The sequence below is a fragment of the Malaclemys terrapin genome, chromosome 3, assembly GCF_027887155.1.
Source record: "Malaclemys terrapin pileata isolate rMalTer1 chromosome 3, rMalTer1.hap1, whole genome shotgun sequence".
NCBI classification, from domain to species: Eukaryota; Metazoa; Chordata; order Testudines; family Emydidae; genus Malaclemys; species Malaclemys terrapin.
In genome coordinates this window covers 70771957-71693599 of record NC_071507.1, presented here as the reverse complement: position 1 = coordinate 71693599, position 921643 = coordinate 70771957, and the positions used below count along the sequence as shown (strand labels likewise).

Here is a 921643-nt window from a genome sequence, read left to right as displayed (position 1 = left end):
ACAGATTTTTTTTAAAAGACCAAAAATTCATCTAATGAATCTCATAATCTGAACTCAGATATTACCCTGCCAATATGATGAAGTGTTCAGATTACTTTAGAGCTATCAGTCAAGATTTTGGCTTTTCATGCTACCATCCCCACCCTCCCAGCTACTGGCATGGGAGAGTACCTGGGTTAAATCTGCACTCCAACTATTCTAAGATGCTGCGGCAGCCCTTTGGATCTCTGAGAAACTGAGCATATGTTAGAGCAGACTGAGATACATTAACTTTTGCCAGAGGCTGGACCAAAAGCCCTGAGCAGAAAATGTGGCATATCTTGCTTCCTCCTCAAAATCATCTTTAATTTCTCCCCACCCCCACTCCTCAAGATGCCCAAGTACAGTTTCAAATCTGGACTTTATTAATTTCCATCTTGCATCTTCAAATAACATTCAATAACAGGAGGGAGGGATAGCTCAGTGGTTTGAGCATTGGCCCACTAAACCCAGGGTTGTAAGTTCAATCCTTTAGGGGTCCACTTAGGGATCAGGGCAAAATCAGTAATTGGTCCTGCTAGTGAAGACAGGGGACTTGTTGACCTTTCAAGGTCCCTTCCAGTTCTAGGAGATTGGAGATATCCTATTAGTAGCAAAGACTATTGGGGTCAAATTCTGCCCTCCATTACATCTCTGTACCCCCAGTGGACCAATGAGATGATAATTGTGTAGCAAGGGTTTAACTGCGAGCAAAATTTGGCCTATATTTTTTAAATGAATCTGTAGCAAAGCTTCCTCTCAGAAACATTCAAACTCTTTAGGCTTGCATGAGAAGCACTGGCTCACTTTTCTAGTCACCAGTGAGGGCTGTGTCTATCTCAGCCTTGCTTCTTTGTGCTGAGTTTATCCAACCGGTTCAGCCCAGTGTAATAGACAGACTGCTGACAAGATCTGAGCACTGTGGTATGCTCCTGCTCTGAAGGGAGCAGCTAAAATTGTTTCAGAGGAGTGAAAGTCAGCCTAGAAAAAAAAAACACTGTAAGAGACAAGACTTTTTTTCAGTAAAGTATCTTTACTGGAACTGAAACCAGGGAGGGCAAGCGGGATCTATGTCAGTGCAGTGGGGAATCTCAGAGACAGAGGGAGATTTTAAATACATGTATAAATTATGACCCATAATACAGGACCTGTGCCCTACTGTCATATGATGTGAAGCGTAAAAAGGGAGGAGAGGCGCAAAAAACAAATGGCCTTGTATGGGTGATGTTCGGTAAACAAAGAAGATAAATAAAAACCTGTAACCAATCCAAGAAAAATAAAAAAGGTTCAGGAATCATTATTTGTAGCTGGTGGGGTCAAATGGGAAAGCATTTGTTTTAGAGGTCTCATTCTAAAAAGCCAGGCAAACCAAGATTCTCACTGTTATTTGGTGCACTGAGCTGGGATACAACATATTTCAAAAAGCAAACAACAGCTCAGAGAGATATTTTTTCTTTTTTTAAAAATAACCAACACTCTCTGACTCTATTATAAATTGGTCATTATTATTATTGTGCTGTAACTTATTTTAGCAAAATTAAAAATATTTGACCAAAAAGATTTTTAAAGAGCTTGCTCACCAAGTAGGTTTTTCTAAATAAGATCTTACTTCTGTAATATAAAAAAGTACATATTTTGAAATATCTGTAAGAGATCTTGATGCAGAAATATATGCACCACCAAACTGTCCGGCAGCACAGCCTACCTAATTTTATAGTTATAGAATACATTGAAAAACAAACAAGATCCCAAACTGACCTTCTGAAGTTGCTTCAAAACTACTAACTCAACAACACCTATCGGTAGGCTTAGTCATGCTTTTAGAATTTAGAGTATCTGGAGCTTTAACACAAACTGTTTTCTAATTAAAATAAAACTTATAAGGATAAGTTGTTCATCTTGATTTGTGCATTCCCATGTACTATATCACGATGACTTCAAACACTGTACACCTAAATATTTGTAAAAGTCAAGGCACCAGCTTCCAAAGAAGTGCTGGCAAAAATGTCACTGTTCATTTACTAGAATATTTCCATTCAGGAAAAGTAAACAAGCAACAATTTCCATCACAAAAGCTGTATCAGTTTTGTTCACCACAGAGACACTTCATGCTTTACAATAGGTGTCAGATTACTAATGTGACTGAGAACTACCCAAATAAAGAAGTTTATTGGTATGACAGGATTAAAGGAAGATGAAATGAGATTTAGTTTAACTGCTTTACACTCTTAGGCCTTGATCCAGAAAACACTTAAGAAAACAAGTAACTCAGACTATTGATGAGAGAGTCGCCAGATTTATATGGCCGTAAACACATGCTTAATTATGTAGCAGATTAGACTCTTAGCCCTCACTATGTTGTTCAGGGTTGTGAAAATTTGCCCCCGTTGAGTGCCATAGTTAGGTCAGCCTAACCTCAGTGTAGACATGTCTAGATCGACAGAAAAAAATCTTCCATCAATTTCCATCTTCCTCCATTAAAGATGCAGATTAAACTACATTGAGAGAAAAATCCTTCGTCAATGTAGGAAGTGTACACACACGATGGTGCAACTGAAGCACAGCTGCAGCGCCATAGGTTATGCTGCTGTAGTGCCCATAGTGTAGACTTGGCCTCAGATGGTATGTGGCTGATCCTTTGGGATTGGAAGAACCTTTTCTTTTATATGAGAGAGAAGATTTTCAGTAATCATCATCATATCTGACAGGTGTGTCTGGATGAAGGCCTGAGGCTGGGTACTTTAAGGGAACTGTGTTGTTTGAACTTCTAAGTAACCAGTGAGGTACTATAGAAGCTGTTCTGTCCTGGCTTGGTAAATCTAAGTATTGGAATATCCACCAGCTTTTGGGGTTTGTCTGACCCAATTTGTTTGAAGTTCACCCTGATTGAGTGACCTCAGCTGGCTCCCACAGGCAGCACCGTCACAGATCCCTTTACTTGTCTTTTGGTTTCTGCGCTTTTGAGGTGCATCTCAGTGAGGTTCTCAAGCTTTTCTATGACATGATGAGCGCTGGAAACTTACTTTGTTTTTAAATGAAAGTTGAGACTCTCACATAGTAATCCAAGAGCTGGGGCTTTAAGAAAAACACTCAATATCACAAAAGGCACGATAAAAATCACACAAATTGGCAATACCGAAGAAATAAGTTGCTCAAGCACTTTACCTCATTCATTTACTCCCGTTGGCTCACCTATGCTGGCTGCTGTATTAAGGGAGCAGAATTAAGACTCCAAAACATATCCTGCCAACCCATTTTCCACCCATCTGTGAGGATGCAGGCAGGACCGGTTCCAGGGTTTTGCTGCCCCAAGCAGGGGGGGGGGGAAAGAAGCCGCGATCGCAATTGCAATCGGCAGCACTCCGGCGGCAGCTCCACCGCGCCGCTTTCTTCTTCGGCGGGAATTGGTGGCAGGTGCTTCCCTTCAACAGGGACCCACCACCGAATTGCTGCGGAACAGCCCGACATGCCACCCCTACCCCTTGGCCACCCCAAGCACCTGCTTGCTGGGCTGGTGCCTGGAGCTGGCCCTGGGTGCAGGAGTCACAGCCTTAGAAATAGGAGTTATTTCACAACACAGATAAAAGTCCCCACAATCAGGGACAAATAAATGTATGGTAGTCTCTTTTTCTCCATCGCCCCTCTTTCCCCCCCTTCTAACATAAGATTATAATCTATGTCAGTGTTGATGTTTTCAAAATTCTCTGTTTAGTAAGCAAAATTTTTAAGAATATGCTTATGTGCTTTGCTGGATCAGGGCCAGAGTACACAGCACTTTGTAGGATTAAGCCTTATGTAAGTTTCTGAGGGCAGATAGTCTTAAGTGCCTGTAAACAGCCATGAACATCTGTGATGCAATTAAATATTTAATGCCTAGTGTATGCTTTTAATGGCACAGCCCTATGCTGGGATGGCGGGAAGCAGCCCTGTCCCATGGATAGCTTGGGGAGGTATTGTGCCTCATCAAGTCTCTGGTGCAGCACAGGAGAGGTATGCAGGCTGCAACATCTTTTAACATGTAAAGGGCAATCCCTCTATTCCCAGCTGGGTCAGCCACAATCTGTGTGTCATATGGCCATGTGTCGTGTGTGCTCCCAGTCAGTGGCAGAACCTCCTCTATACTGGCTAGATGTACAGCTAGCCCCATACGCCATAGTAAGGGAGTGCCTGCCAACTATAATGGCTCCCAAATAAGTTCACATATGCTACAAAAGTATGGCAGTATGCTGCTGGGTCAAATCTGCTTTATAAACAGATTATTCCTCTTGGAGTTGTGTGCACACATGGTGGCTATGGCTTGGACATGTGGGAAATTCAAATTAGCATGAGGAAAATATGTGTCTTGCACCAGTCTCTGATTCCTGTCATGGAGAGATAGCAGTGACTTAACCCTGCATTTTGGTGCACCTTCAGCTGGGAAGAAAATGTCTTCCTTACACTCCTTCTGCTGTGCTTGGGTTTTCTAGAAGGCATCTAAGCACAAAGCCCTACCAGAATTTTGCCTACATATACCCATCCACTTAGAGGCAGCAGAAGCATAGGGGAAGGGAAAAGGAGAGGCCCACCAGCCACTTTCCCCAGTAGCAACCAGCATGGAATGAGTGTGGAAGTAAGAGCATGGGTTGCAAAGGGGAAACGTTTTCAGAAGACACAAGGAAGTCAGTCTCTGTACAAATAGTTAAGAATGTTAAGCTGTAGTTGAAACCACTCTGTAAATAGTTGCTTTATTAAAAAGCTATTTTTAATTTAATAAGAATGGAGTCCTCTCATGTTATTATCCAGCATGTAGTACAGGAAAAATCCACCATCAGTTTTGTTTCTGCTCAGCTAAGTAACTGAGTAAATTTCATGGGCCAAGCACATTTCCCTTTAGTAAAATCCTCCTTACATGTAGCACAAGGGAACTCTTAATTTTCATGAAGAGGCCTTTTCTTGGCCTAATCTGAGTGTCTGAAAAAGTATGAATTCAAACTTCTAGGAAACTGGAAAACTTTTCATTTTTACTTTTTAAATTAGGTCTAATGTATCAGGACAAGTGATTAATTGCATTACCTGCTCTGCCTAATCCACTTTATTATAAAGAAAGAAAGATCACAACTTTCTTTGGAGGCAGAGCAGAATAAATACCCACATAATGAAATCCTAGTTAATAAACTTCTGCCAAAGCAGGTTATTGTTCATCAGGCATGCCTAGAAGTGCTTGTGGATGTTCATGATAAACTATAATATTCTTTTCTGAAAAACACTGTGGTACAGATGGTTTCTTTCTTTAATGCAGAGGTGAACTCAGATGAATCCGGGAGGTATGCATCAAGTAGTTCACTGATGCATAAACTTGATTTAAAGATCAGCATTTATGAGACAGGCATCTAATCTACATGTACCACTTTATCCAGGCAGTCAGACCTTTTCATTCAGAAAATATTTGCAGTTATGTTGGTCCTTGGGAAAAGGTAGATGTGGCTGATGCAGTAAAAAGGTATCATATAAGCTACATTGCCTACATTTCTCATCCCCACCCCACCCCCATGACTGTATTAGATCCGGTTTCTTTTCCATAAAATGTTTAATTCCTTTTTATTATGAAAATATGTTGCTATTGATATGTTCAGTATGTACAAAACAAGTGAAATTAACAATAGAACTCAGTAAACCTAAAGCAATCATGCTCTTTCTACAGTTCACCCACACTCAAAATGCCTTATCTGGCTTCAGCAGGAATTGTGTGTGTAAAGTTATTACAAATCTGGGTGCAAAAAATTTTGTAATGTTAAATACACAAGGCCAAATTCTTTACTGGGATAACTCCACTGAATCACAATCTAATTAATCCAGCAGAAAATTTGGACCATAAAACATCATTTTCTTTAAAATGGAATATATAAGAGCATATTGGAAATAGCACGGAAACAATATTGGAGCCCATACCAAATGGACAAGCTACTGATGGCTCTGGTACAATTATTATAGGTGGGTTTGATAACAACAGCAGCATCAAATTCTCAGGACTATGATGTGCCTGTGGTGCTGGGTAGAATGGACTTCCATCTTCAACAGTCCCTTGCAAGTCTTCTAACTTTAGCAAGAGTCAGTGTGGGAGGATTTAGGCTTCTTACCTCAATTGCTTCTTCCAACCTCATTCCTGGTCAGCCTTGTGCTCTATGTCCTTCAACCTCAGCTCTATAAACCTTCTGTAAATGCATATCACCTTCTTCACGTTCAATATGACCCCACCATTGCAGTTGTCTTGTTCTCAGCTCGTACTGTTTTGCTGTGATCATCTCATTTGTGAGGGAGGAACCACAAAAAAAAAAAAAAAAAAAAAAAAAATATCGAACAAATGGATGTTAAAAATATACTAACTTTTGGACACTGAAAACTGGTTAGTTTCCTCTCCTCAGCTGTTTTTAACAGCCAAATTTCTGCTCCATGTAACATGGTTGTCATCATTACTTTTTTTGAATAGTCAGATCTTTGCTGTCATACAGACATCCCACCACCAAAAACAGAGGCCTCTGAAGATGCTGACATGCCATTGCCACAAGACAGATCCAAGGTTTGACTTCTTCAGTTATAGAACCTCCTGCTGTCAGGGAAGTCAACAGACTGCCCAGATAGATAAAACTATTCACCCATTCAATGTCTTTCCATCTACATGCAGTGTTGTCAGACCATTCATTTCCATTTTTAAAAGAGGCATACATAGCTTTGGTTTTAGCATCACTGATCTTCAGCCCCATAGATTCTACAATTTTTCCACACATCTTCCAGCATTAGCTGTAGATGGTCAGTAGTCTCTCCAAATAAGACAATATGATCCAAATACTCAAGATCTTCTAAAGATGAATCTTTACGTTTCACAACTCCTACTTTGGCCTCAATCAGCTTTGTCATCAGATAGTCTATTAGAACATTAAATGATGTAAGGAGGAGAATGCATCCCTGATGTACTCCTGATTCTACTGAAAACCAGTCAGTAATACAATCATTGATCCTCACACAGCTAAAAATACCACAGTACAGTTCCTTCACTAGGTATACTAAATCCTCAGGCAACCCATACTGGCATAGCCATATCCGCACTGCTGATTGATGCACTGAGTCAAAAGTCTCAAAGTCTATAAACACACTTAACTTCTTTTTATCACTGTAATTGTTTTTCCAATAACATTCTGCTGAGCAGATATAGCATGGATTGTAGATCAACTTGTACAGAAACAACATAGGATGTTTCTCATTTCTGGGTTGAGACAGTGTTTTGGTTGGTTCATTAGTAGGATTGTAAACATCTTCCCTGGGACTGACAGCAATGTTATTCCCCTATAATTTGAGCAAGTCTATCAGTCCTTTTCTGAAAAGGGGGTGATACAGCCAATCTTTTGGAATGTGATTGGTTTCTCAAACTTAAGACAACTCTGTGAAACCAGTGAACCAAATCTGTGCCTCCACACGTTACCAATTCTAAAGAAATATTGTCAAGACCAGGTGTTTTATCATTTCATAATTTTTTATTCCAAGCATCACTTCCTCTAATGTCAATGCCCTGTTTTCTGCTAGGTTCATTTTTGGATTAAGTTGTACTTTACAGCTTGATGGGGATCTATTAATTAATTCACAAAAATAATTGAGTTGTGCATCAGTATCCTGGCTGTATTTTCCATTTTTGTCCTTAACTGGCGGAAGCCATGAGAATGGACATCCAGTTAGGACCTTCAAAGTCTCAAATACATATTTCTGGTCACGTCTTTCAGAGGTTACCTCAATACATTGCTCCTTACTGTTCCACCACCAAGAATGAGCATTCCAATAGGCCCTCTCAACCAAGGTGTTGGTAGTGTGGACTATTATTAAGGTTTACTGACGCTTCCCATGATAAGACTCTGTTTCCAGTTGCTTAAAATTTTGCCAAACTGTAAGCATTTCTGCCAAAGCAGAAATTTTTCCATGCTGAGTGTCTGCCTCTGAGTATTTTTGGAAACTTTCAGCCACAACAGTTGAGAACAAGGCTAGGGGAAAATATGTTGTGCCCATGTTAAAAAATCCTTATGACTATTTCTTTGAGACACTTTAGCACCACCATGCTTTACAGTGTTCTCCTACAGGTTTTTGTATATTGCCATTCCTAATATCTGACTTGAGTCCATTTATCCTTTTACGTAGTGACTGTCCAGTTTGGCTGATGTACATAGCAGAGGGGCATTGCTGGCACATGATGGCGTACATATCATAAAAGGATACATAAAAGGATAAATGGACACAAGTCAGATATTAGGAATGGCAATATACAAAAACCTGTAGGAGAACACTTCAACCTCCCTGGCCTCACAATAGCAGATGTAAAAGTAGCCATCTTATAGCAAAAATACTTCAGGACCAGACTTCAAAGATAAACTGCTGAGCTTCAGTTCATTTGCAAATTTGACACCATCAGATCAGGATTAAACAAAGACTGTGAATGGCTAGCCAACTACAAAAGCAGTTTATCCTCCCTTGGTGTTCACACCTCAACTGCTAGAAGAGGGCCTCATCCTCCCTGATTGAAACTAATCTTGTTATCTCCAGACTGATTCTTGCCTGCATATTTATACCTGCCTCTGGAAATTTCCATTACATGCGTCTGACGAAGTGGATATTCACCCACGAAAGCTTATGCTCCAATACATCTGTTGGTCTTTAAGGTGCCACAGGACTCTTGTTGCTTATTGCAAAGTCAAGCACTCAAAAAGTTAGGAAATGCCAGAATTAAGGTTGCCTGTGCAATCTTCTTTCCCACTCCCACCCCTTTCCCTCCCCCCCACTAATGTACATATGCATTATGATACAGTCTTTGTTTACATGATCATATGCTATTTATCCCTCACAGGACCTTTTCTTCATTCAGTGCACAGAATGGACTGTACTCTAGGAATGAATAGGGGTTGTGCAGTGAAGGAAACTGGGGTTTGCAGGAAGAGAAAGAACAGTCTCAGAGCGAAGGCAGTTGAATGCCGCCCTGGTCAATTGGATTCTATTCCTGACTCTGCCACCAAGTTTCTATGTGATGCTGGCAAGTCATTTCAACCAAAAAATTTTTACAGGTGGTCACTAATTGTGTGTTCCTCAAGTTCTGGGTACCTGATTTGAGACTGTTGGTCTGATGAAAGACGGACTGAGCACTTGCAACTGAAGCAAAGGGAACCATGATTTGAACATATACAGTGCTATATAAAGTTAAGTACTTTGAAAAATTAGGCCCTAGGTGTCTGAAATTGAGTACCCAAAATTACCGGACACTATTGACCTTTTCTCTGTACCACAGTTCCCTATCTGAAAGATGGGGATAACACCACCCCCACACTTGAAGACATCTTGGTGAGTGGGCAGCTGGCAGAGAGGTGTGGTGAGTGGCTCAGCCAGCAGGGTGGCTGGCAGAGAAGCATGGCAAGCAGCCAGCAGGGCAGCTGGTGGAGAGGGCCAGAGCAGAGCCCCACAGAGGCAATCAGCCAGCACGGTGGTGAGCGAGTGCCTGAGCTGCAGAGCGTGTAAGGTGCCTCCTTACCACCACCACCCCCTTTCACCCAGGTTGGGAGGTAAACTCTGCAGATAAACCTCTGAACTCTGGGGCTGCACTGACCAAGGACAGTAACTGTTAGTGGGGTGTAGAGAAGGGATTGTCACATTAAATGGACTTTTTGGTTGCTGGACTTAAGAACCTGAGGGGAAAAGAACACTGCCCAACTTACTTGGGGGTGGGTCTTTTGCTCAGGGTTTATGTTTATGAACCCTAGTTGCGGTGTTTTCCCAAATTAATGTGAGTTTCTCCCCTCCTTTTATTAAAAGTTTTTGCTACACTCAGACTCTGTGCTTGTGAAAGGGGAAGTATTGCCTCTTAGAGGCGTCCAGGGGGTATTGTATAATTGTCCCAGGTGACTGGGTGAGGGCTCGAACCAATTTTGCATTGTATTGTTGAAAAGGAACCCCTAGATACTGAACCTGGCCCTTGTTGCTGCCTGCTCTGACTGGCAGAAGGGTTACATAGATAGTATTGATTTAGCTCTATAGCAGGAGAGCACATTATATAAAAAAACAATTAAATATTGCCATCCAGTATACCAAGGTCCTATCACCTCTAGTGTTATGAGTTAGAGCTATTAATTGACACACCTCTCCTAAAAAAAACAAATCCCAAAGCTCACTTGTAAGCCTTCTTAAACAAATGTGTTTTACCCTTAATCCTGAAGGCTACCCCATGAGCTAAGTCACAGGACACTATTAAGTCAGAACACACCTGCTCTTTCTGCTTTATGTCCAGTGAGGGAAATCTGAGGGTAGTGGCAAGGATTCAGATGATAAAGCCAGAATCAACCATTATCATCTAATCGGACGTGCTATAACACGCAAGCCATGATGTGAATGGTGATTCATCTTAGCTTGCTGAAACAACACACATTACTCTGGCATCTGTGGTGAGCATGGAGATCTGAGCACAATCCAGAAACTGCCATTACCACTGAGAGTGACGGTGAAGAACCACGGTCGGGTAGTGTTAACAGAGCACTGCATGATCCAGAGCCAGCATTTGTAGGAGTTGATACAGCAGCAGCTAGTGAGCAGTTCTCAGGCGTAGCACCCCCAAAACATTTTTTCCTCAAAGAAAAAAGACTGCTAAAAAAAATACCTTCAAAGACTTAAAGGCCTGCAGAAAGAAATGGGAAAATAAAAAGGCAAGACAGACTAGGGAACAAGGGAAAGAACAGATAAAAGAATGGGGCCATAAAAGGAAAATAATGAGAAATATGACTGGATCAGAAACTGCTGCTCATCCAGCAAATTCAATTATGATGAATGGTCTTTACATGTTTCTGATATGCAGAGGGAGAATTAATTCTCAGCAGCTGTCTAATCAGAGCAGCACAATCCAACTACCAAGAAAGGAGTCAAAATGCATTTACTGGACCAAAATCATCCCCATGTAAATCTTTTGACATCAGTGAAGGTACATCAAGGATAAATTTGGCTCAATGTATCAGATCCCTAGACAATGGGGTTTACTAATTCTCCTTCTGACAGAACTCATGTGATAGCACCTTCCTTCCACTTTTAGTCAAATTACACAGAAAAGAACTATAAGAGTTCATTAGCACATTCAAGGTTTTCAGTTTGTTCCCAGAACACAGATACCAACCTTGTCCTGAAAAAGCTGGGTGAGTACTTGGGAAATGTCACAGAAATGAGCAGCCCAAGTGTCCCACTTTCTTTAGCCCTATCGGGACCAGCACTGCCATTTGCTCTGAAACAAGAGTCAGATCTGGGTATGGAGACTGCCCCTACCAAAATGCTCTTTTAATACAAAGCTATTTAATATAGTGTTTATGTCTGAAGCACAGAATCATAGAAGTTATAGATGGAAAAGCCTATTCAGTCTTCTCGGTACCCATTTGTCTACCAATGTTTCCTGCAATATATTCTCTATTGCTTTGAAACCAAAAAGAAATTTAAGTTTGAGCATGTCTAGGGTGCCATACAGCTCTCTTGTAAGCTGAAATCGCGAAAAGACTTTCCTAATTGTAGTTTCCATAGACAAAGCTTGGGGGAAGGAAGAGGGGGTAGAAGAGGAAGAAGGGAGTGCATAGTGTAAGATCAGAATTTGGCCCTATACCTTTACTGAGTGTCTGTTGTGCTAGGATATCAGTTCATAGATCTATTCTCAGGTCTCCCAAGAGACTTAGTGGAAGTTCAATTGCTCAAATATTTTTTGTTACTTATATTGTGCCATATATGTTCATGGCTCTGTACAATAGGTAAACAGTGCCAAATAAATAACAACACTGATCAAACCACTGAAAAACGTACAGCAGAAAATAATCCTGCACTATTGGGGGTGGGAGATGGACAATCTGGCCTATTAGGTGTTATCATCTGTAATATCTATTATTCATAGATCTGTTAAATGCTGTGTACTTAAAACCTGTCACGTAAGTGCTGCATCCCAGGGAACTGGCAATGATAACGGTTTTAAAATTAACTTTTAGGAGCAATAGAGTCTCAGCAGTTCATATTAACCAAAAAAAAAAAAAAAAAAAAAAAAAATTGGAATTTTTAATGATTTTTTTCTCTGTAGGGTTTGTCTGGTACTGATATAAACCTAGACATGGTTTTGTCTGGTATCATCATGAACGCAAAAGGATGTCATTTTGCACAGCACGCTGCTCCATGCCATGCGTGTGAGGTCACGGAGGCAGGGCAATGCACTCTGCAAAATGGCATCCTCCGGGCAGTGTGACTTGGTCACATTCATGTGGGGGTGGGGAGGTATGCAGACAGGGGCAGGTTACGCAGTTCCGGATGTTCTGCATGGTGTAGAAGTGGCCACCCTACTTAGGCCAAGCTTTGCAAGGGGGGCCTAGGGCAGTCTTCCACAGTACCTGTGCAGCGGGATCTTTTAGGGCTCCATTACCTAGTGTAAAGGAGCCAGAGAGGGGTAAGAACAGGGCCAGGCACCAGCTTGCCAAGCAGGTGCTTGCAGCAGCCACTCTGGAGAGGGGCAGCAGGTCCAGCTATTCGGCGGCAATTCGGCGGACGGTCCCTCACTCCTGCTCGGAGCGAAGGACCTCCCACCGAATTGCGGTCACGGCTTTTTTTTTTTTTTTTGGCGCGCCGCTTGGGGGCGGCCAAAACCCTGGAGCCAGCCCTGGGCAAGAAATCTCACTTCTCTAAATTTTCTTTTGTAGAAGACAGCAGCCTCTTTCAAAATATAGTTTTTGTAGCTTTTAGCTTCATCCTGAGAAATCAAAGGACAGAATTTTCTCTAGAAATTTATTTACTCTTCTAAACCTGCAACATAGTGAAGTTACGCTTTAATATTTATGAATAAATTAAATGAATCCACCTTGAACAATTTCTCATGGAATAATTTCTTCAGATACTAGGTTATTAATAATGAAACACTTGTATATCTAATAAAGCTGTCAACCTATACCTTTTTCCCCCCTTCATCCCACAAGTTGTTACACACTCCAGGACTGAGACAAAAAAAATATTTTAAGCAGCTAAAAATTGTGGAGGTATCAAATACACCTTAATTATTGCTATAATTATTAGCATGGTTATATTAATAATAATCACCACTTACAGCATGTTTCAGGTAGGCATGTCTAAGCACTTTTTAGAGAAGACTATTATTATGTCCCTCTCCCCATATTAAGCTGGATAAACAGAAGCACAGAAAGTAAAGGGATTTGCTAAACACACATGGGTGAGTGGCAGTGTTCTTAGTGCTATAGATTGTTCATTCCTTGATTGTTTTACGATCTCAACTACTATATTGTCCTTCTCTTCTGCTTTCTGTCTTCTCTAATACATCCAAAAGTCTGCAGCCAACATAGCCCTTTTTTTTTGCAACTTATATCCCTTCACTGGCTTTTATACACAATTTAAACTCAAGGGACCAAATTCATCTCTGGCATAATTTGGCAGGACTCCAGAGACTTCAGTAAATCCATTAAAACTTTGCAACTCCATTGGCAGTACCAGCTTACATCAGATGTGAATTTGACACCCGGTCTACATTTTCAAGGCTCAACACAGCTGTGTCCCGTGTTCTTATTCACACACCTTGTACCCTTTTTGCTTGGTCCACTCCTTTTCTCTTGTCCCTCTCCTGGTTTTGTTAAAGGCACTTATGGCTGGAATAACCTCCCTCTTCTCATTTACCAAGCAATCTCCTTCAATCCCCTCCCTCTGGAGGATTTTCAATCATTAATCTCTGCTTCAGTGCTACCTGCTCCTTCTCTCATACTGGACTATAGCACTTAAAACATCATTCATAATACATTAACAAAGAAGCAAGTAAGAATGATTCAATTGTATGAGAGTTTGATTGTCGATATCTTAAAGAGTACACCTATTACAATGATTTTGGTATGGAATGTTGAGTAATTAGTATGCAACAAAACCACAAAAAGAATAAAATCATAATGCTCAATACTGTTTTGTATTCACCTTCCCCATCAAGTTCAGTCTTTTGCAGAAAGTGACATTTTTCTAACATAGTATGAGCACCGTCAGGACTTCAAGGGGCACTGTAATGGCAATTCTTAGAGCAGGAACATTTCAGGTGAACTGACTATTTCTAGAAGACTGGCAACACTTACCAGGTCAATATTTGCCAACAGGTACCATCATTAATACCTATTCTAAGTATGGGGGCAGAAGGGGAGGGAAATGTATTACAAATACCACTTTTGGCTAATGATACATTTTAATGTTGACCAATTTGTTTAGGGCCCTAGACAAGCACTTCAAATTAAAAAAATATTTTCAAGAGAAGAGAGTCCTAGTCATTAAAAAATATGAAGATACCAGTTTTAATGTGTTAGGGATAACCTTTTATTCATTTGTTGACATCAGCTCCCATGGTCTTCAACATGCACAATAATTCTAGGGCACTTTGCCCAATTCAATAAATGTGGTTGATATCACATTGATTTTTGACAAGGGGAAGGATACAGGTAAAGTTATATTATCCTATTTCACCACCACTCAGTGTAGATTCTGAAATTGTGGTGGTTATTACTAATAGACCATCAGCCACCATGTCCAACCCAACTCCAGAGATTAATTTATAATGGATTTTATTTAGCATCAAAAATACTAAGTATTATTAAGCAGGTAATTAATATTTAAGGTCTGGTTATTTTTGTAAGCTCCAGAAATCCAGCCCAGTTACTCTGCCAAAATATCAGAAGTGCATTTGAGTATGTTGAACAACAGACGCCAACTAATGGCTTAGTCCTGAAGTATATGCATGGGCAAAACTCCCCATGAAGGAAATGGGAGATTTGTTTCCTGAACAAGGGCTGTGGGAACAGATTCTAAATGAAGACCTGCCGCATCATGTCTGGTGCATCCATTCCCAAACCTTCAAAATCTGTTTTTGGCCCAAATCTTGTTTGCCTTATTCCTTCAGACAGCACAACTATCTTCTCCCATGAGAAAGGTGAGCAGGATTTGGGGTGTTTGTAATTAGTTGGGAGCCAAATCCCACAGAAGATAGTGTAGTTTTTAATTGATTCTTGAAATCAATGGGTATCTGATTCATTATTACATTATTGCTAGCTCTGAACATTTTGAAGCTCACGATATATATATTTTTTTTAAACAGCTCCTGGAGTCATGTGAAAATTTTCACTTTAATTTCACGAGAGTACCCAGAAGTACAAAACCCAAAATTCAAATGGAAAGAAACCCAAAAGTATTATTTTTCAGTCTCATCTCATAATTTCTTGGCACCTGACTCATGATCTTTGCACACTTGAGGCTGGCAATACTATTATTTCCACAAGATTATTATCCTTATCCAGCCAAATAGACAAATATTGTAAGTTTCTTGTTTTTGTCTCAGTCAAGCCATTGATAGCAGCTCTAGTGATGAGCTTCAGCTCCATAGCATCTGCGTTGGAAGCAAGACTCACAGTATCAGAACTGTTTGTTATCAGGCCTCAGAACTCAACTAGGATGACCTTGACTATAATAGATAACGACAGCTCCCATGGTTTGGTGCAGAGTGACCAAAAAACAGTCATTTGCCACAAAGCAAGTCTCAAAAGCCCAACATTTGCCAATCTCCTACTTGATATTAATAGGAAAATTGGTATCACGGAGAACAATAAAGGATCAGCAAATACCACAAACAGCCTGTTTGTGAAGAGTGAAAGGAGCCAAGAAAAAGTCAAATTACTATGTATGATACCCTGGGAAATAAAAATGCAACTACTACATAAAAGACATTGGAAGTTATTGCTGCCCCAGGCAGCAGCAGCTTGCTACCAATATCGGTAAATGTAACTCTCATGCTTTTATGAAGTGGGATTTAAAAAAAAAAAAAAAGAGAAATTAAGAGCAGCATGAAGGCGGAGTCATGGGTTTTAGGGATCTGTGTTTCCGTACACGTGCTAAGAGCAGAACAGGAGACAGCTAGAAATGGCCAGAATAATCGAGAAGAAGGGTGTGGTAGCTATTTACAGAACCTACTTAGTAGTCCCCCTTGAAGTCAGTAGAGAGAGACATCATCATGGGCAGGAATCTCTCCGTGTCAGTCTGAGAGCTGAGTCAGAGCGCAAGGGGAAGTGTTATAAATATAGGAGCTACTAGGGTTCTTTGAATATTGCTTTCTGAAAGACAGGACTCTGGGTGTACATTAAACTGAGATGCTAGAAAGGGACCATAATCCTGCATATATAAGTGGCTCAGCGGTGCTAGCAGATATCTAAGCACACAGGTGCCATCTGAAAATGTTTTGGGTTCATGGGTTTTCAGTTACACTGCAAAGGGATTTTTAAGTCATTATTGTGTGTACATATAGCTAGACACCTATTGCTGCAGCACATGTGTAGGAGCACCGTGCTATGCAGGCACCCAAACCTGTTTCTCCAGGTTTTGGCTGTGCACAATGGGTTTCTGTAGCTGCACTTGTTATGCTTTACCACAACACGATTTTCTTATGAAACACATGGTGTACTACATTCTGTGGCACCATGTTACGGGCCAAATGCTTGTCCCTGCAGCACACCCAAGTAAACAGGCTTGGTACAGGGAAGTTGAAGGGACCAGAATTCTCCACAGCAATAAAAATCACTTGATGGAGATTTCTGCAGTTCTGCATTATTTTGGGGTATACAGTCTCTAATTCTTTCTCACGGTCCTGGTCTGGGGCCAGAGCATCAAAGCTTCCTTCTTGGAGACGCTGCCTTCTTTAAGAGCCCAACAGGGGCTTATCTCAGTACCCCCAGTTGGTGTCCTTTCAGCAGCACTTCCTGCTCTCAATTTTCAAACAGACCAACAGGGCCCATCACAGTACCCTTGCCTGGTCCAGCTAAGTTCTGGGCTCAGCCTGCCCTCACTGACCTTTCCACAGTCCTGCTGTTCTTCCAGCCAGCCAGGCACCCAGTGCTTCCTCTTCAAGCTCCAGGGAACAACTAACTGTTCTGCCACTGCTGCTTCCTTTTTATAGGGTCCTTCTGGTTCCTGATTGGCCTCTAAGGATCCTCTCTGATTGGTTGCTCCCCTGCAGCCACTCTAGGCTACCTGGAGGACTTCTCCTCTGCTCTTTTCTGGGGCAAGGGTAAGGTGAAGCCTCCAGAGCCAGCCAGTCTCAATAATAGAATACTGACACTCCTGCAGTGCAATGCAATTCTATTCCCTTCCTCTCTGTGTCCGTCTTCACTCCCTATCGAGTCAGAGGCCAGGAACTTTTTTTTTTCTGATAGTTTCTTTTTTCTGAAGGACATATGATAATTGGTTGAAGATTATGTCCACTGCCTGAGTCAAATAAGGTTAGGAATATTCTAACCAATCACTTCTAGATTAAAATAAATGAAACATTTGTTAAAGCAATAAAAAAACCCACAAAATTCAGGGTTATAACTAAATACAAAGAAAAATTACAGATGTTTCTCTTTAGTCTTCTGCTTCCACACGCATTTCTGTGCACATCAAAGTGCACATTGAAGCACTGCGCTGTAACTCCCCCATGGAGATGCTGTAGGCACAAATTTAAAGGTCCCTAGTTTGCACTAAAGTAGTCTACAGAGTAATGTAAATTATTTACAGAGTAAAAAATTACACCAGTTGGAAGAAAATATGAAAATCTCATTCTGCATCAAATATCCAAACTTCCCCCTTTTAATGTCGTATTTAGGTAAGTTGCACTCTTAACAATTTCCATAAAGCAGATATCCCTTCTGTAGAATTCGGGCATAATCGTGCTCCCATTGAAGTCAATAATACTGGTTTTTAAATATATCTCTCAGAATGTTCAAAGACGTGATTGATGAATGTCAGTTGCTTTCCACATTAGCAGAAAGTAATTTCTATAATAAAAAAAGAAAGTGATAGGAATACTGTTAAAATTAGTCTTTTCACTCAACTCTAAATGTTTTAAATGAACATACTGCCTTCTATATCTAAAAGGATAATTGACATTCTGGTAATAACGTCTCTTAAATTAGTTATGCACTACTGGACGGATGAGTCTAAATTCTCAATTAACTTCTGGATTTCATCATTAAGTAACATACATTTCAGAAGATGTGCTCTAAAAAAGGATTATCTACTCAACTTTCCTACTTTTGAGAACCCATTGGACCATTTCTTTGAACAACCTTGGAACTATTTCGGCTCAGCCATTTGATGACTTGCAAATTAATCATACCAACTGGGGAAAAAAAAAAAGATATAACCTTGTCTGAAGTAGACTTCATAGGATATTCATCTGAATAAGCCACTAACCTACTGCCGAGGTTTTTCTTCTATATGGCTAATTATATTAGTGTGTGTGTGTGTGTGTGTGTGTGTGTGTGTGTGTGTGTGTGTGTGTGTGTGTGTGTGTGTGTAATTTTCTAAAATACAGTGCGAGATCATGGCCCAAGCTGTGAGACTACACAGGGGCATAACTGACTAGGAGAAGCCCCACATACACATGTTCCCATGCAGACACCCCAGAAGTTGGGTCTGGGAAGAGGTAAGCAGGGTCTGCACACCTACTGCTTCCCTACACACATGTAGAATGGGAATGTGCAAAGACTTGTCTCCACCCCTACTTTACTGACAAACATAGCTGAACTGGCATGAGGGGAAAGGAGTTAGCTTCTGCAAAGGGCCAGTAGCAGATGTTTACCCCTGGAGCAAGGGGGAAGAAGGGAAGGTATTGTGCCTCTGTGAAGCAAGAATTCTTCCTGGCGCTGCTCCCTTGGTTGGAACAACTATACATCTCCCCATACACTGAGCATATTGTAAATCCAACCCACAACAACATTTATGAAGCAATAGAAATTAGAGGAGTGTTTGTCAGACGTACAATAACTTTTGTAGGTAGGAGCTAATGGCCTTAAGCCAACAAGATCAATTGATGGGGGTTAGGATAATTATTTTTGGTAATTATTTGTATATGGAAAAATCTCCTGCATGTCTTTGGTTTGTTGTAATCAAATACACATTCGCTCCTCCAACAAAGCAATATTGCTAAGATACATTCAAGTTAATCACTCAATTACGGTATATCAAAAACTTGTTTGAATTAATAAAGGGATGTCTGTACTCAATTTTCATATCCAGTTCCAGATCTCTGAATAGGTCTCCATTTACCTTTATTACCAAGTAAAAATAAAGAGCAAGAAGAAATTCAGTAAAGTGGAATAGTAGTTATTTTAGATGATGGCACTATTATCAATTGTCAGCACAGTACCTGTGTATTAACTCTGACTTGTAATAAACTTGATTCTAACCCTGACCAACAAGATTGGATTATTAGGATTCAGCAATAGAAAAGAATAAAATGGCTGGAAAACCTATTTTATGGGGACACACAAATGTCTTTACTTTAAATTAAAACTAGGTCCAACTTACCAAACGATTTAGATTTAGATTTATTTGGAACTGGGGAACCTTCTGTGAAAGGAGAAGACTATACAGGAAGGACGGGGTCCACTTAAACCAAAATGAAGAACAGGAGTACTTGTGGCACCTTAGAGACTAACAAATTTATTAGAGCATAAGCTTTCGCGGACTACAGCCCACGAAAGCTTATGCTCTAATAAATTTGTTAGTCTCTAAGGTGCCACAAGTACTCCTGTTTTTCTTTTTACGGATACAGACTAACACAGCTGTTACTCTTAAACCAAAATGAAACCAGACTGCTGGCATGTAAAATTAAAAAGGTTGTAGAGGAATTCTTAAACTAAAGGCTGGGGGAAAGCCCACTTATATGGAGGAGCACATAGTTCAGAAAGAGACATCCCTTTGGGGAGGATCTATTAATGGGGATTTTCTATATCCTAATAAAGAGCAGAGGATAGTAGTTGATAAAGTAGGTAGGAGCTGAAAAGAAATGATCGCATGTATACCTCACTAAGAAGGAAGCTCTGTAGTCAGTCCATATTTGGTACAGGAACATGACATGATGTCAAAAGAAAAGAAAACTAGTGCCAGAGGAGAACAGAAACAGAAGGACAACAGCAACAAAGGTTGCAGGATCTTATTAACATGCCAGTATTCAATGCCTCAGAGACCTTCAGCTTTGACAAACCTTCACAGTGGACAGGCTGGAAGCACTACTTTGCAAGATTTCACATTGCAGACAGCTCCACAAGTAAACTGGAGATATACACAGGTATCTTCTTTAATTTGTGCTATGGGAAGCAGGAAGAGCATATTTTTAAATCATTTGACTTTACTGAAGACAATCACAAATATGACCGTAAAAGGTTTCTGGCAGTGTGATGCACACTTTATGCCTCAGAGAAATGTAATGTATGAAAGAGTATTGTTTTCACCGGAGAATTCAAGAGCCAGGGTAAGTGTTGGAATGTTTTATAAGAGCTCTGCATACATTGGTGGAAAGCTGTGATTTTGGGAATGCAAAATATACAAATATCAGAGACAGGCTGGTTATTGGGTTAACAGATACAAGTCTTTCACAGCAACTTCAACGGAAGGCAAACTTAACTGTAGCCACAGTTTATACAGAAAGCAAAGCAGTCCGAACTAGTGAAACAGAACAAAAGGCAGGAGCAAGTTGAAAAACCTGAAATTAGCTTAGGACACATTTGAGTGTTAAAAGTCATTATCATAAAACCCCCGAGGCAAGGAAAGAACTCCCAAGCTAAGAGGGACAAATTCCAGCCTACACGCACAAGTCTGGACTGAAGCTAAACAAGGATGCATTTTCCACCTACCACAAATCAAGTTTTTGGACAGATGACAAACAAAGATGGAATCAGTCCTAGCTCCGAGACAGTAAAAGCAATTAGATAATTGAATACATCAACTAACGTATCAGAAATGAGACATGTTCTGAGGATGGTAAAGTACCCTGGTTGATACCTACAAGCTTTTCTACAGTGACAAAACCACTGAATGAAGAAATGTTAAAGTTCAACATATCTCGGCTATGGGGGCCAAATCAAGCAATTGTCTTCAAAAAGACAAAATAAATGATCCCACCACTCCAGTTCTCAAGTACTATGATCTGAACAAACCCATAATGGTCATTGTGTATGCAAGCAGCTATGGCCTGAGGGGTGTATTGTTGCAACAACAGTTGCATTTTGCTTTCACAGAAACAGAAAAACAATGTGCATTGATTGAAAAGGAGTGCCTGGCAAGCGTATGGGCCCATGAGAACTCTTACAGATATTTTTATTGATTGGATTCATTTAAACTCATAACAGACTTTACACCACTTGTAACCTTCATCAGTGGAAAAGACCTGGATCAAGCACCACTGAGATGCCCACATCCATTGATAAGGTTAATGTGATTTAACCTAATTGCTAAATATATTTCTGGGGAAAATCGGATAGTAGCAGACGCTCAGTCATGGAGCCCAACATTGCTTGACGATATTCTGGAGCTTGACAATGACATAAAGGCATATATGGCTGCTGTGAACACATACAGATCAGTGTCAGAAAAGAGACTACTCCAGCTACAAAAAGCAACCACGACAGACACACAACTTCAGGAAGTTCTAAGTTACATTAGGGGCGACTGGCCCAAGTATCTAAAAGACATTAAGGAAGTGACTATACTACTTCGTGATGTGTGGACAATTGAGTGAGTCAAATGGACTGCTAGTTAAAAGCAATTACATCATAATTCAAAATTAAATCAGAGGAGAAATCCTAAACCTCAACCGTGAAGGGACATCAAAGATTAATTAAATGCTGTGAAGGGGCCAACCAGTTATCATGGTGGCCAAGCATCAGTAAGGACATAAGAATAAAAAGTATTTGCATTTGAATATTGTAGAACTAGCAAACCAACACAACAAAGAACCTTTAATAACAACACCTCTACCAGACAAACCATTATAGAGACTAGCTGCAGATTTATGTGAATTCAAAGGACATCATTTTTAGTCATTGTGGATTATTTTTACAGGTATATAGAAATAATGTACTTAAAAAACATAGTGGGTTGCAGTGTTATCGATAAATTGAATTGATATTCCAGAACAACTAGTGGCAGACAACAGACCACAATTCACTGCAGCAGAATTTAAGTCATTCCAGAATAAATGATTTTGATCATATTACTAGCAGCCCACATTACTCACAAGAAAATGGAGAGGCCGAGAAAGCTGTAAACACAGCCAAGAAAATCCTACAGCAGGAAGATCCATTTCTTGCTTTTCTGAGCCTACAGACCAACAACAGCAGCAGCTTCTGGATATAGTCCAGCACAGCTCCTGATGGGAAGACAACTCAGAACCATGGTTCCAACTTTGGAAAATAACCTATTCTCCATAGTGGCCAAACTTGAAGAGAATAGCCGAAGTGGATAAAAAAGCTAAGCGAGCCTACGAACACTTTTACAACCGATGTCACTCAGTCAGGGAGCAGCTGGAGCTAGAATCTGTGACCATGTTTATGTCAAGCTGGATGGAAAACTCCAGCTGTCATAAAGAAAAAGAATTCAGCACCCAGTTCATGTGTGATTGAGACCAACAGCGAAGAGTTCAACAGAAACCAACATCATCTACAGTTTGTTCCTCAGAAAGATCAACAAAGCAAAGTCTATTCCTCAGAAAGAACAATCTATGGAGTAGTCTACAGATGGCAGATATAGATCAAGACGATGACAACTCAAGGATTCCAAACTGACCACAGCCAATTGTTGCAACTAATGGATATCGAGATGACCAAGTTGTTATGCATTGGAGTCAGGTAATTAGAAAGTCTGTATGATTCAAAGGCACTTAACAGACTGATCCATACTAAACTTCACAAAATGTACAGTATCACTCTCTTTGAACAGTAGGAATGTAGAACTTAAAGCAGGAAATGTAATGGAATACTAAAGTGTATTATGCCATTCAGCACTAAGTGGCGATACATGTAAAATACCTCATTAAGCTAACCTCAACCATACCTGGTAGAGCACATAAAAATGATCTCATGATGAACACATCTGGTGTGTACCTCGCTAAAAAGGAAGCTACAGAAACATGACACCCTGGTAGCCTTCCTCATGTCAAAAATCCAGAATTTAACTTGCAGGGGTTCTGTCCACCACTGAAGAGTGATTTTGTATTCGACTGTTAGAAGTACATTGGACAACAATGATTTGGTTCTTGAACTAGGTTACTGTAGAATATTGAGAAAACATAACTAAGGTGTCAATGTAATTCTTTGTTTAAAAGTCAGACAATACAATCATTACACCAAATCAAAAAGCTTTGTGTGTGTACATTTCCACATAGGCAAAGATCTGCAGGTGACATCTTGGGCAAAATTTAAAAAGGACATTTTTCGTGTCAAGCAATTTAAGAGGAGTAATAGACACTCAGTAAAGAAACTAAGAACAGATTAATAAATACTTTAGCAGAGACACATTGCTTTCTTGAATTCTTTGTCAGGTTTAAGTAATATTAAATACAGTATAAAAGCCATGGTGCCCTTGTATTATTGCCCACAGCTCCATCAGTCTAGTACTGTCATACCAGTCAAAGGATATGAAATATAATCATTTTGGAGATACAGTGGGAAGTGATTATTACGATTTTTAAAGATGCTACTAGTTTGAGAAATTCTCTCTGGGTTAGATTCTGGCATTTATGCTAGGGAGCAGAGCAGCACAATCTTTCTGGGGTTCCTTTCTGCACATGAAGGGTGAGCTATCTGCTCCATCCTAATGATTGCTCCCCTTGGACTCCAGCCACACTCTGCAGACTGGTGCAGATGCAGGTGGAGCCAAAGCCCTGTCTTCTCCCCTACCCCTTTTCTGTCCCCTATTCCACTAGGGAGAAGCAGGAGCAAGCAATAGGGTCTGCTATAGGGGAGACCCTTGAGCATTTACAAGAGTGGAGAAGTTTCCTGCATGGCTTTCTGCCCTTGTGCAGCCAAGGAAGTTCTTCTCACAATCTATGTGGCCCTATACAAATAGTGGGAATACCATTATAAACAGTAAAATAAGCATTAAAGCAGTGAGATCTTTTAAAATGCACTCAGTGAACTTTACAGGAAGCCTAAACCATTTTAAACGAGCATGTTGTCATTAAGCCAAGCTGATCAATATTGTTAGAGTCAGAGAAATAGCTTGAATCAGTTCAATAATGTGCATTTCTAAAGAATGCAACCATTTAATATTAACACTTAAATACTGCTCTCTGTGATAAAGGCTAAAAAGACAATACACCACTTTTCATCTCTGTTATAATGCCATTGACTTCAATGTAGTTGCAACAAGGATGAATATGGCCCAATAATTTTTGCTTGAACCGCAGGTACAGAGGCACATTATCAGAAGTGAATCTGTTTCAAAATATTCCTATTATTACTCCTCAAAGTTATAGTGGAACTGATTGATGTACGAGTGTACTGGGCAGCAATTAATGATGCCAAAAAGGTAATGAATGGATTTTTAATGTTTGCCCTTATCTTTTAAGTATGCACAGGAATCATTTTAATGTGAGCCAGTGAAATCTGGCCTACTGTTTACTTCACTTGCTATAACAGAAAAAATATCCTGAATTGACTTTCTACGCCTATCTGAAGTGATCTCCAACAGTTGTGCATGTAAGCAGCAAGAACAGTTTACAAAGACAGATGTTTCAATAATCTTCTATTTCAAGTTACATTTCTGGGAAAGATTCCATTTAGAAACTATTTGATTATTTTTCAACAAATAAGTCACTTTATAGCAATAACTGTAGTACATGCGTCAATCCAGCACATACAACAATAACCAGGGGGTCAGACTCTGGAAAAAGAATGGTAGCAATTCATCCCAGCTCCAGTTCCAGTCCTAACATAGCTGGATGATCCTGCCAAAAAGATCCACAGTGAAAGAGAGAATTTAAAGTAGCATCGTTAGTCTTCAGAGTTGGCACACACACGATGTATGAGGTACTTCAGTAGTCACAGATGTGTCTATTTTTTCTATCTGCAGGCTGAGCAAAAGAGCGGAATATTGTGAAGAAAGCCTTCTGAATATTAACTGACCAGAATAGGTGGAAAGTTGTGGGTTTATATGGAAGTATGAATTTTGTATAAGTTGCTGGGCTACAATTTGTATTGGCTCAGTTCAACAACTGGCAATAATCAGGCCTCGCAAATCTTACAAATATGTTTTTGTGTGTTCAGGTACCTCAAAAGATATCTGTATCTATTAAGCCATTAATATATTTTAAAGTAAAAACTCAAAGGACCCTGTAAAGGTGGGGACTCACCACCAGAGTGCCTCCTGTGGCCAGGCATAGCATAGCAGCTCTCTCCTGGTCTGCTGCTTCCTGTTGACAGCCTCTCTGGTCCTCTGATTGTCCATCTCTTCCTGTGACCCATCTCTCTGCTAGGTCACAATTTAAGTCTATCCCTTCCAGGGTAACAAAATGTCCAACAAACCAGTGTCCAAGATGTTTTATTAAGTCTTCAGCCCTGACTCTGGGCCCTGTGGTCCTCACCCCCTTTTCTCAGGATTCTCTGTTGTCATTGCCCCTTTCTCTGGCCTCATGCCACCAGATCAGTGGCTGGTAGAGGAACCCAGGGCCTCCGACTACACCAGATTCCAGCCTCCCCCCTCCCCCCCAAAAAAAAATCATCTATCACCAGCATCCAAGGTCTGCTCAGTCCAACTCCTTGCTGTTGCTGCCCTGGGCTTCTTCCTACTATGGCCTTTCTCAGGCCTTCTCTCCTACAAACTTTCTAGGTTCAACTTTCTCTCAGGCCTCTCCCTTGAAATCCCCCAACAAAATCCCAAACTAAAAGTGTAAACATAAACCCAACTCCTGCCCTCCCTGGGCTTGAATTTTTATCCCCTTTTAGTTTCCTCTTACTCTATATCCCTTTGAAAGGTCTCCCAGACTCTCCCCTGGAAATCCAGTTCCTGACCTTTTATCAGGGCTTAGCAATGTAGCTCGCTGCCTTCCTAGTTGCCGCTTCATTTCTCTCCTGGCCTCTTGCCAGACTTCTCTACTCAGGAAAGGATCCCAAAACCAACCTTCCTTCCCAGGCCTGCAATCACCTTCTGCTCTGAACTTCCTCTATTTATTGTCCTCTTCATTAAGCCAGACCACTTCTCAGATGCAGCCTGGTAACTGGCCTCTCAGGCCCACATTAATCCATTCAGAGCCTTTGTGGAGTACTCAACCCATCACAGACCCAGTCCTTCAACTCTTACATACAAAGTATTGCAAACTCCAAGAGGTCTAAAATCATGAATCAGGAATCCAAAAATCATGAGATTGTTTTTAAACAATATACTATGGTTCTTTTCATTTACCTTCTGGGTTTTGAACCTTTATGGTGGAGTTGGGTCATATTTTTAAGCTTTTCTCCACAATCATAGGCTAGAAATTTACATTATTTTTAATTAAAACTCAGTTTCTCATGTATTCACATGACTCCAGAAGCTGAAGCTGTAAGAAAATATATTCCAAATAGTTTGAGACACTATAAAATCAGAGTTTACAACACCACATATGTGAATAGTCATTGGATTAAGTAATAAGCAGTTTTAGCTTCTTCATCCTGTTCCTCTGGTGCCTGTGAGCTGGGATTTGCTGGTTTGGGGATGACTATTCCTTGGTTGTTTTGACCTCCTGATTTTCCAAATCAGGATGTAATCCTAGGTCTCCTAATATACGGAGATATACCTATCTCCTAGAACTGGAAGGGACCGTGAAAGGTCATCGAGTCCAGCCCCCTGCCTTCACTAGCAGGACCAAGTACTGATTTTGCCCCAGATTTTTAAGTGGCCCCCTCAAGGATTGAACTCATAACCCTGGGTTTAGTAGGCCAAACCACTGAGCTATCCCTCCCTTTTTCCTGAAAAGAAAGTCTACTGAATTAATTTATTGAATCACCCAAAGAGAAACTAAAAATTAATTTCCGCTCCTGAGCCTGCAAACCTACCTTAATTGCAGAGTCAGTAGAAATATTGACACTTTAAACTTATTGTTCTTTGTGTGCTTTGGAAGCAATAGGAGGAAGATAATTAAGGCTGTCTTATTACTATATTGGGAAAAGCTGCAGAAATATTACATACATCTTCTTGGCCTTTTGCCTATGGTCAAGTGTAGTGTAAGTGCAATATCGAACAAAGTCTGTCTGGGGGAGTATCTCCTGCTTTTGAAGAGGTCTCAGACTATGATTTAAAAAGCCTTTTCTTTCTTTAACTGCTTTGATCACTATAGCCATTCACATCTACAAAAGGTGCAAGGAGGAAAGCAGAGAAAACTGAAGAAAAAAAGTTATCAGTTCTCCTTATTAAAAGCTAAAAGATTCCATACAAGAGCAGTTGTTAAACTGCAGTTGTTATTCACAGAAAGGTAATTCTGAAAATGGCTCTTTGGGTTTACATATTTATTCTCTCAAATGATTTCCATATAGACTTATTTTTCAGTTGAAAAACTAAGGGTGAGAAGGGTTCATTCCCTTCATGCCTCATGAGAAAGGAGAGGGGAGAGAACTGGCCATGGTAACACAACGACAATGCAACACAGGTGAGATTGTGATGCATCTTTATAGTGTGACCATGGAGTTTGTAAATGAGCATTCCCCCTACCATCAGCCTTCCTGAAATAGTGAGCCTTTCAGTGAGCTCTGACTCTTCCTCCAGTGAGGCACATTCCTCGGTCAACTCTGGCTTGACCTTGGAGAACCCAAGATCAAATGTGCTGTAGCTGTTTGTAAAAGTGGAGAAGAAAAGCAGGATGCTGGAAGTGGGTTCCAAGTCAATACACTATGAATAGGTCCTCTAAAGGCAAAGCAACTCCTCTTTTGTCTCCACCTCCTTTCATCGGAGCTGTATTGAGTAGAAGACTGGATTTTGTTGGGGCAGAATCATCAGTGAATGAGACAAGTGTAAGAAGAAGAAAGGGAAACTAACAAAGTAGGTGATATGGAAAGGCATCTCGTACTCTTTTTTAAAAAAAAAAAAAAAAAAAAAAAAGACATTCACTGTATGGCAGCTTTTGTTCAGTCTATGGACATGCCTATTACTAAACACAGTATCTGAAGCTGCTGAAAATCTCCTCTCCTTGTGAAAAGCTTATTTGTCTGGAGGTACATAGCCCACACATATCAAGTATGGATCTTCAAGAGTTAGCACAGCCTGAACATGAAGTTCCTTGTGACACTGGAGGTTGCAGGTTATCAGTGCAGTGTATTCATTATAGAATTACTGCTAATGTCGATGCTAGAGGAAGAGTCTTTCTATGCATATGGCCAATTGATGCAGGAGTAATTATTTTGGAAGCTACAGACATGGACTTAAAATTCCATCCGTCCTGCAGGAATGCAGTGAGGGTTATTTTTATTCATTTGTTTTTGGGTTCTGCTTTGAGTTTCTTTCCCCACCCCATCCTCAGAAAAATCAGTGTAATTCAATAGAATTCACTCAGCAGGCCAGGAAATTGCATGGGACTCTATTCAAGCCTAGCATAGCTGAGCTAAGACTCTGCATTTACCAATTTTAATAGGTACTTGAATTGAACATCTACTTCCACTTCTAGAAGGGCCTCACCCCCATGAATCCTCCTGCTTAGTTTCTCAGCCTACTTCTTTTTCCTATGGTGTCCTGAGTGTTTAAGTAGTGCACATATGAAGCACTGGTGATTTTGTCTCTTTTGTAATTTATCAAGATGGAACTAATAAGACATGATATGGAGGGACTATTTGGGTGCCTCCGATAGGTCATTCAACATCAACCTAGCAACTACCTTAACAAAGCGGATCCTAAAGGCAAAGCATCACAAATACAATCTCAAGAAAATGAAAAAAGCAGAAGTAGGCTTAAGTTATAACTTATGTATTGGGTGCACAGGTGATAGGCAGCCCAGAGTCTCAATGACCTTGATGGTATCACAGGAAATCTTTACATAAAAAGTAATCTTCAATTGCTAAGGACTGAATAAGCGGGGGTTTTAACTGATACGGACTCTTTTGCCTTTATCACTGCTGCCACATCTTTAAAGTGTACATACGTTATTCTCTTAAAAAGTCAAAAGTCCAAATTCACCGTTGAAATCTGAGCTCAGACACAATCTTCCTTCTCCCCTAATTCATCGTACAGACCAGCAAACAGTAGGATATTTGGATGCTTTGGGTGACTATTATGCTGAAACCAAGCTACACACACTCCAACATAACAGAGGTACAGCATTAAAAAAGGGACCACATATCAGAACAAAAAAGTCAAAGAAGAGGAGAGGACAGAACAGCACCACAAAGATAGCGGAGTCACAGTGAGCACAATTACTACTAGGGCTTCCATTTTTCTTAACTCCATCATGAAAAGGGAAAATTACTGTGTGTTTTTCTTTTCAGGAGAGGGTGCACCAAGAAGGGAGGGAAGCTACTGATATGATAAAAACAGGAGTACTTGTGGCATCTTAGAGACTAACAAATTTATTAGAGCATAAGCTTTCGTGGGCTACAGCCCACTTCTGTTAGTCTCTAAGGTGCCACAAGTACTCCTGTTCTTTTTGCGGATACAGACTAACATGGCTGCTACTCTGAAAACTGATATGATAGAAATCTATAGGCAATAATGTACTGTACAGGTGCAATGTAGTAAGCATGTTGGGAAACCAAAAAGTTTCTTATCTGCTCATATCCCATCCTTCTCTTCATTTACATTGCCCTCTGGTTTTCACCTTTCGACTAGTGACTCATTTGTCTCTTTTTATTGCAACTAAACCGTGGCCTACTTCTTTCTTACAGCCTGTAGAAAGCCTCAGGGCAACAACATTTCTACCTTATTTTCTAGCTGTAAGAACTTTACATTAGCAAATAGTATTTTGAGGAAATATACTCAGGAACATTAATGCAATACCAATTTTTATCCAAGTATTGCTTCTTGTGCTTATGTTTCCCCTAAATCAAGATTGGCACATTTTTCACTCTAACACCCAGCACCATACTATAACTGCCACAAGGAATTATTCAGAACAGAAATAATGGGAAAATAGCATAACTTGGGCCAGCTCATGAATTAGCATTCAGGTTTAAATGCTTTCAAATGTTGGAACAAAATGCCAAGCCCCAAGCAATATGTTTGTGATGCTACATTATCAGTAACCTGAGATGACACATTTTAAAATGAGACCCAGACAAAGGGAAACAAAAATCCTTTGGATTAGAATCCACCTAAACTGCAGATTTTAGGGCCTGATTTTTATACAATTAGATGAGCAACAGCAGACATGATATGAGCGAGCAATGGTGCACCGTTATTTGTGAGGTTAAATCCATTAAATAATGTTTCCTATACAGAGAAAGAAGCGCATTCTGGGTTATATCATTCCATTTGCCTTGCAGGCAAAAGAGCAAGAACCTGACAAATCCAAGGGGACAGAGGGCATGGAAAAGGATACAGTACCCCTCTAAGGGCAGTATGGTTTACTCTACAAGAGGGAGAAGAAAGGGGCTATGGGGGAGTCAGTTGGCACTCTACGGTATCATAATGCCACAAACCCTAGCCAACTTTTTAAAAGTGTTAATGCTGACTTCATCGAGGGAAGAGGTTGTGGAGGCCTCCATTACTGCTCCCTGGATTCCCTTATCACAGGGTGGGAAAGGAAAAGGCTTTGTGGCTTCACTTAGACCCTTGTCTCATTGACCAAGGAGAAAGGTGTGACAGAACCATGCCACCAGTGCTTGGCACTTGTCTCCTTCAGGTTCCACCAGGCCCTATCATCCCTCTCGCTATTCCCGGCACATCATAAGTGCAATGAATTAATACTGGTCAACAACATTAAGAAGAACAGGAAAGGATTTACTAAAATCCAAAGATAGATAGTTAAGGTCATCAATGTTAAAACTCAGAAATAAGATACACATTTTTAATGGTGACAACGTTGGAACAGATCATCAGGAAATGTGGCAAAGTCTCTGTCATATGGATGTCTTTCTAAAAGATATACTAGAGCTCAAACAGAAGTCATGGAGCTAGATAATCCCTTCATGAAATTCAGACTGGAAATAAGGCATACATTTTTAACAGTGGGAATAATTAAATAGGGGAACAATTTACCAAGGATTGTGGATATGATTCTCAGTTCCCTCTGATCAGGGATTTTTTATTTATTTATTTTTACTATAATTCATTATTTTCTGACTGTACCTTTGTCCATAACTGTAGGAACTATTTAGCTCAGCAGAACCATATCCCTGGTAATATTTGGGCTCATTTATCATGTAAATTAAATGTTACATTGCTACCATCCCTACTAGCCCTACTGAAAGCTTTTGCTCTGATTTACAGAGGTATAGAGTGAGTACAAGCTTACACTGGCTTCATTTGGACCTGTAAACATCTCTGTGTTTGGGTATTGGACAATTCAGAGGGGATGAGCCAGCCTGACTGATAAACATCTTCCACATAAAACAATGGTGAATAAGTTTAGTGGTTGATCTTTAAATTTTTTTTTTAAATCATCAACTTTTCATTAGTCTTTGCAATACCAATAGACACAACATGACTACATAAGGGACTGAATTGTCTGATAGATGAAAACAAGATGTTATTCTTAAAGTCTTTCATGTATTGATTGTTAATACCAAAAATATTTAACCAATACAGACAAATCAGAATTTCATAAAGCATGAATCATACAGGGATCTGCAAAAGTGAACACTGACAAATTGACCAAAACAGAGTACAATGACTATGATTGACTGGACACCAAGCTGAGTTTTAACTGTTTGTGCTTTCTTTTCCCTTTTTGTTTTGGTGGTGAAGGAATATTATATTTCCTATACATATTTCACAACTTCAGACATGATAAATGAAATGAACTTCTGTACATTTGTGAAATTGAAGCATGTAGTGGTTCACTTTGTGAACTTCCATCCTGTATAGACTCCTATGTGGTTTGCACAGTTACTGTACAACCTCCAGCAAAGCAAAACTGCTTCCTTCCAGGCATGACTAACACTGGTGTAGTAGAGATGGGGCGGGGAAATCACTTCGGGTCAAATTCAGCGCTGGTCTAAGCATGCTGAATTCTACTTACGTCTACAGAGTTTTGCCTGCATACACTATGGCTATTTTTTGTATTACTGAAGCTGATCTTGGTACTGAATGTGCTATGAGCTATCCAAAGTTTATAGTATTGTTTTATTGTTCAGAGGTTTTATTGTTCAGGTTATGCTTGTTGTTTGACATTCACATAGCACCAATATAGAGTCAGAGTTGTTATATATTATGTATTATAGCATTTATAGAACAAGAAAAACGTTTTTCACAACCCAATCCTAACACACATGCTAGGTTCTCTGGAGCAACACGGAGCAATTTATAAATGCAGTTGCAGTCCATGTATGCCCGGGAGGACTGAATGCTGAGCAATGATTACATAGTTCCTATAATCTGAATGAACTTTAAGACCTAGCTGTGAATGTATTCACAACAGCAATATTAATTATGTATAATGTATTGTGCCTCCTTTTTTTCCCTCAATTAAAAGCATTGCTATATTAAAAAGTGTTAATTGGTAATTGCATGAATGGAAAATAGCTCATAGAAATTTTGAACAAAAGGATAACCTTAACAGAATTTTAATGCCTTTTGAAATATGATGAAACAGCAATTTAATCCATTCAGTTGCAGAGTTTTTGGTTGCATTCATGAAAATTTACAGGTGTTCTCATTAACCAGAGGTCTTTTCTATTGTTCAGTGACTGCAACAATATATGGAGAATTACATGGAAAAATAATTTGAAAATAAGGAATGCAGAGTCTGAACAAAGCGTGCCACCCTAGTTCATACCACAGTCTGTGTGCATACAGCATTCTCTGCAAATCAGCCTGAATTTACTATGTCTTGCATTTTCATAAAAGCCACAATCTAGCTATGATTTTGTGCCAACTGATTACAACAGGAGATTTGCCTAAGTGACTGCTGTAGCAAGTCTTTTCACCTTTCTCTGTTCATGTGGGTGTAGGTCACTTGCCATGCTCATCTAGGTATATCTCACTTATTTCCCTGCCATTGTGGGGACCTCGATCCCTCCTATTATCAGCCTGTGGCACATAATATAGTCTAGTAGGATTTCCAAATTTTGGCTGGAGATAATCCTGGAGATTTCATCACATGACAATCTTTAATTAAAGATTAATCTTTAATTCCTGGAGACTCTGGGACAATCCTGGAGGATTGCCAACTCTATAGTCTAGTCTCCTGTGGGCTATAACACTTCGGTCTAGTTTCAGTTGTTGAGTTTAGTTTTAGTTAGTTTAGGGTACTGGTGGTTTGTGATATAAAGGAAGTGAGACTAGATGATGGTCCCTTTTGGCCTTAAATGCTAGGACTCTATTGGGCCCCATTTTTGTCAGAAGCACAAAGACAGGATATGATATGATGTAAACTGTGCTACCTCATAGCATCCAGGGTTGCACCCACATTTCCAAGCTATCTGTGTTTTACTAAGAAAGATCAGACTGACCCCTAGGTTTACAGGCCCTTTGATAATGATGCCTTGCCTTTTCCTATTTACCCTCAAAGTACTGGTGTAATCCAACACCTCTGTCATCAAGAATGACCCTATTTCTCTAGATTTTTTTCTACAAGTTTACCCTTGTAGAAAAGATCACGCTGAAATGTGTTAATTGCCTCAATTACCTTAAGTAATGCATTACACTGTCACAACACTGACAGATTATGTTCTCTGGAGTTCATAAAATATCCAGTCTTGGTTGCTTTAATGTTCTTTTCCAACATCCATCAGATGCTATTCACACACACACTATAAAAAAAATGTGTATATCTATAGATTTGCAGATTCGGATGAAATCTAAAGGGCAACTGTTCACAATATGTGCCCTGAAACACAGGAGGTGCTGGTCTAATGTCTTAAATACTTTAAATAAACATCCTCCCTTTCAGATGCTAATTTAGACCTTTTCAGGATTCATTTCTAAACAATTGAAACAATTCTCTTAATAGACTATGGAGATTCATAGATTCCAAGACCAGAAGGGACCATTGTCATCATCCCGTCTGACCCCCCTTTTACAACACAGGCCATAGAACTCCCCCAAAACAATAATCCTAGAGTATACAGTTTAGCAAAAAATCTAATCTTGATTTTGAAATCGCCAGTGATGGAGAATCCACCACAACCTTTTGTAGATTAACCATTGGAACAATTACTCTCACTGTTAAAAATTTACACCTTATTTCCCATCTGACCCAGCCATTGGATTGTGTAATACCTTTCTCTGCTAGATTCGAGAGCACGTAATAGAGTAGTTGCTAATTCTGCTACTTGGTTGGCAATCCTCACAAATATTTGCTTTAATAAAATAATAATTGAAGGTCACACTAGTTTCTTCATCTAAAGATTACATCTAAAGAGTTGATTGAGCAGGAAGGGTGGGCACATGGTACCTAGAAAAAGGTGGCAGTTTAACTCAAAATTTGATATATTTATTCATCACTATTTTAATTCCCCATTAGGCACAAAAATAAGAATAAAACTAAGTTTTCTGGATGCCTATTGTATCAAAAGATTAATTTTTATGGCAAACAAAGAGATAATGAGAGTGATGCCCAATTCTCCCAAAACAGACTTTACCTCATTGTGACAGAAGCATAGCAGCAAGGCCTAGCACAGGATGTAGAGAACTGAGCGAAACCCTAACAGAAAAGTTAGACAACATTTAACAGACATTCATATGTTCCCTCAGAAACCATGTTTCTGATGTCCGTTTCCAAATGTCTTGCACAGAAAACGATCTACAGAAAGTGGCCATTGAAACAAAAGAAAAAGGGGAAAATCACTTCCATTACACTGAGAATGTAGTCTGGGAAACAGGTCAAGAAGGAACAATCTTTATATAGCACCACAAAAGGTTGGGAAGGTAAAAATATCATCCCTTTTCTTCAGAAAATGCTCCCAAGTCAGGCCCACTGCTGGTTTTTAAGTGCTTTGGCCATTTGTATTGCCTTACTGGTTGCCAGTGAAAAAATTTAATGCACTGGTGGGGGGGTGCACTCCCTGATCCCCCATCTTGAGAGTGAAGGGGGAGGAAAAGTTCAGTGGGGACTTTTCATTAGGTTATTCCTTTAAGAATTGGGCCTCCCTTGAAGGACTTTTTGGCTTCCTTCCCCTCCTTCCTGGCATACTCCAGGGTTGGCTGGACTCTTTAGCTGACATCTTGATAGGAGGAATGCCTGGGGGAGGGTTATTGTTGTGGGGCCACCTTCCCTGCCAGCTACTGTGGATTTGACAAGGGCCCTGAGCCACCTTCCTCCCTCGATGGACAGGGGTGAGGAGGTAGGGAAGGTGTGACATTACCCAGAGTACAATTCAGACAGCTAGACAGCGGTCCCCTCTCAATTCCCCAGCCTGGATTGCCTTTTACACCTCTTTTCTGTGACAGCAACCAGTCCTGGTCTGCTCTCACACAGCCTCCAACACGTAAATCACTCCCAGCTATACTGTATGAGTGCTATAGCCAGCCACTCAGGAATTGCTTTTCAAGGCAACAGCAGCAAACTCCCAGTCCCAGACTTTTCCCCAGAAATGTGAGTCTTCTACTGCCCAGCACCGTCCTGGACAATACAAGCTCATATAAAGTCCATCATTTATTAATTGATAATGATATTCATAAATCTTGCTATCCCAAATGGAGCTTCCCAAACACTTCAATCCAACACACTGGTTTAGGTAAAAACAACAAAACAAATTTATTAACTACAGAAAGATAGATTTTAAGTGATTACATGTAATGAGGCATACAAGTCAGAATCGGTCACAAGGAAATAAAAGGTAAAATGCAACTAACACCTAACTTGCAAGCAAAGTGAATACAAAATAAAGGTCTCACTCACCACATGTTCTAGCAGTCTTACTGGCTGAAACCCTTTCAGTCAGGATCTCTCCCCCAGGTCTAGTGCTGCTTCCTTTGTTCTTCGGGGGTTGATAATGCTATGGATAGAGAACAAGGAAGAGATGATTTGGTGCATCTGCATTCTCCTCCTTTCTCTTGCGCAATAATCATTTCCAGCTGATGTTCAGGAGACAGAAAATCTGTGCAGCCAGGAACCTTAAGCTGCTTCTTTGTCAAAGAAGAGATTGGACAAGATGACTTCTTGAAGTCCCTTCCAGTCCTATGATTCTATGAACATGTAGATTTTTTTGCCAGTACCCTCCTCTCCTGCGAAGAGTGGCCACTTAATCAGGTGGTGGTCCATCTGATCTCATTGTCACCTTGCTGAGGCATTGGCTACCCTTTTGTCTCTGGGGAACTTCTGTGTGACTGCCCTCCAAAACATGTTGGAACACGTCTTGTTAATATCATACAGTGGAATCTTATATATGTACATACAATGTTGCCATATTTTTCCAGAACATAATCAGCAAATCATGAGTTTTCAAAGGATACCTTACTTACACAGTATGCTTTGTACAAAATTTAACACAGTCTTACAAAAGGGGTAAACTTATGAGTACAGACTGCCACAAAAGGTAAAAGACAAAGAAGCTATGAACCACTCCCTCAACCTAACATTCACTGCCACCTGTATGAAGGGGGTGAAGGAGGTCAAAATGCCGATGCATGGGGAGGGGCAACTGAGAGGGGAAAAAAAGAAGGTCAGGCACGGGGTGGGGGCATGACCAGAGGCTGGTTTTTCCTCAGTCTTGGAGGTGGCAACCTTACCCCCCTGTTCTTTTCCCTCTGAGAGAGAGAGAGAGAGAGAGAGAGAGAGGTCTGTGAAAAAGGAAGGAACATATTAAGTGCAAGGCCAACATTTGAATGTCTGCACTTCAGGTGATAATAATAATACTTAGTTCTTATATACTTCTTTTCATGAACAGATCTCAAACTGTTGATAAGTTTTTGATAATGAACACAGCTTGAAAATGGGATCAAGATTTCTATCTTTCCAGTCTTTTCAGCAGAGCTCAGAGGGGAAAGGGGGCAGTATTTATGGGGCTGGAGCTGGTTCTGATTTTTGGTCTCAGATATCCAGCAATCTGCACCATGGATATGGCTTTTTTCTACCAAAACTTTTAAGACTCCAAATGAAGTGTAACAAGCGCATTCCAGAAACATAGTCCTGAATTAACCAGAAGCAATACAACGTGTGCCTCCCTAAATTAAACCCTGGTCAGGCAGTAAGAATTAAAATGGAGGACTGCCTTTAGTTTTGCTTGCTTTGTTTTCCCCTCAGTAGAAAAATGTTGCTGGTGACATTTTATGATATCGTATTTCTCATTTATGAATTAGAACAACAGCATTCCCCTAGTTAAATATGTTTGACAGATCGTTTGTAAATATAGTCATAACTATTTGGTCTTTATCCGGTGAGGTAAATGATTTAGTGTCCCACTTTTTTTTTGCGCAATTGGTGTTAATGTAAATGTTTATAACAAAATTTGGTAATAAAGTATTATTTCTTTGAAAACTTTTGGAAGAGCTAAATACTATAAATTTTTTTTTTTTTTTTTTTTTTAGGGAATGGTTAATTTTTATTAAAATGACTCCACCTGCATTTCTCAGACCTTTGAAAGCTGAGTCCCCATTCAGGAAAATGAAAGCAATCAGAATTCCCTCCTCCATTCCTTTACATCTTTGCCATATTGTCGTTAAAGGCAGACCTATCTTGCATGGCAGATACATCTTCCATGCTTCCCGCCCCCACAGGCAGTCCCTCAACTCCCTAGTAGCGTGGGGGGAGTGGGACTGTTCCACACTTTTGGAAACCCTGGGATAGACCATATATAATTGCTACACTTTCATTAAAGAATAATTAATTCATATTAGAATGTTTTACAAAGTTCTTCTGACTAGCCTTCATTCTGAAGTCTGTGTTTGTTTATGTATGGTAAGATGTTCCTAGATGTCTTGGGGGGAGAAAGAGGGTTGTTGGAATCACTGTTATCAAACACTCTGAATTCCTTTATGCTAAACTTTCTCTCTCTTTTTTGTTTCAAGATAAAATTATTTGTATCAAGATCGTATTCTTACTAAAACCTGTAGGGTCACAGGTATAATAGGGAGACCTAGCACAGATCAATAGATTTGTTATATGCAGTTACTTATGTTTTCAGAATAAATGGCCAATTCTAAGACCTCAATCCATATTACTCACAAAAGTATAATATTCATTAAAAATACCATTCCTGGAAAATTCATGCCTTAAAGAACCACCACAGAAAACAGAAGTTTTATGATCTCAAATTATGAAGTGTCAAAACTGCAATGCTGTAAGAAACACACCTGATGAATTTTTTAAAAAACTGAGTAGGATAGGCGAACCTTGCATCTTACTGGTTTAATTCATAAAATGGTACTATTCAATGTATGTAATCTTGGAATGATTCAGAGGACAGGTATATGATAACTAAAAAGGTACCATATAATCTAAACAATTCCTTTTGGGCACATGGCAAAATTCTGAGGTAGTCAAGAAAATTTCTCAAATTTTATCCCTGGAAAAAGATTTCCAAGTGTCACCAGTAGGGAGATGGAACTCGGTTGCAGATAAGGATTCAGGCAAATCCAAGGTTACAAGATCCAACAACAGCAGAGATCTTAGCCAGACCAAAGTTGTTAAGACATTTAACAATTTAAAAGGACATTTGATGACTCAATGACCATGTAAGTCTTATTAGTGAAATGTGCATCCATCATATTCAAGAACAGACTTATGTGGTTTGTGCTACATTCATAGTTCCTTCATGACTGAATGCCGAAATAGACTATTCATTAATTTCTGATCATACCCCAATCTTATTAACCTTAGAGACTACATACAAGAATTTCTAAATTTAAAATCTAAAACCTCTTATGAGGGATGCAGCTTTTTGTACTCAAATTGAAACAACTATACTTTGCTTTGTGAAGGAAAATGATGGTTCAGTTGAGTCTGGAGCTACCTGCAAGGAAGTTAGGAAAGCTACAATTTGGAAGGATGTATCCAGTTGCATGTTACAAGAAAAAGGAAAAGAGACAAAGACAACCCAACTAATAAAGAATTGCTGCAATTGCTTATCAACTCTAAATATAAATGCTGAATGCGTATTTAGCCAAATTGAATTTATTCTCAGAATTAAGCACAGTGCTATAAATGGAGAGATAAAGCAAGACAACAGATGAAATAGAATTAAAGAAAAACAAGCTGCCAACCCCCTAACTCCTGGGGATAACCAGATTTCTATAGATCCTGAAGATATCAATTCAGTTAGCTTTATCACTATCTTTATACTTCAGAAGGACACTTTGACTCAGCTGGTTTTGGCCTATTCATGACTCAGTTACTACCTTTCTGCCAGACCAGGCTCACATTATTTATAACCCAATAACAATTCAGGAATTAAAAAAGGCAGTTCATGACTTGGCACATGGCAAAGCCCTGAAACAGATGGGTTTCTCCCAACTGATTTTTTTATAAAATGTTTCAGAAACAGATAGCACTGATCCTGAAAAGAGATTTTTCAAAACAACGTTAGAAAGGTATCATGCCCCTACATCTGAGAACAGCCTTGAATAATGTAATACATTAAAAAGATAAGCTATATGCTTGTGAAGTCTGGCCCTATATCTTTGCTGAAAATAGAATGCAACATCTTAATATAATATTAATGACCTCAGACCTGTCCACATAAAGGTTAAATAGTGCTCATGAAAGGGATACTCACAGCAGACAATACTAGAGAAACTGTTCACCTTAGTCAAGCTCAAATGATGAATTACACTACAATTGATAGATGCACACCACTTGATAAGATTAAGTGACTTATCTAATTTTCTGTTTTGAATAGAATTGGTTTTGGATTAGCCTCACCCAACTGCATAAAATTTCTATTAATTCACTCTTATCTTCAGTATTAGCAAATATACTAATGTCTACTACATTCCAGTTTGGCAGAGGTACTTGCTATTTAATTTGTCATTGGAGTGTTTGATTATGCTTATTAGACAAAATCTTCATGTAGAAGATGTGACATTCCCCTCTGGTGTTGTCTGGACCGGTGATCTGCTAGGCCACTCCAATCCTTGACTCTGGGAGCCAGCCTTACCCTGCTCTGCTGTGAGAACCCCCACTCCTGGGCTGTTCCTGCACAGTCTCTGGCATGTAAGCTGCTCCCAGCTACTTGCAAGCAAATGACACTAGCCAATATCTCCGGTCCCAGACACAACCCCAGGAGCTTCTGTCTTGCAGTGTCCAGTTATGCCCGCTGGACGCTGCAAGCTTATACAAGTTTGTCAATTTAACAAATAAATTGATATGTACCAGGCTTGGTATCTTAAGGGGAGCCTGACACATTTCAAAAAGTCTTCATTGGTGAGTCTCTCCCAGTGAGGTTGAGCAATGCCCCTGGTGGGGCCTCATGCAGGTGAGTCATATATATATATGGAGATATACCTATCTCAGAACTGGAAGGGACCCTGAAAGGTCATCAAGTCCAGCCCCCTGCCTTCACTAGCAGGACCAAGTACTGATTTTTGCTCCAGATCCCTAAGTGTCCCCCTCAAGGATTGAACTCACAACCCTTGGTTTAGCAGGCCAATGCTCAAACCACTGAGCTATCCTTCCCCCCAGTCATTGCATTGTAGCTCCGTTGCTGGACAATGGCTGTTGATGGGCTGTTTTACACCCTGCCCCGATGTTGGTTACTTTCCTTACAGTTGCCTCTGGGGAATTAATATCTGGCTGATTCCCCCAACATACAACATGTTTTAGTGACAACCATACAACACAATTCTCATAACTCCATATGCATTAATGATATACATATATGGATAGAGAAATGACTTTCAGCAGATCATAACCTTTCCCCTGATACCATACAAGGCATGCTTTATATGTAAGATCACGATTATATGAAAATGAGGAATATAGGGGTTACAGCATGCTCCCCCAAGGTACAGAATGTCACAGAAGGTATAAATATTGGCAAGAAAACATAGTAAACAATTATTCTGATGATATATTGATGATCCTTAAGAACATGTCCACATCTGTGACTCTACTTTATGACGAAGTTTGGACACATCTGAAACCATGTCTTCTCACTTTTTCCAAGATGCACTGAAAAAAGTAATTGAAGAATAAAAGTTGTCCTGGTGCCTCTGAGTACTTCCAGTGCAATTGGCTCTCCTCCCAAAGAGTCAAATGGAAGTTATATTTTGCTTCTTACTGGTATTTTTAATATGCTGCTGCAAAGATCTGAGAGAGAACAGATTGTCTTACAGAGCTGCGCCAGGCACACCTGAACTAATACCCTGTGAAAAACATTACATATAATCTAGAGAAAAAAGTATGGTATCAGTGATTGTACCTCTTGGGAGAAAATATTTGCAAGCATCCTGGAGAAGCAAATTAAAGAATCTATGTGGGAGTATGACATGAGCCATTAGGCAACAGAAGACTAAAATAGTATCAGTCTCTCCACAGACACACCATAACCACTTTTTTAGCAAAATTTTGGCTTATAATACAAACAGCATGTATGATCTCCTGACCTCATATGAACTCCTCCCCCACAAAAAATTCTACCCTAGATATACAAATTATTTGCACTCTTGGGGTTTGTAATCGTCATCAATGATGTAGTTCTTTGCTAGTATTTTTTGTAGACATAAACCTTTCATGCTTCTGTGGCTGCCCTTCAGCTGTAGTAAATCCCCAGTCCCGGTCTTAAAATTAAATGTATTTTTGAATGCAAACACTGTGTTCCAAGCCTGCTTAGGGGCTAACTCCTGCACAACTTATTCAATGAGTAATTCCTTTGACTTCAACTGGGCTATTTGAGTGAACAGAACAGAATGTGGTCTTCCAATTTAAACAATTTTATTTCATAAGATTTTCTAAACATGTTATAGCAAACCAATATAGATTGAATACAGTCTCAGAAGACCAGTAAGGTAATATCTATCTTATGGAAAGAACCACAATATTTCATATACTGCAAAGCATTGGGCTGTTTCAGTGTTCAAGAATAACTAAATCAATTCAAAGGAAATTCATGAAACCCAGTGATTCTGTTGAAATCACTAGTGTTTAACAAAACCTCACGGTTGTCTGTTAAGATATGTCCTCACAGCCAGACGGGGTCAACACACTTGGCCTAACGGGGTTCACGCTAGCGCTCTAAAAACAGCTGCATAAACAGTACTTTGAAGTTGCAGCAGGTCAGGCTCTGAAATCCATCCCCCACCCTAGGCTTCAGAGCCTGAGCTGCAACTGCAAAGTGCTTTCTAGATAGCTATTTTTAGAAGTGTTAGCATGAGCCCTGCTAGCCCAAGTCTGCCCACCCAAGCAGGGAGACTCACTTCCACAGGCTGTGCAGACATATTAAAGTCAATCCTCTCTCTCCTTTAAGATTAGTAAAGGCAATTTTTATGTTTTTCCATATACAAAGAGCAAACATAAACCGACCTGCAGTCTATAATGACTTATATTAAGGAAAATAAGAAAGAACAAAACTTAAGTCTTCAACAGAGAACATAATGTCATCTCTATAAAAACCAGCTTCACAGAAAGGTAGACTTAGAAATGTAAAGGGCCAATACAGAGGAAACAGTCATAACAGTTACATAGCTACACATTCCACAAAACCAAAATAAATTACCATATAAAATTATATTAAACTCTTTAATGTAAGTGTCTGTGAAAAATCTGAAAACCTGGTTCTAAAGTGCACCTCTAGATCTCACTGGATGAGATTCTAAAGAAGCTCTGCTTTGGTTATTGAAAATGTAATGATTTAGTTATTCTCTTCATTTTAAAATAGTTGTAAATAGCTACAAGAAATGGAAGTTTTGTGCATTTTATTCTCTCTTTTTAAATGTTTATATAATGTAAGGATAACTGACCAAGAGAATATTGTTGTGTTTATTTTAAGTATGAAAGAAAGATAGCATGAACTGACAGAGGACTTGATAAAGGTCTGTTCAGAAACTAGTGCCAGTATCACCAGCTGAAGATCCCTCCAGTTGTATACAGAAGGCATAAACACATCCCACGTATGTGGTCAAGAGGAGTTCCATGGTTCAGGAACTGTAAAGTTATACTCATATCCAGAATGAAACAGAAAAGATAATTAAAGAAATTCTTAAGCAACAAGAAGGTTGAAACTGGAGCAGCCTGGTGGGGATAAATGGGCTTGATTTGGCTTCACAGAATTGATAGTTAATATTTTAACTAATTTCTAGTAATTACTTCCATTTTATTAAATTATTCTTTCCTGAGTGTCAGACTAATACTGTAAATATGTTAATGGTGGGAATTGTGCATTTCAAGATGAAAATATCTGTCTGGAACTCTAACACCTAGAAATCAATTAAAATTAAAAAAATTAAAGTTCAAGGTTAACATGCAGCACGCCTTGTGGACTTTGCTTTTATTATAAAAGGATTTCGATGAACCTCCAGAAAATCCTAAACCTAAGGGAAATAGGTAACAAATTGATAGTAGAGAGTCGTGATATTAGGATAAAGACAAAGTGTTAAAAGACATTGGGGCTGATCCCTTACAGAACTGTAAGCCAGCAATAACTCCACTGAAGCCAATGGATTTACAGTGGTATAAAAAAAGAGAATCAGGCCCATTAACTTGCTGTATACCATACAACCATAGGTATGGTATACCTGTATATCATACAACAGTCATCCTAGTATGTACACCTGTAGCAACAATATCACTTGTTGATTGAAAGCCCCCCACCCAGCAACACAAGAGTGGTCCAACATGTGGGGCACTAGAAAATAATATTGTAAGACTATCCTGCATTGTCATAAGGGTGGGATAGTAGGTAGAACTGAATGAATCCCGAAGGGTTTGGTAGTGTAATATACTCAATCTGCACCCTGCAAGGTCCAATTTACAGGGATTGGATATAAGCCATCTATGTGACAATATGCAAGGACTCTACCTAGTCCAAGGGTGGGCAAACTTTTTGGCCCGAGGGCCGCATCGGGTTTCATAAATTATATGGAGGGTCGGTTACGGGAGAGAGTCGTGGCCCAGCCCCCACCTCCTATCTGCTCCCTCCGGGACTCCTGCCCCATCCAACCCCACCTGTTCCCAAACAGCCCCTCTGGAACCAATGCCCCATCCACACACCCCAGCTCCCTGTCCCGTGACCGCCCTGGACCCTCGCTGCCCCATCCAACCCCTCCTCTCATTCCTAACGGCCCCCCTGGGACCCCTGTCCCCATTCAACCCCCTGTTCCGCCCCGACCACCCTGACCCCATCCACACCCCCCGTCCTCTGACCACCAACCCAAACTCCCCTGCTCTCTGCTCCCTTACTGCGCTGCTTGGAGCACAGGTGGCTGGCAGTGCAACAGCGGGGCCACACTGCCACTGCCACTACCACACAGCTCAGAGCACCGGGTCAGGCCCGGCTTTGCAGCTGTGCTGCCCCAGGAGCTCACAGCCCCACCGCCCAGAACATTGCACAGGAGCGAGCGAGCTGAGGCTGTGAGGGAGGGGGAACAGCAGGGGAGGGGCCAGGGGCGAGCCTCCCGGGCCAGGAGCTCGGGCAGGACATTCCCGCGGGCTGGATGTGGCCCACAGGCCGCAATTTGCCCACCTCTGACCTAGTCCCTGGAATATAAGGAGAAAGAAGGAGAATGTCTGGGAGAAGGAAGGGCTCCCTCCACATGCTCTGGCAGTTGGGAAGATAGAGTGGGAAGCTTTTGGCTTGTTACTCTTTTTTTGCTTATGTTACATTCTTTGGTCTGTGTGTATGAAGAGTCTCTCCTTCATAACACACCCATTTCTGCAGTACTGCTTCCTAGGTAGTCATTTACCATTTTGTATTTGTGCACTTGATTATTCCTTCCTATGTGTAATATTTTGCAATTGTCCTTATTGAATTTCATCCTATTTCATCAGTTTGTCAAGATCATTCTGAGATCCAATTCTGTACCCCAAAGCGCTTGCAACCCTTCCCAGCTTGATACTGTCTGCAAACTTTGTCTACTCTCTCTGTCATTATCCAAGTAATTTATGAAGATATTGAATAGAATCAGACTCAGGACAGATTCCTGTGGGATGCCCTTCCAGATGGATTGTGAACAATGGATAACTACTCTTTGGGTATGGTTTTCCAGCCAGTTGTGCACCCACGTAGGTTCATCTAGGCCAGTGGTCCCCAACGTTTTTCATCTGGTGGGTGCCAGATGACAAGCCATGGAGGACGAGCATCCGCCGAAATGCCGCGGACAAGCGGCAGCGTCAATAGGTGTCGCCACCGACAAGCAGTGTCATCCAGAGGCGTTGCTGCCAAAAATCGGCGGCGACACCTCTGGATGATGCTGCTTGTTGGTGGCATTTCGGCGGATGCTCTTCCGCCAGCCAGTACGCGGGTGCATTTAGACGCCATGGCACCCACGGGCACCACATTGGGGACCCCTGATCTAGGCTATATTTCTCTAGTTTGTTTATAAGAAGGTTATGAGAGACAGTATTAAAAGCTTTACTAAAGTCAAGATGCATCAGATCTCCTGCTTCCCCTTATCTACAAGGTTTATTATCCTGTCAAAGAAGAAAATTAGGTTGGTTTGACAGGATTTATTCTTGACAAATCCATGTGGACTGTTTCTTATTACCTATTTTCTTCCAGGTGCTTACAAATTGATTTTTTTTTTAATTATTTGCTTAGTTATCTTTCTGAATACTGTAGCTTAAGCTGATTTAATCATCCCGTACACTTAGCATGCTTGTAATTACTTTATTACCTCAGTACCGTCTAACTTTAATAAGATGAAAGCTATAGCTAGCTGTTCCTAGTTTTCATCTCATTATCAAAGTAAACGTTTTGGTATATAAGTAGTAATCAATAGTCTACAGGAGTTCAGTCAGCAGAGAAGCTTTCAATAATAACTGGTTATCCCTAGGGCTTAAGGTGAAAGGACCAGTGATAACATATAATGCTAAATTATATAGTGCCGGAGCCCCAGAGAAGCGATCTGAAGTTAGTAGTTCTAACACATGTGAGAATCTTCTAAATCTCTCATGTGTGATCTCACCATAAGAGAAAGCATCCATATTCAAAACCTAATACTTTACCAGAAAATTTTATCCAATTGAAAATCTGCACAACAGCAATAATGAGATTTCACACAATAATAATAAATACACATATAGTATCAACATAAAACATGTGTAATTCAGCTTTCATATGCCAAACTTTAAACTAAGTAGCAAGGCACATCCAAAGCATACATGTAGTTAATCAAAAGGCCATGGGGGGGCATGTAAAATACCATTTTTACAACATTAATATTCTCTGTAAACTTCAAATAAGCCATTTACGATTCCAAAAAGTATTTTATACTGGTTTTGAACTTTATTCATATTTTACAGCCACTTATTAACCTTCTAGGAAAAAGATTGGCACCAATGCATAAAATTTAATGAGGTTAGCTTGAAAAGAAGTGTGATTCTCAATTTGAAAACATGATGTGTCCGTGATAAGGGGATTTAGACTATAATAGTATTTTAAAAGGAAACAGTAAAAAGCTACTCACCCAAACAAAAGCACCACAACAGTTCCCACAGTGAGTCCATGATACTGCTCATAGTCAGTGTAGCCACTCTTGTTTTGGTATCCTCAGCTCAGTGGTGACTGCATAACCAAGTATTAACATAATTTGTGAGGTCCTAGTCTCGAAATGCAGGTCCATGCAGTTTTATAAACATAAGTGAAGATACCCAAGGAATCAGAAGTCATGACCATGTAGGAGCTATTATTAAGTTTGTATGGCAGAGCTGCCTAGTATTAATTTTGTATAGGTCAACAATGGTTTTAATTCTTGAAGGATTCAACATCCAACTTCATTGACATAATTGCTTGTAGGTAGTTATAATAGCAGTAGTTTGCAATTTAAACCATTTGCAGAGAGAGGTTACTTCTAACTCAACGTTAGAACCTTTCAATGAAGATGCCATGAATATGTGCAGAAGTAAATGCGGCAATACCATACCATGTCACCTTACTTCTGTGCTGCTGCTGGCAGTGCTGGGCAGTGGGAGAGTGGCAGCTGCTGGTCAAGTGTCCAGCTCTGAAGGCAATGCTGCCAGCAGCAGCACAGAAGTAAAGGTTGCATGGAATATACAACTGTATGAACACATCTGCGAAATTTGCTCTTTATGCTCTGACCAACCTGCAAAAAAAATGTGTGATTTCTCTGCAATTTAAGTAGACCCTTACTTATAACTTGGCCAACTCAGAAGGACTCACAGACTTTAGTGCCAGAAGGGACCATCATAATAATCTAATCTGACCTTCTGCACATTGCAGGCCACAAAACTACACCCACTCCTGTAAGAGACCCATAACCTCTGGCTGAATTACTAATGTCCTCAAATCACAATTTAAAGACTTCCAGTTACACAGAATCTATCATTTACTCTAGTTTAAACCTGGAAATGACCCATTCCCCATGCTGCAGAGGAAGACAAAAAAATCTCCAGGGTCTCTGCTAATCTGACCTGGGGGAAAATTCCTTTCCCGATGCAAATACGGTGGTCAGTTGGACTCTGAACACGTTGACAAGAGCCAACAGCCAGACACCTGAGAAAGAATTCTCTGTAGTAAGAGTCCTCCCCACTTAGTGTCCCATCATCAGCCGTTGTGGATATTTGCTACTTGTAGTCCCAGATCAGCTATATGCCATTGTAGGCAGTCTCATCATACCATCCCTTCCATAAGCTTATCAAGCTCACTCTCTGAAGCCAGTTAGGTTTTTTGCACCCACTGCTCTCCTTGGAACGCAGTTCCAGAACTCCACTCTTCTGACGGTTAGAAACCTTCCTCTAATTTCAAGCCTAAACATGTTGATGGCCACTTTATATCCATGGATTTAACTATTGCCAATGCTCATGATTTTAATCGCAAGTCTCACAATATTTGGTACTTTTCTTAAGAAACCCTAGCTGCTGGAATGAGAAGATTGTATGAGAATCTCAGCTTGCATTTTTTTTTTAAATAAGCTTTTAGATCTCAATTGTGGAGAAAAGCCTGAAAACATGAAGTGAATGCAACCAAATGGCTCAGAAACCAGAAGCAAAAAAAAAAAAAAAAAAAAAAAAAAAAAACACACACACCACACACCTCATGACTTAAGTCAATCTGATGATTTTTTGGACTTGACATATGACATCGGAATACTGGGAGTATGCAATCCTGGGACTTTCACTGGCATAAAAAAGGCACTTTTTGGACTCCTGACAAATTTCAAGTGGTGGTATGTAAATTTCTTCAAATTGGAAAAAGGTTGATAAAGCGTTAAACAACATAATTATTAGGGGTACACTACCAGCTCTGCCTAGAGTAAACTGATGGTCTCAAAGCTATACAATGACCAGACCTGCCAACTCAGTGATGTCTCTTTCTAGACTACTGGTTTTCAAACTCTGCCGTGGATCTAGAGGGTCAAATTTCTAAATATCTATCCTCTTTTTGGTGCTTCTCTTGTGTACATACATGGTGTGAAAGCTTTTCTATCATAAGGACAATTCAAACATTACCACAATTCCATAGGAGGAGGTATCATACATTTCCAATAATGTGGAATATAGACTCTAGCTGCTAACAATAAAAAAGTAATTAATTTGTCATCCTGTTTAAAATGCAGATCCTTTTCTTGAACAGCAAGTAAGCAGATCAGGGGATCTCTAGGAAGCTGGCATTTTGTCATAAGATGAATCTTTAATAGTTTCTTCTCAAAACTAACTCCTAGACACTAATTCTCACCACACGTACAAGTATTTTCCACTTTCTTCACAACCCTTCCAAAAGATCAATTCCCCAATAGCAAAAATATGATGGATTTTAACTGGAGTCAAGTGCTACCTACCAAGTAATTTATAAAAAAAATTCTTTATAAGCTACACAAATTGAAGGTGTCTATCCCCTTTCCCATATAGAGACTCACTTATGAAGATCAATTTCTTTGTCCAAATCCCTCTCCCATCGTTTCATCTCAGTTGTTTTTTTGTCAACATCTTTTTCAATCAAAATTGTGTATATATTAGAAATCAAACCTTTTGTTCCAGCTTACTCCCAAGATCAACTCCTCAAATGTGAATAAAGGTCTAGCTAGAACTGCTTCATATCCAGATTTCAGACTCAATCTATTTGCTAGAACCTTGGAATGAATTTTAGCATCCACATTAATTAAATAAATAGATTGGTCTGATGCACAATTGGTCAGATCATTTCCTTTTTTAGGAATGACCACAATTTTGCCTCTTTCCATGAATCTGGAATCTCATTCCCCTGCAATATACCATTAAACAATACTGTTAAACTACCAACACTTACTTTAAAGCTCTATAATTCCCCCCCACCCCAGAAAACCCACTGGGACCTGGAAGTTTTATTGAATTTTAATTCTTACTTATATCTTTAACATCCTCTGCAACAATTTGCCTATCAAGAGCTGCCACATCATCCACTGAGAGCTGAGGAAGTTCCATACTTCTCAAATTTCTATTTATCCTGGTCCTCACATTTTTAAGGCTCTGAATAATTTTGGCTTCCCCTCCTCCTCTGTTCTCATTCGCTCCTACTCCCTTTTTTATGTACCCTGCTCTTCCCAGTCCTTTCTCCAACTCTCTGCTTCCTGCTATCTTTCATACATCCTCTTACATCAGAAGCAACCCTCTTTTCCCTGTGCTCAGAGGCGGCTCTATGTATTTTGCCCCCCCAAGCATGGCAGTCAGTCAGTCTTCGATGGCATACCTGCGGGAGGGCCGCTGGTAACGCGGATTCTGCGGCATGCCCGCAGGACCAGCAGACTTCCCCCAGGCATGTCGCCAAAGGCAGCCTGACTGCCGCCCTCACGGCGACCGGCAGGCCGCTCCCCCGCGGCTTGCTGCCCCAGGCACACGCTTGGTGCGCTGGTGCCTGGAGCCACCCCTGCCTGTGCTCCAACCTCCACACTTTCCTTATTCAAATTCCACCTCAGATTGATTTCTTCCTGGAGTCCTTCCTATTGATTTTTACCAGCAGTGCCTCTCAATCTTCTGTATTCTGATGAATCACCTTGTAACTTGCTCAGGAATTTTTTTTTTTTTAATCTCACTAGATGAAGTGCCAGGCACATATCCTATACAGTGTGCTATAAATGTGATCATTCCCTCAGCACACCACTCTGGTATATTCCCTCTGGCCACAATCATGGTCTCCCAAGGCTTTAAACTGTCATTCATGGAGGACAGATTCTGCTCCTTTGCGATCTATATGAGAGGATCATACTCTTTGTTGGTATGTAGGCAGAGTTGTACACCCAGCTTGTGGCAGGAGAGGGGACTGGCTGGAGCGTTGGGTGACAGGCCTGGCTGGGGGAGGCTGGCCAGTTTGTGGAGGCTGAGAGGATTTCAGCAGCCTGAAGTCAGAGCCACAGAATGCCAATATACTGCTGGCAGGCAGAGGGGACACTCTGGCATCCAAACCCTGAGGTGACTGCCTCACCCCCATATCCAGAGCCTATATAACAACACTGAGATGAGTGGAAATCAGGTTTTTCCTGTTTTCAGCAAAATCATGATGGTTCTCTCCATTCATACCTAGAACATTCCCTGAAATTTTTGAATTGACCGGGGCAACAGGAGACAAAAACAGTCATTGAAGTTAATTCCTGCTGCCTAATGTCAGGGACGTCCCAACCATCCAAACTTGCAACCTCCCTGTTGTCTTTTACTTTCTGCTGTCCTGCCGCCTACACCCAGGCTCTCACTGACTCTTCTCTGTTCTCTAGCGCCATGCTACCTGACTGGGTTATTTTTCCTCAGTTGTGGATTAACTAAGCCACTTTCCTTGTGCCAACTCAGGAGATCCACAGCACAGCCAATTCCATGCTCCTGAAATCTCAAAGTCCCAGGCTTCATCATACAAGGTTCTCCATGTGTCATCATAATGTACCTCCACATACCTACGGCCATTCACCTGCAGGTGGCCTGAAAGAGATTCTTAGGAGAAGGATGTCATTTGAAAGACCTAATTCTACCCATTTCCAATGACAATTTATTATCAAAATTTCCACTAATCAGAGGACCTGGGAGGGCAGTGAGTTCCCCCTGTCAACCCACAGAGGGCAATACCACTGAAATGATTATTCTGTAGGATTTTATGAAGGAAATGACACCTCCCTTACCTTTCTATCGTTAATTTGCCCATGGAATTACACATGCTCCCAGAGTAAACTTTGCAAACACCCCCCACCCCCATTTTACAGAGGGACAAACTGAGCTGAAGAGACTCCTACTTTCCCTGCTCTAGCCACAAGACCACACTCCCCAAGGAGTGAATCCCAGTCCAGCACCTGAACTATAGGCCCACCCTTCCCATTATGTATTCAACACACTTTGCAAACATATTAGCTAATAAGTTCATCTCAGGTCTTGATTTAAACCCAAGATCCCTTTTTAGAAAATGATTTAAAGCTAATTAATTAAATTGAGCCCCTGGCTTATTAAGATCATCATAATAAGGACATGATTTTGATTAGTTTAATGCCTTTTTTAAAACTGTAATCCCCCAGATGGAGCAGTATCATTTGCTTGTTGGCTGAGATCACAGGCAATAAAACCCTGTATTGATTAGGGCTGCCTTCACCCTGTGGTTTGGCTTCAGCTGAGGCACAAATACAGCAGACTCCCAAATGCCTACTTCCAACTGGGCCCCCTGAGAACCTGTCTCTTTTGTCTCCACTTAAAAGCACCCCCACCAGGTCATCTCCTCCCTGTACTGCAGAGGAGACTAGGCTGCTTCAGTATTTAGATATCAATTAAGGATTCATTACTAGAATTGGTCTGATAACTGCTGAGCTGGGTGTGTGTGCAGGCATAGGTTCATTAGCATCTGGAGCAGAGATTCCCAGGATGCAGTGCTTCCCTGCTTTTTCTGGTCCCAGAATTCAGTGTGGTTCTCTGTTCTCCATTCTGTATGTAAGTTGAGATGTCTTAATCTTGTCACCCTTGTCAGGAGGGGTCTAGGTGTGTCTCCCAACACCCTTCACTGCTCTCTGCAAGTTTTCTTTCTGATGGGTTTTGGTTTAAGCAGAGGCTGGGGGGGGAGGAGAGGGGTGTCTTTCATGAGTCTGGCTGGATACTGCACCCTGGTTCCCGAGGAACACAGCGGTGTCTGGTATCACATGGGATACAGATATTACAAGTAATATTAATGCATGCAGCAACTTACAAGCATTTTATAGAGTCTAAACACATCTTTACAAATCTAACACGTATCTTGAATACTAGCATACTGGTGAGGTGGTCTGGTTTCCAGCTATGAATTTGTTAGTGCTCAGCTGACACCTAAAGCCTTGGTAAGAGCTAGCACATGGTGTACCAGCATCACACAGGTTAGAATAGTTGTACAGGAGACCAACACAACACCTGAAGAGGTGGAATTTTAAAAGGCAATTGAAAATGTTCACAAAGCATGAGAGTTTCACTTACTTCAGCTAACAGCTTGTTGGAAATTCACATTAATTATCTGACATTTGCTATTCAGAATTAATTATTGAATTAAAAAAATCCAGCTGGGGAACAGATACTCTATCATGTGACTTAAGGGACGAATCACGAACAACAAACAAGAAATAGTTACTTAGCTAGTTAAAGCAAACAGTTCATGTCCCACCCACCAGGTGAAATTTGTTCACTAAACTATTCAGCAAATACTTATGTATAACGAATACATTTGTGGAAATCTGATTTAGTTCATGAAAGAGTTGCAGACAGAAAAAAGGCTAATTCTAGCACCAATTGTATGCATCCAAAGAGGAAAAAGAGTAGGAAGAATATCTTTAAGAAAGTTTCCTTACTGTTTGTTTGTTCTCCCACATCAGTTATAAAGAACATTAGAGTTTCTGAGCCAAGTCTGTATCTGGGTTTTGCAAACTGGCATTTTCACTTCATTTCTAACAGTTACCGGCTATCCCTATCCTATTGCTTTAATCTTCTTATTTTTAAGTGAATTTATGGCTCACAAAAGTTGCCAGATTGAGCTTCAGGGCTGTCAAAGACAGATATTTATCCACAGAATAGATAGGACAGACAGCAGCAGAAGTTTCCCTACAGCATCCTGTACTTGAACTCAGCACAACAGATGAGATAATTTAGTTTTCACATCCACTTGATTCTTGGCATCTTTGCTGAGACTGCCAATATTCTTGCTAATTAGTGCCAACTGTGGTGCTGATTTTTATAATATGAACACCTGTCATTAGAAACTGGACTCAGACTATTAAGAAAATGGCCACTCTGACCTCTAGCAAACTCAGCTGATTTAACTGGTGACATATAGATGAAACTTCTATTATGAATCCCCTAAACAATCCAGTTTCCCTATTTAATCCTATTTCTCCCCAAAGGGGGAATGCAAATGAATGATGGTAGATCATTTAAAACTCCTGTCTCCCTACCTGTGTGGGCACCTGATATAGCCAAGTAACTCCAAATATGCTAGTGTTTAGTTAGCCCCATGAGAAATTAGTAAGCTTAAAGATACAGCAACAATGATTGAAGAAGTGGTGAGCAAATATAGCTGTGTTAAGAGATTTTCACTGGAAAGAGAATAAGCTCCTTCTGAAAGCACAAACACAACACAACAAGGTCACTATTCCCACCTCTGTGGAAATAACCCATGTAGGAAGTAGAAATTGAGTCGAACATGAAGTTTCCCTGGAATTCTATCTGTGGGTGCGGTTTGTCCTCCCACTTCCCCCAAGCCTTCAACAGAAGAGGCCAGAGGCTCTATCCCAAACCTATGGATCTCAGGGGATCCACAAAAAGCAAGGGATGACCTTTGCCTCTGCTCTGCCGCACAGCCCTCGTCTCCCCTGGGATCACTACTGCCTTTGGAGCCATGCTGCTGGGGCTCCCACAAGAAGTCCCTTCAAGAATGTTGGGGAGGGGAGTCCAGAAGGTGGATAGGAAGGAGCAATAAAAGTTAATGCAGATTTTGTCTGCAGTGGTTTACAACACCTTCCCCCATTGGTTTGCAGGGAGAATCTGGCAGAGACTAGCCTATTACCTTGCCCTACCATCTCCAGATCCTCAGAATATAAATATGCAGATCCCTAGCAGAGACAGCATGTTGTTAAAGTGGCTCCTCCTCTTTGATTGGGGAGGGGAGAGGGAGAGATCCACATATCTCCAGTGTGTAATCTGGCTATACACAGGAATCTGTGGAGGATGGCTCAAAACAGGTAACACAAGGGAGCTAAGAGTAAATACAATGGGATGTAATACTACCTTCTCGGCAAATATTACTCAATTAATGCATCATTAGGAGACGGAGAATACAGCCGGAGGCTTTTGGAAGTCACACGGCTGCTACTCTGAAATTGTTATTTCAGTCCCTTTGAGCTCTTCTGTTAACTCCTACTTCTGCTCTGCTAAATAGAGCATTGGGCTCTGATGGAGGATGAGGAGGTTTTGCTGTAGCTCTGCTAGTGGATAAAATATGAGCCCTGGAGATGGTTGCAATATTGGAGGAAAATCAAATTGAAAATGAAATTAGAGTAGCACTAAAGCACACTATGCCAGCCACAGAGTTTCATTCACTGAGAGACTTGATTCAGCCAGCTACTCGGGGTATTTCTAGTATAATCAAACTCAGAATGGCTCATCAGCAAGTCCGTGTTTGAAATATTAACATACTGTATTCACAATACAGTCTGTCTCATCTGTTCAGCTCTCAAGCCTAGAGCTAAAATAAAGTGGGAACATTGTATTGCTTATTAATGAACTAAAACCAAGCAGAAACCAGGTTTTAGGACACGAAGAAATAACATGAAAAAGAGGCAACGTAAATTACTGATTTCCTCTTTATTTCTTTCCTACTCTTAAGCAGAGAGACAAGTGTGTGTGTGTTGGGGGGAATTAACTAGCTGAGAATAGAGCTAACTGTAGTTTTGGGTCATATCCCCCAAGTGGGGTGTCAAGCTTTTTTCTAGGGGCATACAATTGTCTAAATAATCTATGCTTTCATTTAAAAACAGGGTTCTAGTCCTTCTGGTTGAGAGAAAAACCTTAATGATTTAATGGAATAGCATTGTTTAGTATATGTTATATCCTTTCCAATAATACGTTAATGTATCACATATTTTGGCATATTTTAAATTGTGAAATCATCATATTTTTATGTACTGAATGTAAATATCTTTTTCCCCTCAGTGGAGCAAGACACTCTAGCTGCCTATAAAGGGCCCTGCTGCACACATACAATCATAGCCTTTTTCAAACTCTGCATTTTTGTTTGAGTGTGTGAGGGAGCAGAGAAACTGCTGTCCGGCACAGCAAGGGTTAAAGAAAGAACGGGTTCAGCGAGCCCAGCCCTGCTATACCCGCAGCCAATGCCGGGCCTGGAGGGGGAGAAAAGAAGGGAGTCTGGCTCAGTTGGGGGCTGATTAGGGAGGAGCCAGGAGCTCTGTCGGTTTGCCTGCCTGCCCCAAGGGACGGATCACCGACCTGCCAGCCAACACAGCCACTAAGGCAAGTAGGGGCTCCCCTGCCAGTATTTTAATGGGTGGGGTCTTTTGTTGTTGTTTTTAACATTGAAACTAGGGTGACCAGATGTCCCGATTTTATAGGGACAGTCCCGATTTTTGGGTCTTTTTCTTATATAGGCACCTATTACCCACCCCCAGTCCCGATTTTTTACCACTTGCTATCTGGTCATCCTAATTGAAACAGCATAAAGGATCCTGAAGTAAACATGCAAAGTATTCTGGAATAGATCCTGGCAGGAAATAAAAGGTGCAATTTTAGTGGAGAAAGTTTGAGAATCCTTGTATGCAGAGAGTTCATTACCCATTACCTTTACCAGGATCAAAAAGATAAAGGGAGTCTGTATTCTAGGAATCCATTCCTTTTGCCAACCAGTTGGCTACAGTATATAAAATTCCACACACAGTTTCCAATATATGCCACAAAAAACCCTCCATTATAGTAGCATCATCAGTCTAGAACAATACAATGGTTTTCAATGCCTGCATTTTATTGAAAATACGAGTCCTCTGATCTCTATTCTTTGTGTGTTCTGTATCTTTCTCCCTTCCCTTCCTTTCTAACACTCTGTTCTTTATCTGCTGGTGTCTCCTCTTTTAGTTTCAGGTCAGCAGCTGCAGAAAACTAACACTGTACTCCGGCATTGAAGCACTTCACTGGACCTGCCTGCTGTGCAATTAAATATTATATACACACACACCACAAGACAATTTGTTTTAGTGTGACTTAAAATGACACGAACTAGAGAAGCATTGTATTATATTACAAGAATTTTATATAGAGACACACACAAAAGCACTGATCCTACGTTCTAGGCACCTTTGGCAATATGGACAATCAACCATAGTAAAATTCAGGCCTGACAATACTTCCCTCCCCGCACAAATCACACTCTCTTCCATTGACCTGTAGATGCTTCAGTAATACAAGTGTTTAATACCACCCTGCTCCTTATTTCCCCAAATTCCAGGTAAATAGGTGGGTAGAGCAGCATGCCCTGAAATCAACAAACCCAAGCTAATTCAGACCATTGAAGATGGGGAGAGGGAAGCTTGAAGTCCTTTCCTGGACAACGCAACGCTGGCTGCATTCTCTTTTATACCAAGGAGTCTTCAGATTATGTTGGTCTTCTGACCACAACTGCAACAATAGGATATGGGGAGAGGTATAATTTCAGGCAGGGCCCAAGTCATTGAGGCTTTACAGCTCAAAACCTATATCTTAAACTTCACCTGGGGGGAAAAATAGGCAGAACTGCAGATCCTGTAGCACAAGTTTTCTTTGGAAAACACCACACTGCTTAATTAGTAGGCTACCACATCCTGCACCACCCGGATGACTGAACCCCTTATCATTAAAGTACCCCAAGACGGAAGTTTTCGTTTCAACTATGCAGTTACTAAAGCTGGTTGGGAATTTTCCACCTCAGAGATTTTTCAGAGGAAAATCCAGTTTCTGCAAAATCTGACTGAGGCATGTGGTGTACCAGAGGCGCTGTAGTCTGGCCAACGAGCCTGGCATATATGGGAGAATGGGGGCAAGAGGCATCCAAACTACAACTCCCACGAGGCACCACAGACAGATGCTGTTTAATGTCAGACTGACTCATTACAATTCATTTTCGATTCCAAATGGAAATGCTTCCATTTCAAGAATGTCAAAACATTTCATTTCAGTCAAAAAAAAAATCTCAAAATAAAATGTATAAACATTTCTGAAATCAATATTTTTCATACTTTTCATCCTGAGAAATGTTGACATATCAGAATTTGCTCTGGAGCAGAAATTCCAATTTTCATTCAGCTTTGCAACAACTTTTCTTCAAAACATGACAAACAGAGAAATCAAACTGGATAGTGAGGAGAAAATTCTCTGTTATAATACTTTGCACTTATATTCTACTTTTCATCTACAGAAAGTTTTACAAACCTGGCTAAGTATCATGATCCTCATTTTACAGAGGAGTAACCCAACACCTAGAGGATAATGAGTTGCCCAAGACCATGTAGAATATAATTGGCAGAATTAGGGTTAAAACTCAAAAGTTCGGTCTCTCAGAATCCAATATAATATTCTTCCCTACTTCAACACAACTTAGTAAAGAGCAATATTTAGGCACCTACTTGCTTTTCGACTATGTAATTCAGGAATACACTCTTGGGTGCTCCTAAAATGGGCTCTTTACTCATTACAGATTTTTATCGATTTAAATCTGAAAGTCATCTGAATTTAAAAATCAGAAAAGAATCTTACAATAAAATTCAATTGTGTTTTTCTTTACCTCAAGTCTATTAAAGGAAAACAGAACAAAAAAAAAAAATCAAATACTTAAACACTGGTAAATAGAAAAAGGAATCCCTTGAGAATACACAGTTTTGGTTGCAAATTTATACTTATTCTCTGACAGCTCAGGTCTTACAAAAATAAGGTTTAAATATTCATAGAAGTAAGAAAAAATAATCCCTTGACAAAGAACATGACTATTTTGCTTGTAAACACACAGTGACTACCCTGACTGACTTCTTTAGATAATATCCTGAAAACAATACTTCTTAATAGAGTTAATTTGCAACATTGAGGAATGTGACTAGGGTCTCTCCCCTCTGCCTCCATCTATAAGCATGGTGTCTGGAGGAGGTGACATACCTCCCTTTCCTTCCTTTATAGGAGGATATATAGGAAGACCACTGGCTGACCACCCCATTACCCTAATTCACAACACCCCTTTCCCTGTCCATGCTATGATATCCCTGCTAGTCACTATCCAGCGTCCCTCAAATGGAATGATTCATAGACCAAAGACCAGATCCGGGTTCAAATCCAAGTTTGCAGTTCCAGTCTCCCTCTGTAATAAGCTGAATTCAAACAACCTACAATTTTGGAAAGTTTAGAGGATTTCAACACCCCTCCTCCCTTGTTTAAAAAAAGTTTAGGAGCATTCATAGGATTTTGGTTCAGTCCATCCAGAGATACAAACTTCAAACCCCTATAGAAATACAAAGGACAGGCTCAGTCCATGACAGAGCTCTGCAGTTCACATTTGGATCTGGGTGTCAGTTGAGACAGACTGGTGCCTATGAGAGATGGGCCTTATTTCACCAGACCAAAGACTGCCACAAGCTTCCTTTTGATATAATACGTCTAATGTACATTTCTTTTTCCAGTCTCAGTATTCATCTTTAAGTGGCATTAATAAGGTGTCTATTTCTATTTATTTAGGGGGTTGAGGTCAATACTTAAGAAAAAAAAAAAAAGACAGGGGAAGAACAGCAATCCAGTATGTAGAAGAGTATCAGAACATCTGAATGTCATACTGAGAGCGCGTGAATGCACTATGGCAAAGCAGGATCACAAAAGAAGAACTACAAACATGAAGAGTTATGTAATCACAATCCCTCTGTTATTTTTGCATGAAAATTTCATTGAGTTGAAAACTGGGTCAGAGTGTCTCTCTCCAAGAATAAGGTATATTCTGCTCTCCAGGCCACCCCAATCAAAAGTTCAGTCTGCCTCATATCAAATGATTAAGTTGTTACAGTGAGAAAACCACCCTAAATGAGGGATTAATTTTGCACCGAGAACCTTTAATGAAAAACAAAAAGGCTCTCTGATATTGTAGATAGGGAATACTTACTGAACTGATAAAATATTGATTTGGTCTGTGCCTTTGGTAATCTTTAGCTTCAAAGGCTGTGCCTCAGCACTGTCAGGGCCAGTGTTGGACTGAAAAGCTTGAAGCGTTAAGGCTTGATCAGCATTTAAAGAAGACGACAACGTATAAGCAGGGAACTTGATACTCAACACTGCAGAGTCACTGGAGTGCAATAGTTTTTTTTGTTGTTGTGTTTTTTTTAATATCTCTAAACTTCTAGTAAACAATGTGATCAGGTGTCTGGATGGATCACTGAGAACGCCTCACTCAGGGCAGACTTCAAGAAATAGAGCAGACTATCCCCAGAACTGGTCGTTTATTCTATACTTAGATTCACCCAGCCAAAACAGTTTCTGCAATACCAGACTGGTTAATAAGAAGCCAAACACAGACCCCTTTAGCATTCCAGCTCATGGTTCCCATCTGGGCAACCAAGTCTAATATAGTGAGGTGGTACCAAAAACTTGATTCACCATACTTGAGGTTCACCAATCCCAAAGGACCAGACACTTATCTCCAGGTCAATATGAGTCTCAGACCTTACCCAATAATCACACTGATGCCAATCCTCTAGTAACTAAAACTAAAGAGCTAATAATAAAAGGAAAAAGAAAGGAGAGTTGCAAATGGTTAAAAAGATCAATATACATACAAATGTGTAAAGTCTTTAGCAGAGTTTCATAGCAGAGATAGTGATGGTGATTTGTAAAAGTCTTTCTGGAATCAATTTAAAGGGTTATAGTCCAATAGGCAGTCCAGGCATAGAGTCTGTTCAAATTCTTCCATGAGAATTCCAGGGTAAACCTGGAGACTTGAGTTTTATGGCTTTGACCTTCCCTGTTAAACTTTAAGCAGGCCTGAGATGAAAAGATCAGGCCAGAGGCTTTCCATTATAACTCTCTAGGGACTGACAAGTCTCCTCATAGCAATTGTCACAGTAGGGCCTTCTCCCCAGAAAGAATAGGCAAATATAGATCTTTGAAGCTAATCTTCTATTTCCTATGCATATCCAGGTAAACTAGCTGCATTTATTCACATAAGGCAATTAGTTAAGCTGACGACAACGTAGATAATATTATTAGTGTCCTGCAGTATCTCTCACATCTTTGATCTTAAGGTTAACTGGACATAGTCACATATGTAATTAAGGCAATTAAGACATGAAAGGGAATTAGCATCTACAAGCTACATTGTGTTTACCTATATCCTGTTAGAAGTTTAACAAACAAATACACTTAGGATCTAGCCTTGAATTCTATTACTACAAATGAATGAGTTAAGGATTGCTGGTCTAGTACATCTCTTTGAAATTCACATGCAAGTAAATTGTCTTGATTACATTTCAATGCCTCTTCGTTAAGCTGTTTATGACCCATAACAAATTTGATCCGTTGTCTACAGCCAAGTTCTAAGATACAACTGCATTTGCTCCAACCCCTCAGATAGAGACAAACACCTAACAAGATCTTTATCAAGCATTCTTACAACTACAGTACCCACCTGCTGAAGTGAAGAAACATATTGACAGAGCCAGAAGAGTACCCAGAAGTCACCTACTACAGGACAGGCCCAACAAAGAAAGTAACAGAACACCACTAGCCATCATCTTCAGCCCCCAACTAAAACCTCTCCAGCACATAAAAGATCTACAACCTATCCTGAAAGATGATCCCTCACTCTCACAGATCTTGGGAGACAGGCCAGTTCTTGCTTACAGACAGCCCCCAAACCTGAAGCAAATAATCACACAACAAAACACTAACCCAGGAACCTATCCTTGCAATAAAGCCTGTTGCCAACTCTGTCCACATATCTATTCAGGGGACATCATCATAGGACACCATCATAGGACATAATCACATCAGCCACACTATCAGAGGCTCGTTCACCTGCACATCTACCAATGTGATATATGCCATCATGTGCCAGCAATGCCCCTCTGCCATGTACATTGGCCATACCGGACAGTCTCTACGCAAAAGAATAAATGGACACAAATCAGATGTCAAGAATTATAACATTCAAAAACCAGCCGGAGAACACTTCAACCTCCCTGGTCACTCAATTACAGATCTCAAAGTCGCAATACTCCAACAACAACAACAAAACCCCACAGACTCTACCAAGAAACTGCAGAATTGGAATTAATTTGCAAACTGGACACCATTAAATTAGGCTTGAATAAAGACTGGGAGTGGATGGGTCATTACATAAAGTAAAAACTATTTCCCCATTCTAATTATTTCCCCTACTGTTACTTGCACCTTCTTGTTAACTGCTGGAAATTGGCCATCCTGATTATCACTACAAATATTTTTTTTTCCTCCTGCTGATAATAGCCCACTTTAATTGATTATTCTCGTTACAGTTGGTATGGCAACACCCTTTTTTTCATGTTCTCTGTGTGTGTATATCTATATATAAAAAAAAACTTTCTACTGTATTTTCCACTGCATGCATCAGATGAAGTGGGTTTTAGCCATGAAAGCTTATGCTCAAATAAATTTGTTAGTCTCTAAGGTGCCACCAGTACTCGTCCTTCTTTTTACAAACAACTACATATTTTTCAACACACTGTACACCTCGACATTTCCAGCTGCATTTGTATTCATCATGTTTTTAAAAAGGAAATCAGATCCTGTGAAGGCTTGTAAAATAGTTGGATGGCAGCCTGGATGCACTCATAAATAGATAGAGTAAAAGTACACTTTGTAGTGTTTACCTGAAGAGAGACTATATAAAAATTTATCCTCCTTACTCAGCAGATATGCTCCCTATAAACATGTAGCGTCAGATCTTCTTAATTTAGTGACAAATATGCTTTTTATCCTTGTTCATTCTGCAGAGCTACAGTTTTAAAAAAATCTATACTCACTAATATTAAAATAAACTACATTTAAGGTCCTGAACTTACATTCTTTATTCAAGCACTAATTCCCATTCACATCTATATACCCAAATATTAGTAGCAAACAAACAACTTTTTTTTCTGTTTATATATAACACTTAGTAATTGAATTGGCTAGTTGGAAAAAGATATTGATAATGACAATATATATTGTATACATTATTATAGCTTTCGGTGCCTTGAGATACTTTTTGGGGAGTATTAACACATATTGTTACTTATCTCCTGAGGTGACTGAATATTTTGCCTCAGGGCCTGAAACTAAAGATGCTCAAGTATTCAAAGGAGATGCCCATTTTAAATGTCATCTATCAAAACAATCTATGTGGATCATACACATATTGAGATAATCTGGTTCTTTTGTACCTATAAGAGACATGGTTTCTCTCTAAGTGCTTTGCTAGCCTTAAAGTATGTGCTTACCTTTAAGCATGTGAAATCAGTGGAACTACTCATGTGATTAAAATTAAGCATGTGTTTAAATGATTTGGTGGATTGGGGCCTAAATCTTCAGTTTAAAGGTCAGCTTTGGAAACTATTCTGAAAATTCACGGCATGAACAATAAGAGAGTGTGGTTTCCATTCATTGAAATGAGAAGCTAAGGAAACTTCACTGTGGTTCTCTTTTTTGTCTCACATAGTTGCTGTAAAGTAGCATAACATGATGCACAATTATATAAAGCATATAAAGACACCATCAAGTATTTTTTTTTTTGGTAAACAAATACAATTATTGCTGGTTAATCTGTATACTGTACATCTGAACTTGCTCTCTGTGAAGTCAATTGACTTCAAAGGCCCCAGGATTGGGTCTACCAGTTTCTGAAGTAAAACTAAATGTGGCTTATTATTCATTGCTGCTACCCTGGAGTGTATGTCCCCTATTCTTAAAATGGATTTACATGAATAAGAACAAACACTCCTCTTTCTACTTCACAAGAAACAGAGATACTGCACTTTATGCTGTGTGACAAAGTTCCTCCTCTATCTTGGTGGGTCCTGCACTTATTGGTGGATTTTCTTGCCTCAGAGATTCACCATGTGGGTTGGGGAACAGCCCAGAGACCTTCCCCTCTGGAAGAACCCACAGTCCAGGTCAATTGGGAGGAACCTGGGCCCGCCCTCTACTCTGGGTTCCAGCCCAGGGCCCTGTGGACTGCAGCTGTCTATAGTGCCTCCTGTAACAGCTGCATGACAGCTACAACTCCCTGGGCTACTTCCCCATGGCCTCCTCCAAACACCTTCCTTATTCTCACCACAGGACCTTCCTCCTGGTGTCTGATAACACTTGTGCTCCTCAGTCCTCCAGCAGCACACCCTCTGACTCTCAGCTCCTTGCGCCTCTTGCTCCCAGCTCCTCACACTCACACCACAAACTGCAGTGAGCTCCTTTTTAAAACCCAGGTGCCCTGATTAGCCTGCCTTAATTGATTCTAGCAGCTTCTTCTTAATTGGCTCCAGGTGTCCTAATTAGCCTGCCTGCCTTAACTGGTTCTAGCAGGTTCCTGATTACTCTAGTGCAGCCCCTGCTCTGGTCACTCAGGGAACAGAAAGCTACTCATCCAGTGACCAATATATTTGCCCTCTACCAGACTCCTGTACCCCACTGGACTGGGTCTGTCATAGCTGTCACTGTACCAGTTTCTCTCACCCTGTTCTATTAAGATAATATCAGCAAAAGCCATCTTTATATTTTTGTACCTTGCTCTGTTTACTGTACCATAGCCTTTATAGCTGACAAATCCTTTCTGCAGTAAACACTGGAATTCAGCATTCTCTACACGTTAGAACCCCTGGAACAGTTTGAACTTTTCCCTTTTTAGCCACCATGTTTGATGTTAAAGAGAAAAGCACATGCATTATTTATTCCCCGAGTTAATACAGTGCTGACTAAAGAACACACCAATGGCTTCAATTTACACTTTACACTATCAAAAATGCTGAAAACAGGATTCATCTCAGTCACTCTGATTCACCATCAGACAGTTCCCACTGCAGCCATTTTATATAACAAAAGAGGTGCTTTATCTAACACTTCTTTTGCAGCTACCTTTTCCCTAGATTATTTTCTTTAGAGAGTGAGAGGGGGAAAAAACATGCAGTTTAAGAAGCATAAGGAGCGGTTTATTCCTAATGCAGCTTTATCGTGTCACTACTAGCACTGAATTACAAAAAAAATTAAAAATTTAACAATAATAGGTTTTACTAAAATATTTATAATCTTCAGCCTCCACGGCTGTCAATCAAGCCACTTTCACAAGTGCAAAATTCACTTTAAAAGTGTGTGTGTGTGTGTGTGTGTGTGTGTGTGAGTGAGAGAGAGAGCGCGCGCACGCAGGATTTTATAGTTGTACTATGATAATTAATGTATGATTTGATTTCATCCTGCCAGCCACTCTTTTTGAATAGCAGAAAGGAATGACTGACCAGAAAAAGCCTTATGACTGATTATGGTCACCCTTTTGTTTTAAGATAAGTTATAATGTCTACTATGGTTTCCTATATGTATTACAAATTAGGCACTCTAGTTAAATATACATTTCTTTGTTTTAAGGTTTAGAAAGTAAGAGACAGGATCTTGTATTGTGTCTATGTTAAGGAGATTACAGGAACGCTGAGGGCCTGAAGCCCCAATGTGAATTGTTTTAGTTATAAGATTTAGCAAGGCTTGATTTACAATGTATTCTGCTAAATATAAAATATTGCTGTCTGTATACCTTTGAAGGTTTCTGTAAGAGATTGTTTGTGTGAATGAGGAATGCATGCATCAGGAAAAGATAAGGTGTGAAAGCCATCACAAATGTCCAGATGGTCAAGAAAAAGTGAGAGATTTGGAAAGACCAGGAGACAATCAGAAAACATCCATTGTATCTGATGCTAAACATGTTAGCAGCATTGACAACCTCAGAGGTGAGGCAGGCACCCCCGAAGGCGAGACAACAAATAGGAGATAACGATGGGAAGCCCGACAATAACCATCAAATGATAACAGAAGAAAACCCCAAGATTAACACCACTTAAGGACAGGATGACATTGCAAAATGCATGGACTCAAATGGGAATTTATAATTATAAAGCTGGGGTGTTTTGCCATGGAACTTTGGGTTCAGTCCTGCAAAGCCTTGGAGCATCGGATCGCAACCGACAAGAGCCTAGCTCCTCAATCGTGCTCAATCTAACTGGCTATTAGATTGACTTCAGCTACAACAGACTGGTAACTATAAACATCAACTGGCAGGAGAGAGAGAGAGAGTGTGTGTGTGAGTGTGAGAGAGAGAGACTGAAAAGCATATGCTAACTATTGTATTTCCCCTGAAAAGATCCCGTGTGCTTTGTATAGCATAACATGTATATAATATAATATATAAAAAGAGCTAGTTGATAAAAAATTGTTACCTCACTCTAGGTAGAGCGTCAGACTAGAAATAGATCACAGGCTTTCATTTTTAAAATAGTTTCATGACATATGATGACTATCCTATAATGCTTTCAACTTTTAAACAACTTAAACATTTTCATACCTTTAAAATGTTTTAGTGTATGAACAATAACTTTTTGTACCAGGGAAGGGCAAGAACACCCCCCTCCATAACAAGCAAGCAACTAGTCTAAATTAACAACCAATCCGTTGTGTGTGGGGGAGGGGGAATAAATATATGATTTTAAAAAGGTTCTTCCTGACTGAGAAAGAGTATTAGCTCTGAAGGAGAAACCAAATATCTTTTTAATTTAAATTCCCTGCAGCTGCCCAACTTTCACTTTAATTCATTAATCAAGTTAATACCTTGTGTAACACTATTGACTTCAGAAGAGTTACAACAGAGATAGATTTAGCTCATTAATATGATTTAGTTCCAATGCCTCACCTTAGAAAGGCAGTCTACTCATTTACCTCTCTCTCAGTAAAATAATACCTCAAAGTTCATTGTATGTCATTATATGTTCTCTAATTCTGCGTTATGTAGTTTAGATCCATTCACTTAAAACAGATATAAGATCTAAATATTGCCATCCTTTCATTTGTAAGAATCTCCAGGACAGCTATAAATTTTCAGGTGGCATTTATTGGAATTAGTGATTTTATCTGAGGAAAATTTCTTTCACCCAGCTCATTTATTATAGTAAACACATCAGTCAGAATTTGGATGATTGTTATTCCCACTTCATTATACTTTCCAGCTGGCAGAGTAAATTTCATTAAACTTGATATTTACAGACGAAATACTATATGAAGCAGATGTAAGAAGTGTTAGGAAAACAGTATGCACTTCAGTCGGCTGTTTTCCCCAGAGATGCTTATTACTCTCCCTTTCACTGTAAAACATGCTAAAAGTCAGATTAGACTTTTGCTATTTGTCTCCCACACAGACACCTTACAATGTGACAAAGGTAACTTGGCAAATATTTGTAGCAACATTCCTGAAAACTGTTTGGATTGATGGAAAGTTTTCAAGTCACACTGTATACTATACTACCAGGTGTTGACAACTGCAGGTTGAAGGAAGAATATTTTTCTGTCATTTTTATCATTCCTTCCATCACAAGAAATAAATACAAAGGGAAAACAGCACACAAGATATTGCTCATGTACACAAAGATTTGAGGCCAAACTCTGCTCCCAGATACACCTGTGAAATTCTCACTATCAGAGTTTCACAGATGTAGCAGAGAGCAGAATTAGAGTATCAGGCAAAATGAATAGCCCAAACTAACCAAGAATAGCCACTGATTAATCCATAGTCTTTTCCCAAAAGGGCTCTTATTGCAGTAGTGTATATTCCAGTGTCTAATATACATGCATTATTTTTTAATATATTATTTAGTGTCAGATTTTCCCATTTCAGAGATACCAAGGATGAAATCATGGCCCTGTTGAAGTCCATGGCAAAACAAACCTAAATTTGTTGCTTATGCCACCAAAAAAACCCAAAACAACTAAATATATTAAGGGAGGTAAACAAACTATTAATAGTAGATAAGAGATCTCTGTAAGATACAGCTTCTCTTATCTATCCACACAGCTAAAGCTCTTATCCAAGCCCATCATCTCATCTCAATTACTGCAACATTCTCCTCTCTGGCCTTGACAAATGCCATCTTGCCCCACTCATATCTATCCTGAATGCTGCTGTGAACATCATTTTCCTAGCCTGTCATTTTGACCAGGTCATCCCTCTCTTTGAATCCCTCCACTCACTCCCCCTCTTCTTATTGTATCATACATAAGCTGCTTGTATTCAAACTCCTTTATAGTCAATCCCCACCCAGCCTAACATTTCTCAGTAGTTACAGGGCTGTCAATGCTTACCTCTACTGCCCACTTGTTAAATATTCTAACAAGCACTTTTGTGCTTTCTCCCTTGCTTCCCTACACCCTTGGAATGTGTTCTCCAAAAACATCTGCAAAGCTACCTAATTATCCACCTTCAAATCCCTCCTCAAAACTCTCCTTTGATGTGATGCCTACATAAAAACTTAACAGTTGGGCAGTGGCCTCTGCACACCAGCAACTTATTATGCTGTCCAGTACTTTCCTTGGACTCCCCAGTCTGTCTGTTTCCATCTATTGTCTCTTGTCTTATACTTAGATTGTAAGCTCCCGGGAGCAAGGACCACCTCTTTTGTTCTGTGCTTGTGCACTGCCCAGCACTCTGGGGTTCTGGCCCATAACTGGGACTCCTTGGCAGCACAGTAATACAAATAAATACGAAAAAGAAGAGTGTTCAGCTAATTGTGAGTGCGCCAAACCAGACTTCACCTCCAAAAACCTTACCACTATTTAAAATTAATGGAACAGAATGTGTGTATTATGCTGGTCATTTCTTCATTGAAATGCTCAAATTTTTCCAAATGTATATTTTTTGTCCTATAATTTGTATATTAAATGCTCCTGGGTAGCCATTTCAATCATGTCAATATACTATCCTGTTACAGTAAGTTATTCCAGATTCATAGAAGTAAAATGTTTGTATTGGCTAAGAAGAGCCATTTTCTAAATGTCTGAGTTCAGAGATCCTTGAAATCATCTCAGCATGCCTACATCTCCACCTAGCACACCTCAATTACAGAAAGCTCACCACTTTGTTGAGAATCCATAGGGTGCATATTAAACAAAGGGAAGATAAAAAACTTCCAATGAGCAGATAGCAAGTTGAAAAAACATTCTCTGATTCTAAACTTTGCACTGGGGACGAACTGCCAGATTTAACAGAGGAGCCAGTTCAATCTGAGGGAAATTGTCTGGTGCAGAGTGTTGATTTAATAGCATCTGACAATGGTAAGCACAGCGCCAGCTGGGAAAATAAACAGGCGTTGTCACGGCAGGAAAGAGCAAAGCACAGTGTTTTTAATATTGGTTACTGCCTCTGTTTCAGTCATTCTAAACTGACTTATGAAATTCCAGGAAGGGATGCTATAGTGATGAAGAAAATTTGCAAGTGACCGAGTGGCCAGGTTCCACTAATACCCTCAACTAGTTTTGAAAACCGTGGTTTATTCTAGTGTGTCCCATTAACAGAGAAGGATCCAAGATCAGCCAGGTAAGAGTGGCAATGGTGGTGGCTACTAAAAGGGAGTTAGAATAAAAACACACACCCCGGCCAACATCAGCTTCACTGACAAAAGTGCTGGTGCGGACAGTGCTATGTTGGCAGGAGAGGCTCTCCTGCTGACATAGCTAATGCTGCTCGTCGGGGGTGGTTTAATAATGCCGGCAGGAGAGCGGCACAGCTATGCTGCTGCAAGGTCCGTAGCATAGACATAGTGTTCATAATAAACACAGTGAAACAAAGGCAAGGACATGCAGTTAAACAAAGGATTACAACTCTGAAGAAAAGATACCACTCAAGCTGTGATCCAGAAGAAAACAGAAGGATGAAACCGATGTAGGAGACGCAGGGGGATTGTAAAGAGAGAAGGAGGCATCATTGAGAGGAAGCTTTTGTGCCAGCTCTGTAAAAAGTAGAACCAAATGCAATTAGGTAATCTATTAGGGCATTCTAAGATTCATTGGCTTCATTGACTAATGAGCACCACAGAAGTGAAAGAGAAGGAACAACGTAGCAGTGGTTCTCTATTACTGGCAGCGGCATGTGGCAGTACACTGTGTGGCCCCAGGGCTTATTTACTGCATACTAGTCAAACCCTGCTCTGAAGTCAGAATTATTAATTTCTTCCTGGGCCTTTCTGTGCCGCTCGTCACTACAGTGTATGAGCACTTTACAAATATTAATGATTTCATTTTCACAAGGCCGCTGTGAGATTATCTCCATTTTACAGCTGGGGAATGGAGGCACAGAGAGATTAAAGTCAAAAATATTCACTAATTTTGGGTGCCCAATTTGAGAGGCCCAGTACCACATCTTTCATGTTACTTAGCATTTTATGTCACTTTATCTGTTCAGAGCAGAGCTCCCATTGTCTTCAGCTGCAGCTGTGACTGCTCAGCACTTCTGCAAATCAGACCCCAGGGTTTCAAGTTGTGCACCCAGAAAATGAGGCACACACAGTGGTCACCTATGAAAATGTTGATTTACATAACTTGCCCAGCATCACATAGGAACTCTGTGGCAGGGACACGAATAGAATCCAATTTTCCAGGGCAGCATTCAACTGCCTTAAACTCGAGACCATCCTTCGTACAGTTCCCTGGCTCACCGTTCACCAAACACCTTCCAGCTTCTGCAACAAAGAGGGAGTTTTACAGACAACAATCTCATTCATTAGACAGCCCTGATTCATTCCCCAGATCAGGTACAGCCTGTGCAGAGAAGGAGGAAGAAGGGGTCTTGTGGAAAAAGGTATTATGTGATCATGTAATTAAAGAGTGTATCATAATGCACACACACAAGGAGGGGGCAAATTAAAGTTGTATAGACAATTAACTTTTAACTAACTTTTGAGTGCTTGACTTGGCAACCTTAAACTTTTAATGTCAATTTTTTTGTATGGAATTTCCTTAAAATTTACAAATTTTAAAATTGGAAACAAGAAATTCTGTCTGTAGTACCATACTGACACCCCATCCCACCCCACCAAGAGTCATCAGCTCTGCAGCACAACCCTCTACTAACTGTGTTAACAGTAATTGGTAGCAGTAGAAAGATGTTAACTTCTGTGTGGACCTTCCACTGTGGGAATAGACACACTTTACCAATGGGTTTCATAGCCATTTCTTGGGCAGCAAAACAATGTAGGTATAATGGGTTTATCTCCAAGTTCTGGAAGGAGTGTATTCTTGTCTCTACAAACCCTTCTGTTCCTATCGACCCTCTCCCGAGTTCCTGACTCTCTCCTCTAGCTGCTGCCCCCATTCCCATTCCTCTGCTCCTGTTCCCAGTTCCTGCCATTGTACCCTTCTTCCTGCTATTGCTCTTTCACCACCCATACTCCTATTCTTTCCCCTTCTATGGCTCCTGCCCTTCCCCTTGTGATGATTTGAGGAATCTGTCTGTACAACTTAAGAATTCTGTTTGATATTGGGGCCTCTTCATATGTATCAGTGTCGGACTGAAGGTTCCATTTTGGATGTGGGGTTCTTTACCTCCTCCATTGCCTCTTTACCTTCATGTTGGATTGAAATTCCAAAGGGTGGTAGTACAGGACTGGCACCCATAGGCAGCGGGTGAAAATATTCTTTGGGGAGGACTCAGTAAAACTTAATAGCTAGTATGGTCAGGAACATTATGTGGTATTCAGCATTGTGTAGTTCATAGTTACAGCAGTAGTTTTATCACCAATGGCATATATTAGCATATATATTCAAGCTGCACATTAAAGTAAGGGACCGCTACTAAATAATACAAAAAAAAAAGTATGATTTACTGCCTACAGTATTTGTCCATACCCTAGCTGTAATTTGTTTATTTTTTAGTCCACTTAAATCAGTAGTAAAACACATTCAGCTTGCAAGAATATGAATAATAAAAACCTTGCTCTTATATTCTTATTCCAATAAAAGTTGTCTGTTTGCCCTGGAAGCACAAATTTTCACAAATTCTGCACAATCAATGTCTTTGGTGATGTTATATTCAAAGATCAGAGTAGCCAAAGCCAAAAACCTTTCCTGGTTCAATGTTCTCAAGTGCATTTTAAATGAACGCATAGCTGCGAAGGACATTTTAGGCTTTTCTAAGCTAACAGGGAATATAAGTGCTAACCAGCTTAAAGAAACTGGGCTATTCCAAGGCTGCTCCATGTGGGATTTCAGATTTTCTAATGTTACATCATCTCTACAAGAGTCAATATCGGAACATGCAATCTGCATTTCAGATTTTGCTAAACTGGCATTGATTCCTATAATCTTCCCATAGATTTCCAGCACTTTGTCAGCTGTGACAGGGTCACAAGCCAGAACAGCATCTGCACTTTGGCAAGCACGAATGTTTCCTCAGAAAACCTTTTTTAATTTCCCTTGTTAATGCATTAATAACTGGGGGGGGGGGGGGAGGAATTGCTGGCACCACTTTTGCCTACAGTTAAGTGGCTCCTCTGGAAAGTGTTCTCTCCCTCCACACCTCATGTACAACACAAAGTTGCTCAGTTTTAAACTCTTTGTTGGCCACTAAACACTTTTGTCTTCCTCTCCCATGATCGAGTTTCCAACATTTTTGCCCTCTTGCAAGACAACGGTACAGATGCTGTTCCATAATTTTTTATTTCTCAGATTTTCAAAGTTGCAGTGGTTACTAACTACTTTTGCTGCTGAGGAGAGTGTGGCCCTTTTGGCTTGCAGTGCCTTGTGAGCAACTTGAATGACAGCAGATGATCAAAAACTACAAGTCATATAATAAAATCTACTTTTTGGCACTTGCTGCAGTAAACCATTTGCTTCAAAGCTTTGACTTCCTGGCTGGCCGAACTCATTTAAACACTGGACGAGGCTTTCAAGGTGGATTTGCATGCACTGACATTTCTTCATCTGCTTGCCCAATGTGGATCACTCAAAGTAGTCTACTGAACAGGCTTGATTCCTAGTGAATGCTGTATAGTCTGTGGAGCCCAGGCATGGAGAAATAGCAATACAGTGATCCCATAACACTGAAAAATCCCAACACAGTTCTGTTTATTTTACAAGCATATGCAAGAACAAGGTTAAGCTTGTAAGCCATACAATTGGCATAGATGGTGCAGGGGGAGGAAGGGTGATTTTTAATATTTTGCTGTATCCCATTAGTGTTGCCTGAGAACACTCACCCACTCAAACCTGAGCCACTCTAGGAATGGTGTATATTCCAACTGTTTCTATTCTTTCTTTGAGCCGGTTGTAAATTTCCTCTGCACTTCATGAGCCAGAGCAGTCTTTACACAGGAGAAACCTCTCATGTACATTTAAATCAGCACCTACATAACACACACACAGATTAAGCCTTGAAATAAAGTCTGGATGTCTTTCTAAAATGATATTATAGCTCAAACAAAGGTTATGGGTTTGATGCAGAAATTAATGAAGGAGGTTTTAGAACCTGTGTTTTGCCTAGGGCCCTACCAAATATCACAGCCATGAAATCTGGTCTTCCCCCATGAAATCTGTTTTTTTGTGTGTTTTTACCCTATACTATACAGATTTCAAGGGGGAGACCAGCGTTTCTCAAACTGAGGGTCCTGATCCAAAAGGGAGTTGCGGGAGGGGGAGATGGGGGGGGGGAAGGGGTGTCACAAGGTTATTTTAGGCGGTCACAGTATTGCCACCCTTACTTCTGCGGTGCCTTCAGAGCGGGTGGCTGGGCACCCAGCTCTGAAGGCATCGCCCTGCCAGCAACAGTGCAGAAGTAAGGATGGTGATACCATACCATGCCATCCTTACTTCTGTGCTGCTGCTAGTGGGGCTCTACCTTCACAGCTAGGCTCCCTGCCAGCAGCCACCACTGTCTAGCTGCCCTAGCTCTGAAGGCAGCGCCACTGCCAGCAGCAGTGCAGAAGTAAGGGTAGCAGTACTGCAACCCCCCACACACACACACAACCACCTTGCAACACTCCCCCCCCCACACACACACACACACATTCATTTCCTTTTTGGGTCAGGACCCCTACAATTACAACACTGTGAAATTTCAGATTTAAATAGCTGAAATCATGAAATTTACGATTTTTAAAATCTTATGACCATGACATTGACCAAAATGGACTGAATTTGGTAGGGCCCTAGTTATGCAGGAGATCAGAGTAGATAATCAAATTGGTCTTTCATGGCCTTAAGCATTTGTGAATCAAGTAATAATGCTAGAGTGAAGGGGCAAAGAACATTCTATTTTGTAGCAGAGAGATTGTGGAAACCCTCAATGCTCCTACTCCTCATTAATTCACATCTTTATACAGTGCCTTAGTTGTCCATAGTTTTTAAGAGAATAAAAGTGTCTGCTCTCAGGCACTTACAGGCTAAATAGCATCCTAAAAATGGTCTATATTTCACAAGAATCCATTGAGTTATGAGAAAAATCTTAAAAGGAAATATCAGAAAAAGGAGAAGCTCTGATTCAGGACACCCCAGTTATTTATATAGGTCTGTATAACAGTTCACAAACATAAGAAGAGATGGTTCTTGCCCCAAGAAAGTACAACCACCTTAAAAAAATCCTGCACACCTGACCATATCTTTCGATGGGGAGGTTTTTTTAAAGGAGCCTCCAGCTCCATAATATGTCCTAGGAATATTTACTACAAGTCTTGGTGTACTATTTTATTATTTCTACTTCCAGTCTCAGCCTAAAGCAACAACTGCAGAGGTTTAGACCAACTTTTATTTAATTCCAGTTTGAGCAAAGGTTCAGGGCAGTTTTTATATCTAAATTGGTTTGCCAAATAAAATCTATAAATAATGTGTTTTACTTCTTAAATTCTGTAGAGTATATATCATTAGTAGTTAATAAACTCCAAAGAATTGAATGGAGGAAGAAATTAAAATATTCAATACAGTTGTCTATATTCAGTCCTCGTATAATTGCATTGACTGCAATGGCGTTGTACCTATTGACACCAATTCACTGTGTCTGAATTTTGCCTATCACATCTCCCAGTTGAATTATTTGATTCCCAAAATATTTCATCAACAACATACAACACTGTCATGATGCTGCTGTGAAGAACAGACTGGAAGTTCGCAATGATATGGAATATAATGTCAGTGTTTAAAATCATGCACAGTTTTCATTCAATTGCATGTTTGCCATCCGTAGCTAATGAGCAAAGGCACTGCTAAAAGGTAGGGGTGATTATTGTTCTTTATTTACGGATCAGATTAGATCCATGTTGATCTACCTGAAACAGGTTCTGAAGACTTTCACGGATAATGTTTCTCTTTTCAAGATAGTGGACATTTTGCTACAGCCAATAGCTAACTTATCCATCTAAAAAACTCTGCCTTAGGAAGTTAATTAAAAAAGCTAATTACTAAGGAAAAGAATTTAAACAGAGAGAAGTTAAGTACTGAATAGGGTAAGCCCCCAGCCAGGACAATTTTTAATAAAAAAGACTTATGGAAAGTTTTTCAAGGCAAGCTCCCAATAATGTAGAATAAAAATAGCAGGCCAGGAGGCAAAATTCAGAAATGTGAAAATCTTGAAAGACATCCTGACATTATGCAACATCACTCTTAGATAATCTGGCAGAGCGAAATGAAAAAGCACAGTGACCAGTTTCCAACTCAGCTAATTATAGTTTACCTAATTTCTCCTTCAGTTTTCAATTGGATTATATTCATTTCCTGACCTAAACTGTTATATAATGTTGCGTGTGCTGTTAAAGAGTTGCCCCAATTCATCCCAGACATGGCCACAGAGGTGTGTGTATAGTTTTTACTGTTATTCTCCATTTGTAAAACACTTTGGGGGGTGCTAAGTTATTATATATAGTATGTCGAAGCTAGCTCCAGTATTTGTTAGATCTCCATAGCGCCAGCTACAGAACCTTAAATATAACCTGTTTTTCCTTAAGTCCAGCTAATGAAGATCATTCCATGAATGTATATACACACACACTCAGTATTCATGGTATAACATAAAGCTTTTTATATTTGTAGAAGAATGCAACTAAAGAATGAAGGTGACAGCAACTCTCCATAAAACCAAAACCTATCCTCCTAACCACTGGTAAGGTACATGGTAGAGGGTGAAGAGGTTTGGTTTTCTGCAACATTGGCCCACCTTCTAGGAGGAGTGGGGGCTGTCTAGTTTGGATGGCCTCAGCAGAAGGGGGACCAATCTCCTCTGGGACAGGCTGGCTAGGCTATTCAGGAGAGCATTAAACGAATAACAAAAGGGGAAAGTAAAAAGAAGGGAAGCTATGAACACTCCGTTAGCAGAAAATCAAGATGTTGAGAACAAAATTAACCAAAGGACATGGAGAGAGGAAATTCTTTAATTGCCAGTACACCAATACTATAAGCCTGGGTAACAAACAAGAGGAATTTGAATTGCTTATTTAGAAACATAAATTCAATCTAGTTGGTATTACTGAAACCTGGTGGGATGATTTGCATGATTGAAGTGCTAAAACTCAATGGTTATAACCTGTTTAGGAAGGCTCAAATGAGCAAAAGGGGTGGGGGAGTGGCACTCTTCATCAAAAATGACATAATCTGTTTCCGAGTAACTGATAACTCAGAAGAAAATGATTTTGAATGCTTATGGATCAATGTCCTAACAGAAAGCACAAGATGGAGTATTAGCTATTGTCTGCTACAGACAACCAAGTCACAATAAAAAATAGGTGCGTAAGGAGCTGGTCATCCTGTCTATAAAGTGTAGGGGGAAAAGCTGCATGATCATGGGGGATTTCAATTTGAGTGACATATGCCAGAGGTCTCTTGCGGACCGTATTAAAAACATCCTTGGCATTTCTAAATATTATGATGACAATTTCTTAAATCAAAAAGTATTGCATTCAGCACAGGGGAATTCTATATTAGACCTCATCTTGACAGATAAAGAGGAACTGATCACAGAACTAAAAGATAATGGTAGTTTAGGTACAAATGATCATGACTCAATGTGCAAACAGAATAAAGTCCAGACCAGCAATATATATACTTGGTGCTTTGAATGTGTAAATTACACAAAGCTGAAAACAATTACAAGCCAAATCAGCTGTGAGGAAGAATTTAATTAGAAAAATGTGAATGATAACTGGAAATTATTTAACACTTTACCAGATGCCCAAAAAGCCACAATCAAGGAAAGTGGTCATGTTGGTTTAAAAACCAACCAGGTTTGGAAGTGAAGTGGAGATAGATATACAAGTATCAGAGGGGTAGCCGTGTTAGTCTGTATCCACAAAAACAACGAGCCATTCGGTAGCATCTTAAAGACTAAAAGATTTATTTGGGCATAAGCTTTCATGGGTAAAAAACACCCACTTTTTCAGATGCATCTCCTTGTTTTTGACAGATATACAAAAATATATAAAACAAATGGCAAAAAGGGGAAGTTGGTAGTAATGAATATAAATCAGAAGCTAGGAATTGTAGAAAATTGGCAAGGGAAGCAAAGGCAACTGAGTTAAGGAGAATAAGGAGGAATTTTAAAAACATTAGGTACAAAAAAGAATCCTAACAATGATATTGGTCCATTAGCAAATGGAAATGGTAGAATTATCAATAATAATGCAAAAAAAGCACAAATGTTCAATAAATATTTTTGTTCTGTATCTGGGGAAAAACAGATAGTTGTCTGTCATAAGATCAGATGATGATAATACTCTTTCCACTCCACTAGTATCTCAGGAGGATGTTAAACATCAGCTACTAAAGTTAGACATTTTTAAATCAGCAGTACCAGATAATCTGTATCCAAGAATTTTAAACAAACTGGCTGAGAAGCTCACTGTACCATTAATGTTGCTTTTCAATAAGTCTGGGAACATTGGAGAAGTTCCAAAGGACTGGAAGAAAGCTAATGTTGTGCCAACATTTAAAATGGGTAAACAGACTGACTCAGGTAATTATAGGCCTGTCAGTGTGACATCGGTCCCTCAATTAATGATGAATTAAAATGGTAAAATTATCTGTTAGGGTTCAGTGCTTGTTAATAACATGAGATGTTGATTAACCAGGCTCAATCATTTTGATTAGTCAAAGACAAAACAGCACAACACGAAAAGAAGTCATACACTACCTTCTTTGGAAAGCAGTCTGCAGTGTTGTACCTCACACTGAAGACCTGTTTCCAAGGTTTGCATTCAAGCCTATTTATATTTATATTTAGAGAGAGTGGTTGTTTACGATTGATGGAACATTATCCAAGATTTAAACAAGAGTTCTTAACAATTCCTCACTTTATTTTCAACATGACAGTTTAGAAGCTAGAAAAAACATAGGGACATCTGCATCTTGGTACAGCCTCCATGATGGTCAAGCATCAACCAGATCATTTATTTTATCCTGGTATTTTTTGGTATATCTCTGCACTTACCACTGAAATTAAAACAATTCACATTTCCTCTTTGTTAAACAGCTTAACATAAATGAAAAGTATCCTGAGAAGAGCTATATTCAAATACAATTCATATTTATACAACATATGTAATAGCCAATATTAATATTGTATATTATATTGACTAACACTGTATAACCACACATCTTACAGAATTTCTCCTCTCTCTCCCTTCATTTGGCGAACAGGGGCTGCTAACAGGGAGTTTCGCAAGGGAGTTCTCCAGGTGAAGGAGGAGCAATACAGCAACCTTTTGGGGTAAGTGACTGTCTGTAGTGTGTGTTTGTTTGTGTTTGAGGGTTACTTGCTGTGTGCTGAGCTTGTGTTTGTCAGTCTGTTTGTTTGTTTTGGTTGTTTGAAGGACCGTGTGCTGTGGCTGGCAGTTGGAAGCTGTGAGCTTCAAAGGAAGGTTTGAAAGCTAGAAGCCTCTGGTAAGTGGCTGAGCCTTAATCAGTGGGCGGGGCATTCATACAGGCCAGGGCTTTATAAAGCAGCGCACAAGCGACCAGGGAGCTTTGCGACCAGGGGCTGCTAACAGGGAGTTTCGCAAGGGAGTTTGGAAGGGGAGCAGGAAGGGGGCGAGGGTCCCTTGCCGGTTCCATCTGTTTTCTCTTGATTCCCCTTAATACCTATAAAGCAACTACATTCTAACTGTTTGCTTAAACAACCCTTTCAGCTGACAGGGGGCTGCAGACGGGAGTTTGACAGAGGGAGGCTTACGATGGTTAGGAAGACCCGCAACACCTGTGCCAGCACTGCTACTGTCTCCTCCACCTGTGCCTGTAGCCAGACAGAGTGCCTAAGCATGGATGCCTCTACCCAGATCCTGGTGTGGTTTTGCAAAGACTGTAACTTGCAATTTCCACTTACGGATATCCAGGCTGGGGGGACCATCCAATGTGAAAGGTGCCTGCTGGTGGAATCTCTCAGGCAGCAGGTGAGAGAGCTACAGGAGGAGGTGGCTAGGTTGAGGAGCATCCGTATCCACGAGCAATTCCTCGACAGTGTCCATGTGGAGACAGCTGAGGTAGCTGTCCCAGTACACAGGACTGCTGATACACCACTGGTGGAGGAGGAGATGGCTCAGGGTGGACGCTGGCAGCTGGTTACTTCTGGCAGCAGGCAGTGCTCCACCCTTGCTCCGAACCCTCCTGCCGTGGTTATAGGTAACCGTTATGCTCTTCTTGATACAGGAAAGAAGGAATCACTCCCTACAGTAAAGGAGGAGAAGCCTCGTACCCCTAAGGCTGGAGAGTCTGCTGCCACCACTGCGAATAGGAAACGTAGGGTAGTGGTGGTCGGAGACTCTCTGCTGAGGGGGACGGAGGCGCCCATCTGTCGCCCTGACATTTCATCTCGAGAGGTATGCTGCCTGCCGGGGGCCCGTATCCGAGACGTTACGGAGGCATTGTCGAGGATTATCCGGCCCTCTGACTACTACCCCATGCTACTCATCCATGTGGGCACAAATGATACTGCGCAGTGTGACACTGAGCGGATCAAGAGTGACTACAGGGCTCTGGGAGCACGGGTGAAGGAGTTTGGAGCACAGGTGGTATTCTCTTCAATTCTTCCTGTTAAAGGTAGGGGCCCGGGCAGAGACAGATGCATCATGGAGGTGAATGCCTGGCTGCGAAGATGGTGTCGCCAGGAGGGCTTTGGCTTCCTAGACCACGGGATGCTATTCGAGGAAGGACTGCTAGGCAGAGATGGCGTTCACCTTTCGAGGAGAGGGAAGACCCTATTCGGACACAGACTGGCTAACCTAGTGAGGAGGGCTTTAAACTAGGTTCGACGGGGACAGGTGAGCAAAGCCCACAGGTAAGTGGGGAACATGGAGACCGGGGAAATGAGTCGGAAACAAGAGGGAGTGTGGGCTATATTGGCAGAGAGAAAGGAGAGTCAGGAAAAAACTGGGAGGAAAGATCAAACCAGTATTTTAGATGCCTATATACAAATGCGAGAAGTATGGGGAATAAGCAGGAAGAACTGGAAGTGCTAATAAATAAATACAACTATGACATTGTTGGCATCACTGAAACTTGGTGGGATAATACACATGATTGGAATGTTGGTGTGGATGGGTACAGCTTGCTCAGGAAGGATAGACAGGGGAAAAAGGGAGGAGGTGTTGCCTTATATATTAAAAATGTACACACTTGGACAGAGGTAGAGATGGACATAGGAGACGGAAGTGTTGAGAGTCTCTGGGTTAGGCTTAAAGGGGCAAAAAACAAGGGAGATGTCATGCTAGGCGTCTACTACAGGCCACCTAACCAGGTGGAAGAGGTGGATGAGGCTTTTTTCAAGCAACTAACAAAATCATCCAAAGCCCAAGACTTGGTGGTGATGGGGGACTTCAACTATCCGGATATATGTTGGGAAAATAACACAGCGGGGAACAGACTATCCAACAAATTCTTGGACTGCATTGGAGACAACTTTTTATTTCAGAAGGTTGAAAAAGCTACTAGGGGGGAAGCTGTTCTAGACTTGATTTTAACAAATAGGGAGGAACTCGTTGAGAATGTGAAAGTAGAAGGCAGCCTGGGTGAAAGTGATCATGAAATCATAGACTTTGCAATTCTAAGGAAGGGTAGAAGGGAGAACAGCAAAATAGAGACAATGGATTTCAGGAAGGCAGATTTTGGGAAGCTCAGAGAGCTGATAGGTAAGGTCCCATGGGAATCAAGACTGAGGGGAAAAACAACTGAGGAGAGTTGGCAGTTTTTCAAAGGGACACTATTAAGGGCCCAAAAGCAAGCTATTCCGCTGGTTAGGAAAGATAGAAAATGTGGCAAAAGACCACCTTGGCTTAACCACGAGATCTTGCACGATCTAAAAAATAAAAAGGAGTCATATAAAAAATGGAAACTAGGACAGATTACAAAGGATGAATATAGGCAAACAACACAGGAATGCAGGGGCAAGATTAGAAAGGCAAAGGCACAAAATGAGCTCAAACTAGCTACGGGAATAAAAGGAAACAAGAAGACTTTTTATCAATACATTAGAAGCAAGAGGAAGACCAAAGACAGGGTAGGCCCACTGCTTAGTGAAGAGGGAGAAACAGTAACAGGAAACTTGGAAATGGCAGAGATGCTTAATGACTTCTTTGTTTCGGTCTTCACCGAGAAGTCTGAAGGAATGCCTAACATAGTGAATGCTAATGGGAAGGGGGTAGGTTTAGCGGATAAAATAAAAAAAGAACAAGTTAAAAATCACTTAGAAAAGTTAGATGCCTGCAAGTCACCCGGGCCTGATGAAATGCATCCTAGAATACTCAAGGAGCTAATAGAGGAGGTATCTGAGCCTCTAGCTATTATCTTTGGAAAGTCATGGGAGACGGGAGAGATTCCAGAAGACTGGAAAAGGGCAAATATAGTGCCCATCTATAAAAAGGGAACTAAAAACAACCCAGGTAACTACAGACCAGTTAGTTTAACTTCTGTGCCAGGGAAGATAATGGAGCAAGTAATTAAGGAAATCATCTGCCAACACTTGGAAGGTGGTAAGGTGATAGGGAATAGCCAGCATGGATTTGTGAAGAACAAATCATGTCAAACCAATCTGATAGCTTTCTTTGATAGGATAACGAGCCTTGTGGATAAGGGTGAAGCGGTGGATGTGGTATACCTAGACTTTAGTAAGGCATTTGATACGGTCTCGCATGATATTCTTATCGATAAACTAGGCAAATACAAATTAGATGGGGCTACTATAAGGTGGGTGCATAACTGGCTGGATAATCGTACTCAGAGAGTTGTTATTAATGGTTCCCAATCCTGCTGGAAAGGCGTAACGAGTGGGGTACCGCAGGGGTCTGTTTTGGGACCGGCTCTGTTCAATATCTTCATCAACGACTTAGATATTGGCATAGAAAGTACGCTTATTAAGTTTGCGGATGATACCAAACTGGGAGGGATTGCAACTACTTTGGAGGACAGGGTCATAATTCAAAATGATCTGGACAAATTGGAGAAATGGTCTGAGTTAAACAGGATGAAGTTTAACAAAGACAAATGCAAAGTGCTCCACTTAGGAAGGAAAAATCAATTTCACACATACAGAATGGGAAAAGACTGTCTAGGAAGGAGTACGGCAGAAAGGGATCTAGGGGTTATAGTGGACCACAAGCTAAATATGAGTCAACAGTGTGATGCTGTTGCAAACAAAGCAAACATGATTCTGGGATGCATTAACAGGTGTGTTGTGAGCAAGACACGAGAAGTCATTCTTCCGCTCTACTCTGCTCTGGTTAGGCCTCAGCTGGAGTATTGTGTCCAGTTCTGGGCGCCGCATTTTAAAAAAGATGTGGAGAAACTGGAAAGGGTCCAAAGAAGAGCAACAAGAATGATTAAAGGTCTTGAGAACATGACCTATGAAGGAAGGCTGAAAGAATTGGGTTTGTTTAGTTTGGAAAAGAGAAGACTGAGAGGGGACATGATAGCAGTTTTCAGGTATATAAAAGGGTGTCATAAGGAGGAGGGAGAGAACTTGTTCACCTTAGCCTCTAAGGATAGAACCAGAAACAATGGGTTTAAACTGCAGCAAGGGAGGTCTAGATTGGACATTAGGAAAAAGTTCCTAACTGTCAGGGTGGTTAAACACTGGAACAAATTGCCTAGGGAGGTTGTGGAATCTCCGTCTCTGGAGATATTTAAGGGTAGGTTAGATAAATGTCTACTAGGGATGGTCTAGGCAGTATTTGGTCCTGCCATGCGGGCAGGGGACTGGACTCGATGACCTCTCGAGGTCCCTTCCAGTCCTAGAATCTATGAATCTATGAATCTATGTTTTGCAAAACACTGGGGAATCGTGCACTAACTAAGCCCTGTACCTGATAGACTGATTTCACAAGGCCCAACAGAATATCCATCTTATTTCCTGATAGATTTTACATATACAAACAGAGCTTCACATAACAGTTCATCTCCCAGTAAGTTTCCACAGCAAAATGTATAAAGAATTCTGAGAGTACAATCCATAGATATAAAAATATTCTATAGACTATATCTTGTTTACCCTTAGCTACTATCTTATTTTAATTGCACAATACACCTTCAAATCACACTTGTAGTTATAGCAATGAAGTAATTGTATACATTTTGGTTAATACATCTGTTTGCAAGAGCCAGTTTCACAGTTCTTAGTACAATTCCATTTCCTATATGATGAAACTGTCAGTGCTACATCAACACTATAGCTTCTCAGGCAAGGTTTTTCTACTTCACCTTTGGCTTATCCATAAAGCATTACTGGACTTTGGTTCAATTTGGTCAACAAATCAATACCAAAGCACCATGGGTTTATGGAAAATAGATCCTGTCAAATTAACTTGAGATTTTTCTTTTTTTTAAATGAGATAACAAGTCTGGTTGCTAAAAGTAATAGTGTTGCTGAAATGCAAATTGACATCTGTAAGGTGTTTGACTTGATAAAAACTAGAATGATATAAAATCCACTTGAGAGACAGGGTAGGTGAGAATATCCTTTATTGGACCAACTTTTGCTGGTGGGAGGGACAAGTGTTCAAACTTCACAGAGCTCTTCCTCAGGTCTGGAGAAGGCAACCAGAAAGTCCTAGCTAAATACGAGGTGGAACAAATTGTTAAGCATAAGGGGTTAACACCTGTTGCAGGAGACCTTTTAAAATAAACATGAAGGGGCAATTAACACCTCTGCAGTAGTAGGACAATGGAGAGTTAATAAACACATCCACTCATCCTCATCCATAACAAATGCTTTGTCCAAACCTTGGGAACAGCCGTGGGTACAAGGATAGCTAGCTCCCCAGTATGCCAACCTCTTCATGAGCCACCTAGAGGAAGAATTTTGGGGAAAATACACCATGAAGCTGTTACATTAATGATATTTTCGTCTTTTGGACAGAAACTAAACTCCCTCATCGATTTCCACCTCAACCCTGTTATCTACAGCCAGGCACTCAGATACCACAGGATATGCTCTAAAGGAAAAGTCTGGGATACACACCTTCACATACTTAAAACCTAAACGGGGAATCATCATTGAATGGGTGTGTTTCTAGTAGGGTTCCACAAAGATCAGTTCTTGGCCCTGTGTTAATTACATTTTTTGTCTATCACCTGGAAGAAAACATAAAATCACCACTGGTTAAGTTTGCAGATGACATAAAATTTGGAGGAGTGGTAAATAATGAATAGTCTGGGTCACTGATCTGGATCACTTGGTAAGCTGGGCGCAAGCAAACGATATATATTTTACTATGGCTACATGTAAATGTGTACATCTGGGAACAAAGAACGTAGTTAATACTTACAGGATAAGGGATTCTGTAAAATAGGGGGCACGGTGAATAATCAGCTGAACAGGATTTCCCAGTTCGATGCTGTGGCCTATGTATGTATAATAAGAGTAGAGAGGTTATTTTATCTCTTCACTTGGCACTGGTGCAGCTGCTGCCGGAATACTGCATCCAGTTCTGGCATTCACAATTCAAGAAGGATATTGATAAATTGGAGAGGGTTCAGGAAAGAGCTATGAAAATGATTAAAGGATTAGGAAACATGCCTTATACTGAAAGACTCAAGGAGCTCAATTATTCAGTTTAACAAAGAGAAGTTTAAGGGGTGACTTGATTATACTCAATAGGTACCTACTATTTGATGATCGCTCTTCAGTCTTGCAAAGATAGATAACATGAACCAGTGGCTGGAAGTTTGAAGCTAGACAAATTCAGATTAGAAATAAGGTGTACATTTTTAACAATGAGATTATGAGGGTGATTAACCATTGAAAATGGTTTCCATATAGGAAATGGAATTGTACTAAGAACTGTGAAACTGGCTCTTACAAACAGATGTCTTAACAGATTTTTTTTTATATGAAACAATTTACCAACTGTCATGGTGGATTCTTCATCACTGACCATTTTTAAATCAAGTTTGGATGTTTTTCTAAAAGATATGCCTAGGAATTATTTTGGGGAAGCTCTATGGCCTGTGTTAAGCAGGAGGTCAGTCTAGACCATCACAGTGCTCCCTTCTGGCCTTGAAATTTAGGAATCTCTGAATCCAGAGCTGTGTGTGATTATCACTGTTTACACATTTTACAATCACTGTGTAAAACTTACATTTGGAAACAGACTTTGAAGCTAGTAATATGAAACTCTATTTACTTGCTTCATTGTTAATATTCATGCCACAGGTATATTTTACAGCTACCATACTATCATAAAGTACTGTCTTTATACACACATATGGCATGCTAGTCAAATAAACGACAAATATCACTAGGTGATATTGTATCAGCATTTAAGCAAGGTCCCCATTGATTTCAAGTTCCACTTGAAGTCTGATGACACAATATGGTCTATTGATATAAAATGACATATGTTTACATTTAAATGGGGGAAAATGCCCTAAAACCCAAGTTTCTCCAGCCTGCTTTGTTAAACATTGGTTAAAATAGTTAAACTATAAAAAGGCTTCAAACATTTTCAAGTTAAAACAAAACAGTACATAAATACTGTATTACATTGAGCATGGAACTCATACATTCAACCATGTCAATTTCAATAGATGCTGGTGTTTGGAAGATCCTGAATGATCAAATCCATCTCTTGACACCCCTGAAGGACAGTGAGGATCACTCTGATATCACTCAAGCCATTCAAAACTTGGTAGTTTCAGGTCACCGGAGTTTGTGTGAACACTGTGTCTAGCTTTGGTTCATATGGATTTGCACCCCAATTTTTGGCATGAGTTCCAGGTTTAAATTAAAATCACTAAAAGTTTCAAAGTGAAACGCAGTTGGAGCTACCAAGTTTTTTGCTGGATTCCATGCCAAGAAAAAAAAAAAAAAAAAAAACCACACACCTCTCTCAGGACTACTGAATTTTACATTGAGGAGTGTGACCGGGATCCTGGGGAGCTAGGGTGACCAAATGTCCTGATTTTATAGGGACAGTCCTGATTTGGGGGGCTTTTTCTTATATAGGCGCCTATTACCCCCCACCCTTGTCCCGATTTTTTACACTTGCTGTCTGGTCACCCTATGGGGAGCCAACCAAGGTCACTCAATTAGGATGAACTGCAAAGAATGGTTTCATCCCCTAGCTATAAATGGGTCTATGTTTGTTTAAAATTTGATCTGAGGTTGCTCAGAATTTGGCCCACCTTCACCAAAAGCTTCACAAAGGTCAATGAGCCTTTTGAGAAATCTGACCTGTGTTTCAGATTTAGAATTAGCCCCTTGTTTGAGGGCGGTGTTGCCATAACACATACAGCTCTGATCATCATATGTGATTCCACCCTCCCCCCAAATAATAGTATAATTCAAAATGCAACATTTGCCAATAAGTATCACAAGTTGTACTCAAGCAATAGAGTGATATTATTGCCTATTTTAAGTAAAGGAGAAAACAATACTAATCTGTGGATCAAAATCAGAAGTGATGCCTCAGATGTTGTAAACTAGACTCCCTTTAATTTTAGGCCCTTAATTACAGTTGCCATGGCCTGATTCTCCATTGCCCTGAATCCTGTGTAGTCATTTGCACCAGTGCAGAGAAAGTAATGTATTAATGTATGTATTTTTAGACTCACCATGGTAAATGTGTTTAGCTTATCCAAAGGAAAGTGAAGAGCTGACTTGATCATGTTGTATAAGTACCTACATGAGTAGAAGCCATCTGATGGTAGAGTTGATCTTCAGTCTAGCAGACAAAGGCATAACAAGATCCAATTGCTACAAGCTGAAGCTAAACAAATTCAGACTAAAAGGTGTAACTTTTAAACAGTGAGTAATTAACCATTGGAACAACTTACTTAGGGATGTGGTGGATTCTCTGTCAGTCACTTGAAGATTAGATGGCTTTCTAAAAAGATACTGATGGTCTAGCTCAACCAGAAGCTATGGGCTTTAACATAGGAAGTCCTATAGCCTGTGTTATGCAGAAGGTCAGATTGTAATGATCTCTTATTGCCTTAAAAATCTAGGAATATATGAAAAGGAGTGTAAAATGAGTATGAAATGCAACCAGTCTGATATGAGAGTGTTCAACAGCCGTGCTATGTAAGAGCTGAGTATTACTATTATTTACACTGAGGTAAATGACTACATAAGGTGCAGAGCAATGAATACAGCCCAGATTCCCTTAGACTTTCATTCACTCCTTGGGACATTGTCTAACTCAGGGGTCGGCAACCTTTCAGAAGTGGTGTGCCGAGTCTTCATTTATTCACTCAGATTTAAGTTTTCGTATGCCAGTAATACATTAACGTTTTTAGGCAGTCTCTTTCTATAAGTCTATAATATAGAACTAAACTATTGTTGTATGTAAAGTAAATAAAGGTTTTTAAAATGTTTAAGAAGCTTCATTTAAAATTAAATTAAAATGCAGAACCCGCCGGACCGGTGGCCAAGACCCGGCCAGTGAGTGCCACTGAAAATCAGCTTGCGTGCCACAGATTGCCTACCCTGGTCTAATTCAAATATAACCATGCAAACTATTGTTGCTACCACTGTTATATAATTGCAATGAATCTTCTACAAAAAAATGTAACACATGGCCAGAAAGGATTAAGCATCCTGCAGGCTAAATGATCCAAAGCCAATTATTAAAGACATTAGCAAGTATGTGAATGGTAATTAGGGCCATTCCATGTTAGATAGGCTACAACTTTGAGGTGCAAACCTGTATGGTTAGAGAATTAGATGTGATGCTAATTGTGTGTCACTATAGCTATTGATCCAGAGATCAAAAGGGAATATTAACATTTAGATGAATCTCGATTGCAATAATGTCATTGTCTATATGTCTCTTTAAAGTTTGTGATAGACTGCCTAATAGATACGTTATTTTATGTTAATCCATGTAGTTAATTACCAGTGATGTTTGGGAAAGAGAAGGTTACATCAAAAGCCTATTGTTCACCCACGACTGTATGGTCAAGTGGGTGCTAGAAAACTATATAAAAGACCCATGAGTCCCAATCCTTTTTATTGCAGGTCTGCTTGAGGCTTCATGCAGGGGAAACCTAAGCCATAAGGACGGAGATCCCAGTCCTGACTAGACCACCCTGAATATAAACATTGGATTATAACCTTTGAACTATTTCTGAAAGAACTCTTTCATAGAATATGAGGGTTGGAAGGGACCTCAGGAGGTCATCTAGTCCAACCCCCTGCTCAAAGCAGGGCCTAATCCCAACTAAATCATCCCAGCCAGGGCTTTGTCAAGCCTGACCTTAAAAACCTCTAAGGAAGGAGATTCCTCCACCTCCCTAGGTAACCCATTCCAGTGCTTCACCACCCTCCTAGTGAAAAAGTTTCCTAATATCCAACCTAAACCTCCCCCACTGCAACTTGAGACCATTACACCTTGTTCTGTCATCTGCTACCACTGAGAACAGTCTAGATCCATCTGCTTTGGAACCCCCTTTCAGGTAGTTGAAAGCAGTTATCAAATCCCCCCTCATTCTTCTCTTCTGCAGACTAAACAATCCTAGTTCCCTCAGCCTCTCTTCATAAGTCATGTGTTCCAGCCCCCTAATCATTTTTGTTGCCCTCCACTGGACTCCTTCCAATTTTTCCACATCCTTCTTGTAGTGTGGGCCCCAAAACTGCACACAGTACTCCAGGTGAGGCCTCACCATTGTCGAATAGAGGGGAACGATCACGTCCCTCAATCTGCTGGCAATGCCCCAACTTATACAGCCCAAAATGCCGTTAGCCTTCTTGGCAACAAGGGCATACTGTTGACTCATATCCAGCTTCTCATCCACTGTAACCCCGAGGTCCTTTTCTGCAGAATTGCTGCCTAGCCACTTGGTCCTAGTCTGTAACAGTGAATGGGATTCTTCCATCCTAAGTGCAGGACTCTGCACTTATCCTTGTTGAACCTCATCAGGTTTCTGTTGGCCCAATCCTCTAATTTGTTTAGGTCCCGCTGTATCCTATCCCTACCCTCCAGCATATCTACCACTCCTTCCAGTTTAGTGTCATCTGCAAACTTGCTGAGAGTGCAGTCCACGCCATCCTCCAGATCATTAATGAAGATATTGAACAAAACCAGCCCCAGGACCAACCCTTGGGGCACTCGGCTGCCAACTAGACATGGAGCCATGGATCACTACCCGTTGAGCCCGACAATCTAGCCAGCTTTCTATCCACCTTATAGTCTTTGCAACAAAGCAGCTCACCATCTCTGCTATGAAACTAAATCTCAAGATTGTGCTCATGTCTGTATATATACATTGATGTTTTAACCAATATTCCCTCTTTTAATAAATTTTAATTTAGTTAATAAGAATTGGCTGTAAGCATGTATTTGGGTAAGATCTGAAATACTGATTAACCTGGGAGGTAATGTGTCCCATCCTTTGGGATTTGTAGAACTTTTTTATATGATGAATAAGACTTTCAGTAATCCTCATCATATTTGACTTGGGTGTCTGGATGGCAGCCTAAGGCTTGGTTACTTTAAGAGAATTGTGTGATTGGGTAACCAGTGAGGTATTATAGAAGCTGTTTTGTACTGGCTTGATAAATCTAACTATCGGAATATCCACTAGCTTTGGGGATAGTCTGCCCCATTCTTTGCAGTTCACCCTAATTGAGTGACCATGGTTGGCTCCCCAGGACCCCAGTCACACTCCTCTTATGAGTAAGGGAGTTCAAGTTGGTGTAATTTACATACAGAAGGTATGAGCAAGTACTACTTAAAGTAGGGTGGGGTATTGCCACGTCACTGGGTAAATGGATTTGGAGACATACAGTAGAAGCTTTTTTAAAAAACATACAAACAAAACACATTGCCAACTGTTACCCCAACAGTTCCCACATGCATCTGCTGTTTTAAACATAGGGGGTAAAAATGGTCACATTCAGATAGCACTCCCTGATGCCTTTTGGCAAATGTTTTTAATGGCCACCATTGTACTTCTCCATCTCCTCTGTTATTTCTTTTTCTGTTAACCTGTTTGATAAACAGTGCTGGAAACAGACATTTTCTGGGATGGGTTTGTGTGTACAAGTCTAGAGGGTCTAGCAAATGTTTATCTGAGGACCGCGAGAGCATGACAGTGAATAGCTAAGCATAAGTATAAAGCAAGGTAGGTATCTAAAAGTGCAACCTGACTGGTTATTTAATATAAGCATCAGTCAGCTTTTTGCTGAAGTTTGGGTGGCAATAATCATAGCTTTTCTTGCCTCCAGTTGATGGCGGAGGTCTCTTTCCTGTGTAATTCCTCAAACAGGAAGTGCCTTCAAGTTACTAAATGTGAAATTTGGCTTCTTATATAGTTTTACGTACATTAGTCTGTACCATGAAAACATCTTCCCATTCCAAAACAATGACATTTCTGTATAAAATTTCCTGTAATAGTACCTTAAAGATCTAATGAAAGAAATGTATTTTCAAACTATGATTATTGTCTGACTGACTTCTGCCCTACTTTTGCAACCTATTTTCAATTTTCATTTGCAGACAGAATAAGCCAGATAATATTTATATACAGGGCTCAGGTTATTCATTTTTATTGTCTCTAAATAGCTACAGTGCATAGAAATGACGACATCTGGTAGTATATAAACACCAGATATAAGATAAAAACTGGAAAATAAATACATTACACCAGTCAGGAAACCTATTAATTACCCAAACTGCCTCAATGCCTAAAGCAGAACAGAATTAAATATGTCAAAACGATTACCTGGGAAGATACTACAAAGCACCCGTATTTTGGCTCATGTTGTGATTCAGCTGGCAATGTTGTAGAATATCCAGTTTCAGAAACAAAGTTGTTTGAATAATTCAATGCAAATATTGGCCAATGTTTTCCAATGTGAGAGTCTAAGGTAACACACAAGCACCTGAATGCATATTTACTCAGTGGGCGCTGCAGAGAGTCAGCACCTCTGGAAAAAAGTCAGATCACACAGGTAGGATCCTAACTTGAGGAATCCACATTTATACATTTTGACCAATAGTCATTGTGAATTTTTACATTTTTCCACTGAAAAATATTTTCCATGATTTAGCCAGCTGTACAGCAAAACAAGGAATTCTCACTACTCGAGTTGTTCAGACGCTGGAATAGATATTCAGACACAGATGCTGCTGCAAGTTTCCAGGGAAGAGGGTGGGGCTAGAGGGTATGCTTTGCAGCATTCCCTAGCAAATGCTAGTGACTGTGCATCCTAGCTGCTATATAGCCTTAAGAAAGTCCATCTGGCTTTGCTGCCGAAGAATGGTGTACCTGCATTTATGTCAAGTATTCATGCATGTATGTTCTGCAGCTTGGGATATGGTGAGACCACACATGTTTCAAAGAGCCACTCATGAAAATCTGATAAAAGAGTAGGTGAACACTATATACATCTCCAATTTACCCCTTGACTTTTGTGCCTTTCATCTGTATTGATGTTGTAACATGTTCTGGCTGGGGTTGAACATAGTAAAGTACAACTCCTGCTGAAATGTCTGCAGCTTCCACCCACAAAAAGGATTTTACTTCCCCCTCTTATAAAAGCATGATTCAAGATCATGTATTTTAGGCACTATCCATTAAAAAGGTCATTAATTCTAAGAACAATCTCTTTGCTGCTGTTCTCATTCTCTGCTCAATTTAAAAAAATCCTTTGTTAAAATCCTTGAATTGCCTGGGGTTATTGTGAGGCTAAAATAAGTCTCTGAAATGGAAATTTCTTCATCCCTTGATGAAAAGTTACCTGAAAAATGTCCTGTTTTCAAAATGACCTCTTAGATATCATGGGTGCTTTCAGGAAGCTTTGTATGCTCCCACGTGAGGCAGGGGAGCAGGGAGAGCCAAAGTCATTTGTTTTGCAAAAGCTACTATGTATTAGGAATTCCAAACTCTGTCCCCTTTTAGATTTGAGTCATGCTTTCAAAAAACACCACAAACTCGCCTTGGACATCTTGCAAAGCAACCAGGACCCAGATTTACACACAGATTACATTTTCATAAAATCGCCATTGGTAATAAAGGGAGAATCGATTTAGGCCTCCAGGACCAATCTCAGCTAATTTTTCTTCCACAGTGGTGGAAATGGGCAAAAGAAAGTTCTACCAGAACTCACCTTCCATTGCATTGTTGAGTGGGTTTCTGTCCCCCACTCCCTACCAGCAGCTTCTCTCACTGAGACCAGGCAGTTGTTGAGCAGCTCTCTGCTTCCCCCAATCTGTATTATCACTGGGACAAGGAATTTCTTCAGACATTTTCCCCACTCTGGGAGAGTCTGTCCTCTTCCTTTCAGGCTCTTTTTGCCTCAGTAACTACCAGCTAATTGGGTTTCTTTTCTACTCCCTCAAACAGACCCAAACAGGGATAGGTCATGGAGACAGGATAGTAGACCTGGAAAGCAGACAAGGTCTCATTATCCCACCCACACTGAGGCACCTTCCGCTGATTGCTAGCAGGGACGGAGGGAGGTTATTAGCATAGCTGCAAAGGAGGACGGAGGAATGTGCAGGAGACTGCAACCAAAAACTGACCAATCACGGGTCAGAATGAGACACAGGAGGACACCTCATGCCAGCATATCCCATTGGGGTGCTCAGGCCTGACTAAGGGGGACCGGAGGAAGTATCAGGGCCCTGAGCTCCCTGGGTCCCCCCCAAAACATATGTAATGTCTGTAAATGAAGCGAAATGGGGGTAGGAACTGAACATGATGTACCAGGGCCCCTAGATTTCCCTCAACAGGCCTGCTGGTGTGTTCAGGTCTCAGATTTAAGTTCTATTACAGTTTCAACACTGTGCACACCACTATTAGAGCTATGGTCCTACATCCTTCCTTGCAAGTGTTGCCTGTGTAATCTTACCTGTGTGAAAGAATAGGCCCATAATAATGCAATAGGCATGTATTATGGCATCTCAAGGGTTCATATACGAACCTGGTATTTTTCTAGTGAAAACAATGGGTGATGGAGATTGCATGTGATATAAGCTACCAGTCAAATTTAATATTTCTGAAGATGTTTTAAAAATTACAATATTTTCACATATAAAATAGATGCTTTAAACTGTTTTCTGATCATATATGCTTGAGAGATCCCAACCAACTCTCAGATCTTTCCAGCTATGATAGAGCATTCCATTGTACTACAAGGACTAAAATGTTCCTTCTCTTTCCATTAGGAATTCCAGCTAGCACTGACAAAGCAAAGAGCAAGTACTACTCCATTTTTATGGTTTGAATCACAGTAAGAATAGAATAGATTTCTTTGGAAAGCTTATAATTAGGCTTGGAAGGATTAGATTTTTATTGGTAAATGTCAGTAAACCTCAATTTCACTGTACACACACAAACCAGCAAAAGATACTTCCATTGATAGTCAAAATTCACAGATTGGCAAAGTAAGAAAAATACTTCTTCAGAACTTATAAAAGTTTGGTTTAAGGATATTTACTAAGGATATTTAGTTTGACGTGATGTTGACTGTTTGTTTTGATGATTATAAGGCTTTAACTTTTTGAATCTCAACTTCTACTGTCATTAACAAAATTGTTTGACTCCCTATCTGGCCCTCCCAATAAGTTTCCCACAACTGTGAAAATTTAAATTAATAACATTTTTAAAATGCTTAAAAATCAACACCGATATTATCCATCAAAATTATGTAAAATAGAGCTCTGCCAAGCCTAACTATAATAAAAAAAAAAAACAAATGGTAAGTGAAACATGAGAAAGGTAGAATCAAAGTAACTACTTCTATTGTTTGGAATACAACACAAAGTCTTATGACGACAGCCCCTACAAGTAAATATAGCAATGGGAAACTGATTTCGAGCATATTGCTATTAACTGGCTGCCAGGGAGCCGCTGTTTTGAATAACTCCCTATTTCGAGGTGTTTGAAATATATCATGATGGATTTTTACCAAGATAATTACAACAGATATTAAGACTAAGAACTTCTAGGGTAGGGCTGAGTATGCTTATTGATCATGAATATATGAACCAAAAGTGGAAATGCATAAATCTAATCATAAAACCTCATTCTCTTGTCTGCCTGTTAATGTATCTGGTTTATATAAGATCTTCTGAGACAGGCAGGAAGCTCTCTGAAACCAAGTGCTGTTAGACTGATGTAAAAAAATGTCCTCAAAAAGAGAGCTTCAACTGTAAGTGAGCAAAAAACAGTTTATCTAGATGATTTTCTGGGTGTGTTAATGTACTAGATTTTTAACATTTTTACCTTATGGGAATATAGGGAGCATGAAGGGAAAAGACTAAACCCAAGTAAGAGGAATATTCAGAAATAGCTGGAGAGTGTTGTGAAGGTCACGGGAGATGCTCGCAATGTTTTGTGAATATTACGTGCTCATATTTGTTTATTATGTGGTTGTTTCCTATATTACAAACGGTTCAATCAGGCATGGGTTAAGGCTGCATGTAGATGGGAAAGAGGTCAAACATTTCTGGTCGCTTCTGTTTACCAATAATTAAAAGACAATGCTTACAACCAACTGCTTGCAAGTCCCTGACTTCCCCTTGCCCCCACAAGTGGGCTGCATAATCCAGTTTTACAAGGTCTAGGACACCCTGGGAAGACAAAGGGCTTTGGTATGGTGTCATGTTCTGAGGTTCAACGCAGATCAGAGAGAGGTTGTGTCCCTGCTCATCCTGTAACCCTGGGTGCCTTAACTGGTCTGCTGCTGTAACTCTCAACCTGGAAACCAGTGGCCAGCAGACAAGTATTCAGTTTCTTGAGTCTGTACAGCCCTGGTTCAGCACTCAGACCCCAGCAGCCTGCCTACAACAAAAAAGCCACCCTCTGGTCTCCACCAGCCTTATTTACCACTAGACAAGTGACCCTAACACAGCCCCAGTCCCTCTGCCCTGAAGTGTTCAGCCCTTAGTTGGAGCATTCAGAGGACTAATAAGGTCCATTGTTTCTTTAAAGAGACAAAAAGCACAGCAGCTTGTTGCCTTAACTGGTGTGAACAATCACTTTAATTCCAGCATGGCACTGGGTTGTTCAGATGAAAAGTAGAACAAGTTTATAAACAAAAGATACAGGATATTAACAAAAGTACAAGGGCTAAAGACAAAATGGTTACAAGCAAACAAAAGTATGTATGTTTTCTAGTGGCTAACACTTAACTTAACAAGCTACAGCCTTGGTTCAAGATAGATTTCTTACCAATCTTTTCCTTTACAGCCATGGCTGACTCTCCCAGTTAGGAGTTAATTTTCCAGTGATACCTTACATGACAACTTTTTAGATATAGATTATAACAGTGAGTTAGGTGTAGTGAGTGTATCAGGCCTGACAAGTTGCTGACACAATAGTAAACCACAGATGAATAAAAGGACAACTCTCAAAGAATATGAGAAAGAGAGAGCGAGATACAGACAGACTGCAGGGAGACAGATTGTCCCCACCATCCCAGATGCGGGGGTATCCAGAATAAGCTAGGCCTACCTTAGTTTATCAGATGTGTGTATAGATCATTAGTGGTGTTTGACTCCTTTTTTCTTGTTATGCTTTCTTCCTGCTGTTAAGATTAAACAATATTTTGTTTTGAAAAGGCTGTTTTGAGTCACCATATTCATATACTGGTCATAGTTCCCAAAGGGAAGATTGGCAGGTTGCCTGTGTAATCTTAGTTCTTCCCCCCCCGCGCAAAAAAAGTTGAAGGGGGGGAGAATGCATTAGAGTCTCTCTCTCTCTTTCTGTGTGTAAAAGTAATTTCCCAGGTTTTTAAAAAAGCAAACTGAAAAAACAGCAGTTCCATCATGTGGCATCACATTGATACCCACATGGATCATCAGCAGGGTTGGAACCTTGAGATCCACAGCCCAGACCTCTGCCACTTGAGCTAATGTAATAACTGATGGAAGTAATAGGTCATTTTCCTCTATGTTGTCCCACACTGGAGGGGAATGGAACAGATATTTGCTTAAATCAAAGGAATAGTGAGACTCGGGAATCTTGGGTTACATTCCAGACTCTGGAGGGGAGTGTGCGCTTTAGTGGGCACAGATACTTCTGCCCTGCCCCCGCAACCATGATTCCTTCTGCCCCATCCCCTCCAACCTGTCCTCCTCCTAGTCATGTCTCTTCCCTACCCTGGTTCCTCATTCTAGTCCCCTTCTTCTCACCTGGTCAGCCCCATTGTACCCTCCTCAGGTTTCTCATCCCAATTCCAGTCTCATTGCCAGACAAATCCTAGTTGCACCCCTCCAGTCTCCCCACCCAACCATTCCCAACCCACCCCCCTCCCATCCTTGCCCAGCTGGTCCCAGTTTCTCTCCTGCCAGCTCTTTGTCTGATCTGTCTGTCTCATCCTCTGGCCTCCAGTTGTCCCCATAGTTCCACAGGCCCCAAGTCCCAGTCTCCATCTCTGGCCTCATCTAATTTTAGGGTTCCCCCATTCATCCACTGACCCCAATCTGGGCTCCTTTCCAGCAGTGCTAGTCATTCCCCACAGCCCGGATCCTCACCAGTTCTGTCTCCACTCCCAACCCTGCCCAGCCAGTCCCAATCTCCATTCTCCCAGCTCCTCATCCAGTTTCAGTCTGCACTGCACCTAATCAGTGGCTCCCAGTCTCCCCTTCCTGCTTCCCTACCCAGCTCCTGGTTCCAGTCTTCTTGCCCAGCCAGTCCCAGCCCTCACTCCAAGTCCGTCCCCTACCTGCAGGTTTCTGGTCTTAATCTACTCTTCCCAACCCCTTACCACTCCCTCCCTCCCCACCTCCTCTACACACAGATCCGGCTCTGATCCCCTTTTTCATTAGAATCATGCAGCTTCCTCCTCCATGCTGCCTGTGCCCTATGGCAGGGGAGGAGGGTCATTGAGAGCATAGAAGAGAGGCTCCCTGCTCTTAGTTCCATGCCTGACCCCAGCAGCTTATAGCTGCGATTGCAGGAAGAGTCCTGCTCTGCCCCCTTGCAGCCCTAGATTGGACCATGGCCAGCATGGATGGACTCGTCAAGGAACTTATCTGAAGAGCTCTAGCCAGTCTTTTCAAAGATTTAAAACTTGGCCAGATTTGGGACAATTTTCACAAGGATGACAAAGGCCACCTACAGCCAAATTTTAAGTCCCGGCTTCAAAGGATAGTGCCCTAGAGCATCTCAAAAATATATACATACATAATTGCACCAGAATTTAACATGGACCAAACAACCTAGTATTCACCATCTCATTTTCAGTAATGGCTGAACCATTTTGGCTAAAAAAAATTTATATCTATCTCACACACACTTTCAGCATGAGGCAGACACCTGGCATGAAAATTTCAGCCCAAATTGTTAATGTCTGGCAAAGTTATATGCAACTGAAAACAGGGTCTTATAATGGGAAATGTCAGAAACCACCACCTATTAATAAGGTTATCAACCCATCCTATAATATGTAACCCATTCAGCATAGTGCTCTGTCCTTCTCTAGAGGTGCCAGGCCACAAATCGAGGTTGATGAGTTGGCTGAAGCTTTGGTAACAGAGGTGACTTTTCTAGCTCAAGCAGTAGTGGCTCATGTGTTAAGATCCCAAGATCACAGGTTCAGTGTCTGCTGCTTATAAACCCCCCCTCCCGCCAAGGGGCATGGCAGTACATATATAAAAACGAACCTGAGGTTACCACTGTGCTAATTTATGAATCCAACTTTGATCCAGTCTCCTATAATTTACTACCATCGTTGCTGGATATTAGCATTTCTGTAAAAAGTTTTTAAGTAAACCATGAAGGGATTGTAACTCATTCAAATTGCACTGACTCATTAATGAAAGATATAATGGCAAATAAACAGAAGCTAGAAGCTACCATTTAGTATTTATGTATTCATTTCGTCACAGCTGAGGGAAATATATTTTCAAGAAGTCTGTGACGGGTTGGGTCACAGAGACCCCTTGGGACTGCCACCTGATGTGCTGAGGCTACCTTTGAGCCTATTTTTTCCTGACAGTTTGGGCCTCCAGAACCCTGCCTTGTTGAGCCAGACACACCAGTCTGCTCCAACACAGACCCAGGGTCTGAACCTATGCCCCAAAACTGCAGAATTAACTGAAAACAGTTTAAGAAATGCTCCTGACTCTAGCACCCAGACACCCAGCTCCCAATGGGATCCAAACCCCAAAAAAATCTGTTTTACTCTGTATAAAGCTTATACAGGGTAAACTCAAATTGTCCGCCCTCTATAACACCGATAGAGAGATGCACAGCTGTTTGCTCTCCCAGGAATTACTTACTCTGGGTTAATTAATAAGCAAAAGTGATTTCATTACGTATAAAAAGTAGGATTTAAGTGGTTCCAAGTAATAACAGACAAAGTAAATTTCCAAGCAAAATAAAACAAAAACATGCAAGTCTAAGCCTAATACATTAAGAAACTGATTACAGATAAATCTCACCCTCAGAGATGTTTCAATAAGCTTCCTTCACTGACTAGACTCCCTTCTAGTCTGGGCCAAATCCTTTCCCCAGTACAGTCCTTGTTCCAGCTCAGGTGGTAGCTAGAGGATTTCTCATGACTGCAGCCTCCTTTGTTCTGTTCCACCCCCTTTTATAGCTTTGGCACAAGGCAGGAATCTTGTGTCTCTCTGGGTCCCCACCCCTCCTTCTAAATGGAAAAGCACCAGGTTTAAGATGGATTTCAGTACCAGGTGACATGGTCACATGTCCAGTGAGACCCAAACCTTCATTCTTCCTGGCCTGACTCACAGGAAGGCTTGCAAGTAAACAGAGCCATTTACAACCAATTGTCCTAGTTGATGGGCGCCATCAGGATTCCAAACCACCATTAATGGCCCACACTTTGCACAATTACAATAGGACCTCAGAGTTATACTTCATATTTCTAGCTTCAGATACAAGAATGATACATTCTACAATTAGGATGACCACACACAGTAGATAAGCCTTGTAATGATATTTTACAAGAGACCTTTTTCCTGAAGCATATTCCAGTTACATTATATTCATACTCATTAGCATATTTTCATAGAATCATATGGAGAGCAACGTCACAAAGTCTAATTAAGTCTTTAAATCAAGCATGGATGCCTTTCTAAAATATATCTCCTAGGCCTTGAGCTCAATTACTGGATGATGGGTATGGCCTTTGTTATGCAGGAGGTCAGACTAGATGATCAAAATAGCCCTCTTCTGGCCCGTCAAACAAAATATCAGATTCTACCATTACTTTTCCTTTGGCAACCTGCATGATTAACAAAGATAAACAGAATTAAAATTCTTCCACCATGGAGGACCAAACTTATTTCACAAACAGAAATGGGAGAAAGCCAACAATTTCCAACATTGTCCTACCCGAGCGCAAGTCAAAGCAGGATGTTCACAGTGGGTGTACTCCCACAGATGTGGAAGCACGTACGGCACAGAGTGGATTTAATGATTTGGTATGCATTTCCTATTAGGCCACACTCGCCCACCACTAGAGAGGAGTAATGTGACTGCTGTGCAGCAGTGCTCTCCTTCATGCAGAATCAAGTTCTTTTGTGGTCTCTTTTTAACTTGGGTTTATACATGCAGTGCTCCTCACCTGTGCTGTGCAGGGTCAAGCCCAAGATGAGGTGAAGTGGTCTCACAAATTCAAATTCAGACCTGCATTTTACCCCATCATTTTACCTTGCAGTTTGGTAGCAAGAGATCTCTTGCTCATACATACAACACAAACTTGCAATAGTATAAAATACAGAATACGAAATCTGTAGACATCTCTCTATTATGAGGATTAATACCGCCCCCCCAAAAAACACACCTTTCAAGATCCCTGGGTCCTACACGTGCCCATCACAACATGTGGTGTACCACATCCAGTGCACTAAATGCCCCAACAACAATTATAGGGGTGAACCCAGACCATCACTATGCTCTCAAATGAACTCACAGGAAAATGGTAAAAGACCAAAACACCATATCACTTGTGGACAAAAACACTTTTCACAAAGCCCTCTTTCCATATCGGACCTCTCAGTCCTTATCCTCAACACAAACCTGCACAACATCTTCAAAAGACAAGCCTGGGAACTTAAATCCATAACTTGCTAGACACTAAAAATCATGGACTCTGTATTGATACTGGATTTATGGCTTTACAACAATCTGTAACCACTAATTCTCTCCTTTTTTGTCCTACGACTGTAGATGTGTTAACTGCCCACTTCACCTTGAATGGTCTCATGCAATATCTTTTAACTACTTATGCTAAACCTTCTCTTCCAGCTTCTCTTTAGCAGTGACACTCAGGACCTGAAGAAGAGTTCTGGGTCAGCTTGAAAGCTTGTCTTTCTCAAAGCTATTACTTCACCCACATGGTCTCTCTAAACCTTGCAGATTACTCTGAAAATGTCAACCATAGATTGTGTGGATGTCTGTCCTTTTTTGCTTTTCTCCTTCCCACACCATTCCTTTTTATTCTTCCTCTTCCCCACAATTCCTTGCTGTCTCCCCCCCCACAAACATCATTCATCGCCAATCTTGCTGCTCCCCATCTGTTTGATGTACTGATGAGCCAGGCTGACAGCGGTCAGCCAGACTGAGGCAGCACCACCTGCAGTGAACGAAGCAGCACTGTGCCTAATTGACATCAGGCACCATGTTCAGCTAAGCCACTTTCACCTAGGCTCACTAGAACATCAACCAGACATGACAGGAAGAGTCAAGGACCAGCAAACAGGTCATTAAAAAAAGTGCTGCTACCAGCACCTGAGCTGCATTAGAAATCTGGAAGGGCTACATGCGGCCCACAGACTGGTGAATTTGGCCACTGGTGAATTATCTGAACTTTCCACCTGGCCATGGCAGGCTATTTTATTTGAACTGGCTTTATTTTCAGTATTCTTACTAAATCATCTTGGGTGGTTATGTAGCAGTTCATGCATTTTGAAAAAAGAAGAATATCCAGATGCAGGCTACCATGTTATAATTTAGAGTTTGCTTAAAACAATTCTGTATATTCAATCTGTTGGTTGATGAGCTTTATCTCCTTGATGAACAGTTCTGCTAAAAATAGCTATGGGAGGTGGTGGGAAATGATTCAGTGAAAACAAATGGAACTTTACAACATCTGTTCCACTCTGATCAGACAGATTTTATTACGGACTCTTGGTCACAGAGATTATACTGTAGGCAAAGCTCAAATGGGATAAATAAGAACAGCTCTCTAGATGATATTTAGAAAAATGATAAAGTGAGCTTCTTAAAAACCTGTAGTGTATCATTTTTCTAAACTTACATATAGAGGCATACATTCATCAGGCAAATGGAGTTTGGTTGCAGATATAACTGTAGTATACAGCAGGGATATCCTCTTGTGCTACCTTTGCTTTGAATATTATAACTTCACTACCCAGTGTCTTTTAATAAAATTGAATTAGTGCCAAGAAAGTGCAAATCGTTGCTATTTTAAAGCTTTTAGAGGAGCTGCAAGGCTTTGCCTATCTAACGCTGAGCTTTTAAAATTGTACTACTAGTGCACTATTGCAGTTTTCTTTAGCAACACATTATAACTAATAACAGCACTATTAGACATAGAAATTCAAATCATCATTATAGTGAACATCTTGAAAGCAAGGAGCCAGAAATGGACCTGAGTGGTAGACTTGCATCGTTTTAAAAACCCATGAATCCCGCTCCCCTTTTGGTGCTCTGTGCAATCACTGGATTTGAGTTCCATGTATTGCCAACCTGAAGGTTCAAAATGTTAGATCCCCAAAATCATTAAATTGGCCCAAAATTCATGAACTTTGTAAAACGATAAATATATTTTGGTCTTTGATTTTTGACCTTCTCATGCCCACCCTTAAGATGTACATGACAACAAATAGCTTAGAAGTAGCTCACTGTCTCACACACCTTGAATCTAGCTCACCTTGGGTCTCCAAAATATCTATCCAGATTTGCCAACCTTAAACAGTGAAAAATGAGTCAAGCCTCCCCAAGGGATAATTTAAAAAACACCACACACACCCACACCAGCAATGAGACGTTTCTTAAATGTTTCCTCTTTTTGACCCTTTAATGGATCATCTTTTTTATAGCTTTTCTCCATAACCATGAGGGCTAGAAACTTACTCCTTTTATAAATGAAACTGAGATCCTCACTTTCTTACATGTCTCTAGAAGCTGGGGCTTTAACAAAAACATCAAATATTGTAAAACTCAAAGAAAAGGAAAGGAAGGAAAAGCCACAAGAGCGAGCCATACTGCACATCAGCTGCAGCTTTCTAAATGCACCTTTTTCATTCTGATGGAGGCTTTATATCTTCCTTTAATTCTTTGTAACAAATTTGCTGGATTCTTCTATGGACCCACCCCATTAACAGGTATTGGAACCCTGTATGGAAATACTAACCACTTCCTGATAACTAACTGTGTTGCCTGTAGCTTGTTAAATCCACCCTGGATATAAGAAAGGTGGATGTAGCCATCTGAACAGAGGAATATAGGGTATAATAAGGGAAGAACTGTCAGAATAGGTAAATTTGGGTAGAAGGCTTGTGCTGGAGTTTGTTGTTTGTATTGTATTAACTTTTTAATAAAACCAAAGCCCAAGAAGGGGCTGAATTTTGAACCTAATTAGTGTGTTGACTAGATTTTGGAACCTAATATGGGATGCTTTGAGGCTCTGTTCAAGACATCTGTGACACTGGCAGACCAGCCAACCTGTGTATAACACAACAATGTAACAAGAACCATTACAATTGTATCAGGACAATTCACTTGTATGTGAATTTCAAAGAGATGTACAAGACCAGCAATCGTTAACCCATTCATTTGTAGGTATAGAAATCAAGGGTAGATGCTAAGTGTATTTGTCTGTGTTTACCTATATCCTGTTAGAAGTTGTCAATGTAACCAAATTAGCTTTTAGATGCTAAAGCCTTTTCATCTCTTAATTGCCTTACATTATGTATGGGACTGTGTCCAGTTAACCTTAAGATCGAAGATGTGAGATAATGTAGGAAGCTAACATTATCATCTACATGGTGTTCAGCTTCTCAATCTTTGTTATAATAGAGGACTGGCTAATTAGTTACTCATTTACATAAGGCAATTTACCTGTCCGTTCATGGGAACTAGAAGATTAACTTCAAAGCAAAGGTCAACAAATGACCTGCATGGCCTATTCTTTCTCAGGCTAGGTCTACACTACGGGGGGGGGGGGGGGGGTGTCGACCTAAGATACACAACTTCAGCTACGTGATTAGCGTAGCTGAAGTTGAGTATTTTAGGTCGACTTACCTGGCTGTGAGGATGGCTGCCATGCCGCCGTCGACTCCGCCTCCGCCTCTTGCCGTGGTGGATTTCCGGAGTCGACGGCAGAGTGATCAGGGATTGTTTTTATCGCGTCTTCACTAGACGCGATAAGTTGATCCCCAATAGATCTATTACTACCTGCCGATCCGGCGGGTAGTGAAGACGTGCCCTTAGAGGAAAACCCTGCTGTGTCAATTTCTGTGAGGAGGCTGGTCAGCCTGGTAAAGAGCTATACAAGTCAAACCTTGGGCCTGATCCTGCATCTCCAGTCTGCTGAACTTCAAACAGGAAAAGGTTTAAATCATGGGACTGAGATCTTCCAGATTGTTATTTGGAATATCCTAGAAAATACATGGAAAAACTATCAGATGTTACATCTAGCTTTGCAAAGGATGTGAACACCAAATGTGTCAAGCAGATGAGAATCAAAATCAGGAAGCTACCCACCAACGAGCCATGGAGCTGAAAGAGAAAGAGGACCTAGAAAAGCAGGAAGAGAGGAAGTATAATCTGGACAAAATGGCAAAACATGGACAGATCCCAGAGTAACCAGTCTCTCCCTCCATTCAAGGACTCTCAGCTTGGACAAGTTGTGCCCCTGCATACAAGGAAACATATTGCATTGAAGAATACCTTTTCCTGGTTTATCTTAAATCATTACCCAGACACTTCAATTTAAACACACTGGAGTAGATAAAACAGTAAAATGAGTTTATTAACAACCATTAGATAGATTGAGTACAAGTAATGAGGCATAAAAGGCTGAAATGGTTACAAGATAAAATGCTTACTAGTATCTACTTAAACTATCCTACTTGCAAAGCTCTCCAGGTCAGGACCTCTCCCCCTTCCCCCCCAAGTCCAACAGCGGTTTATTTTGTCTTCTCAGGTGCAAAGAATGAGATGGACAGGAAGAGAAAGAAAGGTGTCTTGGGGTGTTTGTCCCTCCCTCTTACAATTTCAGTCCCTCTCTAGAAAAACATTTCCAGCTGAGAACCAGGAAACAGAGTCTATGTGGCAGGATATTTCCTGCTGTTTTTTCCCCAGCTGTTTGAATTTCCTTCTCCCCGCCCCTCCCTGCTTGATGGCACTGCTTATTGCTTAAATACAAATTAAATCAAGCACATGTTCCTTCCTTTGTTTAGGATACACCTGACTTCTGCCCGGGCAAGAATATGGGGTTTGGAATGTGTGTTAACACCACCATACAGGGGACTCTTATAAATTCACATACAATGTGCCATGCATTTTATCAGGACAATACTGACTAGAAAATTGAGTTTTCAAATGATGCCTTATAAGGCATTCCTGGTACAAAGATTATTACCATAGCGTGTACGGTGTGAACACAGGGGTGTATTCCATCACAGTAACATCTTTTATGGGAACAACTTCTGTTGATGAAAGAGACAAGCCTTCGAGCACCACCAAGCTCTTCAGGTATGTCTGTCATCACTTTTTAAGAGGGAAAATTTCTCTTCTGTTGGTGATGGTATCATAGGTTTATTAATTTTTAAGTCATCCTTCCAAACTGCCTTATGGAGTTAAAATATATGCCTTTATTTTTCCAAAAGTGGCCTGTAACGGTGTTGGGACACACCACTGTGGCGCCTCCCGCTGGTCACTCTGGGAATTAGCTCAGTCCTTGGCAGGGCACCCACCGCTGGTGGTGTCCCATCCGCCCTCTGCTCCTTTGTTGTTGTCTGGATCCACATTGCTCCTCGCTCGGCGGCATCCTCTTCAGGCCACTGCCCTCTGGCAGCTCCCCCTAGTCCATCCTCACCCCCTTCCGGGGTGGGGGTTGTTCAGCAGTCCTTGCACTGGCCTCAGTGGCCAACCACAACCTCCAAAGTCTAGCCCCTTGTCTCTAGGGCCAGTTGCAGTTTGTCTCAGCCACCCTACTGCATGGCCAGGTGTAGTACAAGGGGGAAGTGGGGGGACCCAGGCCGACCCACTACTCTGGGTCCCAACCCAGGGACCCTCTAGTAGCAGCCTCCCTGCCCTCCTTCTCTCCCCTTGCCCCACTGTCCCTGGGCCACTTCCCCTCTGGCCCCTTGCACCCTCTAGGCCCTTTCTCTCAGGGCCCGCAGTCTGGCAGGTATTGGGCTAGAGCCTACTATGCTCCCCCTGAGCCTGCCCAGCACTGCTCTGGCCGAGGTGCTGGTCTCCTGCTCTGGAGACAGACCTTCCCCTATGAAGGTCTGGGACAGACTGCTTGCTGCTCTTCCGGGCAGCCTTTATATAGGGCCAAGCTGAGCCCCAATTGGCTGTCTCCAATCTCGGCCCTGATTGGCCCTCAGTAAGCCCTTTCCTGATTGGCTGCCGGACTGTGCAGCCTCTCTGGCCTACTCTAGCCCCCTCTCACATGGGGGTGGGGCACTCACCTCGCCACATGGCCCTATTCATTCCTTTCTGGTTTGGGTAGAAAAGGCCGGCCTGACAGTTTCATTATCTCAGATGGTTTGGAGGAGCGATAAATGCAAGCTCCTCAGGTGCAAGACTCCTCAGAAGCCACAGATAGCAGCCACCTCTGATGGGTCCCCCAAACAATGCTTCAGCTGTTTCTTCTACTGTATGCCCCTGGCTACCTCATATTAGGAACTGGGAAGGACCGGAGAGGCAGCTGCCACCTGGAGCTCTCAAGCTGTCCAGGTGTGTGTAGTAAATCCTCATGAGCTCCAAAGGTTATTGGATGAATTGATTTCTTTTTTAAAACATTTTTCTCAGTTTTGGGTGCAAATATATATTTTGTTTTCTCTTTTGGATGTTCTGTGACAGGCAGATGCATTTAGAGGCATTCCATAAGATGGTGCATTTTAGAATTCTCAATAAAAGTGAAGGCTACTCTATGATTTCATTGCTGCATAATTCCCAGTTTGCCACATAATTCAGAGTACAGCACTGCCACATAAATTGGGGATGTCAGGAGGGAAAAGGCTTTCTGCAATTTAGGGTCTGGCACACTAATGAACGCAGTGCCCTTCTGAGGACTGAAAAATTGTGATATGGACCTGATGGAAATAACTATTACAAAAAATATATTCTATCAAAGTAGGGAAAAGTAAGAGAATTAACAAAAACTCTACTTGTGAAATACAACTTATGATAAATATAGTAACAAACACCTCATGTAGCATTTTCATTCATACTTCTCAAAGCACTTGCAACAATGGGTATGAATCACCACCATTGAAGAAATTAAGGCACAAAGGGTGACCATACTTGACAGAGGTCATTGACAGAATCAGGAATACAACCCAACTCTCATCCACTAGATCAGTTTCCTCTATATATACCATTTATACTTGGCTAAGGAAACTACTGCTCCAGGGAGTTGTGCAAAATAAACAGAGTGCCTTCCAGGAAGAAATCCTCCTGACACTTTATCACTCCAGTTGCTCTTCATCTGACTGATTTGAAAAATCAAATCCACTTTTAACATCTACAAATCACCTGCTTTTGACTTATATTTCACACATCCAGATTGGATTGGGAGTGTAAGTGTGTTTCAGTGGACCTTTAAGTACTATTTGTTATTAAGATTGATAGTTATCCTCTCCTCACTCAAAGGCTAGGTCTACATTACCGCAGAAAGCCAACCTATGCTACGCAACTCCAGCTATGTGAATAATGTAGCTGGAGTCGACGTACCTTAGGTCGAGTTACTGTGGGGTCTACACCACTGGGGGTTGAGAGGAGAAATTCTCCCGAAGACTTACCTTACTCTTCTCATCGGGGGTAGAGTAGAGGGGTCAACTGGAGAGTGATCTGCAGTCGATTTGGTGGGTCTTTACTAGACCCGCTAAATTGGCTGCTGGTGGATCAATCTCAGAGCGTCGATCCTGGCTGTAGTATAGACCTGCCCAAAGATAATGATGTTCCAGTTTAATAAAAAAAATCTTAGACGGAGGAGACATTTCCTTTTGGTACTCAGATATTGTAAAATGTCATTTTACAAAGAACTACATGACCCCTTTATGTAAATGAAAAATGTAATCAGTGTTGAAGCTTGCAGAGTTTTAAATTTAATTGTATGATTCAGACTAAATCAATAGCTTCATGTTTTCAGATTTTTTTATCCTGAAAATGGTCAGCTTTTTGCTTTTGCTCCAGTTTCTTCTTTCCCCATCCTCTCTTTTCATTGGCAAAATGGAAAAAAAGGGAATAGATGGAAAAAAGGAAAAGAGAAAAAGGGTAGTTTAGGGTGTAAATCCCTAAAAGTGAACAGCCCCAAATTTTCTGGATTTTTTGGGGGGAGAGGGGAAAAAAAGTCAGTTAAATAAAGGTTGCTTGTTTTTTTAAAAATATGGAACAGGAATTATTTTTATTGTGTGTGAAAAGTCTTCCATTTTTCACCCAGTTCTAATATTTAATGGATTTTTAGGTCCGTTTTCAATTTGCAGTTTAGGAAGACAGTCAGTACTATGTGACTAGCCAACTTTCCACAGACCTAGCAAGTTCTCCACAGACCACTGGTAGTGCACATCTGCAGGTTGAGAACTGCTGCTTTAAGTAATCCCAAAGTAAAGCGAGATCAGGTTAATCTTCTAGGTGAGGAATAAAATGACTACTTCTTTCCAACCTTTGGCATTCTAGCAATGCCTTTTCCTTCAAGAGATTCAGAGCTGTGTAAGCATTCTAACACCTGTCCAAAACTGGTCAGAAAGAGGATAGCATGTGGAAAGTGTTCTGTGATTGGTCATCTCATTTGATAGATTAAAATGTATTCATCTCTCTGATTATAGTTCGTTATCTAGAGTTATAATAGTGAACCCTTGGGTATCAGTCATGCAGAGATACGTATAACATATGGTGCCTTCTAGTTCATGCCTGATTTAAAATTGAAGTTTTGTTGTACAGATTCAAGTATGTAGTCCTATATGTGGAATCATCTGGGACTGTCTTACCAGATCAGAGTTTTAATTAGCTATAATTTAATAGCCTAAAAACATCAGTTCTGGAACCCCTAAAATTAGTATTCTGAAAGAGACATTTTCCAACTAAAAAAGTGTTCATTTTAAAAAAAATTGACCATCTCTGTTAAATATTTCCTTCTACTTTTCCATGTAAGCAATTACTATAATTGGCACATAGACATCATATGATAAGCACCAGGAGTGGGATGGTCTGTGAGATGGCAATAGGGAAGAGAGGTGATTTAGAAATCATTATACTGAGATATAGGCTCCCGCTATGAAAAACTCCAAACTCCTCTGAATGAGGGTAAAGGAAATTAAGAGAAAATTTCTCCTGATTAGGTCTTATATTAACCAGAATCCTGCATGTGGACACCCCTGAACTTTGGGAAAGTTCAGATTCAGACCCAATCTTGTGATTAGACAAAAGTTCTATAACAGACTAAAACCAAAGTCTCTCCCTGCTTCGGGAAAGGTCAGATCACGACAGGCTGAGGCTTGGGCCTATCTTCAGCCACAGTGAAAAGATATAGAGAACTACAGTGTCCAACTGTTGTTTCAGATAGGTTTGCTGAGGTCAGTGTAGGAGTTTCACTCTTCTACACCTGCATCAGAAGTGGTGGACAAGATATTTATGTAGAAATAAAGTCTGCAAGCCCTATTTTTGGTACTAGAGGCACAAGGCCACCCAGAGAGAATCTCTGCTGTTTCCAGGCTCTTTATATTCCCACTCCCTCCTTGTGATGAGAGGCAAAGACTATTCCCATCTCCTATAGTAGTACCAGTGTTTAATCATGAATAATGTGACTGTAGCCTCCACTGGTGTCACTCTAGCCATGAGATGAGAAACTCCAGCCCTCATCCTATTTTTGGCCCTGCCAGGGAGAAAACCCTCTCTGATTGGCTGCCTGTCCTACCTCTTAGGGAAGAGCAGCCAATCAAAGCTGAGGCACAAGTCAGGCAGCACTCTTCCTCTCCCTCCTCCCCTCTACCACACCACCCCTCAGGAGTCTGAGCAGTTTTGGGGTAGAGGAAATGGAGCAGTGAGAGCCCAGCTCCCTGCTCCCCCACTTCCCATAAGCAATGGGTCAGTCTCCTCCCTGCTCCTCCTCTTTCAATCCCAGCAAAACCAGGCCTGGGAAGGGAAAAGGAGGGGAATAACTCTGGAATTCCAGCAGGGGGCAGAGAAGTAAGGGGATCCTGCTGCAGATCCTCACCCCCAGGCCTGAGGGAAGGGGAAAAGAACCCCTGAAGCTGGAGGAGGAGCAGAGGTGCACTGGGGGGAAGGGACAGATATGGGGCTGGAGCAGCAGAACTATTGTGCAAAGTTGATGTGGGGGGCACAATTTATTGGTGGGCTGGTGAGATGCAGAATTAATTGCGGAGCTGGAGGGTGAGCAAATGTGGGGCATGTAGAATGCAGAATTCATTCCTTCGACTATTGGGGTTTGGGAAAAGCTGGAAGTGCACCCCAAACTTGCACTTCTGGAAAGCTGATATGTGAATAGCTGTTTAATTTGGACCAGATTCTCCCTCATATATGTACATACAACACCTGCTTCCTTCAGTCTGTTTTTCCTAGACAGATGGAGGCTGTAAGCTCTAGTGCATTAAATACTGAAACAGTTAATTAAAAACTTAAGGACACCACTAGTCACTCGAAGCATAAGTGTAATTCTCAACAGCATGATTGGATGTTATGTGTGTACAGCAAGAGGAGAACAGAGCCCTTGAGGTGAGTCCTCACTTTCCATCATTTGTCTGATCAAACAGCATCACAGGCAGCATAGCCAGAGGTCAGCAAGTAGGGTCAACAATAAAAAAAATAAGTTATTGGCAAGAGTCCTTTGGTTCTATCTCCTGTCCACAGTATAATAAAACTGGTCAAATGAAATGTTAAATGTCAGACAATTTGGGTGAGTGTGAAAGTAGAGAAGTTCTATTTGTTGCAAGGACAGTAAATATGGTCTCTCTCTCAGACTGATAAAAGCCTTGCATCATAAAAACATATTTAACGGAAAAACAATGTGGACTAATCATGTCTGAAAGAAATCCAAGAAATATTCCATATTTCTTGTGACATTATTGTACCTCGTAAGCAGCTATTCGTATTTTCCTAACAAAACACCTAACCATTATATAACCAAAAGGAGAAAGATTTTAATTAGCTTCGAGCTCTTAACATTTGTCTAACAAGCACAGAGGCCAGCATCCTCCTCATTCCCATTAGCCATCCTGCTCTTCTGGACAGTTTTCTACTGACTAATGAAACATGGTACAGATAGTTTTTTGCAAAGTAATGTCCTATCATCTGGCTGTTTCCAGGCATTCTAGCTAATAGGAAACACCAGCTCACATGGATTCCTTCAAACTATCAGATATGATCACCGATCCTCAGCTACCCTGATGCCACCTCATGCTGCCCTCCCAGTGCAGTTTGGCCCTAAAAAGCCAAAGTGGCGTAGAGCTACTATATTAACCCACTCCTTACAGCTGACCTAATTTAAGCTGGGGCCACCCAAATGCCTGGGCAGCACCCCCATGCTGAAAGAACACTTTTATACCCCTATTCTGAAAAGAGCTGACCATACCAAAGCCAGGGATTAGGACAATTGACTGGCAACATGCAGTTGACCAGAAGCTTATTTTCGCTGCTTTATTGCTGGGGAACAGGCATGCAATCAGCTATGACTGATCAGCTCCAAAACTGAGTCTCTGCATCTGTGGGCTCAGAGACCTGTTTATAGCTTCTCACACTCTCTCTCTTTTGAAACTCACTCTCCAGGGATGAAATTCACCCCTGTTCAGAGAGCTAGCACCAGAACCAGACATAACGTAAAGCCCATTTAAGCCCAGTTTGAGGGCTTCAGTGAGGCTTAAATTACACCTGTGGCTTGTGTTTGTCTTTGGCCCTGGGTAACTATAATCCTAGAAGAACTTCTGATCTCATCTCAAGCTCTCATTTGAGTAGATGGGGAGAGGAATAGACCAGTACTATGTAGGTGCACAACATCTTGCATAATGTGGCCCTGTTTCTGGTTGGGTCCTCTGGACATCACCACAATAAAAATAGCTATAATAAATAATAATGGTAATTTCAAGATCAGCGATGACTCAAGCTCACTCTATCTAGCCCTCTTTGCCCTCAGATCCCTAGAATTAAATATTTTTCAGTGGGTATCAATCCAGCCATCAGGTTGCAATACCTAAGCCCAAAGTAGGAATGGTTAATCGGGCCCTCTGTTGCTTTTTACAGATTCAGACTAACACGGCTACCCCTCTGATACTTAAAAAAGTTAAAATTCAAATAGCTCTCACAGTTCAGCTGGTGACATAACTTTACTAACTTCAGGCATCAATTGACTATGTAAGTTCTCAGTTTAAAGAAGAGACCGACCTATAATTATAACTTAGCATCCTTGATTATAACAATTCCTCCAGCGGAATTGAGTAGAGAAAGAACTTCTTTAGAGATTATTTTCTTCCATCCTATGGAATTATACCCCTACTATAAGATTCTATATACATTCAAAAACTTAGAGAGTTTATCATTGTCTATTCAATACTATAGGTTTGTAGAGTAATTTCTGTAGAACTCTCTTCAATTTCTAAATAACCATATTCATTTCTATATGACTTTTCAATCAAGAAAAAGGAAAAATTAAGTCATATGTACATAAAAGTTAACTATAATCTGGTTTGTAACTTTGATAACAGCTGGTGTCTGTGCCGCACCCCAATATTACAGTCATAAACCTCTCCTGATTATGTTGGTTTTAATATTTTCTCCAAAACAGTGGAAGCAAATTCAGCCATATTCTACTGTAACTGGACAATTTTCTTATTTATACAGTGAAAAAATACCTTACATCAGCTAAATTTTAGGGACTTGAGTGTCACACACGAAAGGTGAGGGAAGACAAGTTTTCATACACATAAAACATGTCCAAACAATTTGTAACATAAAGAAAAAGAAGCAACCCCAACTCCCAATTCTTCCTGAGATGATATCTAACCTGGTGAGTTTCAGCCCAAAGTGAATGTTTATGCATGAGCTATGAAGCCTGGCTAAACCATTCAGAATGGAAGCTGTATAATCAACAATTTGTAATTCCTATGTTCTCATAGGTTACTCTGAGCCCTGCACTGTAACTGTAGTGCAGCATGGCTAGTCGTCGTCCTCTTTACTCTGAAAAGATGGAACTAGAACAGTAATCAGGGAGCTGCAGAGTAACTCATCCCTCCCACACACTTCCCCAAAGCATGTAACAGCAGCTGCTTTTTATACTCCTGCACAGAAGTAATGGCTTTCAGCAGAATTGGAAATGGATTTAAAAAACTTTTCTTGTACTATTGATAATGTACAAATTGGGACAGTGGGCATCTGAACATTCTCCTGCTCTCATTCCTGGCAACAAGAAACCAGGACTCCCCCTTCACATCCAACCCTCCACCAAATCCCAAATGACACTGTTCTACAGTAATGGGCCCACATACTGGAATGTTGCTGTTGCTAGCCACGGTTGTTTATTTTTAAAGTTTTCAAGCCTCTGTGGATATGTCTACATTGCAGCTGGGAGCTTTGATTCTCAGTACTGGAATCATAGGCACTGACTTGTTTTTGCCGGTGCGTGCTTTTGAAGAGGTGTGTGTGTGTTGAGGGGACACCCTCTGCCAGTTTTGGAGGGAGCCTATTTATACACTTCTTTCATATTTAGTTATTGCATGACAGTTATTGGAATCATTGCTATTTTAATAGTGGTTCAATTGTTATGAACTACATAATTACATTATCATGAATTACAGTATATTAAAATCATTGCAATCACCTACAAGCTGTCTTCACTAATGTCCCATTTTAATGACATGTCTGCTGATAGTTTCATCCAGAAAGCTACAGTGAATCTTATTTATATCTAGGTTCCCTGGTATTGTTTTGATATACATTAAGGACAGCTACATTATTCAATTGCATCCCATTGATAACTAGAGATAACTTAAGTTTTCTGAAGCTGGAGAAGGAGTTCAGAATGATACAGGAACACTGAGAAGGTGGAACAGGGTTCACTCACCACTCTGTCATCTCCTGCCAGTTGTCATGGGAATTAGCTCTGCATGTTAGTGTACCCCCATCAGGTGATACCTCACCACCATCACTCCTGCTCTAGGACCCACGTCTCTTTAAGCACCACAACATCCTCTTCAGCGACACAGTCCTCCAGCCGTGCTGCACACTGTGCTCCTCCTTGCTGGGGGACCTGCGGTCTGCTGTTCAGCCACTTCCCTTAGTGGCTACTACAGCAAATTGTCTGGCCACTTCCTTGTGGCCCAGCATCCTCTTTGCCCTGCCTACAAACCCCAGCAGCCAGCCAGGATCAGTCCCAGGTCCCTGCCAGCAGCACTGCTCTGTCCAGGGTGCTGATAGTTCTCACAGCATTCCAAAGACACAGTCCTTTCTCTCTAGGCACCCAGCAGAGAATAGCCCTTCTCTGCCCTGCAGCTTCCTTTTTAAATGGGCCTGCTTGGCCCTGATTGGCTGCTCCCTTCAGCCCTTCTCTGATTGGCTGCCTCCCATGCAGCCTACCTAGGGCTCTATTAACTCCTTAGAGCCCATTGTGGGGCAGGCGCCCCATCACATAAGGATTCTTATACATTTGCAGTACTCTGGAAACATAGTACTTCCAGAATACTGCAAATGACTCCAACATTTTCTTCATGGCTAACAACTAATTTAGGCACCACCATTTTGTATGTATAGTTGGGATTATATTTTGCCATGTGCACTACTTTGTATTTAACATTTAATTTCATCTGCCACTTTGTTGCCAAGTCACCCAGTTTTGTGAGATTTCCAGACCAGTACAAGCCCCTTGGGGGACAACACTATTTGATTCTCTCAATTCTGAAAATGGACCATTTATTCCTATGCTTTGTTTCCTGTCTTTTCACTGGAATACCTGGGAATGTTTTCAGGATCATGTAAGAAGCCTTAAGATAACAAAAGGCTTGTCATTAAATTAATCACGCTGGCTCTGTTTATAAACAAACCCCCGACCCCAAGGGCAGAAGTTGTTAGCAGCACAGAACTCATCACATTCCACATTCAAGCTCTGACTCCTGGGTACTGAGCACCCACTATACTTTTTCCAGAGCTTGAGCCCGGGAGCACCCATGGAGTCAGCGCCTATGACTGGTTGATAATCTCATACTAGCTCAGCTTGAGCTAATGCACTAAAAATAGAAGCACAAACATTGCTGCACAGGTGCTTGCTTGGGCTAGCCACCCAGGCTCCCCCCCAGGGAGCTAGCTAGGCTTGGACGAAGGCAGCTAGCCTGAGCTTCCACCTGTGCAGCTGTGATAAATGAAGAGAGAGAGTGAGTGTGTGTTTGGGGGGGGGGGGAGGTAGCTCCCTTTGATGGACAGGCATAAAATCCCTCTTGGTAGCTGTTCTCTGCTTGCTTTACCTATAAAGAGTTAAAAGTCCCCACACGTAAAGAAAAGGAAATGGGCACCTGACCTAAAGAGCCAATGGGAAAGTAAAACTTTTTAAAATTGGGAAAGAAACTTTCCCTTTGTCTGTTCTTCCCTCTGGGCTGCAGGGACACAGAGCAGCAATGCTGTAAGTAGCTTTAAGCCAGGTATGATTATAGATTATCAATTCATACCTCAAACCTACTTATCTGAAGCCTCAGATATGTAAGTAAAATTAGGGAATGTCTAAAAAGACACTATTAGGTTTATTTCTGTTTATTTTTTAAGACTTGTAGACTCCTCTGTGCTAACCCTGCATGCTTTTGTTTGCTTGTAACATTTAAGCTAACTCCCAAGAAAGCTATTTTGGGTGCTTAATTTTTGGAATTGCTCTTTTAAAATCTAGCAAAAGCCTAAGTTCCAGATGTATTTTCTTCCTTTTTGTTTTTAATAAAATTTACCTTTTTTAAGAACAGGATTGGATTTTTTGGTGTCCTAAGAAGTTTGTTTGATTAGCTGGTAGCAACAGCTAATTTCCTTGGTTTTCTTTCTCAGCTCTTCCCCCGAGGGAGGGGAGGGTTGGCAAAAGGGCTTGAGGGTACCCCACAGGGAGGAATCCCAAGTGCTCCATCCTGAGTCCAAGGTGTTTTTTTGCACTTGGGTGGTGGCAGCATTTATCAAGCCAAGGTGAGAGAAAAGCTGTAACCTTGGGAGTTTAATACAAGCCTGGAGTGGCAAGTATTAATTTTTTTAATCCTTGTGCCCCACCCCCACAGCTTCTGTACTCAAAGTGACAGAGTGAGGATTCAGCCTTGACAGCAGCAATATCCATATTACTACTTTTAGCATGTTAGCTCTAGATGAGCTGGTGCAAGTCTGTCTACCTACCCTGGTTGCAATGCAGACATACAGTGTAAGGCTTTTTTTCTGCTCTTCAATGAACAGGTGGATGATTTCTACTCTTTGCAACCAGTAGTAGTGTTTTGTTTCCATAAAATCCTAATATAAGCTAAGGGCCAAATATTGCTCCCACTAGAGCTAAAGGGAGCTTTACCATGGACTTCTATTGGAGCAGTATTGAACCCTATCAATGGGCAAAATTCTGCTTTTAATTCTTGTCAGTCTGGAGTAGCTCCCCTCAGCCAACGGACATTATTTCAGATCTCAACTGGTGTTACGGAGAGTAGAATTTGGCCCAGTGCCTTTTCAATAATAGCAGCTTTCTCTGTTTGTCAATGTTTGATTAGCTGTGAGGGTGTGTTTGGTTACCTGACCCCTGTCAGTCACTGGGAAGAAGTAAAGCTGCAGGAGTGTTACACTTTTAGATATTCAGTGAAATTTGCTACTGTGTGTGGGATTTATTTACAATTCAATGGGAAACTGCAGAGTTGTTTCTAAACTAGCATGGCATGTAGCAGGAAACCAATATATATTCATCCTTGCAGCGGTTGATGGCTCATATGTCTGCCCTGCCAGCTCTTATTCACAGTAGTCTAGCTTGGATTGGCTATCTTCTATACCAAGGTCATGGATTTGTCTTGCAGCTGTGCCCACTTCCCCTGAATACCCTGTTTAGCCCATCTAGATCTCATTGTGCATTATTTCCCAAAGCGTCAAATGATCAATGGCAAATACCAAAATCTTGGACCAAAAAGATGATGTGAAAGAGGCAGTCAAGCGCTGGCAAGAATTCACACAATTTCAATTATAATTCAGTCCTGCGCTGTAGAGGGGAATTGCTCTAGATTATCACTGGTCTTTCTTCTGGTGTTCCTGTGAACATGACAGGCTGGTAGACTGAACTATTTCCTCCCTCAGAGGGATTCAGAGTTTCTCTTCTGAGTAGACATCTGTGTAATTGGAAACTGGTGATATTGCCAGTCTCCATATATAAGGAGATATTTTGACATCAGCCACATTGCTGAATCATGTAGGTAACCAAATTCCCCCTCCCTCTTATTTGAATATATTAATATTATGAGCATATCCACCCAAAAGGAGCATGTGCTTTGGAGCCGGAACAAAACACCTAAATATCTCGGGCCAGATTCTCAGCTGCATCCAGTATTTCTTGGGTGAAGCTGAGGGGAAAATGAGCCACAAAGGAGCTAGTTGCTGTTACCAGCTTTTGGGGCTGCTTCTATATTGTCCCCAGGGCCGGCTCCAGGCACCAGCTTAACAAGCAGGTGCTTGGGGCAGCCAAGGGAGAGGGGTGGCACCTGCGGCAATTCAGGGGCAGCAGGTCCCTCACTCTAGGAGCAAAGGACCTGCCGCCGTCGATCGCGGCTTCTTCTTTTTTTTTTTTTCCAATTGCCGCTGCCGATTGCAGTTTTTTTTTTTTTTTTTTTTTGCTTGGGGCAGCAGAAATGCTGGAGCCGGCCCTGATTGTCCCAACCCCTAATATAGCTTAGAGCAGCTTTGGGGTTGCTACAAACTGTGTCATTATATCACCTAAGAATCATTGGACTGCCATATTGCTTCAGCTGCATCTAAGGCCTCCACTTTCTAATTGCTGGTAACTGGACCTCCAAGGCCCCGTCCCCAGCCCCACTTCTTCCAAGACCCCACTCCCATCATTTGCTCCTCTTCTCTCATTCCCCTGTCACTCACTGGATCGTCTCCACCTCCCTCCCCCCAAGTTGGGCTTCCTCTGCTCCAGGTCTGGGATGGGAGCTGCTGCAGCCTGAAAAAAGCCTGCCTGCAGGTAGGAAGCAGCCCCAGCTAAGCAGGGGCAGGCACAGGTTAATGATCCAGCACCTTCCCCCACCTCAAGGTCACCAGACTTTTGGTGTCTGGTCAGTACATCTGACCTGACACTGCCAGGTCCACTTTTTGACCAGACTTTTGACCAGAATTTCTGTTAAAAAAACAGGCACCTGGCAACCCTAAATGGCACTCTGACACAGAAGCCAAAAAACAGACTGTCTGGGTAAAACCCGGATGGGTAGTAACCCTAGCTGAATCTCCAGTATATCCCCTAGGTTGAGATTGTAGGGGATGGTGGTGTCAGAGACAGTTATGCTGGCTCAATGCAAGCTGGAGACTCCCCCAAGCTAGTTTGGGAAATCCAGCTGCTTTCTGGCCCCTTTGTATCACCAGAGCAGTGCAAAGTGAATGGATCACAGCAGAGGATCTTGCCTCCTGTGCGTCTCATCCATTTACAGATTGAAGCACCCCTATTAAAATTGATGATCCTTCCTTCAAGGACTTGTTGGCATGCCTTTGCTGTGACAGGATTTTCCCCAATATACAATAGTTCTGAAATATTTTTCACATCTGTAGCACAGACTTGAGCTCTTGTATTTTAAACTGGAAGAAGTAACTCTCCCTGACTACCGTCCATTAGAACCCTGTGTGGGACTATTTTTTTTAATCCTGTTCCCATCCCACCCCAAAATACCCACTCCTGCATTGTTTCTTACATTTGTATCCCACTCCCACCTGCAAAAACCTTAGATCCCACAAGAGACAAATTCCCCCCTGCTACTAAAAAAACAAAACACAAAACAGGAAAAGTCAGTTTGTGTTTATATTATATATAGAAATACACACCCATACATACAGAATTCAGACAATTTTTAACCACTAAAGGAGTAAAAGAAATCTTACTTTAACCATGTCAAATATTTTTACTATTATATAAAAGGAGTTCAATCTCTCTATCTCTTGCTTAAATTTAAGTATTAAAAGTTTTAAAGTGTTTTCCCGCAAATTACTGCAGTCTTTTTTTTTTTTTTGGTACACCCAATCCCACCTGCAACAAAGTACATTTTACTCACTTCCACTGTTATAGCAGGGGGTTCTGCAGGATCCCAGTCCCACTGCAGGGCTCTGCCTTCCATCTTAGACTCACTATTCTTTTTAGGATAACTGAGTCTCTTGAGAAAAACACAGCAGATTCCCCTCTGCAAAATACCAGTGGACACAGTGAAAAAGGGAAAGACATCATACCATTAAATCTTCATGTAGTAATGGTTACTTACACATCTCCCAAGACTGATGTAAGGACTAGCTTACATGTTTATGCATGTTTATGCATGCACATCACTTTGAAGATGTACATATCTATTGTGAAAAAGTCAGGACAGACCACTACAAGAGAGAGTAGGAAGGCAGATGTTAGTCCTAGAATGTTAAAGGCCCTCTTCCCTATATGAAGGGGTTACCTCAGGTCAATTAGGAACACCTGGATCCAGTTAAGGGCTGCCTGAGACCTTTTAAAACCAGGAGGGAGGGAGAGAAAGAGAGAGAGAAGTAGTTACCAGGCTAGTAGCAATAGGGAAATAAGCTACTCTAGGAGGGGAGGCATCTGCTAGGGGAAGGACTGACACCCTGGGGCAAACTACAGGGCAACACCCAGACCTAGCGAGGAGGTAGGGGAAGGTATCCCCCTTTGTTTTTGTGTTTATGGGACTATTCCCCTTTTGTTTGGTGGAGGATCACCCCGTAGGCCTATCCAGGAAATATGGCCAAAGGAGCACAGATGGGGGAAGGACATATGTTGCCCAGAGTGGGGTGGGGCTGATTTACCCCAAGCCTGCCATCACCAGAGGGGGAAGTGCTTGGTCTGGCGAGACTAAGGAGGTGCCTTGCCACACTATATACAATAGATGACTTTTTAAGATACACCTCTATCTCGATATAACGCTGTCCATGGGAACCAAAACATCTTACTGTGTTATAGGTTAAACCGCGTTATATCAAACTTGCTTTGATCCTCCGGAGTGTGCAGCCCCACCCCCCCAGAATGCTGCTTTACCACGTTATATCTGAATTTGTGTTATATCGGGTCATGTTACATTGGGGTAGAGGTGTACTTGTAAAAGCTTTAACTAAGACATAGCTATGTTTCTTTCTTCCTAATTCAGAGCTCCCACATGTACATTTATAAACCCTATGGGAGAGGCCAACTTATACCCTGGATGAATTTGGTCCAATTTGTCTCATTTAACTTGATTTTATAAAGCCACATTCTGCCATAACTCACAAAATCCAAGAAGTGCAAGTCAAGACCAGATGTCTCTCTTAAATAGCAGACTTCTTTTCTTACATGACTTTTCATAGCCATCACATCTTCAGATAGCTGTCATGTTCTTTTCACTCTCTTTAAAACTCAAGAAGGTTAAAGCAGGTATATTTGTTTCAGAGGAAGAGAAAGCTAGGTCTTGTTAAAAATACAAACCTATTCCTATCAACCACATGCTATTATACTCACAAATACAAGTACTCAAGAATAAATGCGTGGATTTAAAAGGTCTGCTCTTTTAAAACTTATGCAGACTGGAAATTCATCCTAGTCCTATGTACATAAAGCATTCAAGGGCAAGGCTAGAGTACAGTTCTAAGATGGGGAAAGAGAATCAAAATGCAATTTAAGCCATTTAATTGGTGAGTCCAATGATATCCACAAATAGCTGGTCTACTTCAGTCTGAGGCTAGTGATGCCAACTGTATGTTAGTGAACACTTCACTTGCAGCAATCACACAGAAATAGGTAGAATTTGTGTCTTTATTTGCCTCTAAAATGCATGCTGGCTGTACTTTGTTTTGATCTAAGCCTCCAGGGCATCTACTGTAACAACTTCTTTTAAGTGAAAGGCTAGATAGGTTTTCCAAATGGTGTAATGGGCTGATTTGCTACCTTAATTCAAAGTATTGTTTTTTAAGGGTTTTCCTGTCTTCAGAACAAACTCCCATAAAAGATTAACTTTAACCTTCAGTCAAATCAGAACTCGTAGCATTCTAGAGAGCTCTCAGCTGAAGACAAACAAATGTCTTCCAGATGATCTGAATAACTTTTCACCCCAGGTATGCTACATCATTTTATTCTGTATCACAGAGATTGATTGCCTATTATAGATACTCTATCTCTTCTTCCCTGAACAGAGCTGCAGTCTATTTCCAAAGCATGTGTTCTAACTTGTCCTCGGCATTCCTTCATTGTGTTGTTCTTTGTACAACAAAACAGCCACCAAACAACTAAGACCCACATTTTCCAAAGCAGGCAGAGATTTGGGATGCTTCCATTTTTAGAAGCCCAGCTTGAGACACCTTAGGCTTGGTGTACAGGTGCTGAATAGAAATAAGTGATTTTTTTGGCAAATATTTATTCCCCTTTCTGCCCCACCCCCCTGAAAAATGGAATTTTGGGTCAGCTGAAACCATTCACAAATTTGAGTTGAATGTAGCAAATAGTTTTGGCCAAATAAATATGGGGGGTGGGATCAAAATAGTCATAATGTTTCTTTAACTTTTTTCAGACTTCCTGTTTCGAAATGTTTTATTTAAAGGTTTATCAGGATTTAACTTTTTTTTAAAAAGGGTAAAAAAACTCCCCAAAACTAAGTTTACTTTCAGGTCAAATAAAATATTTTGTTGGACCCAAAACTAAATTTTCTTCAATTTTTTGCTTTGGCAAGACCAACCAGAAAATTTCTGGTTTTGGTTGATCAAAAAAAAAAAGTATCCAGAAAAGCGTTCATTTTGGGTTTGGCCACCACCCCAAAAAAATAAATTCTTAACCCAGCTCTAGTGTGAACAGAGCACACTAACTTCAACTAGAGTTATAGAAGCTCAATGCTGAAAAATTAGGACCAAAGTGTCTTGAACTGGGCATCCAAAACCAAAGGCACCCAAATCTGTGGTTACTTTTGAAAATGTTGGCATAGAGAAAGCAGCCCATATTTAGGTTAATTAGGCTTCTCTCTACTAAGAGATTTTAAAGAGCAGCTTTGTGTTATTATGAAACAAAGGCATAAATGGCCTATATGCACACTTGGTTTAACTCCATTGAACTCAATGGGATTACACCAAGTACTGTTCACTGAAGCCATGAACTGTGGGGAATGAGCTCTGTCTAATCCTAGCAAACATTTTAAGTTTAAAGTGTAGCTCTCTGAAAATAGGGAGATTATAATGGAAATACTCACTAAGGCTTATAACAAACAGTGATGCTATTACAGAAAAAGCAAAGATGTTAAAGAAATTAATCATTTAAAGTATGGTGGGTGGGAATCTGAGGCTTGCCCTGCTCTGGCACTCCAGCCGGGGAGCAGGGTTGGGGCTGCTCCACGCAGCTCTCGAAAGCTGCGGCATGGCCCCACTCTGGCTCCTATGCACTCCAGTGGGAGCTGCGGGGGCGGTGCCTGTGGATGGGGCAGTATGCAGAGCTGCCTGGCCGAGCCTGCACTCCAGAGGAGTGGGAACCAGAGAAGGGACACGCTGCTGCTTCTGGGAGCAGTTTGAGGTAAGCGCCGCCTGGAGCCTGCACTCCTGAGCCTCTCCCCAACCCCCTGCCCCAGCCCTGATCCCCTTCCTGCCCTCCGAACCCCTTGATCCCAGCCCAGAGTACCCTCCTGTACCCCAAACCCCTCATCCCTAGAGCCTGCACCCCCAGCTGGAGCCTGCACCCCTTCCTGCACCCCAACCCCCTGCCCCAGTCCTGATCCCCTTCTCACCCTCCAAACCACTCGGTCCCAGCCCAAAGCACCCTCCTACACCCCAAACTCCTCATCCCGAGCCCCACCCCTCCCCCAACTCTGTGAGCATTCATGGCCCTCATACAATCTCTATTCCCAGATGTGGCCCTCAGGCCAAAAAGTTTGCCCACCCCTGATTTAAATGGTAGAGTCAATAGACTCTGTGTGAATTTAAGTATCTTTAAGGTGAAATTATTTAAAATACTTCAAACAAACGTGTGAGGAAGTTGTGTAATCTTTAGTATATGTAGTTTCCAAAGCTATGCAAGCTTTCCTTATAAGGAGGCTGCAATTAATGTTCATTTTCCCTACAGTTGCTAGATGCACAGTGCCTGTAGGAAAGTAAATGTAAAGGCAAGTATCAGACTGGGGTTTGTACACTGTTATAATGTTTAAGTTATCCGGACTGTTACTGTCACAATGTTAACAGTAATTTGTGTTTGTGATCCTGGTGCCGGGTACTCCGCTTCACTTATTGTGCACACAAAAAAATTCTTTTGAACACATATGAAAACATAAAAATTAAAGCCAAGGTGGTTTTTTTGTTTTTGTTTTTTGTTTTTAAAGGGTTTAAGCTTCCTTATAACACTTATTTCTCTCTTAACGTTGCTGCTCACAGAGCATATTACCCCTCTACTTTACTGACTATCAGCCCCCATTGTCATTTCCAGGTGTGGTTTTTATGTAGTGTGATCAGAGATTCTACAGAGAACCCTAACAGATTGAGAGAATTCAATGTGTTGTCATTTGATTGGTAAAGCACTATGTGATTTAAGGCTGAGGTATCTTAGAAACTGTCTTTCTTCTTGAAATCGTCTGAGATGCTGTCACTGAGAGTGCCTAGATTCTTACATCTTTTAGGGAGATAGAGCTCTTAGAAGAGGTTTCTCCATTCCAGAGCTTACTTCTCCTGTTAGTCTGACAAACTTCAAATCTGTTGACCTCCAGAGCATGCTACAACGACTCAGGCTTGCAAGGCTCTCTATCTGAGGGGATAAATGTAAAAGAAACCTCTTGGAGAGGTTATTGAGCTCTCTTGAGTTGCCATTTTATCAGGTTTTTTTAGGTTGTAGTTCTTGATTTCAATGAGAGAAGGCCTGCCACAAAACCATCCTTCTCATTTGAATTAAACTATCCTTCTCACATGCATCCAAAGAAGTGGGCTGTAGCCCACGAAAGCTTATGCTCTAATAAATTTGTTAGTCTCTAAGGTGCCACAAGTACTCCTGTTCTTCTTTATCCTTCTCACAGTTAAATTTAATTCTCAGACAATAATTGTCAACATATTTCTCACGCACCAGGGACCAACTCTCACTTAGCTAGTTTAGAATGTTGCTTGTTAACAAGACTTTGAATCTTACTGCATTTCTTATCTGCTTGACCTTCTGAAGACCTTGTCTTAGGGTAAGGTTGTACTTCGTTAACTTTTCTGTTAATGTTTTTCTATAATCAATGCTGTTATAGATGAGTGAGTTCTTACACCGTGCATGAGCAACTGAGACAATGAAAGGAAGACTGAAGATTAGAGAGACAATTATGAAATAGGAACCAATTCAATTGTGAAATTGCAGTGAGGTACTAGCAACTACCATACAATACAGCATTATATGAGCCCGAAGGGGTGATGGTTTAGAATAGCAGTGAGTATATGCGCTTCCACTGACTTATGAGGAGCAGTGTGGGGGGCTGAGAGCCCAGACTCTTGGCTCCCTGCCTGTGGAGCCTCAGTGCATTCAGGCTCCCGTGGGAAATGGGGAGCCTGGGGAAGGGGTCTCTAGCTGGAGCCCCACACCTGCCCCGGCTTTCTTGTCAATTCCACCATTCAGCAGGGAGCCATGAAATTGACCAGAACGACAGCCAATGTAAGCAACCCGCAGGGTCTACACAGACACCCTATCACCTTTCATGGAGGTGGAGTTATTATGTCAGTGTAGTACAGCACTCACATCAGTGGGACCAAGGATGTAGCATGTACACTGTCCTCTCTCTGTAGCGTAGGCTAAGCCTAAGATGCATTCTTTCCCTCTTTCAAAAAACCACGGAGAAAAGCTGCTGCTGCTCTGAACCAATACCTCAGGCTAAATTGATTTCAAATACTCTATCAAGGACGGAGGATGAATACTATTGACTTCACCCAAGAAACCAGTTTCACACTCAGAATGCATAAGACACAGCTGCCTGATAAAGTCCATGGGTACTCATTGAGAAGGAAAGAAAGATGCAAAACAATTTTTAAACTGATGAACATTAACAAAACTCAGGTGAAGCACTGCTGGTTTCTGGATGCAATTTGAACACAATCTCTGGCTTATTTCCAATACTACTGGAGGTGCACTATCCATACACCTACTGTAGTTATCCCTGGTTCTGAATTACAAATCTTGAAGCCATAAAAATAGAGAGAGGAAGATTTTTGGGAAGTAATTAGATTGTGGCAGAAATTCACTTGTAACTGAATCTCAACATCCCTCCCTAGATTATAAATGCTTGTTAGGTCTCCCTTTCTGTATGCACTGTGTAACCGCCTCACAATTGAATTAGCTTGCAATACCTTTTTCCCTATATTTCCTTTCTATGAAACATGGCAGACTAACGTCAGACCCGAGGTACAGAAGGTTTCTATTTTAACCATAGTTCAGATAATACTTTTAACCAGTGGAATAAAGCAATAGTATAAACACATACAGTAAAATCTTGCCAAAACTTCAACTAAAATAAGGTGGGGGGGCAGGATGGACTTAACATTAAAGGCTGAAGCCAGAAACTTTCAATAGTAGAAGCAGGTGTATAAGTAGCCAATGCAGGACTGCTACACTGGGGGGGGGGGAGGAGAAGAGTCAAAGTCCCAACTGAAGCTGCCCCAGCCACCAGCACACATATCCCCAATCCCAGAATTGTGCAGAGGAAACCCACCACCACCACTTTGTGGACAATAGGACCCAGATGGTGCCCTCCCTAACCCTGCCAAGTGGTCTAGGGGGAAAACTGCAGTGAGGAGCCAGCGAGAGACTCCAGCCAGGAGGGGCAGAAGCAACAAAATCAGGGACCTCTGAACATGCAGAGAACTTTCTACACTCATTACTAGACAGTCTGTCCAATCTTGATTGGCTGTTTGCTCCAACCTTACCCTGCCATCACAGGATCATCAACTCAGCTTCACTCTACACCTTCCCCCCCCCTTACCTTCTTCCCTCACCTCTTCTCCCTTCCTTTTAGCAGAACCCTTCCTAAGTAACCCTTATCTACCCACCACCCATCTTCCCCTGTCCCTACTCTCTCTGTCTGGTCTAATCTGTAAGCTCTTTGGGGCAGGGACTGTCTACTACTCTGTTCGTACAGTGCCTCGCACAATGGAGCCTCATTATTGGCAGGCTTAATAAACATTATTATTAATAATCCCTGACACATTTCAGTGGCATAACAGCAAAGATTAATTAGCCCAAAATTATCATGCTATGGAAGAGATTGTTTCTCAAGAGCAAGATTCAATTGCCAGTTCTGCACAGGATTTCCTGTGTGACACTGGGCAAATTACCTTTTTTCTGTAGTTTATCTTTCTCGTCTGAAAAGTGAGAGTGATCATGAAAATTCATTAATATTTGCTAAGTACCCTGTGACACTTGAATGGAAAGTGCTACAAACATGTTAGCATTGGTTACCATCACCATGCTCTGCTGTGCTATAAGCAAACAGGGATGGGAGGAAGTGCAGAATTGGAAATTGGGAAGAGAAAAAGTTCTCAGTACTGAGAGTATAGATTTATTCTGTTCTTCCCATTTCACAACTTCTAACTGTGCAAGTTGATTGATGTGCATAACCGAATGAAAATTACGATAGACATCCTTCCTCTTAACTCTGTCATTCCTTCCAAAAAGAAACGTGCCCTCATTCTATACATCAAATTCATAGAGAGTGTCAGATTTCAAGTCCAGAGAAGTACATTCCACTGTAGCAATTAGCACAGTCCTCAGAAATTTTATGGGGTATTACTTATGTCTCTCTGTAGGGATGGTCTGTTTAGCACCTACAGCAGGGGAGGGGGTAAGAAACCCGATTAAAAGATGTGACTAAGAGGTGTTACATACTCCCACAAAGGATGCAGCATCACCATATGTGCCACAAAGCTCTAAATCAACTTTCTTCACATTAAAGGAAGTGTTTTAGAAGATTTGGGAATGAAGTTCATGACAGAATTTGGCAATAATTAGCTAATGATGCAAATATTCCTTCCTTATCCCCCTACTCAACTTTCTTTTCTGCTTTCATCCTCAAATTATTTCTCTATACATTTATTTCTGTGTTACAATACAATCTTCCTTATTTCCACAAACTTTGTAGAAAATTTGGAAAGACCAATATGTTGGGCCAGCTCCTGCTCTCATTGAAGATGTTCCAGGTTTAAATTTGCACAAACAATGGCAGAATCAGAACTATTGTGGGTGTTTTTCCACGTCATTTTCATTATAAACAGGTGCAACACCACCTCCATTATTAAGATTGGATTCACGTTTGAACTTTAAAGAAGGGATTCATCCTCTGTTTTCTGTGAAGTATAGATTATATCCTCCTCAAACTGACACCATGAAATCTGCATGTAGAAATGAATTTCCTGGGGATTTTCAACTATATCTATTAGTTTGAGTTGAAAGTATTTTTTAAACTAACTTTCAATGTACATTTGAAGAAATTTAGTAATTTTGCAAAGCTGCTAATTACTTTTCCTATTTTTCCCATTATATTCACAATTTTCCATTACTCAACCCTACTACCATTTCCCACAACATACAATGAGATGGAAGTTGCCCATTGGGATTGAAGCTGCTAATATCCTTTCTAAACATAATGGAGGAAATCCTGCCCCTACTGAAGTCAATAGGAGGTACACCTAATCGCTGCATCACTAGCAACAAGGATGCCCATAGTAAAGAGAGCCTCCATCTCCCATTGTTTCTGAGACTGAATGCTCAGGTTGCCCCTCATGGAAGATGTCCAAAATTTCACAAAAGTCTTCGTCTCATATCTCTCAATCTTTGTACCTCCCAATGTCTGACATAAGCCATGAAAATGTATGACAAATGACTGAAATGTGGCAAACCTTCACTTTGTTGTGTGGCTCACCATAATTGACAGATTATAAGGATTTCTCGCACACAAAAGTGTTAAGGATTTTTTCCTCTCACAGTGAGAATTAAATAAACCAGGATATTTTTTAAAAAGGAAAGAAAAAAATTGTTTTTCCAATTAAGTGCAACTCTAGGGACCCTTCAGTCATCAGCAGGGTTTGAGCCCTCGTCCTCTACCACATAAGGTATGGGAATAACAGCCTCTGTGAGGACCAGCCACTAGGGGAGAACACAATACATACCTTTTTCAGCTGGTCACACAACTATTTGCTATACAGCAGTAGACTGCTTCAAATCAGGAGTCCTGGGTTCTATTCCAGCTGTGGGAGGGGAGTGTCTCTAGTGGTTGGAACATTGTTTGTAGTTAACAATAGGATAGTTATGCATATAGATTTTGGAGCCTGTCTCTCAGAGGCAATATGGCTGACTGGATAAGACGAGCATCTGCCATATTAGAGACCTAAGTTATATTCACAGTTCTAGAAATAAGCAGGTGCAGCCTTCTTACCTTACTTATAAGACGGAGTGGTTGATACTGGATTGTAGCCAAACATAAGGACCTTGTTGCTCAACATCAAGGGCTATGAAGTACATGGAAATATCAACAGCAATTGATGGAAGAGAAAATATTTGAATTTATGATCTAGTGGCTCGTAGCTCAATGCATCTTCCCCTAGGTTACACAGTATTTTAATAGGGATTGCTCCCATTCACCTCACTCATAAAATAGGAGCCCAATTGAACTGAAATGTGTTGGTTGTTCTTCCCCTGCCAAAGTTAAAAATATGATTATAATGTTTTGGGACCCGCTTGCATCAGAGACTACCTGTCTCACTCTTCAACACCATGAAGGTTGGTATCAACTGAGGTAATTCTACTAACAGGTCTTATGTGCAGACGTTTGGATTGGAGGCTGTGGGCTTTTAGTTTGTAGTCCTGGTTTGTGGAATTTGCTCCCTTTGGAGCTTCCTCCCTCCCATGAGCATGGTGCTATGTAATGCCGACAGACCCCGGTTGTTGGCAGACGGGATTGAACCTGGGAATCTCTGAAGCCTGGCGTATGAGCCTCTACTGCATGAGCTAAAAGCCACATGGCTCCTAGCCAAGGCTGTAGCAGATTCAATCTCTAGATGGTTTAGGTGCCACTGGGGGAACAGACTGCCACACCAAGCAGGAATGTGTTACACATGACTCATCTTTTCAGCCAAATTTTTGACTTGAAAGAAGAGTCCAGACATGCCTCACTCACTTAGCTGTTTGCTGTCACTTGTCTCACAGTAGCAGCCAGAAACTCCAATCAGGATCAATGACCCACTGTGCTAGGTGCTGCAGAAAGACTTAACAGACAGTCCCTGAAAAGTTCAAAATCTAAGGACCTGATTCTGACCTGTTTTGCTTATGTTGACGTCATCCTTACTTTGTAATAAAACTCTCCTTTGCTAAACATTGGTGGGCAGACAATGCAGTTTTGCTGTACAGTTCTGGTAAAAATAAATATCTAAAATGTTGTTCCCTGTCTAGTAACAGGCTTATGTAGGGCTCTCAATCAATGTGCACTTTCACAAAGTGAAGGCAAGATTTTATTATGTCTTCAATTATTACTGTACATTAGTTGGGTTTATAAGAGTCCACACAGCTAACTGTATGCAGCTGATACCCTAAGCTGCGCATAGAGTTTACAATATCTACACTAAATACACTGGAGGTTTTAAGATACTAACTGGAATTGCTGTAATTTGAAGATTCCTGGCTCTGTTTGACTGGGAAGATGTAATGATTCCTTCTCAAGCTTCTTTACTGTTAGCACTCAGCAGGAATATTTATGACAGCAGCTAGAGGCAGAGCATGAAGGACATACCATGGTCATATCGCTGGATGGTATGTGTGATACACACTGGGAAATGTAATACAGTAGCATATTTATCACCTTCGGCTTTGCATATCCCATTTTTGCCTTATAAGGTAATAAAAAAGTCAGTATGCATCTTGAAAGCAGGGGTCCTACCAGCTTTAAGACATACAAAAATGGTGCAATTTAGTCAACTAGATCAGGGGTAATCAAGCTTTTTCTTGCTGAGGCCCCCTCAACATGCTATAAAAATTCCAGGGCCAAGTGGGAGGTGGGGGAGGAGGGAGAAGGACTCTGGGCTCCGGGCTGGGGAGGGACCCTGGGGCATAGGCATAGTTTGACTTCTATTTGCGGGGGTGGGGGGGCACAGCGGGGTCCATGGAGGGAGCGCCACCTCCACCCCCTGACTCACCTCAGCAGGCCACCCAGCCTGTCTGCGTTGTGCAGGGCCGCAACCGAAAAATAACTCAAAGGGGGGACTCATCTCAGAAAGTTTTAAAACTGCTCAGGGTTCAGGCAGGGGATATCTAGGGGCTGAGAAGTGATTGTGTAGCTCAGGGTGCAGGGAGGGGATAGCTAGAGGCTGTGTGCAGGGAGAGGGTAGCTCAGGGCAGGCAGGGGGTAGTTAGAGAACGCATGGACAGTGGGGTAGCTCAGGGTGCAGGCAGGGGGTAGCTAGGTGCTGTGTGCAGGATGGGGGGTAGCTCAGGTTGCAGGGAGAAGGATAGGTAGCAGCTGTGTGCCAGGAAGGCTCCTCCTGCAGTGGCTGCTCTCTGAGGACTCTGGCCCCAGAGCTTGGTCCCCCCACCCAGGCGGCTCTTACCAGCTGTGTGAGCAGTCAAAGAGGGCTGGGAGCAGCCACAACTGCGGGACCAGCAGCAGACGGGGGAAGCCACAGCTCCCCACTCCATGGCACCACCAGCCAGAGGAACAGCTGTCCTGCACTACCTGTCTCTGGCTTCCCACCTACAACCTGGCCAGAGGGCTGGTCCTGAGAGGCGCTGGGGGAGAGGAGGAGGTGGGGGGATGGCGCTGCCCCTGACTTCCCCACTCTGGGTAAGGCCCTGAAGTGCCCCAACACCCTTGTGCCCCCCCCAATTCTGCCCATGGGCTCAGGGCTTCTGCCTGTGGGGAGCACCGGGGCTCAGGGCTTCAGTCCTGCATGGCTCCTGGCTCCCCAAAGGCTTTCAAATATATTTTTTTAAAAAATACATAAACCCAAATCCTAGACATACTTTGAGCAATAGTGATCTAAAATATGGTCCTCGGGATAGAAAAATTACATTGATTTTGATATACTGATGTTCCAGAGAAAGGTTTTGGCATTATATCACAGTCTCAGACTTTTATGGCCCTTGGGTAATATATTACAGCTGGGACCGGACATTACATATAAACAGTATTTATTGTTCGTTGAGCCCTAGATGTTAGACATGGAAAATGACCTATGAGATCATCCAGTCCCTCTCCCTGAAAATGCAAATTCACTGACATCAGGATAAATAGTGTCAGTCTGGGTTTTATACCTTCCCTCACCTGAGGCCTGAGCCTCGTCCCAGTGAAGTCAATGGCAAAACTCCCACTGACTTCAATGGTGCAGAACTGGGGCCCTACTCGTTGTCTATAATGGGGTGGCCAATCTTAATGCCCCACTGAGTTGCATATGACAATCTTCACAAGTTCAAGAGCTGGGGCACACTGTCCGGGGCTCAGGGTTTCAGCCCCACTCCAGCTAAAGCCCTGAGCCCCGGCAGGTGCATCCTGTGGACCTGAAACCCACCTCCCCACTGGACACTTAATGAGGCACACATGGACCATCACAATATCATTTTGAGTCACTTTTCAGAGTAGAATAATACTTTTATAATTGAGCTTTTCTCTGAAAATCCCGCCATGTACCTGTGGGGACTTTTCCCCCCAAAACAAATCTTTCTTGCATTTAGAAGTTTTTAAAAAAAAAATAAAATCTATGTAATCTACTATCACAATGTGCATGCAGTGGTTTGTTTACTCTAAGCCTAAAAGTATGCAGTATGTGACTTTAAATGCGTTTTTTTAGAATCCAACATGAATTAATGAACACTACAAGCTATTGAAACAGAATTAAAATGACAAATATTGAACTAAAAGAAAATGTTATATACTGCACTACAGGATATAATGGCATATTCAATGTTCTGTGCATTAGAGAATTGTATAGCATGTGTTGGAAGTTAACACCTTTTGTGTTGGTGGTGTGTTAATCTTTCATGAGATTTAATGCTGGTGAAAATTATCACAACCCTGGTGACTAAAGTCCTGTGGGTATGTATTTATTCCTGTAAAATTAAGCATAAGTGAACCTACACACCATAAAAATCAGGCCCTAGGTATCCAAGGTTGATTTACTGATGCTTACACATTATGTTCATTCAGTTGGGACATTTTTGAAAGTGGGCCTTAATTTTGGCTGCCTTTATTTTGGTGTCTAACTAGAGACACCATAAAATGGAATTTGTCAAAGGTGCTGAGCACTCTAGTGAAATTCAATAATAGCTGTAGGTGTTCTACATGTCTGAAAATCAGGCCTAAGATATCTGAGGTTGGGCACTCAAAATACACTGTTTTGCTGAAACTGAAACATTTAGACATGAAGGTGGGGTGGAGGAGAGACTGTATTAGCTTGGTACCTAGGGCACCGTCTTGGGATGTAGGAGACTGGGGTTCAAGTCTCTGCTCTGCCTGAAGCAGAGGGATATGAACAAACTCTAACTTTGAATGGGGAAGAGCAAGGACTTGAACCAGTGTCCTAACCCCTAGGCAATAGAGAACACACACATGAACCTTTTCACTAAAATACTGGAATGAAAACAAATTTCAGAACCTCAAAAGTTGCCATACAACAGCTCTATCATCCTCCAGCCAGCTCTGCTTCTGTCAGGCTCCTGCCTTGTCCAGGTTACTCAGGGTCAATGTACACTGAAAACACAGCCCTAGAAAATGTATGCTGGATCAATGTGTGGACTCTCTTCTCTATGACGTTAAGTCCTTTTTGTGAGTCTTTAGTTCAGAGGTCTTAAGAGAGCCCATTTTCCACACTAGGATAACCTAGAGGAGATATCCTCTTCACAGTACTTCAGGCCTCTTCACTGGCTAATGTAAAAATATCATACACAGCAATCTTATGGCAATAGAACAGTTACCACAGGCAAAAAACACTCCCAACACTTAGGAATTGCTAGTCTCATGTATAAAGTGAGCAGGATTTGGCTCTAAAAAGAAGCTTGACTATGCAAACTTGTAAAGATTCCTGCTTGAAAATAATTTTTTGCCTTGAGTCCAGCTGTCCCAAGAAAATACAAAATAAAAAAAGCAGCTCAAAGTCAGAACTTGCCTTTTGCCAAAGCAAGTTATAATTCAAAACTTTTGAGGTTCTAATTTTTGAACTCTAGAACCAATCAAAAATTGTTGATTACAAATTTGCCAAAACAAATTCTCTTTATCCTCAGTCTAATTGTTTTGTGGCATTTTAAAAAACACTTCAAGTTACCTATGTGTCTCTTCAGCTGTTAAAATGTGCATGCTACTGATGCAATACAGTAACGGTGTATACTCAAAATGAGGGAAAGCCAAAAATAGGCAACAGATTGAAGATTAGAAATATGTAAAAACAAAAAATACCCCTTCGTGACTTCAGCTACTGTCTGTTTGCTTGTATCTAAATAAAGCATCAGCCTGTTTAGTGCGGGAGAGACTGTAATTGGAGTTTTGTATATATGACAACTACAAGACCAGAGCTGAGCCTTGGCTTCTTCCATTTAGTTTAAGGAGTTAAAACTTCCTTTCAGAGTGTCCTGTCTCTCATGCGTCCCCTACAAAATATTTGCCAGCTAAACTTGGGGAAGAGGTGCCAAAGTTTTGGTTTGGACCTATCATTTTTGGAACACTGGTAACAATTTGCTAATCCGAGCTGGGGAAACATAGTATGACAAACATTATTTGTAAATATTTTACTTACAATTCTTCACAAAAAAATGCATATACATATGCAGAAGCATTCACAAATGATTTGCCCAGATGCCTATCCTGGGTGAATAGTAGCAGCAAATCCTTGTAGAATAATTTCAATTAATTTTGTGATTTTAAATAAATAGTTTCAAAATGTATTATTTGACCAACTCCAGGCGTAACTCACTACAATAAATCAAAAAACTGGCTGTCCTCACAAGTGTAGCATTCACAGGATGTATCATTGTTTTCTTGTTATCTTAACCATTGCAGAAGCAATCTCATTCTAGAAAGCTATATACCACAGCAGAACTGACAGACTATACTGCTTATGAACCATTAACAATTTTCCTTTTATACTTTCTGGAGAAATGTACTACTGCTCTTAAGGGTTTATAGGTTGTTCACTCTCAGAAAATAGGCAGTAAAATATGGAGTCTAAGTTACTAGATGAGAAGCAGCAGCTGATGTGGGTTTCCTGGATTTGTGCCTAGGAGGGACTGTTCTTTTTGGTGTCTGTGCATAAGATATTGTAGAAAACAACCAGGGTGACTTGATCTGAAATGTTCAAATCCTTGTCACATCAAAATTTTTCACAGTTCATATATATAATGGACTCCTATTACTATTTAAGTTCATTGTTGTGTGAATCTCTTGTATACTGATGAGAGGATAGATCCCAACATACTAATACTTGATCACAACTGCTATCTTACAGGTACACAGGAGGATGTGGAAAAAGGGTGCAAAGAGCACAAAGAGAGTGTTGATGGGGTACAAGACCATGCCCCTCTCTCTCTCCTCTATACAACTAGCAGACTGTTGCTTGGAGTCTGGGGGAGAGAAGGAGGGGGTGTGGAAGAAGGAATGGCAGAGTGATCACGTTTCTGGAAGGATAGTAATGAGAATTGCCTCTGTCTCCTTCAACACCCTCAGAGGCATTCTGCCTGCCAGCATCCTGCACAAACAAAATGTTTCCAGACACCTGTACTGTAGCAGGGCCCCTCTGCATACCTAAATCCCTCTGCCACCGGTGCCTGTCCCTTGGAACGGTTCAGTTAATAGGGAAAATCAGCCCTTGTTGGAAAAGTGACATTTCTTGCAATAAAAACAGAAACTCCGTGTTAGACAAAGGGAACAGTTGCTCCAACATGGAATGAAAAGCCAGAGGAATGTAACTGTTAGGATGCAGTGTTACCATTAAATAAAGATGTGGGTACAGAAAAGCAACTGATTGGAGACCAGAAATAGAATGTTAGCAGCTAGGAACTGCAAAATTTATTCTGACATTATTAGAAGAAAAGGAATACATTGAGAGATGATCGTATTAAAGTATCGCCAATAAGTGGTGCTAGGAAGGGAGAGTTATTTGTTTGTGTAATTACAGTCCAATCTCTCTTTCTCTCTATTTAATCACTAAGGGCTAAATCCTTCCATCAGGTCTGCAGCACGGATGTAAGGTAAGAGACTGAAATGAAGGATTATCATCACTGCCGCCAGCACATAAATCTGCAGATTCAAAATAGAGATTTTTGCTGCTCTGTACTGGCACAAATGGAACTCTAGAAGGAGTTGGTTGCTCGAAAAGGGATGGTTTCAGCATAATAGGCTCATAAGTCAGATTCTAACATCCTGACGCATCTTACATAAAAGTCAGTTCCAAGACACAGATTTCTCTGCCCTTCAGTTGGAACAAAAAAATTGCTTCACTCTCCTCAAGTGTCACCACTAAGCGGACAGCGATAATTTATGTATTAATGCAAAGGCCCCCATGCTTAGGAACGTTCTGTGGATATGAGAAACCCAACACATATTTATTTGAAAGGCCTGGGGGACATAAACAACGGCTGGCTCACTAGCCAGGGTATAAGGAGTGTTTGGTGAGTCGCTTTTCCATCAAGGGCTCATTTTCCCTATTAACTGGGCCTTTTACAAGGGACTGGCAATATATAGGACAAGCAGTCAATCCAATACAACATAAAACTTTTATAGCATTCTCTGAGCTGATGAGCCAAAACCTATAATCAAGTTGCTAAAGTAGGCTTGATTTAAAATAACTGACAGTGCTCAAAAACCTCAACTGGGAAGAATTACAGCCATGTTGGGGAAGGGGATATAAATTTATAAGCTTTAAAGCCAAAAGGGTTGGGAAAGTAGATAAGAGCCACTTGAAGACAGTTAGGCAAATAGGGAATGAAGAGGTCATTCTGGGACTTGGCAGTCAGCTAGGATGGATATATTACCAGAGAGTTCCTACCATCCATCTATAAGACAGCCTTATTTGGTTATTTCTACACACTCTAAAGCTTTTTATGTTCCAGGAACACATTAAGGCAGCTGACTGTATAAATGAGGAGAAGTTTGAAAATGTGGTTTTTAAAAAAATAAATACAAAATTATATCAATTCTACCTGGAGAATTCAATAAAATAAGACTGGTTTCCCATTTTGCTCTGGAAAGCATGCTGTAAGTGAACATCTGCAATAACTGGGTCTTTGGCAGCAGACGTTAAAACTGGTAATATGCAGTTTCACATGGTCAGAGTTAAGGACAAATATAGAGGTTAGATCAATGGCTGCCAATAAGGCAACTAACATTGTCTCATTCTGCAATTACAACCTGTGAGTTGGTCAGGTGCCTAGAGAAACCATATGTGATGTCTAATGGTAACTGGCAGAACAGTAGTGAATACGTGTGATGCAAACTTGGGAACACTAAGGGACAACTGGAAGGATTCAGGAGATCGAAGATAAAGATAGTGAAACACTTATGTTTTTGTGGGGTTTAAGAAATAATCAGTTTGAACCAAACTGCTTTTATACTCCAGTTAGGAGATATAACCTTTGGTATAAATCAGTGTTAAATGGAATACAGAATTTTCCTGAAAGATCACCAGGAGAGAGAAAACTCAGCAATAAAGCCACATCAGGATCTCATTGTAAAATAGTATCTATTTTGCAAAACAGCAACAAGACTTCCAAAGGTGCTGCTGCTGAGAAGAGAATAGTAACACTTAATTCTTATAGGGTACTTTACACTTTTCACCCATCAATCAACATTCAGAATAGCCCTGCAAGGTAGATAAAGTACACATTATTCCTATTTTAAACAAAGAGAGAGAAGTTAAGTGACTTGCACTAATACTAACCTGAAGAAGAGCTCTGTGTAGCTCAAGAGCTTGTCTCTTTCACCAGCAGAAGTTGATCCAATCAAACCTATTACCTCACCCACCTTGCACCAATACCACAGTCATCCATCTCTCTCCAGTAAGGATTCAATGACATTTGGAGAAAAGCCAGCCACAATCCATCATTGCTTTCCAGGTAGCTGTACCAGAAAAGAAACCAGATGTATAGTCAACAACGTACTACCCCTGTACTCAATAAAGGACTATCATGCAAGAGGATTATGCTTCCTATTAGCTTCTGATGCATCAAAAGAAATGTCACCACCACCAATACATTCCATCTTTTCGTACAGTAATTTCCACAAGGATCAAGACACCCAGAAACAGCACCTTGATTTTTATGAAGATTACAGTGAAACAGATGTCAGTAGAGGAAAGTTTTCTTCAGCTTCACAAACAAGGAATGAGAATTTGTCCAGTTATGCATCAGTGAACACCTCAGGTCATGGAAAGCATGACATCATATGCCAACAAAGAGTTAACATTTATCAGTAGTCACCATAGCTGGGAGACCACAGTTGCTTCTAGAGCTAGGGAAAAAATAAACAATGTAATCAGAAAATATAACGTTTTCCTGTTTATGAGTTGCCTGAGCAAAGCAGTTACTAATCATTTCACTATTCAAAATTGTTTGATGAATGCTTTGTGCAATTGTATTTCAGCCTATGGAGTGCCCATAAAGCCCTGAATAGATAACTGCTTCCTTCTTAAACAAAATTTAATCATGGGTGAGGGGGGGACATGTAAATGGATTACCCAATCTCAGCAACAGGCCTGAAATTTGCTTTCCATTAACTTGTATGAGCAACAATTCTAAACAATCGCCACTAAAAGTGAATGAAAAGCAAAATTCTGCATAGAAGTTTGTTGTGAATATTTCTCCTACTATTCCCCTAGCTCTAGTAATTTCATATTCTAAGTATAGGGAAATACCGTGTTTTAACGAAGTAGTAACTGTTGGTAAATTTTAAGTTTTCCAAATGGTACCCACTGTATACTAATCCTCTGTCAGTCAATTTTGCTGCCCCGTGTCATTCTAACATGCTAAAAAAGGCCCTGGAGTATGCTAAGAGTGCACAGCAAGTTGTAGAAACTTGTGATTAAGGCACTGAACCAGACCCTGAGATCAATTCCCAGCTCTGCTACAGACTTTCTGTGTGACCTTGGACAAATCATTTCATGTCTCTATGCCTCAATTCATCTATAAAATGGGGATAATACTTCCTTTCCTCCCACACTTTGTCTTCCTCATTTAGATTGTAAGCTTTTGAGGGCAGGGACTATCTCATTATGTGTTTGCAGAGTACCTAGCACAATGGGGCTTCCATTTCATCTAAGGCTTCTGAGCTCTGCTATAAAAACAGTAATAAAAATAGGGCAAGTGTTTGAAATTTTAGTTTGAGAATGGAAGGAATACACACACAAATGTACTTTTTAAAAAAAAGGATATCCTTGTTGATTTCACGTTACCTAATTGGTTAGTTTAAACAACAATTTGCACTGGGACAAAGGAAAAGGTTTAAATTGACTTTCAAAATGAGTACTCTGCTAATAATCTAAATTAGTGGCTTGTTAAATCAAGCCAACAAAGCCTCCAATAAATCCTACAGTAGCATTTTAACATTATCAAAATCCTGAGCAGGTCCTTGTCTTCAAGCCAAAGGGCTTCCCTTCAGGCTTCTGTATGAAAGCCCATGATCAAACATAAATCTTTGAGTGCCAGTTCCAATATTTTTATTTGAGGCGCCAAAGGTGCCAGTATCCTTCAGTTAATATATATTGACAAGCAGTCAATACAATATAAAACTTTTATAGCATTCTCTGTTCCGATGAGCCAAAACCTATATCAAATTGCTAAAGTAGGTTTGATTTAAAATAACTGACAAACTCAGCAATACAAACCTCAAGTGGGAAGAATTACAGCCATGGTGTGGAAGGGGGTACAACATTTATAAACTATAAACCAAAAGGGGTTGGGAAAGTAGATAAGAGCCACTTGAAGACAATTAGACAAATAGGGAATAAAGAGGTCATTCTGGGACCTGGCAGTCAGCTAGGATGGATATACTACCAGAGAGATCCTACCATCCATCTGTAAGATAGCCTTATTTGGGTATTATTTCTACAAACTCTAAAGCTTTTTATGTTCCAGTAATACGTTAAGTCAGCTGACAGTATAACAGGGCAAATGAGAAGTTTGGAAGAGTTTCATCCTGCTGCACGCTTTAAAGAACAAGGGGAAGTGGTCCTTCCCCTCTCAAGCACCATTTCCCAATAGGACCATAATTAAGTCTTCCTGGAGGGGCTAGCTGCCAAATACCCTCGATGTAAAACTCGAGGCCCTCAGCACAAAAGTTGGATTGCCTACCGCTTACAGCTGAACACATTAACCTGCTGGGGTGACTCAGAAGAAATAAGGATTTGCTTCTACTGATTGTCATCACAACTGAAGACAGGTTACCACAAGAGAAAATATACATAATAGATTCCCCAACCTTAAGTTCACTCAGCAAAGGTAAGAAAAGGTGTTCCCCTTCTCTGCCTAAATTCCCCACTTCTGTCTCTCAAGTAGCCATCCTCAAAACTTTCCCCCAAGCACCTGTGCAAGGTGAGGAGTTAACTTCCTGGAACCAGGAAGATCCAGAAGCAAACCAGAATAGAAAGCACCATAGCTGTTACACTGCAAGACAGGGTAGATGCTGGAGGCATCTATAAGTAGACAGACTTGGCAAAAGAAGGATTCCTTCTTATTTTTTCAGTCCTCAGCCTAACAACAACAGGAAAGATAAACAGTAAAAGGATAAAAGGATATCAAAAAGGATTTTAATCACGCAGATGCTAGTGCAGAAATTCTCTACCCTGAAAAGCTCTGAGAAGCCGATAGAGATAGATATAGATATTTTGTAACCTAGAATCTGCAACATGCCTTTGATAGAAAATAAATACAGGAGAGAATCACAAAGCCTTGTAATAGGATCATGCTTGAATGGCAGTAAATGGCTGCCTCTCCATAGGGCCATGACTTTGTTTGGTATAAGTATCCTACAAGTCTATTAGTATAACTGCTTTAGTAAATATCCCTCAAAAATACTGTTTTAATTGTGGCATGAGAGGCTATCTAAGATTACTGGTTTATTTGCTCAGTGATAACATTTATTTGCCCATACTAAAGTAAAGGAAGCAGAATACCATGTCGTAGCTGTTGTTGCTATTCCTAAAATAGGATAGAAATAGATTGCAGTATCGTTTGAAAAAAATTGCTGGTTTTGCTATTTCCATTTTATAAGGTCAAGATGTTGCATAAATCCCTCACCCCACAGGAGACATACAAAATAAAATCCATACAAAATAAGCAACAGTCAGAGTTCCTTAGGACAACCTATGCTTTAAGAGACAATATCCATTCAACTAAGGGGAGAGACAGAAAACTTTATCCTGTTTGCTCATGCAGCAGCCAGTTACATACTGTTATAGGGTCTGTATTGAAAATAGTAGCTTTTTTAGAAGGTAATTCCAGCCAGAATGGACACAACATCCAAAGCTTTATATGCAAGAAGTAAAGTCTTATGAAATGGAAGACTGTAGAAACATTTGGCCACTAGAGCAATATGCTTTGAATATTGAGCAATTTTGAGAAGCTTTGCAACTGCATTTCATCTCTGTTGGAATCTGCATAATCTCTTATTAGGAAAGCTGAAGTCTACCACTGTAGTATAAATGTATCTGGTGGTCTCAAGGGCATAAATCGCCATTTTGAAATCAAACTAACAATGGCAGCAGCCAAGCACGAAAGTGTCTGTGGAACAACAAAGAGCTCCCAATCATTCATGGTCCTTGGAGATACCATAAAGCATCTGCAAGATTTAGGGTTGCTAATCTGGTGCCTTAAAACCATATTCTAATTCAAGTAATTGTATTCAGCCCATTTAAAACTATTCCATTCCCCCATCAGATGGAGAAATTGCTCTTCACTTCCCTAAGGTTGTGTATTGGCTGCCACTCACCTCTCCAGAGGTGGCTGTATCTCTGTGAGGAATAGGATTCCTATATATTCAGGCTAAACTTTTCAAGTCCATAGGTAAAGTTTTCAAAGTCAATTTAGGAAATTAAGAGACATATTTTAAAGGTATTTAGGCTCCTAACGAGTCACATATCTCATATGAAAATCCTACAAGGTGCCTATCTGCATCTTTAGTCACCTAAATACCTATAACAACCTGGCCATAATGTTTTGAAATGTTTTGTATGTGCCTAAAGTGAAGCTAATTAAATCAAAATTTAGGCACCTAAATATAGATGACCAGATTTTCAGAAGTGCTGAAAATCCACAATTACTATTTAAAAAAAAGACAGTAAGAGGAGTAAATCTTGCATTTCACCTCTAAATTCTTAATGTAGGCAGGTTTAACAATATAGTGAGATTGGTCATTTTCAGACATCACACGGTCATGTGAATCAGAGTGTAATTACAATGCCCAACCAGCATCTCTGTTGAGAAAGTCTCTTGAATCGTGTATTTATCTTTCTCAGACAATGAAAGCTGATAAGTGTAAACCAGCTGCCAGAGAGATGCTTGGTACAGATAGTATAGTAGAAGCTATATCTATCAGACATCACTGTAAAAGTTATGTTGGCTGACATTCAGAGGCTATTGCCGCCCAGTTGACTGAATGCTAGTTGTATAGTTAGTTGTGGAAAAAGTTACTGAAATTTATGTTCTAGTTCTACCAAGTTTCAAAAGTAAAGTCACAGTGAAATAAAGACCAACTTGCATGGACCACAAATACTACCCAGCATTTTGCTGCTACCCCAGTGCCAGTTCTGAATGCCATTCTGGGGAGAACACCTTTCTGCAACGACACTTCACTTTTCATACGCAGAGCGGTCGCAAAGTTCAAAAGGCAAGTGCATGTCTTGCCAGCTATAAACTGTGAATTCTAATTGAAAATCAAGTTTTGAATTCAAGTTGGCATTTTTGAGGCAGTTACTTTTGGCAGCCATCTTACTGAAGAGTGACACCAGAAGCTTGGGATCCTAATAAAAAGAAAACAGCAAATATTGTGCTTAACCTTTTGTAATGCTGGCTTTAGAAAGAGAAAATTTCATTAAGTTAAAAGTTTTACTGAATTTCTTTAAAGATAAAATAAGATTAATAGCAAGACTGAAACTGGCTCAATGCTACAGACAGATTATCAAAGGCAAGGCTGCCAACTGCATGTCAGAAACTATTAGTAAGAAAAAGAACAGAATCTGTTCTACTGACTTTAAGGAACAGGTGCAGGCTACGGTGAATGAAAGTATTATTAACCCTTAACTCAGACAGAGTTCTCCTGTTGTGGTGACAGATTTATTTAGATGTTACTTAAGAATTCTTTGGCTCAGCACAGTGTTCGGGTGATCTTAGGCTCATTTTCTCAATAACTACACATTATGTTAAGCCTTATGTTTCATTAGCTTAAATATGAAGAAAAATTGCAAGTGACAAAACCAGCTTTTTCCTCCCTAAATGATGTGCTGTTTCTAATGCTACAATGTCAACATTCTCAGCTTGCTTACAAAAGCTGCAAGTTTTGCCTAGTCCATTTCAGAGAGGTAAATAGTGGTCTCCTCCCCAGGGATCTGAACTAGGACCGTATTCATAAATGATCTGAAAAACGGGGTAAACTGTGAGCTGGCAAAGTTTGCCAGGTGATACAAAATTACTCAAGATAGTTAAGTTCAAAGCAAACTGCAAAGAGTTACAAAGGGATCTCACAAAAGTGGATGACTGGGTAACAAGGTTGCAGATGAAATTCAGTGCTGATAAATGCAAAGTAATGCATATTGGGAAACAATCCCAATTGTACATACAAAATAATGAGATTGATATTAGCTGTTACCACTCAAGAAAGAGATCTTGGAGTCATTGTAGATAGTTCTCTGAAACCATCTGCTCAATGTGCAGCGGCACTCAAAAAAGCTAACAATGTTAGGAACCATTAGGAAAGCAATAGATAATAAGGCAGAAAATATATTACCACTATATAAATCCATAGTACACCCATACCTTGAATACTGCATGCAGTTCTGGTCACTCCATCTCAAACAAGACATATTAGTATTGGAAAAGGTAGAGAGAAGGGCAACAAACATGATTACGGGTATGGAACAGCTTTCATATGGGGGAGAGATTAAAAAAAAGACAGACTTTTCAGCTTGGAAAAAAAGAGATGACTAAGGGGGATAGGATAGCATTCTGTAAAGTCATGAATGGTGTGTAGAAAGTGTTATTTAATGACATTAATAGGTAGCACATTTAAAACAAACATAAGGAAGTACTTCACACAATGCACAGTCAACCTGTGGAACTGGTTGCCAGGGGATGTTGTGAAGGCCAATAGTATAACTGGGTTCAAAAAGAATTGGATAAGTTCCTGGAGGATAGATCCATCAGAGGCTATTAGCCAAGGTGGTCAGGGATGCAACCCCATGCTCTGGGTGGCCATAACCTCTGACTACCAGAAGCTGGGAGTGGATGATAGGGGATGGATCACTTGATTACCTGTTCTGTTCATTCCCTCTGCAGCATCTGGCACTGGCCATTGTTGGAAGACAGGGCACTGGGCAAGAAAGACCATTCATATGACCTAATATGGCCATTCTTATGTTTTCCCCAAGCTAACATGACACACACAGGATTGAAAAAAAAAGAAAAAGAATACATGCTCCTTTTCTGGTCCAGTGGCATGTGGGTGGTGACTTGTCAGCTTCAGGCTGAAGTTTTGGCTCTTTCCTCAGGTAGGCAGTCTCTGATCCATCTGAAATCCCATAATGTGATGACATTTCCCCTACTCTCCCAGTGGCAGGAGCCAATAGAACCAGCATCTACTGAACAGGGAGAACTAAATCCTGGACCAGACACGATATGGTGGCTACACTGAAGAAACACCACAGCCTGAGCTTCAACAGTTTCAATAACCATAACCTAAAGGAAACTAAACCAAAGTAAAGAGACAAAACCAAAATCAGTGAAAACAAATATACAGAAGAGAAGATGAGCTGAGTCCCCTTTGAGAGATTTTTTAGGTTTAAACCTCTCATTTTAAACAACTGAATACTCTGGTTTATGGATAGGGGCTGTCCCTATAGATCTTTCCTATATGTGATATGCTGTGTGTGAAGGGGGAAAAAAACCTGTCTTATAAGAGGGTATTACCCATTTAAAAACCTACCTTCCACCTTCTGTGCTTCAAAAATCCTACTCCCACTGCAAAAAAAAAAAAAAAAAAAAAAAGCATTAGTTATGTGATTTTATACTCATGAGATCCTAAGTAGGGTGACCATCTGTCCCATTTGTCAAGGGACAGTCCCGTTTTGGGGACTTTTTCTTATATAGGCGCCTATTACTCCACACCTCCGTCCAGTTTTTTCACAGTTGCTATCTGGTAACCCTAATCCTAAGGAACAATTATACAACCCAGAGAAAAGACCAGACTACTACTGGAGTCAGAGTGGTTATACAAGGAATAAAATTTGGCATGAAAGGTTCTTTACCACATTCCAGAACCTCTCACACAAGTTTATGAACAAAAGGGATGTTTTGCATAAATCCACGAAGCAAGCAGGCAATAAGTGCAATTATTGGATTATAAGTCTTCCAGGTTGTAATTGAACTGTCTAGTGCAACAAATGAAGTGTAAAATAATATGCATTCTGTATGTTTTTGATTTTTCATCAAGTCAGGCTGCTTCTGAGTCACTTAATGTTACAGAAATCTACTTGTAAGCAGTTCTTTGACATCCATAAGTCTTCTATCCTAGCTTCATTTTCAAATGCTTAGCAATGTATCAGGTACACCATAGTATTCACTACAATGCTAGTCTAGGAATTAAAGTGTGTCTTTACATGACCATATTTTCAAAATCAATGAACATTACTGCAATGAGATTCATTAATCATGAAATAGTCATATAAAAGTACACTTAGAAATGTGCTGTGTCCATACTGACAGCTACAGACACAGCAGTGATGTGGTCATATTCTCACAGCTGAAGTTTTTTTTTTCCCTTAGAACTTAGTGTTCTGAATTTATTCATCATGAAACACTGAACAAGTATCATTAAATTTTGGTTTTAGCAAGAACAGCAGCTTTGATAGTATCTTGAATTACTTGACTTTTCACACCAAACATTGTTCATCACAATGAATACTTGTTCCACAGGACTGTTTGTTCCTGGCAAAACACAGAGCAAGTTCTATTTGGCATAGCCATATGTATTTAACAAAGATTTTTCTATGAAAAAAGATGTTTTGATTGTGAACATGAAAATACAAGATACGTCAGGTGTCCCAAGTAAGTAAGTTCTAAGGATGCCATACAAAAACTGACCGTTTCATTAGAACTGGGGTATAGGTTCACTTTAATCTGTGGCCATGATCCAAATCTCACTGAACTCAATGAGGAGCTTTCACGTTATTTCTGTGGGCTTTGGATCAAGCCTGTTAAATATAACTCAGTTTGTAGAGACTCATTTGGCAGTTTACAATAGTAACAACCCATCACATCTGATCTCGAGTTTGTGCGTCCATAGTGCACTATCAAATTCTCTGAACGTCCATAGTTCTAGTTCACTCCCCTAATTTTAACCCAAAATATTTCTGCCCCATCCAACCACCCCTCCCCCTAAAAAACCCAACTTGTAATAATATCGATGCAAAACCATTCTCCGCCATTTCTCTAAGTGAGCTTGACAATTTTTGATAATGTCCAGGGTTGTCAGCCATCCACTTACTAACAATCTCTACTTACAGAATAAAACACAGGGAGTTGCAGTGTGAGTTTCCTCGCCAGCGTGTCTCAGAACTGATCAAGCAGGCTCACTTCTTGGATGGAGGTGGAATATTCAGACACTGGTGCACAGGCTGGGGCTGCCAACCACCATTTAGGATGGTGACCTTTTGCCCATTTAAATAATGCATATCTAATAAAACAAAGTATCTTTAGTTTTAAACGTTTTCAGATGTTTTCGATAGTCTTTTGGGGGTATTGCTTAAGCTTTAATTGTTCTGATAATCTTGTGTGTGTAAATAACACATGAATATATTTTATGGCTTACACTTAAAAATGAAGGGCAAGCTTCCTGTGACCCTGGCAAGAATCATAGAATATCAGGGTTGGAAGGGACCTCAGGAGGTCATCTAGTCCTACCCCCTCCTCAAAGCAGGACCAATTCCCAACTTAATCATTCCAGCCAGGGCTTTGTCAAGCCGGGCCTTAAAAACCTCTATGGAAGGAGATTCCACCACCTCCCTAGGTAACCCATTCCAGTGCTTCACCACCCTCCTCATGAAAACGTTTTTCTTAATATGCAACCTAAACCTCCTCGACTACAACTTGAGACCATTACTCCTTGTTCTGTCATCTACTACCACTGAGAACAGTCTAGATCCATCCTCTTTGGAACCCCCTTTCAGGTAGTTGAAAGCAGCTATCAAATCCCCCCTCATTCTTCTCTTCTGCAGACTAAACAATCCCAGTTCCCTCAGCCTCTCCTCATAAGTCATGTGCTCCAGCCCTCTAATCATTTTTGTTGGACACTTTCCAATTTTTCCACATCCTTCTTGTAGTGTGGGGCCCAAAACTGGACACAGTACTCCAGATGAGGCCTCACCAATGTCGAATAGAGGGGAATGATCACGTCCCTCAATCTTCTGGCAATGCCCCTACTTATACAGCCCAAAATGCTGTTAGCCTTCTTGGCAACAAGGGCACACTGTTGACTCATATCCAGCTTCTCATCCACTGTAACCCCTAGGTCATTTTCTGCAGAATTGCTGCCTAGCCATTCGGTCCCTAGTCTGTAGCAGTGCATGGGATTCTTCCATCCTAAGTGTTGGACTCTGCACTTATCCTTGTTGAACCTCATCAGATTTCTTTTGGCCAAATCCTCTAATTTGTCTAGGTCCCTCTGTATCCTATTCCTACCCTACAGCGTATCTACCATTCCTCCCAGTTTAGTGTCATCTGCAAATTTGCTGAAGGTGCAGTCCACACCATCCTCCACATCATTAATGAAGATATTGAACAAAACCAGCCCCAGAACCGACCCTTGGGGCACTCCGCTTGATACCGGCTGCCAACTAGACATGGAGCCATTGATCACTACCTGTTGAGCCCAACGATCTAGCCAGCTTTCTATCCACCTTTAATCCATTCATCCAGCCCATACTTCTTTAACTTGCTGACAAGAATACTGTGGGAGACCGTATCAAAAGCTTTGCTAAAGTCAAGGAATAACACGTCCACTGCTTTCCCCTCATCCACAGAGCCAGTTATCTTGTCATAGAAGGCAATTCGGTTAGTCAGGCATGACTTGCCCTTGGTGAATCCATGCTGACTGTTCCTGATCACTTTCCTCTCCTCTAAGTGCTTCAGAATTGATTCCTTGAGAAGGACCGGCTCCAGGCACCAGCCGACCAAGCACGTGCTTGGGGCGGTACCTGGTAAGGGACAGCCAATCTTGGAGGGGGTAGGGGAGCGCTCATGTTTTTTTTTGGGGGGGGGGGTCGGTTGGGCGGTGCTGGGGGTGGGGTGGGTTGTTTTTGTTTCGGCAGCTGGGCGCGCATGGGGTGCTGGGGAGGGATTCGGCAGCGGCGCTCCATGGGGGGGAGGTTCGGCAGCGCAGCTCAGCAGTGGGGGTGTTTGGCGGCGCTCGGCGGGAGGTGTATGTGGCGGCGGGTGGGTTCGGCAGCGCGGCGCTCGGCAGGAGGCTGGGGGGTTCGGCGGCATGGCACTCTGCGGGGGGCTGGGAGGTTCGGCAGGGGGGGTTCGGCGGTTCCGCGCTCCGCGGGAGGTTGGGGGGGTTTGGCGGCACTCCGCGGGTGGATGGGGGTGGCGTCGCGGTGCTGAGGGTTTGTTATGGCGGTGCTATGGAGGGCGGCATTTTTTTTTTTTTTTGCTTGGGGCGGCAAAACAGTTAGAGCTGGCCCTGTCCTTGAGGACCTGCTCCATGATTTTTCCAGGGACTGAGGTGAGGCTGACTGGCCTGGAGTTCCCCAGATCCTCCTTCTTCCCTTTTTTAAAGATGGGCACTACATTAGCCTTTTTCTAGTGATCCAGGACCTCTCCCGATCGCCATGAGTTTTCAAAGGTAATGGCCAATGGTTCTGCAATCACATCCACCAACTCCTTTAGCACTCTCGGATGCAGTGCATCCGGCCCCAGGGACTTGTCATCCAGCTTTTCTAAATAGTCTTGAACCACCTCTTTCTCCACAGAGGGCTGGTCTCCTCCTCCCCATGCTGTGCTAGCCAGTGCAGTAGTCTGGGAGCTGACCTTGTTCGTGAAGACAGAGGCAAAAAAAGCATTGAGTACATTAGCTTTTTCCACATCCTCTGTCACTAGGTTGCCTCCCTAAGAAGCCCACACTTTCCTTGACTTTCTTCTGGTTGCTAACATACCTGAAGAAACCCTTCTTGTTACTCTTAACATCTCTTGCTAGCTGCAACTCCAAGTGTGATTTGGCCTTCCTGATTTCACTCCTGCATGCCTGAGCAATATTTTTATACTCCTCCCTGGTCATTTGTCTAATCTTCCAATTCTTGTAAGCATCTTCTTTTGTGTTTAAGATCAGCAAGGATTTCACTGTTAAGCCAACGTGATCACCTGCCATATTTACTATTCTTTCTACACATCGGGATGGTTTGTTCCTGCAACCTCAATAAGGATTTTTTAAAATACAGCTGGCTCTCCTGGACTCCTTTCCCCCTCATGTTATTCTACCAGGAGATCCTGCCCATCTGTTCCCTGAGGGAGTCAAAGTCTGCTTTTCTGAAGTCCAGGGTCCGTATTCTGCTGCTTTCCTTTCTTCCTTGTGTCAGGATCCTCAACTTGACTATCTCATGGTCACTGCCTCCCAGGTTCCCATCCACTTTTGCTTCCCCTACTAATTCTTCCCTGTTTGTGAACAGCAGGTCAAGAAGACCTCTGCCCTGTTGGTTCCTCCAGCACTTGCACCAGGAAATGCTCCCCTACACTTTCCAAAAACTTCCTGGATTGTCTGTGCACCACTGTATTGCTCTCCCAGCAGATATCAGGGTGATTGAAGACTCCCAGGAGAACCAGGGCCTGTGATCTAGTAACTTCTGTTAGTTGCTGGAAGAAAGCCTCGTCCACCTCATCCCTCTGGTCTGGTGGTCTATAGCAGACTCCCACCACAACATCATTCTCATTGCTCACACTTCTAAACTTAATCCAGAGACTCTCAGGTTTTTCTGCAGTTTCATACTAGAGCTCTGAGCAATCATACCACTCTCTTACATACAATGCAACTCCCCCACCTTTTCTGCCCTGCCTGTCCTTCCTGAACAGTTTATATTCATCCATGACAGTACTCAAGTCATGTGAGTTATCCCACCAAGTCTCTGTTATTCCAATCACATCATAATTCCTTGACTGTGCCAGGACTTCCAGTTCTCCCTGCTTGTTTCCCAGGCTTCTTGCATTTGCGTATAGGCACTTAAGATAACTCGTTGATCATCCTGCTTTCTCAGTATGAGGCAGTATTCACCACTGTCATGTAATTAGAATACGTTTTGTATGAAGTATGTCTTGTGAGGTATCATTCTAAAAGTCTTGATCTGCTAGACAGTAAGATCTTGTTGGATTGTAGGTGTTATCATCATATGTGAAGTTATGAAGTTTGGCTATGTATGTATTACTGAAACATGTGAGGTTGAAAACACCCACAAGCAGCCTTTCAAGTACAACAGTAAAAAGGCCAAACAACATTAATGGCTTATTGAGGAAATGCACACAAGCACGAGGATTACCCCAGGAACTGTGTACAATAGAAACCGCTCAGAGATAGCACCACACAATGGGAACTGTTTGACCCAGATCACAGCAAAAGAGCTTTCCAGCAAGTGGGAAGAAGACATAAAAGTGGAACAATGATATCATGATGGTGCCTCACTCTCCCTACAACAACACACCTGGAAACACCTGAGGGGCAAGGACTGAACTGTGGGAAGCGATGGCCCCAGACTAGAGGGATTTTTAGCCTGTGTATGAAAACCTGGGGAAGCCAAGGCAACTTTTGCCTTAAGAATCTGCCAGCCTGTTTATCACTCAGGGTGAGTATTTGCTAATTTATATCCTACCTTTCTAGTGTGTTACGGTCAGTTTGTGGTTTTGTTTATTTATCTGCTTTGATCTGTTTGCTCTCTCTTATAATCACTTAAAATCTATCTTTTGTAGTTAATAAACTTGTTTGTTTGGTCTAAAAACTAGTGCATGGAAATCCTAACTGGGGGGCAAAAAGCTGTTGCATATCTTCCTCCACATCGAGAGAGGGGGCAAATTTCATAAGCTTACGCTGCACAGTTCTCTGTGCAGTGCAAGATGGTATAATTTTGGGTTTACACTCCAGAGGTTGATGCATGCCTTAGTAACTGGGAGGTGCCTTAGCTGAGCCTTCCCATGCAGAACTGATCTCAGCATGTGTGTGTGAAGGGTGTGTCCCTACCTGTGTTTATGCTGTGAAAGAGCAAGCTTGGAGAGCTTGGCAACTTATCACAGCCCCACAGTGTGAAAGGGAGCCCAGGCTGGTGGGTCAGGCGGGCTCAGTGGTACCCCAGTTCCAAGTGGCACCCCTGGGGGAACCCGTCACACTTCCCGACTGCACAGGGAATATAGATACCAGTTTCCATTAATTTAAATGGAAACCAAATCCTCTAGGAAGCTTTGGAAAAATCTTAAACATCTGCTTGTGTGCTATAGGCCTGCAGACCACCACCACCACCACCCCCCATTTAACTCCACTAAGAGTTCCATGGGCAGAGGACTGGGACCAATATTTTGTTACTTTGGGTAAATGAAACTTGAGTGATGAGAACCTAGGACTTCTTGGTTAAGAGGCACAAGGATGAACAACATTGGGCTGATTCATGATTCTGGAAGTCTTCCTATTATGCTTTTCTCCTTTCATTTGTAGTAAAAAGAATATTTCATACAGCAGAATTGTTATGTCTTCAGACATGTGATTACTAAGAGACAATTGCAAGAAAAGAGCCACAACCCAAGGTCTGGAGAAAATACACAGTAAGAGACTTAAAGAGCACAATCTTATCTAAAGGAAGTTTGAGAGGTGACTTGATTAGAAGCCTGTAAGTATCTTCACAGGGAGAAAATACTGGGTACTAAAAGGGGTCTAATCTAGCAGAGAAAGGCATAACAAGGACCAATGGCCGGAAGCTGAAGCCACCCCAATTCAAATTAGAAATAAGGTTGTTGGTTTTTTTTTAAGTGAGCGGGATTAATCACTGAAACAGACTACCAAGGAAAATGGTCGATTCTCAGGGCTTGTCTACACTTACAGCCTGCAAAAGCGCAGCTTTGTTGCTGTAGCACTTAGCGAAGATGCTACCTATGCCAACAGGAGAGCTTCTCCCATTGACCTAGGTACTCCACCTCCCCAAGAGGCAGTACCTGTGTCAATGGGAGAAGCCTCCTGTCCACACAGCGCTGTCTACGTGGGGGTTAGGTCAGTATAACTACGCCACTATATCAACTAAGTATGTAGACCAAGCCTCAATCTCTTGCTCTCTACAAACAGACTTGATGCCTTTCTAGAAGGTCTGTTTGACTGTTGGAAGTAGGGTTGCCAATTTTGGTCGGCGGTATTCCTGGAGATTTCCTCACATGACATAATCTTTAATTAAAAAATAATCTTTAATTCCTGGAGACTTCCGGCCAATTCTGGAGAGTTGGCAACCCAAGTTGGGAGTCACCCAGTGTAGAGGCATCCTTTGGTGTTACAGCTCTTACCTCTTCCCCTTCTTACTACCAGCAAAAAGGGGTATAGCTAGAACTAAATGGGCATGGCTGGGACACTCATACAATCTGCTGATCCCCAGTTGTATCAGCCTCTCTGAGCTCTTGACAACTAGTGTATCTTAGAGCAGCCCTCTGGGAGCTGACCCGGCACACAGCAGGCTCAAGACTAGGAGAGCAAAAATTCAGCATTTGCATCCCCATTCTCAGCTGCACTGTGCACTCATTCCTTAGCTGGACCAAATTTCTTCTACATTATATTCATATATCTGTGTTAGGAAATGGCTAGCCATTTAGACAGACCAGTACAACAAAACCAAGGTTAGAGCCAATCCCAGGTCACTTTGAACCCAATAGGAGTCTTTCCACGAACTACTATCATAGTGGAGCACCAGCTATGCAATAGTTAAGGTTAAGAATGTGCCTTCACGTTGGAAGGTTGACTCTCACTCTAAGGGCATGTCTACACAGCCACACAGCTTAGATTAAGGAGTTGTGAACTGCAGGCTGTCCAGACATCTCCTTAGAGTGCATGCAAACCAAATAGGTTCCTACCTCATTAAGGCGAACTAGGAACCTTTCAGTTTGTGCTGGCAGCATCCAAACGGGGCAGTTATATAACAGCACATTGGTGTGCACAGCTATTCACACCTCTGTAATCCGAGCTGTGGGGCAGTGTAGAAACACCCTAAGTGCTCTAAATACACATGGTTATTCAGATTGCCTTGAAATTTAGTATGCCTCATAGCGGTGTTGGGTAGGGTTATACAAGTTTAGGGTCATTTCAGCAAGGGGTTCCTGAGATACAGCCTGCTGGAAAAAAGAATTTTTCTTAAAGTTAAAGTTTTGACTCACTTTGGTGTGCACACCTTGCTTCTAAAGAGCTAGTGGCTTAATGGGATGGGAAGGAGAGAAGGCACTAGAAATAGTGGTGGTGGTGGTGCAGGCTATCGGTTGCGGGGATGGCATGGAGGGGAGGAGAGAAACAATCCAGTCGTCTCTCAGGTGCTTAAAGTTAGTGTAATTGCCATGTAATAAAAATTGTCAAGTTTTGGAGACATGACCCATGTCTGAGATTTCTCTCACCAGCCCTGTTAGCCACTATATACTCCAAACAATTCAAAGCATGATTACCCCGATTCCATGCTAACCAAATATAATGGGGGAGGCACTTAGGAATGACATAGCAACCATGGACTTTATTCTGGGGTCTGCCACTGGCCTACTGGGTGACCTTGGCCTTCATCTCTTTGTGCCTCAATTTCCTCATGTACACAATCATGTTTCCCTCCTTGCTAAAGGTCTGAGATCTACTGATGAAAAGCACTGTGTAAGAGCACTGTATAAGACTACAGAAGCACCTCAACTGCAAATCCACATAAGTTACAACTGCCTAAATGGCCACCAACTCCTTCCAACCACATTTCTCTTTCTGTTAAAAAAAACCCACCATAGAAATTCACTAACTTAGTTAATGCAGAGTTAAGGTTACCTGGAAGTATCTTGTGCCCTTCCAGAACATAGTGTTCAGCAAAACACAAGCTTCTGACAACCAAGAAATGGAGAGTTACAGTAAACACCCACACAACCTTAACTCTGCCCTCCAGGTGCTAGCAATAGCCATTGGGACTATCTGCATGCACTCCAGCTGCATTCACAGCATTCGATATAGCTGCACTGAATGGTATAGGGATTAGTTGGAGCAGCTTGGCAGAGCTGTGCATGTGATAGGAGGTGATTGGGGGCTGTGTGACAGCCCTTCTCTTGATTCCCCACCACCACCACCCGTGTGCATGAGAGAGATCAAAATAAAAAGGTGCATGTGTACCTTGATAGAGCCAGTATGCCTCATTTCAGCACTGCATTGTGTAGGTTGGGTCATAGTTGGGTATGGGGATTGTCAGCAGTTAGCTGTGAGATGAGTGTGATCTATGTGTTTAATGAAGAGTAAGGGAAGGTATGGTATTAGAGGGAAGTGTGCCTATGGTTGTAAAAATTAGCAGATATGGTATCCTTTCTACGGAGTAGGTGAGTGAGTGCAGAGCAGGTAGCACCTGTTGAGTACACTGCAAAGGTAGAACAAAAGTGTGTTATGGACATATTGGGGCATGGCTGAGAAAGGGCAGAGTTGAGATTGCATGGATATTTACATTAACTCTTAATTTCCTGGTTTTCAAAAGCGTATGTTTTGCTTATGTTCTATGTTGTGGAAGGGCACAAGATAGAGATAAGGCTGCCTTGTGCTGTGTTAAAGTTTTTGTCAGTGACTAAAATGGAAGTTTGGAGCTCAGGGGCTTACTTGCCTCCCCCCACCCACAGAGTTCCAGTAAGCGGATTTATCAGCTCTCAGGGCTTGATCGTGAGCACCCTCACCTCTGCCTGAAGCCAGTAGTAGTGATGGCGCCCTCGGAGAGAGACCAAGTTAGCTCTAGTCATGACTTGTTGAAATTGATGGTTTAAAATATTCCTCCAGTGGCTATATCATATTTTTATAGGACTGAAGGGCCCAATATCTTCAGAATAACTTCCACTCAAATCAGTGGGAATGTGTTTGTATCAACTGTCTTTTTTCTTTAGAAAGCAGAGAAGCTCTCATCTAGAATTACATGCTAGAAAAGTGATAAACATCCTTGTAAGAGAGTCTGTACTGAGTAGTTCCATGCAACATAAAGGGAACCCACTGTGTAGCAGTCTGCACAGAGTCTCAATGGAAAGCTAGAAAAAATTGTTTACAGGAGAGAATCTAGCTAAGGGACACCTCCCTGCTGATCTGGAAGGCAATTACAAGGCAATGTTACTTATAAAATAACTGAAATAGAAAAGCTAAAAACTTCAAACAAAATAAGGTGTTTTATTTCACACACAGTTCTACATGCAATGAAGTTTCAGACTTCATGCTGTGTATTGTTTCAATTCTTTAACAAAGGGATGTTGATTAAATACTCAGTCCAAGCACTGTGCTCACCTATGACAGTCTAAACTATGCAACAAGAAACAGGCTTTAATGTAATAAGCCTCACTCCTACAACTGATTGTGTGTGGGTGCACTGTGGCACCCACACGGGACTCTGCTGTTTTCAATGGGACTCCACACAGCCCTCATAATCCACCCCTCTGCTAGCAGTTGCAAGATCACAGCCAGGTCCATGCAAACTCACCAAGGGAGATATGCATCCCCATAAATCAGATTCTCATAAGGGCTTCTGTACAACTTAGTCTCTATAAATAAGTCTACAACAGCAGCCGGGAGGGTACTTCCCAGTGTATGTAGGCAGCCACACACTAGCTTTGCTCGAACTACCACACTAAAAGTAGAAGTGTGGCACTCAGGCTTGCCACCTAGTATTTAACCAGGGGGTCAGGTGGGATAGTACCTGGACAGATAACCCAAGCTGCCCCCTGTGTCCCTGTCACCACACTGCTATTTTTAGCTCTCTAGCTTGAGCAGAGTTAGCGCATGTCTGTCTACCTGGGTTGGGAAACACCCTCCCAGCTGCTGTGCAGACTTACCCTAGGTTATGGGAACACCCCTCTTCCCCCCCCCCACCCCCTGTAGTAAATTGGGTTGTGCATATAGTTAATAGCACTTCTCCCCGCTCACCCCACCTAACTTGACTCAAGTTACTACTAGGACATGCAACTAGCATTCAGGTATGGATAGAACATGCACATGTAGACTTTAAAGGTGACCTTCATGAAAAAAAAAGTGGGTTTGTGCCATTTTTATTTTGTATTTCATAGAGAATCTTTTCTCCTCCTTGATTTTTCCATTAAAAGCCTACGTCTTGTCTAGTTTATAGATGGTACCCTGCAGAAAAAACAGTAGAGAACAAGGAGGTAATCGTTACCCTCATTTTGCAGTTAAGGAAACAGAGGCTCAGCAGTGAAGAGACTTGTCCAAGGTCACACAACAGGCCTGAGTGAGTCATCTTCTCTCTCTTTACTCAAAAGCAGTTGGGAGAAGAGTTTTACCACAGCCAGCTGGAGGGATTCAGATGTTCCACTTACCGCAGTCCTTGGAATGCTGAATACATTTTCACTGCTACATTGATTCTGCATTTTGGTCTCCTCTCTGTGGAGGAGGAGAAGAGCATTTACATTCCATCTAATTCATCTGTGGCTACCAGACACCAGCAGTCACTAATCAATCTAGAGCGCCTTCAAGGAGCTGTCCGGTAAATTTCATTCTTGTCACTAAATTAAAGGACACTAAGGTGCCCTGTTCAGTCATGTAATGAGAGATCAACAATTGCAGTACTGAATTACTGGTTAATTTTTAATGTGATCTATTAGAGATGTTCCAGTTATTATGACAATTTTACACATCTGTTGCCAGAGACAATAGTCAAAGAGAATACCTACTGTAGATAGCATATTACTCAAATGATTACACAAAGGAATCATGAGATGGCAAATTTGTTCATAAGAGGTTAAACTAAAATATGAATGTTACAAGAAAGCCTCAATACATGGGCAGCTAACGAGAATGGAAATGTTTCTTGTAAGATACCAATTATAGGGCATAGGGAAAAGACAGGTATGAATGATGGCTCAGCACACAGATATAATACACTAACACTCCTTTACAGTGTTTAGTCACCACAGACAAAAGACAGAGCCTTAGGATCACTGGTGACTTCAGTTTACCAACAGAGGGAGCTCCAAGTCAGGTACATTTGTTTTCCTAAGCACTTCTATAAAATGATGTTCAGTCTTCTATTTTTCCCCCTCATTAACCTTGCTTTAGGCTAGATTGCAAATACATTTTTATTTTACTTGCAGACATTGGTTGAACAAGATAGTACTTACCCAATACTTTTTCCAAGCACTGATTCAGGATGAGCTATATAGCTCTAACTATTACAGTGACTCATTTCTAATGCTAGCTATTTTCTGCCCATATTTACCTCTTACCCACCTGCCACCACAAAACAAACCCAAGCAGAAGATTAGTCATGAGATATGATGCCTCTCATCACTGGATCACTGGCTTAGGTCTGTTCCGTAACCTATGTGAAATGAGTTGGTCTTAGTCCAGTTTCTAATAGACAGGTATTCCCATCACATAAACAGTCCCATAATTGACATTGATTGGCCCCCACGTTGGCAAGCATAGAAGAGAGGCCAAGTATTGGAAGGGCATGGGCACTAAGATATACAGGGATTTTGGGAGGCTATCTATGTCATGGCAGATCGGTGGGGCAATGCAGGGAAAGTTTGCACTGCTTCTGCCCTTGCTGGTCTTGTTCTTGGGCAGTTCCAGGAGTACTAGGTGAGTCATTTATTTTTAAAGGAAGCGTATGTATCTTTCCACAAAGCAACAATAAATGTTGGTGTATGTAGGGTGACCAGATGTCCCAATTTTATAGGGACAGTCCCGATTTTTGGGTCTTTTTCTTATATAGGCTCCTATTACCCCCCATCCCCTGTCCCAATTTTTCACATTTGCTGTCTGGTCATCCTAGGTGTATGTTGCATATGAGCAAGTTACTATAAACTGTATGGATTGCCACCTAATCCTTCTGGAGATCGATGTCAAGTTACCAGATTTAGGAATGCACAATTGCATGTGTAGTGTGAAACCCCTGGGTGGGTTTGAAGCTGGGAACCTCGGAATCTAAAAACATGATCCTCTACTGACTGCACTAGAAGACCAATGTTAGCTCAAAGGCCACACAGACTCAAACCTGTGTGGCCCAGTGACTAGAGGAAGATTGTGTAAAACAGATTTACAGTGTGGCACTTGGATTCATTTGCATATGTCCAATCTATGCATATGCCTAGATCTGGTATTTGCACATGACTATGGCTAGCAGGCAGCTAACCGTCTTATACACATGCAGATACCTGATTTAGTGTCAGATAGTAGCTATCTGAGGGCATAAACACACACCCCAACACCCCACCTTGGAATATCTGGCCCCAAAAACCTCACTGCCAAGTTTTTTCTAGTCTCCTCATACCCCAGGTTTGCCATGCTGCATCTTAATTACAGTACTGTGAAATCATATGGCATTATGACCAAAGACTCAAATGAGTAAGTGAGCTCTGGTGAAGAAGGTCTCCAATCTCATATTAATACTAAGTAACAAGTACATAAAATTCACTCAGAAGAAATTGATATTCAATAAAGAGATGCATTATACACCACTGCTAGAAAGGCTACCTTGGGAAGAAGTCTGAATCAAGTATCTCATGAATATTTTCAGTCATTCATTGGTAAAACAGTCAAATCCAGATTGTTTTCCAATTTCCATTGCATCTCATTGTGTAGTACATTATATTATGTAGCAGGATCCATTTCTTAGCACCATGTGACAGAAGTATGAAGAGCCTAATAAAACTCAGCAAAAAACAGAGTCGTGCATTAGAAATCTGGAAATACTAAATTTAACACACTGGGATTCAAGTAAGATGTTTCTTCTGTCTAAGACCATGTAAAAGAAACAAAAGTCAAGCAACCCAACCCATATGAAGCCTCTTATCATTCACAGGAAAAAAAATTTGCAAAGAAAGTGTTCTTCTTATTCATATATTGTGAGAAGAATAAAAAAAGTCAGGTTATCCATGAGAATCAGGTACAATTCTTTGTTATATCAGCAATCCACTCAGTCATGCAGACATTTAAATCCTGGGGCAATACAGTGAATAATTTTATGCTCTGGCACAGGGATTATAGTAGAGTGGTAAATAGTCTCTCTGGCAAACCAGAAATGGGACTGCATCTGTCAAGACCCTCATTTGTATTCTGCTGTGAATAAATCCAGAGCCAGCCACTGGTCATTAAAAGCTGAAATCCCAGGCTTGGTAATTCTGTACAGTTCACCCCGATCACATTAACTCTCATATAAATTGCTGTAGGTTAATACAAGTATGGTGTCTCAAAGGCAAAAAATGTATCTGACATTTGGATCTGTTTAGTAACAGAGACAACATGCAACAGTGAGGCACTTTTAGAACACTATTTGCTATTTTTAAGGGTAAATAGTCTCTTGTGGCTTACAAACAAACAAACAAACATGCAGATGGAATGGAATATGCCTAAATTATTTACTGGTCCACCAGGAGTACCAGCAGACAAACAGCCTGGGCACAGTTTGGCAAAGCGGCAAGAAATACAGACAGCAGTTACCTATCCTCTAGTCAGGGATTTTGTCTTCCTTCAGTCTGACCTGGAAGATGCTGAAGATAACAAATAGATCAGCTTGCAGCTATGCCACCATGGGCTGTGATCTTCTCATCCCACAGATTTATCGAGGTCAGATTGGGTCAATACCTAGATGGGAGACTTCCAGGAAGTGGAGTGGGAAGTTCAGTAGATATTCATCCCTCTGAGTCAGCATTACACAAATAATGCTGGGAGTAGTGAGGTGCCTTTGTTGTTTGCAGAAAAGCTGGGCTGAAGTCAAGCATCCTTAACAGCACTTGTTAAACAGGAGAGAGTCACATTGTTGTTATCTGCAAATAAAAAGTATAAAATTCTTTTAACAATGGGCTCTCCTTGGGATTTGAAATGAATGACAATGCAAAGCTGGTCTTTACTTCTGCTGTGATGTGATTTCCCACACTCCTGATGAAACCAGTTACTTGATCTCCTCTAAAAGTGTGTGTCCAGGTAAAATTTAAGATGTACCTATAAATCAGTTAGAAAAGCTGCCAACACTAATTTCAGTCTTCTGAGAATGAGGAGGAGGATGGGATTTGTAAAACTAAGATGGGGAGCGAGGTTGACACATTGACAATGGCTAGGCAATTGGTATACTGAAATTGCTACTTACTATGAGAGTTACTGTTTACCTTGATCTGCCCTTTCCTTTTACTTTATCCACCTGTTGGATAGACTAGAAACTTTCTGGTACAGGGACTGTCTTAATTATGTGTATATACATATATACACACACTCACCCTTTAGGACAGTGTGGCACAGATTGAGGAATTAGAGGCTACTATAATATAAATAGCCACTCAGACTAAAACTCTGGAAAAATGTTAGGTCCTGAGTAGAGAAGTAGCTCAGAAGGGCCAGGAAAAGCAGAGGTTAATACTGCATTTGGTAAAAGCTTAGTCCTCATGCTTTGATTTTAAGTATAAAAACTCACTGAGCTTTCAGCAGCAGCAAAAAGCCCTACAGTCTCTTAGGAAAGTCTTAGAAGGATACTTGTAGATTTGTCAAGAGTAGTACATTGCTCCATCACAATGTTCCATTAAGGAAGATGAACCCCGGAGGGGAGGATCAGACACTGAAGGGTTAACCCACATGCGTAATAATGGTGGATACCCTCCTGACCCAATACAGACAGAGAAGACAGCTTCAGAGTACACACTACAGAGTTAGTCCCCTCTCTTTCTGCCCACCACTCTATAAGTGTGAGCGCACACTTACCTTTGGGAAGTGCTTCCCTAGTGTTCTTTGGCTGATTTAGATTCAGAAGCCAGCAGTTCCTGCTTACTAACTGGGGATCCTACTCTGGAGTCACAGGAGTGGTCCTGGGAATGTTGTGCTATATAGTCACACGCAGCACCATGTGGTAGCACAAAACTCCACATTCCCATTCACTGAGATGACAAAGATGCTATGCTTTAGTTTGAGGTGTTTTTGTTTGTTTGTTTGTTTTATTTTTTCCCCTGAACGAGCATTTCTGCTCTTTGGAGAAGTCTGGAAGTAAGTAGGGCTGAGCCAGAATCAGGCTGCCATCTAGAAACAGGTATAACGCTCCCAAATGTGCACATCCATGGTGCTTTTTCAACACACTGATATTCAGCCATGCTCAAGTCTAGATGATATCAGCCTTATGTACAGCCCAGGCAAGCATTTGACTCCTGCTAATCTAGGAAAGATTTGCATACAGTGCTGTGTGTAGAACCTGTGATGGCTTGGGATGAGTGGCACCTGTGGTCTTTTTCCCAGTCTCTCCCATGGACTTTTTCCACGTGACCGGCTTCTACTTGCATTCTTCCTACAGTGGAACTCCATGTTCCACCCCACTTTAGGCTGAGTCACCAGGCTACAACCAACCTCTAACCCCACCATGCTGCCATGGTTACAGGGCAGTCAATGCCATATACCCCCTTGCACTCCCTCACGGGGGCAGTCCTCAGGGGACAGATTCTGCTTCCTTTGCATATGAGTGGAGCCCCATGATTCTGCCACTGAGACCGGATCCTGGGATGGCACCCTCCTTACTGTGTAAGCATGACAGGCCTGACTGCAATTGATACTGAAAGACACTCCACTCTGGGTAACTCTGACCAGTGGCCAGTTCAAGTGACTCAGAACAGCTCCTTCCAAACAGACCTATTCGCTCGGGTACACAGCAAGCTGCGGAAAGGGTAAATCCCCCAAGATCCACACACTTCGGCCTTGTCTACAGCTCACCACTCCTCTCAAAGCTTAAGCAAGCCCAGCTGCCTCAGACACATCCCACACAGCCTCTGCCCTATTTCTCCAGCCATGTGTTACAGGCTCTGCCTAAGCCTGTGCAGGGAGAGGCACTTCACTCCTGCAGTTTCTCTGGGGGTAGAAGGCATAATATAAGCTTATAGCATTAAGAAGAATCACTAATGATGGCCATGTATTTTTTTTCTACGTTTGTGTATTTTAAAGTGTTTTTCAGCTCTACTCAGCAGCTGCATACGTAGCATGTCATGTACTGAACACCTGAAGTTGGCATAAAAATAGTAATTTTCATAAACATAAGATTCATTTGCCCTTAAAGCTTGTTATGTTTGTCAGAAAGTATCCCTGAGATGGATAGAGCAGTTATGCCACTAAATTCTGTAACATAAAAGGAAAAATGGAATGGTAAGAGTAGCTGACTATTGCAATATCTGCCTGATAAGGCTAGAGAATCTTATTCTATGCAGCAATAGAAATAGCTACAATATTTCACCATCAGCTTTGAGTGCCCTGAAAGCGATAGGCCACTAGTTCAAAGTTTTACCTGCCTGGAGCTATGAAGAACTTTTTTTAAAAAGTGGTCTGATTTAGTTATTCCTCAAATGCCTCATTTAAAGCTAATAAATAAACCTGCTTGGATCCTGAACCTGGATTAGCACATTGTTCTCTGTGCCTCAGGTCAAGTGTTTGGCTCATTGTCGGCCTGATTCAATAATGGCTACTGAAGCCAATAGACAAACTCCCATCTAGTATAAGAGGCATTGGATCAGGCACTAGAGGTCTCAGGCCAGAAAAGTGTGTATTGAAGATTAAATACTTCCAAGTTTAAAAGTGTATACAAATCAGTTACCTTAATATGGGCAGCTTTCCCTTTGTCCGATTATCATCTTGGTGCTGCATCATGGGCAGTAGCAAGAGGAAGCAACAGTAAACATAGGCAAGGGAAGGAAAGGAAGAGAGTGAACAAGTTGAAACAATCAGCATGTTTTAGAAAGTGATAGCAATTGTGCTCAGGTGAAGGGTGACCAGCCAGAGACTCCTGCTCGTAGGGGCAGCTGCAGAAGCAGCCAAAGCATGGGCCTTTGGAACTTTCTACTGTTTTGACTGACATTCTCTGCCCTGTGCTGACCGGCAGTTTGTTCAAGCGACCCGTGCCAGCCGATAGTGTGTGCGGCAGGGGGGGGGGGGCAGAATGAGGGCAGCAGCTTCAGCAGTGGTACTGAGCATGCTCAGTACAAGCCAAGCAGCAAATCTGTTCTTAACCTCTGCGGATAGGACGAGAAGCAATGGGCTTAAATTGCAACAAGGAAGATTTAGGTTGGACATAGGGAAAAAAATTCCTGTCAGGGTGGTTAAGTTGCCTAGGGAGGTTGTGGAATCTCCATCATTGGATTTTTAAGAGCAGGTTAGACAAACACTTGTCAGGGATGGTCTATATAATATTTAGTCCTGCCATGAGTGCCGGGGACTGGACTTGATGACCTCTCAAGGTCCCTTCCAGTCCTACAATTCTATGAAGAGGAGTGAGGAGTTGGTCTATGAGATACACTCTCTGAGATGTGGTCCACTCTATGGATGAGTACGAGAACCTTGCTATACTGAGCTCATCTTGGCCTAAGCGCTGATTCTTTCTGGTGAAATAATCTTACACTGTAGGTGATGGCCTAGTTACAATATGAGTGCTGAAGAGAGGAGTTGAATATTGCTGAGCTAACTGTTTTACTCCTTCAATAACAGAAGATTTGTCAGCCCTGGTAGTAGCAACCAGCTTAAAAAGACGATGACGACGGAGCAGCGTGCATTTTCCAAGTCAATTAACCATCTAGATTCCAATGAAATATTAGCCAAACTACTTAAGGATAGCAGTCAGAAAACAAATTAGATTTAAATTCAGACCACTGAGCCGCCCTCAAAGCTGCCGTCAGACAGCATCTTGCTGGAGAATCATCCATCAGCTATGAAGCTAGCTGCTGAATGCAAGAATGGTTAATATAACATTGTGAACATCACATTTTGACTGTACAGGAATAAGCCAACCTAAAAAGGTATTCTATATGTTGCAGGAGAAAGATGACTCTTCTTTATTATACAAACATGATACTCTTTCAGTAAAAAGGAATTGAGAGAGACCTTGAAATTCACTGCTAACAATCTTCTTTCCTGTTTCCCTCCCACCCCCCAAACACAGATGCCCAATTTTCCATTAATATCTCTGGATAGTATAGCCTGCAGGAATTTCTTCCAGTAAGCAGTACTATGAAAATAACTGTTTAGTAGTACTACAATAAGAACTAGTCAACGGTGTAAAATATTATGCACATGTTGATACTATAAGTTAGTAGATATTTTCACTTGTCAGGGAAAAGAAAAAGCTTCAGGCATTAGTCCTTCTAAGGCTTTTTCCTCAGGGCTTCCACAAAAACAAAACAAACTAACTGGAAAAACAAACAACATTGGGCAATAATTACCATAGGCATTCCGTGCTTTAACCAGCCAGAAGGGGAGAGAATACAACCTCTCCTTGAGTTCACCTTTGACCCAGCTTCCCCTTCCTTTTATACTCCACCCCAAGCAGCCACATGACAGGCCAGAGACCTGTCACCCCTTTGCAGACTATGGCACCTGGTATCTCATCACAGCTACATTATAGGTTTGTATTCTAATTATACAGTCTTATTTTATGGTGGCCATGATTTCAGATAACATGGCCAAGTTTTGCTGCCACTTGGACCCATAAACTGAAATGGGGCTGTACCAGTGCAAAGTGGTGAAATTGAAAGAATTATTTTTAGATGGTACATATTTGGAACTAAGTACTTTAAAGGCAAACACTCAGACAACATCCCCGACTCGAGACATTCTAAATAAACTTTTCCGTACTATCTTTACCTGATTACCCCCCACAGGGGTTAACCCACATATGGTTGTGCAGTATAGGTCAAACGAATGCATCCATGCTCCAATTTGTGTTCTGTATACCCTGCATGTCTGCTTCAAACTCAGGAGCAGATGAAGTGTGATGCAAGTGTGAACACGTGCAGACTGAACGAACTTGTACTGTAAAGCTGAAAGACTATTGAAAGTCTTTTTAAAAGGGGAAAAAAGAAATTGAGACTGAAGTGGAAGCAAGCTGGTGTTCCACCTGGTCTGAGAATGCCTTGCAGCTAAAGGAATTTTGGCTGACACTTCCTAGAGAGTTTGTACACCGAGTGAAATTATTCCTTTTGTAGGCAATTAGCACAAGACCTATGCAACACGTAAGTCCCACTTAACCTCAGTATAAGGCTCACCCTCTGCAACAAGTGTTAGTTTCTCCCACTTAATTTTAAGTTGGAAGAGATACTCTGGTCAAAAAAGCCTCCAAAACAAGACTGGAGAAAATAAAATTACACTTCAGGTTCCATAAATAGACAAAGATACAAAACAAAAGATGGTGGAAAGAGGGACTAGAGCTGTCAACCCAAGTGTGGAACAAATCAGCCAGAACTGGTTAGCTTTGGATCTCCATGCAGAGAATGACAGAAACAGCCCCCACAAGGAGTCGCTCTTCTCTGTAATTATTTGAATAACCACTTGCCTTGTTTTACACTTTCCATCTAATGAACAAAACCCAGAAGAAGCTATTACTGTCAGTGTCATAATGGGATAATAAAATCCTTTTCTTTTCAATCTTTGGCACTGGTGGTTACATAATCAATTGACGTTATTTTTTCAGGATTATGCTGATAGGAGAAATTGTTCCCACAGGGGAAAATCCAGACCTCAGGAGATAAGGAAAGGATTACCTAGCTTGTTGGAAGTTATTCTAAAGAAATAAGGAGCTTCCTGTCCACTGTGGGAAACAAAGGTGGCTCAGGTTTTCCCTTTTGCTACGGGCCTGGTTTTACTTCCCCATTTGGAAGAAATATTCCAAATAAAGTGTAAATATTAAAGTCAGAAAAAAATTCCTTACTTTGAATGTAAATGATAACTTATCTCAAGAACTCTCTTTGGAACTAGCCTGGAGAGGGCCCAATTCTATTGCAAGTCATGTCTCTATTCCTTTTTTATTCTAATCAACATCACTTTCATGGCTGCAGATGTCATAATGGAGGAGAATAATCTCACATAACCCAGATCCCTGTTACATGATGGGTCAGTATTCATTGACTATAGTGGGTATTGTATAAAGACACGCACGATCCACTAAGAAGTAATGATATTCCAGACAGAGTCCTAATACTCAAATTCCCACAAAACTCTGAGGTTTGCCAAGTACAATGGAGTAAAGATGGGAAGAAACAAAATATCTTAATTTTTTCCTATCATATCCTCACCAACAAGCCATCATTTCTCCCATGTTCCCTCCATCTACTATGCAATACCCAGAAAAAGTCCAATATCAGACATTTTAGCCAGTTAAGCTGTCTGGCATGCAGTCTCTGATCTGATTATTTTGGTTTTGCTAGCTGTAGGCTCATTTGCTATATATCATAGGAAGTATAGTGTTTGGCATTGCAAATCCTACGCTGATGCAGAGACCACTGCTAGTGCTGTTACATGAAATTTAGAAGTTAAACAGCAGTTTTTAAAAAGACATTTTAATGAGGTCCCCCCACTGTCCCTTCACTGTTAGGATTTCCTACAGTTCAGACACATGCCCATCTAGCCTATTTCAGTCTGGGTTGGCTTTAAAGAGGACCCTGTGTGCGATCAAGGGAACAACTGTGAAGTATTTGTTTCTGGTCTCCATCTTTTATGGCTTCCACCATTTAATTTCATTCATTCCTAACTGACTTAATGGAGTTCAACTGGAAAGTTCTTTAACTAGGAAATTGGATTGATCTGCTTTATAAACTCAGTTTTGTCCTGCAGCAAGGAACCCATTTTAAACTCTTTTCTATACATAAAGTGGCTACTTTTCCTACAAAATGTAGTTTTGATGGGGGAATTTTTTCCTCAGTCCTGTGCAAACTACCCCAGGCCATCTTCAATTAACCACCCATTTGAGGTTTTGATTGATATGCATCCCCAGAATTTAGTATTAATAGGACACAGTGAAAATCTTATTTCTGAGATTTTTCTGTGTACAATTCAGCTATTTTGTTCTGTTTTTTTCCTTATGGTTATTTCATGTGTGCCGTGACTCCATAATAAAGGAAACAGTGAACTGCAGTTGCACACTCACCTATAATGAAAAATAAAAAGGAGTCATATAAAAAATGGAAACTAGGACAGATTACAAAGGATGAATATAGGCAAACAACACAGGAATGCAGGGGCAAGATTAGAAAGGCAAAGGCACAAAATGAGCTCAAACCAGCTACGGGAATAAAAGGAAACAAGAAGACTTTTTATCAATACATTAGAAGCAAGAGGAAGACCAAAGACAGGGTAGGCCCACTGCTTAGTGAAGAGGGAGAAACAGTAACAGGAAACTTGGAAATGGCAGAGATGCTTAATGACTTCTTTGTTTCGGTCTTCACCGAGAAGTCTGAAGGAATGCCTAACATAGTGAATACTAATGGGAATGGGGTAGGTTTAGCGGATAAAATAAAAAAAGAACAAGTTAAAAATCACTTAGAAAAGTTAGATGCCTGCAAGTCACCAGGGCCTGATGAAATGCATCCTAGAATACTCAAGGAGCTAATAGAGGAGGTATCTGAGCCTCTAGCTATTATCTTTGGAAAGTCATGGGAGACGGGAGAGATTCCAGAAGACTGGAAAAGGGCAAATATAGTGCCCATCTATAAAAAGGGAAATAAAAACAACCCAGGTAACTACAGACCAGTTAGTTTAACTTCTGTGCCAGGGAAGATAATGGAGCAAGTAATTAAGGAAATCATCTGCAAACACTTGGAAGGTGGTAAGGTGATAGGGAACAGCCAGCATGGATTTGTGAAGAACAAATCATGTCAAACCAATCTGATAGCTTTCTTTGATAGGATAACGAGCCTTGTGGATAAGGGTGAAGCGGTGGATGTGGTATACCTAGACTTTAGTAAGGCATTTGATACGGTCTCGCATGATATTCTTATCGATAAACTAGGCAAATACAAATTAGATGGGGCTACTATAAGGTGGGTGCATAACTGGCTGGATAACCGTACTCAGAGAGTTGTTATTAATGGTTCCCAATCCTGCTGGAAAGGCGTAACGAGTGGGGTACTGCAGGGGTCTGTTTTGGGACCGGCTCTGTTCAATATCTTCATCAACGACTTAGATATTGGCATAGAAAGTACGCTTATTAAGTTTGCGGATGATACCAAACTGGGAGGGATTGCAACTACTTTGGAGGACAGGGTCATAATTCAAAATGATCTGGACAAATTGGAGAAATGGTCTGAGTTAAACAGGATGAAGTTTAACAAAGACAAATGCAAAGTGCTCCACTTAGGAAGGAAAAATCAATTTCACACATACAGAATGGGAAAAGACTGTCTAGGAAGGAGTACGGCAGAAAGGGATCTAGGGGTTATAGTGGACCACAAGCTAAATATGAGTCAACAGTGTGATGCTGTTGCAAAAAAAGCAAACATGATTCTGGGATGCATTAACAGGTGTGTTGTGAGCAAGACACGAGAAGTCATTCTTCCGCTCTACTCTGCTCTGGTTAGGCCTCAGCTGGAGTATTGTGTCCAGTTCTGGGCGCCGCATTTTAAAAAAGATGTGGAGAAATTGGAAAGGGTCCAAAGAAGAGCAACAAGAATGATTAAAGGTCTTGAGAACATGACCTATGAAGGAAGGCTGAAAGAACTGGGTTTGTTTAGTTTGGAAAAGAGAAGACTGAGAGGGGACATGATAGCAGTTTTCAGGTATCTAAAAGGGTGTCATAAGGAGGAGGGAGAGAACTTGTTCACCTTAGCCTCTAAGGATAGAACCAGAAACAATGGGTTTAAACTGCAGCAAGGGAGGTCTAGGTTGGACATTAGGAAAAAGTTCCTAACTGTCAGGGTGGTTAAACACTGGAACAAATTGCCTAGGGAGGTTGTGGAATCTCCGTCTCTGGAGATATTTAAGAGTAGGTTAGATAAATGTCTATCAGGGATGGTCTAGACAGTATTTGGTCCTGCCATGCGGGCAGGGGACTGGACTCGATGACCTCTCGAGGTCCCTTCCAGTCCTATAATCTATGAATCTATGAATCTATAAGCAATACCTTAACCAGCCTGGAGGGGAAATGCTTTTAGAAACACTTGGACTAATGGCCTATTTAAAATGACACAAGGAAACAAAAGTACCTATTCTCAGTGCAGAGAATTCCACCTTGATAAATATTTTATCGGGAATCTCTGAAAACAACTCAAAAGTTTTGGCCAAAGTCTTATTCCACAGAAACACTTGGAAATACAATAATGCAATGAAATACATAATGGAGGAATATACCCAGAGGCCATAATATATTAATTAGATCCCGTGCTTTTTAATAGTAGTGTTGGCAGGTAGAGGGGGTGAAATGGTTGTGACACAGTGAACAGCCAGTCTTGGGAGTAAGCATTCCCCTTATAGGAAAAGGATGCAAGTAAAATAATTTCAGATGGTGCTGCAATGGCATTTTATTTCACACACACACCCCCCCCATGTGTAAAGAGCACTGCTTACCCCAAGCACACATGTACTCAGATACTGATGTGCATGCCTGCAGAAATCCCCCCAATGGCTTTGTTGAGGCAAAGGCAGTGGAGTGATGAGACCAAAGATTGCTTACAGATTATTGCTGCTGAACCTTAGAGGTGGATTCTGTTGGAGCTGTAGCAGAACAGTTAAGTGTAAACCTAAGGAGAACACAGCTGATAGGAAGGGGACCTATAAATGAAGACCCATGTAGTCGTAATAAGAGGAATATTACTACAAATGAAATTAGGATGCAAGTGGGAGCAATTTAGAAGCACAAACAAGGACATAAGGAAAGGGCTACCCCTTAATCAATCTTTGTATAGCACTTTCAAGATGTAAAAGCCCTTAGTGCTAATATGTTGTATTGGCATATTATGTAGAGATGGCCTCAGAACAGAATCCCAAATCCAAACTCTCCTGAATTTTGGGAAAGTCTGGATTCTGATGAAAATCTCTGGCCCACACCAGAATCTTCAAACAGAATCCCTTTCTCCCTGAGGTCTGCAAAAGTGTGGGTCCAGACTTGGATCTGAATTTCTTGACTCAGGCCATCTGTTTTTATCAATTCCTCACCACTATGTCTTAAAATTGCTTTTAAATGCTCTGTAAAAAATTGTGCCATATTTACAGTCACTTTTCAAAGTAGAACCATGTTTTAAGTGCACGTTGATTTTCTTAAAACTATTTAAACTTCCTTTTTAAAAAAATGTGAGCTGCAGAAAACCCTGAGCTTGCACAAATCTGCTTTTGTTTGCAAGAGAAAGATTCTGCTTCTAAAATAACTCAATATATAGTGACATGCAGGCCACCTTTCACATCCCATTCCATTGCCACATGTGACATGTATCAATAATTCACCTGAGTTCTAAAAGCAAAGTGCTGAGCAACTTGCTTTCTGAATTAGGCTATATTATTTACAGATATTTCTCTGGGAAAGCAAAATTACCCTGTAAATCCACAGCAGCAATATAGACATCTAAAAGTCAGATTCCAGTAGTAATAATTATCATACTTTTCATTTGGATACCACTTTCCATGAGAGGGTCTCAAACTGCCTTACATACCTTAATGAATTAAGGTTCAACTAAGACTCAATTAAGCCGAGACAACCCAAAGAGAGCACTGGCAGGGAAGAGTGGGGAGGAGATGAAGACATTGTGCTGTCTCCACAACCCCACCAGCCTACAGAACTGGCCAGTTTAGGAACCAGGGGCACCGTGAGGCAAAGGGATGGACAAGGGTGCTTCCCCGCTCCCAATATGCTCAGTAAAAATTTGTCCCGCTTTTGTTTGTGCTGCTGCGGCCTCAGAGGCAGCACTCTGCTGAGCCAGCAGGCCTCCTCACCCTGCCCATAAAGAACTGCAGTGGCTGCTGCCGGCAGGTGGGGGCAGCATCACCTCTCCAGGACTCCCTACACACTGCCCCTGGAGGAAGAGGGGATGCCAAACCACTGGCTCTGGGGACACTAGTTTGGGGAGAGGCCAATGGTGGCATGGAGAATGATGTTGCCACACCAAGTTTTTTTTTTTTAAACCACTGTGCAGCCCCCACCCAGGAGCCTAAACTGCCACCATCAACTAGTAATGCTATAGGCAGTGCAGGTTGGGGCTGGGCTGGCTCAGTCCCAGGTATGTGGCCTGAGTGAAGGGCCCAGCCCAGCTGCCAGAGGGTGCTAGCACAGAGTGGGGGCGATGGCACAGAAGAGCACCAGCCCCACAGCACTTTAACTTTGTGACTCATGATCAGATCCGGTAAGGTGCATTCCCCACCCCCTTTAACCCACCCAACTCCAACTCCTAAACCCTACACTCCCGGGTGTCTACCTACACTAATACTTCTGTTAGTCTTAAAGGTGCCACAGGACCCTCTGTTGCTTTTTACCTACACTAAGTCAGCCAAGAAGAAGACAGTCGCAGACCCCTCCACTCTTGAAGCTACACTGACCAGTTGCAAAGCAGTACAGTCCAAGAAGAGGAGCTGAAGATAGTCTCCACTAAGGGGTAATAGATCCAGCTCATAGACCTGAATCCAGAAAGACTGCCTGAGAGACAAGCCACCTTTGCCTTTTTTCCCATCCAGAGTCCTCTCTCAAGGGAAAGAGGACCTCTCATCTGTTTGCTTAACTCAGAACCCCTCATATGCTACAAATGGAGGGAAATGACAGAAATGACTGGCAGTGGAGTCTGGAGGGGCTTTGAGGGACCCCTTACCCCCTCACACCATGAACCTTCTACTATATTTTTAGTTATTTAAAGAGTAAAGGAAGTTCAGTACAAAAGTCTTCTAGATCTCAGTACTTAATGTTTTAAACATTACAAATGCATAGATAAAAATCAAGTTGAGTATTTACATAAAAAGTAAAAGCATCCAATCTTTGGATAACCATTGGCAATTTGACAACAGCCAGAAGGGTACATTTACTTGGTAGACACAGAACACAGCCACCCTCATCTTCAATAAGGAGTTGCATCCCACAGAGACTACAAGTCACAGCATTCAATATCACCTACAGAAATGACGACATGTCTCTGCATACATTGTTCCATCTTGATCCAAAACAGCCTCCACATTGCATGCTGGACTCTAATCTGAGACTGCATCTTTATTAACATTGAAGGTGGCCACAGGATACGCTAAAACGCCACAGCCTTCACAAGTAATGCACTTTAGCTGACAAAGCAAGTGTGTAGCTCAGTTAAGAGTGGCTAATCTATACATGAGCTTAATTCGCATTCAAAATATTGGAGTATCGAGTCCAAAACATTACATTTGTGTTGACATAAGAGTAGTTACTTGTATCAATGCATATTTAACTCCTAACCTAGGGCTAGATCCTGCAATTCCTTACATGCAGAATTCCCACTGACTTCAGGATCAAGCCTTTAATATGCATCCTGTTTAAGTCTAGCAGTCATTACTTGATAAAGACAAGGGCCAGGAGGTGGTGTAAGTCAGCATAGCTTACCTACGGTTCACTTAGCTATGTTGATTTACAACAGCTGAGAATCTGGTCTACAGACTTTACATTTATTAAATACACACAGATTGCACAGAAGGGGCCATTATGGAATCTACTCTGACTTCATGTTTATAATTAAACAACCTGGGGTATTTGAGAGTGTTGGAAATGGGAAAAGTTAGAGATTATCAGGGTTCTGTGCATCCCAGAAAAATAGATGTAGTCCATGGTATATTTAAGCATTGTTTAATTTCTTATTTGTTAGATGGTCCAATTTCTTACCAAGTTTACAGGGACAAAATTCATTCTTGGTATTACTCTGTTAAAGCTAATGGAGGTACACTGGGGATTAAATTAGCCTCAATGCATCCACTGGGCACAGCACATTGTCCCAAAAGATTTTCCCCTGCCCCAAACATAAGGTCCAGATAAAATATTTTCCAGTTTTGACTATACATTTCACATTTTCCTTGGTAACCAAGTCAGCAGGCCATGCACTCTTAACAATGGCCTACCACAGGGATCAATCCTTGCACAATCCTTTTTAAATATCTACAACAGCAGCCTTCTCTGACAAGCATCATGACAATTTATTTGTGGTCTGATACACAGGCATGGGATTTACGTACTATTGAACAAAGACTAACCAAACACCTTAACTATGGAAGAATAGCTCTTATATTGGCAGCTAAAACCAAACCCAACTAGGACTGTTGTGTCAGCATTTCATCTAAAATGTAAGGGGGCTGTTGGCCCCTCACTGAAACTTGGGGGGGGAGAAGGGGAGGTTGGTTGGCCTTCTCCCAGCACCATGAGAATGGGGAAGGGCCAAAGAAGAATCAGGAACCTGATTCTGGCAGGTCCTCAGGACCAAACAGGGAGAGACCAGTACTCCATCAGCTGATAGGGCGGACAAGCAGGCCAGTGATGGGATTAATGGCCCAGGCCCCAGCCTCCATGAGAGTTGGGGCTGCCAGGGCAGAATAAGGCAGAGCCAGGGAAAGTGCAGCACCCAGAGCAGAAGGCCAGAGCCAAGAAGCCAGAGCAGAAGCGGTAGGCTGAGTCTCCCGCTCTTGCAGCAGGGTTATGTGACTGGTGTAGGGAGAGGGGGAAGAGAGACAGGCCCCTTTCCAAAGTCTGTTGAGGAGGTATTAAGTGCCAGACCGAGAGAGGGAAGTCACAGGTCAAGAGGGTGGAGAATGGGTTCTGTCAGAGTCCAAACCCATCCTGGGGGAGTTCCACACCAGTAGTGGATCATCTCCACATCCAGGACCACAAAGACGACACCGGACTTGTAAATTTGTTGTTACTGTGAAGTTTATTGCACTTTAAATACTGCTGCGTTGAACCTCACCCAAGCCACTTCCCTCACTGTGCTGATGCTGTGACATGTTCTTTGATCCCACAGAAAGTTTTGGTGTGAATAAATTGTATCTATGTTTAAGTGAATTGTAGTGATTACAGGTTAAAGGGTAACAAGTTAGGGGTATTGTGGAGTAGGTGCACCCTCGTCCGTACCCACAGTTGCCCATGGAGAGACTGAGCTAAACACCCAGGAACCCCTGGGCTCAGTCCTCCCTGTATGGTACAAATCAGGCTCACGCAGGGCTGGGAAGGAAAGTCAAGCTGTCCAGGTACCAACATGAGTGAACCAGGGCAGGGACTTTGGTCATTTTGTCCCTTGGTTCAGCCAGGGTACTGTGTATATACATATTCCTCTACTACAGCAGGACAAATCCCCTGCTACATAAACAGTCAAAAGTTTAGGGCAGTACTGCACATGGACTTGTGGCCAGCACACAAGACAATCCCACCCCAAAGTGCCTTGGTGTGACAGACCAGAATGTCACATACCACCAGCACCTGAAAAACATCCACAACAAAATAAAGGTGTGTGTAAATCTCATCCAGAAACTGGCAGAAATTACGGATGTGAAAAAACTCTAGACCTCCTCACTGGCCCTTGTCTATGCTACCATAGAACACTGGTTACCAACCTGGACGGAGAGCTCCCCACATGCCACTTGTCAGTGTTTAAACTTATCCTGGGGGATTATAGGCAGAGTAAAATTTAAAAAAATAAAAACCACAGTGCCACAACCGTGGCTTCCTGTACTGGCACACACATACCCACCCCATATTCATCTGGAGAATTCTTTGGCATCTGTATTCAGAGGAACAAGAAATTTCCAATACATGAAGACCTAAGTAATGTAATGGAGATTCTGACTCAAATCCAGAAAAATTTTGGCTTGCAGAGCAACAGCTCAGACTCATGGTTGTGCCCCGAAGATCAATGGCAAACAAGATGGAAGGACATCCATGTCCCAAACAATCACCTCATCAAGGACCCAACTGAAGATCCCAGTGGCTTTTCACTCCCAAGGAAAATAAGGTCCACTTTGAATTGCATCTGCATATCACATGACAGATGCACCTACCTCCTGCATAGATAGAGGCAGACTATTCTATTTGTGAGTGCAGAAACAGACTTTTAAAAGTGTGGAACACTTCATCAACCAATGTCCCAAATGATCATCTCAGTGGTGTATCTGCCTTCCACTCTACATCACCTGTCTCCAAGCAGTCAGTTGGACTGCCAACCTAGACCTGGACATCTACTGTTTAAGCCAATAAAAAAGAAGGTCCAACTATTGAGAAAGTGTTCTCTCACAGTTATGAGTCCCCCTGCTGGCTGACAGTTCCTTTGTTCAGATGGAAAGTAGCCATTGTATGAAGTCCTGGACATGGAGAAAGAGGTATTCTGTTCAGGCAGCTGTGATCAACAGCTGTACTGTTAAGCAGATGGGTGGCTGTGTTTTGTAGCAGTTGTAGTTTTTCCAGGACACCTGATTTCACTCCTATCTAGAATGAGTTGTAATCATCAAGCCTGGAGGCCATAAATACATGAACAACGTATTTGTTGTTGAATCTGTGTTCAAGAGGATAGGATCGAATGTTCTTACCAGTCAGAGCTGGAAATAGGCAGTATTGCTGCTCTGGGCTATTTGGGCATCCAAAGAGGCAAAGAAATCCAAAGGGACCACAAGGCTGTAGGCAGCAGATCTAACAATTTGAGGGCATCGGTCTTAAACGGGGGTGTTGGGAGGGGCTAGAGGGGGTGTTGAAGAGGAGGCTATTCTTCAAAGGTTTGTCATCCAATATGACTTTAGTCTTGCCTGAGTTCAGCTTTAGTCAGCTGCTCTTCACCCAACTGCTGATTTTGGCTAATCACGGAGAGAGCTAGGAGATGGTGCTGTTTATGTTTGACGTAAAGATGAGGTTATAAGGAGCTGGATGCTTTTCTGAATACTGCTGCCACAGTTGTCTCACCAGCTCTTCCTTTGGCTTCAGGGGATTGAATAATACAGGGGAGAAGACTGAACCGTAAGGAACTCACATCTCAGGGTGATTCCGTTCACCCAGTAAGGAGGCAGGAAAGGAGTATATAGTGAGCAACTGCATCAGATGCCCAGCGAGATCCAGCACAATTAACATAGAAGCTCTTTATTATGGGCAGAAAAAGGTTATCCACCAGGGAACTGCCGCCTTTGTACCATGGCCTGAAGCCCGACTGAGAGGAACATGGGATCCTGGCAGCTGACACTGGAGACTGTTTTTACTGAATTTCTCTATTAGATTGCTTCGAAAAAGGAAGATTAGACACTGGGTAATAGTTTGTAATATTTCTAGAGTCAAGCAATAGTTTCTTTAATACTGGTCAGATTATTGCAAGTGTGTGGGTGGACAGCAGATTCCCTCGGAGAATGATTGTGAGAAACACAAATTGCACCAGCTACATTTAGCTACATTCTGTGTGGGCTGATTCTGATGTTTTAGGATTATATTTTGGTCTACAGCTTCAGAAACTGACAGACATCCTAACAGTACTGCACCTAAGATAAAATATAGCTGTACTATGACAATCCAATTATTGACCTGTATTGCTATGAAGATTGAGTTGCTAGCATCTTGTATACCACTTAATTACATATCATAATTTGAACAGCTTCAGAACATGCAAAAGAGAAAGATTAGTGATCTGCACTGCTGAGGAAACAAGAAGTCTCTCTCAGGACATGCAGCTTTCTTTGGTGTTTAGAGCAGCTTTCATCTGTGACTGCAAGTCTATGTGGATTCCTAAGCCGCTGACCTTTCTTCCTTCTGCAGTCGTATTGAATTGATTTTATACACACTGCCTTCTGAATGAGTTAACCAACCATTTTGCTCAAAGCAGTGAGCCTCCAGCTATCATCTCAGTTTCTTTGCCAAAGCCCTTGTGAAAATAAAATCCAACAAACCACAATAAAATGTGTTTTCACGTAACATCTTTCACTTCCAGGTATCCCAAAGGCAACGAAAGAGATACTGGCAATGAAGTAACTTTGTAGGCAAATGTGGCAGCCATTATTGTTCATCAATAACTCACACACAGACTTGGACATGACATTAAGCCTGTGTTAGTAGGGAAGGAAAAGCAAGTTGGCCAAGACACTATAGTTATTCCCTTCTTTAGAATTTCTTAAACTATTGTGCATGGATCACCAGTGGTTCTCAGAGTCCTTCCTGACTGCCCACCTTGAGGGACCCATTCAAGGTGAAGTGGCCCGTTAATACCCCCTCACTCATACGAAGGAAAGGAAGGAGGGGAAAAGCAAGTGGGGGGGAGGTTGTTAGTGGGTTACAGATTGTTGTAATAAGCCACAAATCCAGTGGGTCTATTCAGTCCATGAGTTTTAGTGTCTTGAACGTAAGCTCTCAGCTCATCTTTTGAAAGTGTTGTGCAGGTTTCCTTTGAGGATGAGGACCGATTGATCACTCTATCTGCCCTCTTTGTGAAAAGTGTTCACCCACAGGTGATGTGGTATTAGTCTTATTTTCCTGAGCAAGTTCATTCAAGAGAGTGTAGTGATTGTCTGGTTTCCCCACAATAGTTGCTATCAGGGCATTTAGTGTGCTGGATGTGGTATACCACGTGTTGTGATAAGCATGTTTAGGACCCATGGATCTTGAAGGAGTGTTGGGGGGGGGTGTTGATCGTTGTAGTAGTGGAGATATGTCTGCAGATTTTGCATCTGTTGTTCTGGCAGGGTCTGATGCTGCGTTAGTTTGTGTTTTGGTCTGTGGGAAGCTTGCTTCTGATGATCAGCTTGTGGGGTTGTTTAAAAGGCCAGAAATGGGGGTTCAGGAAAGATTTCTTTCAGAACGGGGTCCCCATAGAGTATGAGTTGTAGATGTTTGATACCCTGCATGTATAGATTATTATAATAAGCCATAATCCTCTCAGCTCCATAGCTCTCTTGTGGGCCTCCTCTTTGGCTTTTTCTTCTTTTGTAGTCATTTTCCTGTTTTCTTGTGCTGGGACACCCCCTCTGCAGTTGACTGAAACTGGGAAGCTCTCAGCTCTGGCTGCTGCTGAGTTAACAGAGACTTTCTAACTAGCTACTCCCGAGGATGTAAAAAGAAAAAAAAAACAATTCAGCTTGTAAATTCCTTTTACCAGTCAAGTTTGTTTGCTTATTTGAACACTTCTCTTAACAAAGGACCTTGTTAAAAAAAACTTAACTCCTCTGCCTTCAGGCAAGGAGAGATAAGATATGCATCTATCTCCAGCTCTGCTTTCCAAGCAGCTAGAAGGAAAAAAAAATCTCACTGGCTTTTGGGTTTAAAATGATCCCACCGCTCTGCCACCATGTCAAGGCTGTATCCCCACTTTGAACTTTAGGGTACAAATGTAGGGGCCTGCATGAAAACTTGTAAGCTTAACTACCAGCTTAGCTCTGGTCCGCTGCCACCATCCCAAGGCTAATTTCCTTCCCTGGGTAGCCTTGAGAGACCTTCACCAATTCCCTGGTGAATACAGATCCAAACCCCTTGAATCTTAAAACAAGGAGAAATTAACTATCCCCCCTCCTTCCTCCCACCAACTCCTGGTGAATACAGATCCAACCCCCTTGGATCTAAAACAAGGAGAAATTAACCATTCCCCTTCTTCCTCCCACCAACTCCTGGTGAATCCAGATCCAACCCCCTTGGATCTAAAACAAGGAAAAATCAATCAGGTTCTAAAAAAGAAGGCTTTTAATTAAAGAAAAAAGTAAAAATCATCTCTGTAAAATCAGTATGGAAATTAACCTTACAGGGTAATCAAACTTAAAGAGCTCAGAGGACTCCCCTCTAGTCTCAGGTTCAAAGTACAGCAAACAAAGATAAACACTCTAGTAAAAGGTACATTTACAAGTTGAGAAAACAAAGGAAAACTAACACGCCTTGCCTGGCTATTTACTTACAAGTTTGAAATAGGAGAGACTTGTTTAGAAAGATGTGGAGAACCTGGATTGATGTCTGGTCCCTCTCAGTCCCGAGAACGAACACACTCCCAAACAAAGAACACAAACAAAAGTCTTCCCCCCCCCCCCCCAAGATTTGAAAGTATATTGTCCCCTTATTGGTCCTTTAGATCAAATGCCAGCCAGGTTACCTGAGCTTCTTAACCCTTTACAGGGAAAAGGATTTTGGAGTCTCTGGCCAGGAGGGATTTTATAGTACTGTACACAGGGCAGCTGTTACCCTTCCCTTTATAGTTATGACAGATACCCTGCATGTATAGATTATTATAATAAGCCATAATCCTCTCCCACCCTCCCCAACACTTCCTTTCCTCCCTATGACAGGAGGGATGTTAATAGGCCACTTCACCTTGAATGGGTCCCTCAAAATGTGTGTTAACTCCTTATGCTAAACCTTGTATTTAACTGTGACAATGAATACATTTCCCAGAACTAAAGAAGAGCTCTCTGTAAACTTGACAGCTTGTCTCTCTCACCAAAGAAAAGTTGGTCCAATAAAAGATATTACCTCACCCTCCTTGTATCTAATATCCTGGGGCAATACTGCATTCAACAGTAGATAGAAAAAAACGCAGTTTGATAAGCTAACAGTGCAAGATTGTGGTTTTAGGAGGTGAGGTGACATACAAGAGGATCTTCCTTTAATTAAATAGTCCATAGTAAAGTCAGAGAACCCCCAATAAATACTTACATTTTCACCTGAACAGCCACCAAAAATAGCTAGAAAGCCACTCTTAAAGTTTGGCAGCTCTAATGCTGTGCTGAACTAGCAGCAAGCCAGAATCCTGGTGTGGGATTTCTGAATCTCACAAGATTGTGCTCAGTTCATTGGCTAGGAGTTAAGATATGAGCAAAATATTCACTTGGGGCATGGAAATGAGATGGAACTGTAATTTGCACATAATTTGCACACGTAAGTGTAGTCTAATGGATGGGGAAGAATACAGGCCAAGTGAGGGATGCAGAAAGAAGAGAATATACATTTGACACCTACAGTTATCCAGCAGTGGTGTACATGGATGAAAGGTTCAGCAACCACAAAAAAATCTAGAGTACCCCCACCACCACCCAAGCTCTCAAATTTAACACTAGTGTAGTGGTGACTGCCATGCAGTATGTAGCATCTGTACTAACTCAGACACCAGGACCTGCAGCTGACTACATTAGAATACTGTTCTCTCAACAACCATGATACAAGCATGATATGGTTTAAGAAGATTTTTCTTAAAATAAACTGACAGTGTGCCCAGTAACCCCACATTAGGCAGAGAGGGACGCCACAAGTCCAGTGTAGTACCCTGCAAAACAATCCTATGTCTTTGAGCTTTCAAAATAAAAATCAAGCCTACTAACACACTGCTCTTGCACTGGTGTTTGTTCACTGGATCACACTGAGGAAACAGTCCCTGAGCACACTAGACAAATCAAGCCCCACACACTTCTATAAGCATCAGTGCTGTGCCTAGCTCATTTCACATAAGTCACATCAATGAATACCACTCACTGTGCAACCTTATTGCTATTTTGAGATGCATGTAGTCTTAATCTTTAGTCACCAGTTGCATGCCAGGCCCTGAATCTGGCCCATTTATTTAATTATTACTTAAATACCAGAAGTATGTACTAAAAGCTATAACAACTCATGCAATTTTAGATGACCACATGCACTGTATGTTTATGCATTGACATTTTTACAAAGGAGGTCACAGGTACATGAAGAAGTCTAGGATATTAGCATGCAAGCATCAGCAGACATGAAGGTACTGCATAGATTCATGGATTCCAAGGCTAGAAGAGACCACTGATCATCTAATCTGACCTCCTGTATAATACAGGCCATAGAACTTTATTGAAATTATTCTTAGAAAATATCTTTTAGAAAACATCTAATCTTGATTTTAAAATTGCCTGTAATGAAGAACCCATCACTACCATTGGTAAATTGTTCCTCCAAGGATTAATTACTCCCACTGTCTAAATTTGTCTAGCTTCAGCTTCGATCCATTGGATCATGTCATACCTTTCTCAGCTATATTGAAGAAGCCATTATTGAATATTTGTTCCACATGTAGGTATATACAGTCTAACCAAGTCCCCTGTTAACTCTTTGCTAAGAAATAGGCTGAAGAAAATTGGTATTCCATCACCTCGGGATCCTTTCCAAAGGGTTCAGTTTCTCTACATCAGTGTTTCCCACACTTGGGACGCCACTTGTGTAGGGAAAGCCCCTGGCGGGCTGGGCTGGTTTGTTTACCCGCCATGTCCGCAGGTCCAACCGATTGCGGCTCCCACTGGCCACGGTTCGCTGCTCCTGGCCAATGGGAGCTGCAGGAAGCGGCAGCCAGTACGTCCCTCGGCCTGCACCGCTTCCAGCAGCTCCAATTGTCCTGGAGCAGTGAACCACAGCCAGTGGGAACCATGATCGGCTGAACCTGCAGTCGCGGCAGATAAACAAACTGGCCCGGCCCGCCAGGGGCTTTCCCTACACAAGTGGCGTCCCAAGTTTGGGAAACACTGCTCTACATTCTTCCTTTACATTGGTGACCAAAATTGGACACAATTCTCCAGTGGAGGCCTAACCAGCGCCAAGTAGAGCAGTACCATCACCTCCCATGATTTGCATGTTATGCTTCAGTTAATGTAACCTAACATTGCATTTGCTTCTTTTTTTTTTTTTTTTTTTTTTTTGCAACAGCATTGCATTGCATTGTTGACTCGTGTTGAGGTTGTGATCCATCACAACTCCCAGATCCTTCTCAGCAGTGCTACTGCCAAACCAGTTATCCCCATTCTGTATTTGTGCATTTGGTTTTTCTTCCCTAAGTGCAACACCTTACATTTGTCTTTGTTGAATTTCATTTTGAGACCTATAGCCCAGTTCTTGGATTTATCAAGATCCCTTTGAATTTTAGCTTTGTCCTCCACAGTATTGGCAGCCTCCCCTAGCTTTGTGTCATCTGCAGATCTGATTAGTATGCTCTATATACCTACATCCAGGTCATTAATAGAGATGTTAACCTACACTGGACCCAGACAGATCCCTGTGGAACCCTACTTGAGACCTCCCTCCAATCTAACATAATTCCATTAATAGTTACTCTTCGTTTGTGATTGTTTAACCAATTATCTATCCACTTAGTAGTAGTTCTGCCAAGTCCACATTTTTCCAGCTTACTTATAGGAATGTCACGTGGGACTGTGTCAAAAACCTTGCTGAAGTCCAGGTATATTACGTCCACACTTTTTCCCTATCCTTCAAACCAGTTACTCTGTCAAAGAAGGAATTCAAGCTGGTTTGGCATGATTTGTTCTAAATAAATCCATGCTGGGTGCTAGTGATTACCCTGTGCGTCATGATTATGTTCTTTAGGCCAAGGACCTCTTAACAATTTTACTATCAGTACATTTCAATGACAAGATTTAGCAATGTTCAGAGACACAATTCACTTTGTTATAGAATATATTTCAACAAAGGTGGGAGTTTGGTTGAGTTAGGCATTTCAGTGTCATACTGAAACATTGAAATAGCTTTAGCAAGTACTTCAAAGAGGACTTAGTCTCACTTTGGACACCCTTGTTAGTTTCACAATTTTTTGAAGGAAGGAAAGAAAGAAGTCATTTGCCATCTAGATGCTTTTCTGTAAGAGTTAGAAAACATGTTCATCTGGTCACAGAGATTTTTGCTTGTTCATCACCAACAGCTACAGTTGTGCCACCCACTGCCAGCTCTCAATAAGAGGGAAAAGGAAGGGACGAAAAGAGAATATCACATGCCACTCAGGACAAGATTAGTGTTTCCTGTTTCCCTACAGAAAACAGAAACGGAACATGTTGAGAAGTCATGGCGGGGAAAGAAAACCTCACTCCCTTAGTATGATGCTTCCTTTTCTAAGGCCTTTTAAAGATTTGAAGACACCCAAAAAAGCAATCCATAGTCTTTCCACCATAAGAATGCTAGTTGTGACAGATACCCCTTCCACTCAAAAGCTCCCAACCAAAATTACTCCAATACACCTAAAAAGTTAATAAGATCTAAACAAACTGTTTTAAAAACCTCTACCCCAAATCAGAGTTTATTCCAAAAAGGGAGAAGTGCCAGAGACTACATAAAGTTCACCAATGATTTCACTATTACTGTTGATTTTAAAGTATTCAGATACTATGATGATGGATGGCAGCATAAGACCCTCAGATAGAGGCTGATCACACTAAGGCCTGGTATACACACTGTTGTATCAGTATTGTGGTGTATTAAGGACTGTGCTGGAATTACAAGCTATCACTTTAAGAGTGGGGATGTTTCTTGATCCTGCTTATGGGCTAGGAGGGTCTGCAGGGAAATGTGCTATCAGAGTCACTCTGGAAAGAACCAAACTGGAGCAACATAGGGTGAGTTGTGCCTTTCTACCTTATGAAACAGCCTGCTTTGTGTGTCTGTTTTTGGTTACTGTGTTTTATTGTTCTGGGTTCTAAGAATAAAAGGTGTTACACTGCAGCCTTCCAGAAAGTATTTTATATTTATCTTAACTCCTGTTTGCATGCTGTGAACATAATATATATAGAAGTACAAAATGATGGGGTCTAAACTAGTTGTTACCATTCAAGAAAGATCTTGGAGTCATTGTGGTTAGTTCTCTGAAAACACCAGCTCAATGTGCAGCAGCACTCCAAAAAAAAGCTAACAGGATATTAAGAACCATTAGGAAAGGGATAGATAATAAGACCAAAAATATAATCCCACTCTACAAATCTATGGTGTGACGTTGCACTCCATATGTTTTATGAAAATATGCTAATACTTGTGAATATAATGTAACTGGAATATGCTTCATGCAAAAGGTCTCTTGTAAGGTATCATTACAAAGCTTATAATGTACTGAGTGGGTTCATCCTATTTGTATGTATGTATCATTATTGTATCTAAAGTTAGAAATATGAAGTATTACTCTGAAGTCCTATTGTAACTATGCAAAGTGTGGGCCATTAATGGTGGCTTGGAATCTTAATTGCTCCCATTAACTAGAACAAATGTTTGTAAATGGCTTTGTTTACTTGTAAGCCTTCCTGTATAGCGGGTGCCAGCCAGTGAGTAATGAAGTCTCACAGGACATGTAAACATGTCACATGATGCTGGAATCCATCTTAAACTTGGTGCTTTTCCATTTAGAAGGAAGGGTGGGAACCCAGAGAGAGACAAAGGATTCCCTCCTTGTGCCAAAGATATAAAAAGGGGTGGGACAGAACAAAGGGTGCTGCCAGTCATGAGAAATCCCCGAGTTACCACCTGAGCTGGAACCAGCAAGAACTGTACCAGGGGAAAGGATTGGGCCCAAACTAAGAAGAAGTCTAGTCTGTAAAAGAAGCTTATTGGAACATCTCTGAGGGTAAGATTTACCTGTATTCAGTTTTTTAAATGTATTAGGCTTAGACTTGCATGTTTTGTTTGTTAACTAACTTTGTTCTGTCTGTTATTACTTGAAACCACTTCCATCCTACCTTTTATACTTAATTCAATCACTTTTGTTTATTAGTAAACCCAGAGTAAGTGTTTAATATCTGGGGGAGCAAACAGCTGTGCGTCTCTTGCTATCAGTGTTATAGAGGGCAGACAATTTAAGAGTTTACCCTGTATAAGCTTTATACAGAGTAAAACGGATTTATTTGGGGTTTGGATCCCATTGGGAACTGGGTGCTGGAGATAGGTGACTTGCTGAGCAGTTTTTGGGCCTGGGTTGCAGCAGACTAGCGTATCTGGCTCAACAAGACAGGGCTCTGGAGTCCCAAGCCATCAGAGAAAACTGGCTCAGGTAGTTTCAGCACATCAGGTGACAATCCCAAGGGGGTCTCTGTGACCGAACCCATCACACAGGGTATGCCCACACCTTGAATACTACATGCAGTTTTGGTCACTCCATCTCAAAGACGTTATTAGAACTGAAAAAGAATAGACAAGGGAAAACAAACATTAGGGGTATGGAGCAGCTTCCATGACTATAGATTAAAAAGACTGGATCTGTTCATCTTGGAAAAGAGATGACTGAGGGGGGATATGATAGACGTCTATAAAATCATGACTGGTGTGGAGAAAGTAAATAAGGAAGTATTATTTACATCTTCACATAATACATGAATCAGGGTCACCTGGTGAAATTAATAGGCAGCATGTTTAAAAACAAACAAAAGGAAGTACTTCAAACAATGCCATCAATGTGTGGAACTCGTCAGGCAATGTCATGAAGGCCAAAGTTCTAACTGTATTCAAAAAAAGAATTTGATAGTTCATTGGTAATAGGTCCATGAATGGCTGTTAGCCAAGATGGTCCAGGACACAACCCCATGCTCAAGGTGCCCCTAAACCAGGGCCGGCTCCAGGCACCAGCTTACCAAGCAGGTGCTTTGGGGCGGCCACTTCGGAGAGGGGTGGCACATCCAGATGTTCAGCGGCAATTCGGTGAACGGCCCCTCACTCCTGCTCAGAGCAAAGGACCTCCCGTCAAATTGCCGCCGCAGATCGCGCTCGCGGCTTTTTCTTTGTTTATTTGTTTGTTTGGCTGCTTGGGGCGGCCAAAACCCTGGAGCCGGCCCTGCCCTAAACCTCTGACTGCTAGAAGCTAGGAGTGTATGACAGGAGGGATCACTTAATAAAACAAATAGCAGTCCAACTCCTTATGTCTGGTGTCCAGTCCTCACCTCTGGGCTCCTGGTCCTCGCACCCTCCTCTCAGGGCTTTAAATTGCTCTTATCCCTTTACATCTTCCTCCCACCTTCCCATTAGAACCCTGTACACTGAATTCCAAGCCAGAGACCCCATCCTAGCAATAGTGGTGTTTGGTCTTTATAAAGGAAGAAGCTAAGGGAAATGACATAGGAGAGAGATATCTGAGAGGTTTTTTCCCCTGTGAGTTAAAGGTAAAAAACCTTTCAGATTTTACCTTTGGGTTTGACCACCAATTATGCCTAACACCACTCCAGGTGCCACCCAGTGGCCTAATTGGGCTTAAACTCTGTTAGCCCTTGGTTAATCAGTGTGAGGTTTATATATTGCATCACAAAGAGTTTTGCTTGATTGGGCCTATAAGGAGAAATAGAATCAGAAAATAGAATCCATTACCGACTAAACTAGGGCAGGAGGAAATTAGTGAAGCTAAAGGAGTGTATTCTAGAAAAACAAGCTGAAATCAATGATCCTTTAGATGATCTAGTTCAGAATTCCTTCCTTCCAGGGCTTAACTTTAATACTGAAAAAATCAATATTTTTATCCTTTCTCTCATTTTTATTTGTGGACAATTTGTATTAATATTGATTGCACTGTAGAAATATTTTGACCTACTTGTATGTTACATAGTATAGTAGTATAATGAGAGATTTCTTCACTTTGGTCCTTATTTCATAATTTATAATGATATTCTTGGCAATTTTAGATTTATAATTTTTCAGGAGAAGCACTTAAACCTTGTCTCTTGACTTTACATGTTTCATGTTTACATATTTCCATTTGTAATTTTGATTTGATTTTTATTTTATTGCCCAACTATATTGTATGTCATGGGCCAAGGTCAGAGCTGAGTCGAAGGGAGACTAAATCACTGTAACTGACACCTTCCACTGGCCCCTCAAGCTTAATCCTCCTTATATTCACTGGGCCAAACTCATCTTTACTGAAACTCCCCTGAAATAAATGGAGTTTATGCAAATTAAGTTGGCAGATTTAGTGCCAGATTCTTCTTAGCACTCAATGAATGCTGGGCGCAACTGAATAGGAAGCAAAAGGGAACTATGTGTGGCCTCACCTTTGATCCTGGGCAATATCTATCATAGTATCGTCTTTGATGAAGTTTAAAGCAATTCTCAGTGCAGTTCTAAATTATGCTAGCAGCCACTCCAGCAATCAGGGATTATCAGTATACCTGGATGTCCTGACCATGCCCCTACTACCCCCTTTTTAGCTTTGATCCGTCCCCCAAGGCTGGGAAGTAATTCGGTGAAGTAAGAACCACTATGGAAATGCCTCACCACCTAGGGAGTCCTCAACCTGAGGGTATCCTCCACCTCCCTGAACAATTACACTGAAGTCTGTTTTGTGCTACAAAGCCTGGCACAAAGCAGCCTTATTGGACCTTAGAACTAGGCCCAATGACTCACTCACAACCACTAACTGATACGAAGCTAATTTGGCCGTGTGTCTGAGCTTTATGCTGCAGTCGTTGCTGTGGAAAACTCCCTTTGAACTCAATGGCCTTATATTTATCTCTTCAACAATTGCACAAATGAAAATATTTTAATATTTTTTTAAATGTGAGCAGCCATTATTGCATCTTTATTCCTCCAAACGAGCACAGCAGCAGTGTTAGAAAGGGGCAGGAAAAGCAAGATAAAATACAGAGAAATAGAAATGGATGGATATAAACTGTTCAGGAAGGACAGGCAGGGCAGAAAAGGTGGGGGAGTTTCATTGTATGTAAGAGAGCGGTATGATTGCTCAGAGCTCCGGTATGAAACTGCAGAAAACCTGAGGGTCTCTGGATTAAGTTTAGAAGTGTGAGCAACAAGGGTGATGTCGTGAGTCTGCTATAGACCACCAGACCAGGGGGATGAGGTGGACGAGGCTTTCTTCCGGCAACTAACAGAAGTTACTAGATCACAGGCCCTGGTTCTCATGGGAGGCTTCAATCACCCTGATATCTGCTGGGAGAGCAATACAGTGGTGCACGGACAATCCAGGAAGTTTTTGGAAAGTGGAGCGGACAATTTCCTGGTGCAAGTGCTGGAGGAACTAACTAGATGCAGAGCTCTTCTTGACCTGCTGCTCACAAACAGGGAAGAATTAGTAGGGGAAGCAAAAGTGGATGGGAAGCTGGAAGGCAGTGACCATGAGATGGTCGAGTTCAGGATCCTGACACAAGAAAGAAAGGAGAGCAGCAGAATATGGACCCTGGACTTCAGAAAAGCAGACTTTGACTCCCTCGGGGAACTGACGGGCAGGATCCCCTGGGAGAATAACATGAGGGGGAAAGGAGTCCAGGAGAGCTGGCTGTATTTTAAAGAATCCTTATTGAGGTTGCAGGAACAAGCCATCCCGATGTGTACAAAGAATAGTAAATATGACAAGCAACCAGCTTGGCTTAACAGGGAAATCCTTGCTGATCTTAAACACAAAAAAAGACGATTACAAGAAGTGGAAGATTGGACAAATGACCAGGGAGGAGTATAAAAATATTGCTCAGGCATGCAGGAGTGAAATCAGGAAGGCCAAATCACACTTGGAGTTGCAGCTAGCAAGAGATGTTAAGAGTAACAAGAAGGGTTTCTTCAGGTATGTTAGCAACAAGAAGAAAGTCAAGGAAATGAATGAGGGAGGCAACCTAGTGACAGAGGATGTGGAAAAAGCTAATGTACTCCATGCTTTTTTTGCCTCTGTCTTCACAAAAAAGGTCAGCTCCCAGACTACTGCACTGGGCAGCACAGCATGGGGAAGAGGTGACCAGACCTCTGTGGAGAAAGAAGTGGTTCAGGACTATTTAGAAAAGCTGGACGAACACAACTCCATGGGGCCGGATGCGCTGCAACCGAGGGTGCTAAAGGAGTTGGTGGATGTGATTTCAGAACCATTGGCCATTATCTTTGAAAACTCATGGCGATCGGGGGAGGTCCCGGATGACTGGAAAAAGGTTAATGTAGTGCCCATCTTTAAAAAAGGGAAGGAGGAGGATCCGGGGAACTACAGGCCAGTCAGCCTCACCTCAGGTCCTGGAAAAATCATGCAGCAGGTCCTCAAGGAATCAATTCTGAAGCACTTAGCGGAGAGGAAAGTGATCAGGAACAGTCAGCATGGACTCACCAAGGGCAAGTCATGCCTGACTAACCTAATTGCCTTTTATGATGAGATAACTGGCTCTGTAGATGAGGGGAAAGCAGTGGACGTGTTATTTCTTGACTTTAGCAAAGCTTTTGATACGGTCTCCCACAGTATTCTTGTCAGCAAGTTAAAGAAGTATGGGCTGGGTGAATGGACTATGAGGTGGATAGGAAGCTGGCTAGATCGTCAGGCTCAACGGGTAGTGATCAATGGCTCCATGTCTAGTTGGCAGCCGGTATCAAGCGGAGTGCCCCAATGGTCGGTCCTGGGGCCGGTTTTGTTCAATATCTTCATTAACGATCTGGAGGACGATGTGGACTGCACCCTCAGCAAGTCTGCAGATGACACTAAACTGGGAGGAGTGGTAGATACGCTGTAGGGTAGGAATAGGATACAGAGGGATCTAGACAAATTAGAGGATTTGGCCAAAAGAAATCTGATGAGGTTCAACAAGGACAAGTGCTGAGTCCTGCACTTAGGATGGAAGAATCCCATGCACTGCTACAGACTGGGGACCGAATGGCTAGGCAGCAGTTCTGCAGAAAAGGACATAGGGGTTAGAGTGGACGAGAAGCTGGATATGAGTCAACAGTGCCCTTGTTGACAAGAAGGCTAACGGCATTTTGGGCTGTATAAGTAGGGGCATTGCCAACAGATCGAGGGACGTGATCATTCCCCTCTATTTGACATTGGTGAGGCCTCATCTGGAGTACTGTGTCCAGTTTTGGCCCCCACACTACAAGAAGGATGTGGAAAAATTGGAAAGAGTCCAGCGGAGAGCAACAAAAATGATGAGGGGGCTGGAGCACATGATTTATGAGGAGAGGCTTAGGGAACTGGGATTATTTAGTCTGCAGAAGAGAAGAATGAGGGGGGATTTGATAGCTGTTTTCAACTACCTGAAAGGGGGTTCCAAAGAGGATGGATCTAGACTGTTCTCAGTGGTAGCAGATGACAGAACAAGGAGTAATGGTCTCAAGTTGCAGTGGGGGAGGTTTAGGTTGGACATTAGGAAATCTTTTACACTAGGAGGGTGGTGACGCACTGGAATGGGTTACCTAGGGAGGTGGTGGAATCTCCTTCCTTAGAGGTTTTTAAGGTCAGGCTTGACAAAGCCCTGGCTGGGATGATTTAGTTGGGGATTGGTCCTGCTTTGAGCAGGGGGTTGGACTAGATGACCTCCTGAGGTCCCTTCCAACCCTGATATTCTATGATTCTATGAAAAGGATTTTTCCAGCTGAGGCAGCAAGAGCAGCCTCACTCCAAGCAGCCCACCTCACCCAGTACAGCACAGGGCATTCTTCCAGGAAACAGTCACTATGTAATAGACTGTTCTCGTATGGTGGTGACGCCACGCATGTTGTACCACAAATTAACATGATTTGCTATTATTACTGTGGAGCTCATCCTCTTGTGGCAAAATGTAGAAGTGTCCCAACTTTTAATGCAAACAGAAACTAATGCTCCTTCCTAGTAAAAAGGATGATGAATGAAAGTTCAGAATGCATAACAAAGTTACAGTTTCTTCATCCTTTATATCATCACTTATATTGGATTTTATTTATATAAATCCCCCTGAATTTCATTATATGGAAGGCTTAAATTACAATGGTGACATTTATATGAACTTTTAGAAATGTTACTTCTTGCATAAGCTGGATAACAAGAATGGCATATTAGTAAATGAAGTCAAATTCACTGAGACTTCTCTGTAGCAGATAGCAATTTTACCATTTGCCATTTAAAGACCTTTCTTATTTTCCAATAAATAGCTTCATTATTACCACAGAGGTGCTTATAATGCTTTATTTATGATGAATCTCTAGGTATGCTCAGATATTATGAAATTTTGATCCCAGTAAATCTCTTCTAAAGCCTAAATAGTAATTATTGTCAATATTCGGACAGGACAGCTTAGTAATGTTAACTTTTTCTGAATGATGTTATAAATCTAAATGGGACAATATTATTGCAGTCTATCAGTAGAAGATATATCAATTGTATTAGTACTCTCAGTGCTCATTAATTTAGAGTGCATTGCCTGCATCAGTATAGATCAATAGGAAACAATAGGATAAATTAATCCCTGCTGTAATTATTGGTTCGTTCACTTCTTATTGGACTTGATATGGGTTCAAGTGTCAGAGCTGGGTCATGGGCTGCCTGGGGGTACAGAGTGAGTGGCTCAGTATTGGGGCCAAAAGTCAGAGATCAATCCAGGACCAGGCCAAGTCAAAACCTCAGAATCAGAGTCCATTACCAAATGAGGTGAGAACAGGGCTTGGCAGGGCCAGGTCTTTCACCAGAATCAGCAATGGTCTTACGCCAGAGACAGTAAACCAGGATCAAGGTCAGGAGCTAAGCCTAAGCTGAGAGCCAGAAGTCTGAGATCAAGGCAAGTCACAGCAAAGAAAAGTAACTAAGGGTATGTCTACACTACAGGATTAATCCGAATTTATATAATTTGAATTTGGGAAACAGATTGTATAAAGTCGAATGTATGCAGCCACACTAAGCACATTAATTCGGCGGTATGCGTCCATGTACCGGGTCTAGCGTCGATTTCTGGAGCGTTGCACTGTGGGTAGCTATCCCATAGCTATCCCATAGTTCCCGCAGTCTCCCCCGCCCACTGGAATTCTGGGTTGAGATCCCAGTGCCTGATGGGACAAAAAACATTGTCACAGGTGGTTCTGGGTACAGCCTCACCCCTCCCTCCCTCCCTGCATGAAAGCAACGGATGGCAGACAACCATTTCGCACCTTTTTTCCTGGGTGAACACTGCAGACTCCATACCACGGCAAGCATGGAGCCCGCTCAGCTCAAGACAGCAGTCATGAACATTGTAAACACCTCTCGCGTTCTCGTGGAGTTTATGCTGAGCCAGGACCAGAAAAACGAGGTGAGGAGGCAGCAGCGGCAGCAGCGCAGCGACAAGCGTGATGAGGACTTGGACACGGACACGGACACAGAATTCTCTCAAATCGCGGGCCCCAGTGCTTTGGAGATCATGTTGTTAATGGGGCAGGTTCTATCCATGGAACGCTGATTCTGGGCAAGGGAAACAAGCACAGACTGGTGGGACCGCATAGTGTTGCAGGTGTAGGATGATTCCCAGTGGCTGTGGAACTTTCGCATGCGTAAGGGCACTTTCATGGAACTTTTTGACTTGCTTTCCCCTGCCCTGAAACGCCAGAATACCAAGATGAGAGCAGCCCTCACAGTTGAGAAGCGAGTGGCAATAGCCCTGTGGAAGCTTGCAACGCCAGACAGCTACCGGTCAATCGGGAATCAATTTGGAGTGGGCAAATCTACTCTGGGGGCTGCTGTGATGCAAGTAGCCAAAGCAATCACTTGGGTGCTGCTACGAAAGGTAGTGACTCTGGGAAATGTGCAGGTCATAGTGGATGGCTTTGCTGCAATGGGATTCCCTAACTGTGGTGGGGCGATAGATGGAACCCATATCTCTATCTTGGCACCGGAGCACCAAGGTACCCAGTACATAAACCGCAAGGGGTACTTTTCAATGGTGCTGCAAGCACTTGTGGATCACAAGGGACGTTTCACCAACATCAACATGGGCTGGCCGGGAAGGGTTCATGACGCTCGCATCTTCAGGAACACTACTCTGTTTAAAGGGCTGCAGCAAGGGACTTACTTTCCGGACCAGAAAATAACCGTTGGGGATGTTGAAATGCCAATAGTTATTCTTGGGGACCCAGCCTACCCCTTAATGCCATGGCTCATGAAGCCATACACAGGCAGCTTGGACAGGAGTCAGAAGCTGTTCAACTACAGGCTGAGCAAGTGCAGAATGGTGGTAGAATGTGCATTTGGCCGTTTAAAAGGTCATTGGCAATCGTTACTGACTCGCTCAGACTTCGGCCAAACCAATTTCCCCATTGTTATTTCTGCTTGCTGTGTGCTCCACAATCTCCGTGAAAGTAAGGGGGAGACCTTTATGGCGGGGTGGGAGGCAGAGGCAAATCGCCTGGCTGCTGATTACGCGCAGCCAGACACCAGGGCTATTAGAAGAGCACACTAGGAAGCGCTGTGCATCAGAGAAGCTTTGAAAACCAGTTTCATGTCTGGCCAGGCTACAGTGTGAAATCTCTGTTTGTTTCTCCTTCATGAAAACCCGCCCCCTTTATTGACTCATTCTCTGTAAGGAACCCACCCTCCCGCTTCCCCCAGCTTGCTTTCAAACCAAATAAAGTCACTATCATTTAAAAATCATTTATTCTTTATTAATAGATTATAAAAAGAGGGAGGGGACCCGGGTGGGGTTTGGGAGGAGGATCGGCAGGAAGGAAAAGGCCACTAAAAAAGGTCAAAAAAGTGACAGCCTTTTGCTTGGGCTGTCCACTGGGGTGGAATGGGAAGGTGTACGGAGCCTCCCCCCCCACGTTCTTACACGTCTGGGTGAGGAGGCTATGGAACATGGTGAGGGGGGTTATACAGGGGCTGTAGCGGCACTCTGTTATCCTGCTGCTGTTCCTGAAGCTCCACCAGACGCCGGAGCATGTCTGTTTGCTCACGCAGCAGCCCCAGCGTTGCACCCTGCCTCCTCTGATCTTCCTGCCGCCACCTCTCATCTCGAGTGTCCCTCCTGTCCTCACGTTGGTCCCTCCTGTCCTCATGTTCACTGGCTTCTTTCCTATACTTTGAAACTGTGTCCTTCCACTCATTCAGATGAGCTCTGTCACTGCGGGTGGATTCCATGATTTCTGCGAACATATCGTCTCGCGTCTTCTTTTTCTGACGCCTTATCTGTGATAGCCTTTGGGATGGAGGAGGGAGGCTTGAAGAATTTGCAGCTGCTGGAGGGAGGGAAAAAGGAGAGAATTTTTTAAAAAGATACATTTTGCAGAACAATGCTTATACTCTTTCACGGTGACCAACACTATTCACATTACATAGCACATGTGATTTCTGTGCAAGGTTGCATTTTGCCTCTGTGCCTGTGGCTTTGCTGCTAGAGATCACAGATGCAGGTCCAGGCAACAGAATTCGGCTTGCATGCGGCCATGGTAAGCCATTGTCTTTTGGCTTCTGCGCCCTCCTTTCCCACATACCAAGCAAAGCCCGTTGAGTGCTGCGGTTTTCCTGTTAACCTTCAGCAGCAGAAAACAAACTAACCACCCCCCCCATCCAATTCTCTCGGATGATCGCTTTACCCCTCCCCCCACTGCATGGCTGGTATCAGGGAAGATCCCTGCTAGCCAAACGCGAAAAGCTCTGGGCCAATTCCCCCCCCCCCCCCCCCCGCGTGCGCTTGGCTAACTGCAGGGAAGGATTTCTTTTCAGCCACAGGCAAACAGCCCAGTAGGAACGGCTACCTCTGTCCCCTTCATTAAATTCCCGTATTTCAGCCTGGTTACCATGAGCGATATCACTCTCCTGAGGATTACACAGCAAGATAAAGAACGGATGTTGCTTGAATGCCAGCAAACACCGGGACCATACGCTGCCAGGCTTTGTCATGCAATGATACCAGATTACTTGCTGCAAGCATGGCGCGATCAAGTGTCCTACCATGGAGGACGGAATAAGGCTGCACTGCCCAGAAACCTTGTGGCAAGGCTTTTGGAGTACCTCCAGGAGAGCTTCATGGAGATGTCCCTGGAGGATTTCCGCTCCATCCCCAGACACGTTAACAGACTTTTCCAGTAGCTGTACTGGCTGCGAATGCATCCCAAGTCCTCAGGGCAATGTAATCATTAAAAACCCTTGCTTTTAAAACAAGTTTTATATTTTAAAAGGTAAACTCACCTGAGGTCCCTTCCATGGGGTTGTGGTCTTGGATACTGGGTTGGGAGGGTACTTCAGTCAGGCTGAGAAAAAGATCCTGGCTGTTGGGGAGAATGGAGTGCTGGGTGCTCTCTGCAAGCTCCTCCTCCTCCTCCTCTTCCCTGTCCGCAGAATCCTCAGGTGTAGTTAATGAGATTATCCCGACCTCGGAATACACGGTCAAAGGTGGGGTAGTGGTGGCGGCCCCCCTAGAATGGCATGCAGCTCAGCGTAGAAGCGGCATGTCCGCGGCTCTGACCCAGAGCGACCGTTTGCCTCCTTTGTTTTTTGATAGGCTTGTCTGAGCTCCTTGACTTTCACGCAGCACTAATCTGAGTCCCTATTGTGGCCTCTCTCCATCATGCCCTTGGAGATTTTCTCAAAAGTTTTGGCATTTCGTCTTTTTGAACGAAGTTCTGCTAGCACTGAATCCTCTCCCCATATAGCGATCAGATCCAGTACCTCCCGTACGGTCCATGCTGGTGCTCTTTTTCGATTCTCGGACTGCATGGTTACCTGTGCTGATGAGCTATCTGTGGTCACCTGTGCTCTCCACGCTGGGCAAACAGGAAATGAAATTCAAATGTTCGCGGGGCTTTTCCTGTCTACCTGGCCAGTGCATCGGAATTCAGATTGCTGTCCAGAGCGGTCACAATGGTGCACTGTGGGATAGCTCCCGGAGGCCAATACCATCGAATTGCAGCCACACTAACCCTAATTCGAAATGACAAAATCGATTTTGGCGCTACTCTGCTCATCGGGGTGGATTACAGAAATTGATTTTAAGAGCCCTTTATTTCGAAATAAATGGCTTCGTTGTGTGGACGGGTGCAGGGTTAATTCGATTTAACGCTGCTAAATCCGAATTAAAGTCATAGTGTAGACCAGGCCTAAGGCATGGTAACTTGATTGCTCAGACAACTCCCAGAAAAGGCTTCCTGGCTTATATGGGACATGCCAGCCAATCAGGGAATCACAGATGGCTGTAAAAAGAACAGGAGTACTTGTGGCACCCTAGAGACTAACAGATTTATTAGAGCATAAACTTTCGTGGACTACAGCCCACTTCTTCGTCCATGAAAGCTTATGCTCTAATAAATCTGTTAGTCTCTAAGGTGCCTCAAGTACTCCTGTTCTTTTTGCGGATACAGACTAACACGGCTGCTACTCTGAAACAGATGGCTGTGTCTGTCCGTCACCCTGTCATCCAGACCTTATCCTTACAAAGCGTCAGTGTGTGCCTGTGTCATCTTTGGGGAGCGTGTTTACACCATAACCCTGTATCGGGGTATTCTGGCATGATCCTTCTGGAATGCAGATGTGTGTTTCTTGCAAAGCAGAGCAGAGCTAGGATGTCAATCGTGTTGTCACATATAATGCAAGCTAGGTAGTCACTTTTAGATTGGGACATACCTTCAACATTCAACTGGCAAATTCATAGAGCTGGGTCTCCAGTTCTCTTACTGTGGCTCTTAGAGGAGTTACTTTTTGCAGAGAACTATTTCCATTACTGTTCAATCTGGGACTTCTCTGAGGGATGTCTGGATGCCGATTTGATGGTATTTATGTTTGGAATAAACACACACTATTCCCTCGTCCTACCCCACAAATATCACTCTTGAAACAAATTAGGCCAAAATCTAAATTTGTTCAGATCAGTCACGTTTAGCAAGATCAAACATTTGGCAAGATCCACCATGCCAAAAATTTTGCTTATTTGCTTTCATTAAACCATTCCCTTCTACAGTGTATGTATTAACTGAGGCCACACGATATAAGCACTCTTATTATTCAGAAGTACATGCATATCCATTAATCACTTCATTGCTTTATGCAGGTGTTGAAAACATCATCCTCTGCATGGCCCTCTGATGAATTTGATGTAATAAGTTCATGTAAATCAACTCTAGGTTTGTTTTTGCTTTTTAAAAATCTTCCTATCACAAAAATTTCATTGGTTGTTAAGCCCTTTTAAGTTCCATTGGGAAACAACAGATCAGGGATCACATCGGAGTCTAATTACATATTCATATATTCATGATATTCTGGCTGGAGACTGGGTTTCTGATTGCTTAGCATCTCTGATTGCTCAGCACCTGAGCAGATGCTGAGGTGTCTGACATTGTTTTAGAAGAGCGAGCTCTCTGAACAGAAATAATGTCAGCCATTTACTTATTAAAAATACATTCATCTTTTTCTTTCAAAAATAATTTTGGGGGTGATTTTTGGTGTGTTTTATACCTAATTTGACAATTTTTACATTCATTTTATCCCTTTCCTGTCCAAATTTAAATCTTGTATTAATTTCCTGAGGACTTACTTTCTGATTTAAAAAAAAAGTATTTTGCACTTCTGCTCTGCCTGTAATTTGAAGACCTCAAAGTGCTTTACAAAAAGCAATTCATTCTCAGAACTTCTCTGTGAAGTGGGTAGGTACAAATTCCCCCCATTTACAGATGTGGAACCTGAGAACAAGGGGTAAAACGGGCTTAGTGGACTAGAAACTCTCAGTACCCACGCTTTAATCTCTAAACCAGCGATTCTCAGACCTCAGTGGTTCAAATTAGCAATCAGCATTATCCAAAAGAGCCACAGTACTGGGAATTCATTGTTTCATTTACTAGTGGGGGGGGATAGCTCAGTGGTTTGAGCATTGGCCTGCTAAACCCAGGGTGTTATGAGTTCAATCCTTGAGGGGGCCACTTAGGGATCTGGGGCAAAGTCAGTACTTGGTCCTGCTAGTGAAGGCAGGGGGCTGGACTCAATGACCTTTCAGGGTCCCTTCCAGTTCTAGGAGATAGGATATCTCCATATATTAAATATATATTATTCACACAGCAAAATGACAGACCAAGTATTATTATTTTATCAACTACAATTGGTTAATAGTAAAAGTATCCTGATTGGTTAATAACTTAGATTGGTTAATAATTAAATCACACTGTGTTTTAATATCATGCGCTGCAAAGAGCCGCAGGAGACACATTAAAGACCCGCTTGTGGGCGCGCAAGGCTCAGACTGAGTATCACCGCTCTAAATCATACCAGCTTGCTTAGTTGTGCTGTATGAACTGCTGATTTATTATGCTATGGTTAGTGTTTTGGAACAACACAAGTATTATATGAACCACAAAAGCAATGGTGTAGTGGAGCATATATGCAGGTGAATGGGGGGAGGGATAGCTCAGTGGTTTGAGCATTGGCCTGCTAAACCCAGGGTCATGAGCTCAATCCTTGAGGGGGCCACTTAAGGATCTGGGGCAAAATCAGTACTTGGTCCTGCTAGTGAAGGCAGGGGGCTGGACTCACTGACCTTTCAGGGTCCCTTCCAGTTCTAGGAGATAGGTATATCTCCATTAATAAAAAATAAATAGGTATGTGAGTATACCTATCTCTTGTTTCAAGAGTATGTTAACCTTTTGGCACCTGTGAAAGCTGAGCTGGGAAAGCTTACAAATACCGCACTCCAAGTAGCAGTCTCCAGATATTTGGACAGTGAAAGAAGCCTATTTATCAGCCTCATCTTCTAAGTTGCTTACATGGGTCCCTGTCTAGTGCTATAAAAAAAAAAAAAAATCCTTTGTGGAATCATATTCTTTCCCTCCCCATCACTCATGGTGAATGATAGCGATCACAGATGAGAGAAAGAATAGAAAGTAATGAGAAGACCTAAAAGGGAAAAAAGGAAGGAGAAAGATGTGGATAATATTATTTCCTTTTCTGAGCAGCAGCTGCAGAATTTTTATGAGAAGAGTGAAGGTTTCTGGAGAGGGGGCACCCAGTTGTCCACCTTCTCCCCCCCCTCTACACACACACTTTACATATCAGCTCTGAATATATAAAGGAGTATAAATTGGTAGACCCTCATCCCAAAGGGTCAGAAGAGAGGGGTTATGCAAAAAAGCCCAATTAATAGCAAGATATGCAAAAGTGTAAGTACATTAGAGCTGCCATACTAGGTCAGATCAATGGTCCATCTAGCCCAGGATCCTGTCTCTGACAATGGCCAGTACCAGAGCTGCAGAGGGAGAGTATAGAACAGGGCAGTTGGAGTGATCCACCCATGTCTTCCACTCCCAGCTTCTGGCAGTCAGGAGACTAGGGACACCCAGAGCATGGGGTTGAATCCCTGACCATTTTGGCTCATAGCCACTGATGGAACTATCCTCCATGAACTTATCCAGATCTTTTTTGAACCTAATTATACTTTTGGCCATCATAACATCCCCTGGTGATGAGTTTCACAGGTTAATTGTGTGGTATGTGTGTGAAAAAGTGCTTCCTCTTGTTTGTAATAAAGCTGTTTCCTACTAATTTCATCAGGTGGTCCCTGGTTTTTCTATTGCAGGAAAAGGTAAATAACACTTCTTCTTTGAATAGTGTCCTTATGAGTGCCCCACTTCAGGTGCATGTGCATCCCACGCACCTTTGGTGAGAAATTTTCATTAGCACAGTCCATTTGGCCTGCGCATGCACTGCTGATATCCATGTGCTCTGCCCCAAGGCTATATCAGGCTGCCCAGGCAAATTGCCCTCAGTTCCTTCTCAATTGCCTCAGCCTGAGACAGAGCTAAGTGCATCTGCATTGTGCATGCCACAACTACTTGCTGAGTTTGTTCTGCTTAGTTTAGTTAGTTAGTAGTAGTAGTTAGTTACTGGTTATTGAAGATTATTTTATTTCCACTGGGGAAATACTCCCTGTGGGGGGATTCCCTGGTTCACCAGAGTTTAAACGTTGCCTCATGTGTAGAGAGGCTATCCTGTTCAGCAATGGACCGTCTAAGCACGTTCACTACCTGGGAGAGTCACGCATCCCACAGAAGCGTAACTACTTCTTAGCCCTCAAACCCAGGGCACAAAAGAACCAGAAAATCAAACCACAACTGTAATGATGGAGCATTCCCTTCACCCTGCTTCAGAGCCTAGTCAGAAGAACCCCCACACCATACCTCAGTCCCCAGGATTCTGTAGCCCCACTTTGACCTCAGCTCAACACTCATATAGAAAGGGGAAAGCCTCAGAGACCTCCTCTTAAAGGTCCTAAGAAGAAGAACTCTAATTCCACTCTTAAGGAACCCACCTCAAGAAGACCTCACTCTCTGACCAGGTCAACAACCTCAGAGATTTTGTCCTCAAGTCTCACTACTGTAGAGACAAAGGTCTCTTCCAGTACCCATGAGATGAGAAAATCCCACAGCTCTAAGAGTAAACACGGCTCTGAGAAGGCTCCGGTACCTTCTAGTGGAGATGGTCAGAGCAAACACCCATTAACTATGTACATGCTATGCTATGGAAATGATTCTTGTATTAAATTAACACTGGTCACATGCTTTAGCCACTAAAAAGTGGGGATTAACCTGTCATCCTGGGCCCATGTGAAGAGAAGTGGCACAAGGAAACTTCCACTTCACACTATGTGCACTCATACACAAGGGTCAGGGACAACTGTAGTCCCTGGCCTTAAGGGAATTAAACAGTAGCTTGATGATCACAGAGTTAAAACTGAGAGAAAAAGAAATGAAGAATATTAATGAATTTATTTTTCCATCTGAAGAGCAGAAGGGTGGTGTCATAAACCAGTGAGATTAGGGTTGTGCCTCAGCATCACTTGTTCATAGGATACCTGTAAATGGAAGTGCTATGCCCTCAGCTCCTAGATGAAGCTTGAATCTCAGTTGCTCCATGTCATCACCTGTTGAACATGCAGGAGTTGTGTCTCTTTATCTTTGACAGGAGCTCATTTCATCCTTCCTGGCCAAATGTTCCATGAGGCATGTATGCAGGGAAAGAGACATTATACAGTGCAACATCTCATAAACCCAGTTTCTCTATAGCCACCTATTGCCTCCTGACAAAATACCCCTTCAATTTTGGTGCAAGAGACATGACAGGGCTGCTCTTCAACCCTTTGTGATTAGGGGTGTCACCAGCCATATGCATCCCTGGAAGAACAAATCTTCACTCCCAGCAAAAAAGCAGCTGCACCAAGATGTAGATTTGTGGATCCCTTCTTCCCCTTACTCCACAGGGTAATGGCATCTTCTCCTCTCCTCACAGGCTCAATTATAGCAGAGAGAGAGGATAATCTGTGTGGTGCATCTGAAGAAGTGTGGGGGGGGGAGGTTATCAACAAAAGCTTATGCCCAAATAAATCTGTTAGTCTTTAAGGTACCACCCAACTCCTCATTGTTTTTGTGGATACAGACTAACATGGTTACCTCTCTGATACTTTTGCTGATACAGGGGAATGAAGGGAATAATGCTGACACATGCTTAATACCTCACTAATAAAATAATAATAATAATATTTCATTAATGAGTAACAAAAATTGAACTGGTCTAAGCACTCATAGTCTGTATGTGCCCCAGCATTATTGAACAGAAGGATCCCATGAATGGGTAATCCCTTTGACCAAGGAAAAGACTTCACAGCAGAGACAAAGTTAACAAACCAGGTATGGAAGATCACAGCTTTTGTCCCGGCACTCCTTTGGGCTCTGTAAATCCCAAGAAGGGAGGTAAGATTAACATGCTTAAAACAGCAGGGGCTAGCAGATTTCCCGATGACCAGAAGAGGTAGTTTAGGTTCTCCTGTGGCATTAATACAGGCTAATAAGGTAGGTGCTCAGTGTTCTTTTTGGAGCCCGGCGCACAGGCATAACATTCATAGAAATAGGCCAATGTGTTTTCTAGGAGTAGGTACCAACAGCGCTAACAGGCACTAAGAGGCTAACTGAGAAACTATTAGTGAGTGATTAACCACACTGTGGATTCAGATAACTAGGATTTTTAGATAATTGGAATTTAAATAACTGGAATTATTCTGTGTACAGGGTGAAAAACCTACCACTGGATGTGGTTGGCCAATAACAGAACAAAAACCAAGTTACGGACCACAAAAGAAATATGAATTCCCATTTCTCTGTATCCTGCATTTTATCATTAGATTTCTTCTAGCACAAATGAACAGAATGAGTCTCTTTTCAATGGCATTAAGTGAGATTTCAAACTGCTTTCCACTTTAATAGCCAATCAGCTGAAAATGATCAGGCTCTCTCAGGACTATGGGAGTTTGTATGAATCAAATACTTATTGTATAAGTGAAGCTTTTCCACATTCCAGGCTTCCTGTCTCCTCCACCCTTTGTAATTGACACAGAGTACATTTCGATCCAGAACACTGTATTGTATTGCACTTATCACTGTTCTCTTATCAACTATCACAATGCTTGTCCTGAGGAGTTTTAAAAGGAGCAGTCTGTTAAGTAACAATCTCCATCTCTAGCAGAACCAATTCCAGTAATACAAGGAATGGTCTTTTGCAATTATAGTCAGTTTGGGCCACATTCATCCTTCCTACTCCACTGAAGTTATACCAGCAATGAATTTGGCCGGAAAAAAAAAATTCTGTAGTTCTCAGCTGGGCTGAGTGAAGGATATAATAGTCCTCAGAGGGCCAGGAGGCCTATTGGGTAGCATGCCCATTTTCTAGTCTCATGCCTCCCAGTGGAAAGGGCTTTCAATCCAATTCCTAAGCCTTGTATGTGTCTTACCTTCACCTCAAGGTTTTCAGCGTCCTTACCCTCTCTTTACTATGGAGGGTGGAGGTGGAAGTGAGGCGTATGCCCCCCCCCCCGCTGCAACAAGAGCAGTTGATAAAGGACCCTGGGCCCTCCCATTCTACTGGGCTCTGACCCAGGGCTCTAGGAGAAACAACAGTGTCCAGCACTCTGAAGTGGCCTTGGAACTGCATCCCTGGTTCACTTCCATTTCCCCCCATGTCTCCAAGTCCAATATAAGATAACAAAAGAAAAGACAACTAAACCTTCAGGCCCAACCAAGCTCAGCAGGCAGCCTCACATGGAGGCTTCTTCAGCAGCTTTGATCAGGAGCCCTCAGGGTAGGTCTGTCTTTCTCCCCAGCCTCTTTCTTCTGAGATGAGTTGCTACCTTTTAAGCTTCCTCTCCGACTGGAGCATGCAGGTCTGGACGGTTGGGGTTACCTGAGCCCATTGTCCTTTTACCCCTTTGGGCCCAGTATGGGGTCTGTACACCCCATCACAAAGGCAATATTTAGGTCTAAAGCAGATGGTCAACAATGGACAGATGTTTGCAGTACCCTGGCTTAGAAAATTAATGTGTATTCCTTGAATAAGTATTTAGTGTAGAATTCTGCAGACCTGTCACCAAAAGGAAATGTAGAGTGAAGAACTGTATTTTTACTGTTGAGTTTTATTATTTTATTCTTATCTTTATTACTGGGAAAACTGCATCTCTATCTTTTTTTAGAAACATACAGGAACTAGTCTATGAAATGGAACCTTTGGGCCATTGTTGATCCTAGTCTATGGAGCCCTGACTAAAGAAATCATGAGGGACTTCACCTAGAATTCTCCTCTTCCTGTAACTGGGCTCCCTCTCAGCCTTCACATACTCCTGACACTTCCTAGCCACCAATCACCTGATTCTGCAGCCCTTACTGATGAGGTTACAGCGTTACAAACCAAGCAAGTCCAGAGGCTGTGGGAATATAAATAGCCGGCTGATGATCTAGGAGAGATCTTAGAATTTGGGGATGGCCTACTAAACAAAATTTTCCAATTATCTGTCTACCTCGATCATGTGTCTGCTCATTGGTCTTGTTTTAGGATTATACAGTGGGCAAGCATGATGATTTTTGAAGCACTTTCCAAAATTAATTAATTTTATATAAAAAAAAGGGGAACTTCTGGCCACAAGCCTCCACCATTGTAGGAAAAGCAAGGTTCTGTTGCTTATGCCGGGGTCCATGAAAGATGCTGCTAATGCCCTCTTCCACCCAGGGCATGTGTCTGTAATTGTTGAATTTAGAACTTTTTCCATTTACCAAATCCAGAGTTTCTAGTAAAAGTAATGTATTACAAATCTTAAAGAGAGCAAAGCCAACTTACCAGATTTATTTACTTGGGCGGGGGGGGGGAGAGGGGGCGGGCGGAGGTAATTGAGAGAGAGAGCATCTGCCAGGGATAAATTAGAGTGGAAGTAACCCATGGAGATAGCTATTAAAATCTGGTACATTATGAAAAAGTTTTCAAAGCCCTTATATAATGTTTTAACCTTTAAAATGTATGGTTACCTTTCACCACTGGTATTAGATTAAAACATTTTCATCATTCCAACTATTTTTTGTCAGAAGATTGTTTTTTAATGACAAGACATAATTTTCACAAGAAGCATCTGCTTTCACCAGAAAATTTTGACTTTTTGTTGAAAGACCTGAAAACAGAGAAATTGCCAATTTCTAGCCAAACAATGAAAAAATGTTGTTGTTTTTTCTGACAAAGTCAAAATTTTCCACAGAAAATTTCAATGAAAACAGATTTTTTCCTCATTTTCATCAAAAATTTCCCCCTCCTGGGGAATATTTCTGAGCAGCTGTAGTAGGTAGTGATAGTGCTTACTGCATACATTTCCCCCCTGCATACTGTGCCTGGTTTTCTGTGTAATGGTTCCTCTAGTAGGGATGAGGAGCTCTCTGGCACCATCTGTAAAACTACGTCTTAGCTATATATCGTTCTAGTAAGAAATAAGCTCATGCAATTGAACAGATATTCTTACATATTCTCCTTCCCTCCTCCCATGTCCAAAGCAGACTATCCATCCCCCTAGCCAATTTCTCTTCCTTTTTTTTTAAATCATCGTTGTCTACTCTTTTATAATCACAATTCTCAACTCTTCTTTCACTAAAAAACAGAATATCTTCATTTTCTCCGCACCCTCTTTTGTCCACCTCTTGCTCTGTCCCACAATAAATTATCTCCTGCTCCTCTTCTTCTATTCTCTCTTTGTTCCTCAGATTATCTAATAACAATATGTAATACTTACAATGGGAACCCATAAATATCCTGTCAGTTATGCCCAAGATAAATAGATGCAATTACCTATCTGCAATATTAATCCTGGCAACTGTACAAATAATCAGGTTATTTAACTGCATGTATTAAATCAGTTATCCAAGCAACTGGGTAGATTTTTAACAGCCACCATTGTATAATATTTCACAAATATCAGCTAGTTAATTGTTATAATACCTCCTGTGAGATTCATAGATTCATTGTTCCAGTAGTTAATTAACCTCAGTCAAAAATTTAAACCTTATTTCCAGACTGAATTTCTCTAGCTTCAACTTCCAGCCATTGAATCATGTCATATCTTTCTCTGATAGATTGGGGGGAGGGATAGCTCAGTGGTTTGAGCATTGGCCTACTAAACCCAGGGTTGTGAGTTCAATCCTTAAGGGGGCCACTTAGGGATCTGGGGCAAAATCAGTACTTGGTCCTGCTAGTGTGAAGGCAGGGCTGGACTCAATGACCTTGCAAGGTCCCTTCCAGTTCTAGGAGATGGGATAGCTCCATTAATTTAATTTAATTTTTAATTTAAAAGCCCATAATCCAATATTTATTCCCCATGTAGGTATTTATAGACTGTAAACAAGTCACCCTTAACTTTCTCTTTGTTAGCTAAATGGGGTGCCTTATCTCTATAAGACATGTTTTCTAATCCTTAATCATTCTTGTGGCTCTTCTTTGAGCCCTCTCCAATTTATCAACATCCTTCTTGAACTGTAGACACCAAAGCTAGACACAGTATTCCAGCAGCAGTTAAACCAGTCCCAAACAGAGAGGTAAATTAGTTTCTCTACTTATACTGCTTGAGAGTCCCCTGGTTATACATCCAAGGATCGCATTAGCTCTTTTGGCCACAGTATCACACACACAGCTCATGTTCAGCTGATTATCCACCATGCCCCCAAATCTTTTTCAGAGTCACGGCTTCCCAGGAGAGAGACCCACAATGTGTAAGAATGGTCTTCATTCTTTGTTCTTAGATATAGACATTTATATTTAGCATATTAAAATGCATATTGTTTGCTTGCACCCAGCTTACCAAGTGATCCAGATCACTCTGTATCAGTGACCAGTCCTTTCCATTATTTACCACTCCCCCAATTTTGGATCATTTGAAAACTTTATCTGTGATGATTTTATGATTTCTTCCAGGTCATTCATAAAAGTGTTAACTAGCATAGGGCCAAGAATCAATTCCTGTGGTACCTCATGAGAAACATACCTGCTCAGTGATGTTTCCCCTTTTACAATTACATTGTGAGACATATCAGTTAGCCAGATTTTAATCCATTTAATGGATGCCGTGTTAATTTTACATTGTTCTAGTTTTTTCATCAAAATGCTGTGCAGTACCAAGTCACAGGCAAATATGTATTAGATCCTCACATTACAGACAGGGAAAGTAACACAGTACAGATGAATACATTACCAAAATACATAGAAGGAGTCTATATCACTAAAGGGGGTTATTACATTCTAGTGATTCATTTATATTTGTTGTTATGAAGAAACTTGCTAATGGCTGCCATCAGGGGTTCTTGGATCCAAAGACAATCACAATCATTAAATCCAATGTGTGCGCCAAGCACTCTTTTAGGGTCAACAGAAGGAGCAATCAATCCCCTTTTCATAGTAAAAACAGTTGCAGATAAAGGGGGCTACTGCCTAAGACACTAGGGTGCATGTCCTCAGGGGAGCTAAGCCTTATGGCTTAACAGAGGTTTCTCTGGGGTTACAAATGCAAGGACTAAGATACTAGTTTCAGCCTGCATGTGTGGGGAAAAAAGCAAGCAGAAGAAACTGCGAGTGCAACCCTGAAAAGAAAAAAAGATGCATAGCTTCTTGGGCACAGAGGCTGGTTGGAATGATGCATTTGGGGATTTCCAAGCGAGGAAACCAGCTGCTGCTTGTTTCCACTATGTTGAGGGAAACTGGATTTTGTGTGCATTTTTATGAATAAATAAGATTACAACAAAAAATATACCAGACTCATATCATCAGATTTCTCATCCCAACCAAACAGCTGAAATCAATTGGATGGAAGCAGGTGCTTAAAATTAAGCACATGATTAAGCAGTTTCTCAATTTAGAGCCTCTTTTTTTAAAAAAAAAATGAAAGGTTAAATTAGCCGTAGCATTTACATAAGTCCAGAAATCAGGCAGTCCCTGCATCCATCAGTTTCATGGGACCAAAACCCAGCTCTGATGTCTGTGGCCCCAATCCTGCACAAATTTATACATGTGTTTAATTTTATGCTTGTTATTCCTGTTGAAGACAGTAGGACTACTCATATAAAGTGAAGCACATGCATAAGTATTTGCAGGATCAGGGCTCATGAGAATACTATTTTTATCATATTTCTATTTTCCCCATTAAATAATTAGATAATTTAACATGTTATTTCCAATGTGAGTGATTCCAAGTAAGATTTAGCTCAACCTTTGTGTGTCAAACAAAGAAATGCATAAGACAGGCTAACATTTGTTTCAAGAAGACAGACTTTTCATGGTCACCAATGAATTAGCTGAAATAGTTATGTTGAGGTCCAGGTGCCGTTTGGAAATTCAAAAGCAAGAATTATTGCTATGTTCCTGATGTCAGGTTAAAAATAACTAATAAAAGCCTCTAGTGAAGCCAAATACATTCCTCTCAAGAATGGTTTTCTGGAAGATTAACACAGAGATATGGCCTTCGATTCTGCAAAGGCTCATATTTTTTCCAAACATTGTAGTATTTATGGGAACAAGCAGATGGGGTTTGAATTTGCTGAAATGAGATGAGAGTTTTGCTTAGAACTTTGCTTCCTTTGATACATCTGATACCATGCTCATACAAAAACACTGTAAATAAAAAGGAAGAAATATTTTAACTGTGCGTGCGCAGCAGTATGTGAAATTAATTAAGGAAGAATGTTACAAGGCAGGGGCTTAGTGTTTAGAAATTACACTGTAGCAAGTACATAAATTGCTACCAAAATCTACTGGTAAAAGTCTGCTTAGCACTTCTGTAGCACTCTGTACCTCAAAGTGTTGTACTTAAAGTACTGCACAGGATCTTTTCAGGGGGAATAAGGCAAAACGCCACATTTATTAGTAATACATGTATTCCTTAACACTGTATCATATGCATATAATATATTACACTTACACTCTCACACACAAGCACACTCCGTCTTGTTGTTACCAATTAGTTGCTCCCCTTAACTTCACTGGCCAGGTGAGTTAGAAGGGGGAGGGGGTGGAGCCGGGCTTCTGCCGATCCGGATCGATGCTCCCATGTTGACAAGATGAGACCCGGGGTCCTCTGCAAGACACCTTACTTTTATAGCAGCTTTCCTCTTATGCAAATCTATACCAGATTCAAACTCTGTGTCTGTGTCCATTGGTCCTTTGTGCTGCTTTCTTTTGAGTGTTGTCCCAATGCTGCAAAGAGGGTGTTTCCAAAAGAAGGTGCTTGCTTCTAACCCCCGAGGCCATCGGTATGTCTGCTTGTCTTTAATGAGCCCACTTGACACGTTTTATTGTCCTTGGGTCTGGCTCCCAGCCCCTCTCCAACAGTTGAGACTGTCTGGAGGTGCTGCCTTGCTCATCCATTCAACAGGGCAATTGATTAAGAGTGGAGGGGGGGAAGAGCTCTTGTTCTACTGCTAGCAAAAAGAAATTTTTCTTCTATCTTATTCTATCCTTAGGGGCTATAATATTATACCAAGGGCAATGCAAAGTTTTTAAATGAGGCTTTGATACAAAGTCCCATGAAAACATAGGTCACACGTGGGTAGACCCACCACAAGGTTATATGAAGAGGCACAATGTAAAGTCATATGAAAATTATCAGAGATTTATCTACAAAAGCAACACCCTGGAACCCCCATATCCAGCCCATCCTATAATTATGATATATTTCGTACAAAGCATGCCATGTAAGATATCATATGAAAGGTCATGATCTGCTGAAACCCCTTCTGTCAAAATACATACATCATTATTGTGTATCCAAGTTATGAGATTTTTCTGTATGGTTGTTACTGAAATACGTTGTAAGTTTGCTAGTGACATATAAAGAAGGCAAACTACTCCCAGAAGGGTGTTAAATGACCATTAATCAGCAGGGAAGCTGTAATCAAGGGATTTACAATTCAATGACAGTTGTGCAAGCACCAAACAATGGGGACAGCTCAACACTATGACTCTGTTGCACAAGACCATATCAGAGGGTTTGCTCAATTCTGTGACTCACAAAGCCCACCTGGACATGTCTGGGCTAGTATTTTCCAGGCACATGGACTGAGGGTATAAAATAAGGGACAGTGGCATCATGCCTTGGCCTTTCTCCTCCCCCACTTATGCTGAAAGCATCAAGAATGCTGGAAAGACAAAGACTTCAACTGAGGGGACTGGTCCCAGGCTTGAGAGAGAAGCCTATGTATTAAGAACTGCAACATCCAGTGGAGTGAGAAAACTGTTTGATCCAAATACTGCCTCCCTAGTCTAATAAGGTTTAAGATTTAGACTGTGTGCTTACCTTTTATTTTCTTTAGTAACTATCTCTGACCTTTTATGCCTACCACGTATAATCTGTTAAAATTTATTTTTCTGTAGTTAATAAATCTGTTTTATATTTTACCTAAAACAGTGTGTTTTGGTTGAAGTGCTTGGGAAATCTCAGCTCAGTTTACAAAGGCTTGTGTATGTCCTCTGCACATTGAGGGAGGGGAAACTGGTTTCTGACCAGGGCAAGACTGTATAGCTCTGGGGTACAAGGCTGGGGAGCTGGGGGGGGGAATTGGCCGGTGCCTTTCTCTGTGTAATTCGTGAGTGGCTCTGGGAGCAATTGGGTGTGAGGCTTCACATGCTGTTGTGCTGAGTGATAACAGTGCTTGGAGGGGGTTGCTGCTTGTCACTAGCAAAGCATTGAGAGCGACAGTCCAGGCTGGAGAGTTAAGGGGGAAGAGTGATACCCCAGTTCCAGGTTGCACTCCAGGGATCCAGTCACAACTTCTCAATATTCCACACAATGTCAGGGGAGCTGTGCGAACAATGCATATCAATAGGTTAAAAGCTTACCTTGAAAGGGAGATGGCGGTAAACATAACTTGTGCAGATGAGGAAACATCTCCACCTGTTTAATTGATTTAATCAAGGAAAGCAGGGAAGAAAAAACAATGCACATAACATCCCATTAATTTTATATAGTTTAAACACCCAGTATACTTATACATTTAACAATCACTTTGATCTATACTAATACACAAGTGAATTGGCCTGAATACACTCTGACATGACTTGGTCTGCCAGCATCACAGCATGTTGTGGTTAATATACAGATTTCAGAGAAAGCTGGTTAAATCACTGTTGTCCATCCATCTTTCCCCTTTCTTCATTCTATGTCTGTCCATCCACCTCTTTTTTATCCTTTTCAGTGTCTGTCCCTCCTTTTCTCCCTCTTTGGAGCAAAGTGCTGTGGCTTTGCACTGTAATGTTTTAACCACAGCCCCAACTTAATTTAATTAGGATTATGTTTCTGTTCTCCAGCCCTGCTTTTTAGTCTCCAGTTTCTGAGAAATATTGTTAAGGATCCTCTCCTGAGCTACCAGAGGGTCATGACTCTCCGTTTGAGAACTATGGCAACGGATACATTACCTATGCTAATAACATTCTCTATTTCCCCAGAGATCATATGAGGTCATCTTGCCAGTTCCCTGGCAACTTTATGTTTTATACTCTGACTTTCTCCTCCTCCGAATGGTACTATTTGTTAAATGTATACACTGTTAGCATCCCTCAAGTCAAGCTCTGCAAATGGTCATAGCAAACCAAAGCCTTTGTTCTCCTTATATGAATTTGGCAATAACCATTGCTTATCTCCAACTTTGCTAATTTCTTCTCCAACCACTCTAACCCGGCACAGAAGGTTATGACTTCAGGAGGGCAATAACCTGGAGGATTAGATGAACTCTTATGAAATGATCATCCTGCCTGCATATACAGGGTGTGTTTACAGTAATAAAGAATGAGGGAAGAGAGAGAAAATCAAACACGATATTGAAGCAGAGTTAGTTCTAGATTTAATGTCTGTCTTGGTTTTCCTGGGGGGGAAGCAGCAGGTGCTTTACCTAGGACTGACATAAGCAAACAATAGCCTCGCTCACAAAGATGGTTTATTATTTCAGTTGAACCATCACACCAAATAATGCAATTTTAACTCAAGAAAGCACCTTTCAAAAGGTAATGAACTCAAAAGAAGAAAAATGGCCACTGAAATCAAAGGGTTAGCTAAAGTCTATATACATCATAGGAAGAGATGAACAAAGCAACCACTGCTTTGATTTACTGCTTAACAGCTATGTTGTTGTACTGGGTACAACAGACCATAAGTGAGAAAAATCAGACTCTTGCTATAGCCTTTGGCCATATGGAGTGAGTGAAGCCAGAAAGCAAAGTGATAGCACACATCTCTAAAGCCCAATACAAACATGATCATCATTTAATGTACCCAGCTGATTAAGACTCTGAAACCCCATAATTTAGCAAGCAGTTGAAATTATTCCATCACTGAAGGCATGTAATGTAACCTAAATCAAAATGCATTGCCCCTGGATAAAAAATGATGCCCTTTAGATTTTTGGCTTCTCTGGAATTTAGGATTGAAGTAAGTAACAGAATCAGACTTTGGTGAACATGCAGTTTTGTAAGCCCACTGCTGATCACTCACTAACCTCATTCATCATCAGTTTTATATGGAGGCTTTTACTCTCGAGATGAACAGTGAAGACCCAATTAATCTTTGCCTTGAACTTTATGTTGTTATTTACACCAATGAAAAGTAAATGTTAAGTGCTTCTATTCTGATTTAATGGACTGGTGTAAATATCTAAGCAAGGGGCTGTATTCAGGCTTGAGAGTATAAACTTTGATTTTTCCTGTCAACTCTCCTGGTCACCAGGTTTTCCCTGTGTGTGCTTTACAAGCATTGGCATTGTTATAAAGAGGAGGGTGATACATTGTTCTCCTTATCCACTGAGGACAGGACAAGAAGTAAATTGCAGCAAGGGAGATTCAGGTTGGGCATTAGAACAAATTTCCTACCTGCAAGGACAGTTAAGCATTCGAACAAATTACCTAGGAAAGTTGTGGAATATCCATCACTGGAGATTTAAGAACAGGTTAGACAAACACCTGTCAGGAATGGTCTATAATACTTAGTCCTGCATTGATGCAGGGGACTGGACTGGAAAATCTATCAAGGTCCCTTCCAGCCCTACATTTCTATGATCCTATGTGAGTATCTCAGCTTTCATTTAAAAATAGTAATTTTCTAGCCTGTGTAGTTACTGACAAAAGCATCTATTGTAATACCCTGATTGTTTGCTGTATCCAGCTGTTGTTTCTTGACTTTTACTCATATTGTAAACTCTTTGGGATATGGACCATCTTTTTGTCATGTGTTTGTACAGTACCTAGCACAATGGGGCTCTAATACATGATTGGAGCCCCTAGGTGTTACTGCAATAAAATAAATACAATAATCTCAATAGCATGAAATAAAATGTATTGACTTGCAGTATCCAATCTGTTGCAGAGAATCTAAAGAAACTGCCAAGGAGCGCATTGCTAAAACTTTGGAAATTTCAATATTACAGTACCCCAAGCACAGCAGTTGCTGCACACAAACCTGCAGAATAAGTTCAAGGCATCATGCTTTTGTTCTCAAGTTGCCTCGGATGGGGGAAACACATATGTTAAGATTTTCAATGTCCGAGAGAGAGTGAAAGACAGGGTAGACGTACTGAGGATTGACCACCACAGAGCCCCCAGAGACAGCATTCTAGATGAACTTCAAAAACTCCTTTACAAAATTTCAAAACACGAAGTTCTTATGTGTTTAAAATGTTGATCCTGATGCACAGTTTCAGTGCCAAGATGCAGGGAGGGCAATAGTTGGGTTTGACACACACACTGCTTAATTTGTAATGAAAGATGTGTCAGGGCTCAAGTAATTAGGTGCCAGGGCTCAAGCAATTTTTTTTTACATTCATAACTGATGCAGCAAACCCAGAGGTGCTGGGGCTATGAACTGTCAAGCCTAGAGGTGCTGGGGCTCAGCCCTGGCAAGTCCTGTCACAAATTAAGCATTGTCCACACCCTCATTTCACATTGCTGCTAGTAGGGAAAAATGTGGGGGAAGATAGGTGGGAGGAGGAGCATAACATGGTTTTGTCCCTAATTGTGGCACTGCCCTGAAGTGATTCATCCTTTCTGTTATGCTTATAAGAAGCATACAGGATCTTTTTCAAGGGAAAAGGCAATATGCCGCATTTACTGGAATCACACACACACACACACTGTCCCGCCAGTCGATGTTATAGTTACCAGTCCAGAGTTCGGATCAATCTAGTGGCCAGCTAGGTTGATCACAGGTAGAGAGGAGCCAGGTTCTGTTGGTTGCAACACGGTGCTCGGGAAAGTCTTAGCAGGACAAACCCAAAGTATCATGGTAAAGCACCTTGTTTATATAGTGATCTTCCTTCATTGGCACCAATGATTTTTGCACCATTATGCTGTAATCAATTGCCGTTTGACAAGTGCTTGTTTTCTTAGATTGTTGTTCTCATCCTTTATCTTGTTCTTTCGTCAGTCTCTCAGGGAATTACCCCATGCTGGTTTTGATCACAGCTATCTTGTCCCCACTAATGGGTGCCTGTCTCATCTTTTAAAGTCATCAATCTGTCCTCCTCTGACATCTCAATAGGGGCGTGTTGCAATGTCCTGGTGCCTTTACGTCCATCCTCAATTCCTCCCTAGAACATCTGGTCCGGTGATGGCCTTCACACTTATCTTCTAACACACACATTCCTCATTCACACATAATACAGGATTGCTTTACACAGAGCATTTGAACAGGAACATCAAATTGCAATGCAGGAGAAAACAATCATGGCATTCTTTTACTTATTTCAAAATGTTAGACCTACAACAAAGTGGTGACCCTAAAGGTCTGTCACTGCCTTGAAATCAGCTTCAGACACAAGATTCTGGCTGATGCATCTTTACCGATGGCACACTAGGCCATTCCTTTCTGCTTTCAGAAAGGGTGACTGGCAGATGTGGTCAAATCAGACATCAATATATTTAATGCAGGCTACATTATTTTTTTCTCTTCATTCTAAAATATACAAAATACAAACATAAAATCCTACTACTACACTTCCTCCTGCACGTACGAACTTGAATAATCAAACCAAAACTACAAGAGAGTCCTGGAGGATGGAGCTGAATGTAAGTGTCCTTATCTCTTGGTGACATTTTACTACTTCTCACAGAGCCAGAAAGACTATAAAACACTGGCTGATTGTACAAGTTAGAATCCCTGCTCAGCCTTAGAAAGAAGACATTGTAGAAACTGAGGTGTTCAATCTCTCTGAAAACTAAGGGGTATTTCCTCTGAGCACGCTTCCCAGGGCGAATTCCAACACCACGTCTAAAAGGTATAAATCCAGAGTATCTTCATTGTCTTCAGAATCTGGGCCTGGAGAGTTTGAGTACTTACATAATGTTGTATTGTGGTGTCAAAATAACAAGCTTTCCAAAAATTGTGTACCTGATGCAGTTATTTCCCCAGCTGTTCCTAGAAACCCTATTGATTAATTAAATAACCCTGGGCGCTAAGCCCAGAATTATCCTTAATAAAAATGTTTTTCTACTATGATGATTTCCTTTACTCGAACTTAACATTGTTTTTATAACTGGACCCTTTGATTACATGTATTAATATGTATGGCTAAAAGAGAAAGGAACAGAATTTTAGACTGAGGCTGAGCAAGCCATTATTCTTAATTCCCCAAGCCAGTATTTGTATCAGAGTACAGAAGTCCTGGCTCCCCCTTAATAAGATACCAATAATTTTGCAATGCATAATGCGCTTTCAGCCTGACAATTAGCCATTCGTTCATTCAACCAGTATTATTCAAGATCTGCCACTGGACAAGAATGTTAACGTCACAGTTTGTTGATTGATATTCAACAAGAAGTGTAGCCTCTTGTGGGACTAATGAAAATGACATTACAAAGCACTCAAAACAACTCCAGCACATTGGCACTGCATTTCAGGAACAATTACTAGGTTTATTTTTTTTCCAGGCTAGACATTCCCAAACACAGAATTCGGAAGTGAAACCCCACACTGCTTGCTCTCAGAAAAACAAAGGATGTTCTTGTTCAAGCCAGCAAGTGACCCATGGCATGTGTTTAAGTTCCTTGCTGCATCGGAGCATAAGCCAGGTGTAACCAGTAAATTCAAGGTTTGCCATAGCAAACTCCATCGTAAAACTGCTTTGAGCAAAATCAGAATCCATTCAGGCATCTCTCTCTATCATATGCTGTTGAGATGCCTTAGATCAAGCAAAGTGGGTCCCAAATAATCATAACTGCCTCTGTATCTTGCACTATATTGCAGATATTTCCTATATGTTAATATTTATACTAATGATGACCCATTTGATAACCTTGTTACTAAATTAATATTCTAAGACTGATAGATATTTTAGTTGACTTGGTTAATCAGAATCTACTTCCATTAATAAAAGTGATCCAGGTGTCCAATGATATTCTGCTTGAGTGCCTGTGAAATCCCTCGCTTACTAGTTACTGAGTAAGCTTGTGATTTGCTTTGATACACGGTGCCATTACAATTTTCTTGATGTCTGCAACATAGACTAGTCTTGAGATCTGCTTCTTTCTGTAGTTTTATGAATATTAACCTTAGATATCCTATATCTGAAAACACACACACACACACACACACACACTGATTTTCAGAGGTGCCTTGGCTTCTGCTGGCCACTGGAAGGAGGATGAAGCCATGGTCCTATCTTTTCCCTGTCTTCTTGGGGGTGGCTAGTGCCCTGGAGGGAGTGGTGGGACTAACAGGGAGTAGGGCTTGTGCTCAAGGGCATGCAGGGACTGCAGTTGTACCTGATCAGTTTTGGGGGAGTGGCTGTCTCAAGTTATTGCCTTGTAAATTAGAGTTACCCTTCAGTTATCATGATAGTCTTGCAATTTTCAGTTGCAAGAGTTGCTTGGTTGAGAATTTGAACAGAGCCACGCCGTCATCAACAAACTTAATCATCACCAAATGGCTCTCAGCAATCAGTATGTCCAAAGCCATCTTATCAAATTACATGGTTAGGGTTAAGATAGCCATTGTTTTTTGTTACAGCCATAATCGCATTTGTTCAGTGAAGATTAATGGAATGTCGCTGTTATATAGACATCAATAAAATATTCATGGCTTATTTGTTGCTAAATGAGGATTAATGGGTTTTTTAATGCCACGTTCCTTAGTGTTAAAATACAAATCAGTTATTTCTTGATGCGATTGGTGCTAGCGTTTCACTAATATTCCCCAATGGAATTATGCAATCATTCACAGCAGTAGTCTGGCAACTCTCAGATGAATGTTAGCACCAAAATTTTCAGTTAATGGACTTTAATGTACTCCAGTTGCCAACGCCATTAAACAAACTTATATCAGCAGTGGCCTTATAATAACAGTGCACTTCTACACTCTGCTTTCATTTGATTTTCAACTGTGTGAAAAATATGGAATTTGTCTGAGCACAAAATTATTTTGTAATTTTAGGAGAATACATTCAAGCATTAGCCCACAGGAAGTCAGTCATTATCTGTGAATAATGACTGGCTGGTAGCAAACAGCCCAAAGCAAAGCCAAGATTAATTTTGTATCCAAACATCAGCAGTTAAAGTGTGGCCGAGCAGCTGTATTTGTAAATCAGCTGTCACCGAAAATGTCACAAAATGCAGGTCATATTGTGAAGCTGCAATTTTGTTTAACTGAGCATCAATAAATAATTGTAGCATAGTGCTAAACTTAAAATCTGGCTGGCCTTAGGGGACTTATTTCCCATTTGGGAATGAATAACCAGCCTACTGATGGAGAACCCATGCTGAAATAGGGTTTTTTCTGGACTCTGGATGGTATTTAGAACATTACATATTAATGAAAAGGAAACATAGAAACCTGTTAATGAAGATCTCTTCGGTATTTTACATCTTATTTTGTCAATGTGGAGTTAAATTGGGTATTCTTGCTGGCACAGCATATAGCACTTTTTCTAGATTCTTCCATTCTGTTTAAGTGGAGCAGCAGGGTGAATTTGATAAGATATCAAGCAACTAGCATTTCAGAGTTCTGGCCAGAATCATTTTTGTAATCCATTTCTTCATGCAGCAGAGAAGAGACAACCTGCTACTATGCTGGGAGCAGCAAAGAGAGAATTCCAAGATTCTGCATTTGGGTCTGTGAAGCTGGAGATTAAAGCACCACCATTCCCCACCCTCCTAAACCTTGTTGATGTCCCTTTGTGCATGCGCATAAGGGCCCATTACATTCAAGGCTGTTCTCAGTTGAGAAAGGAAGATACCAATTTTTGGCAGATGTGATGGAAGCTGAGGTTTCAGGAAGTCAACTCCGGCAGCCAACAATGTGGAAGGCTGCTTACCTACTGCTATTAAAGAGATTAGGAGAAGGTTCCCACTGCAGACTGTGTGTCCACTAAGAATCTATTTGTTTAGATTTATTCGTATATTAAAAAGCAAAATAAATCTATCCCAAGCATCTGCACTTTTAATATATCTTTAAAATCATATTAATTAATGTGAGACAGAGGGCTTGATTTTCCAGTCCTTTGCACCAGATTAAGATAGGAGTAAAACTTCTCAATCCAGTGGAGTTACATCAGTGAAAACAGATCTGAAAAAAGAATCAGGCCTAACAAGTCCATACCAAGAATAAGTAACTACAGTAAATCAGGTCTTGAAAATGCCTATATTACATTTGGATTTTATAACATTTGAGGAATAAACAATAACAAACATGTCTGCATCATGGTTTCTTAACATTCTACATAAAAACTCTAATATTTTGATATCTGTCAAACACACACATATGGCCCCCCCACTACCATAATCTCAGAGTACTTCACAATCTTTAACTAATTGATCCTTAAGTTACAACACCCCTAAGTGGCAAGGAAGTGCTATTATACCCATTTTACAGATGGGGACCTGAGGCACAGAGAGACAAGTGACTTGCCCAAGGTCACACAGGAAGTCTGGAGGAGCAGGGACTTGAACTTGAGTCACTGGCCAGAATTCTAATCACCGGGCCATCTTTCCTCTCTGTATTTTGTTGTCGATCAAAAGACATGTAAAAAGAAACTAACAAATGCTGTTCACAACCAGGGATGCTGGAAAATTTTTTATAGTGGGGGTGCTGATGATGGAAACCATGTATAAAGTGTTTGTTATTCTTCTTCAAGCCCGGGGGCATGGCAGCATCCCCAGTACCCCTAGTTCCAGCACCACTGTCCACATAAATATATGCTTAGTAATGTAATCAATGAGTTTAGATCATATTTTACCCTCCTCGTCGATGAACAGCTGATACAGGAATCCAGCATATCCCAGCCCAATGGGTTTGGAAGAGGGCATGGGAAAAAGATGTCTGCATGATATTCTTCCTCCACTTCTCTCCACCAGGCCTTAGCAAGGGCAGAGATTGTTAAAGATGCATAGTTGAGAAAGAGTGGATAAAGACAAGCCAGTGATGGGGCTAAAATGAATGGCTAGAGAGATGGCATGATACCCCCACCAAGCCAGAGAAACTCTGTGGGTAAGTTAATACTGATCCATGAGTCAGCATTAACCTACCCATCTCTATCATCTGAGAGAAAGGACTCACCCCTAGCAATACAACTTCCATAGAAATCAGCTTGAAAGAGGGCTAAAGAGGGACCTGGAACCCAGTGCCTCACTATATGTTTGTATAGTGTCAGAGCCAGGAATTCCTCTCTCTTGATATGCCCCAACATCACCAGCCCCAAGAGTTCACAAGTCATGGGTCAGACCTCCCACCTCCCCCACAAAGATTGCGTGATTGGAAAAGAATCATGGGATGTTTTATTTAAGAGATTAAATCATGATTTTTGGCCTGTCTCCTGAATTCTGAACTCCTCGGACCAGTGTTGCCAACTGTCACAAGTCTTTAGAAAGGTGATTTTGGCACTTGCTAGAGGGCCCAGCCAAGACTGGGGTCCCATTGCACTAGGCACCATACAAACACATAAGAGGTACCAAATCCATCCTGGAAAACTTAGAATCTGGTGCAAAATGTAGTGGTGAGTTTGTGACAGATCCACCAAACTCAGATACACGAGATACCAAATATCCATTAGATGGAACCAACCTTTAATCCTGCCCAGTTCAGCTGGTTTCCTGCAGCTGGAAGGCTCTCAAGCTCATCAGCACAGTCTTGGAGTATCCAGGCCCCATGAACACTAATGTTACATCTTTGAGAATTAGGCTTGTTTTCTGGAGATACAAAGTTTATTAAATCAATTCTGGCCTCTTTGGAGCTGACACATGCAGTCTTTCTAGTCTCGGGACACCTAGGCAAAATCCTCCAAACACATTCGCAGTCTGCCCCTGGTCTTAAAGGGGTAGCTGCCATTAACCAAAATGCAAACCTGAAAAATGCAACAGTAAAGCAAATATTAACAGTGTCCAAAATCACCTCTCAGTTCAATGTTTTGTGATTACAAAATTGTTTGAACAATTACTCTAGGGTTCTTATACGTACATACCGTACATATTTTTTTGCCCCCACATGGGTCAATCAGCAGCAGATCCACCATACAAACTTCTGCCACTTCGGTTATAGGACAAACCTCTACCAGGAGACACTGCACACACTTTGCTAGTGGGTTACACAAGTATTTGTGGGGCAGTAATGGAATGCTGGGCATCAAGAATCTTTGATTCATTTCCTGGCTCCAGGAGCAGATCGTAGTCTAGAAGCTACAGACATCAAATATAACTCCCCCATCTGGCTTGTTTGTGGGGATTCAACCTGTGACCTTTGGGGATTAAATGTGTATGAGTTACTACCACTGAAGCTAAACAACCTGATCCCTTATCATGTAAGAAGTGGCAATTATATGTGGTCTGTAATAGCCACTGGAGGGTGACCCAGCACCAGACTCTTAGTGTAAATCACAGCAGCACCTAATTTGAGCTGCTACTTGCAAAAAACAAACAAACAAACAAACAAAAACCCTGTGAGATAATGCAGATAAGAGTTGGCTTTAGTATATTAAAGACTGAGGTTCTATTCCCAGCTCTGTCTAAAGTGGCATCATGCCAGCTTTCAATTATCTTAGCTAGTGAATGGCTAGTCATCGTCATCCCCCTGAGATTGCAGTGTGAGGCCTTGCTTCATAATATTTCTTTGCTTAACAGCCCCTAACAACTGTCAGTGAAAGAGCTGGGACTAAAATTCATGGTTTCTGGGCTTTCAGTTTAATGCCTCTTCTGCCTAGATTCTCCCTCTCCCAAGTTGTGTGAAGGCTGGAATCTTTTGCAGCATTGCAAGATTGCCCACAGCAGGGACCACACCCATCATATCCTCTGCATCACAAGCTGTGGGGAGCTGTGAGGCGCTGCGTATGCCAGGTGGAAGAATCCCCAGTAGGGGATTTGTATCAGTCTCCACTTCCTTTGCGCCACCTGAACAGCACAGAAGGAGCGGAATAGGAGCGAAAATCTGCCCTGAAGTATTGATTGTGACCCTTTCACCTTTTGACATATTACGTTGGCTACTCAGACTGAGAAGGTTGGACGCAATTGATCCAAATCAAAAAGCAGCCTATAACTCATATAACTACGCAGCATTCCCAACCACAAGTGTTCAAAAAAATCAGGAGCCAGGCCCTAAAAAAAAAGTAATGATTTTTAGCTTAAGAATCCATGAGATGTTAAAGAAATTGGATTATTTTTATTTGCCTTCCCGATTGAGACTTCAGGGTGCTCTTGGGTCATGTTTTCAAGCTTTTCTCCGTAACACAAGGACTAACAAACTTATTTTTTAGAGAAACTACTAACTGAGAAACTCACCTTTTAACATATTTCCAGGAGCTGGAGAATATAATTGAGTGTGTTGGTAACAGTGAATATAGTACAGTGACGTGTGTTTTTGAAACAAATATGATTTATGCTCATGTTACCCAAACCAGAAAAAAGAGTTTACTACCAGCATAATACTTCCTGATGGGTGGATATTATACACTATAGTCTTACTCAAGCAGAACCATTTACCTTTACTGCCGATCAATAATTTTTCCATTACTATTGCAACAATATAAGTATTACTGGAGTGAAGCTATACAATTATTTCTACATCAGACTAATTCCCCAAAAGCAGTCAATATTTTAAAGTATCTCTAATAGATAGGGATTAGATCTTCCATAGGTCTGAACATGCAGATACTGTGTGAAATCAGAGTAAGAACTCTTCAGCCGTAAGTTTCTATAATGGCATTAGGTTTTTTTCTTTATTGTGCTTCTAGTTTTCTTCTTTCGTTCACATTTTCCAGGTTTGATTTCTATTTTTAAGGATGTAGGTTTCTGTTAAATATAATCCTGAGTTAAAATAGCCACTCTCTCCATAAATAATCTTCACTCCCAGAAAAAATATGTGCTGGATATCTTCATGGTATTTGAAAGAGTGCAGCTTAATGTCTTATCCTGGATCCCTTGCCCAAATCTCCCACTGATTTCAGTAAGAGATTGAGGAACACAAGAAATGCAAGACCGAAAAGGCAGATTACCTTTCCAGTGACAGTGGTGGATGCTGCCTCAGTTTACCCACTAAACAGTCTCCCTCAGGCTGGTCAGGTGATTTGTCCCACCAGCCAGATCAAACAGTCCAAATGAAACAGATGACTATGCTAAAAAAGAGACCTTAATCCTTCTTGGGCCACACCTGCTCTCCTAGGTCTATGCTATGTTCACCCCCCCCTTTTTTTTTTATCAGAAGAGTCATACAATACTTCACCCCCTTCCCCCAGGGTGCAGCTCCTCTGAGTGCTTGTCCTTGGTTGCAGGTCTTTCAACACCATAGGACAGCAAGTGCCCTCTCTCTACCATGGGTCATATCCCTAGAATTCTAGACCATGAGCCAGCTGTCCATTGCACTCAAAACAACACTGTTTCACTTTCCCCCAGTCCTTCCAGGGTTGTCAGAGCTCAAGAGCACAGTTAAACACAAGTGAACTCACATACGTTTGTGGTAGGACTCTTCCTCCAGGGAGTCTCCGGCAGGCTGTAGCCCTGTCAATTCCCAAAAGTAAGTTTTTATTACTAGTGTGAAAGCACTGGAGGGCTCCTTTCCCTCAGGAGAGGGGCCAATGGGCAGCAATCACCCAAGCAATTCCTATCTTGTACAAAGTCCTCCCCAGGAGCTGAGGACTGAAGCCCTGCTCTCTCCCTCCAGTTTGCCACCAACTGAGCTGGGCTTCTTCTTGTTACATCCTCCCTCCAGGCCTGACATGCCTTTCAGGGGCAACAGGGTTGGACTGCTCTCACCGGGAGCAGTTCCTTAATCCTTGTCTGGCAATTGTGTGGTTTGTACACTCTGTCACACTGTGGCTGCCCAAATATGGACCAGGCACTGTCTCAGCATACAACAGCCTCCTCACAGAATGAAGAAAAAGTATAACAAAAAAGAGAACAGAAAGGAAATGAGTGAGGAGGAGATTAGTGTTTCTCAACTGTGCTATTGAATGTCTCTTTCATGAATTTTCCTCACCAGGAATCAAATTGATGGGGGGTATGGTCATGGTACTCTTCTAAATTTCTCCCCCAAAATAAGATCGTAGGGCTTGGCTCTATCTTAATGGGGGGAGTGTGGAAATGAGTGGTGGTATCTCCCACACACCATCTATTTGTGGCACCAAAATAAGACCTCTCTCACACAGTGAGTTGTGTGGAACTGTGAGCCACACTCTCCATTCTTGAAATTTAACAAAGTTGGCATATATATTACCAACACTGGGCATCTGAGTTAACGCCTTGCTGAGATGAATGGGGCAGTTCACACTCTAAGACTTCTCATTCCAGGCTATCAGCCTACGTCTCTGTGTCAGTTAACCTCAAAATTCAAAACTGAGTGTTTCTTCACAACTGTAACAACTTGAGACTTCCTTTGTATTTTAATGAAATCTGAGATTCTGGAGCACCAGATAGTAGGTTCAACAAGGTACTGGGATATAGGCATATATCCTGCCCTTCACCTACTTCAAGTATAAGGACTCATAGTGTGGAACATTGGCACAGACATAGACAACTCTCTGTCTCTTCCATCTCCCTCCATATTAAATTTTTTTCTATAGCTTCCATCCCCACAGTATCTCAACACTGGACAATGCACTGTATTATACACAAGGAGCTACATTTTCAAAAAATACATGTATAGTTGTAGACCTAATTTTTGGACACAAGTCAATTACTATGACTGTACTCACAATTACAGTAATTACCTGAGCAAATGACCAGTTTCATGTGTAACTAACCATTTGCATGAGCAGTTTGACTGTGTGCAAAATCATGGTAAATGTGTGAACATTTTTTCTGAAAATTTAGACCAACATGCCACCTTGTGACAATGCAAGTGATCCTGGAAGCCAAGTACAGGAACTCCGGAGGATTTCCCACAATTTTAAACTGAATACTGAAAGTATTTTCTCTTGTCACCTGGGTGTACTTTTCAGTGAGACATGATCTCACTGCTTTTATTATGCAGGAAAGGCTTTGGAGTCTATGGCCATGTGTTTCACAATTTGACTGTCAGGTTCCTGAGAAGGGCAGTCAGGGCCAAGGGTCAGAGCAGAGTCAAACCTGAGGCTGAGTAGTGGAGAAGTTCCAGGCCAGTGTCAATACCAAAGATCAGAATCAAAGTCAGCTTTCAGATAAAGAGGAACTGATCACAGAACTAAAAATTAATGGTAGCTTAGGTACAAGTGATCATCTAATGTGCAAGTGGAATAAAGTCCAAACCAGTAATATATATACTTAGTGCTTTAGTAGGGCCAATTTTACAAAGCTGAAAACAATGATGAGCCAAATCAGCAGGAAGGAAGAAGTTAATCAGAAAAATGTGACTGATAAATGGAAATAACTTAATAACACCTCACTAGGAAGCCCAAAAAGCCACCATCCCACAATCAAGGGAAAAGGTTGTACTAGTTAAAAATCTGACCTGGTTTAGAGGGAAAATGAAGGCAGATTTTATATATATAACAAATGGAAGAAAGGGGAAGTTGATAGTAATGAATATAAATCAGATGTCAGGAATTATAGAAAATTGATAAAGGAAGTAAAGGGTGCAAGGAGAATCTATGGCCAGCAGAGTTAAGGAAAATAAGGAGGGTTGTTTTTTTTAAAAAAGATGTTATGAACAAAAGAAACCTGAAACAATTATATTAGTCCATTAGTAGATAGAAATGGTAGAATTATCACTAATAATGAACAAAAAGTAGAAGAGTTCAATACATATTTCTGTTCTATATTTGGGGGAAAACAGATGATATAGTCTCATCATATGGTGCTGATAATACACTTTTCATTCCACTAGTATCTCTGGAGGATATTAAACAGAAACTACTAAAGTTGGATCTTTTTTAAATCAGCAAACGTGCATACAAGAGTTTTTTCAAAAAGATGGCTGAAGAGCAAGCTGGAATATTAATGCTGATTTTCCGTAGGTCTTGGGGCACTGGGGAAGTTCCAGAAGACTGGATGAAAGCTAATGTTGTGCTAATTTTTCAAAAGGATAAACGGGATGACCTGGTAATTATCGGCCTGTCAGCCTGATATCAATCCCAGGCAAAATAATGGACCTGCTGATCTTGTACTTACTTAATAAAGAATTAAAGGAGGGTAATGTAATTAATACAAATCAACATAGGTTTATGGAAAATAGATCCTGTCAAATTTACTTGATTTATTTTTATGAGATTATAAATGTGGCTGACAAAGATTATAGTGTTGACGTAATAGACTTCTATTAGGCGTTTGACTTGATACCACACAACATTTTGATTAAAAAACTAGAATGATATAAAATTAACATGGCATCATTAAATTAATTCAAAACTGGCTGACCAGGATGACCTTTACAAATGTTTGTTGAAGGCTCAATGTAGGCTAATATTGATATTGTAGCTGAAACTGACTAGTTCAATTAAAACCCTTCAAAGCATAACATTTTGAATTGGTAACTGAAGTACAAACTTTCTCATTGTAAACAGGGAAATATCATCAAGCGGGTGTGTTTTCAGTGGAGTCCTGCAGGGATCGATTCTTGACCATATGCTATTTAACATTTTTATCAGTGACCTGGAAGAAAACATAATATTATCATTGATAAAGTTCGCAGATAACACAAAAATTGGGAGAATGATAAATAATGAAGAGGACACCTCACTGATTCAAAGCTATCTGAATCACCTGGTAAACTTGGCGCAAGCAAACAATATGTATTCCAATACAGTTAAAAGTAAACGTATACATCTAGGAACAAAGAATGTAGGCCATACTTATAGGATGGGGGACTTTCTCCTGGAAGGTAATGACTCTGAATAAGATTTGGGGGTTGTGGGAAATAATCTGCTGAACATGAGCTCCCAGCGTGATGCTGTGGCCAAAAGAGCTAATCCAATTCTAGGCTGCAAAAACAAGAATTGAGTAGGAGTAGAGAGGTTATTTTACTTCTGTATTTAGCACTGGTCCACCGTTGCTGACATACTGTGTCCAGTTCAAGAAGGATGTTGATAAAGTGGAGAGGGTTCAGAGATGAGCCAGAAGATTGATTAAAGAATTAGAAAACATGCCTTGTAGTGATCGAGTCAAGGAGCTCAATCTAGTTAGCTTAACAAAGAGACGGTTAAGGGGTGACTTGATTACAGTCTGTAATATCTACATTGAGAATATTTAGTAATGGGCTCTTCAGTCTAGCAGAGAAAGGTAAAACATGATCCAGTGTTTGGAAGACAAAGCTAGACAAATTCAGACTGGAACTAAGGCATACATTTTTAGCAGTGAGAGTTATTAACCACCGGAACAATCTACCAAGGGTCATGGTGGATTCTCCATCAGTGTCAATTTTTAAATCAAGATCGGATGTTTTTTCTAAAAGAGATGCTCTAAGAATTATTTTGTGGAAGTTCTATGGCTGTGTTATACAGGAGGTCAGACTAGGTGGTCACAATGGTCCCTTCTGGCCTTAGAATTTATAAATAGAGAGGAAAACAGCTGGAGCATTTGGAACAACATACAGCAAGTTCAACATACAGTTCAAACACTATACATATTTGCAATGCAAAAAAAATTCTCTCCACATTTCAAGCAGTACAAATGTTTAAGAGAATCTGGATTGATTTGATTGTATCTTCCCAACACAGAAGATTCTTATTTTGCCATCTGGTGATGTATAAAAGGTGAACAAAACAGAATTATTTGTGCAGAAATTAGATGGAAAAGTTTCTAGAAGAAAAAGCCTGTGCACAGCAGAAATAGACAGAGTCAAGGACAGAATTCTTGAGCATCTGTTACAATATTTTAAGGCTCGGCCTCTTGCAGCTTTGGGACACATCAGCAGTGCCGAGAATTGATGAGAGACAAGAAAATGTCTCTGCCAGGAATCAGGAGAACAAGAAAGCAATTGTCTAAGAGGCCATACACTGTAAATAGACCAGGATGACCTTTACAAATATTTGTACAAGGCTCAATACACATGTGGGCTTATATTGATACTACAGCTGCAATTGACAAGTTTAGTTCAAACCTTTCAGAGCATAACACTTTGAATTGGAAAACTGCAGCACAAGATCTGCATATCTAACAGGATTGGCCCAATTTTCAGTGGTGCTAATTACCTCCAGCACCTATTAAAGTCAGTGGGAGTTGTGGGTGCTCAGCACCTCTGAAAATGAGCCACCTTATAGCAAATATTTTTATACTCTTTGTAGATAGGGTACCAGATGTCCTGATTTTATAGGGATAGTCCCGATTTTTGGGTCTTTTTCCTATATAGGCTCTTATTACCTCCCACCCCCATCCCGATTTTTCACACTTGCTGTCTGGCCACTCTATTTGTAGATAACTTAGTGCTGGTGAAAGGTGAGTGACTGATAACCCAGCAGAATGATCTAAAAGAAACAAGCAACGCAATTGTCCAGCCAGGCAATGGATGTGGTTTAATTAGGCCGCAACTTTATTCACCTAAAATATCTGGGAGTCCCCAGCTATAAATTGTACAGTGCAGGTCATCATTATTTAATAATTATTTTCACATAATCTCCAATTTGGTCCCAGACATCCCATTGCTAGAATCTCAGCATCCTCCTCTTGCATGAGGCTAAAGGGGCTATAAAAGGGGTACCCTGAATCCCACTGCCTCTGCTCCCCTAAAGGGGGGCTAGTAAAAAGAGGACCGTCAGCTTCCTGCTGTACCAAATGTCGGAGCCTGAACCCCACTTCCTTTGCTCCCTTAAGAGGGAGGCTAGAAAAAAGAGTCATAGGAGCCTCAAAACCCCCTTCCTCAGCTGGCTTAAGGGATGCCATCCTGGAACTCCTTTTCCAATCCCTTTTATCCAATAACCATATTCCTGCCTTATCAGGTACTGCACTGGACATCTGCCATAAAGAGCGTGGAATTTAGCTTGGCTGCCACCGCTCACCCTGCACCACTGGGTTCCTAGATATTTATTGATTGCTTCCTTAATATAAGACAAAAATATATCTGCTTCACTGTCAGATAGGACTACTCCATCCTCCCTGAATAACTCAGGTGACCACTAACATATATCTAGATGAGGAATTACCAACCCCCCTTGGTTACATATGAATTTAGCCACCTCCCTATTCACCCCTCCTGATCATATTGACCAGTGGAGCCTTCACAGTCCCGTCACATCCCGTGCTGCAACATCAGATCAAATAACACAACTTGGAACAGTCTGTAATAAATCAACCAATTCAATTCTCAAAACAATAAATTCCAGCATGCATCATGTTCCGTCTTGATTTTATCCTGGCTCAGGATGGGCAGGTTTAAGGCAGCTGTAGTTCATTAGTCAATATGCCCACAGCCATTTTTATAGGCTTCTTCCACCAGTAGGCCAGATCCATCAGTCCCATTGTCAGGATAGCTGGTGATTGTATCTTACGGAGGAGAAAACCCTGTAATCCCTCAGTAACTAGCATTGCTAGTAATGAGTGAGCTGCAGTGGTCAGATAGTCAAATTTAGGTTTACAAAAACACGCTCTGGTTCAGATTTATCTGAGGTTTCAGCATGCAGGACATTTAAGCAGCGTTCACTTGGAACTCTTTTTCATGCACTAGCTTCATACTTCCTGCAATGGGATATGGTTGACTTCTGGATTTTCAAAATTGTGCCTAATTTACTAGCAAAACTGAAACATTGACTTGTTTGAGTCCTTAATGGCTTGTTCTTGACAGATGCCAAGCACCCACAGCATTGAGTGAAGTTGATAGGAATGGTGAGTGTTTTTAACCTCTCAGAGCCAGGCCTTACATGAGAACATTTAAGACACTTAACAACTGTGCCATGCACTATAGTGTTGAGATCAGATGTACTTATTTATAGGTGTGTATTAAGCTTGTCACAAACTAATTTAAATTAATTCTCCTTGGTAATTTCCCAACTAATAACCATTCTTTATTACTTGAATAATTGACATTCATGATGAGAGTCAGATTTGTTTTTTTAATTAACATTAATCTTAATGAGCTTTATGGAAACAATCATGCCTCTTGGTGAAAGTGACATATCTGGAAACCAGGAAAAATGCCAAACAACAGTTTCACAGCAAGCAGTTAACGTCTCAACAAAATTCAATTGTTTGATGTAACTATCTTATATTCTCTCGTCTTGCTGGTCCAGTTGTAAAGGCTTATGGAGAATTAGACGGAATGGGGTGTAACCACAGGCATGGAACGTCAAATCTGGAAAGTCCTTTTCTTTCTCATAGAGAATCAGGGAGAATCTGTAACTTTATCTACTTTGACATCAGTTGGTGAGCTGATAACGGAGCTGACTTGAACACCATGTGGGGGAAGGAGCCTTCTTGAGCAGCTCTGTTGTGTGCTTTATTGGAAGTAACTGCTTAAAATCCCACATGGAGAAGCTTGTCAACAGCAGCAGAGAAACTAGAAAACAGGATAATAAATTCCAGGACAACTAACAGCCTCAGTCCCCAATAAGAGCGTCAGACCAAGTGAGTCTAGAGAAGGAAGCCATGATAATTCCAAGAGGCCCATAGTTATCCTGTTTTTTCCCATCCCATTAGCCCACAGTATTGTCAATCCTAAGAGTAGTTCAAAGATCAGGAGTCACAGTCCAGAAAACAATTGAGATTGGCCTAGAAGTCATGAGATGTTATAAATAAAGAGTAAATTGTGGGTTTAGTCTGTCGTCTGGATTTTGTACATCCCCCTTCCCACGTGTGTGTGTGTGACAATTCAAACCTAAATGCATATGAACATGCACGTACAAATATGTAGCCCCCTGCTCCCTGACCCCATCCCGATCCCCTGTGTGTCTGTTCCCCAGCTCCCCCAACCCTAGCATTCCAGGCACCCTGGCTCTTCCCCAGCCTCTCCCCCATAACCCCACCTCAGCAGTCGCCCTCTTCCCCAGCCCCCTTTCCCTCCTGGAAGGCTCCTGTAGCTGCCACCTGTCTCCGGCCTGCAGAGACACGGGGGTTCCTGGACCATGGCAGGAGGGGCCAAGTCTGCTGATGATGAACTTGAAGAGGGGGCACCTCTAATGTGCTGCACTTTCTCTGTGGCTCTGCCCTGCTCAGAGTGTACAGGGGCACCCTGGTACTGAAGCACAAGTGCTAACAGCATCCTCTAGAGGCCAAAGTGGGGAAGTGCATCCCACTCATGCAAAATTCCTAGGGGTACGTCTACACTTACTTCCTGGTTCGGCGGCAGGCAATCGATCTTCTGGGATCGATTTATCGCGTCTTGTCTAGACACGATAAATCGATCCCGGATCGATCCCGGAAGTGCTCGCCGTCGACGCCGGTACTCCAGCTCGAGGAGTACGCAGCATCGACGGGGGAGCCTATCTGCCACGTCTGGACCCGCGGTAAGTTCGGACTAAGGTACTTCGAATTCAGCTACGTTATTACCGTAGCTGAATTTGCGTACCTTAGTCCGAAGTGGGGGGTTAGTGTGGACCAGGCCTAAGATGCCTGTAGTTGTTTGCAAGATTGTGGGCACCCCCAGAAATGGCCCAACATTGCAATACTCACAATAATATCACGAGTGTTGGCAACACAGAATTTCCAGGCTATTTTCCAGAAGAATTTCCATCAACATGGATAATTATTCCCAGAATAGGCTCTCTTCTTGCTCCCTCTGCTGGCATGAGCCTCCAGAAGTTAAAGGCTAATAAAGATATAACTATCATACAAGCTTTAATGATTTTCCTCTTTCTGCTTTTCTATACTAAATCTTCTTACAGAAGTGACATCAGAGTCAATGAGTTCTCCAACTTCCTGAGAAACCATAGTCCCCTTATTAATTTGGGGGGGGGGAGGGAGAAATAAAGCAGTTCCCTTCCTGTCAAATGTGTTTCTAAGCTTTAGGGTCTAGTCTTATAAGCTGCCGAGCACCCTAAGCTGCCAAGAAAGTCACTCAGAGTTGAGGTTCCCTTAGAACGTCACAGGAGGTGTTCAGCATATGCAGGGCTGGGCCCTTATATTGTACAAAACATTAATGATGCGACATGGGGAAATCGAGGCACTTTGTAGACTTCACAGAAAGGCTTCAGAGACTCTCTTTGGGAGATAGCACCACAGTTCAAGAACCTCGGAATTAAGTCAATTTCCATCTCAGTTCAGGGAAGAGATTTTATTTGTATTGGACTTCACTTTTGGAAGCCGCCCTTTAAAAAACAAAAAGGAAATATAAAAATCTTGTGACACCCAAAACACTGCTCAGTAATGATGGAAAATATAACTGAAGAATCATTACCATTCTAACTAGGAGTTCAAAAACCCCACAATCAAAGAGAACCAGCCAAGATGATCTTTGATGGCTCTTTCAGGATATATTCATTTAGTCGCTGTTATAGAATACTGTTATCTCCCACTGTTATAGAATACAGAAATCATTAACCATATACTTTTGACCAGTACAGTAAAGTCCCCAGTTTAAAGACATTGAACCAGATTCTGCTTCAGTTATCAACGTAAATCTGGAATAACTCCACTGATTTTAGTGGAGATACTCCATCTTTACACTAGTGTACCTGAGAGCAGAAATTTGGTCTCATCCACAATGTAATATCTGCACTATAAAGAGAAACCTGCAATTGTTACTATTGGTCACTAGAGTGAGTAAGTGCTTGATATTCTTCGATATTAAGTTGTGCAAATCATTCAGACTTATCCAGTGGAGATGTCAGATATAAAGCAACATCTTGTGTAGAAATCCTAATCAGTGTGATGTGCTGCATCACTTCTGAGAACCACAACACTGTTCTGTTATTAAAACTTTCACTAACTAAACACTACATGAAGTGGCAAAATAAGCTATTTTCCATGCTAGTATGATGTGATCAGAAATTATTGCTGTGTTGAGGTGCTATACAATGAGCCAGAACTAGTCAACTAACAACCCTGAACATGAGAGGGAGTTTCAGATCAACTATTTTTTCTTAAGCCTCTGACCAGTGTTTAGCAGGCAGATGGATACAAGCAGTTCTAGGTTACAAATAACAAGATTAAATGGATTACCTGACGGAGACTCAGCATTTCATGAATTTCTGTGGAGTCTCTAAATTGTGACAGACTTCTCCTATTCTATCCTAATAGGGAATTCATTAGTGTCACAATTCTCCCAGCCTCAACTTCCACAGCTACACTCTCAGTCTCTGGGACAGCCAAGCTGAAATTCTGTTCCCCTGGCACCTTCTCAGATGGTCCTTATATTCTTGTGTCAATACGACTGCCAGTCTGTGAGCACTAGTATCCATGTGAAATATGAAAGGGGTTTTGAAATACAAACAGGCTAAGAGAGGAGCAGTCACAAGGATCCCTTTCAGTTCTGTACATGCCAAATCACACTCTGTCGACCACTGAAATGGTTTTGGTTTCTCAGACTATGCAATGTTTCCCGATATTGGTGAACTCACAAATCAACTCTCTATAACAGCAGCAGAGCCCCACAAAACTCTGCCCATCTATGAGTGTCTGGGGAGATGGCCAGTTCTGCACAGCCTAATTTCCATTTTTTCACTTGAAATTCCTGCTTTTACCATTTGCTGTTTGTTAGAAACATTCAGTGAACAGACAGAAATCACAAGAACTTTACCAACTAAAATTCCCCTGAGACTCTGGGTCTCAAAGTGGGTTTCAACCATTCCTCATCTTTCCCTTGCTGGAAAGCTAAAACAGCAAGCAGCTGTTGTCCAGGAGGCAGGAGGATAATTTGTTCACTGCAAATCCATTGTCCAGAAATAATTTGTTTCACCTGGGCCACACTTTTTGTTTTGGCATTTCTTATGCAGTTATTAGCTATAATGGAATCCAAACCACTTATTAGCTCATTTGCTATCTTGGCTACCCAGACTTCTTGCCCAATTCCAGAGATCTACTTTTCAAACCCAGTTTTCTCCATTTTTGGACAGGTGCCTGTTCCTCAGTCCCTGTCTCTATTTGAGACCATTTAGGTCTTTTTAGCATTCAATAGCTAAACTCCTTTTACTGTTGTTTAACTGCCAAGATGTAAACAAAGACTATAGGGCTGATCCTTGTACCCTCAAGCTTTGCCCCTTCAGCTTGATGTTCCCTCATTTGTCAACTAGGACTTTCACTAGGCATTTGTGATTCTCTATACTGTCAAGAGCTGGCCAGCTCAGACTGATGGCTGGCTCCACACTGCATGTCAAGAGTTTGTACCAAATCTGAACAATACAGTCTGTTTTCTGGAGTAAATTCTGCAGCACCATCAGAGCTGGCCACTCAAGTTGGCTGCCAGAAAGCTGCCGCTCTCTTCATCTCTCCATCCATTCATTTAGGCTGTGATGTACAACTGAGCCAACTCCCCCCTTCCCCCAGGATTTCCCCCCTCAAAGATAATGGACATTTGTATTACTTGAGCTGGAACAAGCTGACCTCTCTGTGGGTTACAAATGGGGGGAAAAGTATTGTAAAGTGTTCTGTCTTAGCCAAGTTCTCTGGCTGCCCTGATTCCTCAGCCAGGAAGCTGACATCCACAGGGGTCTGCAACACTTTTAATTCCTTCCCTAGGTTACTTTTTTGTTCCTTACATCCAGACTGGGAATCTTCTAGCTGCTGCTCCAACAAAGTTTTATTATTGAAGACTGCTGGTTATTCCTCAGTCCTTCCTAGGAAACCTCCAAATGTTGCTTTAATTACTTTTGAAATGTCTCTAGCTCTTCCTTTAAGTCTTTTTAGGTCCTGCTGGGACCTCTCCAGCTTTTGTTTTCATTTCTTTTGGCCAACGTTAAATCCCAGTTTGCTGTTGATTTGCTTTGATTTCTGGGAGCACCCTTATTATCTGTTCCCATGGGGGTCAGCAGGAATACCAGCTCACAATTTCTCTCTTTGGAAGCTCTCTCCTGCGACTAACACCAGTGTTGCCTCATTGGCATGAGCAGTTAGCCAATATTCAGGGCCTTGCCAGGTTGTTTCCATTAGGATGAGAAATTGATTATATGAGATGGGTGATATTTTTCAGTGTAATTTTGTTTATTTACAGAAGTTTATACAAATTCCTGTATTCCTGAACACAGTAGAAATAAACAACTTCAGGCAGTTTTGTGGCTCAAAATTCCCCAAATCTGTCACTCCAACTGCTGTGCCCCAGAAGCACTGTCCATCTGCTTCCTCCCAGGGTCATATTCACAACTGCTTTTCCAGGCTCTCTCCTGGCTTTGTGTCCCTAGCACATAAACCAATATCCTAACCCTTGTGTTTGCAATCCAGGAAGCCCTTCAGTCTATGCAGTTTAGCTCTGACCAGCCATGTGCCTTGGACATTCTCTCCATTGTTTGTAGCTGTCTCTACTACATAAAGGGACTTAAATGCTCTTTCTGTAGAGGTTGAAAGAATGCTTGGCACACCCATTGACTTTAACTTGGCCTGTCATTGTCTTTGGAGCAAAGGCTTACCTGGTGGCAGCCTCTAGCACTTTTCATTACAACAGGGTAGATCCTCTAGGTCATCTTTTCATTTGTTAGCATGATGTTCTTCATCAGAGGTCCTTACAAGCATCTGGTATTCTGCAGATCTCATAGCTTGGCCATGGACAGTCCAGTCAATATCTCTCACCATAGGACCCCGGCATGACTGGATATGTGCACCAGTTCAAGGATTCTTCCACTTCTCAGTCTCAGGCAACATAGCTTATAATTTATAGGAGTTTGCCCTCGACTTCTATGAGTTATTAATTCACAGACATTTAGATAAAAAGAATCATGTCACTCTAAGTTTAACATTGTCCTCTACTGCTATCCACATGAAGCAAAGCTCTGGAGGGAAATCTTCTAATTTTAGTGCTTGCTGTGGTAGGGGGAAATTATTTCATGAATAGAAGGGAGCAAGGGGCTGTTTTTGTGGAGTTTGATCACGAGTGGTTTTATGAAGCCTCATCCCACAGCCTGCACTTGGCATGGTTTAGAGCCCTCATTGCTGCTTTCTTCATCTTGGGATTGCCTAAAATCAGGATAACAGAGTGCCAGGAGGGATAAGCAGCCATTACCACTATACAGAACCACATGAGAGAGAGACTGCTGTGGGCAAATATTTGTAATAAAAATAGCACTATTGCCACAAAATAAGAAATGTAGAAGAAAATGAAAGCAATCAGACCTTTAATTACACTGACATGAGCCTCAGTAATGGTGTCCCTGGAGATGTTTGTGTTTTTCCCCATCCTCTTGGTGTGTCTCCACAGAGAAGTGATTAACAGTACAGCAGGAACAACAAATATAAAGAAAGAAAAGAATATCCAAGCATGTACAAAATAACAAGAGCAGGAGATGAATTCATATTATGTCTACAGTCCACTCTGGTGTTTCCTGACAGATTATTTGTTGAATTGTTTATGTACTTTCTCTCTATGAAATTGACAAAAGGGAGACAGGTGACCAAGGAGACCAGCCAGGATCCCATGAGTAGTAGTGGCACAAGCCCTGATATTCTCCGCTTCAGCCAGAGGAAGAGAGGTTGGCTGAAGTTGGCGATCTTCACACAGTAGAAGACACTGAGCCAGGTAGCAAACCAGAGGCTGAGAATATTTAGATACATCCAAAAAATATAGAGGTTTCTCCGTATGTTACACAGTCCATTCATCACTGGAGATAATGCAAAGAGGATATTGTTAATGAACATTGTCCACTGTAGGAAAAATCTGGAGATGCCCAGGCTAGTCAGGATCATGTCACAACAGGTCAGTTTTCTGCTTCTGATCCACTCACTGCAATTCACAATGATCATCAATCCGTTTGCTATAATCCCTGTAATGAATTCAATTCCTAAAATGATCAAACAAATAATAATTACAGGAAGCATGGTTCTGCCTGTGGTCACTAATGCTTGTCCAGCTTCTGAAGCTCTCCACTCAAGTGCCAGGCTTCTGGTATCTTATCAGGGCCTGTGTTGTCCTGCCATTGTATCACAGCCGAAAGTGAGATGGGAGATGTTTTCAGCTATTGAACTTGGAATACTCACCTGTGTTTGTTGGGATGCAAATCTCAGAAAGATTCTATTACATTTGGGATGATCAACTCCTTTCTCCTGCCTTTTATTTGTATATCCACTTCCTCATTTCTGTGCATTGACTGTCTGTGACCAGCTTCACAGACTTTTTTCTATTGGTCTTCTCTCCTGATTTTTATTATTATTATTGATTTTAATTATTGCGCCTTCATTTTCAGATTGGACTACTGCTATTCATTCTATTTGAGGCAGCACAGAATACCAGTCATAAGTTGCTCCTATGGCACAATACAGCCATGGCTCTCTTTCTCTGGGTTCTAGTCATGGGAGATTTTATGGAGTCTCCTCTGTCAGCCTGCATTTGGCATGGTTTAGAGCCCTCATTGCTGCTTTCTTCATCTTGAGATTGCCTAAAATCAGGATAAGAGAGTGCCCAGAGGGATATGTAGCCATTATCACTCCACAGAACCATATCAATTAAAGGCTGCCGTCAGCAAATGTTTTTGATTAAAAAAAAATAGACCTCGTGACACAAAATAAACAATATAAAATAAAAGGAAAGAGCTCAGAGATGTAACAGCACTGTCGTGAGCCTCAGTGCTGACCTCCCTGGAGCTCCTTGCGTTTTTTTCCCATCCTCTTGATATGTTTGCACAGACAAGTGACTAACAATTGTATGGATGAATTAAAAAAATATAATGAAGTGTATGTATGTTCCAAGCATGGATGAAATAATGAGGCCAACGGAGGAAGTATCCTTGTATCTACATTCCACTATGGTGTTTCCTGGTAGTTTTTACTGAGCTGTGTAAATATTGGCTATATACACGCCCTGCTGAAGGGACAGAGTGATCAAGAGACCAGCAAGGAGACAGGCCCACCAACAGCAATTCCGAGCCCCAAAGCCAGGGCCGTCCCTAAGGGGGTGTGGGGCCTGAGGCAGAAGTGGCGAATCAGTCACTTCCAGGACTCACCTGTCAGTTCCGGGACCGACCACACTGGCCAATCACGCCGACCCGCAGGGCCCCCCAAAGCACAGGGCTCAGAGCCCCTGGGTAATTGCCCCTTCCCACCCCCCTTCAGTGGGCCTGCAAGGAGACCACGAGTAGCTCTATCAGTAGCTGATAGTCTTATCGTCAGCCAGAAGAAGAGGGGTCAGTTGAAGTTGGAAATCTTCATGCAGTAAAAGACACTGAGCCAGGTGACAACCCAGAGATTGGCAGTAGTTAGATACATCCAAACAGTGCCTTCAAATTTTTTTCCCCTCTCCAGTCTTGGTCCTTCTGTAACCTGTTGTTGTACTCCCCATTTTGAGATTCCTGGCCTGTTTTTTCCATCATAGATTCTCTTTAGCTTTCTGACTAATTTGTTCCTGAAATCCTTCAATTTTATTTCTTGTCTCCAGCCAATGGCAAGACAAGGAGGTATTTAAAATAATCACCTCTTCCATTTGTTGTTTTAACTCCTTGTTTTGCTCTTCTTTTTCTCTTTCCTCCAATTTTCTATCTGCCAGCAAGGAGTTGTTCTTGTGCAGCCTGGCTATTTAGGACCAAAAAGGTTAATATTTACTAACGAAATCATAAAGATGGCTCTCCATAATTCACACTCTGCACTCCTCACCATTTGATGTAATGTAAAGGGGAAACTATTGATCAATATTGCACAATGTAGGAAAAACTGAAGATGCTCAAGTTAGTCAAGATCATGTCACACAATGTTAATTTTCTGGTTTTGAGCCACTCAATGCAAGTCACACCTATTATCAACCCATTTGTTACAAACAATGCAATGAGTTCAGTTGCTGAAATAATCAAAAAGATTTCATCAAGTGCAGGAAATACATCTGAACCGATCGTCTGCTAACCCTGCCCCCCCTTGTGAAGCTCCAAGAGCAAAATGTCTCACTGTGACGCTGAGGCGCTGATATTTAAACAACCTTTTCTTCTGCCTGTATATCACAGCTGAAAAAAATTAGTGAAATGTTTAGCTGGGGATCATGTTAGGCCCAGCTGCATGCCCTGGGATGCAAATCTCAGAAAGATTCCATTACAGTAATAACCTGCTCCAGTCTCTTATTTATATTATATGGGGATGTGCCAATGTCACTAGCCGCTTTGCTGTGAACTTGCTGCCTGTGATCATGTTCAGTTTGGTTTTTTTTTATTTCTCCTTTTCCAGCTTTGAAAAAATAATTATTTTAATTATTTGCACTTTTGTTTTCACTCTGGATTGGGCAGTTCATGCTGTTTCAAGCAGCCCTTTAAATCTAATCAGATTGCAGCAATGGCTCAACCCAGAGTACGTGACTGCCACAGGCCTTTGCCCAGCTGAATCAGAACTTGCTCCACAAAACACACCGTTGGTCAAAAGGTTCACATCAGTTTTATTATTTAGAGATTTAAATTGTACATGACTAGACTCCGCTTATTGGTCTGATGAATGAATATTTATTTTATGGGTGACCCTCAGACGCCTCGTTGAGGATCAGAGCATTATTGAGCCAGATGCTATAAACTTATAAGAAGAGACATGCCCTAGTGCAAAGATCCTACACTCTAGGATGACCCATTTATAAAAGGTAGAGAGAATGAAACGATCAAATATATATGGTCCCTGTAGGGGAAGGGTGTCAAACATACCTCCATGACATATATATTTAGACATAATCAGGTTATGCAGCAGTTAAGCTTCATTTTGAAAAAAGTAAGTTTCTTGCTCACATGGCTTCAGAGAGAACTTTCCAAACGTGAACTGAGTGTAAACTGAGGTCATGATGTCTCCCTGAGTCTGCAAGACAGCCTGAAGCAATGGCTCAGACATATGGACTCCCCCTACCCTCTGTTAATCTCATTGGAGTGTCAGCTCTGAACACAAATGATGGCACATCAATGTCAACATTAACTATCCTAATGTGGATCATTTTAGTGGATGGAATAGGAAAGGGGTGGGAGTGAAGCCCTTGGTGGTAGGAATTGGTAGTTGCTGCAGGGAAGGAAATGCAGGGAGAACAACAGTGGAGAGGTGCAAAGACAGAAAAGGGAAGCCAGAGAAAGAAGAGGAACAAAGGGCAAAAGTAATGGCGGCCTAAATGGGGGTATGTTGTCACACAGGGATATTGAATCTGACAATTAACTGCTCAATAAATAACAAATACAAGTTCACTTACTACACATAAACAGCATTCTCCCCATTTTTCTCTGTACAAACACCCCCTGATCTCAGCGAGAGATCCTCTGTGGATTGAGGGGTGTGTGAAGTTCCGAATTGATATCCTGGCCCATACATCATTATTAAACATAGAATCCATCCCTCTCTTCCAAACGAGTTCAACACACTTGCTTTAGGGCCATGTGTTTTTAAAAGTCTCATTGTAGAACTTGAGATTAGTGGCACTTCCAGTATTGGAGATGACCGAGAAGGACATTCTGGTAAATCTTTAACTAAGACATGCCAGAGGGTTTCATAGAGCTTGGTTAGTGATGGCATTTTTGGGGCTTAACTCAATTCTCACTTTAATGTTCTTCTAAAGGGATCCTCTCTTATTAAGTTATTTGTACATATTTTTGGTGAGCCTACTTTTCAGAGGCAGCCTCTGTATTTTTGCAGGTGCAATCCATAACACTTGCCTAATTACCTAATTTGTGGGCACAACCCATAGATTTATGGGAAGTTAGTCAACTAAGTGCTTAGAAAATACCTGGAGTTTATCACGGGAGCAAAACGGTGCCCAGGACAGCAGTACAGAGCCTGTTTTGAGGGGCCCCTTTAAATGTCAGGGCCAATATTTACAAATAGGGCAGCATTTTTGTAACCCTCAGTTGTACATCATCTGTACACAACAAACAATCCAGATGAATTCTAGTACTAGAAACAGCTAAACATATACCATAATACACAGCCTTTCATTTAGGCATAGGTTGTTAGACTATTCTTTGATAGATCTCTCTTCCCGCCCTCTCATTTCTGCCTCCCTCAATACCCTTCCCACTGCTCTGGGGCACTTGGAGAGGGAAATTGATGGCCATTTCTCCCTGGCAAGAAATCTCATAAATGGAGCTGCACAGAAATTGGCAGCTGTTTTGCCATCCCTTTATCTTGTCACCTACAGCAGTGAGTGCTCTGTGGGAATAAGTGCAGAGCTGAACGCCAGCCAGTGCACAGCTGTCAGCTGTAACTGGTGTCCCTTGGACAATTTTCCTTCTCAGAAGAAGAAATGGTCAGCTTCAGGACTGCAGCCTGTGGGGGATGGACAAAGACTAACAAGACCCAGGAAAATTTTCCCCATTCACCAGCCCCCATGTCAGAGGGGAAACATCCAGTGCCATGAGCTCCCTCTCCCAATGCTATGGTTAGCAAAAGAACCCCCCCCGCCCCCGAGCCTTTTAGGGGTTTCACTGGATCTATCTCACACAGTCCCCATTCATCACAGGAATTGCGCCACCAAGGAAGGAAAGAACCTGGGGACCAGGAAAGAGTTGGAGAAGCGGGAGATGGGCAGATTGAAGGGAAGATATTTGGGTAATACGAGGAAAAGACAGAGGAAAGGAAGGACAAATAATTTACAAAGATGGGAGAGGCTTGACTAAGGGAAAGTAGATTGTAGTTACATAAAATTACCAAATGGAAAAACATTGAAGTGAAAAATATATGTAACACCGACAGACCCCAGTTGTCGGTGGGTGGGATTGAACCTGGGATCTCTGGAGCTTAGTGCATGAGCCTCTACTATATGAGCTAAAAGTCACACTGCCCTTAGCTAAGGCTGTAGCAGACTCATTAAGCTCTCTCTAAGTGGTCTCGGTGCCACCAGATGGGACAGAGCACCACACCCAGGAGGTGTGTGGGATACACATACAACCTGACAAGAGACAGAATTATAACTGGAAGAAGTATCTTCAATAGAAAAGGAGATGTGAAAATCTTACTTGAAGGAAAAAAATTAAAAGTAATAGAAGAGTTAGATTAAGGGATACAGACATACTGAAACAGAGGAAACCAAAGGAAAAAAACCGCTAAAATGGCGAGAAGACAAGGAACAGGGAAAACGAAGAATTAAAAAAAAATTAGTGGGGCATATTGAATTAAATTCATACCTAGGGTAAATTGGAGCTACGCCATTGAAGTCAAAGAAATGTACAGGTTATCTTTACATTTCTCTACACTCGAGAAAGTTTGACCACAAAATGTGATCAATAAAAAATGCACCACTATTTGCTTTTATGTATCAGGGCTATAAATTAGGGCCCTCAAATTATTTAAAAAATTAATCACGATTAATCGCACTGTTAAACAACAATAGCATACCTTTTATTTAAATATTTTTGGATGTTTTCTACATTTTCAAATATATTATTTCAATTACAACACAGAATACAAAGTGTACAGTTTTCACTTTATATTTATTTTTATTACAAATATTGGCACTGTAAAAACTTAAGGAAATAGGATTTTTCAATTCACCTAATACATGTACTGTAGCGCAATCTCTTTATCGTGAAAGTTGAACTTACAAATGTAGAATTATGTACAGAAAATAACTGCATTCAAAAATAAAACAATGTAAAACTTTAGAGTCTACAAGTCCACTCAGTCCTATTTCTTTTTCAGCCAGTCACTCAGACAAACAAGTTTGTTTACATTTGCAGGAGATAATGCTGCCCGCTTCCTGTTTACAATGTCACCTGAGTGAGAACAGGTGTTCACATGACACTGTTGTAGCCGGCATCGCAAGATATTTACATGCCAGATGTGCTGAAGATTCATCTTCAACCACCATTCCAGAGGATATACATCCATGCTGATGACGGGTTCTGCTCGATAACAGTCCAAAGCAGAATGGACAGACGCATGTTCATTTTCATCATCTGAGTCAGATGCCACCAGCAGAAGGTTGATTTTCTTTTTTGGTGATTCAGGTTCTGTAGTTTCCGCATCGGAGTGTTGCTCTTTGAAGACTTCTGAAAGTATGCTCCACACTTCATTCCTCTCAGATTTTGGAAGGCACTTCAAATTTTTTTCAGCTTTCTTTAGAAATCACACATTGGTACCTTCTTTGTGTTTTATTAAATCTGTAGCGAAAGCGTTCTTAAAATGAACAACATGTGCTGAGTCATCATCTGAGGCTACTATAACATGAAATATATGACAGAATGCGGGTAAAATGGAGCCAGAAACATACAATTCTCCCCCAAGGAGTTCAGTCACAAATTTAATTAACACATTTTTTTAACGAGCGTCATCAGCATGGAAGCATGTCCCCTGGAATGGTAGCCGAAGCATGAAGGGGCATATGAATTTTTATTATAACTGACACATAAATACCTTGCAATGCTGGCTACAAAAGTTCCATGCAAATGCCTGTTCTCACTTTCTGGTGACATTTTAACTAAGAAGCAGGCAGCATTATCTCCCGTAAATGTAAACAAACTTGTTTGTCTGAGTGATTGGCTGAACAAGAAGTAGGACTGAGTAGACTTGTAGGATCTAACATTTTGCATTGTTTTGTTTTTGAGTGCAGCTATGTAACAAAAAAAAATCTGCATTTGTAAGTTGCACCTTTCACGATAAAGAGATTGCACTACAGTACTTGTACGAGGTGAATTGAAAAATACTGTTTCTTTTATCACTTTTACAGTGCAAATATTTGTAATAAAATAATATAAAGTGAGCACTCTACACTTTGTATTCTGCATTGTAATTGAAATCAATATATTTGAAAATGTAGAAAAACATCCAAAAATATTTAATAAATTTCAATTGGTATTCTATTGTTTAACAGTGCGATTAAAATGCCAATTCATTTTTATGAGTTAATTGCGTGAGTTAACTGCGATTAATCGACAGCCCTAATATAAATTTGACATAGAAGAGGTGACTGAGAGACCTTTTTTTAATAGATGGAGTTTAATATTCCCATACGTGTATGGGGGGAGGATAAGCTGCCTTTATCCTTTAGGGTAAGAGCCATTAATTTGCATGAACACATATTTTATACATTGCTGCAATAGTGATGTGGGATTGTTTTTTAATTTGTTATGTGTCTTTTCCTCACTTTTGTTATGAACTATATGAACACTTTGGAATCCTATAGGTTTGATGGAACTAGGCCCCCATTTTATGCTCTGCTTCTAATCTAGGGCCATGTCTACACTATAAAGTTTGGGCAACACAATTTATATTGAAGTAAAGCCACTGCAGTTAGTATATCACTTGCGCACGTGCATACTTGTCTGCTTGTATCGGTCCTGTGTATACTCACCAGGAGTGCTTGTGTTGCTGTACCACTGCACAACTCACCATCATTTAGCACAGAGCTTTTCAGGCAATTTTCACACTGTGTTGTGGGATAGAAATGAGTTATGTGGGGTGACAAGGAGAAAAGGGTCAAGTTCCCATCATGCAACTTTTCCATCCCATAATGCCACCTATGTTGCAGAATTTTTGTACCTTTTTTTTAAAAAAGTCCCATGTGGCACTTTTGGTGCCTGGCATCTCTGACAGAAACACGGAGCCCACAGAGTCCTGCACTATGAATTTGTCACAAACATTGCAAATACAGGATGCATGATCTGCTGGTATTTGCAGAGGCTCAGGAAGAACTGCAACAACAGGGGACATGATGAGTTCTTCAAGCAAAGATTGCTTAGGGACATAAGGAAAACCAGTTCAAGGTTGTTGATGACATTCACGCAGTAGCTGCAGATGGTGGAGCGCTGCTTCTGGGCCTGAGAAACCAGCACTGACTGACTGACGAGCAGTGGCTGCAGAACTTTTGGATATGCAAGGCCACATTCCTGGATCTGTGTGCAGAGTTCACCCCAGCACTCCAGGGCAGGGATGCTGGAATGAGAGCTGCATCGACAGCTGAGAAGTGAGTGGCGATCACACTGTGGAAGCTTGCACTGATTGCTACTGCTCAGTGGGAAATCAGTTTGGGAGTTGGCAAATCCACCGTGAGGGCCATTTTTATACAAGTGTGTAGGGCCATTAATCATCTCCTGCTACACAGGCCTGTGACTTTTGGCAATGTGCAGGACATATTGGATGGCTTCGTAGCAATAGGGTTCCTGAAATGTGGTAGGGCAATAGACAGTACCCATAGCGCTACTTTGGCACCAGTCCACTTTACCACAGAGTACATCAATAGAAAGGGCTACTCATCTACAGATAGGCAAGCACTGGTGGTGGATCACTGAGGAAACTTCACTGACATCAGTGTGGACTGGTCAGGGAAGATGCTTCAAGAACACAGGATTGTTCAGAAAGTTGCAAGCAGGGACTTTCTTTCCCAACCTGCTAATTACCATTGGCAATATCAAAATGGCAATAGTGATCCTGAGTGAACCCAGTCTACTCTTTGCTCCCCTGGTTCATGAAACCATGCATCAAAAAAGACAGACTCAAATACCAACTCAGCAGGTTCAGAATGACAGTTGAATGTGGGAACCCTGGCATTGTTTATTCATAAGATTGGATCTCAGCATGAAAAATATCCCAACAGTTATAGCTGCCTATTATGTCCTGCAGAATACCTGTGAGGTAAAGGGGGAGAAACTGCCACTGGGGTAGAGATTAGGTTGACCAGACGTCCCGATTTTATCGGGACTGTCCCAATATTTGCTTGTTTGTCCCACGTTCTGACCGATGTTCGGTCGGGACACTGGACAAACAAGCAATTTTGCCCTCCGCTCCAGCTCACAGGTGGAGCCCGGAGGGGCTCTCACCCCCCCCTACCCCCTCACTGCCCCATTGGATCCCTCCCCAAATCCCCGCCCTGGCCCCGCCTCTTCCCCAACCACGCGGCATTCCTCCTCCCTCCCAGGCTTGCACACGGGCCATGGCTGGGGCCGGGAGTGCAGCGCGGAGGCTGCTCCAGCCCTGCAGCCCCCGGGGTAGCGTGGAGCAGGCAGGGCCCAGGTGGACGGAGACACGTGTGGAAAGGACACGCTCCTGCCGGGAGGGGCCGGGCGCAGCTGCCTGGTTCTCCCCCTGCCTGGGTGGGTCCCTGAGCTCCCCGCGGCCGGAGTGGGGCTGCCGGGGTGAGTGTCCCAGGTGGGACGGAGTGGAGCAGCCTTTGCTGCAGGGCCGGTGCGACGGAGCCCGGGAGCGGCTGGGCCGGGAGCTGCAGGAGGGGCCCACAGCTCGGAGCCCAGGCTGGGCCCGGGAGTGAGGGGATGGGAGAGCTGGGGGGGGGTATCAGGGGTCGGAGCTGAGAGTTGGCTGGAGACGGGGCTGTGCCACTGCCGCCTGGCAGCGGGGGGGGACGCTCCGGCATTTTTTTTTTTTTTGCTCCGCCCCCCGCGTCCCGATATTTCATCTTTGGCATCTGGTCACCCAGTAGAGATGCAGTGGGCTGTTTGCTGACTTTGAACAGCCAGACAAAAAGACCATTACAAGAATCAATGAGGAGCTATGTGGCTGAGAGAGACCTTGAAAGAACACTATATTGCTGTGATATGCTGGATTGTGCTCTGGCTGGCCCTTAAATTTTAGGGACTGTTAGAAATTATGTAGGGCTTTGTCTAGATTTATGACTATTACACTGTGTCTTTTATTGAACCTATGAATTATGTGGTTCTTGCTGTACATTTGTAATTATTATACTGTGTGTTTCACCGAACCTATGAATTCTGTGGTCTTGTATAATTACAAGTACTGGGTGATTAGAATAGTGCTAGTCAATCCACAGTATATGTTGTGAAGTAATAAAAATGAGGTTTTTTGTTTTAAATAGAAATTTATTGTATAACAAAAGCAGTGCAAAAAACCCCAATGTGCAATTGAAAAAACATAACACAAATTTCTAACATAAATTAATGGAACTGAACTTTAATGTTAGAAAGGCAGCAAACGTTCCTGTCCATTTTGGTTCCACATACACCAGCCGTGGCTCTCACAGATCAGTGTATGTGAAACTGTGGTTGTCCTTACTGTCCCCCGGCACAGGTGCAGCAGGTTTGTATAATTTTTGGTGGTTCCCAGGACGGGTCCAAGTACCCCCCCGAGACACCCCTGCCTTGTAAGCCAATATATATTTTTTAAAATAATGTAAAAAGTTTGGAGTTGGCAAATCCACAGTGAGGGCCATTTTCATGCAAGTGTGAAGTGTGTAGGGCCATTAATCATCTCCTGAAAACAGGGGCGGCTCCAGGCACCAGCATAGCAGGCGTGTGCCTGGGACGGCAAGCCGCGGGGGGCGGCCTTCCGGTCGCTGTGAGGGCAGCAGGCAGGCGGCTTTCGGCGGCACGCCTGTGGGAGGTCCGCCAGTCCCGTGGCTTTGGCAGCAATTTGGCGGCGGGGACGCCGATAGCGCGGCACTGGCGGATCTCCCGCAGGCATGCTGCTGAATCCACATGGCCAGCGGACCGCCCGCAGGCGCGCTGCCAAAAGCCGCCTGTCTGCCATGCTTGGGGTGGCAAAAAACAGAGCCGCCCCTGCCTGGAAACAGTAAGCGTTTAACAGATTCCCTGTATTGCACAATGTGGGGGGTGGGGAGGAATGAGCGCTCTGGCATGGGGATGAGGGGTTTGGGGTGTGGGAGAGGGCTCAGGGCTAGGGCAGAGGGTTGGGGTGCAGGGGGTGAGGACTCTGGCCGGGGCTGGGGATGAGGGATTCACGGTGCAGGAGGGGGCTCAGGGTGGGGCAGAGGGTTGAGATGAGGGCTCTGGATGGGGGTGCAGGATCTGGGGTGGGGCTGGCCTGGGGATGAGGAGTTTGGGGTGCAGGCAGACTGCCCCAGCACCATCACTGCATGTGCTCCTAGGGGCCAGGCACCTCTCAGGTCCAGGAAGCCCCCTCGCCTTCCCTGTGGTGGGTGCCGGTTTGGGGAGGGAGCTGCCATCACATGTGGCCTCCTCCCCTGCTGTAGCCTGCTGCCCCTCACTGTAGCCTCATGGGGGATGGGGCTGCCCCTTGCCCAGTGTGGGGCAGGAGTGGTGGCTGCGAGCAGTGGGGATGAGGGGGGGAGGGCGGATCACATGGTTGAACACTCACCCAAGCCCCAGCAGCTGCTCAGGTGAGGTCCAGACTCCGTCTCCTGGAAGCCCCGTGGGCGTCGCCTCCTGGTGGGTGCCGGGGTCAGTTGTCGACCTCGCTGGCCCTGTGATATGCCTGCCACAGTTCCTTTGCTTTCTTGTGGCATTGCTACTGGTCCCCGTTATATCCTTTTGCCTACATCTCCTGTGCATCTTTTCATAGATGCCACATTTCTACGACAGGTCTGAAGCTGTGCTGGCACAACCTTGTCTTGTCTCACTGCAGGCCCAGGAGATCCAACATCTCCTGTCTACTCCAGGCAGGAGCATGTCTAGAGCATGGAGTTGGCATGGTCAGCTGGGCAGTTGCTCACAACAAGGGACAACTGCTAGGTGTGCTCACCAACCTGGGCAATAAGGAAAAGACATTTCAAAAATATGTAGGGGTCTTGAAGGGCAGGGAAAAGGGGGTGTGGCTTCTGGTCTCCATGACTCCTGGGCAGCGGAGTTCACAATTGTGACAAGGCATTCAATGTTGATCATTGAAGGACAGCTGCTGGAGAACTGTTAGGGTTGACATTGGTCATGCAGTGTCTACACTCACTGTGTTGATCTCAGTACATCGACCATAGTTCACTGTCCTGGGGATTGTTTTACTATGTCGCCATAATGGCGCGCTTACATCAGCCAGAGACAAATTTGAGTGTAGACGCATAAACAAATAGATCAGCAGAAGTCAACTTGTGTGGACCTACTTTGTAGTGTAGACCAGGCCTAAGTGTAAGGGGCAACTCTGACTAAAGAAGCCCAGAGGTATATGAACTACCAAGTTTCAGAGTAGCAGCCGTGTTAGCCTGTATCCGCAAAAAGAACAGGAGTACTTGTGGCACCTTAGAGACTAACAAATTTATTAGAGCATAAGCTTTCGTGGACTATAGCCCACTTCTTCGGATGCATACAATGATTTATGCCCACCAACTATCTAACCCCAAGCACTATCATAGAGCAATACAGCATCCGAAGAAGTGGGCTATAGTCCACGAAAGCTTATGCTCTAATAAATTTGTTAGTCTCTAAGGTGCCACAAGTACTCCTGTTCTTTTTATGATCTACCAAAACGTTTGTACCCTTTTTACTTTAAATCAGCTCTTTAAAATCTCCGCAACGTCAGTGCATTTATGGCAAAGTATAAATAATTAGCAGACTGCTGCCTCTCCCTACTGCATTCACCTCACGGGGCCTGGTTTGACAAATAGCACCAGCTGAGGAGGACTCATCTGTTTGCTCAATCTGCACTGCCTTCCAGATAAAGTGCGTTTCAGATAAAACAGGGGGAATGGTTCTTCCACTTGTTGACGGCACACGGACCCAGCTGCAGTCATCGGGAGGCAAATCAGTACTGGATTCCATTACAGACACTCCATTTCACATTCACAACTTTGCATCTCCAGATGGATTGTTGTTTACAGTAAATGACAGGAAACAAATCACTGGTTAGGAATGTACTGATTTTTTAGGTTTCAGAGTAGCAGCCATGTTAGTCCGTATCCACAAAAAGAACAGGAGGACTTGTGGCACCTTAGAGACTAAAATTCATTTGAGCTTATGCCACAAGGTGCCACAAGTACTCCTGTTCTTTTTACTGATTTTTTAATATATTATTATTAATTTGCACACAAAAGGTTCAGTTGTGACTCTTCGGTGTTGCTGGGGGAGGAAGTGTAGCCACTTTGTTTGCAGTAGCTGGAGGCATTATGGATATAAGCCTAATAGGCAAGATCTCTCGATGATCCCACTCTAAAGTACTCTTCTGCATTGATTCCTTTGGACTTTTTTTTCTAGGGTTAGCTAATGTAGCTGCAGGTCATTGGCTAAAAACAAAAGTGAAAGAGAGTTTGTGTGCAAGTCTCTAGCAAAAGAAATGATTCTTTGGCTCAGCTACTATGAGTGTGGCTCCAAATCTAGGCATCAAAGAGCAAGTGATGCTAGTTTCCAAGTGGGTGAGATCCCTGCATTGGGAGCGCTCCACCCACACCTGAGTAGCAACTCATTCTAAGCACTAGTGAAGACCTGTCAAAATAGCTTCATTTCAAAGGGTTAATCTGTTTCAAAAGATCAGGTTGCCCAGACTGTCATACAACATAGTCAAATTTCAGTAACTATTTCAGGTAATAGTGTCTCAGCTCTTACAGAGGTCTACACAGACATACAGTTGGCTTCCTGTACCTGGTTCCGCATTGCTCAGGTACTCTTTCCTCTGCTGAGGCACTATGAGATAGCTGCCCAGAACAAACAAACATACATGGTTAGCTAGTGAGGCAAGTGTGGATGCCCAAACATGGGTGTGATAACAGAAATATGGATGTATGGACACATATTGAACTATGGCACTTGTAAACTGGTTAAGATGACTCTGCCTCTAATCTAGGTACAACATCACAGCTAAACACTGTAATATGTACAGGATGTTCTTTCACACTCCAAAAACAGGCCCAGGGCTGGATCATCAGTAGGTGTAATTTGGCACTTGTCCACTGAAGTGACAAGGGCAGCAGTGGCCAACCTGTGGCTCCGGAGCAACATGTGGCTCTTCAGAAGTTAATATGCAGCTCCTTGTATAGGCACCAACTCCGGGGCTGGAGCTACAGGCGCCAACTTTCCAGTGTGCCAGGGGCTGCTCACTGCGCAACCCCTGACTCTGCCCCCACTCCACCCCTTCCCGTGAGCCTGTTGTGATCCTCACTCCTCCCCATCCCCCACAGAGCCTCCTGCACACCACGAAACAGCTGATCAGGAGGTGTGGGGAGGGAGGGAGGGAGAGGTGCTGATCGGCAGGGCTGCCAGTGGATGGGAGGCGCTGGGAGCGGGGCAGAGAAGAGGGAGCTGATATGGGGCTGCTGACATATTACTGTGGCTTTTTGGCAATGTACATTGGTAAATTCTGGCTCCTTCTCAGGGTCAGATTGGCCAGTGCTACAATGATTTATGCCCACCAACTATCTAACCCCAAGCACTATCATAGAGCAATACAGCAGATTGACAAAGGTCCAGAAGTCTCTCTCAACCTAGCTCCCGCCTTTCTTGCAGGGACCAGACTAGCTATACACAGCTACAAGCTACACAACAGTGTATGATCTTTTATATGTTCCCAATCATCTTCTAGACAATAGAAACGGTACAGTTGCGCTCATGAAATTCACCTTAGACCTTCTGCATAAACTTTCAGATTATAAACCCCTAAATTACAAGGCTATAAATATACTACTGCCTTCAATGCCTAGCCTAATTGTGAAAAGCAACAGAGGGTCCTGTGGCACCTTTGAGACTAACAGAAGTACTGGGAGCATAAGCTTTCGTGGGTAAGAACCTCACTTCTTCAGATGCAAGCCTAATTGTGCTGCTGCATAACTGACTAATAATATGGTGCCTCTAGTTTACTGACGGAAAAGCCCAAGCTTTGATATAAATGACTAAACACTTTTTGCTAAAACTGTACTAGACATTTCCGGTCGATTTTTAATGGAAAGCTCTAAAAAAATGCAGCTATAGAATGTGAGCACTAGCCACAGGTTGAAACAAATCAATCTACCCAAGCCCATCAAAGAGATGGTTTGCATGGAGAACTTCAATAACTCAAGTGCATAAAACCTTTGTTAGCCCAGATAAAATGAGTAGACGTTATTGCATTCAACACAGTGTAACTGACAGGACATGGGGCAGTACCGAAAAATAAATTTTAAAAACAGCCAAGAAAACATTACCAAACACTTTTCACACACATACTGACGGATGAGGGACAAATCTGATTTACCAGAAAGATACATTTGACAGAGCCCCTGATCTCTATCAAGAATTCATGGATACCTTAGATGTTTAAAAGCATCAGCATTCATGGACCAAATGGCTTTTATTACCACCAGGATAGCTACCGTCACTTAATGAGTTTTTAATTTTTAGCAAGATCTGGTGTCAGCATTTTCTAGTAAGCTGTTTCACAAAGATCTTTGTGAGCTCCTTTCCCCCATCAGCATGGATAATAGTACTTCCCTACCTCCCAAGGGTTTTGAGAAACTGAAATAAGGATTGTAAAATGCTTTGAGAATCATAGAAGGAAGGCATCACCAAAGGGCAAACTTTTATTATTGTTTCCTTGGGATCATTACCTTAGACTGCAAAACCACAAACGATACGAATGCTCATAAAATAATTCTGTCCAATTTGAACCTCACTTTGTGGCAGCAGTGGTGCCCTCCCCTAGCAGAAAGCCTGAAGGAAGGGCCCAGGAACTAAAAGAACTCCACAAGTTCAACGCATTCCTCTAAATTCTTTCATCCGGGCCAGGATTCCTCACCCACCTCCAGCAGCTTTCAAATCACACTGATCTCCAGAGATCCATTTGCGTGGAGGAGGCCCTGTGCTTTTACCCTAGCTCTGGGAACTTCTGGCTCCACTGAATCCTTACAGCCAGGAAGCCTCCCAGGAACCTCCCCTAAGAGAGGGGAACACCCCTCTTGGATGCCCTTTGTAGATGTTCTGTGTGGGACTGGGAGTGACTATAGGAGGAATGACGTACATCCCTGCTCATTTATCCTGCTCTGAACTCCAGAAAGTGGAAACAGTGTTGAATTGATGTTGGGGGTTTCTCTGCTAGTTTAGCCTTAAAGTCTCCATTTTGACTCCTTGGAGGAAAAACATTAATTAGAAACATCCTTCTGACTATCTTATTTTTTTAATCATACGGATAGCTCCTCAGATCCATTCTTTTTCATGTGCACTATGGTCTCCAGTTTCAGCTTACTACAGCCTGAGCTAGCTAGACAGGTTTCAGTCCTGTAACTGCAATGCAGGTGTGGCGCTGTATCCCTCCTCCCCCAGGAATTTAAATAATTGATTTCAATCACATTGAGACTTTGGACAACTAATTTTTAAAAATTGTGCTATTGTGAATTTAGACTGAAATCAATAATGAACTAAATTATAAATGCTATTCGTAAACACCACAGCTGGTAGGGTCTGGTATTTGAATTTTACAAAACTACTAGAGGTGAAAAACAAAATATTGAAAATGAAGGCCCTGATCCTGCAGCCAGTTAAGCAGGTATGTTACTTTAATCACGTGAATAGTCCCATTGACTTCAATATGATCACTTGTGCCTAAAGGTAAGCATGTGCCATAAGTGTTTGCCGAATCAGGGGCTAAAACAGTATTTTTACTAAACACTTTTTTCTTAGTGGCATAAAATCTCTCCCCCTTCAAACCAAAATTGCTTCAGTGTTAACAATGAACGTGTTATTTAGATTTTCAGTGTATTAACGTTGTCAGGTACGTTTTCATATCAACAGGCCAAAATCTTGAAAATAGGAGCCTAAAGTTAGGTTCCTAAATATGGGTTTAGCAGCCTAAGGGTGGGATTTTCAAAAGTACCAGAGTGATTTAGGACCACAGGTCCCATTGACTTCAAACTGTAAACCCTGACAAGAGCAGTACAGCCTGGCTGAAGCATTTCCGGGTTCTTGACTTGGGGACGTTATATCAGAAGCTGGTGTTGGTTGAAAATTTAGCACCGGCCGTTGGCTCCTCAATTTTCTGTTTGATTCTGTGTTGTTCTCACAATAAGAAAGTTAATGAGGCCATGGGTGTATCTTTTTCAGAAAAGATTGGCATTTTAAATGTGAAACTTAGGGAAAAAAATCTATGTAAAATCTGAAATTCTACTAATAATCAGGAAACTAATTAAAGAAACAAATACAAAACATCCACCTTAGCCACCAGCATGGACAAAAAGCCAATACAAAAATGGATGCTGGTGGACAAGAGTTTTGTAGGAAAGAATTTGTCAGCTGCAAGAAATGGCAATAAGGGCCAGGAAAACAACACCAGCCAAGTTATTCTGACTTGTGCAATTATTTTTTATTCCACCGCTTGGCAAAAGGTCCCCATAAATCAATATTCTGCCACCATTAGAGAGTGATTGGTGAACATGAGTTATGCTGTGCACTAATGGTGTGGCTGGTAACATAGATTTCTTGAAGTACTGATGGATTATTGCAGGTATTGTCCCCAGAGCAGTTCATTTTTTACTTTAATCATGCATTTTTAAAGTTATTAGTGCCTGCCATGGAACTATGTCCCAGTTCCAATTAACAGTGATCTTGATATGAAAACTGTAGAAACCAAAGAACCACCTCTAAAATATAGTGAATTTGTGAACACCAGCAGTTTGAATGCTCTGGAGTATAGCAGACTTAGATTACATGACTGTTCATCAAAAATGAGCTACTTCAGTCCCCGAGTGAGAAAAGGGGGACCAGACCTCCAGCCTGCACCCACTTCCTGGGAAGATTCACTTTCATTTCAATGAACCTCAAAATGTCTAGTCTCCACTTAAGTCAGGGGATTACAACAATCTTGAGCAGCGCAACAGTCAGGAAAAGAGCCTGTTGTTCAGTGTTGTAACAGGGCATACAGACCCTTTCAGACTAGAGGGGGCCATTGCAGGGATGCTGGAATAAACAAAGGCCCTGGAAATGATCTTGTAGCCAGATGATAGAAAGTAGTCCTGGGGAATTAGTAGCTGGATGGGAAAAACCAGGGCCAGGAGCTCTGTAGTGCAGGGTGGGTCAGGGCTCCCTTTCCTCCCAACCAAACTGGGGGAAGCTCTCCAAAGAAGAGCAGTATATATGCTGCTTTCCCCCTCAGAACAGGGCATGCACTGACAGGGAGAAGGAAGACAGAGCCAGAAGGCTGAGCTCCAGCTAGCAAGGACAGGAGTGGTGGCTTCGTGAAGAATGGCGCAGGGCAGAGCTCCACGTGCAGCAGAAAATCCAGAGATGGGTATGAACTTTTATGTTGTTGTAATGGACTTTATTTGGGAACACTGATGACTAATTTGAACCTAATTTCAACTAATTTGAACCTAATTTAACCCAGCCCCAGACAGTGGTTGATGGCAGTCCTTAGAAAGACTGGGGGAAATTTCTATGGGGCTCTGAAATGTAGGAACAGAGCAAGGATGCTACAGAGGCACCTCTGGCCATGAAGGGGTGCTGAGTAAATAGCAACCTTGCTACAAGCATCAAGAATGCCCAGAAAGCCTGAGCAACACAAAGGTCACAGAGAGAATAATACATTATCTTAGGCATTCCTACGGTGCCCATCACTGTAATTTATTGAAGCACCTCCATTCTTTCCTAGCAGAGGGAAGGTCTCTATCTGCTACGAAGGGAGAATGGGTTATAGTTGGGGCATAAGACAAGACCACACCTCAGGGAGCACTACACTTCTGCAGCAACAGAAGGGGATGGGAAGTGCAGGTAGCCCTCCCCCTCCCATGGCGTGGAGAGCACCCACCTTCCTGTCTAGAAGGGAGGAGGGAGATTGGTGCCCCAGAAGAAGCAGATAGCAGCAGACGGGGCTAGGAAATGTACCTCCAAGATTTCTGCACGTCCCAATGAGATCAATCCTGCGGCCTCAGCATAATTCTCACTTGTGGTCTGCACCCAGTTACGCTCTTTTCACACTTATTCTAGGTCACCAATTAATGCATTGCCTTATAGTACATACTACCTTGGTCAGCTGCTTAGTATTCTCTCCTTACCTAATAACCATTTCTATTCATTATTATCCCTTCTGCAAATCTTCAATTCACCTAAATCAACTTCTGACTATAAAGTACTTGATTCCCTTGCATGTTTAAGTTTCATTTCTCATACTGTGAAAGATTAGTTTCATTATTAGCCTTCATTACTGTGCTTAGCTGATTTTTTAAAATGTACAATTCCCTATCCCCATCCCCAGTCACCACCTGAATTATCTGCTGTGAACTTTCTTTACTCCGGCATCCAAACCTGTCATTAATATCACAAGCTCAGCACTTTTCCTCTCTGTCGCCTCTTACCATGTCTTTTCTCTGCTTTATCTCCTTCCTGCTTTACTCTCTTTCGCTTAGAATAGCTGTTTCACAGATTGCATTATATTAATCAGTAATATAATTTCTTTGTATCGCTTATATTTAACTGTGTCTTCCCCTCCTTCCTGTGTGTCCAAGACTGGCTTCATATATGGAGAAACTCACAGTTTAGGAGTGTAGGAGCCTCATACTGTAGATATCCTTTATTCAAGCAGTATCTGCCATCAATTCAGCTTTTTCTGTCAAGAAGGACCAGCAGCATTTCCACTATAATTCAGCTGAAAAATAAGTAGTGTTTCTGTCAAATGGATAAAGCTGTTAAACTGGTTACTGTTTGTACAGTATAAAGACCTCTAGAATCCTGAAATGACTTTCACTCCAGAGGTTCACTACCTTTCTCATACAAGGCGAGAGAATCTAATAATTGTGAAAATATGTTTTAATATTTTTAATTTGGCTAAGAACGCTAACCTTGAGGAGCTAGTGGGTTTAGACTAATGCTTAATATGGGTATAATATTCATTTGTCCTTAAAGTTAGACTTTTTTAATATACATTTTCTAGCTTTGGTACCTTTTCTATATCCTTTTCTGGATGATGTAACAGGTAAAATTTCCAAAAGCAGCTAAGTGATTTAGGAGCCTAAATCTCATTTACAAAAGTGACTTGCCGTGAGACTTGGGTTTCTAAGTAACTTCTGAAAATAGGACTTAGGTTCTTCGGTTCAGGTAGATTCCTTTAAATTTTTTAACATACTTTCTTATCTGGGTGTCTGGAACTCAAGGACTGGAATTCCATCTTTTGACAGTGCTTTCTTCTGAGAACATAGACAACACAGTGCCTTCTTATGAGAAACATAGGCTTAGTCATACTATACTCCAACTGTGAAATGGGGATAATAAATATTTACCTGCCTCACAAGATTGGCTAATGTTTGTGAAATGCTCAGTGGAAAAAAACCTGGACAGTGGATTTCTTTTCTCTGAGTATTCAGGCTCACCATTCCTTTATTGTTTTACTTCTGCTCTGTGGATAAGGCTGCTGAACTGGGCCTGTCAATCATCAGATGGGAGTTGGACTGAAAAATAGCTTAACTTTAACTGTTAACACTTAATAGTTGACTTCCCCTGATTTAAAGTGTCTCCAGAGCACAGCAGCATAACTTGCTTACTGAACAGAACTTTGCCCTTCTACATTTAGGAGTGGGGGCAGAGAGTCAGCATGGGAGCATGGGTACTACTCAGAGAAGAGAAACATACAGGTTATCAATGGACTCTGCCTGTCGTCTTGGCTCACTATTTTTCTGTTGGGGTTTCACTCCCAAGAAAGTGCTTTGAATAACTCTTACCAAAATGAAAGCAAAAAGTTCTAGATTTATAGATGTATTGAAGTATTATAGCATGCAGTTTACTCCTAGCAATGGCAGAATCTGACAAAGCCTATATTGTTTAGTTTGTAGTGTCTGGCAAAAGCGTGACTAAACTATCAACCCTTCAATCCTGCATGCTTAACTTTAAGAAGCATCAGAGTCCTGTGGCACCTTTAAGACTAACAGATGTATTGGAGCATAAGCTTTCGTGGGTGAATGCCCACTTCGTCGGATGCATTTAAGAAGCATGTGAACACTTCCATTGACTTCTGAGTGATTATTCAGGAGAGTGAAATTAAGCATGTGCATGCTGACAGGATTGAGGCCCAGGTTTCTGCCTTGCATTTTTTTTTTTCTAGGATTCAAAGGACGTTTTGGCCCATGAGACAGGAAGTGCTCTTACTGGCTGAGCTTTGATCTCCCTCTTTTATTTTCCCCTTTAATATAATTTTAAGCCCTAGCAGTAGATATTACTTTGCCTTTAACAACTGGGTGTTACAGGAGAAATAACTGTAGATTTTCTATATGCCCAAGTTCTCACAAAGCAAATCACAACTGCCTTGAGAATGTTAATTATATGCTTGAGTTTTAGGTTGGATATTAAGGAGAGCCATTCTCCTGAGAGTGATGAAACACACTGTTGTCTTTTGATGCAAAGCAGCAGTTGAGGTAACCTTATCCTGAACAGGTTAATACTGAGATTCCATTGGCAATGTCCTTACTTCTCAGTTGTTCTGCATGCAGATGTGATGGCCACCAGAAATGCAACTTCGATGGATGTTCACAGATGGGCAGGGACCCATGCCTCCTGAAGTCAGCCAGTCAGAGCAGGCAATAGTCTGATTTCAAGTGGGAGCCATTTGAGACAAGTCTCTGAACAACCTCTATTTGAAGAATGGTGAGTAGAACATCTGAAGAGGGAGGCCACTGATGAACTGCCACCTTCTGGAGACAATCATGGATTGCTGCAGTGCTTACAGAGAGGGGGCTGTGTGTGTGAGGAATACAAGCAAGGAAAGGCATTCACTCCCAGCTGATGAAAGCATTGGCAGTTAGGGGAGGTACCTTTACAACAGTGGCAGCTGAGGTGGGGACCACCACAAGGTCCATCTAGAGCATAGGGGATGTCCCTACTGGGGTGTTAAGTGCTAGAGCCTTGCCTAATTGGAATCCATGGAGTCATTTGATCCTTGGGTCCTTCTGCTGGTCTGAAGTGGAGAGTTGTGGAACTGCTTCTGGAACCCCTGTCCAGTTTTGTGCCTGCTAGTCTGGAAGGGTTACTGAAGCAAGATCAGAGTTAGTCCCTTCTGTTGTGCTCTGTGCTGCACAGCCGAGTGCAGACACCAGAGCCCGAGCACCTTCTTCCATCGGTGCCATTTCTTGGACTGTCAGGTTGGGTTGAAGCAAGGCCAGAGATCTTATCCCCAGCCTCTGATGTGCACCACATCACTGAGTGCTGAAACCCGGGGTACCTGTGCCAGTGGTGGGGCTGATGGCTGAAGGTAGATGGTGGAACATGTTGACTGAGAATGTTTCTTAGAGCAAAATTTGTACATTAGGCTGCTGCACTCAATGGAGCACATTCACATTGCCCTGACTAGACAGGCTCCTGAAGAAAAGAACAGGCCAATTCCCAGCTGGGACAAGCAAAGACACCAATCTGGAACAAAATCAGAATGTTTAAAAAGGATTTCTTGTGCTTTGTAGCTCATGGAAAACAGGTCTGGAAACTACTATTTGCTGCTGCCAGAAGGCAGATCAAAATTCATTTGTTTTCATTTCTGAAGGTGGAGTTTACTTGGTGATTGACAGGTCTGATTTTGCCCCTCTAGCTGCACAAGCAGAAGTAAAAACCAGTGTGGAAATGGTGAGCCTGGATGTGGAAAACCAAGCAGTAGGTATTATTGTCAGAGCAGTGTATCTGATCTGGAAGAAACAACATACAATGTAACATCTTCCAGGAAAGGAAGACTATCTGGAAGTACATTTAGGAAAATGCCATTTCCTAACTGAGTAATTTAATGTAAGTTCCAACAAAGCAGAAACATCTGAACCTTCCTAGTTTCAAACCACTGAATTACATACATATATATATATATATATATATATACACACACACACACACATTATATAAAGTTCCAGAAACACTTTATTTAAAAATGGAGTTGTAAATGCATATAACAAAATAACATACATAATAATTGTAACAAAAATAAATAAGGAGAATATGTCCATACAAAATAACATAGTAAATGCAAAATGCTTCTTACAGAACAAAAGGGAGTAAATGCCTGAATGAACACAAACAAAATCTTGTGCGGAGAGCATACATTTTTAATTTTTTCTAAACCGTTTCCTATTTTTCATGTGTCTAGGGAAAAATTCTGTTCCCAAGGATTAAACAAAAGAAAGAATTGTGATGGTGGTTTTGGTGCACTAATTTTTCAACACCTGACCCTATTTTCAATTTATTTTTGCCCTTCTGCACCATTTTAAACATTTTCTATCGCCTCTGTAAACTAATGGAGTAGAATATTGAGTTGTACAAGAAGGATATTCTGTTTTCTTTTAAACTTTAAACAAATATGAAATCCATTATACCACAAATTATTGGTTTTTCTTACATCGCTACAAAAATGTTTTTGCATTTTTATTAACTGGTCTAACTTTTTAGTGACTTCTGAAATCCTGTACAATTTAAAAATGTACAGAAAGTATTTTAAACATATGTCATATAGGATTATTGCTGAACTACTAAAGACCATTTCATAAAAGCTGCAAAACTGTATGTGTAACATTAATATAAAGAGACTGACGCAAAAGCAGGGAAATTCCAGTCTATTAGTTACATTTAACAGAAATAAGATTCCTCCAAATTAGTGTTCTGGAAATACAAGGTCATTTACTTTTATTTTTATTATTTCCAAATGTTACGTTACTGGGACAACTTATATAGAAAATAGGTTTATGTAGGATATTTTAAATACACTTGCTTTTCAGTGGTATAAGCAAGAAATCTATATTAGCAGTCTTCTTTCAGAGTCCTTTTAAACGTATAAGACAGAGAGACAGACAGAAGCAATTTATTTGCTTGGGAGTGAGACTATTGATCAACCAAGTTATGACTACTATCTCCAAGTCTTCAGAAGAAAATTTTACACCTCATGATCATTCCAAGAAACACACATCGCTTTTGTAAACTTATGTTGCATTTGAATTGGCAACTTAGTATGAGAACCCATTTGCCTCACTATGCTTTTAAATGTCCCACACAGTTGTACGTGTAAACTTGTTTTATTGTTTCGACAAACATTTGGAGAGAAATGAGATATGAAATCCTTCTACTTTCATTCACATCAAAAAGACATTTTGAACAAGATCAAAAAGTGCCAAATTGTCCTTTCAGAAAGTGGATTAAAACACTGCTCTGTTGAAACAAGTACAGTATTATCAATTTTCTATGTACATCGAAAGACTGACTCCTATTGATATTGATATGTTCACTTACCACTCCCAGCAAATTCTTAGTGCAAACATAATAGCTGAACTTCGTAAACTCCAAGATAATTTACGCAGCAACAAGGTTATATAAATCACAGAACTATTTGAAAATTTCAGTATGAAAGAATGAATGCTTTGCAAAGTCTGTCTTATCTTATACAATAATGTGTTATTGTACTCAAAGGTAATGTATCCTATATAAATCCCCTTATTCAGCATCAAACATAACTGTTCAATAATTCTATACAAACTTTAATTGAAGAGGTCCATTTATAGAACAGGTTGGCACAGGTGACTTGGGGTTTCAGTAACATTGAATGTTAGTCTGCTTGCAGGTCACTTTAAAAGCATTGCTCTTAAAAAGAAAAATCTATGTATGGAAAGACTGCTGATAGAATTCTGTTTGCAAAGCACACAACCACAAAGGGCAAACCTGCCACAATCTGCTTTTCTATATTGGTATCAATGCTCATCTGTATGGTTTGAAGAGGATGTGAATGACAATCAAAGCATCACAGTTAAAGGAAACTGGCTTAAACTAACTGCAGTTTGAACATTTTTTGTGTGTATAAAAGCAACATTATGACTCTTCATTTATTTCTAGACATTCCATATTGAAGGTAATTATGACAACAATTAATAATGTCATTCACGCACACTGGGATCTTCCTCTTCCCCATCTGGGTTGAACCTGTTGAAATGTATGCTGAAGTCAGGCTTGGATTCAACATTGTCAAATGCAGTTGAAACAGAGATGACGGCAGGCCGAAGGGCCCTAGCTTCAGGTTGACAGTTTGGTTGTATCTGAGCGCGGGTACTGTGAGAAACAGGGCTGGTCTTATGTTTAGGTTGAGCAGGTAAGACAGGGCTTGTGAATCCCAAGTTACTCAGAGCATCCAAAGTACCATCAGGGTCAATCATAGCATTAATCACTAAACCACCAAGGAGTGGAGGGAGGGAGAGAAACAAAACAAAAACAAAGATTAGGGTTTTGTGCTTTGAGAAAAACAACTCTTAAACAAAGTCTCTATCATACTTTTCAGCATTTGAATTCATACACATCTTTGCTTCCCTCCCCTGGGTTAAGAGTCTGCAGTCAACCCATTAATATCAATAACTCAGCACTGTTCTGTTTCATTTTCAGAGTCTGAATGGAAATGATGATGCAAAGATTCGGTTCTATTGATTATTTCTATAATGCCAGAATATTGACAGAGATGCTGGCCTTTTGTCTGCTAGACATTACAAAATAATTACTCGAATACAAGAACATGATGATGACTGTAGCTTGGTATGTCACCTCTGGCAGAAGCCTTTTCATATACTAAGCCTCAATACTTCAGGGAAACTATACAAAACCTATACAATGCATGGTTTGGTTAGAAAAAAGAGAGGGTGAACAGTCTAAGACTAGCTGATGATCAGCTTGTATCTGGTATCATGAGGGCCCATAGCCCTTATACTGTAATGGCAGATGCAGTTCTTATTCACATACAAGGGTTTTTATTTTGTAATATTACTAAGATATTATACTTCCTTCAGTAATATCCTATAGTAGTAAATTCCATAAATTGATTAAATGCTGCATAAAACAGTAATTTCTTTTACCCCTTTTAACTGACTGCATTAGGAAGTGGGGAAAACTGAAGTACCTAATACAGCTTCACTGTACAATTAATAATTTGGTATGTTCAACGTATATTTTTCTGCTTTCCAAACAGAACTGATCTATGTTTCCATAAGGTCTAATTAGATTGTCTGAGCACCTAAATAACCACTGCTTTAATCTCTGATTAAATGTGTGCCCACTCGTACATTTTGTTACCCTTCTCAGGACCTCATATTTCTAATTTTTTTAAGGTAAAGTGACTTAACCCAAACACAGTAATCAACGTATATAAATATGTTTAATATTAAAATGTCCTTTATTACTCTTCATCCCTTAATACAAATATATCTTCGAATCAAATTAGCATTTTTGAGTTTGTGTACAGTGAGCAGATATCTTCAATGACCTGTCCAAGACGTCTAGATCTTTCTCCTGAAATTTTCTTTTTTTAAAAAACATACATTAATAGAGGGTTTAAAATCAAATTAGAATACAAACAAAATAGCAAATTACAATACAACATACAAAAAACCAAGACAACAAAACCCAATCTCACAAAGAAATATACATAAACATGGACCATTACTCCATCTCTCCCATCAAAACTATAATCTGCTCTTCACCTCACACAAACTTATGTGTGTACACATTTTATGTGTAGGTTCTCTTTAATGTAGTCAAACTCAGCTAATTAATCGTTTAAAGTTGCATTTTATTTATTTTATAAGTGCAATATACATGTGATGCACTCTTAGCCATGTCTGCATAGCAAACTTCTATAACTGAAGCATGTATCTCCACCCACCACACATCCTCATAATTAGTCTTGACACAGGAAAAAGCAATAGTTTAGCATTTATTTTGTATTTTGGTAGCTCAATGTATTATCAATAAATTATTCAGTACCCTGAAGTACAGAGGACAATGTAATTTTAAATATCCCTTTTATAGCATTAACCTGGAACTCCTTAATTTTTGGACATAATCAAATAACCTGTTTTAGACACTCCCTACAGGCTGCACTCCTACTATATTTTTCTTTCTTGTCCTTAATTGTTCTATACATGAAGATATTAGTGCCTTGGAGAGGTCTTGATTTATCCTATCTAACCAGTCTGAATCTCTGCTGCCATTCTGCAAAACTGTCCCTTGCCAAATACATACATAAATAAAAATACTGAATCTGTCAAGCCTTCCTGATGTAAGTCGCTTGTTTTCTTTTGGGAGCCTCTCTCCCTTTCATTTTAACTCTGGCCTTCTCTCTTCCATACAAAGTGCATAATCATTTCCCCTCATAGTTTTAAAATAATTTAGTAAAGCCTCTCTACTGAGATGTTAACATTCATATTATATTAATGTTTGATTACGGATTATCATTATTATAATTTATTAAAATAACATTTTGGTTTATTCTTTTTATATATACATTATGGAAGTCTTGTTTTAGCTTACATGGAGATCCTAATTACTTCAAACAGAATTAATATATAATACACTCGTTCAAACAATGACATGAAAAAAATTGTTTAAAGTTTCTTCTATGAACAGTAGGAAACTGGCCAATGGAGAAAATTTCAGTCTTCCCCTGAGTCATGTAGTTTAGCTCAGTTCACAATATCTTCTCCCAGCATTCATATTTAGTAAGATGTGAATAAGGTTTATATGGCTTTAATGGAAAATGTCTAACCCTGTACTCCAGGATGATTACTTTTACAAAGCAATGTACAATTATGCATGAAGGAGGTCAGGAAATTAGGGATTTTTACTCCACCTTTCAATCTTAGTTCCTTGAAATAGTGATGTACCATAACTGTTTAAACCAAAGACTTGAATTAAAACAAAATAAATCAATGTGAGCCATTTTGGAGAGCCTTAATATTACCTTACCCTGGTCAGTATTTATTAGGGGTTTCTGCAATGCATTTAGACATTATGCAGCAAAACTGTATAAAACATGAAATACCTTGCAACTGTTTTTCAACTCTTTTCAGCTCCTGCAAGATTGATGAAATCTCCTGGGGAAGAAACAAATATTCAAACTTCTAGTGCTACTTTTCACTAAGAAAAAGCAGATTTAATAATTCAATAGTAAACTTAAAAGAAATCCTCTCATTAGTTGTTTGGGTTGTATCTCCCTGCAGTAGGAATGGCTCTTGTTGGAGATGGTTGTTTGTGTGTGTGTTGGGGGGGGGGAGGGGGGAAATAACCAGGACCCCTGGCCAGATGGCCAGTTAGATCAGGCTGCATTGCTGTGGGATGCACAACTGGTTGCCCTATCAGAAACAAAGAATTCCTCTGACTGGCCAGTTGCCCACATCGATTCCTTAAATGGGGAGTTCCATGGGTATCAAGGCTCATTCCATTCCTTGCTCGTGGACCCGCAAAACCTATTCCCAACCATGAGCCAGACTGAATCCCCCCATGGCACCAGGGTTAGAAAGAACCATTTTGCCAAAACACTGAGGCAGCTAACCAGCAAGGCTTCGCAGAAAAGTTACAATATAAATTCATTTTTAGGGGATGTGAGGAAGATGCTTCATGTCTCATAACCTGATTTAGGGGTAATCAGGATAGCTTATACCACAGGACAAAAGGTATTCTAACTGGCAGAGGTTAGCTTGATGGTGGCTCTAATATAATATACAGGAGTTGAGCACCCAGCTAACATGGTGACCATGCCTAGAAAGTCTGAGCTGTACAGTCTAGGCACCACTCAAGAAAATTAGGTAACCATGATTATGACCAGATAGTTGTCCCACAGCCACAAGGGGTGCAGTCACTAATATATCAGTACTTACATTACTGATACATTAACACGAAACTGTAGCTATTAAGTCATTTCATTTTAATAATGTAAATTAAGCTGCCATGGGATAAAAGGGAAGGTCCTTTCATGGATTGAGAACTGGTTAAAAGACAGGGAACAAAGGGTAGGAATAAATGGTAAATTCTCAGAATGGAGAGGGGTAACTAGTGGTGTTCCCCAAGGGTCAGTCCTCGGACTGATCCTATTCAACTTATTCATAAATGATCTGGCGAAAGGGGTAAACAGTGAGGTGGCAAAGTTTGCAGATGATACTAAACTGCTAAAGATAGTTAAGTCCAAAGCAGACTGTGAAGAACTTCAAAAAGATCTTACAAAACTAAGTGATTGGGCAATAAAATGGCAAATGAAATTTAATGTGGATAAATGTAAAGTAATACACATTGGAAAAAATAACCCCAACTATACATACTCTATGATGGGGGCTAATTTAGCTCCAACAAGTCAGGAAAAAGATCTTGGAGTCATTGTGGCTAGTTCTCTGACAATGTCCACGCAGTGTGCAGAGGCGGCCAAAAAAGCAAAAAGGATGTTAGGAATCATTAAAAAGGGGATGGAGAATAAGACTGAGAAAATATTATTGCCCTTATATAAATCTATGGTACGCCCTCATCTCGAATACTGCATACAGATGTGGTGGTCTCATCTCAAAAAAGATGTACTGGCACTAGAAAAGGTTCAGAAAAGGGCAACTAAAATGATTAAGGGTTTGGAATGGGTCCCATATGAGGAGAGATTAAAGAGGCTAGGACTCTTCAGCTTGGAAAAGAGGAGACTAAGGGGGGATATGATAGAGGTATATAAAATCATGAGTGATGTGGAGAAAGTGGATAAGGAAAAGTTATTTACTTTTTCCCATACTACAAGAATTAGGGGTCATCAAATTAAATTAATAGGCAGCAGGTTTAAAACAAATAAAAGGAAGTTCTTCTTCACGCAGCGCACAGTCAACTTGTGGAACTCCTTACCTGAGAAGGTTGTGAAGGCTAGGACTATAACAGAGTTTAAAAGAGAACTGGATAAATTCATGGTGGTTAAGTCCATTAATGGCTATTAGCCAGGACGGGTAAGGAATGGTGTCCCTAGCCTCTGTCTGTCAGAGGATGGAGATGGATGGCAGGAGAGAGATCACTTGATCATTGCTTGTTAGGTTCACTCCCTCTGGGGCACCTGGCATTGGCCACTGTGGGTAGACAGGATACTGGGCTAGATGGACCTTTGGTCTGACCCGGTACGGCCTTGCTTATGTTCTTATGTGTTGTTGTGGAGTACCTGCAATAAGGTCAGTTTGGGTGCATCTATAATCCTGCCTCTGGAATACCAATTGGGCATGTTAGAACTATAAACTGAAGCAGCAAAGTTCTAATATTCATAATGCTTTGAAAAGAGCAATGAAGAAACATTCTTCTTTTAAAAGCTAAGAATTTTGCAAAATAGCAACTGACTTCCAGAATTCTTTTGAAAGACTTCTGTACTGATTAATCCAATTTATGGATTCTTGAAGGTGGCCATGAAACACTTGAGCCAATTATCTTGGGTTTGATTGGTTGAGGCGATATCTTTCAGCAGATTCCACATTCGAACATGACATCAGTGTTCCACAGACAATAGTCATGATAGTCCTTCGGCATTTTTTGAGAACATTTGATCTAGAACCAGTAAATACTGGAATTCTACAATCTGGTGCTAGACACTGACCAATAAACTGTTGATACCAAATACTAAATAGAAACTATAAATTTAGTAGATGGGACCAAAAAAATTTCGGACTTTAATGTTTTGCCATAGGAAAAACAGTGAAATTAAAATCAATCAAGTTAGGAACAAACACAAAAACTAAAAAACTTTGTTTAAAAATTTCTTCCTTCTATGAGAATCCTTAAATAACAAGTATATATAAATGAATTTTAGGATACAAACTTAGACTCCTTGGTAAAAGAAAGACCTGCATTGAAAAAGACTTGAGAATACCTCTCTTAAGTTACCATGTTTCTAATATTATAAGATACTTCAGAAGTTTTTATGAATTTATTTGCCAAATTTAAAAAAGAACTGTAAACGTACCCAATTCACAGCACTTTATCAGTAAAGTGGATCTGCCTTTGAAAAAATGAGTGTTCTATAGAAATTACAAGACCAATAACAAATGTTCAGTGATTTAAGAGAAAAATAAAGCTGGATTTAGATTATCAAATCTGATAAAGTTCTAAAATCTAGTGACTTAAGACTGAAAACTAAGGGTTAATCAGCTTGTGATTTAGCCCATTGCAAGGAACAGTGCATTGTTGTGCTGTGAGAACGTGACTAGTAAATTCAGTCTCCTTCCTGGTCTCCCCACTGCTCCAGGAAGGGAGTAGACTTGATGGTTGTGGACTCTCCGAATGCACTGGTGTGACTACATTTCCCATTCCTTTGGGCATGAGGAGGTGATGTAGTGGCTCTGCAGAGCATGTTTCCCTCTCCTTGCAGGAAGCAGTGGCAAAGTGCAATGGAGTAAGGGGGTAACTTACATGCTCAACTCCCTTGCATTGGTGCTCAAGATGGGCCACAATCTGGCCTTAAATAAGAAGGAATAACAAATTCTTACTTTCACATTTTATAATGTCAATTGAAAATCAGAAAACAAATGTGCTTAATTTTGAAGAGGGCTCTTTCTACAATATTTCCTAACTATTTTCATTCACCTACATCAAAGTACAACTATTTTTCTAAATAGTAAGAGCCAGTAATTAAATCGGTCTTCCTCAAGCATGTGAAATAATTCCAGTGAGAATTCCTCAAACATAATCCAGATTTTAAATTCTGAGGGTTACTAAATTATTCTTTGCTCAATTTAAAGGTATTTTAAGGAGTCGGTGTTTGTTTTGACTCTTTGATTTATTAAGCCATTCTTCAGAAAAAAACCTCAGGTTATTTCAGGCCATTTCTCACTGAGAGTGACATCTTCTGAATACACTAGCCTTTGGTTTATTATCCTAATGTAACATACCTAACAAAATGCATATAAACACAATGGTTGAACTATGCTTTGTAGTATTTTAAATGAACATTCTTAAGATGCTGAATTCTAGAGAATAGACTGTTTTTCTTGTCATTTTGTTCAATATCCATGAAGTATGAAAATTTTAACTAATTTAAGAGCTATTGAGGTAGAAAGTCTCCTAAATTCTCAAACTTTTTCTCAAGATTATTGCCTTGCCTCTTCCCCTTTAAAACATGCCCAATCATTTATGAATTAGAAACCAGGTGAAAATGAGTCTCGTTCCATCCCAAGAAGATACTTCTTCATACCATGCTTGAAGTTTTTACAATAGGAACTTCGCTTTCAGTTCGTAACTTGTTTTCAATTTCTTCCCAATTCCGGTCTTTGTCCTTAAATAATATTCTATAAACAAGAAATGCAAAAATTGTATTTTAAAAAGAGATACATTATCAAATACACTATCTTTCAAAGATCTACAGACCTATGATGTTAAAAACAAAACAAAAAACAACAACTTTGAAAACACTGACAAATTGGAATTTGAAATAGAGACAATTGCCACAGGCCTAGCATTAAGGATTATATTTTCAAATGCAATTTGTAGCTAACTCCTTGTATAACTGCTAGTGACCATAAAAATTGCAGTCACATCTAAATACCTGCATTATTTTGAAAATATGTATCTAAATATCACTGCTACTTTTTTACCACACAGAACTGATGTTTTTATAACAGGCAAAAAATCTTTTATTGATCTTGTATTTTACAACACTTGCAAATAGAAGTGAAAAAATAATGTTAATAGATCAAAAATGATGACTCATTTTCATTCTTTTAAATAAATTAATGGAAAATACAGCATGGTAGCAAAATAAAGAAAAAATATGAAGACAGTTGTGTTGTGCAGACTTTATAAACTCCTTTAGTAATGCTGATAGTTTTTTTGTTAATCAAACTTATTACAGCACATGGTTTCTGAGGGTGGGCTGAAGATCTTTTTTCTAGTGACCTAGAATCTTAGAAACCTCAACTGCATGTATATAAACTTAGTAACATGAGAGTTTTAGTACAGTGAAAACAAATTCCCCTTTATTGTTTATTTTAGAGCACCCATTATAGTAGGTGCTTCAAAGACAATTTCTTGTTTTATTATTTCCCTGCAGTATTGAACAGTTTTTATATTCTCTTGCTACATCACATAAATGTCATTTCAGGTTGTCAAAGTTTCACATCACAAAGAAAAGGGGATCTATGGGTATTTAATGTTTGCGTTACTGCACCTTTATTTTTAAGTAGTGAATAAAAGACATTAACTATCACACCATATGAGAGTATATCTCAAATTTGCCTTCTCCTGAATAATTTGATTAGTTATTAAACAAACGAAAATTCAGCTGCAATCGTTGCACCTGTTAGTGGTATTTCAGAACCAGAAGGAGTTTACCTATGTTTTTTCCATTCAGGGGATAGTGGCATCCATAAGTGTCCAGGCATGCAAATTAATTAATTTAAAGCACCATCAAAAGGCCACACACTTTAAACAGTCACCAAGTTAGTGGGGGCTCTCTCCGGAAATCATTTTTTATAAGTGAAATTGGTGTGATGTGTGGCATTTTACATCTCTTAAAGGCTGGGATTTTTAAAAGCGCCTAAGAGGGTTGTGTGTCCAAATTCCATTGAATTGCAGTTGGTGTTTGGCACCAGCTTCCTTAAGCTCTTTCAAAAATCTCAGCCTAAAAATTACCATCATGGTAGAAGTGTCTAATCTTTCAAAATTTGTGCCCCTTTATTATTAATACTTTAAATTTTGCAGGCAGCTCAAATTTGTCCTAATTGCTCCTCCTGACTTTGCCACCGATCTTCACGGTCACTGTTGTCTCAATATCAAACCATAAACATCATGAGTTTTTCTTGTCAAATGTTTCACTTCATTAAGAAGTGCTGTCTTAGGATATGTCTACACTGCAATCAGGAAGTGCGATTGCACCATGTGTAAACATATGTGAGCTAGCTTTGATTGGGCTAGATCAAAGCTAGCTTGCATAATAATAGCTGTGAAACGGTGGCAGCAGCAATGGGTGTGGCTAATATTTAGTCCTGCCATGAGTGCAGGGGACTGGAGTAGATGACCTCTCGAGGTCTCTTCCAGTCCTATGGTTCTACACAAGTATGTTACCAGGATCCTGGGCGAGCAGGCCTTGCGCATGAAGCCACTCACACTGTTGTGGCTTCACTGGTATTGTTACCCAAACTAGCTTTGATCAAAGCTACTTGGGTATGCCTACACATGCTGCAATCACACCTCCCCATTGTAGCATAGACATACACTCAGTGAAGCGGGAACAAGGCAAAGGACCAAAGGAAGAAGAGAATTAGTGCCTTAATAGACAAAGCCAGAGCAAGGATAGGCATTAATAAAACCTCTCTTTTCCAAGAAGACAGAATAAACCAGAAAATTATCAAGGGTATGGAGAAAGATGACACTCTTGTGAAGGAGCCCACCTCTTTAGGACTCAGTAGTTCTAGTGGGACAAAACCATTTGGTTACAGATATACTCAGAGAGATGGCAGGAAGATATTCAAGGTTTTCTGGCAGGGAGTGAAGATGTAAAACTCACCTTCAAAGTTATCAAACTGCAAGCCTGCAGACCTGAAAGTCAGACTAATTTTGAACCATTAGGACTTACCTGCAGGCTGATGAGCTACAAAAAGAGTAAAGCTAGTTAGGTCCTGTAATACTGGCGCAAATAACTCCTGGAGACATTTGGGAAACATTGTATAGAGAATCAGCTCTGGCTATATTTCCTGCATCTTCTACCGGCTTGTCTGTCATTCTGGACATCAGTATGAACACAGTTTCTTTAGTGCTTAAGAATTATTTACTGTTCCTTACTCCTTATCTGAAGTCATAATGCTCTGTTTTTGGCATCACACTTATTAGTTTCTGTGGAAATGATTGTGATGTGACAAACAAACACGGGATTAGTACTTCATGTAGGGAATATGCAGCTAGACCAGAAGAACACATTCCTGTTGAATGCAAATATCCTTAGTAAAAAGAAAAGTTCAGAAAATCTAAGACATATAAGCAGAATTGTTTCTAAATATTCTATTTTCCAAAATTCACCAGGAGGCACTCAATACTTTCCCAAGAAACTGCAGAAGGTATTGTGACACTCACTCAGATATGACACTTTTATCTTTCCCCCTTTTCCGTCATTTACCCTCTTATTATCAATTCTATTATTTCAAATTTTTCCAACCTTCAGGTCAGGTGATCAGATTCTTTTACTGGCTTCAGCCTGAGTGACTCCAGAGTTAATGCTGTTTGTTTCTCCATCTTTTCTATTTTTCTCGATCTTTAGCTCTCCTTATCTTTTAATTTCTCCCTTTCCCCATACTTATTTTATCTAGTCTCTTGTATTTTCTTTCTTTTTTGCTCAATAATCTATCAGTATTTTCCTTTTCTGTGCTGCCTTTCCCCTGATTTCTGCATATCTCCTCTCACCTCCTGTTAGGTCTAGATACAGACAGAAAAATTGACACTTCTATCTATCTACACATAGGCTTCTAACACCAGATTTCCAGGATTTAAAGGGCAAATTTCCCTTCTGTTTGCTGCTCAAGTCCATCACAACCACATTGAGCCAGCTAGAATTTAATCAAGGCCACATACCTGTGGCCACTAGCGCTTAACTTCATGTCCCAACACTGGTAACTGATGGATCTCAATTACCTAAAGCTGGTCAGGAAAAAACTTCCAATACATTTTAAAGTTGTTCCATTGTGTAGGGATCAAAATGGAACCAATTTTATTTTTAAAAATTGTGAATTTTTAAAAAGTGAAAATGGTTTAGAAAATATTTCTGCAACAATTTTTATGTTTTTTATTAGTTTTTGCAACTTTTATATCCAAATATTTATGGAAGTTTTCCTGATGTGCCTACAAGACTGCTGCCTTTCCTCCCATCCCTCTCCTTATGGTATTAAGTACACTTGCTTTACCTTCTCTCCAATACACTTAACTGACAGTGCAGCTCTCCATTTTACTTTCATCACACTAGACACTCTGCTCCAAATATAGGAGACTTGAAAAGCCTAGAAGTTAGCACGAACACAGAACTGCATGTTGGTTTTGCCCTCCCAAGATCACACTTAGCATATGTCTGGGGATGTGATCCCCAGCTCAAGGAGACTTATCTGTGTTAGCTGTCATCAAGTTAGCATGCTAAAAATAGAATGTAACTGCGTGAGGGGCTAGCTGCTTCAAGTATGTGCCTATGGTCTTAGATGGGTACATAACTGGTGCGACAGACACATTGTGCAGACCTTCTCTTCTCTGAGGAGTCACCACTATAAGTGACTTCCAAAAAGCTGGTGATAGGATGCTGGGCAAGTGAGCTGTGGAATTTTGGGGTTGTTTAGTGCAATCATTGAGATTCTTATCCACCATTGTCTATAGACAAATAGGGAAGAAGCCAGCAAAACAAAACGATTTATTTTTCTTTTTTCCCTCAGATTCATTTATTTCCTAAACACAGATGCATCTCAGCATATTTTTAATTTATAGCAAACATTCTTGTGAGGAACTGATGAAATATATGTACTTAAATTCAGAACCTAACTCAGCTAGTCTTTTGGGTTAAACTGCATATGGTATTGAAAATAAATAATACAGCAAAGAATAGCGCTCTCAATCCAAAATGTAAGAAATGTGTTTATTGGAAATGACAGATTTTACCTGTTTTAAAGAGATATAAGTTTATAGTACTCAGGACACAATTCATTAGCACAACTCCAGTTGCCTGCACTGCGTTTGTCTTGTAACAATCTCTCACTGGTGGCCGATAAAATTTGGGGGAAGATTTTTCAGACACAAAGGTCAGTTAGGTGCCCACCTCTAACTGGTGCCTTTGAAAAATTCCTCTTGATTTTCAAGTTGAAGCACTCTGTTATAGTGCAAGATTGATAGTTGTCAGTCTTTGCTGATTCTCACTATGTTACTATGGGCCAAATTCTCTGCTGATATTATTATAAATCATTTTATATTATGAATCTTTTATATAAACAAAGATTTAATCTACTCAATTTAGCAGGAGTGCACAACTGGCATATACTTATTCAAGTTTTCTACTAGTAAAATGAAAAATCTTTGATTGCCTCACTGGGAGAGGTACTGTAGGAAATACTATTGAAAACTTTTACACTGTATTTTACAGTATTATGCAAATGCATCATCCTGTTGTAAATGTACAGAGCATGCATAGTATGCCTAAATTTGGTTCATGCTATATACTGATTATATAATACCTAATTTACTTTCTAAATTTTCACATATATAAAACAAATCAAATATGACTCTACTTAATAACCTGCTTCCTTCAGAAGGAGTTAAAAGAACTGTTGAATATACAAAGACATTATACTGAACTCTAAATATAGTTTATGATGAATTGCAACTGGGTTGGCAACATTTTTTCATATCAAAAGGTATCAGGTTGCCCCCGGAGATGAGGGATTACAAAGGAATAAAAAGTGAAAAAATGTTTGAGTAATTTATTATTTCTGAGGCACTCCTGTGACAGGTATCATGCTGGGAAACATTCAAGAACAATTCAGCCAGTCAACAAGATTCCTACTTTAATGAAACAGATTACATTTAATTAGATAAAAAAATAAAAAATTCTGCATGTACATAACTGTAATTTCCTGGGGAGATTATGCTGAAATATAAACCTGAAGTATAAGAATATTTTGTTTCTAATTTCAACATTTTGAATTCCTTCTAAAAAAAACCATTTCAACATATGAACAAGTTCCAATATATTAAATTTTGTATGTGTCCAGATGTTAGCCTTTTACAGTCCACTATTAAACTAAATTACATCTTTCTTTGAGAAGTGATTAACCTTACACAGTTTATGAGTTCTGAGCATTTGCACTCTTCATTATAAAAAGTCTCATTCTTGCTAATTCTCCATAGCAATGTCCAATTCAAATAATCTGATGTGGATTAGTGGAGAGGCAAATAAATAGCACTTTTCTGTAAATCTGCATACCATGAAAAAATTTGGATCTACATTTTATAAAAAAATTTAAGAACTTTAATAACATTTTAATAAATTGTAGTATGCAAATCATCTTGAGAGTGGAAGAGGAAAAAAGGAGGAAGAAGAGAATGATTGGTTTATCTCTGATGTCATAATCCCACAACCCAATGATATGAACAGTGGTGAGCTGGAGCCGGTTCCCACCGGTTCGCAGGAACCAGTTGTAAAATTTAGAAGCCTTTTTAAAACCGGTTGTTCCGGGACAACCGGTTCTAAAAGGACTTTATTTAACAAAGGCTTGGGCAGCTGTCCACCCTGCCCCCGGCCCCAGCTCACGTCCCCCTCCTCCCCTGAACGCTCCGCTCCCCTTCTCCTCTCCCTCCCCTGCTTCCTGCAAATCAGATGTTTGCGGGAAGCCTGAAAGAAGCAGCAGGCAGGTAAGCTGGGACGTGAGGGTGGCTCCAGAGAGGCGCGGCAAGGCCCAACCCAGCCCGGCCGAACGGCTCCCTCCAGCCCGGCTCCAGCCTGGCTCCCCGCGGCCCTGGCTGAGCGCCCCAGCCCCATCCCGGTTCCGACTGAATGCTCCAGTCCCGTCCGAGCGCCCCAGCCCGGCCCCAGCTCGGGTCCCGTTGCCCCGGCCCTTGCCGAGTGGCTCCAGGCAGTGTGGGAAGGAGGCAGGAAGGGGGTGTTGGAAGAGGGCAGGGGAGTTCGGGGGGTTGTGGGGGGGTGGATAGGGGTTGGGGTGGTTAGAGGGCAGGAACAAGGGGATTGAATGGGGGCAGGGGTCCCGGGGGGGGGGCAGTCAGGAAGGAGCAGGGGTTGGATGAGGCGGTGGGGGGCAGTCGGGGCAGGGGTTCCAGGGGTAGTCGGGGACAGAGAGAAGGGGTTGTTGGATAGGGCAAGGGTCCCGGGGGGCCATCAGGAAAGAGAGGAGGGGTTGGATGGGGTGGCAAGGGGCAGTCAGGGGACAGGGAAGGGGGGTGGATGGGGCAGGGGTCCCGGGGGGGGGCGTCAAGGAACGTGGGGGGTCGGATGGGGCAGGAGTCCGGGGGGGGGGCACAACCCCCTCGTGGGATGAGGAGGAGGGAACCTGTTGTTAATATTTTGGCAGCTCATCACTGAATTATGATCAGAGAAATGGATGAATACCAATTCTGGAACAAAACTACCTGTTCATGAGAGTAATACCCTCCTAAATGTTGTTTATAGCTATCAATGTATTCTGTTATTTTTAATGCAGCAGTCAGGTTTGGTGGATAAGTCTTTAAAAAGATTTTACTTGATTCTCCACTGAGTCACACCACTTCTGCTAGAGAAGTGTTTCCCAAACTTGGGACGCCGCTTGTGTAGGGAAAGCCCCTGGCGGGCTGAGGGATGTGCTGGCCGCCGCTTCCAGCGGCTCCCATTGGCCTGGAGCAGCGAACCTCGGCCAGTGGGAGCCACGATCGGCTGGACCTGCAGATGCAGCAGGTAAACAAACTGGCCCAGCCCAACAGGGGCTATCCCTAAACAAGCAGCGTCCCAAGTTTGGGAAACACTGTGCCAGAGAATACAAGGAAAACAATATATATATATTGGTGTAACTGAATTCAATAGTGCTTTTACGCTTTCAAAAAGAATGTTATGTTTCTCTGTCTTTGTCTTTAAGCAAGCCTATTCACTATCACTACCACAATATCGTCCTCAGATATAGTAACACCTTCACTGCTGTTGCTAGCTGCATAATGCTGTGGATGAAATCTGTGTTTTGGCAATTAATTTCAGTCATACATCTAAAATTACATTATCCGAGACATACCAGTCAAATTCTATATTGCTTCTTCCATGCATTTTTAAATTGCTATATGATCAATCAGAAAATTTTACACAAAATTCCTACAAATTATTTTTACTGTACTTTTTAAATGCTACTAGTTAATTCTGAGTACAATTGAAGTGGGAAATTAAGTTATGGAACCCTGAAATCTACATTTAGTGTTTCCATTCCCCCATGCCAGCACAAAGTGCATTACCATACATAATACTGTACATCCATGCAGCAGTCAAAAGGGTGAAATGCATCTTGCAAGAGTGAAGATTATTTCTCATTTTTGACATTTGTACTTTCTGTTAACTGCTACAATATTTTATAAAGAAAGCTATCAATATACAAGTACCTTATTGTGTAGAAAACACTTAAGAGAATGAAAGCACATAGGGTGAGGAGCACCTCTTACCCAGAAAAAAAAAGCATCAAATGAAAGGCATTTGTAACTACCACCAAAAAGAGCTTAAATAAAAATTATTATTTGTATTGTGATAGCACCTAAGAGCCCCAGTCATGGAGCAGGTCCACATTGTGCTAGGCATTATACAAACACAGAACAAAAAGACCAGACCAAACAGTTTACAATCTAAGTATAAGACAAGAGACAACAGGTATATACATACAGAGATATGGGGGAGTATAAGGAGAAAATAATATTGGTCAGCATGATAGGCAGCAGTCTTAGCACACCAGCAGCTTAACCATGGTCAAGTTTTTTGTAGGTGTGAAGGCAAAGGAGAGATTTAAGCAGGAATTTGAATGAGGACATTGAGGTGGCTTTGAGGATGTTTATGGGGAATACCTCCAAAGTGTGAGGGATGGCATGGGAGAAAACAAGAAGGTGCTTGTCAAAAATGTGACAAGTGGGTGATGGAGGCTGGCATTATTGGCTGAATAGAAGCGGGAATGGACATTTTGATAGCGATGGAGAGATGAGAGGTTGGGTGGCAGTAGACCAAGAAGGGCCTTAAAAGTGAAGACAAGTAGCTGATGTTTTATGTGACAGAAAAGGGTAAGCCAGTGCAGAGTTGCAAAGAGAGGGGTGATGTGGTCTAAGTAATGGGCTAGGAAAATGATCTCTGCAGTAGCATTTAAGGGGGGCAAAACTGCATTTGTCAAAGCCAGAAAGCAGGTTGTAGTAGTTGAGACATGAGATGATGAGAGTCTGGACAAGAGTTTTAGTTGTGTGAATGGAAAGTCTGTATTTTAGAGATATTGTACAGAAAGAGTCGGCAAGATTTAAACACAGCATGGATGTGAGGTTCTAGAGAGGGAGGACTCAAAGATGACACCCAGATTATGGACCTGAATGACAGGGGAGAATGGTGGTGTTGTCCATAATGATTGAGAAAAGAGGGAGACGTTGCACTTCATATGCTTTATGAAAATATGCTTTGAATGTGAATATAATGTAACTGGAATATGCTTTATGCAAAAAGTCTCTTGTAAGATATCATTACAAAGCTTATAATCTACTGAGTGTGTTCGTCCTATTTATATGCATGTACCATTCTTGTATCTGAAGCTAGAAATATGAAGTATAACTCTGAGGTATTACTGTAATTATGCAAAGTGTGGGCCATTAATGGTGGTTTAGAATCCTGATGGCTCCCATTGACTAGAACAATTGGTTGTAGATGGTTTATTTACCTGCAAGCCTTCCTGTGTAGGAGTGGGCAAGCCTGTGGGTAATGAAGAATGAGATCTCACAGGACATGTGACCATGTCACATGATACTGGAATTCATCTTAAATCTGGTACTTTTCCATTTAGAAGGAGGGGTGGGGACCCAGAGAGACAAAAGATTCCTGCCTTGTGCTAAAGCTATAAAAGGGGGTGGAACAGAACGAAGGGGGCTGCCGTCATGAGAACACCCCTGCTTTCCACTTAAGATGTCTGCTGGAACTAACGAGGACTGTACCGGAGAAAGGATTGGGCCCAGATTAGGAAGGCGTCTAGTCTATGAAAGAAGCTTATTGGAACATCTCTGAGGGTGAGATTTTACCTGTAATCAGTTTCTTAATGTATTAGACTTAGACTTGCGTGTTTTTGCTTTATTTAGCTTCATGACTTACTTTGTTTTGTCTGTTATTACTTGAAACCTCTTAAATCCTACTTAATAAAACACTTTTGTTTATTAGTAAACCCAAAGTAAGTGATTAATACCTGGGGGAGCAAACAGCTGAGCATCTCTCTCTCAGTGTTATAGAGGATGGACAATTTAAGAGTTTACCCTGTATAAGCTTTATACAGAGTAAAACCGATTTATTTGGGGTTTGGATCCCATTGGGAACTGGATGTCTGGGTGCTGGAGATAGATGACCTGCTGAGCATTTTTTGGTTAAAGTCTGCAGCTCTGGGGGCGTGGACCACCAGACCTGGGTCTGTATTGCAGCAGGCTAGCATGTCTGGTTCAACAAGGCAGGGCTCTGGAGTCTCAAGCTGGCAGGGAAAATGGGCTCAGAGGTAACTTCAGCATGTCAGGTGACAGTCCTAAGCGGGTCTCTGTGGCCAAAGCCATCACAGAGGGCTTGGGGGAAAAATATTAGCAGTTATGTTTGGCCAGGTGGAGCTTAAGCTGATGGCTGGACATCCATGAAGAGATGTCAGAGAGACAGGCCAAGATATTAGTTTGGACAGAAGGAGACATATCAAAGTAGAGAGGCAGATTTGAGTCCGCGGCAACAGAGGATTAATTCACTTCAAAAGTCAAAATCTTTCTTGACCACCGAGAAGTTGAAGTAATAGTATCTTTTTAAGTAAATAAGTGTACCAATATACTTGATCTACCATGCATTCTGCATTTTACTGCTACTATCTGGAATGTGAATCTAAGAAAAACTTCTGAGTGAAGAAAAAAAAAATGTCCTACCTGATTTTGCCAGCTGTTTTGTCTATCGATTGCCTTATCTTCCGAGAAAACTGGAAGACTGAGGATAATAGCAAGCTGTCTCCCATGACCTGGAATAATTATTTAAAAATGGAAAAATTAGCAATGCACTGGGAATTAAATACTGCGATACAAACAATTTTGCACATTTTGAAATAAAGATTTTGTATTCCTCTTCCCACGTCACTTTGGCAAGAATTTGCCTATAAATGTACTATTAATTAACATTAGGAATTAATACATCGAGGTTGTACAGGGCCTACTGTAATCAAGCACTGTGCAGGTTTTTACACATAGCTCTTCCAGTGTACTTCACTTTTTACCTGAAACACTATTGTTGTTATTATTGTCCTCTTTAGAGCAACAACTGCCAATCATAGTGAACTGTGATGATTCAGTGATGTGTGCAAATAGAAATGAACTTGAGAACAAACTAATTTTCACTTGTAATCTATGGAAAAAAGTAAACCCATGCCTCTGAGTGAAATAATTCACTTATGCAACTCAATAGTCATTACTTTGTTTAATATCCAAGATAGACATCATCTAGACTTTATTCTGTTCCTATCACCCTGGTAGAAATGGTTACTCATCCTGTGCAATTACTGTGGTTCTTTCAGACATGTGTCCCTACCATGCTCAACTCTAGGTGCACTAATGCCCCCTTGTGTCTTTGGTTGGAGATTTCTCATAGCAGTGTCCATTAGGCCTGTGCATGAGTGTTAGTTAGTCTTGTGCCCCGTGACATTGTTCTATAGCATCACATGGGTGAGCCACCCTCAGTTCCTTCTCTACCGTAAAGCTCCATGGCAAAGAGCTAGTAGTGTAGCACCAGTAGGAACACGCATCTCGAAGAACCACAGTTACTGCACAGGGCAAGTAACCATTTCTTCTTCTTCGAGTAGCATCCCTGGTAGAAATGGTTACAGGTGCTCTGTTCTAGGTGACTATTGAGCAGTATCCTCTAAGGCGAAGGGGGCTTCTGAGTCAAGTCCAGTACGGAGGAAAGTACAGCAGAGCCGAACAGGGTATCAGAGGCAGAGTTAGGAATTATAACAGTGTTCAATGCACATATGTATAGACGCCCTAGTAGCAGCTTTACAGATTTCAGTAATCACCCCATTCTTGAAGAAGGTCATAGAAGTGACAATGGACTTTGCAGAATGAATACATTTATCTGAAGCTGGATGAATATTGTGAAACTCATAAAAAGAGCTAATACATCCTGATATGCACTTGGAAATGCACTCTGGTTAGGTCAAAAGGGCTGGCAGTCTCTATCTGCTAATGAGACGAATAACCTATGGGTCTCTCTGAAGGGCTTAGTCTTATCTAGATAGAAGGCCAAGGCTCTCCTGATGCCAAGGGAGTGTAGCAGTGCCTCCTGGTGATTTAGATGCAGTTTGGGGTGGAAAACAGGCAGGTGAATGGGCTGATTGATATGGAACTAGAAAGAAACTTTAGGTAAGAATTTCAGCTGGGGCCACAGCATGACCCTGTCCTTAAACAGTGTGGGGGAGGGGTATGCCATCAGAGCCCCTATTTCTCCAACCCACTGTGCCGAAGGGATGGCTATCAGGAATGCAGTATTCTCTGATAAATGAAGCAGTGCAGGTAGGCAGAGATTCAAAGGGAGATCTTGAGAGGCATTTAAGGACCACATTGAGGTCTCATACCAGAGTAGGGTGCTGGACTGATGGATAAAGCTTTCCCAGCCCTCCTCTAAGATATCTCACTGTGATCAGGTGGGAAAAACAGAACAGCCCTCTATTGGGGGGTGGAAAGCCGTGATGGCTGCCAGGTGGACTTTTATGGAGCTCATTGATAGCCCTGAGATTTTCAGAGTTAGGGTGTAGTCCAATATATCTGGAAATGATGCAGTCATTCATGAAACCTGTCTCAGGTCACACCAACTGGCAAACTGAATCCATTTTTGAAAATATGTGTACCAAACAGATTGTTTCCTGCTGTGAACAACACACTTTTTACATTCTCTGAGCAGGCTGTCTCTAGTCCCATGAGCCATCCATCAATCATGCTTTCAGATGAAGCATCGTGAAATTGGGAGGAAGAATCTTCCCGCCCTGCTGGGAGAGGAGATGGGGAGTGGTGTGAAGAGTATTCAGAGAATAAACAAGCCAGCTGTATAAGGTACAGAAACCATGTTTGCCTGGGCCAAGTCAGAACTATTAGAATGACTCTGGATCTGTCTTCTTTTATTTTGAGCATAACTTTGGCCATTAGAGGAGTTAGGAGGAATGTGTACACTAGGACTGATGCCCATTGAAGGTGGAAAGCATCCCCCAGGGACTGGTGACCCAGTCCACTCCTCACGCCAAAGTGGGTGCATTTCTTGTTTGACTCTGTGGCAAACTAGTCTGTCTGAGGGTGTCCCGTGTAATATGCTGGGGTCTATTTCCTATTTGTGGTCTTGGAAGAAGCGTCTGCTGAGTGCATCTGTGGTCATGTTGTGAACCCCCAGGAGACAGGCTGCTGTGATGGGGATCTGGTTGTGTATGCACCAATTCCAGAGAATACTAAGATATCTTTCCTGCGGAGTTGTGCCACTACTACCAACATGACTTTTGAAAAGACTCTTGGGGCAGATGATAGACGGAAGGGGATCACTTGGTTTTTAAAGTGGTCCTGGCTGACCGTGAAATGTAGGAATTGCTTTTGGAATGGTTGGATAACAAGGTGGAAATATGCGTCTTGAAGGTAGAGAGCTGAAAAGCAACCCCCTTGCGTTAGTGATGGAATTATCACTGCATCACCATTTTTAATTTTTGTGCCTTCATGTAGATCTTGAGTAGTCTCACGTCAAAGATGGATCTCCAACCTCCACTCTTTTTTTGTACCAGGAAGTACCTGGAATAAAACCCCTTCCCTCTGTGCTGCATGAGGACTGGTTCTACAGCTCCCAAGCGTAAGAGAGTGTCTATTTCTTGATGAAGCAAGCTCTCGTGAGAGGGGTCCCTGAAAAGGGACAGAAATGGGGGGGAGGGGGTTCACTGGTGGAAGTGAAGTAAAATGGATGGTGTATCCCATGGAGCTGATCTCCAAAACCCACTTGTCTGTAGCTATTGATTCCCAGGCTCACCTAAGGTGGTGAAGACAGTAGCCAAAGGGAGAAATTCTGGTGAACTGGTGCAGCTGAAGAGGATGAGGATGGTAATTCAAGCCCTCAAACAACCTGTAAAACATTGCTGCTTGGAGGTAGATGGGTGCAAAGCTTGAGGCTGAGGGTGGATGATTTCATTCTCTGAAATCTTAGCCTCTTTTGGTGTGACTCATAGGACCCCTGGGAGGTAAGGATTTGGATGGAGTGGGATCTCTGGGCCATTTGGACTTGCTGAGTTTTCTCTTGTAGGTGGGTGTGTAAAAACCAAGAGAATGCAAGGTAGCTCTAGAATCCTTCAATATTTGCAGAGACTTGACTGTGCTATCTGCAAAGAACTTAGACATCAAAAGAAAGGTCCTTTACTGTACTCTGGACCTTTTTTGGGAATTCAGAGAGTTGGAGCCAGGAAGCTCTTCTCATTACCACTGCTGTAGCAATCAAATGGATGGTGATATCAGCGGTGTCAAGGGAGGCTTGTAGGGTTGAGCTGGCAAGTACTTGGCCCGCCATAATAATTGCCTAGAACTGTTTCCTGTGTTCTGTCAGCAGATGGTCCACAAAAGAGTTCAGCTTGGTATAATTCATGTGATTGTACTTTGCTATTAACACTTGATAATTGGTGATTCTAAACTGTAAGGAAGCCAAGGAATAAGACTTCCTCCCCAGTTGGTTCAGACGCTTGTGATCTTTGTTATGAGGCGTGGTTTTAGCACGGTCCTACCTACCATGTTCATTCACTGCATCAACTACCAAGGAGTTAGGTGAGGGATGGGAAAATAAAAATTCTGAGTCCTTTGCCGGGATGTAATACCTCTTATCTGCTCTTTTGCATGTAGGTTGAATAGGAGTGTAGGGAGTGTGCCAGATGATCTTTGCTGGGTCCAGAAGTGCCTCATTACCAGGTAAGGCTATGCAGGACTATGAGGGTGAGTGGAGGATATCAAGCAGTTTATAATGAGGCTCTGTCACCTCCTTGATCATTACCCGCTCCTTAGTTTTTCAATCACTTTGCTGCTCTTTGACAATGCTCATGTCCAAGACAATTTCTATTATCTAATTTTTTAGTCAGACTAGGGAGACACTACCAAATAGTTTTTATTTAAGTTCAGATATTATATTTATTGATTTACATTATAATCATCATCAGTATCCAGGAGTTTTACAGGAAAACCCAATGAGAAAATATATAATTAGATATATAACTAACAATGCCTGGAAAAAATAAAAGTCTTAAATCTATTTTAAAGACAAAGAAAATCACTTAACCATATTTCAAAATGTAAGGCATTCAACCTAACAGGAGCTACAAGTAATTGCACATGATCCAAAAGATACCACAATGAGATACATGCCGAAATTACAAGCTCCAAGTGTGGAGAAAAGCAAACGAAATCAGATAACTATAAGGGAACTATCTACTTAAGAACTTTAAATACGAAACAACAACAAATCTAATCTTAAGGCTAATGGGTTATGGCAATAAGAACAGAAGAGCTGCCATACTGGGTCAGACGTAGGGTCCATCTAGCCCAGTATCCGGTCTTCTGACAGTGGCCAATGCCAGGTGCCCCAGAGGGAATGAACAGAACAGCTAATCATCAAGCGATCCATCCCCTGTAGCCCATTCCCAGGTTCTGGCAAACAGAGGCTAGGGACACCATCACTGCCCATCCTGGCTAATAGCCATTGATGGATCTATCCTCCATGAACTTATCTAGTTCTTTCATGAACCCTGTTATAGTCTTGGCCTTCACAACATCCTCTGGCAAAGAATTCCACTGACTGACTGTTTGCTGTGCGAAAAAATACTTCCTTTTGTTTGTTTTAAACGTGCTGCCTTTTAATTTCATGTGGTGGCTCCTAGTTCTTGTGTTATGAGAAGGAGTAAATACACTTCCTTATTTACTTTCTCCACACCAGTCATGATTTTATAGACCTCAATCATAGCCCCCCTTAGTTGTCTCTTTTCCAAGCTGAAAAGTCTGTCTTATTAATGTCTCCTCATACCACATCTGCATGCAGTATTCAAGATGTGGGCGTACCATGGATTTATATAGAGGTAATATGGTATTTTCTGTCTAATTATCTATCCCTTTCTTAATGATTCCCAACATTCTGTTCGCTTTTTTGACTGCTGCACACTGAGTGGATGTTTTCAGAGAACTATTCACAATGACTCCAAGATCTTTCTTGAGTGGTAACCACTAGTTTAGACCCCATCATTTTAGATGATTTTGTTGCCCAGTCACCCAGTTTTGAGAGATCCTTTTGTAGCTCTTGGCGGTCTGCCCAGGACTTAACTATCTTGAGTAGTTTTGTATCATCTGCAAATTTTGCCACTTCACTGTTTACCCCTTTTTCCAGATCATTTCAACAACATCCTCATGGAAAGACCTATGTGAGAAAAGCACATCCTCTAAGAAAGTAGATATAAAGATCTCAAGGTCCAATTCTCATACTGATCTAGTGAAAGAATATAATGTTATGAAGATTCTTGAGAAAGAGGGATATAGGAGTACGATGGTTCCTCACTGAAGCCCCTTCCAGGAAGATGCCAAACCACATATGTCTAAACAAAGGCAATTCAGTCTAGAAAAGAAAGGCCAGATAGGAACTAGCAGGGAGGATGTTAGGACTAGAGGGACACTGGAAGACAGTGTCATTTCACTAACAGGCTATGCACGCAACAAGAGGGAACCCACAAGGAAGCACTTACATGCAAATAGAACAAACAAATTAACAACAAATTCACTCAACTGTAAAAACACAGTCAAAATTGAGATATGGCTCCTGAATCCAGTGGGAAGATAGGAAAAACAGGAACAGTGGGGTAGGATCACAAGATCTTAAGTCCTTTCAGTTCAGCATGTGTTCATATTATTGTGGGAACCCATGAACAGAGACTTAAAGATGAAGATGATTTTTAGTAACAGGACAAACACTTTTGAAGGAAATGCCAATTTAAAATTATGCAGAGTGGATTCATAGGAATGTTAAAATATACATTTTTATGTGAGAAAAGCATCTCCTTGTTCATTGTGGAGCAAGAACAGCCTTGGGCTTCCCATGACAAATCAGATTAGCACGTCAATCATGTGCACTTGAGTATACAACAGAATCCTACAGTATGTCAGCCAGCAAGCAGAATTTGCCAACTTTTTTTTTTTTAAATAGGGTGGAGCAATTTATGTAAGCTACAAGAGAAAGAAAGGGATAATGTCTGTGTCTGATTCGGTAAAACGTAATTATGAAAATAAATAAGTCTATATGCACATATTATATGAAACTGCATTTCTCTATACATATTTTAAAATTAGGCTAGGAGTAGGTTAAGTTTATGATGTTTCATAACCAATTTTCATTAATTAAATAATCTCCCCTTTCTTATCTACCAAGCTGATCTCTGAAATGGCATTGAAATCAATGCTGATCGTTTATTATGTCTTTTTTAAGCACTCTGACAACACCAGACATTATGAGTCCCACTACATACATTCTCTGCCTAAGATGACAGTGAAATCACACACAATTCAAGCTTCCTGGTTGTACCTATAAAATAGATCGGTGCCATTACAACAAAGCTAGTGTGATTTCCTTAAAAAAATGAATGACTGATTTGAGTTTAAAATTTGTCATTGTGTTCATGTTCTAATTATTATTCTTTCCAAATAAATACAGTATTGAAAAATTCTAATAGCCTACCCAGGACACACGCAACACACTCTCTCTCTCTTTCTAGGTAATATAGTAATATTTCACTGTTTTCCCCCCCCATTATTGCAACCATATGGAAGTAGGTGGGCAAGTAAATTTTGTGCCTGCAATGGTAAAAAGTGATGACATTTTGGAGGGCTAGAGTAAGCATATTACTACACAGGAACATGGGTGCATACTCGCCTCATCTCTGCTCCACGTTCTCCTCCGTGTAATTGTTGGAGGATCAAGAGCATCTGTTAACTGAGGCTTAGCATCATTGGACCGACTGTTCCCCTCTGGTGGTTTGGCATGCACTAATGGAGGAATCTTTCTGAAGTTCAGACTTTCATCAAATACACGGTCAACCAGCTGAAAGAGCAAAATAAATAAATAAATAAATAAAAATACATTTAATGAAAAATAGGCAGTTTATGAAACCTTCTGGATACATACAGTACAAGGGCTTCAAGATGAGACTGAATTTTTTTCCTCTAAAGTAGATTTCCGTGATAAAATCAAATATTCTGTTTTCCTATATATTGTATGTTGTATTTGTATTATAGGATAGTCTGTCTAGTAAACAGATGGCTATTTTCCAAAATCAGAAATTCATGGCTATAAAATTAGATTGCCAGATGGAAAGGATTTCTCCTATATATAGATATCATGTAGTGAGCATAAAAAAATGAAATTCCAGTCACTTAAACTGGCAATGGTAAACCTTTTACTCATACTTTTACCAATGCTGACTGTAAGTGATTCGAGTAACTGTTTTTCTCTTCACAAAAGGTACTCCGTTCTCTTCACAAATTACATTTAATGGCAGATTTCTATGAAACTAATGAAAAGGAAGTTTTTTTGCAAGTCACTGAGTATTTTAGTCCTTTTCAGACAGATTAGTCACAATGTTACAGAGTCTACATCTACTTCAATGAGATACTGCCACCTACAGTATTATATTATATATTTACGGTACAATTTAATAATACTAAACAAAAAAGGAAAAGGGAAGCATACTTATTCAGTGAAATGTAAGACATGATTTAAATGTATCTGAGTAAATGCATATTTATGTTATGCTGATGTTTAGTTGGGGTTCTAAGAGACAATTACAACAATTAAATGGGTTTAGTCAATTACACTGCATACGCAAGGCATGTTTCTTGCTATTGTTTATATCCTTTTTCACGACAAAAGGACAGTCTCAGAATGAACACAGTTGATTAATGTGTAACCAAACCTGACACATACACAAAAACAATTAGACATGTTTTGAGGGGAACAAGACAAGAAAGAACAAAACCAAAAGTAAACATTTACAAAAAACTATCTGAATGGTAATATGGTAGAAGGTGAGTGATTTTTATGTCATCTTTAACATATTTACCAGCATTAGACCTGTAATGATGACTAAAACAAGTTAGTTAGTACAATTTAATACACAGCACTCCAGAGAAAGTCCAAGAAGAGAAAAATTAAATTGCAGCACAAAGCAAACCTAATTCAAGCTATTTTTTTTTATAATATATTGTGGATGGAGAGCTAAAATTATTATTAAGCCATGCTACTTACATATTTAAATGCTAACAGGAAAATGTCTATATCTTCTGTGAATACAAGGACTTTTCTATCTGTAATAGCTATACCATATGTATATAGTGCACACACCATATATTTGTGTATACACACTAAAATCTTTAAAAGTACTAATACTATTCACTGGCATCTAAGACTGTGGACAAGTAAAAAGTGAAAAGTACAATGTCTTGTGTTTAAATAGTGAAAACAGACACACAATATGAACAGTTTGGGTGATCACTTTAATGATCTGTGTTCATAGACTGATTTTTGTGCTTACTGATTTTTGTTAAAAGATTAAGGAATCTTAAATCAAAAGAAGAGAATGCTGAGATTCATGCAAACAGGCTGGGTGGGAATAACTAAAAAAGCTATGCAAAAGGCTAAAAGCAAAAGAAATAAAGAAAAGAAAGAACCTTATGCATTTCTCCATGAAGATCTCCTACCTCTTCTCTAGTGTCTATGGCAGAGCCAGGGGTGGTGGCAGCAGTGCTTACTGTGGTACTCGGAGCAGTGCCTGATGAAGTCACTGAATCTATCTCTCCTGCTACATCGTTGATTTCCCGTGCGATGAGAGCCAGGTCTTGACTGATCCTGGTAATAATTTTAAAGACAACATTACGTTCTCCCAATACCATATACCTAGAGCAGCAGTGTCCAACCTGTATCCTTGAGGTTCTAAGTTGTGGCTCTTGGGTGAAGCCATGCTAAGAGGAAAATATGTAACTGATTATGAAGTGAAAATATGTTTGCTAAGCTGTGCACTGCAATTTTTAAAGTGAAGTTTTTAAATCAAGCTTCTTGCTACAAGGAGGCAGAAGGGCATACTGCTTCCCAAAACGTCTCCCATTGCTTCACCTGCAGCCCCAAGAGCAGTTCTACTGTGTGATGGGAGTGCTCTGAACAGCTGCTGTCTTTTCTCTGCTGTAGCTGCTCTTCCACTGGACATCTGCTGCATCACAAGGAGCAGGGGAGAGAGTAGCTCTGGCTGCTCCATTGCCTGCTTACCTGCTAGATTGTGAGAGCACATGATAGGAGCCTGAGGAGCCTAATGGCACTCCTCTCAAAGGATTGCTCCCCTCCCCAACAGAGCAAGAGCAGTCCATAAGACAGGGAAAGGGGAAAAGCTGAGAGACAACCATCAGTTATGGCTCTCTGATTCTATGAGCCAGCCTAGATTAGAGTAGGAACTTGTGCCAGCTTTCAGCAGTCCTCTTAGGAAGCCAGGTTGGGATAGTTGTTCTGTGCACTTCAGTTAATCCCCTTCTTTTTCAGTGGCTGAGAGGAATGATGAATAAAAATCAGCTATGCTGGCTCTATGCCCAGGGATTCTCATTCCCTTTGCCAGGAAATGAACAGGGCAGAGAATCTGTCCCTAAATATTGATAGAGGACCACTAACTTTTTTGAAATATGTTTGCCCCTAAGGACGAAATGATGGGACACCACTGATCTAGAGGTAGAGAATTTAGCATTGATAACAGTAGTTAAAATAGAATGGCAAACATAATTAACACATTTCCAGTCAAATCGCAATATTGCAACATCATATTAGAGAGTTCACCATTGACAAGCACAATTCCAAGGAACAATGTAATTTTACAGGTTGCATGAATGAACAGAAAATGGATACAATGTGAGAGATACCCTGCTGAAAATATTCTTAAACACTCAAATCTCAAGTTATCATTTACTGTATTTACGCAGAAGTGTAAAGCTAAAGCAAAAATTAAGTTAATCCAAGAAATATGCTGAATTTTTTGCATGTAAATAAATGTTAACAGTGTTGAAAAGTGAAAAACATTCACTTACCAGATGCTCACCACAGCTTAGGTACTATGAGCATTCAGCACATATTTCTGGGATTAACTCACATTTATTTTTAGTTTTACAGTTCATATAAATATGTAAAAACATGTTTTTTAAAGGTAGAAAATAAAACTGCTATTATTCAGCAAATTCTCCAGGGGACAGCTACCACAAAAGTAAGGCCACTAGAAAATAGAATAATCCTGCCGAAGTCCTACTTCTCCACAGAAACATCCAAAAATCCAACAAACTGCTAAAATCGCAAGTGAATTCTTGCCAGACAGCCGTAATGGTACAGCGTCAGAAGCCATATGAAAATGAAGACAAATGATCTTGCAGGATTCATGGTGAAATTAGGCAATTCCAAAATGGATGCTACTTCACAGCAAGTAACAAATTATTAATTTCTCAAGCAGTCAATAAGGTCACAAATACCAGTGCAGCTGCAACATAGTTTCACTGGATTTGTAATTGTGACTTGGTATAAAAAGTCCGCTTCTTTGCATTTTGCTGTCAATTAATGAAACTGGGGGAAGTGAAGCTGAAGTTGGAGACTCCTTCGCTAGAAGGACAAAACACTAGTCTATTAACTTCTGCAACACCATTTTGGTTATTCAGTGCAGTAAGTTCATTAGGTTTCATATTCCCAACCTCACAAATATCATGCCACCTGGTATACTACTTAGTTCCTTTTTCAGGCTTGAACCTGTGCTTAATTTCACAACAAATTTCCTTCTACATTGTGAACAAAACAGCAGGGAAACAAATCTCAGCAGAGTTTGAATTTAAAACATACAAAATTTATTCGCTGTAGTTATTGTTATAAAAAGAGACCTTCAGATGATGGAGTGTGCAATTACTGTGAGATACTACATGCTTTGGGTTCTCAGACAGCTCCAAGGTCAAAGGCTAAGTTCCTCAAAAATCCAAGTAACGTGGTTCTGTCACAACAATTGCAAACCATCTTGTGCATTATTCTACTTATAATTGACTTTTTCAATTAAAAGAAATGTAATCAGGCTAAGTACGCAGGGCTCCATGAGCAACAGAAGTAGAGAATTTATTCCCTAATCAGTAGAAGGCAGTTTTCATTACAGCAGATGAAATGTGACACACACACACAACATTTTTCTTTTTAAATAACTGAGTTACTGTATTGCTATATTCTCAAAAACGCTCAGATTTTCGATCCTTTCTATCTGGACAGAAAAAGTTTAGAGCACTAAACAAAACACATTACAAAAAGCAAGGTGTAATGTCAACTTTTCCATGCCACCTTCCTTTTAGGATTGTTTTCAGATGGCATTATTCTTGGCTGCTTATCTTCATGAGAAAAGTTGCCAAAAAATTCTGCAGCCACTATTATTAGAGAAGAGGACTGCACAAATATATAGGTCCTGAATTACACCATGAAAGGGGGGAGACTAAAACTCATCATCCTTACTGAAGGAATATTTATGACAGATGGAAGAAACACACTAAATTAGGAACTATCTCCATGAATTTCTAATGCATCCACCATAATAGTGTTTAGATGCTAGATTCCTATTGAAAGATTTCATGTTTAGTCTACTATACTATGCTGCCTCAGTTAAATCAATGACTTTTCTAAAACAGTGCTTTGAAATCCTGAGATGAAAGGTGCTATCAAGTTGTTATTATAATAACTAACAGAAGGGCTGCAATCATCTGTCCTGACTATTAAACAGAAAGAGAACAAAATAATGAAGCAATTACTTGAAAAAATTGATCAATTTCACATAACGGAGTCTCATTACTCTGGAAAATCCCGCAACCAAAATTTTCCTTTGAATAATCTAGCATTTTGGAGAACCTGTAATTTCCCTTATTTCATCCTTTAATAATCTCTAACATTAAATATTTGACCTAATTCTTTCAGTATTTGACATCCTACCAGATACAAGATACATGGAATCCGTTTATTATCAGAATTGTGTGTGCTAGCAGAGTTATCAGAATTTTTACAGAATTTGGGAAAGTGTTCCATTTTTAATCAGCTCTCTCAAATTTCAACTAAACTAGTTATTTAAAACTAACAACTGAAAATAGTTCCAACAAAAATTTGCGTGAAAAGGCCAAAGCACGGCAGCCCTTTTATCCAATTTACTTTCATACCAGTAAATTAAACTTGTGAAAGTAGATATTGCTACTATCTGTTTTCCTAATTCAGTTGTGCATTTAACTGCTTTATCAAATACTTATAATTGCAGCTTCCTAAGCAGAGTAACTAGTCAAAGAATAACAGATCTTAATAAGATCAGACAAAAATAGGCATCAGGTCATCCAAAATCCATTTTCTTACTAACTTGAGAAAGCTTTTTACAAACACCGTAACTTTAAATTCTGATTAGGGAGATGTAAATTAGTATGGGATGGTTGGATGGGGGTGGAAAAAGAACAATGAAATCGCATATGTAGTGCTTAAGAAACCTCACAAAAATTACTCCATTATCCTTTCTGCCCCATGGATATTTTCATAATGCCAATATATACACTAGACCAATGGTTTTCAACTTTTTTTCATTTGTGAACCCCTAAAAAAATTTCAAATGGAAGTGTGTACCTCTTTGGAAATTCAATCTGTGGATGCCCTACAATAGAAGTCTTAGATTGAAAACTGACTGAACAAAATTCAACTATATATGTTGCACATGCTTGGCACAGCATTTGACACAGCAAGAGAAAGGGTGCTAAACTGTGGGCTTCTATGGTAACGACAACATTTCTGGGTTTTGACCTGTCGGTGGGGATATTCACATACTTTTGCTTGATCAGAAGAATGGAATGCCTTTTCTGGGATCTGAAACTTTATTTTAGTAGTCACCTTTTGCGGACCACTTAGAAATAATCTGCAGACCCCCAGGGATCCATGGACCACAAGCTGAAAACAACTGCACTAGATTTCTATTGACTATGTGCAGTAAAAAAAAGATACATTATCACAATGCTATGGCTGTGAATCTAAATTAAAAAAAAGTAAAGTTTTATTTCCCACAACAATTAAATGTCCCTTGGCACAGATAACCTTGTACATTACTGCCTATGATAAGTTTCATGACTTCATATCTACTAGTACAGTGGCTCTCAAACTTTCTTACTGGTGACCCCTTTCACATAGCAAGTCTCTGACTGTGACTCCCCCTTATACATTAAAAACACTTTTTTATACATTTAACACCATTATAAATGCTGGAGGCAAAGTGGGTTTTGGGGTGGAGGTTCACAGCTTGTGACCCCCCCCATGTAATAACCTTGCGACCCCCTGAGGGGTCCCGACCCCCAGTTTGAGAACCCCTGTACTACTATATGTGCAATATGGTTCACGTTACAGTACATGTGAACCATAACTTTGAACTTCCTTGCTTTTACATTCTCAACCCTATTATTTTATAGACTGACTGGGAACTACAGACCAGTCAGCCTCACTTCAGTCCCCGGCAAAATCGCGGAGCAGGTACTCAAGGAATCCATTTTGAAGCACTTGGAGGAGAGGAAGGTGATCAGGAACAGTCAACATGGATTCACCAAGGACAAGTCATGCCTGACCAACCGATTGCCTTCTATGATGAGATAACTAGCTCTGTGGATATGGGGAAAGCTCCCACAGTATTCTTGCCAGCAAGTTAAAAAAGTTAAAAAAGTATGGATTGGATGAATGGCTCGATGTCTAGTTGGCAGCTGGTATCAAGCAGAGTGTCCCCAGGGGTCGGTTTTGTTCAACATCTTTATTAATGATCTGGATGATGGGATTAATTGCACCCGCAGCAAGTTAGCAGATGACACTATGCTGGAGGGTAGGGATAGGGTCCAGAGTGACCTAGACAAATTGGAGGATTGGGCCAAAAGAAATCCGATGAGGTTCAACAAGGACAAGTGCCAAGTCCTGCACTTAGGAAGAAAGAATCCCATGCACTGCTACAGGCTAGGGACCGACTAGCTAAGCAGCAGTTCTGCAGAAAAGGACCTGGGGATTACAGTGGACGAGAAGCTGGTTATGAGTCAGCAGTGTGCCCTCGTTGCCAAGATGGCCAACGGCATATTGGGCTGTATTAGTAGGAGCATTGCCAGCAGATCGAGGGAAGTGATTATTCCCCTCTATTTGACACTGGTGAGGCCACACCTGGAGTATTGTGTCCAATTTTGGTCCTCCCACTACCAAACTGATGTGGACAAATTGGAGAGAGTCCAGCGGAGGGCAACGAAAATGATTAGGTGGCTGGGGCATATGACTTACGAGGAGAGGCTGAGGGAACTGGGATTTAGTCTGCAGAAGAGAAGAGTGAGGGGGGGATTTGATAGCAGCCTTCAACTACCTGAAGGGGGGTTCCAAAGAGGATGGAGCTAGTGGGGGAGGTTTAAGTTGGATATTACGAGACACTATTTCACTAAGAGGGCGGTGAAGCAGTGAAATGGGTTATATCTAGGGAGGTGGTGGAATCTCCATCCTTAGAGGTTTTAAGACCCGGCTTGACAAAGCCTTGGCTGGGATGATTTAGTTGGTGTTGCCCTGCTTTGAGCAGGGGATTGGACTAGATGGCCTCTTGAGATCTCTTCCAACCCTAATATTCTATGATTCTATTACATTAATGTCATTTTTAGCATTAACCTTTAAAAAACTGATTTATCATATGAATATGCTATGTTAGGGTAAAAACATGGGTCAGAGGTGGGGCTAGCAGTACTGCCTATTACTAAGATTTGTCCTATTAGAAGAGCTTATTTTCTGATGCTTATAACTTTATCAGATGTTAAGTGTTTGGGATAAAATTTTCCATGCTGGGTATATGCCGCAGGCTAAACATTTCTGAAATGGCTATGCCAAAATGGCTAGCCATTTCTGAGAACAAGGCTAGAGAAAAATACACTGTTTTACCTATATCAAAAAATTCTGGTGACCTTTTCTTTGAGAGGCTCTGAAACACCTCTGCTTGAAATTTAGCAGAGGTTGGGCCTTTGTGTTATGGATGTGCTTTTAGCTGTCCCCATGAAAATCCATGCACATTTTTCCAAATTATAAATCTTTCAAAAATCACAGCTTGCAAACAGTCGGTAGAGATTTGTTAGAAAAAGTCGGGAAAGATTCTGTCTCCAGTGGGAAAAGCTTTGTCTCTCACCAACAGAAGTTGGTCCAATAAAAGATATTACCTTACTCACCTTGTCTCTCTAATATCCTGGGACCGACATGGCTACAACTACACAGCATAAAGCTGGGAGCCTCTCTCTCTTGTGCTCTCAGGGTATGTCTCCACTGCAAGGTAAGCCCATGCTTGAGCCTGGCCCCAAGCCTAAACCCCCACTTGCATCTACACTGCAATTGTGCTAATCCAGGGCTCAGACCCAGGGTCCCATGACCCTGCAGGGATGGAGGGTCCAAGCTTGAGTTAAGCCAGGACCCAGAGTGTGAGCCCTATTGCTCTGCAATGTAGACACAGCCTTGCTTGTCTTGGGAGTCAGCAGGAAGTATCCCACAATTGGATGGGACAATTTCCTTAGTCCTCTCTACCCCAACAATCTGCAATCCACTCTACCGAAAAGGGAAGCCACACCTCCTGCCCCACCGCTTTGTGAATGGCAGCAGCTCAGGTCAGCGTTAGCCTATTCTGTTCTATTACGGATCTGCAAGCACACTATCAGAGAGCCTCCTGGGTTTTCAATGGAGAGCGAACTAAACAAGTCTTATGCAAAGTGAGCTGCTTCCTGATAACATGCAGGGCAGCCAGTAAAATTTTCCCACAGTGCACTTAGGTCCTAGGGCTAGAGTGGCTACATTTGGGGGCAGGTGACTCTGGGATATGGGGGCACAAGAGACTCTGGGATATGGCTACTTTGACTTGGGTCTGTGCACTGCAGTGAGGGCGCTAGAGCCCTACGTTTGAGCATGGGTTAGAAAAGTCTAAACACAAGGTTAAAATACAATGCAGAAGCTCAAGCCCAGGGTTCCCTAACATAAGTCACTTGACTTGAGTTCCACTAACCCTGGGCTCACATTGCAGTGTAGACAGAATCCATAACAGAATCATACCCTTAGTGTCTGATGTAAGCCAAGAACTTCCCTTACAAAATAGCAGGGCTGTCAACTGTGCAAAAAAAAAAGTGCAGGTATCATTCCCTCCTAAAACTTCCATGGAAGCGAAGGTTCAGCAGCAATGTTTAGGAGCAGGAAGAGATATGCTAAGTCTGAATAACTGAGTTTCACAGATCCCCCATATGTGTTTAGCTCCTATCTTAGTATGGATTCTCAGAAAGAAATCCATGGGTCAAGTATGTGAAGTTTTAAAAGTTCTTACTGGAAAATGCATATTTGAGCTTCATTCTAATAGTTCCCAAGATCATATCAGAGTCCCTTGATTTATTTATAATATTTATGTAGCTTATTTACATGTATCATAATCTATATAAATGTACAACAGATTTTTTAATACCAGGAATTGGAAAACAATATTTCATATGACCAAAATATAATATTTCATAGCTGTGATGTCACAGTATTAAAAATTGTTTTTAAAAAGGACATTGTTAGGTCATTTAGGCCTCAAATTTAAGTTCCGTAAAAAGTTTCACAAAACTGAATATTAATCAGTATTTTAATAACATTTACCTAAAAAGTTAAGTTTATTTAAAGTCTATATGAAATGTACACAACCTTGCCATTGCATCACTGTAGAATGTGTAACAGACTATGCTTTTCATTGTTGAAGTGCAGTGCAAATAGCAATAAGGGGGAAAGTACATTAGATTTTTTAAACCACTTTATTAATCTCAGGCACCAGCAACAATGGAAGTGATTTTTTGGACAAATATTTAATTTGACAATCTTCCTTCAATGCAGAGTAAAAACCAAGATGAACTAAAAATTAGAAGTGAAAACATGGTCTTTCATATGGTAAAAAAATATACCTCCAAATCTGCTTTGCATTTATCTGATTTTTTTTTTATTTGCTGATTTTAAGGCAGTATAAAACAGATCTAACTATTTCTTGAGGCAGAACAAAGTGTTAACAAAATACATTTGTAACTCTCACTAATGCAACTGGGAGATCATACAGAGGATATGTGTACCACAAGACATTACTACTGTTCTTCCTCCACAAGAGAGGTTTGCTGGTAGCACTACTTTGATAGTCTCTCCTTTACAAGGCTTCAAGATTTCTGTACACCTAGCCATGCAGAAATATTGCATATGTAGAATCACCCAGTGATTTAACTAGCTCATTTGTTCAGCACTACCAGTTAAGATAAAAGGCTTTGATATTTTAAAGGTATTTTTTAAAAACAAACCTTGCTATTTCTTCTCGATGAGCAGTCCAATCGCGAATGTAGTCCTCCTGTTCCTTGATCCTGTGTTTGAACGTATTGCTAGTTTGCATTGCTGTCCCAGAGCTCTGCAATCGAGGGGTTTTCAGGGCTGGAGAAGTACGTAGACGGGTATGTTTAGGGGAATTACGGTTTGATCCAAACTCATCTTCTGAGGTGGAAGCATAATCTGTAGGAAAGCGCCTCCATCTTGAATTTACTAAATTAGTTTGATTATTAAAAAAGAATTATTATTGTATCTTTTGTAAGAAACAATAAAATTATTTCAGAAACACCACAACAAAACACCACAACCGCTCAATATCAAACCCCAAGTACCTTACAATAGTGTTTACTACATCTTAAAAAGAAAGATACTAAATTTGTGTTAAATAATAAATGTTGATTAATAAAATGTGGAAAAAGATGCTCTTTGTATAATGGTGAGTTGATAAAAAGATGCAAATGCCATTATTCCTACATAACTAAAGCAAGATGTGTTACAAAATGATGGCCCAATTCATTAACATTTATAGAGTTTGATTGCACTTATTTTTGGGGGGCAAATTCCCCCCACTCCCATTAAATTTAAGGTATTGATTTTTAAACAGGACACACACAAGGAAGTGTAAAGATGTATGAGGGAACATTGAGGCTGGTACAAGGTCTCTCAACCTGGGCCAACATAAAGAAAGCACATAATTCCTATAGAAGAAATTATGCATTTATTGTTGGAAAAAATAACACTTTGTAATTCGGCATCTTGTTACAAAGTTCAGTGACACATCTACAACAGCATCTTCAGAGCAGACAGGACTTGTACTCATACTGAAAAAAAACACATTGCTGAAAATGGACAGAAGCAGTGGACAACTGAAACTGAGCATGAGGATCTTACTCAACAATCAGTCGTTAATGGCTATAAAATGGATTTCAGAATGGCCATCCTCACACTTTTTTAGATGATAGAGTGTTCATTATTATAACATGCCACACCCAATCAACCTCATGCCACAGAGCTTCACAACATATATATTATTTCTTTGTTAATCACTGGCTCTAAAAATCAATTCTCTTGGACTAAAGATTAATGTTAGGAAAATTCTTAATGCAATTTGTTAGTATTCAAATAACCTGACTTTAGGTTTGGTGCCCAAAAACTTAATTAAATTAGCTGGAAAATTTATAGACACCTTTATTGAGGTTGGTTAGGTGTGCTGACAATACTTTTGAAAACCAGTATATCCAAATGGATATACTTGTTCTTGTTAATTTATAAATCACAGATGCAAGATGTACTTAATGTGAATTACATAAAAATATAAGAAAATTAAAATTGATTTTTCCTTGAATTATTTATTAAAAGGATAGCAAATTAAACATAAATCAGATGTGAATATAGATACAGATATTTGCAATGTGAGTTTTTAGATGAGAACAGATTTGTATAATGCTCTGAAAGATTACAATATGTAGAGTGTGAAGCTGGAGTACAAGCTTAAGTCCCTTTCATTTAAACATTATCCTTTTAATTGTAAAAAGTAGAAATATGATTAACAGATTTTTTAAGGTGATTTAAAAGGAAGTATGGTTGCAAGCCTAATCCAAAGCACATTTAAAGCCCACTGAAGTCAATTAGGTTTTTTTTTTTTTTTACTGTCTGTTTTAATATTCTAAAATCAGCAAGAGGGGAAAAAAGGTCTATCTATTGACCCACCACCCCTTAACTTAAGGGATTCTAACTTGTTCTTATCAAGGAAAGCAGAACATAAGCAGAAAAAGTACTCCTTTACCCCTTCCCCTCAAAAAAGGCATCAAAAAGTGTGAGATTGCAGACAAAAGAATTTTAGGAGTTGGGCCCAAAGTTCATCAACAAAGTCCTTTAAAATAATTTTGTATTTTTAATTAAATCCATTGTTACAATTCTTATTTTTAAAAAAATCAAAACAAACATCAAATTTGCTTAAAAATTGTATCTCTGAAGTGTTTCTTAAAGAGCTAGTTCAATAACTCAGCACTGTACAATGAGCATAAGTAGTCAAATTTAAAAACTAAAGATTGAATGAATAGTGAAATATTAGAAAGAGATATGATTTCTAGTACTCTACCACTGTAAGTTTCAACAGCAGGATCTGGGTCTGGGAGAAGCTGGGATTTCTCTGTGTACAAAATATTGTTTTATCATGTTAATTCTTAATGAAAACATTCAAATTTGTAGCATTTGCTTAACAAAAATCTATTGCTGAAATTTAGTGTAAGCCTTTCTCTTCCTCAGTCTATGGTTTGGAGAAAAGCAAAAAGGTGTTGCAGATATTCTTAATTATAAATTATTTTAAAAGTAATTGATTCTGAAACAGTTTGAAAATTCGACAGAGAATTGCTATCCAAATCCAATCGCATTTATAACTAAAGGTAGATAGAGCCAAAAGCCTATTTAATGTTTGGAAAGATCATAAAGATCCAAGGCCAAAATGCGATTGTGTTGCTGTTTGGCCTACAGGTTTCTCATAGTAAATTGTGGGAAAAGTTATTGTGGAGTTAAGAGTAACAATATCACAAGTCATGTAAATCATGATATATATTAACAAAACTCAGCATGTTTTGCATTAACCTAGCTATCTCTTTACAGACATAGGATTTAAAAAAAAAACACCTTTTGATCTCAGGATGCGCAGCCCCTTGGGGCCAGATCAACCCAGTAATCCTAGACTTTGCTTCTGCTCTACTTTAACCCTCTGCTGCTTCTTTCACTCTCTCTGTCTGTTGGCTTACAATGAGTTCTCCTCCCTTAGGCCAGCTAACTAGTACAACTACTAATCATGTGACATGCAGCTGTTCCAAAATGTGACACTGCCCTTGCAGCTATCCTTGCTGCTAATGTTGCTGCTCACCCCTCGTGACCACCATCTTTCCCCATCAATCTCATAGACTCAGACTTTAAGGCTAGAAGGGACTATTGTGATTATCTAGTCTGACCTCCTGCACCCACCCACTCCTGTAATAGACACACAACCTCTGGCTGAGTTACTAAAGTCCTAAAATCATGATTTAAAAACTTCGAGTTACAGAGAATCCACCATTTCCTCAAATTTAAACCAGCAATGGGTCCATGATCCATGCTGCAGAGGAAGGCGAACTCCCCCCACCCCCCAGGGTCTCTGCCAGTCTGACCCAGAGGAAAATTCCTTCCCAACCACAAATATGGCAGTCAGTTGGACCCTGAGTATTTTGACAAGACCCAACAGCCAGACACCTGGAAAATAATTCTCTGTAGTAACTCAAAAGATCTCTCCATCTAGTAGTGTCCCATCACCAGCTGTCGAGGATATTTGTTACTAGCAGTTGCAGATCTGCTACATGACATTGTAGGCAGTTTGAACATATCATCCCCTCCATAAACTTTATCAAGCTCAGTCTTCAAACCAGTTAGTTTTTTTTGCACTCACTGCTCCCTTTGGAAAGCTGTTCCAGAACTTCACTCCTATCATGGTTAGAAACCTTCATCTCATTTCAAACCTAAACTTTTTGATGGCCAGTTTATATCCATTTGTTCTTCTGTCAATATTGGTGTTTAACTTAAAACAGGGCTTTGGAGCGGAGCCCCGAGCTGGAGCGTAGAGCAGCTCCGAAGCAGTGGAGCTGCAGGTTTTGGCCTGGAGTCGGAACGGAGTCGGAGCAGAGCTCCAAAAGCCCTGCTTAAATAACTCCTCTCCCTCCCTGATATTTATCCCTCTGATGTATGTATAGAGAGCAATCATATCTCCCCTCAGCCTTCATTTGGCTAGGTTAAACAAGCCAAGCTCTGAGTCTCTTCTCATAAGGTAGGTTTTCCATTCCTTTGATAATCCTAGTGGCCCTTTCCTGGACGTGTTCATTTGAATTCATCTATTTTAAACATGGGAGACCAGAACTGAACACAGTATTTCAGATGAGGTCTCACCAGTGCCTTGTATAATGGTACTAACACTTCCCTATCTCTACTGGAAATACTTCGCCTGATGCATCCTAGGATTGCATTAATCTTTTTCACATTGGCAGCTCACAGCCCTTGTGTGATCAACCAATACACTCAGGTTTTTCTCCACCTCTGTCACTTCCAACTAAGCCTCCATTTTATAGCAAAAATTCTTGTTGTTAGTCCCAAAGTGCACTTTACACTATTAAATTTCATCCATGTCTATTGCTCCAGTTTTCAAGGTCATCCAGATGATACTCCAGTCCTCCTCTGTATTGGCAATACCTCCCAACTTTATGTCAGCTTCAAATTTTGTCATATTCTCACTTTTTGTGCAAAGGCCATTAATGAAAATGTTAAATAAAATTGGTCTCAAGACCAGTCCCTGAGGAACCCCATTAGTAACCTCTTACCAGCCTCACAGTTCACCTTTACTATGACCCCTTTATAACCAGTTCCTTATCTACCTTTGAATTCGCATATTAGTCCCCATGTTCTCCAATTTAACAAATAATTTCCCATATGGAACTGTATCAAATATCTTACTGAACTCCAGTAGATTAGATCTACTGTGTTTTCTTTGTCTAAAAAATCAGTTATCTTCTCAAAGAAAGAGATAAGGTTGGTCTGGAACAATCTACCTTTTATAAAACCATGTTGTACTTAACCCAATTACCATTTACCACTATGTCCTTAACTACTTCATCTTTCAAAATTTGTTCCAAGACTTTGCATGCAATTGAGGTCAAACTAACAAGCCTGCATGCAGTTTCCTGGATCACTTCCCCACCACCCTTCTTAAAAATAGGTACCATTTTAGCAATTCTCCAGTCATAGGGTACGCCCCCTGTATTTATAGAATCATTAAAAATCCTTGCTATTGGGCTTGCAATTTCATGTATCAGTTTCTTTAATATTTTTGGATGGAGATTATCTGGATCCCCCAGTTTGGTCTCACTAAACTTCTTGAGAATTGTCTTCCACATCAGATGTAGTAATTTCTATCTCCATATCCTCATTTCCATTAGCCACCCTGCCACTACCCCAAAGCTCCTCAATACCCTTATTAAAACCTGAGGCAAAGTATTTGTTTGACTATAAAAGGGTTAAAAAAAACTAGATACGTTCATGGAGGATAGGTCCATCAATGGTTATTAGCTAGGATGGGCAGGGATGGTGTCCCTAGTCTCTATTTGCCAGAAGCTGGGAATGGGTGACAGGGAATGGATCACTTGATGATTACCGGTTCTGTTCATTCCCTCTGAAGCACCCGGTGTTGGCCATTGTCGTAAGACAGGATACTGGGCTAGATGGACCTTTGGTCTGACCCAATATGGTTGTTTTTATGTTCTTATGTTTAGGTGTTGGGCCATACCTAGATTATCTCTAATCTACACCCCAGCCTCAGAACTTAGTGGGCCCACTTCTTCTTTCCTTGTTTTCTCTTTTTATTTGTATGGCTATAGAACCTTTTATTATTGGATTTAATTTCCTTTGAAAGGTCCAATTCTGCTTGGCTTTTGGCAGTTCTCACTTTTTCCCTACACTTTCTGATCTCCAAGAGGTAGCTTTCCTTGCTGGTCCATCCCATCTTTCATTATTTATAAACTTTCTCTTAATAACCTGTTTGAGATGCTTGCTCATCCAACTTGCACTGCAACCCTTCCCTACAAATTTTTCCCCTTGCTTGGGATGCAGGATTCAGATAGTTTCTGTAACTGTGGCTTAAGATAAGTCCAAGGCTCCTTATATATAACTCTTTCCTCTAATGGTCTTTAAATGACTTTACAAATTAATAAAATAATGAACGAAGCGTCCTAGCAACCTGCTGAGATGAGCAACGATTGTCGCCATTTTAGAATGAGGCAAATAGAGGCACAGTGTGACTAGGGGTCTGTGTACATTAGTGACTGTTACACCAGTATAGCTACACAGTCACAAATTTCTGTAATGTACACATGCTCGTAGTAGCATGGCTATAAGTCACAAAGTTTGTGAAACAGCCACAAATGGAACCCAGAACTCCTAACTCCCAAGTAGCTTATATTCCTTATTGATATTCCATAGTGCCTGAAGAGTTCATTAGACCATATTTTCTCTCTGATATTGGCTTTGACTGTTTTGTTAACTATTTTTTTTAACACTTTACACTGAAACTTTTGTTTTCCATAAATGTTAGTGTTTATAAAGATGATGTTTTGTTTTTTTAAAGAGTAGTAGTCTTTCTACTGCAAATATTCCAAACAATGGTGATGTGCCCTTTTTATCTGTTTGGTTAGCTTGGGATAGATAGCTCATAAGGTGGCAAGCTTTTCAGCTTTTCCCTTTGAAACTGCAAATATTTTCTACAAAAACCGCAGTAGGTTTTGACCATGGAATGCAGTTAAATCAACAAGAACACTGCAGGAATGAGAGCTGTAACAGACTAAAGCATTCCCCATTGTTAAGGGAGCTGAACTATAACAGTAATATGGAAGTCAGTGAGCACACTGTAGTTCATATTTTCACAAAAAAACCCTACTCCTGACTCATACTTTTGTCGAAAACAGAAAACAATCATGAGACAAAACAAGAAATTTCTAGTGTTTACCTCTTCAAGGGTCAATATCACCAGGGTCTGGAATAATGATAGCTAACGTTAATTAAATCAACCTTGTAAATTAATTGCAAGCTCCTCAGAAGTAACTGTTTTGACTGAACTGATGTTACAGTCAGTCGACTGGACACACAAATCTTAGATACTGGTTGAACCATCAGTACTAAATGTGCCTGATATAAATACCCAGACAGATAATATGCTGAGAAAAATACCTACATCTCCCTTTTAAAGTATTAGGGTAGATGGCTTGGGGTATTTTTTTTTTTTTTTTTTTAGTTTCACTTGAATTCATGAGGATTACTGGCATTTCTGAAGACAACATTCAGAATGTAACAATACATGTGACTTCACATTTCAGGGAACATTAAGATTTATTGTTCAAGGAATAGATTTCTCTTAAATTAACCTGTGATTTAACCAGTATTTACCTCTCAAGGCAATAAATATTGATGAGCAGTACAACAGAAGTTACTAACTACTAAATATGCAAGTTATATATCAGCAATGGTTTTGCCAAAACAGCTTGGTTTATAGGCTCAAAACTATTAATTGTAATATTTTTTCATGTAAATATTAAATAATAAGGGAGATGTCAGAGAGGCTGAATCAACAATTTTGACAATAAGTGATCTGAGAAGAAGAAGAATTCTGGCCCCTGTAAATACAGATCCTCTCTTTTCACATAGGAATAAGTAACATAAATTGGTCTAGGACAGGCCTGAAGCCCTTGAGAGTGAAATAGATTTGGGTTAATACACAAGCCATTTAGTTTTGGAATATTTCATTCAGTATTTTTGTGTTTAGAAGTATATATATTTTTCTACTTGTTACTTCTTACTTTACTTATTGTTTTAATTAAATTACACTTTTGTATTTTTAGAAGCAAATCTTAAATTACCTTGCATTTATCTTGTTGATGCTCCTTGCCTTCCTCAGACTGCACTCATAGTTTTGCATACTTACAAACTTTCAAATACATTTCCTAGTTTTTAACTCATTGAACAGTGCTGCTGACCTAAACATTTAGAATTCTGACCCAAGCAAAAGAGGTTTCTAGTATATCTACATTTTTGTACTATGCCAATCACTGCAGCATTTGAGCACCTCAGATACTATAGTTAGTTGGAAGTTTCCAGTAAAAATCATAAACCAAATGGCTAAGGAATTAAAATCTCGTCCTTGTATTAAATTTAAAAATATCTGCAACGATAACTAATAGAACTCCTTTCTCAAAGAGGAGGACTGCTTCTACTAAAGTTTGAGTTAATGCTTCGTAATAAAGCATTATTAGTTTAACACTTATAAAAAGAGAAAAGCCCAAGAAAATAAACAAAATATCAAGTACTGAAAAGACTAAATCCAAATAATCTCACATACCTGATGGAGAATTATGGGCGGAGGTCAATGATTTGGATTTAGAATCAGAAAGTCGAGAAATGCTATTAGCTCTAGTTCTAGCAGAAACTTTACTACTATCTGCTGATGGTGTTAATCTTCCACCACTTCTAATGATAGCTTCTGCAGTACGAGATGAGGCAGTGCTTCTAGTTATTGTAGCTTCAGAGTCACTACGTGCTGATAAAGAACCGAGCCTAGTTCTGCGTGGTTGGGCAAGTAAGTCAATTCTGGAGATATTTCTCCTTCCTGAGGGAGGCTTTGATGTAGAACTTGTAGTGGACACTTCAGAAGCCACTGAAGCTTTATCTGCATCAGCAAGTTCGCTATCTGAGGCTTCACCAAGTCGTGCTCTGCGCAAGAGAGAAGTCCTTGTGGGACGAGGTCTTGGAAGAGTGATTGACTTACTGGATTGCCCAGTTGTAACAGGAGAGGTCTTTGATTTAGCTGACTTACTGCCTTCCATTTTGGAATGTAAGAGTTCATCTGCAGAGGTAAAATAACCCCTTCCATGTGATTTGCCAGAATAAGTTTCTTGGTCAGATGACAAGATATCAGATATGGCAGAATGTGGTACACTAGATGTTTGGTCATCATCTGTTAAATCTACTGAAGGTTGTCTCATTCTTCCACTGGGTTGCACAAGTTTACGACCCTCTGCTCTTGAACCAGCATCTGAAGATCGGCTTTTAGTTTTCTTTTCTATCTTTTCTCTAGCATTTGTTGCAGAAGATTTTAAAACATCCTTGGAAGGAGAACTAGTGGAACATCTATCTTTATACAGGGTAGTAAAGCTTTTTCGCTTTTGAGTGGTTTTTCTTTCAGTGTCACCAGTAACCAGACTGATTGTGCTAGCAGTGTCTACATCTGACTCGGGTGATATGGAATTATCTCTGTTATAGCTAGGAGTTTCAGGTCCTTCATCTGTTTTGTTTTCTTCTCGTAATTTAGCTTCAAGGAACGCCATTACTGCTTCTGTGTCTTTTAAAATAAGTGTTGTATCCAGACTAGAATCAGTGTCCACGGAATCACTTCTCTCACGTATTCTGTTTGTGGAGGTTAAAGCAAACGAAGGGGGAGTAGATCCAGTTTGTTTATTAATATGAGGAATAAGCTCTATAGGTATATTTGTACTAGGTTTATCTATAGTAAAGCTGCCTTGTCTCACTAACGGTTTTGAAGATTCTTTCTTCTCTCCTCCTAATCCTTTTGGAGTTTGGCCTTTTATAATTTCCTCAGTTTTTTTTCTTTTCCCTTCACTTTGGACAATCTTCATTTCTGCTTTACTTGTAGAATGTCCTGGGGCTTTTTCTTGATGATTATCCAACATTTTATGTGGAGTAGGAGTTTCCTCTCTACCTTTCTCAACTTGATTGGCAAGAAGTTTAGCTGAAGACACTTTAGTTGAAGTCCTATGTGCCTGCTCCTTTTGCTCTTGCTGTTGAATTTTAGCTAAAGCTTGCTTTACAACTGAAGTTTCCCTGACAATTTCACTTTTCTCTTTACTGGAAGAAGAGCAGCTAATGGGGTGAGAAGACACTTTGTTGTCTCCACCAGGTTTAGGAGAAAGGCCATTCATTGTCCTGTTTGCCTTAGCCATGCTTCTACTACCTGCATCTTGTGGCATTTCTTTTTGGGATGCATGAGTTGGAGTTTCTTTCTCTTGAAGTTCTGTGTCTTGTTTTTCACCTATCTCTGATCTCTGATGAGATGTAACCTTTGCTCTTAAACTTTCAGTAGCTTTTTCCTCTTTTGGAAGCTGTGGAAGTGTTCTCCTCTTTCGCTCGCCTTGGCTAGTCACAGAAGTGGCTGAGCTAGTACTTCTAACTGAAATACCAGATTCACTGATGTCCGTATCTAAAAATGGAATGAAAAAACCTTTTGGAAATCAGTGACTGAAGAGCAAATCTACCAATAGAAACATGCATTCTTAAGGTTACATAGAAGTAATTAAAGTACATTATTTCTATTGCACAGAGAAGAGAATTGGAACTTTATCTTTTGTGAAATGACATTTAAAAGTCCTCCTAAACCATGACACAATAGATTATGTAAACCAGTCAATTACTTTCACCAATCTATTAGTCACAGAACAGACATTTTAAGACACTGGAGAAAAATATTACCTATTAATAAAAATACTTTTATGCTACAGTATGGCACATGAAGGTTCTGATACAAACAAGGGAATATTACACACTGTGACAAGCACACATCAAAGCACTGGTATGAAATGAACATCTGTCCAAGTAATGGAATTCTTGTGCGTCAGCTGTGGTTTCTTACAGGGATCCCCTAACAACCAAATGCACAGAGCTATGCATTATCTTTAAGCGGCATCTTGCCTGGAATTTGGTGTGTTGCATGGTTGGGCAAAGGAAGGTGAAAAACTACAGTGGTAGCAGGGCAGGAATAAGAATAGAGAGAGCGATGATCTTCTCTCTTGTTCCTGGTATCTGCTTATTAACAAACAGACTTATTTTCCTCCCAGAACTGGTGAATTTTGGCTGTGACCAGACAATCACCCACTTGTGAACCACCTTGTATTCATGACCACAAGGTTTAAAATCTAAGACCAGAAAATTGGTTCTCAAACTGTTGAGTATGGGCCCCCAGTAACCCTCAGTCTTTCCTGACTGTATACACAACTAAACAATTTGAAATTCAAGCAGAGTAGGATTTGGGTAATGGGAAAGAAGGTGGGTCTACAGGAGAGACTCTTGGTGGAAATGGTCTGCAGAATAAAAAAGCTGGAGATCCACTGCGTCTAGATCAGGGAAGGGCAAACTATGGCCTGCAGGTCGGATCTGGCCCATCAGATCTTTCAATCTGGCCTGCGGGATTGCCCGCCCTGTGGCCAGTGTGGCTAAGACAGACTCCCTGCCTGCCCTGGACCCGCGACGCTCCTGGAAGTGGCCGGCACTAGGTCTCTGCGGCCCCTGGGGGAGGAGGAGAGCAAAGGGCTCTGTGCACTGCCCTTGCCTGCAAGCTCCGTCCCCCACAGCTCCCACTGGCCGGGAACGGGAAACCGTGGCCAATGGGAGCTTCAGGGTGATACCCAAAGGCGAGGGCAGCATGTGGCGGAGCCGCCTACTCCACTCCACCTTCAGGAGCCACTGCTGGACATGCTGGCCACTTCTAGGAGTGGCGCAGGGCCAGGGCAGGTAGGGAGCCTGCCTTAGCCCCGCTGTGCGCCGCTGCCACTCCGGAGCCACTTGAGGTAAGCGGCGCCGGGCCGGAGCCCACACCCCGAACCTCTCCTGCACCCCGCACCCCAACCCTCTGCCCTGAGCCTCCTAACCCCCTGCTTTGAACCCCCTGCCACACCCCAAGCCCCTGCCCTGAATCCCCTCCCACACTCTGCACCCCTTCCTGCACCCCAACCCCCTTCCCTGAACCCCCTGCCACACCCCGCACCCCTCCTGCACCCCAACCCCCTGTCAAGCCCCCTCCTGCACTCCGCACCCCCTGCTGCACCCCAAGCCCCTGCCCAGAGCCCCCTCCTGCACCCAACCCCCCTGCCACACCCCGCACTCCTCCTGCACCCCAACCTCCTGCCGAGCCCCCTCCCGCACTCCACACCCCCTGCTGCACCCCGCACCCCTGCCCAGGGACCCCTCCCACACCGTGCACTCCCTCCTGCACCCCAACCCCCTGCCCCAGCCCTACATTCATGGCCCTGCATACAATTTCCCCACCCAGATGTGGCCCTCGTGCCAAAAAGTTTGCCCACCCCTGGTCTAGATGATCTAATAGGTCTTTTCCATCTTTACAGTTCTAATTCTATGAAATGTTTAAGGACTTTTGTTTATGTTACTGGCACCCCGCAGGACCCAGATTCTTAATAGACTATAGAAGTTATTAGAGAGACAAGGTAGACCAACTTCTGTTGTGAATGGGACAAACTGCCAAACTATACGTAAGCTTATCTCTCTAATATGAGACTGACACAGCTACAATACTACAAACAACTACAGAAGTTCTGATATTGTGGCTGTTGTAAATGCACAGTAAATCTACTTTTCTCAGGACAATGATTAACTGTAAAGCTGCATTGCTGAAACAACCTGGTACATCTTGAGTCTAGTAACTTCAAAGGCCTGTTACCAAACTCCAAATTACTTAAGTTTAAACTGTGTGTGTGATGAAGTCTGCTACAGTCTTTAGGCTCATGCAGGATCACAAAGCTGGTAGCTCATGTTTTTAAAACTAAAGAGAAAAAATAGTAAGAAAAACAAAAAAGATTTACCCCTGTAAGTCTGAATAATGACAGGAAAGATGGGACCTACCACTCCAGTATTTTAATTGTGTGGACTTTCTGGGGTTTCCACTCCCTCCAGTCCTACATGCTATGCAAAATTGCTCTGCAGAAGATGGTCAAATTTCCACTTGTTTCCACTGCTTTTAGGCACAAAAAGTGAGCACGTCCAACACGGAAGTTCAATAGCTCACTAATATTGCTTTATTTTAATACTTTTGCTGACTTTACTTAATGCAAAAAGAAGCCATCAATGTCTCTAACCGTAGTGGCCTCATCAAGCTGATAAGACTGAATCTGCCCCAGATCCTTTCCCCTCAGCTTTGTGTAATAAAGAGATCCTCTATGACTCAATTGCTGGCTGGAATATGTACTTTGAGGGCTGTCTCTCATTTGGCCTTGCAGCCTGAACCACGTTGAAAAAATATTTTTTCTATGAAGCCCAGAGTCCTCAAAGTCCTGTTTCAGACATTGTTTAGTCCTCCATTAAACATCTTTCCCTGCCCGCCTGAGACTAAGAACCATCAGCACCTCACTTATGTAAGACTCCATTTATTGGGGATCCTCCCATGACCAACTAACATGTTTTTAAATGTCCTTGTCCACTCTGTGGACAAAATCATATTTAATGTTGTGCTATTTAATACGGTTTCTAATACAACACATTTGCCCAGGGTAGACAATTTCACACAGGAAGAAAAGGAGAGGGTGGTCAACTTGGAAAATACCAAGACAGCAAAGTGTTGCTGGCTAAAAGTTAACACGGAGTTAAATCAATCTTAGTTTTGGTCTGCTGGCACCCAAAGACAGTGGCTGTAGACAGTCCCAATTGCTGGCTCTCAAATAGACAATATAATGAATCCACTACTGAAGTCTGCCTCCATTCCAATCGGGGAGATTGACCAGGTTCAAGTGTCCCAGGACAGAGGGACTTTGAAATGGATAAAAGACTGTCTGTGATTGGGAAGAGATACTAACTGAAGGGTCAGACAAAGGTAGAGGCTGCAGGACCATAGTCTACCTTGTTCAGCTTCAATGCTGGGGCGGATGCCTTAGACAAGGGTAAGGTGGCCACTCACATATTTCTGGAATAGCAGACATTCCTGTACTTCTAGGAACAGCATGGGTCCGCATTCGCTGGCATGACCTTGCACACAGAGCATGCAAAGCCACGCTGCATAGGGGTCACTATTTTTAGGACCGCCCCATGCCAGCTGAGGTGGGTGGAGCAGCATGCTCTTAAAAATGGCATCCCCCATCCAATTTTGTCCCTGTACTGAACAGGGGACAAGCCTCTCAATACTGGACCAGTGGCCTCCCTAGCCAAGGGCATGGGGTGGCACAACCTAAACTTGCAAGATAAGGAAAAGGTTTAGGTAAGATAATATGCATATAGGTGTTTTGCTTTTTCATTGCCATTGTTGTTTCCTCTGTCGTTTTCCTGTGGACAAATAAGTAGCACTCTGTTTGGAACAAGCTGTTCTCTGTCAATGCGCTTTCATACTGCTCTCAGGCTCCTGGATGGAGTGGCCAAAATGGATTTGGACCTTCTGAGGATGCAGTTTTGAACAGGGGTGCCATGACCTGGGGACCCAGTCTAAAAGGATTCCATTCTGAGAAAAGTACAGGTGGTGCAGGCCTATCACTTGGAAAAGATGTGCATGGAGAAACTGAGTGAGGGATCAAAAGTACAGCTCACCCTGGAACAGTAACAGCCTACCATAAAGATTATTGGGGTGAAAAAAACAGTTAGTTACCTACCTTTCCATAACTGTTGTGCTTCGAGATGTCTTGCACATGACTATTCCAATTTAGGTGGGCACGTGCCCCATGCACAGATATCAAAGATTTTTTTCCCCTCAGTGGTAGCCACTGGGGTGGTTCACTGTCGCGATGCACCATTGCATGCTGGTATAAAAGCAGAGCTGCCCGATCCTCCCTCAGTTCCTTCATACCAGACAGACTCTGACAGAGAGGGGAAGGTGGGCGGGTCATGGAATGCACACGTGCAACACATCTCGAAGAACAGTTATAGAATGGTAGGTAACCCTTCTTTCTTTTCTGAGTGACTGAACATGTCCATTCCACTGTAGGTGACTCACAAGCAAATATACATGGAGGTGGGTTTGGAGCCTAACTGAAGAGTGATTGTAAGATGACCCATCCGAAACTGGACTGACAGGAAATGCCATAATGAGAAGCAAAAGTGTGGAGTGATGAATAGGTTGCTGCTTTACAAATGTCTGATCAGCACTTGCACCAAGAAAGCTGCAAAAGCTGCCTGCTTTCTAGTAGAATGTGTCAACACTCTAGCTGGCGGGATTGTATTAGTTAGTTGCTAGCATAAACAAATGCACTAAATGATCTGGGATGAGATTCTCTGAGTGGAATATGGTTGGCCCTTATGTCTGTCTACAACTGCTACAAACCACTGAATAGAAGATCTAATAAGATTTAGCCCACTCCAGGTAGAAAGCTAAAACCCTTCTCACAGCTGTGTGAAACTTTTCCTCATCCCTATGCGCATGGGGTTTTGGAAAGAATGCGGGCAAACAAATGGCTTGGTTAACATGAAAATTAAAGACTACTGTCATGAGAAATTTTGGGCGATGGTGGATATAAACTTTATCCTTATAGAAAACTGTACCAGAGTTCTCAACTTGCTCACCCTTTTGCCTGAGGTAATAGTCATGGAAAGTTGAAGAAGGGAAAAAATGGCCAGGGGCTCGAAGGGAGGTCCTTTCAATTTTGCTAAGAATAAGTTCAGATCCCGAGGGATGGGGTCTTGTATATGTGGCTATAATCAGACCAAGCCCTTTAGGAAACAGGTGACAATGGGGTTTGAGAAAAGGGATCTATTATCCATCAAGACGTGGAAGGCTGAAACAACTGACATATGCATCCTTATACATCTAATAGTCAAACTCTGTTTTAGATCTAGAAGATAGTCCAGGGGTGTCCACTTCTGGAGAAGTCCTTCCACTTAGCCAGGTAATTGTTCCTAGTTGACAGTTTTCAGGGGATGGCCTTGACAGACCTGGCACTGACAATCCTCTCTTGGGAGACACAGCATTCCAGCGAGGTCTCTCCCCTGAACACTTTGAGTGTCTACCTCTGTCTGGCTTCAGGACCGATTCAGTTCAACGAGGAACTGAACTTGAAAAAGGCCTAAGCCTTTTCTTCAGTATGAGGGAACGGCCCTGAGGATCAGCCGGCATCTCCAATGAAGCGCTCTGTATCGAAATTGATAAACTTGGGGCAATTTCTCCATGTGAGAATTCCAACAGGGGTCAAAGTGCTGCATCCTTAGGCAAGCACATAAGCCTCCCCACCCTGTTTTTTTCTGAGCAGGGCTTGAATCTTTGCAAATGTGACATTTGTTACTAGCATGGGATTTCCCCAAACATTTCAAGCAGGCCAGATATGGATCGCTGACTGGCATGGGCTTTGCACAGGTTCAGAAGGACTTAAATCTCACCAAATGAGGCATCGTTCTGGTACTGATATTGGTACCAAAAGATAAAAAGTTGTCAAAAAAAAAAAAAAAATCACAAAAACGGAAACCTAGCACTAAAATTGTCTGAACTAACTATAACTAAAACCACTAATCTACAACAAATAGGATCTTTATTCAGAAAGGAGAGGAAAACACTTGAATTAACAAGTCTGGATTGCTCTGACAACTGTCACTGGCGGTAAGAAGGACCTGAGGTGTGTCAGGGACAGCTCCGCTCCCTTTTACCAGCATGCAGTGTGGCGATAGAAGATGCTTGAGCCATCCCTATGGGTACCACTGAGGGGAAAAAAATCTCAGACATTTCTGCAGGTGCATAGTTTTGGAACCAGGGAGGTTTTCTCCCGAATGGCATACTAACGATAACTACTAAGCTAAAATATAAAACTATTTACAATGAGTTTACTTTACAGGTAATGCATGGAGTGAAGGAAGACATGATTCTGACTCAGGCCATGTGGAGGCAAGAAGGAACTGGATCCTCTTCTACCCTTGAAATATGAGGAAAGCTACTGTGTATATGTGGGTCAACGGATGCTGAAAAATTTCTGGACTCTAGGGAGCAGCACTCAAAGAATATATATTTAGACATTTCTACAATAAATATTAACTACAGTAAAAGTAGAGAGAAATATTCATTTTACTCAGCATTTCCAGCAACAGCTCTCTGCAAATGTGCTAGTTGCTGCTACTGTGTGTTGCGGAATGCCAGGTGCTAAATACTTCTATTTTTAATATGTTTCTGTAGTTATCTGAGACCAAAGAAGTTTTAACTTTGTATCATTGGTAAGAATTACAAAGTCAGCCATTTTTCACAATGAAGTCATGCACACCAACTCCTAAATTAACCCAGCAGAAAATTCCTCCAAGACATTATCCCTGCACTGCAGCCACCATGATTGCAAGAGAATACTGTGGCTTTAGGAAAGCAGCATTGCTTTAGGGTGGAATTTTGATATTACATTCATTTCAGAGTCATGAACAACAAAGTTGTCATGAATGACACACACACACACACAAAAAGGGACATGCCTGGGTTGCAGGACAGCAATATAAAGCACTGGAGTAGTAGCTCATGAGTTCCTAGTCAATTAATAGTATGCTCATTTCAAAAGTTGGAAAACTCAGTGAGACTATATCGTCCTGTGATTTCCAGTCCATTTTATAGTAATGCTTCAAGATGGAAACAGCTATATAAATATGTAATATTTACAGTAAGAATTTAAATACATCATTATCATCACAGCGTTTAAGAGCTGTAGTGATAGACGAGGACCCAATTGTGCTAGCACCATAAAACAAAGAACAAAATGAAACCTGGGGAGGATTTTAAATTTATAACCTTATAAACCTTGCACTAGAACCTTTGATTTTCAAGTATCTGTGTTTAAGTAATCAACCCTGTGTTCTGCATTGAACTTTTACAAATAAAGATGAAAAGAAGAGAAAAAATAAACAAAGGGATTACACCTCCTTCACAGTCAAATATATGTTTTAATGCACAACATAAAGAACAGCATATTCAAATAAACAAGCCTGGCAAAGTTGTTAATAAAAGAAGGAGGGAGCCTGAACACTTGCCACTCAGAAGAGACAGGATAATGTGGTTTGGCAACTGCATGGGGTTTTGATGATAGCACTATCAAATTATACTTAGAATGTTTATTTGGACCATACAGTTGAAGTTTCAGGTTGAGTGTTTACTGTTCAGTCCACTATAACTCAGTGGGAAGGGGTATATACAGGGGAATATGCCAATAAAAAGATTTGACAAGCTTACCCAAACTGAAGCTTACATGAATGTCTCCTTTTATATTTTCCCAATATAGGTTCCAATAACCTTTTTTCTATACTGTTTGGCCTAGTTTATCATTAATATAAAGCAGGACTGTCAAGCGATTAAAAAAATGTATTGCGATTAATCGCATTGTTAAATAGAATACCATTTATTTAAATATTTTTGGATATTTTCTACATTTTCAAATATATTGATTTCAATTACAACACAGAATACAAAGTATACAGTACTCAGGTTATATTTATTTTTGATTACAAATATTTGTGCTGTAAAAAAAAGTATTTTTCAATTTACCTCATACAAGTACTGTAATGCAATCTCTTTTTCATGAAAGTTGAACATACAAATGTAGAATTATGTACAAAAGAAATTGCATTAAAAAATAAAACAATGTAAAAGTTTAGAGACTACATGTGCACTCAGTCCTATTTCTTGTTCAGCTAATCACTCACACTCAGACAAACAAGTTTGTTTACATTTGCGGGAGACAATGCTGCCCACTTCTTGCTTACAATGTCAGCTGAAAGTGAGTATGGGTATTTGCACGGCACTGTTGTAGCCAGCGTCGCAAGATATTTACATGCTAGATTCGCTAAAGATTCATATGTCCCTTCATGCTTCAACCACCATTTCAGAGGACATGCTTCCATGCTGATGACAATTCTGCTTGATAATCCAAAATAGTGCGGTCCGACACATGTTCATTTTCATCATCTGAGTGAGATGCCACCAGCAGAAGGTTGATTTTCTTTTTTGGTGGTTCAGGTTCTGTAGTTTCTGCATTGGAGTGTTGCTCTTTTAAGACTTCTGAAAGCATGCTCCACACCTCGTCCCTCTCAGATTACAAAAGGCACTTCAGATTCTTAAACCTTGGCTGAGTGCTGTAGTTATCTTTAGAAATATCACATTGGTACCTTCTTTGCGTTTTGTCAAATCTGCAGTGAAAGTGTTCTTAAAACGAACAACGTGCTTGGTCAGCATCCGAGACTGCTATAATATGAAATACATGGCAGAATGCTGGTAAAACAGAGCAGGAGACATACTATTCTTCCCCAAGGAGTTCAGTCAAAGTTTAATTAACACATTTTTTTTTAAACGAGCGTCATCAGTATGGAAGCATGTCCTCTGGAATGGTGGCCAAAGCATGAAGGGGCATACGAATGTTTAGCATATCTGGCACATAAATACCTTGCAATGCTCGCTACAAAAGTGCCATGCGAACACCTGTTTTCACTTTCTGGTGACATTTGAAATAAGAAATGGGCAGCATTATTTCCCATAAATGTAAAGCAACTTGTTTGTCTTAGCAATTGGCTGAATAAGAAGTAGGACTGAGTGGACTTGTAGGCTCTAAAGTTTTACATTGTTTTGTTTTTGAGTGCAGTTATGTAACAAAAAAAATAACTGACATTTGTAAGTTGCACTTTCAAGATAAAGAGATTCCATTAAGGTACTTGTATGAGGTGAATTGAAAAATACTATTTCTTTTGTTTATCATTTTTACAGTACACATACAGTGTAATAAAAATATTATAAAGTGAGCACTGTACACTTTATAGTCGGTGTTGTAATTTAAATTGATATATTTGAAAATGTAGAAAAACATCCAAAAATAGTAAATAAATTTCAATTGGTATTCTACTGTTTAACAGTGCAATTAAAACTGCGATTAATCATGATTAATTTTTTTCAGTTAATCGCATGAGTTAACTGCGATTGATCGACAGCCCTTATATAACGACTAATTAAATATCAGACTAAAATATAATTATGAGGGTTTTTTTTTTAAAAAAGACTTAGCAGAAACGTAACTGATGATGAATCTATAGTACTGGTGATAACTAAACTATTTGTCTAGTTCTGTAACTAAGTCCTTCACTTCCATACACAATTTGCTACAGAAATTAAGATGACGACAACTTATCCTACCGTTTTCTAGAGGAGCAGGTGCAGATGACTCCAACCTCATGTCATCTTGGTCATGTCGGGTATGATTAGCAGCCAAACTAGCCCACTGGGACACCCAACGTTTACTTCCAGATGCAGCAGAGCCTTCCTGAGAAAAAAGAAATAAGACAAGAAACAGCAGATTTTGCTTAAAAGTATGTGATATAAAGTTGATAAACCGGTATATTATCAAAACACAGATGTGTCTGAAATCTTAATTATTTTCATGGAAAGTGCAAATATTAAAGGAACTAATTTTAATTTATTTTGGAGAATCCTAATGTTAATACTGGATTGACAGTCTTAAATCCTTTATTGCGCTAGACAGATGCAGAACAACTACAGGCTGGGCAGTGGTTCCCAACATTTTCCCACTGAGATGAATATTTAAACAATATATATTATGTGAAAGAATATATGCCTAGGTGAAACGAGATTATTTCATTCCTGAACTTAGAGGAAGTTGTTGACAAAGGTAGAGCTAGCAGGCTTTAACCACTCAAAAATTAATATATTTTTTCCAGGGGGAAAAAAAACCCCAAAAGGGCAAGGCAGATATTTTCTCCAGAGTAAAAGAGAAGCTATTAAATTGACCCTGACAGGAAGACTAGTTTAAGGATTGGAGAAGCCAGATAACTTGGAGTACTTCAAAAAATAATGGGTATTAGTAGCATATGTAAACATAATTGCCGGAAGATAAAGGTGTCTGGAACTGTATTTCTACATGAAAATGTGAAGTGACTGGAAAAGGTATCTGGCTTTGTAAATTATAAATAAACTGTATCGTTAAAGTCCAACAATATAGCTTCATGTATGAACCAAAAGACTGAATTGCATTTTTGTAGCCAAAACAAAGGAAGCTGAGGACATTTTTAGTTTAGATAAAAATTAAATGATTGGGTTTACAAGATAACCAGGATTGTCTTAGAGGTATCACTGTTGTCAATGTAAGGAACCAATGATCTGGAAAGAACAGGGTCATAAAAGATAGTATCCTGAGAGAAACTATGCTTGAATAGCTTTGATTTCTATTTACTTAGCTTTCCTTTTTAATCAAAGTTTAGACTTCTAAAATTAGGCTTATATACAGGACATGTCCTTATGTCTATGTGTTTAATATTATGACTCAATTTATTTTTACTGTTGTATAATTTAAGATTATACTGGAAAAGTTCTCTAAATATGCAAATATAATACTGCTATTATCATCTAACATACCGCAGCATCACTGTCTGTGCATCTCACTCATTCACATAGACAAACAAAAATCATATGTCCAAAGGCTCTACTGAAGTTAATGAAGACTAATAGGATGGATACAAGGGGGGAGGGGAGGGGAGGGGATTGTGTGCAGGGAATTCATCTTTAAGAGTCTAAAAAGAACAATTTTATTGACAATTTATATCTCCAGTGAAGATGGGTAATTCTAGCTAGACAACATAGATTAAGGTAGAGGAACTGAGACCCACAAATGTACCTCACGAAGAATCTGGATGAGCTACCTGCACTCTTGAGAGTTTAGCTGAATCTCCATTGTCCATTGAATTCTTCGCACTTCCAATCAGACTGCCAGTTAGGGTATATTGTGATGGTCATTTTCCCACTTGGAACTGGACTGAGATTCCTACATATTTCATCTAAATCATCTGACAGTCCTGAGACATTAGCAAATATCAGCAAACTATTTTACTGAGTGTCTAAAGTAAAAGGTTCTATATTCTACTGACAATTTTGAGTCAACCCCATCCACTCAATCCTTCTTTAAATGTTTAAAACCCCAAATCATTAATTTGTTTAGATTTCACACATAGAAATAATATATTTTAAAGAACAAAACAACTGAAAATCATTCTCTCATTTAATTGTCAAGATTTGAATTCATGGTACTGAATTGCCCCTGCTGATGCAGTTGACATCACTAACACAAAAGAGTGCAAAGAATGCTATGAATCTAGCTTCCAACACTATTTTAGGAATGTGAAATGCAGGAGGAACCCATCAACCTGATCTTTGCCGTTAGACAAACTTCAGCAATTTGAATTCATTTTTCAAAATCAAATGTTACAAGTTTCAGTTCTACTTATAGAAAATTAAGGCAATTTTTCATTCACTTTAAGTGTGTGTATTACTGGCCACAATGGAGAAGAAAACGATGGCAAGAAGAATGACAGATCTTTCTACAACAGTTCATATATTGTACGGAATTATATAAATAACTTGCAGTATTTAAAGACTAATGGAAGAAACTTTTGTTAACATCTAAAGTTCATCTTCCTTTTTGGTTTACCCTAAACTTTATTTACTTCATTTTCCCCTGTTCCCATTCACAGTATTGTTTTTATTACAACATAAACTCCTGCCAAAATATGATGTAGAGACCAATTAACCACCTGTGAACCATATGCTAAAGGGAAATATGAGTAGCTCAGCTTATACTACCCGTAAACCCAGGAACTTAATCACCTTTATCAGAAGTCTGAACTCTACCAGTTTGTGGAATAGGAGATTATGGCCAGCTTTCGCAGACCCAAAAATTAATGATAACAAAACGAGCTTTATATTTTACTTTCAGAAGACAATTAAATTAGTTACACTGCCAACATATAACTCCTACTTTTTATGTAGTATTCAGGGCCACAGGTTATGTTGCCAAACCTCTGCTATAGTATTGTGTTGTGAAGATAGTCACATTATTCAGCCTCCCTTCCTTCTTAAATTTCTACTACAATAATGAATAGCTTACCAAAAGTGATAAAGTTACAAAACAGTTTTATTTTTAAGTCTAACATACATCACCATGGTGGAAAACATCCAATAGGACACACACATATATCAAAAAAATAAAGTTACCAACCCTATAGTTATTCCTATAAGAAGTCGTACCAACAGCCTCTCAGACTTCCAAATCACCAGGGAGACATCCTCTGAGCATCATCTTATGTTGCATAAGGAGTTTCCAAATCCCCCCGTCTTTCAGACAGTTTCAGATTTAAATTTGAGACTTTGACTCTCAAGCTATTCACATTGACCCAACTTTCCCTTATTCACTCCTTTTACCTCCATCCCCAATGAACTGGAGCATCAAATAACCCCTTACTGTGACTTTTAGCTCTAAACTCCATAGAGAGCAGCATATCTTCAGGTAAGATTTATGGACTATACACCAAAGGGTTGCTACAGACAAGCTTCAGGTTTAAAGGACATGGCTGAAAAACTCCTACAGTACATAACATAGAACACCTTAAGTCACGCCAGAGCAGTTTTTTTAACCAAAGGGAAAAAAAGTAACTACCAGATATTCCAGGCTGAGTGCTTTGGCTATAGGAATGGATCAGAGAATTTACTGACATCCAAATGATTTGTTTTGAAGGGTCGAGTTAATGCAATGCAAGTATAAATGATAAAAATAAAACCTTTATGAAGCACAGTGATTCAACTATTCTACCTAATATGGGTGCAATATGCTAAGTAATCATACAGAATATATTTTCTCACACCTCAGAATATTTACTAGCTATGTACTACTACTATCACTTAAGCGAGCAGAAAAAGTGAACATAGAGCTATGCAAGACCATGATATCATCAAACTGGTGCATGTGAACCTGAAAGTAGAGTGCCAAAATTTTAACAAGACTGCTTCCATTTTGTGCAAAAAGTAAAAGAAAACCATGAAGTAAAAGAGCAGAGACAAATTTTATGATGTTAGTATCAAAGTAAAAGATTACAAAACTGTGGTTAGTCTGAAGTAATCTTACTGCTGAAAATTATGTGCAAACTGTGGGTGAAAGGGATAAATCCTAATCTCAAACTGGTTAAGTATTCACATTAATCAAATTCATAAAAAAATTTACCTTGTTAATTATCCCACCAAAAACTCTCTAAATGTGCTAACAAATTTCATTAGCTTTTTTCCTTAAATCATGCTGACCTCTGGTGGCAAGTGGCTGCTGTTTAATATAGAAAATACAAGTGTTTTAAAATATTTTTATTGAATGGTTGGAATCGGAAGCTGAGCAGGTCATTATTTATACAATAATTATTAACTAAGCTGCAATAGTTTTATGTTAAGTCAAAGAACTACATATAATCAATCGAAATCTTTTACTTACTCCATTCTATTTTATTTTGTTCTATTCCCTCCATCAATTTCAGCCAATCTCAGAATATTTAACCATTGCCATGTAATACAAGATTGCTAATCTCCTCAATGAAAGGTGCTAATTTCACTCCTTCATTTGGATGTATATCTTCTTCTTGATGTATTACAAGCATTTCAAACTTAACACATCTAAGACCAAAATTATCTTTCCACCCAAAAATCCTTCTGTATGACTATTGACACCACTTTCACCCTTCCAATCACCCAGACTTGCAACATGTATTATTTTTTATCCCTTTCTCCTTTTCATTCTACTCTCATATCCCTTGCCTCATCCTGCCTCTTCATCTGTGTCTCCAAAACTTATGATTATTTTTTTCTCTCTAATACGAAAACAGTTTTAGTATGTATTCTGGTAACTTTGTACTTTAAATACTGCAATCCTCTCTCTAGTTCATCCAAAAGGCTATTGCCATGATCATATTCCCATCCTCCAGATGCTTAAATTTGAATTAGCTTCTCTTTTTCTTTTGCTTAAATACAATCTACTTCTACTTTCAAAGCCTTCCTTAACTCCTTCCCCAACTACAACTGTCTTCATCTCTTCCTGAGTTCACTCTGACTCTATTCAGTATATCCAAGATGCTCTTATGACAATTCTCTTGGCATTCTTTATCCTCTCATGACTTTGCACCTTCTTTGATATCACCCTTTGTGGCTTGGAATAGCCTCATAAATAAAGCTGTGCCAAAAGCCCTCCATCTCCAAACATTTACAAACCTACTAGTTCTGCTAAGCATTCTGACTATAAAGAGACAATCTGATATTGCAAACTAAAGTACACCCAACTTTAAAACTCCAGCAGCATGTAGGGGATTTAAACCTGCCTTAAACAGGCAGATCAGGATTCCTGTGCAGGAGGAAATCCACAACTGGCATTTAGCAGTATAGGTGACTCTATACCAGCCACTCCTCACCACTCCAGCATAGATGGAGTGTGAACCTGTTCGGAATTACAGGGGGTGACACTGATCCCCAGCCAACATTATGGCCCCTAGAGGACAGTTATTAACTGGTACAGTTTGGAGCTGCTTTCAAGCTGCTCTAAACTATGCTGGGGATGGTAGACAACCCCAAGAGTATGCAACCATAAACAATTCCTTTGCAGCTCCTTATTCAGCTGTGCTCAACATTCCCTGGTCACAGCTGAGGATTCAGCCCACGGTAATCAACTCAAATGAACAGACATAATGGAGTCAGTTTAGGAGACAGTGTCAGTCTTCATTCTGTATCTTTTGGCATTGGTTAAAATCAGGTACATGTTATAATTGTGGCATAATCCCCTTTTACCTGCAAATAAACTAACACCAGCCTAGAAACTCAAGCACAAAGAACAATACACACACAGAGACACACACGCAACACTTGGCTATGTGTGCAGTTAAAGAAAGACAAAAAAAATCTTCCCCCTCTTTAGATAGTATTGGAAGATGGAGAGGACACAAGGGAGCTGAAAGCTGAAGAAAAGGAAACAGGAAAAAACACAATAAGTCAGTGGATTTACAGCTGAAAGTAATGGAGCAGGACAAAAGAACTTGTTTAACAAGTTTTGTATTTTGGTTTATAGCATAACTATTATGAAAATAATATTTTCACAGTCACTATTCAAGCATACATTTTAGATATACTACATATGTCAACATCATGATTGCACAGTAACTATCATACCACCAAACAAGATAGATTCTGCTATGGTAGTTTCTTAGCAACTAAAAACAACTTATTTGCACTAGCAGGTGGTAAGCACACAGACACGTGTCAAGGTCTTGATAAATAAGAACTTAATAAACTTCAACTGACCTCTTGCTGGACCATCTTTCACCATAAGTCCTGCCAAGGCAATTAAGAGATGCCCTTTCTTTAAGTCATGTAGAACATCATCCTGCATCAATCTGATTCTGTTCTATTTCTATTCTATTCAGCTTATCAGACTGTGCCCTTCAATCTGCTATCTGAATGCCATTCAGGAATCCAGTATTAGGTCTGACAAACATCTGTCACTTGGATATAACTGATTTATATATACAGGCTCAGAACTTCTAGTCCTTTGCCTAATTGACAAAACCACACTGCCTTTCAGACATCTAACATCAGTGCCTTCTCAAAGGCCAGGTCTCAATTGCAAGCTCCAACTCCGAAGATGTCCATCTGTATTTCCCTGTGACTGTTTTCAGAACTTATACTTTTTTTCTATGTGGGTCACTTAACTGCTCATGCTATATTTCCTATAACTGCACACAAGTACAAGCAGAAGGTAGCAAAGCTTAATGCCTTCAAGATTTAATTTAGCTACCTCTAACAGCAAAAGTTTTGATAAACTATAATACAATAAAACAGATAAGAAAAATCAAATTTTTAGAGACCTAAATTAATGCTTTGTATGCAAAGTCTTCTTTGGTAGATGCTTAACACTCACAGGTCAACTATTAGTGCCCTCTCTCTTTTATTGGAAGAAAAAAGAAGACCATCAAAAATTATATTCTACCTCTGTGTCAAGAAATCCAGTTGTACTCAGTGGTCTTTTTTCTTCCAGCACTACTGTAGCAGAATTTATAGCCCAATCTTTTACTAAATCTTTCTGGTTCTCGTTGATAACAGGCCTATTATAATCCTGGCTGTCATCCACTCCAAACACCTGAAAATGAAACAAATCATTATACATATTAACCCAATGCTTTCCCGATTCAATGTTCAATTTTAATGTATGGATGGTGTCAATATTGGCATAAGTAGTCAGATCCTTCATTTTAAAATGTTTTTACATGAATCTGACATCAACTAATTTGTTGTAAAGAACAGATTATAAGTTTTAGAAATAGAGCAGATATTTGTCAGTTTCCCAAAATTCAGGGAAATGGTAGTTGAAATGACCAGATATGAAACAATGATTCTTCTGATCAAAATAATTAAACGGCACAAAGATAGTGGCCAAATCAGTGGCAAAACAAGAACATTTTAAAAAGTATTTGCCAGGTATTTTTTTTATATATATATTTTCAAAAACAAGAAATACATGTACTTATATTTGCTACTGGTTCCCTCAGTGTGCTATTGTTCTAATTAAAGCAATATTTCTATGTTTTTGCTTTTTCTGAAGAGTTCCCATGTTATATATCAAGTGTTCGTCAATCTCATCATGTGACCCACATCTTGAAAAAAACTATTTCTTGGACCATCTTCTCTCCCGCTGATGTTTGCATGACCACCTTTCCCTAACTCTGGTGACAGAATAACATCTCTGCAGCAACTAAAGTAATTGCTTACTTAGAAAAATAATTCAGAAAATATTAAATGTGTTTTAGTTTCTTTTAATGCAACTTAGAAGGAGAAGAGTCAGCATAAAGGTACTAGTCATTTTTCCATGGACCACTGGTGGGTCATGGACAACAGTTTGAAAACCACTATTATAGATAGCTTGCAGTTATTTTCAAAAAAGAACTCTGTGGGGTTTGGGAAATAAATACTTTAAAGCCAAGAAACACATTATTTGGAAAATTCTGTTTAGAGAGATTTAAATTAACTTTATTACTACTCTGCTACGGGCTCCAACACTAAAACAGGATTTTTATGTTTTTCCCTCACTATAATTCTATGACATAATAATTGGCTCTTGCGATGTCCGAGGATTGTTTTGTCATAAGGAATAGGGAGCTATTTAAACAACTTCTCTGTTCTTATAAAAATGTCACTAGTAACAAAACACCACAAAAATAAGTAGATATTTTTTCTAAATGCAATATTTTTCATAGTTTTGCAGAAGGTTTCTATGGATCTTTTATAAATGCTTTGGCCAGTACTAATAGATAAATCAAGATGCATTGCTAACCAAAATTCTGAACAAGTTTCTTATTTTTAAAAGTCTATAAATCAGCCAATTCACCACTAGATGGCCACAATCCATAACACTTTTTCCATACCTAAGAAAACCAGCAGAAGCCCAAGTACTGTAAAGAGGCACGTTTGTTTGGGTTTTTTTGAGTGAAAAAGAGTTTTGCAGGATTCAGCCATACAAATTCCCATTTAAGCCAATTATGTAAATTTAGCCTCTATGAGTCCACATATATTAATATTTGTGTTTTGCCAACACTTGAGATTGAGAAACCATTTTCAAATTTGTTTTATATGTTTGCACAGTATTCTAGTGCAAAGAGTTAGCCTTCCACCTGATTCTATTATTTATAGATAGAACATGCCTAAAATTCAAAATTAATTGCTTTATTAATTTTACACTTTAATTATGTCTTGATAATCTCATACACGAGTTATTTTAGAAGCACTTGGTATATCTTTTGAACCCAAGACAGGCATGATACATGATGTGATATCCACTTCCCCTTCTCTCTCTCTCCATTCTGCCTTCTTTTCCTGCTGCTTTTGACTAGTGCGGGTAGATGGCAAGTTTTACAGATTCAAATAAAGTTAACTATCATGCTACCTCTTCTTTTCTTTTACTTGCTTTCTGCAGCTACTTCATCTTCCTCGTTTTATTTTCAAAGAATCCTTTTGATTAATGCTTTACAATTCTCTTTAGAAACTGAAAACAAATATGGATTATTTTATTGCATGAATGCCTGTAGAATAATGTGATTTGAATGATGCTTCACTCATACATACCTAATCAGAACTACAGGAGTAATTTGCTGCATATAAACTATTATTATCGGACAATATCTGTTTACTATGCCAATGAATCTCTTCACCACTCTGCAAACACTGGTGTTTAAAATAGCTTTCCCTTTCAACATTAGGTCTTGTGGACCTGAAGCCCCAATGAAATCATTCTGCTTCTTCTGTTATGGAAATCACTGATGTGACAGGTTGAACATTAAATTCTGCTTTGTTCTGTGAGGGTGTACTTGGGTTGGGGACAGGATGCAAGGAATATCTTCTCCTTCCACACAATGGTTCTGTGAGGAGCCATAGGTAAATGCTGCTAGTAGTGCTCCCTCAGCATGAGGAGTGGAGTACTCTATAGCCCTAGGGAAGTGTCCAGTTGGATTGGGGGTTAGTACTCAGAGACAGGAAAAGGGGGAGCATAAACTACGTCTTTTTTTCAGCAGCTCAGCACATTTCCCGTGTTCCAGAGGCTTGTTTTTCCTTTTTGTGTTTCTGCCCTACGTGGGCAAAATACCACATAATCCTACATCCTGAGTGTTAATACTTCTGTTCCCATCCTACCGCAGAGCTCCTCACTGGAGCAAGGATATGATCTAGCCCAATGAATGGTATTACAGGATGAAGAAAGAAGCAAGGAAAGTTCCTAAATTGTCTTAGTCTTGGATATCAGCATCTCAGTCTATTAAAAAATGAATTTCATAAAAACACTCAAAAGCATTTTTCAATAAGGATCATTTTAATGCCAAATTTCAACTTTATACAACCAACCATTTTGGCTATAAAACTGGTTTTTAAAAAAATGTTACCTGAATTCTTCTCTAATGGGAAAAACTTTTTTCCCCACACTTATATGATTAAACACTTTTTTTCCAAATTTAGAAAAAAGTAATCTTTGAGCAGAGACTTAGCCTGCATTTTGAAAGTTTCAGAAAATTATGAGTCAACTTCAAATAATTTACAAAGTTTTGAAAAGGACAATTGGTCAAATAAGTTGAATTTTTGGAAGTCTGCTAGACTGTCATCTACTGGAAGGTTGTACACACAGTTTGGTGAACTTCACAAACAATGATAATCACCACAACCCTCTCTCCCACATCTTCTGTCTTTCTGTGAGACAAGTAGGTGTTATCACTCACGTCACACTAAGACAGAAAGATTAAATGACTTGACCAAGGCTACAGAGGAATCTGGTGTCAGAAACAGAATTAGAATGCAGGCCCATGCTTCATCCACTAGAAAACACTATCATCACACCATTGTACTATTCCTCCAAAGTCACTGCCTGTTCAGCAAAGGAACCAGCTCATTTGCATGTAGTAAGCTATGAGGGAACATAGAAAGCTATGAGGGTCCTAGAACTCTCAGTGGTAGCCTACAATGCATTCTCCTTCCAGCTTTTCAGCTATGAGGTGACCTGAGAGCCTTCCAAATAATGCATTTTTGTTTGCATGATTCTCAAAGCAAAACTTTAGATGGCTATAATGGAAGGGTATAAAATCATAGTGGGTAAGCTTTCAACCTGAATGATCAGTTTACTTTGGTTTATGTTTCCAAGCCACCATCACAAGGCCTAGAAACTTACTTTTAAAAGTTTCTTTTTTACTTTCCTAGCTCTTGTTGGGCCTCAGACGGGTCCAAAGTTCAGCTCTGTGGTCACTGCTGCTTCTGCTTTATGGGAAACCTTGAGTGTGTCATTCTAATAGGGAAATGAAAATTCTGATTCAGTCAGATACCCTATCCAGGGTCAAGACAGGTGGAGGAAAGGGAAGTGCTTTGTTTTATGGAAGGCCAGTACTTTTTGTCTGATGTTTCATTCAGAGCTTGAGATCCTGCTATCAGAAGGATTTATACATTCTGATTTGTAAATCCACAGTTTATCAGATGAAGATTTCCCTCCTTTGGAGGGAGCAATTGAGTGAGTGTACTATAAAAGTATAGAATCAGGCATAGAGTTCTCATGTGCCTCCTACTGCCAGCATAATTTGCATTAAGACTTATTAATCAAATGGTCTAACTCAAGACAGAAGGCAGGTCACAATCACAGGCAGTCCTGAATCTTGCTGCTTATTCTTTTGGAGCTATCTATAGTTGCAAGAAAGACCACCAGTTCTCCTCAGCAGCAAACCACACAATACAGGACTCTTCCATTAGATAGCAAAGTATATAGCTGTACTGTATAGATAGCTGCCACTTTTCTCTGTGGTTATAGCTGGTATCATACCACCTACAAGAAAAACTATTACAGGAATTCATGGAAACAGGAGCCTCACCGCTGATGTAGCCCCAGGGAGGGCAGAAGGATGCCTGGGGAAAAAAATTAGTTTGAGAATTCCTTAATAAATCTAGAAGAAAACTAATCATTCTAAAATCAAACCCAAACTTCAGTTCATTTTTAGTTCCCAGAAGAAAGAAAAGCTTTACTGTATTTATTCTTCATTTGTGCTTATTCTAAAATGTATTCTAAGTTCTTCTGCTCATCTATAAAGAAAATAGAGACATTTCTAAATATTTTAAATTCCTCCCCCCGTCACTTATTTTACTAATATTTTCGTGTTTACAAGAAACTGAGAAACACCTATAAGTTAAAGAGCAGAAGAACATAAGGCCAGATTGTTAAAGGTGTTAGTGCCTAAAGATGTACATTGGCACATAGTATGATTTTCAAAACCACAATTTCAATAAGAGTTAGGTATCTAGGCACTTTTAAAAATCCCACTCAGCACCTATGGTCACAGTTCGTGGCAACTGTACCTGTATTTCCCCTCAGTGCCCCAGCAAGGGCACACATCTTGGTTTCCAGCTCCCCAGCTGTTGTCTCTCGTGGATGGAGATTGCCAATTTTGGTTGGACATATTTCTGGAGGTTTCATCACATGACAATCTTTAATTAAAAATTAATCTTTAATTCCTGGAGATTCCAGGACAATCCTGGAGGGTTGGCAACCCTAGTGAAGACTCACATCTCTCCCTTCTGACTAGGATATTCCCCTGCCTTCACTGTGTATTTCTCAGCACAGATAGGTTGCCCAAATACCCCTGCTTGCTTTCTCTTCAGAGAGCGATAGAGTGACAGTCAAGATATAAGTACCACACAAGTCTTTCTAAGCAAGCCTACTTTATTCTTAAGGTAAAAAGTATGACAGAGAAAACAAAAGAACCTAAACACATGCTAATAAACTTACCAGGAACCCGAACCCTAACATGGATTCTTGCAGAATAAATCCTTCAACCTGCCCCTTTCGGGAGTCCTTGTGGTTACTAGTTCACAGCTTCAGCTCAAAACAAGCACATGCATGACAAGCTTAGTCCACCCTTTTATACAGATCAGAGGTATTTGATCAGGAGTACCCAGAATAGGTAATTGGTATACATACAATGAGTCTCTCTCCCCAGGCGTATCTTCAAAAGGTTGGCTTCAGAGGGGGATTATTTACATTCCCTTCACCTCAAAGTAATTCCTAGGAAATCTACCTCTACCTCAGAACCTCCCTCATATACCTTTTAGAGAGCACATTAATCTTGTCTTCTTGCTAAAGAAGTTCTATAAGCTCTCACAATCGTACATAAACATTTGCATTTCTAATACAATATACCCCAAAGGTATTAACCCTAATTCAATCAGGTTTAACTTTACTGAACTAAGTTCATTCAGGATACTGTCAGGTCTGACACACCTATCTGCATCTTTAAGGCATCTAAATATCTTTAAAAATCTGATCCATAGTTCAGTGTATACCTCCTTCATAAAACATTCTATATGGACATGAACATTATCTGGTATAAATTACATTAGTGTCAGAATAATCATCTTCATAAGTTATCAGCATTACAGTAATAGCCAAAGATATCAATGAGGATTGGGGTCCTGTTGTGTCGCATGCTGTATAAATGGGTTAAAATTCTAAAAAGGCCCTAAGCAACTTTGGAGCCTTTGGATTTGTCTACACAGCAAAAGAAAAAAACCTTGTGGCTGGCCCATGCCAGTTGACTCAGACTCACCGGGCTCGGGCTGCAGCGCTGTTTCACTCAGGCTGCAGCCTGAGCCCTGGGACCGTCCCAGCCCACAGGGTCCTAGAATCTGGGCTCCAGCCTGAGACCAGAAGTCCACGTAGCAATGAAACACCCCACAACCGGAATCCCGTGAGTCCGAGTCAGGGGGCACAGACCAGCCACGGGTTTTTCTTTGCTATGCAGACATATCCTAAGTCTCATTTTCAAAAGGCACTTAAGGGACAAGAGAGTAACAAATAAGAGGAAGGAAGGGAATGGAGTAATAATAAAAGCAATGATAAGATCATTCAGTAACACAGATTAACTATAATACAACTCAGTGATTCTGAAAATGAGGATCTATGTAACCTATATATTCAAGAGTAATCACAGTTATCTCCACCTGTCCCAGCTAAGCTGTCAGTTACCATGCCATCAAAACTAGATCTTGAAGAGGGATCTGAACGAGGAGAGAGCAGTGGCTTTACAGATTAGTTCAGGCAGGGAGTTCCATGTGTAAGGAGATGCATGAGAGAATGCACAGAAGGGAGAAATGGACAAATGAGCATTCAAGGCTGACATCACTAATGAAATAGAAGTATAGTGAGGGAGTTCAATAAGGAGTGGGTGGCACATTGAAAAGTGCACTAAAAGCAATGGCAAAGCTAGTAGAAAACAAGGAGCCAGTGGAAGAATTTAAAAAAAAGTGGGTGACAGAGAAAGTAATAGGAAAGATAGATTATTTTAGCAGCTGTGTTTTACATGGACTTGGGCAAGGGTAGGTGGAGTGTTAGGGAACCCAGAGAGGTGAAGGTTACAGCAATCAAACTGTGAGAGAAGATTGTCCTGGATACAAGCTTTAGCTATAAGGACAGAGAGATACGGTTGAATTTTAGAAATATGTTACCAGGATGTGGACATAGCCTAGATGTGTAGGGCAAAAAAAGTATAAAGTCAAGAAGAATCTAACTTTACAGACCTGAGTGAGAGGAAGGATGGTGGGGATGTCCAGCAAAGCGTGGGGGAATGGGAAGGGTTTCAGAGGCAAGTCCTGGAGCTCACTATTGTCAGAGTTAAGGTTAAGCTCAAACTGAGCTCTTGTTCTTTTTCCACTAGTGATGGTAGCCCATGTGTTCATAACAGAATTTAAAACAGATCATTCTTAGAGGTCAAAACCACTGATCACATAGAAGAAACATTGATACAAGAACAGGAATATTCTTTCCTTTGAAAAAGAGTGATATACTATACTAGAGTAGAATTCTCATGCCCACTTCCCTATCTATACATGTGGCCCATATTTAAGTTGTTTTTCAAACTCAGATTCAATGGATTTTGCCCTTGATAGTCACCTTTGAAAAGCATTTTAAAATAATATCTTTTTAGCAATGTAACCCAGGAGAACAGGTCAATTGTATAGTGCAGACTGGCCTCATGAAATGATCTTAAACGTTCGCACAAATTCTATAAATCATTCCTATTACAAAGTAAACAAGTGAAATCAGAAAACACAATATAAAAAACACTTCCCCAAAATAAGAATTAAAACAGTAATTGAGAATTTGCTAGAGCAAAAGGGCATCTCAAGTAAGAAACCAAAGATATCAATGTGCCAAATCTAATATTCTCCCACGTTCTTTCAGAAACCAGTTACATATCCATGTGTGTGCATGTATTTTGTACTTGCTTGTCATAATGAAGTCTTCATTCTCCATAGGGTTTCAAAATTTAAAACAAAATAGTTGCCCCAAAATGTCCAAAGTTTAGCCAGATCTCTAAAAAGCAAATTCAACACTCACTTTCTGCAGTTCTTCCTTAACCAGGGTAATGACAAGTATCACTTCTTGAAAAATGGCAAAACAAAACAAAAAATCAGGATAGATTTCCTCAGCTGATTCACTGAGTGTTATTATTCCCAATGACCTTTCAATATATTAATTATTTATGAGTCCAGTTCTGTGACCGGGAGTATTTGTTGGGCTGATGTACTGTTCTTTCTGGCATGAATCATTAGAGCTATGAAAAAAGTAATTAAGCCACAGGGGTGTGCAAAATCCATCAGATTTGGAAGCCATTTTCTAAAGAGAAATGTCTGTCTTAATACCTTCAATTTTCTCTGGAACAACAATTTAAGTGTGTAGAGATTGTTCACTCTTGGTTTATTCTCCAGGGAAATCTACTATCTACAATGCTGCAAAAAGATTCCAAAATGTGCACTCAAATCTCTCTTTAGGACAGCACTGTAAAATTCCATTCACACACATTTTTAAACAAGTAAAATATAATTACTGTTTTAGTCAGTCATTATTATAAAGCGTTGGGTAAACAGATTTTGCAATATGATTGCTACACAATTTCTGACACTTCTGCGAGAATGCTTTATTTTATTATATGGATAATGTTATACGATTATATCTGCCAGTTAAAAAACACACAGGAAGGTTGAAAGGCTTTTTGTTAAAAATAATGGACACACCCCTCCCTGATTTACAGTTTTAATTCAAATCCTTACAATTACTGCTTAAATACAGATATTGTAAGGTTTAATGTAGTTCAACATTCACATTTACAAACTAGATTACTACAAATACAATGAGAGCATAATAAAATGCATATTAATATGTTCTTAAACAAAATAGCCCTGCTGTTCCAACAGTCATATAGTAACTGGTTATTAATCTTAAAATTACAGTGTAAAGTATTCCTGAATAAATCCTCTTCACATATAGGAATAATTTTATAGTTAATACTGATCTTGCTCCCTTACAGCAGCCAGAATATTGATATAGCTATTACTTAAGGACTTGCAAAAGAGAATATAAAACCAGTTAGCACAAGCTTTCTATGACAATGGAAAGTTTTTAGAAGTGTACAGCCAAAAACTGAGTTTTATTTCAAATGCACCTCTGCTCAGAAAAGCGACTATAAATGATGGCATTGTGAAGTTCTATATTTGTCTTCCACTGACCTCCTCACCAAAACTACTCAGTTCACATGTAAAAAGGATGTGAAATTCAAGTTGGTTCTTTTGGCTGGCACATAAACAAGAATCTTTCAGTAGCAAGCCCTAGAACCAACAAAGGAGAATCCACAGCAGCCCTTGAAGAACAAACTTAGGTTAGTAATAAACAGTATGAATGACTGCACACGAGGAGCTGGTCTAACTGAGTGAGGAGGTGCCATTTTAGTCACTTTTCAAAGCAGAAAAGCGGATGATAGAATACTGCAAGGTGAACATGTGAACCAAAGACCATGTGGCGGCCCTACAAATGTCCTGGATGCGGACGTGGGCCACGAAGGTAGCTGACGAGGCCTGCGCCTGAGTCGAGTGTGCCCTCACAATGGGTGGCTGGGGGACACCCACCAGCTCATAACAGGAACGGATGCACGAAGTGATCCAATTGGAAAGCCACTGACTGGAAATCGGCTGGCCTCTCGCGCGCTCTACCAAGGCGACGAACAGTTGCGAGGACTTTCTGAACAACTTAGTCCGCTCCAGGTAGAAAGCCAGTGCCCACTGCACATCAAGCATGTGGAGACAGTGCTCCTCACTGGATGCGTAAGGCTTGGGGCAGAGGACTGGTAGAAAAATGTCCTGACCCATATGGTAGGCAGAGACCACCTTCGGGAGGAACGCGGGGTGTGGGCGGAGATGGACCTTGTCCTTATGAAAGACCGTGTACGGCGGTTCGGAGGTCAGGGCCCTGAGCTCTAAGACTCGCCTGGCCGACATGATTGCAACCAGGAAGGCCACCTTCCATGAGAGGTGAGACCAGGAACACATGGCTAACGGTTCAAATGGGGGCCCCGTAAGTCAAGCCAGCACCAGGTTTAGGTCCCACTGTGGGACTGGGGGCCTAGAATACCGAAAAAGACGGTCCAAACCCTTAAGGAACCGGCCAGTCATAGCATGGAAAAATACCGTGTGCCCTTGCACCGGCGGATGGAAGGCCGATATGGCTGCCAGGTGCACCTTGACTGATGAAGGCACCAGAACCTGGGCTCTCAGGTGGAGGAAGTAATCAAGGATAAGCTGGATCGACGCGGTCCCTGCGGGGACGCCCTGGTCCGCCACCCACCTAGAAAACCAGAACCACTTCGCCAAATAAGCGCGGTGAGTGGAGGGCCGTCTACTTTCAAGGAGGATGCGCTGAACCCACTCTGAGCATGTCCTTTCCTCTCCACCTAACCACTGAGCAGCCACGCCGTGAGGTGAAGAGCCGCTAGGTTGGGATGGAAGAGGCGGCCCTGGTCCTGAGAGAGCAGGTCCGGGTGGAGCGGCAACGGCGGAGCTACCGCCAGGCCCGTGGCCCGTACCAAAGCTGCCTGGGCCATGCCATGGCAATAAGGAGGACCCAGGCTTTGTCCAACTTTATTTTCCGCAGGACCCTGCTGATTAGAAGGAACAGGAGAAAGGTGTAGAGAAGCCAGCCTGACCAGGACAGGAGAAAGGCATCGGAGATAGCGCCCCTCCCCAGGCTCCCCCTGGAGGAGAACCGGGGCATCGCCGGTTCTGCCGAGTTGCGAATAGGTCCACCTGGGGAGATTCCGACCTTCGGAAGAGTCGGTGGGCCACTTCCGGGAGGAGGGATCACTCGTGTTGCAAGGAAAAGTCCCTGCTGAAGCAATCTGCCCTCTCGTTCTGGGTGCCCGGTAGGTGGAAGGCCTTCAGGTGGATGTCGTGGGCTATACAAAAGTCCCACAGACTGAGGGCTTCGCGGCAGAGGATCGGGCCCTGCTTTGCCTGTTGATATAGAACATTGAGGCCGTGTTGTCCGTGAAGACCCTGAATACCTTGCCCTCCAGGTGCGAGCAGAAGGCCATACATGCCAGCCGCACCGCCCTGAGCTCCTTGACGTTTATATGTAGGGTTAGGTTTTGAGCCGACCACAGGCCTTGAGTCTGAAAGTTCCCCCACATGGGCCCCCCCAACCCAAGTCCGACGCATCGGACACCAGCTCCAATGACGGGGCCCCTGAATGGGACCCCTTGGAGTATGTTGTTTGGGGTGGAACACCACTGTAGGGAAGCGATCACAGAGTCTGGCACAGTGAGGACCTTGTCCTTCCTGTCCATGGCCTGGGAGAACTTTGAGGCCAACCAGAGCTGGAGGGGCCTCATACTGAGTCTGGCGTGATGGACCACGTACATGCTTGCTGACATGTGACCCAAGAGTTGCAGGCAAACCCTGGCAGTTGTCACCGGGAACCTTGTGACTGAGTCGATGAGACCTTTCAGGATCTCAAATCTGTCCGATGGGAGAGAGGCCCTGGCCGACGCTGCGTCCAGGAGCGCCCCAATAAACTCTATGCGTTGGACTGGGACTAACGTGGACGTGGTGTTGTTTTTTACCAAGAGGCCCAAGGCGGTGCATGTGGACAGGAGGAGTGCCACGTGATCCCTCACCTGCAACCGGGAAGTGCCCTTGAGAAGCCAATTGTCCCGATAGGGAAATATCTGGACCCCCCGCCGTCTGAGGTACGCCACTACTACTGACATGCATTTTGTAAACACCCTGGGGGCAGTGGACAGACCAAATGGGAGGACTGTGAATTGGTAATGATTCTGTCCCACCACAAAACAAAGGAAGTGCCTGTGCCCCTCGAATATGTGATGTGGAAGTACGCATCCTTTAGATCGAGGGCAGTGTACCAGTCCCCGGGATCCAGGGAGGGGATGATGGGATCCAGGGAGACCATGCGGAACTTGAGCTTCACCATGTACTGATTCACACCTCGGAGATCAAGGATGGGCCTGAGCCCCCCTTTGGCCTCTGGGATAAGGAAATAACAGAAGTAATATCCCTTGCCCATGAACTCCTCGGGCACTGCCTCTATCGCTCCTAGTCCTAGGAGCCACCCCACCTCCTGCTCGAGCAGATCTTTGTGAGAGGAGTCCCCCAAGAGGGACGGGGACAGGGGTGGTTGGGTGGGGAGGAAGTAAACTGGAGGGTGCAACCCCGGGAGATGGTGTTGAGGACCCATCGGTCTGAGGTTAGCCGTGACCATTCCAGGAGGAAACCACACAACTGGTTGGAGAAGGGAAGCTTTATTGGGGGTGGATCCCTGATGAGGATTGGTGGGGTGCGCCCGAGCGTCCCATCAAAAACGCCTTTTCCCAGCCTGCTTGCCCTTGGAGGACCCAGGCTGGGGGGCAGGCCGAGACTGCCTCTGAGGGCATCTCTTATAGTCCTGTTGCTTCTTATGGGCGGCCTTGTACTTCGGGAGGGCGGCCTGAGCGGGAGTCTGCTGCAGCTTGAACTTAGGTTTTGCTGGAGCCAGGACATAGAGGCCTAGAGTCTGGAGGGTCATGCGGGACTCTTTCATGCCATGCAGTCTTGTATCTGTTTCCTCCGCAAACAGAGCTTTCCCGCCAAACGGGAGATCCTGCATGGAAGACTGTGCCTCGATGGACAGCCCAGAGAGCAGGAGCCATGACGCCCGTCTCATGGACGCCGCAGAAGCCATTGATTGTGCGGCCATGTCCACAGCATCCGAGGCTGCCTGCAGAGATGCCCTGGCGGCCACTGCCCCTACCTCCAGTAGCCCCTGAACTCCTTCCTATCACGCTCCTGGAGGGAGTCCTCAAACTTGGGCAGGGAGCCCTACAGATTACATTTGTACCAGCCCAGGAGAGCCGATGGTTCACCACTCATAACTGGAAGCTCGAAAATGAATACATTTTCCTTCCGAAAGAGTCCAGTCTCCGAGAGTCTTTGTTCTTTGGGGTCAAGGCTGGCTGACCCTGCTGTTCCCTGTCGTTGACTGACTCGACCACCAGGGAGTTGGGCGCCGGGTGGGTATACAAGTACTCATGCCCTTTAGTGGGTACAAAGTACTTGCATTCCGCTTTTTCAGAGATGGGGACCAACGAGGTCGATGTTTGCCACAGGGCATTTGAAATCTTAGCCACCCCTTTATGGAGAGGCAAGGCCACCCTACCCGGTGCCGATGGGGACAATATGTTAAACAGGGAGTCCGAGGGCTCCTCCATCTCCTCTGCCTGGAAATGTAGGCTTGCTGCCACCCTCTTTAAGCGTTCTTGGTGGGCCCTGAAGTCCTCCTGCGGGACGGAGGGGGGCGGGGCCACAATCACCTCCTCTGGGTGGGGCGAAGAGGCCAGTGCGGTGCTCTGGGTGTTGGCCGGCACTGGAGGGTCCACCACCTGGTCGGACTCTGGGCGCGGTGCCGAGGAGTTACATCCCACCGACTCCTTTCTCGGGGGTCTGAAGAGGGGGGCCAATGGTGCTTTCGAAGCCCCAGCCAGCCAGTCTGGTCGGTGTCGAGGGCGATCCACCTGGACTCTGCCCCGAGTGGTCGCTGGGCTGTGATCGGCATCAGGAACGTTCCCTCGACTGAGACCAGTACTGGGCCAGAGGCGACTGTGGAGATCCCAGCGGCATCTTGCCTATGGAGCGCGAGGCTGACACTGGCAGTGCTCTGGGCACTGGCATGGACATGACGTCCCGGACCGCCTGGAGGGCTTCAGGCGTGGACGGCATCTGGACATACGGAGAGGCCTGTCCTGAAGGGGCTGGGCTACTCCACTCAACTTGAGTTGGAGGCCTTGGGGGGTCAAGGACTGCCCGACCTGGGCCTAGACTCTGTCCCAGACTTCCCTCCGTGCCGCTGCGAAGGAGGAGTCTTTTTGGCCCTCTTGGCATGCCCCGTGGATGGGGAGCAGTGCCGGCTGGTCGATGGCACTGGAGTGTTGCTGCGTACCGACGCTGCGGTGCCGCTTCGGAGAGGCGTGCCAGGGTCGGGGTCGACGCCAACTCCATTGAGATGGCCCGGAGCCTAATGTCCCTTTCTCTTTTGGTCTGAGGCTTAAACGACTTGCAAATCTTGCACCTTTTGCTGATATGGGTTTCTCCCAAGCAGCGCAAACAGTGCGGCTTACTCCTTGGCATAGAACGCCTACAAGAGCCGCACAACTTAAACCCTAGGGGGCGGGGCATGCCCCGGCCCGGGCTCACTGACTAACTAAACAGCTAACTAACTACAGGTACTAACGCTGAATGAACGAACAGTTCTGGGGATGAGCTATAGCAAAGCTGGAGCAGAGCAATTCCGACGCACCTTCACTGGCAGCAAGAAGGAACTGACGGTGGGGTGAATGCGCAGCTCTCCTTATACCGTGCCAGGCAGGCGCCACTCCAGGGACTGTGGGGGCGCTCCCCCCCTATGGGTACTGCTAGGGGAAAAACTTCCGGCACTAATGCACATGGCGAGCACGCACACCTATTGTGGAATATACATGAGCAATCACTCGAAGAACAACAGAATATAGTTAAATGATTATAATGAATTTCTCCATCTAGAAACTTTTCTAAGAATTTGATTTCTATGGGTTAGGCCTTAGTATGGCTATATGTAGGGAATAAAATGGTTTTGTTAGTGAAGAATGGAAATGTTTCATGTAAACACTTATCAGCAACCTTATCTTTCAACTTAAAACAATTGTGAAACCAAAATAATTTAAAAATATTTTCAGCTGAGCCTGATGTTCCCATAGTACCTGAACAATCATAGGACTCCATTTGCCCTGGCAAGATAGGATTAGGAGCTGTATTATGATACTGATATTATGATACTGATACAGTATTATGATACTGATTATGATTACAGCACATACATGCTCTAGAATGTGAAGGAACAGAACAGGAAAATGCAGACTAAATTCTCCTAAGCATAGTAACAAGCTTAATGCAGCATTTTACGGCCTTAAGAGATTCAGGAATGTCCTGCAATGCAGTTACTGTTGAGACAAACTGGACCTAGTTTAAATAAAGAATCATAGGACTGGAAGGGACCTCGAGAGGTCATCTAGTCCAGTCCCCTGCACTAATGCCAGGACTAAGCCCTGGATGGGATGATTTAGTTTGTGTTGGTCTTGTTTTGAGCAGGGGGTTGGACTAGATGACCTACTGAGGTCTCTTCCAACCCTAACCTTCTAAGTACTATTTAGACCATCCTGACAGGTGTTTGTCTAACCTGCTATTAAAAATCTCTGATGATGGAGATTCCTTAATCTCCCCAGGTAATTTATTGCAGTGCTTAACCACCATGACAGTTAGAAAGTTTTTCCTAATGTCCAATCTAAACCGCCCTTGCTGCAATTTAAGACCATTACTTCTTGTCCTATTCTAAGAGGTTAAAGAGAACAATTTTTCTTCCCCTTCCTTGTAACAACCTTTTGCGGGACTCCACTTGATAGGCTCTTTTAGCTCGACTGTGAACCACTGATAACTCCTCTCTGGGAACGGTTTTCCAACCAGTTATACACCCACCTTGTAGCTCCATCTAGGTTGTATTTCCCTAGTTTGTTTATGAGCAAATCATGAGAGACAGTATCAAAAGCCTTACTAAAGTCAAGATATACCACATCTACTGCTTCCCCACTATCCACAAGGCCTGCTACCCTGTCAAAGAAAGCTATTAGGTTGGTTTGACATGATTTGTTCTTGACAAATCCATGTTGACTATTACTTATCACCTTATTATCTTCTGGGTGATTGCAAATTGATTGCTTAATTATTTGCTCCATTATCTTTCCCGGTACTGAAGTTAAGCTAACTGGTCTGTAATTCCCTGGGTTGTCCTTATTTCCCTTTTTATAGATTGGTACTATATTTGCCCCTTTTCCAGTCCTTGGGAATCTCTCCCATCTTCCGTGACTTTTTGAAGATAATCACTAATGACTCAGATATCTCCACAGTCAACTCCTTGAGTATTCTAGGACCTGGTGACTTGAAGACATCTAACTTGTCTAAGTAATTTGTAACTTGTTCTTTCCATATTTTATCCTTTGATCCTACCTCATTTTCACTAGCATTCACTATGTCAGACATTCAATCGCTACTAACCTTTTTGGTGATGACTGAAACAAAAAAGTTACTTAGTATTTCTGTCGTTTCCACATTTTCTGTTATTGTTTCCACCCCTCCCCCAAACCCCCACCATTGAGTAACAGGCCTACCCTGTCCTTGGTCTTTCTCTTGTTTCTAATGTATTTGTAGAATGTTTGCTTGTTACCTTTTATGTCTCTAGCTAGTTTAATCTCATTTTGTGCCTTGGCCTTTCTAATTTTGTCCCTACATACTTGTGTTGTCTGTTTATATTCATCCTTTGTAATTTGACCTAGTTTCCACTTTTTGTAGGACTCTTTTTTGAGTTTCAGATCATTGACGATCTCCTGGTTAAGCAAGAGTTGTCTCTTGCCATACTTCCTATCTTTCCTATGCAGTGGGATAGTTTGCTCTTGTGCCCTTAATAATGTCTCTTTGAAAAACTGCCAACTCTCTTGAACTGTTTTCCCCCTTAAACTTACTTCCCATAGTATCTTACCTACCAACTTCTTGAGTTTGCTGAAGTCTGCCTTCTTGAAATCCATTATCTTTATTGTACTGTTTTCCATCCTTCCATTCCTTAGAATCATGAACTCTACCATTTCATGATCATTTTCACCTAAGCTGCCTTCCACTTTCAAATTCACAATCAGTTCCTCCCGATTTGTCAAAAGCAAATCTAGAACAGCCTTCCCCTAAGTAGCTTTCTCCACCTTCTGAAATAAAAAATTGTCTCCAATACATTCCAAGAGAACAAGACAACCCAGGAGAAATATGTAAGGCAAAGACAACATAACCCCATTTGAACCAGCCTCATAATTTCGGAGTCAATACTTCATATTGTTTCCAAGAGTCCCTGTTTAGGCTTAAAGTTGCTGCCTGCTCATTGCTATGCCATAAACATATGTAATACTTCCAAAATGCTCAGAACTGGTATCATATTCCTTTATGAATACAAGATACCTGCTGTGATCAATTTAACAGCATTATGAAATTTTCCAACACCTACAGAACATAAATAGTTTCTTTTATCTAGAAAGGGTAAATGGTTTATATAAATACCATTTTGAATTCCTCCTAACCATTGTTACAGATTTACATTTTCTAAGGTTCAGCAAGGCTTTCTAACCTTTGAAATATTTGGTATTAAATAGCATCTTTGAAAAAAACTTTTTTTCTGATAGAACCTCTCCAATGAATAAGTGGAGGGTAATTTTGAGGGATTTAGGGCAGGAAAAAAGTTTTGGATACATACAAAAGACACATGGAACACCTGCTGAAAGAGATCAGCAAGAGAGAAAAATACCATTTTTTCAGTTAGTGATCAAGAAAATTTGACATACTATAACATTAAAAATATGTTCTGGATCATATCAAGATCCTGAATAGAATTTTTGTTGTGTTCTGCACTCTGTTATCAGCTGGGGTGTTAAGAATATTACCCTGCTAGGAAGAGTCTTGCCTTTTTGAAACTACTTGTTTGGAAAAGAGCATATTTTCTTCCATTCAAGGTCTTCTCTGAAAAATTAAGCCAAATGAATTAAGAAATTAGGACAATGTATTTAAGTGTGACTTTTCTTTCCTTTACATTTGTCAAAGTAGCTTTGCATCTCTACAGAAAGACTCTTTGCATCATACAACTCGTCCTTCAGTCTATCACTCACGGGAATCCTGACATTTGCATCAATGCATGCATGAGGATTTAAGAACTGAACAATACAAGCAAAGGCTACCATATGAGGTTTAGTCATACCTTTTCCCTGCACAATTAATATGTTTAATTTTTCTCTTTGTTCTTTTCCCATCAAGGGAATTCACTAATATTGCTCTAAATATTAAAGTCATATTTGAGTAACAAAACTGCACTGAGTATTTGGATGCTGAAACATTGCTGGCTGATAAACTCACTTTCCAAAAGACATTTTACTTGCCATTTCAACATCAAGCACTTCAGAGAGAGTGTAGAAATAATACCATACAGTATTAATAGTAGATGAGTATAAACTATATAGGAAAGAGATATCATAGGAAATTGTGGGGAGTACTACTATAACTACAGGAGTCCAGATATTTTATGAAATACAAATTCTGAGTAGTAGAGGACCATGCAGTAAGTCCTGAACAGACAGAAATCCCTAGTCATAAGAATCAGGGCCAGCTCCAGGGTTTTTGCCGCCCCAAGCGGCGCAAAAAAAAAATCCGCGATCATGATCTGCGGCAGCAATTTGGCGGGAGGTCCTTCGCTCCAAGCAGGAGTGAGGGATCGTCCACCGAATTGCCGCCGAATAGCTGGACGTGCCGCCCCTCTCTGGAGTGGCCTCCCCAAGCACCTGCTTGGCAAGCTGGTGCCTGGAGCCAGCCCTATAAGAATGCAAGTATACCAGTGGGGGGTATACTACTGGCCTCTATATCATAATAGTGCAGTGTTGAGAGAGACTGTGATGTACTGAAACATATGTTAAAATTATAATCTATCACCTTAAATTCTCAGGGTATTTCCTGGTCCTAGCTTGTAGGCTAGAGGGCTCTGTAGGGAAGCATGTGATCTGGGTCTTTTAGCAGCTGCAAAGAGCCAGCTTATAGCAAGGTGGGGTGAGCTTTGCTTCTCTGCCTTAGGGAGCAGCCTGCTTTGTCTCTCTGATTTTGGTTCTTGTGTATTGAAGTTCTAGATTGTAAGAAATAAAGTAGTATTTTCCATTACAACTTTCAAGAAAGTTTTTTTTATGTTTTTATCTAACTTCTCTGTATGTCAGATCATTGAAGCCATAAAATTAAACTAAAACAGCAACAGAGGACTTCAATTACCCAAGTAATAATGGGTCAAAAGTCATAGTGAGCTGGAGGCTGAAGAAAGCTTCAATAATATATGCAATTACTTGGGAGTAACTGGTTCTGGAGCGCACGCGCACATAAAAGATTACTATTGACGGTCTTGGAGTAGCATAGGGGATTTGTTCAAGAAATAACCCTAGTAGTTGAGCAAGTAACAGTGACCATTACACTGGACTAAAGCTGAAGAACTGGAGGTTTGTAAACATAATTGGTTAGAAGATGAATTAAAATAAGACTTCAAATAAATCAATGATATTGGGAGGGGAGGGAAGGAGAGGAGAGAGAAAGACACAAACAGTTGCTTGGTGGATAAGAAGGGGAAAAATTAAAGACATCAATTGTAGAGGAAAGTGAGATGGATCTTTGGGTCATGTTTCAAATGGTGAGATGGCATGAAAAGCACAAAACTAACAGGAAAAAGAAGTAGAATGAGATGATTAGGAACAATAGGGAGAAAAGGAGGAAGCGAGAGCCACGTGAGACCTGAAAAAAGAAGTACCTTGGATGTCAATATCTGTCCTAGTGAGAGCTGAAAACATGTATACCCCTCATGGTGGACAGCCATATAGATATATATTGTTAGATGCCAGCTCTTGCCTAGGCTGCTGGCATAAGTTAAGAACTAAAACTCATAGCTGGAGACCAGACCAGTTCACCTGTATGTTAGTTTTTCTGAAAATAGCTATTTGTCTTATAAGAGGGTACAGTATTTAGTGTTTAGATTCCATGAAATGCTGGTAAGTTGCTGCATGCATTAATGTCACTTGTAATGCCTGTATTCCAGGCTATAAGAAATTATGTAAGTTTTGCTTTATAACTTTGAAGATGTTTGCTCTGAATTTGAGAGCTCAGGCATAAGAATTGTCCCCCTGTCCATCCAGAAGGACTATCAAATTCAGATGGGCCATCAACGAACATTGCAATACAAAGGATAGGTTAACAGCCCTATCACACCTTGGAAATGCTACCTGTAAGGAAGCTGGTCCTGTGGACTTGGAAGCTGAATGAAGGAAATAAAAACTAAGTCACAGGAAGATTTTTCCAGCTCTCTTCGCTGTTTGAATTCAGACAGGGCCAGAGACTTTAGACTCTAAAGTTTAGAGTCTAAAGTTTAGACTGAGGCAGAGATCTCCAGGGCTTACTCCTGGGTCTGCACTGAAAGACACTTTGAATTGACAGATCACTACAACTCTGTCACACTTAGGATTTAGATGGTAACTCATTTGTGTATATACGTTTGCTTGCTTTAACCTGTAAATAACTCTTATTTCTTTTTCCTAGTTAATACCTTTAGATAGTTTATTACAGGATTGGCTACAGGCATTGTTTTTGGTGTAAGAGCTAGAGTACCAGCTGATCTGGGGTAAGTGACTGGTCTCTTGGGACTGGAAGCAACCTGAAGACAGTATGATTTTTGGCACAAGTGATCATTTATCTCTAAGTCCAGTTTGTCTGGGTGGCAAGATAGACCGGAGAGTCTAAAGAGACTGTCTGTGACTTCATGGGAAGACTGTTATAGTGGAGTTGACATTTGTTACTGGCTTGGTGAAATCTAATAGAACACACCACCAGTTTGGGTCTGCCCTGTTTTTGAGATAGGCACTCATGGTCATGAGCCACTTTTGACAGCGTGAGATATATATATATGAGAGTGAGAGAAATCCTAATGGCTTGGGCATAAATAAATAAAAGGGGCCTCTGTTTAAAGTTTTATATGAAGAGATCTCTAATTGTATCGTTGGACTATTGGGTTGAATCCTTGGCTGGAGCCAGAGCCAATACTGAACTCAACCCAAACAGTCTCTTGTTCAAACTTAGTCTGATAAATTACAGAGCAGTAGACTTTCCAGTTCTAAATAACTACAGACAAGAGAACAATTCCAATTATCACTGAATTTTCAGTGTAAAGAAAAACTAATACAAATCTAATTAATTTTTTGGGACTGGTATAGAGGAAGTATAGCAGAAAATTTTAGTGGTAGGAAAAATTCTGTTTCTATTCATTTAAAAAAAAAAAACCATCTCAATCTGGGCTGCTGGGACTAAACAGTGCCCTAAGTACCAGGTAAGACAGTTACACGACAACTGCTTGAGGTACGCTCCCCAGACAAGAATTTAAGCGGACAATGACCCAACTAATAATATTTAACAAAATACTAAAGTCTATGTTGCTGCCTTACACATGGTCTAAATCAAGGCGCTTTTTAAAAACATATACAGTTGAAATAGAATGATTTTTAACTGAAGATATACATGCATTTCCAGCTTGCTTATAAACATCCCAGAGAGCTGAAACAATCCATATAAACATCAACACTGCAAAAAAAAAAAAATTATATTTCTTTTCAGAAGTAACAAAGTTAAACCATAAAACACAGAATAAGTAGGAGAGACCTTATCAAAATACCCACATATGACAGAATATGAACAGAAAAACATGTGTCAGAGGAAGATCATGACAATATTACAGCGGTTCTCAAACTGTGGGTCGGGACCTCAAAGTGCGTTGCGACCCTGTTTTAATGGGGTTGCCAGGGCCCAAGGGCTTCATCCCTGAGTGGTGGAGCTCAGGTTCTCTCTTGTCTTTGCAGAGCCAATATTGAAACTTTCTTCTTATGATTGCCTTACAGGTTTCCCTAATAAGATTGTTGCAGGTTTCTCCATTTTCATTGATTTTATAATGCATTTTGATTCCTTTCTTATAAACAGCTAAAATTCCTGAGTCTTTAAGCAATAAGTTATTCATCCTCCAAGATCTCTGTCTAACTTAAAATCACAGAGCACAGCAAAGACGGAGCATGCAAACCGAACTGCCCTATGATACTTATTCTCCTTTGTAAAACACTGAGATCTATGGATAATATAGGGTTACCATATTTTGTCCCTCCTAATGGAGGACACTCCCGGGGGCCCCGCCCACGCCCCCGCCCCAACCCCGCCCCCTCCCAAAGTCTCCGCCCCCTCCCCTGCTTCCCGCGAACATTTAATTCGCGGGAAGCCTGAAGCAGGTAAGGGGGTGTGTGGGGGGGAGGAGGCGCGGCCCAGCCCAGCTCAGCCCAGGCTGGCTCCCCCGGCTCCCAGCCCCGCGGGCCCGGCCCCCGGCCCCCCGAGCCCGGCCCGGCTCCCCGCCCCGCGGGCCCGGCCCCCAGCCCCCCGACCCCGGCCCGGCTCCCCGCCCCGCGGGCCCGGCCCCCCGATCCCGGCCCGGCCCCCCGGCCCCCCAGGCCCCCGACCCGCGGGCCCGGCCCGGCCCCCCGACCCGCGGGCCCGGCCCCCGGCCCGGCACCATGCCCCCGGCCCCGCACAAAGGGGCCCCGGCCGAACCTCCCGATTTTCCCGGACATGCACGGCTTTTGGGGATTTCCCCCTGGACGGGGATTTGAGCCCCCAAAAGCCGGACATGTCCGGGAAAATCCGGACGTATGGTAACCCTAGATAATATTGATAATAATACATAGTTCTTATATATTATTATAACAGTTTCTAACAGGGTGGATCTAAAAGCAGAGGAAATTATTATGTGATCAAGCCATCTGTTTAACTGGCAAGCATGAGAGAGTCTTTGGAGGGTAATCAAAGTTCCTTCCAAGTCTCAAGAATGCACAGCTCCTATAGCTTATTCTTTATATGTTGAGATCTATATGCTTCCTGTTTTTCCGCCCCCTCAGGACCACATTTGACTTTTTAGATTTTCCTTTTGTAAGTTTTCAACATATCTAATCTGAGTTCCAGATAATTTTCTGCCTTTTCTATTTATTTCTATTTTCGATCCATGTCTGTGACTGTTTTCATATGTTCACTTGAGATTGCTTTCATTCTGTTGATTCTTTTCGCTAATTCTTCTACTTAAGTTTTAAGATTTTAAATTGCTGCCTGAACGTCGCCTTTGATGTATTTTAGCTCAGAAACAATCTTCTTGATTGTCAAATTTTGTGGAAGAGGCAAGCTTGGTTTTATTGTTTTTTTTTTTTTAATTTGATTTACAGGCTGCTTTCTCTGAGTCAAATTCAGAGTTGGAGACAAACAACTCCAAAGTCAATAATTAATAAAAGTTTGTGACCACTAACACAAAATAAGTATACCCTGTTCTTTATTTTCACTTGTTCCACTGTGAAATGTTTTCTTTTCAATTTTTGTTAACTGCTTTAATACACAACAAAAGTAGCTTAGGTCTTTTGAGGACTCATAAGAAAGAAATTATCTGAATCATTTTATATTAACCAAAAATTGAATAAAACTATTCCATTAAATCCCTAAGTAAAATAGAAAGAACCTTAAAAATAATCTCCCATTTACCATATCAGTATTTTTTCCTAAAATCAAAGATTTAGTTTAATCTGTTTCTTTATATTTTTCTGTTTTTCATTAGCAAGAATTGCTGGTTAAATCTGTTTACTGGAATCTGAAAAAAGGCTTTAAACATGAAGAACTAAAGTGACTATCATGTAATTTTTGGGAACAAATAAGCAATACATTATCTGCATAGCATGCTGAATATGTATCACTGTGGGTCTAAACTGGAGACCACTGTCCTACAGAGATTAACATTCCTTAAATGGATTATTTAGGAAAGCAGAGAATTAGTAATAAAGAAAGTTCTGATTCAAAAGTGGCAAGTCAAATGTTTACAGTAAGTTATTCTTATCTTGATATTGGAGTCCAAACCCTTATTATAAAACTAAAGTTATCTTGGTAACTGAGCTGCAGTCTCCCTCAACAGGTGCCTATAAAAATAAATAAATAAATTATTGGAGATATCCTATCTCCTAGATATGGAAGGGACCTTGAAAGGTCATCAATTCCAGCCCCCTGCCTTCACTAGGCAGGACCAAGTGCTTATTTTGCTCCAGATCCTTAAGTGGCCCCCTCAAGGATTGAACTCACAACCCTGGGTTTAGCAGGCCAATGCTCAAACCACTGAGCTATCCCTCCCCCCTAGAACCATATGATCACTTGTTTGAGTACCAGTGAGTTTATATGTATAAAGGAGAGGTGAAAATATTCTTAATTCTATTCGATGGAGTATGACAGATGCTGAAATTTAGGACAAGTTACTGAAATACAAGCTATACATTGACTATACCACCTTTACAATTCTGGAAAACATGAGGTAGTGGTATAATTTGTTCATCTGAATTTGTTCTTTGTCACAACATTAATCAGTGTATGGAAAAACAGGAAGAGACGTGGAGTTTTTAAAACAGATCAGTATTTTCACAGGACTGTAGTAAATCCAAATTTAGTAACTTTGCTAAAAACACAGCAATTCTAAAATGTTCTCTAATTCAGACAGACAGGGAAGATTGAAACAACAGTAGTATCTAACCATTTTTAATACTGTGTAGAATATTGAGTAGAATACTGAGTAGTAAATAAAGAATAATAGCAATACCATCAAGAATGATTTGGAATGTTTAGGCAATACACTGGAAGCCCTCTTATGCCTTTTTCCATACACAAATATTAAAGTCTACTTTGAGAACCTGTATTTCATTATGATTAAAGTATCCTGGTAATTTTAGTAAGTAGCATGTATTTCCCATCAGAAAAAAATGAAATGCAGGTGTAATAGTGGTATGTATTTTAATTTCTTACCTTGTCAATCATTTTACGTGCTTCCATTTCCTCAGAATTGGGATTTTCCAACTCAATAGTGTAAGTACCTTTGTCACTTTGGTCATCATCATTGTCCTTTTCAGTAGCAGCAGAAACAAGCTGGCTTTTTAATTTTTTGTCCATCTCCTGGTTTTGGCTTGGTCTATGTCCAAGACTTCCTGAACTTCTTAACAATGCAGTTTGTAAGAAAGGTAATGCAACCGAGGGTTCTTCTGATTTTTGTTTTAATAGTTTTGCATGAACACCATGTGCTACCCTACTAGTCTGCAAAGGCAAAGAAACCCCTTTGATGTCTCCAGATGTACCTTTCACTTTCTCAGCTCTCACATGAGGTGCTGAAGAAGGAGTTTCTGAGCAAAGAGCTCCTACGTTCTGAGAAAAGGAATAAGATCGTCTCTTTCGAGGATGGTCTTCATCAAAAAACTCAATCATAAAGGCAGTCTGACTTATAGCAGCCTGCTCTTCATGCTTTTCTGTAGTATGGGCTTTCTGGTATGACTTTTTCTGTTCTAGATGTTGATGCCTTAAATGCTCATCAAGTGTTGCTCGCTTATTGTAATGCCTGCGTGCACCAGCATTTTCTGAATCACTCTGTGTCCCATCATCATGTTTATTCCCTTCAAACAAAAAAAAAAAAGGAAATATATTACTACAAAGTAAAAATATCACATGGACAGAAGCTGGCAAATTAAAATGTACATGGAAATTATACTTGTTTTTCTGTTGGTAACCCAATGTCCTTCAGTAACAGGCTCTGCAGACTTCCTACAGCTACACTAACACATTCAACTTGGTGCCAGTCAAACAATGAAGTCTTTTACAAGCTGATCAGTGACACAGATGCATTTGAATTGCCTTTTTTAAATCTGTAAATACTTAATCAACGGTTCACAGAACCAGATAATATTATACAGCTGTACCAGATCTTGGTCTCATTTCATCAAGCCACCCAATCAAATTGCCTTCTTTTATATAGTCGGCTGATTACAAATGACTCCTGCACCAAAAAGCTCCAGGAAGGGTTAAGAGGATGCAGAACATAGTTACGTAATAATTCACTGTTATTGGGAAACACCTGTAGAGAACTACAAATTTGGAACATTATTTATAAGTATTTTCAGAATAACTTTCCATCTAGTTAATCACTGTCGTTTCCAGAAAAGGGTGTCTAGTTAGCATCAGCACTAATCCTTTATCATACTCTCACACAAGTACAATGAATTTTCTACCCAGTCACTCCTGCCAGTCTGCTAAAGCACTTTGAGATCTATGGCTAAAGATCACTGTATGAGAACTTATTATTATTTAAAAGAAATTTAAATGGAAGGAACTACATAGCAACTGAAATTTTAAAAGCCAAACTTATTACAAAGCAGTCTTCTGTGAAATGAAACTATCCAAACACTGTAGAATAAGTTGCTATTCTCTCTCTTTAAATCATCTGGATTTTCTTCTTTTAGCCATAAGGCGTTTTTTTAAGTAATTTCTTTTTGTGCAAATGTCAAACTATGCAAGTAGTTAGTTATTAAAATGTTGACTTTTCCTCTGGGTCTCCTAGAGTGTTTAGATTGTCATTTAGATTGGAAGCTCTGCTAGTTTGTAACTGTTTTGATATGTCTCTTGTACAGCATCAAACACCACTGTTAGTGCTAAACCAATCAAAATAATCATAACAATTAATGGAAAACAACTAATATAGTAATTATAAAATTTAAATTTTAAATTCAGCTATTTTGTATGCTACAAAGATTATGAAGTGTTCATTTTTTGTTTCCTTTACCAGACAGAAGTATCAGCTAGATAATAATATGAAACAGTCATCCAGCTGGCTGTGTTGATAATGTTATGTTACATGAAAATAGAAGTTCATTTTCCACAGTTAATTTGGAATTTCTGGTACTCTGTTTAACCAAAATGGAGCATTGCAGAGGCAATGTAACAAAGAAAATAGAACAACTACAGCACTTATCTAGCAATCAGACATCATCTAGAGCAGGAGTGGGCAAACTACGGCCCGCGGGCCGGATGTAGCCCATCAGGGCTTTGGAACCAGCCCGCGGAATTGCCACCCCTGTGGCGCCATGGGGCTAAGGCAGGCTCCCTAGCTGCCCTGGCCCTGCGCCGCTTCTGGAAGCGGCCAGCACCACGTCCCTGTGACCTTTGGTGGAGGAGGGGAGCAAAGGACTCTGCACACTGCCCTCACCTGAGGGCACTGCCCCCCGCAGCTCCCATTGGCTGGGAACAGAGAGCCTGCCTTAGCCCCGCTGTGCACCGCTGCCACCCCAGAGCCGCTCAAGGTAAGCGGTGCTGGAGCCCGCACCCCAAACTCCTCCTGAACCCTGCACCTCAACCTCCTGCCCTGAGCCCCTTGACACACCCCTCCTGCACCCCAACCCCCTGCCACACTCCGTACCTCTTCCTGTGCCCCAACCCCTTGCCCTGAGCCTGCACACCACACCCCCTCCCACACCCTGCACTCCCTCCCATACCCCAACCCTGTGCCCCAGTCCTACATTCATGGCCCTGCATGCCATTTCCTCACCCAGATGTGGCTCTCAGGCCAAAAAGTTTGCCCACCCCTGATCTAGAGTCTTTGCTCTATCTATTAGAGGATGAAAATACAATATATCCACTAAAAAAAATAAAAATTGGGATTACCAAGTAGGGATGTGGAAGAAGCTCAGAACTGTGGTAATATTCCATGATTCATAGTAATATAATAATCAGACGCATATTTATACACAGTAGGTTGAAAAGACGGGCTTTTGCACTAGAACTTAATGAGCCAAAAAACCTTTAAAGATTTGATATTTTAGCTTTTCTGTTGCTGTTACCTCTAATATTAACACTAGGATAAAAGTGTACTTCTACATGGCTTGTTCTTATTATTGAAGTGATTATAATCTTCACATCACAACCTATTAAGACAACTAACTTAGATAGTAAGCACTCTGAAGCAGGAACCATCTTTTTATTATGTGTTTGCACAGTGCCGAGCACTGGCGGCCCTGGTCTAAAACTAGGAATCCTAGGTGCTATCGCAATATAGCAATAATAATACTGTTATGAAACTTATAGGTCACAGTTTTTTGCATCATGATTTCATTGCAGGTTTAGCTAGGAATAGAAGACAGACAGGGAGAAGATACCAATATGTTAAAAAGCTTCACTACAATGCTCAGAGTCAAGCTTTCAGAGTGGTTGTAGGTATTCCCTCACGAAGGGGGGAAGTGCAAGAGACCAGCTGTGATACAGTAGGTCACACAGCGCATTATCCAGAACAAATTCCTGTGGTACATCATACATTTTCAATTGAAAGAACTGTAAATGTGCATTTGTAACAGAAACATCTTCAAGTTTCTGCTACATAAAAGGGATGCAATTCTTGCATGCATATGCCTGCCCAGGCAATAGTTCTTCCCATTTTTCACAGTAACATGTCTGATAGTATAAAGAATATTTTAAGAGTCCAGTACAATCCAATGTCATGAACAGCAAAGCAGTAACTGTGACATTATGCACTAAAAACACTGCAATAATACTATGCTATTATTTCACTAATAGCACGGTGATATTGCTGTTTCTAAGACTTTTAAGCTTTCTAAGTGAGCTTTCAAGGCACATTTTTGATCAATAAAACAAAGAACATTTACTCAATCCCAACTGACTGAGCAGACAAGTATATTTAGGTTGCAAAGCTAAGAAATAAGGAACTGCACAGTTAAGTTTTCAGGATTTTTTAAAAATAAATAATTAGTAGACTTTTAAATATTTGTCATCAAGCTTTCTTTCTGAAAAGTTTGAATGTCAGTGGAATACTTATGAGTAAATAATCATAACAGAATTTTTCATTAATTCTGCTTAATGAAATCACCACATAGATTTTACTCCTTTGAAAAGCTATTACCCACTGCTGAATTCATTTTCATTTGAAATGTCATTGGATCTGTAGTCTGCAATAAATCAACATCTGAAATCAACTGGAACTTTGGTTGACAAAAATGTGTGTGTAAATATTTTACTGATGTATTACAAAACATTTTGGTTTATATCAGAGTATGGACTTAAAGTTGAATCCAGGGTCACAAATCAGTATGTTAAATAGAGTATCTGTGTATGCTGCGTATCTAGCCATTAATGTGCATCTTCTTTAGCTCTCATGAATGTGATTATAGCAAAAGGATTTTTTTATGTATCCAACAGAACATTTGCTGTTTTGATTATCAAGAGTGATTCAACTTTTGTAAACAAATGAATGTACAGTCTTATAAATTGTGTAACATTACCCAAGATGTTTTTTCTTTCAAAGAGCAAGCTTTTGGAACATATGAAGCCTTCAACTGTATAATAACGTAACACAACTGCAGTCAGTATACTTACTGTAGGATCATTTAAATTAATTGTTTTACTTTTTTAAGACTCCATCCTGCAAAGAAATGTGCTACCACACTCTCCTGTACAGATGCAACAATGACTTCAACTGGACTCCACAAGACTGCAGGGGTCCATCCATGACCTCTGTGAAAGATTGAAGCCTTAGGAAATAAATATAGCTGAAATTATTCACTTTACCTTTCAGCCTCTTCAAGTAAACTGGAACATCACTCTTAATACTTTTGGAATCCTCCTCTGTTGCTTCCCATATCATTCTAGGGGGATTGTTCTGTGCTAGCCAGTCAGCTACTTTGCTCTCAGCAGCCATCATCACAGTTTGAAGCCCAGAAAGGTCCTGTCCACCAGGAGAAGACTTCTTCGGCTTGTGGCGCTGATCTGAAGTGAATTTTGTCACATGATCTTTGATAGTTACTTTTCCTGGAGTGGTGTCATCAAATTCAATGGTAAATGAAGCATGCCCTGCACCTGTTGCATGTGAGGTTTGGGTGTCTTTTGTTGGGATTTCATGAATAGTGCTCTCTGCTATTTGTGAAGGTTGCTGGAATTCTTTTGTAGGAATTTCAAAGTAACTTGGCTCCCTACAGAAAGGATAAAGTTCTTCTTCATTTGCAGCTGAAGATTTCTCCTCAACTTGCTTGGCATCTGTGCTGCATCCTATTAAGAAAAATGAAAAATAGATTTCACAATACTAGGGAACTTCAGGGTCTTCAAGGAATTTCAGAATTCCTATAAAGGCCACTGTAGTAATTCCTGGAAAACAGCACAAGCCCATGCAGAAGACTGAACAAGGTACTTCTGGAACTGTAAGTTATTTTTGCTACGTGAAAAATGTCACTGAAGAGAGGACAGCCATGACTGTAAGCATGTCAAGCTGGCAGAAAGTTATCTTAGAATTTGTCAAAGAAAATTTGCACTCCAACAGATTTGTGGATGATGGAAGGAGATTCATATTAATAGCAACATTGCAAATAGTTCAAAAAATCATAAGAGCTAATATTTTGAAAAATAATATTGCTATTCAGAGCTACCTGGAAATCATCAAAAAGCAACTGACTAGATTTATGGAACAGGTGTCCTGAATTAGATGGGGTTGATATGACTTCATTTCCTAAGCAATACAGTCAGTATAATTTTTCATAGCAAGACTGTTCGGAAAAATAATTCAAATATGAATGCAAGATAAAAATGAGCTCCCATGTGAAAGTTAAAACAAAGAACAAGAATAGGCATTTGAGACTGTTTTATAATACAAACATGTTCTATATTTTTACAAAAGATAAAGCCGTGAATTATAAACTAAATTCCTAATGATACGCGCCCCTATTTCACTGAACACACTTTATAAAGCACAGGAAAAGCAGACTGGAAACTACATCAGCCAAAAGAATTCAGGAATTTAATAAATTTCATGCTTTTGAATGGAGCAAAGAAAACAGGGGGAGTGGGATTGGAAATAAGTGTCCCACTGCACATCCTGAATGAATGTTAAAGTAAAGTTTTCATGCGGCTGCTAGCAAAGCGATCAGTATCCTTTTAGGAAACTAGCCTTTACATGCATTTGGCAAAAAAAATATACCAGCCAAAATATCTGATATAAAGATGCACCATATGCAAGAGATATTCATCTAAAAGTTAATAGCAGCAAGCCAGACTCCAAACAGCATAATTCAAATGGTTCTCACACTTTTTACATGATTCATATTAAGATTTGTGGAAAAGGATTTTAGGACACAGAGTACTAAAAATCCTATTAATATATTCATCATGTGGCTGAAAATAGACAAATTGTATCCACCTAAGATAGTTAAATTTGTACCTGAAATCTGTTATTTAGCCAGTAATGTAGCAATGTAAATAAAGGAATGTACAAATGAATTATAAATATTTCCTGTTATTTTTCAGGAAAGATTTGCTTTTTTGAGAAGTCTTGATTTATTTTCAGCATCATGTGTCTTTAGAGAAAGATCAAAAAAATGATGAAACCACAGAAAATAGGATGGGTGCTTTGATCCTGGAAATATGGACTACTTTGAGAGTAACATAATGGTTGGAAAAGTTCAAGAATGAACAATGCTAAGGAAGGATGAGAGGATTAATGTACATCCTCCCCTTATTCTCACGCTTGGAATCTTACAGAATAAGATCTCTTAAAACAATTTGTATGCCTTGTACTAAGTTACTTTCTTTAGTAAGTAGCTTTTTGCAGTATATTTTTTTTAATCTATTTAAAAGTACAAACTAGATCAGATCAAAAGTAAAATTCTTCTCCTGACTTTCATATCAAGACACCATTTCTTGTATAAAGTGAGGTCTTTAAATAGCCCGAAAAAACCATATTGGAATACATAAAATGTGATCTGAATTCTTTAAGACTGGGAGTCAATCTAGTTCAAACCTAAATTATGACAAAGAATGAATTTATTTCAAATAATTTAGGTAAAGAAAAAGGTATGATGAGTAATTTTTAAAAAAATTCAAAATTTCCCCATACAAGCCAAGAAGTGATTTCTCATAAAACAGGTGCGAATATTTTTAAAGTAAGCACAAAAACAATTTAACTAAATATATTAGCTAAAAAATAGGAACTTTTTTCAAACTACAACATTTGCAATATTGTGTAGGAAGGTGAGATTTTCAATGATTAAGAAGTACAAGAAACAAAATGTAATATAGTTTTAATCTTCTATTTTCCACTGTAATATAAGCAAAAACAAAAAAGACCCAAGTGTCATGTTGATGGCGATCTCCTTTCGGGGAATGCTCAAACTATGTTATTGTTTTAAATTAAATTACTGGTATTATATTAGATTCGTAGAGAGTAAAATGAGTAAGTGTGTAAAATAGCCTCACCTTTGCCTTCAAAATACCATACAGTAATCCACACTGCCCAAGCAAGCTGTGCACCAGGAAAACGTACAGTACTGAAACGTAACTACATAAACACTTAACATTGAAGTGCTTCATCACAACAATTTCTGAGCTAAATAGGAACTACAAAAACGCATTTGTGAATGGATTATAAATCATCATTGTGATGGAGTGGTTGGGGAGAGGACAGCACCAGGCTGGTGTGGGGAGTGCAGGAAAAGGCAGAGGAAGGAAGCAATGTCCTGGTCTTGCATCAGAGGAGCACAAGGAAAAAAACAGTTGGTGCTTAGCGCTGGAGAGCAAGGCGAATGAGGCTGGATAGTGGGAGAAGTCAAGGCTGATGTCACATGAACTGCATGTGCAGGGAGCCCGGATGGGGAAAAAGCCTATCTTGGGAAGTAGAGTCTGAAGATGTGTGAGAGGGCAAGGAAGGTTGTGAGCGCGGGGAGAGGAGGGGTGGGGGAAGCAGGAGTTGAGAGCAAGTTTCTTGGTAGCAAAGGGGGCAGAGGATAAAGGGGTGTATATGGAGATGAAGAGCTTCCACCCTGCACAGTTCCTCAGCTAGGAAACAGAACGAGGCAGCAGCTTCTGGGAGGCAAACAGGGAAGCAAATAGCATTGCAATTGCCACAGGGATATTGTGTAATTGCAAATGGAATAGGGAGAGTTGGGAGCAGAAGTTGTGTGAGTGATCATGATTGGGCAGGAAGGCTGTCCACTAGACACTTGCTTCCCTAAGCAGTGGTGCACATTATAAAAGCGTTTGGAGAATACCTGGCCTAATACATTATCTCATTTGAAAACAAATGGATTCAGAAAATTATTTTACTGGAATGAACTCAAAATTTGGGTAAAAAAAAGCAGCAAAACTCACTTTGTGCCCTTACTGGCACCAAGTTTTACAGCTGTGTTGGTTTTTTTATTGTTTTCTTTTTTTGAACATACACAAATAATCATGGGGCCCTAAAATTCCATTTGTCCTGCAGGACAAGAATGTATGTATATGTACTCATGGTTATTAAATGCAATTCATTTGTTGGCCTGCAAGACTGGAGATTTTGTTAAGGCACTTGAACTGCACTTCTGAAAAACACGTAACAGTTTTAGGAAACTATTTCCACAATATTCAGGTTATTTATTATTTAAAAATTCTCTTCTGTACTTTGCATAGTGTGATTTAATATATTTTCCACCTTAACAACACAAAAAATGACCTGATATTGCATAGATTTTTCAAAAGAATATTTCAGCAAAAGTGGAACAAAGAAAGATCTGCAGTTACTGTCCTTTCTTCTATTTTAGCAGACTAGTTTGCTACTGGACAAAATAGTTACAAGACTATATATAAACTGATAGCTTTTCCATGTTCTCTTTTAAATGACAAAGTCACTCCATCAATCCAGATGCTAATGTTAGAGACAGATAAACCTAAAAGCATGAATTGGAGATCAGAACAACAGATTTACATGCCAGTAAAATAATCCAAAATGCTTGAAAAGTCTTGTTAGAGACTATTTGAAAACAAATGTAACACAATTTTTCAGAGACAGAATCTAAGGTGTGCCAATATTAGTACCTAATGGAATCCCATTCTTCTGATCTCTTATCCTGTTTTTCCCCTGATTTTTTTCCAGCCTATTGCTTTTTCTTTCATATTTCCTCTCTCCTTTCCTTTATTGGCCCTTTTGCTTTTCATAGGTCACAATTTTCTAGTGACTTTACTTTATGTCCTATATTTACCATGAGGTCCAGAAAAATCTATATAATAATTTATCGCTATTAAATACAAATATTTTCCCACATTTTAATGTTCTAGCAACTTGTCTTTTAGCAAATGTGTGAAGTTGCTCTCTAAACATTTTTTAAAATCTTTTGTACGTCATTTTTCACAAGTACTAAGTTAACTAAAAATTACAAAAAGAAAATTAGAAGCTATCTTTCATTGTCTAAATATTTTAGAAGGTTCCTGTTCTACAAAGTTCTGAATGCCTCCTGTGACATGCTGTGCATGTTCACTTCCATAGCCTTGCATAGGCCTACATAAGCATTACTCACACTTATTCTAGGCCCCTATACCTCAAAATATTTAAACAGTCACTTAAGTGTTTTGCTGAATTGAGGCCTTACTGTTTAATTTTCAGGATCACTCAGATGTCGTCTTAATTTATCTTTCAGGGATTTAATATTCTACTGTTGCCTTAGAATGGCAGTTTTTTGTTATCTGCAAAGAAATTTTACATATAAAAATACTTTAAAGTTACCCACTGTTGGAATTCAGAAATATTTAGTTCCCTATCATAAAAAGAATTGTATGAATAACTTAAATAATGTTCTTTTCAAAGCCTTAAACTGAATTTAAAAAATTAAGTTTTTGGTCCGCTATTCCTACACATTTAGAAATTCAGATTAGGAGAATTAGTGATGCCAAATTCTCCAGCAATTAATTAAACCACAAATAATTGTTTTTGGGGGGGAGATGGGGTGAACGGAGGAGGTGTGATGAAAAGAGTTAGATCCCAGTATACTTACCACTATCAGAGAAAGCTAGAGAAAATGAGTGTACTTTGAACTCAGCTCAAAAGTAGCAGTATTGGGTCACATATGAAGTCATACTGCATACACCATTTCATGGATCCATAGAGCATAAAATTACATCACCGTATTTCTCTAAACAAAAGCACAAGGATGTGCCTTTTTGGAATTGAGTCCACTGTGCTCTGTTTACTACAAAGATTTTCCATTAGAGTTTCCATTAAGGTTGAAAGACAGTAATACCAAAATAATCTCATTAACTTGAGACTTTAAAGGCTAATTTTACAGAGCTGGTTTAGCAGCGACAAATCTCCCATATCAATCTCCTCATTAAACCATGCTCCATCTATTGTAATGTATACTTTACCTTCTAGTCAACAGAGAACATTTTTTTTCAAATTGTTAAAGTCTGATGGAGACTCTTATTTAGATTAATTTATTAAAATGTTTGGGTGTGTGTTATTGAAACAAAAGTTTGAAGAATTATAAATATGAGAATCTATCATTTACTTGTTCTAGACCAGTGGTCCCCAAACTGTGGGCACATCCCCACAGAGGTGTGTGGAGTAATGTGTGTGGGTTGGGGGGCATGGCAGGGCCTGGGCCAGCCCCCATGAGGGGCGGGGAGGAAGTGCAATTCACCCCGCTCCGCCCATTGCTTTGCTCCTGGCCGCGCCCCTGCTCCCAGCACCCAACCTCGGCTCCCTACTGTGGCTCCCAGGGAGGAGGGACGGATCTGGTAAGGGGGGGTGCATGATCAAAAAAGTTTGGGGGCCACTGTTCTAGACAGTTTTGCATTAAGAAGGCTGTTTCAAAGATCTTTTATTTGTTTGTGTTAAATATCTGAGATAATGATTTACCATATACAAAAGCAAATTATATGTTACATCTACTATCTCAACTGGTCAGTGCTGGACTGCAGGTTAGGTCTAAAAGGTTGAAACAACGTTCAAGGAGATATGAAATTTCACAGAAGTTCCAGTTATAATAAATACAGAATGTTTCCATCACACATGGATTGTTTTTCCAATTTCTGCCTCAATGTACTTATGTCAAGACACTCAAAGAAATTATATGCAAGTCTGTTGAAAAGCAACAAAAAAACGTTTTAATGGAAGGATGAAAACTTTAGGGAGAGCAAGCCTAGGAAATTATGCACCAGTTAAGTGGTCCGAAAAAGGCTATGTAATAATTTATTTGGTATTAAAGTGTGTGAAAATATTTAGTAACTTTGGAACAGTTCCACAGCAAATACTAGTAAGACAGGAAAGCAGGTTTTCTGGGGGAGGGAAGCCCACTAAGGTATACCACATAAAACAAAATTGTTTGTTCTGCACATGTCAGAAGACAGACAGGATCCAAGGAATGTGATTTAATTAGGTAATACCTTTACTAAACTTAACTCATTAACTCAACCTATTCAGCAATAAATTGTACAGTGCAGATCATGGTTCCTTCTTTAATTGTTTCCACCTGGTAGAGGGCTGCCATTAGCTCCCCAGCCCTCCACAGTGGGTTCCCAGCCCACTGCTGGGAACCCACCACTCTCTCCTCACATGAGGGTTAAGTGTCTGGGGAAAGAGGGTTGGGCTCCTTGCAGAACCAAACTTTCGGAGCCCCTATTCTGTTCCTCAGCTTCTTTAGGAAGGTCTTGAAGGCTACTACAAATGCCAGTTTATCAGAGAACTGGACCTCTAAGGAGCAAATACCTGCACTGAACCGTGCCACCTGTTACATTACGACGGCTTGAAGCTTACCTCCTGACCAGGTCTCTGAGCTGTTGTGGGGATGCCAAAAAGCCCACCCCCCCATGCTAGCCAATCTGACAGTGATGGTAAAATTCGTTCCCAGTCACAAAAAGCAACTATCATAATGCCCACAGTAGACCAAAAAAACCCAATCCTACCCTAATTCCAGGTATGGGAGAGAGGGAGCAGTTAATCCAGAAATGAGATGGGATTCAGGCTGGAAGACCAGGGCTACACTCCCCCATGTGTGCAGGGGCCAATGGGCATCACCTGAGCTCTACCAGCCCACCCACCAGCTCAAGTGATGTCATCCGCCTCACCTGCCAGCCAACTCCCTCCCAACCTCAAAGGGAGAGAGAACACGTAAAGGAGCCACAGCTCATTTCTTCCTGCCAGTCCAGACGAAGCCCTCTGTCCCCTCAAGATGGCCTTCCACCTGACATGTCTACTCAGGCATTCTGCCAACACTAATAAACATTCTACATAAAGAGAAGTTGAAACACATGGAGACCGAGTTTGAAAGTCTTCTGATAACCTAAAGGGATTGAAAATAGTGATTTTATTTTCTTAGGTGGGATCTTAAAGTTCTATATCCATGCAATTTGAATCCTTTTAGAGAAAGGAACCAAATATTCACCAATATAGGGTTTGTGTTTTTTTGTTTTGTGGTTGTGTTTTTTTTTTTTTTTTTTTTTTTTTTTTTTTGGGGCTTTAATGCTCTTGTACAACTTTATTCACTTAAGTCTGTTGACTATATTCTTCTGTCACAAGCTGAATTCCATTTTTGTTAGAAGTAATAACCCTTCAATTTAAACAAAGAAGCTATTTGCACAAATATTTTTATTTAATCTCTCTTACAGTAATTCTGTTTGTAGAAGGTACCTTGAAAAGGTATTTCAAAGGTAACATGGAACTGTTTCACACAGTGAGATGATGCACATTATGTATTCTCCTGTGAGGCTACATGCCCAAATATTTTTTATAACCTTATATCAAAATTTTGTCTAACCTTGCCATTCTTCACTTTGTTTGTAAATTACCACAACTGAGCACATTAAACAAATCCTTTAGACTTCCATTCATTACTGAGTTCTTCTCTAGCACAGACAAACTTTTTCCTTCCATTCTACTGCTAAGGCAGGTTTTGATTTCGTTGACCAGTTGGTTTAATCAGATGTTGGCTTCTCTTATCTGCATTTCTTTGAATTCAGAGAGCACTGTAGAAGCTACTCCTCTCTTTCACAAAGTACTTATGCTAGTATGAAGAAAGCAATTTTAATGTATGAATAAAATAAGACAACAAATTGCACATCATTCTGGAGTACTTTCCTACCTTGGGTGCGATCTTCAGAAGTCACCCAAAGAGTGGTGTTATTTCAGCACAATATATATCCTGCAGAGATTCTTTTTAGTTTTATTTAAAAAAACAACACAGTCCTATATAAAAATTACAACAAAACCACAGAATTACACAATTTCACTTTTCAAAATGTGGCATTAAACTAACAAAAATGGATACAAGAATTTTTTTTAAATCCCTCTTAAAATTACCCTTCTTCATTTGACTTTTGTTTCCTTAGTTTTCTTTTAAGAAAACTATCCTCCCCCATGTTCACATACAATATGACTCCTCTGAATCAGAAGACCAGTCAGGATTAGTGACCTATGGAGTGAACAATGCCATAAATGTTGGCATCTGACCATGTGACAAAAAAGGAGGTGGCAGAGGTAACACCATGGAAGAGACAGAAAGATGGAAGATTTCATGACCAGTGTTTTACAATCCCCCAATTTTAAAAAGCAAGAAGGTGGACCGCCCTACCACTAAGACCATATACTTCATATTTTAAAGGTAGGCCCAATAGAGATGGAGAAGGTAAGAGCTCAGAGAGCTTGAGGGAGAAAAGTGCTATGATTCTAAACCTCACTGCTTTCCACTTGCCTTCACAGACAGCAACAGACATTTTTCCTTACCCAACCCCACAACACATGCAATTTTCCCTATGGAGAAAGGAATGGAGACAGAAACACATATGACAGCTGTTAGTCACTTGTTTCTCTTCAGAAGGCAGTCACTGATGACTGTTATGAGAACAGAGAACCTGAATAAAACTCTACCATCATTGTTACAGAACAAAACCCCCCAGAGTTCAGGGAATTCTACCTCTCCCTTGCTAGGGAACTGGGACCCAGGAGTGAGAATGCTGCACAAATGGTATCTTCAGAGAAATATTTTTTTTTAATTAACATGAAGTGCAGGATGGTGAACCTACAAATGAGTTATGTTACCTCAGACAAGTATTCACAAACCCTTTATATCATACCATCACGCATTTTATTTATTCCACATAAAGTACAGATGTTTTGTAGTGAAGTTTAAAGAGTTTCATGCAAATTATTGTGACTATTTCTGTATACCTATGCCTGTAAAACTAGGTGTCTTAGTCAAACCGTAGAAGACTCAAGAAAAGCCATAAAAACTTTAGAATGTGACAAAAAACTTTTTTTTACACATAAAAAAGTCATCACTTTAAAAGAAACCTTTGAAGGTCTTCACCCAGTCTCTACCCACTAATCCAAAGCCCTAATGGTGAAAGCTTTATTCCATTAGGGGGTGGAAATTCAAGGCTGCCAAACTCGCATATAGTCCCCAAAGGTCCTAAGATATTGGATCTTAAGTTCACTACATTTTTAAATTATTTTGGGTTATTTTAAGAGACATCTAAGGCTTGCTCCAACCCCTATCTGGTAGGAGAGATGATGTAAGGAAGGAAACAAAAACCATTCCAATTTAAAAAAAAAAAAAAAAAAAAAAAAAAAAAAAAAAAAAAACACCTTCAAACACAACCCCCCCCCCCCCACCCACCTGCAAAGTAAGGCTCCCAAATCCATGTATAGGAACCTAAATAAAAGTGGCTTGGATTTGCCTTGATTTAAATAGGATTTGTGAATGTTTAACAATTTCCAAAGTGAGTCCACTTTTATTTAAATGCCCTCATGATGGATTTAGGAGCCTAACTTTAGGTACCCAACTTTAGGTACCCATGTTTCTAAGTTTTGGCCATATATTTTACACACACTAACTTTTAACAGCATAACTAGTAGAAATGGAAAGTCCTAGATTAGACATCATGGAGGTGAATTTTCTTGCAAATTTAACATATAAATCAGACCATGCAAATATATATTTTTTTCATTAAATATGGACTAACATTAATGTTGATGAAACACTAAGGAATGACAGTAGGACAGAATGTTGCCAGAAGGAATCTTGTACTGCTGGCATCCACACAGCAAAACAAAAACAGAACCATTTATTTTCACGGTCAGAGATATTGATTTGGTGACAGTGTCCATTACAATGGCTTAATTTTTATTATACCAAATGACAGATGTCGATATCGGATCGATATTAGTTCAGAAGAATGACTTTACTCACTATATCCACTAGTAAGCTATTGTACAGTGTACAAAGTGATTTAGGTAACAAACTCTGTACTCAGAACAGTACAGTTCTGTTATTGTTGAACTGCTATTTATGAACAATTTTTTTTTTACTAGCCAAACTTATCCTAGCTTTTATCAGTGAATAACTGTCAGCAATCCAGAAACCTGGCTGGTTAACAAAATCTCATTTACTAGAATTTGGATTAAATGTGTAGTGGATATTATGTGGAATCAAATAATTAAATCTATGTCTGGGTTGAATTGGCAGGCATGCTGAAACAATGTGTATAGTGGGGGTGCTGAGAGCCATTGAACCAAACTGTAAACCCTGTATATGATGGAAACCACTTCAAACCAGGGGGTGCAGAAGCACCCCCAGATCCCCTAGTTCTAGCACCTATGTGAATTGATATTAAACAGAGTGAAGTTGAGAAATTTCTCAAGCAGTCAGAATCTCCAAAATGTATTTATATCCTTTTTGTTCATGTAAGCACAGCTTTATTAAATATTTGGAGAATAACTCTGTCCACTGCATCATGACAGGTTTCAGAGTAGCAGCCAGGTTAGTCTGTATCCGCAAAAAGAAGAACAGGAGTATTGTCATGCATCATGACAATAGTTGAGGAGAACTAAAGAAGGCATTCACAAAGGGCAAAATCCTAGCTCCATTAAAATTAATGGGAGTTTTTGCCTCTGACTTCAATAAGGCCAGGATTTCAGCCATAGACTCCAATATGATGAAAATCTGAAGTACTTTGCTGTCAAAAACAGTGACAAAAAACAGAAGGTCAACAGAGAAAGGCCACTCTGCAGCCTAAAGTTCAGATACTAGTGAAGCAACAGTATTTAACAGTTATAAAAGAACATACAAAAATGATTAATAAGTCATTAATTATTGAAAAACAGTCATCTTTCTTTTATACCTCCGTGGGGTCCCACATTTAAGAGCTACTTACTTACTAAAGAGTAAAAAAGATACTACAAATTGAAATGTTTTCTGAACAGTCTCACCTGAAGCTCCTGCTTCATGTATTTTTTCTTCATGTTTGACATCCTGTTTGCAACCATTTTTTTCATCAGCCTCATCCTCACCCCACCAGGATGGCTGTCCATACAAAGGTGTACCACGAGGCATGGCAGAAAGATCTATAAAAATATTCCAAAGCCAAAGAAATTACTTTTTTACTTCATGTAAGATATTTAGATACAAGCGACAAGGAGAAAGAGCAGTTCTGATGGATCTTGTATGTTGAAAGTTGAAACAGTTTGATTGCTTGTTTCCTCAAATACAAAACCAATTTAATGTCTGGACAAGTGACCTGCATGCTAAATATAAAAGCTTACTAATGATCTGACCAAAACTGCTTGCGTAGGAATTTATGCAAATACAAGTGACTTACATCTCGCTGCTACTGCATAGTATTTTTAAATATTATTTTCAGCTTTCATTTAAAGACAGATCATCTCACCATCAGCACATTATCAAAAGCTATCTGCTACCATTTCTGTGAAATGATTCTTTTACCCACATTGACCTTTCGCTGGAATACCTATCACATGGAAAACTGATCAAATTTTGTAATGCTGCCAAGGTTTCAAATAGCTGGCAGTTACTAAAGAACACCAATACGTACACACTTATATATTAGTTAGTTCGACTACGCTATTTTTAAAGCCATATTTAACTAAGAAAATATAACTATCAAAAAAGAACAAAATCTTATTATTTACTTATTATATACATAGTACAAGTATCTGAATAGGAAAGGGTTAAGTAAGAAATTAGATATGAACTAGTTATTCCACCTCCATGACTAACCAGTCAGTTGAGCTCTGACCTGCTCTCCATATTAAGAACAGTTCATATTTCTTAAGACAATATTGCACCCAATTAAGATGTGGCAATTTTAATATCATACAGATGTTCTAACTGAATATATCTTAACTTCTTTTATATTGTGTTTCAACACCAGATACCTCAGTGACTGTGTATATATGTGCCCTCTATGGTAAAAACAGCTCTGTTTCCTTTTCTGAAATCCCAAATCTCTATCATTTTATATCAGACATTTTTGTTTGGCGCACAAAATAGAGTATCTGAAAGTATTATATGTTTTGACAGTAATATGCACTATTTGCATGCTAAGAAATAAGGACTATTTGAGAACTTCTACCTTATTAGCAAATAATGGTTTGTTCAGTAGTGTTCAAAGAGTTAAATTTCACCCACAAATAAATGGATGGGTGCTTCAAATGTTTAATAAAATTTTAAATATCCATATATCTAATTATTTTTCTTCCAAAACAATGTTCTTCTACCTTAGAATATACTGTAGTTTAAAAAAACCCAGCAACAAACGATAGAGTGAATTTTAGTTATTTAACTGCATGAACAATAGCAAACACTTATGTATGTAACAAGTGGCTGAAGAGAAAATCAAGACCTCAATACACTTCTGAGTAGAGCTGGGAAATTTTTTTCAAATAGTTTATTCAATAAAATGAAAATGTTTTCAGGGTGCTTCAGATAAGAATGAGAGAATGTGTGCGCCCCTTTAGACCGATGGTTCGGACACTTGCTTGGCAGGTGGGAAAACCAGTCTTGAATTCCCATTCTAGAACAGGTATCTGAATTAAGATGTTCCCTTCCCAGGTGAGCATCCTAACCTCCAAACTATAGGCTATTCGGGGGTGTGATACTCTCAATCTCTCCTGTTGAATATGTTCCATTTTGTATAAATACTTAAATATTCATAGGAGCAGGGATTTGAACTCAAGTCTCTCCCTTAGCAGATGAGTGACCTAATCAGTAGGCTATAGGGTATTCTGCTCTCAATTGCTCATAATGAAGCTGTTCCAACTTTGCAAAAATATTCATGGGTGGGAGGGGGGGGGGAGAGAGAGAACAAAACTGTATAGCCTGTTGATTAAGACGCTCACCTGGGAGATAGGAGATGTGGATTCAAATCCATCTTCTGAATCAGACAGAGAGAAGATTTGAATCCATATCTCCTACCTCTCAGGTGAGTGTATGTTCTCTGGGACAAAGACTGTCCTTTTCTTCATTGTGCTCGGCGCGGTGCAAACACAGGTGTCCTGGTCCATTATCAGGGTCCCTAAGCGCTAGAGCAGGGGTCGGCAACGTTTGGCATGCGGCTTGCCAGGGTAAGCACCCTGGCAGGCTGGGGCAGTTTATTTACCAGCTGACGCGGCAGGTTCGGCCGATCGCGGCCCCCACTGGCCACGGTTCGCCGTCATGGCCAATGTGCCAAACGTTGCCGACCCCTGCGCTAGAGTAATACAAATAATATTAATATAACCAGAAAAAATAATCAATTATGCTATAATCTACTCAAACAGAAAAATATTACAGAAAAATACAATGAAGTAGAACTATCAAGAACGGAAGCGTACTAAAAAATATTACTGGTTAACTGAAAAGTCTCATTAGTGAATAAATTCAATGAAATGCCACTCTACCATGGCTAAGGTTCACAAAAGTTTGCACTGGGTGTGATGGCTGTGTGCAGGAGAAGAGCTGGAAATTCAGGAATCTCAGAGCAAAAAACGTATGCAAGTTTTTATATTCATGTCTGGATGCTGTGATAAAGAAAGCTAGAAATTCTGAAGGTTATTATTAAAACTTTTTAAAAAAAGAATATATATATATTTATTTATTTAAAAATCTCTTCTGCAATGTGTCTACAGTATCTGACAAAATATCTGAGGAAAGAAAAAACCTGCCTTCTCTAATTATACATTGTATTGCTACAAAAATTGATCTCACCCATAGATTTTTCTTCAGACTTCAATGCTTCTGTAGCTTTGTGATGCACTTCACCTGTGGTATCTGGTACCTTTGGCTCTGCACCTGTGGAGCTGACTGGCTTTGATCCTTCTGCCTCTGAGGATTTTTGGGATAACTGGAGTTGACTTGTAAATTTTTCATGCTAAACAACATTTAAGAAAAAAAGATAAAAATCTCACAACTAAAATAAATTGCACAAACTATAATTATACATATAAAGAGAAGGGCAGAATACATAAATAAAGGTGTGACAGACATGAAATTTGGGAAGTATGAGGACTTCAAAAGACTATTATATCGAAATGTGCCAGAGAGGCATGGACTTCTGTTATAATAGATGTTCAATGCCTTTTCAGTGTCCTGGCTTGGTGAGTTGGTTTCCTGGGGGACTGGGCGGTTAATACAAAATCCCCAGGGCCAGTTACGCAAAAACTCAGCCTTTGAAGCTTTGCCCCCTGAGGAGAAGAGCATTGACTAGTGTTACCTGTTACAGTCGGCCAGAGATCAAATGCCCAAACTCTATAAAGAAACAGCTAAACTGTCCCAGGGTGTTCTTACTCTTGATCTGAAACATGATGTGAAATTGTAAAACCAGGAGTGAAAACCCAGTGGAGGGATTTCAAAGACTGAAACCTACCGGAGCCAAATGCTGGAGGTGGAGTGACTTCTAGTAAGCTTTTAGCATACGTGTAGATCAGCTTGATGATGTGGGTGTGTTGTTTTGTTTTCTCTTTAATTTTAATGTTTTGTCTTTGATGCTTATGACTCAAGAGTAAATGTACTTTGCTTTGTGAATGCTGGTTGATAACTGGTCTGCACTGTTGTAGTCTAGCACCTGGAGAAAGAGTGAACCACGCTGGACCCACGTCAGATCTGCTGGAGAACTCACCTAAAACCTGGCCTGGAGGTCTGCCCGTGAGAAAGGTGACCGCTAAAAAACCTGAAACCTTAAGTGGTTGCCCATGAGAAGGCAAAGATGGGGGGAGGGGAGGCCAAAGGTGCAGTTAATCCTTAAACTGTGACAGTAGTGATTGCACGTTATTACCTTAAGGGCTTCTTCAGGGACCCTCATTTCGCCTCTGACTACAGTAAAAAGATTAGTATGTATGAAATGATAAGGAAAACAACCTGAAAAGTTTCATAGTTCCAAAAAAAAATTTACACTACAGACAGAAAGTCTTACTTTAAGATAAGCCGCAGCAAAAAATAGAGATTTTTTCTTTAAAATGGAATAAATGTAACTTAATAGGATGAAAATACCAAACAATATTAGAAATTTCATAAATTCTTACTTTGCTTACTTACAAAAGCTCTCTCAAAACCCCTGATAGTCTCATCCAGCTGCTAAAAGGTCTAGAAAATACTATAATGTAGTCTCATATTATTAAGACCACTGTTTTAAAAAAAAATTACACTTTTGACTAACATATTATGAAGTACATTTGCCAAAATAAACACATTGTGATTCATTACTTGTAATAAATATAGTACAATATGTACAATAGCTACAGTATGTACCTTGTAAATACAGTAGTACAAAAGTGACTAGTCCTTGCTGTGAAGAGTTTACAAATTAGGCATACAACAAGGAATGACAGTAAACAAAGGTTTGGGAGGACAAGGATTGACCATGAGAGATCATGAGATATACTTATGTATCAGTGTATGTGACCAACAGTTATGTCACCATCTTATTCTTTTTTCCCATTTAATATACACCTCTACCCCGATATAACGTGACCTGACAGAACACGAATTCGGATATAACGCGGTAAAGCAGCACTCCGGCAGATCAAAGCAAGTTCGATATAACGCGGTTTCACCTATAACATGGTAAGATTTTTTGGCTCCCGAGGACAGCGTTATATCGGGGTAGGAGTGTACCAACATTTAGCGTGGTGTCTACAATTGGAAAATGTATCTGTGCTTAATTGAAAGTTCTCTTTTTTTCCCCAAGTAGTGAGGTCCACAGGGTACCACAGTCTACTTGGAGTGTGGGGCTAAAACAAGAGTCAGTCTTTGTCTGCAAGGTAACGTCCTAGCCCCCTGAAGTTAGCTCCAGTTATAACATCTTCCATAGGCAGGATAAATCAATTGTACTTTCTTAAATTACAGATTGTGTTAACTATACTTAAAAGAAAAAGCACAATTTATACTACTGCAGAGCATGGGCAATGTCCCCTAATGAAACAAACCCAAAATCTTTGGATGTAAATTTCCATCTCTATTCTGGATTATCTATTTGTTTGCAGTACAGGCCAGATCTGTGGAACTTATTACTCAAAAAAAGGGCATTTCTGATAGGCACACATAAGTTTTTGTATTCTTCATCATGCTCAAGTCCACAGATCCATTACAACTGGATTTTCACAGGATTGCAGCTCCAGGGTAGGACGCAAACTCATCCTTTAAACATGGACATCTAAAATGAGGTATTTATTTACCCTCCTTCTTCATCTGACCACTACAGTGTGAAGAAGACTTTTTCCAAAAATGAAATTGACTAAAGACTGAATGACCAATATACTGAATTTACGGATGGCCATGAAGCTGCCCAGCAGATCTTAATACAGGTAACATGAGTACTCAGATTGTCAGTGCTCCTAACTACTGGATTTTGATGCTTAACAGAAGGAGGAAAATTTCTTCAATTTACTTTGGGAATGAATGAATTGTTAAGACTACCTGTCTGAATTAAAAATACAACACAGGGTTTCACTGGAGAAACATTTGGATTTCAAAACTCATCTGATTGGAGACACCAGCTATCCAGAGGTCTACTTTAATAGATAGGAAGTGAAATGATAGCTCCTGAAGGAGTTCAATCTGGGTAGTGCAGTAAGGAGCTGAATGAGAGATTCCAAGGTCGTGTGCTGACTTTTTGAGGCTGGAATATGGGTTGTTGCCCTAAGGAAGCATTTAATATTGGAATTTACACAAAACTTCCTTTTCTTGAACAGGCTATTAACATTACACTTATATCATTATACTATACCTCTATACATTAGAGAGATTTCACCCTTTTGCTGGGACATTCATACATCCACATTAAGGCCCTCCTGGAGGAACTCAAGGCTATGTTTCAGTTCTTTAACACTGAGTTTGCACCAGCCAAGAGAAGAAGTTTTCTATGTTAACTTCTGTTTCAGGTCCATGAGAGTGATGATAATCATTTCATTGAAGTGTCCATTTTGAAGCTGTCTGGTCCTGGACGAAGGAATGGTTTTTCCAGTAGCAAACCTTCTCTATGAGATAGAGACACTGGAAGGTCCATTGTTAGGTTAAGCAAACTCTTTAGCTAGAAAGACAAAGGGTAACATGACCGCTCTATTCTTCCTATCCTTTTGTATGGTTCTAGGGAGCATTGAAAAAGCTGAGAAGGCATGTAACAGATTCTTACAAAGCTGGGCAATGTGATTATTTACCACCTCCCATACTAGGTTCTGACACATGGAGATGCCAAAGGCTGTTATTGCGATTTCATTATACAAACTGGAAAACCACCAGCCCACCAAACTGACTTAAAATGAGGATATTTCTGGGTGTACATTTCACATTGCTTAATCTCACTTTTACCATATGTAAGTCTTGTTGTTCATCTCCCTCTTGATGGGCAACATACATAGAGACAGGAAATTTTGTTCCACTCAGTGTAGGAGAAGTTGATTTTCTCTCTGGAGTTGGGCTGATTATGTTCTTCCTAGTTCCTTTATGAAAACCTTACCAGAGACATTGACCGTAACAACCAGCACAAATTAATTCCATATTTCTCTTTGAATTAGAGTTTAAAGCATTTATATGAAATATAGTGCAAGTTACAAGGTATTTATCAGCATTCATTAAGTAACCAGCATTGTCTTCCTCAATGTGCATGTATAGCTGTTCGCTACTGATTCTTCACCTTCTCTATGTTACTGCTGCTGTTCACTAACATTTCACTGAAATGCATGGAGTATTATGAAGATGGGCATGGTACTTTCAGCAGCACAGCTAATATCTGATACTAGTGGGAACTTGTAACATTCAGCAACAATTTAGTTGTCTAAAGTTCTTAGGTTAGCCCTTGTTTTTCAGAGAACGTTCCTTAGTCCATTGATTTGCCACTGGGCATACTACTACTACTTCTAAAACTACTTCTAAAATTGGTTCTCGTCAATTCATATTTTCTTAATGGGCAAAGGAATATATGCTGCAGATTTACTTCTAATAAATACTAAAGAAATATGAAAAGCACGCAAATCAGATCACTTTATGATCAGTTAAACTAAGAAGAGCGAATATACTTTTACAATAAAAATGCATTGCAAATAGCTGTACATTTTTATAAGAAGGATATCATAGCCAAATCTCAATTTATCTTCAAGCTTCAGAGTAATGTATGTCTGTTCAGGAATCCTCACATCATTCACAAACGTCTACAAAATAAAAAGGAGAAAACAGATCTTGTTATACTTCAAAATGTAATAAAACTTCCAGTACCAATCTAATTTTGCATAAGAGGTTGCAGCACTACATAACTAACATTACTGGTTAATGATGCATGATCCTATTGGTGAATTAAACAATTGTGTAGAGCTATTACATGCCTAACAAAGTATTTCAAGAAGAAAGTGAAATATTAGAGCCAGCAAATCAGGGTGGTATAATCAGACTAACCTTGTAAAACTTATTACCATTTTAATCTTATTAGTAGTATGTACGGGAATTGTTCATTACTACAATATGCTGTTCCATCAAATATTTTTTTCCTGGTAGCCTTGTTTATCCAATCCATAGAGATGTTCAGTTTTGGAGTTATTTTAAGAATGTTAACTGACTCTTTTGTGAAAAAATTAAACGAGGACTGGACATGAAATGGCATGGGGTCAGAAGTACTCCATTGCTGTGGCACTGCTTGTCTAGTTCTGCAAAGACTAATCTTTAATCTCAGAAAGAAAGGCTTTCAGTGCCAGGAGAATTGTTTAATTGATTATGTCCATATGAAATCTAATTTCTTCTGATGTCCAGAGGCCTTATATTCAAAGATGGCTTGGATGACCACCATATTCTAAACTGGAGGCATCTATAATTACATGATTTTGTAATAGGATGGCACAACTTAAATGGATGCAAGCATCTTGGAGGTTGGGAGCCCCCACCTCCCAAAAAAACCACCCACAAAATTCTTGAACTATTAATGTATGCCCGGAATTTGAATCTTTAAATATTTGTTTTGTCCACTTAAATGTAATTTTGGATGAAACTTGCACTTTTCCTGAGAATACAGAAATGAAACTCCTTCCCCAAAATGTTAGTGGAACCTTTTCTGGCTGCCGGAATTAAGCAAAGAAGCCATTTCTCTGTCTAGTTTTTCATAAGATTGCATGTCAGCATGGTACTTGAGTGTCTTTCATGAGAAATGAACACAAAAATACCTGTTTTTGCCTGTCCTGGTGGCAAGAAAAAATGCTTACCTACCTTTCGTAACTGGTGTTCTTCGAGATGTGTTGCTCATGTCCATTCCATGTTAGGTGTGCGTGCACTGCATACAACGCTCCTGGAGATTTTTCCCCTAGTGGTATCCGTAGGATCAGCTCTGGCATCCTCTGGAGTGCTGTGCTCATGCACCGGTATATAAGGCACTGCTGGCCCTGCATGCTCTCAGTTCCTTCTTGACATCAACTCCAACGGTGGAGTAGGAAGGCGGGTCATGGAATGGACATGTGCAAAACATCTTGAACAACAGTTATGAAAGGTAGGTAACCATTTTTTCTTCTTCGAGTGCTTGCTCCTGCTGATTCCATATTAGGTGACTCACAAGCAGTATCCCTGGAGATGGGCTCAGTGTTCACAGGCTTGCGGCTTGCAACACTGCTCTACCAGAGCTTACATCATCCTTGGTTTGCTGGGTAACGGCGTAATGGGACGCGAAGGTGTGGATTGAAGACCAGGTCACGGCTCTGCAGATGTCCTGTATTAGTACCTGCACAAGGAAGACTGCTGACAAAGCTTGAGCTCTGTTGGAAAGGGTGGTCATGACAGCTGGCAGTGACACCCCTTCTTGCTCACAGGGGGGGCGCGGGAGGGATCATGACACACCTCTCGGACACCTCCACCAAAGTTGGATGGGAGAAATGTCTCAGGACCGCAGGGAACCCCCATGGATTCCAGCATTGCCACTGGACTGGCCATTGACTCAGGGGCCACAGGCCCATGGGCAGAACAGTGCCCACATCTGGTTGGTATGCCGGTGATGGTGCCTCTTTTGCAGGGGCGCAGTCTCGGAATCCAGTGAGGATTCCTTGTAGGAAGACTATGGGAGCGCACCCGAGGCACACTTCTAATGGCTATGACAGGCTGCTGGGGAGTGATGCTCCGGGGACTGGCTATGGGAGACTGGTGATCGGTGCCAGGAGTCCGGGGATCATCGTCGAGACTCTGGTGAGCGTCGTCTCTGCTCAGGAGATTGGTGCCACTCCGGGGACTAATATCTGGGTTCCGGCAACCAAAGTCTAGAGTTGGAAGCATGGTGCTAGGGCTCAGGTGATCGGCTCCTGGGGGACAGTGACCATTGCAAGCCAGCTGGGGAATGCTATCTTGAGGTTCAGGACGCACTCAGATATGGTAGCCGGTGCCATGTAGGGGAACACTTGGGGACACTAAAGCAGGTTTGCCCCACAAGACAACTATCTTAGCTGGCTTGGTAACTGACTACCGATTACAGGGTGTAGGCAGGACCAGCAAAGCCATGAGGTCCTTAGCTGTCTGGAAGGCCTCAGGCATGGACTGAGCCCTAAGATGTGGCACATCTTTGCCGGGTGCACGGGGCGGGTCCCAGACTGAGCTGGTGAGATTGCACACCTCTGCAGGACAGAGAGGCCTGATGCGGGTCACAACTCTCTTTCTAAGTCTTTCGTATTCCCCGTGGGCACCAGGGAGCACCCTATCTTGGTGCACTTCTTTTATCTATTTCTTGGTGCGGGGGATGTTGAATAGTGCCGAGGAGGACACAGTGCTGGAAGAGCACTGAGGCGGACATGTTCAGTGCCGAGTCTGGCCGACTTGGGTCGGACATCGATCTCAGAGCAGCTTTCATCAGGATGTCCCTTTCCTTTTGGGTTCGCAGGCAGAAGCCCCTGCAAATCGTGCACTTACCATGAACGTGGGCTTCCCCGAAACAGTTAAAGCAGCTGGAGTGAGGGTCGCTGACCGGCATGGGCTTAGCACACACCGCACATGGTTTGAATCCCGGGGCATGCCCCACCCCGGGAACAATGTCCCGTAAGGGGACTAACTAATAGTGAAAAACTATACAATACTTAACTGTAACGAAAACTACTAACAATTGTTTACAACAGGAATCAGAAGAAATCATTAGAGGTTTGCTGAAGCAAAAGCGCTGTTCCAGCAACCATCATGGGCAGTAAGAAGGAACTGAGACGGTGTAGGGCCGGCGGCGCCTCATGTACCGGTGCATGAATTGGCACTCCAGAGGGTGCCAGAGCCGAATCTATAGATACCACTAGGGGGAAAATCTCTGGCAGCAGTGCATATGGCACGCCCACACCTAACATGGAATTGACATGATCAAGCACTCTAAGAAGAACTTCATCTGTGAAGTAACTATAAAAGTAAAGCGAAAGCAAAAAAGTACTTCTTTTAAAGAGAAAAGGAGAAGGAGAAGTAGTAATAACTACACTAAAGATATGTTTACACTACCCTCCGGATCGCGGGTAGCGATCGATCTATCGGGGATCAATTGATCGCGTGTAGTGTAGACGCGATAAATCGATCCCCAATCGCTCTCCTGTCGACTGCTGAACTCCAGCTCGGCGAGAGGCGGAAGCAAAGTCGACGGGGGAGCCACGGCCGTCAATCCCGCGCCGCGAGGACGCAAAGTAAGTGATTCTAAGTCGATTTAAGATACGTCGACTTCAGCTACGCTATTCTCGTAGCTGAAGTTGCGTACCTTAGATTGATCCCACCCCCCTAGTGTAGACCAGGCCTAAAACTGACAGGTAAGGCACCATCTACTAAGATTCTGCAGATTCTGTCCCTGACCAAAGGCAGTAGATAAGGAACTGTGGGGTGGTCAGACTGCACAGCACTATATATACATCCCACTCACAGTGGGGGGAGGTAAGCATGTGCAGTCTGACAGGCACTGCTGATGAAGATCTTCGATCCCAGGTGCAGGGGGCGCAGCCGCACCTACAGTTGAGCACCCACAGGGACATCACTGGAAGAAGAACCTGCACTCTTATTGGAAATGTTTAAGCACAGGTATTCTCCACAAGCAAATGTACACAACTAAGCTATAAAGCACCTTTACCAGGAATACAGCCACTATTGACATGGATTTTGGAAATACTTGGGTAGCAGCAGACAGTTCAACGGGCAAGACTGCAAACTGATATGGGTGCTGTTGACTAGAAATCATGGGAAACTCCTGTGGCTTTGATTGACAGTCACATGAAAAGCCGAGGGTAACGTACCAGCCACGAGAATCCAGGGAGGGTATTATGGAGGCTAGAGTGACCATGAGAATCCTTATTTGCTTTACCTATGCAAATTTCAATGGTTTAGATGGGTTGGAGATATGGTTAAGGCCTTTGGATAAGGAAGTAACATGAATAGAAACATTTCTCTCAGCGGAAAGGGCCTTCTCTATAGATCCCAAACGGAGGAGAGACTGCTGGAGGAGGACAACCTTGTGAGAGTGCTTGTTGAAGAGAGACAGGGAAGGCAGGTGGGAGGGATGGAAATAAACTGCAGTGTTTTTCCCTGATCCAGAGTACTAAGAACCCATCAATCTGTGCTCATAAGGACCCAAACTCATGGAAGTAGGATAACCTACTGGGGAAGAAAACAGGGGAGAGAAACTGGCACGTAATGATCTAATACTCTGACCTCAACAAGAGAATCAAACAGGCTGCTTTGCAATTTCCAGACTGTGTTGAAAAATGCATCATGGAAGAAAACTGAGGAGGTGGAGTTATCCTGTATGCCCCCCTTCCCCACACTTTTCCTGAAGTGGTGAGGCTGCATAGGTGAGAAGAGCAGGTGTCTCTGGAGACTCTGAGGGTGAAACTGTTTTCTTTTAGGGAAAGGAGTGTAAATTCCCAATGATTTCAGCATGGCCCTCAAATCTTTGAGACTGAGGTGCTTTTCATCCATCTTCTGTGAGAAGAGGGAAGGATCTTCAAAGAGGAGATCCTGGATAATCTGCTGGACCTCCTGCAGGAGACCTGATGATTGAAGCCATGAGCACCTCTGCTTAGTTATTCCAGATGCCATGGCTCTGTCTACCAAATCTGTCCAATCTAAAACAGCTATCAGAGGTCTAGACACCAGTTTCCCACATTCCAAGATGGACTGGAATTTCTGCCAGGCATTCTCTGGCAACCTGTCTAAGAACCCCGTTGAACCCATTGTCACAGAGGGAGAAGTCCTATCTGGCCAGTAAGTCTTGTTGTTTAGAGATACAAAAATGTAGGGCAGCTATGACCAACTACCAAAAAGGTCTAGTCTCTTTGTGCCTTTGTCCTTTAGGATAAAAGGCCATCCCTGACGCTCTTTTATTCACTGTTGAAACAACTAAGGAATAGGACAAAGGGTGGGTGTAAAAATGTCCAAAGCCCTGCAAAGGGACCTGGGTACCTTCTTAGTCCTTTTAGTGGTTGGAGGCAGAGGATGGCATTTGCCACAAAGATTTTGTAGGTTCCACAGTGCCTTCATTTATAGGTAGATCCACTTGAAAAAAATCCTACCGAATACAGTATGTCCACCTGCCTATGGAAACTCTCCTGAACCACTTAAACCTGAATGCCAAGAGAGGTAGCTATTTTTGTTAGTAACTCCTGGTAAGCCCTGAGGCCCTGTAGTTGCCCTGGACAGGAGAACAATCCTCAGCACCATATCCTTGTCAGGTGATGATGAGACATGCAGAGAAAGTTGAGTATGAGCGTCTTGTACTGAGGTGGATTGAGATTCCAAAATCTGAGGCTCAAATTGAGGTTCCTACTTGGTACTGGCATCATCATCATTGGTTTCCTCCTGGGAACCAGCCCAATGTCTGTTGGGGATCTATATAAAGAATCAGGATATCTGGTAATGGGAGGCAAGCCCAATTGGTTCCAGTAAGGCAGTTGGTAAGGCACAGGACCCCAGCCACAACCACTCCAAGGACCTGAGATCAGATCAGAAATTCAGAAAATCTGATAGGTACCAGGAGTGGAATCCTCATTATGAAGGTGAGTATCATCTTCTATTGCAGATGTGAGGGTCATCAAAACTTACCTCAGACTCCGAGGAGGACCCTGAATCCCCTGACCATGGAGGAGCTGCACCAGTTAATGTCAAGGTGAGGTGGCATATCTCTGAAAATGTTGGTACCAGGGACAGCATGTTGGGTTTACCCTGTACTGTACTGAGCAAGGAAGTGCTGGACAGTCTGAAGACGTAGCGGCACATGGTACCTAGGGCTGAATTTCTCTTAAAAGTAAGTCTGTAGACAGCCTAAGCAGGAACCAGTACCAGCTGGTGTGTCTCCGGAGGTTCTCAGACTGAGATGCAGAGCTGGTCCTGTGTTGCTGTGTCCCCTCTGACATCATCAGTATCAAGATATTTCTGTGATGCTGCTATTGTTGCATCAAAGAGGTTGGCACTGCAGTGGGAGTTGGTCCAATGGCTCAGGTACTACTGCCGACAATTCCTGAAGAGAAGAAGTGGGTGGTCTTTCCAGGTAACATTTTACCTCCTCAGTGTTTATTAGTCGATGGTACTGGGGAACCTTCCAAAGTAGGTTGGCTCCTTCGAGGAAGGCCATTCCAATGCTTTGTGCTTCTTTCTTGGCACTGGAAAAAGGGTTAATTGATGACTTTCTGGTACAATGTCTGGAGAGGCACTCCTATTCAAGGGGAAAGTATTTGGTACCTGCCTTGAGTGGGAAGGTGCAGAAGGTGGATGCAGAGCAGTTTCCAGGAGGAAGTGACGCAGTCTCATCCCTCAATTCCTTTTTGTCCTTTTTCAATCCTCTGAAGACGTGGCACTCAAATGTGACCCACAAGGAGGCCCTTTAGGCATCTAGAATGAGGGTCACTCATTGGCACAGACTTTTTGCAGTAAGCAGAAGGTTTAATCCCAGAGACCAAAGTGTATCGTAGTACCAGACAACAGCACCCCTTGTATAGTGGGGATTCAACAGCCAAAGTTGTAACAGAAAATATATCCTAATTTACACAAACGAGAAATACAAATTATTTCCAGAAGGGAGATAAACTCAGATTATTGCATAATGCAGGGATGGCCAAACTTACTGACCCTTCAAGCCACATACTACAATCTTCAGAAGTTCGAGAGCCTGGGCTTGGGGCTTCAACCCTGCGGTGGGGTGGTGGGGTTAGGGGCTTCTGAAATGTGGCATTGTGGGGTCTCGGGGCTCCAGCCCCCTTGGGGCACACCTGTCGGTGCTCAGGGTTTCAACCCCTCTCTTGCTGATGCCCTAAAACCCCCACTCCCTGCTGGGCGGAAGCCCCTAGAACCCCACAACTCCACTGCAGGGCATAAGCCCCGAGCTCTCCCAAAGAGTCTGGTAGGTGGAGAATGGGGGAGGCATGGGAGGCTCCGAGAGATGCACTTTAACTGTAAAAGAGCCACGGTTTGGCCACCCCTGGCATAATGAGTAGAATCATAGAAGATAAGGGTTGGAAGTGACCTCAGGAGGTCATCTAGTCCAACCCCCTGCTCAAAGCAGGACCAACACCAACTAAATCATCCCAGCCAGGGCTTTATCAAACTGGGCCTTAAAAACCTTTAAGGATGGAGTAGTAACAGTCTGACCACATGTGGACATATCCAATATAGACAGCAAGTGCTGCTCTAACAGCGCCCATTATCATCTAACAGTGCTCAAGCCACCACCACTCAAGTGACCCTTCTGGTCAAGTTTTTGCACTCTGCTAGTTCAAGGTCAATATTTTCAGAAGCCCCTTACCTATGCAAGTCATCTTGCAAGTGGTTTCTCACCAGCACCTGCTTCTTTGTGATCACTGTTAAACTATTTTTGGAGCATGGCACAAAAGAAGCCATCATACTACTGAAGTACAATGAACTAATGAATATTTGTCTGACAATAAAATTGAGTGTCAGCTGAACTAATTTGGGAAACTTTTATCATCATTGGATGTCTAAATGCCTTGCTGACCAGGGTGTCACTGTCGAACTACGGAGATCACAGTAGAGTTACTGGCCAAGTATGTGAAGAAGGAAGACAGGGCAAATGGGGTGACCCCCAGCACAGCCTATGCTGTTTGTGTTAAGTTTACTGAACAGGGCTGTTTTTGCATGTCTGGAACCAAAGCAACAATTCTCTGTATTCATACGAACACAGTAATTCTCATGGTAAAGAGACCAATGAAGGCTCATGAGAGCAGAAGTCCCACAAACACCTCAGGCTCCACTACCAGAACAGAGGTGGCAGCCTCTTATCCATTCTGTTACCCACCCATTTGGGCTTGCATGGACACCATTGGGTTTGGCAAATCCCTCCTTAACTTTCCTCACACCTCAGCATGATCTCTCTACAGTAGACTACAAAGACTGTCATTTAAAATAGAATAAAAAACTGCACAGAAGTTGGTTGAGCTATGCCATCTGGGCTGACTAAAAAGGGGAGCCAAGCAAGGAATTACCCCCTTTTTAAAATAAAATAAAATAAAATAAAATAAAATAAAAAGACAAAACGACCTAAACATAAGTAAGGATCTGAAATTGTTCTAATTGGTCTTAAATTTCTCCTCCCATTCTATTTTGCTCACACTTGTTTTCAGCTTTAGGAAATTGACCCTTTTAAAGCATCCAGTATGTTACTAGCTGGGATCATTTTGTTAGCACATAAATGAAATTAGGTTGTGATGTGTGTACCAAGGCAATGTTCAATTTTTTAGTTCTGTGAAAGGTGTAAAGTTACTGTATATGCTGTCCAGCAACTTTTGTTGTTTGGCTGACGCATGACATTGTGATGTCAGCGAAAATTATGAGCTACGGGCATCAGGTTTAGCAGAAAACGGGCGAGGTTCAGAAGGAAGAGATGGGTAAAAATGTAAGGACTACATTCATATGACCTAATATTCTCTACCCTAACTTTGGGAAAACAAGGAATCCTTTGATATGTATCCTTTGCATGTTGGGTGAGCTATCACAGAATGTCTGAGGCATGATGCTGGGGAGATTAAAACAAAAAAATCAAACCAAAGACTATCAGTAAACACTTGGGCAATATTGATTTAGCTTGTCAAATATTACAGGAATTGAAGTGCAGTGAAGAGATGGCATTTTCACTAAGTACAGTCCCAGGAGTCACAGCTGAACACGTTTTTTTAAATATACAGTAGAACCTCAGAGTTGCGAACACCTGAGTTATGAACTGACCAGTCAACCACACACCTCATTTGGAACTGGAAATACATAATCAGGTATAGCAGAGACATAAAAAAAGAAAAGTAAATACAATATAGTATTGTGTTAAACGTAAACTACTAAAAAAAAAGGAAAAGTTTTAAAAAGATTTGACAAGGTAAGGTAACTGTTTCTGTGCTTGTTTCATTAAATTAAGATAGTTAAAAGAAGCATTTTTCTGCTGCATAGTAAAGTTTCAAAGCTGTATTAAGTCAATGTTCAGTTGTAAACTTTTGAAAGAACCGTAACGTTTTGTTCAGAGTTACGAACATTTCAGAGTTATGAACAATCTCCATTCCTGAGACGTATGTAACTGAGGTTCTACTGTAATATAAAACAGGTTTTATACTCCACATTCTTTAATTCAGTCACGACTACAGTCTATATAAAGTTAATATGGTAAAGTCTAAAAGGACTACTAAAATATGACAGTCGCTAAACTTTAAAATAAACTACTATGACGTACACGAATATATTCAACACACTTACAAAAAGGTGAAAGCTTACCCAGCAGGTTGCAAATGCAATCCCTAGAAGTGCCTTAAAACGTAAAAGATCATATGAAGCTTTTTATGAACAGTTCTGCTCTTGAGAACTTTATTGCCTCTTTACTATATTATAGATTTTCTATCCACTAACTTGACATTTATTACATGATATTCACAGATAAATTACAATGAAAAAAGAAGATATGCTAAAATAGCAAAGACAAATTACAAAAACTATGGGAAAATAATTTTATATGAAATCAACTACTGGATAACTTTTTCACATACGTGTATAACATATGCTTTTTTCCCAGAAAAAAAGAGGAAAAAGGATTCTAATGCACTATTAACACGCTAAACACAATTTCCTACAGTAAGTATCCTTTCCCCTGCACTAAAATTTTAGAGTGTGAGATACCACTTATTGGTGTGCTTATACACTGACCTATTCAACTAGAGATTTGTTGCTTCTGTATTTCTGAAATGCTACAGAAGTACTTTTATTATTTGTATTAACATAGTGCCTAAGAGCCCTAGTCATGGACCAGGAACCCACTGCGATATATGCTGTACAAATACTTACACCATTTTCATTTTTATTCTTCTGAAGTTCCTCTACTTCAACTTTAATTTAACACAATCATGCTCTCGTATTACTGTAACATTTGACTTTGCCCCTTTTAAATGTTCCATAGTAGCAGGGAATAAAAACATTTTCTTTAGCTGTTCTCCCTATTTGCATTACAAGAATTTCACAATTATTTGTTAATTATCTGTTTGTTTTCAAAGAAAAAGAAGATATATCCTACATGTCTGAGGAAGCCATCTTGGATTTGTTAACTTACCCCATTTAGGCTGCCCAAATCCTTCACCAAGTGTTCATCTGTAGAGGCATCATAGTTAACTACAGCGTGTTGCTTGTCCACACTACGTGACTGAAATATTAAAAAGATTAAAATTAATGCAAGGAGATAATAGGAAAGCTACAGATGAAAAGAGAAGAAGCTACAATCTTTTTCATGCTAACATAGGTACAGTTGACACGTTCTGACTAAGTTTATCAGAAGTAACTGAGTATGTTTGTGAGATTTATTTTCTCTTAGACAGGCTGGATACCAGATCATCTTTGTTTCATGGTCCTGAATTATATTTTCTAGAATTCTGTCACTAGAAACCTCCATAGTTTAGATTTACAACATTTCCAAGCATTTCCAAGCCCTTAATGAAATGTAAAACTACCACACTATTTCAGCTGGACTGGAAGTATATTCTGTTGTACCAGGTGTTCCCCAAGGATTGCTAGCAGAGAGATGGTTTTGTAACATGGATAAATAATGTGGAAACAACATGGACTAAAATCCTTATATTTGTGCCAAATACAGATGAACTTAAACCTTCAGCATCAACAGGCTAGAATATTAACCCATTACACTATTCACAACAATACACCATAAAAGCATTACTTTAAAAAAAGCTTAATAAAAATGTTTAAGATCAGGGAATGAATTTCCCCTCTGTATCATTTAGTATGCTAGAAAAACAATTTTAAGGTGATTATTCCAAGGACAATGTGTGTATCAAGTTTGGTTGTCTGACAAATATGATTGTCCCAAATATTTTGTGTACTAAAATGGATGGACGTTTGTTAAATTAAGTTGTATCCACCTCCCTGAATGATATTAGCTCACCAGCACTTGGTGTACTCACGGAACATCCATTTTGAAACTAAAAAGGAAACCTCATAAACGCTAACAAGCAGCAATGGACACAAATGCCACAAGAGAACACACATACATTTAGCCATATACTTGCCTCCCGAAGTGCAGAATGGGGGACATCATTCACTGAGCAAAACCACATGGTGAATTTAGGAGAACATTGGGACAGGTGGGTAAATCACCTTTCTGGAGTTAAATAGCATTTGCAAAGAAACAGAAGGAAGAGGCCATTTTTAATTTCCAGCTTCTGATTGGAAAGGGTCAGCATAACCAGATGGTTAGTGCTGGTTAGCAGAATGTCATTCAAATGTCATTTTCTGAACTGCAGTTGCCATTGTTCTGGGCTATATGGCAATATACGTTTTCCCCAGACTGCTGTTTTTGTATTAGTAGTAACATCAACTGTTAAAGAAGAAATCAAAATGCTAAACTCAAGTATTTTTGGCTACAATATTACAAATATATGTAGGTGAATAATGTATTTCTACAATTCACAAACGTATAACATTTTAAAAAGCAGGACACTGTTGACTACGTTTTTACTATCATATATGTGACTTGGACCTGTTATATTAACTAGGTTGTGTAATAAAAATCTGAGGTAAGTTATTTGATAGATATTTAGAGATTGGAGACTATGCCTGTTCTTAATACAAATTAATGTCTTACAGAAAACAAAAATCCAACTGACAACCAAAAAACATCTGTCTCATGGCTATGGTATAAACTAAGTAAAGGTGAAAAGCTCAATATACAGTATTCCATTATTGATTTCTTCCAAGCCATTCACTATGCCACAATTATTTATTAAAAGGAAATGTAGATCCTGCAGAAAATAAAGTGTTATGAAAAAAAATCTTTAAAATTTTTGTTTTCAGTGGTGTTGTAGGCATTTTGATGTTTCTTTAAAACTGGGAAATTTACATTTTTTTTTTACACTTGGGATTTTGTATTTACTTGTGCAGTATACTCTGAGCAAACACACATACCTGATACAGACTTATAAAATTACCCTTTTCACAGTCTGGTAATCTTACATTGTGAAGTCATCATGTAATGGTTCAAGCGATTTGATACATATGGTTATTATTATGCCTTTAAACTTGAGTGTACTGTAGTTTTGTATAATTAACAATGAGTATCTGTTACACCAGATAACTAAGCATTACCTTAGCCAGTAGCCCAGAACATCTACATACAACAAGGCTTAGACAAGTTGCTGGTTGCCTTCAATGTTCCAATTTAAAATCTCCAATGTACTTTCATATTTCCTCTGACCCAAAAGAGATAAGCATGTAAGGATTCCAGGCCAGAGTTAATCATGAAAAGGCTTTATTTTTATTATTTAAATATGTGACCAAGAATTAACCTTCAACAGATTCTTCAGAGGTAGAGATACTTAAACTAAGGATTCAGGATTCTCCAAAGACGACTTTCTCAGACAATTTAATGATATTTCCTGAATGTAATTAAGAGTGTGGAATTTCTCTTGCTTCCAATCTAATTAAATAGATCTTTAAATTAAGAGCTTGTTTTAATGACATAATCTGTTCTGTTTTCAGGTCCAGATTACTCATCATGCTTACCTCACAACTGCTTCCACTACCTTGTTCAAAATGTTAGCATTAAACCCAGATTCACAAAAAGAAACAGTCACTTATAAATCTGTTACTAATGTTGCTCTTCGAGTAACAGAAGAAATTTCATAATACATACTGACACAGTATATGTTAAGTGATACCTCAATTTACTACACTGGTTCCAGGTTTCAAGATTGGAAAAAAAAAAAAATCTGCTAAGGTACAAAGAAATAGGGAGGAACAATCAAGGGAAGGCACGGTATTTTTATTAAATCAAACATACTCAGTATGACACCACCAGTAAAGGTTCCACAGTTAAGGAGAGGCTAGCTTCCTGTCCCCCCTACCCTCCAATTCTAAGTTCTGTTTTCTATCCTCTCTAACTTTTGACTGGAGTAACTAATTTATTAGACATTGGTATGCTTAATATCAGGTATGAGAAGAATTTCTGACAAATTTGGAAAGTGTAGGATTAAAGATTTTATATGTTACTTACCATAAAATGGATTTTTAAATTAAAAAACACTTAAAAAAAAGATTCCCAGAGTCTTGGAATATTTTAGCACATATCTTCTCTGTATTGGTAGGACTAACATCTCTCTCAATCATTGCCGCTAGAATGGTAAGGTCTGGAATCTTTTCACCATTTTATGGTTGCCAATGTCATTCATCTCTCTCACTTTTTAATAGGCATATATATATATATATTTATTTATTTTTGCTGCTGTTGGTTTTAAGGACTCAAATGCTGCATGGATTCCAGATTGGGATTTTCTCTCTGGCATTACTTGTGATCTTCAGTTTAAACTTGCAGCCTATCACCTTTCTCTTCTCTATGAGATTTTATTGATAGCACTCATTTTTGAACAGAGGAACAAATTAGGATCAGGGCCAAACTGTGTTACAAGGAAGACAGTGCCTGCTCAAAAGAATGTATAATGTAGAACAGTGGTTCTCAACCTATTTACCATTGAGGTCTGCATGTGCAGCTCTTTCTGTGTTATGTGGGCCATATCCACACAATATATATACTTCCTGTATGGCCCTGCGGATGTCACAGGGGTGCAGATGTGTGCTGATTGGGATGCTGGTTGAGAACCACGGATCTACAAGGTCTTGAAAAGTCCAAAAAAAAAAAATCCAGTTCAATATTGATTAGTCTTAGAAATGTGGCTGTTTTGAGGGGGGTGAGGTGATGTCGGGGACTATGCCATTTGAAACTGACTTTTATAGTAATTTCAGAACTTCATCTAGGACCTTAAGTATATAGTAATTAAAACAGAACAGAGCTTGAGAAAATTCACAGACACCTACTAGCCATATGCAGGTATAGAAATAAGGGTAGGAAGCTTCAGTGACAACACAATGAGAAGTCCAACCCCTACTCAAACTACCAGCTGCTGGAAAAGGAGGCTCCATCTTTTGGATCTTCTAACAACTGTCTGAAATGTAAAGCTTTACCCTCTTAGCAGCTGGAAAGGAGAAAAATGGTTACTTACTGTAACTGTGGTTCTTTGAGATATGATGCAGCTGTGTATTCCATTTCGATGTGTGTGCGTCCAGCAAACCTGAGTTGGAGAAATTTGCCTCCCAGTACCTATAGAGGGGTGGCACTCGTGACTTGTGGCCATAGCCCCTCCACTGGCTACATGAGGCAGCCCTCCCTCAGTTCCTTGGCACCGAACACAAGATTCCAATGCAGAAGGGACAAAGGGTGGGTTGTGGAATACACGTCAGAATCACATCTCAAAGAGCCACAGTTACCATAAGCAACCGTTTCTTCTTCTTCGAGTTGTTGCAGGTGTGTTTTCCACTTAGGTGACTCACAAGCCGTACCCACCCTCAGGAGGCAAGGCTCTGAGTCTACATAAACAAGTACTGCAGGATCGCTCTACCAAAGCCTGCATCCACCCTGGAAGATGAGGTTAGAGTGTAATGGTTCATGAATGTAGTATCGACAACCACATAGCAGTCCTTCAAATGTCCAATACAGAAAAGAATACACTGAGAAATGATATGCATGTTCCTTGTGCCCTTGTAAAATGAGCTCGTACCCAGTGAGGCGGGGCATAGATGAGGCTATTTCATATGCCGTTTTGATGCAGGATGTTATCCATTTGGAGATAATCTGCAAATAAACAGTTTGACCATTCATGGGGGAGGGATAGCTCAGTGGTTTGAGCATTGGCCTGCTAAACCCAGAGTTGTGAGTTCAATCCTTGAGGGGGCCATTTAGGGATCTGGGGCAAAAATCTGTCTGGGGATTGATCCTGCTTTGAACAGGGGGTTGGATTAGATGACCTCCTTCCAACCCTAATATTCTATGAGGCCTGCATACAAGACAAACAATAAAGGCAAAACATGAAACTATTTAGTTCTGTCCAGATAAAAGGCCTGATATCTAAGATATGGAGCCAATGCTCCCCTGGAGATGAATGCAGCTTAGGAAAAAACAAATATAGCTCCTGGTTCAAATGAAACTAAGACAATTTTAGACACAAATTTTGGATGTGGTCATAAAGTCACCTTGTTTTTGGAGAACTGTTTATAAGGAAAGTCTGTCCTTAGATCCTGCAGCTCACACACACTCCTTTGCAGAGGTTATCGCTACCAGGAAAGCAGTTTTCTGGCACTACAGTGGAAAGGGGCAAGCTGCTAGCGGCTCAAGTGGAGGATGCATCAGAGCTGCCAGGACTGTGTTTAGGTTCCATTGGGGAAACGGCTGTTTGACCAGGAGATGTAGACAAAGAAGTCCTTTTAAGAACCTTGTTACCATGGCATCAGAGAAGACTAATCTTCCCTGAACAGAGGGATGAAATGACAATATCACTGCCAGATGCATTTCCAATGAACTAAGTGCAAGTACCAACATCTGAAGATGTAGCAGGTACTCCAAGATGTCCTGGATAGAAGCCAGTGTCGGTTGAATTCCACTGGCTAATGACTACACTGAAAACGGCTTTCATTTAGCTGAGTAGGCCATTCTGTTAGAGGACTTTCTACTGTTGAGCAGGACTTGCTGGACAGATGCCGAACACTGCTCTTCCTCTTCATTCAGCCATGAAGCAGCCATGCCATGAGATGCCGGGAGCTGAGTGTGCCACTGTGATTGTGACTAAGCACCTCAAGATGTAAATGAAACGATAAGGGAGACTGAACAGAGAGTGAGAAGGTTAGAGAACCAGCACCATCTTAGCCACGCCGGGGCAACAAGAATAAGTTTGTCCTGATCTGCCTGAAGTTTGAGGATGACCTGAGGGATGATCAGGATTGGGGGAAAGGTGTACAGGAGAGTTGACTGCCAACTGCGGTGGAATGCGTCTGACAGGGGGCCTGGACTGAGCTCCCCTTGAGAGCAGAACAGATGACGTTTCTTATTGTCTTCTGTAGTGAACAGGTTGATTGTCAGGATGCCCAAAACTGTGAAGATGACCTGGAGGACCCTTATTTTCAGGGACCATTTGTGACTTAGGGAAAAATACCTGCTGAGATGGTTCACAAAATGATTCTGATCCCAGGCAAGTGAATGGCTATCAGAGTAATGTTCTCCTCAGTGTAGAACTGTCACTGATTGCCTCCAGGCAGAGCAACCTTGTTTGTGTTTCTCCTTGTTTATTTACATAACACACTGTGGTGGTATTGTCATGTACTGGATATATTTGTGGAGGCCATGAAGGTCAAGGATAGGTCTTTCCCAAATCCAAGGTAGGGGTACCAGGAAGTACTGGGAGTAGAAGCCATGACCCCAGTGTTCAGGTAGAACCTCCTCCCCCATTCCCAAAACCAACAGAGCATGGACCTCCTCGAGGAGCATTATCTTGTGAGAGGGGTACCTAAAGAGGGATGGGGAGGGGAGGGGAGGGTGGTGAGGAGATGTGGAGAGGAACTGGATGAAGATGAGGAGGGAGAAGCAACAACTGGACTGAGATATCAAAATGGGCACTTGGAAGGAGACAGGGGAGGGCATGTGAACTGCTCAAACCCCAAGCCCAACTGCTTTCTCCTGTGGGATCTATTACTCTGCCTTGACCAGAGGAAATGGCTGGCCAAACATGCGCTGCAGATGGTATTGCTGCTGGCTGCTGTAGTGCTGCCTCTTCACTGCTGGCGTGTACACCACCAAGGACCGCTGGGTAGATAGAGAGTCCTTGTAGGAATGCAACATCTTGTCAGTTTTGTTCGAGAACAGCGTTTGGCCATTGAAGGGCAAATCTTCAATGGCTTGCCGGACATTGGGGACAACACCCTAATTCTGAAGCCAGGAAGCCCTCCTCATGGTGACCGCAGAGGCTGTCTCCCTGGCCGAACTGTCCATAATGCAGAGCATGGACTACAAGGATGTCTTAGCTCCTATGCACGAGGCCTTGGGCTGCTGATCTGAACTTTGACATAGCTATCCAGTTAAAGCCATACTTGGGCAACAAAGCTTGCTGGTTAGCAATATACATCTGCAAGGTAGATCTTCCTGCCCATTAGATATAATTGTTTAGGAGTCCCTATATTTGGAGGTGGACTTAAACCTGCCCTGCTCTCTCGCTCATTGCAGTTACAACTAGGGAATTTGGGGCCGGATGGGAGTAAAATCACTCAAATTGCTGCACGGGGATGAAACAGAGCTTTCATCCTGGGTACCAAAGTGGCATGCTCCAGAGGACTTAGTCAGTTCAAGGAGCGCATCATAGATAGGGAGGGCAATTTTCCCAGGGGCAGCTGGCTGTAAAATGTTCACCAGTTCATGGATGTTTTCCTGCAATATCTCCGTTTGGATACCGAGGGAAATAGCACTTTGCAAAAGGTCTTAGTAGTACTTAAAATCCTCCAGTAGGGGTGGAGAAGCCAGGCAGCACAGCATCATCCAGAGACAAAGATAAGGCTCTTAACTTAGCCAAAGCTGGATTCTGCTCCAGGGCTGACAGACCCAGATGGGATGACTCTGGAGGCTCCACACGGAGAAGGCTCACCGGTGACTGGGCCTGCGGCGGATTGATGGACACCACCGCAGGACTGGCTGGCAATCTCGCCTTTGAGCAAGACAAACAGCAGACCTCTGCAACCAAGGAGCATCCCCTGGATTCAATGGAGGCCACTGACATGGATAAAGCATTGGAGACCAGTAGGGGCTGGGCCAGGGACCTGACCATGAGATGCACGCCAGTCCCGGTAACCGGAACTGTCCGTCGACAGCCCTTGATGCTGGTTGGGTAATGGAGAGTGCGAGGATGATGACCCCAATTCAGACATAGAGAAGCCTAAGGATCCTGAGGTAAGAGTGGAGCAAGACCAGAAGGAATGAGTATGCAGTCAGTCTCATCCATCACCCAGAACGAGGATTGAGGAGGCACTGCTGATGGATCCTGTACTGTCAGTACGGAACATGCTGATGTGGGAAGCAGTGTAGGTCCCAAAGGGAACAGTGGTACTAGAGTATCTGATGGTACTGATGTCAAGGGCTGTAAAAGCCACCATGAAAACATTTGTGGTGCCGAATGCAGCAGTGCCGAGGAGATTCCTGGTACCAAGGTCCCCCATTCTGATTCCAGAACGAGCCCTATTTCCACAACCTGTGGAAGGGGAACATTGGGGTGGAGTGCAAACAGACCCGAGTGTTCGCTGGCTCATTCAATTGAAGGGGCTATAGTTGACACAGCCCTGGCAATGTCCTGCACCAAAAGAAAGGTCAGGACCAAAAGGCAGAGGAGGTCTATACCTGCTTAATACGCTGCTGATGTGGAAACAATTAGTACCCCAGCATCTCCCTCGTCAGTACCAGACTTAACAGATGACCAAAAGATAGAATTGACATCAATGGTACAGGGGAGTCAATGGTACAGGGTTTCTAACCTCCCTACTAGGTACTGTGGAAAGGTTAGAGGTACCCGCGCCATCCTATATGCCAGCACCAGCTCCATGCTCATTTTTCCTGGGAGAGGTGGAAGAGTCACCCCAAGACCGGGAGTGGCCTTGTATGGTCTTGTGCGACCTTTTTCTTGGTGCACTCAGCAGGGAACGGCTCCTCTCTTTCTTCAGGGAGGCATATGTTCTGGAATGTGAAGTGGCAGCACTCTGAGCCCAAAGGCGATATCTGATCCAATGAGGGTGTTTTACTGAAGCACACTGCCTGGCCTTTTTGAGCAGATGTTGCTTCAGGAGAAGCTCCTGAGCCACTTGAATCCGTTTCTTAAATGATCTGCATATCGTGCAATGCTCCTTGATGTGAGCCTTACTGAGACACAGCAAACACCACCTGTGGGGATCACTGTTGGGGCTCGCTCCCCCACACGAAGGACAATGTTTAAATCCCAGTGAGGGCATTGCCAAGGGAAACAAACTACTCTAACCCTAAGGGTACTACTACCTATATACACCACAAGAGAAAAAACTAACCAGGTGAGAGGTTGTGGGGTTGAGATCACACACAGCTCTTACTCCACTTGCAGGCGATAAGAAGTAACAGAGAAAGGGTTGGGATGGCGCCGCCTCATGAAGCCAGGGAAAGGGCTATAGCCACAAGGCATGAGCTCCACTTCTCTACTGGGCGCGCGTACACACACACACACACACACACACACACACACACACACACACACACACTCTCTCTCTGAATTGAAATACACAGCTGCATCTTCTCAATAAACAGCTTGCTTTGTCCTCTCCACCTTCCAAAGGCAAACAATCAATCTTGCAATTCAGTACTGTAATGGTTTGCAGTGGCAGCAAGTCAAACTGTGAGGCACACCAATATAGGAGTCAATTTCTCAACAGTGAGCACAAATACATTTTGTGACATAATGTTGTTTGCATTCTGCACTCTGGTGGTCCCCAGTGGGCATTAAACTCCTATTTCTTCTCTCCACCCTGTTCATCATGGGCGGAGGGTGAACCCTCCTTTGGGGAGGCTAACCCACTGGATCCAACCCCCACCTGAGCCTCGCCTCCCCCCCCCCCCCGGCCAGGAGGAGTCCCGAGTATATCCCCCATGGCCAGAGGAGCCCCGAATTGCCGACCGGCCAGCCCCTAGAGCACCAGCACCAGCCCCAGCACTGAGCATGGGCCTGAGCCTCAGGCCACCGGCTGGAGCTGAGCCCCCACCAGCCTCAGGGGAGGGGGGAGCAAAGGCGTGGCCTTGGGGAGGAACACAGGCCGGGCCACGGCCTGGGTTACGGGAGGCTTAGCCTCCCCTGGCCTATGATACCCACTGCACATGTTGTTCATTGAGAATGTGTGGAAGTAGGAACCAGCTACAACAGTTCTATGTCCTCCAACTTTCTGCTCTCCTTGCACCAGTTGAGGAGTACAAAGTGAGCAGAACAGAACATAGAATCTGCCCCAAAGTACTAACTGCAACCTCTGGATCCTTTCAGAATAACATGCAACAGAGGGTCCTGTGGCACCTTTAAGACTAACAGAAGTATTGGGAGCATAAGCTTTCGTGGGTAAGAACCTCACTTCTTCAGATGCAAGTAATGGAAATCTCCAGAGGCAGGTATAAATCAGTATGGATTTATCATACTGATTTATACCTGCCTCTGGAGATTTCCATTACTTGCATCTGAAGAAGTGAGGTTCTTACCCACGAAAGCTTATGCTCCCAATACTTCTGTTAGTCTTAAAGGTGCCACAGGACCCTCTGCTGCTTTTTACAGATTCAGACTAACACGGCTACCCCTCTGATACTCAGAATAACATGCGGCTCTCAGGCTGAAAAGGTAGGACTTTGTTGGTATATGGGAATTGAATTATCTTGTTTTATTTACATTTGTATGATATTCAGAAAAAAGGTCTATTCCATTTTTCTAGACATTAACCAGTATTCTAAGTGAACCTGAATTGGAAAGGAAGTGTTCAGGATGTAAAAGCTCCAGTTCCAGCAACATTTGCCCACAGAAAAGTGGTAAAAATTGGTACAAAATAAGAATGTGTACAAAGAAAAAAAATAAAAGTTATTTTTGGCTGGAATAATGGATCTGAAATATGAACACCAAAATTCTCTCATATGGACAGTAATCGCAACAATTCAGAATTTTTCACCTTCTGGGTGATAGTTTATTCTACGACCTGGAAACAATGGGTTCTCTCACTATGCTGGTTTATAAAAATAAATAAATATATATTTTTAAAAAAACATGCAGTATTTACACAGGAATAAAATTACGTACTGTAGTATTCAAGATTAGATTTATCTCAAATACAAAGTTATGAACACTAGTGCTTTGGTATACCTTACATAAAAATCCACTTTAGGGCAAGTCTGCATCCATAGACTTGAATAAAACATCTGTTAAAACAACAGTGATTAGGCATAGATCTAAAATTTAATCCTCTACTTTATTTCTTTGTTTTCCTTTTATAAAGTATTTTAGCAAGGCTTCTATAATATCCATGATCAGGTAACAGAGAAAATAAAGAAATTGGCATTTAATTGTGATTTTTATCGTGTTTTGCCCACAATCTTTGCATTTAGAGAATAATCGCACCATCACTGTAAAATGGAAGGACCTGCACGAAGAACTATATATGCACAACAAAAAGTCATTATTTTTTTACCCCTGGGCTATTATAGTCGTGCAAGAATGCAAGCCAGGTAAGTATACTAAATAGAACATGCTTCAAACCATGAGTGTCCTGGCTTCTGCTTGCTTGCACTACAAAGTAAATACATGGAAGATGAAATTTGTATAATAGTGGAATGCATTGCAAAATCCTAATTAAAAGTTGAAAATTACTTTTAGAAGGCATGAAAGTTTTGGCACATAGAACATGCAATGCTATAGGAGTGTGAAGCCCCAACTCCCATTCCTCCAAGTATTAAAACCTAAACTCACACCATGTACTCATCTGAAAACTGCAGAATTACAGAAGTGTGTATCAGGTCTGTAACCTGGTGTGAGATATAAGAATAAACACACCATGTGCAAGTGATAGCAGAAGCCAGGGACGATGAAATACTGTCTTGGTGGCACAACAGATTATAGCAATAACCAACAACCATCTCCCAACAGTTTAAATACTCCATTTGAGCAACTGGAGACAAAAAATTATATTTCAGACACAAAATTCAATTCACTCATTATGTTGGTTCAGAATACAGAAAGCCAAATATCTTACATATCAGATTGGAAAGAGACTGACAAAGGTAAACCCTTATTAATGCTTTACTTTCCGTGTATACCACCACAAACTATTATGAGGATTTTTGAAGACAGTGGACACTACACTGGGATTCCTGAAGGCATGGAATAGAAAAAATAGCAATTACAAGAAATTTTGCAACTTAAGGTATATAACTCTTGAGAATGAACATATCCACTGAGATTTGGGATGGCAGCAATAAGCTAACACACAATGCCACAATAAACTGAAACAAACAAGGGTTTGCCCATTGATGATTCACTACTCTGTGTCAGCAACTCCTGCCAGGGCTGACGTTCTCGCTACACCTAATATATTGTTGTCATGATACGTAACATACACAATAGGTGGCATGTCACATATCACTGAAATACTAAATTCACTGATCATTAATATTTCTTGCATGATAATACGTATGGGATGTGTACAAAGAGTTATGGAAACCTGCTAGAATTATATTATTGGAATGTGTTTGACAATGAATGCCTAAGTCCAGTCTGCCCTAAACAATGGAAAGTGTATTTGCTTGGCTGACCAGCCTGATTGTTAGGCAGAGACAATGAAGACACATTTACATAAAGAGTTAACAAACCATTCAACCTAGCAATGGGGGGTGGGAAGATAAGTCTCTTGCGTGGGTTCTGAATTTTAAATAAGTAAATCAAATCAACTGACTGTATACAATATTGCTTTATTATATGAGTGTATCAAATAAGGTTTTTTTTTAATGAAAGCCAGTGCACATTGGTGATTACTATCATTGTAAAATGTATGTATTAGAACCATATGAGGAATTACAAACAAACAATCACTGATATTATGCTTTCAAATCTGTGACCAAAGGAAGCTGATTAAACAGGTTTCAGAGTAGCAGCCGTGTTAGTCTGTATTCGCAAAAAGAAGAGGAGTACTTGTGGCACCTTAGAGACTAACAAATTTCTTTGAGCATAAGCTTTCGTGGGCTACAGCCCACTTCATCGGATGCACAGAATGGAACTTTTCATGTACACACACACACACACACACACACACATACAGAGAACATGAAAAGTTGGGAGTTGCATGTTCTCTGTATGTGTGTATATATCTCCTTACTATATGTTCCATTCTGTGCATCCGATGAAGTGGGCTGTAGCCCATGAAAGCTTATGCTCAAAGAAATTTGTTAGTCTTTAAGGTGCCACAAGTAATCCTGTTCTTTTTGCTGATTAAACAGGTTTCTTCACAGACAGGGGAAAGGCATCTATCTACCTGTCTTCAATTAAATTAATCAAGGCATGACCAAAACCAACTATTTTATGTAAAAGCCCTATTTACATGAAAATCAGCTGGGGGATGAGAAGTCCACAGCAATGGAAGAACAGCATGAGGTCATCCGGAGTCAGGGGACAAAAGTGAATATGGAAATTACAAGGAGACAGAGGAAGCCATCTTGTCATCCATCACTAGATAGACAAAGGGCATGCTGAGAAAGATGAGTCCTTCAAACAAGTGGGTTGAAGCCTTTGGGAACTGAATATAGGTGAGAAACCTGATTAGGCAAAGGTCTTTCACCTAAGATGACAAGGGAAACTGGCACCTTGTACTTCTGTGGGAGATCCCATCTGAGAGATAGCCAGCCATTTTGGACAAAGAATAATTGGTGGAGAGAAACCATCTTAAAGACCGAACCTGCTTGCTTGAGTTTTAGACTTCTAGATGAGTATTTTCATTTGTATGTGCTTGTAACTCTCCCTACCTTTATTTCTTGTACTTGGTACCACTTAACCTATGCCTTTTGTTAAAAACTTGCTTTATTTTTAAACTAAACCAACCCCGTGCTGTGTCTGAACAGAATTGTTAACTTCAGTTAAAGTGGCTAGCATCTGGGAATTGTCTCTCTGAAGGGTAAAATGAACCTTATTATTTCTCTGAATGGTTCAGGAGAGGACCAGACACTTCGGGACAGGTAGTTTTGGGGAAATTCTGGACTAGGAGTGTGTTGTGTCAATTGGATAGTAGTCTCCACCAGCCTTGGTTACCAGAGTGTGGCTGTGGTGTAACAACCAGGCTGCTCGAGTTAGAGCTGCTGCCTAACACACAGCAGCAAAACATTTTAGAGCATTCAGGGTTACAGGAGAAGCAGTGACATGACCCCTGGGCTGGTCTGGACTTCATCCAAAAACATGACAGAGTATTTTAAAGTTCAAGAGCCCTTGAGGAACTGAAAGTGGATGCCACTAGATTTCTCATTTTTTCAAGGTATCACTGTTGGAGCAAATTTTGCCTTTTTGTGCTTCAGTCTAAAAGGAACTATATGCTGAACTGTTGTGATTCTCCCTACTTTTCTTCACAGCTATGACTATCTCAGCATTTCCAACCCCAGGCATTACAAAAAACATGAGTCAGGCCCTAAAAAACAAAAAATTGGCATAAAAGTCATGAAAACTTTAAAAAATAAATTTTGGATTCTAATTTGTTGTTTGGTTTATGAGTCTTTAGGATGCCATTGGGTCACTTTTTCTAAGTTTTCCTCTGTAAATCTGAGGACTAAGACCACCTTTTTTTAAGATAAAGTTCTCATATAACTAGATTCCAAGAGCTGGAGCTATGAAAAACAGAAAACAAAAATATTGCAAGAGTCATGATAAAATCATGAGTTCACAACATTATTACTTATAATGGAAAAAATTATTTTATATGACACCTTAACGTCAGACGTTCATGAGTAATCAACCTATAAGGCCTTTGGAGGGGATGCCTACCTGTTTGAATCTGAGTTGCAATGCTTTAATGTACAGCCTGTTGAAGTACACCCAATTGCATTTATATATGTATACATAAACACACACACATGCATAAGTTATACAGTAGACGTTTGTTAGCAGCAACACCTTGGAAGAGCAACTGCTGCTTATGAGCAACATTTCCCCTGGGAACACTTCTCCCACTGTGAATTGTCCACTCGGTAACAGCAACATAGTCGCCGCATAAGAGCAACATTTGTAATGTTGTGACATCACATCTTCTGCTTACCTGCATCCTTTTTGTGTGGCAAAAACAGACAAAATGCCAAGAGGTCTGTTACTGAAAGAAACAATACAGATTATCCGAGACTGTCAAACTCCGGGGGCTACTCAAAACCAAACTGTAGTCAAATGGGAGTTGCACAGGTAGGTTGAATTCAGAATATGGAAGCAGAAGGATAAGTTTTTGGCTAAATATGAAGACAGACTATCAAATAGCTGCCGTAAGTGCAAGTGTGAAGGAAAAGCCCTTGATTTCAACCGGTCTCTCTTTATATGGTTCAAGGAGAAGAGAGTGCATGGAGCAACTGGCAATCAAGGAAAAAGCCCACCAGTTTGTCGCTTCACTTGGATTGAACGATTTTAAGGCAAGTGATGGTTGCTTTACCAAATGGAAGAAATGCTTCAGTGTCACTTACCAAAAAGAGCATAGCATTCACATTCTTGAGACGGTTTGACCGGCTGACATCTACAATGCTGACAAAACACGACTTTATTTGAAAGGGCTCTGTGACAGAGGACATGTAGAAAAAAAAGGAAAAGCTAGAAGGAAGGAAAGCTTTGAAGGACAGGGTATATGTGCTCATCTGTGCTAACACTGATGGCAGTGGCAAACGCCTGCTATTCATGATCAAGAAGTCAAAAAGACCCAGATGCTTTCCAAAGGATTTCAGTAAACTTCCTCTCAATTATGTCAGTTCAATGAATGCCTGGATGACGGGTAAGATTTTCATCAACTGGCTAAATGTGGGATCCTCAACTTCGCTTGCAGAGCTGTAAGATATACCTTTTATTGGATAACTGCTCTGCATACCCTCAAGGAGTGGTTCTCATTAACAGCCAGCTTGAATTTTTACCCCCAACATGGTATCTTTGATGCAACTATGGATCAAGGTGTGATTAAGAACATGAAGGGACATTACCGATGTATAAAATAATTGCAAACTGGATTATTGTTGCTCTTGATGTGGACCCTAACACACATGTTCAGACATTCCTGAAAACAGTAAATGTATTAGATTGCGTTTATCTTGTTGCTGAAGCATGGCAAGATGTAAAACCGACAATTTCCAACTGTTTCAGGAAAGACAAATATGCTGTACCAGTGGAAAGTGTGCAAGACGAGAATATTAAAGAGTTTGACAACCCCCCAAATGATGTTCCACTTCCAGTCAACAAGGAAAAAAGAGAACTCAGTAGCTGCTGTGGTTGAGGATTTGCTCATGTTTGGAGAGCTAATTGATGAGGAATTACTGAGCACTGCAACTGCTGCAAGGCCAGAGAAATGAGATTGTGTTGATGAAACATATCATAACAAAGATAGAGAGAATGATTTTGATGAAGTTCTCTCTCCAACAAACTGAGTTGTTGAAGGCTTTGAACACACTTTGGCATTATTCTCAGCTAGAGGAACTTGGTGACAGGGTCTACAGGTCTCTTTGGGACATTGAATACCATTTTCAGAACAAAACTGTGACTGAGAAGAAGCCGAGCAAATTAAGACTTCTGTCACCTGAAATTTGTCAGTTTATCCATTCTTTAATTAATTTACAAGTTGATACACACTGTATAAACAGAATACACTTTGACGTGGAATAATACTTCAATTTAGGTTACTACAGTATTATTATTATTGTTTGCTTAGCAGATATCCTAATCCAGGACAATTTACAGTGCGTACAAAGTATTACAGTTAAGTGCAAGTACAAAAAATGTTTACAAGTAAGAGCAAAAGGTGGCGTTTCTTGTCATGGTTGATGTTTGATTCTTCTTAAAATGTAAAAATAAAAATTGATACTTTTATAATGTTAACTCATTTAATACCGCTTTCTTGATACAGTCTTGATAATAGGCTACAAATGCAGAATAGAGCACATGTTTAAAAATGTACACTACATACACTAATGTAATACTGAAGCAATAATAATAAACAAACATACATCATATTGTTACAATTACAGATTGTTAGCATGTACTGTAGCTATTTTACATATTAGAAAAAGCAGGCTGCCTTTGGTCAGATGACACACCCCTTAACAGCAACTTAGGAGCAACATAGCAAAAGGGCATTGATATGATGCGTCTACTGTACATACTTGCAAGGATTTTTATGTCAATTTCTTCGAATTCTTGTTCATCTTCTTCTCTCCCTCCTCCCCAAGGCCTTGTCTACACTATGGGGAAAAATCAATCTAAGCTACGCAATTTGAGTTATGTGAATAGCTAACTAAAATCGATGTAGCTTAGATCTACTTACTGCAAGGTCCACACTAGGTGATGTCAACGGGAAACGCTCTCCGGTCAACTCCCCTTACTCTTCTCGATCTGGTGGAGTTCAAGTGTCAACGGGAGAATGATCTGTGGGTCTTCTCGACCACTGATGCATCGATTGCCTTGTGTCAATCCCCCGGTAAGTGTAGACAAGCTCTAAGTGGCTATAATCTCCTGTCCCTATGAACCATCTTCCATTTCTATGACTTTCTCTGTTCAATTCTCTATTCGCAGGAGAAGTGACTTTAAATTCCACACTGATGAACAGGCTGACTCCACTGCCTCCCACTTTCTTAAATGTATTTGACTTTCATCTCTGGTTTCATCCCCATATTCAACATCTATGTCACTACTGATCTGATCTTCACAAAGAACTGTTGTGTCTTCACTTTTGTTACTTCCAAGCTCCCCACTGTTCAAACCTCACCATTTCTTTTTCAACGTTGCTTGTGCTTTCACATTTTCTTTCCCCTAACCTTCCTCCCCATCTGAGTACTTGATGCTTGCCTTCAACTGGAACTTCTCTTCTACTGGATTTCTCCACTCTCTTCTGTTACTACAGTCTCTCTTCCTCATTCCTGGCTCTTCCCTATTTCAACATCTGCAGTCCTTGTCTTTCTCTGGAGGAGTCCTAGGAGTATTCAAATCTCAACTTTAAGTTTGTCTAACACTTCAGATCTGCTTCGTTTCCTAATGAATAATACTATTTCTCTTGACTAATTTCCTTGGGCTTCAACTGTGTGTTCTTTCAAACAATTCTAAAGATATTCTTTTATCATACAGTAAGCATAGAAAATATTGCATGAAAATAACCCATTACAATACTGCACAATCCATCTTTTCAGAGAAATAATTACTTTTCTAAACATGGAGGACCATTTTAGAAAATAGGCTTGTAAATATCTGTAGTGTCCTATGGTAACACTAAGTTTAGCACATGCTTAGAGAGGACTACAGAACTACAGGGTACATTATTAAATAACAGTTAATATTCAGTAAGTAGCTTTCTAAATAAATGGCAATATTGAAACAGTTTTATAAAAGGTTTGAAAAAGGTAGAAGTATCTCATTTTAGATAATAAGCACTGCATTTTTTAAAAAAGCTGGCAAGATAGAATTGGCTCTCTTTCCACTCTAAATCTCAATTTTCCTACATGCTAGACTGCACAAGATAGTGTGAAATATGTTAACTGTCTCCACAGCCCCTGAAGAAACAAGAGCACATCCAGCTACTCTGATAGTTAAGAAACGTCACACTCCCATGGCTTTGGGTTTCACACTTATCACTTTGCACATTGCTTTTTCAATGGGATTCTTAAACTTGCTATACACCTGAGAGCAGAACATACCACTGAATTAGCACAAATCTGATCATGAATTCTGAAGCAAAACCATGTTAATCCATTTTCTGCAACAGATATAATTCATGTCACATGACAAATAGCAAAAGAAGAAAACCTGACTGATATACAAGCACAAAAGCAGTAATAGTACAGAAACTGGCATCCATATATAAGTTACTGAATGGGTAATGAGGTAAAGCAGCAAGATATACAGTCAAAGTGGAGCAACAATTATAATATTGCCAAAAGAGGGAGAAAGAAAGGAAAGGACAGAAGTGCTCTGAGCTCCCATATCAAGTTTCACCGACTGTAACAAGACTTGATCATTGTTTCCAATCTCAGGACAAAAAAAAACCCACAGCTACAGTACTAGCCCACCATGTTTCCTGATGCAAAAATTAAATAAAGAAAATGTTTATTTCAAATCTTAAAGATTACAATTTTTCTGATCTACCGTCAACTCTTTTCCTCCTCTCCTCAGAAATTTTTAAAAAGTCAATTTTGCGCTCGAAAACATGCCACTCTGGAAAATCCTGGAGTCTAAAGCTCTTTATCTACAGAGTAAAATAGGCAGCATCAATTCAAGCTGCCTGGTATTGCTCCACCAATGTGCTTATATGTCATTTAGGGTAGTGGCTTGTGTTATATTTGAAGTTTTTTCACGAGGAAAGGGAATGGCTCCATCCAGACACTTCACAAAGTCTTCTAAGTAGTCAGATAATGACTTTATTACTACCCACATAGACTGGATTTCAACTAGCAACCTCTCAACAAAAGGCTCCATAACCCATCAATAATTCCCCTAGTTATAGTCTGGAAGCAACTACAGTTAACAGAGACCGGTATTTTTAAGTAAAAAGGAATTAAACTGTTCTGTACTGAATATTGATTGAACAAACAACCATACTCTTTGCAGAATTTTAACTAACATGCTCTGTGCAAAAATTTGTGCAAATTTTTTTTTAAATCAATTGTATTGAACACACTATTTTAGCCTATAAAATGTCACTGCAAAGATGAAGCAACCCTAAAACAGGTATGCAGCATTTATTGTTTATAATTCTAGTCTCCTAAAACAAGTAAAAAAAAAAAAATCAATGTTTTCCAGACAATCACTACCACTACTTCTCCTCTTAAATACAGAACAAAAAAAGTTAATAAAATATTTACAATTCTATGATCAAAGTATAGGCTGCTGACTGACAATCAAACTTGAGATTTAAGGTAGGCATTTTACATCTTTAATTTGTAAAATATAGAGAGCTGTGCAAATCCTACTAACTTAAAAATCTTATGAAACAAACAAAAAAACAAACAAAAAAAAAAAACAAAACAAACAAAAAAACAACCACCACCCTCCAATACATTAATGAAATGGAGGGACAGGGGAAGAGAGGTAAGGAGTAGACAACAGATAACAGTACTGCTCTTTTGTACTTGAAGGCATAATGGAATTTTCTTAGAATCAACTCTATGAACCAGTGGCTCTGACTGAAACCAAAGAAACACGATCTATTCAGAGGATTGCACAGCTACTTCAGACAATAAAGCTAAGATGTCTAATTATTGGTATATGCTACAGAGTTCAACTAGCAAAATATAAAAATATATGTACCTTAATATAATCTTGGCTAAAAAAGTTTCCTTGGAATGAAACCTCAGGCTGACCTAAGTCTAATGCTGTCATCAAGATAATTTATAAGCAGACTATCAAAATGAACTTTGAATGGTTAGTAGTTATAGCAACTGTTGCATTACACGTGCTGTCCATAGAGATGGACAAAGATACCTAGCAATAATAGAAGGTATACATAACAAGGAAAGTCAGCTCTAGAAGACAGACTGAAAATAATCAGTGACCATAAGGTTACTTTATATGGTTCTCATGCTGAAAAGTATTGGAGAACTCAGCACCTTGCAGGAGTGAGCTCCACCTCTCCTATTCATGTTTTAGAAATAACATTAAACATTCTCTCCTCATGTTTAGTCCTAAACAAAACTTTGAAATTTATAAATTAAGTGACCTTCTACTGTGCAATTAAAATAAAATATAGAGGTAGTGTAACGTGGTTTACTCACTATTATTCACAGTGATAAAAAACAAAATGAAAAAGCACAAACAGATGGATTTTAGTACAAAGTTACTAGAAATCAAACACTGGTCTCATTCGAGCAAGCTGCAACTCCATATTTTTCTTTGTTGGTAAGATGTATGACAAAGAACAAACATGGAACACTGCCCATGACAAGAGATAAAACAAACCAATTACCATTAGGTGTGTATAGCAGACAGACAATTATTTGAAGGACAGTGATATTTCTAAAAACCTTTCAGTATTTAGTTAGCCCACTTTTTTCAGCAAAACACTGATATGTAACACCTGAAAGTTCTCCCTTGCTTAAATACAATTTTCAGGAGACTAAAGAAAAACTGATGTGTGGGCAGAACTATTACAATATATGCAGGAATAACATTTACCATAGAAATTTTTCAAGTGCCTGGACAACGTAAGTTGGAAGGGGAAATTGTTAGTGACGAAAAATAGGGTTACCATATTTAAAAAATAAAAAAAGAGGACACTCCACAGGGCCCTGGCCCCGCCTCTTTCCCACCCCTGGCCCTGCCCCAACTCCGCCCCCTCCCCACCCATTCCTCAAAGTCCCCGCCCTAACTCCCCCTCCTCCCTCCCAGCCACGCGAAAAGGGCTGCCCAAGCACTACCGGCTTCACGGTTTGCCGGGCAGCCCCCAGACCCTGCGCCCCTGGCCGGCACTTCCCCAGCGCAGCTGGAGCCTGGGAGGGGAAGCGCCCAGCCGGGAGCGTAGGGTCTGGAGGCTGCCCAGCAAACCGTGAAGCCGGTAGCGCTCGGGCTTCGGGCAGCCCTCATGCCTCCGGACCCCAGCCGCGGCCGGGCACTTCCCCTCCCAGGCTCCAGCTGCTCTGCTCCTCCCGACTCTTCGGCTCTGTTTAAGAGCCAAGCTGCCCGAGCGCTACCGGCTTCGGGCAACCCCCATGCCTCCTGACCCTGCGCCACCAGAGCAGAGCAGCTGGAGCCCGGGAGGAGAAGTGCCCGGCCGGCGACTGGAATCCAGAGGCATGGGGGCTGCCCGAAGCCGGAGTGCTCGGGCAACTCAACTCTTAAACAGAGCCAAAGAGTCAGGGGAGGAGCAGAGCAGCCGCGGGAGGGGAAGTGCCCAGCCGGTATTTTTCCCGGACATGTTCGCCTTTTCGCAATTCCCCCCGGACGGGGGTTTGATTACCAAAAAGCCAGACATGTCCAGGAAAAACCGGACGTATGGTAACCCTACAAAAAATCATTTGACAGAGAGGAACTGTTTCAATGTCTTAACTGTTAATGTTCTTTTAAAATAGGTATAGGGCTACAAATGTTTCCACTGCAGTGAGCTTTGTATTAACCCTCCACTACAACATTCTGGAATGAAAATGTTTTTTGTATGGATTTCCAGATATAGATAATTCCATAAATCTCTAATTATATTTAAAATTAAACCAATCTCATGTAGCAAACTTGTTTTGAATTTTCACTGGTAGCAATTCACTCATAAAATAAGAATAAGAACAACTATATTATCTCACCATATAAATTAAGAATGACTAAACAAGTATTTTTGGAACATTAATGACAGAAAGCTTAAATACACTTCTACCCCGATAGAACGCGACCCGATAGAACATGAATTCAGATATAACGCAGTAAAGCAGTGCTCCGTGGGGGCGGGGCCGCATGCTCCAGCGGATCAAAGCAAATTTGATATAATGCGGTTTCACCTATAACGCAGTAAGATTTTTTGGCTCCCGAGGACAGCATTATATTGGGGCAGAGGTGTACTACACAATTCATAATGCAATTCAATAATGGTCCACCATAATAATCATCATCATACTTCAATGATCATTATTTCAGTGATCTAACATTTGGGAGAAAGGTGATATGAGAGAGTGAGAGAGAGAGAGCGCGCGCGCGCCGGTGCTCATATCTAAGGCTGCGAGTTTGTCATGGAGGTCACGGAAGTCATGGATTCCATGACTTTCCATGACTTCTGCAGCAGCCAGTGCGCCTGGCTCAGGGGCAGCTCAGGCAGCCCCTGCACCAGTCATACCAGCTGCTGCTGGAGCAGTCTTGGGCTACCGCACCCCTCCCCCCAGCAGAATTTGGCTGTCTGAGGGGAGCAGAGGGTTGGGGCACGCTCTGGGCAGCACTTACCTGGGGGTCTCTCCCAGAAGTGGCGACATCCCCCTCGCTCAGCTGCTAGGCAGAGGTGTGGCCAAGCAGCTCTGCGCACTGCCTCTGCCTGCAGGCAGCACGCCTGCAACTCCCACTGGCCGCGGTTCCTGGCCAATGGGAGCTCCGAAACCAGCGCTCTGGGAGGAGGCAGTGTGCAGAGCTGCCTGGCCACACCTCTGCCTAGCAGCTGAGCGAGGGGGGATGTCTGCCCAGAGCACACCTCACCCTGTCCTGTGCCCCAATCCCAGGCCCTCTCCCACACCCGAACTCTGCTGCTGCTTGGGGGGAGGCGCAGAGTCAGGTAGGGAGCCTGCTGGCGAACCCTCCTCCTCCCCAGCACCAGCGGGGGTCCCGGGCCACGTGCTGCCACCTATATCTCCCCCCCACGCAGCACTCGGGCTGCCCTCCACCAGCACCCATGACACGCCCGGGCAGTGCCGCCCCAAGTTTTAGTCACAGGTATTTTTAGTAAAAGTTATGGACAGGTCACGAGCTGCAAATTTTTGTTTACTGCCCGTGACCTGTCCGTGACTTTTATTAAAAATACCCGTGACTAAAACGTAGCCTTACTCATACCATCTTTCTCCCAAGTGTTAGAGAAAGACCCCCGCCTATCGTGGACACTCATGGAGAGAACCCTTTCAGCAGTTCCTCCTAGCTAAACCAGAAAAATCTGTGAAAGCACCTCTGGCTGAGCATAAATGTGGTAGTGATGTACTGGGAAGGAGGTGGTCTCTCATTCAGCCATGTTCTAAACTCAGTCAATAAACTGTGATCTGAGCATCTAAGTGTAGCTAAAAAAAACACTGAACAGGATCACCATTAAACAGCAAACCTGTGTTACAAATGGTAGACACACTTTCTTAATCTGTAATTCTGTAATAATCTCTGACAATATTTCCAGTTGCTTCTCCAAGTTGATTAGCATTTCTTCACTTTTACCTTGGTTGACCATCCGCCTCATTCAACCCCCAATTTCATTCAGACACTGGGTCATTCATATACTACTCTATCAGCTGTATAAAATTAAATAGCAAAGCAGTCAATTATCAGCACACTGAAGACACTGCATGCTTCAGCCTATATCTCCTTACTAATTTATTCTACTGTAAACACATTAGATTGTAAATTCTTCTGGGCAAGAATCTTGTCCTGTTACGTATCTCATAAATCACCCAGGGCCCTACCCTTTAAAATGTTCTAAATCCCCTCCCCGTCTCAAAAAAAAAAAACCTCTCTCTCTTCTTACAACAGCCTTTTATACAAGATAAAGTAGGGCACATATATCTGCCATTAGTGTACACAATGGGTTCTTTATGAGGTATGAAAAAGCCAGAACGTAACCTACTGGTAGTATTGTTCATAATGACTACACATACAAGATAGATTTTCAAAAGTGCTTTTTGCACTGGAGATTTTGATATGGCCATTAATGGCTGCATTAAAAACTATTGTTTTATTGAATAAATACAAATCTCAAATGCATTCAGTCTAAACCAAGTACATCCCTGTTGTAATAGCTAGCCTTGCCTTTTATTGTTTTTGGACAAAATGCAGTAGAGAGTTTAAGAGAGTAGTCATGATAAATAAAAAGTAATATCTCTGCTTTATATTTTAAAATTTTTCTTACTAACTCCCCTTTTAAATATTGTCAGGAAGATCAAGAAAGATACTCACAAAGTGCTTCAGGCCCAGATTCTGAAAACACATATATGTTTAAACTTTACTACCATGAGTAATCCCTCTGCAGCTAAGAAGACTATTTGTGGTAATAAAATTAAGCACATGCATGTTTGGAAGCTCAGGGACTAAGAGAAGAAGCTATTCAGGTAACAGTTACAACACCCCAAAAGAAGTGGCAGGAGTCCCTGGGGTGGCAGGGGTCCCCACTGCCGCCTGCAGCGCTGGCTGAAATCATGGAGGTCTTTGGAAGTCATGCATTTTGTGACTTCTGTTACCTCCGTGACTAAATCGCAGCCTTAACAATCACTATTCAGAAGCTACAACAAACAGCAGCACATTCATATTAACCATTTTCCTACATGAGGAATGCAAAAGATTAGATCAATTAAAACTGCTGGCAAGATCTAGAAATGGAGAGTCCAAAAAACTGAACAGTTGGCAAACTTAATTCTCAAAAGGAATATAAATCTAGTGTATTAAATCCAAATTTTGAACAGTTACACGTGGAAGGCTGATGCAATTACCTGCAACATCAGCTCACAGTCATCTCTTCCAACAAAAATCATCTCTCGTGGCAGCCTGTGGCGGGTGCCTCCACTGCTCACCAAAAACCAGGATGTTAAGCTCATTTTCTGCTTAGCTGCTAAGTCCTTGGCAAAGCTACGTCATCCTACAGCAAGACAGACAGAGAGAGGGAGAGAGAAATCCATTTTGTTATTTTTAGCTATAGCTCCTACTCAGTAAGTACTGTGAGCAGCATATATAAGGAATCTGAAAAAAGCAGTTCTCAAGAGCATGTATATTTCCCAGTGGATTGAATCCAGATGTCATGGGAAGTGACACAGACTACTGGATTTACATAAAATCTGAGGGCTTTGGTTCATGTAACTAGACACATTCAATTGAATAGGAAGGCCTATTCAAAATAAATCAGTAGCTAGTTAAATAAGCAATGCCTGAGTCACGTTTTCAGAAAGCTTTTAACATCTAACTGCTTATTACAAAGGAAATTAATACATTAATGTCACATTTGCACCATCAACAAAAGACAAGATTAGACACATTCTCTTTCAGAGGAGAAATGAATGTAAGTAGTTTTTATGAATCCATCTGTCTGAATATCAAACAGTACAGTTCATTTCCCCAAAAAACAAATTATAAAGAAAATTAAAAATGGAAAGAAACTGTAGGAATATTTAACTGTGCCCTTTCCCAGTAATCTGAAATTAAACAGTCCCAACAAAAATGTATTAGTTATTTGCTCTTCATTTGAGAAATTTAAAAGCAGCCATTACTAGAACACATCTTTCAAATGCAAGTTTAATTTATAATGAATCCTCAAGACACTTTATAAAAAGATAATTATTAAAAAAACAAATCAAACAAAAAATATTAAAAGCTTTAATAGTCCTGAAGCATGGTTACTAAAATATTTATATAGTCACTTGATACATCAATGGACAGTCTAGGATATAGGGCATTAAAAGTTTCTTCAGATGAAGAAAAATACAGCCTTTAAATACCTTGAGAGTTTGAAAATTAATACACAATTTAATGGGGAGGAGGGCACCAATGTGAGCAGCTACTGGATAATAGACAAAGATTTAATTAGGAGCACCCACAAAAAAGCCTTCAGTAGTTGAGTCTTGAAAAAGTATTTATCAAGCATTCCAAGTCTCTTGTTAAAAAAAAAAAAATGTAGCAGCCAGACAATATTCCAGAAATATTCTAGTTGATAGAATATCTAGTAAGATAGTCTAGTTGTGAAACCTGAGAATAAATCCACTGACAAAGATCTATGTCAATACAGCACCAACATTCCTTTCATTAGGAGAGGGTCTCAATAGGAGTTGCCAACCTAAGAGCCCCAACTCAACAATCAAACAACTGGCATTTTTGGTTTGGTTCTAGATTTCATAAAATTATGTGAAATTGATATCTGTATCACAGTTCAAAGTGGCAAACTCAACCCGACAAATGGATGGAGTTTGCAGCAGATCATGGCATCATCAACTTAAGAAAAATGCAGTGTAGAATGTAAAGACAAAGAGTAACATGTAAATGTAGAATAATAATACGGTCCCAGCAATGATCCAGGAGGCAAACTACAACACAAAGTAGAGACAGGTTTCAAAGTAGCAGCCGTGTTAGTCTGTATCCGCAAAAAGAACAGGAGTACTTGTGGCACCTTAGAGACTAACAAATTTATTTCAGCATAAGCTTTGTAGCCCACAAAAGCTTATGCTGAAATAAATTTGTTAGTCTCTAAGGTGCCACAAGTACTCCTGTTCTTTTTACGAAGCAGAGACAGACTTTGATCTGAATTGAGGCATGATAATCTCTGATGTTAATAGGAATGAAGCAAAGTCAAAGCTGTATTTGACAGCCCAACAACAGAGCATAAATGCGTTGAAGGGTAATCATGGCAGATGCTAAAAACTGAAAAAACTAGTCTGTGAGCTCTACATCTGGATTGGTAGTTTTTATACAAGTCAAATCGAACTAATTAGGAATTGGCTAAAATTTATACATACCTTCCATTGCTGTAGATTTCTTTAGCAAATAAGCTAAAGATGTTTTAATACAGTGAGTGTCTATACCAAGGTATTCTTGTATTCAGAGATGCAGGTCACAGAATATAGAATTAGCTTTCCATAGGTTCTACCATATCAGATATTTTTAAAACAAGAATGTTTCCAACTAATGTTCTCCCAGTGAATGCAAATAGTATGGGTAAATTTACCCTACAGAACAGAAAATACAAATAAAATTGTTTCAGTGTGACAAAACATATCAAACATCTACAGAGAAGAACATTTAATGAATAAAAACCTGCAGAAATCACATGTATTATGTTTTGGTTAGCAGTTCACTAAAATAACAGTTTATTTTTCTGAGAGAGAACTTAGTTAACCTGATTTTACTTTCTAGCTTTTAAATCTTACATTTTTGTTTGTTCCGACTGCAAATGTACTGCATTCATAATCATAAACTATCTAGTTCAATGTATTTCTTACTGCTTTTACTCTGCTCCTTTTAATCTTCCATCTGCTTACTGCTATAAAATTTGGGGGTTTGTTTTGTTGCTCTAATTTGAATATCCTGCTCAAACTGATACCCAATGAAGTTTTATTTAAAAAAGAAGTTTCAATCCAAATACCTTATTTGGCATATCTAGATTTTAACACCAATAAGAAAAGTAACACTTTTGATTTTTAGAATACAGACATTAACAATTAGGTCAGCAACAGCCATGTCACAAACAACCTAGCAAACTATAAATATTGACAGTGAACAGAATAAATTAAGGTAGCTGAAAAAGATCTTAAATATTTATCGTTCTGAGCTATCATAGCACTGCTTGGCAGCACATTTATAGTTAAGGGCCTGTCAGCATTACCATCAAACAATGCTAGTGTTGTTTCAAACAGCACTGGCTGAATTGTGACAAATCATCAATCCTGATGCATATTTTAATTTTAAAATATTCTTTAGAACAAACCAGTGTCTTTGATCAATGGGGCTATACCGACAAATCTAGCATTTCAAAACACATTGAAAATCTAGAAAGCAGCAGCAATAGGTTATGCTTTAATAACTTTAGAGCATTGATATGCCCTATATAGTTTTAATTTCATACTCAAATATTTTAAATTAAGCATATATATATTTTGCATACAATTAAATTATGTACAGCAGGCATCATGAAAGCTATCAGTATTTTTGAGTCCATTTTGTTCCTGTAATTTTACAACATTATATTAGGTAAATGCCTTGCCACTAGTACACAGACTATGATTTTAAAAGATCACAGGCCAAGAAAATGGGGTGGGCATTCCACCTTTAAATCACCCCATTGTTTCAGATATTACAGTTCTTCTGGTTCTTTATCAGAGGCCACAGTAAGCCTACTGTACATTCATAATGAGTTGCAGTATCTACCACTGTGGTCAGACTACAGGATAGAATGGTAATTGTAACTTTGGATTTCCTTGCTTTTGTAAATTTGTGTTAATTTCCAACGGGGAACTAAAAAACAACTACATTATATAATAATGCAAAATTGAATACAGATATGAATTAATTTTACTGAAATTCTTACAGATACTAAAGTGAACATTTCAAGTCTATGAAGAATGCAAACTGCACATGAATTTCAATTTTATTTGCATCTTACACTAAAGAAAACTCCACTTTGCTATAATAAAGCAAAATTGTTTTCAAGACCAGCAAACAAATTTTAAATAGTACATAAAATTCAATATATCCATTGATCTTGCATTATATTGCTTACTTTAAATAAGTTGGTGTACAATTCACCAATTCAATTGAAGACTTCCTGATGTTGGGAGGAAAATTTAATTCTGGGTAATTATAAAACTAATAAATTTCATCATAGCCAAGTTTTCAGACTTTTGTTGTAGTTATGAAATGTTTTCTCTGTCTGGAGAGGAAACAGTGTTTTGTAGTTCAAGAGCTATGAATTTTGGAAACTTATTCTGCAGTCTATAAGTATCAACAAATTTATTATACTCACAGTTGTGTCAAATAGATGATGTACCAGCTGGGAAAACTAGCTACATCATCTATATAATGTAATTAAATTCTAAGAACTGGAGCCCTGCATTCTGCAGCCAAGAGGTGGGTGTAACCCAATTCTGATATATCTACAGATGCCTTGCCAAGATGATGATTTTGATATGTTAAAATGACATCACTATAAGCAAAGCCTTAATTTTAATAATTAAGTATTAATATCAGACAGTTGAGCAATTAGCCTACATTTTTATAGTTGCCCATGGCTAGCAATAACCAACTGATTTATGCAATCAGATAAGTAGTGAATGTAAGATTGGGGCTCTGGGGAGCGAACACACACACCATGCAAGTAGTCCCACTCCATGATTGCTCATGTGCTTGAAATTAAAACACGTGACTAAATGTTTGCAGGATCAAGGCCTACAATTTCACTGGTCTTCTCATATAAGCTGAGTATCAGTAATACAATTTTGTAAATATTTTTTTAAAAGAAACTTCTTAGAAAATATACAACCAGTTACCACCACTAATGCATATGATTTAGGTGGTGCTGGTAATGCTGTCTATCCAACATTTCCCTCCTTTTAGACCCCATTTACAGTTGCTTATGACTTTGTCAAACTGAAATTTTCCATGTCATATGTTTGCCTAAGGCTCATTTTATTTATTTATTAAATTTCAGCAAAAGCTGTTCTGTCATTTCTGAAAGTGAGATTAGGGAAAAAACACATTGTATTGCTCATCTTAAAAAAAAAAAAAAAAAAAAAAAAAAATCTCACAACTGTTATAGTGAGCTCTAGCACCACCAGGCTTTGGAGCAGGGAACTAAAATTTGTCAGGGGATCATAGTGTTAGGGATTTGCCTTTTCCTATTCGTGTGAAAAACTGTCTAAACTTGGTCAAGTTATAAGCTCTTGAAAAATCTCAGCCTGCACATTCGCAGTAGATAGTTGTTTGACAGATAAATTCTTCACCGATTCTTTGCACTGATCATGCTCAAATTTAGGGCTGCTCTGGTTGATCAAGGCTATTCCTGCAATTGCTGCTCCTGGCTGCTGTGAGATGCTATGGCGCCAAGCACAGGAACTGAGAACAGGGAAACTGTCACTCCTGTGAACAAAGTGTCCACACTGCTGCAATTCAGGCAGCTTGAAGGAGGAAGTTGCCTGACTCGAATGCAGAGGGAACAAGAACCAGGCTGGAAATGAGCATCTCTCGAGAAGGATGGGTGGAAAATGAAATCAAGGAACTTGGGGGAGTGGAGATTGGGACAAGGAGCTGGGGGCAAGGAAAAAAACGGAGCTGGGATGGGGACAGAGTGGAAGTAACAGAGGAAGAAAGGATCAGGTGGATCTCACCACTAGAACACACTCCCCTCAGAACCTGGATTTGAACCCAATTCCTGAGTCTCAATATTCCTTTGCTGTCAGCAAACGTCTGTGACAACCACTGGAAAAGCATGTCTCCTCTCCCTGTATTGCCTGGTCCACACAAAGGATAACAATCTTCTACTGCTATCAGTTTCTCAGTTAGCTCAAGCAGCAGAAATCTGTGCTGGGCATATAAAGGTTCTAACCCTGCTGATGAGCCACATGGATGTCAATGTGACTCAACATGATGGATTCCCCCTCCCTCCCCACCCCCCGGTTCGTTTTTCTTTAGAAAAATCTAGGACATTATACACACAAAGCTTAGTTAAAAGATTGCTAAGTTTTTGCATATTAAGTTTGCAAAGTCAAGCACTCAAAAGTCAGGAATTGCCAGAATATGGTTTGCCTGTGCAATTGTAATTCAGCCCTGTGGTGTGAATGTATCAGGATACAGACTTTAATTACATGATCACATAATATTTTTCCACAAGAACTCTGGCTCATTTAATAACAAAAGACGCTCAATGAATGTGCATCTTTTCAATATTTTGTTTTCTCCTCATTCAATGTGTAGCTCCATGCTTCAGTTACTGGCCAGTACTCAAACCCTACTCTGGATACAGAATTATTAACTTCCTTATAGACTTTTTTATGGAGCTCATAACTACAGTGTCTGAGTGCTTTACAAATATTAATGAATTTACCTTCCCCTAGGATGTAGGAAATTCATGCCCTGCTCCAATGATAACTTATATATAAAAAGAGGAACAGCTTTCATAGGAGAGACTGAGAAAGACCCACCTAAGAATATCTTGTAGTTCAGTGGTTAGAGCATTCTCCTTCAATGTAAATTCAAATCCCTTCTCCACATCAAACAGAGGGGGAAAACAACCTATGCCTTCCACATCCCAAGTGTGTGCCCTAACCACTTAACTACAAGTCATAAGGATGGCATTACCTTCACCACCTCCTCCCCTTCCCATTTTTGGAAACTAGTCACCTGTTGCTTTTTTTAAAATGCCCAAAATCAAAATGAGAATTTTCAAGTCAGGCTGAACGAAACATTTTCTTTGACCCAACTCAAAATATTTCTGACTTTTATTTACTGAAAGTTTTGAAAAACAAATCGTTTTTGTTTGACCTGAAATGAAACTTTTTTTATTTTTCGGAATTGCCAGCAAAACTAAAATCCATTATTCACCCAGCTTAGTCTCAAGCACTCAGCACTTCTGCAAATCAGACTCTATGATCTCAAATCAGGCACCTAGAAAATGAGAAACATACCATTCATTGCTACCTGTGAAAAGTTTGGTTTAAGGGACTTGCTCAGCATCACACAGGAATTCTATTTATTTAGTGTTTGCATACTCGCTGAGCCAAGCAATAGTGTTCTTAGTGGCCAAGTGGAGCTCTTGGAGCCCACCGCTGAATTTGGTTAGTGGGCACTCCTTGACAAGATGTATCACTGTTTTATCTGCACTGCAGCTTGGATTGTCTCAAAGACCCCAATGGTGCTGGTTGGCTGCACAGTGGCCTTGCCCAGTACGGAATCAGTTAAAAAGGGTCCACTGATGACATGGCAGGTTGAAGCCGGGCAGGTATGCAGTAGGGTCTGTGACAAGGAACTGATTAATGGCTGATGTTAAGCACCAGTCTTCCCGCCACAGGGACTCAAGTGTCATGTCCTATCATGGCAGCCTTCACCACTGTGGTGTCATAATGAAAGGTGTGTAGCTGGTGGACTAAACAGATTGTTGAACAAGGGCAAGCTTGGGTTGGCATGCACCTTCTCAAGCAGCTTGCTAGCTGCAATCTCCTTCCTGATTTAAGGGGAGCAACGTGGCTCAGAAATGGAAGCCATGAAAGATGCGCTGGTTGAAGAGTTCCTATGATGATGCACATTGTTTAGTTGAGTTGCATGTCAAAAAGTTTGGTGTGTGCCGAGCAACTCCATATTGGTGCACAGTACTCTGCTACTGAATAAGAGATGGTAAGTTTGGAGCATCCGCTCCCCAAAAAGAACCTGACAGTTTGCTAAGAAGGTTGTTGCATGTCTTGTCCTTGGCTACTATCTTGCTCAGGTGGCTTTTGTATGTTTGGTCAAGGGTCACGCCTAAGTAAATTGGGTATACTTCAGCCTCCAACTATTTATTATGATGTTTAATTCCCTCTTAGTATTGACATGGTGGAGGTGGAATGTGTGGCAATGGATCAGCGTTCTTGTAGTGCCACGTGTCAGTATCCGGCACAGTCCAGGGAAGCTAATGATCCTCCTAGCACATCAAATTCCGCAAGCTCGTACTTGAAGAATCCCAGTATCGCCATCGGGATCACATTCCAACTCTTACAACTCAATCTTGAGGGTTTATCAACATCCAAGTGATATTTAATCAGGAACTCTATGACAGAGGCAGAGACAGAATCCAATTCTCCAGGGCAGCATTCAACTGACCTAAACATTACACTGGCCTTTCTGTTCCTGCAGTTTTCTCCCTCATTCACTCCATGTTTTTCAGCTTCTGCAACAAATGAGGCAGGTGTCCTACAGACAGCCTCCACAGCCCTGATTTATACCTAGAGCAGGTTCATCCTGTGCACTGAATAAGGAAGGGGTCCTGTGAAAAAAATAGTATGTGATCATGTAATTACAGACTGTCATAATGCACATGCACTGTGGGGAGGGGAGTGGAATTAAAAATGTACACGCAACCTAAATTAATTAATTTCCTAACTTTGGAGTCCTTGACTTTTCAAATTTAACAGTTTTTTAACATAGTTTTTGTGTGTGTACTATACTGTAAACATTTGAATGGGAAAAATTGTTCCTGAAGAGAAAATGAAGTAGACTAGGTGCACCAAGAAAAGAGAGAGAGAGATGGATTAATATCTCTATTAGATAGAACACTCCTGACCATTTCTGATGTTAAAAAAACAACAATTCATGAATTTTCTTTTTCTGGCCACCTCCCTTCTTCCCCCAGATAATTTGTTTTTAAAGCTGCAGCAGAAAAGTTAATTATGATCATGTTTCCAGTGTTTTAAATTTAAAATGTATTTTACAGTGTTGCTGTTTTGGAAGTATCCTGTATGTGCTTTCCTGAAACCAAAGTACCTTTGATCCCTCTTAGCCATAACAAGAGAATGTTAATGTTTCAGTTGGAGGGAAATTTCAATTTATTACATTGCTGCTAAAAATATTCTATTTTGTTTGAATGAAATACTTAAGGGTTTTCTTTCTGATGCCTCTATGACGTTACAGTCCCATTAGACCATTTGATCAGTTTTCAACAGACAGGAAATAGGAAATAGTTATAAAACTAGCTTATATTTAAGTCGAACAAAAAACATTGGTTACATACATACACAGATTTTTAAACAAAATTTTACCATATGCATATTACAAAAGGTAAAATGTATTCTACATATAACAGGAACATTTATATATAACTTCAAAAATCAACGAAAACAGATTACTTTTCCTTACCTAAGCCTATGTCTTACAAGGAGACTCACTAATAGCCTCTCACAGAGCCATAAGTCATCTAAGAGGCATCACTTGGTATACCTTCACACTCCTTGTGGAATTTGCAATGCTCCCTTTTAAGTCTTTCAGGTTATTTCACAATGAGAGACATAATTTGAGACTACAACCTCACTCAGATGATTCAGGAGCACCCGTTATCTCGTATTCACTCTTTAAAACACACAGAGTCAGAAAACCAAACATTTATTTGGGCTTCCAGTTCCCTACCTAGTTTGGGAGCATTCAGTCTTGATATAAACAGTTCACAAAACGTGCATCCATGTTTGTAGATGGAACAGAACATGCATCTACATTTGGACAGGCACAATAAACCATTCTTCAGGTTCTATGGTAACTGACTGGAATGATCTTATGTCACATACTGGCTATGAGGAAAAGTCTACAAAAGTTTTAGAGTAGGAGTTTCTCATCTGACAGTGCTGAGGAGCTGGCAGGAGATGAAAATGCCTCAGAAAAGCAAGTGACATTTTGGGCTAATGATTATGCACCCTAAAATAATGCACCTTGAGACAACAGTGCTCGGAGGGGAAATGCAGAACCTTTCACCTTAGCCCTTACGCACCAAGCAACTGAGGGCAGATCTACCCAAACACTGCAGCAGTGCCACTGTAGAGCTTCAATGAAGATGCTACCTGCACTGACCGGAAGGCTTCTCCCATCAGCGTAGATATTCCACTTCCGTGAGAGGCGGTAGCTATGTCAACGGGAGAAGCCCACCCATCAATACAGCACTGCCTACACAAAGGGTAGGTCAGTATAACTATGTTGCTCCAGGTATTGATTTTTCACAACAAAGAGTGATGTAGTTATACCGACACAAGTTTATAGTGTAGACCTGGCCTAAGAGTGCCCATAAAGGGTGATGAAGGATCCAAAATAATGGGGTGTAAAGTCTATTGCATTATAAAGCAAATAAGTTATGTTTGGAAAAAGCAAAATTCCTTTGTAGCATAGCACAAAAGAAAAAGTTACCCAGATGGAAAAAGTAATTAGAAGTTTTATACCAGACCAATTATTTGTCTTCATTCATAAACAGGACAACTCCTGCTGTTTGTTTTATCCTGTAGATTTTGTCTCTTGCAGATTTTACAATTTCTCATTTGCACCTGACTCAGTATGCAAATAGCCATACAGCGTGAAACATGCAATACCCAATGCACAAATGGCCAGACAGGAAGATAGGTGTCAGTTACCTTCTGCCTGAAAGGAAAATCTCTTAAATATGTCAACATCTGGTGACCTGCCTTAACTCTAAGACCTTTCGATACATAACTCCTTAAATACTATCCAAACTAAGATTTCACAATGATTATGACAACCAGTAGGCTACTGGCTCTCGGTAGAGACCTCACATGCCACCCTTGATGAACTATTATGCAGGTATCTGATGCAGGGGATCCCGATAAAACTCTATGCACACCCTGTGCCTTCTGCCAGTTGGCACCAAGGGGTCCCGGGGTCACAGGGTGCCACAGGGGCTGAGATAAACCAAAGACTATTCAGATTTCCCCAGCTCTTGGCTGTGACAGGGATGGATACCCTAAGTTTACTTACATTCTAAACTGGAGCAACATAGTTTAATTGAGAAGTGAATAATGCATACTTAACTTTTTTCCCCTCACTTTCAGGGCTGGTGTCAGTCAGTCTTTCCCTTGTACCCCCTTGCACCTGTGGATCTAATTCTACTCTATTAAGCCAGTGTAAATCTAATGTAATTCCAGAAACTTTAATGGAGTTTACTTTGGTGTAACCGAGAGAAAAATTGTTGCATCATATATTTTTATGAGAGCATCTTCCTGTTCAGGAATTTGCATGCCACTGCAATACTAGTTGAAGTCTATTTGGCTGAATGCTCCTGTCAGTTGAGTGTTCACTAATTTGCATGACAAAACAAACTCCCCTTTTAACCTGTAATCACAGCTAACTGAGTGATTTCTTGGAGTGCAAAGACACACATGGATTTTGAGTGAACAATAATCTAGTAGACAGGAGAATACCTCATTAATTAAATCTAGGCTCTAAAATGCATATTATGATTTTATTTTATATGTAACCCATTTATTTCCAATACTTCTGCCTGGCACTACTTGAATCTCTATGCTTTATTAAATAAATTAATACCTGATTTCACTACAAACAAATCTAAGTTCTGTGTGTTAAGCTGAGCGGTGATCTGAGATGGAATTGATAAACTGGGGTGTACTGTTGCTTTGACAGTAGTACATCTGTGAATACTGTGAATGTCCAGCAGACCAGGGACTGGACACTCCAGGGAGATGCTTGGAGTCCTCAGATGTGCCTATTGCTAACCTGCAGAGTGACAGTGGGTCCTGAGAAGCCTAGAACAGAGTGCTTGTTTTGCCAGTGAGGTTGAGGAGCTGATGCACAGCAGGCACAGACAAGGCTTCCTCATGCTAAGCGCGTGATAGCAAGGTGCTTCTCAACCCTGGGAACTCTGAGAAGCATTACCAGCCCCTAACTACACAAAAGTGTCAGGAATCCAAAGAATAAATGGAACAAACTCTTTGGTTTAATAGGCTACTTCTGAGAACATGTGCCCTGATGCAATCTCACAGCTCAGTAAGGTTGAAAACTCTCCAGATTTAGCCAGGGCTCCACAAAGGAGATCAAGCATGACTAGTCCTTCCTGTTAGTTCTACCAAAACATACTTCTTTCTTACCTGCACAATGTTTTTCTATCCATCTATCTCATTCAAAAACATAATATGGTTATTTTGAATTTAAGAAGGAAACCACACAGAATCAGAACTCTTTTTACTTACTATCCAGACCCACAAAAGAAAAAGGCAAAACGTCAACTTTTCTTCCTTTGAGTATAGGGCAGAGCCTGTGTTTTTAGTCTGTTAAGGACTGGAAACTGCTGAAAAAAACAGTTTATTTGTAGGATCCAAAAAATCCAGTATTAACAAAAGCAGCTTTTCTCCTTACCCCTAGAAAACAAAGAAATGTTGAAATGCAGTTTTACTCACTGAGGTAATTTTCATAGAAGTGAGAATCAGGACAAGTAAATAGCCAGTTATTTTCTTATATAATTTTGGGGTCCCCAGCTGAGGCCCTTCTTTTTGCCAGTGGAACCCTGCAGTAGACCTGTAGATCATCTCCAGGAACAAGGCCAGGTAGGATAGCAAAAGTTGCAGCAGCCCTAGGAAAAGACGGAAGGAGGAGGAGCAACTGACTCCCTGGGAGCTCTCTACCAGGGAGATTCACTCATCCAAGAATGAATAGAGGGCACAGGAAAGAACAGGACAAAGAGCCACATCTTCTTCCCTCCTTCCAGTGATGGATCCCTGGACTGCCTAGAGTGAGACGTTTGGCCAATCTACAGGTAGCATAAGGAGAAGCCTGTTCAGTGCTCAGGGACAGGTTATCAGACTCCCCCGTATCACTTTCCCCTTTCAACTTTTTGGCAGGGAATACTTCCCCCTATATTCCTATTACAGGGCTAACAAGAGTGCCTTTCTCAACCCTTCCAGCTGTCGTTCCATTCTCTGGTGGGTGTTTCTCCTGGAGCACAGTGGGTGCAGAAAATTCAAATGGAGAGAGGCTCAGGTGCTCTTTTTCAGCTCCCTCCATCATCCTTTTACTTTTGGCTGAAGTTCAGGGGGTGGAAGGCGTTTCTCCCCAGACCTCCCCCAAAACAACATTTGCGTGTGGGGAAAGGGATGGAGAAGGAATAAGGAAATGCTCCCAACAGGTGTTCCTTCCCCCCCCCCTAATTTTCTTAGGGTCTCTGCAGCCTCTACAGCTCCAGCTGGCCTCACCCCCCTTGCTGAAGATGTAAAAGTCTACCTGGAAAAGATTTCAGTCTGTAAACAGGAAGAAAAAAAAAAAAGACTATCTGTGACATCAGCGAAAAAGCATCAACTTGAAAATTTTACCTATTAATGATAATAAAACACTTGTACTATTAATGTAATTATCTACAATCAGAGTCCCTTTATGTGGACTGCTGTTGTATTCAGAAGTACTGAGGTAGTGAATGTGCTGTTCAATGTTTTTGTACTTAATTTTACATCTGGGCATTCAGAGAATTCTCAAACTATAAAATCCTACTCTAAAAACTGTTAAAAAGATAGTCAACTGTTAGTTACCATAGTTACCATAATAAAAGAAGGTTAAGGATTCATCAGAGGTTGGTTTTCTATTTTCTCCTTATCACAGACAATAAGACCATTTTGCAAATATTCAAGAATAAAAGTCAACAGCTAATTTTTACATTCATAATCTTAATGTTCATTAAAAAGGAATCAGTTCTCAGACTCCCTGCTAATATACCCTACATGAGGGAAAGGCTAAATGTAAATTTATTTTAGGCTACGTCTACACTACAACTTATGTCAGCAAAAGTTAAGTCGCTCAGGGGTGTGAATATTCCACCCCACCTGAGCGACATAAGCTACACCGACATAAGCATTCATGAGCTGATGCTGCTCACAGGTGGGTTTTTTTTTAAAACGGTACAGCTGCACCACTGCAGTGCTGTACATATAGACATACCCTTACTATGATCAACATTTTGATTTAGTCTAAATATTTTCAAAGTAATATTTTCAAACTAAAAGGTAAAAAAAATCAACTCGGCTTTCAAATGACATCAAGTACTGTTGCCTCACGAGACGACAAAATATGACCACTTGCTAATCTACTACTCTCTTTGAAGTTCAGGGAAGTGAATTAAGGGTAGAAAACTTTTGCAATTGTCCCATATTTCAATTCATCCAAACTAGGTTGTCTACACACTAAGTGACATAACAGTTTATTGAAAGTACCTACTTTGCACCTGGTTTTTAAGGAAATGTAATTTTTTAAAAGGTAAGATTTTAAGCGCCTTTCTTCTGATAAGTGGACATTGTGATTCTTGGTAATGATTATGCCCAGCAATTTAATTACCTGAGTGGGCACTAAGTCATCCTGTTTTAGTATAAAATGTAATCTTTGCCATGCAGAAATTACATAATAGATTTGGGGCCTAAATGAGTCACATTAATTCATTTAAATGGAATTATACAAACATAAAACTAGAATTACACAGTGGTGAATGAAATTAGATCCCTTTGGTGTCTTGGGCTGTGCTCTTCCCCACAAGAACCATAGTAAGTACTTCATCTAAGAATAGATTGACATGAGTATCCTTTTTCCTTAAAAATCCAGTGGAGATTATCATTATCTTGGTGTAGGTCTTCAGAGATGTCGAAAGATCAGAAGGATGAGCCTTGTTTTGTACTGCAGCATTTGGCAACTGAATCTCAGGAACCCTAAATGAGAGGGTGTGAGGAGAATATGGAGAAGAAGCTTTAGTGCATTGCTTCCATCTTGAATCTGAACTTCTTGGAGCAATTTTAGGTCCTGCACTGAAGAGATCTTTTTAGGTACTGTAAAGAATACAATCTACACCACAAAGTCTCTCTTGTTCAGGAACTGGTTATTAGCCCCTGTCCTTAAGAAGTGATACACAAATGAATCTGAGGAGACAACTTCTATGGATGTGGTTCCTGGGGTTCTGGGAAATAATCTTTTTCTACTAAATATCTTGCCCAAATTATTTACCCACTTGACCAACAGTTACTACATTATTTTATAACAAGCCAAGGTCTTCTCCAGAGGAGCATTTCAGCGATGGATGGGGAAGGTAGTGAAGGGAAGGAGTCAGAATGATACATTTTGCTGTCCTGTCCTTCCTCTCTTTCGTCTAGACCATCTTTTGCTGTAGCTCTCATATGGTATCTAGAAGAAATTAAGCTACGAAAAGACTGTCTTGGTCTTTACTAGGCCCTAAAGTTCCTTTTCAGTTGTTTCAGTGACCTTACAGATTCTCTCTTTTAGGATGCAGTATATCAAGTGACAGATGTCTTTTTGATACTATGTTAACTGCCACAATCATTGTTGCCAAACTCAGGAAGTTGAGAAGCATCCACTTCAAATGACAATGCTAAATAGACTTTTTGTAGAATAGGTCTAATCCTCTTGACCTCCATTGAGAACCTTTCATTTAAGTTGTTCATCTGTGCAAAAATGTCTATGCAAAAACACGTTGAGGTACTCAAGTGCTGATGGGATCTTTGTAGAACATCTCTGCCAAACTCTAACTAGTCAGTCATCAACGTAGTATTCTGATAGCTCCTAACAGTAATTAATGCATGAGTCTGATGTCTGGGCTATGCAAAGTGGGTTAATCACATGGTTCACTATGTAAAATAGTTCTCGTGGCTATGATATTGCTGCACTGATTGTGGAGGGGTAGAAGGATCATTTTGCTTCCTTTACTGCAGTGACATAATCTTGTAAGAGTTATTTGTGCTGCTGGCTAATGGATTCTGGATGTCTTTTGTACCACTGGTGCTCTACCTTTCTGCCTGTGCACTTCCACCAGCATCTATGCACCATGGTGATCATAGGGGAGTGAGCATCTTGGGGCCCTCGAGGTGTCAGTGATAGCAGACCTCAGGTCACTGTACTGACTATTCAGAGCCTTGGTTTTTATTAGCTGGCTTGTTCTCCTAGCTAAAATGTAAATTTTAGCTTTTAGCTTTAGTTTCTATTTCTATAAGATAGTCAAGATTGATTCCCTGCCTACTGTAAAGTGAATTATTTTTACCCCCAAAATATTGTACTGTCTTCTGTATTTTTATCTCTGTATTTTCTAGTTCTACCAGTGAAGGTGGAGTTAACTTTTTTATTGAAGACAAACATCTGGCTTTCTAGTGACACTGCCAATTGAAAGGTTGTGCTGAAAAAAATAGGCTGTGCTATAACTAGCATCATATTGCAGTTTGTAGAGCAGTCATCTGTTCAGCACATTCAATTTATTTGATGCATCAGAGATTTTGTAATACTAAAATAGCTTGAGCAAAAGCAAGCATCTGAATTGATTGACTCATTCTGCCTTCAAGCTTTTATTGTGGTAGAGTTAACCGGGGATTATACGGGATTTTCTGAATGGTGCCTATGTACATCAAATGCTCCAGATTATAAAACCTAGCAGTTGTGGCCTTTTGAGACACCTGTATAAAATGAGGCTTATGCGCGTATGTCTCCTTCACCATGGATATGCTGATGTATTCAAGTTGATAATCAGATAAACTGATTAATTACATACAGAATATTTTAACTACTGCGATATCATGTAATTTGACACATTCTACTGCTAGCGTCAAAGATGGTAGGTAATTCAGATATTGAGATGCATCTTTCACAATCAGTGATGCTGGGCAGAAAGGGGAAATGCTTTGAAGAATTTCTACCTCTTGACACAGTATAATACATGATTTTGTACATTTTGGAAGCAGCAGAAGTGAATAAGGACACTGCTGTTGCACACCTCATCAAAGTCCAGCCACTGACATAACACTATCACCCGAAAAGTGTATAAAATTAAAACTATTTGCTTATAAGAGGAGACCTATTAGCAGGCTCAGCACAAGGTGGACTTAATATAAAAAGTCTTCTCCTGTGTCCCTTATGGAATAATTTGGAACTTTTTACAGTTAATCATAACAGCCAAGTCCATAGATGTAATTTTTTTTTTTTTTAGATATACAAGATGTTTGTTCCAAGCACAAGTGGAGCAAGCCCTATGTTAAATATATATAATTACAACTGAATTATATATATTGCACAAAACCATTGGAGGCTCAAAACTTTACCTGTTAAAATAGCAAATTTGCCATAGCTAATGATTCTGCACTGGCACAAGTGGACTAGCTAAGCTACTATTTCTTTTCCATCACTAAATAGCCTCATAGATAATGACATGGTTGTTTTACAAGACACCCCTTTTGTACCAAACACTCATTTTTACATTTGAGCTCATGGCAAAACAAAACAAAACAAAAAAACAACCCAACTTGTAGAATATAAACATATGGCTATTTTAAAATCTTTAAAAAAAAAAACACTTGTATTGAACCAAGTGACATCTTTGAAGGGGATTTCATTTATATCAGAGTTGTCATACTCACTAAGTGGAGAGGGTGTAATTCCCATTTTAATTATGTTCCAGCCCAGGGCATAAATTTAGGGCTACACACTACCCTCAGTTCTCAGCAGAGCTCCCAGTGATGATATCAACAGGAGATTTGTACAAAGATAAAGATAAAAATGTATTGACTTGAAGTCCATATTCTATGTATTATGCTCTCAGAACTGTAGTCACAACCAGAATCACTCAGTGGGGGAAAACATCCTAGCTTTTTAGGAATACAACTAATTTCTGCCCTTTGTTTCTCTTCTTTCCCATTCTCTTTTCTCTGTTTCTCTCCTCCCTTCCTTGTCTATCCTCCTTTCATTCCACTGGCTTTCCTCCTCTGTGACATCTCTTTCTGCGGCATGAAACTGAAAGGTGGCAAATTCAAAAATGATAAGGAGAAACTCATTCACATGGTATGTGATTAGAGCGTGGAAATGACTGCCAAAGGATATCACGGAGACCAAGGATTTAGCAAGATTCAAATGGGATAGGACTTCTATATGAGTAACAAGTTTATCCAGAGAAAACAATAAATACTTTAAAAAAAATTAAAGTAGGAAATGATAAACCTCATGCTTCAGATTTTAAACTGATGTCCCAATTTCAAATTATTAGAGATTAGGAAATGTCTTCCCTGGGAGCAAATTATCCCTCATCCACTTACTGTATGGTTTTCTTGCACCTTCCCCTGAGGCACTGAGTGCTGGCCACTGTCAGAGGCAAGATATTAGATGAAATGGACTCTCGTCCTGATCCAGAATGGTAATTCCTATGTTCTATTTTCCATCCACTTTCCCATTCCATTGGCTAACAAGATCAAAGCAACAAATATTGACACGTAAGGTATCACCATAAACTTTTAGATTTAACATCTCAATAAGATTAATGGAGGGATTAGGAAGGGGGAAGTTCACCCCTCTGACAGTCTTAGTTTTCAGCTGTCCGCAGATTCAGGAAAACAATACTGCTTTGAGATAAGGGCATGTATACACATAGCGCTTTCTACATGGCGCATTAGTCTACACTACAGGAGTGTAGATTCTAGTGTGCAACATGCTAGTGCACACTAACTGGCTCATGTGGACCCTGGTGGCACACCCTAACAATTCCCTAATGCTGTTAATATGTCCTTAATGTGCACTAGGGAACCTTCAGTATACACGAGCAGCATCCACACGGGCCATTTAGTGTGCAATATGTTAGTATCCACTAGAATTTACACCCCTCTCATGGAAATTAATACATCATGTAGACAAGCCCAGAGATATTGCACCAATGTAACTAAATCAGTGTTCTATATCAATTCTGTTAAATTAGTGGAACACCCTTGTGTGGATGCTCAGATAAAATGGTCATAAGAGTGGCTAATATCAATTTAGCTTAATTTGGTTTGTTACAAAATTAACAATAGACCAAGTTTTCTTATGTGTTTCTGCGATACCTAATACAATGGGGCCTCAATCCTAAGTGGGACCTTTGGATACTACCAAAAATACACATCTCTCAAAAATGGCAGATCCTATGTTTTAATACTTATTATGGATTTGTGTTAAATAATTTGTGAATACCAACATAGTTTTAAAAACACAGTTAAATTATTCTGGACATAGAAAAGCCTATATATGTTTCCTTGTAAATTGTGTTCACAGGTACCTGTATAATTTTGGTCATCTTTAAAAAAAAAAAAAAAAAATGGATAGGGATGGAAAGGTTCAAAGTATGAAGCCCCTGACTTATACACACAGGATTTCAGATATGGACCCACACACTTAAAAAGGAAGTGGCAATATAACCTCAGCCTACAAAAGATCCCTCTGTATACATGCATCCTAGTATTGTATTATCCTTTTCAAAACTTAATTCAATTTATTATCCACTATCACACTAAGTCTGTCTTCATGAATCTTCTCTATGGAATACTCCCTTATTTTATATCTGTGTAATAATTTTAGACACTCTTACACTTTGGTCATTCTATATTATCTAGATTGCTCTTGACAGACACGTTCACTACCATTTCTTTGATGTGTTTCCCATACACTGGCAAGATCCTAGATCATATCAAGATCATGAATACATAGAAGAAAACTGGATCTCCACACTGTACCCATTATATACAAAGATGTAACATTATTAATAACTTTTTGTTTCCTATCTGTTAAACAAATGTTTGTTCATATAATAATTAATTGAAATCCAGGAAGTTTATCTCCATTTCTAAATGAATTTTGCTGCAGTCTGATCAATATCTTGCTACAATATACATATGTTTTATCTGCTTAATTCCCTTTCCCCACTTAGTATGTTACTGTGTCAAAAAAGGGACTGTGTTACTACTGGGGGAATTCTGTGCCACTGCGCAATGCAGAATTGTGTAGAAATTAACGTTGTGCGTGCAGAATTTCCTTTCCCCCATAGAAATGGGCTGCAGTGCTGCTAGCTGCCATTCAGGGCCGCTGGACTTTGCAAAGCCCAGCTCGCACATAGAGGACATTGCTTGGGGGAGGGAGCTTCTGGCAGCTGCAGTTCCCAGCATGCCCTGCGGGAAGGAGAGGACAGCACACAGGAAACTGTGCAAGCCTCGGACTCTGCATCAGGCTTTTTCTCCCTCTGGATCCCTGGGCTCTGCGGGGGAAGGGGCAGGTGTCTTGGCAAGATGGGTCCCTGGGCTCTAGAGGGCGGTGCAGGTATCTGGGCTGGGGGGCCCCCACGGCTGGGCTCTGGGGGGAGAGGGGTTGTGGGTGTCTGCCCGCCACCTCTGGCCGGGGGGAAGGGAGCAGTGAAACAGGAACTGGGTTGTCATAGGGGTTTCTTTTAACTCTTTACTCCTGGGGGAATTTGTGTGTGTGTCTGTATTGTTACAGACACTTGCTGACAGGTATTTTGAAATAAATTACCAAAATAATTGAAACTGGCATGTTTATGTAGTTATTTTGACAAAATAAAATTTGCAAAATTTTAAAATACTGTGTGCAGAATTTTTAATTTTTTGGTGCCGAATGCCCCCAGGAGTACTGTGTCAAAACAGGTAAATGAGATTACTCTGCCATAATCTGTATTGCTATGACAATCTCTCCTCCAGTTGCCCACAAATGTTTTCAGATATTTTACATGAGATGAAAACCAGGCTAATAGATCAGTAATTTATTAGGATGTAAACCTCCTTTCCCATAAAACAAACAAACAAAAAAAGATGAACAGTTTAGTTCCTCTATTCTTTGAACCTCATTGGGTTTCTAAGATCTGAAAATTATTATTGCCAATAATTCCTATGGTCTTTTTAGACAATTCCTTCTTGACTCTAGGAGGCATCTCATTTTGTGCTAAAGATTAATATATTTTGTAGTTTAATACATTCTCTTTTACCATCTCTTTATTGCAATTTAGTTCTAGATTTCCTATTTTATGTATTTATTTTTACTTTGGCTCTCACTGTGTTTCATTTCTCATGCCCTTCCTATTAAACAAATAATATTTATTTTGGAGTTCTGTCATCTACAAATCTAATATTATTTCCCATTCCCTAGTCCTCAGAGGCACTCCTTTTATTCTTCTTTCTCCCTTGATGTTTTTAAAAACGTGTTTCTCTTCATTCCTTTGAACAGGATTTCATTATCACTTACAAATCTTTAATAATATTGTTTTATTCACCCCTCCCTCCCACATTCTCTTTATGCTTCAATCCTTTTAGTGAAAATATGGATTTTTTCTACCATGTTTTGTTGTCTTATTTGGATTGTTTCCCGTTTGGATTACAAAAATCAATATTTTCACATTTGCCTTTTAAAATTCAAGAGTGTTACTTATATTCTTTTATGCATATTGTATACAATATTACAGAGGAAGGGAGAGAAGAAACCATATAATTTCCCTGCATTTAATCCACATCATAAACAGGATAAGAACTGTCCAATTTCTGAACGTATAAAAATAATTAACCAGATGATTAAGACAAATGGCACTGCGTTAAATGTAACGGATGAAACAAAAAGCATCTAACATCCAAAATTAAGGCCAGAAATATCAACCAATATATCTGCAAAAGCAAAACACTACAGTTAGAAGCAAGTGATCTTGGTCAGGCCATTGAACACTCTGAACAATCAGGTCATCTTGCAGATTTAAATTTTTCTTATATGACTTCAGTAATTCAAATAAACTTAACTGCTTTTCGGTCACATGTATCTAACAAACTATTAGCAGCTTACAATTTTGAGGAAACAACATTTGTGTCATCCTGGCTCCAAATTCTCCAGACATTCTATTTTAATTATAATGATTGTCTTCAAAATGGTTTTCTGGGTTACTTTAGAGAAAAACACATTTATTTTGAAACCCTTTCATAGTCTTCAGTGTCTGACAAAATACAAAATTCCAGCATATACACTGCCTCCAGGATTTTCAGTGACTCTCACATCCTGGTCTACCGGCAAAATCATACCAGTTTAAATGAAGGTCTAATTTTACACTGATTTAGTAACTCTGTATGTAACTCTGGATTTCTCCACACTACAGAGGCCTGATGTATACTGGAATTTGCCTTTTGTTGACCTGTTTGTGCACGTGTATATACTCAAATCTGTCTCCAGCTGACATAAGTGCCCCATTATAGTGATGCAGTAAAACCACCGCCCCAAATGGCGTGGAGCCATGCTCAACCGATCAATGTCAACACAGGGCAAGTGTAGTCAGGGGCAGCAGGTTTGTATAATTGTTGGTGGTGTTCAAAATAGGTCCAAGTCCTGCCCAACCCCCACCTGCCTTGTATGCCGATATATATTTTTAAAAATAATGTAAAAATGGATTGGAAACAGTAAACATTTAACAGTTTCTCTATATTGCACTGTGTGTGTGTGTGTGTGTGTGTGTGTAGGGGGTAATGAGGGCTCTGAGCTGGGGATGAGGGGTTGGGGTGAGGGAGGGGGCTCAGGGCTAGGGCAGAGGGTTGGGGTGCAGGGCAGCAGGGCTGAAGATGAGGGGGCTCAGGGCTGCAGAAGAGGGTTAGGGTGTGGGGGGGTGTGGGCTCTGGGGTGGGGCTGGTAATGAGGAGTTTGGGGAGCAGGCAGGCTGCCCCAGGGCACACAGGGTTGGGGAAGAGACCCGGCCCCTATCATTGGTGGAGCCATGCCCACCACGGGCCCATACAACTCGCCACCCCTGAGTGTAGACACTGTGTGACCTATGTCAACCCTAACAGTCCTCCAGCAGCTGTACCACAATGCCCCAATCCCTGTGATAGTGATCACTCTGGTCACAATTGTGAGCTCCACTGCCTGGGGTGTCAGACACTGGAAGCCATGCCCCCCCCCACACCCCTTTAAAACCCCATGCATTTTTTTCAAACAGCTTTTCCTGGTTGCACACAACAAAGGTGAGCTGCTAGGTGTGCTCATCAAGTGGACAACTGCCTAACCAATCATGCCAGCTCCACACAAAGAGAGGAACTAGAGGTGTTCCTGTCAGCAGCAGACAGGAAATACTGCACCTTCTGCTCCCCAACCCCAAGGGCACAAAACACGTTAGGTGGAAATGTTCCTGGCGAGGATGCGCACCACTGACCTAAGGAGGGTAGTGTGGACATGCACCACCACAGTAATTACTGCAGTAGCTGTAAGTTGACCTATTATATGTAGACATACCCTTAGATATACCACCAATGTCACTTGTTCTCTGGAAGAATGAATTCCTAAATTGTCTTATTAATATCATATGCAATCCTAATACAATCAGATACGAGATGAAATAGCCATTCCCTTAGATTAATTACTATAAGCAATAAAATCTTGAATTTTTATGGACAGACTGAATTCTACCCAGATAGCATAATTATCTTTTAATAGCTAAGGTATGTAATTTAGCTTTAGCTGGAGAAAAATGAGGTCTTGGAAAGAAAAACAGTAAATAAATACATTGATGTGAAAGTCTCACAATGCTTTTGTAATAAAATGGATGAGGTCTCATAATTACAGTGTTGGGAATGTGTAATGCTGTATGGAATCTGGGTAACACTTGAGGGTATTCTGAATATCAATATTGTAAAATTGTAATGAGTTATGCCAGATATGCCATGTAAGGTATCTGCAAAAATGTTATAATTTGCCAGATACAATAATCTCATTTATGTGTTTGTATCACCTTTGAATTATGAGCTATAGATATGTATGTCTGTATTTCAAACTTGTGCTATGCTTCTGGGTGTCACTCCCAGACAGTTTGGGCATCAGCTCTGCCTAGCCTGCTTGTTGGCCCATTAAGGGCCATCAGCTATACAACTGACCCATTGAGAGAAGGCAGCTTCACCTTATGACTCAGCAAGGCATGCAGGGTCATGCCTATGGACAGAACTCTAAGGCCTCCAATGCCATGTGCTGGGCAGCTTTTTGTTTGAAACAAAGGAAGCACAGGCTGCATGGCAGGAGACTATAAAAGGCAGCTGCATCTTCTCCATCTTCTGCTTCTTACCTCTGGAGGAACTTTGCTACAAACTGAAGCTCTGAACAAAGGACTGAATGACCCATTTCAAGCCAGCAAACTCACCGTTACTGCTAGGAAACTGATATATGGACTCTGAAGTCTTTGTATGTATGTGACTGTATTACCATTTAACATCTTGTTCTCTCTTTTTTCTTTATAATAAACCTTTAGTTTTAGACACTAAAGGATTGGCTGGCAGCGTGGTATTTCGGGTAAGATCCAAACTTATACTGACCTGGTAATGTGACTGACCCTTTGGGATCAGAAGAACATTTTGTATATGTGAGCAGAGTTTAAAATAATGTCTCATGTACTGGACCTAGGTGCTGATTGGGAGCCAGAGACTGGAATGCAATAAAGGGGGCTATGTAATTGATTTCCTTTCCTTTTTTTTTTTTTTTTTTTTTGTTGCTTCTTGATAACCAGTGTGGGGGATCAGAAGCACAATTTATGACCGATTGAGGAGATTAACTTCAGTGTTACTCACCAGTGTTGAGAGTATCTGCTCTCCCTTTTGCAGCCTGCCCTAACCTTGGAATTTCCAGTGAGGGCTGCCCCAGGCACAACCGGTCACAGAAGGTTTATCACCAACGCTTATAATTCACTTATACTACATGTTGAGGTGATTGCCACCAAGAATACCACCTTCATTAATGAGAGGTGAATTGGACAGCTTGATAGGGGTTCAAGAAGGGGTTCCATTAGAGAGGAAAACAGATTTAAATCCTATGTTAGAGCAATCTTTCATACAGAAGGAAAAATGCAAATTAGGCCCCTCAAAAATCTGCTTATTGATTGATGAGAGAAAATTAAATCTCCTTCTATAGGCTGACAAAATGCTGTCGCTCCCAAACGTAATTTAATTGAAACAGTAGATAGACCCGAGTGCTTCAAATACAACAATTAACCCAAGATTTATTGGAGAATAATACTGAAAAGGCGTATGCCCCTTTGATACTGCCAATAGTGAAAAATGCTTCCATTTTGTAGAATATGTAACGCTATAGAAAATTTCCTGCTCTGAAATAAGATAGAGGATGTTCTTCAGAAATACAGATTATCTAAAGAAGCCATCCAGCATAAAATGTAGTGATACTGGATTTGGCTAAGCTGTAATTCTGTGATGTGATAGGTTGTTCTGCAACAGAAGCATGATAAAATGGTGGTTGAACAATATCAGGAGATCCAAGAAACAGAACTGGCAAAGCCAAGTGGAGCAATCAGTATAACTCAATCTAGCAGAGAAAGGTATAACATGATCCAATGGCTGGAATTTGAAGCTAGACAAATTCAGATTGGAAATAAGGCATACATTTGTAATGGTGAGAGTAATTTTTAATTAATTGTCACAGGCACAGTGGATGAGACAGTTTTGTCGTGTGAAAGGAAGAAGAACAATGTGAATGTTCCTGGTGGATCAGTACCTCCTCATCACTAGAATTCCATTGCTCCTCTGTTTCCATAATCCAAGCAGGAGAATGAAATAATACCTGAGAAGTTGAATTATGTGATTTACATGTATATGCATGTTTTGTGAAGCTGCTGCAGCTTCTGTGTCTGGTGGAGCTGGGCCCGACATACTGCTCTGAGCTTTGCCATATTGAGTGCAGGGTCACACCACCATTCAGGTTTGACCCTCCTCTTTCCTTCTCCCCATCATGGCAAGAGAACAAACCTGAGCAGCGCTGCAATGGTGTGACAGGTCACAAAGCCAAGAGTATGGAGCTGGGCCCAGCCATGTGGGACAGGAGCTACCTTTGCAGGGTGACTCATGGACACATGAAAGTCATGGACAAATGGTAAAGCCATGCTACACATGCTTTATCCCCCCACTATGACAAACCTGCAGCCCTACATATGATACATAAGTTTATCATAATTGCAATAGATTTTTTTAAACCAGAGAGAAACACTTTTTTTTTTCTAGTTCACTTTTTACATTTTACAGCACCTTATGGATAGTCATTTTCACTGTTCCAGTCAATTTCTACATTCTTTGTACAGGTCTTTCAGAGCAATTGAGGAAAAAAACTTTTTAAAAAATAGGACAGTCAGGCCTGGTCTACACTAGGCGTTTATGTCGAAGTTAGCGCCATTACATCGAATTAACCCTGCACCCGTCCACACCGCGAAGGTATTTAGTTCGACATAGAGGTCTCTTTAATTCGACTTCTGTACTCCTCCCCGACGAGGGGAGTAGCGCTAAATTCGACATGGCCATGTCGAATTACGCTAGGTGTGGATGGAAATCGACGCTAATAGCTCCGGGAGCTATCCCACAGTGCACCACTCTGTTGACGCTCTGGACAGCAGTACGAGCTCGGATGCTCTGAACTGCCACACAGGAAAAGCCCCGGGAAAATTTGAATTCCTTTTCCTGTCTGGCCAGTTTGAATCTCATTTCCTGTCTGGACATCGTGGCGAGCTCAGCAGCACTGGCAACGATGCAGAGCTCTCCAGCAGTGATGGCCGTGCAATCTCAGAATAGAAAGAGGGCCCCAGCATGGACTGATCGGGAAGTCTTGGATCTCATCGCTGTGTGGGGCGATGAGTCCGTGCTTTCCGAGCTGCGATCCAAAAGACGGAATGCAAAGATCTACGAGAAGATCTCTAAAGACATGGCAGAGAGAGGATACAGCCGGGATGTAACGCAGTGCCGCGTGAAAATCAAGGAGCTGAGACAAGGCTACCAGAAGACCAAAGAGGCAAACGGACGCTCCGGATCCCATCCCCAGACATCCCGTTTCTACGAGGCACTGCATTCCATCCTCGGTGCGGCCGCCACCACTACCCCACCAGTGACCGTGGACTCTGAGGATGGGATAGTGTCCACGGCTGGATCCTCGGACATGTTAGCGGACGGGGAAGATGAGGAAGGAGATGAGGAGGACGAGGCAGTCGACAGCGCTCACAACGCTGATTTCCCCGACAGCCAGGATCTCTTCATCACCCTTACAGAGATCCCCTACCAACCCTCCCCAGCCGTTACCCCGGACACAGAATCTGGGGAAGGATCAGCCAGTAAGTGTTGTAAAAATCTAAACATTTATTTGTAACAGAACAGGAATATTAACAATTTAAAAAATGGGTTTCTCATGATTAGTTTGATTAGCTTAACGGTTCAGTCATGGGCAGTGCAACTATTGAAAAAAAATCTAGCAATGTCCGGTTTTGCATGATTGTCCTGCCCAAGCCGCTCTACTGGTTAGTCACTGCTACAGCAGCTACAGTAAAATGCGGTCTATATGTCCGGGGATGGAGCAGAAATCCTCCTGTGACATCTCGAGGAAGCTCTCCTGGAGGTAATTGGAAATCCGCTGCATTAGGTTCTTGGGGAGAGCGGCCTTATTGGGTCCTCCGTAGTAGGACACGTTGCCACGCCACGAGACTATCAAGTACTCTGGAATCATTGCTCTGCACAGCATGGCGGCATACGGCCCTGGTCTTTGCAGGCTTTCCCGGAGCATTCTCTCTTTCTCGCTGTCAGAGATCCTCATGAGGGTGATGTCGCTCATGATGACCTGCTTTGAATGAGGTAGGGGAATGTTAGTGTTGGGACTGCTTTGCCGTTCCTTTACAGAACTGTAACCGCTGGTTTGCAGCCACGCGGTGGAGGCGGGAGAGGGGCAGCCGAAAGGGATCGTTCCCGGGGACAGCCGCGAGGGTGTGGGACAGGAGCAGACTTCCTGCTTGCCGAATTGCTGGCAGCAGGGACCGACATTGATTTCAATGTGAAATGAGGCCATTGCTAATATTAAAGTTTTAAGCTGCCACAAGTCTACGGCTTACCATGTCTGCCTGCAACAGAAATTCCGTTGTCCTGAGAGGCTTCTCAAATGTGCTGTAGAAGACCCCAGGCACTGAATGCGAAGGCCGAGAATTCGACCTTGTGCTGAGTGCGCATGTGAGAGGTGCTGTGCATGGTCTTGTTAACAGAGAAAGACTATGTTCTTTGTTCACAACTACATTTATCTTTCTGAGGAATTCACTCCCTTTTTCCCATTCCCACAGCCCCATCTGCGACTGTCTCACAACCTAGCCTGTCATCACACTCCCAGAGGCTAGCGCGGATTAGGCATAAGAAGAAGAGGACACGGGAGGACATGTTCTCGGAGCTTATAGCCTGCTCCAGAGCCCAGGCAGCACAGCAGACCCAGTGGCGGGAGAACTTGACCCGAATGCACCAAGCCAACATGGATCGGGAGGAGAGGTGGCGTCAGGAAGACCAGCAGGCGACTCAAACCCTGCTTGGACTAATGAGGGAGCAAACGGACACGCTCCGGCGCCTTGTGGATGTTCTGCAGGAACGGAGGCAGGAGGACAGAGCCCCGCTGCAGTCCATCTCTAACCGCCCTCCCCCGCCACCAAGTCCCATACTCCCATCACCCAAAGTGCACAGAAGGAGAGGCGGCAGAGTCCCTGCTAACTCTCACTCCACCCCTGCAGAGAGCTCGAGCAGCAGAAGGCTCTCATTCCCCAAAATTTGACAAGTTCTTTCCTTCCCGCCTGACACAAGCCCCCGTCCAAGTTTCACTTTCCCAGTTCCATGTTTGGTTGATAATAAAAAATACGTTTCTGTTAACTACTGTTTCCATCATGTTCTTTTGCAGGAGGGGGGGATAGGGGGTTGGTAATTCGACAGGACAGTCACCTTTGGCAGGGTATATAGTCGGGGGCAGGCACAGCAGCAGGGCACATACATAGTGCAGTGATGCAGTGACTAGTTACCCTGGTTAGTCTGGGAGGTTGTTTTCATGTTATGTGGTGGGGGGTGGGTTGCTCTGTGACTTTGTGGCAGGGGAGGGCAGTTACAGATCTTAAGCGGCGGTCCTTAGGCAGGATCACAGAGCCACACAGCAGGGGATCTGTAACCGTCCTCCCCCTGCCACAAAGTCACATAGACCCCCCCATACACACAGTCCCTATCAGGAGGGGTGACAGGCTCCGTTGAAACAACCATCCCACCGCAGCGGAGCCTGTCAATCCTTGAGTTTAGAAGCTGCATTCGCGCCACTACAGTACACCCGCTCCGCACCACAGTCTGCGTCCCAGTTTTAAAAAATTCCCGCGAATACAGTATTAAAGAAAACGGTGTGCTTTAACAAAGTAGAACTATTTTTATTTTGAAACGTGTGTTGGAAGTGGGGTGAAGGGGGTATGTAACTGGATAGGATAGTCAACATTAACTGGGCAAAGAAATGGGGGCAGGTTTAGCTTCTCAATACACAAACTTTAAAGTCACAGGTTACCCTGCTCACTCAGGAACTTTGCTTTCAAAGCCTCCCGGATGCACAGCGCTTCCCGCTGGTCTCTTCTAATCGCCCGGCTGTCTGGCTGTGAGTAATCAGCAGCCAGGCTATTTTCCTCAACCTCCCACCCCGCCATAAAGGTCTCCCCCTTGCTCTCACAGAGATTGTGGAGCACACAGCAAGCTGCAATAACAATGGGGATATTGGTTTCGCTGAGATCACAGCGAGTCAGTAAGCTTCTCCATCTCCCCTTGAGACGGCCAAAAGCACACTCCACCACCATTCTGCACTTGCTCAGCCGGTAGTTGAAGAGTTCTTTTTCAGTGTCCAGGGCGCCAGTATAGGGCTTCATGAGCCAGGGCATTAGCGGGTAGGCTGGGTCCCCGAGGATGACTATAGGCATCTCCACATCCCCAAGAGTTATTTTGTGGTCCGGGAAGTAAATACCTTGCTGCAGCCGTCTAAACAGACCAGAGTTCCTGAAAACACGAGCGTCATGAACCTTGCCCGGCCATCCCACGTAGATGTTGGTAAAACGTCCCCTGTGGTCCACCAGTGCTTGCAGCACCATGGAAAAGTAGCCCTTTCTGTTAATGTACTGGCTGGCCTGGTGTTCCGGTGCCAGGATAGGGATGTGAGTTCCATCTATGGCCCCACCGCAGTTTGGGAATCCCATCGCTGCGAAGCCATCTATGATCGCCTCCACGTTTCCCAGGGTGACTACCTTTGGCAGCAGTACATCAACGATTGCCTTGGCTACTTGCATCACAACAACCCCCACGGTAGATTTGCCCACCCCAAACTGGTTCGCGACTGACCGGTAGCTGTCTGGCGTTGCAAGCTTCCACAGGGCTATGGCCACTCGCTTCTGGACAGTCAGGGCTGCTCGCATCCGGGTGTCATTGCGCTTCAGGGCAGGGGACAGCAACTCACAAAGTTCCAGGAAAGTTCCCTTCCGCATGCGAAAGTTTCGCAGCCACTGGGATTCATCCCAGACCTGCAGCACTATGCGGTCCCACCACTCAGTGCTTGTTTCCCGTGCCCAGAATCTCCTTTCGACGGCATCAACATGACCCATTGCCACCGTGATGTTCTCGGCGCTGGGTCCCCTGCTTTCTGAGAGTTCTGTGCTACTCTCAGACTTCAGGCCATCACCGCGTTGACGTAGCCTCCTCGCCTGACTTTTCTGCATCTGCCTCAGGGAAAGGTGTATGATAAGTTGCGAGGCGTTGAGAGCGGCCACAACTGCAGTGATGGTTGCAGCAGGCTCCATGCTCGCAGTGCTGTGGCGTCCGCGCTGTCACTGACTAGAAAAGTGCGCGAACTGATTTCCCGCCGGCGCTTTCAGGGAGGGAGGGCGGGAGTGATGGACGGATGACGACAGTTACCCAAAAGCACCCTGGACACCTTTTTTTTACCCAGAAGGCATTTGCGGCTCCACCCAGAATTCCAATGGGCAGCGGGGACTCCGGGAACTGTGGGATAGCTGACCACAGTGCACCACTTCCAATGTCGACGCTTTCCCCGTTAGTGTGGACTCACAAAGTCGAATTACTGTCCTTAGTGTGGACACACACGTTCGACTTTGCAATATCGATTCCAAAAATTCGATTTAAGTAAAATCGAACTACTCTCGTAGTGTAGACAAGGCCTCAGATTGTAAAAACAAAAACAAATTCTATGCACACTCAAGAGACAGGCATAATACCTAAAACTACTTTTACCTCATAGCTTGAAATTGACTAGATGTCAAATTGACAACCTCCCTTCCAGAAAAGGGGAGGGTGAAAAGCTGGAGAACTTAACATATTAGAGGCTTATAGCATGAAATAGTTAAAGCTACACTAGATAAATAACTAGGAAATATATTTGCTGTGCCACAAATTGTATTTGATAGCTTAGCTATCATCAGTCTCCTGCTCTATGCCCTATCATCATTACACTTGCCATCTTTTCCCCCTCTCCTTCCTCCATGTCTGACAATTTAGCTGAGCACAACAAATGAGAGTTATAGGTGGAAGCAAGAAATGTCTGATTTGCAAAGATGCTGTGCACCTGCAGCTTCTGCTGATATCAGAGAGATTTGAGGGTGCTCAACACTTGTGAAAAGCCAGATGAATTATCCTAATATAAAACACTTTTCTTTCAAATAAGCACAAAAATATAAATGCAATTGATACCAATAGTCTTTGTTATTTTGATGTCCATTAAAGTGACAAGAATTTTTTTTAAAGGAAAAAAAAAAAGGGACTTTTCAGACTGCAAATATTTCCACCCCAAGCAAACTGAACATGTAGAATGGAAATGACAGAAAATGAAGTTCAACTTCATGGCAGCAATACTAATAATCTTCTCTTATTTCAACTACCACTCTAGCTCTGTGGTTCCCAAAAAGTTTTTGGCTGATTCTACCCCGTGCTTGCCTGACCACCACTACGGCTCCCACTTACTTCAAGCTATGATATGCATTAGCCGCATCTCACCTGTCTTCTGGACACTTTGAATACCTGCTGTCTTTTTCCTTCTCTTATTTCTTATACATGTAGTTTCTTTATGCTGGTCTATTTTTTATTCTTACTTTGGATACCACATTACCTTGGTTATCTCCTAAGCCTCAGTTCTGTCCCAGTCATGTTCTTGCCCTCCCCGCACCAGTATTGCGCACCACTGCTCCCTGCAACTTGCCTGGTACAATGAAGACCAAAGGGAACAGAGTTGTGTAACTCCACCTAAAGAAACAGAAGTGCACGTCCCTCCCTCCCCCCCAGCAACCATGCTACAGAAAAGACCAAAGACAGCTACCCTTCTTTAGCTGGCACCCCTAAAAGTTAGGAACCCTAGCCTTAGACAGCTAAATGCTAGAAGATATGCTGATTTTATATTAACAATTTATATTTAAAATAATAATATAAATAAATTATAAACAGCGGTGTCTGTCATGCTTCTCCCATCTTCATTTTAAGACTTGAAGAATTTCCATCTTATTTTGAAATACCACATAGTATCCAAACTTGGTATGCAACTTAATTTTTCAAAATAGGATTGAACAGGAAACACTATGTATAGGATTTCTTGTAGAATGTTTGGATTGAAAGATTTAAAATAGATTGCAAGTTGTATTAAGAAGTTGGTTGATTAGTACTTACTACAGAAACTGCAACTCCATATGTAATAAAAACTTTAGTCTTAACAATAATATTTTAAATAAAATCCTATATACACAGTGTGACAGACTGCACCCTTATGTCATCACTTTTACAAGACTATGATAAATTCCATATGAAGTATGCCTTGTGAGGTATCATTTGAAAACTCAATCTACTGAACGTTATTGTCCTGGTAAAATGTGTGTAGCAACATTGTACATAAAGTTATATGATTCTACTTTAAAACATTGCTGTTTAGAAAAGCAGCCCAAACCAGTTCCTCAGAGTCAAAAGGTTAGCCAGCACCTCAGCCAGGTGTCAACATAATCAAGTGGACTATTATAGGGTTAAGTGGCCATTCTTTGGCAGGAAGAAGGATATGAGCAAAAAAATTACATCTTGGCAGACTGACTTGCTGTCACCTGAACCCCAGCTGGTAATGATTCTCAGAGAGGAGGGAAAGATATTAAAATGAGGAACAGAGGCCACAAATCACGTCTCTCTCCTCATCTCTATTCACGGCATCAATAGCGTTTGGAAAGACAAAAGAAGCATCACTGAACTGGGCGAGTGGTGCTGGGTGAGAGATTCAGCCAGACTGCTGTGAGCATGTGGTGATCTTTTTTTTTTTCAAGTTCACTTATTTGTTAAGTTAGGTACTAGTTTGTATTTTACCCTTTATTTCTTTGTAACCAATTCTGACTTTTATGCCTCAATACTTGTAATCACTTAAAATCTATCTTTCTGTAGTTAATAAACTTGTTTTATTGTTTTATCTGGACCAGTGTGTGTTTGGATTGCAGTGTTTGGGAAACCCTATTTGAGATAACAGGCTTTGTGCTTATTGTTTTCTATTAATGAAATGATGGACTTTCTTTGAGCTTGTACTGCACAGAAGGAAAGAGCTGGGCAGTACAAGATGCACATTTCTGGGGACAAGTCTGGGACTGGGAATTTGCGGGTGTCACTCTGCAGTAGAATTCAGGAATGGCTGGCTAGAAGTACTCATATAATTCAGCTGGGAGCAATTTTGCATGCTAGTGACTATGTCTAAACATATGAGGAGTTGTTCTCACTGCAAAGCAGTGTAAAAGGAACCTCAATTGGAGAGTTGACAGGACACAGCTGTCCAACAGTCCAGACTGTAACCTGGAGAATGTTACACACAGGTTTTAATGCTCCAGGACAAATTCTGATTGACTTACAGCCAATAAATTTCAGTGAGGTTGCAACAGGTGCAACTCAATGCAGAATTTAGCCATAATAAATGAATTACCTAATTATCTGCAATATGGTCTAGTAAAATAATTACAATGTGATATTTCAAAGGTTATTTTATTGCAGATAAAAAGTACTGCAGTATAATTATGAAAATATTCAAATGAACAACTGAAACAACATTTCACTTTTTTATGTCTATCATTGACAGCTGCAACATTTAGACAAACAGAAGTTAAACTGAACACAGAAGAGAATGACTTCTCATTAAAGTCGCGCCTCATTAATTATGATTCTGGCTAATACGTCATCCCAAAATAATAATTCTAAAGACCAAATTCTACCCCCATTTATACCTGAATAACGTCAGTGAAAACTATAGAACTGTACAAGTGTAACTGAGGGAGAGTTTGAACCAGTGGTTAGAATATCAGAATTCTGAAGATGTATGAGCAGGAATATAATCCAGCTCTCCCCTAGTTACACTTGTACAGTTCCATAGTGCTGCAGTGCTCTGCAGTGCTAACAGGAATAAAAAGTAGTAGAATATTATTTTAGTCACAAAAATGAGCAGATATATCTCTGAATACACATGGGAGCAGAGATTTGTAGAGTAAGAAGAGGCCATTTTTTACAGAAGCACTTTTCAGAGCATCCACAGTGAAGCGCTGATAAGGTGAGAGTAATAACCTTTCAACTACAGTAGGGAGCTCTAATGTTTTGTCAAATATATTCAGATACCATATCTGCAGAATAAAAGCTAGATTTTAAACACAGCTTCTTTAGTAACAGTCATCTTGTTTCTTCATCAGACATGGAAGTTACTGGAAAAAGCTTAAAATGACTAATGAAAAAAAGTATCCACTTATGTACTTCCCCTTTAGTAAATTAAGGTACTACACAACTACAATGATGCACATTCTTCAAACCCATACAACTCTTCAACTCTATTTGTCAGAATAATCATCCAGGTCATCCAAAGGTGAGAATGGATTTAAAAGAACCTCAGGGAAAATAAACAGTGGAGGAAACCTTAATGTCCTTTTGCAACCTGCAGGACTTTCCTCCTGAACATGGAAGATACTCAACAATAAAAATTTTAAGACCATAAAAACCAAATAGCCAGAACCAAACAGAGTTTTTGTTTAGAAACATACGAAACGATTTATATACTTTTCTGGCTGACTATTTCTATTTGTGGTGTCAGCTGGCAAGTCGGCTAAGAATTTGTGTAATTTTAATTAGATTTTCTTAATTCAAAAGTACATTAGGATTAATACATTAGTATTTAGGAGTCTTGGTGGATGACCAACTAACTATAAGCTCCAAGTGCGATGCTATGGCTAAGAAGGCTAATGCAATACTTGGATGTATAAACAGGGAAATATTAAGGAGCAGTAAGAAAGTGGTATCACTGAACATGGCACTGATAAAGATCATTACTGAACTACTTCTTTTCCTTCCAAAAGAAGGAAACTGAAAAATTAGAAAGAGCTCAGATGAGTTACAACAATTTGAGGTCTGGAAAACCTATCTATTTATCTTATCTAAGAGAAGGTTAAGAGATGGTTTGATCATAGTCTACAAGTACCTACATGATTCTGATAAAAGCTCTTTAATCTAGCAGAAAAAGGTATAACAAGATCTAATTGTTGGAAGCTGAAGCTATACAAATTCAGATTGGAAATAAGGTACATGTTTTTAAAAGTTAAAGTTATTAACCTTCGGAACCACTTACGAAATGAGGAGGATTCCTCCATCACTTAGAGACTTTAAATCTGGAGGTCAGATTAGATGATATAAGGGATCCTTCTGTTTCAAACTCCACAAATATATATTCTAAGAAAGAAAATAATATTTGGCTATCATGATGAAAGATAATATTTTTCTGCAACTCACATAAAAACCTAAATACCTAACTATAAGAGATTTAATTAACGTTTACAAATAAGTATTTACATTTATGGTTTCATTAACCCTGATTGCATATTTGTGATAATTTTCTGAGATTCTTACACAGTGATTTTCATCTTTACAGAGTTTTATAAATGTTAGCTACATTAGTGTATTCAAAAAAAAAACATTGCAAATCTGATATAATCAGTCTGACTAGCCTACAGGTCTTTAACCATATGAGAATTTGGCAAATGGCAAAAAAATTACAGTCACAAGAGCTAATTTAAATAAATCACAGTCTAATTTAGATTTTAATCTTAAACCCAACAGCTTCCCCTCTATTACGGTGTTGTGTTTATTTCTATTTTCCTATGCCCACAATATACTTATGGATATTACAGTGACAGGTGAATGAGAAATGTTCATCTTAACTGGAAGCTTTTTATGTATGTAAGAGCTTTCCTCTGTACAATAAGAATGCCCTGAAATTACTATGGAACAATCTAAACAGAGTAACTGGTGACAAAGGAGGACTTTCCCCAATGGAACATACATGGAAGAGATCTTTTAAAACAACAACAAAAAAGCCAGCATTTTTTCTCTATTTCCCCTACTATTATTGAAGATAAGCATACTACACAACTCATTTTCTACTGCTTGACCATGGGCACAAGTAATAATCCTGTGTTTATAACAAATGTCTGTTGAAGAAGTGATCAAGGTTACAAATTTAGCCTTGTGACCTCAGTACAGCAACAGAAAATGAGATGTTTAGGAGAAAGACTATTTAAACACCATCAGTATTTTTAAGCATTACCAAAAGAAGAAAGGTAGACATGTAGAAGGTAAATAGATTTGTTTTTAGCATGATATACTTGAATACAGGTCTAGAAGCAGGAATTGCTGGGTGAAATTTTATGGCCTGTGTTATGCAAGTAGTCAGACTCAATAGTAATAATGGTCCTCTTTTGGCTTTAAAAATCTCTGAATTTTTAGCCCCGTGTTAAAGTCACTCTTTAAAACATGATTGATATGCATCAATCATAATAATGATTCATTGACAAAACAGTAGAAGCATTTCTGATGAAGGTGTTCACTTAATATTTTTTCCAATACCCAAAATAGTTCAAAATAACCAAACCTGACTAAAGGGCAAAACTGGTTCAATCACAGGCTCTGTCAACATTTGGTAATCAATATCTCTATCATAAAGTATATTGTTTCAGACAAAAAAACTACTTACTAATATGTATTTTCAGGGTACAAGAACACTGTAGTACTTAAACAATTGTTTTTGACTTGTGTTTCTAAAGGTAATAGACATTTGAAATATGAAAAGTCACAGTTAAGGTAACCAAATAATATTAGTTGTGCCCCAGAGCAACACCCCCCTCCCACCTTTCACTCTTTGTTCTTTTAATATCTATTTTATAAAGATACATTTCTTTTTGGATCAAGGACTTATTCTAAGGGCTTTAGAGGTCCACAGCCTTGACCACACACACATCTCACATGTGGAGAAAATACTACAATTGGACTGCTTTTCAGGCCACATTCACTCTGATACCAGGTGTTATTTTCCACTGGGGACCGAATGTGCAGACACTAAAAAATTCCAGGCTTTCTTTGTGCTATTCTATTGCTATTGCTCCCAGGAGTGGCTCAGCTTTATGAAGATGTAAATTCAGCTGTATGTACATGCTCACCAGCATGAAATCATGTATATAACAACAGGTACCATAAGACTGAGCAATCTGGCCTGACTGCAAGTTCTGTCCAACATCATCCCTCTGAACATTAGGTGACAAGTCACCTTGCAGAATTTGTTCCTTAAGGTGAAAGACAAGCCACATGTACCCTGTTTAAAAATGTGTTTCAGCTGAGCCATTGTCTTAGCTCAAGGCAGCTCGTTTGGACAAATTTCCATAAGGAACCCATCATCATTGCCATTGGCAAGAACCAGCTTCAAACAAAGCGAATGCCTGTCTTGACAGATCCAACAGTCCAGACCCCTAGTTTTGATATCAGATGCCATCTTTGGGTAAAGCTCAATAGCTTCAGGTGTGGAATGATCAGATGTACTATAAATGAAAATAAGTGAGGCTTTTGTGACTCCTCCCTTTGTAACTATGGCCAATTAAAAGATGTAGCCCAAAATGCTTGTACAATGCTCCTCCCTCAGCTAGTCAATGGTTAAGATACTTAGACTAACACACTTAATTTGACTGTCTATGTAGATAGTATACATATTGCGATTGCAACTTCCTTAGTCATGTGACATCCTCTTAAAAGATAGTCTAAGCCTGACAGGATACTTTGACTTTACTAATCTTGCCAAAGATGCCTTTTCCAAGCTCAAAACTAATCCAGTTTGTAAGCCATTGCAGTATATTGAGACTAAACCGTATTAAGTTTTTAGGACAAGTTGCTTTCGACATAAGACATGACAAAAAAGAATTACATGAATTAAGGAAAAAAAAAACATGATTAACAACTGTTTTTCTTAAGTTTCATCGGTCAAAAACAATTTGTCCAAATCACCTCTAATTTGCATTAAAAAAGTATTTTCTAGCCACAGGCCATAGACGCAGATTTAAAGTGGAAATGGTCTTTTGAGGAGTTTTGAAGAGTAGGTGGGTGAATTTGAGTTTGTAATGGAAAATAAATCTTAACTCTACAAGTCTACTGTATGTTAACAATTACTTACACACACACAAACTACAATAAAAGAATATTAAGGATGCAAAGTGAAGCACTCAAAAGTTACAAAATATCAGAATTAAAGTTGTCTGGGCAACCTCAATTTGCCTCATTGTGCATGTGAATTCATAGAATCACGGAAATGTAGGAGTGGAAGGGACCCAGATAGGTCATCTAGTCCCAGCCATTGCACTGAGGCAGGACCAAGTATTAGCTAGACAATTTCTGACAGGTATTTGTCTAACTTGTTTTTAAAAACCTGCAATGACAGAGATTCCTCAACCTCCTTAGATAATTTGTTTCAGTGCTCTCCCTACAGTAAGAACATTTTTCCTAATGTCTAACCTGAATCTTCCTTGCTGTAATTTAAGCCCATTACTTCTTGTCCTGTCCTCAGTGGTTAAGAAGAACAATTTAGCAATCTCCTCTTTATAACTACCATTTATGTATCAAAGACTATTATGTCTCCTCTCAGTCTTCTCTTCTACGGACTAAACAACCCCATTTTTTTCTTCCAATCTTTCCTCGTACATCTTTCTAGACCTTTAATCATTCTTCTTACTCTTCTCTGGACTTTCTCCAGTCTGTCCACATCTTTCCTGAAGTATTGGACACAATACTCCAACTGAGGCCTTATCACTGCTGAGTAGAGTGGAAGAATTACTTCTTGTGTCTTGCTTACAACCCTCCTGCTAATACATTTAAGAATGATATTTGCTTTTTTTTTTTTTGCAACAATATTACATGAATGACTCATATTTAGTTTGTGATCCACTATAATCCCCAAATCCTTTTCTGCAGTATTCCTTCATAGGCAGTCATTTCGCATTTTATGTGTGCGCAACTGATTATGGAGGAATAATCAGTAGTACTTTGCATTTGTCCTTATTGAATTTCATCCTATTTAATTCAAACCATTTCTCCAGTTTGTCAAGACCACTCTGAATTCTAATCCTGCCCTCCAAAGCGCTTGCAACCCCTCACAGCTTGTTATTGTCCTCAAACTTTATAAGTATACTCTCTATGCCATTGTCTAAATCATTTATGAAGATATTGAATAGAATTGGACGCAGGACAGATCCCTAGACTGGACTCAGGACCCCACTCGATATGTCCTTGCACCTGAATTGTAAACCACTGATAACTACTCTAAGTACGGTTTTCCAGCCAGTTGTGCACCCATCGCATATTCGGTTCATCTAGGTTATATTTCACTGGTTTGTTTATGAGAAGGTCATATGAGACAGTATCAAAAGCCTTACTAAAGTCAAGATATAATACAGTCTTTAATTATGTGATCACATATTATTCCCTCCCACCCCCAGACACCTGCCTCATTCAGCTCTTCACTATGCTACAGTGATTCATTGGTAGGAGGCAACGGTCTATAAGATCCTTGCCTTATTTCAGGGGTTCTCAAACTGGGGGACAGGACCCCTCAGGGGGTTGCAAGGTTATTACATGGGGGGCACAAGCTGTCAGCCTCCACCCCAAACCCTGCTTTGCCCAGCATTTATAATGGTGTTAAATATATAAACAAGTTCTTTTAATGTATAAGCGGGGGTCACACTCAGAGGCTTGGTATGTGAAAGGGGTCAACAGTACAAAAGTCTGAGAACCCCTGCCTTATTTGTTGATGAAATGTATTGAATGAGGCAAAAAAAGAAATGCTGGTTAATACGGCTACAGGATGAGGGTGTGGTTTAAAAATGTACCAGAAACTTAATAGCCAGAGGCTAGTACAAAAGACAGAAAAAAGCTCTACAAGTAAATCAAGGGGCAAAGTTTGGCACATTGCTACAAAACCTTTGCTGCTAGGGAAAAGGAGGATGCTGGAATTCTTAGCAGTTGCTGTACTCTTAACATTTCTTGGGGGCTTCACCTTTATTATTTCCAGCTTCTGATTAACAAATCAGAAGCCTCAGGAAGAGATGAGGCTCTCTCTCTTCTCCCCATTCCTCAACAGTCTCCTGGTTGCTGGAATGCATGAGGGTTTCCACTGCTTCAGGCAACAGTTTCTGCAAAGGGGGATTCTCTGCTATTCTGTCCTTCTAACACCCCTATGGCTGTTGAGAAATAGAGATAAGGGATTCTGCAACTTTTCATTCTCCTAATTCATGAACAGCTGCAATGCCTGTCTTTGCTGTTAGTAGATTTCTCAATAGTAACACAGAGAGACAGATATAAATCTGGTCAGTTTTGTGGCTTCTAAGGGAATTCTGAACTACGGTGAAACTAATCATATTCACCTCAATTTCATTCTGCTTGCCAAAGCTAGAACGAACAAATGTGGCACTGGAACAATCTGTTTAGAGAATCAGGGATCCAGCACAGAATTAGTTAACCTTAAATAAGTTATATTTGCATCCATAAGGGCTAGAAACAATATTTTAAATGAAAGATCAAATTCTGCAAATGTTGATGGTTTAGGCCTTGTTCCAGTTACTAAGGGAAGTGTCCTACTTCCCAACCACAAGTGAGCAAGTAGACTTTTCTAGATCCAAGAGAGTGAAGTGGATTATTTTCTGGTTTATATATCATCAGAATGGATAGCTACATTCTAACTGCAGAATCTATTACTGATGATGAAGCACAAGAAAGAAAGAAATCCCATCTTGGCTTTCAGATCCCAGCCTGTGTGCGCAATGCTGGCAGCTTTAAAACAAAACAACTTGTAAATGCAGCATATTTGATACAAAAATCAGAGCCAAAGATGGAAATTGCAATAAAGTTTTTTACAGAGATGACTTACAGTTTAGCTAGCAACACTGTCTGAAAATATTTTACCTACTACCAAGGAACTTCTAGATAAATATATTTTTCTCTAATCTTTAAGTTATTTTTTCCAGCTTGATTATTTTGTACTTTTGACAACATTTTGTGCATATTCAGGATCACTATTTTCCCACTGGTTAGTCAGTTTACCCTGTTTCTCTGAGCCTTTCATGGAGCAACAAAGAAAAAAAAAGCATTTTTAAAAACAGGGAAGTGCAACTGCATAAACATAAATATTGGTAGAAAAACTCAAGAACACCTGTTTGTAAGTCATTTTTTAAAAGCAAACAAATTTTATGTTAATAGCGTCTCTTTTGGGAAAAGATATGTTTTCCAACACCGATGCACAATGAATACTTGGAAATTAGTCATGTGAAAACATGAGCGACAAAGTGGGTAAGGTAATATCTTTTACTGGACTAACTTGTGAAAGAGATGTGCTTTCAATCTCCACAGAGCTCTTCTTCAATCATGGGAAAATAGTTTTACTTAGTCATGAACTCTTAATTTTGTTTTTGCTCATATTCATTTGCTACAATTGTTGGCTCTGATTCTGCATACTGTTTTATATGGGCAAATCCTGAGCCAGCGCACAGTCCCATTCACTTGACTGGGACTCCATGAAGGTACATGATCAATGTAGTTGAATACCTTTAATTTCACTGTAACTGAGGAGAGCCTGGTTAACTCACAAGGAGTTTACATATTTGTGTATAGTCCCTATCACATCATCTTTTGACTATAGATCCAAAACAGGCATGTCATATGTTCAATTCATCTAAACCGTAAACACTCCTCAACCTTTTCCTGCTCCCCTTTAAATCCATACAGAATAGGTGGCCTGTTGTCAACTCATTACAAAAAATATTTAAGGCAGTGTCCAATAAGCTAACAACTATCTCATGCTCTCAACTACCTTTCACTGAGAGTCAGCTTCCTAATGTCCATACACATACTACTACACTGAATGGCTGTGGTGTGTGCTTCATGCATTTGGCATTTCCCTGATTGGATTCAGAGATGCAAGAGTAGCCCCGCCTGATGCCAATGAATAGACTGGATTTACTGAATACTAAATGTACCAGAATCCCTCCTCCTTCCCCCAGCCCTCACTGCAGAACCACTAGCATCCGGCTCCAAGCAGTGCATGGATGAGATCACAAAATAAAGCTCATCCATACAACTGTCATCTGCTTCTCAGTCGAGTCAGCTTCCTCTTCCACAGAACGCTTTATATTTGAAAAGCGCCATCAGCTTTGTGTTATATTAGTAACCCATTCATTTCCACTCCAACATTTTCTTTCACAAAAGGCAAATTATTTTACCTTTTCCTGATAAACATTTGTAAGAACCCATGTATATCAAATATTAGGGAAACAGGGATTTTGTTAACAATTAAGGAGACCTTATCAAAATACTCAAGATAGAGAGAAAGGAAATAGACAAATAAGAGGGGAAATAATGGGTTTTCTCATTTCCCTTTCCACATACATTAAAGGAAGAGTTTCATTTTTCTAATTATGGGGTGGCGGGGCTGCTGGACTCCAACTATGGGGGCGTTTTGAAACGGGGGAAGATTCAAAAATAAAAAAAACTCAATGAAACCACAAAATCCGTCAACGGAGGAGGAGATTTAAAAATAAGACGACCCTGGCTATAAACAATAACCCCCCACTGCAGGAGACTCGCCGTCCCAGGTGAGTGAGGACGGGAAGGGATGGCTGTGTCCGCGGGGGCAGCTGACTAGGGAAGTCTCCCTCCCCCCACCGCGGGGCACGTCTGTGTCGGGAAGGGAGAGGCAGAGGAAGAAAGCGATGTAGCGGCTCCATCTGCATCCAGCGTGGGCCGGTGGCTCGGGCTCGCCCGTGGCCAGCGCAGGCTGATGGGCGGGGAGCAGCAGGGAAGGCGGCGGCCGCCGCCGGGTGGGAACGGTGCAGAGCAGCCAGCAATCCGGGAGGAGTCGCTTGGAACAAGCCGCCCGTCCCCCGGCGGACAGCTCGGAGGCTGGGGCAGCGCCAGCCGCACACCCCCCAGCACGGCAGAGGGGGCGGCGGCCATGGAGGCGCAGGGACGGACGGTGCAACCCCCCGGCGCCCCAGCTCAGACCAGGGGGGGACTGGGGCAGGAGCATCATCACTTACCCCCCCGCGAAGGAGACTCGCTGGGCAGGGGTGTCCCTAGTGCCGCCGCTCACTGACCCGCCATCTCCTCGTCGCCAGGGGGCGGGACGCACCGGCACCGTCTCTGTTGGTCTCACGCTAGCAACCGTTCTAACGTTATTCCCTGCACATAGCGGCTAACGGCACAGAGCGGGGCGCAGGCACTGCGCAAGCGCCGCCCTAACACACATACACACACAATGTGCGGGGGGAGGGGCAAACGGAGCCCTGACTCCGAGAATTACTGCGCAGGCGCTCTGGCGATTGAGGGCGCCCCAGCAAACTCTCAATGCGCTTGCGCCACATCCAGACAATGGAGGCGCAAACTCCCCTCGGAAGCGGGCGCACATTACGCATATGCCAAGGGGCACAACGTGAAGGAGAAAAACATGGATTCCCTCTTGCCCGAGATTACTGCGCGTGCGCTTCACCCATACACTGCGGGGAAAGAAACATGTGCTGGAGCGGAACAGTTGCGCAGTGCGCAAGCGCGATCTGACCGCGTACAAAGGGAGAGAGCCGAATACAGCAGCTCTCTTCTACGCTCGGGGAGGTTGTAGTCCCAGGGACTACAATTCCCAGGGCTCAGAGGATGGCACGCTGCATGCTGGGAGATGTAGTCTTTGGAAGGACACAACGTGAGTGCGTGCCGCGTTACTGGGCGGAACTCTGAGGATGACTCGCTCAGCTGGGGGCATAGGAGATCGTTTCTTAGTTGGTTAGCAACAGGCTCCCAAACTGCTTGAGGTCAGGATGGAAGGTTGGTGCTGCATAGCCTTGTGGGAATTGTAGTTCTGCTAAGAGCCCCGGGCTGTTGGGTGGACCGGGACAGTGAACGATACGGAACTACAGCTCCCGAGTGTTGTTGGGGAGGACTCGGGAGCGGGAGGCTCGGGTCTGCTCCTCGCTCCCACGCTTCTCCGGGATACAGAGAAGGGGAGCAGAGGTTAGAGCCCGGAGTCTGAGCGGGCGTTGCCTCACGGTGTGAGACGCGGACTCTGCCCCTATGCGGGAGGCCCGGGAGGAGTCCGACCTGGAGCGGTATCAGAGAAGCCTTCGAGGTGAGCGGGGTCCCCGAGACAGTTACCGCCTCGCTGTCCCCCGTCCCGCCCGCGTCGACTCCGTCCCAGGGCCGCTCTCTATGCTGTCGCTTGTCCCTCTCTGTGCAGCACTGAGCCTGCCCCTACTGCTCCCTCAACCCCTTTTCCTGTCCTGGCAGTGCCCACTCCCCCGCTATCTGAGTCGGTGCCTGCCGAGGCCCACTGCCTCCCAGTGCTGGCTGCTCTCCACTACCTACCTGCTGGCAACATGGACCACTCCTGTGCGTGCTACCTCTTTTCCTGCCACTGCCCCCCACACTGTGCTACATGGTTTCTTTGCCTGGGGCTGCATGGCCTGCACCGCCTTCTCCACCTCACTGCTCACCGGTGTCTTCTCGAGTTTGAACTACAGTGGGGTAGAATTACCGGAGCTGATACCCCTTATATTGTCTTAACGATTCCAGCCAGTTGAATCAAGTGAACCAGACTAAGATCTCCGCTGTGCCTGGGCCCACTGCTTTCAGATAATTCTACATACTTCCCCACCGCTGTGGGGCTGAGTCAGTGCCAAACTTCCACCACATCCCCATTACACTCTCTCTCACTGGGGAAGAGGAGGTACAGCTCCAAATCAGCTGCTTCACCCCCCCCCCCTTCTTTAACACTCTGGAAGCTCCAGTAGCACCAACACCCCAGATCAAAACCACCGTTTATTGTAGATTCAGCTGTGCATTCTATCTATCCAGTGCTCAGAGCTTATCTACACTTACATTTTATAGCACTCTAACTTGCTGGCTCAGGGGGTGAAAAATCACCCCCCTGAGCGCAGCAAGTCTGAGCACTTTAAAGCGCTAGTGTAGACAGGCTCCGAGCTCATCCTCTTGTGGAGGTGGATTACCAGGAACGTTAGGAGAGCTCTCTCCCAGAGCTCCTGTGCAACCACACTCGCATTTCAAAGTGCTGCCACGGGAGCGTTCCCGCAGCAGTGCTTTGAAGTTTCCAGTGTAGAGGTACCCTTCTCGCTAAGGGGCTTCGACAACTTGAATTTCTGTACTGTAGAGGAGTGGAGTTTTTGAGCAGTCCAATCTACAATACAATTAGGGTTGGTTTGGGGGGAAAAGTGAAGATTTCAATTTTTTTCCTCCTAAAATGGGAAGTTTTGAAATTTGAAAAATTTCAACCAGCTCTAAATGTAATATATGCCACTGAAATTAAACACTTAATTGTATATAAGTTGCAACGTTAGGCCTTATTGTATACACACACAGGTTTTACTACTTTAGATAATTAAAGTGATGCAACTCCTCTAGTGTGGACACCATGATGCCATAAAAGCATTAGCAGAGGAATCACCTATGTAGGTGCACAGAGGCCCATGCAACTGAGAGGGCAGGGGTATGGTGCTGCTGGAGTGGTGGTGGTGGAGCATGTGTGTGCCTGGAGTGGCACCCTCCAGCACTTAGTGCACAGAGTCACAATGCCACTGAAATATGGCCCAGCTACCCCTCTATAGATGGAGGGGCAGCTGGGCCAAATTTCAGTGGCATTGTGACCTCATGTGCCAGGTCACAATGCCAGTCCAATTTGGCGTGCACACCAACATTCCCTGACCATACAACAGTGACTACCTCACACAGCTGGGACTTAAGCCAGCACCTGGGTCCTGCACCACCTGTCAAGTCCTCCTGCTCGATCCCATCAATTCCTCTCTGGGCCCTAGAAAGATCTGAGCCAAGGAACAAGACATGGGGTTGAGGGAGGCAGGGGCTCCTGTATGGAGGGAGTGTGGTTGGATCCCACTCTGCTTGTTATGCCTTCCTGCTGGAACCCACAGCAGCTCCTCTTGGTATGGGGGTAGACAGGAAGCCTCAAGTTGGCAGGGAGGAATAAGGAGAGAGTGTGGAAGCTGTTTGTGGTCCCACCTTCAGGTGCATGGAGCTGGCTGCGGAGAGGCTGGCCCCTTCCCCTAGCAGCATCAGCTAGGGTCTCGGGGTGCTGAAATGAACCCCCAACAGCCTGGACAGTGGGGAGCTGTGGCACAGTGCTGAGAGGGAGAGCCTTTGCTGCTGTTGGGGCAGTGTTGCCTGGTCCATGCATGCCAGGCTGCAAAGGCAACTTCCTCTCGGGGTGCAGGGCTAGATGTGGGAGATGGAGGGGGCAGGGTTGGATGTGGGGAACAAAAAGGGATTGGATTTGGAGACTCTTGTGCATGACTGAACAGTTGAATTGACATGTTTGATGTGTATACAGATTTTAATGCATGTAAGGGAGCCCAAAATAACCTTTCAATACAAATTAAGCACTGGGGTGAGGCAGCAGGGCATAGAGATTGGTGGGGGGGGGAAAGCTCAGAGAACCTGTGGGGCCAGAGGTGATTGGTGTGCGTGTGCCAAAATACAAGTTTGCCCAGGGCACCATTTTCCTTAAGGCCGGCCCTGCACACTGCATTGATGTTTATGAACTAGCCAAAGTGGTCAATCAGGCCTTGGAGTACCATGGAAAAATACTCCTTTCTGTTTATGAATTCTGAACCCTGTGAGCCTGGGTGACAAATAATAGACACATGGCTCCCATTAGTTGCCCTAATGTAGTTAGCATTTGACATGTGAGGTTAGCAATCAATAATCTCCTGAGCATTACCAAGATTTATAAGATGGTGTAACGGTACCTTTCCCATGACATTGCCCTGTGATGCTTTGCAGCGGTACGCATGGTTGTAAGGCACCTCACCACCTCTCGCCTGAGCGAGCTTGTTTTAGCTCCCTGAAACCACCGTTCTCTGGTAACACAAGCACTACCTTCCAGGCTTCCGTAGACTTTGCTGTCTCTGTGCAGGTTAATGATAGAATACTAAGGACTCGAGAGTTGGTGTGTACCTATGTGGCGTCCAGACCCTTATCCACTGAACACTCACAGACAGGCCTACTGTTTCCAAAGGAACAGTACACTGCAGCTTACTAACTATATTTTGGAACACGGCTCTTTTGAACACACAACACTTAGCTAGATTTATAATGAAAACAAGAATAAGTTTATTATCAAGGAACAAAGATTCAAGTGATAATGAGTAAGAATATTGGAAACACAGTTACATATTAAACAAGTTTATAGAGACTTAATTTAACTCACAATTTATCCTCCTGTCTAAAGAAGCTTATCTCACCCGAAGTTTTTTTTCCAGTATGTTCAACCAAGCTTGGTTGGGATCCCCCTTCCATGAAACAAACTCACTGTCCATTTACTTCTTAGGGCTAGCCTGTCCTCTTCCCTCCCCTCCCCAAACAAACCTTTGATGTACACCCTAAGATAGGGTTGCCCCCACCCTTCTGATTACCTCTTCCTGTTAGTTTCCTTCTGAAGTCCCTGCCAGCTCTTCATTAGCATTTGATTTAGAATGCTACTGGTTGCCCATTGTGAACCAGAGAATATTCAATTTATATATAAACAGATAAATGTTTCTTGTCTGAAAGCAAACCTGCTTTTCACCTTTGCTTGTGACCTGTCCCTAGACATAGACCTCAAGAACATAATTTTCAGTGTGTGTATATATAAACTTCTCACATACCATCTGTACATGCATTTCCCGGTGATACTGATCACCAGTGTGACATAAGCTTTTATTAGAGACCTCCCATGACACCCTTTGGTAAACTAGAATGTAAATACAAGACCCAGGGGGTTCCTGTAATCCAGGTGTGGCCAACCTGAACCTGAGAAGGCACCAGAATTTACCAATGTACATTGCCAAAGAGACACAGTAATATGTCAGCAGCGCCCCATCAGCTCCCTCCTCCCCACCCCGCTCCCAGCACCTCCTACCCACCGGCAGCCCCACCGATAAGCTCCTCCGCCTCCCTCCTGAGCAGCTGTTTCGTGGCATGCAGGAGGCTCAGAGGAGGGGGTGGGAAGGGGTGGAGTGGGGACAGGGCCTGTGGCAGAGCCAGGGATTGAGCAGTGAGCGCCCCCCGGTACATTGGAAAGTTGGCACCTGTAACTCCAGCCCCGGAGTCAGTGCCTATAGAAGGAGCCACAGATTAACTTCTAAAGAGCCGCATGTGGCTCCGGAGCCAAAGGTTGGCCACCCCTGCTGTAATCCTTATGCTCTCAGCCTTCTTGATGGCAACTTGCAATGTGCTTAGTATGCACCAAGCCACTGCCATGTGTACAAAATGATGCAAATTGAAAGAGGCATACCTGTCCTACATGCATACTATTAGTCTGGTTTATGTACTATGAGTTAAATGATAAATTGGATTGATTTGCTCTGCTACACTTCTTCAGCCGCTCCCCTGTGTAGACAGTCCCTAAGGTCTGGTCTGCACTGGGGGGGATCGACCTAAGATAGGCAACTTCAGCTACGAGAATAGCATAGCTGAAGTCGATGTATCTTAGGTCGACTTACCTCGCGTCCTCACAGTGTGGGGTCAACTGCCGCCGCTCTCCTGTCGACTCCGCTTCTGCCTCTTACCACGGTGGAGTACAGGAGTCGACGGCAGAGCGATTGGGGATTGATTTATTGCATCTACACTAGACACAATCGATCCCCGATCCGGCAGGTAGCATAGACATACCCTAGAGTGCCTTTGGGCTAAGCTAAACCGCACAAACGCACTCTTCGTGTGGAATAAGTTTGTCCACGCTGGGAGTTAGTGCTGAATAGCTGTTGTGCTTTATATTCAAACCCTAGCTTATTCTGCACTAATTTCCTTGTGTAGACGAGCCCTTAGACTAGGAATGCCTTCTCACAAAACCGATATTTAAGAGGAAGCATGTCCTTTCCAAACCCTCCAACAGACATTTGCCAAACATGTGACCTGTTCCTCCCCTCCTCTTTAGCCTTGTCTTGCCTTTATCAAGTCCTTGTGCTGCACACTGGTTTACCCTTGGCCATTATGCCTGGCTGCATCTTTGGTAAGGTTTTCAAAGTTTGAATGTGCCTTCCTTTGTTTACATGGATTACTTTTGCTAGCTTGTCTAAAAACATTACTGAAATCAACCATTTGGGAAGTAGTTGAAGCATGTTTTACAGGTTCTTATTCAGTGTTTTGGCTCAGAAGATTAGTACCGGTACATTATATCATATATTTTCCCCTTCTATTGAGTGTTTTTATTCTATTGTCTTTCTGAATAATTAAACTTTTACTTTTTCCAGTCTTTTGATCTGGTACTAAATAGTAGTTTCATATAAAACTCACCCAGCAGATATGGCAATTCAAACAACATGGTAGTCAATTCAAACAGTTTGGTTATCAGAAGTTAAGAGCATGAGCTCAGTTAACTTCAGCTGAACAATTAAGCAGTCTATTTTGTTTCTTTGAGGTGTGAGAAGTAATAAAGATTATCTAGGAAACCTAAAAGTCCTTTCCAAGGTGCTGCTCAAGAAAATAATTAAAAAAAAAGTTTTTTTTTTTTTTTTTTCAGGTTACACCTTGAAATAATAGTTAACTTTTTGAAATAAATTTCTGAAGTTCTGTTTTAATACAGACAAGATGTAGGTAATCATTATTTTTATGAAGCTGCATATCTCACATTTTCCAATGATAAATAGGCAATCAGACATTAAAAGTCCTAACCTGGTTGAATGGGTATTTTTGGTCTTACTATTTTACTTTTCTAATGGGTTTAGATGTACTGTTTGTCTGGCTGAAACAGTATACCAGAAGTACATTATGCACCATTTTGGCTGTCTACATGTAGCTCGAGTGAAGTTTGTGTATTTTTGCTCATTAAATCTTTCTTTAGCTGTCAGTTGTTTGTTTGTTTTGTTTGTTTTTGTTTCCCCCTCCTTGTTTTCAGTGAATGGGTTTAGATGGAAAAAGAGAATTTGTTTCCCTTATAGGCCAGTTACTTGTTGCATATGACTCACTTTCCTATGCTCCTGATTCTGATATGATTATGGTTCCAGTGCCTCCAACCTTCTAACAGACTTTTTTCCTATTAGGACTCAAGTGGCATCTGTGTATGTAAAGTGGGGCCATCCTTTGTATTTAAAGTCAATAACTGCCAGCAATTTTCCTGTAAAAGCTATTCAATCTAGGCCTTTGACCTCAGTTGTTATTAGTAATATATACCCATTTAGTATAAATGTGGTTCTTATTTTCCCTCAAATTATGTTGCTTAGCAACTATTTCCTCTTAAATTATCTCTTCCTCTGTCATTGTACTATTATCTTAAACTGTCTTCTGTGTCTTTTTGGGCAGCTCACCCTTTAACTTAGTCTTTATTGTGGTAAGTGATTATTTTGCTTTGCATCTCCACTAGTCCTCAAAGAACTCTTGTGGTATATCTGAGTTCATGAATGTGGTGGCTTCAGAGCCTCATTATAGAGGAGGGCCTTTCAGATTCTTGTACAAGAATCTGAAAAAACCCTCTCTTGTTTAGGCATTGCAAACATTGCTCAATACTTTCTCTCTTTTTTCACTTCAACAGCAAATTGTTATCCCAGTCATTTTTTTCTGTCAAAATTGATCACCATCACCTTTGAATTATAGTAAGTTCTTCAGCATCGTATTTTGCTTTGCAGGTTGCTGACTCCAACCTTTAACTTTCTTTTTTTATTAACAAGTTAAGTACATCAGTAAAATATCTCTACAGCAGGGCTGGCTCCAGGCACCAGCAAACCAAGCAGGTGCTTGGGGCAGCACATTTTCAGGGATGGCATTCCAGCCAGCCTTTTTTTTGCGCTTGGGCAGCAAAAGCCTAGAGCCAGCCCTGGCAGCAGCAGCGCGTCCCGCACTGGGGGTGCCCTGGGGCTAGGGCCGGCTCCAGGCACCAGCTTAACAAGCAGGTGCTTGGGGCAGCCAAGGGAGGGGGCGGCACGTGCGGCAATTCGGGGGCGGCAGGTCCCTCACTCCCTCTAGGAGCGAAGGACCTGCCGCCGAACTGCCGCCGCTGTTTGGTTTTTTTTTTTGGCTTTGGGCGGCAGAAATGCTGGAGCCGGCCCTGCCTGGGGCCGCTGCGGTTCATGTCAGGGAGCAGTGCCTGCACCTTACGGCTGGGCAGGCTCCGAGTACGGGACAGTCAGGCTGGGGCGGCCTCAGGGCACACGGAGCCGCCTGCAGGTGCCACAGGGCAGACGCCCCCTAGCGCTGCAGCCGGGGCACTGCTGTGCGGGGCCCACATCCTGCTCTGCAGGGCTCCGTTCCCTCTGGGGCTGCCTTGCCCCGGCTCCTCAGCCCCCTGCCAGGGCGGTACCCTGGCTCTGTCCTCTCCAGTCCCAGCCGGTCCTGGAGGCGGGAGCAGGGCCGACCCTGGCTTTTTTGCCGCCCCAGGCAAAAAAGCCTCCGGCCGCCCCGCCCCCCCCCCCCCCCCCCCAGTGCGGCAGGGGAGGGCGGCCGGAGCCCTGGGGGGAGGGCGGCGAGTCCCGATCGGGGCTCCGCTCTACCCGGCGGCGAGTCACGATCGGGGCTCCGCTCTACCCGGCGGCGAGTCCCGGTCGGGGCGCCGCTGTCCCCGGTGGCCAGAGCGCCAGGGGGAGGGCGGCGAGCCCGCCCGGGGCTCCGCTCTCGCCGGAGCCGGAGCACCGCACCGCCCCCCTCCAGGTGCCGCCCCAAGCACAAGCTTGGTGGGCTGGTGCCTGGAGCCGGCCCTGGGCGGGAGCCCCGGCTGGAGGGACCCTGGGCTGAGGCGTGGCCTAGGAGCCCCGCTGCTTACCCGACCCTGCCAGCGCTGGACCGGCTGGAGACGGGGGGGGGGGGGGAGTGGGCGGAGTTAGTGCTGGTCGGGGGAAGCCCAGCGCTGGGGCGGTGCGGGTGGGGTGGGGGAGAGAGCCCAGAGTTGGGATGGCAGGGAGTGAGGGTGGGGTGGGGGAGAGAGCCCAGCGCTGGAGTGTGGGGCAGCGAAAAAATTTTTTGCTTGGGGTGGCAAAAAACCTAGAGCTGGCCTTGCTCTACAGCACCAAATATTAAAAGGTGCCCAAGAATAACCCTTTTTATTAGGTTTACTCCAAATATCAAAAGTATAATCAATGTAGTATTCTGAAAAAGGACACCTTAATACATTTTTTAAACTAATGGGAGACTTCAGTTTGTTCTCCACTGGCACTCGCTAGGAAAAAAATTGCAAGGATAATCAAGCTTCACATCTCAGGGCATAAATTAATCTTTAGTTGGTATGTGGGAGACCTTTTTTTCCTATGCTGTTTAACTTTAAATTCCTTGGGGCTGGGCCCTGTTGATCTTTTCTGTCTAAAGCTCTATGCATAGCTATGAAGATAAATAATTTAAATAAGTCCAATATTGCATGTTTGGGTGCATTATGGCGCAGGGAAAGTGTGTATTCACATGTTCATACAGTGCCCTGCACAGTGTGATTCTGATTAGGATTTCTAGGTCTGACTCTCATTTAAATACTAAATAACATATACTTTTCTCTGAGACATCCAGTGTTGGCTGCTGTCTGCAGTAAGATACTGGAATAGATGCACCATTTGTTTATCCCATTATGGCAGTTGCTCTGCAACTATGATATTTGATCAGTGGATAATGGCAGTGTTTTTAAGGTGCAGTTACATATTTTCTTGTAATGTGCATAGTCAGGTTTGATAACCTTTGTGCCATTTTCAGTCATTGTGAGAGCTCCTATAAACATTGACAATCAAAGAGCTTTAATCTGGTTAGGTTATTTTTTTTGAAGGTCTTAATCCAATTTACTGTTGTACTGTAAGAATCAGATAGGTGGGAGTCTGATCTAACTAGACCGTTTAATTTGTCCCTCTGCTAGCAGCATCATCTATTAGAAAATGATGTATCAACATAATCTTATGCACCAGAAACATATGTTCAGATTGTTTGTTCATATTGTTTATAATATAAAAACAGAAGAATAAAGGACACAGATTTTATACATGAAAATTACAGTACTGCTTACAAGCAATTTTACCACATCATTCAGGAGATTTTTACTGAGGGCTAGATTCTGTAAGCCTTAATTAGAGGAGTAGTCTCACTGATGTCTCGTACAATTAGTCCCACTGACATGACAAACAGGATGAATAAAATTTTGTAGGATTAGGCACAAAACTAATATTATTTTTAATTACAATACAAAATTACCATATTATGTTTAGTAGCTCAAATGCCTAACTTGCCCTCCACAGAAATTTTCTGTTTCATCAGATTTAAAAAATGATTCCACTTTGGCAAAAGCAGTGGAAATATATCTAATCCTACTCCATGACATGTATCCTGTGACCCTAATGTCTTGAATTAGCTCTTCATCTCCATATTATCTAATTATACCCTTTTAGGGTTCCAATTGGAGTCATTCAGTCTAGCCCCTAGTTCTCAGTTTGCCAAGCCCTCAAGCTTTTCATGTATGGAAACAGTCACTGTAACTTGGAACTCAAGTGTTTAAGAAACTCTGGCATGGAAATGTCTGTTACAACACTATTGTTTCTAAAGCCTGCATTACCCCAGAGCCCTCCCCGCTACCTTCTGGGTGGCAGAAAAGACTAGCCAGAAAAGTGTGGACAGCCATTTGTATTGTTGTGCAGAGCCTTCGCTTCCATTAAATAAATGAAGACAAAACAAAAAAACTCTCTAGTTGTTATGGTTGTGAGGAAAACTTTCAAAATGTGAAGTGAGTGTAATTGATAGAGATGCTTGTAGAGAGCTTGAAACAATAGCTCTGAGGTGTGAACTATCATTCATTTCACTGGGTGCCAATGCAGGATGCTTTCTGCCCGATAGATCTTAAAATACGAGTCGGCCGTACACGATACAAAAGACAGACTGAATCACCACAAAACCAATGGTAAACTTAGAGAAAGCAGGTGAACAGATGTGAACTTGTATTACTGAAAGTGAAGCAATTTCTGGAGTTGTTAACTATGTTAGCCATTCATAAAACGCCTGAAGGATGATTACGGAGGGTTCTAACTACTGATCTCACATCAGTGTTTTAATTTGGCACGATGTGTGAGAAAATTGTTAGAAATACTTTCTTGCAGTCCTGCAAAAGTGTCAGTGACTCGATGGGGCAGAGCGCTAAATGAGAACACAGGCTGCTTGAAGGATCCATGTATCACTTTCTTAGACTATTTATGTAATAGGCACTGTGCAAACTCATGGTAAGAGACTGTCCGTGTCCCAAAGAGCTTACAATCTAAATAGACAAGGCAGACAAATTGAAGCAGATGAGACTTTCTCCTACTGTTTCCCAGGTATTAAAAGGGGGATGATGATATTTCCTAAATTGCTTGCCCAAGGCCACGTAGTCTATAGTAGAGCCGGCAACTAAACCCAGATCTCCCGAGTTCCACACTGGTTGTTTTAACTGGGTCATAGCTTGACTCTGGCTTGGACCCTGGGTCCAAGCCCTGGGTTAGCATGATTTGTGTATAGACTAAAAGGGCGTTAGGCTTGAGCCTGAACCGAGGCTTAAGTTGCAGTGTAGATATACCCTGATACAACACTATGTTTACTGAGTTCCATGGTAAAATAAGAAGCAATAACAATTAAAACTTTAGCTTTTCAGATGATACACACATACAAATCCCTAGGTTTTTGTGCAACTTTTTGTGGGATGGAGAGTGGTAGTATGTCTGTGGGTTTTATTTTTAACTAAAGCAGCATTAATACCCCAAACAGATTTTAATCTTTCATTCCTAAGCTCTTTTTGCTTACGTTTCCTTTTTCTAGCTCTCTAAAGCTGATCTTTCACTTTTATCACCTGATTGGGACACAATAGTTTATTTCTTTTGTTTTATTTCTTCAACAATAAATGTAACTTTCCGAAGAGGCATGCTCTACACATTAATGTCAACAGGATTAAACTCTACCTGAGGCACTCGTATACTTGTGTTTGTTGCGGACAGAGTCAAGTGGTTAACGCTGCTCCTTCCCTCTTCCTGTCAGGCTAGTAGTTTCACTCTATAAAAATAATGGCTGTCAGAGGCATGTCAACCCTTAATTTTCATCCTGCTTTACTAAAATGAAGGCACATCACAATGGCTTGGGTAAGGAAGTGCCATAACATTTTTATTTCCCATATACATTTTTTACATATATCCTTCCCCAAGTGTAGGTTGTGTTCCAACAAAGTTAAAAAGATACTGGGACCCAAGAAAAGAAAAGAAAAGCCATATTAATTAAAAAGGCCAGCTTTAGTTTGAGTGTAAGAAGCCAAATATTCTAGGATTTCTAATGTTGAGGCCTGTTCAGGTGTCCGCACTCAAGATGATATTACAATTTGAGTGTAATAAATTTATAATAGGGAATTTAAGAAGGCTTATAAGCCATCTGACTGCTTACATTAGTCAAAAGTCACACAAGTTTAGCTCCTTAGTGGATCGCTAGACAAAGTCATTCAACAGATTTGAAAAACCCACAACATACTTTCAGCACCAGCCATGCTATAATTTGCCGTTTGAAGTAGTGTGACCTTGGTTAAATGACTTGTTCTGAAGCACATTTGGGACCTTTTCAATTTAACTGATATTTTATAGGAAATATTTTTTTTATTAAAGTCGATCACTACTTCAAAGATTAACCGTTTCTTCCATTAATTACATTGAGTTTTCTTATTTTTTAATCAGTTTACTGTAGAGTTTATGGGCGAGACGTAATGGGGGTTAGCATTGTGAATTAACAGAGAAAGAAGATAAAATTCTAGTTAAATTTCTTTAGAGTTGAGTTAGCTATGTTGAAAAATGTTATATTTGGGGAATCCCAATGTCATTGCTTTTGGCTGTTGGTCTATAATAGTTTAACTGAAAAACATGGCATATTGAAAAGTTGAATAATGAATATACTTAATTGCAAGCATTGAATATGTGATGTTCATGGAAAGTCAATATCAATAATAATTTAAATAAACTGCTACTTATAAAGAAGTTCAGTGATGAAGATGAACTTCCCCTCCTGACTTATTTTAGACCACCTAATTATTAGTAAAGAAGCAGCATCAGATTTTTGGTGTGAGAAGTCTTAGAAAATATAATAAAATTGTATATCCAATGTGTTTAATTGTACAAGGTATCTGGAGCTTTGAATAGGTACTTAATAAATTTGAAGAAAAATGTCAGGATGAAAATTTGTTGATGAGGAAAATATTTCCCCCTCCACAAGTATATTACTACTTTCCCAAAGAAACCTAGAAAAAGTCTTAAGTTCCTGAATGATGAACGACTAGAATCCCACAGGATTATTACTACTATAACATTTGCAAACATCTGAAAAATAGGTTAAGTGAAAGGACTTGGATTTTCATCTATTAAAAGATGATAGACCCATTATGGATATATGTTCAGTCTGTGATACAGCACCTAATTTGCTGTTGAGTTGTAAGCCCTGATCCTGTAAGCTGCTCTGCATGGGTAGATGCTTTTTTCCACGTGGAGCTAAATTGATTTCAGTGGGAACACTTGCAGGATCAGTTACATACTGTATATACATGATCATAAGCCGGTTTGTTTATAAGCTGACCCCCCCCAAGATGGATAAGTAAAAATGGAAAATGTTTATGACCCATTCATAAGCCGACCCTATAATTCAGGGGTCAGCAAACTTTGGCTCCTGGGCCATCAGGATAAGCCGCTGGTGGGCCAAGATGGTTTGTTTACCTCGAGCGTCTGCAGGCACGGAGGTAAACCTAAGTAAGCAAAGTGTCCCGGTGCGCCAGCTGCTTACCCTGACGGGCCGGGACAGCAACTGGTGGAGAAATTTTTTTTTGGGGGGGGAGCTGGGGGTCAGGGGAGTAACCCCTGTGACCACCCCACACATGACCCCATCCCTTCCCACCTTATTTGGGGAGGGCCAGGGGAGGATGTCTCTGGCCTGGCTGGAGCTGCTCTGGCAGGCTGGCCAGCGTGGCCGCAGCCTGCTCTGGCAGGCCAGACCGGGCGGCGCGGCCACAGCCTGCTCTGAAGCGTGGGGCCGAGCGGCATGGCTGCAGCCTGCCAGCCCCAGAGCTGCAGCTGCTTCCGAGGCTGGAGGGAGAGAGACTCTGGCCCTGCCTCTTCTCTGCTGCCTCTCCTTGCTCCCTCTGTTGGGGGAGGGGCTGTGTCCCGCCTCTCTATACCTGTTCATAAGCTGACCCCCTTCTCTGGTGCTTCCCTTTTTTACTAAACAAATTCAGCTTATGATCCAGTATGTACAGTAGTTCAGTATTTTTGAAAGTTGCAGTGGAAAAAGACACTTCACTTCACCTGGTTTGAATGGGGTATAAATAGAGTTAATATAAGTTTGGAGAAATTTTACAGTTCTCTATGTCTTATCTGAAAATCTCAAAGGACTTTGCGAACAATTCTGTAAAGTAGGTAATAGTTATGGAGAAGTAACATCCCCATCAACTGAATTGCAGCAGCTGAACTTATTCACAGCCATAGTGTGCATCAGTTTAGCAGCAGAAGTGAAGATGAAAAATTCTATCCTTTTGAAAGTGTCGGAAGAATTAAAATAAGCAGCATGTAACTGCTTGAATTGAAATTTGTTCAGGACCTCGTGGGTTGACAGTTCTATATGTATAAACAGTGCTCTTGGTTTCTTTAATGACCACTAGTAGCCATTACCATTACCAAACAAAAGGCAATACATTAAACAGAGCCAGGATGGATTTGATTTAAATCAAATTGATTTAAATCACTAGTCAGGAAGACTCAATTTAATCATGGCTTTCTACATAAAAGTGCATTCTTGTTGGTTGTTATAACCTTAATACATTTTCTTCTCAACTCAGAGATAGATATAGGTTTCATTTTTAGAAGGTACACACTATATACATTTTTAAACAGTGATTTATTTTGAAAACTTTTCAGATTAGTTTTACAGCTATATCAGAAAATGAATGATTGTTTGGTTATTTCATTTACCAAAGGTAATTGAAGCAGATATTTATGAAGTCACTGGGAGGTGAACTATCTCCAGTTCAACAGGTTAATCATTAATATTTGGAGGATTTTCTTGCCATACTGTATTAGGAGGATAACCTCACCAGACAGACGTTTGAATTGTTTTATTTAACTGAAACAACAGCGTTAAGTATTCTGGATTTTTTCTTCAACAGCAAACATATAATATTTTAACAAAACAAGTATATGTCCCGCGCGTCTCACATGTATCTCCAGAGTTCTTCTCCTTGTCCAGATCTATTCTGCCCCCAACAATCTTCTATTCATTGAACTTTTTGAAACTTTGCACTTTTAGAGAGAGGTAAGGGATTAACTCTGTGTACACAAATTTGCAGAGGGACAATAGGGTTGAACTCTGTTGTTTAGCACCTCAATATATTATTTAGTTATTTAAAAACATTTATGCTGTTAACAAGCATGTTACCTCTGGGGAGACAAATGGATAGTTTGAGAATTGCAAAACTAAACATCTCTGATGGCATCTTCTAGACTGAGCATTAAGTCCCATTGAGTAGATAGAAAGATTAACCTAAATAATCTATCCAGAAGCCTGTGCAACCCCATAGATTGGGTCCCTAATCCATGAACTATTGGAACTCATTTACAAAACTTTTCTTAAACATTACATGAATATATTGTCTCGTACAATAGAATTAGAGTTTATAATCCCTATTCCATGATGAAATATTTTTGAGCTATAATGTATCTTAATTAAAACTATCTTTAGATAGATTTTTTCCCTCAAAAAGCATTTTATTAAAAAAATCCGATTTAAATTTAAAAAATCCGATTTTTTTTTTTTTTTTTAGTCCTCGATTTTTATTCACCCTGAACAGAGCTAAGGTACTATTGATAATTATATTTTTATTATTATATAGTGGAATGTAAAGTTTGCACTAACCATTCTAAACCTGTCAAACAGTTGAAAAGAAATTTCATAATTAAAACAAACGTAGGTAATATTTAAAGGCCTTGAAAACACAAAAGATCATATTTTTGAAATTGCCTTGAGTTTATCTGAAAACATTTATGGTAGGGTTAAGAAGTAGTGCTGCTGTTGTCAGTACTAGATACCTGGACATTTATTCCAGTCATGTCTTCTTCACATTTTTGGCCAAGTTAAAGAGACGTGGCTGTCAAACAAGCCCAGCTTAGCAAAAAGAAAAAAAAATAGGCATTGTACTAAAAAGTTACATTGAAAATGAAAGGAAAATATTGTTGTCACCATTGTGTAATTGGATTTGGTTAATTCTGGAAAGACTATAAAATATTAGAAATTGTTTTCCCATTTCTTCCCAAGCACTCAGTGGAAGTACCTGTTCTTAGTTAACTTCCAAGTCTGTTCAGAACTCCTGATACTTTTATTTAATTGCCATTGTAAATCAACAAACCCGTTTGCTGAGCTTTAAGATAATTTTTAACAGTTCTGTTGAATAATGCTTTATCTTGTGACTGTCATTAGAATCCCCAGCACTCCATTTAGGGATTGATCCTGCACATTGTATCAAGCATAGCTCTTAAGACTATGAGCAGTCTTGTTGAACTCAATGTGGTTGTTCATGGTAGTAAGTGTTTGCAGGTTCAAGTCCATAATTAGTAACTGAGGCCTCTTCTACCCTGGGGATTTCAGTCAGCAGCAAAACACTGGTGTATAGCTCAGTGGTTTGAGCATTGGCCTGCTAAACCCAGGGTTGTGAGTTCAGTCCTTGAGGGGGGCCATTTAGGGATCTGGGACAAAAATCTGTCTGGGGATTGGTCCTGCTTTGAGCAGAGGTTTGGACTAGATGACCTCCTGAGGTCCCTTCCAAGCCTGATATTCTATGATTCTATGAGTGCAGCTGCCTATTGTGGATAGCTACATTGCCATTTGCACTAGTGTGGTTAATGTCTGCCTGAAACAGGTAAACTGCATTACTGTAAATTGTGGTTTACAGTGGCTTTGCCTGTCTGTTAGGCAGTTCCTGGTAGCTACTCACCAAAGGTTAAAATGAGGTTAAATCCTTAGTTCAGGCAAAGCCTGAATATATGTCACCCTACTATCTTTTTGTACAGAGTTAAAATATAGTAAACTAATCTAGCTTTGGGTTGCTTTTTCATCAGAAAGGAAAGACACTCTGTTTTTGATGGCTAATACATGCTATTGTTCACAGACCGTGCTAGTAAAAGTATCCATCAACTGAAATATGTCTTGGTGGAAGGAGATCCCACAGTGGGAGAAAGTGAAGTTGCATTTGACCAGTCGTCCACAGGTAATGATGAGAGTGGGGAAACGGCCTGGCAGGAACTGCAACACAGTCATGCAGGTAAATGTTACTCTGGGACAGCTAGTCTCAGAACTGCAGAGCAAAATTATTGTATGATTTCCGTCAAGTCTGATTGTTAACCAGTAGTTTAATTTTGTTCCTTAGTTAATCAGCTTAAAGCTTTATTGCAAGAGCAAGAAGGACTAGAAAGTGAAGTATCTCCATCAAGGAGGAGGAAGATGTCACCCTCAGTATGTATTCACTGCTAATTTCTTCATGTAACTTTGAATGAGTAATAACTTGTCCCAACAGGCATATTATCTGCTATCCATGAAGAATAAAAGGCCCCAAATCTCCCTAATCATCCCATGGTTGGGGTTGGGGTGGGGCAGTTGACTACTTCTTAGTAGAGAGAGGGTATTTGTGAGTAATTCTCCTTTGTAAATCTCTTTGAGAACTAAAGATGGGAAAAGCCCTATATGAGCTATTAATTTATTATGACCACAGTAGAAGAGCCACAAATCTCTTCCTATGGAATCCAGGCCTTCACATCCCCTCGGCAGTACAGATGGCACCCATGTTTGTATGGCTCCCTCATCATGGCTGCTCCTTTCTCCACCAGAAGTTAGCACTTCGTTTTGGAAATGAAGCCTGTGTAGAGTGTTTTGCCAGTGAAGATGGTTCCATAAGGGCAGGTGATGAAGGGATCTTACTTTCCTCTGTGGCTACTTACTGCAGCCTGAAGGGTTCTGATGGTGGTGTACCCTTTGCCTTTTGTACAATTGTTCGTTGATCCGTGTAACAGCAAACCCTATAGCTTTGCACCAAAATTCTGCTGCTTAGGGACACAAGAGGTTTGCTGTGGCAATGAGCTTTTTGGTGTAGGAAGGTCATCCCCTGTGGAATCTCCTCACATCCATCCCTCCTGGAGTGGAACTGCACTCTGCACTGGGATATATGGAAAGCTTTTCACCTCCATGGGGCCAGTTCAGATCAGTTATTACTCTCTGATGCTTGTTCAGTATCAAAGATGAAATTAATTTGGTGATATTGCTCCAGTTCTACCCTGTGACAGCCAACAAAAAGAGAGGGGTTAAAACAAATAGAAAGAAATACAAAGGGGTGTTTTTAAAAACAAAACACTATTACAAGGAAGGGGGGAGTGACAGCAGGAGCCAGATGGTGTTTGGAGTTCATACATCCCAGATCATGTTGGAGTTCAAACACAGCCAATGGAGGTGGCAGTATCATCTGGGTTCCTCTCTTTCTGCCTGGTCTGATCAGGACATCTCTCAGGGAGAGGACGACAATGGCCCAATTGTGTCAGTGGATTCTGGGATCCCAGAAGATTATGGGTGTGGCAACCATGATGATGAAGCTCACTTCTTCCTGTTTTCCTATCTTTCAGTCAGCCCCTCATCCCCCAACCCCCAGGTCTGTTTTTAAGGACCCCAAAAGGGGAGTAATGGGCAAAATAGGCTATCCCCTTATTATTTTGTCCACCAATTAGTTTTAATTTCCAACTCATCAATTTTGCTCTATTGATTTCTGGTTTAATGACAGATCTATATGATGACAAAAGTATTACTCAAAGACCATTGCAGTGTAGCTAGAAATGGTTCTAATATTGTTAATAAGTTTTAAAAATGAATACATTTTAACAAGTAGCCTGTCATAAATTTTGTTACAATCTGAGTGTCAATTTTTAAATCTCAGAAATTGGGATTTTATTTGCTAGAGAGGTGAAAGAAAGTTATACTCACCAAAAGAACAAAAACCAACCCCCAAACTTAGAGGCCTTTTAAAAGTCATTATAACTTAGATTGATGAACAGATTTCTTTACATTCTCAGTTAATTTATACTGTACTCTTAAGAATAAGTGCTGTAATATTAGATTCACTGTAATAATGGAGCCGTAGGATGCATCAGGAGAGGTATTTCCAGTAGAGACAGGGAAGTGTTAGTACCATTATACAAGGCACTGGTGAGACCTCATCTGTAATACTGTGTGTAATTCTGGTCTCCCATGCTTAAGAAAGATTAATTCAAACTGGAGCAAGTGCAGAGTAGGGCTACTAGGATGATGGGAGTAAAGGAAAATCTACCTTATGAGAGGAGACTCAAAGAGCTTGGCTTGTTTAGCCTAACCAAAAGAAGGCTGGGAGGAGATATGATTGCTCTCTATAAATACATCAGAGGGATAAATACCAGTGAGGGAGAGGAGTTATTTAAGATAAGCACCAATGTGTACACAAGAACAAATGGATATAAATTGGCCATCAACAAGTTTAGGCTCGAAATTAGGCAAAGGTTTCTTACCATCAGAAGAGTGAAGTTCTGGAACAGCCTTCCAAGGGGAGCAGTGGGTGTAAAAAAACGCAACTGGCTTCAAGATTGAGCTTGATAAATTTATGAAGAGGGTGGTATGATGGGACCGCCTACAATGGCATGTGGTCCATTGGCAACTGCCAGGAGCAAAAATCCCCAACAGTTGGAAATGGGACACTAGATGGGGAGAGCTCTGAGTTACCATAGAGAATTCTTTCCCAGATGTCTGCCTGACTGGATCTTGCCCACATGCTCAGAGTCTAACTGATTGCCATATTTGGGATTGGGAAGGAATTTTCCTCTGGGTCAGATTGGCAGAGACCCGGGGGGGGGGGGGGGGGTTTGCCTTCTTCTGCAGCATGGATCACTTGCAGGTTTAAACAAGTGTTAATGGTGAATTCTCTGTAACTTGAAGTCTTTAAACCATGATTTGAGAACTTCCATAAATTCAGCCAGAGGTTATAGATCTATTACAGAAGGGGGTGGGTGAAGTTTTGTGGCCTGCAACGTGCAGGTCAGACTAGATGATCATGATTTCTCTTCTGGCCTTAAAGTCTGTTAGATATGTAATCCCTACTTTGTGCGGACTTCTCAAATGTAATTATCATGCGGTTATGATATTCCCATAATGTATATTATACTTGTTTGTTTGTATATTCATCCTTCAACAGTGTGTTGGTACACTACTGGATAGTACATAAGTGTGTATGTGTGATCATGTCTCCTTATAGTGAATATAGTATGTTGAGGATCAGCCCTAATATCTCTCTTAACCAACCACTCAAATTGGTTGCTCAGTGGAAGTGGTCTATTGTAAGGGTGGAACAGAATTGGGGATAATTTAGGATTGTCTCTTAAGACATTGGGTCCTTTAGTAAAGGTGGTCTCTAGTATAGGTTTCACTATATTACTACAATAACATGAATAGTACATCAATGTTTTTGTACAAGGTATTTTCTTTTTAACACTTTGCAAAAGTGTATTAAGTATGAATAGGATTCTGTGAATGGAAACAACTTTCTGTGATGCAAAAATTAGAACAGAAAAATTCTGATAATAAAATATTTATTATGCTTAATTTACTTATTTTTCCCCCCAGAGAACTTCAAAAGCTGCAGATCAGAGTTTGCCTACGCTTTGTGATCTTGTTCCTATCATTAATGATCAGTCCCAGTACATTCACCACTTAGAAGCTGAAGTGAAGTTTTGCAAGGTATGCAGCCTGCTTCACCCATTAAGATCCTGATCCCACAGGTGTCATACTCATGGAATTTCCATTGAGTTTTTAATAAGAGTTCTATATGGAAAGTGCTTACGGGCTCAGACCTTGAGATTCTAAATATTACACTAGTCAAAATTGAAGCAAATACAGTTCAGAATGTACAGTAACTCCTCATTTAACCTTGTCCCACTTAATGTTGTTTCAATGTTACGTCCCTGCTCAGTTAGGGAACATGCTCGTTGAAAGTTGCGCAGTGCTCCCTTATAACCTCGTTTGGCTGCCTGCTTGTAAGATTCTGTGGAAGAGCAGCGACTTTACAAGGGAGCATTGCACAAGTTCCGCTTCTCTGCCTCCTCCCCCTCCCTCCTAGTGCTTCCCCCGGCGCTTAGGACTTTCTGGGAGGGAAGGGGAGGAGCGGAGACGCAGGGTTTCCCCACTCTTGCCCCTCCCTCCCAGAAAGTCCTAAGCACGAAGTGCTGGGAGGGAGGGAGAGGAGCAGGGAAGCCCCACATCTCCACTCCTCCCCCTCCCTTCCAGAAAGTCCTAAGTGTTGCCAAACAGCTGTTTGGCGGTGCTTAGGACTTTGGGGGGAAAAGGGGGATGTGGTGTGCTCTGGAGAGGAGGTAGGGTGGGAAGAGGTGGGCCTGGAGTGGAGCGGGGACAGGAAGAGGTGGGCCTGGAGCATTCCTGGCAAAATCTGAGCCTGTTCTCTGGGGAAGATGCCGCTGCTGCTGCAAATGTGCTTCCTAGCGTCCTTGCCTGCAGCGGGCTGTGCCTGTGTGGAGTAAGCCAGGGGCACTTCCCAACCACAGTACAGTACTGTACAGTATAATGCCTTTTGTCTGCCACAAAAAAATTCCTTTGAACCTAATCCCCTGCATTTACATGAAATTTTATGGGACAATTGGATTCGTTTACAGTTGTTTCACTTAAAGTTCCATTTTTCAGGAACATAATTACGACGTTAAATGAGGCGTTACTGTACTGTCTCTTCACATACATCATCACATCTTTATAGTTCTTAAAATCCATCTTATCAGGAGACTTTTTTTTCTTGATAAAATGTGTTTGAAATAGACAGCTGTGTATCTACTTATTTAAATGAAACAGTTGTACAGGTCTGTCGCATCTTACACACATTTAACATGCACGATTTCAGCTTTCCGTGGTCGGGGGGAAAAAAAAACAACCCAAAAAAGAGAAAAACAACCATTTTAATACTGTACCTGTAGTGCGGGTGATTTCGCCCGCCATTGAACTCAATTTAATTTTGACTATACGCGGTTTTCGCTTTACGCGCTAACCACGGAACGGAACCACCGCATAAGATGAGACAGACCTGTATAACTTTTCCTACTCAAATAACAATCTAACCAGCATTAATGTGCAAATTAGACTATTACCCAACATGCTTATTGTGCCTGCAATGGGGTTAAAAAAGAATGAGAGTCTTTTACTAATCTCTTAAGAAACATATATATGCATGACTAGAGCTAGGTAAAAATTTTTACATGAAACTTTTTGTTACTGAAAAAGAGATTTGGAACAACCAAAACATTTCACAAATTTGTGGTGAATTGGTGAAACTGGTGAATTTTTTTGACCAAAATGGTAAAAATAATAATAATAATTAGAAATGTCAAAACAAACAGTTTTTTAACATTATCAAAACAAAACCATTTCAATTTTGGGTGGGCTACGTTCACCAGGGGATTTAGGCCACATTCACAAAAACAGATATGGAGGTGGTGTGTGGGGCCCCCACTGGTTAAGAGACACACATGTGAGGGAATTGACTCAAGTTAAAATTCCCACTCTATACAAAATGCTTGAATAGTCATTGGGTCAGAGAGAGTGAGAGAGACTCTATAGGCCAGTGGTTAGGGAATTCACCTGGGACACCTAGGATCCAGTCTCTGTTCTAATTAATATGTAAGTGTTTATACAAAGTAGAACAGCTTTGACAGGAGAGATTGAGAGAGGCCCACTCCAGAATAGTCCATAGTCTGGTTGTTCGTTTACTCGCTTGGAAAGAAGAAACCTGGGCTCAAGTCCCTTCTCCAGAGCAGCAATTCAAACCTGGGTTTTCCATGTCTCAGATGAGAACCCTCACCACTGGGCTATTAGGTATAAGAGGGGACGTTGCTGCCTCCTCTGGTTTTTGTGACTGTAACCCTTCATTTCCTTTGCTGTTATTAAAAATACCTGAAGCTTTTCATTTTGGGTTGAATGAAACATTTTGTTTGATCTGAAAAAGTATTTTGGTTCGACCCAAACTGAATCTTTTTCAGTTTTTGGAACTGCAAGTGAATCAAAAAATCAGTTATTTGTGCAACTGTGCCTGTGACATCAAGATGTATTTAAATGGTCATAACTTTATCTAGGAGCTATCTATGTACAGTATTTGTATTTGGTCTGATAGGAGGAGTTGTCTGGGATGAAAGATCGGATACGAGTAGTTGTGCTTGAAAATGAGAAACTCCATGAGGAACTGAAATCTCTAGCTGTAGAGCAGACGTTGAGAGAACAAACTCTTCTGGATGCTTCAGTAAGTTTGATTTTTTTTTTTTTTTTTTTATTAAGTGTTGGTGAACTGGTTCATTTAAATAACTGTCCAAACTGTCACTCTGTTCTCAAACTGAACCTTAACCAAACCTTTATGCAAATTTGCAAAATGCTGGATTAGAGATCCCAACATTACTATCCTCTTCCCAGAGGGCAACTACATTAAATTCTGCACAGATTCTTCCATTATTGAATGTTACTGTTAAAATCCACTATTTTTCTTTATTTAGCAATAGTTAATATTTTTACTTAAACAGCTATTGTGATTAAACTCTGAAGCATTACAATTGTATTTCAGGCAAATGTTCGGAACTCCTGGACTGTAGGAGCTGATGATTCTTATTTATGTCAACCTGCCAAGTCATCACCATCACATAATAAAGAACGGGTTTTGGCCACAACAGCCACTGCAGAAACAGAAAAATGGCAGCTAGAATTGGTTGGTATTGAAATAATTTCTTTGCGGTGTCATATCTCAGCTAAAGATTTTAGTGCTCCTCTTTCTTGGTGGCATTTTTTAGGATGATTAATTTCCTGAGAGTTTTGGGGGAGGAGATTTGATTGATTTAGCCCCTAGTCTTTGAGGTCAATATCTATCCCTTGAAGCTCATGTTCTTAGTGTCTTAAGATAATTAATTTTATTGTCCCTTTAGACAGTGGTTATAGGTAGGCTGTTTTGTGCAAATCTCAGCATGTCAAGGTGGAGCTGGGGTAGACGGCACATGTCTGGTATGGTGCTGCAATTTATAGCGCTGTGGAGATTCTAAACAATACTGATGCCTGCAGGCAGCTGAGAGCTGGCTACGCTAACTTAGGCAGCCATCCAGTACTGTGGGTCGCTGCAGTCTTCAGAGCAGCCCAGCATCCAGACGGTGCTAAAGTGGCGTCATCTCTTCTTAATCCCCATCCCTTGGGTTACAATTTCTGTATTGTGCCTCTCAGAGATGCAGCACAGAAGGCCCACAGTATCTTGGAGATACTCCATTTGGGAAAGTCCTTACTCTGTCATCTCAACTTGACCATGTATTTTTCACTTCCTAACCTAAACTGGTGGTGGTGTATTGCTGTCACTGCTACTTACTTGATTCTACTTAACAGTTGTCGTGAGTGAAGTATTGTAATCTGGTGTGTGTGTTTTTTGTGTGTGTGTGAGAACTATGTAGTTTTAAAGGACATTTGGGTGCTTCAAGATTATTATGCCTAATCACTCATTTATGCCAAGAAAATACTATACTGTATATAAAAGATTATTTTCATTGGTGCCTCTGTCTGCAGAGCCAGAAATCTTTGTGATGACATCTAAGCTCCCAGCATCTTAAACCCTGTGACAGTTCAAGTCTCCACAGTAGTTGCCTCTTTTCTTTCCTCTCATTTGTCCATGTATTGGTTGATCATTCATAGTGAAAGAAGCAACAGTGAGAGATTCTGTATAAGGGATTACTATAGCCCCACATCACCGTGCAGTTTAACCACTGCAGGTACATTTGAAGCTGTTTAACCACTGCAGGTACATGTCTTTCAGCAAGAAATATGACTAAACTATTGAATAATTCATGTTGTGGTAATGAGAGAGTTTGCCAGGTTCTTCATAATGGCCCCAAATCTTCTCTATTTAGGAGTATTTCTATTGACTTCTTTGGGAGCAAAGGCAGGCCTGTCATAGGGTGACTGACCCCTTTAAGAGAAAATGGGGCCTCAGCTCTAAACTTGACATGATCAGGTCACTTCCCCAGGTGGGTAATAATGGATGAGATCATATGATTAACTCAGGCCAGGCATGGTCAGCTAAGGTAAGAAGGGACAAACTTCTGGGGAAAGGCAGCTCAAGTGGGAGCTAAGATGGCTGGAAGTGTCCAAGACAGAAGCCTGGGAAGTTGTATCTGGCCTGAGATGAGTGCTTCAGGTAATTAAGGGACTGTTTGAACTGAACCCTGCTTCGCAGTCTCCTGAGTCAAGGAGAGACACTGAAATAGGGTTGGGGCCTGGAGGGCTAGTGTGTGGAAGGACTACAAAAATTTGACCTTAGAAGGGGAATGTTTTTAATTACCATTGGATTATGGCGTTTTTACAAGGCCCTGAATAGAAGGGGAAACTAAGGCAGGGTGCTGCCCCAGGCCACGAACAGGCACTTTGGCGGTGGCTCACCCTGTTATGAGACCCAATTGGTCAGATCATCAACTTGTATAAATCGTAGTAGCTCAACTGAAATCAATGGATCTGTGGCAATTTACACTAGCTAAGGATGTGGCTCGATGTGTAGAAATAAGTAAGTATCAGTGTGAGTTCTGTTAAGCTTTCTGAAAAGAAGAGTAAGGAAAGTTAGTTCTGGTTTGGGTTAAAGTTTTTTTGATTATCTTCAAGGGAAATTAGTGAATATAGCTAACTTTTGGATTTATCTATAAAGTGCTAAGAGCAGATAATTGTGAGGAAAGAGGAAAACGTATACAGTTTTCTTTCATCTTTTCCTAAAGGAGAAACTAAAACTTCTTTATCAAGAAAGGACTGATACACTTGAAGCTCAAGTACGGTCTCTAAGGTAAATTGAAATGGCCATTTGTTTTCTTTAAATAATTTGTAAAAAACACAAGTGTTTTCAGTGATTTGCACTATACTTTTTTAAATTTCATTTTCAACAAATCAGGCACATGTGACAATTAAACTTTTATGTTTTCTAAAATAAACAGTTCTTCCTGAAATATAATTAATAACACAATTTTAAAACAAGTTAATTACATGACATTTATGGAAAAGATTTGTCAAATTTAATAAGGATAAAGTCAATATTAAAAAATCATATAGAGATTTACTAGAGAATAGGAGCCTTTATTAGACTTTGACTTTTGTAGGATAGTTCTGTTGAAGAAATAAAACTCTGTTCAAATTTTGTAAGCTGATGGGGGGGGGGGGGGGGAGTGTAGAAAAGTTATAGAATTTCTGTTAAATTCGATTGGCCTATCCCATAATAGAAATCTTGTGCCAGAAGTTAATAGTACTTAGTACAGTACTATTAAATTTCATCACATTCTATTACTGCAGTCTTCCAGGAGTACTGGAGTAGTATTCATCCAATTCTTCCTGCTTCTGATCCTCCTCTATATTGATGATGCCTCCCAACTTTCCGTAATCAGCAAATTTAATTAGTACGTTCCTTCTTTCTGTGCCAAGGTAATTGACCTGATTTAAAATTTTCGATTAGTCCCAAAACTGATCCTTGAGGGAACTACACTAATAACATCCCTCCAGCCCAATAATTCTCCTTTTTAGCACAATCCTTTGTTATCTCTGCTTTAGCCAGTTCCTCGTTCACCTTAGAATTCTTGTACTAATCCCCATATTCTCCATCTTAAATGATGATTGAATAATAAACGTAACAGCTAGTTGCGCTAGTACAGTGAATGATCCTGAAGTGCAAAACATGCACAAACACCAGAGCCAAAGATAAATTGGAGTATTCAAATTCTTTGAAACCTTCAGCCAGTGGAGAGTGCAGCCACCTGCTTAATGATGTTTCTTATAGGGGACTTGATCTTTCAAGGTGCTGAGGACACTGACCCTGATCCATCAAAGCACACAAACATTTGCTTAACTGAATGTATATGAGTAGTTGCATTGAATTCAATGGGGCAATTCAAATGCTTAAAGTTAAGCATGAGCCTAAGTGCTTTGCTGGATCAGAGTCAGAGTACTTCGCACCTTGTGGCATCAGGTCCAGGGATCATATGGCACCTTGATCCTGTATTGGCACTGGTTGCAGATTAATTTCTAGGGGTCAGGCACAGGCAAGGAGGTGATGACCGCGCTACAGGGGAGAATGCAGAATAGCATATAGTCACTGGCCTTCAATGCAAGTGCGCGCAGATTGACTGGGTCCCCCTTCGCATGTTGGGATGTCCTTACTGTTGATGGGCTATGCACCTTGTCCCTCTAGTTAAAACAGCTTTCTAGTTATTAAAATAAATGTAGAAACATTTGTTTATTGCTTATAACAATATTTTTCTCTTAATTCCAGAAAAGATTTATCTGAATCTGAGAAGAATTGTGAAGATTTAAAAGGAAGATTAAAGCACCAAGATTCACTTATTGCAACAAGTAATTCCAACCGGGTTGGTGGTCTTTGTCTGAAATGCGCACAACACGAGGCTGTTCTTTCTCAGACTCATTCCAATGTCCACATGCAGACCATTGAAAGGTTAACAAAGTAGGTTCATGGACATTTGTGTTGTAATTAAAAGCTCGATAGCTTCTAATAGGGGAATGCTAATTTTACTAGTGTTTTTTCTTTTTCTTTTTCTTTTCTTTTTTTTTTTTTTAAACATTTAACACAAGAATACAGTGTTTCCCAAAAATTGTGTGGTGGTTGTTTTTTTTTTTTTTTCCCCCGTCTGTGTTCAGGTTGTAGTGCTGTAGGAAAATTCTGTTGGGAATTCTGCTTAAAAATCAGTGGCAAATATGGGGTCAAATTCTGACCCTACAGAAGTCCCTAGGAGTTTTGCCTTGGATTTCAATGGTATTTTGTAACTATGATGTACTATACCTGCAGACAGGGTTCCTTCAGGTGTTGTTTTAATACTCCATGCAACAATTCTTTTTGATCTGTTTACATGAATCTTTGGGAGCTGTAGAAAAGTTGAGCTACAAAAAACAAAGTATTTGCATGCCATTTTTTTTTTTGTCTTGTCTGTGTGAATATTATTTCAGGTCTGCTTTTTGCTGGTTTGTACCTTTAACCTGTGTCTGGTCCAGGACTTAATATTTTGCTTTCTGTGCCTCAAACTAGTGTACTTTTAAGGAAGTAATTCCATATGTGGGTAAAAAGAAGGCAACATTTTTGTGGCAGTCTTTAAAAGAACAATTGCAACTGTTCCTCTTTCTTTAATTAGGTTTAAATAATAAAAAATCTATACAAGATGCTAGGCACTCTAACATATCATTTATAATACCACAAAATACTTGTTCAAACTGGAACTCAGGTAGCTAACCAGTCATCTATCAAAATCTCCTTTCCTTCCCTCCATCAATCTGGGAAACATAAGCAGAATTATGTTTGACAAACATTATTGTCTTCCTGAGTTTGTGAATAGCTTGAAACAAGACATGTGGGCTGATCCATGCATCTCAATGGGTTGTTAGATCTGAAACTTAGAGGACCAGATTCTTAGGTGGTATAAATCGGCCTCATTCCTTTGAAATCTTATCCAACAAAATTGACTGTTGCACTGTTTTGCAGAAATATTTCAGCAGAAATATTTAGGCTAGGATTTTAAGGAACTGAAGGAAGCTTAAGTGCCTAAATCTCACTGAAAAAAATCAGTGAAATTTGAGCACCTAACTCTCTTAGGCACCTTTTGAAAAGATCACTATTTGCTACTATGATTATGCCACAATCCAAACTGCCTCCTAACCTTCCAAGGTGTCAGAAGAGCCAGCTGCCAAAACTTGTAGCTGCACCTAAGACAACTTCTATATATTAGCAATATAAAACTCTTATGCATATCAAAAACTGAAAATATGGAGATAACCTATATTTATTACTTTAAATAAAGAAGTGATGGTGATGCAGAATCCAGAAATCTTGTAGCAGAATTTAGGTCCAGTTTGCTGCAGAATACAAATGGCTTTAGATATATATTAGCTATCTCAGATACTAATATGATTCAGTGCAATTTTCCTTTAAATATAATGCAGAAAAATGTATTCTTAATTATTCATTATTGTCAGAATTGTCCCATTTTGCCTTGCCCTATGTTTTTTCTGAAGCTTGTCATTGACCTTGTATGTATGTATGTGTGTGTGTGTGTGTGTGTGTGTGTAATATATATATATATATATATATATATATATATATATATATATATTTTTTTTTTTAAACAAGGTCATACTTGTACTATTTAGCTTGGATAAATTCCTGACATGAACCCTGCCATCATTATTGGCAGCTTCACTAACAACCCACTGCTTTTAAGGGCAGGAGGTCATCCTACACATTATACTTTAGTATGGGGTGAGCTGGCGCTACTCTGTCTTTAAAACTTAATACATATTAATGCAGATTTTTGTCTTACTTTACTTATGACCCTGCTGTTTTCATTAATGTTTTATGTTTCTTGTCTCTGTATTTTTTTTTTTTTTTTTTTGCTGATGCAGAGAAAGAGATGACTTAATGGGTGCACTTGTTTCAGTAAGAAGGAACCTGAGTGAGATGCAGCAAAGGGAATCTAGTGCTTATGAACAAGTAAAACAAGCTGTGCAAATGACTGAAGAAGCCAATTTAGAAAAAATGAAGGTAAATTTAGTAAGAGGATGGTATAGTTCTTCAGTATTCTTAACTGTCTTAAGTGCTAATTAGATTTGTTTCCACATTAACAAGACAATAAGCCCTCCAGGCCGTAAAACACTATTTCATACCCAGATCACGTAGCTGTCTTGAAATAAAGGCTCATTTAAAATGTTTGATATTGTGTTGGTCTTCATAAGACTGTTTAAGAGAAGTAGCATGATTCTGGAGAGGAAACCTTCTTAGTGATCTGAACACAGAACTTGACTATTTTAGTTCTAATTCAGGTTCTTAGACTGATATGCATTGTGGCCTCAGGCAAATAACTGAATCTCTCTGGGTATGTCTACAGTGGAATAACATACCTGTGACTGGCCTGGGTCAGCTGACTTGGGCTCATGGAAATCAGGCTGCAGCACTAAAAAATTGCAGTATAGATGCTTGGTCTGGAGCCCAGGTTCTGAGACCTTGTGTTTGTGGGCATTAATTGTTTAAAATGCATATAACTGTGTGAAGATGTAAAATGATATATAAATGTGATGTATGTATTACGCTTTTTTGGGCGGTATAAAATGTTTATGGTAAAATCAAATTTCTGATCTAGTGCTTATATTAAAACTAATTACTTTGTATAGGTGTCAGCTTCAATTGATGTAGATTAAATTATTATCTTGATATGTAGTGCCATCTACTGTGTAATTAGTGAATTACTACTAAATCAGAACATTTTAATTAAATGACTTTGTTATTAAGGAAGAACAAGATTAACATAATGCTCCCACTGGGTATCAGTTGCTGTATTATTTATGGGACACTATAAAAGTGCATGTGTTCTTAAAAAAAGAATATTACCATAAAACTAGTTTCAGAGTTAATAAGGGGGAAATGATGATGAGAGAGGTATAGAGATATTTAAAGAAATAAAGCCCTCATTAACTAACAACATTAACTGTTAGTGACCAGGAGTCAGACTTCTAACGGTATCTACGTGCCTGAAGATGGAGTTAGGCCCAGGGTGCTTTTGAAAATTCCACTAGGTGGGTATCTGCATCTTTAGGTGCCTAAATACCTTAGTATCAGATTTTCAAAGTTGTAAATACATGTGTAGCAGGAATCAGTGACAGTCATTCATCAGTATGTGTAATACCCTACTAGAGACCTAAACTGTTTTTCAGTTTTGTTCCCTGCTCACAGAATTAAAATTTTACATGGATTATTGGTGTCCTTATTTGTGCATCTACAATATCATCTGTGATATTTTATTCTCAGAGTTGCAATTGCATGTCAGTGGTTCTCAAATTATGGAGTGGGCCTCCCAAGGGAGACGCAGGAATGCGTCAAGGGAGGCATGAGCTGTGTGTTTTAAGAGCTCTGGCTGTCAGCCCCAGGCAACTGATGCTCATAAGGAAGGGTCATGCACACCCAGAAGGTGGGGATAAAGGGGACAGCTGGAGCCCCGCCACCTGCACTCTCCTCCCACCCCCTCCTTCACCAGGAGGCAGCTGGGGCTCCGGCTCTCCTTCCACCTCACCCCCAATCCCTCACCTAGTGGTGGCAGGGTTCCAACTGTCAGCCCTGGGGTGGCAGCAGCAGCACAGAAGTAAGGGTGGTAATGGGGTGCTAAGTCTGCTGTGAAAAGTGATATTAATGAATATCACTTTTCACATTGCCACCCGTACTTCTGTGCTGCTGGTGGCATGGCACTGTCTTCAGAGCTGGGCACCTTCTCCACTCTGCCATCAGAGCTCGGTGGCGGCATATGTACGTGGGGGGAGGGGGGAGAAAAGGGGATGAATGACTACAGGCACAAAGAAGGGGGGCCCGATCAAATAAGTTTGAGAACCACTGATGTATGTTAGTCACCTGCTTCTGGCAAAGAGAGCGCAGAACATTGTTTTTGTTCAAGCCATATATAAAATGACAAAAGTCACTTTTTCTTTGGTTTTATTTTCTGTCTGAAAATTTGCTTTTTATTTTATTATAAGAAATACAGAAGATATTCTCCACCAGATCATATTCAATTTAACATAGGTCAGAAGTAGGGACTATTTTGGTTAGGCTGTCGATTAATTGCAGTTAACTCATGCGATTAACTTAAAAATTAATTGGGATTAAAAAAATTAGTCAGTTTTAATCACACTGTTAAACAATAGAATACCAATTGAAATTTATTAAATATTTTGAACATTTTTTCTACATTTTCATATATTGTATTCTGTGTTTATAATTTAAATCAAAGTTTATATTATATTTTCACTGTAAAAATTATAAAAGAAATAGTATTTTTCAATTCCTCATACAAGTACTGCAGTGCAGTCTTTGTCGCGAAAGTGCAATTTACAAATGTAGATTTCTTTTTGTTATAACTGCACTCAAAACCAAACAATGTAAAACTTCAGCACCTACAAGTCCACTCAGTCCTACTTCTTGTTTACATTTATAGGAGATAATACTGCCCTCTTATTTACAATGTCATCAGAAAGTGAGAACAGACGTTTGCATGGCACTTTTGTAGCCGGCATTGAAAGGTATTTATGTGCCAGATATGCTAAACATTCATATGCCCCTTCTATGCTTTGGCCACTATTCCAGAGGACATGCTGATGACGCTCGTTTAAAAAAATAATGCATTTAATTAAAGTTGTGACTGAACTCCGTGGGGGAGAACTGTATGTCCCCTGCTCTGTTTTACCTGCATTCTGTCATATATGTCATGTTATAGCAGTCTCGAATGATGACCCAGCACATCTTGTTCATTTTAAGAACACTTTCAGTGCAGATCTGACAAAATGCAAACAAGGTACCAATGTGAGATTTCTAAAGATAGCTACAGCACTCAACCCAAGGTTTAAGAATCTGAAGTGCCTTCCAAAATCTGAGGGGGCCGAGGCGTGGAGCATGCTTTCAGAAGTCTTAAAAGAGCAACACTCCGATGTGGAAACTACAGAATCCAAATCACCAAAAAAGAAAACCAACCTTCTGCTGGTGGAATCTGACTCAAATAATGAAAATGAGTATGCATCGGTCAGCACTGCTTTGGATTGTTATAGAGCAGAACCCATCATCAGCATAGACCCATCGCCTGGAACGGTGGTTAAAGCATCAAGGGACATGTGAATCTTTAGCGCATCTGGCATGTAAACATCTTGTGATGCTGGTTACAACAGTGCCATGAGAACACCTGTTCTCACTTTCAGGTGACGTAAACAAGAAGCGGACAGCATTATCTCCTTCCAATATAAACAAGCTTGTTTGTCTGAGCGATTGGCTGAACAAGAAGTAGGACTGAGTGGACTTGCATGCTCTAAAGTTTTACATTGTTTTATTTTTGAATGCAGGTTTTAAGTATTAAGGTAACTGTCAATTTGAGAAAGATACAGGTGTTAGGTTCTCAGTCTTTGGAAACATTTAGCATTTCTGTTGCTTATGGCCTCTTGCCCTGTTAGTTTTATTTATTCTTAACAGGGCAAAGATAATCTTTCTAGGTTGAAGCAAACCTGAGAGATGGATTTTAAACATAGAATTGAAGTGAGCTACTAATCTGATTAAGGGAAGCAGGGGATTTGTCAAGTACAAATTTCTTCTTGCAACATATTTTAGTCCCTTTTGTAAGGTTGTATTTTTATTTTGCTTCTATGTCCCTGTCTTGCTCAAATGGTGAAAAAGCTGTAGAGAAAGAAGTTTCTGATTCTTGAGATTTAGAGCTGAGCAAGTTCTTTGTTTTTTTCTGTGTATATAGTTAGTTAAAGTTTAGTATAGTATATTTGTTGGGGATTCCCCCCGGCCCGGCGCCAGGGCATGCAGTAGTCCCCAGGATTTAAGAACTGTGTGGTTTGCGCCAAGCGCATCCTAAGAGCGACCCACACTCGTCGTGTCTCAGGTGCCTGGGGGAGACCCATCAGAAAGATTGCTGTAAGATCTGCCATGAGTTCCGCCCGAGAACACTTAAAGAACAGGAACAGCGGCTGAAGGTGAGACTCAAGGAGGCTGCCTTGCGCCCCCCAATCCGACCTGGGCTCAAGAGACCTGATTCTGTCAGCGTCATCTGCAGAGCGCCCCAGCACCGTCCACATCTTCGGCGACGAAGAAGGACACCAGAGACGCCCGGCACCGCCATGGCTCCTCTCAGGCCCATCTGACAGTAGGCACCACTCCCATTCACAGGTGTCCCAAAGAAGAGAAAGCCGGACGACTGCTCTTCTCCAGCTAAGCCTCGAGAAGTGCGACCCCAGGCTGGCCACTCCTTGGCATCTCCTTCCGGGACTGTGTCGATTCCTGCCCAGGTGAGGCAGTCAAGTCCGGCCCCACCTCGATCCCCGGCGCCTACGCGGCAACTTCAGCTCCCATCAGAAGCATATCAAGCTGCCAAAGATCTCCTCCACCTGACGGCACCATTCTCGCCTGCCAGGGAGGAACCCTCGGCACCGACGGAGCCCCACTCTCCAGTGCATTTGAAAGGAAAGCCGGTTATAATGTCGAGGCACTATCCTTCGCCTTGTCCATCGGCACTCACACGCTCTGATAGAGAGCCTTCCCGAGCTCTCGATGTTCGAGGCACCAAGAATCAGCTCCTCCATGGTCTTCAGTGTCTGAGACCTTGGAGTCGGAGCCTGACTCCTACTGCTCAAGTAGGAGCAGGAGCCATAGAGCGAGGTCAGGCAGAGATAGAAGGGAGCAGCAGGTGTTGTCTCTGCACTGGCAGAACCCGCCTCAGTGGCCCTTCTGGACTCCCTGGGCTTACCACCAGGACCAAGGAGGAACCCAGGGCCCACGCTCAGCGACGTCTTCAGTCACCTCCGCCACTTTTGTGCTGCCTTCTGCAGTGCACTCAGCACCTACAGTCTCGACGCCCTTCCTGCCGGCACCGTCGTCAACTCCGGCACCGTGCCCGACTCCAACTTAGGCACCAGTCTCCCATGCCTGCACTGTTGTCTACATCGACCTCGATGCAGGTACCTTCGGCACTGGTGCCTTCAAACGGTTCCCATTACCAATTTACTGTTCTTCTGTTCGGCCTATCAGCAGCACCTCAAGTATTCACCAAGTGCATGGCAGTCGTCACCGCCTTCCTGTGGAGACATCAGGTACAGTTGTTCCCATACCTCAATGATTGGCTGATCAAAGGCCGATCCAGGGCTCAGGTGGAAGATCAGGTGAAATTAATCAGAGCCGCCTTTGAGAATTTGGGCCTCCTACTGAACGAGGCGAAATTGACTATGTCCCCTGTCCAGAGGTTAGAGTTCATAGGGCCGGTCCTGGACTCAACTCAAGCCAGGGCATTCCTCCCGGAGATGAGATTCCAGGCCCTCGACGCCATGATCCAGAGACTCAGGAAGTTCCCCACCATCACCGTGAGAAATTGTCTCAAACTGCTCGACCATATGGCGGTCTGTACGTATGTGGTTTGGCATGCCAGACTCAGGCTGAGACCGCTACAGTCATGGCTTGCATCAGTGTATAGGCCTGCCAGGGACAGCTTGGACAGGATCGTGACCCTGCATCGCCCCATCCTCAACTTGCTCCTGTGGTGGACAGACGCTCAGCAGGCGTGCTCGGGAGTCTCCTTCTCCGCCCCACAGCCATCCCTGACGCTAATAACAGACACATCAGATTTGGGGTGAAGAGCTCATTTGGGGGTCCACAGGACTCTGGGCCTCTGGTCGCAGATGGATATCTGTCTTCACATCAATGTCAGAGAGCTCAGGGCGGTATGCCTAGCGTGTCAGTCATTCCGCCCATATCTAGCGGGTCTGTGTATCAGTCATGAAGGACAATACGTCCGCGATTTTCTATATCAACAAACGGGGGTGCACACTCCTCTCCCCTGTGCCAGGAAGCCCTTAGGTTACGGGACTTTTGTATAGAACACTCAGTCGATCTGCAAGCGTTGTACCTTCCAGAACGAGCTGGCGGACCTCCTCAGCAGGTCTTTTCTCAGCCACGAGTGGTCCCTTCGCTTGGACGTCACATCGCTCTTCCGGAGATGGGCTGTCCCCTGATCGACCTCTTCGTCACGCGACACAACAGGAAGTGTCAGCAGTTCTGCTCCTTCCAGAATCACAGTCCGGGCTCCACAGCGGACGCGTTCCTCCTCCATTTGGGGGGGGCGCTTCTGTATGACTTCCCACCCATACCGCTCGCCCACAGAGTCCTGCTCAAGATCCGCAGAGACCCGGCTTCGGTCATTCTCATAATTCCAGCATGGCCCTGCCAGCATTGGTACACGTCTCTCCTGGACATGTCCATGAGCCCCCCGATTACCCTGCCGCTCTTCCCAGACCTTCTCATGCAGGATCATGGGTGGCTCCAACATCCAAACTTGCAGTCGCTACATCTTATGCCCTGGAGGCTCCATGGCTAAATCTGTTTGAGATCTCATGTTCAGAACGAGTCAGACAGGTTCTCTTGGGCAGTAGGAAACCCTCCACTAAGGCCACTTACCTCGCAAAGTGGAAGAGATTTTTCAATCTGGTCAGCTCAGCACGACTTCTCCCCGGCGTTATCCTCAGTGCCTCAGATTTTGGATTATCTTTTACACCTCAAGCAGGAAGACCTCTCCTTGTCCTCCATAAGAGTACACCTGGCCGCCATCTCGGCTTTCCATCCAGGGGTACAGGGCCACCCAGTTTTCGCTAACCCCCTGGTCAGTCGTTTCTTGAAGGGCCTTGATAGGTTGTACCCGCATGTCCGCCAACCGGTTCGTGCTTGGGATCTTAACCTGGTCCTCGGTAGGCTCATGAGACATCCCTTTTGAGCCTCTAGCAACATGCTCCCTGCTCTACCTCTCGTACAAGGTTGCGTTCCTGGTGGCTATCACCTCTGCCCGCAGGGTGTCTGAGCTCAGGTTCCTAATGTCCGAGCCGCCCTACACCTTGTTTTTTAAGGAAAAGGTTCAGCTCAGGCCGCATCTGGCCTTCCTCCCCAAGGTTGTGTCGTAGTTCCACCTCAACCAGGACATTTTCCTTCCAGTTTTCTACCCTAAGCTTTATGCAAGTGGTAGGGAGCAGAGACTCCACACTCTTGATGTCCACAGAGCACTGGCCTTCTACATAGAAAGGACCAAGCCGTTCAGAAAGTCGGTACAACTCTTCGTCGCAGTAGCAGACAGGATGAAGGGACAACCTGTTTCAACTCAGCGCATTTCATCATGGATTGTGGCCTGCATTGCAGAGTGCTACAATCTAGCAGGAATCCCAGCGCCCCCGATAATGGCGCACTCTACAAGAGCACAAGCTTCATCAACAGCTTTCCTGGCTCAGGTCCCCACACAGGAAATCTGCAGGGTGGCAATGTGATCGATACAGACTTTCGCTGCACGCTATGCAATCACTAGGCAGGTCAGAGATGATGTGGCCTTTGGTAGGGCAGTGCTCCAGTCAGTGGTCAGCTCCAACCCCACCTCCTAAAATTTGCTTGGGACTAACCCGATTGGAATCGACATGAACAAGCACTCAAAGAAGAAAAAAAAAACGCTTACTCACCCTCTCGTAACTGTTGTTCTTCAAGATGTGTTGTTCATGTCCATTCTAATACCCACCCTCCTACCCTTCTGTCAGAGTAGCCAGCAAGAAGGAACTGAAGGGGTGGCGGATTGGCAGGGCTATATATTAGGCGCCACGAGGGCGGGACTCTAGGGGGCACCCAAGCTCACCCGACAGATGCTGCTAAGGGAAAAAACTTCCGGCCAACATGCACGTGTGCGCGCATACACCTGATTGGAATGGACATGAACAACACCTCTCGAAGAACAACAGTTACGAGAAGGTGAGTAACCATTTTTACTTGCCACCCACTTATGACTTGCACTTTAGTCAGTTAGCCCAATATTTTAATCAGCATATACATCCTGAAGCTGGAATTTCAATAAATGGCCTCCTTCCTCAGCATCATTTATGAGAAATCTGAACATCAGAAGAATAATTTGCCCTTTCAGCCCTCTACTTTGCCAAATTGCTTCTGTGGCTCTACTCAGCCTTTTGCACCTAATACTTCACTTTAGTAAGAGAGTAGACCACTGTAATGAACTTTCCTGTTATGAAGTATGGAATGCCGCTACAGTTCATTGGTGTCTACAAGGAACCAAACATTGACAGAAGGTTTTCCTTGATAATCTTGGGTGAAATGCACACAGAATTCTTAAGCACAGGTCCTATCAGAAACAGACTTTTGAGAGAGGGACAGACATCTATAAAACACAAATTACTCTGGAAAATCCCATCAACTTTATTATAGGTTCTAAACACAAGTGAAATGACTATTTTATTGTTGGACAACCAAGTTGTCCTTGGACATGTAGTCTTTTAAAGATAAAGTGCGTGTGTGTGCGTGCGTGTGTGTGTGTGTGTGCGTGTGTGTGTATACATGATCTCATTTTGTAAATCCTGTTTTATTTTTTTGTATGCCAGTACACACGCAGAGGCATCTTTACACAGCCATGATCCTTTGTTTTAATAGCCAATTAGTTCTTCTGAAAGCATTAGACTAGAATGTCAGGCTTGTTCTACTTAATGCCTCATTTTGGAGGAATGTTTATTTCCTGTCCTACATCTAAATAATGGAATGCATTCTAAATTTCATATTTCCAAAGGCTCTAGTCCAGTGTGAACAGCTGAAAAGTGAGATGGAAAGACAGAAAGATCGCCTTGAAAGGGAGCTAATTGCCCAACTAGATAAGAGGGCCGGTGAAAAAGAAGCCCTGCGAGAAGAAATGAAGAAAGAAAGAGAGGACTTGGCATCAACGGTAACACTAGTAATTTTTTTTTTTCTCAATCTGTATGTGGCTAAGGAACATGCAATGTTTTTCTATCAATAAGCTAGATACAGTAAAACTACTGTATGGATTTGTAAACAGAGTAAACAGAAACTTATTTCTGACTCAGCATTGAAGTGATTATTTAAGACAGAGGTTTATCTTTTGCAAAAAGTACATATTAGATTTCACTGTGTAATTATGGCTGTACTTTAGAACCACAGAGTATACACTCAAGACTGTCAAGAGAAATTTTGGGTCCTGGTATATCATGTCCTCTGGGGCCTCACCTTCTTCCATTTCATCCCAGTTACAGATGTTTTGGGAGCCCCACTGAGCTCAAGGCCCAGGTATATTTGTCCCTCGTTTCCTCCCCACATCAGCACTGTATGCACTCCAACATAAATATCGCCTTATAAACAAGCACTTCATAATTTTCACTATTATTGAAGCTTAGCTTCTCATGATGCTCTATATTGTCTTATTTAGACTGATCCCTGCTTTGAGGACTTGCAGTCTTCTAATATCGTTTTGACGTGCCATGCATGCCTAAAACAATATGCTAATAATACTGTGATTTTTATAGTTGGTAATTAGGGTTAGTTGCTGGGTGTCTTCGTAGAAAAATTATGATTATACATGTACTAGTGATAACTGAAATGGAAGATTTCTTTTGAAAAATAGAAATTAAGTACCAGGAAAATACTTTATTTGTACTATGCATTAAATTGATCTTTTCTTGAATTTGTTGTATTAGTTCCCTAACAAGTGATTTGTTAGAGGAACAATCTGGCATGGGTCCATAAATCAGGTAGATATATAATGGCTGAAGTGTAGTTGTGAATACATAACCTTCTAGGTCCAGCTTTTGACTTCCTATAACGTTAACCTAGAACTGTCAGGCCCTATTATTTCCACTTACATTAGGCAGCTTCAGGGCTAAACAGCTCAAGGGCTAACAGCTTTGTTTTATTGTTACAATGTTTTTTTTTTAAATCATTCAGCAAAATATTAACTCAACTATATTGTTTGAAAAAATGAAATTGTAATTTTTGAACATACTGAGTTGGCTTTTGTTTACTGCTACACTGCATTTGCTTTTAGTTATAGTGGTGAGATTTTTGCCTCAGTTTAGGAATTAATTTAAGTAAATCTATAGTCACAGGTGAGTTTCTGTAACTGTTTTTCTCTCTCGGCATAAGATAGTTCTCCTTGCTACCAGTTAGTCAAAATCAGAGTCTAAGTAAGTGATAGGTAAGTAGATGTTATCTAGGCTGCAGGAATAGAGAAACTGTTGCTGCTGCTTTGAGAAGATGCAGCCATGTATTCCACTTGTGTGTGCGTGTGCCCAGCGCATCAGAGCTGGTGAATTTTGCCTAGAAGTACTGTACAGGGGCGGCATTCTGCCTCATGGCTATAGACCTTCCCCTGTCTACATGAGGTGGTGCCACCCTGAGCCCCCTCAGTTCCATCTGACTGCCCATGGCTGGAGTTGGAGAACTAGGTGATCTTAACCTCACAATCTCTCACCAGTTTAGTGTGTGGGTGGGTGGGTTTTTTCTTGTTGTATGTAGTTAGTACCCTTGGTATTAGTTAGACTGGTTTTAGTTGTATTTAGATAAGTATTCCTCTATGATGCCCTCACAGGGGTTTAAATATTGTCTGTCATGTGAGGGGAGCAATCCCCACATGCAATGCTTGCTGTGCTTGCATGAGGCTTATGTTGAGGAACAGTGTTCAATCTGTAGATTGTTCTTGAAATGGACTCGGGTGGCTAGGGACCCTTGTCTAAAGCAGCACCTGCTTGAATAGGCCATGAGGCCTACTATAGCACTGGGGCCCTCACTGATTGCAGGTTCCCCTCAGGTTCCTAGAGTGCTGCTGCTTTGCACTCTGGAATGTGCACCTCTCCAAAGAGATGGAAGAACATTTCCCATCTAGTGTGCTGAGAAAAAGGTCACACAAGACCACTCCAGGTCTTGTGGGTACTCTTCCTCCTACCCCAGGAAGACTTTAGACTGGCACAGGGTTCATGTGGGTGCCTCTAACCATTACCCAGTACAGAATAGGGAGGTTAGAGCTCTGCGCCGTTGACTCTGGTTCTGGCTTCAGGGTGTTTGTTGAGTCTGGTACTGATGAAGGTGATGCCAACGTTGACTTATTTCTGTCAGTGGCATACCAGGTGGCTACAGTCCTTCGGTCCAGGACTTTGCCAGGGCTGCATCATTTACAGCCCCATTGGGTGAATGGGCTGCTGAACCCATAGGTCCGTTGGCACTACACTCTGATATTCCCCTTCCACGGTTTGCGGAAGCAAGGCTGGTACTGGGCTCGGTGCGAGGGACCTTGCCCTGGGGAAACTCCTTGGCACTGCTGCAATCAGCACCACCGATAGACTCCTAGACTTTGTCAGAAGGGACCATCCTGATCATCTAGTCTGACCTGCACATTTCAGGCCACAGAACCTCACCCAACCACTCCTGTAGTAGACCCATAATCTGTGGCTGAGTTACTGAAGTCCTCAAATCATGATTTAAAGACTTTGAGTTACTGAGAATTCATCATTTATACTAATTTAAACCTGCAAGTGACCCGTGCCCCATGCTGCAGAGGTAGGCGAAAAACCTTCAGCGTCTTTGCCAATCTGACTCGGGGAAATTTCTTCCTGACTCCAAATATTGCAATCAGTTAGACCCTGAGCATGTGGGCAAGACCCACTAGCCAGATGCCCGGGAAAGAACGTCAATGTGGCAGCTCAAATTCAGCACCACCTGCTGCTTCAGCACCACTGATGACTTTGGGGTTGACACCGCCAGTGTACTTGGTGCCAACAGTACCACTTTTATCATCGGTGCTGGTCCCTGGCTCATTCTGGGTTATGGATGAGTCAGACTGGTTACTTGCGCCTCAGGAGTGGCTGCACCTTTATCCCCAGAATCCCGAAGCTCCTCAGTGTTGAGGTCGGGATCTTCCTTCTTCTGCTCTCCATCACACGACTCACATCAGGGACTGTTTATGGAGCATTACCAGGGGATGATTGGCATTCATCTCACAGTCACAGCTGGGGCCCCTGGCCACCAATGCCCTATCCTTATCAGTGACCTCCATGGAATCCGTGGGACACTGCTCAATCACAGAGGTTGCACTTCTCAGCTCACTCTAAGGTGAGATCACCGGGCAGATCAGTGGTGGGAACTATTGACCTACTGCAGGTTCAGTTACCAGTGAGCCTTCCCTGTGCGGAATCCATGGAGCTGCCCCCTTCCAGCTTCACCAGTCCAGTTAACCTCCTACTCTTCATCCCCAGATGATGCAGCAGTGTCTGGCTCTTCCTGTCCTCCAGTAGCAAAGGATTTTAAGGCCTATCAGGACCTTTTGCAGAATGCAGCTGCTTCCTGGGCATTCAAGTGGAGTTTCTGCAGGAGAAGACTCATAAGTTAATGGATATCCTGAAGCTGTCTGCTCCTGGGAGAGTAGTCCTCCCTATCAACAATGCACCCTAGACCATACCGGCTTCAGTACCACCTACTGCAAAGCATATGCAGAAATGCTATTTTGTCCCAGTGTAGGAGGGCTTTTACTCCCATCTGCCCTCAAATTCCCCAGTTGTAACCACAGTGAACAATAGAGATGTCCGGGCAGGTTTAAGTCCACTCTGAAGGACAAGGTCTCCAAAAGGACAGATTTAATAGGCAGCTCTCCTGTGTGCTTTTCCTCTGATCCCAATTGTTCCATAACTCGCCCTCAAGCTGAAAGTGGTTTGGGCCAAGCTCATCCTCGCTGCCCGAGCATGGCTGAGGGCAGTACTGGTTTTCTGACATTCTCATGCTGTCGATTCAGCTTCCCATATCCCTTCCTCTCCATTCCAACCTGTTTACATAGAGTCATGGCCACAGTCTGCATCCTGCATTCGGCTCCCTACATCTCACAGCATTGCTGCTCCGTGATTGAACGAGGAGGAAGAGCAACATTCAGCAGCTGTTCAACAGGTCCTACAAAGCCCCCTATCGGAATGTCCTATTCAGCAACGTGGAAACATTTTTCAGTGTGGTCTTTGGCCCGTGGAGTTCAGCCCATACTAGTTAATATACAAGACATCTTGAAGTATTTACTGCATCTTCAGTCGCTGGGTCTTAGGCTTGGTTCGTTGAGGGCGAATCTAGTGGTGATCTTAGCCTTTCATCGATTTATGGAAGATCAGTGTTTTCCAATGCCATGGTGGTAAGATTGTTGAAAGGAATCCTTTGTTTCCATCCACTGGTGCGGGAACTGGTTCCCTTGTGGGACCTTAACACTGTTATAGCACCTATCTTGGGATCTCCATTCGAGCCTCTGGCATCTTGCCCCTTTCCTCACCCTATGTCAAAAATCTGCATTCCTCATGGCAATAACATCTGCGAGGAGTGTAGGAGAGTTGCAGGCTTTGCTGGCAGAGCCTCCTTACTTGCAGTTCTCTGACATTGTGTCCACAACTGAAATTTGTGTCTAAAGGGGTCTCTCAGTTTCATTTAAACCAGGCGGTATACTTACCTGTGGGGTTTTTTTTTTTTCTCCCTAAGCCACATTAATCTCCAGAGGAGCAGTATCTGCACATATTGAACATCAGACAATGTCTGGCCTTTTATGTGGACAGGACTAAACCCCATATGAAGGGATAGGCAGTCTCCTTACAGATGATCTGTAAGTGGGTAACTTCCTGCATCAAAGCGGCATACAAAACAGCTTCGAGTGCAAGCTCATTCTATGAGAGCACAAGCTAAGTCAATAGTGTTCTTAAGTGACATCTGCGTAATGGATATTTGCAGGGCTGCCATGTGGTGGTCAATACATATGTTTACAAACCATTGCTCCTTTACCGTGGCATCCAGAACAGATGCAAACTTTGGGAAGGCGGTCCTGCAGTCCTTGTTTAAATAGGCTGTGAGTCCCATCCCTTAGGTTTCAGAGTAGCAGCCGTGTTAGTCTGTATCCGCAAAAAGAACATCCCTTCCCATCCCTTAGGGAAACTGCTTGAGTCACCTAACTGGAAAACATGGCTGCATCTACTCAAAGAATGAAAATGGTTACTTACTGTAGCTGTGGTTCTTAGAGATGTGATGCAGATATGTATTCCATAACCCATTCTCCATCTCCTCTGCATCAGAGTCTAGTCTCTGGGCATTTGATGTGAAGGAACTGAGGGGGGTTGGGGAAGCAGCACCTCATATAGTCAGGGAAGAGGCATAAGTGCTGCTCCTCTACAGATACTGGTAGGCAAAATTCTATGCTCCAACATCATTACGCACATTGAAAAGTCCTGTAGAGTAGTTTGGCTGACTGAAAATATTTCAGATGTTTACTTGAATCACTTTAAAATAATAACTTTGCTGTTCTAATCATTCTGTAGTCCTTATGCAAGTAAAGCCTGCATTTCTTGCTCACTCAAAATTCCTATTGCCTTAAAATCAAGTTTTGATGTGAAGGAATGCAGCATTGGGTCCACTGTACTTAGTTGGGCAAAATTCCTATTGCTTTCAAGGAGTAAAGACTGCAGAACTTAGCCCTGTATAATGTTTCTGGTTAATTCACTATAGTGTTTCTCTTTCTGCAGGTGATGGTTTTGTCTCAGAATGTGGCGACACTGGAGGCTCGGTTAGAGAGAATTACAAGAGAGAAGAACTCAATAGCTAACCAGCTAGAGGAAGCCCAAAACCAACTTACCTCTCAGGAGATGGAAGTTAATAAGGTAGAGAGAATCTCAAATGAGTATTTGCTTGTTACCGTGGTTTGAAAGATCACATGGTGAGAGATGCTTAGTACTGTGTATTTTCTATAAACATATTTGAAAAGACGGTATTGATAAATTTGGCTTTCTGAAAAAAAAAACACTTGTATTATGAAAATCTGGTGCATGATGTTGTGAACCAATATTCTTTCCTCTTTAACATAGTTTAAGGGGTTAAATAGTCTAAAATAAATATTTAACATTAACATTTATGTCATTTTGAGGTTCCATGTTTAATTGTCTCAAAAATTTGCAGATAGCATTTACAACCTTGCATCACATCTGAGAGTCAAGCTTTTATTTTTTTCTGGTCCATGCAAAATTACTTAACTATGCAATCAACATTTAATTAATAATTCTGTTGATACAGGGGATAGAACAGGATTCAACTCATTCTTCCATAGCTGTTTTGGCTGCGCAATGCTAAAATGAGTAAAGAGTAGCACAAATTTATTTTGGGGTTAAAATTCAAAACTTTTTTTTTTTTTTTTTTTTTTTTATTTAGACTTTCTGTTCAGTATAGTTCTTTGTAATACTAGTGCTAGTTTTATGCATTTTAAGAAGACATCTTTCTGCTGTTTAGGTCGAATTGTATTTGTACACAAATACAATCCTGGTTTAACTTAAAATCCCCTGTTTTGGTGGTCCTTGCCACCTACATACCTTTCAGTCTTCTCAGGCTCAAATGTGGGATGCATTGTATGTCCCAGAATGAGGGAGACCAAAAAAAAATTCAAGCAGAAAAAATAAAATACTGTAGGATCAATTTACTTTAGTGTAAATAATTCCTATAGCTTCAGCATCATAATTCTTTATTTTGATGTAAAAAGTTTTCAGCAATAAAGGTGAGGGGACACCAAATTTGTGTAGAATATAGATGATTTTAGTACTAAAATGAGTGATATCTGTTGAAATAGACACTTGAGATATGTGCCTGCCCTCTAAACCCAAGGCCAGAGAGGGCTTCTCAACAGCTGGCTCAGGGGTGGGCAAACTACAGCCCGCGGGCTGGATCCGGCTACTCGAGGCTTAGGATCTGGCCCCCAGGATTGCCCCTCGTGGCGCCGCGGGCTGTGCACCGCTTTCAGATGCGGCCGGCACCACGTCCCTGCGGCCCCCGGATGGGGGGGAAGAGGGCTCTGTGCATTGCCCTTGTCTCCAGGCACCGCCCCCCGCAGCTCCCATTGGCCAGGAACAGGAAACTGCAGCCAATGGGAGCTTTGGGGGAGGTACCTGGAGGCGCGGCAAGGGCAGCACACGCAGAGCTCTCCCCCCCCGCCCCCTTCCCCCAAGGGCCGCAGCGCTTCCTGGAGCAGCGCGGTGTGGGGCAAGGGCAGGCATCCAGGGACCCTGCCCTGGCCCCGGTGTGTGCTGCTGCCATCCTGGAGCTACTTTAGGTAAGCGGTGCTGGGCAGGATCCCCAACCTGCCTGCACCCTGCCCCCAACTCCCGGCCCTAAGCCCCCTGCCTGCACCTCGTTCCCCTCCTGCACCCCAACTCCCTGCCCTGAGCCCCCTGGTACACCCCGCACCTCTCCTGCACCCCTGCCCTGAGCCTCCTCCTGCACCCCAACCCCCTTCCCTAAGCCCCCTCATGCACCCCTCCTCTGCCCCAATCCCTTGCCTTGAGCCCCTTCCTGCACACCGCACGGTCTCCAACACCCCGCACTCCCTCCTGCACCCCAACCCCCTGCCCCAGCCCTGCATACAATTTTCCCACCCAGATGTAGCCCTAGGCCCAAAAAGTTTGTCCACCTCTGAGCTAGCTGCAGTTTCTTGGAGCAATTTGTTCTGTTGGCCACTAAGGGGCACTGTAGCATGAGCTTCTGGTCAGCTTTTCCTCACTTCCCATTCCTCTAGCTGCCCCCATGGATTCCTCAGCTCTATGCGCTGCATATTGAGAGGTGGAATGGGAGGCAGTTTTTTTCCTCCTCAGCTGGGAAGAGGAGAAAGAAGCCTGTCTTATAGTCTCCTTTCTGATGAAGAGGAGGCAGAAAGGCAGAGTTGGTAACTCTTGGCATTGTATTGAATTTCAGTATTTTTTTTTTTCTCATCTCCCATGGTTTGGCATCAAATTCTTGAGCATCTCCCCCCTCCCCCCACCTCCTTTTTTTTTTAAAGACCATTTCCCATTACTTTAAATGGGACTGAATTCTCAGGCTGACCTTGGTGAACATTCCCTACATATTTTGAATGAGGAGGTGAGGCTGTTTTTTGTAAAGAGGACCATCATGTCTCATCGTTTGCAGGAGGACTGAAGCCAGTTGGCCCCCAGAAGTTAGGTTTTCCTATATGCTGCTATTATTTTTTATTTATTTATTTAAAGAGAACACTGGGAAGAGACAGGAATAGGATGGGTAGGGGAATTTGGGTGGCAGAAGAAGACTGAAAGAAGAGAGACTGGGGAAATGAAGGGAAAATATAGAGGGCAAATTAAGAAAAGGAGGCTGTATGTGGGGGAGGGAGTATAGAGAAAAATATGAGTGGGTGTTACACTGTGCCTCTGTTGCTACCCAGTGAACTGCACAGTGACTGGTCAGTTCATATGGTTTCACACTCACAAACACACACCAGGTTATCTTTCACCCAGGTGTGTATTTATTCTTTTCTTACATAGTAACACAGTGTACTGCAAGCTTACAGACAGGGGAGGCTTCCCTGCAGACCTCACTCCTCAACCCAGGCTTACCCTGTGAGCCGCTTACTGAGCCTCCGTTTGAGCTTCTTGCTTCTAGTTCCTGGTCCTTCCCCTTACATTCTCCCAATTACCTCATTAGCCCAGTGATTACCACTCAGGTACTCACAATCCCCTAACAAAAAGTACATAATTTACTGCAGCTTCAGCTGGAGTTATGTCAGTGATCAGGGTACTGCTGGTAATGCCCTTTCACTGTGGGTTACAGAGGGAATGAGGAGGAGAAAGGTAGATTGAGAGGGAAAGAATGGCAACTCCCACCCCTGAAGTGTTAGGAGAGCGTAAGTAGAATCCCCTGTAAGGAGCCGGGGGATAACATTTTTGTGTGTGCATTTAAGGTTGAATTGTTAACCTGAAATGGTCACACAGAAATTGGGGGCCATTGTTTTAGATGGGGAAGGAGAGATGCAGATCCTGTCCAAAACCTCTGCTTTTTGACATCAAACAGGGCCCACTAAACCCTTGGATAGTGAATATGGAAGAAGACAGACCTGCTCCCAAAATGTAGAGAGGGGAAGAGCAAACACTTCCTCTGGCCCTGTAAATTTGGGCTAGATTGAGGTAGGAGACAACACAGAGAACATCATCAAATGTTTTGGTCTGGAAGAGGTCAGGATCCAGAATGGAATATAAGTTATCTTTCTGAAAACGAATTCTTTCTGTCTCTCCACCCAAAATAAGTCCTTTGGATGCTTTTTTGGCTTTTTCAGTGTCCGTGTATACATTTGAATAAGTTGTTGCTGTTAAGGAACTTGTGTTCAATCTCTTAATGAGAATATAGTGGTTTCAGTACAACTTTGAAAATCATTACAGTGCAATCTCAAGATTTTCATTCCTACCTGGAGGGAAAAAATGGCAAAACAGGAAATCATGCTCTGGAAATGTAACACATCCTTTAATTTTAGCATTTGAAAGTGTGATCCTAGAATATCTTTGGATTTAAAAAGAGAATGGAAGAAAATTTAATAACTAGCAACTGTAGTTTAAATGTATTTAGTAGCACATATATTGACAGCATAAGTATTTTACAAAATCTTGATCCAAATATAATTGTATCTAGCAGGCACTGCATATTTCAAAGTTAATGACAATACAAGGGTTCCAGATCCACCTTTTTATATAAAAAACATTTACCATATGTAGCCTTAAAATATCTGTAAATAAAAATGTGCTGGATTCAAATGATCTCTAGGGGGCACCAAAAGATCTAATTACAAACATTAAACTGTGGGTTCCACAATCTACAGATCATGTTGTCTGTGTAATCTAACAGGTGTGTGGAGAAATGCGTTTTCAGTTGAATCAAACCAAAATGAAGAAGGATGAGGCAGAAAAGGAGCACAGAGAGTACAGAACAAAAACTATAAGGGAGCTTGAAATTAAGGACCAGGTAAGAGATGATACTGCCATAACTTTGCAGTTATTAGAAACATAAGTAGGGTTATTTCTGCAGTTGGAATGATTCATTTTTCTGATACTGGTCATTTATTACTGTTATGTGGATTCTAAACTAATGGCAAAAAGCCAGCTATTACTATTAAAGAAATGCCTCTTGCCTGCCTTATCCTTGTTTTCAGCCCTAAAAAGGTGCAGTATTACCTAATACTCATCATATTCTTCATATACAGTGTATGAACACATATGATAGGCTCAATATGTATGAAATCTATGTAATATATACATATGGTTATACATCTCACTCATAAACACATAAAATGCGTATGCATACAAAGCAAGACAAAACATAAACAAGGATAAAGTTTGAAGTATATAAGGCATAGTATATAATTTCTTTACCACTTTCTCTAAAGATTCAAGTTCAATTGATTTTTGTGATTCATAGAAAAGTTTCAAAGAAACATTTTATGCAAATATACCACTAAGAATTAATTGTTGGTAAGTTAAAGATGAGTTTGTATTACTTACAAAACTAGTGTATGCCTTGCAAGTAGACTGAGAAGACATCCCTTATTAGCAAAATTAATATTAGGGTGTACTGCAGCTTACTTCACTAATAGTTCAAACAGCTTTTATGTTGCATTTTTTTGAAATCTCCCTCTTTTCAATGTGACTCACCAGTTCAAATTTTCAGTGTTCAGACTTCCAATTCTTGTTTCATGAGATGACGTATACATGACTAGAGATTGGCAGTATGTTCTGAATACACAGAAAAGTGTTTACGTACGTTATATTTCAGTGTGTTTAAATTTTAAATACTACTTACAGCTGTTTATCCAGCATTTTAAAACTTTTTTTTTCCTTTTCAGCAAGTGAACAAATCAGTTCATCTGAAAGGAATATATGCAGGAAAAATGTAGTGTTATGAATTAAAAAGATATTTTCTTTAGTAGTGCTACAAAACCTTGATAAGTAGCCACAGAAAATTTCTAACCATTAACTTTTTTTAAAAAATGTATCTTAACTCAAAATTGAAACAATACTAAATGAAATTATAATCAAAAGACATATTATGTATTGTTTTAAGTTTTATATGTTTACTAGTTAAAATAATTCTTTTAAACTTATTTACTATATCAGATTATACAGCACAGCAATACAAGGGCCTTGTAAGTTTTTTCACTAGATCCTTATGGTCTAAGAACACTTGAAAAACAAAAATACAGGCTCATCTTCTGTCTTGACAGATATCTCAAATAAGAGAGTTGGCATAGTCTCGGCATTCTAATGAACTAGGAAATGTGCAATAGAGTATTCAAAGAAGTATCTTGCATTGAAAGTTTCATTCTGCAGCCTTCCCCAAGGTTAATTTTTTTGATGAACTAGACAGTGTAACAAAATATTTAAGTTTACGTTTAGGATTACTTGTGCCTTACCATTATGGGGATAATTAAATGTTAAAAATGGTAATTAGCACTCTGGTACATTTTAAAAGGAGGGGATATTCCATGAAGAGTAACATACCATGTTTAGGTTTTCAAACGTTTTTTAAGGAAATGATTGCTGGATTCTAGAAAACCAACTGTATGTGTTTAAATAATCATTGTTCTTGGTATTTACTAGTCTTTTTCTAGGTTAGGCTTTTAATAACACTAGTAATCAGCAAAGCTCTATATGCTGAATAATATTCGAAACTACATAAAGCAATCTATGATAGTGAGATAAGTGTAGCTATTTTGCTTTGATAAATGTAAGAGGTCATTAAAATTCTTATTGTAAATAAGCTGTTCTTATTTTACATTTAGTTTCATGTTTAGAAAAGAAAAATGTAATGTCTCATCTTATGGATGGCAAAGCAGCAATTGTTCTTTGGTTTCTCAGCCGTGACCTGACCTTCTGGCTAAGAGACAGAGTTGATACCTTCCTTGGACACCATCTGTTCATAATAAATATATATTTAATTTTTAAACATGGACGGTGGGTCACTTAGCTGATATATTAGTATCTTATTTTACTTTAGTATGTTTTCTTTGAAATTGAGAAGAAAGTTGTAATTTCTTATTGTCCTTATTGAAAATTAGTTTAACATTCCATCTAATCAAAATATAATTTCTTAATTTATCGACAACATAATCAAGTTTTTTACGAAGTAGAGATTTTAAATAATTGGCTTAATGTAACCAGGTATGGTGGAAAAGTAATTTCTATATGTTCCTATTTGTACATATGGCTATTAAATATGTTCTCTTCTGACCAAAGTCCACACTTCTAATGGCTTGTTGAAGAGAAATTAAAATGAATTTAGGAAGAGAAAACATGATTAAGTTTCCGTTTTCTTTCTTTTCCCCTCTCTTCCACCCTCTACTGGGATTTAGGTCCTGTTCTAGGTGTACTTTGTACGTATTACATTCTTGTGAAGTGTTAACATTGTAAAATATACAACCAAGACACATTTTGTTTTGTATACTAACCTGCTGCACCACCTTATCTGAAAATCCGTAGTATGAATATTATGATCCTATGGTATTTTAGGGTTCTGAAAAAACAGAATTTTATGGCAAGTATACCTGAGGGCATGTACACACAAAAATTGTACTATTTTAATTTTACCACTATTGTTAAAATCCAACCCCCCGCCTAATTTGTATTTATACTGGTATAATGATGCTTTATACCATATAGCTTATTCCTTTTAAGGGACCTTTATACCAATATAACTGGGTCCACACTGGGGGGTGTACCAGTATAACTCTATTGGTTTAAAAAAAAATGACACCCCCTCCCCAAACTGAAATGCAACATTATACTGGTATGAAGACCATATGTAGACCAGGCCTTAATGTATGGCAGAAGATTTTTGCATATTTAATGCAATATAGACTTCACTTTTTAGTACCTTCCACGGAATTTGAGGTATTATACAATACATTTAATAATAAAATAATTTGTACACAGCTAATGCAGTATAATGGGAAAAGTACTTTAGACACACTGTGAGTTCAGGTTTCAGAGTAACAGCCGTGTTAGTCTGTATCCGCAGAAAGAACAGGAGTACTTGTGGCACCTTAGAGACTAACACATTTATTTGAGCATAAGCTTTCATGGGCTACAGCCCACTTGTTCGGAATGCATAGAATGGAACATATATTGAGGAGATATATATAATACACACACATATAGGATGAAAAGGTGGGAGTTGTCTTACCAACTCTGAGAGGCCAATTAAGTAAGAGAAAAAACTTTTGAAGTGATAATCAAGATAGCCCAGTACAGGCAGTTTGATAAGAAGTGTGAGAATACTTACATGGGGAGATAGATTCAATGTTTGTAATGGCTCAGCCGTTCCCGGTCTCTATTCAAGCCTAAATTGATTGTATCTAGTTTGCATATCAATTCAAGTTCAGCAGTTTCTCATTGGAGTCTGTTTTTGAAGCTTTTCTGTTGCAAAATTGCCACCCTCACGTCTGTTACTGAGTGACCAGACAGGTTAAAGTTCACCTGCACATCTACCAATGTGATATATGCCATCATGTGCCAACAATGCCCCTCTGCCATGTACATTGACCAAACTGGACAATCTCTACGCAAAAGAATAAATGAACACACATCTGACATCTGGAATCATAACATTCAAAAACCAGTAGGCGAACACTTTAAATCTATTTGAGAAATCTTATTTGAGAAATCTGTACAAAGTGTTTTTCATTTTCACTTATTGTTTATTTGATTTTTTTCCAATAAATAAAAAGTTAAAAACAAAGCCAAATCCTTAGTGAGACTGATAAACTATAGGAAAGCAATCTTTTAGGATTGGCTTTAAAATTAGACCTAGCATTGTCCTGAGAGAGAAAATGAAGAACTGAGTTCCAGATCTGCGGCAGAATGAAAGGTTCAAAACCCAGAGGACTTAAACGAAGGAATAGGAGGCTCGTGGATCTAGGCTTCAGAGCCCAAAACAGTATATAAAGGAATTTGGAGAGCATTGACCTGCATGGGCTAGATGAGAGGTGGGCAAACTAAGGCCCGCGGGCCACATCTGGCCCACAGGACCGTTCTCCACGGCCCCTGAGCTCCTGGCCCAGGAGGCTAGCCCCTGGCCCTTCCCCTGCTGTTCCGCCTCCTCCGCAGCCTCAGCTCAGTGTGCCACCAGCGCAATGCTCTGAGCGGTGGGGTGGTGAGCTCCTGGGGCAGCGTGGCTGCAGAGCCCAGCCTGACCTGGTGCTCTGTGCTGCACAGTGTGCGGCTGGCTCTAGCTGGGTGGCGTTGGCTGCCTGTCATGGTGCAGCCACCCTGCCAGTTACTCCAGGCAGCATGGTAAGGGAGCAGGGGAAGGGGGTTGGATAGGGGTTGGGGCGGTCAGAGGGCAGGGAACATGGGGGTTGAATGGGGGTAGGAGTTCTGCGGGGGGGTGGATGGGGCAGAGGTTCTGTGGGGGCAGTCAGGAATGAGAAGAGGGGTTGGATGGGGCAGCTTGGGGCATTCAGGGGTTGGGGTTCCAGGGGGGGTCAGGGGACAGGGAGAAGGGGAGGTTGGATGGGGCATAGGTTATGGGGGGGGCAGTCAGGGAGGAGGGGGGGTTGGATGGGGCGGTAGGGGGCAGTTATGGACAGGGGGGTCTTGGGGGCGGTCAGGGACTAGGGGCAGAGGTACAGGGGGGCTGTCAGGGGCGAGAAGCAGGGGCGGGTGTTGGATTGGGGGTGGGGGCTGTGCCACGCCTGCCTGTTTGGAGAGGTACAGCCTCTCCTAACTGGACCCTCCATACAATTTCTGAAATCCAATGCGGCCCTCAGGCCAAAAATTTTGCTCGCCCCTGGGCTAGACCCAGTTGAAAGATGTACATGTTTCAGCATTTTTGTAAATAATAAAAGGCACCTATGTTGTATAGTGATTATTCAACAAGAATCTAGGATGGGGAATGGAATTGTGTATGAGAAAGCGTTTTGAAAAGATATTTATAGAATGTTTTACCTGGTAGGCCGTAAAACAATCACTTAATGTAATCTAGTTTAGAAAGTACGGATGCAAGGTTTACTAACTCTGCATAGGCCAATGTTTAGACGTGTTCATGAAATGTTAAAAGGAGGATCTGATATAAGGGCTAATATAACTTTCCAATAACAGACCAAGATCAAGGACTGATTAATTTAAATTCATTTTTTTGAAGCAGTATTACCAACTTCAAGTGATCAAAAAAATCATGAGCCTAAAAATTACTAGATTTTAAAATAATATATTTTGTGTTTTTTATTTACCTTCTGGTTTTTGAGCCTGTAGGAGTCATGTTCTCAAGCTTTTCTCTGCATCCCTGAGGGCTAGCAACTTCTTTTCCCCCAAATAAAAGCTGAGATTTTCATGTAACCACTAGACTTCACAAGATGGGGCTTTACAAAAATCACCAGATGGGATGAGAACCTCAGTAAAATGGGAAGAGTTGACAACCTTGACGAAGTTAGGCTAGTACTATATATTGTGTATGTATTTATTTAAAACCAGTATAGCTATTGTGATTTTAGTCAGAGATGTAATGATTCCATTAGCTGGGCAGACAAGAGTGTGCTTTAGCCACAGAAAAGAGAGCATAGGGAAGTCTTTTTGCTCCAAAAAAAGCTAAGGGAAATGTACAATTACAATTGTACAAAATGTGCAGTTTTGATTGTCTTACTTTGTCCTGAATGGCCAAAGTATTGAGGCATCTAGGAGACCAGGATGTGATAATTTGTATAACTATTTTCTGATTTTCTGTGTTATTTTATATAGTTCAAGGCTCCCACAATATTTTTTTAAAATATATTATTATATACAAAAATCCCCCTGTGTGTTTACTTTAACAAGAATCTGTTAGATGACACCCTCCACCCCACACTCCTTGAGGAATGGTTTTAAATTTATAGGGCCCAGTTTTCAAATATGGCTTGGGCTCAGGAATTATGAAGCCCAGTAGCTCTTGATCAAGAAATTTATAAGAATCATTAGTGATCTCTCCCCCATCTCCTCTGGAAAAAATAAATCCATGACAAAAGTTATGTTAATTTATCATGTAAAATTGCATAGTAAAATAGTCAAGATAGGAAATGTGAAAGTTAGGGTTGAACAAAACCTAAGGTGAACTACCTTTGAGGATTATAGTAAAGTCTTTGTGTTCACATCACCAACCAAAGAAGGGAAATGCTTGACTGGTGAACAAAGGGCACAACTCTATTTAACACCAATCACTAAAATCAGACTTGGCACAAATAGTAAGCCCGCACCAAGTCTTTCCTGGATGTATTCAACAGTCCTCTGTCACCTCACAGGAAGTCCCAAGCATATGGCTTTGACTACTGCAGTCCAGTACCATTATACATTAAGCTCCCTACAGTACACAAATGTCATTTTGCTGTTTAGAGGATCATGGTTTTTACTCTAATGACCTTTGGCTCTTTTTGCAGCCTTTCCAAAGCTAGTGTAGTTTTGGTAGTGGATTCCACCGCAAATATTATTTAACCTACTGAATTTTCAAGGACTACTTGCAGAATCTGTTACAGTTAATAAATCTGTTCTAATATGCAAGACAAATATACCACAAGTGAGTGAAATCATGGGGGTGTTTTTATGCAAGAAAACTTACACAGACACAAGAGTAATACCCGGAACCTCATTATCATTAAAACAAAACTTTAAATTGCATATCCCAATGTGACCATATAGATAGAAAAGCTGCTTGCTTAAATAGTCTGGCAAAAATGTCCTCACACCTCTTCTTAGATGATTTGCTTAAAATTGTCCAACAAAGATAGAATGTGCTCACCACAAATTAATGCGGTGGGTCTTTGTCCAGGCAGCAGGAAAAAGAGGACAGGGCTCCTTTAAGGACTCCGGCTGCATTTGGGTCATGAGGGAGGGGAAACGGGGCGGACTTACCTGAATGGAGCCAAGAGGGGAACAGGCAGTGGCCAAACCAGGTGGGGGCACTGACCTACTATGCTGAGGTAGAAAGGTTCTGTGCTGGGCCAATTCTTTACACCTTCGTCACAAACTGACTTTTGGCTTATTTGGTTGTAATGGATTGGCTTTATTATCTATAGATGGTGCAACCGTCTACCACCACTACCTGGCCAGATGCATTCCATCTTCATGGGCCTGCACAATTGTAATGTGCTAGCACAACTCGGCCTGCTGTTGCTGGGTCCTGTGAGAGCCAAGCTAGACCTTACAGCTGTCTGGATCCTCTACTATGTTGTCGAGTTGGATCCTGCTTTGAGGCCTGTAACTAACTGACCTGGTAAAGTTTGCTCCTGATATGATGATTCTTTCAAAACTGATGGGGAAAATATCACTTCCAGGCTGAGACCCTGCAATTAAATATGAACATAACCTTTAATCATAGTGTTGTTGTCTCTTCCACTCTCTTATAATATCACATGTGAAAAATTAATTAGAGTTCATGAGCATTAGAAATAGTATGAAATGGCTTTTGCTATGAAAGTGCCCATAGTTTGTGTTTTTACTTTTATCTGACAGCAATATGGGGTAAAATAAAAATGGTTAAACAGACCAGAAAAAATGATGGTTGCATCAGTCTTCCCACTAATATTGTGGCATCAGCTCTGTGCTGCTGTGTCTGTCATAGCCGCCCTCACCGCTTGCCTGTAACTATCTGCTGCTGCTGTGTGGGAGGGAGGACAGACCTCCATTTCCATCCAGCTCTATACTGGTGCAGGCTGTGGAGAGAGGTAATCCCACTTCACTCCTCTCAACTGCTTCTTCGTGGGGATAAGAGAAGTGCTGCTTAGCCTCCTCTCATATTTTTTCATAATGAGATGAGAGTAACTTTCCTCCTCCTTCAAAACAAACAACAAACAAAATGCAGCCATAACCCCCACAGCCTTAAAATATCTTGCTCCACAGTGAGTTTTATTAAACCCATTTTTTGCTCACCTTTACTGGTGGTTGCTGAGCTAATCTCTGGTGCCCCCGTGCTTGCTATTAAAAATGTCTCCATAGGAATTTACCTACATACTGGGGCTGAAAGTGCTGCTCCAAAAGAAGTTATTGCAGTTCAGACACTTTGGCAAACCAAATAACAGTATTTTCAGAAAAGTAATATAGTCAAAATCCCAACAATGTTACATGTTCTGGGCGTTCCCCCTTGTTCAGCTGTCTAGGTATTCATCCTACAGTCATCTCTGTAGTATCGGAATACCAGATCGGTCTTGGGGTTGCCCAGAGAGAGGCCACAAGGGCCCTTGCTAGTTGTCCGTTGACCAGTATTATCAACCCCAACAGTTTGAAAATCATGAATCAAAAATATGTAGGTCTTTTATTTATTTATTTGCTTTATTTATATACACACGTACACACTAAAATCTTGTCAAAAGTCTTTCTTTTGGTTTTTGAACTCCCACTTTTGTGTGTGTGTGTGTGTGTGTGAGAGAGAGAGAGAGAGAGAGAGAGAGACACAATTACAAGTTGAAAATTCTACCTTAACTGCATCGAAATGTGCCCCACACAAACAGGACCCTGCTCCCTGACACTCCCCATTCCTCGCTCTTCATTGAAAAGTTTCTCTTCTCTCCCCCTCCTCCCTACCCCAAGTAGGTCCCCTACAGCACCAGCATTCTCTCCAGCAGGCTCTTGTGATGCTCCACTGCACTTTCCTCCGCAGCAGCCTGCAGGCGAAGGAGCATCACCTGAGCTCCTATCTCCATTCACGCTCTTTCACTTGCTGTGGTAGTGGAAGAGGGGATGGTGAGGTCACGGCTACTGATTTTGGGAACGGGGCATCTCTGCTGTGCCGCACCTGTTTCAATGCTTTGGCCTTGTGAGCACACACGAAGCCATTGCTAAGATTGCCTGCAGCACAAATAGCTCAGTGGCCTCTGAGCTGCATGTGTTTTATCACACAGTTGAAAGAGCCTCCAAAACGGCAACAGTCACAATGATATGAGCGTTGACAACACAGAATTACAGCCTGCCCTGTTTCAGTGGGTTGCATCATTTGTCTCTTGGAATCTTTAGATGGCCTATTGATTTGTGTGCTGGTCAGAAGACTTAAATCCTTAAATGGGGTTGAATACAAAGCAGGGGCCTATTTTGCTACTATGCTTCCCCTTCCTTAACTGCCTTTTCCATCCACTCCTGAACTGGCGTTGAGTTCCACCCCAACGTTTGGTTTTGTGTTTTGGTCTAGCAACATTGTGTACCTATCTGCTCTTGTTTTAATTACCTAGTCACATGAAACATTTTTTTCCCTTTTTTGTAATACGTACATTTTAGCGGATCTTATGAGACATATACATTTTTAACCAAATTTTTACTACTTGTTTGTACAGCCTCACAATTTATCACATTTTCATAGCATTTATAGAAGGTTTAAATTTTGAAGCCAAGTGTAGGCTTTGGATGTTCTTGATTCCCATCCTGTTAGCAATTTTAAAAACAAACAAACCACGTGCACTGTTGGGGACTGTTCAGGATTATCCTGGTGATGACTCTAGCTCTCTTTACAAAGGTGGATAGTTTTTCTGATGCAATCTGCTGTGTCAGATGGCCCTGTCTGGGAGGCCGGAGGTTTAGAGACTGCTCAGAACATAGGGCTGCCTAATTGATATCAGAATTAATATAGGGAGTTGCTCATAGTTGGAAGAAATGGCTACAGTTGACCCCTACTGCGGGGAATATCTGCATGTGCAGTGATGGATTTTTTTTATGTCATGTCCAGAATAAAATATTTTGAATTTTTACTACATACGTGCAAAAATATCTTTTCATTAGCTTGAATATATAGCACGGTATGAATGATTTATTATCTGAAAAATTATGTAATATAAGACCGCAATAAAAATTACTCTGGGATCAAAATTATGTTAAAAATGTCACATATATAATTGCTTTTAAATAGTGTATCCAAGTATGCTTGAATATTCACACTAGTGGTACCTCATACTGAAGGCAACTGCAGGGATGAAGTATAGCCACAGTCCAGCAAAGATTTACACATATACTTAACTTTATGCACAATGAGTGTTTCTGTTAATGTAAATGTGGCTATTTGCATTGAGGAAAGTTGAACATGTGAGCATCTGGGCCTGCATATGTGGGAAATGCCATGTTGAACAGTGGCAGATTTAGAGTTAGTGGAGCCCTGTTCGCACCTTCGTTTTCGGGGGTCATCGTAAGTAATATTTTGTAAAGAGGCACTTTCAATTGCCAGTATTGCCTAATTTGTCAAATGATCCTGATTCATCATATTTTGCAAATAATTTTAACTTGTTTCAATACAGAAAAACGTTCACCAGAAGCATTTGTGACAGGTATTGTTAAAAATATTTTCAGAGTAGTTTCTACCTTTGGAAAGGTTGCCTGCAAACCGTCACATACAAGTCTGTACAAATCAACTGATTATCTCGAAGCACAGACCTCATCATTTTTGATTAAAATGAATGAAATGTTTCACTTCATCTTGAAAAAGATTTGTCTATGTTCTCTCAGTAGAATTCACTTAATTTCTTACTGTAGAGGCTTTTAGCATTTTCGTCCATACTTCTGTCAAAAAACACGCAAAATAAATCCACACTTTTCTTTAGAGATTCACCTCTCCTCTGCAATTGCACTATTATTGTGTCACAAGTAACACTGACGGTCTCAATGATAATCTTCTCTTTCCCTTTTAAATTGATTTCATTGTCTCTAGTTTCATTGAAAAATAACTTTCTACTTTTTTTACGCTTCTCATCAGATATATCAAAGGAACCTATATTTTCTGTTCATATTCGTACCTCTGCTTCCACCGAGCTATAATCTTTTCCAACTTCCATGACAAAAATTTTAACTGAGGCTAACAATTGTGCAGCATTCAGTAAATTTGTATCAACCTTTTGCAGCGACGGTGCAACCTTTAATGCTGATGGCATTAATTCTTTAAAGTAAAGGGTTCCACAAAAGAGTAAAAATAGCAATATCGTACTTTTCAAACTTCTGCTAAGGATTTTGCTTCAGTTTTCACGCACGTTTTTTTCAGAAATTGATGTGGATATGTCTAATAAGGTTTTCTTTATATCATCATAGCTCATTTTCAAAGCCAAAACAGCATCCGCACGAGCAGACCACCCGGTGTCACAAATTCTTTAACTGTCAAATGTTTTTCATTTGCCTGCTCCAAGTGTGATTGTAACATACTCCACCAATGCGTGGAAACTGGAAAAAAAGCATACACGTTTTGAAAAAAGTCAAAAAAATGTGGAGCTCCCTTACAAGATTCGGCTGCACTGTTGGAAATTAAATGTAAGGAATGGCTGGAATGTGGTATGAATAAAGCAGAGGGGCTTGCGTTGTTCAGTCTTGCCTGTAGACCTGAATATTTTCCTGCCAGATTTGTGGCGTTGTCATGGGCAGAGCTTTTGATAATTTTTCATGTCCAAACCTGAATTTGCAATGAATTCCAAGACAGTTGTCTCTAGACATTCAGAAGTGTGGGATTTTAGTGGGACAAAACAAATCGCTCCCCAACTTGACCATTGCCAGTCACATATCTTAAAATTAATGTTAATTGGTCTACATGATTCACATCTGGTGTTGAATTGACTATTATGGAATAGTACTTGGCATCCTTTACTTCATCAGTGAATTGGTTTCTAAGCCGCTCTGCCATTATATTGATGAATTCATCATAGGTTTGGTGTGTTAAAAAGTTGGTCTTCCCTGAGCCACAATACTGATAATTTTTCAAATGTTTTTTGAGGAAAATTGTCAAATTCACTAAGACATTCAAGTCAGGTTAAAAAAATTACTTTTTTGATTTGACAATGGTGACTCATCATGTCCTCTTAGAGGTAGTCCCAAAGAAGACAGCAGTTTGACGATGGCAACATGTCTCAGCACTTTCCTCCAATAAGAATACTCCTTTTCAAACTGAGCCGATAACACAAAATCAATTCTTCCAGATAATTTACACCTTTGAACAAGCTTACACATTGCATGAATATGAGCTTTGGAAGTCTCACGATCAGCAATATGTCTTGCAACATTTCTCCATTAAAGTACCCATCAACAAATGTTTGTTTTTCCTTTACTATGGTCAGGGAATAATTTGAAAACATATCAGTAGACCGCCTTAGTGGTGTCTGAAAAAATCAACCAAATTCTCATTTCTGTCATCCCATTTTTCTTCATCCTCAGAAAATGGGACTCAATGAAGACCTCTGAATTGCTTTTGTCCTGCAACCTCATACTCTTTTCTCAAATTTTCCATATTACCTACGTTTTTTGATTTATTTACTAAGAATTATTCTATCATATCTAATTAAATAGATTTTGGCCATAATGCAATGTCTTCAGGATAGGTTTCTTCCTTTAATTCGACAAAATTACCAATATTTTGTAGTTCCATTGTCAATTCAGAGTCCACTTGTTCAACTTTTGCAGTCGTGGTTTCCCCACAACTCAGCAAGTGATCAGATAATTCCGATGTTTCCTTGCTCATACTTTCTGATCAATGTCCATTATTCAATACTTCAAGCTTTTAAAAATAAGATGACAAACTGTCTTTTTGCTTAGCTTCGTCTTCTTGCCTCGCCTTCATCTTTTTGCGTTTTTGACTGACAGACTCAGTGTTGCTTCATTGCTAAAAAACTGACCTTGATTTTAGGCAGATTAAAAATGTCTGAAAGAACAGGGGCCTAGCCACCGTTGGGCCTGGGTGGGCCATGAACACCCAATTAGGTTTATCGCAGTTAATCCCACGTTTTTATCTAGCTCTGTAAAAACGGGATTTTTAACCATTACATACTAGTGACAAATCACAGGCATTGTTGCAAAGAGCAGGGGAGGGTGCTTTTGTTCAATTGGATAATTGGTCAAGCAGACAGACTTTGATTGGCAAATGACGATTTCCCTTAGTTGCTGTTATGCTATCGCCAAGACAGCGAAAAACTGGCAAAGCAAAATTCTTTGCTAGACTACTTAAAAAAAAAAAAAAAAATGTTTAGAGCTAAGTTTGCAGAATGCAGAAAGCCTGGACTGCTTCGTGACTTGCAACACTTACGAAATTCAGTCATTTGTCAGATTTGTCCTGCATATTCTCCGCAGAAAGGCAATCATCACTAAGATATATTTTTTTAAAAAGGATCTCACTTCTTACTTTATGTTCCTCTATTTTCATAATTATTAGAGACCACAAGACTGAAATATCAAATGAAAAAATACTATAGCTTCATGATACCTATATATCCATACACACACACACACTTTTGCTGAACACATGTAGCAGTATTTTGTATGTACAGAACTGTTTTTCAGTTAATTTTGTTCATCATTGCACCTCAGATCAAAGGAGATTGGTTTAAGAATTAATGTTCTTGGCTTTTTAAAATAAATTTGGCTTCTAGCCTATTCTTGATTTGTTATAAGGCTTCCGAAGTATTTTTCTGAATTCAGTTCAATGTAGGATTTTATCTTTTATCAGTGGTTAATCATTTTCATTTGTGAAAGATTTCTTTGCCTTTTCTGTCAGCTCTGCAGTTATTCTGAGTTCTATGAAAAACATCTGCTAGCTTAGAAATTTAAATTTGCAGTTTTCTACATAGAATACAGTCTGTATTAATATGGACAAGAATTAAAGAATTATTTTAATTTTGTAATTTGACCTGTTTTGAACAAAATTATCAAAGTGTTTAGAAGTAAAGAGATGTCTAGTTAGTTAAATGGAGAATTTTCACAAAACACTTTAGCATGGTTAAATGAAGATAGTCGGTTGGATTTAATTTGAGAAGAGGCTGTTTTAAAAAAAAAAAAATTTATGAGAAATCATTCTTTACATTTTTGTATGAAGTTGCATTAGTTTACTTTGAGCCCATCTACAGTGTGTTAATGTGAAAATACCTGTAAGATTGTATAAGGGTTCTTCCCCTACAATCTAATGAGTGAGAAGTAAAATGCTTGTTTGCTTTTTAGTATTATAAGAAAAAGACTGCAAAAGGTACTTGTTTCCTACAAAAAGGGAGGTTTAAAACGTAAGTACTTGTTGATTAGGATGTCCGAAATTAGTAATTTACAGAGACAAACAATGTATTGTAGTTTCTTAAATTTTTCCTAAAAAGTTGATTTTATCTAGTAAAACTTGATCCTTCTGTTTTTGAATAATATATTATTTTTTGTTTTCATTTATTTGTGGTGTACTGAAATGGCAGTTCTTTTATTGGGTTTTATTCTGTCGTCTTTTTACAGACAAAGTTTCTGTTTATGTCAAAGGGAGTTTTAACAATTGAGATGGAAGACAAGATTACATAATATATATATTTTTAAGTTACATACAAAAATATTTAAAGAATGCTAAAGTTACAAAATCAAACACTCAGAAGTTGCCTGTGCAATGTTAATGAGGTGAATATGCATAGGAAGTCTGTGATAGAGCCACAATACATGAGAATGTCCTTTTGTGTTCTTGCAACTCACTGCCTTTTTTTTCTGTCTATCCTGTGGACTGAAAGAAGCAAATATCCTGAAGAAATAATACATGAGCATGTAATTAAAAATGGTACCATGATATAAATATACAATCAGGTCAAATTTAAGGTTTCATAGACATGATTATCATCAAAAAATTCCAGATGTGAAAGATTAATGGCCTGCTTTTGATTCTGCACTACTATGTGAGTGAGCTCAAATAGCAATCACTGCATGCAGTTCCATGGATTGGAGGGGGCAAAACTTCCTTCCCCACTTCCATAGAATTCTCTTGTGCTTAAGTTACTCCTAAAACGCTTGGGAACCAGGATTTAACACTAAAAGAATAAACACACTGTCTCATAATGTCTCTCTCTTTACAGCCACATTTATGATTTATAACTGCACTTCCTGATGATCAAATGTAAGTTTTAATTTTGTAAAGGGATGTATTATTTTTTGTACTACACTAATACACTTCGACGTCTACTAAAATGCTATTATCATCACTTTCCCATGCTCTGACTGCATTACTTCACACCTTGCCTCCTTCTTTAGTTTAATGTCCCTTTTAAGCACATCAGATTTAAGTTCCTAGAACTTCAAAAGTTCAAAGTTTTTTACAAAATGTTGTCACCACCTACATCTGCTTTCAGTTCTCCCTTACTCTCTTCCCATACCTTTCTCCTCATGTTTTCCTTATCCCAGAGCTTGACTATATGACAAGCCAGGGTCTGACTCAACAATGCAATAGTTTGCCACATATTAACTCACCATATGGACCCTACTACTGTGCACTAAAAGTTCCATAATGTGCTTTGACATACTGCTGTTTGAAACCAGACTACAACATTGCGCTAGGAATGTGCATCAGCAGGGTCTGTATGGACACTTTGTGCATGACACACTGGCATGCACTAGAATTTACGCCCCAGCTTGTGTACACAAACACAACATGTGGACTGAGTTTGTAACTTGGAGGGAGGAGGGGAGACCATTTACAGGAGTTTCCCAGGATGCAAACACATCACAACCATAGATAAAGATACCCTTCAGATCACCCTTATACATTGGACCAAGTGTCCTCAGGATTGATTGGACTGATGCACAGCCAGTTTATAAGGCTGTCTGAAACAGTCATATCTTTCACTATTGTGTAAAGTGGCCTCAAGATATGTAATATGCTATGTTTCAGGAGTAGTATCAGAAACTACTGGCTGAATTATCAGACCAAACTACTTAATGGTATTTGTGGTTTGGATGGTACTCCTTCTAAGGTGTTGATACACAGCAATAAATGAGGGTTTATTTTTTGTTAATCAAGACTTCATTGTGCTTGGACGAGAACAAGCTCATTGGGACTTAATCCAAATAAATTTGGGGATACTTTAGGATCTCTAATTGCACGGGTGCTTTTGGTGTTCAGGGTGCCTTTTTATTATTTCTTTTTGCTGTGATGATTGATTGTAATTGTTTCTGACGTGAACTTTTCCAGCCTTATCCACTCCTTTGTGGGTTACTACAATGCTATCTACGTGGGCTCTTGGAAACCCACTTGGAAAGTACAGGTGACACGGAATGCTGTAGTATGCCTGCTTAATGCCGAATATTTTGGGGAGAATATTATGCCAGTACTTCAGACTATAATGGCTCCCTGACTGATTCTGGTTGGAAGTCGTGGGCACATATTGATCTTTAAAGCCCCACCAGAGGTACATTGTTTGGGTCCCAGCTACTTTGACAACCTGCTTTTCTCTTTCTGCATCCTTATGACAATTGAGATCAGCTGATGCGTTCTTACCTTCAATTCTTTGATTTGAACATCTGGCAGATGGAGGCAGGGCATTTTCAACAGAGGTCTCTACTTTGGAATTTGTTTCCCACTTTGGTCCGACAGAACCTGAGCCTATTTACCTTCAGGAGACAGTTTAAAGCCCATCTGTTCACTTAGGCTTTTCCCTGAGAGGGTGATGATAGGGTGTGTTTATGTTTATAGTTGCAAAATAGAGGTTTTAAAATATTTAGTTGACATTTGTCAACTACTTTTTGTTGTTGTTGTTTTTTTTAAATGTGGCTGTTCATGAATACATTTTTTTTTTAATAAAAGGTATGTTGCAGGAGTGTTGCTTACCTCTGAAGATGGGAAAGAACTCAGGCAAAAAAATAAATAGGATTAGGGAAAACGAACATTAATGAACTGCTGCTGCTAACTAGACTAGAACATAGTGAATCTGTTCAGACTTTCATTCTATCGAACTTAAATATGATACCCTTTGGAAATGAGCAAAATTAAGATTTTTTTAAAACGCATACTTACCATCTAAAAAATGTTACTGGTCCAATACATTACTTATATTGAATACATCCAATACACTGAATTAATTTATTATGATTTCCCAGTTTCTACATCTTTGTGTTAAACAGTAAAACTTGCCGCTAGTTTGTTTATTTTGTATACTTTCAGGAAATGAAAAATATTGTATGGAAACATTTAGACAGATTTTAATCTGATTTTCATTCATGAAACATCATTGGAACTCTTAAAAAATGTAATTTCAACAAACTAGAATATAACTCCTAACAAGAAAGTAATGTTTTATTAGAAATGCCAAAGGACTGTATTAGGAAAAAAATGCTTTACACACTGATACCTTTTGTTGGCTGTGGATAATGAATTGTTTGAGACATCATGACTTACTATAAATGCTTTGGGCTAATATTTTCATGAAGAAACAGAGACAACATAACTATGAAGGTGTTTCAGGAATTCATATTGACACTGGAATACGTTCCTTTTTATTTAAAGTATTTGAATATTTAAGTAAATTGGAGAAGAATGTTAGTGGAAAGTGTGATGGTGTGGCATAAAGGTACCTGTATAAGTGTTTAAATACTGAACAAAGTTTTGCTACGAAAGGTATTTTCTGTTTTGGAAGATGGGATAGTTCTTTTAGTATTTTTGAGGTAGTTAATGTAGGACTTTTATTTCTCTTTGAAAATTGTATGTGCTTAGAGACATGAGAGAGGCTTACAATATATATGCTAGAAACAAAGACCCCAATCCTGCAAAACATGCACATGCTTAAATTTAGCACATCAGTAGTCTAACTAACTTTAACTGGACTGTTCAAGTACTTAACATTAAGTAGGTGTGTATGGCCTACTTATGTGAAGAAGGCAACAAGATTTGATAGTGGTCAGCATCTTATATGATCAGGCCCCACAAATAAGAGCTCTTTTAAATGAATACAAATGGTAAGAAACACCTTAATGCCTTTTAAAGTGCAATATGAAGTGAATACAAATCAAATGTAGTTGTTTTTTAATGAGCTGATTGAACAGAGAACACAGTGGAACTAAAATTTTATGGGGGGCATTCTTGTACAATAATATTCATGGGGAACATTTTTGTACAAGAATATTATCAATGTTCATGTTGACGTATCTGTTTTCATAGGCTTAATATTTTAATAAGAAAAAATGGTGAAATAAGATATTAATAAAATAAATGAGCTTTGATACTTCAAATTACTTCCTTTCATTTCCTTGTTTCTTTATTAAACTTTATTTTTACACACCAAAGAACTCCGTTCCTTTTTTCATTAAATGAAATCATGCTTTATTTTTCTAATAATTTTTGATCACATAAGGTAGATTGTCTTAAAATTTACCTACATATATTTTTAAAATGTATTTTCTTATATATTTTTAAAGGAAATAGAGAAATTGGGATTAGAGCTGAATGAAAACAAACTGCGTTTGGAACAAGCACAGCAGGATGCAGCAAGAGCCAAAGACGAGTGCCTAAAACTGACAGAACTGCTGGGTAAATCTGAGCACCAACTGCACCTCACCAGGTACTCCTTATCTTATTACATGCCACAGCACCAATTTCATTCTGCTAATTTTTGCCACAGGCTTCCCCACAGTTGTTGCAGATACTCATAATCATTCACTGCATGCATTGCTTTCGGGCGTTTTAGGAGAAGTGAAGATATGGTAAATAAAGCATCCATTTACCTAAATGATGATCTTTCAAAAAGCCAAAATACATTTATTAAATAAAAAGTCTGTAAGCACCAAACTGTACAGCATTTATTGGTTTAGAAACTCTGCTGCTTCAAATTTGTGAATTTAGGGTATTGTGACATAACAATGTAAATACTTACTGATGTCAATTATGAAGCTATACTTCATCTGAGATTAAACAGTGTACATCATTTAACACACTAGGAATATAGGGAGAGATTCGGGACAGATCCATGAGAATAGCATTTCTGTCATTTGCCTCAATGCAAATAATAAGATTGACAGAAACATGTTTGTGTCACACAAGCTGGGATCTTTAAAGGCTTATTCCATCATTGAACATAAACTACCAACCTATACTTAATTCTTACTATTAGACCTGTAGAGAAAATTCCAGAGTGGCAACTTGCTGATCATTAATTCCACCTTGAGTTTCAATAACGGTTAAAATTTCTCTTTTTGCTAAATACACGGCTGCTTCTTTCAATCTTTTGTATCACTTTTATCTGTTGGTAAAAATCCAGGGTCAGATTTGAGGCCCTTACTCAGTCCTAAATTAGACAAAAACTCTCACTGGAGTCAATCTAAACTTACCTGAATAACAGCCTAATTGACAGTGGAGTATTCACACTCCTGGTCTAATCCAGCACCCACTGAATTTAGTGAGAATTTTATCATTGATTTCAATGACAGAAGAATCGGATCCAATATAAACTTTCTAAATTGATTTAATCAGTCTTTTATTCAGCTAAATTTCAGTGTTATTCAGAGCACGGTAGTTTAACAGATGGAAGAAAGCACCACAGTAACAGCCTGTATTCAGAGAAAAAAATATGCTAGAGGTTGATGAACTTGAAAAAAGTTTTGGGTGAGTTGTTAAGATATCTAAAGTTTGGATTTAGCAGAACTTCCTTAATAATGATTTGTTGTGATAGTTAACCAAATGGTTTACCAAGCTACGTTTTAGCAAAAGACTGATCAGGGATGATAAAGCTGTGTGATATCGTTGAGAAAATCCTAACACATATTTTCTGAGAAAATCTTTAACTCTCTTAATAATACAGATTAATAACTATAAATTTAACATGGTTCAACACTTAAATCTGGGTGCATAATGGGTGCAAAACGATTCAGGTAGCTGTTTAATTACAGACATTTTACTATCTGACTTAGTGTATACAATATGGCCTTTTGTTTATAAAATAAAAAGTATGCTCATGCTGATTTAGTATATAGTTCTAACTTTTTTATAAAAAGGGAGATATAGGGGCCAAATCTTCCCCTTAAAAGTCACCAAATTCTATAATTATCTGTTCTGTTACCACCCTCATAGGGTGGCCAAGTGTCTGGTTTTCAAACGGAAAGTCGGGTCGAAAAGGGGACCTGACCGTATCCAGTCACATCTACTAACCAGACACTCAAAGTCCAGTTACTGCAGGCAGGGAGGTGCCAGGTCATCACCCGTGCCAGGCCCTACTCAGGTGGGGCCGCCTTCTACCTGCATCTGGCATCTGCAGCTCCCAGCCCCGACTCTGCAGACGAATCCCTCCCGACCTGGGCGGGCAGAGGGAGGAAGTGGAAAACCAGTGAATGATGAGAGGATGGAGGAAAAGGAGTGAATGTGGGGGGGGGTCTTCAGGGAAGGGGTGGGGTGGGGCCTTGGGGGAAGAGGCACGGCAGGGGCGGGGCCTTGGCGGGGAGAGGTGGGGCAGGGAAAGTTCCAGCACTCCTGCAGGAATTCCGGTTTTAAATATACAAAATTGACACAGTAGCATCTGATAGCCGTCCAGTAGTGTATTAAGTGATGTTACTAATGTTGGTCAGGTATGGGCAGGAAAAAGCAGCCACTCTTTCTTCCTCTGAGTTGTACCCGCTCTTCATGCTACTCCTGTCCCTCTCACTGTAGCATCACATCCTACCAGAACAGGTCTCTTAATAACTGAAGGAGCAGATATGGCTGTGAAGGTCCCACTTTCAGATCTTTCATTGAAGGCACTAAATCTCTTATGGTGTTCCCATTTTGAGTCCAGTAATTGTTTAGTAATGTGGTACACACAATATTGTAGTTAAATACTTTTGATTCTTGCTCATCTCAGGCCATGGGGAAGGGTAAATTGCATTCCCCTTCATATGCAGGAGCAGCGGTGCCAACAGAGGCATTCATCCCAGGGGGAGTTGGCAGTATTGCTGCTATCCTTCCCTGGGGGTTCTGCCAAGGAGAACAGCTTTTAAGTTCTAGAGTCCTGTCTTTGGAAGGATGTTGAGAAGATGCACGGATTTAGTGCATCTCCTAGGTGTCCTGGCCTTGCCCTTTTCTAGCAGTCTCCACCTACTTTCTGGACTAAACTAGCTAGCCAGCTCTATGCCTCCTAGTAGAACTGGAGGTGTGGCTGGCTTGTTCCCACTGTGGCTAGTCTTTCTGCTACCATGCATCCATAGCCCAGTTTCTTCTGGCAGAAGCTAGAGGAGTCCAAAGCGTTAAATAGGCCTAGTAGTCTTCTGCTATCTTCTACTTTGTTGCTAAAATAGCACATTACTAAACAGAAGATTAATGAAGTGTACTAAAGAACACCAGTCTAGGTATTTTTAATGTAAAGAAGAGTAAAATCAATATAAAATGTCTAATTTAAATGTAAGAAATTTAGAAAGTAAATATTATACTTTCAATTGGATTAAATGAGAATATGCAATCCAGGCCTGAAGGGGGAAAAAGGGAATTATCCACCAAGCTATGTTTCTATGTTTTGCGGGGGAAACTTCACCCACCACCTCCTGCCCCCCAAAATACACTTTCTAAACACTGGTTTGATACAGACCAATTAAACTGCCTATCAGTTAAAGAAATATACCTGTTAAAATAGTAATTCTTAGACTATTTATTTGTCTCTTGCATATTCCCTTTGCCTCTGGATCACTGGAATGTGTGTTTACTTACATTGGAAGTACAGCTTTCTTAGAAATCCTTGATGTTTAGTTAATGCGCATATTTTTGTTCCTTGAAATCCAGTTCATAATTCCAACTTCTGTATTTGAAAATGACAGAAAAAATATGGCATTATTGCTGACCTTGAACAATAACCATCGTAATCTTGCATACAACATTGGCCCCCTTCTCCCTGCATTTACAGCTTCACCATAATGTGACTTTAACAAATTTGTTTCAAGCCCTATGTGGTTATGAAATAGTAATTAAGGTCCAATATCTCACCTGTTGAATTACAATCTGAGTTTTCATGTGAGAACTGCTATAGGAAGAAAACATGGGCCTAATGTTGCCTCACTGAAATCAGTGGCAAAACTCTAACTAATTATCTATTACTAAGCCAAGATTGGACCCTGCTACATGCACCATGCCATCTGAATGCTTGATTTGCAGCTTTCAAGAGGCATGAAGCATTCAGGCCTGTTAGTCTGTGAGAGAATTATTGCCAGAATCATATTGGTACTATAGTGGTGGGGATCAAACAGGAGACGCAATATGATAATCAGAATGATCTGATTTTAAAATGTCATTTAATTTATTGAAATAATTCTTTCACTCTTCTTGAGCAACTGAAAGATGAGTATGAAATCTCTCTATCATTACACAAAACAACTAAAAGTTAATATTTGTGCTTTAGTTGCAGTTCTGTCTCTTAAGAAGTGGTTCCTATATTCCTGTCCAAGAGAAGCTACATAAATTCAAGGAAGGGAAGTGAAGAAAATATTGGGCTTAATTCTCTTTTGTTTTTAAGTCTGATATTTCATTCACTTTGTTGGTTCATTGTTTCTCCTCTCAAATCATGGCAATCAGAAATGCTTATGATAGTATCAGAACAGACTCCTGTCATCTCAAATTTTGCTGGGAGAGAGAATTAAAGCAGAGACTCATATTTACTACTTTTTTGCAGTCATTTTGTAGTGTTGGATGTCAACTTTGTAAATGAGGAAAACATTACTTGAATAATACAAGTGTCACCCATGCTTTTTAAGTCCAATAATGTGTGGCCGCCCAGGCTAATTTGAATGTCTGGGTTGCTCTTTAAAGATCACATATTTGTAGACGTTTATACCACAGTGATGATGGGTGTTTGCAGTCTCTCTGTACTTTTCTGAGGAAAAATGTACATAATATGATTGAAATATCACCAAAATATTTGATGACAAAATATCTTCAGAAAGTAACACATTTGAAGAAAATGTCTTTTAGGGCATACAGTTGTTTTCAGCAGTGCTATGGCCTTTGTGGCTTCAAATAGCTACAGTACATCAATGCTTCTAGTAGCCTCTAGCAAGTTTTCAACAGCTCCATTGGCATTAACTGCAATCCATGTATAATAAATAAGGTACATAAATTAAACCTACCATTCTACCTCCGGGTTCTTGTGACATTATTAAATTGCTAGAGCTTTGCTGTCATGGCTTATGATGTCACCAGACTTCCTTGCTAGAATTACAGCCTGTTTCTAATCTATATTTAGGCTATATTATTCTTTATATTATAAAATATAATCTGACTTCTCTATTTACAGGAGAAGTCTCATGCTGCTACTCACTATCCTTTATTAAAGCTATACAAAACCTAGTATCAACTGTGTTGTTTTCAAAGTAATATCTGTTAGTTATCAGCAGAATTATTTAGTGTGTTGCCTTTTAGTCAGTGATTTTTTTAGCACATCAGAAGCAGTCTCCTATTGATGATAGATGAGGAATTCTAATGAGATTTCATTTTTAGTATTAATGGACACTGTTAATAGCAGTGGACAGTGTCTCATTTTTCTAAAGACTTATTTTCTAGACTAATGAATATAGCAAAAACACCAATAAATGGAAAAAATAGCCCCCAAAAAGGTTGATGTTAAACATGTTATATGCTGTTTGTTTTGTATGAACAGCTTTATCTATTAAAAATCGTGTAAGAAGGAGTAATAACATGAAACAACTCCTATAACTAATAAACTTTTAAAATTCTGTTTTATACATTTAATTTTCATTACATTTAGGGATAGTTGTGACTGTGGTGTTGTGATTCAGTCAACATTTATTTCTATCTGTTTTTCATATACAAAGGCATTGGGATGCCAGAAAATAAACTGTTAACGGAGAATTAACTTCTTTGGCATGCTTTCATACTTATCTTCCAAATTAAAGAAAATGAAATGGGCAGAAGCAGAGTGTAGATTACCTCCTTTTTGTCAAAAATGGTGGGAATTTGAAAATTAATAATAAAAAAGGGAACAGATGCAGTAACATGCCAGAGGGAGATTAATGTGGAGAGTAAAATCTGTGAGCAACAAAACTGAAGCAAACTGAATCAGTGGGAGGTGGTTGTACAATCAAAATCAGGATAAAAGAGAAATTACAAACAACCCTGCACTTGTCAAAGTAGTAGTAATGAAATCCTGACTCTGCCAGCAGTGAGAACCTGTGTTAGCACTTTGGGGTAAGGATGGTAGCTGGGTGCCAGGTAGGAGGGCAGTGTTAGGTTGCTGGGCAGCAGCCATCTTGTGTAGAACAGATGGCACTGAAAGCTGGCAGGGGAGGGGTTCCTTAGCAGAACTAATCAGACAGTAACAGATAGGGCAGCTGGGAAGACTGACCACGGAGAGGGAAGCTGCAGGGTAGCTACAGAGCTCCATGATGTTTACAGTGGTGTGCCCATTGGTCTGAGATAAGACCTTGCAATGTCTTTTTACTGCAGAAAGTACACAAACTTTCGTTAAATAAAGAGTTTATCTGATCAGTCTACAATAAAAGGAATGTATCAACTCATTGCTGAGCTAATTTTGTGACAACATTGCATTTTGAACCTTTGCTTCCAAGAAATTTTGTGTGGCATAACCCTTGCAAAAATAAATATATACTATCAGGTATGTCACACACAATCGTAACTTTGTGTTCCATATTTTATTAACATACACAATGAAAGAATTGGAGATAAATATACAGATATCCAAACATTAATCTAGAGAGTGATTCTCCTGGCAGACCCCTACTTCCATTGATGTTAATGAGTTGTTGGCATTCAACACCTTGCAGTATTGGGTTCTTCAGTTGAATTAAATATTTTATGATATTTTACCATGTGTTTGATTTTGTTCAGGAGGAGCCATTTCCTTCCTCATAAGTGATACCCTATGGGAACTGAATTGAGGTCCCAGTCCTGTAACCTTCGGTCACATGAGTAAATTTTACTCAAGTAAGTAGTACCACTAGCACCAGTAGAACTACTCACAGGAGTAAGAGTTATCCCTATGCATAAGCATTGTGAGATTAGGCCCTGAGATAGTACCTGTCAGCTTGAAAGAGAAATGGAAACAGAATTGTAACACAGAAGACAAAATAACCCAAGTATAATGAAAAACAACTGACTGACTTATTATATAGTATTATTAACTAGTTTAGTTGATCATGATCTAAAATAAAAAAAAATTCAGATATACAGTTGGGTTGTGGATGCTGAGCTCATTTTTTAACAAAGAAATCTACATCTGTTTTTGAACTTGTATATCTCTCTTTTAGAGTAGGTTTATAGCTTGGCTCAATTATTCATTTTGAGTGGGGAGGGGAGGAAACATTACAGGGATTTGAAATAGGTGGTATAACATAGCCATATGCTATTTATGCAGCAGTTTCTGCAATAAATCTAATTTGGTGCTGTCAAAAAAAAATTAGACTTATTTGATATAGCAGCACATTAGTAAATGATTGTGGTAGATTTGAAAGTTGTCATTCACTCTGCTTACTTGTAACAGAATCTTGCAAAGCCTTTTTTTTTTTCTTTCCCCGAGCAACTCTATGAAAATTTCTCAGTTCTTTGTCCTGCAGCTGTAGAAACTGAAATATTTCTACAACTGAAAAGAAGGTCTTGCTTTAAGGTAATTGTGGAAGGGGGTGGAAGAATGAATAACCTCTGTTAGCAATTATATGAATGTATAGGCAGAAAAATCAATAAAACAGAGGGGGGAAAAGCTAGATCTCTCCCTTGCCTACAGATTTTTCTAGTGCAGCTGAAATTGTTTATCTCATTATACAGTATGTAGATAAATTAGCTGCTCTGAGTTATTATAGAAGGTAAAATATTTTACCTGCCATCATAAGACCATATGCTGCTTTATAAAGACTGATATTGAATGATTTGAAATAAATCGGCTGTCTTTTCTTCTGGCAGTGCCTTTTAGAAATTTCATTACCAGTTTATTTAATAATAAGCAGTCAAGATAATACATGATTGTTTAAATACCCTTACATTTAATCATGTACAAATACTGTGTAAGGTATATGTTGTTAATATTCAAATGTTATTAATAAAGTTGTAAGAGAAAACAAAAATAAAGTCAATAATAAACATGGGGTGAGCAAGGAATCCACCATCATGTCAGTTAATTAGGGAAAAGAAAAGCTTTAGAATATCACCTATTTTCCTTTTCTCTTCATTTAAAAAAATGTTTTTTTAAAAACCTTGCTGATTGTTATTTCATTTGATTTGTTGCTCTACCATACACCTTTCTTAAAAGAAAGGCAGTGATATGTTTTCGGATTCCCATTTTAATTACTTTGAACATTTACTTTGTAGTGTTTAAACTATCCCTGGTCAAAAGAGAATTTTAGTAATGATTTCATCTTTTAGACAACGAATCAGGCTGTTAAAGTAACTAAATTGTTTCTGCAAATAGAATGTATTTACAGTGGTAGCAGGTAACAATACTTGCAGCAGTTCTGAGCAAGCAATGTAATTCAGAAATAAGACAGATGAGATTATCCAATGATTAGAAGAAAATTCAAAAAAGTATTTTTTCAAGTGTCTTTTAAAAAAGAAATATTTATCATTGAGAACTAATCTATTAAGGAAATTTATAGATTAATACCAATATATATTTACTTTGAACTAATTCAATCAATTTTTTGTATAACTATTGGGAATGGAATAATATGATTTTTTTTTTAATTTTAAAAAAAAATCAGAAGAATGTATTCACGCCTGCTAAATTTTATACTAATTTTGAAATTAACTGATTCTGATTTATGTTAGAGACTCAGCACTTGTTTTCTCTTGTACATCTGAAAGGAAGTTAAGGAAGTTGCAAATGTGTTTTCTCTACAAGGGTTTGATTTTTATAATGCTAATTTTAACCATTTTGAAAGCTGCACCCTTCTTTTTAAAATACAACCAGTTATTTTCTTTCTGGGCAGTAGCAATATTTCTTTTTCTCTCCTGTGTAAGGATCCAGTCCTGAAGTCATTATGTAATAAGGGCTTCATCATGGACCCAAAGGGTTTGCCACTCACTGAAGTCTGTGATAAAATTCTAATTCACTTGAATGGGTGCAGGATTGGGCACATAGTTTTGTAAAATTTGACATTTAGGAACATCATCCACATGTTGTCTCTTATGTAAAACGCTTCCACAGTGGGGAAAAATTAGCTGGAAATGTCTATAGCTTTGGCTATCTCATTGGTCTTACCACATCCTCACCTCAGTCAGTTAAAGCCAGTGTGACTGAGTGGGCTAGGAGCAAGAGTGAACTTGCTAAACTAAACCAACATGCTGCTATTGGTTGTCACTCTGCTTCTGGCATTCTGAAATTCTAAGAGCATTTTTGCAGAAATTAGGAGGAGGAGTTCTGATTTCTTCCCCTGGCTGGCCTTGACAATTGTTCCGCAGAGCTTGAATCACAAAGTAGGGGCGGAGAGGAGTACAAGTGGCTATGCAATTAGGTGGGATGTTGCTGTGTGCTCCTCTTGCCCCTCAGGTCCCTTTCTACAAATTTCTAACATTTTTGTTCCCCTCCATGTATCATTCTAGAGGAGAAAATAAGGACCCCCAGAAATAAGATGGAAAAAGAATCATTAGATCACAGAGAACAGAGTAGTCCCCCAACAAAGGATGAATCTGATATTAAATTGATACTATTTGGCTAACTATGTTTAGTATTAATTTGTCATAATACTGTACAAGACTTTATTTTTTAAACTTTGAGTCAAATTCAGACCTAATGTAACCAGATGTAACTCCATTTCAGCCAATGAGGTTGTATTTGCTTACATAGATCCTGAATTTATCCATGAAAGTTTAACTCCTGTTTTGTTTTGTTTTTTCTGTAGACAGCTGAATAAAATGTTTGGTTCATTATAATTACAGGTGATAAAATGCTTTTAAAAACTTTTTTTGGCACAGTTTTTCCTTTTGTTGAGTGAATTTTCTGTTTCTTAAAGGACACCTGAATTACATGTTGTGAAGGATATTTCGTATTCTAGAAGAATGAGACTATCTAAGAGACTAGTTTAATAATTCAGTAGTATGTGGTTATCAGAATCTATTTATTAAAAGAGGGATGAGTGCATTAATAGCTACACATAATGGATCCTGTTGACAGTATGATGTTTATCTCTATCCTGACCCCACATTTTTTTTTTTACAATTTATTCTAATTTTATGTACAGACAGTATTGTAGTAGAGAGATGGATATTCATCTTGCACAAGGACAGAAAGTGAAAAAAATTATGTTTTCAGGCTTCAGTTTAACAAACAATTATTTTTAAAAGTGATGTATTTTTAACAACTCTCTAACAGAGCTTAAAAGAACAATTATTTCAAGGAAATAATGGTACTACTTGTTAAAAGTAATATAACAATTGATGTGGGCCATTTTTGGATATTTAAAATAATTTGATTGTGAACTTTCTTATCCTGCTGTTCTCTTCTCCCTAACTCAGTTTTAATAAATACTTTTGCCTCACATTTTTCTGCTCTACAGTACAGATTTTCTTTTAAGGTGGAATTTGGTATTATTGTTCAATTGTAAATCTTCTATTTATAAAGTCTTTACTATTTTGTCTTTTGTTATAACTAGAAAATATTTAAAGGATTTGTACCAATTTTTTGCATGCTTAAAAAAAAAAGACATATGAAGAAAGACATATTAGTTGTTAAAATAGTCTTATATTTTTCCTCCACATTATTGTCTTCCTATACCCAAAAGTAATTTTCACAAATACATTACTGTACAGAACTTCTTATTCTGCTGGTTAGCAGAAGTAGATTTAAATCCATACCGACAGTTCATTTGACAATGACCTTGAGGGGCTTTGCTTCTTGAAGAAGAAAGCAGAAGCTTGCAGTAAACAAAGTTCACTTCTGACAGATGGATTGAATGACAGAAAGGTTGCGAGTGCCAGAATAGCCCTGGCAGAGGAGGAAATGTTCAGTGGAATCCAACAGGAGAGGAGGTGTGAACAGGTGCAGGGTTGCTGACGGAAGGGGAACCAGATGGAAGGAGCCAGAGCCAGTTTATTTAAAGGAAAAGGCAGAAAACACTGAAAGGCTGTGCAATCAGTGGCTAAAAGTGTGCATGGAAGAAGGTAAAAATTCACAAAGCAAAACTGCACAGTGGGATATCTAGCACTTAGCATAATGGTACTAATTTGTGAGTTTAGTTTGAAAGTTGCTATTGAAATACATTATACTTTATCCTGTGAAGACCAAGGTATAGATATTTGAAATCTGATTTAAAAAAAATAAAAAAAGCTTGACATAGATATTGCCTGTCCATTATTTGTAATATTTAATGCACACAAAAGTTATGATTACAGAATGTTAAGGTTGTGCCACAAACTAACCAGAGCAAGAAAATATAGAATTATGGGGCTAGATTTCCAGTCTTAACTCATCACACAGGGGTGCCAGCATGCCTAAGTCTTGCCACAGGTCATTCATCTCCTGTTGGGAGTCCTCTGCAATACCTAAGCACAATGGTAATGCTCAAGTACTGTGGAAGTTTTGCCTTTGCATGTCTCCACTTCTGTTGTTTTTGGTCACATCTTTAATGCCAGTTTGCTGCTATATTTGCTAACTTATTTCAGGACAAGAGAAGGATTTTGATTTTTCACAGCCCAGAAGAATAAAATATTCTCTTCCCTCAAATGATAGCATTATCCTTATTACTTTGTCCTGTCACGCCACTCCATTTCTGCTCATGGGTTTGATCTTGTAAGGTGCTGAGCCCATTCAGTTCCCGTTGACTTTAATGGTAGTTGAGGACAATTGGCATCTTGCAGGCCTTTGAATAACCCCAGCCAGAAGTTATTTACCTAAGGTCTGTCCCAAAGTAACATCAGTGAGAAGTCAGAGAAAGCACCAGCACCAACCTCACAAACTATCACACGTCAAGAAAAAGCCTCCTAGAACTTGTTTTAATGTTGTAGATGGAGATTGTTGTTATTTACACATACAGTAAATGGCTTCTATAGTAATCACACACTTCAGCATTTAATCATTTGTAAAAGTCCTTGGCTTGCTCATAATTGTCTTACAATAGAATGTGTTTTTGTGCATATGTGTATTTAAAAAATTAAGATAAGTGGTGGGATGGGGGAAAATCCCTTCAGAATAGAAGGCATGATATTTTTATTTTGGGGCTATATTTTAATACTTCATATAACCCACTTGTTCCACACTGTCTATAACCAATATGCTGTTGGTTAGTTCCCATACCAGCAAGTTTATCAAATCTTTACACCATTCCTAGTGCTGTGTTCTACCTGCTCTCCTGGCCTCTTCCTACACCATTTTACAATGTTGTCCATTATTGTATGTTGGCAAATTTATATGAAAGATGCAATCTAAAATTAAATTGTATTGCAAGGCATGCTACCAACTACACTTTTTTACCAGAATTTCGCTGCTATAAATGTATTTGATGTACTGTAAATGCTGATTATTGATCTGAAAATATTATAAACCACTGAAAAAGAGAGAAATTAATTGAATAATTAAATAATTGTGCATTGATATATTAAAAATCCAAATAAAAAGTAGTAATGTTCTGTGTATGGTAGCCAATTTTCAATATTAAAATTTTGGGGAGGAAATGCCAAAAGAGAGACATCATATTATGGACTAATTGTTTACAGATAAAAGCTTTTACATTGAATTGGGGTGGGGGGGTTGTTTCAATTTTTATTTTATAAGTGAATCTAATGCTTCAAAAAACTGTATTGACTGAAATCTATAGACAGAACTGGTACTGCCCAAGTTGCATATGTTAAGGCTTCTTTGCATTGCCCATTTGATATGCCTAAAACCTGACCTTTAGGGAGCTCTTGTATGGATGAAAGGGTGATTCAGGTTCTATGTCCATAGAATACTTCAACTCTCTGAGAAAATTACCAAGGTCAGGGCCGCCCCCAGCTTTTTTGCCGCCCCAAGCGGCGAAGCAAAAAACAAACAAACATTGGCCACCCCAAGCACCTGCTTCCTTAGCTGGTGCCTGGAGCCGGCCCTGACCAAGGTTTCCAGTTGATGATAACTGTTCAGTTGTTGTAATGTGTACAGCTATCTACTAGGATAGCAACTTTCAACCTTTTTTCATTTGCGGACTCTTAAAAATTTTCAAATAGAGTTGTGGACCCCTTTCGAAATCTTAGACATAGTCTGCAGATCCCCGGGGGTCCGCAGACCACAGGTTGAAAACTGCTGCCTATGGCGGTAACAAACATTCGCTGAACCTGTTACACATAGTCTGTGGACCCCCAGGGATCTGCGGACCCCAAGTTGAAAACCACTGTAGTAGGAATTGTAGTAAGACCTCAAACTCATTTAATACCACAGCTGTTGTAGTGTAATATCTTCTTTCCACAAATGACTCAGGCTGGATTTAAAAAAGTGACCTGGACATTATAGGATTGTGTTCCATTTTACCAAAACTTCAGATTGTCTAATTTCCCATTAAATGATTTACATTTGGACAAATACAAAAAACATTTTAAAGCCATAAGCTTAGTTTTAATTTTGATAGAATAATTTTGGCTATATTGCATAAATATAAGAGTCTGTGAAATAAAGTTTGTCAGTGAGCTGTGAAATTACGTATGAACTTTCAGCCTTGGCTGAATTGTAAAAGCCAAGTTGAGACTCCCCCAAAATATAGGATTTTATTATAAAAATGTTGACACTAGCTGAATTCTAATGTAGTAAGCAAACAGTACTGTCATACCCATTATTAGTAATGGTCGTACTGTTTGCTTTAATGTGAGAAAGTGATTTTAGGATAATTTGTCAGGTTGCTTAAGGATAATCAGTTGCCTAAATTTGGAAATTTGTCAAACTTTAACTCTGATTGCTCTGAATAAGTTTCAGAGTAGCAGCCGTGTTAGTCTGTATCCGCAAAAAGAAGAACAGGAGTACTTGTGCCACAAGTACTCCTGTTCTTCTTTTTGCTCTGAATAAAGTTTTCTTAGCTTTGTAAGGTTTCTGAGAAGTACTGTCATCTTGGGAGAGAGACACTTTAATGCTTGTATTAAGAGATTTTGTTCTGTTTTATACCATTTTAAAGGCATTTTTTACACTGTATTTGAGCATTTTAAATGAATCTGAAACACATTTAAAATATAGCAGCAGCTGGAATACCTTATTTAGGTCCTGAATATAATCCCACACCAGTTTTAGCCTAGTGTAACTTCATTGACTTTGCTGGAATTACTCCTGATTCTCATTGGTATGAGATCAGAATCAGGTATTTATTGTTATAGAAAGCTATGTCAGTACCCATTGCTAAAACACCTGTTTGCTATACATCAATAAAAATAATAATTTTATAAAATAATCTCTAAATTTAAATGCTCTGGAATAGAACTGATTGCACTCTATCAATGACACAATCGCTGAAAAGCACCTAATAAATGTAATCCATAAATCCGTGGGTCAGTGAAACATTTGACCAGATAAGTAAATCTTAAACTGTCTGGAAGTTCATCAAACAGTCTGCTGGCTGGAGTCAGTTCCAGGAGCATGTGCCCTCTGAGATCACCTTGCAACCAACTGTAGAGAGTCCATGGCCAGTTTGCTCCCAGCAACTGACAGAGAGAGAGCAAACCAGGATGTAACTGCCATGAAGGGCAATCTTTCAAAACCCGATGAGGTTTGAAATAATGACCTGGTAATAATGGCTTTTATGAATTGGTAATTTTATACAGTTCTAGTACACATACACATGCATTGGTCTTTTTTCCCCTTCTAGAATTCTGTTAATTTGAAAAATAGATGTAATTCTTGTATTTTATGCTAAACATTTCCTACTTTGTATAAGTATAGTGGTCATCTCTGAAATTCAGTTTTACCTAGTTACAACACAGTGGTATCTAAGCTCCCACAGGTATTTTCTAGTCTAAACAGAGAAATACTGAGGGATCTAAGCGAACACTGTGTGGTAACTGTGGATAGATGTGATCCTCATTAAAAATAACTGAATCGCATTAAGCAGAATGGAATGGGATGACAGATTTGAAAGTGATTTTAGGGTTTTTAGATTAACAGAGGGAACAAATTAAGTCCATGCCTTGGGTGAATGCCTTCCTGGTGCATGGTAATTTACTTTTAATTTTTGAAACCCTAATTCCCAATGCTTTAATATCAGAATAAGTTGTGAAGAAGCTGCATGCTTGCCCTTCTACTTGCAACATAGCTGTAATCTGAAAATGGATTAGTGAAGGATGGAGGGGAGAAATTTGTGGCAAATTCTGTCAAACTTTTTATATAGGTCTTTTTACTGCCCTCATCATCGTAGTAGTTGATTGCCTTCAGGTAGTGGATTAAGTTATATGATTAACATCTCTCTCATCTTCTCCCCGGGGAGAGAATATTGTGTGTAGCCAAGGATATTGTTTTTGTAGGGTTCTGTTTATGGATTTTTATTTTATTTTATTTTTTAATGTACATGCTGCTATGTGCACAAAGAAGTGTGCTTTGCCTTTGAAGCGAAAAGTACTTAGGTTTATCCCTTATTTAATGATTCTGTATGTGGAATAATACATGTTTTGAGATAAACAAGGCCTGTTAGCTCATAGACTCCATCCAGTACAGGATTGTTTCTTAATATTTAATTTCTTAGTACTTTGAAATGATCTGATGCTGCTGTTAGTCTCATGCAGAATTCCCATTGAGTACAGTGGGAATTCTATGTACAGAGTGACTGCAGGAACATTATATAGTTAGACCAGCAAATAAAAACTTTTTCAAATTATTAATATGGATTGCAATCTCCTAATCACAATTTGTTTGCAACCCATATGGCTGGGCTATGTTCATACCATTATCTGGCTTTAGAACAAAAATTCCCAAACTGTGGTGTGTGGAGCACATGCTGGTGGTTCACAGAAAACTAGCTGGTTGTATGCTTTTCTTCCTCCCTATTTCCAGCTGCTAAAATGCATTAAAACACCTTCTGAATATATTTGCTTCTGTGTAACCAAATGCAATAATTGCCAGGGAGTTGTCTATATTATTGTGAATGGGAGGAAAAGTGGTCTATGGGACTTTCAATGGGAAGATAAAAGGTCCATGAGACGCTCTGCATTAAAATGTGAGCCACACTGTGAAAACATTTGAGAATCAAGATTTTCTGTCTCCTCATGCCCCATTTGGTACACATTTTGGCGATTGAGAATTGAAAAGCTCATCGTGCAAGTCTTCACTCCTATGAGTAGTCAAATTTAAATATATATTTTGTTTAAAACAAAATCTGAATTAAAAAAAATCAAAAAAACAAAACTAGTGTTCCTGGTATTTATTGTGGTAAAAGCATAGAACACATACATGATCTGACTAAAGTTCCTTAAATCTCTCCTCTCATCTGGTAACAGTCCAATTCCCAGGAAACGCTGTATGCATAAATAGAAAATATTTCTGATTTGAAAAGACTAGTTAAGATGTGTTTCAAGTGTCTATACCTAAGTTTCCCCATCTGTAAAATGGAGATACTGATTCTTGTCTCCTTTGCAAAGTGACTTGGGATCTATAGATGAAAAGCATTATATAAGAGCTAGGTGATGTATTATTAAAGAACAAAAAGGCTGTTTTTTGTCATTGAAATATATCTTTATTTTGCCCTTCAGAGGACTTTCTAATTTTGATCCCTTTTTACATTTCAATGGCTTTAGCTCTGATTTCGGTGTCAGAAATTGATAAATGTAGTAGAGTTTCTTGATTATTTTAAGGCTTGTCCATCAAGATTAAAATAAATAAATGCAATAAGATTTTCATTTTTTTTTCCTATTGTGTGTGAGCAAGACAAAGGATATTCTTTGATTTTTCAGGTTTTTTTCCTTAGATTCACTGCTCTTAATGTTATTTTGGTTACTGATGACAAGACAGTTCAGAAACGTCTTTTAAATTCAAGTCCTTGCTAAGATTGTAATAAAGTGATGCAAAGTACAATGGACAAAATGGGTCTGTGTACTGGCAGCTGCTCATAGAGATATTTGGTGTAATTTTCAAAAGTATCTTAGGTAGTTAGGAATGTAAGTGTTATTGAAAGTCAATGGGAAGTAGGTTTCCAAAGTGCCTGTATCACTTTAGAAATGGGACATAGGAGCCTGAGGCTATGTCTACACTACTGTGGTAAGTCGACCTATGCTACGCAACTCCTTAGGTCGAGTTACCGCGGGGTGTCGACGGGAGAAAATCTCACGTCAACTTACCTTACTTTTCTCATCGGGTAGAGTACATGGGTCGACTGAAGAGCGATCTGCAGTCTATTTGGCGGGACTTTACTAGGCCCACTAAATAGACCACCGGTGGATCGATCTCAGTGTCGATCCCGGCTGTAGTGTAGACCTGCCCTACGTAACCTACTTTTGAAAAGTTTACCCATTGTGCATGAAGGAGAGGCACGTCCTTCCAGGGGTAAGTGTCCTTACCCACCTCTGCTTCCCATTATGTAGGAGAGGTATGTGAACCCTCTTCACAAGTTTCATGCTACTGTCAGTGTTGGCCTTCCTTGGTCCTTGTCAGAAACATGAGAACTGATACTGTGTCTGTGTTGGCCCTCTTTGAGTGCCCAGGGTGAGGCACAATCTAATTTAACGTGATTTTTTTTTTAAAAAAAGGTTTGTTTTCAAAACTAGGATTGTGAATTATATGATTAGGCACATCTTATTCTATAATGTTTCCATGACAAAACATGTTTTTCTTCACTTTCCTTTTCTCCCCCCACCCCCATCGGCCAACATGTCTTCTTTTTGTCACATCAGGCCCCGTCCTACCTCAGGCAAAGCTCCCACTGCCTTCAAGGAGAGTTTTGTCTGAGGTCAGATTGCAACATCGGGTCCAGGAATTAGTGTGTAATGTAACCCACCCACCATTTATATTGCTTTGGCATAAATGTAAGCAAGAAGATGTAACATTGTGTATGTCATGCTGAGATATTGTAATATCTCAGATGGATTATTAGGCAGAAAGCCAAAGGTTAAGTGCAGCAGCCAAATGAGGTGTGGCACTATCCTTATGTGACCCATTCCCAGAACTGTCTTCTTATTTTATAGCCCGATGCAATTAGTAATATCACTGAGGATAAAAGGATTTCTTAAATTGTACTTTCAAGGTATTCTTAAACCAATTAAAGTAGTTACAGCAGGACTATAGAATTATTGTTTTGTTTTGTTTGTTAAATCTAAGATCAACCCCCCATATACATGAGCACACTCACATTTTGGGTTAGGTTTGCTCTAGATCCAATCTTTGCAGTGGTTCATAGCAGCCCCTTTGCAGCACAGGCCATTATCTAATATATGCATATCTTTCCCTTTCTTGTTACCCATGATGTCTTTGCTTGGCATGTGTGTCAAAGAAAAAATTTGGGTGGTGTGTGATAACTTGACATTTATTTTGACTCTGTAGTGATTGCCACATCTTGTATATTCAGTCAAGTAAATTGCTGGCAAACTGGTGTCTTCAGACCTTAGTAGTGGGACTGGCAATTAGTCACCTAAATACAGCCTTATTGTGTAAGCCCTAAATTTATGCACACGCAGGATCAGTCCCCTGTGACATGTTAACTGTTTCCTGTGAGGTACTGGATGCCCTTATCTAGAGCCCTGTGAAATTTTTTAGTTTTTATAATTTTTCATTTATTTTGTTGTATTGTGGGAGGGATTGAGTCCTGCCCCTAGGGAGATGGGCTGCTCAGGGACAGGTGGGTTGAGTCCTGCCTTTGGGGGTGTAGGTGGGAGGCCTGTGGGGAGTGTCAGGTCCTGTCTCCAGAGGGAGGAGGTTGGGTCCTGCCCTGGGGGTATGTGTGTGGGGGAGCTCTGAGGGGTCAGGTCCTGTTCCTAGAGTGTGTGTGGGAGGCCTGGATGGATGGGAGCAATAAGGTCCTGACCCTGAGAGTGAGTAGTCGGGTCCTGACCGGAGGGGGTGTGCGTGTACGTGTGCAGCCCCCTGGCTCTGTGTGTGCGCATGTGTGTGTCTGTCTGTCTTCTGGGGGAAGGGCTGGGTCATGACCCCTGGGGGAGGGGTTGCAGAACAAGCCTGTCCCGCACTCACCCCATAATAGCAGCTCCTGTGCCCGGGGGCTGGATCCAGCTCCCTGCTCTGGACACTAGGTCTCACTTCAAATTTCTCCCTCCCATCTGTTATGAGGCAAACCTGAGTGGAACTGTGACTCTGTGCGCCAGGTCACAAGGCCCAGAGCAGGGTCCAGGCCCAGTCCCAAAGGACAGGAGCGGCTGCTGCAAGGTTAAGTTTTTGTTCTATTTTGTTTTACAGGTTATTTTTTGTTTTATTTCATGTTATGGTATTTTGCATTTACAAAACCCAGAGAGCTCTGCCTTCATTTTCTGTTGTCTTAAATTAATGGTGGAAGCTTTTCTTCTGTTTGGATGCTTAAGCAAACTCATTAAGCTTGTAGAATAGCTGTAATGTGAACACTGTGGGAACTGTTGCCATTGACTCAACTCCCATTAATTTCACTGGGAGTTTAGTTCATCTCAGGATCAGGCCCCTATACTTTATCACTAGATGAAATATATAACAGCTGCAAGAGAGAACAGATAAACTGCACAAGGCAAATTGGATCTTAAGGGAGGCTTTCTCATACTGGAGGACTCATTTAATATTATAAAGTATAATCCAAGAATACATGGATTATTCTCTGGAAGAGGAATCCTTTTTCACTCAGAAAATAGGTCATGCTTTCATCCATTTTCTGCTAGCCACTGAGGTGTGTTTGTCATGTAAAAGAAAGTTTGGCATGTTCAACTTCAAGTGTGCGTGTGGGGAAAATGTTTGTTGTGTAAAGCTAGACCAAATTTTTTAAATTATCAGTTGAACTATCCATTTTGGCATTTGATTCATCTGTAGAGTAGTATATATTTTGTATTTCTGTTTCCTGTTTGTTTTGATAGATTGAAGAAAGAAAGTATTAAGCACAGTTTTAGCAATGAAGCAAAGACCCGAGCCCTTCAGGCGGAGCAAAGAGAGCAGGAGCTGACACAGAAGATGCAGCAAATGGAGGCCCAGCATGATAAAACTGGTAGGTGGTAGAAAAAGATTAGAGCCTGGGCACTTACCCACAAGCCAGGCCCATGCCTTACTGTGAAATGACATCAGGAACACCTGTAACCTTTGGCTGGCCGAAGGGAGCAGATGCTAACTACACCGGAGATTCCGAATTACATATTAGTTAGCGTTTAAAAGAGAAAATGGAAAGTATTGCCCACTGTCTGTTGATTTCAGAGTGCTGCTCTCACATCTGTTGCACCATCTGGATTATGAGTTTATTTACCTGTATTCAAGAAACGTAAAGCTGAGAGAGACCACAACAAAGTAGAAAAACAAAGGGCTTGTTTTTGGCTGGATTTTCAGGCACACATGTTATATAAAGAAAATAGCATCAGAAGCTCTGCGGGAAATGCTCTGAGCTTACAGTTAAAGTCTCCTGAATAGCATTGAACAGTTCCCACAGTACACACATTATAGCTACTCTAAAAGCTTAATGAGTTTGCTTCAGCATCCAAACTGGAGAAAAGCTTTAACCATTAATCGGTTCTTAATTCACTGTCGCAGCTGGATGTAATTCACTGGCTCCAAATTGATATGTTCCTTTATTTAATCTTTGCAGCCTCAAACATTTTTAGCATTAGTATGTTTTTCCCCAGTCTAGAACAAGGATGTTTAATCCTTTGCATTCTTCAAGATATCACTACTGCAGTTTAAATTTACTAATACAAAGCATTGACCATAGCTGGGAGCTTGGCTGGAAGCGGACATCCTTCATCACACTGGCTTAGCTGACCTATAACTTTTTACCTTTAATCTGAAAAGGACTTTCAGAAAATGCAATTTCATTTGTTCACAGTCAAAACATTTTGCCGTTCGTTTTACAATTGTAATGCTTTGTGTTTATGAATGGCATTAGGCAAAATAAGGATAACTCCACATTTAATATTTAACCAATTACATTGTTAACAAAGGCTCAAATTGTAGCTCTTAGCATTCCATAGGGTCTAGGTGGGGGAAATCTGTAACATCTACATGTTGGTGGAAGGGGGTGCTATAACTTCGCAGAACATTATGCCTACCATTTTTCTGGGGAAAACCCATTTCGCCTGCTACCCCTTTAACACCTCTAGAACAGAGGTAGCTGGCATTCCTTCCCAGCCAGTGCTAACTGTTACAAGAGGTGGTGAGCCCACATCCACCCTCTATCCTATGCAGACATGCCTCCTGCAGCATTGTCACTTGTACTAATGGGCCTTGCTTTGTGTTAAGGGAGTACAAATTCTGAATTATGACTGCCTTCTACACAGAGGTGGTCAAGGGAAAGGAGCTCTCGCTCTTCTTTCCCCATTCTGTCCAGCACATCTGCATATGGGCAGCTGTAATTTGACACAAATTAAGGAAAACTAATTTACTTGCCCTTCCTGGTCCATAAGATATTGTTTAATTTGAGTGTATTGAAACAAGATTGGATGTGTCAATTTCATATCTCTAGTAAGAGTGGGAAGAGTTGAAAAAATGGTCATTTTGTACATAAAGATATCAGGTATTATGCATCTATGTATTATAGGGGATGTTATATACTACTACTGTAAGTTGGATATAGATGAAGGACTACAATATTCTAGTCATAATTGTATAAAATATATTTCATTATATATCTTTTATTAAATATGAAGGAATCTAGTAACAATACAAACAAATTATTTACAGTTTCAGGAATGATTTTAAGACTAGAAATTTAGGGAATACATAGTCTTCTCACTTTGAATATTGAAAACATTTGATTTCTAGGTAATAAGTTTTAGCCCAGTTTAGGTCAATAGTAACAGAAAAATCAATATAAAATGGTGGTCTAAGTGCAGTTCCCACTCGACATAGGTCTATGTATCTACCTCATATTTGTCAAATGCTGGTTGTCAGACTCAATAGAAAGACCAAGGACTAAATGAGCTGATTTCTGCAAAGATGGATAAGATATCTTGGTGGGCCCAGTAAGGACATTATCACTCCTGATCCTGTACCTGTTTGGTATATGGAGGACTTCAAAGCCCAGTGTTTGCCAATCTGATGCCCCTCATGAACATAAAATTCTCAAGTTTAAGAAAAACAAACGAGTGAATTTGGCATTTATGGTAATTTTGTCACAAAAGGCTTTGGTCCATTATCACCTCAGATAGCCTCTTTGTTAAGTTGCCTGCATGTCCGTTGTGAATGAGACTGCTTGCTCATCCTACCAGAAAGAGGCAGTAAGGACAACTGTTCAAAGGTCTGGTAGTGTGAGGTAATGCTCAACTCCATTTATGATCTCAAGAGAAGTAGAAGGCACTCTGCACCTTGCAAGATTATGCCCTAATGAAAGAATTGCAGGAAAGGTTAAGATACATGTTTGTGGGTGTCTGAGAGAAGAAGTGGCTTAGATTTTTCCCATTCAGAAATTCTCAAGTTTCGCCATTCTTTGGTAAATAGTGATTAGATCATTATCCCATGTTCAAATGCCTGGAATTTAAACCATATTTTTAAAAAAAGTTTGTGTGTGTGGGGGCGGGAGGGGATAAGAATATTTTAAATCTTTGTATCAAGTCTTAATTTTATAAATATAAAAATATAATTTCTAGTGAATGAACTGGATTCTTTGCTGACCTCCCAGAACACATTCATAGCAAAATTGAAGGAGGAATGTTGTATGTTGGCAAGGAAGCTGGAACATGTAACAGAAAAAAACAGGTAGGTGTCATTTTGCTACTTAGAAGTGAGCTACTGTATTGATTATTTTTATTTATATTTATTATTCTCTTCTTCTAAAACTTGTCATCTGCACCTATTCCAAACCTGTTACGACGTCTGCAACTTGAGAAACCAAGATGGGATTTTGCCCAGGGTATTTCTAATTTTACACTTTTCAAATAGTGTTTCCATTTAAATTACTTGGACTATTCAGATCTGAGAAATCACATATACTCTTTTTAGGATTAGTATTCTTCAAATAAAAAGTAATAAATTAACTGTCAAATTGCTATAATTCGAATGTTTGAAATCATGCTAAAAATAATAAATATCCAGTTAAATATCTTCATGTCACACGAAGAAGCTGAATTCTGTTGCATATCTGGGATTAAATGACTTAGAATTTTTTAAATAAGCCATTTAGTTTACGGTAGCACACACTAGCTAGTGGTTCTGGATTTTCATCACATCTTCCCTCTCAGCAAACTCTTGTGAAAATTGTTGCTCAGTAAATGTCTGATTCTATAGCCTCCATTCGTGTGGCATTCCCCTTGAAGTAAATGGTAGTTCTACATGTGGAACAACTAAAAAATTAGATTCCAAAGTAGTTGAGTAAAAGTAGGAGTTTAGAGTTGCACTATATTCATATACAGTATAGTGTTATATCCTGTTCATAGTTAGCTCTTAGGCTAGAAGAAGGTTATCCTGCAAAGAATTGGGATACTTTGAGGTTCTGGCACTGAGATTCTGTGTTCATATGTGATATTAATAAAATAAGCCATTTGATTTTGTATTCCAAAAGAGTGAAACTCACCTCTTTGCAGAGAGCCTCCACAAGCCTATCCACCATTAAATCTTACTTACAGGACAAAGTGGGTATTGAGTGGAGCGTAGACTTTATGCATACTCTCCATATGGGGTGAATTTCATCCAAAGGATTTGGAGAAAGGATTAAAAATGGAGGGAATGTAAAATGGGTCATTTTAAAAAGAAACTCCCCTGTTGAAAATGTCATGCTGGCTCCTCAGGAGGCAAAGTAGCGGCACTTTTGCCAGTCAATCTGCCTTTCAGGTTGTCCAGCATTGTAAGAGTAACATAAGAAGACTCACAAAATAGGAAAAATTCAGAGAGCTGGTGAAGCTTGAAGCCATAATTGGCTGCAGGCAAAATAATAATTTAAAATAATTGAAATAAGATTTATTCCACCTGTTCATATAACATACTAAGGGCTTCCAACACACACACACACAAACCTTGTCAAGTAACATATGAAGGGTGGGTGTAAAGAATGAAAATACATACTTTTTTATGTAAATAATTCTCAGTAATTCCCTAATCCCCTCATTTTAGCCAATATTGGCTGACTAACTTCTTGGAAGTGTCCAGGATGTGAAAGAGGACTGTGTAGCACCTTTTTCTATCCCTAAAGAAGGGTATTTTGTGCATGGGAGCAGTGTGGATGAAAGCATGAAGATAGTTGTGAGAACTGGACATATGGTGGGTTGAGGCTGATGACATTGGAAAGGAGGGATTGGGGGTTTGATTCAATCCAGAAACAAGAATGGATAAGTTGGGAAAGGCAGAATTGTCAAGAGCCTTGAAGATAAGGAGAAGAAGATTGAAATAAAGATGGTGGAAAATGGGAAGGTAGTAGAGGGATTTGGTGAGACGTGGTTAGAATTGCAGACCAGAAAGATGATCTTAGCAGCTGTGATTTGAATGACCAGAGGAAGTAATGTCAGAGCGCCCAGTGTGCCATTGGCTTTCACATCCTCTCAACTCGAAGTAATTTTGTTATCTCATGATCACTGTGTGTGCAGCTGCAATTCCAGGAGTCAACGGAGAAGGCATTTTCTTTTAACATAGAATTCTCTTACAGATTTCATAATATGCTGCCTATATATGTTGTTCAAAACAGATTCTGATCATATAGTTTATTCGGTGTGCCCTATTTGTCTGACAAAGTGGCCAAACCATAGGCTTCAGTTACTGCCAAAATCCTGGATTCTGCACAGCACATTAGTGTGTCTAGTCTAGTGATTAGAGCAGAGGTCTGGGACCAGAACATATGATTTGTCTTCCTAGATATGTTGTTTGCCGTGCTACTTGGAAACCTCTGTGACTCAATTTCCCCATTGGTAAAATGTGGATAATACTTAACAGGAGTCCTATGATACTATATTAATTAAAGTGTGTAAAAACACTTAAGCTTTTGCAATAAGAGATCCAATAGAAGTATAGATTTATATAAGATATTTGGTGCACATTTAGAAGAAGCAGACAAAGTTTGTTATACAAATGCATTTGTACATGGAATATGTTACCTCCAGCTGTGTAGCTACCTCGCTACACTTCATACATGGTTCCTGTATGATATCTGTAATATGTTTTTTGTTAGGTGAAACCTTTTATTGTGAGCTAACCCCTACCTAGGGCTAGATAGATCTCAGGACAGAATACTGAACAAGATTATATACTCCTCAGGTTGCATAGAAGATAAATAGTATATGTTAAGGCACTATATACACGTGCAAGTGTTTAAAAAAAAAATCTAAATATGGTCTTTTGGGGGTTTTTTCGTGTTATTTGGTTCATTTTTCTCGGATTGTTACTGTCTGAGTTGCTAGATTTGTGGATTGATGCTTAACATTGCCCATTGTGTATTTGTGATTTGCGTTTTGTAATTAAGGGGAACAATGGGAGTCCATTGGGTCTCATTATATATAATGGTTGGTTTAATTTGTTTCACTTCTATCTTGTTAATTGTAAATTGATCATTAAGATTTGAATTCTAATCTGTCACCAGGGTTGTGAGTATTGAAGCTAGAGCAATGATCCTGGTTTTAATCACTGATGATGAGAAACAAATTTTACAATTTTGGTACATATTGCAGTTCATATATTTTAACACTGTATTTTATGGTGTTATAAATATTGTTAAATGACTTTTAGTGTAGTTTTACTGTTTGGACTATAATGTATAAATTATATTACTGTTTTGGCAACAGGAGGTGTCCAACTGTGTGAGTTTAATTGAAGTAAAGAACATACACCCGGTTGAACTATTTTTCTGCATGTTTGGTTGACGTTCTGTTTAGAGACTGCACTCATTATACTCAACACCAGGAGTAGCTTGCCCAAGCTAGTGGTACCAGGATGGGAAATCTGTCTGCAAAACCAAATCATTAAGACGATGTGTTATCCACTTAAAGAAGAATTATTCCAATCCCAATTATGTCAATAAAAATGTTACTTTATAGCACTTGTCAATGTAATACTATAAAATTGACTGGTTTTCTGAGGAACAAGAAAAGACGCTGCTGCATAAAACAGCTAAGCTCTTATTCTGTGCTGTGGCTCTAAGAAATACAGTGCAGAGAAGATAGTGTAGAAGGAAGTGCGGGAAAAGAAATTTTCCCAAATCCAAGTGTTTACAAAGAAAACATGAATCAGACCTCAAAAAATGGAGTAACTTATAAATCATGTTTAAAAAAATTGAATATTTATTTGCCTCCTGGATTTTGAATTTTAGGGTGCCCATAGGTTATGTTCTCAAAACTTTCACAGCTGTTTGGGATAAAAACTAGCCTTTGTTTTAAGTGAAGGCTGAGATTCTCACATTATCACCTGAATCTTGGCGCTCTAGGAAAAATACCAAATATCTAGAGACTTGAGATAAAATTGTGGGAGTTGGCAGCACTGCAAGGTGGTATATTATAAGCCATCTTTCTGCTGTCTAAGTTCTGGGCTTCTGCCGGGGTTGGTGCAGCCAGTGATGTAAATTGGCTTGTTGGTCTAGGGGTATGATTCTTGCTTAGGGTGCGAGAGGGCCCGGGTTCATATCCCCGACAAGCCCACTTTTTGGGGGGAGGGATAGCTCAGTGGTTTGAGCATTGGACTGCTAAACCCAGGGTTGTGAGTTTAATCCTTGAGGGGGCCACTTAGGGATCTGGGGCAAAAATCTGTCTGGGGATTGGTCCTGCTTTGAGCAGGGGGTTGGACTAGATGACCTCCTGAGGTCCCTTCCAACCCTGATATTCTATGATTCTATGAATTAGGGTAGCTATGTGCTGCTCAGACTTAACAGCGGCCTCCTGAAGGCTGTATCATAACCCAGAATCCCCACAGTGCTATGTTCTATAGTGTTGCCCCCTCACCTTTCCAACACACTTCCCTTCCATTCCCAGCACATGAGGATTTATGAGGAGAGCAGAGGAGAACCAGGTTTCAGAGTAGCAGCCGTGTTAGTCTGTATCCGCAAAAAGAACAGGAGTACTTGTGGCACCTTAGAGACTAACAAATTTATTTGAGCGTAAGCTTTCGTGGGCTACAGCCAAATTCATCGGATGCATAGGATGGGACATATAGTGAGGAGATAACATATACATCTCCTCACTATATGTTCCATCCTATGCATCCGATGAATTCAGCTGTAGCCCACAAAAGCTTATGCTCAAATAAATTTGTTAGTCTCTAAGGTGCCACAAGTACTCTTGTTCTTTTACAGGAGAACCAGTTACACTGGCCCAACGCTGCTTTCTCCCCCATTCTACTGCAGTGTTTTTATGTCTCATATGCCACCAGAGCAGCACATGGGTACCACAATTGGAAGAGAATCTCTCCCCTAGAATTCAGTCATTCCACTAGGGCAGCGTCTCTCAATTTTTCCAGACAACTGTACTCCTTTCAGGAGTTTGATTTGTCTTGTGTACCCTAAGTTTCACCTCTCTTAAAAACTACTTGCTTACAAAATCAGACATAAAAATACAAAAGTGTCACAGCACACTATTACTGAAAAATTGGTTATTTTCTCATTTTTACCATATAATTGTAAAATAAATCAATTAGAATATAAATATTGCACACCTCTACCCCAATATAATGCTGTCCTCGGGAGCCAAAAAATCTTACCACGTTATATCGAATTTGCTTTGATCCGCCAGAGCGGGCAGCCCCGCCCCCCCGGAGCACTGCTTTACCGCATTATATCTGAATTCTTGTTGTATCGGGTCACATTATATCTGGGTAGAGATGTACTTACATTTCAGTGTATAGTATGTAGAGCACTATAAACAAGTCATTGCCTGTGAAATTTCAGTTTGTACTGACTTTGCTAATGCTTTTTAGGTAGCCTGTTGTAAAACTAGGCAAATATCTGGATGAGTTGATGTATCCCCTGGAAGACCATGGGCATGCATATACCCCTCATTCAGAATGACTGCACTAGGGTATATTCATAACTCTTATATTTAGTTTCACTAGTTACAATAGTAATTATATGCTATGGATATGTGATGATAATTTGCACTTACATAATAACTTTTCTGCCTAAATGACTCAAGACACTTAATATATCTTCATCTATTAAGTCTTACAGTGCCTTGTGAGGTACTAAGTTGTATTATCCCCCAAACTGAGATGTTGAAAGATGAAATTATTCTGTTATGTAGAGTGAATAAAACGTGATCCTTGCTATTCATCTTCTGAGAAATATGCTTTGAAACTCAGCATAGCAGTTTTAGCTTATTAATAACATTAATAGTACTTTGCTCTTATAACAGTACCTTTTACTCAAAGGTCTTAAAGTGCTTTATAAACCATTCAGTAATTAATCTGAAAAACCCTGTGAGGTGGGTTGCTGATATTATTTATTTGTATTTCTGTAGCACCTATGAGAGTTCTAGTCATGCACTGGACCCATTGTGCCAGGAGCTGCACAAACACAGAACAAAGACAGTCCATGCCCCTTAGAGGCTACAATCAGAGTGAACAGTTGATGGCAACAAACATCACATTAGTTCCATTATATTTTAATTATTTTATTTTTGGTGGGTTTAGTTAGGAGTGATAAGCTAAAGGAAAGGGAGTGGGGATGTTAAAGGCAAAAGCAATGGGGGGGACAGGGAAGGGGAGAAGAGGAGTGATGCTAAGATGAAGAGACTGAAGAAAGGGGAGATGGAAGGAGAAGGTTAGAGCAGCCAATCAGCACAGAGCAGAGAAAGTCCAATCAGAACTGTAAAAAGTTCTCTGAATGGTCAAAGGATCCCACTTTGGCTTCTTCTGTCCGTACGGGCTGGAGTTTCTGTCTGGCTCCTCTCTGCAGTCTTCTCCCAAGCCCACATGATGGTGGGAAGGGGAGACACCACCTTGGGCCTAGTGCTCCCACAGTTGGGGAGTCTTCCTTGACCATTGTTATTCCCTTTTACATATTAAGAAACTCAAATAAATGATTTGTCCAAAGCTGCTGAAGGAGTCTGTGTCAGAACCAGGATTAGAACTGAAGAGCGCCCGGTTTCCAGTTCTGTACTGTATTTAGCACATAGACACAGAGGACTAGATTCACAAAAGGACTTACGTGCCTATGTCCGATATTTATGTACCACTGACATTCACAAAATTGCTTAGCTGCCACTTAACCCCAGAGGCACCTACAGTCCCCAATACATCCAAGTTTCTGCTGGTAGGCATGCACAAAGCCACCCAAGTCCTCATTCGACCACACAGCTAACGAGTTGCTCAAAGACCTCTCTCCTGCCTAAACCCTGTCAGGATTGTCAAACTAGGCATTCCATCACCTATCTTGCTTTCAGGTCCCGATCTATTGGGTGCATGTAAATCTGATACAACTCCATTGACCTCATTTGACACCAAAAATGGCCAATTGTCTTTAAAATCAGTCCTTAGTCTGGTTGTCCACACCAAGCAAGGGGAATTGTGATCTTGCATAAGTGGGTTTTTGCATATCTATAAGTGAGAGGCTGCTCTTATTGTAACTGGGTTACCAAAAAGTGGAATACCACAGTGTCATGTCTCCAGACAGTAGGAAGTGGCTTGCTAAGTAAAAATGAACATATGTTTGTTTCTGTAGGATCTAATAAGAGCCTATTTACACATACATGTACAGAAGTCTTATAAAGGTTGAGACTACATAGTGATGGCCCACTATAGGATGAAATCTGACAACATCCATCACCACTGTGTTTTTACTTCTTTAGGTCTGAAGTCAGCCAGCTTAGTGAGGAAAATGAGTACGTTCATGATAGACTGGAGAAGATGCAGAAAAGAAATGATGAATTGGAAGAACAGTGTATCCAGCATGGGAGAATGCATGAGAGAATGAAGCTGAGGTAGGAAGTTCTATTAATCCATCCCTATGTGGTATATATGCAGGACCTGTTGTATTGTATAAACAAGAAAAAAGTTTTAGTCTTTATTTTATGAAAATGACCAAAACCTCACAGACCATCCTTTGTTTGTTCTTTTGCTTGTGCTGTTTTGGATAAATAGCAGGAAAGCATGTTCAGTTTCCACAGTTCTCTGAAGAATTTATACCTAATTGATTTAGCATATGTGTTGTAGGCTGTTTCTGCTGTTTGGGCTCTCTCAGATGAATTGTCATAAGAACAGTCATACTGGGTCACACCAGTGGTCAATCTAGTGCAGTATCCCATATTTCAGTGATGGCCAGTGCCAGACGCTTTAGAGGGAACAAAAAGAACAGGGCAATTTATCAAGTGATCCATCTCCTGTTGTCCAGTTCCAGTTTTTAGTAGTCAGAGGTTTAGGAACACCCAAAGCATGGGGTTGCGTCCCTGACCATCTTGGCTAATAGCCTATTCTCCATGGCCTTATCTAATGCTTTTTTTGAACCAATTATACTTTTGGCCTTCATAACATCCCCTGGCACTATTACAAAGCGGTTCAGCTATATTCACATCTTGCATCAGATCCTGTGCACCATTTAGGACTAATATGTCTTTCTTTTGTGCCCTTATTTAATATGCTATATTTTTCAGCACTATTTTCTTAACACATCTAGTTATTTGTGTTTAATATAAACACAAACCTGTCACTGAAAATATAAGTATTAATAAATTAGAAGCTATTCAGTTTTGACCAATAGCTTGAAAATGCCAATTGTTTGATATTATTTGAGTTACTCTTATGGAGGCATCTTCCCACTCAAGTAGTGCTCCATCCCTTAGTCATCTGGGCTGAGAATGAGGAAGGGCAGAAGCTTTTGGGGGAATAGCCAGCCCTCAAGAGTAGCAGAGACTTCCCTAGCAACTTCCATCACCAGCCTCCTCATGCTCCTTCCACCCTGGGTTCTTGGTGTAATAGAAAGTAGGGGATGCTGGGAGGGAGTTTGGGCAGGACGATGAGGAAAGGGGCATAGCAGAGTATAGCTCCGGTACACCAAATCCTCCACTCCAGAGGGACTTCAAGCCTGTCATGTAAGTTAGGGCTGCACAGGAGGCAGCTCTACATTATGCTGGAACTGGACAGCCCTGAATCAGGGAGCGAGCTGCAACCAGCTCTCTACAGCCCCCCACTCCATTTCAACAGAGTTTGGATGGACCAGCATATCAAGGCCTATGTGTTACACAGGGTGTTCTGTCTGGTGATTCTTTGCCCCACCCCGTTCCTACCGCTCTCTAACATAGTTCCTCTCCTGCCGGTCTCTGTCTCCCTTCCCTCCATTCTTCCTTTTTGCTTGCTTTATCCCAGTAACTCATCCTGCTCCTGCCATCTCACTTCTGCCCCCATAGTTAAACTTCAAAGGAAAAAAAAGAAATTCTGAAATCTCAGATTGTGCACTTAATCTGTGAAACCACATGATTTCATTGTTACCCTCATCCTCCCTCTCCCTGACTCTGCCTTGGTTCCTTGCATTAGTTGTTTTATATTAGATTCCAGCCTTGGGGAGCAGGGAGCATGTCAGCCTATGTATTTGTACAACGCCTAGCACAATGAAGCTCTAATCTCAGTTGAGCCTTCGGGCACTACCACAGTATGTATAAGTAAGGAAAAAAATCTGGCTTTTTAATTATTGGAAGTTGAAAACTGTCATGTTGAATTTTAATTGATAAAATGGATTTTCATCTATAAAATATTGGTTTAGGTAGCTGATGTGGGATAAGTAAAAGTGAAGGCCTTTCGAGTTATAAATTGGCTGCTAGTATAACAGCACCTGAAATACTCTGCTTGTGGAACATACATTCACAGTGTAATCCATGCTACTATAGGAATTCCAGCCTCACCTCTGCTTTTAGAAAACGTATGTATCCTCTCTTTATACTGGAATAAGGACAGGAGATATTACATACGGTTTAATTAATGTCATAATGCGAAATTACTGACACCTTACCCCCACCCCCACCCCAGTGATCCCCATGAATTTGGCCATCTCCCAATTCACAGACCTCCTAGCCTTGTTGACCCTGGGGCATGGGGAGTGCTTCACAGTTCCCTGCCACACCCTGCATGTGCATGTCCTACCATAAAATTTTTACGTGTAGAAAAAGTTCCAGGATCAGCCCCAAGTCCCTCTTAACTCTAAGCATTAAGGCTACCCCTTTACACATTCCTAAATCATTTCCCCCACGTTGCACCACAATCATATCTGGTGCCCACTGATAAGCCCCCACAGTATATAGAAGTGGCATCAGCTGGTCCCATAATATGCCCCTCCTTCTGTGGTAGCTCAGGACTGCTTCATCACTAAGCCCCAGCTGTGAACACTCAGACAGCCTGGATGCCCATCCATACACTGTCTTCCTGCATCTGGAATGACAACAATGCAAAACGAACAACAAACAATTCCCTACCTGGGGTCTCATGTACATTCTGTGTGCTTCTGAATGCCAATGCCTGAATTACCCTAGCCTCCATATCCAGCTGTGCTGCTGCTGTTGTAGTCTGAATCCTGAATGAGTGGGAACCAAATTCCTGGGCTGCAAGCCCCAGCCTCATCAGTCCCCGTCTCAACACCATAACAAACTGGTATGTTGAGAGGATTCCAGACACCTTGCATAAAGAGGAGCTCATCGAAAACATCTGTATTTTTTCTTTTTTTCTAGCTTAGTACCAAGGTCACTCTACTTCATTATTACTACTAGCTTGAATTTCAGATCTGTCTTTTCTCAGCTGTTAGGGCAACATTTAATACACATTAGAATAAAACCGAGATCATGAAGAAGTTGTTCATCCTTTTCTATACAATCACAGCAATTTTATGCACTAGAAATGAATCAAAGCATTAATACAGAACAGAAAATTGGTCTGAGAGGAACGTGGTCATGCTGCAGGCAGTGCCTTACCGTCTGCTATTGCTTTTAATGATGGAGAGCACTAAAACCAGTGCAGTAACTGTGTTTTCCTAAATTTAATATTTTATAATGTATAAATATGGCATAGATTATCATCTAACTGGGCCATAGTCAAGAGATTTTACCGGTGTATTAAAGGGGAAAGCGATGAATGCTTTGGTTTTATAGTTGATCTAATTCTGTATTTATTTAAACTCCAGGTAGTTAATGGAATGTTATCAGAAACAGCTTAAAAATCACAGTAAGGCTGTTTAACAACTTCCACAATGAAGAACAGTAGTAGATTTCAATATCAGCTAAGCTAACGTATTAAGTTTGTTTCTAAAGGTCATGAACTTGCTTCTGTGCTTAGTGTACATGAACATTCATAGTCAAGTCATAAAAAGCCACTGTTTTCTAGCATATGCATTTGATGCTTTCCCAAAACAAAAAATCTTAGTGAGGGTTTTTAGTCTGCTCTTCTAGACCTCTGCAGCCTGCTGCTGCCTTACCCAGGCTATTCTTCATGGGGGGGCAATAGCTCAGTGGTTTGAACATTGGCCTGCTAAACCCAGGGTTGTGAGTTCAATCCTTGCAGGGGCCACTTAGGGATCTGGGGCAAAATCAGTACTTGGTCCTGCTAGTGAAGGCAGGGGGCTGGACTTGATGACATTTCAGGGTCCCTTCCAGTTCTAGGAGAGAGGATATCTCCATATATTATTATTAACTTAACAGTAATGGAGTTTGCTGCATTATTCAGCCTTTTTTCTCAAATTGTAGTGATCTCATGAAAGTGGTATAGAGAATTACTCCTCTGCACAGTGATGCATTTCTTCTTTGTATGCAACCACAGCTAACACTTTTTGCTGCTGTATCACACAGTAAGCTTGCTTCTAATTTGCTATATGCTGTTACTCCAAGGTCTCTTTAGGCATTACTGCTTTCCAGGTTTCTCACTTTTATTGAATATAGTCCAGTTTATTTTCCGTTTATTGATCCTCTTGTTTGGTTCTTCAGCCAGTTTTCAGTCTTCAGTCAGTTTTCAGCCTGTGACAATATTTTTATCACTCTCAAAATTGATTCAGATTGATTTTAACTTTCCATGAGTCAAATGCTTTATAAAATTGAGACAGCCTATTGGTTTCAGTCCCTTCACACACTAATTTTGTAATTCTGTCAAAACCAGAAGTCAGTGTTCTTCATAAACACTACATATTGTTCATAATTCTGTTGCCCTCTAGATGTTTATAGAGTCTTCTCCTTCTATATTATAGTTAAACCTGCTGGATGGTAACTGCAATGATCATCATCCTTTACTTCTTCGGATATTAGTACCACATTTTCTCTCCTTTGCTCCTCTGGTCTTTCACCAGATGTCTATGATATTTCACAAACATTGAGTGAATCAATAATTTGTTCTCACAGATGAGAGATGTTCCACAAATACACTTTTGCATTTATATTGTAATGAAATATGGTGTTTATAGTGAGGAAAAAAGGTTACTCTTGTTTGTCATCACTTTTTGTTTTTTGCTATGGGATACAAAAGACAGGGGCAATAACTATTTTATAGTCCTTTCCGAGTTCCATGAAACAGTTGTTAGAGTAAGACCTTATTAATTGATCAGTCAACTTGTTTTGAAGCAGCAGCTTGGAAATGTTTGTGTCAATGAAAATAGACAAGATAACACTTTTCCTTATTATTTCTCTTTCTCTATAAAAAAATATGTTGTTTATAAACATCTGTTCTGATTATATGAGGTATTTTTAAGGACAAGGTTATTTTATATTTAAATTACAATAATTAAAGTTGTTTTTGAGTCACTTCTTTGAATATAATGTAAATATTCATCCCTTTCAGTTTTGTTTGCTCGGTGAAATGTGTCATTAAAAGAAAGTAGATGTCCGTCTGAATGATAGATGGTTGACACCTGCTATTGAAATGGAATTGAGCTGAGAAATTTGTGGGAGTGAAGGAGAGATGTTAGGATTCTCTCTGAAGCTTAAATGGGCTGTACAGTTGTCGTCGTTGTTGTTATCTAGCAGCCCATGATGCCCTCCATGGCTAGTCCTCCCTTCTTTCTTTCACCTGCCTTCTTTTTACATCAGCTTGTTCTTTATTATCTTCTTGCTCCCACATGCTTTTAATTTTAAGATGGATTTTTGAGGGTGAGTAAATTAGTTCAGAAGCATTGTCTAAATTGTGGCATTTGATCAAGATGACTGTCATTGCTATGTCACTGGAGATATGGGGTCAACTTTACAATTCTGAATCTTGGAAAAATGTCACTTTGAACACTGCTGCAAAGAACGTGTTAGTATCATTTCAATATTTAAATACAATTTTGTCATTAAAGTCTGCATTTTGCCATTCTGCAGAAAATGACTCTTAATGGTAAAAAGTATTCTTTTTCTCGCGAAGAGGAAAAAATTATTACAAGGCCAGTTATAAATAGAGGCAACCAGCAAAGGAATATAAGATCAAATATAGCAAAAATAACAGGAGTACTTGTGGCACCTTAGAGACTAACAAATTTATTAGAGCATAAGCTTTCGTGGGCTACAGCCCACTTCTTCGGATGCATATAGAGTGGAACATATATTGAGGAGATATATATATACACACATACAGAGAGCCTGAGCAGGTGGGAGTTGTCTTACCAACTCTGAGAGGCCAATTAAGTAAGAGAAAAAAACTTTTGAAGTGATAATCAAGATAGCCCAGTACAGACAGTTTGATAAGAAGTGTGAGAATACTTACAAGGGGAGATAGATTCAATGTTTGTAATGGCTCAGCCATTCCCAATCCGAAGAAGTGGGCTGTAGCCCACGAAAGCTTATGCTCTAATAAATTTGTTAGTCTCTAAGGTGCCACAAGTACTCCTGTTCTTTCTGCGGATACAGACTAACACGGCTGCTACTCTGAAATATAGCGAAAATAAAACCTAAAACAAACCACTACCACCTTCCTTTCCCAAAAAAATAAATTAATTAAAAAATTCTACAGGATATTAAATCTGGTTGCCATTTTTAGGTTCACCTGAAATGTTGGCTCGTGGTGTGTATTGTCTGCACTTTCAGTACCAATTTTAAAGTGCTCTGCACACAGTTCTCCCTGTTGCAATGATGGGACCTGTGATAGTTGGTAGCAGGGGGAGTTGAGTGTGACTTGCTTTAGGTGTATTAATGATTGAACTTATTAATTTGTAATTAATTTGCAACCATACTATCATAGGCAAGGATTTCCTCAACTCTCTTAAGCTTTAATTGATTTTGATCTAGTCTGGTGTATTCTAGTCTTGTTACTTATCACTTGACTTTTCTAATACACTCCCCTTCCTAAACAGTAGAATGATTTTGGTTAATGTAAGGGTTTGAGCATAGTTCATCTCTTCAGTCAGCATCAACTCTCTGACAGCCATTGGCTGTAAAAGGAAGCATGTTACTTAGTAGTTACCTCTTCTTCCAAACCTTGGCCTGCACCCGTCTTCTTAGAGCCTAGATGGAGTGTGGAGTTACAGCAAATGGGGAAAGATGTCTACATGTAGTCCGAGAGCACCTCTCTTAACCACTTCCTTTCTTTGCATAAGCCTGCCAGGCCCTACTCCATAGTTCTTCTTTTTCCTGAACTAGGCAGTGAGATGGAGTATATGGGCCATAGTTTATAAAATGCTTGAAGTTATTTTATATTATCAATAAATTATTGATTTGGAGGCTTGTAAATATTGTTTTTCAAGGATTGTTTAGAATACTGTAAATGGAGAGAGAGCATTTTTGCTGGCAAAATAGTCAATACTTTATTATTTCCTCCAGTTGTTTAGAATCTCATAAAAGGCTAGTCTATTGTGATGAGGTTTGGCGTGCATGTTTTGGTATGTGATCTTTTATTATTTTCTGGTTGCTTGAAATGTCCTCTGTTAGGAGGAATGTACCAGGCAAATAGTAGTTTGTTCACATTTGTACCTGCCAAACAGGATTTTACACTCCAACGTTGTGCAATCTGTGTAGTCTATTTTTATATGTAATATAAATAATCTAAATAATTTATATATTATGTGTGAGCATGTATACACACATGCACAAATTGTGTAGAGCATTTATATAGATGGGCTTTTTACACCTATTTCAACTATGTTTCTGGTAGCTGAAAAGAAAGAGCCTACGGGATTGGCAGTTCGGGGCAGATGTGTGTCTATTCCTCAGGCATCAGTGGTTGTAAGTTAACTATAAAAATGTTATAACCATCTGTGTAACAAGACGGCAGAGATCTGCTCTTGCCTGTTACTATAAATAAGAAGGAGATTTGTTTGACTTCATAGACATTGGATTTATAAAGATTATATGTGTCAAATCATAACTATGTGCCATGCTGCTAGGATGTGTCTGCAGCCAACTACCTGGGGTGGTCTTCCCTTCAGACATTCTAGTGAAGTGCGCAACAACTGTTTAGAGATGTCTGTATAGCACAATATGTGATGAATTATGTGTGTATTCTTCCTATGAGGAAATGCCTGATTTTCATGGATAGCCTTATCTGCAAGAATAGAGTTAAAATGGACCTTTAAATGGGTCACTTAAAGAGTAAAACAAATTGCAATAAAATCATGTTTCAAGTTCTCTTTCTGCCCCCACTCCCCAAAAAGTAATCCTAAGATATTTCCTTTTAAATTTGTTGTGTTGTGCTTTTAAGCGATATGGTCTGCATTTTTGGGGAGGGGAGGGGCCAAGAAGGGAAGAAGTTAATTTAAGACCTATGTCACAATATTTCATTTACTAGGACAACTACCTCCCTACTCAGAGAGATTTGAATTTCTGTGAATGTCTTTGGCAAACCTCTAGTAATATGGGCAATTAAAAATCAAAATCCTTTCCTGATAATCAAGTCAATCAATTTACATTTAAAAAGCCTACATTTTTATGTATGGTTTACATACTACCGCAAATAATTGTGTGTGGGGGGGAGGGGGAACATAGGAAAAGTGAAGTTATTAAACAGCCCTTTTTAATCCAATGTCCTTCATATTTTGAACATATTTTCCTCCTGATCCTTATTATAGATAGGTTAATATTATTTTTTTAAGTGAGGAGAAAATATTAATGTGACCTTGTATTTAATAGACATGTCTATCTTTAGAAATCTGTAGGGGAATAGGTAAGTGTAGAGTCAAATGTCCAGAAAAGTGACTCTTGTTTTTAAATTAAAATGTGTTCATGTTTATAACAAAACCAAACAAAGACAAATACATACATCTCTCTAATTTATCTGGTACTAAAGCTGTCTCAATATATAAAAATATAAGTCTTTTTTCTCTAAGCATCCATACTCATGCCCAGATATCTGTATTGGGTGGGGGCGGGGGTGCTTCATGGCAGCTGGATTGCCACAACAATTGGAGATCAAGTTGTTCGTGTAGCCTTTCATTCAAGGAGATTCTTTTTTTGAAAAGCTTTGTGTCACTACATCCTGCATTGCAGTGTAGCCAAATGAGTCTCATCTCTGTCCAGGATTTGGGGTTATCTCTATCACTTATACACTGCCATTAGAAAGACTTTCATTGTAGGTTGGGAAACAAAACACTCCAGAGAAGTAATATTAGGAAATAATGAAAGGATGAGATTCTATATAGAAAACAAATCCTGTCAGAATCTGAAAATGTATTTGGCTTCTGTTTAATGTGCTTGGCTGTTTGCACACAGTACACATGGTCTGGAATAGAAACTGGATGTTTAAAATCTCTCCCTCCCTCTCACTCTCTAGCTAAGTATTTGTCTATTTGCTATTTATTTATTTATTTATTTATATTAGGGCTTCCATTTTAAATATTTATCATTTGTATAACATAACACAACACACTGAATTTTCCCCACAAAATATTATCTAAAGAAAGTTTATTTTTCAACTACATGAACAACAGATGTATAAAACAAAAATCATTTTAGCTGATACAGACCTGAAAGCATCTACAGTAAAAGACAGAGTAATCGAGGAAAATATGTTTTACAATTCGGTGTAACTCAGTCCTTGCTAATCTTGACATGGTAATGGCAAATGGTTGGAGGGAAAGTATTGCATACAATTTCCATATTGTGGGTTTTTCTGGTTGAATTTTCATTAGGATATCTAGTGCACTTAATGGTACTGATTAATAGACTGTAAGACACTTAAAGCATCAAATAATAATGTTTGACAGCCTTGCAAAATTCTACTTGCCCAGTCACCCAAAATGAGTGATTTCTTTTAAATATTAATTTTTTTTATCATCCCTGTAAAAGGCCATGGACAAGTATTTTTTTGTGACAAGGCTGGTAAATGTCCATGACAGTATTGCAAGGCAGATTTATGACAAGACATTACAGTTAATTTACACATGGGAAAAACATGTATATCCATGCAGTCAGAATGTGTGACCCCTCTGCCCTTCAACAGCTGCGAGCACTCAGAAGCCAATACACTCTTTATGGAAACAGTAGTTGGCCTCTCCTGCGAGTGTTCCCCACCCCAATATTACTGAGGTACTCTGCCTGCCTTTGCACTCCACAAGCAAATCCCTCCAAAAACAGATATCTGGATACTTTATATTCATGTTCACCTTTTAACTGTGGCAGCAAAAGTCTTTAACTTACAGATTGTCAGCCAGGTTTTTGACTGTCCAGAAACATAGCAAGCCCTGAAATAAGTGCTATATTTAAGAGAGTGTAGTGCATCACCCAGGCTGTCCTTATCACTTTCTGCAACCAGCACAATTGTTGGTTAATAGGGTTCTCAGTGCTAAACATTAATCTAATGTTGATGAAGGCCTTCCCAAGACTGTTCTTGCTACAGAAATAGGGAAGATGATGCTCTTGACAGCCCAAACAAGAGTCTGTTGTTTGGCATGCCCAGTCCTAGAAATGTGTGTCCCGAAACAGATTCCTCCAGAGGGGCTGGAGTAGACAGATATCACTAGAGGTGCATTCAGAGCACTGCAATTAAATCCTATTCGGTTGTACTAGGAAAAGCTCCCAGAGGTCTGTTCCATCGTAATGAGCCGTTTGTAGTGATGAGAATGGGGCCCCTTGTCATGGTATCAAACGAATAAGAGTTATGAACCACCATGTGAAAGAAACCATGCCTGCTAATTTCTGCCTCAGCCATACCAACATCCTTTAACCACTGTGATCTTTTCTCTGAGCCGCTCGGCCTTGTCAGGGTGTTTAGTTCAGTGCTGAAAATGGTTAAATTGGTATTCATGGACCTCCATTTTGTCATATGTGTGGGAGAAGCATATGCCCAAGATGTTCAGCCAAGAAATGAATGGTCTGGATCAACATGTCATAGTAACCATATCCTCGCAGGCCCATATAAATAAAATTGTGTAAGTAATAGCAATAGCAATAACAAAAACAACTCATTCACTTCAGGCACTTGCTAAAGATCTCAAATGTACAAAGAAAGTAGAGCAATCCAGGGGCACAGTCTTTTCAAAATAGATTGCCCTGGAAGGCAAACCCTCCCACCTCAAAGGCAAAACATTCAACAATTTTGAGCAGGTTGGGGTGAGTATATATTTTCTTCCCTACATTTAAGAAAAGGAAAACCCACCTTCTTGATACTTTAGACTCCTGCTGATAGTTGCTCATCTTAATTAATTAGAGTTGGTAGGGCTACTCCCACCTTTTCAAGTTCTCTGTATGTGTATATATATCTTTACTATATGTTCCAGTCTATGCATCCGATGAAGTGGGCTGTAGCCCACGAAAGCTTATGCTCAAATAAATTTGTTAGTCTCTAAGGTGCCACAAGTACTCCTGTTCTTTCTAAAAATTTGAGCATTTAAGACCTTGACTTAATTATAGTCACCTAATTTTCTTCATTCCATATTGTGATTGCATCTGTGTGTTTAAAGTTCAGTTTTCTGTGTTGTATTCCTTTGATATTTCAGGATATAAAATAAGATGTTTACAAATACCAACCAGAGGCTGATACTATGCAGCAGTTCAGTAGCAAATATCTACTTTGGGTATTTAACCATAATTGGGATCTTTGATTGGCCTTACGTGAACTCACAATAGTAATAAAATCTAACTACCAATCGATTTGGCAAACTTCTTTAAGCAGTAGCAAATTTGCTTTTGCTGTTTTTATACACCTCTTTGAGATTTTAGGCTCAGGCTGTTTAAATTTGTAGTTTTCCTATAATGGAGAACTTAAAATGAGGATAGACGAGTACCGCTAAAACAGCCTTGCAAACTGTCGTGAAAATTTACCACCCAAAATCTATTTATCTACCCATTACCAAAATGATCATCATGAGGGGTGGGACCTGAAACTAACGATGATTGACTTTCCCAGCAACAAAGGAGTAGAATTTTGCAAGGCTTTGGAAGAGGTTTTTTCCTTCTAATAATCATGATAGTTTGATTCTGCTGGGCTCAATACTGCTCCTATTGAATGTGATGGTAGCAGTTCTTGTTAATGATATAACTGTCTCCTTTTTTGAATTCTACTGTGCAGTTGGCTTCAACTGGATCTTGGGCCAGTGAGTTCCACGGGCAAGCTAATAGTGTGTTTTTATTTTGTTTTTTGAATCTTTTTATAATTTTTTAGGTTTGGGGCCTTTCAATTTAATTGAACATCCCATTGTTTTTGTATTATGAGATTGGGCAAACAGATGTGCCCAGACTGTCTTCTCTGTATCATTCATATTATACCTTTTATCATGCCCCCTCTTGTTCATCTCTTTTCTAAAGTAAACCATCCTGTTATGTTCAATCTCTCTCCGTATGAAAGTCTTTCTTTCCATGGCTCTAATTATTTTTGTCAACTACCTCTGAATGTTCTCTAAAAAGAGCGATATACATTTTAAAGACGAATTAGAGTAGAGACCTACAATGCATATGAGTTAATGTTGCTCTGATAAGACAATATCCTGACCCAAGGAGATGATAGTGTAAGGGTGTGATCTTTCAGGCCTTATAGGAGAAGTCACCCTGAAGCAAAGACTCCAGGAGGTATGCGCTAAGGGCCAAATCATGAGAGATGTTAAGGATCTGCAATTCCTGTATATCTAAGGGAACATTGTAGATGCTCATTATCTTGCATGATTTGGTCTTAAATTAAGGCAGGGGTGGGAAATGTGGAAACAATGGGAGAGGTTAATGCATTAATCTAGATTTGTTCACTTAATTTTTGTTGTTGAAAAACAAAATAAGTGCATGTGTTTCGGGAAGGAACTGAGATTTGAAAAATGTGTCAGTTTTAAACTCAAATCAGATTCTAATCTCTGTTACCCCACTATAAATATACTCAAAGCCAGGCTACTGTGTATAGTTGCCTAGGTCCTGATCCTGAGCAGGGTTTAGTACTCTGAACTCAGTGGAAGTCAGGGGTACTGACCACCTCCAAGATCAGGCCCGTAGTTCCAACAAATAGTGACAGCCACTGTGTAGCCTAAACCTTAGTACAACATTTAAGTGTGCATGCATAGTAGCCATTTAATTAATAGCATTGTCATTTTTAAAGATTATTTTTCAAACAGCCACAACTTATCCACAGAGAGTACCAATTCTTGATGTTTTATGGTCACTTCACTGCTGATATAAGCTGGTGTAACTCTGTTGATCGTAACAATGCTGCACTCACCCATACCAGCATGAATTTAGCCTTTAAATATCAGCCTTTTTAAGTAATCCATATACAAAAATTCTTCTTTTTTTCCTAAATGTGGTTATTCTGGTTGGATAACTCAATGGTTGAACAATTTTTTTCCAACTTTCAAAAATAAAAACGTTCACCTATGGATTGATGCCAAGCATGGACAGCTCCACAGATACATATTTGGAAACACATGAGCTAAAAAACAAAAAGAGGAGTCTAATTAAAATGGTCTTGTAACCTTAACTGTTGCGGCCATGAGAGCTATTGTTATTTGCTGTACCGTGTTGCAAATATATTAGTCAATTTACACAAATACCCATTCATTCAAATATGCATCACACCTGAGTTCTATAAATAAAATGCACAAGCGAGCTGAAATGAGGCATATGTAGCACTGGGAAATGGCTTTAAAAGGCTGGATACAAATGGAATTTTCTCATTGGCTTTCTCAATGTCATCCCTATGTCAATAAAATCCAGAGAAAATGTGTTTTAAATTTTGCCCTCTTTAAATTTCCATTTGTAATAGCAGTAATACACTTCAGGCAGTGCATTTCTGGGGGATTATTGCATTTCTCAAGTGGCTGAAGTCATTCACTCTTCAGCCCCATGCCTCACAACACACCCGAGGCGAGCAATAATCCCCAGCAAGGCACTGCTTGTCTTGTCTTATTGCTTAATTATTATACCTATTTAATGCTATTTAGAACATTGTCAGCTGTTGAGAAAAGGTAATTATCACTAGTCAAATGAAAAACACTTTTTTGGCTGCCTTACGGATACACATTTTACTGGTACCTTGATACATAATGAAGCCTGATAGCAAAACTTTTGCTTGTCTCTTCTTCAAGCCACAGCTGTTTCCCTGCTAAATTCATCCCATCTGTCTTCCCTTCCGTAAGGCTGTAGGCAGTATAGCATAAGTACAGAAGCAGTTCAGTGCTATTTTGGATAAACATAACTGAAATTTGAATCTTTGCCATTTGCAATGCACACATTTTGTTTTACTGCTGTAAAGAGAGCTGTCAAAATAAAAACTACATGGATAATTTACTGAAATACAGTCAAATGTAAGGATGATCAAAGGGAAAAAATAAAAATATACCTAGGGTAAATAATTCTCTCTAGATATATGCTGAATCATTGACCTCTTGACACTGAGGAGTCCAGAGCTGCTGGCAGTGAGCACTGAAGAACTCTGAATTAGTGCACAGAATAGGGAAGTTAAAATCCCAGTGTCAAAAGGTTAGCAAATAACATGTAACCATGTGTGATGGCATCATATGTGATATCTGGCTCGCTATAGGACTTCACTTGCTTTTCTCTATATGCCATGTATAATGGGTTGACTTAATGAACTTCACTGTAGCTCAGTACTTAAGATCAAAAATTCAGAATGTGTCTCATTGCCACTGGAAATGGGAGGTATCACAGTTCAGGTCAGCTGCACTTGTATTCCCCCTCCATGGTCTAGCAAGGGCACCAACTCTAGGTTCCCAGCTCCTTAGCTATCATCTCTCTTGGCTGGAGACACACGTTTCTCTCCCTTCTGACCAGGGTACTTTCAGGCTGAATAGTTCCTGCTTACATCATTATTCCCCAAAGGCCAGGCTGCCAAAGCAGGCCTGCTTTGCTTCTCTCCCAGAGATAGAGAATGTAATTGTCAACAGTTATAACTTACTATGCAGTTCTTTCAGAGCAAGCACTTTTATTTTTAAGGTCAAAGAAAGATTCATTACAGAGAAAACACATTTAAAAACAATAAAAACTTAAATTCATGCTAATGAGTTTACCAGAGATCACCCCCTGACTCTAACAAGGGCTCTGGCTGGTGAATAGTCCTTCAGACCCTACCAAGGTATTTTCCTGTGATCACAAGTTCATCACAGCTTCTGCTCAGAACCAGCCCCCAAGTCTTATGGGGTCTGAGTGGGCCAAAGGCCTTCCAACCCTTCCCTAAGGGTGGGGACCCCTTTGCACTAGAGGTCCTGTCTGTTTGCTGTATCAGAAAGAAGGCCTGGAATCAGTTTTAACTCAGGATTTTTGGTCAAATAGCCTTTCTTTTTCTGTTGCTCCCTTGAGAATCCAGTTTGAACCAGTATATGTAATATTCTCTCCAGATGGTAGTAGCTCTCTGGAGTGTTTTACCTGAGTGAATTTGCCTAATCACCTCACAGTGGTCTTAGTTCCTGGAGAGCTGTAGTCCCCCTCCCCTTTGGAATTACATACAATCCCTCAACGTTGTGCAGGAGGTCAGACTAGATGATCATAATGGTCCCTTCTGACCTGAAAGTCTTTGAGTTTATGAGTAATAGTACATACACATTTTCATTTTTAATACAATTAACTCCTAAAATACTTAAACCTAATTCAGCAAGGTTTTTCCAGGATATTGTCACATTTGTCACAGGAGGCACCACAACTGCCGATGCCAATGAAGTTAACCATCTCCATCTACCCATTCCTCTTATGTTTGCAGTTTACTAGTTGACACACAAGAATATTAGTTCATACTTTACATTATATATTAAGAAACGTTTTGCACTCAGTTGTTTATCCTAAACTGGAAGGGGATGGTTTAGTGAGCTAAGGGTTGGGTTTGTCTATATTTCCTACCAGAGCTTCACATCCCAACAGGGTCTATTCAGCACTTCATCCTTCTGAGCTAGATAAATTAGGTACTATGCACTTCGCAGCATGTAGGAGTCTTTCAGACACGACCATTAAAAACAATGTCTTGTCTATTCTACATAGATATTAAAGATCCCAGGATACTTTTTTAAGAGTAGCGGTTTAGCATCATGTCCTGACTATATAGTTTCCCCTTCTTGCACAGTTGTGTAGTATGCTACCTATAGTGTGTATCTAGTTGGTGAAGCATTTTTGGAGCTTTTATGAGGAAAGCTGAAGGAAACCTGGAGAATTTTTGTGTAGATAACCCTTAAATTAACTTGATGTGTTATAAGGACAAGTTCATATTCTCTGAACAGTGTGTTGCTTCTAAAACAAAAAGGTAATGCTTCCAAACTCTACAATATGTTAAAAAAAAATTAAATGGACAAAAATAAATTTGACTTAACCCAGAAAATCCTTTCCTTGCAAATAAAACCAAAATCAATCTTTTTAGCTTTAGTGAATTAGTATGAAATGGTGCTGACATGAAATTAATCTAAATGCAAAATCTGGGTGACAGAAAGTGCTGTTTGTAAGGATGCTGGGGGTGACTGACCACTAATAGAATTAAGTTACTAATCAGTGAAGTAGGGCACAGAAGGGGAAAAAAACAAGATAATGTCATGATCTGCCTCCACATATGAAAGTATATTTTTCCCAGCTGTATTAAATGAAACATAAGTCCTTAGAAATATTACTGGAAAAGGCACCATTGTATGAAGACCTTACATGAAAAACACGCAGTGGGATCTCTTGTAAATATATATAGCAGTATTCTATAGCAACTACCCAAAATACTGGATTATCACTATTGTAAAATGTAATATTTTGCACCAATGTAAAGTATTGTAGTATCTTTTTCATTTAACGAGAATTGGAATAAGATTTATGCAGTAGCTATGCGTGTAAAATTATAATTATAATTTTGATTAACAATATAGATACACATAAGGATTATTTTGTTTTCAGGAGCCAGAATTTTAGCATTTAGTCTTCCTGCAAGTAATGAACTCTCTCACACATTCCTGCATAGCTAGGACTAGAACAATGATCCTTCAGCTTGAAGAAAGGTTTAAGTTAAAGGCTATCGGAGTAAGCTTGGCAGTAGCAGGAGGCTCCCTTACCTCTCTGAGGACCAGTTGTTAGTGAGCAATATCAAACACATAGAACCAGTACATCGCACATTTCAGCTTGCAAAAGCTTGTGAAGACCTCAGCTTTGAAGGCCTGCTAGGTGTTGACTGGAAAGCCTACAATGGGAGCTTTTACCCAACTTGGGTTGTTTATTCTTTATTCAGTCAGCCAATTGGAGAAGGATGCTGCAGGTTGAAATTGGAGGCAGGTTAAGAAACTGGGAAGAGGTTGTGGAATGCTAGCTGGGCTCAAAGCCACATGCACAAGTTCAGTTGATATTTTTATCACCCTCAGCTCAGGCGTTTGTGATGTAGACTCACCTGGACAACTATGAGGCCATCCAAATGCTGCAGCGTAGAAGCCAGTTGCAAGCACCTTGATGAAGCATTTAAAAAAAAAAAAAAGACAAGATCATACTTGTAAGACCTACAAGATTCAGGACTTGCCTTTTAAAAATAGTTTTATATTGGCTTGATTAGCTGGTTTTTTATATATACCCACACACACACACACACAACAATGTAAAATAGTTACATTAAAAGAAGAATGTTCAACATCTGAAAAGTTTCAGAGTAGCAGCCATGTTAGTCTGTATCCGCAAAAAGAACAGGAGTATTTGTGGCACCTTAGAGACTAACAAATTTATTTCAGCATAAGCTTTCGTGAGCTACTGCCCACTTCTTCGGATGCATAGAATGGAACATATATTGAGGAGATATATATACACATACAGAGAGCATGAAAAGGTGGGAGTTGTCTTACCAACTCTAAGAGGCCAATTAAGTAAGAGGGGAAAAAATGCTTTTGAAGGGATAATCAAGATAGCCCAGTACAGGCAGTTTGATAAGAAGTGTGAGAATACTTACATGGGGAGATAGATTCAATGTTTGTAATGGCTCAGCCATTCCCAGTCTCTATTCAAGCCTAAGTTGATTGTATCTAATTTGCATATCAATTCAAGCTCAGCAGTTTCTCGCTGTAGTCTGTTTTTGAAGCTTTTTTGTTGAAAAATTGCCACACGCAAGTCTGTCATTGAATGACCAGACAGGTTAAAGTGTTCTCCTACTGGTTTTTGAATGTTATGATTCCTGATGTCAGATTTGTGACCATTAATTCTTTTGCGTAGAGACTGTCCAGTTTGGCCAATGTACATGGCAGAGGGGCATTGCTGGCACATGATGGCATATATCATATTGGTAGATGTGCAGGTGAACGAGCCCCTGATGGTCTGGCTGATGTGATTAGGTCCTATGATGATATCATTTGAATAGATATGTGGGCAGAGTTGGCATCGGGCTTTGTTCCAAGGATAGGTTCCTCGGTCAGTGTTTTTGTTCAGTGATGTGTGGTTGCTGGTGAGTATTTGCTTCAGGTTGGCGGGTTGTCTGTAAGCGAGGACAGGTCTGTCTCCCAAGATCTGTGAGAGTGAGGGATCATCTTTCAGGATAGGTTGTAGATCTTTGATGATGTGCTGGAGAGGTTTTAGTTGGGGGCTGAAGGTGATGGCTAGTGGTGTTCTGTTATTTTCTTTGTTGGGCCTGTCTTGTAGGAGGTGACTTCTGGGTTCTCGTCTGGCTCTGTCAGTCTGTTTTTTTTCACTTCAGCAGGTGGGTATTGTAGTTTTAAGAATGCTTGATAGAGATCTTGTAGGTGCTTGTCTCTGTCTGAGGGATTGGAGCAAATGGGGTTGTATCTTAGAGCTTGGCTGTAGACAATGGATCGTGTGGTGTGTCCTGGATGGAAGCTGGAGGCATGTAGGTAAGTATAGCGGTCAGTAGGTTTCCGGTACAGGGTGGTATTTATGTGACCATCATTTATTAGCACAGTAGTGTCAAGGAAATGGACCGCTTGTGTGGATTGATCTAGGCTGAGGTTGATGGTGGGATGGAAATTATTGAAATCATGGTGGAATTCCTCAAGGGCTTCTTTTTCATGGGTCCAGATGATGAAGATGTCATCAAAGTAGCGTAAGTAGAGTAGGGGCATTAGGGGACGAGAGCTAAGGAAGCGTTGTTCGAAGTCAGCCATGAAAAAGTTGGCATACTGTGGGGCCATGCAGGTACCCATAGCAGTGCCGCTGACTTGAAGGTATATATTGTCCCCAAATGTGAAATAGTTGTGGGTGAGGACAAAGTCACAAAGTTCAGCCACGAGGTTAGCTGTGACATTATCGGGGATGCTATTCATGATAGCTTGTAGTCCATCTTTGTGTAGAATATTGGTATAGAGTGCTTCTACCTCCATAGTGGCCATGGTGGAAGATCACTGGTGAATTGTAGTTTTCTCAGGAAGTCAGTGGTATCTCGAAGATAGCTGGGAGTGCTGGTAGCATAGGGCCTGAGGAGAGATTCCACATAGCTAGACAATCCTGATGTTAGGGTGCCAATGCCTGAGATGATGGGGCGTCCAGGATTTCCAGGTTTATGGATCTTTGGTAGCAAATAGAATACCCCTGGTCGGGGTTCTAGGCATGTGTCTGTACAGATTTGTTCCTGTGCTTTGTCAGGGAGTTTTTTTAACCTGTCTGGTCATTCAGTGACAGACCTGCGGGTGGCAGTTTTGCAACAAAAAAGCTTCAAAAACAGACTCCAATGAGAAATTGCTGAGCTTGAATTGATATGCAAATTAGATACAATCAATTTAGGCTTGAATAGAGACTGGGAATGGCTGAGCCATTACAAACATTGACTCTATCTCCCCATGTAAGTACTCTCACACTTCTTATCACACTGTCTGTACTGGGCTATCTTGATTATCACTTCAAAAGTTTTTTCTCTTACTTAATTGGCTTCTCAGAGTTGGTAAGACAATTCCCACCTTTTCATGCTCTCTGTATGTGTGTATATATATCTCCTCAATATATGTTCCTTTCTATATGCATCCGAAGAAGTGGGCTGTAGCCCACGAAAGCTTATGCTCTAATAAATGTGTTAGTCTCTAAGGTGCCACAAGGACTCCTGTTCTTTCATCTGAAAAGTGTTTGCGTGTACCGACGGTATACACTTTTTCCTCTCCAAAAGGAGCAATTTATGCTGTCTTCTCTAGTATAAATTCTAATAGACTCCATTAGAATTATTCAACTGGTGTCTCTTGGTTCCTACTGGAGGCTGGTACCCTTAGGAACAACTAGACAAATAGATCTATTGATCTGTTTCAAAACCTAGTTGCAAAACGCAACCATCTGAAAAAAGTCCCACTAGGGAACTTGAATTCACACACTCGTAGAGTTTAGATATATTGAAGTCTCAAACACAAGTGAGAATTGGAAGGAAACAAAACTACAAACAGTTGAGCCAAAATGCCTTTAGGGCAACTAAGTTATTTTCCCAAGTACCATCATTATGAAAATTGTCAGTCTTAATGTTTTGTGGTATTCCTTCACACCTCATTTGTGCAGTTCAGAGTGCCTGGGCAAGAGTATGCATATCTGCAGATACTGTTTGATCATAGAACATGTTTACATGGATTTTAGGAGATTCCGTCACAAATCGTTTCATATATTTTCCAGTTTTTGGCTCAGTGCAATGATGGTCCATAGAGACTTTCTCATGTTATGCTGTAAAGATTAAAAAAAAAATCCTAACAATTCTAACTACTCCTTCATTTTTGTCAGGTGGCAGCTTTTACTTGGCACATGCAGATATTAATGTTTAGGGTTTTCCCTCATTCTTTTTACAATGAGGTTTGCCCATTGTTCATACAAAAACCTCTGAGCATGTTTTCTATCCAGAGAGGAAAAAGTGGGGTGCAGAAGAAGTGAGCAGAGGGACAAAAGGAAGAAAGTAAAGAGGAACAGCTAGTAGGAAAAGAGAGAGTGGCAAGGAGAGGTATATTATAAAGATAAATACATAAAGTGAAAGAATAAAAACTGACAGAGGGTCCTGTGGCACCTTTAAGACTAACAGAAGTATTGGGAGCATAAGCTTTCGTGGGTAAGAACCTCACTTCTTCAGATGCAACTTTTACAGATTCAGACTAACTCGGCTACCCCTCTGATAATAAAAACTGAGTTTTAATGGTACTAATTTTTTCTGTCCTTTTCTTCTTTAAACTTGGATTCTCCTAATGACCATGTTTCAGGGTAATTTAGACAATGCATCTTTACAAGTGAAGGGATACTTTGTGAACAGTTATACCAATAACAATGCTTTAAAGCTTTCTCTCAAAGTTTACTGTAAAAGCATTTCTGTAAACTGTGATGAACAAAATGTTTGCCTGTTCCAAGTTCTTAAAGTCACTTATTTGGATACTCAGTCCCTTGTGAGGTGTGTGGTGATCCCGAATGAGCCATTTAAAAACTTTACAGCTTTTGTCACATTTCATTCTATTTTATCTATCAGTATTCTTACCAAAATGACAGCATTTTTAGATAAGTAGTTAATAGGCTGTTAAATACCTAGGGATCATGAAGAGTGCCTAGAACACTGTGCTCCAGAAATTAGCTCTAAAAAGGCTCTAATACAGAGAAAAATGAGGAAGAGTGTATACCTGCCATATGTGTCCTCTCTCATTATAAGTGGAAAATTTTGCTAATCTGATGTCAAATTCCTAATGAAAAAGTTATTAAAATATAGACTCTTCCCTCTTGCTAAAAATTTGTTCTGTGTTTTGGCAAAATTCATTTGTCTCCACATTTTCAAATGGTAACTTCCATGTTTTTTCCTTTTATGGTCTTTCATGGAGAATTTTTTTAATACTATAGCAATTTTTCATATCAGACTGGCAGGTAGTGTTGCAATCAGTTGTTTACATAATCAGTGGGTTAATATTAAATATATCAATTATGCTTTATAGACATGTAATAGGATATTGGTCCCAAGAAGTTCACAATCTAAGGATCAAAACCTGCTCCACGTACATGAGGGCCCACTCCTAAGTTTTTATGTAAGGCAGAGCAACATTTTTCCATCTCTGTATAACAACATAAGCTGTACTCCCAAGCAGAGGCCCTGCTCAAGCCCAGTTCACCACTTATGTCCCATTTAAGTGCTCTTTGAGGGATAAAGTAATGCATGGGTATTGTATTGGCCCTGTGTGCAGGGGTGAATTTTACACTTAGTGAATAAATGGTACGTATGTGTTAGCTTGGTAAGTTGTAAGATGTAAAATAACATTGCTATTGTTGCTTGGAAGATGAGAACAATTAATTTATTTCTAAAAATCAGCCTTTTGAAAGCTGGAATCTGACTAGTTGATGATAGTTCCATTGGTGCAGGTAATTCCATTCAATATTACAGTGGGTATGTTACATATCCACTCATCTAAGGGCAGTAGCCTGTCATCGCTAGTATCTGAGTATGTGGGATGCGTGCATACCCCAGTGTTGCATTGTTTTCGTATAATTGTTGAAAAATGTCAAAAGCTGCCTTTTGCAAAGTATGAATTACATTCATCCCACTAGGACATTTCATGGGTGAAATGTTACTTTTGTAAACTAGAGAGACAGGGTGGGTGAGGTAATATCTTTTACTGGACCAACTTCTGTTGGTGAGGGAAACAAGCTTTCGAGCTTACACGGAGCTGAAGGAGAGAGACAAGCTCTTCCACCAAAAGAAGTTGGTCCTATAAAAAATATTACCTCTCCCACCTTATCTCTCTAATATCCTGGGATCAACACGACTCCAACAACACTGCATACACTTGTAAACTGTAACTTTTGGTTTGCTCATTTGCAATATATTCTCTCTCCTGCTGCCCAAGCTCTGAGTCTGCTCAAGTATGGGAAGCAGTTTGCTCTTTGTAAAAACACATTTTGTCCCCATCCTTTGAAGAGGCGTTCCCCTGAGTTGTGTAAGTTCCCTTGCTTGTACATTTGATAGTTTATACGAGAGACAGGTCTGAATAAAAAAAGCCCTGGATCCAAATACACTCAAGTTTTACAGAATTCTGGTTAGTTTAGGCCTTTTTCTAGTTTATATTTGTCTTTTTCAGTTGCAGAAATAAACTTGTCCTGATTCCTACCATATGCTGTGAAAGAGCATGGGATTAAACATACGGGTGGTTGTTCAATGTGATTTCACGGAATTACCCCCATTTATCATTTTAATTGTGAATGAAGAAGGAATTTTCATTTAATTTGCATTGGGGACCTTTGTGCTGGGTGGAGACCTTCCCCTAATCCTCTATGGCTCAGCAGGGGGCTGAGAGCCTAGGAGCTCCTTTGCTGCCCTTATGCCTTAGTTGCATCTCTCAGAGATGGGGAAGTTTTTGCCTTTGGTGGCTTCTGTGACTGGGCACTTTCAGCAAAGTCAAGATGGGGGTTAGGCAGCACCTTGAGTATTAGCATGTCATTGTCCCCTGTTGCAGCATCTATTTTTTCCCGCATTTGGTGCTGTTGAAGCTTATTGCTCCACAGCTCAGTGGTCCTGCTACATTTGGATCCCTTCACCAGTTTGAATCCCATAGAACATTAGGGTCTTGCCACTCTGAGAGTGGGCATGCGAATGCTGTATACACCTGGCTATTTTCAGAAGCCTCCAGGCTTTTGATGTGTTAGGATCACTGGAGCTTTGGCATCTTCTCTCCAGTTGTTGTGTTTAACTGATCCCAACGCTCTGTGGGGTGGGATCTGCAATCGGTGCTGTTCAGGGCTCGCAGTCCTGTGCGCAGAAAGAAAAGAGTTCAGTGCAGTATTATTCCTGTAGTTAGATTTTAAGTGGAGGATTTTATATCTAGGAGTTTTATTGGTTTTAAAAAGAAAATAATAATTTCCCACACTGACTATCCCATTGTATGAGACCCATTTTGCTATTTCCTTACTCAAGACAGCTGTGGTATCTTTGATATTGTTGTGTGATATCTGGGTTACATGTTGACTCTCTAGCCTTTGATCCAGCAAACACTGTCCAAGGTTGTTGTGCTCTAGTACAAATGGAGGGATGGCTACTCACAGATGTAAGTCAGTGTAAAGCATTAGACATATTCCCCTGTGCAGAGTGATAGTGAGTCTCCTGTCTATATAGCATGCTCAGTCCTTTGTTCACAAAGCTGCAGTTTAATAGAAGGAGGCAAAGCATGGATGCAGAGTGCACAGGTCCAGTCCTCAACATGGTAATATGGTACATATTCACACTTCCCTCTTGAGCCTTAATCGTGCTAGGTGTCGGGGTAATTTAACAACCAAGGTTGAATTCCCTTCCAAGTCCTGTCCTACTCATTGCTTTTAAACTTATGCTTATAAACAAGATTCTGTGCTATCCAGGATCAAGCCTTTAATGACTCCTGTAGAATTGTACCAGGGGTCTAAATGTTCATATCAAGCTGTATGATAAATAAGAGACAATTCAGATAAAGGAATGTCATGCTCAAGGATGCCTGAAATCAAATTTACTACAGTAGTTGAACTGGTGATGCTACAGTGAGATCCTGGAGTTTTAATACAGTGTGTTGCGGGAGAAAAGAGCCTCTTCCCTGATGAGGTACCACAAAATGTAAGGGTCTTTTAAACAGAATGAACAGGAAACTTTCCTATCAGATACGCAGCTTTTTTTTTTTTTCTTTTCCCAAAAATGAGTCACGGGGCCTTAAAAGGGGAGACAATAATTCAGATATCAGTGAGTTAAAGAACAGACTCTAGAATCTGGGTAGAAAACTGTCCCAGATTCTAACATTCCTTTGAGATGACATTAGAAACTAAGGTAGACTTAGCATGAGAAACAATGCTTTTATTGAAGAGATTGCTTTTGTTAGGCACATATGTGAACCATAAATCCAGACTCTCAGTGCATCCGGTCACATATATTCATGTCAGCATCTAAACAGAGATCTCCAAATGTTCAAACATCCCTTTCAGATCGGAGTTTTATTTTGGAAAACTACTTTGTCCAATTAATTTTGATTACAATGATGTTCTATTGGAAAGAGATGTCCGAAAACAGCATTTCAGCATATGAAATTCTACTTACAAAGATGTAAAAAGTGTGTGTGTGTGCGCGCGCAGCATACAGTTATACTTTACAAACATACATAAATGTGTACATCACTATTGTGTAAGCAGTAATCCAGCAAGGAATATGCTGCTCTGATGTGTTATGCATGTTTTGGGTGTATTTCTAACCATAAAATTGAAGCCTGAGTGCCTCTGGCCATCTCAGAAATGTATATAAAAATAAGGATTTGACACCCAATACACATCTATGTACTATATTATTTTTGCTCTTAGAACTTTAAATGTTTGTTATAGATTTTCAACCAAGACTAGTATTGTTTTACATTTGCATAGATCAGACTGCACCTTAGTCCTGGTGAAATTATGCAGATACAAAAAAGTTGCCACATGCAGTATTAAGGATGAACAATTAACCACGCAAAAGTCAGGAAATGCAGACTTTTAAATTGAATGCACAATCTTAACTGTGCCCATTTAAGTATTTAATTGTAAGATCACAGGGTGTTCTCGAACACACATGTTTATTTAAGGGTTTTCTTAATGCATATATGGAAAGGGGCAGTGGAAAGCTTGTGAAAATTGAGGTTGAACACACATTTCCCAGCATGGGTGCTTAATTGTTCAATCTTAAAATAGTATTAATCTAGTTTTTTGCATTTAATATATATTTATGAAAGTGAGTGAAGATAGTTCACAGCAGTTTTAAAAATTCAGAATTTTAAAACCACAAAACTGATTTTCTTTAAATGTAGATAGATTTTTTTAAAGCATTTTATTCATATTTTCTGTGACCTCATTAATAAAGACCATGTATTAATTAAATGACGAGCTTTTGAGAATACAAAAAGCAGTAAGAAACAAACTTGTTGGGCTAAATCTTCAGAAAAAGCTCAGCTGCTATAGATTATTTAATTAAAGATTTATTAAACAGGTAGGAAATTCAGCAAACGGCTCTAAAAGTTTAAAAGTCATATGTCTAACATTAAGAGAAGTCAAACACAGAAAAGATTAAAATTGAAAGTTAAAAGATTATTGAGACGCTGAAACTGAAGAATATTGAATAGTTCTTTAAATAACCTGTCAAATGCCCCTTTCTATGACTTTATTGTTCTACAACCTGTGTTTTGACAGTCATATTGAATAAATGTTTGTTCTTATCAATCATAGCCTGAAACTCAAAATGATATTGAAACTGTAATTCCAAGAGGGGAAAACCCTATGTGCGTGTGTATATACGTATGTACGTACGAGTGTGTGTGTGTGTATAACCTGTGTATATATATATATACATTTAAAAGCATGATTTTGTTTCTTTAGTGATGTTGGAGAAATTCATGCTCTTTTCCCCTCTCCCCTTCCCCCCCGATCAAGGAACTTAAGTGGTGGAATCTCCTTTCTTAGAGGTTTTTAAGGTCAGGCTTGACAAAGCCCTGGCTGGGATGATTTAGTAGGGGGTTGGACTAAATGACCTCCTGAGGTCCCTTCCAACCCTGATATTCTATGGTTCTACTTTCCACTTCCATATTGCTTGCATATCTTTGTCCATATACAGACAGAAAAGCAATAATAAAATATATACACATAAATAAGGTTGTTTTTATGTAGCATCATAAAAATAATTAGGGATCTGAAAAAGAGGGTTTCACTTATGCTGTAGCATAAATTTAAACAAAGGGGGTCATTTATCAGTTTCAGAACTGTCAGGATAAGCCTAGAACACAAATATTACAACCTTAAAACTGTTCTCCATAATCTTGATTATTTGATGGAACGACACATTGGCTTTTATGTTGCCACCACACTGTTCAAAACTTTTGTCCTTTACTGATACCTTAGACATTTTATGTTCCAGATTACTAGTACGTTTGTCCAGCCCTATTCTTAAAGGGCCCAATCTGCAACCTGTTGAAGTCAGCTGGAGTCTTGGCCCCAAATCATTAAGGAAAAGCTCTTCTGTTTGTGCTGCCCCCGGGGGAACACTGGGAAGGAATTGTACCTCTTAAAAGCACAATTCCTTCCCTCTTTTCCCTTGTTTGGCAAGGATGGTGTCAAGGCAGGGGAACGAAGTATAACTTGTTGCTGGCCTATGAACAGCTGCAAACGATACCTTCCATGCCATCTCAGATGCACTGGCTGGCTACTGGTGGGCTGAGCCAAGATTCCACCCACTCTCTTCTTCTCTCTGCCCACCTTCTCCGGGATGAGGGAATATGGTAGGTACACAGAGTCCACTTACTCCTGCATGCCAAAGTTTAGGATCCTGGTAGCCTGTTCTTACTCTGCCTTATGTTCCTGCATGGGCTATGCAGTCCTGGATATAATTTAGTCCTAAATTCTGAATGAAATAAATCTCATGTAGATTCCACAGAACCAAACTGAGACTTGAAGACTTCAATTGACCAAAAAATAGTTTCTGATGTTACTGTACAAGGTGTTTATATGGGGCTCTGACAGGAATATGCTTGTTCAGCTGTTCTTAGAGCATTAAATGGAGCTTGAACTGAGGGACACTATGCAGCAATAGGAAGGATCAGGGAATCCCTCTTTAGCTTCTTCTTCAACCACAGTCACAGTGGGCGTTAAATACTTACCCAACCTACTTCAGTTTTCTTACATTTTGTAAGAGGCATCTTAAAATATGAATATAAAATTATTAAAGAGAGTAAAGTATGATAGAGTCCTCTTTAAGTATAACCAAACACCTGATTATCACCCATTTCTCTGAAATAACCTAATGAACAAATATTGTTTAATAGGTATAAAAAATGCCTGTAAACATCCACTGTAAGCAATCTATTCAGAGTGTGTTGAGCCATTGGGAAGAAGAAAGGTAAAAGCTCCCTCCACCACCAACCATATATAAACAAAAATGGGGAAATTACCACTTAAAATTAGGTAGTTGGGTGTGTTCTTCAGCAAAGCAGCTGAAATGTAGCTTGATTAAGGGGCAATGAGATGCATGAGACAAGCCAAATTTGAGGGGAAATAGTTTTAAGTTATGAACATTAAAAACTAGCAAGTTTTGAGAGAGATGCACCTAACTAGCTGAACACATGTACATACCTTTAAGTACAAACCTGTAGACAACAAAATTGTCTACTGCACTTGTTCTCCAGGTAATTTTGTATCACCACAGTTGGTAAATCAAACCCTATCAAACTCAACCCAAAGTTGCTGCATCTCACTCAGTACATTGTACAAACCAAGATTTAGGTTTTGAACTTCTGCTGTAGCTCTGTCTTCTTTTTTAAAAATTGCTTAAATTTCAAAGAGGGAATGTGGGGTTTCGAGAGGATTTTCTTCAACCTCTTAACTCAAAAATAGGCAAAGAAATTTTGATTAAACCTAAGACGAAAAATATTCACCATAATGTAGAGATCATGCCTAAAAGTGAGTGTTTCAAAAGGGGTGAGTTATAATGAAAACTACAACAGGCACTGTGGGGAACTCTTTCTCGGAACTATTCCCTTAGGAGGGGAGGAGGCTAACTAAACATCACCCTGTTGTTTGTGAGGAGCCTCCCTTTTAATAAGTTCAAACACAATGATCTGTGTCTGATTATATTTAAACAATACATGGTTAGTGTACATACACACATACTTCTATACTATATTGAATATAATGCTTGGTATTTGAGACAATGGATTTGTCCCTACTCATGAAAGCAGTGAATTCTTTGGGGGCTGTGGGAGAGAAGGAATTCTTTACAGATAATGTACTGTTACTCTTAAAGAAAAAATGTGCCTGGTGTTTCCCATTATTATTCTCTGCTTTTCTCTGTACAGACACACACATTAACCATACATGAGAATAGCATTTTGGGAAGATCTCTGTGTGGTACATACCACTTATATTTCTGTATGTTATTTTACCGATGAATAAAAAGTTGAATATGGAAATATATAGTGATTGTGGAATAAAAGCGATGGATATCTAAGCATTCACACTCTCCTGGCACAGTCCTCCCTTTTTGTAGCTATATGTTTCCTCTCTCCCTGTCCTTTATCAGCTGAGCATCATTATTGATCACTAGGTGTACATTGTGTGCACTCTACAGGCATATATTTATAGTTTTAAAAATTCCAGATTAAACTGGTTTTGTTATGTTAATTGTCTAAAAGTTACAAATGGTCAGAATTATAACCCAGCATAAGCAGCCTGTCTTACTGGCGGCTGGATTCCAAAGAGGCAGCCTGGATGCCTACATGCCAGTGCAACCAGGATTTCAGCAGTGTCAATAATCTTTGTTCATCATACCAAAAAAGCAGAGTGTCAGTGTACTCATGCAGATTCATTAGCATACAGACTCACTGTGCTTGCTAACAAAGCATGCTTTGGGATATTCCAGCTTCCCAGTATGTTTGCCTGATTTACCTCTGACCAAGGCAGTCATAGAAAACTCTGTCCCCTCTTCAGAGAATCAATAACCCATGAAACAAATCTGAGAAATTAGTATCTGAAGTGGCAATATTTTAAGTAATTCAAAAGCAATAATCATTTTTGTCAGTGTGCCTTTCATTCCTTTTGTTTTTCTGCTCTATTTGAAATCACTGATTGGCAAATGAATTACTGCAACTATTTTTTTTTTTAAGTATCTAGGGCTAAATAATTCCTTTTCTCTTTAAATGCACTTTAACTGGGTATAGTGTTAAATAATTATTGCTCTCTCTTTTTTATGTGGGGAGGAGGGGAGTTGGAGGAGAGAAGTAGCGTACAAGCAGATGTGCTGCTAGATCTACAGGCTTCTGCCAACCATATGGCATCTTAAAGAAAGATGGTTGGAGCGTCTGGATTAGCAAAGAGTCGGGATGGAAAGCCATGTGTCGTGTTGGTACAGGCAGTTGTTTTAGCTCTCTGTAAAAGGCTTCAGGAGATTGTGTAATGGAACAAATGGTACTGCAAGCCTAGTAACAGCCTTACCGCTGCTGGAGAGGCAATTGGCCCCCAGGCGGGTACTGCTTGCTTGTTGTGGTGTGTGGTTTTTTTTTCTTTTCCCATTATGTATTCTCCTTTTCATGTACTGGAAACTTGGAGACTTTGAACTTTTTAACTAATAAGTGGGCTGCTGGGTTTTGAATTTTATTTTTAATAATGAAAACATACAGCTTGCCTCTGCTTGAAATGAGGAGTTTGTGCCCTTCTGCAGATTTGCTGCATCCTTGTTGAATGCTTTGAGAATTGAACCATTGTCTTTGTGGCTGTTCCCCAGATGTTGGGGGGGAAATGCCTTCTCCAAGTTTGCTTTTATTAAAAACAAGTTTAGGGGCTAACATTGTGATTTGTGGCTGTAACATACCAACTTGGAATTCACGTTCTGTTTGACAGGTTGCTTTTTTTGCGGTCAAGGGGCCTGCTTCCATTAAGGGTAATGGCAGAACTCCTGCTGTCTTTAAGTGTGTGGGATCAAGCTAATGGTGACATTTGCACTTACACACACCTTAAAGGAGTCTTCCGTAGCGCACATCCCAGCTCATGTTCAGTGTGGTTGAAAGAGCTGTTGTATGTAGAGCAGTAATGATTAAAACAACTACAGAGAACTCGTATATCACGTACAGTTTTCATCGCATCATATTCTGTGGACTTCTAAATATTCCTATATATGGAAGAGACCATGTCTCTAAGAATTGCATTTACAGTTCTAGTATCTCACTAATGCTGTTATTTTCAAAGAAAGCTACAAATCTGAATTGGGAGGAGAAGAGATGCACCTAAAACAGTAACAATCAGGATTATTTCATTTGGCGAGATTCTCTTACGTATATTGTGGTCACACATCATAATTTCTTATATAAGAATAGAACATGATGAGCACATAAATATCCACCAGTAAATAAAGTCCTCATTGAGCAGATAGCATTCTTGTTTTATAAACTAGAAACAACATTAACTATGGATTGCTCAGTAGTCTACGATTCCCCCCTGGGAAGGTTTCATCCAAATTTATTATCTGAAGTTGAGGCACATGATTTAGAAACTGTTGGTCAAATGTATCCTAAAAATTATCATTTAAATAATAAACTTTAATTAGTGTTTTATAAATGAATTAGAAAGGTGTGGAGGGTTTTTGGTTTTTTGGAGGGGGGGAGGTTAGGTAGGGCTCAAAAAAGCTGCTGATTTGAGAGCTCAGGAAACAGAAGCCCTCTGTTTGAAGATAAACAGTTACAGCGTAGGGACTAGCAGCGCATGTTTCTCCCCTAGCTTCCCTACATGCACCGCAACCTGCCTGTGTGCTTCAACACTGAGCTGCAGCAGCCACCCTTAGGGGTGAGAGTTGAGTTCATTTTCCAGGCTCATTCAGTATTTGCCTTAACTGAGATTTCCAGCAATAGTGCCACGAAGACTATCAATACATTTCATGTGGACACCACACAGCCATTACAGTCACTCCTGACTGGGATTGGAATTAAACTAGTGACCTTCAGGTGAAAGGAACTCTGACCCCAGTGCCAATTACCTGAGCCTTCAAATCCTCTAAAAGCATTTTTGTTCTCCAGTATTAATCATATGAGCCACTCAGAACTGCCTGTTCAGAAAAACTCACATTTGGCAATGAATTTTGGTGCTGTAAAAAGAAAATTGTATGAATCTGCTCAGACTTCCCAATAATGAATTATGAAAAAGGTACATTGATGATGATGCAACAGTGTGACAAGAAACTGAACCTGGAAGTCTTTGATGATTAGCATCAGGCAGACCTGTTTCTGTCTCTGCCTGTTTCTCCATTTTTTTGCATATGTATATGGTTTTTAACTTTTCTTAGAACAACAAAGATCAACTCAAGTGACATTGGCTGCCTTTTTAAACAATTAGGCCAAATCCTTCTAACTTTACTCTCCCATTGCTAATATTAAGGTCAGTGAGATTACTAGTGTGGGTGAGGGGAACAAGATTTGGCCCCTTAAATAACATCAGGGTTCTTGTGTGACCCACTGCAGTGATTGTTTCTTATATGCTTGTCCCTTTAGTGCGATTCCAGCTTTATTAAGAAAAATAAAATAATGAAGTTAATTTGTGGGAGAGGTTATTATAAAAAGAGAATTTTTTTGACAAAACTAAATTAGCTCTTTTGTTATAATTTAGAAATAAAATACACTGTTCTCTTTATAGTTTGCTTGAATCTATATCAACAATGTGATTAGTGAAAACTTTTACTATAGCTCTTAGAAATAAAAGCCCAATGGTCTCGCCTAACTTTTCAGCAAAGATCGAGTGCAGAAGAGAGAGGGGTGTGTGTATTAGTGGTGCAAGGCTCTCAGCACTTCATGTGCCCCATGGAGCAGCTATGTGAGGGAAATGTGGGCCATGCAGGGATGCCTGTACACTCTATATGCTACAAACAGGGTCTCTGTGCCAGCCCCTAATGTGTGAGGCCGTAACAACGGTGAGCGAGGGAAGGAGCCATAGGACTCACTTTTATAGAGGTCCAATGTTTTAACACCTCATGCTACTAGCACAGAGCAGCTAGAGCTGCTATCCTAGCCCATAGGTAGGTATATACTCACTAGGGGGAAGAGCAGAGGTTGGCTTCACAGCTGATCCCACCCATTGGCTGTGGTTTGGGTGGGTAGATTTCACCTCTAAATTCCACCCGGTACAAAAGTATCAGTTAAGGTTGTGTTGAGATTTGCACTTAAAGCAGGACTAAAATTCCTGTTTCACACTTTAATGATTTAATTCTGCGTTTAGGTTTGATACAGTAAATTCAGCGGACAATTGAGTTAAGCTATCTATATATACTGACTTTTGCAGAGAATCGTTTTAGAAACGCTTCCACTGTGAGATTTCGCCGTGTTTTCCTTCACTGCTAAGCATCCCCACAAGCTTCACACACACATTCTGATAACATTTGAGATGTAGACCACTTAGAACTGAACAGAGAATTATCCCCTCCTTCCACAATAGTCAGTTTGAGCTACACAAAGGTTTGCTGAGTAGACTACAGATACCATTAGATTCTTCCATTTGTTAACCTGTGGTTCATGCAGCTCCTCTCTCTCTCTGCCTTCCACTACTTCCACTCCAGGCCCTCCCCAGTGAAAACCCTTCTTTATTCTCATGTCCCCTCCACACACCTCTAGTCTCCTATGCCCCTGACATCCCCAAACATTCCATTTTCATGGTCATTTTTCCTGGGGTCTCCACAAGGCTCCTTTCAGTTACAGTGGGTGAACTGAAGAAATAAGGGTTCATCAGAGCACAGCTCCTCTCTCCTCAAGTTTTCTCCCTCCACCCCATTCAGTCCACACTTCTCCCTCATATCTTTCCTGCACATCCCAGATTCCCTTGCCCCCCATCCTTGCTCACCAACCAGGCCTGCCCTCTGATTTGCCACATTGCCTTACCCCCAGAAAATCTCTCCACCCTTAGTCCCTCCTCCCCAGCCCTGCTCAACATGTTCACATCCATCCTTCTAGGGAAGGGAGCTTGGGATATGGAAACGTACTGGAGTACTGAGGGGGGGGCAAAATCCACTTGAGGGGAACATGGAGGCAATCTGGGCTGGACATGGACGGGAACAGAGATCTGTGTTGGGATATGAGGGGCAGCTCTGTTGGGGAAGGTGGTTGAGTGGGAAAGGAAGGGAGTTGTTAAGTGAGTGTCAGGTCTCTGTGAGTGGTAATGGGGGTAGTGCATGTCAAAACTTAACTCTGTGTGGAAAAATATCTGTAATTATACAACCATGCTTATAAAAAACCTGGTTAACTCCCATTCAAAGACTTTAAGTTGGTGGGCTGTGCAGTCTAGCATTCCTAACAGTAGAAAGCAAGGAAATACTCAGCTAAGCCATTCTACTCTGACCTTAAATGTAATGCACAAAGGCACATACGTGAAGATTTCAATTCTGTGATTTGACACTAAAAATACCATCTTTAAACACTCTCTAACATCATAGGACATCCATTCACATACATTTTCCTAAGATTTACAGGTAATCATCTCTTGGAGGCAATCTGACACAACAGTGTCTCATTTACTTACACTCCCCAATATAAAACCATGTACAGTGCTGCCTACACTGTAGTTTGTGAAAGCCACATTAACCCTGTATTAATCATTAAAACACATGAGTTCCAGAGTAAGCTGCTCGGTCAAAATGAGGCTGTGGGTGCATGTGGGCTGTAGATGGTGGGCTGGGAGGTGGTTGTGTCAATTCTGCCTAATTATTTAAGTAAAATAAAATGGAAAAATTTGAAATGTTTAGTTTTTATATTTTCAAAATTAGTAATTTTCTCTGTTTGAAATAACTGTTTAAATGTATCCTTTATTTTTTAAATAAAATACTTAAAAGTAATTTTGTCTAAATGAAACATTTTGTTTGATCCAAAATGAATATTTTTCTTCTTGATTTGCTAAAAACTTCAAATAAAAAATGAATTTTAGTAGGGTTGTCGATTAATCGCAGTTAACTCACGCAAATAAATTAAACAAATTAATCACAATTAATCACAGTTTTAATTGCACTTTTAAACAATAGGATGCCAATTGAAACTTGTTACATATTTTGTACGTTTTTCTAAATTTTCATATATATTGTATACTATGTTGTAATTGAAATCAAAGTGTGTATTTTTATTACAGATATTTGCACTGTTAAAATGATAAACAAAAGAAATAGTATTTTTCAATTCACCTCATACAGTTACTGTAGTGCAATCTTTGTTGTGAAAATGCAACTTACAAATGTAAATTTTTTTTTTGTTATATAACTGCACTAAAAAACAAAACAATGTAAAACTTCAGATCCTACAAGTCCACTCAGTCCTACTTCTTGTTCAACCAATTGCTAAGACAAACAAGTTTGTTTACATTTACAGAAGATAATGCTGCCCTCCTTTAATTTACGTCACCCAGAAAGTGAGAACAGACATTCGCATGGCACTTTGGTAGCCAGTGTTGCAAGGTACTTATGTGCCAGATATGCTAAACATTCATATTGCCCTTCTATGCTTCGTCCACCATTCCAGAGGACATGCTTCCATGCTCATGACGCTTGTTTTAAAAAAAAAAAAAATGCCTTAATTAAATTTGTGACTGAACTCCTTGAGGGAGAATTGTATGTCTCGTGCTTTGTTTTACCTGCATTCTGCCATATATATTTCATGTTATAGCAGTCTTGGATGATGATCCAGCACATGTTGTTCGTTTTAAGAACACTTTCACTGAAAATATGACAAAATGCAAAGGTACCAATATGAGATTTCTAAAGGTAGCTACAGAATTCAAACCAAGGTTTAAGAATCTGAAGTGCCTTCCGAAATCTGAGAGACACGAGGTGTGGAGCATGCTTCCAGAAGTCTTAAAAGAGCAATAGTCCAATGCAGAAACTACAGAATCCGAACCACCAATAAAGAAAATCTGCTAGTGGCATCTGACTCAAAAAATGAAGATGAACATGTGTCGGTCCACTCTGCTTTGGATTGTTATCAAGCAGATCCCGTCATCAGCATGGACGCATGTCCCCTGGAATAGTGGTTAAAGCATGAAGGGACATATGAATCTTTAGCAAATCTGGCACGTAAGTATCTTGCGACGCTGGCTACAACAGTGCCATGCAAATTGAAATTGAAATGAAGTGAATTGAAAAAATACTATTTTTTTTTACAGTGCAAATACTTGTAATCAAAGATAAATATAAAGTGAGCACTGTACACTTTGTGTTCTGTGTTGTAATTGAAATCAATATATTTGAAAATGTAGAAACCTCCAAAAATATTTAAATAAATGGTATTCTATTATTGTTTAACAGTGCGATTAGTTGTGATTAATTTTTTTAATTGCTTGATAGCCCTAGTTTTTAGTTTTCGGTTGAACCATATATTTTAATTGCCAAGGAACTGAAAAGCCATTAATTGCCCAGCTCTAAATCAGAGTAGAGAAGTTAAACTGATGAGTGGAGTGAATATGGCGTAATGAATGGTTTAACTGCTTATTTCCTTGATATTAATCATTTTCACGCATGGGATATGCAATGTTGCCACCTGAGCTCTAAGTAAAAGGTTTGTTTGTTTTGTTTGTTTGTTTAGAAGGACTATGTAATTATCAAATCAGATCTATTGCCAACCAAATTAGGCCTGATCTACCAAATCTTTACTCACATGAGTAGTCCCATTCCAAGTCAGTGAGAGTGTCTGTACTGCAACTGGGAGGTGATTTCCAGCCCAAATAAATTGACTCATGCTAGCTCTGCTCAGGCTAACTTGCTAAAAGTAGTAGAGTGGACGTTGTGGCATGGGCAGAAGCTTGGGCTAGTCACACAAGTCCAAGCCCACCCAACCCCCTAGGTCTGAGCTTGAGGGCTAGCCCACGCTACTGCCAACCTCACAACATCCAGACCACTAGTTTTAGGGTGTTAGGGCAGGGAATCAGATCTCCCAGCTGCAGTATAGACATACCCTGAGGCTACTTACCTTAGCAAGGACTATTCATGAGTGTAATGGTTTGCAGGATTGGACCTGTACGGAGTAAGTGAACAAATATAAAAATGTTGTGATGTAATAATGATGTTACCTTCTGTAATTATATTGCCGGTTATAGTTTAGTTTTGATTTGATATTTCATAGTATCTGGGTAAATATGTTATGGTATATTTTGAAAGTCTTATTTCTACTCAAATGTTTTATGTTTTTATTTGCTAAGGCCCAGATTTCTAGAGGTATTTAACACCTCCCTGATTTAGGAGTCTAAATTCTGTCAACTGTTGCTGCAATTTAGAGTCCTAAGTTCCTAGCCCACTTCTGAAAATGAGATTTAGGCTCCTAAATCAGTTAGGCATTAGACCACTGAGCACAGCAACCCTTAAATACTTCTAAATATCTGGGCTTAAGCCCTTGCTCCTGCACGCGGTACCAGGTGAGTAGTCCCATGGAAGTCCTTGTTGTAAGCCTATGTGCAGGAGTGTTTGCAAGACTGGGCCTTAGGGTGGTAATTCGTAATGGGTGTCCCAGTCATCAGTGAGAATCTGCGAAGTTTTACTTCTCGTATGTAGTAGGAATAGCTATAAATACAGAACAAGATGTAGAGATATGGAGGCTATTGTATATATTGCCAGTGCCTACAGTCCTTTTACAAGAGTTTGGGCTGAGTAAGGGCTTCAGGATTGAACCCAAAGTTTCTCTAAGTGTCAGTGTTAGAAATTACTGAAGCAGTTGTAGCTAAACTGCACCATCTTTCCTACTAGCATTTTTTTTAAATTAAGACAGCAACCAAAAACGAAAAGTAACAGAAGTTGATGCTTTTATCAACTTTTTTGCTTTAAATGTCTGATGTCAGTTTGGGCCCACATGTACATTATGCACATGCCATTGAATAAACAGAGTAAAGAATTATCTTTTAATTCTGTGCAGCATGCCCAAACACCACATGCACTGTCTGCTACATGTCACTTCGTATGAGATTCATGCTGGGAGTTTCTTTTTAAAGGCAAATGTTTCTGAAGGGAAGAGTTCAGATTGGGCAGATTGCATTAGTAAATCTCTGTCTCTGAATAGAATTCATATAGTTGTTCTGTGCAGCCTCAAACTGATACTTTATAAAGGTTCGAGTATGTCTGGGAATTGGAGATATAAGAGGGAAATTGAGATATACAGCAGAAACAATGCCTTCAAAGGGGAAACATTAGTAGAAGAAAAAATGCTTCAGCAGAACAGCATATCTACCTTGATGAATGATGATTATTCACATAAAGCAAATCATTTATTCTTTGTCCTTAACTGGGCATGTTCCTATTAATATGTCATCAGGATTTGTATTTTTCTTTTTGAAAAATCATGAGCGTCTGGAATCCCTCGTGTATCAGGCAGATACCAAAATCAGAGAGAGATGAACACAGTCAAACAAGATGTTTTATTTTTCAGAGTAAAGCCAGCCCAAAGTCCATTATTCTCAACCTATAACTTGCTATTTTGAATCTCCTTAAAGAGGGGAACCACATCTTTTCCTTGCTCAGCAGAGTTATACAAACACGTGAAGTTGATGTAGCTTTCACACATCTTCTGTATGGGCTGCTCTCTTTTCTTTTTTTAATCTCCTCACTCCTCTCAAAGCCCAAGGGGGCTGAAAATGGCTATAATGTCTACATAACCCACCTTGCTTCCAGACTAGAGGCTGATAATGTCACCTTTCCCATCTTCTAGATGTGAGGAATGGATCCAGACCCTGGTTGCCCAGGAGTAATCTTATTTGCTCAACCTGTAGGACCAGCTGTGGAAGTGGAAAATAAGCTACTAGATCGAGAAACGGGATGAAATATAAAACAAAAGATGAATTACTGTTTCTAAATTGGCCATTAATTAGACCCCATCTGTTATAGTCACCATGGCACAAGAAGGCTGTTATTGTATTGGAGAGGACAAAAAAGAGTAGAGTGTGTCTGAAGAAGCGAACATTTGAAAGGGTTAAGAGAGCTGAATTTTTCATTGTTAAAAGTGATTTGGAGGTGACCTAATGGAAATTTCCAACATTATTAAATGAAATAGGGCCTGGCTAGCTACAGGAATTAATAGTGAGATGTGTCTAGTTCCAATCTAGCCAGGATGGTAGTAACCAAAATCCCATTGGTTGTTGGATGGCCTACATGGAAGAAGCTTGGTTATCTCACCTGAGTTCCTAGTAGACAAGTTCTCAGATTTTGGCATTCTTTCCATAAAGATAAAGGGTAAAATCTCGGACCCCATTGAAGCAAGTCTCTGAGGCCAAATTGTTTTTAAAATGTCTGTGATTTTTGGGTGCCTAACTTTGAGACACCTGGGGCCTGATTTCTCTGAGGTGCTAAACACTGACTTCAGTTGGGGTTATTGGGTGCTCAACCCTTTCCAACATTTAGATGCCTCAAGTTGGGCACCCCAAAATTGAGGATATTCTTAATGTTGGGCCATAACTGCCCTGTGTCTCAGTTTTCCCATCTCTACAACGATACATTGTTATTTACCTACCTTACAGAGGGTTTTGTGACTTAGTTAAAGCTGTAAACCACAATGAGAATATAAAGTGCTTATATATGTGTTAAGTATTGTTATATTATTATTTATAGGCGGTGCAGATAGCAATGCCGATAGTTAAGTTGACTTGATACTCCCCATTATAAGACCCTCTTTTCAATTGTTCAGAATTTTGCCAGGTTCTCCAAAAAAAAAAAAATTTGGAAAGTGTCAGCTGAAACATTTCTATGAATGAGATTAAGGAAAATATTTTGTTTTGCCTATGTTAATTTTCCCCCTTAAAACTGTTGAGAAACTCTAGCACTCCATGCTTTGGAACAGGGACTTGAAATTTGGCAGGGGGGTCATCATGGTATCGGGGGAGGTTGTCATGGTGTTATCATTTGTCATTCCCATTATAATGTGCCCAAATCTGGCCAATTTATAAGCCTCTCAGAATACGTAATTCACACATGTTTATTAGAGACTTGTTAGAATTTGGCAGCTAAATTCCCTAATGATTCCCATTTGTACTGAGGCTGCAGGGGCTGAGTAGGTCTTTCCCCGCAATTGCTATTCCAGGCTGCTCTGGTGCTGAGCACTGGAACTGAGAATAGGAAGCCTATTTCTCTTATGCTGTCAGTGACCCCCTGCTGGTGCCTAGGAAGACAAGGAAGAAACAGCCTGATTGGAATGCAGAGAGTTGAGAAATGGGAGCAGGGGGTGTTGCAGCTGGGGAGAAGCAGAGTGGAAGGGGGAGCAGTCAGAGGACAGACTGAGACAGAGGAGAGGGATCAGATGTGTTAGTGAGGGATGTGGTCAGAAGTAGTGGGGGAAGGAGCTAGAGGGTATAAAGGTGCAGAGAAGTGTTTGGGGGCAGGGGGCAGGAGCTAGGTGGTGGATAGGAACTGAGGAGGAAGAGAACATGTGCTGCGGTGTGACTGGGGCAAGTGGGGGTGGTGGATGGGGAGGGAAAAAGGGGATAAGGACAGAAGCTGAGGAGGAGAAAGGTCTATAACTACGAGAGGTTGCAAAGGTAACCGTATTTTTGGCATTTCCTAAATTTTGAGTGCTGACTCTGCAAACTTGATATTCTTGTAAAGTATTTTGTTTGGATGTAATTATTTATGGAGTGCCTTTAGTTTAAAGCACACCCATTTAAACTACCTTACACACTAACAATTTTGAGTATCTGGTAATTTCAGGTCAGGAATATCAGGCCTGCTACTGGTACCACGTAACCCAGTACAACTTGCTGCAGGTTGAGTCCCCAGCAACTAAGCTGGGAACCCCACTACTCACTGAATGATGTGGGACATGCCAGACACCCACTGGAATGAAAAACAATATCCGTAAAAGAGTAATCTCCATCTGTTGCTGCTGCCTTGCAGCCAGCTCTTGGCTGAATAAAGGCTAGGGGATGAAACCCTGAACCAAACCCGGTGTGGAGAAAATATTAGGTGGTTGGTACTGTAACTCAGCTTTGTGTTCCAGTATCTCCTGCAGCTGTGCTGGCTTCCAAATGTCTTGGATCCAAGTCCTTGGCTTCGGTCAGTACCACCGAGGGATGGACTTTGGTCATAAGGCAAGTTCTGCCTCCTTATTTTCATTGCCAAAGGTTTGGGTACAATAGTAACCCTCTTCAAACTTACTTGTTGGAATGTAAGGACAACATGCAGTGGTATGTCAAATGACCTAGAGGACATCAGTGATCCTAGAAAGTCTGCCATAATCAATAGAGAGCTAGAGAAGTTTGACATTGACACGGATGCTCTCTCTGAAACCAGACTAGCTGACACAGGTTCCCAACACAAGAAACATTATAGCTTTTTTGGCGGGGGGGGGGCACGGAAAAAGCAAACACCATCACGGTGAACACAGAGTGGGTTTTGCAGTCTTATTAGCATCCAAGGTCAAATGTCACATTGCAACATCAAAACATATTTTATCAATAATATCTTCTAGAAGTGGCTTTGCCAACTTCATCAGTACATATGCCCCAACGCTTTCCTCCATTTCTGAAAAGAAGGACTTGTTCTATCAGCAACTGAATAGTGTCATCAGTAAGCAACCATGGCATGAGCGACTCCATTGATAAACTTCAGTGCTTGAGCTGGCTCAAATCACAAGATCATGTTGGTCCCATGGAATCAGAAAAATGAATGGCAATGGGCAAAGATTATTGGAGCTCTGCACCCACCAAGGATTGTGCATTACCATCACCTACTTCCAAGGTCAAAGGGTCTTGTGGAGACACCCGAGATCTGGACACTGGCACCAACTGGATTTTAATGGTCACCTGCAGGATGTTCTCCATACTCAGTTTTCACATGCAGACTATGACACAGACCATGTGCTTGTGTGCTGCAAAATAATGCTTTCATTATAGATATCCATTATACTAAACACAGCTGTTTCATACCCCTGAATATCAATAATACAGAAGACCAAGAAAGGTGTTTCCAGTTCACTCAGGGAAGTTGTCATTGATTGTACCTCCGCTGAATTCTGATGCAGCATGGAACAACACTCATGTTCACCTCAGAGCAGCCAAGGGCACATTTCAACAAATAGCAAGGCAATGTGCTCAATCATATTGGCTTAGTTTGTGCTAGAAGATACAAATATCCTTTGAGAATGAAGATGTAAGAGGTACATATGATGTAATTAAAAAAAAAATATAGGTCCTTTAGCTAAGAAGACTGCTCCACTCAAATCTCTTAATGGTATCATCATTGACAGAATCAAACAGATGCAGTGCGCGGTGGAACAGTATCACAAACTTTATTCAAATAAAACCACCTTTTCTGAAGCAGCATTAAACGTAATCCCCAGGCTCCAGACAATCAATGCTTGATATAGAACCAACTATACATGAACTTGAAAAGGCAGCCACCTGCCTGGCATCAGGAAAGGCCACAGGAAAAGATGGAATTCTGGCTGAAGTATGAAACAAGGAGAACTGGCTGTACTTCAATATTTGCACAATGTTTGTTTGGTGGAGGGAAAGAGAGTACCAAAAGACATGAAGGATGCCAACAGTGTAACATTGTATAAAAATAAAGGAGATTGGAGTGATTGTAACAACTACATAGGAATCTCTATCCTTCGTATTGCTGGAAGGCATTTGTACCGGTCATTCTCAACAGACTGCAAGCTCTTGCTGAACACACATATCCAGTCAGTGCAGCTTCCATGATGATAATCAATTATTGATATGGTTTTCACACTTAGACTACTTCAAGAAAATGGTTTAGAACAAGGAAAATATCTCTCTGACCTTCATAGATCTTACAAAGGCTTTTGACCTGGTTGGCAGAAAGGACCCTTTTCAATTGCTAGAGAGAATTGGCTGCCCTCCAGTCCTCCTTAGTTTGATTCGATTCTTTCATGAAGACTACAGTCCAATATGATGTTGATCAGTCTGACAGCTTTGAAAATCTACAGCGGTATCAAACAAGGATGTATTTGGGCATTAATGCTGTTTGGTATATTTTTCTCTCTGCTAATTAGTCATACTTTCTCATCTAGCACCGAGGATCTGAATCTCCATACAAGATCAAATTGAAAACTCTTCAACATTGCATGTTGAAGAGAAAAAAGCAAGGTTAAACCTATGTTGATAAGAGAACTACGTTTTGCAGTTGGCACAGTGCGCTTTGCACATAGTGAAGAGGAGCTCTGGAAACTTAGCAATATCTTTGTGTTTGCTTGTGATGAATTTGGACTATCCATCAGTCTAAAGAAGACAATGATTATGGCACAAGGTGTGTTGACTGCCCTCGAAGTTTTAATAGCTGGCGCTACGCTAGCAGTTTGTGCATGAGTTCTCCTATTTAGGTTATCCAATATATTTGATACTATGTATAGATTACTAGCTTAATTCTCACATCAGAAAGGCATCCACCATATTTGGTCAACTGGCCAACCGTATGTGAGATAACAGGAAATTGACATTGAACAGCAAGATATGGGTTTACCACATATGCATCCTGAGCATGCTGCTGTATGGTGAGAGCTGGACCACCTACAGCAGGCATGCGAGAAGGCTAAACACTTTCAATACCCACTGTCTTTGTTTGTATTTTAAATACCAAGTGAGAAACCAAAATTCCTAATACTGAAATACTTAAGAAAGTAAAATTGCCAAACAAACACAGATATATCTTTGTTCACTTTGTCATCCTGCACTGGATGGATGATGCATTCCAAAGGACCTCCTGTATGGAGAACTTGTGGATTCTCTAAGGCCACTGGGCCAATCTGATGTTCGTTATCGATGAAGACCTCAACAAATCATTCTTTCGATGACCGTGCTCTGTGCGTCTGAAGATGACTGATCAGTCCGATTCTGGCGTGGAACGTCCTGTCACACGTCGGGCAGGCATGTAATGGCACTGCTGATGATGTACGAGCAGCTCTGGACTTGCGCAGCTCACGCTTTTTTTCAGCCTCAGCAATACGCCTCGCCTCAGAGGTATTACTGCCTGTGTGAATGAGGCTGCGCCATGCTGGACGGTTCAGTGCGAAGGTTTCCCAGGTGGCGGTGTTGATCTCAAAGGACTTCAAAGAGGTCTTCAGCGTGTCCTTGAACCGCTTCTTTTGTCCTCCAGGGGGAGCGCTTTCCCTGAGTGAGTTCTCCGTAGAAGAGCTGTTTAGGAATGCGTTCGTCTGACATTCTCACGACATGTCCGGCCCACCTGGTCTGGGCTCTCATCAGCAATGTGTGAAGTGACGGCAGACTGGCTCTAGTAAGGATATCCGTACCGGGCCCTTTGTCCTGCCATCTGATTTTTAGAAGCTTTCGCAGACAGGAAACGTGGAAGTGATTGAGCCTTCGTGCATGACTCCGATAGACAGTCCACGTCTCGCAGGCGTACAGCAGCATTGGAAGCACCACTGCTCAGTGACCTTCAGCTTCATTGGTAGGCTGATCCCTTGACGTTCCCAAACGTTGGAGCGCAATCGGCCAAATGCAGAGCTGGCTTTAGCAATTCTGCAGTTTACTTCATCATCGATTGACACTGCTCGGGAAAGGGTACTGCCCAGGTACGTGAAGTGGTCCACTGTCTGAAGTCTCTGTCCATTTACAGTGATGGACAGTTCTGAGTATGGAGCGTGGGGAGCTGGCTGGTGCATGACCTCAGTCTTCTTGATGTTAATGGTGAGACTGAAGTTGTTGCATGCAGTTGAAAACTTGTCCATACCGGCTTACATTTCTGGCTCTGTACTAGCATTCAGAGTACAATCATCGGCAAAGAGAAAGTCTCGAAGTACAGTTTCCTTCACCTTGGTGATGGCACGCAGTCGCCTCAGATTGAATAGTTTCCCATCAGTTCTATACTTCAGGCCTATTCCTTCAGTGCAGTGTTGAAAGGCATCAGTCAAAGTGGCAGAGAATATCATGCTGAACAAAGTGGGTGCTAAAACACACCCTTGCTTGACGCTGTTGGTGACTGGGAAGGCCTCATATGTTTCACCGTCATCCAGGACACGAGCCATCATACCGTGATGAAATTGACGTACCATTCGTATAAATCTGTCTGGACAGCCAAATTTAAATTTCGACATGATCCTCCACAGGCCCTGGCGACTGGCAGATTCTCCAGAGATGGGCTGAACACTTTGAAGCAATTCTCAATCGCCCCTCAATCATCAATGAGGAGGCCATTGACAAGATGCCCCAGATTACAGTCAATGACTCCATGGATGCTTCACCAGAAGAGGACGAAGTGAAGAAAGTTATCAATCAGCTGTCAAGTGGCAAAGCCCCTGGGTCAGATGCCATACCAGCAGAGGTGTACAAAGTCGGTGGACCCGTGCTGCTTCGGAAACTCACTGAGCTGCTTCAGTCCTTCTGGAAGCAGGGAACCATTCCACAAGAATACAGATATGCGTCCATCTTGCACCTCTATAAGAGGAAGGGCAATCGCCAATCACCGTGGAATCTCGCTGCTTTCTACAGCGGGGAAAGTTCTTTCACGGGTTCTGTTGAACCTATTGATCACTCACTTGGAGAAGGGCTTACTGCCAGAATCACAGTGTGGCTTCCGCAAGGGACGTGGGACTATTGACATAATCTTCGCTGTGCGTCAGCTACAGGAGGAATGTCAAGAGCAGAATCGTGAACTCTACTCAACTTTTGTGGACCTCACGAAAAAGGGCCAATCTGGGCTCAGGTTCAAGGACGTTTGCAGGAGGGATTTGAAAACTTTCAATATCAACACTGCAAACTGGGAAGAAGCAGCTAGCAACAGGCTACCGTGACTGCTGCACCAGGGAGGCAAAGAGTCTGAAGGAAGCTGGTTGAGAGGGAGAGAAAAGCAGAGAGCGCAAACGGAGAAAAGTGCAGCAGGCCTCAAGAACCACGAGTGCTGCACCAGTCTCCTCTTCTGGCCCTGTGCCGTACACCTGCACCATCTGTGACAAGGACTGCTACTCAAGAATTGGACTTTTTAGCAACTCATGACGCTGCAGCATGACACATAGTAACTGAACTGCTTTGGCACTTACACCATTGTCTTTTGAGACCAACTGTTGCCATCTATCCATCAGCTAGTAATTTTGAATGTTGCCGCTAAAAAATGGTATTGGGAAAGGGCAGAAACTTACAGATGGATAGTTCTGCTTTGTTTTCTTTTAGTTCACAACTGACTTGTATTTGGTTTGTGCTTTTTGGTTTTTTTTTCCATCTTGCTTCTAAGACCACTATGTGCTTTTTAAAATTTATATAGTTTTTTTCACAAATATGCAAGATTAACAAATAGCTTGTAGATTTCAAAATCAGTGTGAAATTGTCTTGATATTGGGTTATATTATACTCTCTTGCACCTTTGTGATTCAGGACTAACACTGTGGGCTCCCATGGAGTTACTCATGAATTACACCATTATAACTGAAAGCAGCATCTAATCCATTGCCTCTACTTAAAAACAAAAACAAATAAATTAAATGTTACGAAAGGGACACTAGAAACAAGTGGGTTGCTGCTTTGCTTTCTGCCTAAAAAGAAAACCCTTTTCAATGTAGCTTTCTGAACAAATAACATGCTCTGGGCTTTTTTTATGACAAAACTTATTGATGCTGAAAAAGAAATGGATCTGTATGCATCTGAACTTGTCATCCACCACTGCTCCTCTAGCCTGCAGTTATGCAGTTGTTACCATAATACTTATAGATTTATGAAGACTCCCTTTTACTAAATGATTTATTACTCTTTAGCTGAATTCCTTTGGCCGTTGACTTTATTTCCAAGTCACTCTGTTCAGCTCAATTGGTTGCCTTCAGTTACCGTGGCAACCAGCAGATGGGGTTCTTTGACAAGGGTCAGCGGGGAGGCTGCTGCAGTATACAGGAAGAGCAGCTAAATAACACAGCTTTCAGCATTGACAGTCCTGCTCTGGCTGGCCAGGAGTAGTTATCAGATTACTTGTATTAAAACCTAATTAAGATGTGTGCCAGTAAATGCAGCATGGTTATTGGATTTGGTGATTTAGCTGCTGCAGGTTGCTGTAATTCAATCATACTACTTCAGCAAATTCAGCTATGCAGTGAAGAGTGGAAATGTCTTGCATGCATAACCTGATGGCACTAAAATAAGTAATCTTTTTTACTTATTTTAAGTCGCTTCTTCAAGTCTAAGATCCCCAACCCTGCTCTTAAATCTGGATGCTGTCTGCAAACCCCAATAGATCCGTTTATTGAAAATAAATGTAAACATCTGGAGAGGGACTAACAAGCTTCATACCATCCTCTTCTCTTTGTTCATAGTCACCCGTGGGATTATTGAGTATAATTTAGATTGTAAACTCCCCAGGGCAGAGACCTGTCAATATATTTGTTTAAAGCCTCACTATTAGAATAGACATACTAAATACTTCGCTCCTGAGAAGATATCATTTTGTCTGGTACACAGAAAATGTCAACATAACTTTCGGTTGTGTTACTATCATTTTGTGCACTGAAAACTTTATTTTTTTTTTATGAGATTCACCCCAGTGTAGAAGGCTTGCCCAAAACCCAGTGTGCCACCTACACTGAGTTCCCTGACGGCCTGAATATTATTCTCTGTTAGCTGGGATTCTTTTTACTTTGGTATTGTCCTTACTCAAAGTAATTTCTGAGAGCTAGGAGGTATTGTATCCAGTCACTTCCTTTTCATCTCCATGCAGGTCTGTCCACTTAATGAGAACTCACTAAGGATACACCTGCACTGCAAAAACAAACAAACAAACCAACAACCCAGCAGTGAGTCTCTGAGCCCAGGTTGAGAGATTTGGGCTCATGCTACAGCGCTAAAAATAGCAGTGTAGATATTTCCACTCAGGATCTGAGACCCACCTCCCTTTGCCAGGTTTCAGAGCCGAGTTCCAGACTGACTGGGAAGGTCTTTGCTATTTTTAGCACTTTAGCATGAACCCGGGTCTGTAAATCCTGGGCTCTGAGACTTGTTGCCAGGTTCTCTAAGAACACAAGAATGGCCGTATTGGGTCAGACCAAATGTCCATCCAGCCCCCAGTATCCTGCCTACCAACAGTGGTCAATGCCAGGTGCCCCAGAGGGAGTGAACCTAACAGGTAATGATCAAGTGATCTCTCTCCTGCCGTCCATCACCACCCTCTTCCCCCCCCCCCCCCTTTGCAGTGTAGGTGTACCCTTAGGGACCCTGATTTTAGATTTAAGGCTATTTGTTGTGCAGAACATGAAGATGTGGCACTTGATCCTACAAGGTGTTGAGTACCCTCATCTCCTACTTTTTTGTAGGACCTGGCCCATGGTCTCTGCCCCAAGGAACTTAACATACTAACTGGGATTTCTAAGGGTTCAAAAACAGTGCACCATATATTGGGCCACTCTGAAATAAAGCTGCACGTACATTCTGAATAGCACCACTAACAGGTGATTATTAAGGTTTAGAATGAGAATTTGTTTTCTCTTTGAAACAAACTAATTAAAGCTGCAGTTCCTTATGCCCCAAGTCTTGTTTCCTTTTTTATGTAACCAGTTGCCAACCTGTGCTTATGTCCCACACTGCTATCTTTTGCTCCCTTACCCCTCTGTGTAAATTGGGAATTTTTGTAATATGAGGCAACAGATGGAGAATAATTTTAAATGCATGATTTGTAGATGGGAGCTATTTCCTTTTGTCAGATTATGCTGTAAATGGTCTAAATGTAGGGTAGTGCTAGAATGGTTAGAATTTGTTTACATAACTGAACTGCAAAGTAAGTAATACTTCTTTAACTAAAGACTTGTTTCTCTTCGCTTGCAATAGTTTGTCTCTAATTGAATTATCTTTCATATGCTTAAAGCAAGATATGTCATCCTGTGTAGACAGACAATAGGGGCCTGACCCAATAAGGCTTTAGGGTCACATGGGCTATCTGCCAGGGATCCGGTAGAATGTCAGACGTTGATTTTGATCTGTAAAGCATCACATGCCCTGGGACCCATCTCTCTGGGAGATCACTGTTCTCCCTGTGCCGAGCTGCCAGAATTGGGATCAGTGAGGGTGCCAGAGCTGGAGCCCACTCATGAAAGAGAGGGGACAGCTGGCAGGGCATTCTGTATTAGGGCCATCTATCATTGCAATTTGCTTCCTCTGATCCAAAATAGTGATGTGCAGTATCAATGCGAAAACACCAATTGCTTTGCTGTGAGGGTCTGGGAGGATGCTGAAGGGGGGTTGTAGAGCTTAGCTGGTGATGTTAATTATTGAGTAAAGGAGTGCCCCTGGGGACCATGTTTTTAAAACATGTCAAGGCACTAGGGCAAAGGAGAGGTGGTGCCCTTTATGGAATATTTATAAATCAGTCCAAGTTCAGTTTATTATTTTAATTTATCTTGAAGTTGGTAGGAGTTGGACCAGGCCCTTAGCACTATTAGAGTTTAGGAACCTGGAGTCAAAAAGGTTTCTAGACCTCAAGACGCTAAAGGGATAGGACAGAACTAATAGGAGATTCTTTAAAGTTTTCCTTTGCTGTGTCTCTGTGAAGAAAGTAATTTATAATAGTAACTCCCTAGCACTGATAGGGAATCTCTGGATGAAGAGTTCAAAGTGCTTTGTAAAAAGGAGTAAATAATACCTACCTTATAACTGGGTGTGCTAAGGCAGGGAGAGATTGTGTGACTGTCCTCGAGTCACATAGTGAGCCAGTGACCAAGCAGGGAATAGAACCCAGCTGTCAACTTTCCCCAGTTTGGTGTCATATCCTCTATAACTACACTGCTTCACAGTAGACATTGCTTCCTCTCTTACACTGGAAGTGATATATTGCTTCTGGAAGCGTAACTGCATCTGTTTACACAAAAAGGACACAATTTCTAGGTCCCTGAAATCACACAACCAGAGTAAAGAAATATATACAGTAGTGAACTTGTGTGTTAATGTGTTATGCCTTAGAAGTTATACAAGGTGTGAGACTGTAATTAGCAGCACTTTCTATACTATCAAATGGTCTCTTTGTTCACTTAGTTGGCAGCTTAAAACCAGCTGTCAGGGTTTGCAGCTTGCTGGGTTACGCTTACAGCTTCTTTCTGATCTCCAGTACGTGGTAATGCAGCTTGTAAAATCAGCTCCATGTGCACATGGGCTAACATGATAATAGACATTGCTAAATACATGATAATATAGTCCACACCAAGAGGACCATGTGGTCTGAAATGTGGCCGTGCAGCAGCACTATTGAAGTATATTGCAGTAGTGGGGGGCGGGGGCGTGTCATATTATGGCACATAGCAGATTGGAAAATGTGGTTTTGGCATAGTCCTCTCGCACTGTCTTATTCTTTTTAACCTGGTTTTGTGCAACTTTTATTATGAAGAAAGTGTTTTTTTCAGTCTCGGCTGAGGAAGCATTTACTAATGCCAAAGTTGAACAGGGCAGTTCCTAAAAGCGTATATATTGCAAGGTGGCCACATGCAGAGCTGATGTATGTAAGTTCAGTCGGTTTATTTTACACCTTAGTTGAGAGATAATAAAGTACATGACAGAATTACTGCATAGAAACTTTCAATTCCATCTCGTGTTTGTCATCAGAGGTAGTTTAGGGGTGTAGCCAGAGTTCAGCCTAGGTTATGTTGTCCTTTCATTCATGTGAGCCCTGATTTACCAAGATACTTAAGCACATGCCTAACTTTAAGTGTGTAAGTAGTCCCATTAAAATCATGTTTAAAGTTAGGCTTAATTGCAAGCCTAGCACAATAAATATGCAGGCCCTTACCCTGTTTCCCCGAAAATAAGACAGTGTCTTATATTAATTTTTGCTCCCAAAGATGCGCTAGGTCTTATTTTCAGGGGATGTCTTATTTTTCAGAAATGAAAAATGCCTTATTATCGGTGGATGCCTTATTATCGGGGAGGTCTTATTATCGGGGGGATGCCTTATATTACAACGAGAGGCAAAACTGTAAGTAGGCCTTATTTTCGGAGGATGTCTTATTTTCGGGGAAACAGGGTAGCAACAATCACCCTACTGTGAAGACCTTGGAATTAAAAGACCTAAGCCACAAAGTTTGGATCCATGGCGCAAGCCACTAAACTTCATCTACATTCGGTGGTGATCGTTTCTAGGGTTTTGGTTCAGTTTATCCTAAGGTGGGGGTCAGCTCTCCTGTTCCGATCTGTTTCCAAGCTCCCCCAGTGTTATGGGGTGCTTGGCTTTGGGGTGTTGGGTCAGACCCATCTCAGCAACATCTCTATCAGTATTTCCCCCCTAATTCATTTGATCATCAAGGAACTGCCAAGATATCATTATTCAAAAAATAAATGTCTAATGACCTTTTAAAAGCTGGGCATGTAGATCTGTTTTCTTACAAAATTGTGTTTTCTCCTTCCATGCACTCTGGTAAGGGGTTGTTTTTGTAGGGTTTGTCAAAAGTGCTGATTGTTTAGGGAGGAAGGTAGTATTTCTTCACACAACACACAGTCAACCTATGGAACTCCTTGCCAGAGGATGTTGTGAAGGCCAAGACTATAACAGGGTTTTAAAAAGAGTTAGATAAATTCATGGAGGATAGGTCCATCAATGGCTTTTAGCCAGGATGGGCAGGAATGGTGTCCCTAGCCTCTGTTTGCCAGAAGCTGGGAATGAGCGACAGGGGATGTATCACCACTTGATTACCTGTTCTGTTCATTCCCTCTGGGGCACTTGGCAGTGGCCACTGTCTGAAGACAGGATACTGGGCTAGATGGACCTTTGGTCTGACTCAGTAGGACCATTCTTATATTGGGTGTTAATAGACACTGTACTTACAATGGCCCCAGTTGGAAGGTAAGCATTTACTCCCAGTTACTATAGCGGCATCTGAGATACCACAGTATTTCACTGTAGTGCTACCCAAGGAAGGGTTCAGTTGTTAATGGCACCCAGCTGTATAAATGTAAACAGATATGACAGAGGAGTCCATTTATGTTTTCCTTTGAACAAAAAACAAACACACAGCACCCACCCAACCTGCAAGCACTAGTACAGTAATGGATATGAGCTCTTCAGATTATCTGAGGAGCTGTTTGTATGCGGCACTAGTATTCCTGTGCAGAATACTACGGTAGTTGTGTGTTTCATGAACATAGGTTCTGAGTGTCTAACCTCAATATGAAAGCCCTTCATGCATTATTTTGGCCAGGTAAATGTAGATGCAACACTTCCAATAGCATATGCTCTGGCTATACTCAAGACTTTATTGCTGAGCCGTATCGTGTCTGCTTTCAGATACCACCTGCCATATAGGTATCACACCTTAGGTAGGCAGATGCTACTACCTTTGTTATAGTGGCCCTGCGTGCAACTTGTTCCCTCCTGATATCCATTTTGTACAGTGACTGTCTTCTCCTAATACAGCACCTAGCACAGGAATGCCCCCTTTCTGATTAGGACCTTTGGGAGCTGATGCAATGCAAATAATAATCCCCTTCTATTCATCTGCTTTGTCATTTAGAGTATTTTATTGAGGCTTTTTGGTTTTCATAATTCATAAAACTTACCAAACACTATCCCAGGAAAGTATCCATGAACTTGAGCAAGTGACGTGCATTTGTTTAAATACAACTTCCAGCTTGTTTGCTTTTTACTTTCCTTAATGCAGGAAATGGCAGATTTTTCCTTTTTCACTTTTCCCTGAAAACGGCGCTGACAGGCATCCCGCCTGACAGACTGGCAGTGTAGAGCTAGCGGAGTTATTGAAGCTAAAAAAGTTCCTGAGGCCCGTCTACTGCTGTGCTTACCAGGTGCACCCACCCTGGTGGGGGCCTTTGCTGTAAATTGGGTTCTTGTTTTTTCTATTATCGATACGCTTGGCAAGTTCTGAAGCAGCATTTTTCATGCATTGCCTATCTCTAAGTTTCAGTTATCGGCAACTGAATTTTTTTTTCTTCCATTTGTGTGTATGTGTTGAAATCAACATTTACCAACAAAAATCTAATCCTTCCAACCCTAATTACAGGCCAAGCTTTTGTGTTTTCAGTCTTCTTCACCATCTCATTTACTCCCTGTTTACACCCTTCCCCTAGGAATCCCACTCACTGTATTCAAAGTTCATTGACCACTTTCAAAACATCTCTTCCCCCACCCCCACCCCCCCTTTAGTTAAGACCAGGCTTATTTGGAGAAGCTAAATCAATGTTGCTTCCTGTGAAGAGTATTGGGACTCAGTGTAGGTTGTGAAAAGCAGTATGGTTGGGTGGGATATGGTATCTCACAATTGGTGAGCTTGGATTTTATTAGCTGTCTGGATGAGTGTTGATGTAGGAAGTTTGCAGCGATGCAGATTCTGTTGCATTCCAAAGGCAGAAGCCCTGGAACTGTAATATACCATTGACTCCTTTTCCTGTAGGAGAGGAATGTGATATATGCAATTCTGAAATACACATACTAGAACGTGGGTTCTGTTTTTAATTGAAAAGTGAAAACATTTTAAAATGCTCTTCTTTAAGGGATGGAGATGAACTATATTAAATATCCTCTGCAGAAGAGTTTACTCCAGCATGATGACCAAGCTGAGCTCTGTCATATACAAATTGTACTCTTGCGGGTTCATATCAAAGCCCTTGTGGTAAATTCCAGAGCCCTGCTGTATCCTATCATCTGTTTTATCCAGGTTACACCAGCTTGACAAGCATTGCCAAACCACTGCCCAGCAGCTAGTGGAGTTACTCAACAAACAGAATCAGCTCTTCAGAGAGAGGCAGATGCTAACAGAGGAGGTGCAGTTCCTGCGAACACAGGTACCATGCCAATACTGGGAACAAGAGCAAAGAAAATCATAGGGAAATGTTCTGCAGTCATCAAGAAAGATAGACTTTGCTAAAGTCTTGTATCAAGAAGGAAAACCACCATAAAACACAATCTTCAGAGTACAGAAATAACACATTGATTAAAAGGGATGGCAGGGCAGTTTATAGTTGTACCCACACCCTGATTCAACCTACACTCAATTAAGAAAATGCTGTGAGATGCATCTAAGCAGAACAAATACTACTTGTGTCATTAATTCCAATCAGAAATCTTTGTTTCATCCTTCATATCAGATGATAGTAGGCAACAGAAAATTCCTTGTTTAACAGCATTAGCATGTAGTACAGTATTGAAACGTAGAACTGCCTCTCACCTTGAAACGTAATCATTTTGAAAACTCTAGTTTTAGGGTATATCTACACCTGAGACCCCCACCCTCTGGTTGTGGTTTTGCAATCTCATTTCCCTGTTTTAAAAAAAAAAGTTTTTGCCTCCCTTGTTGCAGTGCAAAAACCTCACCCAGTGGGGTTCTGTATGGGCACAGCAGTCCACCTTAGCACAAGAAGTGGCAGGATTAAGGCCTTACTTATGTAGGGGTGCAGTCTGCAAGATACTGTTAAAATTAACATTTTTCAGACACTGATTTTTAAGTTGGATGCTGCCCCTTTAATCATTCACTACTTTAGAAAGGAGGAAAAGAATCATGACTTTTTAAACTGTAACTGAACTGCTGAATTAAACGTACTCTCCAAATCTAGCACATAATTAAGCCTTTGTTTCTGTGACTAAGTAAATTAACTGATTCGACCGTATCACTGTGATACCAAGCCATCTGGCTCATGAACAAAGCAAGTTTCTGGGTTCATACACGAAATTTGGACTTTCATTAACATGAACAGGACCAAGAGAGGAATTTGTAGTACCAAACTGCAGTGTGAAAGGAAAATCAATGTTTTAATCATTCTATTGTTCACCAAAAAGTAGGCTAGTATTAGAGCATACATGGCAAATAGCAGCATACTTTAACCTAGAACTAAATGAAAAAAACACACACATTATCAGTGTGGTAACAATGGGAAAATGTTGTCTTTTTAATGCTGACTAGAGTACCTGAGTTACCTGTTTTCCCTATATCTAGAATAAAATACTGTGCTACCTTAGATTTACCTGTATATGGTATCTGTTGGAAAATTTAATGGCAATCACTGTGTTTCATGTTTAAGCTCTTTGAAGCTGAAGAATATGTTGCATTAAGAGAAAGTGAAATAACCCTGCACCAAGGAGAGCCAGAGACTCTCTGAGGTCCACTAAGGACTCTGAGATCTGGAAGACTCTCAGTTAGAAGGCAGATGGGCAGCAGTACACAACCATGACTACCTTCTAGATGGTGTGCTGCTAACTAAATTGAATATTGTTACCACTGAAAGTCTGCTTTGCAGTTGTAAAGGATGCATTTGTTAAAATAGGGAATGTGTGCTGCAGTCAAGGCTTTTTACCACTACCACCCAGCAGTTTTCATCAGTAGATCTTAAAGTACTTCAGTCTAATGTATTGGTTGTAACACCTCTGTGAAGTAGAAAGTAATGCATCAAAACATGGAGACTTGGAAGGAAGAAGGTTGGTGACTTTTAAAAAATGTATTCCTGCAAAACAAGAACCTCAATAAGCCAGCTGAAGTGTTTTTAAACAACATTGGATCCATGGGAACAGGAACATAGCTCAGCAGAACTGTATGGTGCACAAGGCAAATGTTTTAAGGAAACAAAGGACAATTCATTACAAGTTGGATATTTTAAGTCCAGATAAATATGAATTCCTTTCAGCTTCTTGTATTTTGTTCAAAAGCAATAATTTTGAATATATGGCACTATTGATCCTATTTTGAGACTTCATGAGATGCCACATTTCATATTTAAATTGATCACAATACCAAATACTTGCCATGTCCATAAAAAAAATAATAGTAACCAATAATGGTGCTGTCATAATGATGCTGGTTAACATTGCTGATCTTAGCTGTACATAATGTGCAAGGTGAGCCTTGATCATCTAATCCCAAAGATGTGCTGCTACTTAGGGTACGTCTTCACTACCCGCCATATTGGTGGGTAGCAATCGATTTATCCGGGATCAATTTATCGCATCGCGTTAAGACGCGATATATCGATCCCCGAAAGCGCTCACCGTCGACTCCGGAACTCCACCAGAGCAAGCGGCGGTAGCGCAGTCGACGGGGGAGCTGTGGCCGTCGATCCCGAGCCGTCTGGACCCCAGGTAATTCGATCCAAGATACTTCAACTTCAGCTACGCTATTCGCTTAGTTGAAGTTGCATATCTTGGATCAATTTTCCCCCACCACCACCGCCAGTGTAGACCAGCACATAGTGATTGTTGCTATTTGAAGATAAAAAAAAATAGTAGTGGGGCATGGGTTTGCGGGTTTTGTTTGTGGGGGATGGAGGTGGTTATGGATAGTAATGTTTCATTCAGTAAGTAGAGTATTTTTTAACATAAATGCCCAGTTCCATAGGCACTTGCATTTCTCAATGTATAATTCTTTTAAATCCCATTATGATATATCCGTATCTGTTCAGATTGTTTGAAAGTCTGGCCTGATATTTTTAGTTGTGCACAGTGCTCTTTCAGCTAAATTTATTGTTGCATGTTTTATGTGCAACTGAAATGTCACTAACTCTTTATTTCATGAGGCAAACAGAGGCATGAAGCTCAGACATGGATGCTGATGGGGACAAGGTTGGATCCTGGATGGATAGGAGAAATAAGGACTAGTCACTAAAACTTTAGGGCAGATTTTTACATAGATAAGGTTTTAGGTAGAAAAAAAGACATTTGTCTTGTGGTCTAAAATGAAGATTGAAGGTTGGTCCCTATGATTATTATTCAAATTTGTATGTTATCTTATAGCAGAAACTGCTTTTTTTCTTCAAAATCGTAGCAATTGCTTTATTTAATATGAATAGAGGTAAATATCTGAAAACTAAGAACAGGTTTACATTAGGGCTATCAATCGCGATTAACAAATTAATCACAATTAATTGCACTGTTAAACAACTAAACACCAACTGAAATTTATTAAATATTTTTGGATGTTTTTCTACGTTTTCAAATATATCCATTTCAACTACAACACAGAATACAAATTGTACAGTGCTCATCTTATTTTTGATAAACAAAATTGCACTTCAGTACTTGTATGAGGTTAATTGAAAAATACAATCTCTTTATTGTGAAAGTGCAACTTACAAATGTAGTTTTTTTGTTACATAACTGTACTCAAAAACAAAACAATGTAAAACTTCAGAGCCTACTTCTTGTTCAGCCAATTGCTAAGAGAAACAAGTTTGTTTACATTTACAGGAGATATTGCTGCCCTCCTTTAATTTACAATATCACCAGAAAGTGGGAACAGGCATTTGCTTGGCACTTTTGTAGCTTGTGGTGCAAGGTACTTACATGCCAGATATGCTAAACATTCGTATGCCCCTTCTATGCTTCGGCCACCATTCCAGAGGACATGTTTCCATGCTGAAGATGCTCGTTTAAAAAAAAAATGCATTAATTAAATTTGTGATTGAACTCCTTGGGGGAGAATGGTATGTCTCCTGCTCAGCTTTACCTGGATTCTGCCATATATTTCATGTTATAGCAGTCTCAGATGATGATCCAGCACATGCTGTTAATTTTAAGAACACTTTCACTGCAAATTTGACAAAATGCAAAGAAGATACCAATGTGAAGTACCTTCCAAATCTGAGAGGGACGAGGTGCGGCGCACGCTTTCAGAAGTCTTAAAAGAGCAACACTGATGTGGAAACTACAGAACCCAAACCACCAAAAAAGAAAATCCAACCTCCTCCTGGTGGCATCTGACTCAGATGATGAAAATGAACATGCGTCGGTCCGCACTGCTTTGGATCATTATTATGCAGAATCTGTCATCGGCATGGACACATCTTCTTGAATGGTGGTTGAAGCATCAAGGGATATATGAATCTTTAGTGCATCTGGCATGTAAATATCTTGGAACTCTGGCTACAACAATGCTATGAGAACACCTGTTCTCACTTTCAGGTGACGTAAACAAGAAGCGGGTAGCATTATCTTCTGCAAACTTAAACAAACCTGTTTGTCTGAGTGATTGGCTGAACAAGCAGTAGGACTAATTGGCCTTGTAGGCTTTAAAGTTTTACATTTTTATTTTTGAATGCAGGTTTTTTTGGTACATAATTCTACATTTGTAAGTTCAACTTTAACGATAAAGAGATTGCACTACTGTACTTGTATTAGGTGAATTGAAAAATACTATTTAGTTTTTACAGTGCAAATATTTGTAATAAAAATAACTATAAAGTGAGCACTGTACACTTCCTATTCTGTGTTGTAACTGAAATAAATAATTTTTTGGATGTTTTCTACATTTTCAAGTATTTAAATAAATGGTATTCTATTATTGTTTAATAGTTCAATTAACCGTGCTGTTAATTTTTTTAATCACTTGTCCGCCCTAGTTTACATGTAATTTGACAACATGTAAATCATCTCACTCTTGGACAGCGTGGTCATACTGGTACTGATAATGCCAAGCTACCTGTATTCATATTCCTAAGTATACACTACTTTTTGTGCTGCAAATTCAATCCAACTTTTTAAAATGGCTAGTTACATTTTAATCCAGTTACACGAGTGGGGAAAACAAAAACTGAATATTACATTCAGCATCCGTATTTGGTATTTGCCTTAAAGTTAATTCCATTACACTCTAACCCCATGTTAATATTTCCCTTATTCTTAGCATTCAAGGGACACAAAAGTGTCTAATGTTAAAGATGCTGCCTGGCCTAGAGTGTTCTGAAAATCTTTTCCACAGAAATATTCTTACATTTTCTGTACAAGTTCTTGTTATTTTACTGGTTTAACAAAAAGGCCAGTCCTGCCAGTTGTTCAGCTACCACAAGGAATGGGATTTGAGGGCTCTTAGTACCAATCAGGTGCTTAACACGTTGTAGAAGGTGCTATCACAAGTTAAGAGGTTTTAAATGCTGGAGAAAGTGGTCAGTATGAACTACACACTTTACAAGTAATATTAGCTGTTGCCTTATGACTGAGGGTGGCACTGTGTTATTTTATTATAGCAACTTGCTCACAAGTTAGAAATAATTATTTTGAAAATATTTGTCCCACAGCCCAGCAGAGAATTTTAACTCCTCAATCCCCTCTCTCTGATACAGGTTAAATTTAATTAGTAACAGGCCTTCTGATTTCCCTTTCTATTTCTTCCTCTCATGAAATTCGAAGCATGTGCTTTGCAATTGTCTCTCACATAACTGCAAATGGGTTAAATATTGTCAATTGCTTGGTACACCACTCACTGTCTAAGTTGCTCTCAGGCAGTGATCTTCATTGACAGATTTAAAGCCAGAAGGGATCATTATGATCATCTGGTCTGATATGACAAGCTATAGCACTACAGCCAGTAATTTGTGCATGAAGTCCTTAACTTCTGTTTGAACTATAGCATATCTTTTACAAATAAACTGCTTCAAAACAAGGAGCCCCAAATTAGGGTCCAAAGGCCCTATTTACAAACCTACATAAGTGTCCAGATTTCTAAAAGTGCTGAGTACTTTTGAAAGGCCACTGAAGTAGGTACCTAATCATGGCATTTAAGCTCCCAGTTTTGAAAGTCTGGCTTCTGCTCTGAACTCCTGTTGCTCCCAAATCAGGAGAACCAGCAATAATGCTGAGCTTTGTCCATACCCAATTATCAGAGAGAATCTGTTTGGCTCCCACCCTTGTTATGCTATATAAAGGTTGAATAATATACACAGTATATAAAACAGTTGGATTTCAACAGACCCCTCTGACATTGTTCCTTAGGTTAGTTCCGGGCACTGTATTGAGGGGCACATAACTATTCTCTCCCCTCAGCTGCCTTAATAGATTGCTTGTTTATCAGATTATTGGCTTCCATAAATAGGCCACATCTTCTTAAATAGCAGAATTCTCCTTGCTTAATCCAGTGCCCTCTGAATTCTAGGAGCAACTCAAGTCCTAATTACCTTATAAATTTCAATAAAATCTTCAGTCATCTAAAGATAGAATAGCTGTCAGAACATTAGAAATTTAAGTGGCCTTTTTCTCAATTTACATGAAACATCTTTGATCAAAATTTAATCTAATTCAGAGTTTCATTCTAGATAGGTATCCCAGCTCAAATACTGTTCATTGGACCACCATTAACTAAGTACTGAAATGCAAGTGTTTACCTACACACAATAGCTATGAAGAGCTGAAAAGTTGCAAATTAGTCTTCCCACCAGAGGTTTCTTAACAGAACAAAAGCAGCTTCCTGTTTTGATACAGCAGCCCACACTAATCTACAGTCTGAACAATTCACAGTAAATAGTCTCTGGCACAAACCTGCCTCCTCTTTCCTGGAAAGGAGATGGGGCAGTACCTTAGACGTGCCCTAAAGCAAGAGCTCTTACTTACTGCTAAACATGAACAATGTCTAGAGCTCATGGAGATCTTGTTTTTCAGGAATCAAATGGCTCTGTTCTTACTACCTGTAAGATTTTTGATCTTGGAAAAAGCCAAGGACAGCAGGTCCACAGGAAGTATAACTTTGAAACAGCATTTGTTTACATAGTATTACCACATTCGTAACCACTGATGAACTTCTTTTCTGAGAAGTTAACCACAGGAAGAAGTGAGACAAACAAATTAGAAATTCAAGTAACTATGAAACACAAGCTATTTATAATCCAATTTTTTTATCTTTATCTTTCAGTTACCCTGTGTACCAGTCTGAATGCTGACTTGGTTGAAGCTGACCCAAAGCAATGTTTCAAGTGAAAGAAAACTTTTGCTGGTTAAGTTCAGTTGATTTACTTTAGCTGTTTCACACATTGTATTTAAATTATTAAAACTTTTTGAATGGAAACACCTTTCCAAAGTTTGAAATAAGACTTCCAGCATGTGAGTTTTCCTAAGTGCTTCCTGTGAAGGGTTAGGCTCAGGATCAAGTTAAAACAGCAGGTGCACAGGATGGATTTAACATTTAGCTTGTGTAATTTTTAAGAAAATATTTTAAATGTATTTTGTAATTTATTCCAGCATGTGTCTCTTGTTACATATGTAAATACCAATAAACTTACCTTGATTTTTTTTCTGTGCGTCTCATTTTGAATTTAAGGGGAAGCTGTGCAATTATATTTTGGCCTATAACGCCTTATTACTAAAGGTGACCAGCATATGTAAGGAGAAGGCATAGAGAGTTTTCAAGATATATAGCTAACTGGAAACTTTTTCCATTAAACAGCCTTGTACAAGATTTCTTCAATTAAGTTCTAGTCTAATGCTAATTGTTTATAATATGAAGTAATTTGCATGAGCTCTTAGTTAACACTCAAATCAAAATTTTAAAAAATTAGCTTTCATGGACCAGATAAATTCTTTCCTAGGTGATTAAACCACTAACATACCTTAATAAAGTAAATACTCTCACACTTCTTATCAACCTGTCTGTACTGGGCTATCTTGATAAGTAAGAGAAAAAACTTTTGAAGTGATAAATTGGCCTCTCAGAGTTGGTAAGACAACTCCCACCTGTTCATGCTCTCTGTATGTGTGTGTGTATATATATCTCCTAAATATATGTTCCATTCTATGCATCCGAAGAAGTGGGCTGTAGCCCACGAAAGTTTATGCTCTAATAAATTTGTTAGTCTCTAAGGTGCCACAAGTACTCCTGTTCTTTTTGCGGATACAGACTAACACGGCTGCTACTCTGAAACCTTAATAAATATGTACTTACAGAACGAACACTTGCTTGGTGCATCTCTCTAAAGATGAAATTCACTTGTTCCAGCTTTATGCAGGCAATCAGTCTATATTCAAGTGAACTGCGGAAGTAAGGAGGGTGAAATTCGCCTCAATCCATGTGGTAGTAGGATCCTGTATGACTCTGATCCCAGCCTGAAACTTCTTTAAAGTACACTCTGTAGTGATCTATGCTTCCGTAAAGAGAAAGGCCTATGTAATCATTAGATGACAAAAGTAATCCAAGCTAATTCAAAGCCTTTAGAATAACATACATGTTATTCTTTAAATACAACTAGTAAAACCATTGCTACATTTAGCTCAGTCATAAGAAGCTTGGTGCTTTTTTCAGGAGTAGATGTTGACTTTGAGTGACAGAAATTGGATTTCAACTTGTATTTGAAAGATGTCAAATTAAAGGTTGTATATTTATCAATGAGACTGTACAGCAAGGTAACATGGGCCATCCGATTATTCCATGCAGGATAAAAAAAGGAAATCATGATGTACATATTTTATAAAAAGAAACTAGGTGGGGGCCTTTCAGATTTCAAAACTGGATGATCTTCCTGAAATTAAAAAAAAAAAGTACTAAATGTCATGATCAATAATGTTTAACTCTCACACTTGAGATATCGTCTGATTTGCAATACAATGAAAAACTAAAAAGCAGATTTTCACCACCTTATACGGCACAAGCTAGGAATTTTATCCTACATATATTTAATATCTGATATAAAAAATACTTCAGTTGCAGCAAACTTCAACATATGTATTTACAAAACTTCAGAACAAAAGCAGCATTAATAAACACAGAAGTAGCAGATTGACATAGTGCTTTATTTAAGCTGTCTGTACGAAGGAAAATAATGTGCATCCCTATCATATACGTGTAAAAATACTAAGGATGTACAGTGTACAAAAACAGTTTCTTGTAGTTATTTCACATCCTTGTGGGTCATATACTTAAGGAAATAAACAGTTTAAGTATGACCAACAGTAATACGGTTTCTTGGGTTCATAGTTGTCTGCTTAATATCCTTAACCACATGACTAGATCTTGCATGTATCTAATGAAAGAACTAGCAAGATCAAGAAATGTCAAACTCTAAAGCTACAGGGAGGTAATTCAATTACCAATTTAGAGGTTTTTTTATTTAAATAAATACTTTACATTTCATGCTTGCCTGTAATGCACTACCAGGAGCAAGATAAGGAAATTCTACTGTAGACAGTACAAACAGTAGCAGCAAAGTGTGTACATTGAGGTGTAACATATAGACCCTGCAGTTAGTAAGGAAGGACCTTACTTTTGTACTCTAGGAGAAGCACATGGCCCCTGCAAGAACAGTCAGCTTTAAGAAGCCACAAATAAAGATGACGTGACATGTCAAAAGAAAAATATAAAACAATACTGGAATAAATGTTCCTTTAGCAACAGGAATGTATTGGATTAGTGTGGAAAGCAAAGCTGTGTGCAAAACTGCCAAAATCCAAACAGAAATGACACATTTCCTCAAAGATGGCTGCAGTATAAGAGGGCATACTACATGTCATGGAAGTCAGTACAAGCTGGAGTCAAAGTCTGAAACGTACTATGAGTGGAAGGCTCAAGGTACCAGCTACCAACTGCTGTCCAAGTCCAAACTACAGCTGAGGACAAGCAGAAGAGAGAGATGCTTCAGCCATCTCTCTCAGCACAGCTTTGAGATTTCTCTTTTGTCTATTTCGAACCCTGGTAGCAGAAGTCAGGAATTCCCAAACTCCAGGCAGCATTCAGTTAATATTAACTCTGTCTGTAATAAACTTGATAAAAGGTAATTGTTGAGACAGGTTATGCAATTCAGAGTGAAGTCTTAAAATTTTCAAATAATTCACTAATTGATATTTACTGCAAACTACATTCCAACTACATAAGCAATAATGATCTAGCCACAGGGCCTGTCCTACACATGAGGAACCATCAGCCCGAAGCACAACCCTGGCGTCTCATTAACTTCAAGAAATGCACAAGGTATTTATTGCTAACACAAACTGAAAATTAGAGAGGAAAATGGAGGCATATACTGGAGATCTTTAATCAACACAGTTTGCATCTATGAGGCATTTCTAGAGAACTATTCAATGCTCTATTTACTAATTAGTTCATTTAAATCATCACTATTTCAGTGTAGACATTTTTAGAAAAAGGTGCAGAATAGACCTATGATGTATTTAATGTGCACCTTTCCCTCTGAAGTGCCATTCTCTAAAGATGAGTAGTGTTACAAGGTGATAGGATGAGATCATATGTGGTTAGCGCATACACAAAGATACACCTCTTATCTGTTGATTATTAAAGATAAAACTTTGCTTAGGTAGAAACATGAAAAATTATCTGAATGAGTCTGTCTTAGCTGCCTTGCTAAAATGCCCATCTACCCCTTGACCACCTCAGCACATCCACTGCCAGCAGTGATCTTCATGCTAAGATATCTAAACTTTAAACAGCAAGAGGATAAGGCATCTGCATATGAACATTTCTTCTTTCAAAAGTCATTTACCAAGTGATACAATGCTATCAATAATACTCTGTAATATCACATTCTACATGGGAGCTAACAAGGTACTTCAATAATAATCCCAGGGTTTTCTGATGTCATTAGCAAGGGCACATACTCACCCTTACTGCACTTCCTGGCAACTCTGGAATATCCCAACTCCTAGCACCAAAAGGTTTATTATTAAAATGATCTTTAATGAACGAAGCTAAGGTTTGTGCACACATCCTGCTAAATACAGATCTTCAGAAATGAAAAGACAACATTTTCCTTTCAGTGTGGTGTTTATCATGATGGTTTTAAATTCAGTCAGTTAGTCATCATTGTCATACTTCACATGCTGGGTTTCATTACCTACTTGGTTCAGGGCAAATGTTCCCATCAATCTACTGTTTGCAGAATTATAATAAAGTGCTTTTCTTGCAATCATTGTGGTCTCAATTGTTTGAATGTATTTTCTCCATATAAAACCAAAAATTTCTATTGTGCTGCCAGGCTTTTATACTACTTTAGTGGAGCACAGACATAGCATTTTTGACCTCTTGGCACATGGAGTTGGAATGTCCTCATCTACAGCACCAAAGAATTATATGACAGTATTTCATCCACAAAAGTCCAATTCTAAGTAATATGTACAATTTCAGAGCCTTGTTAAAATTTCCACATGGGAGAAAAAGTGCGTTATTCTCTTCAGCTTGTACAGTCCTTCCATATATTACAAAATAAACTGCCGTAAGCCTGTTCTAAGATGTAGCAGCATTTGCAAACATGACACATACAATCCTTATCACTAAAAATAAATACTACCGTGGTATAACAAAAAATATATATATATATTCAGAGTTAAACACCTGGAGAAAAGCTAATTCACAAACTCAAAATAAAAACAAATATGGCAAACACCTGTTTACCTTGGTGCACAAATTTTGGTGAAAAGCAATACCATTATGCCTGTCTACATTCTTCAGCCATCCGAGGTGATGTATATCAAGAAAGACAGAGAAAAGCATGAGAAAGATGTTATCTGGTGCAAATTATAAGACCTTTAAACAACTTCAAATGCTGCTTTTATGCCTTCGTTTCTTGCACGTAGAATGTTCAATTCTCCATGATTGCACGTGAATCTGGAAGTCTAAGTAGCAGGCTGGGTGAGCCCAGCCCTTCTGCTTCTTCTGTAGCATCCAACAGTAATTAAAAAATAATATATATATATATATATATATATATTTATATATATATGGACAGTTACAAGTTCTTCTCTCAAATGTTTCCCAAACGCATTCCAGCCAGATGTTAATGACATAGACCTGCTTCAAGTAATGATATGCCTAACAAAACCTTGCATATTTACATCACCACCCCCCATCTTTCCTTGTTCTGACCAGCACAAACAGATGCAAGAAAACATAAACTCATCTTTTTAGACTAATTACAATTCTGATTTGTCTTCTAGAAGAAATGAGAAAATGCATCGGCAACCAACGTTTCTTTTAGTCCCCACTGTATACAAAGGAGGATTTAAGTCGTCTGACTTCAAAAGATTTCAAAATTACTTCTTGAGGTTGCTATTATACTGAGACAGTGGGAGCAGCAACAGGAGGAGACCTCAGACTGATACAAAATTTCATGCAAAAAAACAAAAAGGCCTGTTGGAGAAGGAGGGAACTTTTCAATTTTGAATGACCTCTGAAAGTGCCCCTGCAATCTTCATGGCTAGTACTGGTGGTGATGTTCAGGAATCGTTTTCAGTGATAAACCTAAGATGACAGTGAAGCAGAACAACAACAACAACAAAAAACAAAAAAGTTATTCTCGTCCGCTTGCAGAGTAGGAAAACTGAGGGAAATGTGGTCGCCTCTCGTTGTCCATGCAGTCCATACCATCCTCATCATCTGTGGGAGGGGAAAAGCGTAATGTTTTAATTTATTTACCACAAAATTATTTTATTTTCTAATTGTCTGTTAAATAACATTATTTCAGTGACTGTTGTGTAAAACCAGATAAAAATCATACTGTTTACATAGGCTTGTGCAAACACAGTAGAAATGACAGTGGTTTTGAGAGGGACTTTTCTTATGTAAGTATATATTTATAGTTTATTTCTTTTATATATGTTCAGAAAATTCCAACCACCTTTGCAACTGTCTACAACAGTCAACATATGCCAGTTACAGACCAGTCAATATGGGCGATGGAAAGATGGGGAAGAAAACTCTCTGCTGTATTAAGGAGCAAACTATTCCTCAAATTGATCAGGGAACTATATTTTTACAGTGATCAAATTTAAAGTTTCTTCTATTTTGAAAGATTTGCTATAGTTAAAATGGAGACTGCTGCTAGAACATGTAATAATCTCAAAATGGAAAAAATGTTTAAAAGAGTGACCACTGCATATAAGTTTCACATAGTATTTTTTTTTTTTAAATTGGATATATCTTTAGAGACTCCAATTGAAATTATTCTCTTCAATGACATACTTAGGCAAAGAATCTAGAATTAATGCAACTTTGAATAATCAAGTACTCAAAAGTGAATAAATGTGGAGGTAACAATGAATACTTAATTCTGCCCCATTGTGCTTATGCTTTCAAATATACTATCCTTTTATATTTAAGTTTCAACTAGCACATTATATACTTTTTTAATATCACCATACTTAACATAAGTTACAGGATGTATTTAAAATAATCAGTCTGATTTTTAAATTTCAATGAGATCTACAAAATAGGTCAAGTGTGAAGAAAACTGGTTCTTCAACTAACAGTTGTACAGTAACTCCTCGCTTACCGTTGTAGTTATGTTCCTGAAAAATTCTACTTTAAGCGAACCCAATTTCCCCATAAGAATTAATGTAAATGGGGGTGGGGAAGGTTAGGTTCCAGGGAAATCTTTTTTGCCAGACAAAAGACTGTATTTTATATGTTTCAGAGTAGCAGCCGTGTTAGTCTGTATCCGCAAAAAGAACAGGAGTACTTGTGGCCCCTTAGAAACTAACAAATTTATTTGAGCATAAGCTTTCATGGGCTACAGCCCACTTCATCAGATGCATAGACTGGAACAAGAAAGCTTATGCTCAAATAAATTTGTTAGTCTCTAAGGTGCCACAAGTACTCCTGTTCTTTTTTTTTTATTTTATATATATATATCTATCTATCTATATATATATATATCCATATATATATCTATATCTATATCTATACACACATATACAGTACAAGTTTTAAACAAACAATACTGTACACAGCAATGATGACTGTGAAGCTTGGTTGAGGTGGTGAAGTCAGAGGGTGGAAGAGGATGGGATATTTCCCAGGGAATGCCTTACTGCTAAATGATGAACTAGCACTCAGCTGAGCCCTCAAGGGTTAACATGCTGTTAATGTAGCCTCACACTCTACAAGGCAGCAGCAATGGAGGGAGGGGAGACAGTATGGCAGAGAGAGTCAGAGACACACACCCTGTGTGAGAGAGAGAGATGTGCATTGCCCCTTTAAGTATGCTGACTCCACTCTACGTACTTTGCCTTTTTAAGCAGATCAGCAAGCTGAGACAGCAGCTGCTTCCAGCAAGCTCCCTCCATCCTGAGCCCTGTCGTGTCCGCCATCCACCCTCCCCACCCCAGTTCTGTGGAGATAAGGTACAGGAGCGGGGGGAGGGAATAGGGGGACACCCTGACATTAGCAAGCAGGTGGCTGCACACGGCAGTGGGGGGAGGAACAGCTGAACTGCCGGCAATTGATAGCGTGGTAGGCAGCTGCCACACAGGGAACTTAGGGGAACGGGGAGCTACTAGCGGGGCTGCAGGCCCACCCTGGTTCCAAGCCCCCACCAGCTAGCTCCCAGGGCTGCTCTTTCTGCAAGCAGTGGACAAAGCAGGCGGCTCCCAAACAACATTATAAGAGAGCATTGCGCAACTTTAAATAAGCATGTTCCCTAATTGATCAGCTATGCAACGACGACGTTAACTAGGACAACTTTAATTGAGGAGTGACTATTCTTAAAGTACAGGCTCAGATTCTTTAGTTCAGGGCAGTCACTTCATGCCATACCAAGATGTAATCTATCTCTAAAGTAGATTTAACCAGCCAGGGGAGGATCACTCATAAGGACGGCCACAACTAGGTCAGACTACAGGTCCATCTAGACCAGTATCCTGTCTTCCGACAGTGGCCAATGCCAGGTGCCCTACTGGGAACAGAACAGGTAATCATCAAATGATCCATCCCGTCGCCCATTCCCAGCTTCTGGCAAACAGAGACTAGGGATATCATCCTTGTCCATCTTGGCTAATAGCCATTGATGGACCTATCCTTCATGAACTTATCTAGTTCCTTTTTGAACCCTGTTAGTTTCTTGGCCTTCACAACATCCTCCGGCAAGAAGTTCCACAGGTTGACTGTGAGGAAAAAATACTTCCTTTTGTTTGTTTTAAACCTGCTACCTATTAATTTCATTTGGTGACCCCTCATAACACAAGAACTAGGAGTAAATAACACTTCCTTATTTACTTTTTCCACACCAGTCATGTTTTTTTAGCCCTCTATCATATCCCTCCTTAGTCGTCTCTTTTCCAAGCTGAAAAGTCCCAATCTCCTCATATGGCAGCCGTTCCATACCCCTAATCTTTTTCTGAACCTTTTCTAATTCCAATACATCTTTTTTGAGATGAGGTGACTACATCTGCATGTAGTATTCAAGATGTGGGCGTACCACGGATTTATATAGAGGCAATATGATATTTTCTGTCTTATTATCTATCCCTTGCCTAACGATTCCCAACATTCTTTTTGCTTTTTTGACTGCTGCTGCACATTGACTGGATGTTTTCAGAGAACTACCCACAATGACTCCAAGATCTCTTTCTTGAGTGGGAACAGCTAATTTAGACCCTATCATTTTATATGTATAGTTGGGATTATGTTTTCCAATGTGCATTACTTTGCATTTATCAACATTGAATTTCACCTGCCATTTTGTTGCCCAGTCACCCAGTTTTGAGAGATCCTTTTGTAGCTCTTTGCAGTCTGCCTGAGACTTAACTATCTTGAGCAATTTTGTATCATCTACAAATTTTGCCACCTCACTGTTTACCCCTTTTTCCAGATCATTTATGAATATATTGAATAGGACTGGGCCCAGTACAGACCCCTGGGAGACACCACGATTTACCTCTCTCCATTCTGAAAACTGACCACCTATTCCCTACTCTTTGTTTCCTATTTTTTAACTTGTTATCAATCCATGAGACAACCTTCCCTGTTATCCCAGGAAACTTGCTTAAGAGCCTTTGGTGAGGGACCTTGTAAAAGGCTTTCTGAAAATCTAAGTACACTATATCCACTGGATCCCCCTTGTCCACATGCTTGTTGCTCCCCTCAAAGAATTCTAGTAAATTGTGAGGCATGATTTCCCTTTACAAAAAACATGTTGACTCTTCCCCAACAAATTATGTTCATCTATGTGTCTGACAATAATGTTCTTTACTATAGTTTCAATCAGTTTGCCCAGTACTGAAGTCAGGCTTACCAGCCTGTAATTGCCGGGATCACCTCTGAAGCCCTTTTTAAAAATTGGCATCACATTAGCTATTCTCCAGTCATTTGGTACAGAAGCTGATTTAAATGATAGGTTACAGACTACAGTTAGTAGTTCTGAAGAAACTCAGTTGTGAAATTGCAGAACTCTTGGGTGACTACCATCTGGTCTTGGTGACTTATTACTATTTAGTTTATCAATTTGTTCCAAAACTTCCTCTACTGACACCTCAATGTGGGACAGTTCCTCAGATGTGTCACCTAAAAAGAATGGCTCAAGTTTGGGAATCTCACTCAGATCCTCAGCTGTGATGACCGCTGCAAAGAATTCATTTAGTTTCTCCGCAATGGCCTTCTTGTGCGCCGCCTAGTGCTCCTAGTGCCTAGTGCCCAGCAGGGTAGAGAAGCTGTGGCCCCGCGCCTGCTGGCGACAGAGAGCTCCAGGGCTGCAGGCTCCTCCCCGCCCATGGTTCCACCCCTTTCTGCTCCTTCCCTGGGGTGCCACTCAGGGTCCCCCCCATTCCACACACACACACACCCCCCCCCCCCACTGCAGCTCCTCAACCCGTTTGCTACCCTACCCCCCACTGTGGCCCCAAGACCGGAGATGCCCTGTCCCCCCGTCACAGCCTGAGGCCACAGTGGGGAGTGAGTGCCCCCCAACCTCCCAAGCTGTGAGGCTGCCTCCCGGGGCCGCTGTGTGGGGGGGTCCCAGTGCTCGGGCTTCCCCCACCACCTCCTGCGCTTCTGCCAGGGATGGGTTGGAGCGCTGGGGGCTTCCCTGGCCCCCTCCCCACCTTCTGCTGAGGACACCGCCAGGGAGGCGTGGGGGGCCCCCCAGTTGACCACTGCCCCTGGGCGCTTCGGCGGTGCTCTGGCCGCTTTTTTTTGTTTGTTTGTTTTGTTGTTTTTGGCACTTCGGCAGCTTTTTTCCTTTTTTTTTTGGTGCTCCATCCCGCCCTCCCCCCGCCCCCTTTTTTTTTTTTTGGCAGCCGGAGCCACCTTATGACCTCGTTACATCTGAATTCGCATTATCGTGAGGAGCGTTATACCGGGGTTTCCCTGTAGTGTTTCCTAATATCCAACCTAGACCTCCCCCACTGAAACTTGAAACCACTGTTCCTTGTTCTTCTCATGGCCCAGAACTAATGTAGGCATGCTTACATCATACCCTCCAGCTCTGTTGCCAATATAGCAGAGAAAAGGAAGTGAGACCATACAAAAGGGTGGCTGGCTCAGGCACTTGAGTTACATGCTGAACCTGAGCTGCTACCGCAATTCAGCAAAAATGCTAGCAGTCTCCAGGCTCCTCTAACATCGTGCAGGAGAGCTGGCAAAGTACCAGTACGTTTTTAGTCACCTAACCACACTCCTGACCTGTGCTCTGTGCAGCTGAATTTCAATTTTTTTTTAAATTAAAAAAATTCAATTGTTTTCATCCGAGTGAAAGCTAAAGCAGTTTAAAATGCAGGGCTCTCTCAAACTATGTACAGTCTTAAAACTGGGATAATCTTAAACTTGGGACTATCTCAAACTCTAGGCCATTTAACTTAAAATATTCATGAAATTGATGATCAGCCCTGAATTAGATTCAAAGCTGAAGCACTTCATAATGCCTAAACTTTCTTTAGCAGGCCTGCTTTACCCTGACAAAAAATAGTCTATTTTTCTTGAAGCGTAAAGTTTATAGCTTCAAAATACTCAACCCATTTTCTCTAAATTGAGCTAAACAAAATCTGATTCATTTTTTAAAGTTATGCATATACAAAAATTCTCATTCAAATGCATGGAGAAGCTGGGGATTATTTTATTTAAAAAAATATGCAGAACTCAAAAACAGCTAAACTGGCTCTGTTCAAATTTACTTCTAAAAAAAAAACCCCACTTCTAGACTGGCGCACCACACCCAGAAAATCTGAGTAAAAAAAGGAATATGTTTGAGAAAGTTATAAGCCACCAAAAAAAGGGGGCAAACTAAATGAACTCAACCTTAAGTATAGTGTGTGCTGCCTTCATATGCTATAATTATATACATACTTTTTTGTTATGCAAAAGGTAATAAAAAACAATACACCGCTACCTCGATATAACACAACCCGATATAACACAAATTCGGATATAGCGTTGTAAAGCAGTGTTCGGGGGGGGCGGGGCTATGCACTCCGGTGGATCAAAGCAAGTTCAATATAACGCGGTAAGATTGTTTGGCTCCCGAGGACAGCATTATATCGAGGTAGAGGTGTACCTTTTTAGAGAGAAAATCTATCTAAAATATTGACTACTGGAGTTTGGAATATTGTTTCCCATGTGATAACTTTTTTTTTTATTAAATACAATTTAGAATGATCAGATATTGATTTATAGATGTGTAGATAAACAAGGTAAATGCAATGTGTATGAAGAGTGAAACTCGCCCAACTGCAGAGGGTCTGCACAAGGTGCAATGCACTTAAATTAAATTAATAACGGCATTAAGGGTTCTTGTGTGTGGAGCCTGGCATGAGGCCTCTGCACTGGAGTGAATTTAATCTAAAACAAAAAAAATCAGGCTGTCTAGACAGGAGATATCTGTTCTCTGTGGCAACGTGTGTTCTTTTCTGCCCTTGTTACAGAAAGGTATTTAAGTATGTGCCTACCATCTTTAAGCATGTGAATTGTCTCATTGGAGTCAATGGGAGTATACATATATATGCTTGAAATCTAGCATGTGCTTAAGTACTTTGATGAATTGGGGCCTTTATTAGCAAACAAATAAGATGCTTAGAAATTGTCATTTGCCTCATTAAATAATTTATGGAATTGTGAGGTTGTTCAGAAATCTCATGGGCTAAAAATATGTAACCTTACTACGCTTACTGTAAGGAGTCTTGTGCCATACAGAACTACTCTTAGGCCTGGGCTACACTAGCGTGGGGGTTCGAACTGAGATACGCAACTTCAGCTATGCTATTCGCGTAACTGAAGTCGAAGTATCTTAGTTCGACTTACCTGGCCGTCCTCACGGCGGCGAGTCGACTGCCGTGGCTCCCCTGTCAACTCTGCTTACTCCTCCTGCTGAGGTGGAGTATGGGCGTCAATTCGCGGATCCATTTATCGTGTCCAGACGAGACGCGATAAATCGATCCCCGATACATCGAACACTACCCGCCGATCCAGCGGGTAGTATAGACGTACCCTGAGATGGATCCACATTAAGTTCCACTAAAAGGGGTGAGAACACTCTCCCCATTAGAACGAGTAACCTATTTCATATCAGTCTTTATAGTATATGTACACACTGATAATCTATCTTCTCAACTGTAGTTATACAGCGCTTTTCAGGCTTACTTACATTTTTCAGGTGGAGTTATTGTAATCGTCTGAGCTGTAAATTCTTCATCAAAATATCTGGTGTCTGTCTCAGATGTCACTTGAGGTTTAAAAGGAGGTACGAGCTGATGGGAACAAATAAACAAGAAGAGTAATGTTAATATACCTGAATTCAACCAATTATTGTAAGGAGTAGACATGCCTGCCTTGAGTTCAGCCTGGAGTGCAGGGGACTGGACTAGATGACCTATTGAGGTCTCTTCCAGTCCTACATTTCTCTGATTCTATAAAGATCTCATGTAGCTCAGTGGTTAGACCAAAAGCCTTGTAATAGGAGGATCATGGATTGAATGATGGTTGAGTCCCTGACAGCTAATATGACAGGCAAATCATTAAGACTTTTGTGTGTCAGAGATGCTAGTTTAGAAACTAGGTAAGATCAGGAGCACAAAAACAAAATGACTTGACTTAGATAAATTGCACTATAGAAAGATAATTAACTAGAAACTCTGAATAGGGTGTTTAGGGGAGATAAAAATTAATGATATATATTTTTTAATTTAAGGTTGACTTTTTAAATTTAAATACAGTTTTATTTTTAAATTATAACAGCCTATGTTAATGCCTAAACTTACTATTATATACTAAAATCATTTAAATTAATTCTAAAAAAAATTAAGCAGCACATTTGTTGCCAAGTTTTAAAGAAAGTCAAACCACTGAACTGATGAAAGTTACTACTAAGCACTTGGCACCAGAATTTGCTGAAGTGCCAAACCAGCTTTTGACAGTAGTATCCTCTTTTGCAGATGTAAAGAGAATATTTTCTTCATTTTAGTTTATTTACCTAGTTCAGTCCAACACTAATTCATTCAAAGTTTAGCAACTGACAGGGAGCTGAAAAGGCAGGAAAGCTTGTTTTCCTTTTCTAATCTCTGAATAAAAACTAGGTGTGAGAGAACGAGATCTACTAAAATCTTAAAAGACATGGTAAACAAAAACAATCCATACAGTTCACTAACTACAGATAATACTTCCTTTGTTTAATAAATCCGTTAGTTTTAAATGCAAAGCATGTTTTGATAATTTTTTTATAAACTTATCCATCTAGCACTGAAAGGTAGTTTTATGTATCTGATAAAAAATGTGTCTTAGGCATTTTAATTACTATCCAAATAGAGCTTGACACAAATCACAAGTAATCATCTAGTAAATAAGAAATGCATTATTCAGCATTTTCTAAAGTACATATAAACATTAAGAATCTGAATAAATATAAATTAAGCTATATAACTGCTTAAATAAATGTGTACAGATATAGTGTATCCTCCTAATTAGCAAAAAAAAGACATTCCAGACTTAGTGTAAAGACTAGATTTAGTTGCAAATGAACATGTTTTAATGATTACCAATAAATGAGAATCAACCTTTTTTCTATAGGAAAATAACTAAAAAGCAGAAATGCAAAACATGATTAAAATCAGTCGTTAAAATCAAGCTTTCCTGCTTGCTGATTTAAATCATTTTAATTTAAATTAATTCACCCTGATGAGATTCTCATTATTCACTGAAAGACCAACATTAGAGCACTCATCTTACAAAGGCTTACATGTGTCCTTACCTTATACTCCGAGTAGTTGCAATCAAGTCAATAGGACTACTCAAAGTATGTAAAGGTAAGCTTGTGTGCAAGTCTTTGCAGGACAGGGCTCGTGTTTGTCACGAACTGTTTCTAAAAAATAAACAATATGCACACATACATTTTAAATGTCAAAAAGGTCAATTCATGTTTAGGTCAGCCTCATGAACAAAACATTTCTGGATTTTTTCGCACTATCTTCACAGTATTTTTTAAGTGCAAAGAAGAACTGTCATGGTTAAAAAACTGCTCCAGTTCACTGGTTTGTTAGTGCTTGTGGACTACACACTGCCGTGAAATTGGCCTGATCAATGGATGACAGAAGACATCAGCGGTCCATCAGGAATTTCAACAGAAGATAGGTCGGGGCAACACAAATGTGTAAGCTTCAGGAGGATCATCACCTTGGGGTGAAAAGTGCAAGAGTAGGATTTTCACATAGAAAAAAAGGGTGCAAAGTTTTCACTATATCTTTAACCAAAACTTGGAGAAGCAAAATTGTAAACACACTCCCAGCTCTAAGCTTGACTAAATGCTGAATAACAGCAACACCAGCAAATTTGTGTGAGAATTTCACAACACTGCTTGCCTTCAGTCAAGAAGATAATCCATTTCTAAGTGTTCATGATGCTTGCACATGTTTGGTCTATCACATATTAGAAAGTTGACCATGATAATAGCCTTAGTTCCTTCAAATGAATTTAAGAGTCTCCATTTCCACCCCACCCTTTACTACTGATATGCACACTCTTTACCAGAGGATGCTGATTTCAGAGCCATTTAATTTTTTGAGCCTATTCTAAGCCAATTTCATCCACCCAATAAGTGCTTCAGAACAACATGTATATTGTACTTGCATACCACATTAGATGCATCAAGTCCCCTTAACATGTCCCGTGCCAGACAATATTAAACCTTGGGTCACCTACTTCCCAGTTTTGAACATATATTTTTGCTGTAGCTGCACTATGCTTAACAAGATGATTTTACAATCACACAACTAAGTGAACATCACTAGTGTGACTGGAATCTCTTTACAAACTTCAGAAGCTGCTCATTGCTTACATGACAGTGTGATGGTTTAAAGCAAAGGATTTTTGCACCTCTCTCAAGTGGTTAAAGATGATCTGAAATGCATTTCTTTTCTCTTTTTAAAGAGATACAAAAAACTGATTTCCCCAATCTTTAGCAGATTAGATAAACAAGTCTAGGCATAAATTGGTTTTAAGATGTATTTTTAAATGGGTTCTTCCTCCATTTATCTGCAAAGTCTTACATTCAGGTTCCAAGGTTTCAAAGTTTTCACTGCTACTATGGAAGGCAACTACCACGACATAAAGGCAGCAGCTCCCTGTCCTGCTTTTGGTATTAGTCTTACAATCCACTTTTGAAGGAGAAACAAAGTCAACATTTACAAATGGATGCCTCAACCTATATTGTGTTAATGATCTGGGATCTGTATGCCATCTTTTAAATGTATTCAATTTCTAAAAGGCATCTCTGTTCAACTTAAAATATACGATGTTCCAAATAATGTTATTTAATATAATCAGAGACATAGGATAGTATCTGCATATTCTCAACTCAAACTAAAATCTTAAGTTAGTTTCAGTGTCTTTCCTATATCAGAGGCCAAATCCTGGTCCCACTGAAGCCAATCGATTTACACTCGGAGGCCAGGATTTAGCTCTCTCACCTTGACTTTGAAACATTATCACCAAACAATTCACTTGCCAATTTACTCCACAATACAAAGAAAAAAACTACAATGTAACACTATAGCAAAAATATTGGCAAACTATTCTACACAGATCTCTAAGCAGTACAGATGTTGGAGGAAAAACTAAACCTTCACACCTTAATCAATGGAGACTATATAATCCTAGCATATCTATACTGTGTAACCAGAATGATAATGTAACTATGTTCTAAGTAACTAGCCATGTTGGGAACTGTTTTTGAAGAGCATGCTGTCCCGATTAGATCTCTAGCTGCCAACGCTTCACCTTTAGTTCTAAACACCTCTATACTCTTTTCTGGAAAGGAGGGAATTATCCCAGGTGAGTGTTCTAATCAGTGGGCTAAAAGTTATAAGGTGGGTACCACTACAAGTGGAATCTGAACTAATAAGTATCCTTTGAGCATACCTACTAAACCAGACCCCTAAGAGGCTGCAGGTGGTTGAACACCTATCTTCTTTCTCCTGGTTTGTGAATCGCTCTGGGGCTTAGGCAGGAGACAGGCATTCAGATGCCTAGAGTGAAGTAGCAGCACACATGCCCAGGAGCAGAAACAAAGGTGCCTACGGGGTATGGCACGTGTTTTGTGGATTGCAATGGAGCCAAAACTGGGATTTAGGTGCCTATGTCTGGGGTTTAGGCACTTAAGTACTTTAGTGGATCCCACCCTATGTGACAAACATTTTTTCACCTACATATACTACTTAAAATGGTGCTATGAAAATTATAATTTTACAAAAACGTGTGATTTTCATTTAACTTTATTTGATTGGAAAATATTATACCACAATAACAAAGGATTTTTAAATTAATACACTTAGTCATCTTATTATTACCTATTTAAAAGCTAAATACAGATCTAAACTTGGAGTCAGAAAGAGAATTTATCCCTCAAATATAAACTAATTTACATACAACTTAAAAGGAAGTTGTTCATTTTTTCAACCACAATATTCACATCCCTATATTTACAAAAACACACACATTTCCCAGAATTCTCCCCACCACCCCCCATTTAATTCTGCAACACAGCCAGTCTCAGACAGGCGGACAAACTAATATGGACTTGCTGATACAAAGAAGTTCCCAAGCAATGTGCCCACCTATAAAATGGTCATAAGATTCCAGAACAAGTTGTACCTGTAAAACATTCCAGTTTTTTGGTCTTTTCATGTTAAACTTTTCAACAATTCAGAGAGTAGGCCAACCATCATGGTTTGAAATCAAATGATCTGCTCCACCCGTAATTCAACAGCCATCACTATATTATCATTTTCCAAGAATCTGTTATGGTTTTCCACAAATTATATAAGCAACTTAGGTAGTACCAAATATACAGCACACTGTACCCTATTTTGCAATCCCAGTACTTATCTCCAGTAAAAGAGAGTGCTCAACTCATGGGAAAAAATCATTCAAGTTATGACCTTTATGAGGGGGATGTTATCCTGACCTCAGCTGGGGATGGCAGAGATGACAACATAGGAACATTTCTTATCTCTAAATACTGTAGCCATATAGTAATTGTTAGTGAGCAACAAAATAACAAAGAGGCAGGAAATGATCACAGAAAGTAATAAAAATAAAGACCAATACACAGCTCTTTAGTAAGATATATCAACCTACAGGTCCTTCTATAAAATTTGACTACATCAGCAAGTGACTGTGGGTCTGAACCAAAGCCCACTGAAGTCAGTAGCTCAAATAAAATATTCTCATTGACTTCAATGGGATCTGAATCAGGCCCCATCCAGACTTCATCTGTCCAAATGAGTGATGGTTCTTGAAATACTTTGAAAATGTGCTTGTTGGTTACAAAAGCAGAGTGTTGCATGAATCTTATGGAGCAGAAAGGTAAGAACAATAACAAACAGATGTCTTAAATACTTTTAAATATTATCAATTATAGAGATGTTTCACAATAGAAAGGGAGTGATGTCATCTAATCCCATCCAAAGGGGAGAAAAACACTATTTTACATTAAGTAGTTAGGTGTGTCTCAGTAACATCCAGTGACTCAGTCGATGAAACTATAAATTACGTCAATATTCCAGACAGTGGGGAAAATAAAACAAGAAAAACACACAAAACTCCAGGCTGCAACCAGAAGGGAAAAACTTGATATAAAATACTTTGTTGATGTTTTTGGATTCATTCTGATTACACAACCTTACACATTGCCTTTCGCGATCAAGATATTCCACAGCAATTTACAATGCAATAGGAGATGCTCGTAATGCAGAGACTGTGTAGAAAAACATGGCAGCCCCATCACCTTGTGTGTGTGTATAATATCTATATATTCACACACATCAATACAAAAAAGAGCTACCAAAAAGAGAAAATGGGACCTAAAATTGAGATATACAAATACATGTGACACACAGTGCACAGGAATGTCTCTCCATTCCTTTCATATTTTTTCCACTAGCAGTATCATTTATGTAATCAGGACTATAAGTATAAATACATTTATGCTTCAGTCATGATTGTATAAAATTATGCACCAGTCCTTTTGATCTATGCAGCCTATTCATGCACACACAACTGTGTCTCAATTCTTTTTTCAAAACACCAAATCAACTTCCTGATCTGCCATCCTATGCACACCTCATAAAAATCTTCCCTTGACTGTTGTAAATAAAATGTTGTGGCTATTTTCAAATCATATCACCCAATTTTAGAGGAAGAACCTCTACAAAAAATTTACCGGCTTCTGTAGAATTCTTGTCAAGAAATGAGGAACCGGCACGTGGAGCTTCGGCGCCACCTCCAGAAGAAAATGAGAGAAATGCAGTAAGAAATCCTTTCCTAACAACCCTTCCCATAATGCGGAAGCATAAAAAATGGTATAAATCATTTACATAAATGTAGACACAGAGGGATATTGTATTATGACTGCACATTTATGGGATTAGAGGCATACTCATTTGCTTGAAACCGACTTTGTAAGTGATGTCACCAGTGCTCAAACTGGACCAGGTCACACCACAGAGTCTTCTTACTTTTTTGAGGCTGCCATCTTATTTTTTCATTTAATCTACACTTTCATTTAAAAACAAAAAAGTAAGTCTCCAGTGCTTATAGATGCTAAGAAATCCTTAAACATATGAATCAAGCATAACTGCTGCAGAGATGTCTATCTGAGTTTGTAGAAAGCCTGAAACAACAAATCCAGGACATGTGAACTGCCCCATTCATCTCAAATGGGTTTTAGCTCAGAAGCTCAATCATGAGGACATAAATGTCCACACTGTTAACTATTACACTCCTGATTACAGCATTTAAGAAAGGACAATCATATTATGAAGATTTCCATAGTCTACTGTGAGTAACATTTCAATTTGGTGCCACAAATGGTGCTTGGGTGATCCCACCACAGCTTGCTCCACCCTTCTGACCTGTGAAACCAAAAGTTTGGAGGGAAGGAGCTGAGCACAACAAGGGACCCACGCCTACATCTGAACCAGCAGCTATGGTAGGAACTAACGAGCCAGGTGGCCTTGTCCAGTGGTTGCTGCTCCTCCCTCTGCTCCAGGCTCCCTCAGGCTCAGGCAGACAACACAGCACCAGTTACACTGAGATGACATGTTTCAGCCCTTTCTTCATAACCTAGGAAGACTGGAAATACTTTTTTTAAATTCAAGTTTAGAGTGTGACTTCACCACATGCCTCTGGCAACCAATGTCCAAGGCATGTGTCTACTGTGCCTATGCCTTAACGCAATCCCAGACCATGTGTTCCTTTACCCCACATAGAGGGAATCACACCTGGAGAGCCCAGGAGAACCTGCAAGATCAAATTTTGAACATCTGCACAATCCTTTGTGAATTACATCTCCTTTTGGCATTCAAAGTAGGTGAAACTTAGGACAGTACCACCCCTTTTTTCCCCTCTCAGCTCAAGATCTGAATGCTACCCATCATTCACGAACAATAAGGGCAAATACAGTATCTCACTGTGTGCAATTATATAAAGAGATTTTATACCAATCTGAGGCTTTTCATGCTTTCTAGATAATGTATTTCCACTGCACGAGTAGTTCAACATAGTAGAAAATATTCCATATAATCCAAAGGTTAATCAATCAAATGATAATCATTATGTCTTGGAAACTCCTAACCACCATTTTAGTTGCTTACAAATGGCTGAAAATATTACGGAGTAGCTGTACTGCACTAATGCTGAAACTACCGAACTAAAAAAACGAAGAAGCTGATTCTGACTTTGCCTCATTAAGGTTACATAAAAAGGAATTTACCCTCAAACTGGTATGAACTGAACATCACATTAAGACCCTGATCATGCACTTATGTATGTGTTTATATCTAAGCATAAGAGTAATTCCACTGAAACCAATGGGACTCTACAGATGCTTAAAGTTAAGCAAATACATATTGTTTGCAGGATCAGGGCCAAAACAATTTTCATTTCATACCAATGAAAAATATGATAATACAACACTAATGGTTAAATATATCATTTACCTGAGTAATTCCCAGTGAAGGGTGAATAGCCACACCTCTTAATTCTTTAACACTTCTCCTCAATGTATTATCCAACTGAAATAAATTATGGCCAAAATGTCAAACCTGGACAACTGAAATTTGGCTCCTAAATCCATATTCAGGCACCTAAATAAAAGTTTAGCCTGAATAGCCATGTATTTAGATGCCTACATGCAGATTTAGGAGTCAAACTTCAATAAACAGAGGGCAGCTCCTCAGCTGATATAAACTGTCTTCATTCCAATGGAGTGAAGACAATTTATACCAGCTCAATTTATACTCCAAATTTGAAAATGCTGACCAATATTCATAACATACTGTTTGGGGTTAAATCATGGATACATGTTTCTACAGCTATATCGACAACTACAAACACACACAGAGATTTTCATTATCTCTATCGTGGTTGTTCTGCAGACCTTCCAAGAGCATCATATAAATATAATAAGAAACTGAACAATGAAAAACAATATCCGTGTTCATTCATTACGGATGACCATTTATAACCTACTCATAATTACATTTCAGTATGACACTGGTTTTTCCCAATTCCTGACAACAAAATTACTGTACACTCTTGCTCTTTACACATTGATATGAATTACAACATGGGAAGTATAATTTTCACTTTGACCACAGTGTGTATGTTTTAAAAGTATACAATATAACACATAACTTTAAAACATACACACCATTACAGCTCACTAGAAATGTCATCATATGTTGTACCTTAAAAGCTACCATCTTGTTTACTAGACACAGAGTCTTAATACAAGTCAAAGAATGTGTCAATTTTAAGGTTCTTTCTAGTTATAAAAGTCAAGTCTTGGAATATTATTGTAATTTACATTTTAATGCCCAGAAATCACATGTTGGGCCATCCTATTAAATTTTACTGGAAATCTGTATCATTGATCCTTTAAAATGGCTACTTTGCAGCATTCAACAGAATAAATCACATGCTAATAATAAATTTAGGTGTGATTTCAGGAGACTGATTTGTAAATTAGTTAAAGCAGACAGAGAAAATCCTAAATCAATTGTGTAAAGAAAATGGGGAGAGTATACCACTAGAAATACTAACATTCACTCTCATTCCATCACAAGTGTGCTCACCCATAACTTTTGAAAATATTTCTCACAACTCACATATGTAGTTGCCATTTACAAAACGGTTTGGACTAACTGATCAATGAAGATTCCAAATAGTTTAGGTATGTGATGTTCTCACACAGATTGGAACTCATTAGCCAAATCATTGTACATAGCAATACACCAATACATTTTAAAAGGGACACTGTCAAAGTTGGTAGTCCCAAAATCTGACCTACCTTTTTGATGTTTTTCCTTACATATGTCTGCAAAGACTGTGTAGTTCTCTTGTGTTCTTTCCAAAACAATATTTTCAATGCTCCTTTAAAAAGTTAAATAAATGCTAACAGCTCAATACCTATCTGAGCAAACTTTCAATAACAAAACAGTATATGAATGCAATGGAGGGAAAGTGTTTTGGTAAAGAACAAGATTTCACCTTAAAGTTTCCAATGGATTATCATAGTGATATTTTAACATTTTAAAAAATATATTGTCAGTGTGTCCTTTAAAATGTTGGTTTTCCTTTACTGACCATAAAGCTTTTGTTTTGTTTTTTAAACTGTTGATATAATGGGCAAAAAGCGATTGGAACCTCCATAACTAATTAAAACCAACATCCATAAGAATCCAGAATGCTTTTTGTGGTTTCTTTATGTCATGTAAATTCAGTCAACTGGCATTATTTTGCTAATAAGTAGGTTTTGTGCATATAATTTAAATACCATTGGAAATCCAATAAAAAGATCAGTCTGTTAACCATTTTACTACTTTGCACAGAAGCAACAAAAAAGAGAATTGAGAAGATCTATTTTGCAATGTTTATGATGATGTTGCAGGCAATTACACTGAAGTATGACTCTCAAACAGGAATTGCCTAAAGAGAGCTGTGGGAATTCTCCCACTCCAACCTCCCTTCCTTAAACCCTGATTCAGCGAAGCCTTTAAGTATGTATTAAGCAATAAGAGTTCAGCACATGCTTAAGTGCTCTCTTGAATCAGGGGCCCTGGAACAACATTTGACAATTTAAAAATTAAATTTTCTTCTAGCCTAAATAAAAGTATAAATACTCCAAAAAATGGTCCTAAAGGAGTCAGAGAAAATTCAACATTCAATTATATCTAAAAAGAAGACTAAGATAAGACTTTGTCAACCTATTCAGTTTCTCAGTCTCATACACAGTAAAAAAAAAAAAATGCAGTAATCAACTCTATCGGGATTGAGATGATCATAGGAAGTGCCTGGCAAGGTCATTCTCTTTCCTTTGCCTTCAAGATTTTTTTCTGCCCAAAAATAGATACATCGGAACAAAATGTATAACTATTATTCAATTTTCATTTCAGAACGAGGACTTTCTCTGCTCTTGCCTACTTTACAGCACATTATTATTATTCAGTTAATGTCAACAAACTGATCCAATTAGACAGCAGTATCAGACAGCCAATCATTCATTTGCATCTGTTGGTCAGCCAGAGCTACTAACTGTAGCAAACAAGGTAGCGTCCTATTGTCATGAAACATTTATAAACTTTAGGTTAAATAATCCTGTTTCTAGTAACAACAGATTGAAGTTGGGTGAACAAAAAGAGATGCACATTTTCCTAATGAAAATGGCAAGTTAGTTGCACGAGAATGTAGTGCACACATATACAAAAGCACATGCTTTTTTTTTTCCCACTTGCCCAAAAATGAGGAAGCGGTCATACATTTAGGATAAGTCCTTCCAGTACAACCAGTAAGAGAGTGCTGCAGTAAAACAAACACATTTTATATGCTTAGGATTCTGTTTTTCCCCTGGCATCATCGTGCCTAACACATCCATCACATGCAGGTATTGTAACTAAGGGGATCCCTCTTTTAATTGTTCAGTTAAGCAATTTTCATTTCTCATATCAGCAAGTTTAATTTCTCAATGCAATCATGGAAATGGTAAACAATGATTAGGATCACTCCTATTTTAAGACCCTACTGAGGGCCCAATCCAACTCCCAGGGGCAGCGGCAGCTAGCACCCACCACAATGGAAATATTATGGGGTCTGAGCTACGTTTCCACCCTGGCCCCCGCAATTCATTCTTAAGCAAGTTGTTTCATGCACTCAGGCAGGGCGGGAGTGAGACTCAGAGGGGCTGGAGTGGCTGTAGCAGCATCCAAGATCAGGCCTGGGAGCCTCAGCTCCCCTCATTCCCCATGCAGGGCACCACCTCACACTCCCCTTATTACTCCTAACACCTCAATTCCCCCTGCAGGGTACCTACCCTGCTCCCCTTCCTGGCCTTAACACACATGACTTCCCTCACTCTACAAGCAGGGCATCCACCCTGACTTACATAGACACCTGACTTCTTCCCGCTCTCCCCGACTCTCCCCATTTCCCATGCCTAGTTTGGTGCTTCGTACATTTAGGTTTCACTATGCATTTCCACCCACCCAATCCCCATTCAAAGCAAGCTTCTGAAACAAAACACTTGTAGTGATTTCAATGGGTGCAGGATCAGATCCTGATTGAGATGCACAGTCTCGTTGACTTGCAAGGAACTGAAGCACATGCTTAAAGTTAAGTACATGCACAACTGCGTGTCTGGATCAGGGCCAGAGTACTCAGCGCCATGCAGAATCAAGTCCATTGTCCTTAAATTTGATTTTTCTTTTTTCTTGTTTAGTTGAGAAAGACCCTGGAAGTTAGTTTGGCAGCATTTTTCCCTTGTTTCCCACTCAGAACACCCCTGTATTTATACCTTTACATAGTTTGTAACACAAATACTTTTAACTTAAATGTTAAAAAAAACAATTCCTTTGAGGGTCCCCCATATTACAATTTCTCTGGCATATTTTTAACTATACTCTTGCAGGGGCAACCAAAATTTCCCTTAGAAGTGAAGGAGATTTTGTCTTAAATACCTGAGCACATTACATCACTTGATAAATTTATTTGTTCTAATTATCATTCTAAAGGTACTTGCAATATTATGGTTGACTGACAGTAACATCATGGTTAAGGTTCTGTCAGATAACATTTAGATTTAGATATTCTTGTGGCAGCAAATAACTTACAATCAGCTTTGCGGAAATATGAATTTGTAACATAAAAATGGTAAACAACAAACCAAAACTGCCAAGCCATCACAAAGTAGGGGGAAAAGAGCTCTATATTATAGTAACCCATGAAAAGAGACATAGCAAGATACAGTACAGTGTTAGTCTTAATATCACACAGGTTTCTTGTTCAGGTTTTCTTGTTTGCCAAAGAAATACCACACCAATCACAAATTAGAGTTTTCAAATCCTCACATACCAACAAGTGAAAAATATGTCTCAGCAGCACAATCGCCACCCTGCACTTAAGCAGTTTGTCTGAGTTGTCTGGCTGGCCGGGAGAAGAAGGCAATGCTTTCTGGCTTGGGGGAGGAGGGAAGACGTAAATCTGCTGGAAAGAGCAGTCAGCGTGGTAAATGACTCACCACATAGGAACGTGGGGTTTAAAAGGTCAGTTGGGCCTGGCCTCTCCCTCTTTACTCAGAATACGCCTCCTTGTGGCGGATGTTCAGTGCAGGTACTCCATAAATTAAGGCTCAAAAGAACAAAAAAATGGCTTAGAAAAGGAATTAAGGAGAGGTGCTTGGTAACTGAGCAAGCCGGGGGCAGTGGGGGCTCCTATGACTGGTACAGCATGGAGCCAACCCTCCCATCATTACAGTCCACCTTAACCCCCTCCTACAAGGGGGCGTGATCCGTAAGGTCCCGGCAAGGGAATTGCTGGAGGGATCTGGATAAATAGGGAGGAGCTGTGGAAGACCCCTCCCACCCCCGGAATTGGCTGGAATTGCTAAGGTCCCGGCAGTAAATCTGCTGGAGGGACATACATTTTGCACCTGCACTGTACACATTTTTATCCGCCGGGTTAGTCCCAGACATCTGTCAATAATAAAACTGCGGCCTGATTAAACCCATATCTAATGTCTCCTGCCATTCTTTCGGCATAGCCAGACAAACATGGCTTAATTTGAGCAAAAACAAATAGGAAAGACAATGTAACTTATAAAAGATATGACTTATTTGGCAGGTAGATCAGTTGGTAGGGATGCCAAATGATCCTGTCAGAATACCAGAGACCTATAACAATACATAAGTTACCTCAAATACTACAAAAATGTCTGAATCTACAGTCAGTTTATAAAACAGCTTAAATCAAACTCAGTTTCACTTCTAGAGGGAAAATAAACTAACCATCTTCTTTCTAGAAATCACCTGAGATGTCCAGAATCACAGTAACAGGCATAGAATTATACAAAGTGAGCCAAATTACCTCACTAGAGTAAACATGCACAATGTCATTGACATTAATGGGGTTGTACCACTTACATCATGAGTGATTTTGGCTCAGTATTTTAATATCACACTAGTTTTGTTAGATCCTCTTTTACAACCCATCTCAAAGAAAGGCTTCTGCTGGATACAAAGACATCAGAAAATGCCTACTTGCTGTGTATCCTTTTCAAGAAGGATTCAGTGTTTAAATGATGACAGTCTTTTTCAAATAAAAAACAGATACAATTTTTTAAAAATGTCATAATTATAATGGTCCAATTTTGAATACAGTTTCTGTTAACAACATAATGTGGTCCTAAAAAAGGAAACAACGATACAGACTATAACTATTGACTCCACATAAATATGTATAATTAAATAATACTTCTTTGCTGGTGTATGGAGTTGAAAAATGAGAGTCAATTCAGAAACACAGTGTTCACACTTTCTCACGCATCATCACTGACTTTTTTTTCCTCTTCATTTTTTGGTTGAAGTTATAGGCCAAAAAAGGGGCAGGGGGGGACTTAAACATTTAAACCATTAAAGGAAAATCTTAAGTGATTCTAGTTTATTTTTGGCACACTTTGGTTTTAGAATATTTCCAAGTTATTAGTAGTATATTAAAACTATAAATAATTAAATTGGCTATTAGTATACTAATAGTATCAAAAAGTGGCCAAGTAATTTATGTATAATTTTAGAAACTAGAAGTTCAGTAATAGTTTCAATTGATTATCGCGCAGAAGCCAGACTATTCCATGCCGTATAAAGACCTACCTTTTTATCATATACATCTTGCCAGTTTACTCCAACAAAAAAACTATGTCGCATAATTTCTTTTGCATCATCTGGGCCTCCACCAAGGCTAAGGAGAGAAAAAAAGATTACACATTATACAAATGTTGTTCCTAAAATGAGACTCATTTATCATAATTGTTGGGAGATTAGCAGTTTGGTCATGAATATTTAGATTCAATTCTGTCCCTTTTCAGTAGGAAATGCTACATTCAGGTGACCACGACAATAGAAGTGATGATAAAGGTATTTGACACAGTGCTCCATTTGACAGATAAGCTATTTGGTTATTCCCACTGAACTATTCATTACAGTATATGTCAAGCTTCATCCACAAATCACCACAACTCTATAACTGAGCTTACTTTAGTTTTAATGAAAGGCTAAGGAGTCTGACAGTATTGAAAAAAAAATATCACTACACAAATTTGCAGGGGAAGTGCCAGGCACCAAAATGAATCAATAACAATTCATGCATTATTTATGTATTTTTATACAGTGCCCATTGCTGTAGCATCAGGATGTTGTAACAATTAACCATTTACCATAAAATAGTCAGAATATGAGATAATTGAGCATAAATTAATACATCAGAGCCTGCTGAGGAGATTATTTAAAGGCTGCTCTATATATCCACACCACTCATTGTGACCTGAAGCTTGCCAAACCCAGACTCTGGCAAACCATCAGGAGTGAGTTCCATTGAGGGTAGAGCCCTCAAATAAGAATGCCTAGCCAGTGGTCTAAAACAATGAAGTTATGGGAACCACCAACAAAAGCAAACCACCTGATCTGAACTGAGGCAATGGGAGTGTGAAGGGACATGCCCTCACTCTGGCTGAGAGGAGACTAAGGAGCTCTTCTGGGCCTGTTCAACACCAATGAGGTGCACCTGCAAGGTTTGTCCTGCCCGGTGGTGGGGGAGCTTAAAAGGGAAAACCTGCCACAGGAAGGGGCGGTGAACAGGAAGAGAGCTTCCGCATTTCAGAAAGCTGAGACAGGCCCCCAAGAGGGAGATAGCGGGCCTCACTACTCCCAAACTTCATGACCCAGCCTCAAAGCAGTATGCCCCAAGAGGAGGGGCTGGTGGTAGACTCCATTTTAGAGTAAGCCTAAAGGGCTGATCCAGGAAAACTGCCTGATATCCAGGTCACCCTTGCCTCTCCGTTTTCGTACAGACTCCTCTCTCTCATAAGGGAAGTAAGAGGGGAGCAGACTTTTCTTTTGTTTGTTTCCTTGAAGAACCCCTCCACCCTTGAGCGTCAATCGACAGGAGAGAAAGACATTATAAAGGACCGGAAGCGGGGTCTGGAGAGGACTTAAGGGAGCCGAAGCCCTGTCCCCCCACAAATGGTGGAGAATACAGGTATAATAACCACACCTGATGCAAGCGGTTAAAAAAAGAGGGAATAGAGCTCAGCTGGTCCATGCAAGATGGAACAAGAGTGGTGGCGTAAGTCATTAGCAGAATGCAGCAGCAAGCTGCTCAGCAACAGCATTCCCCAACCGCAATTGCTGCAGCAGCAGATCACTCAGCAGCAAGTTCAGACCACACACCAACAAGAGCTGCTGAGGAAACTGATGGCCCAGCAGCAGGATCTTCAAAAGAAGATGATACAGCAGACAGACCGTGCCAGCCCTATACCCCCAGGGAATTCCAGCAGGTCATGCGTCCATTAAGGGTGTTCCCTTGTCAGTATCAGTAAAGCTAACCAAGATTGGGCCAGACGATAACCCTGAAGCCTTTCTACTTACATTTGAGAGGGTGGCACTAGCAGCCTAGTGGCCCCTGATCAATGGGATTTGATCCTAGCCCCATACTTGACAGATCACTGGAAGTGGTCAGGCAGATCGAGCCAGTGAATTATGAGAAAAGATTACCAGGGAGGAGGAAAGAAACCAAGATCTATAATGTAAATCTTCTTAAAGCCTGGAAATTTTGGATGGCCCCACTGATAACTTCCTCTCTGATGAAACCTGAATTATGGCCCCTAAGTACCCAGCAGTCAACAACTGCCAACAGTACTTGGGGGTGAGGGGCTCTCCCCTGCACAAAGGATGCTGCTCCTCAAATTTGATCAAGGCTTTTGCATAATATGTCCACCCACCCAGGGAGAACACACTTGGTCCAACATCATCTAGAGACTACCCCATGCCAGTTGGTCAGGGACAGCCCTAGACCATTGCCACAGAGGATGTGGGACACAGTCTGAGAGGAAGTGAGAGCAATGCTGGAGATGTAGGTAATTGTGGAATCCAAAACTGAATGGAGGAGCCCCATGATTCTTGTTCCCAAACTAGATGGTTCAGTTCAGTTTTGCACTGACTTTAGAAAGGTTAATTCCATCTCAAAATTCTACGCCGACCCAATGCCAAGGGTAGATGAGTTACTACAGTAGATGAGATTGGCAAAACACCAAAGCACTATCAACTTAACAAAAGGGTATTGGCAGATCCTTTCATCCCCTTCCTCACAAGAGAAAACACCTCTCTCCATCCCTTTTGTGCACTTCCAATTCAAGACTATGCCTTTTCCATGGAGGCTTTCCCACAGCTTATGAATAGGATCCTCAGCCCCCCCACCATCAATATGCTGCAGCCTACATACACAACATCGTAGTCTATAGTTCTACCTGGGAAGACCACCTCCAGCACTTAAAGGTGGCACTTAAAGCCCTAAAAGGATGCGGGACTCACAGTGTAAGTTAGCCGTAGATGAAGTAACCTATTTGGAGTACAACATAGAAGGCAGCCTTATGAAACAAGTAGTCAACAAGGTACAGGCCTTAACAGCGTGTCCCATTCCCCATGTAAAGAGGCAAATGGGGAGGGATAGCTCAGTGGTTTGAGCACTGGCCTGCTAAACCCAGGGTTGTGAGTTCAATCCTTGAGGGGGCCACTTGGGGATCTGGGGCAAAATCAATACTTGGTCCTGTTAGTGAAGGCAGGGGGCTGGACTCAATGACCTTTCAAGGCCCCTTCCAGTTCTAGGAGATGGGATATCTCCATTAATTTCAAATAAGGCATTTTCTCGAGCTGGCAGGATATTACTGGAGGTTTATCTCCAGTTTTGCCTTGATCGTTGCCCCCATTATGGGCCTCATAAAAGGCAACAACACTAAGACAACCCAGTGGGGTGAGAAATGCAAGGATGCTTTTAGCGAACTAAAAACACAACTATGCCGGCTGCCCATGCTCTTCAGTCCTGATTTTTCCTGGAAGTTCACACTGCACGCAGATGCTTCGGGCTCAATGCCATACTCTCACATGACTTCAGAAAACACTCAGTCCTATACTTGAGTAGGAAGCTCTTTCCTAGAGAAAAGGCTTACTCAATTATTGAAAAGGAGGCATTAGCAATTAAACAGGTTATGGATTCCCTCAGGTATTACCTGTTGGGTAGCCCCTTATCGCTGGTCACAGATCCTCTATGCTGGATCCATTCCATGAAAGAAACAAACCCATGCATGAAGAAATGGTACCTTGCGCTACAACCATACAGTTTCAGAGTGCAACACTGAGCACAAAAAGACCATGTTAATGCCAATTTCTTTTCATGGGAGATTGGGGATGGAGACATGCCACCCCAGAACGGCCTTTCCGTCTTGAAAGGTAGGGTATGTGAAGGGACATGCCCTCACTCTGGCTGAGAGGAGACTATGGAGTTCTTCTGGGCCTGTTCAACACCAATGAGGCACACCTGCAAAACTTGTTCTGCCCGGAGTAGGGGGAGCTTAAAAGAGAAAACCTGCCACAGGAAAGGGCAGTGAACAGGAAGAAGGCTGTCTTGTCTCAGACAGCAGAGATAGGCCTGCCAAGAGGGAGACAGCAGCAGGGCTCACTGCTCCCAAAGCTGCATGACCCAGCCTCAAAGCAGTCTGTCCCAAGAAGTGGGGCTGGAGGTAGACCTCATTTTATACTAAGCCCAAAGGGGTGACCCAGGAAGACTGCCTGATATCCAGGTCACCCTTGCCTCTCTTTTGTTTTCCTACAGACTCCTCTCTCTTGAAAGGGCAGGAGAGGATTTTTCTTGTTTGTTTGTTTGCTCGAAGGACACCCCCTTCTGCGTGCGTGGTAGGGGAAGAGGAGGAGACATTATAAAGGATTGGAAGCAGGGTCTGGAGGGGCATGAGGGAGCCCCTGCCCCCCACAGGGTCACAAGAAAAGTTTTAGGTAATTGGGTCCTAGACCATCATAAACTTAAAGGACAGTAAGCGATATCTTGATTTTCATCTAAAGGTAAACAGATAGCCAATGCAGACTACAGAAGACCCATGTAATATGCTCATAATGACTCTACTAGGTAAGTTTGCACAAGTTGAAATCCAACTTCTCTTCAAAAGTTCCTCCAAGTGGAGCACATTGATCCTTGCCTGGTCTCCAGACCAGAACACTGCAATGTGGTGAGATTCACATCCGGCCACCACTTCTCTCTGAAGTTCTAGACGTAGTAAAGTACTGGCTCGAATATGACCTCAGGACTGTGGACCATAATGGCAAAGGGCTAGCATACGCTCCAAAAGAGAGGATGCAGAAAGGGAAAGGTAATAATAATTGTTCATTATTTGTCCCCATGTCCTGAAATATACAGAAATGGTGGCCAAACAGGGCACTTTGGATTATACAGCATACTAACTATAATTTCTTTTTGAGAAAATCAGCTGTCAGTCAGTCAAAGAACAAGCATAATATGTTACGCTCTCTAATTTATGAGTACACAATATTGATATTATCCAGCAACACAGATACAGTAGAACCTCAGAGTTACAAACACGTCGGGAATGGCAGTTGTTCGTAACTCTGAACAAAACGTTAGGGTTCGTTCAAAAGTTTACAATTGAACACTGACTTATGCAGCTTTGAAACTTTACTAAGCAGAAGAAAAATGCTGGTTTTAATCATCTTAATTTAAATGACAGAAGCACAAAAACAGTCTCCTTCCCTTGCCAATCTTTTTTTTAATCTTTCCCCCTTATTTTAGTAATTTACATTTAACACAGTACTGTACTGTACTTGCTTTTTTTATTTGTGTCTGCTGCTGCTGATTGCGTACTTCTGGTTCCAAATGAGGTGTGTGGTTGACTGGTCAGTTCGTAACTCTCAAGTTCTATTGTAAATCATGCCAAAATGAGCTGGATCCTTACAACCATTTTTAGTAGTGGTCTGTCTGTGTTTTATACTGACAGCACAGCAGACAAGCAGTTGGAATATATGGTCAAGTGATTGATGTACATGTGTTAGATGGAAAACAGGTGGTTATGTTTCTTCGAGAATTTGAAAATTCAGTCTCTATATTACACACAGGAAGAGACTGCAAGAAACATGAATTAATAAAAATTGCACAGTGGGGCATATAACAAATTGGTGCCTCTTATATCCACTAATACATGAATTCTTCAGCACAGAAAAGACACACTAAGGCAGTCCTGTCCCACTCCTCCCTGGTCCCTCAGATGAGACAAGAAAAGGTTCTTGAGACATATACTATAGAGCAGAGGCTCTAAAACAGTGGTTTGCTTTCATGCTCAGGGCCTAACCGATTACCATATTCAGAGTTGGGAAGGAATTTCCTCTGGGTCAGATTGGCAGGGATCTTGGGAGCTTTTCACCTACTTCTGCATAGGGCGCAAGTCTCTTACTAGGATTATCTGGGTATATCTCACTTAATTCCCTGCCACTGAGGGGCCTCAGGCATTAGTGCACCTCAGTCCCTCCAGCTCTTTACCTGTGGCACACAGTATTTTAGTTTGCTAAGGGCTGCAATATTTTGGTCTAATTCTGATTGTTGGACTTGGTGTGGAGGTGGCTGAGTGGTGTTTAGTGGCCTGTTATATACCAGAGGTCAGATTGGATGATCTGGTAGTCCCTTTTGGCCTTGAACTCTTATAATTCTATAATAAATAAAGATAAGAAAATAACCAAGAATAAAAAGGACAAATGTCAAACCTTAGTAAAGAAGGTGGCATAAACAGGGAGTGTGTTTCATCAGGTGGATTAGACAATAAAATAAAAGCCCAGAGGAGTCTTTCAAACCATCTGTGTTCCTCTTTAAGGCTTGCTATTTCAGTGTGCTCAAAGAACAATTCCCACAAACAAAACAAACTGGTCTTATATTGCCAGAAATTGAAACAGAAAAATTCAAGCCTGGGCCATCACCTTAGCAACTGGGGCGTGGAGTCCTCCTTATTCCAACACATCATTCCCTTTTTGTTTCCCAAGCAATTATTCAGAGTTTCCTGCCTCTCTACTAAGGAACCTGATTGGCTCTGCAGTTACCAGCCTGACCTCTCAATATCTTCTGTGATCATCTGTGCAAGGAGAAGCCAAGCTGCAGTTAACTCCCTCCCCGTGTGTCAGTGGCTAGCATCCGCACCCCAAACAAAGTTGGTTGGTAAATATGGCTCTATCATAAATACTGCTATCTGCAAAGAAGAATTACAGGGAACTATTTTTTTCCAACTCTAAAAGTTAATATTTTTGAAAGAACATCATGCTTGGAGATTAAAAAGCATCAGATGTTGCTACACGAACAAATACTGATTTTAGTCCAAGAAGGTATACTCTAAACTGAACTAAATACTTAAATACTACTTTAATTTACTGAATTAAATACTTATTTAAAAATAAGACAAAAATAAGGAGATATCCTCCCAGCTACCATACAGCCTCACTCTGCAATCAATTCAAATTCAACGTATCTATACATAAATGCTATATTTTCATTTTTTCACATCCCCAACCACATAAAGGAATCACATTAAAACAACTAAAATCTAGGTAGGTATACTTAACACACACAACCTGGAAACAGATTTTTTTTTTTTTTTTTTTTAAATATTGAGCAGCTTAACCTGGATTAACTACTCCAGGCGGTAATGTTTCTCAAATTTACACAGAAAATACTATGTTACCCAACATGCTACTTGGAATGGAATAAATGCTACCACCACATACATGTCTCAGATCAAAGACACCTTACTATGACCTAGAGTTCATACTACCAAGAGATATAAAGCAGAGATTCCACATGTTCCCTCAGACATACTTATCTAAGGTGTTAATGATGAAAAAAGGTTTAAAAAAAAAAGTGTGGAGTGAAAAAAAATTTTTTTTTTTTTTTAATCTCCACAGAAAATTCAAGGGTCTTTCTCAAATCTATAGCTTGCCCACATCAGCAACTGGAAGAATGCTTAAGATGATCAAAGTAGCCCTCCATTAACATCTCAGACATAGGCCTCGTATAATTATGACTTTGATCTAAAGCTATTTATTTGGCTCTACTCTTTTTATTGTGTTTGTATCTATTGCTTTCTTCTAGGTAGAACAAGGACTCTCCAATTACCTTCCATGACTGCAATAAGCTAAAACTGTCCCTGGCACTTGGATAACATAACATTAGTAGTATTTTGCCTGGGCCTTTAGTTTAAAAATTCCTTCTGGTTACTCGGCTGCTGTATCTTTTATAAATCTTTGCACACTAGCTGAAACTTCAGATTTGATTCTGCTTCTTGAATTTCTTTGATTAAATTTAGAAAGGGGAGGGAGAAAATGAGTAAGAATTAATTTAATGTGTGTGTGATAATTTATCAGCAGATAATTGACAAATTAAAATGCAATCATCCTCCAACCCAAACTGGGTTTTCTTTTGCTTTAGGCAAGGCTAACAATAGTGTAAACCTATCCACACAAGCCCTAAGAGCTCAAAATAATAACCTCAAGTAGATCCCACATATGGCTATCCCGAGGCAAAATAAATACTTCTGAACTCTAACCTAACTTTTTCTAGGTCAGTCCATTTCTCATTCATATGATCACTATTAACAATAAATTAAATATATTTCCCTTTCCATTCTATTTTTACGCTGCTCAAGTATTAATATAGAGTCTTCCTTTGTGGCTTCTTTTAACTAAATGTACTAACTACAGTTCCAAACCTCTCCGAATAAGACGTGTTCCCCAATCCCTTATCACTTATTTTGTGTTTCTTTAGGGGTACCTACGATTTATCAAAGTTGTATCTTTTATATGCGCACACACATAAAGAGCTCAGAACAGTATACACATGAGCACCACTTTATGGTGAGGCAGATTAATGTTTAAGAATTTTGCACTACCAAGTGCACAGAAGCAAGAAAAAAATCTCTCTTAAAATACATTACCTTTCAAGAGAGATGCCAAATACATCAATTAAATCAGTATAATTTCAGATATCCGATTATTATTACAGTTAGAAAAATTAAGAATTTCAGAAAATATACTGTGTCCTACCCTCACACCCCAAAAAATTCCACTCAGTTCCTTATTACACACTATCTGGCCTGAAATAGTACTGGAAAAGGCAAGGTATCAGACTGCAGTATTTGATAACTGTATCAGCATCAGTAACCAACAGTATGTTCTATTCATTCAAAAGACTAAAGTTAAACAAAATTCAAATCTCATGAACATTTGCTATCGCTAGGGTAGTAGACTAAAGTTTTTCAGTTATTTACATTACACAAGATACCTCATGGATTATGTTTAATTTACCACAGTACTTGGTCTATATTTCTGCTGAAAATATACTATGGGTTTCTTTTATAGGTACTTGGTGTGAAAGCTTTTCCATTACCAAGGACAATCTATATTTTCCTATACCACGGTCTCCAACCAGCAAGTCAGAATCTGTAGCCAGGTTCTTTGAATATTAACCTGATTGTGAATAAGTAATATATGATGAAGTATATTTACATTTTATTTAACTTTGCCTTAACTTTAAAAACAAAAACAAAAAACCACTATGGATGAAATCCTGACCCCATTGAAGTAAATGGCAGTTTTGCTACTGCCTTCTGTAGAGCCAGGATTTCAGCTTATGTGTACAGATAGTTTTGGTACTTTGCTATTCCTGCTTATTTTATTAGTGATGATGAAGGTATAATAAAGAAAATAAACACATTATCCAATTATACTGCCCATTAGAAGGCTTTTTGCTGGATTCACAATTAGAATTAATTAGAATGAACATTAATTGCTATCTTTGCTATTGTTGATAACATAAGAAAATAAGAACTGCCATACTGAGTCAGACTAATGGTCCATCTAGTCCAGAATCCTGACTTCAATAGTGGCCATTACCAGAGCTTCAGGGGGAGTATACAGAACAGGGCAATTTTGGAGAGATCCAGTCCTGTTTTCCCCTCCCGGATTCTGGCAGTCAGAGGTTTAGGGTTGCCCTGAGCATGGTGTTACATCCCTGACCATCTTGGTTAATAGCCAATGATTGACCTATCCTCCATGAACTCATCCAGTTCTCTACTGAACCCAGTTATACTTTTGGCTATCACAATATTCCATGGCAATGTGTTCCACAAGTTAATTGTACGTTGTGTGAAAAAGTCCTTCCTCTTGTTTTATTAGTTGCCTATTAATTTCATTGGGAGACCCATGGCTTTTATGTTGTGGAAAAGAGTAAATAACATCTCTCTATTCACTTTTTCCACACTATTCATAATTTTATAGACCTCCATCAGATCCCCCCATCATCTCTTTTCTAAGAAGAACAGCCCTAATCCTCTAGTCTCTCCTCATATGGAAGCTGTTCCACACCCTTGATCATCTTTGTTGCCCTTCTCTGAACTTTTTCCAGCTCCACTATATTCTTTCTGAGATGGGGCCACCAGAACTATATGCAGTATTCAAGGTGTGGGTGCACCATGGATTTATATAGTGGCAGTATGATATTTTCTGTCTTATTTTCTATCCTTTTCCCAATAGTTCCTAATATTCTGTTAGCCCTTTTGACCACTGCTGTGCACTGAAGTTTTCAGAGAACTAGGCACAATGACTTCAAGATTTCTTTCTTGAGTGGGAACAGCTAATTAATACATATGTATACATTTATACATAATTTATTATTATACAAGTGAAGTTGGGATTATTTGTTCCAATGTGCATTACATCATACTAATCAATGTTGAATTTCATTTGCTATTTTGTTTCCCAGTCACCCAGTTTTGTGAGATCCCTTTGTAACTCTTCGCAGTCAGCTTTGGACTTAACTATCTTGAATATGGTCATTCCCTTTTCCAGATCATTAATGAATATGCTGACAATGCAGGTCCCAGTACAGATCCTTGAGGGACCGTGCTGATTACCTCTCCGTTGTGAAAACTGATAATTTATTCCTACCCTTTGTTTCCTATAGTTTAACCCGTTAGGATCCATGAGAGGATCTTCCCTGTTATCCCATGACTTGTTTCCTTAACAGCCTTTTGTGACAGACCTTGTCAAAGGCTTTCTGAAAAATCCAAGTACACTATATTGTACACAATATTGTATATTGTACTAAAGGATCACCTTTATCCACATGACTGTTGACCCCCTCAACAAATTCTAATAGACTGGCTAATAATTTCCAGGATTGCCTCTGGAATCCTCTTTAAAAATTGGTATTACATTAGCTAACTTCCAGTTATTTGGTAGACAGGCTTGTTTCAGCAATAGGTTACATACTACAATTAGTAGTAGTTAGTAGTTCTGCAATTTAGTATTTGAGTTCCTTCAGAACTTTTGGGTGAATACCATCTGGTCCTGGTGACTTATTACTGTTTAATTTATCAATTTGTTCCAAAACTTCATCTTGTTGACACATCAATGTGGGACGGTACTTCAGATGTGTCTCCCAAAAAGAATAGCTCTGATGTGGATAGTTTCACCACATTCTCTGCAATGACACCGAGGCAAAGAATTCATTTAACTTCTTTGCAATGGCCTTGTCTTTTTTGAGTGCTCCTTTAGCCTCTTTGTCATCTAGTGGCACCACTGACTGCTCGTTAGACTTTGTGCTTTACAGATATACTTTAAAAAACTCTTACCAATAATTTTTGCATCTTTAGCAAGCTGCTCCTCAAATTCTTTCTTGGCCTATGTTGTTAATACTTTTACACTTAACTTGCCAGAGTTTGTACTCCTCACTAGATTTTGACTTCCAAATTTAGAAGGAACCCCTTTTGCCTCTAATGGGCATCATTACTCTGCTGTTTAGCCATGGTGGCATCCTTTTGGTCCTCTTATTGTCTTTTTTGATTTGGGGTATACACTTCGTCTTAGTCTCTATTACGGTGTTTTTAAATACTCCCCATGTTGTTTACGGGAATTTAACCTTTATGATAGCTCCTTTTAATTTCTGTCTAACGAGTCCTCATTTTTGTGTAGTTTCCCTTTTAAAGTTAAATGTTCTTCTTCGAGTGCTTGCTCATATCCATTCCATTAGGTGTGTGCGCGCCGCGTGCACGATCGTCGGAAGATTTTCTACCCTAGCAACACCGGCGGGTCGGCTGTGGAGCCCCCTAGAGTGGCGCCTTCATGGCGCTGAATATATACCCCAGCCGACCCGGCGCCCCCTCAGTTCCTTCTTACCGCCCCTGACGGTCGTTGGAACTGTGGAGCGCTGCTTAGCTGTTCTCCACTCTCCCTAGCTTAGTTTGTTGTATCACAGTGATAGTTATAGTTATAGTTCTAGTGTTTATAGTTAAATAGTTAAATAGTTTAAAAGTTGTTTTAGTTGTTCTAAGTAGTTCAGGGGATTAAGGGGGTCGTCTCCCCCTTTCTCCCCCGGCCGCGGGGCCGGGCTCATGCCCAACGCTCCCGGCTTCAAGCAGTGCGCCTCCTGCGCTAAGCCTATGCCCACGAGCGACCCGCACGACTCCTGTCTGAAGTGCCTGGGAGAGTCCCATCAAACAGATAAGTGCAAGATCTGTAAGGCCTTCAGACCAAGGACCAAGAAGGAGCGGGACTTTCGGCTCCGGCAACTCCTGATGGAGGCGGCACTTAGTCCGGACGCTCCATCTACAAGTCAGGCCCCGGCACCTAGCACCTCGGTGCGCAGTGCCCCGGCGGCACCGGCTATGACGACCACGCGAGTGGCGTCAGACAAGCCTCCCCGGCACCGGACCTCGTCGGCACCGCAAGCAGTGCCTCGGCGCCGGTCATTATCCCCGGGGCATAAAAAAGCCCATAAGACGGGGACATCCGTGCCGAAGACGCCGGCTCCCCCAGTGCCGGGGGTAGAGCCGCGTCCGCCGGTGGAGCACCGGAAACAGGTGCCTCCAGCACCGTCGACTCCGGCGCCGAGGCCGTTGAGTCCGGTGCAGATAGCGTCTCCACCGAGACCGGCGGTGATACAGTGCCTCCCGTCGACTCCAGAGACCTTCGCGGCGGCGAGAGACTTAATAGCTCTCACGGAGCCGGCACCGCCTCAACCACCGGCACCGACTGCACCGTTGACTCGCCCGGTCCAGTCGAGGGGGAAACCTGCCTTGATGCGCCCTCCATCGCAAGGGCTGGAACCTCGGCACCGATCCAGGTCCCGAAGCAGGTCCCCACGCCGCTCGCAGTCCCGGCACCGAATATCGCCTCGGCACCGGTCGTACTCGCGGCCAAGATCTTCTTCGCGGCACCGCTCTACGTCTCGGCACCGATATGATCATCGGCACCGATCAACGTCGAGACGTAGTTCTCGGCACCGCTACGGTCGACGCTCGACGTCGAGAGGCCGCTCCCGGCACCGGGCATACTCCAGGTCCTCGTCGAGGTCCAGATCCGGCTCCCGGCACCGACGAGGTCATCGGCACCGATCGCGGTCCCGGCACCGTTCGCCGGCACCGCGCAGAGATAGATCATCTCCGGACCGGTACCGTGCGGCACCACAGCACACGGGGATCGTTTCATCTCTCTCGGCACCGCCATGGCCGTCAAGATCGGTGTCTCGCTCCTCGGAGGACCTGTCGAGATCGGCATACCCCCCTCAAGGGCAAGCCGAGGAACGGAACTTGGGCCATTGGCAGGAGTTGGCAGAGGACCACTCCCATGGACCATCTCACTGGTCATTTTGGACCCCGTGGGCGTACCACCAGGAGCAAGGGGCTCCAATACCATCGACCTCTCGCTCGGGTCACTCGGTTAGAAGGGCCCCAGAATCCACCATCTCTCGACCTCCGCCAGGGGGCATGGAGGCTTCCGTGTCCACGCCACCTGACACCATAGACCCGAGTACAGGTGATGCTCCGGCCCAAGAGCAGGGGGATCAGGACCCCCCCTTGGATCCAGTACCACCGGAGGCGTCTTCCTCCTCCTCTCCGGATGAGGCAGTGGCGGGCACTTCATGTACGGGTCCCCCTCCGATAGATCTTCGGGCTCACCAGGATCTCCTGCGTAGGATGGCCCGTAATATGGACCTGCAGGCGGAGGAGATAGTGGAGGTGCACGACCCGATCGTGAATATCCTTGGAGCGGATGCCCCATCGAGGGTGGCGCTACCCCTGATCCGCACGATACAAACCAATGCGGATACGATATGGCAAACTCCTGCCTCTATCCCACCCACAGCGAGAGGGGTGGAAAGGAAGTACTTTGTCCCGTCTAAGGACTACGGGTACTTGTATACCCACCCCCAACCGTGTTCACTGGTGGTGGCATCAGTGAACGCACGAGAGCGCCACGGCCAGCAGGCTGCAGCGCCTAAATCAAAAGAGGCTAAGCGGCTCGATTTGTTTGGCCGTAAGGTTTACTCAGCCGGAGGGCTGCAACTTAGAGCGGCGAACCAACAGGCGCTATTGAGCCGTTACAATTTTAACTCCTGGAACTCTATGGGGAAGTTTAAGGAGTTGATTCCCCAAGAGTCCAGGGAAGAGTTTGGAGCCATGGTAGAGGAGGGTAAGAAGGTGGCTCGGACCTCCTTGCAGGCCTCCTTGGACATAGCAGACTCAGCTGCGAGGACCCTGGCTTCGGGTATCGCTATGCGGAGGATCTCCTGGCTTCAGGTTTCGGGTTTGCCTCCGGAGCTGCAGCAAACCCTACAGGATCTGCCCTTTGAGGGACATGGATTGTTCTCGGACAAGATGGACTCTCGTCTGCAGAGCCTCAAGGACTCGAGAACAATCATGCGCTCCCTGGGGATGCATGTTGTGGGCCCTCAGCGCAGACCATTTAGGCCGCAGCCTCAGCGCTTCTACCCCCCCCCCCGCCTCGTCAGAGACAGGACTCGACCCGGAGGCGAGGGCGAGGTGGTAGAAGAAGGTGGGCCGGCCCTCAACCCGGCCAGAACCGGGGCCACCTAGACCACCTTCAGGCCCCAGGCAGAACTTTTGAAGGTGCGGTCGAGGACGGCGCCCCAGTCATCCCCCAGGATCCAGCCCCCTCCTTTCGGGATCGTCTCTCCCACTTCCACCGTGCTTGGTCCCTTATAACTTCGGACCGTTGGGTCCTCCGCACAGTGGAGAGGGGATACACTATCCAGTTTTCTTCTATTCCCCCCTCCCAGCCCCCTTCCCCGTCCCTCTTCAGGGACCCTTCTCACGAGCAACTTCTTATACAGGAGGTTTCCACGCTCCTTGCTATGGGGGCCATAGAGGAGGTTCCAGTAGAGTTAAGGGGCAGGGGATTTTATTCCCGTTACTTCCTGATCCCCAAGTCCAAAGGAGGCCTGCGGCCCATCTTGGACTTGCGCGGACTCAACAAATTCGTAGTAAAGTTGAAGTTCCGCATGGTCTCTTTGGGGGCCATTATCCCCTCCCTCGATCCTGGAGACTGGTTCGCCGCCCTTGACATGAAAGACGCATACTTTCACATCTCAATTTACCCACCTCACAGACGCTTCCTGCGATTCGTGGTAAACATGGTGCACTACCAATTTGCAGTCCTTCCCTTCGGCCTATCCTCGGCCCCAAGAGTGTTCACGAAATGTATGGCTGTCGTGGCAGCGTACCTTCGTCGGCAAGGGATACAGGTGTTCCCGTACCTAGACGACTGGCTGGTACGCGGTCGCACCAAAGAGCAAGTTCAAGCTCACGTCCACAGAATAGTGCACACATTCAACGAGTTGGGCATCCTACTCAACAAGGACAAATCTACTCTAGAACCTACCCAGAGAATAGATTTCATCGGCGCAGTTCTAGACTCCAGACGTGCACAAGCCATCCTGCCAGACAACCGCTTTGGCACCATCACGAGCCTCATTCAAGGGCTCCAGGCCTTCCCAACTACCACGGTGAGGTCGTGCCTTACCCTGCTGGGTCACATGGCTTCCTGCACGTACGTAACCAGGCATGCCAGACTTCGGCTTCGCCCACTCCAGACCTGGGTGTCATCAATATACCGTCCACATCGGGACAGCCTGAACATGGTGGTCACGGTCCCGAACTCGGTCCTGACCTCCCTCACCTGGTGGCTAGATCACAATGTGGTCTGCGAGGGGATGCCTTTTCACACCCCGCAACCCTCTCTGCACCTGGTCACAGACGCTTCATCTCTGGGTTGGGGCGCCCATCTCAACGGACACCATACCCAGGGCCTGTGGACTGCACCCCAGTTAGCCCTGCACATCAATGTTCGGGAGCTGATGGCGGTGCGCCTGGCGTGCCAGGCATTTCTCAATCAACTACGTGGCCGTTGTGTGTTAGTTCTCATCGACAACACCACGGCCATGTTTTACATCAACAAGCAAGGAGGAGCACGTTTGTCAGTTCTATGCCAAGAGGCCATTCGCCTGTGGGACTTCTGCATCGCCCACTCAATCCATCTCACGGCATCGTTCCTCCCTGGAGTCCAGAACACTCTAGCGGACCGACTCAGCAGGTCCTTCCAGACACACGAGTGGTCTATCCGTCCGGACATCATACATTCCATCTTCCGGAGGTGGGGGTTTCCCCAGATAGACCTGTTTGCATCCAGAGACAACAGGAAGTGCCACGTGTTCTGCTCCCTACAAGGTCGAGCTCCGGGCTCCCTCTCGGATGCGTTTCTCCTTCCCTGGAAAGACCACCTGTTTTATGCCTTCCCTCCGTTTCCTCTGGTCCACAAGGTACTGCTCAAATTGCGCAGAGACCAGGCACAGGTAATTCTGATCGCTCCAGCGTGGCCGAGACAACATTGGTACACCACACTGTTGGAACTCTCGGGTCAGACTCCGATCCCGCTTCCGTTATGTCCGGATCTCATCTCTCAGGACCACGGCCGGTTGCGTCACCCCGACCTGCAATCACTCCACCTCACGGCGTGGCTGCTCCATGGTTCACCCAGGCAGAGCAGCAATGCTCGCTCTCTGTCCAACAGATTCTGCTGAGCAGTAGGAAGCCCTCAACACGCACCACGTACCTGGCCAAGTGGAAGCGGTTCTCCTGTTGGTGCGAACAACGAGCCACGTCCCCGTTGCAGGCACCCATTCCCCTCATTTTGGAATATCTCCTCTCCCTAAAACAGCAGGGGTTGGCGATATCTTCAATTAGAGTTCACCTGGCCGCTATATCGGCCTTTCACCCAGGGGAACTCGCGTCCTCGGTATTCTCTAACCCGATGGTCGTTAGATTCCTCAAGGGCTTAGACCGGATGTACCCACAACAACGTCAGCCCGTCCCGACGTGGGACCTCAACCTGGTTCTCTCCAAGCTCACAGGTCCTCCATTCAAGCCACTGGCCACCTGTTCACTTCTGTACCTATCCTGGAAGACAGCCTTCCTCGTAGCCATCACCTCAGCAAGGCGTGTTTCTGAACTCAGGGCGCTTACATCTGAGCCCCCTTACACAGTTTTTCACAAGGATAAAGTGCAGCTTCGTCCACATCCTGCCTTTCTCCCTAAGGTGGTTTCTCCTTTTCATATCAACCAGGATATATTTCTCCCGGTCTTTCATCCTAAACCACATGCCACTCGCCAGGATCAACGTTTGCATTCCCTGGACGTACGTAGGGCCCTGGCCTTCTATATTGACCGCACAAAGCACTTTAGAAAGACGACGCAACTCTTCGTTGCAGTGGCCGACCGAATGAAAGGCTCACCGGTCTCCTCACAACGCCTATCCTCCTGGATTACGTCTTGCATCCGGACTTGCTATGACCTGGCAGGTGTCTCAGCACCGCACCTCACCGCTCACTCCACGAGGGCCCAAGCTTCCTCGACTGCTTTCCTGGCACATGTTCCGATCCAGGACATTTGTAGAGCGGCGGTTTGGTCATCAGTCCACACATTTGCAGCTCACTATGCACTAGTGCAGCAGTCCAGAGACGATGCTGCTTTCGGATCAGCGGTTTTGCACACAGCAATGTCTCACTCCGACCCCACCACCTAAGTTGGGCTTGGGAGTCACCTAATGGAATGGATATGAGCAAGCACTCGAAGAAGAAAAGACGGTTACTCACCGTTGTAACTGTTGTTCTTCGAGATGTGTTGCTCATATCCATTCCAAACCCGCCCCCCGTCCCCACTGTCGGAGTAGCCGGCAAGAAGGAACTGAGGGGGCGCCGGGTCGGCTGGGGTATATATTCAGCGCCATGAAGGCGCCACTCTAGGGGGCTCCACAGCCGACCCGCCGGTGTTGCTAGGGTAGAAAATCTTCCGACGATCGTGCACACGGCGCGCACACACCTAATGGAATGGATATGAGCAACACATCTCGAAGAACAACAGTTACAACGGTGAGTAACCGTCTTTTACCATGGTGGGCTTTTTTGGTATTTTCACTGCTACAAGAATGCTAAATTTAATTACATTATGGGCCCTACTACCAAGAGGTTCAGCTATAGTTACCTCTTGGACCTGGGCTCCACTTAGGACTAAATCAAATATTGCCTCTCCCCTTGTGGGTTCTAGGACTAGCTGCTCCAAAAAGCAGTCATTTATAGTGTCTAGAAATTTTCTCTCTGCATCATGCCAAGGTGACTGGGTAGTCAATATGAGGATAGTTGAAATCACCCATTATTACTGCACTTTCTGCTTTTGTATCCTCTCTAACCTCTCTTAGCATTTCAAAATCGTCACCACTGTGGGCCTCAAGGACCTCTCTCCTACTTTTCATTGTCATTGGTACCTACATGTACCACAAGCACTGGCTCCACCTCAGCACCACCTGTATGTTTATCTAGATGTCTTGTGAAATCAGCTACCTTCACACCCAGCAGACAATTCACCATGCAGTTCTCCCACTCATCACAAACCCAACTATCTATATTTCTAATAATTGAAATCCTCACTACTACTGCCTGTCTATTCCCAGTAACTGGAGTCTCTACCCCCAGAGGAATATCCTCAGTGTGAAAGGATATCAGGACATGCGCTTAAAGGTGGGTCCCAACAATGGGATTATTTCCCTCCGCTCAAGTTTGCTGCTCTCCTGCCCCAAGACTTTTGTCCTCATTAAAAGAACAGGGACGGTCAGACAGGAGGAGGGACCGCTCTACTAAGTCCCTAAAGGTCTCCTCTATGCACCTCTCTGTTTCCTTTCGCTCCTCCAGTTCAGCCACTCTGGCCTCAAGAGCTCGTACTCTGTTTCTGAGGGCCATGAGTTGCTTGCACCACACATGCACATATGCCACCTGCCTACGAGGCAGGTAATCATGCATGTTGCACTCAGTGCAATAAACTGGGTAGCCTACACCCTGCTACTGGTCTTCTTGCCTGCATTTTTACCCTTGAGGCATTTTTATTTAGTCTAAATTTATGGGTATGTTTGTAAAGTGTACTGTTTTTTCTTTATTCGGTCAGTTGCTTTTGTAGGGGAATTGGTGACTAATTGTTAAATCCTTTGGACTCTTCCCCCTGCAGCCAAACTCTCCTTATCATGGTAGCTCACTCAGTTGTTATGCATTCTCTCTCTCTCTCTCTCTCTCTCTCTCTCTCTACCTGCCAACCTGCCCAGGATAGCATTAGCCTAGACAATTTTTTCTTATTCAGCATCATCAGTTAACACAGATATTACATTAATTTCATTTTTCTAATTTAATGAAGTTAAGATTTAAGATTATATCTCATCAGAGTTCTTTCACACTCACCGTTTATTTGGATCTTTTATCAGGAGACCCGAAAGTAATGACTTTGCATCTGACGAGAGAGTTCGAGGGAATTTTATGTCCTCCATTAGTATTAGTTCAAACAGTTTCTCATGATCCTGGTTGTAGAATGGTAATCTCCCACACATCATTTCATACATGACAACTCCCAGGCCCCACCAGTCCACTGCACGACCATAGTCATTGTCTTCTAATACCTAAAATTAAAAATTAAAAAACCCAAGTATAAATGATATGGAGTTTCAATCAGATCTTTTCAATCAGTTTAGATTTAAGGTTTTCATGTATTAATATATCTTTCAACCTCGTCATGCTGTAATATGGGGCACAGATTCCCAAAACATTGGACGCAGAGACACTGACCCTACAGAGTTTATTGCTTATTACAAAATTGAGCCCAACTAGTGCTGGTTGAAATTCTATTCATGCTAAATGGTGCTGTGACAGCACAATTGTTATTTATATAAATGTCTGAGACAAACAGAACAGAGAAGGTTGTCATCAGTGTGACTAGTGCATTTTTCCTTCTCTTGTTCTCCCCATTCCTTCCCTATTACCCTATCATAGGGCCCTCCATTTCAGGAGAGGAAAGGAAGCTTGATCTACTGGCCATCAACCACCGCCGCTGTCTTTAGCTCCTCTCTGACTCCTGTCTTAGGGGTTTTCTCTCTCCCCCTCCCCAACTACCTCCTCTCCTCACTTGGGCGCTCCAACTGCAGCAGGAGAGTCTAAGACTAACAAACATTTTAATATTCTTAAAGTATGCATTGCTTCCTAGCAGGCTGTTCATATGCTGGACCCCTAGCTACACTTCTCTTCACAGTCCAAAGAACAGCATACCAGAACTCATTCTGGTGCATTGAAATATGCTTATCTCCAGTGTTTATGGCTCTAGAGGACTTCTTATGCCACAACCCTTCACCCCAATATCTCCAGAGAGAATGGAGATAAGCAACCTAGACAAGCTGATTTCAATACACCTTCATAATGAAATGGAGAAAGGTATTACAGTGGAACATGGCCATAAAGAAGCCCTAAAAGCAATGCAGTTTAGAGGTACAATGTGTATATACATATATACAGGCATCCTGAAAAGTGCTGAGTTGTTCAAATTCTTTTAATGACTCATCTAAGAACCTTAAAAACTGTGTGACAAATAGAAGTTGTTAATATGAATTCCTTCATATGAAAGACACTAATTTTAAGTGCACAGGATACAAATATTTACTCAGGACAGATACACTCAAAAGGCAAAATACAAAGAATCTTTTGTAACGAATCTTTTAAATAAACGGTAACCCAAAATTCTGTAAGAGTTCAATATAATGAATTATAGACCTGAATAATACACTATAGAGATAATTTAAGAGACACAGGTAAAAGAAATAAGAGGTTTTCCTCTGTGACTTGATAACAAAGATGCAGAGATAGAGGAAAGCTGTTCCAGACAAAAGAAGCTGCTGAGGAGAAGGATTTCACAATGACAAAACTGTATTGAGTTGCCAAAGGAGTGGTCAGATAAGTGAAGTGACCTGGAATGGAAGTAGAGAGAGACACAAGGCCCTGTAAGTCAGTTACAGTGAATGCAGAGATACAGGGGGGAAAAGATTTATTTAAAAAAGATAAATCCAAATTTACTTGGGACCTTGGAATGAACAAGGAGCCAGTGTAACTGTTTGGGCGTGGGGATGCACTTCTTTGTACTTGTGACAAAGCAGCCAGCAGCATCTGTACATGCTGGGGTCTGAAGGCCTAAGTCTTTTGGGAGAGGACAGAAAATGGAGTTGCAATAGCCAAGATAAGAGGTGATGAAGATAAACAGAAATGGTTGGATTATATCAGTACTACTTTAAAAAACCTTTATGTAGTTGCTCTATTGTTGAATGCTGAAATCGAAAGGGAGCAAATCTGAAACAGATAAATGGAGAAAAGACAGTTACCTACCTTTCATAACTGTTGTTCTTCGAGATGTGTTGCTCATGTCCATTCCAATAGGTATGTGTGCGTGCTGTGTGCACGATTGTCACAAGTTTTTCCCCTAGCGGTGGAGCCCCCTGGAGTGGTGCCTTTGTGACAGTGTATATAGGTCCCTGCCGACCCGCCGCCTGCACAGTCCCTCTTTGCTGGAACACTCTGACAGAGGGGAGGCGGGCGGGATTTGGAATGGACACGAGCAACATATCTTGAAGAACAACAGTTACGAAAGGTAGGTAACCGTCTTTTCCTCTTCGAGTGATTGCTCATGTCCATTCCAATAGGTGACTCCCAAGCAGTTTAGACGAAGGAGGGATCGGAGTTCACTGAGTTGTTGATTGCAGTACTGCCCTGGTAAATGCCGCATTCTCCCTTGCCTGTTTGGTGATGGCATAGTGCGACGTGAAGACCACGTTGCTGTCTTGCATATGTCCTGAACGGGGACTTGTGCGAGGAACGCAGCAGAACATGTCTGCACTCTTGTGGAGTGTGCTGTCAACGCCGGGGCTGGGATCTTAGCCAGGTCATAGCACATTCTGATGCAGGACGTGAGCCACAATAAGATGTGCTGGGACAAGATGGGAAGTCCTTTCATCCTCTCGGCGATTGCAACAAAAAGCTGTGGTGACTTACGAAACAGCTTTGTGCGTTCAATGTAGAAGGCTAGGGCATGCCTGACATCCAGGGAATAGAGTGTCTGCTCTTTGTTGCTGGCAGGAGGTTTAGGAAAAAATACCAGTAGAATATGTCCTGGTTAACATGAAACTGGGATACTATGTTGGGTAGGAACGCTGGGTGAGGGCGTAGCTGCACCTTGTCAAAGACTGTGTAGTGGGGCTCGGAAGTCAGCACTCTGAGCTCAGAGACCCTTCTGGCCAAGGTTATGACCACCAGAAAGGCCACCTTCCAGGAAAGGTAGGATATGGGGCAGGTGGCCAGAGGCTCGAAAGGGGGATCCAAGAGTCGGAAAGGACTAGATTAAGATCCCACTGGGGAACTGGCTGCCTCACCTGAGGGTAAAGCCTATCCAAGCCCTTAAACCAGCCCACCATGGGATTGCTAAAGACTGACCTGCCTGCCACACCCGGATAGAAGGTTTAGAGGGTAGAGGCTTGCTGCGGGGAGGTACTTTTCTGTAGGGACCAAAAGGAGAAACGCTTCCACTTTGCCAGGTACATTGTGCAAGTGGAGGGCTTCCCGTTCCACAACAGAACTTCCCTAATAGAGTCCGAGCACTGCAGTTCAAGCTGGTTCAGCCTTTGAGTTTCCATGCCATGAAGTGGAGGGACTCCAGGTTGGGGTGTTGTAGTTGGCCATGATCCTGTGTGATGAGGTCTGGGAGCATAGGAAGGGCCACTGGCCTGTTCACTGATAGGTTCAGCAGCATGGTGAATCAGTGCTGTCGGGGCCACGCTCGTGCTATGAGGATCACTGAAGCCCTGCCCTGCCGGATCTTGAGGAGGACCTTGTGTATGAGGGGGAAAGGTGGGAACGCAGGTGGTAGGTGAAAGGCATCCACTATGGAGCCGCGGCTCTGGTTCTGAAAGGAGCAAAACAGCTGACACTTTCTGTTGCTCCGCATTGTAAACAGGTCCACGAGGAGATAGCCCCACCTCTGGAAGATTTAAAGGGCAATGTCCGCTCTGAGTGACCACTCGTGAGTGTTGAATAAGCGGCTGAGGTGGTCCGCTAGTTTGTTCTGTGTTCCCGGCAGATATGAGGCCTGTAGCTGGATGAAGTGTGCGACGCAGAAGTCCCACAGTCGAAGAACTTCCTTGGCATGGGGAAAGGAGCAAAAACCACCCTGTTTGTTTATACAGAACATCTCTGTGGTGTTGTCTGTAAGTACTGAGACACATTTGCCCTAAAGATGGGCCTGGAACGTCTGGCAAGCCAGGCAAACCACTCTCAGCTTCCCAACGTTGGTATGCAGCGAAAGTTCTGGTTGTGACCACATGCCTTGAGTTCTGATACTACCCAGGTGCGCTCCCCAGCCCATCTGCGATGCATCCGTGACCAGCGACAGTGAAGGCTGAGGCTTGGCAAAGGGTACTCCCCTACGGACCACCTGAGATTGAAGCCACCAACTGAGGGACTCGAGAATCTTGGGCGGAATGGTAACCAGTCTGTCCAGACCCCTGCTGGACAGCCAAGCCTGGAGGTGACAAAGGCACAACCTGGCGTGCTACACTACATACGTGCGGGCCACCATATGCCCCAGAAGCTTCATGCAGGTTCAGTTCAGTATGGAGGTTCTGGCCTGAGTGGAGTACAGGAGAGCCCCCAATGAACTCTATCTTCTGGGTTGGAACCAGTGTAGACTTAGACCAGTAGTGGGCAACCTGCGGCCCATCAAGGTAATCTGCACGGCCGGCCACAACTCCCAGTGGGCATGGTTTGCTGTTCTTGGTCAATGGGAGCTGTGGGAAGTGGTATCCAGCACATCCCTGTGGCCCGCACCACTTCCTGCAGCTCCCATCGGCCGGGACTGGCGTATCACGGTCACTGGGAGCTGTGGGCGGCCATGCAAATGTAAACCAACTGCCTGGCGGCCCACCAGCAGATTACCCTGCCAGGCCGCGGGTTCCCCCACACTGACTTAGACAGAATGAGCCCCAGCCTGCCGAAAATAGTTCGCTCCAGCACGTGCACTCAGGAATTGCCCTGGATGAGCCAATCATCCAGGTACGGGAAGGCCTGTACCCAGCGTTTGCGCAGGAAGGCTGCAACAACTGCCACTTTGTGAACATGCGTGGGGCTGTTGAAAGTCCGAATGGTAGTGGGGTGAACTGATAGTGCAGGCCGCTGACTATAAATCTCAGGAATCTCCTGTGTGCCGGAATAATTGATATATGAAAGAACGTGTCCTTCAAGTCGAGGGCGGCGTACCAGTCCTCCAGATCCAGAGAAGGAAAGATGGTTGCCAGAGAGACCCTAAGAAACTTCAGCTTTCTTATGAACGTGTTGAGGTTTCGCAGATCCAGGATAGGCCTGAGCCCACCCTTGGCCTTGAGGATGAGGAAATATCAGGAGTAGAGCCCCCTGCCCTTGAACTCCTGAATAACCTCTTCTATTGCCCCCAGCATGAGGAGTGATTGCACCTCCTGTAGCAGAAGTTGCTCATGAGAGAGTCCCTGAAGAGGGATGGGGAAGACTGGTGGGAGGGCACAGAATTGGATACAATATTCCACCCCACCGTGCTCAAGACCCAGCAATCTGAAGTAATTTGGACCCAAGGACGCAAAAATGGGACAGACGATTCATAAAGGGAGGGAAAGGATCTGGGATTTGGGCTGGCGCTCTGTCCCCAGGCACATCTTCAAAAGTTTGGCTTAGAGCCGGGGGGCTGCTTGGAGCCCTGACTCTGGCCGGACACTATGGGGACACCTCCTGTTGTTTCTGCCCCTCCTTCAATTACAGTCCTGCCTGGGGGGACTTGGACAGAATAATGAGGGGGCTGAGGCTTGAAGGGTTTTCTCTGGGGAGCTGGTGTGTGAATTTCCAGAGACTTAAGGATTGCTCACAAGTCCTTGAGACTGTGCAGTCTCGAGTCTGTCTTGTCGGTGAACAGCCCATCACAGTCAAATAGGAGGTCCTGTCTGGTGTTCTGATCTCTGTTGGGAGTCCCAAGACCTGTAGCCATGAGCTACGCCTCATTGTGACGCCCATAGCCATGGTTCACGCTGACGAGTCAGCGGAGTGCAGAGCAGCCTGGAGGAAGGTTCTAACCACCACCCTGCCCTCTTCCAGGACTGCAGCAAATTCCTGTTGGGATTCTGACGGAATCTCCTGAAATTTAGAGAGGGCATTCCAAGAGTTGTACGCATAGCCACTAAATACCGCCTGCTGGTTGGAAATTCGAAGCTGGAACCCCCCAGTCAAGTACACCTTTCGACCAAAGAGGTCCAGCTTTTTAGCATCTTTATTCTTAGGGGCAGGCCCTGACTGCCCCTGCTGCTCTTTGTGGTTTGCTGCGTCCACTACCAAGGTCTCGGGTGGGGGGTGGGTGAAGAAGTGCTCGTACCCCTTCTGAGGGACAAAGTAATGCTGCTCTCCTCCCCTGGCTGTAGGTGGTATAGAGCCTGGGGTTTGCCAGAGCACCTTCGTGGTGTCCTGAATGTTTTTTTATAAGTGGCAGTGTCACCTTGGAGGAACCCTCCAGGACGAGTATGTCCACCATAGGGTCCGAGTCTTCCACCCCCTCCTCCATTGCCATGTTGAGGTTCTGGGCCACCCTCCTAAGGAGGTCCTGGTGGGCTTTCATGTCCATCGCTGGAAGGGACGTGGTAGTGCCTGCCACTGCCTCATTGGGTGAGGAAGAAGACGAGGCTCAATGTGGGACGGGGTCTTCCTGCCCCTCCAGTTCCCTGGTGACTTGCTCACAGACATCCATCGTTGCTGCTACTGGTGGTACGGGAACCGCCATCTTTGGCGTCTCTGACCTTGCACTCGATGCAGGAGGCCCGGGGTCTGAACCCCATGGTGGGTCCTCGGGAGCCCTAGTCTGATCTGGGACAACAGATGTCGCAGAAGGAGGGGCACGAGCAATGGAGACCACAGATGCTGCCAGTGCCAGAAGTGGTGCAGCAGCGGGTTCTTGCGCTGCCTGCACCTGATCCTGTGCATGGAAATAGGAGGCCGGGAATGGTGCCATCATGACAATTAAGTCCCGCACGGCCTCAAACGTGTCTGGTGTGGAGAGGTGGTCCAGGTCCTCCTCCAACACTTCCCAGACTGGAGGGTCCACCCACACCAGACTCAACAGATCCTCTCCTCCACCCTTCAAGGCTGGAGTCAACAATGTCGGGACCGACGGACCAGCCTTCTGGTGTCCCAATGTGGGATGCACTACACTGGAGTCCTGTCCACTCTTCTTGACAGGGGAGCGGCCTTGTTCCGCCTTCTTCTTCTTATGCAGCACTGGGATTGTGATTGGTGCCACACCGATGAGCCAGCCTTCCGCACAGGGGAGTGGACTGATGCTCCTTATGCGGGTCTTCCCTCGGTGCTGAGATGTCCCGCACCGAGGCTGGTGCGCTGTGAACTGAGGCTGCCAGTGCCGCCTCCTGAGTCAGTTGGGGCCAGAGAGTGGACTCCATCAAGAGGAGCTTGAGGCAATAGTCTCTCCCCCCTCTTAGTTCTGGGCTTAAAGCCTCTGCAGATGGTGCACTTGTCTTACAAATGACCCTCTCCCAGGCACTTCAGACATGCGGCTTGCGGAGCCGCTCTTGGAATAGGCTTACCACACCTAAGGCACGACTTGAACCCCTGGGGCTGCGGCATGCCCCGGCGACAGGGGAAAATATTTTTGGGGGGGACCCCCACCTTAAACTGACTAACTAAGATAGTGAAGGATAACAACCATATACAAAGCAACAGAGAGTCCTGTGGCACCTTTAAGACTAACAGATGTATTGGAGCATAAGCTTTCGTGGGTGAATACCCACTTCGTCAGAAGCATGTACAGACCATATACAGGGAAAACCACTAGGAAGCACTTGCTAAAGCAAGAGACCAGATGCTCCAACGATGGTCAGTGGCGGTAAGAAGGAACTGAGCAGGTGCCGGGTTGGTAGGGACCTATATACACCACCACAAAGGCGCCACTCCAGTGGACTCCACAGCCGACCCCACAGGTACAGCTAGGGTAAAAATTTCAGACAGTCGTGCACACAGCACGCACACACACCTATTCGAATTGACATGAGCAATCACTCAAAGAAGAATAGTATTTCATACAAGCCACAAATGATCACTGAGCCCAAGAGCTTAGCAGAATTCAAAAAAGAAGAGGACCTATATGGATAATGAGACTATCCAGATGTATACTAGTCCTGATTTTTTTTTCCTTTTAAAAACATCCTAAGTGAAATAAACCCTCATACTTTAGGGCACCAGGCAATCTAACCTTTGAAAGTTAGGGAAAAGTTTCTTTCTATGACCAGGTTATTCCGTAACTGTCTTCAAACAGAGCTTCTTGCATCTTCCTCTGAAGCATTTGATACGGGCCACAGTAAGAGACAAAACACAGACCAGGTGAACCACTGGTCTGGGTCAGTATGGCAATTCCAATGGCCCCATGTCAATGTATACGCTCGAATACTTAGTCTTCACTATCATTAAAGATTAGTAGTATGTGAAAATGTATATTACTAAGGGCATATATATAACTAAGATCAAGAATAGTAAGTTTTAACTCATGCTATTTATACATCAATTATATTTACTTATGCCAAAACAGAGACTCATCAGATACTCTTTATTATATCAGAATTTGATATTGTCAAGTAAAAGGTGAGATTTTGGAGAGTGTAAAATTAAACTAATTTCCTGTATACATACATGTGACCAAATGAACTAAAATTACTTCTGCTTTTTAAGATTAAATATTGTATGAGTAGGAGACTGTAGCAAGCGATTCGCTGAAAAACTGAATATCAATTTGTGATGTTTAGAATCTTTTAATCACCATTTTCTCTAACTTAGAGGAAAGGTAAATTTTTCACATATGCGGTCATTTCTACTGTTAGCATTTTTCTTGTAATGACAGCAAAATAAATAAAACAATGACACAATGGTACCTACACTTCACATAAGATGAGGTGTGGACTGAATGTATGCGTTAGAAAATGGCAATGGAGAAAAAAAAACCTTCATTTTCTGAACAAGGCATTATCACATGGCCAATAGCTGGAATGTACTATATGTGGGGCTTTACCTAATAATAATAAAAAGTATGAGCAATCTTTTGCTGCATTCCCACAACAGCAACAAAACAGTAGTACAAAGAAAGAGCCAAATGTGATTTTTAACTTCTTTTTACATAAAATAATAAATAAGCATAAAAACTGGATTAACTGCCTCGCGAACCCGCACATAACCAGCCGGGTTCTCATCCCCAGCTGGCAAAACTGGCAACCCTTTATTTTTGTTTAAATACCTGGTTTACAGCCAACCAGAGAAGCAAGTGCATTCAAAGGTTTTAGTTTAGGAAAAAGAGCAATAAAAAAATAATGTAAAATTATGGAAAATGTGTGTCAGTTTATAATATAAATTTAATAACGTATAAAATTAAGTCATAGTAAAAACACATGAAATTATTTTTTTTCTTTACATCAGAAATATTATGTGCACAATTCTATCTTAAGAATTTTTCAGAATTTACAGAATGTGGAAAGTTAATGGCACTGGTTAGTGCTCAATACCTCTTAGGATCAAATCTATATTAAGTGTATATGTACAAGAGTGAGTGTTTATGTAAGTATTTTCTCCTAATGCTATAGTATCTTTTTCAACCAATTCTTAAATCTTTTTTTTAAAAAATTGAATGCATCTTAAGATCAGGAATGCTTCAGCTCAATTGGCTATACACACCTTTTAGAGTTGCACTGCCTGTAAAGCTTAAAGGAGCATGACAAAAAGTTAAGTAGTTTACAAATGTCATAAGAAAAGTATTTTAAGATTGTTCATGAGTACAGCACAGAATTGCAAAAAAACAGGAAGAAAATATAGAAATGATGACTATGCTGAATATATACTGAACAGCTGCATTTTCTTGAATCGGGGTGCCTATTTAAGTCATATGCTTGGTACCTCCCTCCCCTAAACAAAGTGTACACTACTCAAGCTAAACAAGTCATTCAAGTACACTTTTGTCTTTTACACCTCCTGTTCAAAGGGCATAAGAGCCTTCTAGAAGATCAGTAAAGAGGTGTGAGCTACAGTGTGTGTGATTTCAGTATGCAGATGACAGCAAGCTCTACTACATCATATCAAGTCATTGTAGCTGGCTTACTTACCTAGTGTTTGATGGAGAAGCAAGCTGACTGAGGGTCAACTTGGATAAAACTGTGGGCTGTGGAAAGACTCAAGAAATGAGATATTATGGGCTTCCTTAAATGAGGGAGCATGCCTGTCATTTGTTACCATGGGTCACAACTTAAAGATTATGTTGGGTTGCTTACCTACTCCTGTATGTCTTGATAGCAGTAAGAGCCATTTGAATTTGACTAGAAGATTATCAGTCTGATTCTCATGAAAGCCTTAAAGTGGCCATAAATTAAATTTACGATTAAATTGTGATGATTATTAAACGTTAACAGACTCTGGAATGACTCTAAAATGTATAGTCTTATTTGTATCTAACACAGGGCACATGTGCTTTAACAAGAACCTGCACAAATACTGCTAAGGCGTACTATGGTGGACCCCAGGTTCCCACCCAGTAAGGAAGCGATTAAAGAGCTATTCTGCGCACAATCAGCACCAAACTGGTGCTCCTGTGAGGACTGTCAAACCTGGAAAGGGGCAGCTCCTTATATGGTAGAATCCAAGCCCAGTGTGGGGTGGCATTCAGAGAGAAGCAGAGCTTGAACTCCTAGGCCCCACAAAGCAGGGCTGCTTACCAGAATAGATCCTGAAGAACCTCTGCTGCCTGGATCCCCTGAAGAGATGAAGGGGACCATCTTTACTTTTGGGGGGGAAGAAAGCATTATTTGTTTGTTTTTTTTAGAGCCCAGGGTGCATAGCCCAGACTCCCCCCAGACACACAGGGGGTTAGGAACCCAATCGCCCCCCACAGAGACCATTTCTCTTCAGTCTTGTGAGGAACAGTGGAGTTAGCCCAGAGGGTTTTGCGGGCTGCAGGATTATTTTATTTGCCTTTTTCATTTAGAACTGCAGGTACGCCTAGAAGGGCTTCATAAGACATACAGTTTAAAGATTGCACTTGGCACTTCAAATCAGGGCTACAGTGATGCCAGAAAAAGATGTCTGGAATGAGAGAGGCATCCATCCCCACAGCAAGGGAATGCCCTACAGGTATATCCAACAACAAAATATTTGCTTCAAGAATATGCAGTTACTTATGAGCTCTTACAGATGTTTTATGGACACTGGACAGTATTGTAATTTCAAACAGGGTTAAGCTGTTGATTTGCATAAGAACTTCAATTTTCACTGTGCTTAAAAGGCTAACAAACCTAATTATGTTATTATATAGATACAGCAAAATACCAGTACCAGTTAACAAAAATTTATTTAAATAAGTAGACAGCTATATTTCAGATCTGACTCAGATATCTGATACATAAAATGACTTTTTAAAGCAAAAATTCAAGAAAAAATAAATTGCGCCATAGTTATACTTTTATCATTTTCGACAGTAAATATATCATTAAACACAGTCCACACCCGAGGCCGTCAATCTCTAGAAAACCATTCTCACCTTTTCTCTATCCAGCTGCAATAGTGAGTCGATCAAATGTATTTAATGGTTTTAGTGAGTTCACCATCTGCTAACCGAGTGGAGTTTTAAGACAAATGCTATCAGCCATTTACAGTAGTGACTGACTATGTTATGGGACACTGCTTTACAGTTTTCCAAAAATCCTTGCTACTGCCCTGGCATGGAAATTATGAACCAGAAAAGGATCTGAAGGCACCCTTCATAGAAAGGAGCATGTATCTGCACACAACTAGTAAGCACTGATTAATGTAGTGTTGTTGCTACTGCTTCTTGAGAGATTCAAGCCCCTACTGGCTTCTCAAAGTCTTCTTCCTGATTATAGGAGACAAGCTCATGCAATCCATAGTGTATTTACCATACGGTACCAAAAAGCAATCTGATGATTTTAATTTTTTTTAACTCTGCTAATCTAAGACAAACACTCCTGTGACCATTTGAATGAAAGACTCTACATCCCATTGTCAGTCTCTTACAAACTGTTGTTCATAAGATGATTTATTTTTTAAAGGCAACAGAAAAATCACTTTCACACTGTTGTGTGCATTAATCATTAATGTCATAAAAGAAGACTTCTTGGGGTGCTGAACACCTCTGTCATTCACTCTACTCACAGTCCCTCTCAACTCTCTAGAGATATGCATTATAAGACAATGCAGACCCTGACATATCTTATTGCTCAATCAATTCTGACAGAACAGATGGGAAAAGATTAAAACAACTAAACAAACTGTCTGCACACCTATGTTGTGAAAGAAAACTGAGAACTTGGATACACCAATTTACAGTTAATGCAGGGTGAAAAAACTGTTTTCAATTAACCTTACAGTTCAGGTGAATAGTATGCACCTAATAATTTCTACTAACACTTCACACATTCTTATCACTTCAGTTGTTGGTCTGTTAGCAAATATTCACCACCCATATATTTTTCAATAAAAGTTAAAAATATATTTGTTATAACTTTGTATGAATTGTGGCAACTGTTGCAGCAACGAGAAAGCATATAATTTAAAGCTCTGCTCAACAGTGGTGATAACTATTTTATAAAACAGTCTCAGACACCTACCACTTAAATAAAGTAAGAAAGTCACACACACAGAAAGTTGTGGTGGTGTCTGACAGAACCTGCAGGGATAGAACCTGGGACCATGGGGGTTGTGGACCACTAACATCTCTCTCTGCATCACCACAGGAGGACCTGTGAGGCTGGGCTCAACAGGCAGTACCACCCAACAGGACCTGAGTGGCAGCCCCTCACAACCCACTGATCGGCTGGTACTAGTACTTAAACCAGGAACCCAGGAATGGAGCTGCCTTAACAACAACATACACTGCCTGCCCATCTCTGCTTGTGATAGACCCTAGATTCTGGCATCTGATCCTGGTTTGTCCTCGATTGCGTTATTCGATTGTCTGTAACCTGGAGCCTGATCTCAATCTCTTGGTAACCTGACCCTGCCTGATGCCTGACTCTCGGTTTGCCCTCTGGCCTGTTTCAGACTCTGACCTCCCAATATCCTGGCCCTGCCTGCCCCCAGATGACTGATTCTCAATCTGCTCACTGGCCTGTCTCGGATTCTGACCTCCTCCTGGTATCTGACTCAGTCTGAATCCCAACTCCTGCTCAGACCAGTAGGTCTGACTGCCCACATGCTGGTTGGTAGTGTCAATCAAATTATGAGTTCTGTGAGTTTAATTGTATACAAAGAATGATAAATCTCCCAACTTTGTAGTTTGAAAAAATTGAATATCGACTTTATCTTTGGCCTGAGGAGTTGATAGAGACTTCTCCAGAGTTCTTGCCAAACTGAGAGATGGGTATGTGGGATCTCAGTAGGAGAGGAGCCATTTTTCCCCATTTAGCCGGTTTCCTCAGGCATTTCCCCTCATTTTGAGATTAGCATTCATTGTCGCATGATTTGGCAGTCCTGCTCAAGAGTTTTTCCTATTCACTTTTAGGAGTAAAGTTCCTCTTTTCTCCCTCCCTCTCGTTACGATATCTTAAAATACTTAATAACACAGAATAAACTGGCTACTGTAAAACAGCAAACTTTTCATTTTTCATCCATTAAAAGACATGGAGCTTTTTCAACAACTGTCACAGTAAGAACTTACTGTGCTCTTATATGAGTTTAAAAACCCCTGTCAGAGCAAAAAACAATGAGATACCAACCTAAACATGCAACTCCCTACAAGAAACAATAACTGCAACAGATTAAAAAAGGTGAATAATGTTAGGAATCTACACAGAATTTTTTTTTCCCCAGTAAAAGACCACAGTACTGCAACAGCAGGGTTTGCCTACTCAAGAAAAATCAAATCCTCAGAGCTAATATGGAGACAATGGATAATAAAGTAAGAGGGAGAAACATTCGTATTGTAGGATTACAAAATAATCTTCATGGATATCTCTCAGCTGGGGTGACTGTGCAAATGGTTACTGGAGGCTTCAGATCCACAGAACCTATGATTCCTCCTTCAGTTTGATATCATTAGCTATTCCCAGATTAGGAAAATTGAGCGATTTATAGCCCTATTTGGGAGTCTTAATAACACACACTTCCATCTATGAGATGCAAGACAAGCTGGAGAAATAATGAATACAGATACTTCTGCAAGATTATTTTTCCTGAGTAATTCACCATTCTTGTTGAGAAGATGTAGCACCTTCGCCAGTGTCTTAAAAAAACAAACAAACAAACAAACAAACAAAAAGGAGAGAGAGATATTTTGGGCTTTTACTTATACCTTGTAGTTCTCAGAAAAACTAAGGACTGTTGGTGGAGGACACACTTACATTTGCATTATCACATGGAACCTATTGAAAGTTGTACCCAGATGATAAAAGGCTTTGCCAGTACTGATGAACTAAATTAATTAAAAGAACATTACATTCATAAAAGCTTATCTTAATTTTATAGGAAACTGTCATATTTATTGTTTTCGACAAAAATGTGGTTTATATTAGAAAACTGATCCCTACTTTGAAGTACTGGGGTGTACAAGATAGATATAGACAGAATGTGGAACTGAAATGTCTTCTACTTTTGTTTTTTATTTTTGGATGTTTTTAGCATATTCGTTACATCTTTAAGAGGAAAGATGTCTGACACTGGTTGTGGACAATTAGGCTGCATGTCTGGTGAGATTAGCCAGACTGCATGAAGATTCAGAAGTTCTTACATTAGAACACTCGTATCTGGCCTAGGGAGAAAGCTGTGAATAACTCTTCTTCTACTCTTGTAGGTGCTGTTGTGAGTGTTCAAATGTACAAATATTTTCTCATGTCAACGCTGGGTGACCTTTTGATCTTGCTGCTGCTGTTTGCAAATAAGTGATGTTACTGATCTGTGTATCCTGCCTTGCCTAAATTTCATCACATTGACCTCAAGGCCCCTTAGTTTAATGCTAAGCTGACAAAAATGCTGGCCCTTAAATTATTAGCATTCATTTTATGACTCAGGTAGGTGCATGAGAAAGACCAATGTGGTCCACAATACTATAACAAACTATAACAGAAAGGGGGAAAAGGAGACTTGCTTGAAATTTCACAAGTACAAAATTTCAAGGAAAAATGGAATTTTTTCTATTTTCACATGCTTCAAAGTGAAAAATAACTTTGCAGCTTAAAATTTTGCTGTAAAGTGATTAGCAACTATTATTGTGTTCTTATATGTATTGTGACCAGATTATGCATAACCTACATAGTATGGAACGTATTTAAATTAGGAATAAATAAATTTTAAAAATCAATGTAAATTGAAGCAAAATGTAGGTAGGCAGAATACAGTTAACTAAATTTCAGTTTGTCCAAGACAACAAGGCCAACACCTCTATGCTTGTGAAAATTCCATGAGCTCATTGATGACAAGTGGTCAGAACTTGGAGTTTTTGGTGTTATCCAGAAATTACCACCTAACAGCAAAGTGCTCCCAGCCACCATGATAGGGCAGTGGTTCAGTATGGATTCAGAATAATATGAAGGGTGTCATTCAACTGAATCACTAATGCCATTTTCTATAGTTTCCTGAGTTTTCCTTGGTGGTTTCCTATTCAGGTACTCATTAGTCTAGATTTTGCTTGGTTTATGAGATCAAATATACCGCATCCAGGCAAGTTTTGTAATAAATGAGGTAGAAATGGAGGTTACTAACCTGTAACTGGAGGTTCTTCAAGATGTGTGGTCCATTTCTGTTCCCCACATTGGTACACATGACCATCATGCACCTAAGACCAGAGATTTTAGGTAAGCAGCATTTGTTGGTTTGCATATGCCCAGTTGTTCTCCTTTTGTTTTGAACCCAGGCACAAGGGGCAGTGTGGACCAGTGCTTCTCCAGTTTCTTCCCCTACCGTGAATCCAGTTATGAGTTGCAACAGAGGGGATGGAGAGCGGGTAGTGGAAAACAGATAGGGACTGCACATCTCAAAGAACCACCAGTTACAAGTAAGTAATCTCAATTTTTTCTTTGAGCGATGGTCCCTCTATTTATTCCACACATGGGAGATTAGCAAGCAAGAGTCAACAGGAGGTGGAAGCGAGGACGCAGAAGTGATGGCTGACTGTAATACTGCTATCCCCACAATTGTATCTGTAGTAGAAGATTAGACCAAAGCATAACGTCTTGTGAAGGTGCCTAAGCAGCTTCAGGTAGCTGCCCTACATATCTCTAATACAGGTATATCTCTCAGAGATGCACGCAGCAAGGTTGTTTTTGCTCTGGTGGAATGGGCTCTCACCATCTCAGGTGAACTAGTTGGTAACATAGGATAATGTAGCCAGAGATTCATTTAGAAAGTCTCTGAACAGACATAGCTTGACCTCGATTTCTCTGCTATGACAAAAAAAAAGTCTAAGTGTCTTTCTAACTGCTTTTGTTCTTTGCGGATAAAAGGCCACTGCTCTTCAGACAGCTAGATAATGAAGCCTTCTCACCTCATCAGAGGAATGTGGTTTTGGAAAAAACTATCAGTAAGTGGATGGTGTGACTTCTGTGAAATTCTGAAATTGCTACAGGGATGAATTTCAGGAGGCAGCAAAGGGAGACCTTTATGGAATGTAATATATAGTTGGTCTGCCATGACTGCTCCCAGCTTACTGACCCATCTGGCTGATGCGATGATGATTAGGAAGACAACTTTAATCGTGAAATGAATATAGAACATGCAGCTAAAGATTCAAAGGGAGGTTTGGTGAGACATGAAAGAATGGTGGAAAGGATCTAATAAGACCCTTCAGGAATCTAGTCATCCTGAGATGAGTGAAGCTGGTGTGATCATTGATGCAGGGGATGAAAAGCATTAATTGCTACTCAGTGAGCCCGCAGGGAAATAACAGTGAGGGTCTTACGAGTAAATAGATTTTCTAGAATGGCAGGGATCACAGTGAACTCTGAAGGTACCTGGCCTTGTTGTGCCCAAAAGGATAAACACTTCCACTTAACTGAATATCATCTCCTGGTAGAATCCTTCCTGCTTTGGTTGAGGATGGATTGAACTGCCCTGAAATATGAATCCTCTACATCTGATTGTACAGTTCTGTGGTGAGTATCTTGGTGTTGCACTGGAGCAGAATGTAACCTTTCAACAACACCTCGAGAACAACCATGATAAGGTGAGTTCTTGTGTCACGCTTATTAGGAAATTGGCCAGACCATCATGGGGTTCCAGTCCACGGACCTTACGAACCACAACAATTGCCTTAGTATATTCTGCGGCTGAATACTGTGTGCCAGCATCATCTCACAGCAGTCACACTAACCTCCTTGATACTCAACTAAATAACGCCACGCGCATAGTGTCAGGGATACTCAAATTGGCTCTGGTCGACTGCCTCCCAGTCCTATCACACATCCAGCCTCCACAGATTAGAAGAGCTACCCAGACATCTCATTTTCTCAACCATGTCAATGCAAACATGAGGATCCCGTTGCCCAATGACCTACAGAACCCCCCAAAGATAAGATTAAAATCCCACAAATCTCTATGGAACTGCATCAAGACCCTTATACTGATCTTCAATGCTGAGGCTCCATGGAGAGCCACATGGAGCGTTTCGACCACTCAAAACAAAACAGCTTGGCTGACCCTGTCAAGGAACCACCGGATTTTGATTTATGTTGGAAAGACTGGTGCAGATTGAATTGTATCAGTACATCTCATAGGAGATGTGACAAACCCTCTTTAAATGGAAAATTAGCCAAACACCTGTATGCATCTGTGGTCACCAGGCATAAACGATGGAGCACATCATATCTGAGTGTTCTCTTCATTCTTTTGCCGGAGAATTGAAGGACATTCACCAGCTCACTGCTGTGGCAATGTACTGGCTATCAAATCCAGATATAAATTTGTAATTGTTGCTACCTACCCAAGCCATATGAAAGAAGAAGTCTACACCATCAAAATACCACGCCTTGAGTTGCAGTGGCTCTGGACTGAGATGCTTGATAGTGGAATTGTGTTGTGTTAGCAGGTCCGGAAATGGTCAGATGTTGACGGGCATACCGTTTGAAAGTCTCACTTGTTCCTTGTTCCAGAACCATGTCAGCTAGCTGGACACAACAAGGATGACCCAAGCCCTGTTTTGATACATTTTCTACAGAACCTGTGGTATTAATGAGATGAGAGGGAAGGCATACCTGAGATGATCCTTCCATGGTAGCATAAGGGCATCTCACTTTGAGCCCCTGTCTAGAGCTGCTCTGGAGCCGTACAGGAGACACTTTTTGTTTGCCTGAGAGGCAAAAAGGTCCCAAGACAGCATTCCCCACTGATTAAAAGCCTTATTCAGGACCAAACTGTGAATCTCCCACTTGTAGTCCATGAAAAAATGTCTGCTGGGGAGTTCTGCACTCCTGGTAATTATGCTGCAGAAAGGATTATATGATGTCTGAAACACCAATTCCAATGGTTGGCTGTCTCTCCCACAAAGGAAGGGATCTTGTTCTCCCTTGCTTGTTTATATAGGAGACAAGTTGTCATATTGCCTTACATTATTTGGATATGCCGGGATTGGCTGCAGGCCTGACAGACAGCTCTTAGTTCCAGTAAATGGCAATATATTCTGGACTCCCAAGGGGTCCAGTGGTTTTGTGCAATATGATCGCCCATATGAGTTCCCCTACCTAAGAGGGAGGCCTTGGTAATGACAGTCACCTCAGGTGTAGGCATGAGCAAAAAAGTCCCTACTCAAACTTTTTCTGGCTTTGTCCACCAGATGAGAGAGGCCAGAACCTTGAACAAAATTATTACTATGGCATTGATGTTGACTTTTTCCGGTGAGCAGGCAGACTGAAGCCAGGTTTGCAAGCAATGAAGAAGGATCCTGGCAAATGGGGTCACATGTGTGCATGAGGTCATGCTGTCAAGGAGGGAAGGCAAGTTCTGACTGAAGTCTGAGGGTGACCTGTTTTATGAGATCGCCCATGGCACGGAATCTCTTGATAGGAAGACAGGATCTTGCTGTAGTCAAGTGCAGGGTTGCTCCTGTGAAATTTATGGACCTCAAGGAAGTCAGAATGGACTTTTTGTAGTTGACACAAATTCCCACGGAAGGTAGTAGACGAAGCAGGAATCAGGCTGCAAACTGGACTGCCTTGTATAATCTGCCCATCACAAGCCAGTTGTTGAGGTGTGGGAAGACAGTAAATCCATTACTTCTCATTCAACAGCCATCACTGAAAAGACTTTAGTAAAGACACAGGGGTTCCATAGCTAGCCCAAATGGAAGGACCGAATTGGCAATGGTCTTGACGAAGGAGGAGCCTGAAGAACCTTCTGTTCGTCAGGTGACTGACTATGTGAAACTATGCATTTTTCACGCCAGGGACATAAAGCATGTGACCTCTTCCAGAGAGGCAATTATTGACATCAATGTAACCTCATGCAGAATTTTAATTTTCAGATGAATATATTTAGTCAGCATAGGTCAAGAATCAGTCCCCATCCTCCACTCTTTTTGAGAACTAAGATGTGTGGGGAGTAGAATCCTTTCCCTTGATGCTCAGGTGGAATTCTTCTATGGTTCCCCAGGAGAAGTAAGTCATCTTCTTATTGAAGAATTTCCTCATGAGATTGGTCCTTGAAAAGGAACTGGGAAGAGCTTTTTGAGTACAGGTTGACAGAAACTCAGATAGCTGCAGTGAATAATTTCCAACACCAATTTGTCTGCTGTTAAAGCCCTCAAGTTGTGGGGAAACTGGGTACAGTGGCCTCAAAAAAAATCGAGGGGCTGATATTATGGCACTAATAAAGGGACATGGGTCTTGACAGTCTCATCAAAAGAAATTCTTTGGTTGTGGGGTAGAGTGAGGTGTGGCAGTGGCTGGTGCAGGAACTGTGTACCTGTGCCTCTGAACCTTCCGTTGTGTGGTGGAAGTGGTGGTGGTAAAGGGGTTGAGGAGGTGGTCTTGCTTTTCACCCCTTGGGACAAGGGCATAGATACCCAGAGAACAAAGTGTTGTCCTCAAGTGAGTGGAGAGATTCATCCATCTGTTCACTCAACAGGTTAACTGTACCAAAGGGCAGATCTTGAATGGTACTCTGCACCTCTCTAGGGAAACCAGGAATCTCTCCTCATGACAATGGTTTAGCCATTCCTCTGGAAGCAGAGTCTGTGGCATATACTGCAGCCTAAAGAGAGGGTTTAGCTATTAATTTACCTTCATCAATTAAGGACTGGAAGTTAGCTCTATCTTCCTGAAGGAACTGATCCTTAAAATTCAACAACTCTGCATAATTAGTGAAGTTGTATTTAGCCAGAAGGGCCTGATAATTTGAAGTTCTAAATTGGAGAGCGATGGAGAAGAAAACCTTTCCTCCTGTAAGGTCAAGCTGTTTGGCACCCTTGTCCGAGGGTATAATTTTAGGTGTTGCAGCCTGGATCTTTAGATAGCTGCTTATGCCACTAAAGAGATGGACAGTCGAAAGAAACTCTGCCCCTTAGATGGAATGAAGTAGAACTTCTCAGCCCTAATCAGGGGTTACACAAGAAGCAGGAGTGTGCCTCACTGTTCTAGCTGGATCCATCATGGCCTCATTGATCTGGAGGGCCATTCAACTGGGACCCGAGGTTTGCAATCTATGTTATGCCTCCTGAACCTCTTCAAGCTGCATCTTGGAGCTCAGACACCAACCTTTATAGGAGTTCCTGATATTTCCTGTAGTCATCAGGCAGAGATGGTAAAGATGGGGTTACCACCTCATCTAGTGAAGATGATGAAATTGCTCCCAGAATCATTGACTACAGTTCAACTTCATCTTCAGCTTACTCTGATGGGGCTGGTTGGTGTTGGCCTCGTGTACTGATCCCAGGTGTATAGACTAGGAATCCCAAGGGCCCCAATAACACCAATATGAAGGATCAACTGGCTGAGGACAACCTCACGTCACTGGGTACCACCTGTGTCTTGGAAAATCATATCTGGTCAGAGCATGGAGCCCCAAGCTCCGAGGGCTTCTGTCCTGCCCGTTTCTGTATGATAGGATAGCAGCTCTTCTGGAACCTCTGACTCCTTAAATGAAAAAGCTGGATCCCAAAGTACCTGTGGAACTGACGGTACCAATGGTTTGGTACTCAGGCTTGTGGGTGGGAGACAAGAGTGGCCCCACGTCCTTGAAATAACTTCCTCCTAAGAAGTAACTATGTCTCCAAATAAAGACAGACCTGAAAGGAGACAGGAGAGGGGATATGATAGAACAAAAATGTCTTCCAGGGAGACATCAGTCTCAGACTGCCCAGGGGTACAGCATGAGTCAGTTGGTGGAGCCATCACATCCAGTGCTTTCTGGTCACAGAGGAAGCTGGATCCCTCTGGGGCCATATCAATACTAGCACAGAGTGTCGTCTGAATGTCAAAGGGAGTGGCAGTGAATGTTTGTATTTCAGTTTGCACATCAGAACCAGACCTGGAACTGACAGATATGTGCTCCTTCACTCCACTTTCTCCTGCTGAAAAAGTTAATTAGGGCCTAAATCTTTAGGATCCCTGCACGTGGAGTCTCCAGACTTCGAAGGAGTTGGGGAGGGATCTCTTTTCTTCAAGGCAGCTTTGGAAGAAGGTGGTTTGTCTCTATGCTTGTAAGAGTACCCCTTATTCTCATGAGAAGCCTTCTCCTGAGGCCTGGAAGTCTTAGTTTCAACTCATGAGGTAGTGCTCAGAGTGGTGCTCCCTACTGATTGAGGCTGATGTACAGGGAGTCTCCCTAGCCCGGATCTCATTGAGGTCTCACAGCCTCTTCCATCCGTCTTAGCTCTCAACCCTCACAGGTTTTGTGAGGGAAGGAGCAGCAAATGCTGCACTTAGCTGAGATGTGAGCCTCACCTAGAGAATAAAAGCAGCACTAGTGTTCGGTGCTCACTGAAAATGAGCAAGGCAGGAAATGCAATTCTTGGACCCCAGAACTCTGGAAATAATTGTAGCCTTTCAGGGAGGATTTTCCCGGGGCAGGGGTGGGGACACTTAACTAACTAATACTTAAGACTAAAAGAGTAAAAGAATAAAATACTAAAACTATTTACAATGTATTTACAGACTGAAGCAGTCAAAGGAAAAGAAACTGTGGACACAGAAGATTCTGACCCAGGCCATGTGTCAGTAAGAAGGAATTGGAGAGGCACCAGGACTCATTGCCCCCCCTTGCCCTCAGAACTGCGCATGCATGGACCAACGGACACTGCTTACTAAAAATCTCTGGGTTTAGGCACATGCACACCCACATGTGGAATACATATAGGGACCACCACTCAAAGAAGAATCTTTGTTTTTAAAATTAAATGAATATCAATGACTGTATTTTAAATGTTAAGTTATGGACCTACCAAACAAATGTAAGGACATGAAACATATTGGAGTAGATCCTCAGCTGGTCTAAATTGTCATTGCTGTTGATTCCATTTTGTTCACTTATGCTATACAGGAGTTAATGCTGATTTGTGACAGCTTTAGCTTTGAGTTTCAAAGGTTTTGTTGGTTTGACAAACAATTTACAGTTTACATATTTTACACAGATGCCCACACAAACATATATACACATATGCATATTTAGTATTACAATGTAGTGGATACAATCTTTCCAGTTATACCTGAAATAAAATATTTTTTCATTCTAACACATCACCAATATCTCTAGCCAGTAGGTTAAAGAAAGGCACTATAAGAAAATGCCTGACGTGAGAAATGAAAGATTAATTTAAACATGGATCTCTATAAAAGGAATAAAAATAAAATTTGCACTTTTTAAAATATTTGGCCAATAAAAATATATATTATTCTTGGATAAGATAAAAATGTTGTATACACTTTTCTAAATACAAACTGAATATTGATAAATTCATTTGTTTTCTTACAATCAAGTATTTTTTGCAATTCTATTTTGTTAGTTCTAACATGGCGATCAAATAAATTTTTATTTTTACACTATTACAGAAGTGCATTTCTCTAGGTTTCCAAAACCACCTTATTCAACCTTCCCCATCTGTCACCATCTGCTTCTTTTTAGCGTGTACTTTTTGTGTGATCGCATAAGCATGTGAAAAATAACTAACATTCAGATGATTGTCTGCTGGTACATTTGAGGACTGGGCATAATAAAAGTGAACTGCCAAAACGTACTTAACACTTTTAATTTTGCTGGGTCTTGAGTGTGAGCTACATTTGATTTCCAAACTGTTTTACAGTTGGAAAGTTGATCAGGTATTGCTAACTCAACAGCAAAAGCTGAGACTCTAAATAGCACCACATTAAAAAATTTATGTTCCATGACAGCCAGGCCAAATACAGATCTATGGTCCCAGGAGTTTATGCATTTGACCTGATTGAATTTAACCTTGCACTGATGTTAGAAGGATGCGGTGGGGAGCTGGAAAGAGCATATTTTGAACCCAGGGTAGACACAATCTAGGTCCTCCTTATATTCCTAGTGAGCAAGAAAACACAGGAGTCTAATACTGACAGTGGTGCAAGAAACCTCATGGGGAACGAGGAGGGGCAGAAGAGAGGAGGCAAAGCTCTGCCTCTCTCTTACCAGCCAATGGAGCTGAGTAATATGGAAGAAGTATTTGGAAACACAACACAACACAACTTTTTAAGAGTGTAGCAGATGCCTCCACCAAGCACAAAGCATTTGGAAGCTGCCAGGACTGCACCACATTGGGATGGAGGAGATATGGGTTTCCAGAACTCTGTCTGTACCCATCAGCTAGGGCATATCCGGATAACGAGGATAAGCATACATTCCTGCTTGTAAATTCACTTGATATAATATTAATGGAAAATGAACACAAAAGAGATGCAAACATAGACAAAGCAAATTACACTTTTTGCAAGCAAAAAATGTTCTTCAGTGTTCACACAGCTCTACCACGAACAGTCTTTGTTGCCATTTCTAGACCTTTAACATATCTGATATACATTGTATACAACTGTTTATATCTGCATATGTTTTAGTTGACTTTCACCTTGCCGGGGTTTCAGGTATGCTTTTCATGCTCTGCCTCACCCACTACAGACCTCTCAGGCTGTCAAGTGAAAGCATTGTGAGCTCACAGGTACACTCATGCCAACATCCACAATTTTGAGATGCTGCATTCCTTCATTCTTTTTTGGAAATCAACAGAAGTGGAGAGCATCTCACAGAAGAACTAAGCACCCCGCAGGAGCAGGACTTATCATTGCTTCCCAATGATAACAAGTGGGAGTCTGGATGCACTGCCAGAGATATTGCCTGTTGCCCTCTACAACAGCATGAGCATGCTCACAGCCAATGCTGCAGAGCCAAACTGGCCCCAAATTTAGTAAATGTTTCAGGTAAAATCATTTTACAGATTTTGAAAATCCACTAAAATAATTTTAGTTAACAATTCCTGGTCTAGAGTATTTCTTACAGTGAAGCAACCAGACTTGGACACACATACTGCAAAGAAGGGCACATTATTCGCTATAATATAATTTAATTTTATTTTTCTATCCCTCATAAATGCAACCAAATATCCTATTTGCTTTATTTTTAAAATATTTGTTATGTTGAGGAAAAACAATGTTTGTGTGTCACTCATCTTCTGTTTTCAAACAGCAATTCCTGCCAGTATGCCAAAAATAATTTTTTGTATACAGTCTACCATGGTAACCCTCCAGCTCTCACTTTTACCACACAGCAATCGAAAGTATAAACCCAAGGTTCTTTGCACATTATTTTTCCCAACAGCTAGCACCATTCGTATTCTGAAGGCTCCTTGTTAACTAATAAATGTAAACCTTAAATTCAAAAACTATTTTCCCAAAATTTGTCCCCTCTTCCTCAAATTCATTTATCTTCCAATAGTTCCAGGGCTGAACATTATTTACTATATTATTTATACAGTGCCAAAAATTTGCATAGCATTTTACAAAACAAATCAAGATTGCAAGATTATTGAGGCAATGACTCAATCTAAGTTAAGTTAAAAAGAACAGGAGTTGATCACAAAAGCAGAAGGAAGTTGGGATGTACATACGGGTGTGCAGACAACGAGACCAGGCATTCACTTGGGTGAATACAGCCAATGTCTTCTGGGTTACATGGAATTGTATTATGAAATATATATAAACCTATGGTTGATTAAAAAAAACTTATAACAAGTGACTTTTGAGAAAAAGTCTTAAAGGAGGATAGGATTAAGGAATGACAGCATGTTATGAAATAAGTTCTGGGTGTAGAAGGAAATATGAAAGGAGGCACGAAGAGGACAGTCAAACAAGGAGCTTGGACTGAACAAAAAGGGCACCAGGGAGCAAAAGAAAACATGACCAGATGTAAGAAAAATTTAAGTTTTAGATGTGCTCAAAAGTTAAAATTAGGAGCCTGAATTTCAGAAGGGAAAGCAACAGAGACAATGAGAGGATTCTGAACTGGGTTGAACTTGGACAGTGATGAGTGAAGCAGATGATTTTCACAGCAGAGTTTTGAATAGATGATTGATGTCTATCATAGTGGGCAGTGGGAAGAAGGTTGCTGTAGTTAAAGCATGAGATAATGAAGGCTTGTATAAGGGTTTTGTGCTGTGAACAGTGAGGAATAGGTGGATTTAAAAATACTGTAGTGATGAAACCAACAAAATTTAATGATCATTGTACGAGGAGAGGAGGGGGTTAAAATGACTGCAAAACTCCTAATCTGTGGGAGAAGGAGGATACTGGGGTTGTTATCACTTATAGTAAAATTCAATGAGGGTGTAGAAGCAGATCTGGTTTGCAAGGAAGACCACTAAACTGAATGAAGGGATGATAAACTCATAGTGGAGGAAGTCTGCACATGCAGCAAAGCAATCAGAAGTTGGGGGTGGGTGGGATGAATCAGTCTGACAGACAAGGGGGCAAAGGAGCTGGGAAGAAAGGATGGAATTTTAGATGGAAATCGTGAATTGAATGGAAGAGAGTGAAGAAAGAGAAGGAATGAGAGGCAGGGAGACAAGTAAGAAATGTCAATGGACTAGAGGTAACAGAAGGAATGTGAGCCAGAGATGGGGTAAGTGAGCAATACAGAGAAGGAGATAAGATGATCAGACAGAATTCAGCAGAAGGCAGATCAGTGAGAGAGCAGTTCTTGTCAATGATATGGTCAAGGGAATGGCTTGTGTCTTGAGTAGAGAAATCGATCAAAGGCAGTAAGTCAGATGAGGGGGGTAATTAAGAGGAAATGTGGGTCAAGAGTGCCATTAACACGAAGTTCTAAGTTCCCAAGGTGCAGGGGCTGGATGACTTTTCACTTATAAAATGTTTAAAAGGCACACTGAAATCTAGTCCAATGTCATACAAGTTAAAAGTAGTTTCAGATATTATACCTGCATCTGAATTTTCCTGTCATTTTACACATTTTTTCCAATCACATTTACTTATTTTCTAAAAGGCTTATTTATTTATTTATTTATTTGTGAAAGACTTACATAAACACAGGAAACTAACTAACTACATATGAGAAAGAGTGCAATCTCAGTGGGATCCCATTTGCATGGGTTTCCATGACCATGCAAATGACAACTCCCCTGAACTGATTCCCCAACTTTGCCTTAAATTATCACTGTGGTTTACAGATAACTTGCAATAGATGAAATAACAGGAAAGGTTACTAGAGTACCACTAGCAAATGTTCAGATTCAAGTCCAACTGTTTGCAAAATCAAGAATTAAAAAAAAAATGTATAACATGGCTGTACAGAAAAGGAAGAAAAGTTTCATTCTGTCCACCATACTCAATTTGCACACTGAATAACTGTTCTGGATTATCAATACCCTGATCAATCCAAGCTGCCTCCATTTGAAAACAGAGGAGTGATTTTCTTTCTGTGAGGAATTTGCTGTTCATTTTGTTGATAAAATTAATCTGAGTTGGACAGAGATGTCTGCATCCCTGGGTATAGGGCAATGTCTTGAAGGAACAAACAAAACATTTTCTTTCACTGAATTTTGACCATTGACACTCAAAGTTCTGGAAGTGTTGAAAACACTTTGAGTCACTACTTGTGCATGGGGCCATGTCCCTCTTGGCTTCTGAGGCTGTAGATGGCGTTGTGTTCAGCATGGCTGAGGTTATGTGGCAAGTGATGTTGCTTTTCCACAATTTCAGCCTTTGCACGTCGACGGAAGCAATCTATGTAGAAATCCAGTCTGTTGTTTCGACCGTCCGGAGGAGTCCATGCAGAATCCTTTTTTTTGTAGTGCTGGTAGGGAGGATTCTGTGGGTTAGTATGAGGTTGACCTCAGCCTAGATCAATCCACACAAGCGGTCCATTTCCTGGACTCTACTGTGCTAATAAGCGATGGTCACATCAATACCACCCTATACCGGAAACCTACTGACCGCTACACTTACCTACATGCCTCCAGCTTCCATCCAGGACACACCACACGATCCATTGTCTACAGCCAAGCTCTAAGATATAACCGCATTTGCTCCAATCCCTCGGATAGAGACAAGCACCTACAAGATCTCTATCAAGCATTCTTAAAACTACAATACCCACCTGCTGAAGTGAAAAAACAGATTGACAGAGCCAGACGAGTACCCAGAAGTCACCTCCTACAAGACAGGCCCAACAAAGAAAATAACAGAACACCACTAGCTGTCACCTTCAGCCCCCAACTAAAACCTCTCCAGCGCATCATCAGAGATCTACAACCTATCCTGAAAGATGATCCTTTACTCTCACAGATCTTGGGAGACAGACCTGTCCTCGCTTACAGACAACCCCCCAACCTAAAGCAAATACTCACCAGCAACCACACATCACTGAACAAAACCACTAACCCAGGAACCTATCCTTGTAACAAACCCCGATGCCAACTCTGTCCACATATCTATTCAAGTGACATCATCATAGGACCTAATCACATCAGCCATACCATCAGGGGCTCGTTCACCTGCACATCTACCAATGTGATATATGCCATCATGTGCCAGCAATGCCCCTCTGCCATGTACATTGGCCAAACCGGACAGTCTCTACGCAAAAGAATTAATGGACACAAATCTGACATCAGGAATCAAAATACTCAAAAACCAGTGGGAGAATACTTTAACCTGTCTGGTCATTCAGTGACAGACCTGCGGGTGGCTATATTACAACAGAAAAACTTCAAAAACAGACTCCAAAGAGAGACTGCAGAGCTAGAATTGATATGCAAACTAGACACAATCAACTCCGGTTTGAATAAGGACTGGGAATGGCTGAGCCATTACAAACGTTGACTCTATCTCCCCTTGTAAGTACTCTCACACTTCTTATCACACTGTCTGTACTCGGCTAGCTTGATTATCACTTCAAAAGTTTTTTTTCTCTTAATTAATTGGCCTCTCAGAGTTGGTAAGACAACTCCCACCTGTTTATGCTCTCTGTATGTGTGTATATATATCTCCTCATTATATGTTCCATTCTATATGCATCCGAAGAAGTGGGCTGTAGTCCACGAAAGCTTATGCTCTAAAAAATTTGTTAGTCTCTAAGGTGCCACAAGTACTCCTGTTCTTCTTTTTGCGGATACAGACTAACACGGCTGTTACTCTAAAAATAGTATGTGAGGCGTTATATACACACACATGTTGAAAATATTCTCTAGGCCTTGTAGTTAAAAAGACAGGTCACTCAAGGCACGCTGTGTGCCTTGAGACAAAATTCTACAGAAAGGAGATGTACTTATCTATATTGTGCGTCTTCCAATAGAAGTCTATCAGCATACTGAATCAAATGCTAATGAAGAGCTTGCTTGCTGAGACTTCATAAGAAAATTAAAAGGAAGAAGTAAACAGCAGACAGGGAGGACAGCCCTGTTTTCAGATGAAGATCAAAGTTCTGGTCTGCTATATCTGGGAGTGCAGAGGGTATCCTTCAGTCTGTAAAGACAGGCTGTCAGCAGGTTAGATCTTGTAAAAGGGAGATCTCAGTCATCTTGGTTGAAAATGCTGGGAAAAGGACTTAGAGTAAGCTATCTTGTATGAAACCAGGAATGTCCTTGGGAGTTACGTTTAAGCTTTAGAAAGAGTATTATAATTTTGTTTTGTATGTAACAATTTGTTTCCAATATTCTCTCTTACTATCATTTGACTCTCTGGTCTTTCATAATATATTTATAGTGAAAACAAGAATAAGTGTATCTAAGTACTGTGCATTAAGTGGAGTGGTGATCCGGAGTTAAAGCTAATAAGCTGGTATGTACTATTCCTTTGGGAGTAGCAAATCTGAAAGTTCTGCATGTGTTCAGTGGAACAGGGGCTGGGCTCTCAAGAGGGATGCTCAGAGGACTTGGGGGTTGGTGTATCATTAACCAGTACAAAGTGAGCAGAGCCTGCAGAAACCTGGAAGGTAGGGCTTGTGGTGCCAGAGGCTAGTGGAGTCAAGGAACTGATCCACAGCAAGCACAGACAAGACTTCCTCACACTAAGGGCACATGGTTGCGAGGTGCCTCACAACCCAGGGTACCCCAGAAAGAATCATAGCTCTGTTTTAGCCATGCCAGAATGTGGAAAGAAAGAACATTTTTTTTTTTGTTCTTTCCTCAGAAACATAAAAAGGTCTGTATTTCTTAATCCTACTACACATTTTTCACACTGTAGGATCCTACTACACATTTTTCAAAACCCTGGTTTCCCTGCAAATGTACCTAGGAATGAAAAATTAACAATATTCTTTATACCTAAAATGGGGGCTACTGTGGAAACTAGTAATTTTTCTCAAAACAGAAGAAAAATTTTAGGTGTGACCACTATACATGTAATAAAGAAAGGATGCTGTTTTCAATTATTCTATTGTAGACAATACTGAAGTTTTATTATATTTCAGATGATTTAGCTATATTTACAAACACACAATTTCATAAATTTGAAAATATGATTATTGGTAGATAAGGTTTCCCAACAGAAATAGTACAGTAATAGTAACAATAATCCAACATATTGTCCATTCTTCACAACAGTTTTGATCACCCAAATAATATACACTGCAATTAAATGAAAGATAAAACATTTTATATTGTACAGAAAAAAATGTATTCTAAATCATACCTCAGGAGCTAGGTATTCTGGTGTACCACAGAATGTTTTCATAGTAGCTGCATCTGTGATTCCTTCTTTGCAAAGTCCAAAATCTGTAATTTTTATGTGGCCATCTTTATCCAACATCAGATTTTCTAACTGCATATTAGAAAGAACACACACAATTAGTCCATAAGTATTTCTTAACAGGCTAATATACTACATGTCATCAAAAAAGCCTTAACTAAGCTATACCTGCAAGGTAACAAATTGCACTGTAGTTTACTACTGTGTCATCAAGAAAGTGACTGTAGGCTCCCCCAATAAACACCGTAAGAGTTTGCTCAATATACTTCTTTCCCACAGAATGAAAGCAAAAAACACTTTCTAAAAATTTCCAAGACTCATAATTTCCAGAGGACCTATTACAATCATCACAGAATTGTTTGTTTGGCAAAATTTTATGGCTTTCCTCTATCTGTGCATTACCTGCAGCTCAGGCTCATGACCCAGAATGAAAACTGGTACAATTTTTACTGGGAATTACCCCAGAGTAATGACTAACACGAGTTCTCCAAAAGCTTCTTCTGTGTGCATAGAATTAGTTTGGATATTAAAAATAATTCAACAGATATATACTGCAAACAAGCAAAACATTGTTCTAAACTACTTTTCTGAATCGGAAACCTTAAATTTTCTCAGTAGAAAATGTGTTCTGAAAATGCTGATTCAACACTGGTGAACTACATGAATTCAAGTCAAATAATGAATCTCTAGCATTTTCCAAAGAGATAGTAATCAGGACCCCATGTATTCTGTGATTCCACAACTACAGAAGAATAGCATTAGAATTTTAGCTTTTTTCTTTTCTTTTTTTTTTTTTTAATATGTTTCTAGTCCTTGTGGTCTATTGTGTAGCATTTTAACTGTGTGACAGTGTTGATCATTTTAACTAAACACAATCTTCTCCCACCCCCCCCCACACAAACTCTGCTTTTCTCAAAACTGTGTAACTTTATAATTACTTTGAGTTTGTCCCAATAGTCTTTGCAAAAACAAAAATTTGATTACTTGTGTTGTTTTTTTTTTACCTTGAGATCACGGTACACAATCTTCCCAGAATGCAGATAGTCCAAAGCAGAGACAATTTCTGCACCATAGAAGCGTGTGCGGTCCTCAGAGAACACCCGCTCTCTCGACAAATGGAAAAACAGCTGCAGGGTAAACAGCAGGGACAGGATTGTAATAATTACTGATTTAGTGGGGGAAATTAACACAAACATAAAACACCTCTCATCACCATATTGTGATGATAGATAGTGTGCTCTCAGTGGACACTCAGCACTCTTAGACAGCAGCTGGCTTATCTTTTCCAGGTTTCCAAGGGAGGAAGGCGAGCTGTTAAATCAGCGTTTTAATCAATATACCAATCTTGTTTAAGGCATTCTGCTTGCTACCCATTTAACCTTCCGTTACCAGAGGAAAAAAGTATGCAACAGCATCATCCTGTACTTTTCCCTCCACCTCCTCCTCCCAAATTTTATTTTTAGCTGTTGAGACATATCATTTAGACACCTGAACACGGATATTACTGTAAGATTTTTCTTTCTATTAATTGCCTGACTTACCTCTGAACTGAGCAAGTGTCTAGTCCTTAGCTGCATACTCACCAAACAAGTGAAGTATGACATTATGCAACCACAACATATTACAGTCTTTCACAAAAATACCAGATAGTTATTTTATGGTTTGTAAAAGCAAACCTATACATTTGTGGTATAATTTTGGTACATAAACTATACATTTACTCGATTTTATACTCTTCTTCTGTCCCCCTTTCAGCACTTCATAATTTCTTAAACTGAAAGTATTTAGTGAAAAAAAATAGTCATTAAATGATACACATTATAAAACGCAAAGAAAATGTGTAGCATGAATCTGAAGTTCTGTAGCTGTATAAGCCTTTTATGAATACAAAATAATAAAATAACCCCTCCAAAAAAAAAAAAAACTTATAGCAGAGTTAAACTGCAGACTATGACTATTCATTCCATTCACTAGAAATACCCCTTTTCTACTTTGGACATGTTGGCAGATTCTTTAAACACAACTAATCTTCAAAATCCAAATTAGTTTCCATCTAACAGGCTAGTTTTCTATTCTATATAAGACAGCTCATGTGACTTGATATACACAGGCACCCTATTTTCTCCCCATAAATTATATTAAAAATACTAACAAGGAATAATGAATAACAGTCCTAAAAATATGGAAAACTTCACTGTTTGGAAACCATGTACTGGGCAAGAAAATCTACAGTAAAACTACATAGTGTTTTCATGCAGTGCTAAAAGAGAAGAAATAATTCCAAACCATAGGTCAAACACAAAAGAAACACATAATAATAGACTTAACTTGTATATTACCAAAAGGTAGCTAAAAAAGTTTGAAATATTAAACATTAATACAGTGTTGGATATGAAAATTAAATTATTTTAAATGTTTTTTGCAGTTATTTCAAGCTTGTAGACACTTCAAAATATAAATTATACATAAAGCATCAATGCAAACATTTTCATCAACAACTTCCCTGCAATTATACTTTAACATCATTTTTATTTTTTAGTTTCAACCTGAAAAAACACACTGTATTAAGCCAGTATAGTAGTCTATATTTGTTGGTCCAGGTGTCTCACGGAAAATTCAGAAAACAGAATTAGGTACGATTTTGGGTCACAAGCATTATCTCATTTTCTGTGTAACCGCCACCATCCTGTAAAAAAATTATATATATTTACATGAACACTGAAACTTTGTTTCCTAAGTATCTAATATGCTCCTGCTGCTTATTTCCTGCCTCACATAGCAATCTCCCTCTATGACATCACAATTACTGGCAGTGGGGAAAATGATATTAGAAACTGATAATCCTGGCACATCAGATACGGAATAAACAAAGAATTTATGAGCTAAGGAACTGAGTCTGTTTTCATACAATGTCCCTAATATTATAAAACAAGGGAGGAAAAATAAAATACCATGTATACAGTATTAGAATAGTTTCTAAACAGAATTATTTATCAAAGGTTTCCATGCAGTGTTCACCAAATGCATGTTAAAACCGAAATTTTCTAAAATAGTGTTAAAATATAAAAGTGAGAAACACAGTATTATGTCCTAGTCATGATCTTCTTGTTTCACAGAAATGGAAACCAAGAATCATTCATCTTAATTTTTTTTTTAAATACTCAAAGTAATATAAAATAATGTGATTTTATTTATTTTGCTTTATAAAGCTACTAATTAGACACTTTGCAAATTTAACAAATATATACTCCATAAAAACTATGTAGTCTTCTCCTCTGACATCTGGAAGAATGGTGAAAGAGAAGGAGATGTCTGGATGCCCCCCGTATGAATGGCTGTGTACAAGAGAGAGTTACAAATTTTCCATCTTCCGACTGTCCCAGTAGCTCAGCAGTAAAACTCCTCAGAACATTCTGGAACCTCAGGGGTCCAGCAATTTCAGAGCAGACAACAAAAATAGGTACACTATGATTCTCAATGCACTGAAAATAGAAAAGTTACTGATTTGAGCCAGCAGGAGTTGATAATCTATCTTGACAAAGCTTTATTTACGGTTTAGTGTGATTTTTTTTTAAGTCCCTTTATTGTAATTCTCATTCAAAATATCAAATCCAAGATAGCATGGCCAAATTAATAGGGCTAGAAACTACTTGCAATACGCCCATGGTTGCCACAGAAGACATGAGATCCCAAGTGAAGCTAATCCCAATATCAGGTCTGACAAGAGCTCTCAGTACACTCAGGTAGCAGTTCTAACAACTAGCAGCCTAGTCTGTACCAAAAGTTCCCATATTCACTTTATCTATGGCGCACAAGGTAGACACACTTAAGTGAATCCATCTTTAAGAATCTTCTTGACCTGAGATTAGATAGAAAAAGACTGGTCATACCTTCTCTCTGGTACTTTCTAGATTCACAAAGGATCAAATATCCAACCAGAGACAGTTGAGCCAATAAAGGATCACTCAGACAAGCTTCAGAAATACATTTAAGGTCTGGCATCCTCCTTCATGATTAAATCCGGTCTTATTAGCTATCAATTACGCTTTAAGTAATAGAAGCTTGTAGTTTAAAATCACTGTTTGCCATTGACTCATATCCCTAAAAGAAGGCCTCAGAAACAGTTAAGTGGCCAGCAGGTCAGGTAACAAGTGTCAACCACCTGGTCTACCAGTAAAAAAAAAAAAAAAAAAAAAAAAAAATTTCCCCCTACATAGTGTCATTATTTATTTGTATGCCTGTAGAGTCTAGGAGCCCCAGACATAAACCAGGACCCCACTGTGACAGGTGCTGAACAAAAAACAAAAACAGTCCCTGCCCCAAAGAGTTTACAATCTATGTATAAGACAAGAAACAACAGATGGATACAAACAGATGGGGGGGTAAAAAGGAATGAGACTATATTGTTCAGCAAGGTAGGCAGTAGTCTCAGCACACCAGCGGCCTAACTGTTGTCAAGTTGGCCTCTCTTACCCCTCGCTAGTCAATTCAGGGATTCAAGATTTTCATCTAAATAATGTTAAAATTCAGGCTTACATCTCCTTTTTCCTTCCAAAAGCACAGTTAATTGTATACTAATTTATAATATAAATAAGATACAAGAGAATCAATCAATCTTTTTGGAAATAGGTACCTTAAACTAGACACTTATTCAGCAACTGACTGGCGGATTTTCTTGAAAATCCTTTAAAATGAGTCTTTGTTATAACCTAATTGAAATATATCAATTCACCTGACCAAAAAAATAGGGCAGGCCTTCTGGCTGAATAGTTGTCACCACATTCTTCCTTCTTCCATAACGCTAGGTGGGTAGATAATTCAAAATGAATAATTTGCCTAACATCTTCCTCTTTGTGATTGTCTGTGAGGTAACAGTGATTTTTATCAGATTAATTTATTAATCTCTGAATGACTTCTGCAGATAGTTCTTGGTTTGTGCCTTGTCCCTAAGCACTCTGTTACAAATATTCAAAATATGGATGATTTTGATCATTTACATAATATTGGAAACAAATGTCTATTTCTGTGCCCTGAAGGGATAACATAGTTAAGAACTGGATTTCTGATGCAAATATGTTAATTTTTTGCAAATATTCTGCAAAATACATTTAAAATTGGAAATGTAGGTAACATTCCTATAGTAAACTCATTACTAGAATGACAAAAATGTAAAGCTTATATATATATTTTTGTCATTTTGTCATTTACATTTTTGTCATTCTAGTAATGAGTTTACTATATATATATACATACACACATATATACATACACACATACTGTATGAGCATAGTCAAATTTTTATTAAAAATGTGAGCAACTATTCAAAGAAAACATATGCTGCGTCCATCCAGCTCTTGATGGCACTTTAAGTTTGGTAAATGAAGATCATGATGTTAAATATTGTCAAAAATACACCTACATGTTATCTGGGATGTCTTACTGCAATATAATATAATCTTCATTCATTGCTTCACCATAATATATTGTTAAAAGTTTAAGTAGTATTTTGGATACAGCTAAAAAGTTTCACAGTCTATTTAATACAAGTCTCAATTTCTATCATTATCATAAAATTAAAATACAACAGAACAAGTATTCTGAAGATGGCTAATCAAGCAATGAGAAACAATAACTTGTGTGACAGTGTTGATTATTATACCCTCAAGTGCACAGGGAGGCAGAAAGCGCGGCATTTGGAGGGAGCATTAATAAGTATTTCTGCACTCTCTGAACTGTATTAGTAATTATAAAATTTAAATTAATTGGGCCTGATATTCAGGTCCAACCCAGCAGTGAAAAGCAATAGATAACTAGATGAACCTACCTAAAGGGAATCTCCAGATGGCAAAAAGCCAGCATCAAGGTTCACCCTCTTCTCTGGCCCTGGTATAAGGGAAGGTCCCAGAAGAAGGGGAGTGGGACAAGGGTGTTCCTATTTTGGGCTGCAAGAATGGTCCCCAAGGTATAACTTAGATCATCTTTGAGGCTGTTCTAAATTATGCCTAGAACTGGACCAGCCATCGTAAAGCCACTTTTGTCCTCTATCCAGCATCTCCAAACTTTGCCAAGGATCTAGCCAATTTACTTTCAATTTTTAAATTAAAACATTCTTAAACTATGTACCTCACAGAACATCATAATTGATTTTAAAAATCATGTGATCAACTAACCCACTAGATATAAATGCACAGTTCAGAACTTCATTTCAAGTAGGTGGCCTCACCACAGTACTACATGAAAACAGAAATAAGCCACACTTGAAATAAATAAAAACCCTTCATTATAATTTTAAGATGTTTTACATCCATTTTTCTTTCAATGATTTCTAGGAAGGTTTTCTTTCTGTCCCCCCTTTCCAAATTTCCCTAGGCTACACGCAATATGTTTAAGTTTATGTAACCCATACAATTTATTTTACTTGTCTGCATCATCTTTCAGTTACCACACCTGCACCTCAGCCTAGCGTCCCTACATCTTACAGCATGGCATCTGAATGGGTGTTGTTGATAGAGAAGGCCTGCTCCTCTCCAGTTACAGAAATTCTAATAAGCACCAGGAAAAAAAATGAGTAAGGCAAACCTACCTGAAAAAATGGACAAGGTTTTCCCACTGGTGTCATCAAAAATCAGTAGTACCACAACATTCCTTGATTCCTCAAGTACTCAACTACTTACTTGAACTAGGAGAGCTGGGAATAGATAACATTTTGGGTTGGGATACTCATAGGTTCAGCAGATCTCTGAATCAAAATTGTCTGGACAACATTGGAACTATGAGGATTAGCTTGTCCGAGTCCTATTTGAGTTTACAGAGCACTCTGAGAATCAGAAGAGTTAGGGAATAAGCATACAACAGGTCTCCTGATCATGTTATCAGGAACACGTCAACTATGGATTCTGAGCTCATTCTACCTCTCAAGCAAAATCTCGGACACTTCTTGTTATAGTGAGTGATGAAGAGGTCCATCTTCAGATTGCCCTAGTCCATGAAGATGTCCTCCAGTATCTTGTCTTTAATCTCCCACTTATAATTTGTGAGGAAGTGTCTGCTGGGGTTGTCCACAAAAGTGTTCCACTGTCTAGATAAGTGTACTGCCACCAGGGATAGCCAATGTTTCATGCACCAATTCCAGAGCCTGACAGCTTCCTGGCAGAATGGGAGAGATCTGACTCCACCCAGTTTGTTGATATAAAACTTGGTGGTCATGTTGTCAGACATGATTTGCAGTGACTGCCTCTCTATTAGGGCAGGCCTTCCCTACAGCTCTGAGCTATAGGAAAGCTATAGGATGTGCAGTCTCTTCACCCTTGGGGATCATAGCCCCTGTATCTTTAATTTGTCCAAGTGGGTATCCCATCCTAAAAGGATGTGTCTGTGTTCTGGGTGTCCCTGTCATCCAATACCATGAAGGGGACACCTCTGCAGGGATTCATTGGATTTTTTCCCACCATTTCAGTGAAGATAGAACCCATGGTGGGATAATACCAGGCATATCCAGGTGATGTTTGGAGGATATGTAAACCAGCTTGAAGCAAGCAGTGGAAGTGAAGTCTGACATACAGTGTAACAAAAATGTAAAAGGCCATGTGACCGAGAAGTGTGGAGATACAACCTTTCATTGGTACATAGGTTTTCCTCCCATTGGAAAATTAGGGCGGACAGGTTCTTGAATCTGTCCTGAGGTGGGTAGGTCCTGGTTGTGGAGGAGTCTAGGATTGGACCAATTAATTCAATCCTCTGAACCTGAGTTAATGTTGATTTATGTTTGTTGACTTTTAGGCCTAAAATCTGAAAGACTATGGTGCAGAAGGCTTCAGAGGCCTGCTGAGATTTCCCCCATATGAGCCAATTGTGCAAGTAAGGATACATGTTGATGTTGCATCTTCTCAGAAAAGTTGCCACTACTGATAGCAACTTAGTAAATATACTTGGTATCATGGAGAGTGCAAAGGACAACACTCAATACTGATAGTGGTCCTAGCCCACTGTAAGTACTTCTCATTAAGCAGAATGATGGATATGTGAAAGGATACATCCCAAAGGTCGAGAGAAGCAAACCAGTCTCCTCAGTCCAGAGTCAGGAACACTGATGTGAGGGTGACCACTCTGAACTTCAACTTGTGAACGTGTTGAGGATTTAAGCATCAAAGAAGGATCCCTTTTTCTTTGGAATAAGGGAATAGTTGCTGTAAAAGCCTTTCTCCCTGCACTGTGTAGTCTATCACTCCAAGAGAGAGGAACATGAGGATCTCTTGATGTAAAAGATTCTCTTAAGAAGGGTCCATGAAAAGGGATGGGGAAGGGGAGTTGGGTGTAGTCACCATTGAAATCTGGTGGAGTACCCATGTGTTAGTGTCTCCATGGCTCTTTGGTTGGTAGTGATAAGGGGTCAAGGGTGCCTGGAGTGAGCTAAATGATTTCTGAAGGGAAGGACTGAAACGTCAGGCGTCACACACGAGACATGTCTTAATCATCCCATCAAATCGAGTATTTCTAGGACTCTGAGGTTTGGTTGGTGTCAGAGGAAGCAGTGGTGGTTTCCTCCTGTGGAAGCACTGATGTTTCCTGGGTGGTCCCAACATCCTTTGGTGATAGAAGGATGGCACAATTGTCTCTGTGAAGTATAAGACGGTTTGATATATCTTCTCTTAGGATCTGGTGTGTACACTCTGATAGAACGTGAGGTGGCTTGTGTGTCCTTCAACATATGGAGTGCCCCATCCATCTTGGAACTGAATAATTCAACCCCTTCAAAGGACAGATCATCCACTTTTGTTTGGACTTCTCTGGGGAACCTCAGTCCCAGAAGCAAGATTCCTGTCCCATAATGACTGCCATTGCCATAGATGTAGCAGCCTATCCATCACATCTAGTGCTGTTTGCAGACTTGTCCTAGATACTAGCTGGCCCTCGTTGACTAGCAATATAAATTCCTCAGGACTCTCATTTGGCAGGTTACTACAAAGGCAAACAGTCTCTAACATATGTGGAACTCATACCTGGCCAATATGGCCTGGTAATTGGACACATGGAACTGTAAGCTTGCCAAGGAGTAAAGCTTTTCAAACACATAAATCAGTCTCTCTGGCTCTTTCTCCTTTGGTGTGGGCCTGAATTGTTTTACCATTTCATTTGCCACTGTAACTAGAAGGGAGGATGGCACAAGATGTATGTAAAAGAATTCCACACCTTAGGAGCACATGGTATTTACAATATGCCATACAAAAGATAGGGGGTGCTGAAACAGATATCTGCCACAGAGTTTTGGCAGGGTCCATTATAGCCTTGTTGACAGGGAGAGGGCTATTTTTACCATTGAGAGGCCTAGAGTATGTTCACTAACTTATGTGTCTGCTCCTGTACCTCATCAATAGGATTTAGAGGGCCCCAGCCACCCTTTGTAACAGGTCTTGGAAACCCTTGGAAACCCTTGCAATCATCCAACTCTGGGGTCATTTGTGGCATTACAGCATCATCAGGGACAGGGAGGATGGTGTCACCCAGACTGGGAGGTTCCCCTCTAGGCCTGTTCTTTCATTTCTTCCTCCTCTACCTGTGATTGGAGCAGAGCCAGGAGGGGTGGTTGGGAAGTCTGTAGAGCCAATACTGTGGGTGAAATAACCTTCTGGCAGTGCTGTTTGTTCCCTCTGGCTAAAGTTGCTCTGAAAAAACCAGGATCCCCAGAAGGACCATGGGGCATTGGCAGGTAACAGTCTGGAGACCAGGGGGTAGGGAACCATGGGTCACGGTTTTGAGGCCTCCCATAGCTCTCTTGTGAAGAGTGCTGGACTCTCTGTAGAATGTTGAGTAAAGATACTATTGGTATGGATCTTCCTCACTCTCCAACTCTAAAAGATGCTGAGAATAATGCAAAACTGAAATCCAGGGGCCGAGCTGTGGTCCTTGATGTCTTAGAAACCGACTGCTGATTACAGCAGTCAGATAACTATGTCTATATCTATTGACTGACTAAACTATAAAACAATTAAAGCTAAAAACTAGTATAGAAAGGCTGGCAATCTCTCAGACAGTCAGGGCTCTGTCTCCAAGCTTTTAGGCAGAAACACTGAATGGCTGTGTGATGGGGCGGCTGCCCCACTTAGGCAGAAAGGTTAAAGCAGCCTTGGGGAGGTTGTGCAGAACCCAGCCTATTAGAAGAGGGCTTATTGAGCCAGCCAATAAGGAGAAGGCTTAGTAGAGCAGCCAATCAGGGCCAGGCTGGCCCATATAAAAAGGGCTGCTGAGCAGAACAGGGGCAATCTCTCCCTAGAGGCCAAGGGAGGAGGACTGGCTGCCCTGTAGGACGGTTGAGAGAGAGCCCCTCAAGGACAGAGCAAGGCTTGGCAGCATCAGGGGAGCAAGAGGGAGCTCCCAGCCTGACATCTGCCGGACTGAAGCCCTGATACCAGGGAGGAAAAGGTGCTAGGGCTGCAAGGAAGTTGCCCAGGGAAACAGATGGCAGAGCAGGAGGAGGCGAAATACGTGGCTGCTGGCTATAGGGTCCCTGGGCTGGGAGAGATGGGGGAGAGAACCGGATGGGGTACAGCTGGAGGACTGTGTCCAGAAGAGGATGCCGCGGTCCAGGGAGCAACGTGGGTCCTAGAAGCGTAGGCGAGATTGACGAAATGAGAGTTAATTCCCAGGATGGCCAGCAGAAGGCACCGCGGTGGTGAGTCCTGCCTCGTTACACAGAGCCAATGCACTTCACCCTTACATGCCCTCAGCACAGCTCACAAGAGCTATGGGACACAGATGCACCATCAGTACAATGTGCACATGGCTAATCACTGAAAAAAGAATGTGGAATTATTTGATGACTATTTTAATTTTTATGTTCTCTCAAGCTATATTCTGCACCTCAGGAAACAAGTAACTTTTGTTTTAGATTGTAAGCAATCTGAGGCAGGGATTGTCCTTTACAACATGTAGAGACGGTTGAAAATGGGATAAAACCCAGGAGCTTAAAAATAAAAGCAGCAACTGTATACAGTTGTTTTTCCCCCCTAGTTAAGTTGTAATTCCTCTCAATTAAGTCTTGCCTAGAAACATGAAGCAGGGCCAGATTTACATCTCATGTGCCCCGAGGCACAGCATCTTTAGCGCCCCCCTGCCTACAGCTGACCTTCATGTTTTCTGTAATATATGAAACTTTTAACCCACTTTTAACTTTTAGGCACGCCTTGGCACGTGCCTACTGTGCCTAACTGGAAATCTGGCCCTGGGTGGAATGGATTTCAAAGGAAGGATGCCTTCAACTGGACAAGATTTTTCCAGATCTATTTCCAGATTTGACACTTATTAAAGTTGCAGCCTAGTTAAACCACAGTTAAACCAACAATCTTGCCTGTCCTCCTTACATTTCTGGAACAAATGCTATATCTAGCACCTTTATAGAATATGTACAATATTTTTTAAACTTCTGTAAAAAATATTATATATGTAATCAAAAACAGGAAGACTGAAGGATTCCTCATCTGGTATCTAACCCTCTGATCTAAACCTCTCAATTGCTCCCTCTGGCACGCTACACCATATTCTTGAGCCTCCCTTACACTTTAAGTTCTTAGTCATTAGGACAAATTCCTAATTCAAATTCAAAATCCTAGAGTTCACTTATGATTATGGAGTTATGACAGCTACTAATTTGGCAAATATGCATCACAGGAGAACAGTCTTAAAGTGAGAGAGGAGGGAGAAGTCAACATGGGCCTGTCCAGCATTCAAGCAAAATATGAGGACATATGTCAAGGAGACAGACCCTAAAGGGCAAGCTGCAGAAACTGACATCCATGGGCTGCACATAAGGCTTCCGAAATGCAGAGTTCCATTAGCTCTAGTGGAGCCACTGAAGAAGGAACAGGCAAACCTGCAAAGAGGCATCTTTACACTCACTGAAACCAGCACAGAGTGGATCAGAATTCCATTAGCACTGAGAAAACCTTCAGGTAAATAGAAGATTTGCATTGACCTAAAACCACTGAACAGAGCATTGAGAAATCACTACCCATTACCAATGACTGAGGACACACTATTCAATTTATCCATGGCAAAAGTGATATCAAGAATGAGTTCTGGCATGCGGAGCTAGGAATTGCAGAGTATGAATACCTCTGGGCATCAGTCTGGCCCCAGAGGTGTTTCAGTGTAAACTGAACTAGGCCTCATCCGACAGACTCCCAGGCATAAAGACTGTAGCTGATGACATTCTTATTGTAGGAGAAGGATATGACTAAAAAGAGGTAATCCAGGACCATGATACCAAGCTGCAGTAACTCAAACTAGTGCCATGAGTGGAATATTGGGTTGAATGCACACAAGCTGAAGATGAGGAGAACTGAGGTCCCCTATGTCAGACATCTGTTGACCTCTGAGGGACTCCAGCCAGTCTCCAAGAAACTGACAAACATTAAGGAAATGCCCTGGCCAAAGGAAGTGAAGGGAGTCCAGCAATTTATATTAATGGCCAACTGTCTACACAGATTCAGTGCACATCAATAAGAAGTCTGTGAGCCCTTGAGACAGTTAACACACAATTATGCAGTCTGGGAATGATGAGAGACTCAAGAAGCAGCATTTGAAGGAGTAACGAAAATCATAAGCAAGGCACCAGTCCTGAAGTACTACAGCCCTGCAGAGCAGCTAGAGCTTCAGCGTGATGTCTCAGAAGAGCAACAAAGTCTGCAGCCCACAGAATTTGCTATTCGAGCCCTGACAGACACAGAAAGAGGGTATGCACAGATAGAAAAGGATCCACGGGCTGTGGTATGTGGAATGGAACGCCAACAGTCAGGGGTGAAAGTAACTTAAAGGACTTACCCGTACACCAGAGTCCTGAGTGGGGCGTGGCCTCAACCAGAAGAGGCGTGGCCTCGACTGGAAGAGGCAGGGACTTTCAAGGTGTGGCTGGGAGCCCCAGGGCCTTTAAATCACCCCAGAGCTACCAGCTACAGAGGCGACTGAGAGCCCCAGGGCAAATTAAAGGGCCCAGGACTCCGGCTGCCGCGGAGCTCCAGGCCCTTTAAATCACCACGGGAGCCCTGCCGCCGCCACCCTGGGGCAGCAGGGCTCGGGCTACGGCTGGGTTAGCGGTGCCAGGGCTCCGGAGGTGATTTAAAGGGCCCGGGGCTCCAGCCGCTGTGGGGAGCCCCAGGCCCTTTAAATTGCCTCTGGAGCCCTGCTGCCGCTGGGATAGCGGTAGCAGGGCTCCAGCCACTGCAGGGAGCCCCGGGCCCTTTAAAGCGCCACCGGAGCTCCGGCAGCGGGGCCAGAGCTCCAGGACTTTAAATCCCCACCCGAGCCCGGCTGCCAGAGCTCTGGAGATGATTTAAAGGGCCCGGGGCTCCCCACAGCGGCTGGAGCACTGGGCCCTTTAAATCACCAGCAGAGAAGCCAGAGCAGTCCGGCACGGCGTACCGGCTCTTGCCAGTACACCGTACCGTACCGGCTTACTTTCACCTCTGCCAACAGTTCACCTTTGTGCATAACATAATTGTGCACTCTGATCAGAAGCTATGAGAAAGTATCATGAAGTCATTGCTGAGAGCACCCAAGTGACAACAACAAATTATGCGTACATGAACCTGCTGGAGTCTATAAAGTATTGTACAAGAAAATCACTACTGGCAGCAGATATGCTGAGTGAGGCATAGTTTCCAGAGCACAACACTGATGGATTTGTGGAACAGAAGATAGAGTCTATCAATATGCTACAATACCTTCACATTTCAGATGGGAGGACCCAGGCAAATGAACAAAACACTGAATAGGGTGGAGTGCTAGAGGCACTAAAACAGTTCATACTCCAAGGCTGGCCAGATGCCAAGGAGCAAGTACCGCAGGTGAGGGTTGAACTGTGTATGCAAGACATGATTTTTTTAAAAGGAAACTGAGCAGTAATCCCAGCAGATTTAAGAGCAAACATCATGAGACTGATATATGCTTCACACCTGAAAAAGGAAGCATAGTTAAGATGAGCCAGGAAGTGTCTCTACTAGTCAGGAATTAATGCCCAATTCGGAGCAGAGCATACACAGAACAGTGCAAGATGTACAACAAATAAAGTAATCAACAGAAGGCGACTACAACCTCACGAAATCCCAGCTCAACCCTGGGAAAAAGTTAGTTCCTGTTATTAAAGGTTATGTGGTCAAAGTAGGTTACTACACCTCTACCTCGATATAACGCTGTCCTCAGGAGCCAAAAAATCTTACCGCGTTATAGATGAAACCGCGTTATATCAAACTTGCTTTGATCCACCGGAGTGCGCAGTCCTGCCTCCTGGAGCACTGCTTTACTGTGTTATATCTGAATTCGTGTTATATCGGGTCACGTTATATTGGGGTAGAGGTGTTCTCCAATTTCAGGGAGGTGGACTACCTAGAAAAAACTCAGGCCAGAAGTGTCATCAGGAAACTAAAGGCGCATTTTGCAAGGTATGGCAAACCTGACCTACTATGCTCAGACAATGGGTCACAATACACTACATCCAAAACAAAAAAAAAAGACTCAACACCAAGTTGGCAGTCAAAGCCAAGAGACTGATGCCAAAGGCAAAACAGAAAGGAAGGGATCATTCTACCTGTCAACATTGGAGCATCGCAATAAACCCTCCCAGGGACTAGAGAGTAGCCCAGGACAGAGACTGGTGAGTCAGAGAACCAAGACTCTGATTCCCAGGAAGGACTGTCTGCTGCAGCCTGGCAGAGGAACAAAGGAAAGTACACTGAAACAGTTAAGAGAATGCCAAGCTAAGTGAGCAGCCCACTACAACAAGGGAGCCAAGGATCTGAGGCCACTGCACAGAGGTGAGCAAGTCTACAGTCCAACCTTCAAACACCCACACAAAGCAATGGCACAAGGTAACAGTTCAAGCTGCGATGGAACACTGGTCAAATAAGGTTGGTACAGATTCAGAACAGTGGCAGAGACAAAACTGAAGACAACTGCGGTGTAGTGGTGGACAGGAAGGCAAGGACCAGGAAGACACAAGAAGAACCTCAGCTTTCAACTGGCCTGACACAGGAGAGTTGGAAGAAATGAGGTATATGAGCAATACAGAGAACCAACAGGACACCAACCAACAGAATAAAGGCAGCAACAGGATGGTAGCAAGTGCCCCACCAACAGTGATAACACAAATAAGAAGTAGGAGACTGGTTCAAAGACCAGCACAACTGAAGAATTATGAGGCCTAACAGGCAGCAGTGGGATGGCTGTAAAGGCCATATACCTAGGGGTGGGTTATGTACTAGTAACCTCTGGCCTCGGCAATTCGAACGCTTGTACAAAAGACACAACTACAATTGTTAAAAGGAAAGATGTAGCAACCTGCATGGAACTTGGAGGGAGGAGTACAGGCTGCAGGAGGGAAGAGTCTCTAGTAGGCATGCACATGGCTAGACTGCTAGCTATAACGCTAAACTTATTGCTTTGTTATGCACTGAAACTTTAAAATACACCTCTACCTCGATATAACGCTGTCCTCGGGAGCCAAAAAATCTTACCGTGTTATAGGTGAAACCATGTTATATCAAACTTGCTTTGATTTGACGGAGTGCGCAGCCCCACCCCCCTGGAGCACTGCTTTACCGCGTTATATCAGAATTAGTGTTATATCGGGTCACTTTATATCAGGATAGAGGTGTACAACAAACTAGATTTTCAAAAATCAAAGCATACTTTTGAAAATCTGGCCCTAAACTTTTTATAGATAGTTTCCTATTTTAAGAAAATTCCATCAAACACAAATAAAAATTCAGGACAAAGTACATCTTTAAAAATACTACCTAATGGCAATAATACCAGTGTTAATGCAATTTTTTTTCTTTGACTCACCTCTCCCCCATTAACATACTCCATCACAAAACACAAACGATCCTTTGTCTGGAAGGAATATTTCAAAGACTTAAAGAGAAGAAAAAACAAAAAAAAAACAAAAAATTATCTTCACATATTAACCTGATTTCTAGTAATTAGAATGGTAACAAAAATTTAAATGTATCTTGTTAAACAGACAAATTTGATTGCTGGAATGTATCATCACTATTTCCTACTTCTCTATCTGAATCACTCTACTATGAGAGCCATTGACAAGAAAAGTCTACACGTTTTGCTCACTCAGCAAAATGTACATTAATAAAATAATTATTTTTTACTATGTTGCCATTAAAAATAAGCAGAGTTTTCTACTGGCATTTCTAATCCTACTATGAAATGAAATATCTTCCTCGCTTCCAAATGTGTGGTATTAGCCATACATCTTCCACCACCATCCTCTCCTCATTCTAATACCATCCCAAACCCACTTTTCCCATGGTACCCATAAGAAGAAAGATTATAATATTGTGGGAGGAGGGGAGCAAGGAGGAATCTTCAATGGGATTCCTATGTCTGTCTGTCTTATCTTCAGAGCAGACACTGCCTTTATTTTAATGTACTGTACAATGCTGAACATTTTTTCAGTGCCAAATTAGTAATACATAAAATTATATAGAACTTTTTAAAATCATTAACATTTATTATTCATATAATTTAAAATCTTGACTTCCCAAGGTTTGAATGGCTCATGATGGGCCAAAGTCATTCCTGGTGTAAATCTACTGACTATAAATCCATTACAGATATGCATTTGGCCCAATTATTTGAAATGCAGTGTAGCAAGATTCAATGTAATTATGAAAGGATAGATCATGACTTAACAACGTACCTAGAGTAAGTAGAGCTGCACGTTGTTGTGCTGTCCCTAGAGTAGCCCAGGAGGGAGACTGTGGCTAAGGGAGTCAACTGCCCTGCTGTTCTCCCGGCTGCTCTGGGAAGGGAGAAAACTGTGCTGGATCTATACCTGGTACAGCATATAGCTCCCAGACATACCAGCTATGTGACCAGTGGTTTGAGGAGCAAGGCCAAGGCTTTGCCCACTCCCCACCCCATGTACCCATATGCGTCATATGCTCCTTTGTGCTACTAGGCAAGCTGAGCACAATTTGGCCCAAAATGTCTACTTGGTCTGCCAAGTATAGCTATAACGTCAGCCTCAGCCTCCATAAAATAGCTTTTAAAACAGCAAAATGAACAACAAGTCATCACAATAGGACATTATGCTATATACAGAGTTTATGATGAAATTGAATATCTGAATTATATATACGACTTTGAAGGAGAAAATTAGTACTTTTTAAAGGGAGAAACTAAGAAATTATATCAATGTATGTAGTAGAGGCACTGAAGAACAAAGTTAATTTCAGCTCATCTTCCCCCCTTCCTATTTATCTTTACTTAAAAGAAGATGGTCACAAATTTTTTGACTAATTTTTTTCATTGGAAACTACCATTTCATCTTTTTTTCATTGGAAACTACCATTTCATCATTTCACCAAACTTTTTTGTTTTGACAAATTTCCTGTTTCAATTTAAAAACAAAAAACCCTGAAATTGTTAGTGCCCCAGTCTCAGCATTTTCAAAACAGAAGATCAATTTTTCATTGTGAAATCACTTCATTTCAAAATTTAATGTATAGTAAAAATAGTTTAAAAATTAAAAAGGTCACAATCAAAATGAAACATTTTGAAATTAATTAAACAAAATGTTTTCACTGAACCAATCCAATATTTCTTTTAGATATTTGGTTCACAAAAATTTTCAGGATTGACCTGCCATCCCAGTTGGGACTAGGAAAACTTTTTGAAATCTCAAAAATTCCCGCAGAAGGGGAGAACCACTTCCTGACCAGCTTGAAAAGGACTATAAGAGGGGCTGGCTTGGGAAACTCTGGGAAGACCTCATCTATATGAAGGCAGAGTTCAAGAACCAGAGTTACAGGATTTACTTGAAGCCAAAGATGAGTTTTCTATTTACTTTCTGCTTAATACCAAATAATAATTTTGTTAATTTATTTAATCTTTCTTGTTACAAATACTAACATTTTAGGAAATGACATTCCAGACATCAAGTGTAGGTTTCTTTTATCTTGAGTGAATAAACAAATTTACAACTGGTAAATGATCATATCACTAATATTTGTTCAGCACCATAAGCATGGAAGGCACTTTAAGAGATGATGAATCTACTGTCACATGTTCTAGATTCTGAAATGGGCTATGGTAGACATATTCTTGCCTATCTTTATACTCTGAAATTTAAGAAATTTCTGAAGTTCTCATATCTCCCGATATACTTTTATAATAATGTTTTAATATATCTAGTTTAATATAAATCCAAAAAAACCTTTATCATCCATATATCCGTTGCTGTCTAAATGGTTGTTTATAAATCAGTTTATATATAGTTTATCATGTTCATATTATAATTAGCCTTATTTTCAAAAATAAGACATAAAAATCTATAATAGTCTCCCAGATTAAAGTTACAATCCACTAAGCATTGTTTTTTGAACATAGTAGAAGACAGGAATAAAACTATTTGTTTTTCTTAATTTTCTGAAAAATTGACATCAACAGATTTTTGGGTAAACTGAGAGCGAGGAGGGATTTAACTTAGTTTTATATTGGAAAACTGGTTTTCTTAACAGTAGACTAACCCCTTAATTTGCAGTGAACCTCAAATGGATTTAATCTGTCATTCTATTTCCTTTATTTTGTTAATACATAATAAAAATGGTGAATACATATTATTGTCCATATTACGTATTTTAAAACATTTAATCAGCACACAATGCACAAAGATACTGAACTACTGTTATTCTACATTATGTTCGCCAGACACAAATATGTGTTTCAGTACCTTGCCTTCAATTTCTAACCATTTAAAATCCACTTTCTTCTAATTATTCTCTTGACAATGTGTAAAAAATTCTACAACTTAACAATTTTTATTTTAATGGATAAAAGAATCCACACAAAAATGCAACATTTTAATTTTACAGCTAACTTTTTTTGCTTTCATATAATTTAAGCTCTATTAAACTATTAGATCCTTTAGTATTTCTAAACCGCAAACCTTAAATGCATTTTCCAAACTCTAATATCATTTACCATAAACTCAAGATATTTGCCACCCTAACCTCACATGAGTTACACGAAGTTTTAAAATGTATTTATTTACAATTTTTTTTCCAATAATTGTATATACCTCAGGTTAAAAATTACCCATTTAAAAAAATTATTCTGTATTCCCAATACTTACCGTTAAAAAAGGGTGTCTAGTGTTTTTTAATACTCTGCTTTCTGTAAGAGTGTGAGCCACTTCATCCTGAATAATAAAGGGTTCAACATGAATTGAGAGATGAAAATTATATTTAATTTATAAGTCTAATTTCACTACTTCAGGAAAGACAAAGATACAAAATCTTAAAATGAGATAGCACATTCAGTTTTGATAATTGCTATTTCTTTTCAAAGAATTCTATCATTCAAATATATTCTAAAAACACAGACAGAAAATTAAGCATAGCTCCTAATGTGGAAAAAGATGAATTAACACACCCTGTATTTGAGTCCCTATTTTTTCTAATGCTAATGGATGAACTATTATACCACTTTCTGTATAAGAGGAAATTATTAAGGAATTGATGGTTTAAAAATACAGACAACTTATGGTCCTACATAGCAGTTCTGATGTGAAGCATCTAGTATTACACATGTAACAGTCTACAACTTTGTATTAATCAGTAACGATTTATTTTTGTATCAAATGCAAATGGATAAAATTTGGGAGGCAACTGCATAGATCACACCCAAATGAATCTTAATATGAAATAAACTAAAATTTTCAGAGGCTCTCTAAATTTTTACAATTAACTCATAATTAGAGTAGCAAATGAATCTTTAAATAATAATTTAGAGTTTTTAAAATAATGTAACTCAATTACATCAAAAACATAAGTCTGATTTGCAGTTCACAAAGAAAATTCATTAAAATAACCCCTCTGCTAGCTGCATTATCTTAAAAAGGGTAGGAGGGTCAGCAACTTACTGTGTGGGTTGCCTAGCAACTGCTGAATATCATAGTGAATGGAAGATTAGTTTGGTGCAAATCAGAAGTATCAGCAATAACAATAAGCAAATGCATTTGTTCAAAGTATACTTTTAAAATAATGATAGAAATAATGAAAATGTAATACTATTGCATGGTACATATTAATTAATCTAAACCATGAAGAAAAGATACCCTTCAGCTACAAATTAACCAAAGATGCCAGGAGTTATAAATTATACTGAAAAGAAGGCTGTCAAAATAAAAAGAAGGCCATCAAAATAAGAAGTTAAAATAACAGCAACAAAAAGTTAGTGGTTAAAACTTTAGCACTGAAATGTTGGGTGAATGTAATACAACCACATACAAGAGGAAGGCATTAAAACAGTTTAATGGAGGAACTATGAGGATTTTCTAGCATATTTTTAGAAGTTTATGGAAATTTTTTTTTGATAAAGAACTAGAAAGGGCAATGTCAAGTAACTTTTTAGAACTCTATTTCATATGCTATGTGAATATTCCCCTCCCCCTTTTTACTATCTGATAGTCTGAGAGTAGATTTAATATCCATGAAAACAACAAAAATTCCTCTCTCTTCACTTCATCATTATTTTTCCGGAAAGCATTTGATGATATATCAGAATATTTCTGGCTCAGCAATTCACACTTGGATCTTAACACATAGATTGGCCCTAACTTCTTACAAATCTTTTTCATATTTTTCCTGTTCAGTTAATTTAATAAAACATCTCAATACTTCCCTAAACCTTAAATAAATGTTAACATCAAATTTACATCTGCTTTGACTCCTTTCCCAAAAAGTCTAAGATAGAATTTGAGTCCCTTGCTGCTGAGGTCACAAGCAGTTTCCATATCCATACCAAGAGAAGACGAAGTGAAGCACAAATAATACTATTATTTGGGGCAGGGGGAAGGTCCTCCTTTTCCGCATGGAAACAAACTATTAGGATAGGATGACTCCCAAATGCCCCTTGATTTTCATGGGGGAAAAGAAACTACAGTGAAGCACAACATTTACCTATTATTTAAGATTTATGGAGCTGCTGAAACATTTTAGAGAACTTAACATTCAAATAAACAAAAGTAAATAAAATAACAATACAATTCTGCTCTGAATAGTGACTATGTAAAAATGGCACCCTCAGATTCAACAGATCTGCTGTCCGTTTTTACTACATCATACATGTTTACTTGTAGTTACTGAATAAGGCCCCCATCCTGCAAATATTTAAAACATGTGCATAACATTACTCATATTAGGTCAATGGAACCACACACCAAAGCAAAATTAAACACATATTTCAGTGTTTGTAGGATCAGGGCCTAAGATTTTAGTGCACTTTACTCTTGGTACCTCTGCAGAGATCACACAGCTATGAGTATGCAAGGAGGGCTCTATTCCCACTTGCACAAAAAACACTGACAGAACCACTGACAGAATTATTTGTTTAAGTTCTAATCAGTTATACCTATGCAAACCCATTATAGGTAGTAGGACTGTGCAGGTTTATTCAAGGGCCTATTTTGGCCTGCAGAACCTTTATTACTGGTGATGTGGGAAAAAGGACTGAGGCTTGATTTCTCAGGTTGAGTTCACAGGACTAAAAGTTAGAAAAAAAACTGTATTACTTGTAAACTAAGCACATTTCAAAACAGCAAAGATTTTCAAAAATAGGAGCATTAAGACATTTAGATATCTGCCTGAGTTTCAGAAGTGCTGAGCACCAACAAGCCCCCACTGGATGTCAATGGGAACCAAATATAAGGAATCTCTGACACACAAGCAAACATGGAATCCCACAATGCCATTTAAGACACATTTGGTCAGAACACTATAAAAATCAAGTTATTCTAATTCTGATCTTGCTTCCTCACTCCTGGTGTTCAATTCTGGCATGATTTTCATAGCAGTCACAACACAAGCTTTAGACAGAAATTAATGTTTTATTTAATTTGAAAGCTAGGATTCCCAGCTGCTTTAGGTAGCATACAGCATTAGAATGGGATTTTCAAGAACACTAAGCATTGGCCAAATTCTGCTCCCATTGATTTCAATGAAACCTGAGTTAGGCCAAAATGGAATGCTGCTGAAAACCCCATTCTTGAGCAAATAAGAAACTAAAAAGCAGATCATCAGATGGTGTAAATTGATACTGGAGCACCAGTTGAGGATGTGCCTCTTAGTTTATAGTTTTAGTGATTCTCAAAAATAATGCCAGAATTTAAGTGGGGGGAAAAGAAACAAATTAAATTAAATGCAAAGTTTAGGTCCAATATATTTCACTGTGCTTGAGGTGCAAACAAGTGTGTACAAATGAAAGGCTGGGAACTACCAAAGATTGATAAATTTTGTTTAGAACCTCAATGGTTCATGAGGTATAGAGCATTAAAAGCTGTCAATGATCCCATTGGCCCAGGATTTAATAATACTGGTAGCAAGTTCCAAACACATGCAATGTTTGATCTATCACCAAAATTGAACTGGGCAGATGCCATACAACCTTCCCATACACAGGTCTGCCATTACATCTCAAACCTGAACCATAACACACCTACTGTTCAATCATGATTTTCTCTAGTGCATATTATACCAAGCTGTAAGTGGACTATGAGATGTACTTAAATGAAGACTAGGTTGACACTGAAGAACTTATTTTAACTTGTGCCCTTAAGGTATCAGTTTAAACACTGCGCTCTAGAGGTTAAATGCTATCATTATTTATAAATCTCTGTGGATGTACTTGATGTTAGTGTGCCAATCAACTATGCCTACTAGCCTATCATATTTTTGCATGTGGTGGGAAGGGAAAGAATATACCACACTGTTTCTGAAGACCCAAGTATATCCCCCATTCTAAACTTCACCAAGACCTCACATCATCACTACCACCCTATCAGCCATGGAAAACTGAACACCACTGCTTCCAAAGTTATTAAAAGTAATCTAGAGAGGTCAAAGTTCAGAGATTAAGGAATGCGTTGCTTCCTCAGACATTAAAGCTCCTTGGTTAGCATGTGTGAGACCAAACTAAACAAAACAGAACAAAAAAATCAAAGCTGGGTCTCCAGCACTATCCTAATGGGCAAGTTTCTGATCTCTGAAGTAAACAGAGTAACTTCATTGATCTCAACAGAATTATTTTAGACTTTCACTAGTTTAATGGAGAGCAGAACCTGCTACACAGAAATAGAAAAAATAAGTATGTTAAGAAATGTTATTTTAACTTTATTTTAAATTCAGTGTTACTGCAGCAGCCATCAGCATGAACAAGGGAAGCCAAAATATTGGTTTTGTCTAACTGATATAAAAGCCACCCCAACTATGGCATCTCTACATTGGGTAAAAGGGCAAGAAAATGGCATAAAAGGGCTCTAAAGGCCCTGCATGCAGCCAGGTGAGGATTCTCTCAGCACAGGAACTAAGAAAGATAGCCATAAGAGGGCCTCCTGAGGATCCCTACACAAGCACTAATAAAAGGGCCATGTTGAGGACAAAGGTGTTGGGGGTAGGGCTGCTCTGAGAAGCACTTCCACCCATAGAACATCCTGAAGTAGCCGCTGTACACCCACAGGGCTGTCTAAATTGCACTGAGAGCTGCTCTAGCCCTTGGAGCTGTCCAGAATCAGGAAGGCACAAAGATAGCTTAAAACCACCATAGTCCCCATCCTCCTTGGCTGCAAGTTCTGGCATAGCACACTTCATCCCACAATTATATTTAAAAGCAAAAATGTATAGAATTATATTTTAAAAGCGAAATATATAAAATGCATGAGAAAAGTCCCATTAGAATTTTATGATTATCAGATTTGCCAACCCCAGGCACTCAAATATCATGAGTCAGGCCAACAAAAATCATCAGATTGGGGTTCTTTGGATTTGCCTCCTGACATTGCAGCATTCAGAGTTCAAATTTTTAAACTTTTCCATGTGAGAAGAAATTTACTTTTTTTAAGATGAAAGATAAAATTCTCAGATAATAATCTGATACCAGCAGCTGAGGTTTTCATAAACCACCAAATATTGCAAAGGTCACAACAAGTTACTGGGCACAATACAGGAGTAAACAGGTGAAATTTAAGGGCCTGTGTTATACAGGAGGTCACACTAAATGATTTAACGGTGCCTCTGGCCTTGAACTCCTTGAGTCTAAGGCTATGGTTACACTACAGCGTCTTCCGCCGACATAGCTACCGCCGCTCACAGGGGCTGGAGTAATTTAGCCAATGGGAGAGCTCTCTCCCATCAGCTTAGAGCAACTATACAGAGAGTTTACAGTGATAGTCTAAGAATCAAATCACAACAGTTGGCAATACCAGGCTAATCAAACACTAAGTTTAAACTATTTGATCCTGCCCCTTTAACATCAGCCCTACAGGCATAAACTTCAGATTTTTCCTCTCCCATAGGAATGGAAAGTTTAAATTCTTTATCCCATGAGCAGCTGCCTTACCTAGCAAGGCAGGGAATAAAATATAAGCTATATTTAATTGCTCCACTTCACGCAAATTACTCTGAGAATGATCCCAGTTTACTTTTAAATAATCTTTTCCTGTAAGCCTACAGTACTTCCCACAGTACATTTTCTTCTTATTTAAACCCGACTTGCACAATCTTTCTGATGCTTTCCTAAAGATAGATCCAGATGACCACAGCAAGGATGCATCCAAATGCTTTCTGTTCATTAGATTGGTAAGGCAATGAAAAAAGGCACATGAAGTACAAATGTTAAGAGAACTTAGATCCCTTTAGAAACTTATAGTTACCATCAGAAACCACTGGTGTTTTGCCTGTTATATATGGAATTTCCCACCCAAAAGAATATTTGAGCAGGGAAAATATTAAAATATAAGCTTACCTTTGCAATAATAACTTCTTTTTTCAAAATCTTCATCGCATAATATTTTCCACTTGCCTTCTCTCGGACCAAAATAACTTTGCCAAAAGTGCCTTTCCCCAGTAGTTTTAAATAGTCAAAATCATTCATTGTCTGGATGGAAGAAAAAAATCAAGAATAGGATTGTACCATGCAGATACTATATATATACACATTTGGTGCACTGCCACTACCAAACAGTACCATTGACAGCAAGTTAAGACCAAGTTATACAAATAGTGGATTTCCACTATCAAATTCAGAATAGTGAAGAACACTTTAGTTTAAGGCTTCAACTATATCTTTAATGCATTGATTAATATAATTATTGCAGTTTATATTCTCTAGAAAAATCCCAAATAATATAATATAAAATAAGTGATCTTATATATCATATGTAATTATTCTTAGCAACAGCACATGCAGAACAAATCAGTCTTACCTCTGAAATTCATGGATTCTGCCAGTTTAAGAAAGATTAGCAACTCTAGCAGAACAAAGGGAGTGAAGAAATATGGCCACTTGCAAGCTTCCTTTAACACCAGGCTGCTGCTGGCTCTGGACTGGTGTAGGTTTTTTGTTTGTTTGTTTGTTTGTTTTTTAAACATACATGATCCACTAACTGCAATACAATGCCAGTAACAGACCTTGCAGCTAACACCAGCTGTTGGCTTATTTAAGTCTTTGGGTATAGAGTTTACTGCTTGATTGTTTTCAGAACCAACCTGGTGTTTATGTTTGCATTTTTATTTTCTTTCACTTAATTGAACTACTATAAAATGGAGTCCAAGAAATCAAAATATTAGCAGCAAATTGATCTGGAAACCTTCATATCTATCAATATAAGCAGGCAGGGTAAGGAGGCTGGTGAATCTGGTGAGTCTACCATCGCTCGCTCCTTCTTTACATGATGGGTTTAGTTATCCTGAGGGAACCATTCTGAAGCCTCTTGACCTCTCTAAAAGCAGTTTTGAAGTTACAGAAGGCACAAATAAAGGGTGTCAAGATACTGTGAACACTGAATACAGACTGAAAACATGAAAATAGAAACTGCGAATTTAAAAAAGTATATAAAATACTCTAGTTTAAGAATGTCTCTAAAAAAAATTAAAAATCTGGAAAATTAGGAACCCAGAAATCACCAACTGTTAGAAATCCAGGAGTGTTTAAAAGGGGCTGAGCCAGAGAAAGGCATTTAGGAGCTGCAAGTAACACCATAATCCACTAAATCTGATCTTCTTGTCAGTGAAAGGGTGCTCCTCATTCCTGGCATTTAATGATAATTCTCCCACAACTTGGCTACTATCAACACATTTCCATGCCTAGTTATTTTTGTTCATACCTAATAAAGATCACGTGTGCACATGCGCATGTGTGTACACACACCCACAAATACCCCTCTCTTATGAAGGAAAAAAAGATTGTACAGGCAACTAGGCCTCCCATCTGTCACCCATCTCAAATGACAATGATGCTCTAGGCTGCTTTTCCACATACATGCCTTGCTAAGGGCTAGTCTACACTGGCAACATGGCAGTGCTTTAACCACCTTCTTGAGAGGCGTGGCTCCCAGCGCTGGGGCACTGTCTACACTGGCGCTTTACAGCGCTGAAACTTGCTGCGCTCAGGGTGGTGTTTTTTTACACCTGAGTGAGAAAGTTGCAGCACTGTAAAATGCCAGTGTAGACAAGCCCTAAGTATCACACATTGCGGGGGAGAAGAAAAGAGATGGAGAGACTCTCCCATAAAATAACCTTTGGTCCCAGGTAATGTGTACTCAGCTGGGAGCCAGAATACTATGGGTTCTGGTCTCACCTCTTCTACTGATTGGTGTTAACATTTCTATGCACTGTGTTCTTTACTGACCAAGGTCTCATATTCCTACCCTAGGGACAGGAAACTATCATTCCCCACAGTTTACAAATAAGGTAATTGAGATGTTGCACATGGCCACTTCAGGCAGATGTGGAAAAAGAACCCAGGTCTCCAAGACAAAAGCAATGCAAAATTCATCCACTTAGCCATGATGCCTTTTGGAATGAGTTTGCAAAACCTACATGCTTGACTGTGATGTCTCTAACCACTAGATCACACTCTGCTGCCAGAACCACAAACAGAACCCAGGAATCCCAATATCCAACATCCCTCTGCTGTCTCACCTACAGTTATGTAATCCACTGGCCAAGCATATGTTATTTCCCTCTTTAGGGGCTGAAACACATACAAAATAAAAGCCTATTCATGTATGTATCATTCACTCCTTTCGTTCAAGTGGTAGAGATCTGTGTTGTGGCTCTGAAGCTCCTGGGTTCAAATCCTGCTGATGATCCATGAGGGAAAAGATGGTATGTGACTATATAATTAAAGCCTGTTTATAATGAATATGCATAAGGGGTATAACTAAAGCTGCACCAACAAAGTTAATTCTGGCATGCCATAGTACTTGGCTTTGCAACTTTAATGCTCAATGTAGAATTTTTAAAGCTAAAATATAAAAATATACAGGACCACCACCTAAATTAGCACTTATAGGATGACTAAATACCTCATGACATTGCTAATGAGCTACACCGCCTTTTGCTGTAGGTCTCCAGTCTGAATCCAGCCAAACTCAGTGGTACTTAAAATTTGTTCCCATCTAATGTATGTTTTGTGGCTCTTATGTGACTATTTTAGTGAATCACATTTCCTGCTTGACAAACTATCATGCTTTGCACTACACCTCTACCCCGATATAACGCGACCCGATATAACAGAAATTTGGATACAATACAACACGGTAAAGCAGTCCTTGGGGGGGGGGGGGGGTGTAACTGTGCACTCCGGCGGATCAAAGCAAGTTCGATATAACACGGTTTCACCTATAACGCGGTAAGTTTTTTTGGCTCCCGAGGACAGCGTTATATCAGGGTAGAGGTGTACTTGGTAGATTCAGTAGAGATGCTCAGAACTGTGTAGATCATGGAGAACAAAATATCCCCGTAATCCTTAGAAAGAAGTGTTATTTATCAAGGCCAAAACAAACCACTGTGATCATCTAGTCTGACCTCTTGTATAACACAGGCCACAGAATTTACCTGAATTAATTCCTGTTTGAACTAGAGCATATTTTTTAGAAAAATATCCAGTCTTGATTTAAAGTTTTCCAGTGATGGAGAATCCACCATAACCCTTTGTAAATTGTTCCAATGGTCAATTACTTTCACTGTTAAAAATGTGTCCATTAATTCTAGTTTGAATTTGTCTAGCTTCAACTTCCCCCTACTGGATCATGTTGTACCTTTGTCTGATGACTGAAGAGTCCATTATCAAATTCCTGTTCTCCATTAAGGTACTTACAGACTGTGATCAAGTCACCCCTTACCTTTCATTTTGTTAAACTAAATAGATTGAGCTCCTTGAATCTATCACTTTTACGCAGTTTTTCTAATTCTTTATTCATTCTCATGGCTCTTCTCTGAAACCTCTCCTCTTTATCAACATCCTTCTTGGACTACATTCTTTGTTCCTAAATGTATATATTTACATTTGGCAATATTAAAACACTTGTGTGTCTGTGCCCTGCCTCCCAAGCAATCCAGAATGTTCTCTATCAATGACTTGTCCCCTTCATTATTTAGCACTCCCCAAATTTGTGTCATCTGCAAGCTATCAGTGATGATTTTACGTTTTCTTCCGGGTCACTGAAAAAAATGTTAAATAGCATAGGGCCAAGACCCAATCCCTGTGGAACACCATAGAAATACACACACTCAAAGATTCCCCCATTTATAATTATGTTTTGAGACCTTTTAGTTAGACCGGTTTCGGAGTAGCAGCCGTGTTAGTCTGTATCCGCAAAAAGAACAGGAATACTTGCTCTAATAAATTTGTTAGTCTCTAAGGTGCCTGTTCTTTTTTTAGTTAGACCATTTTTAATTAATTTAAGTGAGATGTTAATTTTGTATCATCATAGATTTTTAATCAAAATGTCATGCAGTACTAAGTCAAATGCCTTCAAGAAGTCTAAGTATATTACATCAATACTATCACCTTTATTCTTGAAAAACCTGCCGGTAGATAAATAGAGAGTTTCATTTTCCATGACTGTCTATGTCTTTTACCTGCCCTAAATCTACACAACTGTGTTTAAAGATGAAGTTTATGATTTTAGGTAAACTTTTTGAAAATGTAATCATTAAATAATCTGTATGAAATGCCACACCTGGAACTGCACAAAACCTGAGAGCTATGGGCAAGTGACTAAATACGTTTGCTGATTTAGCACAGGAAACTCAGAGGCATAAAAAAGAGAAGTAAAAAATTGCCAGTGGCTGGGACACAAAGAGCTGTGGGTCTTTCCAGCTAAAGCAAAGATAATTGGTAATGGTGACCTCCAGAAGTTTAAACAATTTGATCATGCAAAAGAAGTTTTTAGAACAAAAGAGAAGGAAGAGGATTAACAGGTAGAGATCATCTCAAAAAGGACCTAAATCAAGAATGCTTCTTTTACTCGGTTTTAACTTTATATGATGATTTTCTTACAAACATCTTTAACCAGTTTAATTTTTAGTGAAGGCTTAGCACAGCAGTTCTCAAATTGTGGGTCAGGACCCCAAAGTGGGTTGCGACCCCATTATAATGGGATCGCCAGGGCTGGCATTAGACTTGCTGGGGCCTGGACCCGAAGCCCAAGCCCCGGGTGCTGGGGCTCAGGTTACAGGCCCCCCACTTGCAGCTTAAGCCCTTGGGCTTCTGCTTTGCCCCCACCCCACCCTGGGCGGAGGGGTTCGGACTTTGGCCCCCCCATGCGGGGCGGTGGGGCTCAGGCAGGCTCAGGCTTCATTCAGTCCCCCCTCCTGGGGTCATGTAGTAATTTTTCTCGTCAGAAGGGGGTCGCGATGCAATTAAGTTTGAGAATCCCTGGGTTAGCATCATTCCTTTCCTAAAAATATTTTACAAGTTTTTTCCCTCCAATTATAGATGTAACTATACATTAAACCTGTATTGATTTATTGCCACATTGGTACTATTTCAACAAGTTGACATACTAATGTTGATTTTGATCCATCAATTCAACGATTTTTCTTTTCTCGCTCTCCATTAGTTTTTCTATTAACTCAGGCTTAAAATCAGTTGTGGTTTACTTTTTCTTTTTTATCCTTATTTATAGAAAATTTAATGTGTAATAATTGTTAAAACTCCATAAAGACTTTCAAAAATATAATCAACATTATTTTACATATATTTTCCATGTGAATATGCATCTGTGAAAGTTCATAAATCAGAAACAGGCTGTATATTATCAAAATGTTTTAATTAGACAGTGACCAGCTATCACCAAACTCTAATGTTCGATCCTGATCATAAATATATTTCTCTAGGTTCTAAAAATGAGGGATAGTTGTTCAAGTAATTACATGCACCCTTTCTCAGTATTGCATAGCTATCATAATATATCTAAACCCCTGAGGAGTAGCGGAGAACTCACAGAATTCCTTTGTCTTCTAAATTAAAGAGCCTCCTACCATCAATCTATAAATCTTATCCACATGTAGGTAGTACATGATACAGCTACTATTTAGTGGTGATAATTACTCTATTGCTGAATAGCAGTAGCTTCTTTCATAAATTGATGAAAGGGAGGGATAGCTCAGTGGTTTGCGCATTAGCCTCCTAAACACAGGATTGTGAGTTCAATCCTTGAGGAGGCCACTTAGGGATCTGGGGCAAAATCAGTACTCGGTCCTGCTAGTGAAGGCAGGGGCCTGGACTTGATGACCTTTCGGGGGTCCCTTCCAGCTCTATGAGATAAAAATATATGGAGATATTCCTATTTTATTTGATTGAAAATGGTTCTTGCAAGGAACAGCTTCAGAGATCTTTGTCAAGACTGGAAACCAGAAAGGGTCATAAATTATAAGGATAGTATTTTATAAAAAAAATCCTCTCAAACATAAGAACCCTGTCAAAATGTTTCTTGCCAGATTCAGGACCGAACAGAAATCTGGAGTACTGAAAGTTCTAGAAACGAGCAGAAGATATTAAGAATCTGCACAGTGTCTGGACAGGAGAGGGTTTGAGGTCCAACAGAAATTAACCTACAACCTCTTCCAGGGAAAGACTGACTTTTGTTTTCTATATCATACAGCACCAAGAACACCATCAGTTAAACAATACTAAACAATATTTGATAACAATGAATGTCTCAGCTACCTCAAAAAAGAGTTCCAAGGAAGCATGACCAAAATTAAATAAAACTAACAAAATATGTATATTAGGAATTAGATCCTTGGACTTTCAGTCCTGATCTCTTCTTTTCACTAAATACATATACCACTTCTAAAAGTCAGAAATCTGTGTGACTAGCCAAAGCCTCCACAAAAGGGATCATCTCTTCCCTCAGAATCATCACAGACTGGGGTGAATACAGTCTTATCAAAATCCATTCAGAAAGTTAGCACAGAATCAATGAAGAAGGAAACACTTTGGTCTAGATGAAGACAGTTATAGGTATGAAGGGAAGGGCAGAAAGCCAGTCCTATTGTAAGAATCTGTAATCTAATATCTCCACAAATTAAACTAAAATCAGTGTTATCATGGATGTAGTTTTCACACATGCCGAATCAAAGCAGATATTACAAAGGAAGGCAATAGCCTTGGAGGATTCTGAGTAGTGACTTAACAGCAGGCCATGATCATAGATCTAGTGGAGAAGACAAACGTCTCTTCCTGTTCTCTTACTGAGTTTACCAGAGGACTTAGAGATGGCAAACAGTGCAGAGTAACACAGTGAGGCCTGCCAAGGAATACAATGGCTGGATATTGGGAGATTGAAGAAGCACCCCTCAACCAGATGAATGAAAGAACTGGGTAAAGGGGCAAATATCCATTCACCTGAGGGTTTTAGGGAATTAGACTCTTGAGGGGCTTCCATCGATTAGATGAGGTTCTCGTCTCTTGTCCCTCACCCTCACCTCCTATTTCTCCAGTGTTCTGGTCCTATTTTTTTTTTTCTTACTTCTTACTCATTCTACATCCTGAAGAACAAATTTATGAGGTAAGGGAAAGATGGAGAGAGCAGAGTTGCAGGTTCCATACTTCTGTTGTTGGAAGCCAAAATAACTAAGAAAGGTTCACATAGTTAATCCTTGTATAGAGCTGATTGATTCCACTACTGATGTTTTATTTGAAGGATGAGAAAGAGAATAGGCTTTACAACAAGTTGTGAAAAACTCATAAGAATATACTCTGTGCATAAAGGGACTGATTCTGTTCCTATTTAAATCAACAAGAGTTTTGCCATTGATTTCAATGAGAGCAAGATCCTGCCCATAAGGAACAAGTGCATAGAGGAACAAAAACAATCTTCATATCCTAATCTAGCATACTGTATTTCAGGATTCTAGTGATGGTATTAGCATTTTATAGCTACAATATACGTTAAGATTTTAAAAGTTATTTATGAAAAGCACCACCTTTGATTTACAGAAGTACCCAGACTGAAGATGATGGAGCCACTTCTATCAAAATTAAATCGTACTCTAAAGATCATTTTATTTACAGACTCAATTTACTACATTTCTAGAGCAGAGTAGTCCCATTTCTGTGTATTTGTTTCTTAATCTGATTATGTTCTTATGCTCATAAGTGTACCATATGGAGCAGGAACAAGCAAAATTCATTGGGCTTAGATGTAGAATCATGTGACAAAGCTTCTGTGTGTAGGACATATTGTACAACAAACCCCTGATGTTAAACAAACCCATATAGAAAAAAAATAACAGGATAGATGGATTATATGGTTATAAATTGTGGTTCTGAGTATACCAACAACTATAAGACAGTCACAAAATCATGTCTATACTGATTTCTAACCAGTGAATACTATCTTTTTTCCTACAGGAAAGTCTTTAATAAAAGAAGCAAGAAAAAATATTCTGAATGATTAACATCACTATAGTATTCAGGACTGCTGGCTGCCGACTCTATGGACATACAGAGAAAGTGACGATACACCCTGTATTAAGGTTACTTAAAATTTTTCACTTTTAAAAAAATTCTTGAAACTTTCTTTGAATTTTGGCAGGGAAATAGCCATAGGGTCGTGGATGTGCCCTTTACTGGCCTCAAAAAACTCTATTCAGATACAGCTGAGTTATTGGGTACCAAAAAAAAATTTCCCATCTGAGGTTAGCTTTGTACAGCTTGCTTTAGACTTGCTGCCAAAATCCCTCAACATTCTGTAACACTGTACATGCACTCATCTCAGGCATCTGACTTCAGATTTCACAGAGAGCTCATGTTCTCAATAGGACACAGAAAAAAAATTAATCTTCCCTCCTCCTACTCCCTCCCATCCCTTTTGGACTATGGAAAGATGCACTGCACGGTGACACAGGGAGACCGAGAGTTTCAAATGCACTTCTTATAAATTCTGTTAATAATTCTGTATTGTTGACAACCCTTATTGATATGCAATGTCTTATACTCCACTGAGAAGTTACATAAACTGGGAATAGTACTCAGATCTCTAGCCAGGCAGACCCGAATCCCTTCAATTTAGCCACATTTCCTATCAGAAGGACCCTGCCATATCTTTGGGCATGCTGTTTGTAAAAGAGTGCTAAATCATGTATAGGTAACCCACTGTTTCATTATGTTATATCTCCACCTCTAGTGGCTGGTTGACATAGGACTCTTCCTGTTAACTGATGTAGTTTGTCCTGGAGCATAATTGGTAGAAGTCTGTGCTGCAATGCTAAAAGCTCAGGATTCAAACCTTCCTGAGGATACATGATGAAGAGATTGTTACAGCTGCACATAGCAGGACCTGGGTTTTGCCTTATTAAAAACTAGAGCACAGATATTTTGCTCTCTGTGAAAGATGAAAGTCATTAAGAGCCAAATCCTACTTCCTTTTCTCATGCAAATAATAAATTTCTTTAAATGGGACTATTTGCATGAGAAAGGCAAATAGTTTTTCTTTAGGGCAGCCCCTATTTCCAAATTTCTAGAAAAGTAAAAAAACTAAAAGGGAAAATGTGAAAATGTATAATGAATTAGTTGATAATTTTTTAAACCCTGGCACAGGCATCAGTTGCCTGAAAGAGTGAACTGTGGGCTCAAAGAGTGAGTTATATTAAAATAACGAAACCAGAGGCGTTCAGCTTTAATAAAAGAATCGTATACTTCCATGCTTTAGGGTAAACAAACTTTTCTATAAATAACTGTCTTTGCATATTGCTTCTATACAAATACACAACTATACACGAGCTATTTACATATTAAGAATCTTATCAGTTATCTCTGTATCCGGTTACCTTTCTTTTATGATGGGTTGTGGAAGCATCCATCTCCTCCTCTCCTATATTGTCTATCTGTGATGTTGGACTACAGTTCATTCTCTCCTCTTCTTGCCTCTGAAGCCTGTCTGCTACAGCTTGGATGGCTTCTGTCCATTCTTCCCTATCAAGAATAAACCCAAATTCCTATTAATAAAAACTAACAAGGCTTGATCCCTTCTGCAACCAAATATTTTCTAATGAATGCACACATAGTAGTAGTATTTTACCTGCAAAGTTATTATGCTACATAATAAAGGAACTACTGAAGTAATTTGCTTCAATTTACTCCCATATACTACATAGTCTGGCAACTGGTACATGCTCTAGATCCAGCAGCATAGGATATATGTGCATGGTAGATTATATCACAATAATTATGTGTGTTTGATTTTGTAAATACTTTAATAGCAAGTTAAATATCTTAATGAGGCAAAGTATAGCTCAGGGTTTAGGGTTGGCAGTATTCTGCAATCCCTATACAGTCTATGTTTCTTGATGGGCTTTTTAAAGGAATATCACTAAGAAACAAGAATTGCACAATAGAAGGCAATGTTGGGCTTTTAAAACAATCTAACTACCTTTAAATGTGTATATATATCTATACTAATATAATATTAACAAGACTGAAAGTAAAGCTAGTAGCTATGCAATTTCTAAAATAATGCCAAACCATGGTATTAATCTCCACTGGAAGTGGGCACTAAGAAATAACAAGGATCACAATACAGCTAAGTAATGATACTTACCATGGCACCTCATCTCATGTCTCCTACACACTTGTCTTGCAAATGAAAAGTTCATTCTTATTCTTATACTTAAATAAATGTGTATATATCTACTCTAACAAGGAATTGTAATTATAACCTAAGATATAGTCATAGAATATTGCATTTTCTGACAAAACAAAAGATATACTGGAATGAAAAGAAATTCAGAATTACTGAGAGAAAAAAATGTGTTTCAAATTTGGTTTATGTTGCTGAAGATGTAACACTTCAGAGACATGTCATGACACAACTTTGGATAAGCTGAGCACATTCTTTCCCTTAAGTTATATAAAGTTCTTATCGTATACTTGATACGAACTAGGAATATTTTACAAAGGCTAATATATAAATTCTTAAAATAATTGCACACAAATAATCAGATTATGTAGTAATCAAAATCAAGACTTGTGCCATACTGGTAGATGTGCTGAAACTTCTGCCCAAGAATTTGGAAGACATAGCATTCCTCACCGTTCCTCTGGAGTGTCTACATGAAATGTCCTCTCTATGACAGTTGTCCACTGAAGACATCTAATAATAAATGTATTTGGCTTCGGTCGCTCTGTTTTCATTAGCTGGCATTCTAGAAAGATATAAAGGACATTTTTTTTCTTATAAGTATTGCTATTATAATATGGGAAGAGCAAATAAAATTGTTTAGTTACATTATACATAGTTTATATACACATCCAGTATTTATAAGAAGCTATGGAATGAATTACCCAATGCCTAGCTGAACTTGGGGCATGGATGAAAGCTAGTTAGTTGCAGGCAAGATTGAGATAATATTTGTGGGCTGGAGGAAACTTCCAGAAGAGTTGATGGAATTTGTATCAGTGTCTCTCATACAAGGAGAGTGATCTCCATTTGCAAAACAGGTGTGCAACTTGAGGGTGATGTTAGATCTTGGACTGCTCAAGGATGCCAAGGTAGTGCTTGTAGCTAATGGCACCCTTTTCCATCTGCACCTGCCAAGATGAATGTGCTCTTTTATCTGCAATGCAAACCAAGCCACAATTATTTATGCCGTTGTCACTTTAAGATTAGATTGCTGTAGTGTGCTCTCCATGGGGATACACCTTAGGACCATTCAGAAGCTGAAGCTAACAGAACGTTGCAGACAGCTTATAAAGAACATCTTATGATCTGCACAGTCTTCTAATAAGCTTCCAGATGGAATTCAAGGTGTTGGTTTTAATATATAAAACCCTAAATGGTCTGGGAGAGACTAGCTTCTTTCCCCTGGTATTCTGCCACAGTTAAGATTAGCAGAGGGGCTCAAGATGGAGCTCCCTCAATATAAAGAAGAAGGAGCTGCTGACAGGACATTCTCTGTGAGTGGTCCTCTGTTTTGCAGCTTGCTCCCCCAGCTCTGCCAGAGCCATATTTTTCACCTTTCAAGCATACTGTAAAGCCCCCCTTTTTTTTTTTCAGTTTGTTAAAGCTGCTGAGATTGCTGAGAGTTGAGGTGCATATATTTATGCTGTAATTTTAAAATGTATAAGATAGTTACGCAGAGCATTAGATAGGCATTTATCAATGTATTTTTAAAAACTGAATACATTAAACATAATAAAATAAATATTTGCAATATTGTACATATGAACATACATTAATTCATAAAACTATATTTGCTGTACATCCATAAACATATTCCTATACAATGAATGGTAATTAGAAGTTTGCTTTTTCAAGTAAATTTTTGCGAGAAGAGAGTTATGTTTAAGTTAAATTCTTCAAAATTTCTTAGGGAAGGAGTAAGTTCATCCAGATCTTCCCATATATAACTGAAAATCAAGACAAAACAGATAAGGCATTTCAGAGAACGAGCTAGACGACAGTTACCTTTTCCGTAACTGGTGTTCGTCGAGATGTGTTGCTCATGTCTATTCCACAATAGGTGTGCATGCTCGCCCCGTGCACTGGTGCCGGAAGTTCTTCCCCTAGCAGTACCCATAGGATAGCGCCCTAGCGACCCCTGGAGTGGCACCTCCATGGCGTGGTATAAAGGGAGCTGCGCGCTCCCCCCATCCTCAGTTCCTTCTTGCCAGACAACTCCGACAGAGGGGAAGAAGGGCGGGATGTGGAATGGACATGAGCAACACATCTCGAACAACACCAGTTACGGAAAAGGTAACTGTCTTTTCTTCTTCAAGTGATTGCTCATGTGTATTCCACAATAGATGATTCCAAGCTATATCTGTTGGAGGTGGGTAGGAGTTCACAAATTCTCGGGACCGAGCACAGCCCTGCCAAACCTGGCGTCATCCCTGGTCTGGGAGACGATTGCATAGTGTGAGGTGAACATGTGAACTGTAGACCATGTGGCAGCCCTACAAATGTCCTGAATAGGGACATGGGCCAAAAAGGGAGCCGACAAGGCCTGCACCTGAGTCAAGCGCGCCTTCACAATTGGCGGAGGAGGGAGTCCCGCCAGGTCATAACAGGTACGGATGCACGACGTGATCCAGTTGGAGAGCCACCGAGTGGAGATCGGCCAACCTTTCAGGTGCTCGGCCGAGGAGATGAACAGTTGTGAGGACTTTCTGAATGGCTTAGCCCGCTCCACGTAGAAAGCCAGATCTTGTCTCACATCCAACGTGTGGAGGCGGCGCTCCTCACTGGACGCATGGGGCTTGGGGCAGAGGACCAGCAGAAAAATGTCCTGACCCACGTGATAGGCGGAGACCACTTTTGGGAGGAACGAAGGGTGTGGGCGGAGCTGGACCTTATGATTATGAAACACCACGTACAGGGGATCAGAGGTCAGGGTCCTGAGCTCCGAGACCCGTCTAGCCGACGTGATTGCAACCAGGAAGTCCACCTTCCATGAGAGGTGTGACCAGGAGCACATGGCTAGCGGCTCAACCGAGGACCCCATGAGACACTCCAACACCAGGTTTAGGTCCCACTGCAGGACAGGGGGCCTAACATATGGGAAGAGGTGATCCAACCCCTTAAGGAATCAGCCAGTAATAGCATGGGAGAATACCGTATGGCCCTGCACCGGCGGATGGAAGGCCAATATGGCCGCTAGGTGCACCTTGACTGATAAGGGCGCCAGGCCCTGGGCTCTAAGGTGAAGAAGGTAGTCCAGAATAAGCTGGATCGGGGTGACCACTGGGAAAACTTCTCACTCATCTGCTTTCTAGGAGGACAGCCTGAACCCGTTCCAAGCATGTCCTTTCCTCCCTACCTAACCATTGAGCAGCCACACTGTGAGGTGGAGTGCCACTAGGTTGGGGTGGAGGAGGCGGTCCTGGTCCTGGGAGAGCAGGTCCGGGTGGGACGGCAACGGCCACAGTGGGGCAACCGCCAGGTCTGTGAGGGTCCCGTACCAATGGTGCCTGAGCCATATCGGGGAAATCAGAATGACCCTGGCCTTGTCTGTCTTTATCTTTTCCACGACCTTGTCGATCAGCGGGAATGGGGGAAAGGCATAGACAAACTGGCCTGACCAGGACAGGAGGAAGGCATCGGAGATAGCGCCCCATCCCAGCCTCCCCCAGAGCAGAAACGGGGACAGCGACAGTTCTGCCGAGTCGCGAACAGGTCCATCTGAGGAGTTCCCCACACTTGGAAAAGTTTGTGCACCACCTCTGGGTGGAGAGACCACTCGTGCTGAGAGGAGAAGTCCCTGCTCAAGCGATCCGCCCACGCATTCCAGGTGCCCAGCAGATGGAAGGCCTGTAGGCAGATGACATGGGCTATACAAAAGTCCCACAGCCTGAGGGCTTCATGGCAGAGTGTAAAGGATCGGGGCCCACCTTGCCTGTTGATGTACAACATTGAGACCATGTTGTCTATGAGGACCTTGACCACCCAGCCCGCCAGGTACGAGCAGAAGGCCATGCACGCCAGCCATACCGCCCTGAGCTCCTTGACGTTTATGTGGAGGGTCAGATCGAGCCGACCACAGATCTTGTGTCTGAACATTTCCCACATGGGCCCTCCATCCCAGGTCCGATGCATCGGACACCAGCTCCAGCAACGGGGTCCTGCCCCTGAACAGGACCCAGTGGAGCATGTTTCTCGGGGAGGACCACCACGGTAGGGAGGTCGTCACTGGCTCGGGTACTGTGAGGACTTTGTCCATCCTATCCCTGGCCTGGGAGAACTCCGAGGCCAACCAGAACTGGAGGGGCCTCATCCTGAATCTGGAGTGACAGACCTCATACGTGCATGCCGACATTGACCCAAGAGCTGGAAGAATGCTCTGGCTGTTGTCACCGGAAACCTTGTGACCGTGTCAATGAGCCCATTCAGGGTCTCTAACCTATCCGGTGGGAGGGAGGCTCTGGCCCACGAGGCATTCAGGACCGCCCCAATAAACTCTATGTGTTGAACCGGGACTAACGTGGACTTGGTGTTGTTTACCAACAGGCCCAAAGTGGTGAACATGGACAGAAAGACTGCCACGTGATCCTGCACCTGCGACCGGGAGCTGCCCTTGACCAACCAGTCATCCAGATAGGGGAAGATCTGGACCCCCCGGTGCCTGAGGTAGGCCACCACCACCGACATACATTTCGTGAATACCCTGGGGGCACTGGACAGGCCAAACGGAAGGACCGTATATTGCTGGTGTTCCTGCCCCACCGCGAAACAGAGAAAGCGTCTGTGCCCCTCGAATATATGAATGTGGAAGTACGCGTCCTGCAGATCGAGGGCGGCGTACCAGTCCCCGGGATCCAGGGAGGGGATGATGGAGGCCAGGGAGACCATGTGGAACTTGAGCTTCACCATGTATTGGTTCAGGCCTCACAGGTGCAAGGTGGGTCTGAGCCTCCCTTTGGCCTTCAGGATAAGGAAATAGCAGGAGTAGTACCCCTTGCCTTTGAACTCCCTGGGTACCACTTCCATCGCTCCTAGGCCCAAGAGCCGCCCCAGCTCCTGCTCGAGTGGAGCCTCGTGCGAAGGGTCCCCCAGGAGGGACGGGGACGCGGGGGGTTGAGCGGGGAGGAAGTAAATTGGAGGGTGTAGCCCCGGGAGATGGTGTTGAAGATCCATCAGTCTGAGGTTAGCCGTGACCATTCCAGGAGGAAAGCACACAACCGATTGGAGAAGGGAAGCTTTATTGAGGGTGGATCCCTGATGAGAACTGGCAGGGCGCCTCCAGGCATCCTGTCAAAACGGTCCCGCTTGCTTGCCCTTGGAGGACCCAGGCTGGGGGGTAGACCGAGACTGCCTCTGTGGGCACCTCTTATAGTCCCATGACTTCTTATAAGCAGTCTCGTATTTTGAGTGGGTGGGCTGAGCAGGAGCCATGATGCCCCTCTCATGGACACCGCGGAGTCCATGGACCGCGCGGCCGTGTCTGCTGCATCCGAAGCCGCCTGCAGGGTTGCCCTGGCAGCCACTGTACCCTCCTCCACCAGCACTTTGAACTCCTTCCTGTCGCGCTCCTGGGAGTCCTCGAACTTGGGCAGGGAGCCCCACAGATTAAACTCATACCGGCCCAGGAGAGCCTGGTGGCTCACCACCTGTAACTGGAAGCTCGAGGATGAATACATTTTTCTTCCAAAAGAGTCAAGGAGGCTGGAATCTTTATTTTTCAGGGTAGGAGCTGGCTGGCCCTGCTGTTCCCTGTGGTTGACCGACTCCATCACCAGGGAGTTAGGAGCAGGGTGGGTGTATAAGTATTCATGCCCCTTGGCGGGTACAAAATACTTGCGTTCCACTCTCTTAGAGATGGGGGCCAATGAGGCCGGGGTTTGCCACAGGGCATTCGAAATTTTCGCCACTCCTTCTTGGAGATGCAAGGCCGCCCTGCCCAGTGCCGAGGAGGACAGCACGTTAAACAGGGAGTCCGAGGGCTCCTCCATCTCCTCTGCTTGGAGGTGGAGGCTTGATGCCCCCTTTTAAAGAGTTCTTGGTGGGCCCTAAAGTCCTCCTGCAGGACGGAGGGAGGAGGGACTGGAATCACTTCATCTGGGAAGGGTGAGGAGGCCGGCACGGTACTTTGTGTGTCCACAGGCACCAGAGAGTCTACCACCTGGTGGTCTTCGGGGATGGTGCCGAGGATGTACGTCCCACCGACTCCTTCCTCAGATGTCTGGAGAGGGAGGCCGATGGTCCTTCTGAGGCTCTGGCCACCCGGGGCTGCGTCGGGGGCCACGGTGCCCACTGGTACCATTGGGCTGGTCATGGGGCCCGGTGCCACCGCATCTGCTGTGGCACCGGTGAAGCTGGCTGTTTGGCCTGGCCCATCGATGGACAACTACGAAGGGAGGCTGGGCGGACATACAACCTGCCACTGACCAGGAGGAGCGGCGGCATCAGGAGCGATGCCGACCACGGGATGGCGATCCCGACATGGAGGACTAGTATCGTTAGTAACAGCTGTTCCGCGATTGGCTCCGGCGGGCGGACCCGTGACGGTGATACGCCAACGATCGATGCCCGGGGCTGTGGCGACAGTGCCATGGCAGGGTCCTTGCATGGTACGCCGAACGGGAACAGATGGTCAGATGGAACCCAACCAGACAGCCTGGTGGGCGTCAAGGGCAATCCATGTGGACTTCGCCCTGAACGATCGCTGGGCGGCGAACGGCGTCGGGAACGTTCCCTCGACCAAGACCGCTACTGAGCCAGGAGTGACTGCGGAGATCCCAGCAGCGGCTTGCTTCTGGAGTACTCCTGGTACCGGCTTGGACGTAACATCCCGGGCTGCCTGCAGGGCCGCCGGTGCGGAGGGCATCCAGACATCCAGGAAGGCCTGCTCCGAATGGGCCGGGCTACTCCACTCAACTTGAATTGGAAGCCTAGAGGCTGGTGGGGATCGAGGACTGCCCGACATGGGTCTAGCTTCTGTCCCAGCTTTACTCCGGTGCCGCAGCGAAGGCGGCCTCTTCCTAGCCTCTTGGAGTGCCCAACTAGTTGATGGCACCGAAGGGTCACTGCACACCAACACTACAGTGCCCGGTGCCAACTCGGAGCGGCGCGCCAGAGCCGGGGTCAGCGCCAACTCCATCAGAATAGCCCGGAGCTTAATGTCCCTTTCTCTCTTGGTCCGAGGCTTAAATGACTTGCAAATCTTGCAGCGATTGCTGAGATGGGTTTCCCCCAAACAGTGTAGACAGTCCGTGTGCGGATCACTCACTGGCATAGATCACCTACAAGTGTTGCACGACTTAAAACCCGGGGCACGGGGCATGCCCTGGCCCGGGTGCTCTAGCTAAACTAAACTAACTGAACAACTAACTAACTATAGGTACTATACGCTGAACGAACAAGCAGTTTTGGGGACGAGCTACAGCAAAGCTGGAGCAGAGCAGTTCCAAAGCACCTTCACTGGCAGCAAGAAGGAACTGAGGGTGGGGGGAACGCACAGCGCCCCTTATGGAGGCGCCACTCCAGAGGTCGCTGGGGTGTCCCCCTACGGGTACTGCTAGGGGAAAAACTTCCAGCACCGGTGCACATGGCAAGCACGCATACCTATTATGGAATACACATGAGCAATCACTCAAAGAAGAATGAGAAATTCCACAGAAAAATTACATAAAGATCACATTCTTAAGGACTCATAATTCAGGAAATATTAAGTTAACTCTTTACCTTTGCACCTAAGCATTAAGGTTTTAATATGTAACCACACACTATTTTTCAATCAACAACAAAAACATTTCTACAACTGTAGAGACACATCTTTTTAAAATGTTGTATACATATTCAAATGTTGTGGTCAATGTCCAGTTAAGTTTATTGACGGAGGTCAAAATCTCAAGAACTGATAATCACGTGCAATTTCCATTGACTTGAATGCTGGATGGTGTTGCGCACTGACTCAAGATTTAGCCTTTAAATCTTTTATAATAAATCTTTTTCCTGCACATTTTAAAATTATTTTCTTAGCACTCATTCATGTTCTATACATTTAGAGAGATATTTTCTCCAATTGCAAACACATACTAATATAATAAATTACTATTCAGGCAGGGCTGGAGTTCACTCTATGTCTTATAAAGCACTGTCCATAATCTATGGTGCTATACAAATGTTTATTATTAATAATAATAATAATACATTTCATTTTTGACTTCTTACTAGGCTCTGCAATTAGCAAACAGTAGTTTGGAAGTAATTTTCATTACAGTTGGTCAATATTGGAACAATTTTTATTAGAAGTGCGTCTGCCAAAATTTTTAATTTCAAAGAAAAATGTTGGAAAATCAAAATTCAGAAATTTTGACCAGCTCTGGTTCTAATACTCTCCAAACATATGTAGAACTCTTATTTAAAACTAATTTTTTTTAAAAAGGAAAACAGTTTTAGAAAAGCAAAATACCATCACACTTCAAAAATCAATGTTTTACCCATATTTCTCAAGCAGGTGAAAGCACTGAAGTTTACTGGCATCTGGCATACCCACACACCTCATAAGCTATTGTATGCACATTTACTTGGGTAAGCAACATTCCTACTATGATTCGAAAATGAATAACAGCTCATTTGTTGACCTCTCCTTTCACACAGCTAATGGAAAATGTGGTAAAGATGAATGCGTGAGTACTATAATATAGAGCATTACAATTCTTTTCTACTAGTTACTGAAAAACTGCATTACACTGACAAAGAAAAAATAGTTTGGAAAGTGAAGTACAAAGCACAGAGGAATAAGTGAAGCTGGCTACCAAGAGCTGGCTCAGGATACTCAAGCAATAGTTGGGTCACTACCAAGAGAAGAGAACAAGCCGCCATAATGTCTTCAAATTTGCTACTATACATAAACAAATGTAATTAAAAGGCTGAATCTCAATTCAAAACAGTTGGAAGTCTAAATTATCATGCAAAAAGATGAGTAAGCCAGTGAACAGACTCAACTTTGTGTTCTTGTATGCTAGCCATCTATAATTTAGAATTACAAATTTTAATCCTAAATCCTTCAGTGACGTTAGGATTCAAGATCAACCATGAGAGTTTTCTGACTTTTTAATACTAGGCAGGATACATCTCAGTGGAGACTAATGTTCAAAAGACTACAATACTAAATGAACAACAGAAATTGGCAATACAATTTTAGAAAAAAAAATGTATCTTTTCAGGCCATTTCTGATCCTTTGTCTAAGATGGGGAAAAAATAAAGAGTTTAAAAAATACAAAGGACCTTTCTGAATTATTTAACTTACCTCCTTAAAATGAAAAGATGATGTAAAATGCCAAAGGTTAACTTTATTCATTATGGCTACAAAATGTTTGACACCTTCCGAATTATTAGGTAAACTACCATTTTCAAATAAAATGATGCTGCTATCTAAATTAGACAGGTTAGTTAAACTCTCCTAAGCAACTCTGACTATAAGCTGTATTTCAAAATGTTCTGTTTACTTTACACCATTCTGAACCACAGATGACAAAGTTTGCTTGAAGCTGTAATTACTCTGTAAAACTGGGAAGCCAATTAGAGAGCCTGAAACCTGCCAGTTCAAAAAAAAAAAAAAAAAAAAAAAAAAAAAAGGCAGATCATCTGTTCAGATTTTATTAAAAAGTTTAGTCTGAATTCTATAACTTTAACCATTTAATCACCAGTTTTCTTCTCAATTATATTCATTCACCATAAAAGCTAAAAAGAACACTAAATGGTCATCATGATTATTTCATGTACGCAAGGTTCCAACAGCAACACAATTTGCTGATGTGGCTAGACAAGAGTACTGACCACGTATTAAGTAACACACACACACACACACACACACACACACACACACACACACACACACACAGAGAGAGAGAGCTCTTGCTAACTTGATCAGAAGCCTCCCAGCTGCAGATGCAAGAGATGACTTCTGCTATGGAGTGGAGAAACTTGAACACAAAAGCTAATTTCCCAAGATTACAGCACGATATGAAAGAAACTACATAAAGTTATGATTAATATTATTGTACAGAGAGTAGGCATTACAACTTACTGATCAAGAGAAGTAACCTCTGTCATTGCATAGCAGACATGAACAGGTTAATTATATTCCACACTACAGAATAAAAAGTGCCTTGATGTAGTTGGTCATGCTCCAAATTCTATTACTTCTGATCCCCCAGAAGGTACTGTGCTGGCACCCACTGATAATTTATCATAGCATGCTCTCATGCAATAAGGGAGGGTGCAAACACTGGCGCTTCACATGCTAGTGGTAGGTTTTTTAAAAAAAAGAGAGAGCAGAAGATTATATTAAACACACAAATAAATCTGACAATTTTCTTGGTTAATTTAGTGCTCATGAAACTGAGGTATTCATAGTAATAACCTGAGCCAGATATAATACAGTCCCCAGAGCTCTTCTTATGCATCTCAACCCTGACATGCCATCCTCAAACCATTTCAGCCATAGGCCCCTCTTCAGCAGAAATTGAAAACTACAGTATGCCAAGCTGGTGAAGGTTATATGACAGACAAATGTCCATTAGCTTTAAGGATGAGACCAAGCAACCCATTTTAATTGGTGACCCATGTCAAGATTGGAACCCAAGTCTCTGAAGCTAAATGATACCATACTAATTGCATATCTAGCATTCACATGCCAATATGAAAAAATCCCCAAAAGAGAATCAGACCTAGAATACTAACTGTGGACCACTGAGAGCAAATCCTTTCTAAAGCTTAGTGCCATAAGGTACAGCTGGAAGGAAATACAATTCTTCTCCTCCCCACCCACTCAAACTCCCAAAAAAGAAGTACTAGAAAGAGAGAGCGAGAGAGAGTGATGTGAATACCATGTTCATATATACAACGGAGAAATAGTTTATGCTAGTAGAAATACCCTTTCCCATTGTCCATCTCCACTTCCCCTACAATCCTGGTAAATTAATTGATACTTTAGCTTACCTAACATACAAGTGTTAGTTATACACATTAGATCTGAGTAGGAACTACCATAGTTTACTTGTGCACAGTGTACTTATATTATAATAGGGGCCATCACTCAAAGAACAACCTTAGTGTACTCATAATCAGGTACAAATGCATATAATCTGGAAGAGAAAACCCATAAAAAAAACGTACTGATAACTGCTGTTCTTTGAGAAATGTCTCTGTGCATCCCCGCGTGTGGAATATGGTACTCCCTGGTGTTGAGGCAAGGAACCTCTACCAAAACTGTGTCGTTGGGGTGCACAATGCCCCCAAGTGATATTGATGGCTGAGGTCTGAGTATATATAAAGGGAGCGGAGTCCCTACCAATCCGAGTTCATTCTCCTAAATCGCTGAGTCCCAAAGTGTGACAAGAAGTCTGAAAAAGTGACGATGAGTGGAAAATGTGAATGCACAAAGGAGACTCCCGAAGAACAACAATTTCCAGTAATGACAGGTTTCAGAGTAGCAGCCGTGTTAGTCTGTATCCGCAAAAAGAACAGGGGTACTTGTGGCACCTTAGAGACTAACAAATTTATTTGAGCATAAGCTTTCGTGGGCTACAGCCCACTTCATCGGATGCACAGAATGGAACACACAGAAAGAAAATATTTATACATACAGAGAACATGAAAGGGTGGAAGTAGCCATAACAACTGGAAGAGGTCAATCAATTGAGATGAGCTATCATCAGCAGGAGGAAAAAAAAAAAAAAAAAAAACTTTTGAAGTGATAATCGAGATGACCCATAGAAGGTGTGAGGATACTTAACATGGGAAAATAGATTCAATTAGTGTAATGACCCAACCATTCCCAGTCTCTGTTTAAACCTAAGTTAATTGTATCTAATTTGCATATTAATTCAAGTGCAGCAGTCTCTCTTTGGAGTCTGTTTTTGAAGTTTTTTTGTTGCAAAATTGCTACCTTCAAGTCTGTCACTGAGTGGTTAGAGAGGCTGAAGTGTTCTCCCACTGGTTTTAGAATGTTATGATTCCTGATGTCAGATTTGTGTCCATTTATTCTTTTGCGTAGAGATTGTCCAGTTTGGCCAATGTATATGGCAGAGGGGTACTGCTGGCACATGATGGCATATATCACGTTGGTAGATGTGCAGGTGAACGAGCCCCTGATGGTGTGATGTGATTAGGTCCTATGATGGTGTCACTTGAATAGATATGTGAACAGAGTTGGCATCAGGCTTTGTTGCAAGGATAGGTTCCTGGGTTAGTGTTTATGTTGTATGGTGTGCGGTTGCTGGTGAGTATTTGCTTCAGGTTGGGGGGTTGTCTGTAAGCGAGGACAGGTCTGTCTCCCAAGATCTGTGAGAGTAAAGGATCATCTTTCAGGATAGGTTGTAGATCTCTGATGATGCGCTGGAGAGGTTTTAGTTGGGGGCTGAAGGTGAAGGCTAGTGGCGTTCTGTTATTTTTTTTGTTGGGCCTGTCCTTTAGTAGGTGACTTCTGGGTACTCTTCTGGCTCTGTCAATCCATTTTTTCACTTCAGCAGGTGGGTATTGTAGTTTTAAGATAGCTTGATAGAGATCTTGTAGGTGTTTCTCTCTGTCTGAGGGATTGGAGCAAAGGCAGCTGTATCTTAGAGCTTAGCTGTAGACAATGGATCGTGTGGTGTGTCCTGGATGGAAGCTGGAGGCACATAGGTAAGTATAGCAGTCAGTAGGTTTCCGGTATAGGGTGGTGTTTATGTGACCATCGCTTATTAGCACAGTAGTGTCTAGGAAATGGACCGCTTGTGTGGATTGGTCTAGGCTGAGGTTGATGGTGGGATGGAAATTGTTAAAATCATAGTGGAATTCCTCGAGGGCTTCTTTTCCATGGATCCAGATGATGAAGATGTCATCAATGTAGCGTAAGTGGAGTAGGGGCGTTAGGGGATGAGAGCTAAGGAAGCGTTGTTCTAATTCAGCCATAAAAATATTGGCATACTGTGGGGCCATGCGAGTACCCATAGGAGTGCCGCTGACTTGAAGGTATATATTGTCCCCAAATGTGAAACAGTTGTGGGTGAGGACACAAAGTTCAGCCACCAGGTTTGCCATGATATTATCGGGGATACTATTCTTGATGGCTTGTAGTCTATCTTTGTGTGGAATGTTGGTGTAGAGGGATTCTACATCCATAGTGGCCAGGATGGTGTTTTCTGGAAGATCACCAATGGATTGTAGTTCCCTCAGGAAGTCAGTGGTGTCTCGAAGATAGCTGGTAACGTAGGGTCTGAGGAGAGAGTCTACATAGCCAGACAATCCTGCTGTTAGATTGCCAATGCTTGAGATGATGGGGCATCCAGGATTTCCAGGTTTATGGATCTTGGGTAGCAAATAGAATTACACCTGATCAGGGTTCTAGGCATGTGTCTGTACAGATCTGGTTCTGTGCTTTTTCAGGGAGTTTCTTGAGCAGATGGTGTAGTTTCTTTTGGTAATCATCAGTGGGATCAGAGGATAATGGCCTGTAGAATGTGGAGTTAGAGAGCTGCCTAGCAGCCTCTTGTTCATATTCCAACTTATTCATGATGACAACAGCACCTCCTTTGTCAGCCTTTTTGATTATGTCGTCACAGTTGTTCCTAAGGCTGTTGATGGCATTGTGTTCAGCAGTAAGTTCCTTCCTTTCTTCTTCCAGGACCTCTGTGCGTTCCCACTTGAGAGAAGGTAGCAAGCTGTACCACTTGTAGAGGACAGTGAGCACTCCCTGCTTGAACATGGCATCTGAACAAGAGGCAAAGTTTAGAGGCTTAAGGGTATGGATGGGTACAAGAGGCATAATATTTAACACGGGTATGAACTGGACTTATGTGCATTTCTGCATCTCTCTATTGTGGGTATCTAGCATAGATATGCCACAGCTGTGGCTCAAATAGAATGGACTAATTCCATTTGGAAGGGACATTTGATTTAGCATAACACAAGCAAATGCAGGAAGGGACTCTCAGTGACTAGAACATGGACAGTCAGGTCTAGTTGTTGGAGCAGGTATCAGGCCTCGTGGTTAGAGCAGTGACCAGGATGTGGGCAGTGGGGTCTACTGGTTAGAGCAGGCATCAGTAGCTAGGATCAGAACCAAAGTCAGAGGCTAGATTCCAGAGCCAAGCATCAGAGCTGGAATCAGGAGTCAGAAGCCAGGGTCAGAACCAGGTTACCCAGAGTTACACAATGCAGGGGCAGGGCTGGGAAGAAGCAGACAAAGCTAAAACAGCTATGGTTGAATGCTTTGAGCAGCTGCTGAACTGCTGCTGCTGGCCTTAAGAGTCAGTCTGCTGACTCTTCCAACCAATCAGGAGGTATAACCAATTAGGTATTAGCTTTCCAAGGACTACATTTAAATCCCTCACTGGTGTAGGTTCTTTATCAGAAGGAAAGGCATGGATTTGTCCCTTGAGAAACCTAGTTGATGTGGTGTGGAAAAACCCTTGATGACAGGCTGAAATAGCAGTTTGGTGTATGTTCTAGTATGCAATAGAGGCCAGCCTCCTTTAGGTACGGTATATAGTTCAAGACAGGAGCTACAGAGTATTTCTACCCGGCTATAAAAGACCGTCAGCATGGCTACAGCTGGCCTTTGTCAGCTGACTCGGGCTCGCAGGGCTATAAAATTGTTGTGTAGATGTTTTGGCTCAGGCTGGAGCCCAGGCTCTGTGACCCCGCAAGGGGAATGAGTCTCAGAGCCTGGGCTGCAGCCTGAGTGTTTCCACTTTTATTTTTAGTCTGCAGTCCAAGCCCCATAAACCCAAGTCAGCTGACCTGGGCCCTGAGACTAGGTGCCAGGGATTTTTTTTATTGCAGCGTAGACATACTCACAGAGGGCAGACTCCAACCATAAGCCTTTACCAACTGTTGAGCATAAAAATGACCGTAACACTATTGTGCTACAGGTTCTCTGGATAGGACAGGAACTCAATTACTCTTGCACCACAACTAAGGTCAGGACCCATTAGAAGCCAATCATCCAGACCTCCAGGTGCCTGGATGGAAAATTAAGATGAGAATTTTCTCTGCTGCTTGGGATCGGAAGTCTATAGATTGGAGTAGGTGGTACGAGGGCTCCCAAGGGAGCTGTAACAAATTGGTGTACCAGTGTTGTCTTGGCCACACCAATGCTAGCAACAGAACTTTTATCCTGTCTCTTTGGATCTTCTGTATACTCTAAGTATTAAGAGTATGGGCAGGAGTGCATATGGAAAGTCACTGGACCAGTGCAATAGGACGGTATTGGTGCGGCCTTGTCCCTGGCCACTCTGGATCACAGTAGGTTGCATTTAGTGTTCTTCCTAGTGACAAACAGACCTATTTCAGGAGTTCCTCACTTGCTGAACAAGTGCTGAGCCACCATCTCATTCAAAGACCATTTGTGTTGGCCCTGATTCAGCATCCTCAAACAGACTGCTTGGATACTCTGTACCCTTGGCACGTGTAGGGCTACAGGATGTACGTAATGGTGGATGCCCCAGTGCCAGAGTTTCATCACTTTCTGGCAAAATATGGGGGAATAAGCACCCCTTGTTTGTTCAGATAATGCATGTCAGTAATGTTATTGGTTAGGATCTGAACTATTTTCCCTGAGACAAAGGGCAGGAATGATCTTAGTGTCAGTGTATTACCCAAAGTTCCTGGAAGTTAAAATGAAGTATGGATTCTTGCAAATTCAACAAACCCTGCATTTGTGACTCCTGAAAGTGAGCTCCCTAGCCAACCATGGGTGCATCTGCTAAGACCACCAGTGCCTGGAGCCAAGGATTGAACTGTACTCCCCTACTAGTGCATTCTTTCTGTACTTCAACCAGGAGAATTTCCGTAGCACCCCTGGTGGGATGGTCACATGCCTCTGTAGACTGTCCATGTTTGGGGTGTATACTTCTGCCAGCCAGTGTTGTAAAGGTCTTATGGGGAGTCTTGTATGGAGTGTCACAAACAAGTCGCATGAAAAACCCTGTCCTTTGGCATGGTTGATTGTGTCAGGTGTACTGAACTATAGCATGTGGGAAAATTGCTCCTCTGGCAGGAATGCTGAGCCTACAGTCAAGTCCAGTGTCTCACTTATTAATATTATCTTTTAACATGGGATTTGACATGATTTCTCCGAGTTGATTTCCAGCCCTAGCCTGTGAAACAGCTAGCACATTAGACCTACTGAATGAAGTGAACTGGCCTTAAGGAGCCAGTTGTCCAAAGTTGCACCCTTTGGGATTTTTTTAAATGAGCTGCTGCTGCTACATCCAGCATTTTGTGAATACCCTTGGTGCAATTAATTATTGTTGTCATTCTGCATAAATCAGAAATTATGCTGATAAAGATATTATATCTTGTGAGAACTGTGGACTAAAACCACCAATCTGCAAATGACAGTCCTTTCCTCATTGAAGGAACATGTAGCTTGATATCGACGAAGGGATTACAGTCTGTGCCTGCATAATCTGCTACTGTTTACGACTTAGCCTCTGTGCCTCAAAAGCCATATGGGAATTAATCTCAAATTGAATAACCCCATCATTGCCTGCTGCTCACTAGTACGATCTATCTATGCTGATGACTCCCAGGTGTCAATGTCAATATTGCACTGCTTCAACTTATGCTTCAGTGAGTCCTTGAATTGTTTCTTCTCACCACCTCATGTGCAGTTACCCACTTTCAGTTCACCATACAGCAACTGCTTTGGCATTCTGGTGTCATCCGTCCTCAACACATGACCAGCCCAGCATAATTGTGATGCAATGAGTATGGCTTCAATCCCGGTGGAGTGGCTGCATTCCAGAACAATCAAAAGGCCAAAGGGAAGAACTCTATATGCAGAACAACAGGTATTTCTCATTCCGGTCTGCATCCCTCTTTGTCCACAGTCTACTTGAGAGGTGGTCATGCTCTTTGATTTTTTACACAGCTGCTGTATGCATCAGTGAGTTAGCACTAAGATGTCAGATGAAGTAAAAAAAAAAAAAAAAAAAAAAAAGTCCTGAGTATTGATCAGGTACATCCTGTTGCCCCCGGCAAGAGACTGCTGGCAATACGGACCCAGATCTCTCTCTAGCTGGATCAAGAAGCCCCCTATGGATAGGCAGGGAAATACTATCCTTTGGTTTCAACTTAAGGATGTCAAATAAAGGATCCCAATTTTCAACTGGAGTCTCAGCAGCACCCAGTTAGAGTGGGAGAACCATCCTGTTCAACAGTTCCTGGAACTGTTCATGTGGTGAGGAAACCATTGAAGTCACAATGTTCTCATCTGGTGACATTCCATAGATTGGGATGTCATGCACTGGGATGTCGTCGGCACCATCATCTATGTCTGTGTAAACACACCCCAAGTATATCTGGATTGAGAGTCTTCGGTTTTCTAGAGATTGTCAGTATGGTGGCAAAGCAGGTGGCAGAGCCAATAAGGGTGGGAGTATCGGCAGTGCCAGTGCTTTAGGTGGGAACACTGATTGAATAGGTGGCAGTGTAGGCAGAGCCAAGGCCAAAGGAGCAAGCATTCATATTGGGGGGCCAGGTAGGATGCCAACAGGGCCAAGTATTGTGCCAGTGGGATTGGACATTATGGCAGTGGTGCCAGAAGATAAGACTGTGATGCTGAAAGCAAAGTCGATGGACCCAGGAGTGGCAAGTATGCTGGTGCCAACCATGATAGATCCAAGTATCTCAACCAAGCAGATCAACCATGGCCCTTAACGTGTCCTGTAGTGCAGGCCACAACATGCATCGTACAAAGTTGTGTGGAGTATCTATTTGGTTACACGGACAAAGAGATGTCAGTGGGATGAGATGGTAAAGTTGGGATGGACCGAAAAGGTTCCCCCACCCTTTCTTCAAAAGGGTTGCAAATGGATCCTGAAAATCAAAGGCAACGTTTGGTGCCAAAAGCAGATCCAATGTAGTGGATGATCCTCTTGTCTTGGCAATACCAAAAGACATAAATGGGATGCGCACTGGACAATGAGCTCTCTTGTGTTGCCCAGGTGCTTAGGAGGGTCAAGGTACCTTCCTGGGAAGTGATGTCTTGTCTTTTCTGATTGTCTCATTCAAGCTAATGCGTGATTCTTCTCTTCGATGCTCTGATGCTGGAGTGCCCAATGCCAATGAGGAGTGAGAAATACATGGTGCCATATCACTTTTAGTATAGTGAATGTGGAGCACTGTGAGCCTTGAAAAGCTGTTGCCAATTATTTTTGGTACCAAGGATTCTTGAGACTGCAAAGGTGTGGAAAATGGCAACAGAGGTAAGGGTTTTGAAGATCCAGTGCTAGAGCCTTTCTTGGATGTCGGTGTCAAAAGTGGTGCTGACTTGGAAGTTCGGTCATGAGGCTTAGACAATTTAGTTGACTTTGGTGCTGAAGCAGATCTTTGAGGGCCGTGTTATCAGCCTGGTCAACCAGTGACATGGCTGGAGGTTTTCGCACTTCATTAGTTAGATGCACTCTCAGTGTAAGGTGCTGGTCTCAGTGGGTTCTAAATATAAAAGGCTTACATTCTGAGCACTGTATTCAGTTGCGGGCCTCACCCAAATACATCCCTCAGTGAATGCATGTTCACTTACAAAAAAATTAATTAAACTGGACTAAAGGTTGCTGCGGTATACTACAAATACCAGTAACGGCTTTCTTCTGTCACTATGTTGCCACCCCAGTATTAAAAAATCATGAGTCAAACCCCCATTTGTGCTAAAAAAAAAAAAGAGAGAAGATTAAAACATCTTATGTTCTTTTTATATGCTTTCTTGGTTTTATACATTTGCCTCATGTTTTTGAGATTTTTCAGCAATAAAGAAGGCTTGAATTATTTTAAATTAAAGCTGGCATTCTCAGGTATTCACATGACTCCAGGGGGGGCTCAAGCATTGGGGAAAACACCAAATATCATGAGACTCACAAAAAAAAAAAAAAAAATCGTGAGAGTTGGGCACACTGCAATACCTTTCTGGAAAATGGGACCTAAAAACCCCAAACTACAGAATGCTCAGTTAAGGTCTCAATATACATCCCTGAGAAAAAATGTTTTTACAAGAAACAACAAATGACAAACTTCTGAAAACCAAAAACTGCACAGTAAAGACAGCATTTCCCATACAAGATACCTACAGACCTTAAATGTTCCTTTGAGAGTAGACAACAGAGAGGTGCTGTGATGTTCCCGTTCCCTATCACCAGTCCAGTTTAGGACTCCTATTCATATGCATCAATGGGATCCTGAATGTGGCCTTTGTAGCAAAACTAATATGGAAAGCAATGATCATACTGGACATATTTTTGCTTTCTCTTCTTGTTTCAGCTGCACAGGTACAACCAAAGATCAAGCAACATATCAGGTATTTCCTAAAGGTAGGAGCTATGCTGACTCACAACTAGACAGTGGCTCACTTTACAAAGCCAAAGGCAAACTAAAACCTTTTTAGTTTTATGTTACAGAACTTGTTCTTGCTGCCACTAGATCACAATGGAAATAATCCAAAAATATCAGTCTAATGTCTCCCTTTCCCATCATTTTTCCCCTCAAAAATTTTGTTAAGAAAGGTAATTTTGAGTGGGCTTGTATTTTAGGGATGTATTGACAAAATGAATCCAAATTTGTACCACAAACATTATCCCAGTCCCTGAAGAAGTATGCCAGTTTTACAGCTGATCTAATTATTCAAGTGCATTTTAGAGAGATTTTAAAATTGGTCTTCAAACTTTGTTGCAACCTTACCTATGGAATTGCTAGCATATAACAGCATGTCTAATGATCAGTTCCCTTAGATCTAAATTAATCCTGTTGCTTAAAAAAAAAAAAAAAAAAATTTTTTTCACCTCATTCTTTTATTGGGAATTCAAAAGATGACAAAAAGTTCAGTGCTGGAACCTTTAGTTTCTCATCTTTTCAATATCTTAAAATCATATCAATGATGAAAAGTACCCTCTGACCTACTCTAAGTTTAAAATTTACGAAAAGCAACACCACTTCTCTATTTAGAAGGTAGCAAGCACTTTCAGAATTAATTCCTAATCCTTCTGCATTATTTAGAGGGAAAACTGTCATTAAAAGGTATCTGAAACTCTCATTATTAGAACGTATCTTCACCTTAACCAAGCACAATCTTTCAAGGTATCAAAGGTAAATTCCACTTGCTCTCACTTTTGGCCAAAACTCAAAGGTTCCTGTGAAGGGATACATTTCTCCCCAATTACTCTTTAGATAAAACAGAGGATGAAGGCAGAGAGCCAGTTTTCAAGGATATCTAGTTATGAACATGCTGTGTGATTACTCGCATATTCATTGCATGTGCAAAAGGTAATTTTTATCAGTGGGTCCCTGAAAGAGCACAAAGCACTTATGGCAGCCAAGGGGTGCAGTAGTTTACACAAAGTGACATTACAATAAGCTTTCTTTTTTGTTTACAAAACACTGGATCTGTTAATAATGATAAGCCACTGATATTCTGTGAAAAAAGCATCTTCCCATTCTCTCTTTGCTAGCCAGGCACTTCTCTTTCCTCTTTATTCCTGTCAGCATGGTGGTAAAGTAAAACTTTTTGATATCATGATGTGTGTACCCCATCATACAGGACAACCAGAGTGCCTTGTTTTGTATGGAAAGCAGTAGTTTTCTAAAAACAGGAGTCTTCTCCAATATAAAATGAGAATTTAGGACCTTGCCTACACATTGAAGTTGCACTGGTTTAACAAAAATCATTATTAAACTGATTTTAGTTAAATCAATGCAAAACCCTGTATGAACATAGTTCAACTGTTTTAAAACAGTTTAGCTTGCGCCTGTAAATTTACCAATGCAAACTAAACCAACATATACCAGGCTTACGTAAAATTATGTATGTCCACAAAGAGTTTTCCAGCAGTTTAAATCAGTTCTTAAAAAAAACAAAAAAAAACAAAAAAAACACACCTTTAGTTAAACTGGTATAACTTTCTGTGTTGGCCTCTCTCTCAGAGCCTGGGGATTAACTGAAGGAAACGGTCCTATAAATCCATGGGCTTCTAAACTGGCCTCTAAACCAAACACAGGCCTGTTTGGTTTAAGACACATTGGCCCTTACAACCAGAGTGCCTTTGTGGGGGTAGAAGTGGTGGTGGTGGTGTTCACCCTCCTCATTAGTAAAGGAGGTCCTAATCAATAAATGGGACTGATCCATCTGGTGCAAGTGTTGCCCATAAAGGGTTTTATGGGGTGAAGGCTAGCGCTTTTCCAACTTTGCCCTGTGCTGCCGCCACTAAAAGCTGTGGATGGGGTCTGATGAATCCCTACCACCTAACCCAAATCCTCCTCACCTTTCTTCTCTCTCACTATGAACTGCAGGGCTCGGCAGCAATATCCTCTCTCCTCGCCATTCTGGGAGCAACATTGCCTTATGTTGCCATGACTGCACATGTGTTCCTGGATCCCTTCTGCTCAGGCCACCCTGTCCTTCCCTGGCAAGAAGCAGTCACTGCTCAGCTAAACACCTGGGTTCCTTGCTCGGGGGCGAGTGGCTGCTTTTTCTCCTCACATACTACAAGCGTGCTTCCCCTCCATAAACTTATCAAGCTCAGTCGTGAAGCCAGTTAGTTTTTTTGCGCCCACTGCTCCTCTTGGAAGGCCGTTCCTCTAGAATTTCTAAAAGTCAGTCTAATTTCAAGCCTAAACATGTTGATAGCCAGTTTATATCCAATGTGGACACATGAACAAATGGGGCTTAACTTAAATAACTCCTCTCCCTTTCTGGTATTTATCCCTCTGACGTATTTATATAGAGCAATCATATCTTCCCTCAGCTTTCTTTTGGTTAGGTTAAACAAGCCAAGCTTGATAAGAGTATTGAGCCAAACAGAGGACTGACAGATTACAGAGCCTAGAAGATGCTGGGAGACCCTGCTGCAAGAGGATGAAACAGCATAAGGCATGGGCTTTTTGTCCCAGACACCAAAAATAAAAATAATGCACCAGGAAGGTGGTTTAACTAGGCCATAACATTATTAATTTAACATATTCCAAAAACTATCCATCAATAACTCATCCAGTGCAATGTGGTCATCCTTACATAATCCATATCAACCAAGAGAAGACTGCCCTTAGCCTGAACCCCATCCTAATCTTTAACCAGGTTGCAACACCAATGCTGTGATGCTACTGGCTTCCCTTCATACAAGGATTAAGGGTATGGAGAAAAGGAGATGGTCCATCTCTATGCCAGATAATACGAGCCTCAACCCCATCACCCACATTGTTGAAGGGATGCCTTCAGATAATTCCACTTCCAATTAATCAGGAAACTGGATCTGTTGTAATAACTGAGGCCTAGCAGGTCCAATTGTGAGCTCAACTGTGGAAAAGCAGGTAAGAGTTTATAAAGTGTTACAATCACCTAAAATAACAAATGCTGACAGGAAAGGGTACAAAATACAGACAAACAGAGACTGAATTAGTCCAGAAACAAGGACTACGGATACAGCCAAATGACTGTGTTGAAATCATGCCTGATAAACAAGAGGAGAACGGAATCAAAAAGCTTGTATCTTCCACAAACAGAAGCTGGCCCAATAAAAGATATTACCTCACCCAGTCTCTCTGATATCCTGGGACCAACACGGCTACGACAACACAGCAAACAAAACTGGTGTGTCAAAAATTAGGCCTAATTAGTTAATAGAATAATAATTCACCTCCCACTTTTGGGCTCCTTAAAAAGGAATATTTGGCAGGAGGGAATAAATGGGGAACAGACTCCTGGGGGAAAGGCAGACAGGCACTGCTTCACTCTAGAAACTGTCCTTTGTTCATGACCCCTGAAGTTCAACATATTGAAATGTCAGACCATCACCGCTGCACCAATGAAGACACAAGCCTGATTACTCTGTCTTCCCTTCCTTCCTGTATTCCTTTCTGTCCCTCCTATTCCTCCTATCCTCTCTCCTTTTCAGCTTTTTACCTGATCCTGAGACCAAATGCAGCACACAGCATCACTACAACAAAGTGTATATAATCTAACCTAACCTCCTTACTCAGGCAGCTAAGGGGAAAGCAAAACAAAACAAAACCATCAACCAGCTGGTCCAGGCCAATCTGGCAATGAGGGAAAAATTCATTCCAAGCCTCAAAAAGTCAGCTAGCATGATGCCTTCAGCAAGGTCCAAAATCCTGGTCCTGCTCTAATTCTAAGGAGTGGAAGGAGGGAGCTGTTGTTCCTGGGTGCAAAACAGTGCCCTGGGCACAGAAAAGGGCTTATAAGCCTTCTCATTCAGTGCACAGGGTCCAATGGGCTTCTACTGCATCCTTCAGTCCAGTGTATCAGCTGGGAAGACATTTCTCCCCCAGCTATCCTATCTTCAAGATCACCAGGAATCTGATGTCCCATGATGGTGGGCATGGGGGGGGGAGCAATCATTAAAGGAGCAGCATGGCTTTCTTTCCCCCACTGACCCAGACAAATCCATCCAATCATCACAACTAGAGTGCTTATTGTGAACCCCCTGCTGCACAAGTGAAGCACTACTGCTATACTTATTGTGTGTGTGTAATAAATTAGATCACAAGTGGAGGGATGTTGTTTGAACCGAACAGATCTGTACATGCATTCAGCAGGTATTCAAGAAGTGGAAAATTAAGTGGCAGATGTGATCTCTTAGGCTAAGCCAACCCTGTCACACTTTCTTTTCTCTATTTATAGTTATCAAGGTTTTGGTTGAGTTCTCCTTTATACTTTATTGAAATGAGATCTCATAATATTTATTTACAGATACAGGATTCAGATGGATCCTTACCCTCCCCCACACACACACACACACCAATATTTATTTAGGAGGTTTATTGGATTCCTCTTCATTCATCTGACAAATTTAATATGGACTTCTTTCTAACTGGGCAATTTTTCTGGGCATGTAGCCAGCCCCACCCCCTTTTTTCTTGCAACTCCAAAGCTCCTTTGCCGAAGTCTTAAAAGGAGGCTGTGACCTTAAGCTCCCTTGTATTCACAGCGTTCACACGGTACTAATAATCTTTGTACACAATATAACTTGTGAGGTATCATTTGAAAACTAATAACTCATTTAACCTCAATATTCTTTGACACCATCAGATCAGGATTAAACAAAGACTGTGAATGGCTATCCAACTACAGAAGCAGTTTCTCCTCCCTTGGTGTTCACACCTCAACTGCTAGCAGAGCACCTCACCCTCCCTGATTGAACTAACCTCGTTATCTCCATACTGATTTATACCTGCCTCTAGAGATTTCCATTACTTGCATATGAAGAAGTGAGGTTCTTACCCACGAAAGCTTATGCTCCCAATACTTCTGTTAGTCTTAAAGGTGCCACAGGACCCTCTGTTGCTTTTATCAATATTCTTGTGTGCAGTATGAATGTGTTATGTATTAAGAGTTATAGATGTATGCTGAAATTATCATCAAAGTGTGTTTAATCCAAATATGTCAGGAGGAGGTGGTAAACAGGTCTGCCCTAGATAAAGGAATGATTATTTGCTTCTCTGACCAGCCTGATCATCAGGCAGAGACAAGGAAGGTCCAATTTTACATATCAGGTAAACAAAGCTATCAAGCAAACAAGTGGGGGAGGAGACAGCATGGCCTCTACACCCAGCAGGAGAGAGGAGTTTATTTTTAAGGAGTTTTATCTGGGTTTACTTTTCAAAGAATACATTGCAAAGGTTTACTGGTCTATGAACCTCACGTGATAAACAACTGAAACAACTGATTGTATACAATATTACAATATTATAAAAGTATATAGAGAGAGGTCTTTTATGAAAGGTAATGATACACTGGTGATTAATATCATGGTGAAATGTATTAACACTATATGAGGAAATATGGATACTTAATGATATTAGGCTTTAAAGTCTGTGGTCAAACAAGGAGAAACAGGTTCCCCTCCCAGACAGGAGAGAAGGCAGCTATTTATCTGTCTCTTATGTAAATTAAGCATGGTGAAATCAAAACAATGGAAGCCCCATTTACATACAGGAGGATGGGAAGCCAACAGGAAGGGAAAAGACAGCATGAGGTCATCCTGTCTCTTGAACTAAAGTAACTGAACTTTGGAAGATATAAGAAAAGACAGAAAACATCTTTGGCATCCATCATTAGACAGACAAAAGACGCCAGAGCTCTTTGAAGCTGAAAAAGATGGGTCCTTTAACCAAGAGCCGGCGGAAGTCACCGGAAACCGAATACAGGTGAGAAATCTGCTTAGGCAAAGATCTTTCACCTAGAAAGACAAGGAAAGCCAGCACCTTGTACTTCCATGAAAGGTCCTAACTAAGGGAAAGTCAGCCATGTGTGGGAAACAGAATGACTGGTGAGAAACCATCTTAATCTAGTAAGGTACAGGCTTTGGTCAAGTTTTAGACTTTTAGATGCATGTTTTCACTTTTATTTGCTTATAACCCTTTCTAACTTTCTCTCTTATCCTTTAATTCACTTAAAAGCCTATCTTCTTTTGTTATAAACTTGTTTTACTGTTAGTATAAACCAACTCAGTACTGTGTTTAAATGGAAGGGTGTACCCCAGTTAAGGTTATAAGCTGTAATGTGCTTTTGTGTCTTTGGAGGAACAAATGAACCCTATTATTTCTCTTAACTGTTCAGGAGAAGAATAGACATTAAAGAGAACATAGTTTTGGGAAAATTCAGGACTGGGAGTGTGCTGGGGTTGTAACTCAGGCTTGCTGGTTGTAATAACTAAGGCTGATAACAGGCTGGTGGCATCAGAATTGCTGGACCAGGACTGCCAGTGTATACGGACACTCAATATGTGGCCTGCATGATTGTTGCATACTGAACATTCCAGGCAGGAAGTTACAGTAGTAAAGCTTTGTGGGGCACTCAGGGTTATAGGGTAAGAGATGACATAACCCCTCACTGGTCTGGATTGCACCCTGAACACTGTGATAGAGGGATTTAGATGTGTTTCTCCACTGTCTTTACATTTTTAAACTAAATACTGTAGCTGTGGGACAGAGGGGAGAGGTTTAAGCTAACTTCAAGCCATTTTAAGCAGTCCCCCATGTTTCCTCTAAATCATCCTGAGAAAAGTAACACCACTTACATACTTTGTCCTGTGACAGAAAAGATATGATGAACAAAACTTAGGGCATTACTATTTAGACTCCTGCCCAAAAAAGGTATGATGAATCAAAGTCTTATCAATGTAAATATACCTAGCCTTGTCAGAAATGAGGGCCTTGCACAGAAAAATGCAGGTTCTGTTCCCTCAACATTTCCCTTCAGTCACCATACAGTAGATAGAAAGCATTCACTGTGCAGGGTTACGGATAGAATAATTTACTGCTGTGTTTTTAATAATTTTGGAAGATATTAGGAATAAAACCACAGAAAGAGTGCCAACAGGTCTGGGAAACAAAGGGCTTGTCTAGACAGGGCAGCAATGCTGTGATAAATGCAGGGGGGGTAGCTCCCTTTTATGGACACCCAGCCAGCCAGTTAGCTACAAAATCCCTGTTAGTTGCTATTCTCTACTTGCTTTACCTGTAAAGGGTTAAAAAAGCGCATAGGTAAAAGGAAGGGAGTAGGCACCTGACCAAAAGAACCAACGGGAGGGCTAGAACTTTTTAAAATTGGGACAAAACTTTCCCTTTGTATTCTGTTGTTCTCCAAAGAGAGGGGACAGAGCAGAGACAGGGCTGGAGCTATGCTGTAGAAAGCTGTGAGCCAGGTATGAAAAATCACCAGATCATACCTAGAAACTACTCATTTGAAACCCCAGATATGTAAGTAGATCAGGAAATGTCTAGGAAGACGCAAAGTTTCTCAGATATTAAAAAATTTCCCTGAATTTTACATTTATTCTTTTCTTAAAATGTATTATCAGATTGTTTATTAGGCAAAAACGTATCTTCCTCTATTCTTACAGACACTCTTAATCAACAATAATTTATGTTAAGATTATCCATATGATTCCCCTCCAAAACAGAAAAATGTATCTTGTTTACCAAAAATGTCCTCTCTGCAAGTATCACAGTCCACAGGATCCATGATAACAGGTCTTCAGCCTGCATGGCACAAGGGAGGCACAGGCATATCTGTCCATCCTTGGCAGGAAAGGAAAGCCACTCCAATCGGAACAACCCACCAGTTTGAGATGATTTCCACAGCCAGAAAAATACCACTGACCAGAAGTAATTATTACACGTTATAGGAGCTATAATATATGTATCTAAAAACCCACTACAGCGCATACAGGAGTCCAAACTAATGTAGGTTTCAGAGTAGCAGCTGTGTTAGTCTGTATCCGCAAAAAGAACAGGAGTACATGTAGCACCTTAGAGACTAACAAATTTATTACAGCATAAGCTTTCGTGGACTACAGCCCACTTCTTCGGATGCATATAGAGTGGAATAAATATTGAGGAGATATATATACACACATACAGAGAGCGTAAACAAGTGGGAGTTGTCTTACCAACTCTGAGAGGCCAATTAAGTAAGAAAGAGAAAAAAAAACTTTTGAAGTGATAATCAAGATAGCACTTCAAAAGTTTTTTTTCTCTCTCTTACTTAATTGGCCTCTCAGAGTTGGTAAGACAACTCCCACCTGTTTACGCTCTCTGTATGTGTGTATATATATCTCCTCAATATTTATTCCACTCTATATGCATCCAAAGAAGTGGGCTGTAGTCCACGAAAGCTTATGCTCTAATAAATTTGTTAGTCTCTAAGGTGCCACATGTACTCCTGTTCTTCAAACTAATGTAATTAGTCAACAGATCTTAGGCCCTACATGGGTTAGATCTGTGGACCATGCTACTTGAAGAATGGGAAATTTCTGGTAAACCAGAAACAAATTTTCCTATTCTCCATCACATCAAGGTCCACAGGTAAGAAAAGGTACAGAGAAGGGCAACAAAAATGATTACGGGCATGGAATAGCTTCCATATGAGGAGAGATTAAAAACACTGGGACTCTTCAGCTTAGAAAAGACAACTAAGGGGCGATATGATAGAGCTCTATAAAATCATGAATGGTGTGTAGAAAGTAAGTGTTATTTACCCCTTCATATAACTCAAGAACTAGGGGTCACCCAATGAAATTAATAGGCAGCAGGTTTAAATAAAACATAAGGAAGTACTTCTTCACACAACTCACAGTCAACCTGCGGAACTGGTTGCCAGAGGATGCTGTGAAGGCCAAAAGTATAACTTGGTTCAAAAAAGCATTAGATAAGTTCATGGAGAATAGGTCCATCAATGGCTATTAGCCAAGACGGTCAGGGATGCAACCCCACGGTCTCGGTGTCCCTAGGCCTATGACTGTCAGATGCTGGGACTGGAGAACAGGGGATGGATCACTTAATGATTGCCCTGTTCTGTTCATTCGCTCTGAAGCATCTGGCATTGGCCACTGTAAGAAGACAGGATACTGGGCTAGTTGGACCATTGGTCTGATCCAGTATGGTCATTCCTATGTTTAGATGATTTTAATGCAAGTATTAAGTAGGCTGAACCTGAGAAATCTGAAAGCAGAACCAACCAGTATCAAACTATTTGTTAGCTATGAATTTCTCCTCACCAAGGAACCACTGCCTAGAGCACCCTCCATCTGAAGGCAGCATCTGTGGAAGATAGGATGTCCAATTTTTAGAGTTTGGTGAAGATGGGCAACAAGGGCTATGTTGCAATTTCATACATTTCCTCTTACCGAGCATAAGAATACTTGGCCTACGAAGTCACCCTAGCTCTAAGGGAATGGGCCTTGAGATTAAATGATGGAGCTAAGGACCTTGCTCTTTAAGCTTCTGATATGACCAGATGAATCCATCCTAATATGAAGAACTTAAATGTCTTTTCTTTTGATACTGGATGGCACAAGACAAAAAAGAACCTTTGATTTTTTCTAAAGGGCTTGGAATGATCAATATGAAATCAGTAAAGCCTGTGTCACACTGAGAATATACTAAAGTTTCCCTTTCAAATCTGATGTCTTGGGGCAAAAGGAGGGTATGGATCATTTCCTGTGCAAAATGAAATACTGAATTTACTTTGGATACAAAGACTAGTTTTAGTCCTGATGACAATTTTGTCACAGCGGAAGGTGAAAAATTGAGATTTAATACATTTCTGAGTATATGTTAGCTGAGAACTAATTTGACAGACAAGAAATATAGTGAAATTTTTCTGACATGTTCAAATGGGAACAAGATTAGTGCCAATAAGATGATATTCAGATCCCAGAGTTATGCCTGGTGAACTCAAGGGGGGGGAGGAGGGGAAATCAAAGGTGCTGTACCTAGGAAGCGCCCAATATCTGGATGAAATGAAAACTTCCTCTTCCTAGTGGAACTCAAAATAGCACACAGAGGAAACAACTGAAATTGATGAATCCACAGTAATCCACAAATTGTACTGTCCTCCAAATGTCCTTTTCTGCCTTTCCCCTGCACAGGACTCCGATGACATCATTTAAAAACAGGCATACATTCCTGTCTCAGAGCAGCTACAAGTATGTCTATACACACTAGGTCCAGCTACCAAACTAAATGGTAAGAAGCAGTACTGAAAATACTGGTGCCTTTATGTAAAGTGAGAGACATGCCTGGGAGCAGCCTGAACAGGTACTTTATATGAACATAGGTTTCCTTCAGGTCTATGGAGTATAGGAAGTCCCCTTTGTTGATGGCTGCTAAAGTTAACTTTAGCATCTCCATAATGAATTTTGGACTTCCTTAAGAGTCTATCTAGGTATTTTAAATCAAACCCAGACCTGTTCCCCCAAGCACTCCTTCACAAGGAAAATAATAGAGTAAAGGCCAAACTTCTTCTTTGGGCAAGGAGCCAGCTATACTGCACCACTTTGAAGCAAGTGAGAAACAGCCTCTCTGCCATACTCAGTCTCTTCAGCCAGGGAGAGACGGGAGTCCCTTTGGCTCAAAACAACCATCTCTTGCTAGATGTTCCAGAGGAGTCCCTTGAGAGTAAGTGTCTAGAAGGCCCAGTCACAAGGTAACCCAGGAATGGAAGTGCCAGAGCTCTAGCACTTTTGAAGCTGCAGACAGAAGGCAGCGGCCACTGAGGATTGAGGCACACCCCAAAGGGAACAAGTCTCTGGCCAAAAAAATCCACAATAAACCCCTGAAAAGTTTGCTGCAAGGGAAAATTCGTATTTGGAAGAGCATGGAGAATGTGTGTGGCATGAAGGCGTGCAGGAGATGTACATTAGTAAATGATAAAGAAAGTGGGCCATGAAGCTACTTACCACTGTCCATAATGTCTTCTGGTGATTCTGGCTGCCTTCCCTTCACAGCTAAGGTGAAGTGGAGAAATGCTATGTGGACTGTAAGGAAGTCTGTCGTTGCTTGCACGTTGGTCAAAATTTGTTCAGGCTTCTATTTTGTCTGAAAGCTAGATCCTTTTGTGAATATGATGGAGAGCTGCTGGCAGCTTCTCTACTAGAGAACCAGCATGGCTTTTCCTGTCTCTCTCTCTTCCAGCTTTGGCAAGGGAGACCAAGGAGATCTTTGCATCGAATACAATGATTCTGATAGCCCTAGTACCTCCTTATAGAAGAAGCATAAATTGCTGCCCTGACATTTGATGAGAGGCACAAAACAGGCTTTACAATACCAGGGCTTCCTTCATGGCTTGTCCACCATCATGTCACATCTCCAAGATATCAATACGTTGTCTTCTTTCTTCTCATGCACAATACTGCAATTTCTACCCTTTAGATGTTAAAGGAAATCCAAGACGCTAAACCTAAGCGTGTCCAAAAGGTAACACCTTATTTTCCTTGCCCATGTTCTTAGAGCTCTTGAATGGTTACTTGTGTATGTCAGAAGCCAGTACAAAATCTTTTACCCTAGTTCCACGGTCCTCCAATGAACTACTGCAACTATAATTACCAAACAGAACTTCTACTGTATTTTCCATGTTCCTTTGACACTAGGCTTCTTTCTATTTACCATCCTCATCTCTCCAGAGCAGTAGGAAGTTTCTTTTACAAATTGCTCCCACATGAAGTAACCTCCCTGCACGCAGCTGATTCCCTAACTTTTCAAATCAAATATCAAGAGACATTTTTTCTGCAACATATAACTTCTTAACCCTCTCTTTAATGTAACAATGAAATGTTACTCTCTGACCCTTCAACTGTTCCCATAGCCATTCTTTCTAAAACTTGGCCACAGGATCTCTCTTCCCTGCTCCCCTACCTGAACTACAGATGCTATGTGATATATTGTAATCTATATAAATTCCTATTAGTATGAGTTAAGTAATAGGCTTACTTTTTTGTATCATACCATACCAGTTTTATTTTCTAACAGTATAGCTTGACAAATATTATAATAACTGAACTTTATAATTTGTAAATCTGTACGAGTGTTAACAGTGTGGGCCATCTCAAAATGCCCTGTTGTGACCAAGCGCAGTACTACAGGTGTGCCTTGCCTCTGGGTGTCAGTAAGTTCACATTCACAAATTGATGCAATGAGGAGCCAAAACAAACAAATCAAAATAAATGTGTCTCCTTTAATAAACGAGCATCGAAGGAGTACTTGGAATAATAGTTCAAGGGCCCTAAACTCAGTACCCTGGTTCAGAGATCCCAAACTTAAGTCCAAAAACAAGGCCTTTGAACTTGTCAGGCTACTCTTCTGGAACTGGAGAGAGTTCATTATGCCTTGCAACCTGGATGGCTTTTAGTCACTTCTCTCCTGTTCAGCTTCCTGTTTCTGTTCAAACAGGCCAAGCCTTAGGGCTGACCAGACAGCCTCCTTAAATATACCCAGACTGTTTTGGCTGAGAGTTCCTGGTGGTCTCTTAAAAGGGCAGAACACTCCTTCACAAAAGTGTAGAATATGAATGAGATTTTCAAAAAAAGCCTAATAAGATTTGGATGCCTAACTCCTGTATGGTCCTTTGAAAATTCTGTCCAAACTCTAATTCTTATAAATCTACAAATTATAAGGCTTAGTTATCATATTATTTTTCAAGCTAACTTACAACAGGATTGGGTGTCTAACTCCCTTAAGCTCCTTTGAAAATCCCAGCCTTTGTCTACACAATATCGTTATTCAGTTTAGTCCCTCAAGTACTCTAATTTTTGTGGCAAACACCATAGGCCATATGTCTTCATTTGTAAACACCTTTCTACTATCTCCACCTCCTGGGGACAAACTGAATCTAAAAGGTTACCTTTCAAACAAGTTCTATAAAAAACTGGAAATCAAGATGGCTTCATTTTACCCACCGGATGCATACTTCACAGCCTTGATAATACATGTAAACTGTTTGATTGCTTGGGACTACTGATTACCCTGTGTGGAGAGCTGATTACCTGATTATCCAAGAGACTAATCCTTTAGCTTGATTTTGTGCCATTTGACAGTCTGGATAATTTTCTAATTACTTTGAGTTTTCAAGTGATTTTATAGATATTACTGGGGAAAGGAAAAGAGTGGGAGTGTCTTCCTATAGGTAACGTTTTTCCACAAATGTACGTCTTATGACAGTCACTTGTCTAATTTGTTGTTGTTCATTATCTGTAACCTTAACTAAGAAACTTTCATTAGAAAAGCCTCCAACCTAATATTTGATCAAACTTTAGTGGTATTTCCAATGTTGTTGTTTAGAGTTTAACTTCAAGCACAGTGGAACAACCTTGACCCACAGCATCAAACTTTTAGGTTTGACAGTGAATTTCTAAATTACACATATAAAGTGTAATGTAGTAGGTACACCTCTACCCCGATATAATGCGACCCAATATAACATGAATTCGGATATAACGCAGTAAAGCAGTGCTCGGGGAGGTGGGGGCGGGGCTACACACTCAGGCGGATTAAAGCAAGTTCGATATAATGCGGTTTCACCTACAACCCGTTTTTTTGCTCCCGAGGACAGCGTTATATCGGGGTAGAGGTGTATTTATCAATATGCTAAGAGTTAACATTTTAAAAAGTGTGATAATGTATGTCCCTCCCTCTTTATATAAACACACTACCATGGGATCTAAAATATTTTAATACAGTCAATATATTTAATATAATATATATAATTATGTGCAAAGAATTAAACAAATTTATAGTGATTTAAATACTGTAGGTATAACAGATGCTGAAGAGAGACTCACTTGCCACAGAAAAGTTGTTGAGGGGATACGGTAGATCCACATCTTGGGGCTTCTCCTTATACCCTATGAAAGAACCATCTGTCTTCAACAGGAAGTATCTTGGTCGCCAATTTTTAATATATTCTCCTATATGAGAAAAATATACATTAATACTAAAGAAAAGAAAGACTTTGATATGGGATGTTACAGTGCCATATCCATGCCCAACATTAACAGTGTCAGAATTTGCTTGAACAATTTTCTTCATTTAAAAGAGAAAAATGTCACACTTTTATAATTAATTGCACCTTATGTCTCCAGAGATTCATTCAACAATACACACAGAGTTGTTGGCAAAGTGAAACCTTACACATAAATCACATACATTATTTTAAAAACACTGACATCCTAGATACTGTTCCCAAAGTTAAATGATCAATAAAGAAACAGCATGCACTGTTTATTACATTGTGGTAAAATCCAGGGCCAAGAAGGTAAAAATGGACCTTCTCTCTTGTAAGCATTGTTGATTACAAATTAGCTTCCCAAAACTTATCTACCATGCAAAGACACAATGTAAAATCCAGTATAAGAATAAGAATAAAACAGAGGCACAGAAAATTGTCCAATTACATACACGGACAGAGGAAAGTACACATACTGTGTAAAATCTTATTGAGATCAAAGAGCTGTTAAAAATTGCTTTTAAATTTAAGGCATGCTTTGAAAAGATAATCAAATGCAGTTTAAAATGAACTGGACAGATGCACTGGTTACAAGAAGTGCTGTAAACCACAAGCCCTCAGCCACTAAATCATATTACCACCTTCTTCCACTGATGTGTGCTGAACATTTTCCACAAAGAATGTAAATCAATCTCAAGATCTCCCTGTTAACCAGCTAAATGTGCACTTGATACAGCCAGAGAAGTAAGCAAAATCTAACACATACAGTTGTGATATTAAAGGAGACAATCTATCAACAAGAAGTACATCAGTTTGTTCATAATGCAATTTCAGGAACTTCACTGACCATTGAAATGGTAGCCTGCTCCTTCACAGAAGTGTGGGTAAGAAAATAGTGAAACTAGTATGCCAAGCAGATGATGTTGTGGAATGAACTTCTAACTTCTGAAAAATTACTAATGCAAGCTATTTACATGCATTACTAGATTAAAATATGGAAAACCAATCTTCTCCAATAAATCAAAATGGTCTGCATCAAAAACTTTGAAATCAGAAAAGTGACTGGTTTCAAAACTTTTTATGATGAATTTTGGAGAAATGTTTTATCTAGATGATTTATGCAATGCTATTTCAGGAACGAAGGCAATGTCTTCATCCAAATAATTCACAAATCTGCTGTAGCGATCCACTAGTAATGATGTGTTGTCTACTATGAACAAAACCTCCTGCAACACTTCTATAGCTGGGTCTTTAAAGGGTTTCATGAATACACTTAAATCAATTCCCATGTTACATATAATATACTAGTGCTAAACAGCATGATTTTGCCTTAAGTTTCAGCCCCAATATAGTAGCCCACAATGATAGCCAGATGCAGAACATGTCGTTCCAAAAGGAATATACAATACTGCACAAATTCTCAGGTCTCTTGCACCATGGATGTCTTTCTTTAAAATATATTAACTTTCCCTGGTTCCTACAGATGAATCATACCCAAATTTGCTTTTTCAGGATGTTGTTCCCCCCACAAAAAGAAGTTAATATAATTTTTGCACACAGATACATTGAAGGGTGTGCCTTTTCTTGGAATGATCAATATTGCTATAACAAAACTGGCCTGGATAAAGGCTATTGAAAATGGAGTGGGTTTAGGTGAATATATTAATGGGCAGTTTTTGTTTATATTGTAATTTTTAATGTATGGATTCCATGCCCAGAAAAATGGATGGATGCCCACAACTGCACTTTAGAAATCTGAAGAATAAAATAAATAACACACTGGTTAACATTTCACTTAATTACCGAAATAGCTTAATAGTTATCAAGATACACTCATTCTCCTCTGCTTAATTTATAAAATGCTCCTTTATAAAAATAATTATGCTCCCTTCTGCATAATCCAATTTTTTAAAGATTAAAAACAGCTTTCAGTCTATGTTTCTTAAAAGAGATCAGTTTTCGCATGAAGCTGAAATGGTCACCATAAGAAACACTCATACACTACATCTCTCAGGATATTTGGAAAGGAGGCCAACTCTCTGACTTCCTAATGACCTATCAGCATTTCAACTTTAAGTTTTTATATTTTTCAGCAATAAAAATATGTGCATATGTAAACATCATTTAAAGTCTATTACATTTCTAAAGAAGAAGCTAATACTAAATTTGAAGTCATAGTAAGAATATACTTTTCAGAATGGAACATATGTTTACCAAGTACCTTAAACATAAAAGAACTGCAAAAGACTTACCAGTACATTTGAAAGTTTGTATATTCAAGTGTTAAGATTAGAGTAAAGGATTTTGTGAGAAAAGAGAAGTCCACACGGACTAACCAGCAGAAAAGATGGCCTGACAATTTAATGAATTACAGTCTCTGAGGTAGTTAAAATAGCAGTAGTTTTCCTATAGAGAATTATTCAGTTTGTACCCAGCTTCCTGCTGGGTTAATGTAAGCTAAATTATTATTTTGCTTAAATTTATGCCCTTCTAAATTGAAAAATATGTTCTCCTAGAATCTGCTTACTAGACTTGGAAGAGGTATCTAATTTTACACACTGCACTGAAGTAAGCCAAGTTATTCATGCATCTTTTTAACTCTGGTCAAAGTATTTAAAGCTATTACAGAATAATTGCACTTTCACATACAAGGAAAATTCTGTAACCTAGGAGTCAGCTTCAGCTTCTTCACTGCTCTAGCAATATTTCCCAGGGCGCTCCCCAAAATTGGGAATTGATATGGAAATTCTGATTCACATGAAAATAAAAGTCTGGATCTTTGACAAAGGCAAAAAAAAATGTTGAGGTAGCTATACAAGGAATATGGTAATATTGAGTACGTCAACACTGGAATAGAAGATTGCTGTGTAGACATTTGGGCTCAAGCTGGAGCCCAGGCTGTGGGACCCTCCCCCCTCATGGGGTCCAAGGGTTCAGGCTGCAGCCTGAGCCTGAATGTCTGCACAGCAATTTTACAGCCCCGCAGCCCAAGACCTGCAAGCTGACCCAGGCCAGCCCCCAGATATTTAATTGCTGCCTACAGTACCCACAGGGTCATGAGAATGAAGTTCTGAATTGCTCTTCACCTGACATTCTTTGGTTGTTATTGCTATCCAATACATTAAGTGCAACCCCAATGAAAGGGGTTTTATACGGCCATTTCTTATGCAAGCAGATAGCAACAGTGACTTGCCTTCAGATTTTTTATTCTGATAAGGAGTTTGTTGTAGTGATGTAATGCTTGTAATTTTGAAACTTTGCTGAAGAGCTCTGGTGGGAGGAGATTTCTGTGGAACCAGACAAGAGTCTTCAGTTTGCTCATGCGCACATAAAATGAATCTCTTAAAGTTAGTTATGTCTTTAAATTTACCTCAGGTCTCTATGTTTTCAAACACAGACTTCACCTAACACTTTATGGTTCCTTTTACTATTAACATCCATTTGTAATCTTAAGAAAATGAGAATTCAGCACTTCTTTTGAGAATTACTAATTCAAAAATACCCAACTAATTTTATTGCTGAAGAATCACAGTAATTAGTAAGACAAATTGGTCATCTTTGCAATAGATAATTTAACCTATTTTATTTAACAGAGTTTGATACTTTTGAATATAAAAAGGGCTTCTGGAGATGTCAGGAAAACATTTTTAAGATACAGAGCTGACAGGCAACGGAAGGAAGCCTTTGAGTTCAATAACTTGCTTCCCAGAAAGGAGCAACAGCTGCCACACAGACACAAGTGAGATTAAAAAAAAAAAAAAAAAAAAAAAAAACAGCAAGCAGAGAACACCAAAAATCTGCCTCAAATATTTCCTTATCAATTTACCAAAATGGTTTTAAAAGAAAGAACACTGTGGGGTGAAGGGTTGTTTGGCAGGGTACTGGGAAAGGAAGGAAGGAGAGAAAGCCAGTTGCACTATTTTTTTTTTTTAAGGGAGAAGTGTATATGTTTTCTGTTTTAAAACAGACTACAATCTCTCTCATGTCCAGATAAACAAATGGAGGGACAAAAATAACAATGTACCCTTAGAGCAAAGACTAGGAAAATGGGGCAAACAAAAACTGTTTAAAAGAAACCAAGGCTAAACCATATTACTATACAAGTTATTAAAATGAATCAAGATCATGAGAGATCCCAGGTCAAGAAAGACATCAAAAATATTGCTTTTTGTTTTTAAATTGAATTTACTTACCTTGGCCCTCTGAGGGCAGTGTTACCTAACACATCATAAGAAGCATCAGAAGTGACTTTTTACCTAAGATGACAGTTATTAAATTTACAATGGTTTTATTAAATATTTACCTTTTGTGTTTTCATAACATATGGAAATTGCAACGTAATCTGAAGCAACTGTAAAAAAATTTAGATTAAAAGAAATGAGAAGTATATCTTCCCTTAGCATCAAGTGTATGCTGTTTAATATAATGGAGTATTACAAATGCACGCACACACACAAATTTACTTTAAGGACAGCCAAATTTTGGCAATAAATGTTTCGATCCTATCCTTTGTCTTTTATATAGTAAGGCAACCCATATTTAAATAAAAATGCATGTTTCCAAGAAGCCACTGCTAATACTAAATGACATTTTGAGTACATCTATATTAAGACTTGAAAAATTCAATTGTCTATTCACCAGTGGCAAGTAGGAAGTTTTCCTTATTAAGTTTGAAGAGGATATATGCCATCAATTTATGCAGTACTTAAGGCTTCTTTAAGAAGTTTCTAGCCTGGGAGTGAAGATAAATGAGAACTGAATGTAAACTGAGAGAACGTTGCTTTTCTGAGGTTACAGACAGTTCCAGTCCATCTCATGTTCCTCCCAGCTTAACAAAGTACCATCACAGTGTAATTAACAAGACTGATCAGTTTTACTACTGCTGTTCAGAACCCTATGGGCAGAAACTGTCTAGAACCTTGCGAGAGACCTTCCTCCCCCTTGCAGCAACCAGGAGGTGAAGGCAGAAATCATCTTCTTTCCAACAGGACATGGACAGAGATCAAAATTAAAGGGCTGACTGAGTCACCCAGGAAAATCCAGTAACAGCACTCTAGTTGAAGTCGCAGCACATTTCCCAGGAGCTGGAGGTGAGTAGGAGAGCTGGGCTTCTTACCAGGGGCACTGTTCCTGGATCTCACTAATGGGGTCCCCATACCCTCATCTTTTGTACATACCTCTAGCTAGAATTCCCCCTACCCCGTTTATCTAGTAGGAGACTATATAGGATCTGCAGAATGCCAGACATCTTTGAAATGAAAGGGGGAGCATAAGCAGGGGTAGGACCCTCCTTCGCCAGGACATTCCACCACCCTAGGAGTAAGATAGGAGCCAAATGGTTTCTTACTCCCTATGGTAATTATTTAAACCTTTGCCTTGCCTGGGCTTCTTGAGCCTCTTGCTCTATTTTAGCTAGAAAGATTAATCCTCCACTGGTAGAAAACTGGTAAATTTTCCAAGCTCTTTTGTAGACTGCCATGCCAGTCGAACAGTCTTCAAAACAATAAAGAAAGGCTATTTACCTTCCAGTAATTGGAGTTCTTTGAGATGTGTGGTCCCTGTATGTATACCATTGTGAGTGAGCATGCACTCTGTATGCCTGAAAACGGAAGATTATTCATTAGCAGTGTGCATGGGTCTGTGCCTGCATCTCCTCTTGCTTTGGATCAAGAGCATAAGGGGCAACAGAGACCAACCTCCTCTCTAGTTCCTTCTCTAATACAAGTCACCTTAGGAAAGGATCTGAAGCAGAGGGGAAGGAGGGTGGTATACAAATAGGGACCACACATTTTGAAGAACTCCAGTTTTTGTGAAGTACTTTCTTTCTTTGAGCAATGCTTTCTATGTGCAATCTATGTGGGTGTCTCACAAGCATTACTCATTGAGGAAGATAGTGCGAGGAACCACTAGGGTTGCCAACATTCTAATTACTGAAAATCAGACCCCCTCCCGCCCCCAAATCTCTCCTCTTCCCCGAGGCCCCGCCCCTGCCCCCGAGGCCCCGCCCCCTGCTCACTCCTCCGCTCATGGCTTTCCCTGACTCCTCATTACAAAGTGTGCCAAGCCCTCTACTGCTTTAATGTACATCCCTCCACACTTAAACTGCGACGTAAGAATCACAGAGAAATAAATTCAGGCCTGGCATTAACAGAGTATCCATCCCTAGGCGTTAACAGTCTCAGGCCCTCTTCTTATCACAGGTCTGAATTTGACCTCTTTGCTTTAAGTGGAGGCCTAACAAGCAGATTCTGGTCCCACCAGTACCTTTCTAAACCCAGCATGAGCAGCCGAGGGACATACAAACCCCAACTCCAGCAGGCTGCCTGGGAGCGCAGATCAGAAGAATGCTGTGGCTGCATGGGAGCAGCCAGGCAGCCCCGCTGGTGAGATAGGACGTGGCCATCCTGCACGGCCGTCTCCCACCTCCCCCTGCACTGGCTGCCCAGCAGCCCCCTTCCGCGCCCGCTCGACCCCTTCCCACCTTGGAGCTGCCTGAGAGGGCGGCCAGAGGAAGTGCTGGCTGGCAGGACAGCTCGTGTTCCTTCCCTCACGGGAGTTCCTTACCCCACTCGCCATGGGCCCCCACACACTGTCCTCTGCCGCAAACAATATTCCTCAAAGGGGCCGCCGGTGCATGCGTGTTGCCTTGGGAGCTGCCTCTTCAGGGCCAGGCAACAGGCTGCCACTCCTCTCCCTCCTTACCCCCCACACTGCCAGGTCCCCTTTTCCACCCAACTTTCCAATCGAAAACCGGACACCTGACAACCCTAGGAACCATGCTGAACCACAGACTGCAGGAAAGATGCACCTGCTGAAGAAGATTGTACTAAGGCCTAACATCTATAAAGGTATGCACAAAGCCCCATGTTGCCATTCTACAGGAGGGGAACACCCTGAAGAGAAGCAACCATGGTAACAGTAGGCAATAAAGAAGAAGCAGGGTGGGGAAGAAAGCAGTGTCCCCAGATCTGAAGAACAACTCTGTATAGCTCAATAGTTTGTACCTTCAACCAACAGAAGTTAGACCAATAAAAAATATTACCTCACCTACTTTTTCTTTCTGATATCCTGGGACCAACACAACTACAACAACACCGCAAATAATTATATATGACAGTGAATGTTGAGATTCAAAAACTTAAAGCTTTATAACAATTAAAACAGTCAACATCGTATCAAAATATACAATGTAAGTATCCTGAAGTTAAACCCCAATAAGCTATTTCTTTATTTTGCCTACCTGTAATTTTCAATTATCATCCATGGAAATATTTTTCATCTGTTTGTGTGGTGAAAGAATCATTTACCAATAAAAATCTTATACTTCCAAGCCTAACTCTGAGTCTGATCAAATATGGCAATTCCTGTGGCCTTAAATACCTTTGTGTCCTAGTATTTTAATTGACTTTTTTAAAAAGAAAATTACTTAATGGTAATTCTTGTTCTCAGTATGCTTGTAACAAACAGGCAAAAACCCTTTAGCTAAAGTACCATATCCAGTGAATTCCCTTGCTGATCTTTTTGCTAATTCTAAACAAACGTCTTCTCCATTTTAACTTACTGGACTGAATCTCTGTCCCTATCACCTGTAAATTTAGTATTATTATGGATTCTAGTCATCGTTCAACTCTTTCCTTCCTGTTGCATTAAAAACTCTCAATAATTTTTTTTTAATCTAAAAATATGGGAAAATATTAAGAATATTCAACAAAAAAAGCGAGAGATTGCCCTATACAAATGCAATATCAGTCTCTAACTTAGCAGGTCTGGACTCAGTTTTTAAAAATGTGCACCTAACGTACTCACACAAAACTACTGATGTGCCATTGCAAGTCAAGAACTTGTACTCACAGGTTACATAATGCATATCCTCAACATGAGCATGCACAAGATTATCTTGCCAATTTAAACATTACTCTTATTCCCCCTTAACTCTTGAACACTTCAGATGACATGTAGCCAAATCGAATTCAATGGAACTACTCACATGTGTGAAGTTACTCACTTGCATATGTGTTTACAGGTTCAGGTACAAATTTGGGTCCTGATCTTAGAACAGTAAATGTTTAAAATGGCAAGATTTTCTTCTTGATAGCTCAAACTGGGCATAGAAAAGGTCAGTTCTGAATTTGGTCAGGATGTCTCTAACTTTTCATAATTATGGCCTGAATTTTTAAAAGCAAGTTTATAATCTTATCCAGCACAATTTGTGGCTAATTATCCATATGGGAGTGTAGGTACACATCTTTCAACTCATTTGAGATGAAAAAGCAGGTCTTTGAATCAACTCCCCTGCTGACAGTCTCAAGGAAATATATCTTGAAATATATATTTTAAAATAAACTGTTTTTATTATTGGAAATTCCTGAAGGATAAAGAAGAACGTATTGCTGCCTAGAGCAACCTGGCCTTTATTATCTATAACTGTAATACAGTGGAACCCCGCAATAACGCACCCCGCGATAACGCGAATTCAGTTATAATGCGGTGCGAGTCTGGCCTCGGCAGGTGTGGGGCAAGTCCAGCGGGCGCGAGGTGTTTGGGATCCATGCCCCAGTGGCTGCAGCAGGAGTGACTCTCCCTGCAGCCCTGGCGCACCCCTGGGGTTCTCACCTCTGTCCCCGGCAGGGCCGGCTCCAGCCCGCAGCCCGTGTCCTTCCCTCCCCGCCGACCGACAACTTTCAAATAACTTGCAGGCAGGAGTGGCACGGAGCCCTCCCAGCAGGTGGCATGGCAGGAGGGGCCGAGTGGTGAGCGCCCCGCCCAGGGCCGCCGGGGTGGGGGGGCAAGTGGGGCAATTTACCCCGGGCCCCGCGAGACCGGGCTCGGCGGCGGTCCGGGTCTTCAGCGGCGGGGACTCCGCAAGCCCTGGCCCAGTGACGGTCTGGGTCTTTGGCGGCGGCAGGGGGCCCTTCAGTGCTGCCGAAGACACAGAGCGACTGAAGGGCCCCTGCCGCCGAAGACCTGGACTGCACCCTGGTGTAGGGTTACCATATTTCAGCAAGCAAAAAAGAGGACGGGAGGAGCCCTGCCCTAGCCCCACCCCTGCCCCTCCCACTTCCCGCCCCCCCAGAACCCCCAGCCCTCCCCCCGTTCCTTGTCCCCTGACTGCCCCCTCCTGGGACCCCTGCCCCTAACTGCCCCCCAGGACTCCACCCCCTATCTAAGCCTCCCTGCCTCTTGTCCCCTGACTGCCCCAACCCTTATCCACACCCCCACCCCCAGACAGACCCCTGCGACTCCCACGCCCCATCCAACCACTCCCCACCCCCTGACAGCCCCCCCCCAGAACTCCCAACCCATCTAAACCCCTCTTCTCCCTGTCCCCTGACTGCTCCGATCCCTCTCCCCACTCCTGCCCCCTGACAGCTCCCCCCCAGAACTCCCAGCCCCCCACCCCCCCGCTCCTTGTCCCCTGACTGCCCCCTCCTGGGACCCCTGCTCCTAACTGCCCTCCAGAACCCCACCCCCTACCTAAGACTCCCTATTCCTTGTCCCCTAACTGCCCCCTCCTAAGACCCCCCCCAACTGCCCCCCAGGACCCTACCCCCTACCTGTACCCTGACTGCCCAAAACTTTCTCCACTCCCCCCAAAAAGCCCCCCCCTGAACTCCCGACCCCCCCCCCCGTTTCTTGACTGCCCCCTCCAGAACCTCCCTGCCCCTTCTCCTGCCCCCTGGCCCCCTTACCCTGCTGCTCAGAACAGGGTGTTGGGCTCTGTGCGAGCCGGACACGTGGCTGCGCTCCCCAGCACAACACACAACCCGGTCCCTGGCCCTGCACAGTGCTGCCGGAGCGGGACGCGGGGCTGCCAGGGAGGAGGAGCTGCCGGCTCAGAATGCAGGGAGGGAGGGAGGGGAGAGGGGAGGAGGAGCTCCTCTACAGCTGCTCCGGAGTCCAGCCCGTGACTTTCCTGCAGCCCTCCCAGCCGCTCGCTCTGCTCTGCCGGGGAGGGGGGAAATCCCCGACATTTTGAGTGATTTACAAATTCCCCCCGGACGCTATTTTTAGCACAAAAAGGAGGACATGTCCGGGTAAATCCGGACGAATGGTAACCCTAGCCTGGTGACTACAAGTGCCGCAGCTCCACCGTTTTGCCCCAGGCCCCCTGAATCCTCTGGGCAGCTGTGGCCCCAGCTGAAGGAAGCCCTGGCCGCCCCCCTTCTCTCTCTCCCCCCCGCTCCCTCACTCCCACTAGCCAGAGTGTGCACCCTGTTACCCGGGGCATGTCTGCAGCGCAGGGAGTCCTGCTCCTCCTGCCTTGGACAAAACTTCCTTAATGGTTGTAAGTTGAAACCCTGCTATAACGCGACCCTGCATTTACCACGATTAAATTTTTTGGACCCCAATTATCGCGGGGTTCCACTGTATCTAGATCACCCTGATTATATTTCTTGTTTCTCTTGAGATAAGCAAATTTACATTGCAATTCAGTAACAAGCCTAGTTTACTCTCCACTTCCTATGTCTGTTCTCACAAATTCCATAATTATATACTTGCATACTACAAAGTTTTAGTGCAAAATTCTGCTCTCAGATATGACTGCACCAACTGATTAGATGGAAGACCAGTTTGAACAACTATGATCTTTCTGGCACTATAGAACACAGAAGAACATGGAATAAAACCCATGAAGAAGAAATGCCAACCCAACTAACAAAAAAAAGATGACTCACCATTTGCAAAACTACTGACCTCTGCCAGGACACAGATGTAGAAAGCACTACTTGGTGGGAGGCAGTCACACCTGAATTCTCAATTAAACTCCAACTGAAATAATAATTCCAAATTATGCCAAGAAGACTGAAATGCTGTCTCCAAGGATAAAAAAAGAAGACATTAAATGCTCTCATCAGTTTGTTTTCTTAGATCAGTAATCTTTAAGAAAATGTCTTTACCAGATTTAAGACTGGCATCTTTCTTTTTCCTATGAAGACAGAGAATAAGATTTCTGCTAAGCTCATTCACGTAATATTCAAGTCATTCAGTGACTAACCAAAAATCTTTATTGTGTCCTGATCGAAAAAGGTTAGAAAAGAAGTCTGAAGTACATGGACACAGCCATGGAGCACTTCAAACTACTATTTCCATTTACCATTCTTAAGGCAATATCTTTATCATAACATAACTTACCAGAACAGTAAAACTTAACTCTTCTGTGCAATGTAATTATAGCTGTGTTGGTCCAAATATATTAGACAGAAAAGGTGTGTGAGGTATGACTTTTATTGGACTAACTTCTGCTGCTGAGAGAGACAAGCTTTGAAGCTTACACAGACTTGAAGAAGAGTTCTGTGTAAGCTTGAAAGCTTGTCTCTCTCAGCAAAACAATAAGGTCCAATAAAAGTTATTACCTCACCCACCTTGTGTCTCTAAATTTATTCTTAATATTTAAGAGGGGAAAGTCTGTGGATTTAACTTTCCACTTCCATAATCTAAAGTAAGAAATCACCTGACAATAGGAAAAGATTACATTTACACTTAACCCTTTTGGGACAGCTTTAGTCCTTTCCCATATGTCTGAACCCCTTTTCATATGTTTACTTCTTTCAAGTGAACCTGGAAACTCATAATACACAAAACAAGCCCCCCTTCCCAAAAGGGGATATTAGAAGGGAGAGGAGAAAGTATGATTGAAGCCAGTGGTTTAAAATCTGGTTTATATGCAACTGTCAATACATAGGAAAAAATGAAAGGAAGTTAGCTGATGCTCTTCAGGAGTTGACCAGCCTTTCACCACTGGAGAAGCATTCAAAATGTGATCAAGTTGCAAGAGAAAATTAGTCTGCTAATCTAAGACTAGCCCTTAGTGTTTATTTGTCTAGTTTTATATAATTTTAGACAATTTCTAATTGGCATTTTCTGCACAGGAAAGGCCCAAGTTGCAATAGTAGGGGTGTGCAACATATCACTCTTGAGATACTTGAACAAAGCTACATAAGAGAGCTTACATAGCTATGCTTGCCTACACATTTCTTGGGATCAAAATAATTTTATTACTCTATTTCCATAAGTACTAAATTTACCAAAAATTTAAAAATAGCAAAGAAAACAATTTCTCTCTCAGAAAGGTTCCTTTTAGAAAACAACAATGGAGGAAGGGGAAATATTAAACTCCTGAACTAATTAACAAAACTAAAGGAGGAGGTGGGGGGACAATGATAATTAGTATGTACCCTCCCCCTAACCAAACCTCCAAATACACTCATTCTGTATATGCACACACAACAGCAGCATCATAAACCGTCTCAAGTTCTTGCTATTATTCAGTTCGACATCTGCACATGTTTATGCGTCTCTCCAAACAACCTCTTGAACACCCTGCTGGAGCTGTCATTTTTTTCTTCTCCCTATCTGGCAGATGGCAAGTCAACAATCGGCATCAACAGCAGCCGAATATCTCCCCCCTCCAGTCTACCCCCCCTAAACAGACACAATAATAACTTCTTTGTGCTTCCCCACAATGCAGCTGCTTAAACCATTTCGCTACAAGGCTGCTTTGCCTTAATAAAAAAAATCCCTTCTGTCAAGTCTAAAAAGCAGCATAATGTTAAGCAAGCTAAAGCCACAGCACAGCTGCAAACGGGCAGACACATTGACAGCTCCTCCCTTAACAAAGCCCTGTGAATTGAAGGGGGTTCATCTGAGGCTCACACAGTAATTAGTATAAAAAAGTCCGACAGCCTCTATTATGCTAAGGAAAAAAAACTGGACAGAACTGGGCTGCTGTTTTGCGTCAAGAGTTCTGCTGCAGAGTAGATAAATCATGTTGGGTTTTTTTCCTCTCTCTTTTTAAAGACAGTAATAAGGAGGATGAGAGAAGCTAATTTGAAAACTTGGACACAGTAATTGTACCATATGGTGAGCATTTATCCCTTCTGAAATACACGCTAACAGTCACTTACATGCACAGTGCTTTGTTTTACAGTTGTTATTCTCTCTACCATATTCATAAAATGGATCTGAATATCCGATACTCCAGAGAAGTTGTGTGTAATTAGCAACAAAACTGCCTGGGCTTAATATACTGGCCTAGCATACCAATCTAGTACACTGCAAAACAACTGCCTCCCTTCCTCTCCCCATCCCCAAAATGAAGTAGTGTCCACTTCAAGGTTTTATCATCAACTCAAGCTAGTCAAATATCAAAATGTAACAAAGTTTAGAGAAGTAATTTCTTGACACTTTCATATATTGCTTCTTGAAACAGCTGGTTCTAGAACATATGAGGGGAGGCTAGTCTCATTATAATCCTATGCTACACAAAGAAGTTGGTTCAAGAAACAAGTATAATTCAGCCAATAGATAAAAATAACCACAAAATAATTAAGTTTAACCATCCTCAGGGAAGGAACTGTACCAAAAACTTCCATGGTGACATTAAGCTTAAGAAAGGGCAATTTAAAAAAGAAAGAAACCAGTTAAAGAGACCCTAAGAAAAAGTGAGGAAATTAAAACCCTTATTTTCTACCTGGATGATATTAAAACATACCATACCATAACAGACTCACAGAAGATATGCACACAGCTGAACAAAAAAGGAAGAGGGAATATCAGAATTATTTAAAAAAAAATAGACTGTGGTTGAATGGAAAGGTTCAGAAATTATTCAAGTCAAACAGTATCTTTCAGAAAATGGAAATCCAACCCTGGAAAGGAACATAAACCAAGGCATGAAAAATGTAAGGTAGCAATTTGGAGGGCTAAAACAGATTTTTGAGGCGCAAATAACCAAACACATATGAACAAAAATAAATTAAGGCAAACAACATGAGAGAATCAGTCCATCTGCTAGACACCAGGACATAAAGGCTGCAACTGAGAATTAGGGTATTGTAGAGAAACTAAATGATTTTGTTGCACCAGTCTTCATTACAGAAGATAGTGAGGAGAAACTTACTGTGAACCATCACTTTTCAGGTAACAAAGACAAGGTACTGTCAGTGACCGTGGTGTCAAAAGATGAAATACCTGAACAAAGTGATAAAGAGCAAACATGGATAGTATGTATCCAAGATTTCTAAAGACATTTAAGAACAAACAAAAATATGCAATCTTTTATTAAAATCCCTTCTACTGTCAGATTAGAGGGTGGCAAATTTCATACTTATGATTAAAAAAAGAGGCTAAGGGTGATTCAAGGAATTGCAGGCCAGTGATTCTTACTTCAGTACCAGGAAAACTGTTCAAAGCCATAATTAAAAACAGAATTAGAAAGCATATTAGGTCAATCTACATGAGATAGACATGTAGCACTGCTTCTGAATAACATGCCTATCTTAACTATTGGAATTCTTTGAGTACCTCAACAAAATAATGAATAAAAAAAAAAACAATTAGCTGACTATTTATTTGAACTTACTAAAAGATTTCAGTAAGAGTTACTAAGGAAACTTGGTAGTTCAGGGGCAGGGGAGCAGGTAAAGTGCCATGGAATGAGATGGATTAGAAACTAGCTGAAAGAAAGGAAACAGAATAGGATTATGTAGTCAATTTTCAATATGGGGTGCCACAAGATTCTATATTAGGAACAGTTTTGCTTAATAAATACATTAATGATCCAGAAAAATGTGAGATGGAAAAACTATTTATGTTTATGTTTGTCTAGAATATGAGGAATTTCAGAGGGCCCTAACAAGTTAATAAAATGGGCAGAAAAATTGCATTTCTCCATCTTATGTTTCATCTGCTAAGTAATGCCCATAAAAAAGGAATAATTTGCAGAACTCAAACAGTCCAGAGTCTATAGCTATTCTGGACTGCTCAACGAAATCTTCTGCTCAATGTGTGCCTTTGGGGAAAAGGAAACAAAATATTAGGGTATATAAAGAATGGGATGTAAAGTAATACTGAAACATTACAATGCCATTATATACAGATAAATATATGCCTTCATTTGGAATACTATGTTAGTTCTGGTCAAACTTTCTCAAAAAGATGTAAAAATAATAGAGGGGATTCAGAGACAAGACAAAGGAATCAAGAGGCTTCCACATGAAGAAAGAATGAATGGATCAGGACTATTTAAGTTACGGAGGAGATGAAGAAGAAGGTATATGATAATGACATACAAAATAACAAATGGTATAGAGAAAATAAGGGATAACAGGTGACACCAAAAAGGACAAGAGCAAGAGAGACTTCACTGAAAATGAAAGACAAGAAGTTTTTAAAAACACAAAAAGAAAACACATTTTAGACAGACCATATTTATTCTCTGGAAGTCGCTGCCACAAAATATCATTTACACAAAGAGCTTGTTAGGGGTCAACAAAAGATAAGACATTTACATGGATTATGAGAACATCTACGATTATATTAGATAGGATTTTTTTTTAAATATGGATTATAAATCCTTATGCATTAGGATACCAATCAACCGAAAAGGTCTAGATTTTCAAAAGAGCTCAAGAGTAAGTATCCAAGTGATCAGCACCCACAACTGGGACCAGATTTTCAAAAGTGCTCAATTAGAAGCACCCAGTTCTGTAATACTGATGGTCAAATTTTCCAAAAAAAGATCAGCAGCCACCATGCCGAAATCTTCTGAAAATCTGAACCCTTATTTAAGGTACCTAAATGCAAGCTGAGCCGTTTTGAAAACCTGGCCTCAAATGTGTGAGAGTATTCTCTTTTTTAATGTCTGGATCTAATTGTCACAGCTTAGGACACGAAAAATCATGGTCTTAATAAAAACACTGGATTTATGACTTATTACAACAATCGGTAACCAACTATCCCCCCTTTTTGTCCTTTGACTACAGCATGTTAACGGGCCACTTCACCTTGAATGGTCCCTTAGAAGAGTGGTCTCCAAACTTTTTTGATCATGCACCCCTATCGGTAAAAAAATTTTGAGCATGCACCCCAAAGCAAAAAAAAAAAAAGGCTGCTCGGACTCCTGCCTGACGAAGGGAAAAAAAAAAAGCGCTCCTCCTGCCGCGCACCCCAAAAGGATCCTCTTGCACACACCCCACTTTGGAGACCACTGCCTTAGAACATGTTCTAATTCCTTACCTTACACTATCTGTTTGATCTTGTATTTATCTGTAACACTCTGAGAACCTTTCCCAGACCTGAAGAAGAGCACTGTGTAGCCTAAAAGCTTGTCTCTCTCACTAACAGAAGCTGATCCAATAAAACAGTGGTTCTCAAACTTCAGTAACCCAAGGACACAATTTCGATTTAAAATTTTGCTGTGGACCCCCAACCCCACCCCCACTTCACCCCTTCCCCCAAGGCCCCACCCCTACCCCACCTCTTCCCCACCCCCGCTCCACACCTGCCCCTCCTCTTCCCTGCCTCTTTCTGCCCACTCCCCTCAAGCACCCCGTCCCCCCTTCTCCCCCTCCCTCCCAACACCTACTGCATGTTGGGGAACAGCTGTTCCCTGACATGCAGGAGGCACTGGGAGGGAGGGGGGAGGAGTTGAGGGAGGGAGGGGGAGAAGTGGATCAGCACGGTGGTAGGCCCTGGACATGATTCCGGACTCTCCCCCAAGTGCACCCCATTCCTTGCTTCCTCCCCCTCCCTCCCAGAGCCTCCTGCATGTCAGGGAACAGCTGTTCCATGGCGTACAGGAGGCACTGGGAGGGAGGGAGATGAGTTAAGAGAGGGAGGGGAAGGAGTTGATCAGAGGGCCCGCAAACCCCCTGGAATATCCTTGTGGACCCCCAGACGTCGGCGGATCCGTTTGAGAAATGCTGCAATAAAAGATATTACCTAATCCACTTTGTCACAGCTTCGGCTATGTCTACAATACAGCAGCTACAGTGACACTAATGCATCTACACTGCTGTAGCACTTCTGGTGAAGATGCTCGAAGCCAAAGGTACAGAGTTCTTCTGTTGGCTTAGTAACTCCTGCTTCTGCAAGAGGCAGTAGCTATATCGGCAGGAAAAGCTCTCCCACCAACACAGTGCTGTCCACACCAGCGCTTAGATTGGTATAATTTTTGTCGTTCACAGGTGTGGATTATTCACACCCCTCAGCGACATAAATGACATCGAAGTAATCTGTAGTGTAAACATAGCCTTAGGAAGAAATTTCCCTTATGGGCAGGTTAAGTAAGTGTCCACTAACCGGGTTTCTTTCACTTTCTTCTGAACAATCCAATACTGGCCATTGTAACAGACAGGATAGCAGACTAGGTGGGCCACTGGTCTTATCTAGTATGGCATCTCTTGCATTTGTATGTTCAGCCACAAATGACCATTGTTTTGAAACAACAAAAATAGTCATTTTAATTAGCGTTTTTAAGTTCAGCTACACCTCAAAGAAAAGATGCCAACATAATTCTGCATCACTGTTGCTAATGACCCAGCAAAGGATATTACTGTACACTGTAGCATATAAATGACAAACCTTAACACCCCTTACTGCAATTTTATATCTGATACAGGCAAATGAACTCTCCTAATAATATTCAATTTTTATATACATGTACAGATTAAGAGTATGTCTATACAGCATCTGGAAGATGTGATTCCCAGCTCAGAAAGGCACACATGCTAGCTCTGCTCCAACTAGCAAATAAAAATAGCAGTCTGGCTGTGGCAACATGGGCAATAGCTAGGCATCCTAGTACAGTTCCGCCTAACCCCCTGGTATGTACTTGCATAGCTAGCTCAAGCCGCCACCTGTGCTGCCATGGCCACACTGCTATTTTTAGCATGACAGCTCAAGCAGAGCTAGCACGTGTATGTCTACCGAACCTGGGAATTATACCTCCTGTAGATATACAAATAGACAAAAACCACACAGAAACTTTAAAGACTTGTATAATTTACCAAGTGCTCATGGAAAGCTGTAGGATAAACCCTGTACTTGAAAACTCCTTCAATATCTTCAAAATCATTTGAAGTAAAATACTTTAACATCTACTTCTGAAGCACAAACCATGAGTCAATCATGTCAACTAATTTTGCCATTCAAAAAATGATTTTTGAACATTAGGAAGCCAAAAAATTGATTTTTCTTCAGGTTGACTTAGCATTGTAACACTAAATACAATACTATAAAGAGCACCAAGAAAGTTAATGTCAATAATGTACTTTCTCCAGCTTACATAAAAAGATCTTTACTAAATAAAGCTCAAATGTCCTTAAAAACACAACTTCAGTTTTTTAGATTAAATACTTTGTCAGTACTTAAATATTTGTATTTGATTGCTAATGATCAAGTCAGAATGAGAATCACAAAACAATTTTTAAAAGTAAGAATATCATTTATTGTTTTCTTTTATAATCAGTTGTTTTTTAAGAACAGAAGTGTCAAGCTCAATAAATATTTACTTAGCTGAGATAATAAAGTTTTCTTACCTGTAATTTTGACCAGTCAGAACCAACAATCTAGAATTCATTAAGTGTTTCCATCCTCCTCCCTTTTTGTAACTAGTGTACAAACATTAGCCAGTTTCCAGTCATAACTTGAAAATTTTTAAAATAGCTTTATACAACCCTATCTGCAGAATTTCTGTCATTGATAGGCCTTTCAAGTTGCATGACCTGCATCACAGAAACTTAATTTAATTTACATAGCCTAGTGCAGGGATCGGCAACCTTTCAGAAGTGGTGTGCCAAGTCTTCATTTATTCACTCTGATTTAAGGTTTCGCGTGCCAGTAATACATTTTAACGTTTTTAGAAGGTCTCTTTCTATAAGTCTATAATATATAACTAAAGTATTGTTGTATGTAAAGTAAATAAGATTTTTAAAATGTTTAAGAAGCTTCATTTAAAATTAAATTAAAATGCAGAGCCCCCTGGACCGGTGGCCATGACCCGGGCAGCGTGAGTGCCACTGAAAATCAGCTTGTGTGTCGCCTTCGGCACACGTGCCATAGGTTTCCTACCCCTGGCCTAGTGCAACAACCTAAGAGAAACTTTTGTCCCTGTTTTTCTGATTTGCACATACTCCATACAATACTAACCTATGTGTATCTTGTGCTTTTTCTCCACAAACAGAAAAAGCAAGATTTTTTTTCCTAATTTCTAACTAAAAGTTGGTAATTACTGGGTGTCTAGTACACTCCTGATGTAAAAGACAATTTTAGAACTTATCTGATTACCTTAAAAATCTGCAATCATATTATTCAATATTCTGAAATTTCACATCATAAGAAACATTTTTCCCATTAATTCTAAAATTGGCACTTCTGAGATTTTAGCTGGTGATCCTTAGTATAACTTACTGAAGGATGCTATTTGTGACGCCACAGGATAAGTTACAACATAAAACTGTAAATCTTTTATTAGTTTACTTTAATAATTAGTGAACAAAACACTATTGATTTAATAGAAAAGATTTTGTTTAAATATGAAAACAGCAAAGTTTGCTGATTAATAAAACACAAAAATGGAACTGACTTACAAAACTGATTTTAGAATCCTTGAATAATTCTGTACCAGTGGTGTCACAAAAGAGGTCACATCTGAACAGGCCGTGGTCTGCTGAAGGTTCGGAAATGTCCATTTTAATTAACATATTTATTAAAAGTAGCCATGTATTCTTTCCACTTCATCGAGTTTCAGAATGTTTCTGAGAAGCATGGGTGCAACTTCCTTTTTGAAAAAACAAAAAAAAGCAACACTGGTCTAAATTAAATGAAAACTAAATGTCTTCTTCTATAATGTAGAATAGGATGTACAGGATGTGGGGAAATCTAGATTATACTTACAGTCTAGTATAAGCATGAACAACAATGCTTACAGAACTTTAATGAAATCCATATTTTCTGATTGCTTTTAATAACCTCCAAATGATAATTTCCTCAGAGAACTAAAAACTGCTAATAAAAACACCAGCACATTAGCACAGCACTACAAGATGGGTGGGAGGGAATGAATTTCTACATACTAGTTGCATTCTTAAAATTAACCTTTTAACCTCAAGGAAAAATACCAATTATTGAATAATATTTTCACTATGTGTCTAACCTATGAAAGTTCTTTGTAAATCATCTGAACACTACCATCTGAATTTTCTGGAGCAGAATACCAGGAAAGCCTAATACTTATTAGCGAATGGGTCATTGATATTTAAAAGATACCAAGAAATCTTAATAATGGCATAAATCCTCTGGGTCCAACTAAAATGTACTCAGGCACAGATTTGCAGGGGGACTTAGAGGTGGTTTAAAGGCTCTGCATTCCCCCAATCGTGTGGGCAGTTAGGCTTCCATAATTTACATGTGGGGATAAAATCAGGAAAAATTACACTTTTTTTTTCTTCTTATGCCAGTCCAGATGCTAGGAGCCTTCTAAAGCAGTGCAGTGCTGTACAGCAAGAAGGGATCAGCACCGCAGAGGTGCTTGCTGCACTCCTAAACATTAATCTGTAGTGTTAAGAGAACATGAACAGTAAATGATGCATGATCCAAGTGGCTGCCTTAACTGGTCTCCAAAAATGATCATTCATCTTTTCAGCTCATAACACTATTTACTATTATTTCCAGTGTAGTCTACTTTCAAAGCACCTGGGTCTTCTCTGCCTGAAGTGAAACAAGATTTCCAGACTAGAACTTTTATCCATTTGGAAACAATGAATTCAGAAGCAGTGCCGCTTCATTTTTTCCCCCTTCAAGGGCCATCATGCAGGCTAAAATGGCATTCCAAGGCCCTGAAATCCCAAACTCCTTTAAGTGATTGGTATCACTCTACTAAAATTATAGAAAGTAGCCCCTAGTTTCTTGAAGTTTCTAGAACTGGAATTAAAAAAAACAATTCTATAATCTTAATTCAGTCAGAAAAAGTTTATCTCTGCCATAAAATATGGAACCATCCCCAAAATGATTATTTTAGTGAAGAAAAAAATCAAACACAGATCTTCAAAGAACAGGGCTTGCACCTCTCTCCTGATTTACTAACTATGCTGATGAGGAAGGATGGGAAAGGAGTCCAGGAGAGCTGGCTGTATTTTAAAGAAGCCTTATTGAGGGCGCAGGAACAAACCATCCCGATATGCAAAAAGAATAGCAAATATGGCAGGCGACCAGCTTGGCTTAACAGAGAAATCTTCAGTGAGCTTAAACACAAAAAGAAAGCTTACAAGAAGTGGAAACTTGGACAGGTGACTTGGGAGGAGTATAAAAATATCGGTCGAGCATGCAGAGGTGTAATCAGGAAAGCCAAAGCACAATTGGAGTTGCAGCTAGCAAGGGATGTGAAGGGTAATAAGATGGGTTTCTACAGCTATGTTAGCAACAAGGTAGTGGTCAGGGAAAGTGTGGGACCCTTACTGAATGGGGGAGGCAACCTAGTGACAGATGATGTGGAAAAAGCTGAAGTACTCAAATGTTTTTTTTTTTTTTTTTGCCTCAGTCTTTACAGACAAGGTCAGCTCCCAGACTGCTGCACTGGGAAGCACAGTATGGGGAGGAGGTGAGCAGCCCTCAGTGGTGAAAGCACAGTTAAGGACTATTTAGAAAAGCTGGACATGCACAAGTCCATGGGGCTGGATCTAATGCATCCGAGGGTGCTGAAGGAGTTGGTTGATGTGACTACAGAGTTATTGGTCATTATCTTTGAAAAACTCATGGCAATCGGGGGAGGTCCCAGGCGATTGGAAAAAGGCAAATATAATGCCCATCTTTAAAAAAGGGAAAAAGCAGAATCTGGGGAACTACAAACCGGTCAGCCTCACCTCAGTCCCTGGAAAAAACATGGAGCAGGTCCTCAAGGAATCCATTTTGAAGCATTTGGAGGAGAGAAAGGTGATCAGGAACAGTCAACATGGATTCACCAAGGGCAATTTACGCCTGACCAACCTGATTGCCTTCTATAATGAGATAACTGGCGCTGCGGATATGGGGAAAGCTGTGGACATGATATATCTTGATTTTAGCAAAGCTTTTGATATGTTCTCCCACAGTCTTCTTGCCAGCAAGTTAAAAAAGTATGGATTGGATAAATGGACTACAAGGTGGATAGAAAGCTGACTAGATCGTCGGGCTCAACGGGTACCGATCAATGGTTTGATGTCTAGTTGACAGCTGGTATCAAGCGGAGTGCCCCATGGGTCTGTCCTGGGGCCAATTTTGTTCAACATCTTCATTAATGATCTGGATGATGGGATGGATTGCACCCTCAGCAAGTTCGCGGCGGGAGGAGAGGGGGTGTAGATACGCTGGAGGGTAGGGACAGGGTCCAGAGTGACCTAGACAAATTGAACGATTGGGCTAAAAGAAATCTGATGAGGTTCAACAAGGACAAGTGCAAAGTCCTGCACTTAGGACGGAAGAATCCCATGCACTGCTACAGCAGTCGGGGACCGACTGGCTAAGTGGCAGTTCTGCAGAAAAGGACCTGGGGATTACAGTGAATAAGAAGCTGGATATGAGTGATTATTCCCCTCTATTCGGCACTGGTGAGGCCACACCTGGAGTAATGCATCATTTGGGGGCCCCACTACAAAAAGGATGTGGAGAAATTGGAAAGAGTCCAGCGAAGGGCAACGAAAATCATTAGGGGGCTGGGGCACATGACTTATGAGGAGAGGCTTAGGGAACTGGGCTTATTTAGTCTACAGAACAGAAGAGCAAGGGGGGATTTCACAGCAGCCTTCAACTACCTGAAGAGGAGTTCCATAGAGGATGGAGCTCAGCTGTTCTTAGTGGTGGCAGATGACAGAACAAGAAGCAATGCTCTCAAGTTGCAGTGGGGGAAGTGTAGGTTGGATATTAGGAAACACTATTTCACTAGGAGGGTGGTGAAACACTGGAATGGGTTACCTAAGGAGGTGGTGGAATCTCCTTCCTTAGAGGTATTTAAGGTCAGGCTTGACAAAGCCCTGGCTGGGATGATTTAGTTGGGGATTGGTCCTGCTTTGAGCACGGGGTTGGACCAGATGACCTCCTGAGGTCCCTTCCAACCCTGATATTCTATGATTCTCTGATTGGTGCCAGGGTCACAGGAAGCTATCTTCAAGATACCACTGACTTCCTGAGGAAATTACAATCCTTTGGTGATCTTCCAGAAAACACCATCCTAGCCACTATGGATGTAGAAGCCCTCTACACCAACATTCCACACAAAGATGGACTACAAGCCATCAGGAATAGCATCCCTGATACCATCACGACAAACCTGGTGGCTGAACTTTGTGACTTTGTCCTCACCCACAACTATTTCACATTTGGGGACAATTTATACCTTCAAGTCAGCGGGACTGCTATGGGTATCTGCATGGCACCTCAGTAAAACAACATTTTTATGGCTGACTTAGAACAACGCTTCCTCAGCTCTCGTCCCCTTACGCCCCTACTCTACTTGCGCTACATTGATGACATCTTCATCATCTGGACCCATGGGAAGGAGGCCTTTGAGGAATTCCACCAAGATTTCAACAATTTCCACCCTAACATCAACCTCAGCCTGGACCAGTCCACGCAAGAGGTCCACTTCCTAGACACTACAGTGCTAATAAGCAATGGTCACATAAATACCACCCTATTCCGGAAACCTACTAACCGCTATACTTACCTACATGCCTCCAGCTTTCATCCAGACCACATCACACTATCCATTGTCTACAGCCAAGCTCTAAGATACAACTGCATTTGCGCCCATTTCTCAGACAGAGACAAACACCTATAGAATCTCTATCAAGCGTTCTTAAAACTGCCATACCAACCTGGTGAAGTAAAGAAACAGATTGACAGAGTCAGAAGGGTACCCAGAAGTCACCTACTCCAAGACAGGCCCGACAAAGAAAGTATCAGAACGCCACCAGCCGTCACCTACAGCCCCCAACTAAAAGCTCTCCAGCACATCATCAAGGATCTACAACCTAACCTGAAGGGCGATCCCTTGCTCTCTCAGACCTTGGGAGACAGGCCAGTCCTCGCCTAGAGATAGCCCCGCAACCTGAACACCGAAAACACCAACCCACGAACTAAACCCTGCTACAAACTCCGGTGCCAACACTGTCCACATATCTATTCAAGGGACACCATAATAGGACCTAACCACATCAGCCACACCATCCGGGGCTAGTTCACCTGCACATCTACCAATGTGATATATGCCATCATGTGCCAGCAATGCCCCTCTGCCATGTACATTGGCCAGTCTCTACGCAAAAGAATAAATGGATACAAATCTGATATCAGGAATCATAACATTCAAAAACCAGTAGGAGAACACTTCAGTCTCCTGGTCACTCAACAACAGACCTAAAAGTGGCAATTCTTCAACAAAAAAACTTCAAAAACAGACTCCAACGTGAAGCTGCAGAACTGGAATTAATTTGCAAACTGGATACCATAAGATTAGGCCTGAATAAAGACGGGGAGTGGTTGGGTCATTACAAAACCTAAACTTAATTTCCCCAATACTAATTTCGCCCTTACTCACACCTTCTTGTCAACGGTCTGTAATGGGCCACTTTCTTACCACTTCAAAAGTTATTTTTCCTCCTTTGGTATCCTGCTATTAATTGATTTATCTCGTTAGACTGACCTCACACTTGGTAAAGCAACCTCCATCCTTTCATGTATTTATACCTGCTCCTCTATTTTTCACGTCATACATCTGATGAAGTGGGCTCTAGCCCACGAAAGCTTATACCCAAATAAATCTGTTAGTCTCTAAGGTGTCACAAGGACTCCTCGTTGTTTTTGAAGTGTCCTGCAGTTTCTCCCCTGAGGGCAGGGTGGTTTGATGCTGGCAAGGGACATAAACTCACTGATTCCCAGCCCCATTTTTAAAAAGTAGTAAACAAACACTTCCGCCATTTCTCCTCCTGCTGCCCAGGCTTCTCATCCACTGTCTACTGCTTCCAGCAAGGCCCACATTACACTCATCTGATCTTGACACAAGCCATATGAATATAAGAGGAGATGAACTCAAGACAACACTATTTACAGTGATCTGCCTGACGCCCTCATTCAGCTGCTCTTTCGGCAAGTCTGTGGTTGCACAGGTGCTAACACAGCACTGTTGACCCATAGAACATATCCAGCAAGAAAACTGGGGTGTGCAGACACTGTACCTTCCTTTAAATGCCTGGTTTTGGAGGAAAGACCAAATTGCCCATCCAAATAATATATGGAGTATATGGGAGGCAGACTGTTGAGGGTATAGAGACTGTAGAGTGCTGAACTCTATGATTTTGATTAACTCCTAGACAAAACATTAAACTTTCAGAAATTCAGTTCAGATTCTGATAAATATCCAAGTTTGGTTACTATTCTGAACCTTTTCAGTATGCAAAATTAGACAGGACACTTTCTACGATTTATTCGCCAATTCACAGACTTTTAAAGCCAGAAGAGATTTTAGTGTTGGGTGTAGATCTGATCTCTGCAGAACTCCAGTATAACCTTCTGCCTATTAGTCCAAAAAAATTGTTAAAAATGCCTTTTAGCATGCCATTTTGGTATTTCTGCCCACAGACATGTAAAAATATAAAATAAGTAACAAAGTGAATCCAACTGAGCCTCCAAAGCTGTCTAGTGCTTTTATCAAAGATTTCAAGATCTTATTCTTTGGATTAAATCAAATCATGTGACCCATCTTTAACACATTGGACGTTAGCACAATTTCAAAGATAACAAAGATTTCCAGAGTACAAGCATAATTAACTCAAAATACCCACTGAAAATATAAAAAAACACCTTCAAATATTCAACAAATAGCATCATGGCATAACTATTGTTATCTGCTACTGCCAATCAGTATTGTTATGGTTGTACAAAGACTCCTGTGCACCAGACTGTCGCTAATTATGTATATTCAAGTGATTAGCAAGCACTTGTTGCCTCGTTCACACCACCCTCCAAACAGCAGCCTTTGAGAGGAGAATAGACTGCAAATTTATTGAGAGAACACTGTTAATCCTTTGGGGAGAATGTAAATGTAAACAGGACTACTCTACATCAAGGTGCTTTGACAACAACAATCATCTGCATAAACACATGCTCAACAACAAACAGGTGTTCTATTTCACAACTAGCACCGATTTGATGCTTTCAAGTAAGCATTATGCACAAACTGTTAGAAGTACTTTGAAACCAGCTGCAATTACTATAATTAGCTGTTTTCCTGCACTTTGTTCCCCCCCTTCCCCACCCTCACCCCTACCTGTTCAGTATTGTGCTGGCTGCAATCTGTAATCTCAAAGTAAAACCAAGGTTCCAAGCCCTTGTTTTGAGACTACCGTCCTCAGCAAGTTCATATTTACCATTAAAGCATTACCAGTAGTAACAAGATGTTTTGCATGAAATAGTTTAACATGCCTATCAGTGTTCAGTCACAAGTATGATACTTATTGTCATGAATAGGAAAACAAGGACAACTGCAAAGTAACAACACTATAAACATAGTAAGCTTTCGGTGGTCAGAATTTCCTTTTATATCATCATTAATCTGCCCTGGAAATGAAAAGACAAAGCATTTTATTTTTAAATAAAAAGTGCCTCACATCTAGTGTTACCAAACAATGGGTAGAAGAATCATAGACTCATAGGCTTAGAAGGAACCATAAGGGTCATCTGCTCCAGTAACTCTCAATCTTTCCAGACAACTGTACCCCTTTCGAGAGTCTGATTTGTCTTGTATACCACAAGTTTCACCTCACTTAAAAACTACTGGTTTACAAAAAATCAGACATAAAAATACAAGTGTCACAGCACACTATTACTGAAAAATTGCATACTCTCTCATTTTACCATATAATTATAAAATATATCGACTGGAATATAAATATTGTACTCGGGTGAACAGCATCAGGCCCCGCTGACTTGAATTCATTCAAATTGGTCAGAAGATCTCTGACGTGTTCTTTACTTATCCCAATCTACATCTGCTCCCCTTTATTGTCTATGGTAACTTTGCTAGATTTCTGGTCACGTTATTTTTTGAGAGAGGACTGAAGAAAAGTAGGCATTGTGCAGCTCTGCCTTCCTATCATTTTCCATTACCAGATCACCTCTCTCTACTGAGCGGCAGACCCACAACATTCTTGATCTTTCATTTTTGTCTGACATAACTGAAGAACCCTTTCTTGTTGTCTCCAACATTCCTTGCCAGCTATAAAACTAATTCTTTGCCTTGGCTTTACTGATTTTGTCCTTACACACTTGCGCTATTCCCATACATACTTTCTTGGTGACATGCCCCTCCTTCCATTTCCTTTCTGTATCCCTTTTGATTTTTAGATAGCTAAAAAGCTCCTTGTGCAGTCACATTGCCTGCTGTGGCTCTACTTAACTTTCCTCCGCATTGAAATAGCTTGATGTTGAGCCTCTAGTATTGCATCTTTTAGGAACTGCCAGCTCCCTTCGACTTCTTTTCTTCCTAATTGGTCTTTCTATGGAACCTTACCTACTATTTCTCTGAGTTGGTTGAAATCTGCCTTTCTGAAGTCCAGTGTCCTTGTTTTGCTTTTTCTCATGCCTTCCTTTCCATTGGATCTTTAATTCTATCAGATCATGATCACTTCCCTCCCAAGTTCCCAATCACCTTCACGTTCGCAACTAATTCATCCCTGTTGGTCAAAACCAGATCCAAAATGGAAGACCCTCCTGGAGTTGTTTTCTCAACTTTCTGAATCAGAAAGTCGTCCCCTACACATCATAAGAATTTGCAGGACACATTATATTTTGTTATAATAGTCTTCCAACAGATATCAGGAAAGTTAAAATCCCCTATTAACACTAGTTCATGTGTGTTAGCTAATCTTGTTACGTGCTTGTAGAATGACTCATCCATTTCCGCTTCCTGATCTGGTGGTCTATAACAGACCTCCACCCTTACATCGCTACTGTTCTTTTCCCTTTTTATCCTCATCCAGAGAGTCTCAGTAGGTCTGTCACTGACTTCCCTCTTGGACTTTGGAGCAAGTTTATACATTCTTGACAACCAGTGCAACACCTGCTTCTTTTTCCCCATACCTATCTTTTTTGAACAAGCTGTATCCCTCAATGCTGGTACTCCAATCATGGGAGTTGTCCCACCAAGTCTGTGTAATGCTAACTAAGTCATAATTTTCTTCATATACCATGACTTCCAATTCATCCTGCTTATTCCCCATACTCCTTGAATTTGTATGCAGGCATTGAAGGTATTTTGCAGACTGCCCTATTGCTTTTCTTCTTGCTATTGTAATACAGTTTTGATTACTAGTCCCTTCTTCAGAAATTAGCCCCTTTCCCTTGGTCTTCATTACTTGAGCAGATGCGCGCTGGCCACATTTTTGTCACCATCCCCCATAGGACCTAGTTTAAAGCTCTCATTATCAGGTTAGCCAGATGTCCAAAGATGCTCTTCCCAATATTTGATAAATGAAGCACACTCCAGCACAGCAATTCTCTGTCCTGGACTATCAGCCCATTGTCGAAGAAGCCAGAGCCCTCTCACCAACACCACATGCATATCCACACATTTACTTCCATGATTCGACGGTCGCTGCCTGGGCCTTTTCCTTCAACAGGAAGCCTAGTAAGAGTTTTATTGATAGACAGCCACCATTCTCTCTCTCTCTCTCTATATATATATATATATATGATTAAAAAAAAAAATCTTCTCTCTTTTGATTCAGTTTTAGTTGGAATCTCTATGTGCTTCTTTTTGTTCGGTGGCTCTATAGTGTGTACATGCCGACCCACCATTCTTTTAATTATTAAACAACACATCAAGATGGCACACCATTCCTGTTTTTCACCTCTCCTCTTTGTACTGACACAGCTGTTTGTTTTCAGGTCTCTTACTCAATTAACAGTTTCAAAGATGTTCGTGGTGCATTTGTGTGGGTGAGTTCAACAGGAACAACTGAATATCTATTGTGCTCTTCTCCACAAAGTCAAATTTAAAAAGCACTAATAATTATAGCCAGGGCTGGTAGCATCACCTATTATTAAGGTTACCTGACACTTCCTATTATAAGACCCTCTTTTCAGTTGCTTATAACTTCACCAAACTTAATTTTGGCTGAAAATTTCCATGAGGGGTATCTGCCTAGGCTAAATATTATTAAATTATCATTGAAATTTCAGTGAATATCGTTCAGCCATTCTTGAGAAAGGGATTAGGAAAAATATATATTTTTAGCCCATATGAAATTCAGGCAATTTTTTCTCTGAACAGCCTCCATTCTTTGGAGAAGGGACCTGAAAGTTCTCGGGATGTGCGTTTTGCCATTATCATGAAAATCCACCAAATTTCACCAAGTTATAAATCATAAGAATGCAAGAACGGCCACACTGGGTTAAACTAAAGGTCCATCTAACCAAACATCCTGTGTTCTGACCATAGCCAATGCCAGATGCTTCAAGAGCAAATGAACAGAACAGGGCAATTAACGAGTAATCCATCCCGGCATCCACTCTCAGCTTCTGGCAGTTAGAGAGTTAGGACTATGAGAGCATAGGACCATTGCATCCCTGGACCATCTTGCCTAACAGCCATTGTTGGACCTATCCTCCATGAACTTATCTAATTCTTTTTTGAACCCAGTTATACTTTTGGCCTTCATAACCTCCCCTGGTAATGAGTTCCACAGGTTGACTGTGCATTGTATGAAGTACTTCCTTAAATGTTTGTTTGAAACCTACTGCCTATTAATTTTATTGGGTGATTCCTGATTCATGTGTTATGTGAAGGGGTAAATAACACTTATTCACTTTATCCACACTGTGACTGTATAGACCTCTATCATATCACCTCTTGGTTATCTCTTTTCCAAGCTGAAAAGTCCCAGTCTTTTTAATCTCTCTTCATATAGAAGCTGTTCCATACCCCTAATCATATTTGTTGCCCTTCTCTTTTCCAATACTAATATTTTTTGATACGGGATGATCAAAACTGGATGCAGTAATCAAATTGTGAGCCTATCATGGATTAATATAGTGGCATTAAGTTATTTTCTGTCTTATTATCTATCCTTTTCCTAATGATTGGAAAGCTAATGTTAGCTTTTTTGAATGCTGCTGCACTTTGAGCAGATTTTTCAGAGATACACACTGACTCCAAAATCCCTTTCTTGAGTGGTATTTAGATCTCATTCATTTTGTATGTATAGTTGGGATTATGTTTTCCAACGTGCATTACTTTGCATTTATCAACAATAAATTTCATCAGCCATTTTGTTGCTCACTCACTTTTGTGAGATCCCTTTATAACTCTTCACAGTCTGCTTTGGACTTACTTATCTTGAGTAATTTTGAATCCTCTGCAAATTTTCCAACCTCACTTTTTATTTTTTTTCAGGATCATTTATGAACATGTTGAACAGCATTTGTCTTAGTACAGATCCTTGAGTGACACCGCTGTTTATCTCTCTCCATTATGAAAACTGACCACTTAGTCCTACCCTTTGTTTCCTGTCTTTTAAATGGTTACTGATCCATGAGAGGACCTTCCCTTTAATCCCATAACTGCATACGTCGCTCAAGAGCCTTTGGTGACAAACCTTGTCAAAGGTTTTCTGAAGTCCAAGTACACTATATCCACGGGATTACTCTTGTCTATATGTTTGTTGACCTGCTCCGAGAATTCTAATGGATTGGTGAGGCATGATTTCCCTTTACAAAAGCAGCAGTGACTCTTCCCCATCAAACTCTGTTCATTTTGTGTCTAGTAATTCTGTTATTTGCTATAGTTTCAACCCATTTGCTGGGTACTGAAGTTAGGCTTACTGGCCTGTAATTGCAAGGATCACCTCTGAAACCTTTTTTAAAAATGGGTGTCACATTAGCTATCCTCCAGTCATCTGGAACAGAAGCTGATTTAAGCAACAGGTTAAATACCACAGTTAGTAGTTCTGCAATTTCACATCTGAGTTCCTTCAGAACTTTTGGGTGAATACCCATCTGGTCCTGGTTACTTATTACTGTTTAATTAATCAATTTGTTCCTAAATCTTCAGACGTGTCACCTAAAAAGAATAGCTCAGGTGCGGGAATCTCCCACACATCCTCTGCAGTGAAGACCGAAGCAAAGAATTCATTTAGCTTCTCCACAATAGCCTTGTCTTCCTTCAGTGCTCTTTTAGCATCTCGATTATCCAGTGGCCCCATTGATTGTTTGGGAGGTTTTCTGCTGCTGATGTATTTAAAAAAATTTTCGCTGTTAGTACTGTATGTCTTTTTTTGTTAGTTGCTCTTCAATTTTTTTTTTTTTTTTGGCCTAACTATACTTTTACACTTGACTTGCCAGAGTTTACGCTCCTTTCTATTTTCCTTAATAGGATCTGACATCCCATTTTTAAAGGATGCCTTTTTGCCTCTAACTACTTCTTTTACTCTGTTGTTTAGCTTGGTGGCACTTTTTTGGTTCTCTATGTTTTTTTAATTAGTAGTATATATTTAGTTTGACCCTCTATTTTATGGGGTTTTTCATAGAATCATAGGGCTGGAAGGAACCTCGAGAGGTCACCTAGTCCAGGCTGTACTCATGGCAGGACTAAGTATTATCTAGACCATCCCTAACGAGTGTTTGTCTAACCTGCTCTTAAAAATCTCCAATAATGGAGATTCCACAACCTCCCTAGGCAATTTATTTCAGTGTTTTAAAAAGTTTCAATGCAGCTTGCCAGCATTTCACTCTTGTGACTGTACCTTTTAATTTCCATTGAACTAGCTTTCTCATTTTTGTGTAGCTCTCCTATCTGAAGTTAAATGCTACTGTGGTGGGCTTCTCTGGTATTTTCCCCTCCCACAACAATGTTAAATTTAATTACATTGTGGTCACTATTACCAAGCAATTCAGCTATATTCACTTCTTGGACCAGATCCTGTGCTCCACTTAGGACAAAATCAAGACTTGCCTCTCCTTATGGGTTCCAGGAATTGCTGTTCCAAGAAGCAGTCATTAATGGTGTCTAAAAACTTTATCTCGGCATCCTGTCCTGAGGCAACATGTACCCAGTCAATATAGGAACCATTATTTTTGAGTTTTCTATTCTTATAGCCTCTCTAATCTCCTGGAGCGTTTCACAAGCACTAGCCTGGTCTGGTGGTCAATTGTATATTCCTACTGCTATAGATTTTACTGTATTTGACTCCATGCTTTCTTTCACATATAGTGCCACTCCCCTACCAGCACGACCTAATCTATCATTCCTATATATTTTGTACCCTGGTATTACTGTGTCCCATTATCATCATTCCATCAAGTTTCTGTGATGCCTGTTATATCAATATCCTCACTTAATACCAGGCACTCAAGTTCAACCATCTCAGTCTTTGAAAGACTGCAGTTCACACATGCTCAGTAGAGAATTGCTGAGCTTAACAGCAAAAAATCTCTGAACTTTGTCCTCACTGAGCATGCTCAAACATCTCACCGCTCCTAATGCTGACTGGACTACATGCACTATCCCCACAGAGCAAATGGGCATGTACCATCATCACACGGGCGAAGCCAAACTTTCCCTGAAAAGGCTGCTCCAGGTTAGAGTGAGTCCATGTGCTAGAAGGAAGAGCAAGAAAACTCTCTTGTGCTCTCAATAACCAAACCAACCCTTCTCACTTGTACCAAAGCAGTTTGGGGACGAAGCAGTCTGATTCAAATGCAGCGGGGGCAGTAGCCAGAGACCTGGTGGGAGAGAAAGGAGTGGGATGAATCTGGTGAGATTGGGACTTGCGGGGCGCAGGGAAGATATACTGGGACTGTCTGGGCAAGGAGACTGGGACTGGGTCAAAGGTGAAAAGAGGTGACTGGGAGTCAGTTTGCTTGGGGTTGAGCAGGATATATAGATTGGACGAGAGAGGGGAAGACTCAGACTGTCTGGATAAGGAAACTAATGTTTCTACTCTATGCTTTTCACCTCTTCTTCAGGGGAAAAAAATTGCAAGATTCTCAGATCATCATTCCTTTGGTCGCATGAGGCCTAAACAGCGACAAAAATGAGCTACCTCAAGCTGATCTTCCTTCCTAGCCAAGGTTTGCAAGTCTGTCACCTCCTTTTGTTATCTGTCTTAGAAACACTGCACACCATTTTAACCTAGTGATTAGCAAAACAAGAGTGGTAGGGAACAGAATGGAAATGGGGAGAAGAAGATTAATCTGATAAGGACCTGGACTGCAAGGGGAGTGGGGAAATAAGACTGGCTGGGCAAAGAGACTAGGGCAAAGGAGCCAAAGAACAGGGTTGGGTTTTTGGGGGGAAGGGGGACTTAGTAGGGAGAGAGGCTGTGGTTGGCTGAGCAGCCCCAAGAGGAAGACTAAGGGCTACACTTGCTGTGAGTTAAACCCGCCTTCAGAGAGCGCAGTAGGGAAAGCACTGCAGTCTGTCCACGCTAACAGCTGCAAGCACACTTGCAGCAGCATTAGGAACAGTGCATTATGGGCAGCTATCCGACAGAGCACCTCTTCCCATTCTGGTGCTGTGGCTTGTGGAAAGGAGACGTGGAGTGATGGGTATTCTGGGTCCTGTCCCAACGCCCCATGATGCATCGGTTCGCATCCCAGCATTCCCTTTGCTTCCACCCACATTTAGTGCCATCTTTCAACATTTTTTGTACTGCGCGCTCTGTCTTCCCTTTCGGTCTGCAGGAATGGAGCCCGAACTGCTGGGGAGTATGCTGACGAGTCTCTCCAGCACATCAAATTTGGCAGTTGAGTTATTCCTTATGATCAAAAGTGACAGTGAGAGCTCCAACAACGATATCGACTCGAGTAACGCATATGACACAAGTTTGCTTGTGGCATTCATGGACATGCTCACCACCGTGGAACGCCGCTTTTGGGCTCGGGAAACAAGCACTGAGTGGTGGGATCACATCATCATGCAAGTCTGGGATGACAAGCAAGGGCTGCAGACCTTTCGGTTGAGAAAAGCTTGAATGGGACTGCGTGAGGAGCTCGCCCCCACCCTGTGGCGCAAAGACACAAGACTGAGAGCTGCCCTGATGGTGGAGAAGCGGGTGGCTATTGCAATCTGGAAGCTGGCAACTCCAGACAGCTACCAATCGGACGCTAACCGGTTTGGAGTGGGAAAGTCGATCGTTGGAATCGTGTTGATGCAAGTTTGGAGGGCCATTAATTGCATCCTGCTCAGAAGAACCGTGACTCTGGGTAACGTGCAAGAGATTGTGGCTGGCTTTGCACAAATGGGTTTCCCTAACTGCGGAGGGGCAATAGATGGCACACATATTCCAATTTTGCACCAGCGACCTAGCCTCCGAGTACGTTAATCGGAAGGGGTATTTCTCGATGGTTCTTCAGGCACTTGAGGATCACCGTGGACATTTCATTGACATTAATGCAGGCTGGCCCAGAAAGGTGCATGACGCACGCATCTTTCAGAACACTGGCCTGTTCAGGAAGCTGCAGGCTGGGACTTTTTTTTCCCTGACCAGAAGATCACTGTAGGGGAAGTCGAAATGCCCATTGTGATCTTTGGAGACCCCGCTTACCCTTTAATGCCGTGGCTCATCAAACCCTTGACAGCAGCAAGGAGTGGTTCAACAACAGGCTGAGCCGGTGCAGAATGACTGTGGAATGTGCTTTTGGCCGTTTAAAGGGCCGCTGGCACTCTCTGTATGGGAAGCTGGGCCTGACCGATGACAGCATCCCCGCGGTTATAGCCACATGCTGTACCCTCCATAACATTTGTGAAGGGAAGGGTGAAAGATTTCCTCAGGCATGGAATGCGGAGGTTCAATACCTGGAGGCTGAATTTGAACAGCCAGAAAGCAGGGCTATTAGAGGGGCCCAGTGTGGGGCTGCAAGGATTAGGGATGCCTTGAGGGAGCAATTTGAGGCTGAAAGCCACCAGTAATGTCTGGTGCCCTGCACGGGAGTGAAGTGCAGTAGTTCCAATGTTAGTAGGAATCTGTGTTTGCTACGCTGACTTGCAGTGCCTATTTCTTTCCTGGGCTAAGGTATCTTTTACTTTATGCAATAATAAAGAATGTTTTCAAAGCCAAAAAATCCATTTATTGAAAAGAAAATGCATTTATTGAAGAGAGACAACTGCTTAGGAAACAGAAAGGGCAAGGGGATGGGGAACGGTACAGTCACAGATTTGCATATGTCCTGTGTGGAGTGCTGTGCAATGAGTGCTGCATTTCAGGATGGCTATACTGCATGGTGATGGGGGTTGAGTGCAGTGGGTAAGGGTGGTAGTTTTCAGGGCTGGGTGGTGAAGCTACAGGTGTTGGAGGCAGCTGGTGGCAGTAAGAACCCGGATGTTGGGGAAAGTGGGTTGGAGGTGACATGGGGGCACAAGGGAAAGAGTTTTGGCACAAGGGCTGCAGGGGGTGGGCGCAGTAGTGCTCCACCTGCATTGCTACAAGTGCCTGTATCGAGTCTACTTGGAGCTCCATGTTCCTTAGCAGCCGCTCCGTGCATTGGTGCCAGTGATCCGCATTCTGCTGGCGGACCCTCCTTTCAATCTCCTGCCACTCCTACACTTTTTGATTTTCATTACTTGAATGCTGCATTACTTCATGCAACAGATCTTCCTTGCTTCTACATGGCCTCTTTCTGATTCTTTGGAGTCTTTCGGCTGGTGATAACATGGACGGCTGAGATCTCAAGGTTGCATCTGTAAAGACAAAATGCAACACTTAACAGAGGCAGCATTGTTCACACCAGACAGAGCAATGATTCCCCTGTACTTAAGAGCAAGCACAGTCTACACAATAGCATAATTTGCTCATCCCAAAGCAAGTGCACATAACCCATGGGAGCCCCAAAATGGTGAGTAAGCACAGGGTCAAGCGTGACGGATTGTTTCACGGCCATACTGTCCTCTGGGTTTCTGTGCCTTGGGGAGAGCCAACAGCGGTAGGGGGCGCCTATACTGAACACTGTCCCCACATTTTCCACAGGAATTCGTCCTGGAAGATATCTCACTGCTGAGGGTGACCTGGGAAGCAAGAGAGGGTCTTCTACTGCAATGCGGCTTCCGCCCTGGCTCATAGGCAGCTTGCTTGTGTGCACCAATGGTCCCCCCACCCCTCACGGCACAGTGGCGCGGACAAGTTAGCCTTACTGGGACAAGGATCACAGTGGCTCTCCCAAGAAACATGCGCAAGTGCATTGCCCAAGTTCTAGATGAGACTTTTAAAGAGATCACTAAGGCCGATTAACGCGATGTAAGAGAGAACATCAACACCCTATTCCGCATCTAGGCATGCATGCAGCCCTAACCCTCCTTGTCCCAAGAGCCTGCACCGAATAACTTCCTTCCCAAAATAAAAGCCGCTTACCGGGAACCTCCTCTGGTGTTCGTCCTTCCTCAAGCACCGGCCACCGCAACTGGCTACCTTCCTCCTGGCTTGAGAACAGCTCCTGACTGCATGCATCTAGGGATTCCAGGGTGCTCCCTCTGCCTCAGCATCCTCGCTCCCGCTTTGCTCCTCCTCCTCCTGCCTTGTTGCACTAGGCTCTCAAGTGTCCATGGTGGTCCCTAGAGTGGAGGAGGTCCCCCAAGTATCGCGTCCAACTCTTTGTAGAAATGGCAGGTCGCGGGGGCTGCACCAGAGTGGCGGTTTGCCTCGCGGGCTTTGTCATAGACATTTCACAGCTCCTTCACTTTAATCCTGCAGTGCAGTGTGTCCCGGTCATGGCCCCTTTCCATCATGTCCCTTGATATCTGCCCGAAGGTATCGTAATTCCTATGGCTGGAGCGCAGCTGGGACTGGACAGCTTCCTCCCCGCAAACACTGATGAGATCCAGCAACTTGCCATTGCTCCATACTGGGGCTTGCCTGGTGCATAGAGGCATGATCACCTGGAAAGATTCGCTGAGAGCACTCCACACCTGGCTGAGCAAACAGGAAGGGATTTTTTCAAAATTCCCAGAGAATTTAAAGGACGGGTCTGACAGTTGGTCACCTGAACGCAGGGCAGTAGAGTTCAAAGTGATGACCAGAATGGCTAGCACAGGCATTGTGGGACACTTCTGGAGGCCGATCAGAGCGCACTATAGGACGACCAGGGCGTCCACACTGGTGCCACAGCATTCCAGCAGGGGTGCATCAAATGTTATTCCGCTCGCCGAGGTGGAGTACCAGCAGCGCTGTAGCTGCAGAGTCAGAGCGCTCTACGTGCCTTGCCAGTGTGGATGGGTACTGAGCTAGTGCACCCAGGGCTCCTTTATTGCACTGTAACTCGCAAGTGTAGCCAAGGCCTAAGACTAGGATTCAATGAGAGAAAGGGGAGAGACAGATCTGACAAGGAACCAGGAAGGGGGAACTGGGACCAGTTGTGGAGATAGGGACTTGGACAGCAAGACCAGGAGGGAGACTAGGACTGTCTGTGCAAGGGTACTCAGATGAGAAACCTGAGGAGTGGAGCTCGGAACTGGGACAAGGAGACAGAGTGGAAAAGAGACAGGACTGGGACAGGAATAGACTGGAAGGGACTGGCCAGAAGAGGTCAAGCTTCGAGACAATGGGCAGAAGTGTCTAAACCCTCTAGAAAACACTCCCTTCCACAGCCTGAAATAAAATCCAAGATTCCTGAGTCTCACCATTCCTATACTATGTAATCCACTGGACAAGCATCTCTCTCATTACCCTTTAGTGTTGATCCACACAGAGGATGAAAATCTACTACTGATATCAATTTACTCCATTAGTTCAAGTAGCAGAGGTGCATAGATCAATCTAAAGCATCGAACCTTGTTGATGACCCAGCTGAGTGTCAATATGAGTTTTTCAGTTTGCTTTTTAAAAAGCAAATAAATTAGACACACAAAAAACTACATCAAAAGAACATTACTGAGGTTGCAAACTCAAGTACTCAAAAGTTAGGAAATGGTTGCCTATGATACCTTAAGATCTCAATGTTCTGCAGAAAGGAGTATTTGTCAAGAGGTAGGAGGACTCCTCCGGGGTTCTATTCCGAACTCTCTCACACACCTTGTAATCCCGAGTGAGTCACAACTTCTCTATCTCAGTTACTTCATTGTAAAATGCATCAGAGTTGAGACATTTAATAGTTAATTGCAAAGGAAAGAAAGATTCCCCCTTTACTGCTTCATACATTATAAAAGTTCCCATACAAACTCTCACAAAAAAAACGTTTTTCTTGTTTCTTTCCATTAGAAATGTCAGGACCTGATGCCCCTCTTTTTGCTGAAGGACTCTAGAAAACTGGAGTGGAATGATTGGGAAGGTGATATTACACTGGACTGAAACATGAGCTTCAACTTTTCTGCGGCTTATTCATATATGAGCACCACTTCCCGCTCTTCAGAGTCCTGCAGCAAAAAAAAAAAAAGAAGAAAAAAAAAGAAATTAGATCATGGTATTCCTGATGCTTTAAAAAAAACTAACAAAAAAACCACAAATCTTTTTGTTTTGGAAATAAAGGTAAGGAGGAGCACAAAAGTGTACAGCCAAAAATTTTCCTTGCAGTACACCAGTAAAGAAACATCAGATACTTTGAGAAAATAGTTAGATAACTACAAAGCAGGTAAGATCTATAAAGACCTATACATATGCTTCAGTTGGCTACAATGGGACTACTTACCGTGCATAAACACATGCCTAAGTCTTTGCAAGATCAGTATGAAAGCATTCCCAGCAAAATGTATTGAAATAGATGAAGTTTAAAATAAACCAGACATTGGAAAAACTAACCAAAGGAAACGAAGAAGCCAGGGGTCCCTAGGCAAAAAGAAATTAACATAAATTTAACATAAGACTGATTACTATTTTACAGAGAGTCTGTCAACGCAAATTTCATTGTTTTTAAAAACAAGATGCATTTAGAATCCCTCTCCCATGAACATTCTATTTATATTATTACAATTTTTTGTTGAGCTCTGATGAAATGTGTGTTTTTATAGAAATAAGTTGGATGGCTGTGGAGAAGGCCACAGCACAGGTAAAATAAATATACCAGACCGATGTTCTAAAGGTCATTGTACATTTTTCTATGAATATGCATATAAAGCATGACTTACAGTGACATAATACAGGAATGATCCAAGACTGACTGCTGTCACCTGTAGGGCTTTCTCCCAGGAAGATGGGAATTTTAGTACTGAAGAGATATCTCTTTCCAAATCTTGTATCTGCAGCTCCGCCAAAATCCTGTATCTGGTGGTTGGGAGTATGTGCACCTGACAACAAGGGTACCTCTCTCAAAACTCTTGTGTCTTGCAAGAGGTGCTCCATATTTTCCTTCTTCCCTTCCCCCACAAAAAATAATGTGCCTGGAGAGAGCCATCCATCCTATGTTCATGCATACTCTTTGAAGAGTGTCTTGAGCAGTCTCAGTGAAACCAATCTAGTGGTTTGTTTTACAGATAGCAATGACTAAGGCTAAGATTATGTCATGGAGGTCACAGACTCGGTGACTTCCAGAGACCTCCATGACATTTTCTGCTTCAGCCCCAGGGCGGCAGGGCTGAAGCTGTCAGCCGGCAGGGGGAACCTGGAGCTCCCAACCACCTGGGGCAACAGAGGGACCCAGGGGCTCCCAGCTGCTGGCCCTGCAGCTCTGAGCTGCCTTGAGCACCCAGGGGGGACCCCAAATCTGTCAGCCACAGTGGCACAGGTGCTGGACCCTTTCCCCTCCCTACCCTCTCATCCCACTGCCCCCTCCCGCAGCCGGGCTTGGGCTCTCATTCCTCCGTCAACCCATTTTGCCACCGTTATTTTTAGTATAAGTCAGGGACAGGTCATGGGCTTCCATGAATTTTTTTTATTACCCGTGACCTTTGTGTGACTTATACTAGTAATAACAGTGACAAAATCTTAACCTTAGCAATGACTAGTGGCTGGAAGTATTGCCGTGGGGGAGGGGGAAGGAGGGGAGTGTAGTACACAAGAATATTTAAATCACAAAATAAATTTTATAAAATGTTTTGTTAAACAAGGACATGGTACAATTAAACAATCTAATACATTTATCACTAAGGCTGATTAAATGAAATTGCTTATGCCAGAATATCCAGAGCAAAGAAAATGCATTGTAATGGAGATTAGAGTCCCCTGTGCCACTGTAACTGAAGTACAACAAATCTTTTAAGCAGCCTTTGTAGTACTCACATTCACTTCTCTAATTCAGAGTGAAACAGTTGCTCTCCTTACATCCTGTTCTTATGTGGCTTTCAGGGCAGTGTATGAGTATGATGTCACCCTGGTGCTGCCTGAGAACAGAAAGTACCAGGAAGTGTCAAATCCTCTCAATCTGCATGGGAACTAGCACGCGGACAAAGGTTGTAAAACTGGAAAATTACAAATAAGATTTTAAGGCAAAATTTGAATTTTTGATTTCTAAGGCATTGATAGTAATATCTAAAGGGGAAAGTGTTGGATTTTTTTTATTTTTTGTAATTTATAATTTTAATTGAACAGCTGATTTCCAGCATACCCCTACTGTCTTAATTTAAGATGACAAAACAGCTGAAGTTCAAAAAGCTGACCTCTAACAAAAGCAGTAAACATCTGTCAATGTTAAGATTCCAAAACACTTTATATATATATATATACTTTGTCCATTTCCCTCTTGACACAAAACAGCTATAGTTTCAGATTACATCTGTAGTCATCACATAAAATAGCGAACTACATTTATTACCTTGAGAAGTTAAAAAGAACCAGAAATCAATGAATGAGCTCATCAGTGAAAAAAAATGTTTCTTTTCACAAATTAGAGGCTTTTTAAAAAAAACTTTTACTTAAAAAAAATTTGCTTCCTAAAGCTCTACTCAGTCTCTCCATTATGTAATAGTTCTTTAGGAAACAGTCAGCTACCCTGACAACTGGGATGTTTTGCCAGTGTGGCTTTGTCTAAATCCTAAAGCGGTACTTGGTTATGCATTAAGCCCAGTGGCTGTCTGTGATCTGAATGCCAATTAGGAGTGCCGTCCCTGTCATCTGACAAGCCAGAGACTAAAAGGTCTATCTAAGGTCAAACTGTCTGGACTACTTTCATAAACTTAGATTGGGAAATGCAGACCACAATGCATTCTATTCCTCAAAAGTATGACAGTGAGGAAAAAACAGCGCCTGATGTAAAATCTTCATTGCATGATATGTAAGTAGGAGAAACAAATTCTTCACATTTTATTTCTGTTTTGGTTTCTTAAAATAATTTTCTGAATTATAAATGAAGATTTCACCCCCTAGTGGAGAGGTGGAGATGAGAACAATTTAATACTTAAAAAAACACACACAATAGACGTTTCCAAAATTCTAATATACATACATAAAATAAAATACAGATAGGATCCTTGAAAAAGACATAGACAATTAATACTGATATAATGGGATCTGTTCTATTTCCCATATATTTTTATACTAAGGCCACCACTTGCACTCAGTCAAGTATCTACAACCACTACTACTTCGATTTCATATATTATAGGGGGGGCAGGCGTTTAAATGTCTTAAGTATTCGTTATGAAACAGACCAAGTTACTTTTCCAACAGTTTGTTTGCTCAGCAATGCTGAGCTGCTTCAAATTCCTTTTTCAGGCATTTACAATAGAACTCTGAAAATGACAACAATTTGTTATATGATCCCTCAATTCTAACTTTTGAAATAACTTCTACTTTTGGACAGAAACATCGATTTCTACACATTATACATAGTATCAACTTATTTTCTACTATTTTGTTTTTGTTTATGATTTACTTAGTGCCAATTAACTAACTCATTCTCTTTATGTTTGTGCAAGTATATTATCCTAGGCAGCGAGGGTCAATTTAGTCTCAAACTACATAGTTGAAGTTGCAAGGTTATACAATATTACAATCAAAGAAGCTACTGTTTAAATGTCTATTTTAAGGACCTCTGAGAGAGATTATTAACTGCTTATTTAGGGTATAATTCTTTTAAAAAATCAGCATGGGAAATCTAAACTCAAATGTTCTATTCTGCACTCCTTACATGAATACCTTCCATTGACATGAGAGAGGATGCTCTGCTTTCCTCACTTACATAATGTTCCCTTTGATGCAGATTTTCAATTGACATATGCAGAAAGAGTACAATATCAAGATGAAACTTGTAGTGGATTCTTAGGTGGAATTATACCTTTATTTTGTATCAGTCTTTATGTAGCACATAGAATTACAAGAGATGAGACAAAGAGAGCTGTGAGTTTTGGGGGGCAGAGGGGTTCAATCTTGTTTTATATGCTGTAGCTCAATTAATTCCTTTAAAATGTGTGTGGTTATTCATTAACGTTTGTTGTGATATTCATCCAACTCTGTTTACTATAGAGCAGCTATTAGAATGTGTCGGAGTAACTCACTGCTGAAATATTCTTGGCATTTTAAAGTAAGATTGTTTTCAGATATATACACAAACTAAAGCATGAATAACATATTTAAGAAGAACTGTTGAAACCAAGGCCAGGTGTACAGTAGACAAGGTTTGCCAATATAACTATACTGGCAAACTCTCCTAGTGTGGATGAAGATTATATGAGCAAAAAAAAGAGCTTTTGTTGATATATTTTATACCAGTTTCCCAATTCAAATGAGTTATACTGGCAAAGGTGCTTTAACACGAGCATAAGTGTGTCTATACTAGAGTTTCTGCTAACATAAAACATTATAAAAGAAAGTACTCCCCTAACTAATATTACTATACCAGCAGACGTTTCTAATGTAGACCTGGCCTAAGAAATGGATACATCTCATTCTACTGTAAAATGGTGTCACTTTTTAAGTTAATAGTTGATTTCAGTAAATTATTAAATTAGTTCTCCCAATTCCCTGAATCCAGTTCCGTGCTTTATATTCCTCCTGTCCCCTGAATCTGTTTTGCCCCCTCGATATCTCACGAGTCTTCTGTTCCACACAAATAATGTTTTTCAATTTATCTTGTGTCTTATCCCACTATAACTAATCCACTATGGAAGCAATATAACTATTTCAGAACGAATTATTCCACTATAAGCTTACATCATTCCCATTTTGAGTTAACTATACCACATCAGGTACTCCTGCCAATGCTATCCCATACTGTACTGCGTCACATGTCAATTGGTAGAGCCCTGCAAATCCACGGATATCTGCAGACCATTTTTGTGGATTGCGCATCGGGCGTGGATACAAATTTTGTATCCACACAAGGCTCTATCAGTTGGTCTGTCAGGTTACCTATGTGCTCTCCAATGCTGTGAGGTCATCTTGACCAGATGTTCCCCCTCTACCAATGAACTGCAGCAAATTACAAAAATGCAAAAGATAAAAACAAGACTTCCAGTAATGTTCCCAGTACTTGTGAATATGTCATGGGGCTGGACTGGATTTCTTGCCCAAGAGACCCCCACAGAACCATGATATATGTTAGCTAGATTGGCCATGGCCTGCAATAAAGCAGGCATCTTTGGAAACCTGACCAGGAGGAAGTTCCCCAGGATAACCAAGATCTTTTTACTCTGTGTTCGTACCTAGCACAATGGGGTCCTGATCCATGACAAGTACTCCTAGCTGCTACTGCAATATATATAAATTAATAATAATCTCTTCTGCACACTTTACAGCCAGAAAGAGACCCAGCTGGAAACAGACCTTCTCTCCCATCAAATCAGAGTGACCATACTGCAGAGAGGATCTCATCCACTAAGTATTATGTGCTATTTAGAGCAATCTGGAAACTTTTCTTTCAGGTACCGGCTGTATGCTCCCACGTCTGGCAGATATTGCTGAAGTGGAGAGCAAAAGCATCTGTCCCTGCGCCGCATCCTTAGTCCTCCACTTGCTTGTCTTCACCCAAGCCAGAAAATTAAAGGTCTAAAAGCCCTTTTTTCCCCAAAAACATGCCAACAAAGCAAAATGAATTATTCCTCACCGCCCCTCCCCATACTGCTTGATGTACCTTATCCCTATCTCTCAACTGCCTCCCCAACCCACACGACACTGCACAAGATGGCAGACATTGAGCAGAAAAAAAAAATCAAAGGCAAATACACTGTAACTGAATCAATTTTATCATAACAAAAAGAGAAAATATATATCAATGGATTATGCATGTAAGACCACAATTTGGTCATTGCCCTGAATCTGTTCAGATTTTAAAGTTTCCATACATGTAAAGTTAAAAGTACTAAATTGGCCACTTGAGGTTAGAGGGTTTCTTTTAGACATTTCATGTTGCATATACTATAAGGCATTTGAGGTTGCAGGGGTAAAAAAAAGGCATCTAAACTGTTCACCGAGCACTCATTCGTTACAGTACATTGCATTATTAAAAAAATTACAGGGCATGCATAACAGCTGCAAAATTCAATTTATTTTGCAGTGCTCTTTGTGCTGATCAACCAGTATTATAAATGAGAATTTCAGGCAAAAATTCAAGATTAGTTCAAGAAAGATACAACAGTATTGTGTCTTCCTAGGGCCATCCACATAGGTAGTGTTTTCTTTCCATTCCAGCAACAGTTCAAGAGCCCATCCTAGCAAGCCACAATGCTATCTTTCTGATTATCTCTTGGACTTTCTGAACGGGACCCTTTCCTACATCTTAGGGACAGGCCTCATGGTAACATCCTTCAAGGACAGCCTGAAATTACTACTCTATCCCACTTTCCCTCCCACAAAAAATTTTACAGAGCTAATTTAAAGGGAAGCCCATTCAAGGTAAAATAACTTTAAAAAAAAAAGTTACTATCTCCAAGTGCACCCCAGACTACGAACAGTGTAAATTAATGGAATTCTAAGATTGTGAACATTTGGAGAGAAGTAACATTTTATAACTGTTAACATGGTGGCTAGTATTAGTACAGTAAACATTTGTATGGATTCTCTGTTCTGCTAGCACCTGACATGGAATGGCCTATCGAGAAAGAAGTTATCACTAGCTGAGTGTCTGGCAAACCATCAAGAGAAGAAAAAGAGGACAGGGAGAAGATGTCCGTTGGCCTCATGAATGCGTCCCCCCGCAGAGGGCAAAAAAAGCCCAGACCAAGGGATCTCAAAGTGTCGGTCCCCATTTTTGATGGGGGTTGCCAGTAGGTTCACAGGCAAAGGAAGGCTGAAGCCCCAGCTACCCACCACTCCACTAGTGGCTGCAGCGGCTGGAGACTGAAGGTCCAGCCAGTGCGCCTCTCTCCCAGCGGCTACCGCGGCTGGGAGCTGAGGGCTGAAGCCCCAGCCAGCCTGCCACTCTGTGGGTGGCTGGGGGGTTGGGGACTGAAGCCCCAGCCAGCCTAAAGTTCCCCTGGCGTTTGAGGGCTGAAGCCCCAGCCAGCCCGCATATCCAGAGGCATCTGAAGAGCCAGCCCACAGCTCTGCGGAGGCCTCGGGGTTGAAGCCTGTGCCTAAGGCCCCCTGGCCAGGACTTCAAGCCCAAGCAGTTTAGTTTGGCATCGCCCCCTGTGCCTGCGGTCCTGCGATTGCCCTGCTTTCCAACCGCTGCAGGCCCCCTGCACCAGTTCCTGTACAGAGGTATTTCCTGTACTCAGGCACCTGTGTTTACTTGACAGCCTGCCTCAGCACATGTTGTGTTGAAACCATTTTGAAAAGTTGCTGTAGAAGTAATTTTAACAATGGACCGTTTTCTGAAGAAAAGTGAAGGAAAGGGGTGTACTGAAAGGAGTCATTTGCCACTTGCAGCAAAAGAAGGGCGTATGAGGATTCAAACAGCAGTTAAAAGCCAAGAAACCGCAAATACGATCCAAAATATTTGGAATATGGTTTTACATGGACTGGTTTTCAGGAAGAAACATGAACACGGGATCTTGTCCCATTCTTCTTCATGGAAGGTGATCTTGTAGCCTGCAACAACATCGATGGTGTGATGGCAGCCCTCAACATCGTTCACGATCCAGATGAGTGGAGACTCTTTATTGATTCATTGAAGACGAGTCTTAAAGCTGTTTTACTGCATAATGGCAATGTTTTGCCATCAATTCCAGTTGGTCATGCAGTCCATATGAAGGAAACCTATGACAACATGAAACAACTTTTGAGGTGCATAAACTATGACCAACATCAGTGGCAGCTTTGTGGCGATTTGAAGGTTGTTGCTCTCTTGCTTGGTCTGCAGACTGGATGGATACACAAAGTACTGCTGTTTTCTCTGCGAATGGGATAGTCGTGCAAGTGATTCCCACTACATCAAGAAAGATTGGCCACTCCAAAAGTCATTGGAGCCTGGGAGGAAAAGTGTTCAGCATCCACCACTTGTTGAATCAAGGAAGATTTTCTTACCACCCTTACACATCAAGCTGGGTCTGATGAAGAACTTTGTCAAGGCCATTAAGAAAACACAAGCAGCTTTCAAGTACCTCCATGAAAAATTTCCATGGTTAAGTGAAGCTAAGATAAAGGAAGGTGTCTTTGTTGGTCCTCAGATTCGTGAACTTCTTCGAGATGATGCATTTGACCATGCACTGCGTGGCAAGAAAAAGACGGCATGGAAAGCCTTCCAGTTAGTGGCAATAAATTTTCTCGGAAACAACAAGGCAGACAACTACAGCTTGTTGGTGGAAAACCTCCTCAAGGCATATAAAAGCCTTGGTTGCAACATGTTACTAAAGATACATTTTTTGCACTCTCATCTAGATTTTTTTTCCACCGAACTGCGGAGCAGTGAGCGACGAGCACGGCGAGCGATTTCACCAGGACATTGCAACAATGGAGAAACGCTATCAGGGCAAATGGAGCCCATCAATGCTTGCAGACTATTGCTGGACAGTGACAAGAGATGCTCCATTTAATGAATACAAGAGACAAGCCAAGAAGCGCCGAGTAGACACTGAAGAGGACTAAACTATGTACATTATAGTTTTTTGCCTTTTGTTTCATAATAAATTTTATTTATATAACCCTTTTGCTGATTTTTAAAGTGTTACATAAACAGGACAGGTGAAATATTATCATATAAAGCAACCATAAACACATGAAAAGACCTAGGTTTACAATTTATGATTAAAACTCTACTATCTACAAAATATACATAGACATAAAATGTAAAAACTTAAATATCTTAGAAACAGTAGCCAATCAGTTGGTTTAATTGTCATATTTGAATTCAGCACATCAAAATACATAATAAATAGCACATTTTATCTCTGAAGCAGACGACTTCTCAAAAATTGTAGACCAGCGTTAATGGACCTTTCCTGTGATGAGACATTGATACTGAGATTTTCTGAACAAGCTCTTGCTAACTTCTGGATTTCTGTGCGAGAAGAATATCCTGAGCTGTCATCTGCAGCTTTGAAAGCCCTCATGCCATTTTCATCCACCTACCTGCGTGAAGCCGGCTTTTCAGCACTGACTTTACTGAAAAACGAATACAGGTCCTGTCTCACTGTTGAAGATGACCTCCATCTTTACCTCAGCCACACAGAGTCCCACTTCAAGGATTTGTGTTCATGAATGAAAGCTCACCCTTCCCATTAGGTACATATTTATTTTTATTTTTTACTACTGCATATAAAGATTGTCTTGTGATTGTATTGTGAATTAAAATATTTAGTGGCTACTTTTCATTGATACGGCCTTGTAATGCTGCTTTTTTTTTTTTTTTTTTAAATACCAACTATTCTGAACAACACAGGGCACTGGGGTCGTGTAGTAATTTTTCTTGTCAGAAGGGGGTCGCGGTGCAATGAAGCTTGAGAAACGCTGGCCCAGAGGAATGGAGGGAAGAATTTCATGCTGGAGGACAAGAATAAGAGAAAGATGTGCAGGGAACAACCCAAGAAACTGTCAAGGGGGTGCAAAGACCACCTGGAAAGAAAAAGACACGCAGGAAAACGTTAGACATGATGCAGAAGCAAAAAGTTAGCTGGAGAACACTGCTGCACTGTGCTCACTTATAATACCCAAACCTAACTCTACAATGCAGCCTGCTGAGAACACAGGAGATACCGGGAGCTCCCTTTACTCCCCAAACTGCAAGGGACAGATAGTTCCTATACCATTCCGTCCCTCAAGGCAACGAGAACAGTTGCAATCTCACCTACACATTTTGGTGACTCTACCTATACAAATGTGGTCACTCTGCAGTTTGACTATTTTTGCCCCATTTTAGTTGGTTTTTAAGTTTGCACTGTCTTGTGCATCAAATCAAATTGTGAGGATCTCTGAACTTGCTCTCACAGATGTTCTGCAAAACATCACCTACAGCCTTTCAAAAGGCTCCAAACCTTGTCATGATATATTACCACCTTCCTTTCAGTTTTCCAAATCCACACTCCAATTATACCCTGATTAGCTGCAGAATAACTTTGAACAGCCTTTTTTCCTATCCAAGTGTCCAGTAAATGCATCATCAAGGTAGGGAAGAAAAGGTAAAGTTGGATTTCCCAAAACAGCTGGAACCAAAACATTATTGACCATAGTGATTTTGGGAGCAAAAGTTCCATTTTTCATTGCATAAAATGGGGGGTGAGTTTCTAAAGATCCTGACATCACAGACCGTTCTAGACTACCCCACATTAATATCACAAAATCAATCAGCGATCAATGAAGACTTGCATGACCAGATAGCAGGGGTGGGCAAACTACGGTCCATGGGCCAGATCCGGCCAGCGAACTGTTTTAAACTGGCCCGCAAGCTCTAGCCGGGGTGCCGGGTGGGGGGGCCCGGACCCCACAGCTCCCGGAAGCCGCGGCATGGCCCCAATCTGAAGGTCAGGAGACGCTCCACACCTAGGAGCCGGAGAAGAGACATGCCCACTGCTTCCGGGAGCCACTTGAGAAAGCGCCGCTCGGAGCCTGTACCCGAGCCTCTCCCCACGCCCCAACCCCCTGCCCCAGCTGTGATCCCCCTCCCGCTCTTCAAACCCCTTGATCCCAGCACGGAGCATCCTCTCATCCCCAGTCCCACCCCAGAGCCCACAACCACAGCCGGAACCTGCACCCCTTCCCGCACCCATGTCCCAGCCCTGATCCCCCTCTGAACTCCTCGGTCCCAGCCCAGAGCACCCTCCTACATCCCAAACTCCTCATCCCCAGCCCCACTCCAGAGCCCGCACCCCCAGCCAGAGTCCGCATCCCACCCCCAATTTTGTGAGCATTCATGGCCCGCCATACAATTTCTATTCCCCGATGTGGCCCTCAGGCCAAAAAGTTTGCCCACCCCTGCCATAGAGGAATAATCCTTTTTGTTCATGAACACTGAGGTGGGGTGGGTGGGTGGGGAGACAAATTACAGAAATGCAGAACCCATCAATGGCCCCTATACAATATGGGAACCCCAAGCATTCAAAGCTATTCAACCTCCTGTATACTGCTGATCTTTATGACCCGTAGCAGCAGTACCCCCTCAATAGCAAGAGCACTTCCTTGACAACATATAGCTGACTAGCTATTAACAAAAAGGTAGCAATCAGGTGTGGCCAGCTTCCAAATGGTGATGGCCACATATCCTTGTGGAGGGGGACTCAGGTTGGTGGGCCAATGATGCAGCTCCAAGGTGAGCTCTGCACAAATTTCCAGTGAACTGACCTTCCATATCCTGAAATTCTAGAACAACTGCTGGTCAACCCATGTCTGCAGCAATATCCTGTCCAACCAATCAATGGTGGTTGGTCAGGCACTGAAGAAGCATTCCACTGTATGAAGCAGGCCCAGGAAAATATCATGCAGAAGTAACTGCCAGTTTTCATCCTCCTCCTTCTCCAGAATCCACCTAGCATCCCGGTGGTTATGGTGATGGGTAATCTTCCATCTCCTTCAAGGTCACCCCTGCCTGTGAAATTGCCATTCCACCTGGAATACTCTGTTCATATTAGCAGTTGTAAGGATCACAAATGCTTTCCTCCATGCTGTCAAAAAGCAGCATGAAAACTTTTTGGAAACTGAAACAGTGTGAAAATGGAACTGACTAGAGAAAACCAGATGAATTATGGGATATTATAGAAAGAATCATGTGAGTTTGACCCTAAGATCCAGAACTGTAGCAGGTTCTGGTACATACACCAAATCCATCATAATAAATAATTAATAATATGTATTGAGCCTAGCAATGGATCATTGCCCACTGGGATACCTACCCAAAATGGAGCATTTATTAAAAAAAAAAGCATAATGTTGTCTAGATGTTATGATTCACAAAAGAATTAGTATAAGCCATTTCAGACAAAGCAATTCAGATGCACTCTTTCAATTAAATTATACCTGTCTTTAGGGCAGGAAAAAAAACCAGCACAACCAGCAGGGGTGGGCAAACTACGGTCCATGGGCCGGATCCGGCCAGCGAACTGTTTTAAACTGGCCCGCAAGCTCTAGCCGGGGTGCCGGGTGGGGGGGCCCGGACCCCACAGCTCCCGGAAGCCGCAGCATGGCCCCAATCTGAAGGTCAGGAGACGCTCCACACCTAGGAGCCGGAGAAGAGACATGCCCACTGCTTCCAGGAGCCACTTGAGAAAGCGCCGCTCGGAGCCTGTACCCGAGCCTCTCCCCACGCCCCAACCCCCTGCCCCAGCTGTGATCCCCCTCCCGCTCTTCAAACCCCTTGATCCCAGCACGGAGCATCCTCTCATCCCCAGTCCCACCCTATGTTATGTTGAAAAACTTTCCCATACAGATATGGCATTCCAGTATCTCTATGCTTCCTAGCCAGGGAGTGAGAACACTTCCTTCTTCTGCCTCCAGTCTCACTCCCCAGCCATCTTGCACCTTTTATTTATATTGCTGCTCAAAGAGACCCCTAGCTAACCCTTTTCCTGCCTCCATGACATTTATATTATAAAGCTGCTTATAATATAGTTTTGTAATTTCCCATTTAAACCAACACCAATCCTCACTTCAAGATCACACACTGCAAGGCATTTCCTATCAAGACCAAAAAAATTAGAGAATTTGTAGGCTAATCAATTTTGGAAATATGAGCAGCCAAATGGCCATAGTTGGCTGAGCACAATCCTTTCAGCCATTGGGGGGCAATGAAGATAACTGACCCTTTCTCCCTCTTGTCACAAATCCTAGCGAGTGCAGCCCCTGATCTGCTGTGAGAGGTATCCAAGTTTCTATGTTCTGGATCCCTAGGGTGTTTCAAGCTCCTGAATCCTAAAAAGAGTCCACCCACTACCCCAATCTCTGGGTCCATAGGAACATACTCATTCTGCAGACTTAACTCGTATCCCCCTCAGAGTACTGGAACCAACTGTCCAGATGCCCAGCCCCTCTTGGCACAACACTGATGGTTCAGATGCCCCCATACTTAAAGACATCCCTCTTTCAGAACTCCACCTGCCAAAGATGTAATACTTCTGGTTCCAATTTCCTGTGCACTCTTTTGATTCTTCCTTACAGTTAGTCTGGTTAAGCTCAAAATACACCTCTACCTCGATATAACGCTGTCCTCGGGAGCCAAAAAAATCTTACCACGTTATAGGTGAAACCACGTTATATAGAACTTGCTTTGATCTACTGGAGTGCACAGCCCTGCCCCCCCAGAGCACTGCTTTACCACGTGTAACGATGCGGTTCTGGCGGAACCCATATGAGAGTGCCAATTCAGGACAAATTGCTAAAACAGGGCAGTTACAGGCGAAGGCTAGGGTTTTTCCATCTCTAAGGCAAACCAAACCAGCCAGACAGTGAAGACTTTGGTCTCACCCCACTGGCTAACCATAAGTCACACAAGCAATTCCCTAAGACACTCCAGTTTCTCAGTATCACCACTACTGCCACTCGTTATGGGGACAAATGGTTATGAAACCCAATAAAAGAAAAAAGGTTCTCTCGATCTGAAAGGACCAAGCCCCAGACCCAGGTCAATATACAAAACAGATCTTACCCACAAATCACGCTGTTGCCAATCCTTTAGAATCTAAAATCTAAAGGTTTATTCATAAAAGGAAAAAGATATAGATGAGAGCTAGAATTGGTTAAATGGAATCAATTACATATAGTAATGGCAAAGTTCTTGGTTCAGGCTTGTAGCAGTGATGAAATAAACTGCAGGTTCAAAATCAAGTCTCTGGAATACATCCCCAGCTGGGATGGGTCATCAGTCCTTTGTTCAGAGTTTCAGTTTGTAGCAAAGTCCCTCCAGAGGTAAGAAGCAGGATTGAAGACAAGATGAAGGAGAGGCATTAGCCTTTTATAGTCCTTTCCAGGTGTAAGAACCCCTCTTTGTCCTTACTGTGGAAAATTACAGCAAAATGGAGTCTGGAGTCACATGGGCCAGTCCCTGCATACTTTGCTGAGTTGCAAGGCGTATCTGCCTTCTCTCCATGGGTCAGTTGTATAGCTGATGGTCCTTAATGGGCCATCAAGCAGGCTAGACAGAGCTAACACCAACTTGTCTGGGATGTCTCCCAGAAGCATAGCATATGTTTGAAATACAGACAGTTTAGAGCCAATATTTATAACTTCAACTACAAAATTGATACACACATATAGACAGCATAATTATAACCAGTAAACCATAACCTTGTCTTAGACACCTCATTTGACCCCCTTTATACAAGAGTTGGTGCCACTACAGGACTTTGGTTGCAACCATGTTCTATATGGTCCCAGATTATATCAATAACATCACACCACGTTATATCAGAATTCGTGTTATATCGGGGTAGAGGTGTACATTCTAACACAGTTTCAGATACCTTTTAAGGACATGTTTCAGAGTAGCAGCCGTGTTAGTCTGTATCCGCAAAAAGAACAGGAGTACTTGTGGCACCTTAGAGACTAACAAATTTATTTGAGCATAAGCTTTCATGGGCTTCAGCCCACTTCTTCGGATGCATAGAATGGAACATATATTGAGGCGATATATATACACACACACACATACAGAGAGCATGAACAGGTGGGAGTTGTCTTACCAACTCTGAGAGGCCAATTAAGTAACAGGAAAAAAAAAAGACTTTTGAAGTGATAATCAAGATAGCCCAGTACATACAGGTTGATAAGAAGTGCGAGAGTACTTACATGGGGAGATAGATTCAATGTTGTAAGAAACTGCTGAACTCGAATTGATATGCAAATTAGACACAATCAATTTAGGTTTGAATAAAGACTGGGAATGGCTGAGCCATTACAAACACTTAGTTTTGTGAGATCTTTTTGAAGTTCGTCACAGTCTGCTTTGGTCTTAACTATCTTGAGCATTTTAGTATCATCTGCAAACTTTGCCACCTCACTGTTTACCCCTTTCTCCAGATCATTTATAAATAAGTTGAATAGGATTGGTCCTAGGACTGACCCTTGTGGAACACCACTAGTTACCCCTCTCCATTCTGAGAATTTACCATTAATTCCTACCCTTTGTTCCCAGTCTTTTAACCAGTTCTCAATCCATGAAAGGATCTTCCCTTTTATCCCATGACAGTTTAATTTACGTAAGAGCCTTTGGTGAGGGACCTTGTCAAAGGCTTTCTGGAAATCTAAGTACCCTATGTCCATTGGATCCCCCTTGTCCACATGTTTGTTGACCCCTTCAAAGAACTCTAATAGATTAGTAAGACACGATTTCCCTTTACAGAAACTATGTTGACTATTGCTCAACAGTTTATGTTTTTCTATGTGTCTGACAATTTTATTAACTATTGTTTCGACTAATTTGCCCGTTACTGACGTTAGACTTACCAGTCTGTAATTGCCGGGATCACCTCTAGAGCCCTTTTTAAATATTGGCGTTACATTAGCTAACTTCCAGTCATTGGGTACAGAAGCTGATTTAAAGGACAGTTTACAAACATTAGTTAATAGTTCCGCAACTTCACAATTGAGTTCTTTCAGAACTCTTGGGTGAATGCCATCTGGTCCCGGTGACTTGTTAATGTTAAGTTTATCAATTAATTCCAAAACCTCCTCTAGTGACACTTCAATCTGTGACAGTTCCTCAGATCTGTCACCTACAAAAGCCGGCTCTGCTTTGGGAATCTCCCTAACATCCTCAGCCATAAAGACTGAAGCAAAGTATCCATTTAGTTTCTCCGCAATGACTATCGTCTTTAAGCGCTCCTTTTGTATCTCAATCATCAAGGGGCCCCACTGGTTGTTTAGCAGGCTTCCTGCTTCTGATGTACTTAAAAAACATTTTGTTATTACCTTTGGAGTTTTTGGCTAGCCGTTCTTCAAACTCCTCTTTGGCTTTTCTTATTACATTCTTGCACTTAATCCGGCAGCGTTTATGCTCATTTCTATTTGCCTCACTAGGATTTGACTTCCACTTTTTAAAGGAAGTCTTTTTATCTCTCACTGCTTCTTTTACATGGTTGTTAAGCCATGGTGGCTCTTTTTTAGTTCTTTTACTGTGTTTCTTAATTTGGGGTATACATTGAAGTTGGGCCTCTATTATGGTGCCCATGCAGCTTGCAGGGATTTCACTTTAGTCACTGTACTTTTTAACTTCTGTTTAACTAACCCCCTCATTTTTGCATAGTTCCCCCTTTTGAAATTAAATGCCACAGTGTTGAGCTGTTGAGATGTTCTATGCTATTGTATTATGGTCACTATTTCCAAGCGGTCCTGTTATAGTTAACTCTTGGACCAGCTCCTGCGCTCCACTCAGGACTAAATCTAGAGTTGCCTGTCCCCTTGTGGGTTCCTGTACCAGCTGCTCCATGAAGCAGTCATTTAAAGTATCGAGAAATTTTATCTCTGCATTTCGTCCTGAAGTGAAATGTTCCCAATCAATACGGGGATAATTGAAATACCCCCACTATTATTGGGTTCTTAATTTTGATAGCCTCTCTAATTTCCCTTAGCATTTCATCATCACGATCACTGTCCTGGTCAGGTGGTCTATAATAGATCCCTAATGTTATATTCTTATTAGAGCATGAAATTTCTATCCATAGAGATTCTATGGAACATGTGGATTCACTTAAGATTTTTACTTCATTTGATTCTACATTTTCTTTCACATATAGTGCCACTCCCCCCGCCTGTTCTGTCCTTCCGATATATTTTGTACCCCGGAATGATTGTGACCCATTGATTGCTCTCAGTCCACCAGGTTTCTGTGATGTCTATTATACTAATATCCTCCTTTATCACAAGGCACTCTAGTTTACCCATCTTATTATTTAGACTTCTAGCATTCGTGTACAAGCACTTTAAAAACTTGTCACTGTTTATTTGTCTGCCCTTTTCTGATGTGTTAGATTCTTTTTTATGTGAATGTTTATCATCTGATCTGGCCCTTACATTATCTGCCTCCATCCTCAGCTCCTGACTATAACCTGGAGATTCTCTATCATTAGACTCTCCCCTAAGAGAAGTCTCTGTCCGATCCACATGCTCCTATGCAGCAGTCGGCTTTCCCCCATCTCCTAGTTTAAAAACTGCTCCACAACCTTTTTAATGTTTAGTGCCAGCAGTCTGGTTCCACTTTGGCTTAGGTGCAGCCCATCTCTCTTGTATAGGCTCCCCCCATCCCAAAAGTTTCCCCAGTTTCTAATGAATGTAAACCCCTCCTCTCTACACCATCGTCTCATCCACACATTGAGACTCTGAAGCTCTGCCTGCCTACCTGGCCCTGCGTGTGGAACTGGGAGCATTTCTGAGAATGCCACCATAGAGGTCCTGGATTTCAGTCTCTTCCCTAGCAGCCTAAATTTGGCCTCCAGGATCTCTCTCCTACCCTTCCCTATGTCATTGGTAGCTACATGTACCATGACCACCGGCTCCTCCCCAGCACTACACATAAGTCTGTCTAGATGTCTCGAGAAGCTGAATCAAGCACTTAATGAGACAACAGTAATCCTCAGGAGCCTTCGCCTCACTCAGAGTGTACACCTTGCATGCAACAGGGCATCCTGGTAGTGCCAAACCAAATTATTCTAGATTGTAGAATATTTAACCTATAGTTTAAGAAAGTATTTGAAATTCCATTAAAACACATTAATTGTACAATCTTATTACTGTGTTAAAAACTCAAAGAATCAGGAAATACCTGCATTAAGGGTGCATATGCCATTTTAATTTTACCTCTTGGACATATAATTTAAGACCTTATCATAATGTGTATGAAGATATATTAGTTCTCATATATATTTACTACAAACTTCTCAGGTGCATTTTGAAAAGTGACCAAAGAAATGAGACATGCTGACCAATGCACATATTTTTTTAAAAATCTCACTTTGCAACAGCCCAGTAAACACTTGAACAATTTGACAAAGTTCCTCCTCTATCTTGGTGGGTCCTGCGCTTATTGGCGGATTTTCTTGCCTCAGAGATTCACCATGTGGGTTGGGGAACAGCCCATAGACCTTCCCCTCTGGGAGAACCCACAGTCCAGGTCAATTGGGAGGTTTGGGGGGAACCCGGGCCCGCCCTTTACTCTGGGTTCCAGCCCAGGGCCCTGTGGACTGCAGCTGTCTATAGTGCCTCCTGTAACAGCTGCATGACAGCTACAACTCCCTGGGCTACTTCCCCATGGCCTCCTCCAAACACCTTCCTTATTCTCACCACAGGGCCTTCCTCCTGGTGTCTGATAACACTTGTGCTCCTCAATCCTTCAGCAGCACATCCTCTCATTCTCAGCTCCTTGCGCCTCTTGCTCCCAGCTCCTCACACTCCCACCACAAACTGAAGTGAGCTCCTTTTTAAAACCCAGGTGCCCTGATTAGCCTGCCTTAATTGATTCTAGAAGCTTCTTCATAATTGGCTCCAGGTGTCCTAATTAGCCTGCCTGCCTTAACTGGTTCTAGCAGGTTCCTGATTACTCTAGTGCAGCCCCTGCTCTGGTCACTCAGGGAACAGAAAACTACTCATCCAGTGACCAGTATATTTGCCCTCTACCAGACTCCTGTACCCCACTGGTCTGGGTCTGTCACAACAAGTTGGCAAGAAAACTCTCCAAAAATTTAATTGACACTGAGTATGCTCTATTCCAGAGATGTAGGGGGCTGAACAGGACTTTTCCTGCTATTGCGTTTACCAATCGTCAGGGGCTGCAGTGGTGCCAGGCACAGGAACTGACAGCAAAGAGAGTGTTTCTCTTCTGCTATTAATCCCCACCCACCACCACTGGTGGTGCCCAGGCAGCACAGAGAAGCAGCAAGCAGCCTGACGGGCATGCAGAGGAGCGAGGAATAAGGCGGGGGAACAGGACTGCAAGAGACGGAAGGCAGTGGGCAGCAGATGCAGAGGGGGGAAGAGGGCCTGGTAGGTATATATCAGTACAAAGGAGAAGGGAAGCAGAAGCCAAAATGAATAGGGGCACCATTCAGATGGACAGGGGACTGCTGCCCCCTGTGTGATCCTGGGGAGCCCTAGCCAAGCTGAAGGCCGAGCTATAGTCAAGCTTCCCTGGATTGCAAGTGAACTACATGTCTGCCAACCTGAGCACAGAGGACAGGCTGTACTTGGTGCTCCCAACAGACCCCGGGGCTGCTTCAGAGCCCCACACTCACATGACAGCCATGACTGGCCTGAGGTGCTGTCAGTCACGACAACTCTGATTTGGAGGGAGCTTCCCCTGCCAAAGCCTGTGACAGGGAGCACCAACTCAAGGTGAGCAGGAAGCAGGACACCTCAAGGGAGTAGGACATGGAACAGAGAAACTCCCCCCCCACCTCCCCAAACATCTCCCACTACAGACACAGGCCATGGACCTGTGATTGGAGGGAGGGAGAGCTGCTTAGTGGGCACGCTGCCAGGTGATTTGGGGGCAGCACAGTGGGGGGGAGCAGTGCAGGTGGGGTTGGGGAAAGTAGAGGGGTGGGAAGATGCTGCCAGGTGGGGGACAATGCTGGGTAGGGAGTGCTGCCAGCTACTTTGGGGGTGAGTAAGGAGATATTGGGCACTACTGGGAGACATAGGAAAATCACAACAAATGCTCACAAAATAAACTGCTTTTTGTAATTTGACCTTCAAAAAATTCTAACAGCTTACAGGGGCCTAAATAGCCCTGGAGCCCCACTGAAAGTTGCCTCTCTACTGAAATCCCAAATGGGATCCCTGGTGGATAGGTACAGAAAACAAAGATGATGGAATGGAGAGATTCAAAAGAGCATAAGAGGACAGAGGTAAGAACCAGAGGCTATGGGGAGGGGCATCAAAAGATACAGAGGAGGAACTGGGCAAGAACTGGAACCAGGTGGTAGATAGCAACAGGAGGAGTTGGGGGCAAGGGAGGTGGATAGGTGCAGAGGGGGACTCGAGCAAGAGGCAGGTAATGGGGGAGAAGTGGAGAAGAGAGGGGGGACAGGAATTGGGGTAAGGGATAAGGCAGAGGGGGACAGAGACAGTTTGGGGGAACAGAACCAAAACAGTCTATTACCACTAGAGTATACTCTCCTCTAGAACCTGGAATTGAGCCCAGGAATTCTCAAGTCTTTACATTCTTCCACTGTCAGCAAACAGCTGTGAAATTCATTGGCAAAATGTGTGAGTATTATCCCCACACAGAAGCTAACAGCCTTCTACTGCTACCAGTTCTCAGTTAGCTCAAGTGGTAGAAGTCTATGTTGTGGATATAAAGGTCCAAACCCTGATCCATACTGTGGGTTTATATGGTTCCCCAAGATAGATTTTTTTTTTTTTTAAATCAGGAGACTACATCCAAAAAACGTACATTAACGTTGAGGTTGCAAAATCCAGCACTCAAAAGTTAGGAAATGCCAGAGTTAAGGTTGTCTACCTTAATCTGGCTCTGTTGTGTGTAATAAACTGATCACATACTATCTTTACCATAGGAACGGTCCCTCATTCAGTGAATGGGTAGTTACTCAATATTTATTTTTGGCCTCCTTATTCAGTGTGTGGCCCCAGACTTTATTTAATACACACTATTCAAAACATGCATAAATACTCTGTATTTAAGAAATCATATGTGGTCATGTAATAAAAGACTTTCGTACACATGCCCTAGAAGCGATTAGGACTTTACTTTTACAAAATGACATCTATGATATTGAATTTCCCATTTTGTATAACTATTTACATTGTTTTTAGTTAGTGAATATTCAAAACCAGAAACAGAAATTGTTGGATAAGTGTCATATTAAAATGTTTTATTTATTTATTTTTAAGTCACTCCCATGAAAGAAATCACAACAGTAACTATAATACAAGTGCTCACTACTAGAATCGGTAACTAAGCATTTTGCAGACACAACAGTTATTGTATCAGCACATGCACCATCTGTAATACATCAGATTATCTTGCACAATGTGGAAATATTCAGGTAAATCAATATTTACTGATTTACTACAATTCTACATTTTTTCCAAGACTGCATCTGCTGCTGTAGAATGCAGCACACACAACAGTAGAATATAAAAGCTAATTTACGTTCTGGACATGTGCGATACAGAACTTGCAAACACATTAATCATTTTTTTTCAAACATAAGAAATCGATTATTCTTTAATGAAAAACAACCATATGCCAAGTTTCATATTTTAACATTTGGATGTTTTGAATTATTTCAATACTGCAAATTGCAAGATCTTGTTTAGAAAATAAAACAAAGTGAAAAAAAATTGGGCTTTGGGGTAATTTTTGTTTTCTATTAACTTAAAAATAGCTAACCTGTTTTATTTTTAAAAAAATTAAAATTTATTGTTGAGCTGGGATGAGACAAACGGAGTTTCAGCTATAAAATTAACATTCCTGACAAAATTATGAGCAACTGAAATTTAGAATTGACTGCCTTAAGCTTTATCATCATTCCTAATTATAGGAGAGCTGTGAGTTTGCTTTGTTTTGCAGGTTTGTTTGTTTTTTTAAAATAATCTGTCGCTGTCTTTGCACATTTATTACATGAATGAATGGGTTACATGCACCTTTCGTGGCCTTACAATTTTCTATTACTCCTATATTTTAACTTCTGAAACCTATCAACTGAGTAAATGTGCTTAGTAAATGAACAAATTTGGGTATATGGCAATTTTTTACTAGACTTCCCCAATATATGAAGACTAAACTACGTACACTGAACATCAAACCTTAAAAATATGTTGAAATTATTTTTAAAAGACTTTAGAAGCTAAAGCAAAACTTTACATACAGTATCCTACTTTTTACATGATGGTTTTTAATTAGATGTATGAATCACTCATGGTTCCCGTCTGTGATTTATATGGTCAACACATAATAATGTACATAGTCACCAGAAACAATGTTTACAGTGTGTGTTTTCTATATAATATACACTTTCTACTGCCCCCTCAAACTATTGTTTTCATCGTTTGATCAATTTAACAGGCAGTTTTGGAGCAGTAAGATATTTGGGGAAGGAAGGAATGTGTCAAAATGGTCTCTTTTATCTGGCTGATGCATAATCAATGATCCACCCTCCACAGATGGCTATGAAAGCATCCAAAAATGCTTAGATGCGAGAGTTCATCATGTGCCATAAAATGCATTTTTTTCCCTTATTTTTTTTAATTAGACTTTTAACATACACACACTCTCACACCCTCCTCCCTGATCACCAGTCCCTTCGGGGCTTAAGGGATTTTTGAGAATAAATAAGCAGATATATGTGAATAGTCAGAATACTGACCTCATCACATCTGCCACTACTATTTATGCATAGTAAGATAAGAGTACTATTGCTGATATTTCAGATGCAAGTCCTCTGAAAATTATACACTCCTATTTCTAAGCAACAAAGCTAAAAGAAACCAGACAAATGGTTCACATGTGAATTCTATCAAGTGTATTAGATTTTAAATAGCTATGTTAACCGTCCCCCCATCCCTCCACACGTAGTGTCAACAGGTACTTAATTACTTTATGATATGGAAAGACAATAATCTAAACAGAAAATGAGAGAAAAGATTTTTGGCCTTAACCCAAGAATGCAGATAAACTATCAATAATATTGTAGTGCAAGATAATTACATAGCTGTAATAACAAATCGCCTTGTTGGATCAAAATTAGTACACCTCTACCCCAATATAACGCGACCCGATATAACACGAATTCGAATATAACGCGGTAAAGCAGTGCTCCGAGGAGGCAGGGCTGTACACTCCGGAGGATCAAAGCAAGTTCGATATAATGCAGTTTCACCTAAGATTTTTTGGCTCCCAAGGACAGCATTATATCGAGGTAGAGGTGTATCCATTTCCGCAAAACCTACTTCACTTGTCTATGATTATGCTCGCTCTGTATGATTTGTTTGTATCTAGATAAAACAAAATTTAGAATGTCATAATTAAAACAAATAAAAGTGATTCTGGATTTTAAATTATTTATACTTTGTCTGTGCTTATGCCCCTAACGCTTCAAAGACACTCCCAAAAATTAATTGAACACTCAGATCAACACTCCACACTGTTGGGATTTTTTTGTCTGAGAAACAGTGCTATAGAAAACTTAGCACTCATTTAAAAAAAAAAAAAAAAAAAAAAAAAAAAAACCACACACACTCACTAGTTGCTATTCATTCCTCAGAATAAGTCATAAAAACTGGGCATACCCAAGAGCTTCTAAAGGGAGCAAAATAAACAGTGTAATACATTAGTATTTCATTGATGAAGATTTGAATACTTTCTTGGATCAAGGAGTCTGACAGGAATTGCAGGAAGAAAAATAAAGTGTTTACACACACACAAAGCAAGGAACATGTTAAGACTTATTAAGACATGTTAAGGGGAGAAGAACAAAGGAAAGGAAAGATTTAACTATGTAAGAAAGCAAACTTATGACGACAGAGAATATACTAACACCCCTATCTTGATGAAACCTGCACTCCCAACATCTGTTTTATCATCATATTTTATATCTCCACTAATCCTGCAGTTACAAAACGTCGTAATTCCCTTCTACCTGTCAAATACTCCACTTCCCCCTCCCATGCAGTAGTATGACTGTCTTTTCAATCTCTAGCACCCCAGACTGATTCTCTTTCCCACCTAAGAAAAGCCTGGTCTCCTTCTCATCACTCAAGTGAGAAAACAGTCATTACCCCTTTTACTCACAGCATACAAACGCTTCAGCTCTTGGCCTACCACATTGGACCCAGACTTCTAAAATGCAATTTTAAAGTACTGTCAATATTAAGTTCTGTGATATCCTAGCATTCATATATGAAATCAATGAGAAATCATTCAAAAAGTGGTCTCTTCTTGAAAATTAAAATGAAGTGAATTGCTCATTTTTATAATTAATAAAAATCTTGTTTAATACTTCTCCATTTATGACATTGAAATTTCATTAATAAATAAGTCAATTTGCAGCAAAATTTAGATCCAGCTCACCACAGAATCCAATGCCCTAATTATTCCTTGTCCTATTTACTGCAAGTCCTTCACCTTCCTTTTCCTCTGAAAAGGAAGCAATGGTATTAAGTACTTTCTCCCACTCTTCCTTTTCTCATTATTGTGTAAAACACATTTTTGTTTGCTTCCTTGTTTGTGTACCAATGTATCAAGTTGGCACTCATTGTGAGCTCCCTTTAGTCATTGGCCCTGCAGCAATACAGCCAGGTTTTTTTAGAAAAATTGAAAGAATGGGCTTTTTTGTTTCATTTAATTTTTGACATTAACTCCAAATTACAACAATTTAAAATTAGGTCAGACATTTAACAGTTTCCCTTTTATTATGAGAGAAAACAGTTCCCTCTGTTCAAATACCACCTTTCTATACCTCCTCCCCTTGTTTCACAATTCCTGAAGTACAGCAGAACCATCACAATTCTGGAGCTGGGGAAGCAGGCTACTGAAGTTCAAGCAGGGGTAATTCTATACTTAAAGCTAAGATTTTGTCATGGTTATTTTTAGCAAAAGTCACGGGCAATAAACAAAAATTCACGGAAGCCATGACCTGTCTGTAACATTTGCTGCTGCAGCTCTATGGTTCCCCCACCAACGTGGTGGCTGGGAGCTGTGGGGTTCCCCCTCCACCCACAGCAGCTGGAAGCTGCAGGGTGACCACATTTCCCAAAGAGAAACGGGACACCCCCAGCCACTTACGTGAGGCATCCCCCTTCCTCCGTGCAAGGCTGTCACCCATCGCTGGAACCCCGAGGAGGGCCCCCTCAGGAGTCTGTCACCTGTTGCTGGAACCTTGCAGGGGGCCCCCTTTCCCTGTCACCTGTCACTAGAACCCTGCCAGGGCCCTGTTGGCTGCCAGGTCCAAAGTCCTGCAGCCCCTGGGGATGAAGCAGAGAATGTCACAGGGGACCCTGGAAGTCACAGATTCCGTGACTTCCATGGCCTCCATGACATAAATGTAGCCTTATCTATACTCCCTACGCATTCAGAACACTACTTTCGAGCAACTCTCTGTGGCAGTGAAGAGGTGGAATCTGTGGCTGCCTGGGCCTGCAGCATAATCAGCGTGTCTGCGGACTACACAGATTAACTGTCCTAACTCCCCACGTAACTGCTGCGTAAGATTCTGCAGAGATCACAGCAGGCACGACCTTAAGTATTTTGCCAGCAGAGCAGAAGACATTTTTGGTGTCCCTGCACTTACCCTGGAACAACTAAGCTACAAAGGCCAGACAATCACAGAGCAAAACAACTCAAGCCACGTAGCATAACATTACACTGCCACCTGGGAGTTGATGCCCAAACACCCAGATTGCCTGCTCCTAGAGCCAGCCTGGCCACTAATCCCACGGGCTGCAACAGCAACTACAGAATGGATGGATGAGCAGCCTATCTATCTGCGTACTGGCTCCAGATTGAGGTAAAAAGAATATCACACCAACCTACCACCTCAAAGCAGATCTCTGTACAAACACAATTTAGGGGACTGAATAAGAATTTAGTCTAATATTATTTCTAACCTAGTTTTTATTAAATACATAATCTTATAAAAGTCATTTATGAAGGTTTAATATATTGTTTAAATTCAGGGGAGCAATGTGCATTTTCCCCCTCTCTCCCAAAAGAATCGTCATTACTATTATAGAGAAGATACAGCTAAACATTCAGTAGCAAATATCAAGTTTTACTTGAAAAGTCAAAATACAATTGATTTTAATTAATGTTCTAGTCTACTCAGAATAGAATTAGATGTATGACAAAGAAAGCTGAACTACGCGTTTCAGAAAAATTATGGCAAATCTTATCTAGGCATGGCAATATTACAGCATGCTAATATTTACATTTTCATATTTCCATTAAAATACAAGGAATTAAATTCCACATACAATGGAAAATAAGAGTAGTTAAAAGTGTATTAACAAAGAACTGCTATTAGAAGAAGTGAAAAATGGGAAGTCTATATTTAACTTGGTGCTCAGTCATTAGAAAGGTGCCCCATAACGACCATATGTTACTCAAATATGTTATCACACCTACAATTTCATCATATGTCTCCCAAGAAATTAATTAGCTCTAACTTTTTCAACTTTGACAAAAATGTCTGCAGTAAGTCAGATTACTAGCTGTTACAAACATTTAAAAATTCAAAGCTTTCTTAACCTTTTAATTACTATCATTGAATAACATTTAGAAGGCAGATGTTCCCTTTTTTGCATAAGTATATTTTATTTTATATATAATTAGATTTATATTATATTTTTCAGATACAAAAAAACTCAGAAGAGTGTGATCACTTTATACATGACAGAAAGAAAAGTGCCTTACCTGGAATTCTCTCTCAAAGGAATGAATTCTAATATGACCACACAGTGTGATCACACACCTCACACATAAGATTCAGAAGCTGAATAACAATCTAGGATCCTCCAGTGAATCATTTGATCTTAAGGAGTCCCAACAATGTCAACTTCCAACTGCCAGTTTCTTTTCAGACAAGGAACGGAAAATCACGTAATTCCACCTCTCCAGGGTAGTAAATGGGATGGTATATGGATATACTACCTACAATATTTTGGAACCAATAAAATGCAACAAAAAAAGTCAGACCAGCATGGCAAAAAAAGAATAAGTTAAGTGGGAAATGAAAAATGTTTATTTATCCAGCAATGGTAGCACAGTACTGTCCGACCTACTAAATATCAGTCATATGCACACCATTATATTTTCCATTATTCTATTTGTAATAAACCTGAAAAAATGTAGTCCAAAACATTTCTCAGCTCCAGGGTGGATAAAAATCAATTATTTAAAATAAAATAAATAAATAAAATTGGATTTATTTTTTTTTATTTAAGTCCAATTTTTTTGATAAAATGCTTTTTGAGGAAAAAACCTATCTAAGGATAGTTTTAATTAAGGTACATTATAGCTCAAAGATATCTCATCATGGAATAGGGATTATAAATTCTAATTCTATAGTATGACACAATATATTCATGTAATGTTTAAGAAAAAATTGTAAATGAGTTCCAGTGGATTAGGGACCCAATCTTATGGGGTTCTAGGAGCTTTTGTATAGATTATTTAGGTTAACCTTTCTATCTTCCCAATAGGGCTCAGTATCTTCTAGACTGAGCACTATAAGAGATGCTTAGTTTTGCAATTCTCGAACAGTGGATTTGTCTCTCCATAGAATATCAAGGTTGGAAGGGACCTCAGGAGGTCATTTAGTCCAACTCCCTGCTCAAAGCAGGACCAATCCCCAATTTTTGCCCCAGACCCTAAATGGCCCCCTCAAGGATTGAACGCGCAACCCTGGGTTTAGCAGGCCAATGCTCAAGCCACTGAGCTATGCCTCCCTTATTAACAGCATAAAGGTTTTTAAATAAATAAATAATATATGGAGGTGAGAAATAACAGACCTCAACCCTATTGTCCCGCTGCAAATTTGTGTACCCAGAGTCAATCCCTTATTTCTCTCTAAAAGTGCAAAGTTTCAAAAAGTTCAATGAATAGAAGATTGTTGGGGGCGGAATAGATCTGGACAAGGAGAAGAAGTCTGGAGATAAATGTGAGAAGGGAAGGACAGGCAATAGAAACAAACGTGAAACTGTTTGAGCAGCATATTCCAGAAGTCTTGAGGTCTTTCTGAGTGTAGCCTTCATTGATTTGAGATCTACCATACCATTCTCTCACTAGAAGGGAAAACCTATAATGGCAGAAGGCTGGAAAAGAGACCCAGTTTGGGGATATTTTAATGAAGTTCCTCTACCTGTGGGTAAGACAGGCATGTGTGCAAAATGCAACGAAAAAATGCAAGGCCTGACTGTCCGAATGAAACAACATCATGAGAAGTGTTCCTTCTCAGGAAGAAGCTGCGCTGAAGAGGATGAAAGGAACGTGTATGAACATTCAGGATCTCCAGGTTGGTAAACTTTTTTATTTCCTACTTCTTTATTACGGACTGCCTATCTTCCTTCTGGACTATTCTTGAATTCTCATGTTTGAGCAAAAAATATAGTTGTTACTCTATGGTACTATCATTTTAGATGCAGAAATAGGCAGATCTTCCTTTTACAATTTCACCTTTAAAGTAGTGCTGAGTGTCAGTGAATGCAATGAGTAATACTAAATGAGAAATAACTCAATTGACTTATTTTGTTTAGGAGACTCCATCCTCAACATACAGGATTCTGAAGACTATCCACCTTCAAGATCACCATCATTTTCTATAGTTTCAGAGTTATCTGCCAATGATAGTGTTTCAGTCACATCGTGTATGTCACATAGCCACAGTATATCACCTGTAGCAAAAAGAAAAAAAAATCTCCATCATCCAGAAACAACTATAGATAAGTTTGTGATAAGAACCAGCAGATTACAAAAAGAGGTAACTGATGAAAAAATTGCCCGGTTTGCTTATGCAACAAACTCTCCTTTCCATAGGATTGAGAATCCACACTTCATTAACATGGTTCAATCATTAAGACCAGAATACAGGCCACCCAACAGAACAGATGTCGCAGGCAAATTGCTGGATAAAGTGTATGAAAGAGAAATTGAGCAGTGTGCAAAAAGGTCTAGAGGGTAAAATTGTTAACCTGTGTCTTGATGGGTGGAGCAATGTCCACAATGATCCTATTGTATGTGCTTGTGTGACAACAGAAGAAGGGAATGTCTTCCTTACAGAAACAATTGATACATCAGGAAATGCGCACACAGCAGAATACTTACAAGAAGTAGCAGTAAAAGCTATAACAAACTGTGAAAAAAAGATTCAAATGTCTAGTATGCAGCTTGGTCACAGACAATGCTGCAAATGTATCCAAGATGAGAAGAAATTATTTAGAGAGTCCCAAGCTAATAACATACGGTTGCTGTGCTCATTTGCTGCACCTCCTAGCCAAAGACTTCAGTGTTCCAGAAATAAAGGCTAATGTTGTTGAAATCGCAAAATACTTCCATAACAACCATTTTGTAGTAGCTTCTCTGAAAAAAGTAGGAGGACCCAAGCTAACTCTCCCACAAGACGTGCGATGGAACTCAGTAGTGGACTGTTTTGAGCACTATACCATGAAAAAATAGATGGCACTGTCACAGCCGAAGTTCTCAACATTGGGCTTAAGAGAAACGTTGAACACATGCTGAGTACCCTGAAGCCTATTTCTGTAGCCTTGAACAAAATGCAGGGAAATAGCTGTTTTATTGCTGACGCTGTTGAAATTTGGAAGGAACTGAGTGAGATCTTAAAAAGAGAAATATGCAATGACAGAGATAAATTACAAAAATTAAAAAAATGGGACAAACACTATCTCCAGCTCATTTTCTTGCAAATATTCTCAATACTCGGTACCAGGGTCAGACCTTAACTGCTAAAGAAGAGGAGTTGGCTATGACATGGACATCCAGCAATCATCCCTCTATAATGCCAACTATAATAAACTTCAGAGCTAAGGGTGAACCATTCAAAAAATATATGTATGCTGATGATGTTTTAAAGAAAGTCACAAGTGAACTGGGGGAAGTCACTTAAGCACTTGGATTCAGAGACTGTTGAAGTGATAATCTCACTTTTAACAGCAGCAGCTTCTTCTGCCAGTGTAGAAAGAATATTTTCTTCCTTTGGACTAATTCATTCCAAAATTGAGAAATCGTTTGGAACCTGAAAAAGCAGGAAAGCTTGTTTTTCTTTTCCAGATGAAGAAGGCGACTGAGTTATCTTCAGAAACCAATATTTTATGTTTCTCATGTTGACCTGGGTGACGTAGTCTATTTAATTTTTTTTTTAATATTTCATTTAACTATTTTAGTTAAACAATTTTAACAAAAACAAACCTGATTTTAAAAAACTTGAATGTTTAACTAAATTCAAAAATTCATATGCTTGTTTTGTTAAAATATTATATGTTTGCTGTTGAAGAAAAAAATCCAGAATACATAACACTGTTGTTTTAGTTAAATAAAACAATTTAAATGTCTGTCTAGTGATGCTCTCCTCCTAATACAGTATGGCAAGAAAATCCTCCAAATATTAATGATTAACCTGTTGAATTGGAGAACCTCCCAATGGCTTCATAAATATTTGCTTCAATTACCTTTGGTAAATGAAATAAGTAAACATTCATTCATTTTCTGATATAGCTGTAAAACTAATATGAAAAGTTTTCAAAATAAATCACTGTTTAAAAATATATAGTGTGTACCTTCTAAAAATGAAACCTACATCTCTCTCTGAGTTGTGAAGAATATGTATTAAAGTTATAAAAACCAACAAGAATTCACTTTTATGTAGAAATCCATGATTAAATCGAGTCTTCCTGACGAGTGATTTAAATCATGACTTAAATCAATTTGATTTAAATCAAATCCACCCTGCTCAGCTCTAAAAAATATATATAAAACATATCCAATAAATCAGTAAGCTCAGAATAAGAAGAACATGAATTTTTATTTTAATTCAAAACAATGAAAATCTGTAACTGCTTATGCATAAGAGTGGGTGAGGGAATATATTTTATTGGACCAACTTTTGGTGATATACAAGCTTTTGAACTTACACAGCTCTGGAAACGACATATCCTACATTACAGCAGAGCAGCTATGCTGCTGTAAGATTTCAGTGTAGACACTATGTATGCCGATGGGAGGGCTTCTCCTGTTGGAATAGATAATCCACCTCCCCAAGAGGCAGTAGCTAAATTCATGGAAGAACTCTCCCATCAACTTAGTGCTCTCTACGCCAGGGGTTAGGTTGGTATAGCTATGTCTCTGACGGGGTGTGGATTTTTCACACCTCTGAGACACATAGCTATACTGATGTAAGCTCCTAGTATACACCAGTCCATACTCAAGAGTCTCAAGTTGGAACAGATTGTTTAGCATAAGTAGTTAACACATATTTCAAGGAATAGCCAAGGTGAAGTGGCCTGTTAACACCTCTCCAGTCATAGGGGGGAAATGGAAAGAAGGGGAAAAATTAAAATAAGGGCAGCTGGGTAGGAAGCAGTCAGTGGGCTATAGACTGTTGTAAAAAGCCATAAATCCAGTGTCTCTATTCAGTCCATAATTTTTAGTGTTCAGCAAAGTTGTGAATTTATGCTCCCAGATTCACCTTTTGAAGGTACCTTGTTTTCCAGAGTGAGTTCATTCAAGCACATAGTGATTGTCCGGTTTCACCCACATAGCTGTTATTGGGATGTATACCATATGTTGTGACAGGCAGGTGTAGCACCCATGGATCCTGAAAAGGTATGTTGGTCATTGTAGCAGTGGAGATATCTATAAAGGTGTTGCATCTGTTATCGCAACATGTGGTGTACCTCATTCAGTGCACTAAATGCCCCAACAACAACAATGTGGGTATGACATTCCAGGATGCAATCCAGACCAATGAGGGGCTGTCACCCCTGCCATGAAAACCTGGATGCCTCACAAAGATTTGCTGCTGTAGCTCCCACCTGGGCCGCTCACAAACAACCTTCCAGATTGCAGCTCACACCCTGAACATGCAGTCTGCCAGCCACAAATCAGTTACACTCTGACTTCTACTAGCACTGGTTACCATTTGCAGGGTGATCCCAACACACACCCAGTCTTAGATTTTCCCCCAAAATGTGTGTTCTGCACTGCCCAGTCCTCTCCTGGGTCAGTTGCCCTGCTAAGGGGATCAATATACAACAGTTCACTACCCTAAGTAAGTTGACAATACTGAATTAGTTCTGATTAAAGAACAAGTTTATTTAACTACAAGCAGATAGGTTTTAAGTGAGTACAAGTATAAGGCATTAAAGTCACAAGAGAAATACTGTAAAGATAAAATGCTTCCTAGTATTAAAACTTAAACTAGACTTGGTTCAAGATGAAATACCTGATCACATGTTTCAGTGACATTTCTGATCAAGTCCTCAAGACAGGATCTGCTCCCAAAGTCCAAAGGCTGTTTCTTTTATCTTCTCAGGTGAAAGAGAGAGCGATGGATAGGGAGAGAAAACTTCGGGGTGTTTTGCCCCTCACTTTTATAATTCAGTCACCCTTTGAAAATACTTTTGCCTGAGGGCTATCCCTAGATCAGGGGATCGGGGTGTGGAAGGGGGTGAGGGCTCTGGATGGAGGTGTGGGCTCTGGGGTGGGGCTGAGGATGAGGGGTTTGGGGTGAAGGAAGATGCTCTGGACTGGGATCGAGGGGTTCAGAGGGTGGGAGAGGGATCAGGGCAGGAGGAGGGGTTTGGGGCATGGGAGGGGCTCAGTGGTGCAGGCTTTGGGTGGTGCTTACCTGAAGCAGCTCCCGGAAGCAGCGGCATGTCCCCACTCTGGCTCCTACGCGGAGGCGTGGCCAGGCGGCTGTGTGCTGCCCCGTCCACAGGCACTTCCCCTGCAGCTCCCATTGGCCACAGTTCCTGGCCAATGGGAGCTGTGGGGGCGGCGCTTGGGACAGGGGCAACGTGCGTAACCCGCTGGCTGCACCTACATGTAGGAGCCAGAGGGGGACATGCCGCTACTTCCGGGAGCTGTGCAGAGTCGCAGCACATGTGCGCGGAGCGGCCCCCAACCCCACTCCCCGGCTGGATTGTCCCTTGCCCTAAAGGAACTAGAACTGTTCCTGATTCTTTCGAGCTATGGCAACATGAAAGCTCTCCAGGGCCCTTCTCTGTCTGTCTCTGCTATGTCTGCAGTGCCACTCCTGCCCTACCAGAAGAATGGTTTCCCTGTGAGAACTGGAATGTCTTGGCAAGTCAAAGGCAAGTCTAGCATTATATTTCACTTCTCCTTTGAAGGACCCTAGGAAGTCCCCCCACATAACAACTGTGCTGCTGAAGGCCACAATACTGATACTTTTAACCATCTCTGGAATGCTACTGTTACAGCCCCCTTCCTTCAGAAAATTTAAGACTTACGAGGAAGGAGCTAAAAGTAAAAAATGTTAAGATACCTGCAGTACTGTTATTAAAATGTTGCACTGTTTACAATGCATCAAAGGACCAGTTTGGGGTGGAGTTCAGTTCCTTTCAGGGATGACATAGGTTAGTAGTTACGTATTTCTTCTTTAACAGCAGGCAGTCATTTGGATAACACAGCTATACTCAAGGTACAGATCTGTCTCATCTTACGCTGGGGTTATGTTCCGCGGTCAGCGCATAAAGCGAAAACCGCATATAGTCAAAATTACATTGAGTGTAATGTCAGGCGGAATCGCCCGCACTACAGGAACAGTACTTAAATTGTTATTTTTCTTGTTTTGTTTTTACCGACCACGTAAAGCTGAATTCGTGCATGTTAAATGCGCGTTAAGATGCGATAGACCTGTACTGGAATAGAAACGAGAAGAGGCTTTTCCAGTCCTCTGGAGGACACCCAGCCATCTATGCCAGAGAGATGTTTCTGGTAATGGTCACCCTCCACATATTGCTGGGTGGAGAGGTTTAGTGAGCTACGCAGCTGGATCAAACACATTTGCCCTGCCGTTAAACCTGAAGAACAAGGTTGAATTTCTGCTAGACGAAAAATGTGCTGAATTTTGGGAGGCAATTCAAGAGGAAGCTGAGTGTATTCTTAGCTAGCAGATGGAGTTCCCATGGAAGAATCACAGAAAACTTCCGCCCACCCCCTAAATTCCACTGCATCCCCCAAAAGTCCAACCCCTGTGTCCAGCGAACTGCACTGAAAGGGACAGGGAAACAGTCACACCACAAGTGTATTTTCTTCCCTGAACTTTTGAATGAACACCACAAGCCAGTCACCTCTCCACTGCTATGGGACATGGCAATGTATCTGTGCAACTGCTGTAGCAGATGCTTCACCCACACGCACTGTTCTGGAGTGGCTCAGCACAGGGAGAAGACAAACATCGGGCACTGGGAACAGTAATAAACACTGGAAATGGTCACATTCCTCGGACAAACAAACAATTCCCTTTCCTGGACCTACACAGGCCTGCACACAAGAAACCAACCACCCCTGCCGCACATCCATGTGGCTCTCATTCATATGGGGAAGGAAAAGCAGAGGAGATAAGGGGGAGCTGTTGGATCCTTGTATAACCATAAGTGTCAAAAATAGTTCTTTCCCCAACCAGCGCCTTTAAGAACCAATCCCACCCTCCCTCCATCTACACACCCAAGGACTATCACTGCCAGAGTGCTGGTCAAGAAATGCCCAGACACAAGAGCATACTGACAGGTCATTTGCAATGAGGTATAGCTTCCTATAAATGCTTTACAGGGTTCATGAGATTTCAGTAAAATCACTGGTTTACAGTAATGTCCTGCTTGGGGACCATGTCAGGATAGAGTGGGGGAATGGAAGGCACAGAGGTGCACCAACTTCAGGCATGTATTAATGTCATCTCTTGCTCCAGTAATATGGGGGGAAGCGATTATGATTTACCAGCCTGAGGTTCTAGTTCCTGCAGCAGCTTGGAGTCCTCCTCAGGCTCCTTGGGGGGCGGGGGGGGGGGGGGAAAGGAGCTTCCTCAATTGGGTCTGTCCAGTAGAGATGTAGAATCACATATGCCTATCCTCTCGCTCTCCTGGGGCTTCCTTTGAGGTCCGTGTAGCCTCCTTGCCCTGCCCCTGATTGGCATCCGGTCATACAATGAGGCCAGCAGAGTTGAGGAGGGGATCGAGAGGCTTTTCAGGCTCCATACTCTCAGCCCTGAGGAGTGCTTGGTCCACCTCCTCATTGCATGGGCATGTGCTAGGTACCCTCCCAGAGAGATTATTGGCATCCTTCACCTTCCAGTACAGAAGCCTGAGATACTTCATATGCTCCCAGCTCTGGGACTTAGTCCAGTGAATGCCCACCACCTCCAACTTCCATGAAACTTCCTGGCACGGGTATATAGTCTTGCTTCTGCAGACGAAGTCATGGAGGACAGTGTACTTTGAATCACAGCTTGATCAGTACCTAAGTGTGCTCCAGAGACGGGGCAGCAGCCTTTGGAACATGATCCATGATCGCTGTACTGATCAATAGCATTTACAGAAGAACTGATATGAAGTGCTCAGACAGGTCGTTATTACCACTGGCAACGGGGGGCCAGGGACCTTTTATACCTTTGGATAAGAATCAGGCAGCAAAAGGATCAATGCATTGTGGAAATAGCCTTCGAGGACTATAGATACCTGTGACCTGGTACAGGCCCTTTACCCCATCCACGCTGCACTGCAGAACAGTTATGGGGCCATGAAATAGAGGAGGCATGTACATACCCACACTCCTTCTGAGTGCTAGCTTTCATGCTGTGCACTCTCCTTCAGGAATTTGCTTCAGGGCTTCAGATGTGGACAACAGGGGGGTTATGGCAGAACAATGCACGTGTAACCATGTACAATCACAAGTGCAGACACAGTCTAAGAGTACGAAAACAAGTGACATGAAGAATGAGATTTATGGATACAATCACATATGTACAATGTGTACACATATATACAACTGCAAATTTTTCTGATAATTATAAATATATTAAGTGCCAGCTATTTCCACCTGCCCCTCAAGTAATTATTAATAGTCTGATTTCTGTAGGTGGACCTGGAGAGAAGATTTACAGGACAAGTGGACAGTTGGTTTGCATATTTATAATGTTTTTCCATGGGAGTTCTAACTGCATGTAAAAATCATTTCAAGTCCACTTGTGTCATTCATATGGTCACCAAAAATAAAAACCAAAACAACAATCTAGTTTCCATTTCTGCAATCAATGAGGCTCCACACAGGTAAAAGGGTCTGCTGCACAAATCAACTGCCACATCAGGTGAGTAAAGAATATGGTCTTTGTGATCCACACTTTTATTGCCACCTCTTAAACTATATGCTCAAGTACATAATACTTCCTGGTAATTTTAATCTTTTCAACAATTCATTTTAAAAATATATTCATTTCTTAGATCATGTTTCTTATTATACAGTTGATTGTACAAAATATTACATGCCAATTACTGCAAAATGTGAAGCAATCACTTCATAATGTTTTGTATTATATTCTTATTCCCAAATGTAAAGGAACAAAGTAGATCTAAGAAATGTTCATTTTGAAAAACTAAATACAAAAAACATTTCAAACCTAACAAGAAACACAATCCATGAGGGAAAATACAGCCAGAATTCAGATTTGAGAAAAACCTCACCATGAGAAAAACTTAGAAAATATTGAGCATCAAATCAAGCCCTCTAATGCCAGTAAGCCATATTTATAGTCCACACATAATCCATATAATAGCTGTTCATAAATTTATATATATAAACAACTCCATATGGCTGCTCTGCATATCACCAGTATGGGAACTAATCTAATGCTGTCTACAACTGCTAATGCACCTCTGACTGAAAGAGATTTAACAAGACCTTTCACCCCCCTGATATTTGTTAACCTTCTAGCTCAATGAGTTTTCTTCATAATGTATACATGTTCCAATAGTATGGTGCTGTATTTCAGCAGATCTCTCACTCAGACTATCTGTTCTCTGCAATTTGACTTTAATACACTAAAAAAGCATTCTTAAATTAGTTCACTTTAAAATTAAATTAAAACCAAAATCAGGGTCTTTGGTTCATCACCCAGGTTACAGAAACAGACTGCCTCATTATTAAGTAAAAACAGTAGTTCACAATATCACGGATATTACCATGGTAATACCAGGGTGACAAGTTAAAATCTGTTTTTGGTAAAAACTGCTTACTTTCCACAAACATATAGATTACATTCTCTTTAGAGTGGACCAACTAGGGTTGGTCAAAAAAATTCCAATTTGTTCAGTGAACACTGAGCATTGTATCTGTTTGTGCATGTACTGCCATCCTTCACAGGCAAACAGGGAGTCTAGTCATTCTCAAGCTTCATCAGATATACTACTGTTACTACTGGTTCTGGGTTGTTAGGTGCATTTGATGAGCATTAAACATGATGCTCCTAGGATACAAATAAACTATCCAGAAGTTGTGTTATTCTATTTGAGGAAAAGGTAGATAGTGATGTTTCCACAAGCATACAGAGGAAAGTTTTGCTAGAGTCATCCTTGTGTTCGCCTAAATAGTGGAGCAATATGAAACACTTTACTAAAAGTTTCCAAACTGCCCCAGTTAAATTCTGCAGATGTAATTTCTTTTGTAGCAATCAGACGTCACTTGTTATTTCATATCCTAATCAAAAGGGAAAAAAACAAAATAATTTGCTTACTAAAGACACTATCAGCTTTTTTCTTAAAAAAAAAAAAAACTGTCGTCTTTTTAGCCCTCTTCCTCTCCCACTTTCTATTCCATTTAAATAGCTAATGACATCAAAAAGCAGCTGTACTGCATTCAAGCAGAGACAGAAAAACAACTGTATTAGATCTTGCCAGAGTTAATATAAAAAGTTTATACTTAATTAAAATTCTTAGGATAGTGTTATGAATATTTTAAATGATGGTTCATTTTGGGGTGTAGTACTTATCAAAGTAATGGATACCTTTCTTTTTATAATTTTAATTTAAAAATATTCTGGTGCTTTATACAAAGTGAAGAAAACAGTCAAAAAGATTTGGTTGCCTGTTTTGCACCTGCACTCTTCTATTCCAAAAATGTTATTCATATTAACAGTTTTACCAAAATCTCTTGAGGGCAGAGGTAAATAATTTTCAAAGACTAGATCTCTAACTTAGTTTAAGAGTCTCTGGTGGATGATTTTTCTCTCTCTCTTTCTTTAAAATACATGATGTGATAAAAAAGTATGTACCATGAATAAACTTAGAGGCGATGAAGTGGTAACAGCGAAGAAGAAATGAGGATAAAATGAACATTCACCTCTTGTTTTATGGAATTCTGGACCAGCAGATTCATCATGTGTGTTTGAGATGTTAAAGGAGGATAAGAATGGTTTCAGATAAACTAAGCAGCTAAAAGAAATGCTGGATAGAACTACCCTGACAAAACAAAGAGGACTATCTATCTCCTATACCTCTTGCAGTATTTCATCCCAGAAAGAAGAAAAAGAAAATTGAACTTATCCCTTAGAACGTTCTTCAAGGGATTTCACCCAATAACTTAAATCTCTCTGGAAAAAAGGCAGCTTCTTGTTGATTTTTTTTTTAAAGGAAAACATATAGAATATTTTTAAAAAATCAAATGTTTAACATTAATATTTTTTTCAGGGACCTAGACAAAGAAAATTAGGAATATCTGAACCAGTACTAGAATTAATACCTTTAAAGGCTAATACAAATCCTTCTTAATAGGTCTTCCTTTGAAAGATAACATAAGGTATAAAGCAGAGACCAGTCCTGACAGCAAAAAAAAAAAAAAACAAAACAAAAAACACAAGATTTGGTAGTGTTTGGTAATTATTTGATTAGAAGATCAACACAAGTTACGGACTTTTCCAGTTTTTCCTCTGCCTAGGAGCAGGCAGCAGTTTCTCCCTCTTCAGCCCCTCACCTTTTTCCAAGTCTCTCCGCCTCCTCTCCCCCCCCCCCCCCATTCAGAAATAAAATCTCAGTGGGTTTTTCAGGCTCTGGAAACTACAGGTTCCCATTTAATCTCAGTTCAAGCAATAGCGTAAACTGAATTCTGGAAAAGTTTTAATTTACTTTCACAGCTTATATAATTGAATGGCTACAAAGCGCAATCTACAAACTACTGTTTCAAATTCTGAAACTGCTGATGGAAAATCTCTACAGTTTCTATGAGAGATACCTAAGACAAGCCTAGGCTGAGTGAGAAGAAGGTAGGATTTTAAGAACCAAGACTTCAGCAAGAAGAGAAGTATCTTATGGATGCCTGAGGATGAGACTTATTTTGAAGTTCAATGGTAAATCTCATACCTGCACTACTAAAAATTAATATCATGTACAATCCAACAAAGGGAGAGATACTAGATTCCTTTAGGTTGGTAAAGTAAATGAAATTAAAATGTTAAGAATTGTATGTAAGACAACAAGAGCCAAGAGGAACAAAGATCATAGCAACTAGGATCTTTTCCTTCCAAAAACCTGAGCCCAGTTACACAAGTCAGGAGAAAAGAAATTGTTGCAACATAGTAGGATTTTGATGTAAAAAAAACTAACCACTATGATAGTATTTTCTGCCAAACAAAATTCACTATATTAGGAAAATGTACATCCAGGCTATCAAAATTCATCAAATGAAGAGATGGACAACTGACGATCAAAGCAATTCACAGTTAGTTCAACTGCTTCCAGGCTATCTTCTATCTCAATGTTTTGGAAAGTCATCCAAGGCTGACCTTAAGTGGTAAATGCAATATTTGTTTGTGCTAACACTGGACAAGCCATTAAAGGAGAGTACAAAAAAGGTTGTCTGGTTGGACTTTGCATTCCAAATAATTATTCCATATGATAGATGGCAATAGTTCCAGGGAGAATACAGGCAATAGTTCTGAGTAGAATAGAAACTGAGTAACATGTCCAAGAGGAAGACCTAAACAGAAATGATTATTTTAACCACAATGCTAATTCTCAACCCCAACCTCATACTAGATAAAAAGGAGGAAAATCAGGTCAGGGGCAAGGACAAATCAGAATGGACAAAAACCAGTATTGCAGAACAGAAAAGTGAAGTTAGCAGCACTCCCATTTTAGTGCAGGAATAATTCAGTTAAAGATCTGGCAAAAACTCAACATAACTGCAATATGTTGACCTACACAACCTGGTTCATGGGAGTTGGACATCTATAACCAACAAATCAAGGATTCTGGTTGATTCCACCCTCTTTGGTCAACCCATTAAGCCTAATTTACTGGAGACATTCGTTCAACTGTGTAATAATCTTCAGTCAATGTTTGGTAAAATGAACCCACCTGGGGGCGGTCAGCACTTTTAGGTAGGAGACTGACTAGCGAGAGTCTTCTGTGGGCTTTTAGTCAAAATACTGAAAGACACAAAGAAGAAGTATACCAAATATAAAATTAATTTAAAGCGCAATCACCAACTTTATGACTAGAATCCAGTATTTTTCAGGTGAATCTCTGTATGTTAAGTTTTCCTTACATTCAAATTTTATCTAAAACAATCAAGCTGAGCTCTTAAAATCCTGCTTCTTGAAAGTGTGCTTTTATTTTTCCACCCATTTAAAATAAGCCAATATTTTTAATTATCATCCTATCATTGTTCTCTTTGAGCACATTGTAACAATACATGACTACTCCTTCCAAGTTGCTGAGTGCAACTCAGATCATGTGAATTATATATTTTTAGCATTTAACCACTGCACATCAAAAACAAAAGCATTTATTCAGAAAAATATCTAGCAGTGGATGTCAGACCATAGTTTATTAAAAGTAAAAAACTACTAGTTAATATCTAAACTGAAAAAGAAGTGTACCACAAAAATGGGTTTCCACTTCACTTTCTTGAATTTACACAATTTACAATTTGTGTCCTTGATTTCAAGGGAGACTTTATGTATTTCAAAAACACACTATTTCAAGGCCCAAAGTAAATCTATTCCACACTGCACTAACTCTAGAGGAATGATAATTACTCATAACATAAAACAACTGAATGGGAAAGAGAAGTGAAGATCATCCAGTTTTTACTGCAAGAAAAAGCAGTTTCTTACCAATACAGTAACTGTTACTCTTCAGGATGCACTGTGCATACATACAATTCCTCTGTAGGTGTATGTGCAGCCAATGCATGTGTGTCAGAGACTTTTGCCAGCCATTCCAGCAAGCAGCGCATGCACCACCATTCATCCGCACACACAGAGCCAAAGGTATAAAGGGGCATGTCTGCTCCCTCCCTCTTTGGTCCTTTGCACCATCAGTTAGCTAAAACCCAAAGTAGCAGGGAAGGTGGAAGAGTCATGGAAGGTATATGTGCACAAAACATATCGAAGAACAGGTAAGCAACAGTTTTTCTCTCCTTGGAGTGATTGCACATACAAATTCCTCTACATGTGACTCACTAATAGTTTCCTTTTTCAGATGGTGGGACTTCAAACTTCAAGTGAGACTGCAACAATTACTTGCCAAAGATAGCAGTGTCTCGGACAGCTTGAGTAATAGCATCATGTCTAGACTATGTCACTGCTTTACAAATGACTAAATGGATGTTAAATGGACTCTCACTGAACTGACAGTATTTCAGATGCAGTAGGTAGTCCAGCAAATGGCTAATGTCTGTGCTATCTGGTGATTACTGGTGTGATTATACCCAGATTGAAAACCTTTTTCATTTTGCTTTGTACATGGCTTTAGTGGAATCCTTTCAGCTGTTCACCAAACTAGTCTGGATACCTCAGGAGCAGACTCCTCATTGCTCAACCAGAAATCACTCATGCCATAAGGTGAAGAGATTGTAGGATGGGGTTACTCCTGGGGGAATTCTGCACCACTGCACAATGCAGAATTTGCACAGAATTAACGTTCTGTGCAGAACTTTCTTTTTCCTCCCCTCACAGAAATGGACTGCAGAGCTGCTGGTCACTACTAGGGGCTACTGGATCCAGCAGCTTCCCAGCTCACAAATAGAAGACACTACCAGGAGAAGGGGGAGGAAGAGGAGGAGGAGCTAGAGGGTTCCCAGCAGCTGCAGTTCCCCACATGCCCTGAAAGAAGGAGGTGGTGTGCAGGAAATTCCATACAAGCCCAGGACCCATCATCAGGCTGTTCTTCCCTCTGGATCCCTGGGCTCTGGGGGACAAGGGATGCAGGTGTCTGGACCAGAGGATGCCCATGGCTGGACTCTGGAGGGGAAGGGATATGGGTGTCTGGCCCCCCAGATGGGCTCTTGGGTGGGGGAGGGAGGGCACAGAGAAACAGGAATTGGGTTCTTGTAGGGGTTTCTTTAACTCTCTATTCCTGGGGGAATTTTTTTGTTGTTGTCTGTATAGCCAAAATAATTGAAACTGGCATGATCATGTAGTGTTATTTTGACAAATAAAATATGCAGCATTTTAAAATATTGTGCACAGAAGTTTTAATTTTTGGCACAGAATTCCCCCAGGAATAAAGGGGTGCAATGATTTGTCTTGGTTTTGAGACAAGAGATCCTCATCCACAGGTAGAATAATGGGTTATCAAATTGAGAGGTGATGCAAGTCCATGTATCAGCACGGCATCGGCCAGGCAGCTACAATGGAGTATTCAGGCTGCCTTATCTTTTTGTATCTTCCTGATCATCCTTGGAATCAGAGGGACTGGAGGGAATTATTCAGCCAAGGAAGAAGAAAGGCATCTGTCAGGGAACCCTGGCTGTGACCTCCACGGAACAGAATCTTCTGCATTTGTTGCTCAGGTTGGTTACAAAGAGATTTATCATCAAGTATATCACCACTGATGGAAGATTTGCTATAGAATGTCTCTCTATTGACAACTTGTGATGATCAATTACGTTCCTGCTGATGGGATCTATATTATTGTTCCTCACTCGTGGAAGGTGAAAAGCATTTGGCAAGACACTGTTCTTTGTACAAAAATTCCACAAGTAGATCACTTCTTAATGTGGCTGAGATAACATTGCCCCCACCTGCTTGCTCAGATAAAACACAGCAGTGTTGTTGTCAATGAGAACTTAAAACCACCTGCCCTCAATAGTGGCAACCAACGTCTCACTTGTCTGGCAAACAGCTCAAAGTTCCAGCACATTTATATGACACACAACTCCATAAGGCATCTACAGTCCTTGAGTGTGAAGTTGATCCAGACACACCTGCCAATCTTTGGTGGACACATGTGTTACAAGAGTTGTAGTTGGTTCTGGTGGTAAGGAGCCCCTCTGCATACACTCTGAGGCGCTAATCATCAATTCACAGACTGAAGCAATTGTGCAGGCACACAAAAATCAGCAGGTCTAGCAAATACCTGCTTGGGCAATATATCAAGTGAAGCCAAGACCTCTGAGGTAAAATCTAGAAGGCTGAGTCACATACATGGCCATGTACCCCAACAGCTGTACATATGAACATACTGTTGTCCTTGGGTTGGACTTGAGGCTCTCAGACAGAGACTATGGCCTGGAACATATCTGTCAGCGAAGGCGTATAGGAGAGGTGTGTCCCATTTCATGATTAAAGCATTACCCAGGGAGCAAGGACCCAATCCTGCTCTGGATCAGAACTGAGAACAGTTGCCATTCTGTCTTGTTGCAAAGAAGTCTATAGTTGGGAATCCCCAGTGTTTGAATATGTTTTGTAATACTCGTGGGTCTAATTCCCACTCATAATCCTGGGAATATCTTCTGCTTAGTACATCTGCAGTGGTGTTTTGGCATCCTGGCAGGTAGAAGGCGGAGATGTCGATATTGTGACTGATGCTCCAGTTCCAGAGTAGCATGGCTTCTGTCCATAGGCAGCGTGAACACGCCCCCCTTGCCGGTTGATATAGAACATGCATGTAATATTTCCTATGAGGATCTTTATGGTCTTGTTCTTGATTGTAGGCAGGACATGGGAGCATGCACTGTGAACAGCACATAGTTCCAGTAGGTTCATATGTAGGAGGGATTCTGATGGGGACCAACGGCCCCGGATAGTAAGAGAGTTCAGATGTGCTCCCCAATCTAGTAGTGAAGTGTCCATCATGATTATCACTGTTGAACCCAGAGAGACGTAGCCAGGATGCATACCTCATAACTACTGCTGTTGCTATAGACCATGCTGCGGTGTCCGCTGAGTCTAGTGCAGCCTACAATGCTGTTCTGTCGAGAAGATGTCCTTCAGAGATGATGGCCCTAAACCAGGGCTAGCTCTAGGTTTTTTGCCACCCCAAGCAAAAAAATTTTTGGCTTCCCCCCAACCCCAGCCCTGGGCTCTCCCACCCGCACCCCCCTGCTACCCCAGTGCTGGGCTCTCCCCCCAACCCACCCGCACCCCCTGCCGCCCCAACCTTGGGCTTCCCCCCACCAGCGCTGACTCCGCCTGCTCCCCCCTCACCTCCAGCCGGTCCAGCGCTGGCAGGGTTGGGGTAAGCAGCAGGTCTCCGGACCGCGCCTCAGCCCAGGGTCCCTCCAGCCGGGGCTCCCGCCTCCAGGACCGGCCGGGACCGAGGAGGACAGAGCCGGGGGAATGCCCCAACAAGGGGCTGAGAAGCCTGGGCAGGGCAGGGCAGCCCCAGAGGGAGCGGAGCCCCAGAGAGCAGGACGTGGGCCCCGCACGGCAGCGCCCCACCCTCTATGGCCCCACTCCTGCTGCTGCTCCTGGCCGCTCTTCTGCAGTCCCTGGGCGGCTCTGGCCGCTTAGCCAAGCCCCGGCTGAAGCCCTGGGGGGCGGCCACCCTGCGGCACCTGCAGGTGGCTCCGTGTGCCCCAAGGGGTGGCCCCCAGCCCGAGTGTCCTGCGCTCGGAGCCCGCCCGGCCACAAGGTGTGGGCGCTGCTCCCCGACGTGAACCGCAGTGGCCCCAGGGCACCCCCGGTGCAGGACATGCTGCTGCTGCCAGGGCCGGCTCTAGGCTTTTGCCGCATAAGCACAAAAAAGACGCTGGCTGGAATGTCACCCCTGAAAATGTGCAGCCCCAAGCACCTGCTTGGTTTGCCTCGAGCCGGCCCTGCCCTAAACTGTTCTCTTCTCTTCCAGTGTGAGTTTAATAAAATTTGACAATTTTGAATAGTTTGTGCAGTTGTGTTTGGCAAATACCTCATAGTTGGCGATCCTGAAGTGTAACGTTGCCGAGGAGTAGGTCTTATGACCGAAGAGATTTAGTCTCTTCCAATCTCTATCATATGGTGTGGTTTGGGGATGTTGTTGCCTACCTGTTCATTTACTGCATCCACGACTAAGGAGTTTGATGCAGGGTGTGAGAAAAGGAACTCCGTTCCCTTGGCAAGCACATAGTATCTTTTGGTCAGATCTTTTGCACATAGGTGGAATTGTTCCGAGGGTCTCCCAAATTGATTTTGCCAGTTCCATGACTGTATCATTCATTGGTAGAGCGATTTTGGAGGAGGCTGAGGTCTATAAGACATCAAATAGTTTATGTTGTGAATCTGGCACTTCCTCCAGTAAAATGTCCAATGAGTCCTCCACCCTCTTAAGAAGGTCCTGAAATTGTTTCAAGTCATCCCCCGTGCTGGGAGGCTAGGGCATGATGGTTTCATCAGGGGAAGAGGACGAGAAATTGGCTACCGGTGTCGACTCCTGGTCTGAAATCTTCTCCTCTTCTTTGACCACCTCTTCCGGGGACTCAGAGGGTCCAGTATGACCTCTTGTACAACACTGGCCACAGAACTCCCCCAAAATAATTCCTAGAGCATATCTTTCAGAAAAACATCCAATCTTGATTTAAAAACGGTCAGTGATAGAGAATTCCCCATTTACTCTTGGTAAACTGTTACAATGGTTAATTACTCTCATGTATGACTTTTTTCCAGTCTGAATTTGTTCAACTTTAACTTCCATGCATTAGATCACATTATGTCTTCCTCTCCTAGACTGAAGAATCCATTATCAAATTGTTGTTCCCCATGTAGGTACTTACAGACTGTAATCATGGTGAGGAAAACCATCCCTTAACCTCTTCTTTAAGCTAGATGGACTCAAGGAGTTCAATGTATCACTATAAGGCAATTACCCCTGTACTGAGCTCAATAACTTGTGTTTGGCTACAGCATAACTTCTAGAGAGACATCCAGTTTTCACAAGAAGACATCAAGAGATGGAAAATTCATCACTTCCCTTGGTAGGGGTTAAAATCATCCACACTTAAAATTTTGTGCCTTATTTCCAAATTGAATTTGTCTAGCTTAAAGCCATTGGTTTGTGTTATGCCTGTCTCTAGTAGTTTAAAGACCCCTTTATATAACTCAGTATTTTCTTCCAGAAACTGTAATCAAGTCCCCTTTCAATCTCATTTTTTATGAACTAAACAGATTTAGTTCTTTAGATCTCTCACTTTCAGCCTTTTCCTTTTTGTGGCTTTTCTCTGTACTCCCTCCAATTTTTCAACTTCCTTTTAAAAATGTAGACAACAGAACCGTACACAATATTCCAGTATCAGTTCCACCAATACTATATATACAAAGGCGAAATCATCTCCCTAGTCCTTTGCACTACTCCTTTATTTATACGTACAAAAATTGCATTAGCATCACACTGGAAATTCATGTTTGTCTTCTATGTCCCCTTATTTCCAGGATACAGTCTCACATTCTGTACGCATGGCCTGTTTCTAGACATATAACTTTGCATTTGGCTGTGTTAAAATCTGTTTTGTTTCCAGATGCTCCGCTCATCAAGAAATCCAGATAGCTCTGTATGACTTCCAGGTCCTCAGTTATTTACTATTCTACCAATCTTTCTGTGCACAAATTTTATCAGCAGTAATTTTATATATACACCGAATATACTCAATTATAAGCCGGTTCATTTATAAGCCAACTCCCCACCCCAAGATGGATAAGTAAAAATGGAAAATTTTTATGACCCGTTCATAATTCAGGGGTCAGCAAACTTTGGCTCCCGGGCCATCAGGATAAGTCGCTGGTGGGCTGAGATGGTTTGTTTACCTCGAGTGTCCGCAGGCACAGAAGTAAACCTAAGTAAACAAAGTGTCCCGGCGCTCCAGCTGTTTACCCTGATGGGCCAGGACAGCAACTGGTGGGGAAATTTGGGGGGGTGGGGGGGGGAGAGGAGAGAGAAGCTAGGAGTCAGGGGAGTAACCCCTGTGGCCACCCCCGACGTGACCCCCATCCCATCCCTTCTCACCTCATCCTCCCCTGGCCCTCCCCAGATGTCTCTGGCCTGGCTGGAGCTGCTCCGGCAGCCTGGGCAGTGCGGCCACAGCCTGCTCTGGCAGGCCAGCCCAGGCGGCACGGTCGCAGCATGTTCCAGCGGGCTGGGCCAGGTGGCATGGCCACAGCATGCTCTGGCGGGCTGGGCGGCGTGGCCACAGCCTGCTCTGGGGGGCAGGGCTGAGTGGCAGGGCTGCAGCCTGCCAGCCCTGGAGCTGCAGCTGCTTCAGAGGCGGGGGGGGGAGGGGGGAGAGCAGCGTGGCCAGAAGCGGAGAGACTCTGGCCCCGCCTCTTCCCTTCTGGCTCTGCTGCATCTCCTTGCTCCCTCTGTTGGGGGGAAGGGCTGTGTCCCACCTCTCCCTCTCTATACCCGTTCATAAGGTGTCCCCCTTCTCTGGTGCTTCCCTTTTTTACTAAAACAATTTGGCTTATGAACAAGTATATACGGTACTTCCAGACCATTCATGAAAAAAGTAGTAGGTTGTCTGCTCCTATCTGGGCCAGTCACTAGAGGGAGACAAGATACACATTCTGCATACACAAATTTGCTGACAGCAGAGGAATGATGAGACTCAAAAATCCCTGGTTCTATTCAAGTTTCTGAGAGAAGTGTACTCTTTACTGGTGTGGTGTCATGGCATGAATCCTTAGTGGATGTCTGTCTCACTGTAGATGAAGTGCACTCATTTCCATGGTGAGGAAAACCACATTCTTGTAGCTGTGCTAAAACACAAAACAAGGGGAATGGCAGTACCAGTCCAGAAGCATGTGGACTTTAGAGGATGGCCATCTCCCAAGCATTACAGATCTGTGAGCAACCAGTCTGCGGTTGGCAAGTCCATTGTGGCTGCTGTGATGATGGATGTTGGTCAGGCAATAAATACACTGCTACACCCACATGAGGTTTAAATAGCCAATGACCATGTTACTGCAGGCTCTGAGCAGCTGGGGACCAAAACTGTGATAGAGCCAGAGATTGGGCACATTTGTGTCCATAATCTGACTCACAATAATTGATACTTTCTGAATCAACACAGAAGTATATTACTCACTCCACTGGGATGCAGGCCTTGGTAAATCCATCTGGGCTGATGAATAAAAACAAGTTATTGGGGCATGTATACCACACACTACTTAGGTAGGTACTCCAACTTCTGCTACAAGCAAACATATAAGGGACTTTTGTGTTTGAAATGAAGGTGAGCTAGAGGGAACAATCAATTTCCAACTCAAGATACATCTCTACTGTAGACAAATCTGTAATATACAGCACAGCATATGCCCCTGGAAGTCCCTTACGACTCTGGAGGCAATTGTTCCAAGGCTCAGTCCCCTCCATTTCCAACCCCTCAACCTTCAAAATAGCTATAGGAACACCTCTGTTGTGCATACTCTCACAAATACTTATTCATGGAATTAGTTATAATGGTTTTACCTTCTACAAACACTTTTGCAAGAAAACCCTTGCTTACCTGAATATTCATAAACACACAAAAGGAAGTGCAAACTCCAGCAAAGCAAAGAGGTGGATTTTTTTCAGGATAGTAGTTTGTGCAGTATTCATCAAGTATTGATGGTGGGACTAGGATAGAGAGGGAAGAGGTGCTGGACTGGAAATCAAAAGACCTGGGTTCTATTCCAGGCTCTGCCCTTGACTTGTTTTATGACGTTTGTCAAGTCAATTCCCCCCCACCCCATGCCTCCATTTCCCCCTCTGTAAATTGGGGATGATACCTCCATTGTAAAGTACTTTGAGATTTAGAGATGAAAAACACTGTAAGAGTTAGGCTTTGCTGCTGTTAATATCTTACTGTATTTCTTCTCTCTTTACTCATTCCTCATTACTGTCTTCTCATTTACATATGGCAACTCTACCACTATTTAATAATTTTTGCTATTAAATACAGATTAGATTAAAAAATTAAACCAGTTGAAACAAAACAAATTTATCAGGAGACACTCAGAATTAAGTACTATTAGCTGAGACAATTAGAAAAAAGAATTTTGTTTCTACTTTGTGTAACAGATGTTCAAGATAGTCTATTTAAATTTCTCTTTGTTAGAGGTGTGTTAATCTACTCAAATAATTCAGACAATCTGCAAACAAGATATCTGACAGGTTGTGAACAACAGTCAATTAGTAGCATAACTTCTGAAACTATTTTTTTCAAAGACATCCCCCTCCCCCCAAAATAACCAAACTAGGTCTTTAACGTACATTCCAAAATTAACATCTCTTTGGCCTTTGCGTAATTTCAAAGCCTTGCCTAACAAATTCCTCAATACTTTTTCAGGTTTCATAGTGAAAGTATAGAACATTGCGAAGGCAGTAAACCAGTTGTATTTGAGATAACAAATTCAATTAATATTTTGAATCAATGGGTTTATTCCAATAATTCGTCTTTGACAGTAGATACGACAGGAAGTTTTTCCACAGAGCTATACATTTAAAATCTGATGGCATATAAACGGCTCATTTAAATTTTAAAAACTGCACAGCTTTAGTATTAATCTCAGAATTAGTGACCTTTGCAATACTGAATCAATCACTGGATAAATTAAGTTATTCAATATTAATTTCTATCCCATAAGCTCTCATTGTTAGAAAAGGCGAAAGATTTATACGATCTGAAGAGAAACCACACTGTCTTCCAGAAGACCATTATTTAAGAATATCTAGCATTGTAGTGCTATGGCATTGTGACAGCCTTTTTTAATATAAAGGAAGAAAAAGGGGGGGGGGGAACAGTATCCTTACAATACACATATTACAAAACAACTCTCTCATTACAAGAAAACTTCTCCAGGCTCCAAGGAAGTATGAAAGAGTATCTATCATTCATCCCATGTTGGTTTTGTTAAATTATAAGCATGGATATATATTGAAATCCTGCCTTCAGAAAAAAAATCAAAAAAGCATGCAAACCATCAAGTAAATCCTCACTCCTAGTGAGCGAAAAGCTTAAGGATTTCTCAAGTGATAAGAATACACAAAAGAATGAATTCTGCTAACCAAAACACAAAGGCATTGTTGCCCTCAAGATCACACACACTTCAAGGAAAGACATTATTGGGGCTGTCGATTAATTGCAGTTAACTCACGTGATGAATCACGATTAATTTTTTGAGTTAATATCGCTGTTTTAATCGCACTGTTAAACACTAGAATACCAATTGCAATTTATTAAATATTTTGAATGTTTTTCTACATTTTCATATATATTGTATTCTGTGTTGAAGTCAAAGTGTATATTATTTTTATTACAAATATTTGCACTGTAAAAACAATAAAGAAATAGTATTTTTTAATTCACCTCACACAAGTACTGTAGTGCAATCTCTGTCGTGAAAGTGCAATTTACAAATGTAGATTTTTTTGTATTATATAACAGCACTCAAAAACAAAACAATGCAAAACTTCAGAGCTTGCAAGTCCACTCAGTCCTACTTCTTGTGCAGCCAATCGCTAAGACAAACAAGTTTGTTTACATTTACAGGAGATAATGTTGCCCTCTTCTTATTTACAATGTCACCAGAAAGTGAGAACAAGCATTTGCATGGCACTTTTGTAGCCAGCATTGCAAGGTATTTATGTGCCAGATATGCTAAACATTTGTATGCCCTTTCATGCTTCAACCACCATTCCAAAGGACATGCTTCCATGCTGATAACGCTCGTTAAAAAATAATGCATTAATTAAATTTGTGACTGAACTCCTTGGGGGAGAATTGTATGTCCTCTGCTCTGTTTTATCCACATTCTGCCATATATTTCAAGTTATAGCAGTCTCGGATGATGACCCAGCAAGTTGTTCATTTTAAGAACACTTTCACTGCAAATTTCACAAAACGCGAAGAAGGTACCAATGTGAGATTTCTAAAGATAGCTACAGCACACGACCCAAGGTTTAAGAATCTGAAGTACCTTCCAAAATCTGAGAGGGACGAGGATGCTTTCAGAAGTCTTAAAAGAGCAACACTCCAATGTGGAAGCTACAGAACTCGAACCACCAAAAAAGAAAATCAACCTTCTGCTGGTGACATCTGACTCAGATAATGAAAATGAACATGCGTCGGTCCACACTGCTTTGGACTGTTATCAAGCAGAACCCATCATCAGCAAGCATGTATGTCCTCTGGAATGGTGGCTGAAGCATGAAGGGACATATGGGTCTTTAAAGCATATGGCACATAAATATCTTGCGCCAGCTACAACAGTGCCATTAAATGCCTGTTCTCGCTTTCGGGTGATGTTGTAAATAAGAAGAGGGCAGCATTATCTCCTGCAAATGTAAACAAACTTGTTTGTCTGAGTGATTGGCTGAACAAGAAGTAGGACTGAGTGGACTTGCAGGCTCTAAAATTTCACATTGTTTTGTTTTTGAATGCAGGTGTTTTTTTTTACATCATTCTACATTTGTAAGTTCAACTTTCATGATCAAGAGATTGCACTACAGTACTTGTATTAGGTGAAATAAAAAATATTTCTTTTGTTTTTTTTACAGTGCAAATACCTGTAATCAAAAATAAATATAAAGTGAGCATTGTAAACTTTGTATTCTGTGTTGCAATTGAAACCAATATATTTGAAAATGTAGAAAACATCCAAAATATTTAAATAAATGGTATTCTATTATTGTTTAACAGTGCAATTACTCATGTGATTAATCATGATTAATTCTTTTAATCGTGCGATTAATCATGATTATATAAAAAAAATGTAAGTGAGAAATTAGGTACCCTCCAATAATGAAACCACAAACACATAATCAAGATAAAGAAGTGCAAAGGACTGGGCCACTCAACTCAAAAGAGTAAGCACAACTTTGATTCAAAATGACGAGACCAAGTAAAGGAAGGATGATCCAGTGGTTAGGGCACTAACCTAAAACTTAAAAAACCTAGATTCAAGCCCCATCACAGACTGCCTGTGACATCTTGGCTAAATCACAAACTGAGGCACAGGAGACTATCTACGAAATGGGCATAACAGTACTTCCCTACCTCACAAGGGTGCTGTGCGGAAAAATACATTGATTATTATGAGGTGCTCAGATACTAAGACATAATATGACCCATACAAACAGAAGACAGAAGTAGTAAAAAATGCATAGTAAAAACAGAGAGAATGCCATATCAAAAATACAGAACTGCCTGGCACATTACTTTGAATGGAAAAAAGTCAGCTTGGCTCTTATTGCCAACATGACTCTTGAAAGGTTAACCCTAAGGTTCAAAGTCAAAGAAATGTTGACTTTACACTCTTGGGAAACAGGATGACCAAATAGAATAGTTTGAAACTAAATACATACATATGAACACTTTCAAATCTAGTTTGTGAGTAGTCTCATTGGGATGGATAGAATTTTTTAAAAATTCATGAAATTTATTTTAAAATTTGAATTTTATTGATCATATCAGGTAAAGTTACTGGTTTCAGAAATTTAAAATACAAAAACCTTTTCTATTTAAGAAAATTAAACAAACTGGAATCTAGTGGCACTAATGAGGTTTATTAATTGATTAAAGTCTACACTGACACTTCATAGCTATGTTCTATTTTGCACTTAAAGCATGAATTCAACTGCCTTGTTATGTATGAAAAATACAGTGCATCCTCCTCAAACTTGACACACTTTACTCCTTGGAGATAGAATGAATTTTCTGAGAACTTAAACTAGCTAACAAATTTACCTTATGGGTTCAAATTAATTTAAAACGGATTCTAAAAAAAATGGAAATTTAGTATCTGTGATAGGGTTTTTTGTGTTGTTTTTATCCCAAATATCTTTTAATAATGGGATAACAGAGACTCTTAAAACTTTCCATATACTTAAATTAAATAAAATCTTGTGAATGAGTTATACCTGAAGAAATTGAGTTGCAATTAACCACTTATTATGACTATAAGAGGGTACAGACAGGGTCAAGTTAATACTTCAGCTAACTAACTTTTAGGTAAATTTATCTGAACAGACTATATACCACCACACACTTTTATACTAATATAATTGCACCCACACTAGTGATTGTGCCTGTTAAATGTGCTGGTTTTTTAGCCGATACAGTTAATTTGGTGCAAAAAACCTCTGTGTAGGCAAGCCCTCAGTCTGCCACTTAAAAGGACAGTTCAGAGTAACCAAAACACAAACACTAAAAATGGCAATCATCAAATATTAACACATTATCCAAATCACTTCTAAAGTATTTTGCAATATAAAATCATTTCAAAAATTATTCCAGGATCAGGGCTTGGATCCAGAAACTTCATATCTAGTCTAAACCTCTTCCATTTCAGGTACAGGAGTAAATGACGGAGGGAAAGAAAGCTGTTATCCTGTGTCCAGATCACAGTGCTCAGGTAGTTGTCAAACAGCACTGGAACATAAGGCATGAGGATTATTGGTTTCTATTCCTGGCTCTGTGATTAAACGGTCTCTGAGTTACAGACACTGCCGGGAAATGTAACACACCCTGATTGCATAGTCTGCAGGAAATGAACCTGGGACCCGTTGAGCTGGAGGACCAGAAATCATAGCATGGAGGCAGCAGTTGAATAATAAACTTCTGGTTGTGGTCTAGCCACTAGAGAGTGACAGAGCCACACTGTTAGTATGAATTACAAAAGTACCTAATTTAGCAAGTTCCTTCTGAAAAGCTGTGGGGGTAAAGCAGGTGAGAGTTGTATTAGAAACCTGTTTCTATTCCCAGCTCTGACTAAAGTGACCTTCTGACAGGTCTCATTATCTTATCTTGGAATGAATGGATGTAAGTTACTTCCCAATGTACCAGTATGTGACCTTGACTCATAATAAGAGTTATGAGGAACACAGCTGTCAACAGAAGAGGAAGGACTAGAACTCAGTTTCTGTGCTTCCAGTATAGTGCTCTTTCCCTAAATTACAGGGCATTGTGGGGCAGAGGGGAAAGTCTCTCCCTCATTTGGCTTTCCCCAAGTCATGACTTTTTCATCAAGTGACTTCCCACAGCAAAGGCAACATCATTTGTAATAAGTTTCCAAGAGTTTGCAACATTGGGTTTATTTGTGAAGTGACACTCCTTTGAGAGAGAGGATAAACCTCATAATAAGATAGAGAGGATACGGTGCACTTTAACTGTAAGTTATTCAGTGTGTGGAGAATCTGGGTTAGAGCAGGCGTGCTTAGAGAACAGTTTCAATTCTCCATAAATCCCTTTGGACCAACCAGGGTTACTCAGAATTCAACTGCAGTACCTACCACCACAATTATCAGGTAGTTTCCTTTAAATCAGCATTTTTGAAAGTGCAGAAGACATAAATGAAGATGGGTAAACCTTTAGCAAAACATTGCAGAACTGGGGAGGGAGAGAAGGCACAACTCATTTTGCTTTCTTGAATGGGGACCGATCTTTGAAAAGTTTGGGAAACTTCTTTAATTTGACTGAAATCTTCAAAATTTTCCATCTGAGATGAATTCCACACTGTCTGGAGAAAGTAAGTAGCTATTCCAGTCTGACCGTGTTACACAGTTGCAGAGAACAAGCATATGCTCTCACAGTCGCAAAATATATAGAGAGCTCTTGAGGAACAAAAACAGATAAAAGCTATAATCTCCTGAGCCAAGAAACACAGACTCATTAGATGTAACCAATCTCTTCTCGGGGCCTTCAAAAAGAGCAACCAAAATGTATGACCTCTTATCCTCAAACATCATTCAGGGGTATATTGTTAGTGCTCTCCTTCATACACAGAATTGACAAGTTTTCCTTTTTGTTCTTTGGGCACTATAGCCAAATTAAAATTAAGGGAGATCTGATTCAAATGGAATTTGGTAACTAACTTTGGTAATAAGTGCAGTACTATTTTGACTCATTCATGACAAAGTTTCAGGCATGGAGTATCTTTCCAATCACCCTCTTGGTTGATCAGAAAGCATACTCAAGTTGCAAAAGTGAGATGCCACTCACACTAGATTCTCCAAATGTTCAAAATAGAATCATGCATGCTAACGGTACAAACAACATTTGGAAAGCTTAAGTGGTGCGCCGAGACCCTCTGCAATTTTCAAGTGGTCCAAGAAAAAAAGTTTGAGAACCACTGCATAGGAGGTTTATGATTTTTTTTTCCAGCTTTTCCTGGTTTCAGTGACATTTAATAAAAATATGAGGTCACTATGCCAAATGACAGTCTTTGTCTCTGCACGCCATGCTATTTAGACAAACCATCTCATTGCTAAAATTAAAAGGTTATTCAGCACACAATATTCTTGGATTTAACTAGATTATGGAGCCACTCACACCATGATCCAGACAACCTTCTTGCAGTAAGAAGAGATGAGTCTCATTTGGAACTGTGTCTAGTTAAAGGCATGACCAAAATATAGCAGTATATATCATGGAAATCTTGTTGCAAAGTATTACAAAGGTGATAATATGTGATACAGCTATCCAACATTTCTAGAGTTTCCCACATCAAGTAAAATTTAAAAGTGTCTGGGGAAGGGCAATTTGTAGCAAGTCCTCTTATTTTTAAATAGAACTAAATGAAGGAGTCAGATACAAAAATACTCATTCAGTTTACAACTTTTTAATTAGACTAGCTATATACTTTAGTCCATTGTTGCCTCTTGGTCAAAATATATAAACAAAAGTGAGACACCACCAATAAAGGGAAGTTACTCCTCTGATGTACATATAATTATACTATCAAAAAGCTGACACTGAAATACAAAAGAACCCAAGCAAGCTAGTATTCCTAACCAGACAGAAAGAGGTCTCTTTCTGATTATACCATTATCAGCTCCCCAAGTTCTTTCAGCACCAATTCAGATATTCTTATTTTGTAGTCTCCCCTACTTATACAAACGGGCGGACTGTGAGTATAAGCTGTTGAGTTTCATATTCATACTGGATAAACAAAGTCTTATTTTGATTCCTTAAGACAATTTAAACTAAAGGATGTTCTTTTATCTTAAGAGTTTCCAAATGGTCTTGTTCTTGAAAACCACTGCTAGGATAACCTAAAGGTATTTAAACAATTAGAAGCCAAAACTATTTCTGTTATCAGCAAATTATTTTAGTGTTCTTCGGTTTTTACTTCTTGCTACTTTTTTCAGTTGTGCTTTATCTTTGCTGTAGTTTTGCCAGATATACAGTCATTATATTTGTTGTAAATAAGAAAATACTCACAATATAAAAATAATAGAAAAATGTTTTTAAGAAACCTTACTATAGTCATTAAAAAGGAAGTCATGGAGAAATGCTACTTAGTGTCTTCTTTACTAACACTTGACTCTAATGCAGTGGGTCTCAAACTGTGGGTAAAGACCCCAAACTGGCTTAAACTTGCTGGGGCCCCGGGCTTCAACCCTGGGCAGCAGGGCTCAGGTTACAGGCCCCCTGCCTGGGGCTAAAGCCACTGGGCTTTAACTTTGCCCTCCCCTCCCCCGCAGGCAGATAGGCTCGGGCTTTGGCCCTACCACCCAGGGCAGAGGGGCCTGGGCAGACTCAGGCTTCGGTCCCCACTCCTGGGGTCATGTAATAATTGTGGTTGTCAGAAGGGGGGTACTTCTGATACAATGAAGTCTAAGAACCCCTGCTCTAATGTGTATTTTCTTCCAAGTGAGATAAAAGAACTTATGAGCTGTAAGCATTAATTTTAACTGGAAGCTGCCATAGATTTGTGTAAACTGTGGCAGAGAGCAGAGAAGCCAAAGTCAAAGCTTAGGAAACGTTTTTAAAACTACACACTTTGATACTACAAATAACTGAAAACTTGGGAGTGCTCTAAATATCCCCAGCATGAATTAGTTCCCATCCTACTCAACCAGGTCACGTACATACATACACTAGTACCCATGTACACAACACAGTAAAGATCTTTAACAACATATTCAGCATGGGAGCAGAAAACCATTTTTGTGATGGAAAAGTTAAGCTTTGGACAAATCAGGCCATCCTCTCCTAACGTGACTCCTTTGGGTTAGTTACAAAATGAAGTTTGTAACTGCCAACAGCTACCAATTAAGTTATAACTACTTAAAAACTAAGTATCAGCTTTAAACGGTCACTTATACTTTAACCGATGTGTGCTGAATTTAATTTATAAAACAAAAAAATTAGTGAGATTAAATTAAACAGAAGCACATCTCTCAGTCTAAACATTTTTTAAAGGCATTGTTTTCACATGCACTACCAATCAACTAAATGCCCAATCTTGCTATGGACACATTTTAATACTAAGAAAATAATTTTAAACTGGCCTCCATGACAGAGATATTTGTTCCCAGATCAGCAAAAGTTAAAAAGTAAACTTTATAAAAAAAAAAGTTTCTTAAAAATGCAAATGCCACAGCTCTAAATCAAAGCTCAAGCACACTAACATTCCTCAATCTGTTACATCACTCAATGACAGATTATAAACAGTCAATCCAAAAGCTAAATTTAATTGAATTAATACAAAATTGCTCTTAATTTTGGAAAACGTTTGTAACTTTATTCACATGGGCCCCAGTTCAGCAATACAGTTCGGCACATGCTTGACTTCATTCAAATAGTCCCATTGACTTTTGCAGAACTCCTCATATATATACTACTAAGCACATGCTTAACTGTTTGCATGATCAAGGTATCAGTGCCCATGTAGTCTGGATTGTCGCATTAACAGAGAGAGAGGATACTTGCTATTAAATGGGAAAGAACATTACAGCAAAGTATTAGACTTTTCATATTCCCAGCTGTAAAATATCATTATTGATAGCATGCTACACATTAGAAGGATTTTCTGTTTATATTTGGAACTTACCCCTCTTCTGAACCCAGCCTTCTTTCACAATGGTAACATCGCTCATGATGGCTCCACTCTGAGCCCTCAATTCAGAGAAAAATTCTGTTCAATTATCAGCTTAAACGTTTGGCTTCTCTTCTGCTGCCCTTCCCAATCTCTACTGAGGAGTCAGCCTGGAAGGAAGTATTAGAGAAGGAATGAAGAGTTAAATTCTAACAGCTAAGTCTTTACAAATGTCTCTCATTGATTGACCCATATTTAAAAAAAGGGCCTGTTAAAACAATTTTTGAATAGCACTATAAAGAAAGTATTTCTCTGGTCTTATGGCAGGTTTCAACAGCAAACAGAACTTTCAACTAAAATACAGTTGTTGCAAACAATGTTAAATAAACTATTATCACCTACACCAACTGTAGAGTATAGAGTTCTGTCCATGTCTAGAATGCAATTAAAGGAGACTGTCAATGGTTGGACCTACAGCACCTTTCCCTGTTTTCAGATGTTATCAGTGTCCATGTAATTCATAAGTGGTTCGATTTTTAAACTTTCAGTGCTCTTATTTTCAGTTTTTTATTTATTTAAAATAAAGTGCCAGATGCACAGGACTCATGAAAAACATCAAGAGATAGTATACCACACATATACATTAGAAGAAAAGTTATTTAAAGAAATATTTCAGTCTGAAGCCAGTTAGGGATTATAAATGAGAGGTTATTTTTTCATGATTGCTGAAGTCTGCTTTTAACTGATTTGTAATTTTAACAAACATAAGGTTATAGAAATATTTCCATACCCTACCCAATCCAAGCCCTAAAAACACTTCAAAATTAAAGTAATTAGCAGAATCATACTGCGTACAAAACACCTCTCATGTAAAAAACAGATTAAAAAGCCTCTTAAGAGTTGTCATTAGCCCAAAAAAAAGGTATAATTTTAGGGTACATATCTTCCCACAACTTTCAACCCAGTTTTTAGATGGTACGGTAGAACTGAACCTTATATCCAGAAGTGTCACTGTCAGAAGCCACACTGTTTCCTCCTAAACACCTCCCTCCACAAGCCTGCACCATATTACAGGAGAGAGAGAGACACTAAATCAGGGGGAGAGGGGAATAGAGACACTTTTTGTTTATATAGTAATGTTTTATAAAACAAAAATATCACTCACACTTAGTTATATACTAAGTGAATGTAAATGTGAGATAGACCCATACATTGCATTGCTGCTCAGAGCCAGTTGGGAAAGTGAAGGGGGAACAATATTTTCTGTGCAACCAGCAATTTGTCCCTTCCAATGTTTGGTTCAAAATTATACTACTGTAAATAACTTACATTTACAGTTGCATGTTATTTATTATTTGATTTTTATTTCCTTTGTATAGATGCTGGAGGAAAGGTTATGTTTGGATGAATATTGTGCAGTAAAAAATAAAATCTGTCATAATGACAAATATATTTTCCTTATATATTAATTTATGACATGATAATACACCTCACCTCTACCCAGTTATAACGCTGTCCTCGGGACCCAAAAATCCTACTATGATATAGGTGAAACCGCGTTATATCGAACTTGCTTTGATCCGCCAGAGTACGCAGCCCCGCCCCCCCCGGAGCACTGCTTTACCGCGTTATATCAGAATTTGTGTTATATCAGGTCACATTATATCAGGTTGCTTTATATCGGGGTAGAGGTGTATATAAATATCAAGTGTATTTAATTTAACATTTTATGTTTTTCATGTATTGTTTTTCAGAAATATACAGGTGGATTTTTGTTTTTTAATTTTCTTTCGTTCAGATACTACAATCATTGCTACACACTATAAGGCCCAAATCCTGCAAACTCTTACACTTGTGCTTAAATCTAACCATATATACAAAAGCGCTGGATCCCATATACTCTAGAAAAACACCTAAAACAGAAAGATTTTGTTTGGTTTGTTTGCTCTCTTATGTATGGCTTTATTTAATTGTAAGAATTTTGTTTAAGGTCAAGACAACAGATCCTCATCAGCTGACTCAAGGCTTTTAGATGCTGTTCTTAAATGTTCGTATCTTTAAGCGTTTCGATTTCATTTTAGGTATTATTTAGGGTGATGAAGAGGATATATAGTTTTGTATTTCTGCAGCATTAACCTTAGTACACAAAGTTTATTAGTGATTTTCCTAGGTTATTTTATGTTTTTGTACATAGCTCATGAGAGTTTTAATTTGTGCAATTCAGATTAGAGTTTTAAACCACTGTCTGACAAAAGTGAAAAACTACTAAGACATAACATTGTACATACAAAAAATATTTTTCAGGAAAACTCTGACTCCAGTTTCACTCTCACAGGAGACTTCATCTATTCTTTAAGAAGACTGAGAAGCCACTATTATTAGTGCAATAAATAACAGTCACAGTAATATATCTTCTCATACGACCTCTCCATTACTAGAGGTTTGCAACCATGGCAGCCTATTCTGTAAATCCTCCTGCTCATCTATTTGTGAGCCAAAAGTCCTTTTGATCCACCCTGGATACCATACTGTCCATCCAAGATTTTTTTTTCCTTCCTCTTTTTGTTCAGACATCAACTTTCCCCTTCAGGGCCTACAAACATGCATCACCCGCTGACCTACTTAAAAAATGTGCCCTGCAAATCAAACCATTCTTTTCTTAAGATCTCTGATTAGTATTTGCTGAGTTCCTATCTCCCATACTTTTTTCATTGGTTCCATGGTTTGTCAATATTTTCAGAATTCTTTTATAACCACATAATTTGAAGGACTGTAGTTTATTGATTGTTTGAATGTCCACCTTTCATAGTCGTAATTTAACACAGACCATATGTAAGTTTTTAACAGTCAGAATTTAGTTGTGAGATTTGTGTCCCTTCTCATCAAATGTTTATTCTTCCAGAATATCTCTTTTGCTCTTGCTATTCTGGTGCTGACTTCAGGATCCAATCTCCCATCTTCTGTAATGATGCTTCCTCAGTAGCAATAATTTCTCACTTGCTGTATGGCTGTGTCATTTATTGGAATCTTGCATGTCTTCCCAGGATCCTTGCATACCACCATAGTTTTTGTCTTGTCCACATTCAACTCTAGACCATATTCTTCGCCATATTCATCTATAATCTCTACTAATTTCAACTGACTACCTTCTGAATCAGCCAACAGCACTGTGTCATTTGCACAGCAAATATTAACCTATTTTTCATTCATCTTAAACCTTCCTCTGTTTCTTCTATTAATTTAATCACTCATTATAAACGTTGAATAAAGTCACTGATATTATACAACGCTGTCTCTCACTCCTTTCGATCTCTACTCAATTTTCATTTGCATCTCCCATTATAATTGCCTTCTGATTCCAGTATAATTGTTTTATTACTCGGAGTTTGTATCCATCAATCCCGACAGCTCTAATATGTTGAGCACTTTGTAGTGGCAGATTCTGTCAAATAGCTTTTGAGGTCAATAAAACACAAATATCATAGAATCATAGGACTGAAAGGGACCGTGATAGGTCATCTAGTTCAATCCCCTGAACTCATGGCAGGACTAAGTATTCTATACAGGTGTTTGTCTAACCTGCTCTTTAAAATCTCCAAAGATGGAGATTCCACAACCTCCCTAGACAATTTATTCCAATGCTTAGCCATCCTGATAGTCAGCAAGTTTTTCCTAATGTCCAACCTAAACCGTCCTTGCTACAATTTAAGACCATTGCTTCTTGTCCTATCCCCAGAGGTTAAGAACAACAATTATTCTCCCTTCTCCTTGTAAAGACCTCATAGGTACTTGAAAACTTATGTACCCCTCCAGTCTTCTCTTCTCCAGACTAAACAAATACAATTTTTTTCAATCTTTTCTAGACCATTTTTGTTAGTCTTCTCTGAACTTTCTCCAATTTGTCCACATCTTTCCTGAAATGTGCTGCCCATAACTGAACATAATACTCCATTTGCGGCCTAATCAGTACGGAGTAGAATGGAAGAATTAGTTCTCATGTCTTGCTTACAACACTCCTGCTAATACATCTCAGAATGATGTTTGATTTTTTGCAACAGTGTTACAGTGTTGACTCATACTTAGCTTGTGATCTACTATGACCGCCATATCCCCTTCTGCACTACTCCTTCCTGGGCAGTCATTTTCCATTTTGTATGGGTGCAAATGATTGTTCCTTCCTAAGTGGAGTAGTTTGATACATATCACTTCGTTCTCTTTATACAATTATTCGGATTATTTGTATTTCTCATTCAGACACTACTAATCTACATTTATTCTTCATCATTTTATTTAGTATTCCATATTCCCCTTTTTCTGTTATCCATCTTTGTGCTTTTACTTTCCTTCTTTCATTCATCAGAACAATTATTTCATTTGCTATCCTGGGTTTTTCTTATCTATTAACTTCTTCCCTACCTCAAAGTGTATGCCTGTGGGATCTCCCCTACCTAAATACCTTGCAGTATTTCAACCAACAGAACTGAAACATACAAAATGAACTGGATGAAAAGATAAGTGACTGAATTACTTCCAGCATCACAATATTACTTAAGAATTACCTGGACTGTTTATGGGACCCTGACCAGGGTGGATGTGATTTAAATCACTAGTCAGGAAGACTCAATTTAATCATGGATTTCTACATAAAAGTGAATTCTTGTTGGTTGTTATAACCTTAATACATATTCTTCACAACTCAAAGACAGATGTAGGTTTCATTTTTAGAAGGTACACACTACATATTTTTAAAGTGATTTAGTGAAAACTTTTCAGATTAGTTTTACAGCTATATCAGAAAATGAATGATTGTTTGGTTATTTCATAGACCAAAGGTAATTGAAGCAGATAATTATTAAGTCATTGGTAGGTGACCATCTCCAATTCAACAGGTTAATCATTAATATTTGGAGGGTTTTCTTGCCATCCTGGATTAGGAGAACATCACTAGACAGATATTTAAATTGTTTTATTTAACTAAAACAACAGTGTTATGTATTCTGGATTTTTTTCTTCAACAGCAAACACATAATATTTTAACAAAACAAGCATATGAATTTTTGAATTTAAACATTCAAGTTTTTTAAAATCAGGTTTGTTTTTGTTAAAATTGTTTTTTTAACTAAAATAGTTAAATGAAATAGTCTATTTAATTTTATTTTTTTTTTTTAAATATGTCAGCCAGGTCAACATGAGAAACATAAAATATTGGCTTCTGAAGATAACTCAGTCGCCTTCACCTTCATGTGGAAAAGAAAAACAAGCTTTCCTGCTTTTTCAGGTCCCAAACGATTTCTCAATTTTGGAATGAATTAGTCCAAAGGAAGATAATAATCTTTCTACACTGGCAGAAGAAGCTACTGCGGTTAAAAGTGAGATCATCACTTCAACAGTCTCTGAATCCAAGTGCCTAAGTGACTTTCACCAGTTCACTGGTGTGACTTTCTTTAAAACATCATCAGCAAACATATTTTTTGAATGGTTCACCCTTAGCTCTGAAGTTTATTATAGTTGGCATTATAGAGGGATGATTGCTGGATGTCCATGTCATAGCCAACTCCTCTTCTTCAGCAGTTAAGGTTTGACCCTGGTACCAAGTATTGAGAATATTTGCAAGAAAATGAGCTGGAGATAGTGCTTTTCATGGATTCATGGAAGATAGCCATTGATGGACCTATCTAGCTCCCTTTTGAATCCCGTTATAGTATTGGCCTTCACAACACACTCTGTCTGGCAAGGAGTTCCAGAGGTTGACAGTGCGTTGTGTGAAAAAATACTTTCTTGTGTTTGTTTTACACCTGCTACCTATTAATGTCATTTGGTGGCCCCTTGTTCTTGTATTATAAAAAGGAGTAAATAACACTTCCTTATTTACTTTCTCTATACCACTCATGATTTTATAGACCTCTATCATATCCTCCCTTAGTCGCCTCTTTTCCAAGCTGAAAAGTCCCAGTCTTATTAATCTCGCCTCATACGGAAGCTGTTCTCTATACCCCTAATCATTTTTGTTGCCTTTTTCTGAACCTTTTCCAATTCCAATACATCTTTTTGGAGATGGGGCAACCACATCTGCACGCAGTATTCAAGGTGTGGGCGTACCATGGATTTATATAGAGACAATATGATATTTTCGATCTTATTATCTATCCCTTTCTTGATGATTCCCAACATTCTGTTCGCTTTTTTGACTGCCACTGCACATTGAGAGGATGATTTCAGAGAACTATCCACAATGACTCCAAGATCTCTTTCTTGAGTGGTAACAGCTAATTTAAACCCCATCATTGTATATGTATAGTTAGGATTATGTTTTCCAGTGTGCATTACTTTGCATTTATCAACATTAAATTTCATCTGCCATTTTGTTGCCCAGTCACCCAGTTTTGTGAGATCCTTTTGTAGCTCTTCGCAGTCTGCCTGGGACTTAACTATCTTGAGTAGTTTTGTATCATCTGCAAATTTTGCCACCTCACTGTTTACCCCTTTTTCCAGATCATTTATGAATATGTTAAATAGGACTGGGCCCAGTTCAGATCCCTGGGGGACACCACTATTTACCTCTCTCCATTCTGAAAATTGACCATTTATTCCTACCCTTTGTTTCCTATCCTTTTACCAGTTACCAATCCATAAGAGAAACTTCCCTCTTATCCCATGACTGCTTATTTTGCTTAAGAGCCTTTCTGAAAATCTTAATACACCGGATCTCCTTTGTCCGCATGCTTGTTGACCCCCTCAGAGAATTCTAGTAGATTGGTGAGGTGTGATTTCCTTTTACGAAAACCATGTTGACTATTTCCCAACAAATTATGTTCATTTATGTGTCTGGTTGAAACTATCGTAAAGAACAAAATTGTCAATTTGCCCGGTACTGAAGTGAGGCTTACTGGCCTGTAGTTGCCAGGGTCACCTCTGGACCCCTTTTTAAAAAGGTGGATAGTCTTCAGAATCCTGTATGTTGAGGATGGATTCTCCTAAACAAAATAAGTCAATGCAGTTATTTATTACTACCATACAGCTCATTTAGTATTACCTATTGCATTCACTGACACTCAGTACTACATTAAAGGTGAAATTGTAAAAGGAACATCTCCCTATTTCAGCTATTTATTTTTTATCACAACTGCATCAAAAATGATAGTACCACAGAGTAACAACTATATTTTTTGCTCAAACATGAGAATTCAAGAATAGTCTTTTGTTTCTACTGCCTGTCCCTCCCTTCTCACATTTATCTCCAGACTTCTTCTCCTTGTCCAGATCTATTCCACCCCCAACAATCTTTTATTCATTGAACTTTTTGAAACTTTGCACTTTTAGAGAGAGGTAAGGGATTGACTCTGGGTACACAAATTTGAAGAGGGACAATAGGGTTGAGGTCTGTTATTTCCCACCGCTATATATTATTTATTTTTTTAAAACATTTTTGCTGTTAATAAGTATATTATCTCTGGAGACACAAATCCACAGTTTGAGAACTTCAAAACTAAGCATCTCTGATGGTATCTTCTAGCCTGAGCACTGAGTCCCATTGGGCAGATAGAAAGATTAACCTAAATAATTTATACAGAAGACTCTGGAACCCCATAAGATTGGGTCCCTAATCCATGAACTATTGGAACTCATTTACAAAACTTTTCTTAAACATTACATGAATATATTGTCTCATACTATAGAATTAGAATTTATAATCCCTATTCCATGATGAGATATCTTTGAGCTATAATGTATCTATCTTTAGATAGGTTTTTTCCTCAAAAAGCATTTTATCAAAATAATCCGATTTTATTTTTATTTTTTTAAATCATTGATTTTTATCCACCCTGACTATAACCTTTAGTCCTGGATACAACAAATGTTAATAACTTTGCTTACCAAAAGTAAACTCTTCAAACAAATCATAATTATATGTGAAGTTAGAAGAGATAGTAAATAAGTTAATATTGAGCTACAGAAATTAAAATAAATGTACAATAAGATCAAATTTCAAAGGGGCCATTTTAAGATATTTGTAGCTTTAATCCCCATTTATTAAATTTTGTTGAAACTTTGTGAAAACATTTTACTTCACTCTGAAACTAAGACAGTAAAACACTAACTGATTAGATTTTCAAGAGTTACTCAGTACCAGGGATGTCAAAATTGATCTTATTGTGAAACTTCATTTAAAATGTACCTGTTCAGAAACACACCCTCTCTCTAATATGCAAGCGGGGGGGGGGGCTTTTAGGACCATACGGATTTCATTAGAGACAAGTAGGATACAATGTGTTATTTACAAATAAAAGCCTCATCTATACTAGAACTTCACCTATTTCAAGAGACCCAATAATAATGTTCCATTTTGTACCATAGACAGGACCTTAACTTTGTTCCCAAACACCGTAATTTGGTCAGTCAACAACACTGATGTTCCCCAACACATTTGAAGTTCCAGAGTAGCTGGATACTGAGAGGATCAAATGGGCATAGTCACCTTTCACTGTTCCCAGTACAGTAATTTTCCCATTTTTGAGGTCTGTCTTATAGCAAGAGATGAGAAAAAACCTTTTTACAGTGTTTGGGACAGGAAACCATAATTCTACCAACACTGACAGGGACTGAGGGTTGACTAAACTTCAATTTTAAATATTCTGAGTGGGATGACAGTTTATTTTAATCACACTGAGGGAAAGTGGTAGTTTGAGCTTGAAAAGGAGTGTGGTGCTGGCAACAAGACAATATATTAGGGAGTATATTGAATATAAAATAATGCAAGAAAAAGGAGCTAAAATACAGTATATACAAAATAATAAGTATAACGGCAAAATTTAGGTAAAAAAAATATTTTCTTCCTAGGATATTAAAGTTTTCCCAAGCCCCATTAAACTATGATTTTTTGCTTGATTTAATTTACAGTTAGAAAAACAAAGTACTATATTTTTATCATATTTCTTAAGGAAATGCATCTTTCCTAGAAGAACTATTTTAAATGAAAGAGACGATAGGGCATGCGCTTGCTGATCTAGGGTCACGTTTTAAAATACAATTTCCTCTTATTCACAAAACGTTGCAATGGCAGACAAAAATACTTGGAAGTCATGAAGGTAAGATGGCTTGCAGCAAGAAGAAACTTAAAGGACAAATATTAACTTTAGCCATAACAAATATAACCCAATTATTTTTTTGTATATATTGTCAATGATAATCAAAACATAACAAATACTGGGAATTTTAAATTGCAATGACAGTATCATAGTAGCTAGCATGCTAGAAAGTAAGTTTATGTAACAAAGCAAGCAAACTCAGTGCATGAAGGAACTAGAGTTAAAGACCTCTTGCAGGCCAACTGCCCCCTAAAAAGGAAGAATTTACCTTATATTCTTCAACTGCTGGAAAATCTATCAGAATGGATTGGGTTGTTTCTCCCTGCAACAGCAAGAACTTTTACAGACAACCTCCTCTGGTGCTGTAATAGCAAATCATGCACATGATGCATTATACGCACACAGGAATCTATTCTTCGATACATTTGACGATGTAAGTCAACATTTAACTCCAGCAAGGTAAATAAATTTTAAATCAGAAAAAAAGATTCTACTTCGGAACCAATGATAACATTTCCTCTGTCCGCTTTGGGATGCTATGAAACCAGTATTAAGAGGTTACATTCAGCTATTCCACATACAACGAAAATTTTAAAAAAATGAAATGTTAGTTTAAGTTTCTAGCCCTTATAACTGCAAAGACATACTTCCCAAACATGAATTAAGTGTCAACTGATGCAGTGCTGTCTTAAGAATGAACCACACAGACAGTGCTGGAGCCTCTGGTGACAGAGCTTTCTCAAGCTGAAGATGAATGAAAACCGACCAGTGTCTTTTTAGCTTTCATTACTACTATTCTCAACTCTCAGAGCAGTGAAACTGACAAGAATCAGGTCAATTATACTCTGCTGCTGCATAGGAAAGGTAAGAGCAGCTATAAACATAAGCACTGAAACTATTCACCAAAAAGAGAACTTAAAAATAGAGTCTGGGAAGAGCAAAGAAGCTTCCATGGACCACTGTAGCAGTCTGGTACCTCTAAAAGTTATGATGGAGTGTGCTTTCTCTCCCTCCTAGAAATGAGAGAGGTTAGGGAGCTTCAAATTTATCAGACACCTAATAAGCAGACCACTACAAAGCATGGAAGTACCAAACAAGAGCCTAGGAAAGGGACAGCATCCTGGCAGGAATCCCAGCATCCTCCCCTTTCCCAACAGGAAGGGTTAGCTGGAGAAGAAAAGGGAAACAATGTTGCCAGCGCAAACAAAACAATTTTGGCCCCTTCTGCAGGTACTCTCACAAAAACATAAGCTCACGCAATTTTGGAGCAGAGAGACAGAGATTCAACGTGAGACTCACAAAAGGGACTTAGACATTACAATGCTGAACCTAATTTTAGGGACTCTACTGCATAATAGAATCCACAGCCCACTGCTAGGCACCCAGGCTCCCTGTACAATGAACAGGGAGCTAGACACTTAAGAATGGGATCCACAAAAGCCAGCAAGCTGAGCAGGGAGCCTCATAACCTATCCAAAAGGAAATGTCACCTAATCTCAGCCCCTCAAAGGGAGCCACGTGCTGGGCCAAATAGAGGTGCCTCCCTCTGCTCAAGACTCACACCTGTGAACTCTCTCTTGAAGTTAGGTGCCTATGCCCGTTCTCACAAACAATAAAAACGGTGGTGGTGCTCCCCTTATAAACTTCAGCCTAGTGGTTACAGCATCAAGCAGGATGTGGGGAAGACAGATTAAATCCTCCCCTCTGCCTGATAGAGCAAGAATTTCAACCCACACCTTTCAGGAGAATGCCCTGATTCTGGGGAACATCTCTCACAATCTCTCCTGTTGAAGCAGTTGCAGTTTGTATACAGAAATATTTATGTGACTAGATAAGAGTGAGAATGAAGCCAGGAATTGTACAAAATTGATAAGAGAAACCATCTATGGCCAACAGAGATTAGGACAATAAGAAGTTTTGGTTTGGAGATTTTTTTTTTAAATGTATAACAGACACAAAAAGGATCCTAACACAGATACTGATCCATTACTAAGTGAAAATGGTAGAACTGTCAATAATAATGCAGAAGAGATGCAAGTGTTCAATAAATATTTCTGTTCTGTATTTGAGGGGGGGGAAGATGACTTAATTATATCTGATGATGAAAAACATTTTCCATTCCAGTAGTAACTCAGGAGAAGGTTAAACAGCAGAAATAAGCAGGTCTGGATAACGTGCATCCAAGAGTTTTAACAGAGATGGCCAAGAAGCTTGCTGGATTATTAATCATAGGCCTTGTCTACACTACGAGAGTAGTTCGATTTTACTTAAATCGAATTTTTGGAATCGATATTGCAAAGTCGAACGTGTGTGTCCACACTAAGGACAGTAATTCGACTTTGTGAGTCCACACTAACGGGGAAAGCGTCGACATTGGAAGTGGTGCACTGTGGTCAGCTATCCCACAGTTCCCGGAGTCCCCGCTGCCCATTGGAATTCTGGGTGGAGCCGCAAATGCCTTCTGGGTAAAAAAAAGGTGTCCAGGGTGCTTTTGGGTAACTGTCGTCATCCGTCCATCACTCCCGCCCTCCCTCCCTGAAAGCGCCGGCGGGAAATCAGTTCGCGCACTTTTCTAGTCAGTGACAGCGCGGACGCCACAGCACTGCGAGCATGGAGCCTGCTGCAACCATCACTGCAGTTGTGGCCGCTCTCAACGCCTCGCAACTTATCATACACCTTTCCCTGAGGCAGATGCAGAAAAGTCAGGCGAGGAGGCTACGTCAACGCGGTGATGGCCTGAAGTCTGAGAGTAGCACAGACCTCTCAGAAAGCAGGGGACCCAGCGCCGAGAACATCACGGTGGCAATGGGTCATGTTGATGCCGTGGAAAGGAGATTCTGGGCACGGGAAACAAGCACTGAGTGGTGGGACCGCATAGTGCTGCAGGTCTGGGATGAATCCCAGTGGCTGCGAAACTTTCGCATGCGGAAGGGAACTTTCCTGGAACTTTGTGAGTTGCTGTCCCCTGCCCTGAAGCGCAATGACACCCGGATGCGAGCAGCCCTGACTGTCCAGAAGCGAGTGGCCATAGCCCTGTGGAAGCTTGCAACGCCAGACAGCTACCGGTCAGTCGCGAACCAGTTTGGGGTGGGCAAATCTACCGTGGGGGTTGTTGTGATGCAAGTAGCCAAGGCAATCGTTGATGTACTGCTGCCAAAGGTAGTGACCCTGGGAAACGTGGAGGCGATCATAGATGGCTTCGCAGCGATGGGATTCCCAAACTGCGGTGGGGCCATAGATGGAACTCACATCCCTATCCTGGCACCGGAACACCAGGCCAGCCAGTACATTAACAGAAAGGGCTACTTTTCCATGGTGCTGCAAGCACTGGTGGACCACAGGGGACGTTTTACCAACATCTACGTGGGATGGCCGGGCAAGGTTCATGACGCTCGTGTTTTCAGGAACTCTGGTCTGTTTAGACGGCTGCAGCAAGGTATTTACTTCCCGGACCACAAAATAACTCTTGGGGATGTGGAGATGCCTATAGTCATCCTCGGGGACCCAGCCTACCCGCTAATGCCCTGGCTCATGAAGCCCTATACTGGCGCCCTGGACACTGAAAAAGAACTCTTCAACTACCGGCTGAGCAAGTGCAGAATGGTGGTGGAGTGTGCTTTTGGCCGTCTCAAGGGGAGATGGAGAAGCTTACTGACTCGCTCTGATCTCAGCGAAACCAATATCCCCATTGTTATTGCAGCTTGCTGTGTGCTCCACAATCTCTGTGAGAGCAAGGGGGAGACCTTTATGGCGGGGTGGGAGGTTGAGGAAAATAGCCTGGCTGCTGATTACTCACAGCCAGACAGCCGGGCGATTAGAAGAGACCAGCGGGAAGCGCTGTGCATCCGGGAGGCTTTGAAAGCAAAGTTCCTGAGTGAGCAGGGTAACCTGTGACTTTAAAGTTTGTGTATTGAGAAGCTAAACCTGCCCCCATTTCTTTGCCCAGTTAATGTTGACTATCCTATCCAGTTACATACCCCCTTCACCCCACTTCCAACACACATTTCAAAATAAAAATAGTTCTACTTTGTTAAAGCACACCGTTTTCTTTAATACTGTATTCGCGGGAATTTTTTAAAACTGGGACGCAGACTGTGGTGCGGAGCGGGTGTACTGTAGTGGCGCGAATGCAGCTTCTAAACTCAAGGATTGACAGGCTCCGCTGCGGTGGGATGGTTGTTTCAACGGAGCCTGTCACCCCTCCTGATAGGGACTGTGTGTATGGGGGGGTCTATGTGACTTTGTGGCAGGGGGAGGACGGTTACAGATCCCCTGCTGTGTGGCTCTGTGATCCTGCCTAAGGACCGCCGCTTAAGATCTGTAACTGCCCTCCCCTGCCACAAAGTCACAGAGCAACCCACCCCCCACCACATAACATGAAAACAACCTCCCAGACTAACCAGGGTAACTAGTCACTGCATCACTGCACTATGTATGTGCCCTGCTGCTGTGCCTGCCCCCGACTATATACCCTGCCAAAGGTGACTGTCCTGTCGAATTACCAACCCCCTATCCCCCCCTCCTGCAAAAGAACATGATGGAAACAGTAGTTAACAGAAACGTATTTTTTATTATCAACCAAACATGGAACTGGGAAAGTGAAACTTGGACGGGGGCTTGTGTCAGGCGGGAAGGAAAGAACTTGTCAAATTTTGGGGAATGAGAGCCTTCTGCTACTAGAGCTCTCTGCAGGGGTGGAGTGAGAGTTAGCAGGGACTCTGCCGCCTCTCCTTCTGTGCACTTTGGGTGAGGGGAGTATGGGACTTGGTGGCGGGGGAGGGCGGTTAGAGATGGACTGCAGCGGGGCTCTGTCCTCCTGCCTCCGTTCCTGCAGAACATCCACAAGGCGCCGGAGCGTGTCCGTTTGCTCCCTCATTAGTCCAAGCAGGGTTTGAGTCGCCTGCTGGTCTTCCTGACGCCACCTCTCCTCCCGATCCATGTTGGCTTGGTGCATTCGGGTCAAGTTCTCCCGCCACTGGGTCTGCTGTGCTGCCTGGGCTCTGGAGCAGGCTATAAGCTCCGAGAACATGTCCTCCCGTGTCCTCTTCTTCTTATGCCTAATCCGCGCTAGCCTCTGGGAGTGTGATGACAGGCTAGGTTGTGAGACAGTCGCAGATGGGGCTGTGGGAATGGGAAAAAGGGAGTGAATTCCTCAGAAAGATAAATGTAGTTGTGAACAAAGAACATAGTCTTTCTCTGTTAACAAGACCATGCACAGCACCTCTCACATGCGCACTCAGCACAAGGTCGAATTCTCGGCCTTCGCATTCAGTGCCTGGGGTCTTGCACAGCACATTTGAGAACCGTGTCAGGACAACGGAATTTCTGTTGCAGGCAGACATGGTAAGCCGTAGACTTGTGGCAGCTTAAAACTTTAATATTAGCAATGGCCTCATTTCACATTGAAATCAATGTCAGTCCCTGCTGCCAGCAATTCGGCAAGCAGGAAGTCTGCTCCTGTCCCACACCCTCGCGGCTGTCCCCGGGAACGATCCCTTTCGGCTGCCCCTCTCCCGCCTCCACCGCGTGGCTGCAAACCAGCGGTTACAGTTCTGTAAAGGAACGGCAAAGCAGTCCCAACACTAACATTCCCCTACCTCATTCAAAGCAGGTCATCATGAGCGACATCACCCTCATGAGGATCTCTGACAGCGAGAAAGAGAGAATGCTCCGGGAAAGCCTGCAAAGACCAGGGCCGTATGCCGCCATGCTGTGCAGAGCAATGATTCCAGAGTACTTGATAGTCTCGTGGCGTGGCAACGTGTCCTACTACGGAGGACCCAATAAGGCCGCTCTCCCCAAGAACCTAATGCAGCGGATTTCCAATTACCTCCAGGAGAGCTTCCTCGAGATGTCACAGGAGGATTTCTGCTCCATCCCCGGACATATAGACCGCATTTTACTGTAGCTGCTGTAGCAGTGACTAACCAGTAGAGCGGCTTGGGCAGGACAATCATGCAAAACCGGACATTGCTAGATTTTTTTTCAATAGTTGCACTGCCCATGACTGAACCGTTAAGCTAATCAAACTAATCATGAGAAACCCATTTTTTAAATTGTTAATATTCCTGTTCTGTTACAAATAAATGTTTAGATTTTTACAACACTTACTGGCTGATCCTTCCCCAGATTCTGTGTCCGGGGTAACGGCTGGGGAGGGTTGGTAGGGGATCTCTGTAAGGGTGATGAAGAGATCCTGGCTGTCGTGGAAATCAGCGTTGTGAGCGCTGTCGACTGCCTCGTCCTCCTCATCTCCTTCCTCATCTTCCCCGTCCGCTAACATGTCCGAGGATCCAGCCGTGGACACTATCCCATCCTCAGAGTCCACGGTCACTGGTGGGGTAGTGGTGGCGGCCGCACCGAGGATGGAATGCAGTGCCTCGTAGAAACGGGATGTCTGGGGATGGGATCCGGAGCGTCCGTTTGCCTCTTTGGTCTTCTGGTAGCCTTGTCTCAGCTCCTTGATTTTCACGCGGCACTGCGTTACATCCCGGCTGTATCCTCTCTCTGCCATGTCTTTAGAGATCTTCTCGTAGATCTTTGCATTCCGTCTTTTGGATCGCAGCTCGGAAAGCACGGACTCATCGCCCCACACAGCGATGAGATCCAAGACTTCCCGATCAGTCCATGCTGGGGCCCTCTTTCTATTCTGAGATTGCACGGCCATCACTGCTGGAGAGCTCTGCATCGTTGCCAGTGCTGCTGAGCTCGCCACGATGTCCAGACAGGAAATGAGATTCAAACTGGCCAGACAGGAAAAGGAATTCAAATTCAAATTTTCCCGGGGCTTTTCCTGTGTGGCAGTTCAGAGCATCCGAGCTCGTACTGCTGTCCAGAGCGTCAACAGAGTGGTGCACTGTGGGATAGCTCCCGGAGCTATTAGCGTCGATTTCCATCCACACCTAGCGTAATTCGACATGGCCATGTCGAATTTAGCGCTACTCCCCTCGTCGGGGAGGAGTACAGAAGTCGAATTAAAGAGACCTCTATGTCGAACTAAATACCTTTGCGGTGTGGACGGGTGCAGGGTTAATTCGATGTAACGGCGCTAACTTCGACATAAACGCCTAGTGTAGACCAGGCCATAGAAATGTAGGCCTAGAAGGGAACTTGAAAGGTCATCTAGCCCATCCCCCCCATGCTGATGCAGGACCAAGTATCTCTAGACCATCCCTGACAGGTGTTTAATCTGTGTTAAAAATCTCCACTGATAGGAATTCCACCACCTTGCCTTGGTAACCTATTCCAGCACTTAACTATCCTGTTAGTTGGAAAGTTTTTCCCAATATCCAACCTAAATCTCCCTTACTTCAGATTAAACCAATTACTTCTTGTCCTGTCTTCATTGGACATGGAGAATGACTTCTCAACAAGACAGTGATCAATGTATCTGAAGACTTATCAGGTCTCCCCTTCGATCTTCTTTTCTCAAGACTAAACATACCCAGTTTTTTTTAAATCTTTCTTCAGAACTCAAGTTTCTAAATATTTTATCATTTCTGTTGCTCTCTTCTGGTCTCTCTCCAATTTGCCTCATATTTCTTAAAATGTGGTGCCCAAAACTGAACACAATACTGAAGCTGGGAGCTCACCAGTGGCTGCATGCTAGCTTAGGCATCAACGCTACCCATGACAATGAGGCCTCAACGCCAATGCACATTGAGACTATGCTGCTGGGGGAACTGTGGCAGAAGTATAGGAGGCGCTCTCAAAGCATAGAGATATTGAATTCCCCTACTTTCCCTTCACATAGCACTAATCTAACACAGCCCTCTAAACCAATAAGTCAATTGCAAATTAAAGACTAGATTCAGCAGTACACTTCTGTTGTTCTGTTCTTCTCTGATGATGCAAAATATCTGTAAAGCCAGTTGATCTGACTGCTCTGGTTGTTTGGTTGTTTAAAGTCTTAAAAACCTTTAGTCTTTTTTTTTTTTTAATTTAAGGTTGATACTACATATTTTCCCATCTTTAGAAATATTGCATGGTTTCTAGTTTAGGGTTTGTGCATGATGTTTTTAATTATTTTTAAAAACTAAAAAAATTCACACACAAAAACTGTGCTAACATTGAGTTAAGGTTGAGAGTACTTATAAGTAATACCACTGTAAAAAATATTATAAGGATGTATGAATTATTCCAAAACCAAGTAATACAAATCCATGAAATTCAGAGCTTAGGTTACAATTAAAAGAAATCCTAACACATTAAGGGAAGAAATGCACCATTAAGCAACTTAGGCAACCTTAACTCTGCCCTGTAGTTATATCATGAAGAGAAAAAATATGAAAAAATCTTACACGTCTGTAAAAATCTTAACTGGCACCACAAACTGCTCAAATATTACATGTGACTTGGGGAATACATTTTTAAAAATATTGTTTAATGTGCTCATAAATAAGTTTTCAATGTAATTAAAAATGAAAGAAATCATCAGTTACTAAGCTCAAATAATTATGAACAATTTTTTTTCCAATTAAAACTCTACAGTAATGAATGTATAGCAGCAAAACCCTGCAAATCTAGAATGGTGATGGTACCTCCTATAAAAATGGAGACAAATTATGGAAGGGCCAGGCAGCCTCGCTATAGTAATGAATGTGGCCCTGTAATAATTGACTCTTTTATATGAGTATAATGATGCCCTCAAAATCTCCAAATCCTTCGATCATTCAACTAAACCAGAATGACAGAGATACCAAAACCAGACAAAGGTCCATACTTATATCTTCTTCATATCAAAAATATTAAATTATAAATTGTGTGTGTCCACTATCATTTAGAATTCTAATCAAAACAACTAGAGATGTTGTCCATCATAATTAGCTAGGACAAGAAAGGCCATGATGCAGGGTACACGGTGGCACAGGATGTAGCTATTTAATATACATATACAATGCAAACAATACAATAGAGAGAGAGATTCAGGGTGGCCGAGTGCTCTAAGGAACCAGATGCAAGGGTCTGTCTTGCTCTTACTTGGACAGAACAGCCAATAACCTACTGGTTAGGACACTTACCTGGGAGATGGAGGAACCAAGTTCAAGTCCCTACTCCAATGATTATTTGTACAGGGTAAATTTGAACCTGGGTCTCCCACCCAGACTACGTCATCATAAGAGATGGGGAAGAAGGGCGGCACCACCACCTGTTCCACAAGTTGTTGGGGGGGGAGGGATAGCTCAGTGGTTTGAGCATTGACCTGCTAAACCCAGGGTTGTGAGTTCAATCCTTGAGGGGGCCACTTAGGGATCTGGGGAAAATCAGTACTTGGTCCTGCTAGTGAAGGCAGGGGGCTGGACTCGATGACCTCTTGGGGTCCCTTCCAGCTCTATGAGATAGGTATATCTCCATATATTTTTATATTAAAGCATAGGACTGAGTGGATTAGCTCTTTAAAAAAAAAAAGTGAAAGTGATCCAGAACTTTGGTTGTAACTAAACATTTGCAGAATAGATTACATCTCTCATTGTGGTCTGTACAGTCTCCATGGGGTTGAATGGTTTAAACACCACCATTACTCAACAAAAGGGACCAGGAAGAGGTGTATTACTGATTAATTCATTTCTGAAGCTAATAAAAAATTGATTACACAGGACAAAGGTAATAAGAGTAATATAAGCTAGCACATATCACTATAAGATGCCGATCTTTTACTATGTATAACTTAAGACACTTACATTAATCCCTAAATTCCTTCCCATTAGTCTTCTATCCTCTGTAGTTTATAAAATTAACCTAACAAATTTATACTCTTTTGTAATAGGTGTCATATATATTTTTTCTTTTCATTTGAAGTTTGCAGCAAAAGCCATAAAATATTTCAGAATATTGGTATTAATCTATTTTTAAAAAGCTTTATCTTATGGTTAAAAAAAGGATTTACTTGAAGATATGTGGTGCATGGAAAGACAGCAGTGTCTCCCTCTTACACTGGGGAAAAAGGTACACTGAGAAAGATAAATGGGTTATTGTGATTCCCAGATTGCTCCAAATGCACCCAGATGTATGATGTGTGTTTTGCATTAACAAAAAATGATTCTAGCTTCATTAAATTTATTTGCAAAAATAAACCAAGAAATGCTTCAAGAACGCTGCAAATAAGAAAACAGAGGCACAATGTAATATTAGCAAAATATACACTACATGAATGCTCTTTTTTATTTAGATTTTGTTTGAAAAATTTTACTGGTAACTGTAAATCTGCATTTCGGGTCCATATTAATAATGGAAAAAACAAGTTGTTCCTACTGACTGATTAACACACAGAGCTATAGCCAAAGTAATTTGAACCGACCAACTCTGTTCTTATTTACCAAAGAAACAAAAACTCATTACATACATGAAGACATGGAAACCTTTAAAAATTAGTGGATCCTTCAACCAGCTTTTAAGAATCTTAAGGATGTCTCTTTTACCTTCTCTTTTCCCAGGTGAAATAGCTTTAACATGCCTCCATTTTTTCAAGTTCTTCCCCGTCTCAATACAATGTCAAACATTTACTGACAAATGCTATTTTAAATTTTAAACTGCCAGTTTACCAATAAATAAATAAATAATAAAACAGACATCAGTTTAATAGGGTGAGTCTTGGAAATGTAACAGAGGGAAAACATTAAGTAGTTTCTTCTTTTAACTCAAACTAAACAAATCTCCTTAAATTAACAAAATTTAAAACTAGATGTCAAAGAAGAAAAGGCACCAGGAGATTAAACCTGGTAGTGGTATTAGGTTTATTTAAATAAAGTGAGTCATTTCATTCATGTTACTAGCGATAAGCATCAGAACTATGTTCAGCATTCTCTACTGAGAATTTTAGATTGCATGTAATATAGTTCGCATACTATAAATTAAAATGAAAACACTAATTTGTCACTTTTAATACAGATAAAGTTTTGTTTTAAAAAGACCTAGTAATGACTCATAATAGCCAAGCAAAATAAATGTTAAGGCAAAGATTTAGCATTTTCAAGACTGGATGCCTAAAATCAGGAATCTAAATCCATATTTAGGCACTTAAGTGGACTGATTTTAAATGCATCCAGAAATTCCCACTAATCTGGATTTTAATAAGTTATCAAGCACACAAGCAGCACACTTAACCTCACCATACTGTTTCACCCCTTTCTCTTCTCCCAAGCCCTCTGCTTGTATGCAGCCTACTTAGGCTTTGATCCTGCACACATGCATATGTAAACGTGTGTGTGGGTGAGTAGTACAACTGAACTCTCATACAAAAGTTTGTACATGTGCATTTTACTTTTCTGGAACTTGATTATCTAACCAGGCACAAAGCACCTACTACTCTGTTGCCACTATACAGATTAAAAAGTAAAATCCAATGGTCTGTGAGCCATTATAAATAACAAAATTAAGTACAGGAAAATACTCAGATAAACTTAATTTGTTTTCAAAATACTTTATTTCAGACTGAGAAGTACAATAAAACTTTCACCAAGAGATTACATTCTGCATTCTCAAAGTTGTATTTATTAATTTTGGGGATATGGTGCAATGATACTTTATATTAGTATACAACTCTGGAAATATAACTTAGAGGTCCCATTCCTCACAGCATCCAAAAATTGCCAGAACTTTAATTTGGTAACATTGAACCATACTCTAACTTCTCAGCTAAATCCATCTAATAGCTCCTATTTATTATAATTTTTTTCAAAAATCGGGGATCTTTTTAAAGAGCTAAACTCAACTTGTATATTTCCCAAGGATTTGGTGGATTCTCTAATCACTTGGAAGTCTCTAAATCAACACTGTATATCTTTCTAAAAAGTATGCTAGAGCTCAAATAAGTTAGGGGCTTGAGGGTGAGGATCTTTGGCTTGTGTTTCACAAGAGGTCAGATTTATATGATCATCAGGGTCTCTTCTGGCCTTTAAATATATTGATGTCCTTATACTCGATTATTAACTGCTTTTTAATGGCATTTGTCTTAATTTTGGTTATACTCTTGTTTACAGATTTTAAATTTGTCCAACATTTAACTATCAGCTCATTCTAATATTCATACCTTAACATCCACTTTTTCCCCTCAAAAAACAAAACATTATATACTTTTCAAAGAAAAAAGAATTAGAATTCAATAGACATTTTGCTCATTGGTAAAGTGAAACTCTGCCTTCTCAAAAATTGTTATTCATAGATTCACAGATTCTAGGACTGGAAGGGACCTCAAGAGGTCATCGAGTCCAGTCCCCTGCTCTTGTGGCAGGACCAAATACTGTCTAGACCAGGGGTCGGCAACGTTTGGCACGCGGCTCGCCAGGTAAGCACCCTGGCGAGCCGGGCCAGTTTATTTATCTGCTGACGCAGCAGGTTCGGCCGATTGCGGCCACCACTCGCCGCGGTTCGCCGTCCCAGGCCAATGGGGGCGGCGGGAAGCTGCGGCCAGCACATCCCTCGCCCGCACTGCTTCTCGCCGTCCCCATTGGCCTGGGACGGCAAACCGCGGCGAGTGGGGGCCACGATCGGCCGAACCTGCCGCGTCAGCAGGTAAATAAACTGGCCAAGCCCGCCAGGGTGCTTACCAGACGAGCCGCGTGCCAAACGTTGCCGACCCCTGGTCTAGACCATCCCTGATAGACATTTATCTAACCTACTCTTAAATATTTCCAGAGATGGAGATTCCACAACCTCCATAGGCAATTTATTCCAGTGTTTAACCACCCTGACAGTTAGGAACTTTTTCCTAATGTCCAACCTAAACCTCCCTTGCTGCAGTTTAAGCCCATTGCTTCTTGTTCTATCCTTAGAGGTTAAGGTGAACAAGTTTTCTCCCTCCTCCTTATGACACCCTTTTAGATACCTGAAAACTGCTATCATGTCCCCTCTCAGTCTTCTCTTTTCCAAACTAAACAAACCCAATTCTTTCAGCCTTCCTTCATAGGTCATGTTCTCAAGACCTTTAATCATTCCTGTTGCTCTTCTCTGGACCCTCTCCAGTTTCTCCACATCTTTCTTGAAATGCAGTGCCCAGAATTGGACACAATACCCCAGTTGAGGCCTAACCAGCACAGAGTAAAGCAGAAGAATGACTTCTCGTGTCTTGCTCACAACACACCTGTTAATGCATCCCAGAATCATGTTTGCTTTTTTTGCAACAGCATCACACAGTTGACTCATATTTAGCTTGTGGTCCACTATAACCCCTAGATCCCTTTCTGCCATACTCCTTCCTAGACAGTGTCTTCCCATTCTGTATTTGTGAAACTGATTGTTCCTTCCTAAGTGGAGCACTTTGCATTTGTTTTTGTTAAACTTCATCCTGTTTACCTCAGATCATTTCTCCAGATCATTTTGAATTATGACCCTATCCTCCAAAGCAGTTGCAATCCCTCCCAGTCTATAGTGTTCAGAAATTTAGACTTTCAATTTGAGGAATACTGAGTTATGGTATTAAACTACCTCTGAAAAGAAATGTGGCACACTTATTCATTAAGGACCCCCATTCAACACCAACCGAAGTTAATGGAAAGACCTGGATCATGCGGTTTGTCTCAGTGCTTAAAATAATGGTCTATACAAGTAACTTCACCTACATGAGTACATAGTCCAATTAAAGTTAAAAATATATAAAGTGAGTAAAATTATGCTGATACATGGACCTACAGGACTGGGGCCTCAGTATGTAAGAACAACCATGCTGGGTCAGACCAACGACAGTGGCCAATGCCAGGTGCCCCAGAGGGAATGAACAGAACAGGTAATCGTCAAGCGATCCATTCCCTGTCACTCATTCCCAGCTTCTGGCAAACAGAGGCTAGGGACACCATCCCTACCCAGCCTGACTAATAGCAACTGATGGACTTACTCTCCATGAACTTATCTAGTTCTTTTTTGAACCCTATTATAGTCTTGGCCTTCACAATATCCTCTGGCAAAGAGTTCCACAGTTGACTGTGCGTTGTGTGAAGAAATACTTCCTTTTGTTTGTTTTAAACCTACTGCCTATTAATTTCATTTGGTGGCCCCTAGTTCTTGTGTTATGAGGAGTAAATTGTACTTCCTTATTTACTTTCTCTATACCAGTCGTGCTTTTATAGACCTCAATCATATCCCCACTTAGTCGTCTCTTTTCCAATGTGAAAAGTCCCCGTCTTATTAATTTTTCCTCATATGGAAGCTGTTCCATACCCCTAATCATTTTTGTTGCCCTTTTCTGAACCCTTTCCAATTCCAATATATCTTTTTTGAGTTGGGGCGACCACAGCTGCATGCAGCATTCAAGATGTGGGTGTATCATGGATTTATGTAGAGGCAAAATGATATTTTTCTGTTTTATCATCTATCCCTTTCTTAATGATTCCCAACATTCTGTTTGCTTTTTTGACCACTGCTGTACATTGAGTGTCTAAGTTTTCAAATTCCCGTATTGCTCTGTAAATCTAGTTACTATGGTCACCAACTCAAAAAACACAGGAGTGTGATTACTTGTTTTCAACCACAATTTTTAACCCTGAACAGGGGCATGCGCAAGGCCTGGGAAGAAGCAATGGCACGGGCCTCCTCTATGATTGGCGGGGGACCCAAGAACTCCTCCGGTCCTAGGGCTGCAGCAAGGAGCGTGGACCTTCTCCAGCCCTGGGGGAGAGGAGCACTCTCACTCTCCCCACCGCAGCCCAGGAGAAGGAGGAGTTCTGTGTCCCTCGCTGGGGACCCAGAACTGGAGGAGTTTGCTCCCCTCCTCCCCCCACAACCCCAGGGCCAGAGAAGCTCCACGTCCCGCACTGGGGCCCTGGTGTAGGTGGAGCTCACTTTCCCTGCTGCAGCCCCAGGGTGAGAGGAGTTCTGGACCCCCCTGCCTGAGCCTTGGAGGAGCTCTCTGCACCCCCCCCCCTTTTTCTACAATAGTATTTCCTCCTAACATGCAGTGTGCAAACTCGGTGAAGTTACACACATATCCCCATAATGTGTGGTTATGGATGTATGTGTGTCTATTTGATTTGCACATGTTCCCCCCCCCATAATTTTAAGGAGCTTGTATTGAAGGTGGATTAAATATACTGTTTATTTATTTGCATATGATCTATGTGAGTGTGCTGATATGGTTTACTGTCTATAATGTGTGTGCGTTTATCATTTTTGGGAAGGCACATTAAAGTATAAATTCCTGAGCACGCTCCTGACCCTGAAGATCAGTACCTGACCATTAAACTAAAAGGGGATACATGAAAAATAAATGGGGGCGACTGTACTTAAATAAATTAAACCACTATCTATTCTAAACAGAAATGTGTGTTAACAGTACTAAGAAACTGAAAAGAAATTGAGTCTACACAAATTTTGAGCATCTTAAGTGCCGAAACTATCAGAGGCAGATTTACAATGAAACACACAGTGCCCTGGCATGGGACCTCCAGGACCGGGCAGCCCAGCACCATCCAGCATCTGCTGCGGGGGCAGAAGCTGTGGAGAAGAGCAGGGAGGGAGTCGTTTAAGAGTGTGCTGGAGGCGCGGCGTGTGGTGCGCTCTCCCATCCGGTGAGCCAGGCTCCTGCTGGCAGCCCTGCGTGCCACAGCTGGCAGGCAGGTGAGGGGCCGGCTGGGGGCATGCTATAGAAAAGGCGTGTGTGCTCCCCTGGTGGGGTGTCCGTCTGTGCCTGTCCTGTTGTCCTGCTCCTCTGGACACCAGGCAGTTGAGGTGCAGTCCCTGGCATGCACTGCTGCTGGCGGCCCCTGGAAAAAAGCCAGGGGAAGGGAGAGGCAGGCCAGGGGGTCTCAGCTCTCACGTGCTGCTGCCGCCACAACTCCCTTTGGCAGTGGCAAAGCCGCATCTACCAGCCAGCCAGGTAAGGTAACACAGCGGCCGCAACTGGGACTGCCCCAGCCCCGATCTCCCCCACGCAGTACCCTGCACCCCCCCCAACACACACACACCCCAGCGCCCTGCCCTGAGGGCAGGGGGCTGAGGTGGCCCCCCACACACCCGGCCCACACCCCCAGCCCTCACTCCTGCAGCCCCCCCACCCCTGGCCTGAGCACCAAACAGAAGCTGCCCCAGGTAAGCACTCCACAACCCAACCCTCTGCCCCAGCCCTGAGCCCCCTCCCACACCTTAACTCCTGGCCAGACCCCACACCCCAATATTTTTTTTACATTTTTTTTTATAAAGCGCTCTTATCCAAAGCACTTTACAATAGTTAGCTAACGGTACAAACAATATTTGGAAAGATCATTAAGTGGTCTGCCGAGACCCTTAGAAATTTTCAAGTATTCTGTGAAAAAAAAAGTTAGACTACAAAAACAATCAAGGCCCCCCACTTTATTTTCATTTACTTCCTATTACTTATAATAGAGGAGGAGGATGAAGAAAAAAAGAATGTAGTACAGGGATGAGGGAGATAAGAAACAATGTTCTTTTTCTTGGCTGGGTCTCAAGAGGGCCCCCAAAAATGAAGGTGAGCACAGGGCCCCACTAACTCTAAACCCGCCACTGGAAACTGGTATACCCTTTTCTCACTAATTTATTTTTAACAATATCCACCCCTTGTTCTTAAGATTTTTTACTTCTTCAGCTTTGTGGTGCACCTACTAATTATTAACTACAGGGACTGATGAGTTTGCTCAACAGAACCTGCTTGAAATCCATTTCCATATCTCAAAACTTCAACTACAGCGAAAATACTGAAATGCTAGTTGAGGTCCATGAAACCAGGCTGTCATGCTGAGTCAGTATGCTGTCATAATTATGTAGTTTTTTTGCTTTCTTTCCTGTTATATATTTAGGATTTCCTCAAATTTAAACTACTCTCATACATTTTCTCTTCAGAATAAACAGATTCCTTTAGTCACCTCCTTAAAACTGTTCCACAGAACGCAATAAGCCAGCACTTAAAGGAGGTTTTCACTGTATAAGAAGTTATAACATTTTGCCTGCAGTTTTCTGTTTTCTTGCTTTCATTAGATTTTGACACCTAAATAACTCCCCCCACACCTAACTTATCTTTTTACCTATTACTTTAAGTGCAGTCACAATCTTCGTGTATCACATCAATCTGTTACAAAAAGTTTTGATATCAGTCACTTCTTATCAATGAAAACTTGTGATACTGTGAATGTGTTTAATACAGATCAAAAGGAAAATGTGTTAGTTGAGACAAGTTTTATTAAACACGCTTCATAAGTAGCGAGATTAGCTGAACAACATAAATCCCACTTTTTTTAAATTTAAAATACACACTCTACATGAACGAACACATTCTCCAGTGATAACAAAAAGTAATCCAAACATTTTAAAAGAATTGTAAACAGTAAACAAAATTAAGCCAGGAATGTTCCAAAATAAAACATAATGGAATATCTAAAACAATGAAGGGGGTATGTATATTTCATATGGAGATTTTAACTATATGAAATTTTAATATTTAAGCCTGCTCAGTCATCTTATGAATCTACATGTTCTATTATTTCACTTTACAAGTCATCTAACAAAAAACAAAAACCCAATTGTTTTAGATAGAATGTTTCATTTAGTCTGAGGAAAAACTAATCTTGAGTTTTAGTGCACACTAACATGCTTACACTAACACCCTCAAAAGTGCAACTGCAGTATCATTCATTACACTTTCACAGAATATCAGCTAATTTAGAATCTATCTATCTATCTATGCTAGAAACGGAAATATGTTTTAAGACTTTGTTACACCACAGTTCTCTTCCAACACAGTTACAGGATGTTTCCATTGTCCCATGTTTTTAGTGAGTTGCTTTGTTTTGGTTTTAAGTTTAGTAATAGTTTTTAGAAGCACGTTAAAGCCTTGGATGATTGCAAGAGATGTTAGGTCCCTTCTGCACTGCAAAACAGAACTGTACTTTAACTGAGCACTTTGGATTTGCATCATGGATGGGAACAGTCGAACTGGATTACAGCAACCGATATTTTTGTTATGTTAATCATGGCACAAAGTAAACAAGGTTTCCAAGTTATTTTTAATGGGAATCACTGCATTAGTGTACCGGTATCATAACAATATCTTCTAAAAATGAAACATTTTAAAGTTACTTAAAAACTATTTATAACGTTTATTGGGAACAGGAGGGATTATTAGCTATTTACCCATTTAAATCATTAAAACTTGTACCCAAGAAATGAGAGAGCACTTTGCAAACTGTTTCCTGATAAGTAGACATTTTCTAGGCATTTTGAAGGCACTATTTGTCTGGGGATGGGGGCGTGTTTTGTTTTGTTTTGTTTTTTAAGAGTAACAACTACAGAAGCACTCAGTTTGAAATTGCTTTCGTAAATCAATATATAGCTTCTTACAAACCTGCTCACAGAAGCTTAAATTATAAACAGTTCAACTCTAGAGACGTTTTCATGTTCATCTTAATACAGTCCCTTTTCACAATAAAATGTGCTTCAGTTTCAAAAGCAATATAACTTTTCTAGGAGGAACTAGAGTTTGTATCATAGTTCCAGTCCAAACAAAATAAATCAAAACCTGCTGAGAGACTACCAGCTTCCTACAGACAAAATGTAACAATTGCAACAAAACATTCCTGATTTCTTAATTTGGTTTTGTGTCAAACAAAACTATATACTAAAACACCGAGATACTAACTTTCCATACAGCTATATAAAAGTTAGTAGAATCTACCAACCTAGTTATAACAAACAGAGATGAACCAGGGAAGAAACCACCTACAACAAAAGATTATTACTAGTCTGTGTAAAAATATGCAAACACTATGCACTGATATTAGAGAGAGAATTTGGACTAACCAAATTTTTTATATATATATATATTCTCTCTAATATCAGTGCATAGTGTTTGCATATTTTTATATATATATATATATATATATACACACACACACACACATATATACACACACACACCTCTCAAAGAAAAACATTTAGCTCTGTAAAGTTTTCCTTTGAATCTTTTATTTGAATTTCCATGTTTGCCTCATCCAACCAGCTCACACACACACATTCTATAATTAAAAGCCCAATCCAATTAAAGATATTGGGGTCAATTTAAAACTCCCAGCAGGAAAACAAAAAGACCTACAGACAGAATATCCTTAATGAATATACTTTCAAAAAAATCAAAGGCAACTTTCTTCTTTTGTATGCACACTTTCTTACTTAAATCCTGACTGTCCTAAACTGTGTTATTCATGTGGAGTCATACAAAAGTAAAATACAATGCATGTGGAGCTATACAAAGTGAAAAGTAAAGCACTTTGTTAAAAGTTTACATTGTTCATTTTTATGCTACTTGTTTGTAGACAGGTAAGAGGTTTTTTTAATATATACAAAATATGCACCAACTATGGTTGCTGAATTCAAGCGGTCCTATGAAAACAGTTACAATAAGTCAGAAGCAAGTACCTGCAGAACAAACTGCTATAAGCAGTATTATATAAGTATCAATACTGGCTAATAGTTTACTAGATATCTACATCCGAACTTCAACAATAAATGTCTTTGTCATAAGAAGTTTACTTTAGAGTAGATCTTAAAGATTTATTTTTGCAGAATAAATTCAAATAGCCATTCAACTAGTAATTATATTTAGGAATGTTATGGTATCCAAAAGTGTTAAAACCATTTATTATCCATTTGGCATTAAATTTAAATTTTAAGATAACAAAAGTCCTGTTTTAAAACCACTCATTTTAATTAAGGTACAAGGAAGAAAAAAAACTGTTAAAAGTGATGTAAAATGTCTGTTTATTGCCCAGAAGTAAACTGAGAATTGCAATTCACATATAGCAATTAAACACTCTATAAACCCCATGTCTGTCACCACTAGTTACTTCATGAGTGTAATCTAAATATATGATACTTCCAGTGATTTAAAAACTTTCATTCCAAAGTAGTTAACCCTCAAATAGCCAAAGTATCATATACCTATATACACTGCATTTTGTATTGTCAGAATAAATTACACTTTGTTTACAGAAGCTAATAACTAACCCTGCCTTTTTATTCAACTGTGCTGCCTATAATTCTATGCAAGTCCTTGAAACTACAACCGAGAGCAATGCACCAACAAATAACTAACAACAGTTCACTTCAACATCAACTTTTGGATGTGCAAGACAGCCACCATAATGGCTGATCCAGCAGGACTGATGCGCAGGAGGAGGTTGGTTTGTTTACTTGCTTGCCAGAGCCGCCAGCAGCAGCAGCACCACTTGAGCAATGCAATGCCACGAACAGACCAGCAGCCTTCCACATTTCTATTCTTAGCACACGCGCAACTTCCAAGCTGATAAAAAATTTACTACTAACAACACAGACTTCTACGTTACATTTACCTCAAATTCACTGCCAGGCGAGGGGGAGGGGGGAACCAGGGAAGGCGATGGGGTGGGTCGTGGGGGGAGGGGTTTCGGCGTGGGAACTAGCCGCCTTTGGAGCCCCGCGCACCTCCCCCCGCCCCGCCATCACCTCGGCGATGCAGTAACCTGCGGTGCCTGGACAGGCCGCCCCCGCCAGCGTCCCCTGCCCTGCTCGGGGCGGCGGCCGGTCAGAGCCCCCCCCCCCGGGCCGGCGCCGCTGGGACCAGTCTCGGGGGTGTCTGGGGCTGAGGGGGAGGAGCTGGGCGCTGGTGCAGCCTCCTCCCCACCCAGACAGGGACGGTCTGGCTAGGCCAGAGGCGCCCCCTCCCCGGCTCCCCGCGGGCTGCCTGCGCGCCCGGCTGCGGCCCCGTCACCCCAGCTGCCCCCAGACCCGGCTCTTACCTGCGACGACGACGACGCTGCGGAGCGGGCGGCGGCTTCGGGAGGGGATCCCCGCTGCCCCTCCCCGGTCCCCCCGCCGGGCTCGGTCCCTCGCGGCCGGTGTCTCCGCGGGGGGAGGGAGGCGGCTCCGGCCCCGGCGCGCGGAGGAGGCGGCGGCGGCTACATGGAGCGAGCGTCCCCGCTACACAGGGAGGCGCCCGGCCGGGCAGCGCGGCCGCAGCATCCACGGGGTCAGGGCGGCGGCTCCTCGCTCCGGCTCGCTCGCTCGCCCCGGGGCCCCCGCTCTCGGCTCCGCCCGCCGCCTCCGCCGGGCTCGTTATTGACTTTCGGGAAAACTCCCGACGTCACTGGCTCCCCCCGAGTGTCTCCCCCTCCGTCCGCGGCGGCGGCGGCGGCATCCCCCAGCTCTCGCGAGAAGCGCTGCACTGGGGGGGCTGCCAGACAGAGGGGGGAGGAGAAGGAGGGGGAGCCAGACAGAGTGGGGAGGGGAGGGGGTCTGAGGTGAGTGTAGGAGACAGCCCGACCGACCCGGCCTGACAGACAGCCTGGGGAAGCTGGCTGAGGGGAAGGAAGAGCCAGAGGCCGGGAGGGCTGGAAAGGAAGGGAGCTAGGCAGAGGGGGAGATGGAGGGAAGAGGGGTGGAAACTCATCCCATGGGAAGGTTTCTGGGGCTGGAAGAAGTTCACCTAGGTTTCGATTTTCCTTTTCAGGCATAAAGGCACGTGTGGCTAAGGTTACCCAGCCAGCAAGTGGTGAACGTTTCCTTAGCTTTTGGATTTGTTCTTTAGATTTGTACCAACACGCCCTATGCAAGGATAATAACCATCCCCCTGCTGTTGTCTCTACACTCTATGGTTAAGCCCTTTTGTTTTCAGATTTTATTTTGTTTACAATTTCTCAGCTATTTGTTCAGGTTTATTACAAAAATTTTGGAAAAAAAATTAACCTCACACTTTTCTGGGTAAATATCAAGGTAACTATCCCTCTCTTCTCCTGATCTTGTTTTTGCTTTTTAAACTTTCAAAATAAAGTTTTGTTTATTTTCCTTATGTTCTGAAAGGAAATCAGATAATTTTTCATTTTCAACCCATTTTAGCCTGAAAAGTAATTCACCAATCTTTATTTGCTTTGATGTACAGCTAGTTATCAGCATATCTGTAAAGCTGATGTGTGTGCGATAGTGGGTGTGGGACTGACAATAGTAATACACCAGTGCTCAAGTCATTCCATTACTTTTGCCCTTGCTCCCCACTCCTGTGAAGGAAATAGCAACTCAGTAAGAGGTTATGGAGCTGCCATCTCTCCTTCTGGAGCAGGCCTAGAAGTGGAAGAGGTGGAAGAAGCAGAGCGAGGAGGTGGCACTCTCATCTCCATCTCTTCTGCTTCAGGGCCCACTCCAGAAGAAGAGGTGATGGCTCAGATGATCAAACTGCCCTCTCGCCTGCCAGAGCACGGGGCCAGATCTGGGGAGTTCTGGCATTTCTGAAATTCAGGTGAAAATTGGTGAAAACCAAATAATGGCTTCTGTAAAACCATCTGGGTAAAAAAATGGTAAAAACTGGAAACAAAGGGCCTTTGTTGTGGTATAATAACTGTTCCCTGTACTATCACCCCTCTGAGTTAGAATGAGCTCTTTGGGACAGGGACTTTGTTTATGATCTGTAAAATACGGAGTACATTTATATCCCTCTTTAATAACAGCTCTACTTTTTCCAATAGTGTTACTTGCCTGTCTTCTCTCTATATTGTAATTTAAAAGAAAACTCTTCTATAAAAATTGTGTGGTTTATAGCACACAAAAGCTATCCAATCTGGACATGTTTTGAGTTTTATTTCATTTTCTTTAAACACTTGTCTTCCCCTGAGAACTGATGGCACAGTTGGCTCTGTACAAACTTCGAAGAATGGAGCAGTAACACCACAAGGGAAAATGTTAAAACTCACTCTAGTTGAGGTATCTATGGAACATCTCAAATCTGTACCTTTTAAAACAATCATTTTTAGCTCCTTGCTTAATTTCTCTAGTGTTTACATATATTTTATCCTAATGGATGTCTAAGAAAGATCAAGAATTTTTTCCACTTAAAGTTCTCCTTGATCGTTGACTGAAAAAACACTAAACTTTTGCTTCTCAGATCTTGATCCTGCAATACTAACTTGAACAAGTGATTCTTATGTATCTAGTCCCATTGACTAAAAGACTATATGTTAACAGACTGCTGCTTCATTAAAATACATTGTGGCAACATACTGCTACCTTTTGATTTTTATTCTATCAGTTTAATGTTTTGCATAATATGTATACAGTTTCATTTATGCTGAAGTACGTCCATTATATTTACAATTGATAGTGACATGTATAAGGATCTATTATCACTCCAAAAGGAAAAAGATGTTGATTTATCAAACTAAAACGTTTCAGTGTTTCTTTACCCTAACATTTGTTCTAAAAGTGACCTGCAAAAACAATATTTATTTATGGGAAACAGTGGGTTATGTTGTTCCTTTTCCTTGCTACTCCACTGCCTTTAAAAAACAAAAAATTGAAATTGCAGGTCCTTGTTTCCTGCTTTTGCTGGAGGACCTGGTGAGATCTCTGAAAGGCTTAAATAATCACTTGGGGCTGTAACCAAGATTCAGCTCTCTGTCTCTTCAGTTGTGAAGGAGAAAAGCAAAACCTACTCCCTACATTAATTAAGAGATACTTTTCTAGAAAAGCACACACCATACATCTTCAGTTCCTACACTGAGGGACTTCCTCTTTTTCAGTAGCTCCTTAATGAAATGAGTAGACTGTGTCATCAGTCACTATTTCTGTGGCACACTGCTATTCTGTTTGTTGTAGAGTAACTGCAAAAGAACCCAAAGCTTGAGCATAGGCAATAACTAGTAGACTAGCTGTCAGACCCTGCACCTTCCTACATGCATGCTTTGTTCTATCCTAGTGTCACTGGCTCACTAATATAGCCCTTTTATCCCTCTAATCTTCCTCTTAGGACACTTATATAGCAGGGTGGCTTGCCCAGTGGCTGGAAAGCCTGGGACTAAGGCAGCCCCAATTACAAGATGAGTACCACCTGAGAGGAATCAGGGATTCCAATATAAAAGATATCAGGAAGGTGGCAAGTATGAGGTGGGGGTGTGAGTGTAGGGTAAGAGGGCTGAATTCTAGAAAGAGGGCTGGGGAGTGGGGATGGTTTCAGGCAGAGTTTATGATTTTGGGACTTTGTTGAGAACTGTTTGGATTATTTTGTGATTAAGATTGTGTGAACTTTATATGGCATTAAACTAGCCTGAGAAAGGGGTGCTAAGAGTCACAATAGAGACTATTTAGAGTACTTAAGTAAAAAGTCTATGAGTAGGGGCTAATAGGGACAGAATACCTCTAAATCACTTCTGGCCATAGAGGGGTACTCAACAAGCAGCCACCGTGCTATAACTTGCTTTGGAATATTCAGCAATCTTTTCTGCTTTACCTAACTTGAGTTTGAGGGCTGTACAGATGTTTTCACAACCTACTGATTGACCATACCTACAATTTCTGGCTTTGAAAAACTACTAAACTTGTATTTAATCAGAGTAAACATAACAAACATTAACAGTAGCTTTCAGTATTGCTTCTACTTTTTTTTTTTTTTTTCAGAGGGAAAGGCTAATTTTAAGAGACCAGAGTAGTGCTTCCCTTCCTGATTACAGTCTGGCTCCCCAAACTGCTCTCTGATTTTGATCCTTCTCTCTTGGAGAGCCAGTCAGCAGCCCTTCAAATTCAAAACACCTGAAGTTTCAAATGAGCAATGTGTGTGGAGCTTCTATCCTGGAGTTCAAGCCTTTATGTCTGAGTGCATCCATTATGTTCTTTTTGGTCTTTGTCCCATGACAAACTCCATCAGATAATTTATTTTAACACTATCCCATATCATACAATTTCATGGTAATAAGGACCCTTCTGCACAGTGGCAAGTATTCAAAGGCCAAACTTTTTGAGTGAAATCCTTGTCCCATTTAAGTTAATGGCATTTGATATCAATAGAATCAGAATGTCCCCTTATGTTTCTACTAAGTAGATTTGCCTTACTTTCAAATACTAATCTCTGCCACTTGCAATGATAAATGCCACACTAGTAAAATAGGTACATTGTATCTTAGTTTATTTCTCTTATTTTTTTAAAAGCTGCCTATTTTAATTACTTTCTTTAATTTTGGTAATGGCTACTTTGTATAAATAACCTAGAAGATCCAACATGAAACCACATTTACTTTATATTTTAAAATGAAAAACCAAAAATGCTGCAGTAATGACACTTTCATTGTTGATGGGGAAAACATTTTTCTTCTTTAATAAGTACTTTATTATATTTAATTATATTAACTTATACATTTCTGAAAAAATGACCATGGGCTAAAATTTCTTGTATTTGCTTTGAGCCTAAATGTGAATTTGTTTGGTAAGATTCCATTAGAATATTCTTGATCTATCCCAATGAGGGAAAGGGGTTGTTCATGAGTTAGCACTTTTTGAAAAATGTACCATTTTGTATTTAGATAACTGTCTTTAAAAAATTCAGATTCATCATGGATTTAGGGCTAGATCTACAAAATAACTTAGTTGCCTAATTGCTACTTTTGGCATCTGTGAGATCTTCTAAATCCTTACTCAATTGGTGCCTGAAGTCCCTAGGCATTTGACTGTCCACTATTAGAGTCCCCTAGATATCCATGTTTCTGCCAGTTAACATACACACAACTGCCTCAATTTGGGTTTGGGTGCCTATTTCACCCATAAGCCCCAGTGGGATCCTCAGAGGTGCTGCCCCATCTGTCTCACCTGTGGGGCCCAGCCCTGTAGACAATCTCAAAACATGCAACCCCTCACAAAACAGCCAGATGAGAATGTGGAGGTGGTGCCGCCCCCCATAACTTTTAGCTCCATGGCTAGAGCACTCACCTGGGACATGGGCTCACAGGGGACTGGAACCAGGGTCTTTCTCTGACCCAATGCATATTTTAATTATTTATGTACAGTGGAACAGCTTCAATAGGAGAGATTGAGTGAGACTTGCCCTCAAATACCCCATAGACCAATGGTTAAGGCACTCTTGCAAGGTAGGAGACCAACGTTAAAATTCCTTTTCTACATCAGATGGGGGCGGGAAATTGAATCCTGGGTCTCCCACATTGTGAGTGCCCCGAAACATTGCGCTAAGAGTTATAAGGAGGGCTGCTCCTCCTGGCATTTCTTGCAAAAAATAATTGAGGCACCTAACTGCAGGAGAGGGTTCACAGCTGAGACTCCTAAGCAGAGATAGGTACCTGCCTCTGGCCTGGACCTAGACCATATCCATGTCCTTGACATTTCCTTCAGGTTAGTTTAGGTGACTCCCTGCTCAGTATTCTGGCATTTCTGGATCCCATTCTTAGACACCCAACTCTGCTCATATATAGGGAGCCAGGGCACCTAACTCAACACTGTGGATTGATCTGGGTGGCAGGGTGCCTAAAAGGTGCTACACTGCTGAACGTTATAAAACCTAAGTCTCTTTTTGGATCTAGTACTTAATCCCCAACAACAAGTACCATTGGCATTTTTGAATACTTCATTTGGAAATAGCAAAGTTTATAAGTCTTGCTAAGGGTCTGACCATGCAAAGCTTTACATATATAAGTAAGCTTTATTTGCATGGATAATTGTTTTACAAGTAGTCTCATTGAACTCAGTGGGCCTGATTTTAATCTGATTTTTTTTATTTGTGTGGATTGTGAAGTGTGTGGTTCAGCAAAGATTTACTATACAACAGTTTACAGAAACTGTATTACTCATTAATTAATACAATTTTTTTTCATTTGGGGCCAGATTATGCCACCATTATTTTGATTAGTATTATCCTGCTCCATGATTTAAGTGGGATTTCTCATGTACTAAGGTATTACTCAATATACATTTTGTAGAAATAAGCCCCTTGATTAATAACTATTTTTAGTGATATATCTACTTTGGAAATAATATGGCTGTAATGTGTCTACTGTGAAAATTTAATAATGATGACATACCTTCTGAAGAAGTAACATTATTTTCAGATTAGCTACTCAAACTTAGTGTACATATTAATGATACATGGGGAAGAGAAGCATGATATCAATCAAAAGATGAATTGTATGAGGATAGCATAACTGTATGGAAATTACAGATCTTGTTGGTGAACAAATTGCTATAGCTGATCAAATTTTTTGCAAGTGGAATAAGGACAATAGGTCTATTCACTAACTCCCTAAGAGTGGGAAGCTGTGATGTTACACATTACACAAATAGGGACATGGAAGTATCTGAAGAGGACCCATTCATTGTCATCCATATCAGAAACACCAATATGTCTAAGACAAAGATAAAAATGATCATTTATAACTTCAGGAATCTGGACCAGAAGCTAAAGGAGAAAACTGTGGCAGGTAATCTCTTTGGAAATTTTGCATATACTGAGAGACAAAGATGGAAGGTCTCTTTCTGTTCAATTTAATACATTTGTGGAGTACTGAGATCCCACAGTGACAGGCTATATATATAGATTAATCCTGACAGTAAACAGGTGGCTTAGAATGTGGTATAGAGAGGAGAGGGTTGTGTCTGCAGAGCATTGGTCCTCTCATTGTAGCAAGAAGGGGCTGTGCAGATTGCATGGACTCCACTTCAGCCTCATTCCCCTTCATTTCTGGAAGACCAATGATGTCACTTAGGAGGATTTTAAACTAAAATAGTGAAGATTGTAAAAAAGGTAAAGGGGCAATGTGCCTAATAAGGAAATGTTGACAAGGTACTAAAAAGTAAAGTTAGGAAATTACTTCTAAAATAGCTCTACGCTACTATTAGTAGCATGGGGAAATAAATAGGAATAACTCGATATTTTCATGCATGAACACATTTAAAAGGACAGGGTTAACTTAAAATGTAGTCATTTTAAAAATGAATACATAGTAACTCAAATTACTACACTTACCCTTGAGCTGCCCATGCCAGGTTATGTGGTTTAACAATCACATATGACTAGTTTCCCTATTGTGATATGAAAGACCCACACCAGTAATGGGGGGAAATGACTGGCAGACGAAGCAATGATATTCACTATACACTAAGTGCTGCCAAATGCATAAACTGAAAAAAAAATCAAATCACTTTCAATTATAGGGGCTACTTGCAAAAACAATGCTTAAACTTTTTTAGACAAATATGATTTGTTTGTGTAATTAGATGACACCATAGATATAGTGAGTCTGATCCTGTGAGGTGTTAAATGTCCTCAGCTTCCATTGGGCTGTGATTCTGAATCCCCTTTCTTGTTACATACACACAAATTCTTCTCCTCATGATAACTAGATTCTTAGGGATAAGAATGAGCTTATTTGTAGGGTGAAGGAACATAGATTGGGTACCGATTCCATCTCATCAGACACCCACAATGCATTGAGAAATAACAGAGCTGGTTGGTGTGTTCAGGCGGATTTTACAGTCTTTCTCTGTCACTTTGATTTCTAACTGGGGAGGTGGAGTTGTTGTACTTAAAAGTACTGCACAGGATCTTTTGGGGGGAATAAGGCAAATGCCACATTCATTGGTAATACATGCATCAATCAACACTGTATCATATGCATATGATCTATATTACACTCATGCACTCACATATTCCATCTTGTTGTTGTTACCAACTAGTTGCTCCCCTTAACTTCACTGGCCAGGTGAGTTAGATAGGGGAGGGGTGGAGCCAGGCTTCTGCCAATCTGGATCAATGCTCCGATGTTGACAAAACCCAGGGTCCTCTGCAAGACACCTCACATTTATAGCAGCTTCCCTCCCATGCAAATCTATACCAGATTCAAAATCTGTGTCTGTTGGTCATTTGTGCTGCTTCCTTCTGGGTGTTGTCCCAGTACTGTTCAAAGAGGTTGTTTCCAAAAGAAGGTGCTATTCAAAGAGGGCGTTTCCAAAAGAAGGTGCTTGATTCTAAACCCTCCCCTCCCAGGTCATCAATATGTCTGCTCTTCTTTAGTGAGACCACTTGACAAGTTTGATTGTCCTTGGGTCTGGCTTCAATCCCCTCTCCAACTAGCTGTCTGGAGGTGCTTGCCTTCCATGCCTTGCTCATTCATGCAACATGCCAATTGATTAAGGGAGTGTGGGGAGGGGGAATCTTATTCTACTCATAGCAAAAAGACATTTTTCTTCTACTTTAACTATCCTTAGGGGCTATAACATTATACCAAGGCTTAACACAAAGTTTTCTATAACTTTTTCTACATAGGGATCTGATACAAAGTTCCTATACCAAAGGACTTGATACAAAGTTGTATGAAAATAGCTTAATACAGGGTTATATGAAGAGGCATAATACAAAGTCATATGAAAGTTAGAGGTTATATATGGATAGGCTTAATACAAGGTTATATAGAGAGGCATAAAGTTATGTGAAGATGCTTAATACAGAGATTTATCTACAGGATTCATTTGGGTGGGGTCCAGGTGTAGGTGGTTGGGGCTCAGTGGGGAGAGTGTCTGGGAGGGCTCATCGGGGTGGTACAGATCAAGGGGAGGTGGGGCTTATCAGGGTGAGGGTTTGATGGGCCTGCTTAACAGGGGAGCCCCAGCTGCTGCCAAGAGGATCTGCATGCTGGGACCCCGTTTCCCCTATCCCAGGGATTGGTAACCTTTGGCACTTGGCACACCAGGGTAAGCCCCCTAGTGTCCATAGGTTCGGCTGATTGCGGCTCCCACTGGCCGCGGTTCGCTGCTCCAGGCCAATGGGGGCTGCGAGAAGCTGCGGCCAGCACATCCTTCGTCCTGCAGCCCCCCATTTGCCTGGAGCCACGATCGGCCGAACCTGCGGACGCGGCAGGTAAACAAACTGGCCTGGCCCACCAGGGGGCTTACCCTGGTGGGCCACGTGCCAAAGGTTGCCGATCCCTGCCCTATCCCCTTCTCTTCCCCATCCCATGCCCCTTCATTCCCCACTGCCTCTGTCCCCCTGCCTTGCCTGCCCCTGCCCACCATGAGTACTCACTGTTGTACAAGATGAAGGATGGCTCCCAGCACACAGAAGGGAGCTCAACCAGCACTAGGACCCAGAAGGTGGTGTCCAGCTGCAAAGTCCAGGGAGCTGAGCAGCACCTTCTTTTTCCAGCCTGGCTGTGCAGCTCTGCAGTCAGAGTAGGTATGCTCATTCCACCCCCCTCCCCAAAACCCCACCCACGCCTCTTCTCTGCCTCCTCTCTCAGAAATTTGATCAATTATGAACCTCTTATACCTTTCTTTACCCTGTGCTTGGGGAGTTGAGGGGGAGGGAAAGAGTATCAGCAAAGACTAGCAACTTGTAACTCAGTACAAGAGACAAAAGTATTCACCCATCCTCCAGTAATGCCAAGATTTGAACAGGGTGCTCCTGAGCAGATGGTTTAACAGACTAAAGCATTAGTTTGCTGATCCTCTGTGCTTGCTAATTAATTCTTCAGTTTACTAGGATTTAAGATGATTGTTAAAAACAAGGCTTCCCTTAAAATAAACTTTAGGTAAATGTTGGAAAATGATAGTAGAGATTATAATGATTATAAGAAGCATTTGTGTGTCATCTTTTAGAAATGACATTAATCAGTTGACCTGTCTTACCTGCTATCCTCATGTGTTTCAGATTTTCTTATAAGAAGAAGAATTCTGCTTTGTTTTCCTAGTTAATTAATCCTCTAACTTCTTGTTGATACTGTTGGGTCAAGATTATCCCCTTGAATTCAGTGGGAGTGCTGTATGCATAGCCAAGGGAAAAATTTAGTCCTATGTTTTCAAATTCTACTTCCCCGTTGACTTCTCTCTCTTCAGCTGTTCTAAGATTGCTTGTTATACGCTTGTTTTTGCAATTCTCATATAATAGTTTATATTCTATTACACCAAAATGGAAATATTATGGAGAAAATATTATGAAAAAACATTTTCTGTGAAAACAAAGTCTTTACTCACCAAAACAAAAAGTTATGAATTCTGAAGACAAAGGTCCATTTTTTCTGTCCTTAATGGGGTCTGTCTAATCTAAGTGCTTACATGATCCCCATTATTATACTAATGGCCTGATCCGATGCTCACTGAACTCAGTGGAAAAATTTCCCATTGATTTCAATGGACTTTGAATTAGGTCCTATCTGAGTATCTCTCCCCATTTTGTTGAGGAGGGCTGGATGGATTTAGTTAGTCCTCACTACTTGGCCTTGCTTGCAAACAGAGGTTGCTGTGGAGTGATACAAGTTGTTTTTGTTGTTTTTTTCCCCTCTAGTTTTGTTTACAAAATTGTTTTCTTAGTTGTAGCCAAGTCTGCTGCTGGATGGTTAGTTATATCTTTTTTCATTTGACCAACGTGTCTGAATTAAGAGTTCCATTGCATCTCTATAATTGTTGATTTCATCACATATATTATTGAGTTGTTTGTTTTTGTTAAAAAAAAAACAAAAATTTGTAGATAATTCATACCTTATTATTTAGGCTATCCATCTGGTAAACCAAGAAGATGCTATTACTGCACAGTGAAAGAGTGAACTTTTTAGTAAACCTTCAGTATTTTTTTGCACCAGTCTTAAGTTAATTATAAAATGAATTTTCTGATCCAAAATAAATGGAAAAAATTATGAAATAACTAAATCCTTAATATAGCCTTAAAGAATCCACTTCTGAGGTCACTTACAATATTTTTAGGCTGTCAAGCAATTAAAAAAATTAATCGCACGATTAATCGCATTGTTAAACAATAATAGAATATCATTTATTTAAATAATTTTGGATGTTTTCTACATTTTCAAATATATTGATTTCAATTACAACACAGAATACAAAGTGTACAGTGCACACTTTATTTTTGATTACAAATATTTGCACTGTAAAAAACAAAATAGCATTTTTCAATTCACCTAATACATGTACTGTAGCGCAATCTATTTATCATGAAAGTTGAACTTACAAATGTAGAATTATGTAAAAAAATCTTTATTCAAAAACAAAACAATTTAAAACTTGAGAGCCTACAAGTCCACTCAGTCTTATTTCTTGTTCAGCCAATCGCTCAGACAAACAAGTATCAGAGGGGTAGCCGTGTTAGTCTGAATCTGTAAAAAGCAACAGAGGGTCCTGTGGCACCTTTAAGACTAACAGAAGTATTGGGAGCATAAGCTTTCGTGGGTAAGAACCTCACTTCTTCAGATGCAAGTAATGGAAATCTCCAGAGGCAGGTATAAATCAGTATGGAGATAACGAGGTTAGCTCAATCAGGGAGGGTGAGGTGCTCTGCTAGCAATTGAGGTGTGAACACCAAGGGAGGAGAAACTGCTTCTGTAGTTGGAAGTTTGTTTACATTTGCAGGAGATAATGCTGCCCACTTCTTGTTCACAATGTCACCTGAAAGTGAGAACAGGTGTTCACCTGGCACAATTGTAGCCGGAGTCGCAAGATATTTACATGCCAGATGTGCTAAAGATTCATATGTCCCTTCATGCTTCAACCACTATTCCAGAGGACATGTGTCCATGCTGATGATGGGTTCTGCTTGATAACAATTCAAAGCAGTGTGAACCAACGCAGGTTCATTTTCATCATCTGAGTCAGATGCCACCAGCAAAAGGTTGATTTTCATTTTTGGTGGTTTGGGTTCTGTAGTTTCCATATCAGAATGTTGCTCTTTTAAGACTTATGAAAGCATCCTCGTCCCTCTCAGATTTTGGAAGGCACTTCAGATTCTTAAATAAATAAACAATAATCAATATATGGAGATATACCTATCTCATAGAACTGGAAGGGACCTCGAAAGGTCATCGAGCCCAGCCCCCTGCCTTCACTAGCAGGACCAAGTACTGATTTTGCCCCAGATCCCTAAGTGGCCCCCTCAAGGATTAAACCTTGGGTTGAATGTTGTAGTGATCTTTAGAAATCTCACATTGGTACCTTTTTGGGGTTTTGTGAAATCTGCAGTGAAAGTGTTCTTAAAACGAACAACATGTGCTGGGTCATCATCCGAGACTGCTATAACAAGAAATATATGGCAGAATGTGGGTAAAACAGAGCCAGAGACATACAATTCTCCCCCAAGGAGTTAAGTCAAAAATTAATTAACACATGTTTTTTAATGAGTGTCATCAGCATGGAAGCATGTCCTCTGGAATGGTGGCTGAAGCAAAAAGGGGCATATGAATGTTTAGCATATCTGGCGTATAAATACCTTGCAATGCTGGTTACAAAAGTGCCATGCAAAGGCCTGTTCTCACTTTCTGGTGACATTTTAAATAGGAAGTGGGCAGCATTATCTCCTGTAAATGTAAACAAGCTTGTTTGTCTTAGTTATTGGCTGAATGAGAAGTAGGACTGAGTGGACTTGTAGGCACAAATTCTGCTTTTTTTGTTGCATATGTGAAAATCTTTCAGCTTCATTGAGTTTGCAACTGTGTAAATCAGAGCAAAATTTTATCCAAGTCTGTTGTAGACCTAATGGAACAATTTGACGTTATAACTGTTAATTAATCTGAGACCACTGACTTTGCTGACCATCTTGTTTGAAGGAATGTAAGACTGTACCTCATGAGTATGTTTCCCTACTGTGTTATTCCAATTTTGCATTTAAATCAATGGATTTACACCAACATAAAACTGGAAAATGCAATGGTGAATCAATACCTGTTAGTGCAGAGTATTCTTTTTTTATATATTCCCTACTAGCATAAATAAATTAGTTAATGTGACTGATTTGGTGATGAACTTTGAATCCATCTAGACATTTTCCTATGTCTCTTTCACTCATTGTGACAGGAATACTAATTGGGCCACCATGAAATATATCTGATAGAGAGTTTTTAAGTTCCTAATTCCTTGGGAAACTGCAGCTTTGTTAAAATGACTGCACCACAACTAAAGTGGGGCAGAATTTGTCTAGGGCTTACCCAAGAAAAGGCAGCTCTGCTTTGTGGGTGGTGCAGGGGAGGAAGGAGGTCAGAAACTGCTGTAAAAAAAAAAAAAAAAGGTGCTCGGTGGTCAGTTTTGCAGCAGTGACTCACCCCCCACCTCCAGGAATGTGCATAAAGGTACGAAACCTGAGTAACGCAAGTCTCTTTGCTCCACACGGTGAGGAAGCCAGCACCCCCCTCCCTCTCCTAGTGGAGGCGAATGGCAGACTGGGTTAGTACCTGCTGTGGGCTTTATGCTAGTCGCCTCTTTTAAAGGGGGGTTGAGAAGGAATTTTTTCCCGCACCACCACAATTGGCTTTGGTGGAGTGTGTTTTTTTTGCCTTCCCCACAGTGGGTGTGAGGGAAGACCTTTTCTGGTGAGAAGAAAAGGTGGTAGGCCATATGTCACAACTTATTTTGTAAGGTTGGGCAGATGTTCAGTGCAGGTACTCCATAGGGAGGGCAGCCAGTGACCAGATAAATGGCCTGATAAAGGACTTAAAAGGAGGTACTGGATAATGGAATAGAACAGGGGAGGGGGTTGGGGACTCCTATGATCGGTATGACTGGGAGCCAACCCCCCCCCCCCGACACACACACTTGTTCTCATAGCCCTCCTTAACCCTCTTACGAGGGTGGTGGATTATAAGGTCCAAGCCATGGGTCGGCTGGGGGACCTGGATGGAAACAAAGAGGAGCTGGTGGAAGCCCTGGAGAATTGATTTAAGTAAGAATGGATTTGCCTGCACTGTACACTTTATCTGCCGGGTAGCCCTAGACATCTATATAATAAAGTTGCGGCCTGATTAAAACCCATAACAAGTCTCATGTCCTTCTTGTGGTGTACCCAGACAATAACATACAGCTTTCTAGATTCCCAGAAATAGTGTAAAAATATCTTATTGTTTGTTTGGAGAAAACATTTTTTTAAAACTGTCTCTTCCAACTGAATAGAGACTATGGGTAGGAAATTACATCTTAGTTAACCGGTTAATGTTAAGGAGGGTTTCCAGGTCCAGCAAAGATAAGGGGATATTTTGCTACCTTTCCAAACTAAGGTTTGAAGAAAGGATTTTATATTTAAATTTAAATGAAGATATTTCTGAAGTTTGAGTAATTTAACCACTTCCCCACTCCACCCAGGAACTTTACACAGGGGCTTTATCTTATTCCAGGTTTGATTCTCCCCACCAACTGGCTGCTATACTTCTAACAAAAAGGGGGAAGTATTTTATTTCAGGTTATTGAATTCAATAACCTATCACTCTTGATACTGTCTGTAAAAAGGGAATCCTCTAATAGTATATTATTAAATACCCTCATGTCTTTCCTAATTTATGGTTGTTTACTTCTGTATTAAACCCTAAGAACACAGGGGCATGATCAGATAAGACAATTTTATCTATTTCCTAGCATTTCCCATATCTGTTATTTAAAAACTAATTTCTTCTTGTAGGTATATGCAACTCTGAGAGATCTAGACCAGTGGTTCTCAACCTTTTTGGGCTCAGAATCTGTTTGTAAACCTTGATGGTCTGTTGCAATCCAGGAAATAGCTTTAATGTAAAAAACATCTGGCTTACTAAATATTTCTTACCCATGATCTACAATATACACATTAATGTAATAAGTAGTATATAAGTACACCATCCATATCATAACAGCAGCTCTTGCAGCTTCTGTCCTGCAGGACTGGCTGGGCTCAGCTCCCCACTAGGTTTGCCAACTTGGTAATATTTAAAAACCGAACACTTCAGCAGGGGTGCCGGAATCTCCCCTGCCAGGCCCCTTCCCCACAAGGCCCCACCCTCACCCCACCTCTTCCCCTGAGGCCCTGCCCCTGTCCCACCTCTTCTCCAGAGGCTCCGCTCTCATCCACTCCTCTTTCCCCCTCCCCTCCGTTGCTTGCTGCTTGAAAATAGAAATCAAACAGAAATAATAAGGGAAGACCTATTTGCATGAAGCATATATAATACCACAGTACCTGGCATTTTTTTTGAGACATCTCAGATAAATTTAGGATCAGTAATAATGTAATGTGTGCTTTTTCATTCTGAATTACTCAAAAGGTTCTGGGAAAATATATGTAAAATACTAGCAAAGAATATCTTGTGTGTCTCTTCTCTAAGCTTACCGGGATTGGAAAGGATATCCTTTGGGGAAAGATTGCATCCAAGCTAGAGAGCTTGGCACTTTCTACAGTAGGCTGCTCGATATGAGAATTAATGACATACAGTAACCTCCATACATTCTTCCAAATGTATACAAACTGAAAAAAAGAACTATTACGTCAATTTCGCTATCTCCTCCCCAATGTCAGATTGCTCTCACTTATAAAGTTATGTTTTATCTAGTGTAGTTTTCAGACCCTAGTGTGACATTCTATACCTTGGGGGAGCATACTGTAACCCCCATATTACTCATTTTCATATAATCGTGATCTTGCATATAAAGCATGCCTTGTAAGGTATCAGGGGAAAGGTTATGATCTGCTGAAAGTCATTTATCTATTCATATATGTGTGTCATGAATGCATATGAAGTTATGAGAATTGTGTTGTATGGTAGTCACTAAAGCATGCTGTAAGCTGGGGAAGCAGCCAGATATTAGGTCTCCAGAGGCAGGGCCGGCTCCAGGAACCAGCCGAGCAAGCTGGTGCTTGGGGCGGCAACTTGTAGGAGGCGGCATTCTGCCCAATCCGAGGGCGGCACGGACGCTTTTTGTTGTTGTTGTTGTTTGTTGTTCTGCTCCGGCCGCCCTGTAGGGGGCAGTGGTGTGGAGGACGGGAGCACCCTGCAGCAAGCCCGGCAGGGCAGCCCCCATCCTTCCCTCCCAGCCGACTGGAGTGGTGCGGAGCCCTCCTGGCAGGGGGCACTGCAGGAGGGGCCACGTGGCAGCGCCCCGCTGAAGCCCTGGCCGCCCCCCCTTCTCTCTCTCCCCCCGCTAGCCAGAGCACATCTGCAGGGCAGGGAGTCCCCCTGCACCCTGGCTCTGGCCGCACCGCAGGTTTTTTTTTGCTTTGCTGTTCTGGCCACCGCGGTTTATTTTTTTATTTTTTTGCTTGGGGCAGCCAGAAAGCCAGAGCCGGCCCTGTCCAGAGGCAACAGCAAGGAAAGTAATCAACTCCCGGGTGGGGTGTCAAACAACCCATCAACAGCCATTGTCCAGCAAGGGAGCTACAGTGCAGTGACTCACCTGCATGAGGCCATACCAGATGAAATTGCTCAACCTTGCTTGGAGAGACTCAGCAATGCCCCCCCAGACATGACTGGACTTGCGCTCCCAAAGCACATGGACTGAGGGTATAAAACAGACACCGTGGACACATACTGGGCCCTTCTGCCCACATCTATGCTGCAGGCAACTAAGACACTGAGAAGAAGACAAGACTCCAACACAGGAGATTGGCCCAGGTTTAAGGAACAAACCTGTATATTAAAGACTGCGATATCCAATGGGGTGAGAAAAACTGCTTAATCTAGTTGCTGTCCAGCCTAATAGGGTTGAGAGTTTAGACTGCGTGCTTATATTTTATTTTATTTTGGTAACCACTCTGACTTGTTATGCTTTAACTTATGATCATTTAAAATCTTTCTTTATAGTTAATAAATCTGTTTGTTTAGTCTACCTGAAGCAGTGCGTTTGGTTTGAAGCATGTCAGAGACTCCCCTTCGGATAGCAAGCCTGGTACATATCAATTTCTTCGTTAAATTGACAAACTCATAAGCATCCAGCAGGCATAACTGGACACTGCAAGAAGGAGGTTCCTAGGGTTGTGTCTGGGACCAGAGATATTGGCTAGTGTCATTCGGTTGCCAGGGCCGGCGCTTCCACTAGGCGACCCTAGGCGGTCGCCTAGGGCAGCAGGATTTGGGGGGCGGCATTTTGCCGCCCTTGGCGGAAATTCGGCGGCGGGGGGTCCTTCCACTCCGGATCTTCGGCAGCAATTCGGCGGCGGGTCCTTCACTCGCTCCGGGACCCACCGCCGAAGTGCCCCGAAGACGCGGAGCTGAAGGATCCCCGCCACCAAAGACCCCAGGCCTCCTGAATACTCAGAGGAGGAGCGCTGCCGCCTAGGGCGGCAAAAACTCTGGCGCCATTCCTGTCAGTTGCACAATCCAAAAAGCAGTTTACCTGCCAGAGGCTGTGCGTGAACAACCCAGGAGTGGTGGTTCTCACAGCAGAGCAGGGTAAGGCTGGCTCCCAGAGTCAAAGATTGTAGTGATCTACTAGGTCACTAGTCCAGATAACACCAGAGAGGAACGTCACACCTATGGGATTTAAATTGCTGCCCTTGGTTGATTACTCCATGTTTTAATTGATCTCTGTCTAGAAATTCTTCCTGATGTTCACCCTACATTTTCCTTTTCTGAATTTCATTCCATTGCTCTTAGTTATACTCTCTACAGCACCCAAAAGTTTCTCTCTCTTTCTTTGCTATTTACAACCTTCATATATTTGTAGACTGCTATCCTGTCCCTTTGCATGTTAGTTATCCCATCAGTCCCTCCAGCCTCCTAATCCTTTCTGTTGTCCTTTTTTTGACTCTTGTTAGTTCAATAGGTCTAGTACTTAGGTTGCCAGAAATGAATTCAGCATTCCAGATGTGGTCAAATAGAAAAAGACTATTACCTCTTGGCTCAGTGACATTATGTCTATGCAACCCAAAATGACATTTTCTTTTTTGTTGTCAATTCCATTACAAATTCATGTTGGACTCACAAGTTGTTGTCCATTATTACCATGAGGTTTCTTTCAGTGATACTACTTTCATGTTTCTCTCTCTCTCTCTCATCATATCTTCCATGAATTTTATTAACATTCTTGTAATGAGATGTACCAGGAAACCCCGAGCAGTTGGTCTGGGGCCACCTAAGTAAATCTAAGGTCCCAAACTTATTTCCCCAAACCAGAGAGGATATCTATTATTTGGAGCTATTTATACCTCGGAACTCAATAATTTTTTTCTTAATTTTACCACTAATGATATAGAATCCAACCTGTGATTTACTTCACACAAACCCTACTAGCACCTCTGTTAACCTCTAGAAAGATCAGTGCTTCTAAGTTAAACTACTGAAAAGGATCTAACTCTTATACTGTATATATCTTGCTTTTGATGTACAAGCCATCTCCCTTTTCTGAAATCAGATAGCCCTAATTCCCCACTTCCCATAACCATGAGTTAGGATAACAGAAACCACCGGACCTGATTGGCTAATCCACAGATTAGACTGAAATGCCTATCCTCATACTCTGAACATAATGAAATGGAGAAACTCCTGTTCAGCTATCTGTCTGGAGTTCTACTCCTAGAGACTCACAAAACTGACCCTGTAATCACCTACGTACATGCATAACTTTATGCACTGTGAGAAGTCTCTTTGAAGTGAGACTCTTAGTGCATCAAGTTAAGCATATGTGTAAGTCTTTGTAGGATCAGGATCACAAGGATATGTTATTGATTTTCCTAATTTCCTGGGAGCAATAATAGCTTTCTGGAAGCTTCTGAAACCTTTTCCAGTTCCAATGGAAATCTGGTCTATTTTACAAACTAGAAAGGATATTATTGTCTTGAGAGATTTCTCCAGAAAATCCCAAAACAGTTTGTACATAATGTTCCAAAAGTACTTTATTTTTGTGGCAAAAAACTCCAAGTCCTTGTTGGGGGGTTCAGCATCTGTGGTCGATAGTGTCGCCTAATAGAAAGAGGCTGAAGGGCAAGTGGTAGGGGAACTTGGCCTCTCCCTGATCCCTGGCCCTGTGACTGGCAGGTTGGATATGTGGCCTGGGGTGGTTGCTCCAAGCCTGCGTCCTGGGTCACTTGCTAGCATGGCCTCTGCCCCTCCAACGTCACCACAGCATCTGCGTATGGACTCATCAAATATGGGGGAGAAGTCTCCCTGGCAGTGGCCTGGAAGCTCTTCTCCATCAGTTGTGGCCTGCCATCCTCTGTCTCCATAGGGGCCTGCAGTGGTTCAGTAGCGGGGTCTGGTCTGGACAGCATGGAGCTCCAGTAGCCTCTCTGCAAGAGCTAGGAGCATAGGACTTCTCCCTTGTTTTGACTGACCTGGACCACTTCCTTTTGAGTGCTGCTTCCATTGTGAGCATGCCCACCGGGTGTGGCTGGGTGGACCTCTGGAGCCCAAAGTAGCTCGCTAACCCTTGGTTCCCCATCACAGTCCTTCACAAAAATGCCATTGAAATATCAAAAAGTGTCAAAAACTCAACAAATGAGGGGGTCTCCAAGCCACTCTTAATAGGGGGAAAATTCTGTGACCTTTCTAAGGCCAAGAGGAAGAACATAGCAGTAACCCAGGGCTGCTGTCAGATTTTTCATTTAGGCATACTTGCACTAGCTCTTTGATATGTTCTCTCAATGTGTAGTTTTTATTCTATTTTTAAGGAGCCATTTGTCAAAGAAGCTAATGTATGTTCGTCTCATTTCCTTCAGAAAATCTTACAATTCTCCTCTTTTTGCAGCAATCAGTTGTTTTTTGTGTTGTCCAGTTATAATGAAAGTTCTTTTTAATTGCATTTTGGCCTGATTATGCTTATCTTATACTAAACTTTTGTGTCTTCTGGGCCAGAAATATGTCCTTGTACCTTGTTAACGGTTCCTGGTGATGAAGTACCTAGAGAATTTCTTGATGATTAAATTCACTCTTCCTCTCCAATTTCCAAGATCAGGTGTCCAAAACAGTTATTACATTGGAGATAACTTCTGAAGAAATATTTTTAGTAATGCTGTTTGTTCTCAGTTCCTCAGGTGCAGATTAATTTCCTCTGGTGACAGCTCTACCACTGATTTACCCTTTAATTATTATAATAATTTGTATATTTTTCTGTTTTCAGAAGGGCCCACAATCTCGGTTTTTATGAGCACAATACCCTAATTTAGACCACAATTCTGTTGAGGATCTTCATACAATTTAAGAATTATACTCATTATACTTGCTAATTCTAATGTTACATCAGTGTATTTCCATTGACTAAATCAGGACTAACCTCAATGTGAGATCAGAATCAGCCCCTTTATGTTTACATTTGATGTAAAATAACTGAGAAAAACAATATATGTGAGGAGGGAAGACATTATTTCCCTTAAATTTCCATCTCTTAGTAGATTAGTTCTCTGGGATTATGGTAGAAAGGCTGAGCTAACAAATCCTCCCACAGGAATGGAATGCTTTCATTTTGAAATTTTAGAATATTAGAGTGATAGCTCAAGTTTAACTTATAACTGGATGTTCACTTTTTAGTTATGTTAGTAGATTGAAAGGTGCTGCATTGAAACCTGTGAAAAGTAATTTATCCACAAAATAGGAATATCCTTGATCCAGCAGAGCAAGCTTTTCCATACTGCTCCACCAGTATGCCTGAGCCCTGAGATGGAGGGTTGACATCTAATGACAAGAGGGTAGCCCTGTCTCCCTGTCCTTTCATTTGTTGGCCTCTTTGCCAAGATTGCCAACAAGGATGCCAATTGCTAACAGTTATGGTGATATTTTTTGTAACGAGACCACCAAATCATTTTACAAAGGTCAATAAGCAACCATATTATGGAAATAACTTTTGATCACTAACAACCAGGGCTGGATTTGATGCTTAAAAGTCAAAGCCCCTACAATCCAAGACCAATTACCTGAACTAAGCTATCTAGTGCCCTTTAACCTATGTTTGCGCCTGAGTAAATTAACTGTAGACCGTGTCTCCTAAAGGATAGAAAGGACACCACTCTCTCAAATGAGGAAGCTAACAGCAAAGTGAGTGCAATGTGTGAATTTTCAGGCCCAATGACCAAAAGATTTCCTGTCGGAGTACAAAAGCTGTTGCCAAGAGGAAGAAAGGTTGGATGAGAGGAGCAAGATCAGCAATGTATATTTATAAGAGTCCTCCAGATTGCTCAGAGCTCTGCAAGAAGCAGAAGTAGATATTATTCTACTCATCTGATAACCTTCAAAGACCTATTCTCCAGAGATACCCCCCCACATTCACTAGTCCCCGTCCCATTGCTCTTATTCATGCTGCTGTAACCTAACCATCTTCCTGAGGCTAAAGTTCATTTATACTACAGTCCTATGCTAGTGTTATGTATATATGGGGAGCAGCACTCAGTTAGTTACTAAAATGATTTTTGACATGTTTAACTTGCATTTTTCTTGGCATCTCATTCATAAAACACACAAACTTTAACTTCTGTGACCTAGATATTGAAATGTATTGAATATTATTCAAACTCTGCTTCTTTCCCAAATTCAGAATTGAATTTTTTCCATTGGCTTTTAGATATTTTAGATAGTTCTCTCATGCATGGTTGAACTGAAGAAGCTCATGTAAAATTTTGGTTTCTTTATTTAATAACTATTTCTATATGTCAAGGTTTCCTATTTCAGTACCTTGGAGAGCATCTAATTATATTCTGCCTTATTTCAAAGTAGAGTACGTTAATTTGACATTGATCTTGCTTTTTTATATTTTTAGGGGGTTCAATAAGCATAATAGTTTTGGAACATATTTTCAGATCCATCACTAAAAAGCATAAAAAATTACTGTGGAAGCATTATGTGTGATATCATCAGTCTTTAAAACTGAAGGATAATCCACTGACTGCAACCTTTTCAGTCATATGTGCCTGAGATAGTATTCTAATGATAAATGTACATTGCTACTTTTCAGTATGGAATTGGGATATGTGGGTGTGTTTTGATCCTATTGTAAGCCAGTGTGGGTTCCTCAAGTGAACAACAGGATTATTTCCAGAGAATTCTAGATGCAATCCAGGATCTATGCTGGCTTCTGCAGTTGTAAAACTGGTTGAAGGCACCAGAAATGGAAATTTTGCCCACAGGACATGGCATTTGCAGAAGCAAAAAGCTGTCACACTCCCTCCACTTCAGGGAGTTAATGCAATCTCAAAAGAGGGTGTTATCTGACTGAAGAGAGTGAATCTCCATAGTAGATGGAAGATATTCTTGCTCAGAGCATCTTTTGAGCCATCTTTGTGGCTCATATGGAATCCAAATACAAGTTTTACCTAAGGTTCAGAGATCCAGCCTGGTGCAAGGAGATGTAACTTAAGGTTTGCCTACACAGGAAGGTTAAAGTTCTATAAACTGAGATGTGAAATTCAACCACCATAGTTATATCAGTATAATCCCCATGTGGACACTAAGATAATCTTTTTCCAGTTTAATTTATGATGCTTTGGAAGAAGTTTAAGTTAAACAAACAAAAAAAAGCCACGTGTGTTCTGGAATAAGGGTGTCCACTTAGGGCGTTATAGTGGTATAAACATAGTGGTTTAACTATACTGGTATAATTATACTGGTAAAACTTTCCCAGGTAGACAATCCCTTAGACTTTCCTGGACCAGCTTGAGTGACGCTAGCCCTTGAACACTTAAAACTAGATATTTGTAAGTAGCATGTTGACACTATGTGTAGAAAAGCTCCACAAATTATAAGAAATATATGTCAAATGTATTTTATGTAATTTCCATGTAACTTTCATTAAAATCAGTGGGTGGTCTAGAATAGAAGGAATTGGCACAGCAACATTAAAATGAAAAGATTGTTGAAGGAAAGAGTCATGGGGAAAAGTTTTGTTGGCTTGCATCCACTTTTTAAAAAAAAAAAAAAGGATTTCCACAATAATAATTTCCAATTAAAACTGGTTCCTTTTTAAATTAAATAAAAAATAGGTTTCCAGGGGCAAGCTGATAAAACCAAGTGAGCATATCAGTGTTAGTGCCATTCTTCAAAAAAAGCACACCACTTTATTCAGTTATTAAACATTTATAATGTATGAAAGGGAAATAAAAAATACATTTGTTGGTGCTATTGAAATTTACCATTACTGGAAGTCTTAAAATGGTTTTGACTCCATTGTCAGGGATTGTTTTCCTGTGATAATTTCTCCACTAAAAGTGTCCTGGAAACAATAAGCAAAGATATCTACAGAAAAATGCTCAGTCTATGTTAATTATTCCTCTTCTGTCTCATTATCTAGCAATACAAGTAATGAGACTGTTCACCTACTCAGTAGCCACTGTTTTTACATTATAAAAAAACAAGAAGGATGACATTTAATGTGATGCAATATTCCCCCAAGTGGATAAGCAGGCAGATTTTGCTTCATGTTTCTATTAATGTTTAGATGCCAATTTCCCTCAATATGTAGTGTAATGTTTCTCTTGCTTTCCTTTTATAGTTTTGGTCTCCTTTCTTATAAGTTTCTTTTGCACTTAATTTCTTTACCTTTTATTTTTTAGATGAGGATTTCTAAAATTTACATTTTAAATGTCCCTTAGTTCTTTTTACAAATTATATTTAAAATTTATCTTTTTTCAGGCTGGCACACCTTATCCAGACCATTTGTTAATTAGAACAGCTTCATGATTTGTGATTATTGATGAAAAAATTACCCTAAGGAATCATTTCTAAGGTTGAAAGTGTTGCGTGTTTAAGTGTGGTTCATGCATTTTTGGGGGGTGAGGGAGAAGGGGGGGCAAGAAACAGCATGTGTGGACATCAAACCCTTCTACACAACAGCACTGACATGCATTAAGGGGAAGGATGCTATTAGATTCCATCCTGGCCAAAAAAATATATTGTCACTAAGAGCAAAAAATGGTAGAGGAAAGGATAATCATCAGACATGATGATAGTGGAATTGGGATTGTTGGGACAGGGAGAAACAGAAATGCTTTTCTAGCTACATTTTAGAGTAGTCTGTGTTACATTTCTATTAGCCAGCCAGTTACAGGGTGTAACGGAATCTTTTAGTTTAACTGAATATTTCAGTACAAACTCCTCAATGAGTACATGTTTTATTTTAGTGGATTTCAGATTTCTGTTAGTAGAACAGAGAATTTATAATGTTTCATTACTCAAATACACTTATTTAAATAGTTTTCATGAATATGCATAAATGCATTTAATTCTCATTGCAAACCCTTTTATTTTTCCATTCATATCCATAACCATGTATCAGAAAGAAATGTGAATTCCATAATTTTTAATACTACCTGCATTAAAAAGCATCTTTGAAAAGTTCTGATCACACAGGTGTGTTACTTGTTTTAGTGCACACACCAAAATACGTTGACAAATAGCTTGGCAAACAGTGCTTTCACAATGTTTTCTAGCAGCAAAGATATAGATGAGATCACAAGAAGGATTACCGCACTGCTGAGCTAGTGATCCCCTCTCATCTTAAACAATCACTTATATGATGTCATCCCTGCTGCTACTAGAGGAGATGTTGAAATGCTCCTTTAAAGTAAGAGCACTAATCTTCACCAATGATGTAAGCACAACTATCCAAACAGATGAGTAAAAAGCATGCTTTATTTTGATTTAATACAGCACTGTCAATGTTGAGATTTAGAGTTCTTTTAAATCTATTTATTCGTTATAAATTAAAATTTTAAAATGAGAAAACGTGATTGATGTAAAGAAACTAGACTAAGCAGCCTAATCAAGAAGAAGCAAGGATTTAGCAGAAATTGCAATATCGTATAAATTCAGCTGTGTGAAGAAAACTGCCTCCCAGTGGGTACAAAGTGGCACAATAGCTACAGTCTACACATTATCAGAGTGAGCTGAATTGAGCTGATGTGTGTATTCACTATTTCATGGATTAACTACGCTTTCCCATGAACTACAAAAGAAAGCTTGAAATCTGGGACATTTGTCATCCAGGATGGGGTCTACTCAGGACACAAGATACCCAGAACCTATTCTGGGACTGTTCCAGTCTTTTGAGACATGTGGTCATTCTAATCCTTCCTGTTTATGTTGTGAATGCACATGCAGTGAAGCTTAATCTCTGTAATAGCAAACATGCATTACTATGCAGGCATCCCAAACAGCTACATTCTACAGTTTGGGAAAAAAAGAAATTAGTGTTGTTTTGGGTCATCTATTCAGTTCTATAACAAGCAGATAACTTGCAGCAGTGCGGTATGCACATATTCAGTGGTTTCTCTCCAGCAGTGAGCTTTTCCCTACAAAAGATTTTAGATTTAAAACTCCATAGTACAAATTTGCATGCTTTTCTTTCCTATTTTAATTATTCGTACTGCAGTTTTTTCTCCCACTTTTAAAGTCACAGTACATCTTAAATCCCACCAAAAAAAAAAAAGTAAAGTTTGTTCCCTTCTGCATAGTTGTTTCTTTTGTACATTCTACATTTGTACACTTAAAAAAAAAAAAAAGTTTTCAGGTTATTCACTGAATATTTAGTATGCGTGGTTAGTCTCTCTAAAAGTATATTTTATTATATTATATTTTTCAAGTGTAACTAATGCATACAGTTATAACTAGTGAATCATAATATAACTATCACACTATTATTCACTGCCAGTAGCACACACAAAGTGCAGTTTTACTCTGAAGAGTGATGCTGTAAAAATATGATGGATTCCTCTGTTTATTGTCTTTCCATAACTTCATATCAAGATATTTTTAAACTTCTAAATGGAGTACACTTTTCTAACTGCTAGCTATGTAAACACTACTTGGGATCTTAGAGTCAAGTTGAGTTCTTTCCATATCTCATATCATCACCAGGAATAAAGGTTCTGCAGATAAAATTTAGGCCCTCAATTACACCTGCACAATCCAATAGTCTTCATGGGCCTGATTCAATCCCGCTACATGAATGGAAAGATCCTACTGAAAACAATGGGCTTTGGAACAGGCCCCATGTAAAGCTCTCAGAGTAATAGAATTGCACAGGCATAAATGATTATGGCCGAATAAACAGATCTATTAATGAGCTGCATTGGCTCTGCAGTTTGAACAGGAGCAGTAAAGAATAACTTTTGACATTAAAGCAAGTAGATATGATGGGATACGTTAAAGGAGAAAAACTGTTAAGTAAGAAATTGGTTTCTCCACTCCCTCTTTTCCCCTCCCCTGTTTCTGTAATTGGTCTCTTCCCGCCTTATCCCTTTACCTAGTCTTCTCCACATTGGTGAGAGGGAGTTATTGGGTGGGGGGGTATAATCATTTATTGATTTTTCTCTCTCCTCCCATAATGCATAAGTAAGTGGAGCTCCAGAATTCATTACAGGGATATTCTCACCTTTCCCTTGAGAATAGGAGGGAAGGGAATCAACAGGGGAAAGTACTTCACAGTGCACATAGACAGACAGGCGCATGCTAAAGATAGCAGTGTGGCTACATAGGCACAAGAAACAGCTCAGGCTAGCCACCCGAGTATGGGGCTGGGTGGGTTTGTACTCGGGAGTGTAGCCTAGTCACTGCCCATGTCACTGTGGTCACACTTCCCATTTTTAGCACGCTAGCTCCAGCAGAGCTAGTGCATGTCTGTCTACCCACACTGGGAACTATGCTCCCAGCTGCAGTGTAGGTATACCCTAAGGATCTTCTTTCCCCACCCAAGCAGCTATGGGAGATAGACGCTCCAAGGGAAGACTACCAATATAATTGCTCGCTCTCTCTCTGTGACCTAATTTCTCCACCTGCAAATTGGAGATAATGATGCTTATCCACCTTTGTAAAGCACTTTGAAATCGATGAATGAAAGGTGCTCTTTAACTACTAGAGGCTAAATTCATGAAAGGACTTAAGGTATGTCTACACTGCATTGTAATTGCCTAGGGCAGCGAGTCTCAGAGCCCAGGTCTGCAGATTTGGGTTCATGCAATGGCACTAAAAACAGTTGTGTAGGTGTTTTTGCTTAGGCTCTGAAGCCCACCCTCCTCTCTGGGTTTCAGAGCCTGGTCTCCAGCCTTAATGTCGATACAGCTGTTTTTAGCACCTTAGCATGAGCCTGAGTCTGTAGACCCAGGGCTCTGAGACTCACTGCTATGGGTTTAAAACGCAGTTGAGAAAACCCCCAAATGCCTAAGGCCAACATTTAGGAGCCACTGAGATCCTCAAAACCACTGTTCATCTGTTACCTAACTCTGGAGGTGCCTAAAGTCCCCATGACACCTAAGTTTTTATCAGTAATCATATTCATAGCCATATGGGCACCTAGCTTCAGGGACCACCAACTATGATATTTTCCTGCCTTCTGCTACCCGAGTATACATATAATAGGTGGTGGTGTCTATTATTGACTGCTAATGTATAAACTTTACAATGTTTGAGCTATGAAAATACAACTTTCTTTTCAAGAATGATCTGATGGTATTTACTTTGGTTTCCCGAACAGTAATAATTTAACAGGTAGATATTACAATGACGGATGTCTTATAAATAGGACTAAGAATAATAATTAATAGAGTGCTGAATTGAGAATTCCAAAATACTGTTTAATACACAATTGCAAAACACTCTGTTCAAAATCTGTGGAATAAAGAAAATACTGGAGGTGGTCAAAAACTTTCTGGTGAAAAATTTTCATCCAAAATGGCTTCTTTTCAAAATCAGAAATGTTTGTGAAAAATGGTTGTTTTTTTAAATTTTGCAGTTCTCCAATGAAAGTGGAGCATTGATAATTTAGAACTTTTTTATGTTTAAGGGTTTTTTTTTGTTTTTCAATTGTTTTATTTATTTATTTTTACTTCCCCCTTATTTCCCTCCACATACACATACTTTTCAGTGACAAAAACATTAGGAAAGGGGAAAATTATATAATTTCAAAAATGAAAACAATTAATAAATTAAAAGGAATTAAGGGAGAAATAATTAAGGTACAGTTAAGAAATAGAATCTTCCATGAAATAATGTATATCTGAGAACCATGAGCCTACACAGAAATTTTCAAAAGTGGCTGTTAAAATGTTATTTTTAATTTAACAGCCTATCACTGTTAATATACCCTTGATATGCACATAAAAAATTACTAGCCAAATGTTTTGGGTTTCCTGTATGTCTTTCCATTGCAGGTTGTACAAATGTGAAAGAAAATTACAAATGACTTTGTGTATGCTGGGTGCAGATTACTGGTGCTCACAAAGAGAGGATTATTACTTGAAGTGGAGAATGGGGGTTATTCTGTTCATAATGCACTACAGTAACCTTTGTTCATTCCTTTCATTCCTTTGAAGAAGCTCAAAATATGGTCGTGCACTGTAACATCCCATGTCAAGAGAGAGACTGTAACAGCCACAGGCATCCCACACCTGCTGCCCGCTAAGTCTTTCACTGATCAGCAGTATTGAGTGGCCCTTATAAGCAAAGCTCAGACAATCCTTTTCCTGGCTTAACCATGACTAGGAAGCACACCAAATCTTTTTCCATTTTATCCATTTAAGACACTATTGTCACTTAATGGAGAGTCCTTGGTGTACTGTTGTGCTGAGGTTTCTACAATTTGACTTTTCTAAATTTTACAATTCATGCCAAAATAGTAAATACTACAACATTTAATTTTATAGATGAAGTAAGCAAAATTTATATCTCTGACTAATTAAGCAGGTCCTGGGGGGGAAATAGCAGATGATCATGTATTTAAAGACTGTATTATAATGCCTATATATGATAGAGTGCTTGACTTTGCAACCTTAGCAGTCTTAATGTAATGTTTATGTAATTTCTTCATTAAAAAACTGAATAAAAAGTAATTCCATCACATGGAACCATATTCAGGTCAGAATAGATGATCACAGATCACTCTCCTGGCCTTAAAATCTATCAATATTGGTGCATCAGCTGCATTTGAACCTTCAAATCTGCAGTACAAACCTCTTATCACTTGAACTACTGGAGTACACCTCTACCCCGATATAATGTGACCTGATATAACGCAAATTCAGATATAACGTGGTAAAGCAGCACTCCGAGGGGGTGGGGCTGCGCACTCTGGTGGATCAAAGCAAGTTCGATATAACGCGGTTTCACCTATAATGCGGTAAGATTTTTTGGCTCTCAAGGACAGCGTTATATTGGGGTAGAGGTGTCTCTGGTAGCAGTAATAAGCTGTTATGCTCTATAAGGACCAGCCAAACTCTATCAAGTCTCCACTGAGCATGTGCAGACATATTTTTTGAAAGGCTCATAACTTGGCCAAATTTGAGTGTTTTTTCACAGCAACAGCAAAAGGCACATCCCTGACACCAGGGTGAAAGCCCTGCCAAGTTTCAAGTTGGTGCTCCAAAGGGTGGAGGTGCTAGAATATTCTAAAAATATTCTTACAACTCATTTAACATGGGCAAAACTATTTTTATCTAATCTTGTTCTTCGCTGTGGCTGAACCGATGCTGCTGAAACTTTAAAAAGAAAATCAGCCTGAGGCCAACATCCATCATTTGACTACTAGCGGTAAATATGCCCAATGGCTTGTGATGGGATGTTAGATGGGGTGGGATCTGAGTTACTACAGAGAATTTGTTCCTGGGTGTCTGGCTGGTGAGTCTTGCCCACATGCTCAGGGTTTAGCTGATTGCCATATTTGGAGTCGGGAAGGAATTTTCCTCCAGGGCAGATTGGCAGAAGCCCTGGGGGTTTTTCGCCTACCTCTGTAGCGTGGGGCACTGGTCACTTGCTGGAAGAGTCTCTGCACCTTGAAGTCTTTAAACCATGATTTGAGGACTTCAATGGCTCAGACACAGGTTTGATACAGGAGTGGGTGCGTGAGATTCTGTGGCCTGCATTGTGCAGGAGGTCAGACTAGATGATCATAATGGTCCCTTGTGACCTTAAAGTCTATGATTCTGTGATCATGGAAAACTTCAGCCCAAGAGGTTAAAGTCTGGCAAAGTTATAAGCAACTGAGAACATGGTCTTGTAATAGAAAATACTGAACAATCAACTATTGGTGGTGCAGAAAATCTAGATAGAATTAGAGAGATACACTTTATATATGAGAACAGGGTTACTGGGGATTACAAGCTAGTGTTAAAATGTCATGTTCACTGTGTCCTTCTGTGTGTGTGTGTGTGTGTTCACGCATCCCTCCCCGTCCCTGACTAGACACCAGCAAGATGGAAAGGAATTTCTGGATATGGGGGGCCAGTATGGAAAAGGAGATCCCACTATGGAAAAGACTGTGTTAGAACATGGATTATAGACTAAAATGTATCTGGTCTAAATCTTCTTTTGTATGTGTCACAAGTTGATATCTAGATTGTTCAGTTAACTGAACAATCATTGAGGGCAGCAAGGTAATGCGGTTCACCCTCCAGTTTTCTAACTGTGCACTCCTCCATCACACATTTACATCTGCAGGGTTACCCCACAGACACACTGTGAAGATTGGGCTTAGCCAAACTTCTTTATTGTGGTAGCCGCTCTGGCTCTTCCTGTCAGCAGCCTGTTAAGCCTCGTTCAGGATCTGCATCCCAGGTTGCAAACAAGTGGGCGTAAATTAGGGCATCTGAAGTTCATCAGCATGCCTGTCTCTCTATCCCAGAGTTGTTACCACTCTGTGAGGACATGTTGTCAGCCCTGGTATGCTGTTATTCATTTGAGATTGGCACTGGATCAGCAGCACTGGATATGAATGCATGAATGGCCTCCACAAAAGGATATCACAAATTCTGTCAGGCCAAATCAACAAGAACTGCAGGGGTAGGTGTTTTCTTCTGGAGGCAGGCAGATCATCTTGGGGAAGTGTGCATTGCTTATTTGTATCTACTGGAACAATAGTCAGCCTTGTGTGCACCAGGTTGTTTTCATCCATCATAGCTCTCCATGCAGTTTTAAAGATGATGGCATCTCGCCAAACTTTGGAGGGGCACTATATGAGCCAACACATATAAATTAGATGTTAATGTGTGGCTGATATGAATGGCTGCGTTCAGCTCCAAATCAATGAGATGCATATGCCAACTTCTGCCCCAAATTGCTACCCAATATTCCACTGGAGCAAATACAAGTGCCAGGACAGAGGTTTATAGAATATATGCCTCTGCTCCCCAGCAGGTACCCACTAGCTTCTGAATCAAAACAGTGTGGGAGGTGTTCGTGTTCTTGATGGGATTGGTATGTTAGACTATGGTCCAATTTGACTCCTAAATAAGTGACAATTGTCTAGAAAGACAGTGGGTGATCCTTAACACTTACTGAATGGGGTTGTTTGGCCTGGCTATTGTTCAGGTGAAAGTCTGTGACCACTGTCTCAGACTCCCTTAATGTAAAGTCTCAGCTGACAAAGGTAACTGACCAGAGCATTTGTGTCCTGGCTGAGTGATCCTTCAATATTGTGTAGATCGTTACCCACATCAGTGAGACAGATGTCATTTTACATGTACATGCTTAATGGCATTAGTCGTTGGTAGGCTGTAAGTATATATGTTGAAAAGGACAAGTGCTAGAATAGATCCTTGAGGGAGTCCGTTACAGAGACACCTAAGCCAGCTGACTTTGTCTCCAGCTTGTAAGATGAAGTTCCGATTTGTTGTCATTTCCACGATGAACTACACCATGGGCTTACAGGGAATAGGTGCAACTACATGGCAGTCAGTCACACATGTCAAATAGTGTCATGTGCAGCTGACAGATCCATCAGAATGGCGCCAATTTTATTGACTCCATCAAATGGATTCTTTGATGTCTTGTGTTAGGTGAATGACTTAATCTTAGGTACACTGTTTATATATGAAGTGCAGTTGTGGTTCAGTAACCTCACCCGATGCACATTAGAATCAGTTTCTCCATAAGCGTCTACATGACACAAAGAAGAGAGATCAGTTGATAGCTCTTAGAATTGTCCAGCAGTTTTCCTGGTTTTGGAATGGCTCTGACTTTTGCTCTGTGCCAGATTTTTGGGATGCAGTTGTCCTGGAAACATCAGTTAAGTAACTGAAGCAGCCAGTGTTTGGCTTTTGGGCCTAGGTGAAGTAGGAACTCCATATGGATATAATCCAGGCCTGGAGACTTTCCTGTTTCCATAAGCTTTATGGCCTGGTCCAGCTCTTTGTCTGAAAAAGGAACCATCAGGTTTAAATCCACACTAGGAGACTGCCATCCCTCTGTAACCTCAGTTTTTGACTGCCTAGCTAAAAGACTTATCCAAGTTTGTATATGGCCATTAACCACTAGCCGGGATGCAAGATCATTTGCAGTGACTGGAAACTCCATTTTGCCAAGGCTGGAATCTCCAGAAAGTCTTTTGATGATCTGCCAGGCTTCCTGGCTAGAATGAGTGAAGTCTATCTTTGTAACTGTCACTCTCCGTTGATTGGGCCTGGTTTGATCTAGCACTGAATGAGTTCCTTGCTCTTATTAACGGTTTTCTGTTTGTTATCAGCAGATTTGAATTTCTGGTAGAGCTTAATTGTCTCTGACTACCACCTAGGGATATATTGTTTGTGATAGCCTCTAGGGATTTATTTCTTAGCAGCTGCCTGAACTAATTTGCAGAAAATTTGGGAGGGATCATTTATATTAGCTGGACATATTAAGCCCAACTCTGCCAGTTCGTTGACAGACGTATCTAGTTCTGATTGAAAGACGTCCCACTGAGCCTTCCGAAAATTCCACCAGGCCTTCCGTAAGCTGTTTGTTATTGATATCCACATGCCTGTGGTGATCAAAGATAACAACGCTGAGACTTTGGGAAAGCTTCAAGCACCTTATGCTCTATGACCACTGGCTGCAGTTGTCCGGAAGATGAAAAGATGATATCAGGTGAAGAGCCTGTTGCCCATGTGCTACTATGGAACTTTGGTATTTGTTTTGGGTCATAGAGGAGTTGTAGGTCAACAAATGATGGGCACTCCATTAGACTCTCTCCATCTGCATTGTTTTCCAGGTATCCCCAATTGATAAGACAGCAATTTAAGTTGCCACAGTCATTGGAAAGGCCTGGGAAAGTGGGCAGAGCAGAGTTAGCCAGTTAACTGATTGAGGCTTGTAGACATCAATCAGCATAAGCTCATTCACCTTTATTGCCTGCCAATCTATGATGTCATGTGGGCCAGATGTTGATATGGTGACAGTGAACAGCTCTTCTCTAACATAAAATGCTGCTTGTGATAGTGAGGAGCCATGACATCATAGCCTGGAACTGAAAGTTGCACATTGGTGGTGGAGTGTGTCTCCGGAAGCAAGATTGCACCTAGGCACAGCATCTTCAGTGCCCCCAGGCCTACAGCTGACCTTCATGTTGAACACAGTTTTAGAGAGGTAAGGTGCCCCTAGAATGCTCACGCCCCATGGCACGTGCCTACTGTGCCTAATTGGAAATCCAGCCCTGCCGGTACACCTGATTTATGACGGCTATCACATGTTATGAACCCATGGGCTGTATTATTTATGCAGCAACCAAAACACTGTGCCTCACTGATCATTAAGTAGGGTTTCTAGTCAGTGGATAGTACAGTGTGACTCATAGGCTGAGAGTGTGGCATGGGTGTTGCCAATCTGCAAACTTCCCTCTAATCCCCCAGAGAGCTGCTAGAGAGCAATGCAAGGAGTTATGAGCTTCCCCCTGCACAAGATCTGTGCAGCCTTGCCAGCACCAACCATATGGAGAAACCTGACATTTCAAATCAATTTCTGGCCTAGCTTGTCTGCAGAGTGGCTCAGGATTTGGCCATAAGACAGTATGTTCTGTGTGCCTGTAAAGCTCCTTCAAAACAGAATGGCATTGATAATAAAGGAAAGACTCACTGAAGATTAAGGAGTTGCTCCACTCCCCAAAAAGCTATTGTTTTCTTGAATATAACTGTGCTATTATTTTTCCTGTAGTAGAGCTATGCAAATTTAGGCTGTAAAGAAGACATTTGTTTGGCCTGCACTAATTTCTAGCAAATTGATTCTGAAGTTGAAACATCTAAAAAATTGCTTTCATTGCATCATTGCCCTTTTCTCTGCACCTGCATCACAACAACATTTCCTGTTGTAGCCCGCCTGCCCCTTTCAACAGAGACCTACAGAAACATATGCGGAAAATACATAAAAACTCCACTGTAACAACAGGTGTTCAACCAGTATTTCACTAAAATAAAACCAAACAACTCCTTAGCAACTTGGCTTGTAAACAGTAAAAGAGCTACCTGAGTTTGTGTTCTAACAGCATCTTTGTGAGAAAATGAGCCTTTCCTACTGACCTGGTTTGGTACATTCACTACTCCCAATTCCAATCTCTCAGGTTCTTCCCATGAACTCTAGCCTTTGGTGTCTCCCTGCCTGCTTGTCACTGATCTCCCAGAGTATTTATTGGCCAGAATCTGAAGTTGTACAGATAATGACTCTCTTTCAGCCTTGACAGTGCTTTCCCTTCTTTCTAGAGAGTACCTCTTCTGACAGCTTCAAGCCATAGACTAAACCATTCTGGCTTGGTCATACGTGCTCTTTTTCTTAATGACATACCATTCTGAGAGAGGAGCTCAAACTATGGTTATTAAGTGCAATGATTTTGAACAAAACAAACCTCTGTACAGGGGTCACCATTAAAGAATCCGCATTCACCAAGCGTTACCACATCACAGTACCTGAAATATTATAGTTATTTCCTATTCTGCAAAAAGCCATTGTCGATGTTCAGCTACCAACAGTGTACCAATTCTTGGTAAATGACATGATTGATTTTTTTAAATGGAAAACACAGTAGTATATGTTGAGACACACATTAAGGTCACTACAAGCTGTAAAAGTAATGGCAAAAGCCTCATGCTCCAGATTATAGAGTTTGCAAGTATTTTTTTTCCTTTTGCTTTTAATTGTTTACATTATTATTTTTGAATGTGGTGCTTTGGTATAAATTTTTTTTTAGTACCTGCTGCAAAGGACAAAATACTGAAAGTATTTACAATTAATAGGACAAAAACCAGAATTAAAGTGTTTTCAAAAATCATATCAGAGCCTTTCCTTCTTTCTCTGAGGTTGAAATTCATCCCCATATAGAGGAACAGCGCAAGTCCTACATACCACTTAAACACAATTGATGCCATGAAAAGAAGTAGTAAAATATGGCTTTTGCCAGCCCTCTGCATAGAGATAAATTTATCCACAATGCATAATTATATACCATTTGGAAAGGCACTAATAATTTAGGCCTGTCTTTAGAAAGTTATTTGGAATTGAACAGTTTTGATGGCAGAATCTTTGTGGTCTTTCATGGGCTCAGTTGTCTCTCAGCATACGTTTCATTTAGGAGATAAAATATTTCCCCTCATTGTATCTGAGAAGCTTGGATTTTAGTTGGTTCAGCAATTCACATAGAATAGTATACTGGACATAGGCAAACTCTTGTCTTTTTGCCCTTATATGGAAATTGGCTCTCATCTTTGCTTCTCTGCTTAATTAAACTGATGGTACATAGAAAGAAGTTGGTGGAATAGGTAACTGTACTCCAAGGCTAAATGACAGTCTTTCAATATTTATGCAGAAATTTTCCCATCTCTTGCTTGGATTGGCCAGCTGGCCATGTGACAAGAAGTACTAGACTCTGGTTATGACTGCTTTCTCACAGCTAGGTCTATTGTTGCCCAGGAGTGACTACAGGTAGAACCCAACAGATCTGTGCTTCTACCATCACCTGTTCCTCTTACAGCCTAGAGTGTTTTTCATTCAGAGCCAACATGTACCAAAAATCTTGCCTTTGTGCCACAAAGAATATATAGCAAACATTGTTGACCAGATGATGTCATGCATCTTTGATTAGTTGCTGAATTACTGAGCTGAATGCAAAATGTATATCTTGAGCTCTTTTAGGGTTAGCAGCTTTAGAGATGCCCATTCAGAATAATTATTTTGAAAGAGGGGTTTGTAGATGGTTACAAAATGGTATTAAAAATTTCCTATTCTTCATAAATCTTCTCTCTTCTTTGATAGCTATATCTTAAGCGTTTTCCTATAATTCTGCTGAAACACATGACTATATACATCCACTAGTTCACTGCAGTTCTGCTACCTCATTTTTTTAGACATATGGTGCTGAGCACATTAGTGAGTCTCAAAAACGGCAGCAACAATAAAGAAAAATCAAATAGGACAGAGGTAAGGCATTATGGGGTCACATCTTCTGCTGGTATAATTCAATGTAGCTACACTGATTTACTCCAGTTAGGATCTGCCCTTAATGTAGATATGAGAACTTGCTGGGTTAGGAATAAGGACACAAAGTATTTGTAGTCGCAAGCAGGGACAGAAAAGTGAGTTATATATTAGCAACAGCAGGAGCTCATCACAATTTCAGGGCAATTGTACCTGTAGTCCCCCTCTATACTACCTGGAGGGCACCCACTTAAACAGAGATGACGTGTGCCCGCTGATAGTGGGGGGACAGAGTGAGAGCAGCCAGCTTCTGCAGTGTTACTGAGCATGCTCAGTCTGTGTGAGCATGCTCAGTACAAGCCAAGCAGCAAATCTTGGGGGGGTCATGTGACCCTGCATGCCACTCCCCACACATCACATCTGCATTTAAAGGTTTCTGGCTCCCAGATATCACCTCTTCTGAGCAGAGACCCTCATCTCTCTCCCTCCTGACCAGGGGTTTTAAGTCTGCCCAGATCTCTGGATTGCACCGTGATATCCCCAGCAAGCCAGACAGCCTAAACAGGCCAGCACATGCATTTTGCTTTCTCTCCAAAGGCTTTGCCCGCAGTTTTAAGTTATCACACAGTTCTCTCTAAGCAAGCACACTTATTCTTAAGGTAAATTCATTGCAGAGTAAACATATTAAAATAATAAAAGAACCTAAACACATGCTAAACACCTTTCCAGAGGTCACCCCAATGCCAGCCTAGGACTCTCCTAGGTTTCAGTCCTTCAAAACCCACAACTGGATTTTTCCTGTGGCTACAAATTCATATCCATCTTAGATCCAGAATGAGAACAAACACTGGGCAGATCAGCCATTTCTTTATACAGCTCAGGCCTTCGCTCTTGGCGTTCAGTAACAGGTAATAGGGCCGGCTCTAACTTTTTTGCTGCCCCAAGCAGCAAAAAAAGCGCCGTCCCCCGAGCCCCCTGCCGAGCACCGCGCCACAACAGCCCCTTCCCCCAGCGCCGCCCCCCCGCCGAGCGCCGTGCCGCCGGAGCCTGCCCCCCCCGCCAAGCACCGCCGGAACACCCCCCTCCAGCGCCGCACCCCGCGCCACCCCCCCGCCGAGTGCCACGCCACCGGAACCCCCCCCAGCGCTGCGCTGACGGAGCCCGCCCTCCCCCGCCGAGCGCCGCCGGAACCCCCCCCCGGAGCGCCGAGCCCCGTGCCGCCCCCCCCCCGCCGAGCGCTGCGCCGCTGGAACCCCCCCCCAGTGCCGCGCCCGGGCCGCCCCCCCCGCCGAGCGCTGTGCCGCCGGAGTGTCCCCCCTCCTCCCGCGGAATGCTGCGCCGCGCTTCCCCCGCCGCCCCTTACCAGGTGCCACCCCAAGCATGTGCATGGGTGCCTGGTGCCGGCCCTGACAGGTAATCAGCAGACAAAGACCCTCTCCTCAGCATGTTGCTTCAAAAGGCTTGCTTTCTGCATAACCGGACTTGGGTAATTTGCATTCACCTCTCCCTAGGGAATCCTCAGGCATCCTCCCTAAGGAATCCACTTAGCACTCATTGTTCCAAAGGTCCATATTCGTCTAGCATTTTCAGTATAGTCATTTGAACTCTCAAGTCTCATATAAGAACATAAGAACATAAGAACGGCCATACTGGGTCAGACCAAAGGTCCATCTAGCCCAGTATCCTGTCTACCGACAGTGGCCAATGCCAGGTGCCCCCAGAGGGAGTGAACTTAACAGGTAATGATCAAGTGATCTCTCTCCTGCCATCCATCTCCACCCTCTGACAAACAGAGTCTAGGGACAACATTCCTTACCCATTGTGGCTAATAGCCATTAATGGACTTAACCTCCATGAATTTATCCAGTTGTCTTTTAAATGCTGTTATAGTCCTAGCCTTCACAACCTCCTCAGGTAAGGAGTTCCACAAGTTGACTGTGCGCTGTGTGAAGAAGAATTTCCTTTTATTTGTTTTAAACCTGCTGCTTATTCATTTCATTTGGTGACCCCTAGTTCTTGTATGATAGGAATAAGTAAATAACTTTTCCTTATCTACTTTCTCCACATCACTCATAATTTTATATACCTCTATCATATCCCCACTTAGTCTCCTCTTTTCCAAGCTGGGAATATCTATCACATTTCCCACCTAGAGAGGTTACATATAATCATGGTGCACAATAATAGATAAACTTAATACAATAAGGTTTTTCAAGGATATTGTAGGAAATTGCCATGTCAGTCACAGCTCTATTCCTTGATTTTTGTATATTTTATGTCTCCTGCAGATAAATTTCTAAATGTTTTAGGGAAATTGCAAATGATTGGCTCCTTTATGGCTGAGCTTGTGCACTTGTACCATTGTCTGATACAGGCTTGAGTTAAAATAGAGCAATTGTGAACTCTGCACTTGTAGTGCTTACCATTTTCAGCCTGTTATCCTGAGGGGTTTCCCAAGTGCTCTCTGTAGTGCAACCTCTCTCGCTGGAAATCATAAGTACTGGAAAATGTGTTTCTCTTTTCTCTGCTCCTTCTTTGCTGAGGACTTGATTTTGCCATCCTTGCTCATGTCAAGTGGTACATTATTCTATGAGTAGTTCAATTTAAGCCAAAGTAAACCAGTAAGGTACTACTCATTGAGAGTAAGGGTTGCAGAATCTGGGCCTAAATAAATGGAAATAGGATTAGAAAGTGTGTGGTACCAATACCACAGTGCTCTCATTGTAGTGCTACTTCCTGCAAAAGAAGAACCATTTTCAGTCTTTATGCAGGCAGCCTGACTCCCCATGATCTGGTGAAATTGAATAACTCATGTAAAACGGTGGAATGTTGGAGAAGCAGCACAGGGGCATCCAACAGACTATAACGTATTTGGGAAGTTCAAACTAAACCATTGTTTTTGTTAAGGACATAAGTTACAGTCAACAGCATTCAAACTGTAGCACATCCACTGATCACTGACTTATGGTTGAGGGAGGAGTTCACACTGGACCAATTGTGAATAAAAAAGAACATTTACTCTAAAATAAAATGGCATTTAATTTGTTTACTCTGCTATATTATATATATTGTGAATATTTAACTATATGTAGCAGGTCAGTCTGATAGCCAGCTGGCCTAGTGTTCAGGCAGTTGCTACAAACCATTCTTTCTGGCCTCATCATTCTTGAGGGGGACCCCAGCTGAGTCACAGGTAGCAGGCCCCAATCCCCCCTGAGGGTCTCTTCCACATGTAGCATTCTGTGATGGCAGAGGATGGGGGAGCAAGGTAGGGGGACCCACGTCTCCCATTCCACCAGGTCCCAATTCAGGTCCCTAGAGGGGCATTCTAATATGTGGACAGGTTCACCCCCAAGTTATACTCCTCCCGGGTGACTTCCTACCAGGATGTGGCACCTCTTTTTGGGGCATGGTCACAGGTTCAGGAATATCTATTTAGTCTGTCAGTGGAACAATGTCTGTTCTTCACAGTCTCTTGTGGGTTTTCACCTCCCGAAGAGAGTGGTCATGGTAAATCTGAATCACTGCTTCTAGGGTAGTCTTAGGAATACCACAGCCACTCCTCTCACAGCTCCAAGCATCAGCCCCACTTTCTGGTGCACTTCCTCTCTGCCCCGGCCAACCCAGGTCCTTTTAACCTGGAGCATGTCCTGCAGCTGCTAAGGGGCAGAGTTCCTTAGCCCCATACTGCTTAATGCCTTGCCTTGGTTTAGTGCGGGGTCTGTAAACCACATCACAGGGCCTTTAATAAGAGGTGTCTTGTATCTCTTTCTGCTTGATTCTGTAGCGAAGCCATAATTCTGTTCTTATGTCATAAAAAGATTGAAGAATCGCCAGTCCAATGTTATTACTTTAATGTGAATTTAAAAAGAAGGAGGAGATAGTCACTGATGATAATGAGCCCTTATTTACGCACAAATAGCTATGGTAATTTGCAAATAAGGCAAATGATCCTGTGCCACTGGAGACAATAAGAGTTTTACAATTGACTTTAATGGGAGCAGAATCAGTGCCATGGTAAGAAAATAACTGTGAGTTCAAATTGGTGATCCTATTCCAGGCAGCGCTAAATGATAATAAAGTGCTGTTGTAGTTCTTTAAAGATGGTGTGATGATGTTTCAACTGTTGTTAGTGTGTTTTCCTTGTGAGTTTTATGGCAGTTTCAAGAAAATAAAAGATAATATGCAAAAAGTAAATAGATTTATATGTTGAGCAAAACAAACATTTTAAGCCCATAAATATATTTAAACTGGGATTTTCAAAGGAGCCTAAGGGAGTTAGGTGCTCACATCCCAATAAAAGTCAATGGGATTTGGGTACCTACAAGTAAAAACAGGTTATAATCATCCTTTCATGGCTTTGTTGAAAGGTGAAACAAGGATGGATTTGACTGGATACTGTATTTCATAAACTTCACCCACTATGAGAGTCGTTCTTTAAATGAGTTGGCAGTTAGCCCTTGTCTGGACAAACTTTAAAAATGGCAAAGTATTTCTCCTTCACTTTTGCTCTTGTGTCCACTCCAAATACCAAAACCAGAGAAATGGTGATAGTAACGCATACTTTGAAGTGCGTGATCGTTTTTTGCCATGAACATTCATGCTTATCTAATATATGTATACAGCAAATAAAACAGAAAAGTCATGCTGGAGAAAGAGTGCCACTTATATTAAACTTATACAAGATCGAATTTGACAGGAATTTGGAGTATTGCCCTTCCAAGTTTTGGAAATTTATTCTTTTTAATGAAACTGACTCTGGTTGAGGGGGCTTACATAAGACTGTAAAGCGCAACTGAAGCACCACGTTGAGGTTTTATGTAACACTTTGCATGGTTCCTCTCTACTGAGGGGAATTTCACGTTGTAGGTATATAATATGCATTGCAAATTAATTACTGTCATGAATATCTTTAATGTAATTGTTTCTAATTCAACCATTTGTAACATATGGATTAATGCAAAACCGTATTGTTCACTACTATTCACGTACATTTTCTTATATGGACAATAGCAGCAGTATGTCAATTAATATGATTAGAAATAGCTTTTTGTTCCATGCAGGATGGCAGAACACAACTGGAGGAGAAAGGTAACCACAATCTATGTGCTTCTTTCACACAGGTGTGATCTTTCTCCCATTGGTTTCAATTATAAAGTATAATATTCAGGTACATTGTTTTTGAGGACAATCTCTTCCCTCTGCACCCCCAGCATATAGTCTTCTGTTTTTGTAATTCCATTGGATATTTAGTAATGTGAAAAAGCTTTCTGGATTAGTATCTATAATGTCTGAACATATGAACTGCTGGTGAAAACTACAGGTGTGTTCTGGGAGGAAGGAAAGATCTGACCCTCATCTGTTACTCTCTACCACTTTAGTGAAATGAGAGATTCAATTGGAATTAATAATACCCAAGTGGATAGACAGAAATCATGGACTAGCCTTTTGAACCTTGGCCTGAACAACAGAGCACTGATGGCTCAAGGCATTAGTTCTTTTCAGTGACCTTCCAACAACCGTTCTGCTTGAAATCAATTCCCAACTCTTGCAATTTTGCACTTTAGCTGTAACTGATGTAAAATACCAAGTACCATCACTGAGTTTACTCATGCTTGCAATGCTGCTTTTATTTGCAATGACTGAAACCCCCTGAAGTTCTCCTATTTTGTTTATAACAGGACATACACCGCTACCTCGATATAACGCGACCCGATATAACACAAATTCGGATATAATGCGGTAAAGCAGCGCTCCGGGGCGGGGGGACAGGGCTGCGCACTCCAGCGGATCAAAGCAATGTTCGATATAACGTGGTTTCACCTGTAGCGCGGTAAGATTTTTTGGCTCCTGAGGACAGCATTATATCGAGGTAGAGGTGTCGTATAATTGTAAGTATTCATGTTGCTAAGGATAGTCCCAGAAAAGATGTACCACAAAGGATAAGGTAGTATATGGTGGCCCTCACTGCTCCATCCATGTGCCTCAGTTATTTTTGGTTGCACCATCTCTATGGGTGAAAGGATAGTTCACAGCTAAGAGTACCAACAAAAGGGTTCCAAATTGTGGTGATGCATTTTTAATGTGGACACTTATCCAATAAGAAATGCAGTAGAATCGCCAGCACATTTTACAGTAGCTTGTGAATAGTCATCTGATAGCAGGAAAGGGATGCTGCTATATAATCAGTAAATAAGTAGGTGAATTTCTGTCTACACTATGGAGATTTTGGAAGACAAATCTGCTGCAAAGCTTCTTCCCCAACTAGAGCTGTATACTTTAATTTTTTTTTTTAGAAAATGTCCCTCATTTTATATGTAAGCAGAGTCAGAGCTCATCCTGACTCTGCTTACATATATCAGTCCATTGTGCATCTCAGAATTTTTTTTCCAAAATATCCACAAATTAGTCACGTTCTTATGAAAAAAAAGTGTCAGTTTGATGTTTTTAGTTTTTTAGTCACCTCACAAAGTTATGCAGCTGGGACCTCATCACTCAAAGTTTATGTCTATGCCCAACTGCTCAACCACTTTAGGGTTAATCTGTGAGGGCACAAAAAGTATACAGTATATGTAAAAGTATGTATATGTTGTATGTAACATGTTTTAACAATGTTAAGAAAACAGGAATTGGGAGGAATATATATATAAATTTCCTCCCACTTCCACTGTTTTTTTTTAAAGTACAGGTAATTTAAAAATAAATTCATACAGGTGGGTGTTTGCGACAAAGGCAGTTAGCCAGTTTCCCACTCCTTCTCTCTCTTTCTCTGCCTTTCCTAACAGCTGTTTTTCTCCCCTCTTCTTCTACTGTCCAACAGTCTCAGGAACAAAAGTGCCATGAAAACTCTTAACAACTCACTGTAATTTTTTGGATGGAAGAAATTGAGTTAATTAAAACATTTACAGCAAAAGGCGAAGGGTTAAAAGAGCACTTCATTTCCTGGTAACTAAACAGGAAGTTCCCCTCACAAAAAACAGCTGTGAAAGGGAGCTCAAACAGCCCTTCAGTTTTGTCTGAAAAGGTGTGTTTTTTCTAAAGGTTTTATTTCTCTACAGGAAAAATGCTTTTCAATCAATCCTGAGGGCTGTTTGAGTTCCCCTTCCTACTGCAATTTTAGAAAGAGGAATTCCCTGCCTGGTCATTCAGGGACCTAGAAGTGGCATTATACAGCTCTTGGTTGGTACCTCACCAGGCAAAACCAGAAAAATACAAAGTCACTTTGAAGGAACAGGAACACCTTACAAGTTCTCAAACACAATTGGCCATATTAAGTCCCATTTGCACTGCTCCATTAGCAATTTAAATCTGCTGGAGTAGGAGAATCCCCTAATGGTATAAAACTTGGTACTCCTCTAATCTAGGGAGTCCAGGGATGGGGTGAGGGCAGGGCCAATATGTGCCGTGTTCCAGCAATCCTAGGCAAGTGGAAGGACCCTATGGAACAATTCCACCCTCTTTAGTTAGATCAGACCTGTGGGTGCAGTACCCTGTGTGGGGGCCATTTTCACTCCAGACTCACCACAGAGTTAGGATAAATAGAAAGGTAGAGTGGGGGACAACTGAGAATCAAACTCATTGTAGCCAAAAATGGATAGTTTCTCACAAATCACCTTGGATATTTTAATTCTCTATGGAAGAGGCTTGATAAAAATTCTTAATTCTCCAGACTTGCATTTTTAATAAGGCATGCTGGGCCTGATCTATGGCCCAGTGAAGTCAGTGGAAAGACTCCCATTGACTTCACTGGGCATTGGATTGAACCTCCTGTGAGGATGGCAATAAAGAGATAAAGTGTGTGTGGCGGGGAGTCAGGAGTTGAAGGAGAAAAAGTGCTTGTATTAGCCTGGTCCTTCCCCTAAAGTGGCAGCTGCAAGTTACTGCCTTTTCTGGCATTTTGATTTCGTCTTCTAAAAGTTAAACTGGGAGCAGTTCAATATTCCACATTTCATTTTTAGAAAAGAAAGTGAGTTAAAATTATCTTCTGGGGATCAAACTGGGTGATGAAAGGACAGCCGTATTTCTGGGAATAAGGAGAGGGTGCAGAGAATGCAAGAAACCTTAAAAAAGAGAGGGGCATGGCTTAGGAAAAAATGAACAAACAACTTTATTCAGAATAGAAGAAAAATGTTATAACATTTGTCCAATTATTTTCTCATCATTTTAGGAACTACTTTTTATAGTGGAAGATGCCATTGCTTTACCCTCCTCTTCCAAAACTGCTTTTCATTTTTTTAAATGAAATGTAAAATGAATGACCCATACTCTAGCAATATGATATGACGGGAGGTGAAATTTTCACCCCCACTCTGGCCCTTTTACACCAAGTGGTGTAAAGGGGCTCTAGAAGCTCTGTGTCTTGCTGGTGCCACATCATCTAAGTAGCACTCTCCTTGAGTGCAGAAACTGAGGAAGACAGCCATAAAGCTGCCCTGCAAGGACCTCCTTACAAGCCCTGGCATAGGGAATTGGAGAGGCAGGTTGGTGGGTATGGGCTCAGCATTCCATGCTGGGCAGACACTGGGCAGCACTGTTACCCACAGAGCAGCCCGGGCAGACTACCATAACTTAGATAGACCTCAGAGCTATCCAAGTTATGCCAGGGACCTCTTTAGCAACTAGAGCAAACCAGGATTGGGAGGGCTCAAAGATGGTTTATAGCCACCTTAACTCCACACTCCCACTGGGTTGGGAGTTCTTGCTGTGTCTTTAAGTGTTGCAGCACAGCCTCTTGCCTAGGGTGTGCATCAGTAGGTTATGGGTACACTTCTCAGGTGATTGAAGGTACTTGGGCAATGCACTTGAAGCAAGAACCAATAACCTACAAATGTGTATCCAGTCATGGCTTATTGCTGTATTAAATTTACACCACATTGTATAATACTAAACAATTAAACAAAAATAATGCAATATCCTAAGATGAATATGATATTACATTTATAATAAAGAAGAAAAGTTAGCTCTAACAGGCTTAAATCACATATATTATTATTTCACCCCAGTTCACTTCTGCACTGTGCTTTATATTGTATTGTTTGAAATTTGTTTGTGTTCTGTTTTTGGAAATGCTACTAAATGGTGCATATAAATATACTGATGCAAACGAGAAGAAATTGCCAAAGGTCACCCTGAGTTGACAGGTGATGGACTCTAATTGGGTAGTAAGCCCAGCTTCAACAATAGGATGAGAAGAACAGGAGTACTTGTGGCACCTTAGAGACTAACAAATTTATTAGAGCATAAGCTTTCGTGGACTACAGCCCAAAAGCTTATGCTCTAATAAATTTGTTAGTCTCTAAGGTGCCACAAGTACTCCTGTTCTTCTTTTTGCGGATACAGACTAACACGGCTGTTACTCTGAAATAGGATGAGAGACTTTGTCAGAGAGATGAGACACTTGTTCCAGGGCTCTTGGTGTGCTTTGGAATTCTTGCCCAGAGACTCTGAACCTGTGTGGTTCCCACTTAGCAGGACCGCACCTCATATCAGCAAAGCTGACTTTGTGGGATTGGACCTGATAGCATTGGAACTTACTTCATGTGTCCAGAATTGGTATCAGCCAACCTGGTGGTGTTGATTTCACTGAACTATGACCTGGCAGTAAAAGACTTGAGTGGAATATGGGAGGATGGACTTCACTGGACTGCAGCAGATAGGCTGAAGAGAACCACCTCCTGGCATCCATGTAGCACAAGCACGCAGACAGCTGTGTATGGTAGTGTAAATATAACATTTTTGGTGTAAGAACTGGATTGGATGCCAGGGCTATTTTTTCTAGCACCCTGTCCCTGAAAGGGATGGAACTCTGCTGAAAGGGTCAGATGGACTTAGCTCTAGTGAGCAGGATATGGGGATGCTACAGTTTGGTGCTCCCGAAAGATTCTTCACCAATGGGGCTTGTGCAAGCTATGTGTATGCATGTGTGCATGTTGGATTCTAACAAAAGATTTAGTAAAATGCTCCATCTTAGAACAGCTCCCTGCTCTGTGAGTGTAATACCCACATGAGCACCCCTGAATATAACTAGATTCATGAGAGAGTTTAAGGTGGGTGGAGATTGTTTTGTGACTAAGACTTCTGGCCCTAACAAACTTAACTGGGACCGTGGGGACCAGGGCCGGCTCCAGGAACCAGCCCAGCAAGCAGGTGCTTGGAGCGGCCAAGGGGAAGGAGCAGCATGTCGGGCTCTTCGGGGGCGGGTCCCTCGCTCCTTCTCGGAGGGAAGGACCTGCCGCCGAAAAAGAAAGTGGTGCGATGGAGCTGCCGCCAATCGCGATTGTGGCTTTTTGTTTTTTTTTTTCTGCCGCTTGGGGCAGCAAAAACCCTGGAGCCGGCCCTGGTGGGGACAGCCACTCCCATTCCACACTGTTTGGGTCTTGCTAATTTTGTTTTATTATGTAAATAGATATTTACCTGTTTTTCTCAAACAAATGTTATTTCTGGTTTCATATTCCCGAGGACTGCTAGGCACCTGGCAGTAGGGAGAAACACCTGTAAAAGTGATGAGGGGATTTAAGTGTAAAGTGCCTAAAATCAGGGAGAGAGTAAGGTTTTAGGTGGGAGCTCAAGGCTATAATTTTATAATCAGCACAGCTAGACAATATTTGAACCTGACCTTTACTGCTGCTAATGACACGTGGTAAAAGGACAACACAATAAAGATAGTAACAACAATTAAAAAAAATGCTTTTGGAGACTGACAACCTGTTCTTCTAAGTCCTGTTCCATGCAGTTTGAAATGGGCTAAAACGAAAAAGCTTCCCTGAAAATAGAGATTTAAATGGAGATGCCAACCTAGGCTTTGGCCCAATCCTGCAAGCCTTCCTCCCATAAGTGGTCTCACTGAAGTCAGTAGATCAGCTGGCATGAGTGAGACTTGCAGAATTGGGTCCCTTATTTTTACTATTGTTTTACAGTCTGATCTTTTATTATTATTTTTTTATTTATATGGTTCTACCCAGGAGCTTCAATCAAGGTCAAGGCCTCAATGTGCTAGGTGCAGTACGGCATAATGGAAACTGCCTGCCTCACAGAATTTACAGTGTAAATACAGACAAGGCATAGCAAGTTTCTATAGTATGTGCTAGAGGGGTTGACAGAGGGGGAAGAAAAGGATATCATCAAGAGAAATGTAAGATTATGTAGACTTAGTATGTGCATAATTTGTAGCTTTAAGGATTTTTAAAGAAAATAATGAATCATTGACTTCAATGGGAATTTTGTCTGGGTAACTACTGCAGGACTACAATTGGTCAATTCAATGTGTAGTTTAGGAGTACTCTTGGGTTCCTCACTGATGCTGAGCTCTGAGATCACAATGGTCTTGAGTAAAGATTTCTACCATCTCTGGGTGGCTAAGAGACTCCATCCCATTCTGGCAGTTGAAAATCTGGCCTAATTTATTCATGCCACCTCTCAGCTGGACTACAGTTACACGATATAGCTGGATATCAGACCTGCAGCAGTTAGGAAACGCCAGCTAATATGAAACACTGCAGCACATCTCCTCAGCAACACAGGCTACCATAAGCACATCACATCAGTCTTTGCTTGCTACACGGCTACCCATAATTTTTTGAATCAAGTTTAAGTACTCAGTCCTCTTCTTCAAAGTGCCCCATGGTGAGGGCCAGGATACCTGAAAGATGATTTAAAGCTCTGGGATGAAGACTGTGGTTGATAGCTTCACTTCTCTGGTACATTGGAACTCTCAACAATGAGAGTAAAGCTCTTTTGTGCAGGAGACAGGTCCTTCTCGGGGGGGTGGTCCAAGACTGTGTAATGCAGTGGTTCTCAACCAGGGGTACGTGAACCCTTGGGGGTACGCAGAGGTCTTCCCGGGGGTATATAACTCATCTAGATATTTGCCTAGTTTTATAACAGGCTACATAAAAAGCACTAGCAAAGTCAGTACAAACTAAAATTTCATACAACGACTTGTTTCTACTGCTCTATATACTATAAACTGAAATTTAAGTATATTCCAATTGATTTATTTTATAATTATATGGTAAAATAAGAGAGTAAGCAATTTTTCAGTAATAGTGTGCTGTGACTCTTCTGTATTTTTATGTCTGATTTTGTAAACAAGTAGAATTTAAGTGAGGTGAAACTTGGGGGAACTCAAGACAAATCAGACTCCTGAAAAGGGTACAGTAGTCTGGAAAGGTTGAGAGTTACTGATGTAATTAACTCCCCAGGAACTAAGGACTATCATAAACCTGCTCCAAGTGCAAGGTGCATTTCTTTGACTTTGCCTTCCCTAATACAAACATATCGCAACAGGTATGTTTAACAAAACAACACTACCACCAACCACCTATCAAAACAAGACACTCTACTCCATGTGCTTCTCCCCCTAGGGAAAGGTGAGAGAACAAACAACATGTGCCAGGTGTGTAGTCACATTGTACTACAGGAAGATGCTCAGACTCTACAATGATGAGCATGGTATAAAAACCTATATAGAATAGAACAGACTCGTTTCTCATTAGAGAACTGTCTATCTGCCTGTCAATTAAAAGTTACCTAAAATATTTACATAAAACATTTCTCTCTCTTTTCATTATATTTTTAACCATCTCAAAGAAATGACCATACAGAACAGAGAGAGATTCAGCTTTTGATTCACTGTAAACCATGTAGAACTTATGAAACTTTTAAAATAATATTTGTTTATCATGACAGCCAAAGAAAAAGATTGAAGAGTTCTGCAAAGTTTCACATCTCAAAGTTCTCTGCTATTCCATCTCACTTAACAGCTGAGCCCCACTTTCATGTAGGAGGGACTCCTTGTCATGCAAATTAGGAGGCATGATTGGTCTACAGTTTTTCATTTTGTGTGTTCTATTTCCCTCTCTATTAACTGTCTCCCTCGCTCCCTCCACCTCCTCCCGATTAACTGACTCGTTTTTTTTTAATTTGTACCTTCCTTTGATAATGAGCTGTCAGTTCTGTTGATTCCAATAGTTGCAGATTGAGTTTATGCAAACCATTTGCTGGCTCCCTGCACAGCACAATGTCTCTACAGTGACACACTGCTGTCTGTTGTAGGCATGAGTAATTCCTATATGGCAGCGGGGAGCTCAGATAAATACACAGACAACACCTCCAACATAATGGGCCCACTACTGCAAGATACCAAATACCTCATGTGAGGTGCTGAGCGCACAGGGCTGGTGCTACCATTTAGGCAAACTAGGCGGTTGCCTAGGGCGCCAAGATTTGGGGGTGCCAAAAAGCGGTGCCCCCAATTTTTTTTACAGCGTTCCTACGCCCCCTCCCCGAGCGCATGGTCGCCGCTCCACTTCTCCCGCCTCCCAGGCTTGTGGCGTCTATCAGCTGTTTGGTGCCGCAAGCCTGGGAGGGGAGGAGAATTAGAGCAGGGGCGGCGTGCTTGGGGAGGAGGCGGAGCAGAGGTGAGCTGGGGTGAGGAGCTTCCTGGAGGGGGGGAGTTGCTGCAGGGGGGGGTGCCTCAGGGCAGAGGGCGGGGAGCTGCCACGAGGGGGGGCACCTCAGGGCGGAGGGGGAGCGGGGAGCTGCTGCAGGGCTGGTGGGGGGGGAGGCACAAGGTGGAAGTTTTGCTTAGGGCGCGAAACTTCCTTGCAACAGCCCTGTGAGCGCATATAACTCGCACTTAGGTCAGTTAGAGTTGAAGGCACCTGATACCTCACAGGAAGTGAGGATTAAATGCCAATGATATGATGAGACATCACAGATTGAAAGGGTACGATTTAAGGGCCAGATTCTGTCACCTTCACTCACTCTGTGAATACTCCTATTGATTTTGCTGTGACCGATGACTGAGTAAGTTCCTTCTGAATGGGTGAAGATCATCCCTACGCAAGGGGCCAGCACTATGCACTATTTAAATCTTACTTATGTTCTATTTTGTGGGCTTAAGTGGTATCTGAGTCGTGCATAGACCTTGTGCTGGTCCTCCCCACGGGGATGAATTTACCCAAGAGGAGTAAGGGTGGCAGAAACTGGCGTATAATTCTTACTGAGGTAAAATTCTTATTTAAGTCAGTGAGCCAATGTGCACACAAACCTCCCACTGAATTCAGCAAACATTGCAGAGGCTCAGCACCTCTCACAATGTGGCCCACTGAACTAAATGGGAGAATTCTCTTGCCATGCAGTGAATAAAAACTGAGTAAATAACCTGAGGATTCGGTGCTGTGATTTTTTTAGTTAACATCTTTAGCAGCACGTAGAACAAGATCCGATATGTCTTCCCTATTAATTTAGAAAGTTAAACCTACTAATCAGTAGACCAATCGTTAGATAAATTAATAGCAAATCACATAATACTTACATAAGGCCTGATTCTCCTCTGATTTACATCATATTACACCAGTGTAACTCCACTGTTAGTTAGTCCGTACAGTTAGTTCTGATTTACATTGGTAAAAATGAGATCAGAATCAGGCCCACAGTTCTTTAACCAATTCAACATAGCAATGTTTGGTCAATTTTATTTGTAGCCATTAAGACTATTTGCAGCCTGCATAGCCTGACTTTTTTTCCTCCTGTTCATTTCTCTGCAGCTACATAATCTATAGGAAAAAATATCTTTTCATTAATACTGAACTTGCTATCATCATGCATGATTTAATCTGATCAAAATAATTTTGACTGAATGTACGTTGACAGACAAAGTTGTGTTTACAGATAGATGTGTGGATAGATGTAAAGCGGTTGTAGTGGTGATTTAGTATTGATTCTGTCTCAAAAAATTGTGAAATAGAATCTACCAGCTAAAACTAATGAGCACAAAACTACATTGATTTGGCCCAGGGTGGACAAATAGAACATCTGGCATATTTGGCACCAATGACACAGCTGGCATTGTTGGAACCGTTTCTGCAGAAGGTACAGATGCAGAAATGGGAGAATTGGTACAAACAGTGCAGATGGAACAGTTGGAACAGATGACAGTGGGCAGAGCTGGCGATGCTGGCACAGGTGTCATAACCTCAACAGCTGGCACAAGTTGTGACAATCCTGGGATTTCTTAGTGCAAGGCACATGTTCATTTTGGCTTTGGCTGCAGAGAGATAAGAGCATTTTATAATTAGTAAATGTGCCATTTAAAAAAGAACTCCCCCCCCCCATCCTTAAGGACATCCACCTCCAACTGTTAAAGCTTGGAATGTAGAACATTTTTGCAAATTATAATTTCCCAGAGAAAGCCACAATTGATAACTACAGATTTAATAAGAAGGTAATTAGACATTTTTATTCTAATACAGACAATAATCATGAATAGGATTTCTTCATAAGAGGTTTTTTAAAAAAACATGGTCAGATCTGTAGCCTGATCGTGGAGATTAAAACATGCTTTGTCTTAAAGCCAAAGCTTGTTTACCACCAGATTGGTGGGTTATATTTTCCTAAAGTGCAATGCTTCACAACAAAATGAGTTTGCTGTAAACCAACATGTACAGTACAGCACTGGATGAGCTCCTACAGAAATGGTTAACTGTTTGGCCAAAAAGGAACTGTTCTTAAAGCAAGACTAAGCAATGGAGAAACCACTATGTCCCCTTTCCTTAGCAATGTGGTTTTGTTAAATGTTATGGAAAATATCACCATTAAGAATCTGATTTTGATCAGAGAAAGCAAATGCTTCTCTCTTCTTAGAGACCCTGCTGTGTAAGTGGCTATAATAAGGTAGGATTCCTTAATCCCTCTGAAGAGATGAGCAAAGAAATCAACTTGCTTGCTAAAGATTTAGAATATAAATTAGTACCTGCTTTTATTTATGATATTAAATGTGTGTGATTAGTAAATTGATTAGTCAGAGAGCAATACTGAGCTCTAAGGTCTGTTCCTGGCCTGTAACCTATCTCATAGGAGTGTCCCAGTTGTCTTCAATGGAATGGTGCATGAATAGATTATTTGTATGAATTAGGGCTTGCAAGATGGGGATCCTATTCTGAGCAGACATGCATACTACAGAGAGCTTACCTGTTGTATAGTTTTCTGATGCATCTTTTGTCATCTAGCTTACATAAAAGCTTACATAGCTCACCAACCTCATTTCATTGTACAATAGAACCCGTGGCTAGTAATTTTTAGTAAAGTAAATGAATTGAAAAGAGGGTGAAGGAAAAGGGGAAGTACCAGGACACACTAGCAACAATAACTCTGAATTGAAAAATATGTAACAATTTTGAAAAGCAGCAACCACTGCATAATATGTTGCTGCTAGAGGAATGTCTTGGTTATTCAGCAACATCAAGCAGTTTCTCTTGGCTCCTTCCTCTGCAGAGTCACCCATACACAGTCCTACCAAACTATTAGTTAGTCACCATATTTCTTTTCAGTCTAGTCCCTCACAATGCAAGCAATGTGTCTAGTGATTGGGGCAGAGAACTGGAAGCCTGGCTTCTGGGGTTTAGTCCTAGCTGTGCAAATCCCAACAGTTCTGTGCCTCAGTTTCCTTTAGCTGTAAAACGGGGATAATATATACCCACCCTAGAGGATTCCTGGGAAGCTTAATTAATTAATGTTTGTAAATGGCTTGAGATGACCCTACAGAAGGGCAACGAGGAAGAATTTCAGTTTGACTGTACAAATATAGTTAATTTATTTGAATTTTAAGTACATGCTCAATTAAAAATCAAGGGCCAGTTCCTCAGCTAGCTCCATTAATTTCAGTATTCGGGTTTTGCCCTGGTGAAGGAGTGGCCCTAGCGTTTTAGAACGATGTATTTTTTAAATTGAATTGTCAACAATGACTGTATCTTTCCTGTTTCCTGTAACCTGATATGCAACCTAATTTAGGGCCTGACTTAGTAAAGGGCTGAAAGTCTTCTATGGGATACTCAGCACCTCACAGAATTGATCCCTGACTGGTCACAGGAATTGCACTTCACACCTCAGTCCGTTTTATAACTTACTTCAGCTAGCTCCTTAATAACAAAATATTCATATGCTTTCATTTTCATAAATACCTTAATATGCTGTACTCCTCCAGGCTACAGTGCCAATGGCAGATGTCTTTTGTTTGGGTGAGTGGGCTAAACATTACTAACCTTCCCTACATCTGACCATTCTCCTTCATATTGGGTTGGACAATTATCAATTCAAAGACGTTAGTCATCACTTTCCAGTCAGTACCTAATCCACATAAATGATTAATCCATGAGACAAAATAACTAGTGACATTATAGAATTTAGCATTACAGGAAAGGGGCAAAGAATTCGCCTAGGATATTAATTGACTCACTGCCCTCATTCCTCCCAAGTACTGCAAGATTTCTTTTCTTCTTCTTCTTCTTTTTTTTAGTTTAATCACTAAATATGCAATTTACTGCATTTTATGAATGATTTGAGATTTATCTCTTATTTAATATCTATCCAGGCACACACAGCTCTCTAATTTACTGGTATCTCAGGCAAATATTCCTTTCAGTCTCTTAGCGTCAAGATTTTATGATGTGCTTTAATCCCACCCTTCAAACAGTTGCTGTACATTCTGACTCACTGCTGTCCCTGGAGAACTATTGAATTGTATGTGATATTTCATCTGGCTGGCAACTGGGGGGTGGCAACTAATCCCTCAGACATATCTCCACAGTCACACCCCTGAGTAAAAATTCTGTAGGCCTTGAGATGAGCTTGCCCTACACTCATTCGCTCTTTAAAATGAGATGAAATTAGGATCCAGTGAAAATTTCTTTTTCTCTCCCGTGTGTTCAGTGATCATAGGAATGTAGTGTACACTGCAAACCTACTTAGGGAAGACAGCACCTAGCATTTTATTTTAAAAAGCTTGCCATATTTGTACTGTTTTTCCAGAACGTTGACTGAGCTCAAGACATTTCAGTAGAGGCCGAGTGCATGGGTAAAATTCAGCCCTGTGCAGAAAAACAGCATAAGGCCTATGTGCCATTTATATCTCACTTAAACCCTCAAAATAAGGGTTAAATGGAATGTAAGTATTGCCTGTAACTGGTGCTGGCTCTCTGTGTAATGACTGAGTTTCTCCCATTGCCTCATAAATTAGCCCTATTAAGAATTTTCAAATGTTGGCATGTAGAAATTTAAGGATAACATTTGCTCTTACATCAATATTCTGACACTAAGGATCAGTTCTTTGGCTGGTATAAATTGTCATAGTCGATGTAGCTATGCTGATTTACATCTACTGAGGATCTGGCCCCATACGTGGACATGACATCGCCATCAAATTATGATTTGGAAGCATATGCAGCACCTTCCCAGATGTGAGCACCATGATGCCGCAGATTAAGCACACAGCTACTATGACAGCAGGCACAAGTTGGCTCTTCGTGCCTGTAAAAGTCATTTGTATGCTCATTCACGCCATGCCACCAGCCTTGATGCCCCTTTCATTTCCTTTTCCCACTCCCATTTCCATGATGCCCACTGTCCCCTATGCATGCAATGCCCTCCCAATACCTGTTTAGTTCCTGTGGTAAGGGCACTAACCTAGAATTGGGAAACTTGCATACCACTTCCTGCTTCACCACAGACATCCTATGTGACCTTGGACAAGTTACTTAGTCTTTCTGTGCTTCAGTTCTCAATCAGTAAAATGGGGATAATAGCACTTCCCTACCCCATAGGGCTGTGGTGAGTATAAATACATTGAAGACTGAGATGCGCTCAGATACTACAATAATAGGGACCATTTAGTTACCTAAGACAGAAAGATAGATACATAGGTAATTGGCACGTCACTCCACTTCACTCACTCAGTTCCTCCCATTTCTTCTGTTTCCTACTAGAAATGAGTTATTTCCAATAAAACCCCACCCATAAAACCTGAATGAAACCATCAAG

At 41.0% G+C, this 921643-nt stretch overlaps 4 protein-coding genes across 25 annotated transcripts; 1 reads left to right on the top strand and 3 right to left on the bottom strand.

Moving 5' to 3' along the window:
* Positions 1-228369: 228369 nt before the first annotated feature.
* Positions 228370-232850, bottom strand: LOC128834243 (taste receptor type 2 member 41-like). The gene is made up of 3 exons (XM_054022859.1): positions 232390-232850; positions 232165-232270; positions 228370-228402 (listed from the first exon to the last, which is right to left on the bottom strand). Exons 1-3 carry the CDS (start codon positions 232848-232850, stop codon positions 228370-228372), a joined length of 600 nt encoding a protein of 199 aa, XP_053878834.1.
* A 22535-nt stretch (positions 232851-255385) lies between these two features.
* Positions 255386-443893, bottom strand: CEP170 (centrosomal protein 170). Of its 9 annotated transcripts, none has more exons than XM_054023210.1 (20): positions 443694-443893; positions 401179-401324; positions 376525-376614; positions 366091-366169; positions 362800-362858; positions 361734-361896; positions 358958-359092; positions 347530-348006; positions 342937-343574; positions 318542-318691; positions 311878-312004; positions 300361-302235; positions 294538-294588; positions 292415-292649; positions 283724-283901; positions 281931-282098; positions 274895-274983; positions 264474-264567; positions 260322-260373; positions 255386-257681 (listed from the first exon to the last, which is right to left on the bottom strand). In XM_054023210.1, the coding sequence occupies exons 2-20, from the start codon at positions 401281-401283 to the stop codon at positions 257395-257397; spliced, it is 5052 nt and encodes a 1683-aa protein (XP_053879185.1). In that variant the 5' UTR covers positions 401284-401324; positions 443694-443893; the 3' UTR covers positions 255386-257394. The 9 variants fall into 9 exon arrangements, with proteins under 9 accessions (XP_053879185.1, XP_053879186.1, XP_053879190.1 ...); XM_054023211.1 differs by having other exon boundaries at positions 283754-283901; XM_054023215.1 differs by having other exon boundaries at positions 283805-283901.
* Positions 443894-444300: 407 nt separating this feature from the next.
* SDCCAG8 (SHH signaling and ciliogenesis regulator SDCCAG8) lies at positions 444301-599024 on the top strand. Of its 8 annotated transcripts, none has more exons than XM_054024248.1 (19): positions 444301-444349; positions 460751-460903; positions 461009-461094; positions 464272-464385; positions 466817-466942; positions 467258-467398; positions 469431-469495; positions 470969-471157; positions 473104-473242; positions 481821-481973; positions 487573-487707; positions 491714-491830; positions 509974-510116; positions 529448-529575; positions 532160-532268; positions 539264-539395; positions 588918-589010; positions 591700-591826; positions 598648-599024. In XM_054024248.1, the coding sequence occupies exons 1-19, from the start codon at positions 444304-444306 to the stop codon at positions 598666-598668; spliced, it is 2217 nt and encodes a 738-aa protein (XP_053880223.1). In that variant the 5' UTR covers positions 444301-444303; the 3' UTR covers positions 598669-599024. The 8 variants fall into 8 exon arrangements, with proteins under 8 accessions (XP_053880223.1, XP_053880229.1, XP_053880230.1 ...); XM_054024247.1 differs by lacking the exon at positions 444301-444349 and adding an exon at positions 444564-444772; XM_054024250.1 differs by lacking the exons at positions 444301-444349; positions 529448-529575; positions 532160-532268 and adding an exon at positions 444551-444772.
* Positions 599025-600497: 1473 nt separating this feature from the next.
* On the bottom strand, positions 600498-867409 carry AKT3 (AKT serine/threonine kinase 3). Of its 7 annotated transcripts, XM_054023412.1 has the most exons (15): positions 867017-867409; positions 837235-837389; positions 781739-781839; positions 741625-741750; positions 709165-709276; positions 707903-708047; positions 698583-698714; positions 692917-692982; positions 689610-689678; positions 674780-674902; positions 673719-673847; positions 643948-644162; positions 625128-625215; positions 611084-611186; positions 600498-604110 (listed from the first exon to the last, which is right to left on the bottom strand). In XM_054023412.1, exons 5-15 carry the CDS (start codon positions 709263-709265, stop codon positions 604025-604027), a joined length of 1257 nt encoding a protein of 418 aa, XP_053879387.1. In that variant the 5' UTR covers positions 709266-709276; positions 741625-741750; positions 781739-781839; positions 837235-837389; positions 867017-867409; the 3' UTR covers positions 600498-604024. The 7 variants fall into 7 exon arrangements, with proteins under 7 accessions (XP_053879387.1, XP_053879386.1, XP_053879389.1 ...); XM_054023411.1 differs by lacking the exon at positions 781739-781839; XM_054023414.1 differs by lacking the exons at positions 781739-781839; positions 837235-837389; positions 867017-867409 and adding exons at positions 779798-779940; positions 819584-819616.
* Positions 867410-921643: the final 54234 nt, after the last annotated feature.

Bases quoted from the DNA above. Each gene is read 5' to 3' on its own strand.
- LOC128834243 (XM_054022859.1), bottom strand. From the start codon at position 232,850: ATGCTTCCTGTAATTATTATTTGTTTGATCATTTTAGGAATTGAATTC. The intron at 232,271-232,389 runs GTACATAAACAA...CTTTTCTTTCTT, and splicing joins GTCAATTTCATAGAGAGAAA to TATATTTGTTGTTCCTGCTG. The intron at 228,403-232,164 runs GTCAGTGTAATT...ATTCTATAACAG, and splicing joins ACACCATTACTGAGGCTCAT to TGGGAGATAACAGTATTCTA.
- CEP170 (XM_054023210.1), bottom strand. From the start codon at position 401,283: ATGAGCTTAACATCCTGGTTTTTGGTGAGCAGTGGAGGCACCCGCCAC. The intron at 282,099-283,723 runs GTTCTTTCTTTT...TTGCTCTTTCAG, and splicing joins TTCATGGAGAAATGCATAAG to CTGGTTGACCGTGTATTTGA. The intron at 257,682-260,321 runs GTATTTCATGTT...TTGGTGGTTTAG, and splicing joins AGTTGAAAAACAGTTGCAAG to TGATTAATGCTATGATTGAC.
- SDCCAG8 (XM_054024247.1), top strand. From the start codon at position 444,718: ATGCGGGAGGCCCGGGAGGAGTCCGACCTGGAGCGGTATCAGAGAAGC. The intron at 466,943-467,257 runs GTAAGTTTGATT...ATTGTATTTCAG, and splicing joins AAACTCTTCTGGATGCTTCA to GCAAATGTTCGGAACTCCTG. The intron at 467,399-469,430 runs GTTGGTATTGAA...CTTTTCCTAAAG, and splicing joins AAAAATGGCAGCTAGAATTG to GAGAAACTAAAACTTCTTTA.
- AKT3 (XM_054023411.1), bottom strand. From the start codon at position 837,280: ATGAGCGATGTTACCATTGTGAAAGAAGGCTGGGTTCAGAAGAGGG. The intron at 708,048-709,164 runs GTGAGGAATGCT...TATTCTTGATAG, and splicing joins GTAGACACTCCAGAGGAACG to GGAAGAATGGACAGAAGCCA. The intron at 692,983-698,582 runs GTAAGCTTATAT...TTTATTATTCAG, and splicing joins AAGAAGTTATTATTGCAAAG to GATGAAGTGGCTCACACTCT.